Genomic DNA, 1153433 nt, shown 5'->3' with positions numbered 1-1153433 from the left:
CAGCAGGAGTGTGAGGGAAGCCTAATGAAAATGTTCAAGCATGCAAAAACACCATTCTGCAAGTATTCCCCCACCCAGGAGGAGTCGGAAATTCCTAGCTGTGGGCACAGGAGCCGGTGAGTCGACAGGCTACACAGTGCTAGTCCAGGAAAGATACAGGAGAAAGCCTCAGTCAGCTGGATCCCAAGGGCTAGTTCATACCCTAGAGGTGCAGCGTTAATTAAACACTATCAAAACCCTAGTAAGCCTCATGTAGTGATACATCTAACCACCTCGAGTCACAAACAAGATAATTTCCATCCGTGAGCCACTACCTTAAAAGTGGCATCACGCACAAGATCTATACACCTTGCACCACAGACAGAAGCACTAGTGCGCCATCACATATCATTAGTTCGACTGATGGAGGTGCCATCAATTAGATCTAGAAACGAAACCAGGGTCATGCCACTATTCAGGAAAATAACCTGTATTTGTGAGGCCTGGCAAAAACAAAACTGTATGAGCCATAGCCTCCATGCACAGAGAAATGCTGGAGGGAACCGGACAATTCCTTATTGAGTCCCTGCCTGAAGAGAACCAAAAGAAAGTGTGGACTCTCAAACATGGGGTAAAAGATTGGCAGAATCATTAGTGTAAGAGTTTTCCTGTGATGAAACAGAATATAACAACCGTGGGGGTTTGAATGAATCGTCATCTGAAGATTGGTGTGATTCACTTGTTAGACCAAGCTTCTTCCATCCTTTCTGTTGAAGCACCATTTGCTTTTGACTTGGAAGATTCTCCTCTACCACCCAAGAGGGAATTTTTTTTCCAGAGAATAAATGGATGTGGGGTGTTCTAAAAGTGCCACCCATGCTATAAGACTTTCTGACCCTGCCCCTTTTAAAGAATGATCAAGAAGAATACTTACTCTTGAGAGCGAATTACATCAGTAAGCTGCAGTCATTTCTTGTACTCTGAGGTTACTACTGAAGGTTCGTGAAAGACTACTCGAAGATTGCTTAAAAGTTATATGACCTGTTGAAGATTACCTCTGAGGTAGAGACTGCTAAGGCACCACGTCCTAAAAATCTCTTTGGAGAGAAAAGGACTTTAGCATGTGAAGAGGCCTTCTTAGCTTTAAAGAGACTAACAGAGGAATTTCTAGAAGTTTGCCACTGTGGACAAGTTGCATGATTGTTTATATGCAGCAACGTTTGATGTAAGGACTGATAATAATTCACTTACCTACATTTAAACGGTTAATTGTTTAGCTGGATGCCACAGGACATACGTGACTGGCTGCATTGTCAAATTACTGTTTTAGCCTAAAATATATGCTAGGCCCTAAGAAGGTCAGTGTGGATACCCTGTCCAGCAGACCTGTACTCCCTCCTCACCAAGAAAAAAAGGAGTAGGAAGAAGTTCCTGGACTGGGGGTAAGAGCTCTTTGTCAAATGTTTGTTGTGACCCAGAGACAAGAAGAATTATCTTAACTTAGAGTTATAAACTCTATCAGTCACTCCTCAGAAGCAGTACCAAAGGTATTCCACCCTACAGTCATGCTTCAACAGTGGTTCAGCATAACCACGGAAGAAGAAAAAAATGCCCAGTTACAGGACTGGTATATAAGGACAGTTCTCAGAGTAATGAAAGACAAGAACCATAAATAGTTGACTGATCCCTGTGGATCAAAGAGATTTGTACCGAAGAGAATGGGGTAGATTACGTACGGAAGATGTTAAATATCATAATCCCCTTGGCAGAAATAAATTTGTATATTGTAAAATATCAAGAGCTGAAGAATCTTACACGTTATTGATTATGCAAATAATCTATTTACCAGGGTACATTCATGTAGGCCACTGATTGGCAGAAAGCCTCACTAAAAACAATGCAGCTATTTACCCATATAGGGGGAGGTTTATCAAAACCTGTGTAGAGGAAAAGTTGCTGAGATGTCCATAGCAACCAATCAGATCACTTCTTTAATTTTTAGAGGCTTTTTCAAAAATTAAAGAAGCCATTTGATTGGTTGCTATGGGCAACTCAGCAACTTTTCCTCTACACATGTTTTGATAAATCTCCCACAGTATCTCAGTATGCATCATGAACAGTGCATCTTTTTAACTTTTATTCAAACATTGTGGCTTTTGCTGCTTTTTTTTATATAAAACAGTAAAACTGCTGCCTTTTTGCTAGAACTTAAAACAAAACAAACCCCTATTTCCCTACATACAGAGCCCCTATATGTTTGGGACTACATGTTTATGCATCATGCAATGTCTAAGAGTGAAAGGTATCTCAGGCAATCTCTATCTAGCATCTCTATCCTGAAGATGAGGAGACATGAAGGGGTTCTGCTCCTACAGCCACATTGATAAGCTGTTATAACCAGGGAATTTGCCCGCACATATTTTGTATTCCTGTGCAGAAGAGTGCACAGCTGCTTTATCTACAGCACTAGGTAAAAGACAGATAAGACATTCTGATACCATAAATTGTATAAGCAACTCAGCACTGCTACATATGACTAACAGCTCCAGCACACCAGTAAGCAGGACATTTTTCTATTCTCTGCCTTGAACCCATGATGGATTCTCATTTCAGGATATGTCCACTAGAGGGTGACATCAATCTATTTGAAGACATTTATCTAACTTTCCTTACCAGGAAGGCTCTATTTGTACTTTATTTTTGCACTGATGGAAAAAGTTTATAGAAAAACAGGCAAAGGGACACCGACGTAATAAGCCATAAGGCAAAGAGGTTAAAGTGAACCCAAGTATCATCTGAAATTAATCAAGAACAACAGGAAAAAGAAAGCCACTAATGATTATTGGACTACACCTCAATAATACAATCACATCCTATATAAACAGCTTCATAAATCCAAAACACATACGTTTAAAGTGGAGCTGGCCAATTTTTCGATCCCACAAGGACAGAATGAAAGAAGACTGCGATGAGAAGAGTTTGTCAGAATGAGACAATATTTAGGCAGATAGGATGTCTGGATAAGATCAGCCGCCATGGTGGAAGAATGCGTAACATAAATAGCAATTGTAAATAAGCAGAAAGTCTCTACAGATTACAGGAACAGAAAGGCAGAGTCCTGGCAAATGCAGCTCCGAGTCAGGGAATTAGTACAGCAAGGCAAACTGTTTTAGTGATGGTGATATTATTACACAAACTCTCTGTGATTTACTGGACAGAAACTATTGAGGAGTTATGGATGGAACAGTATGTGAGCTTCACAATCCCAGCTCAGAATACACAGATGTTTCAGAGCGAAGTGTAAAGTCTGTGTTTTGATACGCCACATTTAGTGGAACTAACTTCTAATAATAATAAGATCAAGAGAGATTTCCTAGGAGTTACTAGAGACTTAATGGCCTGAAAAATCTCGCTATAGTTTTCATCTGTTCTTGGTAATTCAGATGCACTAATGCAGAGGTTAAATGGAATATGTTAGTGGGAATTCACATGTAATGTATCCACTTCACGACTGTACACTTTGGAAAGCAGCAAAATGGAAAAAATTGTTTAACAGGAAAATTTTTATTATGTAACAGCGAGAGTGCAAACTTTATCCTCCCATATACACCCGGTGAGCTTATATATTCATCTTGTTAGAATTGTAGTTGTAACTGAGCACCACCTGCTTTTATAGTGGATGTCTACAAACTTTGTCATTTCTATTAATGTGATATGATCATGGAGACTGTGGCTCCATGAATAGTGCTATGCTTGTTTACACTTTGCACACCCTTATTGCTTTTTTGGCCCAGATGTATGACTCTGGGGACACTGCATCTAAATGGCAACACAATTTGCATAATTGGTCTTCTCATCACAAAAGAAAAAGAGAGAACGGCCAAGGTGTAAATGTACTTTTAGACTCTTTTATCAAAGGCAAAAGTCAAAAAACAAAACACCAATTAGTGGCACAGATATCTGACTGCCATATTAAAACAATTAAACAGACAATCCCAATTGCAGGTTTCTTAGGGGAGTGCGCCATTTAATAAATTAGGCACAATACAACAGGAGCAACATATGCAGCATGTTTATAGATGGTTTTGACAGACTTTGTCAGATCGAGGTTCTAGTAATTGCACATGAGACTTCAAGGAGTTCTACAAAAGCCCTAGAATAGTCTATCAATGATTATTAATTAGGTTCTCTCTAGGGCCCCTACGATCAGCGCAGGGATTCTGCGAGCACTGCAAACTAATTCTTGTTTACATAGACCTGGGCTTGTCCATACGAAAACTGTGTCTGATGCTGCTGCTCATCTCACACAGTCCCATTTAAGTCAATGGAAGGAGCTGCAGTTTGAGATAAAGCCCACAACCACCTGTATGGATGAGGCACCGAGCACTTACAAGAAGCATTGCATTGGAGGACAGTGACAGTCCGTAAGCAGAACTGCACCATGACTCTTTCTGAGCTGTGGCCAGTGCTGTGAGTGGGTTGACGGCCATGAAGAGTAATATATCACTTCTTTACAGATCACTTCTCATGGAAATCGGCATGTTTTGCATTCCAAAAACCACACAGTTTTAAGCCATGTGAATATGCCTTTATACATATCTTACAGGAGGATAAGGTTTAAGAAAGGAAACAATTCAATTACCAACTTAAAACAACTTAGCAGGATCTGTAAATAAAATAAACAATAAAAATGTTAATCACTCAGCGTACATAAAATTGAAGCAATATACAATTTTTAATAGACTGCCAAAACCATGAACCTGGTTACAGAAAACCAGATCGAGCTTTGGAGCCCAGTCCAAACGTGTTATGCCTAACGTCCATTGCCCACTGGGTGCTGTAAGAATGGGAAGGCCACATTCTATATTAAATCTCAAAAAGTCTATTCACCCTGTTCCACTTGGTTACATGTGTTCTTCTTTTCCTTAGATTATTTGCTTACTGCAATAATCCCAGGGCTACTCACCCCCTCTCCCACCGCCTTTAAAATTGTACTAAGAGACTATCAAGTAACTTGTTAGTGTTGCTATATTTCAACCTTCTTGTGTTGTTACTGAGTAGTCAATTTATGGCCATAGCTCTAGGCTGCAACAAACACACTTTTTAAAAAGGTAGTAAAACGTGTGCAATAGCATTCTAGATGCTTTTTAAACCCCTGCCGGGATATTCAGTTCCAAGTCATGAAATATGTCTTCATTGTTTCTTTATCTGAAGCAAGCTGTCTTCCTGTTCCCCTCTTTTATAAAAACAGGATAAAAAAAAGTCTGAAACAAATGCGACAACAGAGAAAGGTTAAAGAAACAGAGTGAGAAGCTTGTTTGAGGCCTCCTGCCCCTGACATTCCTGTGAATACTGTCAAGAACAAGGAGCAGCTTTATTGATCAAGGCTTCTGATTTCAATAATAACCTTTATGTCTTGTTCACTGTGGTCTGTATGTAATACTGTTCTCTAATACCACAATATCCAGGAACCTTGAGAATGTCATCCACTACGCATCAAGCACACACACACACACATACACACATATATATATATATATATATATATATATATATATATATATATATAGAGGTGCACCAAAATGGAAATTTCAGAACCGAAACAAAACCGAAATTTAAGAAAAAATGTCCGGCCGAAACCGATACCGAAACCGAAAATGACTTCTCCCCGTCTTCTGGTAAAATGCAGCGCTCCGCTCATTAGATTAGATTCCCCACATTAGATTGCCAGCTCCCCCACATTAGGTCGGGAGTTCCCCCACATTAATAGGCAGCTCCCCCACAATAGTAGGCAGCTCCCCCACAATAGTAGGCAGCTCCCCCACATTAATAGGAAGCTCCCCAACAATAGTAGGCAGCTCCCCCACAATAGTAGGCAGCTCCCCCACAATAGTAGGCAGCTCCCCAACAATAGTAGGCAGCTACCCAACAATAGTAGGCAGCTCCCCCACAATAGTAGCAGTTCCCCCACAATAGTAGGCAGCTCCCCCACATTAGGTCAGCATTTCCCCCACAATTGTAGGCAGGTTCCCCACAATAGTAGGCAGCTCCCCCACAATAGTAGGCAGCTCCCCAACAATAGTAGGCAGCTACCCAACAATAGTAGGCAGCTCCCCCACAATAGTAGCAGTTCCCCCACAATAGTAGGCAGCTCCCCCACATTAGGTCAGCATTTCCCCCACAATTGTAGGCAGGTTCCCCACAATAGTAGGCAGTTCCCCCACAATATTAGGCAGCTTCCCTCACATTTGTAGGCAGCTTCCCCCCACATTAGGTCAGCAGTTCCCCCACAATAGTAGGCAGCTTCCCCCCACCCCACAGACATACAGCTTCCAGCCATATACAGTGTATGGCTGGAGGCTGTATGTCTGTAGTGCTGCCCCCACAGTGATCCGGTCACTGCTCCTCCGGCCCGGGGTCACATCTACTACTATGGCCTTTGGACCATAGCAGTAGGTGCCAGGACCAGAGGAGCAGTGACCGGAACACTGAAGAAGATGACGCGCCGCCGGTCACTTACCAGGCCCCGGCCAGCGCGCGTTCTCCAGCGACGATCCTGCGGTCTTCCTGTGTCTCTATGGTTGTACGCACGGGACGTTCCGTGCCGTGCGTACAACCATAGAGGCGGAGAAGCGAAGGACCGAAGGAGGACGAGCGCTGGCCGGGGAATGGTGAGTGACCGGCGGACATCCTTATGTCCCGAAAAGATTTTTAGGGACACAGGGATGTCCGGGATAGGAATACTTCTTTTTATGTGCCCGGGCCGGCTCCCGTGTGTGGCTACAGGCGGGGGCCGACCAGAGCATATAAAAACTAATACTGTATACTAAAAACCAGGGGGCCTCCAGCTGTTGTGAAACTACAACTCCCAGCATGCCCGGACAGCCTTTGCCGGTCCGGGCATGCTGGGAGTTGTAGTTTCACAACAGTTGGAGGCCCCCTGGTTTTTAGTATACAGCATTAGTTTTTATATGCTGTGGCCGGCCCCCGCCTGCAGCCACACACGGGAGCCGGCCCGGGCACATAAAAAGAAGTATTCCTATCCCGGAGAGCGCACCCCACCAGATGTTGCGCCCGGTGCGGCCGGCCCCCCTTGCACCCCCCACGCTACGCCTCTGGTACTGGCAGTGTTTGTAACTAGTGCTGTGGGTGGGCAGGGGAGGTGGGTCATTATTGGCAACTTTTTTGTTGTTTCGGCATTTCCCCAAAATAGCTATTTTCGGCCGATATGTATCGGCTGCCGATATATCGGTGCATCCCTATATATATATATATATATATATATATATATATATATATATATATACTGTATGTATGTTAAATGGGTTGTCGAGGCATAATGGACTGTCCTCGCAGTATTATGCACAGGTTCCATTTATTACAATACGACTTGTGCAACACATTCACTGGACAATGGCAAATGTGACATACAGTGTGAAGATTCATCTCTCCATGCCCAATGTCAGATCAGGCAGGAAAATATTAAGAACCTGTTTACCATAATGCATCATGCAAATGGTGGTAAGATTTCTATGAGCCTATTTATTTTCTAATTTATTTTCTCTTTGGCTTTATTACATAGTAACATAGTTCATAAGGTTGAAAAAAGACCAGAGTCCATCAAGTTCAACCTATAACCCTAATGAGTCCCTACTGAGTTGATCCAGAGGAAGGAAAAAACCCTCATACTAGAAGTGAAAATTCCTTCCCGACTCCACATATGGCAGTCAGAATAAATCCCTGGATCAACGTTCTGTCCCTATAAATCTAATATACATAATCAGCAAAGTTATTACTCTCCAGAAATGCCTCCAGACCCCTTTTGAACTATTTTACAGAGTTCACCATGACCACCTCCTCCGGGAGAGAATTCCACAGTCTCACTGCTCTTACAGTAAAGAACCCCCGTCTGTGCTGGTGTAGAAACCTTCTTTCCTCAAGACGTAGAGGATGCCCCCTTGTTATAGATACAGTCCTGGGTATAAATAGTGTGTTGTCAGCAGAAGGGACTCCATTAGCTGGTTGAGTGTATATTTATACACAGTGCCAAGGGTAACATCATTAGGTGATAGGACGGTGAGCAGAGTGACACCATAAGTTGGTTACACACAAGGGACCACAACAACATAACTACTGAATGGCTTATTGCCTTCACACTATTCAGTAACTAAAACATGGGTACATTCTGCTGAATGAGACAGCTCAGTTTTATATAGCAAAGGGTAGGAGGAGCAGCGGAAAGCCTTTCTTTCACTGAATCCTTCAGGAAAAAACAAATTTATCAAGCACTGGTTGAAGTGGCTTTAATGATTGCATTCTGCATACAATCAGCTTTCCCCTTTTCAAGGACCATCAATATGTCATGAATAGACGTATCTGAAGGCTAAGGCTTTTAACATCAAGGTTATCTATTCTGCACAAGGCTCTTGCTTTTCACCGGTTCCCTCATAGCCAATGCTGTTGCTGTCTAATGTTTTCATCAACTTTGCAATCAATCAGAGTAATAATGTTGTGCAAAAAAATCAATTAACAACGCAATTAAACTTTCCTTATTATCTTGAAGGGCGGAAATAATACCCCATGGGATGACAGACTTCTTTGACTGCGGGCAACCATAATTTGGAGTGAGATGGAGGCTTTGGCAGACTGCAATACAGCTGCTGGTATCTCTAAAAGCTAAGATGCACCATGATAATTGCAGTTTGGCAGGGCTCACACTGCATGCAGGGGCACATAAGGTTTGCATTTGACAAACAAAAAAACAACACGTACACACAAATATGCCAAATACTATACTTTATTTGAAGGATGCCTTCTGTATTCAATATTGTTGTTGGCTATTCAATGCTATACAGAAAAAACAAGAAAGGCACAATACCGTGCACACCACCCAATGTATGGCAAAAAAGTGAGGTCCTCTTAATATGTTTGGTGTATGTGCCAGTAAAGCTGTTTGTGCTTTACTAGTGCAGGTAAACATAGAGGCAGATTAAATGCACTATTATACCCATTTTAATATGTGGTTAGCCAGGGCTGGTGTAACAATTTTTGTCTACACAGGCAATGGAGCATTTTGGTGACAGCTTCTATGTAAAACCAGTGACTACAAGTGACATCCTCACTGATCAGAGTTGTTCTCCTTCCTTCCCGGCTATGACTTGCTGCTGATGTGTTTGTTTTCTCACTTTTGCGGCACATCCCCTCACTATACTCAGCATACTGCCACATACAGGGCCGGCGTTAGGGCGGGCAATCCGGGCAATTGCCCAGGGCCTCCAACCCCCAGAGGGCCCCCTGCAGGCTGGATCCAGGGGGGGGGGATCTGCCATTGAACAGCCCGCAGGGGGCCCCGTCACATTCGGGACATCCCTGTGTCCCAAAAGATATTTTACGGGACAGAAGGATGTCCCGGTTACCTTTCTGCAGCCCAGTGTTAACTTAAAAAATGCAGGGGCCGCTGGGAAGTAGCGCACGCAGGGACATCACTGACGTCCCGTGCATGCGCCCATAGGAACGGAGGAGCGAAGCATCGAGGAGGAGGACGACGCACGCGTGCATGGTAAGTTCCCTGCGGCATCTCATCTTCGGTGCTCCGACCACCGCTCCTCCGGTCCCGGGACCTACTGCTATGGCCTATAGGCCATAGCAGTAGATTGTGACCCCTGACCGGAGGAATGGTGGATGGAGCACTGAAGTGGGACAGTACACAGGCATACAGCCTCCAGCCATACAATGTATATGGCTGAAGGGTGTATGTCTGTGGGGGAGCTATACTGCACCTAATGTGGGGAACTGCACTGCACCTAATGTGGGGAACTATACTGCACCTAATGTGGGGAACTATACTGCACCTAATGTGGGGGAACTATACTGCACCTAATGTGGGGAACTATGCTGCACCTAATGTGGGGAACTCTGCTGCACCTAATGTGGGGGAACTATAGTGCACCTAATGTGAGGGAACTATACTGCACCTAATGTGGGGGAACGATACTGCACCAAATGTGGGGGAACTATACTGCACCTAATGTGGGGAACTATACTGCACCTAATGTGGGGAACTATACTGCACCTAATGTGGGGGAATTATACTGCACCTAATGTGGGGGAATTATACTGCACCTAATGTGGGGGAATTATACTGCACCTAATGTGGGGGAACTATACTGCACCTAATGTGGGGAACTATACTTCACCTAATGTGGGGAACTATACTTCACCTAATGTGGGGAACTATACTGCACCTAATGTGGGGAACTATACTGCACCTAATGTGGGGGAACTATACTGCACCTAATGTGGGGGAACTATACTGCACCTAATGTGGGGAACTATGCTGCACCTAATGTGGGGAACTATGCTGCACCTAATGTGGGGGAACTATAATGCACCTAATGTGGGGGAACTATACTGCACCGAATGTGGGGAACTATACTGCACCTAATGTGGGGAACTATACTGCACCTAATGTGGGGGAACTATACTGCACCTAATGTGGGGGAACTATACTGCACCTAATGTGGGGAACTATACTGCACCTAATGTGGGGAACTATACTTCACCTAATGGGGGGGAACTATACTGCACCTAATGTGGGGAACTATACTGCACCTAATGTGGGGGAACTATACTGCACCTAATGTGGGGAACTATACTGCACCTAATGTGGTTAACCATACTGCACCTAATAGGGGGGAACTATACTGCACCTAATGGGGGGAACTATACTTCACCTAATGGGGGGAACTATACTGAACCTAATGTGGGGAACTATACTGCACCTAATGTGGGGAACTATGCTGCACCTAATGTGGGGAACTCTGCTGCACCTAATGTGGGGGAACTATAATGCACCTAATGTGGGGGAACTATACTGCACCTATTGTGGGGAACTACACTGCACCTAATGTGGGGCAACTATACTGCCAGTCTAATGCGGGGGAACTATACTGCGCCTAATGTGGGGAACTATACTGCATTTAATGTGGGGAACTATACTGCACCTAGTGTGGGGATCTTTACTGCACATAATGTGGGGGAACTATACTGCATCTAATGTGGGGGAACTATACTGCACCTAATGTGGGGAACTATACTGCACCTAATGTCAGGGAACTATACTGCACCTAATGTCAGGGAACTATACTGCACCTAATGTGGGGAAACTATACTGCCAACCTAATGTGGGGGAACTATACTGTCAACCTAATGTGGCGGAACTATACTGTCAACCTAATGTGGGGGAACTATAATCCCAACCTAATGTGGGGGGGGGGGACCTATACTGTCAACCTAATGTGGGGGAACTACAACCTAATGTGGGGGGAACTATGTTTCCATCCTAATGTGGGGGAACTACAACCTAATGTGGGGGAACTATACTGCCAACCTAATGTGGGGGAAATACACTGCCAACTGAATGTGGGGGGACTTATACTGCCAGCCTAACCCCTTAAGGACCCGGGGTTTTTCCGTTTTTGCATTTTCGTTTTTTCCTCCTTACATTTAAAAAATCATAACTCTTTCAATCTTTCACCTAAAAATCCATATGATGGCTTATTTTTTGCACCACCAATTCTTCTTTGTAATGACGTCAGTCATTTTAGCCAAAAATCTACAGCGAAACGGAAAAAAAAATCAATGTGAGACAAAATTGAAAAAAAAGCCAATTTGTAACTTTTGGGGGCTTCCGTTTCTGCACAGTAAATTTTTTCGGTAAAAATGACACCTTCTTTTTATTCTGTAGATCCATACGGTTAAAATGATATCCTACTTATGTAGGTTTGATTTTGTCATACTTCTAGAAAACATCAAAACTCCATGCAGGAAAATTTATACGTTTAAAATTGTCATCTTCTGACCCCTATAACTTTTTATTTTTCTACGTATGGGGCGGTATGAGGGCTCATTTTTTGCGCCGTGATCTGAAGTTTTTAGCGGTTCCATTTTTGCATTGATAGGACTTATTGATATAAAAAGTGAGCAAATATGCACTATTTTGGACTTTGGAATTTTTTTGCACATACGCCATTGACCGTGCGGTTTAATTAATTATATATTTTTATAATTCGGACATTTCCGCACGCGGCAATACCACATATGTTTATTTTTATTTACACTGTTTTGTATTTTTGATGGGAAAAGGGGGGTGATTCAAACTTTTAATAGGGGAGGGGTTAAATGATCTTTATTCACTTTTTTTTTTTCACTTTTTTTTTTTGCAGTGTTATAGCTCCCATAGGGACCTATAACACTGCACACACTGATCTCCATCATTGATCACTGGTTTCTAATAAGAAACCAATGATCAATGATTCTGCCGCTTGACTGCTCATGCCTGGATCTCAGGCACTGAGCAGTCATTCGGCGATTGGACAGCGAGGAGGCAGGTAGGGACCCTCCAGCTGTCCTGTAAGCTGTTCGGGATGCCGTGATTTCGCCGCGGCTATCCCGAACAGTTCCCTGAGCTAACAAGCATGGTTTCACTTTCATTTTAGACGCGGCATTCAACTTTGAACGCCGCGTCTAAAGGGTTAATAGCACACGGCAGCGCGACCAATGCCGCGCACTATTAGCCACGGGTCCCGGCCGTGGCCCCGCATTATAGATCGGGAGCAGACTCAGGGCGTACAGGTACGCCCTGGGTCCTTAACAGGCTAATGTGGGGGAACTGTGTTGCCAATCTAATGTGGGGGAACTACAACCTAATGTGGGGGAACTATACTGCCAACCTAACGTGGGGGAACTTCAACCTAATGTGGGGGGACTATACTGCCAGCCTAATGTGGAGGAACTATACTGCCAACCTAATGTGGGGGAAACTATACTGCCAACCTAATGTTGGGGAAACTATGCTGCCATCCAAATATAGGGGAACTATGCGGCCAACCTAATGTGGGGGAACTATGCAAACATATAAAATTGTACTATTCTGATCCCTATAACTCTTTTATTTTTCTATATATGGGGATGTGTGAGGGCTCATTTTTTGCGCTGTGATTTCTAGTTTTTATAGGTACCATTTTTTGTTTTGATGGGACATTTCAATTGCTTTTTAGATATTTTTAATGGTATTGGAGTGACTAAAAAAGTGCAAATCTGGTAGTGCACTATTATGACTTTTGAAGACTTTTGATTTTGCCCAGGGCCATGCTAAGCCTAAAACCGGCCATGGCCACATATTGTGCTAAACTGTGTCCACAGCAGCAGTGGAGGGAATTTGTTGCCTGTTCAGGTAAAGACATATCACCTGTGACATCCCTGACCTCCCTTTCTCAGCATTGCCATCCTCCCTACGCTACATAACTTACCACACAGGAGCAAAAGGGAGCGCAGACAGCATGGTTAGTGTATAGAATGTACAGATGTGCCATGCAGCCCAGGACCTGGAACTAACTGTAAACGAATTAACAGAGCCAAATTCAGAAGTGTATTCAAAAGGAATGAGAAATATAAAGGAACAGATTTTAATAATTTTTTTTATAAAGTGTGTGTGTGTAACTTTTTTCTCTCTTTTTTTTAAACATTTTTTATGTAGTACTACTACTCCAGGCATGGAACACACTGTTCCATGATGGGAGTAGTAGTACATGTTATAATAGACATATCGCCCTGGGTGTCAGTCTGACACCCGATGCGATCGTCCATAATATAGCAGAGATGCGGCTGTATACAGCGCTCACATCTCTGCTCTGTGCTCTGGCCAGTGATGTGAATAGAACTTTCCTATTTTCCGCCCAGAGTGGGGATTGGCTGGATGGTTGCAGCCAATCACAGCTCTGAGGGAAATATGAATGAGTGAGTGGCTGGCCGGAGTAGAGTGCAGAGATGCGGAGTGCTATATAGAGCCTCTCCACATCTCTTCTATAGACAGGACGATCACATCGGGTGTCAGTAGTGATACCTGCTGGGATCTGTTCTTACCTGCTGGTACTACTGCTCCCAACATGGAGCACACTCTGCTCCATGCTGGGAGCTGTAGTACCTGCATTAATAGACAGATCGCAGCAGGTGTCAGAAATGACACTTGCTGCGGTGCAATGCAGGTACTACAGCTCCCAGCATGGAGAAGGGTGTGATCCATGTTGGGAGTAGTAGTACCTGCAGTTATGAACAGATCACAGCGGGTATCACTACTGACACCCACTGCGATCCTCCTGTATAATATATGGATGCGGCCGGCCGCTCTTCTATGGTCCCCTGCACTGACGTATATATACACATATTCCTATTTCCCACAGAGAGCTGTGATTGGCTGGAACCATCTGGCCAATCACAGCTCTCTGCGGGAAAAATGAATTGCTGTATATATACGGCAGTGCAGGGGACCATAGAAGAGCGGCCGGCCGCATCCATATATTATATAGGAGGATCACAACGGGCGATCTGTCTATTAGCACAGGTACTACTACTCCCATCATGAAACAGTGTGTTCCATGCTGGGAGTAGTAGTACTACCTAAAAAATGTTGAAAAAAAAAAAGTGAAAAACACACACACACACACACACACACTACATTTTTATTATTGTCGGCCACATTTTTAGTGCTTTACCCGCCCACATAAATTGATCCCTGTTTAAAAATAAATAAACATTTCGTAATAAAAAAGATAAATTTCAATAAATACAATTTTTTCCATCATTACTGTGTCTTTTTATTATAAATTTTTAACCCCTTAAGGACCAAGCACGTATGAGTACGTCCCTGCACCCTGCGTCTCAAGGACCAGGCACGTACTCATACGTCCGTGGGAATTTCGGTCCCCACCGTGCGCCGGGCGGGGACCGGACCGGGGTGACTGCTGCTATCGATCAGCAGTGACCCCGCGCAAATGCCCAGGGGGGTCATCAGACCCCCCCATGTCGGCAACCGGCGCAAATCGCAAGTGAAATCACACTTGCGATTTGCGCGATTCCGGGTCATTACGGGTCTATGGTGACCCGGAATATAAGGAGGATCGCGGGTGTCTAAGACACCCACAATCCCCCTGAAGAGATAGGAGTGAGGTGGCAGGGGTGCCACCCCTCCCATCCCTGCTATTGGTGGTCTAGACGCGACCACCAATAGCAGATCGGGGGCGGGGGGGGTTAACTTTCGTTTTTCCCGTCCTGCCCACCCACAATACGCGGGGAAGAATAGGGAAACGACAGAGGACCAGCGCCGGAGTCCACTTACCGATCTGCGGAGGCTGCGGGCGACGATCGGCGTCGGAGATCGGCAGGCAGCAGGCTCCCTGGATCCGACGGAAGCTGGTAATTTGCCTAGCAACATCTGGAGGGCTGCAGTCCGAGACCACTATTTAGTGGTCTCTATACTGTAGCACTCCAGATGTTGCAAAACTACAACTCCCAGCATGCCCAGAACGCTGTTTGGGCATGTTGGGAGTTGTAGTTTTGCAATAGCTGGAAGGCTACAGTTTGAGACCACTATATGGTAGTCTCTGAACTACAGCCCTCCAGATCTTGCAAAACTACAACTCCTAGCATGCCCACACAACTGTTTGCTGTCTGGGCAAGCTGGGATTTGTAGTTTTGCAGCATCTGGAGGGCCACAGTTTGCAGTGGTCTCTATACTGTAGCTCTCCAGATGTTGCAAAACTGCAAATTCCAGCATGCTGGGAGTTGTAGTTGCGATCCCTCCAGCTGTTGCATAACTACATCTCCCAGCATGCCCTTTGGTGATCAGTACATGATGGGAGTTGTGGTTTTGCCACAGCTGGAGGCACACTGGTTGGAAAATATTGAGTTAGATAACAGAACCTAACTGAAGGTTTTCAAACCAGTGTGCCTCCAGCTGTTGCAAAAGTACAACTCCCAGCCTGCATGGTCTGTCATTACATGCTGGGAGTTGTAGTTTTGAAACAGCTGGAGGTTTGCCCCCCCCCCCCCATGTGAATGTACAGGGTACATTCACACGGGCAGGCTTACAGTAAGTTTTCTGCTTCAAGTATGAGCTGCGGCAAATTTTTCGCCGCAGCGCAAACTCCTAGCAGGGAACTCACTGTAAACCTCCGCCAGTGTGGATGTAACCTAAAAACACTACACTACACTACATTAACACATAATAAAGGGTAAAACATTACATATACACCCCCTTACACTGTCCCCCCAAAAAAATTAAAAACGTATTGTACGGCAGTGTTTCCAAAATGGAGCCTCCAGCTGTTGCAAAACAACAACTTCCAGCATTTCTGGACAGCCACTGACTATCCAGGCATGCTGGGAGTTTAGCAACAGCTTGAGGCACCCTGTTTGGGAATCACTGGCGTAGAATACCCCTATGTCCACCCCTATGCAATCCCTAATTTAGTCCTCAAATGCGCATGGCGCTCTCTCACTTCAGAGCCCTGTCGTATTTCAAGGAAACAGTTTAGGGCCACATGTGGAGTTTTTCCTTACTCGGGAGAAATTACACTACAAATTTTGGGGGGGCTTTTTCTCCTTTTACCCCTTATTAAAAGGAAAAGTTGGGGTCTACACCAGCCTGTTAGTGTAAAAAATTTTTTTTTTTTACACTAACATGCTGGTGTTGCCCTTTACTTTTTATTTTCACAAGAGGTAAAAGGAAAAAAAGACCCCCAAAATTTGTAATGCAATTTCTCCTGAGTACGGAAATACCCCAGATGTGGGCGCAAAGTGATCTGCGGGCGCATAACAAGGCTCAAGAGTGAGAGTGCACTATGTACATTTGAAGCCTAAATTGGTGATTTGCACAGGGGTGGCTAATTTTACAGCGGTTCTGACATAAACGCAAAAAAATAAATACAGACATGTGACCCCATTTTGTAAACGACACCCCTCACGGAATGTAACAAGGGGTATAGTGAGCCTTAACACCCCACAGGTGTTTGACAAATTTTTGTTAAAGTTGGATGGGAAAATGAAAAAAAAATTTTTTTTCACTAAAATGCTGGCGTTACCCTTAATTTTTCATTTTCACAAGGGAAAATAGGAAAAAAGCCCCCCAAAATTCGTAACCCCATTTCTTCTGAGTAAGAAAATACCCCAAATGTGGATGTAAAGTGCTCGGCGGGCGAACTACAATGCTCAGAAGAGAGGGAGCGCCATTGGGATTTTGGAGAGAAAATGTGTTCGGAATTGAAGGCCATGTGTGTTTACAAAGCCCCCATAGTGCCAGAACAATGGACCCCCCAACATGTGACCCTATTTTGGAAACTACACCCCTCATGTAATGTAATAAGGGGTACAGTGAGCATTTACACCCCACAGGTGCCTGACAGATTTTTGGAACAGTGGTCCGTGAAAATGAAAAATTTAATTTTTCATTTGCTCAGCCCACTGTTCCAAAGATCTGTCAAATGCCAGTGGGGTGTAAATACTCACTGTACCCCTTATTAAATTCTGTGAGGGGTCACATGTGTGGGGGTCCACTGTTCTGGCACCACGGGGGGCTTTGTAAACGCATATGGCCCCTGACTACCATTCCAAACAAATTCACTCTTCAAAAGCTCAATGGCGCTCCTCCTCTTCTGAGCATTGTAGTTCGACCGCAGGGCACTTGACGTCCACACATGGGGTATTTCCATACTCAGAAGAAATGGGGTTACAAATTTTGGGGGGTATTTTCTGCTATTAACCCTTGCAAAAATGTGAAATTTGGGGGGAAACACATTTTAGTGAAATTTTTTTTTTTTACATATGCAAAAGTCGTGAAACCCCTGTGGGGTATTAAGGCTCACTTAATTCCTTGTTACATTCCTCAAGGGGTCTAGTTTCCAAAATGGTATGCCATGTGTTTTTTTTTTGCTGTTCTTGCACCATAGGGGCTTCCTAAATGCGACATACCCCCCGACCAAAATTTGCTCTCAAAAAGCCAAATATGACTCCTTCTCTTCTGGAGAGAGGGAGGAAGGCGCCTCATGTGCGGGATCAGTAGATCTTGCAGGTGGGGGTAGGGGACGGTAATTCCCAAGCCGCTTACCAAAGTTGGTTGTGCGCCCACACACAACAAGGTTAAGAGCAGAAGAGATATAGAAGAAGGTCCACTGCAGCCCTCCTGGGTAAGAGTAAAATCAAAACCGAATGACCAGGGAGTCAGGAGTTTATCTGGCGCAGAGAGGAACCATCAGGCAGCCAAGTAAAATCAATGGATTTATTAGATGCAACGCGTTTCGCTGCGCATGCGCAGCTTCATCAGGCATGACAAGGGAAGGCTGGTAACAGATATATATACCTCCAGGAATTAACCATTAGAGTACTTTTTGAAAGAGTTGTTACATAGAATTACATATCCACATATAATTGTGACAATGTATGAAAACTATATAAATAGATATAAATAAATATAAATTGGCAAACAGAAGTCACAAAAATAATAATAAAACAACAATATAAAAGCACAATGCAATCTTATAAACATATATATATATATATATAATATAATTATCGCATGTGGTGTCACTATAACACCACAAGCGACTCAAGGAATCACACCGCTTAGTCACCGGTGCGGCATTCAACAACACAAGTTGGATATTATTTCAAAAAATGTATATGATATAAAGAGATGTGGACCTATAAGGTGTTATGTATATTAATTCAAAGGATAAAAATTTTTAATTGTATATCGCTGCCTTATTAAATAAAAGATAAATAATAATAAACAGTGCGGTAAACCAAATCACAACTGACCAAAAGGGGATGTATGAACACTACTTGAAGAAAAGTGAAAAAGATGAACTAGAATAACTAGTGCGGTATTGAATACAGCACCCGGCGAAAACGCAGGGTGTGAATATTCGTAAAGAGATCCAAATTTACAAACATGAAATAATTAAATAAAAAATACAGAAGTTTCTATATGCAGAAAGGAAGGGAAGAACAAAAAACGGAACTTGGATAATAAAACATAAGGAATAATAAATACACAGTGGGGCGCTCCAGGGTGAACAGCACAGAAGGAACGAAGAAAAAAATAGATCAAGGTATAATATTTTGGAGATTAATCCATAGGAAAAAATGGAAAATTTGTAAACGGAAAATTTTTAAACCCTAATTTATCAGATTGTTTAACTGTATCGATACATTCATTAAAACCTTGAGGGTGCAAAGTATGTAGTTTGTGGATTCACAAACTACATACTTTGCACCCTCAAGGTTTTAATGAATGTATCGATACAGTTAAATAATCTGATAAATTAGGGTTTAAAAATTTTCCGTTTAAAAATTTTCCATTTTTTCCTATGGATTAATCTCCAAAATATTATACCTTGATCTATTTTTTTCTTCGTTCCTTCTGTGCTGTTCACCCTGGAGCGCCCCACTGTGTATTTATTATTCCTTATGTTTTATTATCCAAGTTCCGTTTTTTGTTCTTCCCTTCCTTTCTGCATATAGAAACTTCTGTATTTTTTATTTAATTATTTCATGTTTGTAAATTTGGATCTCTTTACGAATATTCACACCCTGCGTTTTCGCCGGGTGCTGTATTCAATACCGCACTAGTTATTCTAGTTCATCTTTTTCACTTTTCTTCAAGTAGTGTTCATACATCCCCTTTTGGTCAGTTGTGATTTGGTTTACCGCACTGTTTATTATTATTTATCTTTTATTTAATAAGGCAGTGATATACAATTAAAAATTTTTATCCTTTGAATTAATATACATAACACCTTATAGGTCCACATCTCTTTATATCATATACATTTTTTGAAATAATATCCAACTTGTGTTGTTGAATGCCGCACCGGTGACTAAGCGGTGTGATTCCTTGAGTCGCTTGTGGTGTTATATTCACACCACATGCGATAATTATATTATATATATATATATATATATATATATATATATATATATGTTTATAAGATTGCATTGTGCTTTTATATTGTTGTTTTATTATTATTTTTGTGACTTTTGTTTGCCTATTTATATTTATTTATATCTATTTATATATTTTTCATACATTGTCACATTTATATGTGGATATGTAATTCTATGTAACAACTCTTTCAAAAAGTACTCTAATGGTTAATTCCTGGAGGTATATATATCTGTTACCAGCCTTCCCTTGTCATGCCTGATGAAGCTGCGCATGCGCAGCGAAACGCGTTGCATCTAATAAATCCATTGATTTTACTTGGCTGCCTGATGGTTCCTCTCTGCGCCAGATAAACTCCTGACTCCCTGGTCATTCGGTTTTGATTTCCTTCTCTTCTGAGCATTGTAGTTCGCATGTAGTGCACTTCAGGTCAACTTATGGGGTACCTCCATACTCAGAAGAGATGGGGTTACACATTTTGTGGGGTATTTTCTGCTATTAACCCTTGCAAAAATGTGAAATTTGGGGGGAAACACGCATTTTAGTGAAACATTTTTTTTTTTGTACATATGCAAAAGTCGTGAAACACCTGTGGGGTATTAAGGCTCACTTAATTCCTTGTTACGTTCCTCAAGGGGTCTAGTTTCCAAAATGGTATGCCATGTGGTTTTGTTTTTTGCTGTTCTGGCACCATAGGGGCTTCCCAAATGCAACATGGCCCCCAAAAACCATTTCAGAAGAACGCATTCTCCAAAATTCCCTTGTCGCTCCTTCGCTTCTGAGCCCTCCACTGCGCCCGCCAAACAATTTACATAGGCATATGAGGTATGTGCTTACTCGAGAGAAATTGGGCTACAAATACAAGTATAAATTTTCTCCTTTTACCACTTGTAAAAATTAAAAAATTGGGTCTACAAGAACATGCATGTGTAAAAAATTAAGATTGTGAATTTTCTCCTTCACTTTGCTGCTATTCCTTTGAAACACCTAAAGGGTTAAAACACTTACTGAATGTAATTTTGAATACTTTGGGGTGCAATTTTTCTAATATGAAGACCCTTCAAATCCACTTCAAACCCGAACTGATCCCTGAAAAATAGTGAGTTAGAAAATTTTGTGAAAAATTGGAAAATTGCTGCTGAACTTTGAAGCCCTCTGGTGTCTTCCAAAAGTAAAAACTTGTCAATTTTATGATGCAAACATAAAGTAGACATATTGTATATGTGAATCAAAAAAATGTATTTAGAATATCATTTTCCTTACAAGCAGAGAGTTTCAAAGTTAGAAAAATGTAAAATTTTCAATTTTTTCATCAAATTTTGGGATTTTTCACCAAGAAAGGATGCAAGTAAAGACGAAAATTTACCACGAAAATAAAGTAGAATATGTCACGAAAAAACAATCTCAGAATCAGAAAATTAATTAAAAGCATTTTAGAGTTATTAATGCGTAAAGCGACGGTGGTCAGAATTGCGAAAAAGGGCTCAGCCCTTAAGGTGAAAAAGGGCTGCGTCCGGGGTTAAAAAAAATAAAAATAAAAAATAAAAAAAACTTAAAAACCGCCAAGTGGATTTGGCATTTTGCAGTTTACTATTGACTTGCAGCTAACATCTGGACGCTGCGTTTTTTCGCTGAAAGAACACTGTGCGGGAAAATTGGCATTTTTTACAGCGTTTTTTGCAAAAAAAAACCTCAGTGGAATTCAAACCTGACAGTAAAGAATCCCTATATGTAATGATGGTGAAACAGTCTTTTCTCTAGACGCAGAGGAAGTCCCCTTGTCATGGTTACCGGCCTAGGTATAAAAAGATCACTAGAAAGATCTCTGTACTGTCCAGTCATATATTTGTACATTGTGATTAAATTGTCCCTAAGACGCCTTTTCTCCAAACTAATGATTTATACAGAGGAAAACTATGTCCTTGTCTCAAGCCTCTATGCCTCTCTTGATACATCCCATGACTTTGTTAGCTTTGACAGCCTCTGCCTGGCACTAGGCATTAGAGCTCACTAGTCACTTGAGCATACTGTCCTCTAAAACAGGGGTACACAGCTACTTTTAGTAAGGGTCCGCTTATCCAGGTCTGCCATCAGTTGAAGGTCTGAGGTGAAGTGTGGAGGATGTAAGTCTACAGCTCCCAGCATGACCTGCCATTTTGCACACTGTGGGGGAGATTTATCAAAACCTTTCCAGAGGAAAAGTTGCCCAGTTGTCCATAGCAACCAATCAGCTCGCTTCTTTCATTTTTAACAAGGCTTCTGCAAGATGAAAGAAGCAATCGGATTGGTTGCTATGGGCAACTGGGCAACTTTTCCTTTGCACAGGGTTTGATAAATCTCCCCCAGTGTCCCTGAATATTATACTGCTGCACACTGTTAACCTGAGTATAATGCTTCCAAACACTGTATCCTTTAAATACAATATGGCCACACAATCCACCTTCTGAATATTATACTGCCACACACTGTTCACCTGAGTATAAAATTGCCACACAGCATGCCTATGAATATTCTGCTGCTTTACACTGATTACTATACCCCTAATTGAGAATGCTTCTGTGGTGTCCCGGTACAGGACATGTCCTGTCCCTTTTGTCTGGAGTCCCCTCAGCCAGAGTCCCTCCATGATAATGGGCTCTCCTGAAGGGCTAACCCCTAGTCACCTCTTAATATGTTGATATCTAATGTATATATTTAATTTGCATAGGATACCTATGTATAGGACCTTAGAGGTCACATGCCTTTAATTTATGTTATGCTATGGTTTAAGGACCTTTTGGTCATGTGATATACCCAGGGTTCCAGAGGTCAGGACAGACAGGTTTGGCTGACCAATGAGCTTTGTCCCTCCCCCTTAATATATAAGGGGCTGCTGCCACTGAATTCTCTCTCTTAGATCCTGCTCTTTCTGCCGGACTATCAAGCAGCACTAATCTCAGCACAAATCATCAATTCAAGCTAGGCCTGAAGCCTTATCTTCCGCAGCCACTAAACCGTGAGTCATCCAACTCAAAAATACTAAAATCCTGTTTGATTACTGCAACTCAATTATCTTCAAAACAGTAGCACAGTGGCTAGCAAACCAAAGCTCATTGTATTTAGAAGTCCCAGCAAACCTGTGAGGAACCTGAACTACAGTCCTCTATACAAAGACAGTTCTGTTAACTGCAGTTGCATAAAATATGCAGTAAAGTTTATTCCGGTTTCATCAAATATCTGCTCTGGACATTCAATTATTTCTCCCTACCATTTCTGGGACGGTTGGCGTTAGGATCACTATTTGGCGTTACTATTACCTGCACCACCTAGACACCACACTCCCCTGGTGTGTCAGTGGGTTCAGCCGACTTTTTACTCATTTGTATTGCCAATTTTGTTTTGACTATGGCAAATTCATCAACAGGGAGTATTCCAGTGCCATCTGTATTATAAGAGATGGTATAAATAAACTCTGTCCATATTGAAATGTATCCTAAAAGGGATGGCAAAAGGGCTGAAACAAGCAGTGTTCTGCTCTTTTCGTAACTCTTCTACACTTCAGTTGGGAGAAATGTGCGGAAGTACAGGAATTTCTGATTTAAATAGGAAAAGCTGCATTTGAGGGACCGTCATCTATCAGGCATTAAAAAAACGTTTGAGAGACTGATAACAAATTCTAGTAAACATTCCATTGAATTATTGTCATTCAAGGTTGTATACTCAACTATGTTATAAGGATAGTCACTTATTCATCCTTTATCTAATCTTACATTTTGCCATATATTATGATAAATACTATCATTAAAATTTAACAAATAAAAATCTGGCGGAATGAGTTAATGATTCAGCTTCATTCCACCAGGCAGACTCCGTTCTCATCCCAAGATAAACATGGAGAAAATTAAAAAAATGTTAAAGTTCTAATAAGGAATATTACTCATGAGGACAAACTGATCCTTCCAAGAAAACATAAAGTATAAAAGCTGTAAATCCATTTACATCTGTTTGTAAACAAGAACAATCAATTACTCCAGAATCTGCAGTCAGAACAGAACTGCCAAGGTATCTTTAAATTCCACAGGATTAATGGCGGAGAAAAAGATTCCTTATCTTCCTTGTGTTATTAGGCTCAGTCTTGGAAGCTCTGCCATGTATTTCCATCAAAACAAAACATTCAGACGTAAAAGAAACAATAATATTCAGAAATGACATGCGAGTCTGCTCTCTACAAGATAAGTATGTTTAACTTATTCTCTTTTGTACTGCTGAGCCCAAAAAGTGTAGCAGTTCAGTTATTTTTAGCTACTCAATCTTAACTGCTTTTTGCCCCCATGTTCTCAGGATACACAATCTACAGCTACTACTGCAAGTTCAGTTTATATACTATGGGCACCATATGATATACTTCTAGGAAACAACTCCTTGCCCCTATTAGGCTACCTTACACACATTGCTAGGCAAAAAAAGAAACATATCTGGGGAGATTTATCAAAACCTGTGCAGAGGAAAAGTGGAGCAGTTGTCCATGGCAACCAATCAGATTGCTTCTTTCATTTTTAGAAAGGCCTCTGTAAAAAGAAACAATCTGATTGGTTGCTATGGGCAACTACTCTACTTTTCTTCTGCACAGGTTTTCAAAAAATCTCCCAAATTTTTATTTGTTATACATTATTAGTTAGAGATGAGAGAACTTTTAAAAAATTAGATTCGGCCGATTTGCTGAATTTTTCGAAAAAATTTGGTTCGGGTCGAATATTTTTGCGTCAAATAGCAATAAAAAACGGCTATTTCTGGCCTACTGAGAGCCTCAATAGGGGTGTAGAGCACTTGGCCTTTGTCCTAACATGCACAGGGAGTGTGCTGTGTTAGTGAAATCATACTGTTATTCAGTATGACATGCAGATTACAGGCATTGCTATTAGAATCACTTCTATAGAGCGACGATGTGGCAGCAGGGAGACCATATGGTGTCAAAATTGAAAAGAATAAAGAGATTTTTTTTAATGCAATTTTTATTTAATTTAAATATAAATTTACATTTTTTGAGTACCCATTCTGGTGAGCATCGAGCTGGTGGTCCTCCGCCAGGCAAGATACATCCTGTTCCAGCCCCTGCCTATCAGCACCCCCCTGACTGTGAAAGTGTGAATGTTTCATTTAATCAGTTATGGTTCATTGTTATCGCTCCAAACTGTTTAATTGGATTCTTGTGATAATTCCACAGGTAATATGACGTTGATGACCAAAGGGCCTCAGTCTTGAAAAGATTACATCGATTTCTTTAAATTTAAGATTTATATTAGATTCCCAAGTTTACTGTCACAGTGTTTACTTTGAACTAATACTGTATGACCACAAAACCCAATCTAACAAGGAGTCACATGGCGGCACAATGACAGAGCCTAGAGGTGGCAGCAGCATGAGGAGACCATAATCTGTGAGAATGACACAGCCTGGAATTGGCGGCAGCACGAGGAGTCCATATAGTGGCAGAACGACCCAGTCTGGAGGTGGCAACAGCCTGTCAAGACCATAGGGCCTCACAATAAAGAAAATTAAAGATATTTTTGAAAATGTAAATTGAAGATTTATGGTAGCTAGTGCACCATAAAATATTTTTAGGTAATGTCCCAGGCCAGGCAGCATCAGTAAACCATATAGTGGCTGAATGGTACAGCCTGGAGTTGGCGGCAGCATGAGTAGATAATAGGGCTTCACACTCCCTAAGATTAAAAGATGAATTTTAAAATTTAAATTGAAGATTTTCCGTAGCTTGTGCTACCATAACATATATTTTAGGTAATGTACCACGCCCTGCAGCATTGGTAAACCATATAGTGGCTGAATGGCCCCACCTGGAGCTGGCAGAAGCATGAGTACACAATAGGGCTTCACAATCCCTAAGATTAAAAGACGTGGTCTCAAATGGCTGGAGGTGCTCAACCCCAAATGCGGTTGTGCATTTATACTGGGGGAGCAGATCCTGCCCTTGTAGTCTGTTGCTAGGGGCGATCCCCAGCATATAAATGCATACAATGGAGGATGCCTGCAGTGGACTACAAGTGCCACAATAGAATTCTACACCAGATAGGACGTGTGGATGTGTAACAACAAAAAACGTGGTCTCAAATGGCGGGAGGTGCTCAAAACGCCCCCCCCCCCCCCTCGTCTTATACTCGAGTGAACTCTCCGCCTGTCAATCCCTTCTCAGTGGTCTTAAACCTGCGGAACTCCAGATATTGCAAAACTACAACTCCCAGCATGCCCGGACAGCCGCTGGGAGTTGTAGTTTTAAAACTGCTGGAGGTCTGCTGGTTGAAGACCACTGTGGCCTTCGTCATCATCCAGACCCCCCTTTAGTTTTCTACTCACCTCCCCTCGGTGGGAAGGAAGGGTGAGCTGGTCCGGGCCATCTATGCTGCACGGACCGTCCGGTGGGGAGGGTTAGTCGCTGTCCATTTTAACCGGGGGCCCTCTTCTCCGTGCTCCGGGCCTGCCCCGGACTAGTGACGTTGCCTTGACGATGACGCACAGGGACGTTCAATCGCACCCTTCCTTCCCACCGAGGGGAGGTGAGTAGAAAACTAAAGGGGGAGTCTGGATGATGACGAAGGCCGCAGTGGTCTTCAACCTGCGGACCTCCAGAGGTTTCAAAACTACAATTCCCAGCATGCCCGGACAGTCGATGGCTTCCCGGGCATGCTGGGAGTTGTAGTTTTGCAACATCTGGAGGTCCGCAGGTTGAAGACCACTGATGAAGGGATTGACAGGCGGTGATGATGAAGGGGGGGGATGATGACGGGGGTCTGGATGATGACGAAGGCCACAGTGGTCTTCAACCTGCGGACATCCAGAGGTTTCAAAACTACAACTCCCAGGATATATATATATATATATATATATATATATATATATACACATTTTTTATACATATATGTATATACACACATATAGATAGATATATAAAAATGAGTATATATATATATATATATATATATATATATATATTATGATTCACCATTATTACTGAAACAATAGGGGGGGGGGGAAACAATATGTGTTGGAAAGACGTGAAAATAAAGCTAAAACGTTGTTTAACCTCTTAAGGACCCATGATGTATGCATACGTCATGGGTCCCGGTCCTGCGATATAACGCGGGGTCACACGGTGACCCCGCATCATATCGCGGCGGGCCCGGCGTCATAGTGAAGCCGGGACCCGCCTCTAATAGCGCGCGGCACTGATCGCTGTGCCGCCCGCTATTAACCCTTTGGCCGCGCGCTCAAAGCTGAGCCGCGCGGCTAAAAACGAAAGTAAAAGTGCCCGGCTAGCTCAGGGAGCTGTTCGGGATCGCCGCGGTATAATCGCGGCATCCCGAACAGCTGTAGCACAGGAGGAGGTCTTCTTACCTTCTCCTGTGCTGTCCGATCGCCGAATGAATGCTTCAAGCCTGAGATCCAGACTTGAGCATTCAATCGTCGAAAACACTGATTGATCCATTCCTATGGAGATGGATCAATCAGTGTAAAAGATCAGTAAATGCAATGTTATAGCCCCTTATGGGAGCTATAATGTTGCATAAGAAAAGTGTAAAAAAATCATTAACCCTTTCAATTATCCCTTCCCCTAATAAAAGTTTGAATCACCCGGCATTTCCAAAAATAAAAAAAACATTATGTAAATAATAATAAAAATAAACATATGTGGTATCGCCGCGTGCGGAAATGTCCGATTTATAAAAATATACCGCTTTTTAAACCACTCGTTCAATGGCGTACGCGCAAAAAAATTCCAAAGTCCAAAATAGCGCATTTTTGATCACTTTTTATACCACAAAAAAGTAAATAAAAAGTGATCAAAAAGTCTGATCAGAACAAAAATGGTACCGCTAAAAACTTCAGATGATGGCGCAAAAAATGAGTCCTCAAAGCGCCCTGAACACAGAAAAATAAAAAAGTTATAGGGGTCAAAAGAGGACCATTTTAAACGTATACATTTTCCTGCATGTATTCATGATTTTTTTCGGAAGTGATACAAATTCAAACCTATACAAGTAGGGTATCATTTTAACCATATGGACCTACAGAATAAAGATAAGGTATCATTTTTGACAAAAAATGTACTGCGTAAAAATAGAAGCCCCCAAAACTTACAAAATAGTGTTTTTTCATCAATTTTGTCGCACATTGATTTTTTTTTCCCGTTTCACCGTAGATTTTTGGGTAAAATGACTAATGTCATTACAATGTAGAATTAGTGACACAAAAATTAAGCCATTACATATAATTTTAGGTGAAAATTTTTAAGAGTTATGATTTTTTAAAGTTAAGGAGGAAAAATTGAAAATGAAAAAACTGAAAAAGCCAGGGTCCTTAAGGGGTTAAAAAATATATTGTGCAAAAAAAAAAAATGAAACAGAATCGCTTGAAAAAGATGAGGCAGGCAAAGGAGCAAACAGCCAGAGAATTTACTCCACTTTCTGAAACTTTATACATGCTTCAAAGTGTAGGGTTTTCTTACGAGAAAATTCACATAATTTTCAGAATGGTTTTCAGAAAAGACGAGTGATTTTGGATGAAATGTAGGGAGCACGCCCCTTTCCCCCAAAACAACACCAATTTTGTAGTTTTTTATTTTTTTTACTCAGAGTGATTCAGATTCTGTCGTTTTTTTTTCTGTTGCAAATTTAGGCACAAAACCCGACAAAAAGAGTCGGAATCCTGTTAGTAAATGAGGGCCATTGAGTTTTTCTGAACCTTGGGGAGATGATAGTAATATGGGACTGTTGGATTTGGAATGAATAGAAGCTTTTTTTCTTGTTTGGTGATGATATTGTTGGCAAGGCCTTCGTTGAGTACAGAAAGGATTTATATTTGTTGTTTCAGGAAACTGTCCTCTTCTATTAGCTTGTAGTAATCTGCGTTTTCTAAGATATTACATGCCTCTTGATGATAGTCGTCATAATTTTGGATGACTAGACTGCCGCCTTTGTCTGCTGGCCTGATGACGATTTTGAAGTTGTTTTTTAGTGCTCTCAAGGCTTGTCTTTCTCCAGAGGTGAGGTGGCCTTCATGTGGTTTTTGCGTAAAAATGTCAGGTAGCATTTTGAGTTCCTCAGCCACTAGTTCATGGAAAGTTTTTAGCTTGTGTCCTTGACTTTCAGTTGGGTAAAATTTTTATTTATTTTTAATGGTGGGGTGTTAGCCTGGTATGATGGTTTCCAAGTCTTCCTCCTGTTTCTTTTGGTTGTTTGGAAGCAAAAAGTGTAATTGTAGAGTGAGACGCCTGGTAAACTGGTTTAGGTCCAGAAACAGGTCAAACTTATCAGGGTTGTGGTGAGGACAAAAGGACAGGCCCTTCTGTAAGAGAGAAAGCTCATTTTTATTAAATACTAACTGAGTACCCAGTGCTGCCTGGTTTTTCCTACTTTATCCTTGTGGGGGAAAAGCAACAAAGCAGGGAGCTTTTGTCCTCATATTCGATCCCAAAATCCTGACCCCACATCCTCTCCTCATATCCCGACCCCAAATCCCCTTCTCATATTCCGACCTCATATCCTGTCCTCATATTTTATTCTCATATCCCATCCTCACATTCCGACCTCATATCCCGACTTCATACCGCGTCCTCATATCTTGTCCTCATATCCGTCCTCATATCCCATCCCAATATCCCGACCCTATATCCCGTCCTCATATCCCGCCCTCATAGCCCAACCCCATATCCCATCCTCATATCCTGTTCCCATAGCTAATCCTCAATTCTAATCCTCATATCCTGTCCTCAGGTGGGGCTGCATTGTGGTAAAGATATTGTAAGCTAAATAATAGAAGGGGTGTGGCTTAAAAGGTGGGCATGTCTTTGTGAGATGGGGTGTGGCTTACCAGCCGGACTGGAACATTCACCAGGAGATGCAGAGCGGAACTTGTGGAGTAAGGAACCAGAAGTCCTATATACTTGCATGGGACTTGAAACAAAAATCCCATCCTTCACATATGGGGGCAGGTTAGGGGTTAATTTAACTATTATATATTTTTATTTGACATATAAGTAACATGTGACCAAGTATTATCGAAATATCTCCAGCTGTTTGGAAATTATGCAGTAACATAAATTTCACATAGACTTGTATGGGACTTTAAATAAAACCCCGACCCTGGCAAATGGGGGTGAGTAAGGGTTAAATTACCTATCCTATGTTTGTTGCTGACATATAAGTAACAAGTTTCATGTTAATATCTTTAGCGGTTTGGACGTGATGCTGGAACACACACACACGCACACACACATACATACACACATTGGGGGAGATTTATCAAAGGATTTAGACAGTTTTTTCCTGTCAAAATTTGTCGCACTCAAAGTCGCAGTCTAAATATGTGCAACTTCTTTGCAACTTTTGCTTTAGAGGATTTTTAGAACATGATACATTCTAGTCTATTTTAGACGGAAAAATGCATTGGTGCTGAATTTATCAAAAGCGACTTTTGAGCGACAAGTCGCATCGGCTGAAAGTACGCTGAAATGTCAGTCCATGTTGGAGCAGGTTTAAATATAGTCTAAAGCATAGATCCCGAAGTCCGTGCGCAGAATTTATCAAGAGCCGGGCGCCTTTTGATAAATTAGGCGCACAAAAGAGAGGCCTAACCCTCTGTAGTTTGGTCTATATTGATGCGGGACATAGACAGCTTTGATAAATCTCCCCCATTGAGTTTTATATATATAGATATGGGTGGACAAATTTCATATTTAAATATTCGAGTCTATATTTCATTTTGCTTGTCTTGCTTCTTCTTTCAGTGCTTTTTTGCGAGTCTGCCCCCCCCCCCCCCCCTTTTTCCTCTTCTAGTTCTCTTTTTTGTGGTTTCTTCAGTGGAAAATAATCTGTGATGATGTTCGTTTTATGGTGGGGGCCTTTGTCTAAAAAAGGTCCACAGATGGGAGGGTCTTCCATGTTCTGGCTGGATGTCTGCGTGTTACCCGGGTACAGGGGTTTTAGGAATGGGACTGATGCTGTGCTCCCGGAGGCTGAGTTGTCGAATATAATGAGGTCACCCTTCTCCATTTCTCTTGTAGGGTCCCGTGGGCAGTCAGCAACCAAACTATGCAGGGTGAGAATTGATTTGTGTAGATCTAAAGCGGCGTATCCCCGTGCTTCAAGCGATGACTGTTCATCTTTTGGCGGTGACGAAGATAGGTGTAGTACTGTTGTTGTGATAGATTCTATATCCAGAATGGTGTTTTCCTTGAATGTGTATTGCTCTTGATGCGGTCAATCATGCTCCTTATGTCTTTAAGACAAATACTGATGTCCTTATCTTGGTCTGTCCTTGTTGGTGCTTGGTGTGATGAATTCCGCGCCGATGTCCTTTGTTTAATTACATTTTTTTTTTAGCCGTCTGCCTTTTTATTTCTTGTTATTACATAGTATCTTTGCCTCTGCTTCTGCTCCCGCGCTACATGCAGCCGAGTCAGGGATCGCGACTAACAAGCAATTCCCTGACCTCCATTGTATAACTGCATGGAGCACCGGCATCATAACCCAGGACGGCTTCTTCCATGCGATCATGCTGTACACAGCGTGAATGCCCGGAACATCTCGACCAACATCTGCATGCGGTCATTGAATTCCCCCGATGCAATCACGCTACACTCAGCGATCACAGCATCACTGCAGAGATTTGGCCGTGCCGCAACAGGTGCGGCGCATGCTTACCCTGCATGAGCCTATGATGCGCTGAAACAAACGCAGAATATTATGCCTCCGCTTCCCTGCCGTTATCGAGGACCGCTGCCGGGAAAAGCCCCATCTTAACCCCTTCACTTATTACAGTACAATTAATGGTCCTTTGCAATATATGTGTTTAGATCAGTCTAATGTTTTTTACAAGTGCCATACAGCCGGCCTCTGTATGTTACGTCAGTTTGTTTACAAAACACACGGGTCGGCACATGGCCTTGCAATGACGTCGTCGGACCTGCCCCCTGGCCGGGAAAAGCTTTGCGGGCTTTTCAAGATATATGTGTGTGTATAAATATTGTCCCCTTGTGCCTGTAATCCCCCTTGACCTGAGGAAGAGGGGTGCAGACCCCCTCGAAATGCGTTGTCTTACTCTGTATGAAATAATGAAAGCTACTGCTTTACTGCAACCACCTTGGAATTGGTTTTTCTACCACGACGATCCACTACCAGCAAGCACCAGGCAAGTGCCAATTTCCTACTGCCACACTGATTGTGCAGTCTCCCACTTATCTACACACAGCCTCAAAACCCTAGGTGCGGACGGGCACAGGCTGCTACTGGCCTTTACAAGTGCTACAAAGTGTTGTGCTCGGAGCATAACACCTTAAGGTGGGCAGGTTTCTATTTACCCTCACACATTCACATTATTACTAGATAAAGGCACAGGGTGCGCCGGTGCTTGTCCCCTTTTTTATCTTTCACATTAAGCTGGAATTTATCATACTATCACAGGGGGTTGATAAATTTGGCTTACATAAGCAAAAAACAATAAATCACTTTAGAATACCATTTTTATAGCACACATAAGCAAAAACCAATAAATGACTTCAGAACACCACTTTGTAACCTCTCTCAAGTTGCAGCTGTGAAAAAAAAAAAAAATAAATAAAAAAAAAAAAAAAATATATATATATATATATATATATATGTGTGTGTGTTTATTATATTTTTTTACCACTTTTTCCCCCTAAATGTACTAAGCCATTTTTGTTTATTTTTTCTTCTCATTTCAGATCCGTGTATCCGATGACCACATTTTTTTGGTTTAATATTAATAAAATGTTTATCAAGGGCTTGTGGGGGAGTGTTTTTTTGGAATAAATTTTTTTTAGACATCTTTTTTTTTTGTTTACTTTACAATAAATTACCTTAGTAGTGGAAGCTGTCTAATACAAGCTGTCTATTACCCTGGTACTCACCGCCACGGGGGTGTCAGGAAGAGCCGGTACCGGAGTGTCAAAAATGGTGCTCCTGGGCCTAGGTGGTAACAGGCTGCAATTATTTAGGCTAGGGAGGGCCAGTAACAATGGTCCTCGCCCACCCTGGTAACATTAGGCTGTTACTGCTTGGTTGGTATCTGGCTGTTGGTACCGGCTCTTCCTGACACCCCTGCGGCGGTGGGTACCAAGGTAATAATTGGGGGTTAGCGCTAGCTGTTTTTGGGCCTAACGCTAAGCCCTGTCTCAGTAATGGACTCCGTCAATAAGACGACTTCCACTACTAAAAAAAACAACACTTTTTAAAAACTTGTATTCCAAAAACCACTTCCCCACAAGCCCTCATTAGCTATTTTATTCATTGGTTTGTACATTTATGGCGCCCCCTCTTGGGGAAAACAACCATAAACCAGCATTTACAAACAGGAAGCCTCTAGCTGTTGCTAAACTACAACCATATTTCCCGGTCTGAGCTGTGATTGGCCGAGACCGGGTAATATGAAATTACAGTGTAGTTTCATATTCCCGTGATCCAGCCAGCCTGCATCAACCACCGGCCCGCTCGCTGCTGCATTTACAACTCCCTGCATGTCTTCATTGAAAGGATATGCTGAGAGTTGTAATCCTGTAACAGCTAGCGGCGGGGTGAGGGATGTATAGCGCGGCAAGGTGAAGCTGACCGGCGGTGGAGAAAAGTAAAGTGTGGGGGTTGCGGGTGATGACCAGGCAGGGGAAAGACGAGCTTGGGGGGGTGAGAGATGAGCTGTGGGGGGCAAGAGATGACTGGTGGGGGGGGAGGGGTTGGAGGGAGGTGAGCTGTGGGGGGGCACGAGAGATGAGTGATGACCGGGGGGGGAGATGAGCTGGGGGGGGGGGGGCTGGTCTGATTATATGAGCGGTAGGGGGTTGGGGGATTAAACGCAGTGTAGGGTGGGTAGCGGGGATGGAATTAGTCAGAGCCTGGGTGGCTGCACAGTGATGCCAGCATGGGTTCCTTTGTACAGCTGTGATTTCATATTTCCTGCCGGAGCCGTGGTCTCAGCTCCCAGTGGGAAATAAGAAATCCCGCTCTCCTAAGCAAGTTTTGTAAGCCAGGTCCGGGCTGGCTTACATTTACGGTGCTTTGGAGACAATTGTGACTTTTTGTGCTGCTTTCACACTTGATAAATCCCTGAACACTGCAAAGTGAAAGTGAAATTTACTTTCATAGGGTCTTTTGTAGCTTTTTGCTTACAGCAAAAAAAACGCACAAAAAAATGCTTAGCCGCAGGTGCGACTTTTTGTGTGACTTTTGTAAGCAAAAAAAAAACAGCTCTAAATCCCTTGTTAAATCTCCCCCATAATACACGTGACACAAAAAATGTACAAAATCTATTTAGAAAAGACTTAGTAAACGAGGCCCATTGGGTTTTACAGACTAAAGGTAGCCAAATACTGAATATGTTTAGTCCATTTCCCAAACACATAGGGTGAGATTTATCAAAACCTGTGGAGAGGAAGAGTAGTGCACTTGCCAATAGCAACCAATTTTATTGCTTCTGTCAGTTTTACAAAGGTCTTTGAAAAATTAAAGAAACAATCTGATTGGTTGCTATGGGCAACTGCACCACTCTTCCTCTACACAGGTTTTGATAAATCGCCCCAATACACTGACTAGAAAACAATAATGCACCAAGAAGGAACTCTTGAAATCAAATGAAACTGTATTCGTGTGAATGTAATGATGATATAATTACCATAAGTAATTGAAATAAGGCTTTTGGGATGGCTCCACACTGAATACAAGATAAAATCTGGTTGGGCACAGAGGCTTACAGGTTCCTTATGACATCCTGCACCATATTTGTTCACATTTGTTGCAGCTGGGCCTGTAGATCCTGCAAGCAGGATTGAAGTGCTGAACGCGAGGCTTATTATACTAAAACCCGACCATCGTCAGTTCCCAAACGGAACCTTGAATTATCACTAAAGGTAATACAGTTCCAGTCCATAGCAGTCCAGGTTTCTCATTCCATACACCACTGCAAATGAAGGCGACAGTGAATGGATGTCAATGGCAGGACATGTAATGTTCACTGTGACACCAAATTTTCTTCTGCAGGAAATGGGGTATGTAATGAAAGAGCCATCGGTGTCCGGATGGTGAACAAGGAAACTATAGGAGCTGTTCACGCTTGTTGGTCTGTTTTCTCTACTGGTGGTCTGTTTGGGCTGTTTGGAGCAGGTTTAGCGAATGTGTGAGCCCTCACATAACCACTACTCCCAACACCTCCTAAGTCAGGATAGCCTAGATGGCATGCAATTCCTTATGATTATTCTGTTTCTCTCAGCCCAAAGATGCATCCCATCACAAAGCTTTCCACTGGGCAAAAAGTGTGTCATAGAGCCATGTCTAGAAGTCACTGATCTCTCTCTAAGAAGTACACTACCCCAGAAGTAGCTTCTGAGTGCTTCTTATAGGGAAGCAGGGGAGGCACTTTTATGTCCTCTTGTGGCCCAGTGTCTAATCAGACCACACCTGTAATCATTTACATATCTGCATGCCAAGTTCTGCAGCAATCTGACATTTCTATCTGAGCACATTATTTTATTTATTTTGTCAGAGACCTTTAGAGCAAAGTCTTATAAAGGAAAGTATTTGCTGGATAGACAATGTGAAAGTAGACAATGGGTTTGTGTGAAGTAGCACAGGCCAGGGAAAGACTTATTTTAAAAGAACAGGAACATAAGACAAATGTTGTGTGAATGTAACAACTTGGTTTTTATGCCACTGTTAAGAACTGAAACCATCCAAGCAGAGGCATAACTTGTAGCTTCAAAATCTGCCACAGGGCCAATGTGCCAATTATAATACTGGGCAGTTGTGCCTTGGGGCCCCGATACAACTGCTAGCTCTGCACCTCCTATAGCTACTCCTGCAACCAAGGTTTACTGTGCCACTACACATGAAAAAGAGCTCGAAGAACTTTTAAACTGCTTGCAAAAATTGCTTTGAGATTGTTAAAGGGGACCCTTGTGATACTGAGAGAGACATCTACCCTAACACGTCACATATGACATTCTAAGATGCTACTAACAACTGCTGATACACTTGTGTGCATGAGTCGTAACTGTAAGTGCATTTTATATTTGAGTTATATCATTGCGTTCTATTCATACGTGGGAAGAGAATAAACAGTCCGTAAATCTACAGTTTTACCATTTTAACACATCTGTCAAGTTGTTCTATAATGAGATTGTTGTGGTGTTAAATCTCATTGACCGTACATGAAAATTCTCCGACTGAATGGCAGCCAGCATCATATTGATTAACACATTAGTTAACATGCTGCTGTTCTACAAATAGATACAAATAATGACTTGACTGAAGCATTTAAAAATAGGTGCAACACTTTTTAGGAGTTCAATGCAGGGGTGCATGATTCGTTCACAGATGTCTTTCATCCACAGGATGCCACGGGGAGAGAGGAAACTTTTCTTGTCATATCCTCATTACGGCAAATCAACAACAACATTCTCTTGATGGTTGATTAACTGTCAGAAGGCCAGAATACGGCTGGGAGGAGGTGATTGACAGAGCTGCCAGTCTGCCGTCACTTACTATCAGATATAAATACAATGATACCTTCAACAGTAATTTATCAAAGCAATGCTGCAAAGATTGACAGCCATACAAGGCCAGCATGGACTACATCTTATTGCTTTACCCTGGGAGTCAAATATCTACACCTCATTAAGAACCTTGAAATGTAGAGAATCAAGTTTTAAAAAGAACAAAATGCTTTTGTATCTTAAAAGCAATTAACACTAAAATAAATAGAAAACAATACATGTTATGTATGTAAAAAATCCAACTGTTCTTAAATCGTGGTGGAGGGCAGGTTCTGACACATTGATGGATCCCAAGGGTTCAGCAGAAGCCAGTCATATGCCCCTAGAGCCTTTTTCTTATGGGTTAATTCACGAATAACTTAAAGGCGTACTCCACTCCTAGGCATGTTATGATAGGGAATAACATGTCTGACCAAAGGGGTCCAGCTGCTGAGACCCCCTCCCCCCCCACGATCTCAGGGCCAGAATTGTGGCATTACAGTCACGGAAGCTTGGGGCGCCCCCTCCATTCATGTCTATGGGAGCAGGCGTGACGGAAAATTCAAAGCCGGTCCCAAGATTGCAGGGGGTCATAGTGGCCGGACCTCTCGCGATCAGACATGTTTTCCCTTTTGGATAGGGGATAACATGTCTAGAGGCAGAGTACCCCATTTAATAGACCTTTTGATGATATGCCCTGTGTGCAACGATGATAATAAAAGTCTACAAAGCATTAAAAATGGATTTGTGCATTTCCAATATAGATAAAAAGCAGGGCCCCAAATATTTTTTTCCTCTAGGGCTACATATTGAATTATAGGCTTATACTGAATTTTGATCTGTGGGAGACATCTCTGAAAGATACTATACAGCAGGGGTGGGGAACCTATTTTCTGCCGAGGGTCATTTGGATATTTCTAAGATCATTTGCAGGCCAAAAAAAAACGTATTAACTTAAACATTTGAATAACTCACCCCTGTGATAGCTGAAAATGCTTCTGTTTGGTGAGGCATGTAATGATATAGCTGATATAGATGCTGTTGCTATTTGCAAAAGGTTTTCAAGGTTTCCGTCAGGTAATCTGAAGGTAGCTGGCCCCCTTAAAGGCAGGACCTCCCCTGAAGGTTGATTGCCTCCTATAGGAAATTTACCCCCTGTAGGTATGACCGCCTGCAGGTAGTTTCTTCCCTGTATGTAGGCCCCCACTGTAGTTTGTCCTGTAGGTAGTTTGCCCCTTTATATAGGTACCTCCAATAAGTATGTCATCACCTGGAGGTAGGACCCTCGAAAGATTAAAAAAATACTAAAAACACATAATTAGCTCCCCTGCAGTCACCACCATCTTTTCCTGCTTCTAGAACAACAGGCAGTTTCTTTCTGCAGCCGCAAGAGGCAAGGAGTGTCTCTACCTTTGGGGCATGCATGATGACATCAGGGAGGCAGGCCAGATAGAATGATGTCATAGGCCTTATACGGGATTGGAGCTGAACATTCCCCACCCTACTCTATACATATAGATTTAATTAAACAAATGGCTGCGTAGTTAGAGAAATGGGTGGGCCTTGTCACTGTCATTGACTGCTAAGCAAAGGGAACAGCAAAAAAAGTGCTAATATAGCTGACAATGTTAGCAGCCAATGAGCTAAAGTAATTCATGCCCAAGAGAATGGGGGCAGGTCTGGACAAATAAGAAAAAGACTGGGGATAGTTATTCTATGAAAAGAGCAACGAACGACTTCACAGCGTATTCCAATAGCCAACACCAAGACATACACATTATGAAGATCATGAATTGTTTCAGCTGGACAGATATAATTATATATCAGAAGGTCACTCTGACACGGCCTATATATTAAGTGTTGGTGCAGTGTGTGGTTCTATATTATCCACCTACATTATGGGGATCCAACCCTGAACTAGTGAATTGCTATTTGTCTTTTAGAAGTGTTTTTGTAAGCTATATAATCAGGTCAGAGTATGTTGATGAGATTCTATTTTCTTTAACAACCAAATGCTGGTAGTAGTGTAATGTGTAAGGCTTTCATAATGCGAAGCAGAGGCCTTGCTGCTTCTCAGGCAGCAGGCAATAGATTCTCGTTCCTCCTTTGTCCCCAATGTATTCTCCTCCTTATTTATTCGTTCATCTGTCACTGTCACCGACCTGCCACCAATCTCTCGCCCACCTTCCAGGAAAAGGAAGAGAACGCTGGCCTCGCAAAACTTAAGTTGACATTTGCTCTCTCCCAATAAAAAATATTTAGTCCATTAAGCATAAATACCTGTCATTCTAATGCACAGGCCTGAACGGGGCTGCTGTTTCTTTCTGATGTTTATTACAGGCAAACAACTGCAGTGCCTGCATGTTTTCAACTTTAGTGTATTGATTAAACTTTTAAATGGCTGCCATATAACCCAGGGACAGCGGAAAGATTAATTGGCGTCAATGTTCATCTGTAATTCATTAGCCATTTATTCTTTACAACCACATGGGCTATCAGGAAAATGCAAGCCATTTTTCACTCGGCATAGGCTTGGGAACAGATTCTGGCATTTCTGCTGCATACTAATAAGCCTTGGCCACACAAACTGTACTGGGATTCTTTTTTCAAAGTAATGCTGGGAATAAGAGGTGGAAATGAGGCGGGATAAGGTGCAGGGTTGAAATTATGTGTCTAGGGGGTGATTAACTTAACACCTTTTACATGCCATCTATTTTCAATGCAAATTATGTCAGCTGAAGAAATTGATGAAAATGATGGGGTGCTGAGCATCTCTGCAAGTCAGAGCTATTTGTATTAACATGCCGTTAAAAGCACACATTGTATAGAAACAATGGCAGAATGACATAGGCAGACATGCCCCTGTAGAGCATCTGTTAAAGGGGTATTCTAGGATTTTTGGTTCTTTGAATGTAAGGCAAGGGCAGCAAACTTTAGTCTAATTACTTATACACTTTACGTATATATGTTTGGTGGCTGGTATGAAATGTCTTTGTCTTTCTTTTCCCTGGAAGCTCATTTTCTGCAACCTACAAAATGAATGTTGTCTCACACCTTTCTCAGCTTACTGTGTGGCCTGGGACAATACATCAAAAGTCAGGTGCTAAAAGGGCTGTTTTGTCTGTTGTGTGTGAAGCCAGCCCACTGATGACATTACCAAGGCACACGTGCCTGCATACGTCATCACATAGATCCACAGCTTGTGTGCCAGGTTAAGATGTGCTGCAATGGATGGGGCGACCGATGTGTGGGAGGGAAATAAGTCACCGCCTGCCTAGAAGCAAAGGATCCTGGGGACTGTAGTCTGAGGGAGGCCACAGAAACAGAAAATAGCAAGTTCCTCAAAACAAGCCAACAGTGTGATGGGGGACACAGGACATTGCCATTCATCACCAACATAAGCATAGAACCTTGCTTAGCATGTCCATTATTGTATGGCAATTACAAAAGTCACCTTATGTTGAATAACCCATTTAATGAAAAGACTCCTTTAAATGTGTAGCATAGGCAAAAAGCATAATTTCTTATTACCCAGTCCCCTCGGCCAGTTAAAAGTGGACTTGTATAAAATCCCAACCACCCCATAGACTTATTTGAACATAATTTGGCTAATACAACTAAACAACTAAGCTCCACTTAAGAGTTGTCCAAATCCGGTGCAACAACAAATGTATATGTCTCTGGGCTAGAACATATGACCTCACTGCTCTTACAGCAAATAATTCATCCCCAGAATTACCTGATGGTAAAATCAATTATATATGCCTTCTAGGAATGCGGCCTATTTAAAGGGGTATTCCGGGAATTTTTTTTTTATTTGACTATGCTACAGGGGCTGTACAGTTAGTGTAGTTCATAATATAGTGTCTTTACCTGTGTGTGACGGTTTTCTCACAATTCTTATGTGATTTTCACCCCAATATTTATTTTTAACAGCATACAAAATGACTGCTGTCTCAGATTTTTCCCAGCTTGCAATGCTGTCGAGACCTGACTCACTAGCCAGTTGATGACAGGGAGCCTGTCTGCTTCAATGGGTGGAGGGATCAATCTGCAACTAATGCAACAGCTGTAGGCACCCTGATTGAAGACCACAGGTCTGCAGCTCATTTATGTTTCAATGGGTGGGGTAGCTGATGTGTGGGAAGGAGGAAAATGGTATCATGGGATTAGTAGGCAAACAAGAAAACTGAAAACAGGAAATACAAGTTCACAGAAAGCTAGCCACAATGTTATGGTAATCTCACAGCATAGCCATTTAGTCCAAGACAAGCGCAGATCCTTACTAAGCATGTCCATTACTGTCTGCCAGGTATGTACTAAAATCACGTTATGCTGTATAACCCCTTTAATGCTATTGTGAGGTGTAACTTTGGGGCTGAGGAGCCAGGTCCCAGTGACATGGACCCAAATATTATTTCTTATGGGATACAGTATTTTCTTGTTCCTTCACTTCAATGGTATCCCTTTATTTCCCTGTAGTACCATGCTAGCAGGGATCAATAATGTTATAGAGATGCCAATAATTTCTCATGTAAAGGTGGTCATACACTTTCAATAACTGTTGGCTAGACATTCATTCAGCAGACACCTATCTCTCCTGACCTGTCTATACACATTTGAACATGAACATTTGGCATTGTCAAACGCTCATACTTTCCTTGTGGGGTGGAAAGAGGTAAACCACAGTTAGATGGCTCTGGTGGTGGCTTATCTCTCACAGAACAAAAGGGTTGAGTGGTGAAAATCAAACATCCCTGACCCTTTTCTCTACTGTCAGCATCTGTCGGTGAAGAGTCAGGAGACAGTTGGCTGAACGTGCTGAAGGTGGCGAGGTCGGTCGACTTTAGTCTATGGTATATGGTCATCATTGTTCAAAATGTAAATATGTGGGGAAGTAGCACAAAAATAAACAGTTCATATGTAGTACCCAATAGGGCAATCACTCACGGATCCATGGATATTCCGTTTCTGTTTCTTTTATTTCTTTAAAATGTAGTATAACTAACTTTCTTAAATAGTAGGTACAGACACGGCATGCTGCAGTCTTTGCCTCTGTCTGACTCTGCCAGCCATGGATGCGACGGCGTTTCGGGGGCGGACCCCCTTAGTCATGCGTGAGGCATGACTAAGGGTGTCTGCCCCCGAAATGTCATTGTGTCCTGTTTTATGCGGTCAGGATAAGAGGACGGGATATGAGGTCTGCATATGAGGATGGGATATGAGGACGGGATATGAGGATGGGATATGAAGATGGGATGTGAAGACGGGATATGAGGACAGCATATGAGGACGGGATATGAGGACGGGATATGAGGTCGGGATATGAGGTCGGGATATGAGGTCGGGATATGAGGATGGGATATGAGACGGGGATATGAGACCAGGATAGGAGGTTGGGATATGAGGTCAGGATAGGAGGTTGGGATAGGAAGTCAGGATAGGAGGTCGTGATATGAGGACAGGATATGGGGTTTGGATATGACAACAATATATGAGGATGGGATATGAAGTCAAAAGCTTCCTTCTTTGTTGATTTTCCTCCCCAACAAGGATTAGGAAGGAAAAACCTGGCAATGCCGGGTACTCAGCTAGTTAACTATAAAAAATTGGTTTTCTATGCCGGACAACCGCTTTAAATAAAACAAAAACTTAGGGACATTTATCATTAATAAAGTTTGTGTACCAATATATGACTAACAGTCCCTAATGTACAGCAAGATTTTACCTGAATATGTTGTACATGTGAATAATATTTATTGTATTATTAGTTTTGAAATTACACATATCAATTACACAAATGGCTTGTTCAAAAATTGGCATAGGCATTCACTAAGTAGTGTTCAGTCCATTATCAGCATGACGCACCAATGTGCCATCTTGTCTTGGCATGATGCCTCTCTGTAGCCATTAGTCAATGTGTAGACATGTGCAGAGTTACAGGGTCACCATGACTGTCCACATCACAGTTTTCTTCTATCCACAACTCTGGCTGATCTGATTAAAGGTCAAGGAGACAGATGGCAGCTGGCACCCTAAGGAAACATGGCTGTACTTTGCTGGGCAACAGACCAAGTAAATGTAATGCAAAAAACGTTTAACTACTTCCCCACCAATTGGCCGTTTTGTATATAAACTCTAGTTCAAGAGCTAGGCAGAGAAGCGGCATTAATGTTGTAGCGATTTAAATACACATGCCTGTGGATTCTATTTCCACTCTGGACACCTGCGCTTCCATCTGTAATTGGGTAATAATGATAATAAAAATGTTCTTTTCTCTGCACTTAGGAGGCTGTCTTTACATTATAGCTACACTGAAGGAGAATGTATTAAAATTAATGTGCTATTTAAATACACGACTATTTGGGAAAGCTGTAAAAAGTGATCAGGATGCCTGTATAAAGCTATGATATGTGATTTTATACTAGCAGATTAATACTCTCACATACAATCCTATCCAAGCCCATTTTTACTAAACTCTGGCACGCAAAGATTATCTGCCAGAGAATAATAAATATAATGTAGGATAACTTTACTTGTACTGCATAGTACATACACTGTCTAATGTTTCACACAATACATTACAGGTAGGTTTGTCTTTGGTGTGTTTTCTGTAGACTTGTTTTATTGTAATGTTACATACTGTATATCTAATAAATGCTTTAGTAATTGTTTTCCTTTCATGTAAAAATGTCTGTTTTTGTTAATAGTTCTAGTGCCCATGACATTACAATTCTGTTTCAGTGTCTCCTTCTGGAAATGTATCAGGGCACTAATATTTTCAACATCAATATAGCGTTTCCATACACAGTCTGTACTGTCAGAACTGATAGGATAGTACCAGACTGTGCAAGGAGGGGGCGGAGCGTGATGTCACAAGGGGGCGGGGTCGTGACATCACAATGCTCCGGCCCCGTGATCGCCAGTAATCAGACCCGGAGCGAACATGCTCCGTGGACTGATTGTAACTGGGTGCTGCATGCAAGATCAAGGGGGTCCCCAGCGGTGGGACCCCCGCGATCAGGCATCTTATTCCCTATCCTTAAGTCTAGGGCTGGAGTTGCTGCATACCTTAACTTTAGACTCTTAAGACTATTACCCTGTGTTAAGCCCAGAATATCAAACACACATAACCATGTACAACAGGGTTTAATCTTTTCACATCCCAACTTTTAAAAGTTTCTGCCAGATTTCATTGGCACACTGTGTTTTTTATCATTTAAAGTTTTCACACTGAACAACTGCAAATTCAGTATTATTCAAATTTGACCCTCCACCAGTTGTCATTAACTTATATTAACATTTTTTCAATTCCATAATTCAGTTTTTATTGGCTGTAGTTCAGACATACCTAAAGATGCCCATACATCTAAGACTAAAATTGGCCCAGCCCGCCACCTCCAGCAGGCTTGGTCGTCTGTCTAAAGTTTATGGCGGTCTCCCAACTCTCCACTAACAGATGATGTTGGTGAAGAGAAAGGTTGGAAGTGTTGGATTTATATTCCCCACTCTATTATTGAAGGGAAATAAGCATCGACCAGAGCTGCCTGGCTGCGGCTTTTCCCCTATTCCCTCCTCCCCATAGAGGACACGTAAACGTTATTAAAGGTGTATAACCATCTTAAGAATACTTTTGCACCAGGCATCCTGAAGAGACATCTCTAGTGTCCTTTAATGGACCAAAGGCAATCTACACATCAAGATTAGAGATGAGCGAACTTCCAGTAATTCGATTGCGTTTGCTGACTTTAGTCTGCATAAATGAGTTCAGCTTTCAGGTGCTCCGGTGGGCTGGAAAAGGTGGATACAGTCCTAGGAGAGAGTCTCCAGACCACCGGAGCACCTGAAAGCTGAACTAATTTATGCAGGCTAAAGTCATCAACTGTCGAGCAGAGAAGATGGTGACGAATCGAATTACTGTAAGTTCGCTCATCTCTAATCAAGATACTATCTACAATAGTATAGATTGCATCACAAGGAATATCTGTAATGTGATCAAAGACAGACTTTCTGTCTGTTATAATGCTGATCACAAGTAGGCGAGGTTTCTTTATGCACATTGCAAGTCCTCTGTGGACTCAATACATCACATTGCCACTCAGCCTATCAATGGCTGAGGCGGGACATTGCTATGGCCAGCAATGTTATGTTTTTTTTTTTTTTTTCTTTTAATGCAGCCAGCTGGGCAGATTTTCCTTTAAAAAAAAAAAAGTTAAAAGTGGCAGATTAGTTGATGGCCATTTTAAAGATTCATGACCCACTGGAAGCTGCACTCTTTTATAATCCCCTGCTTTCCTCTCTTAAATATAAATGTTTCCCATCTGTTTCTTATCTTTCTGATAAAGTACAAAGGAGTATATAAGGTGGGCAATAAGACAGAAGAGAGTGGCAGTATAGAGTGCAAGAACACTTTGTATATGGTCTAGAATTTTTGATAATGGTCATGAGTTTGTTTGTTTTTCCTCCAATGGTATGAAGGCAAAAGGCTACTGATAACTAGTTGTCACTAGATATCTTTTCAAAAAAGTTTAGAATATGGTATTTATTCAGAGAAATGGATTGTAGAGAGCTAATTGTTGACAGCTAAGAAGACATTCAACATAATGACTTAGAAAACAGTTGCCAGAAAGACAAAAACAATAAAGGAAAATACTTGATAAACAGTAAGAGAGAATGGATGCCAAATGCCCCCTCACTTGTCCCAAAGAGATGGCTCATGGGGAGTAACGTGATAAGGTGCTTCTGGCACTGGCTGTCTCCTTTGTCAGGTACAATAAAAGAAATGTCTGAGTTTTAACTCAAAACATACAATCAAATATAGGATCTTCTACTCTTGTTTGTGTGTGAAAGTTAGATCACTTGTAAAATAACAAAACTAACAGTGTCGGCTTCTATTTTATTTAAAAAAAAAAATATTAATATATCCTACTTCCTGAAAATGATAAATTAAATTAAAAGAGATCGATTGGAATCACATTTTCTGACAACTCCTTGTCTTATAACTTGTGATTGAATTTATTTAGAATAGAAAATCCAAACATTTTGATGCTTATTACAAGTGGGTGACAATTATTGAGAAGATAGCGAATGCATGAAAGTGTCACATTGTGAGAATCTATATTTCCAAGATGTCTAAGCACTGTATATCTTTTGAAGGTAAAATATTTGAATTGCTAATATTCTAATTTCCAGCTGTGTGAACGGAAAATAATATTAGTGCTAAAAAAAACAGATTAATAAAATATTCTTCAGCTTGAATTGTTGGTAAGTTGAGCTAAAGAATATAGCAATTAGATAGGGTCTTCATGAAAAATTTATAATTTTTTACCGCTAAATAGAAAAATGGAGGTCCACCACCAACTTGAGTAGCTCTGCTGACACCTCTGTCCATGTCAGGAACTGTCCAGAGCAGCATTGGTTTGCAGTGGGGATTTACTCCTGCTCTGTACAGTTCCTGACACGGGCATCAGGTGTCAGCAGAGAGCACTGTGGACAAGAAAAAAAAGAAATTAAAAAAGAAAAGAATTTCCTCTGTAGCATACAGCTGCTAAAAAGTACCGGAAGGGTAAAGATTTTTTAATAGGAGTCTTTTACAAATCTGTTTAACTTTCTGGTACCAGTTGATTAAGTACCCCTTTAAGGCAAAATGTCTGCCCCCATAATAATGTACTAAAATAAAACAAATCTAGGCGACACATTTACTTTAAGACCGGAATATGAGGCACCAGTCTTAATAAATTCCCATCTTGATTCAGATGGTGCTCTAGTTGCAGTCATGACCTGTACTAACTGCAGGCAGAAAATAATACTTAAAGCTATGAGTTTATATTTAAAGGTTTTTTCTACAATGCAAATCAGCTAAAAGAAATCCAATATCCCATCCACAACATTAAATAAATATACAAAAATGAATTTTAGAGTGGCTCCATTACAAATGCTGTCTAAAATAAGAGATTACTCTGAGAAGCTAATCTATGAGAGATTAAATTCATTTTTAGTGACACTCATTCTATTAAGAAAAAAAAAACTGCAGTAAAAACACAAAAGCCCCTGCTTGCCAGAGATAAGAGTCCAATGATTTAAAGGCAGGCCACAACCGAAGACTGAAACAATTTAATCTGGGTGTTACAACATCTTCCGCGACCTCCCATTAATGACTTCAAGTAAAAGTGACAAGTATTATTAGCTGTTAATTGGATTTGGGAGATTCAGTATAAAGTTAGGATAATTTAAATGTCTGTTGACATTGGAAATGTTCTGTAAATTCATTGAATCAGCTATATTTGTCAATGTACACAGTCTTAGAAGAAAAAACAGACATATATAAGAGTTGCTGTAATACAAAAAGAAAGAATTGCAAAATGCTGAGAGCATCAAACCCTCTCCCCCACCCCCTCTTCCCTGTATGGGTTGAACATATCCACTCATCATAATATATGGTCTGTAGAATGTGACTAGATCTCATGTAAACTAAAGATCTTGGACTAGGACATTACAATCCTGCACAAACATTAACTTTAAATGTATATTTTGGAATAAAAACATTTATTAAATGTTGCTGGGGTGGGGGCCTTACTAAAAACAAATTATGCTTACTCCATGGTCCCAGTATTATCCCATTTCAGCCAGCGGCCGGCTGAGTGGGCAGATCCTACTCCAACGTGTTTTAGAAGCAGCCCCATAGTAATATTTACAATTTTTTAAATCACAGAATACCCCTTTAATCTTTTAGGTCACAAAACAACATGTATTACTGGGCCTCTTTTATACCATGTGCCATCATTTATAACTGTATCTTCTTAAGTGGCATAGGGGCCTTTAGGTTTCTTTAGGTACCAGGGTCTGGATGCCAATTCTACCTTTGTGCTCCATATAGCCATGCCCTGTGTAGTGGTAGTACAAATATTAGTAATTAGAGATCATTAGTAATAATAAAAGTTCTTTATATAATATTCAATATATGTAGAGTACATAACTCAAAGAAATGCTTCCTGTCAACATAATTCATCTGCACTGCAGATATTAGTAGAACCGTTTCCATCTTGCCATCACTTTTATGCTGTCTGACTCACAAGTCATCAAGGCGGTCGACAATAGCTTCTGCCTGTCCCACTGGCTTTGATTGATAGATCTCTCCCTGCTGATTTGGAGGGGAGAAGCCATTGGGGACCACTCTAATGACTCATGGCTCAGATAGAAAGTGATGACAGGTTCCCTTTAAGGTTACATTGCAAAACGTGTCCTTATCAGAGGTTCAAGGGTTGAAATTGCTCCTGGGTCCTGGGGTCTGACCCAAATGCTTTATATGCCCTATTAGGATATCATAGAGGGTGGTCCCCTCTTGGTAGTCAAAACGTGAGGCTCGTCTGAGCAGCTACTACCCTGATAGACTTGGGCTTGGGTGTGTAGTTGGACACGTTAGTTGAAGTACCAGCATTGTATTTGACTGCAATTTACTTGACTGTGTATCGCCAATTTGTAAGAACGATTCATGAAATCCTCCTGTGAATGTAATATACAATTGAAAAGGCAATCCTGCACTCACCGCTTAGGTACAAAAAGTCCGGCTCCTCTCATGGGTCCTCCGTCAGCCTGGCAGACATGCTTGGCGTGGGACGCTCAGAGGCGACTGCCAGCAGTTTTGCGCACGTAAAATCTGCGCTTCTTCCGGCCTCACAGATTTTACGTGTGCGACACCTCCAGCAGTCGCCTCTGAGCAGCCCACGCCAAGCATGTCTGCCAGCCTGACGGAGGACCCGTGAGAGGAGCCGGACTTTTGGTACCTAAGCGGTGAGTGCAGGACTGCCTTTTCTTTTGTATATTGTATTCTTTTGATTCTTCATATTATTTAACCTTAGCACCACCGCTGGACAAAGCTACACCTGTAGACCCACTGATTGTATCATTTACGATCCCACTAGCAATTAGGATTCACACCTGCAGTGGTGCCACTCTGACTTTTTCTATTGGTGCCACATTCTCCTATGATCCCGTTTGTTGATAAGTTTTCATCCATAGGATCTATAGGATCACCTATCACTCTCTGTTTTTCCTCAGTTTCATTATTCCCTTTATTTTCTTGACACCATTGTATAAGACGACCGCAAACTATACAAAGGAATCCTGTTTTAATGTCGGACAGTTTAGTGTTATTTTATTTATAATTTTTTTAAATTCTTCTGATTCTGTGACATGTAGTTTTATATAATGCCCCTATATTGTGTATGAATGCCAAGACTTAAAGGGGTACTCCGCTGGAAAAAAAAAATTTGGTAAATTAATTTGTGCCAGAAAGTTAAACAGGTTTGTGAATTAGTTATATTTGAAAATCTTAATCCTTCCAGTACTTATGCTCAGCTGCTGTATGCTCTAGAGGAAGTTCTTATCTTTTTGAATTTCTGTCTGACCACAATGCTCTCTGCTGAAACCTCTGTCCATGTCAGGAACTGTCCAAAGCAGGAGAAACTCCCCATAGAAAATCTCTTCTGCTCTGAACAGTTCCTGACATGAACAGAGGTGTCAGCAGAGAGCACTGTGGTCAGACAGAAAATAAATTCAAAAAGAAAAGGACTTCCTCTACAGCATACAGCAGTTGATAAGTACTGGAAGGTTTAAGATTTTTTAAATAGAAGTAATTTACAAATCTGTTTAACTTTTTGGCACCACTTGATTTACCTCCCAAAAAAGTTTTCCACCAGAGTACCCCTTTAATCCCAATAAGGACATGCGCCATAAATGTACGGCGTTGCATAGTGCCACTTAGTACACAGCGCCGTAAATTGACGGTGCGGCTGTGACACTTCATTCACGGCGAGTCTTGGCGGCTGTCAGCAGCCGCGGACACGCCATTAATGGCAGACATCAGTGATCGGCGGCAGTTAAAATGGCTGATCTGCGGCAGTTAAAATGGCTGATCTGATCACCTGCGGCACTATTGCAGGGATCAGATCAGTCAAGATGGTGAACGAACGGCCCCTTACCTGCCGCCTTCCATCTCCAGGGGTCTTCTGCTCTGACTTGCCTTCCAGCAGATCAGATCAGAAGATCTCTGAAAATACTGATTAGTGCTATGCCCTATGTATAGCACTGAACAATATTATCAATCTTATGATTGCTATAAATAGTCCCCTATGGGGACTAAAAAAGTGTAAAATAAATGTAAAAAAAAGTTTAAAAAAAAGTAAAAAAACAAATGGGAAAAAGCCCCTGCCCCAATAAAGTTTTAAATCACTCCTTTTCCCCATATTAATACAAAAAAGCATAAAAAAAGAAAAATAATAAACATATTTGGTATGGTCGCATGCTTAAATGTCCGAACTATAAAAATATAATGTTAAAGGGGTATTCCAGGCAAAAACTTTTTTTTCTATATCAACTGGCTCCAGAAAGTTAAACAGATTTGTAAATTACTTCTATTAAAAAATCTTAATCCTTCCAACAGTTATTAGCTTCTGAAGTTTTCTGTCTAACTGCTCAATGATGATGTCACGTCCCGGGAGCTGTGCATGATGTGAGAATATCCCCATAGGAACTGCACAGCTCCCGGGACGTGACATCATCATTGAGCAGTTAGACAGAATACAACAACTCAACTTCAGAAGCTAATAACTATTGGAAGGATTAAGATTTTTTAATAGAAGTAATTTACAAATCTGTTTAACTTTCCAGAGCCAGTTGATATATAAAAAAAAGTTTTGGCCTGGAATACCCCTTTAATGATCCCCTACGGTGAATGGCGTAAACGTAAAAAAAAAAGAAAATCCCAAATTTCTGCTTTTTTGTCACATCAAACTGCAAAAAAAATTTATAAAAAGTGATCAAAAAATCACATATGCACAAATGTTGTACTACAACAAACTACAGATCATGGCACAAAAAATGAGCCCACATACATCCCTGAATATGGAAAAATAAGATTTTAATCATATTGACCCAGAGAATAGAGAAAATATGTAGATTTTACTGTAAAGTGTACAGTGTGGAAATGAAAACCCCCCAAATTTGCAAAATTATGATTATCGTTCATTTTTTTTAACCCCTTAAGGACCCAGCGTTTTTCCGTTTTTGCATTTTCGTTTTTTACCTTTTAAAAAATCATAACTCTTTAAATTTTGCACCTAAAAATCCATATGATGGCTTATTTTTTGCTCCACCAATTCTACTTTGTAATGACGTCAATCATTTTACCCAAAATTCTACGTCGAAACAGAAACAAAAATCATTGTGAGACAAAATAGAAAAAAAAACACCATTTTGTAACTTTTGGGGGCTTCCGTTTCTACACAATACATTTGTCGGTAAAAATGACACCTTATCTTTATTCTCTAGGTACATACGATTAAAATGATACCCTACTTATATAGGTTTGATTTTGTTGTACTTCTGGAAAAAATCATAACTACATGCACGGAAATTTATACGTTTAAAATTGTCATCTTCTGACCCCTATAGCTTTTTTTATTTTTCTGCGTATGGGGCAGTATGAGGGGTCATTTTTTGCGCCGTGATCTGAAGTTTTTAGCGGTACCATTTTTGTATTGATAGGACTTATTGATCGCTTTTTATTCATTTTTTCATGATATAAAAAGTGACCAAAAATGCACTACTTTGGAATTTTTTTGCGTGTACGCCATTGACCGCACGCGGCGATACCACATATGTTTATTTTAATTTTTATTTACACAGTTTCTTTGGGGGGGGGAAAGGGGGGGTGATTCAAACTTTTATTAGGGAAGGTGTTAAATGATCTTTATAGCTCCATAGGGACCTATAACACTGCACACACTGATCTTTTACATTGATTAGTGGTTTCTCATAAGAAACCACTGATTGATGATTCTGCCGCTTGACTGCTCATGCCTGGATCTCAGGCACTGAGCAGTCATTCGGACACCAGGAGGCAAGGTAGGAGACCCTCCTCGTGCCTTACAGCTGTTCGGGATGCCGCGATTTCGCCGCGGCGATCCCGAACAGCTCCCTGAGCTAACCGGCATGGTTTTACTTTCACTTTAGATGCAGCGTTCAACTTTGGGTCCTTAAGGGTTTAAAAAGTGCAACTGGTCACGCAAAAAACAAGTCCCCATATGGGTCTGTGAATGGAAATATAAAAAACTTTATGGATTTTAGAAGCCAAGGAGGAAAAAACGTGTCCTTAAGGTCAAAATGGGCTGTGTCCTTAAGAGGTTAGAGGGGTACTCCGGCCCTAATACATCTTATCCCCTATCGAAACAGAGGAAAATGGAGAGTTGGTTGGGTTTTGTGCTTTTTTTTTTGTTGCAAATTGTGGCGCACAAAGCAAGCAACACAATTTGGGCGCAAAACCAGAGAAAAAACTGTTGGGATCACATTAGTAAATGATTCCCACTGTGTGATACTAAGACTTATATGATACTATAACATTATACTAGAAAGTTGTTTCAGCCATCAGACATGTCATTTTCTGAATGTATGACATTATAGTTATAGTTTATTTTTTATAAGGTAGAAATTAAGACATGACTCCAGCAAGTTCAACCTACAACTAGAACTATACCGTGATTGTGCCTGCTGAGGGATTGACTGCATCTTTCTGGGCCAAATCTACTGGGAAGTCTTTGGAATACTTCTAACAAAAACTTTGGTGAGAAGGGTGATTGAGGCGAGAACGACTTAGGGTGATAGGGAGAGGACCGTGTGTGTCCTATTGGGCTGTCCCGACCTTCTGACCTCACAGTATGTTCATGTGCCTTTTTGTTCATGCGTTAGTTAATTGAATGGTTCCTGAGTAAAATGATTATATGCCTGTATTTAGTTATGACTTTCTTCCTATCCTACAAAGGAACCTGCACAGATGAAGAGATCATGTGTATTTTAGCAAGTGATGAGCACCTAGTCCTTTATGTATTGATGGTTCTTTCATGGTTATTGTTCGCAAGCTAGATTCCCGAGAGACTTTTTGTGTGTACTGCCAGTTAGATCGACAGAGACGACTGTGTCACAAGAACCTATGTCTCTACATACAATCTGTTTGTATACTCTGCTCTGTATGTCCCTATAGTTGTTGTCCACAACTATTGTTATCTTTGAAAAAGCAATACAATTGTTGCTATAAAAAAAAATTAGATAGATTGGAAAGCATGTTTTTTTTATTTGCCCTTACTTTCCTTGCCCCCTGTGTATTTTTAAGGTAACCAGTCACCTGTTTCATGTTAATCACAGGAAGCATGAAACAGGTGCAGCAATGAGCTGGGTCATGGAACACTGTGATTTACTTTGAAACATTCTGGTTTTTATAGAAATCATAGACTAAAAAGGCCACCAGGACCTAGCTAAGTAGTTGCAGGGTGCAGTCCTTGCAGATAAGGAGAGACATGTAACTCAAGGTCAGTGGGGTGGGAGCAACCACAGGAACTACGCCCTGTAACTACTTAGTCGGGTCCCGGCAGCATTTTTTAAAGTCCAGAAAACTGCACCTGTTTTATGTTGCCCATGGTTTGGGCAGCATCGTTCTGGTGATAGTTCTCTTTAAGCAAAGCCCGGAAAACCCCTTTAATAGTCTATTCACACGTACAGCATTCTGCGCAGATTTGATGCGCAGGATTTTCTACTGCAGATTTCAGTGTAAACTGAATGACTGAACACAGCTTGAAATCCTGCGCATCAAATCTGTGAAGAATTCTGTATGTATGAATAGACACTAAGGAGGAATTCGCATAAGGATGATTGCCTATAAATACTGAATCTTGTCCCTGGAGGTTTCGTTGCTGGTTATAGTGTTGAGCGGCATAGGCCATATTCGAATTCGCGAATATTCGCGAATATATGGACGAATATTCGTCATATATTCGCGAATATTCGCATATTCGTTATATTCTCGTTTTATTTTCGCATATGCGAAAGTTCGCGTATGTGAAAATTAACATATGTGAATATTAGCATATGCAAAATTAGCATACGCGAAAATTCGCATATGCGAAAATTCGCATGTTCTAATTTTCGCATATACGAATTTCCGCACGCCAGTCTCACACAGTAGTATTACAGCCTTCTTTACACCACACAAGCTGGAAGCAGAGAGGGGTGATCACTGTGATGTGTACTGTGAAAAAAATAAATAAAAAAAAATAAAAAAATAAACGAATATTCGTAATTACGAATATATAGCGCTATATTCGCGAAATTCGCGAATTCGCGAATATGCGATATTCGCGAATAATATTCGAATTGCGAATATTCGTGAGCAACACTAGCTGGTTATTAACCTCTTATTTGTTTGAAAGTTATTCCTCCGTTTACTCCTTTGGCTTTATGTATCTTGAGTCACTTCGCAGGTATCAATTACTGGCTTTGGTCCCACATCTGGTACCTGTCTTCCTAAAATTCTTCTGCTGCCTATTGGTGAAGACTCTGGGGAACCAGACCTGGGAACTTGACTATTTCCTTGTGGGGGTTCAGGGGTAAAGAATAGGGAGATTTATTAGACTCTGAACCTCAGTTTATCCAGAGTTAACCAAATTGGAGGCTGCAAATAGCCTTGTTTGTGCAATGTTGCAGAAGTCACAGTGAAAACAAGATGGATTTTATATTTAAAGGGAAGCTGGATACCCATTATACTTTTAAAATATTTTTTAGGCTGCAATATATTCATTACCAAAAAGTTTACAGAATCCAGTTCCTCATAGAGCTTGCAGGTGTGCTACACGTTCTGACACACTGTAGGAATTACTAGACAGAAAGCAGTAATTACTTCTCATATTTTCCAAGCAGTCATCATTCAGCTGCTACCAAATCAATAGAGCTATTAGTTGTGTGAATATTATGGAATCTGACAAAAGAAATCATAATCGCCCCTTTCTGGTCCTGTCAATAACACTCAACCACATCCTGTGAAATGGGTATGCGGCACCAGAAAAATGAATAACACCATGATAAGGATATTGTGTTTCAGACAGAGCATTACAAAGTTATCCGAATATCAATAACATCTGTAACACCTTCTCAGGCACGCACACTGACATCTGCAGCTTTTTGGCTTCAAAGAAAATGAAACTTTTAAGTCCACATAATAATCATTAATAGTGTATGCAGTATGAGCACGTATTAACCCCTGCACAGCTAGCCAACTCTGAGAGACCTAAAGAACTTTTCAATACAAAATAAGGCACACCATGGGTACAAATTGTCTGAGAAACTGCTGTGATATTACTACTGTGACCCCTTGGGTCACCTTTTTCTAACTCATTCTAAGAGTATGATCATTTCAACAAGTGATAATAAAATAGGTCTAAGTCGTAAGTCCCCTAAGTTGACTTCATGTCCACTGGCCGTATGTACATCCTATCCATCGGCTTTAAAGTTGTATACACACAGACCTAAAGCCATTGGAGAATGCATTCATGTGACTGTGTGCTCACGACTATGTTTCAGAAGACTTAGTTGCAAATCCCATGCTTTATTATTAGAAAAATAGCACTGCAAATACTGCAATTTCTTGGTCAAAATTATGGACACTATGGTAGCACCCAACAGATCACATTATAAGTCAATAGAGGTTATAAGGCGCAACAGGTGTCTGTTCTGCAACAGACCAGCACAGACTTAAGGTTTCTGTTCATAAAGGAAACCATGACATACATGTGGACCGAGTCTGGTCAATACTGGTATTAATATCAGCCTTAACAACTTGCCACCACAGCAGTAATATTTAGACATGGCCATAATTTTACGGGCATAAGGACCTTGAACAGAATTTATTTAAAAAAAATGTCTATTAGTAATTTCATGCATTTTAGTGTTCAGTGAACACATGTCTGTATTCAGCTATACAACAACACTAGCTCCTGGATACCCTTGTAGCAATATACTGGTATCAGACAGAAGAAAAACCATGAGCAAAAAACTGCATGGGGGTCATCTGTTGAGGTTAAAATCCTACCCCAAACAGTACAGCTTAACATGTACTAAAGAGGTTGTTTTCATAAAACACAAAACTGCTAAACATGTTGCTATTTTTTCTTTACAGGTGTAATAATCTCTCAAAAAAGTATTCATATGTGTATGTCAAGTGCTCTGTGGGTGCACTAGAGGGCTCAGAAGGGAAGGAGCGACAATGGGATTTTGGAGAGTGAGTTTTTCTGAAATGGTTTTTGGGGGGCATGTAGCATTTAGGAAGCCCCTATGGTGCCAGAACAGCAAAAAAAAAAAAACAACATATGGCATCCTATTTTGGAAACTACACCTCTCAGGGCACGTAACAAGGGGTCCAGTGAGCCTTAACGTTAAAGTTGGATGTGTAAATGAAAAAAAACAATTTTTTTTCACGAAAATGCAGTTTTTTCCCAAAATTTTCCATTTTTACAAGGGGTAATAGGAGAAAATGCCCCCCAAAATTTGTAACCCCATTTCTTCTGAGTATGGAAATACATCATGTGTGGACATCAAGTTTACAAAGCCCCCTGTGGTGCCACAACAGTGGACCCCCCCACATGTGACCCCATTTTGGAAACTACACCTCTCACAGAATTCAATAAGGGGTGCAGTGAGCATTTACACCCCACTGGCGTTTAACAGATGTTTGGAACAGTAGGCAGTGTAAATGAAAAATTACATTTTTCATTTTCACGGACCACTGTTCCAAAAATCTGTCAGATACCCGTGTGGCGTAAATGCTCACTGTACCCCTTATTACATTCCGTGAGGGGTGTAGTTTCCAAAATGGGGTCACATGTGGGGGGGGTCCATTGTTCTGGCACTATGAGGGCTTTGTAAACACACGTGACCTTCAATTCTGGACAATTTTGTCGCCAAAAGCCCAATGGTGCTCCTTCTTTTCTGAGCATTGTAGTTCGCCCACAGAGCACATTACATCCTCATATGGGGTATTTACATACTCAGAAGAAATGGGGTTACAAATTTTGGGAGGCTCTTTTTCCTATCTTCCCTTGTGAAAATGAAAAATTTAGGGTAACACCAGCATTTTTGTTAAACATTTTTTTTTTTCATTTTTACATCCAACTTTAACGAAAATTCGGTAAACACCTGCAGGGTGTTCAGGCTCACTATAGCCCTTGTTACATTCAATGAGGGGTGTAGTTTCCAAAATGGGGTCACAAGTGGGTATTTCATTTTTTTGCGCAGTAAAATCAGCCACTCCTGTTCAAATCACCAATCTAGGCCTCAAATATACATAGTGCGCTCTCACTCCTAAGCCTTGTTGTGCGCCCGCAAAGCCTTTTATGCCCACATATGGGGTATTTCCGTACTCAGGAGAAATTGTGTTACAAATTTTGGGGGTCTTTTTTTCCTTTTACCTCTTGTGAAAATAAAAAGTATGTGGCAAGACCAACATGTTAGTGTAATTTTTTTTAATTCTTTTACACTAACAGGTGTAGAACACAACTTTTCCTTTTCATAAGAGGTAAAAGGAGAAAAAGCCCCCAAAATTTGTAACGCAATTTCTATGGAGTATAGAAATACCCCATATGTGGCCCTAAACTGTTTCCTTGAAATACGACAGGGCTCCAAAGTGAGAGAGCACCATGCGCATTTGAGGACTAAATTAGGGATTGCATAGGGGTGGATATAGGGGTATTTTACTCCAGTGATTCCCAAACAGGGTGCCTCCAGCTGTTGCTAAACTACCAGCATACCTGGACAGTCAGTGGCTGTCCAGAAATGCTGGTAGTTTTTGTTTTGCAACAGCTGGAGGCTCCGTTTTGGAATCACAGCCTTACGATAAGTTTTTCATTTTTATTGGGGGGACAGTGTAAAGGGGTGTTTATGTAGTGTTTTACCCTTTATTATGTGTTAGTGTAGATTTACGGTGGGGATTTACGGTGAGTTTCCCGCTAGGAGTTTGCGTTGCGGCGGGAAATTTCCAACAGTTCAAACTTGAAGCAGGAAACTCACTGTAAACCCCGCCCGTGTGATTGTACCCTGTACATTCACATGGGGGGCAAACCTCCAGCTGTTGCAAAACTACAACTCCCAACATGCACTGACAGACCATGCAAGCTGGGAGTTGTACTTTTGCAACAGCTGGAGGCACACTGGTAGGAAAACCTTCAGTTAGGTTCTGTTACCTAATTCAGTATTTTCCAACCAGTGTGCCTCCAGCTGTTGCAAAACTACAACTCCCAACATGTACTAATCACCAAAGGGCATGCTGGGAGATGTAGGTATGCAACAGCTGGAGGTACACAACTACATCTCCCAGCATGGCGAGAAAGCCGTTTGTTGTTTGCGCATGCTGGGAGTTGTAGTTTTGCAAGATTTAGAGGGCCACAGTTTAGAAACCACCGCACAGTGATCTCCAAACTGTGGCCCTCCAGATGTTGCAAAACTACAAATCCCAGCATGCACAGACAGCTAACTGCTGTGTGAGAATGCTGGGAGTTGTAGTTTTGCAAGATCTAGATGGCCACAGTTTAAAGATTACTGCACAGTGATCTCCAAACTGTAGCTCTCCAGCTGTTGCAAAACTACAAATCCCAGCATGACCAAACAGCAAACAGCTGTCGGTGCATGCTGAGAGTTGTAGTTTTGCAACATCTGGAGGGTTACAGTTTAGAGACCACTGTTTAGTGGTCTCAAATTGTAGCCCTCCAGATGTTGCTAAGCAACTCACCGGCTTCTATAGTCTGCACCAGGGAGCCAGCCGCACGTCATTGCCGTCCACTGATCACCGCTGCCGATCGTTGCCTCAGCCGCCACCGATGGTAAGTGGACCTCTGGCGCAGGTCACTGTCGGTTCCCCCGTTCTGTCCAGACTACTGTGGGTGGGCAGAACGGGGGAACCGAACGTTAACTCCCCCGACCGAAATTCCCACGGGCGTACAGGTACGCCCTGGGTCCTTAAGTCCCAGGGCATACCTGTACGCCCTGGGTCCTTAAGTGGTTAAAGCTGCTAAACCTGTTCTGAAAGGTGGGTATATCATAGCATGCTAGGCAGTGGGCACAAGGGTAAACTGTAGTATAAGGTTTAATTCATTAAAGTTTACCTGTCGTTAACAAAAACTTTATATAATGAAGATAATAACATTATATGTATATTTGTAATATACATTGGTTAAAAATTTGTATACTTTTGTCCCTACTGCGATTGCCTGTGTTTCTCTGTGATGAGTCCAAATACAGGATGTGTGGGGGGACAAGCAGGGTTCTGTGCACTAAGGACGAGCAGGGTTCTGTGCGCTAAGGACAAGCAGGGTTCTGTACACTGAGGACAAGCAGGACAAGCAGGGCTCTTTACACTGAGGACAAACAGGGCTCTGTATACTGAGGACAAGCAGAGCTCTGTGCACTGAGGACAAGCAGGGCTCTGTACACTGAGGACAAGCAGGGCTCTGTACACTGAGGACAAGCAGGGCTCTGTACACTGAAGAAAAGCAGGGCTCTGTGCAGTAAGGACAAGCAGGGCTCTGTATATTGAGGACAAGCAGGGCTCTGTAATGTGAATCTCTGTGACATGCCCCCAGCTCACACATCAGGATAATTGACAAGCCAGGAACCTGCACAGAGCCCTGCTTGTCCTGCCCTCACTTCCTGTACAGTGATCCTTCAACTTACAATGGCCTCAACATACAATATTTTCAACACACAATGGTCTTTTCTGGACCATTATAACATGAAACCAGACTCAACATACAATGCTACGGACAGTCCAGATCTGTGAAACGTGTCAATTGCTGGGAGAACTGACAAATCAGAATAGGCATTTTACTGGTAAAACACCTGTATTACTGAAGTGCATGCACTGACTGGCTGTTAGGTAGCACCTCCCTACAGTGCAGGGTGGTATACATGTTCTGTACTACCCTTTACCTGTACCACAGTTAGCTGCTCATTTGGACACCAGGTAAGGGCGGCTCCATTGTACAATACAAGCTCCTGTCCTCTACATAGGCAGTGATTTTCAGCTCCCAGCACTTCCTTCTTTTATATGTAGGGACTTATTTTATCTATATTAATTATCTACTTATTTTTGTTTAATCCCCACTTTTCCCTATTTTTGGATGACATGTTGGTGGCTTTAGAACCAATTACCAGGTTTCCATAGAGTTATGGTCTCAACATACACTGCTCAAAAAAAATAAAGGGAACACTAAGATAACACTTCCCAGATCTGAATGAATGAATGAACTAATCGTATGAAATACTTTCGTCTTTACATAGTTGAATGTGCAAACAACAAAATCACACAAAAAATATCAATGGAAATCAAATTTATCAACCCATGGAGGTCTGGATATGGTGTCACACTCAAAATCAAAGTGGAAAACCACATTACAGGCTGATCCAACTTTGATGTAATGTCCTTAAAACAAGTCAAAATGAGGCTCAGTAGTGTGTATGACCTCCCTACAATGCCTGGGCATGCTCCTGATGAGGTGGCAGATGGTCTCCTGAGGGATGTCCTCCCAGACCTGGACTAAAGCATCCACCAACTCCTGGACAGTCTGTGGTTGGTGGATGGAGCGAGACATGATGTCCCAGATGTGCTTAATCAGATAAAGGTCTGGGGAACAAGCGGGCCAGTCCATAGCATCAATGCCTTCCTCTTGCACTGCTGACACACTCCAGCCACATGAGGTCTAGCATTGTCTTGCAATAGGAGGAACCCAGGGCCAACCGCACCAGCATATGGTCTCACAAGGGGTCTGAGGATCTCATCTCGGTACCTAATGGCAGTCAGGCTACCTCTGACAAGGCCTGTGTGGCTCCCCAAAGAAATGCCACCCGGCACCATTACTGACCCACCGCCAAACCGGTCATGCTGGAGGATGTAGCAGGCAGCAGAACGTTCTCCATGGCGTATCCAGACTCTGTCACGTCTGTCACATGTGCTCAGTGTGAAACTGATTTAATTTGTGAAGAGCATAGGGCGCCAGTGGCGAATTTGCAAATTTTGGTGTTCTCAGGAAATGCCAAACGTACTGCACGGTGTTGGGCTGTAAGCACATCCCCCACCTGTGGACGTCGGGCCCTCATACCACCCTCATGGAGTCTGTTTTTGACCGTTTGAGGGTACACATGCACATTTGTGGCCTGTTGGAGGTCATTTTGCAGGGCACTGGCAGTGCTCCTCCTGCTCCTCCTTGCACAAAGGCGGAGGTAGCGGTCCTGCTGCTTGGTTGTTGCCCTCCTACGGCCTCCTCAATGTCTACTGATGTACTTGCCTGTCTCCTGGTAGCGCCTCCATGCTCTGGACACTATGCTGACAGACACAGCAAACATTCATGCCACAGCTCGCATTGATGTGCCATCCTGGATGAGCTGCACTACCTGAGCCACTTGTGTGGGTTGTAGACTCCGTCTCATGCTACCACTAGAGTGAAAGCACTGCCAGCATTTAAAAGTGACCAAAACATCAGCTAGGAAGCATAGTAACTGAGAAGTGGTCTCTGGTCAGCACCTGCTGAACCACTCCTTTATTGGGAGTGTCTTGCTAATTGGTTATAATTTCCACCTGTTGTCTGTTCCATTTGCACAACAGCATGTGAAATTGATTGTCAATCAGTGTTGCTTCCTGACTGGACAGTGTGATTTCACAGAAGTGTGATTGACTTGGAGTTACATTGTGTTGTTTAAGTGTTCCCTTTATTTTTTTGAGCAGTGTACAATGGTTTCAACATACAACGGTCGTCCTGGAACCATTGTAACTTGAGGGACAACTGTATTTGATCTCCTCATATAGACACACAGGCATTAGCTGCAAGGACAACATTTTTCACTCAAAAATATACACATTTTTTAATCAAATACTACAAATAAATATATAATAGTATTATCTACATTAGATCAAAAGTTTTTTTTACGACAGGCACACTTTCATACTGAAGGAAAATATACTTGCTTGGGATGAGGGCAAAGGAGGGTTGTTATGATTTATAATATAATAATGATAATTTTGTATGTTGAATAAATTTAAAATTAAAATTCCATTGCAAACTTGCTTCACTATTTGGCGTGTCAAGAAGCAGCTGGGATATTTTACCCGTGACGTCTCTAATGTACCTGCTGGAAAACATAAACCATCATCTCTACAAATGAAAACGAAATGTGCCAAGTTAAAGTTCACAGTTATAGGGCTGGAAGTAAGGAAGTGAGCAATTATGGGCCAGTATCTTAGCCTTTGGGGTTACTGGAAACTATTAATCTTTTTTCTAATTATTCATAACAAGAGGATAAGTTATAACAACATTTGTCAAAGAAAACAAAAGATGAAGGCAGCTGAGTTATTGTAGATGAGGTCATGTTGATGAATTCTGGATTCTTAGTGCAATGTAATGATAATACATGACTTATGGATCCACAGAATGATTTTCCCGAGGATATATTTTGTTATGTTCTGTTTCTTTAATGGTTCCGATCAGTGATATTTGTTACGATGAAACTTACAATGTTTATTGCAGCAACAATGTAAACTACATCATGCAGTTGCTCAGATCAGTCAAGGAAAATTACAGTAAGATTGTTTAGTGGCCATTTTTTTTTACATATTCTTGTGATTTCAATAAAGATTAGAATTATCAGTACTGAGAATATCAAGGAATATTGGTACGGTGGGGACCATAAACTTTTGTTCAAATGAACACATTAGAAGACTGCGTTTCTTATCTACCGTTTTGCAATTTAAAAAAAAGTCAAAGTCAAAAAGACATCTAAAAAATGGAGGTAAAAGAAGTCATAGTTGTAAACCTAAGGTATATATTTTATGAATCATGAGAAAGTTTGTGGCACAGCAGCAACTCATGTTTTGGCATTCCATAAATTGAACCAAATAATCTTTCACTGGCAGCAATTATAATAAAAAAGATGTCATGTACCCCAATCCCCTTTGTAAAGTACTGCGTATAACTAGAAATATTTACTAATACAATAACTCTCCGTTGTATACCCATTGGACCTGGAAAGTTGGCCTTTATTGTTCTTCCTGAAGATTGCAGTGCATCTTAGCACATAGCAATAGCAATGTCAATGATGGTCTAAAAAAAAGCCCTAAAGTCTTGGCCACTAGGTATCTCAGTTCCCTGTAAACTGCTTTTCACTGCCTGTTGCTAGGGGAATTCCATCTCTAGCATTAGAGAGTCTAAGACAGAACAAACAAATGGGGAGCATGGCTTAGCTAGTGCAATTCAATTTGTGATCCTTTCTGCCTTTTCCTGAGGGTTCATGCTGTGCTTGACAGATAAATAAAGCCTTCTCATTTCTGATAACCCATAAAGTTTAACCCCTTAAGGACTCAGCGTTTTTCAGTTTTTGCATTTTAATTTTTTCCTCATCACCTTCTAAAAATCATAACGCTTTCAATTTTGCACATTATATTCCATATGATGGCTTATTTTTTTGCACCACAAATTCTAGTTTGCAGTGACATTAGTCATTTAAATAAAAAAATCCACGGCGAAACGGGAAAAAAATTCATTGTGCGACAAAACTGAAGAAAAAATTTCATTTTGTAACTTTTGGGGGCTTCCGTTTCTACGCAGTGCATTTTTCGGTAAAAATGACACTTTATCTTTATTCTGTAGGTCCATATGGTTAAAATGATACCCTACTTATATAAGTTTGATTTTGTCGTACTTTGTCGTCATAACTACATGCAGGAAAATGTATATGTTTAAAATTGTCATCTTCTGATCCCTATAACTTAATTTTTTCCGCGTATGGGCCGGTATGAGGGCAATTTTTTTGCGCAGTGTTCTGAAGTTCTTATCGGTACCATTTTTGCTTTAACCGGCTTTTTGATCGCTTTTTATTCATTTTTTTATTATATAAAAAGTGACCAAAAATACGCTATTTTGGACTATGGATTTTTTTTGCGCGTACGCCATTGACCGTGCGGTTTAATTAAGGATATATTTTTATAGTTCGGACATTTACACAAGCGGAGATACCACATATGTTTATTTTTATTTTCATTTATACAGTTTTTTTTTTTATGGGAAAAGGGGGGTTATTCAAACGTTTATTAGGGAAGGGGTTAAATGAGCTTTATTAACTTTTTTTTTTTTCACTTTTTTTTTTGCAGTGTTATAGCTCCCATAGGGGGCTATAACACTGCACACACTGATCTTTTACCCTGATCCCTGCAAAGCCATAGCTTTGCATGTGTCACGATGCCGGCTGGCAGGAGGTGGATCCTCTGTGCCAGAGAGGGATAGCGAGGACCGTGCTAGTGGACCGGTTCTAAGACACTACTGGTTTTCACCAGAGCCCGCCGCAAAGCGGGATGGTCTTGCTGCGGCGGTAGTGACCAGGTCGTATCCACTAGCAACGGCTCACCTCTCTGACTGCTGAAGATACTGAAGATAGGCGAGGTACAAGGGAGTAGGCAGAAGCAAGGTCGGACGTAGCAGAAGGTCGAGGCAGGCAGCAAGGATCGTAGTCAGGGGCAACGGCAGGAGGTCAGGAACACGGGCTAGGAACAGACAAGGGAACGCTTTCACTAGGCACTAAGGCAACAAGATCCGGCAAGGGAGTGCAAGGGAAGTGAGGTAATATAGGGAAGTACACAGGTGATCACACTAATTGGTAATTGGGAAGATTGGGCCAGGCACCAACATTGGTGCACTGGCCCTTTAAATTGCAGAGACCCGGCGCGCGCGCGCCCTAGGGAGCGGGGCCGCGCGCGCCGGGACAGGACCGACGGAGAGCGAGTCAGGTACGGGGACCGGGGTGCGCATCGCGAGCGGGCGCCACCCGCATCGCGAATCGCATCCCGGCTGGAGGCGGTACCGCAGCGCACCCGGTCAGTGGATCTGACCGGGGCGCTGCGGCAACGAGGATGAGGCGAGCGCTCCGGGGAGGAACGGGGACCCGGAGCGCTCGGCGTAACAGTACCCCCCCCCTTGGGTCTCCCCCTCTTCTTGGGGCCAAAGAACCTGAGGAAAAAAAAGTCAATTTTTCCGTGATGAGGTCCGATGCACATTAGGAGGGGTTCTGTGCGGAAACGCATGAGACAGTCCAATCTTTTATTGTTAATACAATAGATGTAGAGGGGTCTGGCGAGACTGGTCACAGGGACGTAGAACCTGTTGATAAGAGAGGCCAAAAAAAATTTTCCTGCAGATCCGGAATCCAAGGAGACCATAGTAGAGAAGGAGAAGGTAGAGGCAGATATCCGCACAGGCACAGTAAGGCGTGGAGAAGCAGAGTTGACATCAAGAACTGTGTCACCTTTGTGCGGAGTCAGCGTACGTCTTTCCAGGCGGGGAGGACGGATAGGACAATCCTTCAGGAAGTGTTCGGTACCGGCATAGTACAGGCAAAGATTCTCCATGCGGCGTCGTGTCCTCTCTTGAGGTGTCAAGCGAGACCGGTCAACTTGCATAGCCTCCGCGGCGGGAAGCACAGGAACGGATTGCAGAGGACCAGAGGAGAGAGGAGCCGGGGAGAAAAAACGCTTCGTGCGAACAAAGTCCATATCCAGGCGGAGCTCCAGACGCCATCCGGAAGAACGCATGTCAATGCGAGTGGCAAGATGAATGAGTTCATGTAGGTCAGCAGGAGTCTCTCGTGCGGCCAGAACATCTTTAATGTTGCTGGATAGGCCTTTTTTAAAGGTCGCGCAGAGAACCTCACTATTCCAGGACAACTCGTAGGCAAGAGCACGGAACTGAATGGCGTACTCGCCAATGGAAGAAACACCCTGTTCCAGGTTCAGCAGGGCAATCTCGGCAGAAGAAGCTCGGGCAGGCTCCTCGAAGACACCACGGACCTCAGCGGAGAAGGACTGGACTGTGGCTGTGGCAGAATCATTGCGGTCCCCATCAAACTTGTCCGGCAGGGACAAGCAGGGGTTAGGAACGGCCGGTTGCTGCGGAGGAGTTGCAGGAGCCGGCGGAGGAGATGGTTGTTGCAGCTGTAGCTGTGACTGAAGTTGCTGTATCTGCGGCAGCAGCTGCTGTGACTGAAGTTGCTGTATCTGCGGCAGCAGCTGCTGTAACTGTGACTGAAGACGCTGTGTCTCGGAGATCAAGTATGCCAGCTGTTGATCTCGTTGGGCGATCTTTACGCCAAATTTGTCCGGCAGGGACAAGCAGGGGTTAGGAACGGCCGGTTGCTGCGGAGGAGTTGCAGGAGCCGGCGGAGGAGATGGTAGTTGCAGCTGTAGCTGTTGCTGTATCTGCAGCTGCTGTATCTGTGACTGAATACGCAGTGCCTCGGAGGTCAAGTATGCCAGCTGTTGATCTCGTTGGGCGATCTTTAGGGCTAGCTGGGCGACCAGTGTAGGATCTTCAGCGGGATCCATGGCCGGATCTACTGTCACGATGCCGGCTGGCAGGAGGTGGATCCTCTGTGCCAGAGAGGGATAGCGAGGACCGTGCTAGTGGACCGGTTCTAAGACACTACTGGTTTTCACCAGAGCCCGCCGCAAAGCGGGATGGTCTTGCTGCGGCGGTAGTGACCAGGTCGTATCCACTAGCAACGGCTCACCTCTCTGACTGCTGAAGATACTGAAGATAGGCGAGGTACAAGGGAGTAGGCAGAAGCAAGGTCGGACGTAGCAGAAGGTCGAGGCAGGCAGCAAGGATCGTAGTCAGGGGCAACGGCAGGAGGTCAGGAACACGGGCTAGGAACAGACAAGGGAACGCTTTCACTAGGCACTAAGGCAACAAGATCCGGCAAGGGAGTGCAAGGGAAGTGAGGTAATATAGGGAAGTACACAGGTGATCACACTAATTGGTAATTGGGAAGATTGGGCCAGGCACCAACATTGGTGCACTGGCCCTTTAAATTGCAGAGACCCGGCGCGCGCGCGCCCTAGGGAGCGGGGCCGCGCGCGCCGGGACAGGACCGACGGAGAGCGAGTCAGGTACGGGGACCGGGGTGCGCATCGCGAGCGGGCGCCACCCGCATCGCGAATCGCATCCCGGCTGGAGGCGGTACCGCAGCGCACCCGGTCAGTGGATCTGACCGGGGCGCTGCGGCAACGAGGATGAGGCGAGCGCTCCGGGGAGGAACGGGGACCCGGAGCGCTCGGCGTAACAGCATGGATCAGCGTAATAGGTTGTTGATTGCTCAAGCCTGTAGCTCAGGCTTGGAGCAATCAAACGCCGATCGGACGCGACAGAGCAAGGTAAGGGGGTCTCCGCTTGCATCCTAACTGATCGGGACATCGCGATTTTATTGTGATAGTCTTGATTAGCCCGACTGAGCTGCAGGGAAGCTTTTACTTTAGTTTTCGACGTAGTGATCAACTTTGATCGCCATGTTTAAAGGGTTAATAGCACGCGGCACAACGATCTGTGCTGCGCGCTATTAGCCCAGGGTCCCGGCTATCAATAGCAATGGGGACTGACCCCGTGTGATGCAGGGTCACGGCGTGACCCCGTTTTAAACACCGGGCGCAAGGCATGCAGGTACACCCTGCATCCTTAAGAGGTTAAGGCAGTTATTCCTTGTGTAAATACGTACTTCGATAGGTATGTAATGCTACCTCTTGTATGAAATCTCACCCTTACTTTAGTCTGCAGGTTTGTCATCATTATTTTCAACACTTTAGTGCTTAGTGTAACCCCTCCATTGCTGTTTATTCCTGTTTATGTATCCTGTTTTAGTATTAATTTAGTACAAGTAGTATATTCCCTTACCTCAATGTCTTGCCACTATATACTTTCATTTGGTTCTGGTCCCAATTGGACTTCAGTACTGCTGTTATGTATTTAAAATATGTGACTCCATTTCGAGTATTCAGGTTTTCCTGAATCCCAACCGGATTTTGCATTTGTGACATCACTAACATGTGACTCAGAATTTTAGTATTTAAATGTGTCTGTATTGATATATCTCACTCTATGACTAAGCGCAAAAGCGTGAAATGCGTCTTTTCCAATAAAGAAAAACCCAGTTTGTACACCACCCCTTGGATGCTGGACATTTTCTCTTCCTTGTATTTCTGCATTTGGTGCTCATTTTCAAAATAACATTTTAATTTGTTCATCATTTATTTATCATTAACATGTCTATCAATCCTTTGATTTATAGAATTCCATTCCAGAAACTACAGTTACTTGCAGTTATAAGTTTTGTGAAAATAAGTTTTAGTTTGTGATTTGGAATTATGTAGGAGGGGATTTGAGAAGGCTGGATAGTTCATATTTGGTAGTAGTGCAACCCAATACAACACAATTTCTGATCCAAAATGTTTAATTAAAAATTAAAACAGTTTTATGTTTCTCCTACACCAGAGCTGACTTTCATAAATGGAACAAATTCCTACAGAAGGAACATAGTCAAGGAGTTTAAATAGGAAGCAGTCTGCAACATATGTAGTTCAGACAAACTGGAAATCCAGACAGAAGGACATTCAGAAAATGTGAGTAAAAGAAGCCATAGTTCAGCTTTCAGAAGTGTATATGCTATGAATCTTGAGAAACTGTGTGGCACTGCAACAGCTTATGTTTTTGGCATCCCATAAATTGAATAAAAGCATCATATTCTGGCAGCTTATAATGGAACAAATTCCTACAGAGGCAAGATGGCAAGGAGTCTTTCTCAAGACACAGTATATAACTTAGTTCAGGTTAACTAGAAATTTGGATAGTGTTCAAATATCTCTGACGTAATGAATAAGGTTAATTCATAACTCCAATATGCAATAGATAGACACAAACAATTTCTAACAATTTTCAATGAATTCAGCGAGATGGATTTTAGAAAATTTCTCGATTTTCTAGATATAGATCTGTAACCATATCATGGAATCCTGTTTAAGGAAGGAGTTAAATGGGTATTCCGGCCAAATACATCTTATTCCCTATCCAAAGGATAGGGGATAAGATGTCTGATTGCGGGGGGCCCGCCGCTTGGACCCCCCCGCCATCACGCCCCCTCCCATAGACATGAGTGGAAGGGGCATGGCGTGACATCACCTGTCCCATATTGTTTATTGAAAGATTGTGTGACACCACAAGGGCGTCATGTCTCTAGTCCCATCTCTAGTCCCAGAAACACAGAGGTTTCCAAGACTGGAGAGGCAGCCCTGCATAGAATGCGGGTGCTGCATGGAGAAAGGATAGGAGATAAGATGTCTGATTGCAGGGCTCCTGCAGATGGGACCCCCGCGATCATACATCTTAGCCCCTATCCTTTGGATAGGGGATCAGCTGTATTTGTCCGGAATACCCCTTTAAGATTCACTGTTAGCCCAAATGCAAAGAAAACCAAATATGCTGCCATATGACTAATAGCAGTTGTGAAAGAATACAGTTATGAGTATTTAGGGGAAGCACTTTCATCGCCTCCTACACCCCCCTTACTAGTGAATGATTGTTGCAATGTATCTGTATGTATAACTGCAGCCCATCAACTACAGTTGACGGGAGTGGGATGAGGTGGAGAGAGGCAGAAGGAGTGCTTCCTCCATAAATATAGTGGAATTATAACTATGAGTCAGCTGCATTCTTTGATAGTTGCTATGTGCCAAACAGCACATTATTTTTGTGGGCAGCAAAGTATGTCATTTTATCTAACTTAAAGTCCAAGAAAATTATACAAATATCCAAGGGCATACAAAAAGATGTAACAAGCAGTGGGTGTGGAGCCACACCTGGGAGCTGAGTCTATGTACCCACTAGGTCTTCACCCTTTATCCCACTCCAGGATGCAGAAACTGGACTTCTGCTGCAAGTGGGTAACGGGTGGCTCCCCACTCAGTGTGAATAGCGGCTGGCCCAGGGGACCAGATGGTACGGGTATGTCGCACCAGGGTCTCAGGCAAGTATGCATAGTCAGTAGTCTGTGTCAAACACAGGAGAATCAGTATGGTACAAAAGAGACAGGCAGAGGTGTAGACAGTATTAGACAAGAAGGTCAAAACAAGCAGAACAGGTTCAGGGTCAACAATGCAGCAACAGGGGTGACATAGAGTGCAGAGACAGTGACCAAAAAATAGGCATGGGTCAATACATAGGAGAGCAGGATCAGGGTAGAAACACCTTAGCTTATGGACACAAGGAACCACAAAAGATGTAGGTGAGCTATGAGGTGCGGAAGTAGTAGGTAAATGGGCATTGGCCCTTTATATTAACAAGAACTGGCATGCGTGAACGCCCTAGAGGCCAGAAGGGGCGGTGGTCAGAAGGAGCAATGTGGGCAAAGACGGAAGTCCACAACGGGGGTAAGCTCTGAGATGCCAGCTGGTTACAGTGGCTGTTTTCATGGTTTATACCCTCCACCCCCCCCCCCACCCCCCCCCTGCACCTCTATAAACTGCATCAGCATCCTCAGGAAGCATATACAATAGAGTAATCTGGAAAAGCTACATTGATTGCTTAATTAATGTTGCTTTGCTGTATTCTATCACAGCAAAGAGGATACACATCTAGGCCCCAATCACCAAGAAGGAACTAAGAAAGTATTTTTATGCTGAAGTGAAGGCCACACAATGATGGAAGAGGGACAGTGCCAGGCCCAGCTATCAGTTGCATGAATAATGATCCTATCACCTCCAAAGATGGAGATTTTTTTTTCTAAATCACTAAACAAATGGAGAAAGGTACACTTCCTTTCACCATACTTCCAACTAGTTGAGTCAAGCCCTTACATAAGGGGTGGAGATAAGTAGGAACTGTGTACCAGCATGACAGTATTTTGTAGCCAGTTTTATAAAAACCCAAGCTTATGAAAAGGTTAATCTACTAAATGCCTCCTTCTCTACTGTTTTTACACAGAAAAATCCAATGTCAGACGGCATGAGAAGGAACAATGTAAATTATGCAGTAAATCTGACCTTAACCCAACAAGAAGCACTGCTTTACTAACATTAACCCCTTAAAGGGGTACTCCGGTAGAAAACTTTTATTTTTTAAATCAACTGGTGCCAGAAAGTTAAACAGATTTGTAAATTACTTCTATTAACAAATCTCAATCCTTCCAGTACTTATTAGCTGCTGAATACTACAGAGGAAATTATTTTCTTTTTGGAACACAGAGCTCTCTGCTGACATCATTACCACAGTGCTCTCTGCTGACATTGCTGTCCATTTTAGGAACTGTCCAGAGCAGCATATGTTTGCTATGCGGATTTTCTTCTACTCCGGACAGTTCTTAAAATGGAAAGAGATGTCAGCAGAGAGCACTGTGGTCATGATGTCAGCAGAGAGCTCTGTGTTCCAAAAAGAAAATAATTTCCTCTGTAGTATTCAGCAGCTAATAAGTACTGGAAAGATTAAGATTTTTTTTAATAGAAGTAATTTACAAATCTGTTAAAATTTCTGGCACCAGCTGATTTAAAGAAAAAGTTTTCCACCGAAGTACCCCTTTAAGGACCGAGCGTTTTTCCATTTTTACACTTTCATTTTTTTCTCCTTCCCTGTAAAAATTATAACCCTTTCAATTTTGCACCTAAAAAAATCATATGATGGCTTATTTTTTGCGCCACCAATTCTACTTTGTAATGACATCAGTCTTTTTTCCCCAAAATCTACAGCAAAATAAAAAGAAAAATTATTGTGCTACAAAATTGAAGAAAAAACACCAATTTTTTTTTTTGGGGGGGGGGCTTCAGTTTCTATGCAGTACATTTTTCGGTAATTAATCAATTAAGTGATTAAAATGATACCCTACTTAAAACAGTTTGATTTTGTCTTACTTCTGGAAAAAATCATAACTACATGCTTGAAAATTTATACTATTAAAACTTATTCTGACCCTATAACTTTTTTATTTTTCCGCGTACGCAGCGGTATGAGGGCTCATTTTTTGCGCCGTGATCTGAAGTTTTTAGCGGTACCATTTTTGTATTGATCAGACTCTTTGATCACTTTTTATAAATTTTTTCATTATATACAAAGTGACCAAAAATACGCTATTATGGACTTTGGAATTTTATTGTGTGCACGCCATTGACCGTGCAGTTTAATTAACAATATATTTTTATAGTTCGGACATTTACGCCACTTAGGGGACTTTTAAGAGGAATCATTAGATTCCGCATACAGATCAATGTGGTTTCATAGAACCACATTGTTCTGTGTGCTCTGCGCTCGATTGATAAAGCCTGGTCTTGCCAGGCTTTATCATTCACTGCGCAGCAGCCAGCATAGGGCCCTCCGGCTACCTCAGCAGTGGATTGCCCCCCCCCCACACACCCTGCGATCGCACTGCAGGGGGGGCAATCCACCCCACTGGACCACCAGGGATGGTTTAAATGTTCCTTTAGACACTACTGTCAACTTTGACAGTAGCGATCTAAACGGTTAATAGCCAGCCGCATGTCAGCTATTAACGCCGGCCCCCAGCTACAGGAATCAGCTGGGGGCCGGACGGAATGGCACGGGCTTGAGTCGGGAGCCCGCCCCTTACAACGGCTGCTGTTTCAGGATGAGCCGGCTCATCTTTAGACGGCAACCGGTTAAAATACACAAATCACCGGGCCTTGATGGTATCAATCCCAGGAGATGCAGGAGTTAAGTACCGTGCTAGACAGACCCTTATTCCTCATATTTAACCCCTTAAGGACTCAGCGTTTTTGCATTTTCACTTTTTCACTTTTTCCTTCTAAAAATCATAACACTTTCAATTTTGCACCTAAAAATCCATATGATGGCTTATTTTTTGCGCCACCAATTCTACTTTGCAGTGACATTAGTCATTTTACAAAAAAAAAATTCACGGCGAAACGGAAAAAAAAGCCTGGCAGGAGACCAAACTCTGGAGGTGTTTCTCTGCACTGAGCTAGAAAGCCTCACTGAAAGCTGCACAGAGCTGCACAGAGGGCGGAAGTGGTCCCCCAGCAGGCTTCAGTGATGTCATGCCTGATGGAAAACACCCACTTTCTCCTGCTGGTAGATTGCACTATGTGAGCAAGAATAAAGGTAAGATACAGAGCTTTTTAAAGCTCTCAAATTTTTTTTAAGGGTGGGAGGGGTGTTAGGAGTAGTTAGGGAACATAGCCTGAGTTAGTTTAGTTTATTTGGCTTATTATGGACTGGCGCTTAGTAATGTAGTGTCAGTATTCAAAAAGGGGTCAAAAAGGAATCCTGGTAACTATAAGCCTGTATGTTTAACCTGTTAAGGACCCAGGGTGTACCTGTACGTCCTGAGTCCGCTCCTGATCTATAACGCGGGGCCACGGCGTGCCTCTAACAACGGGACCCGTGGCTAATAGCGCACGGCATTGATCACGGTGACGTGCGCTATTAACCCTTTATACGCGGCGTTCAAAGTTGAACGCCGTGTCTAAAATTTAAGTGAAACCATGACGGCTAGCTCAGGGAGCTGTTCGGGATAGCCGCAGCGAAATCGCGGCATCCCGAACAGCTTATATGACTGCTGGAGGATCCCTACCTGCCTCCTAGCTGTCCAATCGCCGAATGACTGCTCAGTGCCTGAGATCCAGGCATGAGCAGTCAAGCGGCAGAATCATCGATCACTGGTTTCTTATGAGAAACCACTGATCAATGTAAAAGATCAGTGTGTGCAGTGTTATAGGTCCCTATGGGAGCTATAACACTGCAAAAAAGTGGGGGGAAAAGTGAATAAAGATCATTTAACCCCTCCCCTATTAAAAGTTTGACTCACCCCCCTTTTCCCATAAAAAAAACTGTGTAAAAAAAATAAAAATATACATATATGGTATCGCCGCGTGCAGAAATGTCCGAATTATAAAAATATATTACCACAATCAATGGCGTACGTGCAAAAAAATTCCAAAGTCCAAAATATTGCATTTTTGTTCACTTTTTTATATCATGAAAAAATGTATAAAAAGTGATCAATAAGTCCTATCAACGCAAAAATGGTACAGCTAAAAACTTCAGATCACGGCGCAAAAAATGAGCCCTCATACCACCCCATACGTGGAAAAATAAAAAAGTTATAGGGGTCAGAAGATGACAATATTAAACGTATAAATTTTTCTGCATTTGATTTTTTCCAGAAGTACGACAAAATCAAACCTACATAAGTAGGGTATCATTTTAACTGTATGGACCTACAAAATAAAGAGAAGGTGTAATTTTTACCGAAAAATGTACTGTGTAGAAACGGAAGCCCCCAAAAGTTACAAAATGGTGTTTTTTTTTTTTCAATTTTGTCTCACATTGATTTTTTTTCCGTTTCGCCGTAGATTTTTGGGTAAAATGACTGACGCCAATACAAAGTAGAATTGGTGGTGCAAAAAAAAGCCATCATATGGATTTTTAGGTGAAAAATTGAAAGAGTTATGATTTTTTTTTAAAGATAAGGAGGAAAAAACGAAAATGCAAAAACGGAAAAACCCTGGGTCCTTAAAGGGGTACTCCACCCCTGGCATCTTATCCCCTACCCAAAGGATAGGGGATAAGATGTTAGATCGCCACAGTCCCGCTGCTGGGGACCCCGGGGATCGTCGCTGCGGCACCCTGCCATCATTACTGCACAGAGCGAGTTCGCTCTATGCGTAATGACGGGCTATACAGGGGCCGGAGCAGCGTGACGTCATGGCTCCGCCCCTCATGACATCACGGCCCGTCCCCTTAATGCAAGTCTATGGCAGGGGGCGTGACGACCGCCAAGCCCCCTCCCATAGACTTGTATTGACGGGGGCGGGCCGTGACATCATGAGGGGTGGAGCCGAGACATAACGATGCTCCGGCCCCTGTATTGCCCGTCATTACGCGCAGAGCGATCTCGCTCTGCGCAGTAATGATAGCAGGGTGCTGCAGCAGTGATCCCCGGGGTCCCCAGCAGCGGGACCCCGGCGATCTGACATCTTATCCTCTATCCTTTGGATAGGGGATAAGATGTCTAGGGGCGGAGTACCCCTTTAAGGGGTTAACATCTGTTGTGGGTATAATATTTTAGGGGATACCTGAGATTTGCTGGAATATAAAAATGAGAATAGCCTAGAAAAAAAAAGCACCAGCATGGGTTTATGTAGGATTGGTCTTGTCAGACTAATCTGATCAGCTTCTATGAGGTGGTCAATTATAGATTGGACCTGGGTAAAGCTGTGCATGTTGTGTATCTGGTCTTTTCTAAGGCATCTGATACCGTGTGACACAAAAGGTTAGTATATAAAATGAGGATGCTGGGACTAGGGAAGGATATATGTAAATGGTTTATAACTGGCTCAGTGATGAGAAGCAAAGGGTGAGTACCAATGGAACTTACTCTGGTTGGGTCACAGTTACAAGTGAGTACCACAGTGGTCAGTACCGGGTCCACTTTTTTTCAATATGTTTATTAATGACCTTGTAGATGGATCACATAGCAATTTATCAATATTTACAGATGACACTAAACAGATGATCACTACAGAGGAGGATAACACAATATTACAGAGGGATCTGTGGAAACTGGAGGCTTAGGGCACATACATGGCAAATGAAGTTTACAGTCATGGCCATAAATGTTGTCACCCCTGAAATTTTTCAAGAAAATGAAGAATTTCTCACAGAAAAGGATTGCAGTAACACATGTTTTGCTATTCACATGTTTATACCCTTTGTGTGTATTGGAACTAAACCAAAAAAGGGAGGAAAAAAAGCAAATTGGACATAATGTCACATCAAACGCCAAAACTGGGCTGGATAAAACTATTGGCACCCTTAACTTAATATTTGGTTGCACGCCCTTTGGAAAAAATAACTGAAATCAGTCGCTTCCTGTAACCATCAAAAAGCTTCTTACACCTCTCAGCCGGAATGTTGGACCACTCTTCCTTTGAAAACTGCTCCAGGTCTCTTGTATTGGAACCTTTTCCCAACAGCAATTTTAAGTTCTCTCCACAGATGTTCAATGGGATTTAGATCTGGACTTCAGAACTCTCCAGTGCTTTGTTGCCATCCATTTCTGGGTGCTTTTTGAGGTATGTTTGGGGTCATACAGCAGCTGATAAGTACTGAAAGGATCAAGATTTTTTTTAAAGAGTTAAATAGAAGTAATTTATAAATCTGTTTAAGTTTCTGGCACCAGTTGATTTAACTCCTTGGGGACGGAGGGCGTCCTCCGTATTTCCGATCACTGCCGCTCGCCGGGCGGTGATCGGACCGGGATGCCTGCTGATATCTATCAGCAGGCATCCCGTGGCAATGCCTAGGGGGGTCCTAGGGGGGGGCAAATCGCAGGCCAATTCAGACCTGTGATTTGCCACGATCCGGGCAAATCGGGTCACTGGTGACCCGATCTCCTGGAAAATAAGCATGATCGGAGCTGTCAGAGACAGCTCCGACCAGCCTAAAGGATAGGAGCGAGGTGGCAGTGTTGCCAACTCCTCCTATCCCCTGCCATTGGTCGGTTAGGCTGACCACCAATGGCAGGAGGGGGGCGGGGGGTTAGAGTTCATTTCCCCCCGCTCTGCCCACCGATCGAAGTCGGTACAGAGCGGGGGGAACACGGTCGGCGAGGGGGGGGATATGGCCTGGCTTACCCGGACCTGCGGTGGCGGAGGCGGCGGCATCCCGGAGCAGCGGAGTCATCATCTGAGCGGCGGCCGGAAAGTGTGTCGGAGAAGGCTGCAGTGAAGATCGCGATAAGTGATCTTCATTGTGGCCTTCTAAAAGCTGCAAAACTGCAACTCCCAGCATGCCCACACAGCCAAAGGCTGTCTGGGCATGCTGGGAGTTGTAGTTTTGCAACATCTGGAGGGTCACAGTTTGGAGACCACTGTGTAGTGGTCTCTAAACTGTGGTCCTCCAGATGTTGCAAAACTACAACTTTCAGCATGCACTGACTGTCTGGGCATGCTGGGAGTTGTAGTTTTGCAACATTAGAAGTGGCACAGTTTGCAGACCACTATATGGTGGTCTCCAAACTGTAGCCCTCCAGATGTTGCAAAATTACAACTCCCAGCATGGCCAGAAAGTCAGGGATGCTGGGCATGTAGTTCTGCAATATCTGGCCCTTCAGATGTTGCAGAACTACAACTCCCAGCATGCCTGGACAGTCTGGGCATGCTTGGAGTTGTAGTTTTGCAACATCTGGAGGGCTACAGTTTGGAGGCCACTACTTAGGGGTCTCCAAACTGTTCTTCCCCAGTTGTTGCATAACTACAACTCCTAGCATGCCCAGACTGTCCAGGCATGCTTGGAATTGTAGTTCTGCAACATCTGAAGGGCCAGATATTGCAGAACTACACGCCAACATCCCTGACTGTCTGGCCATGCTGGGAATTGTAGTTTTGCAACAGCTGTAGGCACACTGGTTGGGAAACACTGAGCTAGAGTCTGTTTCCTAACTCAGTGATTCCAACCCGTGTGCCTCCAGCTGTTGCAAAACTACAACTCCCAGAGTGATCTGATAGACCATACATGCTGGGAGTTGTAGTCTTACAACAGCTGGAGGCACATGGGTTGGAATCACTGAGCTAGAGTCTGTTTTCTAACTCAGTGGTTCCCCACCAGTGTGCCTACAGCTGTTGTAAAACTACAACTCCCAGCATGTACGGTCTGTCAGTGCATTCTGGGAGTTGTCATTTTGCCACAGCTGAAGGTTTGGGGCGCGCCCCCCCCATGTGAATGTACAGGGTACATTCACACGGGCGGGTTGACAGTGGGTTTCCTTCAAGGAAACTTACTGTGAACCCCTGCCTGTGTGAATGTACCCTAAAAACACTACACTACACTAACAAATAAAAATGAAAAACGTCTCATACGGCAGTGTTTCTTAAACGCCTCCATCTGTTGCAAAACCACAACTCCCAGTGTTGCCGGACAGCCATAGACTGTCCTGGCAGGCTGGGAGTCTTGCAACAGCTGGAGGCACCCTGTTTGGGAAACACTGCTGTAGGGTTTTGGTGGAGACAAGCCCCATCCTTGTAACCGGGTCCCCCCCCATTGCAAATTCCTTATTCAGGCCTCAAATGCGCATGGCGCTCTCTCACTTCAGAGCCCTGTCGTATTTCAAGGCAACAGTTTAGGGCCTCATATGGGGTATCTCCGTACTCGGGAGAAATTGCTTTACAAATTTTGGGGGGATTTTTCTCCCATTACCCTTTGTAGAAATGGTAAATTTTGGAGAAAAAAAACTGCACTTTAGTGAAAAATGTTTATTTTCATTTACACATCCGAATTTAACGAAAAGTCGTCAAACACCTGTCGGGTGTTAAGGCTCACCGGACCCCTTGTTAAGTGCCTTGAGGGGTGTCGTTTCTAAAATAGTATGCCATGAAGTTTTTTTTGTTTTTTTTTGCTGTTCTGGCACCATAGGGGCTTCCTAAATGTGACATGCCCCCAAAAACCATTTCAGCAAAATTCACTCTCCAAAATCCTGTTGTCGCTCCTTCCCTTCTGAGCCCTCTACTGCGCCCGCCGAACACTTGATATATACATATAACATATTTCCTTACTCGAGAGAAATTGGGTTACAAATTTTGGGGGGCTTTTTCTCCTATTACTCCTTGTAAAGTTTCAAAAACTGGGTCTACAAGAACATGCGAGTGTAAAAAATGAAAATTGCTTCTGAACTTTGAAGTAAAAACATACTTCCAAAAGTAAAAACATGTCAACTTTATGATGCAAACATAAAGTAGACATATTGTATTTGTGAATCAGTATATAATTTATTTGGAATGTCTGTTTTACAAAGTTCGAAAAATGCTAAATTTTTTTTTTTTCATCAAATTTTGGAATTTTTCACCAAGAAATGATGCAAGTATCGACAAAAATTTACCACTAACATAAAGTAGAATATGTCACGAAAAAACAATCTCGGAATCAGAATGAAAATTAAAAGCATCCCAGAGTTATTAATGCTTAAAGTGACAGTGGTCAGTATTGCAAAAAATGTTCCCGTCCTTAGGGTTATAATGGGCTCCGTCCCCAAGGAGTTAAAGAAAAATATTTTCCAGAAGAGTACCCCTTTAAGGTCAAAATGGGCTTTGTCCTTAAGGGGTTAACATTAATTATTACCATATGGTTTTCTTAGGGACTTGTTAAGGGGTAAGCATTTATCATTACCATATTATCATATGGTTTCTTAGGGCCCTGTTGCATGGGGCAATTATCGGCTAATCGTGTTGTATTAACCTGCAAAAAAACATTGCTTGATAGTTTCTCTTTTACATGGGGCAATTAATGCTCAAATTGGGCTCGTTCAAAGGCTGATCATGTTGTTTTAGGGTGCATTCCCACGTGGCGTATTTTGCTGCGTATTTGCTGCGTATTTGGTGCTGTGTATTTTCCTACCCATTGACTTCAAAAGAGAAAATTAAATACGCAGCAGCAAATACGCGGTGTGGGAATGCACCCTTAACCTGCTAAAACACCATCTTGTCCGCCACACATTTTCCCATGTAATAGGGGATGTGCAGCCAGTAAATTATAGAAGCAGAGGGCTGCACAAATGATCCAGCAATTGTTTGTGCGGCCATCCCCGCATTATTCTTGAGCTTTGTAATGGTTTCTTCAAATGAGCGCAAATCTACGAGGTTGGTGCTTGTTTACACCACACATAGGGTCATGTAAGAGGGTCCTTGGACTGAAAAAAGAAAAACACATTTTGGTAATCAGAGTGCTGGGAATCCACCATTCATATCACATTCATTATACTGTGATGATAAATTACATAAGTGCAAATATATGGTTATAGCATTCCTCCAGTGTGCTGTAGTTTAGGTTCTCTATATAAATGTATTATTTCAATGTGCATCAAGAAAAATCTATCCACTAATCTACAACCCATGATATAGTATATACAGTACATTTGTCTTTCATTACAGCACTTAGATGGTTGACTAATGTGATGAGACATTGTCCTGCCAAAATGTCTTCATCTATATCTGTGGTCTTGACATTGTATCACATCTGTACACAAATCAATACACCAATACCAATTACAGCAGACAAAAAAACTAAAGCCTGAAGGAGGTAATGTCCTTGTTAAGTTGGACTGTAAAATGAACCTGATATCTGGGTCTCCACTTAATGATATTGCATGTGTGTCATAGATAGTAATTCAGCAGGGGAGGCTTGATAACCTTTAGTGAGGTCAGGACTGAGCATTCCATGAGCCTCTTCTGACCGACTTTGATTTATCAAGTCCTGTCAGATAGGGATCCTTTTACCAGATCAGTTTCCCATGGAAAAGAAAAATGCCTGGCAACTCATACTCGGATCTCCAGACCGGTTACCCAACCAGGCTGTTATCCTTTATTTAAAGCATAAATTTGCCTGTGTTTACAGGAGTCAGAAGCTCACAAATTTATGACCCAAACCAAATCCCAAACTTGCTGCTGAGTTTCTGTGTGAGTGCTGATTTACAGCCGGACAGGTTCTGAGCAGGTAAACTCTGTGGTTTCACCCCCGCCTGTGCATGCCGTGAGATGCTATCATAAAAGTACAACAAGCTAGAGCAGATGTTTTACTGCTGAGACACTGGAATTATGAACATACCACATTATCTGTGATTGGAAAAGAAAAAAAGATAGGGAACCTTCATACATATTGTAAGAGTTCAAGTAAGGACAAGATATCGATTTTAAGCTGTAGAAACCAATTGCCCCCTCCCTTTTGAGAACCAGAAATATATTTTCCTATACACCACTGCTGCCTCTTTATTTCTACATAATAGCATAAATCTCAAGATTGCACCTTAACCCCTTAACGACTTCGGCCAGAAATTCATGTCCTGGTGCCCAGGTACTTAAAGGGGTACTCCACCCTTAGAAATCTTATCCCCTAGCCAAAGGATAGGGGATAAGATGTCTGATCGCCAGGGCCGTTTGAAGGAATTTGGGGGCCCCAAGCAAAATGGACATGGAGGCTTAGCCCCCCCCCCCCCCCCCTTGATGTTCACGCACGTCACGCTCTAGGGCCGGCGTCAGGACGTAGTATCGCCGGCCCTTGAATGCTGGGAGCATGACGTGAGCGAATGTCGATACGAGGCCCCCACATTAGGTGCAGCACAGTTCCCCCCACGTTAGGTGCGGCAGAGTTGCCCCCCAACTTAGGTGCGGTACAGTTCCCCCCACGTTAGGTGCGGCACAGTTCCCCCCACGTTAGTTGCAGCAGAGTTCCCCCCACATTAGGTGCAGCAGAGTTCCCCCACATTAGGTGCAGCAGAGCTCTCCCCACATTAGGCTAGCAGTGTTCCCCCACATTAGGTGCAGTATAGTCCCCCACATTATGTGCAGTATAGCTCCCCACATTAGGTGCAATATAGCTCCCCAAATTAGGTGAAGTATAGTTCCCCCACATTAGGTGCAGTATAGTTCCAAACATTAGGTGCTGTACAGTTCCCCCACATTAGGCTGTAGTTCCCCACATTAGGTGCAGTATAGTCCCCCAACATTAGGTGCAGTATAGTTCCCCACATTAGGTGCAGTATAGTCCCCCAACATTAGGTGCAGTATAGTTCCCCACATTAGGTGCAGTATAGTCCCCCAACATTAGGTGCAGTATAGTTCCCCACATTAGGTGCAGTATAGTTCCCCACATTAGGTGCAGTACAGTTCCCCACATTATGTGCAGCATAGTTCTCCACATTAGGTGCAGTATAGTGCTCCACATTAGGTGCAGTACAGTTCGCCACATTAGGTGCAGTATAGTTCCCCACATTAGGTGTAGTATAGTTCCCCACATTAGGTGCAGTATAGTTCTCCACATTAGGCGCAGTATAGTTCTCCACATTAGGTGCAGTATTGTTCCCCCACATTAGGTTGGCAGTATATTTCCCCCACATTAGGTGCAGTATAGTTCCCCCAACATTAGGTGCAGTATAGCTCCCCACATTAGGTGCAGTATAGTTTTCCCCACATTAGGTGCAGTATAGTTCCCCACATTAGGTGCAGTATAGTTCTCCACATTAGGTGCAGTATAGTTCTCCACATTAGGTTGGCAGTATAGTTTACCCCACATTAGGTGCAGTATAGTTCTCCACATTAGGTGCAGTATAGTTCCCCACATAAGGTGCAGTATAGTTCTCCCCACATTAGGCTATAGTTCCCCCACACTAGGTGCAGTATAGTCCCTCCACATTAGGTGCAGTATAGTTCTCCCTACATTAGGCTATAGTTCACCCACATTAGGTGCAGTATAGTCCCCCCACTTTAGGTGCAGTATAGTTCCCCCACATTAGGTGCAGTATAGTCCCCCCCCATTAGGTGTGGTATGTTCCCCCACAGACATCCAGCCTCCAGCCATACAGTGTATGGTTGGAGGCTGTATGCCTGTTTACTGCCCTACTTCAGTGCTCTGACCACTGGTCGGAGCACTGAAACTGATGTGCCACTGGTCACTTACCATGCTTGTCCTGTTCGCTGCCGGAATGGGTGCACACATGCCCCGCCCCCCCCCCCCCTGGATCCGCCACTGCATGCATTATATACACACACAATACACTGTACACATTACATACTGTACATGCATGCTTCATACACACACAGATACTGTACACATTACATGCTGTACATGCATCATACACACAACATACTGTACACATTACATACTGTACATGCATCATACACACACATACTGTACACATTACATACTGTACATGCATGCTTCATACACACACAACATACTGTACACATTACATACTGTACATGCATCATACACACACATACTGTACACATTACATACTGTACATGCATGCTTCATACACACATACTGTACACATTACATACTGTACATGCATGCTTCATACACACACAAATACTGTACACATTACATACTGTACATGCATCATACACACAACATACTGTACACATTACATACTGTACATGCTTCATACACACACAACATACTGTACACATTACATACTGTACATGCATGCTTCATACACACACAGCATACTGTACACATTACATACTGTACATGCATCATACACACAACATACTGTACACATTACATACTGTACATGCATCATACACACATACTGTACACATTACATACTGTACATGCTTCATACACACACAACTTACTGTACACATTACATACTGTACATGCATGCTTCATACACACACAACATACTGTACACATTACATACTGCACATGCATGCTTCATACACACAGATACTGTACACATTACATACTGTACATGCATGCTTCATACACACACAGATACTGTACACATTACATACTGTACATGCATGCTTCATACACACACAGATACTGTACACATTACATACTGTACATGCATCATACACACACTGTACACATTACATTACACTACATTACATTATTGCTGGCTATTTTTCTTTTTGTTTTTTTGTGCAACTTAGGGGGAATGGCATCCTCTGTAGCCGGACACCCCTCCCCTTTTTCACAGGAGGTATTTTCATTTAAATTGAAAATGGTTCCAGCATGTCCCCCAGTCAGAGGCTATATGCCCAGCAGAGGTGAGTGTTATGAGTTTTAGGCTCAGAATATGTGTTAGGGTCCCATCTGAAATGAGGCCACCTCCGCATGGTGGATGGGGGGACACGTTTTGATCAAAAAGTGCACTAAGAGCTTCCATTTTTTTTACCAAGTGTGCTGCTGCAACCTTCTTTTTTTGTATAGATTTGTAAATTACTTCTATTTAAAAATCTTACTCCTTCCAGTACTTATCAGCTGCTGCATGCTCCAAAGGAAGTTTTTTCATTTTTTTATTTCTATTCTGTCCGATCACAGTTCCCTCTGCTGACACCTCTGTCCATGTCAGGAACTGTCCAGAGCTGGAGCAAATCCCTATAGCAAACTTTTCCTGCTCTGGACAGTTCCTGACATGGACAGAGGTGTCAGCAGAGAGCACTGTGGTCGGACAGAAAAGAAATTCAAAAAAGAAAAGAACTTCCTCTGGAGCATACAGCCACTGATGAGTACTGGAAGAATTAAGATTTATAAATAGAAGTAATTTACAAATCTGTTTAACTTTCTGGAACCAGTTAATATCAACAAAATTGTTTTCCACTGGAGTACCCCTTTAAGTAAACACATTTTTAAATGTCACAATTAATCTAAAGTTTGGGTTTAATGTTCTGTTGGGTCTAACAGTTCTGTGCTACACTTCTCCTACACACATGTTAAGGTTTTCTGGAACTATAATTTTCATTCTCTATTCTTAGAAAGGTCATCAATATCAGATTAGTAAGGGTTCTGTTTTCTAGAACCCCTGCTGATCAGCTGTTTGAAGTGACTAGTACTGCCACTTAGGGGCATACGCATGACTTATTCAAGGTTACAGATGTCTGGGCATAGGATGGCAGCTGCCAGAGATTAGGGGAAAAGATTCCTAGTCTTTTCTTCTTGAGTAGAAACTGGCATCTTACCGCCATGAACACCCACTACCATTTTGCTCAGTAAATTCTGCTGCATGGTTCAGCCTGCCTTGTCTGTCCATAATAGATCTACCTTTTACACATAGTAGACAGGTGGTCTGTTGCAAGAAAGACAGGACTCGAGTAATGTTTTTCAGAGTTCAGATGCCACTGTTCATTCCTTTAAAAAAACAAAACTTCAGACACTAAAATTCCCTCATTTATGTGAACTACATGTGCAAACATGACCTATACTGCTCAGCACTGTGGATAGCTGCTAAGCACAAAGAGGACAAAGGATGGAACACCTGGGATCAGTACAATGGAGCCTTCACTGGTGAATGGAGCATTATTGTTTGGTCCAAAGTAACACACCAAAGATTGTTGCATATCATTGCATCTGCCAACACTGCACAAGAACTTACCCTTTTGTGCCACATATTCCGCACATTTGAATAATTTGGCAGGCGCTAGGACCACTTGGAAATGCGCCGCCTCAAGGACAGGAATGCATTTCAGAGCGGAATTCACAGACACGTCTATTCTTTCTGCAGACGCCGGAATTGGGATTTCTGTGGTCAGTGTGCAGAGTGCAGCAGAATCCCATTGAAATCAATAGGACTCTGCTGCAGTGGAATGTCCATGTGGAATTTATTTGCAGAAATCTGCCATGTGAACAGAGCCTTAGACAGATTTATTAATATTAAAGGCAGAAATGTTTCTGATTTTAGGACAGTCCCCAATGTACCTAATGTATTAAGAGGTATATGCCTTTCAAACAAATTCCCACAATTCACTCCAATTATCTTTTTTAGACTAGTATATGAAATACCAATCTTAGGCCCCTTTCACACTATTGGTATGCCCCATCAAAAATGGCCATCAAACATTCATTTTTTTTTTTGCAGTTTGACGGCCGTCATTTTGTTGGGTCATAACAGGCAATAACGGGTCTCGATGGACACCATTATAGCCAATGGGGGGCACCTTTATTTTCCAAGAGAATAGCGGGAGAAAAAGACGGTGCAAGCACTATTTTTTCTCCCACTATTCTCGATCCAACCAACAGTCTGAACGTGGCCTTAATAAATCATTTCCTTTTTTTATGAATCACATACTGGGAGAAATTGGAAAGTCACTTTTATATGATTTGAGACTATTCTGTATAAGTTTCATTTTAAAAGCAACCTAGAGAGTGAGGCTGTTTCATAAGAGTTCTTAAAACAGCAGCAAAACTCAGCTGTTCAATTTGTAACATAGTTATCACTCTCTGGCACCAATTTTGAAGTTTATATATGCATATTATTGCCACCCTATCAGTAACTAAAGTGATAGTCCTGATGTCTGCAGCTCATCTATTATGGCACCTTCATGACAAAGTAAAGGTGCATGTAAGAGCATATCATTGTTCACCCTTGTAAGGATCCATATCCCCAACTGTGTCAATTATATAAATATAAACAGGCTACAAAAGCAAAAAATCAAAAGGCCGCATATCATGGTCAGTCAGAGCTGGAGAGAGGGTAGGTATACATACACATTTTTGCCCAAAAATAGCAATAGATGTCTCACACTTGGCAGGGATAAGTGCGGCCCTTAACTGATTTACATCCACATAATCTTTTGGGGTGCCAACCTTCTTAACCCCAAACTTCTGATCCCTACACTACTATGGTACAGGGAATGGCAGTCAGAGTAACAAAGAACATGGCAAGAACATGGAGACAGAGCACAGTATAAATAGACCAGCTCAAGAGGGTTTGGATGCTAAGTTTGGACACAATTCACATGTTCACACCTCCTGATTGGCCCAAACGTCTTCCCAGAGGCGCGTGTTACTGCAGCTGCAGCTAAACTGGAGGGGCTCAAACTGCTGCTGTCAGAGCTAGAAAAAGACACACCTGTTACCGGATCCTGACAGAGAAACAATGCTCAATAATACAAGCATCTCCGTAATGTCCTTTTCCAGCAGCAAGTTACTATTGGCAGCCAATTAGCAGGAAACCTTGGTAGACAGTTTTTCACAAATAGCAGAAAATAAATACTGTTTTCTACTACTTTCTGGCTGTGATACAGGACATAGATATATTGTAGATGTCAGAAAACATCCCCAGTATACTTTTTAAACTGAGAACACTGCACCCTATTCAGCTTTATTTGGGTTAAAGGGTTAATACCGGACATCAGCCCGATCAGCGATGTCCTGTATTAGCCGCGGGTCCTGGTTGCTGATAGCAACCGGGACCCAGCAGGTACGAATTGCGCTCAGCTTCTGAGTGCGCTTCACAAAATGGGAGCCGGCCAGGGACGTAAATATAAGTCCGTGGTCGTTAAGGAGTTAAGATATAAATATTAAATAATTCTATAAAAATCCTTGCTGGGATGAAATGAGGAATGGCACTTTGCTTTTTGCCCTGACAGTTAAAGTACTTTAACGAAAGATTAGAAAAAGATAGAACCTAAAATGTAAACAAGTGGAAGATTCTATCTAATATCCACCATTTTTTAGAAACCTTACTTAAAGTAGTTGGCAACAAACAACATTGACAGTCAGCTGGAAGCCAACCTGGTATGCAAATATCACACCTGCGCACAATTCATATACACAGTGTAGGAACAAGATTTGAAGGCTAAGCCCAGAATGTCAATCAAGCAGGAATAGGGAGGTAAGGAGGCTTTCCAGCCCTTAGCACTTCAGGGGCTTGAAATCGCCTCTTTGACTCATAGTACCAGAGAATAAAAGCATTTTTCTATGTTATGAATGCACAGATAGATGTGTCTCCTTGCCTATCTGTTTAGTGTCAGAAGTTTGGAATTTGAGTTGCAACTGACAGATTCTAATGAACAGTAGTGGAATACTTAAAACAGTAGAGAAAGTAGCATGATATCCGGTTCAGTCTCACATTTTAAAATGAATTTTACCAAACAAGAACCCTAAAGTAATGATATAAGAGAGTAAAACTAACCCCAAAATGCTCTTTAAAGGGGTACTCCACTGCCCTGTGCCGGAAGCTCCGCTCCCCAGTGTCCGGAAGTTTATTGTTCCGGACGCTGTGTGCGGGCTTCCATGTTCAGGGCTGCCCCTCGTGACGTCATGCCCGCCCCCTTCATGACGTCATGCCATCGCGCCCCCTTCGCATAGACTTTCGCTGAGGGGGCGGGCGTGACGTCACGAAGGGGGCGGGCGTGACGTCACGAGGGGCTGCCCTGAACATGGAAGCCCGCACACAGCGTTCGGAACAATAAACTTCCGGACACTGGGGAGCGGAGCTTCCGACACAGGGCAGCAGAGTACTCCTTTAACTATAAAAATAGAAAAAGGTTAAAAAAAATTAACCTGACAGTTCCTGACATGGACAGAGGTGTAAGCAGAGAGCACTGTGGTCAGACAGAAAATAACTACTCAACTTCCTATGGAGCATACAGAAGCTGATACGTTCTGGAAGGATTAAGATTTTTTTTTATAGAAGTAATTTACAAATCTCTTTAACTTCCTGCCACCAGTTGATTAAAAAAAAAAAATAAATGTTTTCCACCAGAGTATCCTTTTAAGCACAAATTATGGATAGAACTTGACCAATAATTTTTAAATAATCATTTATGAAATTATTTGTGGATAACACTGCATAAGATAGAACTTCTCCAAACATCTTATTGACAAAATGGCATTGATTAAATAAAAAAAAATATAACTAAATTTCTAACATTAATAAAACACATCCTTTATCTTGATAATTAAAAATAAATGAATAATAAAACACAAACTACAGTAACTGAATGCAACTACTTAAAAAACATCTATTGAACAAACAATTAGTGATGAAAATTATATATTCAAACAAATCGTAGTCAAGGTTTCTCCTTTTTATACATTTATATAGAATGTTGCAGAATCTTGCGATACCTTTTTTACTGGACTAACAGTGTTTTGTACAGACAAGCTTTCGAGAGTCCGCCTTTTATCAAGTCAAAATCATTTGGGAGGTCTTCCGAAAGCTTGCCTCTACAAAATACTGTTAGTCCAATAAAAAAGGTAATACAAGGTTCTGAAACATTCTAGGATTTTGTATCTGCATCACTGGACTAACATGGCTACTCCAAACTACTGTTCTAATGCACTGATAAAGAATACAGTGCTATATTATCGAAAACTACATACCGTATATACTCGAGTATAAGCCGACCCGAGTATAAGCCGAGACCCCTAATTTCAACCCAAAATCCCAGGAAAAGTTATTGACTCGAGTATAAGCCTAGGGTGGGAAATACCTCATCCCCCCTGTCATCATCCAGACCCGTCATTAACATCCTCATCATCCCCTTGTCATCATCCCACACATCCCCCCTTCATCATCCCCTTGTCATCATCCCACACATCCCCTTGTCATCATCCCACACATCCCCCCTTCATCATCCCCTTGTCATCATCCCACACATCCCCTTATCCCACACATCCCCCCTTCATCATCCCCTTGTCATCAACCCACACATCCCCTTATCATCCCACACATCCCCCCTTCATCATCCCCTTGTCATCATCCCACACATCCCACACATCCCCCCTTCATCATCCCCTTGTAATCATCCCACACCCCCCCCCCTTCATCATCCCCACCCCCCTTCATCATCCCCACACCCCCCCCCCCTTCATCATCCTCTTCTCATCATTCGCCCTCAGTGGTCTTCAACCTGCGGACCTCCAGAGGTTTCAAAACTACAACTCCCAGCAAGCCCGGGCAGCCATCGGCTGTCCGGGCTTGCTGGGAGTTGTAGTTTTGAAACCTCCGGAGGTCCGCAGGTTGAAGACCACTGCGGCCTTCAACATGCGGACCTCCAGAGGTTTCAAAACTACAACTCCCAGCAAGCCCGGGCAGCCATCGGCTGTCCGGGCTTGCTGGGAGTTGTAGTTTTGAAACCTCCGGAGGTCCGCAGGTTGAAGACCACTGCGGCCTTCAACATGCGGACCTCCAGAGGTTTCAAAACTACAACTCCCAGCAAGCCCGGGCAGCCATCGGCTGTCCGGGCTTGCTGGGAGTTGTAGTTTTGAAACCTCCGGAGGTCCGCAGGTTGAAGACCACTGCGGCCTTCAACATCATCCAGCCCCCTCTCACCCCCTTTAGTTCTGAGTACTCACCTCCGCTCGGCGCTGGTCCGGTCCTGCAGGGCTGTCCGGTAAGGAGGTGGTCCGGTGAGGAGGTGGTCCGGGCTGCTATCTTCACCGGGGGCGCCTCTTCTCCGCGCTTCCGGCCCGGAATAGAGCCGTTGCCTTAACAACGACGCATCTGCGTCGTTGTCAAGGCAACGTGACTATTCTGAGGCCGGGCCCGAAGCGCTTAGAAGAGGCCTCCCCGGTGAAGATAGCAGCCCGGACCACCTCCTCACCGGACCACCTCCTTACCGGACAGCCCTGCAGGACCGGACCAGCGCCGAGCGGAGGTGAGTACTCAGAACTAAAGGGGGTGAGAGGGGGCTGGATGATGTTGAAGGCCGCAGTGGTCTTCAACCTGCGGACCTCCGGAGGTTTCAAAACTACAACTCCCAGCAAGCCCGGACAGCCGATGGCTGCCCTGGCTTGCTGGGAGTTGTAGTTTTGAAACCTCTGGAAGTCCGCAGGTTGAAGACCACTGCGGGTGGGGGAGTTCACTCGAGTATAAGCCGAGGGGGGTGTTTTCAGCACGAAAAATCGTGCTGAAAAACTCGGCTTATACTCGAGTATATACGGTACAACTAAATCTTCCAAAAATTACACAAACCAAAGTAGACAATATAATACATCAACTTGACAAACATTTCACAATTCAACAAATGGAAAATATACTGAAAAAAAACTCCCAATTGCTCACTTCCTAACAATACGAACACTGATGGTACTGATGGTACAAAACCCAAAGGGCAAAAAGTCACATATTTTTTGTGCAAGCTCAAGCTGTAAAAAGTATCAAGCAAAACAGGCTACAAACAATTGGCATTATGCTAGTGTGAGATAGTGATGAGTGGCAGGGGCCATATTCGAATTTGCGATATTTCGTGAATATATGGACAAATATTCGTCCTTTGTTTGCGATATTCATTATGTTCGTTCACTTTTTTTCAATGCGAACATCGTAATGAAATTCATATAGTGCGCATGCAAGATTATATCTTTGAACTAACTAACTCTGTACCCTACACTAGAACCTATCTGCTAAACTATCCTACCCTATCTAAAGCTGAAAGAAGGGAGGTATCAGTGTCCTCTGGAAGTACCAATATTTGGGAATATTTGCATATTCACATATACGAAATATTTGCGCTCCACACAGACTCACACAGTAAATAAAATTGGAGCCTTCTTTGGACTACAAGCTAGAAGGAGGAAGGGATGATCACTTTTTTTTACACACTACACATCATTGTTGTAATATGTACTGTGAAGAAAAAAATATATTCGTCATAACGAATATATAGCGCTATATTGTAAATAGAGATTGAGGGAATTTTTGAAAAATTCGATTTGGATGATTCTCCGAATTTTCTGAAAAAATTTGGTTCGGTCCGGATTGGCTGAATGACACAGCGTGGAGGTGGCGGCAGCATGAGAAAAACACATAGTGGCTGAATGACACAGCCTGGAGATGGCGGTAGCATATAGTGGCTTAATGACACAGCCTGGAGGTGTCAGAAGCATGAGGAGACCATATAGTGGCTGAATGGCACAGCGTGGAGGAGGCGGCAGCATGAGGAGACCATATAGTGGCTGAATGACACAGCGTGGAGGTGACGGCAACATGAGGAGAACATGTAGTGGCTAAATGACACCGCATGGAGGTGTCAGAAGCATGAGGAGACCATATAGAGGCTGAACAACACAGCGTAGAGGTGGTGGCAGCATGAGAAGAACATATAGTGGCTGAATGACACAGCCTGGAGTTTGCAGTAGCATGAGGGGACCGTATAGTGGCTGAATGACACAGCGTGGAGGTGGCGGCAGCATGAGGAGAACATATAGTGGCTGAATGACACAGCCTGGAGGTGGAAGCAGCATAAGGAGAACATATGGTGGCAGTATGACACAGCTTAGAGCTGGCATCAGCATGAGAACATATGGTGGCATAATGAGACAGCCTGGAGGTGGCAGCAGCATCAGGAGTCCTGAAAGTGACCCGGTGACAGAATGGTCCGGTGGGTGGCAATGCCAGTACCCGGTAACGAAGGTGGGTGAAAAAAGGAGAACTTGGCATGAGATGTGTGGCATCAGGCAGGTGGCAGGATCAGAATAGTATCTTAGGCAGGTAGGCAAAAGAAAACGGTCTCTTTAGTAAAAGAGTTAGTGTCCACAAGTAAGTTTTGAGGATATGCATTACATAAAACTTAACTTTTAAAAATATAAAATAAAATATATGGACCCAATTTTTTTTTAAATCAAACAAAAGGAAAGGTGTGCAAAAAACACCATGTGCCACCTACACCACCAAGTACTGATGTGATGCAATGACCTCTAAAAGGTGGAAGGGAACAACGTATGGTCCATTGTAAAAGGTGGGGGTAAACACTTCCCCTGTAAAGCCCTACTCTCGCATTATTAATTCCCTTCTTAGCAAGTGTTACTCGACATAAAAAGGGTGGCCCCACACAGGAACCTCTCCCTATTTCCACCTACAAACACTGCCATTTACCAGGGTTTTTAGGTGAAAATAGGGATTGGTTCCTGTGTGGGGCTGCCCTTTTTAAGACGAGTAACACCACCAAGTACTGATGTGATGCAATGACCTCGTAAAGGTGGAAGGGAACAACATATTGTCCATCGTAGCAGGTGGGGGTAAACACTTCCCCTGTAAGGCCCTACTCTCAACCTATATTAATTCCCTTCTTGGCAAGTGTTACTCACCCTAAAAGGGCAGCCCCACCCAGGAAACTCTCTCTATTTTCACCTAAAAACCCTGGAAAACTGCAGTGTTTGTAGGGGGAAATAGGGAGAGGTTCCTGTGTAGGGCCGCCCTTTTTAGGGTGAGTAACACTTGCAAAGAAGGGAATTAATAATGCGAGAGTAGGGCCTTATAGGGGAAGTTTTTTGCCCCACCGATTACAATGGACCATACGTTGTCCCTTCCACCTTTTAGAGGTCTTTGCATCACATCAATAATTGGTGGTGTAGGTGGCACATTGTGTTTTTTGTACACCTTTCCTTTTGTTTGATTTCAAAAAAAATTTGAGTATATATATTTTATCCTAAGAAAAGTTAAGTTTTAGCTAATACATTTCCTGAATACTTACTTGTGGTCTGATGGCGAGCAATGTTTGTAACTGGTGGAGCAGCACCTTAAACATGTTTTGCACTATCCATATTTGTGAAGTGTTGGTGTGGCACCATGGCCAATCTACTCAGATGCATCAGGCATTGGTGGGTGGAAATCCTGGCTGATCCATGCCTGATTCATCTTCACAAAGGTCAGTCATTTTTTGTGGACAGACGAGTTCTCCTTGGGGTTACTATGGCCTCTGCCGCACTAAACACCCGCTCTTATGGCACACTACTGGCCAGGAAGGACAGCTTTTCCAGGGCAGTGGTGGCCACAAATAAAGTTTGGCTGCCCAGAAGTTCAGCGGATCTTCAAGGTGTGTTGGCATGGTCATGTCAAGGTATACCATCACCTGCTGGTTCAGGTCCTGCTCCAGGTCTACCTTCTGCTGATGAGTTGCTTCACTCAGGCTGCTGCTGATGGAGCTGGTACTGCTCCTGCTCTCCCACCCTCCTCAGAAGCCATGGCGGTGGAAGGTGAGCGCAGATGGTCCCCCCCCCCCCCCCCGGGTCAGACCTGCAAAAGGATGGATGATGGCGCAGATAGGAATCGGCCAACTGATTACATAGGTGTAAAAAAGGCCCCCATTTTGTGCCGGTAGTGAGGGTCCAGTAAGGTGGAGAGCCAGAAGTCATCCCGCTGCCAATTCGGTGGTCACTACGCAAACAAGTGAGCATGCATCGTGCCATATGTGCCTCAGAGGGACTCCCTGCCTCCATCTCCACTGCATACTGTCACAGTGTGTCTGGGTCCTCTGTCTCACCTTCCTCATAACCCTTTAGTTCCTCTAGCTGCTCCTGCTCCTCCTCTCCTGTCAGATGACTAGAAAAACCACCCATCTTGCGAAACCTAAACTGTGCTCCACTGTGCCCCTCCCCTCCCCCCTACAGTTCAGCCCCCATAGGGCTCATGTGGCCATGAGATGTAGGCGTCATGTCTCCAGTGCCCTGAACAGCCATTGTTTCCAACACGTATTGTAGAAGATGAAGCAGTGGAATGATGTTGTTCATCCCATAATCCTGGTGACTGACTAATAATATGGCTTCCTCAAAAGGCCTGAGCAAACGGCAGGTGTCACGTATAAGCTGCCGCTGGTTGACATTGAAGTTACACAGGGGAGTACTCCTATCCACTTGGATCATCAAAAAATCGGTGATGGCTTTTCTCTGTTCGTATAGTCGGTCCAACATATGGAGAGTGGAATTCCAACGTGCAGAAACTTCGCAAATCAGACTATGTTGGGGGATGCCGTTCTGACGCTGCAGCTCAAGGAGGGTGTGCTTTGTGGTGTACGAGTGGCTGAAGTGCATGCAAAGTTTCCTTCCTATTGTTAGGATGTCTTGCAGATGGGGGGAACACTTCAGGAACCGCTTGACAACCAGATTGAACGCATGTGCCATGCAGGGCGCATGTCTCAGGCTTCCTTGTCGCAGCGCAGACAAGATGTTCTTGACGTTGTGGGTCACATTTCCTGTTTTTGTGAGTAAGCCATGATTCGATTTCTTTATAAATGACTTTTAGCAGTTCCTCCCCTGTGTGACTCCGTTTGCCAAGGCAAACCATGTGAAGAACAGCGTGACACCACCGTGCCCTGCACACATGGTATGCTGGAGGGGCACTGAGACTTGTCCATGCAATGGAGGCTGAGGACATGGTGGAGGATGAGGTGGCGGAGTCGCACACTGTCACAGGACCAACGGCCTGAGAGCGTTAGGCGCAAGCGGTGTGACCTGTCCAAGTTGCTGTTGTGGCTGTGCAGGAATCCACATTCACAATCACATTCAAGCTGTAACTAAGGTCAGGGACATGTATTGTCCCTGACCTTAGTTACAGCTCAACACATCGGCGCTGCCGTGCACTTTGGTACATATCGACAGGCTCAAGGACTGGCCCACCTTCTGTTCCACAAAATGATGCAAGGCTGGTACTGCCTTTTTCGCAAGTAAATGACAGCTTGGGACCACTTGAAAAGGGAGGGACTGCAGCACCAGCAACTTAGACAAGATCCCATTCAGCTTCTGCGCCATTGGATGATTGGATGAGTGGGCGCATACTGTTGTTGTCTCTTGGACATGGCTTTGGCGATGGATTGCTGGCGGAATGACTGACTCGAAGTAGGAGGATCAGGAGCATCTGGAGCGACAGAAGATGGGTATGACAGACAGCTCCCTTCGGCTGAGGTGGTGAAGCCTTGGCTGGCTGAAACAAGGAGCAGCATGCCACTGGGTGATGCAGCAGGCTGGACCACCACATCGGAGCCATGGTTCTCCCAGGCCACTTTATGGTGAGGCTGCATATGTCGACGCAGGGCCGTGGTGCCAACATTGGGACCCTGGCCACACTTCACCTTCTGCCGTCACATCTTGCATGTGGCCAGGTTAACCTCCTCCGGATGCTTGATGAAAAACTGCCACACCGCTGAGTAACTGATTTTCCAACCAACAGTCCACACTGATTGACTGCTACTGCCGCCGACTCCAGTAACCCCTGTTTTACTACCTCCCAGGAAGGTAGGTTGCCGCGAAGGAGGTGGTTTACCCCGGGCAGACTTTCCACTTTCTGTATCAGCAAATTTTAGATCCATCCACGATAAAATAACCCCGTAAGTTTGATAGGAGCATAAAATGTGTAACAGTGCATGAAACACATTCTAGAAAAAAATAAATCTTGTGTGTTTCCGTATGTATATATAGGAGTGTATATATATATATATATATATATATATACACACATATATAGTAATATTAGTATATATAGCTAGAATGAAGTGCCTTAAAATATATATATATATATATATATATATATATATATATACATACTTTTTTTTTTTTGCTAGCACTTGAATCTAGCCATTTAGTTGCCAATTTCCTGTCCACTCTTGCTTTCAGCCTCAACACTGGTGACTAGCAGAATAATAATGGTTATACATCACTGCCCTGAAAGTCCCATCCCCTAAATCTTTCCCTGCTGGAGCCTCGGAGACTCAATTACTTTATTGACATGCAATCTTCATAAGGAGAGAAATATTGTGCATGTATAGTCACTTGCTTATGAAGACATATTATAATCTGATATGCATGAGGGCTGCAGAGTCTCAGTTTGACAGTGCTAATTATAATGGTACATGATAGAGGGCTCACTGCACATTATGTGCCTGTCTGCATTAAAGGTGAGGTAAGCTCATGACATCAGCAAATAAAGCACAGACAATAAACCACTACTTGCTGCATAAATAAATTCTTGTGATTCCAAGGTACATAAAAGGATTATCACTGTGAAGAATGACAAATCAATGATACAACAAAACCAATATGACGGTACTAAAAGATCTCATCATGGCTTCATGGACACAGGCATCACTTACTAAGTACATATGAACCCCATAAAGTACTGTTACAATTACAGTGCATCAGATGTTCTCAACTCAATGCACTGCAAAGCTACAATCAAAGGGAACAATTATATTCTTCCTTTATATATAACATGGCAGTGCAGCTGCTGGAGTGGCATTTGTGTACCACTAAAGTGTTTTGTTTCAGGCAATCAATATGTATGAAGAGAAAGGGGCACTTCTTTCAGAGTCTAAGGCTAGGATTCCACTTGTTCTTTTTTTTCAGAGTTTTTTTTTCACTGCAAAAACGCCAGAAGAAATGCCAGTGCAATTTCCTGCGTCTGAGCGTCTGATGTTTGTTTCTGGCGTTTTTTCTGGTGTTTTGCATTTGAGTTAAAATTGCATTTTTGGCCCCTTTGGCGTTTTTAAAAAAATGTGTTGGGTACCAAAAAAATAAATTAATAAATAAAAAGGATGCAGAAGATGGGAAAATTTTTTATTTAAAGAGGTTATACAGGAAAAAACTTTTTTTATATATCAACTGGCTCCAGAAAGTTAAACAGATTTGTAAATTACTTCTATTAAAAAATCTTAATCCTTTCAGTACTTATGAGCTGCTGAATTTGAGTTGTTCTTTTCTGCCTAAGTGCTTACTGATGACACGTGTCTCGAGAACCGCCCAGTTTAGAAGCAAATCCCCATAGCAAACCTCTTCTACTCTGTGCAGTTCCCGAGACAAGCAGAGATGTCAGCAGAGAGCACTGTTGCCAGACAGAAAACAACAACTCAACTTCAGCAGCTGATAATTATTGAAAGAATTAAGATTTTTTAATATAAGTAATTTACAAATCTGTTTAACTTTCTGGATCCAGTTAATATAAAGTGTGTGTGTTTCACTTTTTTTTCTCAATTTTTTTTAAATTTTTTAGGTAGTACTATTACTACCAGCATGAAACAGACTGTTCCATGATGGGAGTAGTAGTACCTGTACTAATAGACATATTGCCCAATGCGATCGTCGATAATATAACAGAGATGCGAAGCGGCTCTATACAGCGCTCACATCTCTGCACTATATTCCGGCCGGCCAGTGATGTGAATAGTACATCACTCATTCATATTTTCCGCCCAGAGTGGTGATTGGCTGGGATGGTTGCCGCCAATCACCGCTCTCACCGTTCTATTCACATCACTGGACGGAGTATAGTGCAGAGATGTGGAGCACAGGAGAAAGCCGTTCCGCATCTCTGCAATAGATAGGATGATCACAGCGGGTGTCAGGAGTGACATCTGCTGTGATCTTTCCTTAACTGCAGGTACTACTACTCCCAACATGGAGCACAATCTGCTCCATGTTGGGAGCTGAAGTACCTGCAGTGAAGGAAAGATCACAGCAGATGTCACTCCTGACATCCGCTGTGATCCTCCTGTATAATGTATAGATGCGGCCGCTCTTCTATGGTCCCCTGCACTTACATATATATATACACCTACTCATATCTCCCACAGAGAGTTGTGATTGTCTGGAACCATCTGGCCAATCACAGCTCTCTGCAGGAAATATCAATAGGTGTGTATATACAGCAGTGCAGGGGACAATAGAAGAGTTGCCGGACGCAACAAACCCGGGCCGATCTGTCAATGAGTACAGGTACTACTACTCCATAGTACCACCTTAAAAATAAAGAAAAAAAAAGTGAAAAACATACACACACACACACACACTACAGTTTTATTATGGTCGCTAATATGTTTAGAGTCCTACCCGCCCACATAAATTGATCCCTGTTTAAAAATGAACGCCATGCAACAGAATGGGTGTTTTTATTGGCGTATTTGCCCCCCAAAAAAACAAGTGGAAGCCTAGCCTAAAACCAGAATTGGGCCCAGTTGTTAGAGTGGAGAGGATAAGAGCATTGCAGCTATCACTTTGTACATACTGCTGGGAAGTAATCTGTACAAAACAGAAAGTCTTCTCTTAGTTTAAGGCCTAGTAGCCAGAATGGAAACTGCAGGATTTCAGGATTATTTTAAAATATAGATGGGGGGAAAAAAACATTCTTTAAAAATATGTTTAACGTAAAAACTTGATTTAAACAATAAGTCATTTAATAATGACACATTACCTTTAAATGAGGTGTAAGCTCCTCAAACAATGCTGGCAGTGCCAAGACCTGTGGGATTGAAGATCATTGAGGTGAACAAATGTGTGTTTCTTTTGAGGTACTCTGTAGCAGGCCCTGGGTCTGATAGTATGCCTAGTGTTTATTTGTATACTGTTTTGTAAGACTGTTGTCAAGATAATAAAGTGGATTGGGGCAAGTTTTGAACCTAATCTACTGCGTTGGAGAGAGAATTTCTTCAAGTGCCAACCATCTTACTCAGAGATGGTGATCCTGTGAACAAACATACGCCCAAGTTGTCACACTACATTTCTATTTATTCTGTTATTCTGTTCCCTTACGAAAACCAATAACAAAAGTCTACTTTGACTGAAAAACATTTGTAATTATCCAGGGTGACAGTCCCTTGAGTTATGAGGCCAGAGCTGAATAGCTACTGTATAATGAGCCATAAGTTCTTTTTTTTTCCCAAAGTCAAGCTAGTAGCCATGGTGACCTATGACACTGTGACTTTCAACCTACCATGGCAATCTTGTGGAAAATTGTAGTCTAAGACTGTGCTGACGCCTGCTATAGTCTTCTAAGTGAAAGGAGGAGACAGTCCAAGCTGGTGATGTCTATGACCTGTATGTGTCTGCATAGGTACAATAGAGTGCCTCTTTAGACGAGGGACAGTCTAGTGAGGATAATGGACAGTTGCTTTACAATGAACTGATATATTGCCCTTGGAAATATAATAGAAGTTTCTAGACTCCAAAATTCTATCTTGCAAAAAATTTTTCTTGCATTCAGCACCCACCTTGGGGAGCTGCATGCCACGCTGCCAGCTCAGAATCTGCCGTGTGACGCCCACGGGGCCGGAGTATTGTGACATCACGACTCAGCCCCTGTGTAACATCACACCCCACCCCCCGCATGGCAAATTCTGAGCTGGCAGCGCGGTGTGCAGCTCCCCGAGGTGGGTGCTGAATGCCAGATTGCGGGGGTTCCCAGTGGTGGGACCCCCGCGGTCAGACATCTTATCCCCTATCCTTTGGATAGGGAATAAGATGTCTTTTTGCCGGAGTACCCCATTAAATGAGAACAGTGAACCCCATGTGACCCTGCCTGCCAATGGGAACCCCTAAAGTCTTCCCTATATAGTGTATAGGGGGCAGGCGTTATCCCAGTTCACCCTAGTGTGGCTCCTAAGCAACAGTTTGGTTCAAGTACCTGTGTGTTGTGTGCTTTGAGGAGAGGCCTAGCTAAAATGTAATCGCTCTGATCATCCTGCAAGGATTACTCGCATGGTGGAAGTTCATGCCCCTGCGGAGAAAGCTTCAGTACCTTGACAGGACCCTACCAATCAGGATTCATACTTCCGTCTCACAAGTCAGTATTAACCTGTTTGGTGTACACACCACAAGTCCAAGCAAGGCAACAGGACTCCCAAGGGGTTACACTGCACTCTAAAAAACCTAAAGCCATCTGCACCCAGCTCAGTAAAGACAGTAATCCGTAACCTGACGTTGGTGTGTTCATTTACTCCCCGTGTCTGGCCCAAGAGAAGCTGTCTGCAACCTCGGACCATGTTTAGGATAACGGAGCCCTGGTGTCATGAAGTGTTCAGGTATTTCCACTAACACCAACCCGTGGCTACCACATCTAATTTGGCGTCACAAACAGGATAATTCCTCATTGTGTGCCGACGCCATAAAAGTATACAAAAAGCAGCACTCTTGGTCAAAAAATGTGGGCTCCTAGTGCACTTTTTGATTAATGAGTTTCCCCCATTTACCACGTGGAGGTGGCCTCAGTTTGTATGGAACCCTAACATGCTCATTACACTCACCTCGGGTGGGCATATAGCCACTGACTGGGTGATATGCAGGATCCACTATCAATAAAAATAAAAAGGAGGAGTGCACATCTAAACATCTAAAGAGGATTTCTTTGTTATGTTTTACAATTTTTAAACAATAAAAAAAGCAGTAAGACATGAAAGGAGGGGGGTGGTGTGAAATCACGTCCCCAGTCGCGGAAACCCGGAAGTTTCCGAAACTGGAGATTCAGCACCAGCATAGAATGCAGGTGCTGCAGGGGGATCACGGTGGGTCTCAGCAGTGGGCGCCCCATGATCAGACATCTTAAAATGTTTTTGCTCGGAATACCCCTTTAACAGTCGTAGTATATGGTCCTAGCATGGAAACATTGCTTGTTAATAGTATTTTGGTGTTATTTAGATATGTAGCAGTACTTATGGCAACTGAACGACTGTATTATTTAGAGGTTCTGTATAGTACAGCACACATTCTGCCCAACACTTTGTGTCTGAACCAAGCTTCATAATGATTTTTTTAACCCTCAATCCTGAATATCCCCCTGGTAATAACAAAAAGAATCTACTTTTGTTACAGACAAAGTGTTTATAAGTTCAAACGGCATATTAAATGCTGCAGAAAAACCTTTGGGTTGCTATTTAACATCACACCTTGAAAGACTTTTGGAAGAGTACATATAAACCCTCTAGTTCAGCATTTGCCTGAGGTTTCCTGCACAGCCTTGGACCCCCCCTCTGCACTAACATTCCCCAGGCTCAGCATCTTTCTCCAGTCATCCACAGGCTAAATGAGTAACATGTGAAAATGTTAAATAAATCTCAACGCTCATCCTCCTTGTGGAGGATGGATAATTTATTGAGCACTACCATTAATCAACTGCATTTTTATGAGGCAGATAAAAGAGAAAATTAGGAGGACACCCCCACCCCTGTGTTCTGTTCACCTTCTCTGGTTCCATTTTAGAAGGAGGCTTCTAAAAGAATGGGGTGGAGAGGTTTGAGTAATAAGGTTAACCACACAATTACATGTCAGCTCAGCTCATTCTTCCTTAGATCAATGTGTTAGGGGGAAAGCAAGAATTCTGCTGGATTCAACAGGGAGAAGTGACCCCTGCAAGTCATTCATCTGAATCATCCTGAGGTGACATCACTTGTCATAACTCATCAACCAGCAGGACCCTTGAATGGAGCGGACTTGTCCTCTTGGATTAAAGTGACACCCTGCAAGGTTCTGTTTCCTCTATGTGAAGAGATCTGAGGGTACCAAGGATAAACCTGACATTCCTTTGCAGAATACAATATGTAAATACATGGGCATTTTTTAAGTCTTTCTGCTATTCACATTAAAGCTAAGCATGCAACGTTAAGATGTGAGAGTAAAACTGTTAGGAATGTCAAGTATGAGGATGTATACAAGTATACGATTTGGTTATTACTAGGATATTTAAACGCTATGTAAACTTTAGAAACAAAAAATATTTTATTGCTCCAATGCGTTTAAAATAAATAACACAGCATTAGGTGATTGGTCCTGCGTAGAACCACGCTTATGCGTAAACGTCACCCAGCATCAGAGACTAAATAATGTAGAATAACTAATGAAGTGCTCGGGTGTGCCTAAAATATAACCTTTATTGAGTTATTAAAATACCCTATAATAACGTGCCTGTGCAACCAACACCAGATAAAATCCCATACTTCGCATGTGGTCTATTGTTGTAGCAACAAATGACGCATGTTGGGCTCTGCTGGGCCAGTCCAACTGCGCCAATTTAGTCAGATGAATTACACAAAAGTACTGCCGACGCGCTTCTACCACTTGTTCATAAATCATCAGGGAGGTGCAAACAATAGTTTCATATAACAAATCTGTTTAATTTTCCGGTACCAGTTGATTTAAATGAAAAAAAAAGTTTTCCACCGAAGTACCCCTTTAATGTCCGCACTGAAGATCTGCTTCCATCTTAGTCGGCGCAGTACTCACGCGACAATTAATATTCAAATCGAGCTGGCGGGCCTGCCTCCAGCGGACAATTCACGGAGGATGGAAGCAGATCTTCAGAAGAACAGTACTCCAGAGTACAGGTACGTATAGCAGTCAGTGACCCCTCATCAGTCACACCATAACCCAGTGTATTGGGTTTAGTGTGGATGAAAAGGATGACCATTTTCCTTTAGCTAAACAAGGTATATAAAATGTAAAGACCTGAATATAAACACAGGAAGGTAATTTACGATATGTTAAAGGAGATACACAAGCGAAATGGTGCAAAGAGAGCGAATCACACATTTCTACACAACTTTTAAAAATTGCTTTATTGCTCATTTCAGTAAATAAAAATAGTAATGAACATTTTACTATAAATGTAAGTGCAGGCTCCTTAAAGGATGTTTAATTGTTTGCCGCAAACCTTTGACATTAATGACAACTAGTCTTGAAGGAGAAATCACTCCCCCCACTCATGTGCCTTTATATATCATTACCTTATGACCATTCCTCCCTGAAAAGACTCATCCTGAAACAGGGCTTGTCAGATTCTCTAGCAGGAAAGGAATTAAGAGATTCTCCATCTGGATGACCCTTCCTGACTGTCATTGATAAATGTGCTGAGTTTGACATTACACAGGAAGCACGCCCGCCTTGGCCTGCATACTCTCCCCACACACTGGTTACATTACAGTGGGACTCAGATGTGGGAGAGCAGGGGAGTAAATCATTCAGATCTGGACAGTGAGCTTGTAGATTTTCTGCTCTGCCTAACATGCAGCATAGTAAGTTTTTCCTTTTTCTACTTTGTATTTGAAGATATGAAAGTATTTTTATGCTTGTTCTAAAGCTGTGCAGATGTTCTTAACCCTGCAAAGTCAAGGAAGTTGGCTCACTGACATAATGAAAAACCATCCCAACAAAGCATGTTATCGTTAACCATTTGCTACCCTTGCTACACTATTCCTCCATGGGATTTAGTTGTAATCATTCATTGAACTATATATTTTGTTTCTCTTTTCTGGTAGACTCCATGTAATAAAGGATGATGACAATTGATTAGTATACATTTCTTTCTTTATTACAGTGAGGGGAACTCCATCTCTAAGTGTAGCCTCCTCTGGGAATCACCTGATCAACATTTAACAGATATAAAGGGGTACTTTGGTGGAAAACAATTTTTTTCAAATCAACTGGTGCCAGAAAGTTAAACAGATTTGTAAATGACTTATATTTAAAAATCTTAATCCTTCCAGTACTAATCAGCTGCTGTATGCTCCAGAGGAAGTTGAGTTGTTCTTTTCTGTTTGACCACAGTTCTCTCTGTTTTCACCTCTGTCTGTGTCAGGAACTGTGCAGAGCAGGATAGGTTTGCTATGGGGATTTGCTCCTACTATGGGCAGTTCCTGACACAGACAGAGGTGTCAACAGAGAGCACGGTGTTCAGACAGAAAAGAACAACTCAAAAATACAACTTCCTCTGTAGCATACAGCAGCTGATAAGTACTTGAATGATTAAGATTTTTAATAGAATAGTCATTTACAAATCTGTTTAACTTTCTGGAGCCAGTTGATAGGAAAAAAAAATGTTTTCCACCAGAGTACCCCTTTAAGAGACTGCTCTACAAGGAAACACTTCTGTCTACTAAACATGTATTAAAATAAAAGGGTTTTCTTAAAATTAAATCCAACTGTCTAATTAATAAACATAAATCTGGTTCTTGGAAAAGTTTTATGGAAAATGTTGTAAAATGTTCACATAATAAAAAGCACCAGGTAATACAATTGAGAATAGTATATCCCTTACATTACTGGCCAGTGGGGTTGTTCAAAATTAAATGTTGAGAAAACTCTAGATGCCCGAAATGTGAATGTGAGGATGCAGATTTTCTTCATATGATTTTTGGGTAATAATTAAATGTATGTAGGAAGTCTCAGGCCATACATGTGCCCCTAATAAACACTAAACCTCTCGGCAATAGATAATAGGAAAAAACTAATGTCCAATCTTGGACAGAGGTGCCTTGTTAAAACATAGCTTTTACTAGAGATGATTAAAATAGATGAAAAACAACAAATAATAGTGCACAAAATGGGAATAGGGACTTAGTAGAGTGTGTTTGTGACTAGCGAGCACTGTCTCTAAATAGTCAGTGGAATATGGTGTACTCTATAAATCAATACTCCACTGTGATGACAAGTAGGAGCATATTTATTTATCATATACCATCTGTGTGAACACACGGCTATATTAATAGTAATTTTCGTTTTCTACCACTTTTGTGCACTATTATTTGTTGTTTTTCATCTATTTTAATCATCTCTAGTAAAAGCTATGTTTTAACAAGGCACCTCTGTCCAAGATTGGACATTAGTTTTTTCCTATGATTTGTGGGTGCCAGAAATTTATTGGTTTTAGGAGGGAGTATTTTGTATATGGAGTTTTGTATTATATATTTCTAAATATGTATGTATAAAGAATAAAAAGAATGAACATCAATAAATTATTTTACTACCTTTCTTTCATGCCTATCTTTTGCTTCTGATGTAAACTGTCTGCTTTATTGTCTTCACTGCCCTATACATCCTGTACTTCCTGTTCCTGCTGCACACTCTAGCTGGAAACTTACCTCAAGCTCTTAATTCTAGCTCTAACTATATTGGAGGCTCATGTAGGGTTAGTGGGCAGGGTTGCAGTCTAGAAGGTATATTAGACGAGAGACAAAGCTGTAGAGTCTACAGCAGAAACAGGAAGTCCATTACAGGATATAAACTAAACCTGAAATTTGGCAATTGAGAAAACATAGCAGTTTGCATCAGAAGCTCAAGGAAACCATGAAAGTTAGTAAAATAACTTATCAATATGTTTATATATTAGACTTTTGAAAATAGGTTTCATCATTAGAAAATCCCTTCAACAAAATAGGCAATACTTACTTATTAAATCCTTCGACCCTCCAGTTCCCAAACATCCTTGTCCCCCCACAGTCTCTGTTTATACTGCAGATACATAGACATATCATACTATGCAGTAACTGGCTCAAGCCAAGATGCCAGTATGTATGGCACCTGACCTCTTTTGAGCATGTTGAGCATTGATATTCAAAGCTACATTCACTGCTACAATTCTACTGCTTTCATCACAATGTAATCTTTGTCATAATTCAGATGACACTGATGTAAGGGTGTTCTGTCAACAGTACAGCCAGCAGAATATTGAATGCATCCGTGGATATAAAAGAGTAAAAGGGACATAGTGTAGCCTAAAATCAATTAAGAAATATAAAACAATTTGCAAAATTATGCAACATTCATATACTAGTTAGAAATTGGGTAAATAGAAGTTTCCTTGTTATTTAAAAAAAAAAACTTTTGTCATGCTACAGAAACACGTCAAATGTTTTGATCGTTCTCCTTACAAATCAGGAGAACGAGTGCGGAGAAGCATGTAAATTACAGCGATTTACATCCTACAGCCCATTAAAGGCCTATGGGTCCTCAGGACAGAGATTGATGTGAACCAGGGAGTAAAGCATGCTATTCTGTACTTCTCTATGCTCGTTCTTCTGATCGGTGAGGGTCTCAGCAAATCTTTTGCATTGTCTCTGCAACATATCAAAAGTTTTTGGAAAAGACAGGGACAATTTAAAGAGTTAAATTTACTATTTAAAATGTTGGCATATGGCTATATTCACAGTCCTTGTAAAGCATGCAAGCATTATTCAAGTAGTGTTTAGTGTGTTAAAATCTGTAACCAAATGAAGATCTTTTAAAAACAGTAGCAAACACCTTGATGTGCTTGTCATAAAGCTGGCCTTACACAACTATGATTTATGGAGTGATCATTACATCACTTGGACTGGAAGCTAGTCTTTGGAGAGTGAATTTCTGTATTAGCTCAATATGTTTTAAAGGGATTTTCAAGTTTTATAGTAAAAAAAAAAAAAAACAATGATTGCACAATAAAAACTTCTGCTACTTTGTAACATATTTCATATTTTAATTCCTCACTATTTTAACCCCTTAAGGATACGGGTTTTTCCGTTTTTGCACTTTCATTTTTTCCTCATTACCTTTAAAAAAAATCATAACTCTTTAAATTTTGCACCTAAAAATCCATATGATGGCTTATTTTTTGTGCCACCAATTCTACATTGTAATGACATCAGTCATTTTACCAAAAAATCTACAAAGAAATGGAAAACAAAATCATTGTGCGACAAAATTTACGAAAAAACACCATTTTGTAAATTTTGGGGGCTTCCGTTTCTACGCAGTACATTTTTCAGTAAAAATGACACCTTATCTTTATTCTGCAGGTCCATACGATTAAAATGATACCCTACTTATATAGGTTTGATTTTGTCGTACTTCTGGAAAAAATCATAACTACATGCAGGAAAATTAATACGTTTAAAATTGTTATCTTCTGACCCCCATAACTTTTTAATTTTTTTGCGTACAGGGCGGAATTGTGGCTCACTTCTTGCGCCATTATCTGAAGTTTTTAGCAGTTCTATTTGTGTATTGCTCTGACTTTTTGATTGCTTTTTGTTAATTTTTTCATGATATAAAAAGTGACCAAAAATACGCTATTTTGGACATTGGAATTTTTTTGCATTGACTGTGTGGTTTAATTAACGATATATTTTTATAATTAGGACATTTCTGCATGCAGCGATACCAAATATGTTTATTTTTATTTACACCGTTTTTTTTAAATGGGAAAAGGGGGGTGATTCTTACTTTTATTAGGAAAGGGGTTAAATGATCTTTATTAACTTTTTTTTCCAACTTTTTTTTGCAATGTTATAGCTCCCATAGGGGACTATAACACTGCACACATACTGATCTTTTACATTGATCAATGGTTTCTCATAGGAAACCATTGATCGATGATTCTGCCGGGTGACTGCTCATGCCTGGATCTCAGGCACTAAGGAGACATTTGGCGGTCAGACACCAGGAAGCAGGTAGGGGGACCCTCCTCATGTCCTACAGATGTTCGGGATGCCGCGGCGGTCCCAAACAGCCCCCTGAGCTAGCCGGGGGCAGTTTAGTTTCACTTTAGACGTGGCGATCAACTTTGAACGCCACGTCTAAAGGGTTACTAGCGCACGGCACCGCGATCAGTGCCACGCGCTAATAGCCACGGGTCCCAGCCGTGGCCCCGCGTTATAGAAAAGGAAAGGACCCAGGATGTACAGGTACACCCTTGGTCCTTGACAGGTTAAAGGTCTCTATTTGTTGCCAATGAATGGAAGTATTAAAGATTACATCAGCAGAAAACAACAACAGGACAATTGCTTTCATTGTAGACATTCTGTTGTCATGCAAGGAGTCATAATTTATAGCAAATATGATTTGTTCATTTCCTATTTATAACATGTATTTGCTTTAAAAACCAGTAGAAATTGGCCCTCATTTACTATGCTAAACCCGACTTGTTTTGTCGAGTTTTTTTGGCGCATCTTTGTCTGCGACATGTCGCAGACATCGTGCGCCAGTCTGCGACATGATGCAACATTTTTTCCCGACGGACCCGATGTGGATTCTCCCAAACCCGAAAAAGGGGCGTAACCCGACATTTCTGAGCTTTCCCACGTATTTATAAAGGTTTCCAACCCGAATTTGTTGAATTGTTGTGGATTTTTTCCCGACAACTCAGAGGAGTTGGAAACCAAAACCAACAAAACCCACTGCGACAAACAGGATGCAACATAATAATGAATATCAGGGGAAAAAAGCAGTCGGGTAAGAGAGCAAGATAGACTTACAACCCGATTTTCTAAGTAAATGAGGGCCATTATGTCCAATTTTTTAATTATATATTTGTAAAACATATTTATTTTAAAATACACTGTTCCAGCTGTGGAATGGATCAGACAACACCAGGGTAGTTTGTAGTCTGTTAGGCTATGCTCACACGGGGATGTCTGCACAGAAAATCTCAGTGTGGACATTCCGCTGAATGCGGAGCACTGGCATAACATGCTGGCACTAGGACTGCTCTGGAATGCGCCATCTCATAGACAACAATGCATTGCGTTCGGAGTCTTCAGAAAGAATTGATATGTTCAGCATAGAAGAATCCCCTCAATGGGACTCTGCTGCTGCAGAATCTACATATGGAATTTGGTGGGCGTCCATCTCTTGGCAGATTTGCTGTGGTGCCATGTTCTTTCCATTTGGTTATGATATATTTGATGATGCTCCTGGGGATCATTAAAGATTTGGATATTTATTTATAACCTAACCCTGACTTCTCAACAACATTGTCCCTTACTTGTTTGGAGAGTTCCTTGGTCTTCATGGCAGTGTTTGGTAACTGATGCCTCTTACTTAGGTGTTGCAGCCTCTGGGGCCTTTAACCCCTTAAGGACACAGCCCATTTTCACCTCTAGGACGCAGCCCTTTTTTGCACATCTGACCACTGTCACTTTAAACATTAATAACTCTGGAATGCTTTTACTTATCAATCTGATTCCGAGATAGTTTTTTCGTGACATATTCTACTTTAACATAGTGGTAAATTTTTGTGGTAACTTGCATCCTTTCTTGGTGAAAAATCCCAAAATTTGATGAAAAAATAGAAAATTTTGCATTTTTCTAACTTTGAAGCTCTCTGTTTGTAAGGAAAATGGATATTCCAAATATAATTTTTTTTGGATTCACATATACAATATGTCTACTTTATATTTTCATCATAAAATTGACAAGTGTTTACTTTTGGAAGACACCAGAGGGCTTCAAAGTTCAGCAGCAATTTTACAATTTTTCACAAAATTTTCAAACTCACTATTTTTCATGGACCAGTTCAGGTTTGAAGTGGATTTGAAGGGTCTTCATATTAGAAATACCCCATAAATGACCCCATTACAAAAACTGCACCCCCCAAAGTATTCAAAATTACATTCAGTAAGTGTTTTAACCCTTTAGGTGTTTCACAGGAAAAGCAGCAAAGTGAAGGAGAAAATTCAAAATCTTCATTTTTTACACTTGCATGTTCTTGTAGACCCAATTTTTGAATTTTTACAAGGGGTAAAAGGATAAAATTTATACTTGAATTTGTAGCCCAATTTCTCTCGAGTAAGCACATACCTCATATGTCTATGTAAATTGTTCGGCGGGTGCAGTAGAGGGCTCAGAAGCGAAGGAGCGACAAGGGGATTTTGGAGAGTACGTTTTTCTGAAATGGTTTTTTGGGGGCATGTTGCATTTAGGAAGCCCCTATGGTGCCAAAACAGCAAATAAAAAAAACATGGCATACCATTTTGGAAACTAGACCCCTTGAGGAACGTAAAAAGGAATTAAGTGAGCCTTAATACCCCACAGGTGTTTCATGACTTTTGCATATGTAAAAAAAAATAAAAAAATTTCCCCCCAAATTTCACATTTTTGCAAGGGTTAATAGCAGAAAATACCCCCCAAAATTTGTAACCCCATCTCTTCTGAGTATGGAGGTACCCCATAAGTTGACCTGAAGTGCATTACGGGCGAACTACAATGCTCAGAAGAGAAGGAGTCATATTTGGCTTTTTGAGAGCAAATTTTGCTCTGGGGGCATGCCGCATTTAGGAAGCACCTATGGTGCCAGGACAGAAAAAAAAAACACATGGCATACCATTTTGGAAACTAGACCCCTTGGGGAACGTAACAAGGGGTAAAGTGAACCTTAATACCCCACAGGTGTTTCACGACTTTTGCATATGTAAAAAAAAAAAAATTTTTACAGTAAAATGCTTGTTTTCCCCCAAATTTTACATTTTTACAAGGGATAATAGCAGAAAATACCCCCCAAAATGTGTAACCCCATCTCTTCTGAGTATGGAAATACCCAATAAGTGGACGTGAAGTGCACTGGGGGCGAACTACAATGCTCAGAAGAGAAGGAGCATCATTGAGCTTTTGGAGAGAGAATTTGGCCCTGTGCATTTCCAAAGCCCCCCGTGGTGCCAGAACAGTGGACCCCCCACATGTGACCCCATTTTTAAAACTACACCCCTCATGGAAGGTAATAAGGGGTGCAGGGAGAATTTACACCCCTCTGGCATTTGACAGATCTTTGGAACAGTGGGCTGTGCAAATTAAAAATTTTATTTTTCATTTTCACAGACCCCTGTTTTAAAGATCTGTCAGACACCTGTGGGGCGTAAATGCTCACTGTACCCCTTGTTACATTCCGTGAGAGGTGTAGTTTCCAAAATGGGGTCACATGTGGGTATTTATTGTTTTGCACTTATGTCAGAACCGCTGTAAAATCAGCCACCCCTGTGCAAATCACCATCCCTTCTGAGCCTTGTTGAGCGTCCCCAGAACACTTTGAGTCCACATATGGGGTATCTCCGTCCTCAGGAGAAATTGCGTTACAAATTTTGGAGGCTTTTTTTCTTTTACCGCTTGTGAAATTTTAAAGTATGGGGCAACACCAGTATGTTAGTGTACAAAAATGTTTTTTTTTTACACTAACATGCTGGTGTAGACCCCAACTTTACCTTTTCATAAGGGGTAAAAGGAGAAAAAGCCCCCCAAAATTTGTTAGGCAATTTCTCCCGAGTACGGCGATACCCCATATGTGGCCCTAAACTGTTGCCTTGAAATACGACAGGGCTCCAAAGTGAGAGCACCATGTGCATTTGAGGCCTAAATTAGGGATTTGCATAGGGGTGGACATAGGGGTATTCTCAAACAGGGTGCCTCCAGCTGTTGCTAAACTCCCTGCATGCTTGGACAGTCAATGGCTGTCCGGAAATGCTGGGAGTTTTTGTTTTTCAACAGCTGGAGGCTCCATTTTGGAAACACTGCTGTAGGATACGTTTTTCATTTTTATTGGGGGGGAAGGGGTGGTGGTGGGGAGGGGCAGTGTACGTGTGTATATGTAGTGTTTTACTCTTTATTTTATGTTAGTGTAGTGTTTTTAGGTTACATTCACACTGACGGCGGATTACACTGAGTCTCCCGCTAGGAGTTTGAGCTGCGGCTGCTGCAGCTCAAACCTGAAGCAGGGAATTCACTGTAATCCGCCGCCAGTGTGAATGTAACCTGTACATTCACATGGGAGGGGGGGGGGGGCAAAACTACAACTCCCAGCATGCACTGACAGAACGTGCATGCTGGGAGTTGTAGTTTTGCAACAGCTGGAGGCACACTGGTTGGAAAATACTGAGTTAGGTAATAGAACCTCAGCATGTCTGAGCATGCTGGGAGTTGTAGTTTTGTAATATCTGGAGGGCTACAGTTTAGAGACCACTGTCAGTGATCTCTAGCCTGAACCCCTCTAAATCTTGCAAAACTACAACTCCCAGCATGCCAACACAGCAAACAGCTGTCAAGGCATGGTGGGAGTTGTAGTTTTGCAACATCTGGAGGGCAACAGTTTAGAGACCACTCTCTAAACTTTCGCCCTGCAGATGTTGCTAGGCAACAGACTCCTGGACACGTGGCGTCATACTCACCTCCACCACCGCCGTGATCACAGCCGCCGCCGTCATCTGGAGCTCCGCCGCCGGGTAAGTGACCGCCGCTGCCGCCGCCGCCGCTACTACACGGTTCCCCCCGCTGTGCCCGGACACCGATGGGCGGGCATAGCGCGGGGAACCGAACTTTAACCCCCCCGCCCCCAGTCTGCTATTGGTCGGCCGCTCCGCCGATCAATAGCAGGGATAGGAGGGGTGGCAACCCTGCCACCTCACTCCTATCTCTTCAAGGGGGATCGAGGGTGTCTTGGACACCCCCGATCCCCCTTATTTTATCGCGGCGCCGCCGTTGATGGGCAGGGGGAGAGCGCTCCCCCTGCAAACACCATAGATGCCGTGATCAGACTGATCACGGCATCTATGGGGTTAATGCTGCCGGGACCGGCGCGATCGCGGCCCCGGCAGCTGCGGTGGGACTCCGGCTGTGATTGACAGCTGAGTCCCACCCGCGATCTCCTGCGCTGCCCGCGGCAGAGCAGGAGATCGCTTGGACGTATGCATACGTCCATTTGCGCGAACGTGTAATTCGCCAACTTAGACTATTGTGTTCTGATCCATCACATACAATTCAGATTAACAAAACATTGAGCTTAAGGCTGTAATGTACCAAAATACAAAAAAAAAGTCAAGGGGGGTGAATACTTATGCAAGGCACTGTAGACATCAAAGGCTAGGACATTTTTGATCAAGGCCATTTGCAATGTTCATTCAGATTTAACTTTTTAGATACATTGGGAGAATTGCATAAATTGGTTGCGATAGCCTTTCAATGGAATACGTTATCAGAAAATTATCTATAGTATTAAGCAAAAAACCTCCAGACTCCACAAGGACTTGAATCGGCGCAGAATGGATGAGGAACAAGAAGATCACTAGGCGTTTTATTTGGAGCAACATGTTTCGACGCCAGGACAGGCGTCTTTTTCAACTTGAAACTTGAAAAAGACGCCTGTCCTGGCATCGAAACGCGTTGTTCCAAATAAATCGCCTAGTGATCTTCTTGTTCCTCATCCATTCTGCGCCGATTCAAGTCCTTGTGGAGTCTGGAGTTTTTTTTGCTACATTTGCTACACCGTTGCGGTGGTGGGACTGGCTGCATTGTGGAATACCTTTTACAGTGTTGTGCCTGACTTTGCACAACCTATTGGGTAAGCGCATCCGATAATATCGGCTTAGTTATATTACCCTTTTAATGCACTATGGAGCGCTTCTTGTCTTTTTACATGTATACCTATAGTATTAAGGGAAACTGTCACCTGTTTTATGTTGCCAAAACTACAGACAGCATAAAAATGGTGCAGGGAGTGTGATACCAGGACACTATAAGTAATCACTTACTTACTTTCCACCCGGCCAGCCTTGAGCAGCATTTTTTTTTTTTATTATGATTACTCTGTAATGCCTGAGCAAGTTATATGCTTTCCGTGGTTTGGGCACCATAAAACTATACATTTTTCATTTTAATAGCTATATTTTAAAATAAACCTGAAATCTTTCAGTTTTCATTCTGACCAGCTGAGACTTTCTGTTCTTTACCAATCACATTCCAGCAATCTCTTACAGGAGGAGTACAGTGAAAGGTAACACCAGCAGATAGTAAAGACGTCTCTTCTGAATAGCTGATGCTTACACCTTAGTCTCCCCACCCTGTAGGATGACCTCTGTACAGTTCACAGATTGTGCTCATAACACTTTCCAATTCTTGTCTGGCAAGTCCATAATGCTTATGCCCATGTGTTTGTTGTAAAGCATTTCTTCAAATGCTGTTAAATGGGTTATCCAAGATTGGATAAACATTGCTGCTTTCTTCAGAAAACAGTGCAATTCTTGTATTCAGCTTGTGTATGGTATTGGAGCTAAGTTCTATTGAAGTGAATGGAGCCTGAGTTGTAATGCCACACAGAACCTGAGGAAAGTTGTGGTAATGTTTTTGAAAGAAAGCTGCCTTGTTTTTCCAATCCTGAATAACCCCTTAAAAAAACAGCTCAGGCAAGATGAATTTCCCCATGATAATGTACAAAAAATGTATTTAAAAATTACAATCAGAAAGTAGAAACAGAATAAGAAAAGTACCAGTAATAGGTAAAAGAAAAAAAAATAAAAGAAAAAAAATAAAACAAGGGGATATATTGGCTTTAAAGGGGTATTCCGGCTTAAAACATCTTATCCCCCTCCCATACACATGAATGAAGGGGGCGTAGTGTGGCGTAGCAGTCCAGGGAGAGTGTCGGGAGCTGCACTGAGATCGCGGGGGTCCCAGTGGTGGGACATGACGATCAGACATCTTATCCCCTATGCTTTTGATAGAAGATAAAATGTCTAAGGCCGGAATAGCCCTTTAAAGGGGAACTCCACTGGAAAAATGTTTTTTTATCAACTGGTGCCAGAAAGTTAAATAGATTTGCAAATTACATCTATAAAAAAATCTTAATCCTTCCAGTACTTATCAGCTGCTATATGATGCATAGGAAGTTCTTTTCATTTTGAATTTATTTTCTGTCTGACCAAAGTGCTCTCTGCTGACACTTCTGTCCATGTCAGGAACTCTCCAGAGCAGGATAGGTTTTCTATGGGGATTTGCTACTACTCTGTACAGTTCCTGACAGCACTGTGGTCAGACAGAAAATAAATTCAAAAAGAAAAGAACTTGTACTTGTACTTTTTGATCAAAATGTATACTAGCAACCTGTTAGTTTTTGAAATTATGCTGAGAAGCAAGTAGATCAAATTACAAATGGTGGATGTTCGGCTGTGTTTCTCTTTTTGTGTTGTAATTTACAAATCTATTTAACTTTCTGGCACCAGTTGATTTAGAAAAATGTTTTTTCCAGTGGAGTACCCCTTTAAGGCTTTTTTAAATATACTGTTTTTTTTATCCTAGGACAAATGATTGGCGAATTGAAAAGTCTGTTACTTGGACCCGTTTCCAAGACACCAATCATCATAAAAATGCTGCCAATTTTTAGTGTACAAAGGTTTAGAAACATCAGCATATATACTGTAATATGAATTCTTTGTCAATTGGAACTTTTGCCAGTGCCACTTATGATTTTATGTCATAACAATTATTGCAACTTGTAAAACATCCTCAGTTATACATAGTGTGACATTTGAAGCAAAGTGTATCCATTGTTTTCAACAAATTAATGCAACAAAATTTAAAGGGGTATTCCGGGCAAAAGCATTTTATCCCCTATCCAAAGGAGGGGGATAAGATGTCTGATCGCGGGAGGCCCGCCACTGGGAACCCCCTGCAATCTCCCTGCAGCACCCGCATTCTATGTGGGGACATGACGTCACGCCACGCCCCCTCCATTCATGTCTATGGGAGGGGGCATGATGGCCGTCACGCCCCCTCCCACAGACATGAATGGAGGGGGCGTGGCATGATGTCACATCCCCAGGAGGGACCGAAACTGGAGACGCAGATCCTGAATAGAATGCGGGTGCTGCAGGGAGATCTCGGCAGGCCCCCCGCGATCAGACATCTTATCCCCTATCCTTTGGATAGGGGATAAAATGTTTTTTGCCCCGAATACCCCTTTAATCACAGACACGTTTAATGGTGGACCCATGACCATTACATAAAACCATCCATGATCATTGTCATTCAAGTTTAGAGGTCACAAAGAAAAAAGTCTTAACGTGAAGATAAGTTTTAAGAATAAATATTTCCCATCTAGTAAATAGTAATGTGGAGTCCATAAAGTTCAGACCATACTCCTACAGTGTTGATCTAGAGAAAGGCAAAACTCCTTATCAGTTAGGAGATGCTCGAATGAACCAAGTAGAATGTGGTAAGGCGATGTGTTAAATTATTTTGCTAGCAGGGTTTTCCAGGACTAAAACATAGAAGGTCTATGTAGCCCCTTCCATGCTTAGGCTGCATTCATACCTCATTTTCAGCCTACTGTTGCCAGATCCGGCTAGGGGAGAGGAAAACCGGGAACTCCTGTACCCCAGCCAGACCGGCACTGAAATCCATTTACTTTAATGAGCCAACCGGAGTCAAACGGTGACTCCGGCTTGCTCATTTTTGACCCTTATCCATTTTGTGACCGGACCTAAAACCGTAGTATACTACGGTGAATGCAGCCTTACTCAGGCACATAGGTTTTTCTGGTACTGCAGCTCAGCTCCCTTCATTCTATTGATCAGAGTTTGGGCTCCACTGATCAAAGATTGATGGCTTATCCTAAAGAAGGGTCAGCTAAATTTTGGCCCCGATTTAACCTGTGTTTTTGATGCTTTAAACACAAAGATGAGCATATGTTTCTTGTCATTAAGGAGAAAACATTTATTATTCTTAGCTACAGTGCTAGTATAGCTGTAATCTCTCCATAAAGATCTCAAACATCTGGAGCTCAAAAATGTTAATAATGCTATTGACAAAATATTTCTAATGTAATGAATCATCTATGACCTATAGAGAATTGTGAACTAAAGACATAGAATACATTTATGTTATCATCAAATTCATATACTTTGCCTTTATGTACAAACAAGGTGAAATATGTTGGTGCATAGCTGTGCTTGTAATGTGTGAATTTAAATAAATAAAACTATATACATTTTTTACAATAACAAAATAGGAGAAAACAATCCAAGCTCTTCAAGCATTCCCATACATCGTTTGTGTCTTCACCTCTCTAGATGAAGCATACTCAGTGATATTTCGGATTATGTATCATGCAAGCATAGTTGTGCAATGTGTTGCAAGCCTCGGGAAATAAATCTGGTCTATGAGGTAGAAGCTTAAATGTCAACCTCATTCTGCTTATGTGACCTAGCAAATGACCTCCGGGTGCCTAGGCCAGATCTATGGTCCCTATATCTTGCTAGGGTATAAGAATTAACTTATTGCTTTTTTATTCCAGCACTAATCATTGGCCTATATTAACTCTATGCGTCGGCTCTGGGCCTCGACAAGGATGTTTTTTTCATCATTGGTTTGAGAAAGTGCAGAATGTAAAGGGAAATTGCTGAGCCAGCGAGATCGAAGAGTGAGCAGGAGGATGCGTTGTAAACTTTTTACCACCTTGCAATAAAAGACTATATAAATAATATTGCATGTGCATCTTACCTTTGTGATTGGTTAGGTCCCTTGGAGCTGATGGCAGGGGGGTGTAAGGCACATCAAGAGAGCTGGAGGGTGTATTACTGGAAACCTGAGGAGAGAGACAAAACAATATTAGTCTGCAGAGTCAGGTAAGTAATACCGCAATACTTTAGATCAGTAATCATAGGTCATGGACATAAGTCTTTCTTAGGCATTGTTCCACAGGGGAGATTAGTACAGTATATGGCGCATATTTATATAGAAGCGCAGGAAGAGTATCCTAATGGGAGAAAAATATAAGGGGTTTTATTTCAGCATTTTATTTAACTACTTAAGGACCCAGACGATTTTGACCCTAAAGACAGAGGCCCCTTTTTTCCTCGGGGAAAAAAGGCCCCACAACTTGGGCACCACTAAAATCAATATTTATTGGTATATACATTGAAAGATTGAATATACAGACAAACTACAGATAGTGATTTAAAAATATCAGAGATCCTTATATGACTTCTTACTACTATTGGGCTATATGCCTTATCGTTGGTAAGATAGTGGCTTATACTTTCACAGCATTATAAAGAGAGGTTATTATTTCCACCTTCCCGTCAGGTCTGTTTTGTGGTATTGGGCGCTATTTTAATCATCCTTGTGTATCCTCCTCCATATGTATGATTTCTATGGCAACTGGAGACTTAATTTTATTGCAGTGCTGTGAGAGGCATCTCACACCTTCTCATAAGTCTCTATAAGGGGTATTATACTCCCTTCTGCTGGATATTACTCTGTTTATAGTGAGGAGTGCTCCTCTGGCATATTATAGGGGGGTCTCTTATGCCCTCCTATGTTAATGCTTGCCACTTATGCTGTAGATTGTACTTACAGAGAGTACAGCACTAGAGAGGGTCTCTCACACCCTCCAATATTATTATAGTACTATATCCACTGAGGAGAGTGCTAGAGAACTGGCTCACTACGCTCGACAAAGCCAGTTCTCTGGCGAAATGTTGGGGAGGCTGGCATCTTATATTTTAGGCAGAGATCCTAAATGACTATCTACACATGGAAAAATAATTATAAAGTGGCTACATAGTGGGCTTATGGAATATTGACACAGACTAGGAGAAATCTATAGCTTGTCTGTATACTCAATCTTTTAATGTATAAGTACTGGAAGGATTAAGATTTTATAATTGAAGTCACTTACAATGTTGTTTAACTTTCGTTAAAAGTTATTTAATCTCCTGATTTTGTAAATTTTTTTGCTAAAAATTATTTACTCTCCTGCTGATTTTGTTGGTCTCCCACTTACAAAGAAATGGTCAGTCTAGAATTTTAAAGTAGGTTTATTTGATCAGTGAAAGACAGAATAACAAGAAAAAAAAGTTATGAACTGATCTGAATTTTAATCAGAAATAAGTATTTGATCAGTATTTGATATTGATCAGTCAGCAATATTTCTGGCTCCCAGGTGTATTTTATACAGGTAACAAGCTGAGATCAGGTAAACACTTTTTTTTTTACCTCTATATAAGACATCTATCCACAAAGAAAATCGCACAATTAGATAAAAAAATATCCACCATGGCCAAGACCAAAGAGCTGTCCAAGGATGTCATGGACAACAAGATTGTAGAACTAGACAAGGCTGGAATGTGGGCTGCAAGACCATCACCAAGCAGCTTGGTAAAAAGTTTACAACAGTTGTGTCTCCCTTAGTCGGGGCTCATTGAAAGATTTTACCTAGTGGTAAAATGAGAATGATAAGACATCAGCCCTAAACTACATGGGAGGATCTTGTTGATGATCTCAAGGCAGCTGGGCCCTTGGTCACCAAGAAAATAATTGGTAACACACTATGCAATGAATGACTGTAATCCTGCAGTGCTCACAAGGTCCCTCTGCTCAAGAAAGCACATGTACAGGCCCATCTAAGTTCTGAATCATTCTAAACCCTTTATATAGTGAATCCCATATACTTTTACAAGTATACCCAATGCACAGAGTATATGAAACACCATTCCTTTTACATAAAATGGGCTATAAAATGGATGATATTGGTGAGGGATGACACGAACAGGGAGTGTACTTTATTATGTGGAATTTACCGAGTCTTTGGAGATATTGGACTCATGTGATAGCCCTCTTTAGCTCTGTTTATCCTTGAGGGTAAACATTAAATCCTTTTTATGTATTTTAGGCTATGACTGTACTCTATCTGTGACGGAGAACAACCAAATGAAATCACTTTATATAGAGGTCTGTGAGGGGAGAACTCAGAGATGAGGGTTTAGCATAAAAATGTATCTGATTAAAACAAAATTCTCATTAAAAAGTGTAACATTCTGTCTACATCCACAATATCAATGAATATAAAAATGAAAGGGGTATTCCAAGCAAAAACATCTTATCTTCTATCCAAAGGGGCCATTATGCACCCTCCCATAGACATGAATGGAGGGGGCATGGCGTGGCGTCACAAGGGGGGTGTGGTGTTACTTCACATCTCCAGTCCTGGAAACCCGGAGGTTTCTGAAATTGGAGACGCAGCCCCGCATAGAATGCGGGTGCTGCAGGGAGATCGCGGGGGGTCCCCGCGGTGGTTCCCCCGCGATCAGACATCTTATCCCCTATCCTTTGGATAGGGGATAAGATGTTTTTGCCTGGAATACCCCTTTAAACTGCACATTGTTAGTATTATCAGTTAAGCAGATAACCACAATAAAATAAGAATCCCCTAAACAGTGGAATATGTACAGTAGATGGTCTTTATCTTCACAGCAAAGATAAAAATAAAAAAAAACTCCCCCCTTTAACAGGATAAAATTAAATCATGTTTATTTCTCCCTCATACTATGTATATGACCCTTGGGCGAGTTTCTCTTGTTTGATAACCCAGTAGTTCATTTGGGAGGATAGACTAGATTCCTGCCACCGAAAAGGGATAAAACCCGAGTTTAGCCCTATCTCTTGAAGGGACCTATAGGAGCCATATGATCTGCCTTAATGATATTTATGCCCTAGATTCTATGCCAGTCTATACAAAAATGCAGCTGTCACGATCTCTTTAGGACTGAAAGCAATTCTGATGGGAAAACAATTTACAAACAAGCAAACATTGCATTGTATTTGCATATATACCCTCCTCATATGAACGCCCCAATATTGAAAAAAAAAAATATATATATATATATATATATATATATATATATATAAAAACATTTTCTGCATAAGTTTTAGTAGAAGTTTGACATATGTCATTAAAAAAAAAGTTTCAATGCTATAAAAGAATGCTTGTGAAAAAGATATTCCCACAATCCCCTGCCAACAGAGCTCAGGCTAAACTAGATTCATGGCTGTCACAGAAAACAAAATGTGTGTTTTGCGCATCAATATTAAGTTTTCCCAAATATGCTGATGAGTTAAATCATATACAGGAAGAGAGGAACAATTGCAAGGTCATTAAAGTTGACAGCTTCTTGGGAAATATGATGAATGACATATTTACAGAATAGTAAGGACCAATTACAGTAATGAGAACATAAACCCACATAAAACATCCCAGAATGTATTTATATGTTTTATTTTACAATACACAGTTGTAAGTGAATTCTAAATTTGTAATTGTGCCACCCTGAAGATTGTACTAAACATTTCAACATCCCCCTCCTGTTGTTACTGAATTATTCGCTTCCTGCTATAGACCAACCACTAACAAATACATGAACATAAAGAACCACTTTTTTCTCAGCAGCATCTAAAATGAGCTGACCTAGATCTGCAGTTTTTATGAAATAATAATAATGGGAAACAATACACCAAAAACTTCATTGACTAGGAAACAAAGCACAATATATGCAATGTATGCAAAGTATTACTACCCATTGCTATATTAGCCAGAATAAACAATTTCCTATTTACAAAATCAAATGAGGTATTGTCAAAGCTCTACCTCTTTATACATCATAATATAAAATGTAATCACTACCAACCACACCAATTAACCAATATATTAATTTAGTGTATCTATCTTACTGTACATCATACGTCCATATATATATAGATATACAGTGGTCCCTCAACATACGATGGTAATACGTTCCAAATGGACCATCGTTTGTTGAAACCATCGTATGTTGAGGGATCCGTGCAATGTAAAGTATAGGACAGTGGTCTTCAACCTGCAGGCCTCTAGATGTTGCAAAACTACAACACCCAGCATGCCCGGACAACCGTTGGCTGTCCGGGCATGCTGAGAGTTGTAGTTTTGCAACATCTGGAGGTCCGCAGGTTGAAGACCACTGGTATTGGAGGTTATACTCACGTGTCTCTAGCGCTCCGGACCATCACCGCTCGTCACCGCTGCCCTGGATGTCCCCTTCCATCGCTGTTGCCGCATCCCCGGGTTGTCCCCGACGCTCCGGCAAGGCCTCTGCTTCCCCGCCATCCTCACTCTCCGTCGCCGTCATCACATTGCTACGCACGCCGCTCCTATTGGATGACAGGATGGCGTGCGCAGTGACGTGATGACGACGATGGAGAGCACCGACGATGCAGGGGATCCCGAAGAGGACGCGCCGAAGCCCCGAGGACAGGTAAGTGATCGCCAGCGGACCACATGGGGGCCCCGTAAACGGCTATCCGGTGGCAGCTGAAGCAGTCTGCGCTGCCGGATGCCGGAAAATCCCATACGTCCGTTAGAAAATCCCATCATAGTCTATGGGATTTTTACATTATCCGTTTTAATCCGTTATAGTCCGTTATTAATAACGGACGTTATTTTGTGACGGAACATAGTAACGGGAGAAATAATGCATGCACTATTTCTTCCGTTCATTCTCCCGTCAGAAAATAACGTCCGTTATTAATAACGGACTATATCGGATTAAAACGGATAATGTAAAAATCCCATAGACTATAATGGGATTTTCTAACGGACGTATGGGATTTTCTAACAGACGTTTAATGGCCTATTTTCAGGGTTTTCATAACGGAACATCAAACGGATCTTTAAAACGGATGAATTTTATAGTGTGAAAGCAGCCTAATCAGACCCAGAGTGAACATGCTCCGGGGACTGATTCCAATGGGGTGCTGCGTGCAAGATCACAGGGGGTCCCCAGCGGCAGGTTGTCTTAGCGCCGGTGTACCCCATTAATTGTAGCAAATATATATAGTAAATGCAGGATTAGCATCCCAGGTCACTTTAGGATCACATATACTGTATCATAAGATGCCACTTGGCCAACAGACATTTAACAGCCTCCATCTTCTGCTTCCGCTCTGCTGGATAAGGCTCATGCTCTCCTGTTCCTGCTGCATGGTTTCATTAGTTTGGTAAGGCAATTTGTGCTCAAAGTTAATGTCAGACCAGACCCCTTTTTTTAAAGGGAAACAATCTGCCATGCCTGCTCATTGAGATTTATACTCAGTCCTAGCTCCCATTCCTGTGCATTTTTTATGGTTCTGTATTCTGATTGATCCTGATTCAGACATTTACATTGTTTTTGGATATAGCTTCTGTGTCACCCTGCTACTTGTTGTTCTGGCATCAACCTTTGGCTCCTCCATTAGTATGCTCACTGATCATCCTCTGGCCTATCACATTCTGGCTGATCTTCTGGTGACAGCCTTTGTTTGTTTGAAAATATGGTACTACTGCATCAGTGTTAATGCCACCAGTGCATGAATATTTAGGGTACATTGCCCTGGGGATGCTTCTGCACCAATGCTTGCACTAATAAAATGTAAAATTATGTAAAAAATCACTAAAAAATATTTTAGAATATGATTAAAGAGATTCTGTCATCAGTGTCACCCCCACTAACCTGTTGGTACAATCTTGAAGTGCAGGTGACACTGATGAGAATGATAGTTAACGTTCATTGCTTCGTGCCTCCGGTCTTCAGTAATCATCGGTCTTTGGTATTTGCAAATGTGCATGGGGGTTGTTCCTAAGCCCCTGTTGCGTGGTGACATGCGGCCTGGATTTTCACAGTAACCCCTACTCCCCTGTGCTGAGTCCCCTCTGTTACAGAAGGGAGCTTCAGTCTGCAGAGGCTCAGCACAGGGGAGGAGGGGATACTGTGAACATCCAGGCCGCATGTCACCATGCAATGGGCTTAGGAACAACCCCCATACACCAATTCCACATTTGCATAAACCAAAGACCAGAGATTACTGGAGGCACAGAGTGTGGAAGTATCATTCTAATCAGTGTCACCCGCACTACAAGCCTGAACCAACAGGTTAGTTCAGGTGACACTGAACACTTGATATAAACCTAGATCAAGTTTTCACCGCATCACACTTCAGAGACCCGCTGTGATCGCTAGTCATCAGCTGGAGAAGCAAGTGCCGCTCACTCCTTGGCCGGCAGTAAGAAATCCGTCAAGAACTGCACAGCAAAATTATCTTAATAATCTTATGGCAGCTAGAACTATAGTTACAAGAAAACAATTGGTAACACACTACACCATGAAAGACTAAAATCCTGCAATGCCCGCAAGGTCCCCCTGCTCAAGAAAGCACATGTACAGGCAGGTTGGAAGTTTTCCAAAGAACATCTGAATCATTTACAAGCTGAGAACTTGCATAAAGCACCTGACCAAGGGAGATTGACAATTATTTAGTGTTCCATTGTAAATAATTGCACCAACAGTTGGAAACTTCTCACCAAGCTGTTTGGTGATGGTCTTGTAGCCCATTCCAGCCTTGTGTAGGTCTACAATCTTGTCCATGACATCAAAAGTATAAAAGAAAAGGAAACATTCCTCTATGGTGCTTTTTAAAGAAAGAGAAAGAAGAAAGTAGAAATAAATAAAAATAAAAAAACATGTATGGAATCCAGTAAACACTAAATCCCATTTATTTACAGTTAAAAGGGTACTCCACTTGAAAACATTTTTGTTTAAATCAACTGGTGCCCAAAAGTTTAACAGATTTGTAAATTACCTCTATTAAAAAAAAAAACAATCCTTTCAGTACTTATCAGCTGCTGTATACTACACAGGAAACTACAGAGGAAGTTTTTTCTTTTTGAATTTCCTTTCTGTCAGACAACATGCTGACACCTCTGTCCATTTTAGGAACTGTCAAGAGTAGGAGTAAATCCCCATAGCAAACCTCTCCTGCTCTGGACAGTTCCTGACATGGACAGAGGTGTTAACAGAGAGCATGTTGTCAGGCAGAAAGGAAATTCAAAAAGAAAAGAAATTCCTCTGTAGTATACATCATCTAAAAAGTACTGTTTTTTATAGAAGTAATTTACAAATCTGTTAAACTTTCTGACACAAGTTGATTTGAAAGAAAATGTTTTCCAGTGGAGTACCCCTTTAAAACAAAAAGGTCAGCCACAGGGCTCTTGCGGTAGCCTTGTACAAGATAACATTTTTTATAAAATAATTATTGTCATAATAACCACCTAAAACTATTCAATAGCGTAAATTATCCACATTCCAAAACCAGTAAGAGAGTGTTCACACTATGCAGATTTTGTATTATGCAAATTTCACATCATTCATGCAAATGTTATCTGCGACATTCTCATGGTTCAGAGCGAGCATTTACAATACCAGCATTCAGGAAAAGCAAAAGTGTGAATGTTGTACTGTATCTGATAGATGGTCTCTTTTGTAATAAAAATATGGTGGTCATATGAAATAATAAGTTAGACGTGTTTCAAGGCACCAGGCCTTTTATTCAGTAGCGATGTAGGATCCCTACATCTGGGATCCACCCCTTTTCTTTAATGCTCTAGTGAGCTACACAATAATTCTCTTATATTGCCCATGACATCCTTTGACAGCTCATTGGTCTTGGTGGAGAGTATGGAATCTGACTGCTTCAGTGGAAAGGTGTCTTTTAGATAGGTAACAAGCTGAGATTAGGAGCACTCCCTTTAAAAGAGTGCTCCTAATCTAAGCTTGTTACCTGTATTAAAAACACCTGCGAGCCAGAAATCTTGCTCATTGATAGGGGTAAAAGTAAAATGCAAATCAATTTACACTTTATTTTAAATGTGTTTTTCAGGATTTTTTGTTGTTCTATCTCTTACTGTGCAAATAAACAGACCATTTAAGGGGTACTCCGGTGAAAAATGCTATTTTTTTTTAAACCAACTGGTGCCAGAAAGTTAAACGGATTTGTAAATTACTTCTATTAAAAAAATCTTAATCCTTCCAGTACTTATTAGCTGCTGAATACTACAGAGGAAATTATTTTCTTTTTGGTACACGGTGCTCTCTGCTGACATCACAAGCACAGTGCTCTCTGCTGACATCTCTGTCCATTTTAGGAAGTGTTCAGAGCAGCATATGTTTGCTATGGGGATTTTCTCCTACTCTGGACAGTTCCTAAAATGGACAGAGATGTCAGCAGAGAGCTCTGTGTTCCAAAAAGAAAATAATTTCCTCTGTAGTATTCAGCAGCTAATAAGTACTGGAAGGATTAATATTTTTTCATAGAAGTAATTTACAAATCTGTTTAACTTTCTGGCACCAGTTGATTTAAAAAAAATAAAATTACACCGGAGTACCCCTTTAACCTGTTAAGGACCCAGGACGTACCGGTACGTCCTGAGTCTGCTCCCGTTCTATAACGCGGGGCCACAGCGCTGCCCTGCATCATAGCGCGTCGGGCCCAGCCTCTAACAACGGCCGGGACCCGTGGCTAATAGCGCACAGCACTGATCGCGGTGCTGCGCGCTATTAACCCTTTAGACGCGGCGTTTAAAGTTGAACGCCGCATCTAAAGTGAAAGTAAAACCACGCCGGTTAGCTCGGGGAGCTGTTCGGGATCGCCGCGGCAAAATCGCGGTCCCCCGAACAGCTTACATGACAGCCGGAGGATCCCCCTACCTGCATCCATGCTGTCCGATCAACGAATGACTGCTCAGTGCATGAGATCCAGGAATGAGCAGTCAACCGTCAGAATCATCGATCAGTGGTTTCCTATGAGAAACCACTGATCAATGTAAAAGATCAGTGTGTGCATTGTTATAGGTCCCTATGGGAGCTATAACATTGCAAGAAAAAAGTGGGCGGAAAAAGTGAATAAAGATAATTTAACCCCTTCTCTAATAAAAGTTTGAATCACCCCCCTTTTCCCATTAAAAAAAAAAAAACTGTGTAAATAAAAATAAACATATGTGGTATTGCCGCGTGCGGAAATGTCCGAATTATAAAAATATATTGTTAATTAAATTGCACGTTCAATGGCGTACGCGCAAAAAAAAATCAAAGTCCAAAATAGTGCATGTTTGGTCACTTTTTATATCATGAAAAAATGAATAAAAATCAATAAGTCCTTTTAATGAAAAAATTTCACCGATAAAAACTTCAGATCACAATGCAAAAAATGAGCCCTCATACTGCCCCATACGCGGAAAAATAAAAAAGTTATAGGGGTCAGAAGATGACAATTTTAAACGTATACATTTTCCTGCATGTAGTTATGATTTTTTCCAGAAGTATGACAAAATCAAACCTACATAAGTAGGGTATCATTTTAATCATATGGACCTACAGAATAAAGAGAAGGTGTCATTTTTACCGAAAAATTTACTTTGTAGAAACGGAAGCCCCCAAAATTACAAAATTGCGTTTTTTTTTCTAATTTTGTCTCACAATGATTTTTTTTTTCCATTTTGCTGTAGATTTTGGGGTAAAATGACTGATGTTATTACAAAGGAGAATTGATGGCACAAAAAATAAGTCATCACATGGATTTTTAGGTGCTAAATTTAAAGAGTTATGATTTTTTAAAGGTAAGGAGGAAAAAGCGAAAACGGAAAAACACCGGGTCCCTAAGGGGTTAAAATTATAGTCCGATCCTTTTTTTTGTCAGTGGGCAAACAAACAAAATCAATAGAAGATTGAATGTTTTTTTCCTTCACTGTGGCCAGAGCATACTGTGTAGTGTTATGTTTGTTTTGGGGCCTGAAAAGGACAGTTGTGTTCAAAATTCTGCTACTTTAATGTAACTGACAATAAAAAAACTTTCTATGTCAACTCTGGTGTTTTGGATTTTTATACTCATGTAAAGGGAGATTTAGTTTTTCATATCTAATTAATGTTAAGTCCCTGCTATAAGTACTACACATCCCAGAATGCAACTCAAGAAAACAAACCTTGAACTGATACTGAAAAGCAAGTGAGTTGGGAGATTTCAACTCTGAAGCTTACAGAACTACATCTCTGGACATTTATTCATGTTGTAACTCAGGAGTTTAATGTAACTAATGTAATGTATGTGCAAAGTTAATCTTTTTTATGTATGTTTTAATGGTGCCCCCTACAAATGTAACTTTTAAATACTCAGTAGTAAATAATTTTCTACATGTTCCTTTAACAACATACTGCAAATTCATACAAATTATTCAAACAAAATTGCTTCAAGTTCTCATCTTTCTATGTTCTTATCTTACTGTATGAGAGTCCCTTTACATGAGCAGGTAACTAACTGCCTGATATGAGAGCTGAATAATTGTGTACATGTCAATTGCATTTGTTGAAAGGACAATTCAGAGAACGTTTATTAGAATGATTGCTATATGGTTCGTGCGGGGAGATGTGCTACCGACAAACAGTGATTTTTTTGGTCTGTTGATATCTGCCCTGTGTAAATCATCAAAATACTGTATATTCACACTTACAGTGCATTCACTAATCTCCTAAGTTTGCTCCTGTCCTGGTATAGAAACCCTGTGGCTCAATTAACACTAGTTATTTAGAAAGTGTGGCAAGAAACATATTAAATGTGCAGGTATAGTAAAAACTACATTTCCCAAGACAACCCTCTTTTCTATTAAAGAGGGATGTCCAGTGTAGAGATGTCCAGATTTATTAGTTAAAATACACAAACACAGGTAGTGTGAACATTGTCACACGTTTCAGGTATTGCCACTCTTAATCATATTACAAAATCACCAGGTGTTCTCCAACCGTACATAGGAACACCTGAGCAGACATCAGGGAATTGGTATTATGAATCCCGCATGCGCAACAGGCACATTCCCCACTTGTGCAACAGCGCTAGTACTGCACATACAGCGCTAAACAGCTAAAGGCGCATGCGTCAAATGGGCCACTCACGTGACTTATGAAGGGACAGTCAATACCAAGGCAACCACATTACCCAGCATAAACCATCTGACGTCCAAAGAAGAGTGCCTGTGTCAGCTCCAGAAACTGATTGGAAGAACACCAGCCATTGAAGCTACAGGGAACGACCTACAGGGAGGCATACTGTAACCCAAACCATGAATATTCAAGAGGGGGGTGCAGCAGAAAACGGCCTCCCAAAGACGGCCCATGCCACGCCACGATCAAAAGATGGAGGGGAATGGAGCAAAAACCATGGTCGCCAGCACAGAGTGGTCCAAAAAACTACTGAACTTCCTGCACACACTGAAGGTAAGCCTCACGCCGAACAGGCAACGAGCATCAGCCCACAGACAGGATAGTGCAGATGCACATTACAAATGCCACAATAGCAGCAAAATACATAAAATCAGCGGAGTACCCCTTTAACCTAGAAGGATAAGGTGGCAACAAGACTAACAAGTCCTTTCCTGAGTGATGAGGAAATAGCTCAGGTGGTGACTCCATTTAGAGATACCCCCTGTTACCTTCTGTGGAGCCTGGCAGGCTCTTTAGGCCGCCTTCAGCTTCCTTAGATTTGCTGGAATTTTAGATGGTGGGGAGAACCGATTATATTAGGTGCTGGGATTGCAGCTTAACCCTATTCCTTTGGGTACTCTGATAGTCTAGGAATCTGCTGATTATTTTATAGCCTATAGCCTTTCATCAGAGATGCCATGCGGGTGAACTTATTTTTGTTTGCTCCTTATACTGATGATGTTATTGGTTGGTTGAGGGGGCGGGGAATTTTGTTTTTTGAGTCATGATATCTATACTGTATGCTTCTTTCATGATACTCATTGATTGACAAATTTATTTTACTATATACAGTATTTGTGTTTGTTTTCTGGGAGAGTCCCGGATGGTGTTTTCTTTTATGTTTATTGAAAATTCAATAAAAATTATATTACAAAAAAAAATTTAAAATAAGTCAGTGATGGGCAACTGCTATGATCAGATTTCCATTTTTGTTGTCCCAGGCATAAAGCCAAGCTCAAGTTCGGTGAGCAAAGCTTAATGTGAGGATGTCAGGACTGAAAGGACAACCTCCTGCCAGAAAAATATGGAGCCAGCATTCAAATGCCACTGAATTTCCATCATGGAGTTCTTGTGAATTATCACCGGAGATACAGTCCAAATGTGAGAGCAGATTTTATCCATGTTTCACCCATGAATCATAAATGGGGAAAAAATTTACAGTCTAAATTGCACTTAAAAGGAATAAAGTCATTTTATGTCAGGCATGATTTATCAAAATGATCTCATTTTAAGAATACTGCGGTGTATCTTGATTAATAACATTAGAAAGAATGACAAATTGCCTCTTTAATGGGAAGACAGAAATGCAGCATCAAGAAATGGAGGCAGCTAAAAAATAGGAGGAAGAAAATAGCCAATTACTAAGAAGTAACAGCAGATCTCGACATTTGCAAAACTGTAAAACATCTTAAAGGAAAATCTGTGCCTGGAAATAACAGGTAATTGATTATATCAGTATGCAATGCAGTCCCATCATTTTTGTATTGGTTACTGAACCCCTCAGTTAAGAATACCCTATACATATTTATCAGGGTATATGTGTGCAAGGTAACTCATACTATCCCACTTCAAGCGCTCACATTGGATTATGGACAATAGTTGCTTGGACTTTGTGTACTGTATCCGTATGTGGAGTTACTTCAGGTACATAGGTAGCCTCCTTATCATTACAAAGGTCTAGTGAATTAAAGGGGTATTCCAGGAAAATGCTTTTTTTTATATCAACTGGCTACAGAAATTTAAACAGATTTGTAAATTACTTCTATTAAAAAATCTTAATACTTTCAATAATTATCAGCTGCTGAAGTTGAGTTTTCTGTCTGGCAACAGTGCTCTCTGCTGACATATCTGCTTGTCTCGGGAACTGCACAGAGTAGAAGAGGTTTGCTATGGGGATTTGCTTCTAAACTAGACATTTCCCGAGACACGTGTCATCAGAGAGCACTTAGACAGAAAAGAACAACTCAACTTCATTGGCTCATAAGTACTGAAAGGATTAGGATTTTTTAATAGAAGTAATTTACAAATCTGTGTGAATTCGGGTAGAAAAACAAACATGTTTTAATTTACAAATCTGTTAACCTTTCTGGAGCCAATTGATATATATAAAAAAAAGTTTTTTCCTGGATAATCCCTTTAATTCATAATGGATCCAAATGGGATTGTCTTCTACTGCACCATTATTTTGTGCCTTGGCCTATTGTGTGGCCGACATTCGTCCGAACCGCTAGCCAGCTCTTCCCTCATTCATTCACTTATACAAATGAATAGCCGAGTGTGATCTGGAAAAAGAGAACACTCTGTTCCCTGCCTGGCCACCCAATGCTTCTCATGTGCTGAGGTGGCCCATCTGCTCGGGCCAGGCCAGACTAGAAGAGGCCAGAGCAGTAGAGCAGTGCCTCGATATGGGACAGGGAGCCTGTCAGAGGTGAATAGCGGTGTTTCCCCACCTCTGACTTTCCAGTTGGTACAGCTTTTATCATGACCTTCTGTCTGTGCATGATAGGTGTTGTAGTTTGCAGAGAGTCACAGCCAGGGCTCAAGTCCTGCAGTAACTGAGTTATGCATTGGAACTGAGTTCCAGCACTTTTTCCACAGTAGGAACACCATTCCCATTAGCAGGGGTCCTGCAGGACCAGCTCTTGAGTGGAGATCTTTGGGTGAGTACTCGCACCTTTTTTCCCAGGACTTGAACCTGGTCACAGGAAAATATTTCAAGAATAGTGGCACAGTTTATGTGGGGACATAGTGGCAAAGTTCATGTAAGGACACAGTGGCACAGATCATGTGGGAGCACAGTTGCATCATTCATTGAAAAGTCCCAGAAACCAAATTTTTTGTTTCAAGGGACACAAAGGTACAATTATTCGGTGCAGGGTACAGTGTTTGCCAATATTATATTTGCGGCATAACATGTGGCAGTATTATACTCAGGGGCACGGTGTGTGGCAGTATTATACCGGGGCACAGAATGAGGCAGTTTTATTCAAAGGGACACAGTGTGTGGCAGCATTATACTCAGAGGCACAGTATGTAGCAGTATTATACCAGGGACACAGTGGGTGCAAGTAATATATTCAGGGGCACAGTGTGTCAGTATTATACCAGATGCACAAGTGTGTGGCAGTATTATACCAGGGGAACAGTGTGTGGCAGTAATATATCTAGAGGCACAATGTGCAGATGGATAATATTCAGGGGTAAACTGTGTGGCAGTATGATATTCAGGGGCACAGTGTAGCAGTATTATATTCAGGGGCACAGTGTGTGGCAGTATTATATTAAGGGGCACAGTGTGGCAGTATTATATTAAGGGGCACAGTGTGGTAGTATTATACCAGGGGCACAGCGTGACAGTATTATACCATATCAGAGCCAGACGATGCACAGCTAGGCGCAAAACACGTGTTGCTCCTGTACAGCACCCCCATGTAGTGTCCCCCACTGTACATGGAAGAAATAAAGCACCTTATGAAGACTTGGTGAGTGCAGCCTTTCATTTTCTAATATGAAATATTGGATGTCTGTGGACTTTTAGGCATTGCACCTCCATATAGTGCACCACCAGCACCTCACTAGCGTTCACCATACTCCTGAGAACAGCCAGATAGGAGCAACATTAAGTAGTGCCAGTTCTAATCTCTTTTGTGGAATTTAGTATTATACCAGTGGCACAGTGTGTGGCAGCACTATACCAGGGGAACAGTGTGCTGCAGTAATATATTTATGGGCACAATGTCTGGCAGTATTATATTCAGGGGCACAGTGTGTGGCAGTATTATATTCAGGGGCACAGTGTGGCAGTATTCAGACCATACAGGGAACAGTAGAATTACATTCTCCACACTTCAGTCACTTGTTTTACCCTGTGACTTATTATTAGGGTAATATGATGTTCGTGGCATTGTGGATGCTAAACCAGGCCTTAGTGCTCAGCTCGGACCTTCACCTGATGGCAGACCTGGATAAGAGGACCCTTACTAAAAATAGTTATGAGGGGGGCAGCCTAATGGCACTGTAGCTGTGGGGCACTTTGTTGGTACAAGTGTTTATTAGGCCGTTCTGTTGGCCCAGTTAATGGAAGCACTATGACTGTTATGGGGGTTGCTCTCTGTACTTGTGGGCAGGATTTGTATAAAAATGCTGATCTCCTATTAAAATGTCTATAGTTTTACTGTGCAGTCCTATTGAAAGCCACAGATGACACATTGTGATATCACAGCATGCCATGCCTATTAATGAACGTGGCTCTGCTACATTTGTAATATACATTACATCATGACAGACGCTGACAAGTTGTTAACTCTGAAGTTAGGCAGTGTCCATGTACAAATGCTTTTTACATATACTTTAATCTTTCCTAGATGGGAAGCTGTGATATTTCCTGTGTCTCGAATTCTGTAGATGCTAACACTATTAGAGATCCAAGAATAACTATTGTCCTAACAAAAGGTGATGTAGTAGACCACTGGTCTTAGGAAAAGGATGTGATCTTGTGTGTTTTGTCATTTTGTTCTCCAGCTCAGTCCACTGGAAATAAAGAAGATAGACTATAAGACTTTGATAACAAAGGCTCTATTTTGACATATAACCACAGTGAAGGCTCATTTCCCTCCCAAACACTTTTAATATCCCCTCCATTTTTGTTTTAATGCCTTTAAAGTTTGGATAATCTGGCTCCCGCTTGCCCTGACTAATTTTCTTTCAGATGACAGATCACAGGTCTTTTAAACTCTCCATCCTTACCCCCTTCCCGTGTCTGACATAGAAGAGTCTCTAATCCAGAAACCCTGTCCCAATTAATCTCGCTAAGTTGCCACATTATTAACATTGCCACCCACTGAGGGGCAACACATTTCTGCTTATAAGAAGACCCCTTGCTAAGCATCAAAGATCTCCATCAAAGGCTCTCCTGATTCAGGTCGCCATGAGCATCAAGCGCTGCCATCCTTTCACCCCCAATGATCAAACATTTTCACTAGGAGATCAATTCACCTCCCACACCCATTTCCTCTGGGAGATTTAGCATAATGTGGCCCCCTCATGTAGCCTTCTTCTTATACGCCTCCTGGTTAACAGGTTCCACTTCCTAGATATGGATTTAGATAGGGAAACAACCATAAGCTAAACAAGACAAGGTAAAAGGAAATATAAAAAAGTAATAAATGTATTAACGAAGCTGAATGTAAATCTAAAAGGCGTTATGAAGATTTCCTTTTCCTCCCAGAATCCCCCACCCTCTGTCCCTGTTTAAACAGCCTGAAGCAGCCTTGACTTAGGAAGAGGATGAAATGACTTTTCAAGATCAAAGGCCTACAAAGTCTTTACACACACATAATCACAAGGCCTCTGAGAAGTTGAGATTGATTTGTTTCATTGTAGCACAGAAAGCATGTAATAACAATTGGACTTTTGTTTCCTTAAGACTTGAAGAAGGGCTGGATATCTGAAAAGAAAAGTGAGCTGGATAGTGTCTTTAATATCCAAGATATGAAGAAAACTATAGTTCTGGATACAAAATGACTATGCCAAACATTGCCCAAGCCGTATTAGATGGCGGAACCAGCTGCAGCCCACTCACATAATATTGCCAAATGCCAGCAATTTGTTCTAATTATGGGCAGAAAGATAGCACAAATAACAGCAACAGGGGTATACCAGGACTTTCATAGAATTCTAGAGATTGTGCGGCATAATTCTCCTTTCATATCGCTCGGAAAATTCTTTATTAAACTCCAGCGGCTCATCATTCGCATTTAGTTATCTAACAGACTTTGAGAGGCTCGGGCATAAGCCCTCTTGAGGAAATGTTTTAATTTAATAATATACGGTATAAATTAAATTAAGAAGCAGCTGCTGTGTGGGCAAAATGAGCTCTCAAGAACTTCTTTCACTTCTAGACGTGAAGATGGTAAGCTGTAGCTTGTAAGGACTGGTTAAGCCTCATTTAGAAATTCTCTTTATTTCATAACATATTCATATGTGCGCAGAGAACAACAATGAAGCTAAATGATCACTTGAATCAGAAGCATAGTAGCCTTGGCACCATGAAAACTGACCAAGGCAACATCTACATAGAGTTTGTCCTTCATATGGGTTTACTCTAGGTATATTGGTTACATTGTAAAAACACACTAAGGTAAACTGGTTTAACAGATTAGCTGAGACTAGTGACTAATACAACGTGACAGATCAGCTGATCTGCCCCCAGCATGGCACAGCTTCTAGGTCTTATTAGACCCAGATCTGTTCTGCCTTTGACCACAGCGGCCTTCTTTTTCTATAGAGGCCAAAGTTACAGTAGAAAATTGCACAGTAAAATTGAATATAAATCTAGATACCATGGGGGAGATTTATCAAAACCTGTCCAGAGGGAAAGTTGCTGAGCTGCCCATAGCAACCAATCAGATTGCTTCTTTCATTTTTGAAAAGGCCTGCAACTGGACAGGTTTTGATAAATCTCCCCCAATGTCCCCCAGATATCTTTCACATTTTTCACATACATAATGATAAAAACACTATAGATATTCATATATTGACAGATTAGTAAAAACAAATATGCATAAAAATTATCCATCACTGAAACTCACCCAAATCTATGCATATCAAGATGACCAATGCAAAATAGGGAAACCAGTGCAAGAAAGAAAGAGAAAAAAGGTATAGGCAATAGGGTAGTCTAGGTACTGAACTTTTTAGACACTTATTCCATATCCACAGGACAGGGGATAAATGTCTGTTTACGGGGTAGAGACACCTGGGACCCCCGTTATTTATGCATTCTCGGTGCAGTCCCGCCTTTACCATCCTGGACACACCCAAGTGGCTGCCGGCTCAACCAATCACAGGCTGCAGCGATGTCCCGCCTGAGCCGGTGGATAGGGGTCCCAAAAGATCAATTCCCTGGTCTAAAGAATGTGGGTGAATAATCTTTACGCATTTTGTTCCCTAAACAGAGTCCCACCTCTTTATTTGATGCTGGTTGTTAAAGGGGTACTCAACTAGCCAGCGTTTGGAACTAAAATGTTCCAAACTCTGTTTTCACACTGTGGGGGTCGGCCACGCCCCTTGTACCATCGTGACCATGCCCCCTCAATGCAAGGCTATGGGAGGGGGTGTGACGACCCCTCCATAGACTTGCATTAAGGGGCAAGGTTGTGACGTCACAAGGGGCGTGGCCGACCCCCGCAGCAAGAAAACTGCATTCGGAACACTTAGTTCTGAACGCCGGCCAGTGGAGTGCCCCTTTAAAGAAGATGTCATGTATGCTGAGATTTTTCTCTAGGTGTATTGTAGGGAATCACCAAGTTGATTTCAGAATTTAGGGTCACCATACAACATCTCATAAAATCGATTCACAATTCTTCTAGGGGTGAAATATCAGTATATATGGCATCCTTAGGTGTATGCCACAATTTGCCTTCTTTCAACTCTAAACAGAATACGACATAAAAGACATCGGGATTATGGGCTACAGTAAGTGCCTCCAGACTTCTAAGGTGTCTTATTAGAGTTTATTTAATTAAGATGATTTGCATAGATGCAATTTTTTATTTTGTTGCAGTATTTTTAGGAATTAGCTTTACTTGTCATTGGGGTCAATTATGCTGCAGGATATTATACAAATCCACCTCCAATCCATGGTATGTGTAACTTGCAGAATTGAATGCAATTTTGCTGGGGAGTTTAGTACAGTAATTCAGCAATGTAATAGACAACTAACAGCTGTGTTCCCCAACCTGGCGGCCTCTAGGTGTTACAAAACTACAACTCCCACATTTCACCATGCGTACGGTGCAGCAGAATCCCACTGGACACAATGGAACTCTTCTGCAAAGGAATTTCACAGAAATTTTGGCATGTGAACGTGGCCTTAGAGGCCTACTGCAACTAATGGACATGTAAGAGTGGGAAAGTGAGAGAATTGGGGGAGATCTGCTCTGATAACTAGGTGGAGAGCAAAACCTCAAATGATGTATAATGCCATACCTTTATTTTATTGGAAGGTGGATTAAATGTCTACCATAAGGTTAGATCTTGACCATAGTATTTCATCACATCACAAATTTTGTGACGTCTCTCAGAACTTGTTAGAGCTGAGAAAAGTGGGCAATGTTGACCGAGAATGGGCATGGTCCATTATTTTTACACAACTTATTACTACAAAAGTCAGAAAATAATGATAATATTGGCATAAATGTTCAAAAAAGCATTAAAATGTCTTCCTTTACTTTAGAATAGTCCAAAATGGATGAACAATCTTTTGTTTTAGATATAGATGCTACAACTGTCATTACCCCAAAAAAATGGCATCCAGACAAAGAAAAAAAAAACGTAAAAAAACGAAAAAGAAATAATGCCTGCTTAGTTTCCCTGCAGCGGCCAATCCAAAGTATCCTGGTCCCTGCCGCTCACTGCTGGTTCCTGTCATGTGTCACTGCCCGCTCAGCAAAACACTGGCTGAAGTGGGTCATCACTGTTCCTATGGGGTTGACATCAAAAGAACCAGGAAGAGGCAGTAAGCAGGAGGGCAGGTGAGTATCATTTTTTTTTTTTTTTTTATCTAAATATAATCCTAAATCATTTTTTTCTAGTGTTGGAATACCCCAGCTTTTATTTCTGTTCGTGGAGAGGCAAACTTTTATTGTGGACCCCATTATAAGTCTGCAGGTAAAGTTGGTGGCCATCATTCAATGGATCTGGAACTTCATAATTTTTTTTCTGCTTCAATGGTGGAACATAAAAACAAAACTAATGATTAACAAACAAAAAACATTGTACCTTGTATGATGTATAGATCAATTTTAAATATAAGAATTTCATTAAATATAACTGTACTTTCCTGGACAATTTCAATAAAATAAAAATAAAAACTAAGCAAACTATACTATATAATATACAATAAAAAAAAAATTCCATATCCATGGAGGTCAAAGAAACATTTAGAAAATGTATACCGCTAGAAAAAATGCAGCTGGTTCCTATATCTACTACAAAAAGTTTAAAAGAAATCCCAGGATTTTTTCTGCTTTAGACACAGATGGACCCTGTTTACATCAAGGCAGATAATCCTGCAGTGTGAGAGTGTGTGGAAAGCAAGGCCAGCTGAAATCGCAGTCTGTCAGCAGAAGGGGGTGCTAGTGTGTCATCCATTTAAGATGCAAATGGAGTATTGCTGTAGTTGCAGATTAAAGCAAGCATTTACGGCACTTGGCAGGTTCCCAGCGTGCCGAATGCTGGAATCAAGCTTGTCACCACGCACTGAAGGTTATTAATAGCGCTTCCAATCACAGGCCTGTGAAATGTGCAAGTTAAAAGCATAGAAACAAGACTGGGTTTATTTGCTCTTGGGGAGAAAGGAGCTCTTTGGGCCACAACTGTCAGGCTGACAAACATTTTCACATGCTGCAGACTCTGCGGTTCTCAAGCACTTGGCATATGAGTGACAGAGGCACATCCTGGTCATTTCTTTTTTTCTTTTCTTTTTATATCTGTGTGTTCTCAATTTGCCGAGCGGGTTTGCTGCAGGCACCCTCAGAAACATTCCTGAAACAACTCGCTTCGAGTCACTGAAGGCATCAAAAAAACGTGTGACGAACATATTGTAAAGCGGTGTACCTTCTATGCTCCGCCGAGAAAGGGTAATAGTTAAAAGGATAAGAAACTGCTCGGCAAGACGCAGCATTAACAAATATTCCCCGGAAAGGGTTAATTGCCTGATCACCGGTACACCTGTCAAACCGTAACGCAGGTGTCCTAAGGCGAGCTCAGGGAGGACAGAAACCTCCCGTGGAGCAGAAGGGCATAGTTAACAATATACCATACTGCGATTAAACTTCAAGGCGTTTAGCTGCAGTGAGATAACACAATCTGAATACAAGCCCAGCACTTTGACAGTATCAAGGCCTCAAAATGTGAGATACTCTCCCCAGTACAGACCAGTTCCTGTCTCACAAAGGCCTCCAACAAGGCAATTTAACATGTTTCAGTCTGCAAAGCAAGGGAGGGGGCAAGGAAGGAGAAAAGTGTAAACACTGTAACATTTTATCTAGTGATACATCTGGACATGAAGACAATGTGCTAAAACAACACAGATCTGCCCTCACCATGACTTGAGGAGTTCACATGGGGCAAGGAAGTTGTTTGCAAGGACAGGAATGCTGCTGCTTAGCATGGGGTCTGGAACTTAGAAGATACTCAGGGAGGTTTTTCGTGTTTGGTTTTTCTTATAAAGTAGTATACAGTGGTCCCTCAACATACAATGGTAATCCGTTCCAAATGAACCATCGTTTGTTGAAACCATTGAACCATTGTACGTTGAGGGATCCGTGCAATGTAAAGTATAGGACAGTGTTCTACAACCTGCGGACCTTCAGATGTTGCAAAACTACAACACCCAGCATACCCGGACAGCCAACGGCTGTCCGGGCATGCTGGGAGTTGTAGTTTTGCAACATCTGGAGGTCCGCAGGTTGAAGACCACTGGTATTGGTGGTTATACTCACGTGTCCCCGCTGCTCCAGACCGTCACCGCTTGTCACCGCTGCCCTGGATGTCGCCCTCCATCGCTGTCGCCGCGTCCCCGGGGTGTCCCCGACACTCCGGCAAGGCCTCTGCTTCGATATGCACGCCGCTCCTATTGGGACGGCGTGCGCAGCGACGTGATGACGACGATGGAGAGCGCCGACGGTGAAGGGGATCCCGAAGAGGACGCGCCGGAGCCCCGAGGACAGGTAAGTGATCGTCAGCGGACCACACGGGGCACCGTAAACGGCTATCCGGTGGCAGCTGAAGCAGTCTGCGCTGCCGGATAGCCGTTTATGCGATGGCCCCGACATACAAAAGCATCGTATGTTGATGCTGCCTTCAATATGCGATGGACTCTGAGAGGCCATCGTATGTTGAAATGATCGTATGTCGGGGCCATTGTAGGTCGGGGGGTCACTGTACAATGTGAGGTTAAAGTGTACAAAAAAAGGCTTGCTGGATTTTCTTTGAAGCAACTAGCCTATTCTTTGGTTTGATACAGGCCACAGATCTAGAATAACTGCTGGCTGGTCCATATCTATTAGTTTAAAGTTTAGATAAGCTGCAGAATCCAGAAAATGCAACAGCAAATCCGCAGAAAATTGTGCAGATTGGGGTATGATTTTGCTGTAGCAGATTTTTTGCTTAAAAATTTAAAGTCAAGTTTAAGAAAAAAAAAAGTAATGTTTGGATCTGCAGAGTTTCTACAGAACAAAATGCAACAGTAACATTTTCTTGTGGATTTTTAAAGTCAATGAAAAAAAATCTGCAACAAGTCTGCAGTTGATTTAAAAGCAGCACATTGGGCCTCATTTACTAAGCTAAAACCGACCAGTTTTTCTCAGGTTATTTTGGTGCAGAGTGTCTGCGACATGTCTGCGCCAGGAAAAACCGACAAACCCGACAATGCACTGTGAAAAGCCAAAAAGGGAGCGTGGCCTGTCGCAAGGTGGGCGTGGTCGGGGAAAAGTTATTTTAACAACATTAAACTTATTCACAGAAGTGGGTTAGTTCAGATATCAGTATATTACTTTGCATAGAGATCATCAGACCATCATCTGGTGTTGTGCACATCCCAGAGTTAAGAATAAAGACCATTAAGCCCTGCTGGAACCTATGAAATTGGAAGATCATCCTCTTGTTCGAGCTGCGAGAAGCCTTGTCACTGTCACCAACGGTAGAGTCCCGGTGCGGTTAGTAAACCTGTCTGATTCTGCTAATGTCTTGCCCAAATACACTCCTGTAGCCCAGCTAGAGTGGAAGGACATTGCGACAGAACATCTGGTGGCCCAACAGTGTGCAGCTCAAGTGGCCGAAGGATCTGGTGTGAGCCCTCAAGAGCCCTGGTTGGAGACGACACTACCCCAAGGGACCAAGTCAATGGAATCATCAATGTCACCAAGAGGTACCATGAGGCTTTCAGCAAGCACCCCACAGACTTTGGGCATACTTTGATGATCCAGCACCAAATCCTCACAGGTGATAGCCCACATATCAAGGAAAGACACCATCCGGTCACGCCAGTCAAGTATCAGACTGTCAAGAAGATGCTGGCCGACATGAAAGAGGCATAGGTGATTCAAGAAAGTCAGAGCCCCTGGGCGGTGACACTTGTCCTGGTCAAGATAGAACTATCCGCTTCTGTGTAGATTACAGGAAACCGAACAATGTCACACATAAAGGCGCTTATCCTTTGCCAAGGATCGAGGAGTCACTTAAAGCCCTCAGGTCGACTGCTTACTTCTTCACCCAGGACTTAACCAGTGGATATTGGCAAGTGCCCATTGTCATGGAGGATCAGGAGAAGATCGCCTTTGTGACACCCATGGGACTGTTCGAGTTTAAAAGTATGCCGTTTGGGCTGTGCCATGCTCCTGCTATGTTCCAGCATCTGATGGAAAGGTGCCTGGGCCATCTGAATTTTCAAAGTGTCCTATTGTACCTGGACGATGTCATTGGGTATTCCAAGTCCTACCAGGAACACCTCAGTCATCTGTCAGACGTCCAAGTCTTAATCAAGCATGGATTAAAGATTAAACCGTCCAAGTGTCACCTGCTCAAGCCTCAGGTTCATTCCTTGGGTCATGTTGTCAGTGCAGAAGAGGTCCAGCCCAATCCTGAAAAGGTGGAAGTTGTCAAGAACTAGCCTACCCCGCGCACGGTGAAAGATGTCAGGAGCTTCCTGGGATTTGCCGCCTACTACTGCCGTTTCATTCCCTACTTCGCCCAGATTGCAGAACACCTCACAGCTCTTCTACGGGGTATGGCGAAGGAGAACTACAATGGAAGACTACCTATTGAATGGGCCGAAGAACAAGAGACAGCGTTTCGAGCTCTTAAACATCTGCTGATGGAGCCACCCATCTTGACGAGGGTCTGGGAGCTGCCCTTTCCCAAGTCCAGGAAGGACAAGAGCGAGTAATTGCCTATGCCAGTCGCAACCTGTGAGGAGCAGAGAAGAACGATGCCAATTACAGCTCACTCAAGTTGGAACTTCTCGTCCTGGTGTGGGCCGTGACCGAAAAATTCAAAGATTATTTGGTTGCCATTTACTGTCTACACGGACAATAACCCGTTGGCCCACCTGAACACTGCCAAGTTGGGTGCCATTGAACAGTGATGGGCCTAAAGACTAGCCAATTACAGTTTCACCATCAAGTACAGAAGCGGCAAGTCAAATGTCAATGCCGATGTACTGTCTCTGATGACCCCGGCAAAGAACAACCTGTCGAAGACATGTGGGAAGAGGTGGAGATGCCCCTATTTTATCAGCGGTTCGTGAACCAGAATGTTGTGACCACCCTCATGGATGGTGAACCCAGGTCCAAAAAGGTTAAGGAAGACCTATACACCTGGAAGACTCTTCAAGATGAAAGTCAAGTCATGGGGGATCTGTTGGACTACCCTCTGGCAAAAAAGGTGCCAACCCTTCTATGCGGGTTCAGATTCTGGTTCCCCAAAGAGACGCGGCGATGGTCCTCAACGAATACTATGACCAGTTGGGACACTTTGGAGTCCACAAGAACGTAGCTACTGTCAGGTGAAGATTCTATTGGATCGGAATGCAGAGTGACATTGAAAAATGGTGCAATGAATGTGCAGTCTGTAACGTCACCAAGAATGTGCGCAAGGACGCAAGACCACCCCTCCATTCCATCCAGAGTGAAAGGCCCAACCAGTTGGTCGCACTAGACCACGTCAAATTTTCTCCTAGCAGGTCCGGGTATACTTATGCTCTCACCATGGTGGATCATTACTCTAAATGGGTTGATCTCACGACCAAGACAGCGGCCCAGATGTTCTACTCCAATTGGGTGCAAACCCTTGGGTGTCCGGAGTCTGTCCTAACGGACCGAGGAACGGCCTTCGAGGCCCAACTCTTCCAAGAGTTATGTCAATTCCATGCCTGTAAGAAACTCGGGACTACCATTTACCATCCCCAGGGGAACGGGCTCTGTGAGCGCATCAATCAAGTCTTTATCCACATGTTAAGAGCAGCCTCTGTGTCAAGACACGAAGAGTGGGCCCAACTGCTGCCCGAATTACTGGCGATATATAACAACACAGTCCATTGTTCTACGGGGTATACTCCTTTCTACTTGATGATGGGGCGACATGGGCAGCTGCCTAAAGACCAGACATTTGGGCTCCAGGCCCCGTTAAACAACTCTCCGCAAGCCTCCCTAGAATGGGTCTCTGACCACCAGAGAAGGATCCAAGAAGCCAAAGAAATTGCCAAAAAGATTGCCGAGGCTCAACAGAGACAACAAGAGCACTATAACCATCATGCCTCTGCCAAACCACTTCAATTGGGCGATAAAGTCTGGCTACAGAAATTTCCAAGGACCAGCAAGCTAGATTCTATCTGGGAGACAGAACCGTAACACAGTGACGGCCATACCCTATCCTGAGTCTGATGTCTACGTGCATGATGTCTAAGTGATGTCTAAGTGCTGATGTCTAAGTGCAAAAACCTGGGTATGAGCCACAATTCATTCACCGGAATCGAATCAAGTTATGTCTCAAAGAAGATCTACCAATGCTCCCAGTGCCGCTTCCTCCAGCTGTCAGGCCTGCAAAAGAGTATGTCCTGAGATATTCTGTGTCTCACCAAGCCCGGGGCTGGCTCAACCCACATTAGTCTCCACACCAGTCTCAGTCTTGTCATCATTGTCTCCAGCCTATACACCAGTCTTCACAGTGCCAACCCTGTCCCCAGCCTCTCCAGCACAGCTGCCAGCAACTCAGAGTCCAGCCAGTCCTGACCTAATACCAGCTCCTGAGTTCACTGAGGGAGAGACAGCCGCAGCTCCAGAAGTCCCAAGAGCTCCAGAGGTCTCAAGATTTCGAGATTCTTCAGAGGTGGTGTTGCCCAGATCCCAAAGGTCGACACAAGGACAACTACCAGCTAGGCATAAGAAATAATGGTAGTGCTGTGTACAACGTTGTCAGTATAACACATAGTCTAATTCAGTCAGCTTAAATAATGTATTATATAAGCTAGTCAAATGCCAAGTTAGGACCATATCTAACATGTACATTTCCAGTTCATAATTCACCTGTTTAACATTTTTCCTGTCCACATGTACAAGGTACTCTCCTGGCCAGAGGGTTCACCTGAAAATATATATATAATAAAGCACTTAGAGCGACAGAGTTGCTGTATATAAAGGTAACACTGGTATGTTATATAAAAACATGTATAGAGTTCTGGGGAGAAGTGGTTAGTGCCGAGGGGTCCCAGTATCTAAGCCATCAGGTAGAGAGCCTCAGGCAGCCTGGTCCAACTCAAGCATATTAAATGTAATAAAAATGTAGTTATAAGGGTAATGAATCCCACATGTTTATGTCTGATTATTGAAAGGAACATGTATGGATGTTTTCACAAAAATGCTACATGGACTCGTCTCAGTTCTTTTTATTCAGACCTATGAAGGACATTCGACAATAATGCCCCTGGAACTGTCAGTCTAGCCCCAGTGGCCATTTCCAGTCATCGACCCTCCAGGACTGGGCACCGAGGATGGCTGTGTTTAAGATGGGGAGATTCGGGTGGCCCAGTATGGGAGTTGTTACCCTGTACCCTTGCTGTCCTGTCAGGCAGCCTCCCTGCAGTGTCCCCCTGGGCACCCCCCCCCCCTGCATCTGTTCTACTGTAATTGTACATTATCCCCTATGTTATGTATATAAGAATGTTGTATGTGACTTACTTAGGAGGTATCAGTGACCAGGTGACTTAAGGGTGACCAATGGGACCCCAACAGAGTCTCCCCCATAAAAGCCTACCGTGGCAGTCAAACCACAATACGGGCGGCGACTCAAGAGACAACCGGACAGTTCATGTGCAGATGCAGGTCGTGCAACGAGTGCAGCAATATCATTCAATGCAGAAAATCAGAAGGAAAGACTCGGCAACTCACCATTCTGCAAAAACTTCTTTAATCCATCAGGGAATCACAGATGCACATCATGCAGAGGAGGGCAGGGTTACGAGGCAGGGGGTGCGGGTAGGAGAGCGCAGTTTCATGCCGGTCAGGCACTTCCTCAAGCTACATGCGCATGTGCATGTAGCTTGAGGAAGTGCCTGACCGGCACGAAAAAACTGCCAGTGCATTTTCCTTTGTTTTTGCATTTTATCTGGTGTTTTTGCCTTTGTGTGGAAATAGTGTTTTTCCCCTTGGGCAGTTCCTGTTCCTGTGTTAAACCCTTTTTTTTTTTTAACTGTTAATTAAAAATTGGATGTAAAACGTCAATGCAAAACCCACATTGCATTTTAATGCCTTTTTTTCTCTCCTATAGACTTCTATGGGAAATGCCAAGATTTCAGAGAATAAAACAACAATATCAACATGCTGCAATTATGATTTGCCCAATAAAAAAAATAAAAAAAACAAGTGGAACTTACACTACTTTGGACCCCTCAAAAGAAAAGGATTGGACACGTAAAAAAAAGTATAATATACTATTATACTAACACACTATAATATACTTGTCTTCCACACAGGCCAGAGGTCCTATGCGCAGTAGACTGTCAGCAGATCCACTAAATATTGTTGGAATCTACGAAAAAAATGGATATGAATATACACTATTCATTAGATTTCTATTGTTACTTTTAGCAATAATCTTACTTGCAATGTAGGAGTCATTATGTCACAGTAATACATCTATGACATTACTCCCTTTAATACCTGGGGTCATCCTATCCATGACTCATGGATACATTTGCTTTACTGCCCCTTTATCCCGTAGCAATGCTTCATTCCCATCAAATTTAAAAGCAAGTATTTTAGTGCTGCGCCATGAGACCATAGGACTAGTTTCTTTGTTGAAACATGGCTGCAAGACAGAACAGCCTTAGTTGGAGACAGCAGGTTGTGTAGTGTATGATGCATCAAACAGTACTGAACCTACTGAGGTTCACTGTTCACACTGCATCTTATATGAAGACCCTAAAACTATATATCAGTAGGCATATATGGAAAACATTTTATATGTATGGCTGTTAACTGCAAGTACAATATAACATAACCTTCTTTACTACAGTAATGAAAAATAAAGGTACATTCAAAGAGACAACATTTCCCCAAATGTAATACAGTACTGTATTCTTCCTCCCCTAAAAATAACATTACAATGCTAGCAGCTAAAAATACATAAACAGATGTCAGGCTGAAAAAGGTGTGATTTAGGAGAATGTGGATCGATACCGTATCCTTTAATTGGCCTGAAATGTAAATGAGGTATGTCGGTAAAAATATTTCTATATATCTATCTACATTATTAAACGCCATTTCACGTTCATCATAACTTAACACAAGAAAAACATGAAGCCTTGTTAAGCCAGTGTATTCCTCTAAGTATCTGGCTGAATCTAGATCTCTTCCCTAGACCTGGGCACCAAACAGGGTTAAAGCTTCTGTGTTTGCAGAAGGCCTCAGCATGTAGCACAGAGAAGTGCGTGTGCACCTTTTGTACAACAAGCAGGGCTTACATGCAACAAGAAGTTAATGACTCGTACCAGCAAGCTCTCCACTTAATGCAACTCATGCAGATGAATTTTAAGAAGCCGACTGTGTGGCACTTGCTCTTTGTTTTTACCTATTTATACCTGGCTAAATAAACAGTCAGTGTGAAAAGGGCATGAAGAACAGCTCTACCCGTGGGGCTGTAATGTGCCTGTAATGTGCTCTCTTTCCATGCATGAGAGACTACAAAACACACACACACATACCAACAAATCATTATGTACAAAGAACAGAGCAATAGTACATGCTTATTATATATACATTAACCTAGGAGCACAATAACTAAATAGAACGTGAAACGCACAGTATAACTTTCAGGTGACACAGGTCGGCCGCCCAATCTATTTATACAAAGCAGAAGGCCTCTAAATTATTCCCGCATTTATTCTAACCAACACGGTTACTGCCAACATATTCCGTATATCATCAAAATACATGAAACAGCATGGAAGTCATGTTTGCAACATAAAAACACCCCATTGACTATTATTACTCATTAATATGTAAACCTACAATTTAAGTTTCAACCTAAGAAATGTTCCGCAGCCAGAACCCTCCGGCAGTAAAGAAGTTAATCTTCTCTTCGTAGCTAATAATGGGCTAAATAAATCTACGCCGACAGATTCCACTGGCAACATTAATATAAACACAATTTCTAACATGCAGTTGTCCTTCCCTAGTGAGTCTTTGTGACCTGAGTGAATAACTTATTGGACATTGTTTCTTCTATATCCAGGCCTTATTTATGGTCATATAAATCACCTATATATGTTGGCTACTTAAAATTTAAATAGGGATATTTCGTCAATGACTATGACATTGTGACAAATCGTGCAAAAAGATTTTTATCTGTGCAGCAGGGTCAGCCTGTCCTGTTCTATGGCTGACCAATGTTTGCTCTATTATTGTGTGGCATGTCTGAGATGTAATCCGAATGAATCAGTGCAAATACTTCATTCCTGTTATAACTACCCACCTAAATAATGATTTGTATAAATAGATAGGGGTTAGGAAATCTCTCCCTAATAACCAGAAGTTTTACATTTTTGCATTTTTACTTTTTTCCTCCTTGGCTTCAAGGGGTATGTTCACATGGCTAAATGTCCATGCGAGATTCCGCATGAATATTCCACATGGACATGCCGCAGCAGCAGAGTCTCATTGACTTCAATGGGATTCTGCTGCACTGTTCACATGGCAGAATTTCAGTGCCAGATGTTTCTGGCTTGGAAATTCAGATTACAGCATCCACAGAAAGAATAGTCATGTCTATTCTTTCTACAGAGTCCTTTCTGCTGTCAATGAGACAACGCATTTCTGAGAGGTCCTGGCGCCGGCTATGTTCACCATTACGTGAACATGGCCTGAGCCATAATGTTTAGTTGTCCATTTACAAAGCAATAGGAGGCCTTAATGTATTGCAAAAAATGTAAATTACCTGCAATAATGCAACTTTAATAGAGTTTGATTTAAACACCTTGTATATGCTGCGGGTCAGTACGGTTACAGCAAACAGTTTTGGTTATGTTTGCCACTTTCAAAAATTACAATCTTAACAATGATCACTATATTCTGACCCTTATAACTTTATTTTCCATCTATGGGATTTGTAAGGGCTTGTTTTTTGTGCCATGATGCGGTTTTTCTGGGACATCACATAATATATTAAAAAAAACAAGAATTTTGCTACAGCTTTTACCACTATAGATCAATAAAAAATATATATAGTAATAGTTTGGACCAAATATGTTTTTTTCCTGTGTGTGTGTATTTTTACTTTAGTATTTGAAAAGTAGGAACAGTGGGATGAAATTGAAATGTAATAGATTATTTTTTTTATATATATATAAATTCAAAATTTCTTTATACCCCTATGCTTACACAGTAAACTGCAATACTGTCATACAGCAGTGTACTGTGAGATCATCAATGTACTAGTACACCCTGATATGACAGGACTTAGAAGGCCTTTGGCTGCAGTCGGCACCCCGTGATTGCGTTGTGGGAGTGGCAAACGGCAACCTGACAGGTGCAGCTTCTGGCAAATAACCATCTATATGCCATAGTCATCATTATTGACTGCAGCATTTAAAAAGATGAAGTGCAGGGATCAGACTGAAGTCCAATACCGGCAGTTGCAAGCAAGAGTTGGCTGTAATGTGCCTGAGCCCGTTCTATATGTCCCCACCACATGAATTAAGTACATATAAACATATATATATATATATATATATATATATATATATATATATACATATACACATATATATATATATATATATATATATGAACATATATATGATTTTATTACTTCTATTTAAAAATCTTAATCCTGCCAGTACTTATCAGCTGCTGTATGTTCCAGAGGAAGTTCTTTTATTTTGAATTTCCCTTCTGCCTGACAGGGGCTCTCTGCTGACACCTCTGTCCATTTTAAGAACTATCCAGAGTAGGAGTCTCAAATCCACATAGAAAACTTATCCTGCTCCGAACAATTCCTGAAATGGACAGAGGTGTCAGCAGAGAGCACTGTGGTCAGACAGAAAGGAAATTCAAAAAGAAAAGAACTTCCTGGGGAGCATACAGCAGCTGATAAGTACTGGAAGGATTAATTAACTATTAACTATTTTTAAATAGAAGTAATTTACAAATCTATTTACCTTTCTGGCACCAATTGATTAAAAGAAGTTTTTTTTTTCAGGGGAGTACCCCTTTAAACTTAAAGGAAGACTGTCATGTCATGCTGCCTAAACCATGAGTCATCAAGGTAGTCCCCAGTGGCTTCTGCATGCTATTGCAGCCATGACTGATATATATCTCTCCCTATATCCAAATAACCACTGGGGACCACCCCTGTGACTCATGGTTAGGACAGTATGAAAGTGACAACAAGTTTCCTTTAAGTGTGCTGGAGTAAAATGTGCAATTGCCGACCAATGACAACTCAGACAAGTCCGGAGACAATGCAGCCACGGTAGTACATTTAAGCCATGCAGGACATTCACAGTAGCAGGAGCAAAATGCAACCTGGTGTTGTGGTGTTAAGAAATAGTTCCTTGGACACTTTGGAGAAATGGCTGTACCAATGGTTCCACAATTAAATCAATGTAAAGCTGAGCTGTTAGAGTACCTGTAAGGAAGACTACCCTACATTATGCCACCCCAAACCATAATCCTGGGATAAAGAACTGTGTGATGTTCCCTTGTGAAGGCCTCTTTATGGCATCACCCCGGTGGTCTCTAGACTAATCACTAACTATCATTGCACGTAGCTACACTGCACATAGTGATCTGCCAGAGTTATAAACTGAGGTCTCACAGTTTAAGTAGTCTGTCTTTTCTCAGATTGTACTAACTTCATCTGATTTCTGAGGTTTCATGTGGCTGAAAAAAATGCTCTTGATCTGGCTTTTCTACTATTGAAGCTGCTCCCATATGCCACATATTGGAGCTAGTTGCTTAAAATGTGATTATCTTCAGATCTTAGCAACACCTGCTACCTTGACTTGTATAACCTTACAGCTTGTCATTCTTGGTGTTACAGTATCAATGTTGAGAAGTGTACTATATGTACCTATCTATCAGTCCCCTGTGTCTCAGCAGATACCCCTTGCAAGATGTCCATATCCTGTGTCCCTCTGTGTATATCCCCAATATCAACCCTAATTTACAAATCCATACTGCATTGACTCTCTATACATCTTCTGCACCCATACGCACACTGAGCCCACTTATACTATGCATCCTCACCAACATATTCAACCATGCTACCTGTTTATCTCCATTTACCACACCAGTATATATATACTCTCTGCACCCCCCTGTACAGGTTCCCCTTGCTATCAGTCTCCTCCTGTGAGGGACAAGCAGCTGCCCTAAGCCAAGATGAAGACATCCAGCTCTGGCACGGCAGGTGTCCAAAGAACAAAGGCTGCCAAAAGAGGATAAGCTGGCAGCTAGTAGTGCCCCACTCTGGCCCCATTTATGCTTCCCCCTCCTCCTCAAGCCTTATTTTCCCACTGTCCTCAATGCCGCCTTACTGTAAGTGTAAAATGCCACAGTAATTGAGCACGTGCAGTCATTAAAGCTGGTGGGGATGGGGATGGCCTTGAACCTCCTGGGAGGCCCTGTAAGGCTGTGTAATTTGCCCATATTATAATCCATGTTATAAACCTCCACTAGGAACAAGGAGAATTGGTTACAAATACAGCCTCTTTGTGAAAAAGTCCACTTTATGGCAATACTTGAAAAATGATTCCTTCACTACGTGTTACATGCTTGGTTCTGTGCGGAGGAACACTTAGAGCATGTCTGACATTCAGCTGGTTAAGTCATGGAAAAAACATTTGCCACTTGTGTGTTGTAAAGCATACACTACCAGCCAGATATCCATTGTGGAATTCATGATGCTATATTTGCACCAAACCATACAGCACATTCAGATATTGCGTATGTCGTGTGCGTTGTGAAGGAGCTGTTATCTGAGTAAGTCTGGAGCGGCTGCGCCTCCATAGAGAACTTTTGAAGGTGAAGCCTTTTAGCAGAGAGGGAGGCGAGGGACATAAAAGCTAAGAAGAACCCCGGATAAAAATGAAATAGAAAGTAGCTGTCTCGCAGTGTAATTGTGCTCTTCTCCTGAGCACGCTTTCCGATATATAAATGTGATTTAACATCCACTTGCAACTACAAATCAGGCTTTGAGAAACACTTGTGCTCCGAAATAGTTTAATCTCATCAAGGCTCTGCTTTCACAGCACGCCATAACTCACCACGCTTTTGTTATCACAGACCTCCACGGGTGCTGTTCAGGCAGGCAATGGATTGTAAGTATATTTAATCCAGACTGCACAAACACTGGCCTAACTCAAAAAAGCATAGGCCTTCAAAAAAAAAATAAAAAAAAAATCTGAAAAATAAGCCAGTCCTCAGTATATCTACTTGGCCCCTGAGATGGATTTTTCATTTCCTTCGCTCTGCATCTATTCCCCCACAAATTATGAGCCCATAAATTTCTTGTCAACGAGAACGGTCAATTAATTAAGTTAAAAATTTACTCATGATCACAACTACAAAGCCAAACAGGGTTCTCGGAGGCGATTTTCCAGTTAGCTAATATACGGTGGGTTGGCTTAATAAATAATTTTTTCTTTTGTAATAAGCTACACAACCAGTTAATATCTAAAGGGAGAAAACACGTCTGTGGGGGTGACAGCCGTTGACAGATTTATTTGGCTTGTATTCATATGTAAGCTTGACTGCTCCCATCTGGAGGCTGGAATAAAAGTTGAAGTAATTGCATAAGTTTTTTTCGAGCTCAATGTGTATGCTCGTGCAAACAGTGTCGTGATTAATTCCATATAATACAGCTGGTTAAATGTTTATAAATTGAAGTTCTTAATACAGTACGTATATCATAAAAATGTCCACAACTAACATGTCACTGACCTTAAAGCTCTTTAATGAGATAAATGGATCTGTTAATGGAGGGGGGAATGGAGCTGAACTTTCTTCTCTGAATATTTAACTGGCAGCTAGCTGATAAAAATCCAGATTAGACTCTACACTAAGTGATGGGGTTGAAATACCATTGTCTTTCTTGCTCTAAAATAGAGGTCCACTGAAGCATATACTGTAACCATTCCATCCTGAACCTTTTTATAATTAGGAACCCTATATGTTTTATGATGAGGATTTAACTTTCTTATACTATACAGGCTTTCCTGCAGGAGTACAAGCTAGGACTGGATTTTTGTAGATAGTTCCATTTTGAGGTGAGTTTAGAGGTGAGCATGGTGAGTTTGAAACAAAGAGTTTGAAAAACAAGCTTAAATGGGCACGGTCAGTAAAACCAACTTTAGCTATTGCACTCCTTATGGTAAATAAAAACATCTAATGTACTTTGTTTAAAAACTTTGTTTAAAAAAATTACGTTTTCCATGTTTTAGTTGTGTTTAAAAAAGTTGCCACTAGGTGTCTCTCTACTTGTCCAGAGAACATTCCCCCCCCCCCCCCCCTGGCAGAAGTCCAAAACCAGGAATTGCTGTCTGGAGTGCTGGGAGGGGGGGGGGCAGCCTTAGCCAATCATAGCTCATCTTACACTGAACTGCTCTGGGCTGTGTGTAGCAGAGTGAGAGAGGAGGTTCTCCCCTGTATAGTTTCAAATGATGTCACGCTTGCTGGGAGGGGGGGGGGGCAGCCTTAGCCAATCATAGCTCATCTTACACTGAACTGCTCTGGGCTGTGTGTAGCAGAGTGAGAGAGGAAGTTCTCCCCTGTATAGTTTCAAATGATGTCACGCTTGCTGGGGAACGCCCCTTCTGACCAAGCAGAAAATACAGAGCAATGTCAAGGTAGAAGACTTAAATATAAAGGCAGGGATGGTTTATCATGATGGGGGCAGTGGACTGGGAGGATTATAACATTTAACAAGATCATGACAGGTACTCTTTAAAGGTAACTGGTCACATTGAAAATGCAGTTCAATCTGCTAGCATCATGTTATAGAGCAGGAAGAGCAGAGCAGGTTGATATATAGTTTTGGGAGGAAAGGTTCCAAGATAGCTTGCCATTTATTGATGTATATTTCTGCTCATTCTGGGCTAAGTAGTAAAACGGGAAGTCCTGCACATGGATTAAGAGCTGTAGGACTGCCCACATGACTATATAGACCAGAATGATCAGAGATTTACATGAATAAATGACAAATTATTATGGAACATTTCCCCAAAACTATATATCAATCTGCTCAGCTTCTTCAGCTCTATATTAAGCTGTTGGTATTAAAGAAGTACTGCAGCCATAAAACACTTATCCTCTATCTGCAGGATGATAGGGGATTAGTGTCTGATCGCAGGGGGTCCGACCGCTGGGACCTCCCGCGATCTCCCGTTCAGGGACCTGGAACTGCTGCAGCTCTGCGCAGCTAATGCTTGTGTCGTCAACCTCACTAAGAGGTCAACAGACACACCCCCTCCATTTGGCTCTATAGGAAAGGCGGGGATGAACGAACACTGCATCTCCACCTCCCCCATAGAGGTACATGGAGGGGACGTGTTGGCGCCGTAAAGGAGTGCGCGGGGGGTCCCAGCATTCTGACCACCCGTGATTAGACACTTATCCCCTATCCTTCAGATAGGGGATAAGTTGTATAAAGGCTGCAGTACTCTTTTAAGTAGGTCATTATCAGTCAAAATCTATATATGCACAAACAAATGTAGATTTTGCAACAGACAGAAAAAGGTCGGTATTCTCACCTTCTAATGATCCAGACCAAAGCTATCCTAGTCTACCAGGTCCACTTCTTGCTCCAGCCATTACATGCCGACATATGTGACAGCTGAAGCCTGGGATTGGCTGCAGCAGTCGTGGGTAGACATAATACATTATTAAGAGGGGCCAGTAAACCAAGACCAAGGGGGGGGGGGGGGGGGGTCATAGAAGCCTTGCCATAGGAGTGGCAGAAGACTGGGAAGGTAAGCATACTATTTCTTTTAATTCAGACAATTTTAACAGGTGATCTGCAACAAATCCTTAGGGTCCACGCACACTGTGGAAATTCAGCAAATTATTTCTTTGCTGAATTTCCTCTGAGGATCTGTGCCGCCAGAATCAGTGCTTAATTTTACAGTGGAAAAAAGCTTCATAAATGTAAGTCTTATTGACTAATAGACTTTTCTGAGCAAATTCCACTGAAAAAAATTAACATGAGCTTCTTTTTGGCGGAATCCAGATTCACTTTAGCAATTTGGATCCACTTTAGGCGTTCCAACATGAGAACAGAATAGAAGAATTCACTTGAAAACAATAGGAGGCTGCTGCAAGTGGATTTTGCTCAGAATTTTCTCTTGTCAATTCTTAGCAAAATGTCTTTAGTGTCCAGTGGCCCTTACCCTCCTCATTCCCTTTGCTGCTACTGTATCCTACTATCTGCAAATACATGGCTGAAAATCAGCAGCAATTCCAGTATGTGTGAATACATCCTAAAAGATTATTCAATTGGTTTTCCTATAACTCGACTGGCTCAGTTGCCATCTATCATGATGACAATTGCCAGACTAATCTTCCTCACTTTTAGGTTCACTTATGCTGCATCCCACTGTTATTTTCTTAAGGGCTTACCTATCTGCTCTAGAGTTCACTTTTGAACTCTAACGTATGTTCACACTTTGCTTTTTTGGCCAATATTTTCAGCAGTCTTTACTGAAAAACATCTGCAAAAAATGTGTCATTTTGAGCAAATTGCTTCTTTTTAATAGTTGCAAATACTGGGCACAAACAACAGATGGTGGTTAAGTAAAATCGTCTGCAATAAATGAGATATCACTTAATTTTACAGCTGGAAAAATTATGGCGTAAGCATAGCAGCCATTTTACTATTAGGTTCAACAAAAAATCAACAGATTTCTTTTGCTTTTCAAGCAGTTAAAATGCCATCTTTCATGCGTTTTACAGCCTAAAAAAATGTTTATTCATTTTTCAAGCTCAAGTTCTTTTAGTCAAAAACAGGAGAAGAACTGACAGAAACATTTTCTGTGTTTTGCGCCCATTCCTGGTTTTGGCTAAACATGCTACATGTGAACCCAGCCAAACCATTACTTGCAAACCTTTCCCTACTTCTTTCTTCACTTGTATCTGCATGCACGTACCCAGCTTATTACTGCTTCAATCTGTAATAGACGGACGTTTTACCGCATATATACTCCTCACAATCCCATATCTAGGATTTCTCCTGTTCCTGATGCAGTTTTAGCATGAATGTAAATGTCTACAGATGTAGAAAGCCAGACACAGATGATGTGTTGGTATTTTTGTGCTCAGAGGCATCATTTGCATAATGCAAGAAGAAAGAAAGTACATATTACTCACTCACCTGGTTTCATGCCAAAGAATTGGTATCTTTATTCCAGAATTCACATGGAAAACAGGAGAAGAGGTCAGGAAGAGGAAGGAAATGGAGCTCGGCCGAGCTCGTGGAACGACGGTCCCGTTTCGTGGGTTCTCCGCTTGGTCACGCCTCGGGGCGTGACCAAGCGGAAAACCCACGAAACGGGACTGCCGTTCCACGAGCTCGGCCGAGCTCCATCTCCTTCCTCTTCCCGACCTGTTCTCCTGTTTTCTATGTGAATTCTGGAATAAAGATACCCATCCTTTAGAATGAAACCGGGTGAGTGTGTAATATGTACTTTCTTTCTTCTTGCATGAAGTATCTCTGCCTGTCCATATAAGCGCACCCCTGACATCATTGCCGCACCACCCGTCCATCCATATCAGCTCAGCTTCAGCTTTCACGGGACCGCTAGACCACACTACAGTGCCGGCTCTTTTTCTATTTTTGCTACACATCATTTGCATAATGATAACATTACATAGATAACAATTCACATAAACTGAATAGAAGGTATAACCCTTCACAATGTAGACCATGATCTGTAGTGATTCCTTGCTGACCTTTAACTCCACATATCACACTGTGAAAAGTAACTGCTATATTAGTCTGATTTGCCACTTGCATGGCATGGCAGAAAGGAGAATGTCAGACAAAGCCAAACTGGAAATTTGCAAAAGCGCTATATTCAAGACCTTGAGATTTAATATCTGATGCTTGGAAGAATAAATAAATGCCGTTGTCATCTCCCTTCTCAGAGCCTTGCTAGCTGCGCTTTTTTCTCACAGCAGTATTTCCGAAGCCCCACTGTGGATAGGAAATGGATTTTATTGCTAGTGAATCTTTGCATTAAAAGGTGTGAGAGACAACAGACTTGCTTACATCAGTTTTGTTTGCAGTGTGAGCGTATGTCTTGGATTTGTACGAATTTGACATTTCCAGCCACTGCTGGCCGAGTCCAAGTTCACTAGAGAATAGGATAATATTGCCTTCTATGCTAAAATTTGGATATCTCTAGTAAAGTCAGACATATAAAAAAGTATATTGTATTTCTCTTGGCACAACTACGCTGTTCACTCCTTACAGTCTTTGTAATAACAAAATATTTTTTGTAAAGGCCCATTTGAAGGGTATTAAAGTGTAAAAGAAAATACCTTATTGTTTGTTGGCTGAAGTTACCGAAATATCTATGCAACATTTTACTTTCACCATTCCTGAACTGCACATCCACTATTACAGGGCAAGACGTGTGGCCAACAAAGCATGGCTTTTTAACCAGCTGAAAAGATTATATCAGCCAACAAATAAGCATTTGCTTGTTCATTGGCTGATAGTTGGGCCTATTACACAGAATATCATCTCTATATCTAACACATGTGAATAAAGTCTAAAACATCATGCTTGTCTATTGTTACTAAAAATAGGTCCTGCTTTCCAAACACATTGATTGCAACTTGTATCTCTCATTACTTAGAAGTTAGAACTCTTGAATGTCCCTAAAATCTAATACTTAAAGAGGCTATCTCAAAAGCACAAGTCCTGTTCATATAGCCTTTAAAGGGGTACTTGGGGAACTAAATCCATAGCCCATCCTTTCCCTCTCACCAACCTATGTATTTGTCTTAATATAATTTATTAGCTATATAGAGCAGTTTCCCTCTTTCATATGTCACTTACATGCAGAGAGTGAGAGAAATACATCATTATTAGATCCACCTTGTCTTTGTGCAAAGCCCTCACTGAAACTAGCCCCCACCATCCTGGAAGATTAACATCCCGTAATTTCTGTCTTGTCTGGAGCCACACCTCCTCTCCCCCTCCCCTCCATGTGTGAGGATCTTGTCGGGAGAGAAACAGCCCAGTGTCTCCTCAGCACATAACGCTGCACTTTGCCTGCTGTAGATCTAATCACTGACTGCTGCCATTTAGAGCATATCATGATTAATTGCTGGGGGGAAGGATAGTTTTTATCGGTACCATTTTTGTTTTGATTGGACTTTTTGATCACTTTTTATTCATTTTTTAATGGTATAAAAAGTGACCAAAAATACGCTTTTTTGGACTTTGGAATTTTTTTATGTGTACGCCATTGACCGAGCGGTTTAATTAACTATATATTTTTATAGTTCGGACATTTACGCATGTGGCAATACCACATATGTTTATTTTTATTTACACTGTTTTATTTTTTTAATGGGAAAAGGTGGGTGATTCAAACTTTTATTAGGGAAGGGGTTAAATGATCTTTATTAACACTTTTTTTTACTTTTTTTTTTGCAATGTTATAGCCCCCATAGGGGCCTATAACATTACATACACTGATCTTTTACACAGATCACTGGCATGTATTAACACGCCTGTGATCAATGTTATCGGCGCTTGACTGCTCCTGCCTGGATCTCAGGCACAGAGCAGTCATTGCCCGATCGGACACCGAGGAGGCAGGTAGGGTCCCTCTCGGTGTCCCGTAAGCTGTTCGGGACACCACGATTTCACCGCGGCGGTCCCGAATTGCTCAACTGAGCAGCCGGGATAGTTTCACTTTTGCTTCAGACGCGGCAGTCAGCTTTGATCGCCGCATCTGAAGGGTTAATACAGGGCATCACCGCGATCAGTGATGTCCTGTATTAGCCGCAGGTCCCTGCCGTTGATGGCCGCCGGGACCGACCCGATATGACGCGGGGTCACCGCGTGACCCTGTGGCATATCGCGGGAACCTGCGGAGGATGCGTAAATATACTTCCTTCGTCGTTAAGGAGTTAAACATTAATTTTCGTGCATGTAGTTAAGATTTTTTCCAGAAGTACGACAAAATCAAACCTATATAAGAACGGTATCATTTTAATCGTATGGACCTACAGAATAAAGAGAAGGTGTCATTTTTACCGAAATATGTACTGCGTAGAAACTGAAGCCCTCAAAATTTACAAAATGGTGCTTCTTCTTCAATTTTGTCGACTTTTTTTTACCATTTCAACATAGATTTTTGGGTAAAATGACTGATGTCATTACAAAGTAGAATTGGTGGAACAAAAAAAAAAGCCTTCATATGGATTTTTAGGTGCATGAATTTAAAGAATTTGGATTTTTTAAAGGTAAGAAGGAAAAAACTTAATTAGAAAAACCCTGCATCCTTAAAGGGGTACTCCGGTTAAACAGATTTGTAAATTACTTCTATAAAAAAAATATTAATCCTTCCAGCACTTATTAGCTGCTGAATACTACAGAGGAAATTCTTTTCTTTTTGGAACACAGAGCTCTCTGCTGAATCACGAGCACAGTGCTCTCTGATATTAAGCTTTAAGATTTTTTAATATAAGTAATTTACAAATATGTTTAACTTTCTGGCACCAGATGATTAAAAAAAAAAAAAAAAAAAAAAAAAAAAAAAGGTTTTCACCGGTGTACCCCTTTAAGGGGTTAAGGGCATCCAGCTTGTGTGAACTAGAAATGTTCAAGTCTCAAGAAAAGGTCTCCTTGTGTCCTAAAATAACACAAGTTACAATATGTCTGGCTTAGCTTACAGTGGAACCAGATTTCTCCATCAGCAGCCATCAACCACAGATGACGTAAGTTAACTAATAGGTGACAAGTATTGTCCCTTTCTCATTACCCTGATCACTGTGCTGCTCGACTTGGAACAGAGTGATACGGTCAGCACAAGGACAGCACATCTGAAACTCATCTTCCCTCACACTTGCTCATTTTACCTATTTTGTGCCATTTATCATTTTAGCAATATACAGTAGGATCGTGTTCTCATGTTATGTTAATGGATACGTTGCAAAGGCATAAGATAATTTACCGCTAGATCAGTGTGTACATGTAAAAATCATAATAATTTGCATTATTATTATTAATAAATCTCAAAAAAACTAATTGGTCCGGCTCGACATCCTGATGACTTTTTGCAACAAACAACGTAACGTGTGGTAGTTATGTTTACACACAGAAATTCTATTAGCCTGGACTCTTCCGGTATGCCCCGAACATCAACCCTAGGTTTCTGGCAAGGAAGCTGCTAAGCCTTCTCACCCTGTGCAGTGAAAAAGCCCAGAAAGTAATCATAGAAGAGACCTGGGACAAGAACTGCTGGAATTAAAGAGATGGTGAGTCTCAATGCAGCTGCCAAACATGATACACAAAACATTCAATTGATAATACTCAAAGTCTGGCCCTTCCCCAAACCTGGGGAACTAGGTCTTATTTCACTTGCTCTTGAAACTGTCTCTCCCGATGATAAACGAGTGCAGATCTTGCCAGTTTTCTCCTGTGTTTGCCGTTTTGTTTAGCTCTGCTGCTGACAAGCCAAGAGCCCAGACATCTGGCTGAATGTGTAATATACATCTCTGGTCAGCTTTGCTTTTCTTCTTTGACAAAATTATGTCAAACAATCACATTACGGCTGGCTCTGATCTCTTTGTTGTTAGCTAATAAATTAAGAGTATTTATTATCCATGATCTTTCCCTCCCTCCTCCTTCCCTTTCCTTTCCTTTTCCTTATTTTTTCAGTGGTGACACATTTTTGTGTTGAATTACAGAGTAGTTTTATGAACTGGGTTCCTACCAGTGTTTGACTCCAGAAGAATTTTTTTTTAAAACTGGTTAGTTACCACCCCCCCCATCCCCCCATCCCCCCCCCCCCCCCTGCACCAGGACAACATAAGGTGTATGGTTGAGAGTAACGTATACTATTCTGTACGTTCCAAAGAAGTCATTTAAACTACAGTATGGACTTTTCAATGTTGCTGGCCCAACTGAACTCTATTGGTTGTGATAACATATTTAATCTTAATTGTTCTCTGATGTAACTCTTAAGAATTAATACTTAATAAAACTGGAACAGTTGGAGGTTCCAAAAAACACACGAGGAGAAGATTATATGATCGACAAGGAAAATGTACGATGGCAGATGCTCAAACCAATACTCTTCATATCTATATTGCCAGATTGAGTTTGTGGAATTTATTTGGAATATTAATGTTTAGCAGTGTGAATAAGTGAAATGTACTAGTGATAATAAACTCACTTTAGGGTAAGGACAAGATAAGATATTAGTAGCAAACGTAAAATGTACAGCATTTACTATCTCACATGCTCAAAGACGAATGTGCTATGGACAACAATAGAGTACCGTATTTTTTGCCGTATAAGACACAAGTTGGTGCGTCTTATATGGCAAATACACATTAAAACCTGTCCTATTGCGGCGGTCCCTGCGGCCATCAACGGCCGGGACCCTCCAGATGCGCCGATCAAAGCTGACCGCTGCGCCTGAAGCAAAAGTGACACTAACACGGCTGCTCAGTCGGGCTGTTCGAACGGCTTACAGGACACCGGGAGGGACCTTACCTGCCTCCTCGGTGTCTGCTCCGTGCCGGGATCCCCTGCATGGCCGACGCTCTCCTTTGTCGTCATCACGCACGCTGTCCCGTCATCCACCAATAGGAGCGGCATGCGTAGCAACGTGATGGCGGCGACGGAGAGCGAGGATACCCAGCAGCAGAGACGTTCCGGAGAGACGGGGACACCCCAGGGACTCGGCGACAGCGATGGAGGGCGATATCAAGGGCAACGGTGACGGGTGGCGGGGACACGTGAGTATTACCTCCTATACCAGTGGTCTTCAACCTGCGGACCTCCAGATGTTGCAAAACTACAACTCCTGGCACGCCTGGCTTGCTGGGAGTTGTAGTTTTGCAACATCTGGAGGTCCGCAGGTTGAGGGTTCAGAATCTTTTTTTTCTAGATTTTCACCCTTTAAAATTGGGTGCGGCTTATATGCCGGAGCATCTTATATGGCGAAAAATACGGTAATTTAAAAGCCTATTGATAACTAAACTGTGACATAGGGTTTTTTGAAGTTGTACAGTTCACTTTACAGATAAACTCACCCTCCCCCCCTCACCCCTCTGAAAAAAAAAAAACACTCTTAACACTAAGGACTAAACGGTAACTCTCCGAAATGTGTCAAGCCTGTCTTGTGTTGTTTGTGAAGTGTATACCTCCCAGATTCTAATCGCTTTGCAATAAAGTATAAGTGTGTATTCACGCACAGGATCCTCTCTACTAGAAGGGTTAAGATTTTTTTAATAGAATTAATTTACAAGTCTGTATAACTTTGTGGAGCCAGTTGATATAAAAAAAAAAAAGTTTTCCACTGGAGAACCCCTTTAAGTTATTACAGAACCAATATAACTGCACAAACGTAGAGAAACTGTGCAAGTACCTAGATGAGTTGTACATGCGCCATTGACAGGAAGCTATTCTATCAACACAATAGAGGAATATGTGTTTACAGATTAACTGTTCCTAGTAAGAATCTACACAAGAATGTGGCATACCGTATTTTTCACCGTATAAGACGAATTTCTATTGCTAGAAGTGCTGATGGTGTGGTATGTACGGCAGATAAGTGTTAAATTTAGTAGTCACACGTTCCATTACCCTACATTAAAACCTATGTCACAAACGACTGTAAAAATGAAATGATTTCCTTGTCTTTTTGAAAAGCAATAAAAGATCTTGTTTACCAGATTGATAAATTCCAAGGAGCATGTTGCCTTTATGTACTAGTGTTATATAATCCCTATTCATTATGAAAAGCTGCACATCACACCATCTTATCAGGTAGCATGCCCTAAGATCAGCTCTGGCTCCAGTTACGAAGTCTAAGAAACTGATTGGGATTTTTATGCAAAGCCAGAATTGTCCCCAGAAGGGAAGAAGACCCATCTGCAGACCGCTGTTTTGGGGTGCTTGCCCCTCGGCAGTACAGAGCAGGGTGTTCTGGCTTGGCTGTGGGAAGAGGCATGTGACTAGCTAAAAGGGGCAAATATTCTCCTTAGATTCTCCGGAGATTCAAAATGGCCATTAGCACTCCACGGGCTTTCTGGGTAAGGAATATGCTTCTGGCCCCCTCCATGTGAAGCTGTGACCCCTTACAGACCCTTTCTTGGCTCCTTTCATCCCCCTTGTACAAGTAGCATATTTCTGCAAAAGTCTTCACAGTTTTTATTAAAATGAGTTAGAGGTCATGAGGAAGTGCAACTAGCATGAAACCGCCATTGACCTTACCTGCATTTGTTACTGTTGTGTTGGATTGAAGGGGTTCTCCGGTGCTTACACATCTTTTCCCCTATCCAAAGGATAGGGGATAAGATGCCTGATCACGGGAGTCCCGCCGCTGGGGACCCCCGGGATCATGCACGCGCACCCCATTTTTAATCAGTCCCCAAAGCGTGTTCGCTCCGGGTCTGATTACAGGCGACCACCGGGCCAGCGGCGTGTGACGTCACGCCTCCGCCCCTGTGTGACATCACGCCTCCGCCCCTCAATGCAAGCCTATGGGAGGGGGCGTGATAGCTGTCACGCCCCCTCCCGTAGGCTCGCATTGAGGGGCGGAGCATGATGTCACACGGGGGCCAAGGCGTGACATCATATGCCGCCGGCCCGGAGGTCGCCTGTAATCAGACCCGGAGTGGACATGCTCCGGGGACTGATTATAAATACAAACGGGGTGCCGCGTGCATGATCCCGGGGGTCCCCAGCGGCGGGACTCCTGTGATCAGGCATCTTGATGTGTAAGCACCGGAAAACCCCTTTAAAGATTTTTCTGCATAAACAGTAGGGATCGACCGATTATCGGTTTGGCCGATATTATCAGCCGATATTCACGATTTTGGACGTTATCGGTATCGGCAATTACCTTGCCGATAATCCGATAATGCCCTGCCCCCGCAAAGCCTCCACCCCCCACCGCACCCCCCCCCTACAGCACCGCCCCACACCGCATCACCCCCCACCGCACCGCACCACCCCGCACCGCACTCCCATCACACTGCCCTGGCCAGAGAAACCGCCGCCGCTGCCCCATTGTCTCCCCCATCCCTGGTTTTATAATTACCTGTTCCCGGGGTCTGCGCTACTTCTGGTTCCTGCGGCGTCCTGTGTTATGCTGTGCACTGCACAATGACGATTGATGTCCTCAACGCGACATCACCATCAGTGCACACATTGACAGCTCAGGACGCCGCCGGAGCCAGAAGTAGCACGGACCCCGGGCCCTGGGAACAGATAATTATAAAACCGGGAATGGGGAAGACAATGGGGCAGCGGCGGTGGTTGGACTAAGGACCGACAGGGGGAGAGAAGTGGGTGGCGGCGGTCTCTGGGCAGAGGATAGGTAGAGAAGTAGGGGGTTAGGGGGAGGACAGGCAGGGCAAGAGAAGCAGGTGGCGATGGCGGTCTCTGGGCAGAGGATAGGTAGGGAGGTAGGGGGAAGACAGGCAGGGGGAGAGAAGCAGGTGGCGGCGGCGGTCTCTGGCCGATAACTTATACCGGAATATCGATATAAGTTATCGGCTATCGGCCTTAACCTCCACAGATTATTGGTATCGGCCCTAGAAAATCAATATCGGTCGATCCCTAATAAACAGTGAGTGCCATAGGATTTTTCTACGATATCTACTATCTAAAATGAAACACCATAATATGTTCTATAATTTCTACAGCTCCTATGCAGACATATACAGCTCCATGGTTTTCAGCAAACAAACTCTGAAAGAGCGGCTGCAGCATCAGACTGCACTTTTTGCCATCTGTTATGATATAGAGACAATGGTTTGCATAGGAGCTTAAAGGGGTACACCACCCCTAGACATCTTATCCTCTATCCAAATCCTGATCGTGGGGTCCTGCCGCTGGGGACCCTCGCGATCTCTCCTGCAGCACCCTAGTTTCTCAGCCGCACAGAGCGAGGATCGCTCTGTGGCTGATGACGGGTGATGCAGGGGACAGAGTATCATGATGTTACAGCTCTGCCCCCTCGTGACATCATGCCCCGCTTCCTCCAAGTCTATGGGAGGGGGCATGGCAGATAGGGGGATAAGGTAAGGTGTCTGATAAGGTGTCTGACCCCCACGATCAGACATCTTATCCCCTATCCTTTGGATGGCGGATAAGATGTCTAGGGGCAGAGTACCCCTTTAAGGCAACAATGGTAGGACAAAACTATAGCAAAGATGCTTCACTGTGCATTTCAAATACAATAGACAATATAAAGACGGTAGAGACATTGGGCGAAGGTGCATAAAATGTGCACATGAATCATGTTTTTAATAATTGAATTCCTCAATGAGCTAGTCCTTGACTTAAAAATGCTACATACAGCAAAACTTTATTTTGTGCAAGATATTTCAGCCTTTCCTTCCTACAGAAATACAGTGATTCATAATCCACCTTTATCACATTATAAGAAACATACTAGAAAGCTAAATACATTTATAAATCGTCATGAAGATTTGCTTGCCAAATACATACGTTTCATTCTAAACAAACTGTCCCTTTAAGGAGGATCTGTATGCTCCTCTGATACGTCTGATTTAGTAAACACCTGTTTTCCTCATAAAATAACAATTCTGCAGCATCCTTTTTTTTTTTTTTTTTTTTACTCTGTGCATTTCTTTTATTTCTCATATAAATCTATGAATAAATTAGGTGTTATCATTCCTGTTGTCAATAGTGTGTCCATACACATTCTAAGGGTGTGTTCACTTGCTTATAAGTAACAATGGGTTTCCCGCTGTGCAAAATCCACTGCGAGTAACACTACCATTTATTTCAACAGGTCTTCTGGTAATCTGACACTATTCTGGACTGTCCGCGGGCCCATACAAGTGAATTGTGAGATTCTCCTGAATTACGTATGAAGTACGGTATCTATTAAAGCCAGAAAGTTGACAGTGGGTTCCAAAACCAACTAAGGCCCTATTCATAATGCTTTTTTTTCAGTGTGTTTCTAAGTAATTCCCAAAAAATATTGTAACATACTGCAGTGGGCTCCATTCATTTCAATGGCCTGGACAGAGTCACCTAGTAACATTGTTAGGGCAGCTTCCTGTTAGAATATACTAATTTTTTGGACACAATAGTGCATCAGACTACGTACGTCTCTAACGTATTAAAAAAATGCAGTACAAATGGGGCCTTAGAGTAAGTGTTTATGAGGTAGAAAGCTTTCAGTTTATTTGAAAAATTTGGAGAATTTACTTAGTAAGTCATCAAGATATCAACACAAACACTAGATAATTTCTAAAAATGATTCTTTACGTTTGACTTAAAATACCCCCTACCCTTATATCTCCTGTTGAGAAATCTAGGTGATAACAGAATACAGCTACAATTTCTGCACGAGTTGCCACATACCCTGACATGTAAAAATCTCTTAGCCTTTGTTGCACTCACTGTTTCATCTTGCCTCTGGAAGTGACATAAGCACAAGAGCTTTGTGTCAGGGGCTTCATGCAATGGTTTTCCATCGTTGAGCAGCTGCACATAAGCCTAAGATCACCATGTACAATGATAGAGAGGTTTTCTGGAACTAAAGTGATTAATGGTCTATCCTAAGGATTTATAGAGAAAAAGAAAAAAGGAAAAGGACCGACAAGCAGCACCTCGTGTATTACCCCAGGATATACGTGGGAGGTGCGGGAGTGGGGGATGTCCCCACGGGGCACCTCAAGGTAGAAATAACAGGCATATAAGGTAGAAATAACAGGCATATAACTCCTATGTGGCGGGGTACCATCAGTAGTGAGTCGCTATCAAGTCAGTGGGTTGCAGGAATCGACCCAGGTCGTCCTGTAAATGTGATGAGAAGGAGTAAAAGGGAACCCTTGACTACCGGCGCTGCGACTCTTGAATATGAAGACAACGAAGTCCAGGTTAAAGAACAAGATCCTTGGCAGGTCCATTTATTGAATAAATGTAAAATAAAACGATCTGAGGAAGGGAGGGCTCCTCCCAAAACGCGTAATTTACTGTTTTTATTGTTTTATTTTACTTTTATTCAATAAATGGTCCTGCCAAGGATCTTTTACTTTAACCTGGACTTCGTTGTCTTCATCTTCAAGAGTGAAGGCACAAGTCAGTGGGGCAGTATCCCCTGGAATACACACTTTATTAGGTCAAAAGCAGTTGACTATGTTCACTGCGCAGTGGTGGCACCATGTACTGCGCAGAGGCCAAGCCACTATGCAGTAAATGGAGCCAACTGCTTCCAGCCTGGTTCACTGTGTATTTCAGCACCAAACAGTTGATCATCAGTTGATGACCTAACCTGGTCGCTCTTTCTTCAAAGCAAATGGGCACGGCTAAGCATGAAAGAGGGCATACGTTTTATTGCATGAAACTACTCCTTTAAGAGGCATGAGATAGCTTGATTAGATACAGTAGATAACATTTATTAAATGATATAAATTATATTAAATTACCCAGGGTCAGAATGTGATATTCTATACTAATATTTTTCTGTCAAATTATGTGCACCAGGTTCTTAGAAATTAGTCCTCTATTAAGTCTTTATTTTTAGATATTTACAGTGGTTATATAGTTGACTGCTCTGTGCAGCAGTGCCTTATTGTAAGTTACCATATTGCCCTGCTGTATTAACACCAAGTCTTGGAAGCAATCTGACCTGTAACCTAGTTATTTCTGAACCTCGTGCACTTTCAGCCCTCTGGGGGCCAGGGCAGGCGGCAGTGTCAGTTTGCACTGAAGATTTGAGCTTGTCTGCTGACCCCATGAAATATGTTACATGGTAATTGTGTGTTTACATTTGTAGGGGTGACCTTTAATGGAGCTTGGTATTTCCATAGCAACGCATGTACACCATATGCAATGAGATTTCATTAGAAATAGTGGCTGCCCTCCTGGGTGTTTTTAAGCTTCTGACAGAAGTTCAAATCCATCTATAAACATTCCTTATATTATCACTGCTTTATTGTCAGATCCCAGGCACATTCTAGTTTTGTGATACAATGGTGCACTTGCTGGAATAATAGAAAGCAAAAAAAATGAGGTAAATCTTTTACTGTACATCATTTTATATATAAACCAAAAATATGCAAGTAACATGAATTGTCACCTTGAAAAATCTCCTTTATGTTCTTTAACCCCTTAAGGACATAGTGTTTTTCCACTTTCGTTTTTTTCCTCCTTACTTTTTAAAAATCATAACTCTTACAATTTTTCACCTAAAAATCCATATGAGGGCTTATTTTTTGCACCACCAATTCTACTTTGTAATGACATTAGTCATTTTACCCAAAAATCTACGGTAAAACGGAAAAAAAAATCATTGTGAGACAAAATGGAAGAAAAACGCCATTTTGTAACTTTTGGGGGCTTCTGTTTCTACGCAGTACATTTTTCATTAAAAATGACACTTTATCTTTATTCTGTAGGTCCATACAATTAAAATGATACCCTACTTATATAGGTTTGATTTTTTATTACTTCCAAAAAAAAATCATAACTACATGCAGGAAAATGTATACGTTTAAAATTGTCCTCTACTGACCCCTATAACTTTTTTATTGTTCCATTTACGGGGAGGTATGAGAGCTAATTTTTTTGCGCTGTGATAGGGGATAAGATGCCTGATCGTGGGAGTCTGGCCGCTGGGGACCCCCGGGATCATGCACGCGGCACCCCATTTGTAATTAGTCCCCGGAGCGTGTTGACTCCGGGACTGATTACTGGCGACCACCAGGCCGGCGGCGTGTGAAGTCACGCCTCCGCCCCCGTGTGACATCACGCTCCGCCCCTAAATGCACGCCTACGGGAGGGGGTGGGACTCCCGTGATCAGGCATCTTATCCCCTATCCTTTGGATAGTGGAAAATATGTGTAAGCACCGGAGAACCCCTTTAAAGGTGCTTGATATGAGTCAGATAAGTCCTTCCATAATGTTCTGGCCAAGATTTTGTAACGTTGGTTATTTTTTTCCTTTCACCATGCATCTTTGAGCAAACCGAAATTTGTTTGTCAACCATATGGAGTTATGAATTAGTTTGCACATGAATTAGAAGGTGGTTCAAAAACGTTGCAATCTTAATATTCTGAGAATGGATAGTTTTCAAAAGGAAATGCTATGTGTATTATTTGACACATCAATGGAAATGTGGCTCACAAAATAATTATCCCAATAGATGCATGTGCTCCATATGCTATAGAATGCATAAAGTAACATAACATTGAAAAGGCCTACATGCAACTAAAAGAACATGTAGTGAAAGTAAATCAAAAGAGTGGCAATTGTATTAGAACAAATAAACAAAAATTAAATGGCCATAACCAATATTTTATGTACATATTTATAGCTGGCCATAGGGTCAGTGATTGAAAGGCTGGTGTGTTTACAACCTGTCAATCACTGCAGAAAGAGGTGGGGAATGTCCTTTTATCATGACTACAGTGGACTCTACTGTGGCGTCCAGTATATTCTTTCAACTTTTTTATTAATTGGCACACAATTTTTGGGGCCATACATAGGGCAGAATGAGATGTCCACTTTAACGGTTCAATCATATCTAAAAAGAGAGTTCTTTGATCAAATGTTTGTCAAACATACCTCAGGATCCTATAGCCACAACTGTACTGAAAAGGTCTACTGCATTTACTACACTTATCAATACTGTGCCTTTTATTTGAATAATGTTAGCAGAGATCCATGCACCGTATTTATCGCCGTATAAGACGGACTTTTTCTAACCGTGGGGGGGGGGGGGGGGGAGTTGGTGCGTCTTATACAGCAAATACACATTAAAACCCTGTCATATCACGGCGGCCCGGCGGCCATCAACGGCCAGGGCCCACGGCTAATACAGGACATCACCGATTGCGGTGATGCCCTGTATTAACCCTTCAGATGCGGCGATCAAAGCTGACTGCCGCGTCTGAAACGAAAGTGAAACTAACCTGGCTGCTCAGTCGGGCTGTTCGGGACCGCTGCAGTGAAATCGCGGCGTCCCAAACAGCTTACAGGACACCGGGAGGGACCTTACCTGCCTTCCCAGTGTCCGATCGGCGAATGACTGCTCCGTGCCGGGATCCCCTGCATGGCCGGCGCTCTCCTTCATCGTCATCACATCATTGCACACGCCGTCCCATCATCCAATAGGAGCGGCGTGCGTAGCGACGTGATGACGGCGACAGAGAGTGAGGATCCCGGGCAGCAGAGACGTTCTGGAGCGACGGGGACACCCCGGGGACGCGGTGACAGCGATGGAGGGCGACATCCAGGGCAGCGGTGACAGGTCCGGAGCGGGGGGGGGGGGGGGACACATGAGTATTACCTCCTATACCAGTTGTCTTCAACCTGCGGACCTCCAGATGTTGCAAAACTACAACTCCCGTTGTAGTTTTGCAACATCTGGAGGTCCGCAGATTGAAGATCACTGTTCTATACTTTACATTGTATTTGGTTCAGAATCTTTTTTTTCTCGATTTTCCTCCTTTAAAATTGGGTGTGTCTTATATGACAGAGCATCTTATATGGTGAAAAATCCGGTACTTGCTGCCACAAACCCACTCAGATGAATTCACCCAATTTGTTTGCCACAGACATTTTTCAAATAAATTTGATATGTGTGAGCATCCCTTTAAAACATATCACGTGTGATATGCATTTATTTATATTCAATGTCAGTCAACAACAGATTTATGCAAATGTACAGACATACATCCGTGCCATGAGATTCACTTTGGTTAATGCATTACAACTTTGCGAAAATGAAGGCATTAGTGCCATATTTCAATTACAGCAATGGTAAAAAAAAAAAAAAAAAAAAAATAAGAAATGGAAAGGTACTACAGCAATGCACCTGCTGGCTTTCAGTTTTGTCTCTTGTGGTTAACCTAATTCTAACACATTACTTAGCATTTCTTACCTAAATGTAATAGGGGATATGTATATAATGTTTATCCGTTTAAAACACCTTCATGGAGCTATAACCACTCAGGGTTTCTAACCAGCAATAAAGAACAATCAGGAAAAAAGGCTGACAATTTTCATATCACATAGAGCAGTTTAAAAGGATTTCTGCATAGTCACAGTCAACCTATCATTTCATAAAAAGGAAGGAAAGAAAAACAAATCATAAAACATTTATTAACCTCGCAAATGGAAACATTCAGCCCTCTGGCAAACATCTTCATTTGCATGTTCATGTGGAGAGCGGGCCGGTGCTAATCAATGTTGCACTTGCAAGTGTAGATACAGCATGGCAGAGCTCTCTTTAACCTCTCGCCCTGCTTGTAATGGACCATTGTATTTAAATACACTCCAGATTTAATGCAGAACGAGCCAGTATAAAGCGGCCTCTAATTATATTAGTCATTCTTTCATTAGCAACCGCAGAAAGTTCAAGGAACTCTCCTCCAATCTGTCTCACTCACCTCACTACTCATGCTCCATTAATCATTATTCTTGAGTCCATTTCAACTCAATTATAGCCTGCCAGAGAAGTATCCTACTCCAAAGACTGGGGTGAAAACATTGCCTCTTCAGATTGCTGAACTCTAACCTTGGTCTAGTTCATGAGCTGTCTTCATCACTGATCACAACATATGAAGTGGTAAAATTGCATCTTAGCTTGAACTATAATATGATAGCCTTGCCATACTGTTAAATTGGTATCATAGAAAAACCAAGGCTACTCTGTAATGTTGGGTTACCCATTATCTTTGGTAAGACCGTGATACAATGTTGCTTTTCCTCTACGGGACCCAGTAGTTTTTTTTAGTGATATTTAGGGTCCCAATTGGAACACATAGGTTATGGTAATGTAATGCTGTGACTTTTTGTTGACCAAAGTTTGCCATGTAGCCCTAACCTACTGTCACAATCCGGACTGGTAAGTGGGTAGTGGATCCTCTGGATCAGTGAGGCGATGACGCGGGCCGTACCGGGAGACCGGTTCTAAGAAGTTACCGGTTTTCACCAAAGCCCGCCGCAAGGCGGGATGGGCTTGCTGCGGCGGTAACTCCCAAGTCGTATCCCCCGATAGTGACTCGACCTCACTGACAACTGAGACTGGCGTGGTACCGAAGGACTAGACAGAGGCGAGGTCAGACGTAGCAGAAGGTCAGGGCAGGCGGCAATGGTTCGTAGTCAAGGGCAACGGCAGAAGGTCTGGAAACACAGTTTATGGCACACACAAAAACGCTTTCACTAGGCACAAGGCAACAAGATCCGGCAAGGACAGGAAGGGGAAGTGGGTTTTTATATGTTTGGCACTAAAGAAACAGATGGGAGGTGATTAGCACTGATTTGGAACAATTAATGGTTAACAATTAATGGTGCACTGGCCCTTTAAATCTGAGAGACCCGGCGCGTGCGCGCCCTAGAGAGTGGGACCACGTGCGCCGGGGCTGAGACAGAGGACGGGGCAGGTAATCAGAACGGGATACGGCCCGCAAGTGGACTAGTGCCGCCATGCGAATCGCATCCCTGCCGGCAGCACTGTAACAGCGCTCCCGGTCAGAGTGAGAGACCGGGGCGCTGCAGGAGGGCAGACGCCGTGAGCGCTCCGGGATTGATGCGGGACCCGGAGAACTCGGCGTTACACCTACAGCTGTCAGTTTACAGGTATCGCTTCTGACCCACTGAAAGGGAAAGTCAATAACATTGAGTATCTCACAACAGTAGCACCTGTCAAGGAGACAGATACATTATCCCAGCAAGTGAACAATCTGGTCTTAAAGTTAGAAACAAATAAAGAATGGGCAAGTGTAATGATCCAACAATTTAACAAGGGACAGATTATGATACCTGACCTCAGTATCTAAGGAGAGGGATTAAGAAGTAATTATTTCAGAAGACTTAAAGGGAGGAAGACAATGTAATAGAGCAGCAGGAAACGCTTGGATGTATAGGGAGAGGTATAAGCAGTAGAAAGAGAGAAGTGCTCATGCCGCTGTACAGAACACTGGTGAGGCCTCACTTGGAGTATTGTGCGCAGTACTGGAGGCCGTATCTCCAGAAGGATATAGATACTCTAGAGAGAGTTCAGAGAAGAGTTACTAAACTAGTACATGGATTGCAGGATAAAACTTACCAGGAATGGTTAACGGACCTTAACATGTATAGCTTGGAAGAAAGAAGAGACAGAGGGGATATGATAGAGACTTTTAAATGCATAAAGGGAATCAACACGGTAAAGGAGGATAGCACGTTTAAAAGAAGAAAAACTACCACAAGAGGACATAGTTTTAAATTAGAGGGGCAAAGGTTTAAAAGTAACATCAGGAAGTATTATTTTACTGAGAGAGTAGTGGATGCATGGAATAGCCTGCCTGCAGAGGTGGTTGCTGCAAATACAGCGAAGGAGTTTAAACATGCATGGGATAAGCATAAGGCTATCCTTCATATATAATAGGACCAGGGACTATTGATAGGATTCAGATTATTGGACAGACTAGATGGGCCAAATGGTTCTTATCTGCCGACACATTCTATGTTTTTATGTTTCTATATACCTAAAAGACTGAGAGACTCTCCAAAATGGCAGGTCATGTAGAATGTTCCAGGTGGTGTTTCCTCTCAGCTATTTGTTCTGGAAATGAAGTAAAAATTTCCACACGCTGCATACCTTGCTGGGTATGGGGCTGTGCAGTCACAGACTGTTCAGAGGGTGCATGCCACCCCTTTCCACTGCTAGAGCCTACAATAGGCATGTAACCAAAATGGACCATGTAACAATGGAAGAAGGTGGTCGGGTCTGATGCATCATGTTTTTTTCTTACTTTATATCATATGGACTGCCAAGTATGTGTGTTGCTTAACTAGGAAAGATTTGGTACCATGATGCATTGTGGAAAATGGGCAGTATTTTGGTCTGGGTAATCATCTCCTGGGAAACCTTAAGTCTAGGCTTTCATGTTGATGTTACTTTCACAGGTACATCCTCAAGATTAAGTATACACCTGGCCATGGTATTCCCTAATGACAGTGACATTTTTTTGTAGATAAGTACCCTGTAACTCTGTGAACATATTTGAGAATGGTTTAAAGAGCACAACAAACAGTTTAAGGTATGGACGTAGCAAAAGATTTCCCAAGTTCCCAGTCTGGTAAAGCATCTGTGGGATATGCTGGAGAAACAAGTCATATCCATGAAGGCCTGACCATCACAATTTACAGGATGTGCCACAAAGGTCTTGGTTCCAAATACCACAGAACACCTTCAGATGTCTTGTGGAATCCATACTTTGATGGTAAATAGCTGTTTTGGTGACATAAAGAGACCTACACAATATTAGGCATGTGGCTTAAATGGTTTGAATGCTTGTCTAAAATGTCAATGTATACCATAGCATGTACAAAGTTGTTGAACCATCCAGATTAGCCTCTGTCCCCAGTGGGGCTCTCAGTGTTCATTCTCTATTTTAAATACATATACTTAAGAACTAAGTTGCATAGAAAGAAAACCCAACAGTATGTTTTTGTAGTGTGGGACTAAAGCAGAGTACAGAAACAAGAGCCATCCAAACACGGCATGGATTATACAAATTCCACACAGATGTTGCTTTTGGCTGAATTCTAACCAAAAATCCAAATGCTGCAAGGCGACAGTGCTAACCACTGAGCCACGCTCGGTGTTTAATGAAAAAGCACCATACTGAATCATGTGGAAACCACAAGTGAAAGGACATCTAATAATAAAATGTAAATATCTGAACAGTTTTAAAAGCATACTGGGGAAGATTTATCATCCAATATAGATGTTATTTTCCGTCTATCATTGGCGCTGTGATGGCGCAGTCATGTAATATTAGTGACATTTGTGCGACTTTTGTAGTAGACATTTCCTAAGTTTTTGAGTAGCAGTGCACCTATTTCCGATTTAGACATGCAGTGCACCCTTACTTATCATATGCGACTTTTAGAATAAGTCGCAAAAAATTGGGAAACCCCGATTTCCAGGCACTAAAGTACGCCGACCAAAAGTACACGTACAAAACCTCGTAAGCTAGAGCTTTTCCCGCCTGCGCCAAGCGGTGGGGAATTCATCAACTACAGTACACACTTATGATAAATTACACGCTGCAACGGAAAAAGTTAGACAGAAAAAACGGCGGTAAAAAAAGAGTAGGGTACATTATGAATAATAAATCTCCCCCACTGTGTGAAAGGAGTTTAAAGAAAGGGACCAAAGCATATATGCTAGGAAATATATTTCACACATGCTTTTTTTTAACAATGGAAAAATTATAGAACTTGAATTGCAGAACTGGGAATTGAATTATTTTTTTATATGGCTATCATGGTTGGTATTGATATTTGTTGGTATTGTCAGATGTAGAGGAGCTAAGTTTGTCATCTGGCACTTATTTTATATTGTACTGAATAAAATGTAATGCATTTATAAAATGTACAAATAACTGAGGTCTATTAAGATACGTCTCATATTTAGTTCAGTATGTATTAGTTGATATATCCAGCAAAATTCTTATAAGATGAGTGAGCAAAAAAGAAATGCCAGGTAGTTCCCTGGCAATTTCAAAAACTGTGATCTAGCTAGTAGTAGTAGTAGGGTTCTTCAGCTGAATGAAATAAGAAGGCAGTGGCTTATCTCTCCAAGAACAAAAGTTGGAAATCCAACATAACCAACCTGTAGAGGGGCAAACTGATTCAGAAACACTGGGGGCAGCTGGGGGCACACTGATTCAGAAACACTGGGGGCAGCTGGGGGCACACTGATTCAGAAACACTGGGGGCAGCTGGGGGCACACTGATTCAGAAACACTGGGGGCAGCTGGGGGCACACTGATTCAGAAACACTGGGGGCAGCTGGGGGCACACTGATTCAGAAACACTGGGGGCAGCTGGGGGCACACTGATTCAGAAACACTGGGGGCAGCTGGGGGCACACTGATTCAGAAACACTGGGGGCATCTGGGGGCACACTGATTCAGAAACACTGGGGGCAGCTGGGGGCACACTGATTCAGAAACACTGGGGGCAGCTGGGGGCACACTGATTCAGAAACACTGGGGGCAGCTGGGGGCACACTGATTCAGAAACACTGGGGGCAGCTGGGGGCACACTGATTCAGAAACACTGGGGGCAGCTGGGGGCACACTGATTCAGAAATACTGGGGGCATCTGGGGGCACACTGATTCAGAAACACTGGGGGCAGCTGGGGGCACACTGATTCAGAAACACTGGGGGCAGCTGGGGGCACACTGATTCAGAAACACTGGGGGCAGCTGGGGGCACACTGATTCAGAAACACTGGGGGAAGCTGGGGGCACACTGATTCAGAAACACTGGTTCGGAAACACTGGCCTAGCCTATTCAGTATATTACAAACAAAGTGCATTGATTCCCAACAAGGGTGTCTTCAGCTGTATTAGAACTACAATTCCCAGCATGCCCGGACAGATTTTGGCTGTCCAAGCATGCTGGTATTAGTACTTTTACTAACACCTGGAGGCACCCTGGTTGGGAAACACTGGTGTATGCCCTACAGAGGTGTGGTGAACTACAACCCCCAAGAGACTACAGAGGCAGCATGCTGGTGTTATACCACAGACTGAAGACTCCTGAGTGACACATGCTGGGAGTTGTAGTCCCTTTTGTGTGTGTATGACAGTGTATCCCAACCAGGGCTGATTTATATTAGTGTGCTGTGTATAAGGGGGCGGAACAAAAAAAAAAAAGGAGCCGCCCCAAACTAGCAAGGCATGTGGCATGCTGGGATTTGTAGTTTTCAGCACAGCAAGAAACAGGAAATAGAAGCAAGGATAGGAAAACAAAGTAAGGGATAAAAAGACAACAAAGAACGGAAATAGAGTAGGCTAAACAACAAGAATAGAAATGAAAAAAAAAAATAGGGTAAGTCAAAAACGGAAAAACACATTGACCACCAGAGTACCCCTTTAACTCTCCTAACATCATCCATTCGAGGAGAGTCAGAAGTCCCATATACACTTTACAGAGTTGGCCAGTTCTGCTAAAGTTGGCAGGTTCAGATTAATTTTGACTATAGTCTATGAGGACCTTGGTCTATGTGAAATTTTTAATAAAGTCCCTGATCCCATAGGGTATTATAACCTTTCTTTGAACATAACACACAATGTCATTAATAAAAGACATCATACTATACCACAAAAGGCCTTTAGGCTGCATGCGTACGGCAAAGTTGTGTGCAAAAACTGTACAGTGCTCAATGCGGAGCAGCATGTCGGAGATATTGTTTAGAAGAAACTCGGAAGCTGTGCAGAGCTGTAAAACACTTTGCAGAGATGGCTTATATTTCTCTATTCTATTATAGTCAGTAAAAAGACCAACCATGAGTCTTTGATGAATCTATTGTTTTGTAACACTAACTAAGATCCTAGATAAACGGCACAAGTAACAGTGGTACTTATTAATATTCATAACTTATAAATAGACTTCACAAGACAGATTTTTACCCTCATGTATCATGGCTGCCATACTCCGCAAGGTTAATATCTACAGTCCTCCCATAGCTACAGTACTTTCCAAAAACAGTATGACCACCTAATTCCTCCCACAATTATACAGCTGGAGTCACTACAGCATTGCCTGTCATTTCTAATAGAGAGAAGCTTTAATTATAACCTTGATTAGATAACACATCATTACAAGTCTTTAACTAATAACAGAAGCTGTATGTGTGCGTGCCTGTATATGTGTATGTATGATGGGGAGGGGGTGACCCCTTCTTGCTTTGATTTTCTTAATGTGGATAGCTTTTTATCTAAGCACTCGGAGGCATCTCCCCCTGATATGTTAATTGCAGAGTGCTTTAAGTACTGGAAGATTAACATAAAACCCTTTGCAAACAAGCTAATAGTTTATGATAATTTCTGTGCGGCCTTTGTGTGTCTATCATTGTACTGCCTCTAGCTGTAATTTTATAAAGAAGCTGTAAAATATCATTTAAAGTGCTCATTTACACATAATTATTACCGGGATTGCATTATTCAATTTAGCTCCTCGTGCCTAATAATGAGCCCCAAACTAAAATGTAATTAAAATATTTTCCTTTTATGAAGCTATTCATTACAATGTGTGGTGAGTGCAAGGATGTAAGGAAAGGGGGGGAGGGCATTTCAACACTTGGTTGCAGACATTGACAAGTATCGTGCGTACTCAAGATCGGTAATTGCCTTATAAAATTATCCTTACAAGCAACATAGGGTGAAGGCTGTATTCAGGTAAGTCCCCCATAATCCAGCTTTTAATGTTCATGAGGACTATTGGAGACTTTCATTTGGATGAATTAGGTTTAAAGGGGTGCTCCGGCGCTTAGAAATCTTATCCCCTATCCAAAGGATAGGTGATAAGATGCCTGATCTCATGGGTCCCACTGCTGGGGACCCCCGTGATCTTGCACGTTGCACCCCATTAAAATCAGTCCCCGGAGCGTGTTCGCTAGCGAACACGCTCCGGGGACTGATTTTAACGGGGTGTGGCCTGCAAGATCATGGAGGTCCCCAGTGGCGGGACCCCCGCGATCAGGCATCTTATCCCCTATCCTTTGGATAGGGGATAAGATCTCTAAGCGCTGGAGTACCCCTTTAAGCAGTGTTTCCTAGTGTGACTACTAAACAGCTAAAGATAAATAATCTGCACATAACACTTATTAACTACTATACCGATTGTGAGGTGTGATAATGATGAATAAAATAGAAATTCTGAAAATCACATACAGCAACCGACACGCACCAACATATGAAGCAATTCACACTTTTCTACAGACAATTCCAGTTTTAACTGTTACTGCAGTATCTTCAGGGGAAAACCACTGTCAGAGCAACATAATAGTTCCCCATTTACTCAGCCCTCTTAAGCTATATCCACATCTACATTGGTTCCATCATTTTGATGACATAAACAGTGCAATGATTATATTTAATTATATAAAGAAACTGTCACATCCAAAACCTCCAAGACTATAGTAATCAGTTTGGGGTGGAGGTGAATGGAGGTGAAACACTACAAAGGCTAACTAATTTTATGGATGCCATGTTAGTATTCTTCACTTTGCAGGTAGTTTGGTTGTTGACCATTGGTTCTGTAGTGCATTAGATACTAAATATGCTCAGTTGGTTTTATGCTATTTATGTACATTTTCTAATAGAAAATGTTACTACCTGCCAACCTGAGCATATTTTTGTGCTTATCTGAATATATTTAAAGCATTTTTTGGGTGATTTCATATGCGATTTATGTAATTTGAAATTATTTTATTGTATAAATAAACGCCACATAATTGTAGCAGCATAGAATGCACTTGGATTTATGATATGATATAATTAATCGCATGTATAACTTTCTATGGTACTTAGACTTGTTTATATATGTGGTGTCCTGCCTCTAAGCAAACATTGTGGGTTTCTCTACCTACAAACCTTGTGGAAGAGGAAAAGTAACAATGAATTCCTTGTCCTCGTATTCCACTGTCATATCTTGACCTCATACCCTGTTCTCAGGTGGGGCTGAACTGTGATGAAGAGATTGTAGGCCAAAAATAGAAGAGGGTGTAGGTGATGTGACTTATTGGAGAGGGTGTGGCTTGCAATCTGGACCAACACATTCACTTGAAGATGCAGAGCATGTGGAGTTAGGAGGGGCTGAGCTGTGATGAATTGTTGTTGAAGGACATGTGATGTGGGTGTATCGGGCTTAAATGGCGTTTTAGGCCTTAAGCCTTAAAAATAAGAGTGCCGAAAATAAAAGTGGAGTTGCTTGTGGGAGGGGCGTGGCTTACAAACTGGAATGACACAATTACCCAGAGATGCAGAGTGGAGCTTGTGGAGTAAGGTACCAGAAGTCCCATAGTCTAGCATGGGACTTTAAACAAATAACCCCAAAATAGAGGTGGGTTAGGGCTAATTTAACTACCGTATATACTCGAGTATAAGCCGAGTTTTTCAGCACGATTTTTCGTGCTGAAAACACCCCCCTCGGCTTATACTCGAGTGAACTCCCCCACCCGCAGTGGTCTTCAACCTGCGGACCTCCAGAGGTTTCAAAATTACAACTCTCAGCAAGCCCGGGCAGCTATCGGCTGTCCGGGCTTGCTGGGAGTTGTAGTTTTGAAACCTCCGGAGGTCCGCAGGTTGAAGACCACTGCGGCCTTCGACATCATCCAGCCCCCTCTCACCCCCTTTAGTTCTGTACAGTACTCACCTCCGCTCGGCGCTGGTCCGGTGCTGCAGGATTGTCCAGAGAGGAGGTGGTCCGGTGGGATAGTGGTTCCGGGCTGCTATCTTCACCGGGGAGGCCTCTTCTAAGCGCTTCGGGCCCGGCCCCAGAATAGTTACGTTGCCTTGACAACGACGCAGAGCCCGGCCCCAGAATAGTTACGTTCATTGCCAACGTACTTCTGCGTCATTGTCAAGGCAACGCCTCTATTCCGGGCCGGAAGCGCGGAGAAGAGGCGCCCCCGGTGAAGATAGCAGCCCGGAACCACTATCCCACCGGACCACCTCCTCACCGGACAGTCCTGCAGGACCGGACCAGCGCCGAGCGGAGGTGAGTACTCAGAACTAAAGGGGGGTGAGAGGGGGCTGGATGATGTTGAAGGCCGCAGTGGTCTTCAACCTGCGGACCTCCGGAGGTTTCAAAACTACAACTCCCAGCAAGCCCGGACAGCCGATGGCTGCCCGGGCTTGCTGGGAGTTGTAGTTTTGAAACCTCTGGAGGTCCGCAGGTTGAAGACCACTGAGGGCGGATGATGAGAAGAGGATGATGAAGGGGGGGTGTGGGATGATGACAAGAGGATGATGAAGGGGGGTGGGGATGATGACAAGGGGATGATGAAGGGGGGTGGGGATGATGACAAGGGGATGATGAAGGGGGGATGTGTGGGATGATGACAAGGGGATGATGAAGGGGGGTGGGGATGATGACAAGGGGATGATGAAGGGGGGATGTGTGGGATGATGACAAGGGGATGATGACAGGTGATGATGATGAGGGTCTGGATGATGACAGGCGGTGATGATGATGAGGATGTTAATAACGGGGGTCTGGATGATGACAGGGGGGGATGATGTATTTCCCACCCTAGGCTTATACTCGAGTCAATAACTTTTCCTGGGATTTTGGGTTGAAATTAGGGGTCTCGGCTTATACTCGGGTCGGCTTATACTCGAGTATATACGGTATCCTATCTGGTGGAGCTTTTTGTTAGTAATCAGTAAACAGGTTAAAGCACTCACATTCCCCTGCTGTAATCCCATGAACAGGTCATACTGATGTGAAGAGAGAACTACTAAGCTCAGGGATATAATAGAGAGGGCTACTAAGACTCCTGGGCTAGTTTCTCTTACAGCAGAGTAATACAAGTGAGTAAAATTATACAAACTAAAGATATAGGGGGACATTTATTAAGGTATGTAAAGCCTTTTTTTTTTTGCTTACAAAAGTCTTTTGTGGATAAGCAAAAAGTTACAAACAGCCTTACCTAAGCAAATTTCAGGTCAGGTATTTATGATGTGCTAAAGTCACACGTAGGAAAAAAAAAAAGGCTCAAATTCCCTTCAAAAAGTTGCAAGTCTGCTCCAGATCTGACCTGGAGTACAAAAATCCCGTACATGGGCAAATTTAAAAAATTGCCACCGCTGCCGCTCATCTTACCCCACCGCTTCTTATCTCTCCTCCTCCCCCTGCTGCCGCTCATCTCTCCTCCCCCCGCCACCACTCATCTCTCCTCCCCCCTGCTGCCACTCATCTTTCCTCCGCCACCGCCGCTCATCCCCCCTGCTGCCCCCACTCATCTCCCCTCCGCCACCGCTCATCTCTCCCCCGCCGCCGCCGCTCATCCCCCCTGCTGCCCCCACTCATCTCCCCCCACCGCTTATCTCCCCCCCGCTGCCACTCATCTCTCCTCTGCCACCGCTCATCTCTCCCCCACCACCGCCTCTCATCCCCCCTGCTGCCGCCACTCATCTCCCCCCGCCACCGCTCATCTCCCCCTGCCGCCGCCGCTCATCTCCCCCACCACCGCCGCTCAGCTCCCCCGCTGAGAAGTGGCGGGGGGAGGGGAATGAGCGGAGGTGAGGAGAGATAAGCGGTGGTGAGGAGAGATAAGCAGCGGCGGGGGGAGGAGAGGAGTGGCGGCGGGGGGAGAGAGATGAGCAGTGGGGAGAGATGGGCAGCGGTGGCGGAGGAGAGAGGAGCAGCGGTGGCGGGGGAGAGATGAAGGGGGGTAGCGGGGGAGAGATAGGCGGCAGCAGGGGACAGATGGGCAACGGCGGTGGGTTGACAGATGGGTGGTGGCGGCAGGGGACAGATGAGCGGCCGGGGCAGCGGAGACGGCAGGCTCACAGAAATATGATACTACAGTGTAATTTCATTTTTCAGGGCCTGGGCTGTGATTGGCTGGTTGGTCGGTCGGGAAATATGACATTACAGTGTAGTTTCATATATCTGGGAGACGGCCGGCTCCGCTCCTCGGTCACCTTCCCTCCCGCAACTACCAGCCATGGCAACTACAACTCCCAGCATGTCTTCACTGAAAGGGCATGCTTGGAGTTGTAGTCCTGTAACAGCTCAGGTAACCGGTGGGTGGGAGATGTGGAGAGCGGAGGGAATTACATTGTAGTTTCATATTTAAGGGAGCCAGCTGGCTCTGCAATCCAGCCACCCGTCCACAACTACCACTGGACCGCTAGCCATTGCGATTATCATCAGTCATCACTGTTAGGGCATGCTGGGAGTTGTAGTCTTGCAACAGCTAGCGAGCAGGATGTAGTTTAGGAACGGGGTGCCTCCAGCTGTTGCTAAACTACAACTCCCATGACGGGAGTTGTAGTTTAGAAACAGCGAGACTCCAACTGTTGCTAAATTACAAGTTATGTCTTTCCCAGACAGTCAAAGGCTGTCTGGAAATTATGGGAGTTGTGGTTAAGCAACAGCTGAAGGCTCCCTGTTTGGAAATGCTGCTTCATGGGCGTTTTCCCTAAGGGAGGGCACCATAAATTCTCATGTCCGTGTATGCAGAGGACTTCTTCAGAATCGGTGGATTATGTCGATGACCAGCGTTTCTTTTGTTTAAAATTCATGAAATGGTTAACAAGGGTTTGTGGGGGAGTGTTGTTGTCTTTTTTTTTTATTTACAGGCTTAGTAGTGGAAGCTGTCTGATAGACAGAGTCCTTTACTAAGTCGGGCTTAGCGTTAGCCACAAAAACAGCTAGCGCTAACCCCCAATTATTACCCCGGTACCCACTGCCACAGGAGTGCCAGGAAGAGCTGGTACCAACAGGTCAGGAGCGTAAAAAATGGCGCACTTAGGCAATAACAGGCTGGTGTTATTTAGGCTGGGGAGGGCCAGTAACAATGGTCCTCGCCCACCCTGGTAACGTCAGGCGGTTGCTGCTTGGTTGGTATTTGTGTGAGAATAAAAATAAGTATTTTTTTTTATAATTATTTATGCAAAATATGTGTGGGGGTTCCCCATATTTTCATTCTCAGCCAGTTACCAGGGTGGGCGAGGACCATTGTTACTGGCCCTCCCCAGCCTAAACAGCGCTAGCCTGTTACCACCTAGGCCCAGGAGCGTCATTTTTGATGCTTCGGGCCTGTTGGTACCGGGTCTTCCCGGCACCCCTGTGGCGGTGGGTACCGGGGTGGCAATTGGGGGTTAGTGCTAGCTGTTTTTGGGGTTAATGCTAAGCCCCGGCTTAGTGATGGATTCCGTCTATAAGACAGCTTCCACTACTAAGCCTGTAAAGTAAATTATAAAAAAAAACACAACACTTTTTAAAAACTTTTATTCCAAAAAACACTCCCCCACAAGCCCTTGTTAACCATTTCATTAATATAAAAAAAAACGCTGGTCATCGACATAGTCTACCAAATCCGAAGAAGTTCTCTGCATACACAGATGAAATTTAAAAAAAAAAAAAACACGGAAAATTGGTTAGTACATTTATGGTGCCCTCCCTTAGGGAAAATGCCCATAAACCAACATTTCCAAACAGGGAACCTACAGCTGTTGCTAAACTACAACCTCCATCATCAAAGATATAAGTTGTAATTTAGCAACAGCTAGAGTCTCGCTGTTTCTAAACTACAACTCCCGTGATGAAAAAATTAGCCCTCATACATTCCCGTATAAGGAAAAATTAAAAAGCTAGAGGGGTCAGAAGAGGACAATTTTAAATATGCTAATTTCATATAAATAGCTTTATATATATGTGAATGGTAAGACCGCACCGGGGACCACCTTACGTGCAAGTGGTTACCCAGGCTGCCAGCCCAGGATAAATGAACAGCAATTCCAACAAATCACCACACAAGTAGGTCATCACCGCACAAGTAGGTCTTGGATCAGAATAAGCTGGTGGTTTTATTCCCAAGAAAAATGCAACGTTTCGGCAATAGCCATTATCAAGCATGCAACGTTTCGGCTTGATAAAGGCTACTGCCGAAATGTTGCATTTTACTTGGGAATAAAACCACCAGCTTATTCTGATCCAAGACCTACTTGTGCGGTGATTTGTTGGAATTGCTGTAGATTAATAAATAAATGATTTATTTATTTTTTAAGTAAAACAAAATCAAACCTATATAAGGCTCCTTTCACACTGCCGCAAACGTCCGTCAGCCACTTTTTTTTGTGCCTTAACCCCTTAAGGACCGGAGGTTTTTCCGTTTTTGCATTTTCGTTTTTTGCTCCTTGCCTTTAAAAAATCATAACTCTTTCAAATTTACACCTAAAAATCCATATGATGGCTTATTTTTTGCGCCACCAATTCTACTTTGTAATGACGTCAGTCATTTTGCCCAAAAATCTATAGTGAAGCGGGAAAAAAAATCATTGTGCGACAAAATTGAAAAAAAAACGCTGTTTTGTAACTTTTGGGGGCTTCCGTTTCTACGTAGTACATTTTTCGGTAAAAATGACACCTGATATGTATTCTGTAGGTCCATATGATTAAAATGATACCCTACTTATATAGGTTTGATTTTGTCGGACTTCTGGAAAAAATCATAACTACATGCAGGAAAATTAATACGTTTAAAATTGTCATCTTCTGACCCCTATAACTTTTTTATTTTTCCGTGTATGGGGCGGTATGAGGGCTCATTTTTTGTGCCGTGATCTGAAGTTTTTAACGGTACCATTTTTGCATTGATAGGACTTATTGATAAAAAGTGACCAAAAATGCACTATTTTGGACTTTGGAATTTTTTTGCGCGAACGCCATTGACCGAGCGGTTTAATTAATGATATATTTTTATAATTCGGACATTTCCGCACGCGGTGATACCACATATGTTTATTTTTATTTTTATTTACACTGTGTTTTTTTTTTATTGGAAAAGGGGGGTGATTCAAACTTTTAATAGGGGAGGAGTTAAATGATCTTTATCCACTTTTTTTTTCCACTTTTTTTTTGCAGTGTTATAGGTCCCATAGGGATCTATAACACTGCACACACTGATCTTCTATGTTGATCACTGGTTTCTCATAAGAAACCAGTGATCAACGATTCTGCCAGATGACTGCTCATGCCTGGATCTCAGGCACTGAGCAGTCATTCGGCGATCGGACAGTGAGGAGGCAGGAAGGGGCCCTCCCGCTGTCCTGTCAGCTGTTCGGGATGCCGCGATTAGCCGCGGCTATCCCGAACAGCCCGACTGAGCTAGCCGGGAACTTTCACTTTCACTTTTAGCCGTGCGGCTCAGCTTTGAGCGCGCGGCTAAAGGGTTAATAGCGCGCGGCGCCGCGATCGGCGCTGCGCGCTATTAGAGGCGGGTCCCGGCTTCACTATGACGCCGGGCCCGCCATGATATGACGCGGGATTACTGTGTAACCCCGCGTTATATCAGAAGAGCAGGACCAAGGACGTACCAGTATGTCCTTGGTCCTTAAGGGGTTAACAGACATTATTTTTGACGGGGCCCAATGGGAAACAACGGGTCCCGACAGATGCGATTGACTAATATAGGGTTTGCAGGGCACCGTTGTTTTTTTTCCGGGAGTAACAGGAGGAAAAAGACGTTGCCTGATGTATTTTATCTCCTGCTATTCTCCCTGGGTTCCTCGACAGATGTCACACTGTTGTGTCACAACGGCAGTGTGAAAGAAGTTTGATATAATTTCAACTGTATGGACATACAGAATACATGGAATGTGTAATTTTTACCGAAAAGTGCACTGGGTAGAAATGGAAGGTTCTAAAAAACAAATAATTTTTTTTTGTTTCGCCATAGATCTTGTGGTGAAATTATTGATGTAATAACAAAGTAAAATTGGTGGTGCAAAAAACAAGGCCTTATATGTAAGGTGGAAAATTGAAAGTGTTAAAAAAAAAGAATATATATATATATATATATATATATATATAAAGGAGGAAGCTTTTGACTTCATATCCCGTCCTCATATCTCAACCTCATATCCCGTCCTCATATCTCGACCTCATATCCTGACCTCCTATCCCGTCCTCATATCTCGACCTCCTATCTCGACCACATATACCGTCCTCATATCCTGACCTCCTATCCTGTCCTCCTATCTCGACCTCATATCCTGTCCTCATATCCCGACCTCCTATCCCAATCTCCTATCCCAACTTCCTATCCTGACCTCATATTCCGTCCTCATATCCTGACCTCCTATCCCGTTCTCCTATCTCGACCTCATATCCCGTCCTCATATTTTGACCTCCTATCCCGACCTATCCCATCCTCATATTCCGTCCTCATATCCCAACCTCCTATCTCGACCTCATTTCCCATCCTCCTATCTCAACCTCATATCCCGTCCTCATATCCCATCCTTATATCTCAACCTCCTATCCCGACCTCATATCCCATCCTCATATTCCGTCCTCATATCCTGACCTCCTAACTCGATCTCATTTCCCATCCTCCTATCTCGACATCATATTCCTCCCTCATATCGCGTTCTCACATCCCATTTTCATATCCCGACGTCATATACCGTCCTTATATCCCGTCCTCATATCCCATCCTCACATCCAGCCTTCATTTCCAGACCTCATATACCGTCCTTATATCCTGTCCCCATATCGCGTCCTCATATGCTATCCTTATAGCCCATCCTCATATCCTGTGCTCAGGTGGGACTGATTTGTGATGAAGATATTTTAAGCTGAAAATAGAAGGGGACGTGGCTTTGTGGGACTGGGTGGGATTTGGAAGGCAGACCGATGCACAAAAAGGGTAAATAATAAAAGGGGTGGGGCTTAACGTGTAGGCGTGTCTTTGCAAGATTGGGTGTGGCTTGCAAGCCGGATTGACACATTTACCAGGAGATGCTGAGTGGAGCTTGTGGAGTAAAGGACTGGAAGTCCCATATACTTGCATGGGACTTGAAACAAAAACCCATCTTTTATATAAGGGTGTAGGTAAGGGTTAATGTAACTATTATATCTTTTTATTTGACATATAAGTAATATGTGTACCAGGTATTATTGAAATATCTCCAGCCATACGGAAGTTATGTATTATCGAAATATATCCAGCTGTTTGGAAGCTATGCAGTAACATATATTTCAAATAGACTTGTATGGGACTTTAAACAAAAACCCTGACCCTGGCAAATGGGGGTGGGTAAGGTGTTAAATCACCTATCCTATGTTTGTTGTTTTGACATATAAGTAACATGTGTGCCAAGTTTCATGTTAATATCTTTAGCCATTTGGATGTGATGCTGGAACATGCACACATACATACATACACACACACACATACATACAGACATTGGCCCTCATTTACTATTGCAAATCTGACATGTCTTGTCGGGTTGTGCACCAGATTCTGGTGCATTGCGCCAGAAATTCTGTCTGTGCAAGATTTTGCGCCAGAATTTGCGCCAGAATTGAAAAAACCCTGACTATCTCTCCATTTTGCTAAGAAAACCCGAAAAAGGGGCATGGCCACTAGAAAAAGGGGCGTTGTCAGTGAAACGGGGCGTGCCCCCGACATTTTCATGAAAACCCAACATATTTACTAAGGTTTCCACAGAAAATGTGGTGGATTTGAGCTGAGGAAAACCCTGCAGATCAGAGCATGTGTAAAAAAAAAGTGTAGGGAAAGTGGAAAATGTAGGGAAACCTTAGTAAATACCGTGGAAAATAAATTGTAGGGAATTAAAACCCACAAAGAAACCTACACTCCACTCTTAGTAAATAATGACCATTGAGTTTTATATATATAGCAAGGATGATAAATCTCCCCCTTAGAATGTGTTCACACTGAGTAATTCAAGAGGAATTTACTAGAGTAATTCCTCTTGAATTCTCCTCTCCAAATTAATGCACATCTCCTCTGCCCATTGACTTTAATGTTATTTCTGCTGTGCTGTTCACACTGCGGAAATTCTGCTAGCAGAATTCCGACGTTGAATTCCTTTCCGCTTGAAGAAAGAACATGTTCATTCTTCAAGCGGAATCCGCGAGCAGAATCCAATTGTCAATGGTAAAAAAAAATTCTGCCCGATATTGTTTTCAAGCGGAATTAAAGCTGAATTCAGAAAAGTAGATTAAATAGCTTCCTCCTTCATTCCCCTTCATTTTCGCATGGAAATTCCACTTGAATTCTGCTTTAATTCCGCTTGATGGAGAAGGCAACAATTTCCTGACTGAAATTATTCATGGTGAATTCCTCTTGAATTACTGAGTGTGAACGCACCCTTAGAGTTTTGGGGAAGATTTATCAAACCTTGTGCAATGGAACAGTGGAGCAAATGCCTAGAACAACCAATTCGATTCTATGTTTAATTTTTCAGAAGCCTTTTTAAAAATAAAAGAAGCAATCTTATTAGTTGCTATGGGTATCTGGTCAACTTTTCCTTTGCACTAGGTTTGATATATCTCTACCATTATCTATATTTTAAAGGGGTACTCTGGTGGAAAACTTTTATTTTTATTTTTTTTTATCAACTGGTGCCAGAAAATTAAACAGATTTGTAAATTACTTCTATTAAAAAATCTTAATCCTTCCATTATCCTTATTAACTGCTGAATACCACATAGGAAGTTATTTTCTTTTTGGAACACAGTGCTCTCTGCTGACATCATGACCACAGTGCTCTCTGCTGACATCTCTGTCCATTGTAGGAACTGTCCAGAGCAGCATATGTTTGCTATGGGGACAGTTCTTAAAATGGACAGAGATGTCAGCAGAGAGCACTATGGTCATGATGTCAGGAGAGAGCGCTGTGTTCCAGAAAGAAAATATTTTTCTGTATTCAACAGCTAATAAGTACTGGAAGGATTAAGATTTTTTAATAGAAGTAATTTACAAATCTGTTTAATTTGATAAAAATAAAAAGTACCCCTTTAAGCTCTTTACTGAGTCTTGTAAAATAAGGGGGGGGGGGGGTCAATAAAGAAGTTATTGTCCATTGGAAAAATGTAGTGTATTGAGGTATCTTCTCAACAAGAGGGTTCTGAATGGAACATTATAAGCCTGTGATTGTTTACGGATCTACTTTGTATTTAGTGAGGTAATGATTTATAAATGTCATTTTTAGTGTGGCTGTTCTGTTCACTTATAATATACTGACACATTTAGGCCATGTACTTTTTAGCTCAATGATAAAACTCTTAGCTTGCCAGCAGATGTTATCTACGCTTGTGGCCATGCTGACCCATGTGTATGATTTCTATCCACTCCTCGCTTGCAGCCCTGCAGTGGTAATGCTGTTCTCTCTGTATATGAAGGTGTTTTGGCTTGGTGCACCCTGGAGGCTTTGGATGATACAGGATTGCTTACAGTTCTTCAGCAGGAACTAATTTGCTATTTAAGTTTGCATTTCAGCAGATTTAAGGGTAATTAAAGCCGAGCAGACCTGCCTCGCAACTCTTCTACATAGCTGACGACGGGAGACCATTTCTGCCTTGTGTCTAGTGGGTGGTAAATTTTCACCTGCCTAATTAAGTGGTAACGAGCTGTTTGTCAGGCTTTATCAGGCAGGTAAGGGCCCACAAGGGGCTCTGCCTGACCAGGATTGGTGCTTACTGTACAATCGTAAACAACTCCAGGGGAGTAGAGATTGAAGATAACAAGTTTCAATGATGCAGACGATATAACCTAGCCAACTGCCGATGCATGTTTTCTGAACAATATTTTAAGGATTTATTTTACTGCTTTGACAAAATAAACATAAGAAAACAAATGGAATGGGCAGTAGGCTATTCAGAAGGGAATAATGCATATGTTATATAGAATACAACATTTTTTATATCATTGTGAAGTAAAAACTTCTATATAATACAAAAGGTTGGGTAAACTGTTAGTAAGCATATTCATCTAAAAATGGTAACATAAATCCAAATATAATAACCAATTTATTAATTTATGAAAACATGTTTTAGAGGCCTAGATACTGTCAATCATCTACATAGTCTTGCTACATAGCTGCTGATTGAAAACTTGACATATTGGGGGTGTAATAGTCCTCAATGCTATTTCTTCTTTTTTTTATACATGATATTCTTATACCCATTACAAAAGTGTAAACATGATGCATGTTCATTTTCTGTCAGTGAGCTGAACAAAACTAATTAAAACCAAATACTTATATATTTTTTTTCTTTTAAGCTTTTATCATGTGTAGAGTGTAGATTTTTTTGTATTCTATTTTCTGTACATTATTATAGGGATAGTCATCCTACATGAGCTGCTTTTAACAACATTTAGAGAAATATTTTACAGAAGCCATATGGCCAATAGGAACCTTTAGTCTGGAGCTGACACTTTGCTTTCTATGCCAGAGTTTTGGAGGCATGTTCGGTGACCTATCTAAAGGTCACTGTGCAGGGAGGGGAAAGAGGTGATAATGTGATAATACAAATGCTAAAAAGCTTTCCCTAAAAAAACCCTATAAATATTAGCTTATTATAAGGTTCAGTGGCCAGATTGAAGACTGCAAGATTTCAGGATTTTTTTTTCTAACAATAAGTACTGCCATTGTAAATAAAATAAAAACACACAAATAAAATAATTAAAAAAAATAAAGTTGTTTATCATAAAAACTTGATTTGTACATTAAGCAATTTTCTGATGTTGATATATTTCTTTAAAAAAAAGAACAACTCACAATAAGTGCTATTTTTATAGGTTTATACTTTCGTTTATAGTAATATATTCTTCCATCTATGTATAAAATGTTACAATCACAATAATCCTTTTTTTTTTTTAAATGTGAACATGAAAAGCACTAACATTACCTGAAATTGCATATGGTGCATATCCTCTCCTCTATCATTCTTCTAGGGGAGATTGCTTTATTTTCCAAAAGTTAAGGGGATGATTTGATGAACAGACAGGCCCAATCCTACACCATTATAGTGCATCTAGTAGAAAGGGACATCTGTAGTTGCTCATCCTTCCTTGAGGTGGCCAGACATTTTCAATAACTGCCAGCCAAACATTCTTTTGTCCAACAGTTAATTCTCCCAACCTGCCTATATACGTGAACATTCTGCAAAGTTAAACGTTCATGAGTTCTCTATATAATAAAACACACCCGAACCTTCTCTCCACCCACATGATCTGATAGTGGAGAGTCGGGCGGCAGCCATACACCTAAGAAAGATGGCCAAAGCCAATGTGAACTTAAGGTATATGGGCCCTTTAATCAGAGAAATAACCATGTGAAATGGTCGTAAAGGGGGAGTCATGATGTTTACTATGATGTATGCTGATCTGAGGAAGAGGGGGTACCCTTGAAACGCGTTATCCTTACTGTACTATGTCTTATTAATTTCTAATCTAATAAAAGTTATCCACAAGTGGATCTTTTACAAGGCAATCCGTGACTCTGATGCTTGAGCCCGCAGCGCCTGGAACCATTGGTCTTTTTTTCCTATCTAGTCTGCATGCCACTACAGGATAGCTTCCGCTGATCCCTGAAGACCCTCCAGCTTAGCAGCAGGCTTCATAAGTATACCTCTTATTGAGGTGATATGCGCTAAACTTTCTGCCAAAAGGTGAGCGGCCACCTTAAAGGTACTGTATGATGGAATAACTATGATATCACCTTCTTTATCTTGGGTAATACACGAGGCGCCGCACGCAGTCTTTTCTTTTTTTATATTCCACATGATGTTTACTAGACATTTGTCTTTGCTAGAGTTAAGCAAACTTTTGAAAAGTTCTGTTTATGAAAAAGTTTGGTTGAATAGGTTCTTTGGGAACTGAAAAAGAAACAAACCTCAAAACATATGTATAACACTGCTTTACAGCTCTAAAACCATGAATGGCATCACAAGAGTTACTTAGGAATGTATTCAAATAGTTTTTTAAAGTTGTTTTAAAGGGGTACTCTGCTGTAAACATGTTATCTCCTATCCAAAGCATAGAGACTAAGTTGTTAGATAGCGGAGTCCTGCATCTTGTTTGCTGGTAGATAATCTTGGCAAACTAGGCAAGCTCTGACAAATGGTCTTATCTGGTGACCCAGAAGTTCATGGGGTCTGGGCTCAAGGTGTCTGTACATCCCTTTGGTTACAATTCATTACAGATTGAAATACCAAATGTAAAAACTATGTAATCATGTACTCCTACGTGAAGATGCCACTGCTGCTGCTGCTCCTGCCTCTTGCATGGGTAATGCTGGCAGAGGGAGTGTTGACTCAACAAGGAGTGGAGGATGGACCATCGATAGGAAGGAGTTTGCTGCTGGACAGCCAAAGCAATAAGGATGCGTAGCTTCTGCCTGTAAAAAAAACTATTTATTCTCCTCAAAAGATGTAAAAAATTCCATGTTGAATTTATACTAAGGCTCAAAGAGTGTGGCCATACAACATGCCTGTCAATAGGCAAGCAATAAATCATACAGATCACCATCCTTGCTGGCTTTACCAAGAGCCCGGCTTGTTCCACCTCCGACCCATAGTGCCAAGGTTGATCATCATGATCCTCATCCTTACCATCACCATCATCACTGTCACCTTTTGCAGGTTCCTTATCCCCTATCCTACAATACCACTTCCTCATCCAACTCCTAATCAAGAAGATCATCCAAACTGCTGCCAGCCAGATGTGAAACTTTCTCCATCCCTCCTTGCTCAATCATCATCATGATCATTTGATCTAGGAGGAATATCAGTGGAATAACATTACTTCTCCACTGATGTCCTTGCTGACAAATCATGCGACTTCTCTGAAAGGCCTGAGCATGCGACAGGTGTCTCTGATTAGCTGCCACTGCCTCTGCTGAAAGCCACACTGGCTTCAAAAGCTGTCTGTCTGCTGCATTATGTAGTCTGTCAACAGCTTGCACTGCTAGTACATGCGGTCTAATATGTGTAATGTTGAGATGGTCAGGTCACTTAGACACAGCACATCCACAATGTTTGTGCCATTACCAGTGACCAGATTTCCCAATCTCAGATTATGGGCAGAGCCAGTGTGAAACATCATGCTGCAGACAGGGCAGCAACATCTTCACTGTGTGGCTTTTCACGCCCAAGAATATGTAATACAGCATGGCGGCGCTTGACTTTGCACAGATAAAAGGAGGAAGGAGGCGGGTAAGCTACATTCTTCCCTATAGGGGGCTGCAAAAAGTACAAGCCCACTCGCCACGTCAAGGCCACCTAGTCAGAGTGGGTCCCTAACCTAACACTGGCATAGCACCGGGCGGCGACCACTGCCTCTGAGACACCATGCCCACAGGGGGAACGACCCAGTGGCCAGGCAGCCCCACTGCTCCACTCCACGCCTGGGCAGAATGGGTGGAGTGGAGTGCTGGCCATGGAAGAAGGGAGAGACTACAAATATACAACACAAATAGAGAAATTAATTATGCTGAGAAGCAAGTAGAGCAAAATACAAATGGTGGATGTGTGACTATGCTTCTCTATTTGTGTTGTACATTTGTAGTCTCTCCCTTCCATGGCCAGCACCCCACTCCACCCATTCGGCCCAGGCATTTTTAATTAGCAGGAGAGTGCATAAGGGTTTCCTCCTAACATTCTCCCAGCCCTCTGGCAGGGAGCACATGGTAGGTTTCACACTGGTGTGGTTCTCTGTGGCGGCCATTGTTTCTGTGATGTTTTTTGTCTGTGGGGTGGTGCGGCCCAGAGCCCGGGCCTTGGTCGGGCAGCAGTGGGGCTGCCTGGCCACTGGGTCATTCCCTCTGTGGGCATGGTTTCTTGGAGGTGGTGATCGCCACCCGGCGCTACGCCAGTGTTAAGTTAGGGACCCACTCTGACTAGGTGGCCTTGACATTGCGACTGGGCTTGTACTTTTTGATCAACATGTATACTAACAACCTATTTAAATTATGCTGAGAAACAAGTAGATCAAAATACAAATGGTGGATGTGCGGCTATGTTTCTCTATTTGTGTTTTTCTACAATATGTGGACCAGTGGGCAATAAAAGACATGTATTGGCCCCTGCCATAGTTATTACTCCAAGAATCTACAACTGCATGCATTGTGCTGCACACTGACAACTAAATGGAGTGGCCCACTCTCTCCATCACAAAGCAGGGATTGCTTTTTTGGCAATATAATGGCAGATAGGTACTCCCCACCTGGGCTGGGTAAATCCTATTAGTTGCCCAAAGGCTATGGAGTCAACAAGATGCTACAGTAGCCCTTGTCGGCCAGGTGTGAATTTAGGTACACTACAACAGAGTGACTGTGTGAATAATGTTGTCTTTGTGACATACATTCCCCAATAAATACCTGATGAGAGAGCGGAAGAGGACATGACAGTGAAGAGGACAAAAAGAGAATGCCCTGCCTGTGGACAAGGTCTGACTGTAAGACAGATGAGAAGGATTTGAAAGAGCAGCAGCACCGGGGGCAAGGTTTTTCTCACATTGTGTGGCATCTAGACTATCCCACGCTGCCTGGCAAAGCCAAGCCTGGCATAGTTAGAATGTTCATGGAGACACTTTTTCCCCAAAGTTCTGAGCGGGACTGAGTTTCCCATGCTCAGTTTACTCATCTCTGCTACCACGAAACACATTAAAGTAAGAAAACTGTACCAAAGTTGCAGAAGAAAGAGTAGGTCCTTGTAAGCAATCGAACTCCATGAAGACTGATTAATAAATCAGTCATGTTAACCATTAATCAAATGCGCATGGCTGTTTATCACAAATTTTCAAGTTTTATATCCCAAATTTGTTTTAGATTGTAAAGATACAAAATATATTCCCCTTTATTTGTTCTAATGGCAGATTACGGAATGATGAACATATGCACATGCACAAACCATTAGCATTCTTTTTCTTCCATCCTCCGTATGTTTAAGCAACATAAACTTATTTATTTGTGCCGCTAACTGCTTCCACGCAGTGACACATTCTTTATTTTATCTGTTTATAAATTACTAGCTAATCCCCTTCTCCTGCCTAGGTTTCCAGATCATTAGCACTGCTCTTATATCGGCTTAAGTCCTTGTCACTGGCTTTCATGCAGAAGGATGAAGCAGAGCTCAATTGGGTGTTTATCTTTCATTCCTATTTAGAGGTGTTTTACTGATCCCGACTCGTCTGCTTCATCTCTCTTTGCACCAAAAGGCCTTTCAACTCACTTAACAACCCTTCCAGCCTGAGAGCTCCAAAGGCCCTACACAGACACGCACAAAGAAGAAAAAGAGGAAAAAAAGGAAAATAACAACATTTTAAGACAGAAAGGCAGCCAAGAACACCTCATTAAAAGAACAGCCTGATAAGCAGAAAACAGGCTGAAACTTTCTATACGCTAAGACTGCCTTGGTTTGCAACTCATCCAAGGACGTGTTCAGAATGAGGACACACTACTTAGAAAGTTTGCTCTTAGACCAGGTCCATTTGTCTTTATAAGATCAGAGTACAAGGTGTTGGTGTCCCTCTTAAGAACCGTAAGTACCGTATATGCCGGCGTATAAGACGACCCCCAACTTTTACATTTAAAATATAGAGTTTGGAATATACTTGCCGTTTAAGTCTACCCCTCCTACCGAGATGTACAGTACCTTGTAGTTGCCCCCATATTAAGTAGGCAGTATAGTTCTGCCACATTAGGTAGGCAGCATGTTCCCCCACAATAGTAGGCAGCTCTCCCACATTAGGTCAGCAGCTCCCACACATTAGGTCAGCAGTTCCCACACATTAGGTCAGCAGCTCCCACACATTAGGTCAGCAGTTCCCACACATTAGGTCAGAAGTTCCCCCACATTAGGTCAGCAGTTCCCCCACAATAGTAGGCAGCTCCCCCACATTAGGTCGGCAGCTCCCCCCCCACAATAGTCGGCAGCTCCCCCTCACAATAGTAGGCAGCTCCCCCCCCCACAATAGTAGGCAGCTCCCCCCCCACAATAGTAGGCAGCTCCCCCCCCCCACAATAGTAGGCAGCTCCCCCCCCCACAATAGTAGGCAGCTCCCCCCCCAATAGTAGGCAGCTCCCCCCCCCAATAGTAGGCAGCTCCCCCCCCCCCAATAGTAGGCAGCTCCCCCCTCCCCACAATAGTCGGCAGCTCCCCCCCCCACATTAGTCGGCAGCTCCCCCCCCCACAATAGTAGGCAGCTCCCCCCCACAATAGTAGGCAGCTCCCCCCACAGACATACAACTTCCAGCCATATAGAGTGTATGGCTGGAGGCTGTATGTCTGTGTACTGCCCCCCACAGTGTTCCGGTCACCGCTCCTCCAGCCCGGGGTCACAATCTACGTCACTGACGTCACGTGCGTACAACCATAGAGAGGTGGAGAAGCGCAGGAGGACCGGAGGAGGACGCATGGCGGTCGGGGAATGGTTAGTGACCCGTGGACATCCTTATGTTCCGAAAAGATTTTTCGGGACACAGGGATGTCCGGCATAGGAATACTTATGATTATCTTCCCGGCTCCTGTGTGCGGCTGCAGGCGGGGGCCGGCCAGAGCATGCAAAAACTTAATTCATGTATACTAAAAACCAGGGTGCCTCCAGCTGTTGTGAAACTACAACTACCAGCTTGCCCGGACAGCCTTTGCCGGTCTGGGCATGCTGGGAATTGTAGTTTCACAACAGCTGGAGGCACCCTGGTTTTTAAGTATACTGTACAGTTATAAGTTTGTACATTCTCTGGCCGGCCCCCGCCTGCAGCCGCACACGGGCGCCGGGAAGATAATCATAAGTATTCCTATGCCGGAGCCCAATACCCGGCGTATAAGACGACCCCAGACTTTTCAGAAGAAAATTCAAGGTTAAAAAGTCGTCTTATACGCCGGGATATACGGTAAATAGAACAAGAAAATATTCACCACATAAGGGAGAATTATGGTTAAAATAGCCATCTTTTAGACACTTTCAAGGTTGGCACCACAATATATATAGTTCCATAAAAGCATTGGTGGTCAGTTGGAGCTCCTGGCATTACAAGTGCTTTTCATTTTAAGTACCGTATTTTTCGCCGTATAAGACGCACTTTTTCTTCCCCAAAAGTGGAAAAAGTGGAAAAAGTCGGTGCGTCTTATACGGCGAATACACCCCTATCGCGGCGGTCCCTGCAGCCATCAATGGCGGGACCCGCGGCTAATACAGGACATCACCGATCGCGGTGATGCCCTGTATTGACCCTTCAGACGCGGCGATCAAAGCTGACCGCCGCGTCTGAAGGGAAAGTGACACTAACCCGGCTGTTCAGTTGGGCTGTTCGGGACCGCCGTGATTTCACCGGACACCGGGAGGGACCTTACCTGCCTCCTCGGTGTCTTCTCCGTTCAGGGATCCCCTGTATGCCCGGCGCTCTCCTTCCTCGTCATCACATCGTCGCGTACGTGCGTCGTCGTGCGTGATGACGGCGACAGAGAGCGAGGATACCCGGCCGGCAGCAGAGACGTTCCAGAGCGACGGGGACACGGCGACAGCGATGGAGCGACATCCAAGGCAGCGGTGACGGGTCCGGAGCGGCGGGGACACGTGAGTATTACCTCCTATGCAGTGGTCTTCAATCTGCGGACCTACAGATGTTGCAAAACTACAACTGCCAGCATGCCCGGACAGCCAACGGCTGTCCGGGCATGCTGGGAGTTGTAGTTTTGCAACATCTGGAGGTCCGCAGGTTGAAGACAACTATTGGGTTCAAAATCTTTATTTTTTTAGATTTAGATTTTGCACCTATAAATTGGGTGCGTCTTATACGCCGGTGCGTCCTATAGGTCGAAAAATACGGTATATGTTTTATATTTTTGCCAGACCCCGAATAAAAGAACTACTTAATGGGCAACAATTTCGTATAGCAATTTCTCTTTAAATGCTAAGTAATTTGAGGCATAAAGTAGCCCAAAGTCAATCAAGGACACAGTAATATATTCAGAAGAATCATTATATAAAAGGGCCCGTTGCTGTATGTTAGCCCTTTTTTATCATTTAAGTGAAACTGGAAAGTTTTAGCATTTTTTATTTTGTTTTTGTTATTACAAATTAACAAAATTACCCATCTAAGCATCTACAGGTAGTTTACAACCCTGGTCGCACATTGCCAAAGGAATGTGTTATAGCCCTGTACCAGACATGTGAAGTTTTAATCTGTTTGACACAAGCTATGAGAGTGGTTTATTCTTAACCCCTACAAGGAGGTGCTTACTTTGCTCCAAGAAGACCCAAAGGTTGCAGTCTCCAGCATAGTGATGGATAAGTGACAATGGTGCTAATAGAGCAGTAGTGTGGTAAGAAACAGAGCCAAGGGTCATCTCCAGGAAAGTGGTCTGGAATGTGACAGGCCAAGGAACAAAGCAGGAGCAAAGTCAGGAATAAGGCCGTGGTCAAGATCAGGGTCAGTTCAGGAGGAAAAGATAAGAGCAGAAGGACTTGAAAAACAGACAGGACAGGATAAACCTAAATCAACAGGAAAGGCTTTAACAACCTGATGTCGCAATACAATTGGAGTTATGGGAAGTAAATCAAGGATTATGAAAAGGATATGGGGGCAAACATGAACCAAATCCTACCTGTGTGATAGTAATAACCAGTACAAGATCAAAGCCCCAATTTGAACTTTGCTATTGGGCTTACTCAACTTTATGTATGCCCCTACACATTGCCATCAAGTTAGATTGGCAGAATTGGTATTTGTCAATGGCCTAGGAGTATACATTTTGAAGTATTAAAACAATGGTATAATGACATTTCTTGAACTTAAAGACCATGGGTACCTTTGAAAAGCATTTTTATATGTTTGCTTTTTACTTGTCCTTATTAAAAAAAATGTACTTACTTTTACTTCTATAGGCTCTAAAGTTTTTCTCCCTACACCCAAACAACCCCAGCAAGTGCCCCCAACAATAAAAGAGCAGAAAGTCTGTCTGACTGATTTAAAAACAAATTAACAATTTCAACCAATGAACAACTGTTTTGGCTGTAATGTTCCATTTTCATCAACTTTAATCCACTTTAATCTAATGGGTATGAGTACCTTTAGTATTTCCAGGGATACAATAAGTGTTGATGACACAAACCATTGAATATTCAGGTTATATTATTACTTGCTTTTTGAGTCATTTTTAGTTCATTCAACTCAAGAAAAAGCCCCAGTAAGTGGAGGGGTTAATGATCAGACATCAAGAGTACAGTTATTGATAGTCTGCAGCTACCAGTACGCTCGTGGATAAAGAGTCTGAGGGAACTTGTCTTCTCAATAATCATACGCTTATAAGACACTTATACTTCTTTGGGGGAATTGGATTTTCAGTGTCTTTGTGGGTCAAATGACCCCTTCATGGTTGTCACATGACCCAACTGCAATAATAAAATAGATGTGTATGACAGACAGTTTCAAAAACGTTTGTAAAGTCCAAGAATGTGCAGCTGCCCCCTGACTTCCATTAACCTCTGCTTAAAGGGGTACTCCGCTGGAAACATCTTATCCCCTATCCACAGGATAGGGGATAAGATGTTGGATTGCGGGGGTCCCGCCGCTAATGCCCCCCTGTCATTCGGTGCACGGAGCAAACTCCGCTCTGTGCCCGATAACTGGCAATGCAAGCCGCCACGCCTCCTCCATTCACATCTATGGGAGGAAGCATGATGTATATGTACTAGTCGTCACATGAATGGAGGGGGCGCGGTGTGACGTAACGAATGCGGAAGCTGCAAGCTTCTGTGTTTTCCGGACACCGTCAATGCCGGTGAAAGGATAGGGAATAAGATGTTAGATCGCAGGGGTTACGCCTTTGGATGTTTAAAAACATATCAGGTTAGTTTGACAACGTTTGTTCTTAGTAAAACCATGCTGTTACACTATTACACTATTATTTTCTGTCACATAATCTTGTATTCCTTAACTCCTTAACGACGTAGGATGTATATTTACGTCCTCCGCCGGCTCCCGCGATATGCCGTCCGGGACCCGCGGCCAATACAGGACATCACTGATCGCGGTGATGCCCTGTATTAACCCTTCAGACGCAGCGATCAAAGCTGACCACCGCGTCTGGAGTGAAAGTGAAAGTATCCCGGCTGCTCAGTCGGGCTGTTCGGGACCGTCGCAGTGAAATTGCGGCGTCCCGAACAGCTTACAGGACACCAGGAGGGCCCTTACCTGCCTCCTCGGTGTCCGATCGAGGAATGACTGCTCCGTGCCTGAGATCCAGGCAGGAGCAGTCAAGCGCCGATAACAGTGATCACAGGCGTGTTAATACACGCCAGTGATCAGCATGAGAGATCAGTGTGTGCAGTGTTATAGGTCCCTATGGGAGCTATAACACTGCAAAAAGAAAGTAAAAAAAAAAGTGTTAATAAAGATCATTAACCCCTTCCCTAATAAAAGTTTGAATCACCCCCCTTTTCCCAGAAAAAAAAATAAAACAATGTAAATTAAAAAAAAAATAAACATATGTGGTATCGCCACGTGCGTAAATGTCCGAACTATAAAAATATATAATTAATTAAACCGCACGGTCAATGGAGTACGCGGAAAAAAATTCCAAAGTTCAAAAAAGCGTATTTTTGGTCACTTTTTATACCATTAAAAAAGGAATAAAAAGTGATCAAAAGTCCAATCAAAACAAAAATCCTACTGATAAAAACTTCAGATCACGGTGGAAAAAATGAGTCCTCATACCACCCTGTACGTGGAAAAATAAAAAAGTTATAGGGGTCAGAAGATGACATTTTTAAACGTATAAATTTTCCTGCATGTAGTTATGATTTTTTCTAGAAGTACGACAAAATCAAACCTATATAAGTAGGGTATCATTTTAACCGTATGGACCTACAGAATAATGATAAGGTGTCATTTTTACCGAAATATGCACTGCGTAGAAACGGAAGCCCCCAAAAGTTACAAAATGCAAAGTAGTACAAAATGCAAAGTAGAATTGGTGACGCAAAAAAATAAGCCATAATATGGATTTTTAGGTGGAAAATTGAAAGGGTTAGGATTTTTAAAAGGTAAGGAGGAAAAAACGAAAGTGCAAAAACTGAAAAACCCTGAGTCCTTAAGGGGTTAAGAGACTCTCAAATGGTTTTCCCTCATTGGATGTTAAGCTTACTGGTCTACATTTACATGTGGAAGCCTGATCAGAATCATACATGCCTTGCGTTAGTCCTTTGGCACAATATCAATCACCATTGAATTCCTGAATATTATAAACAAGGATACAGAAATAACTAAATTAAGTTCCTTACAAACTCACAGGTGTAATCTATATGTTCCCAGAGTTTAACTCATGTGTACATTATTTACGTTAACTTTGCATAAATGTTATTTAGGGGTCCTAAACACTTTTACACTATGGTTTTCAGTGTTAGTTTGTAATTTATATATCTCCTTATCAACTGCCCTATTCCTCTTGACAAAGTGGTGTTTCACAAAACGTTCGTCGAGGTGTTTGTAGGGGTGCCCCACATCGCATTAAAGGGTGTCTACTGCAGTTAATGCTGATTAGCACTTTGCAATAGTATTTGGATATGTAGTTATTTTTCTTTCCCTTGTATCTTAAAATGTATTTGAACTATTCTTTCTATTGTGTTACCTGTATGTTTAGTACAATGGGTATAATTTAATTACTTTTTGGGCATTGTGCAATAATTTTTATTTTATATCATAACTCATACACCTAATTTGCAGCCCTTCTGTGCCTTTATTGTAATCTGTATACATATTATGTGAAGTTCCTACCATTGTTTGGGGGAATACGTGTTTGTTAGGCATTAGTCCTTGTCTTCTTTATAAAGTATTAATTTTAATAAAATTTTTATGTTTTGATTAACAGTTTGTGTATTGCATTCATCATTAAGGGTTAGCATTGTAGGCTTGTGTGTAGTTACTATCCTAGTGTAAATGAGTCTAATAGAAGAATTGTAGGTTTTTGATTTGCCTAAGTCCTCAACCCTACCTACCGCTTCTCCACCCATCATTAAATTCTGACCCCTCTCTAACTTATCTACCACTTTATGTTCTACTTTGTCCCCCTATCATCCAGAACATCATCTTTGTCCCAGCTGAGGCACAGACTGGAACAAAGTCCAAGAAGTAAGGTGGTGCTAGTAATTTTCTGTGCTCACCCCTGTCCTGTATATCAGATTACAGCATGCAAACAGAGAGAAGGGTGTTACAGAGCAGCCTGCAGCGATTGGATGAAGAGACCAAGCACTGCACAGCAGGCTCAGAGAGAAAGTGAATGCATGTTGAATGAGGGTGGGCTCAGTACTTGGCTCGCACGTGCTCCTTCCTGAGTAGTGGGTGCAAGAATCCTATAGCATCAACTATACCAGTATAATTAAGGGAGTATTGGATTCTACTTTTGTAATAAATGGGTTCTACTTTTGTAATAGCACATCATTAAGATTTTATATTGGTTTTCTTTCCATAGTGCACAGATTGATGTACATCCCAAATTAGCCCTGATTTTGCTATAGTTTAAAGGGGATACCTGTACCTAGAGTGTATTCTTAAAGGGATGTTTAGGAAAGGGTAAAAGTGAGCCCTTTAGTTGACTGACCTACAGCAGGCCATACATGGTCAGGGAGGACTTTAAATTTGTTGATGTGCTTACATCAATTATAGTTTTGTGTTGTGCCTGTACATGTTGCCGTGGTTTTAAGTTGTAAGTCTGGGTGAAGCACCGCAATTAGCAGTAATCCATGTGCAGTTATGTAACTCTACTGCAATGTATATGAGAGCCCAAACACAGTAAGGTATCTCTAGCTATTAGACAAGTATTGCGAGTTCTAGATTTCCATAACAAGCTTTACTTGCACCACGCGCTGGCAGTGTTGACTAGCCTTGACCCTTTAAGGACTCAGGGTTTTTTCATTTTTCCACTTTCGTTTTTTCCTCCTTTCCTTTAAAAAAATTATAACTCTTTCAATTTTGCACCTAAAAATCCATATGATGGCTTATTTTTTTGTGCCACCAATTCTACTTTGTAATGACATCAGTCATTTTAACCAAAAATCTACAGCGAAACGGGAAAAAAAATCATTGTGTGACCAAATTTAAGAAAAAAACGGCATTTTGTAACTTTTGGGGGCTTCCATTTCTACGCAATAAATTTTTCTGTAAAAATTACACGTTTTCTTTATTCTGTAGGTCCATGAAATTAAAATGATACCCTACTTATATAGGTTTGATTTTGTCGTACTTCTGGAAAAATCATAACTACATGCATGAAAATGTATACGTTTAAAATTGTCATATTCTGACCCCTATAACTTTCTTATTTTTCTGCATATGGGGTTCTGTATTTTACTAGTGCTAGGTGTATAATTATTTTATAACAACAGGGAAATTCATTTTATTTTTTAGTGTATATTTTATTGTGGTCTTTAAAAAGATTGAAGTCACACAAAGTCATGGTTTTAGGAGGAATGAAATTCATTGATTGTTACACTGTATAAACAAACAGTATTCCTGTATTTTTTGTTCTATTATATCCATTTTCTTATACCTAATGTCCTTTGTGGTTATCTACTCACTTCTTGGTTTCTGGTGCCTTTTCTATCACTTGCTATTTCATCTTTTTACAGGTCCTTAGATCCTTATAGGGTAACTTCTTTCTAGCTCATCCTTTAATTTGTACATGCGGTGATTGTTTCTTGACTCCCATCACTTCCCATTCTTTTTTGTTTATTGTTACTATGGTAACTTCCATCAGATCTCACACCGATATCTACCTGGGCGCAATGACGTAACTCTGAGGCCGGAAGAAGCACACACTCACGCGCGAAACTGCCAGCGTTGCCTCCGAGCGCCATCCACTTGTGTCTATGCTGAGATCCAGCATCCCGTGAACCGGACCCCAATACACGTCTACCTCTGCCAAGCGGTGAATGCACGTACATGCTCTTTTTTATAAGATTTGTAAATTACTTCTATTAAAAAATCTTAATCATTTCAGTACTTATTAGATGCTGAATGCTACAGAGGAAATTATTTTCTTTTTGGAACACAGTGCTCTCTGCTGACATCACGAACACAGTGCTCTCTGCTGACATCTCTGTCCATTTTAAGAACTGCCCAGAGTAGGAGAAAATCCCCATAGCAAACATATGCTGCTCTGGACGGTTTCTAAAATGGACAGAGATGTCAGCAGAGAGCACTGTGTTCCAAAAAGAAAAGAATTTCCTTTGTAGTATTCAGTAGCTAATAAGTACTGAAAGGTTTTTTTAATTGAAGTAAGTTACAAATCTGTTTAACTTTCTGGCACCAGTTGAATAATAAAACTAAATGTTTTCCACCGAAGTACCCCTTTAACCTAAAAAAATACCAAATGCCAGAATTGCAGATTTTTTACTTTGTTACTTCATACAAGAAAAATGAATAAAAAGTGATCAAAAAGTCACAACTAAGCAAAAAATAGCCCCATTACAGCCCCATATTCGAAAAATAAAAGATCATAGGGGTCAGAATAGGTCTTGCTGCTAACAGCACCTGGATTTTTCCAATCAACGTGTTGGGAGATTCCGCTGTGCACAAACAGAATGTGACATCAAAAATTATCTATTGGTTAAAACAAGTTTTTAGGTGAAACTTTTTTTGGGGTATTTTTGGGGTATTTTTTTTTTTAACTTTAAAGGGGTACTCCGGTGAAAACCTTTTTTCTTGTAAATCAACTGGCTCTGGAAAGTTAAACAGATTTTTACCTTACTTCTATTAAAAAATCTTAATCCTTCCTGTACTTATTAGCTGCTGAATACTACAGAGGAAATTCTTTCCTTTTTGGAATGCTCTCTGATGACATCACGAGCACAGTGCTCTCTGCTGACATTATTATAATAATAATAATTAGTCTTCATTTATTTATTGTTGTCCTTAGTGGGATTTGAACCCAAGGCCCCAGCACTGCAAGGCAGCAGTGCGAACCACTAAGCCACCATGCTGCCCTTAGCATACATCTGCTATGCACGGTTGCTAAAATGGACAGAGATGTCAGCAGAGAGCACTGTGCTTGTGATGTCATCAGTGTTCCAAAAAGAAAGGAATTTCCTCTGTAGCATTCAGCAGCTAATAAGTACTGGAAGGATTAAGATTTTTTTAATAGAATTAATTTACAAATATGTTTAACTTTCTGACACCAGTTGATTTAAAAGAAATATTATTATTATAAAATAATCTTGCCATTTTCATTCTATCCATTAGGCCACCTTCCAGCAGTGCCCTCTTTATCATCACAGACATGATTACTGTAAAAGTTGACACCAGTATATAGATAATAATAAATTCACAACAGATTAGGCTCACAGCTCAGCCTCCCACCCTGAGTGGAATGACCTCTGAACAGGTCACAAAGCATGCCCAGAAACCTCTCCTATTGATTAGAACAGGGTCTGCTCCAGACTATTGTGTCTATGTTCATGGAGATGGCTGTAATATATCTCTCTAAATGCTATTAAAATCTACCCAACAAGATGGTTGTTCCGATAATTATAAACTAAAATAAAAATAAAAAATTACAATCAGTAAATAGATAAATAGATTAGAAAAAAAATATGTTTCAGCATCTGCATCTAATCAGTAAAAAAAAAGTCATGCATTTACTTTTATCTGCTGGTAAAGTTCTGGTGCCATGTCCCACAGGTCCCTTTCAGTTGTATTGTGCAGAAGATGCCTTATAAAAGATATTTTGGTGGCATTAAGGGGGTTTCCCAGCATTAGGAAAACAGAGCTTCTCAGTTCTTTGAATAACTGCGCACCCCATCTGTCTGTAGGTTGGGTCTGGTTTTGCAGTCCAGCTTTATTAAAGTGAATAAAGCTAAGTAGCAATACCACATAAAACCTGTGGACAGGAGTGGTGCTGTTTTTGGAAGAAATCAGCTGTTTCTCTATTACTGAATGACTCCATTTTGAGGACCTGCACAATATTAAACAGCTTATGTTATAGCTGTCGATATATATATATATATATATATATATATATATATATATATATATATACACATATTCTGTAAGTATCAGCATACCTAAGGCAAAATTGTATTTATCAGAGCCTATTTTTAAGAACCTGCAATCTTAACTTTCCTTACAGCTCTGACAACGTAATTAATTCCAGTCAATCAATCATGGGACAGGAACGTACAGGTGACCTTAATATAACACATAATCCGCAGCCAACTAGTCACAACAGCACTGGGAGAATTCCCTTAGAAAGGGGATGAAGCCAGCCGTGTGTGGCTGAGAGAAACCTAGCTTGCACAAACCCATCGTCTGTGATCTCTCGGGGAGATGAAAGACCTCTGACAGGCTGGATTACACAGAACAATTATGTGTGCTGAAATCACAGGGAATCGGCTTTCAGACATACCTAATCATTGCCAATTAGCTGCGTCTTTTTGACATGTTAGAGGAACCGTGCCAGAAACTGCATGTAAGGGCTTGGGACTCTTTTAACCCCTTAATGCTCACTCGATTATCAAGAACACCAAGGGTGTAACATGATACAAGAAACATGACGGAAGGTTAAATATTGTAATGTGGTCAAATACATAAAAAAACAATAAACGGGGGCATAAGACATAGGGGTCTTTATAGTAGTTGTGTCTGTTGAGACAAAATCTGGCCCCAAAAATTAAGTAGGGCATTGCCCTGCAGTGTCCACTGAAGGAGAAATGTAGTATCCCATGCTAGTAATTCAGATACAATACAAGAACAGCTCAAGTCCACCTGAACTGGAGCCACTCCTCACTTTGGTTTACATGAGGGCCAACCCCCCCCTCTCATGTAAAACACAGGCTGCCTTCATGAGATAGCCCCTGTAAGGCTAAGTTTCCACTTGGTTTTTTTCTGGCAGTTTTTGGAATACTGCCACTGCAGTTTTTGAGCCGAAGTCAGAAGTGGATCCATAAGGGAGGAGAAGGGTAAGTCCTTCCTTTATATGTCCTATTCCTTTTGAATACACTTCTGGCTTTGGCTCAAAAACTGCCAGAAAAAAACCAAAGTGGAAACTTAGCCTAACTCTGAGGTGTCACCACTCCTGTTTTACATCTATAACAAGTCTTCCTGCTGTGTTAAATATATTTGGTTTGCAACTCTCTATATATATGTGGTTTGCGCCCCTCTGTTAATTCCAAATGCTGGTTGCTTTACATACGTAAAATAATGAAATCAGAAGATCAATGTGAATAAGATTAAAGGGGTTTACCCATCTGACAAATGTTTACCCTATTTACAGACTACAGGGAACCGACTGCTGTGGCCACCAGCAATCTTGAGAATGAGGACCCCACTCTCCTGTTCATTCACTTGGCTGTTTCATCGTCTCCAATAGAGAATGAATTGAGTGTGTCAGTGCTCCAATCATTCTATGACAGCTGCTGAAACAGCCAGGTACAGTGTTCACATGCTTCCAGCAGCTCCCATAAAGAATGATTGGGAGACTGGGGACCCTGTTGTCAAGATATTGAGGGGGGGGGCAGTGTTCGGACCCTTCCTGTCCCCCACCCCCTGTGACTAGCTAGTTATCCAGTATTCTGTGGATAGAAGATAACTTTGTGTAATGGGATGAGCCCTTTTTAGTAAAAAAACCTTGGTTGTGCATGGGCTACGTATGTATACATAGCTTATGGTTGCATGTGCAAATAGTTTAGAAGGCAGATACAAGGAAATCTGTAATGTAAAGTACATACAGTATTTTCCATATCTGTAACCTCTCCATACAGATGCAATGTAAAATAATTTGTGAACACAAGTTAAAAAATCCCACTTGTGTTATTGCACTGTACATCAGTGAAAAGCAGAAACAGATTATTTCAATTTAAAACGAACTAGGAGGCTTGGAAGCTAAGCACATAAGTTCCAGAAAATAGTATTATTAGAATGAAATATTGGTTACTACTTTGGGGCTTAGAATGCAGTTTTGTTGTGCAAAAAAATTATATTTATTTATTTAACAACATGCATGTAAACTAATTTAATCTCAGCTTCTTGACAAAACGTGTTATAATTCATGAAAATTTTGTAAGCAGTTTAAAAGGCTAGAATTTAACAAATAACATCTCAGAACACCAACCTTGGCCAAGATTTACTAAAACTAATTCTTATACAGTGCAAACTTCAAACAGTCTTCAAACGTGCTACATTTCTCAAAATGTATCACACTGGTTGATAAATATGGTGTACCCAAAGACAGTCTAGTCTAAATTTCTAAATTGCACATTAGTTGGCTTGCTTTTAAATCAGAAGTGTGTGGCAAAATGAGGCCACACCCCTTTTGTTGCACCTGGCAAAAGATATTAAAAAAAGGATTCTAGAACTTATAATAAATGTGGCCCACGTTATGTCAGAACTTTTTTGTTGCAAATTGTCCCAGAATTCTTGAACATTTGCAATAGTACATCTGGGTCAATGTTCCAAATATTTATCAGTTTGTGAAATCACTATACCGTGTTTAATGTTGCAAGCAAAAAGAGCGTACACATGAGCAACCAAGTTGACATTTTTGAGGGGTTGAGTTACGTCTCTCTCATATACCCAATTTAACATCAGGTGTGAAGAAGCACTGCTGCACGCCAAGCAGTACTGTTACCATTCAACTACCAGGAAGTAGTAATTAGAATAGGCAATATACTTGATGGGACTGGGTATGTAGCTGAGTCACTTCACACCAGATCAGGAGGAGAAAGGCACTGGATAGCCATTTTATAGAATACATAAGACACCTAAAGCTTAAAGGGGTATTCCAGGAATTTTTTGTTATTTGACTCTGCTACAGGGGCTGTAAAGTTAGTGTAGTTCATAATATAGTGTCTGTACCTGTGTGTGACGGTTTTCTCACAATTCTTCTGTGATTTTCACCCCAATATTTATTTTTTTCAGCATACAAAATGACTGTTGTCTCAGATTTTTCCCAGGTTGCAATGTGGCCAAGACCTGACTCACTAGTCAGCTGATGACAGGGAGCCTGTCTGCTTCAATGGGTGGAGAGATCACTTGGTGGGAGAAAGATCAATCTGCAACTAATGCAACAGCTATAGGCACCCTGATTGAAAACCACAGGTCTTTTGAATGGATGCAGCTCATTTATGTTTCAATGGGTGGGGTGACTGATGTGTGGGAGGGAGGAAAATGGAATTGTGGGATTTGTAGTAAAAAAAAAAAGTCAAACAGGAAATACCAGTTCACAAATAGCTAGTCACACTGTTATGTTAATATCACAACATAGCCATTTAGCCCCAAGACAAGCGCAGATCCTTCCTAAGCATGTCCATTACTGTCTGCCAGGTGCGTACTAAAATCACCTTATGGTGGATAACCCCTTTCAAGGTTTGCTTTGTATATACATGTAATACCTATATAAAGATATATTACCGATAGACTAAAATCAAACTAATTAATATAAAAGCTTGAAAACATAATCCATAAAATTATTTTTTGGCCCAGTAAGAGTTACTACAAAAAGTCAAAGGACAATAAATACACATTGTGCTGCCATAACAGCTCTGACCTATTGAGGCATGAACTCCACAAGACCTCTAAAGTCCTATGGTCCTATGATACGAGGCACTAACACAAAAGCAGCAGATCATCCAAGACCTGTATCTTGCGAGTTGGGATTGAACTTGTTTTTCCAGCACATCCCACAGCTCAATTGGACTCTGTTCCCTAAACCATTCCTGATAATTTTTTGCAGTGTGGCAGGGCATATAATTGTTCTGAAAGAGGTCACTGCCATTAGGATATACTATTACCATGAATGGGTCAACATGCTCTGCAACAATGTTAGGTGGTTCATGTCAAGGTAACATCTAGGAATGTAGGGACCCAAAGTTTCTCAACAGAAGATTGTCCATAGCATCAGTCTGCCTCAGAGCATCACACTGTCTTGATTTCTTATAGTGCATTATGGTGCCATCGATTCATCACAAAAACCACTTTCTTCCCTTGCTCTATATTCAAGTCCAGTGACTACTGCAGGTACGTTTGATAATGTATAGGAGTCAAAATGAGCATCATGACTAGTCTGCAGCTTTGTAGCCCCACATGTTGCAAGCTGCGTTCTGGCACTTTTATACAACATAATGTATACTTTCAATAAAACATTTGTACATTAAAAAAAATGTAAAACATTATAAGGCAACTGAAGTCTCTATATGTATTTTAACAAATACAATCAGCACACATTTACATAAACATACAGCAACTAAGAAAAAAGTGAGGTGGATGTTCTGTACTTGTGTAAATACCCTATAGGGTGTCTGTTGATTTTACAATACATTTGGTAAAGACATCTAAGCGATAAGCATCCTGGCAATGTAAAGTTCTCTCCAATAGAGACACAGCTATCAGTGAGACATTCTTAGAGAGCTAAACTCTGACTTGGCATTATGACCTTGTGATAAACTCTCTCTTTATATAGTGGTCACAGAGCAACCCAGTATCACCACCTAGTGATTGTCATTAGACCTGGCGTCACAGAGCTTTATGACATACTGCCACTTGAAGACAAGTCTGTAGGGTGTCAGCAGGTGGCTGGTTATAGTTCAACATCATAGCACTTATTCACCACAACGTACTAACCAAGGACATGTTAACACCATTAAGTGGCCCTGAGAGAGCTGTATGGACCACAAGAGTGACTGTGTACGTGTAAGAATGTGCAGTCGGCTTTGCCCTGAGGATAGCTTCTGTATATGGATAAAAGCTATACTGCAGAATTTAAGCAATTACATATAATAAAACTGCTCCTTGATACTAGGAACATACACATTTCTAGCAAAACACTTTTATTATATGTCAATCATTGAAGAAAAAGTGTAAGGAGAGGGTGTTTTACTTACTATTCTCACCGGAGAGGTGGCTACACATGAAGCAGAACTTCTGCAAAACGCGTTGCCTTTTACCTTGTCTCCAGCGCCTTCATGATCTCTGCCCTTTTGGAGGAATTTCTCGTATTGTATCTGTAACTGTATGAAGCGGAGCGGCTGCTGAGACCTCAGCATACCATATGTTTTCCCATAGTTGTACTTGGATGGAGTACAACTATTTTTGGTAAACGCATGTTCACACTGAGCATTACCATTTATACTCCGGTATCCTATTCTCTCTTTTTTTCTAATTGTCTTACTTTGACATACAACCTCCAAGTGAAGTAATTGAGATGAGTACACTATCTTCACTGAGAACAAAGAATGAGAACAGTCATTTTTAGAAGAGGTGGGAGTGCAAGTCCAATGATCAAACTCTTATGAGGTCTTAGAATTGGTACATTAAAGCAGCTGTCCGAGCAAAAATAATTGTTTTGCCCACTAATAGCAAGCTGTAGTCATCTTCCTCTTACCTGGTGGCTTGATTTCTTCACTAAAATGCTATTCCTGTCACACTGCTCGTCTATGTAACTCTCCACATCCCACAGCTACTAATGTGTGCATGAGAAGTTACTCTCTCTACAAATTTCTATGAGGCTCACATTAAGCATCTCTTAAAGATGCATAGGGAAAGTGACTTCTAGTCCACACACCCCAATAGTTGTGGCATTCGGACAGTCACAATTCCGCTTGCATGGGCAAGCAGCAGGCCCGGAAGTGCCCCACAAACTCGAAAAATCCTTCTGATAATTATATTCCATCTCACAGTTAATGTAAATCACTCAAATATATATATATATATATATATATATATATATATATATAGGGTGGGCCATTTATATGGATACACCTTAATAAAATGGGAATGGTTGGTTATATTAACTTCCTGTTTGTGGCACATTAGTATATGTGAGGGGGGAAACTTTTCAAGATGGGTTGTGACCATGGTGGCCATTTTGAAGTTGGCCATTTTGAATCCAACTTTTGTTTTTTCAATAGGAAGAGGGTCATGTGACACATCAAACTTATTGGGAATTTCACAAGAAAAACAATGATGTACTTGGTTTTAACGTAACTTTATTCTTTCATTAGTTATTTACAAGTTTCTGACCACTTATAAAATGGGTTCAATGTGCTGCCCATTGTGTTGGATTGTCAATGCAACCCTCTTCTCCCACTCTTCAAACACTGATAGCAACACTGCAGGAGAAATGCTAGCACAGGCTTCCAGTATCCGTAATTTCAGGTGCTGCACATCTCGTATGTTCACAGCATAGACAATTGCCTTCAGATGACCCCAAAGATAAAAGTCTAAGTGGGTCAGATTGGGAGACCTTGGGGGCCATTCAACTGGCCCACGATGACCAATCCACTTTCCAGGAAACTGTTCTTCTAGGAATGCTCGGACCTGACACCCATAATGTGGTGGTGCACCATCTTGCTGGAAAAATTCAGGGAACATAAAGAGGGAAACTCATCAAGTGGATTGGTCGTCGTGGGCCAGTTGAATGGCCCCCAAGGTCTCCCGATCTGACCCCCTTAGACTTTTATCTTTGGGGTCAATTGTTTATGCTGTGAAGATACGAGATGTGCAGTACCTGAAACTACGGATACTGGAAGCCTGTGCTAGCATTTTTCCTGCGGTGTTGCTATCAGTGTGTGAAGAGGGTTGCATTGACAATCCAACACAATGGGCAGCACATTGAACACATTTTATAAGTGGTCAGAAACTTGTAAATAACTCATGAAAGAATAAAGTTACGTTAAAACCAAGCACATCATTGTTTTTCTTGTGAAATTCCCAATAGGTTTGATGTGTCACATGACCCTCTTCCTATTGAAAAAACAAAAGTTGGATTTAAAATGGCTGATTTCAAAATGGCCACCATGGTCACCACTCATCTTGAAAAGTTTCCCCCCTCACATATACTAATGTACCACAAACAGGAAGTTAATATCACCAACCATTCTATATATATATATATATATATATATATATATATGTAGTGGCATTTAGGCAGATTTGAGGTCCATGAAAGGATGTTTTTCCCAGTCCCCTATCCTAGATGAGCTAGCAGAGATGCTCATCAGGTGCCTAATTAATGAGGCCAGCAGAATTGTGGGAAATCTGCATATAAGGAAAGGAAACATAATAGTCTAGGCTCTCCCCAGAAGACAGCAAGGTGGCTATGGGGGGAGTCAGGGGTCCTTGCGAGGAGCACACAGCCAGGCGCTGTGAGTGACCTACCAGTGAAGTGGATAGAAAATGAGTAGGGATGAGCGAATTATTTGAAAAATTCGATTCGGCCGATTCGCCGAATTTTCTAAAAAAAATTTGGTTCGGTATGAATTTAATTGCAGCAAATCTGTATTGCAAATGGCTATTTCTGGCCTATAGAGAGCCTCATTAGGGGTGTATAACACTTTGCCTTGCAATAGCACGCATAGGGTATGTGCTGGGTTAATGAAATAATACTGTTATTCAGTATGACATGCAGATTAGAGATGTCGCTATTAGCATCACTGTGGCAGAGCGGCACAATGACAGAGCTTGGAGGAGGCATAAGTATGAGGAGACCATATAGTGGCTGAATGACACAGCCTGGAGTTGGCAGCAGCATGAAGAGACCATATAGTGGCTGAATGACACAGCCTGGAGTTGGCTGCAGCATGAGGAGACCATATAGTGGCTGAATGACACAGCCTGGAGTTGGCGGCAGCATGAGGAGACCATATGGTGGCTGAATGACACAGCCTGGAGTTGGTGGCAGCATGGAGAGACCATAGTGGCTGAATGACACAGCCTGGAGGTGGCGGCAGCATGTGGAGACGGTAAAGTGTCTGAATGACACAGCCTGGAGGTGGGGAAGCATGAGGAGATCATACAGTTGTAGAATGAGACATCCTGGAGGTGGCAGCAGCATGAGGAGTACATATGGTGGCAGTATGAGACAGCCTGGAGCTGGCATCAGCTTCAGAAGAACATATGGTGGAAGAATGAGACAGCCTGGAGGTGGCATCAGCATGAGAAGAACATATGGTGGCATAATGAGACAGACTGGAGCTGGCATCAGCATGAGGAGAACATATGGTAGCAGTATGAGACAGTCTGGAGCTGGCATCAGTATGAGGAGAACATATGGTGGCAGAATGAGACAGCCTGGAGGTGACAGCAGAATCAGGAGTCCTGAAAGTGATCTGGTGACAGAGTGGGGCGGTGGGTGGCAATACCAGTACCCGGTGATGAAGGCAGGTAAAAAAAAGGAGAACTTGGCATGAGATGTGTGGCATCAGGCGGGTGGTAGGATCAGAATAGTAGCTGAGGCAGATAGGCAGAAGAAAACGGTCTCTTTTGTAAAAGTGTTAGTGTGCACAAGTAAGTATTGAGGATATGCATTACGTAAAACTTAACTTTTAATAATATTGTTAGGATAAAATATATGTACCGAAGAATTTTTTAAAATCAAACAAAAGGAAAGTGTGCAAAAAACATCATGTGCCACCTACACCACCAAGTATTGATGTGATGCAAAGACCTCTAAAAGGTAGAAGGGAACAACATATGTCCATTGTAACCAATGGGGGGGAAAACTTCCCCTGTAAGGCCCTACTCTCGCATTATTAATTCCCTTCTTGGCAAGTGTTATTCGCCCTAAAAAGGGCGGCCCCACACAGGAAACTCTCCCAATTTGCACCTAAAAACCCTGTGAAACGGCAGTGTTTGTAGGTGGAAATAGGGAGAGGTTCCTTTGTGGGGCCGCCCTTTTTAGGGCAAGTAACACTTGCCAAGAAGAGAATTAATAATGCGAGAATATTTATATTTATCCTAAGAAAAGTTTAATTTTAGCTAATGCTTGGGAGCAGCACCTTAAACATGTTTTGCACTATCCATATTTGTGAAGTGTTGGTGTGGCACCATGGTCAATCTACTCTGATGCATCAGGCATTGGCGGGTGGAAATCCTGGCTGATCCATGCCTGATTCATCTTCACAAAGGTCAGTCTCTCCACATTTTTCGTGGACAGACGAGTTCTCCTTAGGGTTACTAAGGCCTGTGCCGCACTAAGCACCCGCTCTAATGGCACACTCCTGACCAGGCAGGACAGCTTTTCATGGGCATACTCTGCTAGTTTCGGCCACAAATCAAGTTTGGCTACCCAGAATTCCTGCAGATCTTCAAGTTGTGTAGGCATGGTCATGTCAAGGTATGCCACCACCTGCTGGTTCAGGTCCTGCTTCAGGTCTACCTGCTGCTGATGAGTTGCCTTACTATGCAGATAAAGAAAGCTACTCATCAGAAATTGTAGACTCAGGCTGCTGCTGCCACCCCACCCCACCCAAGAAGCCATGGCAGTGGAAGGTGAGCGCAGAGGGCCCCCCAAGTCAGACCTGCGAGAGGCTGGACGATGGAGCAGATAGGAATCAGCCAACTGACTACGTAGGATGTCTCTGTAGTAGGTCAGTTTGTCCTCCCTCTCAGTCGGTGTTAAAAAGCCTCCCCCCCCCCTGATTTTGTGCCAGTAGCGAGGGTCCAATAAGGTGAAGAGTCAGAAGTCATCCTGCTGCCGAATGGTGACAATTCGGCGGTCACTACGCAAGCAAGTGAGCATGCATCATGCCATTTGTGTAAGGGACTCGGTGGGATTCCCTGTCTCCATCTCCACTGCATACTGCCATGGTGTGTCTGGGTCCTCTGTCTCGCCTTCCTCATGACCTTCTAGCTCCTCCTGCTCCTCCTCTCCTGTCATTTGACTAGAAAAACCGCCCATCTCATGAAATGTAAACTGTGCTCCACTGTGCCCCTCCTCCCTTTCCTCCAGTTCAGCCCCCACAGGGCTCATGTGACCGCGAGATGTAGGCGCCACATCTCCAGTGCCCTGACCAGCCATCGTTTCCCACACGTATGAAGCACTGGCATGACGTTGTTCATCCCGTAATCCTGGTGACTGACTAATAAGGTGGCTTCCTCAAAGGGCCTGAGCAAACAACAAGTGTCACGTATGAACTGCCACTGGTTGACATTTAAGTTACACAGGGGAGTCCCCCTATCCACTTGGATCATCAAGAAATTGGTGATGGCTTTTCTCTGTTCGTATAGTCGGTCCAACATATGGAGGGTGGAATTCCAATATATGGAAACGTTGCAGACTAATCAGACTATGTTGGGGATACCGTTCTGATGATGCAGCTCAAGGAGGGTGTGCTTTGCAGTGTACGAGTGGCTGAAGTGCATGCAAAGTTTCCTTCCCATTGATAGGATGTCTTGCAGATGGGGGAACACTTCAGGAACCGCTTGACAACCAGATTGAACACTTGTGCCATGCAGAGCTTCCTTGTTGCAGCGCAGACAAGATGTTCTTCCCGTTGTCGGTCACCATGGTTCCCATTTCCAGTTTTCCTGGAGTAAGCCATGATTCGATTTCTTGATGAATGACTTTTAGCAGTTCCTCCCCTGTGCGACTCCGTTCGCCAAAGCAAACCATGTGAAGAACAGCATGACACCGCCGTGCCCTGCACATATGGTATACACTGGGCACTGAGACTTGTCCGTGCAGTGGAGGCTGAGGACAAGTAAAGTAGCAACCTTTGGAGATGATACTAAACTCTGTAAAGCAGTAAACACAATAGAGGACAGTCCACTGTTACAAATGGATCTGGTTAGGTTGGGAGTTTGGATTGAGAAGTGGCAGATGAGGTTCAACACTGATAAATGTAAGGTAATGCACATGGGGAGGAAAAATATGGGACGGGGTTATATATTAAATGGGAGCACACTTGGGACGACTGACGTGGAAAAGGACTTAGGGGTCTTAGTTAATAGTAAACTTAGCTGTAGTGACCAGTGTCGGGCAGCTGCGGCCAAGGCAAATAAAATTATGGGGTGCATCAATAGGGGCATAGATGCCCACGACAAGGAAATTATTCTACCGCTGTACAAATCACTAGTCAGACCACACATAGAATACTGTGTACAGTACTGGGCACCAGTGTACAAGAAAGATATAGTGGAGCCTGAGAGGTTTCAAAGACAGGCAACCAGAGTAATACGGGGAATGGGAGGACTTCAGTACCCAGAAAGATTATCAGAATTGGGGTTATTTAGTTTAGAAAAAAGAAGGCTTAGAGGAGACCTAATAACTATGTATAAATATATCAGGGGGCAGTACAGAGATCTCTCCCATGATCTATTTATACCCAGGACTGTATCTATAACAAGGGGGCATCCTCTACGTTTAGAGGAAAGAAGGTTTCTACACCACCACAGACAAGGGTTCTTTACTGTAAGAGCAGTGAGACTGTGGAATTCTCTCCCGGAGGAGGTGGTCATGGTGAACTCTGTAAAAGAGTTCAAAAGGGGTCTGGATGCTTTTTTGGAGAATGATAACATTACTGGTTATGTATACTAGATTTATAGGGACAGAAGGTTGATCCAGGGATTTATTCTGACTGCCATATTTGGAGTCAGGAAGGAATTTTTACCTCTAGTATGAGGGTTTTTTGGCCTCCCCTGGATCAACTCAGTAGGGACTCATTAGGGATATAGGTTGAACTAGATGGACTCTGGTCTTTTTTTCAACCTTACGAACTATGTTACTATGTTACAATGACACGGTGGAGGATGAGTAGGCAAACACTGTCACAGGACCAACGGCCTGAGAGCGTGGAGGCGGAAGCCAGTACGCTTAAAACAGTATTTGTCTACAACACCAGCAGGTGTGTATTTTTGGTTGGCCTTTCACAGTATCTAGGCTCTTAAGACTTTAACAGGAACAAAATGGTACACCACTTAAATGTATGCACAGGTTACACTTAATTGAGGACAATATGCTTTTAGTGCTCTGCTCATCCTAACTACACCAGTGCTGCAGCACATAGTCGCTGTGTACTACACCCAAAATTGCACTCTCTCTCTCAATGTCACTGTCACGATGCCGGCTGGCAGGTAGTGGATCCTCTGTGCCAGAGAGGGATGGCGAGGACCGCGCTAGTGGACCGGTTCTAAGCCACTACAGGTTTTCACCAGAGCCCGCCGCAAAGCGGGATGGTCTTGCTGCGGCGGTAGTGACCAGGTCGTATCCACTAGCAACGGCTCACCTCTCTGGCTGCTGAAGATAGGCGAGGTACAAGGGAGTAGGCAGAAGCAAAGTCGGACGTAGCAGAAGGTCGGGGGCAGGCGGCAAGATTCGTAGTCAGGGGAGATAGCAGGAGTTCTGGTACACTGGCTTTTAACACACAAAACGCTTTCACAAGGCACGATGGCAACAAGATCCGGCAAGGGAGTGCAAGGGAGGAGACTAGATATAGCCAGGGAACAGGTGGGAACCAATTAAGCTAATTGGGCCAGGCACCAATCATTGTGACACCAGGACGAGGGCCATGAGGGGACACAGAGGTTTGCCTGATGGGACTGGGAGGGGGGGAGAGGCATTTCCTGTGGCAGGCAGAGTCCTTAATGACCTTAGGGGGAGCGGATACCGGAGGAACCACAGGATCACGGCAGGGATTACTGGGAACCGGTTGAAGGCAGTCCTTGGAACAAGAGGGACCCCAACTCTTGATCTCCCCAGTGGACCAATCCAGGGTTGGGGAATGGTGTTGAAGCCAGGGTAGTCCAAGGAGAATTTCGGAAGTGCAATTAGGAAGGACAAAAAATTTAATTTCCTCGTGATGAGGTCCGATGCACATTAGGAGGGGCTCCGTGCGGTAACGCACGGTGCAATCCAACCTGGCTCCGTTGACCGCGGAAATGTGGAGTGGCTTGACAAGACGGGTCACCGGAATGCGGAATTTATTCACTAAGGACTCCCGAATAAAATTCCCAGAAGCTCCAGAGTCCAGGCAGGCCACGGCTGAGAGGGGAGAGCTGGCTGAAGTAGAAATCCGAACAGGCACCGTGAGACGTGGAGAAGCCGACTTAGCATCAAGAGACGCCACACCCACGAGAGCTGAGTGCGAGCGTGCGTTTCCCAGGCGTGGAGGACGGATTGGGCAATCCACCAAAAAATGTTCAGTACTGGCACAGTACAGACAAAGATTCTCCTCCTTACGGCGATTCCTCTCTTCCAAGGTCAGGCGAGACCGATCCACTTGCATGGCCTCCTCGGCGGGAGGCCTAGGCGCAGATTGCAGTGGAGACTGTGGGAGAGGTGTCCAGAGATCTAAGTCTTTTTCCTGGCGGAGCTCTTGATGCCTCTCAGAAAAACGCATGTCAATGCGAGTGGCTAGATGAATGAGTTCATGCAGGCTAGCAGGAGTCTCTCGTGCGGCCAGAACATCTTTAATGTTGCTGGATAGGCCTTTTTTAAAGGTCGCGCAGAGAGCCTCATTATTCCAGGATAGTTCAGAAGCAAGAGTACGGAATTGTATGGCGTACTCGCCAACGGAGGAATTACCCTGGACCAGGTTCAGCAGGGCAGTCTCAGCAGAAGAGGCTCGGGCAGGTTCCTCAAAGACACTTCGAATTTCCGAGAAGAAGGAGTGTACAGAGGCAGTGACGGGGTCATTGCGGTCCCAGAGCGGTGTGGCCCATGACAGGGCTTTTCCAGACAGAAGGCTGACTACGAAAGCCACCTTAGACCTTTCAGTAGGAAACTGGTCCGACATCATCTCCAAGTGCAGAGAACATTGCGAAAGGAAGCCACGGCAAAACTTAGAGTCCCCATTAAATTTGTCCGGCAAAGACAGGCGGAGGCTAGGAGTGGCCACTCGCTGCGGAAGGGGTGCAGGAGCTGGCGGAGGAGATGGTTGTTGCTGCTGTAGCTGAGACTGAACTTGCTGTAGCTGTGACTGTTGCTGGTGCACAATGGTGGACACTTCCGACAGCTGGTGGGTTAGATGGGCGATCTGTCGGGCTTGCTGGGCGACCACCGTGGTGATATCTGAGGCAACTGGCAGGGGAACCTCAGCGGGATCCATGGCCGGATCTACTGTCACGATGCCGGCTGGCAGGTAGTGGATCCTCTGTGCCAGAGAGGGATGGCGAGGACCGCGCTAGTGGACCGGTTCTAAGCCACTACAGGTTTTCACCAGAGCCCGCCGCAAAGCGGGATGGTCTTGCTGCGGCGGTAGTGACCAGGTCGTATCCACTAGCAACGGCTCACCTCTCTGGCTGCTGAAGATAGGCGAGGTACAAGGGAGTAGGCAGAAGCAAAGTCGGACGTAGCAGAAGGTCGGGGGCAGGCGGCAAGATTCGTAGTCAGGGGAGATAGCAGGAGTTCTGGTACACTGGCTTTTAACACACAAAACGCTTTCACAAGGCACGATGGCAACAAGATCCGGCAAGGGAGTGCAAGGGAGGAGACTAGATATAGCCAGGGAACAGGTGGGAACCAATTAAGCTAATTGGGCCAGGCACCAATCATTGGTGCACTGGCCCTTTAAGTCTCAGGGAGCTGGCGCGCGCGCGCCCTAGAGAGCGGAGCCGCGCGCGCCAGCACATGACCGCAGGAGACGGGAACGGGTAAGTGACCTGGGATGCGATTCGCGAGCGGGCGCGTCCCGCTGTGCGAATCGCATCCCCAACGGCCATGACAGAGCAGCGCTCCCGGTCAGCGGGACTGACCGGGAAGCTGCAGGGAGAAAGACGCCGTGAGCGCTCCGGGGAGGAGCGGGGACCCGGAGCGCTAGGCGTAACAGTCACTCCCTTCCCTATCAGTGCTTCTAGGCTGGATTTGGGCTTGAGGTCGTTGCTGTAAAAAAGCTTTTCTGTGCAACACACACTGCTCTCTTTCCCTCTTTCTCTGCAATAGAATGCTGATGTGACTGGGAGGTGAATCCATGCTATAAAAATGCTTTTCTGTGCAACACACACTGCTCTCTTTCCCTCTTTCTCTGCAATAGAATGCTGATATGACTGGGAGTTGAATCTCTGCTGTAAAAATGCTTTTCTGTGCAACACATATTGCTGTCTGTCCTCTCTTTGTAATAGAACACTGATGTGACTGGCCACAAGATGGCTGCCGATTATATAGGGTTGTGACATCACAGGGGTGGCTGACTGCTCATAGGCTGCATGTTGCATGTGATTCGGGGTCATCCCGCCGACCCTTGTCCCGGCCTTCCCAGGATTCCTTGCCCCATGTCCTCACATGTGGATCCGCCTTTTTAGATGTCCGGCCCCTCGAGCCTGGACCGCACTATATGGAGTTTAATGAATCGATTTGCACGATCAAATCGCAGTGATATTCGCATTTGCTACGAATTGAATTTTTTCTGATATTCGGAACGAATTCGGATTCGTCAGATTCGATTCGCTAATCTCTAACAAGGAGTCTTAGTACACATAGCAAGAGGCTGCAAACGCTGTGTGTGAACAGGGAGTAAAGGTTGCAAGAAACTTGTGTTTTAACTGGCAGGGAAAAGCTCTCCAGCCAGGACATGCTGGGTTGAGTAGTCAGTGACTGGACGGTCTAGGATTTTGTTTGTTCCTGCGTCATGTTTTTATTTATCATGCAACCTATCTAATAAAGCTGGTAAGGAGCCAGACATGCATAAAGAACTTTTGTTTGCCTGCTGAATGAAGTAGAAACGTGTCCTATGGCTGTGTCAAGGACGATCCCAGAGCTATCCCCAGAGTTAAATCCCTACAATATATTTATATATATATTGTGGCAGTGTGGCAGGGAAAGGGTGTATTTCCCTTGCTATCTCCACCTGTGGCCGGATTAATGAGGTATCAGGAAGGGAAAGTGTGTTTAAAAGGAAAAGAAACAGAATAGTTGGGGCTCTCCCTGGAAAACAGTATGCTGGCTGTTAGAGGGGGGAGACACACAGGTCCTGTTTAGGTAACACGCAGAAGGCGCTGCGAGTGGTCCAAGAAGTGGTGTGAACAGTGAATAACAGGTTGCAGGAGACACAAGTTTAACTGGCTGAGGGTAGCTCACCAGATAGTAGTCAGGGCATGCTGATATGTGTAGTCAGCCAGACGGTCTAGGACTTTATTTTGTTCCTGTTTATGTTTTGTTTTACCTGCAACCTGTGGAAATAAAGCTGGCGAGGAGCCAGACTTGTATGCGGAACTGTGGTCTGTGGTGTTATTGTGAGGAACGTGTCAGTGGCAAGTGACTAGGACGATCCCAGAGCTAATCCCCAAGGAGGAATCCTTACAATATATATATATATATATATATATATATATATATACCAACAAAAAGTCCAACAGCACTCACGGGTTCAAGTAAAAAACACAACAGTGTTTATTTAAACCATGTTCAAATGCAACGTTTCAGTGATATCCACCACCTTTTTCAAGCATGGTGGTGGATATCACTGAAACGTTGCATTTGAACATGGTTTAAATAAACACCGTTGTGTTTTTTACTTGAACCCGTGAGTGCTGTTCGACTTTTTGTTGGAATTTATGGATGTGGTCTGCGACTGGGACCACGTTTCTTTCCTATTGCACCCGGATTACTATCTCAAGACTTACAGTGGTTGTGCTGTCCTCCGCCATTTGGAAATATATATATATATATATATATATATATATATTGACAAATGGTGGGGGGGAGCAACAAAGTGGAAGGGCACTGTGAAGTGATGGGCTTTACGACCATTAAGTGTCAGGGGTTCTGTGTAGATAAGAATTCCAAGGGGGACAGAAAGTGGTAGACCTTGAACTCTTTATAACACAAGATTATGGAGGTTTTAGGGCAGGGTTTGATAATATCTTGAGCTGTTAGATATTTAGCTCAAGGATCAAGAAGCTTTAAAGGGGTACACCTGCGGAAAACATTTTTTTTTCATATCAACTGGCTCCAGAAAGACAGATTTGTAAATTACTTCTATTAAAAGAGAATTCACAGAAGGGGTATAACAATTTAAAACTTAACATTTAATGTGCAGTGTAAAACCACAAGACCCCACTGACAATACAACAACAGATAAATGTCATATAGAACAATGACCCAGAGACCAAGAAAGCTGGTGTAGCAGTCCGAGCCCATGTCAAAAATTGGCCAAAATAAAGAAGTCAGGGGATAGGGGTATGATGGAGATGTCCAGGGAGGGTAGGGTGGATAGCCCTAAAAAAAAACCTAGCGGGGAGATGTAGTGCCGCTACCCCTGCTCGCTCAGGGAACTGTCGGGGCACTCGTCCTTGAAAGGACGACCCCTGCCCCGTTCTACCCCTTTGTCAGCCCCTACACTTAAGAAAACAAAAAACCTGCCCAACGTGTTTCCCCCAAGTTGATGGGTTCGTCAGGGGCTAGAAGGCCCAATGTAGTCAATCTTAAACAATAGAAATCAAGACAAATAAACCATATAGAATGATTAGAAGTCACGGCCAACAAAGTGCATCACAAACAGTATCGTGCACTAAACAAAATCAGTACATCACTATTACATCCACCGTTCATAGATAACCCATCATTATATAGTACATTGACTGGGAAAGCGATGTGCTAGAAACCCAGGGCAGAGCCCTGCTCCTGGGTATAGACTCACGGATACCACAGTGGTGGTCGGCGAGAGGCTGGCATCTGCAGTGGCGGTATGCCCAGCTTTGGCGTCTGTTATCCGCTGCTGGTAGCAGTGAAAACGGGGCCTTTTTAAAGCACTTACCTAAGTCAGACGCTACCATGCTCAAATCACCCACGCCACTTCCGGATGCCGACGTCAGCCAGTGAGTCCGCGTCATTTCCGGGGGCGCGTCATTGCTGCCGAGCGGAGCGTCTGTCGTTGCTAAGCGACGCCCGCTATGCAGGCGCCGCCGCAACTGATTAGCAAAAGAAGAGTATTCTGTGGCTGGGATCTGACACGGATCTGAAAGAAGTAACCTGAGAGGTAGTATGATACTACACTAGGGGTAACATGACAATAGATTACACCATAATATGGATCGAAGGAATAATCTAGTAAAATAGTATGATGATATTTAAAACAGGGGTCAAACCTCCATAGTAGAGGGCCAAGAATAAGATAGTGTTGGAACATAATGGGGTAAAAATAGGAGCATAAATTAGGGGAGGGGAGCACCAAACCAGGAATAAATTAATTAGAGAAAACATGCATAACTCAATTTTTCATTAAGGCCCTGTGGGGACTGTGTCTGGAGACGATATATCCATTTGGTTTCTTTTTGCAAAATCAATTTGTCCCAATCCCCTCCTCTGAGGGGAGGTCTCACCAGTTCGATCCCCAAAAAAGTGACCACCTTACTGTCCCCTCCGTGACAGTCAACAACATGCCTTGCTAGAGGCTTGTCTGCCTGGTTCATGATGTCCCTAAGGTGCTCTCCAACCCTCCTCCTTAGTTCTCGTTTGGTTTTCCCAATGTATTCAAGGCCACATATACATGTGGCCTTGTACACCACCCCCTTACTCCGACAGTTGATAAAGTCCCGGATGGCATACGTGTCACCTGTGACAGAACTGCTAAAGATCTTAGTTGCTGTTATGTGTCCACATGCAATACATCCGCTACATCTGTAGCAGCCTTTAATCTGCCGATCCAGCCAGGTTAATGCCTGACTGGGTCTGGAGAAGTGGCTATGGACAATTCTGTCTCGGAGACTCCGTCCCCGTCGGAACGAGATCTGCGGGCGTGTGTCCAATACCTCCTGCAGATCCTTGTCCATCAAGAGAACATGCCAATATTTGTCAATAATGGCTTTGACCTCTGGGGTGCCACTGTCAAAAGTGGCTACTAAGCGTGTAATTTTATTTTCATCAGATATTTTTTGTTTAGGTGTAAGAAGTGAATTCCGTTCTTTTGACTTGGCTTCCTGAAATGCCTTTCTTAGGGTCCAGTCAGGGTATCCCCGTTCCCTGAACCTTTTACGTAGGTCTGCAGCCTGTCTAATGAATTCCGAATTTGTGGAGCAGTTGCGTTTCATCCGCAAGTACTGACCTTTGGGGATGCCTCTGCACACCGATCTGGGGTGATGGCTGGTCCAGTTTAGTAAGGAGTTTGAGGAGGTGGGTTTATGATATACGGTGGTATCCAAACCTCCTTGGTCATTCTTCGAAATCAGGACATCAAGGAATGGAATCTGGTCCTTGTGTATTTCAAAGGTGAACCGTAAGCCAAAATCATTAAGGTTCAACATGGCCACAAACTCCTTAAATTGGACAGACGATCCATTCCAAAGAATGAATATGTCGTCGATATATCGAGCCCACAGTCCGACCAACTCCGTATACTGCGCGAGGCTCCCACCAAAGACAACTGACTCCTCCCACCACCCGAGATAGAGATTAGCGTAGGTGGGGGCGCAGGGGCTCCCCATCGCGGTCCCCCGCGTTTGATGGTATATACGCCTGTCAAAGAGGAAATAATTCCTGGTGAGAGTGAATCGCAACAGATCGGAGACTAGTCGGCTGTGGGCTCGGAACTGGACACCCCTGGTTTGGAGAAAAAATTCAACGGCAGCCACCCCAAGATGATGTGGGATGGAAGTATACAGGGATTCGACGTCAATGCTGGCCAATAAATACCCCTCCTCGAGGGTCAGGCCATCAAGTTTTTGCAGTAAGTCGGTTGTGTCTCTGGTGTAGGACGGAAGAGCCGTTACAAATGGTTTGAGTACGGTATCAATGTACAAACCCACGTTCTGGGTAACATTTCCCACACCAGAGACTATTGGCCGACCCTTCAGAGGAGAGGTGCCCTTGTGGATTTTGGGCAAAGCATAAAACGTCGCAATCCTAGGAAAACGGGGTACAAGAAAATCCACTTCATCATTACTCAATAAATTGAGGTTCAGGCCTCCCTCAACTATGTGTTTAAGCTCAGTGAGATAAGTCTCTGTTGGATTAGACGTCAAAATCTCATAACTAGTGGTATCCGATAGCAGTGTGAGACACATATTCCGATACTGCGACCAGTCCATGACCACAATATTGCCCCCCTTATCGGAGGGCTTTATGGTCAGGGACTGGTCACGTTCGAGAGACTGAAGTGCAGTTATTTCTCCATGCCTGAAATTAGAGTGTTTGTTAATCTGTAATCTCTCAAGTTCGTTAGTTATAAGCCCTAGGAACACATCAATGCATGAGATGTCCCCAACCGGGGGCATCTTTGTGCTCTTGTTCCTAAGGGTCGTGAATGGACCTTGGCCACTAATGGTTTCATTTTCAGTCAGGAGATCTACCAGGGTATCAGCGCCCTGGAGTACCTCCCTGGGTAACCCCAGCTCCAGAGCCCTCCTTCTTTCGATGTTAGCATGATATTTATGCCACTGCAACTTGCATGTAAACAGGTTGAGATCATTATAATTTTTCTGTGAATCATACTTCTATTAAAAATCTTAATCCTTCCAGTATTTATCAGCTGCTGTATGCTACAGAGGAAGTTGACCATAGTGCTCCCTGCTGACACCTCTGTCTGTGTCAGGAAGTGTTCCTGACATGGACAGAAGTGTCCAAAAAATTGTTTTCCTCCAGAGTACCCCTTTATGCCTCTGTCCACAAGCAAGTAAATCTGTGTTTATAGATGGGAAAATAAAGACCCACTTGCAAATGTGCAATAGACAGTCAAACAATGGGGAATGTAAAGTATAGAGGAAAAAGTAGCACAGGTACTGTGTGTTGGTAATCCTACCCTACTTCTATGAGGGTACTTTAGATTTTAGATACTGAATATGGTGAAAATAAGCAATGTACTATATTATAGAGTGACTTAGAATGAAGGGGCCTGGTGAAAAAAGAACAAAGAAGATGCAGACAGCACATAGGAGACAACTTGAACAGGGCAGAACTAAACAAGAAAGGTAGAGAGATACAATCAAAGAATGGCAAGGGCACACACCACACCAATATAAATACCATGTAGAGAAAATGATAAATCAAAGCCAAATAGTAGAGAATAAGCAAGTCTAAACAATGAATGCACAAAACCAAACATGCCATGTCCTGGACAGTCATTGTACCTCATCTAAATAAAGGAAGGCCTGTCATCTCACAAGGAAACTGCACAAAGACAATGCTTGAGAAAGAGACTAAAGTCTCTTACAATGTTGAAATAATTATGGCATTTTCTTACCCCCACGATGCCAGATATCAATTTTACAGCTTATTTAGGGATGGGTATTGTTTAATGAAAAGTAAATACAATATTTCAATTCTTTAGAACAGGGAAGGGCAGACTTTGTGGTATGCAAGCAAACTTGTGTACAGTTTAAAAGGTAAGGTAAGTGATCCTCCAACCACCAATGTATTTGGCCTATGGCTCAGTCAACAACTTTATCAGCAAATATCATTACGGATTATGGGGGAGATTTATCAATCCGTCTTAAAGTAAGATTTTATATTTATTGTCCATAGTAACCAAGCAGTGCTCAGTTTTTATTTTACCATAGGAAAATGAGAAATGAAAGCTGAACTGTGATTGATTGCTATGGCTTGCTAAGAAGAGCCTACTATAAGGGTCCATCAACACTCAGGAATTTCCTAGCAGATTTCCGTTAAAGGAGTACTCTGGTGTAGAGTACTCCTGGTCCGTCCTGCCCGGGCTGCAAAAAAATGAAAATAAACCATCACTAACCTTCCTGAGTTCCCGCGGAGCGCCACTACAGCTGATCGGTCCTCCGGTCAATCTTCTTCATACTTCCATGTGACCGAAGCGTTACATGGCGCTCAGCCTATCGCCGGCCGCCTCGATATTCTGCCTCGGCCCATAATAGGCTGAGTGCCATGTGACGCTTCGTTCACACGGAAGTATGAAGAAGATGGACCGGAGGACCAATCAGCTGTAGTGGCGCTCCGTGGGAACCCGGGAAGGTGAGGGATGGTTTATTTTCATTTTTTTGCAGCCCGGGCAGGACAGAGCAGGAGTACTCTGCACCAGAGTACTCCTTTAAGAAAGCCTGTTTGAAATTACATGAATAAAGATAACATTGGTGTGATTGGGTTTTCCGTTGACCTGTTCACACTGTGGATTTTGGACCCCAAAAAAGAATGAACATGTGTATTTTTTCAACAGAACTCTGCACAGACTACGTTGCCATGAATGGTCATGGCATATGTACGTGTGGTCCTAGAACCAATGGAGTATGGCTTTGCCCTGAAACTCTCTGATGAAAATTCTGTAGTATAAATTCTGTAGCTTGATAAATCTCCCACATTGTGCCTTTTGTATTTTATACAAACTGTAACAGTACTTTGTGAACCTGGCATAAGCTTTCATCTATTTATTGCACTGAATTATTAAGCCTGATAAGGCTGTATTTGTGCAAGGGGCGTATGTATTCCACTCCCCTTTGCCTCTAGGTGGGATCTACAGGGGTAGTGCAGGGGGGTGTGTATATAACACCCACAGTACCCTAAGGTGGGGCGTACGTTACGTTTTGCGGAAGTTGCTGCGTCTGGCAGGGAGTACCGAATTTGAAACTCCTGCCATTTTTATGGAGCTCTGCCAGTCTCCTGCTATCAAAACTTTGCTGTTTTTCTCATCGGGTGATGCAACCTCTGCATCACTTGCAGCTGAATGGTTGCCTCATGAAGGATGCCTGGCTGCTATTTTCCAGCTTAAAGCAATATAAAGTGTAATATATGGTTTATGTATGGTTTATCAGCACATAGGCCATGAAATTGATGAGGCATCCAACTAATGATAAATTACACACAGGGAAAACCAGCTGATCAATAGCTTTAGCAACATAAGCCTAGCACAAGAAACTGAGCACATGATCAGTTCCCCCCCGCCCTGGGTCTATATAGACTGAGTGGTCATAAATACAAACATTCACTGCAGAATGTGCATCTATGTGATACCTAAATAGAATTAGGTAGCAAAGCATTTTAATCTTATAAGATTACAGAAAAATGGTTTTGCAAGTGGAATGATGAGTAAATTTCTGTCAACCACATTTTATTAACAGTCAACCACTCTCAGCAGTGTGCTAGCAACAAAAAATCCTAAATAGTGTCTGCCAATGGAGCCGCCATACCTGAGTGTCATTCACAGGTGACTCTATTAGAGTACCACTTGACCATTCCTAGATGTAGTAGCCAGAAAAAACATCCAAAGATACCCTAAAACTTATAGTCACAGATGTCTCCTAATATGTATCAGTCACAGATGTCCCCTAATAAAAATTGCAGCCAAATACTCCTTATGGGCAGGGTAACATGGTGCACATTTAAGTACACTGTGGATGCAGCAGTCACAGTGGGACTGCAGAGCGAGCTCCCGACTGCGGCGTGGTAGCTCTGTGTGTCCACTCAAAGTGGCAGATCTCTCTAATTGGAAATCCACCACTACGAGTGGACACACAGTTACCCAGTGCAGTCCCTCTGTGCCTGCCGCCGGTGCCGCCACAGCAGCATGAAATATGTTGTGGATGTGCCCTGTGTGACCATACCCTAATAGAATATGCACTGGGTACCCCAGTTTCCTTTCAAACTCCAAAAATAAAACTTATTGGTAGATTAATTTGGTGTTTAACTTTGAGTCCCAATAGGACAGGAACCAATGATCACAATCTCTATACAGCACTGCAGAACACATTGGCACTATATAAATGAAGACAATAAAATAAAAATGACATACTGCTGCCCTTTTCTTGTTGCCCTTTATTGCCCATCTGGAGTAAGTAGCTTCTATGATTTACTACTAGAGCAAGTTAAAGAGGTACTTCCCCCCCTAAACCACAGCTGCCTGAAGCCGGCATTCTGAACTTAGATGGTGGGCCAGAGATCGCGGGGGTTCCAGTGGCCAGACCACCCGTGATCAGACTTTTTATCCCATATGCTTAGGATAGGGGACAAGATGTCTAGTGAATGAGTAGCCCTTTAAGTAGAAAGTACCAAAGTACAAGATTTGACATTATGGAATTCCAAGACATTGTCCCAGATTGTTTTATCTTCCTGAATACCAAATTGTCTGGTTTTGCTCAAATCAACCAATCACGGCTCAGCTTTTATAACCTAATGAGCTTTGGTAAAGAAAAGAAAAAAGCTGATATGTGATTGGTTGGTATGGGCAAAACCAGACTTTTTTGGTTTCTTGCAAATTAATAAATCTGGGCCATAAAAAGCAAAAATTGGTCTGCACATCCTACACAACTATTATATGTAATAAGCAGAGGTGTATGCAGTTGCGGCTGAACTACAAACACAAACAACATAATACAGCAGCACACTGCTAGCGCTAAGCTATATGTGAAATATAACATGTTTTACATTGCAATTCTGCTATAGTGAAAAATAGAGGTTCTTAACTTACCATTTGGCCAAATAGTGTGTACAATACCACCATAATAAGGGGATCTGCACCTGTATGATTGTTAATTATAATAGTTGTGTAGAATGTGCTGACCAATTTTTGCTTTTTATGTAACATATGTAGAGAGAGAGCTGCCTCCATTTTGGTTTGTGCGCTCCACCCATTTCCACTAGCTGTTTTTAAGCAGGGAAGAGCTGGATCTCACATGTCCAGAAACTGTAGGTTTAGTGTTAGCCCAAGAGAGGCATATCTACAGTGTAGGGTCCATCCCAAATGAGGTTACCTTATGGTAGTGGGATGGTACACACTATTTGGCCAAATGGTAAGCTAAGAACCTAAATTTTTTACTATGGCAGTATTGCAATGTAAAACATGTTCTATTTCATATTTAGCTTAGCGCTAGCAGTGTGCTGCTACAGTCTCTTGTTTGTTATACATCTGGGCCAACACTGAATCACATTGCTCCAAGATCCTAATATTACAATGGACACTAAATAGGCAGTAGATGCCATTTACATTAGCGGAGTGATATAGGGTAACTATTAAGTGGCTTGTCATTATGATCTACTAGTCAACAATCTTCTCCAGACTTCAATCCAGCATTTATACACTGTGTAGCAAGTTTGCTGAAACAGCTGTTGCCCATAAGTGCTGTCTTGGGCAGAAGCCTTTAACAACCATTTCCTATCTTGCAAGTCATTGTCTCAGATGGTAAGTAAGTGCTAGTTTGCCTTCTTAAAGGAGAACTCCAGGATGTACAAATTATTCCCTATCCTATGGATGGGGAATAAGTGTTAGATCACGGGGAGTCCGAACGCTGGGGCCCCCCGCAACCTCCCGAACGGAACTCCGGCTCCCTGCATGAAACTAGAATTTTCGACAACACAGCATGAGGCTGCGGCCGACACTCGCCGGAGATTGCCAAAAGCAGCGCTCCGGTTCTGCCACAGATCTGTATGGAGTGGGCGTGTCATCCGCGGCTTCCGGCGGTGGTCGAAAAAGCCCCGTTCCATGCAGGGAGCCGGGGCTCCGTTCGGGAGATTGTGGGGGGCCCCAGCGGTCAGACCCCCTGTGATCTATCACATATCCCCTATCCTTAGGATAAATAATAATTTGTACCTCCTTGAGGTATCCTTTAAGTGCTGCTGCTGACCTTTGAACTGTTTGACCCAGTCTTGCTATAACTTTTGGTTCTATGGATTTGACCCCTGTCTTAGATACCGGACTCTGCTTCTGTTGAATCCCTGGCTTGCTGTGACTTCTTGTTCTACAAATTTTGACCCATGGTTTGTGACTTCCACAATCTTCATGTTACTGACCCCTGCTTATACAGTGCTTTATCTCTGCTCCCAAGCCCACCAACCCGGGCTAGTCTGGATGTCACTAACCTGTGATTTACTAGTGACTATGGAAATCTGAACAGCCTTCTTCCAATGCCCACTGTTTCTGCCCCCCCCCCCCATACACACACCATCTGCAAGAACCCAATTTAGCCCTGTACAATAAGTTGATCACAAAGTGTCCTGCTGTTGGGACTCCTCAAAATCATCTGTAATTTGTTGAAAAACTTATTGGTGATCACTCATTTTCCTGCAGTTGCCCATAGCAATCAATCAGAGATAAGCTTTCATTTTACTGGTGATTGGTTGCTATCTATCAGCAGTAAAGACAGCTTTACTATTAGACCATTTTGATGATCTCTCCCAACATGTTGCCTTTGTAATATGGCACAGAACAGGTCCTCTAAAATAAGAGATGCTCTTTGTATAACCACTCTCAAATCTGCTCAAGAGATGAGGATCCTTAAATGGGCACTGTCAGATACAAAAACTTTTGATATCTTGTAAAGCATGCAAAACCATTAGGTTTAGAAATTGCTTTTATTAGAAAATTTTCAGTATTTCATACTGAAAAAGCCAGTAAAACAACTGCCCCCCTGTCTGCTTGGACACATACTAGTCCTGCTGTGTCCATGCATCATCACCTAGTCATGAACCCACTTCCTTGATTGACAGCTGTGAGTGCAGGGCTCACAGCTGGAGGAAAATCCTCCCACTGTCAGCTTGTGTCCCGCTAAGGTCAGTGAGTACAAGCTGAGAGTTGTAGTTTTGCTAATGCTAGGGGAAATGTAAGCAGACCACATACTGAGGGAGGGGGCGGAGACCTGCAAGTGTAATCAAAAAATAAACAAAGGTGCTAGACACATAAAAATTTGATGTACATGGGCAGGATTAGGTACTGAGTGATATAGTTAAAAACATTTTTTTTTTTTGCTGGATCTGATGGGTACACTTTAAGGTGGATTACCCACTATTCCCTAACAGGGTATATAAAAGTTGGTTTTCTAAATTTGACAATCCATTTAAAAAAAGGCTGATGTTCTACTGAAAGCTTAGTAATCTGAACTTTATAACCATTTGCCCCTGTTGTAACCTATCCATGCCCTAAATTCCTGCTGAGTCTGTGATAGACCAACCAATGGGAGGAGGCAAAGCTTCAGGGGGAAGGGGAAAAAAGCAGCCTGAACCATTTAGGATACAGGAGGTCTAATTCAGAGTACTTCAGACTTCCTGTATGTACAGTAGGTAAGCTGTAATCACAGATCACAGCTCTGCCCAAATGAACTTGAGCTAAAAAACAGACAAATGGGCAACTGGACAGTCTTTTTTAAAGGAATACTCCAATGTTAAAAAAAAATTTCATATCAACTGGTGCCAGAAAGTTAAACAGATTTATAAATTACTTCTACATAAAAATCTTGAGCCTTCTAGTACATATCAGCCACTGTATACTACAGAGATAGTTGTGTAGTTCTTTACAGTGTGACCACAGTGCTCTCTGCTGACACCTTTGTTCATTTCAGGAACTATCCAGAGCAGAAGAGGTTTGCAAGGGTGATTTGCTTCTACTCTGGATAGTTCCTGACACGGACATAGGTGTCAGCAGTGAGCACTGTGGTCAAACTGGAAAGAACTATACAACATTCTCTGCAGTATACAGCAGCTGATAAGTCCTGGAAGGCTAAAGATATTTCAATAGGAGTAAGTTACAGTAGTTACAGATCTGTTTAACCTTCTGGAACCAGTTGATTTTAAAACATTTGTTTTTCACCAGAGTACCCCTTTAAGTTAAGATGCAATAGCAGACCCAGCCCATGCCCAAGAGTGGTGCTATTTCTGAAATAAGTATAGCCTTTTACCTGATCTCATTACCCCCTTCAAGTACAAAGTCATCAATTGCAGTGCTTTCGTAAAGTTCTATTGCCTTTAGGTGCCCTATTTACGTAAACTTGTTAAGTACATGTTAAAATCTTTCACAAAAGGAATTGATTTTATATGTACTATATTCAATAAACAACAGACATAAGTGTTCAGCCCCTTGGAAATGTCACAAGCAAGACTCGCAAAGTGTACACAATAAACATTGATCAAACAAGTATGACGGACGTTGCCACCAATACTGATGCATGTAACATAATACATTTTAACTGTAAGTCCCAAAGCATTGAAAAGATAGACACACATGGCACCTAAGAGGCATCAAGGATACTGTGAGAACAGCAGGCACAGTAATTCCACTTTAGGTCTGGTGGTGAAGTAGTTACACACAGCTCGTCGGCAAACAATTTATGAAGCGATTCCTTCCTCTCTCTACGTTTCTCCCCCTGTTAGATCTGATTTAGTGGGAAATAATATAAAATGGAGGAAAATAAGATCTGGCTCTCTAGGGAATATCAGCACAGGCTGTTTAGAGAAATTACGATTTTCTGTTTTCACTCCAAAACAGTTATTTTCTTTTTGGGAGGGGTCCTAAAAGCTTTTTCAGTTACAGAAGGAGGAGGGAAAAAAGGCACTGGTGGAAATTAATTTAATTGCTCATATTTTTAGGGTGCTATGAGAACAAGAAAGACAGGCCTGTGCAGGAGGGGCTTTTTTCCATACTTCATTCGTTACTGTTTGCCGGTTAAAGGCAATGCAGAACGCAAAAGGGCAGAGCGCGTATAAGTCTGCCTGACGCTTCCTATAACTCTATTATATTACCATCTGGCTCTTTTATATGTAGTATTCAGGAGTGAATATAAAAAATGATCTAGAGCTGAAATTATTTCCTTGATAACACTTGTTTTAAACACCGCGACACTAAATAGCTGAAAAGTCTCAAAAGTGAATGCATAACGCGTATAAAAGCCACAAGCAAACCAACATAAATTCTTAAGATTAAAGCCATAACTCTTGGGGAAAGGTGGGAAAACGCATGCTCCGATAAATCTGTTTATAATAGTATTTGGGTTCCAGCAACAGCTTTCATTGTTCTCAAGTGAGTAACATATAAAACAATGCATTTCAAGTGTTATTGCAATTCCTTATGGGGCATGGTTCTATCTACATATTGGCTGTCAAATGCATTTCCAACAGGAGAACAAACATGCTCAGTGAAAGAAGAAGCTTCGGTCTTGTGTTAACTCTTTTGCCACTAAAATGGGGTTACTCTGTAATGTTCCCAAGGACACAGAGGACAGAAAACACTCTAATGCCTACAAGCAACCTCTCTTTTGTAGCAATTTTTTGAGTGTATTGTGGAGTATATGCACATGCTAGGACTGTGTCAGTTTGGTAATACAGTCCTCCAACTTTTATTAAATAGTATATCTTTCTGGCTCCTCCTGCATTCTTCAGAAAACATTTTATTTCACAGTTATTTGGTACAATCAATTTTTCCTCAGAAGCAGATTTGCCAGAGATCCAGAGCTTTTTCTCTAAACATTACAATAGACTTAAGTGCACTATGCCGTAAACAGAATGACAAACAAAAAAATGGAGAAGTAAATGATCAAGTAGGAGGAAGATGAGTTGCCATAATGTTCTATGATTAAACCTGCGCAGCTCTCTAGCATGACTTCATACAGAGTAAAGCACAGCTTAATTCTAAAAGAAAATGAACGCATTTTGTTTTTGCAAAAATAATATGTAAATAAGAAAATTAGCAAACAATGTAGTCTGAAGACTGAAAACTACTATGTACAAATAGGACTGGCTGTAAAGAATAAGGAGCACCAACAAGGGATTCATTCAAAAAGACTTCACATCCAAAACAGTAAATTGCCCCCCTCAAATAGATTCACTAAAGCTGTTACTACTGGGAAAAACCCCAACTAGTTTTGCATTTCTCCTGACCCCAACCCATATGTAGCATTATATGCCAGCCATTCAAATGAATGACAACCATGTATTGCATGGACAATTAAACTCATACAGCATAGGACAAAGGTTGTCTGTAAGAGACAACTCCTTTAGTTACTCATTGCAATGAATGTCTTTATTATGAAACCCCTTCAAAGGCGCAGATATACTGATTATCTTATGGATAGGTCATCAATGTGAAAGTCCTGGTGAACCCCATAAAATACTTAAAGGGATAAAGAGGAGACAGGATTCTACAACATATTTGCACATTCTGGGAGCCAATGCCCCAAACCAATTATGGAAACTGAGAAGGTTATACAAGACAATGACCAAAACACAGTTTAAGATAAAACAAAGGAAATGTGTCACCTAGATTATTATTATTATTTTTTTTTACTGATTAGAAGCAGATACTGAACATGTTCTTTTTTCTAAGATGTTTTTAACAGCATTTAGTGATATGCTTTACAGCAGGACTGATGAGCCATAGACAGCAATAGACAAGACCTGTTCCATTTGGTTCATTTGGAGACCTTTTTGGAGTTCATTATATATTCTACAGGGAGCTGGAATGCTGATCTTTGCTATGAATGGTGGTGGATCCAGTGTTATCTCTCTATTAGTGTCACCTTTATCTGTGCTTTTGAGAGAAAAGGCATTACTGCGAAATGATCTGTACAGAACAGGAAGTCTCAGCTAAGTTGTATACCTAGTGGTCAGAATGGAAAATGTAATATTTCAGAATTTTAAAAATGGAAATGATAAAACACATTGCCATTTTTTTTTTTTGTGATAGGATTAACATAAAAACCTGATTTAAACAATTGGCCATATTTGATGACACAGTTCCTTTAATGGTCTATTCACACATACAGTATTGTGCGCAGATTTGATGCACAGGATTTTCTGCTGCAGATTTCAATGTAAACGGAATGACTGTACACAGCTTTAAATCCTGTTCATCAAATCTGTGCATAATACTGTATGTGTGAATAGACCCTAAAAGTGCACAAAACAAAAGAATAAGGTCCTATATGGCAAAACAGACACATTGTCTTTTAAGAACAGACTCCAGATAATCTTTTTTTTCTATGTCTCCTATATTCAGATAATGTTTATGCAAGCAATGTTGCATAGTGTACATGGACACATTTTTTATATGGTCGAAAGGCTGACTGTAACTGTTTTGTTTTGCTCCATAAAGAATAACTGAAATTGCAGAATTTTACCTCAAATAGCAAGTGACGACATGTTATATCAGAACTTTAGTCTTACACATATGGAATTTAGAGCCAAAAAAACATTTACTATATAAGCAATGTCTGTGTAGTTAATATTTCATTCCTTGTTATTAAGAGATTTCTAACTCATTTTGACAATGGAACATATAATGTTACAACTCTCTGTAGGGCCCCTTCATCCATGTTGTTTCTGGGCCACCACTATATATTTGGTGACTGTACTGCTACATTGTTAAATGCTTAGCTGGTGTTATTTCATGCATGACAGATGTTTCCATTCCATACTCAGCGCTGCCCTTAGAAAAGCAGACGTGTTGTATAGTAACCATGATGACACAAAACAGGTATGACAATTGGGAAAAGAGGGGGCTCAGGAAAGATCTCAGTGCTGGATGAAGTTCAATCAAAGTTAACTTAACAATAACGCACAACTTCCTCATCCCTCATCACAAATGAAAAGAGGTGGATAAAAATATGATAAATTAGCTTTCCCAGTGTTGATATAAATCCTGTCCAGCATTCCAACAACACAATGTGAAACAGACCTGCTGGCCGAGAGTGAGCAAAGTATCCAGAACATCCTTCCAAAGTGAACTTATGCAAGACAGAGAAATTAACCCTTACAATTCCAGAAAAGTCAAAGCAAGGAAGAAAATAACATAGGGGGGAATTTAGAGCGTTTGTTGGTGTAAAAAAGTATCAGAAATGTCAAAGTTGCACAAAATTTGTGAGACTCTTTGCTGAAGGGACTTTCACTAAAATGACTTTGATACACACTTTTGGTGTTTCGTTTCCAAGTGGTTGCTATGAAGTGTGACTTCTTTTTTTTATTTAAAGTTGCAAGTTTGTTGCAAAACCCTCAATTTGTTGTACTCTTACACCAGACCTGGCTTACAAAATAGGCTGTTGAGCGCATAAAAAAGAAAAAAATATATATATATAAAAAAAAATGCACAATTTTTGCACAACAAGGTGAATTATAAAAAACGGTGCTCTGAAGTGATTCATAGGTTTTTTTTATTTTTATTTTTTTTTGCTTACCTGCGCCAAATCTATCAACCACTGTGCGATATTATGACAAATATGTCAGCAGTCACAGATCTGGCTACAAAAATCCTTGTCAACTACTTGCCCTCAGCCTCACAGCCATATGATGTAAGGAAATATCTCTATTAAAGTCTATCTGTCACCTGGAATTTCATTACTAAAGTGTTGACAGTGTCACAGAGGCCTCAAATAAAGGACTCAAATAATACCTTCCCTTTTTCTGTCTGTGGTTAAACTGCTATGAAAAACACTCTCTTTTATGCAGTAGGATCTGCAGTACCCTTTTGCTGCAACGCTCCCCCTCTCATTCCCGACCCTCCCCCTGTGTTATAGATAGATAGGACTTGGCTTCCAGCGCCAAGCCTTGTTGAAATGCTTTGCATGCTCTGTGGTTTCGATTGTGGCACACATGCAATGCTGCGTCCTGCCTGTCTATCACACAGGGAAAGGGCAGGGAATGAGAGTGAAGAGGGGTTGCAGCTCAGGGGCTTCATGCCACAGACAGCAAAAGTGAAAGTTTTACTTGTATTCTTTACTTGAGACCTCTGTGAATGTGTCGCATTTTATGGGCACATTTTAGCATCCATATTACATAGTTACATAGTTACATAGTTAGTACGGTCGAAAAAAGACATATGTCCATCAAGTTCAACCAGGGAATTAAGGGGTAGGGGTGTGGCGCGATATTGGGGAAGGGATGAGATTTTATATTTCTTCATAAGCATTAATCTTATTTTGTTCCAGGAATGTATCTAATCCTATATTACAAAAGAAATCCATGGGCCTGGACCTTTCAGGGTTCTACTGAATTGGACTTAGCATCAACCTAAGATGGAATAGTGATCTAAATCCACTGCATGAGGTCTGGCTTTTTGGGCCATAATACAGACACAAAAATTTTGCTATCTTTCCTTTTAATTACGTTTTTGTTTTTTTTTGCCATTAAAAGATTTTCCTTATTTTCAGTACTGGCATCAGTTACTCAGTTCCTATTTTTGCCCCTGTAAATGTAGTCCAGACTGATTTCTAATATTTCTAAGTGACGAGCTTTTTTTTTTCTCAGCAGAGATAACATGTATAAATTATTAATGGCTGAAAGAGTAAACTTCAGTCCCCTAGGCTAAATCATCAATCACATAGCACATGTCAGCCAAGAGAAATTGATGAAGACCCCATAGTCATCTTGGTGCTATGCCTTCCTCCCCCTTTTCTCATCTTGTAAGCAGGTACGAGAATGTAACCTGTTCACAGGAACATCTTCTACTTGCTACAACCGTCCTCCTGGTGACACTCGTCAAATTTCTCTGAATGGAGACTTGCTGTGGAGCATCTGTCTAAAGATGTGAACAGATTTTTAGGTGTTAAAAAAAATTAATATCTAATGGCATAACTTTTGTTCCTAATAATCATGGTGAAAACATCTAATGCTGTCTATGAAATGCAGAACCTTCCAGGGTTCTACTGAACTAAACTTAGAACCAACATAAGATGTTCAACAATGGCCATTTCTGTCCCCCCTGTAGTTTGTTAAAGGGGTATTCCAGGCAAAACCTTTTTTTATATATATCAACTGGCTCCAGAAAGTTAAACAGATTTGTAAATTACTTCTATTAAAAATCTTAATCCTTCCAATAGTTATTAGCTTCTGAAGTTTTCTGTCTAACTGCTCAATGATGATGTCACGTCCCGGGAGCTGTGCATGATGGGAGAATATCCCCATAGAAACTGCACAGCTCCCGGGACGTGAGTCATCAGAGAGCAGTTAGACAGAAAACAACAACTCAACTTCAGAAGCTAATAACTATTGGAAGGATTAAGATTTTCTAATAGAAGTAATTTACAAATCTGTTTAACTTTCCGGAGCCAGTTGATATATAAAAAAAAAAAAATTGTCCTGGAATACCCCTTTAAACTGTAATGCATCACGAAATGTAAGATGTATTGGAGCAAATGACCACCAAAAAATAACATAAATAGTACATAAAAAAAATCAATGATGGTGAGAAAAAAATAATCAAGTTTTCCTCTTTTGGCATCATAAGGTTGGGGCAAACTGGCAATCTTGCTCATACCACCTTCTAACATCAAGGGTGTTATTTTTTTTACATTTTTAACTACCGTAAATCAAATTTTTGTTTTACAAATTATTTTATTGATGGATTTCTTGTCTCCCATGTAGGGCTAAAAAAATAACAATTAATTGTGAGGTTGTGTAAGGTTGAGCAGGAAAGTAGACATTCAGCCAACATAATATATTTTTGGGTGAACCAAAGCAACAGATGTTATCTAATCCCACTAAATGTTGGTGTACATCTGTACATAACTAAAGCCACCAATAAGACATCTGGTTTTATTCTACAACCAGGATACATATCACTGGTAGACACATATTTAGTGTTTAGGAATGACCGATTTTCACATTAATCAAAGCTGAAAGCAACTCCAAATTTATATCTTTAGTCAGTACTTTTATAATAAAGATGTGCATGGTATAATACAGTTATTTTAACCAGCAACAAATGTCAATATGTAAGCAAAACATGATGGGTCATGAATGTGCTGCAAATAAAAATATTGCTCCATATATGAGCAAAACCTCCACAAGAGATGGTTCTATTCCTTAAAGATCTCATAGTTTAATATAGATTTTTGTTATGGCCTATCAATGACTTATAAAATCCAGCATGACAGATCAATATTTCCTCAGATTGTCAATTACTGGTCATTTGGACAAATGAACATGGTAAAGACTGACAAGCACCTAAAGAACTATGAGAAACAAGATTCTCTGATCTGATGAAAACAAAATGTAACTTTCTGGCCTCAATTCTAAGCATAATGTCTGGAGGAAACCAGACAGAGTTAATCACCTGCCCAATACCATCCCTACAGTGATGCATGGTGGTGGAAGCATCATGCTCTTGGGCAAGGTGACGGGTCAGGGTTGAAGGAGAGTGGAGTGGATCAAAGTAGAAATATATGCTTAATGAAAACCTGATCCAGAGTGCTCTGGCATTAGACTGGGCCAAAGGTTCCCCTTTCAACATGACAATGCAATCCTTGCATACAAACCTTTGTGGATCATACCCAAGAAGACTGGGGGCTGTAATCGCTTCAACTACTGAGTAAAGGGTCTAAATACTTATGTTCATGCACAATGTTAGTTTTTATTTTATTTTTTATAAATTTGCAACAATTTCAAAAATTCTGTTTTTACTTTGTCAGTATGAGGTATTAAGTGCAGAATGTTGTGTTGATTTTAACTTAAGGGCACAACATTATAAAATGTCAACATCCACATAAATGCATGGACTCAAGCTTTCCCAGTAGAACATTGCCAAAAGCATCACACTGCCTCTGCCGGTCTTCTTTATGTCTTATGATGCCCTGTGAACCTTCCTATCAAGACCAGCATCAACTCTTTCTGCAGTAGCCAATATGGACCCAGGCACACTAGAATTTGCACCCTACAGGCATCGATGTCATTTGGGCATGCATGAGGAAGTCACCAGATAATTACATTGGGGAAAATCTCCATAGGAGCTGCTGTTTTGGCAATGCTATAATACCAAAACCAGAGCAATATACACAGGGACAAGGTATGGATATTAATAAAAGCCAGAAATAAAAGGATGAGAATAGTAGATGAATAGTCAGCCACAGTTTGGATTAATGTTAGCCAAAACTCTGATTCTGGCGGAATTAGCTAACCATCCTATGTGTGTGTGTGTGTTGGGGGGCTCCAGACTCTCACCAGATCTAAGATGTCATTGAATTGGCCTTAAGTTCTCAGTGGGTGTAACCTGCAGCCAGAAATATCTAGAATCTATATACTCGACCTCTCTCTCATCGACCAAGCACACATGTATATGTGGAAAGGGGGGATTAAGGTTGACCGAGATAGCTGTCGGCCAAAGGAGCATTAAGCCAGCATCAGCCTATAGTGTATGGCCATCTTAAAATGTGCCTTTCATTTGTAAAAACTTTTGAAATGTCCCAGAGACATGGCAAAAGAGTGGATTGTTCATGAAGTTTCAATTGTTTGAGACCTCCACGATAATTGGCTGGAGGAAGTATGCAATAGTGTCTAGCTCTGTCCTGTGAAGAGGGGAGTTAAGGGCAGGAGAGTGAAGCACTACACCTGACTCATTCTATTGAGCACGGAGACCCTGACCAATCAAAATTTTTGGCAAAACTGTCAAAAGTTTTTATAAATGATTGATACACTTTACACCCTCTGCCTGATATCATCAGGGCATGCTGGCATCATGGCAAAGAAAACAACAATTAAAAAACAAGGAAAAGTATGTGAAACAATATTCTGATGAACCTGATGAAGACTGAGGAACCTAAAACAGAAACTAACACAACATTTTATTTAACTACCTGTATTGAAAATTAGTTTATATAATAATATTTAACATTTACATCAATAATTTTATGTCTATAGTGCCAACATATTCCATAGCACTTTACAATTACGAGCATATATTTACAGACAAAATCAGGCAGTACAGAATAACGCCTGGTCAATTAAACCTGGTCACAATTAGAGATGAGCGAACTTACAGTAAATTCGATTCGTCACGAACTTCTCAGCTCAGCGGTTGCTGACTTTTCCTGCATAAATTAGTTCAGTTTTCCGGTGCTCCGGTGGGCTGGAAAAGGTGGATTCAGTCCTAGGAAAGAGTCTCCTTCGACTGTATCCACCTTTTCCAGCCCACCGGAGCACCGGAAAGCTGAACTAATTTATGCAGGAAAAGTTATCAACTGCCGAGCTGAGAAGTTTGTGACGAATCGAATTTACTGTAAGTTCGCTCATCTCTACTCACAATAGCTCACAGTCTATAAGGAAATAGGATGCTTTGACACATTGTAGGGTTATTCTGCTGAATGAAAGAAGAATTGTATACATAAGGGAGATCATTTAGCGTGGCCTTAAAATGTAAATATGTGTTTTTAGAGCATGCTTAAAGGGGTACTCCACCCTTAGACATCTTATCCCCTATCCAAAGGATAAGGGATAAGGTGTCTGATTGCGGGGGGGGGGGGGGGGGGGGGTTTGCCGCTGGGACCCCTCCCCCCACGATCTCTGACCCGGCACTCCAGTAATCCACATGCACTGAGCGAACTCTACTCCGTGCCAGATTACAAGCGATCACAGCTGTCACGCCTCCTCCATACATCTCCCACCACGGCCGTCTGAAGCCTAGCATAGCTAGCGTTCTGAATATGAATGGTGATTAGACATCTTATCACCTATCCTTTAAAACTTTAGTAGTTGGGAATTAGTCGGCTTGTCTAGGGTATCACATACCAGAGAACTGGTGCAGCATGAGTAAAGTCTAAGAGACAGGAAAGAGAGGTTTGGATTATAGAGGATGTTATTCTAAAATCATTGGCAGAAGGTAGAGCAGATAAGGTACAGACAGAGATGAGGGCGGCAATGTAGGAAGGTACAGCCCATTGGCTAAGATTGAGGAATTATAATATGATAAAATGCCATACAATTATATATCATATGATATTAATATAAATAATATAATATTTTAAGTGACTATATTTTATTGTCTCTTAACATTTCCAAATGCATATGAATATACTGATTCTGTCGCCATAACCGTACTTTTTACAGTATGTCTATGTGGTTAACTTATCCAGTGTAATATTAATATGTTTACACAAGTCTCAATCTCCAGTGCATAGACTGACAACAATTGGGTTTTGGTATAGAGAATCCTTCACACTGAGCCCACATTGTGTCACCTACTGATGTCTTCTCTCCCTCTAAGCTCTTCATGAAGCAGACCATATGCCATTGCTTCGGCAGAACCCACAAGCCTTGGCACTGAAGCTGTCTGTCCATCTCTTTCTCTCCTTGCAAGCATGAAAAGTTCCAGCACTGCAGAGAGCTGTCAACGTACCTATTAGCTTGATGTCTTCATTCGACCAGCCATCTGTGCCCGTCGAGGGACAGAAGAGACAGCCAGTGTCACATTGAGCAAGTACCTTTTCCCTTGCAAGAAATGTCACCTGCTGGGGATTGGGGAGGGAAGGACACAGACAGAATGACCTGTCCAACACCAGCAGATGTGAGCTACCAACATTACAAAATCAATGCCCACTCCCGGGACTAATTAAGAAGAAATAAAGAGCACAGAAAGAGAACAGTTGTGCCATATTATCCAGAACTCCATGCACATTTAGGCTCTCATCTCTGGCAAGCAGCCTCTGACCTAGTCAAGACACTAAGAGTGAGACATCACTTTTGGAAACATGCTCAATTTGGATGAAGTTATTGTCAGATATATAGCATACATCATAAATAAAGCTTGGCAAATGGATTGAGCAATGCAGTGAATGTAATAATATCAGATGTGTCTGTGCAAATAAATTGCCATTACATAAAGTCTCTGTTTCCCAGATGTGTGGACTTGTTTTAATTACTATCACAGTTCATGTTGTACTGATGCATCCAGTGACTGTTTGGAAAAATAATAATTTATGATAATTTAATGGATATTTATAAAACTTCAAAGTCTCATACATTTAGCTCAGGAAATTCACAATGTTTAATGCAGCTCTAGAGATGTCCAACAGAGGTAAATGTGGCAAATCTATGAAGGAAAGATAAATAAAATCACCAATCTCTTATTATAGTAAATTGTGTGTGCAAGAGTACACCTGGCCGGCACTGCTAGTCAAAATCTGCCGTTCTCACAGCCTAGTATGCAGGGGGTACCTTATTATATTGGATTAATATGCTAGTTGTGGTCAACTTTTACTTAGAGGAAAGTCCATCCAATAACCACAACAGCAGAAGATTCACAAAAGTGGCACTCAACAGTAGTTTCTTTCTGTATCCTTTATTTAATCTTTACGGTGCAGGTATACAAAACGATAACCTCAGCCCGTAATGGCAAGGACGCCAGTGTGTTCAGCTTGAGTAATGGTTACTCAAGCTGAACATACTGGCATCCTTGCAATGACGCATATAGTCCCCACATATCACATAGAGTAGTGTACATTGTAAATCATTCCCCGCCACAAAGCCAGCCTGCTCAGTTCAGTGCACATTTGTCAGCATTTTCAAAGTAGAGAGGTGAGACGAGTAAATTTTGTTCTGTGACTGGCCACATAAGTAAGTAAAAGGTAGGTAGTACAGGTGTAAGTACTGCTAAAAAAAAAAAAAAAAAAAGCTCAGCTCTAGTCCTGGAGAGAATGAGAAATAGCTGTGCATCATGAAGGGGACTCTTCAACATTAGCAGTGAGAGAACTAAAATTACCTTGTCATGACTCTGATGGGTTAGTCATCTCATCATTAGCGGGATTACAGTGAAAGGTAACACCTATATTATAAAAAAGGAAAGTATAATCCGCTCACTCTCCCACGATGGGTTCCAATAGTCCGAAGCTATTTAGAAGAAGCAAATTCCATAGGGAGAAAGCCAGCACTCCGATCCTCAGTCACAAATAGTAAAAACTTAAAAGCTTTATTTCTATCTCTAAAAAACATATACAAAGGGGGGGGGGGAGATAAAAAAAATTGTACAAAGCACTGACGCATTTCGGGTTGACACTTTATCAAGGCATTCCATGCCTTGATAAAGAGTCCTCTGCAAATGCATAGAGGTTTTGTACTATTTATTATCTCTTCCCCCCTTTTTTGTACATGTTTTTAAGAAATAGAAATAAATCTTTCAAGTTTTCACTATTTTTGGATCGTAGTGCTGGCTTCCTCCCTATGGGATTTGCTTCTTCTAATTAACACCTATATTAAAGGTGATAGATACAGCTCTTCCTACTTGTACAATTAGGACTGCACATGACATACAGAATGCTCAAAACATCCTCTCATTTAAGCCAACAGGTAACTTTCTTGTTGTGGCTACCACCCCAACTGAGTAAAGAAGACAAAAAAAAAATGTAAATAAAACAAAACAATCATACAATCCGAAAATAAAATTATGTTAAAGGAAGACTAAAGATTTATGGCATATGTGCATTGTTAGTTTACCCCTTTAAGCCTTTCGTAACCTAGCCTTAAAGGGGTTATCCTGGGTTGTAAAACAGCATATCTGTTTTCTTCAAGAATAAGCACCATTCTTGTTCTCAGTATATGTGCGGAATTGCAGCTTAGTTTCTTTGAAGTGAATTGCAATACTGCACACTACCTGAGGACAGGTGTGGCACCTTCTATGAAAGGAAACAGCTATGTTATTTGTTCAAATTCTGGATATATTCATTTTTTTAAACTTGCCTCCTTGGACTCTATCTGCCCAAAAAATAAATTTTTACAATTTTTGCATTTAAAGCTGCCCTGTCACAGCTAAACAGGGGTATAAGTAAACACATGGCTAGGCTTTTCATCGAGATTCTGGGTATACCTTTTTTTATTGTCATAATCCCTGCCAGCCAAGATGTTTTATTTGTGAAGCTCAAGTGCCCAGGAGACATTTCTTAGAGTAGCAAGAGCCCAGGGTTAGACTGCCCATCTGCTCTTAAAGGGGTTATCCAACACTCGAAAAAAAGAGCAAATTTTTTCAAAAGACAGCACCATCTCTGTCCTCAGGTTGTGTGTGGTATTGCAGCTCAGTGAACAGAGAGCCAAGTTGTAATACCACATACGACAGGTGTGGTGTTGTTTTTGGAAGAAATTAACTCTGTTTTTTGTTGCTGGATAATTCATTCTATCACTGCCTTTGTGCCCACTAGCATATGCTTACTGCTCTTTGATTGACAGCTACTAGACTGGAACTTGCTCAACATGACCCTGACTGTCCCTTCTGTCCCTTGATGCACACCTTGTAAGCTCATAACACAGAAGAGGAAACTAGGGATCGACCGATTATCGGTATGGCCGATATCATCGGCCGATAATAACGATTTTGGGCATTATCGGTATCGGCAATTACCTTGCCGATAAGCCGATAATGCCCCGCGAAGGAAGACCCGCCACACCGCACCGCGACCGCCCCACCCCCGACCCGCCGCACTGCGACCGCCCCCCCCCCCCCCGACCCACCGCACCACGTCGCACCCCCCACCGTAGTGCTGGGCGGTATACCGGTATGGATTTTTGCCCATACCGCTATACCGGTCGGGCCCCTCCCCCACCCTCCGAGTCAATAAAAAGAAATTAAACTTACCCGTAATGGGGGTGGTCCGGGCCATCCATCCTTCCTGTAGTGTCCGGCGGCATTCCGGGTGGAGGGTGAAGCGGTCCGGGCTGTCCTTCTTCTCCGGTGGTCCACTTCTCCACTCCGGGCAGGCTCCGGTCTAGTAAGCTGCATAGACGCCGCTACGCCGTGACGTCAGGTGTGTCGCTGCGCACGGGCGTCACTGCGCAGCGGCGTCTATGCTGCGTTACTAGGCCGGAGCCTGCTCGGAGTGGAGAAAATGACCCCCGGAGAAGAAGGACAGCCCGGACCGGTTCATCCTCCACCCAGAATACCGCCGGACACTACAGGAAGGAAGGATGGCCCGGACCACCCTGACAGGTAGGGGGGAAAGAAGCGGGTGGCGGCGGCAGCCTATGGCACCGCAAAAGCCACTGCAGTGCATTGATTTAAAGCGCCCGCTTCAAATCAATGATCTGCAGCAGTGTCGCGGGGGGATAAATAGCCGATAACTTATACCGGAATATCGGTATAAGTTATCGGCTATCGGCCCTAACCTCCACCGATTATCAGTATCAGTATCGGCCCTAAAAAAACGATATTGGACGATCCCTAGAGGAAACAGTCAAAAACATGCCCTAAATGGAAAAGGCCATTTTTGGGGAGCTATAGCTTCTCAAATGTATTTTGTCGGGAAAAAGGTCTAGTTTTTTAGACAAAAATGAACCTCAAAAAAGAGCATGTGAACATAGCCTGAAGACTGGAAAAGATGACCAATGAACATAGGCTCATCAGAAAGAAATAATTCATCAGATGCAGAAGACTGTGGACTGAAAAGAGCAGGGATATAATATAGATAATCTTCACATGGTCAAAGGTTTATTCAGTGGCATCAAGTTAAAAATGAAAGGAGCACTGATTCGGTAGGTCTGAATATTTCCATTGTATGGCTGAGAATCAGGGAGGTTTAGCTTGAAGCCAAAGTCAAAGTTATAGACTGAACAGATGTCCTCTCCAGTATATCCAAAGGGAAGGAAATGTGCAGCCACTGAAGGAACTCACAAATCTTACTTACTGTTTGGCTTTATGAGCAGACCAGAGCAGAAGATCACCGAAAACACTGATCTGTTCTATGTCCTATACATAGAACAGATCAGTATTAGCAATCATGGTATTGCTATGAATAGTCCCCTATGGGGACTATTCAAGTGTAAAAAAAAATTTAAAAAAATGTAAAAGTAAAAGTAAAAAAAAAGTGAAAAATCCCCTCCCCCAATAAAAAAGTAAAACGTCCGTTTTTTCCTATTTTACCCCCAAAAAGCATTAAAAAAAAAATTTCATAGACATATTTGGTATCGCCGCGTGCGTAAATGTCCGAACTATTAAAATAAAATGTTAATGATCCCGTACGGTGAACAGCGTGAACGAAAAAAAAATAAAAAGTCCAAAATTCCTACTTTTTTAATACATTTTATTAAAAAAAATTATAAAAAATGTATTAAAAGTTTTTTATACGCAAATGTGGTAACAAAAAAAAGTACAGATCATGGCGCAAAAAATGAGCCCCCATACCGCCGCATATACGGAAAAATAAAAAAGTTAGAGGTCATCAAATTAAAGGGATTATAAACGTACTAATTTGGTTAAAAAGTTTGTGATTTTTTTTAAGCGCAACAATAATATAAAAGTATGTAATAATGGGTATCATTTTAATCGTATTGATCCTCAGAATAAAGAACACACGTCATTTTTACCATAAATTGTACAGCGTGAAAACGAAACCTTCCAAAATTAGCAAAATTGCGTTTTTCGTTTTAATTTCCCCACAAAAATAATGTTTTTTGGTTGCGCCATACATTTTATGATATAATGAGTGATAGCATTACAAAGGACAACTGGTCGCGCAAAAAACAAGCTCTCATACTAGTCTGTGGATGAAAATATAAAAGAGTTATGATTTTTAGAAGGCGAGGAGGAAAAAATGAAAACGTAAAAATTAAATTGTCTAAGTCCTTAAGGCCAAAATGGGCTGAGTCCTTAAGGGGTTAACGGCCGTAATTTTTAACATTGAAGTCTATGGCAAATGGATGAGCCTTTATGTCATCCGTTTGCACCTGGTTTATAAATATCCCTTATTACTTCTGAGCTCAAAAGAGGTGACATCAGCAGACTCCTGCAGTGCTGAGGGACTACTACTACTCCCATCATGGAACAGACTTGTTTCCAGGATGGGAGTAGTCATTCCCTGGCTGTGGGAGTCTGCAGACAGCTGGGGAGGCTACATTAGTGTTTGCACTACTACCCCCATCATGGAACAGAGTCTGTTCCATAATGGGGGTTGTAGTACAGGGTCTGAGGGATTGAGCACATGGGGTTTCACTTCTGAGACCCGATGCGATCAGAAGTTATTAAGCAAGGGAGTGGGCGGCAAGCTCCGCAACCCTGCGATGTATGGTGTGTTTTAACTTTCATTTATAAATATATACCTCCCACCAGCGCATTTATAAATATATACCCCGCGCATTAATAAATATATACCCCTCGCAGCACATGTGGAATGTGCCCCCCGCAGCGCATGTATAATGTACCCTCCGCAGCGCATGTATAATATACCCTCCGCAGCACATCTATATACATATGCCACCGCAGCACTATATGTGAAAAGCGTTCTAGCAGCAGCATCGGCCGTCCCGATGCTGCTGATAGAAATACTTTTCATACATAGCGCTGCGGTCGCATATGTATGTAGAAATAGAAATACTTTTCATTCATAGTGCTGCAGGAGTATATGTATGTAGATGCGCTGGAGGGGCAGACATATAGCGTTATCTGCCACCCACAGCGCATCAATATACATATGCCGCCTCAGCGCCATGTATGAAATCAGTATTTCTATCAGCAGCATCAGGTCGGCCAATGCTGCTGCTAGAATGCTTTTCACATATAGCGCTGCAGTGGCATATGTATATAGATGCGCTGCAGAGGGTATATTATACATGCGCTGCAGAGGGTACATTATACATGCACTGCGGGGGGCACATTATACATGCGCTACGGGGGGTATATATTTATTAATGCGCCGGCGGGGGTCATATCTTTATTAATGCGCTGCGGGGAGCATATTATAAATGCGTTGGGTTCTAGATATATAGGCTATATGTCTGCCCCCCCCTGCAGCGCTATATATCTTGCCCCCCACAGCACTTTTTATATAGATATGGCCCCTGCTGCCACTCACAATGTTCATTTTGAAAACCCTGTGGAGAGCCCTGAATGGCTTCTCGGTACCGGCCATTCAGGGTTCCCCGCGAGGGATTCAAAAATGAAAGTTAAAACACACGATACATCGCAGGGTTGTGGAGCTTGCCGCCCGCTCCCCTGCTTAACAACGTCTGATCGCATTGGGTCTCTGAAGTGAGACCCGATGCGATCAATCCCTCAGCCCCTGTACTACAACCCCATCATGGAACAGACTCTGTTCCATGATGGGGGTTGTTGTACAAACACTAATGTAGCCTCCCCAGCTGTCTGCAGAATCCCGCAGAGAGGTAATTACTACTCCCATCATGGAAACAAGTCTGTTCCATGATGGGAGTAGTAGTAGTCCCAGCTGTGGGAGTCTGTAGGCAGAGGTGTTAAAACATCCATACATGAGGGATGTTACAAAGGGTCTTAACGGATGAATATTTATTCAACCGTTAGCACCGTTATTTCGTCCGTTATTATACATCCGTTTTTACACCGAAAATGGACGTTTAATAACGAATGAATGCTCATAGTGTGAAAGGAGCCTAAAATTGAAAGCGACCTATCCATTATGACTTACTGTACTGAGTGAAAAGCATTCCCATTGCTACATTATTATAGGTAAGAAATCATGTCCATGAGACAGACCACTATTTCTTTATTCTTACTTGCACAAGCAGTCTTCTTGTTCAGAAGAGACAATGAATAAGCGTATGAGCTATAACATCTGTTAAAAGTGTCATTTGCAGCTGTAGTGACAGGCCCTCACCTGACCCACAGAGAGCCTGCAGGGACATTAATCATATAACAGACAGAACTGGGAAAGAAACAAGGGCTGCCTATATCCTGTTACAGACCTTGTCCCCTACTCGTCACATGACCTGTGGCAATGTGCAGCCTCCCAGAAGAAGCAGGGCATTGGCAGTGACATGTAACAGAGGTAAATAAAGCGCTGGTAGCTACAAGTATTGTTAAGCTCTCTAAACACAGGCAATTATTTCTTCACATCCCCAACAGTTTTGCAGGGTATCCCATTTCACTTGTCAAGTGCCACATACATCCATTCTCATGCAGTTCAAGAAATGCTTTAAATCACAGAAGTAAACATAAAGAAATAATTTCTTCTTAACACTAATGAAACCTTACATGTTCTACACAATTGTATAATATTAGGTAATCCTTCGGTCATCCTGAACACTGAAACAGCAAGAGTAGTATTTTTTTTTTTTTTTTACAGAACCACATACCGTATTTTTCGCCCTATAGGACGCACCGGCATATAAGACGCACCAAATTTTAAAGATGCAAAATCTAGAAAAAAAAGATTCTGAACCCAACAGTGATATTCAACCTGCGGACCTCCAGATGTTGCAAAACTACAACTCCCAGCATGCTGGGAGTTGTAGTTTTGCAACATCTGGAGGTCCGCAGGTTGAAGACCCATGGTATAGGAAGTAGTACTCATGTGTCCCCGCCGCTCCGGACCCGTCACCACTGCCCTGGATGTCGCTCCATCGCTGTCGCGGTGTCCCCGTGGTGTCCCCAACGCTCCGGACGTCTTCTTCCCCGGGATCCACGCTCTCCGTCGCCGTCATCACGTCGCTACGCACGCTGCTCCTATTGTGGGCGATCTGAGAAAATCGCATGTCAATTCAGACATGCAATTTTCTCCTATTTAGGGCTGATCGGGTCTCTGGTGACCCGATCACCCAGAAAATAGGGATGATCGGAGCTGTCAGTGACAGCCCCGATCATCCCGAGGGATAGGAGCGAGATTGCAGTGCTGCGATCTCCTCCTATCCCCTGCCATTAGTCAGAACTGAGTTCTGACCAATGGCAGTGCACGACCCTCTCGGCGATGTGCTGGGAACCCATTCCAGTCCCCAACCGGCTAGTGGCAGGGAACAGAATTCCCACGGGCGTATCTATACGCCCTCAGTCCTTAAGGACTTTAAAACGGGGGCGTATGGATATGCACAGGTTAAACACATTTGAAAGGACTTTGAATCTCGTAGTTAGGTTGGAGTTTTCTTTCGTATTTATATCAAATTGGACGCGGAGCAGCTGCAGGCACCTAACACTATTGCTTTTATCCATGGTTACACTTGGCGGAGTGTTACTTTTTGTGGTAAGCACCACTTCTACCTTTTATCCCTTTAGATAATGGTATCACACTACGGAGCGCTGTCTGTTTCTTGTTCCAGAGGAAGTTAAGGTGTTCTTTCCAGTCTGCCCACAGTGCTCCCTGCTGACACCTCTGTCCATGTCAGGAAATGTCCAGAGTAGGAGCAAATCCCCATAGCAAACCTATTCTGCTCTGGACAGTTCCTGACATGGACAGAGATGTCAGCAGAGAGCACTGTGGTCAGACAGAAAGGAAATTCTAAATGAAAAGAACTTCATGTGGAGCATACAGTCGCTGATAAGTACTGGAAGGATTAAGATAATTTAATATAAGTAATTTACAAATCTGTTTAACTTTCTGGCACCAGTTGATTAAAAAAGTTTTTTTTTTCCCAGAGGAGTACCTCTTTAAGTTTTAGGGTATATGGTCATGGACAAAAAGCTCACCTGAGTGCAGCACTGTGCAACCACTCTTTCTGAACCACAGTCAGCAAGGCAGAATCATGTAGTGGAACTTCCATTTATTTAAATGGAAGCTTCAAAGGGAGACCATGTGGAAAAAGTGTCATGTACGTTATTTTCCATGCGGTACCATGACTCCAATTGAAATCAATAGGATATTTTTCTTGTGAATAGACATGGTTTCTGCCAACATATTTTATACAGCACATATCCTTAGCTCTAAAACATTAAGCATAAAAGCTAAAAGTATCAATAAAATATTGGAGTAAAGGTTATTTTAAAGACTTCATTTATTGTTTGATGGCAGCACCAACACTTTCTACACTAAAAAGATGACAGTAGCCTACTGAACTCTATGTCTCTTTGGGGCAGATCCCCATAGAATCTTTGAGCTACTGTATGTTAACAGGTCTTCCATTGAAATCAAAAGAATCAGAAGAACACCACAACTCTTTCTCCATCACATTTTCTGACCTGTATCAATATCAGCAGATATCTACCAATTGACCTACAAGTAAATTCAAGGAGCATATACAGTAAGTACAGAAGTGATAATGCATGTTTGATCCTTGTGTGATGAGGCAAGTCAGAAGACTTAAATGGGCACTCTCATCAAAAAAATGTTTGCTTTTGCACTCCTTATGGTAAATAAAAAAACTTTCTAATGTACTTTGTTTAAAAAATAAATAAAATAAGTTTTCTATGTTTTATTTGTGTTTTAAAAAGCTGCCCCACTAGGTGTCTCCCTACTTGTCCAGAGCACATTCGCCCCCCCCCCCCCCATCTCTTGCACAGACTTTGGACTCCTGCTGGCCTGGCAGAAGTCCAAAATCAGGAAATGCAGTCTGGAGTTCTGAGGGGGGGGGGGGTGTATGCAGCCTTATCCAATCATAGCTCATCTCACACTGAACTGCTATGGGCTGTGTGTAGCAGAGTGAGGGAGGAAGTTCTCCCCTATATGGCTTCAGATGATGTCACGCCTGCTGGGTAACACCCCTTCCCATTCTGTGAATCTGACTGAGACTGAGCAGACAATACGAAGCAATATCAAGGTAGAAAACTAACAAAAAATAAAGATAAAGGCAGGGAGTGGATTATCATGATGGGGGCAGTGAACAGAGATGATCATAACATTTAATAATAAAGATAAAGGCAGGGAGTGGATTATCATGATGGGGGCAGTGAACAGAGATGATCATAACATTTAACAAGATCATGAGAGGTACTCTTTAAAACACATGTAAATGAGCAATAAAATTCTCTAACAGAGAATCAGAAAACACATAAAAATACATTGTGAGAATGTATACGTAAGTAATGCTCAGGTAGCAGTCTAGATCTGTATACAAACGCATTACCAGCTACAGTAGGGCACTGTCTAAATGTAGCTAAGTCCAGTGATCAATCAGCTTAACATCAATTTCCAGGAATCCAAGAGAGACAGCGATGGACCAGACTTCAGTGTTAACTCTTTCTTTCTACTGCAATGGTGGGTTTGTACCCTATGCGGTTGTCCACAAAAAATAAAAGGGAAAAAATGACAGAATGTGGGAAAGATCTTTCATTACATAGAGTATAAATAGTATGATTTATCAGGGCTGCCAATCTGAGTGATTGATTATTGCCTGCCAGACAGAAGAGTGACATATTAGAAAAGTTTTGTTAACAATGTCTATTGCTCGTCAGTCTGCCACCGAAGCTGGTGATTAATGTGTTGTCAGCCAGTAATCCCACACCCCAAGCTAATGAGGGAGGCATTTATCATCCTCATCGAGTGGCACATGTCAGCGCGGAAGGAACTCAAGTACTGGAAACAATATCGTTTTCCTTATCCCGACTGACGGCTGTGACAAGTCTGGAAAAGCCACAAAGCTGCTTTGTGTGAGCACTAACTTAACAAAGAGACAGAGAAAGACAAAAAAGCAAAAAGGAAAGGAAAAAGCACTTTCACTTGCTTTCTTCTCAGTGGTAGGGCTTGGCAAGAGTTAGATTGGCACTCAGGCACCCAGAGCAGGGTTAATGTCTTCTTGTCTTAAGTGCTAAACCCTTCCGTTTATTTGTCTGTATCTTGTTAAATCAGGGGTAAACACTCCTCTTATTGTTGTTAGATACAAGAATGAGCTGTCTGTATAATCATCTTTTGCTAAAAATCACAGAAATAACGATTGGGTATGTGAGGACTGCAGTGTGTCTATATATTATAAAATATAAATGATCATGCTGGAACAAATCTTGAACATTGTCAACTCCAAAAAGCAAAACATGCTACAACAGTGTTGTATGTAATATATTGGTGGTACAAATTATAGTCATGAAAATTACATTTCACTATATAGCACTCAAAACAATCTACTGTATGGCAATATATTAGGAGATAATCACAGATCTAGTGTCTAGAAAAAGTATCCCCCCTTGTGTTTTGCTGTTTTGCTGCATTACTACCTGTAATTAAAATGGATACAATGGACCTGATAAAATAGTCACCAAGAGACAGCAACTATAATACTTATGAAGTTACAAAGATCTACAGCAGAGAAGTATCTGTCTATAGAGCTTTTGATAATGGTACGGGTAAATTAGAGTACCAAGACAGGTTATCAAGCTAGGGGTTATTTAGTGTGGAGAAAAGACGTATTAGGGGTGATTTGATCACAAAGTGCAAATCTATTTATCTTTTTTTTTTTACCTAGTCCAATAACCAGGGGACATTCTCTATGTCAAGAGGAAAAAAGGTTCCATCATCACAGACAGGAATTCTTTACTGTAAGAGCAGTGAGACTAAGGAACTCTCTGCCACATAATGTTATGATGTCTAACTCAATAAACAGTCAAGGGGGGCCTAGATGTTTTTCTACAAACATATAATATTACAAGTTATGGATACTAGAATTATTGGGATAACATGTTAATTTATTGGGATAGTATGTTTATTCAGTGTTCCTCTATTATGGGGCAATTGGCATCAGGGTTTTTTGCCTTCCTCTTTTGCATTATTTGCAGGTTACAAATAATGGACATATGTATTTTTCCTTATAAACTATGTAACTATAAGCCTTGTGCTCTGCAGAGTAGGGCTTTATGCAATGATGACCAGAAAAAAAACCATTGTGTAAAGAAAAAACATAAAAGAACATGTCGGGAGTTTACCAAAAAGCATATAGTAGACTCCCTAAACACAACGGTTTTGAAAGTGACATCAAATTTTTGGCCATGTTGGGAAATGCTATATAAGCTTGAGTTGATAACACTTTACATTATCCAAAGTTCACCATGGTGGTGGTAGCACCATGTTTTTATTACCAGGGACTGGCAATAAATACAGTACAGGGAAATTCATGAGGAAAACCTGTTTCAGCCTGCCAGAGATTTAAGACTGAGCAGAGGTTCACTTTCCAGTAGGTAAAGCTAAAATGGAGGAAAAATGTCAATGTCTTGGAATAGCCTAATCAAAGCCCAGACCTCAGTTTAGTTGAGAATAAGTGGCATGACACATACCAAACTCCTCTAGCTTGAAAAAGTTAAAGCAGCTGGAGGGATGGACAAAAATCTTAGGGAAAGTCTCCATTAGGGTATGTTCACACTGGCGGATCCACAGCATATTTTATGCTGCGGATCCGCCGTTGAATGACCGCTACATGGTGCCTTTATATGTTCCTGCTCGGAGCGTCAATATGCTGCTACGAGCAGACACACTGAGATGTGCGAGTCGCCGCATGCATGCGCTGTATACTCGCACATCGCAGCAGCTCTCGGCCTAGCTCATGGAACAGGGGGAGCGGCCGCAATGTGTGCAAATAGACAGCACATGCGCGGCGACTCACACATCGCTTCAGTGTGTCTGCTCATAGTGGCGTATTAGGCACATCTAAAGGCACCATGTATCGGTCCTCCAGGTTGCAATCCAACAAACAATTGAATACTTTTCACAAAGCAGTGTAAATTACATTTACTGGGGTGCTGTTGTCTGAATAGAATTGAAAAAAAAATTGGCATGTACTTTCTCAGCTTGGGAGTCCACTTCTTATTGGTTTTCATCCTACTATATTGATTAGGTTGTGGTCACAACAGGGATTTGAAAATTGAGAAAGCTCAAAGGGCCCCTATATCTCATTTGAGCAGGCCCATGTGATAGTTGGGGGCCCTCTGACCGATTTTGCAATACAGCCCAGAAGCCACCCCTCTTAGTAACTCTTCTTTAAAGGGGTACTCCACTGGAAAACATTTTCTTTTAAAACAACTGGTGGCAGAAAGTTAAACAGATTTGTAAATTATTTCTATTAAAAAATTCCAATACTTCCAGTACTTTTCAGCTGCTGTATAACACACAGAAAGTTCTTTTCTTTTTGAATTTCCTTTCTGCCTGACCACAAGTGCTCTCTGCTGACACATCTGTCCATTTTAGAGAACTGTCCAGAGTAAGAGCAAATCCCTATAGCAAACCTCTCTTGCTCTGGGCAGTTCTTTACATGGACAGAGGTGTCAGCAGAGAGCACTTGTGGACAGGCAGAAATGAAATTCAAAAAGAAAAGAACTTCCTGTGTATTATCCAGCAGCTGAAAACTACTGGAAAGATTGGGATTTTTTTAATAGAAGTTTACAAATCTGTTTAACTTTCTGGCACAGTTTATTTAAAAGAAAATGTTTTCCAGTGGAGTACCCGTTTAATAACTTTATAAAGTTTCTGGACTCTTTTCACTATGTTCTATAAGGTTAAGGATACACACCCACATGTGCTGCATGACATGTACACAGTACATATGTTTCCCACCTGTATGAGGTGTGCATTGATTCACACCCATTGGTTTAATGTGGTTGTATTTTTGATGACTATAGAGTAATGGCTTACCCCAAACTACAACAAGAAAAAAATCAATAGTCAGTTACATGCCAAATAACACAGGAAGAAAAAGATCAACTTACATTAACTCCAAAAAAGACTTACTCTTATAAAATTTTACCTACTGTTACATTTTCAGGTTGGCACTGGAGTTCTGGGCACTGTTGTAATTCTAACATAAACATAATGTTTATGTTAGAATTGCATTGAGTGCCTTTACTTATAAACTCTTAAATCCATGCTGTCTCCCAAGAATCATTCACACCTGATTGTTCCCATCCAACCTGGTTACGTTTTGACTGCGGCTGAAATGTAGTAGAGCCACAGCTGACCACTTGTACAGTGTAAACAGAATCAATATCTCAGCTGTGTCTACATTCATTTCATTCCTAGCCCAGATGTCATCTCACTAGCCAGATTAATGGAAAGCGATTTTCTAAGCTGGAAGTTTTATTATATGTAAAACTTCCTTTGTGGTTAGCATTTTCAACTGCAGGAAAAGGTTATGGATTCCACAGGAAAGAAAAAAAAAATCGCACACATAGACCCAGCGTGTGTCTCATATTTAAAATGTAATGCTCTTTTATTAGGGACATATGGGTCTCACTGCACACACATTAAATGTCATGTCAGAGACGGAGCCTTTTAAATCACATTTAGACTCATTTTTGACCTGACTCCTGGGGTTTCCCCTAGATCCAAAATACTTCTTTGTAAATCAGGTTGTTTAGGTGCCACCATAAATCACTTTCAAAGCATATTATTTCTTCATTTTATTGCAGCAGAGAGGGGAATTCTTGAGGAGCCTAGTTTAGAAAGTTCTTTGAAAATGAAGATGACAGAGTATTTTGTACTATTTTCCCAGGCTATATTCAACTACAACAAGATGAGACCCATCAGAGGGTCAAGGAAAGTGGATGGAACATAGATTCAGATTTACATCTTTTACCTCAAGGCCAATAGTTTGGTGCATCTCGCTACCACACATAGAACTGTTTAATTATTATTAATTATTCATTGCTACTAATTAATATAACGCATGCAGTGCAGAGAGAAAATCACAACCAGTACTTTATAGACCTATCAGTAGGCTACAGGCATTTATAGGACTAGTTGTCCTAGACCTCTTTGTCTAAGAGACTTTGGACAGAAGGGGTAGTGCGTCACCTGGAAGAGACCATAAAACCAGTGTATGGAGTCATACAAGGTATGCAATGCTCCATGGGAAGCAACATGCAAAATAACTTTCTCTATACTGCCACATACTGGAGGTAGCTTCTCTCCTATCCAAAGGAGAGGGGATAAGATGTCTGATCGCGGGGGTGCCTCCGCTGGGACCTCTATGCAGCACCTGGAATTCTGTGTGCTGGTTTCAGGGACTGGAGGCGTGAGAGACTGGAGCAGCATCCAGCACAGAATGCCAGGTGCTGCATGGAGATTGTGTGGGGTTCCAACGGCAGAGACCCCTGCGATCAGACATCTTAACCCCTATCCTTTGGATAGGGGATAAGATGTCTGTGCGGAATACCCCTTTAATCTATGTGCTACCTTCAAAAGTTGGCAGCGTAGAGCAATCTCTTTTCTTTCTGGAGGAGAGCTACTTTACACACTTTTAAGAGACTTTATAGGAACAAACCTAAATGAGATGCCTTGTTTAGAGGACCCACATTCAAAGGCCCTAGTCTAAATAAATTGAAGGGTTCTTCATCCACTAGTGAAGCAGAACATAACTAGAACCTCTCTTTCTAAAAAGACAAAGCTTGTCCATACATTACAAAGAGAGCCCACTGATTTTAATAGGCACCATGCAATAATCTATTGAACATTTTTTGCCAGGTCTCCCTACAGATTAGACTTGATTACCAGGGATTCCTACAGTGGGAAACCCTGCAATCATCTCCTCATCAGATGACTCTTCTAACAAAAAGGGATTGTCCAAAGTGGACAACTGTCACGTACCTGGATGCGGATGTCACAGAGCAGGTAGTGGATCCTCCACCTGTGTGGCTGATGACACGGACCGTATCGGGGAGCGGAGTCTAAGGTGCCGCTGGTCTTCACCAGAGTCCGCCGCAAGGCAGGATGGATTTGCTGCGGCAGGCAGCACCCAGGTCGCTACCCCTGATACGGCTCGACCACACAGGTACTGGGAAAGGCGAGGGCCAGGAGGGTGAGGCAGAGGCGTAGTCAACGTAGCAGAAGGTCAAGGCAGGCGGCAAAGGTTCGTGTCAAATAACGTAGCAAGGAAGTCGGGTAACACGGGTATTCAGAACAGGCAATGGGAACACTTTCTCAAAGCACTGAAGATCCGGCAGGGATGTGTGGGAGGTGCAGGAATTTACAATATAGTGTTCAGGTGCACTTACTAATTATGGGTGCATTGGCCGTTTAAATTTCAAAGCACCGACGCGCGCCCACCCTAAGGGATGCGCACGCCGAGGCTGAGACGGCGCAGCAGTGGACGTGTGTAAGTGATGGGCCGGGACAGGACTACTGCGCTCCCGGCCGGTGAGTAAGGACACGGAACTACTGCGCTCCAGGCCGGGGAGCAGGGACACAGGGCTACTGCGCTCACGGCCGGTGCCGGCGCAGTATGTAACAACAACCACCTTAGTTAAAGTTAAAATCTATGTTCTCTTATCAAATCCATTTTACTGTTTAATCACATGAGCAGAAAACTGAACATGAAGGCGTGCCAGATCCATAACACTGAACAGTATCTAAAGGTCCATGTGGTCTGTCACGTTGCCTGTCATTTTGTCAGGAACAAAAGCACTATATACTGGGCTATTCTTCTTGTTAACATATCCTGGAATATAGGAGAATGTGTCATTAACAAACACGAGACACTTCATATTTTACAATTGTATTACTTAAAATTAAGATTAACAAAAAAAAAAGATGAGATGCTAACACTGCAATTTTTAGTAGTTACAGTTATGTCAGAAAGCTGGGTTTGCGTCCAAGATCTTGGGTCTTCCAGCAGGACAATGACTCCAAACATTTGTCAAAAAAAAAAAAAACAGAAATGCATGGCAACAAAGCGCTGGAGAGTTCTGAAGTGACCAGCAATGAGTCCAATCCCATTGAACATCTGTGGAGAGATCTTAAAGGAGTACTCCGGCGCGCACTTTTTTCCTTTTATCCCGTCCGGGCTGCAAAATAAAAGAAAACACACTTTCTCTTACCTGCCAACGAGCCCCCGGAGCTCCGGTACACTCCGGTACAGGTGTTCGGTCCCCGGGCTGTATTCTTTTTACTTCCTGTTAGCCCGGCACGTCACACGGAGCTTCAGCCTATCACCGGCCGTAGCGATGTCCCCCATGTGACGTGTCGGGCTAACAGGAAGTAAGAAGAATACAGCCCGGGGACCGAACACCTGTACCGGAGTGTACCGGAGCTCCGAGGGCTCGTTGGCCGGTAAGAGAAAGTGTTTTTTCTCTTATTTTGCAGCCCGGACGAGATCAAAGGAAAAAAGTGCGCGCCGGAGTACTCCTTTAAAATTGCTGTTGGGAAAAGGCGCCCTTCCAATAAGAGAGACCTGGAGCAGTTTGGAAGGAAGAGTGGTCCAACATTCCGGCTGAGTGGTGTAAGAAGCTTATTGATGGTTATAGGAAGTGACAGATTTCAGTTATTTTTTCCAAAGGGGGTGTAACTGAATATTAAGTTAAGGGTGCCAATAATTTTGTCCCGCCCATTTTTGGAGTTTGGTGTGACATTATGTCCAATTAGCTTTTTTTCCTCCCTTTTCTGGTTTAGTTCCAATACACACAAAGGGAATAAATATGTGTATAGCAAAACATGTGTTACTGCAATCCTTTTCTGTGAGTAAAACTTCATTTTCTAGAAAAATTTCAGGGGTGCCAACAGCCATGACTGTATATTTATTTATTTTTATTTCTAATTTTTTTTCTATTCTATTTTTATTTCTTATTTTTATTTCTAAAGTATTATCACATATATGGATTCATGCTGATTCAAGCACAATTCATTTAGGCTGATAGCATAACATCTTTGTCCAAAGTACCATTAATTAATGGACATGTTAATATGTTTTTTTCCATAATACTATATTTACTCATTTACTAAAGGATAACCAACGCTTTTTCTCGGTTATTGCGCCTAAAATTTGGTCGCATCCCGCTTGCGACCAAATCTGCAACTTAAATTTAGGCGCACAACCTACATTTTCTTAAACACTCCGAGATTTGTTTTTACCTACAAAATGGGCGTGTTTTACTCAAAAAGGGGTGTGAACCCGACAAAAAGAGAAAAAACACTCCGAGTGTGAAGAAAACTCACAGGAAAACCTGTGAGTTTTGCTTCACAGAAAGCCGACAGCTCAGAGCTGTAGGTAAATTCCTCAAAATGGAGTGAATCCTGCTACCCCCAGCATGGAACAGGGTCTGTTCCATTTTGGGGGTAGTAGTAGAGGGGCTGAGGGATTGATCGCACCGGGTCTCACTTCTGAGACCCGATTCGATCAGATGTTATTAAGCAGGGGAGCGGGCGGCATGTTCCGATCCAATGCAATGTACAGTAAACTTTCATTTTTAAATTTACCACCAGAAGCCCTGAATGGCCGGGACCGAGGAGCCAATCTGGGCTCCTGGCAGAGTTTTAATATAGAAGCGCTGTGGTGGGCAAAGATGTATAGAATCGCTGGGGGGGATATATATCTGGCCCCTCCAGCGTTTCTATATATCTTTCCCCCTGCTGCGCTATGTCAAACTTAGTGCCCGCTGCGCTTGAATAAATGTACTGCCCCCCCAGCGCTATTATATATCTATACTGACCACCGCTGCGCATATACTGACCCCCGCTGCGCATATTTATATATATACTGCCCCCCCAAGCTGCGCATATTAATCTTCATCTTCTCCCTCCCCTGGCTGCCAATGAATGAAAACTCTATTAGCGGGGGAGCGGAGGGCTGCTGCCCGCTCTCGCTGCTAAGAGTTTGTCATTCATAGCGGGCAGCAGCTGCATATCATGCTGTGGGCGTCAGACATATGGATATATGTCTGACCCTCACAGCATACATATACAAATGCCGGCTCACCGCTATGAATGACAAGTAAAGCAGTGCAGGGAGCGGAGGCTCCGCTGCTGCTGCCAATAGCTTACTTGTCATTCATAGCGGTGAGCCGGCATTTGTATATGTATGATATGCAGTTGCTGCCCGCTGTGAATTACAAACTCTTAGCAGCAAGAGCGGGCAGCAGCCTTCCGCTCCGCCGCTAATAGAGTTTTCATTCATTGGCAGCCAGGGGAGGGAGAAGATGAAGATTAATATGCGCAGCTTGGGGAGGCAGTATATATATAAATATGTGCAGGGTCAGTATATGCGCAGCGGGGGTCAGTATAGATATATAATAGCGCTGGGGGGGCAGATAAATTTATTCAAGCGCAGCGGCCATTAAGTTTTATATAGCACACCAGGGGGAAAGATATATAGAAACGCTGGAGGGGCCAAATATATACCCCCCCAGCGATTCTATACATCTTTGCCCACCACAGCGCTTCTATATTAAAACGGACCCTGTTCCATGATGGGGGTAGTAGTACAAGCACTAATGTAGTCAGAATTTGCAGCAACTTTTTTCTGTCGCACAGAATACATTTTGAGTGACAGAAAAAAAAACTGCGACAGAAAGAAAGGGAAATTGGGCGACAGATTAGTAAATCACAAGGAAAAAAAAAAGACGAGTACACTGAAAAAAAAAAACCTAACCGACACACCAGTCTTTGTAAATGAGGGCCATTGTGCCAGTCTATAAATTCAATTCCTTTACGCATATGTAATCTGCATGATCGATTTGCTGCCATGTATACATCTATATTTGACAAAATTTATTTTAATTTATTTTAATTTTTTGATTACCCATTCTGGTGAGCAGGTACGGACTGGGACCAAAAATAGGCCCGGGCATTTTAATCTAAGCAGCCCATCTTTTATGTGGTGGACCAACTACTTGGACCCTCACTGATCATCTTGATTAAAGCCAATTTCCAGCTGTGGCAAAGCTACAACTCCCATTGACCCTGGAAACCCTCAGGCATTATGGGAGTTGGAGAGCCACAGATTGGGGTACAGTTTTACCCATCATTCCTGCAGAATTTACTAGTAGCTACAGAAGTGATGGAACAGTCAGGCAGACTATACAATGGTATATAGTGACCTGAGTGATGTCTTCTCTGTAGTCTTCATCTTGTCCAGGCACGAGGACTTCTTTAAGAGCTACATCTTCCTTCTGCAGAGATTTATGCCTGAACAGTATTGGCTCTATACAAAGAGATTAATCATTATAATCATGACACACACTTTGCCCCTAAATATGACCCTGCCACACACTGTGCCCTGAAAATAATACTACCACCTCAGTACTGTCCTTCTCCAGATCCATTGTCACCTATTTCCCTCCCAGACACCTATATCCTCCTCCAGGCCCCTATGCCCCCTAAGACTCCTCCACGTCCTCCAGACCCCTATGTCATTCTTTAGACCCCCTCTGTCCTCCTCCTCTAGACCCCTAAAGGGGTACTGCGGCCCTGATACATCTTATCCCCTATCCAAAGGATAGGGCATAAGATGTCTGATCGCGGGGGTCCCACCGCTAGGGACCCCCCACAATCTGTCATTCAGCACCCACAGCACTGGAGGCTCCGAGTGTGCAGCGTGACGACCATGGGGCCGGAGTATCGTAATGTCATGACTCTGCCCCCGTGGGATGTCACACCCCGCCCCCTCAATGCAAGTTTACGTGAGGGGGCGTGGCGGTCATAATGCTGCACACTTGGAGCCTCCAGCTCTGCGGAGAGCTTGCAAAGGTGGGTGCTGAATGACAGATTGCGGGGGTCCCCAGCGGCGGGACCGCTGCGATCTGACATCTTATCCCTTGGATAGGGGATTAGATGTATTAGGGCCGGAGTGCCCCTTAAGTCTTCCTCCTCCTCCAGATTCCCCTGTTCTCCGTCTCCAGATCTCTATGCCCTCTGGCCCCTCTATTCTCTGCCAGACCCTTCTGTCCTTCTCCCCCAGATCCCTCTGTCCTCCTCCCCCACACCCCTCTGTCCTCCTCCTCCAGACTCCTCTCTTCTCATTCTCCAGATGCCTATGCCCCCCAGACCCCTCTGTCCTCCTCAAGGCCCCTCTGTCCTTCTGTTCCAGACCCTTAGCCCTCCTTTTCCCTCAGACCCCTCTGTCCTTCTCCTCTCTCATACCTCTCTGTCCTCCTTCTTCAGACCCCTATGCACCCAGACCACTCTGTTCTCCTCCCCCATACCCCTCTGTCCTCCTCCTCCTAGACTCCTCTGCCCATCCTCCAGACCCCTAAGGATCCCTATCCTCCACCCCAAGCCCATCTTATATCCTCCTCCAGACCCCTCAGAATCTCTATCCCTTCAACCACAGACCCCTCTGGCATCAACCTCCTCCAGACCCCTCAGGATCCCTATCAACCTCCCCCCCCCCCCACCCCTCTGCCATCCTCCTCTTGACCCCTCAGGATCTCTGTTTCCCCCTGATCCCTCTGGCATCCTTTCCCAGACTCCTCAGGATTCCTATGCCCCCCCCCCCCGCACCCCTCTTTCATCCTCCTCCAGACCCCTCAGGTTCCCTATCTCCCCAAACCCCTCTGCCATCCTCCACCAGACCCCTCAGGATTCCTATGCCCCTGCACCCCTCATCCATCCTCCAGACCCCTTAGGATTCCTATGCCCCCCACACCCCTCATCCATCCTCCAGACCCCTCAAGATCCCTATGTCCCCCCCAGGATCCCTATCCCCATAGACCTCTCTGCCATTCTCCTCCAGACCCCTCAGCTCAGGATCCTTATTCCCCCTTAGACCCCCTCTGTAATCCTTTTAGACCCCACAGGATCCCTATACAACCCCCCTCCACTCTATCATTCTTCAGATCCCTTAGAATTCTAAAGCTTTATGCCCCCTCTTGATCCCAATTACCTAATTTAACAGTGGTGGCAGCTTTTGCTCAGCTACTTAATGGCCGACGTCAGGAGCGTGAGTAAGGAGACATGCCTGCGCGGCACAGCTCTTAATGCAGGGACCGCAGGCTGCAGCACTTAGAGCAGTGACAGAAGGCCACAGCTCTTCAAGCAGCAGTCGCAGCTTTACGAGATGCGTTCACCTGCGTCGCTGCTTTAAGTGCTTCGGCCGTCAGTCCCTGCTTTAAAGGCCGCAGCTGGAGGTCCCTGATTTAAGTGCCGTGGCCAGCGGTCCCTGCTTTAAGTGCCACGGCCGTCAGTCCCTGCTTCAAAAGCCGCAGCTAGCGGTCCCTGCTTTAAGTGCCGCGGCCAGCGGTCTCTGCTATAAAAGCCGCGGCCTTCGGTCCCTGATTTAAGAGAGGTTTTAAAGTGGCGACAGCGGTGTCATAGTTATTATTGCAGGAGGACAAACTGGCCAATGGATGGCCCAGCCCATCGGGCAATTGCCTGGTTTGCCCGATGGCCAGTCCAGACCTGCTGGTGAGCATTGAACTGGTGGTTGCCCATGAGGCGAGCTACCACCTGTTCCAGCCCCTGCCTCTCAGAGCACCCCTATATTCTGAGTGTCCACTTGAAAAGTTAGGGACTGCAGTACAAGCAACTTGGACAGGAGCACATTCAGCTTCTGTGCCATTGGATAAAGGGGCCCAAAAAGCTAGAAGTGGCTGGAGTGAAAAGCTTGTACTTATATCTTAAAATCAAACTGGCGGGCCATCACCAGGCACAATACCACCTGTTCCAGCCCCTGCCTCATAGCGCCCCCGTGACTGTGAAAGTGTGAATGTTTAATTTAATCAGTTAGAGTTCATTGTTATCGCTCTTTTGACTTTTTGAAATTTAAGTTTAAGATTTAATAATAAAATGTGTGGTTACAAAAGACCAAATCCAACAAGATGTCACATGGTGGCACAATGACAGAGCCTAGAGGTGGCAGCAGCATGAAAAGACCATAATCTGGCAGAATGACACAGCCTGGAATTGGTGGCAGCAAGAGGAGACTATATAGTGGCTGAATGACACAGCTTGGAGTTGGCGGCAGAATGAGGAGACCATAGGGTATCAAAACCCCTAAAATTAAAAGATGAATTTTCAATTTTGAATTGAAGTTTTATGGAAGCTGGTGCTATCTTAAAAATGTTTAAGTAATGTACAAGCATCATGAGGAGACCATAGAGTGGCTGAATGACACAGCCTGTAGTTGGCGTCAGCATGAGGAGATCATATAGTGGCTGAATGACACGGCCTGCAGCTGGCGGCAGGATGAAGAGACCATAAAGTGGCTGAATGGCACAGCCTAGTTGGCGGCAACAAGAGGAGACCACATAGTGGCTGAATGACACAGCCTGGAGGTGGTGGCAGCAAGAGGAGACCATATAGTGGCTGAATGACACAGCCTGGAGTTTGCTGCAGCAAGAGGAGAACATATAGTGGCTGAATGACACAGCCTGGAGTTTGCAGCAGCATGAGGGGACCATATAGTGGCTGAATGACATAGCGTGCAGGTGACGGCAGCAAGAGGAGAACATATAGTGGCTGTAAGACACAGTCTTGAGTTGGCGGCAGCGTGATGAGACAACATAGTGGCTGAACGATAAAGCCTGGAGGTGGCGGCAGCATGAGGAGACCAAAAAGTGGCTGAATGGCACAGCCTGGAGTTGGCGGCAGCAAGAGGAGACCATATAGTGGCTGGATGGCACAGCCTGGAGTTTGCGGCAGCAAGAGAAGACCATATAGTGGCTGAATGACACAGCCTGGAGTTGGCGGCAGCATGAGATGAACATATAGTGGCTGAATGACACAGTGTGGAGGTGGCGACAGCATGAGGAGAACATATAGTGGCTGAATGACACAGCGTGGAGGTGGCAGCAGCATGAGGAGAACATATAGAGTCTGAATAACAGCCCGGAGTTGGCAGCAACATGAGGAGACCACATAGTGGCTGACTGACACAGCCTGGAGTTGGCAGCAGCATGAGGAGACCACATAGTGGTTGACTTACACAGCCTGGAGGTAGCGGAAGCATGAGTAGACCATAAAGTGGCTGAATGGCACAGCCTGGAGTTGGCACCAGCAAAAGGAGACGACATAGTGGCTGAATGACACAGCCTGGAGTTGGGGGCAGCATTAATAGACCATATAGTGGCTGAATGACACAGCCTGGAGCTGGCAGCAGCATGAGGAGACCATATAGTGAAACCTAAACTGTGCTCCACTGTGCCTCTCCCCCTCCTCCAGTTCAGCCCCCACAGGGCTCATGTGGCCATGAGAGGTGGGCACCACGTCTCCAGTGCCCTGACCAGCCATCGTTTCCAATACGTGTTGTAGGAAATGAAGCAGTGGAATGACGTTCATCCCGTAATCCTGGCGACTGACTAATAACGTGGCTTCCTCAAAGGGCCTGAGCAAACGGCAGGTGTCACGTGTGAGCTGCCACTGGTTGACATTGAAGTTACAAAGGGGAGTCCCCCTATCCGCTTGGATCATCAAGAAATTGTTGATGGCTTTTCTCTGTTCGTATAGTCGGTCCAACATATGGAGGGTGGAATTCCAACATGTGGCAACATCACAAATCAGACTATGTTGGGGGATAACGTTCTGAAGCTGCAGCTCAAGGAGGGTGTGCTTTGCGGTGTACGAGAGGCGGAAGTGCATGCAAAGTTTCCTTCCCATTGTTAGGATGTCTTGCAAATGGGAGGAACACTTCAGGAACCGCTTGACAACCAGATTGAACATTTGTGCCATGAAGGCGCATGGCACAGCCTTCCTTGTCGCAGCACTGACAAGATGTTCTTCCCATTGTTAGTCACTAGTGTTGCTCGCGAATATTCGCAACGCAAATTTTATTCGCGAATATCGCAAATATTCGCGAATATAGCACTATATATTCGTAATTACGAATATTCGTTTTTGTGTTTTTTTTTTTTTTTCACAGTACACATCACAGTGATCATCCTTCTCTGCTTCCAGCTTGTGAAGTGTAAAGAAGGCTCTAATACTACTGTGTGAGACTGGCGTACGAATTTTCGCATATGCAAATTTTCGCATATGCAAATTTATGCATATGCGAAAATACAACGCGAATATTACGAATATGCGAATTTTGCGAATATATGAGTAAGCCATGCTCCGATTTCTTTACAAATTACTTTTAGCAGTTCCTCCCCTGTGTGACTACGTTCGCCAAGGCAAACCATGTGAAGAACAGTGTGACACCGCCGTGCCCTGCACACATGGTATGCTGAAGGGGCACTGAGACTTGTCCGTGCAGTGCAGGCTGAGGATATGGTGGAGGACGAGGAGGCACACACTGTTACAGGAGCCTGAGAGCCTGAAGGAGGAAGCGGCATGATCTGTCAAAGTTGCTGTTGTGGCTGTGCAGGAACCACATTCACCTTGTGGGCCGTAAAGGACATGTATTGTCCCTGACCATAGTTACAGCTCCACACGTTGGCGCTGCCATGCACTTTGGTACACACGGACAGGCTCAAAGATTGGCCCACCTTCTCTTCCACAAAATTGTGCAGGGCTGGTACTGCCTTCTTCACAAAGAAATGACGGCTTGGGACTCTCCACCTCAGTTCAGCACAAGCCATCAGTTCTCTGAAAGGTGCAGAGTCCAACACTTGAAAAGGGAGGGACTGCAGAACCAGCAACTTGGACAGGAGCACATTCAGCTTCTGCGCCATTGGATGAGTGGGAACATATTGTTGTCTCTTGGACATGGCTTCACCATGGATTGCTGGCGGAATGTCTGACTCAAATTAGGAGGAGCAGGAGCATCTGGAGCGACAGAAGGAAGGTATGACACACAGCTCCCTTCGGCTGAGGTGGAGGAGCCTTGGCTGGCTGAAACATGGAGCGGCGTGCCACTGAGTGATGCAGCAGGCTGGACAACCACATCGGAGCCACGGTTTTCCCAGGCTGCTTTATGGTGGCACAGCATATGTTGACGCAGGGCCGTGGTGCCAACATTGGGACTCTTGCCATGCTTCACCTTCTGCTGACACATCTTGCATGCGGCTATGTGAACCTCCTTGCTTGATGAAAAACTGCCACACCGCCGAGTAGCTGATTTTCCCACCAACAGTGCGCACTAATTGACTGCTACTGCCGCCGACTCCAGGAACCCCTGTTTCACTACCTCCCGGGAAGGTAGGCTGCCGCGAAGAAGGTGGTCTCCCCTCGGGCACATTTGCCTCCAGAATTTTCACTTCTGCCACCATGCTGCGAACTATGCTACCACCTTGCTGGGTCAGCTGCTGCCTCACTGGCAACCTGTAACTCTCTTCTTCTCTTGATTAAGCCCCTTCTGCACCCGGCTCTCAATTGCGATCGGCTTCATCATCATCATCATCATCATCAATACGTGTCTGTACATCACTTATGTCCTCCTTAGATTCCTCAACAGTGTCTTCTTCAGAACCCTGGACGCTGGCAACATCACCTCCCACATCATTCTCTTCATCACTACTTGCCCGCCTAGCGGAGGAAGCGGCGGATGTCTCCACCACTTCTTGCCTGGGCAGTAGCTACTGACTGTCCTCAATTAGAACGTCCTCACTGAATAGTGGAGCTGAACCCACAGCATAAGATACTTTTGTAGGGGAGGGAACAGATTAGGACACAGGCAATGGGAGGACAGGGACTGCTCCCAGGCCATGCCAACTGAGGACTGTGTCTGAGGAACCCACCGACTGTTGACTGGGGGTATCAGATGTCACTTGTGATGAAGTGGATGACCGTGTTAACCAATCAATGCCACTGCCACTCACCCCTAGTCTGCTGTGACCTCTGCCTGCGCCTCTACCACTTCCCTGTGCATGTCCTGGCACTTCTCTTCCTGACATACTTAGTGCGTATGTGAGGGGAGTACAATAGGCTTCACTAAGCTTAAAACAGTATTTGTCTAGAACCGCAGCAGGTGTGTACTTTTGGCTGGCCTTTTACAGTAACTAGGCCCATGAGACTTTAACAGGAACAAAATAGTACCCCACTTAGGTGTACGTATGTGCTATGCAGTTATGAGAGGTACGCTTAAAAAAGTATTTGTGTATAACACCAGCCAATGAGTACTTTTGCATGGCCTTTCACAGTTTCTAGGCCCTTGAGACTTTAACAGGAACAAAATAGTACACTCTTAGATGTACATATGTGGTATACACTTATCAGGGCAGAAACATTAGCTTCAGTATGCTTAAAAAAGTATTTGTGCACAACACCAGCAGTACACACCAGTGCTGCAGCACACAGTCATTGTGTACTATACCCAAAATTGCACTCTCTCTCTCAATCTCACTCCCTTCCCTATCAGTGCTTCTAGGCAGGATTTGTGCTTGAGCTGAATTGCTGCTGTTCTTCTATGCAACACACTGCTCTCTGTAATAGAACGCTGTAGATAGTGACTGGGAGGTAAATGCTTTTCTGTGAAACACACACTGCTCTCTGTTCCTCTCTCTTTGCAACAGAATGCTGACTTGACTAGGAGGTGAATCGCTGCTGGAAAAAGCTTTTCTGTGCAACACACAGCGCTTTCTGTCCCTATCTATCTCTCTGCAGTGAAAGGCTGAAGTGATTGGCCGCAATATGGCTGTCAATAATATAGGGCTGTGACATCACAGGGGTGACTGGCTACTGATAGGCTGCATCCTGCATGTGATTCAGGGTCATCCAGCCTACCCGCCTTGCCTTCCCAGAGTTCTTTGCCCCATCTCCTCACATGTGGATCCGCCATTTTAGATGCCCTGGAGCCTGGACTGCACTAAATGGAGTTTAAAGGGAACCAATCATCAGATTTGCCAAGCATTATATAGGGTAAAATTGTTGTCTTCACCATCCCCAGGGGATGCTCCTGCCCCCAGGGATGGTGAAGATATGAAGTTATAAACTAGTCACCGCCGCCGCAGTAAGTAGTCACATGGGCGGGGAGCTCTTCTCACCAACTCCCGTTCTTCGTCCGGGAGCGACGCCCCCTCCGTTCTATTGATGGGCCGCGTCATTGTTCCGCTCACTGAACAGACGGAGCAGAGCGATGACGCTGCCCGTCAAGCAAACGGAGGGGGCGTCGCTCCCGGCCAAAGAACGGGAGTTGGTGAGAAGAGCTCCCCGCCCAAGTGACTACTTACGGCGGCGGAGGTGACTAGTTTATAACTTCATATCTTCACCATCCCTGGGGGCAGGAGCATCCCCCGGGAATGGTGAAAATAAAGATTTGAAAAGCGTTCTATAGGGTAAAATCTGATGATTGGTTCCCTTTAATGAAGCGATTTGCGCGATAGAATCATGGCAATATTCGCATTCGTTGCGAATCAAATTGTTCCTGAAATTCGTAAGGAATTTGGATTTGGCAGATTCTATTCGCTCATCCCTAGTTATGATGATTGAGGATAAAACATGTCTGCTTCATAAAAGGATCAGGAGAATGTACATATATGTCTTTACTCTATTGAAACAGATTAAAGTGACATGTTGTCATTACATCATTGAACTACATCTAAAGGATAGTGGCCCTGACATACTACACATTAGCAATGTGCATGCATGTGTATTTATGTATCTTATTTCTGTTAGTTACTTTTTTACCAATGGATAATATACACAGGGACTGTGGTGCGCATGCGCATATTACTGTATTTGTCTATCTTAAGAGTGGTCTCCGTTCTTAACAAAAGTAATGTATTTAAGTAGTAATGACTTCCCATCTAAACCAATGTGCTATATGGTGGCCAAACTCTGTTATGACAGAACACACAGTGGTCCCTCAAGTTACCATATTTATTAGTTCCAGGATTACCATTGTATGTTGAAACCATTGTATGTTGAGACCTTAACTCTATGGAAACCTGGTAATTGGTTCTGAAACAAGTAAAATGTCATCCAAAAATAGGAAAAAGTGAGGATTTAACAAAGATAAGTAGATAACTTATATAGATAAGGCAAGTCCTTACATATAAAAGACAGAAAGAGCTGCTGGGAGCTGTAAATCACTATGTAGAGAACAGGAGCTTCTTCAGGGTCCTGTACAGTACGCGCAATGTCCTAAAATGGTGAAATTGCGCGGCCCTTACTTGGTGTCCAAAATAGCAGCTAACTGTGGCACAGGTTGAGAGTAGTACAGAACATGTAATACCTCCCTGTACTGTAGGGAGACGCTAACAGACAGCAATTTAGTACATACGCTTCAGTAATACAGGTGTTTTACCAGTGAATGCCCATTTCGATTGGTCGGTTCTTCCAGCAATTGACATGTTTCACAGATCTGGACTGTCTGTAGCATTGTATGTTGAGTCTGGTTTCAAGTTACAATGATCCAGAAAAGACCGTTGTATGTTGAAACTATTGTATGTTGAGGCCATTGTAAGTTAAAGGATCTCTGTATTAATATATGTTAGGTTATCATGACATATATGTGTGCACATGTGCACCTGTGGGTTGCTGATTACAGCTGCCCATTTTTTAAGTTTCCCTACCAATAGGCAGATTTACTATGTATTAAATAAACAGGGAGCAGGGTGTGCATGGGCATGGGTGATTTTGTACTTCAGTTGGCCATTTTGGATATGGTTTCCCTTTTTGACCTTTTGTGGATACCTATGGTACTGTGGTATATATTTCCAATAAGACTAAAATTAGTATTTGTTATTAGTAATGCAATATGACATAACATAAAAAATAAAAACTATCTTGCTCATGCAAAGTGGACATTCCCCAATGCGGATTAACAATTTATTGCCTAAATCCGATTACAGTCCTCCCGCCATCTTTTATAGAGTATTTGCCATACCTTCCATGTGTATTGTTGAATAAAAAGTACACTAAAGAAATATATCTTATTCCATGTATATATATATATATATATATATATATATATATATATATATATATATATAAGAAAGTAGGTTTTGTATGACATTCACCCCTGAAGAAGTCACTGGACGGGTGACGATATGCGTGGGGATTTAGCCTCCCTGGACACTTTAATTATAAGCAGTGTTTAGTTTAACTATGAAACAGGTTGTATACAATGAACTTTTTATAAATTCAATCGCATTTTAACTTATGCATAGTGTCTATGGGAGAGATTGATCAAAACCCGTGTAAAGGAAAAGTTTATTAGTTGCCCATAGCAACCAATCAGATTGTTTCTTTCCTTTTTTTAAATGAAAGAATCAATGTGATTGGTTGCTATGGGCAACTAGTCAACTTTTCCTCTACATAGGTTTTGATAAATTTACCCCTATATGATTATTGTGATCATTTGAAATGACTTTGCACTCTGCAAGTATTATGATGAGTCCACGGTAACCTACTAAATATGTGACTTGTATATTACTGCTTATGGCTTATTATGGCATTAGGTCTATGTGGAGAAGCCTCTGGCTATATTTAGCAAAGGCCATGATTTATAGTTTTTAAATAATTCCAAAAATATTTGTGGTGCTGAAAACCTTGTACTTGATACAGAAACATTTCTGCTGCATGTGAATTCACCCTAAGTGCACGTTTTCTCTTGGCGTATACTCAGCGTATTTCACGCTGCGCAAAATCTGCAGAAGCAGAGGGAAATACATTGCGTATCCCTCGCTCACCATTCACACAGGTCTTTCCGGCGGCAGCCCTATGTGTGTAGTGAGTTTTGGAGGCGGGGCCGTGTGTTGGCGTGACTGTGATGAGCGGCTCCGCCTCCGAAACTCATTACACACATAGTGCTGCTGCCGGAAAGCCCTGTGTGAATGGTGAGCGAGGGATACGCAACGTATTTCCCGCTGCTTCTGCAGAAATACGCTGCGTATACGCCAAGTGGGAATGTGTCCTAAATATTTCAATTAATAAATCTGATGAAAACAGACAAGTCAGCAATACCCTTTTACCCGAGTAACCAATTAGTAGATCTGGATCTACTGGTAGATCTTATAGAGGTTCTACTTCTATTAAAAAATCTTAATCCTTTCAGTATTTATGAGCTTCTGAAGTTAAGGTTGTTCTTTTCTGTCTAAGTTCTCTCTGATGACACGTGTCTCGGGAAACGCCCAGTTTAGAAGCAAATCCCCATAGCAAACCTCTTCTAAACTGTGCGTTTCCCGAGAATACGTGTCATCAGAGGACACAGTCAGAAAAGAACAACCTTAACTTCAGAAGCTCATAAGTACTGAAAGGATTAAGATTTTCTAATAGAAGTAATTTACAAATCTGTTTAACTTTCTGGAGCCAGTTGATATATGAAAAAAAGTTTTTTCCTGGAATACCCCTTTAATGAAGCACAGTGAAATAACACCAGCAGATTACACGGCTCCCCAAATCAAAGTAATTTGGGGGGGGGGGGGGGGGTTCACGAGCTGTAAGCCACTATCATCACAAGTATTACAAATCAGGGCTTGCACTATCTTGCTTTGCATGTAATGAGCCTTACATTGTAAGTTGCATTACTGAAAGAAATGAACTTTGCACAAATTTTTTGAGTTTCACCTGTAGTAAGGTGCAAATATGTTGCTTGGCACAAACAGCTTCAACTGCATTTCACAATGACCAAAAGAAGTCCAACTCATCAGATCCAACACATCAGATCTGACTTTTCATAGATCTGTCAGTGTCTGAGACAGTCTTTTGTACCATGATAAGGCTGTGTTCACAATGAGGAATTGGAGAGAAATCCTCCCGTAAAAATTCGGCTGCGGAATTTACGTTTTTTTTCTGCACAAAATTCACTTGAAATTTGCGCAAAATTTATGCGAAATTTGCGTGAATTTATTTTTTGCTGGACTACAACCACCAATTACAATTTCCCTTTTTATTTTTATTTATTTTAGCGTGGAAATTCCTGCATATTTCACGCAAATTCCGCACAAAAACGATTTAGAGCAGAAATGTTTTACCATTAACTTCAATAAATTCTGCTCGCGTATTCCACAAGAAGAATGAACAGAGCTGAACTGAAGCAGAATTTACACAGTGTGAACAGTGCAGAGTAAATACAAGTCAATGGCAAAACAGATATAAATTATTTCTAAGCGGAGAATTCAAGAGGAATTACTCAAGTAAATTCCTCTTGAATTACTCAGTGTGAACGCACTCTAAAAAGGGAGATTAACAGGTTTAAGTGGTCTCTATCAGTAATTTTGGAAGACAAATATGAGGGCAGATAGTATACAACTATAACCAGCTTTATTTCAACTATAAAGTCTCCCTGGGGTCCATTTACAACCCAATGACATTTCTCTCCCTCTGCTGCACCAATGAATGAGTTCTTCTGTCATAAGATGTACAGATGTACAAAGTATTTAGTCAGCCACCAATTGTGTAAGTTCTCCAACTTAAAAAGATGAGAGGCCTGTAATTTTCATCATATGTATATGTCAACTATGAAAGACATAATGAGAAAAAAAAATCCATAAAATCACATTGTCTGATTTTTTTAAAGAATTAATTTGCAAATTATGTTGGAAAATAAGTATTTGATCAATAACAAAAATTAATCTCAATACATTGTTATATACCCTTTGTTGGTAATAACAGAGGTCAAACGTTTTCTGTGAGTCTTCACAAGGTTTTCACACACTGTTGCTAGTATTTTGGCCCATTCCTTCATGCAGATCTCCTCTAGAGCAGTGATGTTTTGGGGCTGTCGCTGGGCAACACAGACTTTCAACTCCCTCCAAAGGTTTTCTATGGGGTTGAGATCTGGAGACTGGCTAGGCTACTCCAGGACCTTGAAATGCTTCTTACAATGCCACTCCTTAGTTGCCAGGGTGGTGTCTTTGGGATAATTGTCATGCTGAATGACCCAGCCATGTTTCATCTTCAATGCCCCTGTTGATGGAAGGAGGTTTTCACTCAAAATCTCACGATACATGGCCCCAGTCAATCATTCGGTCAGCCTGGTCCCTTTGCTGAACAGACGCAAAGCATTATGTTTCCACCCCCATGCTTCACAGTAGGTATGGTGTTCTTTGGATGCAACTCAGCATTCTTTCTCTTTTAAACATGACAAGTTGAGTTTTTACCAAAAAGTTCTACTTTGGTTTCATATGACCATATGACATTCTCCCAATACTCTTCTGGATCTTCCAAATGCTCTCTAGCAAACCTCAGATGGGCCCGGACATGTACTGGCTTAAGCAGGGGGACACATCTGGCTCTCTATGATTTGAGTCCCTGGCAGCCTAGTGTGTTGCTGATGGTAGCCATTGTTACTTTGGTCCCAGCTCTCTGCAGGTCATTCACTTGGCACCCCGTGTGGTTCTGGGAATTTTGCTCACCGTTCTTGTGATCATTTTGACACCACGAGGTGAGATCTTGAATTGAGCCCCAGATCGAGGGAGATTATCAGTGGTCTTGTATGTCTTCCATTTTCTAATAGTTGTTCCCACAGTTGTTTTCTTCATACCAAGCTGCTTGCCTATTGCAGATTCAGTCTTCCCAGCCTGGTGCAGGTATACAATTTTGTTTATGGTGTCCTTCGACAGCTCCTTGGTCTTGGCCATAGTGGAGTTTGGAGTGTGACTGTTTGAGGTTGTGGACAGGTGTCTTTTATACTGATAACAAGTTCAAACAGGTGCCATTAATACAGGTAACGAGTGGAGGACAAAGGAGACTCTTAAAGAAGAAGTAACAGGTCTGTGAGAGCCAGAAATCTTGCTTGTTTGTAGGTGACCAAATACTTATTTTCCACCATAGTTTGCAAATAAATTCTTTAGAATTCAGACAATGTGATTTTATGGATTTTTTTTTCTCATTATGTCTCTCATAGTTGAGGTATACCTATGATGAAAATTGCAGGTTTCTCTTGTGTTTTTAAATGGGAGAACTTGCACAATTGGTGGCTGACTAAATACTTTTTTGTCCCACTGTATATATGCGGCAGATATAATGTATCTTTGTTCCTTTTTTTTGGGAATACAAGTAAACAAAACATGGTCGCTTCTCTTCTGTGTAAAAACAGGACATATTTATCCTGATAGCCCATTTAGTACGTTTGTCCTGTATTTCTACATTATATCTCAAACTCATTAATGTTGCCTAACTCTGCCCTAGATATTAAGTGCTAAGGTAATAGAGAAATCCTGCTTTTATGATTTTTGGAAATTAGTTCTTTCTATAGAAAGTCTCTTTGTGTTAATGTTGATTGTTGTACTATAATCAATGTTTTGGGGAAAGTGTAGCCTAATAATGTACTAAATATGCCAGACTTTGTCTGGTGCCCTGGGATACGACCAGTTAAAGGGGTACTCCAGTGGAAAACATTTTCTTTTAAATCCACTGGTGCCAGAAAGTTGAACAGATTTGTAAATTACTTCTATTAAAAAAATCTTTACCCTTCCAGTACTTTTTAGCAGCTGTATGCTACAGACGAAATTATTTTCTTTTTGAATTTCTTTTTTGTCTTGTCCACAGTGCTCTCTGCTGACACCTGATGCCCGTATCAGGAACTGTCCAGAGCAGGAGAAAATCCCCATTGCAAATCTATGCTGCTCTGGACAGTTCCTGACACTGACAGAGGTGTCAGCAGAGAGCACTGTGGACAAGATAAAAATAAATTTAAAAAGAAAATAATTTCCTCTGTAGCTGCTAAAAAGTACTGGAAGGGTAAAGATTTTTTTTTAACAAAGTCAAACGAATCTGTTTAGCTTTCTGGCACCAGTTGATTTAAAAAAATGTTTTCCACCAGAGTACCCCTTTAAAAACCTGGGTATAATTAGATTTTCAGGCATTTCAGATCAGGGCCAGTAAATAAGACTGTGCCTTTCTAGCGCTTGGCACATTATTCATTGTGAGCCAGCCACTGGGCCATCTGGAGTACTCAACATTCCACTGCATAGAGAGACACAGCTGGAAAGCGCAGTAATTCATTCCGTAGCTTTGATTTTTTTTTACTCCAGACTTTATTGCAAGTTTTATGAATATCCTCACTTGAGCACAGGTGAATGACTCAATCATTCTGACAGACCAACCCGTCCTAATGACAGATGTAACTATGTTTAATCAGAGGGGTACTTAAGCAATAGCTGGTAATTAAAGTGGATGTGAGGAGCTAACATAGCTCAGTAGCTTCTGACAGAGAAGGGGCGTGTAGATGTCAATCAGTGACCTATTCATTGTAGACTCATCACTTCAGTCCATATAGAAGGGAAATACCTGCCGCCAGGACAAGTCTGCAGTCACTAATGACTTTACTGACCCATTTGCTAGCAGAGAAACATGTACATTTGACTGAACATGTTCTTTCCGACAAACCGGAGGCTTGAATGTAAATCCAAAGCAATGTTGAGATGCATATAGAAAAAAAGAAAAGCATTAAAGGGGTACTCTGGCGCTAAGACATCCTATTCCCTATCTAAAGCGTGCTCGCTCTGGGGGCTGATTCTAACGGGGTGCGGCATGGAAGATCACGGGGGTCCCCAGCGCCGGGACCCCCGCGATCAGGCATCTTATCCCCTATCCTTTGGATTGGTGGATAAGATGTCTTAGCGCCTGAATACCCCTTTAAGTTAATTTTTAGTCCTGTAAATCTACAGTATGTTATACTTTTTACTGTGTAAATTATTATTCTTCCTATGCACTGTGTGGTCTCATGTGCTGAAATTATGCTTCATTGCTACCCAAAATGTACAGAATAAACAAGGACATAAGGACATGTCACAAGCATAATTTCTTTAATTGTTAATTGCTATATCCAAATCGGAATATCCTAAAACATAAATGTCCGATTAGTCGGGTATCCAAACATTTCTGACAACAGGCCTGTGTCAGCCATGCAGTAGAAAGTTTTAGAACTTCAGCCCATTTCAATAGAAACTGTACATGTCCAGACCCTTACCATTAATGATATGCCATTTTTGCAATTGGTGTGGATTTCAGCAACTGAACTGCACAGTTGACATTTACAACACATTTAATAGGCCCTTTACATAAGTGACTTTTGCGGCAGCCCTTTAAGATTTGCTGACTTGCAGAATAACACAATAGTGCCAAAGACACAAACAATCAATATTAAGGGCCTAAATGTAGTTTTACTAGCTAAACTATGTATTTGTTGTCTTACAACATAATGGTTGAAAAACTAAAGACAAATTAGTATTTTATAGGTTTACACACAATACAGTAATGACCATTAACTCTATCCAGTCCATTACAATCTACCACAGTGCACAAAGTGTTAAAACATATTGCCTTGTCTCAACAGTGCACAAGGGAACAATGCAAATGTCTTTGCAGCCTTTTGCTGTCTAATTGCCATTAGTGACAATTACAGGGATCCGTACAGAAATTAACATGAGAGCAAGCACTAATTGTGGTGTATTTTCTACCGTATTGATGGCCCCCTGCCTGCTGTTGGAAAATGTACCAACAGAAATCAACGTGAAAGCAAAACAAAACATCTCATTATACCTACCCTTCCATCAGCCGCTGACCCCGTCTGAAAACATAGCTTTACATAATTATTATTTGTGATATTAAAAAAACAACCTCTCTTGCCGCTTTGGTGTAAACACAAATATTTGTGGCACCTTACTCTACTTTGAAAGAAAAACACCAACTTTATTATATAACTCTATTTAAGAATTGTGGTTAATTTAACACATACTTACATTATTTATTAATTGGTAATAGATGGATAAATAACAGTGTGTTTTCTTTACAATCATGACTCCTACACTGTTAGCTAGGGAATCATAGTAGAGTTACTTACAACCTCAATTTAAAGAAGTACTCTGGCAAAACACACACACATACATATATGTATATATATAGATAAACGGGATGAGTATTTAACTCAGGGAGAGTTCACCACTCCTGGTGTGACGGAGCTTTCAAGGGTCACTAAGCACTCCGCAGGCATTCTGGGTAGGGGAATATAATCGGGATTAATGCCAAGCCAGAACTCTCTCTCTCCCCAGAAGGAAAGAGCACCCATCTTCAGACAGCTGTCTCGGGGTACTTGCCCCTCGTCAGTACAGAGCAGGGTAATCTGGATTGGCTGAGATGAGGGGCCTTAGACCAACTAAACGGGATGAGTATTTAACTCAGGGAGAGTTCACCACTCCTGGTGTGACGGAGCTTTCAAGGGCCACTAAGCACTCAGCAGGCATTCTGGGTAGGGGAATATCCAAATCAGCTCATTACATCACCTTTTCAGGCGATGTTCCCTGGTATCAGCTTAGTTCCAGTTACGGAATATAAAAAGTTAATCAGGATTAATGCCAAGCCAGAACTCTCTCTCCCCAGAAGGAAAGAGATGGGTGCTCTTCGATATCTGTCATGCTTTGTGTGATTGTAATTTATTGTATGACTTGTAATGACTGAACGGACAAAAAACTCTTTCAATAAACCCGAAACAGCTGTCTGCCCCCCTTCCCACCCCCACATAATCGCCCACGCCCCTACCCCGATCACAGATTGTATTGTTTTGTTATTCGATATCTTGTGCTTGAGCGGAGTGTTAGAGTAGCATGATGTGCGATGTATAGCTTAGGGAACCTTTGCTGTGTATTGTACTGTCATGCTTTGTGTGATTGTAATTTATTGTATGACTTGTAATGACTGAACGGACAATAAAGCTCTTTCAATAAACCCCGAAACAGCTGTCTGCTTTTCGAAGAAACTCGCTGCCTCTCGAGAAGGATTTGCATAGCTCCTCCCACCGTGACCGTCTCTGCATAGCTCCTCCCACCCGGGAAAGAAGACTTTGTGAAGCCTTTCCGCAAGAAAGGAAGCGGAAAAGAGCCTGCTGGAAGAAGCCATGGCCTCAACCAGCAAGTCCACCCAGGAGGCTGCAGGGCAAAGCCTCGAGGTCCAGCCACAGCCACAGCAAGGCAGAAGGGCGGCAGAATCCCCAACCTTGAAGCTCCAACCCTGGAGCCCTGGATGAGGCAGACTGTTGCCTTGAAGCTGAAGCCTGTGGACGGAAGGGTGCCGGACATGTCCCACGACGTGTTCTGCAAGCAGATGCTGGCGGATCAAGGCTTCCCCACGGCGGATACCCTTGGAATAGCAATGTTCATGTACGGAATCTTCTATATCACCTTTGCCACCATTGGGACCTGTAGAAGATACTGGGAGGCGGTGAAAGCGGCGAGTCCTGAATCCCCTTTCTCTCGCTTTGTGGGCAACTGCCCTATTCAATGAGAGGAGAGGCAGGTGTCGGTCTTAATGCGGAACCCACACACCCCAAGCACGGACATCTCGACCTCCCTGAAGCGCTTCTGCACCGTGGTGAGGGAGCCCACCCGCATCCTGAACTCCCTCGGATACTGGACCTGCAAGTGGTCTGTGGTCGTCAGACTGATCAAGAACCTTGCATCTCCAGATGGACTACAGCCACTGTCATTCTCCTTGGGCAACTCCACAGGACTTATCTTCTACCCGGACATGCCGCAGACCTGCAGGAGATGTGGCAAGATGGGCCACGAGGGCAAGGACTGTAAGGAGGATGCCTGCAGGTTTTGCCGTGTGACAGGTCACACGACCAAGGATTGCCACAAGAGCAAGACCTGCAACCTCTGCGGATTGGCGGCCCACAGCTACAAGGACTGCCCCCAGAGGGAGAGAACATGGGCATCTGTGGCAGCGAGAGCACCGAAGCCAGCCCCAGCTCCGGAGCCAGCAGCACGGATGGCCAAGCCAACCAAGGAGGGTAAGAAGGCGAAAGCCACCACCCCTGCCCCGTCCCGTCCCTCCCCTGCCCCTCCTGCCCCTTCCGCCCCTTCAAATGCCCATACCGCCCCTTCCCCTGCCCCTCCTGCCCCATCCCCAGCCCCTCCCGCCCCATCCCGTCCCACCCCTGCCCCCCGTACCCCACCCCCACCCACCCCTGCCCCGCCCTCCCCTGACCACCCCTGCCCCATCCTTCCCGGCCCACCCCTGCCCCATCCTCCCCTGCCCGGGCACTCTCTCCTGCCCCCCGCCCCACCCAGCCTCCTTTCTCCCCTGGCCCAGCAGCACCTAACCCCCCTCCAGCTGCTGGTGCCCACTCTTCGGAGGATTTTCCTGTGCTTCCTCCCCCAGGTACCATACAGAGGGGGTGACAGTGGGTCTGCGGGGATGGCCATCCTGATCAGGGGAGGTATCTTTGCACTTGATTCCGTCCGGGAGCTCGTCGGCGGCAGACTTCTCGTCGCAGACGGTTCCTGGGCGGGTGAGCCCGTGCGGCTCATCAACGTGTATGCCTCCCCTGAGAAGAATGTCCGACTGGAGGTTCTCCAGGCCCTGCGGGCTCAGCTCGCCAACACTAGGGCAGTAGTGTTGGGTGGTGACTTCAACAGCCCCATTGAGGTGGACGGGTGCAGTTCTGGCACATCCACCAACCTGGACGTGACGTCTAAGCTGCTGATTGAGATGGTGACAGAGGCATCCTTGCAGGACGTTGTTGGGTCCATCGGGAACGGCTCCATAAACTACACGTGGAGCCGCCCCGATGGCTCGCTCCGTTCTCGGACAGACTTCATCTTCACTTCGAAAGCAGTCAGAAAGGTGTCGTACTCTATGGTCCCCTGCTTCTTCTCTGACCACAGGGCCATTCGATTTCGGGGGACTCTGGGCTATGGATTCCCACCTGGCCCAAGCTCCTTGAAGTTGAATTGTGCCCTGAAGGAGCAGAGGGAGGCCATGGAGGAACTTACGGATGAGTACCTTTTTAATGACAAATGTCTGTTTAACTGCATCAGCGATTGGTGGGAATATGTTAAAGTTGAGTTCCGTTGTTTCTTTCAGGCAAAAGGTAGACAACAGGCGTTTGCGAGGAAGTGGGACTTCAGGAAACTGCAGCGCGAGCTGCGGTCCCTGCAGGACCTGCTCCAGTGTGGCTGGGACATCAGGGAGGAGCTGGGGGAGACCAAAAAGAGCCTGAAAAGGCACTTTGAGGAGGAATCCAAGCGAATCGTCTTTCGTTCCAAGGTGGAGAACCTGAAGAAGGGTGAGAAGTGTAACTCTTTCTTTTTCAGGAAGCTCCATGCTGTCCACATGCCCCTGACTGAGCTACGAGATGAGACCGGACACATGAGGAGGGGCAAGGAGGAGGTGGTGGGGGTCGTCTCCGACTTCTACAGCAACCTTTACGCCCCCAAGTCATCCGACCCCGAAGACGCAGAGAGGTTCCTGTCAGGTATCACTAACGCTGTTGATCCCACAGGTGCGGCGGCTATGGACCAGCATCAATACAGAGTTTTAACCCTCACCCTGGCATCACAAGTGACAAGGGTTAACAGCGCCCTTTATAATACTGACCAGCAACACCCCAACTACCCTACAACCCCACAAGGCTTTATTCCCCAAGTTTACCACACAAGCTACAGTATGGATTCAGCTGTGCTGCAATAGAACAGACGGCTATACCTTTTACACTTTTTTGCTGACAGGTAAGTTACACCTAAGTTAATAATTTTTTGGTATGACGCTGTGGCATGTTCTCATTAGGATGGGTTCACACTACGATTTTAATGAACGGGAACCAAATTGCGTATCCCAGCCGGACCCGGCCCGTATCTAATTCATTTCAATGAGCTGACCGATGTCAAACGGTGACTCCAGTCGGCTCATTTTTGCCCCTTATCCGGTTTTGTGACCGAACCTAAAACCACGGCATTCCACGGTTTTAGGTCCGGTCAGAAAACTGGATACGGGCCAAAAATGAGCTGACCAGAGTCCCAGTTTGACTCCGGTCGGCTCATTGAAATTAATTAGATATGGGCCAGGTCCGGCTGGGATACGGGAGCACCCGATTTTTCACTCCCCCCAGCTGGATCTGGTTCCCGTACAGTAAAATCGTAGTGTGAACCCACCCTAACAAAGAATAAAATGGAAATGTAATACTGTTCTTTACATTTATACTTAAAGTGGTTATCCGGTAAGTATGGAATGCACCATTCACTGCTTTCAATTTGTTATCCTCTGCCCCCTACTCCATTTTCTCTTTACTCCTTCCTCCTGTACAACCAACCTATTAAAACTACATTTTCTAGCAGTCCTAACTGCTGAGAATGGTAAAAAGGGGACATTATCTGTCTGCTTGGTGTCATAAGGGGAATGGCTTCATGATTGATGATAGAGAGGGATGGCTTTGTTGGACGCTATTAGAAAGAAGGCATGGTTGGAAAAATGCAACATAAGAGAGGAGCGTGGCTTACACAGGAAGGACACTGCAAGCCAGGGCAAAGTGTCACATGATCTTCATCTCTGTTGGGGGGGGGGGGGGAGGGGGCAGGAAGAGAGAGAGGAAACAAAGTGAACAGAAGATGGCAGGTTTTTCATTAATTTCTTCATTAGCTGTCTAACAGCTAATAGGCAGGGGTGCTGGGTTTTGGCACTCCCACTGATTAGATACTGATGGCCTCCCCTATTGCAAATTTGCAGCAGATATCCAAGGGAGGGAAATAAATCTAGCACTAAGAAATCTATATATTAAAATATATTTAAATATATTAAAAACAAGCACTTTACGGATTGGAGTAAGTTGGTACAAATTTACTAAGAGATAGTATAGTAAATATGCTAGCAGACATTATAGTAAATCTGCTAGGACATGTGAGAACACTGTGGAGCTTGCACATTTTTTTTATGCCAGAAAACTGGCGCAGAGGCTTGATATTTGTCCGCTTTAACCACCAGGTATGAGGTTGTTTGCAGGAGATTGTTAGTAATAACCTTTAATTTGAAAATATTAATAAGAAAAATGTTCTTCTTTAACCGAGTTCCAGATTGCTCACCAGTATAATTCCATACATAGTATAAATTATCTACAGTATAAAATATAGTTTATCTACATCAATCAAAAACCGGAGGGCGGGTAAGTTAGGCCATACCCCAAGATAAGTAACAAATAGCTGGGGTCTGACCACTTGGACGGCTACTATTTACAAGAACTGAGGGCCCTTGTCCTCCAGCGAATGGAGCAGCACAGCCGAGTTCCAAACATAACAGAGTGCCGTATTTGGCTATGTTAGGCTGTGCATTGAAAAGTGAATATGAACAGAGAGAAGAAAATACCTATGTTCTTTTAATCAGTGGGGGCCCCAGTCATCAGACCCCCACTGCTGGGTCAGCTAGTTATCACCAATCCTGTGTATGGATCAGGATAGCTGAAAAGATTCCTCCTCATTAGCTTCATAGAATTAGAAAGCTGGACTGGAAAGTGTGACAGCTGCCAGAAAGGGAAGGAGGGCACAGAAGTACCCACACTGCAAAGGTAAAACAGCTAAGAACAGACTTCCAGAACATTTTGTACAAAATTCAGATGAAGTACTCATTTGGCACAGCTCACATAAAACAATATTTTGGTCTAGATCCATTCCAAAGTGATAATTAAATTATGAACTCATAACCATGTATATCCACCAAGAAAATGGAAAACAGATTATGTAGGGATTAAAGGGGTACTCCGGCGCTAAACATCTTATCCCCTATCAAAAGGATAGGGGATAAGATGTTGGATCGCGGGGATCCTGCCGCTGGGGCCCCCGCGTGACGGCCGCCACGTTCCCTCCCATAGACTTGAGCCGTGACATCAAGATCTCCTTCCCCTGCACCACCTGTCATCAGCCAAAGAGCGATCCTTGCTCTGTGCTGCTGAAAAACTGGGGTGCTGCAGGAGAGATTGTGGGGATCCCCAGTGGCAGAATCCCCGCGATCTAACATTTTATCCCCTATCCTTTTGATAGTGGATAAGATGTTTAGCGCCGGAGTACCCCTTTGAGGAGTTTTCCAAATGGGAAAAAAGAGGAAAGATCAGTTAAAGTGTACCTGTCATCAACAAACTAAATTTTTTTATATAATGTAGATAATACCATTATATGTATATTTGTAATATACATTGGTGAAAATAAATTTATATTTTTTCCCCTGCAGCTATTACCTGTGTGTCTCTATGAGGAGTCCAAATACAGGAAGTGTGAATGGACAAGCAGGGCTCTGTACACTGAGGACAAGCAGGGCTCTGTACACTGAGGACAAGCAGGAATATGTACACTGAGGACAAGCAGGGCTCTATACACTTAGGACAAGCAGAGCTCTGTTCACTGAGGACAAGCAGGGCTCTGTGCAGTGAGGACAAGCAGGGCTCTGTGCAGTGAGGACAAGCAGGGCTCTGTACACTGATGAAAGCAGGGCTCTGTACACTGAGGAAAAGCAGGGCTCTGTACACTGAGGACAAGCAGGGCTCTGTACACTGAGGACAAGCAGGGCTCTGTACACTGAGGACAAGCAGGGCTCTGTACACTGAGGACAAGCAGGACTCTGTACACTGAGGACAAGCAGGGCTCTATACACTTAGGACAAGCAGAGCTCTGTTCACTGAGGCTCTGTGACATGCTAAGGGCTCACACATCAGGATGATTGACAAGCCAGGAGCCTGCACTGAGCCCTGCTTGTCCTGTCCTCACTTCCTGTATTTGGACTCATCAAAGAGACACACAGGCAATAGCTGCAGGGATAGCACTTTTTCACCCAAAAATATGCAAATATTTTTAACCAATGTATATTGCAAATATACATATAATGGTATTATCTACATTAAAAAAGTTTTTGTTGCAGACAGGTACACTTTAATAGAATTTAACAGCACTGCAGACTTGTATCGCAATAGTGGTCTAAAGTTATGCAGGTATGAAGCCAGGAGAACATTTAATAGAGAGTCTACAGGGAGACAGCTATAGGACTTTTTGAGAAAGCATAGTAATTATATCTTTAAAAATGTAAGGCTATGTTCACACGCCAGAAATTCTGTATGGAATTCTGCATGAATTTATAGCCAATACACATCAATGGGATTCTGCTGTCCCATTCACAGAGCAAAATTTCTGGCAGGTTAAGCGAGGAATCCCTAAACCACACTTTATTAAGCACTGATCAATTCCAGCCTATTCAATGGGTGATTGGTTTACATTTTTGTTACCCTATATATACCTCTTTATTTCCAGCATGCTTGGATTTTTTATAGTTTTCAACCAAAATATTTTACTAGCCATAAATTCACCATAGTACAAAGTAAAGTACAGTGGTCCCTCAACATACGATGGTAATTCGTTCCAAACGACCCATCGTTTGTCGAATCCATCGTATGCTGAGGGATCCGTGCAATGTAAAGTATAGGAAGCTGTACTCACCTGTCCCCGCCGCTCCGGACCAGGTCCTCACCACTCCCGATGCTGTCCCAGGGGCTCCCGATGCTGTCCCGCTGCTCCGGTGTCTTCTTTGCGATCCTCCGGCTTCTTCCGCATCTTCTCCAGGGTCCGGGCCTCGCTTTCTGGTGACGTTATTACGCTGCTGCGCTGGCGCGGCGTGCGTAGTGACGTAATAACGACGCCTGAAAGCGAGGTCCGGACCCTGGAGAAGATGTGGAAGACGCCGGAGGATCGCGAAGTGGACCCGGAGCAGCGGGAATAGGGAAGCGAACCTGCCGGGGATGCTTAAACTGCTATCCGACAGCAGCTTAAGCATTTTGCGATGTCGGATAGCAGTTAATGCGATGGCCCCGACATATAAAAGCATCGTATGTCGATGCTGACATCGACATGCGATGGCCTCTGAGAGGCCATCGCATGTCGGGGGGTTACTGTACAGTATTTGAGTAGAAGTAGTAGTTTATAGCAGTATACAGAATTCGTGTAATTTATGTACAAAATATCCAAAGTAAGTGCCAAAATACTATTATGTATAATATGTTATTATATAATTATGTATAGTATATTATACATACTATTCTAGATAGATCTAAAGGTCACAATCATATTAGATTTTGTGAATTGCAGTTAAAGAACAAAACTGCCTGAATTCTTTTAGCAAAGACTTTTAGTTTTTATAATTGTTAAACAGTAAATAAATGGATTTTTTAAATTAAAAAAATTATTACCTTGTTTTCCTTTGGCTTTACAACTTTCATAAAAGCTCCTCGAGAACTCGCTACTTCACGCTCTTTGTTTGTCACTTTTCTGGTATCCAAAAACTTGAGATTAGGAAGTTTGTTCAGGACAAAGTACCTGCAGAAAAGAGCCATAGATGAACATTTGTCATTGTGATAGCTTGCTTTGGGAGTCACATCCATCTTTCAGTACAATGAATGTATGTCAAGCTGACTCCATTTCTGCACCTGGGTTATTTAGTAGATTTCTTGATCCATGTGTAACTAAATAATTCCACTGTAAAGTCATTAAGTAGATTCATGTTCTTTACAACAGGATTTACCAGTACAGTTCATTTATAGCAACAGAAATGTTTTGTATGCACAGTAGGAGACAAACATGATGAGAGAGTAAACTAGATCTAGCATATACACTTAAAGGGGCTTTCCAATGCCAAGAAATGTTCCTCAATATATTCAAAATGTAAAGAAAAATCAGAACATGTTAATACTCTTACATTTCATTTTTGCACAGGTCAGCTGATTTTACTGTATGTTGCATGGTCCTGGAAATGGACTAAAGGAGCATCATACATTTCCTGGGACAAGTAAAGGTCCTCTTTAAAGAATACTGCTAAGGTTATCAATATTCGAGGAATGTGGCATTAAGACAGTTATGCATCTATAAAGCTTACTATACCACCCTGTATATTTGTAACCATCAAGCTGGCAATGCCTCCTTGTGAACACTGTTCTTCATCACAATTCTGCAATCATTCTTAAAGGAAAATACCATAAGCACTGCTTACTCACTTTATCACAGACTAGAGCTGTGCATGTACATATTAAATTGAATTTGCAAAGGGGCTACCTAATACAAGAAACATTTTCTAATATACTGTAATTTAATTTCCAGATCTTCATGGATGGCTCAATTTTACTGTCCATGGCATGGTCCTGGAAGTTCTGGGCTTGTCCTGTAAGCTGTGATATTCCAACACAGGTTCTGATGAGCTTTCTCTTCATCTCTGAGTATCTGTGTATGAAGGCTGTCTGGTTTAGTTTATTTACTAAGCCAGCCCCTACCCCATCACAGTTGATTCTGGAATGGAGAAAAGGGTGGGCTTAGCTGATGAACTAAGCCATAATACCCTAACAATGCTAAAATAAGCAATTCTGAGCATCATGATCCGCTAATCCATCAAAATAGTGGTTGTCTTCTTTTGTATATTATACAGTGCCATTGTACTTGGGGAGGCTATACCTTCCCTCAGTATGCCCTCCCTAGAAGGTTGCACCGGCCACTTTATGTAGCATTGCTCAACACCTCTAGATGTCCTCATCCAATTTCTAGCCTGGCCAGAGGGCAGCCAATCTTCTACCTAAAAACATTCAGGACTGAATGGCTCACTTTGTTTTTGCAAGCCTCACTATGGCTTCCCACAGGGCTGAAGATGTTCTCTCCAGGATCACAAGTATCACACAGTATCTCATCGAAGTGAAGCATTCACACAGACTAGCACAATACAGGACAATTTTCTTAACCAGCTCTTTGATGTCCTTCCATAACGATAATTAGGCCTTGCTTTGCCATACCATTCTTTCATTTTTTCAACTCAGGATACCTGTTGTAACTTAAGGCCATTCAGGCACAGCTGCTAATCAGACACTGCCATGTTTTACAGCTTTCAGGCCACCTATGGCACCTTGGCAGGTAAGCTTAGGCCTACTCGCATCCACAGACCATATCTCATCTCAAAAGCACTTAATTTGCCTGAAGTGCAAGTAAACTTTAAGTTCCCTGTGCTAGAATTGCGGTGCAGCGTTCAGTGCCAAAACAATTAAGCTACTATACGTCAGCATCAAGTTGTTCCTAGGCCTATTCTGATGATAGACACCTTCTTGTAAAGTTCAACAGCTTATACAACTATTACACAAGGTGCCCAGGCAGTGCATGGAGCAATGGATAAATAGAATATGTGGTGTCGGACTGGGGGTTATGTGTAATTAACCTTATCGTGATGCCAGGGTGTGGTTGACCTATACACCACCCGAGGTAGGCCAGGTTGGAAAGATGGTATAATCCGTTACAGCTGAGATTAGCGTGAAGGAGTTGCAGCGTGAATTTAGGGAAGCTTATTGGCTTGCTGGGACTTATAGTTGATTGTGCTGTAAATAATTGACTTGACTGGTATGCAGCCCATGCTATACTTTAGGGACTTGAACTTGACTAACTTGACTGAAGTAATCCCCGAGACTGGCAAGGCTTTGACTTTCACCTGGGTTTCGGGGTTAACTTGTAGTTGATGCATGGTTGCTGGAAGGCCTCAGGCCTCCTTTCAGATCCACCTCACAGACAGACTTCCCTCCTCACCAAACTGTACCTAAGAACAATCTCAACTCTGAACTCTGGCTACAGTATATAAGGGGAAAATTTAGAGCCTACACATTGGGCAGATAAGTCATATGTTCACCACTGCATACTTAGTGCATTATAGAGAGTTCTAAGGAGAGTGGGCCCAAGACGGACATTGAAGCAGCATCTGCCACACAGGATGGACAGCAATAAAGAAGAACAAGTGATTCTGTACTGGGTCACCACAAATACACCCTCTAAAGTAAAGCCATCCTCGGCATAACATCCTGGAGGGCAGATATTGGAGAAATGGCCTAATGGGCCTTGGTAGATCCTGGGGCATTGGTTGGAATGTCCTTCTCAGTGTAATAAACCGTTGTAAGAGTTCATGTGGCTTTTTTACAAATGTCCTTACATATTCCAATAGAATGTAAACAAAGTAGTAACGGTTGTTGTAGCAGTTTGTTATGAAGGGGTTATTTGTACCTGAACACTTAACCCTATATTACTGTTACTGATACTTTAAACTTATGAACACTTAGATACTGACAATACATATGTACACATATGAAACCATAAACACATTACTTTTCTTTTTTGTACGATATGACATATTTTGGATCGGGAAAAAGAAAAAAGAAAAGAGGGCAGGGCCTCGTGTAATCCTGCGGATTTAGAGAAATATAGGTGAAGGTCTTTTGATGGACTCTCACCTGTTAAACCTCTTGGTTTTTGTGCATATCACCCCAGGTAACGGGGTATCCAATGGGACTGCAGGCCGTAGGAGCGTAGCTGGACACCGTGGCTTCGGGTCCAGAAACAATAGGAGGAAGAAAAAGAAAAAAAAACTCCAAAGATGGCGCTGTCCCAACAGCAGAATGATTTTCTCAAGATTTCCCTTGGCTTATAGCAAAACCATGTTTATTGTAACAAAGAGTTTTACAAGCACATCTATGGCAAGACACGTTTCGGGTATCTACGTACCCTTTTTCATTTGCAGATGTATACTGGGTTACAGAGAGGGGATCTTTTTATACATAATAAAAAGACCGCCAAACTAAAGAGGGCGTAACTTGTTACTGTGCGTGTAAAAAATATAAGACAAAAAAAAGACATATAGTACTTCGAATGACATCTAATAAATATACATATATTAAAACAATGCAAACATATATAGAAATCTTACTAAAAAGATAAATGTATCTTTGTTAAAATTTGACCTGGATATGATTTCTATAAAAACCTTCCAGGCATTCCGCTTTAGCAACAATAAATATATTGCACTTACCTTAGGTCATATTTCTCTAAGATATATATATATATATATATATATATATATATATATATATATATATATATATAGAAAGCTATAAACATATAGGAAATCACATCTGTAAGAGAAATTATCTGATTATAATACCGGTTTACTTTAAAAACGTCAAGACAGATATCTAACATGTCCCGCAGCATAGCCTAGTATGGAGTTGTATCTAATGAATGAAAGTAACGTCACCGCATAAACAAAGTTGTGGCCGCAAAGTGTAACTGTTTTGTGAATGAAAGGGCTTACGCACGAATTCTGAGACGATCTTGCTAGGTATATACAAAATCACTGATACGGCAAATGTCGATACTATTCATGAAAGGGTTACAATATTACTAGGTTAATATTATCTTTATATCTAGGTGGGTGTTAATACATGGTTTTAAAATGTCAGTTTCGACAACAGAGATCCGGTAGCTTAAATTACATAGGGGCAAATAGTATTAATATACCGGAATGTCAGCGGTATCTTTATCCGCAGGATATAAGTATGTGTAAAAGGTTTTTGGCCTGTAATTAGGGAACGGCAATATATTACCTCATTTTATAGGATATAATGCCAACCTGGTGCAAATAAATTTTGGGACTGACCTGCAGTGGCGGTGTGGATCTGCAGTTGGAGGTGAGTGACAGCCTCCTGCTGTTGCTTTGCAACAGCTCCCAGCATGCAAAAAGGGCATGCTGGGAGCTGTAGTTATGCAACAGCAGGAGGCAGACCACCACAACTCCCAGCATTTCCTTATGGGCATGCTGGGACTTATAGTTTTGCAACAGCTGGAGGCACATTTTTTCTATGGAAAAGTGTACCTTCAGCTGTTGTATAACTACAACTCCCAGCTTGCACAATCAGCTAAAGTACATGCTTGGAGTTGTAGTGGTGCATCTGCTGGTTGCATAACTACAACTCCCAGCATGCCCGTTGGCTGTCGGTGACTGCTGAGAGTTGTAGTTTTGCAACAGCTGGAGGCACACTGGTTTTGAAATACTGAGTTAAGTAGCAAACCAGTGTGTCTCCAGCTGTTGCATAAATACAATCCCCAGCCAAAGTAGTATGCCTCCAGCTGCTGCAAAAATACAAGTTCCATAATGCCCTTCCGCTGTCCGTACATGCTGGGGGTTGTAGCTTTTGCAACAGCTGAAGGCACACTGGTTGCAAAACACTGAGTTTGTTGCCAAACTCTGTGTTTCACAACCAGCGTGCCTCCAGCTGTTGCAAAACTACAACTCCCAGCATGCACTGATAGACCGTACATGCTGGGAGTTGTAGTTTTGCCACAGCTGGAGGTATCCCCCCCCCCCCCCCCAATGTGAACGTACAGGGTACACTCACATGGGCGGAGGTTTACAGTAAGTATCCGGCTGCAAGTTTGAGCTGCGGCAAATTTTCTGCCACAGCTCAAACTGCCAGTGAGAAACTACTGTGAACCCCCGCCCGTGCGACTGTACCCTAAAAACACTACACTACACTAACACAAAATAAAATAAAAAGTAAAAAACACTACATATACACATACCCCTACACAGCCCCCCTCCCCAATAAAAATGAAAAACGTCTGGTACGGCACTGTTTCCAAAACAGTGCCTCCAGCTGTTGCAAAACAACTACTCCCAGTATTGCCAGATAGCCACTGACTGTCCAGGCATGCTGGGAGTTTTACAACAGCTGGAGGCCCCCTGTTTGGGAATCACTGGCGTAGAATACCCCTATGTCCACCCCTATGCAAATCCCTAATTTAGGCCTCAAATGGGCATGGCGCTCTCACTTTGGAGCCCTGTCGTATTTCAAGGCAACAGTTTAGGGTCACATATTGGGTATCGCCATACTCGGGAGAAATTGTGTTACAAATTTTGGGGGGTATTTTCTGCTTTTGCCCTTTTTAAAAATGTAAAATTTTTGGGAAACCAAGCATTTTAGGTAAAAAATTATTTAATTTTTTTACATATGCAAAAGGCGTGAATCACCTGTGGGGTATTAAGGTTCACATTACCCCTTGTTACGTTCCCCGAGGGGTCTAGTTTCCAAAATGGTATGCCATGTGTTTTTTTTTTTGCTGTTCTGGCACCATAGGGGCTTCCTAAATGCGGCATGCCCCCAGAGCAAAATTTGCTTTAAAAAAGCCAAATGTGACTCCTTCTCTTCTGAGACCTGTAGTGCGTCAGCAGAGCACTTTTCACCCCCATATGGGGAGTTTTCTGAATCGTGAGAAATTGGGCTTCAAATTTTGGGGGTATTTTCTGCTATTACTCTTTTTTTTTTTTAATTTAAAATTTTGGGGAAACCAAGCATTTTAGGTAAAAAAAATAAGGTATTAAGGTTCACTTTACCCCTTGTTACGTTTCCTGAGGGGTCTAGTTTCCAAAATGGTATGCCATGTGTTTTTTTTTTTTGCTGATCTGGCACCATAGGGGCTTCCTAAAGGTGACATGCCCCCCAAAAACCATTTGTCGCTCCTTCCCTTCTGAGCCCTCTACTGTGCCCGCCGAACACTTTACATGGACATATGAGGTATGTCCTTACTCGAGAGAAATTGGGTTTACAATACAAGTAAAATTTTCTCCTTTTTACCCCTTGCAAAAATTGGGTCTACAAGAACATGCAAGTGTAAAAAATGAAGATTTTGAATCTTCTCCTTCACTTTGCTTCTATTCCTGTGAAACACCTAAAGGGTTAAAACACTTACTGAATGTCATTTTGAATACTTTGGGGGGTGCAGTTTTTATAATGGGGTCATTTGTGGGGTATTTCTAATATGAAGACCCTTCAAATCCACTTCAAAACTGAACTGGTCACTGAAAAATAGTGAGTTTGAAAATGTTGTGAAAAATGTCAAAATTGATGCTGAACTTTGAAACCCTCTGGTGTCTTCCAAAAGTAAAAACTCATAAATTTTATGATGCAAACATAAAGTAGACATATTGTATATGTGAACCAAAAAAAAAAAATTATTTTGAATATCCATTTTCCTTACAAGCAGAGAGATTCAAAGTTAGAAAAATGCAAAATTTTAATTTTTTTGATCAAATTTGGGGATTTTTCACCAAGAAAGGATGCAAGTTACCACAAAACGTTACCACTATGTTAAAGTAGAATATGTCACGAAAAAAAAATTCGGAATCAGAATGATAAGTAAAAGCATTTTAGAGTTGTGAATGTTTAAAGTGACAGTGGTCAGATGTTCAAAAAATGCTCTGGTCCTTAAGGTGAAAAAGGGCTCAGTCCTTAAGGGGTTAAACCATGATCAGAATCAAAATATATAGCACATAATGAAGAGTACAGTTATTTAATGAATATTTTCTATATATTCATTTGAACCAAGGGGAGCTAATGTTTTTAAACGAAAAATAGCCAGGTTTAAAAAGAAAGGCTACCCAAAGTCCCTCATTGATAACGCAAGACAGAAAGTGGCTCAACCTGCGTAAGTTTAAAAAAAAACAACAACTGTAAATGATCACTATTATGGACATTTATCAATGGGTTTAGTCAGGTTTTCTGTACTATAATTGTCGCAAAATTGACGCAACTGCGACTACGTGATTTTTCGTGCGACATTTTGACTGGAAAGTGAGAAAAGCAAGTTTTCCAAAAATTAAATACGTAGTAATAATTGTAAAATGGACTACGGGTAGTCAGGTATTTATTAACTGCGACAGTCGCAACTGCGCAAAAAAAAAGTCGCAACAGGGTTAAAAATTTACTACATTTACTCCAGCTCAAACATGGAGGAGAAAAAGCTACTACCAAAGTAAAAAAGGAAAACTTGCTTACGTGAAAGAAAATTATCAACAGGCTGAAACCAGTTGATAAATAAGTCACACATAAGCAAAAAAAAAGTAAGGAAAAAATTACTAAAAAAAGAATACATAACCAAACATTGATAAATGTCCCCATATAAGAGTAATTTCATTACAAATTACAGTTCTGATCATAAAAAATCTGACAAATTTTACAAAAACATTGGTCTACCCTAATGTTTGACCCATTCATTAAAACAATAATATCCAATAAACCTAATATTACGTTTCGCAAAAATATTTCTCTAAAAAATGTGTTAGCTCCTAGTAAACTTAAACCCATTTCCAGACAGTGCAGCAAAAATACATTTTTACCCATGATTTTAGGTTGTTTTAGATGTAATGTGAGTTCATGTAAATTCTGCTCTAATATGGTACATGGCACAAAGACTTTTAAATCCACGGCCACAGGTGAAGTATTCCAAATAAAATCCCACATGAACTGTGGAACAGAATATGTGATATACCTATTGGAATGCCAATGTGGCCTCCAGTATGTTGGCCGGACAATTCAGTCATTTAGATGCCGGATAAATAAACATTGCGCTAATGTCATTAATGGCTATACTTTACATAGCGTGTCCAGACATGCTCTTGAATATCATAAATGCAATTTTAGTACCTTTAAGTTGTTCCCTATAGAACACATCCCCAAGGGCACTAATCAGCGTTTTAGCTCATTAAAAAACCAAGAAAATTATTGGATTTTTTGTTTAAAAACATTAGCTCCCCTTGGTTTTAAATGAATATATAGAAAATGTTCATTAAATAACTGTACTCTTCATTATGTGCTATATATTTTGATTCTGATCATGGTTTAAATATGTCCTGAAAAAAAACGCTTTTTCCATATTACTTTTTTATGTGTAGAAATTGTCGGCGTCTAATGTGATAATATTCATAGATAATAAATATATTCTTTGTTATAATATAGCTAGGTTTTTAATATATGAATATTTATTTGCACCAGGTTGGCATTATATCCTATAAAATGAGGTAATATATTGCCGTTCCCTAATTACAGGCCAAAAACCTTTTACACATACTTATATCCTGCGGATAAAGATACCGCTGACATTCCGGTATATTAATACTATTTGCCCCTATGTAATTTAAGCTACCGGATCTCTGTTGTCGAAACTGACATTTTAAAACCATGTATTAACACCCACCTAGATATAAAGATAATATTAACCTAGTAATATTGTAACCCTTTCATGAATAGTATCGACATTTGCCGTATCAGTGATTTTGTATATACTCACCTAGCGGGAAGTCCCGCCAAACCAGGACGTACATTTACGTCTGTGGTCGTTAAGGGGTTAAAGGAGTACTCCGGTAGAATTTTTTTTTAAATCAACTGTGACTGTCATCCCAAAAGGAAGCCTCTTCTAAAGATGAAGCATAAAAAAGCCCGCAAGTAGTTTGCTAAAGGAAAGCAGCTTAAAGGGGTACTCTGGTGGAAATTTTCTTTTTTAAATCAACTGGTGCCAGAAAGTTAAAGGGGTACTCTGCCCCTAGACATCTTATCCCCTATCCAACGGATAGGGGATAAGATGTCTGATCGCGGGACTCCCGCCGCTGGGGACCCCCGGGATTTTGGCTGAAGCACCCCGCTGTCATTACTGCACAGAGCAAACTCGCTCTGTGCATAATGACGGGTGATACAGGATCCGGAGCATCATTACATCACGGCTCCGCCCCTTGTGATGTCATGGCCCGCCCCCTTAATGCAAGTCTATGGGAGGGGGCGTGACAGCCGCCATGGCCCCTCTCATAGACTTGTATTGAGGGGGCGGGCCGTGACAGCATGAGGGGCGGAGCGGTGACATCACGATGCTCCCGCCCCTGTATCACCCGTCATTACGCACAGAGCAAGTTTGCTCTGTGCAGTAATGACAGCTGGGTGCTGCAGCCGAGATCCCGGGGGTCCCCAGCAGCGGGAACCCCGCGATCAGACAAATGTGTATTGTCAATACTAATTGTTTTTCCTATCCACTGTGCAAAGAGTTCTCTTGCGGCCAGAGAGAGCACCTGGTAAGTCTAAATAGCCCCTTAAAGGGGTACTCCGGTGGAAAATAATCTTTTTTTAATCAACTTATGCCAGAAAGTTATACAGATTTGTAAATTACTTCTATTTAAAAATCTTAATCCTTCCAGTACTTGTCGGCTGCTGTACACTACAGAGGAAGTTCTTTTCTTTTTGAATTTCCTTTCTGTCTGACCACAGGGTTTTATGCTGAAACCTCTGTCTATGTCAGGAACTTTCCAGAGTAGGAGCAAATTCCCATACCAAACCTCTCCTGCTCTAGACAGTTCCTGACATGGACAGAGGTGTCAGCAGAGAACACTGTGGTCGGACAGAAACAAAATTCAAAAATAAAAGAACATCTTCTGCAGCATTCAGCAGCTGGAAGGATAAAGATTTTTAATTAGAAGTAATTTACAAATCTGCATAACTTTATGGCACCAGTTGCTTAAAAAAAAATTGTTTTCAACCGGAGTACTCCTTTAAGGTGCTATTTAGACTTACCAGGTGCTCTCTCTGGCCACAGACAAATGTGTATTGTCAATACTAATTGTTTTTCCTATCCACTGTGCAAAGAGTTCTCTTGCGGCCAGAGAGAGCACCTGGTAAGTCTAAATAGCCCCTTAAAGGGGTACTCCGGTGGAAAATAATCTTTTTTTAATCAACTTATGCCAGAAAGTTATACAGATTTGTAAATTACTTCTATTTAAAAATCTTAATCCTTCCAGTACTTGTCGGCTGCTGTACACTACAGAGGAAGTTCTTTTCTTTTTGAATTTCCTTTCTGTCTGACCACAGGGTTTTATGCTGAAACCTCTGTCTATGTCAGGAACTTTCCAGAGTAGGAGCAAATTCCCATACCAAACCTCTCCTGCTCTAGACAGTTCCTGACATGGACAGAGGTGTCAGCAGAGAACACTGTGGTCGGACAGAAACAAAATTCAAAAATAAAAGAACATCTTCTGCAGCATTCAGCAGCTGGAAGGATAAAGATTTTTAATTAGAAGTAATTTACAAATCTGCATAACTTTATGGCACCAGTTGCTTAAAAAAAAATTGTTTTCAACCGGAGTACTCCTTTAAGGTGCTATTTAGACTTACCAGGTGCTCTCTCTGGCCACAAGAGAACCCTTTGCAAAGTGGACAAGAAAAACAATTAGTATGGACAATACACATTTTGGGGTATTGATATGGATTGGAGTATATACATACTGACTACGAGATAACAGTCCGGACTTGAGCCATTTTTTAGTATTGTACATTAACTCACTATGGCCCAGATTTATCAAACTGTGTGAGAGAAAAAATGAAGTGATTTTCCCACAAGAACCAATCACAGCTCAGGTTTTACTTTCACAGAGCTTGTTAGCTGAGCTGTGATTGGTTGCTGGGGGAAAATCACTATTTTTTTTCTCTCACACAGTTTGATAAATCTGGGCCATATATGTGTACATAATGGGGTTTATTTACTAAGAGTGGAGTGTAGGTTTCTTTGTGGGTTTTGATTTCCCACTGGTATTTTCCCAAGGTATTTACTAAGGTTTCCCTACATTTTGCACTTTTCCCTACATTTTGCTTTTTTTACAACTGTTCTGATCTGTCGGGTTTTTCTCAGCTCAAATACACCACTTTTTCGGTGGAAACCTTAGTAAATATGTTGGGATTTTCCAAAACTATCGGAGACACGCCCCTTTCGTCGGGACCACGCCTACTTTATCCCGTGACCACGCCCCCTTTTGGGGTTTTCTTGTAAAATGGAGGGTTTTGTTTTATTTGATCACAAATTGTGTCGCAAGGGATGTGTGACACAATTTGGGCGCAAAACACGACAAAAAAGAGTAGGGATCACATTAGTAAATACACCTCAATATGTAATATATACATTTCTGACTATTATACATTTTCTCACTTTAATTTTCTGACTGTACAGGAAATAATTTAGTATCGTATATATACTTTTTTGCAGGCTATACAATCTTATTGTAATGCTATACATTTTGTTACTGACTAGTAATATGTACATTTGTTTTATGTGCAAATTGTAGCTACAAGGTACCGCTACTCTTGGTCAGGATACCTTCTGCACATCTAATCCTGCTGAAAAACAGATATAGGATACTTGAACATAAACATTTTTATATATACATTTTGTACAGTTCTAGCCCATTAGTACCTTTTACATCAACATCACCATCACAGCAAAAAAAAAACTAAAAAATATTCATTAGGCTCATATTAATAGTTCTTCCTCCACATCATCTTTTGCCCTGTGATTCAACCCCTTAAGGGACAAGCCCATTTTCACCTTAAGGACCAGAGCGTTTTTTGCACATCTGACCACTGTTACTTTAAGCATTAATAACTCTGGGATGCTTTTATCTTTCATTCTGATTCCGTGAGAGTTTTTTCGTTACATATTCTACTTTATGTTAGTGGTAAAATTTTGTCGATACTTGCATCATTTCTTGGTGAAAAACTTTGATGAAAAAATTGAAAATTTTGCATTTTTCTAACTTTGAAGCTCTCTGCTTGTAAGGAAAATGAATATTCAAAATAAATGTTATATTGATTCACATAAACAATATGTCTACTTTATGTTTGCATCATAAAGTTGACATGTTTTTACTTTTGGAAGACACCAGAGGGCTTAAAAGGTCAGCAGCAATTTTCTTATTTTCAAAATCAGAATTTTTCAGGGACCAGTTCAATTTTGAAGAGGATTTGAAGGGCCTTCATATTAGAAATACCCCATAAATGACCTCTTTATAGAAAAAGTATTCAAAATGACATTCAGAAAGTTTGTTAACCCTTTAGGTGTTTCAAAGGAATAGCAGCAAAGTGAAGGAGAAAATTCAAAATCTTCATTTTTTTTTAAACGCGCATTTTTGTGTTTACTCAGTATTTGAATTTTTACAAGGGGTAATTGGAGAAAAAGCCCCTCAAAATTTGTAACCCAAGTAAGGTAATACCACATATGTGTATGTGAAGTGTTCGGCGGGTGCAGTAGAGGGCTCAGAAGGGAAGGAACGACAATGGGATTCTGGAGAGTGAATTTTGCTGAAATGATTTTTGGGGGGCATGTCGCATTTAAGAAGGCCCTATTGTGCCAGAACAGCAATAAAAACCCACATGGCACACTATTTTGGAAACTGCACCCCTATAAGCACGTAACAAGGGGTCCAGTGAGACTCAACACCTCACAGGTGTTTGATGCCTTTTTGTTAAAATCGGATGTGTAAATGAAAAAACGTTTTTTCACTAAAATGCATTTTTCCCCAAATTTTACATTTTTACAATGGGTAATAGGAGAAAATGCCCGCCAAAATTTGTAACTTCATTTCTTCTGAGTATGGAAATGCCCCATATGTGGATGTAAAGTGCTCTGCTGGCGCACTACAATGGTCAGATGAGGAGGAGCGCCATTGAGCTGTAGGAGTGTGAATTTGTTTGGAATGGAAGTCAGGGGCCATGTGTGTTTACAAAGCACCCCGTGGTGCCAAAACTGTGGACCCCCCCCCCCCACATATGACCCAATTTTGGAAACTACTTTACTTTACTACTTTAATAAGGGATGCAGTGAGAATTTACACCCCACTGGCACTTGACAGTTCTTTAGAACAGTGGGCTGTGCAAATGAAAAAATCTGTCAGAATCATGTGGGGCATAAATGCTCACTGTACCCCTTATTACATTAAGTGAGGGGTGTAGTTTCCAAACTATGGGGGCTTTGTAAACACACATGGCCTTCAATTCCGGACAAATTTTCTCTCCAAAAGCCCAATGGCGCTCCTTCTCTTCTGAGCATTAGCGTGAACCCGCAGAGCACTTTACATCCACATATGGGGTATGTTCTTACTCAGAAGAAATGGGGTTACAAATTTAGGGGGCCTTTTTTCCTATTTTCCCTTGTAAAAATGAAAAATTTTGGGTAACACCAGCATTTCAGTGAAAACATTTTTTCTTCATTTTCCCATCCAACTTTAAAGAAAATTTGTCAAACACCTGTGGGGTGTTAAGGCTCACTATACCCTTGTTACATTCCGTGAGGGGTTTACTTTCCAAAATGGGGTCACATGTGGGTATTTTTTTTTTTTTTGCGTTTATGTCAGAACCGCTGTAAAATCAGCCACCCCTGTGCAAATCACCAATTTAGGCCTCAAATGTACATAGTGCGCTCTCACTCCTGAGCCTTGTTGTGCATCCACAGAGCATTTTACAGTATTTCTGTACTCAGGAGAAATTGCTTTACAAATTTTGGGGGTCATTTTTTGTTTTACCTCTTGTGAATATGAAAAAGTATGGGGCAACACCAGCATGTTAGTGTAATTTTTTTTTCTTTTTTTACACTAACAGGCTGGTGTAGACCCCAACTTTTCCTTTTCATAAGGGGTAAAAGGAAAAAAAAAGCCCCCCCAAATTTGTAGTGCAATTGCTCCCGAGTATGGAAATACCCCATATGTGGCCCTAAACTGTTTCCTTGAAATACAACAGGGCTCCGAAGTGAGAGAGCGCCATGCGCATTTGAGGACTAAATTAGGGATTGCATAGGGGTTGGCATAGGGGTATTCTACACCAGTGATTCCCAAACAGGGTGCCTCCAGCTGTTGCTAAACTCCCAGCAGGCCTGGACAGTCAGTGGCTGTCTGGAAATGCTGGGAGTTGTTGTTTTGCAACAGCTGGAGGCTCCGTTTTGGAAACACTGGTGTATATGTAATGTTTTACCCTTTATTATGTGTTTGTGTAGTGCAGTGTAGTGTTTTTATGGTACATTTGCACTGTTGGGGGTTTATGGTGAGTTTCCTGCTAGGAGTTTGCGCTGTGGCGGAAAATTTGCCGCAGCTTAAACTTGAATCAGGAAACTCACTGTAAACCCGCCCGTGTGAATGTACCCTGTACATTCACATGGGGGGGGGGGGCAAACCTCCAGCTGTTGCAAAACTACAACTCCCAGCATGCACTGACAGACCGTACATGTTGAGAGTTGTACTTTTGCAACAGCTGGAGGCACGCTGGTTGGAAAACCTTCTGTTAGGTTCTGTTACCTAACTCTGTATTCTCCAACCAGTGTGCCTCCAGCTGTTGCAAAACTACAACTCCCAGCATGTACTGATCGCCGAAGGGCATGCTGGGAGATGAAGTTATGCAACAGCTGGAGGTATGCAACTACAACTCCCAGCATGCCGAGCAAGGCTATTTGCTGTTTGGACATGCTGGGAGTTGTAGTTTTTCAAGATCTGAAGGGCCACAGTTTAGAGATCACTGCACAGTGATCTCCAAACTGTGGCCCTCCAGATGTTGCAAAACTACAAATCCCAGCATGCCCAGACAGCAAACTGCTGTGTGGGCATGCTGGGAGTTATAGTTTTGCTAGATCTAGAGGGCCACAGTTTAGAGACCACTGCACAGTGATTGCCAAACTGTAGCCCTCCAGCTGTTGCAAAACTGCAAATCCCAGCATGCCCAAACCATAAAAAGCTGTCTGGGCATGCTGAGAATTGTAGTTTTGCAACATCTGGAGAGTTACAGTTTAGAGACCACTGTATAGTAGTCTCAAAACTGTAGCCCTCCAGATGTTGCTAGGCAGCTACTCACCAGCTTCCGTAGGATCGCCGCACCAGAGAGCCGCATCGCCGTCCTCTGCTGCCCGCAGCCAATCACCAATGGTAAGTAGACCTCCAGTGCCGGTCACCGTCAGTTCCCCCATTCTGCCCGGACTAATGTCGGTGGGCAGAACGGGGGAACTAAACTTTAAACCCCCACCCCCGATCTGCTATTGGTCGGTCGCTTCTGACTGACCAATAGCAGGGATAGGAGGGGTTGCACCCCTGCCACCTCACTCCTATCCCTTCAGGGGTAACGGGGGTGTCTTGGACAACCCCGATCCCTTATTTTCCGGCTCACCGGTCACCGGAGACCCGTATGACCCGGAATCGCCGCAAATCACCGATGTGATATCAGCTGCGATTTGAGGCGATCGCCGACATGGGGGGGTCTCAGGACCCCGCCTGGGCATTGGCACGGGATGCCTGCTGATAGATATCAGCAGTCATCCCAGTCCGGTCCCCGGCCGGTGCGCGCCAGGGACCGAAATTCCCACAGGTGTACAGATACGCCCTTGGTCCTTATGTACCAGGACGTCAGGGCATACCCCTACGCCTTATGTCCTTAAGGGATGTAGCACCCTATAAAAGTTCAGGGTCTTTAGAGATTCACGGCAGAAGCCAGGCACATGCTTACGAAAATGGTTGCTGTTTGAGTTCTTGGCATGGTTGCCAGGCACATTTGCATAAACAATTACTGAAACTGGAAAAAACAAAATAACACAGCACTTCACACTAGGTATGAAATATAGCAGAAACAAGATATAGGACAGTTAAGCGATGCTCGCCATAAGGATTTCTTCAGATGGAAAACTTTCAGTCCCAACCTCGACGATCTCCGGTCTTCTTGGGCTAGGACATGAAGCGGGGCCCTCTGGACTGTACCCCCTCCATTGGTATGGCCATGGTGTTCCACGCCATCTGTGTGATATGGTGGGGCTCACAGCTCACCATATGTACTGCAGCAGCTTGTGCCACTGGGGGACAAATTGTGGGTGCCTGATGGGCCAGACAAAACCTCCTCCTCAGCAGGAGTAGACCGAGACATTTTAGTTGGTGCCCGTTGATTCAGCCAAACCTCCTCCTCGACTGGAGTAGGCTGGGGCAAATCTATAGACGTTTTTTTCTTCTATTTGGAGGCATGTTTGGGTGATAGGACAGGCATCTCGGGCAAGCATTCCTCTTTCTCAATGTGACCTTTCATCTTTGGGGAGGGCAGGCCAAATGGATCGGAGTTCCAGTCCTCTGTTGTGAAGCACACAAAAGGAAGCTGGGTAGGAGGTTTGGGCCTGGTCACTGCTGCTGCCCATTCTCCACGAGAACTTTTAACTGGTGTGTATTCTACAATCTCCCCACTCTTCAAGGAGTGTAGATGTGTGGGGAGATAGTCCCTCTTTACAGCTCATCGGTTGACCAGGATGGTGCCGCCTTGGTCGCAATCCACAAGTGTGCCAAACCCCCTGACCTGGTCAAACTTTATCATTGTGGCTCTCCGCCTTTCTAGGGGGGGGGGCTCTCCTGGTCTGGGTTTCTCTAAAATTCTGATGTAAAGACTCTTTACATGTTTGGTACCCCTCTGCTGAGCTTGGCACACCTCATAAGGCAGCTCACTGGGACCAATCACTTGCCTCCTCTTCTCCCTCATTTACTCAACTAAAGCAACCACTCAGGCCTCTTGTTCAGCTTTCGCCGACAGGACTGAGGGAACTGGGGGTGCTCCTTTCCGGGCAGGGGCAGAAGGTGCTGATGCGTGTATTGGATAATTTTTGGCTCATCGCCGAATACCCAAAGGGGTAGTAGGGATGAATGAGGCCGTGGCGTGGGCTCCAGGACCTGGGGTGCGAACTCTGGACTGAGGAGTAGAAAAACTGCATGGGTACTCACATCAGATTCCTTTGTGTAAATTTCCGACCAGGATTCCCAGGTCCGGTGATGCGGTGAGAGTCTCCAGAGTGATGATCCCCTTGACGAGACTGGCGTTCCACCCTCCGGGGTAGCTGGATAGCACATAGCATGGCATTCTGTTTACACTTTGCACATGAAGGACACAGACTTGTACTTTTCACAGTGGCAGACAATAATATCTTCTCCTCCCTCTCTATTTCACAAGCGCCTCTTCGCATAAGCGTTTTCACAGACAAAGTCCTGTACAATAGTGGCGCAATTTTTTTTCGCACAGACTTATATAAACATAGTTCAGACTGGGGGGGTTCTTGTATAAGGCACACACCTGTATCCTGTTCGTGACGCCAAAAGATGTGGTGTCAGATAGGGTAATGTGTAATTAACCTTATCATGACGCCAGGGCGTGGTTGACCTATACACCCCCGTGGTAGGCCAGCTTCACCTGTGCCAGACATGGGGCAAATAATCACTCCGACAAAAGTTTATGGTTATCTGGCTTGCTTTTCTGAGGTTGGAGAGATGGTACAATCCGTTACAGCTGAGATTTACGTGAAGTAGTTGCAGGGTGAACTTAACGAAGCTTATGGGACTTATAGTTGATTGTGCTGTATATAATTGACTTGACTGGTATGCAGCCCACGCTATACTTTAGGGACTTGGACTTGACTGAAGTAATCCCCGAGACCGTAGGCTTACCACAAGGCTTTGACTTTCACCCGGGTAGTGTAGTTGATGCGTGGTTGCTGGACTATGCCTCAGGCCTCCTTTCAGATCCACCTCACAGACAGACTTCACGCCTCACCAAATTGTACCTCAAAACAATCTCAACTCTGAACTCTTGCTACAGTATATAAGGGAACAATTTAGAGCCTTCTCATTGGGCAGATAAGTCACATCTTCACCACTGCATACTCCCCTTAAAAACAAGGTCCTTGACAACAGGTTTCTTACGGTAACAAGTACATAGAAAATACAATACTTTAACCCTTATGTAACATTACATTACATAGTACATGTAAATAATGGAAACAGCAGAGAAAGACAAAGGGGCGCTACCTCATGTGGAAATAAGGATGGACAGTTGCCTACCAGCTCACCTAATGTGTCTACTAATGCTATAGAATTGTGCTACAAACCTCTGTAGATATCATATGTAAATATTAATATGCTGCTTTGAGGACTGAATCTGGCTGCGCAGTAGGAGCAGATGATAAGACAATGGAGCAATGAAAAATGGGTCTGGGAGAGCTGCTGAATCTGTAGACAAACAACATCATCGCTACAGTGGATACCAGTGATTGCATGTGCGTCTGTGTTTTTTCGCTACATACCACAGATTCACATGCAATCCCTGTCAGGGCACCAGTAGGTGACTAATGGGGGACCGAATAAGTAAGTAAGGCTCAAGTCTTTTTTCCTGATGTTAATAAAGTCGACTAGTTTTGTAAATTTACTGTGGCGATAAAGTTGTCTGTCAAGAGATTTAGCATTCCAACAAATTGTCCGATAACATTTCTTAATTTGTTTGAAAAGAGTGGGAGGGATGTAATTTACTTGTACACTCTAACAGAGAAGCTTTTTTTTTCTGGTTTATAGAGAGGGATCCCAAGCAGGAGAACATATTTTATAAGGCTCAAATGCATATGGACAAGGGTTGTCTTCATAAATTTTCCCAGGTTACCAAGCTTTCCATAAAGCCTAAGCACAGAGTTACAGGTTTAGGTGGTGTGTTAAATATGTAACTACATTAGTTAGATTTATGTGACAACCCATATGAAAGCCTTCATAGAGACAGCTGTATAGAACTGTTAAAGGTTTGAACTCTCTGGTAGAGGGATGAAAGAAGTCATATAAATGGGTCCACAGTGGCAAAGGCGCCAGTAGAAACACAGACAAGTTTGTCATCACTGGCTGCGTATGGATCATGGCACAGGACGAAAGGAGGATTCAGCCACTCTCTTTGATTTGGGAGACACAGAACAAAGGGAGATGAAAGCTTCTGTCTGCTTAAGGCTCTCTGGCTGGGGAAATCTGTAGTTGCCAAAGGTGAAGCATGAAGAGCAGGCAAGTGATATCCTGCACATGCCGTCTGCATGGCTAAGAGGTGCTGTCTTTCTGCTCATTAGACACTTCAGTGTTTAAACAACATAGATACTTAGGTTAAGATGGAATTATAAAAGCTAACTTGTCTACATTGTGTTGGATGTTTTGGGTTCAGATACCAACTCAAAAAAGTAAGAGTGCTCAAAAATGCACTCAATGCTTGAGACAAAGCCTGAAACTTTCCAATGGAATCTACTTATTCTGTCTTAAAAGTAAGCTGTATTGATTTGCTGAAGTGGAAGCTGTTTTTTTTAAGACAAGCAAGATACTTCGATCAAACATTTGATCAAATTAAATAACTTATTGCAGCAGACAAAATATTATTTATACTCCTAAATATAAGACTAATGATGAAAAGAATTGGCACACAGCAGAGAATATGTCTCTGGATAAGGCTCACAAGGGAAAAGACAGGATACAAAAGTTAATAGTAGGCCCAAAATGTTTCTCATGTGTGTACAAATAGGGAGCCCTGCTACAGATTTTGAGCTTCATGAAACACCTTAGGCCACATATATCATCTGCATATTCTTGTGACTCTCCTAGTTGCAAGACACTTAATTCCTGCTCTTGTGCAGATCATTCAGTTTCCTGTTCTGCATTATCTTCTTTACTTTCTGCTTACTTTTCAAGTACACAAGCAGATGGTCCATTGTGTTGTAGCCAAATATTTAACTGCTTCAGGGACTCCAGCAATCTCTAATATAAAAGAGCTGCAGACAAAAGCAAGCAGTTTGAATGGTGTTCATAAGGTTCCATAATAATACTTTAATTGTCGTGAAAATGGCCCAAATGCATTCTCAGCATGAGAGGCAACAGTTAACTCTCCCAAATCCCTAGCCACAATAACTTTTCCATGTTAGAGAATGTATATAATATAATATATAACCTTCCTTTGGAAAAGTACACTGTACTTCCCACCATTTATTGATTACAGTAGTAGCTACAGGCCATTCCAACATCAATAGTTAATATCAGATCTAGTCGTCCACTGAGGATCCCGGCACCATCCGGGTGAAAGGCGTTGGGAAAAGGAGTTTTGGGTCTGGTCCCTTATAACAGAGACAGGAATTGATACATGGTTCATTTATCATTAGGATCTGGTGTATCTATGGATTAACTTACTGGGCAAAGAAAGACTAATCTATTTTGGAGCATAGTGTTTCAATAGTTGTATGTGGCATTGGCTCCTTTTCTTTAGTCCTGATTATTGATCTGATTGTTTGTTAACCCATAGTGATTTAATTATCTATTATTTGGTCTTTTTTTTTTTCATTTTTTATTATTGGGGTTGATATTTTGTTAACATTATAATTAAAGGTTAAAGGGGTACTCTGGTGGCTAAGATTTTTGGCTATATTGCATCTTCTTTTAATGTTTATGTTTTTTGCAATTGACATGTATTATATGTTTGTGTAGCATGGGTCTTTTTTTCTTACCTGTTTTTGGGCCAGGATGTTCTGTAGTTCTGTGTTGGATCTCTTACTGTTGTCCACATGTTAGGATTAGGCTGTGGACAACATGTATTGGCGTTTTTTTCTCTGGTTTTTCAGAACTGCATGATATAAAGAAGCCACGCCCCTCATCTCCCCCTCCTGGAGGACACAGGTGTGCATGAGAGAAAGAAGCCAGAGCAGGGGGAGAGAGAGGACGTACACAGCTACTTATCTCCCCTCCCCCTGCTTTGTCTTCTGAGGACGCAGGTCTGCACTGAAAGAAGACAGAGAAGATAAGAGTGTTATCTGAAGTAGAGGATAACAAAGTGCACGGGCTGGAGATGTATAGACTGCAGGGGAATAAATCTCAGACTGGGGATGATTTCTATGTGTGAAGGGGAAGGGGGGGGACTCCTGAATGACACATGCTGGGAGTTGTAGTCCCTGTTATGTGTGTGTATGCTAGTGTTTAAAAACCAGTGTGCCTCCAGCTGTTGCAAAACTACAACTCCCAGAATGCCTGGACAGACTTTGGGCATGCTGGGGGTTGTAGTTTTGCAACAGCTGGAGGCACAATGGTTGGGAAACACTGTCCTAGCCTATTCAGCATACACATCATGTTACACCAGTGTTTACAAACCAGTGTGCCTCCAGCTGTTGTAAAACATGCTGGCATGCTGGGAGTTGTAGTTTGGGAAACACTGGCCTAGCCTATTCAGTATATTACAAACAAAGTGCATTGTTTCCCAACCAGGGTGTCTTCAGCTGTATCAAAACTACAACTTCCAGCATGCCCAGACAGCTTTTGGCTGTCCGGGCATGCTGGTAGTAGTAGTTTTGCAACACCTGGAGGCACCCTGGTTGAGAAACACTGGTGTATGCTCTATAGAGGTGTGGTGAACTACAGCCCCCAGGAGACTACAAAGGCTGGTGTTATACCACAGACTGAAGACTCCTGAATGACACATGCAGGGAGTTGTAGTCCCTTTTGTGTGTGTATATGCCAGTGTATCCCAACCAGGGCTGATTATATTAGTGTGCTGTGTATAAGGGGGCCGACCCGGGAAAATCGTAGTGTGGGTAAAGGGCGGAACAAACAAAAATAAAAAAAAGGAACCGCCCCAAACCAGCAAGGCATATGACATGCTGGGATTTGTAGTTTTCAGCACAGCAAGAAACAGGAAATAGAAGCAAAGATAGGAAAACAAAGTGGGGGGTAAAAAGACAACAAAGAACGGCAATAGAGTTGCCTAAACAACAAGAATAGAAATTAAACAAAACAAATAGGGTAAGTGAAAAATGGAAAAACACGTTGACCACCGGAGTACCCCTTTAAATTTAATTTCTTTAATTTAGAAATCATATGTCAGCAGACACTGGAATATAGAACAATGCACATGCTACAAATAATATTGTATTTCTTAACATACAGAAATGACTGTATATGGTTTTAGGAACAAAAGTTGCTTTTCAACTCTCTGAAAATGTAAGCAAATGGTGGCAATAAGACGTATGCAAATTCTACTACCACCCAGGGAGTGTGCTAGGACAGTGTAGTTCACCATGATCCAGCTCGCTCCACCAATGCACCCCCGACACGGATCCGCACCCAGCCTGTTGCACACAGATTCAAACAAAGAGAAGTGATCCAGCGTGGGTAAGTAGAGATCCAGACTTTATTAGAACTCACGGTAAAAGCAGTACAAGCAACCAGCAGACAGACGCGTTTCAGGCGCATGCGCCATTCGTCGCTGACGAAGGGCGCATGTGCCTGAAACGCGTCTGATCTGCTGGTTGCTTGTACTGCTTTTACCGTGAGTTCTAATAAAGTCTGGATCTCTACTTACCCACGCTAGTGTGCTAGGACACACTGCACTTTTGCTTACATTTAACATACACCATTTTACACTCTTGAAAAGGATAAAAATGTATTCTAGCCTTTAAAAAAATATGTTGCTGGGATAGGAACGAAGTCGGCTTTATCAAGGACACATCAGATAATTAGCCGATGTGTCCTTGATAAAGCCGACTTCGTCGGTGAAACGTCGGACAGGCTAACAATGTTGTTTTAATCAGCAGAGTGCCCGATCTCAATACTTATAGTACAAAATCTAAAGGTGAGCGCTCTTCTCTCCACTACGGGACCGCTGTCAACAGACTATTATAGTTTTCAGCGTGCCATATGGTGATATAGGGAGAGATGAATGTTCACTCACGGAACTAACAGTACAGTAGCACAGGATAGAAGGCACTCTGTATTTTTAACATAGTTTGCACATATTGGGTTTTAATGCTCTAAGGAGCTTAATAAAGCATAACAATAAGATCATTTTGGGGGGCATCTTAGTTTGGGGATATTAGTCTGAGGGTTTTGTTTACTTCAGTTGTCTTGATATATTTACCCTGGAGCCTCTGGGAGATTGCTTTTTGCATAGGTTTAGATTGTGAGCTCCTATGGGGACCGGGACCAATTTGAGTATACAGTGCTGCGGAATCTGTGTGTGCTATATAAAGAATTATTATTATTAATCACTGACAGAGGTGCAGGACTAAACACAGCTTAATTGCTACTGACCTATATCTTTGGTAGTCATCTTCATCTTTCTCTGTGCTTACAAGTTCATTGGGACAGGCCTGGTTACCAAGCAAGCTGAGATATTCCAGGGCTGGAGCAGATGTGGTTAATGTGTCCAAAAGACAATCCATCTCAGTCAAGTATTTCAGTAAAAGTTAAGGTAATACAATAATGTAACTCTATGGTATATTATACAGCTATTTTTCTTTATGTCTCCTTAGATGTTTTAAAGAGGTTGTAAGAGATTTCAAAAATATGGATGGCTGCCATCTTCTAGAAACAGCGCCCCTCTTGTCTATGAGCTGTGTTTGATACTACAGCTTAGCCCAATTTTATTGAACAGAGATGAGTTGTACTGTAAACACATATCATGGACAATTATTCTGCTCATCACTGGATACAGATAAACTGCAATACCAGATACATCCCATGGACAAGTACTCCAAACGAAACCAGTGATTTGCTAGCCCTTGTTTTCAAACGCCAGGCCTATTGCGTCCATAATGATTGTGGTCTTATCTGTAGCTTATACTAAGCCATAAATGCATATACCAGAAAAAGGTAAATTTGAAAAAAATATGAATATATCTAAGAATAAAATACAGAAGCATCTGTAAAGACATGGTTTGCTATGAAGTGGAACAGCTCTTATATATTGTACTCAAGGTTAAAGTTATACCATTTTCTACACTTATCTACTGCATATCTAGTCACATTAAATGAGTATAGTCTGTTTATTGCAAATCATACCTGCTATAGAATATTTACAAGCGACTACTGCATACTGGTATTTTACCACCAGAGGGCACATGCATATACGTAAGTAAACTGCTAAAGTCACATTTTGTTTTTCTTTATTTTTAAATTTTTAAAGAGAAAATCAAATTTTTTGATTTGTTTTATGTTATTTTTTTTTAATAAGAAGAAGTTGCAACTTAACTGACTGCCTATGAACCACTAGTCTACACTGTTCAAAGTGACAACTTTGTTTTCTTTTACTTTGTGTCTGATATCTTTGACTAGTTTTATAATGGCATTTCCCTGAATCCGATGCTAACTTATTCAGCACTTCTTTTCCTTGAGTAGGACTTATCTCTTATACTTTCTGTTACACTGTTGGTAGCATTACTGGACTTTGTCAATGCCTGTGCTTCAGCTGGGACAAAGATGATGCTGCAGCCGGACAGTATTATGTTTTAGATATTAAAGGGACCCCTAGTGGTCTTTTATATAATCCAAGATTTCTATAAGAAGGAGATAAAAAAAAATTATGAAGTATATCAGAAAGGTTAATGTTTTGCCAAGATGTACAACATATAAAACATTTTTGATTCTGCCCATTTAAATTCCTGCTTTATTTGGGTTTAAAAGTCCAGTAGGTGGGGCTTACCATGACTGCCATTTATCTTTACAGGCACTCAAAGACAAGGCTATAAATCACAGATTTAGAACACCCCTTGGACGACCAAGGCCGGAATGACCAGCAATTTCAATCAATAAGTTACAGGTTATACTAAACCTTTTCCCACAACCCTGTGTATCAATTTGCTCAGCTCTTTCGGTAATAAACTGACCAATTTATTAGCAGCGTATTCATGTTGACAGGTTTCCATTTAATATAGTGAAGCCATCTATTGAACCTGGCCACTGAGCCTCCTAATAGTCTGACCCTTCCTGTTCTTTAGCGTTCACTTTTCAGCAGTCATCTGATTATCATCATAGGCAGGATTACAATAGAAGGTAACACGTACTGTATATAGATAATGGACAGGTATACAGTATATAAATCACAACAGGTGATGGTGACAGCTCACCTCTCCCCTTCCTTGCACAGTGTCCTTCCTATTGTGCAAAGGTTAGCTTTCAGCACTGGGCCCTGTACATCAACTATGCAGGGTAGGGGGTAGTGGGGGAGGAAGATGCCATGCATGCTGCAGCTCAGCCTAACCTCTAAAACACTTTGAGATTAAAAGAAAACATGGTTTTATAACTTTGCAAACAGCCATCAGCTAAGAGACTAGTATCATTTTGTTTATTTCCCCATCAGCTATTTGCACGGCTCTAAGGCTCCTTTCACACTATGAGCATTCATCCGCTATTAAATGTCCGTTTTCTGCGTAAAAACTGATGTATAATAACGGATTAAATAAAATGTGCTAACAGCTGAATAAGCAGCGCATAGTGCCAGCAGCTATCTGCTGGCACTATGCACTGCTAATAGAAATACTTTTCATTCATAGCGCTGCAGGGGTATCTGTATTTAGATGCACTGTGGGGGAGGAAGGCATATAGCGTTATCTGCCCCCCCCTCCAGTGCATCTATATACATATGCTGCCTCAGCGCTATGTGTGAAAAGTATTTCTATCAGCAGCATCGGGCTGGTCGATGCTGCTAGAATGCTTTTCACATATAGTGCTGTGGCGGCATATGTATATAGATGCGCTGCAAGGGTACATTATACATGCGCTGCGGGGGTATATATTTATAAATGCGTCGGCTGGGGGTCAAATCTTTATTAATGCGCTGCAGGGGGCATATTATAAATGCGCTGGGGGGCTAGATATATAGGCTATATGTCTGCCCCCCCTGCAGCGTTATATATCTTGTCCCCCCCAGCGCTTTTAATATATCTCCCGCTGAGAATGCTGAATGGCTCCTCAGTACTGACCATTCAGTGCTCCCCGCAGGGGATTCAAAAATTAAAGTTAAACACACGATACATCGCAGGGTTGCGGAGCATGCCGCCCGCTCCCCTGCTTAATAACTTTGGATTGCATCGGGTCTCAGAAGTGAAACCTGGTGCGATCAATCCCTCAGTACCTGTACTACAACCCCCATCATGGAACAGACTCTGTTCCATGATGGGGTAGAAGTACAAACACTAATGTTGCCTCCCCAGCCACCGGCAGACTCCCGCAAGCAGGGAATTACTACTCCCATCATGGAAACAAGTATGTTCCATGATGGGAGTAGTAGTAGTCCCTCAGCACTGCAGGAGTCTGCTGATGTAACCTCTTCTGAGCATGCTCAGAAGTAATGACTGATATTATAAACCAGGTGCAAACAGATGACATAAAGGCTCATCCATTTGCCATAGACTTCAATGTTAAAAATAACGGCCGTTAATTTATCCGTTTCTTGTGACGGAAGAAAAATTAGTGCATGTTCCGTTAATTCTTCCGTCACAACTAACGTCCGTTAGTCATGAGGGACTATAATGGGTCATAACGGATAATCAAAAAATCCCATAGACTTTAATGGGATTTTGTAACGGACGTTTCACATCCTTTTTTAAAGCTTTTCTAACAGACGTTTATAACGGATCTTTTAACGTATACATTTTATAGTGTGAAAGCAGCCTTAGCATGATAAGCATATAGAGCTGGCAAATTGTCTTTAACAGCAAGAAGGCTCTTTCTTATATTTGTATCAGTATTTGGTTTTAAATAGTAAAACAATATATTTTATATTCCTTCTAACAGGACCTTTGTAAAGACTTGTAATTTATGCAAAGCAAATAAAAAATAGACCATTTGTACATAGTTTGAAAGGATATCTCATTTTTGTTTAGGGTCAAGGTATGCAAATATGGCAGTAAGGGGAAGGCAATATGGTTTCCCAGTTGATTGTTGTCTAGTATTAACTCTTCCAGACACACAAAACCTTCCAGTCCTTCCAAGGATCTGCAAAATTAGAAAAAAAGGCCATTAAGTACAGTAAAACAAAATTGGAATTGCTAGCAGCAGTTAAAGTGAAGCACCACCTATTGGGAATGTAATATTAAGCATTTCTGTAACACATTTTACATGTGTTCAGTTATTTTTTTGTTAGTGTTACTGTTTACTGTGCACTATAGAAGAAATTGTGTTGTTACTTGTAAACCATGAATAGACTGTCATTGACAAATGCCCATGGAAAAGCAAGTGTTGTTTTCATATTAAATAGTTACCATTACGTAGTTTTCTTGGTTGAAATAGGACAGGTCCTTCAAGGTTAACCCTTTTTATCATGATATATTTTAATAAAAATAATCCTTAAAGGGGTACTCCAGTGGAAAACTTTTTTTTTTAAATCAACTGGTGCCAGAAAGTTAAACAGATTTGTAAATTACTTCAATTAAAAAATCTTACTCCTTCCAGTACTTTTTAGGGGCTATATACTACAGAAGAAATGCTTTTCTTTTTGGATTTCTCTTATGTCATGACCACAGTGGTCTCTGCTGACATCTCTGTCCATTTTTGGAGCTGTCCAGAGCAGGAGAAAAACCCCATAGCAAACATATGCTGCTCTGGACAGTTCCTAAAATGGACAGCAGAGGTCTGCAGAGAGCACTGTATTCGTGACATCAGAGAAATTCAAAAAGAAAAGCATTTCCTCTGTAGTATACAGCCCATAAAATGTATTGGAAGGATTAAGATTTTTAAATAGAAGTCATTTACAAATCTATTTAACATTCTGCCACCAGTTGATTTAAAGAAAAAAAAAAGTTTTCCACGGGAGTACCCCTTTAATGTTAATATAATTTGCTTTTACATAGCCTCTCTGCACAAGTAACTGTTGTTCCCTAGATCTTTGTAATCTCTGTGAAAACAATAAATCATGTGCTAGTGCTTTGTGTTGACTAAACATATTTATATATGTAAATGAGATCACTTTCTGAAGTAACTTTTTTCCAAGCCTTTTCACCATCTCAAACTCTCCCATATCCTTTTTACTATGTGGAGCCCTTAAGTAAATCCTGAATTTAAGATGAGGCCTTATGAGGGATTTATATATTTGTATTTCATGTATTACTATTCATATTGGATATAGTTGTCTAATGTTGGGTAGCTATGCCTAATATTAGGTCTTATTGCATAACTTTGTAGTTAACATAATAAATACATTTAAAAAATGTGGAAAGACACAGCAGTCGTCAAAAGTACTTCACAACTTCACACCAGAAACACATCAGTTAGGGCGGGCTGAGCTATTTCAGACAACAGGAAGGAGAGGTGAAATCAATCCTTGTGGTGCTCAATCCTCATGGCAGAATAGCAAAAACGAAAAAGTCCATCAAGAGATAACAGATTTATTTAAAGGAAATCTGTCATCAGTGTCCCTTGATGACAACAGTACTTACAACGGTACTTACCTTGTCCAGTTCCATGCTGTCGTTCTCAGGCAATCCTCTTCAGTATGTTCAGCTACGGGCTAGACTTGGAGCATGGGCGGAGCTTAGTGACATCACCGTTGCAATTCTCTGCTGGGTCCTGCTGCTAGCAAATAGCAATGGTGATGTCACTAAGCTCCGCCCATGCTCAAAGTCCCGGAACGGGACAAGGTAAATACAGTTGTCATCCGTGTCACCTGCACTACCTTTCTGTACCTACAGGTTAGTGCAGGTGACACTGATGAGAGATTTCCTTTAATGTTAAGTAAAATATGCCAGAGCTCGGGTATGCACCCTGGATGCCATAGACAAGGGTGTGGTTACAGCCGTTTCACGCCCACAATGACGCTTCGTCAGACACATATCTCTGTTCACAAAAATCTTTAAAGTCTTTGTGGTTATTTATTTATTTTTTTAAACTGATGTAATCATACAAAAATTTACTTAAAAGGGAGCATGTCACTGCTTTAATGCTGCCTAACCCACTAGTCATCAGGCAGTCCATTGTGGCTCCCCTCATCCCACCAGCCTGGGCTAATAGATCTCTTTCAGTTTTGGCATAGGAAGAAATCTATCAAGGTCAGCAATGTGGGAAGAAGCCTTTGGGAACCGCACTGATAACCGTTAAATGGAATCTGTCATATTGAAAAATCTAAAATGTTGCGCTTATTTTTTCATCCATGATTGGAAAAATAATGGCAACAAAAAAAATATTTCCATTTCTTCCACAATAATGGCTAAAGGAGCACATGTCAAATTAAATACTTTGACAAATTTTGCTCTGCGTAAACTCGGTCTAACTGGGCTTAGGAGTCTAGTAGGCAGTTCTATTCACTGACTAATACCTATCTCTGTACACATAGCCGTACAGGAAAGGCTGTCAATCGGTGAGTGACATCACCCACTGGATTCTTTAGCAGAAGTTTAGATCAATAAATAACTAATTATACTCAATCTTTTAACACAAATCTATAGATCAACCTACTCAGCTCATTCTGCCCTATGACATGCTGCTGATAGAGTGGACAGAATTTTTACGGTGACAATTTCTCTGTTAATTCTCCCAACCTTTATTATTGGGATAGGTTTCCACACAGGTATTTTTCTGGCATTTGTTTTTTTTTTTAAACTGTCACTGCAGTTTTTAAGCCAAAGTCAGAAGTGAATCCAGTAGGAAGGAAAAGTATAAGTCCTTCCTTTATATTTCTCATTCCTTTTGAATACACTTCTGGCTTTGGCTCAAAAACTGCAATGGCAGGTTAAAAAAAAAAATGCCATAAAATAATTGTGTGGGGACCTGGCCTTAAGCAGGTGGGATAACACGAGCTACAGGCTAGTATTCACTGGTATTCAAAAATAGATGTTTTTTAAAAAGGAAATAGGAATGCATATTGTCTTATGCCTCTTGGACACAAAATTCAACTTCAGTTTAAAAATTAGTATATAGAAATTGCAGTTATGTGTTGTAAGCAAAGTCTCTACGAAACACATGTAATTTGTAAATCAGAGAATGATATGATCGTATACAGTAACAAAGTCCTAAACTGGCTCTAGGGAACATAGAGAGTGCCTAGGTGAGATCAATTCAACACCACTTCATTAGCTAAGAAGAAAGTGACCCTTCTCTCCTGATAGCAGAGCCTAAGTGCTAGGCCCGTCTATCCTATAGGGAAGTAAATAATAGCAAATGGGCTCATGGAGGAGGGCTCCTATTTTGAGTTGTATGGCGAGTAACATATCTTCTCATTTAAAGCATCATAGTTACTGAACCAGAAAGCATTTTGTATGAAAATGAGACATATATAACAAACAATGTCTGATCAGACATTGCAGAATAGTAACTAATTTCAACAAAGGAAAGATTTATGTGAAAAATAGTCATGGTGCACAAAGACTAAATGCTAAAAAAAAAAAACTTGTAATATGGTATATGTTGTAAGGGTGGAAAAAGGACAATGCCCAAGACGCCAGTGAGATGTATTTGTCAATGTCTGGCATCTTCGAGCACCTAGTCTTTCCTGGACCCAACCTCCATTCCCAAGATAAATAAGGCTGTCACAGTTCACCTTCAATCCCTGGGCACAAATTTAAGATGTCATCCATCATTCATGCCTGAGTAAATATCAGCCACCCCTTTCTGTCTACTCCCCTGCAACATCAATAAATAGAGCATAGGATTGGAGGGTATAATTTTGAGCTTAACTCATTCATATTTGAACAGAACTTACTGGCTCTAAACGTTTTCTCTTCCATCTCTGTCTAACCTGTTGCTCTCTTCTGGGCTCAAACAAGGTCCTCTGGGGCAAGTAGTGCATCATGTCCAGTCAATAGCACATATTTGTGCACTGCAAGGACATAGCATAAATCAACAGTGACAGCAGGAAGGCTCTGAAGATGCCTGACACACAGTAAGGTATTTATAGTAAATAATTCCGAGCAGGCCTTCCGCATTAACCAACTAGCATCCAGAAAAACCTGGCAAAGCAGGTGGTAATGCTAACTAACTATAATATTTTTTTAATTAAAGTTCAATGAAGGAAATTACCGTATTTTTCGCCCTATAGGACGCACCGGCATATAAGACGCACCCAATTTTAAAGGTGCAAAATCTAGAAAAAAAAGATTCTGAACCCATCAGTGATCTTCAACCTGCGGACCTCCAGATGTTGCAAAACTACAACTCCCAGCATGCCCGGACAGCCGTTGGCCGGGCATGCTGGGAGTTGTAGTTTTGCAACATCTGGAGGTCCGCAGGTTGAAGACCACTGGTATAGGAGGTAATACTCACGTGTCCCCGCCGCTCCGGACCCATCACCGCTCGTCACGGCTGCCCTGGATGTCGCTCCATCGCTGTCGCCAACGCTCTGGACGTCTTCTTCCCCGGGATCCACGCTCTCCGTTGTTGTCATCACGTTGCCGTCATCACGTCGCTACGCACGCCGCCTCTGTGGATGACGGGACAGCGTGCGCAATGACGTGATAACGTCGAAGGAGAGCGCCAGCCATGCAGGGGATCCCGGCATGGAGCAGACACCGAGGAGGCAGGTAAGCTGTTCGGGACTGTTTGGTCCCGAACAGCCCGACTGAGCAGCCGGGTTAGTGTCACATTCACTTCAGACGTGGCGGTCAGCTTTGATCGTCGCGTCTGAAGGGTTAATACAGGGCATCACTGCGATCGGTGATGTCCTGTATTAGCCGTGGGTCCCGGCCGTTGATGGCCGCAGGGACCGCTGCGATAGGTGTGTATTCGCTGTATAAGACGCACCAACTTCCCCCCCAGTTTTGGGGAAGAAAAAGTGCGTCTTATAAGGCGAAAAATACGGTAATGTTGTTACATTAAAGGAAAAGCCAAATGTAAAAAATACTAGTAGCCTGGTCCGATGGAAAATAAGGATTTTTCAAGGGTTAAAAAACACAGTACAGTTTCAGAACAATTGCTTTCCAATCATTTCTGTTTGGTTTGGGTAGTTCTATATCCTTGTCGTACTATTAACTCTTTTGGTAAAGTCAGTCACATACCTAGGGAATTTCTCTAATAATTAGTTTTATTCGTGCTGACTTTTGGGCCTTTGCGCTATTCTGAAATGCATCAGAAGCCACTGGATGCCCAATTTTCGTCTTAAGATCAAAGCAGTAAATAGTATTACCAAAGATAACACAGAGAGAATATTAACCATCCTGAAGTTATTTGTGTGTGCCGCCTTTGTCTACTGTATATATCTGAATACTAAATTTCAGTGAAGATATACAAAAAAGTAATGAGCGGCAGGGGCCATATTCGAATTTGCGATATTTCGCGAATATATGTTCGCAAAATTTGCATATTTGCTATGTTCGTTCTCTTTTTTTTTCATAAGAAAATTCGTAATTAAATATGCATAGTGCGCATGCGCAATTATATCTCATATCTCACCTAAAAGAAGGGAGGGATCAGTGCCAATATTCGCATATATATTTGCATAAATTTGCATATAAAAAATTAGCATTTCGAATATTCACGCTCAACACGAATACAAATAATAATAATAAAATATGTTTTGCAGGTGGCACAGCTCCACACAATGTAATAGAAGCATTATCTCCCATTCAGGCATTTTATGCACCAATGACGTTTTTTTTTTATTATGCTTTGATTGCTGTGAAACCAAATATGAGGTAGAGGACCTATTACCACTACGGCCACTGTGTTTAATGATCTCTAGTTTGTCACTATGCCCAGATTGGTGAAAGGGTAGAACAGGAAATATTGAGGTGTCACGATGCTTACTTTAAATTTGATGTGGGAAGCAGAGCTGCCAATCTCCTCCTCAATTTTTCTTGACAATTCAAACTTTTTATGGACATTAAACTCACACTTTTTTAGAGGTATTTGCCATTTGTGAATAAAAACATCCTTTTAAAATGGGAGCTTCATGCCCCATACTAGCTCCACTTTAGCAGATCAGTGCTTGTTTATGGGGCCTTTTACATGGCTCAATAATTGGGTATCCAAGGCCACATGAGTGAACGTTGGATCAGTTTCTATTGATCAGATGGCAAATAAGTGATTGGTCATCTTGATAAATTGCTGGGTCTCTGTGGCTGATAATCGCTCCGTGTAAAAGGTCCTTTGGTCTCAAAGAACCTTTTACCTGAAAGTGGTAAAGAAAACACAAGTATATTAAAAAGTTGCAAAACTTTTCCTGATACATTGAAAAAGTTTATTTTGATAAAACCTAGCTGGAACCTAACGTGGATTCAGTTTATTCCATGTACTTTCTACCAACTAAGATAGGAAGGGTGTTGAATTGTTGTGTTACTGTGTCACGGTACGGCTAAAAATACTGTGTTTCTATTGCGATTGCACAACTTCAAGTGAAATCATTACTCCAGCAAATCATGGCAAAACGCAGCATTACGGTAATGTAGTAACACAACATCTGAACGCCTGAAGGGTGGTGAAAGAACAGCAGAAATCCAGCTCTCAGCATCATCCAAACTCAACACTAATATCCCCTCCCCTTCACTTTTAGTCCTGCTGGGAAATATCCCCACCAAATACTCACTGCAATGACAGAGCTGAGCCTTTGGTTTACACTGTAATTAACCCTATCTTCGTTAACATAATTACGATCAAGCTCTGTGTCACAGCTGATTCCAGATCACCACTGAGGGTTGGTTACCCTCTGTGCTTATTAACAGACGGGAGGAGACTCTGGCTAAGCATTTGCCCCACAGTTAAAGATATATCAGCAATTTTGTCCAGAGAGTTTTTACTCTGGGGAATTAAACAACATTGTTGCCAGGGGAGCTGTGCTATTATTTTACTTTAACACTGTTTATAGTGATCACCAAAGTTAAACATTATTAATGTTTGTCCTCATATCCACTTCCAATTTCAATGATAAAAACCTACTGGTGCACTTTGAAAGTCTTGAGCAAGAGATTTCTATAAAGTCATTTTGACAACTGCCTATTCATTTGTTTTGTTATTTATGACACTTACTTTATCTATCTGATGTGATATCTCATATACACTATATGGACAATAGTATTGGAATGCGCCTCTTAATTATTGATTTCGGGGTTTCACTCAGTCTCAAATCCACAGGTGTATAAAATTAAACACATACCAATGCAGTCTGTCTTTACAATCATTTAAGAAAGAATAGGTTGTTCTAAAGAGCCTACTGAATCCCAGTGTGGTACTTTAATAGGATACCAACAATTCAACACCATAGCAACAAGGGAGCATTTTCCCTCCTAGATCTTCAACAATGACTGTTGGTAGTATTATTGAACCATAGAAGTGTTGAGGAACCACAGCTACTTAGCCACAAAAAGACTTGTCACCTAAAGTTATAGGGCGAAATCGCCAAGTGCTGAGGTGCATAGTGCGTAAAAGTCACTAACACTCTGTAACTGAGTACTCAGTAACAGCAGCGGCTCATTCGACATTATAATCCGCTCAAACACTGTGCATGGTAGGTTTCTACTGCCAAGCAGTGGCATGAAAGCCCTACATCACCAAGCACCATGTCTGACACCTCAAAAGAAAAATGATACAGCTTTCTACTATCTATCAGATGGTATTCAAGAATAACTCACAAACACTGGTTAAATGCTCTTTTATATAATGTGATCTGTTCTCCAAAAAGTCTTTTTAGATCCAAATTAGGATTAGAGTGTGGCTCAAGGGACAGGTAAACCATTCCCCTTATATTTCCTTAGGGAGTGTTTCTGTCCTGCCTTGAGCTGTATGCCAAACATATTTTTATCTAACAAGATGAACAGCAGAATAAATGTATTGGATCTGATGTAAAAGAGGAATTAAACTAGGAAATTGGTGAGGGAATTTTCTTAGAAATTTGAAATATAGATGAAACATGCCAGCTCTAACAGAGAACATTGTGCCTTAGTGATCAACGTAGGGTAGTGTTTTGGCATATGGCATTCTGTTATCTAGATGCCATAATCATACCTTGGCGGTGACCATCATCAATTGGAAAGTCAATTGTGTTAGAATTTTTTGCCCGTCGATGGACGAGAGATCTTTCATCCACAATAATTTTTCAGGTGAGAATATTCTCAGAACATTTCCTGTAAGATCCTTTGTCTTTCACCTGTTGTCATACGTCATGCATGAACAACTGTAATGGTCAATATTAACTAAAATGTGTATGGCCACTTTCAGTACTTGGCAAAATGAAGTTACATTTTGAGAAATATCTTGGCTACAGCAAAAAGAAAAAAAAAGTTTATTTATTCTACAAGGTGAATCAGTGCATTGTAGAACACTTGCTTGCAGAAATTGTGTAGGTGTTAAAAGTAATTTTGTAATCTTTGGAATAGCAAGTTGCAGCAATAAGATGCCTGTCAGGTTGCTCACAGATATATGTCATGTAAGATTCAGACTTCCACCAGCACAGCATTTTTGAACTGTGCACAATATCAGAAGTCACTTGGCCGCTTAAACCTATAGCTGCCTTTTGTGAGCTCCACGACAGAAGATAATTAGTTTTGTACAGTGTGGGCCCCTTCTCCCTGTCCTCAGGTTCACCATATGACTGAAGGGAAAAGACAGCAACATAGGAAAAGCTAGGCTGGGTGTGACGAGTGAGTTATAGACTGCCAGTAAGGATTCACAGCTCTGTGTGCTGGGAGGTTAATATTCTCACATGTCATTAGGTCTGCTTGCTCCACTGATGGTTCATTGAATCAGGCAGCAAATTATTCCCTCTCTACAGTAGAGGACACCGCACTTCAAAGGGAAGTAGCCCAGGTCAAGACAGCTCTCTGGTTTGATTAATGACTTGAGATCAGTAAAGGTTTCTAGTTGGTAGGAATGTGACTGAAGTTTTTGGCAAGGAAGATATCTTGGCACAAGGTTGATCCTACTTAAGAACCTTCCTGCCAACGTTATGGCTCTTGGATAACCCAAGACTCCTGGGAGGTATTTTTAAGCAAGAAACCCATTGCTCTTAATGTACTTTTTAAACTGAGATTTGGTTTCACGCTGTAAGTATTGCTCATAGGACGGATGTTTTTATTAAAAAAATAGACATATAACTTCAAAAACATACCATAAATAGTAAAGGTCAAAATAATAGTTAGAAGGTAACACTGCAACGATTTAAAGCAGATTTATCGCCCATGTCTAATCTTTAACAATAAACTTTATATCAAATCCCAAAACATGTCAAAATAAGCCAATGGTCATTTTCAAATATTTCAACATGAGAAAATATTCCTACAGTTCTGCGGAATGTCAGAACGACATGCAGTTAGCACACTATTCAGATATGGCCTGCGTTGAAGTGATGTAGTCACTAAAAGAAAAAGATACACTATATGAACTACGCCATACTCATCATCATATCAGAGAGAGAATATCTGTTCCAGAATGCTTAGCTTATTCCCTAGACAAATGACTGACTGACCTATTGAAGCAGACTAGAAACTGATGGGGTGGGCAATAACAATAGCTCTTGATGTATACCAATAGGGATAAGCGAATCGAATGTGACAAATCTGAATTTGTTACAAATTTCATGAAGAATTTGCTTCGCAACGAAGCGCAGAGGAGTGGCAGAGGCCTAAATTCATCCGGCGCAGACAGATGTTGCAGCAGAGTAGGGGTGTGTGGCAGCAGGAGTCACAGCGAGAGGTCTGTGCTCCCAGTGTCAGCTAGCAGTCGTGTCTCGACTAGCAACTCAGTAGCCGTGCTTGATTGGTTCACTCGGTAATCCACTTCATCCCAAGTGAAGTCCGACACCCCCAGTCAACAGTCGGTGGGTTCCTCAGACTCAACCCTCAGTTGACATGGCCCTCATGCTGCTGCTGCCACCTCCAGGCTCTGTCATTGTGCCACCATATGGCCTCCTCATGCTGATGCTGCCACCTCCAGGCTCTCTCATTGTGCTGCCATATGGTCTCCTCATGCTAATGCTGCCAACTCCAGGCTCTGTCATTGTGCCGCCATATGATCTTCTCACGCTGATGCTGCCACCTCCAGACTCTGTCATTGTGCCACCATATGGTCTCCTCATGCTGCAGCCACCTCCAGGCTGTGTCATTGTGCCACCATATGGTCTCCTCATGCTGTTGGCACATTAAATGAAACTTTAAAAATTTTAAATCTATATAAAATCTTCAATTATAATTTTACAAAATATCCTTAATTCTTAATTGTGAGGCCCTATGGTCTCGTCCGGCTGCTGAAACCTCTAGGCTCTCTCATTGTGCTACCATGTGACTCCTTGTTATATTGTGTTTTGTGGTCAAACAGTATTAGTTCAAATAATTGCTTTGGGCACCCGGGATATTAAACTTGTGAATCTAATAAAAATCTTCAATTTAAATTTTTAAAAATCTCTTCAATCTTTTCAATTGTGAGATCCTATGGTCGTCGTCATATATTACCTGTGGAATTACCACAAGAATCCAATGAAACAGCTTGGAGGGATGACAATGAACCACAACTGATGAAACATTCGCACTTTCACAGTCGGGGGGGGGGGGGGGCTGAGAGGCAGGGGCTGGAACAGGTGGTAGCTCCCCTCGCAGCGGACTGCCAGCTCAATGCTCACCAGAATAAATTTGTGAATAAATTCCGACCGAACCAAATTTTTGAGGAAAATTCAGTGAATCGGCTGAATCGAATTTTCCAAAAATTCACTTGTCTCTGTATACCAACTACAACTATACATGTTTATGAATAATATTTATGCATATTATTATGCATAAGATTGAATGAATTACAGCAAATGTTAAAATCCTATTCCCTTCGAACTTGATCTACAGCACAAAAACAATGCATTAGTGAAAATTTTCTCATTTGGAAGTACTACCACATATTGCTTCTTCTACTAAGTACAGTGGTCAGTAATCCAGACACAATCTTGGACCTATAGAAAAAATCTGTGAGATGTTCAATTAACAAAATTGTGCGTATCTTTTCCTTTCCTTTATACACATTTATAAAAAAAATAGAAAAAAAACTATAAAGCTGCAGGGTTGAACTCCTCCCTTACTTCACCAAAACCTTCACCTTCAGGCCTCTATCCATCATCTTCGCATACTAAAACCAGTTTACAAAACCAAAATAATTATTTTCATTGTACTAACTTTTTTATTATTATTTTATTTTTAAGAATATATATTTAACTAATTTAATTTTGCTGAACTGCACCAAAAGTACAAGGGATTTGTTACTCTAGAGTTTCTCTACCAACAGCAGTGGTAGATTGAAGACCTCCATGGCTGTTAATCCCAATCATGAGGTAATCAGGAGGATTATGGTTTCTTTAAACTCTTGTGTAATATGCCTATACACCGTACTACTATATGAATTTGAAAGGTTGTATATATTACACTATGTGCAGTTCTTTCCTTATTTTCCTGTCCTAAGTGTATCTGCATCATGCATAACTATAATTCCTGTCTCCCACAAGGTCAAAAATGAACACACCTGAGGTAAGCTTAGCACATGGAGGAATACGCTGTACTGTCACCCCAAATAACAATACTTCTGATCACATGAGCTTTTTAAGAGTTATAAAAAGGTGTTTTCCCTCACAATCCAAAGTGCCAAGGCAGTACCAAACCACAGCATGTATGGCTCCTCCCTCCCACACCCCTTCCAGCTCTGAGTCCTGTATGACAATCAATTAAGACAGGAAGGGAATGGGCATGGCATGCATACTGCAGCTCAGCACTTCCTCACAGGCACTTTTCCTTGTAAGTAAAATTTTATTTTATAACTGTGCAAATGCCAATGAGTCAAGACAATGGTATCATTTGTTTTATCTCCCTTGCAGCTACACACTTGTGTCTGCATATCTGTAGCTGGTATAGAGCTGGCAGATTCTTTTTAAGCAATGTATTGACAGCTACAAGATGGTAAAGAAACTTCACTTCTAAAACTCTTTATTGGGCGCTTAAAGGGGTACTCCGGTGGAAAACATTTTTTTTAAATCATTACCCTTCCAATACTTTTAAGCAGCTGTATGCTACAGAGGAAATTATTTTCATTTTTAATTTCTTTTCTGTCTGTCCACAGTGCTCTCTGCTGACACCTGATGACCGTATCAGGAACTGTCCAGAGCAGCATAGGTTTGCTGTGGGAATTTTCTCCTGCTCCTGATGTTGGCAACTTTGGCTGATACTGTCCATTTTTACTAGAAATGGACCAAAGCAGACCAGCTGCAGTATCAGGCACAGTTGCACATATGAATTAGCCATGCACATGTGTGAACACTGTCAGACCCCATCAGTCAAACACTGAAGACTAATCTCAACCCTTTAAAGAGTACCTGTCATGACCTTGTAAAATTTTATAATCCTCCCAGTTCACTGCCCCCATCATGATAATCCACCCTCTGCCTTTATTTTTATTATTTGTTAGCTTTCTACCTTGATATTGCTCTGTGTTTTCTGCTCAGTCTCAGTCACATTCACAGACTGGGAATGGGCGTTACCCAGCAGGTGTGACATCATCTGAAGCCATTAAGGGTATTTACTCCTCTGCTACATACAGCCCATAGCAGTTCAGTGTGTGAGATGAGCTCTGATTTGATAAGGCTGCACACACCCTCAGCATTTCCTGATTTTAGACTTCTGCCAGGCCAGCAGGAGTCCACAGTCTGTTGAAAAGATGGGGGAAATGTGCTCTGGACAAGTAGGGAGACACCTAGTAGTGGCAGCTTTTTCAAACACAAATAAAGCATAGAAAACGTCCTTTTTAAAAACAAACAAACAAACATGTACATTAGAAAGATTTTTTTTATTTACCATAAGGAGTGCAATAGCAAAAATTAGTTTTAATGAGAGTGCCCATTTAACTGTAATGAAGAGTAAAAACAACATATGTGTCATTCCGTATGAAGCCCCCATAAAAGCACTTTATAGAACAAGGATGTATATTTTTAGACACACCACATGTTTGATTCACAAGCTACATCTGTTATGTAATTTTTTTCTTCTAAAACTACTGTAATAGAAAATAAAAGAACACTAAAGTGGCCTTAGGAAAAAAAACAATGGTCCATGGTACAAGTTTTACTTTCTCCCGGGTCCTATTATCAACTCATCCTTATTTTTATAGCCAACAGATTAAAATGCTAGCAAGGCAATCTTTGATCTCCCGTTCGCTGACACAAATCCTTTCTACGCCCCCAATGTGTTCTTCTGAGGTAATTAGTACTAATTAAAAGGTTTCCAACTGCCTTTGGTTTTCTTCCCCCTCCTGACTCTCTCCAAGGAAAGCGCATCGTGCCTTTGAAATGCAAGAATCACTCATTCTCTGTTTAACTCAGGCGTCAAGTGGACTTCTGTAGCTCCATTATGTTCAAGGAGAAAACACAGTTGTGCCCATCAGTGGTCTGTGTATTATTATATCACTGTTCAGTCCTAGTTGCAATTATTCTTATATTTTGAGATGCTCTAGATATAGTCTCCTCTGTCATAGGTCTAAAAACGGAGGCCATATTTAGAATTAGCACAAAAATACTAAGGTGGGGAAGATATTGGCTTCTCCTGTATACCCCCTCACCCTAAGGGGATGGCACAACAACTCATAAATCAAAGAGTAGCCATAGCGGAGCTCATCACTCTGTGACACGGAAGAGCAAGAAATGGGATCGGGGGGGGGGGGGGGGGTTTATAGAGTCTACCTGCCCTGTCAGCCCTCACAGATCTCTCCTTATATAACAGAGAGCATTATCAGTCAAGACTGGTGATGCTGGGGACCTCCCTGATACTCTTCATTTGGGCAGCATGAAAGTGAAGACAGGTTCCCTTTAATGGCAGTTTCTCACCATACAAACCACTCAGCTTTTATGAATTCCCACCATCGGGTGGCATGTACCCTGCTAGTTTAAAGCATGTGCTCAATAAAGATTAATTTGCCCCATGAATTAATTGGTCATGGTTATCTGTAGTGAACGAACAACAATGTGATGCCTTTCGGCCCATGATGCAGAGAGATAAACAAATTTATATTGTGTGTTTAACTGTATATTCTGATGTGCTTAAGATCATTTTCTTAAAGAATGATTTTTAATGGTATAAACATGTAACTCAGGCTTTTATACACAATGGTGATGATTTTATACAGTAGAAAAAGCCTGTGACGTATAGAGAAAGCTTGTAAGCCCTGCTTCCTCTGCCCATACAAAAATGATTCACAGTTTTTCCTGTATGAACATTTAAACAGGTTTTGCCTGAAAATATTTAATCAAACTATAGAAAACTCTGTCCTATACAGACTTATGATAAGGCAGCATAAAGAGACCTGGAAATGCCACTTTGTAAATATGTTTTTACTATTGTAAATGGATGACACTAAACTATCTAGTATGTTAAAAAAAACTCTAGAAAATAATTATTCCTAGCAACTAAATATATTTTAATAAAAAATGAATCCATTTCCATGGGAAGGGAGATAATTAAATTACCAGGTTTAAAACAAATGTATGCACTTTATGGCAGCTGCAATGCATGGGAGTCAATAGACAGAGAATATACTGTATGAGTATTATAGTCTACAAGAAGTGATGGAGTACAGCCCCCTTCTTCAAAGAGAAACAGGGCGATGCATTCAGAACCATGTTCACACAGGAATATCCGCATGGAGAATTCCCCTGAAGGTGGAGCATCGGCATATTGCCATCTCATAGATGGCAATGCATTCTGTGTGCAGCCAGAGAAAGAATAGACATGTCTATTCTTTCAACAATTAAAGAAAGGAAGCACAGAAAAATCGGGGGTTCTGTTTTCCGAGCCCTACTGTTAGGGTAGTCATGAAAATACTTTAAGAAGCCAATGGATACACAGGATTCTTTATATTGGATCATAAAAAGTTGCATTTGGCCAACGCATTTTGGCGTGTTCTCATGCCTTCCTGAGGTCCACAACAATAATTTTTGGGTGTTCTGTTTGGGGTCTCCTGTGTGCTGGCCTTTTATGAATTCTGTTTCAAAACCCCCCAAAAGCAGGTTAATGTAACTAAGGGGTACTCCCGTCCCCTTAGCTGTTCCTTTTTTTTGGTAGTAGACAAGAGTTGTGATAGGTGAAAGCGTTATGGGTGAGTATAAATTCAAGTCCCTTTAGAAGGAAGGATATCTGTTTTTCTTTTAGTTTGTTCGTGGCTCGCAAGAAATGAGCTGTAGTCTTTAGCTCCAAATGGTGTGCAATGTTGGAATATAGAGAAGTGACGTCGAGGGTGAAAAAAAGGCAATCTTGTTCCCATGGTACATCTAGTAGGTCTTTGATAAGACTCAAAGAGTCTTTCAAGTAGCAGGATAGTATGGTTACGATTTCCTGAAGGTACAGAGTAATAAACAGACAGTTGGCCGGCACACAGGAGACCCCGAATAGGACACCCAAAAATAATTGTTGCGGACCTGAGGAAGGTGTGAGAATACGCTGAAACACGTTGTCCAGTTGCAACTTTTTATGATCCAATAAAAAGAATCCTGTGTATCCATTGGCTTCTTAACGTATTTTCTCGACTACCCTAACAGTAGCGTTCGGAAGACAGAATCCCTGATTTTTCTGTGCTTCCTTTGTTCAGTTGTCTTTTCCATACCATTTGAGAGTGATGGACAAGGGGGAACCAAGCAGCAGGCTGTACCATCCCACCCACAACCTAGACATCCCACAGAGTTGTGCCTATTCCGACGCACAGCTCCCAGAGGTCAGTACTACATTATAGGTATGGTGGTGGGTATTTTCTACTTCTCTTTCTTTATCTACCACAAAGAAATCAACATACAATACAAGGATCCTATGGATTGTGGATCCTATCGATCCCTATTGAACCTAGATTATAAAATTCTCACTAAAGTACTAGCTAATAGACTAAACCAGGTAATTCTTACTATTATACACCCTTATCAATCGGGCTTTATGCCTGGCAAATCTACTTCTGATAATATCAGGAGGGTGCAGGTTGCTGTCCAGGTGGGTTCTGTACTATGGGGTGATAGGGCTTTGGCGGTGCTAGACGCGACCAAGCCTTTTGCACGGAATGGGTCTATCTGCAGGAGGTAGTCTGTAGATTTGGCTTTGGCCCTCTTTTTCGGAAATGGATCTTTATTTTGTACAAATCTCCTATGGCGCAGGTCATGGTTAATTGTATTTGCTCCCTTCTGTTTCCCTTGGGGCGGGGGACGCGACAGGGGTGCCCACTGTCGCCGATTCTGTTTGCGGTGGCGGTGGAGCCTCTGGCGCTCCTCATTAAGCAATATTCTAAGTATGAGGGCATGTGTTTGGGTGGAGGGGATAACCTTATAGGTCTGTATGCTGACAATATGGTTTTATTCATGTCAAGGCCCAGGATTGTTTTGCCCTATGTTACCCGCTTGATGGACAGGTTCGGAGTTTTCTTGGGCCTCTGTATCAACTGGACAAAATCTGTATTCATGCCTCTGCTGGAGGGAGATTGGCCTTCAGTGGTATGTGGCCTGCCGGTTGTCCGCTCCTTTAAATACTTATGTGTATTTATCAATAGCAAACCCTCCTTGGATCTCCATTCTAATATCTTTCCCCTATTCCCTTATGTCCGTTACAAATTTAAAATATGGAGTTCTCTCCCTTTTGTATCGGGCCATATCAATCCGATAAAACTGATTATTCTTCCTAAATATCTATACTGTCTGGAGCATTCTGCTGGCCCTGTCCCTAAGTCCTTTTTTAATTCTCTCCAGTCCCTGATGTCTCCATTCATATGGGGACCGAATAAACGTAAGGTGGCCTTTGGATCTTGCAGTGCCAGGGGCAGCGCTCCCAGACTTCTATATGTACTACTTGGCCAGTCAGCTCCGATATCTAAGGTCATGGGTATTACCCGACCCCTTGCCTGGTTCTGAACAAACACTGCCAAGATTTATGCATGTCACATCACTACGTCCTCTCTTGGAGGGTTCGGCATTAGGAGGGCTGTCCCCCCTTCACAAAATTGTGTTACAGGTTTGGAGAGCGACCAAAGGGATACATGCCTATACTGATGTGCCGTCTGACCTGCCACTGTGGCATAACCCTCACCTACCTCGACTCCGGCTTCTGGAGTGGGTTGGGCATTGTCTCTTTATCTGATCTCTACACTGATCGGGTGCTGATGTTCTTCTTCCAACTGCAGGACTCTTATAAGTATTTGCAAGTATTTGCAATTGTGTCATGCTCTTCAGAAGCAGTTCCCAGTGGGAGGCCCTCCCGATATCTGATTACCCCATGATAGGAGTCTTGAAATCTCAGCATCCCAAAGGCATGATCTCTGTACTTCACACACACCTCGACCACGCAGAAATTACCACTCAGCCTCTACTGTCTCAAAGGATCATATACCTGACATGTCTGCTGAACAGTGGGAGGAGGTTCAGGCATCTCACACATTGGTTTCTCCAGCGGCCAACAATAAATTGATTCAATTGTATATTATCAATTACAGTTATATTACCACTGTTAGACTGTTAGCTATGGGTCGTTCAGTCTCGGTGGCATGTCATCGTCATGCACCTAGAGCAGGCAGATTTTTGACATCTTATCTGGGACTGTGCCTATATAGTGCAGTTCTGGACTGAGGTCCTTCAGCTTTTAGCTAGTTTTGTACAACCTACGCACCATAGAGCCACATCATGTCCAAGCTCTTCTCCGGGAGTCTCTATTTTTAGCACGTAAAACAGTAGCCCTCCGCTGGATGGACCCTAGACCTCCTACATGTTTTAAATGGAAGGAATTAGTTAACGCGATTCTGCCATTTATGCATATTGTTTACAAGAATAGCAAATGTCCTGAGAAATTCTATAAAGTATGGGGTGATTGGTGCTTTTCTCCTCTCACACAGTGTGCACCTACAGATGTGCATAACTTCACTCCTTGATACCGTAAATGTATGTTCCTTTGCCCTACGCCTGTAACTATGTACTGCCCTCACTCCATGTCTTCCCCCAATCTCCGTATGCCTTCCTCTCCTTTCCCTTACCCCCCTTTATTGTACAGGCAGCCTTGACACAGAAGTCCGATATGCTTTGTAATCTGTTTCTGCAGGATGGGGTAGGACGGAGATGTTTCGCACATTTGCAGGACTGAATTGTTATGTTCTCTTTTTATACGTTGATACCGGACTATTCTGTATAATTTTCTCCGATATGTGAGATGTTTACTGTATTTTCCCTGAACTTACTACCTCTGTATTGATGTTCTACCCTTTGTAAACCGGTGGTTTTTACTGTGCCAATAAAACAAATTAAAATTAAAATAAATAAATCAACATACTACGCCAGAGAGCGCCCTGCATTTTTTTCCCTGCCAGATGTTTCCAGCACAGAACTATTGCTATGTGAACAGTGCAGCAGAATCCCATTGAAATTAATGCAGAATCTCTGTGCGGAATTCCAATACAGAATTCTGTTGTATGAACATAGCCTCACTATCCTGCCATATCAAGGCCTCCAGCAATAAAATAAAGCTATCACTAAATCACTGTTCTCTGCTGATTCTGTCCCTGTCTATACAGCAAAGTTAACAAATAAGCTAATAAGCTACAGAAATCCGGAAATGAAAGCTTATTGTAAGTGTACTGCTAGTGTGAAAACTGTAAAATATCTAGTAGCTTTATCTTTTTTCATGTAGCAGTCTTATTTATTTCATAAAAAATTAAAAATAAATTACACATGGATATAAGTATTCAGATCCTTAGCTTTGATGCATGAAATTTTACTATGGGGGCTTCCCTTTTCTCTTGATCATCTTTGATATGTTTCTTCATCTTGATCAGAGTCACCTGTGCTACATTCAGTTTATTGGACATGATATGGAAAGACATGGGCCTATCTATATAAGGTCTTACAGCTGAAAATGTATATCAGAGCAAAAAAAAAAAAAAAAGCCATGAGGTCAAAAGAACTGCCTACAGAGCTCAAAGCTACCAAGAGTACAATGGCCTCCATAATTTTTTTTTATTGTCTTTTTCTTTATTACATTTCTTGAGACAAAAATAAACATACAAAATAACCACAGGAAAGACTGTCAACAGCAATATCCAATACATAAAAAGAATAGTCAATACCTCCTCCATAATTTTTAAATGGAAGAAATTTGGAAAACAATGGCTCTTACTAGTGCTCCACACCAAACTAAGTAATCAGGAGTGGTCAGCCATCGCTGAGGCACCTCACAAATCTGGGTTTTATGGCAGTGTGGCCAGAAAAAAAGCCTCCCTTCAGTAAAAGACACACAAAAGCCTGGAGATTGCAAAAAAGCACCTAAAGGTCTCTACAACTGTAAGAAAGAAATATACCTAATGAAAACCTGAGTGCTCTGGACCTCAGACTGGGCCAGGGTAAACCTTTCATAAAGACAATGCTCCTAATCACAAATCCAAGATAGCACATGAACTATAGAGGCAACTCTATAAGAATCCTTCAGTGGCCCAGCCAGAGCCCAGACTTGTACCCAATCAATCATCTATAAAGAGGCCTGAAAATGACTCTTCACTGATAGTCCCCCATCCAACCTGACAGAGCTAGAGAGGATCTGCAGAGAAGAATGGCAAATCCCCAAATCCAGATGTGCAAACTGTTTGGCATCATACCCAGGAAGACTGTAGACTGTAATTGCTGCCAAAGGGGCTTCAACTAAGTTCTGAGCATTAGATCTGAACATTTATGTTAATGCAATATTTTATTTTTTTCTTCTAAATAAATTGGCAAAGATTTCTAACATTAGGTGTCCACTTTGTCTTAAAGGGGGTATTCCATTTTTTTTTAATTTGACTATAGGGGCTGTAAAGTTTTTAATCATCTCTGGTTTTCCCAGGTTGCAGTGCAGCCTGAAACATTCCATCACTAGTCAGGTGTGCAAAGGGAGCATGTCTGCCTCAATGGATGGAGCGACCACTGGGTGGGGTATCATTCTCCACAAGGGTGCATCGAATTGTCCCAGGTGTGCTTCAATGGGTGGGGTGGCTGATGTGTGGAAGGGAGAAAAGTGACCTCACACTTAAATCAAGGGATCCTGGGACTTGCAACTGGAGGAGGAGGGGGGGGGGGTAGAGATTCCAACAGAAAATAGCCATTTCACAAAAAGATAGCAGCAGCATCATTAAGCCCCCAAGACAAGCATGTATCCTTCCTAAGCATGTCCATTAATGTCTGGCAGGTAAGTATTAAAATTACTTTATGGTGGATAACCCCTTTAACCCCTTAATGACAATGGGCGTAATTTACACCATGTACATGATGCGAGCACCGGACCGATGCTTGCATCATGCACGGCAGGTCCTAGCTGCTATCAGCAGCCAGGGACCCGCCGGTAATGGTGAACATCAGCGATCGTGCTGATGTCCGCCCTTAACCCCTCACATGCCGTGATAAATACAGATCATGGCATCTGAGGCAGTGTGGCACTTAAAATGGATGATCAGATCACCCACAGGTCCCCTCACCTGCCTCCAGGGGTCTTCTGCTCTGGTCTGAGATCGAGCAGACCAGAGCAGAAGATCGTAGATAACACTGACCAGTGCTATGCCTATGCATAGCACAGGACAGTACTAGCAATGAAATGATTGCTATAAATAGTCTCCTATGGGAACATAAAAAGTGTGAAAAAATAAAGTAAAAAAATGCAATTTTTTTTTTAAAAAGTAAAAAAAATAATAGAAAAATCCCCTCTCCCAATTAAAGTGTAAATTGTCCCTTTTTCCAACTTTACCCCCAAAAAGCATAAAAAAAATTTAATAAACATATTTGGTATTGCCACATGCGTAAATGTCCAAACTATCAAAATATAATGTTAATTATACCGTATGGTGAACGGCGTAAACGTAAAAAAAAAGTTCAAAAATTGCTGCTTTTTTTAAGAAAAAGTGATTAAAAAGTTAAAACTAAGCAGAACTACAGATCACCGCACAAAAAATGAGCCCTCATACTGCCCCATATACAGAAAAATGATAACATTAAAGGTGGTCAAAATAGGGCAATTTTAAACATACTAATTTTGTTAAAATAGTTTGATATTTTTTTTGAAGCGGTGCAATTATAAAAAAAAAAGCATTTAACATGGGTATCATTTTAATCGTACTGACCCACAGAATCAAGAAAACCTGTCATTTTTACTGTAAAATGTACATTGTGAAAGAAAAACCTTCCAAAATTTCATAAATTGCAGTTTTCTTTTCAATTTCCCCACATAAATAATATTTTTTTGATGTGCCATACATTTTATGGTAAAATTAATGATGTTATTACAAAGTAAAAATGATGATGCAAAAAACAAGCCCTCATATGGGTCTGTGTATGAAAATATAAAAGAGTTATGATTTTTTGAAAGTAAGGAGGAAAAAAACGAAAATGCTAAAATAAAATTGGCCTGGTCCTTAAAGGGGTATTCCAGGAAAAAACTTATATATATATATATATATATATATATATATATATAGATAGATAGATATTAGGGGTCGACCGATTATCGGTTTGGACGATATTATCGGCCGATATTCACGATTTTGGACGTTATCGGTATGGGCAATTACCTTGCCGATAATCCAATAATGCCCTGCCCCCTGCAAAGCCACCACCCCCCCACTGCACCGCACCCCCCACCACCCCAGTCAGAGACCGCCGCTGCTGCCCCATTGCTTCCCCATCCCCGGTTTTAGAATTACCTATTCCCGGGGCCCGGGGTCTTTGCTAGTTCTGGCTCCTGCGGCGTCCTGTGTTACGTTGTGCGCTGCGCAATGACGAGTGACGTCCTCAACGCAAGTCACCATCAGTGCGCACAGTGACAGCTCAGGATGACGCCACCGGAGCCAGAAGTAACGCGGACCTCGGGCCCGGGAACTGGTAATTATAAAACCGGGAATGGGGGAGGCAATGGGGTAGCGGCGGCGGTCTCTGGCCGGGGCGGTGCAGTGTGGTGGGGGTGCGGCGCAGTGCGGTGGTGGGGGGTGCGGTGGTGGGGGCGTTCACGATGGCGGTGATAGGACTCAGGAGGACCCCAGGACAGGCAGGGAGAGAGAATCGGGTGGCGGCGGCGGTCTCTGGCACCGCAAAAGCCGCTGCAGTTCATTGATTTAAAGCGCCCGCTTTAAATCAATGTTCTGCAGCGGTGTCGCCGGGGGGGGGGGGGGGATAAATAGCCGATAACTTATACCGAAATATCGGTATAAGTTATCAGCTATCGGCCCTAACCTCCACAGAGTATCGGTATCGGCCCTAGAAAATCGATATCGGTCGATCCCTAATAGTTATCAACTAGCTCCAGAAAGTTAAACAGATTTGTAAATTAGGAAATGTAAAATATGTGTAGCTCACTTAGGATAAGAGAAATAATGTGCTTGAGGTTAAAGGTGTTGCCTTCACCCAAAAGGCCTAATGTAATATGTAGAAATTATAAATATAAAATATTTATGTGAACCAGTCCTCAAAAGCACAGGGGAGAGAAAAAGGAAAAGACTAGTGGAGATGGGATCCAAGAAATGGTCTTTATTATATAAAAAGGATATATATGACCAATCGCCTAGCAGGGCCCTTGCTAAAGGCGAATGGAATATACTGGGTAAAAAATAGATATAATAAAAAATACAGAATATAGTAGGATTAAAATGAAATAAATATGAGATATACTGCTGTGAGATATACTGCAGTGTAAGCCAACACGGCTAGTATAACAATAGTGTTTATAGAGCAGGGAAATTGGCCCAGGTTTATCAATCTGCCTGAAACCAAAAATGTCTGGTTTTACCCATAACATCCAATCACAGCTGTGATTGGTTGTTGAGGGCAAAACCAGGCCTTATTTGTTTCAGGCAGATTGATAAATGGGCCATTGTGCATACAAATACATTATAATGTCAGTATGTTTATCCTTTTGAGTGCCACATTTACAAATGTTATTGGTATTCTAACCTCTCGTATATATATATATATATATATATATATATATATATATATATTTTATATTTTGGTGTTTTTAGTATTTGTTTATGACTAAATAAACAATTTATTCAGAAAATTGTTGCTATGTTCTGAACTTTTGCCAAAATGAAAAAAAAAAATCAAGTTTTCCCCCATCATTGCCTTCATTAACCCCTTAAGAACCAGGCCCATTTTGGCCTTAAAAGGGTTATCCAGGAAAAAACTTTTTTTTATATATCAACAGACTCCAGAAAGTTAAACAGATTTGTAAGTTACTTCTATTAAAAAAAATCTTAATCCTTTCAGTACTTATGAGCTGATGAAGTTGAGTTTTTTTCTAAGTGCTCTCTGATGACACCTGTCTCGGGAACTGTCCAGAGTAGAAGCAAATCCCCATAGCAAACCTATTCTACTCTGTGCAGTTCCCGAGGCAAGGAGAGATGTCAGCAAAGAGCACTGTTGCCAGACAGAAAACAACAACTCAACTTCAGCAGCTGATAATTACTGGAAGGATTAAGATTTTTTAATAGAAGTAATTTACAAATCTGTAGAAATTATAAATATAAAATATTTATGTGAACCAGTCCTCAAAAGCACAGGGGAGAGAAAAAGGAAAAGACTAGTGGAGATGGGATCCAAGAAATGGTCTTTATTATATAAAAAGGATATATATGACCAATCGCCTAGCAGGGCCCCTGCTAAAGGCGAATGGTATATACTGGGTAAAAAATAGATATAATAAAAAATACAGAATATAGTAGGATTAACATGAAATAAATATGATGGGTAAGTAGCACCAAAGAAAATTCATTAATTAAATATCTGCTGCATATATCAGGAGAAAACGTTCTCAGTCCATATAATTCATAGGGATATTTCAATGAAAAATCCACAAGAAATGTCCAGAATGAAAAGTCACAATTAGTTTGGGTGTGTCCGGAGTAACGGTATATGGTAGTGAGTGTAGCGACAATAGCTACAATAGGAAATTCATGGACAGGTAATGCAGACAATGTGGCAAACACTGTCAGCGATGAAGATGTCAAGTCTCGGTGCACAGCACCACTCACCCTCCTTTGGAGTCCTCAGGTCCGGGCAGGCACGTAGTCCTATAGCTACTGAAGAAAAGGCCCGCGGCCTTGAAACGCGTCTAGCCCATTATCTGCACCTTATCCATAAGTGTATATCAATTCAAATAGACTGTATCTGCCATATTCCAATTGCAACAGCTGGATGCCCGCGATTCCGGGACCACTGCTGCACGCGCGCTGTTAGCACCACCTGTTACCTGCATCCTCTCACAGCCCCGGTCGGCAGAGTTACTCCTGGACATCGTCCTCCCCAAGGCCGAACGCCTCCCGTGCCAGCCCAGGACACTCGGACCCCCGGAGATTCAGCCATTCACCCAGCATACCACCCAGACGGGCATTGATATCCAGAGTGCCGGACTCGGCCGTGCCAGCCCGGACCTGAGGACTCCAAAGGAGGGTGAGTGGTGCTGTGCACCGAGACTTGACATCTTCATCGCTGACAGTGTTTGCCACATTGTCTGCATTACCTGTCCATGAATTTCCTATTGTAGCTATTGTCGCTACACTCACTACCATATACTGTTACTCCGGATACACCCAAACTAATTGTGACTTTTCATTCTGGACATTTCTTGTGGATTTTTCATTGAAATATCCCTATGAATTATATGGACTGAGAACGTTTTCTCCTGATATATGCAGCAGATATTTAATTAATGAATTTTCTTTGGTGCTACTTACCCATCATATTTATTTCATTTTAATCCTACTATATTCTGTATTATTTATTATATCTATTTTTTACCCAGTATATTCCATTCGCCTTTAGCAAGGGCCCTGCTAGGCGATTGGTCATATATATCCTTTTTATATAATAAAGACCATTTCTTGGATCCCATCTCCACTAGTCTTTTCCTTTTTCTCTCCCCTGTGCTTTTGAGGACTGGTTCACATAAATATTTTATATTTATAATTTCTACAGATTTGTAAATTACTTCTATTAAAAAATCTTAATCCTTCCAGTAATTATCAGCTGCTGAAGTTGAGTTGTTGTTTTCTGTCTGGCAACAGTGCTCTTTGCTGACATCTCTCCTTGCCTCGGGAACTGCACAGAGTAGAATAGGTTTGCTATGGGGATTTGCTTCTACTCTGGACAGTTCCCGAGACAGGTGTCATCGGAGAGCACTTAGAAAAAAAACTCAACTTCAGCAGCTCATAAGTACTGAAAGGATTAAGATTTTTTTTAATAGAAGTAACTTACAAATCTGTTTAACTTTCTGGAGCCTGTTGATATATAAAAAAAAGTTTTTTCCTGGATAACCCTTTTAAGGCCAAAATGGGCCTGGTTCTTAAGGGGTTAATGAAGGCAATGATGGGGGAAAACTTGATTTTTTATTTCATTTTGGCAAAAGTTCAGAACATAGCAACAATTTTCTGAATAAATTGTTTATTTAGTCATAAACAAATGCTAAAAACACCAAAATATAAAATATATATATATATATATATATATATATATATATATATATATATACGAGAGGTGAGAATACCAATAACATTTGTAAATGTGGCACTCAAAAGGATAAACATACTGACATTATAATGTATTTGTATGCACAATGGCCCATTTATCAATCTGCCTGAAACAAATAAGGCCTGGTTTTGCCCTCAACAACCAATCACAGCTGTGATTGGATGTTATGGGTAAAACCAGACATTTTTGGTTTCAGGCAGATTGATAAACCTGGGCCAATTTCCCTGCTGTATAAACACTATTGTTATACTAGCCGTGTTGGCTTACACTGCAGTATATCTCACAGCACATGTGACCAGTATAGCCATGATCAAAACAAGATTTCTTCTTTTCTACATAACTGTCCTAATGGAAATAAAATGAGACATCAAACCGAACAATTGAGAGAAAATTCACAAAAACAAGCAAAGGTGAGCAAAAATCAAATGAATAGATAGTTCAATTGCCGTATAGAGGGTCAGAAGAACCTGATGACCTTTCTCTCCTCTTTAGCCATCACCCAATATAAAACAAGATGAGATCGGACAAGTTAAAGCATTGGAGTCTTTTGCTGAGGGTTTGGTGATTTGTTAGGCTATTGTACAATCAAAATACATAGCTGCTGGAACAATAGGGGCCAAAATGATTACAATGACTAGAGTCAGAAGAGTGGATACATTTCTTGCACACCATCAAGCAAAGACATTGTGTGTTATCTATAGTGTAATTCATTATGTGCACACAGTTTAGTATTGTGCTTTATCCTCCTTCCAGGCAATGCATATATGCCGATTCCAAATAACCTTGATAATAAAACTTGTAAGCGTACATATCATGTAGAATTGCACTAAGTTGCACCTACAGGGTTAACAATGTCAACTAAATTGTTTTTGTTCTTAAAAGAAAGAGATACAGTGGAAGCATTTTCTTGCAATTTTCAGGGGGGGGGGGGGGGGGAAACAAGTGCATGTTAAAGACTATTTCACGCATCTCATTCCTCCCGAAATGAGTGTGTCAACCTGGCAGCTTCTATGTAACTCCTACCCCCTTCCCTCTCTGACAGATAAATTATTGAATCAAAAGAAAGACTGCCATTAAACCCCCAGGTTACAGAGTGTCAGAAACAGTTTAAAAAGATCCCCCATTCATTCTCCAAAACATGCAGTGAATCTCACTAATGTGTGTTTATCATGTATAATGAGACAAAGGTAATAAAGGAAGTACAATTGCATACGGTGTAAGTCTAACTCCATCTCTCAAGATACCAAGGCTATTCAAGAGGAAATAATGATGACAAAAAGAAAGAAAAGGGTAAAAGAAATGCTTTCTTCAAAATGGAATTCAAGTGAAATGTAGACAGAAATTAGTTTTTTTTTTAGGTAGTTGATGTACATTTTGAACAGTGCATTAAGATGAAATCCAGAACTTTTAGGTCAATTATATTGTCAGTGGGTCTGAAATGCATAGCTAAGCATAGAGCAGGAAATACACTGTAATAAGGCAGTTAGAGGCAACTAAAAAAAAGCTGAGCGAGGCCAAGGAAATCCTGAAGGTTTTCAGCTTTTGATTACATTTCACATATATATTCAAGAAAAATAAAGACATAATACACAATGATGACATCGGTCATTAAGACGTGATGGCGGTCTGCTAAAAGACAAGCTGGAGACCATGAAATCTTAAACTTTATATAGATAATCAGCATTTGGCTATGTTCACAACTGCTTTTGCATTCTAGTTTTTCAGTTGCTTTACATGTACGGAAAAAAATGAAATTAACAGCAGTGCCAGAACAGACACTAGTGGTGCTAGACGGACCCTAATGACTCTACTAGGTCAATAAGGATTCCATCAGGGTGTCCATAATTTTACTGGTAAAGCGTGCAACATACACCATTGGTAGAATTTGGAGACAGCTGAGGAAGGCATACTGCCATGTGAATAAAATATTTACCTTCACTGCCTTTGACGAGTGCTGGGCCTTATTTCTTATTACTAGTGCGACTTTGCCACGTGCACCACCGTGGAAGTGCCGACCATTATCTATTGATAGAATTTGACTTAGGAGCCTCCAACACAGATGAGAAAATAGTCTCTATATAGCATGAAAGAAGATGATATAGAAGACTTATATAAGATTCAAAAAACAACCCTGATGTCTTCTCAGAACACTGCCATGCCACTCTAGTTCATAGGATATGTCTGTTATTGCAATGCAAGTCCTTCAAAAGTATGGGAATTAACTGTGATACTGGACACAGCCAATGTAGTGGGATTGTGAAGTTATGTAAAATCACACTAGAATTCTCAGGTTATTAGTTAATGGGGTTATCTAGCTTTATGAAAATAATTATCTATCCTTAAAGGAGTACTCAGTCCCTAGACATCTTATCCCCTATCCAAAGGATAGGGGATAAGATGTCAGATCGCCGCGATCCCACTGCTGGGGAGCCCCGTGATCACCGCTGCGGCACCCAGCTATCATTACTGCACAGTTCGCTCTGCACATAATGACAGGCAATACAGGGGCCGGAGCATCGTTACGTCACGGCTCCGCCCCTTGTGATGTCACAGCCCGCCTCCCTCAATACAAGTCTATGCGAGGGGACGTGGCGGTCGTCACGCCACCTGACATAGACTTGCATTAAGGGGACGGCTGTGATGTCACGAGGGGTGGAGCCATGACATCATGCAGCTCCGTCCCCTGTATCACCTGTCATTACGCACAGAGCGAACTTGCTCTGTGCAGTAATGATAGCGCAGTGCCGCAGCAGCGATCCTGGGGTGCCCCAGCAGTGGGACCGCGGCAATCTGACATCTTATCCCCTATCCTTTGGATAGGGGATAAGATGTCTAGGGGTGGAGTACCCCTTTAAAAATGGCCATCAATAATAGACTGTCTGGACTAAGGCTTTTGAAAAAGGTCTCAGTGTTTGCATGGTCATTACTTAACCTATGGCGATGCAGGTAGGAGTGCTGGAAACAATTTGTTCTACCAAAGATGGTGAAAGACCAAAAAATTTTACGTTTTCAAAGGCCAAGTAGAAATCTTGACAGTGATCAAACAGAAATATTGTGTAAGGACCTAAAGCGAGCAGTTTATGGGTGGAAATCCACCAACATGACATAATTTAAGCTGTTTTGTACGGAAGAATTGCCTAAAATTCTTCAAGGCTGATGTGTAGAACTCATAATCAGAAATATTTAGATGCACTTACTACTGCACAAGGGGTCATACCAGATACTGAAAGCAAAGGTTCACATACATTTGCAACTCTTAGGTATGTGACAAAGGACTAAGTCTAATATTTTTTTTTCTTACTTTTATGACTTTTGCAAAAATCGGATGTTGTTTTATGTCAAATTTATGTAAAATATGGAAAATTCAGAAAGTTTAGCAAACTTTCAAGCATCACTGTATTGTGATGATCAGGAGATAATAAGTGTTAGACTGCTATCATTGTTATGGTCACGGCAGGTGGTGGATCCTCTGGGCCTGTGTGGATGATGAGGTGAGCAGTGCCAGGGAGCGGAGTCTTATGTGTCGCTGGTGTTCACCAGAGCCCGCCGCAAAGGGATGGTCATGCTGTGGAGGCAACAACCAGGTCGCTACCCCTGGCACGATTCGTCCACACAGGTAGCTGGGAGGTGGCATGGCACCGAAGGAGACTTGCAGGATGTGGCAAGATGGCAGTGGGTCAGGGCAGGAACACAGGGGCTGGGTAGGAAGGTAGCAAGGAACAGGTACACAGTAACAGAGACACAGAACTTTCACTATGGCAATAGACAACCAAATATCCGGCAGGGAACCAAGGAAGGAGCTGATATTTAAGGACTAGGGTGCAGGTGTAGACACTTGACTAAATGAGCACTGGCCCTTTAAGAGTGAGAGCCCAAGGAGGCGGGGGCACGCACACCGGGGCCGCGAGGACAGGGAGGTGAGTGATGAGCTGGGATTCGCATGCAGGTGCATCCCGCGATGCGAATCCCAGCCCTGCCGGCAGCAGGGAGATGACAGAGCGTTCACACAAGGAGAGGAGAAAAAAATATCCTTAAAGAGAACCAATCATCAGATTTTAAACTTGTTGTCCTCACCATCCCCGGGGGACGCTCCTGCCTCCAGGGATGGTAAAGATATGAAGTTATAAACTAGTCACCCCCACGGCCGTAAGTAGTCTCCTGGGCGGGGAGCTCTTCTCACCTATTCCCGTTCTTCTGCAGGCAGCGACGCCCCTCCGCTTGATTGATGGGCCGCGTCATTGTTCCGCTCACTGAACAGACAAAGCAGAGCGATGACGCTGCCCATCAATCAAGCGGAGGGGGCGTCGCTGCCTGCAGAAGAACGGGAAAAGGTGAGAAGAGCAGTGACTAGTTTCTAACTTCATATCTTCACCATCCCTGGGGGCAGGAGCATCCCCTGGGAATGGTGAAAATAAAGATTTTACCCTATATAACGCTTTGCCAAGCGTTATATAGGGTAACATCTGATGATTGGTTCCCTTTAAGGGATTAATGCAGTTAATTTTAATTAACGCTAATCATTTATTACACCAGACTTAAAGGAGTATTCCCATCATATAAAATGATAGTATATCACCTGGATGTGCCAACACTTTATAACTGGTTTGGGTCCAGAGACTCTGGGACCAATCCTAAGAATAAAAGAGTTGCAGCTCTACATTCTCACTACCCCCTCCCTGCCATCAGACTGTATAGGTAAATGACATTGTCCTCATAACATCAATAGAACTGTTATGCAGTAAAGGATTTACAGTGCAACACCAGCGCTGTGGCACCAGAGATTGCACCATCAATGATCATAAAGTGACTTCCAGCAAAGACATTAACATTGCTTTATGAGATTGGAATACATTATTTATTGTAATCAAGTATATGGTTAAGTGAAAAAGCAAACTTTTCTGTAAGTGATAATGTTTATAATTATTTCAGACAAAAAATTATTTTATGTTGGGAATCTTCTTCCAAACAAATAGAGGCCAGGATATTCTAAGCTAAAAAAAACAAACTTATTTTGCAGTTCAAAGTGTCTAACAGTATTAAGTATTGCATGCAAAGAAATGCAAAGTAGAGCTATTTTCTCTTGTATGATGATCCAAAATAAACACAAGCAGCAGCAAAGACTTGTCTTTGTGGGAGAGTCCTGTAAGTGATGTGCTCTGCTGATAGCACAATGGTGCCATGGCTTTTGGGGATAATTTGCTAATTTACATCTCCACGCAACAAACTAGTTTTGTTTTGGCTGCTGGCTATTATATCCTAACATATTCATTGCTAATGTAACAGACAGAAACTCAAAGGGAAAATGTCAACACTCGACACAGTAATTGCTGATGTACCTCAATGATGGAAATTAAACAGTATGAAGATACTACAGTACTGTGGTTAGTGCTGTGCAAACTTATGTATACTTATGACCTGTAACTAGTACAATAACCAGACTACCCATAAATGTTTTACATTTACTAATTATTGTTCCCTGTACACATTGAGCATATACAATAGTTTATTGACTACATGTATCAGCCTAAATAAAACACTGTAAATTGTAGTGTTGACCCGAAGAACTTGTAGAACTATGTTTACACCTCCCACATTAACCCCTTAAGGACCAAGCCCATTTTCACCTTAAGGATCAGATCATTTTTTTTCACATCTGACCACTGTCATTTTAAGCATTAATAACTCAGGGATGCTTTTACTTATGAATTTGATTCCGAGACTGTTTTTTCGTGACATATTCTACTTTAACATAGCAGTAAAATTTCAACGATGCTTGCATCATTTCTTGGTGAAAAATTCCAAAATTTCATGAAAAATTTTAAAATTTAGCAATTTTCGAACTTTGAAACTCTCTGCTTGTAAGGAACATAGACATACCAAATAAATTATATATTGATTCACATATACAATATGTCTACTTTATGTTTGCATCATAAAGTTGACATGTTTTTACTTTTGGAAGACATCAGAGGGCTTCAAAGTATAGCAGCAATTTTCACATTTTTCACAAAATTTTCTAAATCTGAATTTTTCAGGTACCAGTTCAGTTTTGAAGTGGATTTGAAGGACCTTCATATTAGAAATACCCCCTAAATGATGCCATTATAAAAACTGCACCCCTCAATGTATTCAAAATGACATTCAGAAAGTGTGTTAACCCTTTAGGTGTTTCACAGGAATAGCAGCAAAGTGAAGGAGAAAATTCTAAATCTGCATTTTTTACTCTCGCATGTTCTTGTAGACCCAGTTTTTGAATTTTTATAAGGGGTAAAAGGAGAGAAATCCCCCCAAAATTTGTAACCCAATTTCTCTCGAGTACGGAAATACCTCATATGTGTATGTCAAGTGTTCGGCGGACGCAGTAGAGGGCTCAGAAAGGAAGGAGAAACAATGGGATTTTGGAGAGTGAATTTTTCTGAAATTGTTTTTGGGGGGCATGTTACATTTAGGAAGCCCCTATGGTGCCAGAACAGCAAAAAAAAATTCACGTGGCATACTATTATGGAAACTACATCCCTCAAGGCACGTAAAAAGGGGTCCAGTGAGCCTTAACACCCCACAGGTGTTTCACAACTTTTTGTTAAAGTCGGATGTGTAAATACATTTTTTTTTCACTAAAATTTTGGTTTTCCCCCAAATTTTAAATTTTTACAAGGGGTAATAGGAGAAAAAGCCCCCCCACCCAAAATTTGTTAGGCAATTTCTCCTGAGTACGAAAATACCCCATATGTGGCTCTAAACTGTTGCATTGAAATATAACAGGGCTCCGAAGACTAAATAAGGGATTTGCATAAGGACGGAACCGGATGCAAGAATTACACTTGCCTCCGATACCAAAAATACCCTATGGCAGTGTTTCCCAAACAGGGTGCCTCCAGCTTTTTCAAAACTTCCAGCATGCCTGGAAAGTCAATCGCTGTCCGGCAATACTGGGAATTGTCTTGCAACAGCTGGAGGCTGGAGGTTTTGGAAACAGTGTCATACGAGAATTTTTTTTTGGGGGGGGGGGAGGTGACTGTGTAGGGGTATGTGTGTATGTAACGTTTTACTTTTTATTTTGTGTAATGTAGTATAGTGTAGTGTTTTAGGGTACACTCACACGGCCAGGGTCTACAGCGAGCTTCCAGCTGGGAGTTTGAGCTGCGGCGGAAAACTTGCTGCATCTCAAACTTGTAGCAAGAAGCTCGCTGTAGACCCCGGCCGTGTGAATGTACCCTGTACATTCACATGGGAAGGGGGGGGGGGGGGGCTGTGCTCAAACCTCCAGCTGTTGCAAAACTACCACAACCAGCATGCCCTTTGGCTGTCCGTGCATGCTGGGGGTTGAAGTTATGCAACAGCTGGAGGCACACTGGTTGCAAAACACAGAGTTTGTTACTTAACTCAGTGTTTCACAACCAGTGTGCCTCCAGCTGTAGCAAAACTACAACTCCCTGCATGTACGGTCTATCAGTGCATGCTGGAAGTTGTAGTTGGCAACAGCTGGAGGCACACTGGTTGCGAAACACTGTTGGGTAACAAACTTCGCAACCAGTGTGCCTTCAGCCATTGCAAAAACTACAACTCTCAGAATGCAGTGACAACTGAGGGCATGCTGGGACTTGTAGTTATGCAACAGCTGGAGGCACACTGGTTGCAAAACACTGAGTTTGTTACTTAACTCAGTGTTTCCAAAAAAGGGTGCCTCCAGCTGTTTCAAAACTGCAACTCCCAGCATGCACGGACAGCCAAAAGACATGTTGGGAGTTAGTTTTGCAACATCTGGAGGGTCCCAGTTTTGTGACCACTGTGCAGTGGTGTCCAAGCTGTAGCCCTCCAGATGTTGCAAAACTTCAACTCCAAGCATGCCCAGACTGTCAAGGCATGCTGGGAGTTGTAGTTCTGCAACATCTGAAGGGACAGATGTTACATAACTACAACTCCCAGCATGCCAGGACTGTCTGGGCATGCTGGGAGTTGTAGTTTTGCTACATCTGGAAGGGCTACAGTTTGGATACCACTGAACAGTGGTCTCCAAACTGTGGGCCTCCATATGTTGCAAAACTACAACTCCCAGCATGCCCAGACAGCCTTTGGCTGTCTGGGCTTGCTAGGTGTTGTAGTTTGGCAACTCCTGGAAAGCAGCAGTGAAGATCACTTAGGGCTGATCTTTACTGCTGCGTCCGCCGCTGCCTCCGTCGGTCCCGCGCTGCCTGTCCCGATCCTGCCGCCAGTCCCGCTGCGATCGTCGGTCCGGGTGTGATGTGAGATTTCCGAACCCATCCACCATCTTCCCCCCGCTCTGCGCCGACATTCAGGAGCGGGCAGAGCGGGGATTTCACCTTTAACCTCCCACCCCCCTCCTGCCACCTCTGCCACCCCCCTCCTGCCAGCCCTAACAACCAATGGCAGGGGTTTAGGAGCGAGATGGCAGCTGCCACCTCGGTCCTATCCCTTAGGATGGTCGGGGCTGTCTCTGACCGCTCCGATTATCCCTATTTTCCGGGCGATCGGGTCACCAGAGACCCGATCAGCCCGGAACCCCGCAAGTCCTTGTCATTAGTCAGTCACTGACTGGCTAACTAATGACAACGATCAGCAGCAGGGGACCAGTCTGATTGGTCGGTCCCCAGCTGCATAGTGTCATCGGTCAGCTGTCCAGAACAGCTGAGATGACGTTTCTATCACCATGCCAATGGACATGGTGATAGAAAATGTATTGGACGTGTATACACGTCCATTTGCGTTAAGTCACAGGAAAAATGGACGTGTATACACATCCATTTGTGGGAAGGGGTTAAATGGGCACTGTTAGATTTAAAAACTTTTAATATATTGCACACCTTGGCAAAACCTTAACCTTTCTAGGATACTTCAAAGGAAAATTTTATTAAATTTCTATAGAAATCATAGCTTATGAAAAAAAAAAAACACCACTAGGAGTCCCTATACCATCCAGTATATAATCCAGTCCATCTGCAGCAGCATCTTTGTCCAAGCTGAAGCACAGGAATGATGCTTCAAAGCACTGGACTTTGCACCAGGCAAAATCCAGTAAGTGAGGGTGGGACTAGCACTTATCTGTGCTCACTCCTTTCCTATCAGACTGTAGCATGAAAACAAAGAGGAGGAGTTACAGAGCTTCCTGCAGTGATTGGATGAAGAGACCCAGCACAGCACAGCAGACTCAGGAGGGAAGAGAAGTCATGCAGAGTGAGGGCACACCCCCTACAGAGCACAGGATAAAAAACCAAGTGAGCAACAGATAAAAGGTATTGGTAAGAGAAATATAGGTGCTTAACTCATAAAAAATGATATGTCCATGATCAGAATTAGGTACTGAGTAACATATGCCATTTTGTGTGGGATATGACAGTTAGAGGAAAACAAAGGGGAAACATAGTGAATCCAAGGGTCCATACAATTTAAAAATGTGTATGTGCTTGAGGTAGATATTAAAAAAATGTAGTCTTATAACATTATTGTTATAGAATAAGGGTCCATACACACAACAAAGACCCTGAAGGCTATGGTAGGCTGTACTAGCAGATCTGACATGGCAGCCACGAAGGCCTTCAAAATGCCTTGCACTGCCATGACAACTGATCAGCACCCTGTGATTGTGTCATATCACTATATAAGAAAGTGAAGGTTTTTTTTACTGTATCCATCTATAGGAAAGCACAACAGACCACACTTTTCTATGTAAAAGTGGAAAATCAGTTACGCTGATACAAACCAGTCAAGTATATGCCAAAAGTACACTCTGTTGCCCTCTGTGAGGGGGCCTATGAACCTATTTGGTAAGTGTGCTGGGAGTATACACTAAGTGCAAGACATAAATGGTGTTAACAGCAGCCCAGTGGCTTAGTGGTTAGCACTGTTGTCTTGCAGCATGTTTGTATGTTCTATCTGTATTTGCGTGGGTTTCCTCCAGGTACTCTGGTTTCCTCCCACACTCAAAACATACTGATAAGATTAGATTGTGAGCCCAAATGTGGACAGGGACCAATTTGAGTATACAGTGGAATGCAGAATCTGTGTGGGCTATATAAAAAAAAAAATTATTATTATAACAGTCCCGTATAAGAGATCCACAACAAGGCAATGGTGATGATATAAAATACCTGTTTAAAGGGGTAATCCACTGGAAAATGTTTTTATTAAATCAATTGGTGCCAGAAAGTTAAACAGATTTGTAGATTACTTCTATTAAACAAATATCAATACTTGACAGAAAAACGAAGGTGTGTGAGATGTACTCAAACTGTTGTGGTGACCGAGAACTTTAGTCTGGGTATAATCTCCTCTATACCCAATTAAATATGAATACGTAAAAATAATGGGGAGTGACTGGTTCTCAAGGTCTTGTGTGGTGATAAGTGGTGTGGTGGTTGTTAGTGATGTGTTGTTATCTGTGAATGTGTCATGGTGGTGGTGATGCTTAATGTGTATAATGACAAGTGTTCTAGATTGAGAGAGAAAAAATTTGAAAAAGAGACAATAGGAAAAAGAAATAGTGATATAAAAAATAGAGAATAAGTTCTTACTTGGATAAATTAAAAATGTATAAATTAAAAAGACTCCGGGGGCTGTCAGCCGTAGTAGGGGGGGGGGGGAAACTGAGTGATGTGATCGTGATTCCTGAGTTATACAGTCTGTTCCATGTATTCGTTGAAGCCCAGCAGGGTCAAAGTTTTCAGTTTAAAGATCCAATAGTTCTCTCGACGGCAAAGTTGGGTATACCTTCTATTGCTGGAGGGTGGTCTCTGTTCTATTGGTAGCACGGAGAAGTCTGAAAAGTCTGGAAGCATGTCTGGACACACTATGAAGCTGGTACCCATTTTTTATGTTCGAGCGGTGCTTATTGATTCTAGCACTTAGCATCTGTATGGTCCTACCTACGTATGTGGATTTACATGTCATTAAACTCTTGATTTTATCGCACTCTCCAGTGGTATTCGAGGTGAAGTTCCTGTAACGGTTCTTTATATTGTTGCTGCATTTGCAATTTTTTGTACAGCATCTGAAGGATCCCACTATTTCATCTGTGACAATTGTGGATATTTTCTTTTTGTTTTTCAGTCTGCTGGGAGCCAGTATGTTTTTAAGTGATTTATTTTTCTTGAAAGTGTTGTGGGGGACATGTTGGTAGTGACTGTTTGAGGAAGGGGTCCATTAGGAGGATGTCCCAGTGGGACTGTAAGATTTGCTTAATTTTATTGTGATCAGTGATCAGTGGATAATGTGGTGATGAAATTTGATACACGTAAATTTGCTGTGTCTTTGGGGTCATTGTCCGCAGGGTCTCTGGGTTTCAAACAGGTTTTTTGGTCCAGGGTGCTTGCTTTCTTTTTACTGTTGGAAATGAGAGATTTGGGTTAGCCTTTTGCCTTAATTCTTTGATTCAGTGTTTTACTTTGTGTATGAAAATCGATATTGTCTGTGCAGTTTCGGCATATTCTTTTGTACTGTCCAAATGGAATATTCTGAGTCCATTTTTTGTAATGGCAACTGGGGAAATCAAGATAACTGTTCCCATCTACGCTTTTGAAAAATGTTTTGGTAGTGATTTTCTGTTCGGGATTGTGGGAGACTATTACATTACAAAATTCAGCATTATTTAAGTACTGTAGTGTTTGTGAGTGAAATGGACCTTCCAGTTATTGCTGTTGAGGGTAGTGATGAATTCGACGAGTTCATCTGTGTTTCCATCCTATACAATGAAAATATCATCTATATACCTTTTGTAGTTAATGCAGTGATGGAATAGTGGGTGGGGGAACAGGATCTGTTCTTCAAAAGCTCCAATAAAGAGGTTAGTGAAGCTTGGTGCGAATGGTGACCCCATCGCTGTCCCACAGTGCTGACGGTAAATGTGTCCATTAAATTGAAAGAAGCTATGTTCCAGGATGAATTTTATGGCGTCCAGGAGGAATTTTTGTTGTAGGTTGGGCATGTTCTCATCTGATTGCAGGTATTTGGAAACGGCAGATAATCCTAGGTCGTGCTGGATTATGGTGTATAGGGATGATATGTCCATTGTAAGGAATGAATAATGTTCTTTCCACTGTAGGTCAATGATAGATGAAATTAAGTCGCTGGTATACCTGGTGTAAGATGGTAGGTTGCGGACATGTTTCTGTAAATGCCAGTCAATGTACTGAGAGAGGTTGGATGTGAGGGAGTTGATCCCTGAAATGATTGGGCGTCCGGGTGGATGTGTGGGGTGTTTGTGGATTTTGGGTAAATGGTAAAAAAGTGGGGTATTCCTGTTCTGTTATGCTGATGAATTGATGTATGTTCCTGTTTAGTGATGACACCATTCTGGAGACCTGAGTCAAGCAGGGTGGACAGTTCTTTTGAGTTTTCTGTTGATGGATTTTTGTCTAAAACCTCGTAGAATGATGTATCTGATAACAGTCGGTTGGATTCGGTGATGTAGTCTTCTCGATCCATAATTACTATACCGCCGTCTTTGTCGGCTGACTTTATTATGATGGAATCATCTGATGATAAGGTTTTCATGACTCTCTTTTCATTGATGTTTAAATTTTGTCTGTACGTCCTGTTAGAATTTTTTGTGAGGTTTTCAAAGTCAGTAGATACACCGTCCATAAAAGTCTCGATGAAGTTGCCTCTATGTTATATGGGGTAGTATGTGGATTTGGTTTTGAGTCCTGTATTGATTGGGGGTGATTCAATAGGAATGGTGTATTCACTTTTTGTAGAGGTGGTGTTTGGTTCATTATCTTGAAAACGTGGTAAGTTGAAGTGTCTATTAAGAGTCAGTTTACGGATAAATAAGTTGAGGTCTAAAAATAAATCAAAGTCATTTGATCTATTCGAAGGACAAAAGGAGAGTCCTTTGGAGAGGACTTGTAGTTCTGCGGGGTCAGGAGTTCTTTTCGATAAGGTGAAAATTTTGATGGTGTCAGTCGTGATTTCAGAGTTGCCGGGGATAGTTGGTGTATTAGTCTCTTTCAGTATCTTGTGAATTTTCTCTTAGTTGCGTCCTCCTCTTCTTCCTCGCTTTCTTTTCTTTTTGCGGTGTGCCTTTCCATCGGTATAAGTCGGTGTTCTGGGGTCTGGCCCAGAGAGGGGGGAAGTCCTAAAAAAGAATCCAGCAATTGAAGGTATACCCAACTTTGCCGTCGAGAGAACTATTGGATCTTTAAACTGAAAACTTTGACCCCGCTGGGCTTCAACGAATACATGGAACATACTGTATAACTCAGGAATCATGCTGGAACACATCACTCAGTTTTTTTTCCCCCCTACTACGGCTGACAGCCCCCGGAATATTTGAAATATCCCAGCATGTTCTACTGCCATCGGATGGTTCCTAAACCCATCCCCTTAGACTGTACAGTCACCTAAAAATTGACTACTTTAAGCTTGTTCAATCCCATCACTTCCCCCCCGTATCATTTCCACATTACGAAGTAGGCACTTAGCTGATTGGTCCAATCACCATCAGACCAAAGTGCTCGTATTGGTCGCAACATCTGTACAAGATAGTTTGATTCCCCGGCTATTTTCCCCTATACCCCTTAATACAAAGTAGACACGTCAGTGATTGGCTCAATTGCCATCAACAGGCGCTAAGCTGATTGGTTCTGACATCCCTAAAAGACACTTTGAATTCTCCGCTATGATCCTGCCTATACTTTACACTACAAAGTAGGCAGCTTAGTGATTGGCCCACACGCCATCACACCTAAACGCTCTCATTGGCCGCTGATCCCACCAATGGGATCAATGAACTTCACGTCATCTCTTAAGCATTACGCTCTACACGGCTAGCAAAAACCTTCTTTCTCCCACCATTGGTCGCGCCCACCACACGTGACCCCATGACGTAACCTGCCTTCGCTAACCCCGTTGGTCACCTCACGTTGTTAACTGTACAGTGGGAAATACAAACCTATATGTGACATTACATATACCAAAACACTGCAAACATCAAAATCTACTGGTTTAAAGCTCTCTCACTGAATAAGTATCAGCCTCTGGCATATGTGAAAACACGATCTTGTTACTATTTGTTATTCTCTCATATGTTTCAACTGTATTTTCCAGTGACACTGGTCACCGCCAACAGTTATCCCTAAGCCCCGCCAGATGTTTTGGCGCCATCCACCTCTGTGTATATAAACCCACTGTTTGCTTACTGTCATTATGCAATTGAAAAAGAGGGAATATACCCTTGAAACGCGTTTTGCTCCACATGTATGAATAAAATACATGCTATTTAATACCTACTGCATCTGTCTTCGATTCTTCAACCTTCAAGGCAGCGCCACTGCAAGTCTTTTTTCTGTTTTACCTACGTAATGATACATGGTGGCACTCTAAAAGTACAAAATGTACAGCAATCCAAAAATAATTTCAGATTACCGTATTTATCGGCGTATAACACGCACTTTTTAGGCTAAAATTTTTAGCCTAAAGTCTGTGTGCGTGTTATACGCCGATACCCCCCCAGGAAAGGCAGGGGGAGAGAGGCCGTCGCTGCCCGCTTCTCTCCCCCTGCCTTTCCTGGGGTCTAGAGCGCTGCTGTCGGCCCTTTTCACCCCCTGGTTATCGGCGCCACTGCCCGTTCTGTCCCCCTGACTATCGGTGCCGGCGCCGATAGCCAGGGGGAGAGAAGCGGCGCCAACAGCCAGGGGGAGAGAAGGGGCAGCGGCACCCATTGCCGGCGCCGCTGCCCCGTTGCCTCCCCCCATCCCCGGTGGCATAATTACCTGAGTCGGGTCCGCGCTGCTCCGCTGCTCCAGGCCTCCGTCGTTGCTATGCGCTGAACGGCGCGGCGCATGACGTCAGAGCGCCGCGCCGTGCATAGCAACGACGCTGGGGACGCACGACGGAGGCCTGGAGCAGCGCGGACCCGACTCAGGTAATTATGCCACCGGGGATGGGGGGAGGCAACGGGGCAGCGGCGCCGGCAATGGGTGCCGCTGCCCCTTCTCTCCCCCTGGCTGTCGGCGCCGCTTCTCTCCCCCTGGCTATCGGCGCCGGCACCGATAGTCAGGGGAACAGAACGGGCAGAGGCGCCGATAACCAGGGGGTGAAAAGGGCCGACAGCAGCGCTATAGACCCCAGGAAAGGCAGGGGGAGAGAAGCGGGCAGCGACGGCCTCTCTCCCCCTGCCTTTCCTGGGGGTATATCGGGGTATACACGCGCACACACGCACCCTCATTTTATCATGGATATTTGGGTAAAAAACTTTTTTTACCCAAATATCCTTGGTAAAATGAGGGTGCGTGTTATAGGCCGGTGCGTGGTATACCCCGATAAATACGGTATTCTTCACCAATACTCTAGCTTAAAATATACTCATTTATATAATAAAAGAAGTAGAAGAAATTTACCCTAAAATAGATATAATCTAGAAAAAAAATCCAAACAGAAACCAATTATACTATAACTGAGCTTTTGTGAAAATCTTAACAACAATGTTTTTAGTGCTAACAGATAGGAAATGGTATTTTTGTGTTCAAAACCCTCAAGCCATTGTATATCTTATGTCAATGTAAGTTACATTTACGCACAGTGGGCAATAGCTGGATGAATGCAGAACAATACGACAATCATTATTTTTACCATTCAAGGGTAGTAAATGGTAACATACAGGGGAGGTAGGGAGGGACTAGGCCAAGCTTATGATTAATATCAATAATGCAACAAAAAGGGATAGTACAAATTAAAATAAAGTAAAGGACAGCTGAGGTGCGGCTGAACACATTCTATTTCTCACCCCTCAAACATTTAAATGAACACTCCTTGAGAGCAAAGTACAAAATGGTAACCTTGAGGTGCTGAGTGGCAGTAAGAATTATGGGTTATTGTACTGTCAGTGTTCTAGACAACTGAATGATGGGTTACTGTGTTATTTAGACAATCAAAAACTTGGAAGCGAATGTGACATATTCTGCAGTGTGAAAGCTTCTGACATGCAACATGAGCATTTGTAAAGGGACAAAATGTTATCTGAAAATGATTTGCCAGAAAAAAATACATGGTGCTTTGCAGCATATAAAACTAACAGCTTAGAAATCGCTTAGGTTTCACTTATTTTCAAGATATGAACAGCAAATTTGTCATTCTATAATGATGTCCCACATGTTAGCAAGTTAGCTTGCAAAAAGGTTAGTAACTGGCTATACATATTTATCTCCTACCAAACCCCTAGTATAGACTATAGTTTTATTTAAGATGCAACAAAACTCACAAAAATAATCTATTAATGCAAATTAATAATAACAATGATTATAATGTCCCTATTTGGCATAATCAATGACTAATGTTAGTTAGTAGATTCTGTGGTATCTAACACTATTTCTTTAGCGTATTACAGTAACATGTCAGAAGTTAAATAGGTTATCCAGGAATAGAAAAGCAGAGCCTATTTCTTCCCAAAACAGCACCACCCCTGTTCTCAGGTTGTGTGTGGGATAACAACTTGGCTCTATTAACTTCAATTGAACTTAGCTGCAATACCACACACATTATGAGGACAGGTGTGATGCAGTTTTTTAAGAAATTTGCTGTTTTTCTAATCCTGGACAACCCATTTATGATTGTGGGAAAATAGGCACTAAGACTTCCTATAAATCTGTACCCCGGGGCAAGTGGAAACAAACAGGCACAGTGATTGTCAATATTTGTGGGATATATATATATATATGTATATACATACACACATGTATATATATATATATATATATATATATATATATATAAAACTCAATGGCCCTCATTTACAAAGACTGGAGTGTCGGTTAGGTTCTTTTTTCAGTGTACTCGTCTTTTTTTTCCTTATGATTTACTAATCTGTCGCATGTGTCGTTTTTTTTGTGTCGCACGATATTAAATTCTGTCGCACGGGAATAAAAAGTGTCGCACTGGAAAAAAAAAATTAAACCAAATAAATTAAGTAAAGTTACTCTGCACAAGGATGTAACTTTACATTCATGATTGTTAATGGGTTAACAACCCAAAAGTTTTTTAAAAATATATATATTAAAAAAAATATATATATATACATTTTAAAAATCTATTACATAATTTAATCATAAAAGCGTTGAGGGGTTAAAAATGCTTTTAAAGTATAAAACAAGTAATTTAATCATGAACCACAATGGTCAGCTGTCCCTTCCTCAAAAACACTCCATTTTTCCATTTTCACCCGACCCCTGGGCTGTTGGTTTTTCAGAGTTGAGAAATCACACTTTTTTCAGAGTGATTTCACAATTACTCTGAGTGATTTTTCCATTTTGTCGGGTTAACGCCCATTTTTTGAGTAAACCCCACCCATTTTGTAGGTTAAATTAAACTCTGAGTGTTTTTGAAAATGTAGGTTGTGCGCCTAAATTTTGGGCGCAGATTTGGTCGCACGCGGGATGAGTCCAAATTTTGGGCGCAATAATCGAGAAAAACCGTCGGTTCTCCTTTAGTAAATGAGGGCCAATGTGTGAGTGTGTGTTTGTATGTATGTATGTTCCACAAAAACGTCAAAACGGCTAAAGATATTAACATGAAACTTGGCACACATGTTACTTATATGTCAACTACAAACATAGGATAGGTGATTTAACCCTTACTCACCCCCATTTGCTAGGGGCGGGGTTTATTTTTAAAGTCCCATACAACTCTATAGGAAATATATGTTACTGCATAACTTCCAAACGGCTAGAGATATTTCGATAATACTTGGTCACATGTTACTTATATGTCCACTTAAAATATAGGATAGTTAATTTAACCCTTAACCACCCCCATTTGTGAGTGTCAGGGTTTTTGTTTAAAGTCCCATGAAAATCAATGGGAAATGTATGTTCTCACATAACTTCTGTACGGCTGGATATATTTCAATACCTGGTGCACATATTACGGGTCGGGATAGGAGGTCGAGTTAGGAGGTCAAAATTTGAGGACGGGATTTGAGAATGGGATGGGAGGTCGGGATAGGAGGACGGGGTAGGAGGTCAGGATAGGAGGTCGGGAGAGGAGGTCGAGATAGGAGGATGGGAATGGAGGTCGGGATAGGAGGTCGGGATAGGAGGTCGAGATAGGAGGTCGAGATAGGAGGTCGAGATAGGAGGTCGAGATAGGAGGACGGGATATGAGGACGGGATAGGAGGTCAAGATAGGAGGACGGGATAGGAGGTCGGGATAGGAGGTCGGGATAGGAGGCCGAGATAGGAGGAGGGGATAGGAGGATGGGATAGGAGGTCAAGTAAGGAGGTCAGGGTATGAGGACGGGATAGGAGGATGGGATAGGAAGACGGGATAGGAGGACGGGATAGGAGGTCGGGATAGGAGGACGGGATAGGCGGTCGAAATAGGCGGTCGGAATAGGAGGTCGAGTTAGGAGGACGGGATAAGAGGAGGTGATAGGAGGTGGAGATAGGAGGACGGGATAGGAGGACATGATAGGAGGTTGAGATAGGAGGTCGGGGTAGGAGGACGGGATATGGGGTTGGGATATGACAACAATATATAGGGATTGGATATGAAGTCAAAAGATTCCTCCTCTGTTGATTTTCCTCCCCAACAAGGATGAGGAAGGAAAAACCGGGCAACGCCGGGTACTCAGCTAGTATATATATAAAACTCAATGTGTGTGTGTGTATATATGTATGTATGTATGTATGTTCCACAAAAACTTCCAAACGGCTAAAGATATTAACATGAAATTTGGCACACATGTTTCTTATATGTCAACAACAAACATAGGATTGGTAATTTAACCCTTACTCACCCCCATTTGCCAGGGTCAGGGTTTTTGTTTAAAGTCCCATACAAGTCAATGGGAAATATATGTTACCGCATAATTTCCAAACGGCTGGAGATATTTTGATAATACTTGGTCACATGTTACTTATATGTCCACTTTAAATATAGGATAGTTAATTTAATCCTTAACTACCCCAATTTGTGAGGGTCGGGGTTTTTGTTTAAAGTCCCATGCAAATCAATGGGAAATGTATGTTCCCACATAACTTCCGTACGGCTGGAGATATTTCAATACCTGGTACACATATTACGGGTCGGGATATGAGGACAGGATAGGAGGTTGAGATAGGAGGACGGGATATGAGGATGGGATATGAGGATGGCATAGGAGGATGGGATATGAGGATGGCATAGGAGGATGGGATAGGAGGTCGAGAAAGGAAGATGGGATAGGAGGTCGGGATAGGAGGTCGCGATAGGAGGTCAAGATAGGAGGACAGGATAGGAGGTTGGGATAGGAGGTCGGTTTGGAGGTTGGGATAGGAGGTCGAGATTAAAGGTTGAGATAGGAGGACGGGATATGAGGACGGGATAGCAGGACGGGATAGGAGGATGGGATACGAGAACGGGATAGGAAGTCGGGATAGGAGGTCGGGATAGGAGGTCGGGATAGGAAGACGGGATAGGAGGACGGGATAGGAGGTCGAGATAGGAGGATGGGATAGGAGGACATGATAGGAGGACAGGATAGGAGGACAGGATAGGAGGTTGAGATAGGAGGTCAGGATATGAGGACGGGATATGAGGACGAGATATGGGGTTGGGATATGACAACAATATATGAGGACGGGATATGAAGTCAAAAGCTTCCTCTGTTGATTTTCCTCCACAGCAAGGATTAGGAAGGAAAAACCGAGCAACGCCGGGTACTCAACTAGTATATATATAAAACTCAATGGCCCTTATTTACTAATAGTGGAGTGTAGGTTTCTTTGTGGGTTTTATTTCCCTACAATTTATTTTCCACGGTATTTACTAAGGTTTCCCTAAATTTTCCACTTTCAATACACTTTGCTTTTTTTTACACATGCTCTGATCTGTCTGGTTTTCCTCAGCTCAATTCCACCATATTTTATGGGGAAACCTTAGTAAATATGTTGGGTTTTTGTGAAAATGTCAGGGACACGCACCTTTTCGGAAACCACGCCCCCTTTCCCCGGTTTCAGGTTTTCTTAGCAAAATGAAGAGTTAGTTGGGGTTTTTTCAATTCTGGCGCAAATTCTGGCGCAAAATCTGGCGCAGACAGAATTTCTGGCGCACAACCCGACAAAAACATGTCGGGTTTGCAATAGTAAATGAGGGCCAATGTGTGTGTGTGTGTCTGTGTGTATGTTCCAGCATCACGTCCAAACGGCTAAAGATATTAACATGAAATTTGGCAAACATGTTACTTATATGTCAACAACAAACATAAGATAGGTAATTTAACCCTTACTCACCCCCATTTGCCAGGGCCGGGGTTTTTGTTTAAAGTCCCATACAAGTCTATGGTAAATATATGTTCCAGCATAACTTCCAAACGGCCGGAGATATTTCGATAATACTTGGTCACATGTTACTTATATGTCCACTTAAAAGGTAGGATAGTTGATTTAACCCTTAACTAACCCCATTTGTGAGGGTCGGGGTTTTCATTTAAAGTCCCATGCAAATCAATGGGAAATGTATGTTCCCACATAACTTCCGTACGGCTGGAGATATTTCAATACCTGGTTCACATATTACGGGTCGAATTATGAGGACGGGATATGAGGTCAGGATAGGAGGTTGGTATAGGCGGTCGGGATAGGAGGTCGAGATAGGAGGTCGGGATAGGAGGTCGGCATAGGAGGTCGAGATAGGAGGTCAAGATATAAGTACGGGAAAGGAGGATGGGATAGAAGGTCGAGATAGGAGGTCGGGATATGAGGACGGGATAGGTGGGCGGGATAGGAGGGTGGGATAGAAGGTTCAGATAGGAGGATGGGATAGGAGGACGGAATAGGAGGACGGGATAGGAGGACGGGATAGGAGGGGGGGTAGGAGGTCGGGATAGGAGGTCGGGATAGGAGGTCAAGATAGGAGGACGGGATATGAGGACGGGATAGGAGGGCGGGATAGGAGGAAGGGATAGGTAGTCGGGATAGGAGGTTGAGATAGGAGGTCGAGATAGAAGGACGGGATAGGAGGACGGGATAGGAAGTCGGAATAGGACGTCAAGATAGGAGGACGACATATGGGGTTGGGATATGACAACAATATATGAGAACGGGATATGTTGAAGGAAAAACCGGGCTACACCGGGTACTCGGCTAGTATATATATGATACAGCAGCACTTCTGTAAAGATAGTAAATTTCTTAGGAGGCGAGTGCAGGCAATTGTAAAAGGCAAGGTCCACAAAGTCCCTTTCACTAGAACTGGGAGTATATAAAATGTATCACAAACCTGCATTTGTAGGTTGAAAAAGACCCTGGAGGGGGTCAACACTTCGCTGTTACACTTTGATGGAATACATTTTTGGTCACGTTTTACAAAATCTTGGAGTGCTGCATTGGTTTTTCAAAATATATATATATATTTCCATACAGAATATACATACCCTCCAAGATATACAGCTGAGGAATGTTATGTACAAATAATTAATATTTTAGATGTGTCATGTGTCTGCCAAACATGCTGCCAAACTATCCAATGTGTATGTTGTATGTATCGGAAAAGTTATAATCAAATTTCAACTTCCAATCTTTTTGTTCCCAGGTAGGTTATCCCTCCCCTATTTTGTCCATTCAGGTAAGATAGCTGTCAGTGCTATACAAGCATTTAGACAAAAGTAATCTTACATGTATATAGGACTTTACACCCATTGTCTGTTTTGCTGTGGTATTGTTAATGGCTAAGACTGTGTCACTAGATATTTTTTATGTGCTAAATGCTTTATTATCAGTGGAAGTTGTGTTGTATCAATTACACTATTATTACCAGAGCATTTGGGGGGAAATACTGAGGAATTTGCCCAGGAGATTATCTGTGTTTCAGCACACCATTCATTTCCCACATGGAAAGTGAGCAAAACATGAACTTTCCTCACTTAGGTCAGACATGGGTTATGTAAAAGGCAAGGGTCAAATGCATTGTGGTAGCTAGCAGCTGAAGCGGATTAGGAATTGATCAGATACTTCAGCTAAGGATTTTACATTATCAGTGTTTACAGTGGAAGACATGTACCGAGAGGAGTTTTCTTGACATAAAGTAACCAATAGAATAACAAAAGTAAGTGATGACAATCTCTGTAAAGCATTGCAGTATATGTTGGCACAATTGGAATAAAATAAATGAATACAAACTTTTTTTTTTTTATAAATAAGAATGTTAGATGGCAAGGGTCTCAGGGAAAAAGTAAGTTGAAATCACAAAATCCCAAAGCATCCAGAATAGAAGAAAGCTGGCATTACATCGTAGAAGAAAGCTGGCATTACATGTACTCCAAACCTGGAAAACAGCATTGGAGCTGATTTGCTATTGCAAATGCTTTAGAACTTTGGCATAATTTGTGTCAAAAACTTTGTAACATTATATGTTCCACATTTATTATGTGGTTTAGACACTTTTAGATTTTTAGATACTCTTCAATAGTGTCTAATTAAGGGGCATGGCTTTAGTAAAAGGGGCAAGGCTTAAAGGGTTTATCCTACTTAACAATATATAAAACAATAAACCTTTACTTATGTCCAGGACTTCTGCGGGGCATCCGGAGTCCTGCTCCAGTCCCCAGCTGCGGTCCTCTTACTGTCAGGAATCATTACACTTGGGCCTGGAGTGACGTCGCGGCCCAGAGTGTCCTACTGACACTCAGCCAATCACAGGCTGAAGTGGAACCAAGCTATATAGGTACTGCCCAGATGTATGGGAATTATTAGAGATTGAGATTATACAACATCATGACACCAAAATGTATAGTTCTACTATGTGGTAAACAGGAATAGTGTCAACAAGTGGTCCCACAAATTTGCTTCTCACAGCTCCGATGAAGTAGTGACAGGGCTGTTTGGTGTGTGCAGAAGCCTCAGTATGCATTGTCTCGTCTAACTTAACACTGTCTAAGAATTATACAGTATTAGCAAATCTGGGCCAGTGTATCTCATTTGATCTATAAATAAGTACCATATATACTCGAGTATAAGCCAACCCGAATATAAGCCGAGGCCCCTAATTTCACCCCAAAATCCCAGGAAAAGTTATTGATTCGAGTATAAGCCTAGGGTGGGAAATACATCATCCCCCCTGTCATCATCCAGACCCCCGTCATTAACACCCTCATCATCATCACCCTGTCATCATCCCCCCTTCATCATCACCGCCTGTCATCATCCCCCCTTCATCATCAATGCCTGTCATCATCCCCTTGTCATCATCCAACATCCCCCCCTTCATCATCCCCTTGTCATCATCCCCTTGTCATCATCCCACACCCCCCCTTCATCATCCCCTTGTCATCATCCCCTTGTCATCATACCCACCCCCCTTCATCATCCCCTTGTCATCATCCCCACCCCCCTTCGTCATCCCCTTGTCATCATCCCCTTGTCATCATCCTCTTGTCATCATCCTCTTGTCATCATCCTCTTGTCATCATTCTCTTGTCATCATCCTCTTGTCATCATCCCACCACCCCTTCATCATCCCCCTTTCATCATTCCACACACCCCCCCTTCATCATCCCCTTGCCATAATCCCCCCCCCCTTCATCATCCCCTTGTCATCATCACCACATGTCATCATCATGGTCTTCAACCTGCGGACCTCCAGATGTTTCAAAACTACAACTCCCAGCAAGCCCGGGCAGCCATCGGCTGCCCGTGCTTGCTGGGAGTTGTAGTTTTGAAACCTCTAGAGGTCCGCAGGTTGAAGACCACTGCGGCATTCGACATCATCCAGCCCCCTCTCACCCCCTTTAGTTCTGTATTCACCTCCGCTCGGCGCTGGTGCGGTGCTGCAGGACTGTCCGGTGGGGAGGTCGTCCGGTGGGATAGTGGTTGGGGCTGCCATCTTCACCGGGGAGGCCTCTTCTCCGCGCTTCAGGCCCAGAATAGAGGCGTTGCCTTGACGATGACGCAGAGGAACGTTGGTAATGAACGTACCTCTGCGTCGTCGTCAAGGCAACATGACTATTCCGGGGACGGGCCCGAAGCGCGGAGAAGAGGCCTCCCCGGTGAAGATGGCAGCCCGGAACCACTATCCCACCGGACGACCTCCTCACCGGACAGTCCTACAGCACCGGACCAGCGCTGAGCGGAGGTGAGTACAGAACTAAAGGGGGTGAGAGGGGGCTGGATGATGTTGAAGGCCGCAGTGGTCTTCAACCTGCGGACCTCCAGAGGTTTGAAAACTACAACTCCCAGCAAGCCCGGACAGCCGATGGCTGCCCGGGCTTGCTGGGAGTTATAGTTTTCAAACCTCTGGAGGTCTGCAGGTTGAAGACCACTGAGGGCGGAGAGTTCACTCGAGTATAAGCCGAGGGGGGTGTTTTCAGCACGAAAAATCGTGCTGAAAAACTCGGCTTATACTCGAGTATATACGGTAAGAGCACAATCAAATCATGATTTCCCTTTACGTTCAGAGTATAGGTCAACCTCCTCAAAAAAAGGGATGCTAACAAACTGTGGTGTACAGGCAGCAGCCATGTTTCCTTTAATGGCCCGAACATAGTCAACAGCAGACAACATTCAGGCCATTCTCTGAACATATACATTTTATTTAGAGAAACTCAACAGTGCAGCAGACCATGCTCTTCTGTCCAGCAAGTGAACATATGACATGCTGTATTATGCCTTATCCAAGAAAAATGGATAAGGTGATTTGGTACAGATTTACAGTTTGGTAGAAATCTAGAGTATCAGAGGTAACTTTGGTTGGTCAAGCTCTGAATTAACAATGAGTTCTTGTTACAACAGGACCCAAAGGTGCATCAGAAGACAACCAAACTTGGAGATAACCATGAAGCCAACCAGTTGCCACTATAGTCTGTTTCTTATCTATCTTTCTGGTCTTGTGCAGTTTATAGCTAAAACCAGTAATTGATGGATCAACAGAGACTGACAGGAAAACCATAACCCAATCCAGGGTTAGAAAACTTCCCCAACAATTAATAAGGTTTTATCTGTCTATAATACACACTCCAATGTTCACTCTAATGAAGCCAGGGATCGGCTCCATTGGTGATATGGATATATGGGTATGTCATCACAGCAGCCATGTAAACAAAGACCGCCAGGGAGGGCTGGAGGAGCAGAATTGGTAGTGATGATGAATAAACTGGTAAATAATACTTACTTTGTTATTTTATGTCAAGTAGTAGGGAAATTTAAAAAAAATTTAAGACAATGAACAATCCCTTTACGTGAAGGTCTTGGCGGACTCACAACATAATAAATTAAGTAGAGCACATGTCTTACCATCACTCCATGCAAAAAAGGACAAAGTCCCCCATTCTCATGATCAGTGGAGGAGCCCCCAAAGATCAGACACATATCTCCTATTCTGTGGAGAAGTACTATTTCTGGAAAAATCTTTTTAGTGCTTATCCAGGAAAAAACTTTTTTATATATATCAACTGTCTCGGGAAACGCCCAGTTTTGAAGAGGTTTGCTATGGGGATTTGCTTCTAAACTGGGCGTTTCCCGAGACAGATGTCATCAGAGAGGATTTAGACAGAATAGGACAACCTTAACTTCAGAAGCTCATAAGTACTGAAAGGATTAAGATTTTTTAATAGAAGTAATTTACAAATCTGTTTAACTTTCTGGAGCCAGTTGATATATATATATATATATATATATATATATATATATATATAAAAGTTTTTTCCTGGATAACCTATAAAATCAATTTTCCAAAGGCTTCATACAATTCTGCTCACTCTGTGATGCTTTAATTCTTTATAGACAAACTCGTCCAATTTACGAACTACATCAGTATAGATCATTGTTCTACTTTCTACTTTTTTATTGTAAATAAAAGCCTGCCAGTTTCTCTTCAATATTTTACATACTTTTGAGTAGAAACTGGCTTTTTACAGTTTGTACTGTCAGCGTCCCCCTCTCCTGCATTTCATTATGTAGCAGTTTACCATAAATACTAGAATTTGAATTTCTCCCAAGTAATGCATTAATACGTACAAAACCATTAATTCTTGCCCTTTTTTGTAATAAATGAGGATCCACAATAAATAAACTGCAGTTCTGCTATGTAGGAACTAAGATAGCGAAGTCAAGGAGATCTGAAAGGCAAACCACTTATTCTGCAGGCGAGTGCTGCTGAGTTATACGTGGAAGATGTTAACCCATTTCCTGCCAAGAAGCCTATAGCAAAGAAGATAACTGGGTGCTACTATTATGCATCATAAATTGAGCATAAACTATCACTTATATTCAAAACTTATAGGATATTTATAATTCGGTTTGATTTTATTGCAGGAGGACCTTGATAACTTGGCCTACAATATGGCTGAAAAAATGTTATGCTGATAAATGTAAAGTAATACCCCTAGCCACAATAGCAGTAGTAATGTAACAAATTTAATGGAACAACAACGGGATAACAGTACAAGACAAGGATTTGGGTTACAAAGCCAAGAAGCTATACTCAATGTCAACATGTAGCTGCAAACCTAATAATATTTAAGTACAATGTTTACTTTATGTCCGTTGTACTGGAACCTGATGCATCTTTAGTAACATACAGAGGCTGGCAACTTGTATGTTGTATTAATAGGGGGTTGATGTGGCATTCCATTCCAATCTGAAGAAGGGGAGGTGACCCCCAAAAATGCATAATTGTATTTGTTTTTATCTTACTCCTTTAATAAACACTATTAAAGAAGCATTGCTTGGATCTCTGGATTCAATCATTCACCACTGAGGCAGCAGCACCAAGTTCAAAGGGTTATTTTGGTTCTACTATACGGAATGGATTTCACTCAGAACAGGTTTCCCCTGTTTCTTGCAACCCTCCAGGCACAACAGATTCCTCCCATCTTAGTACCCCTCTCTTTGATTTGGGGTGTTAAGCGGCAATCTACAGAGATGTCGACTCTATTTGTTGTTTTCTCCGATTCTCCCTTGGGTAATACACAGAGCACTATTGCATGGTCTTTGTTTTTACTTCTTACAGCTCAACAAGTTTAGGGTTCACACTGTAGCACCCCAGGCTTCCAACTAGCACCATTTTTATAGCTTTGACCATTTGTCTATTCAGGTGTAAACTGGAGTACCTAGGAAAAATCCAAGCGGAAACATAAAGGTTCTATAAAAAGTGTGGTTGAACAATTCAACTAATGATCCCAAGACAATGTAAACCACTGAACCAGCACGAACATCTATTGGTCATTTCATATTGGGCAATATAATATTTGGTATCCACACACTTTTAACAAGATTTAAAAAAAAAATGGGTCAGAAGTGCTGGTAATAATCTAGAAGATAAAGTATCTTGAAAAACAGCAGCATGAGAGCAATTCCTCTTCTCTTAAAATCTAAGTCATTTGTAGTTATATTATTTTCTTTCTTATAAAACAGTGAACAAAAAAGGGTTAATAATTCACAGACTCTGTAATGTCAGACACTAGCCAAATCACTTCCCAGTAATGAAATGGAAATGACCCATCGCTGGGTATATTGCATATACATGACACTTTTCAAATTGTGTAAGTATGTGGACAATATATTACATGGTCATTATGCTCAAGTAATGACAAATATAGGAAACGTGAATAACAATCTTTGTCTCATAGCTCAGAGAGAGATAATGATTTCAAGGTCATTCCATTAGTGATCATTGCTGCTCTTAAGTGAAACACATATAACCCCGATCCAATTAATGAAAGGGGGGTAAGGGAAGCACTTCCCATACATGGTAATGGTGAATGATGTCTTCTTTATATCACTCAATCATGTGTATGTAATAGGGCCGGATGAAAAAAACATAATCAGCTGAGACTTTTCCCAAATCTCAACTGCTAACATAAGGAAAGCGAGATTCTCTTGCTGTTCTTAAAGCGTTACTGTTATTTGAAGAGTATCTGTCACAAAATAAAACTTTTAATATAGTGTTCCTTGTGTAATTAGCAGACACTTTCCCATTCACTTGCTTTTAAAATTATCAACCTAAATATGTGTAAAATGTAATAGATAAATGACCACTAGGTGCCTCTGTTCTGTCCCCTGCCACAATTAATACAATTAGTTTGGTCTCCTCCCGGCCTGGCAGGAGACCAAACTCAGGAAGTGTTTCTCTGCACTGAGCTTGATTGACAGTGGCACAGAACCTTACTGAAAGCTGCACAGAGCCTCATAAAAGGCTACAAAGGGCCACACTGAAAGCTGCACAGAGCTTGAGGTCTTCTATTCATCACAGCACTGCAACCATGAAGGTTGCAGATTAGTGAGCAAGAATAAAGGTATGATACAGAGCTTTTTAAAGATCTGAATTTTTTTTTTAAGGGAGGGAGGAGTGTTAGGAGTAGTTAGGGAACATAGCCTGAGGTAGTTAGTTTCAAAAAGTTTATTTGGTGACAGGTACTTTTTAATAAACTTTTTAAATGTATTCCAGAGAATTTAAAAGTTTAGATCGTGCTGGGTCTCACTCCTGCTGTAAGCGAGTTACAGCCACATGAAGAGCACGGCAGCATGTGGCTTACTCCCTGGCTGTCACTAAAACCACAAGGCTTTTTTCAACTGTAAATTTTTATTAGTTTTTCAAAACAGCAATTCAAACCACAAGATAACCTAAGCGTCTTACAGAAATTACAGAAGGGCCTTAAAAAAGGGTATGCATAAAATACATAACTCTGCAAGTAAGATAATGATTCAAACAGGCTCGGCAAACAGCCCCATACAAAGTCACACCTACAGCACTTATCCAACAAAAAAAACCTAAAAAAACAAAAGCCATAGCTAAGAGTTAAGTGCAGAAAAAGAAAGCAATAAGGCCTTCAGGTAACCGCCAACAAATAAGAGATACACTCAAAGACACAGGATGAGGACAAACATTAATAAAAAACAGGAACACAACAACAAGTCGAGGGGAAGGGGGGGAGAAAGAAGGAGAGAGGGGAGAAATAGGGGAAACAGAAGTAGGGAAAGGCAAAATCTTAGGGAGGATGTCGATCAGAGAATTGTTCCCAAGGTTCCCAACCAGAAAGGAAAAGGTACCGAGTTAAGTTAAGGGAGGCAGTGAGGGACTCAAGAGACCAAATCTCTCGAAACCTCTTATCGTCTCAGATAAAACGAAATATAGCCGATTGAAAAGCATGCAACGCAGACAGATGTACTCGAATGGGCAACGTTTCAAAGAAATGCAGCAACTTAGGAAGGATCGTCATTTTAACTGCCGCTATATGCCTGAATAAAATAGATATCCTGAGACCGCCACTTTTCCTTAAGGGCCCTAATGTCACAAAAAAGAGGACAAAAATTGGAAGCATTGAAGGAGTAGTAACAGGGAATAAGAAGCACACCAAGATATCTAATAGCAGAAGGGGACCATCAAAAAGAATAGCTAGCGTGCAGCTGAGCAGAAAGGAGCAGAAAGGAGCAGAGGTATATTCAATGGAATGACTTCAGCTTTAGAGAGATTGACTTTGTAGCCGGAGACTTCCTCATAGGAGCACAGAACCCTGTAAAGGTTAGGGAGAGAAAGTAGAGGCTGTGTGAGAGTGAGAAGAACGTCATATGCAAAGAGGCAAATATTAAATTCCCAGTCGTGGAGAGAGATTCCAGAGATATATGTGTCCCCCTGGATCATAGCAGCAAGAGGTTCAATGCACAATGCAAAAATAAGGGGGGGGGGCAAAGGACACCGCTGTCTAGTGCCGCTAAACAGAGGAAAAGCAGCAGAGGAGGCATAGGGGGAGCTTAAGAGAAGCTGTGGAATAGAGACCCCGCAGTGCTGTGAGGAAATCCCCCATAATCCCGAATAGCAAAAAGGAAAGGCCAGCCCATCAAAGGCCTTTTCCGCGTCCACGCTAAGAACAATAGCCTGCTCAGAACGCCGATTAACCAGTTCAATCAAGGTCAACCACTCGTCTCGTGTTGTCCCCTCCTTGACGATAAGGAATAAAGTCCACTTGGTCCTCATGGATGAGAGAAGGGAGACAACAACTAAGATGGGTCGCCAGTACCTTAGAGAACAATTTCAGATCGGCATTGAGCAAGGCTACGGCTGAGCAAAGAATGTGAGAAGGACTGTCTGATCCCCTCCCCACCCAGAAAAGTTAAATAAAGGAAAAAGTTTAGGGAGAAGGAGAGCAGAGTATGTTTTATAGTAAAAGTAAGTGAAACCAAATGGTCCAAGAGAGCGCCCCACCGGCATGGACTTAAGGACCTCAGCCAGCTCCTTAAGCGTGATCGGAGCATTTAGAGTAGCCCGTTTAGAAGCTGAGAGAGTCGGCACTGGGAAAGAAAGGAATCTAATCACCTGGATCAGAAGGTAGCTGGGAAGGAAGAGAATAAAGCTTAGAGTAATAGTCCCGAAAGAAATATAGAATCAGGATGACTCTGTAGAGTACCAGAGGAGTCTCTCAGAACCACGGGTGACTGGGCCGCTGCATTATCACGCAGGCACCTAGCCTATATGGTATGGGCTTTATTGCCCTTCTCGCTGCTTAGCATAAAGATGTTGACATTCAGCTTTACAAAGTACAAGTTCGCCCAACTGAGCTTGTGCCGCAACCAGCTGCCGCAGAACCGAGAGAGAAGGAGTGGACAGTAACATACTTTCAAGGCTAGACATTTTCAACGAGAGCAAGCCAAGGCATCAAGCTTCAATCAGGAGCCCAGAGCAATACAATGCCCCGGACCACCGATTTATGGGTTCACTGCACAAGTCTATGGAGGAAAAAGGTCAGATCGAGGTCAGCTGGGGAGTGAGGAGCACTGCCACTTATCTCAGAGGGTTTAACTTGCGATCTCAGACCCAATGTCATCTAAACTTTTGACTGTATATTACAAAAGTTAATTCAAATAGAAGTGAAATAGTAAACAAGTTTATAATGTAAACAAATGGAAGGCAGATAAAAACTGTATACATCAGACACTTTAAATACAAAACAGTCAGTTCTAAAGTTACAATGGGCTCAGGTTTTTAATCTAAAATTGTCTTACATGGACTATTGTAACCCTGCCCCCTTGCACCTGTCCCCCATGTACATATGTTTACCATGTATTATCCTGTGTAATGTGTGAAGAAAGCATTGTCCCTTTAACCCCTTAAGGACGCAGGACGTAAATGTACGTCCTGGTGCGGTGGTACTTAACGCACCAGGACGTACATTTGCGTCCTGTGCATAACCGCGGGCATCGGAGCGATGCCCGTGTCATGCGCGGCTGATCCCGGCTGCTGATCGCAATGGCGTCCGCCATTAACCCCTCAGGTGCCGGGATCAATACAGATCCCGGCATCTGCGGCAGTGCGCGATTTAAATGAACGATCGGATCGGGATCCGATCATTCAGAGCGCCGCACGGAGGTCCCCTCACCTTCCTGCTTCCGGCTCCCGGCATCTTCTGCTCTGGTCTGAGATCGAGCAGACCAGAACAGAAGATAGCCGATAACACTGATCTGTTCTATGTCCTATACATAGAACAGATTAGTATTAGCAATCATGGTATTGCTATGAATAGTCCCATATGGGGACTATTCAAGTGCAAAAAAAAAAAATGTAAAAAAATGTAAAAGTAAAAGTAAAAAAAAAGTGAAAAATCCCCCCCCCCCCCCAATAAAATAGTAAAACGCCCGTTTTTCCTATTTTACCCCCAAAAAGCGTAAAATGTTAATGATCCCGTATGGTGAACGGCGTGAACGTAAAAAAAAAAAAAAGTCCAAAATTGCTACTTTTTTAATACATTTTATAAAAAAAAAAATTATAAAAAATGTATTAAAAGTTTTTTATATGCAGATGTGGTATCAAAAAAAAGTACAGATCATGGCGCAAAAAATGAGCCCTCACACCGCCGCTTATACGGAAAAATAAAAAAGTTATAGGTCATCAAAATAAAGGGATTATAAACGTACTAATTTGGTTAAAAAGTTTGTGATTTTTTTTAAGCACAACAATAATATAAAGGTATGTAATAATGGGTATCATTTTAATTGTATTGACCCTCAGAATAAAGAACACACATCATTTTTACCATAAATTGTACGGCGTGAAAACGAAACCTTCCAAAATGAGCAAAATTGCGTTTTTCTTTTTAATTTCCCCACAAAAATAGTGTTCTTGGGTTGCGCCATACATTTTATGATATAATGAGTTATGTCATTACAAAGGACAACTTGTCGCGCAAAAAACAAGCCCTCATACTAGTCTGTGGATGAAAATATAAAAGAGTTATGATTTTTAGAAACCTGTAGAAAGAAAAAAGGAGAGACCAGAGGCAGGCGCCTCGTGTGTTACCGTATGGGAGAGGAATCTTAAAGCAGTTTGTGGTCAAAATAAATGACCCCTAGGTAGTGGCTGCTCACCTGAGAGCAAGTCAAAACTTGCATATCAACCCACAATGGGGTTACCAAAATTCGGGGAGTACTGGAACCGCTGCTAAGCCGGAGGTCACAGGAAAAGGAGGAAGACCAATCCTGATAGGACATGTGATGTGGAAGATGAGAAAAGGACCTCTAAAGGCGCTGCAGACTCCAATGGAATTAAACCAGAGCCAGAGATGTAGCAATAGTACAAAACACTGGGAGGTTTATTGCAATAGATAAAACAATAAAGTAGATTACGCGTTTCGGGGGAGCCACCCCCTTCTTCAGATCAGAATACATGCAGTGAGATATGCAGAGTTTAAATATGTACAAAATGGGCGCCAACCACTTAAGTGGGAGGAGCCAAACATGTTTATGTCACATGATGCAATAACAAAAAATAGTAAATGAATCTAAGAAAAACATCCAGTACACATTTGACAGTTTTATCAGACCATTGTAAACATAAACATACAAAAGCCATCTTAATAATACAGTAAAAGATGTGAAACAAACATACAGAACATAAATCTCCGGTGGCAGTGTTCGGACCGTCAGAGGTAAACATCCGGCACATGCTGGATGCGCCGATGCTGACACCAGATGTAAACATCCGGACTATGCCACGATCCGGATGCTGTCACAGCCGCCACCCACTTACACACACGTGTGTTGTTGGTAAACAAATACTGTGGTCAGGGCATCTGGCCGGATGTCACAGGACCAAAAACAGCCAATGAATACATGGGCCACAGACGCGTTGCTATGAGACGATCGTCACGTGACCAGAATGGACTAATAGGCGTTCAGAGACATCGGAATTATCTGATTCTGAACTGTCAGAGGTGATTTAGAAGAAGGTAAGATGATGTAATGAATATAATAAATAATGGAAGTACAAAAATGCATAAAATCAATATGTAGTGAATAGAGGAAGAAAGGCTAATAGACATATGTGCCATATCTAATAGGGAAATTTAGAAATTCAAAATATGCACAAAGGTAATATAGAGACATACATGAGTGAATGAATGAATCATGGAGTGCTCACACCAATTTTTTGGTGTAGCGCCCACAGGAATAATAGACATCTCATGAGTGTTTACATGTTTATTTTAATCTCATGAGTGCTATAGTTTAGTATTCCTGTGGGCGCTACACCAAAAAATTGGTGTGAGCACTCCATGATTATCCATGGTATCAGTGACCAGGTGACCTAGGGGTGACCAATGGGACCTAGGAGCGTGTCTGCCCTAAGCTACAAGTAAGCCACAGTCACAGCATTGTCGGTCACAAGTCAGTCAAGTCAAAGTCATTTGTCTAGTCAATGTGGCCAGCACTAAATTGTCCACATCTACTACAAGTCCTAGCAAGCCCTTAAGGTCTCTGAAGTCACTGGTCACCTCTGTGGGCCTGGCTGAACTGTAAAGACTTTTCCACCTGTCTAACCTCAGTAAAGCTACCGTTGTCCATAACTTGGCGTCAGAGTCATTATTGCCCCCCCACCCCCCGTGCCTATCCCAGGATCCAACGATATACCATTGGGTGGTTTTGAGGACGCCCTGGCGTCACAAATACAAGGGGTTAATGCAATCTGCCCCTGGGGTAATTCCATCTACCCTACATCCCACCCCATACCACAATTAAAAAAATAGCAAGATTTTCACTAATATTTAAAACAACCGCTTTTGCTATACTCTGTTCCCATGGGCCCAACAATAAACAATAGCAGACTGCTAGTTAGGCTTTATTGATGCATATGCTACAATACATATAGATACGATATATGTTTTGCTTTTTTGCTATATCTCTAGGTATAAACACTGCAGCGTGGGCCAGTTTATCAGGAGACCCTGGGGCACTTATCCTATTATATTTAAAATTACAGCAGCTTATTACAATCACCATTAAGGCCTCTTCCACACTGCAGACATTCAGCCAGTAGGATGAAGCGGGCTCCGCCCAGTACTTTGGTGGTATGACCGCTCAACAATCCTCCATAGACGGCAATGAAGACCAGACAATGAATGAAGATGTTCATTCTCTATGGGGACATACTTTCTGCCGACAGAATTCTGCTGCAGCGTTTCCTCAGTCTGTATAGCGCAGTAGAATCCCATTAAGGCAGGCAATAACCAAAGATTTTGCTGTCAAGTGAGCATTTAAACCTGCACAGACAGGTGGTCAGTAGCCAGTGACCACATTGTGTATAAAATGCATTAATAACCAGGATGGAAACAAGCTGCTGCTAATCACTTTCCTCTAAGTGACTGCCTAAGGTGTCTGCGGTGCAAATTAAACAGCGCTTCATGAGCATTATTTACAAACTTATTCCGCTCACTTTGCCTAACACAAAAGTAATTATTGAAGCAATACATCTATAAAAATGTCAGGGCAGAATATGTAATACCATACAGTTATCTTTACTACCAACATTTTGTCTTATTTGTATCATGTTGGGTTAAAAAAATTAAAAATAAAAAAGTTTCCATATGGTGCCAATTAATGTTTAGAACAAATGTGGGCTTAGATAAAGGGTATTTCTGCTTATTTAAATGGAATAAATTTAGACATTATAGTCTAAACACCATCTGTAACATTTGGGTATCAGTGTGCCATGCAGAAAAACCACAAGCGATTCACCATGAATTGTATGCAATCCTGTGGACTACAGCTGTCACCCAATAGTTAAAATCTACCAGTAGTGCTACAAATAGCCACAGTGTACCCCAGGCCTTATTCTGATGGCCTATTTAAAAAGGTTAAATTCCTTATAATCTTTCAAGTGGTCCTGCCAGCAGGTTTTTAGCCTATAAAATAAGGGCATGGCTATATAGGACTTTTGACCCTAAGGGAATGTTCACACGATGGAATTTCCGCAGCATAAGAGCCCCACTGATATCACGGAAGAATTTCTGCAGCAGAATCCTGATACTGGAGTCCACAAAAAGCATACACCTGTCCATACGGACAGCACATTTCCGAGCAGTTCTGGCACTGTGCAGACATTCTCCCGTCTGAACATAGCCTATATCTGTACACACCTCTCATTATTTAACTGACCCCTCTACTGCCAAGATATCAGAGTTGAAAATAATATGCAAATTAGGTTTTGGAGCCCACTAGGCATTCCCCTCAACTGCTAGAAAACAGGGGAGAGGCAGGATTACAATCCAGCTTAGTGGCTGTCAATGGGAAGGAATAGAGGTGATCAGTGGACAGAGGGAAGTGACTGGTGAAGGGGCTAAACTGTGCTGGGCTCTAGAAGTTGAGAGAAATGCCCAGTGGGCTCCAAAGCCTAATTTACATATACTATTTAACTCTGATATTGGTCAAATGCCCAATGCAGCCACACCCTTATTTTATAAACATGCAGATGGGTCTAAAAACATGCAGATGGGTCTGCTAAACATGCAGATGGGTCTGCTTTAAATCTGCAGTACAAGAGAACCTGAAGAAAAGACACACAAACATAAAAGCAAATCTGAGTAAATATTACTCATTGGGGAGAAGTTACTATAGAAGTTTGGGAGGCCGTGGTCGTGAATTCAAATCTATATGTTGGCTTACTAATTTTATGTTGGCTCACTTATTTTGCCGGACGCAGCACAACAGTTCCTTCAAAGTGTCTAAAATATATAGTAAATGTAGTGCAAGTGTTTTTGCACAAATTACACCAACATTCTGGCACATTTGCAATAGTAAATATGGGCCATTGTGAGAAATTCTAATTGTAAAAAAAAAAAAAAATAATTGAAAAAGTCACTACTTGATTTAACACAATAGGACATCTAAAAGAATAAATGTAAGGACCTGTTCACATCATGTTTTCAACCGACATTGGGTGAATACACCTGGAAAAACTTACAGCACAAGGCTGAGACATTTTACACTGTAAAGGGCATACAGTGGAATAGCTAGCTCATAAATTCCCACTGTGTGTATTTAATATATATGCCACTCAGTATTGTATTACAATATGATTATATCTTTATGTGGGCATTCTCACTATGAACATACAGTGGTCCCTCAACACCATTCCAAATGAACCATCGTTTGTTGAAACCATCGTATGTTGAGGGATCCGTGCAATGTAAAGTATAGGAAGCTGTACTTACCTGTCCCCGCCGCTCCGGACCCGTCACCGCTGCCCTGGATGTCGCCCTCCATCGCTGTTGCCGCGTCCCCGTGGTGTCCCCGATGCTCTGGGCGTCTCTGCTTCCCCGAGATCCTCGCTCTCCGCTCTCTGTCGCCTTCATCACGTCACTACGCACGCACGCCGCTCCTAATGGATGACGGGACGGCGTGTGCATGACATGATGACGACAAAGGAGAGCGCCCGTAATGGAGGGGACCGTGAAGAGGATGCTCTGGAGCCCCGAGGACAGGTAGGAGACCATCACCGGAGCACACGAGGCACCGTAAACGGCTATCCGGCGGCAGCTGAAGCAGTCAGCGCTGCCGGATAGCCGTTTATGCGATGGTCCCGACATACAAAAGCATCATATGTTGATGCTGCCTTCAACATGCGATGGCCTCCGAGAGGCCATCGCATGTTGAAATTATCGTATGACGGGGCAATTGTAGGTCGGGGGGTCATTGTACTGTATTTTTCCTATGTGTATTCTCACTCTTTGTATTCTTTAAAATCACTTCTTTATATGTATATATGTGCATTCTCACTATTCATTATTGTGTATTTTTTATATTTTATATGTATGTTTTCACTTTTCAGCATTGTATATTCCCAATATTTGCATTTTTCAATATTTAGGACCAAGTATTCTTGTGTATTCCCAGATATGCTACCAAAGGAATTTACATGTAGTCACCCTGGTATGTTTATGCCATAGAAATGCTAGATTCCCACCATGTACCTTTATAATAATCTAAATACGCTGCTGTAAGATACATTATAAAATCCAGACAACTTCAGCTGAATGCTCAACATGGCTGACCTTAGAGGACAGGGAAAGTACTGCCAGCAGAGGGAGCTGAGGATTTTAGTTATCAAAGCATATTAAATGCTTGGCTTGTTGGCTGCAGTTTGGGTATGCTCTGGGAGATTTCTTTCAACAAATAGCACAGCCCAGGAGAATTCTCAGATATAATTGCTTCCCATGGTGCTGTATTCTGCTTCCTGGCAAGGTTAAGATAAAAGCATCTGGGCTCCACCCAGCAGTCATTACACAGTTAACTAATAGTTTCACCACTTGGCAAACGTTCAGTCAAAAAGCTGGCGGAAAGCCTGTTGTTTACTGAAGCTCGGGAAGAGGCATCTGCAACATTACAGAAAGCATATTGTAAGAGGCAACACATACAAATTAAACCTCTTGAGCTATGAGGAAACTGCCGAGGAAATGTATAACTCATTTAATAAAACTTGAAGGGAATGTACAACTGAGAATAAGACCTTATTTTCAATCAAGTAAACAAAACAAAACAGGGAAATTGTTCTGGAATTCTTGTGCCAACCTTTACTTAATAGACGTTCTATTGTACTACTAAGTACTCAACAGTCCTCTAAAGAACAGGACGGCTGTGCCCTGAAGCTGTGCCGGGCATCTCATTTAATTTATTGATGAAAAACTACTGCTATACTACACTCACACACACCCCAATGTAGAATCGCTCCTCTGATCTTACAGCACAACACCATCCAAAATAAAAGATAAAAAAATATGCCTGTCATTACAGTGATGACTCTCTATTCCATAGTTGGTCTGCTGATAGGAAAAGTACTATATTTTAAATGATTTCATTACTTATATCCAAGAAAGATGATGGGACAGATACATTATTACTGTCTTTAATTAATTTAAACAGCCTACCACACAGACAGAAAAATATACACCAAATTTGTCACAGTAGCACCCCCTGCCTGATAGATTTCTGTATCTTGATAGACATGATAGACACTTTTCTTTTCTTTACACCCTCCCAGCTTACTTTAATCCAGTATTTTGTGCCAGAAATATGGGACACAGGATAAGTACATCTGATGCATTTTAGAACTTCTCATAGCAATGTCCTTTTTTTCCAGACACTTTTCAAAACGATGCATAATAAATATGGCGCACAGCACAGACAGTTTAGCAGACTTTGCACCAGAATTCAGGTACAACTGACTAGGCAAATCTGCACTATGTTTTGGAGTTAGAGCATTGATCCAGAATAAAACAGAAAGTGTCCCTATGTTTTAGTTTTTTTTTTTGTACCTGAATGGTGTCATCATGGAATAGTCAGATTGTTGAAGCAATGTCTTCACCTATTCTATTCATCTGAATGGATCTTGCAGAAATAAATGTTCTTGCCACCAAAACAACTCCATTCGGATGAACGAAAATTATTTAATAAAAAGTCCTACAACAAATCTGTCAAGTCTGAATATTTCCTTGCAAATTCTTGCTCTCCTCTACTACATGGCAGCTGAAGCCTGAGCGTCTAGGAGAACACAGCAGCATTGTCATGGGACACATGGGAGTTAGTGCAGGAGACATACTCTAAGAGCATCATGATGTTTTAATGTTCTAACTACTGTAGGAGGAGTTCAGCTGTCCGCACCTGCCATATGATATTTGTGTAGGGAGACGATAAAAACATACAGCTGATTCAATTATTGGCCTGAAAATTGTGTCATGGGGATAGAACCACTTTGTAAAAATGTACAATATGTGTGCTAAAAGCAAGTTACCAGAAACCCAAAGCCTTTACAGTGTCAGAATAAAGAACATCTTATATGGAATTTTCCTCTAATTTTTAAGTTCAGTAGGTAGATACATTGTTATAATATTGGTAGAATAAAAAAAAAATGCTGGACGGGGATGCATCATGGGACTGTTACATTTTTGGCCAGTCTGTCATGTTAACAAGTATCTGTTATAGGATACAAGGCAATAATGCCTTCTTAAAACACATTGACAAGCTGAGAAAATGTTGAGTACTGAATTCTAAACTAATTTAATAAACCATTGTGGAAAATACACTGCTCAAAAAAATAAAGGGAACACTAAGATAACACATCCTAGATCTGAAGGAATGGCCTAATTGTATGAAATACTTTCGTCTTTACAAAGTTGAATGTACTGACAACAAAATCACACAAAAATGATCAATGGAAATCAAATTTATCAACCCATGGAGGTCTGGATATGGAGTCACACTCAAAACCAAAGTGGACTACAGGCTGATCCAACTTTGATGTAATGTCCTTAAAACAAGTTAAGAGGCTCAGTAGTGTGTGTGGCCTCTATGTGCCTGTATGACCTCCCTACAATGCCTGGGCATGCTTCTGATGAGGTGTCAGATTGTCTCCTGAGGGATGTCCTCAGAGACCTGGACTAAAGCATATGCCAACTCCTGGACAGTCTGTGGTGCAACGTGGCATTGGTGGATGGAGCGAGACATGATGTCCCAGATGTGCTTAATCAGATTAAGGTCTGGGGAACGGGCGGGCAAGTCCATAGCATCAATGTCTTCCTCTTGCAGGAACTGCTGACACATTCCAGCCACATGAGGTCTAGCATTGTCTTGCATTAGGAGGAACCCAGGGCCAACCACACCAGCATATGGTCTGATAAGGGGTCTGAGGATCTCATCTCGGTACCTAACGGCAGTCAGGCTACCTCTGGCAAGCACATAGAGGACTGTGCGGTCCCCCGAAGAAATGGCACCCCAAACCATTACTGACCCACCGTTAAACCGGTCATGCTGGAGGCAGAACATTCTCCACAGCGTCTCCAGACTCTGTAATGTCAGTTACATGTGCTCAGTGTGAACCTGCTTTCATCTGTGAATAGCACAGGGCGCCAGTGGCGAATTTGGATCTGGATGAGCTGCACTACCTGAGCCACTTGTGTGGGTTGTAGACTCCGTTTCATGCTACCACTAGAGTGAAAGCACTGCCAGCATTCAAAAGTGACCAAAACATCAGCCAGGAAGCATAGGAACTGTGAAGTGGTCTGTGGTCACCACCTGCAGAACCACTCCTTTATTGGGGGTGTCTTGCTAATAGCTTATAATTTGCACATGTTGTCTGTTCAATTTGCACAACAGCATGTTAAATTGATTGGCAATCAGTGTGGCTTCCTGAATGGACAGTGTGATTTCACAGAAGTGTGATTGACTTGGAGTTACATTGTGTTGTTTAAGTGTTCCCTTTAGTTTTTTGAGCAGTGTATTAGAAAGTTCAAGGAATTTGAGAAAAGGTTAAAAAATATAAAATATAAAAAAAAAAACAGAAAAGAAAACAAGAGCAGAGAGAGATTTTGTACAGCAGGTAGAGTTTATAGTACAGTGGTCCCTCAACATAAGATGGAATAGAGATAATCCGTAAATGGGTTCCTCTCAAGAAGGCGCTGGTACCCGGGGATAAAGGTAAAGTTCTTTTATTTGCAACGCGTTTCGATCCCGAACCGGGATCTTCGTCAGGCATGAGGTGCCTGACGAAGATCCCGGTTCGGGATCGAAACGCGTTGCAAATAAAAGAACTTTACCTTTATCCCCGGGTACCAGCGCCTTCTTGAGAGGAACCCATTTACGGATTATCTCTATTGCTACTTACCGGACTGACGAGCGTCACACCGGGCTTGTTCCTCGTGGCAGCGGTTTCCCTTGATCTTCCATACACTGATGCTACTGCAGGTGTTGTGCTCTGAGCGCAACACCAAGGGGTAAGAACCCATCTTTATGTTAACTCTTATCATTGTTAAACGGTCCTCACTAGGGGCGCACCTCCTGTGTTTTTTTTGTTTGTATTACTCAACATAAGATGGTAATTCGTTCCAAACGAGCCATCGTTTGTCGAATCCATCGTATGTTGAGGGATTCGTGCAATGTAAAGTATAAGAAGCTGTACTCGCCTGTCCCCGCAGCTCGAGATGGTGTCCCTGCCGCTCCCGATGGTGACCCCGGCCTCCGCTGGGCTCTCCGCTGTCTTCTCCGGTCCTCTGCTGTCTTCTCCGGTCCTCTTCTGTCTTCCGCAAGGCCTTACTGGGCCTGTGTAGCGACATCATTACGCCGCTGCGTACGCCATTCCTATTGGATGACGTGCGCAGCAGCGTATTGACGTCATCGGAGAGGGCCGAGAAGACACCGGAAGACCAGCGCTGGACCCGGAGGGCACCCCCGAGCATCGTGGAGGGGTAAGTAATACTTACCGCACCACACGGGGAACATTAAGCTGCTATACGGCAGCAGCTTAAGCATTTGGCGCTGCCGCATAGCACTTAATGCGATGGCCCTGACATAAAAAAGCATCGTATGTCGATGCTGACATCGACATGCAATAGCCTCTGAGAGGCCATCGTATGTCGATTTCATCATATGTCGGGGCCATCGTAGGTCGGGGGGGTCACTGTATGTATGATGATGTAAAGAGTGGAATGGTACAATTTACAATAGTACATTTACGGGGAACCTATTAGGTCCATAGTGCCCCACACACTGGCCTTTATACCTTATATATATATGAAGAACAGTGATCTAACGCTGTGCTCCTATGCTCAATGAAATGCCACAGTTCCTCAAAAATAAAAATAAAATGTTCATTAGCTGTACTCAGTCAAACAGTCAAACTCTTCATGCTCTTTCCCTCCCAGTCTGGCTTAATTGACACCCTGATTGCAAGATCTGACAGGTTTCCTTTAAAGCTAAGTTTACACTTAGTGGATCTAGTATTCTCATGGAATTCAAAACCAAAATCATGCCACATGAATGTCTGTTGTCATAATTTTGGCTAGTACACAGAAGTCTCAAATGTATTCAAAAGGACAGTCAAAACTGTGTAGCAACCCATCATATTTAGTGATAAAGTTTCAAAAAGTACAACTGAAAATTTCAACAAACATGGTAAGAACCTAGCCTTGTAGGTAAATATACACTATATGGACTAAACCTCAGAATTTATTTATTTATAATTTTTTTTTTTTTTGGGGGGGGGGGGAGGATTTATAAAGACCACCATCTCTTATGCCAGTCTCAATGAATCCCCCAGCAGCATAAGATTTAAATGGAGGCACACGCCTCTACATAAATCCTTGAGGTATTTAAAGGGGTTATCCAGGAAAAACAAAAAACAAAGCTAATTTCTTTAAAAAACAGCTTCACGTCTGTCCCCAGGTTGTGTGTGGTATTACAACTTAGCTCCATTCACTTCAATGGAACTAAGCTGCAGAGCCACAACCGACCTGGAGACAGACAGGGAGCGTTTGTTGAAAGAAATTAGCTCTGTTTTTTCTATTCCTTGATAACCCCTCTAAGACTGCCTGTGCCCCCTTTCTGAAACTGCCTTCAGCTCTGAACAGGCAAAGATTTGAACTATGGTTTACTACAGCACAAAGAGGATACTTGTGCAAAAAGGTTCCCTTTTTTTTTTTTTTTTACATTCAGGTGCCACATGTCTTTAAAATCAAGCATCTACCAATCTGCCCTTACAAATGTTTCTGAAAGAATGGCGTCATTCTAAACAGTTTACAGAATTCCAGTGTGGTACTTAAAGTGATGTCCACACTGCAACAAGTCATTGAAATTTCTTTCTACTGAGATCTTCCACAATCAACTGTGAGTTGTATCATTGAAAAAAGGAACCGTTTAGGATCCACAACAACTCAGCCATGAAGTGGTAGATCCCATAAAGTTACAGAGCCAGGGCTGAATCAATTTGCTATTAAAATCAGGCCAAAAACTGTGCACCCAGAGCTTTAGGGCATGGTTTTCCATGACCAAACAACTATATGCAAGCCTTATATAACCATGCACAATACCAAGCATCGCGTGGAGTGGTGGAAAGCATGACGCCACTGGAATATGGAACTGTAGATTAATTACTCCACTTCTGTATCTGGCAGTGTGATGGACTGGATTTGGCGACCACCAGAAGAGTGTTACCTGTCTGACTGCATTTTGTGAAGTGTAAAGTTTGGTGGAGGTAGGATATCATTTAGGGTTATTTTTTTTAGGAGCTGGCCTAAACCTCTATGTTCCATTGAAGTGAAATCTTAAAGGACAACTGCAGCGTTTTAACACCTAACTCCTATCTGCAGGATAGGGGATAAGTGTTTGATCGCGGGGAGTCCAGCCGTTGGGACCCCCCGCGATCTCCTGAATGGGGCCCCCCGCATTAGCGCTCATTGAGATCGCTAATGCATGTAGCGTCGACCTAGAGAGGTCGATGGTATGCCCCCTCCACATACAGTTCTATGGGAGAGGGGGGGGGGGAACACGAACGCTGCCTCCCCGCCTCTCCCATAGAACTACATGGAGGAGGCATGTCGGCCGCAACGTCATGCTGCTGCCGGCATGCCTCCTGCATGTTAGAGCCGTGGCAGAGCCATGGCTCCATGCAGGAGATCATTGCAACTCAATAAACTTAAAGCTCAAATTCACTCCCATGACTTGGTTGTGACGTTTCCTTGGATACCTGGGCTCCTTTATGGAGGTCGTTTTCTCTTTGCTATACTTCCTATAGGGGGTGTCAAATACTATTGATATTTCAGTGGCGTACATAATGAATGCTTAATTTAATGCTCTCATTTCTTGCTGAGCATTTGCAATATTATAAATTAAATAAGAAAGCACAGCTAATTCTACAACATAAAACGATGTCCTTAGGAAATAATAAATCTATGAAACCTTCACATATTTACTCACTGTGGTAATAGTGGGGGCATAGCCACTGATTTTAGAAATGATCCACAGTACACATCTTATAGCCCAGATTAAATTCTGTTGTTACTTTTTGTTTGTCATTCCTCTTTTTTTTTTACTTTCCTCTTCTTGTTCTTGTTCTTTCCCTTGCCTTTGCAGTCTAATCTCCCTCTGCTTCCTTTTGATTTTATGGCTTCCCTCCCCCTTCTCTCTTTCTCTCTCCCTCACTTTCTGCAGAACTGTGTCCTGACCTTGCTGTTTCTATGCCCCATCCATCTTGGGCTGCTTAGCCATTTCGCTGGCTTCATACAGAGCAGATTAACACGATTCATCACTGCAATCATCGCCGATTCATCACCCTTTCCAATGAATGTTTTGACATCCAGTTAATTTTCTGCTGATGATTTATCAAATTATAATTACCGTGCTCTGAAGGACTCATTTATTATGTTGATACATGATAATGATGCCAAAGTGGATTGAATTTTAAGTAAGTTCTTTGCGATTATAACATATGCGTTATTGTGAGTAATGTTATACAATTTAGTTTTTTACAGCCTGAAAACTCCTGGGACTCTCTTAATGTTATAATAATCAATGCAAAAAAGTCAGATTGGTAATTCAATTTTTTTTGTACAAATTGTTTGGCTAGGGAGCAAGAAGCATGAAAAGTTCAATTAAATTTTTAGCTTTGGTTTAAAGATGCCTGGTAATTAAAGCTTGCAATCATTTATTTGGGGTGCATGGGAAACCCCGGGCAGAAAGTGCAGATGAAAGAGCTGCTATGCCTTAGTTCTGAACAGTCTGGAAACACTGGCTCTTAGTAATATCTCTATGGAGAAACTGCCTTTCTGAAGACTAGTATCTAAAAACAAACAAAAAAAATCATCATTATGTGCATATCGTTATCTCATTTCAATATGGATAAGGTCAATTAAAGTCTCCCGGTCCAGAACCCCTTTGGGCTCACCTAAAAATACTGGTATTTTACAATGGGATTGTATCTAGGATTTGTCTAGTAGTTTCCATCTTAGCTTCTGTATATGAACTATTGGATGTGGTTCGATAATGTAGCATTCTAGTGTTTAATGGTGCCACTGAATAAATTTAGAAATCCATCACGGTCACCATCAAAAGATTCATTCATCACCTCAACTGTCAACAACAACAATGCCAATTCACAGAAATAAAAAAAATCTATATATTCTAACAAAATGTCAATGGGGAACTGAACTGATCTGCCCTGTATTCTTTGAGGCAAAAGGTACAAATAGGTCCTTCCCGTAATACTGAAGTCCCCTCCTTGCAAACCCCCTCTTTAACTCAGTTGCCATCCTTCAGCTTTTATCAATCCTCATTCAGCAGCTCAGGGATATATTAAAAGTGATCTGGGGCAAGAAAAGGGCGTTCCTGTGGCCTGATACCTCATACATCAGCTCCTCATAGGCCTGTCGGTGACAATGAAAAGATTTCACAGTGCCTAGCAGTAGAATCTCATTCCCTCTCTCATCCATCATACTAAAGCCAGAAGCAATTCCACTGACCTCATCTGTAATGCGTGGCCGATCATGGGAGATTTCTTAAAGGCAGCTTTCATTATTGTTAGTTACAAGGAGTAAGTCTGTGCTATTAGAAAAGGAGTCTAAATTGTACACAGATAAATGAAGTATCTCTGCCTTATACCAGTTTGTATTTGAGGAGCAAATAACAAATGTAGTATTGATTATAAGCAGGAAATACCAATAAAAAAATGTTTACATTGAATTTATTTGCCTTTATATTTATTTCCATTCATTAAAGCTATATTAGAATATAAAATAAGAATAGGTACAGACTTGGTTAAAAACCAGACATCATAGAACCATTCATGACTGTAATGGCACATTTGCAAAAACAACAAGAAATTAACAAAATTTTCCAACATTTCAACACTATGCACATGCATAGAACACGGCAGTTTTATAAACTAGTCAGCTATGGTGTAATATAGTATGTACTATATAGTATTCAGAATGTACAATGTAGCTAAAAGGGGTACTCCGCTGCTCAGTGTTTGGAACAAAATGTTCCGAATGCATAGAGCTTGCATTGAGGGGGTGTGATGTCATGATGGGCGGGGCTATGACGTCACAAGCTCCCGGCGCTAAGTGTTCGGAACATTTTGTTTCAAACGCTGAGCATCGGAGTGCCCCTTTAACCCATTAAGGACCAAGCCCATTTTAACCTTAAGGACCAGGCCAATTTTATTTTTGTGTTTTCATTTTTTCCTCCTCGCCTTCTAAAATCCATAACTCTTTTATATTTCGCTCTACAAACCCTGTAAAAACAACAAACACATAACATAGCAGTGCAGTCAAATTCCAGTAAGTAAAGACATTGTACAAAGTGGTGCAATCAGGAATCAGATATATTCCAGGCATGGCTTAGCGCGGCATGTGAGCGGTTGCACTGGCATAGGGCTTCGCTTGAATCCTGTTATCCTGGGACTTGGCGTATTTCTTTTCTGAGCACCCACCTGCTGCTGTCGGAAGGTGCATGGAGTCTCCTCAGCTGTAAATGACAGGGGCAAAAGAACAAAAAGACCCCTGAGCCGCTGGACGGTGTGGAGGCGGAAGGGCGAGGAGGTCCGGCGCCATCTTGCCTTGCTCTGGTGACGGAGCGCTTGCAGTGCTTCGCATGCGTCACTGAGCCGGCAGCTGGGAGGCTGGGGACGGAGTCGGTTCATGTGCATACTCCTACATCCTCCTCTCCTCCTCCTAGCCCCACTCTGAAGGATGTGTTTCTGGCCGTATCTAAGGGCAACGCACATGTTAAATTATTGCTGGGCAGCTTGTGTGAGGATATTAATCTTATCCGTCAAGACATGCAAAAAGTGTCTGAGAGGGTCAGTGGAGGAGAGAGTGGGAGATATTGAGGCTCAAGAGAGACATGCACCTTGTGATTAATCAGATGATATGGAGAACTGTTTTAGGCTTAGAATAATGTGCGCCTGGTGGGTGTTCCGGAAAAGGTGGAGGGTCGCAATCCTGGGCAATTTTTTGAAAGTTGGCTCCTTAATACATTTGGCCGGGAGACTGACCCCTCTGTTCGCTGTGGAGCGTGCTCATAGAGTGCCTACTCGCCCTCTTCCACCTGGGGCACCGCCAAGGGCCGTTCTTATCCGGATTCTCCATTACAAGGATCGGGACATTATCTTACCCAAGGTCAGGGACATGGACTCTCTTGCTATTGATGGTCATCGTGTCTCCTTATTTCCTGACTTTTCGGCTGAAGTTCAGAAGAGACGTGCTAAATTTACTGACGTCAAACGTCGCTTATGTGCATTGAATACGATGTACTCTATGCTTTACCCTGCACGCCTCCGTGTGGTTGCCCTTGGAACTACTCATATGTTTGATACTTCTATGGCAGCTGCGGAATGGCTGGATGGTCAAGAGGCTCAGGACCTTGAAGTTTCCTCGGGACTGTTCTAGGAGCTTATTGCTCATGGCGGTGTGCTGTAATTTCTTGATGGCTGCAAAACGACCCAGTTATTTACGTGGAACTATTAGTGTATCCTCCTGTGTTCTCATGCTACTTCGTGTTTGCCATTCTCATTGTTTTTGCTGGTTATAATTTTTTTGTTTTCTCTAGGCACCCTGTACTGTTGCCAAATGTCCCCCTATATTTTCTTATGCTTTTCCAAGCTCGGCCCTGGGTATGGAATGTCGATACTGTGACCTACTTGTTACCCATGCTACCTGCTCACCCTAATTGGGCTATTTGTTTGCTTCCTGTTTCGCAAGTTGCGATTATTTGGCTTGTCCTCCCTTCTGATCTTTTGTACAGTATTGTCTTTTCTTTGTGACTGTTCAGTCCCTACGTCTGCCCATTCATGTTTGACCCTGCCTTTTTTCTCTAGTGCTTTCCTCTGTGCCTTCTATTTGTTGTGGTGGAATATGTGTTATATCGCTGCTTCAGCTCTGTGCCTTTTTGTCTCTTCATGGCTTCTGCCCTGTCCTTTTGTTATTTTTTAAGTATTTTCGGCTTATGTTTTCTCCGGTTGTCATTTATATTCCCCTGGTGGTATCATGGCTAATCATCTGACTGTGGTGGCGTGGAATGTATCGGGTCTTAATGACCCTACTAAACGTTTAGCTGTTTTCCAGGCTCTCAAGCCATATCAGCCTGCCATACAGTGTCTGAGACGCACCTCACTAGTGATACTGTACATTTGTTGAATAAACCGTGGTTCGGCCATACCTTCCACGCCACCTTTTCCTCACATGCAAGGGGTGTCAGTGGGCTTAGCCATACTAGTATTTTATTTACGTGTATTTCCAGTCTTATTGACCCAGAGGGCAGGTTTGTGTGTTTATATGGCACGTTTAATTGTCTTTTATGTGTAATAATTGCTATGTATGTCCCCCCCCCCCCAGTACTCGGGTGATGCCTTACGTAGAGTGGTATCCTTTCTTTCCTCTCTGCCTGATGCACCGCTCCTGGTAACGGGGGACCTCAATAATGTGTTAGATCCAACCGTGGACAGGTTTCCTGCTGGGGGACTGACTGGGACCACCGGGGCTACAAGCTTGGCTAGGTTTCTGGAGGAGGTGGGGTGGGTTGATTTGTGGAGGCTCGACATCCTGATGATCTACGGTTTTCTTGCCTTTCCAGTTCTTATGGCCCGCTCTCACGCATTGATTTTGCACTAGGCAAAAGATTTTCTTCTTCCCTTGGTTGGGTCAGTGGAATATCTTCCTCGTATCCTCTCTGATCACTCTCCCATCCTTATATGTTATGTTCTTGATCCCCATCCCAGAATGCGAGGCTCTCTGTGGCGCCTGAACCCTTTTTGGCTTCAGGTTCCTTCAGTGGGTAATACTATCATGTCCGACATTGTTGCCTTCCTTGAGATTAATGTGGGGAGCGCATCCATGTGTATGGTTTGGGACTCTCTAAAAGCGTATGTCCGGGGGGTGTCTTTATTAGAGATATCTCTGCTTGTAAATCGAAAAATATGGCTATTCAGACTTCCCTGCAGCGGCAGGTGCTCATAGAGGAGCATAAGTTCCTCGATGACCCTTCTGACCTGAATAGGGAAAACTGGCAGAATACGCAAACCTTGTTGGACGCACATTTTTTAAGAATGGCGGACAATAAGCGCTTTTTTTCAAACACAACGGTACTTTGAAAGTGGTGAGAGTACGGGTCGCCTGCTGGTTCGTACTGTCAGGGCTCAGTCGGGCTCAGCGTGTATTCCTTGTCTCTGTGATAGTGCCGGGGTACTGGTTAAGGATGATCACACTATTCTGACTACTCTAGTCTCCTTTTATGAGGAGACCTATTCTTCGAAATTGACGTGTAGCCCTGCCGATATTGACCGGTTTGCTGGTATTTCACTCCCGACCCTGTCGCAGAGAGACATGTTAGATGAGCCTGTTACGGTCGAGGAATTGGAGGTGGCATTGGGTGCGTTGCCTTCTGATAAGTCTTCGGGAGTTGATGGCCTGCCTAATGAGTATCTCAAGCACTACCAAGAGGTGTTGCTGTCTAACTTGCTGGAAGTGTGGCGGGTGGCGGCTGAGGGAGTGGGACTGCCGGGATATATGCTGGAAGCAATTATAGTCTTGCTCTTGAAACCTGGCAAAGACCCGCTATTCGCAGGTTCCTACATGCTGATTTCTCTATTGTGTTCGGATGTTAAACTACTTGCAAAGGTTTTGGCCAACAGATTGCTGAGGGTGATTACTACTTTGATTCATGGGGATCAGACGGGATTCATGCCAGAAAAGTCCACTGCTGATAATATTAGGAGGCTTTATCTAAATCTGCAGCTGCGACCTGAGGATACTACCTGTAGGGCTGTGCTTTCCCTTGACACTGCCAAAGCTTTTGACAGCGTCGAATGGAACTTCTTATGGAGTGTTATGCGCCACATGGGATTTGGTCCTGTCTTTTTAAATTGGGTTCAATTGTTATACGCTGCCTCTTGTGTGCAAATTAGAGCTATTTGCCTGTTATCCTGTTCCTTCCCATTGGGCCGTGGCACTCGCCAGGGGTGCCCTCTGTCCCCCTTTTTATTCGCTATCGCGATAGAACCGCTGGCGGCATTGGTCAGAGTCTCCCCTGATATCCAGGGGTTTTGCTACAGGAATTTAGAAGACCGTATTGCTCTTTATGCAGATGACATGCTCCTTTTTTGGGCGACACTCCGCAATCGCTACCCCCTCTAATTAGTCTTATTGAATCATTCGGCTGCTATTCGGGCCTAGCTATCAATTGGGATAAGTCCGCACTACTTCCCCTTGATCCTCTCACCCCGGTGCCTATAATTGCTAGGGTTGGGCTTCCCATAGTTTCTGGGTTTAAATATCTGGGTGTGTATGTGCCATGACTAAGAACCATATGGTTTGAAACGTGTCCGCGTTTCATCTATGCTTTTATTCTCACCATCTCATTGATTTTTCAAGGATGAAATACATTTTTTGTGTTTTTATACCATTATTCTATATTTTTCGGGGGAGCTGGATTTCCTTTTCCTTCTTGGATTCCATTGTAACTGGCTACACGGCTTGACCTGCATCCATGCTCCTCCACCAACTACCCTTCCAGTGGCTACTTCTACAGGGCGGTGAGCTGGTCTATTTTTTCTTGATGTGGGACTGTACTTCTCTTACGCAGTTTTGGGCGGATGTGGGACACTTGCTCAGGAGAGTCTTCGGTTGTCCGTTCCATTTGTCTGCATTGTCATGTATCTTGGGATACGTAGATGGTTTGGATGAGGATGGTGGTTTATATCTCTACCTACTATATCCGAGCTCATCACGAAATTAAACCATATTATTAGGTTAGAGAAAGGTGTTTATCTTAAACGGAAAGCCATGCACAAATTTGAGCTTATTTGGGGACCATGGATTGATACTCCGGGTCTGCTTTCTGTTTATCTACAGAGGACCCTTATGGATGTATTGTTGGGGGGAGGGAGTTAATCTGCCTGCTTTTGTTTTCCATTGTCTTCTCTGTGTCGCTTATTCATATGTGTCTTGTGACCCTGTGTTTGTCTGGTACGCTAATTTGTCTTGAAGCTGTATGACTCTTTCTGTGTTTCTGCGTGGGGCTCTCTCTATGTTTCTTTTTTTTTTTTTTTCGTGACCTTTTATGGGTGTTTATCTGTATTTTTTTGCAGACTCCTTAGGGTGGTGACCCTCCTTTATTATTGTGGATCATTTAATATAAATTTTTCTGTTCTGACTGTAACATGTCTATGCAACTTATAGACGGATATTGTACTATTTTTCTATTTTGAAGTTCTATATCTATTCTTATGTAAGGGTAGGACACGGGATTTGGGGGTGGTGGGTGGGTGTTTTGTGTGAGTGGGGAAGGGGGGGATGGGTTTTGTTTTGTCGTTTGTTTGTATACTGCAAAAAGTTCAATAAAAATTTCTGATTTAAAAAAAGTAATCAGATATACCAAATAAGAATAAGATCCACAGCAATCCCCTATAATATTGAAAAAAAACATTGTGGTGGGGTAGCTACCCTTTGAGATATTCAAAAAGATACCAACTGGTATTAGCAAAATTAGTCAAACATTGTCGTATTTCAGCTGGGGTAAAGTATTCAACTAGAAACCCCTCATCCTCCATATAAATATCTGCCCACTCTCCTCCCTTTGTTTGAGAATCACTGTTCTATCTAAATAAAAGACGTTTGACTACGTTGATACGGTAGAAATAACAGCAGTCAGACAGTTTTTAAGTGGACATCACTTGGCCTCTAATATGAAAATATGTTCAGTATGTGGCAGGTGGAAAACTATATCTTCATCACTAGCTGTCTGATCCCAAACATGAAAAAGGCCTTCCATAGGACAAAGGAATTGTCCCATTCACCTACTAACCTCTCAAACTGCTCCAGCTGCTTGAAACCAAAAAGTATTAAATGTGGGGACAGGACCAGATGCCATGGTACAGTTGACCCTTAATGAACAGTGCCTTCAGATTACAATATTTTCAGCATACAATGGTGTTTTCAAGACCATTGCAACATGAAACCAGACTCAATATCCGATGCTATGAACAGTCTATATCTCTGAAATGTCGCAGGCTGGAAGAACTGACCAATCAGTATGGGTATTTCACTGGTAAAACATCTGTATTTCTCAAGTTCATCCACTGACTAGCATGCTGGTAGCACCACCTTACAGTACAGGGAGGAACTACATGTTTTGTACTACTCTTTACCTGTGCCATTGTACTTTTTTGGGACACTGTATGTACTGTATTTTCAGCAGCTCTTCTTACTTTTATTTGCAAGGACTTGTTTTATCTGTATTAGTTATCTACTTATTTTTCTTTAATCCTCACTTTTTCCTATTTTTGGATGATATTTTGGGGGATTCTGAGAACGCTGCCAAAGCTGACTTAGATATATCAGGATGTTGCAATAACAACGGCCACTGTTTAAGAATTTACTTGGGAGAGATAGAAAGTAGTCTGGGATGGAGCGCTGAATAAGTTAGAGGGGAATTCCCTAGACAGGTCCCAATCCTACTCAAACAATAGGCTTTAACTTGCAGATAAGGGAAAGACTCATAGAGAAAAGGAGGCCTGATATTTCTGCAAGTTGAGCCATCTATTATCCGTCTGATGCCACATATTCCCCAACACTCTCAGGCCCTCCACTCACCATGACCTAAACAAACCGCTATGGTCTCCCACAAAAAAAAAAAAAGGAAACATTTAGCATTGCCATGAGAGACCGAAACCTTTATCTACAACACAAATGTATTACAAAGTAACGTGAGAGTAAAGAATTAACAAGAGCATAGCAGGGAAAACAGAATGGAGGCAGGGTAGACTTAATTTACATTCTAGCAACAGGAGAAATTTCTAGAAAACGGAAGGACTGATTTTAACAAATATAACATCATTTTTCTCAGGTGACCTGCACTATAACCTAGTGTATTGAGTTTAGTGCCAATGAACCGTCTGTCAGTTTCCCTTGAAGCACCCATAAAAAAATAAAACCTTCATCATCCCCCTCATATGAAGAATATGCAAAAGAAGTATGACTTCCACCTTTCGCGCAATAGATAATGTGCCTAATGTGCCAAGCCATAGTTTGCATAGGCAAAAAAAGCAGATCCTACCAGGTGTATATCTTGTAGAAGAGCCACATCAACCCACAATTTACTTAAATGAAAGATCACTGCCATCCGCTTGTTAGGAGACCAAAAGCCCTATCGTTCCATGTTACTATCCCCATGGTCTAACAGTGTGATATGGCAGTATGAGAAGCAGCATGTCAAAAGCAAGGAGAGTAATGTGAACCCCCTTTGAATTTGACTGGTTAAGTAAACAGCAAAATGTACCAAAAATCACCCATGTAGTGAACAAACAAAGAAAATAATCCATAAAAATCTCAAACCCATCTCCTCCACTAGTATTGCATTCCATGACTGTACTTCTTTCCCAAAATGTAAGGCCATCCCCACCCATCCAAAACCCTGAAACAAAATAGTAAGGTACAATTTGTAAACACTGAGAAGCACTCAGGCAATTGTTACTAAGCACAGAGAAAAGAATTTAACCCAAAAAAGTCAGAAGGGAACACAAAATATCCGCAGACAATTGTTAGTAGCCCATTGCTTGGTAAGGAAAGCTAATAGAAAGAAAAACAAAGTTTAAACAATGATCTAGGAATATTCAGTAAAGCAGGGCCAGAGGACCCTAGCGGCTCCCACAATGACAGACGAACTGCTGAGATCTAGAGAAGCTGCATGCTGATATCGTGGAGCTGACAGTCTCTCGTCCAGTGTAGGTTATGAGAGAGCAGACAAGCTAGAAGATCGATCCAATGGAGCACAAGAAGAGGCGCAAGGACTGGCATCTCAGACATCATCTTTCACTTCAGAAAACTATCGGCATGCAAACCTGATTTGGTATCCTCAGAAAAACGAAAAGGTATGAGACACTCCATTTGAATCTATGATCTTCAGAATCACCAGAAACATGCAGAAACTTGACTCAGTGGTGAAATAAGAATGAGCACAAGTCACTAGAATTAACAAGTCACAAGGATTAACGTTTGTGGGTCAAGGTAACACGTGAGTCTGGGGAGGGGAGTATGTGGGGAGTCTGCAGCCTGTCCGGGCGGCAGCCTCACCCAGTGAGCACACCCACCCTTGTGGAGCTGGTGTAGGCCCACAGCCTCCGGGAGCTCTATTTCACATAGGGCCTGCAGATGTTGGGGCTTCACAGACTCCAGCAGACCAACCATGTGTAAGCTGTACCTGTGCAAACTATTTTCAAGGTAATTGATAAGCGCCAAGAGAGTCTCAGCTTCTTTCCATAAGACCCTGCAAGACCTGAATATTAGATCGGGCCCCCACACACTCGTCCTCCACCATCCCCATTCACTGCTCAACTCTATAATATGAACTTACCCCTCCGACCGCAACTGCTGCAAAGTGTCTCCTTTATTTCAGGGTGCACAGCTACCTCAAATGCCAACCATTTATAGTCCAAGGCAAGATCCACATGGCCAAAGCCCAAAGCCACTTGCTGAACAAAAGGGGTAGTCAGACTAGGGGATACCCTCGCAGAGCTCCACTACCTGTGCTGTGTCAGATATCTTCTTGCAGCTTGCAAAGTCGTGATGAGTACTAGTAGGATTTTGCTCAGCTACTGAGTAGACATCGCTCCATAAACAAGATACCCAAGTTGTGCCACACTTCAGACGCCCACTCAGGGTGAGATGGATGCAGATAAATGCCTGCAGATAAGTGTATGGGGAATTAGCAGGACAGAGCTCTGCCTCACATTGTGTGATTTCTCTGAAACGATCGGGTGTTATTTTTATGTAATTTTTTTTATAGGCTAGGGAAATGGGAAAGATGGATGACAAATTCAACTTTGTGATATTAGACAATGATATCACCAATGGCAATCGTGGTGTCTATAAGGCACTACATTCCCATCTAGGGGCAATATTTCTGAAGGAAAAACATCCTTAATAGGCCATGCAATGCATAATGCCACAGTAGAGGGAAGATCTGGGTTTATAGCAGGCCTTGGAGCCCAAATTCTTAGTTCAGGCAATTAACTATATAGCATTGTGCTTTGTTTGAGAGGAACATACCACAGTGATAGTGTAACTGTAACCATATCTATACATGTGTGTGACTAAAGCTTTTCATTTCAAAATTCACTATAAACCATTCCTTTCAGTATATAACCTTCTCAGGGCCTGGACCATGTAACTATACTGCTGCTGAAAAAGAGCTAAGATTCCTTTGTTTCTTTTCTCTAATTCTGCATATGAAACCCCCAAAACATCAGCTTGACTCCCTTCTGATCTTCCACGAAAAGAAGGGGTCAGCCTGATGCGCATTAATCATTCCTGACAGTTACATGCTTGAAGATGCCATTTTCAATTAGGCAGAGTTTTACAGTCCTAGAAAGAAAACAGTACATGTGAATCAATCAATCTCATGTTGCCGGATTAGAGCAGATTAAAACACAAGATATTATATCAATGAATACATAAATGTGACATGAAAGTCTGACTGTGTGACACCGCAAAATCATTCACAGATTCCCTTAAATGTAAATCCATTGCACACAATGCTACAGATAACCATGTACACAGTGCCCAGCCTGGGGATTTATATTATTATACAAATTTATTGCATATGACAGAAAAATATCAGTACCTGGTTGCATACAGTAATCCACTAAAGGATCCATACTTATTGATGTACTACTGCTGCATGTTCTTTTCTTAATTTGCTGTGGAAACAAGAATGCTGCACTGTAGTTTCTATGGACAGTCTTGATAACTTTTCCTACACTGTATAGACTGTACCATCTGTCATTCAGTAAAGCTACCGTTGTTCGTAACGTGGCGTCGGAGTAATTATTGCCCCTGTGCCTAGCCCAGGATCCAGCAGTATACCTTCGGGTGGTATTGAGGATAAACCACACCCTGGCAAGGGGTTAATGCCATCTGCCCCTAGGGTAATTCCATCTGCCCAGCATCTCACACCCTTTACCACATACCTATAGAAAGTGACATTGTCAGTGATATCTAAAAATCTATATTGATTAATATGCTAAGAATACCCTTTGTTCCTGGGAAGCTGATGTGTTCAGTAAATAAAAATTCTAGGGAAAAAATACAACAAATAATTTGCCTACAAAGTGGTATTGTCAAACTGTGACAATGTATTATCTTACATAAAATAATTCTTTTCACTTTCAATGAATGTTTGATTGACAACATAAATATCTGCACATGCAGAGTACATTGGTTTTCCGCAAAATCGTAGAATAGAAGCAACAAAGTATTTTATATTGTGTAAATCTTTAGGAAAAAAAGCCTTGACTTGACTGCTGTGCAAACCTATAATACAAGTATGATGAACACAATGCGGCAGCTTAGAACACCAAATATAAATGTAAAGTCTTTTTTTTTATTTATTTTTTTACAAAAAATGGTCTAAAAAAGAAAAAAATTCACACCACAAGTTTCTTATTTTTTTGTCCACAGTTATCTCCAAAATGGCCAATTTAACTTGTACATATCTATAATGTATATCATCAGTGACTAGAGGAGGGACATTTTTATATGATTTTTGACAATTTAACAAGTCCTACTGACAAATTAAACGCTTGTGTTGACAACTTAACTGTACTGCCAATCAGTGTTTTCAATTACTTTCATTGTCATTCAGAAAAAATATAACTTGGGGTCAGATAATGGTAGAAACTGAGGACACAAAATAATACCATTCATGGCTGAGAGGGAAAAACCATTTAACTCAACCACAGAGACACTGTGTTTTCAGCACTTTGGTTTGCAAAGAACAAATGGCCAGATGCGCTGACAGAGACGTTACATGGCACACGTTCAAAAGAGTATTTTTCTACAATACAGCAGGGATGTCATCCAAATACAAATGCCATGGCTATAATGTTCGAAGAGGTAGAAAATAGTCGAATTGTCCTGTTTGCACAGTACGCAGAAAAGCAAAGTTATAGAAACTGGGGTGTTAGTTGAAAATAGGTTAAAACAGGTGATTAACATCAACGTCCATAGCCTTTATGTGAATGTTACCACCTCTACAGATGATCTTACTCCTGGGTTTATTTTCAGCTTAGATGTCTATCAACCATTGGATTCTGTATAGTGGCAATATCATTGGAGCCTGCTCAAGGCCTTAAAATTTGGTCCCCAACTTTGTGCGTGGGTGCAGCTGCTATATGACTTAACCTGGGCACGTATCCGTACCAATCTAGAGGTATCATAGCCCTTTTCCTGTGAGAGATACTCGGCAGGGATGCCCAATGTCTCCACTCCTTTTTGCCCTGGCTGTAGAGCTCCTGAATTTAGCTGTTCAGGCTTCCCTGCACATGGAGGGTATTGTTTGCATAGCTCTAGGAGGGAAAAATGTCCTTGTATGCCGATGACACCCTGGTATATTTGGCAGATGCTGAGCAATCCATCTTGTCCCTGTTTTGTCTACATAACACCACTGGCTCCCTTTTGTGGCCTCAGAGTCAACTGAGTGAAGTCATTGTTGATACCCATCTCCACCCACTCTCAACTACCTTAGTCCTTTCTGGTCCCCCTTCAAGTGTTTAGGTGTTCAGCAATTTAGGTATTTGGGGGATGATGAGAATGCTGATGTGGCTTCCTGTATCCCTGTTAACTTGGAGCCCCTTCTCGCTAAAACTAAGCTTCAGCTCCAGACTTGGACTACTCTCCCTTTGACATTAATCGGCAGAGTCAGTGGGGGAAATTAATCAAAACCTGTTCCAGAAGAAAAGTTGCTGAGTTGCTTTTAGCAACCAATCAGATTGCTTCTTTCATTTTTGAAAATGCCTCTGAAAAATTAAAGAAGCGATCTGATTAGTTGTTATGGGCAACTCAGCAACTTTTCCTCTCGACGGGTTTTGATAAATCTCCCCCAATATATTTAAGATGGTGTATCTGCCCAAACTTCTCTATTTATTTCATGTCTCTCCTGCACCGCCCTCTAAAAGTTTCTTCAGGGATCTTGATGGGGCTCCGAGATCCTTCTATTGACAGGATAAACCTTCTAGGCTGCGTTTGGCCTTCTTGCAGGCCCCTAAATTTTTGGGTGGTTTCACGGCCCCTAATATGTATAATTACTTCCTATCATTCCAAATAGTTTATCCCCACTGGTTGATCAATGTGTATCTTCCTAATGTAGCGACTGCAATGGCAGGGGCACTACTTTGTTCCTACAAAAAAAAAATAATAATAATTAAAAAAAAACATTGCTATAGTGGCTCAGGTTTGGTTCTTGGTCTTAAGGTTGTGTTCCCTGTTCCCCTATAGCAGGTTTTCCTCCGTCTCCTTTGTGGGCGAATGCTTACTTTCCGCACCTAAGATCTCTACAGCATGCTGCATTTTGGGGGAGCCACAGGGTTAAGATTGTCACTTATTTGTTCTTAGATGACCAGGAATGTCTGATCTTTGCAACTATGCAAGGTAAATTCAGTGTCCACTCCACTGCCTTTTTCACGTATCTTCAACTGTGTCATGCTGCCAGGGCACAATTTTGTGCCCTAAAGGTGGTCACTGAGTTTCTCCAAGTTGAGAGGTGGCTGGTTACCATGGACCTTCCAAAGCCACCTACTCAGACTTATCTCCTTCTTTAGGCGCTGTGACCAAAGGTGAGGGTCTGGGGGGTTGTTGCTGGTATGTGGTATTTGGGTGTGCGAGTTAGTGTTATGGGCATTGTATTTGGGGCTCATGGTCCCTGTTTTCATTTGTGCTGTTTACCTAAGCGCTGCCTTCAACGTTCTGATAAGGACCTTGAATGCTATTTGGACTTCTATCCGATACATAATGGGCAATTGTCCCATGTTCTACTCCTGGAATTTAAAAGGTGACAGCGTATTGTCTGACTGCATAAGGTTTGCATAACTTGCAGCACCTCTCTACGTTACACACATTGCTATATTTTGTTTTTTGTTCTAATGCAAAATGATTTTAAAAAAACCTTTTTAAAAAATGGTGATTAGCATATAAAACTATATAACTATTACATAACAGTTGTCATCTACTCAACTCAGTTCTTCAATCAGTTTAACTTGTAATCAAGTGAGATATCAAGTGAAATATTCATTGTCTGATCCATGGGTATTGCTAGGGTTTTAAAAGACCAAGATACAAATATGGTATCCTGGTGCAAAATACTTCTGTCTTCCTGTCAGGTGGATGTCACCTAGCATGTCTGCTTTGGCCCACTACTCTGGTTTAAATGTTATCTGTAATACACAAATTTTTTGCCAATGCACTTTTATGCTATTGTGCCCTAAGGGGTTAACCTGTCTGTGCAGGAGGATGCTAGAGGGATTACATACTTGCTTTAGCAAACCAGGGCTACTGCCCTGCCTCCCCCAAGTCTGCTAGACTGTGAGGAGTAAGTCAGCATGTAGTGAGGAGGAGAAGAGAGAGTTCACCATTAGACCTGTACCTCACCACATGAAAACAGGCCTAAAGAAATCCAGTTGCAGAACTAATCTGTTTAGAGCGACTACACCCTTTACAGGATCCCTCAGACCAGGTCATCCAGAAAGTCAGGAGCAAGTCTGCAGTGGGGAGAAGAGCCAAGAGAGCCCACAGGCCCCATTAGCAAAGAAGAGAATTACAAGAGATAGAAAGCCTCGGGAAACTCAGTGTTGGTCAGCTCCTGAGTCTCACACAAACTATACAATGAAATCCAGAGCAGTCTAAACATTATTCAGCAAGCAAGAAGCTAGTAAGTCAGCGAGGACCATTGTGCCCTGAAGCAAATGTGATCCCTGAAGCATACTCCATTGAACTTTGCACTACTGTCGAACTGTTCCTGTGTTTTGCAAGTTCCTGAGAAAAGTTAAGTAGTTTCTATAACCCTGTATCTGTGGTCGTTATTATCCCAGCACTTGGCCCAGGAAGCTGCTACCCTTGGAGCGTGGAGGTTAATGCTAACCTGGCGTCATGAACCTTATTCCAGACATATCCCCCCAGTTAGCCACCACAAATCCTCTATATGGACAAAAATATTGTGACTCCTACAAAAGCTTATAAGACATCCCATTCTAAATCTCTAGACATGTATATAGAGTTCGTCTCCACCTTTGCAGTTATAACAGACCCCACTCTTCAGGGAAGACTTTCTACAAGATGTTTGAGTGTGTTTATGGGAAATGTTGGCTGGCAGTATGCATGTAAGGCCAAGAACAGGCCACCAGGATGAGCAGTACAAAGTCATTGGCCCTGATTTACTAAGAATGGAGTAGAGTTTTCTTTGTGGGTTTCAATTTCCCACGGTATTTACTAAGTTTTCCTTACATTTTGCTTTTTCTACACATGCTCTGATCTGTAGTGTTTTCCTAAGCTCAAAGCCAAAACATTTTATATGGAAACCTTAGTAAAGATGTTGTTTTTTTTTTTGTGAAAAGGTTGGGGACACGCCCCTTTTCGGTGACCATGCCCCCTTTTCCCCACAACCATGCCCCTTTTGGGGTTTTCTCAGTAAAATAGAGAGTTGGTCGTTTTGGTTGTTATTGTAGAGATAGAATCTGTCGCAATGAGACAGAATCTGGCGCACAACCCGACAAAGCATGTTGGGTTTACAATAGTAAATCAGGGCCATATTCAACCAGACCAGTTCATACAGAGGAGAGTCGACATGGTACAGAGTATTACGCAGTGAGGAAATCAGTAAAATGGGCAGAAGTCAAACACTACAACAACACCACATACAAATGGGTTTGGCTGTATTCAACAGCATGTAAAGTGAGTGACTATTGGATAGGTAATGATTTTGGGTGCATGCACTGGCCCTTTTGAGGTCCATTCACACTGAGGAAATTCAGCGAGGAACAGACTAGAGCGTGGTGATGACAGGTAAACGGCAGTAGTAACCCTCCAGCATTAAACCGGTTTTTATTTTGTTGCTACATCTCGTTCCCTGCTGTCCTAGTGTTCAATGAAGTCAGGACTTAGACTTTCTATATTGCCCATTTTTATTAGCACATAGACCGCAGAGAGAAACAGCATTTCTCTGTGCTCATTCTAACAAACAAGTCTCAGCATTCAGACTATAACTGATGAAAACTTTTGACAGGTGAGTTTATAATATATATATATATATAGTCATGGTGGTAAATGTTGGCACCCCTAAAATTTTTCTAGAAAATGAAGTAGAAAAGGATTGCAGTAACACATGTTTTGCTATACACATGTTTATTTCCTTTGTGTGTATTGGAACTAAACCTAAAAAGGGAGGAAATAAAGCAAATTCGACATAATGTCACACCAAACTCCAAAAATGGTCTGGCCAAATTATTGGCACCCTTTCAAAATTGTTGAAAAATAAAAGATTGTTTCAAGCATGTGATGCTCCTTTAAACTCACCTGGGGCAAGTAACAGGTGTGGGATATATAAAAATACCAGATAAAAAGGAGACAAGTTTACTTAGTCTTTGCATTGTGTGTCTGTGTGTGCCACACTAAGCATGGACAACAGAAAGAGGAGAAGAGAACTGTCTGAGAACTTGAGAACCAAAATTGTGGAAAAATATCAACAATCTCAAGGTTACAAGTCCATCTCCAAAGATCTATATTTACCTTTGACCACAGTGCGCCACAATATGAAGAAGTTTGCAACCCATGGCACTGTAGCTAATCTCCCTGAGCGTGGATGGAAGAGAAAAATTGATGAACGGTGTCAACTTAGGATAGTCCGGCTGGTGGATAAGCCGCCCCAAACAAGTTCCAAAGATATTTAAGCTGTCCTGTAGGCTCAAGGAGCATCAGTGTTAGCGCAAACTATGCGTCAATGCTATTTTTCCTCCCTTTTTTGGTTTAGTTCCAATACACACAAAGGGAATAAACATGTGTATAGCAAAACATGTGTTACTGCAATTATATATATATATATATTGTGAGAAGGTGAAAGGTATCATGGTGGATGAGCGATATGTGTCACCAAGGCTCCTGGCTTTGGTGAAGTAAGAGCCGGTATTCATTCAGTGTCTGTGCTGCGATGCAGACTGACACTATGGCCATAGTATGGCTGGAAGGCCTATCCTGGACGGCTCTTACTGGAAATGACCAAGTGCAGGGTGGGGGTCATTTCCCACAATCCAGGCCACCTTTTGTTGGCCTTAAAGGCCACCTGTTTCACCAGATGAGGGGGATTTGCTAGTTGCAGCTCACTCTGACAGAGAGAGCTGAGAGTGGAGTTCTTCCCTACGTTTGCTCCAAGGTTGGAAGCTGGTGAGCAGCCTGTCTGGAGGCCTGGAAAAGTCTTGCTTGATGCCGCATGGCATGGTCTGAGGTGTCAACAAACACCTAAGGAATACAGGTGGACTTTTGTTATGTTTTCCTTTGTTCTGCATTTAAAGACTGTTTGCTGTGTGACAAGTTTGAATAAAACACTGAACTTTGATTTGGAAAATACTGCTTCCTTACCTCTATACTGCAACCGCACCTATTTGCAAGAGCGAGTCATCACATTTGGTGGAGGATGCGGGCAACGCCAAGAACCAAGCCGGGGAGAACCAGCTGGAGTTGTTGCTAGGGGCAACGAACCGCCATTAAGTGACTGTCCAGTGTCTGCAGTGATCCAGTGTTTGCAGTGTTGCCAAAATGGAGGCCGTGGTGAAAGTGCTCATGGAGGCCAACTTGCAACAGCGGGAGACCAACAGGCACCAGCAGAAGGCCAACAAGCACCAGCAGGAGACCAACCAGCTACTACTACAGCAGGTGATGGCGCTTCAAGCCGCAGCGGTGACCCGGATCATCCCTGACACCCGGAAGGCTGTTCGGATGGCGATGCCAAAGATGACCCCCGCAGATTATGTCGAGACCTAACTGGTGGTCTTTGAAAAAGTGTCAGTGAGGGAGAGGTTACCCCGGGACCAGTGGGCTGAGGTCCTCGCTCCGTTCCTGACATTCGGATCCCAGCAGGCATATTTTGACTTACCCGATGACCAGGCTTTGGATTATATCATCAAGGGGGAGATCTTGGCAAGAATGGGGATAAATGTGTGGGTCCGGGCCCAGAGAGTAAGGCAGTGGGAATATAAGCTGGCTGAGCCTGCCCAGCCGCAATATTATGACTTATTGCAGCGGCTGTAGAAGTGGCTACAGCCAGAGGTCCAGAGTCCCACTGCCATGCTGGACCGTCTCCTGACCGATATGTTCTGGAGGGCACTGCCTTGCACCCTCCAGAGATGGAATGGCCAGGCGTCCCCTAGCAACGCACTGGGTATGGTTGACCTTGTAGAGAGGATGTAAGCCATCATAAAACTGCGGGAGGGGGCAGTGAAACCCAGGAGGTCCCCATCTTAGCCCTGGTGCCTGGAAAGCCCTGCCCCGTTGCTATGTTGGGACTGTCACGAACCGGGACATGTTAGGGCTAATTGTCCCCAGCAGCAGGAACCAATGGACACAAACTATACACTCCGGCCATCCCTGTATGCCCAGAGACTGTGTGCCACCGGTATCCACAGAGCAGGAGACTCGGGTCACCTCCATCAGGTGAAGGTGGGAGGTTGTGTTGTGGAGGCGTTGTTGGACTCGGGGAGTATGGTGACCCTAGTGAGGTCCAACTTGGTGCCGCACACGCACTGCATGGGACAACAGACTGGGGTATTGTGTATCCACGGTGACCTAAAAGTCTATCCCACCACCCTGGTGACTGTGTCAAACCCAAACGGCCGATGGACTCATGAGGTGGCCGTGGCTACAAAGTTACCACACAAACTGATTATTGGGAAAGACTTTCAAGGGTTTGTGCCTTGTGGCCCCAGATAAGAGCTCCCCAGACCTGTGAGGCAGGGGTGTTCCCAATAGATTGGCCCCACTCAGGGGTGACCCCGGAACCCTGGGAACTTGAGTTGGAAGCAACCACCGTTGGGGTGACCACTCCTACGGTGGAAGAGACAGAGACGTCTCCACTGCATGTAATGGTAGGAGATGTGGAGGAGCTGCCGTCAGATCCCGAGTTGGCAGACCTCAATGTCTCCAGAGAAAATTTCGGTACAGCACAGCATCAAGACCCGACATTATCTCGAGCCTGGGATAATGTCTTAATTGTAGAAGGTGAACCACAACAATCGAGGGCCGAGACTGTGTACCCCCGCTTTGTGGTCCATGAGGGGATGTTATACCGGGTAAATCAGGTGCGGGGTGAGAATGTGGAACAAATGGTGGTACCTAAAGCATATCGGAGATTGGTGTTAGCCCATCAACATGTTTTAGGGGGGCACCTGGGCCAGCAGAAGACGCAGGCTGAATTTTGCAGCGTTTTTACTGGCCCAGTGTGTATAAAGAGGTCGAGAGGTATTGTGAATCTTGGCCAACATGCCAAATAACTAGCCCCCAGCCACATTACCGTAGTTCAGTGGTTCCGCTCTCGATTATCGAGGTCCCATTTGAACCGATCGATATGGATCTGGTAGGTCCGTTGCCAAAATCCACTAGGGGACACCAACACATCCTGGTAGTCCTGGACTATGCGACTAGGTATCCCAAGGCGCTGCCTCTTCGATATACCTCGGCCAAAGTCATAGCTAAGGAGCTAATGGAGATGTTTTCCCGGGTGGGATTACCTAAAGAGGTGTTGATTGACAAGGCAACCCCGTTTATGTCAAAAGTAATGAAAGAGCTCCGTAAGTTAATGCAGGTAACAGCTACGGACCTCCGTGTATCACCCGCAAACGGACGGCCTGGTAGAACAGTTTAACCAAACATTAAAAAATATGTTGAAGTGGGTGGTGGCTAGAGATGGGAAAAATGTATTAATGACCGTTTGCTGTGTGACAAGTGTGAATAAAACACTGAACTTTGATTTGGAAAATACTGCTTCCTTGCCTCTATACTGCAACCGCACCTATTTGCAAGAGCGAGTTTTCACAATATATATAAAATAATGCTAAACAAAAATATTAAATATACAGTATCTATATGTACATTGTGTGCTTACAAAGAGTATGAACAGTCAGGTCTGTACAAAGAAACCTGTAATATATGACCACACAATTTGTACTGCGGTCACAGAAAACAAAGAATACCAATTGCTACAAAACAACAGTTTTTCAAGTAAAGAAGAAATATTTACACAGTGAAAAAAAAAGAATGAATCCTGTATTGAGGGAGAAAGTGACACATTGAACAGCCCATTTCATTTTGGTAGTTCCAGTCCAATACTTTCATTGGGTACAGTAAGCCTGGGGGGCTGAGGTCACTTCACTTCCTGGCTGCTGACTCAACATTCTTTCCAGGTGCTGTCACTAGACCAATGGCATTGACTCTTCTCTGTTAACCATCAGCAATTATCTTCCTGTCAAAGCAAAAGGTAACAAATTCCCCCATATCCAGCAAGGCTATATCATCCTGCAGACATCGGCCTCATCCCAGTGAAACTAAATCAAAGCAGATGCCACCAGCTCTGACAAGCAAATTCCTATCTGCTACAGGGACAGTTAACATTTTCAGTGCTGGACATATCTGCTGGACAGGTCAAATCACAGCGAGCTCAAGGGTAAGGAGGAAAATGTAAGGAGCAAAATGTGTATAAGGAAAATATGCATATAGCTAGTGATATACATCCTAGTGCAAATCTTGCTTTAAAATGTTATCTGACAGATTACAAAAACAGAAAATACCACAGGTCAAGAACTCTTAGTTCAGACACCCAATGATTCCAAATGTAACAGACTATGAATATTTGTAAAATTCTAGATATATTCTAGGGATGCACCGATATATCTGCGGCCGATACATATCGGCCGAAAATAGCTATTTTGGGGAAATGCCGAAACAACAAAAAATATGCCGATAATGACCCACCTCCCCTGCCCACCCACAGCACAAGTTACAAACACTGCCAGTGCCAGAGGCGTAGCGTGGGGTGTGCAGGGGGGGCCGGCCGCACCGGGCGCAACATCTGGGGTGGAGCGCTCTCCGGGATAGGAATACTTCTTTTTACGTGCCCGGGCCGGCTCCCTTGTGTGGCTGCAGGCGGGGGCCGACCAGAGCATATAAAAACTAATACTGTATACTAAAAACCAGGGGGCCTCCAGCTGTTGTGAAACTACAACTCCCAGCATGCCAGGACCGGCAAAGGCTTTCCGGGCATGCTGGGAGTTGTAGTTTCACAACAGCTGGAGGCCCCCTGGTTTTTAGTATACAGTATTAGTTTTTATATGCTCTGGTCGGCCCCTGCCTGCAGCCACACACGGGAACCGGCCCGGGCACATAAAAAGAAGTATTCCGGTCACTCACCATTCCCCGGCCAGCGCGCGTCCTCCTTCGGTCCTTCGCTTCTCCGCCTCTATGGTTGTACGCATGGCACGGGACGTCCCGTGCGTACAACCATAGAGAAGCAGGAGGACCGCAGGATCGTCGCAGGAGAACGCGCGCTGGCCGGGGCCTGGTAAGTGACCAGCGGCGCGTCATCTTCTTCAGTGTTCCGGTCACCGTTCCTCTAGTCCCGGCACCTACTGCTATGGTCCATAGGCCATAGCAGTAGATGTGACACCGGGCCGGAGGAGCGGTGACCGGATCACTGTGGGTGCAGCAGTAGAGACATACAGCCTCCAGCCATACACTGTATATGGCTGGAAGCTGTATGTCCGTGGGGTGGGGGGGAAGCTGCCTACTATTGTGGGGGAACTGCTGACCTTATGTGGGGGGGAGCTGCCTACAAATGTGGGGGGAGCTGCCTAATATTGTTGGGGGGAGCTGCCTAATATTGTGGGGGAACTGCCAACTTTTGTGGGGAACCTGACTACTATTGTGGGGGAAATGCTGACCTAATGTGGGGGAGCTGCCTACTATTGTGGGGGAACTGCTACTATTGTGGGGGGGCTGCCTACTATTGTTGGGGAGCTGCCTATTAATGTGGGGGAGCTGCCTACTATTGTGGGAGAGCTGCCTACTATTGTGGGAGAACTGCTGACCTAATGTGGGGGGGGGGGCTGCCTACAAATGTGGGGGGAGCTGCCTAATATTGTTGGGGGGAGCTGCCTAATATTGTGGGGGGAACTGCCTACTATTGTGGGGAACCTGCCTACTATTGTGGGGGAAATGCTGACCTAATGTGGGGGAGCTGCCTACTATGGTGGGGGAACTGCTACTATTGTGGGGGAGCTGCCTACTATTGTTGGGGAGCTGCCTATTAATGTGGGGGAGCTGCCTACTATTGTGGGGGAGCTGCCTACTATTGTTGGGGAGCTGCCTACCATTGTTGGGGAGCTGCCTACTATTGTTGGGGAGCTGCCTACTATTGTGGGGGAGCTGCTATTAATGTGGGGGAACTCCCGACCTAATGTGGGGGAGCTGGCAATCTAATGTGGGGGAATCTAATCTAATGAGCGGAACGCTGCATTTTACCAGAAGACGGGGAGAAGTCATTTTCGGTTTCGGACAGACATTTTTTTTTATTTCGGTTTCGTTTCAGTTCTGAAATTTCCATTTCGGTGCACCTCTAATATATTCTAGTAGCATCCTAAATGTAAGTGGGGATTCTAACCAGAAAAAACAGTAGAGCTTCTTATGGCACAGAATATCGCGGACACAAAACTCTTAAATACATTCCTTGTTGGGAAGCACTCACCTTTTTACGTTGTGTTCATGCTACAACAATTTATATGAGCCTGTATAATGCAATAGGTTGGGGTACCCTCCAGGAACCGGTAACTGACCTTGCGTATGTTGATAATGAATTGCCTTAGAGAACAAAAAAAAAAAAAAAACTGGATCTTGATGATGATTTTTTGTTCTCTAAGACATCCTAAATAAAAGTGGCTGCTGTTCTTCTTAAAGTGCCTAACCCATAATAGAACCAATGGTTCTGTACTAAGAGGCAGACTTACCAACTTATCCATTGTAAACTTCGGTAATTAACAACTTATCCCTTATTCAAAGGGGGGATGTGTGTGATTGCGGGCCGGGGGTTGGAGGGATCCAACTACCGGGACCCCTGCACCATGATCACCAGGCAGGAGATTGTGGTGGTCCCAGTGCACCTCCGTTGCCTGTGATTTCTTAAGGTACCACACTGTTCTTTTTTCTCATTGATTTTTATGGAAAACTATGAGGGTAAAAAAGTGCCATAAAACTGGTATTTTATGTATTAAATCTAGGGGAGAATCGGTTGCATTGTAGAAGTATTATATACATAACATACACATAGGTGAAAATTTACAAAGCTAGCACACAAGTACCCCAGTTTATGCAAATAACTTTGACTTTTTCAGGGGGTTTACCTAGCCCTTGCATTTGAAAAAAGTGACCAGGGCCTAGATTAAAAGTGGATGTGGCCTCAACAGCCAGACAGATTTACTGTAGTTCATGCTATGACATGGTGTGAACTATAGCTGAAAACTACAGTATGTCAGCTCAGTACTAGCGTACATTCTGCAGATTCTTTATGAGGTGTATGCCTTATAATGAATATGCTAAATCCAATGGCAGCCGGGGTGTTAACTAAAGACTTTGTAAATGCCCCCCATAGTTTTTATAAATCAGTGTAATGTCCCTCCCCCAACGTGTGATAATAGATATGCCTAACTTAAAACATTACAATACTCAGACTAGTCCAGTAACCCTAGAAGATACTGACTAGATACTATATACTAACCAAAATAGAACAACATAATAATTCTACATTTTATCAAAATAAACCATTTGGCTTCTTCACATTTAGCACAATGGACTGATTTTTGATGTAAATGTCCCCTAAATGACATGTTAACATATTTAATCTATGTGAGGTAAGGCTTGTACACACACCTTGTTTAACTCCTGATATATTACCAAGCTAATAATTACTCTTTATTAGGTTTGATTCCTATTTATCATGTAACTTTAATGACAAAGTACATTCTCATTCTTCCTCTGTGAAGGCTTGTATTAGCAAACTGGTTAAATGGTCACGCATGACTACTGCAATGTAAATGAAAAGAGTATGGTGATGATTTGCACATTTTATATGTACTTATTAGGAGAACAGCAGGCCACAAAAATAATCTCACCATCATTCCATACCTCCACCATATTAATCTGTAATATATTGTAAGGAAATAAGGTAAAGAGTTTTTAGCTGAACTGATCACTTAGGCTTTCCTCAAATCGCTGACTCACTTGACTTACATTGTATGTAAAAGACGCAAAGAGTCCTTTTACCCAGGGAGACTATCAGCAAATCTGGACAATATTGCTCTGTGTAAAAGGCCCAGTGATCAGCTGATGAACCAGCAAACTCTCATCAGCTGGTTGCAATGTTTTAAAAGGCTTAAACACAATTTTGAGGCTATGTTCACACATAGTATTTTGCCACGTTTTAACCTGTAAAACAGCCTTTCTTCTGAGCAAAAATGGGCAAAACTAATCAGATTTCTTTTACTACTAAGCGCTGTAGTACTGCTTTACTCATTTCAGTCTTAGCAGTAAAACAGCCATTACTGTGACAATTAGGTGACATGTAATTTATTGTGCTGAATTTCCTAAGTATTTCTTCTAGACCAATTTAAGTGTATAATTATATTTATTTAAATAAAACACATATATAGTTATTCACTATTTAACCGTTCACAGACCACAAGGCCCTACGGCTGTGTAATAAAATAATCACTTCAACCTCAATATACACACAAATAGAGATATAGTTATCACAGTATGTCTAATATCTAATTTACTAGAAAGGGGACCAGTATTATGTATGTTTGGCAATATACGCCTATAGACGCAATGGTTAGGTGGTGTCAGTTGTTGATACACAGACCAACTTATATGGTCACCTAAATTTGTTATTATACATATAATATGTCTGACAAAATTTACATATCCACAATTCCTGTAAAAGACATACAATAATCCTCTATATAATAGCCACAGATCCTGGAAAAAGATATAAAATATTTTTGTATATACTATTGAATATGACGTCCTTTGATTCTGTAAGAGAGAAAATGAAATGTCTGCAAATCCTGTAAACTATGGTAGTAATTGCATGCTCTTATACAGTTCCTGCAAGGCAAAGTAGTTCCTGCAAAGCAACAAGTTCCAACCCGTTTGGGAACAATCACAGCTTAATGTTCCTGCAAAGGAATATTGTAGGTACCGAGTGCCACTCACCACTCCTAGTAAGCATTTGAAACAATACGTTCGTTGGAATTGCGTTGTCTCGTTGCTCCAGCTGGGGGCAGCGATGGAAACACACTCAGTGCGGCTGCACACTCCAGCGAGTTTCCGTGGCGTGTGACGTATGCTGGTCAGCTGGTTGCAGGTCAGCTGGTTGAGAGGCCTAGAGCGCGCTCCGGAAAGCAGGTTGTATCCCAAGTGGGATTGCTGGTTCCAGTAGTTGTAGAATAATCTGGATTTTGGTGCAATTTGTATTGATCTCTGCAGGCTTCAGCAGGTCTCTCTCTTTGCTTGCTGGGAGAGCACTTTTTAATGGAGATCTTTAAAAACCACATTGGCAGCAGCAGCATTCATTCCTCTGTGTGTAAAGGGTTCAAATAAGCAAAAAGCTTCTTAAAACCAAACGTGTTTCGGGGTGTATAGAGTCCCAAATATGCTACCCCTTCCTCAGTGGTGTGCTATACACTGTGAAGCTTATGTTTCCCTATATATGGTCTATAGTTCCTGCACCTGTGTTCCACCTGAGTTTTCCGCAAAATCCGGGATGGATTGTAATTTTTTTTTATCAAAATCCAGGGTGGATTATACATAATTCTATTTTAGCATGAGAAATAGTTCATAGAGTAAATATGAAGGCATAGTTATATATACAGATATGGAAATACTAAATATAAAAACATGGTATGGAAAATCAACAAAATAAAAAATAAAAATCATATCTGCAAGAAACACAAGAACATGATTTTTCTCGTGATTTGCTCTGGGATGGAGACCATTTTGGGGATTGCCCTGGGTTTGTTAAAAGACGGCGCAAGACCCAAAACGGAGTCCATCCCTCACAGGAATCCGAAAAGTTTCAAATTAGAATTGAGACCCTTTGGTTCCAGACTTTCAAACTCATAGACTTTCTGCCTTTGACATCCTAACCATAAAACTCCCACCACACCAATCTTTTTTAACCTGTTGTATTTCTACAAAAAACAATCCAGAGGGATCCCTATTATGATATTGAGTGAAATGGTTTGATAGGGGATGCTAGAGACAACCTTTTTAATGTTCTGTATGTGTTCATAAATAGTAGTTTTTAGGGGCCGTTTAGTCCTACCAATATACTGCTTCTTGCAGTCACATTGTAAGAGGTAAACAACTCCCTTTGTATTACATGTTATTAAATCAGGGATTTCCCATTTAAAAGAGTTCACTGTAGACTGTACTTCTAATATTTTCCTCTGTCCACTTGATGTGCAGTAGTTTGAACAGATGCCGCAAAGAAAAAAACCTTTAGTTGTTAGCAGAGTATTTGAAGTATTTTGTAAGACTGGATGTTTCACTGATGGAGCTACTGTAATTCCCAGATTGGGGGTCTTAGTATGTACTATTGGGGGTTTTGGTGGTAATATCACCCCAATAATTTTATCTTGTTGGGCTAGATGCCAATATTTGTGTAGAATTTGTTCCACATTTTTACAATTTTTGTTAAATGGTAACACTAATTTTGGTTGTTGCTCTAAACTAGAGATGAGCGAAGTTACATTGATTCGATTCATCACAAACTTCTCGGCTCGGCACAAATTAGTATAGCTTTCAGTGCGAATCACTGTAACTTCGCTCATCTCTACTCTATACCTTTTGAGTTCTTATCTTGTGTTTCAAAGAAAGTCACCCTATCCAATTAACTCACCTGCTGTAGTGATCTCTCCAAAATCTGTAAGGGGTACTGCTTCTCCAAAAATTGTGAAGTATGTTTTTTAGCTTCTTCCTGCAACTGAGTGTCTAAAGTACAGTTGCATTTTAATCGCCTGTATTGTCCTTTGCGAACATGTAGCAACCACCTTGGTAAGTGGCAACTATCAAATTTTATAAAACTGTTTCTTGCAGTAGGTTTAACCTCTTAAGGACTCAGGACGTACCTGTATGCCCTGAGCCCGGTCCCGGTGTGAAAAACGGGGTCACACCGTGACCCCGCATCACACCGGGTCGGTCCCGGCTGCTAACGATAGCCGGGACCCTGAGCTAACAGCGCGCAGCACTGATCGTTGTGCAGCACGCTGTTAACCCTTCAGACGCGTCAAATCAAAGTTGATCGCCGTGTCTGAAAACGAAAGTAAGCGCTTCTCGGCAGCTCAGTCGGGCTGATTGGGACATCGCGATAAAATCGCGATGTTCCGATCAGCTGGGACACAGGCGGAGGTCTCCTTACCTCTCTCCGCGGCGTCCGATCGTCGATTGATTGCTCCAAGCCTGAGCTACAGGCTTGAGCAATCAATCCCCTATCTGACTGATCTGTGCAAAGCTATGGCTTTGCAGGGATCAGCATAGGAGATCAGTGTGTGCAGTGCTATAGCTCCCTATGGGAGCTATAGCACTGCAAAAAAAAAGTGAAAAAAAAGTTAACAAAGGTCATTTAACCCCTTCCCTAATAAAAGTTTGAATCACCCTCCTTTTCCCATAAAAAAAAATGTGTAAATAAAAATTAACATATGTGGTATTGCCACGTGCGTAAATGTCCGAACTATATAATTGTATCATTAATTAAACCGCACGGTGAATGGCGTACACGAAAAAAATTCCAAAGTCCAAAATAGCGTATTTTTGGTCACTTTTTATATCATAAAAAATGAATAAAAAGCGATCAAAAAGTCTGATCAACACAAAAATGGTACCGATAAAAACTTCAGAACACGGCGCAAAAAATGAGCCCTATATCGGCCCGTACGTGGAAAAATAAAAAAGTTACAGGGGTCAGAAGATGACAATTTTAAACGTATACATTTTCCTGCATGTAGTTATGATTTTTTTCAAAATCAAACCTATATAAGTAGGGTATCATTTTAACCGTATGGACCTACAAAATAAAGATAATTTTGACAAAAAAAAGTGTACTGCGTAGAAACGGAAGCCCCCAAAAGTTACAAAATGAAATTTCTTGAATTTCTTCAATTTTGTCGCACAATGATTTTTTTCCCCTTTTCGACGTGGATATTTTGGTAAAATGACTAATGTCACTGCAAAGTAGAATTGGTGGCACAAAAAATAAGCCATCATATTGTTACGCCTAGCGCTCCGGGTCCCCGCTCCTCCCCGGAGCGCTCACGGCGTCTTTCTCCCTGCAGCGCCCCGGTCAGTCCCGCTGACCGGGAGCGCCGCACTGTCATGGCCGTTGGGGATGCGATTCGCACAGCGGGACGCGCCCGCTCGCGAATCGCATCCCAGGTCACTTACCCGTCCCGGTCCCCTGCTGTCATGTGCTGGCGCGCGCGGCTCCGCTCTCTAGGGCGCGCGCGCGCCAGCTCTCTGAGACTTAAAGGGCCAGTGCACCAATGATTGGTGCCTGGCCCAATTAGCTTAATTGGCTTCCACCTGCTCCCTGGCTATATCTGGTCTCCTCCCCTGCACTCCCTTGCCGGATCTTGTTGCCTTGTGCCAGTGAAAGCGTTTAGTGTGTCCAAAGCCTGTGTACCTGAACTTCTGCTACCCATCCTGACTACGAACCTTGCCGCCTGCCCCCGACCTTCTGCTACGTCTGACCTTGCCTCTGCCTAGTCCTTCTGTCCCACGCCTTCTCAGCAGTCAGCGAGGTAGAGCCGTTGCTAGTGGATACGACCTGGTTGCTACTGCCGCAGCAAGACCATCCCGCTTTGCGGCGGGCTCTGGTGAAAACCAGTAGCCTCTTAGAACCGGTCCACTAGCACGGTCCACGCCAATCCCTCGCTGACACAGAGGATCCACTACCTGCCAGCCGGCATCGTGACACATATGGATTTTTAGGTGCAAAATTGAAAGTGTTATGATTTTTAGAAGGTGATGAGGAAAAAATGAAAATGCAAAAACGGAAAGGGGCCTTAAGGGGTTAATGAAGGTTTTGCAATGTTATCGAGTGGGGGTGGAGTATACCTCCAAATCCAAAAATTAAATTTTTTCTTTACTTTTGGTAGAAGCGAATGTAGGATTATGGGTATTGGAGTTCAGACCACCAATGAAGTCTTCCAGGTCACACTGAGCACCCTTTCAAATTAAAATAATATCATCTATGTAACGATTCCAGAGCGCAATGTTCGCGCTGAGTACAGGGGTGATGTTATCTTCCTCTCACGCAGCCATGAAAAGATTGGCATAACTCAGCGCGAACCTGGTGCCCATCATGGTTTGCTGTATATAATAATGGTCCTCAAAATAAAAATAATTATGTGTAAATATAAACTTAATTGCTGATGTGATGTAAGTGACTTGTTCCGGTTTGATGTCCCCTTTCTCCAAAAATGTTGTGACTGCCATAATTCCCAATTCGTGATCAATAATAGTATATAAAGAACTTACATCCAAAGTAGCCAGTATGTGTCCTGGTGCCCAAATAAATTGTTCTAAGATGGTGATAATTTGGGTTGGCTCCTTATAAATAATAATCAATCAGTCTGTTGAACAAATGGTTGTAAAAAACGGTCAACGTATTGGGATAAATTTGACATTAATAAACCGGTTCCAAAAACTATAGGTCTACCAGGGGGATGAAAATAATCTTTATGGGTTTTGGGTAAACAATAAAATACAGGCAAATATTCAGGGGTGCTCAGTATGAACCTGGATTCACTCTTACTGATGATCTCGTTCTCCTTCTACATATAAAAAATTAGAAATGGACCCTACATTAGAGTTCAGTATCGAACTATCTAATTTGTGTAAATATGCATTCGAGAACGAGATCATCAGTGAGAGTGAATCCAGGTTCATACTGAGCATCCCTGAACGTTTGCCCGTATTTTGTTTATCCAAAACCCATAAAAAAATATTGGTTATCCAAAACCCATAAAAATATATATATATATTTTTTTTCATATTCAAAGCATCTTTATTTTTAACCAACCGGTAAATATTAACAGCAAGATAATAGAAGGTACATAGTGGCCATGCAAGGTAGAGATCCGGTGTACAGTCACTGGGATAAACGACACATTAGAAGTGTTAACCAATAGCAACTTGCAAAAGCATAACGTATATAAAAAATATTTTTTATCCCCCCCCCCAATAGACCTATAGTTTCTGGAATCGGTTCATTAATGGCAAATTTATCCCAATATGTTGACCGTTTTTTCACAACCATTTGTTCAACAGACTGATTATTATTTAAAGGATGCAACCCAAATTATCACAATCTTAGAACAATTTATTTGGACACCAGAACACATACTGGCTATTTTGGATGTAATTTCTTTATATACTATTATTGATCACGAATTGGGCATTATGGCAGTCACAACATTTTTGGAGAAAGGGAACATCAAAGCGGAAAAAGTCACTTACCTGTGTATATACTCGAGTATAAGCCGACCCGAATATAAGCCGAGGCCCCTAATTTCACACCAAAAACCCAGGAAAAGTTATTGACTCGAGTATAAGCCTAGGGTGGGAAATACATCATTCCCCCTGTCATCATCCAGACCCCCGTCATTACCACCCTCATCATCATCACCTGTCATCATCCCCCCCTTCATCATTACCCTGTCATCATCCCCCCTTCATCATTACCCTGTCATCATCCCCCCTTCATCATTACCCCTTCATCATTACTCTGTCATCATCGCCCCCTTCATCATTACGCTGTCATCATCCCCCCTTCATCATTACCCCTTCATCATCCCCCCTTCATCATTACCCTGTCATCATCCCCCCTTCATCATCCCTCCCTTCATCATTACCCTGTCATCATCCCCCCTTCATCATTACCCTGTCATCATCCCCCCCTTCATCATTACCCTGTCATCATCCCACACCACCCCTTTCATCATCACCGCTTGTCAATGTCTGATTTAACAGTGATCTTCAACCTGCGGCCCTCCAGATGTTCCAAAACTACAACTCCCAGCATGCCCGGGTGGGCCTCTTCTCCGCGCTTCACGACCGGCCCCAGAATAATAACGTTGCCTTGACAGGGTTGATGAGCAACGTCCCTGTGCATTGTCATCAAGGCAACGTCATTATTCCGGGGCCGGGCGTGAAGCACGGAGAAGAGGCACACCCGGTGAAGATGGACAGCCCGACACGACTATCCCTCCCCACCGGACGGTCCTGCAGCACAGATGGCCCGGACCAGCTCACCCGAACGCACCGCCGAGCGGAGGTGAGTACAAAACTAAAGGGGGCAGGGAGGGCTGGATGATGACGAAGGCCCGGGCTGTGGTCTTCAACCTGCGGACCTCCAGATGTTTCAAAACTACAACTCCCAGCATGCCCGGACAGCCAATGGCTTGAAATTGGCAGGTGGTGGCAGCGATTTAATTGGGTGGTGTAAGAGGGATTTTTTTTTTTATCATTATTTGCGGTCTAGTGTAGACAAATAGTGATTTTATAGATAATCCTACCACCCGCACGTCTCGGTTCGTGACACCCACTATCACCGCTATCCATTTGAGACAGCCGAGTCTCTAAACACGATCTATCCTTCAGCTCTTCAGTACTGCAAGTATACTTAACATTGCTACTGTTTGCTCATAAACACTGCTAGTATACCAGACATTGCTACTTTGTTGCCATGCAATAATTGTTACACTGTTGCCAACGGATATCACTCATTCTACAAGCAGCGCATTGAACAGTACAATTTTGCACTTTACATATTCGTTTCTATTCAAAAGACACGTGCACCACTATTTTATTCTTACAGGCTGGAATATCCACAGACGTGTGGCTTTTATATTGATTGTATTTTATTACATATTTTTATATTATAATGTATTCTATGCTATCTATGTCATTTTATAATTTATTAAATTGTATTTTGTGTCCCCGCTGACCCACAAGGGCCCTGTGCGTCACGGAGCACATTACGTATTTGAAACAATTAATTAATAAATGTCTATGTAGTATTCAAGATTCTGAGCCTCAATTTTCCTTTTAATCACTTTACTTTCTGACTCTGTGGGTATAGGTGTCATTTGAGTTGCTCGGATCAAGGTAACTAGCAGATAGGAGCCTCTCCTATTTTCTATATAAGTTTATACTTACACATAATTATTTTTATTTTGAGGGCCATTATTATTTACAGCAAACCTGAACAGCGATGGGCACCAGGTTCAGGCCGAGTTACGCCAATCTTTTCATGGCTGCGTGGGAGGAAGATAACATCACCCCCGTACTCGGCAAGAACCTGGTGCTCTTAAAAAAGGTTACATAGATGATATTATTTTAATTTGGAAGGGTGCTCAGTGTGACCTGGAAGACTTCATTGGTGGTCTGAACACAAATACCTACAATCGTAAATTCACTTCTACCATAAGTAAAGAAAAAATAGCATTTTTGGATTTTGAGGTATACTCACCCCCACTCAATTACATTGAAAAACCTTCATTAAACCTACTTCAAGAAACAGTTTCATAAAATTTGATCGTTGCCACTTACCAAGGTGGTTGATACATGTTTCCAAAGGACAATATGGGCGATTAAAACACAACTGTACTTTAGACACTCAGTTCCAGGAAGAAGCTAAAAAACTAACTTCAGTACCCCCTTTCTTCACTTTCACTTTCTTTGAAACATGAGATAAGAACTGAAAAGGCATAGAGAAACAACCGAAATTAGTGTTACCATTAAAAAAGAATTATAAAATTCCTATAAAATCCCTGATTTAATAACATGTAATACAAGTCATTACTATTCATGAACAGATACAGAACATTAGAAAGGTTGTCTCTAGCATCCCCTATCAAACCATTTCACTCAATATCATAATAGGGATCCCTCTGGATTTTTTTTTTGTAGGAATACAACAGGTTAAAAAAGATTGGTGTGGTGGGAGTTTTATGGTTAGGATGTCAAAGTCAGAAGGTCAGAAGGTCTATGAGTTTGAAAGTCAGGAACTGAAGGGCCTTAATTCTAATTTGGAACTTTTCGAATTCCTGTGAGGAATGGACTTCATTTTGGATCTCGCCCCGTCTTTTAACAAACCCGGGTGAAAATTCAGGTGGAACACAGCCATTGCGGTTTTTAAAGATCTCCATTAAAAAGTGCTCTCCCAGCAAGCAAAGAGAAAGACCTGCTGAAGCCTGCAGAGATCAATACAAATTGCACCAAAATCCAGATTATTCTACAACTACTGGAACCAGCAATGCCACTTGGGATACAACCTGCTTTCCGGTGCACGCTTCTAGCCCTCCCGACCAGCTGACCTGCAACCAGCTGACCAGCATACGTCACAAGCCACGGAAACTCACTGGAGTGAGCAGCCGTAATGAGTGTGTTTCCATCACTGCCCCCCAGCTGGAGCAATGAGACACTGGGATCCCAACAACTGGATTGTTTCAAACGCTTACTAGGAGTGGTGAGTGGCACTCGGTGCCTACAATATTCCTTTGCAGGAACATTAAGCTGTGATTGTTCCCAAACGGGTTGGAACTTGTTGCTTTGCAGGAACTACTTTGCCTTGCAGGAACTGTATAAGAGCATGTAATTACTTCCACAGTAACCTGTTGTCTGCCTTTGCATATAAAAGGAGAACTGCACAACTTATTTTACAGGATTTGCGGACATTTCAATTTCTCTTACAGGACCAAAGGATGTCATATTCAATATACAAAAATATTATTATTGTATATCTTTAATTGGTCTAGAAGGATTATTGGAGATACATACATCCACCATATATCAGTCCTTGTGACTGATGGTAAACTGAGGACTGAGAAACCTTTTGTTTTTCCAATACTGTGTTTTTTCCACTACTCTCCGGGTGTGAGAATATCCCAGTTAACCCCTCTTATTTTTGTTGTGAGCTGCACAAACAATCTTTTTTCTGCTATTAATGCAAAAACAGCTGTTTCATGTGACTGTACATGTTCTTCGCTGCTTTGCACCAGGAAGGTTTACATGGACAGTCTAACAATGGTATTCACCGGCCCGCCTTCCCAATAGCCAAGCCATGTAAAGTCTCCATAATCAAACGCCAATCTAGGAAACAAAGCTTATTTTACGGAACAGGTTGGCCAACAATGAGTAAGTCACTCATCCAATGTGCTTCTATTGTTCAGTTGCTTCAGTTATAAAGAATGACGAAGTTGGCATAGCTTTTTTCTTCTAAAACCAATGCCACACTTCCTTAAGTTGTTTGTCGTATTATAGCAAGGCTCCAATATTACACACAAACTGAGGACAAGAGGACAAGAGTGGCGCTGTTTCTGGAGAAAAGTAGCTAGTTTTTTTTTTTTTCTTTAAAGCCTGGGTTACCCATTTTTAACCCCTTCAGGACTGAGCCCTTTTTCACCTTAAGGACTGAGTCCTTTTTTGCTATTCTGACCACTGTCACTTTATGAATTAATAACTCTGGGATGCTTTTACCATTTATTCTGATTCCGAAAATATGTCAATTTTATGTTGGCATCAGAAAGTTGACATGTTTTAACTTTTTGAAGACATTAGAGGGCTTCAAAGTATAGCAGCAATTTTCAAAATTTTCTCAAAAATTTTAAAATATGAATATTTCAGGGACCAGTTAAGTTTGAAGAGGATTTGAGGGGCCTATCTCTGAGAAATACCCCATAAATGACCCGATTATAGAAACTACACCCCTCAAAGTATTCAAAATGACATTCAGAAAGTTTGTTAACCCTTTAGGTGTTTCACAAGAACAGCAGCAAATTGGAGGAGACAAATCAAAATATGTATTTTTTACACTAAAATGTTCTTGTAGCCCCCTTTTTAACAGTAGTATAAGGAGAAAAATCCCCCCAAAATGTGTAGCCCAATATCTCTCGAGTATGGAAATATTTCATATGTTGACATAAAGTGTTCTGTGGGCTCATAACATGGCTCAAGAGGGAAAGAGCAACTGGGATTTTTGAAAATGAATTTTGCTGTCATGGTTTTAGGGGGCCTTGTTGCATTTAGGAAGCTTCCATGGTGCCAGAACAGCAAAATAACCCCCACATGGCATACTATTTTGGAAACTACACCCCTCAAGGAACATAACAAAGGGGTATAGTGAGCCTTAAGACCTCACAGGTGTTTGACAACTTTGCATTGAAGTTGGATGTGAAAATGGAAAATTTTATTTTTAACACAAAAATGATTGTGTTACCCCAAAGTTTGCTTTTTCACAAGGGGTAGTAGGAGAAAATGGATCCCAAAATTTGAAGCCCAATTTCTCCCGATTAAGAAAATGCCCCGTATGTGGATATTAAATGCTCTGCTGGTGCACTACAGGTCTCAGAACAGAAGGAGTGCCATTGGACTTCTGGAGAGAGAATTTTGCTGAAATTGAAGTCAGGGGCCATGCGCATTTTCAAACCTCCCATGATGCCAGAACGGCAGAAACCCCCCAGATGTGACACCATTTTGGAAACTAGACCCCTCCAGGAACAGAGATTACAGGGTTACAGAGAGTACTGACACCTCACAGGTTTTTTGAACAGTGGGCCGTAAAAGTGAAACATCAGATTTTTTATACTAAATTGCTGGTATACACCATTTTTTTTTTCAGTTTCACAGGTAGTAACAGAAAAAAAGCTCCACAAAATTTGTAGACCAATTTCTCCAGAATAAGGATATACCTCATATATGGCGGTAAAGCACTATGCAGGTGCAAAACAGGGCTTAGGAGTGAGACAGCACCGATGAGATTTGAGGCCTAAAGTAGTGCTTTGCACTGCAATGGTTGAGGTTCTGGCATAAAATCGGGAAAAAAAATAAATCTCGGCAAGTGACCACAATTTTAATTTTGTTTTACACTAAAATGCTGGGGTTACCCAATTTTTTACATTTTCACAAGGGGTAATTGAAGAAATTGGGTTACAAATTTTTGCAGGCTTTTTCTCCTGACTATGGGAAAACATCCACATATGGGGTAACGTGCTGGGCGGGCATACAATAAGGCTCAGAAGTCATAGAGGTCTGTTTGCATTTGAGGCCTATGGCATATCAGTAGCTGACAGTTACATACATTCAGAGGAAAATACAAGAAAGGAACACCCACATACAAACAGTACACCCCCTAGGGAAGGTGTATAGGGGTGAAGTGGAGATTTAGAACAGACGGGTGTTCCCTAAATTTATTTTCCAGGAATGGATGAAGTGTACTATGGGGGGGGGGGGGGTAAATTGCAATTTTAATGCTGATATGCCAATTCCCAGAATTATGCCCCAGGGTATAGCCGAAAGTAAAAATGATGCCAGCCCAAACCCTATTGTTTGGGCGGCGTTCTCCTCTCTGCAGCGCCCCGGTCAGACCCGCTGATCGGGAGCGCTGCACTGACATTTACGTTGGGGATGCGATTCGCATAGCGGGACACGCCCGCTCGCGAATCGCATCCCAAGCCACTTACCCGTCCCGGTCCCCGGCTGTCACGTTCTTGCGCGCGCGGCTCCGCTCTCTAGGGCGCGCGCGCGCCAGCACTCTAAGATTTAAAGGGCCAGTGCACCAATGATTGGTGCCTGGCCCAATCAGTCTAACTAGCTTCCACCTGCTCCCTGTCTATATAACCTCACTTCCCCTTCCCTTCCTGGCCGGATCTTGTTGCCTTGTGCCAGAGAAAGCGTTTAGTGTATGTACATAGCCTGTGTTCCAGACCTTCTGCTGTTGCCCCTGACTACGACCCTTGCTGCCTGCCCTGACCTTCTGCTACGTCCGACCTTGCTCTTGCCTTGTTCTTTTGTACCGCACCTATCTCAGCAGTCAGAGAGGTTGAGCCGTTGCCGGTGGATACAACCTGGTTGCTACTGCCACTGCAAGACCACCCTGCTTTGCGGCGGACTCTGGTGAATACCAGTGGCAACTTAGAACCGGTCCGCCGGCACGGTCCATGCCAATCCCTCTCTGACACAGAGGATCTACCTCCAGCCTGCCGAATCCTAACACCTATGCTCTGAATCATGATTCTGGGAATGTGATGTGTGTGGCCGTCCCTAACCTGTTATCTCAAATGCGCACCCCGCTCAGGTGGGGAGAGAGCGCTGCGCATTTGAGGCAATTGCAAACCCCAAATGCTGTTGACTCTGTGTCCCATGACCCATTTTTGGGGGGAGAAAAAAGATGCTATCAGGGGTATTGGGAAAGAGTGTTTTTTTTTTGGGGGGGGGGGGGGGGTTGATTTTAAAATTTGGAAGACAATGTACTCTGGACTGGTACATTGGAGTATAATTCTGGGGAATTAAAATTAGGGAAAAGGATTAAAAATTTAGTGATCCATGGAAGTGTGATATTCCCTGAAGCAGTTTTTAATGCAGAGGCCCGGATGATCGGGGCAAGTGTCACACTGAGTGCTGATGTCCTTCCGAATCCCCCTCCTGTGACACATTCAGCATTTTTTCTGGGATTGTCCCTTCTTTCCAGTGTGGGGGACCTCACCTGGAAAGTGTTGGTCGGGGCCCACAATTACAGAGGTGCTCTGACCCGCTCCTTGGCAGCCGCCAAAGATGAGGGCCTTTAGAACTTCCTCTCGAAACTGCAGGAATGTCCCTGTGTTGTCAGTGTGCTGGAACAGAACAAAAGCGTTATACATGGCAACCCGTACCATGTAGACCGTAACTTTTTTGTACCATGTCCGTGTTTTCCGCATGGCATCATATGGCTTGATCAGAAAGATCAACTCCCCCAATATACAGATTGTAGTCCAGAATACAATCGGGCTTGAGGACCGGTCCCGCGGTACCTCGCACAGGGACACCGTTCCCATGAATTGTGGTGAGCATAAGGACATCCCTCTTGTCCTTATACCTGACCAGCAACAGGTTTTCATGGGAAAAGGCACGGGACTCACCCAAGGGGATAGGAGCATGTAGGGGATGTATCGGAAGGCCTCTTTGATTCTTCCGGAACTATCCCACAAGCGACCGTGGATCTGGCGGCGAGGGATGTAAAGAGAGGGATACTAGAATAAAAGTTATCCACATAAAGGTGGTAACCATTATCTAGCAATGGGTGCAAAAGGCCCCACACAATTTTCTCGCTAACACCCAGAGTGGGGGGACATTCTGGGAGTTCAATATGGGAATCTCCGTCCCTCATACACCATAAACTTGCAAGTGTACCCTGAGGTACTCTCGCAAAGTTTATACATCTTCACGCCATACCACGCTCGCTTGGTTGGAATGCATTGCCAGAAGCTGAGGCTCCCATTAAAGCTGACGAGAGACTCATAAATAGTGACCTCCCGCCTAGGGACATAGGCCTCCCAAAATTTGTCCCCTCCCAAATTTTGGGGGACATGGGAGACATGCCGCATAATGCAAACATTTCCCAAAGGCCTCGAACCGGCGATGTGCCATGGCCATACTGTAGAGCGGGGTCTGGTAGAGGACGTCCCCACTCAAGTATTGCCTGATACTGGGTTTTTTAACTAGACCCATATGCAGCACAAGGCCCCAAAAGGTCCTCATTTTGGCTGCACTGACTGGGTACCACTCATTGGGTCTAGCTAATAATGAGCCCGAGTTTGCGGCAACGAACTGTTGGGCATACAGGTTCGTCTGGTCAACGATCAGATTGAAAAAGTCATCACTGAAAAAAAAGCTGAAATAGTCCATTTCAGTGAACCCGACAATGTCAATCTTGACTCCTGAGTTGCCAACAAACTCAGGGATCATGGGCTCGTGGTCCGCTGGCTGAGTCCAGACAAGTTTGCCGGTACGGGGCACCAGTAAACTTGGCTGGGGGACTCATACTAGCATGGGGCACAGGGTCAGGAGCAGAGGAGGTTTGCAGCCTCGCATGGCGGCATCTCAGCTGCCTTGTTGGCTCATCATCAGAAGATGATGAGGAGGAGGAGGAAATTAGGAAGGTGGGGTTTTCCTCATCCTCTGTGGCGCTTTCAGAGTCAGAGGCAAGTAAGGCATATGACTCCTCTGCTGAAAACGCCCTGTGGGCCATTTCTCTACTCTAATGAGGGGTGAAGTGTATATATGTGGGGGGAAAACTTTATTGGTGTGTGTGCTGCATGTGGTATGATGCAAGACTTCCTACCCTAACCCACCCCTAACCCGCCCTAACCTAACTAACTAACCACCCTAAGAACAAAAATATAAAAACATAAAATAAAACTAAACTAAAAAAATTAAATTCTAGCGCAAAAAAACCTGTGCCAAAAAAAGCATTTACCTAATCAATGGTGTGCACACTGATTAGTGGCGGCAGGGGGCGCAGAAGTCAGTGGTGGGTCTGGCCAAAACAGTGTCTGGTGGCACGTACACAGACCCCCCACACAAAAAAAATAAAATTAAAATAAAATAAAAAAAAACTATTAAAACCCGAAAAAAGCACCCCGAACCCAGAAAAATGCAGATCAGTGATAAATCACTGACAGTGGTGGGGCAGGTTGCACACACAGGTACAGGCCTGCTACTGGTGGCACAGACTGCCTATAGGTGCAAAAAATAAAATAAAAAAAGACGCTTTAATCCCCAAAAAAGCTCCTTCACCACAAAAAAACACTGATCAGTACTATGGGACTGATCAGCGGCGGGTGGGCTTTAGCTAACAGTGCCGGATAGCTCTTTTATAGCTAAGAGGGCCTGACCACACATGAAAAAAAAAAAGGTCTGCACCCCAAATAAAAAGGTTGGGGGCATACCGCGGCGACCCTGTAGGGCCGGGGTCACGCAGCTAAAGGTGCTACGGACCCGCGGACACCTACAGACAGTACGCAAAAAAAAAAAAACATTCTTTTTTTAAACTCCTAACTGTCACTACCTAATCTAAATTGTTCCTGACTGCTTTCTGTGCCAAGGGGCCACAGAAAGGGGGCCGCAGATCGCCGGTTAGAATTTACAGGCAATCTGTGGTGATCACCCATATGGGGGATCCTCAGGATCCTCCTCGGCACTTTGCCAGGGTTGCCAGCTCAATTATTTCAGTAGGCATCTGGCTAAGATCCCCGCCCGGCGTACGGTGGGGACCGGAATTCCCACGGATATGCCCTCAGTCCTTAAGGGGTTAAAGGGGGTTTCTAATCTCATTAAGTTATCTCCAATCCACAGAACATATCCCAGGTCTTTAAACTTTCCCTGCACAAATGGATGTGAATGAATTTGTGCCTTAAAGGGGTACTCCAGTAAAAAACAAAAGAAAAACTAACGTTTTCAAATCAACTGGTGCCAGAAAGTTAAACAGCTTTATAAATGACTTCCATTTAAAAATCTATACTGATCAGCTACTGTATACTACAGAGAAAGTTGTATAGTTCTTTCCAGTCTGACAACAGTGCTCTCTTCTGACACCTCTGTCCATGTCGGGAACTGTCCAGAGCAGAAGCAAATACCCATAGCAAACCTCTCCTGCTCTGGACAGTTCCTGACACAGATAGACAGGGGTGTTCAAATCCACAAGAGACCAGTCACTGGCATATGCAAAAAAAGATGAATGGCACTCACCAGATTCCAGATGTGAAGGTAAGATTTATTCAATGAAAGTGCATGTATACATGGCATAGGGAGAGCACAGATGCCGTCCACGCCGGTGGTGATAGCTATTTCATGCACTGGGTGCACTTCCTCGAACCACTCCCCCACTGACGTCAGAGCAGGTGTTTAATACCCGTGTTCCAATGTGAGTGGGCGTATGTTGTTTTGAATAGAGCAGTATTAAAACCAATACAATAGTTAGTTAAAAAACATACCGTTATGAAATAAGACAAACACTAGGGGGTTAAAATGAAACAAACCACATTTTAAATAAAAGTGGCAAGATCTATTTTATCTTTCAGCCCTAGTGTGCCTAGTGCACAAAATTCATTTTGCTTCACTTTGAAGCAGCGCTTTTCTTCTGTCCCCTTCGTCTCTTATCGTAACCCTATCGTAAGAACTCTAATGCTTTGGGATCGTTGTTATGTTCTTCTGACATGTGTTTAATTAATCGTGTAGATCCCTTCTGGGTCTTTAATGAATGAATGTGCACCTGGAATCATGTGTGCATGGTCCGTACAGTGCAACCTATGTAGAATCTGCCACATGCACACACAATGCCGTAAACCACATAATTGGTGCTGCAGCATAAATTGTCCCAGGAATTAATGGTACCGACCATATGTGTGTGGCCATCAATACTGTCTATAGGGCAGCCAATCAGTAACTAGTGCTGAACTCCAAAGTATTTGGTGGCCTCATAGAGAATGAAAGGAGCAGTGGCCGGACAGGGTCCATGCGGTCATATCCCCACAGATCTGCTTGTTATCCTCTATGCTGAATAGGGATAACCTAATGAGATGGGAAAACCATTTAAAAGCACAAGTTCATTCACATCCACTTGTTCAGGTAAAGTTGAAACTAAGCTATAAGTAATGTGTAAACTATGAATCTTGGTACAATATGAAAGGATGAGTCACACCAATAACGCCTGACGAAAAAGCCGGAGCGTAAAACACAAAGGATTTTGTATATGTGTCCCAGGAGACCATTTTTCCTCTTCCTTTTTCACACAACCCTATATCTGCCTATAAGACAACTGGTTGTCTTACAAAAGGAGCCCCCCCCCCCCTACAATAGACAATTGTGAATCTGAAGCACTGCCACATGGTAGAACCCTTCAATTCTCAATCAATTTAATTGGGAGAGATAAATAAGGCACTAACTGCTGCGTTCTCCAAAATATTTCTACACAACTGGTTATTGTAGGGGTTGCAAAAGATTTGGTTGTGGGGCAACCTTTTAATGTTTATTATTCAATTCTAGGTTTAGTGTTCCTTAAAATATAGCGATCACTTTTTTTGCTGACTTTTGAAGCCAGTTTTGCACTGGAAACAAGTTAGGCAAAAAGGATGTATTGCATTTTAGGAAAGTGTCAGGCTTATCACACTGAACCATTGCTTGACATGTTTTTTAAGAGTAGAAGCTAAATAAATATGTTCAAGCTGCATAAGGTCTGCCCTGGATCAATACATTAGTGCACTTTTCATATTTATATGCTGTTCTTGAATAGTACTGTATAGCCTTAGTTCTCCAGGCCTAGCTATACTGTGAAGTCTACTGCCCCTCATCTGCAGGATAGAGCATCACAATACGACTTCTACATGTTACCGAGAAGCTGCTCTTGTAAAGTTACATAAACTTGATTTTAAGTGACGCATCTGCCATGACCCCATCACCCTTGTAAATTAATCTGAAAGTAAATGCAGTAAGCTTGAGGAAAAACAGCATTTTAAAGGATCTTTCAAAGTACAGTTCTTTATTTGTAGTTTTGGCTGAAAGAGATAATTGAGACACTGCACCAGCCGCCCACGCTTCTGTGGGGCAATTTCTAAAAAAGCCTAATCATGGATAATACGCGCTTTAGGAGATTGGTGATGTCCCATACCGAGTGTCAGTTTCACTAAAGGTAATTGGTGCAATTGAAACCACAGCGCCGCAGCAGGACTCTGCCTTCTTTTTCCCTCCCTTCCTCTAGCCTGCAGCCAAAAGCAAGGATCAATATTTGTTAGGATTGCTTCTTGTTCCAACAATGTAAGATTTACAATCCGTGCTTGGCTTCTCACTTTGTCTTCACACAACTCATCAGTAGAACCCAATTACTAACCCCAGACAAACAGCATTAACATGAGCCTCAGAGGTTCTTTATGGCGTGTCAGCTGAGTCTCATTTCAGAATCTTCAGGCAGTGCCACTATAACAGATACTACACTTTAAAGTGTGCTCCAAGGAATAAATTTTCAGTCTTTCATTACTCGTACCTTGATTTACTTCATATCAGCTTGCTGGCTATAGACAAAGATAACACACTGTAAATTACAGCCACCCTGACTTGGAGCCTGGAGATGGGGGGAAGGCAGGGAGTGATGCTTGTAATGCAGTATTAATGCTACCTTAGGCCTAAAGCAGTAGAACTGCTGGGACTACATATTAAACTACATGATATAGGTCTCCTGGTCCCAATATGTGGAAGGTCTTCTGTACAGATATTAGTGAAAAGAGAGTATATATGGTTAAGATCAGTGTCACATTTATAAGAGAATAGCTGCTTTATATAGGATGACCATCAACAAACCTACTGTATAATTATGTGTGACACACTAATTCTATGGTGGAAGACTAAACCAATGATTGATATAGGCGAGTAGGACTAGAATCTATTTATTGGAATTTTAATGTTTTCAATGTTTTAATGTTTTTAATGTTTTGAAAAATGGCAACAACTTGTGTGCATTTAACTGCTGTATAGTCCTTTAGGCCTCATTTACGGAGTATATTCAAAGATGGCTTAAGAAAAGAAAATTTTCTATGCTTCTATTTACTTTTACCACCTAAAAAAATTACTAGTACAAATATCAAAAGAACAAGCTGTGCATTATAATACAAAAACATACAGATATGAAACATGACATAAAAATAAACATAATTGAAAAAAAGGAAAAAAAAGACTCATGCACACAGTATATTATGGCTCAGTACAACATCCAAAGAGCCACAGCAGGGTACCTGTAGACTTATATGGGCCCCTACTGTACCTACTTATGCCCCTGCTTTCATAATGTTGCAGACAGAGATTTTCCTCCAGTTAGATTCTGCATGATTTAGATATAGAAATAAATAAGTGTTTCACTAGATATTGCATTATGGAGCCCAGCAAGGAGCCTTAAAAGTGTACTCCAGTACTTGCAGGATAGGAAATAAGTGTCTGTTTGTGGAAGGTCTGACCGCTGAGTCCCCCCTGTGATCTCTAGGATGTGGATCTGGCTCTTCCTGGGAATAAAGCTGTGGGTTCAACGTGCTTTCCATGCACTGTCTATAAGAGCGCTGGACATACACAAGGACAGAGCTTGGACCCCCCCCCCCCCCCCCCCCGTGGTCTGTCCCCCCAGGGGTAGGACCTCCTGCAATCAGATACTCCTTCCCCTACTCTACCGGTGAGGGATATGTTTTAGTACTGGAATAGTCCTTTAATCCTCATTTAAGTCTCTTTCTTTGGTGTTGTCATACACCGTGCATAAAATATGTTTAGCACGCCAATACTGCAGAAAAAGAATATGACCATTAAATGAACAGGTTACATTTTGAGCTCTGAATTATCAGTCCGTTCTGATAAGATCTGCATATCAATGTTGCAAAACAGTACTAAACATGTTCACATAGAAAAGCTGGAATATTACATACAGTAAAATTGAACAATTAGGCTTTATCGTAAGCCATGAATATTTATTCAGATAACACTGATGTCATTGAAAAACATTTATAAAGCAGATAAAATGTTTGCAATTCAGATGCTAAAACAAGGCGGAAAAAATATAGTACTGACAAACATATCCTTGAGCAATTCTCTGCCACAACAAGGTGTCAACACTTAAAATATACCACAATGAGAAAACATGTTTATCATAAACTAAACAGAAACAGGAATGTGTGTGAAGATGAATATGCGTGGAATATTTCTACTAATGTTTTCCAAATAATACTCATTATTTGTATCCATCAATAGCTGATATATACATATACATATATATATATATATATATATATATATATATTTAGCAATTCTCTTTTATTGTACTAGAGGGGTCACTGGAAAGAACAGGCACCGTTGTCTGTTGCAGTCCCCCCCAGCTGCGCTCCTTCCCCTCCATTCTATTCCAAAGCCTGATAAGTAAGAACATTAGTTTTATGCGACTTGTCAAGCTCAAATGAAAAGAGAGCTAACTTTAATGACACTGCAATTAATCGCCCCACCAGACTGACAGCTAAAAGACAAGATATTGACTTCATTAAGGATAATGGATTATGTCATTAAGTTGCTAGGGTCACCTTGCGTACCATGCTTGCTTGCTAATATATCGGCATTTTCACTCAAATAAGATAAATTCAGATGTGAATGATAAAGCTGATTAGAGAATGTTCCATCTTAGGAGACTCTCTGCTGTCTATATGCTGCCTTCTTGGGAAGAAAAGGATGTTACCCTTCCTCTCAAAGGCAGCATCACATTGTCACTTACATTTGTTTGACACCGGCCTTTTTTCTTCATTAAACTTTATTCCCCTGTCTGCATATAGGACAAATTATGCAGCGTCGACACACAGCCAGCCCAATAGTATGTAAATAACACATCTATGTCTGAACAGCTGAATACCATCAAGTCACTAACCTATTATGCTTTACATGCCTTGCGCTAAGATTTATAATAGTCCTTTTTATATAAGTAAAATGAATAACAGCACGTGCCGAATATGTTCTCACAGTTCACTGTAATGCACTTACAAATGATCATGGTTATACAGTAGAAGGTTGTTTGTGGTTGTTAGTAAAGTTTTTGAGCCCCAACATTCTACAATGTACATAGGACCCTCTCAATTTGATCTAAAACCCAGCGGGTTAACAACCTGTCTTTGATGCCAAGTAACCTCAGTTTCAGTATGTTTTTGGACTGAGGAAGCAAGCATATCAAGGCAAAACCTAAGAAAGAGCATAGCGAACATACACTTTCCATACAGCAGATGCTGTTCTAGGCCAGATTCAAATCAGTGTTGCAAAGCACCAGTACTACTATTTGGTATTTTTTGTTATCATTATACTTGATTATTTTTACCATGGGTTTTAGTCTTCAGTTTAATTATGGATTTTCATTAACTAAAAAAAGAAATATACCATAATGTAAACTTGCCCTTTCACAAATAAAGCAACCCTTCAGTTCAGACATCAAAGAGAATCTGTAATTTATGTTCCAAACTGCTGACACTGTTAGACAACTGTTGGCACAAGAAGACACTTGTTACCTTTCATGTGTATGTGTGCCCATAACATAGAAAATGCTTTTATTCTCTGTTGGAAAGAGTCTAAGAGGCGTTCCTGAGCCCCTGAAGTACGTAGGGCTGGAATGCCTCCTTACTCCCCATCCTATCCCCGATCCTCCTTGATTGACAGTCAGCTGGAAGCAGAGCCCTGTTTCCAAATCTCTCACCTAAGCTCAATTTGCACTAAATGCACTAAAAATGGATAGTTAGTATACCTGGTATCCTTTTTCTTTTCTTCTTTCTGGCATTGTTACTGTTATTACTGGTGCCCTCTTCATGGAGCTATAATGGTGACCAGTTTCTCAGACTACTGTATGGTAGTCTGAAACACTCCTCCCTGCTTTAGAATAGACAAATGATGATGTCATCATTATTGGTCCATCCAAATAGTTGCAGACTACTAAAGTACAGTGTGCAGAAGCGGGTGGCCCTTTTAAATCAATGAAAATGGGACAAGTAACAATACTAGACAAAAAATATATTTACTACACATCTTAATGCATCTTAAAGGGGTACTCCGGCGCTAAGAAATCTTATCCCCTATCCAAAGGATAGGAGATAAGATGCCTGATCGCGGTGGTCCCGCCGCCTGGGATCCCCAGGATCTTGCACGCAGCACCCCGTTACCATCAGTCCCCGGAGCAGGTTCGCTCCGGGTCTGATGAGTGGCGATCACGGGGCCGAAGCATTGTGACGTCACAGCTCCACCCCCTCAATGCAAGCCTATGGGAGGAAGCGTGACAGCTGTCACGCCCCCTCCCATAGGTTTGCATTGAGGAGGCAGAGCGTGATGTTACACGGGGGCGGAGCCGTGACATCACAATGCTCCGGCCCCGTGATTGCCACTCATCAGACCCGGAGTGAACATGCTCCGGGGACTGATGGTAACGGGGTGCTGCGTGCAAGATAACTGGGGTACCCAGCGGTGGGACCCCCGCAATCAGACATATTATCCCCTATCCTTTGGATAGGGGATAAGATGTCTTAGCGCCGGAGTACCCCTTTAAGGGTCCATTCACACATACAGCAACTGTTGCAAATTTCAATGAAAAGTAAATGAATGAACACAAATATGTGCAGGATACTGTATGTGTGACTACACCCTAAGGTTACATTCACATATGCATATTTTGCTGCAGATTTTCTGCTGCTGATTTTCCTACCAATTCAATGGGTAGTAAAATCAACAGCAGAAAATCTGCAGCAAAATACGCACATGTGAACGTACCCTTAGGGTACGTTCACACGAGCGGACCCACAGCGTATTTTACACTGCGGATCTGCCGCTGAAGGACCGCTGCATGGTGGCGAACATGCTCAGTATACTCGCACATCGAGTACTTGCGCATCGCTTCAGTATGTATGCTCGTAGCACCGTAATGCCGCACCGAGCAGGCACATGTAAAGCCACCATGCAGTGGTCCTTTAGCGGCGGATCCGGAGCGTAAAATACGCTGTGGGTCCTCTCGTGTGAACTTACCCTTAGGGATTATCCAAGATTAGAAAAACATAGTTGCTTTCTTCCAAAAACAATTCCACACCCAACCTAAGACTATGCTTCTGTAGCTAAGTTTTTATAACCCCATAATATTGGGCAGACTAGATCGGCCAAATTGTTCTTATCTGCCGACACATTCTATGTTTCTAAATTTTTATTGTGAACTAGGGGGTCACTTTAGGTACTTGTAGAGTAAATGTCAGTAAATACATGCAAATTACAATATTGCAGTATGGTTCAGCTCAGTCTTAAGGAAACCGAATGTATAGTAAATAATTGATGCAGTATTCCTATTACTTATAGACATTTCCCCAAGAGAAAGGGTGATACTATTGAAACTATTAGTTGCAGCTTAATAAATCAGGCAATTCGGATCACCTAATCTATCAAAGTTCAGAAAATATGTATAGACCCCAAATCAATACAACACTTGTGCATCTGATAAGCCATCATTTTATTAAGAAAGAACTGATTATAGGGTGATTTCAGTTATAAGTGCTCATGCCATCCTTCCTTACTTAAAATGCTCTAACCTGTGCTACGTCCTTTAGTTATCAATTTACACTGTATCTGGCTATACGTAAAATAAAACTATAAAAGCTAACAGCAACATTGGCTGAAAACCTGGCTGGATCAGAATGTCAGATGTTGATTGGGGAAATGATAAATGGCCGGCAGCTAACAAAGGATCGACTTGTGCAAAAAACAGCCCCCTTATAATAGATGAATGGAGGACCAAGGCAAGGATCATTTCCAAGGCAAAGGGCTGCTCAGCCAGGACGTATGACAAAGGGGAAAGGCGACAATCATTGATTTACAGCACGGAATGACAGGTGAAAAATTTAACAATAATCATGATGAACGATGAAGGAGATGCAGCCAGAGGAAAAGGACAAAATAAATAAATAAGAGATGCCAGCAGCAAGTAATATGCCAAGGTCATCGGGAGACAGACAGAAGAAATGGATGCAAATGTTGGCAATACCAGCTAGAAGTGCAGATACCTAATGTAACTTTGGTTTGCCTTTTGGGAAATTTATTAAATGTTTTAAATGTGTTTTTTTTGTTTATTTACTATAATTGTTTCCCCTAATTTCCCTCTGGTATAACCTAGCTATCTAGCTAATATATACCTTTTATAGAGGGGAATTTATTAAACCATTTAGACTGCTTTTTTCGTCTAAAATTGTTGCTTGTAAAGCCCTAGGCTGGCTCAATGCAACATTTTGAATTGTTCTTATTTTGTGCAGTGGTAACTGATTTATCACATGCAACTTTTTGTGAAATGTTGCAGAAATGTTGCATGGCCACATTTAGACATTATCACATGGAAGGTTAAGCCTGCCCAATAACTCTATTGAAATGGCTCTATGGGACTAATGTATTAAAGGGGTACTCCAATGGAAAGCATTATTATTATTATTTTTAAATCAACTGGTGCCAGAAAGTTAAACAGATTTGTAAATTACTTCTATTTAAAAATCTCAATCTTTCCAGTACTTATCAGCTGCTGTATGCTCCACATGAAGTTCTTTTCTTTTTGAATTTCTTTACTGTCTGACCACAGTGCTCTCAGCTGACACCTCTGTCTATTTCAGGAGCTGTCCAGAGTAGGAACATTTTCCATAGCAATCCTAGCCTGCTCTGGACAGTTCCTGACATGGACAGAGGTGTCAACAGAGAGCCCTGTGGTCAGGCAGAAAAGAAATTCAAGAAGAAAAGAACTTCATGTGTAGTATACAACAGCTGTTAAGTACTGGAAGGATTTTTAAATAGAAGTAATTTACAAATCTGTTTAACATTCTGGCATCAGCTATGGCAAATAATATGCCCAATAACTGATGTTCAAGTAGATCATATTGTACAGTAGTATTATAATTACTAGAGTTCATTATTGCTATAATATGCTGGTTATGTTATCTGTCCTTTCTCATATTTGCATCCAAAACGACAATGCAATACCACAACTTTCAGAATGACTTTTATTCTGTTAACTTAAAACAGTAAAGGTTCAGGTTTTGCGTCTGTAAAATGGACACTTATATTGTGTCCATGCTTAAACACCCAAACATTTATAATATAATCAGTTCATTTGTTATTAATAAAGTGCAGGCCCTTTCACTTTTTATACATTTTGTTATGTTGTAGCCTGGTGCTAAAAAATACCCCATAATGATTTGAAGATGTGAAAACAGAATGTCACAGAACATTACTTTGAAAAGAAAAAACTAAAATATTGCATTGACATAAGTCTCAATCCCCTTAGTACTTAGTTAAAGTCCCTTGGGTAGCAATTACAGCCCCCAGTCTTCTTGGGTATGATGCCACAAGGTTTGCAGACATGGATTTGGGGATTTTCTGCTATTCTTCACTGCAGATCCACTCAAGTTCTGTCAGGTTGGACAGGGATCTGGCTGGGCCACTCAACGGCAATTGAAGAGTTGTCCATAAGCCACTCCTGTGTATGTCTTGGCTGTGTGCTTAGGGTCATTGTCTTGCTGGAACATGAACTTTCAGCCCAGTCTGAGGTCCAGAGCACTCTGGATCAAGTTTTCATTAAAAATATATCTGTACTTGGCTCCATTCAGAATTTCCTCACCGCTGCCCAGCCTCTCTGTCCCAGATGATGAAAAACACCCCACAGCATAATGGGGTTCCTGGACCAGGGGGAATCACTGGATGTCATATATGTTGATTTTTCAAAAATATTTGATATGTTGCCACATAAAAGGTTGGTGTATATAATGAGAAGGATTGGGCTGGGGGAGAATGTGTGTAAGTGGGTAAGTAACTTTCTCAGTGATAGGAAACAGAGGGTGGGTATTAATGGTACTTATTCTGATTGGGTGACTGTTACTATTGGGGTACCACAGGAGTAGTCTTGGGTCCTATTCTATTTAATATATTCATTAATGACCTTGTAGAGGGGTTGAATAGTAAAGTAGCAATCTGCAGATGATACTAAACTCTGTAAAGCGGTAAACACTATAGAGGACAGTGCACTGTTACAAATGGATCTGGATAGGTTGGAGGTTTAAGCTGTGAAGTGATGAGGTTCAACACTGATAAATGAAAGGTAATGCACATGGGGAGGAAAAATCCTGGCTGTGATTATGTATTAAACGGGAGAACATTTGGGACGAGTGATGTGGAAAAGGACTTGGGAGTCTTAGTTAACAGTAAATTTAGCTGTAGTAACCAGTGTCGGGCAGCTGCTGCCAAGGCAAATAATATCATGGGGTGCATCAATAGGGGCATAGATGCCCATGACAATGAAATTAAATAATTCTACCGCTGTACAAATCACTAGTCAGACCACTTGACATTTACTAAATATTCGCACTCCCCACCGATAATAATATTGGGGCCTTTTTTGGACCACAAGCTGGAAGCAGGGAGGGATGATCACTTTATTTTTCACACAGTACACATCATTGTTGTGATATGTACTGTGAAGAAGAAAAAAAACGAATATCCGTCATTACGAATAGTGCCAATTTTCGCTGTAAAAATTAGCATTTACAATATTCGCACTAAACGCTAATGATGAACTCAGTAAGAGAGTTCAAAGTGGGCCTGGATGCCTTTTTGGAGAGTAATAACATTTTGGATTATTGGTTATGGATTATAGATTTATAGGGACAGAACATTGATCCAGGGATTTATTCTGACTGACATATTTGGAGTCTGGAAGGAATTTTCAGCTCTAGTATGAGGCTTTCTTGCCTTCCTCTGGATCAACTCAGTAGGGACTCATTAGGGATATAGGATGAAGTTGATGGACTCTGATCTTTTTTCAACCTTATGAACTATGTTACTATGCTTCCACCAGGCATGCTTAGAATTGAGGTCAAAACTTCAATCTTGGTTTCCTCTGATAATTTTTTTTTAAGGTGAGCTTTTGTGTGCCTGTTACTAAGGAAAGGCTTCTTTCTGGCCACTCTACCATAAACCCCAGATTGTGGAGTTCTGCAGTGATGGTTGATCTTCTGGAAGCATTTCCCATCTGCACACAGGATCTTTGGAGCTCAAACAGATAAACAAATGGTTACCTCCCTTACCAAGGCCCTTCTCCCCAATTACTTTGTTTGATGGGGCAGACAGCTCTAGGAAAGTCTTGGTTGTTCCAAACTTCTTCCATTGCTCTAGTGAATTTTCAATGCATCAAAAATCTTTAGTATCTTTCTCCAGATCTGTGCCTCCACACTGTCCTGTCTCACAGGTAGTTTTTTTCCCATCATGGATTAGTTTTTGCTCTGATAATCATTGTTGACCCTTACACAGGAAGTTACTGTTAGGATTCGGCAGGCTGGATGTGGATCCTCTGTGTCAGCGAGGGATTGGCGTGGACCATGTCGGTGGACCGGTTCTAGGTTGCTACTGGTATTCACCAGAGCCCGCCGCAAAGCGGGATGGTCTTGCTGCGGCGGTAGCAACCAGGTCGTATCCACCGGCAACGGCTCAACCTCGCTGACTGCTGAGAAGGCGTGGGACAGAAGGACTAGACAGAGGCAAGGTCAGACGTAGCAGAAGGTCGGGGCAGGCGGCAAGGATCGTAGTCAATGGCGATAGCAAGAGGTCAGGAACACTGGTAAGGCAAACACTATAAACGCTTTCTCTGGCACAATGGCAACAAGATCAATCAAAGCAGTGAAGGGGAAGTGAGGTTATATGAGCAGGGAGCAGGTGGAGGCTAATTAGACTGATTGGGCCAGGCACCAATCATTGGTGCACTGGCCCTTTAAATCTTAGAGAGCTGGCGCGCGCGCGCCCTAAGGAGCGGAGCCGCACGCGCCAGGACGTGACAGCCGGTGATCGGGACAGGTGAGTGACTTGGTATGCAATTTACGAGCGGGCGCGTCCCGCTATGCGAATCGCATCCCCGCCGGCAGTGTCAGTGCAGTGCTCCCGGTCAGCGGGTCTGACCGGGGCGCTGCAGAGAGAGGAACGCCGCGAGCGCTCCGGGGAGGAGCAGGGACCCAGAGCGCTCGGCGTAACAGTTACGGTAGGTTCATATAACCTAAACCAAAAAGCAAACAGAATGTGGCCAGAAAACGATCACCGCTGCTGCTACGCATACCTGCCAATGATTGACAGGGTTCTCCTTATGCACTGAGGTTAATCTAAATTATTAAATATTGCTTATGTCTGTGTAACTTTTATCTTCAAAATGTATAATTACTATACAAAAGGACTCAATAACCCTAGCACATCCTCTAGCAAAATGGCTGCTGTTTGGCAATTTGTACATCTTGATAGTTAAACACATTAGCATTACATTTAAAATACGATTATTATAATGAGTGCAAATAGTTGTAAGGAGACTGTTTACACGTAGCACATTTTCAAGTTCTTGAAAGCTCTGTTTTGCTTCCAGAGACTGGGAGGACAGAGATTCATGATTCCTCCACACTAGTTTACATGCCACAATTTGCCTTTTCTGAAGACCTAAAATGTCAGATTAATTTCAATAACATTGGCAGTGATTACTTCAGGTCATTTACATGTAGCAATTATTGCTAGACACAGTAAGAATTAATTGGAAGGTGCTTAAGTTCGTAGAATGTAAACCAGTCTAACGTATACTCGAAACTTACATGGCTGAAAAATACCCCAAATCCTACTAGGCTCCAGTTGTCCTTATTTAAAGTCAACAGATTGAAAGACGAAGATTTTTTTTCTCAGCATTCTCATACATGGCGATAGTGGAAGAGAGTACCGTAATTAATACACATGGCAGATCATACTTCTGCAATACGATAATGTGTTACAGGGTTCACAACAAAGGCAATTACTGAGACAAGTGTGATGAATCACTCTATCCTGGAAAGCATATTATAAAGGTTAAACTTGCTGGATAAACGTCCATTGCTAAATAGTTAAATAGCTCAGTAAAATGAGGCTAACAAACACCAGGAGATGGAAACAGCACTATTTAGGGAAACAATTTGTTACCATAATTTGCGATTTTCAAAGGAGAAGCAAGAACAAACAAGCAAAATTGTGTTGTTGAAGTCTCTAATACTGAGGTGACCCTTCGTGAACCTCCTGTGGTAAATTCTTGATGGAATACTATAGAAAAACAAGCCTGTACCCCACTCCCATATCAGCACAATCACTGGCGTATTAAGTCCCCGGCACAGCAAGATATCTTCAGCTAAGCTGCTTTAAAGTGTTATTTGCCTCATTCACACAGCATAATGACAACAACAAGGTAAAATCGCTTATTTATTGGGTTTGAAGGTGGGTGAGAGACATGCAGAGTGTGCTAAAAGCTAGCTATCACTTTCCCTCACATTACCATGTAAGTTTAGACTGTGACAAGAGACACAGATTGGTAAATTGTTTTTATAATCCACCTTCCCCTCTCGATGCTCACAAACAATAGGTTATTTACATGAAAATAGACTTTTATTATATACACGTATGTATATATATATATATATATATATATATATATTATAATGTACATCTATACTATCGTCTGAATGAGGATCTTCTATCATACATAGAAGTGCAGCATGGCTACTCGTAGTGCTGGGGCCTCAGGTTTGCCATTTCTTTGCTCTGCTGCATCGCTGCACTCCTTACACGTGTAACAAGATGTATCTCAATGCTACATTTACAATTGCAAATTACTCAGCTGTTACATTGTCCTTACCAAGTGCAACATCTTCAATTGGCCCTTTAGTCTTTTTCTTAATATCATGCAAATGCTTCTGTTGTGTATGTAGTCTTCTCCCATTATCAGAGTTTCCCCTTATCAAATGGTTACATACAATGTGCATGCCACATCCTCTCATATACCTAAACCAAGAGAAGCCATTGTTGCATCTTTTCCATTGTTTTCTTCATTTTATAAAAATGCATAAACAAACATTTTCAAGCCAAGTAGTCACAGTAGCCAAATACAGTTGGTTTTCACCATTTTCTGTGCTCTCTCTATTTGCAGCTTTTACCCCCCTCCTTTTGCTCGCTTAATGGCTCTAACTTTATGCCATGTTCTCTCCCACTTTCAGCGTCGCTGAGCAAGGCTGACAGTCGGATTCCTTTGCTTTTCAAGGTATTAAAGCCACTTTCCCGCTCTGACAGCCTGCTCTCCTTTGCCACCGCAACACTCTGGCTTCACACTTCTCCGGGCAGCCACTGTGTCTTGACAGACTATTGTCATTCCCCATCAACCTCTTCCCGCTCTCCCTCTCTCCCCCCTCGGCACGCATACCCACTTTCCAATCCAATGCAATTATTTTTTCTGACAAGCTATCCATCAACTCACCCTTTAAAAGCACTTTCTGCTGATATCCATTCTTAAATCCCCTTGCTTTTTTATGGGGCTTGCATGAGAGAATATGATATCAGACATTCAAACCACCAAACCATGTAAATTTACTTTGTTCTCTGCTATGTTCCCAATTTCACGTCCAATTTTTCGGTACATTATGCGTAGTTGTTGTGCCTAATATGATGTTGTCAAATCCCATTAAAGTTCACTGCATGGCGTGGCTTTAAAAACAGGTTACAATTTGCATTCTATAAAAGAACGGGAGACGGCTGAGTCTGAAGTCAGAGCGAATCTTATTAAAATGATCTGCTCAATTGTTACATTTGCAGATGAAGTAATTTTGAGGCATTAGCGGAGACACGTATGAGAATGTCATTCCACCGACGATGACAATGAAAGCAAAAGGAATCTATCTGTGAAACTCAATAATGCAGCTTGTGCTGGGGACATAAATTTGATGGTAATCTGAGGAAATGAATAAGGACCATTCAAGTTTGAGAAGGAATTACCTTTTCTACTTAATAATTTTCTTGCATTTCAGCCTGGCCTACATCTAGGCAGCCCCGCCACAATCATTCTCTTTCAAGAAGCTTAGTATTCCTCTAGGGGCAGAATTATCCCAAGAGAAGTGCAAAATAAGCATTTATTAGCATTAAACTGGACTACCTTGTTTAGTATTAGAACAGTAATAGCGTGAAATAACAGAACAGCCTCCTCCACCAATAGCAATATGTGTGAAGTGAAGTCCAGAAGATAATGTAAGTATAAAATGACAAAAAAAACACAATAATTTCCAGCACCGTGAAACATTTACATTTTAAGCGCCTGTCTCCCTAAATAACAAAACTTTCCATGCACTTCATGAATTGATAAGTCTATATAGTATTTCACTTAGAGACTCAGTTTATGCACCAATGTATCTCCCTCTACAGTCACAGAAGAGCGATGCAACCCTAGTCAGCCATTTTGATGGCTGTGGAGCTAAGTATCCTAGTCAGCCGGTAACACAGATTGCATACATGTACATGTAGACACTCCCTCCAATAACAGCTCTCTTACTGTATGAACTGCGTATATTATATTCACAGGCTACTGCTCAAGTACACAAGAGACAGAAATTGTAAGTGGAGACTACTTGACTTACCCAGTGAAGACTTCTCCTTTCTACTATTACTATTCATCTTTTCATCTTATCAAACAGCGATAATAATGTGGTCAATGTATATGGCAAGTTTCACACAAACATACTATGGCCCCATTTTTGCATCTGTATTACAACTGTAAATCCTGGACTGACCGCTGATCTGATTACCCAAAATTACAGTTGTTTGTTTTCATCATCAGAAACATGGTTGGCCAGGACTTGAGGTAATAACAGATACACAGATCATTATTAACACCCTAAGTAAGACCAGCCCCTGTAGAGATTATATCAGTAGGGTTTATTTTATACTGAAGGAAGTGAACCCCATTTTGGCCTTGAGGACACAGCCAATTTTACGGCACAGAGCAGGTGAGGAGACCTCTGGCTGCCATCTTCACTCATTGGACCTCTGAGCCGGCAGCATGAAACAAAGTCTGGTAACAGAGACAGCAGGGCTGCTCTTTAGCCTCACCATGCTAATGCTCAAAGTGAAAGAATAGTTTTCCCCAGAGTGTTTCTTTATTAATTATACTGCTTTCAGCTTTTTCAGACTAGTGAGAGGTGACTTTGTGGTGTCCCAGCACCAAAGGCTGTCCTGTGGCTTTGGACTTCCTCGGGCCCACTGTGAGACTGATTATCGTTTCTATTGTGTTCAAGCACTTTACCAGAGGGTTAATATATTTTATAAGTATCATGTTATATGTTATTTCTATGTGTGTATTCATGTATGTGTTATACCTTTAAGAGAGCAACTGTGTAAACTCATGTGACCCTGCCTGCCAATGGGAACCCCTAAATTCTTTAGTATAAATAGTGGGGGAGGAGTTACCCCAGACTAGTGCTAAGTCTGAGCACAAGTGTGGTAAAGGTGTGAGGTGTGCAGAGAAGGCCCAGAAAAAATGTATCATTCCAAGTCTTATCCAGTCATTCTGCAAGGATCCCCAACACATAGAAAATTCTAGTCTGACCTTGACAGAACCCTAGCTACCTGGAACAATCTTCAGTCCAAATCAAGTCAGTATCAATCTATTGGGTGAAAAGCACCATAAGTCCCAGCAAGGCAACAGGGCTCCCAAGAGGTTACACTGCATCCATTTTGATGGCTGTGGAGCTAAGTATTCTAGTCAGCCGGTAACACAGATTGCATACATGTACATGTAGACACTCCCTCCAATAACAGCTCTCTTACTGTATGAACTGCGTATATTATATTCACAGGCTACTGCTCAAGTACACAAGAGACAGAAATTGTAAGTGGAGACTACTTGACTTACCCAGTGAAGACTTCTCCTTTCTACTATTACTATTCATCTTTTCATCTTATCAAACAGCGATAATAATGTGGTCAATGTATATGGCAAGTTTCACACAAACATACTATGGCCCCATTTTTGCATCTGTATTACAACTGTAAATCCTGGACTGACCACTGATCTGATTACCCAAAATTACAGTTGTTTGTTTTCATCATCAGAAACATGGTTGGCCAGGACTTGAGGTAATAACAGATACACAGATCATTATTAACACCCTAAGTAAGACCAGCCCCTGTAGAGATTATATCAGTAGGGTTTATTTTATACTGAAGGAAGTGAACCCCATTTTGGCCTTGAGGACACAGCCAATTTTACGGCACAGAGCAGGTGAGGAGACCTCTGGCTGCCATCTTCACTCATTGGACCTCTGAGCCGGCAGCATGAAACAAAGTCTGGTAACAGAGACAGCAGGGCTGCTCTTTAGCCTCACCATGCTAATGCTCAAAGTGAAAGAATAGTTTTCCCCAGAGTGTTTCTTTATTAATTATACTGCTTTCAGCTTTTTCAGACTAGTGAGAGGTGACTTTGTGGTGTCCCAGCACCAAAGGCTGTCCTGTGGCTTTGGACTTCCTCGGGCCCACTGTGAGACTGATTATCGTTTCTATTGTGTTCAAGCACTTTACCAGAGGGTTAATATATTTTATAAGTATCATGTTATATGTTATTTCTATGTGTGTATTCATGTATGTGTTATACCTTTAAGAGAGCAACTGTGTAAACTCATGTGACCCTGCCTGCCAATGGGAACCCCTAAATTATTTAGTATAAATAGTGGGGGAGGAGTTACCCCAGACTAGTGCTAAGTCTGAGCACAAGTGTGGTAAAGGTGTGAGGTGTGTGGAGAAGGCCCAGAAAAAATGTATCATTCCAAGTCTTATCCAGTCATTCTGCAAGGATCCCCAACACATAGAAAATTCTAGTCTGACCTTGACAGAACCCTAGCTACCTGGAACAATCTTCAGTCCAAATCAAGTCAGTATCAATCTATTGGGTGAAAAGCACCATAAGTCCCAGCAAGGCAACAGGGCTCCCAAGAGGTTACACTGCATCCTGCACCCTGCTCAGTAAAGACAGTTATCCATAACCTGACGTCAGTTTGTTCCTTTACTCCCCGTGTCTGGCCCAGGAGAAGCTGTCTCCAACATTGGACCATGTATAGGCTAATGGTGCAAACAACGAACTAAGATATTCCAGCTCACCACCTTGTAGCCGTGCTCGGATCCTATGCCCGGAAGGACATTCCAATGCGAAACAAACAAGCGATGATCCAGCACTTGCAAAACGAAAACAGCTTTATTGAAGATCACTGGACACAGGAAAAACCAACCATTTCATCAGATGCGTTTCGAGCGCCTGATAATATGGTTGGTTTTACCTGTATCCAGTGATCTTCAATAAAGCTGTTTTTGTTTTGCAAGTGCTGGATCATCGCTTGTTTGTTTCGCATAGGCTAATTGGTGCCCTAACGTCACAAAGTGATCAGATATTCCTTACACCACCCATGGTACCACAACTGTTTGATAACTTTATACAATCTATTGATCTCTTTAGCCATTTCAGCCTCTGGTCTGAGGTCTGAATAATACTCTCTACAATGATTTGATTGTGGTAAAAAAAAATAGGTTTCTAATAAGGGGTCTGGATTAATTTTTGTTGCAGGACAGGTTGGATATGTTTACAGAGGTGAGGGGCCAAACATGCTTTGGAAGAAAACTCAGCAGTGGTCAGAAGAAATCATCATAGCCATTTTTGACTGGATGGAGAAGAAAAGAAGCATGTCTGTTGACTCTCCTGACATGTTAAATCCTTGTATTACATATAAAATGATAATTTTGGTTAATTTTTACCCTCTGTGTTGACATTATTCTGTTATTTCACCTGAAATATATGGATAAGGCCTGGCTTGCATAGAGTTTATTTTTTGTAGGTTTTTGTTATATTTTGCAAAAGCAACCAATATTAACTATGTAGCTTCAACTTCTATCTGGGGCACTGCACCTGTCATTCAATGACTCAGCTGTCCAAAAAAAGTCTCCATATCACCCAGACCTAATATAAAACTAGGTGTTACCATCCCTCTCAATAGGATGCATCCCATCACATTATGATACTGTCAGCAATGTTTGGATACAGCCCTTTGATAACGAAATAGAAACACTCGGTGGATTGTTTTGTATGTTTACCGGAAGAGTAACAGAGGAATTTCACAATGTAAAGGTCTTTAAAAAAAAGGCTCCACAATTGACATTTTGTGGGGAATACAAGTGTTTAGCAAAATAGACAGGTCCAGATAGCAGACTGATGATATTAAATTCTACCTCATGAGTGTGTGCAGGGTAAGCATTGTATCTGACCACTATGTTTGACAGTATTGCATTGTATTAGGGCTTGTACAGTGGTGATGTGCACTTGTCCATGACAAAAAAAGAGCAAGTGTACAGATGTGAATGATTTAATGATTGAGTGGTAAAAATTATTAGTGCCCCCCAATTTTTACTATGGTATCTTATGTGCCCCCCCCCCCCCCCCTCCATCGACCATATATTATTTCTAGAGTTGCCAGTGTTCATTTCTACTACAAAAAAAAAAAAAAAAAACAGGTAAAAGAATAGTAACATTAGTGAAAAGAAGCACTTTTGGTAAATACTACTAAAACTTCTGAATCGTTTAAAACTTTTAATTGCCAGTAAACAGAAGTGCAGCTTATTTTAGTGATAGAGTGGTTAAAAAGTGGTGTCATGGGGCATCCTGTCATGCAGTTGCTGTGTAGTGTCAGCCATAACCTCCCTAGATGGTTCTGTAATGAGCAGCTCCTGTTTATCATTCCCTGGGTATGATTTATGTCCTAAATGAGTGAAACGAAAGCACGGTGACCAACTCAATAACAGCAACAGCTGCCAAATATTCATTTAGCTGAATGAGTTTAGCAAAGTTTCAGCAGATTGCTTTCACGAGGCTTAGTTCAACAAAAGGAAGCATAATAAATGAGCTAATATCGGCGTGTGTCTGGCTCCGCTAATGAATATCAAATTGCACAGAAACCCGTATAAATCATCATTATCTGGAATTTTAATTGAACTCGCAATTAAACATGACAAATTTTATATACACTAAACCTTTAATTTATACTTTCAAACAAGGGATAATTTATCATTTTTTAGTATTTCATAGTTAATTTCCCCAATATGGGCACTTCTAATTAACAGGGACAGACGGTAAAAGGGGGGAGGTGGTCCTTGTTCTCAATTACATTCCCAACACAGTAAAGTAGTAAACTTAAAGGGACAAGGGTATTTTGTAGAGGACATAGGAATCACAGTTCATCGTTGTCACTTGTACTGTGGAAAGTCATCCAGAAAGGTAAAAAGCATTTACCTAATCTCTATCACCATAATGAAAGATGGCTGGCAGCTTCCTGCCAATGGGACAACCTTGCAAGTAGTTTTGCTATGGCATCAGTGGCGTTGCTAGGGTTGGTGTCACCCGATGCAGTAGAAAATTGTGGCACCCCCAGATGACCCCCCCACCTCCGCATTAGTAATTTTTTTAGCCTGTTCTGATGAACCCCAGTGGAGTAGCACGTTTCAGAAACTTATTTCCAGTATAATAATTAAATATACCAATTGCCAAGAATGGTGAAATGCTAGAGAAGTTTTTACCATTTAAAACTACAGCTCCCAGTATGACCTAAGCAGTAATAAGGTTCTGCTGGGAGTTGTAGTTTCACACATCATAACTGCATAGCTGTGAATACAGGTGACGTCTTCTCTATAGTCTTTCTTTATATAATTCAGCTGGTACATACCACCAGGTCCAGCTAAATCTTCTCTCTGCAGAAGTTGATGCCCAGACGGCTCCTCACTATGTCAATTCTGATTCTCTATGTGAAAACAATAATTATTATAACCATGCCAGACAGTATGCCCATGAATATAATACTAACATGCAGTGCATCCTCTAAATATAATACTATGACACACTGTACCCTCTGAATATAATACTGCCACACACTGCACCCTCTGAATATAATACTACCACACACTGTGCTCTCTGAGCATAATACTGCCACACACTGCGCTCTCTGAATATAATACTACCACACACTGTGCTCTCTGAATATAATACTGCCACACACTGTACCCTCTGAATATAATACTACCATACACAGCACTTTCTGAATATAATACTACCACACACTGTGCTCTCTGAACATAATACTGCCACACACTGCGCTCTCTGAATATAATACTGCCACACACTGTGCTCTCTGAATATAATACTGCCACACACTGTGCTCTACTGAATATAGTACTGCCACACATTGGGCCCTGTGATTATAATACTTCCACACACTGCGCCCTCTAAATATAATACTGCACCATTTGAATATACTACCACACACTGCGTCCTTTGTATATAACCTTGTTTTTCAGTGCAGATTTTATGATGCCACTGTGCCCCAGAATTAATGGTGCCACTGTGCCCCAGAATTAATTATGCCAATGTGCCCCAGAATTAATTATACCACTGTGCCCCCAGAATCAATCATGCCACTGTGCCCTGGTATATTATGCTGGATGATGGGGGTGCTCCTGCCAGGAAGATATTGCTGCCGATGGATGATGAGGGTGCTACTGTGATAGGGGTGGGGTGTTACTGGTGGATGATGGGGGTGCTACTGCCAGGAAGGGAGTGCTGCCGATGGATGATGAGGGTGTTACTGCCACCCTGGTAGTAGCCCGTCTATCATCCATCGGCAGCACCATCCTCCTGGCAGTAGCACCCCCATCATCCACCAGCCGGATCTGCTGATGGGGGTGCTACTCCTGTGGAGGGGGGTGTTGCTGGTGGATGATGAGTGTGCTACTGCCAGGGGGGGAGCATTAGGTAGGCAGCAGTTCCCCCACTTTAGGTAGGCAGCAGTTCCCCCACATTAGGTAGGTAGCATATTTTCCCCACATTAGGCAGCATAGATTCCCCACATTTGGTACCAGTTCCCCCACATTAGGTAGGTACCAGTTACCCCACATTAGGTAGCAATTTCCCCACATTAGGTAGCACAGATTCCCCACATTAGGTAGCAGTTTCCCCACATTAGGTAGCATAGATTCCCCACATTCGGTAGTACAGATTCCCCACATTAGGTAGCATAGACTCCCCACATTTGGTAGCACAGATTCCCCACATTAGGTTGCAGCTTCCCCACATTAGGTAGCATATACTCCCCACATTAGGTAGCATAGACTACGCACATTTGTTAGTAGTTTCCCAACATTAGGCTGCAGGTTCCCTTGCAGGTTCCCCACAATAGGTCAAAGTCTCCCCACATTGGATCGCTGGTTCACCCCCCCCCCACAAAAAAAAACACATACAACACAGTCATAGAGACACACACTCACAGACAGACACACACACACACAGAGTCACACAGTCACACACACAGAGTCACACACACAGAGTCACACACACACACACAGAGTCGCACAAACACACACAGAGTCGCACAAACACACACACAGAGTCACACAGTCACACACACACACAGAGTCACACACACACAGAGTCACACACATACTCACACAGTCACATACACACACAAACACACACACAGACAGAGATAGAGACAGACAGAGAGACAGACACACACACTCACCCATCCAGCGCAGCGATCCTTCTCTCCGGGCGCCCTGCGAGTGACGTCACTGACGTCCTCCTGCGTCAGGTCGGTGCAACCGAAGACGTGGGAGCGGAGGCCGGGTACAGTGTTGGTGAAGGCGAGGGGAGGGGAGGGGGGGTGCTGATGAACGGCCGCACCGCACACACAGTGCAGGTGAAGGCCGGGGGGGGGGGGTTGGGGTGGTGCTGACGGATGGGAGGCCGCTCGGGCACAGATGGGGGGTGTCGGTGTAGCTGGGGAGGGGGGGTGGGTGCTGCGGAGCGTCTTGGTGTCACCCCATTAGCCCATTAGGTTGGTGTCACCCGGTGCGGGCCGCACCCCCCGCACCCAGGTCGCAACGCCACTGTATGGCATCATGTTTTTTTTTTCAGGATATCCTATTTGAAAAATTGTATGGCACACCATAGTGGATTTATCTGTAAGTGAGAAGCAATACAGGACGCTAAGCCATAATCTGATGCATTGAATTATGTTGGCTGGCATATTCCTATTACGATAAAGGGCTTGATTAAAAAAGGCCGCAGAAAGACAAAGCAGCATTCTGAGTTTAGCAGAATTATTGTGAAATTTACCCATAAACATAAGTGACCCAAATGAAGCAACTTTTTTTTATGATCAAAATGAAATGACTATATGCAACTTCCAGACAGGACTATTAAATGTCTACAGCGACTAACGTTCAAGATGATGAACCTACATTTTTGATCAGAATACCATAAGAAATGTGACCTTTAGGCTAGGTTTCCACTTTTTACACCTAAAAAAATGCCAGCAAAAACTGCCACAGCTTATTCCTGTGTTTTGGCAGTTTTTCTGGCGTTTTTCCTGGTGTATGGAAATAGCCAGTTTTGTCCCCTGTGGCAGTTTTCTCACTGTCTTCAGGTACCACTCTGTGGGTCGGATGCTGAGCGCCCGGTCCACAGAGTGTAAGGAGATGAGGAGTGATTTATAGCATCACTACTCACCTCCCATGGCTGTATAGTATACAGGGGTGCATAGTGTACCCGTGTATACTATTCAGGAGCCGGGAATCCTGTCACCAGATTGACAGGACTCCCTGCTCCAATAGCCCCTTTGGGCAGTATACAGAACATACAGCTATCTATTGATAGCTGTATATAGTGTATACAGAAGACAAGCTCCTTAGGGGGGGGGGGGGGGAGCTACAGACGGGAGCCAGGCTGGTAAGGGTGTGGGGCTCTGTTCACATTGTCCGTTTTGTATAATGTGAACAGACCCTTCTGGCAGTGTCCTCCCAGCCAAAGGCTGTCTGGGCATGCTGGGAGTTGTAGTTTTGAAACAATTGTAGGCTCTCTCTTTGGGAAGACCCCAGTGGAGAGCGCCAGAAATTTACTAACTCATTTTTTGTGTTTCTTTCTTCTACTTTCAGATCCGTGTATGCAGGGGATTATGGCGGATTTGGAGGACTACTGCGGATGAACTGGATTTTTTTTCCTTTTAATAAAATGTTTTTGAAAATAAAATAATTGTTCCAATGTGTAGTGTTTTTTTTTAATTGAATTTTAAGGCTAAGCCAGGGTTCTGCGTTAGCCCCAAAAACAGCTAGAACTAACCCTTAATTATTACCCCGGTACCCTCCACCACAGGGGTGCCAGGAAGAGCCGGTACCAACAGGCACGGAGCATCAAAAATGGTGCTCCTGGGCCTAGGCGGCAACAGGCTGGCATTATTTAGGCTGGGGGGCAGGTTACAATGGTCCTCGCCCACCCTGGTAACGTCAGGCTGTTGCTGCATAGTTGGTATCTGGCTGAGAATAAAAATACGGGGAACTCTATGCGTTTTAAATAAAATAAAAAAATGCACAGGGTTCCCCATATTTTTATTCTCCGCCAGATACCAACCAAGCAGCAACAGCCTGACGTTACCAGGGTGGGCGAGGACCATAACACCAGCCTATTACCGCTTAGGCCCAGGAGCACCATTTTTGATGGGCTGGCGCATAGTGCACAGCTCAGCAAGGGGTTAAGTGAGCCAGCAATGTGTATACTGTGTACACATTGCAGGCTCACTGTAGGTTCTTGCTGGGCAGTAGATATATGAACAGATCGCAGCGAGTGTCACTCCTGACACCTGCTGTGATCCTCTTGTATAATGTATAGATGCAGCTGGCCGCTCTTCTATGGTCCCCTGCACTGATGTATATATACACCTATTCATATTTCCCACAGAGTTGTGATTGGCTGGGACCATCTGGGACCATCTGGCCAATCACAGCTCAATCACAGTGCAGGGGACCATAGAAGAGCGGCTGGCCACATCTATACATTATACAGGAGGATCACAACGGACCCGTGGTGATCTGTTAATTAATACAGGTACTACTACTCCCATCATGGAACAGTGTGTTCCATGAGGGAGTAGTAGTACTACCTAAAAAATGAAAAAAGTAATAAACACACACACACTATATTTTAATTATTGTCAGCTAAATTTTTTGTGCCCTACCCGCCCACATAAATTGATCCCTGTTTAAAAAAAATTCCATCAATACTGTATTTTTTTAATTATTACTTTTTAATGGTACCCAATGAACGTTTAATAAAAAAAAAGGTATCTCCATCACTTTTTTGGATCGCTGAAGTCCAAAAAATGAATAAAAACTGCCTGCAAAAACGCCAAAGTTAAAACCCACATGGCATTTTTCTTGCCTTTTTTCACTCCCATGGACTTCTATGGGAGGAAAATGGTTAGATTTTCCCGAAAAAACGCCAAAGTCTTAACAAGAGGTCGTTTTTGAAAAACTGCCAAGGAACACAAAATGGTAAAAAAATGGCAAACTGAAAAATGACAAATGGATATGGCATTTTGCAGTTCCCTATTTACTTGCAGCTGACATTTGGCTGCAGATGAAAAAAAAAATGCTATGCGGTAGAGTGGGCATTTTTATTGCCGTTTTTGCCAAAAAAAATATGGAAACCTATTCACATGGCGTAATTCTCACCAGCGGAATTCCGCCTGAAATGAAAGCCTAATACACTTCTATGGGATTCCGCACTTCTGTTGACACTTCGGAAATCCTGCACATGGAATAGCTGGATTTCCTAAGTGTCAACGGGAAAAGTAAAATCATTACTGTACCCTTCTTCGCCGAGCAACCTCACAAAGAAAGAACAACAGGCCCTAAAATGGTTAAAATCACAAAGTGATCTGGTCATAAAAAAGGCTGATAAAGGAGGAAGTGTGGTAGTAATGTCGGAGAAATATTATGCTACTGAAGCGTTAAGGCAACTTAATAATAATGATGTGTATATACCCTAAGTTCAGATCCCACTGCTAAAATTATGTCCAAATTGAGGACATTTCTACACAAGAACATAGAAAGAGGTATCCTGAGCAAGTAAAAGGTAGAAAAGTTAATACCCAACAGGATCAAGAAACCGCAGTAGTATTTTTTACCAAAAACGCATAAATGCCTGGCCTCGCCACTTGTGAGACCGATAGTGCAGGCATTGGATCACCACTAGAGTACTTATCAAAGTACTTAGACTGGCTGCTGAGACCTCTTTTATTGAATGTCCCGTCACAGAGGGAAAATGTTACCCGTGAGGAGCTGGTGTTTAAACATAAAAAGGATAAAAAGAAGAAGAATAAAAATAATAAAGACAAAAGGTTTGTCTTCACATTTCAGTACAACTCAGTGTTGGACATTATTAAGAAAGCCATACTGAATAATTAACACATTTTGGAGAGAGATCCAGTTCTGTAAGAAATAGCTTTAAGGAAACCCTTGATAACTTTTAGACGCAGCGAAAGCTTGAAAAATGTGTTAGTAACTTCCACTTTTCGCTCAGACAAAAAAACTTCCAAAAACTGGCTCACGGAGAATGAACTGAAAGGTAGCTTCAGATGCGGCAAATGTATTCATTGCCCCCAATTCATTAAAGGAGCTTATTTGAAACGGGGAAGCACAGATGTCATTGTAAAGGACTATATATGTTGTAGGTCAGAGTGGGTGGTCTTTGCCATTCTGTGCCCATGTAAATTTTATTACATTGGATCAACAAAGAGAGCATAAGCGCTCCCTAATATCGGGGCTGGGATAAGCAAGGCTCATAGAGCACATGAAAGAAAAACACAACAGTGATGGAAACCAACTCCCCTTCTTTGGCTTGGAGAGAGTGACAGCCCGGAACGGGAACGAACATTGAGACAACAAGAGTGTCAGTGGATCCTGCGCACTGAGGTGCTCGGAATCCTGGGTCTAAACGACAGAAATGAGCTAACCGTATTTTTATGATCATTATACCTAAATGATTATTGTTTTAAACAGAGACTATTTTTTCATATGTTTTATTATTATTTTGCACTTTGACAAATTTATTGGATTTGAATCCTCCTTCCAGATAGCAGTCCTGGATTTCCTGCTAAAAGACTTCCGGGAGCATCCAGCAGTGAGGCCAGAGGAAGGGGGAAAACTGTGAAACAAGGCTTGTTGCTATCACTCCGCTCAGCTTCGGCTGTGCCGTTCATCCTCCCTTCCATGCCGGTAGCCAACACATTTTAAAGATGGAAAAATAAAGGTTACTTTTTATCGTGAGTGGTAAAATAATTTTTTTCACTATTTTGGACATTGTTTACTCCAGTTTTATGCACCCCATAGCCCTCACCCAGATTACCTTGGCTCCATACATAACCGATTTTCGCAAACAGACACGCTAAGCCGTGGTGCCAACCCGTCTTTCCTCTTTGCCTTTCCACCAGAGGAAATTCCGCCGTGTGAATAGACTCTTACTTTGGCTTTAAAGTTACAATAATATAGTTTGTATTAACGTTCTGAAATGGTTATCTGCTGATACTCTGCATATAAAATATTCGTCCATGGTCACACGCCACATAAAAACTGACATTTTTTGCTCTGTGACCGAATTAAAGGGGTACTCCGCCCCTAGACATCTTATAGGGCATAAGATAGACCTTTGGATAGGGGATAAGATGTCAGATTGCCGGGGTCCCGCTGCTGGTGACCCCGGGATCTCCCCGCTATCATTACTGCACAAAGCACGCTCCCTCTGTGCATTATGACCGGCAATACAGAGGCCGGAGCATTGTGACATCACGGCTCCGCCCCCTCATGACGTCAAGGCCCGTCCCCTTAATGCAAGTCTATGGGAGGTGCGTGATGGCCGCCACGCTCCCTCCCATAGACTTGTATTGAGGGGGCGGGCCGTGACATAATGAGAGGGTGGAGCCGTGATGTAACAATGCTCCGGCCCCTGTATTGCCCGTCATTACACACAGAGCGAGTGTGCTCTGTGCAATAACGATAGCGGGGTGCCACAGCGGAGATCCCGGGGGTCCCCAGCAGCGGGACCCCGCCAATGAGACATCTTATCCCCTATCCTTTGGATAGGGGATAAGATGCTAGGGGCGGAGTACCCTTTAAGGTGCTAGGTTCGACCTACTGTGTAAAGTATATTGCAGCCTCCCCACGTTCCTCCAACAGATGATATCGGTGGAGAGTAGGGTCGGGCATGTTGGAATTTTTACTGCCCAACCCTATTATTCTGGGAAACATAAGCCACGGCCAGAGCGGTCTAGCTACAGCTTACTTTGGGAGAGATAACTGACATAATGAAAGTGTATGCCTACCTTAAGGATGAACACCAATAGGAAACACAGTCAATAAACAAATGTGGTGTTTTTTTCAGGATAAAAAAAAAATGTCAAAAACAACAAATGACAAGTTTAGGGCAATTTATTATTATTTTTTTTTTTTAAGAAGGAACTTTCCCACCCTTACCCAAATCAGATGTGGACTATTATGTAAAGAAAAGAGACGATGAACATCTACATCACAGGAACCTGGCAAATAATGGTTGATCACTGGGCAGTTCACAATAACAGTAATATCTCCTATTGATCAGCAACTATTTAAGATATGCTTGTGCACTTTTTTTTTTATTTTTTATAATGCTGTAATACAATAGAGTGAATGTGGTCCTGGACACAATGGGTAATGATGGCTATTTCTACATATAAACATCACTTCTCTTATAATTTCACACTGTCTGAAGCTTGTGATTTCTTTTCTTCCCTAAACCGCCTCTGTCTCACTGCATCGCAGTTAAAGCTTGTCTCAAGTTATCAGCTTTCCGCAGAGAGATCAGCTTCCTCTCACTTACAAACCTGTCAGTAATAATCGAACTTTCAAGACTCAATCTCGTTGAGAATTCAACAGACATAGAGGTCATAGGAGTCAGCTGTCACCAGCTCTCCCGTAGGACACAGCCCAAGTTCAGCAGGCAATAGACTTATAGTACTTTGTGGGTCTCTTTTATAAAGTGGGGAAGGAGGGATAGGTATATAAGTTGATGACACTTTTCTCCATTCATAATTAACTTTTTTATAATCCTTGAGCAGCATGTGAATGTACTTTTATGTAAATGTTGAATAGTCAGTTGATCAAATGAGGCATGTGGGTGTCCACAAAATTCAAGAAAATGAATAAAGTAACAGAAATAATTCCACATTCCTTTAAAAGTCCTCATATTTACTATGATGCACAACTATAGCATTCATATATGAATTTGGTTTCAATAAAAATTATTTTTTTTTCTTTCCAGTGGGAATTACCAACAGTATTTTTTCATCCATTGGAATCTATAAAAAATATACATATGCAACAAGACATCAAGAGAAACATTTAAGTTACTAATAATTGATACTAAATATCTTATTAAATACAAGTGACATCAAGTATCCATATTATGCTCACAGAAAAGCAATTTCTATTCAAACTGCAACTTGGAAAAAGCAGTGGCATATTAGAGTATACTCGCATACAGCAGATTTGTTGAAAGAATTTCTGCTACTGAAATTCTGATCCATTCATCTGAATAGCAAATTGTTTTGGTGGCAAGCACATAGGTTTCTCCATTGATGGAATAATGCAAAAAAAAACTTTCACAGCGAACCGCCCAAAATATGAATCTACACTTATTGTGGATTTCAACACAGTATAGAAATGACATTCCTGATCTGGCCTTAAAATTCCCACCAAATATGTGAACTCACTCATAGGCATGCAAGATTTTGATAAATATAATGCAGAAGTAGTTTGGGTCTGATGAACCGAACTGAAAACATTATAGATTCCTATAATACTTTAAGCTTAGGCCACTAGAACCGCATTTGGACCAGGACTTGTGTCTGCAATATGAATTCAAAAATGCACCCAGACTGCTCTCATGTGAATCTGGTCTTATAGAGTGAAAAAAAAAAAACTTTGCAAAAAAACACAAAACCCCAAACCTATTGATATGACCATGATATTGAGTACATTGTCAAAATAATGCAAAATAGAAAACCTTTATATACCACTATTTTGCATTCCACTATATCATAGTGTTTTCATTATAATGCCACATAAGAGGACCTTAAAGGGGTACTCCGGTCTTGTAAAATGTATCCCCTATCCTGTGTCTGATCACGGGGGGTCTGACTGCTGGGGCTCCAGTAATCTCTCGTCTTTTCCTGCTGAACTCACCAGTCAGGTCTTCTCCCCTGAGAGCTCCAGCCCCCACCTTCGGAGATGTGCTTCTGGTGAACAGGAGTGAAATACCGCTCAGCCTGTGATCACAGGCTGAGATGGAACCTCAGAATATACCCCTTTTATATTTAAAGGGGTTTTCCAGGAAAAAAAAGTTTTTTATATATCAACTGGCTCCAGAAAGTTAAACAGATTTGTAAATTACTTCTATTAAAAAATCTTAATCTTTTCAGTACTTATGAGCTTCTGAAGTTAAGGTTGTTCTTTTCTGTCTAAGTGCTCTCTGATGACATGTGTCTCTGGAACCGCCCAGTTTAGATGCAAATCCCCATAGCAAACCTCTTCTAAACTGGGCGTTTCCCGACACACGTGTCATCAGAGAGCACTTAGACAGAAAAGAACAACCTTAACTTCAGAAGCTCATAAGTACTGAAAGGATTAAGATTTTTTAATAGAAGTAATTTACAAATCTGTTTAACTTTCTGGAGCCAGTTGATATATATATATATATATATATATATATATATATATAAATGTTTTTTTTCCTGGATAACCCCTTTAAGCCCAACAGAAGGGAGCACGTAAGCAGTCAATATAAATTTGCATCTGTAGCATGTCTATTTTCTTCTTTGTCTGATACTGCAGTTTAACACTATTCATGTAAATGGGTTCAAGCTCCAATACTGGAAAAATCCCATGGGCAAAAGTGACTTTGTTAAAGAAAGAATCCATGTGTTTTCTTATCTCATACCACACCTTCAACAACAGTAGAAGCTACTAACGTTTAATGCTTTTGTTTTTATTTTAGTGAAGTCATCAACATAGACACAGAACTTGCAAAGTAGGCATGATCCGTAACTTTTACTTAATTCCTCATAAATGGTCACAGGAGGCAATGTTTTGGCCACAAGGGGCCTTTCTTCAGCCAAACAATCTTTGTTTGGCACGAGAAACGCCCCATAAGACCAAATCATTGTTGCTCCTAATTTTTTTATGAGGGATTGAATACTATCTGTTTCATCTGAAACTCTGATAACTTGAATCTTGCTTTTTTTGTTCTCTGTACTAGTTTACTAATTTTATTGGTTAAAAGCAGCCAAATTTTGACCGGAACAACGGAACCATATATTTTTCTACAACTGAATATGTATAGTATTTCTTAGAAAATCCTAAAAACCGCCAGCACCTAGTAAAACAGAGACAGCAAACAGCCCAGGCCGTGTAAAATAAGCACTATGTGAAAGTGTGTCTCGTGTGTCACAGTGAATTTTTTCCCACCCATCACCTTTTCTTGTCTGATTAGATATCTGTGCTCGTTGTGGATTCCTGAACAAACTACCAGAAGCTTTTATTAGGCTCATTAGCATAACTTGAGAAGTGATAACATTTGATTTTGTGACTCCTGCATTGGCGCTCCAGCCCCGCGCTGATGTAATGCCACTGATTGGCCCTTTCCATTGCTCACACATTTCCATGCACAATGAAAGCGTACGGTTTGTTGTGCTGGAGGATGGTGATGCTGGATTGTAAAGGAAGTGACAGGGGTGCTCACACAAGCCATTTACAGCATGCATCTAGGGTCTTAATTTTAGGGTGTGTTAGTGTTTGTGCAGAAGCAAATGAAGCAAAAGAAACAAAAGCATTTTCCTTCTCGCTGTCTTGATCAGAACAAATCTGATCAGTGAGACATGCGCTCCGTCAGGCACCATCTCATAAAGAGAGCTGCAAACTAAGTCAGTCAGCTGGAATCCATGATCTAGTTTATATGTACAGGCTTACAGGATTGTCACCATTAGGTTATTGAAGCTGTGATACCACCTTTTCTCAATAACACAGTAGGGACACACAGGCAGAGGGAAGACTTGATTACAATATGAGTCAGTGGACTTTATTCACTACAATAGGTCACATATGACTAGAGATGTCACAGGATGCTGGGTACAACACTTGAGTCACTTTGCTCTGAATATAAATAATTTGCACTTAAATGCCACCCTGTCCTCCAGATGAGTGCTAGGTTTACCATTTTGCATTTGCTTGTATACTGGCTTCCACAAGATTACTACTAACGAGCCTTTTTTCTTTGGAAGAAATAGGAAATGACTGTATGAACTTAAGTGACTTATCAATACATCATCAGATGCTTCAAACCACAGTTCAGTATCACAGGAACTGCTTTATCTCTGTGTTTATTAGGCAACACACCATTAACCAACATCAGCATATGCATCTCTGCATTCATCTCCATTGCCAGCTGTCTCCCACACATGTGAACAAGATAATTTTGACTCTTTGCTGCCAGAGCTGCTAGTTGTCATTTCATAGCAGACACAATGCAAACATGAATTCAATAGGCATTCTCATAATTTACATGGGCATTTCTGACATTTCTGAGTAAAATAAATTTTAACTAATTCCTAAGTTTCTACTTCATGGTGCTCCATACGGTATTCCATACAAATGATAATATATCATTGAAATGTATATAATAATAGTGTCCTACAGCCAGTTACATACACTGAAAATACTATTGTGTTTGAAACATTGAAGGAGTTATCCAGGAATAGAAAAACAGAGCTAATCTCTTTCAAAAACCGCTCCCTGTCTGCCTCTAGGTTGGGTGTGGTTATGCAGCTCAGTTCTATTGAAGTGAATAGAGCCAAGTTTTAATACCACGCACAACATGGACAGACATAGAGCTGTTTTTCTATTTCTGGATAACCCCTTAAGGACCAAGGACGTATGAGTACGTCCTTGGTCTCGCTCCCGTGATATAACGCGGGGTCCCACGGTGACCCCGCATCATATCACGGCGGGCCTGGCGTCATAGTGAAGCCGGGACCTGCCACTAATAGCGCACAGCACTGATCGCGGTGCCGCGCGCACAAAGCTGAGTCACGCGGCTAAAAGTGAAAGTAAAAAGTGCCGTTTAGCTCAGGGAGCTGTTCGGGATCGCCGCGGTGAAATCGCAGCATCCCGAACAGCTGTACTACAGGAGGAAGGTCTCTTACCTTCCTTCCTGCAGTCCAATCGCCGAGCTGAGATCCAGGCTTGAGCAATCAATCGCCGAAAACCATGATCAATGCATCCCTATGGAGATGCATTGAACACTGTTAAAGGGGTACTCCGGTGCTTACACATCTTATCCCCTATCCAAAGGGGGCGGGGTCGTGACGTCACACACCGCCGACCCTGCGGTCGAGCGTAATCAGACCCGGAGCGAACACGCTCCGGGGACCGTTTACAAACGGGGTGCCGAGTGCATGATCACGGGCATCCCCAGCTGCAGGACTCCCGCGATCAGGCATCTTATGCCCTATCCTTTGGATAGGGGATAAGATGTGTAAGCACCGGAGTACCCCTTTAAAGATCAGTAAATGCAATGTTGCAAAAGAAAAGTGTAAAAAAATCATTAAACCTTTGAATTATCCCTTCCCCTAATAAAAGTTTGAATCACCTGGCATTTCCAATAATAAAAAAAAAACTGTGTAAATAAAAACTAAAATAAACATATGTGGTATCGCCGCATGCGGAAATGTCCGAATTAAAAAAATATACCGCTAATTAAACGACACGGTCAATGGCATACGCGCAAAAAAATTCCAAAGTCCAAAGTAGCGTATTTTTGGTAACTTTTTATATCATGAAAAGATTAATAAAAAGCGATCAAAAAGTCAGATCAATGCAAAAATGGTAACGACAAAAACTTCAGATCACGGTGCAAAAAATGAACCCTCATAGCGCCCTGAACACGGAAAAATAAAAAAGTTATAGAGGTCAGAAGATGACAATTTTAAACGTATATGTAACGCTGAGCGCTCCGTCCCCTGCTCCTGGACCGGAGCGCTCACTGCGTTTGTCCCCGCAGAGTGCTCCAGTCTCACTGCGTTTGTCCCCGCAGAGTGCTCCAGTCAGACTCACTGACCGGGGACACTCTGTTTCTGTCACTGGTGGGGACGTGGTCCTCGCTGCGGGATGTCCCCGCCCGCGGCCCATCCTCTCTTACCGGCACCCGCTCCGGCTCTCTCCTCTGCTCCCCTGTCACGTGGTTCCCGGCGCGCGCGTCCCTGCACTATAGGGCGCGCGCACGACGGCTGTGTAACATTTAAAGGGCCAGTGCACCATTGATTGGTGCCTGGTCCAATCCAATATTAAGCTGCTCCTATAAATGTACCCTGCCCCTTCCTGCCCTTGCCGGATCTTTGTTGCCTCAGTGCCCTAGAGAAAGCGTTTATTGTGTATTCCTTGCCTGTTGCCGAACCCGTTGCTAACGACTACCGCCTCTGAACCACTGCTGCCTGCCCTGACATTTTGCTACGTCTGACTACGCATCTTCCTGTCCCTTCTGTACTACGCCTGTCTCAGCAGTCAGTGAGGTTGAGCCGCTACCGGAGGACACGACCTGGTAGTTACCGCCGCAGCAAGACCATCCCGCTTTGCGGTGGGCTCTGGTGAATACCAGTAACTACTTACAACTGATCCTCCAGTACGGTCCACGTCATTCCCTCACTGACACAGAGGATCCACTACCAGTACCGCTTCCTGGTACCAGTCCGGATCCTTACAGTATAAATTTTCCTGCATGTAGTTATGATTTTTTTCTGAATACAAAATCAAACCTATACAAGTAGGGTATCATTTTAACGTATGGACCTAGATAATAAAGATAAGGTGTCATTTTTACCGAAAAATGTACTACGTAGAAACGGAAGCTCCCAAAAGTTACAAAATGGCTGTATTTTTTTAATTTTGTCGCACAATGATTTTTTTTCCCGTTTCGCCGTAGATTTTTGGGTAAAATGACTGATATCATTACAAAGTAGAATTGGTGGCGCAAAAAAATAAGCCATAATACAGATTTTTAGGTGCAACATTTAAAGAGTTATGATTCTTTAAAGGTAAGGAGGAAAAAACGAAAGAGCAGAAACCGAAAGATGCCCGGTCCTTAAGGGGTTAATAGGATTCTTTGAAACTGAAAAAAATGTGGCTGCTTTCTTCCAGAAACAGGACCACTGCTGTTCATAGGCTTTGTCTGGTGCTGCAGCTTGGCCCCATTCACTTGAAAATTCACATGCTTAACTTTAAGGAAAACTACCTCTTTATAGGCCACCACAGCAACTGGCGCAGAAACACCCTATAGACCATTTTCATTGTAAAAGACCAACCTCTTATGTTAGTGACATGTATGCATGTACAAGGACAGAAGAAAATTGTTCTTTTATAGATTATCTTCATCACACTTAACAAGGATTATATATGTGTTTGTTTGTTTTTTAAAAGCTATATATTAAGAGCTTTCACACTTCTTTACAACAAATTAACATTTTAACATGATACCCCTTTAAAGGGGACCTGTCATCACTTTTTTTTTTTTTAACTGTCATTTTTATTAAAGAGTTTTGTCAAACAAAGAAAGGACAATTAGGATAATGCAAGTGTTTGCAAAATTCAAAATAGTACAGAAGGGGAAACCACAGAAAATAAAGCACTTAATATCACACAATATCCAGGCTCAAACCAAAATAAAAGGGACAAACAGAAACGGACAAATCCGTCCTATACCTGTAATCACTTTCATGCCGCTTGAGCCATATGCCATTAGGGCAGTTCCTGGTGGCATCTTCCCACCTCACCAGCCTTGACTGACAGATCTCTCCATAAACCCAGGCAGGAAGAGATATATCAATCGAGACTGGTGGGGTGAGGAAAATCCACTAGGAACCACCCTGTTTACTTTAAAACAGCATGAAACCGATGACAGATTTCCTTTAAATGGGTTATCCAGCATAAGGTGATTTTAGTACGTACCTGGCAGACAGTAATGGACATGCTTAGGAAGGATCTGCGCTTGTCTTGGGGCTAAATGGCTATGTTGTGAGATTACCATAACTCTGTGGCTAGCTGTTTGTGAACTAGTATTTCATGTTTGACTTTTCTTTTTTTTACTACAAATCCCACAATTCCATCTTCCTCCCTCCCACACATCAGCCACCCCACCCATTGAAACATAAATGAGCTGCATCCATTCAAATCAGGGTGCTTACAGCTGTTGCATTAGTTGCAGATTGATCGCTCCACCCTTGAAGCAGACAGGCTCCCTGTCACCAGCTGACTAGTGAGTCAGGTCTCGGCCGCATTGCAAGCTGGGAAAAATGCGAGACAACAGTCATTTTGTATGCTGGTAAAAATAAATATTGGAGTGAAAATCACAGAAGAATTGTGAGAAAATTGTCACACACAGGTAAAGAGACTATATTACGAACTACACTAACTTTACAGCCCCCGTAGCATAGTCAAATAAAAAAAATCCTGGAATACCCCTTTAAATAATATATTCATATTTTTCTTATTAAACTTAAAAAGACTACAACTTCAGCAATAGGATAGGTTTCATGGTCAATTAGTTTAGCAGGTCAACGTACATAAAACGTCCCCTGACATTAGACACATAAAGAAAGAAAGAAAACACATGATGATGACCAGAAAATTTCACAGAGAAACAATGAAAAGCAAAAACAAAAGAAAAAAAAGGCATAGCACACCATACTCTGATAAAGACACAATGTTATCCGAGATTTTAAAGTCAAATTGGGAAATTTAAGCCGCACCCTAGTAATAGCAACTTTTTATTTGTAGAGTTTGTATAAAACCCACTCTTTAGTGGCTGAATCCCACCACCTAGACTGTTGTCAAGTATGTTATAATAGCGAAACCCACTGAACCACAAGTAGACATACCATTACAGAAGGAACTAAAGTACCATCAGCTTCAGTGTCAAGCACTTAAGGTATTTACCAGTTCTACTTAAAAGAAATTTTACTTAACAGAGATCACTATTGCTGGGTCAATGAAGGGTAACAAAGCTAACAGACAACATATGATGCATAGTTGAGTAGGTGATTTCTAAACAATTCATTTCTGGTACATACTTAATTTGCAATAAATGTTAAAGTCATGCTATGGCACTGTTTGACACCTTCTGTGAAACAGAAATGATCAGACTTTAGTTAGAACTTAAAGTCTGCAGTTACTCCCTTGTGAAGTCACAGGGGTTGGCATCACGTTACAAATGAATGTGGTAATGAAAGGCCTGGCCTGATCAGTTGTGCGCAATGAAATAACGTTCAAAGGGATATGCTAAAGTTTTATTTCCATCGAAAACGGTTATAGAATTACATACATCTCCATTTACACTCATATGCTTGGCAGATGTTTGATGAGCCTCTGATGTTTTTAAATTACCATATCAAATTCATAGATACATTTCTACTGCATACCCATTAAATATCCTGATATATTACAGTACCAGGAAAAAGTTTGGACACATGAGTTTTCTCTCTTTACCCATAGAGGTTTTTTTCTATAGCTTTACTATGGAAGGAGTTTTCTTATAATGATATGCAAAAATGGTATACTTTGCTTTGAGTAGATTCCTCAGAGTAGCCACTAGAGTTAAGCAAGCTTTTGAAAAGTTTGATTCAGAATGTTTCCAAACTGGCAATGCAATAACCAACAAAATTTGTGCATAACACTGCCTAAAATCTCTAGATCCCTGTATAACACTGCTAGGGTCACCTTTGAATGTATTCAAGTAGTTTTAAAGTGGTTTTAAAGCGGCATTTCAGAATAATATATATATTTTTTTTTAATTAAAGACAAGTAATACTAACCTACCCCAGTCCCCTGCAGCTCCCGTTCCAGGAACTTACAGTCCCCCACTGTTTATCTCTTTTCTTTGCTTTTGAGACAAGGGCCTGCCTACTCAGCCAATCCCTGCCCGAGATGGGACATAGCTGCAGATAGTTATTGGCTGAGCAGGCAGGTCCTGCTCTGACTTCTTGTCTCAGAGGCAGGGAGAAGAGTGGAGCAGCAGGAGACTGGAGCTACGAGGGGCTGAGTTAGGTAAGCATCACTTGTTTTTAATTTTTACAATATGCCCAGCAAAATATATGAAAAAAATATTACGCCGGAATACCCATTTAAGGCTAAGTTAATGTCCAAATTTACAACAACATGTGGTAACCCATGGTAACTAACAGCTTGTCTATTAACACACTGCATTTGCAGATTTTGTATGGTTTTTAACATTTAAGTATCCTTTTTTGTTGCCAGTTGTCTTCAGGTGTTAAAATGCACTTTGAGATTTCAGAAAATGTAATATCTTTTTCCAAGTGTTCCAAAAATTCTCCCTTTTTGGGGATAGCAACAGGTTTTGAGTCTATCAAGTGAAGACACAGTGTTTTTTTTTTTTTACATGTGTTCCAAAAATTTGCCCTTTTGGGAGTTTCAACAGGGCTGGTGTCCCAAAATGATGAAGAAAAATGCTGAAGAATTATGCCCCAACTGTGATCTTATTTACAACTAATGCCACAAAGGAACTTAATAATGCCCCTTGTGCCTCCGTATAATGGCCCTACTGTCCCCCCATACAATAATAATGCCCCCATGTGTTTCTGAAGTGTATTAATGTCCCCATGTGGCCCTAAGCAATAACATTGCACCATCTAACCCATATAGCATTAATTACCCCTGTGCCCTCAAGTATAAATAACGCCCCCTGTGCCACCAAACAGAAATATCCCTGTGTCCCATACAGTAATACTGTGCCTGTGCCTCCATAAAGTTATAATGCCTCCTGTGCCCCCATATAGGTATAATTCCCCTGTGCCCCATGCTCCCAGTGCCCCAAAATAGTAATATTGCCCTATTGTGACAATTGAGAAAAAAACTAAAACAAACAATAATAATACTCATGCAGTCCTAGAGCACCTCTTTCTCTCTTTAGTAGAAAGAAAACAAAAAAGAAGAGGATGGTGCCTCTTGGTGTGTAATTCAATATTGTACAATGTTAAAAGTGAGACTCTCACAGCAGTAATAATTCACAAGGTGGGCACCTTGGGTGCCTGCATATCCCCCTATTTCAGGGGCACATGGCACCCCTAACACTATTTCCAACATGCTCATTGATGGGAAACACCACCTCTAGACACATTATAAGAGAGAATACAGTGCCTCACTGGGGACACCATGAGGTTGTGCACCTAAGATATGCATGTATTCCATTTACAGAACAAAAACTTTAAGCATTTATACTGTGTCTATGCTTTTATTCTTTCATCCAAAACATTTAATAATAAACATTCTTTGTAAAAGTTCCAATTGCCAGAAATTATTTAGCGATGTGTCATGTTTTCCTTTCACTACCTTTAGATTTATAATATCATTGCGGATGTTTTCTGTCTCATACATTTGCCTTTGTCTGTCATCCCTGATTTATAGCTATTTTGTATACAAAATATTTTATACGTTCTTAAAAACATCCACTCCACATGGGTTAAAAAAAAAAAATACATAGCTCTTAAAAAATGAAGATGCTGAAATGTCAGCAATAAAATGTGTATTTAAGTTCCTTAGCAGACAGGTACCTATTGACATGGTGTGTAAGGAAAAAAACAGAGGATAGACTGGCTTGTCCTGCAGTCAGTAACCTTGGTTGAGGATGCAATGTCACCATGACCAGGCCATCATTCTAGCAGAGTTACAGCTCCTTATTTAAAAGGGAAACAAATACCAGTCAGCAAATGTCAAAGCAAGGACACTTCTCCCGCCTCACAGCTAAAGTTATCAGCTCTGGGGTTTAATATTGGACTCTTCTCTTTTATAACCACCCCTGAAGATTTATCTCCAAGAGCTGCTTCAGATTCCAGCAGTTCCCATGATCAAGATTTACACACAGAGAGAACAGTTCAATTTATCACCACTCCTGGGGTGCTTCACAATGTGTTTCAGACCCATATGGCTCGCCCGGATGCTTAATTCACAACTTGTTGTCCCCCAGAAATGGCTGCATAGTGCTTTTCTGCTTATGTGGCATAAATTCTGTCAATGCCCTTCCAGATCAGTGGACTTTATCGTCCTGCAAGAGCAGACTCTATAAATCAAAACAATTTAATCATTTCCTCCATTTTAATTTAAGCAAAAGAAAAAAAAAGGGCAAAAAAAGAAAAATTGTTTTTGCCGTAAACATCCAAAAGGTCCTCGGAAATGGGTGATAATTTCTCTTTTCCTTGGCTGTCACCACAAAGGCTGATGTGATAGTGAGTTATTAAGCTGGCTTCAGCTGGGGGAAGGTTGACCTAGAAATCACAGCAAGAAATCAGTAGGTGCAAATACTCTGCATCTAGAAGGATGGAGGGGGAAAAAAAAAGAGGATGGATTTATACAGCCAAGTCCAACACCTTATAAATCACCCAGCATAAGATCAAGGGAGGAAGAAAGATAAAAAAGGGGAACTTGTCCCTAAGATCTGAGATAGGAAGCGAAATATGCAAATCAGCCACTCTATTCCTGAAGTAATAAATTGCACTCCCATAAATTAGTGCACCGAAGATTCCTTATCAGACATCTAAGGAGAGGTATGCTTCTTTATTAGTATATGTAAAATGTCTCAGTATGTATTCCAATCTGTGTCTTGTCAAGAGACACTGGAAATTGTTATAATTACCTTTAAACAATATGGATATGAAATATGATTTTTTAAAGCATCCTGGTTTTCAAAAGCAAAGGCTTCTGGGACCAGCATTCATTTGGAATCATAGAAGAGGCAGAACCCAGCCAGACAATAATGATGGATTCTATTTATTAGCTTTTCTTATTATAGGGTAATGCATTAGAAAAGTAAATCGATAGAATACAATATCCAAAAAAGGACACACCTTTGTAGATTTAGCTTTCGAGGACACCATAAGAAATCAACTGCTGTAAAACTTGGAGAACAGCAAGGAGGAGACTCCGTTTTCACATTGTGAAAAGCAACATTCAGCTAATATTTAGATATAAACAAAAACATCTTGATAAACCCTGTGTTTCTTTGGATATTGTTACATGTATAAATTCATATGTGAATTTTATTTTTATTTTTTTGCAACAAATAATAATGAACATCTAAAGAAAAGCCTCAAAGCATCCCAGGCTTAAAAATATTATATCAACTGTCAAGTACTACAATATCTCACATAAGGGAGTACACCCCTCATATTTTTGGAAATATTTTATTATATCATTTGATGTGTCAACACTGAAGAAGTGACTTTCTGGTACTATGTGAAATAGTACAGTGCACAGACTGTATAACAGTCTTTAATGTTGTGTCCCCCTCAAAATAACTCTACACACAGTCATTATGGGGGAATACCGGTACTTAACAACATACCCCTAATCCACAGGGACTGGGGGGTTTTAGGGGCAACCTCTGGGACCCCCCCCCCCTGTGATCACTTTGCTCTGGCACCCTGACTCTCCCCATGCATGGTGTGACACAGAACTGCAGACCTATAAATGCAACCCTATGGGTGCCCCAGCGGTCAGTCCCCTCGTGATCACACACTTATCTCCAACCACATGGATCACAGGGCATGATTCCAGAAAACAGTGTCCTTAGTCTGCCTGCTTTCTGGGATGACAGTCCAATTTGAAGCAGTGTGCTGTGTATGGTCAAAGCTCTGGCAGGCTGACCCCCTACCCAACCTCTGTAGCAATGCTGGCAGCGCTCATACGTCTATTTCCCAAAGACAACCTCTGGGTATGATGATGAGCATGTGCACTCAACTTGGTCGACCATGGCGAGGCCTGTTCTAATATGAACCTGTCCTGAAAACCACTGTATGGCCTGGCCCACTGTGCTGCAGCTCAGTATCAGGGTCTTGGCAATCTTCTTAAAGCTTAGAACATCTTTATGTAGAGCAACAATTCTTTGTCATGCGGGGCCATGCTGAAATTCTAGTGACCAGTAGAGAATGTGAGAGCAATAACACCAAAGGCACCTGCTCCATATAACACTGGGGAGTGAAACTGGCTAATTGGGTATAATTTGGACATTTTCACCTAGGGGGTACTCACTTTTGTTGCCAAGGTTTAGACATATACAGGCTGTGCACTCACTACATTACATTCTAGCAGAGTGTTATTTCTTCAGCTTCACAAAATAAAATATTAACAAATACGTGAGGGGTGTACTCAATTATGTGAGACACTGTACTTGCCATGAAGGTGGCTTCTCAAAAATAAAACCCCATCTTTAACAGTAAGATAGGGATAGAGAGGAGAGGTGACACAAATGCTCAGAACAGACTGGAATTTTACCCTTTTGTTTGACATATTTTTGGCCTAAAAAGACTTCCCCCCCAGTTTTCCCCTCCATGATGCAGTTTTTGTGGTGTTTTCTTTTTCAAAAATAATGTGTATTACTATAGGCATTCGTCATTTGTCATTTTATACCTCATTACAAATCATGTAATAAAAAAGAGAAAAAGGCAAATCATACAAATCGTATAATTCTTTCATCATGTGACTCAAGGCTTTCTAAAGGGTGAAAAATGGCAAAAATAAAAATGCCATGTACTGTAGGCTAGGAGTTTCATTTTTAGCCCCAGCTAACATCTGTTATGGGGTGGCATTTTTAAACAAAAATGCTATGTCTGTTTTCAGCCTAAAGAAGCAACAATGAAATTCGCAGCACAATTCTTCAGCTACTGGACACTTTATAGGGGAAGATATTGCATACTAAACAGCTTTACATACAATTTGCTGGATGAACGTGCAGAAAGGGGAAGTAGAAGAATATAATGAACACTAATTGCAATGTTAACATTTCATGAGCTAAAACAATGACTTTACTCAATTATAATATCAGATGGCAGCTGCTAGAGACAGATGTTGGCAATACACATAACATAGAACACTGTGGGCACTGGACATCTAAAAGATGTCCGCTAATGTTCAAAACAATAAGAAACAGTGACCAATCACACTGTCATTATTCTACTCCATATTGCACTGCTTAGAGATTCTCACCAATACACCATTCAAAAATATGTAAAAATGTAATAAAAGCAGAAAAAATCACAATGAAATGCAGGTGGCCAAAGAAATCAAAATAAATCCCAATTTTTTTTTTTCAATATAAAAATGTTAAGAAACAACAACAAAAGGACCCCTTCATGATGATAATGTGGAGGTGTTCACTGGGGATCAAGAGGAGGCAATGCTACAGAATGGGTTCTTTAGATCTGTATATACAAAAGAAGATGTAGGAACAGATGCAAGCTGGGGCAATGCTGATCACACATCATGTAATCCACTAAACTGGCTTAAAGAGTACCTGTCATCAAACCATATTTTCTAAACTAACTCAGATTATATTCCCTAACTACTCCTAACACCCCTAAAAAAAAAAAAAATCTGAGATTTAAAAAGCTGTGTATCATACCTTTCTCCTTGCTCACATTGTGTGAGCTCCCGGCAGGAGAAGGTGGGCGTTCCCCTGCAGGTGTGATGTCACTGAAGCCTGCAAGAGCTGTGCCTTGCCATGCCCTGCATGCACTTCCTGAGTTTGGACTTCTGCAGGTCCGGGTGAAGACCAAATTAACTGTTTGGGAACAGAACAGAGCCACCTAGTGGCTGTTTTTTTCAATCACATTAAAAACATTTAAAGGTTGAGAACTATAACAGCAAGTAAATAGCAAAGTGTCTAATAATAACAACATAAGGAACAATATATTAAAAGCTTATTTTGGTGACAGGTATTCTTTAATGTAGATATAGTATAAGAAAAATTTAAATAAGTGTAAACAAAGTTCAAGATGGATTACACTCAAGAGTTCTCAGTAAACTTAGCTTAGTAATTTCTGTGCTTAATATTAAGAGATTCTCTGGTGTCTGGTATTGTGCCAAGGGGCTGGCTCATGACAAATGAGGCACCAAAACAGGCTCTAGGTCCTCCCCAGGTAACGACTGGTACACTTAGAGGGGTACTCCGGCGGAAAACTTTTTTTTTCTTTAACAAATTAAGGACCAAGTGTTCTTCTGTTTTTGCACTTTCATTTTTTTCTCCTTACCTTTTAAAAATTATAACACGTTAAATTTTGCACCTAAAAATCCATATGAGGGCTTATTTTTTGCACCACCAATTCTACTCTGTAATGACAACAGGCATTTTACCCAAAACTCTACAGTAAAACGGAAAAAAAAAACATTGTGCGACAAAATTGAAGAAAAAACAAAATTTTGTAAATTTTGGTGGCTTCCTTTTCTACGCCGTAAATTTTTCGGCAAAAAAGACTTTGGGGGAGATTTATCAAAACCTGTGCAAAGGAAAATATGCCCAGTTGCCCATAGCAACCAATCAGATTTCTTATTTCATTTAGCTAAGGCCTTGTTTAAAATGAAAGAAGCGATCTGATTCGTTGCTATGGGCAACTGGGCAACTTTTCCTCTGCAAAGGTTTTGATAAATCTCCCCCTTTATCTTTATTCCATACGAATAAAATGATACCCTACTTATATAGGTTGGATTTTGTCGTACTTTTGGAAAAAATCCTAACTACATGCAGGAAAATTAATACATTTAAAATTGTCCTCTTCTGACCCATATAACTTTTTTATTTTTCCGCCTACAGGGTGGTATAAGGGCAAATGTTTTGCGCCGTGATCTGAAGTTTTAAACGGTACCATTTTTGTTTTGATCGAACTTTTTGATCACATTTTATTCCTTTTTTATGGTATGAAAAGTGACCAAAATACCCAATTTTGGACTTTGGAATTTTTTTGCGCATAAGCCATTGACCATGCGGTTTAATTTACGATATATTTTTATAGTTCGGACATTTACCCACGCGGCGATATCATATATGTTTATTTTTATTATGTTTATATATTTTTTATATGAAAATTGGGAAAAGGGGGGTGATTAAAAATTTTAATAAGGAAGGAGTTAATGTGTGCGTTATTAAACTTTTTTTTAAACTTTTTCATTTTATACCCCTTTGTCCCCTTAGGGGACTTTTTTAGTCCCCTTAGGGGACTTTTAGGAGGAATCATTTGATTCCTCATACAGATCAATGGGATTACATACAATCCCATTCATCTGTGTGCTCCGCGCTCGAATGATAAATGTATCATTCATAGAGCCGGAGCCGACACGGAAGGAGAGGTAAGCCCTCAGGCTACTTCAGCAGTGGATCACCAACCTCCTCCCCCCCCCCCCCCCCCCCCACACACGTGATCCACCCCACTGGACCACCAGGGACTGAATACAGGCACCTTTGGACACCGCTGTCAACAGCGGCAATCTAAAGGGTTAATAGCCGGCCGTGGTGATCGCCGCATGTCGGCTATTAACGCCGGCCCCCAGCTACAGGAATCAGCTGGGGGCCGGCGGTATGACGCAGGCTCGAGTCAGGAGCCTGCGCCATACCCGGTTAAGGGCCATTGGACGTGTATACACGTCCATGGTCCTTAAGAGGTTAAATCAACTGGTGCCAAAAAGTTTAACTGATATGTAAATTACTTCTATTTAAAAATCTTAAACCTTCCAGCAGGGGAAGTTGTATAGTTATTTTCTGTCTGACCACAGTGCTCTCTGCTGCCACCTCTGTCCATGTCAGAAACTGTCCAGAGCAGGAACATACCAGAGCAGGAACATATCCCCATAGCAAACCTATCCTGCTCTGGACAGTTCCTGACATGGACATAGGTGTCAGCATAGAGCACTGTGGTCAGACTGAAAAGAATTACACAGCTTCCTCTAGAGCATACAGCAGGTGATTTTTTATAGAAGTAATTTACAAATCTGTTTAACTTTCTGGCAACAGTTGATTAGAAACAGTTTTTTCCACTGGAGTACCCCTTTAACGTCCATTGTGGAAAAATTATTTTTGGGGCTTAAAGCGATATACAGGAATACATAAAAGGTAATAGTGCTAAGTGATAGCCAACATCAGTTTTCTAAGGACAGAACTTGTCAAATTAAACAAATTTGCTTTAATGAAGATGTGAGCAGAAGCCTGGACCAAGGAGTGACTGTGGATGCCATGCTTTCAGATCTTGCAAAAGTGTCATAGTAGACTCCGGTACATAACATCTTATCTCCTAACCACAGGATCGGGAATAAGTGTCTGATCTCGATCTCCAGCCTGGTGCCCCAGCTCTCCTCATGCATAAAGCTGTGGTCAACACTCCCCCTCCATGCATCTCTATGGGAGAGCCGAAGATACACGAGCCCTGTATCTCCAGCTCTCCCACAGAGATGCATAGAGGGGGCATGTCGACCACGGCCGCTCCGATCAAAAGAAGAGCCAGTGTTCTGAACACAGAGATGCCCAGCAGGAGTTTGCGGGAGGTCCCAGCGGTCGGACCCCTCGCGATCAGACACTTATCCCCTATCCTGTGATGTTTTGTACCAGAATTCCCCTTAAAGGTCTTTAGGTTTAGAAAGTTTAGTTTGTAACTGGAATGAAAACTGGTTTAAGAACTATATCCAGTAAGTGGTGTTCAATCATTTCTACTGTGATTGGTTACCAGTTATTACTGTTATCCCTCACAGTTCAGTACTGGGCCTGATTTTGTTTAACTTATTTGAGATAGAAAATGGTATTAACAGCTCTGTTTCTATCTTAGCAGACAACACCAAGCTTTGTTGCACAGTATAGCATATTGAAGATGTGCATAAGTTACAAGTTGACTTGGACACACTGAGTGTTTGGGCATCCACTTAGCAAATGAGGTTTAATGTGGATAAATGTTAAGTTATGCATCTGGGTACTAATAACCTGCATGGGGGAGTAAAACTGGGGGAGTCACTAGTAGAGAAGGATCTGGGTGTACTTGTAGATCAGAACAGCAATAGATGTCAAGCAGCTGCTTCTAAGGTCAGTTGGATATTATCTTGTATCAAAAGAGGCATGAACTTGCAGGACAGGGACATAATACTACCGCTTTGTGAAGCATTGGTGCGGCCTCACCTGGAATATGCTGTTCACTTTTGGCACTAGATCATGAAAGGAACGTTATGAAGCTGAAAAGGGTACAGATTCACACAACTGAACTAATAAGGGGCATGGAACATCTTAGCTATGAGAAAAGATTAAAATAGTTTGATTTGTTTAGTCTTTAAAATAGACGTTTAACCCCTTAACCACTTAAGGACCGAGGGTTTTTCCATTTTCGTTTTTTCCTCCTTGCCTTTAAAAAATCATAACTCTTTCAATTTTGCACCTAAAAATCCATATGATGGCTTATTTTTTGCGCCACCAATTCTACTTTGTAATGTCAGTCATTTTGCCCAAAAATCTACAGCGAAATGGAAAAAAAAAATCACTGTGAGACAAAATTGAAAAAAAAAAAAAATGCTGTTTTGTAAATTTTGGGGGCTTCCGTTTCTCTGTAGTAAATTTTTTGGTAAATATGACATATTATCTTTATTCTGTAGGTCCATACGATTAAAATGATACCCTACTTATATAGGTTTGATTTTGTCGTACTTCTAGAAAAAAATCATAACTACATGAAAAATTTATACGTTTAAAATTGTCATCTTCTGACCCCTATAACTTTTTTATTTTTGCGCATAAGGGGCGGTATGAGGGCTCATTTTTTGCGCTGTGATCTGAAGTTTTTAGCATTGATAGGACTTATTGATCGCTTTTTATTCATTTTTTCATGATATAAAAAGTGACCAAAAATTCACTATTTTGGAATTTTTTTGCGCGTACGCCATTGACCGTGCGGCTTAATTAACGATATATGTTTATAATTCGGACATTTACGCACACGGCGATATCATATATGTTTATTTTTATTTACACTGTTTTTTTTTTTTATGGGAAAAGGGGGCGATTCAAACTTTTAATAGGGAAGGGGTTAAATGATATTTATTCACTTTTTTTTCCCACTTTTTTTTTTGCAATGTTATAGCTCCCATAGGGACCTATAACACTGCACACACTGATCTTTTACATTGATCACTGGTTTCTCATAGGAAACCAGTGATCGATGATTCTGCCGCTTGACTGCTGATGCCTGGATCTCAGGCACTGAGCAGTCATTCGGCGAGCGGACAGCGAGGAGGCAGGTAGGGACCCTCCTGCTGTCCTGTAAGCTGTTCGGGAATGCCGCGATTTCGCCGCGGCTATCCCGAACAGCCCACTGAGCTAACCAGCGTACTTTCACTTTAGACGCGGCGTTCAACTTTCAACGCAGCGTCTAAAGGGTTAATAGCGCGCCGCACCGCGATCAATGCCACGTGCTATTAGCCACGGGTCCCGGCCGTTGTTAGAGGCCGCGCCTGACCCGCTATGACGCCAGTACCTCATGTGTCCTTAAGGAGTTAAGGACACAGCTCATTTTGGCCTTAAAGGGGTATTCCAGGAAAAACTTTTTTATATATATCAACTGGCTCCAGAAAGTTAAACAGATTTGTAAATGACTTCTATTAAAAAATCTTAATCCTATCAGTACTTATGAGCTTCTGAAGTTAAGGTTGTTCTTTTCTGTCTAAGTAATCTCTGATGACATGTGTCTCGGGAACCGCCCAGTTTAGAAGCAAATTCCCATAGCAAACCTCTTCTAAATTGGGCGGTTCCCTAGACACGTGTCATCAGAGATTACTTAGACAGAAAAGAACAACCTAAACTTGAGAAGCTCATAAGTACTGAAATGATTAAGATTTTTTAATAGAAGTAATTTACAAATCTGTTTAACTTACTGGAGCCAGTTGATATATATAAAAAAAAAAAGTTTTTTCCTGGATAACCCCTTTAAGGACACAGCCAATTTTATTTTTGCATTTTCATTTTTCCTCCTCACCTTCAAAAAATCATAACTTTTTTATTTTTATCCACAGGAGAGCTTGTTTTTTGCACGACCAGTTGTCCTTTGTAATGACATCACTCATTTTACTATAAAATGTATGGTGCAACCAAAAAAAATTTATTTGTGTGGGATAATAAACAAAAAAAATGCAATTTTGAAGATTTTGTAAGGTTTCCTTTTCACGATTTACACTTTACGTAAAAATTACTTATTTTCTTCGTTCTGTGGGTCAATGCGATTAAAATGAAACCCGTGACTACATACTTTTTTTTTATTACTGTACCTCTTTAAAAAAAATCTCAAACTTTTTAATCAAATTAGTGTTTAAAATCCCTCTATTTTGACGGCCTATAATTTTCTAACTTGCGGCTGTTTGAGGGCGGCTGTTTGAGGGCTAACTTTTTTTGTGCCATAATCTGTACTTTTTATCAATACCACATTTGCATATATGAAACTTTTAAATCATTTTTCAAAATATTTTTGGGAATAAAATGTGACAAAAAAGCAGCAATTTTGGAGATTTTTTTTATATGTTTACGCCATTCACTGTACAGGATCATTAACATTATATTTTGATAGTTCGGACATTTACGCATGCGGCAATACCAAATATGGGAAAAAGGAACAATTTAAATTTTTATTGGGGGAGGGGATTTTTCATAATTTTTACCTTTTTTTAATTTTATTTTACTTTTTACCTTTTTTTTTTTTAACACTTTTTATGTCCCCATAGGGGACAATCTATAGGTGGTCTGGAGAAGCGCCGGGAGCGGTGCAAAATAGCTATTACCGTCATGGCTCCCGTTTAGTGCTGGTCTAATGCAATTTAACACCTACCTGGCGTACCTGCTGCTGTAATGACCTCCAAAATAAAGTCCGGACAAGAGAAAATCGTGAGTGCCCTCTGTTTTCTTTCTTGCTGTTTGGACTATCTATAGCAATCATTTGATTGCTAATACTGTTCAGTGCTATGCATAGGGTATAGCACTGATCAGTGTTATCAGCGATCTTCTGCTCTGGTCTGCTCAATCTCAGACCACAGCAGAAGACTCCTGGAGATGGGCAGGTGAGGGGACCTCCGGCAGCCATGCTGGATGATTGGATCCCAGCCACTATGGATGATTGGATCTGTATTGATCATAGCATCTGAGGGGTTAATGGCAGACATCAACGTGATCGCCGTTCCGGTGCTCACGTCATGTATAGGATGTGAATGTACATCCTGGTGTGTAAGTACAAGGGCATCAGGACATACATTTACGTCCTATGTCGTTAAGGGGTATATGATCACCCTATTAAAGAATCTGCATGGCCCATACAAAAAAAATGGGTAAAAACCTCTCAAAAGACAAGCGGGCACTACCTCTGCCTGGCAAAAAAAAGGTTTAGTCTCCAGGGGTGACAAGCCTTCTTTACTATAAGAACTGTGAATTTATGGTACAGTATACCTGAGGAGATACTCAGAGCAGGAACGATTGAAGGCTTCAAAAAATAGAGAATTTCACCCCTACTCTTCATCCACCCATACCCCTTCCTTTCACTCCTTGGTTGAACTTGATGGACATGTGTATTTTTACAACTGTGTAATACAATGAATCTGCATTTATTTGCCACATTACATCCAAACAAAAACAAGGAGCTTTTTCTGGGTAGTGGGTATTGGGCCATGGAAATTATTTTTATTTATTTATTCATTCATGTTGAGATGAGTTTTTAGATTCCTTTTGAGTGTCTGAATGGCAAAAGATTTGGTGGGATACTGAGTTCCAGAGTATGGGGTATGTACAGGACAAATCTTGAAAACGAAAATCTGAGAAGCAGACAAGAGGGACTAAAGGGGTAATGTTTCTCCTTGAAGAGTATTTCATAAAGTTGTGTGGAGAGTTATAAGTCATTCATGCTCCAATGGAAATTCTGGGAAGTAGGAAAGACAAAGTAGCTCACTGATGCCTTCTTTTTGCAGGTAGCTTTCAATTCAAGTCAGCGTTCGACTCCAATTAAAAGACTTAGAACATGGCTGTGGATTTAAGCCAAGCCAAAAAACTGTCCATAAGAAGAGGTTACTAATCTGTAGAAAGCTGTTTCAGAGTTTTTGCCCCTCATCCAGAGCAGAGTGTTGTCTTGCAAGGACTGGAGATTACATGCATGGAGGTTTTTTTTTTTGGATGTTGGAGCAGAGTTGTATGGAGGGGACAGGTTATTAACTGACTTGTGTGAGTTCCAATATGTTGAAGTTGAGTATTCACTTGGATATGGGTACTTGGAGGTGGTAAATGAATGAAGGTAGAAGAGGATTTACCAGATAGGAATACATTAGAGGATCATGTTTAACCCCTTAAGGACCAAGGGCGTAATGTTACGCCCTGGCGTTTTCCGATCCCTGCCACGCACCGGGCAGAGATCGGAACGGCATGCCTGCTTAAATCGTTCAGCAGGCATGCCGTGCAAATGCCGAGGGGGGTCCCGGGACCCCCACATGTCGGCGATCGCAGTAGAGCACTCGCGAATTCATGCAAGCGATCTGCTGCGATTCCGGTCATTCGGGTCACTTGTGACCCGATGACCCGGAAAAAGAAGGTGATCGGTGGTGTACAATACACCGCCAATCACCTCCAGTTGCTGGGGAGCGGTGACAGTACTGTCACCACCCCAGCAACGCTTCTATTGGCCGGGATCGTCCGGCCAATAGTAGTCCAGCAGAGCAGGGGTTAACGGTCCCCTCATGCAGCTCTGCGCGCTCGCTGAGTTCAGTCAGCGGGCAGAGCTACCACGAGAGGACCGGGACCCCCCCCCCTCTGCACGATCGGAGCCCCCTCAGGAGCCCCTAGATCAGGGAGAGCAGTATTCAGGGCAAGGTAGGCATTCTGTGTCCCCAAAAAGTAAAAAAAAAAATCCCCCCCCCTGGCCCCCTAATAGGTCCTCAAGGGTCCGCTGTCACCTGATCCGTGTGACTCCGGGCCCTATTAGGGGTTCAGGGTGCTGCGAGTGCCACCCATTTTTTTTTTGCCCGCAGCTTTTTTTTCTCCCTGTAAGTTTACACCAGGCACCACACACTACATACTTCCCTGCCCCCCCCCACACACACACACCCTCCCCCCCCGCCACCGCCCCACCCCCGCCACAGTAGAAAAAAGGCGATGGCCCGCCGGGCATTTTCAGCAGCGGAGGCTTATGCTTTTTTAGCCTCCGACTCCGAATCTGCCAGTGAGGACGAGGAAGATCCGACTTTTTTGTGTTCTTCCTCACCCTCCTCATCATCTAGTAGTGATGATGAGTCCCCTGTACGGCGGCGGAGACGCCGCCAGGCGAGGCCACGCACCCCCCATGAAAGAGACCCAGTGGAAGACACTAGGACAGGTGGCAATGCCACTCGTAATAGGAGTCCGGACCCCCAGACAACTGCACCGGAGCCCCCTTCCGATGACCCTGTCTGGAGCCCCCCAGAGGGTTATCAGCCACGGATTCCTGAGTTTGTTGGCAACTCAGGAATCCGGATTGACCATGCTGGATTCACTGATCTGGACTTTTTTAAGTTTCTTTTCAGTGACAGCCTGGTCAATCTAATGGTGGAGCAAACAAACTTGTATGCCCAGCAGTTCATTGCCCACCAACCAGATTCGCTCTTGGCCAGGTCCAATGAATGGCGCGCCATTGATGCAGCGGAAATGAGGAAATTTTTTGGCCTCACGCTGCATATGGGCCTGAACAAAAAACCAAGTGCTAGTCATTAGGGGACGTTCTCTACCAGACCCCGCTTTACAGTATGGTGATGAAACAGAGGCGGTACGAGGCGATTCGGAAATGCCTGCATTATGCAGATAATGTGGCATGTCCGCCCCGAGGTGTTCCCGCCTATGACCGGCTTTACAAAGTGAGGCCGGTCATCAATCACTTTGGGGCCATATTTTTGGAGGCCTACGAACCCCTCAGGGACTTCTCGGTAGATGAGTCTCTCATCAGTTTTAAGGGGAGACTCATCTTCCGCCAGTATATTCCCTCGAAGCGGGTGCGGTATGGCGTGAAACTCTACAAACTTTGTGAGAGTACCTCCGGGTACACTTGCAAGTTTAGAGTATATGAGGGACGAGATTCCCGTATTGAACTCCCAGAATGTCCCCCCACTCTGGGTGTTAGCGGGAAACACGTTTGGGACCTTGTGCACCCATTGCTGGATAAGGGTTTCCATGTGCGCGTGGATAACTTTTATACCAGCATCCCCCTGTTCAAATCCCTTTCCGCCAGATCCACGTCCGCTTGTGGGACCGTGCAGAAGAACCAGAGAGGCCTCCCTCTAAATTTGGTCAAGACGCCTATCCCCAAGGGTGAGTCCCGTGCCCTGACCAATGATAACCGGTTGTTGGTGAAGTATAAGGATAAGAGGGATGTCCTTATACTCACCACTATTCATGGGAATGGCAGCACCCCTGTCCCTGTGCGAGGTACCGAGGGACCGGCTCTGGACTACAATCGGTATATGGGGGGAGTTGATCTCTCAGATCTAGTCCTCAAGCCATACAACGCCATGCGGAAAACAAGGGCATGGTACAAAAAAGTTGCGGTCTACATGGTACAGGTTGCCATGTACAACGCTTTTGTACTATCCCAGTACGCTGGCAACACAGGGACATTCCTCCAGTACCAAGAAGAAGTCCTAAGGTTCCTGATCTTTGGCGACCGGGAAAGATGAGGCCGGACTTCCCAAGGGTCTGGAGTTATAGGCGTCAGGATCGTCCCCGGCCAGCACTTTCCAGGTGAGGTCCCCCACACTGGAAAGAAGGGGCGATACCAGAAAAAATGCAGAGTGTGTCGCAGGAAGGGGATTTGGAATGACACCATCTATCAGTGCGACATTTGCCCAGATAATCCGGGCCTCTGCATAGGCTGCTTCAGGGAGTATCACACTTCCATGGAGCCCTAAATTTTCCCTTTACATTTTGAATTGTCCATAATTTGACCAATGTACCAAGTCCAGAGTACATTCCAAATTTTAACCCCATAAATCACAAAATTGCCCATAAAACGGAAAAAAAGAAAAAAACTGATAAGACCTCTGGGTTTTTTTTTTTTTTTTTTTAAAAAGGGTCATAGGTCACTGAGTCACTCTCATCTGGGACTTTTTCTGTTGCCTCAAATGCGCCGCGCTCTCTCTCCACCTGAGCGGGTGCGCATTTGAGGCAACAGGTTAGGGAGGGCCACACACATCACATTCCCAGAATGATGATTCAGAGCATAGGGTTTGGGGCGGGCATATTTTTTTTTCGTTTTGGCTATGCTCTGGGTCATCATTCTGGGAACATATCCTGTTTTATTATTATTTATAATTTTCTGGCCCACTGTACCCCATATTACGGGCCTCTGTACCCCACCTGTTTACCCCAGTTATGGCCCATTGTCCCCCATAGTGTTCCCCTATTTTAGGGCTCAGTGCTCCCCCATTAATGCTCCTTGAGGGGGGGTCCCACACGCCTGCTCCATATGAAGCTCAAGGCCCCTGACTGACCTCACGCTATACCAAGACCCGCTGTGCCTCCGCCAAGCCATAATCATTCAAAAATAAGGTACGTCCTTACTCCAAAGAAATGTATTTACAAATTGTGGGGGGTCTTTTCTGCTATTAACCCTTGTAAAAAATGTAAAATGTTGGTTAAAACATAATTTTTTAGTGAAAAAATAGTTTTTTTTTCATATGCAAAAGTCGGGAAACCCCTGTGGGGTATTAATGCTCACTTAATTCCTTGTTACGTTCCCCAAGGGGTCTAGTTTCCAAAATGGTATGCCATGTGGGGGGTTTTCTGCTGTCCTGGCACCATAGGGGCTTCCTAAATGCAACATGTCCGCCCCATTTCAGCAAAGTTTGCAAATGTGACTCCTTCTCTTCTGAGCATTGTAGTTCACCAGCAGTGCACTTCAACTCCACTTATGGGGTACTGCCATACTCAGAAGAGATGGGGTTACAAATTTTGGGGGGTCTTTTCTGCTATTAACCCTTGCAAAAATGTGAAATTTGGCGGGAAACACACATTTTAGGGAAAATAATTTTTTTTTACATATGCAAAAGTCGTGAAACCCCTGTTGGGTATTAAGGCTCACTTAATTCCTTGTTACGTTCCCCAAGGGTCTAGTTTCCAAAATGGTATGGCATGTGTTTTTTTTTTTTTTTTTGCTGTCCTGGCACCATAGGGGCTTCCTATATGCGACATGCCCCGAGCAAAATTTGCTCTCAAAAAGCCAAATGTTACTCCTTCTCTTCTGAGCATTGTAGTTCGCCCGCAGTACACTTCAGCTCCACTTATGGGGTACCTGCCATACTCAGAAGAGATGGGGTAACAAATTTTGGGGGGTCTTTTCTGCTATTAACCCTTGCAAAAATTAGAAATTTGGGGGGAAACACACATTTTAGTGAAACATTTTTTTTTTTACATATGCAAAAGTCGTGAAACCCCTGTGGGGTATTAAGGCTCACTTAATTCCTTGTTACATTCCCCAAGGGGTCTAGTTTCCAAAATGGTATGGCATGTGGGATTTTTTTGCTGTCCTAGCACCATAGGGGCTTCCTAAATGCGACATGCCCCCCGAGCAAAATTTGCTCTCAAAAAGCCAAATGTTACTCCTTCTCTTCTGAGCATTGTAGTTCGCCCGCAGTACACTTCAGCTCCACTTATGGGGTACTCCCATACTCAGAAGAGATGGGGTTACAAATTTTGGGGGGTATTTTCTGCTGTTAACCCTTGCAAAAATGTGAAATTTGGGGGGAAACATTTCAGTGAAAAAAAAATATTTTTTTTTACATATGCAAAAGTCGTGATACCCCTGTGGGGTATTAAGGCTCACTTTATTCCTTGTTATGTTCATCAAGGGGTCTAGTTTCCAAAAGGGTATGCCATGTGGTGTTTCTTTGCTGTTCTGGCACCATAGGAGCTTCCTAAATGTGACATGCCCCCCAAAAACCATTTCAGAAAAACGTACTCTCCAAAATCCCCTTGTCGCTCCTTCCCTTCTGAGCCCTCTACTGCGCCCGCCGAACAATTTACATAGACATATGAGGTATGTGCTTACTCGAGAGAAATTGGGCTACACATATAAGTATAAATTTTCTCCTTTTACCCCTTGCAAAAATTAAAAAATTGGGTCTACAAGAACATGCGAGTGTAAAAAATGAAGATTGTGAATTTTCTCCTTCACTTTGCTGCTATTCCTGTGAAACACCTAAAGGCTGACTGAATGTCATTTTGAATACTTTGGGGGTGCAGTTTTTATAATGGTGTCATTTGTGGGGTAATTCTAATATGAAGACCCTTCAAATCCACTTCAAACCTGAACTGGTCCCTGAAAATTAGTGAGTTTGAAAATTTTGTGGAAAATTGTTGCTGAACTTTGAAGCCCTCTGGTGTCTTCCAAAAGTAAAAACTCCTCAATTTTATGATGTAATCATAAAGTAGACATATTGTATATGTGAATTAAAAAAAAAATATTTTGGAATATCCATTTTCCTTACAAGCAGAGAGCTTAAAAGTTAGAAAAATGCAAAATTTTAAAATTTTCATAAAATTTTGGGATTTTTCACCAAGAAAGGATGCAAGTTACCACAAAATTTTACCACTATGTTAAAGTAGAATATGTCACAAAAAAACTATCTCGGAATCAGAATGATAACTAAAAGCATCCCAGAGTTATTAATGTTTAAAGTGACATTGGTCAGAATTGCAAAAAGCGCTCTGGTCCTAAGGTGTAAAATGGCCTGGTCCTTAAGGGGTTAAGTAATCTACACACACACACACACACATATATATATATATATATATATATATATATATATATATATATATATAGACATATACAAGCATTTTTTGTTAAATCCTGATTGAAGAAATATTTAAATGTATCCATAGGGCCCCAATTATATAATGTAGGTGATTGAACTGTATATAATAGCAAAAGGTATCCAATAATATGCACTTCAAAATACATACTAAGTAAAAAATAGTCCAGTCCTGTTCCTTTAGGGTTCAGGCTAAAATGTTGCTGCTTAAAGTGGCTACAGAACCCCCTGCATAGTTTAGCAGTAATTTAGCATAGAACAGGGTATGTCCAAGCAAGCAGCTACTAATGTGGACCTACATATATTGATTAAAAAAATAAAAATAAAAAAGCAAACAAGTTTTTCAGACCTCTTAAATGGAGGAGTTTGTAATGCTAGGGACAAATAAAATCCCTGGTCCACCTGTGCAGCTCCATTTCTGCTTAAGCGCTTAGAGCAAGACCTGCCCACTCAGCCAATCACGGGCTGATACGGGACACCACTGCATCTAGTGATTGAAAAAGTGGGCAGGTCCAACTCTAAATGCTCGTCTTTGAAGCTGAAGAGACAAGCTGTGGGGAATTGGAAGCAGAAGAACTTTAGCTGCAGCAAGACCAGCAGGGGATCAGAGGTAGGTAAGTACAGCTTTTCTTCACTTTTACTGGGCCCTGACATTGTATAAAAAAAATCTAAATGCCATAATATCCCCCACACCAAAATATTCATACAGATTTGTCATGCCCCAGTAAAAATTAATCCTTAGATACAATTTAGAAAGGAAACATGTGGAAGTGGAATTAGGTATATATTATGGTCTTGGAAAAACCCTATAATAAATGTTATCATTAAGTATTAAATCAAGTTTCATTCGGAGGGAAGATTTGTTTGCTTTTCTATTTTGGATAGTGGTTAATGCTAATAGGAGTCCTACCACACTGATGAGGAAGAACAGAATTAATAGGCCCTTTTAGTGTTTTGTACCCGGTCATATTCCCTCCTTCCTGCACAAACAGATGCAATACAGATTTTAAATATACAGGTAAGGTATCAGCAACCATAAATGTAAAAGAAAACTAATATAATGAGTATTCCTGAAATCATAAATATCATGTAACAACCACAACTAAAATGTCAGGGAAACTAATAAATCCATAGAAAAGGACACAAATAGCATTTATGCTTAAAATTCATAAAAGTATAGTTTATAGGTGAAGCCAAAATGATATTTCTTAGAAAACAAACGGTTTACATTTGAATTCAGATGAGCAGAAGATCTAACAAATGTGTTTTTGCATGTTTTCCCATATACTCATACAGAAAACATTTAAAAATGATCTCATGCTGTTATTACGAGCAATCTCTGCCTGCTATATAAACGTATTCTTATGTCCAGGGTTAGGGAGGGCACACTAGGAAAATGCCCAGGGCCTCAATCTCTACAGGACCCGCCCCCTCAGGGATCCAAGAAAGCAGCACTACTCGCAACTGTATCTGTGCTCGCATCATTGCAGATATAGTTCAAACCCGAAGTCAAGTCCTGCAGAAACTCATGGGAATGGAGTTGCTCCACTTTTTCCACAGAAGGAAGATGATTCCCATTAGCACAAGTCCAAGGACCAGTCCTTCAGCGGAAATCCTGGCTGAGCTCCCACACTTTTTCCCAGGACTTGACCCCTGGTTAATACCTCTGGCAGAACAGGAAGTCATTGGCTTTTTACCCAGCCATTCTTTCTCTTGTATGCCACATGTAGATTGCTTCAGCCTCTTGGTGCAGGTGGCTTGATGTGAGCAATGCATAGTGCCACCTGTGGAGGCCCATTGTCTTCATAGGCAAGAAGAAGACTCCACTTGAATTTTAATATTTTCGGCAAAAATAAGGGGGTACTATTTTATATTAGGAGGGAAAAGGGAATCTGTTTTTAATTGTGTGAGGTCAGAAAAGGAGTGTAACTTATAAATCCCCACTTTTATTATTTTCTATTGGGAAGAAAGGTGGCATTATTTCTTTCTAGGGGGCATTGTTAGTTTGTAGCAAGCAAAGATAGGCTTTCAGCCAGCTGAGCCATCTTCTGTGCATACCACTCTGCAATAGTCCCAAAGCCATTGTATAAATTCTCAAATGCCATGACTAGCAACCAATTATGTTAAAAATTAGTCCTTCCTATTTATCTTCTTAAAAACATCCATCAGTAATTTTAGTAACTAAATGGCAGTCACTAATGCATGTCAGACCCAACAGGGTCCTTGTTATCACTCATGATTATGGGCCTTGTTGGGTTTGAAATGCATTAGTAAAGTGACTTACACTTTGTTGATGAAATTACTGTTGGATTTTTTAAAGAATATAAATAAAGTGAGCGCATACAGACATCGGATGTCAGTCACTGCATTCTCATTTATGCTTCATTAGTTTGTAAAGTACACAAAGCTACACATTGTTATTGTGTATTGGACACACATGGGATAAATATTAGTGTGATGGGGCAGATAGAGAGTATTAATTCTGTCAAATCTGAATTATTACTGTCTCAGGACATAAAGATTGGCAGTATTACTTTGCTATTGACAAATAATGGTTGACAATATTACAGTAAGTGTAAGCACAAAAGGGGAACTGTTACTTTGTTGGAGTCATGGTGGGCATTATTACTGCGTGAGGCATTAAGAGGAGAAAAATACTGTTAGGGAGAATAGAGAATATCTCATTTACTGAGTGAGGGTGTTATTATCTTGCTGGGTGAGCCTTTACTGTCTGGGGTAGAATATGTGGCACAGTCTAATTGGCACTATATTTTCTTTTCGATGCACAGGGCTTCAGTGTGGTTGCAGTAATTTTTATTCAATGACAGTATGTTAAAAGAAATATAGAAATGTAGTGTATTTATGGTATAAGCCCATTTTTGGCTGCATTATTTGAGCATTGTATATTGGAATTATTGGTAATCATGGTCTTTGTATAGTGAGAATTGTTCAGTTCCAGAATGGATGTGCTATTCAATCCCACTATGGTCGTAAAGTTGTATTATGTTATCACAATATACAGTGTGTGCAATAATAACTTTGTTTCAAATGTGGGGGAACACATGTCCTGGGGCTTGTGCCTCTGATCTTTAAAGAGTACCTATCATCAACTAAACTCTCCCTAATCAGCCCTCCCCATCTGTCCCAGACTCTATCCCTGTCTTTATTTGTACACAAAACTGCCTATAAATATCTTTTTTTCATTCCTTGTGGCTGCTCAAGATACTGCAGTGAGCAAGGGAGGAAGGGGGAGCAACATCATCTGATACCTGCACGGGCACAATTCCGCCCTTCTTCCGCTTCACACATAATATATATATATATATATATATATATATATATATATATATATATAATGTGTGTAATGCCTATATATATATATATATATATATATATATATATATATATCTAATCCCCATTAACTTGCTGCTCCCTGCTGAAGACCTGAAGACCTTGATCAGACTCGGGAGGGGCAGACCCGATCCTCTTCTGTGCAGCTGGGCGCTACACTGACATCTGTCCAGGTCAGGAGCACCCGTGCTGCGGTTACAGCGCTTGCTCTCGCCTGATTGACAGGTGGGGAGCTGCGCTGTGCTCTTCAGTGTCTGGCTGCATTGAGATTTCGGACTCATGCTGCCAGGCCGGCATGAGTCCGAACACTATGCACAGGGACATGTAGGGAGACCCCTAGTTGTCGTTTTTTTTTAAGTAAAAAAAAAAAAGATATAAAAATACATTTTTGTTTATCACATGTAATTGGAAAGTTGTTTCTAATACATTGATTAACAAAATATAAAAAGTTTTTTGGGTGACAGGTGACTCTTTAAGACTCTAATAATGCCCCTGTAGCTCTATGTACACTGCATTGTGAACTAACTGAACATGACTGTGTTATTAGTGTAATATATCAGCATTCTATATCGGAGAGACAAGACTTACAGGAAAAAAATATTTGAAAGCAAAACATGGTAGCTGTCCATTTAAAGGGGGTAACTTCACAAAGATTGATGTTACGCCGAGCGCTCCGGGTCCCCGCTCCTCCCCGGAGCGCTCGCTACACTCTCGCTACTGCAGCGCTCCGGTCAGATCCACTGACCCGGTGCGCTGCGATACCGCCTCCAGCCGGGATGCGATTCGCGATGCGGGTGGCGCCCGCTCGCGATGCGCACCCCGGCTCCCGTACCTGACTCGCTCTCCGTCGGTCCTGTCCCGGCGCGCGCGGCCCCGCTCCCTAGGGCGCGCGCGCGCCGGGTCTCTGCGATTTAAAGGGCCACTGCGCCGCTGATTGGCGCAGTGGTTCTAATTAGTGTGTTCACCTGTGCACTCCCTATTTATACCTCACTTCCCCTGCACTCCCTCGCCGGATCTTGTTGCCATTGTGCCAGTGAAAGCGTTTCCTTGTGTGTTCCTAGCCTGTGTTCCAGACCTCCTGCCGTTGCCCCTGACTACGATCCTTGCTGCCTGCCCCGACCTTCTGCTACGTCCGACCTTGCTTCTGTCTACTCCCTTGTACCGCGCCTATCTTCAGCAGTCAGAGAGGTTGAGCCGTTGCTAGTGGATACGACCTGGTCACTACCGCCGCAGCAAGACCATCCCGCTTTGCGGCGGGCTCTGGTGAAAACCAGTAGTGACTTAGAACCGGTCCACTAGCACGGTCCACGCCAATCCCTCTCTGGCACAGAGGATCCACCTCCTGCCAGCCGGCATCGTGACAATTGATGAAATTGATCACTGCCCGATGATCGGTGGATTTCTGCAGGTGCAAAAACCCAATTAGACCAAAAGGGGACTATAGAGGCCAAGGAACACAACTAATTACCTAACCCCAAGGCCGTAGCCTGGGGTGCAAAACACCTCTAAATAGTACCCCCTAAAACATAACTTTTATTATATATCCAATTAAAATAAAATTTATGTAAACCCAGTGAGATAAATATTAAAAATGGGATGTCAGGTAGGTTAGTGCTTGTGAGATCTGAGCATCATTGCTCCACTGTCAAGGGTTCTGCAGTAGCCCTGTGCACCTACTCTAACACCAACTAAAAACACTAGATTGCCGCCTCTACATGTTTCGCCGTCTCCACGGCGTCTTCAAGAGGCAAACTGTGGCAACAACACTACAAAATGGCGGCAGGGGCTATTTATAGACAGTGCCCCAAACATCATCACTCGGCAACAGCTTCCCGTCACCTATCCCATGCATCCTAAGATTGCTCCAATCCCTCTCAAGGATCCACAATCATATCCCAGGTCATACCCTCCTGGATCACCAATGGGAATATATAACATGTACTGACCTCATCTCCCTACGTACTTCGGGAGCGCTACGTCATACTATAGGGCCGGCCGTGTAACATCGTGCCGCGCTTGCGCACTAAGGCTTACTAAACATCGCTGTTGTCTATCTAACGCGAGTCAGCCGGCGCATGCGCCCGCACTTAAGTTTAACCTCGCTGCGGCTCTCGCTAGTGCGCATGTTCTCGCACTTATACTCGGATCATGATGACTATTCTAACTGCGCTTGCGTGGGGAAATATAGTTGTTACTGAAACTCTTATATGAATATGTAAAGGAGAACAGTATGCTGCTCTTAATATCTTTTATTCTATGTATTCTATATGAATTCCTACATACTATAGTGCATAGAGATAGAGCATAAATGTGTAAGAACACTACAGTATGATGCAATAATATAATATATATATAGTGCCCTAAGTTTGCTTGTATCATCCAATATACAATTAGATCATATATATAGATAAATAATACAGTGCAAAAACAGTAAATAATCAGTCTCAATATAAATAAATAATAATCCATTGTGAATAAATATAATAATATGATCAATGTGTGTAAACATAACAGCCGAATAATACAGTGATACCAAAAATGTGATACCTAATATAATTACCTAAATCCCAAATTCAAAAAGTGTTGAACAGCCTACCCTAACTAATTCACCCATAATAACCACCCTCACTAGATGTATTCGCCGACGAGTAAGTATCTGGTAGTCATATTACGATATATGCATAATCAATATCATATTCTGCATATCAGATAAAGAAAAATATATATTATTTCAGCACCGGCTACTGTAAAGTATATGTATACTTCAAATCATGAATTGACAATATCCCAAGGGGGGTCAGTACATATGAAAAAACAAAAAATATCAGTCTAACTAGGATGAACTTTCCTTAATTTGTTCTACTAATGATCGTTTGACAATCATCCGCCAACTATTTGCATGTTAAAAACAACACTGGGAAAACCAAAAGTATTATAATTAAATTAGTAAATTAATTATTAAAGAATCTTAAAGAAATGCTGCATACGAAAACCCTTCATTCAGGCCATTGGGTGCCTGACTATGGAGTCTCCAGATCCATTTGGCCTCTTCGCGTAGAAGAAGGTTATCAATGTCACCTTTACGTGGGCCCAATTTCAGTTGACTAAGTCCTATAAATAGTAATTCTCTGATACGTCCTCCATGTACCGCTCTCATATGTCTAGAAATAGGCGTGTCCTTCTCTGTTCTGATGGAACTGAGATGCTGGGAGATGCGTTTGCGAAATTCTTGTGTGGTTTTGTCCACGTACCACTTAGGGCAGGGGCATTGAGCAATGTAGATAATATTGTGAGAGCTACAGTTAATGAACTGTCTGATCTCATAGTGACATCCATCAACAGGATTCCTCACTGTTTTAGTCTTATTTATCTGTTGACAGAAGCTACAATGTCCACAAGGATAGCAACCAGTAGTGGTATTTCTCAACCAGCACTCTTTTCTACCTCCAGTTGCCAGATGACTATGGACTAATTGATCTTTAATACTGGGACCCTTCCTGAATTTAATACTAGGAGATCTTCCAATTACCTGTACCAGGTCTTGATCACGTGTAAGTAGATGCCAATGTCTCCGCATTATTGCCATCACCTGGTCAGTATGCCCATCAAATGTTCCAATGCATCTTACTTTCTTGGAGGTATCAGTCGTTCTCATTGTTGTTAACAGTGCATTCCTATCTGAGCTACATGCCCTCTTGTATGCTGTTTTTAAATGTTTCCGAGGGTACCCCCTCTGCCTAAACCTCTCGTACAGATTCTGACTCTCCTTCTGAAAGTTTGCCTCCTCTGAGCAATTCCTCCTCGCTCTGAGGTACTGGCCAACCGGGATACTCCTCTTAAGGGATCCCGGGTGCCAGCTACCCCAATGGAGGAGCGAGTTGGTAGATGTAGGCTTGCGGAAAATATCCCTTTGCAGATGATTGTTCTCATCAATGTAAATCCTCAGATCTAAAAATTGGATAGATCTCCCACCTATCTCTGAAGTAAAGACCATCCCGATCTCATTATTATTCAACTTGTTCACAAATTCCTGATATAATTCAACTGGACCTTCCCACAACATAAGAATATCATCTATATATCGACCATAAAATAAAATGTGCTCAGTGAAAGAAATTAACTCATCAGAAAAAACAAACGTGTCTTCCCACCACCCTAAGAAAAGATTAGCGTAAGTAGGTGCACAAGAAGCCCCCATAGCGGTGCCCTGTGTCTGGTGATAGAAAGTGCCATTAAAAGTAAAATAGTTGTGCGTTAAGATAAAAGTGAGTAAGGATAATATAAATTGGTTGTGCTCGTGAAACAATGTGCTCTTAGTGCGTAAAAATGTTGAAACTGCCTCTATGCCAAGCTCGTGCCGTATATTGCTGTAGAGGCTCTCCACATCCAAACTTGTTAGTATTGTGGAGTCGGTCACAGTGATATTGTTAAGTTTCAATACTGTATCTTTTGTGTCTTGTAAATATGAAGGAAGTGCAGTGACAAAAGAAGAAAGTGCGTGATCCAAGTAAACGCTACCACCTTGTGTGACACAGTTGTTCCCCGAAACTATAGGCCTCCCCCTAATAGGATTTGTGTTTTTGTGTACTTTGGGGAGTGCATAAAAAGTAGCAATGGTGGGACGGGGGTTGAGCATGGCTTGTAATTCATCTTTAGAGATCAGGTTTTTCTCTCTTGCAGGAAGGAGAAGATTTCTATATTCCTTGAGGTAGTTGTTGGTCGGGTCAGCAGGTAATACTACATACTTAGTTTCATCAGATAATAATGACATTACCATTTCAGTATAGTTTGCCCTATCCCTTAGGACGATGTTGCCGCCCTTATCACTGGGTTTAATTATCAGTGACTCATTATTCCTCAACGTAATTAGGGCATTTTGTTCTTGTGGGGTCAAGTTGGAATTGACCAATTCTTTTTTGGGGCGAATACTCCCCAACTCCTGTGAGACCACATCCACAAAAATCTCTATATTGGGATATTGGGAAAAACAAGGGGTAAGTTTTGACTTAGGTTTCATATTGGTGAGAGGGGCCTCAAATGAGGCTGGAGCCCCCTCACTCTCCAGCAATAGTTCGTGCAATTGGTTCCTAACAAGTTCATCTTGTTGTAATTGTGTCCTCTCATCACTCGCTCTTTCGGTAAGACACGTGGTGGGAAGACATGTTTGTTTTTTCTGATGAGTTAATTTCTTTCACTGAGCACATTTTATTTTATGGTCGATATATAGATGATATTCTTATGTTGTGGGACGGTCCAGTTGAATTATATCAGGAATTTGTGAACAAGTTGAATAATAATGAGATCGGGATGGTCTTTACTTCAGAGATAGGTGGGAGATCTATCCAATTTTTAGATCTGAGGATTTACATTGATGAGAACAATCATCTGCAAAGGGATATTTTCCGCAAGCCTACATCTACCAACTCGCTCCTCCATTGGGGTAGCTGGCACCCGGGATCCCTTAAGAGGAGTATCCCGGTTGGCCAGTACCTCAGAGCGAGGAGGAATTGCTCAGAGAAGGCAAACTTTCAGAAGGAGAGTCAGAATCTGTACGAGAGGTTTAGGCAGAGGGGGTACCCTCGGAAACATTTAAAAACAGCATACAAGAGGGCATGTAGCTCAGATAGGAATGCACTGTTAACAACAATGAGAACGACTGATACCTCCAAGAAAGTAAGATGCATTGGAACATTTGATGGACATACTGACCAGGTGATGGCAATAATGCGGAGACATTGGCATCTACTTACACGTGATCAAGACCTGGTACAGGTAATTGGAAGATCTCCTAGTATTAAATTCAGGAAGGGTCCCAGTATTAAAGATCAATTAGTCCATAGTCATCTGGCAACTGGAGGTAGAAAAGAGTGCTGGTTGAGAAATACCACTACTGGTTGCTATCCTTGTGGACATTGTAGCTTCTGTCAACAGATAAATAAGACTAAAACAGTGAGGAATCCTGTTGATGGATGTCACTATGAGATCAGACAGTTCATTAACTGTAGCTCTCACAATATTATCTACATTGCTCAATGCCCCTGCCCTAAGTGGTACGTGGGCAAAACCACACAAGAATTTCGCAAACGCATCTCCCAGCATCTCAGTTCCATCAGAACAGAGAAGGACACGCCTATTTCTAGACATATGAGAGCGGTACATGGAGGACGGATCAGAGAATTACTATTTATAGGACTTAGTCAACTGAAATTGGGCCCACGTAAAGGTGACATTGATAACCTTCTTCTACACGAAGAGGCCAAATGGATCTGGAGACTCCATAGTCAGGCACCCAATGGCCTGAATGAAGGGTTTTCGTATTTAATTATAATACTTTTGGTTTTCCCAGTGTTGTTTTTAACATACAAATAGTTGGCGGATGATTGTCAAACGATCATTAGTAGAACAAATTAAGGAAAGTTCATCCTAGTTAGATTGATACTTTTTGTTTTTTCATATGTACTGACCCCCCTTGGGATATTGTCAATTCATGATTTAAAGTATACATATACTTTACAGTAGCCGGTGCTGAAATAATATATATTTTTCTTTATCTGATATGCAGAATATGATATTGATTATGCATATATCGTAATATGACTACCAGATACTTACCCGTCGGCGAATACATCTAGTGAGGGTGGTTATTATGGGTGAATTAGTTAGGGTAGGCTGTTCAACACTTTTTGAATTTGGGATTTAGGTCATTATATTAGGTATCACATTTTTGGTATCACTGTATTATTCGGCTGTTATGTTTACACACATTGATCATATTATTATATTTATTCACAATGGATTATTATTTATTTATATTGAGACTGATTATTTATTGTTTTTGCACTGTATTATTTATCTATTTATATGATCTAATTGTATATTGGATGATACAAGCAAACTTAGGGCACTATATATATATTATATTATTGCATCATACTGTAGTGTTCTTACACATTTATGCACTATCTCTATGCACTATAGTATGTAGGAATTGATATAGAATAGAAGATATTAAGAGCAGCATACTGTTCTCCTTTACATATTCATATAAGAGTTTCAGTAACAACTATATTTCCCCACGCAAGCGCAGTTAGAATAGTCATCATTATCCGAGTATAAGTGCGAGAACATGCGCACTAGCGAGAGCCGCAGCGAGGTTAAACTTAAGTGCGGGCGCATGCGCCGGCTGACTCGCGTTAGATAGACAACAGCGATGTTTAGTAAGCCTTAGTGCGCAAGCGCGGCACGATGTTACACGGCCGGCCCTATAGTATGACGTAGCGCTCCCGAAGTACGTAGGGAGATGAGGTCAGTACATGTTATATATTCCCATTGGTGATCCAGGAGGGTATGACCTGGGATATGATTGTGGATCCTTGAGAGGGATTGGAGCAATCTTAGGATGCATGGGATAGGTGACGGGAAGCTGTTGCCGAGTGATGATGTTTGGGGCACTGTCTATAAATAGCCCCTGCCGCCATTTTGTAGTGTTGTTGCCACAGTTTGCCTCTTGAAAACGCCGTGGAGACGGCGAAACATGTAGAGGCGGCAATCTAGTGTTTTTAGTTGGTGTTAGAGTAGGTGCACAGGGCTACTGCAGAACCCTTGACAGTGGAGCAATGATGCTCAGATCTCACAAGCACTAACCTACCTGACATCCCATTTTTAATATTTATCTCACTGGGTTTACATAAATTTTATTTTAATTGGATATATAATAAAAGTTATGTTTTAGGGGGTACTATTTAGAGGTGTTTTGCACCCCAGGCTACGGCTTTTCTGCAGGTGCAGCTCCAAAAATTGCATCCATACAAACGTTATCCAATGTAGCTACATGATCCCTCCATTTAAAGGGAGATACCGAAGACCCATATACTCATCTTTGATGTCTATTTGTCCCAATAGGGTATATGGAAAGTGGATGTCCTAGTAAGATACATCCTTGAAAAAAAAAAGCATCTAGAGTTTACTAATTATTTTTGCTAATGTAGCTGTGTTTGTTTTGTTATGCTTGTCTTATCTAAACCTTCCCATTAAAACCAACAGTGGTGATAACAGTATGTTATTAGGCTTAATGCTTAGGTTTCCACTTTTTTTGCAAAACTGCTCAAAACAAAAAGGCCCAATCTGCCCACAGTGTTTTTGTTTTTTTCTGTGAAAAAAAAATGGGCGTCCAGATATTAGCTGTAAGTCAACAGGGAATTGCAAAATGCAATACCTACTTGGGATTTTTCTCTTTGGCGTTTTTTTATTTTTTACTCCTCTTTGGTGTGTTTCTGCATTTTTGGGCTCAGTGCAGCAAGTTAAGACTATCTATTTTCACTGAAATCTTGTTGTTTTCTCACATAGAAGTCTAGGAGAGAAAAAAAAATGCCATTAAAAATGCAATGTGGGTTTTGATTTTGACTTTTTTTCTGGCATTTTTTTTTCATCTTATTGTTAACCCCCTAAGGATACAGCCCATTATGACTTTAAGGACCAGAGCATTTTTTGCACATCTGTCCACTGTCATTTTAAGCATTAATAATTCTGGGATGCTTTTCCTAATCATTCTGATTCCGCGATTGTTTTTTTTCTTGACATATTCTACATTATGATAGCGGTAAATTTTTGTTGATACATTCTTTCTTGGTGAAATATTCAAAAATTTCAATTTTAACTAATTTTTTTATATTGATTCACATATACAATATGTCTACTTTATGTTGGCATAATAAAGTTGATAAGTTTTTACTTTTGGAAGACATCAGAGGGCTTCAAAGCTCAGCAGCAATTTTCTTATTTTTCCCGAATTAAAAAATTCAGTTTTTAAGTGGATTTGAAGGGCCTTGATATTAGAAATACCCTATAAATAACCCCATTTTAGAAACTGCACCCCTCAAAGTATTCAAAATGACATTAAGAAAGTTTGATAACCCTTTAGGTGTTTCACAGGAATAGCATCAAAGTGAAGGAGAAAATTCTAAATCTTCATTTTTTTACACTCGCAAGTTCTTGCAGACCCAGTTTTCGAATTTTTACAAGGGGAAATAGAAGAAAAATCCCCCAAAATGTGTAACCAAATTTCTCTTGAGTAAGGAAATACCTCATATGTTGATTTAAAGTACTCTGTGGGTGCTCTAGAGGGCTCAGAAGGGAAGGAACGACAATTGGATTTTGGAGAGTGAATTTTGCTGAAATGGTTTTTGGTGGCATGTCACATTTAGGAAGCCCCAAATGGTGCCATAACAGCAAACAAAAAAAACAAAAAACCACATGGCATACTATTTTGGAAACTACACTCCTCAAGGCACTCCTCAAGGGGTCCAGTGAGCCTTAACACCCCACAAGTGTTTGATGACTTTTCGTTAAAAGACTAAAGTGTAAATGGAATTTTTTTTTCACTAAAGTACATTTCCCCCTCCCCCAAATTTACAATTTTTACAAAGGGTAAAGGGAAGAAATGCCCCCCCCCCAAAAAAATTTTTTTTTTTTTATAATTTTGCAACCCCATTTTTTCTGAGTATGGAAATACCTCATGTGTGGACATAAAATGCTCTGGGGGCAAACTACAATGCTTAGAAGACAAGGAGTCACATTTGGCTTTTAGAAAGCAAATTTTATATACATGTTTTTTTGGGGGGCATGTCACATTTAGGAAGCCCCTATTGTGCCAGAACAGGAAAAAAACACACTATTTTGGAAACTACACCCCTCAAGGAACGTAACAAGGGGTACAGTGAGCCTTAACACCCCACAGTTGTCTGATGACTTTTCGTTAAGTCGGATGTGTAAATAAAACATTATTTTTCACTAAAATGCTGGTTTTTCCCTCAATTTTACATTTTTACAAGGGGTAAGAGGAGAAAAAGACCCCCAAAATTTGTAACATAATTTCTTCTGAGTATGCGGGCTAACTACAATGCTCAGAAGAGAAGGAGCGCCATTGAGCTTTTGGCAAAAGAATTTGTTTAGAATGGAAGTTGGGTCCATGTGCATTTACAAAGTCCCCATGCTGCCAGAACAGTGGACCCCCCACATGTGACCCCATTTTGGAAACTAAGCCCCTCACAGAATTTAATAAGGGCTGCAGTGAGCATTTACACACCACTGGTGTTTGACAGATCTTTGGAACAGTGGGCTGTGCAAATGAAAAATAAAATTTTTCATTTTCACGGACCACTGTTCCAAAAATCTGTCAGACACCTGTGGGGCGTAAATGCTCACTGTACCCATTATAACAATATGTGAGGGGTGCAGTTTACGTAATGGGGTCACATGTGGGGAGGTCCATTGTTCTGGAACCAGGGGCTTTGTAAACACGTAGCCTTCAATTCGAGACAAATTTTCTTTCCAAAAGCCCAATGGCGCTCCTTCTCTTCTGAGCATTGTAGTTCACCCGAAGAGAACTTTACATCCACATATGATGTTACAAATTTTGGGGGGCTTTTATCACGGGATGTCTGCTGAATGATTTCAGCAGGCATCCTGGTCCGGTCTCCACCCAGCGAGCATCGGGACTGGAACTCCCAGAGGCATACAGGTTCGCCTTGGGTCCTTATTTATTTTTTTTTTTTTGGGGGGGGGGGGTTGTTTTGTTCAAAAAAACGCAGGCAAGAAAATCATTTAGAAACCTAGCCTAAATTATATTAAAAATTTGATAATGACACTGCTTAAGTAAAGTTATTATCTCATAGATTGTAAGCTCTTGCAATGCAGGACAATCACTGCTCTTGTTTGAATATTAAGTATGTAATATTGTATTACGTCTGATATTTGTCCTTATTTCTACCCTTTGTCCTTATTTGTACCATTTGCCTGTGTGCTGCAAAATTGTTGGCGCTATATATGCATATATATATATATATATATATATATATATATATATATATACAAATATTATTGTTAAAGTGTACCTCTGGTACATAAAATCTATTATTTTACTTTAATCCTTGTCAATTTCCTTTAACCTTAAACCAGTACTGCATAGCAACACTACCAAGAGTTTAACATAGTAAGGAGTCCATGAACAGCTGAGTAGTATACCATCAACATATTTTGTCATAAATTTATGTATTATAACAATGAATTCACCTTTTAGATGTCTATGACAAAGCTATTGCCATCCAGGAGCGGGTGAGGACCAAACTTCCAGGCTGTTGCACTAAGTGACCTGATTACTTCAAATTCTTTAGCATGGTAATGCCAGCTGAATATAACTGCTCTGGCAGCAGAATAGGGAACACTGAAGATAATGACCACATTTTCTAACATGTCCAAGAATAATAATAATAATCTTGGAAGAGGGTCATTAACAAACTAGGGTTGTTTTGGGGCCAAACCTACTGTCAATAACACATTGTCTGATATTCATTTAATTGTAACCACTAGTGGCACTATAATTATTTTCATCCTTTATGACCTTATTAGCTATTTCTAATATGTAAAATTTTTCTCTACCTTGCCATTCTTTTTTTATGGGTCAACAAACATGTTGTGAATATACATTTACAAAATGTTCCCCAATAATGGTACATTCAGTCTTTAATGGAAATGCAACTACACAGTGAACATGACTGCTTGGCATATACATTTGCATTTTTTGCTTTACAACTTTGTCCACAGCTTAAAACAGGGTAATTGATAATAAAGTCTCCCACCAAGGCAGGTGGAACTGATACTATGAATACCACTGTCTTGGTAGAGGTTACAAATGAAGAATAGGGGTTGTATTGAAATGTATTATGCAGCTTTTAGCTGTGGATTTCTTTCTACCAAGGTGGATTAGTTAGGAAACAATTAGGTCCATATACAAAGCAATTTGCAGGCAGTCTGACTCCTTCAGCTTCCTAAGTGAAGGGCCTTTCAGGGCTGATTTATAACACTGTCGTCTTCAAGAGGCAAAATAATTAATAGGAGCATGGACTTCTAATTTCAGTGACTTCCAGAGAAAGTGGATTTGCTGTGATTTATGATCGGCAGTGACTTAGCATTTTATCAGTTCATTATTTATGCTGATGACCAATTTCATTGGGTCGCCATCATCTAACTCACGGCTAATCAAAGAGAATTAGGGTTCACTGCATTATTTAGAAGTCACTAATTTATCTTCGGAACAAGAAACCGGATGGAACTAGTGTTTCTCTTCTCCGGAGAAAAGAGGAAAATGAAAAGTAAAATCAGAGAATGATTTCAAATTAGAACAGAGCTGCGATGTGAAACACACATGAAGCGTCCATGAAGATGTGTAGAAAGAGCCACGGTACCTTCCAGGAATATGATGTGAAGAAACATCAATTAATGAATGGTAGTCAGAAACCATAAGACATAAATAAAATGATAGAACATCATGAGCATTTTAATTAAAAGCCAATAGAGATATTGCTGGAACAAAGCCTTCCAACCCCTTGGTTTACACACAACATTTTTTTTTTTTTAGAAATAGATACAGTTAGTTCTCAAGCAAAAGGTTTGATCATGGTACAACCTCAACATCATGTGAAGCCCTAATATAGAGCACACTAATATATAAGGGTCTGTACACCACTAATCTTATAGAAGCATTGTTTTTGTTAAATTCAATATGAACTAGATGCAGATGATCTGCTGACGGTGACACCATGTATATGAAACCCTGGCCCTTATTTACTATTGCAAACCCGACATGTTTTGTCGGGTTGTGCGCCAGATTCTGTCGCATTGTGCAAGAAATACTGTCTGTGCCAGATTTTGCAGCAGAAGTGAAACAACCCCGACTAACTCTCCATTTTGCTAAGAAAACCCCAAAAAGGGGTGTGGTCCCAGGAAAGGGGGCATGTTCTCCTAAGAGGGGTGTGTTCCCGACATTTTCACAAAAACCCAACATATTTACTAAGCTTTCCGCATTAAATGTGGTGGATTTAAGCTGAAGAAAACCAGACAGATCAGAGCATGTGTAAAAAAAAGCAAAGTGTAGAGAAAGTGGAAAATGTAGGGAAACCTTAGTAAATACTGAGGAAAATAAATTGTAAGGTATAAAAAACCACAAAGAAACCTACACTACACTCTTAGTAAATAAGGGCCCTTATGTACACTGTTTCTGAAGAATAATGCTGATAACTCCTTTGGAATGTGTCTTACATAGTAAAGATTCAAGGGTACCTTTCATCAAAAAAACTTTTGATATATTATAGATTAATGTAGGCAAAATAACTTTCCAATAGCATGTTATTTAAAAATATGCTTCTTTCTATTTAATTTTCTACTTTGAAAAAATGACCACTAGGGGTCTCCCTATCAGTCCTTTTTTTTTTTTATAGATTTCAGACTCATGCTGGAGTCCTAAATCTCAGACTGCAGCCGGGACACGGACAAGCACAGCACTGCTCCCTGGCAGTGAGCAGTGCTGGGTTTGTCTGTGTTCCGGCTGCAGTTTGAGATTCAGGACTCCAGCATGAGTCGGAAATCTATAAAAAGAGGACTGGTAGGGAGACCCCTAGTGGTCATTTTTCAAAGTGGAAATTTAAATAGAAAGAAGCATATTTTTAACTAACATGCTATTGGAAAGTTACTCAGCATACATTAATCTATAATATACACATTCAGGATATGGACATATGTAGCAGTCACAGCAAGCCACAATGTGTTCCTAGAACTGTGCCAACATGAGGTTTTACTGTAAATCAGCTTTTTTTTTTTACTGATTGTTAGTGTACATTAACACTTATAGAATCTGTTGCATATTTTCTGCTGATGATTTTGATACCCATTGACATTGACTTCAACAGTCCACACTGATTTCAAATAAATGGTTTTCCTTATGTAATGTCTATGTCATATGTTTATAAAATGTAAGTCAATGGCAGTGCTAACTATAAAAAAAAAAATATAGCGTCAAACATTTGGTATAACAGAAACTAGACCATCAGTTACAGAATTTACATTACTGCTTATCACCAAGGACCATATGGTATTTATTTCAGTTATCACTAAAGACTAGTGGATGGAAGATATTTATACCACTGACTAAGAGGGAACCTAAGAAAGCAGCAAATGGATCTTTACGGACCTTCAACATTATATATTTTCATTTCAATAATAGCATGTTTTGTGTGTGGTTTTATATAGAGATGAGCGAACTTACAGTAAATTCGATTCGTCACGAACTTCTCGGCTCGGCAGTTGATGACTTTTCCTGCGTTAATTAGTTCAGCCTTCAGGTGCTCCGGTGGGCTGGAAAAGGTGGATACATTCCTAGGAAAGAGTCTCCTAGGAATGTATCCACCTTTTCCAGCCCACCGGAGCACCGGAAAGCCGAACTAATTTATGCAGGAAAAGGCATCAACTGCTGAGCCGAGAAGTTTGTGACGAATCGAATTTACTGTAAGTTCGCTCATCTCTAGTTTTATACATAAACTTTCAACATTATCTTAAAAAGTCAATGTCATAAAAAAAAAATCTCCATGTGATTACTAATATTTCTGTAAAAATTACTACCGCATAAAAACAGCTCAGAGGCAAGGAAAAAGTCTGCTGCAATCTACTGTCCACTGCCTGTTGTAATGTTGTAAAAGTCTCTAGTAAATTACATAGCAAGACGGAACACATTGCTATAAGCTGGGTCTGTTCTCCAGAGAACTGCATTGTCCATGCAAGGTAAATCAAGACTTCACTCTATCTCAGCAGCAGCAATAGCTGTATTTACAAAGTGCTGCCTCCTGTGTCTAATCTGTGCTTAGTGTAACCCTTTCTTACTGTGCTGCTACTGTTTCTTTTGTGTCTGTTCACATAGCACCTTGTAAATTCAGTGCGTTAGTAACCCATTTCTCCCTGCATATGCCATCTATAGTACTTTATAATGCTAAACGAAAAACAAAAAATAAGTCTGTTGTACATTGAGAAAAGGTCGCTGACCCAAAACGCGTTTGTTTGAAGGCTATCTGGAATAAAAGATATTATATTTTACCAACGATGCATCCTCATCTTTCAGGACGTGGAGCACAGCACATGGACATCTATAGTATGTTGTAACCCATCTACCTAGCACAGTGTCAGACTTTCATGGTATAGTAGAGAGAGTAGGTCCTGTGCTGTTATTGGACAGGCAACTAAGAAAGTGCTGTGTGTGTACTACTGGCAAACAGCTAAGCTCCGGTCCTGCCCCATGAAATAAAAAAAAATTGAAATAGCTGTTTTCTACAGAGTAGAATCTAATAGCAGCTGTAGGTGCACTTAAAACAACGTTCTCACCACTCTGAAGGGTTAATACAACCAAACCATGATGTTTTTAATAATCTTATGAAATAACAGGAAGGCTTTAAGTCAGAGATTTCAATGACATATGCCATTTAGGAGGACTGAGGACTATACTAAAAACATACACGATCACCTACTATATATATTATTATTTAAACAGTAAATAAGGGCAATATAAAGATGAAATCTTAAAGCCAAGTCAGTACATCTACAGAAAGGAAAATCTGTCTCATCAGAAGACCAGTAAGGGATTATACATGGCTCTGCTGGAATCCAAGTATACCAATGAAGATTTATAGGTTGTAGGGGTGCCTACAATTCAGAATAATTCTTAGTTACTGACTTGTGTACTTTATAAAAAGTGGCAGCTTTAGCCATAACAAAAGGTTTTAAGCTGAGCCAGGCAGAGTGATAGCTCAAAAAGCAAAATCCTGGTTTTAGAAAAAACGAAAATGAAAAGCTGTTCTTTTGAGCTGTCATGAAGGTCAGACAAAGGATTTATTTTATTTAACTCATTTCTATTACTATCTTAGCACTAGCCTAATAAAACCTTCCTAGTGAAACATACTCCAAGTAAACACGATGTAGAAAAATGTCATGAAACTTAAAAGTGCAAAACAGTACACAAGAATGTTAAATACACATATGACAATTGCCCACTGTATTATTTTCTTCAGAATTGTTAATCAATATAATTAGAAATTAGCAAATTTTTTGAAAAATTTGATTAGGCCGATTTGCGAATTTTCCCCAAAAATGTGTTTAGGTCCGAATTTATTTGCGGGGAATCGCTAATAAAAACGGCTATTTCTGGCCTACAGAGAGCCTCAATAGGGGTGTAGAACACTTTGCCATGCTGTAACACACACAAGGTGTGTGCTAGGTTAGTGAAATAGTACTGTTATTCAGTATTACATGCAGATCAGAGGCGTCACTATTAGAATCACTGTCGCAGAGCGGCACAATGACAGAGCACGGAGGTGGAACCAGGATGAGGAGACCATATAGTGGCTGAATGACACAGCCTGGAGGTGGCGGCAGCATGAAGAGACCATATAGTGGCTGAATGACACAGCGTGGAGGTGGGGGCAGCATGAGGAGACCATATAGTGGCTGATAGACACAGTGGAGGTGGCGGCAGCAAGAGGAGACCATATAGTGGCTGAATGACACAGCGTGGAGGTGGCGGCAGCATGAGGAGACCATATAGTGGCTGAATGATACAGCGTGTAGGTGGCGGCAGCATGAGGAGAACATATAGTGGCTGAATGACACAGCCTGGAGTTGGCGGCAGCATGTAGTGGCTGAATGACACAGCGTGTAGGTGGCGGCAGCATGAGGAGAACATATAGTGGCTGAATGACACAGCCCGGAGGTGTCGGAAGCATGAGGAGACCATATAGTGGCAGAATGAGACAGCCTGGAGGTGGCATCAGCACAAGAACATATGGTGGTAGAATGAGACAGCCTGGAGGTGGCAGCATCAGGAGTCCTGAAAGTGACCCGGTGACAGAGTGGTGCGGTGGGTGGCAATACCAGTACCCGGTGACGAATCCCTATTCCCACCTAAAAACCCTGGGAAATGGCAGTGTTTTTAGGGAGAAATAGGGAGAGGTGTGGGGTCGCCCTTTTTAGGGCGAGTAAAACACTAGCCAAGAAGAGAATTATTAATGCGAGAGTAGGGCCTTACAGGAGAAGTTTTTACCCCCACCGGTTACAATGGACCATACGTTGTTCCCTTCCACCTTTTAGAGGTCTTTGCATCGCATCAATACTTGGTGATGTAGGTGGCACATGATGTTTTTAGCATACCTTTCCTTTTGTTTGATTTAAAAAAAAAAAATTGGGGTACATATATTTTATCCAAAGAAACTTATTAAAAGTGAAGCTTTATATAATTCATATTCTCAATACTTACTTGTTGTCTGATGCGGGGGAATGTCTGTAACTGGGGAGCAGCGCCTTAAATGTTTAGCACTATCCATATTTGTGAAGTGTTGGTGTGGCACCATGGTCAATCTACTCTCATGCATCAGGCATTGGTGGGTGGAAATCCTGGCTGATACATGCCTGATTCATCTTCACAAGGGTCAGTCGCTGCACATTTTTCGTGGACAGACGCGTTCTCCTTGGGGTTACTATGGCTCCTGCCGCATTAAACACCCGCTCTAATGGCACACTACTGACTGGGCAGGACAGCTTTTCACCGGCAAACTCTACTAGTTGCGGCCACAAATCAAGTTTAGCTGCCCAGAAGTCCAACGGATCTTCAAGGTGTGTTGGCATAGTCATGTCAAGGTATGCCACCACCTGCTGGTTCAGGTCCTGCTCCAGGTCTACCTGCTGCTGATGAGTTGATTCAATATGAGGGTGAATAAAGGTACTCATCAGCAACTGTAGACTCAGGCTGCTGCTGATGGAGCTGGTACTGCTCCTGCCACCCCACCCCTCCCCAGCAGCCATGGCAGTGGAAGGTGAGCACAGAGGGCCCCCGGAGTCAGACCTGTGAGAGGATGGACGATGGTGCAGATAGGCATCAGCCAACTGACTACGTAGGATGTCTCTGTAGTAGGTCAGTTTGTCCTCCGTCTCAGTGGGTATAAAAAAAGGCCGCCATTTTGTGCCGGTAGTGCGGGTGCAATAAGGTGGAGATCCAGAAGTCATCCCGCTGCCGGATGGTGACAATTAGGCAGTCACTACGCGAGCAAGTGAGCATGCATCGTGCCATTTGTGCAAGTGACTCGGAGGGACTCCCTTCCTCCATCTCCACTGCATACTGCTCCTCTAGCTGCACCTGCTCCTCCTCTCAGATGAGTAGAAAAACCGCCCATCTCGTGAAACCTAAACTGTGCTCCACTATGCCCCTCCCCTTCCTCCTCCAGTTCAGCCCCCACAGGGCTCATGTGGCCGTGAGATGTAGGCCCTACGTCTCCAGTGCCCTGATCAGCCATTGTTTCCAACACGTGTTGTAGTAGATGAAGTAGTGGAATAACGTTGTTCATCCCGTAATCCTGGCGACTGACTAATAATAATGTGGCTTCCTCAAAGGGTCGGAGCAAATGGCAGGTGTCACGTATGAGCTGCCACTGGCTGACATTGAAGTTACACAGGGGAGTCTCCCTATCCGTTTGGTTCATCAAGAAATCAGTCATGGTTTTTCTCTGTTCATATAGTTGGTCCAACATATGGAGGGTGGAATTCCAACGTGTGGAAACATCGCAAATCAGACTATGTTGGGGGATGCCCTTCTGACGCTGCAGCTCAAGGAGGGTGTGCTTTGCGGTGTACGAGTGGCTGAAGTGCATGCAAAGTTTCCTTCCCATTGTAAGGATGTCTTGCAAATGGGTGGAACACTTCAGGAGCCGCTTTACAACCAGATTAAAGACATGTGCCATGCTGGTCTCAGGCTTCCTTGTTGCAGCGCAGACAAGATGTTCTTTCAGTTGTCAGTCACCATGGTTCCCATTTTCAGTTTTCGTGGAGTAAGCCGTGATTTGATTTAATGATGAATGACTTTTAGCAGTTCCTCCCCCGTGTGACTCCGTTCGCCAAGGAAAACCATGTGAAGAACAGCGTGACACCGCTGTGCCCTGCACACATGGTATGCTGGAGGGGCACTGAGACTTGTCCGTGCAGTGGAGGCTGAGGACATGGTGGAGGATGAGGAGGTGGAGTCACAGACTGTCACAAGACCAATGGCCCGAGAGCTTGGAGGCAGAAGCGGCATGACCTGTCCAAGTTGCTGTTGTGGCTGTGCAGGAACCACATTCACCCAGTGGTCTGTAAAGGACATGTATTGTCCCTGAACAGAGTTACAGCTCCACACGTCGGCGCTGTCATGCACCTTGGTACACATCGACAGGCTCAAGAACTGGCCCACCTTCTGTTCCACAAAATTGTTCAGGGCTGGTACTGCCATCTTCACAAAGAAATGACGGCTTGGGACTCTCCATCTCGGCTCGGCACAAGCCATCAGTTCCCTGAAAGGTGCAGAGTCCACCACTTGAAAAGGGAGGGACTGCCGCACCAGCAAATTGGACAGGAGCACATTCAGCTTCTGCTCTGTTGGATGAGTGGGCACATACTGTTGTCTCTTGGACATGGCTTCGCCGATGGATTGCTGGCGGAATGACTGACTTGAAGTAAGAGGAGCATCTGGAGGGACAGAAGATGAGTATGACACAAAGCTCCCTTCGGCTGGGGTAGTGGAGCTTTGGATGGCTGAAACAGGGAGCGACGTGTCACTGGGTGATGCAGCAGGCTGGACCACTAAATCGGAGCCACGGTTCTCCCAGGCTGCTTTATGGTGATGCTGCATATGTTGACGCAGAGCCGTGGTGCTAACATTGGGACCCTGGCAACATTTCACCTTCTGCCGACACATCTTGCATGTTGCCAGGTTAACATGCAAGATGCGTGATGAAAAACTGCCACACCGCCAAGTAGCTGATTTTCCTACCAACAGTCCACACTGATTGACTGCTACTGCCTGTTACGCCGAGCGCTCCGGGTCCCTGCTCCTCCCCGGAGCGCTCACGGCGTCTCTCTCCCTGCAGCGCCCCGGTCAGACCCGCTGACCGGGAGTGCTGCACTGACATTGCCGGCGGGGATGCGATTCGCACAGCGGGACGCGCCCGCTCGCGAATTGCATCCCAAGTCACTTACCCGTCCCGGTCCCCGGCTGTCATGTGCTGGCGCGCGCGGCTCCGCTCTCTAGGGCGCGCGCGCGCCAGCTCTCTGAGACTTAAAGGGCCAGTGCACCAATGATTGGTGCCTGGCCCAATTAGCTTAATTGGCTTCCACCTGCTCCCTGGCTATATCTGCTCACTGCCCCTGCACTCCCTTGCCGGATCTTGTTGCCTTGTGCCAGTGAAAGCGTATAGTGTTGTCCAAAGCCTGTGTTACCTGAACTCCTGCTATCCATCTTGACTACGAACCTTGCCGCCTGCCCCGACCTTCTGCTACGTCTGACCTTGCCTCTGCCTAGTCCTTCTGTCCCACGCCTTCTCAGCAGTCAGCGAGGTTGAGCCGTTGCTAGTGGATACGACCTGGTTGCTACTGCCGCAGCAAGACCATCCCGCTTTGCGGCGGGCTCTGGTGAACACCAGTAGCCTCTTAGAACCGGTCCACCAGCACGGTCCACGCCAATCCTTCGCTGACACAGAGGATCCACTACCTGTAAGCCGAATCGTGACAGTAGATCCGGCCATGGATCCCGCTGAGGTGCTGCTGCCAAGTCTCGCTGACCTTACCACGGTGGTCGCTCAGCAATCGCAGCAGATTGCCCAACAAGGACAGCAGCTGTCGCAGTTGACCGCCACGTTACAGCAACTTCTGCCTCTGCTACAGCAGCAACCATCTCCTCCGCCAGCTCCTGCACCTCCTCCGCAGCGAGTGGCCGCTCCTAGCCTCCACTTGTCCCTGCCGGACAAATTTGATGGGGACTCTAGACTCTGCCGTGGATTTCTGTCTCAATGTTCCCTGCATATGGAGATGTTGTCGGACTTGTTTCCTACAGAACGGTCTAAGGTGGCGTTCGTAGTGAGCCTTCTTTCAGGAAAGGCCTTGTCTTGGGCCACACCGCTCTGGGACCGCAATGATCCTGCCACAGCCACAGTCCAGTCCTTCTTCGCTGAAGTCCGTAGTGTCTTCGAGGAACCAGCCCGAGCTTCTTCTGCCGAGACTGCCCTGCTGAACCTGGTCCAGGGTAATTCTTCAGTGGGCGAGTACGCCATCCAATTTCGTACTCTTGCTTCCGAATTATCATGGAATAACGAGGCTCTCTGCGCGACCTTTAAAAAAGGCCTATCCAGTAGCATCAAGGATGTGCTGGCCGCACGAGAGATTCCTGCCAACCTGCAAGAACTTATCCATTTGGCCACCCGCATTGACATGCGTTTTTCTGAGAGACATCAGGAGCTCCGCCAGGAAAAAGACTTAGATCTCTGGGCACCTCTCCCACAGCATCCTTTGCAGTCTACGCCTGGGCCTCCCGCCGAGGAGGCCATGCAAGTGGATCGGTCTCGCCTGACCCAGGAAGAGAGGAATCGCCGTAGGGAAGAGAATCTTTGTCTGTACTGTGCCAGTACCGAGCATTTCTTGGTGGATTGCCCTATTCGTCCTCCACGTCTGGGAAACGCACGCACGCACCCAGCTCACGTGGGTGTGGCGTCTCTTGGTTCAAAGTCTGCTTCTCCACGTCTCAAGGTGCCCGAGCGGATTTCTCCTTCAGCCAACTCCTCCCTCTCTGCCGTGGCCTGCTTGGACTCTGGTGCCTCTGGGAATTTCATTTTGGAGTCTTTGGTGAATAAGTTCTGCATCCCGGTGACCCGTCTCGTCAAGCCGCTCTACATTTCCGCGGTCAACGGAGTTAGATTGGATTGCACCGTGCGTTATCGCACAAAACCCCTCTTAATGTGCATTGGACCCCACCACGAAAGGATTGAATTTTTCGTCCTTCCCAACTGCACCTCTGAGGTCCTCCTCAGTCTGCCATGGCTCCAGCTTCATTCTCCCACCCTTGACTGGTCCACCGGGGAGATCAAGAACTGGGACTCTGCTTGCCATAAGAAATGCCTCTCCCCCCCCTCCCAGTCCTGTCAGGCAAGCCTCAGTGCCTCCTCGTACACCTGGTCCCCCCAAGGCTTATCTGGACTGTGCCTTGCCTCCTCATGGCCCCCGTCCTGGTGACACCCTGTCCCGTGTCATGTTTCACCCCCTGCCCTCCCTCCCCATTCCCACTCCTGCTGTACGGCCTGCCTTTGAGGAAACCCTTCAATCACTCCCGTCCTCATCCCATGGGAAGCAGTTGCCGGACAAAGAAAGGGGGAGACCTAAGGGGAGGGGTACTGTTACGCCGAGCGCTCCGGGTCCCTGCTCCTCCCCGGAGCGCTCACGGCGTCTCTCTCCCTGCAGCGCCCCGGTCAGACCCGCTGACCGGGAGCGCTGCACTGACATTGCCGGCGGGGATGCGATTCGCACAGCGGGACGCGCCCGCTCGCGAATCGCATCCCAAGTCACTTACCCGTCCCGGTCCCCGGCTGTCATGTGCTGGCGCGCGCGGCTCCGCTCTCTAGGGCGCGCGCGCGCCAGCTCTCTGAGACTTAAAGGGCCAGTGCACCAATGATTGGTGCCTGGCCCAATTAGCTTAATTGGCTTCCACCTGCTCCCTGGCTATATCTGCTCACTGCCCCTGCACTCCCTTGCCGGATCTTGTTGCCTTGTGCCAGTGAAAGCGTTTAGTGTTGTCCAAAGCCTGTGTTACCTGAACTCCTGCTATCCATCTTGACTACGAACCTTGCCGCCTGCCCCGACCTTCTGCTACGTCTGACCTTGCCTCTGCCTAGTCCTTCTGTCCCACGCCTTCTCAGCAGTCAGCGAGGTTGAGCCGTTGCTAGTGGATACGACCTGGTTGCTACTGCCGCAGCAAGACCATCCCGCTTTGCGGCGGGCTCTGGTGAACACCAGTAGCCTCTTAGAACCGGTCCACCAGCACGGTCCACGCAAATCCCTCGCTGACACAGAGGATCCACTACCTGTAAGCCGAATCGTGACACTGCCACAGACTCCAGGAACCCTACCTCCCGGGAAGACAAGCTGCCGCAAAGCAGGTGGTCTATCCCGGGCACGTTTGGCTCCAGAATTTCCACTTCTGCCACCATGCTGACTGCCAACCATGCTACCACCTTGCTGGCTCAGCTGCTGCCTCACAGGCAACCTGCAACCCTATTCTCCTGATGATGAGGAAGCCCCTTCTGCACCCGGATCCCAAGTGCGATCGGCTTCATCATCACCGAGTTGTGTCTGTAAGTCACCGATGTCCTCCTCAGGTTCCTCAACAGTGTCTGCTTCAGGAGCCTGAATGCTCATAACACCACCTCCCACTCCACTCTCCTCTTCAATATTTACCCGCCTAGCGGAGGAAGCGACAGATGTCTACTCCAGTTCTTGGCTGGGCAGTGAAACTGAAACCACAGCATAACATACTTCTGTGGGGGAGGGAACGTAGGACAGAGGCAATGGGAGGACAGGGACTGCTCCCGGGCCATGCCAACTGAGGGTTGTGTCTGAGGAACACACAGACTGATGACTGAGGGTGTCAGATGTCACTTGTGATGAAGTGGATGACCGTGTTAACCAATCAATGATGGCAGATGAGTTGCTGGTCGAGACACGACCGCTAGCTGATACCGGGAGCTCAGGCCTCTCGCTGTGACTCCTGCTGCCACTCGCCCCTAGTCTGCGGCGACATCTGCCTGATGAATTTAGGCCTCTGCCACTCCTCTGTGCACATCCTGGCACTTCTCTGCCTGACATACATAGTGTGTATGTGGTAAGCACTCATGAGAGGAGGAGAATGCGCTCCAGTACGCTTAAAACAGTATTTGTCTACATCACCCACAGGTGTGTACTTTTGCCTGGCCTTTCACAGTATCTAGGCCCTTAACAGGAACAAAATGGTACAGCACTTAGATGTACGCACAGGTTCCACTTAATAGAAAACAATATGCTTTTAGTGCTCTGCGCACCCTAACTGGCTCGTGTAACACTCATATTTCAGAAGACAGGAATCCGGTGGATGTGGATCCACTGGACCAGTGTGGCAGATGATTCAGACCGTACCAGGGAGCGGAGCCTAAGGTGCCGCTGGTTTTCACCAGAGCCTGCCACAAAGTGGGATGGACTTGCTGCGGCAGGCGGCACCCAGGTTGCTACCCCGGGCACGGCTCGATCACACAGGCGGCTGAGGATATGCGAGGCACAGGAGGGATAAGGCAGCTCATAGTCTGGATAGCAGAAGGTCAGGGCAGGCGGCATGGTTGCACAGCAAGGACGTAGCAGGAGGTCAATAGGCAGGTGGCAGAGAAGCAAGGTCGGGTCACAAAGCGAAGGATCAGATACATGGCAAGGTAGAATCAGGAATGCTTTCTCTCAGACTCAAGGCAACAAATGAAAGCCACAACATGTCACCAGAAGAGAAGGACGGAGGTGGTCTTCTACTTTTATCCGCTTGTGCCTTCATGCATGAAGAAGCCCCAGATAACAACTGTCGGGTCTGTTGCCAGATGGTAGAGAAGTCACGGACCAGCTCATCAACAGCAGGCACACCGGAGGAGACTGGGAGAGGAAGAGGAGGACAGGGATGGGGTCCGTAGACAACAAAAAAGGGAGACGACCTCGTGGACTCGGAATCCTTATGATTATATGAGAATTCAGCCCAGGGAAGAAGGTCGACCCAATCATCTTAGCGAACTGAAACAAAATGCCAAAGAAAAGTCTCTAGGATTTGATTAACCCTCTCCACCTGTCCGTTGGACTGGAGTGGTAGGCCGAGGAGAAGTCCAGATTGATGTCCAGACGGTTACAAAAGGTTCACCAGAGACAAACTGCACACCTTGGTCCGAAATTATATGCTAAGGAAGACCATGTAAACGAAAGACATGCAACAAGAAGTACTTCGCCAGCTGCGGGGCAGAAGGAAGACCTGGTAGAGGAATGAAATGAGCCATCTTGGAAAACCGAACTACAACGACCCAGATGACAGTGTTATTATGAGATGGTGGCAAATCGGTGATGAAATCCATGGCGATATGGGACCAGGGAGTCTCTGGAATGGGTAAAGGCTGTAAGAGTCCTGCAGGTCTCTGTCGAGGAGTTTTGTCGCGGGCACAAGTTTCACAGGAACAAACAAAATCAGAAACATCACGTTCATGATGGGGCCACCAGTAATGCCGGGAGATAAGAAGTAGAGTCTTGAGTATTCCAGGATGTCCTGCTGTCAAGGAAGAATGACCCCATTTCAGGACCTTGCGTCTCAATCTGGCGGGCACAAAGGATTCTCCCGGAGGAACTTGCTGAATCTCGGCAGGAGCTGCAAGAATCAAGCGGTCAGGAGGAATAATATGCCTAGGTGTGGAGTCCAAACCAATGACGTCAGAGGACCTAGAGAGAGCATCAACCCTGATGTTCTTGTCTGCTGGACAGAAGTGAATGAAGAAGTTGAACCTAGAAAATTATAGTGACCACCATGCCTGCTGGGGGTTCAAACGCTGAGCAGACTGAAGGTATAGAAGATTTTTATGGTCGGAGTAGATGCTGACAGGATGAGAAGAACCTTGCAATAAATGTCACCATTCCTCCAAAGCTAGCTTGATAGCGAGGAGTTCACGATCTCCAATTGAGTAATTCCTCGCAGCAGGAGAGAAGGCCTTGGAGAAGAACCCACAAGTAACAGTCTTGCCCTTGGTGTTTTTCTGAGTAAGAATGGTACCCGCTCCAAAAGATGAGGCATCAACCTCCAAAGCAAAGGGCCTCTTCGGATCAGGTCTTGTAAGCACGGGAGCAGAGGCAAATGCAGACTTTAAACGGGAGGCCTCTTCAGCCTCTTGAGGCCAAGACCAAGGATTATATGCCTACTTAGTGAGAGCCACAATTGGAGCAACCAAGGATGAAAAATGTGGGATAAATTAACGATAATAGTGTGTGAACCCCAGAAAGCATTGAATAGCACATAGGCCCGAAGGACAATTTATCTGGATCCATCTGCAGGCCTTGGTGAGAGAAAATGTAGCCAAGAAACAGAAGTCTAGATTTCTCGAACAGGCATTTCTCCAGTTTGGCATCGCTGAAGAAGCAGACAAACATGAGTACGATGCTTCTCTAAGTTGGAAGAGAAGATCAGGATGTTATCTAGGTATACGACAACACAGGTGTAGAGAAGATCACGGAAGATATCATTGACAAACTCTTGAAAAATAGCTGCAGCATTTCAGAGACCAAATGGCATTACAAGATACTCAAAATGTCCGTCATGAGTATTGAAGGTCGTTTTCCACTCATCTCCCTTGCCGATACGAATGAGGTTATACGCTCCACATAAGTCCAATTTTGAGAAGAGCTTGGCACCACATAGACGGTCAAACATTTTTGAGATAGGGGTAGAGGGTAACGGTTCTTGACTTTGATTTTGTTAAGTCCCCTGTAGTCAATGCATGGACGGAGTGAGCCATCCTTCTTTCCTACAAAGAAGAAACCAGCTCCAGCAGGAGAAGAGGACTTTCAGATAAATCCATTTTGGAGATTCTCCTGGATATACTCAGCCATGGCTTTGGTCTCAGGAACCGGTAGAGGGTATATCCTAACACAAGGAGGAGTGGTCCCAGGCAGAAGATCAATAGGGCAATCGTAAGGACGATGTGGAGGCAGAGACTAAGCCTGTTGCTTGCAGATAACGTCAGAGAAATCTTGGTAAGGTGGTGGCAGGCCAGGTAAAGGAGGAAGGCAAGAAACAACTTTACGAAAAACTGGTTGGAAGCAAAGATTTTAACAGGATTGTCCCTAACGATTAATCTCACCAGTTGATTGGATATATTTGGGAAAGACACACTTCAGTTTATATACAGTGCCACAGTTGACAATGCATATCAGAGCAAAAAACAAGCCTTGAAGAGGGAGAAACAGCTTGTGGAGCTCAAAGACAGAATTGAGTGGCACAAATCTGAAGAGAAATCTAAAGAGGTATGGCGACAGCTCCTACCCACAGCGCTTCCACACCTGAGCTTAGAACAGGCTCGCAACATCTCCAGATCACACAGGTCCAATGAGAAAAAGCAAGATCCAGCTCCAGGAGTAGTAAAATGGAAATTATCCAACAAACAGCATATGCAATGGGACAAATACTGCCAACGCATTTCGGGTCTGCAGGACCCTTAATCATGGCACAAACACATACTAAAACATACTCAATTTATTAAACCCCTTTGGGTCAAGTGATAGAACGTGTGGTGCGACAATATGGGATAATGGTAACACCTGAACTGAATCTAAACTGGAAATGGATCTAAATAACATATTTCAGATTATAAAGACATATTAATAGGTCCTTTATATGGGAAGAGAAAAAAAGGAACACAAGCCACTGAACAGCAGAGGTGGATCCACTAGTTTGAAGTTGCAGATTTTACTAGGCAATCAAAAATCCATAATAATTTCCTTGTACAATCAGGAGATTTAATTAAATCTTAATCCTTCCAATAATTATCAGCTGCTGAAGTTGAGTTGTTCTTTTCTGTCTGGGAACAGTGCTCTCTGCTTACATCTCTGCTTGACTCAGGAACTGCACAGAGTAGAAGAGGTTTGCTATGAGGATTTGCTTCTACTCTGGACAGTTCCCGAGACAGGTGTCATCAGAGAGCACTTAGACAGAAAAGAACAACTCAACTTCAGCAGCTCATAAGTACTGAAAAGATAAAAAATGTTTAACAGAAGTAATTTACAAATCTGTGTAACTTTCTGGAGCCAGTTGACATATATGAAAAAAGTTTTTTCCTGAATAATCCCTTTAACCCCTTAAGGACCAAGCCCATTTTCACCTTAAGGACCAGAGCGTTTTTTGCACATCTGACCACTGTCACTTTAAGCATTAATAACTCTGGGATGCTTTTACTTTTCATTCTGATTCCGAGAATGTTTTTTCATGACATATTCTACTTTATGGTAGTGGTAAATTTGTGTCGATACTTGCATCATTTCTTGGTGAAAAATTCAAAAATTTGATGAAAAAATAGAACATTTTGCATTTTTCTAACTTTGAAGCTCTCTGCTTGTAAGGAAAATAGACATTCCAAATAAATTATATATTGATTCACATATACAATATGTCTACTTTATGTTTGCATCATAAAGTTGACATTTTTTTTACTTTTAGAAGACATCAGAGGGTTTCAAAGTTCAGCAGCAATTTTCAAATTTTTCACAACATTTTCAAAATCTGAATTTTTCAGGGACCAGCTCAGTTTTGAAGTGGATTTGAAGGGCCTTCTTATTTGAAATACCCCACACATGACTTCCATTATGAAAACTACACCCTCAAAGTATTCAAAATGACATTCAGTAAGTGTATTAACCCTTTAGGTGTTTCACAGGAATAGCAGCAAAGTGAAGGAGAAAATTCAAAATCTTCATTTTTTTACACTCGCATGTTCTTGTAGGAGAAAAAGCCCCCCAAAATTTGTAACCCAATTGCTCTCGAGTAAGGAAATACCTCATATGTGTTATGTCAAGTGTTCAGCAGGCCCAGTAGAGTGCTCAGAAAGGAAGGAACTATAATGCGATTTTGGGGAGTGAATTTTGCTGAAATGGATTTTGGGGGGCATGTCGCATTTAGGAAGCCCCTATTGTGCCAGAACAGCAAAAAAAAAAAACACATGGCATACTATTTTGGAAACGACACCCCTCAAGGCACATAACAAGGGGTACAGTGAGCCTTAACACCCCACAGATGTTTGATGACTTTTTGTTAAAGTCAGATTTGTAAATTAAAAATGTTTATTTTTTTTCCACTAAAATGCTGGTTTTTCCCTAAATTTTACATTTTTAAGGGGTAATAGGAGAAAATCCCCCCAAAATTTGTAACCCCAAATAACCCCATGTGTGGACGTCAAGTGCTCTGCTTGCGCACTACAATGCTCAGAAGAGGAGGAGCGCCATCGAGCTTTTGGAGAGAGAATTTGTTTAGAATGGAAGTCAGGGGCCATGTGCGAATTTGCGGCGACATGAGGGGGTCTCAGGGCCCCCTGGGCATTGGCACGGGATGCCTGCTGATAGATATCAGCAGGCATCCAAGTCCAGTTCCTGCCCGGTGGGGACCGAAATTCCCATGGGCATACAGGTACGCCCTTGGTCCTTAAGTACCAGGGAGCAAAAGTGTACCTGTACGCCTTTGGTCCTTAACGGGTTAACTCTGCGGCGGATCCTGTGTGCATGAATGTAGCATTATTTTTTTTCTAATTATGGCCACTGTGCGCAGTATAAAAAAATAAACATCTACTTACTTCCAGTGCTTCCACAGTGCCTCTGGTACCCTGCTTCGGTCTTCCTGAAGCTGCAGCACCCAGGCCCAGTGTGTTACACTGTAGCTAAGAAATTAGCTGCAGCCAGTGCTTCGCTGAGCTGCAGTATGACATTCTGGGCCGGGGCGCTTTTGTTTTTGACAGTCATGCTGCAACTTCAGGAAGACAATTGCTGCAAGGACGTTTATTTAGTTTTTTTTTTTAATACCCCACACAATAGGCATTATTAGGAGAAAAAAACACACCCTCCCACTGAAGTTGTCCTTTAGGGAAGGGTCACACATAGCACACCTGCAGCATATTTGAGTGTGCCTTCTGCTGTGCCTGCATTGTCTGGTTGTAGCAGCAATCCGCCGCTACAAGCAGACACACAGGGGAGATTCTCAAAAACTATTGACATTTCTGTTCCAGCGATATTATTCACACTTTTTTTTTCCTCACATTTTCAAAGGTCTCTTGTGCTGCTTTCAAAATATGAAAATATGTGCACATTATTTTTTGCGCCACTTTTGTTTTTTTCAGGCCAAATTTATTTTTTGCAGCCATATTGGATATTTTTGTGGCCAAAATTGGTAATTTTTGCACCAAATTTTTCATCCCAGAAAATTCTGGTGTAAACATATCACAAAATATTCCATGGTCACTAGTGGCCAGACAAGCGATAACTGTATAAATAAAACATTTCTGAGCTTAAATGTGAGTGCAGGTGCAGTGACCAAGAAAAAAAAAAAATAATAATAATAATATATATATATATATATATATATATATATTTATTTATTCTTTTTTTTTTCTAATTCAAGAAAGTTTATTGAAAAACCAAATGAATACAAAACAAATGTAGGCAAACAGCATATCGAACAATAGCCTGGTAGGCCAAAATAGCAATCAAAGAAGTAATACAGAGATGTAGAAATTATAAATATAAAATATTTATGTGAACCAGTCCTCAAAAGCACAGGGGAGAGAAAAAGGAAAAGACTAGTGGAGATGGGATCCAAGAAATGGTCTTTATTATATAAAAAGGATATATATGACCAATCGCCTAGCAGGGCCCTTGCTAAAGACGAATGGAATATACTGGGTAAAAAATAGATATAATAAAAAATACAGAATATAGTAGGATTAAAATGAAATAAATATGATGGGTAAGTAGCACCAAAGAAAATTCATTAATTAAATATCTGCTGCATATATCAGGAGAAAACGTTCTCAGTCCATATAATTCATAGGGATATTTCAATGAAAAATCCACAAGAAATGTCCAGAATGAAAAGTCACAATTAGTTTGGGTGTATCCGGAGTAACGCTATATGGTAGTGAGTGTAGCGACAATAGCTACAATAGGAAATTCATGGACAGGTAATGCAGACAATGTGGCAAACACTGTCAGCGATGAAGATGTCAAGTCTCGGTGCACAGCACCACTCACCCTCCTTTGGAGTCCTCAGGTCCGGGCTGGCACGGCTGAGTCCGGCACTCTGGATATCAATGCCCGCCTGGGTGGTATGCTGGGTGAATGGCTGAATCTCCGTGGGTCCGAGTGTCCTGGGCTGGCACGGGAGGCGTCCGGCCTTGGGGAGGATGATGTCCAGGAGTAACTCTGCCGACCGGGGCTGTGAGAGGATGCAGGTAACAGGTGGTGCGGATTGCACGTATGAATAAGGTGCTAACAGCGCGCATGCAGCAGTGGTCCCGGAATCGCGGGCATCCAGCTGTTGCAATTGGAATATGGCAGATACAGTCTATTTGAAGTGATATACACTTATGGATAAGGTGCAGATAATGGGCTAGACGCGTTTCAAGGCCGCGGGCCTTTTCTTCAGTAGCTATAGGTTTCTTCAGTAGCTATAGGTTTCAGTCTATTTGAAGTCTATCACTTCAAATAGACTTCAAATAGACTGTATCTGCCATATTCCAATTGCAACAGCTGGATGCCCGCGATTCCGGGACCACTGCTGCACGCGCGCTGTTAGCACCTTATTCATACGTGCAATCCGCACCACCTGTTACCTGCATCCTCTCACAGCCCCGGTCGGCAGAGTTACTCCTGGACATCATCCTCCCCAAGGCCGGACGCCTCCCGTGCCAGCCTAGGACACTTGGATCCCCGGAGATTCAGCCATTCACCCAGCATACCACCCAGGCGGGCATTGATATCCAGAGTGCCGGACTCAGCCTTGCCAGCCCGGACCTGAGGACTCCAAAGGAGGGTGAGTGGTACTGTGCACCGAGACTTGACATCTTCATCGCTGACAGTGTTTGCCACATTGTCTGCATTACCTGTCCATGAATTTCCTATTGTAGCTATTGTCGCTACACTCACTACCATATACCGTTACTCCGGACACACCCAAACTAATTGTGACTTTTCATTCTGGACATTTCTTGTGGATTTTTCATTGAAATATCCCTATGAATTATATGAACTGAGAACGTTTTCTCCTGATATATGCAGCAGATATTTAATTAATGAATTTTCTTTGGTGCTACTTACCCATCATATTTATTTCATTTTAATCCTACTATATTCTGTATTTTTTATTATATCTATTTTTTACCCAGTATATTCCATTCGCCTTTAGCAAGGGCCCTGCTAGGCGATTGGTCATATATATCCTTTTTATATAATAAAGACCATTTCTTGGATCCCGTCTCCACTAGTCTTTTCCTTTTTCTCTCCCCTGTGCTTTTGAGGACTGGTTCACATAAATATTTTATATTTATAATTTCTACATATTACATTAGGCCTTTTGGGTGAAGGCAACACCTTTAACCTCAAGCACATTATTTCTTTTATCCTAAGTGAGCTACACATATTTTACATTTCCTAAGTAATACAGAGAGTCTGACTATGTAGAGCAGTATGGACAACATATTGAAACTGCAATAGAACCAAAATCAGGTGGTTATCAGAAAGCCTTCTAGGTGCCAGGGCAAGTGGGCATGAAGGAAAGATAGGGAGCAAGGTAAGGGATAGGAACAAGCAAGGAGGAGGAAAACCCCCCAGGCACTCAAACTGAGGAATGGAATGTGAAAGAAACCACAATAGAGGAGAAAGGAAAGTATTCAGGTCAGTGCAGGACAAGAGAGTGAGTACCAAAAGAACACCAGACAGGGACAAGGATAGAGCGACTAGGAAGACACACTACTGAACAAACAGTCTGACAAACACGAAACAAAGAAATCCAGCTGGGGCGGACAACGAGCGGACCACAGCTCCAGATGGGGATAGCAGGGTCAGCGGAACAGAACCAGAAAAGGACTTCATCTCAGAAGCCGGAATTCAGGGGAGGAGCGGAAGGTGGCCCACGGAAGCCAGGTTGCAGCTAGTTTGGACACATTTTCAGGATGAACAACCAGGAGTTCTTCCATGTGTTGAATGTGCATCACCTCGGCAAACCATTCCTCGAGAGGGAGGCACAGGGCTCTTCCAGTGTCTAGGTATAACAGTTTTAGCGGCCTGAAGATGTCATGCAAGGGACTTTTTGTACTTTGCTTGTGCAAATGGAAACATGTAAAGCAGGGCAGCTTCCGGGCAGGAGAGGACCTGGACTCCGGTCACATCCCTGACCACCTGAAGAACCGAGAAAGAAGGAAAGAAGGTGGGGGCAACTCCACCAAATATGCGTCATAGTACCCTCGTCACCTTTTTTAATAAAATTTTATAGGGTTCCATTAACCCCTTAACGACCACGGATGTGAATGTACGCTCTGGTGCGGTGGTACTTAGCACACCAGGACATACATTTACGTCCTGTGTATGAACGCGAGCATCATAAATGTCAGCTAGCATTATAAACGACAGCTAGCAGCTGGGGACCCGCCGGTAATGGCGTACATTCACGATCACGCGGATGGCCGCCATTAACCCCTCAGATGCCGTGATCAGTACAGATCATGGCATCTTCGGCAGTGCGCATGTAAAAATATATGATCAGAGCGCCCGCAGTACTGCCGCGGGGATCCGATCATCTGTAATGGTGGACGAAGGTCCCCTCACATGCCTCTGTCTGTCTTCAGGCGTCTCCTGCTCTGGTCTGAGATCGAGCAGACCAGAGCAGGAGATAGCCGATAATACTGATCAGTCCTATGCCCTATGCATAGCACTGAACAGTATTAGCAATCAAATGATTGCTATAGAAAGTCCTCTATGGAGACATAAAAAGAGTTAAAAAAAAAAAGTTGAAAAATTTTAAAATAAAAAGTAAATAAAAAGTGAAAAATCCTCTCCCCCAATAAGAATGAAAATTGCCAGTTTTTTCCCATTTTACCCCCAAAAAGCGTAAAAAAACATTTGTAAATGTACAAACTATCAAAAAATATAATGTTAATGATTCCGGACGGTGAACGTAAAAAAAAAAAAAGTCAAAAAATGCTGCTTTTTAGTCATATTTTACTCCCAAAAAAATTTATTAAAAATGATCTAAAAGTTTAATATATGCAAATGTGGTATCAATAAAAACTACAGATGATGGTGCAAAAAATTTGCCCTCATACTGCCCTATATACGGAAAAATGGAAAAGTTATAGGTGGTCAAAATAGGGCGATAGATTTTGTACAAAAAGTTACAAAAAAATATAAAAGTATCTAGCCATGGGTATTATTTTAATTGTATTGACCCTCAGTATAAAGAACATGTCACTTTTACCGTAAAGTGTACAGTGTGAAAACGAAACCCTCCAAAATGTGCAAAAATTTGGTTTTCATTAAAATTTCCTCCCTAAAAAAATTTTTGGGGGGTTTGCCATACATTTTATGGTAAAATGAGAGGGTTCATTACAAAGTACAATTGGTCACGCAAAAAACAAGCCGTTATATGGGTCTGTAGATGGAAATATAAAAGAGTTATGGATTTTAGAAGGCGAGGAGGAAAAACGAAAACGCAAAAATAAAAATGGCCTGGTCCTTAAGGTTAAAATAGGCTTGGTCCTTAAGGGGTTAAAAAAATAATATAAAAGATACAGTAGTGATATAAAAAAAAGATACATTTCGTTAAATACAATTTTTTCCAACAACATTTTTATAAATTTTTAAACAGGGATCAATTTTTGTTGTCGGGCAGGGCACTAAAAATATAGCCGACAAAAATGTAGTGTTTGTGTGTTTTTTCTTTTTTTTTTTTTTAGGTGGTACTACTACTCCCAGCATGGAACACACTGTTCCATGATGGGAGTAGTACCTGTACTAAGTGACAGATCGCCCAGGGTCTGTTGTGATCCTTCTGTATAATGAATAGATGCAGGCGGCGGCTGCTCTGCACTGCCGCGTATATACACCTATTCATATTTCCCGCAGAGAGCTGTGATTGGCCAGATGGTTCCAGCCAATCACAACTCTCTGTGGGAAATATGAATAGGTATATATATGTCAGTGCAGGGGACCATAGAAGAGTTGCATTATACATACATTATACAGGAGGATCACAGCGGGTGTCAGGAGTGACATCTGCTGTGATCTTTCCTTAACTGAAGGTACTACTACTCCCAACATGGAGCAGCTGATACCCACTGCGATCGTCCTAACTATTGCAGGGATGTGGAGTGGCTTTCTCCTGCACTCGCATTTCTGCACTATACTCCAGCTAGTGATATGAATAGAACATCACTCATTCATATTTCCCTCTGAGAGCTGTGATTGGCTGCAACCATCCGTCCAATCCCCACTCTGGGTGGATTGACACCCAGGGCGATATGTCTATTAGTACAGGTACTACTACTTCCATCAAGGAACAGTCTGTTCCATGCTGGGAGTAGTAGTATTACCTAAAAAATAAAAAAATAAGTAGAGAAAAAAAAGTGAAACACACATAAATACTTTATTAAAAATGAATTAAAAGATCATTAGAAAAAATAAAATTTCTTTAAATACATTTTTTCATTTTTTCCCATCCCTACTGCATCTTTTTTTTTTTTTGGTACCAAACACATTTTGAAAAAAACGCCAAAGGGGCCAAAAGGCAATTTCAACTCAAATGTAAAAACACCAGAAAATATGCCAGAAAAACGTCAGATGCAGGAAATTGAACTGGTGTTTTTTCTGGCGTTTTTTTTTTCAGTTAAAAAAAAAATGCTGGTAAAAAAATTAAGTGGAATCCTAGCCTTACCATAATTTCTCCATTAACAGCAATCTTTAATTTTCTTTGATCATTTACAAAGGAGAACGTCTTCCCAGATGAAGTGATCTGTCTGGGAAAGATCAAGAGCGATTGAGAAGTATTCCATACTTCACCAATAAGGCTGCATCATAGCCTGGGAAGCACCGGGCTGAAGGACTTTATTTAAATGAGACGTGATGACAGCTGCACCAGAATGTGGAAATTGTTCTAGAAACGTTTGTAGTCCTTATCAGAATATCCTTCTCCTTCATATGCTTTTAACACAGAGCTACTTGGCTGGATGTCATCATTCATTCATGAAACAATGTTGTTTATCACACTTAAATGAGTTAAAATGTTTTTCCAATGATTCCTTAGCAATACAAAGTTATAGAACAGTGGGTAAAAGTAGTTATGAGAACAGAGTAAAATACAAAAATGTGCTGTGCCCCAAGAACTGAAGGAGTTAACATATATTAATGTGTCTCGCTCGTATTTAGGGAGCAGACCACAAAAAAAATCTGTGTGATCAGCATTGCAGCCTATGCACGCACTGTGTTTGTGCTTATTAAATAAAAGAAGACACAAGAAAAAGATCACCTTCAAGGATATTAATGACAAGCCGCAGGATGAAAGATGCCTGCAAAAAACGCACAGCATCTGTTTGGCCCCCTCTTCTCTCAGCGTGAGGCACCTATTCCTCATACCTAATGATGCTCATCCACTCTGCAAGTTTTACGAACAAATGTGTGTTTAGGTACATTCATCACTCTGAATAAGCACTCCTGATGAAGCGCCCGCCGGCGTGCTTCACTAGCTCTGCTACACTGTAACAAATGACAAGATATTGGCGGATCCTTCATTGTTTAAAATAAAAATAAATAATATGGAGAAAAAAAAGGGGGGGGGGGGGAGACAATGAAAAGTCATCCACTAAAACAATAAATTTGACATTGCTTCATGAGTGCATGCAAAATGTATTTTCTCAGGGCCACAAGTATAAAACACGAACAATAATGAAAATTACAATCATAAGGTAATGCATTAACAGTTATAGAAATTACACTGCTCCAAAAAAATAAAGGGAACACTTAAACAACACAATGTAACTCTAAGTCAATCACACTTCTGTGAAATCACACTGTCCAACTCAGGAAGCAACACTGATTGACAATCAATTTCACATGCTGTTGTGCAAATGGAACAGACAACAGGTGGAAATTATAGGCAATTAGCAAGACACCCCAAATAAAGTAGTGGTTCTGCAGGTGGTGACCACGGACCACTTCTCAGTTCCTATGCTTCCTGGCTGATGTTTTGGTCACTTCTGAATGCTGGTGGGGATTTCACTTTAGTGGTAGCATGAGACAGAGTCTGCAACAAACACAAGTGGCACAAGCTCATCCAGGATGGCACATGAATGCGATCTGTGGCAAGAAGGTTTGTTGTGTCTGTCAGTGTAGTGTCCAGTATCTATAATAAAAGAGAAAGAAGAGGGACAGCGCCTCGTGTATTACCCAAGACATAGGGTGGAATGAGGGGTAGGGCGGGGCACCAGCCTTACGGTTGGCCGCTCACCTTGTAGTAGATAATTTGCGCTTATCACCCCTAGATAGGGGTACAGTCAGAAGCTTGATCAGAATGAACTGCGAAGCCTATTGGGTCAGATGCCAATCTGAGAAAGGAGGGTTCTATCTCTGAAACACGTCATTGGTTCTTACTCTAATAAATATAGTGTCTGCTGGCACTTTAACACCATATTGCTTTGGCTGCGTTTATTTTATCTTGGAAATTGGAACAGCGCCTGACGTATGGGTCGTCTTTGCTCTTTATATCTACTAGTGTAGTGTCCAGGGCATGGAGGCGCTACCAGGAGACAGGCCAGTACATCAGGAGACGTGGAGGAGGTAGTAGGAGGGCAACAACCCAGCAGCAGGACCGCTATCTCTGCCTTTGTGCAAGGAGGAGCAGGAGGAGCACTGCAGGAGCCCTGCAAAATTATCTCCAGCAGGCCACAAATGTGCATGTGTCCACTCAAACGGTCAGAATTAGACTCCATGAGGGTGGTATGAGGGCCTGACCTCCACAGGTGGGGATTGTGCTTACAGCCCAACTTCGTGCAGGACGTTTGGCATTTGCCAGAGAACACCAAGATTGGCAAATTTGCCACTGGCGCCTGGTGCTCTTCACAGATTAAAGCAGTTTCACACTGAGCACATGTGACAGACGTGATAGAGTCTGGAGACGCCATGGTGAACGTTCTGCTGCTTGCAACATCCTCCAGCATGACCAGTTTGGCGGTGGGTCAGTAATGGTGTGTGGTGGCATTTCTTTGGGGGTCACACAGCCCTCCATGTGCTTGCCAGAGGTAGCCTGACTGCCATTAGGTACTGAGATGAGATCCTCAGACCCTTTGTGAGATCATATGCTGGTGCGGTTGGCCCTGGGTTCCTCCTAATGCAAGACAATGCTAGACCTCATGTGGCTGGAGTGTCTCAGCAGGCCTGCAAGAGGAAGGCATTGATGCTATGGACTGGTTCGCCCGTTCCCCAGACCTGAATCCGATTGAGCACATCTGGGACATCATGTCTCCCTCCATCCACCAATGCCACACTGCCCCACAGACTGCCCAGAAGTTGGCGAATTCTTTAGTCCAGGTCTGGGAGGACATCACTCAGGAGACCATCCGTCACCTCATCGGGAGCATGCCCAGGTGTTGCAGGGAGGTCATACGGGCAGGTGGAGGCCACACACACTACTGAGCCTCATTTTTACTTGTTTTACGGACATTACATCAAAGTTGGATCAGCCTGTAATGTGGACAGGCTCCCTTTCCACACCTGACTAATGATGTCATATCTCAACACATTACGACCCTGAAAACCCCACAAAATAGAAGCTGATTGACCCCAGGTCTTGCATTTTACTGTCTAAGGAAGGGTTACCCTTGAGATAAATAAAGCATTCTGTTGAGGGATTCTGTTGTTAATAAATACGTCCAGAGGTAATTTTTACTGAGGCTAACAATTGGTTTCATACTGTAACGCCGAGCGCTCCGGGCCACGCTTCCCCTCCAGAGCACTCGCGGCGTTACTCCTCTGCTTGCAGCGCTCCGGTCTGCGAGTCTGACCGTGAGCGCTGCTCTATGTCCCTCGGTGGGGGTGCGATCCCCGCGGCGGGACGTGCCCGCCCGTGGGTCGCATCCCGTGTCTCTTACCGGCCCCTTCCTTCTGCTCAGTCCCGGCTCTCTAGGGCGTGCGTGCGCCGGGTCTCTCAGATTTAAAGGGCCAGTGCACCATTAATTGGTGTCTGGCCCAATTAGCTCCTAAGCATTTCCCACTCCATAAAAACCCACTTCCCCTTCCTGTCCCTGCCGGATCTTGTTGCCTTGTGCCCTGAGAAAGCGTTTCTGTGTGTTCCATTACTTGTGTATCCAGACCCTTGCCGTTGCCCCTGACTACGAACCATTGCTGCCTGCCCAGACCTTCTGATACGTCCGACCTTGCTCTTGCCTTGCCCTTGTGTAGCACGCCTGTCTCAGCTGTCAGTGAGGTTGAGTCGCTATCGGGTGGAACGACCTACCTGGGGGTTACCTGCCACTGCAAGTCCAGCTTTGCGGTGGGCTCTGGTGAAAACGAGTAACCCCTTAGATTCCGTTCCCCTGGTATGGCCCACGCCATCTCCTCAATGACACAGAGGATCCACCACCCGTGTCCTCTCCGCATACCAGTCTGGATCCTGATACATACTGATTCTTCAGAAGTCTGTTGTTTCTACCTTGACTTGAGATGGTGGGTAAACACGGCACTGGACTGATCGACACAGGTGTATTGGTAAACAGGTTTATTCCAAAGATGCAACGTGTTTCACAGCATAGACAAGCTGCTTCATCAGACATGACAAATGGAACCGCAAGCTCCAAAATATACTCTGGAGTTAACCCGTTCATGAGCAAAACAATTTATATGAACAATTAAACAGTTTTGCTCATGAACGGATTAACTCCAGAGTATATTTTGAAGTTAGCGATTCTGTTTGTCACGCCTGATAATGCAGCTGGTCTATGCTGCTAAACATGTTGCATCTTGGGAATAAACCTGTTTGCCTAAACTACCTGTGTTGATTGTCCAGCACCGTGTTTACCCACCACCTCTTTGAATCAAGCCTATCTCCTCCCAGTTGAATTGTCATGTGGGAGGGCTGCAGGACTATCACTTTATATCATATCTGTCACCCCACTCTTTCCCTTCCCCTCATTGCTTGGATTTACTATGCTATGGAGTGCTCTCTCTCTCTGTCCATTTTTGACTTGAGTATGGTTGATTTGTACCTGTATATACATTCACTTCCTCCTTAATCTGTTCTATCCCTTAAAATGAATGGAAATACTAAAGTGAAAGTGTATTTTCAAAAGGGAAAAAAAAACTGTATGTCTTTGTTGCATTACATCACATTAACCGTTCAGAATGCCAAAGGTGATGTTAGTGCTATCACTGCTGTTATTGACCTCATGAGAGTCTCCTTCATGATACACTGTGATTTCTTATTGTCTCAATTTCAGGGTGTGGGACCAGAGCTCAGTTGTTTGCCAGCAGGCCTCCTCCTCTCTGCTATGCCATAGTGATAATAACAATTTGGCCTATCTAGTCTGCCCAATATTCTGAATACTATGAATAGTCCTTGGCCTTATCTTATATAAAGGATAGTCTTATACCTATCGCATGCATGCTTAAACTTCTTCATTGTATTTGAAGCTACCACCTTTAATGGACGTCTATTCCATGCATTCACTACCCTCTCAGTTCAGTAATCCTTACTGAAGTTATTTTTAAAACATTGTCCCTCTAATTTAATATGATGTACTCTTGTGGTAGTTTTTAGTTTTTCTTCTTTTAAATATACTCAACGCCTAAGTATTTAAACATCCAGGCTATCCATGCAAACCGGGGCGTAGCTATAGGGGGTGCAGAGGTAGCAGTCGCACCAGAGCCATTTAGCCTAAAGGGCCCAAAAGCACATCTGCCCTATTAGAGACCAGTATTATAAATGGCACGAGGCCCTTTTGCAGATTTAGCATCAGGGCCCAAAAGCTACAATTTATGCCTCTGGGCGCAAACACAAATTTACTGTGTGCCATAGGTCTAGCTTTGTAAAACTAGTGTAAAACCGGTCTCCGGGAATATCAATGCTTCACTGGTGCACACCCGGTTGTAAAATCCAGAAATCAAATCCAGACTGATGGCACATGGTAAATTGGTGTTTGCAGCTTCTCAACAGAAACAGAGCTATGAACTTGTTATTTATGTGATCAGTCTTAAAATGGATTGAATGGCTGGCTGCATCACTCTGAAAAGTGCTCTGGTTATTTTAATGATTTAAAGGAAAACTGTCACATATTTTCTCTCGCACTATCCACAGGTATTGGTGGATAGTGCAGGAGACGCTGATTAAAACGAGCCCTACCTTGGTCTGATCTGCGCTGCCGTTCGCCAGCAATTGTAGTTTTAATCTCTGTGTATATCCTGCTGTAACTGGCAAAGGCGAGGCTTCTGCGGGCTAACGGACACTGACGTCAGCGCCGCTCATGAATATTCATCCCTCCCTTTGCTTAGGTGCGGCGAAGAGAGGGAGAACAGGAGGGATGAATATTCATGAGCGGCGCTGACGTCAGTGTCTGTTAGTCCACAGAAGCCCCGCCTTTGCCAGTTACAGCAGGATATACACAGAGATTAAAACTACAATTGCAGGCGAACGGTGGCGCGGATCAGACCAAGGTAGGGCTCGTTTTAATCAGCGTCTCCCGCACTATCCACCAATACCTGTGGATAGTGTGGGAGAAAATATGTGACAGTATTCCTTTAATGATATATATTTGGCAATTATGATATAATCTGTCTTTTTTTTTCCCAATAAACAGCTGCCATGTCTACTTAAATGGTTACTGTTGTTTTAAACAACTTCTTTCCATCTTATAGCCTTTGTGGATTTATAGCTTTGAACCCATAGGAATCCATCAGGGGACTTTGGGTGGTGCTTTTGGCACCCCGTCAACTGTTTGTTCAACGCTCCAAACAAGACTCAAAAAGATGAGCATACATTATCTCTTTTATTAACACTGCCGGTGGTGTATTAGAGTAGCAGCACATGTAGTGCCACTGCAACTGTTAGGTGCTATCTTTATTCACAGTATAGGTCTGGCTTTATCAGCCACTGACTCTAATGGGTTCAAACCATTGCCATTAAACTTGAAGGATAAAGGGGGAGATTTATTAAAACCTGAAAAGTATGATTGGTTGCTATGGGCAAATCAGCAACTTTTCCTCTGGACAGGTTTTGATAAATCTCCCCCAAAGACCCTAAATACCCATGAATAACCCCTCCCCCAACACTCATGCATACAAACAGGATTTTACACAAACTCAAATAACTACCACCAACTACTTTACCTGTCATGAGAAAAAAGGAACATTAAATTGTGAGCTGACCTTAGGTTTTAGAAGAATTTTTGTCATATTTTGTGTACAGTTATGCAGAATATGAAGATGCTATTAATAATAAAATAGAAATAAACTTTCATGTAACATCCAGGCAAAAACACAAGAAAATTAAACAAATCAAAGGGAATATTTGCCACACTTCATGCCTTACTGCTAGTGTGTTTATTTGTGCTTTAGGCTCTTTGAAAGTCTTTATCCAGAATGCTGCAAACAGAATGAAAATTCTCAAGATTGGATTAAGTGTTTGCTCACACATGATGTCTTCCGGGTACGAAACGAAGCACAAATTTGTTAATTTGAGATCAGCAGTTTCATATTATTACACCAAATAGTGACCAAATATTATAAAAAAAAAAAAAAAGTGCAGTTCAGAGATATTGATGCTACCAGCTCTCTAAACATCTAGGACTCTTAGAATGTATACAGCATATGACAGCCATATGTTTTCATATTAATTACTCTGATTTTTATTTTTAAAAGCTCTTTAAGGGTCTATTCACACATACAGTATCCTGCACAGATTTGATGTGCAGGATTTCAGGCTGTGTTCAGTCAATTAGTTTACACAGAATACTGTACATGTGAATACACCATAAAGGGGCTGTCCAGGAAAGGCAACCCCTTCTCCAAGTAATGAAACCCACTGTGATCAGCTCTTATTGATGAGGGATCCTGGCAGTGACTACAATGTAATGTTTACATACACAGCACCCACTTTAATTAAGCAGCATTTATTATACTAAACACAATGATGAGTAGGTTTCTTGCCTTAGAAGAACGTATGCAGGTAGTGGCATAACTCGATGCTCCTATGCCCAAAAGCAAACCTGTAACATGTTCTATTTATAAGGCAGGTATCCTCTTATGTGAAAGAGAGACCTCTGGGTCCCCTTAAGAAACAGGATCCAGGTGTGACTGCTACCCTACAATGCAAACTGTTATTGCCATGCATGTGCACTGCTCCTCTCCTTAAAGCATAAGTATAAATAGCGATTACATTAATTGTGTCATTGGGTAGTATTAAATAGTAAAGAAATTGAGGCTCAGGGTCTAGAATAAATGGTAAATACATTTATTTATATATGAATTTACACAATGTTAAAATTTAACATCTGTACCGTGACTCACAGGGCCCTTGTGGGTCAGCGGAAACACAAATAGATAGAGGCAATATTCAATCAAAAATGGCAAAAATGCATTAAAAATAAAACAATCTAAAATATGACAATACTTAAAATAGAATTAATAAAATTAATAATCGGCCACATGTCTGTGGTTATCCAGTTTGTAAAAGATGTCAGTATCACACGTTTAAAAAATAATCCCAATAAACATAGCAGCAAAAATAGTAATGAATGAAATCTGTTGCTATTGGTAATGTCCACAGAAATGATAAAGTTTGCTTTAGTTTTTTTTTCCTTTTAACCAAAGCTCACTAATAGAGACTCGGCCGTCTCAATAGATATAGTGATGCTTTAAAGTAGATACAATGTTAGTGGTGGATACAATGTTAATAAGTAACAGATGGACTGGAATTGCTACAATGTAGCCCCACTCTCAGAGCAGAGAGCTCGCTATTAGAGACTCCGCAGTCTCACACGTATACAGCAATGTGTGTAGGCTTTAGACAAGGGGACTGCAGCGCCTCAGAATGCAATCACGTACATGGTACCTTATTAGAATGATAGTCCCGGCTCATATGAAGAATGCGATGGCTGTTAGAGACTCGGCCGTCTCAAAATATACAGCGGTAATAGTAGTAAGTCCGATCTTTTAGGAGCGCTGTGGTGGTTTCATTCATTCAGCCCAAGGGCTGGCAATCTCCTCGTGGCTGTGGCGATGTGCACAGAATTTATCTGTGTCTGAAGGATGCCGCAATGGGAACAGATGGTTGAATGCTGGATATGGTTGGATAAAGTGGCGATAACAGATTAAAGCTGGACGCGTTTCAAGTCCTCCATAGCACTTTTCCTCAGCAGCTTGGAATATGACATATTCCAAGCTGCTGAGGAAAAGTCCTATGGAGGACTTGAAACGCGTCCAGCTTTAATCTGTTATCGCCACTTTATCCAACCATATCCAGCAAAAAAAAAAAAAAACTTTATCATTTCTGTGGACATTACCGTTACCAATAGCAACAGATTTCATTCATTACTATTTTTTGCTGCTATATTTATTGGGATTATTTTTTAAACGTGTGATACTGACATCTTTTACAAACTGGATAACCACAGACGTGTGGCCTATTATTAATTTTATTAATTCTATTTTAAGTATTGTCATATTTTGGATTGTTTAATTTTTAATGCATTTTTGCCATTTTTGATTGAATATTGCCTCTATCTATTTGTGTTTCCACTGACCCACAAGGGCCCTGTGAGTCACGGTACACATATGTAAATTCATATATACATATAAATAAATGTATTTACCATTTATTCTAGACCCTGAGCCTCAATTTCTTAACTATTTTTTTTTGCCATTTTCGACACCGTGGGTATAAGTGCCATTTGAGTTGCTCAGGTCGCAGGTCACTAGTCTGATAAGAGCCTCTCCCAAAATTTTCATTGGGTAGTATTAACCTGCTCAAAAATCATCAACTGTTGGCTGCACATCCGCCTGTGTAATACAATAGTACTGATTGTGCCTTATAAAGGCTCTCTTAATGAGTACCCATCACCGAGATTGGTGATCATTAACAGAAGGGCTTGGGCCATATAATAGGGCCCTTACACATATGGTTATGCCAGTGTTTCTCCTTCCTTAACCAATTGCAGACCATTGACTTTAAACGTCTGGACAGTCTGCAAAACAATGTCAAGTGTATTACAGAATGGGAAATTATTTTTGCTCCATTTGAATATTATGGGATGTCATATGAAAAATGCAGCATGTCTGATCAAATGAAACATACACTATATTGCCAACATTTTATAGCGGTGGTCTTAAACTGTTGCCCTCCAGATGCTGGGAGTTGAAGTTTTGCCATATATGGAGGGCCACAGTTTGAAACCACTGTTTTATAGGGACCGACAAACAAATACACAATATTTCTGACCAAATCCAAGAGCCCTACAAAAACTGTCATCCAGATGGAAGAATGTAACAGTCTGGGAATTGTGTGTTTGGGAAGGCTTTCAAGAGGGTTAAGCTATGCTGACCATCAGAGGATTTTACTTTCTAGTGGCATAAATCATCTCTTCCTGACATTCTGCTCAATAGCAGCTCTGAGAACAATGCACTAGAAGCTATTGACTCCTGTCTCCCCCTGTCTGGGCAATGCAAGGTGTATCTTCCAGCTGAAGGCGATAATTAGACACTGAATATACTGGAAACTGCCAATAGACATGTCAATAAAAGGACTCTTTAGCGTCTAACCACCAGTAGGAATCAATGAGGCTGTTTTTTTTTCTTTCATTCAGCTCTAAACTCAAGAAAATGATACCTTTCTGTGAAAACTAAAGAGGGCTCTTCCAAAGACACCACTCACTCAAAAAGGGAAACATGCTTTACCATTAAAGTACCATGGTAGCATTTATTTTATATATCCTAGAAACAGCCTTTGCTGAAGATGCATGTATACATGTTGATAGTTGCTAAAACCTATACATTAATTAATTTATTTATTTTATTTATATAGCGCCTACAGATTCCGCAGCACTTACAATTATGGGGTACAAACAAAGACAAGTATCAGACATAAAATTACACAATAACTATTCAAACAAGAGGTGTGGGGATATATTGAGGATATGTTGGGGATATGTTCAGGATATGTTGAGGATATGTTGGGGATATGTTGAGGATATGTTGGGGGTATGTTGAGGATATGTTGAGGATATGTTGAGGAAATGTTGAGGCCAATTAAGACTGTTATAGGCCTGTCTGAAGAGATGTGTTTTTAGGCCACGTTTGAAACTATGGATGTTGTTGTTGAGTCTGAGGGATTGAGGGATAGCATTCCAGAGAACCGGTGCAGCACGAGCGAAGTCTTGGAGACGGGAGTGAGAAGTTCGGATTATAGAAGATGTTAGTGTGAGATCATTAGCAGATCGGAGAGAACATGTAGGATGGTAGACAGAGATGAGAGAGGAGATGTAGGGAGGTGCAGCATTGTGGAGAGCTTTGTGTGTGAGACTGAGGATTTTGTACTGTATTCTAGACCGAATTGGTAACCAGTGTAGTGACTGGCACAGGGAGGAGGTGTTGGTGTAGCGGCTGGAGAGGAAGATGAGTCTTGCTGCGGCAATAAGGATGGACTGGAGAGGAGAGAGTTTGGAGAAAGGAAGGCCTATTAGTAAAGAGTTACAGCAGTCGAGGCGGGAGTGAATCAAAGCAATAATGAGAGTTTTAGCAGTTTCAGTAGTGAGAAACGGGCGGATTCAGGAAATGTTTTTGAGATGCAGGTGACAAGAACGTGAAAGAGACTGAATAAGGGGAGTGAAAGACAGATCAGAGTCAAGTATAACTCCAAGACAGCGACCCTGCTATGGTAGTGATGGTAGTACCACATACCGAGATGGAAATGTCAGGGTTAGGTACAGTATCAGTTGATGGAGAAAAGACAAGAAGTTCTGTTTTAGAAAGATTTAGTTTCAGATATAAAGAGGACATGATGTCTGAGACGGCAGAGAGACAGTCACTGATATTCTGTAGGAGTGCAGGGGTGATGTTGGCGGAGGAGGTATAGAGTTGGGTGTCATCAGCGTAGAGGTGGTACTGGAAACCAAATCTACTGATTGTTTTTCCAATGGTGGATGTGTAGAGTGAAAAGAGTAGAGGACCCAGGACCGATCCCTGGGGAACCCTGACATCAAGGGGAAGAGGAGAAGAAGTAGAGCCAGAAAACGAGATGCTAAAGGAGCGTCCAGAGAGATAGGAGGATAACCAGGTGAGAGCAGAGTCCTTGAGACCGATGGAGCAGAGACTACTGAGGAGGAGTTGGTGATCCACAGTGTCAAAAGCCGCAGACAGGTCCAAGAGAATCAGTAAAGAGAAATTGCCATTTGATTTGCCCGTCAGAAGATCGTTAGTGACTTTGGTTAGGGCAGTTTCTGTGGAGTGAAGGGAGCGGAAACCAGACTGTAAGGGGTCAAGGAGAGAGTTCTCGGAGAGATAGCGGATAAGGCGGGAGTAGACCAAGCGTTCCAGGAGTTTGGAGATAAAGGGGAGAATTGAGACGGGTCGATAGTTGGCTGCACAGGACAGGTCCAGAGATGGTTTTTTCAATAGTGGAGTTATGATAGAGTGTTTGAAAGAGGAGGGAAAGACCCCAGAAGAGAGGGAAAGGTTAAAGATTTTAGTTAGGTGACAGCTGATAGCAGGAGAGAGAGACTGGATGAGGTGTGAAGGCATGGGGTCACAAGAGCAGGTAGTGGGGCGGGCGGAGGAGAAGAGCCTGGAAACCTCATCCTCCGTTACAGGCTCAAAAACTGAGAGTGATGAAGAGGAGACGTGGCTGGGAATTGGATCAGAACTTTTAGGGGACTGGGAGAGGATTTCATCACGAATGTCATCGATTTTAGTTTTGAAGTATTTGGCCAGGTCTTCAGCACAGAGATCAGTGATTGGGGTCTGTAATTTAGGCCGAAGGAGAGAGTTGAACGTGTCAAAAAGGCGTTTTGGGTTGTTAGACAGAGAGGAGATGAGGGAGGTAAAATATGTTTGTTTGGCGAGATGAAGAGCGGAGTAATAGGATTTAAGCATGAATTTATAGTGCAGATAGTCTGAAGAAGTCTTATTTTTCCTCCACAGACGTTCAGCACACCTAGAGCATCGCCTGAGAAAGCGCGTTGTTATCGTGTGCCAGGGTTACTACTACCAAATAGAGAAACAACAGAAAAACATCACATCAGCATCAGAATGCTCTGATTCTAAAATACCTTCACTAACTAGAAACAAGTAGAAAATTGGAACATTAATCTTCATTCATCCTCCATCCACAAGCAATGTGTGTGAAACCAGCCTGGATGGAGATAGCCAAGTACAAACCTCGGCTCTCACAGTCAGTCCCATAGGGTTGAATAAAACAGCAGCGTGCATGCCATTGAAATGAGGGACAGAAGACCCACAATCTCAGCCCTCAGACACAGGGGACCCATAATCTCAGCCCTCAGACACTTGTATCCTATCATGTGGTTGAGAAATAACTGTTAAGAAGTCTCCTTTAACCACATTAAAGAGTTAGTGTCATTAAAATAAACTTTTGATATGTTGTCCAGACATCTCAAAAGTTTAGATCACATCATGTCTTAATTCTCAGACCCACTGTGATTATCAGATACTAATAGTGGCTATGGAGTCAAAGAATTGGATACGACTTACAGACAGTGAAGCGGACGCTGTTATGAACCTATTGCACTGCGAGCTAACCTTTTGACATGTCTAAACAACATGTCATTTTTTTTTTATTATAACACTAATGTTTTAAAGTGTTTTCATAAACCACCTATGCATAGTTTAACACTTGGTGTTGCCACAAGAGGGCATAAAACTGCTTCTCTCGTTGCCCTATAAGAGACTCTCAGAGGCTACTTCTGGGAAGTGTGACTCGTGGTGAAAGATTATTCACTGCTAGACAATGCAGTAAAATATATTTTGCCCATTTGACAGACATTTAGAGGGGGAAATTTAATTGGACTGAAAGGAGAAGAAGGTCATTTTAATAACCTGCCCTCCATCTCGGCCTTTGTGCCCAAGCTGTTATGAGGTGTTGAGAGCAGTGCTTACATGAGAACAAGTAAACATGGCAAAGAGGCTCCATGTTGCCTTGATGTATTTAGGGGTCTGGCTGATGACTTAAGAAGTGTTTACTAACACCTTAAGGATGCAGGGCATACATATACTCCAGTCAGTCATGGCATAGCATGGTTCAGTGTATGCAATCTAATGACTGCATGTAATAGTCCCCTATGGGGACTAAAAACAGTGTAAACATAGTGTAAAAACTGACAAAAAATTTTAATAACCCCTTCCCTAATAAAAGTTTAAATCACCCCTATTCCTATTTAAAAATAAACATATTTGGTATCACCGTGTGTGTAAATGTCTGAACTATAAAAATATAATGTTAATTAAAATGCACAACTGTGTATACATAAAATAATACCCAAGTCCAGAAATGCATATACAGTAACCCCCCGACATGTGATGAGCCCCGACATATGATTAAATCGACATACGATGGCCTCCCAGAGGCCATCGCATGTCGATGTCAGCATCGACATACGATGCTTTTACATGTCAGGGCCATCGCATTAACTGCTATCCGGCAGCGCAAAATGCTTAAGCTGCTGTCGGATAGCAGTGTAATGTGCCCCAGCAGGTTCATTTTCCTAACCCTGCTCCTCCGGGTCCTCTCCGGGGTCCGGGCCTCGCGTTCCGGCATCGTTATTACGTAGCTGTGCACGCCGTCCCAGCGCAACAACGTAATAACGTCACCAGAAAGCGAGGCCCGTACCCTGGTGAAGATGCGGAAGACGCCGGAGGACCCAGAAGAAGACGCCGGAGCAACGGGACCCCATCGGGAGCCCCTGGGAGACCATCGAGAGCGGTGAGGACGTGGTCCGGGGCAGCGGGGACAGGTGAGTATTTAATGCACTTTTACATTGCACGAATCCCTCAACATACGATGGATTCGACAAACGATGGGTCATTTGGAACGAATTACCATCATATATAGAGGGACCACTGTATTTAGTTACTTTATATACCCTAAAAAAAATTATTAAAAGCAATCAATAAGTCCCATTAAAACAAAAAAGGTACTGATAAAAACTATAGATCAAAGTGCAAAAAAATTGTCCTCAAACATCCCTGTAAACAGAAAAATTTAAAAGTTATGGGGTCAGAAGAGGACAATTTTAAACATGTTAATTTTCCTACAAAAGGTTGTAAAGTAAAGCAAAATAAAACCTATATAAATTGGGTATTGTTGCCCTGAGAGTTCTACACGCCATACATTTCGCTAATACTTTCAACACGCCCTTAGTCCTTCTCGGCACAGACGCCGAGAAGGCATTCGATAGAGTTGCATGGGATTACATGTCATGTCTCTCTATGGCGTACCCAGCGCTAGAATAAGGGTGAACGGAACTCTTTCCCCTTCCTTTTACATACACAATGGGACACGGCAGGGGTGCCCCCTATCTCCGTCCCTTTACATACTGGTTATGGAAACACTACTCCAAAGACGAAGGCAGGAGGAGGGCGTCCGAGGACTCACAATTGGGGGACACACACATTTAGCGGTTGCTTTTGCAGATGATCTGCTGCTGCTGATCACCAACCCAGTAGAAGCGTTACCAAAAATCCAAAGTATATTAGATAGTTATGGTACACTTTCAAACTTTAAAGTAAACTATACCAAATCGGAAATTTTAAATGTATCAGTCCCCCTAGAAATGCTAGCGGAGCTAAAGAGACATTCTCCCTATAAATGGCCAACAGAAAGTATTAAATATTTGGGCATTGCACTTCCCCACACCTGCAGAGATGGACAGAGATTTCCTCTGGTACCAGTCTCCTACTAGGTAACATGTTAGAGACGTCACAACTGACTTCAAAAGGTGTATCTGACCTACAAGCTACATGGCTGCCCACCCGGGACCTCATATCAAAGATTTCAAACCCTCCGCTAGTAGGTACATTGACAGTGAAACAGGCCTATGACAAACAGAGACAGTGGGACGTCTTCACCTCCCACACAATCTCACCCTTACTACCTGGCTCTTTGATTCCAAGCATTTAACCTCATTCAGCACATGCACACTCTGACATCTAGTCCAAACTAAATCCAATCCCAATCAAAGAAATATACCTGGAGAACTCACCCCCAACTCAAGAGTTACTATATTCCCTTCTACCGAATAGAACTCTACACTTTCTACACATACAGGCTATTCAGAACGCGTGCCAGGCATTGCTCAGGGTGTACAGGGTGCAATGTTGATTTAAAGCTTTGTCAATTTATGCTTCACAACTTTGTTTTGTATTGGTTGAAAAACTAAATAAAGATTTGAAAAAAATTAATAAATAAATTGGGTATTGTTATAAATGTATGGACCTACATAATAAAGATAATGGCTCTGATATACTATTGGAAACCCGACATGTTCGGTCTGCACCGGAATTTGCGCCACAATTCAGTCTGCGCCAGAAATGATAAACCTGACCAACTCTCCATTTTACTGAGAAAACCCGAAAAAGGGGAATTTCTGTCGGGAAAAGGAGGTGTGATCACAAAAAGGGGCGTGTTCCCAACATTTTCACAAAAACCCAACATATTTACTAAGGTTTCCACAGAAAATGTCCCTCATTTACTATTCTAAACCCGACTTTTTGTCGTTTTTTTTTTTGGCGCATCTTTGTCTGCGACATGTTGCAGACATCGTGCGCCAGTCTGCAACACGATGCAACATTTTTTCCCAACGGACCCGATGTGGATTCTCCCAAACCCGAAAAAGGGGCGTAACCCGACATTTCTGAGCTTTCCCACGTATTTATAAAGGTTTCCAACCCGAATTTGTTAAATTGTTGTGGATTTTTTCCCGACAACCCAGTGGAGTTGGAAACCAAAACCAACAAAACCCACGTGCGACAAACAGGATGCGACATAATAAATACCAGGGGAAAAAAGCAGTCGGGTAAGAAAGCAAGATAGACTTACAACCCGATTTTCTAAGTAAATGAGGGCCAATGTGGTGGATTTGAGCTGAGGAAAACCCTACAGATCAGAGTATGTGTAAAAAAAAGCAAAATGTAGGGAAAAGTGCAAAATGTAGGGAAAGCTTAGTAAATACGGTGGAAAACAAATTGTAGGGAATTAAAACCTACAAAGAAACCAACACTTCACTCTTAGTAAATCAGGGCCAATGTGTCATATTTACCAATTTTGTTTAGCCTTAGATTTTGCGGTGAAAAATTGGTGGCACAAAAAACAAAGCCCTTATATAGGTCTGTAGGAGTAAATTTGAAATCGTTATGATTTTTAGAAGGTGAGGAGGAAAAAACAAAAGTACTAAATAAAAGTCCTTAAAGGGGTACTCTGCCCCTAGACATCTTTTCCCCTATCCATAGCTGGGAACCCCCATGATCTTTCCTGCACCACCCCCTGTCATCTGGTGATGGCGGGGTCGTGATGTCACGATCCTCTGGCCTCTGTATCGCCAGTCATCAGGCTCGGAGTGAAGCTCGCTCCGTGCACCAGATGACAGGGAGTGCTGCAGGAGAGATCGTGGGGGTTCCCAGCGACGGGACCCCTGCGATCAGACATCTTATCCCCTATCCTTTGGATAGGAGATAAGATGTCTAGGGTGGAGTACCCCTTTAAGATGTAAATTTTGGGGTCTGAAAAGTCATGCTCACAAAACCCCACCTTATAACAATCCCCAGGCTGTCACATTAGATTGTCAGCTGATCCAATGAAAATTAGACATGATGAAACAATAATGTAGTATACATTGGCAGGGATGATGTTATTATAGGAAGAAATGCATCATAATTCCTGCTCCTATTCACCTGTACCTATTATACCATGATAGCTTCAGATTAATGCCAGAGCCACATGAAGTGTGTGGGTAACATGACAGATGCCATGTTTATTTCTATTTGGTTCTCCTATGGATGCATTAGACAGACATACCTAGGCAATACCATTACATTCTTTTCAGACACAAACTACAGTAATCCCTCAACTTACAATGGCCTCAACATACAATAGTTTCAACATACAATGGTCTTTTCTGGACCATTGTAACTTGAAACCAGACTCAACATACAATGCTATGGAATCTGCGAAACGTGTAAGTGGCTGGAAGAACCGACCAATCAGAATGGACATTTCACTGGTAAAACCCCTGTATTCCTAAAGTGTATGCACTGACTGGTGTCTGGTAGCACCCCCTACAGTACAGGGAGGTACTAAATGTTCTGTACTCTTTACCTAGGCCAGGGTAGCTGCTACTTTGGACACCAGGTGAGGGCGGCTCCATTTTCCGAAGGCTATCCAGGCATGCTGGGAATTGTAGTTTTGCAACAGCTGGAGGCACCCTCTCTGGGAAACACTGAAATAGACAGTGATTTACAGCTCCCAACAGATCTTTATTACTTTTATATGTAAGGATTTGCTTTATCTGTATTAGTTATCTACTTATTTTTCTTTAATTCTCACTTTTTCCTATTTTTGGATGACATTTTGGGGCTTCAGAACCAATTACCAGGTTTCCATAGAGTTCTGGTCTCAACATACGATGGTTTCAACATACAATGGTCGTCCTGGAACCAATTAATATTGTAACTTGAGGGACCACTGTACTGCATTTGTAGCAGAATTTTACATACATGTGAATTATACAAGGGTATGACATCTTATTCATCAAGCAAAGTACTTGAAAACCAGGATAATCCTTTATTTGAGTTAGAGTTCTGAAACTCATCTGACTTAATAGAGATGCACGTCTATCAGCTAGTAAAACTCTCACTGTGGTAAACCAACAGACTGTTTGGTTCACTTCTAGGCTATCAGCGACTAGGCTTGCCTACACATGACATGCTGTATCCATAACATTTAACGCCATGTGATCAGTCATTAGAATTCATAGTATACACTAAGGAGCAGGTTGAAATGGCTGCATTTCCAAATTTCATCAGTTAATTGGCATCTTAGAAAACCAAACATGATTTCAAGAGTTTTCCGACAACATGAAGAGAAATAGTTGTGGGAGAAGGGTGGGCTTCTGAATCAATCTCCATGGCATTGACGCAGGTAAGGCAGATGATTTATGAAGATCAATCACCCCTGCCCGTCTCGCCTTGCAATGACAGCCAGTCTTCATCAGGGCTGTTTAAAAGGCAGTGCTGACAGGGAAGAGCGATCCTCTGATTAAGGGCTCTGTCTGGCTAACCTTTTATTTGAAAAATGATTGCTGCTGAGTGACAAACACTCCTCCGCTCATTCTCAGTTAGAGATGTTGGTATGCAAGGAAGCCTTGTATCCCAGCACAGCAGGTAAAAGCCAAGGTGACAGGGTAAGGTAAGGCAAAGCAGCAATGCAATGAGTGCGTCCCTCAAATAAACGCCCATAATAGCTGATTTTTCACGCACATGGAAAGTTAAAATGCTTGAAATTTGTCATTACATTATTGTCCTATGCAGAATAATTAATGTTAGCAGCAGTTGAAAAAATAAAGCTTTAGTATAGTTTATTAGTGAATAGTAATTTAGCACAGGGATTTAAAAAATGAGCACAGGGATTTTTGCTTTTTGGTTTTACACTGTAATATAAAGTAGTATTCCCACCTCTAAAAGTTATCAAGCTGATCGGTCAGACCACTGTGACCACCACTTATCAGGAGAACAGAACAAAACTGACAACGGAATGCATGCACAGCCAGCACTGAGCTCACCAATGTTCAAAAGCTCCATAAAGAATGGGTGTGCGTATGCAGTGTTCTCCCTTTAGTCAGGGGACAATTCTCCTCTGTTGGTCAGACTTCCATCAATTAATTTGGTACAGTGATCCCTCAACATACGATGGTAATTCATTCCAAATGAATCTATCGTATGTTGAGGAATCCGTGCAATAGTAATATATAAAGTTATACTCACGTGTCCCCGCCGCTCCGGACCGTCACCGCTGCCCTGACGTCCCCAGGGTGTCCTCGCCGCTCTGGAACATCACCGCTGGCCAGGATTGTCGCTCTCCATCGCGCGGCGACGTGATGACTAAGAAGGAGAGTGACGGCCATGCAGAGAAGCCCGAAGGGGATGGTCCGGAACATCGGGGACAGGTGCATGACACTCACCGGAAAACACAGGGCACATTAAACGGCTATCCGGCAGCAGCTGAAGCAGCTAATTTATGCTATGGCCCCGACATACAAAAGCATCGCATGTTGATGCTGCCTTCAACATGCCATGGCCTCTGAGAGGCCATCACATGTTGATATTATCGTATGTCGGGGCCATCGTAGGTCGGGGATAACTGTATTCCCCATCTTGTGGGTAGAAGATAACTTTGGGAGGTGGGAATACCCCTTTAACATATAATATATTACATCATAACTTTAAAATTGGGGACATAAATCACCCCAAGACCATCAAAAATAAACAACAAAAAACACACACTATGTAAAATTTATATATGAAGTGACAAATAGGGACTTGATGAAGGCCCAAGTCAATTCATACAAAAAATCTGATAAACATCTTTATTTGTTATAATCCCTATCAACAGCCACAATCGGTCAAATGATGTAATGGATATACACAACTCCTAGATAAAGGAGGCGGTATATGTGGGGGTAGAATGGGGGAGGACCTAGGGAGGTAATAGGCCGGAGATGGTAGTAGGCCGCTACCTTTCACTTGCCCTAATATCCCCTATTCTATACCTAACCCTAGGCGGAGTTAACGCCCAAAAGCCAACGTGAACGACAGTGATACGTTAGAAATAATAAATCTTTCTGGGACACCACTCACTGAGGACCAGATTGATGTACTTAAGAAGGGGTTATCATTCATACCGGTTAATAGATTTGACTAATTCTCCTGGGTGAAATATTTACATCTATTCTGTAGGAAATTAAAGTGGCACCGTTTTTTCTGCCTTCATGACAAAAGGCAATGCCTGGAGTTAGGGATTCCTGAGGACATTCTGTCAGAGGTACGTACCCTGGCAGAACTTCAGGAATCCAATGTTCGGGACCCTGGTATTGGTCCTTTCACGGACTTACGTCCAAAAAGTACTCTTATGCCACCTATATCTGATCTTACCAGCATAGATATATTTTTACAGGTGGTTACAGGTGAAATAGAAAAAATCCAGGATAGACGCCATTTACAACAGAACATGACCTGGGAAGAGATGAGTGCACTTCTTGCGTTAGAAAAAAATGATGAGTAAATCATTAAACCGGCCGATAAGGGTGGAAATCTGGTAGTACTTAACCATCAAAATTATAGACAGATGTGCCAAGATCTCCTTTCTTGCAGACAGAACTATGCCATACTTCCCTACTGCACGATTTTTGGAAGAACTGAGACAAATTCTTATAGAGGCCAAAAATGATCAATTGATTGATGAGAAAGAATTCAAATTTATGCTCCCGTCTAAACCATCTGTTGCCACCTTTTACTGCCTGCCCAAGGTCCACAAGGGCACTCATCCTCTAAAGGGCCACCCCATTGTCTCGGGGAACAGCTCAGTAACTGAGGCTGTAGGCAATTACGTGGACCGAGTACTTAGAACTTTGGTCACTGTACTTCCATCTTATGTGCATGACACCACTGATTTTCAGCAGAGGATAGATGGCGTCCATGCTGGAGATGACATTCTTTTAGCCAGCATAGACGTAGAGGCATTGTATAGCTCTATACCTCATAAATTTGGGCTTCAGGCTGTGGAGTATTTCCTTAAGTCACGGGGCAGTTTTCTTGTTCCTCACAATCAATTCGTGGTCTCCCTTATGCAGTATATCCTACACAACAATTACTTTATTTTCGATGGGAAGACTTACCACCAGCTCAGGGGGACTGCGACGGGGAGCCCGTGTGCCCCCACGTACGCAAATCTCCTCCTGGGCTGGTGGGAAAACACCATAGTCTTCCTACCGGATGAATATTCCTGGACCCAGTTTATCATCTTATGGGCCAGGTACATAGATGATATTTTTGTATTATGGTCTGGAACACAGGAGCAGTTTCTTAAGTAAATGAAACATCTCAATCAGAACATCTTAGGGCTGCACTTTACACATGAAATTGATACCCACACTTTGACCTTCCTAGATGTACGTGTCTCAAAAAACAGAGAAGGGGGCCTTGATTCCACATTGTATCGAAAATCCACGGCTACCAACAGTCTTCTACCTTGGACAAGTTTCCATCCCCCATCCCAAAAAAGAGGTATCCCCAAGGGGCAATACTTAAGGGTAAGAAGGAATTGTTCCTCGACTCAAGATTTTTACTATGAGGCCGGCAAACTCCAAAATAGATTTCATCAGCGGGACTATCCCAATAAAACACTCAGGGATGCCTTCCATTTTGCCCAAAGTAAGAACCGAGTGGACTTATTGACTCCCAACCCCAAAACAACATCTGATGGTCCAATGAGAATCATAGGGACATATGACACCAGTCAGCATGAGGTAATGGAAATCCTCAAGAGACATTGGTCCATATTACAAGTTGACCCTCTTTTGAGCAAGGTTATAACAGATCGCCCTCTTGTAACCTACAGGAGAGGATGAAATCTTGGGGACCGTTTGACTCATAGCCACTATAGTTGCCCCGCACCCTTGGGCACTTGGCTTGATCGTCGAGTAGCGGGAAATTTTAGATGTAGCGGCTGTATAGCATGTCTTTATATGTGCAAAACGAAAATAAATACCAGCTCCACTACAGGCGAGTCTTACGTTATAAGGGATTTTGCGAATTGTCGCACTAAGGGCCTTGTGTACCTTCTGCAATGTGGATGTCCCAAAGATTATATTGGTAAAACTATTAGGGAATTTCGCCACAGAATTTGCGAACACATTAATGATATAAAACATCAACGTGACACCCCTGTTGCCAGACACGTGCATCAGGTACATAGGGGTAATCCCAAAGTGTGTACTTTTGCAGCCATTGAGGTCATACGTCCATCCCCAAGAGGGGGAGATATAGATAAGAGGCTTATGCAAAAAGAGACCTCCTGGATATACAAGTTCAAATCTGTTACTCCTCAGGGCCTTAATGAGATTATATAAATTACCCCCTTCATATGAAAATAGTTTGTTATCAATCAAGGTCGCATTTCACGAATCCTGTTATGATTTATTAACTCCAGAACTATTCCTCCCCTTCCTCTCTCCCGTTGTCCTTCATTTATCTACAGCCATGTCTTCTTACGGTCAACTATTCAATATTGGCGAGGACCTGATTGCAGGTTTTGGCCATGTACTATTCAAAGGAATACTTAGGTCTCAACTTCCAGCTCATATTGGTACGAAATGTTGCCACTTATGCAATTTATCTCATCGGTCTTTATAGACCGGTGATGTATCACTGGGGTGTAGTGGTGTTCTGTACATGATACATAATCTAACTATTTCACTGACTATTATGGGTCTGATGCTTAACCGGACCCATCGTTATAATTTGACTAAGAATGGAGCAGTGCAGTATAAGGAATACAATCTGACTGCAGTAATGTCTATTTATAACTATATTAAAAACCCAAATGCCTCCCTCAATTTTTTTTTGTTTTTTTGTTTGTTTATGCCTTAGTTCTAAAACTATATAACCATCTAACAGCCACTGTATGCATGTATATGTATGCATATGTGACTGTGAATACGTATATCATAACCGGATTCAATTTCATTTATTTTTATATATATTATGAATGTTATCCACGGTTGCATTTAGTCCATAACACTGACAGAGCGCCAGTAATGAATCCTCCGTGGTCATGTGATTGCTTCTCAAGACCAGGTTACCTGGCGTATTTCTGCTGGATTTTGCAGATATGTTGCTAAGGACTGTGAATGGAAACATGCCTCAGAACAAGGCTTCATTATAGCCACGGAGCAAAGCGTCGCTAGGGACGCCACTGCTATATGCAGTGTAATGAGGCAGCCCTAGAATGTTGCTAAGGACGCTAGTGCAGTGCTAATGAGGCGGCCCGGAAGGTTGCTAAGGACGTCACTGCAGTGGTAGTCAGAATGAGGCTCTATAGTGATCAGAACGAGGCTGTATAGTTGCCTCGTAACACTATCCAGGACTTCACTAAGGTGAATGTCAGAACAAGGCTGCATAGCGGTCACGTGAAGCGGATCATGTGACCGCTCTCGGGCATAAACAGAACCACTATGTATCCTGGAGACCGCATGGATATGGCGTCTGACGCCAGTTACGGGTGAACAAGTGGGACGGGCAACAGGTAAGACCAACCAATACCTGTTATAATTATACCTGTGAGATTAAGAGATTGGCTGCATTAGGTAAGAGGGAGGTCATCCTATGCACATAAAAAACGGGAATTGCCCAGCAATAGACATGGTCTCTGGCAGTTACCATCTACACTGCTCCTCCATCGGCCATCATTTCTGAACATGTACATAGCCCCCAATTGTCCCCTGATGAGCGGGGGGCGTGAAACGCGTTGGGACATCCCTATTCAACTCCATCTTCAGATAGGTACTAATTTATCTATATCCAGATCTATATGTGACTCCTTATATGTTTGCATCTATACCTAAGATGTATTCTCGTTACATGCTGTATTCTGTGAATTGGTTGTAGTAAATAATTGTGACCTCACATTTACCCTTTAGAGGAACTACAACTGGTCTGATTGTGTTGCTATCTATCATGCCCTGTGAACCACTGGATATACAGTACAACAAGTATATTGGTTACGTATTTTGCTTTGACTTTGTTTTATGTGTGTGGCTACATGGACTGTGGAGGTCACATCAAAACATAGGTATACAGCTGTATATATATAAGAGACATAGACAAATGATGTTTCAGAGAGCAGTATTATCAATATAACATTGAGCTAAACCTCGATCTGATAGAACCAGTCTATTTCTTCTTTTCACACATATCATATCTGTATTATCTGAAGATAGTGGTATCCATCCCTGTGCATTTAGTTATACAGGGTTCCCCAGTGAGACAGTCAGTGTTTTTCCTAATTGTCGTACATCAGGGCAACTAGCTGACAGACTAGACTAGGTTCCGGAGCGCGGCCGCCCTTATCAGGGCGTTAACTCCACCTAGGGTTAGGTATAGAATAGGGCATATTAGGGCAAGTGAAAGGTAGCAGCCTACTACCATCTCTGGCCTATTACCTCCCTAGGTCCTCCCCCATTCTACCCCCACCTATACCCCCTCCTTTATCTAGTAGTTGTGTATATCCATTACATCATTAGACTGATTGTGGCTGTTGATAGGGATTATAACGAATAAAGATGTTTATCAGATTTTTTGTATGAATTGACTTGGGCCTTCATCAAGTCCCTATTTGTCACTTCATATATATATATATATATATATATATATATATATATATATATTTGACATAGTGTGTGTTTTTTGTTGTTTATTTTTGATGGTTTTGGGGTAATTTTTGTCCCCAATTGAAAAGTTATGAATTAAAAGTTCTATATTAGTGTTTTCTTCGGTGACCCCCTCTTTTGTACACTAGTAGAAATTGACATTCGGTGATTTTTTTTTTATATAATATATTACAGACTAAAATTGTATCTGTGAAAAGAAGACAATCCAAATGGTATGGTATTTTTAAGAGGGCACAAAATGTGTTACCTTTTCTCGCTCCCCGGCATTCCCTTTTCTCCATAATCTTGTCTAGAAAGTATACCCTTAAATACGGGAGGGGGCGGGTTCCATATTGTGATCATTGTGTTAGGGTCCATGACCACATGTGATGGTCAGTAGCCACATAACATTGCCAATGCTGCAGCAACTTTGTGCAGCTACTGGACATTTCATGTGGGTGTGGTTTTGACCACATGCAATGATCACAATATGGTTTGCACCTCTCCTCCCAGAAGGTGTACTTCCGAGATGAGATCAGGGTGAAAGTTATGTGCCGGGGAACAAGAAAAGGTAAAACATTTCCTTCACCCCAGATAACACAATTTAAATATAGGGACATAGAAAGGGTAGTAAAACTGCAGGATCAGCCTACACATTGTGGTCTGTTACCATGAAGATGCATGGGTCTGCATAAAAGCTGTAGACACATAATAGTAGTATACTTTTACCTTTCATTTACATTATTAAAGCACTGTACAGAGCTTGTTACCCTAACATTGGTCCCTGTCCCAACGGGGCTCGCAAATTAACCTATTGTATTTATATACAATAGTAGAGTGTGGGATGAAGCCGGAGCATCTGGGGTACACCCATCAAAACATAAAGGGGGAGATTTATCAAAACCTGTGCAGAGGAAAGTCGAACAGTTGCCCATAGCAACCAATCAGCTTGCTTCTTTCATTTTTAACAAGGCCTCTTCAAAATGAAAGAAGCGATCTGATTGGTTGCTATGGGAAACTTTTCCTTTCTACAAGTTTTGAGAAATCTCCCCCAAATGACTCCATGCAGTTGTTGTCCTTGATCAGATAATGAATCTAAGGACACAAACACTATAAGGCAATTGTGCTATAAACTGGGCCACCATATTGATAATTAATAATGCCCCAAAAAAGTGTTGTAATACATATTGACAAACTCCTTCCAACAAACTACAGAATACATTTCAATTTAAATAGTAAATTTTTAGCTTTTTTTCCCCCCAATAACACAAACAAGAACATGATCTGCAGATGTGTTTGTTCACAGCTATTTCATGTCAGGCTGGAGTAGCACCCAAGACTGTCAAAAATCCCTATCAATTACAAAGGGTAATCTGTGATTGAACGGCAGGCTTTTAATCAAAACTAGAAAGTGCATTTGGGTTATCAGCTGCCTCAATGCTATAGTCCAAGAGTGACGTCTTCCCTTTCTCTTACAGCATATTTGAATGAAGTGTTTGAATAGCTTTCTGGTCTTTCATCTTTACAGCTTTCAAAGCCCTCAGACTTCAGATCAGATCTGTAACAAAGAAATATGACTTTCCAGTTTGACAGCTTGGACATAATTAAAGACTGCTGTGAATGTACTGCCATGCCGAACAAGTCAGCTTCATAATGCATTTTATAAAGCACTGTTTACCCTTCAAACAATTCCCCGACAAGGTTTAAACAGGTGCACTCTGGATTCTTTTCATACAAGATTTGCAAAACCTGGGGATATGAACTTTTTTTTCTCTCTAGTACTGAGCACACACAATCTATTTAACCACACGGGGTCAAAACATTATCTGCCAGAGCTGACAGGAAAACTAAATAGATCTTCTCTTACTGCAACTACCTCTCTAGATAAAAATGCTCTAGTGGCAGGTGTGACATTCTCTTCTAAGAATATGGTGGAAACACAGGATGTTTAAGTATAAAAATATTGACGACAAGCATCAATGATACATAGACGTTAACATGATTTATTATCCATTTATTACTATTTAGATTTTGAAATAATTAATCGGGTAAAACGAATAACCGATTTCCAAAGACAAATCTAAGGTAGAGCAGATTCTGTATAAGACCTTCTATAACTTACTGTGTTCAAGACAATAAACCTTACTACTGTAACACCTAAAATAAAATGGTCATCAAAAACACCATGAAAAAAGTGTAATACAGGCCGATAACCTGCATAACAAAAGACCTTCCTATGGCACTTCTTCCGATAGACCAGCTTGGTCAAAGTTCCATATATAAAACTATTTAATGGGAAGAGGACATACACAAAGCAGCTAAATCACACCACCTTTTCAGGTAGTTTTCCCTAAACTTCAGGTTTTCTCTCCAACTACAGAGTTTTCAAAACTGATTGGGATTTAATGAAAAGCCAGAGATCCCTCCAGAAGGATAGAGTACCCATCTGTAGACAGCACTGTTTCTGGGTTTGTTGCGCCTAGTCAGTACAGAGCAGGGTGTTCTGGCTTGGCTGAGGAGAGGCCTGTCACCTAGGTAAAGGAGATAAGAGTTCTCCTTGAGGATATCACTATCACTGGTGTGTGAAGCTTCAAAGGCCATTTGCACTCCACTGGGCATTCCAAGGAGATGGAATGTGCAAAGAAACTCAATCACACCACCTTTTCAGGTAGTTTTCCCTAAACATCAGTTGTTCACTCCATCTACAAAGTTTTGGAAACTGATTGGGATTTAATGCCAGGCTGTAAATATCTCCTGAAGAAAAGAGTACCCATCTGCAGGGTGTTCTGGCTTAGCTGGTGAGAGTTCACCATTACTGGTGTGTGGAGCTTCAAAGGCTATTAGCACTCCATTGGGCATTCTGGGAAAATCTATTCTATTAAAGACAAATGTGATGTGTTTCAATTCCAAACTGGAATCTTCATCAGGCTTATTGGCTCACACTCTGCTTGTTGGATTTCGATAGCGTGAACATGAAACACATATAGTCTACAAGGCTGCTGACCCCTATATCTCTACATATGCCTGAGCAAAACTACTTCTGGTGAGAAAAAAATCTTCCATTTCTCCTGTCAATTATTGCATTACGGGCCTCACAAAGTGCGCATTTTTTTTCTCTCTTTTGCTGTAACCTAAAACATCATGTTGCATAGTGCCATCAGCACAATTATGAAGTTGAAGTTTAATGGCTATGTCAATATGTATGGACAGCTACTGTGCAGGAATCACACATACAATGGGTTGGGGCAGCAAAGGGGTGGTATTCTGCTGTTGAGCCCTTTCTCCATAATGTTCAAGCCAGGCCTTTTTTTACTTCAATTTGTAGCAACACTTTTATTTGGTATAGGCAGTGTTGCACACTGGAAGTGCCTACAAAAGTTATATGTACATGGGGTCCCGTGAAGGAGATCAAGGTGGTCTCAGCGGTCGGACCCCCCCCCCCCCCCATGATCTAGAACTTATTCCCTAGCCTTAGAATAGGGGATACGCTTTTCTGCATGATATATATCCTTTAAAAATCACACCAGACATGAAAAAAAAACAATATGTTAAATACTAGAGAATGCAGAGCATTCCCGTTCGCCCTGGCTGCCTAGTACTTGGCACACCAGGATGTGCATGTACGTACCGAGTCCCGTCCGAGAGACTATGTTGTCTTCTTTGGGTTCATGTATGCACCTGTTTACCTTCTTCTCTTTGTGCATTCTGGAGCCATCTTTTTCCAGATAAGTGACACATATGCATGCTGCTATCAAAATTATATACAAAAAAAAATGTATCAGACCAGGCCATGTTGTTTCTAGCTCCATTGCTCAGTTATGATGCCCATGTGCCCATTGTAGGTGCGGTCAGCAATAAATAGTGTTAAGCATGAGCACCCTGACTAGTGTGTGGCTACACAGCCCCATACACAGCAAGCTGGGAAGCACTGTCTGCTCTGACACATATGTATCACAGTTCAGCAATTTATGGTACAGCATCTCTTCTGACGAGGCTTTTCTCCCCTAAATGCACACAGGACACGTTGGCAGCAATAACCCTGTCATCAACTTACAGGTATTTCTTCCTATAACAACTTTTGGTAGGTACTAAACACTTTATACCAGGAACATCCACAAGGTCAGCCATCTTGAAATGCGCTGACCAACTCATCTAGCCATTTTCATTTGGCCCTTCGCTAAGATCCGTACAATTGCACATTTTACCTGCTTCAAACACTTCAATCATCTTCAAGAACAGTCTATGCAGTTGGTCTCTTATATTCCACCCTTTAGCACATGTTATTGTAATAAAATAATCAATGTTATACACATTATTTGATAGTGGTTTTAAAGAAGCATGTTTTTTATTGCCTGCCTAAGAGTAAGGTGGTACACTGACAACCATATATCAAACAAAAGAAAATAGAAAAAGGTTAAGTAACTAGTTTAATATCAAGAATTAGTTATGGTACCTTTACACAATTAGATAATGCATGTGATTTGAACATTTCTCAAGACTATTAGCTGATGGTCTAAAACATTAAATGATGTTCATGTGGTTTTTTTGCACTATACCCGACGATACTGCCATATTAAGTCAATGCATAGGGTGAAGGAAGCAAGATTCAAAATCGGCCCCCATTCTCAAAAATCCATTTATTATATAGTCCCCAGATTGGGTACATATCAGATATTAAACTGATAAGAACAGATAATACACATGTCTTGATCGTAGCCAAAAGGCAGAGAAGCAATAAATTCAAGAGGAAATTGTTTTCATAGTCACATGATAAACCAGTGGGCCACAGTTAGATGGTTGATTTTTTTTTAACAGCTGATAAGATTGCATTATATACATACAGATCTGTGACTGTGATGTTTAAACAATATAAATTGGTAGCCACCAGTGCTAATGCGCGGAGGCAATCGTAAGTGAAAGCATACTTAGCTGAATCATACGCATTATTGGGATAAATGCACACAGTGTATTTTTGGTCAGATTTGTAGCAGTAAAAAAATACATTAATTTTTCTAAAAAAAAATGAATAAAAAAAAAAAAAAAAAAAAAAAACAAGGTTGCAAAAATTGCTGTAGTTTTTTCCTCACATATTTTACGGCTTTTCTACAGTTGGATTGTGTTATTCCTGTAGTTATTTTGCTATATTACTGTCGTTTTTTAAGACAGAACTTTACAGCCATATTTTTGTACTGCATCAACATAGCCTCAAATTGTGTAAACTTACCATTAAAGTTTGTCTGCACATAGAATGCATCTAACCAATATTATAAATAGTTTACAAGCATCTTGTTGGCAAGATACAAGCATCTTGTTACTGATTAATTCAAGGGTTACTCCAGAGAAAACAAAATGTTTGCAAATCAACTGGGGCCCAAAAGTTATACAGATTTCAAAATTAGTTCTATAAAACAAAAAAACAAGCAGTGCTTCCAGTATGACTGGAAGAAAATTGTGTATTCTTTCCAGTCAGACCACAGTGCTCTCTGCTGCCACCTCTGACAGGAACTGTCCAGGGCAGGGGCAAATCCCCATAGCAAACCTCTCCTGCTCTGGACAATTCCTGAGACAGACAGAGGTGACAAACAGGGAAGAACTACACAACTTCCTCCAGATTTTAAAATAGAAGTAATTTACAAAACTGTAAACTTTAAAACTTTCTAGCACCACTTGATATGCAAACATTTTTCCCTGAGTAGCCTGTTGAGGGGATTTTCCCAGCTGAGTAAGTTATCCTGTGCATAGGGGATAACTTGGGGATCGTTGCTCCACTGATCCTAAGAACAAAGTTAAAATGCAGGCCCAATTAAACGGAATGGGCAGCACATGTGCAGCCTCTGTTACATTCATTCTGTATAGGCTTTACGATCATTGGCGAGCACTATTCACTACTGAATGTAATAACTTTCAGGGCAATGAAATATATACATCAAGTCATGTATAAAAAATGGGTTACATCTATCAGCATTGTAGGGTACATTAATTTAAAGCAAATGACAATGGTGCAAACTGTGTTTACAGTACATCCAAATACATTTTTTAAAATGTTTTCCAAACATATATGGGCAAAAGTATGGCAAAACATGGTTGCCTAGAGCCAATTATAATAACAGCAAAATAATAATAAGCTTAAAAACATAAGTCCATCAAGTACAGTATATAGTCTTACACTATTCATTCAGGTACATTATTCAATCTTAAAATCATTTTTTTATTGCATGACTTGCACATACATCTCAAACCCATTGGGCTTTTAGTGGAATTTAATATAGGGTGGGCTTAGTGTTTCAATGAAGCAATCTAATTTGCAACAGCTGCACTATGCCATTGATTCTGCATGGTTGAGGGACAAATATTTCTTTTCACAGCCCCATGAAACAGCAGAATTAGGTTTGGAGGTAACATGGGCTACTTTCTGTAATAAGTCATGGTTTCTCCTCTGCTGTAGATGTCCACATAATAAATAGAATAACTCAAATACACTGCTCAAAAAATTAAGGGAACACTAAGATAACACACCCTAGATCTGAATGAATGAACTAATCGTATTAAATACTTTCATCTTTACATAGTTGAATGTGCTGACAACAAAATCACACAAAAATTATCAATGGAAATCAAAATGATCAACCCATGGAGGTCTGGATATGGAGTCGCACTCAAAATCAAAGTGGAAAACCACACTAAAGGCTGATCTAACTGTAATGTAATGTCCTTAAAACAAGCCAAAATGAGGCTCAGTAGTGTGTGGCCTCCATGTGCCCGTATGACCTCCCTATAACGCCTGGGCAATGAGGTAGCAGATGTCCTGAGGGATGTCCTCCCAGACATGGACTAAAGCATCCGCCAACTCCTGGACAGTCTGTGGTGCAACGTGGCGTTGATGGATGGAGCGAGACTTGATGTCCCAGATGTGCTCAATCAGAATAAGGTCTGGGGAACGGGCAGGTCAGTCCATAGCATCAATGCCTTCCTCCAGTAGGAACTGCTGACACACTCCAGCCACATGAGGTCTAGCATTGTCTTGCATTAGGAGGAACCCAGGGCCAACCACACCAGCATTTGGTCTCACAAGGAGTCTGAGGATCTCATCTCGGAACCTAATGGCAGTCAGGCTACCTCTGGCAAGCACATGGAGGGCTGTGTGACCCCCCAAAGAGGTGCCACCCCACACCATTACTGACCCAACCCCAAATTGGTCATGCTGGAGGATTTTGCAGGCAGCAGAACGTTCTCCACGGCATCTCCAGACTCTGTCACGTTTGTCACATGCGCTCAGTGGGAACTTGCTTTCATCTGTGAAGATCACAGGGCGAATTTGCCAATCTTGGTGTCCTACTTCCAAATATCAAACCTCCTGCATGGTGTTGAGCTGTAAGTACAACCCGCACCTGTGGACGTCGGGCCCTCCTATCACCCTCATGGAGTCTGTTTCTGACCGTTTGAGTGGACACATTCACATTTGTGGCCTGCCGGGGGTAATTTTGGCAGTGCTCCTCCTTGCACAAAGGCGGAGGTAGCGGTCCTGTTTCTGGGTTCTTGCCCTCCTATGGCCTCATCCATGTCTCCAGATGTACTGGCCTGGTTCCTGTGCCTCCATGCTCTGGACACTACGCTGACGGACACAGCAAACCTTCTTGCCACAGCTCGCATTGATGTGCCATCCTGGATGAGCTGCACTACCTGAGCCACTTGTGTGAGTTGCAGACTCCATCTCATGCTACCACTAGAGTGAAAGCACCGCCAGCATTGAAAAGTGACCAAAACATCAGCCAGGAAGCATAGGAACTGAGAAGTGGTCTGTGGTCACCACCTGCAGAACCATTCCTTTATTGGGGGTGTCTTGCTAATTGCCTATAATTTCCACCTGTTGTCTGTTTCATTTGCACAACAGCATGTGAAATTGATTGTCAATCAGTGGTGCTTCCTGATTGGACAGTGGGATTTCATAGAAGTGTGACTGACTTGGAGTTACATTGTGTTATTTAAGTGTTCCCTTAATTTTTTTGAGCAGTGTATTATCAAGTTTCTTCTTATCTCATAACTATAAATAAAGTGTTAAGTGACTATAAAAACACCTTTCCTTTTAGGGACCTCACATGTTTCTTACAGTATGTGTTATCTTAATCTGTAGAAATAATTCAATGTGGGAGCAGAGAAAGAGCAGAGATACGCATATTCCCTCAAAGGGGTATTCCAGGCCAAAACTTTGTTTTATATATCAACTGGCTCCGGAAAGTTAAACAGATTTGTAAATTACTTCTATTAAAAAATCTTAATCCTTCCAATAGTTATTAGCTTCTGAAGTTGAGTTGTTGTTTTCTGTCTAACTGCTCTCTGATGACGGACGTGACATCATCATTGAGCAGTTAGATAGAAAACTTCAGAAGCTAATAACTATTGGAAGGATTAAGATTTTTTAATAGAAGTAATTTACAAATCTGTTTAACTTTCCGGAGCCAGTTGATATATATAAAAAAAAGGTTTTGCCTGGAATACCCCTTTAAGGACACAGCCCATTTTGGCCTTGAGGACAATTTTCAGTTCTGTGTTTTTGTTTTTCCTCCATAAATCTTTTATTTTTCCATCCACAGAGCCATATTGAGTTTGTTTTTTGTGGGACCAATTGTCCCACAAAAAATGTAAAATGAAAAAAATGTTGGGGTTTCATTTTTACATGGGTCAATACTATTAAAACGATACTCATGTTTACATACTTTTCTATTATTGTTTTTTTTAACCCTTTAACCTCTTAAGGACTGAGCGTTTTTCCACTTTCGTTTTTTTCATCCTTACCTAAAAATCCTAACACTTGTAAGTTTACACCTACAGACCCATATGATGTCTTATTTTTTGCACCACCAATTATACTTTGTAGTGACATTAGTCAATTTACCAAAAAATCTACGGCGAAAGAAAAAAATTATTATATTATATTTGTACGGAAAAAAATAAACGCCATTTTGTAACTTTTGGGGGCTTCTGTTTCTAGGCAGTGCATTTTTCTGTAAAATGACACCTTATCTTTATTCTGTAGATTCATATAATTAAAATGATAACCTACTTATTTAGGTTTGATTTTGTTTTACTTCTGGTAAAAATCATAACTACATGCACGAAAATATATATAAATTAAAAATGTCCTCTTTTCCGCATACAGGTCGGTCTGAGGGGTCATTTTTTACCAGTACCATTTTTGTGTTGATGGGACTTTTTGATTGCCTTTTATTCATTTTTTATGGTATAAAAAGTTACCAAAAATAGGCTATTTTGGACTTTGGAATTTTTTTTTATGTGCACGCCATTGACCGTGCGGTGTAATTAACAATATATTTTTATAGTTCGGACATTTATGCATGCGGCAATACCACATATGTTTATATTTACTTTTATTTACATTTTTTTATTGGAAAAGGGGGGTGATTCAAACTTTTATTAGGGAATGGGTTAAATCACATGTATTACTTTTTTTTACTCTGTTATAGCCCCCAAAGGGGACTATAACATGCAATACGTTGATTGCATACACTGATCAATGCTATGCCATAGCATTGCATTGATCAGTGTTATCGGCAGTCAATTTCTCCTGCCTGGATCTCAAGCATGGAGCAATCAAACGACGATCGGACGCTGAGGAGGAACGTAGGGATCCTCCTCGAGTCTGCACAGCTGATCATGACACTGCGGTCCCAATCAGCCCGACTGAGCTACCGGGAAGCATTTTTTATTTTAGACGCGACAATCAACTTTGATAGCCGCTTCTAAAGGGTTAATACCGGCATCACCGTGATCGGTGATGTCCGGTATTCACCACGGGTCCCGACCATTGCTAGGTGCCGGGCCCGACCTGCTATGACGCGGGGTCACCGCGTGACCCAGCGTTATAGCACGGGAGTGGGTGCAGGGCGTACAGGTACACCCTGCATCCTTAAGAGGTTAAAAATGCAGCCAGTGTTGATCTTACAGATGAACTGCAATACTTCTTAACATTTTGTCCCCTATCCACAGAATAAGGGATAAGTGTTTGATCGCAGGGGGTTTGACAGCTGGTCCCCTCTGCGATTTCCTCCCCGGTGCCCAGGTTCTCCTCCTGCACAAAGCGCTCATGCATCTCTAGCTCACATATGGACAGTGCATGGAGGCGGAGTTTCCCAGCAGTCAGACCCCTGTGTTCAAACACTTAACCTCTATGCTGTGGATAGGGAATAAGCATTTAAAAACCAGAGTTCTCCTTTAATGACCAAGCCTCATTATTCAAAACTGACCTGTGCCTCCCAAAGTGTTAGTAAAAATTGCATTATCTTCTTTCTGTGGATCAGTTCGATTATGGGATACCCAATTGATATAGCTTTTTGTGTTTTTTTTTCTTTTCATTTTCACAACAAAAACCTTTTTAACCATTTTTGTGTTGCTTCTATATTTTTCATCTGACCGTACTGTGAAAGGGCTTATTTTTTGTGTGAGGAACCATACATTTTTGGAGATGGTAACATTTTAGCGATGCATGCTTTTGATCACTTTTATTCCACTTTTTTGGAGGCAAGATTATCAAAATGAGCAATTTTTTTTGTGTGTGTTTAATGCGTGTGATAATTAACATTATCGTCTTACAGTACAAGTCGGTACAAACATGGCGATGCCTATTATGTATAGGTTTGTTTGTTTTTAAAATTTAGGATAATATAGGGCTTCATTGGGAAAAGGGCATTTTTTTTTTTTTTTAAACTTAAAATTTTATTTTTTACACTTTTACAACTGACAACTTGTTGCTATACTATACTGCAATACATCTGTACTGCAGTATAGTAGAAATGTCAGTATACACTGACAGTTCACCTGTAAGACCCAGCCTATGGTTCGACCTCACAGGCTTCTGTACCAGACAGGAAGCCATTATCTGTCTTTCTCCAGCCATGGCAACCATCGAGACCCCGCGATCAAAGGAAAAAACTTGGACGTGTGCATACGTCCATTCGCAGGAATGTACCCGCAGATAGGACCCTGTCCTGGGGAAGGAAGGGGTAAAACTGTTTTGACAAAATAAATATGCTTAAAATTGATTTATTCTAACCCTTATAACTATTGGGCAGTGTGGGAAGGAAAGGGTGTATTTCCCTTGCTAACTCTGGAGAATCCACCTGTGGCCTGATTAATGAGGTATCAGGAAGGGGAAGTGTGTTTAAAAGGAAAGGAAACAGAATAGTTGGGGCTCTCCCTGGGAAACAGCATGTCGCTGTAGGGGGAGACACTCGGGCCCTGTCGAGGAAGCACACAGCTGGAATATGTGAGTGGCCCCAAGTGACAGTGTGAACTGTGAGTAAAACAGGTTGCAGGGGCACATGTTTTATGCTGGCTGAGGGTAGCTCACCAGTTAGTAGTCAGGGCATGCTTACATGTGTAGTCAGTGACCAGATGGTCTAGGACTTTGGTTTGTTCCTGAGTTATGCTTTGTTTTACCTGCAACCTGTGTAAATAAAGCTGGCGAGATGCCAGACTTGTATGCAGAACGGTTGTCTGGCGAGTTATTGCGAGGAAACGTGTCCCATGACAAGTGACCAGGACGTTCCCAGAGCTAATCCCCGAGATGGAATGTCACACTATTTTAATTTGTGTATATGGGGACGTATAAGGGTTAGTCGTCCTTAAAGGGTACCTCTCATCAAATAAACTTTTGATATATTTTAGATTAATGAATGTGGAATAACTTTCCAATAGCATGTTAATGAAAAATATGCTTCTTTCTATTGTATTTTTCCCGATCAGTCCTGTAAGCAAGCATTTCTGACTCATGCTGGAGTCCTAAACACTCAGAGCTGCCAGCCTGCTTTGTTCAGCCCAAACAGGCTGTGAACAAAGCAGGCTGGCAGCTCTGAGTGTTCTCCTTTGTGAACAAAGCAGACTGGCAGCTCGTAGTGTTTAGGACTCCAGCATGAGTCTGAAATGCTTGCTGCCAGGACTGGTAGGGAGACCCCTAGTGTTAATTTCTTCAAAGTGGAAAATTAAATAGAAAGAAGCATATTTTTTAATAACATGCAATTGTAAAGTTATTCTGCATACATTAATCTATAATATATCAAAAGTTTTTTTTTGATGAGAGGTACCCTTTAATACAGCCACATTGTACAGCCACTATAATAGCGATCTAAGTTTTGTTAATGAGAATCACAGAGTTTCCTTCTATAGCCCAATACATTTTTTTTTAGGTTGACTGTCTTTATATTGAACAAGCCAGTGTGCGTGTATATATATATATATATATATATATATATATATATATATATATATGTGTGTGTGTGTGATACGAAATAACAAGCACCTTACTGGGGGCAAGGACTGATGAGTGACTGAAATCTTGTTGCCTTGCAAAAATATTCCCCACCTTGGTGTTTTTCCTGTTTTATTGCATTACAGCCTGGATTCAAAATGGATTTCATACCATAGGGAAATAAACCATATTTACTCTTTTCAGCTATTAATTTTTTTTTAACAAGATATTTTATTTTATTTTATTGTAATAAAATCTACATTAAAATAATTTTTTATTTCAGCCTGTTTTTTTGTGCACCAGTATGTAAATTAATGAAGTGCTAATCTCTTAAGTAAGGGACTTTAATATGAGAACTAGTCAGGTGATCATTTCATACCTAGCCCTTTAAACTGGGGAGTAAGTAGTTACAATGAGCTGGTCATTTCCTCTGCACCAGCAGCACCAGGGAAAAGCAGAAATCAGTATTACCGTATTGCCAGGTTAGTGTCACTTTCGCTTCAGACGCGGCGGTCAGCTTTGATCGCCGCGTCTGAAGGGTTAATACAGGCCATCACCACGATCAGTGATGTCCTGTATTAGCCGCGGGTCCCGGTCGTTGATGGCTGCAGGGACCGCCGCGATAGGACAGGGTTTTAATGTGTATTCGCCATATAAGACGCACCAACTTTCCCCCCCCCCCAGTTTTGGGGAAGAAAAAGTGTGTCTTATACGGCGAAAAATACGGTATATGTTGTCTCTAGGTACCTATTTAGGATCTATGGTATAAAGACATAACATATACATATTCTCAAGATAGCCAAGAACCCATGACATGGACATACACTACAGCATTACCAGGTGTCACAGCATGGTAAAAATAAAAACTTAAATCCAATCTTACATTTCTGTCTCTTCACCTGAAATGATTTTTAGATCTTTCTATAGTCCTCCGTTGTTTCATACTGAACTTGCATGGTATAATTAGCAGTAATAGGAACCATACGTCCTCCCATAGATATCATACTTTTAAAAATGATACATTATGGGCAAAAATGTAAGTCACCAGGGAGTGAAAGACAGGATACAGCCTGAAAATAAACAACTGTCTGTTTAGATTTGGAATATTCCTTGGCTGAGGAACTTGTGTGGAATTCATTCCTGCAATTCGATTTTGTTGATACGCCGTCATTTCTGCGGGGAACCTGTCACTTCTTTTTGTCAGTTTCTCTGCCTCCTGTCAGCAGCCAATGCTGTCAGAACCTTGTCCTGATGGAAAGAAATATTATTTGTAACTTAATCTCTTCCCTGTCCTCTGGAAATGATGCAAATTTCCCATCTTATCGCTATTATGGTGATGCGTGTGTCACGGGTTTAGCCAGGACTGCAATGCACAAGTCTGCTTCATTTCTCAAGCTTGGCGAGAGTCCTGTGTACTTTCATTCCAAACACATAACCATTTGTCATTTTTACCAGTCCTGTGACAGCTCTTCTCTAAGATAAATAACATTATTAATCAGTTTTGATTGCAACGGGCCTGTTTCTTCTAAAAGCCAAAATTACAAGCATGACATTTAGCTATCAACATCTCTTGATAGTTAACATGCACTAAACAAGCATTACTAATGAGGCCAAGGAGTAGACAATATTAACCATTTTGGTGCCGACAGGAACCCAAGAAGGTTATTTACAAATTAGCACTACTATACCTTACAATAGAAGGGTTTTCTCAGGCAGTATGCTATTTCAGTATGAAAACAATCTAATTATCAAGTTAGCACCAATCTCACTGAGCAAGATCTCTGATAACAGACTGCACTGAAAACTATTTCCAGATGATGAAAATACTTGGTTTTACAGATTTACCCATACGATTTGTGTTATCACTTCATGCAGTAGTACACTGCAGCTCCACATTTCCCCTCAGACCCTCTCATGATGCATTAGAATGATGACTAAAGACAGACACAGTCAAACCTATTGCTTCATTTAGTATAAGGTACAAGAGGTACAATTCCCAAAGCAAAAGAAAAATATGTGCTCCTAATATGTTCCTTGTCATCACACAAAATATATAAATGTATGCCTTAAAGAAAAATTTAAGCAAGGGTACAAAAAATCCTTAGACCTCAGGATGCTTCCTCTACTCAGTGCTAGAGACTGCTGTCAATCATCCCTGACCCTGACAAATGCAGAGGGCCCTAGCACTATTTGTTCCACTAGTACTTCAACAGAATAGCAGTCAACAGCCATTGTGTACACGCAAGTAGAGAAGAATGCAGAAAATGATATGCAGCAGTTGAGAATATGCTGAACAGAGGGGCCATGCTGTACCTGCATGAAGAGGTAACTCCAAGTTAGAGGAGGTCCTGTTTTGAACATTGGGGTAAGGGTGAATGTTTCCTGGGGGGGGGGACTAAAATAAGAGAAGTGGTTAGGAGACATGGGGGTAGGGGAGAAGAACATATAGGTTCTGGTTGACATATGCTGAATATGCAGGGCATGCCTGCATGCATTAAGTACAACATTAAATTTATTCTTCTCTTTACTTAATGCTCCTTAAAGGTGGTACTCCGCCCCCAGACATCTTATCCCCTATCCAAAGGACAGGGGGATGAGATGTCTGATCTTGGGAGTCCCGCCGCTGGGGACCCCCATGATCTCGGCTGCGGCACCCCAGACATCCAGTCCACAGTGCGAACTTCGCTCCGTGCCGGATGACTGGCGATGTGGGGCGGAGGCTCATGATGTCATGGTCACGTCCTACTTGCGACGTCATGACCATGCCCCCTCAATGCAGGGAGGGGGCATGATGGTCGCCACGCCCCCTCCCACAGACTTGCATTGAGGGGGCATGGCCGTAATGTCACGAGTGTGGCCGTGTTGTCATGAGCCTCCACCGCTGCACCCTATGCTCTAAACGAATGCCGGGTGCAGCAGGAAGATCGTGAGGGGGATAGGGGATAAGATTATAGGGGCAGAGTACCCCCTTAAAAGAGTACTCCAGAATATAAAAATTGTCCTCCATACTGCCGACAGTAGAAAAATAAAGATTTACATACCTTCCTTTGCTCCCCCGGGGCCTTCGGTAACCGGCTCTGGTCTCCGCCGCGATCCTCTTCCTGTTTGCCGTTGTTCGGCGAGTCATTGTGCGCTCAGCCAATCACCGGCCGCAGTGAAGTCCCGACTCGACCGGCGACTCGACTCGAGGTCCCGGGGGAGCGAAGGAAGGTATGTACATCTTTATTTTTTTTTCTGCCGGCAGTATGGAGGACAATTTTTATAATCTGGAGTTCTCCTTTAACAAGGTTGTTCTTTCAGTAAAATCAACCATAGTTTGTATAAGTTATTACTGTTTAAAATAGTAATGGTGAGGTTCTTCAGACTGTCCACTGTCCACAAAGCGGCATAGCATTAGCCTGGCAAAAGAGGTTCTGTTGGTCTTCTTGTATTTCCTCCCCTTGCAGGTGCTATGTTATGATTGAGGTGGTGGTTAACATGCAGTACTGAACCACATAGACTAGGGACCCACTTACTTAGGCACATGGACTTATACAGTATGATCCCAATATGTACTAATGTTCATTGCTTTGGCATAGCACAACTGATCACTGTAAAAAAAGATGTGTGGTCCATGTCTATTTAGAAATATTATAATAATTATTATGTATCTAAACAAAGTAATATCAAAAGCTTCTGTTAGCTTTCAAGTCTATAGAACACATTTTAGTTATTGTATACTTAATTTTTAGAAAAACTTTCATGACACCCTTCCACACAAAATCTGTTTAACATTAAAGGGGTTATCCAGGAAAAAAAATTTTTTTATATCTATCAACTGGCTCCAGAAAGTTAAACATATTTGTAAATTACTTCTATTAAAAAATCTTAATCCTTTCAGTACTTCTGAGCTTCTAACGTTAAGGTTGTTATTTTCTGTCTAAGTGCTCCCTGATGACACGTGTCTCAGGAACTGCCCACTTTAGAAGAGGTTTGCTATGGGGATTTGCTTCTAAACTGGGCGGTTCCCAAGACACGTGTCATCAGAGAGCACTTAGACAGAAAAGAACAACCTTAACTTCAGAAGCTCATAAGTACTGAAAGGATTAAGATTTTTTATTAGGAGTGATTTACAAATCTGTTTAACTTTCTAGAGCCAGTTGATATATAAAAAAAAGTTTTTTCCTGTATAACCCCTTTAAAAATAATGATTGATTTGGCCATTCTGAAAATCTAGATATGGTAAAATGTTAGAATGTTCAACAGAATTTTATTTAAAAATGTTAAATTCCATGTAAAATTAAGATTGATAATATTGTAATAACTGTATGTTTTTTTTTAACCCATTAAGGACTCAGACCATTTTCTCCTTAACCCCTTAAGGACTCAGGGTTTTTCCGTTTTTGCACTTTCGTTTTTTCCTCCTTACCTTTTAAAAATCATAACCCTTTAAATTTTCCACCAAAAAATCCATATAATGGCTTATTTTTTGCGTCGCCAATTCTACTTTGCAGTGACATTAGTCATTTTACCCAAAAATGCACGGCGAAATGGAAAAAAAAATCATTGTGCGACAAAATCGAAGAAAAAAAGCCATTTTGTAACTTTTGGGGGCTTCCGTTTCTACGTAGTGCATATTTCGGTAAAAATGACACCTTATCATTATTCTGTAGGTCCATACGGTTAAAATGATACCCTACTTATATAGGTTTGATTTTTTCGCACTTCTGGAAAAAATCATAACTACATGCAGGAAAATGTATACGTTTAAAAATGTCATCTTCTGACCCCTATAACTTTTTTTATTTTTCCACGTACAGGGCGGTATGAGGACTCATTTTTTGCGCCGTGGTCTGAAGTTTTTATCAGCATGATTTTTGTTTTGATCGGACTTTTTGATCACTTTTTATTCATTTTTTAATGGTATAAAAAGTGACCAAAAATGCGCATTTTTTGACTTTGGAATTTTTTCGCGCGTACGCCATTGACCGTACGGTTTAATTAATGATATATTTTTATAGTTCGGACATTTATGCACGCGGCGATACCACATATGTTTATTATTTTTTTTTTTTACACTGTTTTATTTTTTTTATGGGAAAAGGGGGGTGATTCAAACTTTTATTAGGGAAGGGGTTAAATGACCTTTATTAACACTTTTTTTTTACATTTTTTTTCAGTGTTATAGGTCCCATAGGGACCTATAACACTGCACACACTGATCTCTCATCCTGATCACAGGCGTGTATTAACACGCCTGTGATCAGTGTTATCGGCGCTTGACTGCTTCTGCCTGGATCTCAGGCACGGAGCAGTCATTCGCCGTTCGGACACCGAGGAGGCAAGTAAGGGCCCTCCGGGTGTCCTGCCAGCTGTTCGGGACGCCGCGATTTCACCGCGGCGGTCCCGAACAGCCCGACTGAGCAGCCGGGTCACTTTCACTTTCGCTTTAGAAGCGGCGGTCAGCTTTGACCGCCGCTTCTAAAGGGTTAATACCACACATCGCCGCGATCGGCGATGTGTGGTATTAGCCGCGGGTCCCGGCTGTTGATGAGCGCCGGGAACGACGCGATATGATGCGGAATCGCGGCGCAATCCCGCTTCATATCGCGGGAGCCGGCGCAGGACGCTCCGGGTCTGATTACAGGCGACCACCGGGCCGGCGTGTGATGTCACGCCTCCACCCCCATGTGACGTCACTCTCTGCCCCTCAATGCAAGCCTACGGAAGCCCCGTAGGCTTGCTTTGAGGGGCGGAGGCAGGGGCGTGACGTCACACGCCACCGGCTCGGTGGTCGCCTGTAATCAGATCCGGAGCGAACACGCTCCGGGGACTGATTAAAAACGGGGTGCCGCGTGCAAGATCACGGGGGTCCCCAGCAGCGGGACTCCCGCAATCAGGCATCTTATGCCCTATCCTTTGGATAGGGGAAAAGATATGTAAGCACCGGAGAACCCCTTTAAGGACACAGCCAATTTAATTTTAGCGTTTTTGTTTTTTCCTTCTCACCTTCTAAAATTCATAACTCTTTTATATTTCCATTCCCAGACCCATATAATGGCTTTTTTTGTGTGTGACCAGTTGTACTTTGTAATGACATCACTCATTTTACCCTAAAATATATGGTAAACCCCAAAAATATTTTTTTGTGTAAGGAAATTTTAACGAAAATCATAATTTTGCAAATCCGGGGGGGGGGGGGGGGGGTGTTTTCGTGCTGTACACTTTGCGGTAAAAATACATGTTTTCTTTATTCTCTGGGTCAATATGATTAAAATGATACCCATGGTTACATACATTTCTATTATTGTACTGCTTTTAAAAAATCTCAAACATTATTTTTTTTACAAAATCAGTATGTTTAAAATGTCCCTATTTTGACCACCTCTAACTTTCTTATTTTTCCGTATTCAGGGATGTGTGAGGACTAATTTTTTGCACCATGATCTGTAGTTTGTTTTGGTACCAAGTTTGCGTATATATGACTTTTTGATCGCTTTTTACTAGTTTTTTCATTAATATTATATTTTTATAGTTCCGACATTTACGCACGCAACAATACCAAATATGTTTATTATTTATCACTTTGTTGTATTAATATGGGGAAAAGGGGGTGATTTAAAACTTTATTGGGGAGGGGCTTTTTCACATTTTTTTACATTTATTTTACACTTTTTTAGTCCCCATAGGGTACTATTTATGGCAATCATTAGATTGCTAATACTGTTCAGTGCTATGCATAGGGCATAGCACTGATCAGTATTATCGGCGATCTTCTGCTCTGGTCTTCTGGAAGGCAGGTCAGTGCAGAAGACCCCTGGAGACGGACAGAGGCAGGTGAGGGGACCTCCATCAGCCATCTTGGCTGATCTGACCTCCATGGCAGTACCGCGGGTGATCAGATCAGCCACACTGCCGCAGATACCATGATCTGTATTGGTCACGGCACCTGAGGGGTTAATGGCAGACATCAGCGCGATCGCTGATGTCCGCCATTACCGGCTGGTCCGCGGCTGCTGACAGCGAGCGAAGCCGTATATCTACGGCGCTGTGCGCAAAGTCATGCTATGCAGCGCTGTACATTTACGGTGCATCTCCTTGGGATAAGATAATGTGTAAATATTTCTCTGCGTTAACAAACAAATAGAGTATTTTGTTAGCAGGTCATCATTAACTTAATGGTCACAGCAGTAACTCACAAATGTTCATTTTGGCATATCGGCCAAGTATACAATTGGCGAATATTAACATTGAGTGACTTTGTCTATAAGAGGACTTGTGGACTGAATTATTCTAATTAGATGTGCCAATGATTACTACGCAAATCATTTTTAGAATTTTTTTAATCTGAAAAATACTCAGTCATGCTTAAAATGGTAAAAGCCTTTCATGACCATTGATGTGAAAAACCATGATCAAGTCTGATTTTGACACTGACAGAAAGGCGGCTGCATAATTAGTTGTGTGTTCCACCACTGGAGACAAAGTCTCTCCAGCTCCACACTAGTATATTGAGACAACTGAGGATCATTAAATGAATTCACACTGCTATGTGTATTAATGTATATTAGTACATGCTACTTGTTTTGTACCACAGGCTAACCTTTCATGAGATATTGACATACACAGGATATTCTTTTTACTGGGGTTAATTTACTGCTGGAGAAAGCTAGAAGAAAACAAAATCATTACTTTATGTGTGTGTTTTTTTTTTTTTTTAAAGAAATTAACATGAAAATTTAAATTAACCTCATACTCGCTCTTGGATAGAAAGAAAAAAGAAAATCCAGAAGAGGAATGTAAGCAAAGTAGAATTATAACCATATCACAGCAGTCTGTGAACAAATTGTTGGGTTTATTGCAGTAAAAAATATTTGAAAAAGATGCGTTCCAGCTGTTAAATCTCCTCCGCAGAATACTGCCAATTTTCTCTGGTGGATTGTGCTTTTGTACATTTGAGAACTTGTTGCAATTAAGGGATTTTCTCTCTTCATAATTCCACGATTTAGGACGTTATCTTGTGCCACTGCTCAAGTGGGTGCCTAACATTGAGAAGTGTTTATTCAATTTCATAAATTTGCCCAGAGCTTTGATTTAAGCGCCATAATTTTGTCATGTTCTAAACAATTGAAGATAATGTATGGGTGTGAGTATATTCAGTCTGTCTTTTAGAAACCTGTCCAAGAATGTTGAATGAACTAATAAATAACAATTTTTAAGCCCTTAACAGTTAACACATTCTTCACTTCACTTGCACCAAGCTCCTGTATATTTTAATTTGACTATCATTTGCAAATCAGCAAACAATAATACTTAGATTTTACATTACTTACTCAACCAATGCCAATTTAGCTGTCAGATAAGCTTGCTTATTTCTATGAGGAGATGAAATAAGCTACTTATAGGCACATCAGGAAATGGTTCTCTCTTGAGAGAACAAAGGCTCAAGCATGCTGAAATCCAACATTCTAATCCTTATTTCTCCTGATGTCGAGGACAGACAGGAGTCATTTCTAATACACATTAGATTTAATGTATAGGTCAGCATAAATGGGTTTTCCTGGAGTTGAGAAATCCGAACAATGCAATGAAAACCTGAGCACTTATGAAATAAACATAAGTCATTTACTATTGTGTTGTTTTCAACATTTCTTTTTTTTTAAACTAGATACATCTGGCCCTCACCTTTTCATTAGTCATTCTTACTTCCAGGTTTGTCAGATCTTCTGCTTTGAAGTTTACCTGCCCGGTATGCCTCCTAGTTCTTGTTATATTGGTATAACCTACCCAGTACAGCTTTGCTTCTTTAAAGGGGTACTCTACTGCCCCAGTGTTCGGAACATGGGGTTCGGGCTGTGGGAGTCATGATCTCATGGCCACACCCCTTGTGACATCATGACATGCCTCCTCAATGCAATTCTACAGATAAAGTTGTGTAGTTATTTCCAGTCTGACCACAGTATTCTTCTGACACCTCTGTCCATGTCAGGAACTGTCCAGAGAAGGAGAGGTTCTCTATGGGGATTTGCTCCTACTCTGGACAGTTCCTGACGCAGACAGAGGTGTCAGAAGAGAGCATTGTGGTCAGACTGGACAGAACTAAACAACTTTCTCTGTAGTATACAGCAGCTGACAAGTACTGGAAGGGTTAAGAGGTTTAAACAGAACTAATTTACAAATCTGCTTAACTTTTTGGCACCAGTTGAGTTTAAAAAAATTCCACCGGAGTATCCCTTTAAGTGACTTTGGACGTGGGATCATTGTTGGTGCCAGATGGACTGGTCTGAGTATTTCAGAAATGGCAGATCTACTGGGATTTTCACACAACCATCTCTCAGGTTTACAGATAATGGTTTGAAAAATAGCCAGTTGTGTGGATGTAAATGCCTTGTTGATGTCAGAGGAGAATGGGCAGATTGGTTTGAGATGACAGAAAGGCAACAGTAACTTAATTAACCACTCGATACAACTAAGGTATGCATAATACCATCTCTTAATGTGCAACACATCAGACCTTGAAGCAGATGGTCTACAGCAGTAGAATACCACACTGAGTCCCAATCCTGTTAGCTAAAAACGGTGACACTCAGAAGGGACAGTAAGAATTTGTCATAAACAACATGAAAGCACAGATTCGTCCTGCCTTGTATTAACAGATCTGGCTAGCGTGGGGGACATTTTCTTGCCACACATTTGGCCCCTTCATATCAATTTAGCATCACTAATACATTACAGCCTACCTGAGTATTGTTGCTGACCATGTCTTTCCCTTTATGACCACAGTGTACCTATCTGGAAGTAGCAGGATAATGCACCATTCCACAAAGCTCATTTTATCTCAAACTGGTTTCTTCACTGTGACGATGAGTTCACTGTACTTCAATGGCCTACACAGTCACTAGATCTCTAGATGCAACAGAAGATTTGCATTATGGAGGTGCAGGCGACACAGCATGGATCTGCAACTGCATGATGCCTTCATGTCCAAATGGACTAAAATCTCCAGCACCTTGTAAGTATGCCACCAAGAATGAAGGCAATTCTGAAGGTAAAAGGGGTTCCAACTCTGTACTAGCAAGGTGCATCAAAGAATGTGGCCATTGAATGTATTAGCGATGGAAATCAACAGACCTAGGTCATGTGCTGGATGCATGATATTTGTGGAAGCAGGGAGAATGGTTCACACGGTCCATATTAAAAATAACCAGATTTTTCTGAGTCCATTGAAAAGAAAGTAAATAATAAATATGTTTAACTTGTTGCTGTTTACTTTTTAAGCTTTATTAAAAAAAGAACAATATGTCCTGGGAAACCCCCTAAGGGCCCATGTACACTACAGAATTTTTAAGCAAAATCCTGTTTTGAAATTAATTACATAGTTCATAAGGTTGAAAAAGGAACTCAAGTCCATCAAGTTCAACTTTATCATTATTGTGTTCATAATGTGTTGATCAGAGATGAGCAAATCGAAGCTAACAAACCCAAATTTGTTACGAATTTCATGAAATATTCGATTCCCAAGGGCCTAGATACTGTGAAAGTCCAGGCAAAAGTAATCACCGGCTGGTGTTTTACTAAAATAAACTTTTTTTAAACGTACTGTACCACATTTTTCTGCCCTCATAAGTGCATATCTGCATACCACATACGTACATCTAAGTGGTGTACTATTTTGTAACTGTTAATCTGTCAAGGGCCTAGATACTGTGAAAGTCCAGGCAAAAGTAATCACCAGCTGGTGTTTTACAAAAATCTGTAGTTTTAAAGCGTACTGTAGCGTATTTTTCTGCCCTCATAAGTGCATACCACATACATACATCTAAGTAGTGTACTATTTTGTACCTGTTAATCTGTCAAGGGCCAAGATACTTTGAAAGTCCAGGCAAAAGTAACTACCGGCTGGTGTTTTACAAAAATACAGAGTTTTTAAGCGTACTGGCTCACCAGCTGGTGTTTTACTAAAATGTTTTTTTAAGTAGCGCATTTTTCTGCCCTCATAAGTTCATACCACATACCAACATCTAAGTGGTGTTTTATTTTGTGCCTGTTAATTTGTCAAGGGCTTACATACTGTGAAAGGACAGCCAAAAGAAATCACCGGCTGGTGTTTTACTCAAATAATTTTTGAAGCATACAGTAGCACATTTTTCTGCCCTCATAAGTGCATACCACATACCTACATCTAAGTAGTGCACTATTTTAGGCTAAAAGCGAAAGTAAAAAGTGCCGGTTAACTCAGTGGGCTGTTCGGGATAGCCGCAGCAAAATCGCGGCATCCCGAACAGCTTACAGGACAGCGGGAGGGTCCCTACCTGCCTCTTCGTTGTCCGATCCAGGCATGAGCAGTCAAGCGGCAGAATTATCGATCACTGATTTCCTATGAGAAATCAGTGATCAATGATAAAGAACAGTGTGTGCAGTGTTATAGGTCCCTATGGGAGCTATAACACTGCAAAAAAAAGTGAAAAAAAAGTGAATGAATATCATTTAACCCCTCCCCTATTAAAAGTTTGAATCACCCCCCTTTTCCCATAAAAAAAAACACAGTGTAAATAAAAATAAACATATATGGTATCACCGCGTGCGGAAATGTCCGAATTATAAAAATATATCGTTAATTAAACCACTCGGTCAATGGTGTACGCGCAAAAAAATTCCAAAGTCCAAAATAGTGCATTTTTGGTCCCTTTTTATATAATTTAAGTCAATATCATCAATAAGTCCTATCAATGCAAAAATGGTGCCGTTATACTTCAGATCACGGTGCAAAAAATTAGCCCTCATACCACCCCATACACAGAAAAATAAAAAAGTTATAGGGGTCAGAAGATGACAATTTTAAACATATTAATTTTCCTGCATGTAGTTATGATTTTTTCCAGAAGTACGACAAAATCAAACCTATATAAGTAGGGTATCATTTTAATCGTATGGACCTACAGAATAAAGATAAGGTGTCATTTTTACCGAAAAATTTACTACGTAGAAACAGAAGCCCCCCAAAGTTACAAAACAGAGTTTTTTTCAATTTTGTCGCACAATCATTTTTTTTTTCCGTTTCACCGTAGATTTTTGGGCAAAATGACTGATGTCATTACAAAGTAGAATTGGTGGCGCAAAAAATAAGCAATCATATGGATTTTTAGGTGCAAAATTGAAAGAGTTATGATTTTTTAAAGGCAAGGAGCAAAAAACGAAAATGCAAAAACGAAAATGCAAAAAACCTCTTCAGGACATAGGGCGTATGGATACGCCCTGCATTCCGAGTCCTTAAGGACCGAGGGCGTATCCATACGCCCGTGGGAATTCCGGCCCCCACCGCTAGCCGGTTGGGGACCGGAGCCGGATGCCTGCTGAAATCGTTCAGCAGGCATCCCGGCATATCGCCCAGGGGGGTCATTATGCCCCCCCATGTCGGCGATCGCCGCAGATCGCTGGACAATTCAGTCCAGCGATTTGCGGCGATTCCGGGTCAATCGGGTCTCCAGTGACCCGATGACCCGGAATTACTGGCTGTTCGGGGCCGTCTCTGACGGCCCCGAACAGCCAGAGCCTGCAGGGGTGAGGTGGCACTGGTGCCACCTCACGATCGCCCTGATTCGTCGGCCGGATTACTGGCCGACCAATCAGGGCGCCTGCTGCGGGTGTCACTCCCGCACCCGCTCCGCCCCTCTTCTGGAGGACGTGAGCGGGTGCGGGACGTGGACTCCGGGTGCTGGGGACCCCGATCCCCGGCGCCCCTGTTGGGATCGGGGCCCCAGGAGCAGCGGCGGCGGAGACGACGAGGGACTGACCTGCAGCGTCTGGATCGTTGGAGGTGAGTGACAGCCTCCTGCTGTTGCTTAGCAACAGCTCCCAGCATGCAAAAAGGGCATGCTGGGAGCTGTAGTTATGCAACAGCAGGAGGCAGACCACCACAACTCCCAGCATTCCCTTATGGGCATGCTGGGACTTATGGTTTTGCAACAGCTGGAGGCACATTTTTTCTATGGAAAAGTGTACCTTCAGCTGTTGTATAACTACAACTCCCAGCTTGCACAAACAGCTAAAGTGCATGCTGGGAGTTGTAGTGGTGCATCTGCTGGTTGCATAACTACAACTCCCAGCATGCCCGTTGGCTGTCTGTGACTGCTGAGAGTTGTAGTTTTGCAACAGCTGAAGGCACACTGGTTGTGAAACTCAGTTTTTTTTACCTAACTCAGTGTTTCACGACCGGTGTGCCTCCAGCTGTTGCAAACTACAACTCTCAGCAGTCACCGTACACCATGCACCGTACATGCTGGGAGTTGTAGTTTTGCAACAGCTGGAGGCACACTGGTTGTGAAACACTGAGTTAGGTCCCAAACTCAGTGATACATAACCAGTGTGCCTACAGTTGTTGCAAAACTGCAACTCTCAGCATGTACGGTGCATGGTGGCAGCCAACGGGCATGCTGGGAGTTGTAGTTATGCAACAGCTGGATGTCCCCCCCAATGTGAACGTACAGGGTACACTCACATGGGCGGAGGATTACAGTAAGTATCTGGCTGCAAATTTGAGCTGCCGCAAACTTTCTGCTGCAGCTCAAATTGCCAGCGAGAAACTACTGTGAACCCCCGCCCGTGTGACTGTACCCTAAAAACACTACACTACACTACCACAAAAAATAAAATAAAAAGTAAAAAACACTACATATACACATACCCCTACACAGCCCCCCTCCCCTCCCCAATAAAAATGAAAAACGTCTGGTACGCCACTGTTTCCAGAACGGAGCCTCCAGCTGTTGCAAAACAACTCCCAGTATTGTCGGACAGCCGTTGACTGTCCAGGCATGCTGGGAGTTTTGCAACAGCTGGAGGCACCCTGTTTGGGAATCACTGGCGTAGAATACCCCTATGTCCACCCCTATGCAATCCCTAATTTAGGCCTCAAATGCGCATGGCGCTCTCACTTTGGAGCCCTGTCGTATTTCAAGGCAACAGTTTAGGGTCACATATGGGGTATCGCCGTACTCGGGAGAAATTGTGTTACAAATTTTGGGGGGTATTTTCTGCTTTTACCCTTTTTAAAAATGTAAAATTTTTGGGAAAACAAGCATTTTAGGTAAAAAAAAAATTTTTTTTTTTTTACATATGCAAAAGTTGTGAAACACCTGTGGGGTATAAAGGTTCACTTAACCCCTTGTTACGTTCCCCGAGGGGTCTAGTTTCCAAAATGGTATGCCATGTGGGTTTTTTTTTGCTGTCCTGGCACCATAGGGGCTTCCTAAATGCGGCATGCCCCCAGAGAAAAATTTGCGTTCAAAAAGCCAAATGTGACTCCTTCTCTTCCGAGACCTGTAGTGCGCCAGCAGAGCACTTTTCACCCCCATATGGGGTGTTTTCTGAATCGGGAGTAATTGGGCTTCAAATTTTTAGGGGTATTTTCTGCTATTACCCTTTTTAAAAATAAAAAAATTTGGGGAAAACAAGCATTTTAGGTAAAAAATATATTTTTTTTTTTACATTTGCAAAAGTCGTGAAACACCTGTGGGGTATTAAGGTTTACTTTATCCCATGTTACATTCCCCGAGGGGTCTAGTTTCCAAAATGGTATGCCGTGTGTTTTTTTTTTGCTGTTCTGGCACCATAAGGGCTTCCTAAAGGTAACATGCCCCCCAAAAACCATTTCAGAAAAACGTACTCTCCAAAATCCCCTTGTCGCTCCTTCCCTTCTGAGCCCTCTACTGCGCCCGCCGAACACTTTACATAGACATATGAGGTATGTCCTTACTCGAGAGAAATTGGGCTACAAATACAAGTAAAAATGTTGTCCTTTTGCCCCTTGTAAAAATTCTAAAATTGGGTCTACAAGAACATGTGAGTGTAAAAAATGAAGATTGTGAATTTTCTCCTTCACTTTGCTGCTATTCGTGTGAAACACCTAAAGGGTTAAAACGCTGACTGAATGTCATTTTGAATACTTTGGGGGGTGTAGTTTTTATAATGGGGTCATTTATGGGGTATTTCTAATATGAAGACCCTTCAAATCCACTTCAAACCTGAACTGGTCCCTGAAAAATAGTGAGTTTGAAAATTTTGTGAAAAATCGGAAAATTGCTGCTGACCGTTGAAGCCCTCTGGTGTCTTCCAAAAGTAAAAACACATCAATTTTATGATGCAAACATAAAGTAGACATATTGTATATGTGAACCAAAAAAAAATGTATTCGTAATATCCATTTTCCTTACAAGCAGAGAGCTTCAAAGTTAGAAAAATGCAAAATTTTCAAATTTTTCATCAAATTTACGGATTTTTCACCAAGAAAGGATGCAAGTATCGACAAAAATGTACCACTATGTTAAAGTAGAATATGTCACGAAAAAACAATCTCGGAATCAGATTGATAACTAAAAGCATTCCAGAGTTATTAATGTTTAAAGTGACAGTGGTCAGATGTGCAAAAAACGCTCCGGTCCTTAAGGCCAAAATGGGCTCCGTCCTGAAGGGGTTAAGGGGTTAATCACTATACAAGCTGTGAACTAACTATTTTACATTGTAGCAGAGAGCCATTTCTTCAGTGTTGTCACATGAAAAGATACAATAAAATATCTACAAAAATGTGAGGGGTGTACTGCTATGGGCAGCCAGGACCCACAGCTAATGCCGGGCACCATCGATCGGGCCGATGCCCGGGATTAACCATTTAGACGCCGCGATCAAAGCTGATCGCGGTGTCTAAAGTGACGCCGCAGAGGAGCTGATCTGGACTATCGTGACAGAACTGCGATGTCCCTATCAGCTTACTAGACAACAGGAGGGTCCTCACCTGCCTCCTGGTTGTCCGATCGGCGATCTACTGCTCCATGCCTAAGTTAAAGAGTAAAAAAAAAAAAAAAGAGAATACATGTGAATAAGTCCCCTAATAAAAGTTTGAATCACCCCCACCCTTTTCCTATTTTTTAAATAAAATTATGTAATAAAAAAAAGTCGTATGTGGTACCACCACGTGCGTAAATGTCCCAACAATATAAGGTTAGCTAAAAATCGGTCGATGGCGTACACGTAAAAAAATGCCAAATTCCAAAATTGTGAATTTTTGGTTGTTTCATATACAATAAAAATATTAATAAAAAATTATCAAAAAGTCCCATAAAAGAAAAATGGTACCGATATAAACTACAGACCAAGGCACAAAAATTTAGCCCTAATAAAGCCCAGTATGCAGAAAAATAAAAAAGTTATAGGGGTCAGAAGATGACAATTTAAAACATACAAATTTTGGTGCATGTAGTTATAATTATTAATTTTTTATTTTAAGTAGTAAAATAAAATAAAACCTACATATGCTCTTGTGCCCTGGGGTTTCCTGGTCCTGCCCGCACCGGGGGGTAAGTGCAACCCTTCTCTCAGACCTACCTCCTCTCCTCTGTTCCACCCTCTATTCCTTTTCCTCTTTCCTTTCTCCTCTTTCCTTTCTCCTTCTTTCTTTATGCCTTCCGGCCGGCAATAGCTATTGGTGACCCCTGAGCCTTGGGGAGGTAAATTTGTATTCACCAGTCTAGACACAGGTGCCCTCCTCAGTGTGCAAGCTCTCCCATACTATTAGGAGGCGCGCTGGCATAACCTGACTTTCTGCTGATCTCAACTGTCGACTGTATTGACCAGCTTTCTACTAAAGAGCACCGATTCGGGCTATTGACGTCCTGTTACTAGGACTGTGATGCCTCCCACCGAACTGCATTACCATCCCCAAGACCCAGTACGGGACTCACCTGCATTCCTGTTGTATTTTTCACCTTGGCTGTGTAAGGCATTCTAATGTTTGTTATTGTATTTACTTATAAAATTCAATAAAGCTTTACTTTGAAAAAAATAAAAATAAATAAAACCTACATAAATTGAGTATCCCTGTAACCGTATGGACCTACAGAATAAAGATAATGTGTCAATTTTACCGAAAAGTGCACTGCACTGAAAAGGAAGCCCTAAAAGTTGCAAAATGGTGTCATTCTTTCCTTTCACCCCACAAATAATTGTTTTTAGTTTGGCTGCAGATTATGTTATAAAATAAGTAATGTCATTACAAAGAACAATTGGTGATGCCCATCTGCATGGTAGCATTTTGTAGAGGAAGCAAGTCTACTGGTCTACTTCTTATGCATTTGTAACCACTTTGATGCCTCTACTGCTCTAGCAAAGAATGATTCTGTAATGGAGAATATTGAAGACTTTTCTAAGTGCACTAACTAATAAAAGTTATTTGTAACTGGAGATACACTTTAAAAAAAAAACATAAAAACAGGGTCTTTTTGCTGAAATCTGAAAAAGACAGAACCATTCAGTGCTAGAATTTAGACAGAAAAAAACAAAACAGGATTTTAATTGCTGTTACAACATACATGATGGATAATAAATAAATAAATATCAAGCGGGAAAAAGGACCGCTGTGAATTCATTATGTCATGAGTGGCGGATATTTTGCCTGCTTCAAAGAACTATGCAAATGTGCAGTTACCAATTTGTAGAGGATTTCAGGATGGCAGAGGGTATGGCATGTTGACAAAGTACAAGGAAATATTTGCCTTTTATGACAGTTGTTCCTAATGCTGTGAGGATGCTATGTTTCCTTATCAAAGAGGAAGAAGTGAAAGGTGGAATTAGAAAAGCTGAGTTTGGAGTGCAACTACTAAATAGTGGGCAGAAGCTTGATATTAGTAAAGCTAGGATTCTACTTTTTTTTTGGGTGAAAACGCCAAGAAAAACGCCAATTCCGCCGCATGGCGTTTTTTTGGCCAAAAATGCTGCGGCCAGATGTTAGCTGTAAATCAATGAGAAATTGCAAAATTCTTATTCCACTTGGAGTTTTTTACTTTGGCGTTTTTTTAATCCTTTAGTCAAAACCGTGGCGTTTTGGTCCAATAGAAGTCTATGGGAGTGAGAAAACACCAAGAAAAACGATATGTGGGTTTTAACTTTGGCGTTTTTTTAGGCAGTTTTTATTCTTTTTTGGACTTTAGCGATCAAAAAAAGGAATGGCGATACCTTTTTAATAAAATTTCGTAGGGTACCATTAAAAAAAAAAAGATACAGTAGTGAAGGAAAAAATAGTATCTAATGAAATGTATCTTTTTATTACAACATTTTTATTAATATTTAAACAGGGATCAATTTATGTGAGCAGGTGGGGACCAAAAATGTAGCCGACAATAATAAAAATGTAAATTTTTTATAGGTAGTACCACTACTCCCAGCATGGAACACACTGTTCCATGATGGGAGTAGTAGTACCTGTACTAATTGACAGATTGCCCGTTGCGATCCTCCTGTATAATGTATAGACGTGGTCAGCCGCTCTTCTATGGTCCCCTGCACTGACATATATATATATATACCTTTTCATATTTCACGCAGAGAGCTGTGATTGGCCAGATGGTTCCAGCCAATCACAGCTCTAGGAATATGTGTATACAGTGGTCCCTCAACATACGATGGTAATTCGTTCCAAACGAGCCATCGTTTGTCGAATCCATCGTATGTTGAGGGATTCGTGCAATGTAAAGTATAGGAAGCTGTACTCACCTGTCCCCGCCGCTCGAGATGGTGTCCCCGGGCCTCCGCTGGGCTCTCTGCTATCTTCTCCGGTCCTCCGCTGTCTTCTCCGGTCCTCCGCTGTCTTCTCCGGTCATCTGCTGTCTTCTCCGGTCCACTGCTGTCTTCTCCGGTCCTCTGCTTTCTTCCGCAAGGCCTTACTGGGCCTGCGTAGCGACTTCATTACGCCGCTGCGTACGCAATTCCTATTGGATGACGTGCGCAGCAGCGTATTGACGTCATCGGAGAGGGCCGAGAAGACACCGGAAGACCAGCGCTGGACCCGGGGGGCACCCCGGAGCAACGTGGAGGGGTAAGTAATACTTACCGCACCACAAGGGGAACATTAAGCTGCTATCCGGCAGCAGCTTAAGCATTTGGCGCTGCCGGATAGCACTTAATGCGATGGCCCCGGCATAAAAAAGCATTGTATGTCGATGCTGACATCGACATGTGATGGCCTCTGAGAGGCCATCGTATGTCGATTTCATCATATGTCGGGGCCATCGTAGGTCGGGGGGTCACTGTATATACGTCAGTGCAGAGGACCATAGGAGAGCGGCAGCTGCATCCATACATTATACAGGAGGATCACAGCGGGTGTTAGGAGTCATACCCGCTGTGATCTTTCCATAACTGCAGGTACTACTACTCCCAACATGGAGTACACTCTGCTTCATGCTGGGAGCTGTAGTAACTGCATTAATAGACAGATCGCAGCGTGTGTCAGAAGTTACACTCACTGTGATATGTCTATTAATGCAGGTACTACAGCTCCCAGCATAGAGCAGAGTGTGTTCCATGTTGGGAGTAGTAGTGCCTGGAGTTAAGGACACATCACTGTGGATGTCACTACTGACACCCGATGCGATCGTCCTGTCTATAGCAGAGATGCAGAGCCGCTGTATACATCGCTCGCATCCCTCTGCACTATACTCCAGGCCGGCCACTCACTCATTGATGTTTCCCTCAGAACTGTGATTGGCTGCAACCATCTGGCCAATCACAGCTCTGGGTGGAAAATATGAATTATGTTATATTTACATCACTGGCCGGAGTATAGTGCAGAGATGCGAGCGATGTATACAGCGGCATCTGTGCTATATAATGGACGATTGCATCAGGTGTCAGGACTGAGACCCGGGGCGATCTGTCTATTACTACAGGTACTAATAGTCCAAGCATGGGACAGTCTGTTCCATGCAGGAAGTAGTATTACTACCAAAAAAATTTAAAAAAAAATAGAGAAAAAAAAGTGAAACACACACACACTTTATTATAAAGTAAGAAAATTTTTGTTATAAAATATATACATTTCGTTTTATAAAAAATTTTCCATCACTGCTGCATCGTTTTTTTTTTTGGTACCCAACAAATTTTGGGTACCAAAAAAAAAACGCCAAAAGGTGCAAAAAATGCAATTTTGACACAAATGAAAAAACGCCAGAAAAAACGCCAGACGCAGGTCATTGCACTGGCGTTTTTTCAGGCGTTTTTTAATCCCCAAAAACACAGCACAAAAAAAAAAAACAAGTGGAATCCTAGCCTAAGAAGAAATAAAATAAAATCTCTAATCTCAAAATGTCATTTACTAAAGTGTTAAAATTGACATTGAAAAGATCAAATACCAACCCCACGAAGAAAATTTTCTAACGGTAAGCCTATTACATAATATGTATACACATAGGTAGAGATTTATGAAAACCTGTGCAGAGGAAAATTTACCAGATTACTTCTTTCATTTTTAAAGAGGCCTGTAAAAATAAAAGAAAAAGTTGCTATGGGCAACTGGGCAACTTTTCCTTCTTACAGGTTTTAATAAATCTTCCCCACAGGGGGGATTTCACAAGACCGGCATTTCACACGCCAGTCTTAAAATATCCCCTGGCAGTACACAGGCTTGCTGGATTTATGTACTGATGCACACCTCTACCTAAATCCCTGTGCATTTTCGGATGCCTGTGCGCCCTTAATTAAATTTTAACTAATTATTTTGCTTGCCTCCAAGCGTAAACCGTAGTAAATTTGGCATGTGGGGGCCACCCCTTCGTGCCAGATCATGTCCTATGCACCATAAGCTCCGCCCACTTGGCTAGCATAGCAGAAATTGGACAAAATTGCAAAAATTCTTACTTTTTCAATGATATATCCACCCCCATATTATTATATATTAACCCCTTAAGGACCAGGGGTTTTTCCATTTTTTGCGCTTTCGTTTTTCCTCCTTACCTTTCAATTTTTCAGTTTTTCCTCCTTACCAATCATAATCCTTTCAATTTTGCACCTAAAAATCCATATGATGGCTTATTTTTTGCACCACCAATTCTACTTTGTAATGACGTCAGTCATTTTGCCCAAAAATCTACGGTGAAACGGGAAAAAAAAATCATTGTGCGACAAAATTGAAAAAAAAAAACGCCGTTTTGTAACTTTTGGGGGATTCTGTTTCTACGTAGTACATTTTTCGGTAAATATGACACATTCTCTTTATTCTGTAGGTCCATATGATTAAAATGATACCCTACTTATATCTGTTTGATTTTGTCGTACTTCTGAAAAAAATCATAACTACATGCTGGAAAATTTATACGTTTAAAATTGTCATCTTCTGACCCCTATAACTTTTTTATTTTACCGCGTATGGGTCGGTATGAGGGCTCATTTTTTGCGCCGTGATCTGAAGTTTTTATTCATTTTTGCATGATATAAAAAGTGACCAAAAATACACTATTTTGGACTTTGGAATTTTTTTGCGCATACGCCATTCACCGTGCGGTTTAATTTAACGATATATTTTTATAATTCGGACATTTCCGCACGCGGCGATACCACATATGTTTATTTTTTTTTATGGGAAAAGGGGGGTGATTCAAACTTTTAATAGGGGAGGTGTTAAATGATTTTTATTCACTTTTTTTTTGCAGTGTTATAGCTCCCATAGGGACCTATAACACTGCACACACTGATCTTTTACATTGATCACTGGTTTCTCATAGGAAACCAGTGATCAATGATTCTGCCGCTTGACTGCTCATGCCTGGATCTCAGGCACTGAGCAGTCATTCGGCGATCGGACACCAGGAGGCAAGGTAGGAGACCCTCCTCTTGTCTAACAGCTGTTCGGGTCGCCACGGCGATCCCGAACAGCTCCCTGAGCTAACCGGCATGGTTTCTCTTTCACTTTAGACGAAGTGAAAGGGTTAACTAAAGGGTTAATAGTGCGCGGCATTAGCCACGGGTCCCGGCCGTTGTGAGAGGCTGAGCCTGACCCGCTATGAAAGTCAAAGGACTCAGGACGTACCGGTGCGTCCTTGGTCCTTAAGGGGTTAAATCATTATACAGGGTGGGCCATTTATATGGATCCACCTTAATAAAATGGGAATGGTTGTGTTGGTGATATTAACTTCCTGTTTGTGGCACATTAGTATATGTGAGGGGGGGGGAAACTTTTCAAGATGGGTGGTGACCATGGTGGCCATTTTGAAGTCGGCCATTTTTAATCCAACTTTAGTTTTTTCAATAGGAAAAGGGTCATGTGACACATAAAACTTATTGGGAATTTCACAAGAAAAACGATGGTTTTAAAAATTTTGGTTTTAACCCCTTAAGGACACATGACGTACTGGAACGTCATGTGTCCACTCCCGATCTATAACGCGGGGCCACGGCCGGGACCCGTGGCTAATAGCGCGCGGCATTGATCGCTGTGCCGCGCGCTATTAACCCTTTAGACGCGGCGTTCAAAGTTGAACGCCGCGTCTAAAGTGAAACCGAAAGCATGCCGGCTAGCTCAGTGGGCTGTTCGGGATAGCCGCGGTGAAATCGCGGCATCCCGAACAGCTGACAGGACAGCGGGAGGGCCCCTACCTGCCTCCTCGCTGTCCGATCGCCGAATGACAGCTCAGTGCCTTAGATCCAGGCATGAGCAGTCAAGCGGCAGAATCATCGATCACTGGTTTCTTATGAGAAACCAGTGATCAATGTAAAAGATCAGTGTGTGCAGTGTTATAGGTCCCTATGGGACCTATAACACTGCCAAAAAAAAGTGCAAAAAAAAAGTGAATAAACATCATTTAACCCCTTCCCTATTAAAAGTTTGAATCACCCCCCTTTTCCCATAAAAGAAAAAACACAGTGTAAATAAAAATAAAAATAAACATAAATGGTATCGCCGCGTGCGGAAATGTCCGAATTATAAAAATATATCGTTAATTAAACCGCACGGTCAATGGCGTGCGCGCAAAAAAATTCCAAAGTCCAAAATAGTGCATTTTTGGTCACTTTTTATATCATGAAAAAATGAATAAAAAGCGATCAATAAGTCCTATCAATGCAAAAATGGTACCGTTAAAAACTTCAGATCACGGCGCAAAAAATGAGCCCTCATACCGCCCCATACACGGAAAAATAAAAAAGTTATAGGGGTCAGAAGATGACAATTTTAAACTTATAAATTTTTCTGCATGAAGTTATGATTTTTTCCAGAAGTGCGACAAATTCAAACCTGTATAAGTAGGGTATCATTTTAATCATATGGACCTACAGAATAAAGGTAAGGTGTCATTTTTACCGAAAAATGTACTACGTAGAAACGGAAGCCCCCAAAAGTTACAAAATGGCGTTTTTTTCAATTTTGTCTCACAATGATTTTTTTTCCCGTTTCACCGTAGATTTTTGGGCACAATGACTGACGTCGTTATAAAGTAGAATTGGTGGTGCAAAAAATAAGCCATCATATGGATTTTTAGGTGCAAAATTGAAAGAGTTATGATTTTTTAAAGGCAAGGAGCAAAAAAACGAAAATGCAAAAACGGAAAAAACCCCGGTCCTTAAGGGGTTAACATAACTTTATTCTTTCATGAGTTATTTACAAGTTTCTGAGCACTTATAAAATGTGTTCAATGATCTGCCCATTGTGTTGGATTGTCAATGCAACCCTGTTCTCCCACTCTTCACACACTGATAGCAACACCGCAGGAGAATTGCTAGCACAGGCTTCCAGTATCCGTAGTTTCAGGTGCTGCAGAATGGGCAAAACAAAAATTGGAACAGGACCCTCAGTTTACGCAGAAGATTTTGTTCAGTGATGAGGCAAACTTTTATGTGAATGAAGTTAACAAACAAAACACCGCTATTGGTCTGACACTAACCCACATTGGATAGATCCCACCAAGACTGTTGGAACACAAAAATTGATGGTATGGTGTGGTATATGGGGTACAAAGATAGTGGGGCAATTCTTCATCAATGGAAACCTCAAGGCCACTGGATATGCGAAATTGCTAAATGATGATGTGGTTTCCTCTTTATGCACTGAAGCTGGCACGTTCCCTGAGCTTTTCCAGCAAGATGGGCACCACCACATTATAGATGTCAGGTCTGAGCATTCCTAGATGAACAGTTTCCTGGAAAGTGGATTGGTCATCGTGGGCCAGTTGAATGGCCCCCAAGGTCTCCCGATCTGATCCCCTTCGACTTTTATCTTTGGGGTCATCTGAAGGCAATTTTCTATGCTGGGAAGAGATGTGCAGCACCTGAAACTACGGATACTGGAAGCCTGTGCTAGCATTTCTCCTGTGGTGTTGCTATCAGTGTGTGAAGAGTGGGGGAAGAGGGTTACATTGACAATCCAACACAATGGGCAGCACATTGAACACATTTTATAAGTGGTCAGAAACTTGTAAATAACTCATGAAAGAATAAAGTTATGTTAAAACCAAGCACATCATTGTTTTCTTGTGAAATTCCCAATAAGTTTGATGTGTCACATGACCCTCTTCCTACTGAAAAAACAAAGGTTGGATTCAAAATGGCCGACTTTAAAATGGCCGCCATGGTCACCACCCATCTTGAAAAGTCCCCCCCCCTCACATATACTAATGTGCCTCAAACAGGAAGTTAATATCACCAACCATTCCCATTTTATTAAGATGTATCCATATAAACGGCCCACCCTGTAGTTATGAAGTAGAGCTATACAATCTAAGTTAGGGAGGCTGTATACTCTGCCTGGCATGCAGCTGAAATTGACATATGGGAGGAAAGTCTCTTTTTCCAAAACAGCTTTCCTGACAAAAGTAATGCTGATTTGCTGACTGATGGATGTCCTGTTCAAATGGAAAGAAAAAAAACATGTATAGCTGCAACTGCCCCATACTTTTTTTTTCCACAAAAGAAAAAAGCTTCTGTTTCTAAGTTTTTGTAGGACCTCCCTCTTTACCTCTTTTTACCTCTTGTTTTTTAGTGCCTCTGTCACTATTTGATGCTCACAGATATACCGGAAGTCAATATAGTTAATAGGATGTTCACACTTGAGAGATAACGATTTTTACTGTAGCTAGCCTTACCTTTGGAAACATGAGGCGTTAAAGCAAACCTAAAGTGTCCAATCCTATTCCAACCAATTCGTCTGACACCGCATCACAACATTACAACTCATTGTCTAATAATTACTTATTTGGCTGGATTGACATGGACAGTAGTGTTCCCTGTATTAAGAATCCAACAATGTTATTATCAGAAATTAAACAGTGGATTTATAGTGAATTTTGGCCATAAGAATTCACTGGTTTAAATTTGACACACAGTTTTTGCCACACGATTGCTAATTATCAAGATTTAGATTGATCACTTAACATCCATATACTGAGGGGTCAATAGTTCTCTCTCAGGAGTTAAACAATGCACACTTTGTAAACATAATAATAATAATAATCTGGAAACGTGGTGCACAGAGATTCATTTGAAAATACGTCTTTCATCTACAGCACTGGAACTTCCTCCTCCATTCACGGAAGTAAAAACCTCAGGCATATGATTAATTATCAGTACTTGCACTCAATTTGTTTGTTTTAATAAAGCCAGCCATTTAGGCAAATAAACACTGATATATAATGCCTAATGAAATGGCCAACCAGTAACTTGTAAAAAATAGGATTAATGGGACAAGGCATATGCGGTATAAAGTATCGGGTAGACTAAAGCATTAGGCAATTACCATTCGAGTACAGAAGTCTGTGATATTACAGGGTAATATTTTCTTAACGTTAGACTTCATTAACCTTAAGATAATCTTAGATAAATTTTGCTGATTTTAAGAAGGCACAGAAAACACCCTGAAATAAATTATGTTTATTAAACTACTCAATGTGTTTATAAAAACAAGGCATAATATAATGCATCTAAGAATCTCATCCTTATCTAAAACATCAAAGAGCTCATAAATAAAATATCACATAACAAAGTGCGTGTTAAAATTCATTATGGTAATAGACCATGTATATGATCAGTTTCATTATCACCCTCCTATCCCTGAACAAATAGCTTCCCCGTCCTGGCAGCGCAAAGTCATTTACAAGACAAAATACACAGCTACCACATTTTATTCTCTCTCATTTTCTCTTATCTGTCTAATCCTCAACTTTCCAAATTAATTCTTCCTTTAAATCTCCTTTCTGCACACAGAGTAACTCTGAGCTCATTAGCAGCTCTGAAAGATACAGGGCCAGTGGCAGTAATTCACGGAAAACCAGGAGCGATGGCCTGCCTGCGGCCTTTGTTTTTCTCTACCCCACACTACCGATACATAAAGGGTTATTTTACAATGTGCAATTAAACAAACTATAAAAAAATAAGTAATGGTTTAAATAAAAAAGGGAGATATTTATTCAAATGAAATATACAAAATGAGGAAATGAAGACATAAACTTAAAAGAGAAACGTGAAAGGATAAGAATGCTAAACGTGGTTCTAACAAGAATGAAATCACCATTTAAAGGCAGAAGTCACTCACACAAAAAAAAACTTAAAAAAAAAACAAAACATTTTTTATTTATTAGCAAAGTTTAGGCCAACATGGACCCCCACATGTTGCCACTAAACCTATAGCTAGATCAAAACTTGGGGAGGGGGATCTGGAACAGATACATGCATGTACAATACACCCATCTTAATAAGGTCCATATTCACAAAGTTGAATCATGTTTTTTTTGTTTATATAAAAAAAAAACAACATAAGGTAGATCAGAATAGATCCTTTTCCATCTTTAGAGATCAGAGTGACACAATGTTGAATGAGATTATATACTTTTCAAGCTTTATCATACAGGCTGATTTTCAGCCAAACTGGCCGAATGATCAACTAACAAACTAGCAAACTCTGATCGCATGGTTTTGACATATTTAAAAATTGTTCTTCGTTGACCACACAGCTCCCAGTGAAATAAGCATGTGTGGCTAACAAAAGACAAATGTAAAGGAGGGCACAAATGATCCTGAGATCATTCATGTGGCCTTGCATGCCCAATAGTAAACTAGCGGGTGGGGGTCAGCCTCTGTAATACAGCCCTTTTTTTTTTTTTTTTTTTTTTTTTTTTTTAGCAACTGTTGATTTTTGTTTCTTGTTTTATAAGCTAGATCCACATCCTGACTGACGAGCTGGAGAACGCATTAGGGTCCCACAAGCTGGGCCCACGCAATCAGACCCTTATGGATAAAAGATATGTTTTAGAGGATGGAATACCCCTTTAATTTAGCTGCTAAAAAATAAGTAAATAAAAAAAAAAATATATATATATATATAAAAGTTATATTATCAATCCTATCCTACACATATTATCATATTATGTCTGTACTAAGGCTGATCTACTTCAGCATGCCATTTCATACAAAGAATAAAATGTATTTTAAGCATTAATACAAGTATCTTATGTCAGAATGAATGTGAGCCATCTATTAATGAATGATGATATGCATTCAATACGCAATGATATAATGCCTGCAATTCATTGCGTGAATGATCATGTAATACAAAGTGCAAACAACCGCTCATCAACAGAGAAAAGAAAGGAGGGTTAACTGAGCTTGTTCGGGGGCTGCTAGTGTAGCCCAGCTTAACACATCAAGAATGCTCCATAAGGCAGCAGAAATAAATCACAGCGGCATAAAGCAACATCTGACTAGTTAATCAAACAAATAGGGACATGGAACAAATACAGAAGCTATAAATATTGACAAGTAGCTAGTTCAGTCACAAAAGCACTCAATACTTCACTCTTCAAGTGCAGGTTTTTATATCAGTCCCTTAGAAACTCTCTGAATTCTCCAATAAATTGTTGCCGCTGATTCACCTGCCTTCCACCCTTCAGCCATTTCCTTCAGAAGCTGTCAGAGCCAGCGAGGGTAATATATGTCCCTAGCAAAGCGAACAGCTGTAAGCATTCTCTGTGCTGCTCCCTGTACCCTGTCCTGCATAAAATAATACATCAAGATTAATTGATTTGCCATCACTCTTGCAGAACAGAAAATTAATTTTCGTGTAGCTGTGTTTTCAATCTTTCTGTCGCCCCCACCTTTCCTTTTTCCCTACAGCAGCATATGAGTGTGGGACTTGGCAGGACATTTTAGATTTTTAATTTTTCATGGAAAAAGTGACTTGACTGTGTTTTTTTTTTTGTGGGAATGATAGTGGTGCCCCCTTCTGTTGGGCTTGCTTCATTGAGATAAACAAATAAAAAGGAATATATAATTCACATGAAAGCATATTATGTAAAAAAAGATATATATATATATATATATATATATATTATATATAATAATATATATACATATAATCAGAAAAATGTCATAGCTAGTTTCTATTATTTAAAAATCTTTTTACCTACACTGAGTATATTAGTGCATTTGTGCAATTGAAAACCTCAGATTACAAGATAGCACTTTTATGGGGGCTACTTCATGTCCACACTCAAGGTCACACTGAAAAATAGCTGTTACCAATGTCTTTTTATACCAGGCTAAATTATTGATTCTTTCACTCTTTATCATATGGACTTTAAAGGTGTCAGATAGCAAAAAAAAGTATATAAACATCTGAAAATCTTCAGGAGAAAACTTCAAAGTTAAATCTTCAACCAAATGTACTACTATAAGGAACACCTAGTGCACTATAAACACTTATTCCCTGTGGGGGTGATTCACTAAGCCTTGCATTGCATACACCAGTCAGCCAAGACTTAAAGGGGTACTCCGGTGAAAACCTTTTTTCTTTTAAATCAACTGGTGGCAGAAAGTTAAACATATTTGTAAATTACTTCTATTAAAAAATCTTAATCCTTCCTGTACTTATTAGCTCCTGAATGCTACAGAGAAAATTCCTTTCTTTTTTGAACATTGATGACATAACGAGCACTGTGCTCTCTACTGACATCTCTGTCCATTTTAGCAACCATGCATAGCAGATGCATAGCAGATGTATGCTAAGGGCAGCATGGTGGCTCTGTGGTTAGCACTGCTGCCTTGCAGTGCTGGGGACTTGGGTTCAAATCCCACTAAGGCCAACAATAAATAAAGTATTATTATTATTATAATAACGTCAGCAGAGAGAACTGTGCTCGTGATGTCATCAGAGAACATTCCAAAAAGAAAAGAATTTCCTCTGTAGTATTCAGCAGCTAATAAGTACAGGAAGGATTAAGATTTTTTAATAGAAGTAATTTACAAATATGTATAACTTTCTGCCACCAGTTGATTTAAAAGAAAAAAGGTTTTCACCAGAGTACCCCTTTAAGTGTGTTGGTGTTAAACATTCTAGGAGGGAAAAACATAGCTGCTTTCTACTAAAAACCTCATGATTTGTGTGGTATTACAAGTTGGCTTTATGCACGTCAATGGAACTGAGCTGCAACATCACACACACACATTGAGAGGAGTGGCGCTGTTTCTGGAATTAAGCAGCTATGTTTTTCTAAAGCTATATAACCACATTTTGGACCAAATTTGCCAGATCATTGTTGGCTATGCACACAGTGCTAAACCATGCCCACTTTGTTTGCTACCAAGTTGCAAAATTAGCAAAAATTTGGCATTTTTATGCCTCTAGACTGGAATTGCTTATGCAGAATAATTGCAGGTGTAATATGGATATGACCGATCCAAACAACAGGCCTGCAGTAGTTATTGCCTAACAAAAGTGGTTCTAAGATGGAAAAGCAGTGAACCAGCAAAATTGTGAGTTGGCATGTGAGCATAAAAACTTGACCATGGAGCAATAAGATAAATCAGGTTTTGTTTACACCAAGTGGACAGCAAGATGCATATGTGTTGCTTATTTGGATGTTGAGATGTCACCAGAATATAATATGGGAAGACAAACTGGCAGAGGCATTGTGATGCTCTGAGCAATGTTCTCATGGGAGACCTTGGTTACATTGGTATAGATACAAGTACATACCTTCATGGCAACAGTATTGTCCAATGACATTGGCTGAAATGTTGACTTAGCTTCAGAATTCCCCAAATCTCAGTCTAATCAGGTGTCTCTGTTGTTGCCCAGCTCATGGCTGACTAGCTGCGTCCCTAGAAGATCGTCCGTGCTTACCCTGTCTCCGCACCGATGAAATAAAAAAATTGTGACACTGCATCCGGGTGAGTGACGTCCTTTATTTCTACTCACACTGTATGATACGAAGTATTATATCTCTGGGATTTGGAACCCGAAGGATAGCAGTGCATGTTAGCACAAGAGGAGCTGCACAATTTCCACTATACCTGCCACCTACCTGCTGTGTGAGTATATAATCTGCCATTGCAAGGGTGATTGAGGAGGAGGAGTGACGACTGTTTCTCAATTTTGCTCTTATACTGAAGATACTGAAACATGGTCTTTTTTTTCTTATCTGTTTCTACCTTCTGATTTTTATTTTCATTTTTTTTGTACGTTATCATGGCCACAGCACTCTGTTTTAACAGCATTAAGACATAAGCTTGACAGCCACCCCCATGGGCATAGGCAACAATAAACAAGATTTGTCCCAATGACATGAACGGGAAAGGTTTCTGGGCATGAACTGTGATCTTTGCAGAGGTTATTTCACAGGGGAAGGGTAAGCTATTGTCTTTTCTATTTACTGGATAGTAGATAGAAAAGACAGCAGTCTTCTCCTTATCATCACAGACAGAACAGTCTCATAGTTTTAGGCTCCGTGGTGAGAAGGAAAACTGCACAATTTAAAGGGGTATTCCAGGAATTTTTTTTATTTGACTATGCTACAGGAGTTGTAAAGTTAGTGTAGTTCATAATATAGTGTCTGTTCCTGTGTGTGATGGCTTTCTCACAATTCTTCTGTGATTTTCACCCCAATATTTATTTTTAACAGCATACAAAATTATTGTTGTCTCTGATTTTTCCCAGGTTGCAATGCGGCCGAGACTTGACTCACTAGTCAGCTGATGACAGGGAGCCTGTCTGTTTCAATGGGTGGAGGGATCTCTTGGTGGGAAATAGGTTAATCTGCAACTAATGCAACAGCTGTAGGCACCCTGATTGAAATCCACAGGTCTTTTGAATGGATGTAGCTCATTTATGTTTCAATGGGTGGGGTGGCTGATGTGTGGGAGGGAGGAAAATGGAATTATGGGATTTGTAGTCAAAAAAAGAAAACTCACACAGGAAATACCAGTTCACAAAAAGATAGCCACAGTGTTATGGTAATCTCATAACATAGCCATTTAGCCCCAAGACAAGTGCAGATCCTTCCTAAGCATGTCCATTACGGTCTGCCAGGTACGTACTGAAATCGCCTTATGGTGTTTAACCCCTTTAAAAATTAAATTTAAATACAGATAATAAAATGGAGAATTAGAAAAACAAGTTCCAATAACATATAAATATCTCTGTAAATGGTTACATAGCATTACATTAACTATGTTGAGATAAAGATGAGATGGCCCTAAAACTTGCTATATTCTAATGGAGTTTAATAAAAAAAAAAAAAAAAAGAAAAAAGAAAGAACATATCCATTTTTACTGAGAATTATTCTATCCAGCACTTTGGCAGACACAGCAGAAAACTTTGAGGTGAAATGAAAGCTGCAGCGCACACAGAGTCTCATCCTAAAAGGGCTCCTGCTACTTTGTATACATGCATCTTGGGTGCTTGTGCCTTCACGTGGGTATTACAGAGATCTTCTAATTATTGCTAGAGTCCTAATTAGCATTTAGTCTTACATTACAACGACGGCAGGAATATTGTGCTGCTTCTGTAATAAACCATATTCACAGTGTGCAGCCAACTGCTAAAGCATGCGATGAGAATTAATAGCACTGCACGACAATGCTAAATCCTGTGGCTCCTGCTGTGTGTGTTTAATAATTTTTCACTCCTTCCAGATTGTTCCCATCAAACACAAATCCCCAGACCCTAATCAACCTCCCTTCCCCATCAATATTGCACACAGAACAGAGTGCTGAAAATTATCTGCAATTTCAAAAACTGCTTTGTTGCATTATTAGGCCAGTGACCTAAGAGGTAATGGGTAAATAGTTTCTGAAATATGTGTATGGCCAATGCAAATTAGAGCTCAGAGTTGTACCTGCTGTTCTCTGCAGAGCTTGAAAATGCACTTGATTACACTTCCATACTAACAACATCCTGTGTAGCAATTACCTTCTGAACCAACAGGGAAGCTGGGTAAGGGAATCTATATTTACAATATATGCCCAGCAAAGCAATAAGGGCAGCATTCAGTTAGGAAAGAGCAACACAATTTAACTATTAAAAAGCCACCCTAAAGTCAGAAAACTGCACAAGAGCTAGTCTTTTTTGATGGTCATGGTCAGGGCAGGCGTTAGGGCATGGCAAACTGGGCAATTGCCCAGGGCCCCCGTCCTCCTGAGGGCCCCCTGCGGCTGCTATAGTGTTTGTAGCTGGGGGGAAGCAGTGTAGCCCTGCATCCAGTAGCATCCAGGATTGAGTCTCGTTGCAGTTAATTTACATAGTGCTGGCAGTGAGAGGCTCCTTTAACACCCCACCCCCTCCTTTCCCCATCTCCTCCTCCTGCTGCTGCTGTCGCACAGTTTAGCTGCCTGTTGGCCAACGATGAAGAAGGTAGTCTGCAAGCCCCAGGAGGTATGAATATCTAGCAGCTCCTAAAGTATTTAATGCTCCCAGCCAGCTTCCAATAAAAGTAAGTAGATGTAATGTGAAGATGTACATGTGTGATGTAAACAGTCCATCTGTTAAATGTATTTGAGTATAGTGTGCAGTATGTGTGTAATACATGTATGTGTATACACATGTATGATATATGTGTGAGTGAGTTTGTATGTGTTGTATGCATGTGTATATGTATAGTTTTTTTTAACATACAGTCATGGCCGTAAATGTTGGCACCCCTGAAATTTGTCAAGAAAATGAAGTATTTTCACAGAAAAGGATTACAGTAACACTTTTTTTGCTATACACATGTTTATTCCCTTTGTGTGTATTGGAACTAAACCAAAAAAGGGAGGAAACAAATTGGACATAATGTCACACCAAACTCCAAAACTGGGCTGGACAAAATTATTGGCACCCTTAACTTAATATTTGGTTGCACACCCTTAGGAAAAAATTAATGAAATCAGTAGTTTCCTAAAACCATCAATAAGCTTCTTACACCTCTCAGCCGGAATGTTGGACTACCCTTCCTTTGCAAACTGCTCCAGTTCTCTCTTATTGGAAGGGCACCTTTTCCCAACAGCAATTTTAAGATCTCTCCCAGGTGTTCAATGGGATTTAGAGCTGGACTCATTTCTGGCCCCTTCAGAACTCTCCAGCGCTTTGTTTCCATCCATTTCTCGGTGCTTCTTAACGTATGTTTGGGGTCATTGTCCTGCTGGAAGACACCGCAGACACAAACCCAGCTTTCTGACACTGGGCTGTACAGTGTGACCCAAAATCCATTGGTAATCCTCAGATTTCATGATGCCTTGCACACATTCAAGGCACCCAGTGCCAGAGGCAGGAAAACAACCCCAAAACATCATTGAAATTCCTCCATATTTCACTGTAGGTACTGTCTTTTTTTAAATTTGTAGGCCTCATTCCGTTTTTGGTAAACAGTAGAATGATGTGCTTTACCAAAAAGCTCTATCTTGGTCTCATCCCAGAAGGATTTTGGCTTACTCAAGTTCATTTTGGCAAAATGTAGTCTCGCTATTTTATGTCTTTTTGTCAGCAGTGGGGTCCTCCTGGGTCTCCTACCATAGCGTTTCACTCAATTTAAATGTCGACGGATAGTTCGCGCTGACACTGGTGCTCCCTGAGCCTGCAGGACAGCTTGAATATCTTTGGAACTTGTTTGGGGCTGCTTATCCACCATCCAGACTATCCTGCATTGACACATTTCATCAATTTTTCTCCTCCATCCACGCCCAGGGAGATTAGCTACAGTGCCATTGGGTTGCAAACTTCTTGATAATGTTGCACACTGTGGACAAAGGCAAATCTAGAGATGGAGATGGACTTGTAACCTTGAGATTGTTGATATTTTTCCACAATGTTGATTCTCAAGTCCTCAGACAGTTCTCTTCTCCTCTTTCTGTTGTCCATGCTTAGTGTGGCACACACAGACACACAATGCAAAGACTAAGTGAACTTCTCTCCTTTTTATCTGCTTTCAGGTGTGATTTTTATATTGCCCACACCTGTTACTTGCCCCAGGTAAGTTTAAGGGAGCAATTTTTCCACAAATTTGAAAGGGTGCCAATAATTATGTCCAGACCATTTTTGGAGTTTGGTGTGACATTACATCCAATTTGCTTTTTTCCCTCCCTTTTTTGGTTTAGTTTCAATACACACAAAGGGAATAAACATGTGTATAGCAAAACATGTGTTACTGCAATGCTTTTCTGTGAGAAATACTTCATTTTCTTGAAAAATTTCAGGGATGACAACATTTACGGCCATGACTATATGTAATATCAGTGGTCATTATCTGTCACTAGGCCTACCTAAGGCCCAACCCTAGTGAAGCAAATATCGCAGCAGTGGCAAAATCTCATGGCACTAACATTTGACACACACACACAAGCACAGTAGTGTATTTCAGGGGGTGTAATCCAAACTAAGATGTTGATTGTGAACTGTCCCATTCAAATGAATGGGATCAGTTTAAGCATCAGTTTCCTTCCAGTGCATGCCTGATATATGGGAACCCAGCCTCATTCTGTCTGCAGGGTGCCAGCGTATAGCTGGTATCTAACACTATATGTTACTGTATGTGAGAATAATGGTCTATGTATCGTTTGTTATTTAGGAACAATATAGCGGTACTGTGTGTATTTAGCATATATTGTGTGTCTACAGGGACATACGTTTTGTGGCTTGTGCTCCTGATCTTTTTACCCTTTCAGAAGTGTTTTTCCGTTTTTGCACTTTCGTTTTTCCTCCTCACCTTCTAAAAACCATAATGCTTTCACTTTTCCACCTACAGACCCATACGAGGGCTTGTTTTATGCGCTACCAATTTTACTTTGTAATGACATCAGTCATTTCACCTCAAAATCTATGACAAAACCAAAAAAAATTGTTTGTGGGAAAAAAACTGAAAGACAAACCCCACCATTTTTTAGCGGCTTCCATTTCTATGCAGTGCACTTTTCAGTTAAAGTGACACATATTTATTCTCTAGGTCCATATGGTTACAAGTATACCTAATTTTTGTAGGTTTTATTTTATTATAATAATTAAAAAAAATACAACTACATGCACCAAAATTAGTATGTTTAAAATTGGCATCTTCTGACCCTATCACTTTTTTTTTTTCGTATATGGGGATGTATGAGTGTTCAATTTTTGCACCGTAGTTTTTATTGGTACCATTTTTGTTTTGATGGGACTTTTTGATCGCTTTTTATACTTTTTTTTAGGGTATACAAAATGACCAAAAATACGCAATTTTGGATTTTTTTACATCATTGACCATGTGGTTTAATTAACATCATATTTTTATAGTTCGGACATTTACGCACGTGGCAATACCATATATGTTTAATGTTTCTTTTTGTTTACATTTCTTTTATGGGAAAAGTGGGGGCATGATTCAAACTTGAATTAGGGAATGGGTTAAATAACATTTATTACCTTTTTTTTACACCATTTTTTAGTCCTCATAATGCATTCAATGCATACACTGTTCAATGCTATGCCATAGCATAGATCAGTGTTATCGGCGCTCTGTTGATCCAGCAGATTTCACCGCGGCGGTCCAAAACAGCCCGACTGAGCTGCTGGGAACGGTTTTACTTTCCCATTAGACGCGGGAGCCACTACACAGGAAGCCCCAGCCAGGACTACACACCCTAATTGTTGTGGACCTGAGGAAGGCACAAGTGTATGCCAAAACTTGTTGTCCTGTATTGCCTTTACTTCTGAATAAAAGCAAGTCCTGTGTAACTGTTGGTGTACATTGAAGTCTTTTCATTTGCCGCATACAGTAGAGCTCAAAAAGACCCCCCCTTTTTTGTTCACTTTCTTCCACTATGGGTATATGGGCACGTCACTGATGCAATCAAGTAAACACAGAACATCATGGAGCAGTGGGGAGGATGTATCAGCTACGTAATGGATGGTTTGTTATATCAATTCCATCCTTCTGATAGTTTTTGCACATATCAGAAAACACTTCTTTAAATTGCAAAAGTCTCATACTATCTATAGTTAGTAAATGTTATCCAGATTGGTTGTTTATTTGGTGAAATTTAACAATGAGCCATCATTTTGGCCAAGATATGACAGATCATCATTTCTGAAATAAAGTAGACCTGTTGCTTCAAAAAAATAAAAAAAAACTGAAAAACAACAAAAAAAACTGTAACATTAACCCTTCAGGGTGATGACAAGGTGATTTTACTGCTTTCACTGCTGGTATTGAGCACCTAAGCACCCCTTCTATGGTGCACAACTATTTATAATTATCTCCACTTCACAGGGAATGACCAAAACTGGGCTGTTTGGCAGTAGTACCCACACAGGAAATGTATTTCCTTTAGGTTGTCTGGCCAAGCACAGCACAGCAACTATTCCTTATTGCTATGCCATGCTGACATAGTGTTGGTGAAATTGCCAGGACTGAACAGACTGGCAATGTGGTGGGTGTTGCTTTACAGTCCACTACTATAGATAATATGTAGAGGAAGAAGGGTTTATGGATGCATTGGATTAGCAAGGTGTTATGTCAAAGCAGCAGCACAGCATAGAAGGGGTTACATTAACTACTGAAATACTGCGGATGCTGATGAAGATAATGATGACAAAGGAGAAGGGATGGCCTAGGGTCTCCTAGGGTCTCTAGGAAGCTGCAAACATACAAAGTTTATGTTACTAAATACTCTACTACAGGTATATGGAGTGTTTATAACAGTCTGTTCACATTCTTGATAGTAGGTGGTACTGTCTTTTTGAGGACCACTCTACATTGATTTTCAGCAGCATTACAACAGAACAGTTGTAACTGTAACTTCAAATGGTTTAACTTTATATTCATACAGGTTAAATGTATCATTCAACAATGCAAAACTTCAGTAATACAGTAATGTTTTAATATATGCAGAAGAGATTATTCTCACTCCTTTGGCCAATCTGCCAAGAGCCCAGTGACCTTGTCACTATCCCTCTTAACTCCTACAGCATACTCATTCTGATGGATATGTACAGGCTTCCCTCTAGCCTCTTACTATCTGCTGGTTTGAGAGCAACCGGTCTTCACTATCCTCTGCTTCTCTTACTCTAAACTGGCACCTCATTATCTGACACTATCCCTGCAATGGCTTAAAAATTTTAGCAGCCTTTCGCAGGGACTCTTTCTCTAGCAGTCCATTAGCTTGCTGTGCAGGCCATATTTAGCACTATAGTACTCTTAGTCTCTGTCTATAGCTCACACTGGCAGTCTTACAGTGGCTACTTAAAGACCTTGCTGTGTATCTTCACTCAATCTTTCACAGGTCTTTGGAGACTGGATCTGGGTCAGCTCTACTTACACACCTTGAGCCGACTCCTTTGGCACCTTAAGTGGTCACAATGTACACACACTTTCTTACTGGCACTAAATACTATCAGTTCATTGACTCCTCTCTGTCACCTTCTACCTGAGTTGTGGCACTGTACACAGTGCCACAAGCAGACCATTATGTCAGCGTTGGGCTCTGCCTAGGCCAGCAGTGACTGCCATCTCCTATTGCAAGTTAGCAGACAGCATACAATGCTTCCTTGTGATCTGTGCTCAAGGACTTGCCAGCAATTTATTCCTAACAGGCACAAAGTGGAGCACAACATTACATAGCACATAATTTATTGCATAAAGAAAAACTGCTTTTCAGGTACTACTTAGCCCAAATTTATGTGCACTTTTCCAATAGGTCCTAACTACAAAAGATTTGGGACATTATTACACTGTAAAATTATGGATCTTTTATTTTTTTTCCCCTACCAACACAACATGTATAGACTGATCTGACACCCTAATGCTGGCTAATAATGGTATTAAGACTTAAAGGGCTACTCCCATGGAAAACTTTTTATTTATTTTTATCAACTGGTGCCAGAAAGTTAAACAGATTTGTAAATTACTTCTATAAAAAAAAATCTTTCCAGTACTTTTTAGGGTCTGTATACTACCGAGGAAATGGTTTTCTTTTTGGAACACAGAGCTCTCTGCTGACACATGACCACAGTGCTCTCTGCTGACATCTCTGTACATTTTAGGAACTGTCCAGAGCAGCATATGTTTACTATGCAGATTTTCTCCTACTCTGGACAGTTCTTAAAATGGCAGAGATATCAGCAGAGAGCACTGTGCTCATGACGTCAGCAGAGAGCTCTGTATTCCAAAAAGAAAACAATTTCCTCTGTAGTATTCAGCAGCTAATAAGTACTGGAAGGATTAAGATTTTTTAATAGAAGTAATTTGCAAATCTGTTTAACTTTCTGGCACCAGTTGATTAAAAAAAAAAAAAGTTTTCAACGGGAGTACCCCTTTAAACTGTCTAGAGACATAAAGATCACTTTTACTGACTATTAACAATAATAAGGTCACAGTTTTCAAAACATTTCCATGCTTTATAATAATTCTTGGCCATTATTATAAGAAAATATATGTGTGGTAACCCAAGGGAACAGTATCTGCAATGACCTTAATAATTTCCCACTAAAATATCACTACTTTTATCAGATCCAAGTTAATTTTATGCAATTGAATCTACTAAATAGTTTGTCATTGTGCTATGGAAATTCAACACAAAGAATATTTAAAAATAAAAAAGGATAGTTATGAGAAAGTTATTGTACCAATCAGGTTAATGTGGTTAAAGGGGTACTCCCATGGAAAAAAATTTTTTTTTAAATCAACTGGTGCCAGAAAGTTTAACACATTTGTAAATCACTTCTATTAAAAAATCTTAATCCTTCCAGTACTTTTTAGGGGCTGTATACTAAAGAGAAATCCAAAAAATAAATGCATTTCCTATGATGTCATGACCACAGTGCTCTCTGCTGACCTCTGCTGTCCATTTTAGGAACATTCCAGAGTAGAAGAAAATCCCCATAGCAAACATATGCTGCTCTGGACAGTTCCTAAAATGGACAGCAGAGAGCACTGTGGTCATGACATTAGAGGAAATGCATTTCTTTTTTGGATTTCTCTTTAGTATACAGCCCCTAAAAAGTACTGGAATGATTAAGATTTTTTTAATTGCCGCGGCAGGGACCAAAATTCCCACGGGCATACAGGTACACCCTTGGTCCTTAAGTACCAGGGAGCAAGGGCGTATCTGTACGCCCTTCATCCCCAAGAGGTTAATAGACAGTTGTGCCTTTTTATGTGTAGGGCCATTTTTCTTTTGTATATTTAAAGTAACACTCCAAGTAAACCTGATACATTGGGAATTGTACTTAAGCTAGGACTGCCTGTATAAGCTGGATCCCCATTTGTGATAGACACAATAAATTATTTATACACCTTTCCCCTTTTATCACCTGACTGTCCAGCAAATAACCAATAACTGGCAAAATAAAGTGATAGGAAAAGCCAAAAACCTGAGCTTGAAGACTCAGGCTATAAAAAAATTAAAAGATAAAAGAGGTTAACAGTGTTGGGGTTTGTCTGACTGAACTGTGTCCTGATATGTCCTCCTAATTCCAGGTAAGGCAGAAGAAACTATATATACTTTATGGATTTTCTGCTTATTTTCTCTTTCAGTCTTGGATAGAGTGTTTAACCTTTTGATTGATGAAGAGCAGTGTAAACCTATGTTGGGTTTTATTATCCATATTATCGACTCCAGATAATAGTGGTGGCAGTATGAATATAGGGTGTGGGGACTGTGTTGGGGTTGATAGGAATTGGATTGGAACAGGAACTGTTGGGTAATAAGGTAATATGTGTTTCTTTAACCTCTTCTCTTTAAGTTTATTTTATACTTTTCAATGAGGAGCTTACTTTTCCAAGTGATGTTAAAACAACAACAGTTTCAAATTGACACTACTGATCAATCAAACTGAAGAGATTTCTGCTTGCTACATAAGTAATCGTATGCTAAAGTCACAATGTCAAATAACTATTTGTGTGGCTCTAACTGTAAAAGTTTCTAAAGGCTGTTGCTTAGAAACAGTTTAAATGTCCATTGTCACAGGAAATTTCCTGCCAAATATTTCACGATGACTTGATAAAGCTGAACAGTTCTAAAATGCGAAGCTTGGTGAAGTTCAATCTGTGCATAATGGGTCATGGGCAATTGCAACAAATACGTATCAATGTAACCAAAGAGGCATACAGCTGAATACATCTCTGATTTGTCTGTGGAGATTTCTGGGGATAAATGCTCACAATTCTGTGCCAATATGAGTGATGAAGCTTTCAAAAGTTGTCCAAATAAAACTGTTATTTCAACAGCACGGTGAATTCTTCATTCATTGCATGCTATATTTGATTTGTGTTGCCATTCTACAGCCAAGAAAACACCCTGCCATGCTAAGCTGGGAGAGTGGTCCCACTGATTAATGACAGCCCCATCAAGGCAGTGCCTCTAGCTCTTCTAATCTGACGTTATCAGATTCCTTCAGCCAGCCAAGCAACCACAGCAGTAAATAACAGTGTCACCAGAAATACCTCATTCCATCAGAAAATAACACTTAGGAAATGTGGATTAGTAAAGGTCAGTAGGTCAAGCTTTGGCAATTTGCAGGTTTATTCTGCAACAAGGTGCTCCAGTACTGCCTGTGCCAGAATATCATGTAAAAGGTGGTAAATAAGACCAGTCTTATTTCATTTACATAGTTACAAAGTAAGGTAAAAAGAACCAAGTCATTTATATAACTGCAAAGTACAGCTTTGCTCAAACATTGGTACATATTAGAATCAGATCTTGATCTAAAAGATCTGACAAAATCAAAACCACTAATTGCCTATAGAAAAAATATCACAGTAGATGAGAGAATAAAAATGAAACATGATACACTAGAGAATAAACGTGAGACCTGGTTATAAACCCCCAGGGGGAACAAACCCTGTGGCAATTGCTCCTTTTGTCCACTGCATATGAATAGCAGAGTCGTTTTTGTAGGAAGCTTGGAACATGTGATCCCGTGTCTCATTACTTGCCGCACAACTTTTGTGGTATATGCCCTCATTTGCACCTGTGGACTTTACTACATAGGGAAGACAAAAGATGCCTCTTTATTAGAATCAGTGAACATTTGTGTTCTCTTGTCACTGGTCGTGGCGCCCCTAGGTTCATTAGCCATATGCGCAAAGTCCACAGTGGATATGGGCATTGTTTTAAATTTGCTGGCTTGGAAACAGTTAATATTCTGAAACAAGGAGGAGACAGACATCGGGTATTGTTGCAAAAAGAATTCCAGTGGATTCTTTTATGTGCCTTGGGGCCGGCTGGCCTCAATGATAGAAATTATTTGAGTGTATTTTTATAATACTTTGTTACAATGGGACGCATTGTTATTTTCCTATGCTGTGTGTTTTCCTTCTCCTCCTCCATACCTGTGTTCCACCCATCCCTTTTGCCTCACCTGCCTCATTAGCAGCTAGCTCTGGTGGATTCAGTGTGCAAGTAGCTTGAAGAAGTGCCAAGTTGGCACAAAACCGCGCAGTCCTACCCGCACCCCCTGCCTCCTTCCATGCCCTCCCTTGCCTTGATGTGTACGCGGTTGTACCTCTAGGATAAAAGAGGAGTTTATCTGAAGCATAGTGAGTCCCTGAGTCTTTTTTTTCTTTTTCACTTTGCATTGAATGGACTTGATATACTCGCAGCACCACTTCAGTCTGCATGTGTGAATCCTGGGCTGTTTTAGTCGTCTGCCTGTAACATTAGCTTTACATTTCTATCAATTATATCAATGTTTGCATTATTTCCTGATCCCTACTGATAAATAGACAGATCCCATATCAACATTCAATATAGAGTTCTTTAACCCCTCAACAACACAGGACGTAAATGTATGTCCTGGTGTGGTGGTACTTAACGTACCAGGACGTGCATTTACATCCTATACATGACCGCAAACATCGGAGCGATGCTCGGGTCATGCGCGGCAGGTCCCGGCTGCTGATAGCAGCCAGGGACCCGCCGGTAATGGCAGACATTCGCGATCGCGCGGATGTCCACCATTAACCCCTCAGATGCCGTGATCTGTATTGATCTGCAGCGCTGCGATAACTAAAATGGAACGTTGGATCGCCCGCAGCACTGCCGCGGAGATCCGATCATCCAGAACGGCAGACGGAGGTCCCCTCACCTGCCTCTGCTGCCTTCCATGGGTCTTCTGCTCTGGTCGAGCAGACCGGAGCAGAAGATGACTGATAACACTGATCAGTGCTATGCCCTATGCATAGCACTGAACAGTAATAGCAATCGAATTATTGCTATAAATAGTCCCCTATGGGGACTATTAAATTGTAAAATTAAAATAAAATAAGTAATAAAACATAAGTATAAAAAAATTTGAAAAATCCCCTCCCCCAATAAAAATGTAAATTGTCCCATTTTCCCCATTTCACCCCCAAAGAGTGTAAAAAAAATGTAATAAACATATTTGGTATCGACATGTGTGTAAATATCCAAACTATTAAAATATAATGTTAATGATACCGTACGGTGAACGGGGTGAACATAAAAAAAAAAGAAAAATCCCAAATTGCTGCTTTTTTATAACATTTTATTCCAAAATAAATTTGATATAAAATTTATTAAAAGTTTTATATATGCAAATATGGTATCAATAAAAAGTACAGATCATGGCGCAAATAATGAGCCCTCATACCATTGCTTATAAGAAAAAATTTAAACAGTTATAGGTCTTAAAAATAGAGGAATTGTAAACTTACTAATTTGGTTAAAAAGTGCAAGAGTAATAGAAAAGTATGTAATCATGGGTATCAATTTAATCGTATTGACCCAGAAGAATAAAGAACACATGTCATTTTTACCTTAAATTGTACAGCGTGAAAACGAAACCTTCCAAAATTTGCTAAATTGCTGTTTTCTTTTTCATTTCCCCACACAAACTGTATTTTTTTTGGGCTGCGCCATAAATTTTATGATAAAGTGAGTGATGGCATTACAACGGACAACTGGTCATGCAAAAAACAAGCCCTCATACTAGTCTGTGGAAGTAAATATTAAATTATTTTTTGAAGGCGAGGATGAAAAAACGAAAACGTAAAAATAAAATTGTCTGAGTCTTTAAGGCCAAAATGGACTGAGTCCTTAAAGGGGTTATCCAGGAAAAAACTTTTTTTTATATATCAACTGGCTCCAGAAAGTTAAACAGATTTGTAAATTACTTCTATTAAAAAAATCTTAATCCTTTCAGTACTTATGAGCTTCTGAAGTTTAGGTTGTTATTTTCTGTCTAAGTAATCTCTGATGACACGTGTCTCGGGAACCGCCCAGTTTAGAAGAGGTTTGCTATCGGAATTTGCTTCAAAACTGGGCGTTTCCCGAGACACGTGTCATCAGAGATTACTTAGACAGAAAAGAACAACCTTAACTTCAGAAGCTCATAAGTACTGAAAGGATTAAGATTTTTTAATAGAAGTAATTTACAAATCTGTTTAACTTTCTGGAACCAGTTGATATATATAAAAAAAAGTTTTTTTTCCTGGAATACCCCTTTAAGGGGTTAAATATGATGACCCTTTCTTTAAATCTATACACATTTCATTCAATTACCAGATCCTGATGTAGCTGATTTAATTACTGATTATTTACATTAAAAAAAAACATGTCATTTTACCTGTCAGTCTTCCGTTCTATAAAGTATATATAATTAGTTATGACAACTTATTCAACATATTGTTCAAGAACCTGTGGAACCAATTCCTTTTTTTTTTTTTTGCAAAAAAATTGTACAAAACTATAAATAATAGAGGTGTCCCTAAAATGTACTATTTATTAGATATGCATTAAATTTCACCACAAAGGAAAGTGTAACCCAAATAGTGGTGTCAAAGAATGAAATAAAAAAATTCAACAAAATTGGCGTCCAGCTATACAGGAATCACTCACTTTGATTTCACCAGTAAGTTTCCTATAAATATGTCACCTATTGCATCCCTAATGGATGTGCGGGATGATTCTGCCAAAATTGTACTCCCATGTCACAGAATAGAATACATGTTTGCCACTCAAATTATCAACAGGCTAATATATCAGTAATATTTTTCACTTAGCATCATAGATTATACAAGCGTTCCCAACGCGTTTCTGTCCATGCGTTAGTTCAAACAAGCAGGGATGTCCTCAGGGGAACCTAATAATATTGTTTCAGAAAAGTGACACAGCAAAGTTGCTATTAGAAACTGGCTAGATAGCCCAGTAACAAAAGATATAATACACAAGGGCCATTGTAGTTAGTCAGCTCCTGCAATAAAATGTAGAGATAGCCAAAATGAATAACTTACCCCCCTTCAGCCGTCATCACTGTTGATCGTACAGGGTGGGCCATTTATATGGATACACCTTAATAAAATGGGAATGGTTGGTGATATTAACTTCCTGTTTGTGGCACATTAGTATATGTGAGGGGGGGGGGGAACTTTTCAAGATGGGTGGTGACCATGGTAGCCATTTTGAAGTCGGACATTTTGAATCTAACATTTGTTTTTTCAATAGGAAGAGGGTCATGTGACACATCAAACTTATTGGGAATTTCACAAGAAAAGCAATGGTGTGTTTGGTTTTAACGTAACGTTATTCTTTCATGAGTTATTTACAAGTTTCTGACCACTTATAAAATGTGTTCAAAATGTGTTCAATGTGTCAATGCAACCCTCTTCTTCCACTCTTCACACACTGATAGCAACACCGCAGGAGAAATGCTAGCACAGGCTTCCAGTATCTGTAGTTTCAGGTGCTGCACATCTCATATCTTCACAGCATAGACAATTGCCTTCAGATGACCCCAAAGATAAAAGTCTAAGGGTGTCAGATCGGGAGACATTGGGGGCCATTCAACTGGCCCACGACGACCAATCCACTTTCCAGGAAACTGTTCATCTAGGAATGCTTGGACCTGACACCCATAATGTGGTGGTGCACCATCTTGCTGGAAAAACTCAGGGAACGCGCCAGCTTCTGTGCATAAAGAGGGAAACACATCATCATGTAGCAATTTCGCATATCCAGTGGCCTTGAGGTTTCCATTGATGAAGAATGGCTCCACTATCTTTGTACCCCATATACCACCAATTTTTGTGTTCCAACAGTCTTGGAGGGATCTATCCAATGTGGGTTAGTGTCAGACCAGTAGCGGTGGTTTTGTTTGTTAACTTCACCATTGACATAAAAGTTTGCCTCATCACTGAACAAAATCTTCTGTGTAAACTGAGGGTCCTGTTCCAATTTTTGTTTTGCCCATTCTGCAGCACCTGAAACTATGGATACTGGAAGCCTGTGCTAGCATTTCTCCTGCGGTGTTGCTATCAGTGTGTGAAGAGTGGGAGAAGAGGGTTGCATTGGCAATCCAACACAATGGGCAGCACATTGAACACATTTTTAACGTACACATAGTTAAGTTAAAACCAAGCACATAATTGTTTTTCTTGTGAAATTCCCAATAAGTTTGATGTGTCACATGACCCTCTTCCTATTGAAAAAACAAAAGTTGGATTCAAAATGGCCGACTTCAAAATGGCCGCCATGGTCACCACCCATCTTGAAAAGTTTCCTCCCTCACATATACTAATGTGCCACAAACAGGAAGTTAATATCCCTAACCATTCCTATTTTATTAAGGTGTATTCACATAAATGGCCCACCCTGTATAGTGAAAACATACTCACAGGTATTATTGCAGAGATCCTAAAACAAATGGGAGGGGAGGGTAAATAAAACTGGCTATATATACAGTCATGTCCTGCAGTAGTAAAGTAGCTGCTAAATAGATACTTACAACTAACACCGAGCAGATAAAGGTAACTTGCAGTGGCAAGGAGGCGGGAGATTTCCCGGCGTGCTGGCTTAGTTGAGCTCATATAGAGAATAGTGTTGTCCGGAGATAGGCTGTAATATGGAAGTAATACATTCTCCATCTTGGTTTAGGGCAAACTCAAGGGCAAAGTGTAGAGGATTTAAATGTTACTGCATAATCATAGTCACAGTTGACAGCGGCTAAGATCATGTATTAGATAGGTAATATAAAATTAAATATGGTACATTAAAAAATATATATATATATCTATGTTTTTAAATAAAATATATATTGACCCTTATGTTACCAAATACTATAGTGGGGAAAAAACTGTTTAGTTACAGCTGCACCACAACAGAGCATTGGGGAAGGAATATAGTTTACAAGTAATTTCGTTATTTTCTGCAGGGTTAATAATGCAGAATTCTTAATGATGATTATCGCCCATCTTGTATTATCCCAGAATCTTCAATGGTGACCTCGGGAATTCCTATTTAAACCCTCGGGGTTAGGTAATTTCGTGGCCCTATGGTCCTGTATAGCCCTATTTAGGAGCCTATTACATGACCCTCACTCCTAAGCGGCAGGGATGTCCTTAAAAGGACGGTACTGGAATTTCAGGATACCTCCTATAATACCCTAGGTAACCTCAGCCATCAAGAGGTGGTACTAGACGTATGGTCCACTGGGACCCTCCCTAACTACCTAATCACCACCCCCGGCCACCAATTGAGGATCTTGGGACTCTACTAGCTATTAAATAAATGGGGAAAAATGTAATTGTTCGTTTAGTACGTGGGGGGGAAACAGTGCGTAGATCAAAAATCCACCTACATTCATGTTGCAGCAGGGTTCTATTCAAATCATCTCCACGATGGGATGGATTGATTTTCTGTACCCCCACAAATCTAAATCCTGTGGTCTTTCCTGAGTGATATTCTCTCATGTGATTAGCTATTGGGGTATTCCTATTATTCCTAATGTCCCCTAAATGCTCTAAAACTCTCTTGCGCAATTCTCTAAAGGTCTTTCCCACATAGCGTTTGTTACACGAACAAGTAGCCACATATATAGCCGATCTTGTACTACAGTTAATAAAACTCTTTATATGGTATGCTTTATCCGTGTTATAGTCCACCAAAGTTTCGTTTTTTTCCATATTGTCACAGGCTCGGCAGTGGCCACACGGAAAGCAACCCACTATAGGGGTAAGATTTAACCAGGTTCCTCCACTGCCAGTGCTGGGCAAAAGATGACTGTGGGTAAGTATATCAGATAAATTCTTACCCCTTCGATAAGTAATGAGTTCTAGTCAATACCACATCCAGGTCTGGGTCCAGTCTTAGTATATGACAATACAGTCAGCGTTTTAACCCTTTAGGGGTTTCACAGGAATAGCAGCAAAGTGAAGGAGAAAATTCACAATCTTCATTTTTTACACTCGCATGTTCTTGTAGACCCAATTTTTGAATTTTTTCAAAAAATGAGAAAATTTTTACTTGTATTTGAAACCCAATTTTTCTCGATTAAGGACATACCTCATATGTCTATGTAAAGTGTTCGGCTTGCGCAGTAGAGGGCTCAGAAGGGAAGGAGCGACAAATGGTTTTTGGGGGGCATGTCACCTTTAGGAAGCCCCTATGGTGCCAGAACAGCAAAAAAAAATAAAAAACCCACATGGCATACCATTTTGGAAACTAGACCCCTCGGGGAACATAACAAGGGGTAAAGTGAACCTTAATATCCCACAGGTGATTCACGACTTTTGCATATGTAAACAAAAAAAAATTTTTCTTTCCTAAAATGCTTGGTTTCCCAAAAGTTTTACATTTTTACAAAGGGTAATAGCAGAAAATACCCCCCAAAATTTGAAGCCCAATTTCTCACGATTCAGAAAACACCCCATATAGGGGTGAAAAGTGCTCTGCTGGCGCACTGCAGGTCTCAGGAGAGAAGGAGTCACATTTGGAATTTTGAAAGCAAATTTTGCTCTGGGGGCATGCCGCATTTAGGAAGCCACTATGGTGTCAGAACAGCAAAAAAAAAAAAAAACACATGGCATACTATTTTGGAAACTAGACCCCTCGGGGAACGTAACAAGGGGTTAAGTGAACCTTTATACCCCACAGGCGTTTCACGACTTTTGCATATGTAACCTTTTTTTTTTTCTACCTAAAATGCTTCTTTTCCCAAAAAGTTTACATTTTTAAAAAGGGTAAAAGCAGAAAATACCCCCCAAAATTTGTAACATAATTTCTCCCGAGTACGGCGATACCCCATATGTGACCCTAAACTGTTGCCTTGAAATACGACAGGGCTCCAGAGTGAGAGCGCCATGTGCATTTGAGGCCTAAAGTAGGGATTGCATAGGGTGGACATAGGCGTATTCTACGCCAGTGATTCCCAAACAGGGTGCCTCCAGCTGTTGTAAAACTCCCAGCATGCCTGGACAGTCAGTGCCAACTCACCCCTGCTGGCTATGGCTGTTCTGGGCCGTCAGAGACGGACCCGAACAGCCTGTAATTCCGGGTCACTGGAGACCCGATTGACCTGGAATCCGCCGCAGATCGCTGGGCTGAATTGTCCAGCGATCTGCGGCCATCGCCGACATGGGGGGTCATCATGACCCCCTGGGCGATATGCCGCGATGACTGCTGAATGATTTCAGCAGGCATCGGGAACCGGCTCCCCTCCGGCTAGCAGCGGGGGGCCGGGATTTGACAGGACATACTCAAACGTCCTGAGTCCTTAACCCCTTAAGGACTGAGCCCTTTTTCACATTAAGGACTCAGCCATTTTTTGCAATTCTGACCACTGTCACTTTAAACATTAATAACTCTGGAATGCTTTTAGTTATCAATCTGATTCCGAGATTGTTTTTTTCGTGACATATTCTTCTTTAACATAGTGGTAAAATTTTGTGGTAACTTGCATCCTTTCTTGGTGAAAAATCCCAAAATTTGATGAAAAATGTGAAAATTTAGAATTTTTCTAACTTTGAAGCTCTCTGCTTGTAAGGAAAATGGATATTCAAAATAATTTTTTTCTTTTATTCACATATACAATATGTCTACTTTATGTTTGCATCATAAAATTGAAGTGTTTTTACTTTTGGAAGACACCAGAGGGCTTCAAAGTTCAGCAGCAATTTTCCAATTTTCACCAAAATTTTGAAACTCGCTTTTTTTCAGGGACCAGTTCAGGTTTGAAGTGGATTTGAAGGGTCTTCATATTAGAAATACCTCATAAAAGACCCCATTATAAAAACTGCACCCCCCAAAGTATTCAAAATGACATTCAGTCAGCGTTTTAACCCTTTAGGTGTTTCACAGGAATAGCAGCAAAGTGAAGGAGAAAATTCACAATCTTCATTTTTTACACTCGCATGTTTTTGTAGACCCAATTTTTGAATTTTTGCAAGGGGTAAAAAGGAGAACATTTTTACTTGTATTTGAAACCCAATTTCTCTCGAGTAAGGACATAACTCATATGTCTATGTTGATTGTTCGGCGGGCGCAGTAGAGGGCTCAGAAGGGAAGGAGCGACAAATGATTTTTGGGGGGCATGTCACCTTTAGGAAGCCCCTATGGTGCCAGAACAGCAAAAAACCCCACATGGCATACCATTTTGGAAACTAGACCCCTCGGGGAACATAACAAGGGGTAAAGTAAACCTTAATACCCCACAGGTGATTCACGACTTTTGCACATGTAAAAAAAATAAAATAAAATTTTCCCTAAAATGCTTGGTTTCCCAAAAGTTTAACATTTTTAAAAAGCGTAATAGCAGAAAATACCCCGCAAAATTTGAAGCCCAATTTCTCCCGATTCAGAAAACACCCCATATGGGGGTGAAAAGTGCTCTGCTGGCGCACTACAGGTCTCAGAAGAGAAGGAGTCACATTTGGCTTTTTGAAAGCAAATTTTGCTCTGGGGGCATGCCGCATTTAGGAAGCCCCTATGGTGCCAGAACAGCAAAAAAAAAAAAAAACACATGGCATACCATTTTGGAAACTAGACCCCTCGGGGAACATAACAAGGGGTTAAGTGAACCTTAATACCCCACAGGTGTTTCACGACTTTTGCATATGTAAAAAAAACATTTTTTTTTTTACCTAAAATGCCTCTTTTCCCAAAAATTTAACATTTTTTAAAAGGGTAAAAGCAGAAAATACCCCCAAAATTTGTAACACAATTTCTTCTGAGTACGGCGATACCCCATATGTGGCCCTAAACTGTTGCCTTGAAATACGACAGGGCTCCAAAGTGAGAGCGCCATGCGCATTTGAAGCCTAAATTATGGACTTGCATAGGGATGGACATAGGGGTATTCTACGCCAGTGATTCCCAAACTGGGTGTCTCCAGCTGTTGTAAAACTCCCAGCATGCCTAGACAGTCAGTGGCTATCTGGCAATACTGGGAGTAGTTGTTTTGCAACAGCTGTTTTGGAAACAGTGGCGTACCAGACGTTTTTCATTTTTATTGGGGAGGGGGTCTGTGTAGGGGTATGTGTATATGCAGTGTTTTTTACTTTTTATTTTATTGTGTGTTAGTGTAGTGTAGTGTTTTTAGGGTACAGTCGCACGGGCGGGGGTTCACAGTAGTTTCTCGCTGGCAGTTTGAGCTGCGGCAGAAAATTTGCCACAGCTCAAACTTGCAGCCGGATACTTACTGTAATCCTCTGCCCATGTGAGTGTACCCTGTACGTTCACATTGGGGGAGGGGGGGGGGGACATCCAGCTGTTGCAAAAGATTGGGAAAAGATTGAGGAAAAAAAGTGACGCAATTGGATATAAGCAAACGGAGCTCGCCTAGAAGATGGTCTCTCGGCAAGCATCTCCTCCATAGTCTTCAACCTCCCCCTGTCACAATGTGCCAGAGCCTAAGAGGGTTCGTTAGGGTGGCCCCAAAGAAGTCACCTCCCGAGAGATCACCAGGCGGGAAAGATGGGTTACTAGACACACAAACCAGTGGGCCCAGCCTATCAATCAGGCTTTCCTCACCACCCACCGCATGCAGGGAAGCTAGAGTGTGATGTGTGGAAAACGAAGACGGGAACATTTCTTGACGGGAGGGGGACCAAGTCCATTGCAAGGTAGCCAACATTCTCGTGGAGAGATCTTGGGCCAGTCGGACCCACAATTTGGAATCCAGATTATGCGTCCAGACCAAGACCCGGGCATGTACACACGCCAAAAAGTGCAGGCGGCAATCAGGTAAACCAGTCCCCCCAGACAACTTAGGTCTGGAAAGAATGATACGATTCAGTCGAGGGCGAGTCGAGGACCAGACGAATAAACCAAAGCATTTACGCACCGAGCTCCAAAAGAAGGCCGGTATATGTATGGGTAAGGTCTGCAAGAGGTACAGCAGACAAGGCATAAGAGTCATTTTAAGGATGCTCATCCGACCAAACCAAGAGAACTCCCGCTTATTCCAGGCCATTAAGTCTGCGTGAAAACGCGCTAGCAGGGGGGAAAAGTTGAGGGAGAACAATTGAGAAAGGTCAGATGAGATCCGGGTCCCCAGATATGATATCCCCCCCGAAGGCCAGGTGAAGGGAAATGCAGAACGAAGGCAAGCTTCCACATGTCCCGGCAACGAAACACCCAAAGCCTCGGATTTGGAGAAATTAATTTTAAAATTCGACCAAGCTCCAAACTCAGAGAGCCTGCGCATCAGATTGGTAAGGACACTATAGGATCAATCAAGTAAACCAGAAGGTCGTCGGCAAAAGCCAAGCACTTATACCCGTGTCCACCCACCACTACACCATGAATGTTGGGATCCGATCTAATGGAGACCAAGAGATGCTCCATCACCAGGACATAGAGAAGCGGGGACAGGGGGCACCCCTGTCTGGTAACATTCTGTATGTGGAAAGAGGAGGACAGGGCTCCATTAATTTTGAGGAGGGCCGAAGGGGAATGGTAAAGTGCCATGATTTTTGCACTAAATACAGGGCCTAATCCAATATGATGTAGAGTTTGCGCCAGGGAGGACCAGGAGATACGATCAAAGGCCTTTTCGGTGTCCAAAGAAAGAATCATTAAAGGCAATTTAGAAGACTTGGCATGATGAATAATATCCACAGTCTTGATGGTATTATCCCTGGCTTCCCTCCCCAGCACAAACCACACCTTATCCAGATGGACCAGCTTGGGAAGGACAGAATTCAAACGGGTGGCTAACAATTTGGAGTCAATTTTTAGGTCTATATTTAAAAGGGAAATGGGCCGGTAGCTATTACAAACCTGAGGGTCCTTTCCGGGCTTTGGGAGGACCACAACGTGGGCCAGGGTAGAGGAGGCAGGAATTGGCTGAGAAGGGGAGACTGAATTAAATGCACTGAGCATAAGGGGGGCCAGGCTATAAAAAAGGGTTTTGTAAAATTTAGACGTGTAACCATCTGGGCCGGGGCTCTTCCCTCCTGGAAGGTCCCGAAAAACTCGTTCCAGTTCCCCGAGAGAGAGAAAGGAGCCTCTAGGGCTTCAATCACTTCAGAGGATAAGGAGGTGAATGGGGAGGCAGGAGAGTGCGGGGGAGCGGTGGGAGAGGGGAGATTATAAAGATCAGAGAAGAAGGACCGGAAGGTGTCAGCAACGTCATCAGTAGAGTGGACAGCTTGGCCAGCAGGGGTGCGGATACATGGAATATGCGATTGGGCAATCTTAGAACACAGCGCCCTAGCCAGCATGCGACCACTTTTATTCCCATATTCGTAAAACCTGCTACGACCTAACTGAAGCCAGCGCCCCCAAGACTCCTCTAAGAGCCTCTTCACCTCAAGTCTAGCCAGCTGCAGGTCCCTATATGAAAAGTTTTTAACAATGACAGTGCCTATTTAAGGACTCAGCCCGTTTTGGCCTTAAATGGGCACTGTCATTTAAAGGAATTTTTGCTATTGCAATCCTTATGGTAATGTACTTTGTTTAAGAAAATAAAATTAAGTTTTCTATGTTTGCATTTAAAAAAGCTTCTCCTAGGTGTCTCCCTACTTGTCCAGAGCACATTTCCCCCTATCTCTTGCACAGACTTTGGACGCCTGCTGGCCTGGCAAAAAATCTGAAAATGCAGTCTGGAGTGCTGGGAGGGGGTGCAGCCTTAGCCAATCATAGCTCATCTCACACTGAACTGCTCTAGGCTGTGTGTAGCAGAGTGAGGGATATAGTTCTCCCCAGTATGGCTTCAGATGATGTCATGCCTGCTGGGGAATGCCCCTTTCCAGTCTGTGAACCTGACTGAGCAAAAAATACAGAGCAATATAAAGGTAGAAAATTACAAAATAATAAAAATAAAGGCAGGTGGTGGTTTATCATGATGGGGGCAGTGAACTGGGAGGATTATAAAATGTAACTAGATCATGACAAGTACTCTCTAAGGACCCAGCCAATTTTCGTTTTTGCTATTTCGTTTTTTCCTCCTCCCCTTCTAAAAATCGTAACGCTCAATTTTGTACCTACAGACCCATATAAGGGCTTCTTTTTTGCGTCACCAATTGTACTTGGTAATGACATCACTTATTTTATAACATAATCTGCGGCAAAACAAAAAAAACTCATTTGTGGGGTGAAATAAAAAAAACTGCCATTTTCTAAGTTTTGTGGGTTTCGTTTTCGGTAAAAATTATACCCTGTCTTTATTCTGTAGGTCCATATGGTTACAAGGACACCCAATTTATGTAGGTTTTATTTTATTTTACTACTTTAAAAAAATTATAACTACATTCACCAAAATTAGTATGTTTAAAATCTTCTGACCCCCTATATCTTTTTTATTTTTCCGCATAAAGGGCTATATGAGGGCTTATTTCTTGATCTGTAGTTTTGTAGTTGATCTGCTTGGTCTGTAGTATTTATCGTTACCATTTCTGTTTTGATGGGACTTTTTGATCGCTTTGATCTTTTTTTTTTTACATGTACGCCATCGATTTTGCAATATAATTAACATTGTATTTTGATAGATTGGACATTTAGGCACACGGCAATACCACATGTTTATGTTTCTTTTTTATTACATTAGTTTATTAAAAAAATTAAAATGGGGGGGATTCAAACTTTTATTAGGGGGGGGGCTTATCCACATTTATTAACTTTTTATTTTTTATTTTTTACACTTTTTACTTTTTTTTTTTAGTCCCCATACGGGGCTATACCATGCAATCTTTTGATTGCATATACTGTTCAATGCTGAACTTTGGCTCAGCATTGATGAGTGTTATCGGTGCTCTGCTGCTCCAGCCTGCTTCGCTGAGCTGCCGGAATAGTTTTCTTTACATTTCAGATGTCGCAATCAACTTTGATTGTGGCGTCTAAAGGGTTAATGCCAGGCATTGGCCCGATCGGCACTGCCCGGCATTAACCCTGGGTCCTGGCTGCTGCTAGCAGTCAGGACCCACCGGGTATGAAAAATGCTCAGCTGGTAAGCACGCTTCAAACACCAGTAACGGGACCAGGGTGTAGAGGTACGCCCTGCGTCCTTAACCCCTTAAGGAATTGGGGTTTTTCCATTTTTTGTATTTTCATTTTTTCCTCCTTACCTTTAAAAAATCATAACTCTTTCAATTTTGCACCTATAAATCCATATAATGGCTTAACAGCGAAACGGGAAAAAAATAAATTTTTGAAAAACAAAACGCCATTTTGTAAGTTTTGGGGGGCTTCCGTTTCTACACAGTAAATTTTCCCGTAAAAATGACACCTTATCTTTATTTTGTAGGTCCATACAGTTAAAATGATACCCTACTTATATAGGTTGGATTTTGTCGTACTTTTGGAAAAACTCATAACTACATGCAGGAAAATTTATACGTTTAAAATGGTCATCTTCTGACCCCTATAACTTTTTTATTCTTAAGTGAATGGGGTGGTATGAGGGCTAATTTTTTGCGCAGTGATCTGAAGATTTTAGCGGTACCATTTTTGTATTGATCCGACATATTGATCGCTTTTTATTCATTTTTACATGATATAAAAAGTGACCAAAAATACACTATTTTGGACTTTGGGATTTTTTTGTGCGTACGCCATTGTCTGTGCGGTTTAATTAACAATACATTTTTATAATTCGGACATTTACGCACGCCGGGATACCACATATGTTTTTATTTTTTTATTTACATTGTTCTTTTTTTTTTTATAGGAAAACGGGGGTGATTCAAACTTTTATTAGGGAAGGGGTTAAATGATCTTTATTAACTTTTTTTTTTTTGCAATGTTATAGCTCCCATAGGGGGCTATAACACTGCACACACTGATCTTTTACATTGTTCAATGCTTTCTCATAGGAAAGCATTGATCAATGATTCTGCCGCTTGACTGCTCATGCCTGGATCTCAGGCACTGAGCAGTCATTCGGCGATCGGACACCAGGAGGCAAGGTAGGAGACCCTCCTCGTGTCCTGCAGCTGTTCGGGATGCCGAGATTACGCCGTGGCGATTCGGAACAGCTCCCTGAGCTAACCGGCATGGTTTTACTTTCACTTTAGACGCGGTGTTCAACTTTGAACGCCGCGTCTAAAGAGTTAATAGCACGCAGCACTGCAATCAGTGCCGTGTGCTATTAGCCCCGGGCCCGACACGCTATGACGCGACGGGGCCCCGGCGTTATAGATCAGGAGCGGACTCATGACGTAACGTTACGTCATGGGTCCTTAACGGGTTAACCCCTTAAGGACCCAGCCAATTTTCAGTGTAGGACACGGCCATTTTTTGCACCTCTGACCACTGTCACTTTAAACATTAATAACTCTGGGATGCTTTTAACTTTCATTCTGATTCCGAGATTGTTTTTTCGTGACATATTCTACTTTATGTTAGTGGTAAAATTTTGTCAATAGTTGCATTTCTTGGTGAAAAATTCCCAAATTTGATGAAAAAAATTGAAAATTTAGCATTTTGTTAACTTTGAAGCTCTCTGCTTATAAGGAAAATTAATATTCCAAATAAATTAGATATTGATTAACATATACAATATGTCTACTTTATATTTGCATCATAAAGTTGACATGTTTTTACTTTTGGAAGACATCAGAGGGCTTCAAAGTATAGCAGCAATTTTCCACAAAATTTTCAAAATCGAAATTTTTCAGGGACCAGTTCTGTTTTGAAGTGGATTTGAAGGGTCTTCATATTAGAAATACCCCATTATAAAAACTGCACCCCTCAAAGTATTCAAAATGACATTCAGAAGGTTTGTTAACCCTTTAGGTATTTGACAGGAATAGCAGCAAAGTGAAGGAGAAAAATCTAAATCTTCATTTTTTAAACTGGCATGTTCTTGTAGACCCTGTTTTTGAATGTTTACAAGGGGTAAAAGGAGAGAAATCTTCCTAAAATGTGTAACCCAATTTCTCTCGAGTAAGGAAATACCTCATATGTGTATGTCAAGTGTTCGGCGGGCGCAGTAGAGGGCTCAGAAGGGAATGAGCAACAGTGGGATTTTGGAGAGTGAGTTTTTCTGAAATTGTTTTTGGGGGGCATGTCACATTTAGGAAGCCCCTATGGTGCCAGAACAGCAAAAAAAAGAAAACACATGGCATACTATTTTGGAAACTAGACCCCTCAAGGTAACGTAACAAGGGGTCCAGTGAGTCTTAACACACCAAAGGTGTTTCACAACTTTTTGTTACAGTTGGACGTGTAAATGATTTTTTTTTTCACTAAGTTTTCCCCCAAATGTTAAATTTTTATAAGGGTTAATAGGAAAGAATGCCCCTCAAAATGTGTTACCCCCATCTCTTCTGAGTATGGAAATACCTCATATGTGCACATCAAGTGCTCTGCTGGTGCACTACAATGCTCAGAAGAGAAGGAGTCACATTTGGCTTTTGCAAAGTAAATTTTGCTGCAATGGTTTTTGGGGGGCATGTCCCATTTAGGAAGCCCCTATGGTGCCAGGACAGCAAAAAAAAAAAAAAAAAAACACATGGCACACTATTTTGGAAACTACACCCCTCAAGGAACATAACAAGGGGTACAGTGAGCCTTAACACCCCACAGGTGTTTGACGACTTCTCGTTAAATTTGGATATGTAAATGATTTTTTTTTTCACTAAAATGCTAGTTTTTCCCCAAAATTTTACATTTTTACAAGGGGTAATAGGACAAAATGACCCCCAAAATTTGTAACCCCATCTCTTCTGAGTATGGAAATACCTCATATGTACACGTCAAGTGCTCTGTTGGCGTACTACAATGCTCAGAAGAGAAGGAGTCACATTTGGCTTTTGCAAAGTAAATTTTGCTGAAATGTTTTTTTGGGGGCATGTCCCATTTAGGAAGTCCCTATGGTGCCAGGACAGCAAAGAAAAACCCACATGGCTTCCTATTTTAGAAACTACACCCCTCAAGGACTGTAACAAGGGGTACAGTGAGCTTTAAAACCCCACAGGTGTTTGACGACTTTTCGTTAAAGTTAGATGTGTAAATTATTTATTTTATTTTTTTCACTAAAATGCTGGTTTTCCCCCCAAATTTTACATTTTTACAAGGGGTAATAGGAGAAAATGACCCCAAAGATTTGTAACCCCATCTCTTCTGAATATGGAAATACCTCATATATGCACATCAAGTGCTCTGTTGGCGTACTACAATGCTCAGAAGAGAAGGAGTCACATTTGGCTTTTGCAAAGTAAATTTTGCTGAATTGGTTTTTGGGGGGCATATCCTATTTAGGAAGTCCCTATGGTGCAGCGACAGCAAAAAAAACAAAAACACATGGCATACTATTTTGGAAACTACACCCCTCAAGGAACGTAACAAGGGGTACAGTGAGCCTTAACACTACCCGGGTGTTTGACGACTTTGGATATGTAAATCATTTTTTATTCTTATTTTCCATTAAAATGCTGGTTTTTCCCCAAATTTTACATTTTAACAAGGGGTAATAAGAGATATGCCCCCAAAATGTGTAACCCCATCTTTTCTGAGTATGGAAATATCCCATGTGTGGACGTCAAGTGCGGGCGCACTACAATGCTCAGAAGAGAAGGAGTCACATTTGCAAATTTTGCTGAAATGGGGGGTCATATCGCATTTAGGAAGCCCCTATGGTGCCAGGACAGCAAAAAAAACAAAACATATGACATACTATTTTAGAAACTACACCACTCAAGGAACGTAACAAGGGGTACAGTGAGCCTTAAGACCTCACAGGTGTTTGATTAATATTCATGAAGTGGGATGTGAAAATGAAAAATTAGATTTTTTTTACACTAGAATGCTGGGGTTACCCCAAATTTTTCATTTTCACAAGTGGTAAAAGGAGAAAATGTCATTGTAAATGTGTAAATACATTTCTTTGGAGTAAGGACATACCTCATATATTTGCGTAAACAGCATGCACACTGGTCTCAGTGGTGCCGGAGATCAGTCAGGGTCCTTGAGCTTTGGCTTTCTCCTATGGATCAAGAACAGTGGGACCCCCCCTCAAGGGGCATTACATGGGGTAAATAACTGGGGTACACTAAATAACTAAAATGGGGTACAGTGGGACATAAAATTATAAAACAGATTATGTTCCCAGAATGATGACCCAGAGCATAGCCAAAACTAAAAAATATGCCCCCCCCCCCCCCAAACCCTATGCTCATAATCATCATTCTGGGAATGTGATGTGTGTGGCCATCCCGAACTTGTTGCCTTAAATACGCACCCCGCTCAGGTGGAGAGAGAGCGCTGCGCATTTGAGGCAACAGAAAAAGTCCCCGATGATAGTGACTCAGTGACCCATGACCCATTTTTTGTAAAAAAAAATACCCCCAGATTTTTTTCAGATGAAACATTATTTTGGGGAATTTAGTGGTTTATGGGGTTAAAACTTGGAATGTACTCTGGACTTGGTACATTAGGGTCAAATTATGGAAAATTTAAATGAGAAGATAAAATTTAGTACTCCATGGAAGTGTGATACTCCCTGAAGCAATCCTTAATGCAGGGGCCCGGATGATCGGGGCAAGTGTCACATTGAGTGGTGGTGTCCTTCCGAATCCCCCTCTTGTAACACACTCTGCATTTTTTCTGGGTTCATCCCTTCTTTACAGTGTGGGGGACTTCACCTGGAAAGTGTTGGCCTGGGACGATTCATTCACCTATAACTCCAGTTCCTTGGGAAGTCCGGCCTGCTCTTTCCCGGTCGCCAAAGATCAGGACCTTTAGGACTTCTTCTTGGAATTGGAGAAATGTCCCTGTGTTGCCAGCGTGCTGGGACAGTACAAAAGAGTTGTACATGGCAACCTGTACCAAGTAGACCGCAACTTTTTTGTACCATACCCGTGTTTTGCGCATGGCCATGTATGGCTTGAGGACTTGATCAGAAATATCAACTCCCCCCCATATACCGATTGTAGTCCAGAATACAATTGGGCTTGAGGACCGGTGTTGTGGTACCTCGCACAGGGACAGGTGAGCTGCCGTTGCCATGAATAGGGGTCAGCATAAGGACATCCCTCTTATCCTTATACTTGACCAATAACAGGTTTTCATGGGCAAGGGCACGGGACTCACCCTTGGGAATAGGTGTCTGGATCAAATTTAGAGGGAGGTCTCTCTGGTTTCTCCGCACGGTCCCAAAAGCGGACGTCGATCTGGTGGCAACGGATGTGAAGAGAGGGATGCTGGTATAAAAGTTGTCCAAGTACACATGGTAACCCTTATCCAGCAATGGGTGCACAAGCTCCCAAACGAGTTTCCCGCTAACACCCAGAATGGGGGAACAATCTGGGGGTTCAATTCGGGAATCTCGTCCCTCATACACTCTAAACTTGTAAGTGTACCCTGAGGTACTCTTACAAAGTTTATAGAGCTTCACGCCATATCGCGCGCGCTTCGAGGGAATATACTGGCGGAAGATGAGTCTCCCCTTAAAACTGATAAGAAACTCATCAACCGAGAGCTGCCTAAGCGGTACGTAGGCCTCCAAAAATTTGGCCCCAATTCGGGGTGGACATGTCTCATTATCTACATAATGAAGGCACTTCCGAATTGCCTCGAACCGCTTCCGTGTCATGGCCATACTATAAAGCGGGGGTCTTGTATAGGACGTCCCCGCTCCAGTAGTGCCTGACACTAGGCTTTTTGTCCAGGCCCATATGCAGCAAGAGGCCCCAAAATGTCCTCATCTCTGCTGCATCAATGGCGCGCCAATCATTGGGCCTGGCCAAAAAAGAATCCGGGTGACGGGCGATGAATTGCCTGGCGTACAGATTCGTCTGCTCCACCATTAGATTGAACAGGCCGTCACTGAAAAAAATAGCTGAAATAGTCAATTTCAGTGAACCTGGCCGTGTCAATCCGGAGTCGCCAACAAACTCCGGAACCCGTGGCTGATAACCCTCTGGGGGTCTCCAGACAGGGTCACCGGAAGGGGGCTCCGGTAAACTTGTCAGGGGGGGGTCGGACTCCTAGTACCAGCGGCATTGTCGCATGTACTAGTGACGGCCACTGGGCCACTATCATGGGCCACTGGGCCACTAGCGGACTCATCATCACTGCTAGATGATGAGGAGGACGATGAAGAACACAGGAATGTTGGATCTTCATCGTCCTCACTGGCAGATTCGGAATCAAAGGCAAGAAAAGCGTATGCCTCCGCTGCCGAAAATGCATGGTGAGCCATCGCCTTTTTCTACGGTGGCGGGGGGTGGAGGTGGGGTGGCAGTGTCGGGGGGGGGGGGTGGGGGTGTGTGTTGGGGGGGTAGTATGTACTGTGTGTGATTGGTGTAACTATAAACTGTACGGGGGGGGGGAAGCGCTGCGGCTAAAAAGAAAAATTGGGGCCAAATGCAGTGCCTTGAACCCCTAATAGGGCCCGGGCCACACTGAAAAATTGCGGCGGACCCTTGGGGACCTATTAGGGGGTCAGGGACGACGACATTTTTTTAAAACTTTTTTTTACTTTTATTTTACTTTTTACCCTACCTTTCCCTGGATTGTATTATTTCCCTGATCTATGGGGGGCTTCTTTTCTTCTGTGGGGGCTCCGATCTCAGCAGAGGGGGGGGGGTTCCCAGTTTCCTCCAGCAGCTCTGACCGCTGACTGAACCCAGCCAGCCGCGGGAGCTGCAGGAGGATGCAGTTAACCCCTCCCCTGCCGGCTGCTATTGGCTGGACGATCGTCCAGCCAATAGCAGCGATCCTGGGGGGGGTGACGAAATCGCCACCTCCCCATAGATACAGGAGGTGATCGGGGGAGTATCCTACAACCCCGATCACCTTGTATCTCCGGGTCAGCGGGTCCCCAGTGACCCGCATCACCGGAATCGCAGAGATTCACAAGTGTGAATTCACTTGCGTTTTTTTGCGATCGCCGACATAGGGCGACCCTGGGCGTTTGCACGGGATGCCTGCTGAATGATTTCAGCAGGCATCCCGGTCTGATCCCTGCCCGGCGGGGACCGGATTTGTTCATGACGTACGCGTACGTCATGGGTCCTTAACCCCCTAACGATGCAGGACGTAAATGTACGTCCTGGTGATGTGGTACTTAACCCACCAGGACGTACATTTATGTCCTGAGCATAACCGCGGGCATCGGAGCGATGCCGGCATCATGCGCGGCAGGTCCCGGCTGTGGATCGCAGCCAGGGACCCGCCGGTAATGGCGGACACCCGCGATCCCGCGGATGTCCACCATTAACCCCTCAGATGGCGTGATCAATACAGATCACGGCATCTGCAGCATCGCGGTCACTTAACAGGATGATCGGATCGCCCGCAGCGCTGCCGCGGCGATCCGATCATCCTGCACGGCAGACGGAGGTCCCCTCATCTGGCTCCGCTGCCTTCCGGGAGTCTTCTGCTCTGATCTGCCTTCCCGCAGACCAGAGCAGAAGATGACCAATAATGCTGATCAGTGCTGTGTCCTATACATAGCACTAAACAGCATTAGCAATCGAAACCCCCAATAAAAACGTATAAGAATAAAAGTAAAAAAGATAAAGTAAAAAAATTTGAAAACCCCCCAATAAAAACGTAAATTATCCAATTTTCACTATTTTACCCCCAAAAAGTGTAAAAAAATTATTTTATATACATATTTGGTATCGCTGGGTGCGTAAATATCCGAACTATTAAAATAAAATGTAAATGATCCCGTACGGTGAACGGCGTGAACGTAAAAAAAAAAAATCCAAAATAGCTGCTTTTTTTTAATAAAATTTTATTCCCAAAAATTTTTATTAAAAATTTAATAAAAGTTTTGTATAAGCAAATATGGTATTAATAAAAAGTACAGATCACGGCGCAAAAAATGAGCCCTCATACCACTGCTTATACGGAAAAATGAAAAAGTTATAGGTCTTCGAAATAGGGGGATTTTAACCCCTTAAGGACTCAGGGTTTTTCCGTTTTTGCACTTTCGTTTTTTCCTCCTTACCTTTTAAAAATCATAAACCTTTCAATTTTCCACCTAAAAATCCATATTATGGCTTATTTTTTGCGTCACCAATTCTACTTTGCAGTGACATCAGTCATTTTACCCAAAAATTCACGACGAAACTGAAAAAAAAATCATTGTGCGACAAAATCGAAGAAAAACGCCATTTTTTAAATTTTGGGGGCTTCCGTTTCTACGCAGTGCATATTTCGGTAAAACTTTTATTAGGGAAAGGGTTAAATGACCTTTATTAACACTTTTTTTAAACTTTTTTTTTGCAGTGTTATAGGTCCCATAGGGACCTATAACACTGCACACACTGATCTCTCATCCTGATCACAGGCGTGTATTAACACGCCTGTGATCAGTGTTATCGGTGCTTGACTGCTCCTGCCTGGATCTCAGGCACGGAGCAGTAATTCATCGATCGGACACCGAGGAGGCAGGTAAGGGCCCTCCCGATGTCCTGCAAGCTGTTCGGGACGCCGCAATTTCACCGCGGCGGTCCCGAACAGCCCGACTGACTAGCCGGGATACTTTCACTTTCGCTTTAGAAGTGGCGGTCAGCTTTGACCGCCGCTTCTAAAGGGTTAATACCGCACATCGCCGCGATCGGCGATGTGTGGTATTAGCCGCGGATCCCGGCCGTTGATGAGCGCCGGGACAGACGCGATGTGATGCGGGGTCACAGCGCAACCCCGCTTCATATCGCGGTAGCCGGCGCAGGACGTAAATATACGTCCTGAGTCGTTAAAGGGTTAAACATACTAATTTGGTTAAAAAGTTTGCGATTTTTTTTAAGCGCAACAGTAATAGAAAAGTATGTTATAATGGGTATCATTTTAATCATATTGACCCAGAGAATAAAAAACACATGTCATTTTTACCATAAATTGTAGGGCGTGAAAACAAAACCTTCCAAAATTTGCAAAATTGTGGTTTTCTTTTAAATTTCCCCATACAAATTTGATTTCGCCATACATTTTATGGTAAAGTGAGAGATGGCATTACACCGGACAACTGGTCGCGCAAAAAACAAGCCCTCATACTAGTCTGTGGATGAAAATATAAAAGAGTTATGATTTTTTGAAGGGGAGGAGGAAAAAACGAAAACGTAAAAATAGAATTGTCTTAGTCTTTAAGGTCTTTAACCCCTTAACGACGCAGGACGTATATTTACGTCCTGGGCCGGCTCCCGCGATATGAAGTGGGATCGCGCCGCGATCCTGCATCATATCGCGTCGGTCCCGGCGCTCATCAACGGCCGGGACCCGCGGCTAATACCACACATCGCCGATCGCGGCGATGTGCGGTATTAACCCTTTAGAAGCTTCTAAAGTGAAACTGAAAGTGACCCGGCTGCTCAGTCGGGCTGTTCGGGACCGCCGCGGTGAAATCGCGGCATCCCGAACAGCTGATCGGACACCGAGAGGGCCCTTACCTGCCTCCTCGGTGTCCAATCGACGAATGACTGCTCCGTGCCTGAGATCCAGGCAGGAGCAGTCAAGCGCCGATAATGCTGATCACAGGCGTGTTAATACACGCCAGTGATCAGCATAGGAGATCAGTGTGTGCAGTGTTATAAGTCCCTATGGGACCTATAACACTGCAAAAAAAGAAAAGTAAAAAAAAAGGGTTAATAAAGGTAATTTAACCCCTTCCCTAATAAAAGTTTGAATCACCCCCCTTTTCCCATAAAAAAATAAAACAGTGTAAAAAAAAATAAAAATAAACATGTGGTATATGTGAGTCCTCATACCGCCCTGTACGTGGAAAAATAAAAAAGTTATAGGGGTCAGAAGATGACATTTTTAAACGTTTAAATTTTCCTGCATGTAGTTATGATTTTTTCCAGAAGTGCGACAAAATCAAACCTATATAAGTAGGGTATCATTTTAACCGTATGGACCTACAGAATAATGATAAGGTGACATTTTTACCGAAATATGCACTGCGTAGAAACGGAAGCCCCCAAAAGTTACAAAATGGCGTTTTTTTTTCGATTTGGTCGCACAATGATTTTTTTTCCGTTTCGCCGTGCATTTTTGGGTAAAATGACTAATGTCACTACAAAGTAGAATTGGCGACGCAAAAAATAAGCCATAATATGGATTTTAGGTGGAAAATTGAAAGGGTCATGATTTTTAAAAGGTAAGGAGGAAAAAACGAAAGTGCAAAAACGGTAAAACCCTGAGTCCTTAACCCCTTAAGGACCAGGCCATTTTACACCTTAAGGACCAGAGCGTTTTTTTGCAATTCTGACCACTGTCACTTTAAACATTAATAACTCTGGAATGCTTTTAGTTATCATTCTGATTCTGAGATTGTTTTTTCGTGACATATTCTACTTTAACTTAGTGGTAAAATTTTATGGTAACTTGCATCCTTTCTTGGTGAAAAATCCCAAAATTTTATGAAAAAAATGAAAATTTTGCATTTTTCTAACTTTGAAGCTCTCTGCTTGTAAGGAAAATGGATATTCAAAATAAAACATTTTTGGGTTCACATATACAGTATGTCTACTTTATGTTTGCATCATAAAATTTATGAGTTTTTACTTTTGGAAGACACCAGAGGGCTTCAAAGTTCAGCAGCAATTTGGAAATTTTTCACAAAATTTTCAAACTCGCTATTTTTCATGGACCAGTTCAGGTTTGAAGTGGATTTGAAGGGTCTTCATATTAGAAATACCCCACAAATGACCCCATTATAAAAACTGCACCCCCCAAAGTATTCAAAATGACATTCAATAAGTGTATTAACCCTTTAGGTGTTTCACAGGAATAGCAGAAAAGTGAAGGAGAAAATTCACAATCTTCATTTTTTACACTCGCATGTTCTTGTAGACCCAATTTTTGAATTTTTGCAATTGGTAGAAAGGAGAAAAGTTTTACTTGTATTTGAAACCCAATTTCTCTCGAGTAAGCACATACCTCATATGTCTATGTTAATTGTTCGGCGGGCGCAGTAGAGGGCTCAGAAGGGAAGGAGCGACAAATGGTTTTTGGGGGGCATGTCACCTTTAGGAAGCCCCTATGGTGCCAGAACAGCCAAAAAAAACACATGGCATACCATTTTGGAAACTAGACCCCTCGGGGAACGTAAAATGGGGTAAAGTGAACCTTAATACCCTACAGGTGTTTCACGACTTTTGCATATGTAAAAAAAAAAAAAATTTACCTAAAATGCTTGGTTTCCCAAAATTTTTACATTTTTAAAAAGGGTAATAGCAGAAAATACCCCCCCAAAATTTGAAGCCCAATTTCTCCCGATTCAGAAAACACCCCATATGGGGGTGAGAAGTGCTCTGCTGGCACACTACAGGTCTCAGAAGAGAAGGAGTCACATTTGGCTTTTTGAAAGCAAATTTTGCTCTGGGGGCATGCCGCATTTAGGAAGCCCCTATGGTGCCAGGACAGCAAAAAAAAAAACCACATGGCATACTATTTTGGAAACTAGACCCCTCGGGGAACGTAACAAGGGGTAATGTGAACCTTAATACCCCACAGGTGATTCACAACTTTTGCATATGTAAAAAAAAAATAAAAAAATTTTACCTAAAATGCTTGGTTTCCCAAAAATTTTACATTTTTAAAAAGGGTAATAGCAGAAAATACCCCCCAAAATTTGTAACACCATTTCTCCCGAGTACGGCGATACCCCATATGTGACCCTTAACTGTTGCCTTGAAATACGACAGGGCTCCAAAGTGAGAGAGCGCCATGCGCATTTGAGGCCTAAATTAGGGACTTGCATAGGGGTGGACATAGGGGTATTCTACGCCAGTGATTCCCAAACAGGGTGCCTCCAGCTGTTGTAAAAGTCCCAGCATGCCTGGACAGTCAGTGGCTGTCTGGTAATACTGGGAGTAGTTGTTTTGCAACAGCTGGCGGCTCCGTTTTGGAAACAGTGGCGTACCAGACGTTTTTCATTTTTATTGGGGAAGGGGGCTGTGTAGGGGAATGTGTATATGTAGTGTTTTTTACTTTTTATTTTATTTTGTGGTAGTGTAGTGTTTTTAGGGTACAGTCGCACGGGCGGGGGGTTCACAGTAGTTTCTCGCTGGCAGTTTGAGCTGCGGCAGAAAATTTGCAGCAGCTCAAACTTGCAGCCGGATACTTACTGTAATCCTCCGCCCATGTGAGTGTACCCTGTCCAGCGATCTGCGGCCATCGCCGACATGGGGGGGCATAATGACCCCCCTGGGCGATATGCCGCGATGCCTGCTGAACAATTTCAGCAGGCATCGGGCACCGGCTCAGGACGTACTCCTACGTCCTCGGTCCTTAAGGACTCGGAAACGGGGGCGTAGGAGTACGTCTATTGTCCTTAAGGGGTTAAAGGGGTACTCCGGTGAAAACCTTTTTTTTTTTTTTTTAAATCAACTGGTGTCAGAAAGTTGTAAGGCTAAGTTACGTGTATTTTCTTAATCAAAGATAGTATTTCTATCTGGGTTTAACATAACTACGTAGTTAAAACTTTGAGAGCGAATGCAGAATAGTTATCTAAGGCTCAGTTACGACTATTTTCTGGATTTATTATTTCTACCTGGGTGTAACATAACTATGCAGTTAAAAGTGGTGAGAGTGAAAGTTAACTACAGGAGAGTTACACATCACCCCAAAAACTTAAAAATAACCCCTAATTCTTTTGGTGTCAAAATTCTTGTTACAATTGCGCTCCGGCCGGACACGCTGGCCGTGAGTGCTTTCTGTTCCCGCTGTCGGCAGTTCTGATTCGCAGTGCGGGACATGCCCACATGCAAGTCTAAGCCCGTCGCTCACCTTCCTGTGTCCTTGCTCCCTGATGTCCCCGCAGCTCCGACGTGTGTGCCTCTGGCCCCTTGGGCGCGTGCGAGCCGGAGCTCTGTTTCTTAAAGGACCAGTACCCAATTAGTCTAAGGTTTGCACCTGTACCCTGGTCCATAAGTATCTGCTCCTCCCTGCTCCCTGGGCCGGATCTTTGGTTGTCTGTCTTAATCTTTGTTTGTCCTAGCCTGAGTCTAGTCCTGTTTCTAAGTCTAGTCCTGTTCCTGAGTCAAGTCCTGTTCCAGTGTCAAGTCCTGTTCCAGTGTCAAGTCCTGTTCCAGTGTCAAGTCCTGTTCCAGTGTCAAGTCCTGTTCCAGTGTCTGTGCACCTGTCCCTAGTTCCGGCCTGTCCTGTTCCCGTGTTCCTGCCTTGTCCTTCTGCCTTGCCAGTCACATCCTACCCACTACGTCCTGCCCGCCACGTCCTGCCAGTCTCTGTCTGTGCCACGTCACCCCCAGCTACCTGTGTGGACGAGTCGTACCAGGGGTAGCGACCTGGGTGTCACCCGACGCAGCAAGTCCATCCCGCTTTGCGGCGGGCTCTAGTGAAGACTGGTGGCACCTTAGACCCCGCTCCCTTGCACGGCTCAAGTCTCTATCCACACAGGCCCAGAGGATCCACTACCTGCTGCCCACCTGCCGGGATTCCTAACAATTCATTTTTACTAATTTTCAAAATTTACAAAAGCTATTTCTTCACTGTGTACAGGTTCTTCAATATCCTGTTACAACTGCTATAAAGGGAGACATTTGCGCAATTGTTTTTAAAATAGCTATTTCTTTACTGTGTACAAGTTCTTCATCTTCAATATCCTGTTGCAACTCCCCCAAGAAACTTACGAAAGCGACTTCTTCACTATTTTGAGACACCATTACCAATCTTGTAGCAACTCCAAAAAAGGGATCATTTTTGGAATGTTCAAAAAAAGCCTTTTGATACATCCATGTGCATTTTAAAGGGATACTCTTTTTTGTTTGTTTGTTTGTTTTCATATTAACTGCCTCCAGAAAGTTAAACACATTTGTAAATTATTTCTTAAAATCTTAATCCTTCCAGTACTTATCAGCTGTTGTATACTACAGGAAGTCGAGTTGTTCTTTTCTGTCTGACCACAGTGCTCTCTGCTGACATGTCTCTGTCTGTGTGAGGAGCAAATCCCCATAGCAAACCTCTCCTGCTCCAGACAGTTCCTGACATGGACAGAGGTGTCAGCAGAGAGAACTGTGGTCAGACAGAAAAGAACAACTCAACTTCCTCTGGAGCAAACAGCAGCTGATAAGTACTGGAAGGATTAAGATTTTAGAAGTAATTTAAAAAATCTGTATAACTTTCTGGAACCAGATGATTTGAAAAAAATTGCGTTCCACCGGAGTACCCTTTTAACCACAACAGGCACCTGACAACAACCAGGGATATGTGATGCACCTTTATTTTAGTGTTAGAAAGCAAACAAAATCTGCTAGCGCAGTGTGTTTTTAAACAAGCTGTTAGTTACCATGGGTTATCATATGTTGCAGTGCTTTTGACAATAGCTTAGCCTTTAAACCACTCTAAAACGACTTGAATACATTGCTAGGTGGCCCTAGCAGTGTTATACAGGGATTTAGAGCTCCTTGGCAGTGATATGCACGTGTTTAGAGGCATATTTTATTGCCGGTTCATGGAGAAATTGTCAAGAACCAAACATTTTCCAAAAGTTCGGCAAGCCTGGCAAAATAAACTTTTGAAAATGGCCCTCAACTCTAAAGCTGATGAAGTAGAAGTCAGTATTTCTTATCTTAGGGGAGATAAAGCCTTCCCTACTCCAAATCTGTCAATCAGAATACAATTTGGGATCAGCAAATCTTCTCCATTGATCTTTAATTTGTAATATTGTATAATTAAAAAAAGACATTCTGGCCCTTTGAAACTCATTTTTATATTGATATAGCAACCTTCCTTCTTTTAGATGCATTTTTTTGCCTGGTTGCTGCTGTTACATTTATTGCTGCTGTTACATTTACTGTCAAGTATCAACACCTTAAGGACATAGGGCGTACAGGTATGCTCTGACGTCCTGGTACTTAAAGGGGTATTCCAGGATTTTTTTTTATTTGACTATGCTACAGGGGCTGTAAAGTTAGTGTAGTTCATAATATAGTGTCTTTACATGTGTGTGACTGTTTTCTCACAATTCTTTTGTGATTTTAATCCCAATATTTATTATTAACAGCATAAAAAATGACTGCTGTCTCGGATTTTTCCCAGATTGCAATGCGGTCGAAACCTGACTCACTAGTCAGCTGATGACAGGGAGCCTGTCTGATTCAATGAGTGGAGAGAGCAATCTGCAAGTAATGCAACAGCTGGAGGCACCCTGATTGAAAACCACAGGTCAGCAGCTTATTTATGTTTCAGTGGGTGGGGTAGCTGATGTGTGGGAAGAAGGAAAATGGTATCATGGGATTTGTAGGCAAACAAGAAAACTGAAAACAGGAAATACAAGTTCACAGAAAGCTAGCCACAGTGTTCTGGTAATCTCACAGCATAGCCATTTAGCCCCAAGACAAGCGCAGATCCTTCCTAAGCATGTCCATTACTGTCTGCCAGGTATGTACTAAAATCACCTTATCATTGGCGATCGGTGGCGTGCGACAGAGGACAGCGATACAGCTCCCTGGTGTGGCTATCCTACGGAAGCCGGTGAGTAGTTGCCTAGCAACATCTGGAGGGCTACAGTTTGGAGATCACTGTGCAGTGGTCTCTAAACTGTGCCCCTCTAAATCTTGCAAAACTACAATTCCCAGCATGCACAAAGAGCAAACAGCTGTCTCGGCATGCTGGGAGTTGTAGTTGCATAACTAAATCTCCCAGCATACCCTTCGGCGATCAGTACATGCTGGGAGTTGTAGTTTTGCAACACCTAGAGAAACACTGGTTGGAAAATACTGAGTTAGGTAACAGAACCTAACTGAAGGTTTTCCAACCAGTGTGCCTCCTGCTGTTGCAAAAGTACAACTCCCAACATGCACGTCTGTCAGTTCATGCTGGGAGTTGTAGTTTTGCAAACACTACACTACATTAACACATAATAAAGGGTAAAACACTACATATACGTCCTTACACTGCCCCCCCAATAAAAATGAAAACGTATCGTACGGCAGTGTTTCCAAAATGTTGCCTCCAGCTGTTGCAAAACAACAACTCCCAGCATTTCCGGACAGCCACTGACTGTCCAGGCATGATAGGAGTTTAGCAACAGCTGGATTCATCCTGTTTGGGAATCATTGTCGTAGAATACCCCTATGTCCACCCCTATGCAATCCCTAATTTAGTCCTCAAATGCGCATGGCGCTCTCTCACTTCGGAGCCCTTTCGTATATTCAAGTTTAGGGCCATATATGGGGTATTTCCGTACTCGGGAGCAATTGCACTACATATTTTTGTGGGGCTTTTTCTCCATTTACCAATTATGAAAAGGAAAAGTTGGGGTCTACACCAGCCTATTTTGATACTAACATGCTGGTGTTGCCCCATACTTTTTATTTTCCCAAGAGGTAAAAGGAAAAAAAGACCCCTAAAATTTGTAAGGAGTAAGGAAATACCCCATATGTGGGCGTAAAATGCTCTGCAGATGGACAACAAGGCTCAGGAGTGAAAATGCACTATGTACATTTGAGGCCTAAATTGGTGATTTGCACAGGGGTTGCTGATTTTACAGCGGTTATGACATAAACGCAAAAAAATAAATACCCATGTGTAACCCCATTTTGGAAACTACACCCCTCACGGAACATAACAAGGGGTATAGTGAGCCTTAACACCTGTTAAATTTGGATGTGAAAATGAAAAATATTTTTTTGTTCACTAAAATGCTGGTGTTACCCTAAATTTTTCATTTTCACAAGTGAAAATAGGAAAAAAGCCCCACAAAATTTGTAACCCCATTTCTTCTGAGTATATAGATACGCCATATGTGGATGTAAAGTGCTCTGCTGGCAAACTGCAATGCTCAGAAGAGAAAGAGTGCCATTGGGCTTTTGAAGAGAAAATTTGTCCGGAATTGAAGTACATGTGTGTTTACAAAGCCCCCGTGGTGCCAGAACAGTGGACCCCCCCCCCCCCCCCCCCACCACACGTGACTCCATTTTGGAAACTACACCCCTCATGTAATGTAATAAGGGGTGCAGTGAGCCTTTACGCCCCACAGGTGTCTGACAGATTTTTGGAACAGTGGTCCGTGAAAATGAAAAATGTAATTGCCAGTCAAATGCCAGTGGGGTGTAAATGCTCACTGAACCCCTTATTAAATTCTGTGAGGGGTCTAGTTTCCAAAATGTGGTCCCATGTGGGAGGGGTCCACTGTTGTGGCACCATGGGGGGCTTTGTAAACAGACATGGCCCTCGACTTCCATTCCAAACAAATTCTACCTCCCATAAACTCAATGGCGCTTCTCTTCTGAGCATTGTAGTGCGCCAGCAGAGCACTTGACGTCCACACATGGGGTACTCAGAAGAAATGGGGTTACAAATTTGGGGGATAATTTTCTCCTATTACCCCTTGTAAAAATGTAAAATTTGGGGAAAAACCATCATTTTAGTGAAAACTATTTTTTTTTCATTCCCACATCCAAGTTTAACAAAAAGTCGTGAAATACCTGTGAGGTGTTAAGGCTCACTGTGCCCCTTGTTACGTTCCTTGAGGGGTGTAGTTGGCACCATAGGGGTTTCCTAAATGCGACATGCCCCCCAAAAACCATTTCAGCAGAAATGGATTTACAAATTTTGGGGGGCATTTTCTCCCATTACCCTTTATAAAAATGGTACATTTTGGGAAAAAACTGCACTTAAGTGAAATTTTTTTTTTCATTTACACATCCGACTTTAACGAAAAGTCGTCAAACACCTGTGGGGTGTTAAGGCTCACTGGACCCCTTGTTACGTGCCTTGAGGGGTGCAGTTTCCAAAATGTGTTTTTTTTTTTCCTGCTGTTCTGGCACCATAGGGGCTTCCTAAATGTGACATGCCCCCCAAAAACCATTTCAGAAAAACTCACTCTCCAAAATCCCATTGTCGCTCCTTCCCTTCTGAGTCCTCTACTGCGCCTGCCGTACACTTGACATACACATATGAGGTATTTCCTTACTCGAGAAAAATTGGGTTACAAATTTTGAGGGGATTTATCTCCTATTACCCCTTCAAATTTCAAAATTCAAAAACTGGGTCTACAAGAACATGTGAGAGTAAAAAATTAAGATTTAGAATTTTAGCACATTTTGCTGCTATTTCTGTGAAACACCTAAAGGTTAACACACTTACTGAATGTAATTTTGAATACTTTGAGGGGTGCAGTTTTTACAATGGGGTCATTTGTGGGGTATTTTTAATAAGAAAGCCCTTCAAATCCACTTCAAAGCTGAATTGGTTGATGGAAAATTCAGATTTTGAAAATTTTGTGAAAAATTGGAAAATGTTTATGTTCATGGCTTTCATATTGTTCATATGCTCATAGTATTTATATTGTTTTTATACTCTTGGCATTCATACTGTTCATACGCTTATGTAATTCATACTATTCATACACTCATGGCATTTATGCTGTTCATACGCACATGGCATTTATGCTGTTCATATGCACATGGCATGTATACTGTTCGTACTCTCATAGTATACTGTGTTACGCTCATGGCATTTTATGCTGTTTCATTCACTCATAGTATTTATACTGTTCACACGTTCATGGCATTCATGCTGTTTCATACACTCATGGCATTTATACTGTTATACGCTCATAAGTTTCATACTGTTCATACATTCATGGCATTCATACTGATTATATGCTCATGGCATTTGTACTGTTCATACGCTCATGGCATTTATACTGTTTCCTATGCTCATGGCATTTATACTGTTTCGTATGCTCATGGCATTTATACTGTTTCATACAATCATGGCATTGATGCTGTTTCATACGCTCATGGCATTGATGCTGTTTCATACGCTCATGGCATTGATGCTGTTTCATATGCTCATGGCATTTATACTGTTTCATATGCTCATGGCATTGATGCTGTTTCATACGTGCATGGCATTGATACTGCTCTGACGCTCATGACATTTATACTGTTATCGCGCTCATGTTGTTTTTTAATGTTTTATGCGCACATGACATTTATACTGCTCATACGCTCATGCCATTTATTCGGTTCTTATGCTCATAGCCTTTATACTGTTCATATACTAATGGTATTTACACTTTTCAAACACTCTCGCTGTTCTTTCATTCATAAAATTTATGATGCATGTGCACTCGTGGCATTTGTGCTGCGCATGCGCTCGTGGCATTTGTATTTATGCGCTCATAGTGGTCGTGGTGCGCGGGCGCTAGTGGAATTTGAGTTTCATGTGCCCATAGTGTTTGTACTGTACGCGTTCTCGTGGCATTTGTGCAGTGCATATGCCCATAGTATTTCGGCTCACAGTGTTCGGCATCTGTGCTGTGCATACATTCATATCAGTTATACGGTACATATGCTCATAGCACTTATACGGAACATACGGTTATAGTTTCGTACTGTGCATGCACTTATAGTAGTATTCTGTACATACAATCACAGCTTATACAGTACTTTGGCTCATCTCTTTTATACAATATATTTGCTCATATTTTATGTTACTTTCACGCCTACCGGTACATACACTCATTGCTTTACAGTGTACATATGCTCATAGCATTCATACTGGTTATAGGATCATAGTATTTTTTTAAGCGTAGCATTTATTTCGGGCATACATTCATAAGAATTATACTTCTATATTGTGAGCATTGATATAATTTTGTGTTCTTTTACACTGTGCGGTCATACACAGCATTTTAGATTTACATCAGTCATGCGTCCATGACCATTTACTGACGTTAAATTTACATGGATACTCTTGTTAGGTTCATAATCATCTATACGTTAGATAGCACACTTACACTACTACAGCTGTCATCCCACGTATGTGTTAGACATTGTTGAAATCACACATTTGTCTTCATTTTTATTATGTCTGTCAGTTTCAGCAGAAGTTCCGGCTATTTATTACTACAGCTGATATTATATTTAGCAATAAAACATAAGTATCATGTACATCATCAGTCTCACTTATTTGTCAGCATTTGGATCAACTTCTCATTAACAGCTCCCTTGACTCCCAGGGTGTCCAAGCTGAGAACAGTAATACTCAAAATGGTTGGAAACTATATTATGCATCCGGTAATCGTAATGCCCCTAAGAAACCTCTCAGAGATTCCACATTATACCAAGTGATGTATCTAAAAGGTCTTACAATCTCTATGATCCCCTGGGAGTCAAAGTGAGTAACAATAAAGGATTTCCATTTCTGGAAGAATTGTTCAGTGCCAGAATCGGAGTGCCGCTCAGCGTCTAAGCAGTCCACTGCAAGATAAGACTTCAATTGGGTTATTAGCATTGGCAAATCTGGAGTGGTAGAAACTAACCATCAAGCGAACAGACACTGCAGTGCAACTAGCAGGACAATATGAACAACACACGGATTCCTCGCTTCCCCCTCCCCTCCTCCCTCCGGTGGACATAATTGGTGGAATAGCAATGACTGTGGTGTAAACGGGACCCTTAACTTCCAATGATCCCATATGTATGACTGTATAAGGGGCCAGTAATCGGCTGAATGAGAGCATTCCCAGACTCCATGATACATGTTTGTGAGTGGGGTTTGACAGGACAGTGAGTGATCCTATCTGGGAAAGATGGAGAGGGCAAAATGTTAAATCCATACAAGGCTATGTTAAATCCATACAAGGCTGCGTGGGCCACCTTGAAATAAGTCTTCCACCATCTCTCATTAATAACATTTTTCCCAACCGCGTCCCACCCTCATAGAATCATGTCAGTAATGTCAGGGTCTCCTGTTCTGGAAGGCTACATACAGATCGGAAATCGATGGTCTCTGGGGTTCACTGCCTATGATGTGATCTATATGATCTAAAGTGTGAGTCGGGGCTTCCTTCGATAGATCCCGCAATCTAGAGGAGCAGAAGGCGTGGACCTGATTGGCATATAGAATATGAGACAGGGGAAGATCTAACGTACTGAGCATTTCCCCTGGGGAGAGCCATCTACAGTCAACACTATGGATCAGTCGCCCCACTATCCGAACCCCTCTAGAAAGCTAAAGCTGTAACCATGGGGAAGATCTACCCTGCGGGAATTCCGGATGGTCATGCAAGGGCATCCATTTGGATAACACTTCCTTCCAGGCCACTATGGTATCACGCAATAGCACTGAGCCCTTGACCCCCACTTGGAGTTTAGTGTAAGAAGTGCGGAGTAATGCCGGCAAAGACCAGGGGGCAGCAAGCGCCTCTGTCACTGCAAGATTGGAGAAGTAATTGGAGGTATGCAGCCAAACAAGTGCATGGCGAAACAAGCAAGCCAGATTATAGCCCCTGACATTTGGGAAATTAAACCCCCCCCCCCCTTCCCTGCGCCTTACAAAGCATGAGCTTCTGCAAAGCTATATGCGCCGCTTGCCTTGCCACAGGATGTGTTGAAAGTCCGTGTAGGCTAACATCAGCATGCGGGAGCATTTGCAAAGGATACAATAAGCGTGGGAAACAAATCATTTTAACTAGATGGCATCTACCCAGGAAGGATAGGGGCAAATTCTCCAGGACTTTAATTCAGCCAATATGCGCTGGAAAAGCAGTGCATAGTTGAGTGAATAAAGCGTATCAGAAGTCTTCCCAATGCGAATGCCTAAGTATGTAATGAAAGAGGGAGCCACTGTGATGCCCAGTACAGTTGCATCCAGATGCCACCCAGGAGAAGTATTACCCAAAGGCAATAGCATACTTTTGGTGGCATTAACCCTGTAGCCAGTAAAATTCCCCACATAAGATAGAAAAGTGGGAATTTTGGGTATAGCCTCTGTGGGGTTACTGAGGTAAAGTAGTACATCGTTGGAAAACATGGACAATTTGATCTCCTGTGTGCCCACATTTATACCCCTGTAGACATCAGAAGAGATAAAAAAAAAAGCGGGCCAAAGGTTCAATCGCCAGATCGAACAACAAGGGCGACAAGATACCAGGCGTAGGTACTCTAGCCGTAAGAGCCTCGTAAAGGCCGCGTATGAAGGAGCTAAAACGACCTACAACTTGGACAGGACCAGTCCCAATGAATGTTATCGAAAGCTTTCTCAGCATCCAAGGTGAGTAGTGCAGCTTGGGTGGCTGATCGCTACTGCCCCGAGCACTATCTAGTACCGCCAACACCTTCCTGATGTTCATGACTGCTGAGCGGGATTTCATGAATCCCTCCTGGTGGTCACCAACAAGGGATGGCAGAGACCTTGCCAAACGATCAGCCAGGATCTAAGACAGTAATTTCACATCCTGGTTGGTCAGAGAAATTGGGCCATAGGAGCCCGGCTCTAAGGGGTCCTTGCCAGGCTTCGGGAGTACCTTAATATGAGCTAGGTTTGCCGCCGGAGAGAGTACCCCAGTACGTAATATTTAGTTATAATATGCCATCAAGGGGGCGATACCTGGTCCACTAGGTGTTTGTAAAATTCTCCAGGATAGCCGTCCGGTCCTGGTGCTTTCACAGCCGCCAGGGAGCGAATGCCAGCCGCCACTTCCTCCAGCTTAACATCTGTATTGAGCTCCTGATGTTGTTCATCGGACCAAGATGGTAAGGTTGGCTTCTCCAGAAATGTTGCCCCTTCATCAGTTGGAGATGAAGAATAAAGAGCAGTGTAATAGCAGCCCAAGACACAGTTAATGGAGTGCGGTTCATGTGTCATGCGCCCTATCTTGTCACGCATTGCTATAAAGTGCACTGACGCGTGGGATCTCTGATCTCTGAATTTTCATGCGCTTTTGAGGTGAGCACAGTCCCTTGACATTCCACGTGACTATCTTACACATGGCAAATTAACAGCCCCTTTGGGGCAAGGAGGAGGGTGAAGAACTGGACCAGAAAATGGACGAACAAAAGGTACCAGACATAGGGGAGCAGAGCGGACACAGGTGGAACATGGGGAAGAAGGAGAGGAGAAGACAGTGGAGGGAGCCATCAATGTCCTGAAGATAAATACTAAAGTGGACTAAACATCTCGATAATAGCACAAAGGGGAGGGAGACCAGAGCAGAAAAACAAAAAGAAGCAACCAGAAGGAGAACAACAACTGGAAAACAAAAACCCACGGGCAGGCCGATCCCCAGAATAGAAAAAGGACGGCCATAAATTGGGTAAGGAACTTCACTTTTTTCAGATGTGGGCAGCCAAAACTCTCACCCCGGACCCCTCACATGGCGGACCCAATAGAGAAACAAAAATGAGCAGCATCAGCACATAAGAGCAGTGGATGTCTCCACTGTTATAATAGATAGCATCAAAGGGTAATAACTATATAAGGCACACAGAACATTATCATCAAGAGTTACAAGTAAAGCAGCCCTGTGGGCCTATATCAACTGAAGCCATCTAAGAATGGTACAGTCCCCGGGGTGCAGACAGGGAGAGAGATAGGTACAAGGATGATACTCAGTCTGGAGAGGAAGATCGGCTGCTTCAACTCCTGCTCCGCCTCCCCACCGACCTGCGGCCTTTTCTGGAGTCGCCCGGAGATCTAGTGTGGCTGGTTCTGCATCGGGAGGGATGATGATGGGTCACCCCGGTCTCTGGGAGATGGTGAGTGGTGAGAAGGAGAGCGGGCGGGGCAGTTTGAAAATGATTTGCCAGGGGAGGGAATCTTCCTGCCCTGATGAGCTCTCTCAACTCTGCATTTATGCTCAAGACTTAGAGCTTTGGGTAAATCACTTTCGCAGAATTTCTGTAGGTCAGAAGGGGAAGAGACTTACTGACCCCCACGATACGTAAATTGTTACGGTGTGATCTGTTTTCCAGGTCTTCCAGTTTCTCACTGACATAGCAGAGATCTGTTTCAGTTTGGCGGAGTCTAGTAGCAAGACAACTGTTTTCATCTTCCAGAGCGATAATGCGCTGTTCTGCCTCATCCAGGTGGCCTGATTGAACACCTAGATCCGCTTGCAGTTGCGTTAACGTGGAGCACATGGTGTTTTCAAGGATCAGTTGTATAGTAGGGGTAATCAGCTTGACCAGAGTTGCCGCCAGGGTCTGAAGATCCATTGGAGAGGCGAAGGAGACCTCTGAGGCTTCCACCAAGGGAGGGAGTTGAAGGGGCACAGGTGGTACTGGGGCCCTGCTGCCAGGGGCGAACAGTGGCTGGATACCAGGGATTTCCATAGCTACAGGGTGTGACTGTGAGCCCACGGAAGGCACTTGGTTAGGATCTCAATCTGTGAGAGCTGCTGGTGCAGAGGGGGCTGCTGCTGCAGGAGAACCACATGCTGAGATCTTTTGCTGAGGTAGCGGTCCATGAGGACTGGAGCAAGAGGAACGGATAGCAGTCCCTGGGAACAGTGGGGTGAAGAGAAAGAGCTCCTGAGTACTCACAACAGCCGTGGGGTGACAGTTCAGCCTTAGTGAAACTGTACTACTGCAGTGATATCACGTGGCCCTGTCCTGCAGAGAAGATGTCCGGCCCTCTATATAGCGTGGCTGGAGCGGAGCAAGGCAGGTCGGCAGCCCTGTATAGTTCTGGGCTGCTCGATGGGGGACTTGCTGTTACTGTCCCCTAGAAATGTCCCCGCTAGATACCTGGCAGTGAGAGAGCCTAGAGAGCCTCTGCTGTGCGCTTCAGAGCTGGGGAAGATGGCGGCCCCGATAGGAAGACAGCGCAGGACCGCCGGAGTACTTCAGCTGCCAGTGGGAAGAGAACTTCGGTCTCCTGCGCTCCCCAATGGCTCTGGGATCCCTGGCTGTGCGGTGGGTGGGTAAGGACCCCTTCTGGCTGGCGGTACAGCGCAGGTACGAGGTCCGGGGTGCAGGAGCTCCGGCCCTGTATTCCCAACATGCCCGTGCCGGAAACGGAAGTCAGGACTCCCCCTTTTAAGATTGTTAAGAACTTAGCTGTAGGGGAACCTAACAACCAGTCAATCACTGCATGCCAGGTCCCGCCTCCATTGTGCAAATACAGTGATTAACATATAAGCATACGGGTCTATCTCCAGAACCAGAGAGTGGATCTGAGTAAGTTATACCTCTTTTTAAGTCAGTTCATCAGACTATAACACCATGTAATGAGTTAAGTGCGGGGGAACCAGCTGTCAGTTTCGCTTTAAAAAAACCTATGCATATTTGGTATCGTCACAACTGCAGTGACCCAAACTATAAAAATATAACAATATTTATCACACATGGAGAAAGTTATAAAAAAAAAATGCGAAAATGGCAAATTACCCAACTTGAGAAAAAAAATAAAAATAAATGTATAGGTCTTTAAATGTGGAAACAAAAAACAAGCGTTCATAGGAGTATGTTGACAAAATAATAATAATAATAATAATAAAAAAAGGTTCAGGTCTTAGAATGCAACAATGAAAAAGATTAAAAAAACTTGTGCAGTAAGGCAAAAATTGGCTTAGTAACTAAGGGGTTAGGCCTGGAACTGTATTTTAGAAAGCATTTCAAATTATGTTTATTCACCTATTTTTCTTTTAAGTGTTGAAACAGGTTAGGGGGATAATTTTACATAAATACTGAAAACATAAATTGAAACTTAGTATGATATGGTAATTGTAATCCCCACAAATTCAACTGCTTTAGGATGCAGAAGGGACCCATATGCAAATATAAAATAATTTAACCTACTTATTTTATAATTTAACCTACTTAACCATCACTGCAAATTGAAACACATATTGAATTATAACCCAAGAAAACATGAAGGAATGAATCTCAATTTCTTGCAGGCATAGAATGTCAAACACAGAAACTGTAGCAAATGTTTGATTCATTGCACTTCTGAGCCAGAATTCCATCCTTATTGCTACATATCAATTTTCTACTGTTGCTATTACAGAAAGCAGAAACAAAAGTTCTACACAGAAAGACTGTATCACTACCATAACAAGTATTACAGCTGAATAGTTCTATACCTGAGAGCAGCAATTGGTTGATGTTCAATTAAATTTCATTCAGATAAATGTATGGAAATAATAGCGACTATAAAAGAGGAAATAAAGACAAGGTATCATTTATTTTAGAAGGCCATAAAATGTTCAGACTTGTATACGATTCAACTCTCTTAAAAGAGTTAAGGAGGTCAAGATTTATAGTGTTCCTGTGTACTATCTAATGTCCTATTTATTTTAACCAATATTTTGCTAAAACAACTACATTCACTGTATTTAGAAAATGTTTCTTTAACCCCTTAAGGACTCAGGGTTTTTCCGTTTTTGCACTTTCGTTTTTTCCTCCTTACCTTTTAAAAATCATAACCCTTTAAATTTTCCACCTAAAAATCCATATTATGGCTTATTTTTTGCGTCGCCAATTCTACTTTGCAGTGACATTAGTCATTTTACCCAAAAATGCACGGCGAAACGGAAAAAAAAATCATTGTGCGACAAAATCGAAAAAAAAACGCCATTTTGTAACTTTTGGGGGCTTCCGTTTCTAGGCAGTCCATATTTCGGTAAAAATTACACTTTATCATTATTCTGTAGGTCCATACAGTTAAAATGATACCCTACTTATATAGGTTTGATTTTGTCGCACTTCTGGAAAAAATCATAACTACATGCAGGAAAATTTATACGTTTAAAAATGTCATCTTCTGACCCCTATAACTTTTTTATTTTTCCACGTACAGGGCAGTATGAGGACTCATTTTTTGCGCCGTGATCTGAAGTTTTTATCGGTATGATTTTTGTTTTGATCGGACTTTTTGATCACTTTTTATTCATTTTTTTAATGGTATAAAAAGTGACAAAAATACGCTTTTTTGGACTTTGGAATTTGTTTGCGCGTACGCCATTGACTGTGCGGTTTAATTAATGATATATTTTTATAGTTCGGACATTTACGCACGGGGCGATACCACATATGTTTATTTATTTTATTTTTTTACACTGTTTTATTTTTTTATGGGAAAAGGGGGGTGATTCAAACTTTTATTAGGGAAGGGGTTAAATGACCTTTATTAACACTTTTTTTACTTTTTTTTTTGCAGTGTTATAGGTCCCATAGGGACCTATAACACTGCACACACTGATCTCCTATGCTGATCACTGGCGTGTATTAACACGCCTGTGATCAGCATTATCGGCGCTTGACTGCTCCGGCCTGGATCTCAGGCACGGAGCAGTCATTCGTCGATCGGACACCGTGGAGGCAGGTAAGGGCCCTCCCGGTGTCCGATCAGCTGTTTGGGACGCCGCGATTTCACCGCGGCGGTCCGGAACAGCCCGACTGAGCAGCCGGGTTACTTTCAGTTTCACTTTAGAAGCGGCGGTCAAAGCTTTGACCGCCGCTTCTAAAGGGTTAATACCGCACATTGCCGCGATCGGCGATGTGTGGTATTAGCCGCGGGTCCCGGCCGTTGATGAGCGCCGGGACCGACGTGATATGATGCAGGATCGCGGCGCGATCCCGCTTCATATCGCGGGAGCCGGCGCAGGACGTAAATATACGTCCTGCGTCGTTAAGGGGTTAAAGGGATACTCCGGTGAAAAACTTTTTTTTTTTTAATCAACTGGCGCCAGAAAGTTAAACAGATTAGTAAATTACTTCTATTAAAAAATCTTAATCCTTCCTGTACTTATTAGCTACTGAATACTACAGTGGAAATTATTTTCCATTTGAAACACAGAGCTGTCTGCTGACATCATGAGCACAGTGCTCTCTGCTGACATCTCTGTCCATTTTAGGAACTGACCAGGGTAAAAGGAAATCCCCATAGCAAACATATGCTGTTCTGGACAGTTCATAAAATGGACAGAGATGTCAGCAGAGAGTCCTGTGCTCGTGATGTCAGCAGACAGTTCTGTGTTTCAAAAAGAAAATAATTTCCGCTGAAGTATTCAGCAGCTAATAAGTACAGGAAGGATTAAGATTTTTTAACAGAAGTAATTTACAAATCTGTTTAACTTTCTGGCACCAGTTGATTAAAAAAAAATTTTTTCACTGGAGTACCCCTTTAAGCGTTTCCTTATTCTGTTCACTTTATTACACTTAACTATTAACCCCTTAAGGATCAAGACCATTTTCAACTTAAAGGGTAGCTCCCACCATCATGTTTTTTTTCTGTCCCTGCCTATTGGCCTTCTATGCCTAACACCCTCCCTGCCTTTATTTTTATTTTCTACTATTTTAAAAATGGCATTTAGTCTGCCTGGTAGTGTGTTCACTACCAGGCAGACTTCCCCAGCAGACACCACGTCACTGATGCCTGCTGGGGGGGCTAACTTCCGCCCTTAGTTCTCCTAACAGGTTGCCTCCAGCTGTTTCATCACTACAACGCCCATCTATTGGCTGTCAGGAGGCACCCAGGACAGGAGCTTCATGGGGAAAGGAGTGAGCCGGGAGCCGATGTGGGAGGGACGGTTGTGGGGGAGCCTCTTCCTGCCGCTCGGTGAGTAACACCCAACCCCCCCCCCCCCCCCCCGTACCTTGCAGCAGGGCTGTCGGCGAGTGCGTGGAGCCGATACACAGCCCTGGATGTTCCTGCGCCTGCACAAAATTTTTACTGATGCCCTGCCAGAATCAGTCGGAATTTTGCAGTGACGTCTCTCCGCACTGCATTCCGCCACTAGGAGGGCGACCCCTAGAGGCCCAATTTCAAATTGTTTTTAAAATGTTTTAAAAGCATTTTTTTCAATAAAAGTATATTACAGATATATTGTAGTACTTAAGTACTATAACATATCAAAATCAAAAATCAAAATCAAAAATAATTTTTCATGACAGTGCCCATTTAAGGACCAGAGCGTTTTTTGCACCTCTGGCCATTGTCATTTTAAGCATTAATAACTCTTGTATGCTTTTACTTTTCATTCTGATTTCGAGAAAGTTTTTTTGTGACATATTCTACTTTATGCCAGTGGTAAATTTTTGTCAATACTTGCATCATTTCTTGATGAAAAACTCCAAAATTTGATGAAAAAATTTAACATTTAGCATTTTTCTAACTTTGAAGCTCTCTGCTCGTAAGGAAAATAGACATTCCAAATAAATTATATATTGATTCACATATACAATATGTCTACTTTATTTTTCATAAAGTTGACATGTTTTTACTTTTGGAAGACATCAGAGGGCTTCAAATTTCAGCAGCAATTTTCAAATTTTTCACAAAATTTTCAAAATCAGAATTTTTCAGGGACCAGTTCAGATTTTAAGTGGATTTGAGGGTACTTCATATTGGAAATACCCCACAAATGACCACCTTGTAAAAACTGCACCCCTCAAAGTATTCAAAATGACATTCAGTAGGTGTGTTAACCCTTTAGGTGTTTCACAGGAATAGCAGCAAAGTGAAAATCTTAATTTTTTACACTCGCATGTTCTTGTAGACTCAGTTTTCGAATTTTTACAAGGGGTAATAGGAGAAAAAGCCCCCACAAAATGTGTAATCCAATTACTCTCGAGTAAGGAGATACCTCATAAGTGTATGTTAAGTGTTTGGCAGGCACAGTAGAGGGCTCAGAAGGGAAGGAGCAACAATGGGATTTTGGAGAGTGAATTTTGCTGAAATGGTTTTTGGGGGGCATGTCGCATTTAGGAAGCCCCTATGGTGCCAGAACAGCAGAAAATTTCCACTCCAGTATTTATTTTTACCAGCATACAAAATGACTGTTGTCTTAGATTTTTCCCAGCATGCAATGCGGCCGAGACCTGACTCAATAGTCAGCTGATTAGAGGGAGCCTGTCTGCTTCAATGCGTGGAGGGATCAATCTGCAACTAATGCAACAGCTGTAGGCACCCTGATTGAAAACCACACTGACTTGAACGGATGCAGCTCATTTATGTTTCAATGGATGGGGCGGCTGATGTGTGGGAGGGAGGAAGATGGAATTGTGGGATTTGTAGTCAAAAAAAGAAAAAGTCAAACAGGAGCTAGCCACAGTGTTACGGTAATCTCACAACATAGCCATTTAGCCCCAAGACAAGCGCAGATTCTTCCTAAGCATGTCCATTACTGTCTACCAGGTACATACTAAAATCACCTTATGGTGGATAACCCATTTAACACCCCACAGGTGTTTGACGACTTTTTGTTAAAATCGGATTTGTAAATGAGAAAGTTTATTTCCTAAGTTTACCATTTTTACAAAGGGTAATGAGAGAAAATGCCCCCCAAAATTTGTAACCCCATCTCTTCTGAGTAGGAAAATACCCAATGTTAGGACGTAAAATGCTCTGCGGGTGAACTACAATGGTCAGAAGAGAAGGAGTCACATTTGGCTTTTGGAAAGCAAATTTTGCTGAAATGGTTTCAACAATTTAATAAGGGGTGCAGTGAGTATTTACACCCCACTGGCGTTTGGCAGATCTTTGGAACAGTGGGCTGTGCAAACGAAAAATTAAATTTTTAATTTGCACGGACCACTGTTCCAAAAATCTGTCAGACACCTGTGGGGCGTAAATGCTCACTGTACCCCTTATTACATTACATGAGGGGTGTAGTTTCCAAAATGGGGTCACATTAAAGTGAAGTCCATTGTTCGGGGACTATGGGGGGCTTTGTAAACACACGTGACCTTCAATTTCGGACAAATTTTCTCTTCAAAAGCCCAATGCCGCTCCTTCTATTCTGAGCATTGTAGTGCACCCGCAGAGCACTTAACAGCAACATATGGGGTATATTCTTACTCAGAAGAAATGGGGTTTCAAATTTTGGGGAGCTTTTTTCCTATTTTCCCTTGTGAAAATGAAAAATGTAGGGTAACACCAGCATTTTAGTGAAAAATGTAACACCTGTTACAAGGGGTGTTAAGGATCACTATACCCCTTGTTACATTCCGTGAGGGGTGTAGTTTACAAAATGGGGTCACATGTGGGTATTTATTTTTTTGCGTTTATATCAGAACTGCTGTAAAATCAGCCACCCCTGTGCAAATCACCAATTTAGGCCTCAAATGTACATAGTGCGCTCTCACTCCTAAGCCTTGTTGTGCCTCCACAGAGCATTTTACGTTACAAATTTTGGGTGTCTTTTTTTTCCATTTACCGCTTGTGAAAATAAAAAGTATGGGGCCACACCAGCATGTTAGTGTAAAATTTTAATTTTTTTTTTACACTAACAGGCTGGTGTCGCCCCCAACTTTTACTTTTCATAAGGGGTAAAAGGAGAAAAAGCCCCCAAAATTTGTAGTGCAATTTCTCCCGAGTACAGAAATACCCCATATGTGGCCCTAAACTGTTTCCTTGAAATACGACAGGGCTCCGAAGTGAGAGAGCGCCATGCGCATTTGAGGACTAAATTAGGGATTGCATAGGGGTGGACATAGGGGTATTCTACGACAATGATTCCCAAACAGGATGAATCCAGCTGTTGCTAAACTCCTATCATGCCTGGACAGTCAGTGGCTGTCCGGAAATGCTGGGAGTTGTTGTTTTGCAACAGCTGGAGGCTCTCTTTTGGAAACACTGCCATACGATACATTTTTCATTTTTATTGGGGGGGGGGGGGGACAGTATAAGGGGTGTATATGTAGTGTTTTACCCTTTAGTATGTGTCAGTGTGGTGTAGTGTTTTTAGGGTACATTTCCCACATGGAGTTTGCGCAGCGGCGAAATATTTGCCGCAGCTCAAACTTGAAGCAGGAAACTCACTGTAAAACCGCCCGTATGAATGTACCCTGTACATTCACATGGGGGACAAACCTCCAGCTGTTTCAAAACTACAACTCCCAGCATGTAATGAAAGACCGTGCATGCTGGGAGTTGTACTTTTGCAACAGCTGGAGGCACACTAGTTGGAAAACCTTCAGTTAGGTTCTATTACCTAACTCAGTATTTTCCAGCCAGTGTGCCTCCATCTGTTGCAAAACTACAACTCCCAGCATTGCTGATCGCCGAAGGGCATGCTGGGAGATGTAGTTATGAAACAGCTGGAGGTACGCAACTACAACTTCCAGCATGCCGAGACAGCTGTGTGCTGTTTGGGCATGCTGGGATTTGCAGTTTTGCAACATCTGGAGGGCTACAGTTTAGAGACCACTGTATAGATGTTGCTAGGCAACTCACTGGCTTCCGTAGGATCCAGGGAGCCGCATCGCCTTTCTCTGCGGCCGCCGATCGCCACCACCGCCGATAAGTAAGTGGACCTTCGGTGCCGGTCACCGTCGGTTCCCCTGCTCTGTCCGGACTACAGTGGGTGGGCAGAGCGGGGGCACCGAACCTTAACCCCCCGCCCCAATCTGCTATTGGTCGTCGCTTCTGAACGACAAATAGCAAGGATAGGATTCCCTTCAGGGGAATCGTGGGTGTCTTGCACAACCCCGATCCCCGTTATTTTCTGGTACACCGGAGACCCGTATGACCCAGAAACGTCACAAATCACCGGTGTGAATTCACTGGTGATTTGCGGCGATCACCGACGTGGGGGGGGGGGATGTCTCAGAACCCCCTGGGCATTTGCGTGGGGTGCCTGCGATTCGTGAGCGGGCGCTTCCCGCTATGCGAATCGCATCCCCATCGTGAATGTCAGTGCAGCGCTCCCGGTCAACGGGTCTGACCGGGGCGCTGCAGAGAGGAGAACGCTGCGAGCGCTCCGGGGAGGAGCAGGGACCCGGAGCGCTCGGAGTAACAGTACCCCCCCCCCCCCCCCCCCGTTAGGTCTCCCCCTCTTTTTGTCTCCTTGTCCCTTCAAATGAGACGAGAACATAGGGGGCGACTCTAGAGTTTCCTTCCGGAAACGGGAAGTGCTGGGAAGCAACATCAGCGACAGGCAATCCAGAAGAAGTGGGAATGGGGAGCGGGGGCAGAGGGCAAAGCTTGTCACGGGGCAGAGTGTTAACAGGAAGGGGGCTATGAGGAGCAGATGTGAGGCATCGTTTGTAACAAGCAGGACCCCAATTCTTGATCTCCCCGGTGGTCCAGTCAAGGGTGGGAGAATGACGTTAGAGCCATGGCAGACCGAGGAGGACTTCAGAGGTGCAGTTGGGCAAAACAAAAAGTTCAATTTTTTCGTGATGCAGTCCAATGCTCATGAGCAGGGGTTCTGTGCGATAAATTACAGTGCAGTCCAATTTTACTCCGTTGACCGAGGAAATGTAGAGCGGCTTGACGAGACGGGTCACCGGGATGCAGAACCTATTAACCAAAGAGGCCAGAATAAAATTTCCAGCAGAACCTGAGTCCAAGAAGGCCACAGCTGAGAAGGAGGAGTTGGCAGAAGGAGAAATCCGCACGGGCACAGTAAGACGTGGAGAAGCAGAATTCACACCAAGGGACGCCACTCCTATTTGAACAGGGTGCGTGCGTGCGTTTCCCAGACGCGGAGGACGAATAGGGCAGTCCACCAAGAAATGTTGGTACTAGCGCAGTACAGACATAAATTTTTATCTCTGCGGCGAGTCCTCTCTTCATGGGTCAGGCGAGACCGATCCACTTGCATAGCCTCCTCGGCGGGAGGCACAGGGGTAGATTGCAAAGGATACTGGGAGAGAGGTGCCCAGAGATCAAGGTCTTTTTCCTGGCGGAGCTCCTGGTGTCTTTCAGAAAAACGCTTGTCGATGCGGGTGGCCAAAAGGATAAGTTCAGACAGGTAAGCTGGAATTTCTCGTGCGGCCAGTACATCTTTGATGTTGCTGGATAAGCCTTTCTTGAAGGTCGCGCAGAGGGCCTCATTGTTCCAGGCTAGCTCTGAGGCAAGGGTACGAAACTGGATGGCGCATTCGCCTACGGAAGAAGTTCCTTGGACTAGGTTCAGCAAAGCAGTCTCGGCAGAGGAGGTCCGAGCTGGCTCCTCGAAGACACTACGGACTTCAGCGAAGAAGGACTGGACTGTGGCTGTGGCAGGATCATTGCAGTCCCAGAGCGGTGTGGCCCAAGACAAGGCCTTTCCAGACAGAAGACTAACTATGAAAGCCACCTTAGACCGTTCTGTAGGAAATTGGTCCGACAACATCTCCATATGTAGGGAACATTGAGACAGGAAACCACGGCAGAGTCTAGAGTCCCCATCAAATTTGTTCGGCAGGGACAAGCGGAGGCTAGGAGCGGGCACTCGCTGCGGAGGAGGTGCAGGAGCTGGAGGAGGAGATGGTTGCTGCTGTAGCAGTGGCAGAAGTTGCTGTAGCATGGCGGTCAACTGCGACAGCTGCTGTCCTTGTTGGGCAATTTGCTGAGATTGCTGGGCGACCACCGTTGGTAGGTCAGTGAGACTTGGCAGCGGCACCTCAGCGGGATCCATGGCTGGATCTACTGTTAAGATTCGGCTGGCTGGAGGTGGATCCTCTGTGTCAGAGAGGGATTGGCGTGGACCATACCGGTGGAACGGTTCTAAGTTGCTACTGGTATTCACCAGAGCCCGCCGCAAAGCGGGATGGTCTTGCTGCGGCGGTAGCAACCAGGTCGTATCCACCGGTAACGGCTCAACCTCTCTGACTGCTGAGACAGGCGCGGCACAAAAGGACAAGGCAAGAGCAAGGTCGGACGTAGCAGAAGGTCAGGGGGGGCAGCAAGGGTCGTAGTCAGGGGCAACAGCAGAACGTCTGGAACACAGGCTTGGGACATACACTAAAAGCTTTCTCTGGCACAAGGCAACAAGATCCGGCAAGGAAGTGAAGGGGAAGTGAGGTTATATGAGCAGGTGGAGGCTAATTAGACTGATTGGGCGAGGCACCAATCATTGGTGCACTGGCCCTTTAAATCTTAGAGAGCTGGCCCGCGCGCCCTAAGGAGCGGAGCCGCGTGCGCCAGAACGTGACAGCCGGGGACCGGGACGGGTAAGTGGCTTGGGATGCGATTCGCGAGCGGGCGCGTCCCGCTATGCGAATCGCATCCCCGTCGTGAATGTCAGTGCAGCGCTCCCGGTCAGCGGGTCTGACCGGGGCGCTGCTGAGAGGAGAACGCCGCGAGCGCTCCGGGAAGGAGCAGGGACTCGGAGCGCTCGGCGTAACAGCGTCAGGGCATACCTGTACGCCCATGGTCCCTAAGTGGTTAAGAAAAATGATTTAAACGAAAAGAGTTAAGGGGTTATCCAACATATGGTGACTTTAGCAATTTAGTATCCTATAGTAATGGACATGCTTACCAAGAATCTGTGCATGTGTTGGTGGTAAATGGCTGTGTCCTGTGTACTCCAATATGCTGCTGGCTTGTTTTTGGAAACTTAACTCCTGCTTCCAAGGCATACCTAAAATTCCCAGAATTCTTTGTTTCAAGGTGGGAGGTTACTTTTTTCCCCTCCCAAACATCGATCACTCCCCTCACTGCAGCAGAGCCATGCTCCCTTTCATCACATGACTTGCCCGACATCACCTAACACAAGCTGTGGATCTGTGTGATGATCAATGCACGCATGTACATGTGCGCCAGTAACATCACGGGGCTTGCTTCACACACAACAGCCAAAGCAGCCAACTCCCCTTTTAGCACCTGACTATTGATGTATATATATGCACATCGATATTTTTCTGGCAGGGAACAGTACTATTTTTTTTCATACTTTCTTCTCAAAAATAAAACAAATTTTACAGACAGTTTAAATATATATTCAAAGAAAACAAGTTCTACTTATAATCCTATAACTTTTTTTTAAATATTTTTGGTAATACATAATATAATATATAAATTCCACTGAAATACAAATCCTACTAAATAAACTCTAATAAAGCCATAGACACCAGATAAGTAGATTTCCTATGGATGAGTTATTAAAGCTTGCAGTTATTTCATTTCAATATGCTAAACTTGTTTAACACACCCTATTGTGCCATCAAGAGAAATTGATTGTTTTTTCTATATCAACAATCATTTTCAGAGCAGACAGCGGGATGTGCCTGGACACACTCAGGATGAAGGAAGTCCACACACTGAGAACACTTTGTTTCCTTGTCATTTTCAATTTCTTTTCTTGCATTATATGGCAATAAGCAAAGCAAGTAGTAAACTGCTGTAACAGCATTACACAAACATATCCATGCATTTGCCCTGCCTAGGTTAGTTTTATTGGATACATTCAGGACTCATTCCCCAGGGTCAATTTTACGAATTTGGGCAATTTGTTAACTAAATTATTTCCATCCTGTCTGTGGTTTCCACTTGTGTTATTATAGACCAATACAACTTTTTTGCATCCACACACAGTATTCTTAAAGTAGCACCATTTTATCCATACAATATCAAATTATTTAAATTATCTACTGTATGATAGCTAATATTTAATATGTCCTCAATAAAATTATTTGATTGTATTTTTTTTATTTATTATGGCTTAAGTTATTTGAGGCCAGCAAAGCAAAATGGAGCTGAATGTCTCCGTTCCACCAAGGACATCAACGAGTCGCATTGCCTATGAATAGGGTCTTTAGGGTGTCCGTCTGGTGTCCTTCCTTTGTAATGCAGGAGTTAAAGGGGTACTCCGGTGTAAAACAATTTTTTTTAAATCAATTGGTGCAAGAAAGTTAAACAGATTCGTAAATTTCTTCTATTTAAAAATCTTAATCCTTCCAGTACTCATCAGCTGCTGTATGCTCCACAGGAAGTTGTATTTCTTTCTTGAATTATTTTCAGTCTGATCACAGTGCTCTCTGCTGACACCTCTGTCCATGTCAGGAAGTGTCCAGAGTACAAGCAAATCCCCATAGCAAACCTCTCCTGCTCTGGACAGTTCCTGATATGGTGTCAGCAGAGAGCACTGTCGTCAGAGTGAAATGAATTCCAGAAAGCAATACAACTTCCTGTGGAGCATACAGCAGCTGATAAGTACTGGAAGGATTAAGATTTTTGAATAGACATAATTTACAAATCTGTTTAACTTTGTGGCACCAGATGATTTAAAAAAAAACATTGTTTTCCACCTGAGTACCCATTTAAGCTGAGAAAAAACAACAACAGACCTGCAGTATTTTTTTCTTTGCTCAACTTTCATCATTTGAACAGACTGAGCTCCCATGCACAGAGCTTTGTGCTGAGAGGGACTTAGCTTTTTTTGTTTGTTGCAGGATGCCCTTGTATTGAAAACCAAAGTTGACCACTCTGTCCAATACAGGTTAGGAAAAAAATATACGATTCTATAATAAAAGGGAGGCAGAGCTTCCCTTGGGTTGGTATCGCCAGCACAACCAGGTGCAGACACGTTAGTTTATAGGTAAAACTGCTCACCTGATTTAGTTGTGTTACAGACACAACTACTATATGCGCATCAGTCAAGGATAGTGGTGCAGCTTTCCCGATGTCAGCATGGAGAGCTCTCCAGCCGAATAAAGCAATGATGAGGAGTGGACTTGAAGCGCAATCCACTAAGACAGAAATTGAAAGTAAGATTGTTCTTTATTACAGCCAAATAGAGATAAGCAAATTGAATATGACGAATCCGAATTCGTTACAAATGTCATGAAAAATTTGATTTTCAACGAATGCGAATATCGCCGCAATTCTATTTAGTGAATCACTTTAATAAACTCCACATGGCGGATCCACATGTGAGGACATGGGGCAAGGGACTCTGGGAAGGCTGAAAAAAGTGTAGGTGGGATGACCCTGAATCACATGCAGAATGCAGCCTATCAGCAGCCAGTCACCCCTGTGTTGTCACAGCCCTATATAATCGGCACCCATATTCCGGCTAGTCACTTCATCCTTTCACTGCAGAGAGATAGGACTGTTAGCATTTTGTGTGTTACACAGAAAATCTTTTTCCAGCAGCATTTCACCTCCTTGTCACGTCAGCGTTCTGGTGGACAGAGAGCAGTGCGTTTTTTACTGAAAATAATTTTTACTGCAGCCATTAACATCCCAGTCACTTTCTACAGCATTGTATTACAGAGAGGGGAGATAGCTGTGTGTTGCCTCATACATTTGAACAAGCTGGCTCAGCTTAGGAAACCTTAGCAGAGGATGGAGGAATCATTTTTCAGTGCAACTCTTTGTCTTTTTTCCACAACAAATGATCTGCTGGTTATACTAGTCTGTAGACAGTTTAATACCCAGCAGTCCATTCCTAATAGTCTTTGAGAGAGTGCAATTTTGGGTTTAGTACACAGCAACTATGTGCTACAGCACTGTTGTGTACTGCTGGTGTTGTGCAAAAATATGTAAGTGCATACCACATACCTACATCTAAGTCGTGTACTATTTTGTACCTGTTAATCTGTCAAGGGCCTAGATACTGTGAAAGGCCAGGCAAAAGTGATCACCGGCTGGTGTTTTTCTCCAACGTTTTTTAAGTGTACTGTAGCACATTTTTCTGCCCTAATAAGTGATACCATATACCTACATCTAAGTAGTGTACTATTTTGTACCTTTAAGGCTAGGATTCCACTGAGGTTTTTGTACTGCATTTTTTAGGCTTAAAAATGCCAGAAAAACTGCCACTGTTTTTCCCTGCGTTTTTACCTTTTTGTGGAATTTGCCTTTTTTGGCCCCTTTGGCGTTTTTTCCCCCAAATTTGTTGGATTCAAAAACTAAAAACAAAGGATGGAGTAGAGATGGAAAAAATGTATTTAACAACATTTTTATTTTTTATAATGAAATTTTACTTAATTTTTAATAAGGTGTGTGTGTGTTTCACTTTTTTTCTCTATATTTTTTACATTCTTTAGGTAGTACTACTACTCCCAGCATGGAACAGACTGTCTCATGATGGGAGTAGTAGTACCTGTACTAATGGACAGAACACCATGGGTGTTACTCCTGACACCCAATGTAATTGCCCATAATATAGCAGAGATGCGGAGCGGCTCTATACAGCGCTCATATCTATGCATTATACTCCAGGCAGTGATGTGAATAGAAATTCACATCACTCATTCATATTTTCCACCCAGAGTGGGGATTGGCCTGATGGTGGCAGCCAATCCCCGCTCTCAGCGGGAAATATGAATAAGCGATGTTCTATTCCCATCACTGGCCAGAGTATGGTGCAGAGATGCGGAGCACAGGAGAAAGCCGCTCGCATCTTTGCAATAGAAAGGACGATCACAGCGGATGTCAGGAGTGATACCCACTGTGATGTGTCCTTAACTGTGGGTACTACTTCTCCCATCATGGAGCACACTCTGCTCCATGCTGGGAGTTTCAGTACCTGCATTAATAAACAGATCACAGCGAGTGTCACTTCTGATACCCGCTGTGATCTTCCTGTATAATGTATAGATGCAGCCGGCGGCTCTTCTATGGTCCCTTGCACTGACGTACATATACACCAATTCATATTTTCCACAGAGAGTTGTGATTAGCTGGAACCATCTAGTCAATCACAGCTCTCTGTAGGAAATATGAATAGGTGTATATATACGGCAGTGCAGGGGACCATAGAAGAGCGGCCAGCCGCATCTATAAATGATACAGAAGGATCGCAACGTACTCCGGGCGATCTGTCAATTAGTACAGGTACTACTAGTCCCATCATGGAACAGTGTGTTCCATGCTGTGAGTAGTAGTACTACCTAAAAACTGTAAAAATAAAGTGAAAAACACACACACACACTACATTTTTATTACCCTGTCCGCACACATAAACTGATCCCTGTTTTAAATGCAATTTTTTCTATCACTACTGTATCTTTTAATAATTTTTTTTTTTAATGGTACCCTATGAAATTTTTATTAAAAAGGTATTTCCATCACTTTTTGGGATCGCTGAAGTCCAAAAAAGAATAAAAACCGCTGGCAAAAACGCCAAAGTTAAAACCAACATGGCATTTTTCTTGGCGTTTTGCTCTCCCATAGACTTCTATGGGAGGAAAACACCACGATTTCTGTGCAAAAAACGCCAAACTAGGTTTTGTAGGGTGTTTTGGAAAACCAGCCTCTGAGCCCAAAATAACTGACAAACGCCAAAAGGATTTAAAAAAACGCCAAACCGAAAAACAAGTGGATCTGGCATTTTGCAGTTTACTATTGACTTGCAGCTAACATCTAGACATCTAAAAACATGTGTTTTGCTCGAAAATCCTCAGTGGACTTCCAGCCTTAATCTGTCAAGGGCCTAGATACTGAGAAAGGCCAGGCAAATGTACTCACCGGGTGGAGTTGTACTCAAATACTTTTTTAAGCGTACTGTAGCAAATGTTTCTGCCGTCATAAGTGCCTACCACATACCTACAGCTAAGTAGTATACTATTTTGTACCGGTTAATCTGTCAAGGGCCTAGATACTGTGAAAGGACAGCCAAAAGTACACACCTGCTGCTGTTCTAGACAAATACTGTTTTAAGAGTAGTGAAGCATATTGTACTCCCCTCATATAAGCACTAAGTATGTCAGGCAGAGAAGTGCCAGGATATGCACAGAGGAGTGGCAGAGGCCTAAAATCATCAGGCGCAGGCAGAGGTTGCAGCAGATGAGGGGCGAGTGGCAGCAGGAGTCGCAGCGAGAGGCCTGATGTCCCGGTATCAGCTAGCGGTTGTGTCTCGACCAGCAACCATCTGCCACCATAGATTGGTTAACACGGTCATCCACTTCTGATACCCAGTCAACAGTCGATGGGTTAACCAGACACGACAAAGCCCTCAGTTGGAATGGCTCGGGAGCAGCCCCTGTCCTCCCATTGCCTCTGTCTTAGGCTATTCCCTCCCCTAAAGAAGTATCTTATGCTGTGGGTTCAGCTCCACTATTCAGTGAGGATGATTTAATAGAGGACAGTCAGCAGCTACTCCCCAGCCAAGAGGTGGAGGAGACATCCGCCGCTTTCTCCGCTAGGCGGGCAAATACTGATGAGGAGAGTGACGTGGGAAGCAGTGTTGCAAGCGTTCAGGGTCCTGAAGCAGACATTGTTGAGGAAGCTGAGGAAGACATCAGTGACATGCAGACACTTGTTGATGATGATGAAGCCGATTGCAATTGAGAGCCGTGTGCAGAAGGGGCTTCATCATCATCAGGAAAAGAGGGTTGCAGGTTGCCCGTAAGGCAGCAGCTGAGCAAGCAAGGTGGTAGCATGGTTGGCAGTCAGCATGGTGGCAAAAGTGGAAATTCTGGAGCCAAAGGTGCCCTGGAGACCACCTGCTTCGTGGCAGCCTACCTTCCCGGGAGGCAGTGGAAAAGGGGTTCCTGGAGACGGCGGCAGTAGCAGTCAATTAGTGCAGACTGTTGGTGGGAAAATCTGCTACTCGGCGGTGTGGCAGTTTTTCATCAAGCATCCGGTGGAGGTTAACATAGCCACATGCAAGAAGTGTCAGCAGAAGGTGAAGCGTGGCCAGGGTCCCAATGTTGGCTCCACGGCCCTGCGTCAACATATGCTGCGCCACCATAAAGTGGCCTGGGAGAACCGTGGCTCCGATGTAGTGGTCCAGCCTGCAGCATCACCCAGGGGCACGCTGCTCCCTCTTTCAGCCAGCCAAGGCTCCACCACCTCAGCCAAAGGGAGCTGTGTGTCATACCTTCCTTCTGTCGCTCCAGATGCTCCTGCTCCTCCTACTTTTAGTCAGTCATTTCGCAAACAATCCATCAGTGAAGCCATGTCCTAGAGACAACAGTATGCGCCCACTCATCCAACGGCACAGAAGCTGAATGTACTCCTGTCCAAGTTGCTGGGGCTGCAGTCCCTCCTTTTTAAAGTGGTGGACTCTGCACCTTTCAGAGAACTGATGGCTTGTGCCAAGCCAAGGTGAAGAGTGCCAAGCCATCATTTTTGGCGACGAAGGCAGTACCAGCCCTGCACAATTTTGTGAGAGAAGGTGGGCCAGTCCTTGAGCCTGTCGGTGTGTACCAAAGTGCACGGCAGTGCCGACATATGGAGCAGAAACTATGGTCAGGGACAATACATGTCCTTTACGGCCCACTGGGTGAATGTGGTTCCTGCACAGTCACAACACCAACTTGGAAAGGTCATGCCACTTCCTCCTGACAGTGTGCGACTCCGCCTCCTCATCCTCCACCGTGTCCTCAGCCTCCACTGCACAGACAAGTCTCAGTGCCCCTTCAGCATACCATGTGTGCAGGGCACAGCTGTGTCAGGCTATTCTTCACATAGTTTGCCTTGGCAAACGGAGTCACACAAGGGAGGAACTGCTAAAAGTAATTCATAAAGAAATCAGAGAATGGCTCACTCCATGAAAATTGGAAATGGGAACCATGGTGACTGACAACGGGAAGAACATCTTGCCTGTGCTGTGACAAGGAAGGCTGAGCCATGCGCTCTGCATGGCACATGTGTTCAATCTGGTTGTCAAGCGGTTCCTGAAGTGTTCCCCCATTTGTAAGTCATCCTAACAATGGGAAGGAAACTTTGCATGCACTTCAGCCACTTGTGCACTGCAAAGCACACCCTCCTTGAGCTGCAGCGTCAGAACGTTATCCCCCAACATAGTCTGATTAGCGACGTTGCCACACGTTGGAGTACCACCCTCCATATGTTGGGCCGACTATACGAACAGAGAAAAGCCATCACCGATTTCTTGATGATCCAAGCGGATAGGGGAAATCCCCTGTGTAACTTCAATGCCAACCAGTGGCAGCTCATACGTGATACCTGCCATTTGCTCAGGCCCTTTGAGGAAGCCACATTATTAGTCAGTCACCTGGGTTACGGGATGAACGACGTTATTCCACTGCTTAATTTCTTACAACACAGGTTTAAAACAATGGCTGGTCAGGGCAATGGAGACGTGGCGTCTACATCTCACGGCCACATGAGCCCTGTGGAGGCTGAACAGGAGGAGGGGCACAGTGGAGCACAGTTTAGGTTTTGCGAAATAGGCGTTTTTTCTACTCAGACACACCATGGCAGTATGCAATGGAGATGGAGGCAGGGAGTCTTACCGAGTTACTTGCACAGATGGCACGATGCATGCTCACTTGCTTGCGTAGTGACCGCCAAATTGTCACCATTCGGCAGCGGGATGAATTCTGGCTCTCCACCTTATTGCATACTTGCTACTGCCACAAAATGGGGGCCTTTATTACATCCACTGAGAGGGAAGACAAACTAACCTACTACAGAACATCCTACGTAGTCAGTTGGCCAAAGCCTATGGGTGCCATCGTCCATCCTCTCGCAGGTCTGACACAGGGGGGCCCCCTGTGCTCACCTTCCACTGCCACGGCTGCTGGGGAGGGGTGGGGTGGCAGGAGCAGTACCAGATCCATCAGCAGCAGCCTGAGTCTACCATCGCTGATGAATACCTTTCTTCACCCGCATAGTGAAGCAACTCATCAGCAGCAGGTAGACCTGGAGCAGGACCTGAACCAGCAGGCATGCCCATGCCAACACACCTTGAAGATCTGCTTGACTTCTGGGCAGCCAAACTTGTTTTGTGGCCGCAACTAGCAGAGTTTGCCCTGGAAAAGCTGTCCTGCCTGGCCAGTAGTGTGCCATCAGAGCAGGTGTTTAGTGTGGCAGGGTCCATAGTCACCCCAAGGGGAACTTGTCTGTCCACGAAAAAAGTGGAGAGACTGACCTTTGTGAAGATGAATTGGGCATGGATCAGCCAGGATTTCCAACGAAGAATGCCTGATGCATCAGAGTAGATTGACTATGGTGCCACACCAACACTTCACAAATATGGATAGTGCCAAACAGATGTAAGGTGCTGTTCCCCAGTTACAAACATTCCTCCGCATCAGACCTTTTTTCACCCAACTTGGTTACCGGGTACTGGTATTGCCACCCACCGCACCACTCTGTCACCAGGTCACTTTCAGGACTCCTGATGCTGCTGCCACCTGCAGGCTGTCCCATTCAGCCACTATATGTTCTCCTCATGCTGCCGCCAACTCCAGGCTGTGCCATTCAGCCACTATATGTTCCACTCATGTTACCGCCAACTCCAGGTTGTGCCATTTAGCCACTATATGTTCTCTTCATACTGCCGCCAACTCAAGGCTGTGCCATTCAGCCACTATATGGTCTCCTCATCTGCTGCCAACTCCATGCTGTGCCATTCAGCCACTATATGATCTCCTCAGGCTGTACCATTCAGCCACTATATGGTCTCCTCATGCTGCCGCTACCTGCAAGCTGTGTCATTCAGCCACTATATGTTCTATTCATGCTGCTGCCAACTCCAGGCTGTGCCATTCAGCCACTATATGGTCTCCTCATGCTGCCGCTACCTGCAAGCTGTGTTATTCAGCCACCATATGTTCTATTCATGCTGCTGCCAACTCCAGGCTGTACCATTCAGCCACTATATGGTCTCCTCATGCTGCCGCTACCTGCAAGCTGTGTCATTCAGCCACCATATGTTCTATTCATGCAGCTGCCAACTCCAGGCTGTACCATCCAGCCACTATATGGTCTCCTTATGCTGCCGCTACCTGCAAGATGTGTCATTCAGCCACTTTATGTTCTATTCATGCTGCTGCCAACTCCAGGCTGTGCCATTTAGCCATTATATGGTCTCCTCATGCTGCTGCTACCTGCAAGCTGTGTCATTCAGCCACTATATGTTCTATTCATGCTGCTGCCAACTCCAGGCTGTGCCATTCAGCCACTATATGGTATACTGATCTGCCGCCAAATCCAGGCTGTGCCATTCAGCCACTATATGATCTCCTCATGCTGTTGCCACCTCCACATTGTGCCATGCAGCCACTATATGGTCTCCTCATCTGCTCCCAACACCAGGCTGTGCCATTCAGCCACTATATGTTCTCCTCATGCTGCCACCACTTCCAGGCTCTGTCATTCAGCCACTATATGTTCTCCTTTTGCTGCCGCAAACTCCAGGCTGTGCCATTCAGGCACTATATGGTTTCCTCATATTGATGCCACCTCAAGGCTCTGTCATTGTGCCGCCATGTGACTCCTTGTTAGATTTGGTCCTATGTAACCACACTATTTATTTAAAGTTAATGCCAGGGCCCGGGACATTAACACTTGGGAGTGTAATATTAAATTTAAATAAATAAAAAAAATCTATGTAATCTTTTCATGACTGAGGCCATATGGTCGTCTACGTCATATAGAACCATAACTGTGTAGATGAAACATTTATAGTTCCACAAAGAGTAAGACAGTGGGAGGGGGGGAGGGGGCGCAGAGAGGCACAGGCAGGAACAGGTGGTAGCTCCCCTCGTGGCGAACCACCAGCCCAATGCTCACCAGAATGGGTACTCAAAAAATTAAAATAAATTCAAATTAAATTAAGTAAAATTTTGACGCCATATGGTCTCCGTGCTGCCACATCCAGATGCTCTGCCGCAGTGACTCTAATTGCGATGCCTGTAATCTGCATGTTATACTGAATAACAGTATTATTTCACTTACACAGCACACTTCCTATGCATGTTAGGACAAAGCAAAATGTTCTACACCCCTATTAAGGCTCTCTGTAGGCTAGAACAAAATGTGAGAAACAAACTGGAGAGATTTTGCTAACAGCGACCAATCACAGCTCAGCTTTCCTATCCTAACGAGCTGTGCTGTGATTGGTCACTGTGGGAAAAATCTCTTGTTTTTTTTTCACACATATTTTGATAAATCAAGGCCTAATCTTAAAAAATGTATACTAATCAATCAGTCAACCAAAGTGCTATAATGTATAGATGTCATCCCTGTGATTAACATCTCGTTCTTTTAACAGTGGATATTATATCGATATATATTCACATTTGTTTCACACTTGCTCAAAGATGCATTAAATTATAAGTCTTTTGTGAATGACACCACTCTAATACTAGCGTAAAGAAGCATTTTTGTCAATAATCTATGTGTCCATGGTAACAAAATAGTTAAATGTGACACAAATCTGGTGCATACGCCAGGACATTTATTGGAAATATTGGAAATTTCTTGGCAGATGGTCATTATAGGAATGGTTACAAGTCAATAAATTCCATTGCAGGCAATGCTAGGCGATAATCACAATGATTCACTGAATACATTTTTCATGGTTAAAAAAGGTATTTAAACATGAGATTCTCTGACAGTCATTCTGCTAACAAATATAGTTTGTAAATTAGTAAATAAAATAATGTAGCACTCTAAGAAAGTTTTCTTATATTTTCGATATACATAGGTATTCAAGAATTGAGCCTCCTATACGGAGAAGACATGTACATACATATAACTAATTCAGCATTAGCATAAACATAAAGACATTTTGGTCAATTGAATAGATATAAAAGAAAAAACAAGGTGCACTCCTATTGCAGGCGGTTTAGGATAAAAGCAATGTGCACCAAAAAATAAGAGGCTTACCAAATGGTGTTGTGCTCAGGGCACAACACCTCAGAAGGCATGTAGACTTGCAGTGGTAATTGGAGGTCAGCAGCCACGGTGTCCTATCCAGATGTCTCAAGGTCAGCTAGATGCAATGTAATAGAGTACGTGGATCAATTCCAAAAAGAAGGACTTTCCAAACAGCGCTTCTCCTCCCAGGAAAGATGCAAGGCAGCCGTCCACAGTGTAAAATTAGGAAGTTTATTGCAACAATAGTTTTGAGCCCGTACTGGCTCAAAACTATTGTTGCAATAAACTTACTAATTTTACACTGTGGAAGGCTGCCTTGCTTCTTTCCTGGGAGGAGAAGCGCTGTATGGAAAGACCTTCTTTTTGGAATTGATTCATGTACTCTATTATAATTTTGGTCAATTGAACTTTGTCAACAATCCATCTTCCAAAGGATTATATATATTCGATGTCAAAGTTTGAAATACCTTTTCACTGCAGCTACTAAGGGACCACAAGTGTTCCTGGCATCAACCTAGGCATTAACCCAGGTGTCAGCCAAGGAACCGTATACTGATGGCATCTCAGCCAAAGCCAAGATGCCCAGGGTTTCAGGGAGGTGTGGAACCAGAAGGCCACACACACACCTCCCCTAGACGGTCAGGAGGAACACCGAGAAGGTGAACATAGACAAAACATATGTGGCACAATGAAAAAAGAGGACATACAATTAAACAAGTGAATGATGCAGTGAGTTACTGCCCAGTCATTCAGCCAAATTTATAAAAATTTCCCTAATACTAGCCAGAGGGCAGGGATACCAAGAGTGAGTGCCAAGGTGAAGAGTAATGGTGCAGTGCTTTAACTAATTGGGTCCCATCCTCCCATTGAGTTTTGACATCTCAGGGTCACCACTCCCTGGTGTACCTCGGCTCTACACCCAATGACCTAATGACTAGACCCAAAGGAAACAGGTCATATCAGGGCAGCTGTTGAGCTGGTTATGTGGCACCAGCCCCAAAACACCCCAGTACATAAGCTCCTCCATGCAGCCCTCCATCCTTACCAGTGGACTGCCTGATAAGAAAAGATAATACACTTGTTCTTAGCCAATAGGCTGAGAAGAGATCTGCAGACAACATTATTTCAGGGTGTTGTCCCTCATCAGTACAGAGCAGTCTGGTCTGGTTTGGCTGATGAGAGTCCTGTCGCCTACGCAAAGTAGGTAAATACTCGCTTTACGTAGGCACCATTTCTGGTGAGTGGACATTTAAACTGGGTATTCTGAGAAAAATATAGCTGCTTTGCATATTCTTTTTCCCAGGGTATTAGAAAATATTATACTCATTATATATAAACATGGCTATTACGGACTGTCATCTATTATGATAATGTTATGGTTCAGCCACATACATTGTCCTATGTACCACTCTGGGATGTAGGACCAAGCTTACTATAATTTATTTATGCTTATGTATTTTTCATTAACACTTAAGTGACACTTTTAAAGCCATTCTATAACTAATGGTGTATCAGAATATAATATACTCCAGAATCTGAATTTATTTACTCATCCTTTATTTGGATAGCCTTATTTTCCTCTGTTTAATAGTCGACCCTTAAAGGGGTACTCCTCCCCTAGACATCTTATCCCCTATCCTATAAGATGTCTGATCACGGGGGTACCACCACTGGGGACCCCTGCAATCTCTACTGCAGCACCCCCGTTCACCAGCTGCATGGAGCGATGAATGCTCCATGGCTGATGACGGGCGATACAGGGGTCGGAGTATCGTGATGTCTCGGCCCCGCCCCCTCAATGTAAGCCTATGGGAGATGTCTGTCACCGCCCCTCCCATAGGCTTGCATTGAGGGGGTGGAGCGTGACATCAAAAGGGGGCGGGGGCGTGACTACATGATACTCCGGCCCCTGTATCGCCTGTCATTAGCCACGGAGCGGAGTTTGCAATTGGCAAACTAACCTGTTCTCTTCTTTTTGTGGGTGAATACGATTAAGATGATACACATCTTTACATGCTTGTCTGTCACTGTAATACCATACAACAAAATGAGTATAACTTTATAATTTTTTCAGGGCTGTATGAGGGCTCATTTGTTGTGCCCTGGGCTGTAGTTTTTAATAGTACTGTAGAGAATATTTGATGTGACCAATAATAGCCAAATTTGGACTTTGATATTTTTTACATTTATGCCGTTCAAAATAAGTGATCATTAACTCAATCTTTTAATAGTTCGGACATTTCCACATGTGGTGATACCAAATATGTCTGTTTATTTTACTTTTTTAAAATTAGTAAAATGAGAATAGGGGGAATCTTTATTCTTATAGGGGGAGGGGCCTTTTTAAAAACTTAAAGGGGTACTCCGCCCCTAGACAAGGGGGCAACCATGCCCCCTCCCATAGACATGGAGGCGTGACACCACGACCACGGCAGCCCGAACCTGGCATTCTGAATAGAGATGAGCGAATCGAAACTGACGAACCCAAATTCATTACGAACTTCAGGAAATATTCGATTTGCAAGGAATTCGACTATCGCCACGATTCTATCGCGCAAATTGATTCATTAAACTCCATTTTACAGCGTTCCAGGCTCCAGGGCATTTCAAAATGCAGATCCACATGTCAGTACATGGGGCAAGGGACACTGGGAAGGCGGGAAGGGAAGTAGGCGGTATGACCCTGAATCACATGCAGGATGCAGCCTATCAGCAGCCAGGCACCCCTATGTCACAGCCCTGTATAATCGGCAGCCATATTGTGGCCAGCCACTACATTCATTATACTGCAGAGAGATCGGACAGATAGCCTGTGTGTGTGTTACACCAGAGAAAAGCGCATTCCTGCAGCGTTTAACATCCTCCTAGTCACATCAGCGTTCTGGTGGACGGAGAGCATTGTTTTTTTTCACTGAAAATGATTTTTACTGCAGCTGCAGGCATTAACCTCGCAGTCACTTTCTTCAGCAAAGTATTACAGAGAGGGGCACATAGCTGTTGCCTCATACATTTCATCAAGCTGCATCAACTTCATAAACCTTAGCAGAGGAGGCAGGAATAATTTTTCAGCGCAATTCAGTGTCTTTGTTCCACAAAAAAATTATCTACTGGTTATACTAGTCTGTAGATGGTATAATAACCAGAAGTCCATTCCATGTCTGTGACAGAGTGCAATTTTGTGTTTAGTACACAGCTTTTTTTTTTCATCAGTGCGTAACCAATACGTACATCTAAGTAGTGTACTATTTTGTACCTGTTAATCTGTCAAGGGCCTACATACTGTGAAAGGACAGCCAAAAGTACTCATCGGCTGGTGTTGTACTCAGTTACTTTATTAAGTGTACTGGAGAGCATTTTTCTGCCCTCATCAGTGCACACTACGTACCTACATCTAAGTAGTGTACTATTTTTCCCCTGTTAATCTGTCAAGGGCCTACATATTGTGAAAGGACAGCCAAAAGTAATCACCGGCTGCTGTTTTAAAAAACATTATAGAGTTTTTAGGCGCATTGTAGCAAATCTTTCTGCCCTTATAAATGGATACTGCACACGTACATCTAAGTAGTGTACTATTTTGTACCTATTAAAGGGGTATTCCAGGGAAAAACATCTTATCCCCTATCGAAAGGATAGGGGATAAGATGTCTGATCGTGGGGGGCCCGCCGCTGGGACCCCCCATGATCTCCCTGCAGCAGTCCGCATTCTATGCGTAGCTGCGTCTGAAGTTTCGGAAACCTCGGGGCTTCCGAGATGGGGACGTGACACGCCACGTCCCCTCCATTCATTTCTATGGGAGGGGGCATAACGGTCGCAATGCCCCCTCCATAGACATGAATGGAGGGGGCGTGACGTCACGTCCCCGTCACGGAAGCCCGGAGGTTTCCGAAACTTCAAACGCAGCTACGCATAGAATGCGGGCTGCTGCAGGGAGATCGCGGGGGTCCCAGCGGTACCCCCCCCCCCCGATCAGACATCTTATCCCCTATCCTTTCGATAGGGGATAAGATGTTTTTGCCCGGAATACCCTTTTAATCTGTGAAGGGTCTACATAATGTGAAAGGACAAACAAAAGTAATCACCGGCTGGTGTTTTACAAATATACAGAGTTTTTAGGCGCATTGTAACGCATTTTTCTGCCCTCATAAGTGTATACCAAATACATACATCTAAGTAGTGTACTATTTTGTACCTATTAATCTGTCAAGGGCTTACATACTGTGAAAGGACAGACAAAGGTACTCATCGAATGGTGTTGTACTCAGATACTTTATTAAGGGTACTGTAGAGCATTTTTCTGCCCTCATCAGTGTATACCACATACCTACATCTAAGTAGTGTACTATTTTGTTCCTGTTAATCTGCCAAGGGCCTAGATACTGTGAAAGGACAGCCAAAAGTGCACACCTGCTGCTGTTCTAGAAAAATTCTGTTTTAAGCGTAGTGAAACATATTGTACTCCCCTCATACACGCACTAAGTATGTCAGGCAGAGAAGTGTCAGGACATGCACAGAGGAGTGGCAGATGCCTAAATCCTTCAGGCAGAGTTCGCAGCAGACTAGGGGCGAGTGGCAGCAGGAGTCGCAGCGAGACGGCCTGAGCTCCCGTTATCAGCTAGCGGTCGTGTCTTGACCAGCAACCCATCTGCCGTCGTCGATTGGTTAACACGGTCATCCACTTCATCACAAATGACATCTGACACCCCCAGTCAACAGTCGGTGGGTTCCTCAGACACAACCCTCAGTTGGCATGGCCCAGGAGCAGACCCTGTCCTCCCATTTCCTCTGTTCTATGCTGTTCCCTCTCCCACAGAAGTATCTTATGCTGTGGGTTTAGCTCCACTATTCACTGAGGACAATCGAATAGAGGATAGTCAGCAGCTACTGCCCAGCCAAGCAGTGGAGGAGACATCCGCAGCTTTCTACGCTAGACGGGCAAGTAGGGATAAGGAGAATGACGTGGGAGGCGGTGTTGCCAGGGTTCAGGGTCCTGAAGCAGACACTGTTGAGGAACCTGAGGAGGACATAAGTGACGTGCAGACACTTGTTGATGATGCCTATTGCAATTGGGAGCCGAGTGGAGAAGGGGCTTCATCATCATAAGGAGAAGAGAGTTGCAGGTTGCCCGTAAGGCAGCAGCAGAGCCAGCAAGGCGGTAGCATGGTTCGCAGTCAGTGTGGTGACAGAAGTGGAAATTCTGGAGCCAAACGTGCCCGGGAGAGACCACCTGCTTCGCGGCAGGCTACCTTCCCGGGAGGTAGTGGAACAGGCAGTCAGTAGCGGCAGTAGCAGTCAATTAGTGAGGACTGTTGGTGGGAAAATCAACTAATCGGCAGTGTGGCAGTTTTCCATCAAGCATCTGGAGGAGGTTCACATAGCCACATGCAAGATATGTCAGCATCACCCAGTGGCACGCCGCTCCCTCTTTCAGCCAGCCAAGGCTCCACTACCTCAGCCGAAGGGAGCTGTGTGTCATACCTTCCTTCTGTCGCTTCAGATGTTCCTGCTCCTCCCACTTTCAGTCAGCCATTCAGACAATAATCCATCCGCCACGTCCAAGAGACAAAAGTATGCGCCCACTCATCCAACGGTGCAGAAGCTGAATGTGCTCCTGTCTAAGTTGCTGGTGCTGCAGTCCCTCCCTTTTCAAGTGGTGGACTCTGCACCTTTCAGAGATCGTCGGATGGCTTGTGCCGAGCTGAGGTGGAGAGTGCCAAGCCGTCATTTCTTTGCGAAGAAGGCAGTACCAGCCCTGCACAATTTTGTGGAAGGGAAGGGGGTCCAGTCCTTGAGCCTGTTGGTGTGTACCAAAGTGCACGGCAGCACCGACGTCTGGAGCTGTAACTACGGTCAGGGACAATACATGTCCTTTACGGCTCACTGGGTGAATGTAGTTCCTGCACAGCCACAACCCCAACTTGGAGAGGTCACACTGCTTCCTACTCCATGCTGTCAGCCTGTTGGTCCTGTGACAGTGTGCAACTCCGCCACCTCATCCTCCACCGTGTCCTCAGCCTCCACTGCCTAGACAAGTCTCACTGGCCCTTCAGCATATCATGTGTGCAGGGCACGGCGGTGTCATGCTGTTCTTCACATTGTTTGCCTTAGCGAAAAGGGTCAGACAGGGGAGGAACTGCTAAAAGTCATTCGTAAAGAAATCGGTGCGTAGCTTACTCCACAAAAACTGGAAATGAGAACCATGGTGAGCGACAACAGGAAGAACATCTTGGCCGCACTATGACAAGGAAGGCTGAACCATGCGCCCTGCTTGGCATACGTGTTAAATCTGGTTGTCAAGCAGTTCCTGAAGTGTTCCCCCCATTTGCAAGACATCCTAACAATGGGAAGAAAACTTTGCATGCACTTCAGCCAATGGTATCCCCCAACATACTCCGATTTGTGACGTTGCCACACGTTGGAATTTCCCCCTCCATATGTTGGACCAACTGTACGAACAGAGAAAATCCATCACCGATTTCTTGATAATCCAAGCGGATAGGGGTACTTTCCTGTGTAACTTCAATGTGAACCAGTGGCAGCTCATACGTGACACCTGCCGTTTGCTCGGGCCCTTTGAGGAAGCCACATTATTAGTAAGTCACCAGGATTATGGGATGAACGACGTCATTCCACTGCTTCATTTCCTACAACAAGTGTTGGAAACAATGGCTGGTCAGGGCAATAGAGACATTGCGCATACATCTCACGGCCACATGAGCCCTGTGAGGGCTGAACTGGAGGAGGAGGAGGGGCAAAATGGAACACAGTTTAGGGTTCATGAGATGAGCAGTGCTTCTAGTCATCTGACAGATGAGGAGGAGCATGATCAACTAGAGGAGCTAGAGGGTTATGAGGAAGGCGAGATAGAGGACCCGCAAACACCGTGGCAGTATGCAGTGGAGATGGAGGCAGGGAGTCCCTCCGAATCACTTGCACAAATGGCACGATGCATGCTCCCCATTTACAAACATTCCAGCCACCTTCATCACCGGGTACTGGTATTGCCACCCACTGCACCACTCTGTCACCGGGTCACTTTCAGGACTCCTGATGCTGCCACCTCCAGGCTGCCTCATTCAGCCACTATTTTGTCTCTTTATGCTTCTGCCAACTCCAGGCTGTGCCATTCAGCCACTATAGGGTCTCCTTATGCTTCGGCCACCTCCAGGCTGTACCATTCAGACACTATATGGTTTTCTGATGCTGCTGGGACTGTCTTGGATATTAACTAGAATTTTTTTATGGTAGCACTAGAAAACATACATGCTCAATAGAGATTTCAACATTGATCTTTTAATGTTAGGGGTTGTGAAGCCCTCTTATGTACGCATCCTGCCACCTGATCCAGGCTGTGTTTCAGGAACTACTTGGCTTACTGATGCTACTGGGCCTGTGTCTAAAATGTTTGGATGTTAGCACTAGCTAACATACATCTTCTTTACAGATTTCAATATTTACATTTTCATGTTAGGGGTTATTAGGCCCCATGAGTACTGCTGCTGCCTGATCCAGGCTGTGAGTTTCTGCAACTATATGGTTTAGTGATGCTGCTGGGCCTGGGCCTAAATTTTTCGATGGTAGCACTAGCTAACATGCATCTTCAATAGATATTTCAACATTCACCTTTTAATGTTAGGGGTTGTGAACCCCTCTTGTGTACTCATGCTGCTGCCTGCTCCTGTATGTGTCATATAGCAACTACATGGTTTAGTGATGCTGTTGGGCCTACGACATTACCTATATATGTTTATGGTAGCACTAGGTACTATACATCTTTAATTAAATTTCTAAATCCATCTTTTATTAGAGATTGTGAGGCCCTATTGTCTCCTCATCTGCCACCAACTCCAGGCTGTGCCATTCAGACACTATATGGTCTCCTCATGCTTCAGCCACCTCCAGGCTGTCATTTAACCACTATATGGTCTCCATATATTGATTGTGTATCCATATATTGATTGTGTAACTTGAGTTACTCTCCCAGCATTATTGCCATATTGATACCCGACCAGTAATAAAAGAAATACTGCCAAGGACTAGTAGAAACAGGGAACTGTGGATACTGACCACCGGCTGTTTGAATTGACTGACTATCCCAGGTGGTAGATTTACCATTTTGAAGTTCCTCAGTTCCATTAGGCTTTAACTCGTTCATTCTTTGTTGTGGTTCTTCAGTTGCAGAATTAAGTTGTATCATGTTTTCCTGTTCCTCCGATGAACACACAATACTCATATTGTCATCTAATGAAGGATAATTTTCTTCAGAAAACTTATGTATCATTTTATTCTTTTGAATGTCAGGTGGTTTTCTGACAAATTCTGATTATAAAGGAATTTTGTAAACTGGGACACAGGTAAAAATAAGTATTTTTAAGGGTATTGTAGCACATTTTTCTACCCTCATAGTGCATACCACATACCTTCATCTAAGTAGTGTACTATTTTGTACCTGTTAATCTGTCAAGGTTCTATATACTGTGAAAGGACAGCCAACAGTACACACCTGCTGCTGTTCTAGACAAATACTGTTTTAAGCAAAGTGAAGCGTATTGTACTCCCCTCATATATGCAAAAAGTATGTCAGGCAGAGTAGTGAAATTTCAATTACAAAATCCATAATATCAATTTCAAAATCTTAAATTTAAAAATCATAAATTTCAATGGTCTCGTCATACTGCTGCCAACTCCAGGCTGTGCCATTCAGCCAATATATGGTTTACTGATGCTGCTGGGCCTGGGAATAAAAATTTTTGTTATGGTAGCACTAGCTACACAAAATCTTCAATTTAAATTTCAAACTTTGTCTTTTTTTCTTAGGGATTGTGAAGCCCTGGGGTCTCCTCATGCTTTAACCAACTCCAGGATGTGCCATTCAGACACTATATGGTCTACTCCTACTGATGCCACCTCCAGGCTCTGTCATTGTGCTGCCATGTGACATGTGACTCCTTGTTAAATTAGGTCCTTTGTACCAACACGCCGGGGCCCTAAAACGTGGGAGTTAAAAGTTCCATTTCAAAATCCTCAATTTCAATATCTTAGATTTCTATTTAAAATTCTTATATTTCAATTGTCTCCTTATGCTTTTGCCAACTCCAGGCTGTGCCATTCAGACACTATATGGTCTCCTCATGCTTCAGCCAACTCCAGGCTGTGCAATTCAGGCAATATATGGTTTACTGATGCTGCTGGGCCTGGGAATAAAAATGTTGTTATGGTAGCACTAGCTACCCAAAATCTTTGGTTTAAATTTCAGAATTCATATTGTAATCTTAGGGATTGTGAAGGCCTAGTGTCTACTCATGTTGCTGCCAACTCCTGGCTGTGCCATTCAGACACTATATGGTCTCCTCATGCTGTCAACACCTCCACGCTGTGTCATTCAGCCACTATATGGTCTCCTAATGCTGCCAACACCTCCACGCTGTGTTATTCAGCAACTATATGGTCTTCTCATGCTGCCAACACCTCCACGCTGTGTCATTCAGCCACTATATGGTCTCCTCATGCTGCCAGCACCTCCACGCTATGTCATTCAGCCACTATATGGTCTCCTCATGCTGCCAACACCTCCATGATGTGATATTCAGCCACTATATGGTCTGCTCATGCTTCAGCCTCATCCAAGCTGTGTCATTCAGCCACTATATGGTCTCATGCTGCAAACACCTCCACGCTGTGTCATTCAGCCACTATATGGTCTCCTCATGCTGCCAAAACCTCCACGCTGTGTCATTCAGCCACTATATGGTCTCCTCATGTTCCCAAAACCTCCACGCTGGGTCATTAAGCCACTATATGGTCTCCTCATGCTGCCAACACCTCCACGCTGTGTCATTCAGCCACTATATGGTTTCCTCATACTGATGCCATCTCCAGGCTCTGTGCTAGCATTGTGCTACCGTGGGAATGATTTTAAAAGTGATGCCTGTAAACTACATGTCATTCTGAATAACAGTATTATTTCACTACACCAGCACATTCCATAGGCGTGTTAGAACACAGCAAAGTGTTCTACACCCCTATTGAGGCTCTCAGTAGGCCAGAAATAGCCGTTTTAATATAGATTTGCCGCGTATAAATTCGGATCTAAACAAATTTTTTCAAAAAATTCGGCGAATCAGCCAAATCAAATTTTTCAAAAGTTCGCTCATCTCTAATTCTGAACACAAAACATCTGATAAAAAGTCAAAAATCTAAATTCCATGCTGAAATAATTCCATATATCTTATACATAAAGAAGCCTGATGTCTCCCATGTTCTATTATCCTGAATAAAGTTGTAAATTGGAAATAACTTTCTGAGAGTCCAACACAATTCTATTTACTACTACTTGGGAAATTTTCATGTTAGCGCCTCCTTTTGTCAGGGTGCGGAGCAACCCCATCAGGGTATATGGGCATAATAAAGAGGATTCCAATGTATGAGCCAGAACCAAGGGCTTCTATGCACAACTAGAAAATTTATACTGCATATGAATCCACACAAACCCCCAATGACAGTGCACGTGACAGAAACCACAACAGAAAATGTCACTATTCCCTAGATATCGTATTTGACAAACAAAAATATCATTGTAGACTGGAATCTGTGCTAGAATGAAATCCCTAACATACAAGCAGCACATGAAAAAGGTAGTGCAATTAAGTCATTACATTTTTAATTTATCTTGACTATAATTGTATTAAATGACTTTGGCAGAAAAAGAAATGTAGCATAAATATTTCAGTGGCACCATTTTGAAAATACACTGTATGGTTTTTCGATTGTTTTAATTTCAAAATTTCTGTGGAAAAAAATAACAAAGGGCAATAAGCAGAAGACCAGAAATGCAGAATCCCATAGACCCACAGTAAATATAGCATTTTATTATAATACAGAAGAACAAACAATTAAAATGAATTGTATGCAGACGGAAGTTTTATAAAGCTCTCACATTCCAATGTCTTGTCTCTACATAAAATGGAGAAATATATATTCTTGAGCTGGTATATATTGAGAATAATTTTCCTGTATTCTGAGCCCTTAGACTGAAGCCCTGCTGTTAGCTGCTAAGTAAGTATTTATTTATATTCACAAAAGCCTCCATAAATAAAGGAAGAGCGGTGATGAACTGGGTGCCTCCATGTTATTAAAATAGTTTGTCTTATTGTTTTATTGATTTACCATTGGGGCCTCGCTTACTATTTCAGTATGTAAAAGTCATCAGGCCCTCGAGCTGCAGTATGCCTGGACGTTAATTGCTTCAGGTCGTTCCTTTCCTCTCCCCCTCCCTGACTCTAAGGGCTGGTTTGCATGGATGCCTGCTAAGCACTGTGGCACCACCATGATTAATGGCGCCTTCAAACACAGGACGGAGCCATTAATGTATTGGCAGGTCTAGCAATAGATCACAGCTATTGATTACTTTGTAGGAGACTGTTAACCCATTACTGCTAAAACACAGCTCACTTTAATAAATGCTTCATGCTGTGCATTACATAGAGAACTTGTGGCTGTCACTATCAGACAGTAATTTATAGGCCATGGTAGGTAGATATGGATGTTTTCAGTACCACAATATTCACCCTGCTGATGACATAATAGAAATAAATAAAAAAACATCATTCTAATATTTTATGTAGTAATAAAAGGGACACATTTACACTATGGTGCCTAATTTAGGAGTCATGACACCTGGTTAGCAAGTAACTGTGAGAAAGGGTGTGAGTGTACAGATAATCTCTGAGAGATTTTATTTCTCTTACATTAAAGGGGTATTTTAGGATTTTTATTTCCTTTGGCCGTTTCGCACATGATGCCAAGTTAAATTACTGCATAATATGCTTCTATTACTTCTGTGTGCCACTTTATTCCATTTTAAATCACAAGACCCACACCTGGAAGTGATGCAGTGCAAGCCTTTTTGTTTTACTATTGTCTCTGACCTACCCCAGCATTAAATGTGGCAAAAGACAATATCTCATAAGTCACATGGTCTTCAGTGGGGGGCATGGCTATGCTGCAGTGGGTGGGTGGATACCAGGGTAAAAGGGATTTACTGAAGTAATGCTATCTACCCACTCACATCATAGCCACCCCCCACCTGGAACAACCATTCAAGCATTGTCAATCACATGCGCCCCTGCCCCTGTAAGTTAGATGTCATACCTATTGTAGGAGCTATAATGCTTTTTTAAACTTCCTTGGTCCTCACAGTAATGATTCAGTACTCACTATTCCACCCTTTTTCCATGGCTGTCTGGTGATTGCTAACTCGCTTAAAAATTTCTTTTTATTCCAGGTAAAATAATGTATTACCTATTCATTTAAAAGTAACTGCTGGGACCTCAACTCAGCACCTCAACTCAGCACTGTACTCATCTCAGGGAACCCATGTTGCCAGAGATGGTAACCACTGCTGGCTTACCTACTATACTTCTGCTTAATGCCATGGGGTTTCCTGGGCAAACAGCAGAAGAGGTGCCAGGTTTTGTCCTACAACCCTGATGAAGCACTAACACTATTCTTTCTCCCCATATTACCCTAGTAGCATTGCCATTAGGGGTATTGGGAAGAGATGGGTACCAAGAGGCCCCAAGCCTTAAAAATGTGGCTTTTTTGAGGCTTGGGGCCTCAAAAAAGCCACAAACTGTGTAGCGCTGTGTACTGTGCAAAAGATGCTGTGCTGGTGCGACTGAGATTAGTTGTTGATACATCTGTATATACAATTTTTTTCTATTAAGTGTATAGTAAAATACAATGGGTCACATATCAGGTATCTGTAACAAAGAACCGCGAAATACTTATGTATATAGGATGAGCAACACATACACTATTTTCGGTTGTATTTACACTTGATGCATGATCGCTAAAATGAAAAAGTAAGACATAACCAATTTTAATATAGCTTACAATAATTTATTGGACTACATATAATCTCACTGTTTAGGCAAAGAATTGTAAGGTATTTTACTCTATGGTTTAATCTGCATCCATATGCTCACAAATGAAGGCCTCCTCTCCGGGGAAGTCATGTTGATCCTGAATCCCCCTCCCATCCTTTGTACCTCCTGTTAAGAATATAAGTGCTGGCACTTTTAGCCAGCATCCGTTGCTAGGAAAATGTATGCAAAAAGCCTGGAATCCCCATAGAGCAAGTGATATATAGGAATCCCTTTATTACAACAATAAAACGTAGTGACATTTCCATAATTCGGCAAATAGCCTTCCGGCATCAATCTTCTGAATTAGGAGAGAAATTAAGCTGTAAATTAAAAGGGAGGTACGCGCCTGGGACATAGTGGGAGATGTCAAGGGAATGAAGAGAACAGGGAGCCAGTGGCTGCTGGAGAGAATATTCCAAAAAGATTTTAGGTTACTATTATAGAGGCACAGATATTAGTCAGAAAAAAAAAGACTATACATTTTCAGAAGAGTTTACTGTGAAAACAGAAAAAAAATATTATAAAATCTGCCTGTTTAAGGCAATGCATTTTAATCAGGATAAGAATAAGCATGGCTTCCCTAATTCTAAAACTGGAATAAAAATGTAGATATTTTGCAAATATGGCGAAAATGTAAAGAATATATTGTATGAAGTGTGCACACATCTCTGGACAAAATGTTATCTGATAGATGTAACAGCATATGAACAGGAATCTTTAAAGAAACACTGAATAAAAATAATAATCATCAATAATAATGATCATAACCATAATAGTTATAATAGTGTTTTGTAAAATCTATTTTCTTTAGCATCTTCAATTGTATTACATAAGTGCAACCCTGCTACCCGCACTTCCATGCAGATGATTATATATTTGGACCAGTGCACTCCAGCAGGCACTATGGCCTTTTTGACCACGTAGACAAACACACACATGAATTGGCCCATCAATCTGTCAACTGGGGGTGGATGTTAGATTGGAAATGCATGTAAATGCTCCCCCATCCTCTGAGGGCTGGACAGTAGGTTGGAAGTACATGTAACTGCTACCCCATCCTCTTGCCTCTTTGTCAGTCTTTTTTATTTGAGCATGTGTACTCTCTCGCTAGACAGGACCTGCCTTACGCTGAACGGTTTCCTGTGCAGTATCTTCTATTCGTACCCTCTAGCCTATACAGTGTGTTGCCAAAGAGTGTGCAAATAAACATACAGTGTCTAAGTATCATTTTAATAAATTTACAACCACCAGAAGGATTTGTGGTAGTTATAAACCGCAAGTGCTGTGAAGTCTGAAAAGCTCTCTTCATCAGGGGCAGCTTAGTGATGGCACAGACTGCACAATCCTATCGCCAGCCCTGTCTACAGGTCCAGAAGACTTGTGGTCATATGGGGCAAGCTGAGGACAACTTACCACTTGTAACATTTACAGAATGGAGACACAGAAAGAGAGTATCAATCAGGAAGAGTAAGCAGTAAAGCATGCTGTTTAAAAAAAAAAAGTGTTAACAACTGGTCTGGCAGCACAACTCAAATATTAAATTTTCAACTTTTTTTCAACATTCATGTGAATGAAGAGATCAGACAATAAGAAGCTGGTGTTCCCCATATAACAAACAATCATTCGCCAGATGATTGTTCAAAGACTGTTCAACCATCTAATTTGTATAGCTACCTTTACTTTAACAGTAAATATACACTCTACATTTCAGAGAAAAGGGACACATACAACACCATACAACACCTATCAATAATACATTACTTATTTTTTGTTTACCTTTGCTAACACAATACAAATAGCATGATGGCTAGATAAATACAATTATTTAAAGGAACACTGGGAAAATCTGATTCACTCTGTTATGCCAAATGCAGTGCCTGAGGGGACAGTGCCTGACTCAGGGATTTCAAAAACTGCAATAAGATTTCCTGTGTCGTGCGCATTCAAATTAGGCCTTACTCTGGACATTAGTGTATTCCATTAAACCTGTGTATGTATGATCAAAGGAATGCAACAAAAGTGAAAGACAATTTTATAAATAGGACACCATCTTTATTTTCTACTGCCAGATAAAACTTCTCAGCCAAAACAGAGCAGCTTAAGATACATTTCTCATCAAGGCTTCTGTGATACAATGGTAATAAATATAAGCACAAGTTAGATAAACAGCTGCTTAGTGCAAAACAACCTGCTTCCCATCATTGCTTTTACACTGTTGTGCTCAAATCCCAATAAATACATAAAAGAAGGCTAAGGGATAATAAGTCTTTAACCTCTTCACTCCTTGCAGTTTGTATTTAGAAATGTAGTGATTCAGGAACATATATTTCATATGAACAGAATAAAATGAAGTCAACCATGCAAGAATAATTGCCAAAAACACTAATGTTGACCATATCTTTGAGAGCTGTCTTTCTTATCCCCTAAAATGCACCAAAAAAGTGGACACTCAGCTTGACCAAACCAAAATGTTTATTACAAAGAGGAGAGGTAGACAATCCACTGGTGGTAATGTTTGGCAGCAACTAATCTCCCTGCAGAAAGAAAGGATTGGGCATGTTGAAAGCCAACATGCCCAATCCTCACTTTCCAAACATCTGCCATCGGGGATGGGGTCCATATACACTTTATATTATGTACAGGGTGTTGGGATATTGCCCTAATATGTGGGCATCTTTGAAGGTGTTATATAACTACATCATAAAAACAGTGTAATAATAATAAGATTTTTTTTTAAAATATTTTCTATTACCAATCTACAGTATATTGCAATCCATGAGGATGAACATCAAGCACTAGTATACACGAGAAAGTCCCAGCACAAACCTGTATATGGCTTTCAAAACAAATTACCACTAGCTCGTATTAACGTTATGAGAATATTTCCGTAAATCTATGAAACATGTAATGAAGGACTTAAATAAAATGTAATTTCAGAAATCACTGTGTGAAGCAAAATGATATTCAAAGTGAAACAAAAAGCCGTGTGATGGTAAACTTTAAATATTCGGTATATATCCATCAATCCATAACTCCATTTATCTATCTAACCAAAGTATGTGAATATCACTGTGGAAAAAGACATAAATTTGAAGTTTATGTTCTGTAAAGAACAAATACGGAAAAAATGCATCAAAATAATGAAAGATTGTTTATGTATTCTGGCATGAAGTGAGAATGTGTTATGAGTCTGACAGAGAGAGAGGCGGGGGAGGAAGGGGAGAGGGAGAGAGAAAGCCTCACTCATGATAGATAGACATGGCTGACACTTCCGTATCCATTTTGCATGGTACACCAGTTGCGGCATTGCTTGCTGCCGACAGCGTAATAAATCAAGGTCTGCCGGTGCTGTATCTACAGCTTATTACATTCGAGATGACAAATAAATAATAACCCGTGTCACGTCGGCCCTTTGCTCAGAGATTCAGCCTGAAACCTCTGGCTCATCGCTCTTGATCTTGAGTGAAAATGCTACAAACCAAAAGTGGAAGGCCATGAAGATGCTGATCTTTTTGGGATGACTGAGGCATGTATGATAGAACCAAGGTCTTACACAAAGGTGTCATGTTAAAAGGTCAAAAAATGGAATGGCATGTATGGAAAAGAAAAGATATTTTGCTAAAATATAGAAGAATGTACAAGACACAGCAACCTGAATAAATTGGTTTTAGTACAAATATAGGGTACTTAAGGAGTGCCATTGTGGATATTACAGGGATTTGTGAACATTTATGCGAGATTAATTTCAAAATATATTCACGTTATCAAAATGCTATAATTTTTACATAAGTTAATATTTTAATCCATATGTTCAGACTGTTCATTTGAGTTATCTAGATATATGTCAATAGTGGCAAAAAGTACAAAATATACACATTAAATAAAAATTCTATATAAAAGCTGAAAAACCACAGAACTGATCAGAGATACCAAATACATCATATATGAGGGGATTGAGGGCATTTGTCATTGTAGTAGACAACTTTCTTAAATGCTTCCATGCTATCCATCCATTTCTCTTGCCATCCACAGTAGAATGATGGCTTTTCTCAATCTCATAGGCTTGATTTGGGGAAAGTAATACAGTCACAGCAGTAATGCTGTGACTGCCTACAACTGGTCATTTCCTGTTTTTCCCCCTCTTCATATATGTGCAGAGAACTTCATTTAGCTCTGAGCTTGACTGGGTTGGCAGACTAGGATACTATGGAAGGAAATTAATCTTACTGGTAATATCAGTATGCAACTCTCACATGTAATAAGATTAAACCATGCCAGGACTCTTGCTGGTTGGTTTAATATTATACTAGGCTACATGTCTTAATCAGAAAGATTGCTAACTTTAACTTGAGACAAATCTTTTTGGAGTATCAGTGAGTTCACTGGTAACAACAAGTAGGAAGTGGTACAGCAGCTTGATAGTATAGGCCACAGCAACTTTGCCTACATGTGACATTATAGTCATAAATGGAGTGAGTGTTTTGCTTTACTGGAAATGTAGACATAACCAATATATTTTATTAAAGGTGTAATGAAATCCTAGAATGTTATGACATATTGTTATGCCAGAAATTCAGATCAGTCCTTGGGACCCCCACCAACCAGTTTTTAACAAGTGAATAGAGCTCCGTTGTAGTTCCCTGCACGAAAAGTTGTTGGGGGTATTGCTATGCAGAAGAGCCGTAGCAGCCAACCAGTGCTGTAGACCTTTTTTTCTGAGGACTGTAGGGGTCCTGGCAGTTGGACTTTCACCTATCAGCTAGTGATGGTATATCCTAGTAATATTTATTATAGTGGCAATACCACAGTGGCTCACCATTCCTTAAAATGCAAGAAGTCCTAGCAATCAGCTGATCTAGGTGGGACTGGTAGCTGGAGGAAACACTATGAGTTAGGGCTGGACGGTATGACCAAATGTGTGTATCACGGTATTCTTTTGGCAGTTCCACTGTATTTAACGGTATTTTCTCCTCCTCCCCCCTCCCCAGTTAATTATCAGCTCAGCGCTGCGCTGTTCTGCCCTCGCCCCCCCCCCCCCCCACAATTAATTATCAGCCAAGCGCTGCCCCCATCGGGGAAAATACTCACATGCCACCCGCAAGCACTGCCCTCCTCGTCCTCCTGTTTGTTACGGCCGCCACCGCTGACACTCTATACTGTATCCCTATGCCCGGGCTGCAAAAGGTAAATAAAATAAACTAACGCATGTTCCGACGTCGGCCTTATGCTGGGGACGGGAAAGTCGGACAGCAATCAGCCTATCATCGGCCGCAGCGATGTTCCACCTCGGCCGCTGATAGGCTGAGCCTAGTCATGTAAGGAGCTCTGGCCGGTTTCTTACATGACAGTGGGCTCAGCCTATCATGGGCCGAGGCAGAACATCGCTGCGGTCGGTGATAGGCTGACGGCTGTCCGACCTTCCCGTCCCAAAGAAGCAGATGAGGCCGGTACCGGACTAACGGGAGGTAAGATAAAGTTTATTTTGTTTATTTTTTGCAGCCCGGGCATAGGGATACAGCATAGGGATAGCGCACAGTATAGGGATACCGCACAGTATAGAGCAGTGGTCTTCAACCTGCAGACCTCCAGATGTTGCAAAACTACAACTCCCAGCATGCATGCTGAGAGTTGTAGTTTTGCAACATCTTGAGGTCCGCAGGTTGAAGACCACTGGTATAGAGTGTCAGTGCCGGCGGCCGCAACAGACAGGAGGACGAGGAGGGCAGTGCTTGCGGGTGGCATGTGAGTATTTACCCCGATGGGGACAGCGCTGGGCTGATAATTAATTGGGGGGGGGGGCAGAACAGCGCTCGCAGGCAACATATCATTAGTTCCCCGATGGGGACAGCGCAGTGCTGGGCTGATTCATTCATTCATTCCCGAGGAGGAGGGGCCAAACCGGTATTGCTGTATTGGTAAAAAATTTCAGTATTCGGTATGAACCGGTATACCGCCCAGCCCTACTATGACTTACACTTTTTGTAATTATAACTTATTCTGAGAAATAAGTAATTAACCATAATTAAAATGCACATACACTATAAAACCAAAACACTAAATATAACTTGTTACAAACAGTTTGCATGCAAAGGTCTATTTAATGATTTCCCAAAGTGATGGTAACATAATGTACATAGCACTTAACAGTTTTATGTCTGGAAGTGATAATCAAGAGATCTCCATATTGCTATCCTAGCAAACAACTAGTGCTAACAATAGAAAGTGCTTATCACTGGGTGAAAGGAAGCAAAGCTTCTATGAAATCAGCCATTTTAACTGTTAGCCATAGAGAACCAAGAATACAAAACAAACATCCAGCAGGGATGTTTGTAACAAAAAAAAAAAAAAAAAGACCTGCACAAACATGCTTTTAACCCTATTTGTTACAGCAGCGAGTGGGTTAACCTTTCAACCACCTTCTACCTGACGTTCCTAAATATTTCATATTTCTATTTCACTCTGACATTTGTAGATGACTAAAGTGTTACAAAAGAAATAAAATGCTGATTGAAGAGTTCGCCGTCATAAAGGTTACTGAATTGTAAATGGCCCTTTGAATCTTACTGTTAATAGGGACCCAGCTGTAAACAGCATGAAGTATGTGACGAGGAGGTCTGTGCAGCTCCTTTAGGAGTCGTTTCGACATTAATCACCGGATCACCAAGCCATGCTTAATTGCAAGTTGTATATCACTGGGATCCATGCTAAGCAGAAAGGAACTCATTATGCTGCTATATGGTAAGTGCTCTTGTGTTTAACCTGCTCACAGCTTGGAGAGGCTTTGCTTTACCTATTTGCAAGGCATACTAATGCCATATGAAGCGGCAGGGATCTATAGAGATGTCACAAACTACAATATTTTTTTGTACCAAGAGTTTTTCATGATTTCAAGGGTTCTCCACCGGAAACATACCTCAGTTAGTTAGAGTCAAGTATGCCAACAATCCCAGCTCGCTATCCTTCATAAGAAGAAAGATTTTAGATCTACGTGTTCTAGTAAATTTTAAAAAGGGGATTTCCCACTAACAACAATTAACACCTAGTGACAGGAGAGGTGATGGTTGTTTAATCATTGGGCAATACACTTCTTTCTCACCAGTATAACCATGCTCATCATGGCAAGGAGGAAGTGGGCAACTGTAGAAGTGGGGTTCCCAGCATAAGGATCCTCAGTTATCTAACTTAGGCCCATATGGTGACTGCGGATAGTCAGAAAACTCCTTTAACTTACTCATGCAAATTTCTGCACCAAATTACATCCAAAACTGAAAGTACAGTAAATAGTGTTGATGCATTATATTTAAATAGAGATTCACAAACAAGTATGTTTGTGCAGGTTTTTTGAAGCAGTAATAAGTGAGATTGAAGGCCTAAAATGACAAACATTTTTAGATTCTATTATCTTTGTCCGATCATAGAGAATGATGACCAGTACTTACTGTTAATCAGAGCATCCACACTACCAACCAACTTTTTATTATTCCAATGTACCCACCTGAAAAAAATAAAAAATAAAGTAACTTTACAATAGGTCTTAGTTAAAAGTCTGCTGATCTATGTCTACAGCTTCTAAGCAGTACCTCCCATGCTACCCCCGATATCTCAGGTATCACTGCTCCAGTCCCTGATGTGATACTACGGGGGTCGATGTGTCACAGTGCAGCTCAGTGAATCACTGGCTGGAGAAGTCCTGCCACAGCAAGCGAACCTCTTCCTGGTGACCCCTGCCACCAGAAAGAGGATAGCACCTTGGACCAGAGCAGCGATACCCGAAGCATTGGAGGCCAGCAGAAGGTAAGTAAATTAATAGATGTTATTGCTTGGTCTAACCATGGTAAATAAGTAATGTCTAGAAATCGTAAAACCTCACAATCTGTGCTAATGTAAATACATGTACAGGCTATGTAACCATCCTGAAATAGTTAACACAAGTAGCACCTGTTTTATATTATAATGAGAGGGAAACAAGCAATCCAGAAAAATAGGAAAATAGATTTGCCCTCCTTCCCTTCCAGGATTCCAGTAGACTGTTGTATATTTTGTTTTGACAAAATTATTGATTTAAATCCGGCACAATAGTACAGTACTATTTAAAGGTCAAAAAAAGACAAATGAGTTTACACTTGAACAGTGCAAGCTTATCTGTCATGAAAGTGTAATGATGTCCTTATCCTGTGCTGCGCTCAGCACTACATATTTCACAGGGAAGTCACACCAGGCTCTCATTCTCCTTCTACACTGCTAGGTTGTTTGTTGGTGGGGGTAATGGGTAAGTAGTGTCAGGAAATTAAAGCACTATAGACTTTACTGTGCTTAATAAGTACTAAGTAATACTAGGTAGGGAAATATGGTAAAAGACGTAGAATGAACAGAAATGAAGAACAGGTTTTAAAAAGTTTTAACTTTTTTTCTATTGTTATACATACGTTTAATTTCAATAAATATGAATGAAACATTTACAGTATAAATTTCTAAGGTGTTTTACGACCAAATGTTGAGCTAATATTGCAACTGATTTATTAAAAGAGAAACCCATCATACAACTCATGGCGTACAACTAATAATAAAAAGCAACCTAACCAACAGTATCATAAATTGTGTGACCAGCGTGAGTCTGGAAATGTCTATACAATCAGATATTGGAAGGATTGTTCAGCAATGTGCATGCCTGACAATTCCCTAACACCTGCCATAAGGAAAAAGAATAATCCAATACTTTGGGATTGAGAAAATGCGGGTTATGCATTTATGGCTTAATAATTTATCAAAAGAACAAGAAACAATATTATGGATAAACAATAAATAAATTGTGTATTATAAAATACCAATTACATGAATAAATATAGATTAAACATATAGATTAAACATTTTTCCTTCACTTCATTATCCCATCAGTAATGTGACACAAGTAACATTCCTGCCCTCCAAATACAAATGGTAGCATAACTTTTCATTTTTAACTTTTTTAACTTTATTACACTAATGTTAATACCACCTGGGAAATCAGTAATAAAAATAATATATACAGTATACATCCATATGCTTCTCCATTTAAACACATTAAACAGTAACACTGATAAAATGTTGAAAACCATAAGAACATGTATTATCCCTAAAATGGTCCAGCTTTAAAAAAAAAAAAAAAAAAAAGTAGAAAAAAATGAAATGGCTGTGTTGCTTTGTGATTCTGCAGTAAAAGTAATATTGCAAAAGCCAGTTATATGACATAAAGCTCTGTGAACATTTGTTACAACACCAAAAATGTATTTCAAGCTATTTGACAGATTTTCTACCACTCTCAAGTGAATAGGGGACATGCTGGTTTACTATGTATAAATTTTTACCAGTCCACTAGTCAGACAAGTTCAGAAATTACAACATTCAAAGGAGGTCAGCACAAAACAGAGGTTGAATGATTCAACTGTGCAAAGGAATAAAGATGGAAGACAATTTGTAAACACAATTTGAGAGCAATAAAACTTTTGAAATTGTAAAATAGTTAAGAGGGTTATCCAGGAATAGGAAAACAAAAGCTAATTTCTTCCAAAAACAGCACAAGGTTGTGTGTGGTATTACAAATTAGCTTTATTCACAGCAATGGAACTGAGCTGCCATACCACACACAACCTGATGACAGGTGTGGTGCTGTTTTTCTATTCCTGGATAATGCTTCCTTTGCTGCTGTCACTCAGCAGACTCACATCCCCTAGTACAAAGGGAGGGATGCAGTAGACAAGCGAAGATTTTTTTTAAGAAGTCAAAATAAACCGATCAGCCAAAGAATGAGTGTGTAATAGGGCCAGTGATCAGCCGATGAACAAGCAAACAGAGTGACATCGGCCTGTTTGGCCAATAATCACTCAGTATAATAGGGCCCTTAGGCCAGGTTCACATTACAGATTTTCCAAGAATAATTCTGCTTAGAAACTCCACTTGGAAATTCCAATGCAGCAGAATTTTATTGCCATCAATGGGATTCTGCTGCAGTGTACATCACAGACTTTTAGAAGAAGACTTTCTGCCGCAGTATGGTCTTTATGTAGGCAGAATCCACATGGAATACATTGCTGTCTATAGGGACGGCAACAACCACACAATCCTAGTGCAGACTAACTCTGTCCGAGCAGGCCACACTCGTAGTGTGAACATACCACTACCAGATAGTGACAACAGTGTCAGGAGTTGTAGCTACACACTCCATTGATAAGGGGGAAGGGTAACGTCCATTTGTCAACTTATTCACGCATTTTAAGAGGGACAACAAAGGAAATGCACACCATAATACTGTTCCTATGTAACAGAACTACTTTAAATAGAAACACTTTTATTACATTAATCCTACTAAACTTGTGGGTGCAAATGCCCCAGAGGTACTGGGATATAGTTACTATGCATGCTGTCTTTAGGATCAGTGATGTTTCTCAACCAGTTAGTAGTACCAAAAAGTACCATGAGAGTTATGGACAAATTGAATACCCTAGCCTACCACCATTCTTCTATGGCCGCTCAATGACTTTCACTTACCTCATGATTGTATCCTGCCCTGCATACATTAAGGGGGAGGTCAGCAGACCCATTCGGCTAGTATTACTAATTTTTAAATCTAACCTTAGTTAACTGCTAGGTACAATATACAGTACAATGTTTACTTTTTGTATGATAAAATCTGTCCTTATTGTGTAAATATGGAGACTTAAGTATTAATGTACTTTTATCAGATACTATACAAAAGCTTTTGCTTCTAATAATTTCTTATTATGGAGAGATTGTACAAGGCAATCAATGCAGTGAACTGGCCAGTGCTATCCATCAGGTCATCCATCACTTATTGATTGCCACGCCAATTAGTTGGTAGCTACTGTACAAAAGGACAGTGTATTCTGCTAAATGTGTCCTGCAGCTATGAGATAGGTCAGTTGTTTATTAATAAATCTGTTTGCAATGTAATTTTTATATCTTGACAATGAAGAATAAAAACCACAAAAAAAAAAAAAACTAAAATCTAGCATGCGGACATTCTAACTGGAGTTTTATCCATTTCAGCCAATCACATTGCTATGGTTGGGTTTACATGTCGTGAGTTTAAGGGGGTTATTCAGCCTTACAAATTGATGGACTATCCTCAGGACAGGCCATCAATATGAGATTGGCGAAGGCCCGACTCTCAATAACCTTGACAATCAACTGTTTGAAGGAGCCATGGTGCACATGTCAGCACTGTAACCTCTTCAATTTACACTTCTGCTAGTCCTTTCAGTCACTGTACTATCAGTAACAGCAGTGCACAGTACTGTGGTGTTGTTTTTTTCAAGTGAATGGGACAATGCCGAGGTATCATGCACCACCGCTACTAATAGTATAGCCATTGCATGGATGGCAATTGCAGAATCTTGCCCTGTAGAGCCTAGAAATGCCACTGTATGCAAGGTAAAGCCTGTACCGAAAATTGGTTTACCGATATAGCTGTGGAAGAACTTAATTGGCCTACACAAAGCCATAACATCATCTAATGCCAGAATGCCAACTATGAGCCAGCATTTATTACCCAACATCAGTGACAGTACTTTATTTTGTTCTTGTGGCTAAATAGTGAATCCCTCAGCTGTGTTCAAAAATATAGAAATGAACATTACAGAAATGTAGAGGACATTATAGCAGACAATAACATTGTTTTTCTACTGTATCCACATACTTGCTATGCAATGCAACAGTGCTTCAGGGAAAGCTAGTTTCTAACTTTTTGTACCCATATAGGTCACAGATTGATATTCAAACCCTCAATAAAGAAAAAAAACAGAACAACAGATTTCCCAGTCAATGTACTTAGTCCAATATTCAGATAGCTGTATGTTAGGCACACCCCTAATATCTGTCTTGTTCAATGTTGCTGCTTAAATGGCCATCACCAAAACTATATTTTTAAAAACAATAGAACCATAGAAAATAAGTATATCTCTAATACGATTTCATAATTTTTTTCCAAAGTTTCCCTTAGAAAACTGCTCCTATAAAAGTGGCAACTAGAGGTCCTCATAAAATGTCCCCCACCTGTTACTATGGTCTTTCCGACATTAGCAACATCAGCGTCTCAGTCGGAACACAGGAAGTGAGGGGGGGGGGCTTTCGAAGCCTGTGTGCGCTCCCTGTGTGAAGATCTCCTAACCCAGAGGCAGAGGCGAGCTGGCAGTGAGTGAGCTGCTGTGATTGGCTGAGAGGAGGCCACACCCCTCACACCTCCCCAGTTCTCAGCAGCATCGAGAAGGAGAATGATTCAGTGCACAGCTCTGTCCATAACATAGAGGAGAAGAGGGAGAAGGACAGCATGTTCACCCTCATACAGCAACATCTACCCTAATAGTAAGGAGATGGGGAGGGGGATTGTTACAGTGTGCCAGCCCAGTAGTAAGGAGATGGCAAGGGGAGGGGGTTTGTTACAATGTGCACCTCAGTAGTAAAAAAAAATATGTCATAAGGAGGAGGTTTGTAACAGTGTGCCAGCCCAGTAGTAAGGAGATGGCATGAGGGAGTGTTACTGTGTGTTATCAGTGTGTGATCCCATTAGTAATGAGATTACATGAGGAGGAGGAGGTTAGTTACAGTGTGTCACCCCATTAGTAAGGAGATTACATGAAGAGGAGGTTTGTTACAGTGTGTCACCCCAGTAGTTATGAGATTACATGGGGAGGAGGTTTGTTACAGTGTGTCACCCCAGTAGTAATAAGATTACCATGGCCGACTCAGTAACTGTCTCACAGTGCTCCTCCAGTCCTGTCTGCTCCCCCTGCTGCCACCGCACCGCCATTTTGTGGCAAGCTCAGCCTGCCCTGGAGGATAGTCTACTCTGTACTCCATCTTCTCCCGCCGGCCTGGTAGGTCAGAGCTGCCACCAATGTTACTCACAATTCACACACACAGTGCGCTGTGCTGCAGCCCTGGTTGGGTATGTAAGTGACTGCATCCATCGTTGATCCTCCAAGCCAGGGCCTCTGTCTGCACTGCTGTTCACATGGGGATAAGTGCTCCGCAGAGCATTGCACTCTAGTGTCTTCTACAGACCCTAGGGTGCAATGCTCTTCAGTCTGCACATACCCACCATGTGTATAGCAGTGTGTGTAGTGTACATTCCTATACAGGTGGGGGTATGTGTAGGGCATTGCATCGGTCAGTGACCCAGGGCCTCTGAGTCTGCAGTCACTGCTATTCACATCTGTACATAAACTAGAGTGCAATGCTCTGCACATACCCCCATGTATAGCACTGTATGTACTACACACACTGTTATACATGGGGAGTATGTGCAGAGCATTGCACCCTAGTGTCTGTACATTCTTATGTTAGCGGACGGGATTGTACAAAAAATAATCAGGAGCAGGATTGAGAAAACAGTCCCGCGCAGGGATCTGCTACATAGTGCATAAGGAGAACAGCAGGCAAACTCCAGTAATCCTTCTTCCTCTCTGTGTAACATGTGCAGCATAAAACCAGAGAGAAAAGGGTTACAGAGCAGAGTGCAGTGATTGGCTGACAGCGCAGTGACACACAGTGAGGGAGGAAGTTTAGTCATGTACAGTGAGGGCAAGAGAGGGACACGCCCCCTGCCAGAGAGAAGATGGAAATTCAGTGTGATCTGATATAAGGTGATTTAAAAAAAAATACAGAAGCTAGACACATAAAAGTTATATGTACATGATCAGGATGAGGTACTGAGTAACATTTAACTTTTTTTTTTCTGTAATATGATAGGTACGCTTTAAGCTAGTATTAAAACAATAAGCAGAAAGCCCCATAAGCTCCCTCTAGTGGTAGCACTCAGCAGCAATTCATTTGTCCTTTAGCTCTATTAACCCCTTCCCGCACAAAGACTTATATAAACGTCATGATATGCAGGTAGTTCGCGCCTCATGACATATATATAATTCATTCAGTGAACCCAGCGATGCGTGGCATCGCACAGGTTAACAGGCAGAGGTCCCGCTGTCACCGGCGAGATACAAGTTCCGCCTGACATCCCAGGACCATCTGTGATTAGTCCTGGTCAGAGAGCTCGGTGATTGGTCCCTGTGGACCAATCACAGTGTCTCAGCTTATTTGTTACATTAACACCGCTCCGAAGCTCTCACTTCTGCCTGAGTAGCGATCGTAGCCGGAGTTAGTGTAGCAGAAGAAAGAAGATATACAGTGTATAAAAACTTTTATAAAAGCTAAAGAAAAAGAGCTGTGGTGCCCTTAACCCTGCAGCTGTCCTCCATCCAGCCATCCCTAGTACTGTAGCCTGTGGATCTGACAGGCTACAGTGAAGAGCTACATTATGACTGTAAGTTTTTATAAAAGCTAAAGAAAAAGTTCTAAAAAAAAGAGTTGTGGTGCCCCTTACCCCTGCTGCTGTCCTCCATCCATTCATCCATCCCTCCATCCCTAGTGCTGTAGCAAGGCTGCAGTGAAGCACTTCTTCCCATTCATTCATTCCATTCATTCAGCTGCTGTAGCCTGTGTAGCCGGAGTTAGTGTAGCAGAAGAAAGGAGATACAGTTTATAAAAGGTTATAAAAAAAGAGCTGTAGTGCCCCTTACCCCTGCTGCTGTCCTCCATCTATCCATCCCTAGTGCTGTAGCGAGGCTGCAGTGAAGGGCTTATTTCCATTAATTCCATTCATTCATTCTATTCATTCATTCACCAGCTGCTGTAGCCTGTGTAGCCGGAGTTAGTGCAGCAGGAGAAAGAAAATACAGTTTATTAAAGCTTTTAGAAAAGTTAAAGGAAAAGTTATAAAAAAGAGCTGTAGTGCCCCTTACCCCTGCAGTGAAGCGCTTCTTCCCATTCATTTTACCTGCAACAGGCTACGCGCACAAATTTAGAGTCTTTGAGGGAAAAGACTCAACAATAGAGCCCCCAGAGTGTCCCCCTGTACTAAAAACAACAGGAAAAATAGTATGTGATCTAGTTCAACCCCTGCTAGATCAAAAGGTATAATATCTACCTGGACAATTTTTATACTAGTGACCCATTATTTCAATGCCTGTTTGCCAAGGGTACTATGGCCTGTGGTACCATTAGGCGAAACCAAAGAGATCTTCCCAAAAATTTTGTATGGCAAAAATTGAAGAAGGGGGAAAGCAAGGCTGTGTACAAGGATAACATGATACTTGTCAAGTACAGGGACAAGTGTGATGTCCTTGTACTAACCACCGATCCACCCCTGTCCAAGTTCGTGTTACCACAGATAGAGCACCTAAACCTGTGTGTATCCAGGACTATAATAAGTTCTTGGGAGGGGTGGATCTGTCTGATCAGGTCTTGCAGCCGTACACTGCCCTTCGCAAAACACGGGCCTGGTATAAGAAATTGGCACTGCATCTCCTTCAAATTGCCATGTTTAATTATTTTGTGCTGTACAAACATGCAGGAAATACAGGGACATTCCTGCAATTTCAGGAAAATGTTATCAAGGCCTTTCTGTTTGGGGATCAGGAAGCAGCGCCACAGGATCGGAGAGCAGAATAGTACCAGGGCAACATTTTCCTGGGGTAGTTCCCCATAGAGAATCAGGGAGTAGGCAACAGAAGGTGTTGGGTATGCTACAAACGTGGCATTAGAAAAGAGACCATACACTACTGTGAGACATGTCCCCACAAGCCCGGCCTGTGCATTCAAGACTGTTTCAAAATTTATCACACATCTTTTGATATCTGGATTTGTCCCCTTTAATTATTTTTACAATTACTTTGGACTTTGGATAACCCTAAATGCACCGTTGGAATTACATTATTACTTATTAGTGAGCAATTCAGTAATTTCCCCTTTTTCCAATTTTTTACTTCCAAAAATCTAATTGGCAAATCCCTAACAAAACTCAAAATTCATATTATACCCCTAGATGAATACTTTGGCCGGTGTAGTTTTATATTTTCACCACCTTGTAAACCCCTAACAAAACTAAAAATAATTCTCATTACACCCCTTGATAAATACCTTGGCAGGCGTAGTTTCATATTTTTGTGAAAGTGAAAAAAATTGGTGCTAAAAGTGCAAAATATGCATCCAAATTTGAAATGTCATTTTCAGGGTCAAAAAACTTGCTACACCCCTAAATGAAGTCTAGAAGGGGTGTCATTTCCAAAATGGAGTGCAAAGTGGGGGTTCCTGCTGTTTTGGCACCATGAGGGCTTCCTAAATGCGACAGCCCTGTAGTTCGCCAGCAGAGCATTTTACATCCTCATATGGGGTATTTCCTTACTCGAGAGAAATGGGGCTACAAATTTTGGGGTGGCTTTTCTCCTATTACCCCTTGTGAAAATGTTAAATTTGGGGTAATACCAGCAATTTAGTGCTAAAAAACACATTTTTCATTTAACCTCTTCAGGACGCAGGGCGTATGGATACGCCCTGCATCCTGAGTCCTTATGGACGCAGGGCATATCCATACACCCGTGGGAAATCCGGTCCCCACCACTAGCCGGTTGGGGACCAGAGCCGGATGCCTGCTGAAATCGTTCAGCAGGATCGCGGCATATCGCCCAAGGGGGTCATGATGACCCCCCCATGTCGGTGATGGCCGCAGATCGCTGGACAATTCAGCCCAGCGATCTGCGGCCGATTCTGGGTCAATTGGGTCTTCAGTGACCCGGAATTACAGGCTGTTCGGGGCCGTAGCCAGCAGAGGTGAGGTGGCACTGGTGCCACCTCACGATCGCCCTGATTTGTCGGCCGACTAATCAGGGCACCTACTGCGGGTGTCACTCCCGCAAACCTGCTCCCCGGCACTGTGGACCCCGGCAGCTGGGGACCCCGATCCCCGGTGTCCCTGTTGGGATTGGGGCCCCAGGAGCGGCGGCGAGGGACTGAGCTGAAGCGGCGGCTTGCAGCAGTAGGAGGTGAGTGAGAGCCTTCTGCTGTTGCTTAGCAACAGCTCCCAGCATGCAAAAAGGGCATGCTGGGAGCTGTAGTTATACAACAGCAGGAGGCAGACCACCACAACTCCCAGCATTCCCTTATGGGCATGCTGGGACTTTTAGTTTTGCAACAGCTGGAGGCACATTTTTTCTATGGAAAAGTGTACCTTCAGCTGTTGTATAACTACAACTCCCAGCTTGCACAAACAGCCAAAGTGCATGCTGGGAGTTGTAGTGGTGCATCTGCTGGTTGCATAACTACAACTTCCAGCATGCCCGTTGGCTGTCGGTGACTGCTGAGAGTTGTAGTTTTGCAACAGCTGAAGGCACACTGGTTGTGAAACTCATTTTTTAACTAACTCAGTGTTTCACGACCGGTGTGCCTCCAGCTGTTGCAAACTACAACTCTCAGCATGCACCGTACATACTGGGAGTTGTAGTTTTGCAACATTAGGAGGCATACTGGTTGTGAACCACTGAGTTAGGTCACAAACTCAGTGATACATAATTAGTGTGCCTACAGCTGTTGCAAAACTAAAACTCTCATCATGTACAGTCTGTCAGCGCATGCTGGGAGTTGTAATTTTGCAACAGCTGGATGCCCCCCCCCCAATGTGAACGCACAGGGTACACTCACATAGGCGGAGGTTTACAGTAAGTATCCGGCTGCAAGTTTGAGCTGCGGAAAATTTTCTGCCGCAGCTCAAACTGCCAGCGAGAAACTACTGTGAACCTCTGCCTGTGCGACTGTACCCTAAAAACACTACACTACACTAACACACAATAAAATAAAAAGTAAAAAACACTACTTATACCACAGCCCCCCTCCCCTCCCCAATAAAAATGAAAAACGTCTGGTACGCCACTGTTTCCAAAACGGATCCTCCAGCTGTTGCAAAACAACTACTCCCAGTATTACCAGATAGCCACCGACTGTCCAGGCATGCTGGGAGTTTTACAACAGCTGGAGGCACCCTGTTTGGGAATCACTGGCGTAGAATACCCCTATACAAGTCCCTAATTTAGGCCTCAAATGCGCATGGCGCTCTCACTTTGGAGCCCTATCGTATTTCAAGGCAACAGTTCAGGGTCACATACAGGGTATAGCCGTACTCGGGAGAAAATATGATACAAATTTTGGGGGATATTTTCTGCTTTTGCCCTTTTTAAAAATGTAAAATTTTTGGGAAAACAAACATTTTAGGTATGCAAAAGTCGTGAAACATCTGTGGGGTATAAAGTTTCACTTAACCCCTTGTTACATTCCCCGAGGGGTCTTGTTTCCAAAATAGTATGCCATGTGTTTTTTTTTTTTTTTTTTTTTTTTGCTGCTCTGGCACCATAGGGGCTTCCTAAATGCGGCATGCCCCCAGAGCAAAATTTGCTTTCAAAAAGCCAAATGTGACTCTTCTGAGACCTGTAGTGCGCCAGCAGAGCACTTTTTCACCACCATATGGTTTTTTTTCTGAATCAGGAGAAATTGGGCTTCAAATTTTGGGGGGTATTTTCTGCTATTACCCTTTTTAAAAATGTAAAACTTTTGGGAAACCAAGCATTTTAGGAAAATTTTTTTTTTTTTTTTTTTTACACATGCAAAAGTCTTGAATCACCTGTGGGGTATTAAGGATCACTTTACGCCTTGTTATGTTCCCCGAGGGGTCTAGTTTCCAAAATGGTATGCCATGTGCTTTTTTTTATTTTTTGCTGTTCTGGCACCATAGGGGCTTCCTAAAGGTGACATGCCCCCCAAAAACCATTTGTCGCTCCTTCCCTTCTGAGCCCTCTACTGCGCCCGCTGAACACTTTACATAGACATATGAGGTATGTCCTTACTCGAGAAAAATTGGGTTTCAAATACAAGTAAAAATTTTCTCCTTTTTACCCCTTGCAAAAATTCAAAAATTGGGTCTACAAGAACATGCGAGCGTAAAAAATGAAGATTGTGAATTTTCTCCTTCACTTTGCTGCTATTCCTGTGAAACACCTAAAGGGTTAAAACGCTGACTGAATGTAATTTTTAGAGATGAGCGAACTTATAGTAAATTCGATTCGTCATGAACTTCTCGGCTCGGCAGTTGATGACTTTTCCTGCATAAATTAGTTCAGCTTTCAGGTGCTCCGGTGGGCTGGAAAAGGTGGATACATTCCTAGGAGACTCTTTCCTAGGAATGTATCCACCTTTTCCAGCCCACCGGAGCACCTGAAGGCTGAACTAATTTACGCAGGATAAGTGATCAACTGCCGAGCCGAGAAGTTTGTGACGAATCGAATTTACTGTAAGTTCGCTCATCTCTATTATTAATGCATAAAGTGACACAGGTAACATTTGCAAAAAATGGCTTGGTCCTTAAGGCCAAAATGACCTCAGTCCTTAAAGGGCTACTCTGGTGGAAAACTTTTTTTTTATATCAACTGGTGCCAGAAAGTTAAACAGATTTGTAAATTACTTCTATTAAAAAAAATCTTAATCCTTCCAGTATTTATTAGCTGCTGAATACTACAGAGTAATTCACAGTTAGTCCACTAAGGGATGTTAGACAGTACCAGAGAGAAAAATGAAATCACAGGGGGGTAAACACTTAAAATATAACTTTTAATCAGACACGTGCTAAAAGCATAGGCCCCACAACAAAATTAAGCCAGTATGGTAATTGGACACCAGATCTGTAATGTGCAATACAGACCGCATGAGACAGGGTGCGCCTGCATTGAGGGATAGGGTCGGGGAGAGCAGGTCCATTGTCCATTTTTTGACCCTGCTCTCCCCGACCCTATCCCTCAATACAGACGCACCCTGTCTCATGCAGTCTGTATTGCACATTACAAATCTGGTGTCCAATTACCATACTGGCTTAATTTTGTTGTGGGGCCTATGCTTTTAGCACGTGTCTGATTAAAAGTTATATTTTAAGTGTGTACCCCCCTGTCATTTCATGAATACTACAGAGGAAATTCTTTTCTTTTTGGAACACAGTGCTCTCTGCTGACATCACGAGCACAGTGCTCTCTGCTGACATATCTGTCCCTTTTAGGAACTGTCCAGAGCAGTATATGCTTGCTATGGGGATTTTCTCCTACTCTGGACAGTTCTTAAAATGGACAGATATGTCAGTAGAGAGCACTGTGCTCGTGATGTCAGCAGAGAGCTCTTTGTTCCAAAAATAAAATAATTTCCTCTGTAGTATTCAGCAGCTAATAAGTACTGGAAGGATTAAGATTTTTTAATAGAAGTAATTTACAAATATGTTTAACTTTCTGTCACCAGTTGATTTAAAAAAAAAAGTTTTCCACCGGAGTACCCCTTTAAGGGGTTAATCTATAGGAGACAGAACTCGTACGCTATGTTCACACATTGGAATTTCCTTGCGGAATTCTGCATTAGGATTGATTTCAATGGGATTCTGGTGCACTGTTCACATGGAAAAAATTCCGGTGTCCGCAGAAAATAGACCTGTCCGAGATTTTCTAGGCGGTCATTCCACCATGTGAAAATAGCTTAACTCAAGAGAAAGCACAGAATTTTGGAATTAAGCAAAAAAGTGTTAAAAGTTGGAATTACACTTAAAATATATGAAGAAAAATGCTATAACATTGCACAGAATGTGTAACATTTAGAAAAAGTAAAAAATATTCTACATAAATAATACATTACAACTTTATCCATTTCTAATTAAATTACACAAGGAGTCATAATTGAAGAATCGGCAAATGCTCCCATTTTACAAAACAGCCAAAATAAACTTGACAGAGTTTAGAGACGGGAGGGGGTGGACACAGCCAGACATACTGACATTATTTCCTTTGTATTAGATGGCTCCTTTCATCCAAGAAATATGAGGCCCCAAATGAATTGTACTTTGCTGCAGCTTCCTCTTCTCATTGAGGGTAGTGCCAGCACCAGGCTGTATGTTAATGAAAACAGTTTGATAAATGAGCCTCTGATATTTTGCACACATTTTTCTCTCTGAAGTGCTCTAAACTGATGTAGCTCACAGAGAATAAGGCGCATTAAGTCATTATATCAATTTTTGTTACCCTGATGCTTCAGTCCCCGTTAAGAGCTGACAGCCAATATAAAGCAAGGCAAGGGCATGATACCACTCCATCCATCACACCTTGGCAAAGACAGATTGCCTATTACACAAAGAGAAGGGAGCACATACTCGCTTTGCCGTTTTATGCTCTCCAATTAAGGGATAACATTGGGACTCTCTCATAAATCTGCTAATTGCGACTGAATTAATTTAACACGTTTTGCCAACTGCTGTGGAGTATGCTTAAGAAATGGAGAAGGGGGGGGGGGGCTTGAAAAGATTATGATCGTGGCAAAAGCAAAGGAAAAATAGAAATAAAAATGTATTTGGGGATAAGGGACAAGCTAAGCTAATATAACGTAGCAGGGGTTGAGGGGAGAGATTGTTTAAATGGACTCTTGATATGCTGTGTTGGTAAGAGATGTCACAAGTACTTAGCTACCTGCTACTCCCCTGTCGATGACCCAACTCTTTACATAAAACCAATCTGTCTCTGCTCATTTTATGTTTCTTGTTTCATTTCTGCACCCCTATGTAGCTATGCTTGATGATTATTCTTTTGAGACATTGTGACACAAAAAAAAATGGATTGCTGTTCCCTCTTGACTACTACAAAGAAGAATGTAAGTATGCCCGCAAAATTAATTTACCTTAATGGACGAGCTTGTTTTAAAGGAAATAAAATTAGGAGACTTGCTTTGTTTCTGAAAAATGAAAAAAGAGCTCTGGGAAGAAGGGTGTGGGTTTGTATAGACAGATACATGTATACACACACTCAGATTAACCATTCAAGACCCTGGAGCTGGAGAGGGTTCAAAGATGGGCAACCAGGGTAATACAGGGAATGGGAGGACTACAGTACCCCAGAAAGATTATCAGAATTAGGGTTTTTTAGTTTAGAAAAGAGAAGGCTTAGGGGAGACCTAATAACTATGTATAAATATATCAAGGGACAGTACAGAGATCTCTCCCATGATCTATTTATACCCAGGACTGTATCAATAACAAGGGGGCATCCTCTACGTCTAGAGGAAAGAAGGTTTCTACACCAGCACAGACGGGGGTTCTTTACTGTAAGAGCAGTGAGACTATGGAACTTTCATGGGGAAATCTGTAAAAGAGTTCAAAAGGGGTCTGGATGCATTTTTGGAGAGTAATAACATGGCTGTTTATGGATACTTGATTTATAGAGACAGAACGTTAATTCAAGAATTTATTCTGACTGCCATATTTGGAGTCAGGAAGGAATTTTTACCTCTAGTATGAGTTTTTTTTTGCCTTCCTCTGGATCAACTCAGTAGGGACTCATTAGGAATATAGGTTGAACTTGATGGACTCTGGTCTTTTTTCAACCTTATGAACTATGTTACTATGATCAGTGAAGAGAATAACATTGATTTTCGTGTAACAATGGCACTTGTCTAGTGGTAAAACATATGAGGCAGTAAGAAAACAGTTAGGCAGGAAAAATAGGCTAAGCATAAGGATCTGGGCAGCTTGGATAATGGCAAGTGAGATAACTGGATCAGAGCATCTCTAAAATGGTAGGTCTTGTGGGGTGCTCCCAGTATGCAGTAGTTAGTATCTACCAAAACTAGGGGCAAAGGGTGGCCAAAACTCACTGTTGCCTCTGGGGGAGGGGTAGCCTAAATTGTTAAATCCCACAAAAAAGTTATTGTAACACAAATTGTTGCAAAAGATAAAGCTGTCTGTGACAGAAAGGTGTCAGAGTACACCGCAAATTGCAGATTATTTTAATAGCGACTGCTGTGAGAAAACTTTAGGTCCTGGCTGTGGATGTTACTTTAACATGTACTACCTACCTAAACATTGTTGCAGACCAAGTATATCCCTTCATGACAAAAGTATTTTCTATAGGTAGAATTCTCTCTCAATAAGATAATGTACCTTGGCATACAAAAATAAATAAAAAAAAGAAGGGGTTTGAGGCCCATGAGAGAGTTTTAAAAGGGTATTCTGGAACAAAACTGTAAAATCAGCTGGTGCCAGAAAGTTATACAGATTTGTTCATTACAAAATCCAGCCTTTCAGTACTTATCAGCTGCTGTATGCCTTAGAGGAAGTCCTTGTGCTTCATGTTGCCACCTCTGTCTGTGTCAAGCACTGTCCAAAGTAGGGGCAAACCCCCATAGAAAACTGTTACTGCTCTGGACAGTTACTAATGATGGCATCAGGGAGCATTTTGCCATATTAGAAAGAACTACACAACATCCTCCAAGGCATATAATAAGTACAGTATCTGTTTCTGGCACCAGCTGATTTGAAAATATTTAGTTTTTACGTCTGGAATAACCCTTTAAGCTATGGCCTCCAAACTCCCTATATGTTTATATGTGTGTACATATTTATATAACACTAGCTGAGTACCCGGCGTTGCCTGTTTTTTCTCGTCCTCATATCCCGACCTCATATTGCAACCTCATATCCCATCCTCATATGCTGTCCTCATATCCCGTCATCATATGCTGTCTTCATATCCCATCCTTATGTCCCATCCTCATATCCTGTCCTCAGGTGGGAAATATCTCCAGCTGTACGGAAGTTATGTGGTAACATACATTTCCCATAGATTTGCATGGGATTTTAAACAAAACCCCCGACCCTAACAAATGGGGGTAGTTAAGGGTTAAATGAACTATCCTATATTTTAAGTGGACATGTAGGTAACATGTGACCAAGTATTATCAAAATATCTCCAGCCGTTTGGAAGTTATGTAGTAACATATATTTCCCATAGACTTGTATGGGACTAACAAAAACCCCGACCCTGGCAAATGGGGGTGAGTAAAGGTTAAAATACCTATCCTATGTTTGTTGTTGACATATAATTAACATGTGTGCCAAGTTTCATGTTAATATCTTTAGCCATTTGAACGTGATGCTGGAAAATACATACACACTTTGGACATGTATCAAAGATTTTACTCCTGTTTTATGTTCAAATGTTTGCGCAAAATTGTGCGCAAGCTATTTTTTGCATATTTTTTTTTGCGTACATTCTGATGGAGCATTTCCTCCAGATGTGTATGTTTCGGTTTACCTTGGAGTGGCCTATTTAGTACACACGAATTTATTAACTGCGTACATTTCATTTACCCGCAGAAATCTTGCGCAATGACCTTATTTTTTATGCAAATATAAGCCATCTTGGACTGCACGTAGCAAGATGCTCTAAATCATCAATTTCATTTTTCAAAGAGTGGAGGTATGAGGAGATTATTATATTTACCCGCAATTTATGAAATTTATTGCACTTCATTGATAAATTTAGCGCATCTGCACATAATTTAGAATTCGGTAAAAGGGGTAAACTGCTTCTACCATACACAAATAATGTATACATGTCCCTTGTTGATTTTTACATATATATATACACATATATATATATATATATATATATATATATATATAAGATGAGTTTCTCTATAAATTATCAGTTGCCAAGAGATTGTACTCAAAATGTTGACAGCTGGAGCCCTATGAAACAGTGTGGCACATAAATGACGCTGGTTTTCTTTTAGCTACCGTGTCCTTAATATTCAGAGCATTCTTCAAAATGCAGGGAGTGTATAAATATCCAGTCAGAAAACAAACACAACAAATGGAATAGGAAGTTTAACAAGACACCTTTCAGCATTATATGTTCTGTCTACAGAATCTCCCAGTTGCCCACTGCCTTTAATATCCACTTGGAAGAGGCTGCACATTAAAGAAATACAATACAAATTTGACTGGACTTGCTACCTCAGAGACAGCTTCCACTGCCGCATAAAACTAATTCCAGCTGTCACTTACTGTAAGTCAAATGACGAATATCGGTAATACCTGTCAGAGCAGGAATGCTTTAAAAAGAGTTATGCAGCTGTCAAGCATTTGATGACTTTAACAAGAGAAAAATAAGCGGAGAGGAGCAAAATACATACAGTGCTGCAGCTTTCCAGCCAGATATCCAAATATACCACAGAAAGCTATTAATAAAATTAAATTACTTCCCATAATATGAGACATGGAGGGGGATATATAAATAAAAATGTAAACATGGAAGTGGGATATATAAACATAGATAGATAGAACAAAGCAATATACAATTATAGCAGTGCTCAAACTGTGTATGAATATGTAAGGTTTATGTTTGTCACTGTGTAAGTAAATAGTAAGTAAATAGTAAAACATCAGCAATTGTAAAAGTTTGGCAAAACAAGGGATGAGCAAAATAAAGTAATTTACCAGTTGTGGGCTAAAAGTCTATAAAATTAGTACCGTAAGGATTCCTCCTTGGGGATTAGCTCCGGGATCGTCCTGGACACTGCCACGGGACACGTTTCCACTCAATAAACCCGCAGACAACGGTTATTCATGCAAGCCTGACACCTTGCCAGCTTTATTTAGACAGGTTGTAGGGGGAAAACAAACATAACGCAGGAACAAAATAAAATCCTAGACCGTCTGGTCACTGACTACACATATCAGCATGCCCTGACTACTATCTGGTGAGCTACCCTCAGCCAGTTAAACATGTGCCTCCTGCAACCTGTTACTCACAGTTCAAACCACTTCGTGGACCACTTGCAGCGCCTTCTGCGTGTTACCTAAACAGGGCCCATGTGTCTCCCCCTCTAACAGCCAGCATACTGTTTCCAAGGGAGAGCCCCAACTCTTCTGTTTCTTTTCCTTTTAAACACACTTTCCCTTCCTGATACCTCATTAATCAGGCCACAGGTGGAGCATTCTCCAGAGTTAGCAAGGGAAATACACCCTTTCCTTGCCACACTGCCACATATCCCCCCCCCCCCCCCCCCTCTGCTCAGACCACCGGGAAGGAACACTTGTATTCAAAAGGCAGAGTCCATATGCCTTTCCTTTTCCTTGAACAACTACGTCCAACTGGTTTTGAGGCACTTGGCTTCCTTCATCAGCAGATTTTATCTGCACCACTCCAAAGGTGCACCCTTCTTTCATTCGCACTTTCATCAGCCACCGAGCACAAGACTTTTGGTCACCTTGGACAGATTCCTTGTAAAAAGCTCCATTCATGTCACACCTTTCCAACACCAGGTTCTTCATCTTGGTCTGTGCAGTACTCTGGACACTAGGTGCGGACAAGGCAGATGCTCCAGGCCTTTGTCTTCTTCTGTCACCGGTATGACCATCGCCCGAACTTTGCTGGTGGCCAACCGAGCCTTTATCACACATTTGCAGGACTTCTAAGACATCCTCCACAATTTCAGGAGGCTTCCCTTTAATGCACCTGTCCATCTTCTCCTTGAGACGGACTCTTCTCCAAATTCTACTTCTGCAGACTTTCTTCCGATGTTTTCTGGAACTAATCCAGCGCCTCTCAGGGTTTCTACCACGACCCAGTCTTCTATCACAGTGACCTCTTTTTAAGGACTCTGCTTTCTTATTAGCCCTTTCTTTAGGGACACCAACCTTCACAGGCTAATTTTTAGGCTGAGAACTCTTGGCTCCTTTAGGCAGTTTTTCACCTGCACCTTCAGATGTGTCACTGACTTTACTTGCAGCTTCTGCAGTTATCTCTGGTTTAACTTCTACCTCAGAGAACTTCTCTGCCTCAGCATTTTCACCATCCAATGTCAATATCTCTGCAGCTTCAGAGGACTTCCCATATGGTTTTACCTCAGTCTAAGCCTCAGAGGACTTTTCATATGGCTTTTTCTCATGGTCTTCAGACTCTACTATTTCTTGCGTCCATTGTTCAGACTCCGCCTTTTTTAGAGAAAGCATCCCTATCTCCAGTAGCTTTTGACCCACAAGCAGTTTTTCTTCTTTTACACGGATGGCTGTGGCCTCAGTTTCCATCGGAGACACTTTTAACCTCTCGTTAGCCAGATCTACTATAGCTTGGTCACTGCTTTCTTTTAGGACCTTCATGTCCCCTTCCAGCTTTAAACATTTCTGCTGCTCACTCTTGAGCTTAGCAGAGTTCTTCTTCTCACTTTCCAGCAATTCTGTCAAGTTTTTGACAGTATCCTCCAGGGACAGCAGTTGTTCTCTCATCTGCTCATTGTCTTTATTCAGTTGCGCCATCTTGGACACTTTCTGCTCATAGACTTTTAGCTGAGCCTCTTCTTCAGAGAGCTGAGTACCCAGTGAATCCAAGGCAGCTGCTTGAGACTTAATGTGCATTTCGTTCTGCGCCTCCAGGTTTTGCACCTTATGAGCCATTACCACTTTCTCCTCTGTCAGGTGATGAACTACTTCTTCCTTTTGAGACAATTTAGCAGAAACCATCTGTAAGCTTTCTTCAAGGTTCTGGATCTGCTCCCTTTTGTTACCAAGACCAGCGCGTTTTTTCCGAGATCTCTTACTTACAGCGGTCTCCTTACTCTCGCTACTGGACCTTGAGACATTCTCTTGTCCTCTGACAGTCACCTGTCCTTGGCCTGTCTCTTCCTTCAAGCCAACTCGTTCAGACTCTTCTCCACCTTTAGGAGTAGTCTCCCCCCTTTCAAGGGTCTTGGCCACCTGGGCTTCAGGGTAGTTCCTGGACAGTCTCTCTGGACTGTCTCTCTGCTCACTGGCAGACTTCTCTTTCACTTCAACACTGTCTCTCCGCTGCCCAGCAGAAAGGTCTAGGGTTCCTGGGTCTGCAACAACATTTGGTCCAGTGGTTCGACCTTCCTGGTCACGATCCATCTCTGGTCCAGACGTCACATCTCCTTCACTCAGGACTCTGTCTGTGACAGTAAGCGCAGCACCCAGCTCCACATGTACTCTCTTCAGTACTTCTGCATTATCCACAGACATCTCTGTAGCTTCTTTTCCAGTCACCTCTTCCAGATGACCACGCAATTTCAACCCCCCTTTTGGCTCATCTTTATTCACAAGGTTCAGCATAGCTTCCTCTTTTCCAGTCTCATTCACTTCTTCCAGGTGACAGCGCAACTCTAGCCCCACCTTGGGCTCATCTTCAGCTGGCGGATGGAACCCATGTTCCTGTACCTGATCCGTTTCTGGTTTCACTGAAGATTCTGTTTCAGTCAGAGGCACACTTGTCACTTGAGTCACTGGATCCTCTTGGACTTGACTCACGGTCTGGTCTTCAGCTTCCCCAGCAGTCTGGCAGACCCCTATCTGACATATATCTAGTGATTGCTGACACTCCTCATCCTCAGCCTCTGCTGAGTAACTCTCCACTAGTGTGTGGTGCAAGTCAAGTGTTGTGAGCCTATCAGGTGTACCTGCTCTAGTCACCTGACAGTCTTCCCATAATTGCTGAAAAAAACGGAAAATCCATCCTCAGTACTACATCATACTCCAAGGAGTGCTCTATTGCAACCTTGTGACCTATAGCACCATAGGGAGTAGAAATACAGACATTAACCGTTTTATAACCCCAAATACCAGCCTGCATAGACATTATAGTGGGGTCTGGCTTTCTGCTGCTGGAATTTACAAGACTTATTACACATCTAGGTTCTAACAAAACCATAATCTTTTTACCTTCTATTTCCAGCTCACACAGGTTTTTGTCCTGTCAGAGGTGGGAATAGAACTCTTTACATCTGAACACATCAACATAAGTTTTTCAACAAAAACATTATCAGATTGCACATGTTCAAAATTTACAGGGCAGTTCATAGCACTAGGACCTATCTCAGGCAAAGTGTGTTTTGTTACATTTTCTCCCAGTCCTGCATTCAACATTTTCTGTTCACCAGATTTTTTCAATCCAATCTGCACAGTGTGAACAGTCTCATCAGTCTTCATGAGGGGTTCCCCACCCTCACATGATTTTGCAGCTGGACATAGGTTGGTACCACCTTGAACACTGTTCCCACAGTCAACTAGGGAAACACCTCCCTCCAACTCAGCATTTTTATGCACAGTCCCATCATTTTTATGTACAATCTCATAGTCTCTAAACATGGCCCCCATAACCCCTGGAACAGTCTTACCATAATCTCTTGCCATCAGTTAAGGGCTGGCGCTGGACACCTCTCATCAGCTTCTCTGCTGCAGAACATTGCTCCACTTGCTCTTTAAGTAGCTCTGCAACTTTAAATACAGCATTACTGTTAGGCTGCAGTGCACTCTGTAGTCTTGCAGCTTGGCTTACTCCCACTTGAGTCAGGATCTCTGTCTTGACTTTCTCATAGTCCCGTAAGATCTTTGGATCCAGTTCACAATGAACTTTTTGGGCATCTCCTCCAATGAATCCAAACACCAAGTTTCCCCAGTGTGTCTTGGGCCATGCCTCATGCATAGCAATCCTTTCAAACTTTGTAAAGGTTGCTTCCTCTTGCCCTGCAGCCGTCTGCAACACAAAACTTATCAGGACATCTATCTTGCAACACAGCACAGTCCTCTGCCAAAATGTCAGCCACTTGCCAACAAAATTTTCCGTTGCCCCTAGCAACGCCTTTATACACAGTCTCAAAACTTCATTTGCACCCTGCAGGTGGTCCGTCCATACTTGAGAAAGAGTACAAGAAACTCCGGAGTCGGAGTCGGAACATTTATCTACCGACTGCACAGCCCTGGTTTTCAATCAGGGTGCCTACAGCTGTTGAATTAGTTGCAGATTGATCCCTCCACCCATTGAAGCAGACGGGCTCCCTGTCAACAGCTGACTAGTGAGTCAGGTCTCGGCCGCATTGCAAGCTGGGAAAAATCTGAGACAACAGTCATTTTGTATGCTGGTAAAAATAAATATTGGAGTGAAAATCACAGAAGAATTGTGAGAAAACCGTCACACACAGGTACAGACACTTTATTACAAACTACTCTAACTTCACAGCCCCTGTAGCATAGTCATATAAAAAAAAATCCTGGAATACCCCTTTAACAGTAAATGATTCTTTTTTTTTTTTTTTTTTTTTTTTTTTACTGAGTTTATTGTGATGTAAGTGTACAACAGAATAAAAGACAATACTAAACTGAGCAAAGAGCATGGTATCCTGACCGGCACGTCAGGCACATAATGTAAACAAAGTACAAGGCTACAACAAATACATCACAGTAATAGCATAATCCAAATAAAAATATAACCAACCACATTAGTGGGAACCAATGACAATTACGTCAACTATAATAAGACAGATGAGACAAAGACAGACCATGACAAAGGACAGATGAACAAACAAAACAAACAACGGTTGCTCGGCGAATCCCAGAGAGCATGTATAGCAATGAAAAGAGTCAGGGAGTGGGTGGGAAGAGCAAGAAGGAAAGGAACGAGGGGATAGGGAAAAGAGGCAGCGGAGGGGGGGGAGGGCGGTAGAGGAGGGGTAGGTACAAAGGGTAGGATGAGGGCAAGACCATAGTAGGATCAAGAGTGTCAGGAGAGGAGCACAGGAATGAAAAGTGGGACCAAGAAAAAGCAAGAGGCCAGGACAACAGGACATAAAATATAATAAAGAAAAAAATGGGGGACTACTGGGAAGTGGACTGCAGTTGGTCTCTTAAAGCTAAAAAGCGGGAAGCTGTATAGTGTGCCTGAGGAGAAGCACACCACGTGCCCCATATTTTGTGGAATTTGACAGGGTTCTTATGGTACTTATAGACAAGATATTCATAATCAACAAATGAGTTTACCAGGGACCGCCAGCTAGAAATCGTTAGAGCCTCAGATGCCATCCAGCGCAAGACTATGGCCTTGTGAGCAAAAAACAAAGATTCCCAAGGGGAACAAGTTCATAGTGTGACTTAAGTTCCTTAAGATCCATCTGTATGGGGCGATTTACTAAGGGACCCAAAAACTGTACAACAGCCTGCCAAAAAGTATGGATGATCAGACAAAACCCCATCAAGTGCATGTAATCAGATCCAGGGGAGCCACAGCGATGGTAATTCACCGACGTGCTCCTACCCATCTTAACAAGTCTAACTGGGGAGAGGTAGGACTGGTCAAACATATACAATTGAATAAGTCTGCTATTAATGGCAAGGGAGATGGATAAATGAGAAGAGAGAGCATCACTCCACTCCTCCTCTTCATGTCTGGTACAATAGCCCTCCACCTGGACTCCACCAACAAAGGATCCCCCGTCATTTTAGCATCCAGCAGCGTAGTATACAAAGCAGAAATAAGACCACCAGGTCCCTGAGACCTAAAGAACCCTATCAAAGGGAAGCGGGAGAACGGCGTGGAGGAGCTGGGAAACTGAACTGAGAATGCGTGTCGGCGATGAAGATATTTATAAAAGGTATATAGTGGGGGTACACTTTCCTCTAGTCTGGGCTTTATTAAAACCAATGTATAGGTGTATAAAAATATATATGATTATATATATATATATATATATATAGAGAGAGAGAGAGAGAGAGAGAGAGAGAGAGAGAGAGAGAGAGAGAGAGAGAGAGAGAGAGAGAGAGAGAGAGAGAGAGAGAGAATAATGTACAGGGTGGGCCATGGATACAACTTAATAAAATGGGAATGGTTGGTGATATTAACTTCCTGTTTGAGGCACATTAGTATATGTGAGTGGGGAAACTTTTCAAGATGGGTGGTGACCATGGCGGCCATTTTGAAGTCGGCCATTTTGAATCCAACTTTTGTTTTTCAATAGGAAGAGGGTCATGTGACACATCAAACGTATTGGGAATTTCACAAGAAAAACAATGATGTGCTTGGTTTTAACGTAACTTTATTCTTTCATGAGTTATTTACAAGTTTCTGACCTCTTATAAAATGTGTTCAATGTGCTGCCCATTGTGTTGGATTGTCAATGCAACACTCTTTTCCCACTCTTCACACACTGATAGCAACACTGCAGGAGGAATGCTAGCACAGGCTTCCACTATCCTTAGTTTCAGGTGCTACACATCTCGTATCTTCACAGCATAGACAATTGCCTACAGATGACCCCAAAGATAAAAGTCTAAGGGGGTCATATCAGGAGACCTTGGGGCCATTCAACTGGCCGACGACAACCAATCCACTTTCCAGGAAACTGTTCATCTAGGAATGCTCGGACCTGACACCCATTATGTGGTGGTGCACCATCTTGCTGGAAAAACTCAGGGAACGTGCCAGCTTCAGTGCATAAAGAGGGAAATACATCATCATGTAGCAATTTCGCATATCCATTGATGAAGAATGGCCCCACTATCTTTGTATCCCATATACCACACCATACCATCAATTTTTGTGTTCCAAAAGTCTTGGAGGGATCTATCCAATGTGGGTTAGTGTCAGACCAATAGCAGTGGTTTTGTTTGTTAACTTCACCATTCACATAAAAGTTTGCCTCATCACTGAACAAAATCTTCTGTGTAAACTGAGGGTCCTGTTCCAATTTTTGTTTTGCCTAGTCTGAAAATTCAGTGCGCCGATCTGGGTCATCCTCATTGAGATGCTGCAGTAGCTGGAGTTTGTAAGGGTGCCATTTGTGAGTAGCTAACATCCGCCGAAGGGATGTTCGACTAATACCACTCTCCAGTGACATGCGGCGAGTGCTACGCTGTGGGCTCTTGCTGAATGAAACTAGGACAGCCATTGATGTTTCTTCATTAGTCATGCATCCACATTTTGGCAAATCCAACACTGAACCAGTTTCACAAAACTTAGCAAGCAGTTTGCTAACTGTGGCATGGGAGATGGGTGGTCTCGTAGGGTGTCTTGCATTGAAATCTGCTGCAATGACCCGGTTACTGCGTTCACCAGACATCTACAAAATTTCTATCCACTTCTCACGTGTTAACATCGACGACATGTCAATGGCTGTAAACAAAGAGAAACTCATGAAAGAATAAAGTTACGTTAAAACCAAGCACACCATTGTTTTTCTTCTGAAATTCCCAATAAGTTTGATGTGTCACATGACCCTCTTCCTATGGAAAAACCAAAAGTTGGATTCAAAATGGCCGACTTCAAAATGGCCCCCATGGTCACCACCCATCTTGAAAAGTTTCCCCCCCCCCTCACATATACTAATGTGCCACAAACAGGAAGTTAATATCAACAACCATTCCCATTTTATTAAGATGTATCAATATAAATGGCCCACCCTGTAGATCCAGTGAGTTAGATTGAATTAAAACAATTTATTGTTCTAAAATGGTTTTAATTCAATCAAACTCACTGGATCTACATTATTCTATATGTATATATATATATATATATATATATATATATATATATATATATATATATACACACACACATTTATATTTTTTATACACCTATACATTGGTTTTATTCAAGCCCAGACTTGAGGAAGGTGTTCCCCCACTACATACATTGTTTGCAGATTGTATGGGATACACAACCTTTTCACAATAGTACTCGTCTGGCAACAATACCTATTGTCCCTATTGTCTGGTTGTAGCTACCTACACATGTTTTTGCTATATTTATAAAAGAAGTGTCTAGGCAGACCCTTGTCATCTTGGAAGTATTGAAATGATCTAAACTCCATCTCGTCAAGTACGTCACCCAAGGTAAGTATTCCATGAGACCTCCAAAACTGCGAGTCTAAGGCAACTAAAAAATGAGGTAGCAGAGGTAGTAATCTCACAACATAGCCATTTAGCCCCAAGACAAGCGCAGATCCTTCCTAAGAATGTCCATTACTGTCTGCCAGGTACGTACCAAAATCACCTTATGGTGGATAACCCCTTTAACTACAATGCGGAAACTATATAGAATAGAAATCCATTTAATAAACTTCAGGCCAAAGCGGTAGAGAACCAGCAGAAGGAACAGCCATTCCATGGAGTCAAAGGCTTTAGTGGCATCCAATGAAGCCATAGCGCAGCTTTTACCACTAGCCATACCCAACTGAGTAAGTACCTGTGTTCTACGAATGTTTTCTGAGATGGAGCGCCCTGGCATGAAGCCCGAGGACTGGTTCTGCCAGAACCCATAGGGTTAATGATTTCTAGCTCTGTTTTGTTTTGGTTGCTGGCATGACGCCTCTGTGCTCCTGGGTGTGGTTTAGCTTGCTGTGTCCTCCTGGTTGTAGCTCAGGCATATATAAGGAGGCCCCTTTCAGCGATTCTCTGCTTGTGATAGTTCTTAGTAACTTACTGTTTATTCTGGATTTGTGATTTTTGGCTTGGCTTTTGACTTCCCTTTGTTACTCTGTTACTGTACTTCGTGCTCTCCAGGTTTTGACTCGGCCCTGTTACTACGTATATTTGTGTGTGCTTGTTTAGGATTTTTATTGTTAGCTGTGTGCCTCCAGCCTTTCCCGACCTCTTGTCAGTTTTGTAGTTTGTTGTTTTGACTTTTTGACTGTCCCTCACATTTTTAGGAAGGGACTGTCACTGTGGTTACGGACCTGTCAATTAGGGCAGGTACGTAAGTAGGCAAGATAGGGGAGCGGGCGAGATTAGTGTGTGGGATTCCCTGCCCCTACGTGACATCGAATGATCAGAGTGTATAATTTCCAAAATCACTTTATTGAGTCGGGTAGCTAGTAGAGATGAGCAAACTTACAGTAAATTTGATTCGTCACGAACTTCTCGGCTCGGCAGTTGATGACTTAACCTGCGTAAATTAGTTCAGCCTTCAAGTGCTCCGGTGGGCTGGAAAAGGTGGATACATTCCTAGGAAAGAGTCTCCTAGGACTGTATCCACCTTTTCCAGCCCACCGGAGCACCTGAAAGCTGAACTAATTTATGCAGGAAAAGTCATCAACTGCCGAGCCGACGAATCGAATTTACTGTAAGTTCGCTCGTCTCTAGTAGCTAGCATTTTGGTAAATATTTTGTAATCCAGATTGAGTGAAATAGGACAGAAGGTGCTACAGTCAAGCGGGTCTTTGTCTGGTTTTAATATAACTACAATTGAAGCATCATAAAAAGAATCAGAACGCTTACCCGCAGCAAATGCTGCCTTGTACATGGACAACAGACATGGAGCCAGCTGCTTCCTGTACTGTTGATAAACCTCCACTGGGAGACCATTGGGGCCTGGCGACTTTCCTCTCCCTAAGGCCCCGATGGCGTCAGTACGTTCCTCTATAGTAAAGTCCGGTTCCAACAAAACACAATTGTCAGAAGAGAGTCTAGGAAAGGTAACGAATGTGAGAAAAGAAGACAAAGCAGCAGTAGAGTATGAGGCTCGAGAAGAATATAAGTCAGCATAGAAGCTAGTAAATCTCTTAACTATTTGTGTATTCCCGGTCAGTATTTTCCTGTCAGCATCACGGATACGTAAAACAGCAGGGGATCGTGAGTTCTGATGAATCAAAGAGGCCAGTAACTTACTAGTCTGGTTCCCCAAAGGATAATTCTCTATTAAAAAAGCTATTTGCGGTTAGCCTTTTCCTGCAGACAATGGAGGTACCGCCTACCCGCAAGCAGCCATTCGGCCTTGTGTGTGTCAGACGGGTCGCCCACAATCCTCAGTTCCAGCTCTGAGCGTCGCTCCGCCAATTCACTCTCCTCCCGCACCGCCTCCCGCTTAAGGAAAGAGATGGCAGACTGCAAACATCCACGCAAAAACGTCTTAGCCATCTCCCAAACCATCAGGGGATCGTCCGAGTCTCTATGGGTGGACCTAAACACCTGTAATTGAACTGGAATGCCATTATGAGGGCCTAATAATGACAACCAATATGGGTAAAAGCGCCAGCAGCATGTGATCGAGGGTCCCTGCAATTCTAGAGTAAGCAATAAAGGAGAATGATCAGATACTCCACATGTAACATATGCCACTGCCCTAACCCAAGCAACCAATAAGGGATTACCAAACATAAAGTCGATGCTCGACAAAATATCACGAGCAGCAGCATTACAAGAATATGTACGAGGTTGCGGATATAAGTGGCCTGTAAATATCCACCCATCCCAATTCAGAGAGAAGGGCCGCTAACGGGGTAGGGGAGGACCGGAAGACTGAGGCAGAGCCACATCTATCTAGGCGGGGGTCGAGGCCAGTATTGAAATCTCCCATACAAATGATGCTGACATCCGGAAAGGATGCAGCAAACACTGCTGCAAAGTGAAGCATCGTAAGAGCACCTGTGGGTAGGTGCATGGATAACCAATAGCACAAAAGGTAAATTGTCAATCAAGGCAAAAAAAAAGGCATAACGCTCATCTGGGTTTGGCGCACCTCCCACTTTAGGGACTTATGTATGAGGAAAGAGACCCCTCTAGAATAAGAGGAACAACAGGAATGCACAGTCCACTGCACCCAGGGGTGAAGCAACCAGCGAGTGGAGTCAGACGTCAGGTGTGTCTCCTGCAGGCAAACAACAGTGGGATTGTACTGAGTGAGCAAAAACCATGAAATGCTTACGTGGGCAGCCCAGACCCCGCACATTCCAAGAAAGGAATTTCAGGGTAGCCATAGAAACATCTGAAAAGAGATATTAAAGGAGAAATGGAGGGAAGAGAGAAAATAGAGGGAGGACAGTAGATCCTTCAAAGGAGTGAGAAAATGGATATTGAGGTAAATGAGCGAGCACACAAACCCCTTCCCGCCCTGACATCTCTGATCAGGGGGTTGTCAGACATTAATTTTATGTTATCATATAATATATTACAGAGCCAGAAAAAATATATGTAAAGCGAAATGTAAAAAAATATGGAATTGTGCAAGTTTGTGGGGCAAATCTGACATCCTTGCTTTATTGTGTGTGTGTCATTATGATTAAAATGATACCAAACTTGGATCATTTTTGCTTTGTTTTAGGGTACGTTCCCTGCGTATTTGCTGCGTATTTGGTGCTGCGTATTTTCCTACCCATTGACTTCAACAGAGAAAATAAAATACGCAGCAGCAAATACGCCGTGTGGGAATGTACCCTTAAGGTAAAAAAAAAAATGTTCATGTTCTGACCCCTATAGCTTTTTTTTTATTTTTCCACCTACAGAGCTGTGTTAGGGTTTATTTTTTGCAGAATGAGCTGTAATTTTTAACAGTACCACTTTTGTGTATATGTGACTTTTTGATAACTTTTAATTGTGTAATAATTCAGACAATTATGCAAGCAGCGATACCAAATTTCTTTTTTAGCAGTGCTTTATTTTAAAAATGTGAGAAGGGGGGTGATTTACATTTTTATAAGGCAGGTTCTTTCTTTTATATTTTAAAAACATTTACCTTTTTTTCTACACATTTCCCCCCCCCCCCCCCCCAGGGGCCAATCATAAGCCATCAGTAGATGGCTTACATAAATTTATGTACTGCTATTGTATTACATTGATCTATGTTGTCGGTGCTCGATTGCTAGAGGCTGCCTAAATGCAGTGATCGCTACTGATCACGGTATTTAACTATTTGAATGAGGGGCATTTGAGCCAACTCAGATGTCCTAATGGAGAAGAAGAAAAAGATGCACTGGAATGGTGCTGAATCCGTTCTAGTTCCGCCGGCTGGATTTGAATATTCATGGGCGCAGGTCATGTGAGCAAAGACGGCACCTGGTGTAACTCTGTGGATAAAGGTTAGTGCTCAAACCAATGCAGAATGGTCTTTCACCTTATAACTCCATTGGATACATGCATATCACCCCTATTTGGGTACTGTGTAGAGAGAAGCTGTGGCCTGGCAGTGTTGGTACTGCTATCCTTGGCAGGAACCCATCAGTAATAATGGAGAAGGAGATAAAGATGCACTGGAATGGCGCTGAATCCGTTCTGCTTCAAATAAGTAAACAGGACTTCAAAGTAATGGCACAGCATCAATAAGTTTATTGATACAAGATAAAACAATAAACAAAACAATAATGCCGTTTTGGGGTGAAAAACTTTTGTGGACATTCTCAACCAGAACACCTGGGGCTTGGAATTCACCCATACAATCACCAATAATAATGCAGAGTTCCTCAATATAGTAATCTTCCACAACACCAATCAGGAAATCAACACCAAAACCTTCTTTAAAACGGTAGACAGTAATAGTTATCTGTGTTATCTGGATTTCAAAAGCTCCCACTACAACAAATGGCTCATCAATATCCCCTTTGGTCAATTCAAAAGAATAAGAAGGAACTGTACCCAACAAGAAGACTGCCAGACACAAGGTCAGATTCTAAAAAAATAGGTTCATGGCAAAAGGATACCCCAAACCACTCATCCAACACAGCTTCCACAAAGCTGGTACCTTGGATCAAAGTAGTTGTCTACAGGAAAAAACCTTTTCCACAGACCATGAAAGAGAACCTCCTTGCAATTTCATAACTACTTATTTTGCTGACAAGGCAATCTAGTCCATTCTCCGTCTTGATCCCCTTCTAAAAGATACCCTCCCAACCAATCACCTTTAGAAAGGGCCGCTATTCAAAAAATCATCTAGCTCAAAGCGAACTCAAATCCGAGAAAACCCAGTCTGCCAACAAATTTCTTTCTCCAACCATTGTTAGTCATAGATGTGGAAGCTCGCACTGTAAATGTTGTGCCTTGTATCCCACAGATGTAAAGGGTTCAAATGTAACATTTTCGTAGAGAAATTTCCAATCAAATCCTTCATTAATTGTAGTACAAGTTTTGTGATATACCTCTTAGAGTCCACCTGCAGCCTACAATATGTTGTAGGCCGCACTATCCAACCCTAATAAATAAACACAGAGCTAATGTTTCTAAAGGATTCACCCTACATAGTGTCTCCTGTCACGCCGCCATCAGTCATGGGTGTAGATTTTCTGACTTTAAGTTGACACAGATTTAACATATTTCCAAAACCACTAGTCAGCGGTTTGGAACATTAAGAAAAAGTTAGACTTTTTGGATCCATAAATTTAAAACTTTCTTGTATATGCATATACATCCTTTTACCCACATATACAACTTTTAGCTATCTGCATATATGTTATTTCATTCAGGACTACCGGTTTTAGTTTTAATTTTCATTTCTCTATTATATTTTTGTCATATTCAACTTTTTTGGTTTAGTGTGATATATATATATATATATATTTGCTATACTATATTTTATATTTTCTGCTCCCTTATTACCATCATATCTACTTTATGCTTCTTTATTATCACCGGGTAACATTTCTGGCCTTATACCACAATGCTATTACACATGTCACCTAATAGATGCTATTATAAACCTGGTCTAATAGAATATAACAAAATATGTTAGCTCTTTGAAATCCCTACTTTTCACTCTCGATCCACCTTTACCTGGTTCGATGCCAGTTTAATCTAGATTCACTTATACACATTACGTGCCCTTGTACTACTGTTTATTTCTGCCTTTGAGCATCATTGTTTGATCCCGTTCAGACGACGGACATATGTGGCGCTATTTGAGAAAGAAAGCATCCATATTTTTCTAATACTGGATAATTTTAAACATCTAAATTTACTTTATATTAAAAGATGTCTTATAATGAAATTTGAGTAGGTATATGGGAGTTTTAATATGTAAGGCAGACTTCTAGAGAGAAAAAGAGATATCTCTGGCTTTTTGTATAAGGACAAAGGTATGTTAACACACAATTAACAGAATAACTAGTATTTCTTTATTTCCACTGCATTGAGGGTAATAAATTAAGAAATAAATGATGCAGGAAGAAATGAAATATTAAAAAGAAAACTGTAATGAACATTATTTTGGCTTCCGATTATAGAACTGTAAAAAGGCCCCTAAGTGAGTCTTTAGCTGTTTAAACTCTTTGAAGCGGTTGTAATTCAAAGCAAGAAATATTATTGATGAATGGCTGGGGAAGAAGAAACTAATAGCTTGATTTAAAACAAAATTACTAAGCATTTCCCTTAAACATATATTTATTCACAAATGGAAGAAATTAGAAATACATGCTATTATGAGTGGCTTGCACACAGCCTATATTGGATTAAAGAGCAGCTGTCATCAAAATGCTATATTTTTTTAGGTTTTCACAAATGGTTCTAAAATATGCAGTACATATATCAAAGATAAATATCTATTTGATGGTTGTTTTATTAGAAAAATGCTTTCCCAAAATCTTTAAGAGTTACATCTCTGTGTCCTAATAGCACTTGCATTAAATTATTAAGGCCCCAGTGATGTCATAGTTACCTGGTGTGGGATTGGTTTTATTTTGTGTTTGCTTCAACTGAAAAAGTTTAAATAAATACTTTTAAAAGAAAATTATTAAGGCCCCTTTCCCTTCAATCTAAACTAAATTAAATAAAGTCACCCTAAACTACATAGTTTAAATGGGCACTATAATAAAAAAAAAAAACTCTTGATATATAATAGAGAGAAATATCTAAAGATTTTATTGGTTGATTGTTCATGTTCAAGTTTCTACTTTTTTTTTTTTTTGTCCTGCGTTTTTTGGGTTGAAAAAAAAAAAAACGCATGAAAGAATGCCTAAAGAACAGCAGTGCAATTTCCTTCTGCCGTTTTTTCATTAGTGTGGAAATTGCAGCTGTTACGCCGAGCACTCTGGGTCCCTGCTCCTCCCCGGAGCGCTTGCGGCGTCTCTCTCTCTGCAGCGCCCCGGTCAGACCCGCTGACCGGGAGCGCTGCACTGACATTCACGACGGGGATGCGATTCGCATAGCGGGACGCGCCCGCTCGCGAATCGCATCCCAAGTCACTTACCCGTCCCGGTCCCCGGCTGTCATGTTCTGGCGCGCGCGGCTCCGCTCTCTAGGGCGCGCGCGCCAGCTCTCTGAGATTTAAAGGGCCAGTGCACCAATGATTGGTGTCTGGCCCAATCAGCCTAATTAGCTTCCACCTGCTCCCTGGCTATATTACCTCACTTCCCCTGCACTTCCTTGCCGGATCGTGTTGCCTTGTGCCAGTGGAAGCGTTTAGTGTTGTCCAAAGCCTGTGTTCCAGATCTCCTGCTATCCTCTTTGACTACGAACCTTGCCGCCTGCCCCGACCTTCTGCTACGTCTGACCTTGCCTCTGCCTAGTCCTTCTGTCCTACGCCTTCTCAGCAGTCAGCGAGGTTGAGCCGTTGCCGGTGGATACAACCTGGTTGCTACCGCCGCAGCAAGACCATTCCGCTTTGCGGCGGGCTCTGGTGAAAACCAGTAGCAACTTAGAACCGGTCCACCGACACGGTCCACGCCAAACCCTCGCTGACACAGAGGATCCACACCCAGCCTGCCGAATCGTAACAGTAGATCCGCCCATGGATCCCGCTGAGGTGCCGCTGCCAAGTCTCGCTGACCTATCCACGCTGGTCGCTCAGCAATCGCAGCAAATTGCCCAACAAGGACAGCAGCTGTCGCAGTTGACCGCCACGTTACAGCAACTTCTGCCACTGCTACAGCAGCAACCATCTCTTCCGCCAGCTCCTGCACCTCCTCCGCAGCGACTGGCCGCTCCTAGCCTCCGCTTGTCCCTGCCGGACAAATTTGATGGGGACTCTAGACTCTGCCGTGGCTTTCTGTCTCAATGTTCTCTACATATGGAGATGTTGTCGGACCAATTTCCCACAGAACGGTCTAAGGTGGCGTTTGTAGTGAGTCTTCTTTCTGGAAAGGCCTTGTCTTGGGCCACACTGCTCTGGGACCGCAATGATCCTGCCACAGCCACAGTCCAGTCCTTCTTCGCTGAAGTCCGTAGTGTCTTCGAGGAACCAGCCCGAGCTTCTTCTGCCGAGACTGCCCTGCTGAACCTGGTCCAGGGTAATTCTTCAGTAGGCGAGTACGCCATCCAATTTCGTACTCTCGCTTCCGAATTATCTTGGAATAACGATGCTCTCTGCGCGACCTTTAAAAAAGGCCTATCCAGTAACATCAAGAATGTGCTGGCCGCACGAGAGATTCCTGCCAACCTGCAAGAACTTATCCATTTGGCCACCCGCATTGACATGCGTTTTTCTGAGAGACACCAGGAGCTCCGCCAGGAAAAAGACCTTGATCTCTGGGCACCTCTCCCACAGTATCCTTTGCAATCTACCCCTGTGCCTCCCGCCGAGGAGGCTATGCAAGTGGATCGGTCTCGCCTGACCCAGGAAGAGAGGACTCGCCGTAGGGAAAAAAATCTTTGTCTGTTCTGCGCTAGTACCGAACATTTCTTGGTGGATTGCCCTATTCGTCCTCCACATCTGGGAAACGCACGCACGCACCCAGCTCACGTGGGTGTGGTGTCTCTTGGTTCAAAGTCTGCTTCTCCACGTCTCACTGTGCCCGTGCGGATTTCTCCTTCTGCCAACTCCTCCCTCTCAGCCGTGGCCTGCTTGGACTCTGGTGCCTCTGGAAATTTTATTCTGGACTCTTTGGTGAATAAGTTCTGCATCCCGGTGACCCGTCTCGTCAAGCCGCTCTACATTTCTTCGGTCAACGGAGTGAAGTTGGACTGTACTGTGCGTTACCGCACATAACCCCTCTTAATGTGCATTGGACCCCATCACGAAAAGATTGAATTTTTCATCCTTCCCAACTGCACCTCTGAAGTCCTCCTCGGTCTGCCATGGCTCCAGCATCATTCTCCCACCCTTGACTGGACCACCGGGGAGATCAAGAATTGGGGTTCTGCTTGCCGTATGAAATGCCTCACCTCTGCTCCCAGTCCCGTCTGTCGGGCCTCAGTGTCTCCTCCTGTGCCTGGTCTCCCCAAGGCCTATCAGGACTGTGCCGTGCCTCCTCATAGCCCCCGTCCTGGTGACACTCTGCCCCGTGACAAGCTTCACCCTCTGCCCCCCCTCCCCATTCCCACTTCTTCTGAACTACCTGCCGCTGGTATAGCTACCCAGGACTTCTTTTTTCTGAAGGAGACTCAAGAGGCGTCCCCTATGTTCTCGTCTCTTTTGAAGGGACAAGGAGACAAAAAGAGGGGGAGACCTAAGGGGGGGGGGGGGTACTGTTACGCCGAGCGCTCTGGGTCCCTGCTCCTCCCCGGAGCGCTCGCGGCGTCTCTCTCTCTGCAGCGCCCCGGTCAGACCCGCTGACCGGGAGCGCTGCACTGACATTGCCGGCGGGGATGCGATTCGCATAGCGGGATTCGCATAGCGCGAATCGCATCCCAAGTCACTTACCCGTCCCGGTCCCCGGCTGTCATGTTCTGGCGCGCGCGGCTCCGCTCTCTAGGGCGCGCGCGCGCGCCAGCTCTCTGAGATTTAAAGGGACAGTGCACCGATGATTGGTGCCTGGCCCAATCAGCCTAATTAGCTTCCACCTGCTCCCTGGCTTTATTACCTCACTTCCCCTGCACTTCCTTGCCGGATCTTGTTGCCTTGTGCCAGTGAAAGCGTTTTGTGTTGTCCAAAGCCTGTGTTCCAGATCTTCTGCTATCCTCTTTGACTACGAACCTTGCCGCCTGCCCCGACCTTCTGCTACGTCTGACCTTGCCTCTGCCTAGTCCTTCTGTCCCACGCCTTCTCAGCAGTCAGCAAGGTTGAGCCGTTGCCGGTGGATACGACCTGGTTGCTACCGCCGCAGCAAGACCATCCCGCTTTGCGGCGGGCTCTGGTGAAAACCAGTAGCAACTTAGAACCGGTTCACCGACAAGGTCCACGCCAATCCCTCGCTGACACAGAGGATCCACACCCAGCCTGCCGAATCGTAACAGCACCTTTGCAGTTTTTTTTGGTACCCAAAATTTGTTGTGTACCCAAAATAAAAAAAAAGGATGCAGTGGTGATGGAAAAAAATATGTATTTAACAAAATTTATATTTTTTATAACAAAATGTTAATACATTTTTAATAAAGTGTGTGTGTTTCCCTTTTTTCTCGATTTTTAATTTTTTTTAGGGAATACTACTACTCCCAGCATGGAACAGACAGTTCCATGATGGGAGTAGTAGTATCTGTACTAATAGATATATTGCCGCGGGTGTCAGTCGTCCATTAAACAGTACATAGTGAAAGTATTCAGCCCCCTTGAACTTTTCGACCTTTTGCCACATTTAAGGCTTCAAACATAAAGATATAAAACTGTAATTTTTTGTGAAGAATCAACAACAAGTGGGACACAATCATGAAGTGGAATGAAATTTATATGATATTTCAAACTTTGTTAACAAATAAAAAACTGAAAAAGGCTAAATTATTCAGCCCCTTTACTTTCAGTGCAGCAAACTCTCTGCTGTTCAGTGAGGATCTCTGAATGATCCAATGTTGACCTAAATGACTAATGATGATAAATAGAATCCACCTGTGCGTAATCAAGTCTCTATATTAATGCCCCTGCACTGTGATAGTCTCAGAGGTCCTTTAACCCCTTAAGGACTCAGGGTTTTTCCGTTTTTGCACTTTCGTTTTTTCCTCCTTACCTTTTAAAAATCATAACCCTTTCAATTTTCCACCTAAAAATCCATATTATGGCTTATTATTTGCATCGCCAATTCTACTTTGCAGTGACATTAGTCATTTTACCCAAAAATGCACGGCGAAACGGAAAAAAAAATCATTGTGCGACAAAATCGAAAAAAAAAACACCATTTTGTAACTTTTGGGGGGTTCCGTTTCTACGCAAAAATTACACCTTATCATTATTCTGTAGGTCCATACGGTCCATACGGTTAAAATGATACCCTACTTATATAGGTTTGATTTTGTCGCACTTCTGGAAAAAATCATAACTACATGCAGGAAAATTTATACGTTTAAAAATGTCATTTTCTGACCCCTATAACTTTTTTATTTTTCCACGTACAGGGCGGTATGAGGACTCATTTTTTGTGCCGTGATCTGAAGTTTTCATCGGTATGATTTTTGTTTTGATCTGACTTTTTGATCACTTTTTATTCATTTTTTAATGGTATAAAAAGTGACCAAAATACGCTTTTTTGGACTTTGGAATTTTTTTGCGCGTACGCCAATGACCGTACGGTTTAATTAATGATATCTTTTTATAGTTTGGACATTTTCGCATGCGGCGATACCACATATGTTTATTTTTATTTTATTTTTTACACTGTTTTATTTTTTTTATGGGAAAAAACTTTTATCAGGGAAGGGGTTAAATGACCTTTATTAACACTTTTTTTTTACATTTTTTTGCAGTGTTATAGGTCCCATAGGGACCTATAACACTGCACACACTGATCTTTTACACAGATCACAGGCGTGTATTAACACGCCTGTGATAAGTGTTATCGGCGCTTGACTGCTCCTGCCTGGATCTCAGGCACGGAGCAGTCATTCGCCGCTCGGACACCGAGGAGGCAGGTAAGGGCCCTCCCGGTGTCCGGTCAGCTGTTCGGGACGCCGCGATTTCACCGCGGCGGTCTCTTCTAAAGGGTTAATACCGCACATCGCCGCGATAGGTGATGTGTGGTATTAGCCGCGGGTCCCGGCCGTTGATGAGCGCCGGGACCGACGCGATATGATATCGCGGGAGCCAGCGCAGGACGTAAATATACGTCCTGCGTCCTTAAGGGGTTAAAGTGCAGAGAGCATCATGAAGAACAAGGAACACACTAGGCAGGTCCGAGATACTGTTGTGGAGAAGTTTAAAGCCGGATTTGGGTACAAAAATATTTCCCAAGCTTTAACCTCTTAAGAACATAGGGCGTACCTGTATGCCCTACGCCCGGTCCCGGTGTTTAAAACGGGATCACATCGTAACCCCACATCACACCAGGTCAGTCCCGGCTGCTAGTCATAGCCAGGACCCTGGACTAACAGCGCGCGGCACCGATAGTTGTGCCGCACTATTAGACGATCAAAGTTGACTGCCGCGTCTGAAAGTGAAAGTAAACGCTTCCCGGCAGCTCAGTCGGGCTGATTGGGACATCGCGATAAAATCACGCTGTGCCGATCAGCTAGGACGCGAACGGAAGTCCCCTTACCTGTCTCCGCCGCGTCCCATCTGGGTTTGATTGCTCCAAGCCTGAGCTACAGGCTTGAGCAATTGAGCCCCTATCTCGCTGATCCATGCCAAGCTATGGCTTTGCAGGGATCAGCATAAGAGAGCAGTGTGTGCAGTGCTATAGCTCCCTATGGAAGCAATAGCACTACAAAAAAAATAAGAGAAAAAAAAAAAGTTAACAAAGGTCATTTAACCCCTTCCCTGATAAAAGTTTGAATCACCCCGCTTTTCCCATTAAAAAAACTGTGTAAATAAAAATAAACATATGTGGTATCGCCGCGTGCGGAAATGTCCGAACTATAAAAATATATTGTTAATTAAATCGCACGGTCAATGGCGTACGCGCAAAAAAATTCCAAAGTCCAAAATAGTGTATTTTTGTTCACTTTTTATATCATGAAAAAATTAATAAAAAGCGATCAAAAAGTCAGATCAATACAAATATGGTACCAATAAAAACTTCCGAACACGGCACAAAAAATGAGTTCTCATACTGGCCCATACGCAGAAAAATAAAAAGTTATAGGGGTTAGAAGATGAGAATTTTTAACATATAAATTTTCCTGCATGTAGTTATGATTTTTTTTCCGAAGTACGACAATATCCAACCTATATAAGTAGGGTATCATTTTAACTGTATGGACCTACAGAATAAAGATAAGGTGTTATTTTTACCAAAAAAAATGCACTGCGTAGAAATGGAAGCCCCCAAAAGTTACAAAATGACATTTTTTCTTCAAATTTTGTCGCAGAATGAATTTTTTTTCAGCTTCGCAGTGGATTTTTGGGTAAAATGAATAATGTCATTGCAAAGTAGAATTGGTGGCGCAAAAAATAAGCCATCATATGGAATTTTATGTGCAAAATTGAAAGCGTTATGATTTTTAGAAGGTGATGAGGAAAAAATGAAAATGCAAAAACAGAAAAACCCTGTGTCCTTAAGGGGTTAAAAATCCAAAGGAGCACTGTGCAAGCAATAATATTGAAATGGAAGGAGTATTAGACCACTGTAAATCTATGAAGACCTGGCCGTCCCTCTAAACTTTCAGCTCATACAAGAAGACTGATCAGAGATGCAGCCAAGAGGCCCATGATCACTCTGGATGAACTGCAGAGATCTACAGCTGAGGTGGGAGACTCTGTCCATAGGACAACAATCAGTCGTATACTGCACAAATCTGGCCTTTATGGAAGAGTGGCAAGAAGAATGTCTTAAAGAAGTTCTTAAAGATATCTATAAAAAGTGTTGTTTAAAGTTTGCCACAAGCCACCTGGGAGACACACCAAACAAGTGGAAGAAGGTGCTCTGGTCAGATGAAACCAAAATCGAACTTTTTGGCAACAATGCAAAACGTGATGTTTGGCGTAAAAGCACCACAAGGGAAGAAGGTTAAAATTGATGGGAAGATGGATGGAGCCAAATACAGGACCATTCTGGAAGAAAACCTGATGGAGTCTGCAAAAGACCTGAGATTGGGACGAAGATTTGTCTTCCAACAAGACAATGATCTAAAACATAAAGCAAAATCTACAATGGAATGGTTCACAAATAAACATATCCAGGTGTTAGAATGGCCAAGTCAAAGTCCAGTCCTGAATCCAATCAAGAATCTGTGGAATGAACTGAAAACTGCTGTTGACAAAAACTCTCCATCCAACTTCACTCGAGCTGTTTTGCAAGGAGGAATAGGCAAAAATTTCAGTCTCTCGATGTGCAAAACTGATAAAGACATATCCCAAGTGACTTACAGCTGTAATCTCAGCAAAAGGTGGCATAACAAAGTATTAACTTAAGGGGGGCTGAATAATTTTGCACGCCCAATTTTTCAGTTTTTTATTTGTTAAATTTTGAAATATCCAATAAATGTTGTTCCACTTCATGATTGTGTCCTACTTGTTGTTGATTCTTCACAAAAAATTACAGTTTTATATCTTTATGTTTGAAGCCTGAAATGTGTGGCAAAAGATCGAAAAGTTCAAGGGGGCCGAATACTTTCACTATGCACTGTAGTATAGGCCAGTGATGTGTATAGAACCTTATTCATATTTTCCGCCCAGAGTGGGGATTGGCCGGATGGTTGCAGCTAGAGATGAGCGAACTTACAGTAAATTCGATTCGTCACGAACTTCTCGGCTTGGCAGTTGATGACTTTTCCTGCATAAATTAGTTCAGCTTTCAGGTGCTCCGGTGGGCTGGAAAAGGTGGATGCAGTCCTAGGAGACTCTTTCCTAGGAATGTATCCACCTTTTCCAGCCCACCGGAGCACCTGAAGGCTGAACTAATTTACGCAGGATAAGTCATCAACTGCCGAGCCGAGAAGTTCGTGACAAATCGAATTTACTGTAAGTTCGCTCATCTCTAGTTGCAGCCAATCACAGCTCTCTGAGGGAAATATGAATGAGTGAGGAGTATAGTGCAGAGATAAGAGCGCAGGAGAAAGCCGCTCCATCTCTGCAATAGCCAGGATGACCACAGCGGATGTCAGTAGTGATACCCGCTGTGATCTGTTCTTACCTGCAGGTACTACTCCCAACATGGAGCACACTCTGCTCCATGTTGGGAGCTGTAGTACCTGCATTAATAGACAGATCGCAGCGAGTGTAATTTCTGACACCTGTTGCGATCCATCTATTAATGCAGGTACTACAGCTCCCAGCATGGAGCAGAGTGTGTTCCATGTTGGGAGTAGAAGTACCTGCAGTTAAGGAAAGATCAGAGTGGATGTCACTCTTGATATCCGCTGCGATCTTCCTGTATAATGTATAGATGCGGCCGGCCGCTCTTCTATGATCTCCTGCACTGACGTATATATACACATATTCCTGGCCATTCACAGCTCTCTGAGGGAAATATGAATAGGTGTATATATACGGCAGTGCAGGGGACCATAGAAGAGTGGCTGCATATATACATTATACAGGAGGATCGCAACGGGCGATCTGTCAATTAGTACAGGTACTACTACTTCCATCATGGAACAGTGTGTTCCATGCTGGGAGTAGTAGTACTACCTAAAAAAAAATTTAAAAATAAAGGAAAAAAATGAGAAACATACACACACTACATTTTTATTATTGTCGGCTACATTTATAGGTCCCCGCCCGCCCACATAAATTGATCCCTGTTTTAAAAATTTATAAAAATGTTGTTATAAAAAAAGATACATTTCGTTAGATACAATTTTTTCTTCACTACTGTATCTTATTTTTTTTTTTTTAATGGTACCCTACTAAATTTTATTAAAAAAGGTATCTCCGTCACTTTTTTTTGATCGCTTAAGTCCAAAAAAAGAATAAAAACCGCCTGCAAAAACGCCTAAGTTAAAACCCACATATCGTTTTTCTTGGCATTTTTTCATTCGAAAAACGCCACAATTTTGACTAAAAAATCGCCAGTGGCTCAATATGCTGCGATTTTGGAAAACCGCCAAGGAGCTGAAAAACGCCAAGTGGAATAAGAATTTAGCGATTTCTCATTGATGTACAGCTAACATCTCTCCGCAGCGTTTTTTGGCCGAAAAAACGGCATGCGGCAGAATTGGCGTTTTTCTTGGCGTTTCCCAGAAAAAAAAAAGTGGAAACAGCCTCAGACCCCAATTAATCACAAGAATGAGCTGGGAGAAGTGCCCGCAAGGTGTGTTCCCATCCAACTCTGTGGCATGTGACCAGGACGGACTCATAATGTAAGTCTAAGGGTTTTCCTGTTGCTGGCCACACACTTCTCTACCTTATTGTTCTCATCATTGAATGGGCTTTGAACACTAAGATATTGACTGATAATATTTTTGACATGTCAAAAGTTATTTTCATTGGCAGGTATGCTTTAAAGGCTAACTTCGCTCTTAAGGACAAGTGACAATATTCTACATTTTAAAGAGGTATTTTAATGACATGTAAAGGTAATCTGTCAGCTGTAAATTAGGCTTAGCGCTTAATAGTCAAAGAGGCACTCCAACCCCTTCCTGCCTTGATTGATTGATGTACTGAGCTCAGCTTCCGTCACTGAGTCTGGTATGTCAATAAGTCAAGGCAGGCAGGGGATAGGGGAGGGAGGAGGTGTGCATTCAGCATCTCACACAACCTCTTTGACTCTTGAGCTCTGAACATGATCAAGAACTGACAGATTTTCTTCAAATGTGCTTGGGTAGTTCCAAAACTCAAACAAACTATAAGGAGCAACACTTATGCCATACATTATTATGCCCACATTTCTGCCCCTGTGTATAATGCCTTAAAGGGGTATTGCCATCTGTAACATTTATGGAATATACACAAGATATGCCATAAATGTCTGATCGATGTAGGTCCCACCACTAGGACCCTCACTTAACTCAAGATCAAGAGCCCCCTATGCAGATAAGTGAGGGCCATATTGGTGGGAGGCACACGATAAAACACACTAGTCAACTAGTTTTATCGTGTGCTTCTCACTGAATAAAACTGCCTTCACTGCAGTGCTGGACCTCCTTTCTTGTTCAGTATCCAGGGCGCCTGGCCGGGCACTGGTCCGTGCATAGCACGACACGGGAGGTGAGCTGGGCTTTCTTCACTATTTCCTATTGGTGGGACCTGCATCTAACTCAAGACCAAAAGCCCCCTAGCTTCCTCCAGCCTGGTTGCAGCTGCTGGAGGTGGTCAGCTGTAAACAGCTGAACTGGCTGTTTAACACAGTTTACGTAATTACCATAGAGATAAATGGGAGTTGTGTGAACAGTGTAGCACTGCGAGCTATAATGTTTCTGTACCTTGGAAGTTTAACTTCCAGATCTCCTCCAGAAACCCCAATCAAGTTGGAGAATATGCCATACATGTCCCACATGGGAATACCATTTAATTTTAAATAGCACCTGTCAGTGAATATTTGAATTCTATATGAAGTAACAAATGCATTGCACAGTTTTACTCATATTCCTCTTGTAAATGTTATACCTTCCTATTCCATACATGACTGACATTTTAATTGCATAGTGTGAATGTAAGTTCAACCTATAAACCTACTGTGTTGATCCAGAGAAAGGCAAAACACCTATATGATGAAGATTAAATTTACCCCATACCATTGGAAAAATTATTCCCCAATTTTAAATAGGCAATCAGAATAAAACCCTGTAAATTGTAATATTATATTTTTCAAGAAAGACATTCAAGCTCCTCTTAAATATGATTAATAAATCAACCATTGCAACATATTCTTGCAGATTCTATAGTCTCACTGCTTGTACAATAAAGAATAAGTTTCCACTTGGTGTTTTTCTGGCAGTTTTTGGAGAACTGCCACTGCAGTTTTTGAGCCAAAGCCAGAAATGTATTCAAAAGAATTGGACATGTAAAGGAAGGACTTATACTTTTCCTCCCCTTTCAGAATCCACTTCTGATTTTGGCTCAAAAACTGCAGTGGCAGTTTTCCAAAAACTGCCAGAAAAAAAAAACAAGTGGAAACTTAGCCTGACTGTGATGATGGTAAAACCATTTTCCCTTTAAACACAGAGGAAGCCCCCTTGTCAGCCCAAGGTATAAAAAATCTCACAAAAAATCACTAGAAAAAGCCCTGTGCTGTCTATTCTGTATTTGTACACTGTAAGATCTCAGACCTGCAATCCATTCATCTACTTAGTTACCTGCCCCAGGTTAGCCATGTCTTTCATATGTACAAGTCCCCACAAATTTACACAAGGGCCCAGATTTATCAAACTGTGTGAGAGAAAAATCTAGTGATTTCTCAACAGCAACCAATCACAGCTCAGCTTTCACTTTACCAGAGCTCATTAGCTGAGCTGTGATTGGTTGCAGTGGGAAAATCACTCCAATTTTTCTCTCACACAATTTGATAAATCTGGGCCAATATGTCTTCTGACTAGTTATCTTTATATGTCATGAACATTTATGCCTCTTTTTATTGAGTTGAATGTCCACCAAAATCCCTAAGTCCTTGGAAGTCGTACCTAATGGTCTGCTACTTAGCGCATAAATGTACATATTGCGGGAATGTAGGAAAGCCTGTGCCTGGCACAGATCAGAAAAAGGTGCACATTTTTATGCAAAACCCCTGATTTGCATAAGATTTTTCATCTTTTTGCCATTCTCTGTCACATTAGCCCCATGGTCGAGGCTTTTTTTTTGAAGAGGGGCATTGTTTCATGTCAAGGAGTATCACGCACTGAATTTACTACAATTTATGCCTGCTTCTCTTGATAAATCCAATGCAATCCTACGCACCTGTTCATAGTAAACTGACCCCTCCAGTTTCGAGATATCAGATGTTAGACATGCAATTTAGAGTTCCGAGCCAACTAAGCGTTCCCCTTGGCTGCTAGAGTCCAGAACAGTTTGGCCTCTTCATCAATTAATTACCAGTTATGTGTGCTGGACAACTTTTCAACCTTCCCAATCCCCCTGCCCCTGATTGACAGCCACTGTCATCTCAGTCTCTCCCCTGTAATCTTGCAGTCTAGAGGAACCCCGACTGGGCTCCAAGCCTAATTTTCTTATTTAATCTGATATCTCGGCACTGGAAAAGTCAATTATCTAATCAGAGTCAGGGCCAAAAACCTACTGACAGGTCCACTTTAAACTATTAGCGACACAGGGTGTATATGTACGCCATGGTTGCATTCTGGGTTTATGAAGCATGCTCAAAAGCTAAGTGCACTTCATACCCAGTGAGTAATAGCTGCGATCACAATGCTGCACTATAGCGATTTCTCATAGAATTGAAAAAAGCATTGGAGGTACACTTGAAATTACACATAAGTATGAGTCTTTTTTTCTTAAATACAAATTGTCAGAGGTGTCAGATAAAATTGACCATGGTTTAATAAATATGGACTTCAGCAAGAACACCATTTTTTTTAAATATAATTATTCCAGAATATTGGCATAATTGCATTGGTAAATATGACTGATATTTTTATAGCTAACTAGCTATGTGTCCAAGAACTTGGGTCTTCCAGCAGGACAGTGACCCCAAACATAAAAGTCAAAAAGCACCCAGAAATGGATGGCAACAAAGCGCTGGAGAGTTCAGTTCTGAAGTGGCCAGCAATAAGTCCAGATTTAAATCCCATTGAACACCTGTGGAGAGATCTTAAAATTGCTGTTGGGAAAAGGCACCCTTCCAATAAGAGAGAATTGGAGCAGTTTGCAAAGGAAGCGTGGTCCAACATTCTGGCTGAGAGGTGTAAGAAGCTTATTGATGGTTATAGGAAGTGGCTGATTTCAGTTATTTTTTCTAAAGGGTGTGCAACCAAATATTAAGTTAAGGGTGCCAATAATTTTGTCCAGACCATTTTTGGAGTTTGGTGTGAAATTATGTCCAATTAGCTTTTTGCCTTCCTTTTTTGGTTTAGTTCCAATACACACAAAGGGAATAAACGTGCATAGCAAAACATGTGTTACTGCAATCCTTTTCTGTGAGAAATTCATTTTCTTGAAAAATTTCAGGGCTGCCAACATTTACAACCATGGCTGTAAGTGTGGTTTCAAGAAAAACACCTCTTCTTCACTACCCAGTGAAAATAAGCCTGTAGCCTGTCCATAATAGGGATCAACCGATATAGATTTTTCAGAGCCGATACGGATACTGATAACCTGTGAACTTTCAGGCCCAAAGCCGATAACTTATACTGATATTCCGTGCATTTTAATTCCTCCCCCCCCCCCCCCAAATATCCTTGGTAAAATAAAAACTGTTTCTGGCATTGCAGAAGCCGCTGCTGAGCAATGATTTAATGTGGGCGCTTTAAATCAATGAACTGCAGAGGCTTTTGCGGGGCCATAGACTGCCTCCGCCCGCTTCTCTCCCCTTGACTTTCCTGGGGTCGTGAGTCCAACCACTGCCGCTGCCCGCCGTGTGTGTGTCCAACCACCACCACCGCTGTTCTGAGTCTAACCCTGCCGCTTTGCATAATGGAGATGGAGAAGCTGCTGAGTGAGATCAGCCCCAGCCCGCAGCCCTTCCCCGGCCCTGCACTCTGCTGCCCTGCGGCTGGAGCATGCTGTACCCGGACACCGGAAGAGTGCTGTCCCTGGTCACCAGCCTGACTTCACCATGAACAGACTCACCGGCCTGGGGATATTATTATTATTACCTGTCCCCCAGGTCCGCCCTTCTTCTGGCTCCTGCGGCATCCTGCACTCTTGCTGTGCGCTGCGCAATGACGAGTGACGTCCTCAACACGACGTCACCGTCAGTGGCCTGGCGCACAGTGACAGCTCAGGACACCGTGGGAGCCAGAAGTAGCGCGGACCCCGGGCACAGGTAATTATAAAACCGGGGATGGGGGAGGCAGTCTCTGGCCAGAGGGGAGGCAATCGGGCAGCGGCGGTGGTTGGACTCAGGACAGGCAGGGGAAGAGAAGCGGGTGGCGGCGGCGGTCTCTGGACAGAGGGGAGGCAATCGGGCAGCGGCGGTGGTTGGACTCAGGACAGGAAGGGGGAGAGAAGCGGGCGGTGGCGGCAGTCTCTGGCCCCGCAAAAGCCGCTGCAGTTCATTGATTTAAAGCACGCGCATTATCGGCAAGGTAATTGCCGATACAGATAACTTAGAAGATCGTGAATTGTAAATTTGTAAATTATTTCTATTTAAAAATCTTATTCCTTTCAGTGCTTATCATCTGTTGTATACTACAGAGGAAATTGTATTTCTTTCTGGAGTTCTTTTCTGTGTGACCACAGTGCTGTCTGCTGACACCTCTGTCTATGTCAGGAACTGTCCAGAGTACAAGCAAATCCTTATAGCAAACTCTCTGGCTCTGGACAGTTCCCGATACGGACAGAGGTGTCAGCAGAGAGCACTGTGGTCAGACAGAAAAGAACTCCAGAAAGAAATACAATTTCCTCTGTAGTATACAACAGATGATAAGCACTGAAAGGAATAAGATTTTTAAATAGAAGTAATTTACAAATCTTTTTAACTTTCTGGCACCAGTTGATAGAAAAAAAAAATAATAATTCCACTGGAATACCCCTTTAACACCCCCGCCCCCTGCTGCACACACACAACTGTATTTGACCCCTTTTTTTTATTCTTATTGGACTGAAATAAGGCAGAGTTATGTTCAAGAGACTGTGGTGTTATAAGTGCAGTTCCCGCTGCAGCTCCATTACTGTCTGCTTCCAGATCTCTACAGCTCCTGTCAAGTGCCCGAAGCTGTACGAGCCCAGGATCTCGCAAGATAGTGTTGTCTGAGCACAGCCAGGGACTTAAAGGGGATATCCACCATAAGGTTATTTTAGTACGTACCTGGCAGACAGTAATGGACATGCTTAGGAGATAAATGGCTATGTTATTAGATTACCTTAACACTGTGACTAGCTGTTTGTGAACTAGTATTTCCTGTTTGACTTTTTTTTTTTTTACTACAAATGCCACAATTCCATCTTCCTCCCTCCCACACATTAGTCACCCCACCCATTGAAACATAAATGAGCTGCATCCATGAAAAGACCTGTGGTTTTCAATCAGGGTGCCTACAGCTGTTGCATTAGTTGCAGATTGATCTCTATCCCACCAAGCGATCCCTTCACCCATTGAAGCAAACAGGCTCCCTCTCATCAGCTGACTAGTGAGTCAGGTCTCGGCTGCATTGTAAGCTGGGAAAAATCTGAGACAACAGTCATTTTGTATGCTGGTAAAAATAAATATTGGAGTGAAAATCACAGAAGAATTGTGAGAAAACTGTCACACACAAGTACAGACACTATATTATGAACTACGCGAACTTCACAGACCCTGTAGCATAGTCAAATAAAAAAAATTCCTGGAGTACTCTTTAATGTGCCACCATCGGGGGTGGAGGGGGTTGGGTGTCCCAGCATTCAGACCCCCGTGATCAGACACTTATGCCCTATCCACGGGATTCTGTGGACAGGGGATAAGTACTCTCCTGCAGTTTGCATCTGAACACGTGGTGGTGTGATTATCTGGTATCTCTTTGGGAGGAAGACAATAAAAAGGGGAACAGATGTGAACCAAACAGAAGCAGGAGTAAATAACCAAAATATAGTGTTTACACATGATGTTTAAGTTCAGTCCTTTAGTAATTGCCCAATGTCATTCGTTTTGGCAGATATATTGAGAGGCGCCAACCTCTTACTTAATCTGTCTGTTCAGTAGTAGCTGACCCACGCTTTGCACAGTGAAATGAACACCACTATTGAGCTAGCATAGATTTCAGTTATGATTTTTGACAGTTAAAGGGGTACTCCGGCCCTAAGACATCTTATCCCAGATGCCTGATGGCGGGAGTCCCGCCGCTGGGGACCCTTGCAATCTTTCATGCAGCACCCCGTTATTATCATTCTCCAGAGCAAACATCGCTCCAGGTCTGATGAATCATAATCAAGAGGTTGGAGCATCGTGATGTCACACTCCGCCCCCTCAATGAATCATAATCAAGAGGTCTGTGTGACGTCATACTCCACCCCCTCAATGCAAACCTATGGGAGATGTCTTAGGGCCGGAGTACCCCTTTAACTGGCGAAAGTCATAGTAAATTTTGACGGTCTGCTGTGACCACTCCCTTCTTTACACTGTGCTCTATCCATAAGTGGTGAGGATGGTCTAAATCCAACAAAACTAATACATTTTTTGCGTAACTTAGCATTGCACAAAAATTCACACCTTTCACACAAGAGCATGTGGAAGTGTTGCATTACAAAAAGGCCAAGTAGCCCCTGCCTTTCATGCATATTTGAGATATGTGTATTTGGTGCTACCAGCCTATGTAACCAAAGTTGTTTAGCATTTGTTGGCTATGTCACCATCCAGCAAACCACATAAGAGTTAGTAGATAAAAACAAAATATGCAAGTATAATTATTTTTCTTTTTTTCTTTTTGCATAGAGACTTTAAAAGCTGTAAACTTCTGAAGGTAGTGACAAGTGAAAAGGAGGAAGGAGGGGTGTGAATGTGTGTTTGTGTGTGCATATTCACACACTGCTTTTGTGTAGTGGAGTCATTAATTAAGATATGCCTGGATGCTGATAATGTGAAGCTGCAGTCAGCTTGCTGGCTCAGTGTTGAAGAAAAGACTGCAGAAAAGGGGGAGCCTCTGATGGCACTGCCCTGTTGGTGTTGATTATGTATGATTAATGGTTTAAAAGAAACAGGAAAAAAGAAAGGTCAACGTCTGAGTTCAACGCAGATCAGCTACACGGGGAGTAATTAAAATCCCTGAGTAAGCATGATTAATAAGCAATACATGCACACAGAGCTGTAAACAAGATGCAACCAGATGGTTGGAATAAAGTGCATTTTTCAGCGAAGGCAATTTTTTTCCTCTGTTGTGTGTCATCATCTCACTCCATCCTGATTAATGAATAAATATTACCATTCCCTTTGTCAGTACAGTGTTTTTCTATATAGTCTGACACTGTCCAATCAGTGCTAAGAATGTCCATGTGACTGGGTACATGCCTCATAGACAAAAAGAATGGTTAAAACAATGTTTTTAAAGGGAAGTTGTCATCAGTATCACACACGCTTACTAGAGATGAGTGAAGTTACAGTAATTTTATTCGTCACAAACTTCTCGGCTTGGCAGTTGCTAACTTTAGCCTGTATAAATTAGTTCAGCTTTCAGGTACTCCGGTGGGCTGGAGACTCTCTCTCCTAGGACTGTATCCACCATTTCCAGCCCATCGGAGCACCTGAAAGCTGAACTAATTTATGCAGGCTACAGTCAGCAAATGCCGATCCGCGAGGGTCGTGACGAATCGAATCACTGTAACTTTACTCATCTCTAGCACTTACCTGTTGTACAGACTTGTAGTGCAGGTGACACTGATGAAAATGATACTTAATATTCTTTGCTCTGTGCCTCTGTAATTCCTATTATTCAGTATATGCTAAAAAAGGAGCTTGGCGCACGTGGGGCATTCCCAAGTCCCTGGTGCACTGTGATGTCTGGTCGGCATCTTTATAGTAACACCTCTTCCCCTGTACTGAGCCTCCTGGGCTACAGAATGGATCTCCACTCTACATCTAGACCCCTCTTCTGCGCATGCATAATAACCATGGCCACAGGCGTTATGATGCAGAGTGGAGCTCCATCAGCGTCACCTGCACTACAGGCCTATACCAACAGGTTTGTGATTTTGATACTGATGACAGATTCATAATGCTTTAAGCCCTGAAGTACATCCTGGTGCGGAGGTACTTCGCACACTAGGACGTACATTTAGATCCTGTGCACGACCGCGAGCATCGGAGCGGTACTTGCGTCATACACGGCAGGTCCCGATTGCTATCTGCAGCCGGAGACCCGCCGGGAATGGCGTACATCAGCGATTGTGCTGATGTCTGCCATTAACCCCTCAGATGACGTAATCAATAAGCCGCAGGGATAACATCAGCTAAGATGGCAGACGGAGATTGCCTTCACAATCAAGTAACAAAGGACAACAGGTGTAATGCACCATAGGACGGAAGTTCCCTCACCTGTCTCTGCTGCATTCCAGAAGTCTTCTGCACTGATCTGCCTTCCAGCAGACCAGAGCAGAAGATCACCGATAATACTCATCAGTGCTATGCATATGCATAGCACTGAACAGTATTGGCAATCTAATGATTTCCATGAATAGTCCTCTATAGGGACATAATAAGTTAAAAATAGTAGTAAAAAAAAAGTAAAAATAACAGTAAAAAAATGAAAAATCCCTCCCAATAAATTTTTTTATCACCTCTTTTCCCATTTTACCCCTAAAAAACTGTAAAAAAATTAAAATTATTAAACATATTTGGTATCGCTGCATGCGTAAATGTCCTATTTATAAAAAATATTATGTTAATAGTCCCGTATGGTGAACGGTGTAAGTGTAAAAAAAAGAAAAGTACAAAACTGCTGCTTTTTATAATAAAAAGCTATCAAAAAGTCATATATACACAAAAGTGGTACAAAAAAAACTACAGGTCATGGCACAAAAAATTTACCCTCATACAGCCCCATATATGGAAAAATGAAAAAGTTATAGGTGGTCATAATAGGGCGATTGTAAACATACTGATTTTGTAAAAAAAAAAAAAGTTTGATATTTTTAAAAGCCGTACAATAATAGAAAAGTATGTAAAGATGGGTATCATTTTAATCGTATTGACCCACATAATAAAGAAAACATGTCATGTTTACTTTAACGTGGATAGTATGAAAACAAAACCCTCTAAAATTTGCAAAATCGTGGTTTTCATTTACCGTATATACTCGAGTATAAGCCGAGTTTTTCAGCACGATTTTTCGTGCTGAAAACACCCCCCTCGGCTTATACTCGAGTGAACTCCCCCACCCGCAGTAGTCTTCAACCTGCGGACCTCCAGAGGTTTCAAAACTACAACTCCCAGCAAGCCCGGGCAGCCATCGGCTGTCCGGGCTTGCTGGGAGTTGTAGTTTTGAAACCTCCGGAGGTCCGCAGGTTGAAGACCACTGCGGCCTTCGACATCATCCAGCCCCCTCTCACCCCCCTTTAGTTCTGTACAGTACTCACCTCCGCTCGGCGCTGGTCCGGTCCTGCAGGACTGTCCGGTGAGGAGGTGGTCCGGTGGGATAGTGGTTCCGGGCTGCTATCTTCACCGGGGAGGCCTCTTCTAAGCGCTTCGGGCCCGGCCTCAGAATAGTCACGTTGCCTTGACAACGACGCAGAGGTGCGTTCATTGCCAACGTACTTCTGCGTCATTGTCAAGGCAACGCCTCTATTCCGGGCCGGAAGCGCGGAGAAGAGGCGCCACCGGTGAAGATAGCAGCCCGGAACCACTATCCCACCGGACCACCTCCTCTCCGGACAGCCCTGCAGGACCGGACCAGCGCCGAGCGGAGGTGAGTACTCAGAACTAAAGGGGGTGAGAGGGGGCTGGATGATGTCGAAGGCCGCAGTGGTCTTCAACCTGCGGACCTCCGGAGGTTTCAAAACTACAACTCCCAGCAAGCCCGGACAGCCGATGGCTGCCCGGGCTTGCTGGGAGTTGTAGTTTTGAAACCTCTGGAGGTCCGCAGGTTGAAGACCACTGAGGGCGAATGATGAGAAGAGGATGATGAAGGGGGGGTGTGTGGGATGATGACAAGAGGATGATGAAGGGGGGGGTGGGATGATGAAGGGGGGATGTGTGGGATGATGACAAGGGGATGATGAAGGGGGGATGTGTGGGATGATGACAAGGGGATGATGAAGGGGGGATGTGTGGGATGATGACAAGGGGATGATGAAGGGGGGATGTGTGGGATGATGACAAGGGGATGATGAAGGGGGGATGTGTGGGATGATGACAAGGGGATGATGAAGGGGGGATGTGTGGGATCATGACAAGGGGATGATGAAGGGGGGATGTGTGGGATGATGACAAGGGGATGATGAAGGGGGGATGTGTGGGATAATGACAAGGGGATGATGAAGGGGGGATGTGTGGGATGATGACAAGGGGATGATGATGAGGATGTTAATGACGGGTCTGGATGATGACAGGGGGGGATGATGTATTTCCCACCCTAGGCTCATACTCGAGTCAATAACTTTTCCTGGGATTTTGGGTTGAAATTAGGGGTCTCGGCTTATACTCGGGTCGGCTTATACTCGAGTATATACGGTAAAGATATTAAAAAAATATTTGTCACTGATTGTGAAGATGCCATGCTTTTTTAATCCTTCATTTATACTGGTTCACAGTCTTGGCAGATTTGACTGAAAGATTAACGAAATACGTTGGCAAAGAAATATGCTGCATTTAGTACTAATCTTCACGTCACAGTTACAGAAACCATCACAGATCTTGATGAAACCTATTATAAGTCAAAGCGGGACAGTGGTGGTATACGACATATGAAGGCTTGTGTATGTTTTACCACAAAGTTGACAGGAACCCATACTCAATTTATTTTAATAGTTACTTGCATGTGATTCTGTGTCTCTGGACAGCAATAGCCCATTAGGCTTCAATACCAATTTTGTCCTGAAATGGTTATGAGTTGGAAGTTGGGTAACAGACATACAGTGGTCCCTCAACTTACAATGGCCTCAACATACAATGGTGTCTTCTGTACCACCGGAACTTGTGACCATAATCAACATACAATGCTAAAGACAGTCTAGAGCTGTGAAACGTGTCAATGACTGGAAGAACTGACCAATCAGAATAGACATTTTACTGGTAAAACACCCTTATTAAACAACAGCTGTCGTGTAGCGCCTCCCTATAGTACAGGGAGGCACTACATGTTCACAACTTCTCTTTACCTTGTGCTAGGGTTAGCTGCTCCTATAGACACCAGGTGAAGGCGGCACCATTTCAATTTTTTTAAACAGTGTCTACAGTACAGGGCCCTGAAGAAGTTCCTGTCCATTACATAGGCAGTATTTACAGATTCCATCAGCTCTTCTTTACTTTTAAAAGAAAGGACTTGCTTTATCTGTATTAGTTATTTACTTATTTTTCTTTAATTCTATTTTTGGATGACATTTTGGGGCTTCAGAACCAATTACCAGGTTTCCATATCTTGAGAGTTATGGTCTCAAGATAAAATTATTTCAACATATAATGGTCATCCTGGAACCAACTACTTTTTTAAATTGAGGGACCACTGTATTCATGGAAATGAATGAATGGCGTTCAATTATTTGCACAACCAACTTTATTATTGAACGACAGTTGCATCAAATGTTTTGAGTTGCACAACTTGCCTAGCCCTAGGCATCGCCCCGAAACTATGCCGCAGGTCTTCATCTTTTTCACAAGAGATGAGCAAATCGAAGCTGACGAACCCGAATTCGTTACAAATTTCAGGAAATATTCGATTCGCAATGAATGAGAATATCGTCGCGATTCTATCACGCAAATCGCTTCATTAAACTCCATTTACTGTGATGCAGGCTCCAGGGCATCTGAAATGGCGGATCCACATGTTAGTACATGGGGCAAGGAACGCAGGGAAGGTGTGAAGGCAAGGCGGGATGACCCTGAATCACATGCAGGATGCAGCCTATCAGCAGCCAGTCACCCCTATGATGTCACAGCCCTATATATTTGACAGCCATTTTGTAGCTCGTCACATCATTTATTACACTGCAAAGAGATAGGACGGACATCGCTGTGTGTGTGTTACACAGAAAAGCTCATTCCAGCAGCGTTTCACAACCTAGTCACATCAGCGTTCTGGTGGACAGAAAGCAGTGTTTTTTTCACTGAAAAGGATTTTTACTGCAGCCATTAACCTCCCAGTCACTTTCTTCGGCATAGTATTACAGAGATGGGCACATAGCTGTGTGTTGCCTCATACATTTCAACAAGCTGCCTCAACTTCATAAACCTTAGCAGAGGATGCAGGAATAATTTTTCAGCGCAATTCAGTGTCTTTGCCCCACAAAAAAATCATCTCCTGATTATACTAGTCTGTAGATGGTATAATACACAGCAGTCCACTCCTAATAGTCTTTGACAGATCGCAATTTTGTGTTTAGTACACAGCTTTTTTTGGCTGCAGCACTGTTGTGTACTGCTGGTGTTTTACAAAAATATGTTTTTTTAAGGGTACTGTAGTGCATTTTTCTGCCCTCATAAGTGCATACGTACATCTAAGTAGTGTACTATTTTGTACCTGTTAATCTGTCAAGGGCCTACATACTGTGAAAGGACAGACAAAAGTAATCACCGGCTGGTGTTTTACAAAAATACTGAGTTTTTAGGCGTACTGTAGTGCATCTTTCTGCCCTCATCAGTGCATACCGCATATGTACATCTAAGTAGTGTACTATTTTGTACCTGTTAATCTGTTAAGGGCCTGCATACTGAGAAAGCACAGACAAAAGTAATCACCGGCTGGTGTTTTACAAAAATACTGAGTTTTTAGGAGTAGTGTAGCTTATTTTTCTGCCCTCATCAGTGCATACCGCATAAGTAAATCTAAGTAGTGCACTGTTTTGTACCTGTTAATCTGTCAAGGGTCTACATACTGTGAAAGGAAAGACAAAAGTAATCACAGGCTGGAGTTTTACAAATATACAGAGTTTTTAGGCGTACTGTAGCGCATTTTTCTGCCCTCATCAGTGCATACCGCATACGTTCATCTAAGCAGTGCACTATTTTTTATCTGTTAATCTGTCAAGGGCCTAGACCAGTGATGGCGAACCTATGGCACGCGTGCCACAGGTGGCATGCCGAGCCCCCTCTGTGGGCACGCAGCCATAGTTCGCCAGGCGGGGCCAGGATGTCCGGTTACCTTTCTGCGGCCCCGTGTTAACTTTAAAAACGCAGGGGCCGCTGGAATGTAGCACACGCAGGGACGTCACTGATGTCCAGTGTGTGCGTCCATAGGAACAGAGGAGCGGAGCAATGAGGAGGAGGACGCGCAGGCATGTTAAGTTACTTGCACGTCATCTTCGGTACTCAGACCACCGCTCCTTCCATACTCCGACCACCAAGGAGCGGTGGTCGGAGCACTGAAGTGGGGCAGTACACAGACATACAGCCTCCAGCCATACACTGTATATGGCTGAAAGATATATGTCTGTGGGGGAACTATACTACACCTAATGTGGGGGGACTACAACCTAATGTGGGGGAACATACTGCCAACCTAATGTGGGGGAACATACTGCCAACCTAATGTGAGGGAACATACAACCAACCTAATGTGGGGGAACATACTGCCAACCTAATGTGGGGGAACTATACTGCCAACCTAATGTGGGGGAACATACTGCCAACCTAATGTGGGGGAACATACTGCCAACCTAATGTGGGGGAACATACTGCCAACCTAATGTGGGGGAACTACAATCTAATGTTGGGGAACTATACTGCCAACCTAATGTGGGGGAACTACAACCTAACGTGGGGAAACTATTCTGCCTACCTAATGTGAGGGAACTGCCAGCTAATGTGGGGGAACTATACTGCCAACCTAATGTGGGGGAATTATACAGCCTACCTAATGTGAGGGAACATACTGCCTACCTAATGTGGGGGAACTACAACCTAATGTGGGGGAACTATACTGCCTACCTAATGTGGGGGAACTACAATCTAATGTTGGGGAACTATACTGCCAACCTAATGTGGGGGAACTACAACCTAACGTGGGGGAACTATTCTGCCTACCTAATGTGAGGGAACTGCCAACCTTATGTGGGGGAATTATACAGCCTACCTAATGTGAGGGAACATACTGCCTACCTAATGTGGGGGAACTACAACCTAATGTGGGGGAAATATACTGCCAACATAATGTGGGGGAACATACTGCCTACCTAAGTTGTTTTTTTTTTTCCAAAACTTAAACCTCAGTAATCTGATTTAATTGCTGTGCTGGCACTTTGAAGGAAAAAAAGTTGGCGTGCATTACGGTTTGGGCACTCGAGGTCAAAAAGGTTCGCCATCACTGACCTAGACACTGTGAAAGGCCAGCCAAAAGTGCACACCTGCTGCTGTTCTAGACAAATACTGTTTTAAGCATAGTGAAGCGTATTGTACTCCCCTCATATACGCACTAAGTATGTCAGGCAGAAAAGTGCCAGGATGTGCACAGAGGAGTGGCATAGGCCTAAAGCCTTCAGGCAGAGGTTGCAGCAGACTAAGGGCGAGTGGCAGCAGGTGTCACAGCAAGAGGCCTGAGCTCCCGTTATCAGCTAGCGGTCGTGTTTTGACCAGCAACCCATCTGCCGTTGTTGATTGGTTAACACGGTCATCCACTTCATCACAAGTGACATCTGACACCCCCAGTCAACAGTCGTGGGTTCTTCAGACACAACCCTCAGTTGGCATGGCCCAGGAGGAGTCCCTGTCCTTCCATTGCCTCTGTCCTATGCTGTTCCCTCCCCACGGAAGTATCTTATGCTGTGGGTTCAGCTCCACTATTTACTGAGGACGATCTAATAGAGGACAGTCACCAGCTACTGCCCAGCCAAGAAGTGGAGGAGACATTCGCCGCTTCTTCTGCTAGGCGGGAAAGTGGTGATGAGGAGGGTGACGTGGGAGGCGGTGTTGCCAGGTATCAGGGTCCTGAAGCAGACACTGTTGAGGAACCTGAGGAGGACATCAGTGACGTGCAGACACTTGTTGATGATGATGAAGCCGATCGCAGAAGGGGCTTCATCATCATCAAGAGAAGAGAGTTACAGGTTGCCCGTGAGGCAGCAGCTGAGCCAGCAAGGGGGTAGCATGGATTTGCAGTCAGCATGGTGGCAGAAGTGGAAATTCTGGAGCCAAACGTGCTCAGGGGAGACCACCTGCTTCCCAGCAGACTACCTTCCCGGGAGGTAGTGAAACAGGGGTCCCTGTAGACGACAGCAGTAGCAGTCAATTACTGCAAACTGTTGGTGGGAAGTCAGCTACTCGGCGGTGTGGCAGGTTTCATCAAGCATCTGGAGGAGGTTCACATAGCCACATGCAAGATATGTCGGGAGAAGGTGAAGCGTGGCCAGGGTCCCAATGTTGGCACCACGGCCCTATGTCAACATATGCTTCGCGACCATAAAGTGGCCTGGGAGAACCGTGGCTCTGATATAGTGGTCCAGCCTGCTGCATCACCCGGTGGCACGCTGTTCCCTCTTTCAGCCAGCCAAGGCTCCACCACCTCAGCCGAAGGGAGCTGTGTGTCATACCCTCCTTCTGTCGCTCAAGATGCTCCTGCTCCTCCTACTTTTAGTCAGCCATTCTGCCAACAATCCATCGGTGAAGCCATGTCCAAGTGACAACAGTATGCGCCCACTAATCCAATGGCGCAGAAGCTGCTCCTGTCTAAGTTGCTGGTGCTGCAGTTCCTCCCTTTTCAAGTGGTGGACTCTGCACCTTTCAGAGAACTGATGGCTTGTGCCGAGCCGAGGTGGAGAATGGCAACCTGTCTTTTCTTTGCGAAGAAGGCAGTACCAGCCCTGCACACTCTTGTGGAAGAGAAGGTGGTCCAGTCCTTGAGCCTGTCGGTGTGTACCAAAGTGCACGGCAGCACCGACATCTGGAGCTGTAACTACAGTCAGGGATAATACATGTCCTTTACGTCTCACTGGGTGAATGCACAGCCACAACCCCAAATTGGACAGGTCACGCCGCTTCCTCCTCCACACTCTCAGTCCATTGGTCCTGTGACAGCGTGCGACTCCGCCTCCTCATCCTCCACCATGTCCTCAGCCTCCACTTCCCAGACAAGTCCAAGTGGCCCTTCAGCAAACCATGTGTGCAGGGCATGGAGGTGTCACGCTGTACTTCACATGGTTTGCCTTGGCGCAAAGAGTCACACAGGGAAGGAACTGCTAAAAGTAATTCGTAAAGAAATCGGAGCATGGCTTACTCCACGAAAACTGGAAATGGGAACCATGGCAACTGACAACGGGAAGAACATCTTGCATGTGCTGCAACTGGGAAGGCTGAGCCTTGCGCCCTGCATGGCACACATGTTCAATCTGGTTGTGAAGCAGTTCCTGAAGTGTTTCCACCAAGACATTCTAATAATGGGAAGGAAACTTCACATGCACTTCAGCCACTCGTACACCACAAAGAACAGAAAGGTATCCCACAACATATTCTGATTTTTGACGTTGCCACATGTTGGAATTCCCCCTCCATATGTTGGACCGACTGTACAAACAGAGAAAAGCCATCACCGATTTCTTGATGATCCAAGCGCATAGGGGGACTCCCCTGTGTAACTTCAATGTGAACCAGTGGCAGCTCATATGTGACACCGGCCGTTTGCTCAGGCCCGTTGAGGAACCACATTATTAGTAAGTCGCCAGGACTACGGGATGAACAACGTCATTCCACTGCTTCATTTCTTACAACACGTGTTTGAAACGATGGCTGGTCAGGGCACTGGAGACGTGGCACCTATACTCACAGCCACATGAACCCTGTGGGGGCTGAAATGGAGGAGGAGGGGAAGGGGCACAGTAGAGCACAGTTTAGGTTTCGCAAAATGGGCATTTTTTTCTAGTAATCTGACAGGAGAGGAGGAGCAGGAGCAGCTAGAGGGTTATGAGAAAGGCGAGACAGAGGACCCAGACACACCGTGGCAGTATGCAGTGGAGATGGAGGCAGGGAGTCCCTCCGAGTCACTTGCACAAATGGCACGATGCATGCTCACCTGCTTGCGTAGTGAATTGTCACCATTTGGCAGCGGGATGACTTCTGGATCTCCACCTTATTGGACCCTCGCTACAGCCACAAAATAGTGCCCTTTTTTACACCCACCGAGAGGGACTACAAAATGACCTACTACAGAGGTATCCAATGTAGTCAGTTGGCCGATGCCAACGAGGCATCGGTGCCATCGTCCATCCTCTCGCAGGTCTGAATCGGGGGGCCCCCTGCGCTCACCTTCCACTGCCATGGCTGCTGGGAGGGGTGGCAGGAGCAGTACCAGCTCCATCAGTAGCCTGAGTCTACAGTCCCTGATTAGTAGCTTTCTTCATCTGCATAGTGAAGTTACTCATCAGCACCAGGTACACCTGGGGCAGAACCTGATCCAGCAGGTGGTGGCATACCTTGACATGCCCATGCCAACACACCTTGAAGATCCGCTGGACCTCTGGGCAGCCAAACTTGATTTGTGGCCGCAACTAGCAGAGTTTTCCCTGGAAAAGCTGTCCTGTCCGGCCAGTAGTGTGCCATCAGAGTGGGTGCTTAGTGCGGCGAGGGCCATAGTCACCCCAAGGAGAACTCGTCTGTCCACGAAAAAGGTGGAGAGACTGACCTTTGTGAAGATGAATCAGGCATGGATCAGCCAAGATTTCCAACCACCAATGCCTGATGCATGAGAGTAGATTGACCATGATGACACACCAACACTTCACAAATATGGATAGTGCCAAACAGATTTAAGGCGCTGCTCCCCAGTTACAAACATTCCTCCTCATCAGACCTTTATTCACCCAACTTCGTCACTGGGTACTGGTTTTGCCGCCTGCCGCACCACCTGGGTCACTTTCAGGACTCAAGATGCTGCTGCTGCCACCTCCAGGCTGTCTCATTCAGCCACTATATGGTCTCTTCTCATGCTTCAGCCAGCTCCAGTCTGTGTCATTCAGCAACTACATGGTTTAGTGATGCTGCTGGGCCTAGGACATTACCTATATGTGTTTATGGTAGCCCTAGGTACCATACATCATCAATGGAAATTTAAAAACTCATATTTTATTCTTAGAGATTGTGAGGCCCTATTGTCTCGTCATCTGCTGCCAACTCCAGGCTGTGCCATTCAGACACTATATGGTATCCTCATGCATCAGCCAACTCCAGGCTGTGTCATTCAGCCAATATATGGTTTACTGATGATGCTGGGCCTGGACCTAAAAAATTTTTATGGTAGCACTAGCTACCATAAATCTTCAATTTAAATTAAAAAATTCATCTTTTAATTTTAGCGATTGTGAAGCCCTAGTGTCTACCCATGCTGCTGCCAGCTCCAGACGGTGTCATTCAGACGCTATATTGTCTCCTCATACTGATGCCACCTCCAGGCTCTGTCATTGTGCCACTCTGCGGCAGTGATTCTAAAAGCATTTCATGTAATCTGCATGTCATACTGAATAACAGTATTATTTCAATACCCCAGCACACTCCATATGCCTGTTAGAACACAGCAAAGTGTTCTACACCCCTATTGAGGCTCTCTGTAGGCCAGAAATAGCCGCTCTTAATATAGATTCACCGCAAATAAATTCGGATCAAACCAAATATTTTCAAAAAATTCGGCGAATCGTCCGAATCGAATTTTTCGAAAGTTTGCTCATCTCTATTTTTCACTCAAATATGCTTAACGGGGTACTGTGGTGGAAAACGTTTATTTTTATTTTTTTTAAATGAACTGGTGCCAGAAAGTTTAACAGATTTGTAAATTACAAAGGGAAAATGCTGGAGCAGCTAACAATTATATACTTGCCGAGGTGGATAAGGCAATACACCTATACCCAAGGTGTGCAAATTTGCAATAAATTGGAGAATAAAGGAAACCAGCCCACACCTCTAGGACAGTAATATATTGATATTAAAGGGGTACTCCGCCCCTAGACATCTTATCCCCTATCCAAAGGATACCAGGATCCCCGCTGCGGCACCCGCTATCATTACAGCATAGAGCGAGTTCGCTCTGCACGTAATGACGCGCAATACAGGGGCTGGAGCATTGTTACGTCACGGCTCCGCCCCTCGTGACATCACGGCCCGCCCCTTTCTATACAAGTCTATGGGAGGGGACGCGGCGGTTGTCACGCCCCCTGCCATAGACTTGCATTAAGGGGACGGGCTGTGATGTCACGAGGGGCGGAGCCATGACATCACGCGGCTTCGTCCCCTGTATCGCCCGCCATTACGCACAGAGCGAACTCGCTCTGTGCTGTAATGATAGTGCAGTGCCGCAGCGGGAACCCGGGGGTCCCCAGCAGCGGCACCACGGCGATCTGACATCTTATCCCCTATCCTTTGGATAGGGGATAAGATGTCTAGGGGCGGAGTACCCCTTCAAATTTGGTAAATTAATTTGATGTCTGAGACCGTGCTTCAAATATCAAATGAATAAAATTTATTAAAATACAAATGCAAAGAATTTCCCCTCACAGGGCCCTTGTGGGAGGAATATTCACATAAATAGATTGTGAGACATAATAAAATAATGCAATAAACATAAATGATAATAATAAAACAGTACTGCAGTGTGACTGATAATCCAGCAGTACTATTCGACTGATACTCCGGTATGGAACTGGTGAAAAAGTCCAGCAATAGGAATATATGGTTAATGTATAAAGAATGTCCAAGGCCAGTGTCCAATATTGAACAGGTTGACCACTGAAAAGTAAATATTAAGTTATATTACACGATCTGCTGTGCCTTCTCAATCTCGCTTGTGAGAGTTGAAGTAAGCTGACCTGTGGGCAAACACCGGGTTCAGTGCCGTCTGAACCAGCCATGCCGGCGTCTGCAAGCGCCCACAGGTCAGCTTACTTCAACGCTCACAAGCGAGATTGAGAAGGCACAGCAGATCGTGTAATATAACTTCATATTTACTTTTCAGTGTTCAACCTGTTCAATATTGGACACTGGCTTTGGACATTCTTTATATATTAACGATATATTCCTATTGCTGGACTTTTTCACCAGTTCAGTGGAGTATCAGTGGAATAGTACTGCCGGATTATCAGTTATCAGTTATCACTGCAGTACTGTTTTATAATTATCATTTATGTTTATTGCATTATTTTATTATGTCTCACAATCTATTTATGTGAATATTCTTCACACAAGAGCCCTGTGAGGGGAAATTCTTTGCATATATTGTTTGCATTTGTATTTTAATACATTTTATTCATTTGATATTTGAAGCACGGTCTCAGACATCAAATTAGTTTACCAAATTTAATATCAATATATTACTGTCCTAGAGGTGTGGGCTGGTTTCTTTTATTATACGATTTGTAAATTACTTCTATTTAAAAATCTTAATCCTTCCAGTACTTATTAGCAGCTGTATGCTACAGAGGAAATTCTTTTATTTTTTAATTTATTTTTTGTCTTGTGCACAGTGCTCTCTGTTGACACCTCTGTCCGTTTCAGGAACTGTCCAGAGCAGCATAGGTTTGCAATGTGTATTTTCTCCTGCTCTGGACAGTTCCTGATACGGGCATCAGGTGTCAGCAGAGAGCACTGTGGACAAGACAAAAAAGAAATTCAAAAAGAATAGAATTTCCTCTGTAGCATACAGCTGTACTGGAAGGACAAATATATTTGTAATATAAGTAATTTACAAATCTGTTTAGCTTTCTGGCACCAGTTGATTTAAAAGAAAAATGTTTTCCACTGGAGTACCCCTTTAATAAAATTTACAACTATACATTTTTAGCAGTCACCCAAACCAAGCCTGGTGCCTAGGCTGTACTGCCCAATTTCTAGTCACACAAGAAGAAGAAGAAGGAAAAAATTAAAGTATGCGTAAAAGAGAAGAGAAACTACTGTCCGAAGACAAGTAAATGTCTGATCTCCTGAAAAGAAAATGAGAAAACAAACCTACTTGCAAATCAAAGGAAGATAAAAATTGACTGTCTGTGCCTATGTTATATGTGTGCTTTCACAGTAAATAGATGCAAGCATAATAAGCACCGGTAGTTTGTTAGAAGTTGACCTCTAAGTTATTCAACACCTGTGCATGTAAACAAAGAAAACCCCACTGCTCCTTCTGCATTAACACTCCTTTCAATTCGCATTTGAAAAGTGCCAAACTCATTTTTGTTTTAATGGCTTTTATGTAAGGCTCAGTGAAAAGCTACAGCCTGACAAGGTTCAGGAGGAGGCCTTTCAAGTTTCGGTCCTTAGGTCTCTTCCTCCTACCGTGTGACAGGCAGAATAGAGGGATCAGTGCTAGTGTGAGTAGAAAGGGACCTTAGACAGGTGTCAGGCCAGTCCTGTAGGCAGCCCCAAAGATGACTAATCAGTGCCGCTGTTCTATTACCCAGCAGATCCAACTTATTTTCTCTGAAAAACAATTGTTGGGTTTTGAAGCTTACTCTGCATATCCCTGCCTGTCACTTCATATTAGAGCAAAGTGCGAAAATAGTCAGCGGGGACGCACTTTCAAAGGGGCGAAAAGTGAGGCAGGTTTATCCACCAGTAATATAATTATAGGACCGAGGCGGAAGGAAAGGGAGTTAATATACCCCACAAATGGGTAATTCCTACCAGGTCATTTTCCAATCTTACTTGAATTCAAAATATACATCTGTGTTGCTTGCAATATCTTCAGTAATAGTTAAAATATACACAAACTGATCCAGATTTTGACCAAAAAATGCTTTTTACATCAGCAAAATGCCTTATTCACACACACGCACATACTATTTTAGCATTTTTTTTCTTAAAAAATTTCCATGGCATTATTGTTGGCCTTTTTTTTTTGTATCTATTACATAGTATTTTTCTGTAGTTTTTTAAGTCCTATAAGGTAGGCTAGTTAAAAACACCAAACCTATAGCATGTGAGTTTTAAAAACAAGTCACAGGCCCACAGACAAATTTGTAAGAAAACCATACTAAATCATCACAAAAAACATTCGTGCAGATCCCCCACTGAAGGAACGCTGTATGCTCACTTTACATGTGCCTGCTCGGAGAGGCTATACGCCGCTACGAGCAGACACTGCGATATGCGAGTTGCGGCGCGCATATGCAGTATACTCGCACATCGTGGCAGCTCTCGACCTAGCTCATAGAGCAGGGGAAGCGGCTGCGATGTGTGCAAGTACACCGCGCATGTGCGGCGATTCGCACATTGCTTCAGTGTGTCTGCTCGTAGCAGCGTATTGCTGCTCCAAGCAGGCACCTCTGAAGGCAGCATACAGCGGTCCTTCAGTGGCAGATCTGCAGCATAATACGGGCTGGGGATCCGCTCGTGTGAACGTACCCTTAGTGTGTTTTAAATTCTCAGAAACACAAAAAAACTGCAAAAAATAAACACAGTAAAAGAAAGGACACAAAAACAAGCTTTTCTAAAAAAAATGCTCAGAGTGAAGTGAAATCCGGGTTCACATGTGCTGTCTTTTTAATTCAGTTATTTTAAGGGAAACTGTGTGAGAGACATATAGCGCACAAAGGCCACATATGAGATATTTCTAAGTACGTTAGAATTCGGGGAATAAATCTTGAGTTTTATTTCTCTGTCAACACCTACTGTGTTACAGAAAAAAAATTGATTAAAATGAAAAATCAGCCAAAAAAATTTAATTTTAAAATTCTTCCTCCACTTTGCTTTTATTTCTGTGAAATGCCTAAAGGCAATTTTCTTGAAAATCTGGAAAATTGCTACTAAACTTATAAACCTTCTAACATTCTAAAAAGTATAAGAATGTTTATCAAATAATGGGAACATAAAGTAGACATATTGTAGATGTTAATTATTCATTCATTTGGTGCAGCATGTCTATTTATCGTGCAAGGAGAAAATATCAAATCTAGAAAAAGGCAAATTTTTCATTTTTTTTTAAAAATGTAGTGTTTTTTATATTTTTATTTTTTTTTACAAAAAACGCTAAATATATCAATCAAAACTTGCCACTAATGTAAAGTACAATATGTCACAAAAAACTATCTCAGAATCGCTTTCATAAGTAAAAGCATTCCAAAGTTATTATAAAAAAAGTGTATACTACGGTTTTAGGTCTCATTAAAGTGAATGAAGTTCAGCGCTGGTTCAGTTGGGGTACGGGAGACCGGACCCGTAGTGTAAAACAGAGATGTGAATGCAGCCTTATACAGGCTGTGTGCTCACTATTTTACTTTATTATAGCAGAGTGTCATTTCTTCAGTGTTATTACATGAAAAATGTAATAAAATATTTACAAAAATGTTAGTGGTGTACTCACTTGTTAACATAGCATTGGAAAGCTTTGTTCAAATCTAAGCTTTGCTCCTTCTAGTCCACAAGAGGGTTAAAATTGTTTTCCACCAGATAGATTAATTTTATATAGCTAGTAAATATAAAAGTGACAATCCCATTGCTGGAAGCCCCAACGACTGCTAAAATAAAGAGGCTGGAATGTTCTGAGCCTCACTAAGGGGTTGGGTTGTAAATTAATACTCAATATCTTATTTGTGTTTGTACTTTGACTCTAAAGCATGGATTGCTGGGCTTTATGGTCTTAAGATAAACATATTTATTGGGAAAATTAACTGAATGTACATACTAGCTGACTATGTTCAGACTATTTAAGTCTATGGGGCTACTCATGTTGCCATGACAACGGAGGCCACTGTCAATCCCCAGCTGTCATGGCAACCATCTGCGCTCTGCTTTAACTTTGCAGATTGCCAATCAGAAACATAGAACCATTTGGCCCATCTAGTCTGCCCAATAATCTGAATACTATGAATAGTCCCTGGCCCTATCTTATATGAAGGATAGCCTTATGCTTATCCCATGCATTTTTAAACTCCTTCACTGTATTTGCAGCGACCACTTCTGCAGGAAGGCTATTCCATGCATCCACTACTCTCTCAGTAAAGTAATACTTCCTGATATTACTTTTAAACCTTTGCCCCTATAATTTAAAACTATGTCCTATTGTGGTAGTTTTTCTTCTCTTAAATATGCTCTCCTCCTTTACCGTGTCGATTTCCTTTATGTATTTAAAAGTCTCAATCATATCCCCTCTGTCTCTTCTTTATTCCAAGCTATACATGTTAAGGTCCTTTACCCTTTTCTGGTAAGTTTTGTCCTGCAATCCATGTACTAGTTTAGTAGCTCTTCTTTGAACTCTCTCTAGAGTATCTATATCCTTTTGGAGATATGGCCTCCAGTACTGCACACAATACTCCAAGTGAGGTCTCACCAGTGTTCTGTACGGCGGCATGAGCACTTCTCTCTTTCTACTGTTTATACCTCTCCCTATACATCCAAGCATTCTGCTAGCGTATCCTGAGACATCAGACACAGAGGGAGCTCCCTCCCTCTGTTGCCCTAATAGACGCTGCAGTCTTCGTGACCGCTGCGTCTACAGGGTTAACTCAGGATCTCACTGAGAAACTGACAGGCTGTTCACCCACACTAAACCCAATACACTGGGTAATAGTGAGGGTAAACAGGAGTAAAACGAGTTAGTACCTACATTTTTGTTTCCTTTTTTCTGTGGCGTTTTTCCCATTACAAATCAAGTGACTCATAGATCATGTGATTTAAAGACATTTTTCACACTGCAAATCAAAGGATTCTTAGGTCAGTTTCAAATCAGCATTGACGGGTGAATTTTTGTGCCTGTAATATGCCTGTAAAAAATTTAGTTATCCCCTATCCACAGGGGATAAGTAACTGATCACCACCCCCCACCCCGAACTCCTGGACGGTGAGGAGCGTGTGCTGCAGGCGACATGTGCTCCATTTATTTCAGCACTCTGGCAATATCTGCACTCCCATAGAAATTAATGAAGCGCGTGCCGTCTACAGGGTCCCGTTCCGAAAGTCACGGGGGGGGGGGGGGGGGGGGGGGAATGTCCAAGCAGTTCTCTTTTAATTCACAGAATTGTAGGTGCCACTCTTATGAAAAAAAAAAAAAATCACATAAGGTTGCATTTTTTCTGGGAGGGTGGTGTCCAGTAGGGTATAGACCCTATGTAACCCCTCTACTTGTGTTTGTGTAACTTTAAGGCTAGGTTCACACTACAGAATTTCTGGCAGGACAAAGTACGGCCAGAGATTCCAAGTGCGGCCAGCCCCAACTGAATCAGTCCCCATAGACAGCAATGTCTGCGGCATGGATTCTGCCTAAAGAAAATTCATCCTCTGCTAAAAATTCATAGCGTGCACTAAGCAGCGAAATTCCATTGCCAGCAATGGGATTCTGCTGCACCGGAATTTTCAAGTGGAATTCTGCTTGGAAATTTCCCTCTTCTTCTTATAGGTGTACACTTTGTTGACCCGTTTTTGTTGTAAAGTGCTGGCAGGCCACTGTGCCTGGCATTACCACCAATCAATGCACTGGTCAAGACCAGTATATGGAGGGTTTATCCAATCACTTTTTCCAATAGATCACCCCTTGGGGCAATCCAATAGTACCCTAGTTTCCCATATACCCACTAAAATGTATAACCTTTATTGAAAAATAATAAATAAAAAATATCCACACATTTAAAAAGTATCAGAGCAGTGCTCCTTGGTTTGAATCCAATACACTGTAGATATCTCCACTGAGATTATTGTTGCTATCTGTCGCTGAGTGTGCCAGCAGCTCACACTCTGCTTCCTCCGGAGACTGCTCGGATATACTTAAAAACGCCCTACTCAGCCCCCCCCCCCCCCCGACATGTTTCGCTACTATGTAGCTTTGTCAAGAGGTATGGGGCTTCCTAGGGTAGTCAACTAGGGTACTATTGGATTGCCCCAAGGGGTGATCTATTGGAAAAAGTGGCATTACCACCAGACCCTGCCAGAATTAGGGAATGGCATAAGGAAATGCCAGATATGAGCTCTAGTTACTACCAGCCCAGTGTTTTTGTATTTGTCAGTGTGGTTTCACTGAGATTTGTACCCAACAATTGTTAGATGTGACAACGCTGAGCATGTAGTAAAGAAGAATGTGAGTCCAAACCATAAGAGATGCCTGAGGAAGCATCAGGCCAGAGTACAGACAACAAGGTGCGCTTCTGAAGGAGATCAATTTTTGGGCAATAAATGGTGTCCACCGCTTGTGACTGCATGAAAAATGGAGAACAAAATTTATATTTGAATACAGGAGCATAAGTGTAGGTTCACACATAGGCCCTGGTTTACTAAAACCCGAGTGTTTAATGTGGAGTGTTTTTCTTTTTACTCTGTTTTTCCCCCCTAATCTGTCGCCCAACTCTGTTTTCTTTTTTTTGTGTCGCAAGGGTTTAAATATGTCGCACGAAATGTATTCTGCCCTGAGAGACAGTATTGCCAAGATGATTACAGAAACATACAATTAAAGAAAGGAAAGTGAGAAGCAAACACACAGAACAGATTAAGCTATATGGGTCAAAGAGAATTAAAAAAAGTTGTTCAATGTAACATGTTGAAAGGCTGCATTCACACAGCCGTCTGTCTCTGTAAATTCAGACTACATTAGTGCTTGTACTAATACCCCCATCATGGAACAGGGTCTGTTCCATGTTGGGGACAGTAGTACAATGGCTACGGGATTGATCGCACCAGGTCTCAATTCTGAGACCCTATCTGACCAGAAGTTATTAACCTGTTAAGGACCCAGGGCGTACGGGTACGTCCTGACACCCTGGTACTTAAGGACCCAGGACGTACCTGTACACCCGTGGGAATTTCGGTCCCTGCCGCGTGCCGGGCGGGGACCAGACCGGGGTGACTGCTAATATCGATCAGCAGGCACCCCGCGCAAAAGCCCTGGGGATTAATCAGTGGCGGTGATCGGCGGCAGCAGAGGACAGCAATGCGGCTCCCTGGATCATACGTAAGCCGGTGAGTTGCCTAGCAACATCTGGAGGGCTAAAGTTTGAGACCACTATACAGTGGTCTCTAAATTGTAGCCCTCCAGATGTTGCAAAACTACAACTCCCAGCAGCATGCCTAGACATCTGTTTGCTGTGTGGGAATGCTGGGATTTTCAGTTTTGCAACAGCTGGAAGGCCACAGTTTGGAGATCACTGTGCAGTGGTCTCTAAACTGTGGCCCTCTAGATCTTGCAAAACTACAACTCCTAGCATGCCCAAACAGTAGTTTGCTGTCTGGGCATGCTGGGATTTGTAGTTTTGCAACATCTGCACGGCCACAGTTTGGAGATCACGGTGCAGTGGTCTCTAAGCTGTAGTCCTCCAGATGATGCAAAACTACAAATCCCAGCATGCCCAAACACCTAACAGCTATCTCGGCATGCTGGGAGTTGTAGTTGCGTACAATCCAGCTGTTGCATAACTACATCTCACAGCATGCCCTTCGGCAATCAGTACATGCTGGGAGTTGTAGTTTTGCAACATCTGGAGGCACACTGGTTGGAAAATACAGAGTTAAGTAACAGAACCTAACTGAAGGTTTTCCAACTAATGTGCCTCCACCTGTTGCAAAAGTAAAACTCCCAGCATGCACGGTCTGTCAGTACATGCTGGGAGTTGTAGTTTTAGAACAGCTGGAGGTTTGCCCCCCCCCCCCCCCCCCATGTTAACATACAGGGTACATTCACATGGGCGGGTTTACAGTAAGTCTGAACTGCAGCGCAAACTCCTAGCGGGAAACTCATTATTAACCTGCCAGTGCGAACGTACCCTAAAAACACTACACTACACTACCACATAATAAAGGGTAAAACACTACATATCACCTCTTACACTGTCCCCCCCCCCCCCCCCCCCAATAAAAATGAAAAAGTATTGTACGGCAGTGTTTCCACAACAGAGCATCCAGCTGTTGCAAAACAACAACTCCCAGTATTTCCGGACAGCCACTGACTGTCCAGGCATGCTGGGAGTTTAGCAACAGCTGGAGGCACCCTGTTTGGGAATCACTGGCATAGAATACCCCTATGTCCACCCCTATGCAATCCCTAATTTAGTCCTCAAATGTGCATGGCACTCTCTCACTTCGGAGCCCTGTCATATTTCAAGGAAACAGTTTAAGGCCACATATGGGGTATTTCCGCACTCGGGAGAAATTGCACTACAATTTTTTTTTCTTTTTCTCCTTTTACCCCTTATGAACAATGTAACCCCCCCACAGTTGACCCCATTTTCTAAACTACAGCCCTCACGTAATGTAATAAGGGGTACAGTGAGCATTTAGACCCCACAGGTGTCTGACAGATTTTTGGAACAGTGGTGCATGAAAATTAAAAATTTAATTTTTCATTTGCACAGCACACTGTTCCAAAGATCTGTCAAACGACAGTGGGGTGTAAATACTCACTGCACCCCTTATTAAATTCTGTGAGGGGTGTAGCTTCCAAAATGGGGTCACATGTGGGGGGGTCCACTGTTCTGGCACCACGGGGGGCTTTGTAAATGCACATGGTCCCTGACTTCCATTCCAAACTAATTCTCTTTCCAAAAGCACAATGGCGCTCCTCCTCTCGAGCATTGTAGTGCGCCAGCAGAGCACTTGACGTCCACACATGGGGTATTTCCATACTCAAAGGAAATGGGGTTACAAATTTTGGTGGTCATTTTCTCCTATTACCCCTTGTAAAAATGTAAAATATGGGGAAAAAACTGCATTTTAGTGAAAAAAAAACTTTTTTTTAATTTACACATCCGATTTTAACAAAAAATCGTCAAACACCTGTACCACTTGTTACGTTCTTTGAGGGGTGTAGTCGCAAATATTTAGACTGTGACTTTCTGTGAGACAAATTTAGACAGGAAAAACCAGTCTAAATCCTTTAATAAATATCCCCCATTGTATATGTAAATCAATATATAATTTATTTGGAATATTCATTTTTCTTATAAGCAGAGAGCTTAGAATTTTTCACCAAGAAATGATGCAAGTATCGACAACATTTTACCACTAACATAAAGTAGAATATGTCACGAAAAAAACTGTCTCGGAATCAGAATGTAAGGTAAAAGCATCCCAGAGTTATTAATACTTAAAGTGACAGTGGTCAGATGTGCAAAAAATGGCAGGGTCCTACACTGAAAATTGGCTGGGTCCTTAAGGGATTAAGCAGGGGAGCGGGCAGCATGCTCCTTCTCAGCGATGTACAGTGTACTTTTACACTGGGGGGAGCTGATTGTATATGTCTGGCCCCCGCAGGGCTTCTATATATCTTGCCCCCTGCTGCGCTGTACAAGTCTTGCCCCCCGCAGCACATTTAGATAGTCCCCCACGGCACTATCATATGCCCCCGCTGCACTATGAATGAAAAGTATTCTATTAGCAGCGCATCCGGCCGGCCCGATGCGCTGCAGAAAGAATACTTTTCCTTCATAGTGCTGTGGCGGCATATGTACATAGAAGCACTGTGGGGGCCAGATAACGCTATATGTCTGGCCCCCACAGTGCTTCTATAATCATATGCGTCCGCAGCGCTATGAATGAAAAGTATTCTAACAGCAGCGCACCTGCCCAGAAAGCCGGCCGGTTCAATGCACTGCTAATAGAATACTTTTCATTCATAACGCTGGGGAGGCATATGATTATAGAAACGCTGTTCGGCTAACCAAGCTCATTTCACGCCCATTTTGAAGGGTTTAAAAAAATACTCTGAGTGATGGTATTTTGTGTCGGGAAATTGTGTCGCCCAAGGTGTCGCATGGGCTATGCAACACAAATTTGGTCGCACAACCGAGAAAAAATGTCTGGTTGACATTAGTAAACCAGGGCCATAGTGTTTTTTTTTCCAGAAAAACTTCCTAAAAACAGCCTTTTGTTTTTTTTTAAAACACTGCATCCTGATGTTAGCTAGAAGTCAAGAAGGAAATATAAAATGTTATACCTACAATGCTTTTTATTTGTGCTGTTTTTTCTCACTTGAGGTACATATGTTGAGGCCAGTAGTAATTTATCCAAGCATTTTTTATCCAGTTTGTCTTGTTTTTCTCCAGTAGAACTCAAGAAGTTTTATTTAAATGACTTGTAACAGGAAAAAAGTAACATAAAAAACTTTACCAAAAAACACAAAAAAGTGAGTTTTTTCCAAGAAAAAATTAATATTTATTTTTTTATATTAAAAGCATTATCTTAAGCATTAGGCACATAAGGGCATAAATGTCTCAGTTTTACAAATGCCATACATATAGGCAAGATCTTTATGAGAAGGTCAAGTCTTACAGAGAAATATTTATTTCAATATATGACACACCAGTCTTTACAACCAAGTTTACCTGGAATAAAAGCCATTGGTGTTGGGAGAAAATCAATCTATAGACCACAGGTGACCTGTGTCTTCTTCACCAAACAATAGAAGTGACATAATCCATAGGCCATAGCTCTTTCATATCACAGTTGTTTAGCAATTGTCACTGAGTTAATCAATGAGCCAGCCATAGGCCATGTCTATGCTTGTGACTAGAGTACAACATGTGCTTGGAAGAACACAGTGATGTATCAAGTATTGGCTCTATTTTTATAATGGTGTTACTTATAAAGAGTACAATGTTATTATCTTTTTACATGCAGCTTGTTTAGTTTGCAACATTAATGTTTCAGGCAAAGATGGCCTGTCAGCAACAAGTTCCATAGCGCTACTTATAAAATGTACTTACTTATATTATGCATTATTTATAAAAAATGTCCCCATCTCAGATATGCAAAAATGACAAGGCTGCCTGAGTCTGTTTGTGCAGTAACTGCAGCAGTGGCGGATCGGGGGACATGGGGCATTATATGTGAGGGGCACATGACATGGGGCATTATATGTGAGGGGAACAGGACAGCGGACATTATAAGTCAGGGTCACATGTCAGGGGGCATTATATGTGGGCCCCCCCTGTCATGTTTCCATATAATGCACATATAATGCCCCCCTGACATTTGCGGCTTACTTATAATACCCAAAGTCATGTGCCCATCACTTATAATACCCCCTGTCCTGTGCCCCTCACATATAATGCCCCCCTGTCATGTGCCCCCACATATAATGCCCTCTGACATGTGCCCCTCACATATAATGCACCATGTACTGTGCCCCTCACATATAATGCCCCCATGTCCTGTGCCCCTCATATATAATGCCCCCTGTCCTGCCCCCTCAGGGGGCATTATATGTGAGGGGCACAGGACATGGGGCATTATAAGTCAGGGACATATGTCAGGGGGGCATTATATGGGCACATGACAGGGGGCTGTCCTGTGCCTCCACATATAATGCCCAATGTCCTGTGCCCCTCACATATAATGCCCCCTGAGGGGGCTGGACAGGGGGCATTATATGTGAGGGGCACAGGACAGAGGGCATTATTATTATGTGGGGGAACAGGATGGGTTATAATTATTATATGTGGGGGCACAGGATGGGGCATTATTACTATAAGTGAGGGGCACTGAGTGTTTTGCATTTCAGAGGTATAGGCCCGGCATTTACCATTGTAGGTGTAAGTGAAGTATTTTTCTGTGTAGGAGCACCAAATTTATTAAAAGGTAGAAGACCATTTGATAAATTTTGTGCAGGTCACATTTTCAAAAATTTCTCTATTCACATACACCAAAAAGCTAAGTCTGGGCTATTGTAGTTTTAGAGACTTTGCAGTGGCTTTGCGCCTTTTTGACGCCTTTTTACAAAGAGAAGCAGTTCATAAAACCTGTCCATATAATGTGTATTGCCAAAATCAGTGGATTGCAACTCAAGCGCAAAAAAGTCACAAATAAACCCTGCTTGCACCTTTTTTGCACCATTTTTAGACACAAAAAACAGTCTAAAGACAATTATACATGTCGGCCGTAGTGTATATTATAAGGAATTTTTGGGGTAGTATGGTTTTTATGGGCCACAATACATTACGGTATTGTATTCAGAGGGTGCATGGCAAGGTTATATTCAGAGAGCACAGTATGTAGTAGTATTATATTCGGAGGGTTCAGTGTGTTGTAGTAATATATTCAGAGGTTACGGTGTGTGGAAGTTTTATATACAGAGGATATGCTGTGTGGCGGTTTAATATTCAGAGGTTACGGTGTGTGGCGGTTTTATATTCAGAGGTTACGGTGTGTGGCGGTTTTATATACAGAGGGTACGGTGTGTGGTGATTTTATATTCAGCGGTTACAGTGTGTAGTAGTATCATATTCAGAGGGTATGGTGTGTGCCAGTATTATATTCAAAGGATACAGTGTTTGGCAGTATTATAATGATTATTGTTTTCATATAGAGGATCAGAATCCGCTGACATAGTGAGGAACCATCAAGTTCTGCTGAGTGAACATTTAGCTGGAACCAGTCCTGGCGGTATGTACCATCTGAATTAGATAAGGAAAGACTATAGAGAAGACATCACCTGTAGTCACTGATATCATTGTGTATTCTCCTCACTATAGAGAAGACGTCACCTGTAATCACTGATATTATTGTGTATTCTCCTCACTATAGAGAAGACATCACCTGTTGTCACTGATATCATTGTGTATTCTCCTCATTATATCCTATCAGAGCTGAAGTCACTTGTAAGTTCTGCAGTAATGATGGGTGAAACAACAACTCCCCGCATAACCTCATCCCCAAACTTAAGGTCATACTGGGAGCTGTAGTTTTAAATGGTAAACACTTCTTTAGCACTTTCCCATTCTGTGGCAATTGGTATATTTGATTATTATACTGGAAATCATTTTCTGCAACATGCTACAGCACGGGCATCACAACATGATAAAAAAATCAGGGCCTATATCCCTTAATGTTATGTTTTTGCAAATATTCATCCAGTTGCTGTTTAACCCCTTAAGGACCAGGCACGTATGAGTACGTCCCTGTGCCCTGGGTCTTAAGGACCAGGCACGTACTCATACGTCCTGGCGAATTTCGCATCCTGCCGCGTGCTGGGCGGGTTGAGAAACCGGACGCCTGCTGAAATCGTTCAGCAGGCGTCTGAGACAAACGCCGAGGGGGGTCCCGGTACGCCCACATGTCGGCGATCGCCGCAGGGACCCCGACATGTCGGTGATCGGGCAATCTGCAGTGATTCCGGTCATTCGGGTCAGTGGTGACCCGATGACCCTGAACTAGATGGTGATCGGCGGTGTACGATACACCGCCAATCACCTGCCGTTGCTGGGGAGAGGTGACAATACTGTCACCTCCCCAGCAACGCTACTATTGGTCAGAGGATCGCCGGCAGAGGAGGGGTTAACAGTCCCTTCTCACTGCTGCACCCACTCTCTGTGTTCAGACAGCGGGTGCAGCAGTGAGGAGAAAACCATGGATCCCCCCTCGGAGCTCCGGAGCCCCCTCACCAGCCATAGAATAGGGACAGCGGATTGCAGGGACAGGTAAGAGTTAATAAAGTTAAAAAAGTGTAAAAAAAAACGTTAAAAAAAAAAGTCCCCCCGACTCCCTAATAGGTCCCCAAGGGTCCTATTAGGGTCTGATCCCTGACCCCGGATTCTATTAGGGGTTCAGGGAGCTGCGTGCGCCATCCGTTTTTTTTTGGCCGCAGATTTTTTTTAATATTACTGTTGTACACTGTTACTGTTGTACACTGTATTACTGTTGTACACTTTTTACAAGCACCAGGCACCACACACTACATACTTAAAAAAATGAAGATTGTGAATTTTCTCCTTTACTTTGCTGCTATTCCTGTGAAACACCTAAAGGGTTATAACACTGCCTGAATGTCATTTTGAATACTTTGGGGGGGGGGGGGGGTGCAGTTTTTATAATGGGGTCTTTTATGGGGTATTTCTAATATGAAGACCCTTCAAATCCACTTCAAACCTGAACTGGTCCCTGAAAAATAGTAAGTTTGAAAATTTTGTGAAAAATTGGAAAATTGCTGCTGAACTTTGAAGCCCTCTGGGGTCTTCCAAAAGTAAAAACTTGTCAATTTTATGATGCAAACATAAAGTAGACATATTGAATATGTGAATAATAAAAAAAAAATTACTTGGAATATCCATTTCCCTTACAAGCAGAGAGCCTCAAAGTTAGAAAAATGCTACATTTTCAATTTTTTCATCAAATTTGGGGATTTTTCACCAAGATAGGATGCAAGTTACCACAAACATTTACCACCATGTTAAAGTACAATATGTCACGAAAAAACAATCTCGGAATCAGAATGATAACTAAAAGCATTCCAGAGTTATTAATGTTTAAAGTGACAGTGGTCAGATGTGCAAAAAACGCTCTGGTCCTAAGGTGTAAAATGGCTGGGTCCTTAAGGGGTTAAACGTCTGTACAGACTAATAAAAATGCATTTGCAGGCAGAGGATTCCACATCCTTATTATTCATAGTGTAAAAAACCCTTTCCTTTGCCTTAGACAAAATCTCCTTTCTTCCAGTCTAAAAATTGCTATGGGCAACTGGTCAACTTTTCCTCTGGACAGGTTTTGATAAATCTCCCCGTAAATGTGTGACCATGTGTCCTATGTGTAGTCCTGTTTATGAAAACATTCTAATATATTATACCTAAACTGCTTAAAATGTCTTATGATCTTTGTAATATTGATATATCTGTTTGAAAATATCCTATCTGTCCGCAGGGAAAATCTCTGTGCGGACAGCCGTCTCCTAGACGGCTAAGCATTCCGTGCGGTGTCTGCAGAAAGAATGAACGTGTTCATTCTTTCTGCGGAGACAGAAAACAGTATTTCCGTGCTTGAAACATCTGGCATGGATGTTCTGCTGTGAGCACAGCGGAATGGCCGTGCCGAATTCCGCATTGGAAATTCTGACGTGTGAACATGGCCTATGAATCTTAAACAAGGTTATGACTGTATGATATATTTAACATTGTAAGTACCTTAAGCAACACCTTATTTTCTGTCCGCCAACACAAAATACTCTAATAGTGCCCCTCCCGAGACTAGACTCTTGATCCGCCCCTGAACTGCAGGCATACTTTCAATAATAAGCCTAGGCCAGGTTGTAACTTAAAGTTTAACCCCTTAAGGATGCAGCCCTTTTTCACCTTAAGCTTTACACATTAATAACTCTAAAACGCTTTTACCGAATTTTCTGATTCTGAGACTGTTTTTTCGTGACATATTCTACTTTATTTTGGTGGTAAATTTTTGTCGTTACTTGCATCCTTTTTTGGTGAAAAATCCCAATATTTCATGAAAATTTTTAAAATTTAGCATTTTTCTAACTTTGAAGCTCTCTGCTTGTAAGGAAAATGGATATTCCAAATACATTTTATTTTTATTCACAAATACAATATGTCCACTTTATGTTGGCATCATAAAAAATGTCATGAAAATTTCATGAAAATTGCTAAATCTGAAGGGACATATGTTACAGAACTACAACTCCCAGCATGCCTGGGCAGTCTAGGCATGCTGAGAATTGTAGTTTGGCAACATCTGGAGGGCTACCGTTTGGGCACCACTGTACCAGTGGTCTCCAAACTGTGACCCTCCGGATGTTGCAAAACTACAACTCCCAGCATGCCCAGACAGCCTTTGGCAAAACTACCACTCCCAGCATGCCCCCTCCCATAGACTTGCATTGGGGGGGTGGGGCGTGATGTCATGAGGTGGTGAAGCCTTGACGTCACAATACTCCATCCCCTGCATCGCCCATCATCAGCCACAGAGGGATCCTCGCTCTGTGCAGCTATGAAACGGGGGTTCTGCAGGAGAGACCACAGGGGTCCCCAGTTATCAGCTGCTGAAGTTGAGTTGTTCTTTTCTGTCTGACAACAGTGCTCTCTGCTGACACCTCTGCTTGCCTCAGGAACTGTCCAGAGTAGGAGAAAATCCCCATAGCAAACCTCTAATGCTTCGGTCAGTTCCTGTACAAATCTGTTTAACTTTCTGGAGCCAGTTGATTTATCAAAAAAAATTAAAGAAGTCATCATCACTGCTGGCCATAGAGCAAGACTAGGCCAACAGTTCCAGTAACCAATATGACAAACAATGTGTTGAGACCATGTAACATAACTTACATTGGGACCCCAAAATCTTACCCCTATGAGCTCAATCATTTGTGCCCTAGACATTCTCTTGTTCAATATATATACAGTTATCCCTCAATTACAATGGCCTCAGTTTACAATATTTTTAACCTTGACCTTTGTAGTTTAAAATCATGTTCATACAATGCCAGAAACAGTTCTGATTCATGGCTTGAGTGAATGGCTGGAAGATCCAACCAATCAAGAGTGGGAATTTCAGTGGTAAAGCCCTGTATTATTGAAGTGCATGCACTAATTTACAGTATAGTGCAGTAGTAATGTGCTGCTCGTTACCTGGGCCAGAACTAGCTGCTCCATAATGTATCTCTGACACATGGTGTCTACTGTAAAGGATCCTAAAGAAGCACCTGCCCTCTATACATTATGTAATTTATAGCATCTAGCAGCTATTTTTTACTTTCTTTAATCTTAATTTTTTCCTATTGTGGCTTGAGATTTTGGAGACCTTGGAACCACTTTCTAGTTCCATATAGTTTTAGTCTCAAGATACAACGGTTTCAACATATAATGTCCTTCCTGGAACCAATTAATACTGTAACCCGAGGGGACACAGTATAAGGCTACATTTGTATATTATATGCATATGTGTTATACATTAGTGGTCTTTCGCTTAAAGAGGCACCGTCCCCAACATAAAATATTGATATGATGCAGATGTGTTTCTAAGAATATCTCTAAGATATGTATTTTAAAAATATTGTAGTTTTTATATTTGGCTGTTATAATTCCGCTCACTAGATGTCCCCATACAGGATCATTTGATATTCAGTTCATGGCTTAGTCATCTAGGTTCTCATAGCTCATCATCTGTATCCCTGCAGCAGAAGCTGAGAGACACAGAGTCAGGAAGTGAAAGCTGACACAGCTGTCTCAGGGACACGCCCCCTGCTGGGAAGAGGAATGTAGGGATGCAGAGGCAGGCTAAGGATATGAGCAACATCCTTGAGTTTCCTTGGTGACAGGTATGCTTTAAGCTACTGTGTAACTAGAAATTCTGGCATGTCATAAAACATGTAAAATGTATGTCACAATAGTTCGCAACAGCTGAAGAACTATGAATGCACAAGACTGGTATATTTTCATAAACCTAACTAAAGGGCATAAATAATGGAAGTGCACGTTGCAATCACACTTTTATTTATAATACATTGGTAGCTCTTTAGGGCAATACCTGGCATTTTGGGCAATGTTTTAAAGGGGTACTTCATTGGAAAACATTTTTTTTCTCAATCAACTAGTGTCAGAAAGTTAACCCCTTAAGGACTCAGGGTTTTTCCGCTTTTGCACTTTCGTTTTTTCTCCTTACCTTTTAAAAATCATAACCCTTTCAATTTTCCACCTAAAAATCCATATTATGGCTTATTTTTTGCATCACCAATTCTACTTTGCAGTGACATTGGTCATTTTACCCAAAAATGCACGGCGAAACGGAAAAAAAAATCATTGTGCGACAAAATCGAAAAAAAACCCGCCATTTTGTAATTTTGGGGGCTTCCGTTTCTACTCAGTGCATAATTCGGTAAAAATTACACCTTATTATTCTGTAGGTCCATACGGTTAAAATGATACCCTACTTATATAGGTTTGATTTTGTCGCACTTCTGGAAAAAATCATAACTACATGCAGGAAAATTTATATGTTTAAAAATGTCATCTTCTGACCCCTATAACTTTTCTATTTTTCCACGTACAGGGCGGTATGAGGACTCATTTTTTGCGCCGTGATCTGAAGTTTTTATCGGTATGATTTTTGTTTTGATCGGACTTTTTGATCACTTTTTATTCATTTTTTTAATGGTATAAAAAGTGACCAAAATACGCTTTTTTGGACTTTGGAATTTTTTTGCGCGTACGCCATTAACCGTGCGGTTTAATTAATGATATATTTTTATAGTTCGGACATTTACGCACGCGGCGATACCACATATGTTTATTTTTTTTTACACTGTTTTATTTTTTTTATGGGAAAAGGGGGGTGATTCAAACTTTTATTAGGGAAGGGGTTAAATGACCTTTATTAACACTTTTTTTTTACATTTTTTTTGCAGTGTTATAGGTCCCATAGGGACCTATAACACTGCACACACTGATTTCCTATGCTGATCATTGGCGTGTATTAACACGCCTGTGATCAGCATTATCGGCGCTTGACTGCTCCTGCCTGGATCTCAGGCACGGAGCAGTCATTCGTCGATCGGACACCGAGGAGGCAGGTAAGGGCCCTCCCGGTGTCCGATCAGCTGTTCGGGACGCCGCGATTTCACCGCGGCGGTCCCGAACAGCCCGACTGAGCAGCCGGGATACTTTCAGTTTCACTTTAGAAGCGGCGGTCAGCTTTGATCGCCGCTTCTAAAGGGTTAATACCGCACATCGCCGCGATCGGCGATGTGTGGTATTAGCCGCGGGTCCCGGCCGTTGATGAGCGCCGGGACCGAAGCGATATGATGCAGGATCGCGGCGCGATCCCGCTTCATATCGCGGTAGCCGGCGCAGGACGTAAATATACGTCCTGCGTCGTTAAGGGGTTAAACAGATTTGTAAATTACTTCTATTTTTAAATCTTAATCCTTCCAGTACTTATCAGCTGCTGTATGCTCCACAGGAAGTTCTTTTTTTTCCCTTTTCTGTCTGACCACAGTGCTCTCTGCAGACACCTCTGTCTATGTCTGGAACTGTCCAGAGCAGGAGCAAATCCCCATAGCAAACCTATCCTGCTCTGGACAGTTCCTGACATGGACAGAGGAGTTTACAGTTGTACAAGGACTAAATAATTTCAGCCAAAATAATGTACCGAGTCTAATGTGTCAGAACTTAGTGCCAAGCAGGACTGAAAAGTGCTTGGGTACAACTTTTCTTTTACTCTAAAAAGTATAATATTGAAATACCTGAAAAAATGCTACAAAAAAAAGTGTACAACATTTCCTGATCAAAAGACCTCAAAGTGCCTCCTATAAAAAGTGCCTCCTAAAAATATGATAGAGAAACAGGAAGTCCAACTTGGCTATTACCATTTGTCTGCATGTTGAAATGCGTTCAAGGCAATTAATTCACTGTGGATAGATAAATTGTTAAACTGCTAACCAGAACATATAGTAACATAAAAGACCCCTAAAAAGATTAAATATGCATTTCATACCCATAGTATTACTCGAACACCATTAAGTTAAAAAACATAAAATGCATATATGATTGTGTAAGGATAAATACAATCAGCTTAACCTTCTTCTGTGGTATATAGATTGGCATTGCTGCCTTGCTGGCCAAAGTAACATCTACTTAAATCTCCACTGTTCACTTTATTTTTATAGTTTCCTCATATGACTCATAGATTCCTCATGGACTTGATGATCGATGGACTATTCACAGGCCTCTGCCCTGCACTATACAGTGAACTGTGCCAGAAATCCTGCACTGTTCATTGTGTAGAAATGGCATCAGGTAACTGTAGCTTAGCTCCCACTGAAGTGAATGGGAGCCGAGCTGCAGTTACCCAGCACCACCACTATATAATGAATGGCACTATCCGGCACTATCAACACTAGATCAGCGGATGTCTGACTCCTAGGAACCCCATGAATAGCTGTTTGAGGGGTCTCAGAAACTAGAAAAATACAGGGTTTTAAAAATAGATTTGACTCACTCCTCAAGAAAGCTCTAATAATAAGTCATGGGATAGAATACATAAAATATAAATACCAATCCCCAAAAGCAGGACACATCAATGCAATATAAGACAAAATAAAGTGCTGGCACATTTGCACAAAGTAAACTTCAAGCATCATTATTATTATGAAAATACCATGAGAACTGCCTATGCAGTATGTTCTGGATAAAGGCCCCACATATATCTCATTCTAGGACCGCTTTCACACAAGTGCCATAGCACCTTGATTGGCAGGGAATGATGGGAGTCCAGCCTCTAAAGAACTAATATAGATGGCTTTTCATTTTTATCTCCTCGCCTTAAAAAATCTATAACTCTTCCAATTTTTCATCAATTTTCCATCTATAGGGCTTTTTGTTTTTGGGACTAATTGTACGTTGTGCCTTAGAAGGCCAGAAGAAGCGCACCTGCGCAAAACCGCCAGCAGTCACCTCTGAGCGCCCCACGCGTGTCTGAGAGCCAGGTCCGCCAGTTACTCCATGTAGGTGTTTTGAGTCGTGATTCTAGCAGTTAGTGCACGATACCGTTTGGTATCTTTCTATGCTTATTGTACTTTGTAATGACATGCCGCTGCAGATCATTAGCTGCGGCCCCTGGGTGCTGATCCCAGTCAGCGGCCACGTGGCACTGAGCGGGATGACGTCATGATCCCACTCCGTAGCTGCCCCTCTATTCCCAGGATGTACCCATGATCTCAAAAAAGCATCTGCTGGAGCTTATTAAGGAACCGATAAGAATCTACAAAAAAATAACTATAGTTTTTATCTGCTTCTGGGTGTCAGCACATTGACAGTACAATCATTTAAAAAAAACTAAGTAATTTTCAAATCAGTAGGAAGAGGAGAAGGAGGAGACATATATGTAAGCGCACGTTTAGACAAAAGAATGATGATGAATAGTTAACTATGACTTGCCTGGCTTTAACCCCTTAAGGACGCAGGATGTACTCAAACGGCCCCTTTTCCGAGTCCTTAAGGACTGTCAAATGCCGGCCCCCGCCGCTAGCCGGAGGGGAGCCGGTGCCCGATGCCTGCTGAAATCGTTCAGCAGGCATTGCGGCATATCGCCCAGGGGGGGGGCATGATGACCCCCCATGTCGGCGATGGCCGCAGATCGCTGGACAATTCAGCCCAGCGATCTGCGGCAGATTCCAGGTCAATCGGGTCTCCAGTGACCCGGTATTACAGGCTGTTCGGGGCTGTCTCTGACGGCCCCGAACAGCCATAGCCAGCAGGGGGGAGGTGGCACTGGCACTTATAGTTTTGCAACAGCTGGAGGCACATTTTTTCTATGGAAAAGTGTACCTTCAGCTGTTGTATAACTACAACTCTCAGATAGCACAAACAGCTAAAGTGCATGCTGGGAGTTGTAGTGGTGCATTTGCTGGTTGAATAACTACAACTCCCAGCATGCCGGTTGGCTGTCGGTGACTGCTGAGAGTTGTAGTTTTGCAACAGCTGAAGGCACACTGGTTATGAAACGCTGAGTTAAGTAGCAAACGGTGTCTCCAGCTGTTGCATAACTACAATCCCCAGCATCGCCAGCCAAAGTAGCATGCCTCCAGCTGTTACATAACTACAACTCCCAGCATATACGGGAGTTGGGAGTTGTAGTTTTGCAACAGCTGAAGGCACACTGGTTGCAAAACACTGAGTTTGTTGCCAAACTCGGTGTTTCACAACCAGTGTGCCTCCAGCTGTTGCAAAACTACAACTCCCAGCATGCACTGATAGACCGTACATGCTGGGAGTTGTAGTTTTGCAACAGCTGGATGTTCCCCCCTCCCCAATGTGAACATACAGGGTACACTCACATGGGCGGAGGTTTACAGTAAGTATCCGGCTGCAAGTTTGAGCTGCAGCAAATTTTCTGCCGCAGCTCAAACTGCCAGCGAGAAACTACTGTGAACCCGCGTCCGTGCGACTGTACCCTAAAAACACTACACTACACTAACACAATAAAATAAAAAGTAAAAAACACTACATATACACATCCCCCTACACATCCCCCTACACATCCCCCCTCCCCTCCCCAATAAAAATGAAAAATGTCTGGTACGCCACTGTTGTTTCCAGAACGGAGCCTCCAGCTGTTGCAAAACAACTACTCCCAGTATTCCCAGACAGCCACTGACTGTCCAGGCATGCTGGGAGTTTTACAACAGCTGTTTGAGAATCACTGGCGTAGAATACCCCTATGTCCACCCCTATGCAAATCCCTAATTCAGGCCTCAAATGCGCATGGCGCTCTCACTTTGGAGCCCTGTCATATTTCAAGGCAACAGTTTAGGGTCACATATGGGGTATCGCCGTACTCGGGAGAAATTGTGTTACAAATTTTTGGGGGTATTTTCTGCTATTACCCTTTTTAAAAATGTAACATTTTTGGGAAACCAAGCATTTTAGGTAAAATTTTTTTTTTTTTTTTACATATGCAAAAGTCGTGAAACACCTGTGGGGTATTAAGGTTCACATTTACCCCTGGTTACGTTCCCCGAGGGGTCTAGTTTCCAAAAGGGTATGAGTTTTTTTTTTTTGCTGTTCCGGCACCAAAGGGGCTTCCTAAATGCGGCATGCCCCCAGAGCAAAATTTGCTTTCAAAACGCCAAATGTGACCCCTTCTCTTCTGAGACCTGTAGTGCGCCAGCAGAGCACTTTTCACCCCCATATGGGGTGTTTTCTGAATCGGGAGAAATTGGGCTTCAAATTCTGGGAGTTATTTTCTGCTATTACCCTTTTTAAAAATGTAAATTTTTTGGGAAACCAAGCATTTTAGGTAAAAAATTTTTTTTTTTTTTTTTTACATATGCAAAAGTCGTGAAACACCTGTGGGGTATTAAGGTTCACATTACCCCTTGTTACTTTCCCCGAGGAGTTTAGTTTCCAAAATGGTATGCCATGTGTTTTTTTTTTCTGTTCTGGCACCATAGGGGCTTCCTAAAGGTGACATGCCCCCCAAAAACCATTTGTCACTCCTTCCCTTCTGAGCCCTCTACTGCGCCCGCCGAACAATTAACATAGACATATGAGGTATGTGCTTACTCGAGAAAAATTGGGTTTCAAATACAAGTAAACATTTTCTCCTTTTTACCCCTTGCAAAAATTCAAAAATAGGGTCTACAAGAACATGCGAGTGTAAAAAATTAAGATTGTGAATTTTCTCCTTCACTTTGCTGCTATTCCTGTGAAACACCTAAAGGGTTAAAACACTGACTGAATGTCATTTTGAATACTTTGGGGGGTGCAGTTTTTATAATGGGGTAATTTATGGGGTATTTCTTATATGAAGACCCTTCAAATCCATTTCAAACCTGAACTGGTCACTGAAAAAAAGCGAGTTTCAAAATTTTGTGAAAAATTGGAAAATTGCTGCTGAACTTTGAAGCCCTCTGGTGTCTTCCAAAAGTAAAAACACGTCAATTTTATGATGCAAACATAAAGTAGACATATTGGAAATGTGAATAAAAAAAAAATATTTGGAATATCCATTTTCCTTACAAGCAGAGAGCTTCAAAGTTAGAAAAATGCAAAATTTTCAAATTTTTCATCAAATTTTGGGATTTTTCACCAAGAAAGGATGCAGGTTACCACAAAATTTTACCACTATGTTAAAGTAGAATATGTCACGAAAAAACAATCTCGGAATCAGAATGATAACTAAAAGCATTCCAGAGTTATTAATGTTTAAAATGACAGTGGTCAGAATTGCAAAAAAATGGCCGAGTCCTTAAGGTGAAAAAGGGCTCAGTCCTTAAGGGGTTAAACATTAATAACTCTGGAATGCTTTTAGTTATCATTCTGATTCCGACATTATTTTTTCGTGACATATTCTACTTTAACATGGTGGTAAATTTTTGTGGTAACTTGCATCCTTTCTTGGTGAAAAATCCCCAAATTTGATGAAAAAATTGAACATTTTGCATTTTTCTAACTTTGAAGCTCTCTGCTTGTAAGGAAAATGGATATTCCAAATAATTTTTTTTAATTCACATATACAATATGTCTACATTATGTTTGCATCATAAAATTGACAAGTTTTTACTTTTCGAAGACACCAGAGGGCTTCAAAGTTCAGCAGCAATTTTCCAATTTTTCACAAAATTTTCAAACTCATTATTTTTCAGGGACCAGTTCAGGTTTGAAGTGGATTTGAAGGGTCTTCATATTAGAAATACCCCATAAAAGACCCCTTTATAAAAACTGCACCCCCCCCCCAAGTATTCAAAATGACATCCAGTCAGCGTTTTAACCCTTTAGGTGTTTCACAGGAAAAGCAGCAAAGTGAAAGAGAAAATTCACAATCTTCACTTTTTACACTTGCATGTTCTTGTAGACCCAATTTTAGAATTTTTACAAGGGGTAAAAGGAGAAAATGTATACCTGTATTTGTAGCCCAATTTCTCTCGAGTAAGCACATACCTCATATGTCTATGTAAAGTGTTCGGTGGGCGCAGTAGAGGGCTCAGAAGCGAAGGAGTGACAAGGGGATTTTGGAGAGTACATTTTTCTGAAATGGTTTTTGGGGGGCATGTTGCATTTAGGAAGCCCCTATGGTGCCAGAACAGCAAAAAACCCCACATGGCATACCATTTTGGAAACTAGATCCCTTGAGGAACGTAACAAGGAATTAAGTGAGCCTTAATACCCCACAGGTGTTTCACGACATTTGCATATGTAAAAAAAAAATTCACTAAAATGTGTGTTTCCCCCCAAATTTCTCATTTTTGCAAGGGTAAATAGCAGAAAATACCCCCCAAAATTTGTAACCTCATCTCTTCTGAGTATGGAGGTACCCCATAAGTTGACCTGAAGTGCACTACTGGTGAACTACAATGCTCAGAAGAGAAGGAGTCTCATTTGGCTTTTTGAGAGCAAATTTTGGTTTGCTGGCATGTCACATTTAGGAAGCCCCTATGGTGCCAGAACAGCAAAAAAAAAAAAAAAAAAAAAAACACATGGCATACCATTTTGGAAACTAGACCCCTTGAGGAATGTAACAAGGCATAAAGTGAGCCTTAATACCCCACAGGGGTTTCACGACTTTTGCATATGTAAAAAAAAAAAAAAATTCACATTTTTGGAAGGGTTAATAGCAGAAAATACCCCCCAAAATGTGTAACCCCATTTCTTCTGAGTATGGAAATACCCCATGTGTAATACCCCATTTTATGATGCAAACATAAAGTAGACATATTGTATATGTGAACCCAAAAAAAATTATTTTGAATATCCATTTTCCTTACAAGCAGAGTGCTTCAAAGTTAGAAAAATGCTAAATTTTCATTTTTTTCATCAAATTTGGGGATTTTTCATCAAGAAAGGATGCAATTTCTCACAAAAATGTACCACTATGTTAAAGTAGAATATGTCACGAAAAAACAATCTCGGAATCAGAATGATAAGTAAAAGCATTCCAGAGTTATTAATGTTTAAAGTGACAGTGGTCAGAATTGCAAAAAACGGCCGAGTCCTTAAGGTGAAAAAGGGCTAAGTCCTTAAGGGGTTAAAGGTGGGGAAAGGATTCCATGCACGAATATATGCATGCAAAATAATGTCTGGAGACAAAACAGTTTGCCTGCTGTTCAGATACAACTCCTTAAATTTAAGCAGTATTCAAAACAGCAGTGTTCACAATCCAAAAGATCTGTCTCTGTGAACAGTTCACAGCTATTGTGCTTTGATGACAGGGCCCTGCTTGTAATGCTGATATAAATTATCTCTACCTACTGTTTGGTCCCAGCATGGAGTCATTCTGTGAACTATACATCACCTCCAGTCAGCCAGGGCCCTGACAGAACTCATGAAAGGGACTCCTGTTTTATTTATGACCACCGGTAACAAGGTCTGGTCAAAGTTCAGGGTGAGGTCAGCAGAGAGAATAGCCACTGACTCAGAGACAGAAGACTACAGGATCTGTCAGGGCAAACCTGTATGTCTCTTCTTTCCACAGGATGAGAGGTGACTGGAGCCAAGGGTGATGACACAAAACTACACAGCTGTTATAACAATTTACTAACCTTGTTGCCGGACAGGGTGTGAAACCCATCAGGGCAGTTGCACAAAGTCATTAAATACTCCTGGCATTTCAAGCTTTAACTTAAATTTATATAAAGACCAAAAGTAAAAGCAATAATACTTTGTAAAAAGCTGTACCCTTATTGTCCCATGCATAGGGCCCAGCAGACTATACCACTACCTCCATCTCTACCCTTAACATTCAACTCTAAATGAAAAAGATAATAAAATAAAAAAATAATAATAATTAAACATAACTATAAGAAAGTGTAAGAACTTGACAAGATCACACTGTTTAGGTTTACATTCTTTTTGTACACAACCAGCTTTAAAAGGATTTTCCATTATAAAAATATTAACTTCCTATCCTTAGAACAGGCAATTCCATGTTGGATTGGTGGCAGTCATTTCAGTGGGACTAAGCTGCAATACCAGGCATGGCCACATATGTACAGTGGGGCAGTATTTAGTTAGCCACCAATTGTGCAAGTTCTCCCATTTAACCCCTTAAAGACGCAGCGATTTTCCGTTTTTGCATTTTCATTTTTTCCTCATCACCTTCTAAAAATCATTAACGCATTCAATTTTGCACACAAAATTCCATATGATGGCTTATTTTTTTGCGCCACCAATTCTACTTTACAGTGACATTAGTCATTTTACCAAAAAATCCACGGCGAAAAAATGTAAGAAAAAATTTCATTTTGTAACTTAGGGGGCTTAGGTTTCTACGCAGTGCATTTTTCGGTAAAAATTATACCTTATCTTTATTCTGTAGGTCCATACGGTTTAAATGATACCCTACTTACATAGGTTTAATTTTGTAGTACTTCTGAAAAAAATCATAACTACATGCAGGAAAATGTATTTGTTAAAAATTCTCATCTTCTGACCCCTATAACTTTTTTTTTTTTCTGTGTACGGGCTGGTATGAGGGCTCATCGTGTTCAGAAGATTTTATCGGTACCATTTTTGTATTGATCGGACTTTTTGATAGCTTTTTATTCATTTTTTCATGATATAAAAAGTGACCAAAAATACGCTATTTTGGACTTTGGATTTTTTTTGCACGTACGCCATTGACCGGGCGTTTAATCAACGATATATTTTTATAGTTCGGACAATTAGCGCAAGCGGCGATACCACATATGTTTATTTTTATTTACACAGTTTTTTTTTATGGGAAAAGGGTTGATTTAAATGACCTTTTATGAACTTTTTTTTTCACTTTTTTTTTTTGCAGTGTTATAGCTCCCATAGGGGGCTATAACACTGCACACACTGATCTTTTACACTGATCCCTGCAAAGCCAAAGCTTTGCATGGATCAACGTTCAAGGGGCTCGATTGCTCAAGCTTGTAGCTCGGACTTGGAGCAATCAAACGCCGATCGGACGCGACGGAGAAAGGTAAGGGGGCCTCCGCTCGCGTCCTAGCTGATCGGGACATCACGATTTTATCGCGATAGTCCCGATCAGCCTGACTGAGCTGCCGGGAAGCTTTTACTTTCGTTTTGGACTGAAGGGTTAATAGCACGCGGAACAACGATCTGTGCCGCGCGCTATTAGCCCAGGGTCTCGGCTATCATTAGCAGCCGGGACCGACCCGGTATGATGCGGGGTCACGGCGTGACCCCATTTTAAATACCGGGACCGGGCGCAGGGCGTACAGGTACACCCTGCGTCCTTAAGAGGTTAAAAAGATGAGAGAGGTCTGTAATGTTCAGTCATACCTCAACAATGAGAGACATAATAATAAAAAGAAATCACAAGTAGGTTTCAAAGTAGGTTTGGTGTTCTTTGGATTCAACTCAGCATTCTTTCTCCTCCAAACACTATGGCCCACATTTATGATTGTAGGTGTAAGTGAAGCTGGTACGGGCTGGTATGAGGGCTCATCGTGTTCAGAAGATTTTATCGGTACCATTTTTGTATTGATCGGACTTTTTGATAGCTTTTTATTCATTTTTTCATGATATAAAAAGTGACCAAAAATACGCTATTTTGGACTTTGGATTTTTTTTGCACGTACGCCATTGACCGGGCGTTTAATCAACGATATATTTTTATAGTTCGGACAATTAGCGCAAGCGGCGATACCACATATGTTTATTTTTATTTACACAGTTTTTTTTTATGGGAAAAGGGTTGATTTAAATGACCTTTTATGAACTTTTTTTTTCACTTTTTTTTTTGCAGTGTTATAGCTCCCATAGGGGGCTATAACACTGCACACACTGATCTTTTACACTGATCCCTGCAAAGCCAAAGCTTTGCATGGATCAACGTTCAAGGGGCTCGATTGCTCAAGCTTGTAGCCCGGACTTGGAGCAATCAAACGCCGATCGGACGCGACGGAGAAAGGTAAGGGGGCCTCCGCTCGCGTCCTAGCTGATCGGGACATCGCGATTTTATCGCGATAGTCCCGATCAGCCTGACTGAGCTGCCGGGAAGCTTTTACTTTCGTTTTGGACTGAAGGGTTAATAGCACGCGGAACAACGATCTGTGCCGCGCGCTATTAGCCCAGGGTCTCGGCTATCATTAGCAGCCGGGACCGACCCGGTATGATGCGGGGTCACGGCGTGACCCCATTTTAAATACCGGGACCGGGCGCAGGGCGTACAGGTACACCCTGCGTCCTTAAGAGGTTAAAAAGATGAGAGAGGTCTGTAATGTTCAGTCATACCTCAACAATGAGAGACATAATAATAAAAAGAAATCACAAGTAGGTTTCAAAGTAGGTTTGGTGTTCTTTGGATTCAACTCAGCATTCTTTCTCCTCCAAACACTATGGCCCACATTTATGATTGTAGGTGTAAGTGAAGCATTTTTTTTACACCTTTTTTTGTGTGCTGGTAATGTGTAGGATCACCAAATTTATTAAATGTTCACAGAGCATTTGATAAATTTTGTGCAGGTAAACATTTTCTAAAATTTCTCTCTTCACATACCCTAAAAAGCTACGCCAGGTCTGGGCTGGTGTAGTTTTAGAGACTTTTCAGTGGCTTTGCGCCTTTTTACAAAAGGAGCAGTTCATAAATCCCTTTTATATCATGTGTATTGCCAAAAGCAGTGGATTACATCTCAAAATCAGTAGAAATGTGTAAACAAAAAGGTGCAAATAAACCCTGCTTGCGCCTTTTTGTGCCTCTTGTAGACACAAAAAACAGTCTAAAGACAATGATAAATGTCGGCCTATGAGGTGAGTTTTTTACCAAAAAGTTCTACTTTGGTTTCATATGACATTCTCCCAATCCTCTTCTGGATCATCCAAATGCTCTCTAGCAAACTTCAGATGGGCCCGGACACGTACTAATTTTCTAATAATTGCTCCCACAGTTGATTTCTTCACAACAAGCTGCTTGCCTATTGCAGATTCAGTCTTCCCAGCCTGGTGCAGGTCTACAATTTTGTTTCTGGTGTCCTTCAACAGCTCTTTGGTATTGGCCATAGTGGAGTTCGGAGTGTGACTGTTTGAGGTTGTGGACAGGTGTCTTTAATACTGATAACAAGTTCAAACAGGTGCCATTAATACAGGTAACGAGTGGAGGACAGAGGAGACTCTTGAAGAAGAAGTTACAGGTCTGTGAGAGCCAGAAATATTTCTTGTTTGTAGGTGACCAAATACTTATTTTCCACTATAATTTGCTAATAAATTCTTTAAAAATCAGACAATGTGATTTTATGGATTTTTTTTTCTCATTATGTCTCTCAAAAGAGGTATACCTATGATGAAAATTACAGGCCTCTCTCATCTTTTTAAGTGGGAGAAATTGCACAATTGGTGGCTGACTAAATACTTTTTTTGTCCCACTGTATATGTTCCAAATGCAGCCATTAGACACGAACTTGTATGAGTTGAAAATCTCTCATGAGCGATTTTTAGAGGCTACCATGAGAGATAAAAATTTTTTTTGATAAAAATACCATTTAAGTATGCCGGATATATAAATGTACCTATAGCCAAGAGGAGACCTTTTAGATGGTCACCTGTATGTGCTTGGTAACTTTAAGTATTTTCCAAGTGGCCAATTAATTTATCAATCCATGTTCTTTTCTGCCATAACAAATTTCCTTCTTGCCAACATAAAAAACGTGTCCATTATGCACCGGATTCCAGCTCTCCCTCCACAGCCGGTGCAGCTGTGTAATTATATTTCTTCCCCTGACAACTTGCATGATTGTTTTAGTAACAGTATATTACTTCGTTAGTACTTTCCAATATACGTTATTTTTAAACTGTCACTTTCGCCCGACTCGTCCCGATCCGAGGCTCGTCTGTTTATCATAACAATCATTAATAACTGTCACTCTGCGCCATCAATTTAACAAACTCCCTCCCTCATTAGCATGTTCCAGCATTTGTTCCGTGGAAGGCCTGATTCCTTCCACAACAGGCCAAGCCAATTACTTTGGTGAAATGGAATCACATTAATCAAAACTTAACAAGCTGGCAAATTTAAAGATATCAAATTGCAAAAGGCAGCGTAACTAATATGTCAATGTCATGGAAGGAAAGGGGTCTTGGGCAGGCTTGCTGCTCTGAGGTATGTAGATTGCACAGAGCTGCTTTTAAAGTGGGGCCATCTCCCTGGGCCCTCTTACATATACAAAGAGTCAGCCTTGCAATAGCATGTGCTGTATTTTCAGCCAGGCTTCCAATGGTACTTCTCGGCCATTGACTCTAAATGATACAACAATAATGTGCACATATGAATAATAATATATATATATATATATATATATATATATATATGTATATAGAGAGAGAGAGAGTTCCAAAGAGACAGCACATCCTCCAAAGGACAATAAAAGGTATATCTGTGCACGCAGTCATAGGAGGCTTGGTTAGGAACTCTGACTAGAATATAGTAGAAAAAAACGCAGCACACAAAAAGGTGTCTTCAGTGCAAAAAAGGTGCTATTTATTCCATCTTTAGCAAGGTATACAAAAAAGTGCAACATTTTGGTAGTCTCACACCACCATCTTCAGGCATATATAAACAAACCAAAATTTTTTGGGATTTCCAGTGTTTGAATCTGCAAGAATTGGACAAGGGTGGATCAAAGACAACAAAGGAGAATAGACAGTGTGGGAGGATGGTTGTGATTTATACGGATTAAAGCCTTGCCATTGTCATTGAGATACTTAACAGTTTTCAAGAGGAGTCTCATCTCATCAAGAAAGCAGAGGATTGCAGTATAAAACACTGACAAAAACTGCTAAAATGGACATAAATAACAGAAACTATAGGACAGAAAGTGACTAAATAGTTGGTTACTGAAGTTGTGTCTCAAAATAGGGATACATTTTGAAATCCCCCCCCCCCCAAAAAAAAAAAGCAGCTGAGAACTGCAGGTAAAGAAGGTAGGGCAGTTAGAATTAGGGATCGACAGATATCGATTTTTTAGGGCCGATACCAATAATCTGTGGACTTTAAGGCCGACAGCCGATAACTTATACCGATAATGCGGTATAAGTTATCGGCTATTTCAGCACCACCGCCGCCACCCGCTTCTCTCCCTCTGCCTGTCCTGGGGTCTTCCTGAGTCCAACCACCGCCGCTGCCCCCCCTGCCTATCCTCTAGCCTGAGATTGCCGCCGCCCCCTTCTCTCCCCCTGCCGGTCCTTAGTCCAACCACCGCTGCTGCCCCATTGACTCACCCATCCCCGGTTTTATAATTACCTGTTCCCGGGATCAGCACTACTTCTGGCTCCTGCGGTGTCCTGCGTTACGCTGTGCGCTGCGCACTGACAGTGACGTCACGTTGAGGACGTCACTCGTCATTGTGCAACGCACAGCGTAACGCAGGACGCCGCAGGAGCCAGAAGTAGCGCTGACACCTGGAACAGGTAATTATAAGACTGGGGACAGGGGGAGGCAGCGTCGGCAGCGGTCTCTGGCCAGGGCGGTGCGGTAGGGGGTGCGGTGCAGTGCGTGGGGGGGAGGCGATGCGGTACGGTGGGGGGGGGGGGTGGTTCAGTGGGGGGCAGGGCATTATCGGCAATGTAATTGCTGATAACGTCCAAAATCGTGAATATCGGCCGATAATATCGGCCAAACCGATAATCGGTCGATCCCTAGTTAGTATATACAAGAGACCCATAGTTATTAGTTTACAATATTCAGGAGGGAAGAACTCCCACTGCCCCTTACAGTGGAAATTAACAGTTGGCTTCTGTATACCTGTACTGCTGCAATGGAAAAATATGGCTGCCCTTGGGTTGCCTACATGAGATATCCCTGTTAATTGGCGGGGGTGGGGGGCGGAGGGGCAACTCTTGGGAATACCATGATCAGCAGAATGACACATCTCCATCTGTGTACATATGGCTGCATCCAGTACTGCAGTTTGGACCCATTTAGGTAAATGGGACTGAGTCGGATTACCATAATAAGAAGAATGGGCAAAAGTAGTCCGTGTTAAGTACACTGAAAGAAGATTTAGGCATATAATGTACAACAGGCTTTCATCATTCACAATTATTGAGCAGGTGTGTGTATATACATACACACACACACAAAAGTACTGTCATTTTGTAAATTTAGCACATAGTGGGAAGTAGGTCAGCTTTATGCTCCAGTAATAGGATATTGCACTCGCATTTAGCCCAAATGATAAAACAGACAGCCAAACTGTGTAACATAAAAAGTGATGCAATGTACATGGGAAAAAAAAACATTCTTCTATACAGCTAAATGATTTTGCCAATGTATATCCTGTACTAGGAGATGCCCACCTACTGTAACAATGAAAGCCATTTTCAGCAAGTGAAAAGATAAGCAAAGCAAAACAGAGTGAGCACATTCACACAATACATAATCTCTTAATGATGTGTGTTTGTAGTTCAGCGCTGTTCATCTGTCATTACTTTCTCTGAAGGATGCCCTGAGCTAAGGGTTAATGGTGTGAGAGATTAATCAAGTGAAACCAATCAACCAGTGCAAAATAAGCGTCTATTATCTTTAATCAATCTGTACCAGGTGAAATGTCACAGAAAGTAAGTGAACACTATCTTCCTCATTTATTCAATAGCCTGCGCTCCCCAACATTTTTCCTTTCCGTGATATTACACATTATCACAACCGATGTTCATCTGTTTTATGTACCCTTGATTTGGGGGTGGAGAAATCCTAACAGTATAGAGACAATGTGAAGTCTGAAGCCCTCTCTACCTTTCTGACACATTCTCAATTGTCAGACAAGAGCTTAATCAGCTTCAAGGTACCCTTACACATACAATAATTATCTTTTTGGATCCCTAAATACACATTAAAGTTTGATTCCACTTCATGTGTTCTGAATGGAGAGAGAGGAGGGGTAAGCCTCTGCCAGATAGAATGAAGTAGTAGCAGTCTACCATGTCTATGTTTATCTCCCCAAACATTATCTGTAGGAGGAGAGTAAGGAGGCATCTTCAAGCATTAGACAGATAGATGGTCCCACGGAAATTCGTGGGTTTGGCCTAAGGAACCATATATTTTTTATATATCTGCTGCAGAAAAATACCACTCTTCGAGAATACAAGTACAATTTAATGTATATAACTATCCCTCAGGTTATATCGATTGGTTCCAGGATGACCATTTTATTTTGTATCTTGAGACCAGAACTCTGTAGACAACTTATCAATTTGTTTTGTTTATAAAAATAACAAAACAAAAACAAACAAACCCTAAATGTACCAGAAAATACATTAAAGGGGCATTCCACTGGAAAACATTTTGTTTTAAATCAACTGGTGCCAGAAAGTTAAACAGATTTGTAAATTACTTATATTAAAAAAAATCCCAATCCTTCTAGTACTTACCAGCTGCTGTATAATACACAGGAAGTTCTTTTCTTTTCAAATTTATTTTCTGCCTGACCACAGTGCTCTCTGCTGACACCTCTGTCCATGTCAGGAAGGGTCTAGAGTAGGAGCAAATCCCCTTAGCAAACCTCTTTTGCTCTGGACAGTTTCTGACATGGACAAAGGTGTCAGCAGAGAGCACTGTGGTCAGACAGAAAGGAAACTCAAAAAGAAAAGAACTTCCTGTGTATTATGCAGCAGCTGATAAGTACTGGAAGGATTTTGATTTTTTAATAGAAGTAATTTGCAAATCTGTTTAACTTTCTGGCACCAATTGCTTTAAAAGAAAATGTTTTCCATTGGAGTACCCCCTTTAAGTAGTCCAAAGGATGTCCAAAGTAGCAGCTCATCGTGACACAGTAGTACAGAACATGAAATACTACACTGTACTGTAGAGAAGCACTACAAGACAGCCAGTCAGTAATTGTACTACAGTAATACAGTAAAATTCCAAATTTAAATGGTCAAATCTTGAAACCATTGATACATATCACAGAACTGGATTGCTAGTATAAAAATGATGCTGTGGAACCAGCCAAATATCTATTGTTGATTTGGTGTGAATTTCTACTCCAAATGTCACTCGTGCTTTGAAATAAATGAAATGTGGAGTTAAAGGGGTACTCTGGTGAAAAACAAATGCTTTCAAATCAACTGCCAGAAAGTGCCAGAAACAGATATGTAAATTACTTCTATTTAAAAATCTTAATCCTTCCAGTACTTATCAGCTGCTGTATACTACAGGAAAAGTTGTGTTGTTCTTTCCAGTCTGACCACAATGCGCTCTGCTGACACCTCTTTCTGTTTCAGGAACTGTCCAGAGCTGGAGAGGTTGGCTGTGGGGATGTGCTCCTACTCTGGACAAATACTGACACGAACAGAGGTGTCAGCAGAGAGCACGCCCCCTCCCATAGAGTTACTTTGAGGGGGTGTGATGTCATGAGGGGGCGGGGTGTGATGCCACAAGGGGGCAGAGCTGTGACATCACAATACTCCGTCCCCTGCATCGCCCGTCATCAGCCACAGAGCGATCCTAGCTCTGTGCAGCTGAGAAACGGGGGTGGTGCAGGAGAGATCACGGGGTGCCCAGCAGCAGGACCCCCGCAATCAGACATCTTATCCCTTATCCTTTGCACAGGGGATAAGATGTCTAGGGGCAGAGTACCCCTTTAAGTATAAATAGGTATTTCAAATAAATGGATGTATAATAGAAGTGGAACTTAAAAGTAGTGGGCTGGTTCAAATCAACAAGTAATCTATCAGTATTTGTATACATTATTTTGATTGCTTAAGCCTTTGATTCACCTATATTTGAATAATAAAGTTTACATTTGAATTCTGCTGCATAGAGTATAAGTGAACTTGAACAAGAATGGAAGGCATGCAGAAAATAAATGGCAAATAGGTCATTTCTGTATGGAAGGTGGATTAGGGCTGTTTCAACAGACCTGGCATTAGAGCATTCTCTGATAAATGAGAAAGAGGTGCAAATACTTTTAGTCCATCAGAATTGGATCTAAAAGTTTCATTCTTGCCCTTGCACAGTGCATGCTCTTACTCGAGATTAATCCCTGTAGAGTTTTTCTTATTTCCTATTCTGCCTATCTTTCATCTTTAGTACAGGACTAAGCAGATGGATGTGAATTCAAAGTTTTCTGATCTTTAGCACAAGTTATAGAGGGTTATCTTTAGCAGTCTATCTTTCTGCTGGCAGCTCTCCCTTGGCGATGAAGGATTACCACCACAGCTGTCTCTCCCCCAGAATGATGCAGTGCAGCGCTCCTCCTTGTGACAGCCTCACTTAATCTTAATGTCCGCTCTCTAAGCTCAGTCACACTGGGAACAGCCAATCAGCATCAGATGCCACTAGGATGGACCCTGCTGCTCGGCCCCTGAGTCTTTTACCTTCGAACACCCATTAATCAACATCAGCCAGGCCCTGCCTATTGCTCCTTTGTCTCAAAAACACATTCAAACAAAGCTATGGGTGAATGCCAGCCCGCAGCACCAGAAATCGGATGCTAGGAGTCTGCCAGTGTAATACAAAAAAAGAGGTCAAGCTATATTTGGTTAACAACTGACAAAGCACTGGACATTGAAAGTTATTTATTTAGAGCCATTAATGAACACATCATGCTACAAAGAACTGGACATAGCTGTAATTACAAAGAATAATACAATATCATAAAATCTATTTTTACATAGAACAAATCCATGTGGGCTTAGATACATAACACGTTTTATATGAGAATTCTTCAATTTATTCCAATTAAAGGAATTGACCCATGGAAGTAAATGGAGTTTTGTTAGCTGCCAGACGAGACATTGCCCTTGAATAAAAAAATAAAATAATAATAAAACGGTCAAATGTCCAATAAGAAAATTTAAAAAAAAGAAAGAAAAGCGGGTACTAGTAGCACATTTCTAGGTGCACATGCTACCTGGCTCCTATAATTTGTACAAATAAATTAAAGTACAGCCTTCTTCACATTAAAGTATTTGAAGGCCAAAACCAGCAATAGGCCAAAAACATGGAAAAGCTACAAATATTTTCATTACATACAAATGCTGCAAACCAAAGTAACACAACTGTAAAAAAATGTAGTGATGAATCATTAAGGGAATGTGTCATCAGAAAACCTATTGTTTAAATCACGGCGTGACCTCGAGTCATATTGGGTTGGGTCCAGCATCTAACAACGGCCAGGACCCGTGGCTAATAGCTTGCGGCACTGATCGCAGTGCCACATGCTGTTAACCCTTTAGGCGCAGTGTTCAAAGTTGATAAGAGTTTAAGTGAGAGTAAACTACTCCCGACTAGCTCAGTCAGCTGTTCAGGACCGCCACGAAATTGAGGCATCCCGAACAGCTGGAGCATACAAGTAGGGCCCCTACCTTCCTCCTGTGTGTCTGATCGCCGAAAGACTGCTCCGTGCCTGAGATCCAGGCATGAGCAGTCAAACTGCAGAATCATTGATCAATGTTATCCTATGGGATAACAGTGATCAATGTAAAAGATCAGTGTGTGCAGTGTTATAGCCCCATATGGGAGCTATAACATTGCAAAAAAAAGTGAAAAAAAAAAGTTTATAAAGTTCATTTAACCCCTTCCCTAATAAAAGTTTGAAACCCCCCTTTTCCAAAAAAAAAAGTGTAAATAAAAATGTGTTATCGCCGCATGCAAAAATTTCCGAATTATAAAAATATATCGTTAATTAAACCGCACGGTCAATGGGTCAATGGCGTACGGGCAAAAAAAATCCAAAGTACAAAATTGCGTATTTTTGGTCACATTTTCTATCATAAAAAAATGAATAAAAAGCGATCAAAAAGTACGATCAATACAAAAATTATACCTCTAAAAACTTCAGATTACGGCGCAAAATATGAGCCCTCATACAGCTCTGTAAATGGAAAAATAAAAAAGTAATAGGGGTCAAAAGATGACAATTTCAAAGTTATAAATTTTCGTCCATTTTAATCGTATGGACCTACAGAATAAAGAGAAGGTGTCATTTTTGCTGAAAAAATGTACTGTGTAGAAACGGAAGCCCCCCAAATTTACAAAATGGTGTATTTTCTTCAATTTTATAGCACAATGATTTTTTTTCAGTTTCGCCGTAGATTTTTGGGTAAAATTACTGATGTCATTACAAAGTAGAATTGGTGGTGCAAAAAATAAGCCATCATATGGATTTTTAGGTGCAAAATTGCAAGAATTATGATTTTTTTACGATAAGGAGGAAAAAATGAAAGTGCAAAAACAGAAAAACCCTGAGTCCTTAAGGGGTTAAACAATTTATGTGTTTTTTTTTCTCTTTATTTTATAATAATCCTTAAATCATGCAGTTTCCATTTTGGCCACTAAGTCTAAAATGAAACTGAGACTTCCTGTTCTTTATAGATCATTTCCCAGTAATGCCTTTCTTCTATGTACAGACAGGAGTACACTGAAAGTTGACACCAGTAGAAGGGTAATACTGGATCCAACATCATTTACAGCAGAGACTACCCTTCCCTTCTACCTGTAGAATGGCCTCTGAAAAGGTCAGAGATAATGCCCAGTAACATCTGTAATTCATCTGAATGGGATAGTTCCGGTTTACTGTTTTTTAAACACATTCAGTTTTGGCGAACATACAGTTTGGCTAACAAACAGTTAATCTGTATGGCCAATGCTAATAGCATCAGTTTTATGTTACTCTTATTGGTAAACTATCCAGTCAGCCCAAATGTAATACGTGGGGCAAAGATTTAAAGATCGCAGCACTAGTCTTACAACTAAATACCTTGCCCAAGGCTAAGAGTCATGTTGGGGTCCCTACCCGACACCAATACACCCAAGTCATGTCCTTGTGTATGTTTTTTTTCTTTCACAGGTTCTACTAGTCTTGGTATTCGTTTGTGGGGGTATCCAAGAAAAAGAGTAAGGATAGAAGCAATGAAGCGGCACTCCAAGAAACATCAATCAAATATGTGTCTTTATTCACACATCCAGTAAGTGCAATGTTTTGATCCTACAATTTGGATCTTTCTCAAGCTAGAGAAAGATTCAAATTGTAGGATAGAAATGTTACACTAACTGGATGTGTTTATATTGGCGTTACTTGGAGAGTGCTTCCTTTTGCATCTATCCTAGTTGAATTTGGGACCATGAGTCAAGTCCTCTGAAGAAACCAGGCACTCTGGTTATGCAAGTTAGTTAGAGGAGGGACCTACATATACCAGACGTTTGTGGCATATTCTGTGGATAGCCCATAAATGTCTAAAATGGTCACCACTTGCCCCATTACAGTCTCACTAATTATTCCACCACTGCTCCGTTTGTAATTCCTCTTAGTATTAGTCCCACAACAAAGGCCTCTCTGCTATCCAGCCAAGACCCTGCTCTGTACTGACAAGGGGCAAAACCTCTGAAACAGTTGAAACGCCCTGTTTGTAAGGAAAATGGACATTCCAAATAAATTATATATTGATTCACAATGACAATATGTCACCTTTATGTTGGAATCATAACGTTGACATGTTTTTATTGTTTGGAGACATTAGAATGCTTCAAAGTATAGCAGCAATTTTCTAAATTTTCACAAAAAATTCAAAATCAGAATTTTTCAGGGACCGGTTAAATTTGAAGTGGCTTTGATGGGCTTTTCTGTGAGAAATACCCCATAAATGACCCCATTATAGAAACTGCACCCCTGGAGGTATTCAAAATGACATTCAGAAAGTTTTCAAAATCTTCATTTTTTACACTGGCATGTTCTTGTAGAGCCATTTTTTTTATAAGGGGTAAAAGGAGATAAATCCCTCCAAAAATTTGTAAACCAATTTCTCTTAAGTAAGGAAATTCCTCATATGTGGATATAAAGTGCTCTGTGGGTGCACTAGAGGGCTCAGAAAAGAAGGAGCGACAATGGGATTTTGGAGAAATGGGATTTTGCTGAAATGGTTTTTGAGGGCATGTCGCATTTCGGAAGCCCCTATGGTGCCAGGACAGCAAAAAAAACATGGCCTACTATTTTGGAAACCGCACCCCTCAAGGAACGTAAGAAGGAGTACAGCGAGCCTTAACACCCCACAGGTGTTTGACGGATGTGTAAATAATTTTTTTTTCACTAAAATGCTGTTTTTTCCCCAAATTTTAGGGGTAATATGAGAAAATGCCCCCCAATATTTGTAATACAATTTCTTCATATGTGAATGTAAAGTGCTCTGTGGGCAAACTACAATGCTCAGAGAAGAAGGAGCGCCATTGAGCTTTTAGAGAGGATTTGTTTGGAATGGAAGTAAGGGGCCATGTGTGTTTACAAAGCCCCTATGGTGCCACAACAGTGGACCCTCCCCCCACATGTGACCCCATTTTGAAAACTACAATGGGGTCCATTGTTCTGGCACCATGAGGACTTTGTAAACACACGTGGCCTTGAATTCCAGACAAATTTTCTCTCCAAAAACCCATTGACATTCCTTCTCTTCTGAGCATTGTAGTGCGCCCGCAGAGCACTTTACATCCACATATGGGGTATATTCTTACTCAGAAGAAATGGAGTTATACATTTTTGGGGGCTTTTTTCCTATTTTTCCTTGTGAAAATGAAACATTTTGTCAAACACCTGTGGGGTGTTAAGGCTCACTATGCCCCTTTTTACGTTCCGTGAGGAGTGTAGTTTCCAAAATGGGGTCACAGGTGGGTATTCATTTTTTTGCATTTATGTCAGAACCGCTGTAAAACCAACCACCCCTGTGCAAATCACCAATTTAGGCCTCAAATGTACATAGTCTGCTCTCATTCCTGAGCCCTGTTATGTGCCCGCATAGCATTTTACGCCCACATAATGGCTATTTTCATACTCAGGAGAAATTGCATTAAAAATTTTGGGGGTCTTTTTTTCCTTTTACCTCTTGTGAAAATGAAAAGTATGGGGCAGCACCATTTTTTTTTCAATAACATGCAAATGTAGACCCGAACTTTACCTTTTCATAAGGGGTAAAAGGAGAAAAAATCCACCAAAATTTGTTAGGCAATTTCTCCTGAGTACGGACGGGCGGAGGGGGACAAAACTACAACTCCCAAGATGTCCTTTGGTTGTCCATGCATGCTGGAGGCATACTGGTTGCGAAACACTGAGTTAGTGTGCACTTACAGCCGAAGGGTATGCTGGCACTTGTAGTTATGCAACAGCTGGAGGCACACTACTGCTACTCCCAGCATGCCCTTTGGCTGGCCGTGCATGCTGGGGGTTGTAATTATGCAACAGCTGGGAGGCACAAAAATTGGCCTCCAGCTGTTGCATAACTAGAACCCCCAGCATGCACAAACTACCAAAGGGTATAGTGGGAGTTGTAGTTGTGGCTTCTGCTTTTGTGCATGCTGGGAGTTGCTGCTAAGCAACAGCAGGAGGATCCGCCTGCCGTCACCTCTGCTCCTGATGCCCCGATCCCACAGCTGATGCCGGGGATCAGCGGCCCCAGCCTCAGGTGAGGACTCCCGGCACCCGCTCTCGCCCTCCGGAACAGGGGCAGAGCATGTGCCATTACCGGGCTGATCGGGTCTCTGGGACCCGACCGCCCGGTGATTTCGCATGGTCCCGGCTGTCACAGACAGCCAGGACCATGCTAACGTATAGGAGCGAGGTGGCAAGCCTGCCACTTCCTCCTATACCCTGCGATCTGTGGGTTAGTTAACCGACCAATCGCAGGAGGGGGGGCGGTTACTTCCTCCCATAGTGCCCGGCCCCTGAAAGTCCGGAGAGGACGGGAGGAAGACCGGAGGACGCGGCGGGGGACGGGGGAGAGCTGGGGACCGGCCCCGGTACTTACCTCGTCCCCGAAGACCCGGATCCCGGCGAGGAAGATGGCGGCGGCGGCGACAGGTGAGTAGATCTTCAGCCGCGGTCGGGCCCTTTACAGCAATGCACGTCGCCGTAAAGCGACATGCATTGCTGAAATAGGACCCTGTAAACTACAACTCCCAGCATGCCCAGACAGCCCTTGGCGTCTGGGCATGCTGGGAGTTGCAGTTTTGCAACATCTGGAGGTCCACAGTTTTTGGGCCACTGTGCCCTTCCAGATGTTGCAAAACTACACATCCTCAGCATGCCCTTACTGTCCAGGCATGCTTGGAGTTGTAGTGCTGTAACATCTGGCCCTTCAGATGTTGCAGAACTACAACTCCCAGCATGCCTGGACAGTTTTGGCATACTGGGGGTTGTAGTTTTGCAACATCTGGAAGGGCACAGATTGGGAACCACTGTATTAGTGGTCTGCAAACTGTAATCCTCCAGATGTTGCAAAACTACAACTTCAAGCATGCTGGGAGTTGTAGTTCGGCAACATCTGGCTCTAAAGATGTTGCCGAACTACTACTCCCAGCATGCCTGAGAATGTTTGGGAGTTGTGGTTTTGCAACAGCTGGAGGCACACTGGTTGGGAAACATTGTTTCCTAACTCAGTGTTTCCCAACACGTGTGCCTCCAGCTGTTGCAAAACCACAACTCCCAAACATTCTCAGGCATGCTGGGAGTAGTAGTTTTGCAACAGCTGGAGGTCCACCCCCCCCTGTGAATGTACAGGGTACATTCACATGGGCAGGGGGCTTACAGTGAGTATCGGGCTGCAAGTTTGCAATGCAGCAAATTTTGCGCGGCAGCTCAAACTCGCTGTAATCCCCCGCCCGTGTGACTGTACCCTAAAAACACTACACTACACTACACTAACACAAAATAAAATAAAAAGTAAAAAACACTAAATATACACATACCCCTAGACAGCCCCCCTCCCTCCCCAATAAAAATGAAAAACGCCTGGTACGCCACTGTTTCCAAAATGGAGCCTCCAGCTGTTGCAAAACAACAACTCCCAGTATTGCCGGACAGCCGTTGACTGTCCAGGCATGCTGGGAGTTTTGCAACAGCTGGAGGCACCCTGTTTGGGAATCACTGGGGTAGAATACCCCTATGTCCACCCCTATGCAAATCCCTAATTCAGGCCTCAAATGCAAATGGCGCTCTCACTTTGGAGCCCTACCGTATTTCAAGGCAACAGTTTAGGGTCACATATGGGGTATCGCCGTACTCGGGAGAAATTGACTAACAAATCTTGGGGGTCTTTTTCTCCTTTCACCCCTTATGAAAAGGTGAAGTTGGGGTCTACACCAGCATGTTAGTGTAAAAAAATAAACTTTTTACACTAACATGCTGGTGTTGCCCTATACTTTTCATTTTGACAAGAGGTAAAGGGGAAAAAAGCCCCCCAAAATTTGTAACGCAATTTCTCCCGAGTACGGAGATACCCCATATGTGGGCGTAAAGTGCTCTGGGGGCGCACAACAAGGCCCAGAAGGGAGAGTGCACCATGTACATTTGAGGTGATTTGCACAGGGGTGGCTGATTGTTACAGCGGTTTTGACAAAAGCAAAAAAAACAAAACCCCACATGTGACCCCATTTCGGAAACTACACCCCTCACGGAATGTAATGAGGGGTGCAGTGAGAATTTATACCCCACTGGTGTCTGACAGATCTTTGGAAGAGTGGGCTGTGCAAATTAAAAATGTTGTACAGCCCACTGTTCCAAAGATATGACAGACACCAGTGGGGGGTAAATGCTCACTTTATGCCTTCTTACGTTCCTCAAGGGGTCTAGTTTCCAAAATGGTATGCCATGTGGGGGTTATTTTGCTGTCCTGGCACCATATGGGCTTCCTAAATGCGACATGCCCCCCGGCAAAATTTGCTCTCAAAAAGCCAAATATGACTCCTTCTCTTCTGAGCATTGTAGTTCGCCCGTAGTGCACTTCAGGTCAACTTATGGGGTACCTCCATACTCAGAAGACATGTGGTTACAAATTTTGGGGGGTATTTTCTGCTATTAACCCTTGCAAAAATGTGAAATTTGGGGGGGAAATACACCTTTTAGTGATTTTTTTTTTTTACGTATGCAAAAGTCGTGAAACCCCTGTGGGGTATTAAGGCTCACTTTATTTCTTGTTACGTTCCACAAGGGGTCTAGTTTCCAAAATGGTATGCCATGTGTTTTTTTTTTGCTGTCCTGGCACCATAGGGGCTTCCTAAATGTGACATGCCCCCGAGCAAAATTTGCTCTCAAAAAGCCAAATATGACTCCTTCTCTTCTGAGCATTGTAGTTCACCCATAGTACACCTCAGGTCAACTTATGGGGTACCTTCATACTCAGAAGAGATGGGGTTACAATGTTTGGGGGGTATTTTCTGCTATTAACCCTTGCAAAAATGTGAAATTTGGGGGGAAACACATTTTAGTGAAATTGTATTTTAATTTTTTTACATATGCAAAAGTCGTGAAACTCCTGTGGGGTATTAAGGCTCACTTTATTCCTTGTTACGTACCTCAAGGGGTCTAGTTTCCAAAATGGTATGCCATGTGGGGGATTTTTGCTGTTCTGGCACCATAGGGGCTTCCTAAATGCAACATGCCCCCCAAAAACCATTTAAAAAAAACGTACTCTCCAAAATCCCCTTGTCGCTCCTTCGCTTCTGAGCCCTCTACTGCGCCCGCCGAACACTTTACATAGACATATGAGGTATGTGCTTACTCGAGAGAAATTGGGCTACAAATATAAGTATACATTTTCTCCTTTTTCCCCTTGTAAAAATTCAAAAATTAGGTCTACAAGAACATGCGAGTGTAAAAAATGGAGATTGTGAATTTTCTCTTTCACTTTGCTGTTATTCCTGTGAAACACCTAAAGGGTTAAAACGCGGACTGAATGTCATTTTGAATACTTTGGGGGTGCAGTTTTTATAATGGGGTCATTTGTGGGGTATTTCTAATATGAAGACCCTTCAAATCCACTTCAAACCTGAACTGGTCCATGAAAAACTGTGAGTTTGGAAATTTTGTGAAAAATTGGAAAATTGCTGCTGAACTTTGAAGCCCTCTGGTGTCTTCCAAAAGTAAAAACTCATCAATTTTATGATGCAAACATAAAGTGGACATATTGTATATGTGAATAAAAAAAAATTATTTGGAATATCCATTTTCCTTACAAGCAGAGAGCTTCAAAGTTAGAAAAATGCAAAATTTTCAAATTTTTCATAAAATTTTGGGATTTTTCACCAAGAAAGGATGCAAGATACCACAAAATTTTACCACTATGTTAAAGTAGAATATGTCACGAAAAAACTATCTCGGAATCAGAATGATATCTAAAAGCATTCCAGAGTTATTAATGTTTAAAGTGACAGTGGTCAGATGTGCAAAAAATGGCCGGGTCCTGAGGTGTAAAATGGCTGGGTCCTTAAGGGGTTAAGGAGTCCTTAAAGGGGTATTCCAGGAAAAAACTTTTTTATACATATCAACTGGCTCCAGAAAGTTAAACAGATTTGTAAATTACTTTTATTAAAAAATCTTAATCCTTTCAGTACTTATGATCTTCTGAAGTTAAGGTTGTTCTTTTCTGTCTAAGTAATCTCTGATGACATGTGTCTCAGGAACCGCCCAGTTTAGAAGCAAATTCCCATAGCAAACCTCTTCTAGACTGGGCGCTTCCCGAGACACGTGTCATCAGAGATTACTTAGACAGAAAAGAACAACCTAAACTTCAGAAGCTCATAAATACTGAAAGGATTAAGATTTTTTAATAGAAGTAATTTACAAATCTGTTTAACTTTCCGGAGCAAGTTGATATATAAAAAAAAGTTTTGGCCTGGAATACCCCTTTAAGCGTACTAATTTGGTTAACCCCTTAAGGACCAAGGGCGTACATGTACGCCCTTGTTCCTGCTCTCCTGATATAACGCGGGGTTACACAGTAACCCCGCGTCATATCACGGCGGGCCCGGCGTCATAGTGAAGCCGGGACCCGCCTCTAATAGCGCGCAGCGGTGATCGCGGCGCCGCGCGCTATTAACCCTTTAGCCGCGCGCTCAGAGCTGAGCCGCGCGGCTAAAAGTGAAAGTGAAAGTTCCCGACTAGCTCAGTCGAGCTGTTCGGGATAGCCGCGGCTAATCGCGGCATCCCGAACAGCTGACAGGACAGCGGGAGGGCCCCTTCCTGCCTCCTCGCTGTCCGATCGCCGAATGACTGCTCAGTGCCTGAGATCCAGGCATGAGCAGTCATGAGCAGAATCGTTGATCACTGGTTTCTTATGAGAAACCAGTGATCAACATAGAAGATCAGTGTGTGCAGTGTTATAGGTCCCTATGGGACCTATAACACTGCAAAAAAAAAGTTGAAAAAAAAGTGAATAAAGATCATTTAACTCCTCCCCTATTAAAAGTTTGAATCACCCCCCTTTTCCAATTAAAAAAAACACAGTGTAAATAAAAATAAAAATAAACATATGTGGTATCACCGCGTGCGGAAATGTCCGAATTATAAAAATATATCATTAATTAAACCGCTCGGTCAGTGGCGTGCGCGCAAAAAAATTCCAAAGTCCAAAATAGTGCATTTTTGGTCACTTTTTATATCATTTAAAAATGAATAAAAAGTGATCAATAAGTCCTATCAATGCAAAAATGGTACCGTTAAAAACTTCAGATCACGGCGCAAAAAATTAGCCCTCATACCGCCCCATACACGGAAAAATAAAAAAGTTATAGGGGTCAGAAGATGACAATTTTAAACGTATTAATTTTCCTGCATGTAGTTATGATTTTTTCCAGAAGTCCGACAAAATCAAACCTATATAAGTAGGCGATCATTTTAATCGTATGGACCTACAGAATACATATCAGGTGTCATTTTTACCGAAAAATGTACTATGTAGAAACGGAAGCCCCCAAAAGTTACAAAACAGCGTTTTTTTTTTCAATTTTGTCGCACAATGATGTTTTTTCCCGCTTCACCATAGATTTTTGGGCAAAATGAATGACGTCATTACAAAGTAGAATTGGTGGCGCAAAAAATAAGCCATCATATGGATTTTTAGGTGTAAATTTGAAAGAGTTATGATTTTTTAAAGCCAAGGAGCAAAAAACGAAAATGCAAAAACGGAAAAACCCCCGGTCCTTAAGGGGTTAAAAAGTTTGCAATTTTTTTAAGCGCAACAGTAATAGAAAAGTATGTCATTATGGGTATCATTTTAATCCGAATGACCCAAAGAATAAAGAACACGTCATTTTTACCCTAAATTGTACGGCGTGAAAACGAAACCTTCCAAAATGTGCAAAATTGCGGTTTCCTTTTTCATTTCCCACATAAATAGTATTTTTTTTGGTTGCGCCATACATTTTATGGTAAAGTGAGTGATGGCATTACAACGGACAACTGGTTGCGCAAAAAACAAGCCCTCATACTAGTCTGTGGATGAAAATATGAAAAAGTTATGATTTTTTCAAGGCGAGGAGGAAAAAAAACAAAACGTTAAAATGGGCTGAGTCCTTAAAGGGGTACTCCACCCCTAGACCTTTTATTCCCTATCCAAAGGATAGGGGATAAGATGTCAGATCGCCGCGGTCCCGCTGCTGGGGACCCCCGGGATTGCCGCTGCGGCATCCTACTGTCATTACTGCACAGAGCGAGTTCGCTCTGCACGTAATGACGGGCAGTACAGGGGCCGGAGCATCGTTACGTCATGGCTCTGCCCCTCGTGATGTCACGGCCCACCCCCCTCAATACGAGTCTATGGGAGGGGGCGTGGTGGTCGTCACGTCCCTGCCATAGATTTGTATTAAGGGGGCGGGCCGTGATGTCACGAGGGGCGGAGCCATGATGTCATGCTGCTCCGTCCCCTGTATCGCCAGTCATTACGCACAGAGCGAACTCGCGGGGGTGCCGCAACGGGGATCCCCAGCAGCGGGACCGCAGCGATCTGACATCTTATTCCCTATCCTTTGGATAGGGGATAAGATGTCTAGGGGCGGAGTACCCCTTAAAGGGGTTAAGAGAGATGATTTTAACATTTATAATGCATAACATGCCAATCAAGGGATCTGAGAGGTCTTGAAAGCTTGCACTCTATATCTTCTCAGTTGGCCAATAAAGGTATCATCTTCACTCCACTTATCTACTATACTTGTCTATAACTGGTGTCATTTCTATATGTGGCCACCTGTATTCCTCTGTCTGTATGAAACACACCTAACATGATTAGTATGATTAGCTGCGTTATAGTTATGGAGATAAATTGCTAATTGTTTTACCTTTTTGCTAATTTCTTTGAATTGTAGTGGGAAATGTCTACTTGTAAGAGGCAGACTCAATAAAGGAATAAATTACGATCAGAGTTTACAAAACAAATGTAACCTAGTTACATTTTTTTTTCCGGGGGGGTGGGGGTGGGAGGCATGCAAAATCTTTATTTTCGCTTACATTTGCAATTTTATTGCTGAAGCACGGTTATTTCTTACTTATGCAACATTAAAATGTATAAGAAATCCTCCCGTGTGCTATATCCAGCAACTACTCTAGATTTATAACACCCAATTTAGGGAAAAGAAAAAAAACATGCACGTAAAACTGATTTAAATCACAGATTACTCAGTGTAACAGGAGCAAGGGACTATTGCAAGCCGTAAGTGGAACAAGAATATATTTATCTGTGAAGCAGAGTTATTATGCACAGCGCTGGTGCTTCTGATTTTAGGTTTTAACCTATAAATCTTAGATTAACACCTACAATTCAGTTTATATTCCTTTAGACGACTGACAATGATAATAGAAGGAAAAATGCTACTAGGTGTGTTTGTGAAAATAGTGTATAATGACCCCCACACTATGCGTATGTGTATAAAAACAATCCCCACTCCTACGTTAAAGACCTAAAGATACACATTTTTTTTGATCATGCAAAGCGCAGGTTCAGAGAATTTTAACAATAAAATCACATGTGGATCTGTACAGGTAAAATCCACAGCAAATTGCAGTATAATACATACATTGGTAAAATCATGTCCATGAGCTGCAATCGTTTTTCATAGGGAAATTTACCACTTCCAATGTAGCATTATTCCATTAACTGTAAAGATAATAGTGTACTTTAACCCCTTGGCAACATGCACCATACATATGGTGGATGTGTGCTTGGGAAATATGAAGCAGGCTCTGTAGCTGAGCCCACTTCCTACACGGCCATGGTGCCTGCTGCTATCACAAGCTGACATTTACTGTGATTACTTTGATGCCAGTCATTTAACCCCCTTAATACAACTGAATAGTGACCTCATCATTTATGTAGTTGTCTGCCAGTTGCCTGCAAAGATGTGCTCTAATCGACACATCCTCAATGCAATCATAGGGTGAAGATTGGTCACTATTGCTGCCATAGACCTTCTGTAGGTATCTGTGATTGCCGTGTAACTCTACAGACTGCATTAGTAGATTGTGGATGTGACAGTTCACTGCAATACCATGCTATCGCATTGAACTGTTATAAGGGATGGAAAGAATGTTTTTAAAATCCCCTAGAGGAACTAAAAAAAGTTTTAAAAAATGTAAAAAAAATGTTAATTAAATCACTTTTTTCATATTTTTCAAATAAAAAAGACCAAAGTATCCCTTGACAGGTACCTTGCAATAATACTGTAAATATGCATTTAATTTCAGTGGTTTTAAAGGGCTATTCCTATCTTGTGATTTCATTTACCCAAGGCTGGTACAGCCAGGTGGTTGGGAGTATTCCTTTGCAGGGAAAACTTAGAAGGGGAAACATCCTAAAATCAGAGCACTCTTCATTCTTAGGACTGATAGGGATCCAAGAGGTCGGATCCTTATAGTGAGGGCATATCTAGTATACATAGTAAAAAATGTTTTGTTGTCTACTAAAAGAGTCTTCAGGATAAAGTGAATTACTAAGGAAAGTGAATTACCAAGTGCTTTCACTATATTCAATTTAGAAAACATTTATTTATGCTGCATCCTGATGTCCTTCCTGTTTGCTAAATAGATCAAGTGCTAATTTTCTCTGCAGTGGCATTGCTGGCAATAATTTAACACTTCTGTTAAATCTCCTCCTAAACATAATGGATGTCTGCTCAAAGCGGCAGAATTACTTTATTATTTTTTTTAATTATGTCAAATAATCTGTAGTCTCCTGTCATAGTACAAAACTGTCATCATGAGCAATTACACAAATACTTCTCTTTTAAACTAAAAGATGGATTGATAGATAGATATTATACTAGAAGATATATTGTGACAAGTGTACAACCAAGATAACTGTCATGAAAAGCAATGACATTAAAGATACAATGTGTCATTAGAAAATGACCTATTGACAATTGATCCCCTTTGGAACTGAGGAGTCTTTCAATTTGTTAAAGTGGGTGAGGGGTAAACTAATCCTTTTGTTATTACACCATGTTTGGAAAAGAATTAGGTATTACAGGATGCCATTTTTTTTACAATTCATAAATGCCATTTTTTTACAATTCATACCTGGGAGAGGTAGCTAAGCTTTGAAGGGTTCCAGGTCTAAGAACATAAGGGTTTTCAACATGTAATGGAATTATGTGTTAAAGGATCCCTCCGGGATGTATAAATTATATTCCTCCCATAGGGTAGGGGATAAGTATTAGATCACGGGGGGTCCGACCATTGGGGGCCCCCGCGATCTCCCAAACGGAGCCCAGGCTCCCGGCATGGAACGGGCATCTTCGACCACCGCCAGAACCGTTGGTAGACATGCCCCCTCCATACAGTTCTATGGAGTGCTGCTTTCGGCAATCTCCGGCTCTGCCATTAAACTGCATGGAGGGGGCGTGAATAAAACTCAGCATGTGTGTGTGTGTGTGTGTGTATGTATTCATGTTCCAGCATCACTTACAAATGGCTGGAGATATTTCAATGAAACTTGGTACATAATTTACTTATATGTAAATATGTAAATTAAAACATAGTGGAGTTAAATTAACCCTAACCCACCCCAGGCAAGTCTATAGGCTTTTCGGTAGATCTACTGATCGCATTACTTTTAGGCTGCAGAGATTGCCCGGGACTTTTAAACATTCTGTCAACAGTCCTGCAGGCAGGTGCAGTGAATAGCAAGCGATGGAATATGAGGATAGGATGTGAGAGTGGGATATGAGGATGGGATATAAGAACTAAAGCGTTTTGGTAGGAAGACCTGGTCAAACCACAAATGACAACAGCAGATATGAAGGCCTCTAGACTAGTTACTGGCAGAACATCTGGGAAACCTAATGGAATAAATGAAATTGAAATGGGAGAAAGATTTGGGATGTCTCTTGAAGGGGGATTATGAGGTTGTCGCTTCGCCTTGCATCTATTACTGTATCAGAAAGAAAATCGCTTTTATTCTTTCTGATACATTCATTATTTTACCACAGAGCTTATAGAACCCTTAAGGTCCTTTGGCAATGTCGTAAAAAAGTATTTAACAGGCCTGCAAGATGATAGCTAAATATTGGTTATACGCAGATGCCCTCCAGGAACAAATATGGAGCTTGTCAGGAACTTTAATGGTACCATTGTCCTTTCAAAAGGGGGTCAATCCAAAGTTTGATAACTGGAATAAATGTGTTAACTGTAGCTGTAGAGGCCATAATAAGCAACTTTTTTTTAACCAGGGTGATCCTTTGCAGCAGGAATACTCAACAACTTTTAGCAAAGGTCAGCTTATCCAGGTCTGAAATCAGGTGAAGGTTTTGTGCAGAACGCAAAGGCCGGGTTCACAATATAGGCTGCTCTGACATGCAAGAAAAAGGTGTTGCCTGTTGCAGAACAGTATTGTTACCCCAATAGTAAGTCACAGAGTAAAATTAGCTACTGAAGTGTGACCCTTAATATAATACTGGCACACACTTTGCCACTGAATATAATATTGCCACACACTGTGATCCTGAATATAATACTAACTTACAATGCGCACCTGAATATACTATTGAACGAAATCCCAAAACACATTAGAAAAGCACCACTAAACACAAAAGGCTTATACTCTCCAACCTACCATGTAGTAATAGCACTTATCACTTTCCTGGTAGTCACAAAAGTCACTCTCACTAGTAGTCAGAGTATGTCACTCTTCAACTAAAGTTCATAACAGGGTTAATCCTCCAGCTTAACCCTGCAAGTGATCACGGCAAGGATTCCCTTTTCCTATATACCTTTTTCTATAAACTTTTACTGGCTGCTGTATAAAACTCTCTACATTGCTATAAACCTAGCACACAGTGAAGTCATATGGCAGCAACTGTGCCTGGGAAAGAGCCTTTGACTATTCTAGAGAAATGAAGCTTGTATATATTGTGAGACAGAGAGAAGAATGGTCACCAATGATCACTATATATCCCCAAAGTACCTGTCATACATGGATATTAGGTTTAAGGAAGTGCATATCCCTTCCAGATGGGTGAGATATGGGGAATCCAGGAAATAGTTAAAATCCCTGGTAAGAGTTAGCATGCAAGGGAATTTGTTAAGTCCTGTTGTTGGGCCTGGATTTTTATGGGTTGACAGGCAGGTTTGGTAGTGGGGCTTCTCTTCACTTTCCTGGGCCAGTGCCAAGTCCGTTTAATACTTGGCTTTCAAAAGGTGTAACCAAGTCTGCACTGAGAGGCTGTGAAGAACTTCTCATGAGAGTTCGAGACCTGAAGTGGGTGGCCTCAAAAACTTCACACATACACACACACACACACACACATTATATATATATATATATATATATATATATATACACACACATATATATATAAATGTGATATGATATGATATGATGTATATTCAGTTGTGGCTATTGGCCAAGAAAAACTGCAGTTGTGTCATAGGCTGTAATAGAATGGAAATACAAGCTAATTAACTCAATTTACTAGCAATTTATGAAGCAAATGGATTAAGTCATTATACCTGTCTGCACCTGCACAGCAGGTGACAGGTAACATACACACTTTTCTCTATAGCATGCTTGGTTGATCTCATTTCTCCAAGGACTCTAACAGGATTATCACTCCACCTGAGCCCAAACCGTCAAGTTCAGTTGGGTATTAACGCATGTCATGTTAGCTGATGTAGACTACACATAATTTGAGTTCAGTATGTAGCATCAAACATAAAGAATATAATTGCATCATATTTAACATATACTTTTACATTTCTTGTATACACTAAAAGGATACAGCACAAGTTAAAGAACCAGAGTAGCTCACGGTGCTATGCTGTTAACACAACTCCCATAAACCCTACAGAGCTGAGTTAATTCTGTAAAACAACCCACTTGACTATTTTTGACATCCTGGCCACCTCACAATTGATAACATATATGCAGTGAACAAGCCATAAATGTTCAAGTAGGGAATACCCTTTTAAGTAATGTCTGCTTCTACATACTTTAGCCCAGGTCCATCAGGTAACAGCTAAGGTCTCATGCATACAGCAAACCCACATGAACATATATATATTTAACACAAATCTATCAACGGTTTTAACATCTCAAGACTGCTAGCACTGCTATTAATAGGTGACGGTGTAGCAAGTTTAACTCCTTAAGGACCAGGCCCATTTTTGGCCTTAAAGGGGTTCTCCGGTGCTTAGACATCTTATCCCCTATCAAAAGGATAGGGGATAAGATGCCTGATCGCGGGAGTCCTGCCGCTGGGGACCCCCGGGATCTTGCACGCGGCACCCCGTTTGTAATCAGTCCCTGGAGCGTGTTCACTCCTGGTCTGATAACCGACGACGACAGGGCAGGCGGCGTGTGACGTCACACTCCGCCCCTCAATGCAAGCCTATGGGAGGTGGCATGACAGCTATCACGCCCCCTCCCGTTGGCTTGCATTGAGGGGCGGAATGTGACGCCACATTGAGGGGCGGAGGCGTGACGTCACACACCGTCGGCCCTGTGGTCGTCTATGATCAGGCCCGGAGCAAACACCCTCCGGGGACTGATTACAAACTGGGTGCTGCGTGCAAGATCCCGGGGGTCCCCAGCGGCGGGACTCCCGCGATCAGGCATCTTATCCCCTATCCAAAGGATGTCTAGGCACCAGAGAACCCCTTTAAAGGGGTACTCCGGTGAAAACTTTTTTTCTTTTAAATAAACTGGTGGCAGAAAGTTAATCATATTTGTAAATTACTTCTATTAAAAAATCTTAATCCTTCCTGTACTTATTAGCTGCTGAATACTACAGAGGAAATTCTTTTCTTTTTGGAATGCTCTCTGATGACATCACGAGCACAGTTCTCTCTGCTGACGTCATTATAATAATAATAACGCTTTATTTATTGTTGTCCACAATGCTGCCCTTAGCATACATCTGCTATGCATGGTTGCTAAAATGGACAGAGATGTCAGCAGAGAGCACTGTGCTCGTGATGTCATCAGTGTTCCAAAAAGAAAGGAATTTCCTCTGTAGCATTCAGCAGCTAATAAGTACTGGAAGAATTAAGATTTTTTAATAGAAGTAATTTACAAATATCTTTAACTTTCTGCCACCAGTTGATTTAAAAGAAAAAAGGTTTTCACTGGAGTACCCCTTTAAGGACCAGACCAATTTTATTTTTGCATTTCTGTTTTTACCTCCTCGCTGTCATAATTCTTTTATATTTCCATCCACAGACCCATATGAGGGCTTGTTTTTTGCATCACCAATTGTACTTTGTAATTACATCACTTATTTTACCATAAAATGTACGGTGCAACAAAACAAATATTATTTATGTGGGAAAATTGAAAAGAAAACCACAATTTAGCAAATTTTGGAAGGTTATGTTTTCACGCTGTACACTTTTGGGTAAAAATTAGAGATCGACTGATTATCGGTATGGCCGATATTATCGGCCGATAATCACGATTTTGGGCATTATCGGTATCGGTGCCCCCCGCACCGCCCCCACCGCATCGCGACCGCCACCCCCTCGACCCGCCGCACCACACCCCCGACCCACAGCACCGCGTGGCCCCCCCACCGTGATGCTAGGCGGTATACCGGTATGGATTTTTTCCCATACCGCTATACCGGTCGGGCCCCTCCCCCACCCTCCGAGTTAATAAAAAAATTTAACTTACCCGTAATGGGGGTGGTCCAGGCCATCCTTCCTTCATGTAGTGTCCGGGGGCGTTCCGGGTGGAGGGTGGTCCGAGCTGTCCTTCTTCTCCCACGGTCTTCTTCTCCACTCCGGGCAGGCTCCGGCCTAGTACGCTGTATAGACGCCGCTACGCCGTAACGTCAGGTGCGTCGCTGCGCACGGGCATCACTGCGCAGCGACGTCTATGCAGCGTACTAGGCCGGAGCCTGCCTGGAGTGGATAAGATGACCGCCGGAGAAGAAGGACAGCCCGGACCGGACCACCCTCCACCCGGAACGCCCCCAGACACTACATGAACGATGGATGGATGGCCCGGAGCACCCTGACAGGTAGGGGAGAGAAGCGGGTGGTGGCGGCGGCGGTCTATGGCCCCGCAAAAGCCACTGCAGATCATTGATTTAAAGCGCCCGCTTTAAATCAATGATCTGCAGCGGTGTCGCAGGGGGTTAAATAGCCGATAACTTATACCGGAATATCGGTATAAGTTATCGGCTATCGGCCCTAACCTGCACCGATTATCGGTATCGGCCCTAAAAAAACGATATCGGTCGATCCCTAGTAAAAATGACATGTTTTCTTTATTCTGTGGGTCAATACGATTAAAATGATACCCAGGTTATAAGCTTTTCTATAATTGTATGCAATTTCAATAGAAAAAGAGACGTAGCAACTCACCAATCGCTGGAATGTCTTTATTGTGTTAACTTCAGATTGATCACAAAAGACAGCAGGATCGTGCGGGTGCTGGCGTGGGTGAGGGAGCGGGTGGGTGTGGCTCCCTCACCCACGCTAGCACCCGCACGATCCCGCTGTCTTTTGTGATCAATCCAAGTTAACACAATAAAGACATTCCAGCGATTGGTGAGTTGCTACGTCTCTTTTTCTATTGAGATTGCATACGTCACTTGAGAGCCACATATAGCACCACTTTACTTACAATCGTAGGAGTCTACCCCCATCAGTGCTGACCATCCGTATATATCTGAAGTAGCCTAGCTAGCCTTTTCTTTACCTATTCATACATTTTTCTATAATTGTACCGCTTAAAAAAAATCTCAAACCATTTTAACAAAATTAGTATGTTTGAAATTGCCGTATTTTGACCACCTATAACTTTCTAATTTTTTCGTATATGGGGCGGTATGAGGGCTCATTTTTTGCCCCATGATCTTTAGTTTTTATCAGTACCACATTTGGTTTTACTTTTTATAATTTTTTTTATAAATTTTTTTCGGAATAAAATGTGACAAAAAAAAGTAGCAATTTTAGACTTTTTCTATTTTTTTACGTTTATGCTGTTCACCGTACGGGATAATTAACAATAGATTTAAATCGTTCTGACTTTTACACACGCAGCAATAACAAATATGTGTATTAATAATTTTTTTTACGCTTTTTGGGAGGTAAAATGGGAAAAACGGACGTTTTACCTTGTCACGATGCCGGCTGGCAGGTAGTGGATCCTCTGTGCCAGAGAGGGATTGGCGTGGACCGTGCTAGAGGATCGGTTCTAAGTCACTACTGGTTTTCACCAGAGCCCGCCGCAAAGCGGGATGGTCTTGCTGCGGCGGTAGTGACCAGGTCGTATCCCCTAGCAACGGCTCAACCTCTCTGGCTGCTGAAGATAGGCGCGGTACAAGGGAGTAGACAGAAGCAAGGTCGGACGTAGCAGAAGGTCGGGGCAGGCAGCAAGGATCGTAGTCAGGGGCAACGGCAGAAGGTCTGGAATCACAGGCAAGGAACACACAAGGAACGCTTTCACTGGCACTAGGGCAACAAGATCCGGCGAGGGAGAGAAGGGGAAGTGAGGTGATATAGGGAAGTGCACAGGTGTAAACACTAATTGGAACCACTGCACCAATCAGCGGTGCAGTGGCCCTTTAAATCGCAAAGACCCGGCGCGCGCGCGCCCTAGGGAGCGGGGCCGCGCGCGCCGGGACAGAACTGACGGGGAGCGAGTAAGGTACGGGAGCCGGGGTGCGCATCGCGAGCGGGCGCTACCCGCATCGCGAATCGCATCCCGGCCGGAGGTGGTAACGCAGCGCCCCGGGTCCGTGGAACCGACCGGGGCGCTGCAGTGAGGGAAGTGTAGCGAGCGCTCCGGGGAGGAGCGGGGACCCGGAGCGCTCGGCGTAACAGTACCCCCCCCCTTGGGTCTCCCCCTCTTCTTGGGGCCTGAGAACCTGAGGATCAGACTTTTGTCCAGGATATTGTCCTCAGGTTCCCAGGACCTCTCTTCTGGACCACAACCCTCCCAATCCACTAAAAAAAAAGTTCTTCCCCTGACCTTTTTAGAGGCCAAAATCTCTTTGACAGAGAAGATGTCCGAGGAGCCGGAAACAGGAGTGGGAGGAACAGATTTAGGAGAAAAACGGTTGAGGATGAGAGGTTTAAGAAGAGAGACGTGAAAGGCATTAGGGATACGAAGAGAAGGAGGAAGAAGAAGTTTGTAAGAGACAGGATTAATTTGACACAAAACTTTAAAAGGACCAAGATAGCGTGGTCCCAACTTATAGCTCGGGACACGGAAACGGACATATTTAGCGGAGAGCCATACCTTGTCTCCAGGGGAAAAAATGGGAGGAGCTCTTCTTTTCTTATCTGCGAATCTCTTCATGCGAGAAGAAGCCTGTAAGAGAGAATTTTGGGTCTCTTTCCATATGGTGGAAAGATCACGAGAAATTTCATCCACAGCGGGCAGACCAGAGGGCAAGGGGGTAGGGAGGGGGGGAAGAGGGTGACGGCCGTACACCACGAAAAACGGAGATTTGGAGGAAGATTCAGAGATTCTGAAATTATACGAGAATTCGGCCCAAGGTAGAAGATCTGCCCAGTCATCCTGGCGGGAGGAAACAAAATGTCGTAAATAGTCACCCAAGATCTGGTTAATTCTCTCTACTTGTCCATTGGATTGAGGATGGTATGCAGAAGAAAAATTTAATTTAATCTTGAGTTGTTTACAGAGAGCCCTCCAGAATTTAGACACAAATTGGACGCCTCTATCCGAGACGATCTGTGTAGGCAACCCGTGAAGACGAAAAATGTGTACAAAAAATTGTTTAGCCAACTGAGGCGCTGAAGGAAGACCAGGAAGAGGGATGAAATGTGCCATTTTGGAGAATCGATCAACGACCACCCAAATAACAGTGTTGCCATGGGATGGGGGTAAGTCAGTAATAAAATCCATACCAATCAGAGACCAAGGTTGTTCGGGGACAGGTAGAGGATGAAGAAAACCAGCGGGCTTCTGGCGAGGAGTCTTATCCCGGGCACAGATAGTGCAGGCTCGCACAAAGTCCACCACATCAGTCTCTAGAGTCGGCCACCAATAGAAGCGAGAGATGAGTTGCACAGATTTCTTGATGCCCGCATGACCTGCAAGATGGGAGGAGTGACCCCATTTGAGGATCCCAAGGCGTTGGCGTGGAGAAACAAAGGTCTTTCCTGGAGGAGTTTGCCTGATGGAGGCTGGAGAAGTGGAAATCAGGCAGTCAGGAGGAATGATGTGTTGAGGAGAGAGTTCAATTTCAGAGGCATCTGAGGAACGAGAGAGAGCATCGGCCCTAATGTTTTTATCAGCAGGCCGAAAGTGAATTTCAAAATTAAATCGGGCAAAGAACAGAGACCACCTGGCCTGACGAGGATTCAGCCGTTGGGCAGACTGGAGGTAGGAGAGGTTCTTGTGATCGGTGTAAATAATAACTGGAAATCTTGATCCCTCCAGCAGATGCCTCCATTCCTCAAGTGCTAATTTAATGGCTAGAAGCTCTCGATCCCCGATGGAGTAGTTCCTCTCCGCCGGAGAGAAGGTCCTGGAAAAAAAACCACAAGTAACAGCATGCCCGGAAGAGTTTTTTTGTAGAAGGACAGCTCCAGCTCCCACTGAGGAGGCATCAACCTCCAATAGGAAGGGTTTAGATGGGTCAGGTCTGGAGAGCACGGGAGCCGAAGAAAAGGCAGACTTGAGTCGTTTAAAGGCGTCTTCCGCTTGAGGAGGCCAAGACTTGGGATCGGCATTTTTTTTTGTTAAAGCCACAATAGGAGCCACAATGGTAGAAAAATGTGGAATAAATTGCCTGTAATAATTGGCGAACCCCAAAAAACGTTGGATGGCACGGAGTCCGGAGGGGCGTGGCCAATCTAAGACGGCAGAGAGTTTATCTGGGTCCATTTGTAGTCCCTGGCCAGAGACCAAGTATCCTAGAAAAGGAAGAGATTGGCATTCAAACAGACATTTCTCTATTTTGGCATAGAGTTGATTATCACGAAGTCTCTGAAGAACCATACGGACATGCTGGCGGTGTTCTTCAAGATTGGCAGAAAAAATCAGGATATCGTCCAGATATACAACAACACAGGAGTATAGTAGATCACGAAAAATTTCATTAACAAAGTCTTGGAAGACGGCAGGGGCGTTGCATAGACCAAAGGGCATGACCAGATACTCAAAGTGTCCATCTCTGGTGTTAAATGCCGTTTTCCATTCATCCCCCTCTCTGATGCGGATGAGATTATAAGCACCTCTTAAGTCCAGTTTGGTAAAAATATGGGCACCTTGGAGACGATCAAAGAGTTCAGAGATGAGGGGTAGGGGGTAGCGGTTCTTAACCGTGATTTTATTAAGACCGCGGTAGTCAATGCAAGGACGTAGAGAGCCATCTTTTTTGGACACAAAGAAAAATCCGGCTCCGGCAGGAGAGGAGGATTTACGGATAAAGCCCTTTTTTAAATTTTCTTGGACGTATTCAGACATGGCAAGAGTCTCTGGGACGGACAGAGGATAGATTCTGCCCCGGGGTGGAGTAGTGCCCGGGAGGAGGTCAATGGGACAATCATAAGGCCTGTGAGGAGGTAGAGTCTCAGCTTGTTTTTTGCAAAAAACGTCCGCAAAGTCCATATAGGCCTTAGGGAGACCGGTTACATGAGGAAGCACAGGGACACGGCAAGGTTTACTGGGAACCGGTTTTAAGCAGTCCTTGGAACAAGAGGGCCCCCAACTCTTGATCTCCCCAGTGGACCAATCCAGGATTGGGGAATGGAGTTGAAGCCAGGGAAGTCCAAGAAGGATTTCAGAAGTGCAATTGGGGAGGACCAACAGTTCAATCCTCTCGTGATGAGATCCGATGCACATTAGAAGGGGCTCCGTGCGGAAACGTATAGTACAGTCCAATCTTTCATTGTTTACACAATTGATGTAGAGGGGTCTGGCGAGACTGGTCACCGGGATGTTGAACCTGTTGACGAGAGAGGCTAAGATGAAATTTCCTGCAGATCCAGAGTCCAAGAAGGCCACAGCAGAGAAGGAGAAGGCAGAGGCAGACATCCGCACAGGCACAGTAAGACGTGGAGAAGCAGAGTAGACATCAAGGACTGTCTCACCTTTGTGCGGAGTCAGCGGACGTCTTTCCAGGCGGGGAGGACGGATAGGACAATCCTTCAGGAAGTGTTCGGTACTAGCACAGTACAGGCAGAGATTCTCCATGCGGCGTCGTGTCCTCTCTTGGGGTGTCAGGCGAGACCGGTCGACCTGCATAGCCTCCACGGCGGGAGGCACAGGAACAGATTGCAGGGGACCAGAGGAGAGAGGAGCCGGGGAGAAGAAACGCCTCGTGCGAACAGAGTCCATATCCTGGCGGAGCTCCTGACGCCGTTCGGAAAAACGCATGTCAATGCGAGTGGCAAGATGGATGAGTTCATGTAGGTTAGCAGGGATTTCTCGTGCGGCCAGAACATCTTTAATGTTGCTGGATAGGCCTTTTTTAAAGGTCGCGCAGAGTGCCTCATTATTCCAGGATAATTCTGAAGCAAGGGTACGGAACTGTACGGCATACTCGCCAACGGAAGAATTACCCTGGACCAGGTTCAACAGGGCAGTCTCAGCAGAAGAGGCTCGGGCAGGTTCCTCAAAGACACTTCGAATTTCCGAGAAGAAGGAGTGTACAGAGGCAGTGACGGGGTCATTGCGGTCCCAGAGCGGTGTGGCCCAAGCCAGGGCTTTTCCAGACAGCAGGCTGACTACGAAAGCCACCTTAGACCTTTCAGTGGGGAACTGGTCCGACATCATCTCCAAGTGTAATGAACATTGGGAAAGAAAGCCACGGCAAAACTTAGAGTCCCCATCAAATTTATCCGGCAAGGATAGTCGTATTCCAGAAGCGGCCACTCGCTGCGGAGGAGGTACAGGAGCTGGCGGAGGAGATGATTGCTGGAGCTGTGGTAGTAACTGTTGTAGCATAACAGTCAGTTGAGACAGCTGTTGGCCTTGTTGCGCAATCTGTTGTGACTGCTGGGCCACCACCGTGGTGAGGTCAGCGACAACTGGCAGAGGAACTTCAGCGGGATCCATGGCCGGATCTACTGTCACGATGCCGGCTGGCAGGTAGTGGATCCTCTGTGCCAGAGAGGGATTGGCGTGGACCGTGCTAGAGGATCGGTTCTAAGTCACTACTGGTTTTCACCAGAGCCCGCCGCAAAGCGGGATGGTCTTGCTGCGGCGGTAGTGACCAGGTCGTATCCCCTAGCAACGGCTCAACCTCTCTGGCTGCTGAAGATAGGCGCGGTACAAGGGAGTAGACAGAAGCAAGGTCGGACGTAGCAGAAGGTCGGGGCAGGCAGCAAGGATCGTAGTCAGGGGCAACGGCAGAAGGTCTGGAATCACAGGCAAGGAACACACAAGGAACGCTTTCACTGGCACTAGGGCAACAAGATCCGGCGAGGGAGAGAAGGGGAAGTGAGGTGATATAGGGAAGTGCACAGGTGTAAACACTAATTGGAACCACTGCACCAATCAGCGGTGCAGTGGCCCTTTAAATCGCAAAGACCCGGCGCGCGCGCGCCCTAGGGAGCGGGGCCGCGCGCGCCGGGACAGAACTGACGGGGAGCGAGTAAGGTACGGGAGCCGGGGTGCGCATCGCGAGCGGGCGCTACCCGCATCGCGAATCGCATCCCGGCCGGAGGTGGTAACGCAGCGCCCCGGGTCCGTGGAACCGACCGGGGCGCTGCAGTGAGGGAAGTGTAGCGAGCGCTCCGGGGAGGAGCGGGGACCCGGAGCGCTCGGCGTAACATACCTTTTTATTGGGGAGGGGGATTTTTAAAAATTGTTTACTTTCTATTTTACTTTTTTTTTTTTTTTACACTATAATAGTATTTATAGCAATCATTTGATTGCTAATACTGTGCAGTGCTAGGCATAGGACATAGCACTGATCAGTATTATCGGTGATCTTCTGCTCTGGTCTGCTCGATCTCAGACCAGAGCAATAGACCCCAGGAGACAGCCGGAGCTAGGTGAGGGGACCTCCGGCTGCCATGCTGGATGATCGGATCCCCGCAGCAGCACTGCGGGCGATCTGATCATCCATTTAAAGTACCGCACTGCCACAGATGCCCTGATTTGTATTGATCACAGCATCTGAGGGGTTAATGGCGGACATCCGCGTGATCGCGGATGTCGGCCATTACCGGCGGGTCCCTGGCTGCTGATAGCAGCCGGGACCTGCCGTGCATGACGCGGAGCATAAATGTACGTCCTGGTGCGTTAAGTACCACGGCACCATGACATCCATTTAAGTCTATTGTCGTTAAGGGGTTAAACATCACCATGTTACCCATCATACCAGGTATTAATGAGTCACAAACTGTATGCTAATGTCATAGTCCACTAGGCATTCATAAACCATGGAAATATAGCTGTAAACCCTCCCCTCAACTTATGGTTATCATTTTAGAGATAGGACATAGTATAATAGAACTGCTTGGTATCTATATATATAAAACTCAACGTGTGTGTGTGTGTGTATGTATGTATGTGTGTGTGTATGTTCCAGCATCACGTACAAACGGCTAAAGATATTAACATGAAACTTGCCACACGTGTTACTTATATGTCAACAACAAACATAGGATAGGTGATTTAACCCTTACTCACCCCCATTTGCCAGGGGCGGAGTTTATGTTTAAAGTCTTATACAAGTCAATGGGAAATATATGTTATTGCATAACTTCCAAACGGCTTGAGATATTTCGATAATACTTGGTCACATGTTACTTATATGTCCACTTAAAATATAGGATAGTTAATTTAACCCTTAACTACTCCCATTTGTCAGGGTCGGGTTTTTTGTTTAAAGCCCCATGCAAATCAATGGGAAATGTATGTTCCCACATAACTTCTGTACGGCTGGAGATATTTCAATAACTGGTACACATATTACGGGTTGGGATAGGAGGGCTACATAGGAGGTCGGGATAGGAGGACAGGATAGGAGGATGGGATAGGAGGACCGGGATAGGAGGACCGGGATAGGAGGAACGGGATAGGAGGACTGGGTTAGGAGGTCGGGATAGGAGGTTGAGATAGGTGGACGGGATAGGAGGTCCGGGACAGGAGGTCGGAATAGGAGGACGGGATAGGAGGTCGGGATAGGAGGTCGAGATAAAAGGACGGGATAGGAGGACGGGATAGGAGGACGGGATAGGAGGACGGGATAGGAGGACGGGATAGGAGGTCGGGATAGGAGGTCGGGATAGGAGGTCGGGATAGGAGGACGGGATAGGAGGACGGGATAGGAGGTCGGGATTGGAGGTCGGGATAGGAGGACGGGATAGGAGGTTGGGATAGGAGGTTGGGATAGGAGGTCGGGATAGGAGGTTGAGATAGGAGGACGGGATAGGAGGTCCGGGACAGGAGGACGGGATAGGAGGTCGGGATAGGAGGTCGAGATAAAAGGACAGGATAGGAGGACGGGATAGGAGGACGGGATAGGAGGACGGGATAGGAGGTCGGGATAGGAGGACGGGATAGGAGGACGGGATAGGAGGACAGGATAGGAGGTTGGGATAGGAGGTCGGGATAGGAGGTTGGGATAGGAGGTCGGGATAGGGGGTCGAGATAGGAGGACGGGATAGGAGGACGTGATAGGAGTTCTTGATAGGAGGTCGAGATAGGAGGACGGAATAGGAGGTCGTGATAGGAGGTCTTGATAGGAGGACGGGATAGGAGGTCGGGATAGGAGGTCGGGATAGGACAGGATAGATGGACGGGATAGGAGGATGGGAAAGGAGGACGGGAAAGGAGGACAGGATAGGAGGTTGAGATATAAGGATGGGAAAGGAGGACGGGAAAGGAGGACGGGATAGGAGGACGGGATAGGAGGACGGGATAGGAGGACGGGATAGGAGGACAGGAAAGGAGAACGGGAAAGGAGGACTGGAAAGGAGGTCGAGATAGGAGGACGGGAAAGGAGGATGGGAAAGGAGGTCGAGATAGGAAGACGGGATAGGAGGACGGGATATGACAACAATATATGAGGACGGGATATGAAGTCAAAAGCTTCCTCCTTTGTTTATTTTCCTCCCCAATAAGGATTAGGAAGGAAAAACCGGGCAACGACTGTCTCCTGTGCTATTTGCTATTCTGCATATTGAATAAAGCACCGGATTTTACCTGCTACTATTGTGCCGGACCTCATCTATTGTCTGTCAGGTGGACGGGATAGGTGGACGGGATATGATGACGGGATAGGAGGTCGGGATATGACAACAATATATGAGGACGGGATATGAAGTCAAAAGCTTCCTCCTTTGTTTATTTTCCTCCCCAACAAAGATTAGGAAGGAAAAACCGGGCAACGCTGGGTACTCAGCTAGTATCATTCTAAAGCAGAGGGAAAGAATTTGAAAAGATTAAGGTATAGAGCCCAGGACATTCCAGGTTGATGAACACCAACTGGACATTTGACTTATCAATGGCATATGGTGCAAGAGTAATTAAAACGTGATTTTCTTTGTTATGTTTGCAGTATGACTGATAATATGGGAAGGCTTAACCTTCTATCCTGCACCAATTACGTAGTGACACTAGCAATTTAAAGGGTTTTAAACAGCGAACATATTGCATAGAGTATATAGTTGGCATACGTTTTACAACATGTTCAGAAAAGATTAGTGATTTATGATTCTTAGTACCCACAAAAAAAATAAAAAATGAATCAAAATATATACAATAAAGGGGGTGGATTGTAAGGTAAGAGAGACTTTGTCTTAACCATTAACCGATGCAAGAATTTGGACTCTACTATAAGGACAATGAGCTAGGAATACCATTCTGCAGTCAGTAGTTGGCAGCCAGACGCTGTAACACTAATTAGGCATGGCAATATGACTGGATCAGAAAAAGCCAAAGAAGTATAGTCCTACATAGCTAAGAGTTGGTAGCAGTAAACAGGATGAGAAGCACAGTCAGGAGAAGGCCAAAGTCAGAAGAGTCAGAGTCCAATTGACATGATAAACAGGCTGTTTGCCAGATACATATTTTAAATGTATTCTTTTTTTCTTTTTTTTTTTAAAGGGAGAGCATGTTTACATTTCCCTATAGTGATTTTCTCATTAATCTTTATGGAGGACATAATGCATAACTGATATGTTAAATGCACCAGTAAAGGCATAAAATAACAGTTTATAAAAAAAAGAAGTTTATAAGAATGTGTAGTTGATGTTCTTGCATCATTACAGATGTTGTAGGTGACCTGTAGGAGAATAATGCTTCCAAAAAAGGTCATAGAACAGCAAAAACATAATTTGTAGCAGTCCGCTGAGCTGTAAGTGAAATTCTAAGTGCTTAATCAAATTCCGCAGTTCATGAGAAAACATCATTAATTCTCTAATTTGATCTCTGGCAAATTACACAAATATTTATTGCTAGGTTATTCAAACTATCACAGCTTTTCCAACAATAGCCAGGGCAGTTTTATTACTGGAGTGGCATTAATACGCTTATCATCGCCAATTCAAAGCAGATAATAAAGTGCTGACACATTTATTATCATTATTAATTAACAGTTTTGTGAGATGGAATTGAATCAATATGCTGCTCCCATATCATTTTAACTAGTTATGCAAATCAAACATTTAGAGCCCAGCAGCAGGGTGTAAATGGAGTTTAAAATTCACTTCACACTTAATTCAGCAGTCTTACCTTTTATTATTTCTCAGGAGTGAAATTGGGCTAGAATATGAAGTAAGAAAACAGACAATTTTACAAAGCCAGTGTTGATTCATAGGGATAGATTTAGGGATAAATTTTATTATTGGGGTACTACTATACATAAAGAAAAATTCATTTTAATTCATATTTCACCAATTAAAGTGGTTCCATCATCATCAACTCCTTTTATTATGCCCTATAAGGCTAAGTTTCCACACAGGTCTTTTACTGGCGTTTTTTTGAAAACTGAGCCAAATTTAGAAATGTATTTAAAAGGAATGGGAAATATAATGGAAGGACCTATACTTCTCCAGTCTACTGGATCCACTTCTGACTTTCCAAATAACTTCTGTACGGCTGGAGATATTTCAATAATACATGGTACACTTATTACTTATATGTCAAATAAAAATAAATGATAGTTAAATTAACCCTTACATACACCCTTATATAAAAGATTGGTTTTTGTTTCAAGTCCCATGCAAGTATATGGGACTTCCAGTACCAAGTATATGGGACTCCACAAGCTCCACTCTGCATCTCCTGGTGAATGTGTCAATCCGGCTTTCAAGCCACACCCCATCTCACAAAGACATGCCCACTGTTTAAGCCCCACCCCTTATATTATCTACCGTTTTTGTGCATTGGTCTAGCTTGCAAATCATGCCCAGTCCCACAAAGTCACGTCCCCTTCTATTTTCAGCTTACAATATCTTCATCACAAATCAGTCCCACCTGAGGACAGGATATGAGGATGGGATATGAGGACGGAATATGAGGTCGGGATATGAGGATGGGATATAAGAATGGGATTTTAGGTCGGGATATGAAGACAGGATGTGAGGACGGGATATGAGGACGGGATATGAGGTCGGGATATGAGGTTTGGATATGAGGACGGGATAGGTCAAAATAGGAGGACGGGAAATGAGGTCAAGATAGCAGGTCGGGATATGAAGACAGGATATGAGGTTGAGATATGAGCACAGTATATGAGGTCGGGATATGAAGACGGGATATGAGAATGGGATATGAGGTCGAGATATGAGGACGGAATATGAGGACAGAATATGAGGACTGGATAGGAGGATGGGATATGAGGTCGAGATAGGAGGTTGAGATATGAGGACGGGATATGAGGACAGGATATGAGAACAGGATATGAGGTCAACATAGGAGGACGGGATAGAAGGTTGGGATATGAGGACAAGATATGAGGTCGGGATAGGAGGACGGGATATGAGAACGAGATATGAGGTCGGAATAGGAGGATGGCATATGAGGTTGAGATATGAGGACGGAATAGGAGATCAGGATATGAGGTTGAGATATGATGACGGGATATGAGGTCGGGATATGATGGCGGGATATGAGGACGGGATATGAGGACCATCCAGTCCTCATATCCCGTCCTGATTGGGTTTGGGATATGACAACAATATATGAGGACGGGATATGAAGTCAAAAACGTCCTCCTTCGTTGATTTTCTTCCCCAACAAGGATTAGGAAGGAAAATCCGGGCAACGCCGGGTGCTCATCTAGTTGACATATAAAAAAGAGCCAACATTTATTAGACAAATTAGCAAGCAAGTAAACTTGTTTGTTAGCTGACCGCATCTTTTGTGTGGCAAATAAAATTTTTGTCATCAGGCACACATCCCAATGTGTAAACAGGTAATGTACCTTCGACAAGGATGAAGTGAATGGTTGCACAAACAATCCAGTGATCGTTCGCACGTCCCAGCTACAAGATTAATCAAGTCTTGTGAAGGCTTAGTAAATGAGCACTTATCAGCAAGATCAGCGCTCATTCTGGGCAGCCCATCGGCAAGTATAAAAGGGCCTTTAGGACCCTAGTAAAATTAATATTTCCACATTTTCGTCTTTCATGAGTTTAAAACACCTGAGAGCCTACAATGCAGACAAATGGTTTAAAATCTACTGATAAAGATGCCCCACAGTCCTATTGTCAGTTACTAATGAACAAATATGGAAGTATTATTCAGGAATATTTGCAACAAATCTCTTAATTGCCAGTTGTGTTATAACTATAGCAGAAGTTATCAGATTTATTATTTATATGAAGGTATAGTGTATAGTCTCGCGCTTCTACCCCCTTAATTCTAGTGATTAGTGGGGTCTCAGCACCCAGACTCCATCCTTTACAAACTTGCACGATACCATGACAAACAACTTGTATGCCAATATAATGAATAATTACTTCTACAGGGTGGGCCATTTATATGGATACACCTTAATAAAATGGGAATGGTTGGTGATATTAACTTCCTGTTTGTGGCACATTAGTATATGTGAGGGGGGAAAGTATTCAAGATGGGTGGTGACCATGGTGGCCATTTTGAAGGCGGACATTTTGAATCCAACTTTTGTTTTTTCAATAGGAAGAGGGTCATGTGACACATCAAACTTATTGGGAATTTCACAAGAAAAACAATGATGTGCTTGGTTTTAACGTAACTTTATTCTTTCATGAGTTATTTACAAGTTTCTGGCCACTTATAAAATGTGTTCAACATGCTGCCCATTGTGTTGGATTGTCAATGCAACCCTCTTCTCCCACTCTTCAAACACCGATAGCAACACCGCAGGAGAAATGCAAGCACAGGCTTCCAGTATCCGTAGTTTCAGGTGTTGCAGAATGGGCAAAACACAAATTGGAACAGGACCCTCAGTTTACGCAGATTTTGTTCAGTGATGATTTTAGACAAACTTTTATGTGAATGATGAAGTTAATAAGCAAAACCACCGCTATTGGTCAGACACTAACCCACATTGGATAGGTATGATGTGGTATATGGGGTACAAAGATAGTAGGGCCATTCTTCATCAATGGAAACCTCAAGGCCATTGGCTATGCGAAATTGCTACATGATGATGTGTTTCCCTCTTTATGCACTGAAGCTGGCATGTTCCCTGAGTTTTTCCAGCAAGATGGTGCACCACATTATGGGTGTCAGGTCCGAGCATTCCTAGATGAACAGTTTCCTGGAAAGTGGATTGGTCGTCGTGGGCCAGTTGAATGGCCCCCAAGGTCTCCCGATCTGACTCCATTAGACTTCTATCTTTGGGGTCATCTGAAGGCAATTGTCTATGCTGTGAAGATACGAGATGTGCAGCACCTGAAACTACGGATACTGGAAGCCTGTGCTAGCATTTCTCCTGTGGTGTTGCTATCAGTGTGTGAAGAGTGGGAGAAGAGGGTTGCATTGGCAATCCAACACAATGGGCAGCACATTGAACACATTTTATAAGTGGCCAGAAACTAGTAAATAACTCATGAAAGAATAAAGTTATGTTAAAACCAAGCACATCATTGTTTTTCTTGTGAAATTCCCAATAAGTTTGATGTGTCACATGACCCTCTTCCTATTGAAAAAACAAAAGTTGGATTCAAAATGTCCGCCTTCAAAATGGCCACCATGGTCACCACCCATCATGAAAACTTTCCCCCCTCACATATACTAATGTGCCACAAACAGGAATTTAATATCACCAACCATTCCCATTTTATTAAGGTGTATCCATATAAATGGCCCACCCTGTAATAATAAACTGTAACTTTTCCCTTTAACCCTTAAAGGACCTTGCCAATTTTTTTTAATTCTTGCATGTTTGTTTTGATTTTCCTTCTCACCCTTTAATAGCCATAACTCTTATTTTTACATCTAAAAACCCATATGAGGGCTTCTTTTTTGCTTTCCGCAAAATGTTCATCAATTGTACTTTCTTCCTTTATTTTTCCATAACAAATGCTTTGAAACCAGAAAAAAAATGACTTCTTATTTACACTGTTAACTGTGCAGTCAAACTAACATGTTTTTATCTTTAGGTTGGCACGATTAAAACAATACTCAAATTGTATAGTTTCTGACATGTTTTACTACTTTTAAAAAATTCTAAACTTATTTTTTTTATTGACATTTTCTTACGCCAATTAACATAGGGGATTAATAATGTTATATTTTAATAGTTCAGCCAATTCTACACTCGGCGATAACATTGCTGACAACATGGTCTGCTGCAGGAGATCGCCAGTGGGAGCCAGCTGTCAATCACAGCTGGAAGCTCGCCGGTGGAACCCAGCTGTCAATTACTGCCGGGGTCCAGCTGCAACTGCAGAGACCAGGATCACGGGAGCATTAACCCCATAGATTCCATGATCAGTCCTGATCACGGAATCTATGGGATTGACAGGGGAAGGGGACTCCCCCTGTTCACCAACTGCGATCCCGCAATGCGCTCACGGGATCACGTTGGTTGCCATGGCAGCAGGAGGTCAGCTGATGGCCACCTGTCTGCCTAGTACGGCAGCCTGTGAGGTCCAGCCGTAGGCTGGACCGCATAGGCTGCATGTCAGTGTATACTGACAGTTATACTATGCTTCAGTACGGATGTACTGCAGCATAGTATAACCTGTAAAAAGTGAAAAATATAAAAATAAAAGTTTTTCAATAAGCTAATAAAGAGTAAAAAAAATAAATAAATGCCCCTTTCCAAATAAAACCCTATATTATCACCCCAAAAAATGCCCAAACCTATACATAAAAGGTATTGCCACATTTGTAAGGACTTGAACAATAAAATGATAATGTTATTTATCCCACGTGGTGAATGCCTTAAGAAAAAAAAAATTCAAAAATTCGCTAATCTTGGTCCTAACGTGGAGTAAAAAATATCAAAAGGTAGCACAATGGCACCAATAAAAAGTATAGCTCGTCCCACAAAAAATAAGTCATCACACAATGGCACTGGACGAAAACACAAAAAAGGGGGGGAAAAAGGAAAAGTTGGGTATTGTCATTATCGTACTGACTTAATTTAATTTTTTTTTTTTAAACGCCCAAAATTTTCAAATTTTTCACAATATTTTGGATGTTTTTGTTTTTTACAAAAAATGCTGCATGAATCAAAACAGATTTACCACTATTATATAAAGAATAATATGTCACAAAAAAAATCTCCGAATTGCGTGGCTACGTAAAAGCATGTCAGAGGTATTACCACTTAAAGAGACACATGCCAGATTTGATCGTAGAGGTAAAAATAGGCTGCGTCCTAGGACATTGGCCCTAAGACATCTTATCCCCTATCCAAAGGATAAGAGATAAGATGTCTGATCGCGGGGGTCCATCAGGGACCATTTAAGAGTCCCTTTAGACGAAGAAGCCACAAGAAGCCAACAGGCATCACACCAATGACTCTTGGTTCAGGTATGATGCAACTAAAGATGAAATAAGAGCAATCAGTGAAATAAGTGAAATCAGTTCAGATCAGTCCCTACATAGAAATCTATTATGAGTGAGCCTCAGCATATAAGTAAAATATTTCAAATTTACTTATGAGATCAAGATCTAATTATGTAAGTTTACATTAAATAAGGTAGGTAAGGTAGAAGATTACTCTGATGCAGGTAAAGTAGATAGAGTATCAAATGCTTGCAATGCAGGACATCACAATTAGGAGTGGAGGGGTTAAAAAACAAACCACAATCTACATTATTAACCCACTTAAGGACTGACGGCATACTCATAAGCCCCCGTTTTAGAGTCCTTAAAGGGGTACTCCAGTGGAAAACTTGTGGACAACACAAAAAAGAAATTGAAAAAGTAAAGACTCTCCTCTGTAGCATACAGCTGCTAAAAAGTACTAAAAGGATTAAGATTTTAATTTAGAAATCTGTTTAACTTTCTTGCACCAATTCATTAAAAAAAAAAGTCTTCCACCGGAGTACCCCTTTAAGGACTGAGGGTGTAAGGACTGAGGTACACCCGTGGGAATTCTGGTCCTCACCGCTAGCCGGTCGGGGACCGGACAGGGATGCCTGCTAAAATCATTCAGCAGGCATCCCGGCACATTGCCGAGGGGGGTCCTGAGACGACCCCCCCCCCCCCCATGTCAGTGATCTCTGCAAATTGCTGGTCAGTTAAGACCGGCGATCTGCGGCGATTCCAGGTCATACGGGACTCTGGTGACCTGGAAAATAAGAGGGATCAGGGCTGTCCAAGACACTACTATCCCTGCTATTGGCCGGTCAGAAGCGATCGACCAATAGCAGATCGGGGGCGGAGCGGTTAAAGTTCGGTTCCTCGCTCTGCCCACCCACAGTAGTCCAGGCAGAAAGGGGGAACTGTCCTGTGACCGGCACCGGAGGTCACTTACCATCAGCGCCAGTTGGCGGCGATGACGTCCAGCTGCCTTCCTGGTGCAAACTACGGAAGACGGTGAGTTGCCTAGCAACATCTGGAGGGCTATAGTTTGGAGACCACTATACAGGGGTCTCAAAACTGTAGCACTCCAGATGTTGCAAACTATAACTCCCAGCATGCCCAGACAGCTGTTTGGGCATGCTGGGATTTGTAGTTTTGCAACAGTTGGAGGGCTACAGTTTGGAGATCACTGTGCAGTGGTCTCTAAACTGTGGCCCTCTAGATCTTGCAAAACTACAACTCTCAGCATGCCCACACAGCAGTTTGCTGTCTGGGCATGCTGGGATTTATAGTTTTGCAACATCTGGAGGGCCACAGTTTGGAGATCACTCTGGGGTGGTCTCTAAACCGTGGCCCTCTAAATCTACAACTCCCAGCATGCACAAACAACTAACAGCTGTCTCTCCATGCTGGGAGTTGTTGTTGAGTACCTCCAGCTGTTGTATAACTACATTTCCCAGCATGCCCTTCGGCGATCAGTACATGCTTGGAGTTGTAGTTTTGCAACAGCTGGAGGCGCACTAGTTGGAAAATACTGAGTTAGGTAAAAGAAGCTAACTGAAGGTTTTCCAACCAGTGTGCCTCCAGCTGTTGCAAAAGTACAACTCCCAGCTTGCATGGTCTGTCAGTACATGCTGGGAGCTATAGTTATGCAGCAGCTGGAGGCATGCTGGGAGTTTAGCAACAGCTGGAGGCACCCTGTTTGAGAATCACTGGCGTAGACTACACCTATGTCTACCCCTATGCAATCCCTAATTTAGTCCTCAAATGTGCATGGCACTCTCTCACTTCGGAGCCCTGTCGTATTTCAAGGAAACAATTTAGGGCCACATATGGGGTATTTCCGTACTCGGGAGCAAGTGAGTTACAAATTTTGGGGGGCTTTTTCTCCTTTTACCCCTTGTGAGAAGTTGGGGTCTACACCAGCCTGTTAGTGTAAAAAAAAAAAAAAAAATTTACACTAGCATGCTGGTGTTGCCTCATACTTTAGTTAAAAGGAAAAAAAGACCCACAAAATTTGTAACGCAATTTCTCCTGAGTACGAAAAAAAAAACATATGTGGGTGTAAAATGCTCTGTGGACGTACAACAAGGCTCAGGAGTGAGAACGCACTATGGTGGCTGATTTTACAGCGGTTCTGACATAAACACAAAAAAATAAATACCCACGTGTGACCCCATATTGGAAACTACACCCCTCACGGAACGTAACAAGGGGTATAGTGAGCCTTAACACCCCACAGGTGTTTGACAAATTTTCGTGAAAGTTGGATGGGAAAATGAAAAAAATATATTTTTTACTAAAATGCTGGTGTTACCCTAAATTTTTCATTTTCACAAGGGAAGATAAGAAAAAAAAGCCCAAAGTTTGTAACCCCATTTCTTCTGAGTAAGAACATACCCCATATGAGGATGTAAAGTGCTCTGCGGGCAAACTACAATGCTCAGAATAGAAGGAGCACCACTGGGCTTTTGGAGAGAAAATTTGTCCAGAATTGAAGGCCCTATGTGTTTACAAAGCCCCCATAGTGCCAGAACAATGCATCCCCCCCCAAATGTGACCCATTTATGAAACTACACCCCTCACGAAATGTAATAAGGAGTGCAGTGATCATTTACGCCCCACAGGTGTCTGATAGATTTTTGGAACAGGGGTCCGTGAAAACGAAAAATTTAATTTTTCATTTGCACTGCCCATTGTTCCGAAGATCTGTCAAACCCCAGTGGGGTGTAAATGCTCACTGCACCCCTTATTAAATTCTGTGAGGGCTGCCAAAGATGAACGCCTAATCTAGGAGCTCCGCACCTCGTGGCCGAACTTATAGCTCCATTAGCTACCCAGAGTGCACTCACCCATGACGAGAGGTGCCCACCGGCGTAAAAGGACCCCGCGGACCAGTCTCGCCCCACAAGCAGCCTCCGGAGGGATTGCCCGGTACTTCCACGAGTCCCCTTCCTCAGCTCCGGCCTTCCCTGCGGCTTCGCCTGTACCCGTGCGCACATTGCGCTCCCGCTCGGTGGGAGCTGCGATAGTACGACGCACTCAAGACGGTACTGCAGCGCTGGACGGAACCCCTGTGCCCCAAGGTACCTCTCCTAGCTCTCTTCTTCGGCAGTCCCCGGGATCGGGTGGACTGCGTGGCGCTCAGTTGATCAGTGCTCCTCACTGCCCCAGAGCTGTGCAGGCAGTTCCTGCTGCAGCACACCAGCGGGAGTCCCTGGATTGTCTCTCCTCAGCAGCCTGTGCCCCCTTGCACAGCACCTGCTCTCCCCACGTCTGGAACCCTTTGCTGAGGCAGTGTTCAGAGGGGAACCCCCCAGCAGATATAAAGGGGTCCTCCTCCGCTGCATTGCAAGCTGTTGCGCACTGCTCAGCCCCCCCCCCCCCCCCGTGAGTGTGAACCTGAGACCCAAGCTCCATGGACAGTTCCTACCACCCTGTCCCCCTCTGCAGCAGATGGCTGGTCGCCTGTGGCCCCTGCGGGAGGATCATGGCCTTACATAGGCCCTCGAGGGGAGCCCCTTGTGTGGTGCCCTTGCTGGGCTCCCCCTCGGCCCAGGGCTCGCCGGGGTTCCCTCGCATGGTCGGGGCCACCTTGACTGGGATAGTGGCTCGGAGATAGCGTGTTCTGGAATACCTGCCTCTGCCCCTTTGTCTATGGACTTTAGTCAACCACTCTCTCACCTGCCTTCTAAAGAAGATTTTAAAGCTCTCATTACTGAAGTTAAAGACGCTGGCAGGGCAGAGATTGCAACAATACGCAAGGATCTTCAGCATGTCTCCGGCAGGGTGGGTGATTTGGAGAGGGCACATGATTCCACCAGATCCTACATTGCACAACTTTAGGGATCGGTGACCGCAAAGACGGACTTTCTCAATGATATGCACTCCCAAATAGAGCTCCTTCTCTTCTGAGCATTGTAGTGCGGCAGCAGAACACTTGACGTCCACACAAGGGGTATTTCCATACTCTGAAGAAATGGGGTTACACATTTTGGGAGGCATTTTCTCCTATTACCCCTTGTAAAAATTAAAAATTTGGGGAAAAACCAGCATTTTTCATTTACACATCTGACTTTAACAAAAAGTCATCAAACACCTGTGGGGTGTTAAGGCTCACTGTATCCCTTGTTACATTCCTCGAGGGGTGTAGATTCCAAAATAGTGTGCCATGTGTTTTTTCTAAATGTGACATGCCCCCCAAAAACCATTTCAGCAAAATTTGCTTTCCAAATGCCAAATGTGGCTCCTTCTCTTCTGGGCATTGTATTGCACCAGCATAGCTCTTGACGTCCACACATGGGGTATTTCCATACTCAGAAGAAACGGGGTTATACATTTTGAGGGGCATTTTCTCCTATTACCCCTTGTAAAAATGGGAAATTTTGGGGGGAAACCAGCATGTTAGTGAAATTTTTTTTTCATTTACACATCCGACTTTAATTTAAGTTGTCAAACACCTGTGGAGTGTTAAGGCTCACTGTACCCCTTTGCCATGCAGTATGCCATGTGTTTTGTTTTTTGCTGTTCTAGCAGCATAGGGGCTTCCTAAATGTGACATGCCCCCCAAAAACCATTTCAGCTAAATTCAGTCTCCAAAATTGTCGCTCCTTCCCTTCTGAGCCCTCTAGTGCACTCACGGAGCACTTAACATCCACATATGAGGTATTTCCTTACTCGAGAGAAGTGGGGTTACTAATTTTGGGGGGATTTCTCTCCTTTTACCCCTTGTAAAAAAAAATTTAAATAAATGGCTCTACAAGAACATACGAGTGTAAAAAATGAAGATTTAGAATTTTCTCCTTCACTTTGCTGCAATTACTGTAAAACACCTAAAGGGTTAACAAACTTTCTGAATGTCATTTTGAATACTTTGAGGGGTGTAGTTTTTATAATGAGGTAATTTATGGGGAATTTCTAACATGAAAGCCCCTCAAATACACTTCAAACTGAACTGGTCCCTGAAAAATTCCCATTTTGAAATTTTCATGAAAAATTGGAAAATTGCTGCTGAACTTTAAAGCCCTCTAATGTCTTCCAATAGTAAAAACATGTCAACTTTATGATGCCAACATAAAGTAGACATATTGTATATTTGAATCATTATATAATTTATTTGGAATATCCATTTCCCTTACAAGCCGAGAGTTTCAAAGTTAGAAAAATGCTAAATTTTCATGACAGTTTTGGGATTTTTTCACCAAGAAAGGATGCAAGTAACAACGAAAATTTACCACTATGTTAAAGTGGAATATGTCACGAAAAAACAATCTCAGGATCAGAATAAACAGTAAAAGCATCCCAGAGTTATTAATGCATAAAGTGACAGTGGTCAGAATTGCAAAAAAGGGTTCAGTCCTTAAGGTGAAAAAGGGCTCAGTCCTTCAGGGGTTAACACGTCCGTGCATTAGCTCAGATTCTGCAAAAGATGCCCTGTAAAGAATTCACCCTGACAAGAACTTCTAGCATAATTAATTGTATTATTACACCCCTGAACCAAAGACAATTAATTATCTCTTAAAGAATGGCAGCAGCAGGAATCTATCAGGGCGAGGTCTAAAAAGGAGACAAAAACCTACACAAAAAATAAACATACATCTTATTCCCCTTACTAGTTTATATGTAACAAATAAATATTGACTTGTGTACAAAAAAAAAATGAACAAAAAGCGGTAAGTAAAAAGCCGTAAAAAAGCTTTAGTATGAAACCCATTATTTGGTATGAGCATAGTAAAAAATAATCTGCAAATTTTTTTTTTAAGATTACTGTTAGAGTAAAAATGTGCTTGATTTTTGTCTTAGACAAATGGAGAACCAATCACAATTCTCAAAATGCTCTGGTAAAATGAAAGATGAGCTATGATTGGCTGCTATCTGTCTGAAACAGAAATCAGACACATTTTTGTTTGATAAATCTAGGCTACTGTGTATCAGCAAAAAAAAAAGTGGTATCAGTCATTTTTCTCACAGTTTAGGAGTCTTGGAGAAAAGAGACCAGAAAGTATGAAATGGAGGACATTTCTAGGAGAAAGAGTGATGTAGACTAACATAAATTGCTTAAGAGAGCATTGGGTTGCCTACTCAATCATCCAACCCTTGATCATTTACTGTCTTCATATAAGTATTTAAATCTATTTTTAGCAATGCATTTTGTATATCACTTTTTTATCGTGCCTTATTCAAACTGTTAAAGCACTGTGTATTCTTAAATGGGCAGTGTCAGATACAAAAACTTTTGATATGTTGTAAAGCATGCAAAACCAACAGGTATTGCAATTGCTTTCATTAGAAACCTGCCTGCTTGGACACATACTAAGCCTGCTGTGTCCATGCATCATCACTTACGTCATGGACACACTTCCTTGATTGACAGCTGTGAGTGCAGTGCTCACAGCCGGAGAAAAAATCCTCCCACTGGCAGCTTGTGTACCGCTACGGTCAGTGAGTACAAGCTGGGAGTTGTAGTTTTGCTAATGCTAGGGGAGATGTGAGCAGACAGTATACTGAGGGAGGGGGCGGAGACCTGCACAGTGAGGCCACGCCCTCTCCCTTTGAGAGGAATTCAGACTACTGAGCTAAATTAAAAGTGTAATAAAAAATAAATAAAGTGCTAGACACATAAAAATTAAATGTACATGGTCAGGATTAGGTACTGAGTGATATATATAAAAAAAGAATAGTTCTGACGGGTACGCTTTAAGGAATGTTCACATATTTGTGTCGTGTGATTGGATCATCTTACTGCGGTTTATCTGTGGTTGAATATTTTTAAATATGTTTTACATTATTTGATTTTTATGTTAATTTGGTCATACACTTAACCCCTTAACGACGCAGGACGTATATTTACGTCCTGTGCCGGCTCCCGCGATATGAAGCGGGATCGCGTCATATCGCGTCGGTCCTGGCGCTCATCAACAGCCGGGACCCGCGGCTAATACCACACATCGCCGATCGCGGCGATGTGCGGTATTAACCCTTTAGAAGCGGCGGTCAAAGCTGACCGCCGCTTCTAAAGCGAAAGTGACCCGGCTGCTCAGTCGGGCTGTTCGGGACCGCCGAGGTGAAATCGCGGCGTCCCGAACAGCTGGCAGGACACCGGGAGGGCCCTTACCTGCCTCCTCAGTGTCCGATCGGCGAATGACTGCTCCGTGCCTGAGATCCAGGCAGGAGCAGTCAAGCGCCGATAACACTGATCACAGGCGTGTTAATACACGCCTGTGATCTGTGTAAAAGATCAGTGTGTGCAGTGTTATAGGTCCCTATGGGACCTATAACACTGCAAAAAAAAATTAAAAGAAAAAGTGTTAATAAAGGTCATTTAACCCCTTCCCTAATAAAAGTTTGAATCACCCCCCTTTTCCCATAAAAAAAATAAAACAGTGTAAAAAAATAAATAGATAAACATATGTGGTATCGCCGCATGCGTAAATGTCCGAACTATAAAAATATATCATTAATTAAACCGTATAGTCAATGGCGTACGCGCAAAAAAATTCCAAAGTCAAAAAAAGCGCATTTTTGGTCACTTTTTATACCATTAAAAATGAATAAAAAGTGATAAAAAAAAGTCCGATCAAAACAACAATCATACCGATAAAAACTTCAGATCACGGCGCAAAAAATGAGTCCTCATACCACCCTTTACGTGGAAAAATAAAAAAGTTATAGGGGTCAGAAGATGACATTTTTAAACGTATAAATTTTCCTGTATGTAGTTATGATTTTTTCCAGAAGTGCGACAAAATCAAACCTATATAAGTAGGGTATCATTTTAACCGTATGGACCTACAGAATAATGATAAGGTGTAATTTTTACCGAAATATGCACTGCGTAGAAACGGAAGCCCCCAAAAGTTACAAAATGGCATTTTTTCTTCGATTTTGTCGCACAATGATTTTTTTTTTCCGTTTCGCCGTGCATTTTTGGGTAAAATGACTAATGTCACTGCAAAGTAGAATTGGCGACGCAAAAAATAAGCCATAATATGGATTTTTAGGTGGAAAATTGAAAGGGTTATGATTTTTAAAAGGTAAGGAGGAAAAAACGAAAGTGCAAAAACGGAAAAACCCTGAGTCCTTAAGGGGTTAAGAATATAGTTTTGCACGATCCACCAATTTTATGTGGGGGAGTGGAGCTTCTTCTAGAAGGTTCTGCCAGTGTTTTTTTTCTCGTTCCCTATAACCTATAAACCTGCACTATATGAATACCAAAAATGATGGCATATTATCTTTTTGTTACACATAAAAGTGTACATAGGATACAGATATGCAGTGGAGAGTTCAAGACTATTTCTAGTAAGTTTTTATTAAAAACCAAATAGCCCTGATAGGTACATTATATAAATTTTTTTTATATATTATTATTTGCATTTTCACCAGCTCATAATTTTTTCATTTCTTCTCCACACAAAGTCATAGCTCCAAAAAGGACTGTGTCAAAACTAAAAAATTACTGTCCAATATTTATGATGAGCAGGATTAAAAAAACTAAATAATTTTAAAAAGAATTTAGTAGAATAATTACACATGCAATAATCACTTACATTTTAATACACAGATTATAATGGCAAAACTAAATAAATTAAACTTACTGAAATTTGCAAGCAAAAATAAGCAGAAAAATAAATTTGTTCAGTTTAGCTATTGCCTTTAATTATAATTTCAACAAGTATCGGAGGAATGTCAGGTCTGACATCTCTTTCTGCTTTTCAGAATTACTCACATCTGTATGATATAGTAATTGTTTTCACCGTAAAGTTATTGGAGCAATTTTGCTCTCTCTATTCCCGATCAATTCCACCTCTCCAGGGCGCACTTGAAAAGTGATATTTGAAAACGGGCCTTTGATAGATAACGCGGTTAAGCAGCAGAAAAGACAAGCAAACCTAATCCTGCACAAATTAGTTCAGCTGCCAGCAATACTTTCCCACAAAGATGTAAATTATGTTGTCAAAATCAGGCCCTTTCTGCTGCAGCTTGCTGCTCAGCTAACAAGAAACCACTTTGGCTTCATAAAGATGAGCTGAATCTCTTTCTTGCTGACAAATTTGCAAATCTGCCATTTCAGCACAAACAGGGAGTCTTGGGAAAAAGGGACACAAGTAGACGGTTAGTTAGACAACATTGTTTTATATATCTTGTTTACTTTTAATTATTGTTACTTGGCAATATTAGCTAGTAGTTATCTGTGGAAGTATGATAGTAATTCAAAATATAACCTTCATTAAGAAACAGTAAAAAAGTATTTAGCCTTTTTGCACATAAGAACCATAACTATTACACCACAGTTACAACCTTACAAAATTATTTTCAGAATTATATAGTACTGAATATGAGATTTAAAACATCACACAAAAATGCATTTTGAATATAAAAAGCATTTAGGCACATACTCGGTGCCTACCACTGACCAGCAGAGTTGCAAAATTTAGTAAAAACCACATAGTGTGAGCAAAATAGTGTGACTTTTCAATAATCTTTGCCTTACTATGTGAGTGGGGCTTATGATAGAGGGGGCATAGCCACACACCAGATTTACAATTAAAGCCTACCAGCAATGTACATTGTTGCAGAAATCTATGTCACCTTAGAGAAGGATTAGATTTCTGCTCCTGGTGCATGGGCAGCCACAGATTAGCTGGATTCACTGAGAGGGGTGCGCTTCTCAGTAAATACATACATTGTAGTGAACACTGGAGTTTTACATGAGGCTGGCATTTAAAGACACCCTTTTTAAGCTGCTAGGCAAAACTGACACACTGTAGAGTTCAGTGAAGAGAGCAGAGAGGGGTGTGTGTGGCCTCAACCAATCACTGCCCATCTCACACTGAACTGCTCTCGACTGTGTGTAGTTATTCCGAGAAAGGCTTCCGATGATGTCACACCTGATGGGGAATTCCCCTTCCCAGTCTGTGTAGCTCACGGAGACTGAGCAGAAGATACAAAACAAAATCAAGGTAGAAAACAAAAATAAAATAAAATAAATAAAGGCAGGGGGTGGTTTATCATGATGAGGAGAGTGAACTGGGAGATTAAAAAATGTATCAAACTCATGACAGGTACTCTTTAAGTGACACATTATTTCCCGATGGCTAAATCTAATAGCAACTACTCGCTATTGATTCTTCCAGTTCTTTCCAACACCTTAGCAACTCCAATTCAGCAAACACTGCAACTCAATTTGCCTTGAGGATGCTTCTCTTTCTTGGATTTTTACTACTTCTCTGACTAATTGTTCAGTGCATCATTTGCTGGCCCTACTTCTCTTTTCACCACTGCTGTTGTGGATCTCCAGGGAAGAGTTCTAGGTCCTTTTCTCTATCAGTTTACACCATCTTCCAACCTACTTAAACCTGATATTTCCATTTCAGTATGTTGCATTACTGTGTAGCATGTGCTTGCAAGCAGCATTCCTTTTGTCCCATACATGCTCAGATTGACTACTGTAATTTTTTTTCCCTTATTGGTATTTCCTTCTTTAAACACTCCCTCTAAAATTTGTCCTGAAGGAAATCAGGCTACTCATTCTGTCCAACATCTACACTGATGCCACTACCATGCATATATCTTAGCACCACTAGTCAATCCTTTTTAGAAATGGATGCATTATTGTTTATTGGGCCGTTACTTTCAGAATGCTGTAAATATGATAAGAGGCTAAAATTCATATAACGCAAATGCATGTACAATGGACCGGAAACAGTATATGACATACTGATAGAGAGGGACAGAGGACCTTGCCTGCGAGGGCTTACAATCTACAAGGGGAGGGAAACAGTAGGTGAGGAAAACAGCTGGTCATTTGTAAGCAGTTAAGGAATTAGTCTTCATAGGGCAAAACAGTAGCAACAAGGTTACTATAGGTTGTAGGCTTTCCTTAAAGGGGAATTCCCGTGGAAAACTTTTTTTTTTTTAAATCAACTGGTGCCAGAAAGTTAAACAGATTTGTAAATCAATTGAAAAATAAATATGTGTATAGGCGCACAGACAAGAGAAATATAGCAGGTGGGTTGAGGTACTTACTGAGAAAAAGGGACACTGTGGAGGAACAGGAGAAAATCACCATTGCAAACATATGCTGCTCTGGACAGTTCCTAAAATGGATAGCAGAGGTCAGCAGAGAGCACTGTGGTCATGACATCAGAGGAAATGTATTTCTTTTTTTGGATTTCTCTTTAGTATACAGCCCCTAAAAAGTACTGGAAGGATTAAGATTTTTTAATAGAAGTGATTTACAAATCTGTTTAACTTTCTGGCACCAGTTGATTTAAAGAAAAAAGTTTTTCAGGGGAGTACCCCTTTAAGAGATGGGATTTCAGGTTGCCTTTGAAGGTCTTCATGGTGAGTGAGACCCAGTTGTGTGAAATATGGATGAGAAGAGAGCACAGGTGGAGGTCATGAGAGGATTGGGAATTATGTGAGGGGCAGTATCAGGTCAGAGATTTAAAGAGGGGACAGGTTTTGGATGGCCTTGTAGGTCATGGTTAAAGGACATCTGCAGTGCTGGGCAAAAAAACTTTTTTTTTACCTCATTTAATAGGTCTTTGAAAGACCTTTCCAACGATGTCTCCCCCATCAAAATTGGCCCAGTCGTTCTCCCGTTATCAGCACATGAATTACTGAGGACAAGTGAAAGAAAAACTACATCTCCCATCATGCCTTGTGCTTACTTCCTGTAAGCAGCTGCCCTCCCCCTGTTCTATCCCCCCGAGCAAATTATTATATTGTAACGCCCCCATCTCCCTCCCCTTCTGCTCATTTCCCCCTCCCCATGCTGCTCCTGTCCAGTGATGAAGCAGCTGCCTCCGCGCTCACTGTAGTGTGGGCACTGGAGAGTGGATAGTGAAAGTAAAAATGGTAAAAAAAACATAATTGTTTGTCTATAAAACTGTCCTGATAGGGGTCCCTCCATCTTTTTCACAACTACAACTCCAAGCATGCCCAGTTATTTTATATGCTGTTCGGGCATGCTGGGAATTCCAGTGGTACCTCCAGCTGTTGCAAAACTACAAATCCCAGCATGCCCTGTCAGCTTTCTGCTGTATGTGCATGCTTGGAGTTGCAGAGGTGCCTCCAGCTGTTGTAAGACTATACATCCCAGCATGCCGTGTCAGCTTTCTGCTGTTTGAGTGTATAAAGGAGTTGTAGTTCACCAACACCTCTACTGTATCAGGAGACTCCTGGGAGTTGTAGTTCACCAACACCTCTACTGTATCAGGAGACTCCTGGGAGTTGTAGTTCACCAACACCTCTATTGTATCTCTGTAGTCTCCTGGGAGTTGTAGTTCACAAACACCTCTATTGTATCTCTGTAGTCTCCTGGGAGTTGTAGTTCATACACCAGTGTTTCCCTGGCATACACACACACATAACAGGGACTACAACTCCCAGCATGTGTCATTCAGTAGTCCCCCTCCCCCCCTCTCACACACAGAATCATCTCCAGTATGATATTTATTCTCTGTAGTCTATACACCACCAGCCCGTGCAGTGTAATATGTCTCCTCCACACACGTCCTCCCCTCCCCCCTCCCTGCTCTGTGGTTTGCTCTGTGTTTTCCCCCGTGAAGACTTGAATCCTCCCCGTGATAAGTGAGGTCCTATGTAGACAGAGCAGGGGAGGGGGGAGGAGCTGTGGACGTCCTCATTCTCCCCCTGCTTGAATCTTACAGATAGGGGCGTTTCTGAGGCTGAGCCTATGGCTGCCTCAGAAAGCACCCGCTCATGCATATGCATAAGAGGGAGGACCTGACAGAGGCTAGGGGGAGCACAAACACTGCTGGGAGGAAGAGATCTCCGTCCCCAAGATGGCGGCTGCAATGTAATGAATAGGGGACGGACGCAGGACTACTGGGCTATGCTGGCAACTCTAATATCTCAGAAACGGCTGCATATAGGTAAATAGGACTAATTGACTGAATTGTATAACTTTTGTTTGGGGAACATTTGGGCAGGGATTTTTGACCACTACAGTTGTCCTTTAACAAACAAAACTGAATTTGTTGGGAAACAACTGGCCAGTAAAGGGAGGGACAGAGGAGGAATGAGGGTAGAGGAGGATTAGTCAAGCAGCAGAGTTGAGGATGGACTGGGTCTGGCATGAGTGTTTGAAGGCCACAAAGAAGTTACAGTCAAAGTAGCAGTCAAAGTAGGAGATGATGAGGGCATGTACTAGTAGCTTAGTAGTGGAGCAAAAGTCAAGAAATATTTTTGAGGTGGAAGGAGGTGGTAAGGGTCTGGATGTGTGATTTGAAGGGCAAAACAGAATAAAAAAAGTGATCCTGATGCAGCGGATTTGTGTGATTTGAAAGGGAGTCGAGTGAGATGGGGAAAAGACAATGAGCTCAGTTTTTTCCATGTTGAGGTTTAGAAAATGGGAGGAGAAGAAGATAAAGCCAACAGACACTCCAGAATCCTGTACAGTAGAAAGTTGACATCCGAACCAGAGAGGTAGAATTGACTGTTGTGAGCATAGAGGTAATACTTAAAGCCATGGGATTTGATAAACTGTCCTAGGCCAAAAAAAAGTATAGATGAAGAAGAGGACAGAGCCTTGGGGACTCCAACAGTTAGAGTGAGGAGGAAAGAGTGGGAGATGATGAATGATCTATGATTCTCACCTTTAGGTTACACGTGCAGTGGTCCCTCAACATACAATGGTAATTCGTTCCAAATGAGCCATCGTTTGTCGAATCCATCGTATGTTGAGGGATTCGTGCAATGTTAAGTATAGGAAGCTGTACTCACCTGTCCCCGCCGCTCCGGACTGCGTCCCGCCGCTCCCGATGGTGTCCCCGCCGCTCCCGTTGGTGACCCCGGGCCTCTACTGGGCTCTCCTGGTCTTCTCCAGTCCTCCGCTGTCTTCTCCGGTCCTCCGTTGTCTTCCGCAAGGCCTTACTGGGCCTGCGTAGCGACGTTATTACGCCGCTCAGTACGCCGTTCCTATTGGATGACTGAACGGCGTGCGCAACAGCGTAGTGACGTCACCGGAGAGGGCCAAGGACACACCGGAGGACCAGCGCTGGAGACGGAGGGCACCCCGGAACATCGTGGAGGGGTAAGTAATACTCACCGCACCACACGGGGAACATTAAGCTGCTATCCGGCAGCAGCTTAAGCATTTTGCGCTGCCGGATAGCACTTAATGTGATGGCCCCGACATAAAAAAGCATCGTATGTCGATGCTGACATCGACATGCGATGGCCTCTGAGAGGCAATCGTATGTCGATTTGATCATATGTCGGGGCCATCGTAGGTCGGAGGGGGTTACTGTATATCTACTCCCTCACCTCTATCTACAACTTTAGGTGCTCTTTGTTTTGCCAACAATCTAAGAATAACATCCTCTATAACCAGCGACAACCAGATAAATTCTTCACATTCACAGTTTTACGCAAGCTCTAAAAACTCATTTTTTTAAAGGAAGTTTAAGAACATTCCCTTATCTGACTACTTTTCCATTATTCCTTCGCCCCCCTCTTTTAATTCAAATGTATCACTCATATTCCTAGTGTCCTAATGCACTTTGCATACCCAGACAATGGCTAGATGACTGATTTATGCAGCTTTGTGTCTACTGCCCTATTTATTATAAAATATCACTGTATCAGTGTACAGAACAAGCACTTGTATCATTCCTATTTCATCGTAGACTGGTTGTTAATATGTAATGTCTGATTTTAGCTATACGTGTACCCTATAAATTTGACAATAAAGATTATTATCCTCAGATGTAGTTAAAGATCAATTCTCCTAATAGTAGTACAGTTAAGTATATTATAGAATTTCAGATAATGTAACTAGTTAAGTATATTGTAAAAGCTGGTATGTCTCTAGAATGGAGGTATACGTTAAAGGCTAAATGTGAATGTGTGAACTCATCAATAATAATAACTCTAATCACAGGCTCTCGGAACAGATTTTCTTCTCGATGATGATCATTATTATAACTACTTCTCTACTGTAGGAGTGCTACTTTGAATACTTTTTCCCTTGTCAGCACTGCATGTTCTAAAAGGTTCCCTACGCCAGTAACATGATTTCAGATGGGTAACTCTTTCTTTTGGGTCTCATCTGTGTGTACCAGCATCCAAAGGACTGTGACAACATTGGAACATAGCACAGCAGGCAGGTCCATGTTCCACTTGTTTGGAGAAGGCTGGAATAAGACAACTCCTACCCTTGCAACTGACATGAAGAAACACCTGCTGTAGGGACTGAAGCCTAATCTGAGAAAACTATACACTGTCCACAAGCTCTTCTGAGCAACAAAAGACTTAAAGGGTTATTGTCACGATGCCGGCTGGCAGGTAGTGGATCCTCTGTGCCAGAGAGGGATTGGCGTGGACCGTGCTAGTGGACCGGTTCTAAGCCACTACTGGTTTTCACCAGAGCCCGCCGCAAAGCGGGATGGTCTTGCTGCGGCGGTAGTGACCAGGTCGTATCCACTAGCAACGGCTCACCTCTCTGGCTGCTGAAGATAGGCGCGGTACAAGGGAGTAGGCAAAAGCAAGGTCGGACGTAGCAGAAGGTCGGGGCAGGCAGCAAGGATCGTAGTCAGGGGCAACGGCAGAAGGTCTGGAAACACAGGCAAGGAACACACAAGGAACGCTTTCACTGGCACTAAGGCAACAAGATCCGGCAAGGGAGTGCAGGGGAAGTGAGGTGATATAGGGAAGTGCACAGGTGAACACACTAATTGGAACCACTGCGCCAATCAGCGGCGCAGTGGCCCTTTAAATCGCAGAGACCCGGCGCGCGCGCGCCCTAGGGAGCGGGGCCGCGCGCGCCGGGACAGAACAGACGGAGAGCGAGTCAGGTAGGGGAGCCGGGGTGCGCATCGCGAGCGGGCGCTACCCGCATCGCGAATCGCATCCCGGCTGGCAGCGGAATCGCAGCGCCCCGGGTCAGAGGACGTGACCGGAGCGCTGCCGCGGGGAGAGTGAAGCGAGCGCTCCGGGGAGGAGCGGGGACCCGGAGCGCTCGGCGTAACAGTACCCCCCCCTTGGGTCTCCCCCTCTTCTTAGAGCCTGAGAACCTGAGGAGCAAACTTTTGTCTAGGATGTTGTCCTCAGGTTCCCAGGATCTCTCTTCAGGACCACAACCCTCCCAGTCCACTAAAAAAAATTTTTTCCCTCTGACCTTTTTGGCAGCTAAAATTTCTTTGACCGAGAAGATGTCCGAGGAGCCGGAAACAGGAGTGGGAGGAACAGATTTGGGAGAAAAACGGTTGAGGATGAGTGGTTTGAGAAGAGAGACGTGAAAGGCATTAGGGATACGAAGAGAGGGAGGAAGAAGAAGTTTATAAGAGACAGGATTAATTTGACACAAAATTTTGAAAGGACCAAGATAGCGTGGTCCCAACTTGTAGCTAGGGACACGGAAGCGGACATATTTAGCGGAGAGCCATACCTTGTCTCCAGGGGAAAAAACGGGGGGGGGCTCTTCTTTTCTTATCCGCGAACTTCTTCATGCGTGATGAAGCCTGTAAGAGAGATTTTTGGGTCTCTCTCCATATGATGGAAAGGTCACGAGAAATTTCATCCACAGCGGGCAGACCAGAGGGCAAGGGAGTAGGGAGGGGGGGAAGAGGGTGACGGCCGTACACCACGAAAAATGGGGATTTGGAGGAAGACTCAGAGACCCTGAAGTTATACGAGAATTCGGCCCATGGGAGGAGATCTGCCCAGTCATCCTGGCGGGAGGAAACAAAATGTCGCAAATAATCACCCAAGATCTGGTTAATCCTTTCTACTTGTCCATTGGACTGGGGATGATATGCAGAAGAAAAATTTAATTTAATCTTGAGTTGTTTACAGAGAGCCCTCCAGAATTTAGACACGAATTGGACGCCTCTATCCGAGACAATCTGCGTAGGCAACCCGTGAAGACGAAAAATGTGTACAAAAAATTGTTTAGCCAACTGAGGCGCAGAAGGAAGACCAGGAAGAGGGATGAAATGTGCCATTTTGGAGAATCGATCAACGACCACCCAAATAACAGTGTTGCCACGGGAAGGGGGTAAATCAGTAATAAAATCCATACCAATCAGAGACCAAGGCTGTTCGGGGACAGGCAGAGGATGAAGAAAACCAGCGGGCTTCTGGCGAGGAGTCTTATCCCGGGCACAGATAGTGCAGGCTCGCACAAAGTCCACAACATCCGTCTCCAGAGTCGGCCACCAATAGAAGCGGGAGATGAGTTGCACAGATTTCTTGATACCCGCATGACCTGCGAGATGGGAGGAGTGACCCCATTTGAGGATTCCGAGGCGTTGGCGAGGAGAAACAAAGGTCTTTCCTGGAGGAGTCTGCCTGATGGAGGCAGGAGAAGTGGAGATCAGGCAGTCAGGTGGAATGATGTGTTGCGGAGAGAGTTCAACTTCTGAGGCATCCGAGGAACGAGAGAGAGCATCGGCCCTAATGTTCTTATCGGCAGGACGAAAGTGAATCTCAAAATTAAATCGGGCAAAGAACAGAGACCACCGGGCCTGGCGAGGATTCAGCCGTTGGGCAGACTGGAGGTAGGAGAGGTTCTTGTGGTCGGTGTAGATAATAACAGGAGAACTTGATCCCTCCAGCAGATGCCTCCATTCCTCAAGTGCTAATTTAATGGCTAGAAGCTCTCGATCCCCGATGGAGTAGTTCCTCTCCGCTGGAGAGAAGGTCCTAGAGAAAAAACCACAAGTGACAGCATGCCCGGAAGAATTTTTTTGTAGAAGAACAGCTCCAGCTCCCACTGAGGAGGCATCAACCTCCAATAGGAAGGGTTTGGAAGGGTCAGGTCTGGAGAGGACGGGAGCCGAAGAAAAGGCAGACTTGAGTCGTTTAAAGGCGTCTTCTGCTTGAGGAGGCCAGGACTTGGGATCAGCATTTTTTTTGGTTAAAGCCACGATAGGAGCCACAATGGTAGAAAAATGTGGAATAAATTGCCTGTAATAATTGGCGAACCCCAAAAAGCGTTGGATAGCACGGAGTCCGGAGGGGCGTGGCCAATCTAAGACGGCAGAGAGTTTGTCTGGATCCATCTGTAGTCCCTGGCCAGAGACCAAATATCCTAGAAAAGGAAGAGATTGGCATTCAAACAGACATTTCTCAATTTTGGCATAGAGTTGGTTGTCACGAAGTCTCTGAAGAACCATACGGACATGCTGGCGGTGTTCTTCTAGATTGGCAGAAAAAATTAGGATATCGTCCAGATATACAACAACACAGGAGTATAACAGATCACGAAAAATTTCATTGACAAAGTCTTGGAAGACGGCAGGGGCGTTGCACAGTCCAAAGGGCATGACCAGATACTCAAAGTGTCCATCTCTGGTGTTAAATGCCGTTTTCCACTCGTCCCCCTCTCTGATGCGGATGAGGTTATAGGCGCCTCTTAAGTCCAATTTAGTGAAGATGTGGGCACCTTGGAGGCGATCAAAGAGTTCAGAGATGAGGGGTAAGGGGTAGCGGTTCTTAACCGTGATTTTATTAAGACCGCGGTAGTCAATGCAAGGACGTAGGGAGCCATCTTTTTTGGACACAAAGAAAAATCCGGCTCCGGCAGGAGAGGAGGATTTACGGATAAAGCCCTTTTTTAGATTCTCCTGGACGTATTCGGACATGGCAAGAGTCTCTGGGGCAGAGAGAGGATAAATTCTGCCCCGGGGTGGAGTAGTGCCCGGGAGGAGGTCGATAGGGCAATCATAAGGCCTGTGAGGAGGTAGAGTCTCAGCTTGTTTTTTGCAGAAAACATCCGCGAAGTCCATATAGGCCTTAGGGAGACCGGTTACTGGAGGAACCACAGAGTTACGGCAAGGGTTACTGGGAACCGGTTTTAGACAGTTCTTGGAACAAGAGGACCCCCAACTCTTGATCTCCCCAGTGGACCAATCCAGGGTAGGGGAATGAAGTTGAAGCCAGGGAAGTCCAAGGAGAATTTCCGAGGTGCAATTGGGGAGGACCAAAAGTTCAATCCTCTCATGATGAGATCCGATGCTCATAAGAAGGGGCTCCGTGCGGAAACGTATGGTACAGTCCAATCTTTCATTATTTACACAATTGATGTAGAGGGGTCTGGCGAGACTGGTCACCGGGATGTTGAACCTGTTGACGAGAGAGGCCAAAATAAAATTTCCTGCAGATCCAGAGTCCAAGAAGGCCACTGTAGAGAAGGAGAAGGCAGAGGCAGACATCCGCACAGGCACAGTAAGACGTGGAGAAGCAGAGTAGACATCAAGGACTGTCTCACCTTTGTGCGGAGTCAGCGTACGTCTTTCCAGGCGGGGAGGACGGATAGGACAATCTCTCAGGAAGTGTTCGGTACTAGCACAGTACAGGCAGAGGTTCTCCATACGGCGTCGTGTCCTCTCTTGAGGTGTCAGGCGAGACCGGTCGACCTGCATAGCCTCCACGGCGGGAGGCACAGGAACAGATTGCAGGGGACCAGAGGAGAGAGGAGCCGAGGAGAAGAAACGCCTCGTGCGAACAGAGTCCATATCTTGGCGGAGTTCCTGACGCCTTTCGGAAAAACGCATGTCAATGCGAGTGGCTAGGTGAATAAGTTCATGTAGATTAGCAGGAATTTCTCGTGCGGCCAGAACATCTTTAATGTTGCTGGATAGGCCTTTTTTGAAGGTCGCGCAGAGGGCCTCATTATTCCAGGACAATTCTGAAGCAAGAGTACGGAATTGTACGGCATACTCGCCAACGGAAGAATTACCCTGGACCAGGTTCAACAGGGCAGTCTCAGCAGAAGAGGCTCGGGCAGGTTCCTCAAAGACACTTCGGATTTCCGAGAAGAAGGAGTGTACAGAGGCAGTGACGGGGTCATTGCGGTCCCAGAGCGGTGTGGCCCATGACAGGGCTTTTCCGGACAGAAGGCTGACTACGAAAGCCACCTTAGACCTTTCAGTGGGAAACAGGTCCGACATCATCTCCAGATGCAGGGAACATTGGGAAAGAAAGCCACGGCAAAACTTAGAGTCCCCATCAAATTTATCCGGCAAGGATAAGCGTATCCCAGGAGCGGCCACTCGCTGCGGAGGAGGTGCAGGAGCTGGCGGAGGAGATGACTGCTGAAGCTGTGGTAGTAACTGTTGTAGCATAATGGTCAGTTGAGACAGCTGTTGGCCTTGTTGCGCTATCTGTTGTGACTGCTGGGCGACCACCGTGGTGAGGTCAGCGACAACTGGCAGAGGAACTTCAGCGGGATCCATGGCCGGATCTACTGTCACGATGCCGGCTGGCAGGTAGTGGATCCTCTGTGCCAGAGAGGGATTGGCGTGGACCGTGCTAGTGGACCGGTTCTAAGCCACTACTGGTTTTCACCAGAGCCCGCCGCAAAGCGGGATGGTCTTGCTGCGGCGGTAGTGACCAGGTCGTATCCACTAGCAACGGCTCACCTCTCTGGCTGCTGAAGATAGGCGCGGTACAAGGGAGTAGGCAAAAGCAAGGTCGGACGTAGCAGAAGGTCGGGGCAGGCAGCAAGGATCGTAGTCAGGGGCAACGGCAGAAGGTCTGGAAACACAGGCAAGGAACACACAAGGAACGCTTTCACTGGCACTAAGGCAACAAGATCCGGCAAGGGAGTGCAGGGGAAGTGAGGTGATATAGGGAAGTGCACAGGTGAACACACTAATTGGAACCACTGCGCCAATCAGCGGCGCAGTGGCCCTTTAAATCGCAGAGACCCGGCGCGCGCGCGCCCTAGGGAGCGGGGCCGCGCGCGCCGGGACAGAACAGACGGAGAGCGAGTCAGGTAGGGGAGCCGGGGTGCGCATCGCGAGCGGGCGCTACCCGCATCGCGAATCGCATCCCGGCTGGCAGCGGAATCGCAGCGCCCCGGGTCAGAGGACGTGACCGGAGCGCTGCCGCGGGGAGAGTGAAGCGAGCGCTCCGGGGAGGAGCGGGGACCCGGAGCGCTCGGCGTAACAGTTATCCAGGAAAAAAGAAACATATCTAATTTCTTCCAAAAACGGCACCACACTTGTCCTCAGGTTGTGTGTGGTAATACAACTTGGCTCCATTCATGTCAATGAAACACAGCTGCAATACCACATGATTTTTTAAAATCATCTCTAATCCTGGAAAATCCCTTTAAAAGAGTTTGTCCTAGGGCTCCCTGTAACCACCATTGAGTTTGTGTGGAAAAATGTGACTTCTAGCAGACTAACCAATGGGCAGAAAGACCTGGCATGGATGGCCATTAGGGTAGGGGGGGCTACACCTAAGAACTTTCATGCATGCCCGTGGTCTAAGCAACACAATTATGTACTGCTGGAGGTGCCCATTTAATAAAGAATCATCTTTGCAGCTCTTTTGGTGATACCCGTTCCCAGGAGTAGTCTATCGAATGTCTTGGTGTTTTATGGACTATTTCGTAGTGATGACACATGGATATCCTAGTAACTTTTTTGGACATTTGGTGGCTTGCCAGAAAAAGCCCAATTATGAACTGAGAGAGTGTGTCCATCCTGGACTGCTGCAGGTTGGTCCACAGCTTGCTAAAAGTCTATACCATCATGGAGAGTTCATGTTTCAACAAAGAAGAATTTTTCACTCCTTCCCTCCATGTCTGCCTTTCAATAAAGATTTGGGCCTGGGATTCAATAACCTTTCCCCTTCTTCCCTTATCGATAGTCTGTTATTCTTGTTGTTGTTATTCAGGTGTAATGTGTATTGTAGGGTCTTCTAGCCTTGTACGGTGTGTTATGCTCTTGTGCTACAAAGTACACATGTTATTTGTTGTCCTGTTTCTCAGCCCGCTCTGTGTCTTCTGAGCCAACTCCGATTTATGATCATATCAAAATTGATGTCTGATCTAGTCATAAGTCTGCTTAGAAGTTGGCTCAGGAGAGGAAAGTAGGGTTGATCGCAAATCTGTAACAACTTCAGACTTCACTGAGAATAAGAAATTGAAAAGGCTGTAGAACAAATGCTAAACAACATTTTTAAATAAAATGCAAAGGTGTCCAAAGTATATCCTCAGCAGCACTATGGTTTCACTATTTTGACAGCTCTGTGGGACTTTCTGCTGCTAAGCTGGAAGAGTCCACTGTGACTAAGAAGAACTGAGAGCATACAGCATGTAAACAGAATATCCATACAGCTACCTTAATTCATGCTGAATGATATTATATTAGGTGCAATGTAAGAAGGATTCCTGTATAATATGGAGACAGATGAGAATAGAATAAGCAGGCACAGAGGAAGCAAAAGGAAGTTTACTTTCTCCCTAGTCTGATATGGTGGCTACTGCTGTTTGTATGAAATGAGAGGTTCAGATTAATCCTTTACAAGCAACACTGTCCTCTTCTTGCAGAATAGCCCCTTACAAGCAGCTATGTCCCTCTCTAGTACAACAAACAAGAGACATAATAAAACCACCATCAGCAATACATAGTGTCTGCATAAGGCCTCACTAACATCTCATTTTTAAATTCTTTGAAAAGGTACAGTTTTTTTTTTTTTTTCCAAATTAAAAAAAAAGTTACTTTTGAAGCAGGTTGCCTATCCTGTTGCCACTGAGCAGGATCTATTTGGATAGCTATCTGTTTAACCCCATAACGACGCAGGACATATATTTACGACCTGTGCCGGCTCCCGCGATATACCGCGGGGTCACAAGGTAACCCCGCTTTATATCGGGTCGGTTCCGGCGGCTAGTGGTAGCCGGGACCCACGGCTAATACCAGACATCACCGAGCGCGGTGATGTCCAGTATTAACCCTTTAGACGCGGCGATTAAAGCATTCCCGGCAGCTAAGTCGGGCTAACGGTAAAACCGCGGTGTCCCGATCAGCTATACGACATGAGGAGGGCCCCTACCTGCCTCCCCACTGTCCGATCGCCGAATGACTGCTCCGTGCCTGAGTGCCGAAAACACAGATCAATGCTACCGGTATGCTATGGCATAGCACTGATCAGTGTGGGCAATCAGTGTTATAGTTGCAAAATAAAAGTGAAAAAAAAGTTAATAAAGATGATTTAACCCCTTCCCTAATAAGTTTGAATCACCTCCCTTTTCCCATAAAAAAAATAGTGTAAATAAAAATAAATATATACATATGTGGTATCGCCGCAAATGTCCAAACTATACAAGTATATTTTTAATTAAACTGCACATTCAATGGCGTACACATAAATTCTAAAGTCCAAAATAGCATAATTTTTGTCACTTTTTATACCATAAAAAATGGATAAAAAGTGATAAAGTCAGATCAAAACAAAAAAATGGTACCGATAAAAACTTCAGATCACGGCGCAAAAAATAAGCCCTCATATATCTCCGTATGCAGAAAAATAAAAAAAAGTTATAGGGGTCAGAAGAGGACATCTTTAAACGTATTAATTTTCATGCATGTAGTTATGATTTTTTTTCCAGAAGTAAGACAAAATCAAACCTATATAAGTAGGGTATCATTTTAATTGTATGGACCTACAGAATAAAGAGATGTGTTGTTTTTACCGAAAAATGCACTGCGTAGAAACAGAAGCCCCTAAAAATTACAAAATGGTGTTTTTTTTTCAATTTTGTCACCCAATGATTTTTTTTTTTTGTTTGTTTCAGCGTAGATTTTTGAGGTAAAATGACTGATGTCATTACAAAGTAAAATTGGTGGCTCAAAAAAAGTTAGAGTCTGTAGATGCAAAATTGAAAAGATTATGATTTTTAAAAGGTGAGGAGGAAAAAGTGCAAAAACAGAAAAACCCCTTAACCCCTTAAGGACTCAGCCCATTTTGGCCTTAAGGACTCAGACAATTTAATTTTTACGTTTTCATTTTTTCCTCCTCGCCTTCTAAAAATAACTTCATAACTCTTTTATATTTTCATCCACAGACTATTATGAGGGCTTGTTTTTTGCGCGACCAGTTGTCCTTTGTAATGACATCACTCATTATATCATAAAATGTATGCCGCAACCAAAAAACACTATTTTTGTGGGGAAATTAAAACGAAAAACGCAATTTTGCTAATTTTGGAAGGTTTTGTTTTCACGCCGTACAATTTATGGTAAAAATGACGTGTGTTCTTTATTCTGAGGGTCAATACGATTAAAATGATACCCATTATTACATACTTTTATATTATTGTTGCGCTTAAAAAAAATCACAAACTTTTTAACCAAATTAGTACGTTTATAATCCCTTTATTTTGATGACCTCTAACTTTTTTATTTTTCCGTATAAGTGGCGGTATGGGGGCTCATTTTTTGCGCCATGATCTGTACTTTTTTTTGATACCACATTTGCATATAAAAAACTTTTAATACATTTTTTATAATTTTTTTTTAATAAAATGTATTAAAAAAGTAGGAATTTTGGACTTTTTTAATTTTTTTTCGTTCACGCCGTTCACCGTATGGGATCATTAACATTTTATTTTAATAGTTCGGACATTTACGCACGTGGCGATACCAAATATGTCTATAAAAAATGTTTTTTACGCTTTTTGGGGGTAAAATAGGAAAAAACGGACGTTTTACTTTTTTATTGGGGGAGGGGATTTTTCACTTTTTTTTACTTTTACTTTTACATTTTTTTACATTTTTTTTTACACTTGAATAGTCCCCATAGGGGACTATTCATAGCAATACCATGATTGCTATTACTGATCTGTTCTATGTATAGGACATAGAACAGATCAGTATTATCGGTCATCTTCTGCTCTGGTCTGCTCAATCACAGACCAGAGCAGGAGACGCCGGGAGCCACACGGAGGAAGGAGAGGGGACCTCCGTGCGGCGTTATGAATGATCGGATCCCCGCAGCAGCGCTGCGGGCGATCCGATCGTTCATTTAAATCGCGAACTGCCGCAGATGCCGGGATCTGTATTGATCCCGGCACCTGAGGGGTTAATGGCGGACGCCCGCGAGATCGCGGGCGTCGGCCATTGCCGGCGGGTCCCTGGCTGCGATCAGCAGCCGGGATCAGCCGCGCATGACACGGGCATCGCTCCGATGCCCGCGGTTATGCTTAGGACGTAAATGTACGTCCTGGTGCGTTAAGTACCACCTCACCAGGACGTACATTTACGTCCTGCGTCCTTAAGGGGTTAAAGGGGTACTTCCGTGGAAAACTTTTTTTTTTTTAAATCAACTGGTGCCAGAAAGTTAAACAGATTTGTAAATCATCAATACAGTAGAGAATAGAATAACATCGGCACTCACCGGTCTTCTCTTTAAAAAGGCTTCTTTATTGATACATACTCACAACATGAAATGCAGTAAGGGAGAGGGACCCGTGCAGGGGGGGTACGTAGTAGGCAACAGACTCTGTTTCACTCGTTATACGAGCTTCATCCGGCCATATCTACCTGGATTTCTGTGCTGCTTCTTATACAGGTGGGCGGCCAATCGCGAACGCTCTGGACCGCCCTCCTCTCCTGATACACCTGGCGAGTTCTCGTTAGAGTCTCACCATTGGCTAACCATCGCCATTTTTATAAGTGCATCAGTATAAGAAAGCATATACTAAGACATGTGCATGTTAAAAACTGAAAATTTAAAAACATGGTGCATAATCAATTTTATCATTCAATCCGAGAGGACCAGCTGCTGCTGTTTGTATGATCCAATATGTTTCTCTTTGCAATAGGTATTGATCCAGACTTATCCCCGGTTTGGGTTTAACCTTTTCTATCCCGGAGAATTTTAGATGATCCAATTGTCCCTTGTGGGCTTCCATCATATGGGCAATAAGACGCGGTGCTCCTTTCAAGGTACGGAACGAATATAGATGTTCCCTAATACGAGCACATAATTGTCTTATAGTTTTGCCGATATAATAGAACCCGCAGGGGCAGTAGATGACATATACCACAAATTTAGTTCTACAAGTGATAAGATCAGTTACTATGTGCGTAATTGCACCTAATCTCAACCTAAATTGAAAAGATTATGATTTTTAAAAGGTGAGGAGGAAAAAGTGCAAAAACAGAAAAACCCTGAGTCCTTAAAGGGGTACTTCCGTGGAAAACTATTTTTTTTAAATCAACTGGTGCCAGAAAGTTAAACAGATTTGTAAATCACTTCTATTAAAAAATCTAAATCCTTCCAGTACTTTTTAGGGGCTGTATACTAAAGAGAAATCCAAAAAGAAATGCATTTCCTGTGATGTCCTGACCACAGTGCTCTCTGCTGACCTCTGCTGTCCATTTTAGGAACTGTCCAGAGAAGCATACCGTATATACTCAAGTATAAGCCGACCCGAATATAAGCCGAGGCCCCTAATTTCACCCCAAAATCCCAGGAAAAGTTATTGACTCGAGTATAAGCCTAGGGTGGGAAATACATCATCCCCCCCTGTCATCATCCAGACCCTCATCATCATCACCCTGTCATCATCCCCCTTTCATCATCACCGCCTGTCATCATCCCCCCTTCATCATCCCCTTGTCATCATCCCACACCCCCCTTTATCATCCCCTTGTCATCATCCCCACCCCCCTTCATCATCCCCTTGTCATCATCCCCACCCCCCTTCATCATCCCCTTGTCATCATCCCCACCCCTTCATCATCCCCTTGTCATCATCCCCACCCCCCTTCATCATCCCCTTGTCATCATCCTCTTGTCATCATTCTCTTGTGAACTATCCTCCCTCAGTGGTCTTCAACCTGCGGACCTCCAGAGGTTTCAAAACTACAACTCCCAGCAAGCCCGGGCAGCCATCGGCTGGTGGGATAGTTGTTCCGGGCTCCCATCTTCACCGGGGGCGCCTCTTCTCCACGCTTCGGGCCCGGAATAGAGGCGTTGCCTTGACGATGACGCAGAAGGACGTTGGTAATGAACGTACCTCTGCGTCGTCGTCAAGGCAACGTGACTATTCTGGGGCCGGGCCCGAAGCGCGGAGAAGAGGCCCCCCCGGTGAAGATAGCAGCCCGGAACCACTATCCCACCGGACGACCTCCCCACCAGACAGTCCTGCAGCACCGGACCAGCACCGAGCGGAGGTGAGTACTGTACAGAACTAAAGGGTGTGAGAGGGGACTGGATGATGTCGAAGGCCGCAGTAGTCTTCAACCTGCGGACCTCCAGAGGTTTCAAAACTACAACTCCCAGCAAGCCCGGACAGCCGATGGCTGCCAGGGCTTTCTGGGAGTTGTAGTTTTGAAACCTCTGGAGGTCCGCAGGTTGAAGACCACTCAGGGAGTTCACTCGAGTATAAGCCGAGGGGGGTGTTTTCAGCACGAAAAATCGTGCTGAAAAACTCGGCTTATACTCGAGTATATACGGTATGTTTGCTATGGGGATTTTCTTCTTCTCTGGACAGTTCCTAAAATGGACAGCAGAGGTCAGCAGAGAGCACTGTGGTCAGGACATCAAAGGAAATGCATTTCTTTTTGGATTAAGATTTTTTTAATAGAAGTGATTTACAAATCTGTTTAACTTTCTGGCACCAGTTGATTTAAAAAAAAAAAAAGTTTTCCACGGGAGTACCCCTTTAAGGGTAAATCTGCCTAACAAAAACAGTACCTTTTTAACAATATGTGAACCTAACCCAAGACCACCACATTGTTACTAATTATCTCCACATCATGACCACATATTTACATTACATAATGACTGAATAATACCACTATACTGTTACTGAACAAAAAACTCTATTCAAAGACCAATATTACCTCTATATTAACATTAAGCGATGGCTGAACAATAACAAGCCCCTTTCAAACAAGATTGGCTGGGCCGCATGCCAAATACACAGGGGGCGATATGCGGTTAATAATAATGATGATTTTAATGTCTGCATGATGCAAATCATTCGTCAATGATTCGCCAATAGCCACCATTGTTTTCAAAACCTAATGAGCTCTGGTAAAGTGAAAGCTGAGCTGTAATTGGTTATGAATTAAATACAATGAAATGCATGCAGTATTTTTTTCTCTGCATGCTGTATTTTTTTCTCCGCTCAACTCCCATCCTTATGTGATGGAGTTCCCTTTATCATCATTAATTTGAAAAACAGCATAAGCCATACATGACCAACGGCCGCAACTAAAAACTTTAAATGCTGCTGTGTCCTGGTACTTAGCGCACAGTAGGGCTGCACGATATGGTAAAAATGTGCGATTGCGATTTTGGGCCTAAATATTGCAATTGCGATATGCGATGCAATACAAAAAAAAATTGTGAAAGCCCCACATTTCATGTCCAATTGCCTCCATTTCACATCTACCTACCCATTTTATGCCCACCGCCTATTTCACATTCTCCCCCCTTGTCACATTCTCCCCCCACTGTCACATTCTCCCCCCACTGTCACATTCTCCCCCCCTGTCACATTCTCCCCCCGTCACATTCTCCTCCCCCGTCATATCCCCCCTTGTCACACACCCCCTTTGTCACATTCTCCTCCCCCTTGTCACATTCTCCTCCCCCTTGTCACCCCCCATCACATTCTCCCCGTCACATTCTCCCCCCTGTCACATCCCCCCCTTGTCACATTCCCTCCACCTTGTCACATTTCCCCACCCTCGTCACTTTCCCCCCCTTGTCACATTTCCCCCCCCTTGTCACATTCCCCCCTTGTCACATCCCCCCCTTGTCACATTTCCCCCCCCCTTGTCACATTCCCTCCCTCCTTGTCACATTCCCCCCTGTCACATCCCCCCGTCACATTTCCCCCCTTTGTCACATTCCCCCCCCTTTGTCACATCCCCCCCCCCTTTGTCACGTTCCCCCCCTTCTGTCACATTCCCCTCCCCCCCCCCCCGTCACATTCTTGTACTGCAGCAATACACTGGGTTTCCCGGGCGGATTGCAAATCTTCTGCGGGACCCGGGAAACCTAGTGTATTACTGCAGTACAAGACCTTTCCACATCAGCCAATGACTGGCTTGACACGTGACACCACTGCGGCCAGTGATTAGCTGAAAAGGGAAAGGTTCTACTGTACTAAGAAGAGAGGAAACTCTGTAGCGCACGGAGACAAATCTGCAGGGACCGGGACATATGAGCATAAGGTTTTTAAATTTGTCTCCCTGCGCCCTTAGCTCAGTGTTTTTCTAGCAGGGTGCCTCCAGCTGTTGTGAAACTACTACTCCGAAATCGCGGCATCCCGAACAGCCTGAGATCCAGGCATGAGCAGTCAAGCGGCAGAATCATCGATCACTGGTTTCCTATGAGAAAGCAGTGATCAATGTAAAAGATCAGTGTGTGTAGTGTTATAGGTCCCTATGGGAGCTATAACACTGCAAAAAAAAAAAAAATGGAAAAAAAAGTGAATAAAAATCATTTAACCCCTCCCCTATTAAAAGTTTAAATCACCCCCCTTTTCCCATAAAAAAAACACAGTGTAAATAAAAATAAAAATATATGGTATCGCCGCGTGCGGAAATGTCCGAATTATAAAAATATATCGTTAATTAAACCGCACGGTCAATTGCGTACGCGCAAAATAGTGCATTTTTGGTCACTTTTTATATAATGAAAAAATGAATAAAAAGCGATCAGTAAGTCCTATCAATGCAAAAATGGTATCAATAAAAACTTCAGATCACGGCGCAAAAAATGAGCCCTAATACCATATTTTTTACCGAAAAATGTACTACGTAGAAAAGGAAGCCCCCAAAAGTTACAAAACGGCGGGTTTTTTTTTCAATTTTGTCTCACAATGATTTTTTTTTCTGTTTCACCGTAGATTTTTGGGCAAAATGACTGACGTCATTACAAAGTAGAATTGGTGGTGCAAAAAATAAGCCATCATATGGAGTGCAAAAACAGAAACCCCCCGGTCCTTAAGGGGTTAAAATCTAGCAGTACATTCAGGGGCATTACTATAGGCAATGAAGAGGTAGCATTTACACATAGGACCAGATGCCTGAAGCAACTCAAAGGCTTGTTGGCCTTCAGTATTAGAAAAAGAAAATGGTAGATCAGAGGGGGCACAGTTACAGATTTTGCAGTGGGGTCAAGTGACTTCAAATTACATCTCTGTGTACATAAAATACGTTACTATTTAAAAGCTGTAATATATCGTTTTAATGCTATAGGCAGGCACAGGTTGGGTTAAGAATCTCTTTTGCAAAAGGGTGGGAGTGTTCAGGTGTAGAGTGCCAAACAACAGGAAGATGGACTCTCAAAGCATCCTAACAGTTCAGCCTGAAACATACGTCTTTATTAGTTTCAACGGTCAGCGTTCCTAGATGGCTGTTTATTCTCATTACTGAAGAAAGGGGAATCAATCGGGGTGGGGAATAAAACTGCAGCCAAAAACCTTAGACTACAGAAAATGTGGGTAAAAAAAAAAAAGTAGAAAGGACGTTAAGAATTTGATTACTGTAGGTCATAAATTTTCTCATGTTCTCCAGACTGAACGTAATGTAATCTGCTTTTGTCTGTCATTTATTAGCAACTCTAAAATAATATCAGATATATACTGCTCAGAGAAAGTACTATGCTGCATGGATATGGAAAATTATTCTTCTATATACAGTCATGGCCATAAATGTTGGCACCCCTGAAATTTTTCAAGATAATGAAATATTTATCACAGAAAAGGATTGCAGTAACACATGTTTTGCTATACACATGTTTATTCCCTTTGTGTGTATTGGAACTAAACCAAATAAGGGAGAAAAAAAGCAAATAGGAAATAATGTCACACCAAATTCCAAAAATGGCCTGGACAAAATTATTGGCACCCTTTCAAAATTGTGGAAAAATAAGATTGTTTCAAGCATGTGATGCTCCTTTAAACTCACCTGGGGCAAGTAACAGGTGTGGGCAATATAAAAATCACACCTGAAAGCAGATAAAAAGGAGAGAAGTTCACTTCATATTTGCATTGTGTGTTTGTGGGTGCCCCACTAAGAATGGACAACAGAAAGAGGAGAAGACAACTGTCTGAGGACTTGGAACCAAAATTGTGGGAAATTTATACAATCTTAAGGTTACAAGTCCATCTCCAGAGATTTAGATTCTAGATTTGCCTTTGTCCACAGTGCGCAACATTATCAAGAAGTTTGGAACCCATGGCACTGCAGCTAATCTCCCTGGGCATGGATAAGCAGCCCCAAACAAGTTCCAAAGATATTCAAGCTGTCCTGCAGGCTCAGGGAGCATCAGTGTCAAGCGCGAACTATCCGTCAACATTTAAATATAATGGAACTCTATGGCAGGAGACCCAGGAGGACCCCACTGCTGACACAGAGACATAAAAAAAGCAAAACTACATTTTTCCAAAATGAACTCGAGTAAGCCAAAATCCTTCTGAAAACATCTTGTGGACAGATGAGACCAAGATAGAGCTTTTTGGTAAAGCACATCATTCTACTGTTTACCGAAAACGGAATGAGGCCTACAAAGTAAAGAAAACAGTACCTACAGTGAAATATGGTGGAGGTTCAACTATGTTTTGGGGTTGTATTGCTGCCTCTGGCACTGGTTGCCTTAAATATGTGCAAGGCATCATGAACTCTGAGGATTACCAACGGATTTTGGGTCACACTGTATAGTAAATTTTTAGAAAGCTGGGTTTGCATCCGAGATCTTGGGTCTTCCAGCAGGACAATGACCCCAAACATACATCAAAAAGCACCCAGAAATGGATGGCAACAAAGCGCTGGAGAGTTCTGAAGTGGCCAGCAATGAGTCCAGATCCAAATCCCATTGAACACTTGTGGAGAGATCTAAAAATTGCTGTTGGGAAAAGGCAACCATCCAATAAGAGAGACCTGGAGCAGTTTGCAAAGGAAGAGTGGTCCAACATTCTGGCTGAGAGGTGTAAGAAGCTTATTGATGGTTATAGGAAATGACTGATTTCAGTAATTTTTCCAAAGGGTTTGCAATCAAATATTAAGTTAAGGGTGCCAATAATTTTGTCCAGCCTATTTGTGGACTTTAGTGTGACATTATGTCCAATTTGCTTTTGTTCCTCCTTTTTTGGTTTAGTTCCAATACACACAAAAGGAATAAACATGTGTGTAGCAATCTGTTTCTGTGAGAAATTCATTTTCTTGAAAAATTTCAGGGGTGCCAACATTTACGGCCATGACTGTATTAACAGGTGCATAGTCAGGCTTCGGGACAAAAAAGGAGACAATCATGTCACTTTTAGATACAACAGCCCTGATTTTTCAAAATGTGTAAAATAAAAACTGTAGCGCTTTTGCCCATAACAACCAACCATAGCTCAGCTTTTCTATCCTAACAAGCTCTGGTAAAGTGAAAGCTGAGCTCTGATTGGTTGTTGTGGGCAAAATCTCTCCAGTTTTTCTCTCACACATTTTGAAAAATCAGGGCCAACAAGTCTAAACCAAGAACCTCACCTAAAAACACTCAAATCCAAGTTATGGATTTTGTTCAGGTCATGTTGCTTCCCTAGAGCAGTATCTTACGGTCTGTATGTCACTGGCCACAAAATATTTGATATCTGGGGTTATAGGCCTTTTAATGCAGTCAGTGATTTCTATTATAAGGTTTATAAAAGAAACCAAAACCTTATATCACGTGGGGAGGCATGGAACATTAGGCCTGGTTTATACAAGCTTCAAAAAGGGGCAAATGGACATCCAACACCTAGACTTATTTATTATACTAACCCCTTCAGGATATTGGGCGTACAACCTTAAGCAGGTTTCAGAGCAGTCAGTGTTGGCTACTATCAGCAGCCAGACATTCAGTGCTAATCACTGGCAGCGGCGATCCACTGCTGGTCATTTAAAGTTGATAAAGTTGATTTACAGCTCCGACCATTCTAATGGATAGGAGCGAGTTGGCAGTGTTGCCAGCCCCTCCTATTCCCTGCGATTGGTCGATGAGGCTGACGACCAATGGCAGTTGGGGCGGGGGTGTAGAGTTCATTTCCCCCCCGCTCTGCTCACCGATCGAAGTCAGGGCAGAGCGGGGGTAACACGGGCGGCGATAAGGGAGCATGGCCTGGCTTACCTGGACAGGCAGAGGCATCCTGGACCAGCGGCGGCATCGACACAGGAGGAGAGGCTGGAAAGTGCGGCGTGGAGAAGGCTGCAGTGAAGATAGCGGTAAGTGATCTTCTCTGTGGCCTTATAAAAGCTGCAAAACTACAACTCCTAGCATGCCCACACAGCCAAAGGCTGTCTGGGCATGCTGGGAGTTGCAGTTTTGCAACATCTGAAGTGGCACAGTGTGGAGACCACTATACGGTGGTCTCCAAACTGTAGCCTTCCAGAAGTACAATTTCCAGCATGGCCAGACAGTCAGGGATGCTGGGCATGTAGTTCTGCAATATCTGGCCCTTCATATGTTGCAGAACTACAACTCCCAGCATGCCTAGACAGTCTGGACATGCTTGGAGTTGTAGTTTTGCAACATCTGGAGGGCTACAGTTTGGAGACTACTTAGCGGTCTCCAAACTGTTCTTCCCCAGTTGTTGCATAACTACAACTCCTAGCAAGCCCAGACTGTCCAGGCATGCTGGGAGTTGTAGTTCTGCAACATCTGAAGGGCAAGATATTGCAGAACTACATGCCCAGCATCCCTGACTGTCTGGCCATGCTGGAAATCGTAATTTTGCAACAGCTGGAGGCACACGGGTTGGAATCACTGAGCTAGAGTCTGTTTTCTAACTCAGTGGTTCCCCACCAGTGTGTCAGTGCATTCTGGGAGTTGTCATTTTGCCACAGCTGAAGGTGAATGTACAGCTGAAGGTGAATGTACAGTGTATATTCACACGGGCGAGTTTACAGTGGGTTTCCTTCTACAAGTTTGAGCTGCGGCAAATTTTCCGCCGCAGTTCAAACTCCCAGCGGAAAACTTACTGTGAACCCCCGCCTCTGTGAATGTACCCTAAAAACACAACACTACACTAACAAATAATAAAAAGTAAAACACTACATATACACCCCCTTACACATCCCCCCCCCCCCAATAAAAATGAAAACATCTCATATGGCAGTGTTTCCTAAATGGAACCTCCAGCTGTTGCAAAACCACAACTCCCAGTATTGACGGACAGCCATAGACTGTCCGGGCAGGCTGGGAGTCTTGCAACAGCTGGAGGCATCCTGTTTGGGAAACACTGCTATAGGGTTTTGGTGGAGACAAGCCCCATCCTTGTAACCCAGGTCCGCCCCTATTGCAAATTTCTCATTTAGGCCTCAAATGCGCATGGCGCTCTCTCACTTCAGAGCCCTGTCGTATTTCAAGGCAACAGTTTAGGGCCAAATATGGGGTATTTCCGTACTCAGGAGAAATTGCGTTACGGAACTACCCCATATGTGAACGTAAAATGCTCTGCGGAAGAACTACATGGCTCAGGAGTGAGAGAGCGCCATGTACATATGAGGCCTAAATTGGTGATTTGCACAGGGGTGGCTGATCGTTACAGCGGTTCTGACATGAACGCAAAAAAAAAAAAACACCCACATGTGACCCCATTTTGGAAACTACACTCCTCACGGAATGTAACAAGGGGTATAGAGAGCCTTAGCACCCTTCAGGTCTTTGACAAATTTTGGTTAAAGTTGGACATGAAAAAAAAATCTATAATTTCCCTGAAATGTTGGCGTTACCCCAAATTTTTCATTTTAAAAAGGGGTAATAGGAAAAAAGCCCCCCAAAATTTGTAACCCCATTTCTTCTGAGTATATAAATACCCCATATGTGGATGTACAGTGCTCTGCGGGCGAACTACAATGCTCAGAAGAGAAGGGGCACCATTGGGCTTTTTGAGAGAGAATTAGGCCGGAATTGAAGGCAATGTGTGTTTACAAAGCCCCCATGGTGCAAGAACAGTGGACCCCCTCCACATGTGACTCCATTTTGGAAACTACACCCCTCACAGAATGTAACAAGGGGTACAGTGAGCATTTACGCCCCACAGGTGTCTGACAGATTTTTTGAACAGTCGTCCGTAAAAATGAAAAATGTAATTTTTCATTTGCACAGCCACTGTTCCAAAGATCTGTCAAATGGGGGCTTCCTAAATGGGACATGCCCCAAAAAACAATTTCAGCAAAATTCGCTCTCCAAAAGCCCAATGTTGCTCCTTCCCTTCTGAGCCCTCTAGTGCACCCGCAGATCACTTTACATCCACATATGAGATATTTCCTTTCTCGAAAGAAATGGGTTTACAAATTTTGTGGGGCATTTTCTCCTATTACTCCTTTTGAAAATGAAAAGTTTGGGGTAAGAACAGCATTTTAGTGTTAAAGATCAAATTTTTCATTTTCACGTCCCACTTTAACGAAAGTTCGTCAATCACCTGTGGGGTGTTAAGGCTCCCTGTACCCCTTGTTAAGTTCCTTCCTTGAGGGGTGTAGTTTCAAAAACAGTAGTCCATGTGTTTTTTTTTTTGTGCTGCTCTGGCACCATAGAGGCTTCCTAAATGCGACATGCCCCCCAAAAACGATTTCAGCAAAATTTGCTTTCCTAAAGCCAAATGTGACTCCTTCTCTTCTGAGTATTGTAGTTCGCCCGCAGTGCATTTTACGCCCTAACATGGGGTATTTCCATACTCAGAAGAGATGGGGTTACAAATTTTGGGGGGCATTTTTTCCCATTACCCTTTGTAAAAATTGTAAATTTGGGGGAAAAAACTGCACTTTAGTGAAATTTTTTTTTTTCTCATTTACACATCCGACTTTAACGAAAAGTCGTCAAACAGCTGTGAGGTGTTAAGGCTCACTGGACCCCTTGTTACATGCCTTGAGGGGTGTAATTTCCAAAATAGTATGCCATGTGTTTTTTTTTTTGCTGTTCTGGCACCATAGGGGCTTCCTAAATGCGACATGCCCCTCAAAAACCATTTCAGAAAAATTCACTCTCCAAAATCCCATTGTTACTCCTTCCCTTCTGAGCCATCTACAACGCCTGCCAAACACTTGACATACACATATGAGGTATTTCCTTACTCGAGAGAAATTGGGTGACAAATTCTGGGGGGCTTTTTCTCCTATTACCCCTTGTAAAAATTCAAAAACTGTGTCTACAAGAACATGCAAGTGTAAAAAATGAAGATTTTTTGAATTTTCTCCTTCACATTGCTGCTATTCCTGTGAAACACCTAAAGGGTTAACAAACTTTCTGAATGTCATTTTGAATACTTTGAGGGGTGCAGTTTTTATAATTGGGTCATTTATGGGGTATTTCTAATATGAAGGCCCTTCAAATCCCCTTCAAAACTGAACTGGTCCCTGAAAAATTCTGATTTTGAAAATTTTGAGAAAAATTGGAAAATTGCTTCGAACTTTGAAGCCCTCTGATGTTTTCCAAAAGTAAAAACATGCCAACTTTATAATGAAAATATAAAGTAGACATATTGTATTTGTGAATCAATATATCATTTGTTTGGAATGTCTGTTTTCCTTAAAAGCAGAGCGCTTCAAAGTTAGAAAAATGCAAAATTTTCAATTTTTTCATCAAATTTTGGAATTTTTCACCAAGAAATTATGCAAGTATCGACAAAAACTAACATGAAGTAGAATATGTCACGAAAAAACTATCTCGGAATCAGAATGAAAATAAATGCATCTCAGAGCTATTAATGCTTAAAGTGACAGTGGTCAGAATTGCAAAAAATGCTCCCGTCCTTAGGATTATAATGGGCTCCGTCCCAAAGGGGTTAAAAAAAATTCCCACCAGAGTACCCCTTTAAGGTCAGATGGCAACCTAGGTGGAGAGATTGCAACCTAGGTGGAAAGGCAGTGCAAGGCTGAGTCAGATTGCAACCTAGGTGGAAAGGGAGTACAAGACTGAGTGAGTAGAGATAGATTAAAGGGAAACTGACAGGCGGTTCACCCTCACTAAACCCAATACACAGTTATATAACTTACCCGCCATTCCAGAGATACCGAAGGGTGTATTAGCCTTTTTTACTAATATGTAAATGTCAATAGAAGTTGGACCTGGCATATCACGCATCCCTGCCTCCTTCCCCCCTCCTCCCATATGTCCACCCCCTTTGCACTCACATGGGTGAAATGTCCATAACTATTCACGAGGTGGGAGGACATATGGAAGCAGAGGGGACAGAGGTAGGGATGCTAGGTATCCTGGGTCCTGCCTCCATTGGGCAAAGGTTTTGGCTGTTTTGTAATGGGGTCTTTCTGTCAGCAGATATTGAGAGAGTGAAGGATCGGGCAGCTGGATATTAATACGCTGCCTGATTTGTTTTAAAGAAAGATGAGGTGTCTGACAGTGGCTAAGCAGGGGTGTGGAAATTTGAAAAAAAAACTACTTGTCCAAGGGACTAAAGCGGAACTCAATCTACTTGTCCCTCAAGAAAATCCACTTGTCCTGGTAGATAAAATAATTTAAACCAAAATAGTACGATCCCCCCCCCCCACTAGACCACCAGGGATGGATATAAGATTCCTTTAGACACTGCTGTCAACTTAGACAGCGGAGATCTAATGGTTTAACCTCTTCAGGACATAGGGCGTATGTATACGCCCTGCATTCCGAGTCCTTAAGGACCAAGGGCGTATCCATACGCCCGTGGGAATTCCGGTCCCCACCGCTAGCCGGTTGGGGACCGGAGCCGGATGCCTGGTGAAATCGTTCAGCAGGCATCCCGGCATATCACCCAGGGGGGTCATTATGCTCCCTCCATGTCGGCGATGGCCGCAGATCGCTGGACAATTCAGTCCAGCGATCTACAGCGATTCCGGGTCAATCGGGTCTCCAGTGACCCGGTGACCGGGAATTACTGGCTGATCGGGGCCGTCTCTGACGCTGCCACTTCACGATCACCCTGATTCGTCAGCCGGTTTACCGGCCGACCAATCAGGGCGCCTGCTGCGGGTGTCACCCCCGCAACCCGATCCCCCCCTCTTCCGGAGGACGTGATGGGGTGCGGGACGTGGACCCCGGAAGCTGGGTACCCCGATTACCTACGTTAATATTGGGATCGGGGCCCCAGGAGCGGCGGCGAGGGACTGACCTGTGTCCCGGAGCAGCAGGAGGTGAGTGACAGCCTCCTGCTGTTGCTTAGCAACAGCTCCCAGCATGCAAAAATGGCATGCTGGGAGCTGTAGTTATGCAACAGCAGGAGGCAGACAACAACAACTCCCAGCATTCCCTTATGGGCATGCTGGGATTTATGGTTTTGCAACAGCTGGAGGCACATTTTTTCTATGGAAAAGTGTACCTTCTGCTCTTGTATAACTACAACTCCCAGTTTGCACAAACAGCTAAAGTGCATGCTGGGAGTTGTAGTGGTGCATCTGCTGGTTACATAACCACAACTCCCAGCATGCCCGTTGGCTGTCGGGTGACTGCTGAGAGTTGTAGTTTTGCAACAGCTGAAGGCACAATGGTTGTGAAACTCAGAGTTTTTTCTTTTACCTAAGTCAGTGTTTTACGACCGGTGTGCCTCCAGCTGTTGCAGACTACAACTCTCAGCTGGGAGTTGTAGTTTTGCAACAGCTGGAGGCACACTGGTTGTGAAACACTGAGTTAGGTCACAAACTCAGTGATACATAAACAGTGTGCCTACAGCTGTTGCAAAACTAAAACTCTCAGCATGTACAGTCTGTCAGCGCATGCTGGGAGTTGTAGTTTTGCAACAGCTGGATGTTCCCCCCCTCCCCCCCAATGTGAACGTACAGGGTACACTCACATGGGCGGAGGTTTACAGTAAGTATCCGGCTGCAAGTTTGAGCTGCGGCAAATTTTCTGCCGCAGCTCAAACTGCCAGCGAGAAACTACTGTGAACCCCCGCCCGTGCGACTGTACCCTAAAAACACTACACTACACTAACAAAAAATAAAATAAAAAGTAAAAAACACTACATATACACATACCCCTACACAGCCCCCCTCCCCTCCCCAATAAAAATGAAAAACGTCTGGTACGCCACTGTTTCCAAAACGGAGCCTCCAGCTGTTGCAAAACAACAACTCCCAGTATTGTCGGACAGCCGTTGACCATGCTGGGAGTTTTGCAACAGCTGGAGGCACCTTGTTTGGGAATCACTGGCGTAGAATTCCCCTATGTCCACCCCTATGCAAGTTCCTAATTTAGGCCTCAAATGCGCATGGCGCTCTCACTTTGGAGCCCTGTCGTATTTCAAGGCAACAGTTTAGGGTCACATATGGGGTATTGCTGTACTCGGGAGAAATTGTGTTACAAATTTTGGGGGGTATTTTCTGCTTTTACCCTTTTTAAAAATGTAAAATTTTTGGGAAAACAAGCATTTTAGGTAAAAATTTTTTTTTCTTTTTTACATATGCAAAAGTCGTGAAACACCTGTGGGGTATAAAGGTTCACTTAACCCCTTGTTACGTTCCCCGAGGGGTCTAGTTTCCAAAATGGTATGCCATGTGGGTTTTTTTGCTGTTCTGGCACCAAAGGGGCTTCCTAAATGCGGCATGCCCCCAGAGCAAAATTTGCTTCCAAAAAGCCAAATGTGACTACTCCTCTTCTGAGACCTGTAGTGCGCCAGCAGAGCCCTTTTCACCCCCATATGGGGCGTTTTCTGAATCGGGAGAAATTGGACTTCAAATTTTGAGGGGTATTTTCTGCTATTACCCTTTTTAAAAATGTAACATTTTTGGGAAAACAAGCATTTTAGGTAAAAATTATAATTTTTTTTACATTTGCAAAAGTCATGAAACACCTGTGGGGCTCCCATGTTACATTCCCCGAGGGGTCTAGTTTCCAAAATGGTATGCCATGTGTTTTTTTTTTTTGAGGCTCTGGCACCATATGGGCTTCCTAAATGCAATATTCCCCCCAAAAAACATTTCAGAAAAACGTACTCTCCAAAATCCCCTTGTCGCTCCTTCCCTTCTGAGCCCTCTACACTTTACATAGACATATGATGTGCTTTCTCGAGAGAAATTGGGCTACAAATACAAGTAAAAATTTTCTCCTTTTACCCCTTGCAAAAATTTAAAAATTGGGTCTACAAGAACATGCGAGTGTAAAAATGAAGATTTTGAATTTTCTCCTTCACTTTGCTGCTATTCCTGTGAAACATCTAAAGGGTTAAAACACTGACTGAATGTCATTTTGAATACTTTGGGGGGTGTAGTTTTTATAATGGGGTCATTTATGGGGTATTTCTAATATGAAGACCCTTCAAATCCACTTCAAAACTGAACTGGTCCCTGAAAAATATCGAGTTTGAAAATTTTGTGAAAAATTGGAAAATTGCTGCTGAACTTTGAAGCCCTCTGGTGTCTTCCAAAAGTAAAAACTTGTCAATTTTATGATGCAAACATAAAGTAGAGATATTGTATATGTGAATAAAAAAAAATGGATTCGTAATATCCATTTTCCTTACAAGCAGAAAGCTTCAAAGTTAGAAAAATGCTAAATTTTCTAATTTTTCATCAAATTTACGGATTTTTCACCAAGAAACGATGCAAGTTACCACAAAAATTTACCACTGTGTTAAAGTAGAATATGTCACAAAAAAACTATCTCGGAATCAGAATGATGACTAAAAGCATTCCAGAGTTATTAATGTTTAAAGTGACAGTGGTCAGATGTGCAAAAAACGCTCCGGTCCTTAAGGCCAAAATGGGCTTGGTCCTGAAGGGGTTAATAGCGGCCACGGGATCGCAGCATGCCAGGCTATTAGGGGAGGGAGAGCTGTGGCTCCTTTTACACCCGAGGCCAGCCCAGAAAACTGAGCGCCCCCCCCCCCCCATCTGACTCCTATAACGCCAATTTTTCCATATACAGGGATGTATGAGGGCAATCTTATGTGCCGTGATCTGTAGTTTTTATCAGAACCATTTATTATCAGAAGCTTTATTAGGAAAGAGGCTTATTCACATATATACGCACTTTTTAAAATATTTTAATCACTATTTTTCAGTCCTCATAGGGACTTATACACGGAGTTTTTTGATTGGATAACAGTGAACGCCGCTGTGTTACGGGGCGGGGGGGGGGGGGGGGGTTCTGCTTCTCCAGTTTGTGTGCTGCATTTTATTTACTCTAATTTATGTGTCAGAAAATGCTGGAAGTTGCATTTAGTTAGTAGATAACTACAACACCCAGCATGCCCTGATACAGCCTATGTTTCTGTGGGTGTTGCGCTGTATAGTACAGTTAAGATTATTGTGTAACATGCTGGGAGTTGTAGTTTTGGTTTGTGTCAGCTGTAGAGCCATAGTCTGTGTCAAGGAATACTGGGAATTGCAGTTAGTAACTACAACACCCAGCATGCCCTGATGCAGCCTATGGTTGTGTGGGTGTTGCAGCATGTTGCACTGTATAGTAGTACAGTTAAGGTTATTGTGTAACATGCTGGGAGTTGTAGTTTTGGTTTGTGTCAGCTGCAGAGCCATAGGATGTGTCAAGGAATACTGGGAATTACAGTTAGTAACTACAACACCCAGCATGCCCTGATGCAGCCTATGGCTCTGCAGCTGACCCGAACCAAAACTACAACTCCCAGCATGTTACACTTTATAGTTCTACAGTTTAGGTTATGGTGCAACATGCTGGGAGTTGTAGCTTTGGTTCGGGCATGTTTGCGTGTATCTGTGGGGCTCTTGGTCGGCGGGTGAGTATGAAGGGGCGGGATTCTGGGGGTGCAATTTAGTGGGGGTGGCCAGAAGCCACTAAAAATAAAAAATTAGATAGCACAACTGGCAGCAGCACTTGTCAGTCCGCCCCTGTACAAAACATACATACACATATCATACATACACATATACACACACAGGGCCACTGCCCCCTATATTATACAGTATATACATACATCATACATAGACACATCATACATACATACATACACTGGCCACTGCCCCCTATATTATACAGTATATACATACATCATACATAGACACATCATACATACATACACCGGCCACTGCCCCCTATATTATACAGTATATACATACATTATACATAGACACATCATACATACATACACTGGCCACTGCCCCCTATATTATACAGTATATACATACATCATACATAGACACATCATACATACATACACTGGCCACTGCCCCCTATATTATACAGTATATACGTACATCATACATAGACACATCATACATACATACACCGACCACTGCCCCCTATATTATACAGTATATACATACATTATACATAGACACATCATACATACATACACTGGCCACTGCCCCCTATATTATACAGTATATACATACATCATACATAGACACATCATACATAGATACACTGGCCACTGCCCCCTATATTATACAGTATATACGTACATCATACATAGACACATCATACATACATACACCGGACACTGCCCCCTATATTATACAGTATATACATACATCATACATAGTCACTTCATACATACACCGGCCACTGCCCCCTATATTATACAGTATATACATACATCATACATAGACACATCATACATACATACATACATAGGCCACTGCCCCCTATATTATACAGTATATACGTACATCATACATAGACACATCATACATACATACACCGGCCACTGCCCCCTATATTATACAGTATATACATACATTATACATAGACACATCATACATACATACACTGGCCACTGCCCCCTATATTATACAGTATATACATACATCATACATAGACACATCATACATACATACACTGGCCACTGCCCCCTATATTATACAGTATATACGTACATCATACATAGACACATCATACATACATACACCGGACACTGCCTCCTATATTATACAGTATATACATACATCATACATAGACACATCATACATACACCGGCCACTGCCCCCTATATTATACAGTATATACATACATCATACATAGACACATCATACATACATACATACACTGGCCACTGCCCCCTATATTATACAGTATATACATACATAGACACATCATACATACATACATTGGCCACTGCCCCCTATATTATACAGTATATACATACATCATACATAGACACATCATACATACATACACCGGCCACTGCCCCCTATATTATACAGTATATACATACATAGACACATCATACATACATACACCAGCCACTGCCCCCTATATTATACAGTATATACATACATAGACACATCATACATACATACATACATACATGCATACATACACCGGCCACTGCCCCTATATTATACATAACACACACACACATCATACATATACATACACCGGCCAATGCCCCCTATATTATACATTACATACATACATCATACATAGACACATCATACATACATACACCGGCCACTGCCCCCTATATTATACAGTATATACGTACATCATACATAGACACATCATACATACATACACCGGCCACTGCCCCCTATATTATACAGTATATACATACATTATACATAGACACATCATACATACATACACTGGCCACTGCCCCCTATATTATACAGTATATACATACATCATACATAGACACATCATACATACATACACTGGCCACTGCCCCCTATATTATACAGTATATACGTACATCATACATAGACACATCATACATACATACACCGGACACTGCCTCCTATATTATACAGTATATACATACATCATACATAGACACATCATACATACACCGGCCACTGCCCCCTATATTATACAGTATATACATACATCATACATAGACACATCATACATACATACATACACTGGCCACTGCCCCCTATATTATACAGTATATACATACATAGACACATCATACATACATACATTGGCCACTGCCCCCTATATTATACAGTATATACATACATCATACATAGACACATCATACATACATACACCGGCCACTGCCCCCTATATTATACAGTATATACATACATAGACACATCATACATACATACACCAGCCACTGCCCCCTATATTATACAGTATATACATACATAGACACATCATACATACATACATACATACATGCATACATACACCGGCCACTGCCCCTATATTATACATAACACACACACACATCATACATATACATACACCGGCCAATGCCCCCTATATTATACATTACATACATACATCATACATAGACACATCATACATACATACACCGGCCACTGCCCCCTATATTATACAGTATATACATACATCATACATACACCAGCCGCTGCTTCCTCATCATACATTACATACACACATACACAGACATCATACACACATCATACATACACAGACACACAGACACACATCACACATACACTCAAACCATACACATATGCACACATCATACATACACCCGCTGCTGATACACCCCCCCCCCCCCATTATACATTACATACATATACAACCACCCTTCCTGCCGCCTGCATGCTCGGCCTTCTCACCTGAGCTTCACACTCACTTGCTTCTACATTACACAGGAAGCAGGGGGAGAGCGAGGACGAACACAGCTCCGTACACAGCTCCATCCCCCTCCCCCTGATCTGTCTCCACAGGACCTTATCTACCACGGAGAGGCTGCAAGTTTGCACGGGGAAAACACAGAGCAGGGGTGGAGGGGAGAGAGGGCGTCCATGCAGAGCTCCTTCACCTCCATAATGACTGCTGTGTGTGAGAAGGACAGACTGCACTGCTCGGGGCTGGGGAGGATTTCTGTGTGAGAAGGACAGACTGTACTGCACGGGGAGGATTTCTGTGTGTGAGGAGGATAGACTGCACTGCACGGGGAGGATTTCTGTGTGTTAGGAGGACAGACTGCACTGCACGGGGAGGATTTCTGTGTGAAGGAGGACAGACTGGGGCACGGGTGGGTTCTCTGAGCAGCGGCTTACTCCCCTTTTCACACTCAGAACAAATGGACACTCAGATAAGACTGATGTGCATGTGTGTGAAGGGATTGGAAGAGATAGACATCAGACACATGATTATTCAGCTCACAGTTATATAAAAAGTGTATGACAGGCTATTATGGAATGACCAGAAAAGGTATTCTGTATTAAAAAGTTGATAATCAGATTTAGTTTGTTAGCAGAGATACTGAAATTTTTTCTGCTCTGTTACAAAAAGTATTTTTTGCAAAGGTCACAACACAAAATAGCCATATTCTCAATTAGCCTCTCAAAAACTACACCCTGTTCCAAATTATTATGCAAATTCTATTTAAGTGTAACAAAGATTAAATATTTAGTTTTTCAGTTTAACTCATGGAAGGAATTGTGTCTCAGGGCTCTTTTGATCATTGAAAACAATCTTAGACACCTGTGAAAATTAGATTGCCAGGTGAGCCCAATTTAAGGAAAAAACACTAAAGTGTTCCACATTATTAAGCAGAGCACCATTTTCAAGCAATATGGGGAAGAAATAGGATCTCTCTGCTGCCAAAAAAAGTGAAATAGATCAATGCCTTGGACGAGGTATGAAAACATTAGATAATTCTAACTCACAAAAACTTAAGCGTGATCATCGCACTATTAAAGGGGTACTCCGCACCCCTAGACATCTTATCCCCTATCCTTTGGTCCGTCACGCCCCCTTCCCACTCCCTATCCCAAACAATGTGAATGTACAGGGTACATTAACATGGGTTGGGCTTAACAGTGAGTTTCCAAATGCAAGTTTGAGCTACGGCATATTTTCCACTGCAACTCAAACTCCCAGCGGGAAACTCACTGTAAATCCACGCCCGTGTGAATGTACCCTAAAAACACTACACTACACTACCACAAAATAAAAAGTAAAACACTACATATACACCCTTACACAATTTACCCCCCCCCCCCAATAAAAATGAGTTTCCAAAACAGAGCCTTCAGCTGTTGCAAAACAACAACTCCTGGCATTGACTGTCCAGGCATGCTGGAAGTTTTGCAACAGCTGGAGGCACCTTGTTTGGGAAACATTGGCGTAGGTTATTTGTGGTGGCGGAGGCAAGAGTTATGCTTGCATCCATGTCCGCCCCTATGCAAATCCCTCATTTAGGCCTCAAATGCGCATGGCGCTCTCTCACCTCGGAGCCCTGTCGTATTTCACGGCAACAGTTTAGGGCAACATATGGGGTATTTCCGTACTCAAGAGAAATTGTGTTACAAATTTTGTGGGGCTTTTGCTCCTTTTACCCTTTATGAAAATGAAATATTGGGGTCTACACCAACATGTTAGTGTAAACATTTTTTATTTTTTACACTAAAATGCTGGTGTTGCCCCATATATTTTATTTTCAAAAGAGGAAAAAGGAAAACAAGACCCCCAAAATTTGTAACACAATTTTTGCTGAGTACGAAAATACCCCATATGTGGTCGTAAAAATGCTCTGCGGACGCACAACAAGGCTCAGGAATGACAGCACTATGTACATTTGAGACCTAAATTGGTGATGTGCACAGGGGTGGCTGATGAAAGTTTTCATTTTCACAAGGGGTAATAATAAAAAAAAAGCCCCCCAAAATTTGTAGCCCCATTTCTTGTGAGTAAGGAAATACCCCAAATGTGTATGTAAAGTGCTCTATGGGTGAACTACAATGCTCAGAAGAGAAGAAGCGCCATTGGGCTTTTGGAGAGAAAGCCCCCCATGGTGCCAGAAAAGTGGACTCCCCCCACGTCATCCCATCTTAGAAACTACACCCATCACAGAATGTAACAAGGGGTGCAGTGAGCATGTATACCCCACAGGTGTCTGACAGATTTTTGGAACAGTGGTCCGTGAAAATGAAAAATTTTAATTTTCATTTGCACAGCCCACTGTTCCAACGATCTGTCAAACACTAGTGTGGTGTAAATGATCACTGCACCCCTTATTACATTCTGTGAGGGGTGTAGTTTCCAAAATGGGGTCACATGTGGGGGGGGGGGGTCTACTGTTATGGCACCATGGGGGCTTTGTAAACGCACATAGCCCCTGACTTCTATTCCAACCAAATTCTCTCTACATGGCGCTTCTTCTCTTCTGAGCATTGTAGTTCGCCCGTAGAGCAGTTTACATCCATTTATGGAGTGTTTCCATACTCAAAAAAATCTAATTTTTCATTTTCACCACCAAACATTTGTGCGGTATTATGTAGTTTCCAAAATAGTATGCCGTGTGGTTTTTTTTATATATTTTTTTGCTTTTCTGGCACCATTGGGGCTTCCTAAATGCCCCCCAAAAGCCATTTCAGCAAAATTTGCTTTTCCAAAGCCAAATGTGGCTCATTCTTTTCTGAGCATTGTAGTTCGCCCGCAGAGTGCGTATAAATTTGGGGGGGCATTTTCTCCTATTACCCCTTGTAAACTGCTTAAAACAACAAATATTAATAAAATGATTATATATCATAATAGTAATGAATCATAAAGCAGTCATTCTCTGTACTGCTAGGTGATGAACTGAGTCATTGTAGGTAAGCCAATTACAGTGATACATTGTTTAAGAAATATTTATACCTGCCTTTCAGTATGTGTAACAAGCACAGAGCAGGAGGCAGTTGTTCTGTTGTTCTAAAACTTGAATGTATATTACAGCTGCCCAGCCTGTTAACGTGTCACAGAATAAGTGCTTACACAGAGAAACAAACCGCAAACCCAGCTTTTTCCCCCCAGAGAGAGAAGAAAATGTGTCACTGTGCAGACAAGAGGTGAGATGTGGCAGAAAGAGAAGGGGAAAAACATGTATTATTTGTTCATCCCGAGACTCTTGTAGCTGGTGAGAGGATGTAAGGTTTGGACAATAGCTTTTCTAAAGCACTCAGCAGGAGAAGGCAGGTCTGAAAAATACTAATAGCCATGATTAATAGCACCAGGTTAGAGGAGAACAGGGATGAGACTAGGGTCCATATATCATAGTCTTGCTTTTCTTTCACTCAACCAATAGCGCTTACCGAAAATGCCTTATCTTATTTCCCTTTTGAAAATACACGTACTACTGTTTCAGCTGAAATGCCAATTACAATGCCCCACCTAAATATATAATGATAGATAGGTAAATAAGATAGACCAACATATGAAATAGGTAAGGACACTCCATGTACAGTTTTTTTTTTTAATGTTTTAAACACAATATAAAGATAAATATAACGTAAAAGAAAAAAAATCTGTTTATTGATATCTGTGCTATCGCCATTACTAAAATGTCCTTTATGTTTGACAATGCTGTCCAATGTACATTTTGCTTGATGTATGCAATCCTAGAACAGGTAAGTGTTGTTCATTTGGAAGCCCAGATCCTGGCTCTAAAAGAGCAACTGACTACTTTGGGATCCATTGGCAGTTTAGGCCATGTTTACATGGCAGAATTTCCATGTGGAATTCTGCAGAAGAATTCCGCACAGACATTCTGCTGCAGGTTCTTTGTCTCAGAGATGAACGTGCTTTGGTCTGACATGTGCATATCAACTCAAGAACAAAAGCAAAAGATACTGGCAGAATTTGGTAAGATTATGTTATAATCCACAGTGAAACAAGTTCTGTATCAACATGGGATAAAAAGGACATTCTGCCAGGAAGAAGCCATTACTCCAAAAGAAACATAAAAGCCAGATTAATGTTTGCAAATGCACACAGGAACAAAGACCTACATTTTTGGAGACATGTCCTGTGGTCTGACGAAACTAAAATTGAACGTTGTTACATTTGGAGGAAAAAGGGAGAAGCTTGGAAGCCTAAGAACACCATCCCAAAACATGGGGGTGGCAGAATCATGTTGTGGAGTTGTTTTTCTGCAGGAGGGACTGGTGCACTTCACAAAATACATGACATCATGAGAAAAGATTATGTGGCAATAGTGAAGCAACATCTCAAGACATCAGCCAGGAAGTTAAAGCTTGGGTGGAAATGGGTCTTCCAAATGGACAATGACCAGAAGCATACTGCAAAACTGGTTACAAAGTGGCTTAAGGATAACAAAGTCAATGTTTTGGAGTGGCCATCACAAAGCATTGATCTCAATCTTATTGAAAATTTATGGGCAAAGTTGAAAATGCAGATGAGAGATTGAGTCATACAGTTTAAAGGTAATGCTAATGAAAGGTATGCAGACTTTTTACTTTGCAGAAAGTAATAAAAATGTCTTTCTTGCATTTGGCAAATATAAATAATTTTGGTTATCCTAACTGACCTAAAACGGGTAAGGTTTATTCAGATTTCATTTCAGATAGTGAGAAAAACATGCATGGGTGTCTTTTTATATAGTGTATGTAAACTTCTGGTTTTAACTATATTTCTTTGGGAGAGACGTTCGGAGGGGGCATTACTTGAAATTATAGTGGAGAGCCGAGGTCCGTACAAGAGATCGCGGGGGGCCCCAGCAGTCAGACCCTCCGCGATCTAAAGCTTGCGGATAGGGGATAAGTTCTTCCCCACAAGACTTCTCCTTTAACTCCTTAAGGACGCAGCCCTCGAAAACGCCTTTACCGAATATTCTGATTATGAGTGTTTTTTTGTGACATATTTTTGACTACTTTATTTTGGTGGTAAATTTTCGGCGTTACTTGCATCCTTTTTTGGTGAAAAATCACCAAATTTCAGGAAAATTTTTAAAATGTTGCATTTTTCTAACTTGGAAGCTCTCTACTTGTAAGGAAAATGGATATTCCAAATACATTTTATTTTTATTCACAAATAAAATATGTCTACTTTATGTTGGCATCATAAAATGGACATATTTTTGCTTTTTGAAAAAATTAGAGGGCTTCAAAGTAGAACAGCAATTTTCAAAAATGTCATGAAAATTGCAAAATCTGAAGGGACAGATGTTACAGAACTACAACTCCCAGCATGCCTGGGCAGTCTAGGCATGCTGAGAGTTGTAGTGTGGCAACATCTGGAGGGCTACCGTTTGGGCACCACTGTAACAGTGGTCTCCAAACTGTGTCCTTCCAGATGTTGCAAAACTACAACTCCCAGCATTCCCAGACAGCCTTTGGCAGTTGCAGTTTGGCCTTCCTAGTGGTTGCCACATTAAAGATCACTTTACTTTCACTTCCCCCCCCCCACCGTAGTTTCCCTACCTGAGCCAGGATCCAGCAGTCTCCAGCGACGATCGGGGGTCCCCAGGCATCTTCTCCCCACGTTCCGCTCGACATTCAGGGGTGGGCAGAACGGGGGGTTGCCATGGCAACCCACTGTCCTGCCCTGCCATTGGTCAGAATCAGTTCTGACCAATGGCAGGAGATAGGAGGAGATGGCAGCACTGCGACCTCGCTCCTATCCCTCAGGATGATCAGGGCTGTCACTGACAGCTCCGATCATCCCTATTTTCCGGGTGATCGGGTCACCAGAGACCCCATCAGCCCGGAATAGCAGAAAATCGCATGTCTGACTTGACATGCGATTTTCTGCGATCGCTGACATGGGGGGGGGGGTCATTTCAGCATGCATCCCGGTCCGGTCCCCAACCGGCTATCAGCGGGGACTGGAATTCCACTGACGTATGTATACGCCCCACGTCCTTAAGGACTCGGGATGCAGGGCGTATGCATACGCCCGGCATCCTTAAAAGGTTAATGGAAACATATTCCAGTAGAGACTTAGGATTAGAGTTGAGCGAACTTTTGAAAAAGTGCTTTTGAAAACTTTTGAAACACTGCCTAACAGCTATAAACCCGTTTAACACTGTTAGGAATGTATTCAAGCAGTTTTAAAGTGTTTTTAAGACTCAGTTATGGCGACAAGCGGTAACCCATGGTAACCTTTACAGATTGCCCATTTTTTAGGCTTATTCAAACCAAAACAAAGTGGCATAAATTATCCCTGGTCCTCGGTAGCCAGTGTTAATATGCACATGGAGGCAGCCATGGCTTTATCCCAGCGTGCCAAAAATTATCCCTTTTTTGGGAGTAGCAACAGGTTCTTAGGTTCTTAGGTTCTTGGTCAGCAAGTGAAAAAAAAAACGGCATGGATTTTTGCAAGCATTCCAAAAATTATCCCTTTTTTGGGAGCAGCAACGGGTATTAAGGCTAGCAAGTGAAGAAGGCGGCATGGGTTTTTCCAAGTGTTTGTAGCCTCCTCAAAAGGCACAAGCATGCAACAAGTGTCCCAAATTAGCTGCCAATCCCTGAGCTGTAACAATTAAACAGTTAAACCTGATCAGCGCAACCGTGGAGGTGTGACTACAATTTCCTGGCTTCGTTGCGGTGGAGCCTGGTGACACCTCATAAGTTGCTTGAATGCTGTGGAGTCAACAAGATAGTATGGGAGGGCCTGTGCCACCAACAACTTGGCCAGGTACAAATTGAGGATCACTACAGGGTGACTGGGAGAATATTGTTTCTGGAGGACATGGATTCCCCAATGGATAACTGATGGTATCAGAGAGAAGGACGGCACAAATGAGGCAAATCCTGAAATGTGCTGCCTGTGGAGGAGGCCTGGCTTTTAGACAGTTGGGAAGGATAGGGAGGATCATCAATAGCCGTTTTCCTCCCATTATAGGGCTTCTCGAATGTCCCACGCGGCCTTGTGGTGACAAATATAACCTCTCAGGTAGTGAGAACTTGAGATGGCTGACATGGCTGCCACTACTACCACACGACAACTGGACAACTGGCTGCTGTTGCCGCTACCTGTACTAGTACTGCTACAAATATTCTTAAAGGGGTACTCCGCCCCTGGGATCTTATCCCCTATCCAAAGGATAGGGAATAAGATGTTAGATCACCGCGGTCCCGCTGCTGGGGACCCCGGGAATCGCCGCTGCGGCACCCCGCCATCATTACTGCACAGAGCGAGTTTGCTCTGTGCGTAATGACGGGCGATACAGGGGCCGGAGCAGCGTGACGTCATGGCTCCGCCCTTCGTGACATCACGGCCCGTCCCCTTAATGCAAGTCTATGGCAGGGGGCGTGACGACCTCCACGCCCCCTTCCCATAGACTTGTATTGACGGGGCGGGCCATGAAGTCACGAGGGGCGGAGCTTTGACGTAACGATGCTCCGGCCCCTGTATTGCCCGTCATTACGTGCAGAGCGATCTCGCTCTGCGCAGTAATGATAGCGGGGTGCTGCAGCAGCGATCCCCGGGGTCCCTAACAGCGGGACCCCGGCGATCTGACATCTTATCCCCTATCCTTTGGATAGGGGATAAGATATCTAGGGGCGGAGTACCCCTTTAATGGCAGAAAAGATGGTGGGAGTCCAGGTGTGTTTTTTTTTTTGCTTACTTTTATCCTATTTTGGTAAATTTTCACCAACCTACTTGTCAAATCTAAGTTTTAACGCTTTGAACGCTTTTTGTGTGGCAGAGATGACAGCACAATGAGTACTGAAGGTGTTTGCGGAAAAATCTTAAATGCACCAGAACTGTATTAACACTACAGGCTAGATACATGGTTTTTTTTCAACACGCTTTTTGCATGGCAGGGTTGACAGCACAATGAGAATAGAAGGTGTTCGTGGAACAATATGAAATGCACCAGAACTGTATTAACACTACAGGCTGGATATGTGTAACTTAAACACACTTTTTGTGTAGGAAAGATGACAGCACAATGAGTATTGAAGGTGTTTGTGGAACAATATGAAATGCACCAGAACTGTATTAGCACTACAGGCTAGATACATGTAACTTGAACATGCTTTTTGTGTGCCAGGGTTAACAGCACAATGAGTACTAAAGGTGTTCGCTGAACAATATGAAATGCACCAGAACTGTATTCACACTACAAGCTAGATACATGTAACATCAACGCGCTTTTTGTGTGTCAGGGATGACAGCACAATGGGGGAGATTTATCAAAACCTGTCTAGAGAAAAAGTTGCTGGGTTGCCCATAACAGCCAGATTGCATCTTTCATTTTGAAAAGGCCTCTGAAAAATGAAAGAAGAAATTTGATTGGTTGTTTTGGTCATCTCAGTAACTTTTCCTCTGGACAGGTTTTGATAAATGTGTTTGCGGAACAATATGAAATGCACCAGAACTGGATTTACACTACAGGCTAGATACAGATCACTGCACCTCACTGGCTACTGTAGCTGGTTGAGGAACACTATTGAATTCAGGTATATGCAGGTATGAGCCTTAAAAAAGGCTTTGGATGTGTGGTAGCAAAAAATGAGCCCTTCAGAGGCTGTGATTAGGATGTCACCTTATATGCTGTTTTAGTGTATAGGAACCCCTATAGGATTTTTGCATGGGGATTGAATACTGTTCACACAAACAAGGTCTCTCATTCTAATCTGGATTTCTCTATCTTTCTCTCTCTTTTTAATCTGTATCTCTCTATCTTTCTAATCACTGACTGTCCCTAGTCATTCTTTCTCTCTCCCTCTTTCTCTCTCTCTGTCACTCTCCGTCCATCAGTTTTGGCACTTTGCATGCAGTGTGTGACATCACTGCCTGCTTACCTGTGTAAGGATGCCCTTCCCCCTTCCTGTGTCCTATTTGCCTTTCTGTTGATTGACACAGTAAGCAGGAAATCACATGATAGACCTGGGTTATCATGTGATATGCTGATGTCCCTGACATAATCTTACCGCCCTCTGCCTGCCAAATAAACATGCTTTCACAGACTTTCACGCTATTTACCGACTTGTACCAAGCAGCCACGGCGTACAGGTACGTCCTGCGTCCTATAGGGGTTTAAATGCAATCTCTTTATAATGTGTGGACACTGAAACTGAAGCAAAATTCAAAACACAATAGAGGAATATATAAATAAAGATATCAAAACAGTTTTGCCCAGAGCAACCAGTCACAGCTCAGGTTTAATTTCTTAAGAAGTGCTGGTAAAATGTAACAATGTAACATTCAAAAGATCCTAAAACCATTCATTCCAATATCCATTTTTCACAAAATACAAGCAAGTTCTAGGAGATTTATCAAAACCTTCACAGATGAAAAGTTGAAACGTTACCCATGGCAACCAATCAGTTCTCTTCTTTCATTTTTAAAAAGGCCTATAAAAAAACAAAAGCAATCTTATTGGTCGCTATGGGCAATTGGTCAACTTTTCCTTTGCACAGGTTTTGATAAATCTCCCCTGTTATGATTTTAAATACCTAGTGGTAAATTAGATGGCCATTATATGAACACAAGTAGTTAGGAATACTTTTATTTCTAAATATTGCCTTATACCAACTCAAAAATTCTCTTGGCTTAACAAAAGGAAATATACAGTTAAATGGGTACTCCAATTCTAGACATCTTATTCCTCTTCCAAAGGATAGGGGATAAGATGTCTGATCGCGCTGAGTGCCCCCCCCCCCCTCACACACACACAATCTCCCGTGCAGACACCCGGCATTCATTATGTGCAGGGGTGAGACAGCTGCCACGCCCCCTCCCATAGACATGAATGGAGGGGGCGTGGCGTGGCATGACATAACGACCACGACCTCCTGAACCCAGCGTTCTGAACATAATGTTCAGAATGCAGAGTGTCTGCACGGAGATCACGCAGGGGGGGGGGGGGGGGGGTTATCCCAGCAGCCTTTGGATAGGGGATAAGATATCTATTAACGGAGTACCCCATTAAATAGATGTCCTTTATTGGATAAGGTATGTAAGTAAATTGCAAGCTAGTGTCTCTCCATGAACATATTTAATTTGCTAATAAGAATTTTTTTTTTTTTTATCTCTAATGTAACCCCTTAAGGACCCAGCCAATTTTCACTGTAGGACCCGGCCATTTTTTGAACATCTGACCACTTTCACTTTAAGCATTAATAACTCTGGGATGCTTTTACCTTTCATTCTGATTCTGAGAGTGTTTTTTCGTGACATATTCTACTCTATATTAGTGGTAAAATTTTGTTGATACTTGCATCGTTTCTTGGTGAAAAATTCTAAAATTTGATGAAAAAATTGGAAATTTTCCATTTTTTTTTTACTTTGAAGCTCTCTGCTTATAAGAAAAATGAATATTCCAAATAAATTATATATTGATTCACATATACAACATGTCTACTTTATGATTGCATCATAAAGTTGACATGTTTTTACTTTTGAAAGACACCAGAGGGCTTCAAATTATAGCAGCAATTTTCCAATTTTTCACAAAATTTTCAAAATCGAAATTTTTCAGGGACCAGTTCTGTTTTGAAGTGGATTTGAAGGGCTTTTATATTCGAAATGCCCCACAAATGACCCCATTATAAAAACTGCACCCCTCAAAGTATTCAAAATGACATTCAAAAGGTTTGTTAACCCTTTAGGTGTTTCACAGGAATAGCAGCAAATTGAAGGAGAAAATTCAAAATCTTCATTTTTTTACACTCGCATGTTCTTATAGATCCATTTTTTGAATTTTTACAAGGGGTAAAAGGAGAGAAATCTTCCAAAAATGTGTAACCCAATTTCTCTCGAGTAAGGAAATACCTCATATGTGTATGTCAAGTGTTCGGCGGGTGCACTAGAGGGCTCAGAAGGGAAGGAGCGACAGAGGGATTTTGGAGAGTGAGTTTTTCTGAAATGGTTTTTGGGGGTATGTTGCATTTAGGAAGCCCCTATGGTGTCAGGACAGCAAAAAAAAAAAAAAACACATGGCATACTATTTTGGAAACTACACCCCTAAAGGAACGTAACAAGGGGTCCAGTGAGCCTTAACACCCCACAGGGGTTTCACGACTTTTCGTTAAAGTTGGATGTGTAAATAATTTTCTTTTTTTTCCCCACTAAAATTCTAGTTTTCCCCCAAATTTTTAATTTTTAAAAGGGTTAATAGGAGAAAATGCCCCCCAAAATGTGTAACCCCATCTCTTCTGAGTATGGAAACACCACATATGTGGAGGTCAAGTGCACTGCGGGCGCACTACAATGCTCAGAAGAGAAGGAGTCATATTTGGCTTTTGCACATCAAATTTTGCTGAAATGGTTTTGGGGGGGCATGTCCCATTTAGGAAGCCTCTATGGTGCCAGGACAGCAAAAAAAAAACAACATGGCATACTATTTTGAAAACTACACCCCTCAAGGAACGTAACAAGGGGTACAGTGAGCCTTAACACGCCACAGGTGTTTCACGACTTTTCGTTAAAGTTGGATGTGTAAATGATTTTATTTTTTTTTCACTAAAATGCTAGTTTACCCCCAAATTTTACATTTTTAAAAGGGGTAATAGGAGAAAATGCCCACCAAAATTTGTAACCCCATCTCTTCTGAGTATGGAAACACCACATATGTGGATGTCAAGCACTCTGTTGGCATACTACAATGCTCAGAAGAGAAGGAGTCCTATTTGGCTTTTGCAAATCTAATTTTGCTGAAATGGTTTTGGAGGGGCATGTCCCATTTAGGAAGCCCCTATGGTGCCAGGACAGCAAAAAAAAAAACCAACATGGCATACTATTTTGAAAACTACACCCCTCAAGGAACGTAACAAGGGGTACAGTGAGCCTTAACACCCCACAGGTGTTTCACGACTTTTCGTTAAAGTTGGATGTGTAAATGATTTTTTTTTTTTCACTAAAATGTTAGTTTCCCCCCAAATTTTACATTTTTACAAGGGGTAATAGGAGAAAATGCCCACCAAAATTTGTAACCCCATCTCTTCTGAGTATGGAAACACCACAAATGTGGATGTCAAGCACTCTGTTGGCGCACTACAATGCTCAGAAGAAAAGGAGTCCTATTTGGCTTTTGCAAATCTAATTTTGCTGAAATGGTTTTGGGGGGGCATGTCCCATTTAGGAAGCCCGTATGGTGCCAGGACAGCAAATAAAAAACACATTGCATACTATTTTGGAAACTACACCCCTCAAGGAACGTAACAAGGGGTACCGTGAGCCTTAACACCCCACAGGTGTTTGACGACTTTGGATGTGTAAATTAATTTAAAAAAAAATTTCTACTAAAATTTAGTTTTTCTCAAAACTTTACATTCTTACAAGGTGTAATAGAAGAAAATGTCCTCCAAAATGTGTAACCCCATCTCTTCTGAGTATGGAAGTACCCCATGTAAGGATGTCAAGGGCTCTGCTGGCGCACTACAATGCTCAGAAGAGAAGGAGTCACATTTTGCTGAAATGGGGGGGGGGGGGGGGGCATGTCACATTTAGTGCCAGAACAGCAAAAGAAAAAAAAAAATTGTGAATACATTTCTTTGGAGTAAGGACATTGTTACGCCGAGCGCTCCGGGTCCCCGCTCCTCCCCGGAGCGCTCGCTACACTCTCCTCACTGCAGCGCTCCGGTCAGTTCCACTGACCCGGGGCGCTGCGATACCGCCTCCAGCCGGGATGCGATTCGCGATGCGGGTAGCGCCCGCTCGCGATGCGCACCCCGGCTCCCGTACCTGACTCGCTCTCCGTCAGTCCTGTCCCGGCGCGCGCGGCCCCGCTCCCTAGGGCGCGCGCGCGCCGGGTCTTTGCGATTTAAAGGGCCACTGCGCCGCTGATTGGCGCAGTGGTTCCAATTAGTGTTATCACCTGTGCACTTCCCTATATCACCTCACTTCCCCTTCACTCCCTCGCCGGATCTTGTTGCCATCGTGCCAGTGAAAGCGTTTCCTTGTCTGTTCCTAGCCTGTGTTCCAGACCTCCTGCCGTTGCCCCTGACTACGATCCTTGCTGCCTGCCCCGACCTTCTGCTACGTCCGACCTTGCTTCTGTCTACTCCCTTGTACCGCGCCTATCTTCAGCAGCCAGAGAGGTTGAGCCGTTGCTAGTGGATACGACCTGGTCACTACCGCCGCAGCAAGACCATCCCGCTTTGCGGCGGGCTCTGGTGAAAACCAGTAGTGACTTAGAACCGATCCACTAGCACGGTCCACGCCAATCCCTCTCTGGCACAGAGGATCCACTACCTGCCAGCCGGCATCGTGACAGTAGATCCGGCCATGGATCCCGCTGAAGTTCCTCTGCCAGTTGTCGCTGACCTCACCACGGTGGTCGCCCAGCAGTCACAACAGATAGCGCAACAAGGCCAACAGCTGTCTCAACTGACTGTTATGCTACAACAGTTACTACCACAGCTCCAGCAATCATCTCCTCCGCCAGCTCCTGCACCTCCTCCGCAGCGAGTGGCCGCTTCTGGACTACGACTATCCTTGCCGGATAAATTTGATGGGGACTCTAAGTTTTGCCGTGGCTTTCTTTCCCAATGTTCATTGCACTTGGAGATGATGTCGGACCAGTTCCCCACTGAAAGGTCTAAGGTGGCTTTCGTAGTCAGCCTTCTGTCTGGAAAAGCCCTGTCTTGGGCCACACCGCTCTGGGACCGCAATGACCCCGTCACTGCCTCTGTACACTCCTTCTTCTCGGAAATTCGAAGTGTCTTTGAGGAACCTGCCCGAGCCTCTTCTGCTGAGACTGCCCTGTTGAACCTGGTCCAGGGTAATTCTTCCGTTGGCGAGTATGCCGTACAATTCCGTACTCTTGCTTCAGAATTATCCTGGAATAATGAGGCACTCTGCGCGACCTTTAAAAAAGGCCTATCCAGCAACATTAAAGATGTTCTGGCCGCACGAGAAATCCCTGCTAATCTACATGAACTCATTCACCTAGCCACTCGCATTGACATGCGTTTTTTCGAAAGGCGTCAGGAGCTCCGCCAGGATATGGACTCTGTTCGCACGAGGCGTTTCTTCTCCCCGGCTCCTCTCTCCTCTGGTCCCCTGCAATCTGTTCCTGTGCCTCCCGCCGTGGAGGCTATGCAGGTCGACCGGTCTCGCCTGACACCTCAAGAGAGGACACGACGCCGCATGGAGAATCTCTGCCTGTACTGTGCTAGTACCGAACACTTCCTGAAGGATTGTCCTATCCGTCCTCCCCGCCTGGAAAGACGTACGCTGACTCCGCACAAAGGTGAGACAGTCCTTGATGTCTACTCTGCTTCTCCACGTCTTACTGTGCCTGTGCGGATGTCTGCCTCTGCCTTCTCCTTCTCTGCTGTGGCCTTCTTGGACTCCGGATCTGCAGGAAATTTTATTTTGGCCTCTCTCGTCAACAGGTTCAACATCCCGGTGACCAGTCTCGCCAGACCCCTCTACATCAATTGTGTAAACAATGAAAGATTGGACTGTACCATACGTTTCCGCACGGAGCCCCTTCTAATGTGCATCGGATCTCATCACGAGAGGATTGAACTTTTGGTCCTCCCCAATTGCACTTCTGAAATTCTCCTTGGACTTCCCTGGCTTCAACTCCATTCCCCAACCATGGATTGGTCCACTGGGGAGATCAGGAGTTGGGGGCCCTCTTGTTCCAAGGACTGCCTAAAACCGGTTCCCAGTAACCCTTGCCGTGACTCTGTGGTTCCTCCTGTAACCGGTCTCCCTAAGGCCTATATGGACTTTGCGGACGTTTTTTGCAAAAAACAAGCTGAGACTCTACCTCCTCACAGGCCTTATGATTGTCCTATTGACCTCCTCCCGGGCACTACTCCACCCCGGGGCAGAATCTATCCTCTGTCCGTCCCAGAGACTCTTGCCATGTCTGAATACGTCCAGGAAAATTTAAAAAAGGGCTTTATCCGTAAATCCTCCTCTCCTGCCGGAGCCGGATTTTTCTTTGTGTCCAAAAAAGATGGCTCTCTACGTCCTTGCATTGACTACCGCGGTCTTAATAAAATCACGGTTAAGAACCGCTACCCCCTACCCCTCATCTCTGAACTCTTTGATCGCCTCCAAGGTGCCCACATTTTTACCAAACTGGACTTAAGAGGTGCTTATAATCTCATCCGCATCAGAGAGGGGGATGAATGGAAAACGGCATTTAACACCAGAGATGGACACTTTGAGTATCTGGTCATGCCCTTTGGCCTGTGCAACGCCCCTGCCGTCTTCCAAGACTTTGTTAATGAAATTTTTCGTGATCTCCTATACTCCTGTGTTGTTGTATATCTGGACGATATCCTGATTTTTTCTGCCAATCTAGAAGAACACCGCCAGCATGTCCGTATGGTTCTTCAGAGACTTCGTGACAATCAACTCTATGCCAAAATAGAGAAATGTCTGTTTGAATGCCAATCTCTTCCTTTCCTAGGATACTTGGTCTCTGCCCAGGGACTACAAATGGATCCAGACAAACTCTCTGCCGTCTTAGATTGGCCACGCCCCTCCGGACTCCGTGCCATCCAACGTTTTTTGGGGTTCGCCAATTATTACAGGCAATTTATTCCACATTTTTCTACCGTTGTGGCTCCTATTGTGGCTTTAACCAAAAAAAATGCCGATCCCAAGTCTTGGCCTCCTCAAGCGGAAGACGCCTTTAAACGGCTCAAGTCTGCCTTTTCTTCGGCTCCCGTGCTCTCCAGACCTGACCCATCTAAACCCTTCCTATTGGAGGTTGATGCCTCCTCAGTGGGAGCTGGAGCTGTCCTTCTACAAAAAAACTCTTCCGGGCATGCTGTTACTTGTGGTTTTTTTTCTAGGACCTTCTCTCCGGCGGAGAGGAACTACTCCATCGGGGATCGAGAGCTTCTAGCCATTAAATTAGCACTTGAGGAATGGAGGCATCTGCTGGAGGGATCAAGATTTCCAGTTATTATTTACACCGATCACAAGAACCTCTCCTACCTCCAGTCTGCCCAACGGCTGAATCCTCGTCAGGCCAGGTGGTCTCTGTTCTTTGCCCGATTTAATTTTGAAATTCACTTTCGGCCTGCCGATAAGAACATTAGGGCCGATGCTCTCTCTCGTTCCTCAGATGCTTCTGAAGTTGAACTCTCTCCTCAACACATCATTCCTCCTGACTGCCTGATTTCCACTTCTCCAGCCTCCATCAGGCAAACTCCTCCAGGAAAGACCTTTGTTTCTCCACGCCAACGCCTCGGAATCCTCAAATGGGGTCACTCCTCCCATCTCGCAGGTCATGCGGGCATCAAGAAATCTGTGCAACTCATCTCTCGCTTCTATTGGTGGCCGACTCTAGAGACTGATGTGGTGGACTTTGTGCGAGCCTGCACTATCTGTGCCCGGGATAAGACTCCTCGCCAGAAGCCCGCTGGTTTTCTTCATCCTCTGCCTGTCCCCGAACAGCCTTGGTCTCTGATTGGTATGGATTTTATTACTGACTTACCCCCATCCCATGGCAACACTGTTATTTGGGTGGTCGTTGATCGATTCTCCAAAATGGCACATTTCATCCCTCTTCCTGGTCTTCCTTCAGCGCCTCAGTTGGCTAAACAATTTTTTGTACACATTTTTCGTCTTCACGGGTTGCCTACGCAGATCGTCTCGGATAGAGGCGTCCAATTCGTGTCTAAATTCTGGAGGGCTCTCTGTAAACAACTCAAGATTAAATTAAATTTTTCTTCTGCATATCATCCTCAATCCAATGGACAAGTAGAAAGAATTAACCAGGTCTTGGGTGATTATTTACGACATTTTGTTTCCTCCCGCCAGGATGACTGGGCAGATCTTCTACCTTGGGCCGAATTCTCGTATAATTTCAGAGTCTCTGAATCTTCCTCCAAATCCCCATTTTTCGTGGTGTACGGCCGTCACCCTCTTCCTCCCCTCCCTACCCCCTTGCCCTCTGGTCTGCCCGCTGTGGATGAAATTTCTCGTGATCTTTCCATCATATGGAGAGAGACCCAAAATTCTCTCTTACAGGCTTCTTCACGCATGAAGAAATTCGCGGATAAGAAAAGAAGAGCTCCTCCCATTTTTTCCCCTGGAGACAAGGTATGGCTCTCCGCTAAATATGTCCGCTTCCGTGTCCCTAGCTATAAGTTGGGACCACGCTATCTTGGTCCTTTCAAAATTTTGCGCCAGATTAATCCTGTCTCTTACAAACTTCTTCTTCCCCCTTCTCTTCGTATTCCTAATGCCTTTCACGTTTCTCTTCTTAAACCACTTATCATTAACCGTTTCTCTCCCAAATCTGTTCCTCCCACTCCTGTCTCCGGCTCCTCGGACATCTTCTCCGTCAAAGAGATTTTAGCATCAAAAAAGGTCAGAGGGAAAACCTTCTTTTTAGTGGATTGGGAGGGTTGTGGTCCAGAAGAGAGGTCCTGGGAACCTGAGGACAATATCCTGGACAAAAGTCTGGTCCTCAGGTTCTCAGGCTCCAAGAAGAGGGGGAGACCCAAGGGGGGGGGTACTGTTACGCCGAGCGCTCCGGGTCCCCGCTCCTCCCCGGAGCGCTCGCTACACTCTCCTCACTGCAGCGCTCCGGTCAGTTCCACTGACCCGGGGCGCTGCGATACCGCCTCCAGCCGGGATGCGATTCGCGATGCGGGTAGCGCCCGCTCGCGATGCGCACCCCGGCTCCCGTACCTGACTCGCTCTCCGTCAGTCCTGTCCCGGCGCGCGCGGCCCCGCTCCCTAGGGCGCGCGCGCGCCGGGTCTTTGCGATTTAAAGGGCCACTGCGCCGCTGATTGGCGCAGTGGTTCCAATTAGTGTTATCACCTGTGCACTTCCCTATATCACCTCACTTCCCCTTCACTCCCTCGCCGGATCTTGTTGCCATCGTGCCAGTGAAAGCGTTTCCTTGTCTGTTCCTAGCCTGTGTTCCAGACCTCCTGCCGTTGCCCCTGACTACGATCCTTGCTGCCTGCCCCGACCTTCTGCTACGTCCGACCTTGCTTCTGTCTACTCCCTTGTACCGCGCCTATCTTCAGCAGCCAGAGAGGTTGAGCCGTTGCTAGTGGATACGACCTGGTCACTACCGCCGCAGCAAGACCATCCCGCTTTGCGGCGGGCTCTGGTGAAAACCAGTAGTGACTTAGAACCGATCCACTAGCACGGTCCACGCCAATCCCTCTCTGGCACAGAGGATCCACTACCTGCCAGCCGGCATCGTGACAGACATACCTCATATCTGGGCTTAGATCGGTTCTGCTCACTGGTCACGGAGGAACAGGAGGACATTCAGGGGCCTGGAGCTTCTAGACAGCTGCCTATGGAGCCAGAACAGTGGGACCCCCCCTCAAGGGGCATTATATGGGGTACACTAATAACTAACAAGGGGTACAGTGGGACGTAAAATTATAAAACAGGATATGTTCCCAGAATGATGACCCAGAGCATAGCCAAAACTAAAAAAAACTATGCCCACCCCAAACCCTATGCTCTGAATCATCATTCTGGGAATGTGACGTGTGTGGCCGTCCCTGCCTCAAATGCGCACCCCGCTCAGGTGGAGAGAGAGAGCGCTGCGCATTTGAGGCAACATAAAAAGTCCCCGATGATAGTGACTCAGTGACCCATGACCCATTTTTGGAAAAAATACCCCCTGAGGTCTTATCAGTTTTTTTTTTTTTTTTTATGAAATAGTTTTTTTGGGCAATTTAGTGGTTTTATGGGGTTAAAATTTGGAATGTACTCTGGACTTGGTACATTGGGGTCAAATTATGGAAAATTTAAATGAAGAGGGAAAATTTAGTACTCCATGGAAGTGTGATACTCCCTGAAGCAGTCCTTAATGCAGAGGCCCGGATGATCGGGGCAAGTGTCACACTGAGTGGTGGTGTCCTTCCGTATCCCCCTCCTGTTACACACTCTGCATTTTTTCTGGCACCTATTACTCCAGTTCCTTGGGAAGTCCGGCCTGCTCTTTCCCGGTCAGCTAAGATCAGGACCTTTAGGACTTCTTCTTGGAACTGGAGGTATGTCCCTGTGTTGCCAGCGTTCCGGTACAGTACAAAAGAGTTGTACATGGCAACCTGCACCAAGTAGACCGCAACTTTTTTGTACCATACACGTGTTTTACGCATGGCCATGTATGGCTTGAGGACTTGATCTGAGAGATCAACTCCCCCCATATACTGATTGTAGTCCATACTGATTGTAATACAATCAGGCTTGAGGACCGTTGTTGTGGTACCTCGCACAGGGACAGGTGAGCTGCCGTTACCATGAATAGTGGTCAGCATAAGGACATCCCTCTTATACTTGACCAGCAACAGGTTTTCATAGGTAAGGGCACGGGACTCACCCTTGGGAATAGGTGTCTGGATCAAATTTAGAGGGAGGCCTCTCTGGTTTCTCCGCACGGTCCCACAAGCGGACATCGATCTGGCGGCAAGGGATGTGAAGAGAGGGATGCTGGTATAAAAGTTGTCCACGTACACGTGGTAACCCTTATCCAGCAATGGGTACATAAGGTCCCAAACGCTTTTTCCCGCTAACACCCAGAGTGGCGGAACAATCTGGGGGTTCAATACGGGAATCTCGTCCCTCATACACCCTAAACTTGAGAGTGTACCCGGAGGTACTCTCACAAAGTTTATATAGCTTCACGCCATACCGCGCCCGCTTCGAGGGAATATACTGGCGGAAGATGAGTCTCCCCTTAAAACTGATAAGAGACTCATCAACCGAAAGCTCCCTAAGCGGTACGTAGGCCTCCAAAAAATTTGGCCCCAAAGTGATCGATGACCGGCCTCACTTTGTAAAGCCGGTCATGGGCGGGATCACCTCGGGTGGACATGCCTCATTATCTGCATAATGAAGGCATTTCCAAATAGCCTCGAACCGCTTACGTGTCATGGCCATACTGTACAGCGGGGTCTGGTATAGGATGTCCCCGCTCCAGTACTGACACTGGGCTTTTTGACCAGGCCCATATGCAGCAAGAGGCCCCAAAATGTCCTCATTTCTGCTGCACTGACGGTGTACCATTCATTGGACCTGGCCAAAAAAGAATCTGGGTGGTGGGCGATGAACTGCCTGGCGTACAGATTCGTCTGCTCCACCATTAGATTGACCAGGCTGTCACTGAAAAAATAACTGAAATAGTCAAATTCAGTGAACCCAGCCGTGTCAATCCGGATTCCGGAGTCGCCAACAAACTCCGGAACCCGTGGCTGATAACCCTCTGGGGGTCTCCAGACAGGTTCACCGGAAGGGAGCTCCGGTAAATTCGCCTGGGGGGTCGGACTCCTAGTACGAGCGGCATCACCACTCGCACTAGTGCCAGCCACTGGGGCACTTTCATGGGGGGTGCGTGGCCTCGCCTGGCGGCGTCTCCGCCGCCGTGCAGGGGGCTCATCATCACTACTAGATGATGAGGAGGACAAGGAAGAACACAGGAATGTTGGATCTTCCTCGTCCTCACTGGCAGATTCAGATTCGGAGGCAAGAAAAGCGTATGCCTCCGCTACCGAAAATGCCCGGCGAGCCATCGCCTTTTATCTACAGTGGAGGGGGGGGGGGGTGGTGGTGGTGTTGGGGTTTGGGTGTGGGGGGGGGCGGGGGAGTGTGTAGTGAGTGCTTGGTGTAACTATGTATAACGGTGTGTGATTAGTAATCATACACCGTTATGAGAGCAAAAAAAAAAAAACGCTGCGGCCCAAAAAAAAGGGGGGGGGGGGGCAAATCGCAGCGCTCTGAACCCCTAATAGGGCACGGGTCACGCTAGAAAAAGATGAGGCGTACTCTTGAGCCCTATTAGGGGGTCAGGGGGTTTATTTTTTAACTTTTTTTTTAAACTTTATTTACATGTATTTCCCTACCTTTCCCTCTGTTGATTCTGTCCCTGATCTAGGGAATCTTCGGGTCTCCTGAGGCGATCCGATGGGGCAGAGGGGGGGTCCCTGGCTCCTCTTGCAGCTCTGACCGCTGACTGAACCCAGCTAACGGTCAGCGCTGCAGAGGATGCCGTTTAACCCCTCCCCTGCCGGCTGCTCTTGGCTGGATCGTCCAGCCAATAGCAACTCTCTTGAGGGGGTGGCGAAATTGCCACCTCCCCATAGATACAGTAGGTGATAGGGGGTGTATTCTACACCCCCGATCACCTTGTATCTCCGGGTCATCGGGTCACATGTGACCCGTAAGACCCGGAATTGCGCAAATCGCAAGTGCGATTTCACTTGCGATTTGCGCCGATCGCCGACATGGGGTGGTCTGATAACCCCCCTCGGCATTTGCGCAGGGTGCCTGCTGATTGATATCAGCAGTCACCCCAGTCCGATCCCTGCCCGGCGCGCGGCAGGGACTGGAATTCCCACGGGCGTACCTGTACGCCCTGGGTCCTTAAGACCCAGGTACAGAAGGCGTATGCATACGCCCTAGGTCCTGTACGGGTTAAACAAAACTTTTAATTGGTGGCAACTATATTTTAACAGAAAAGGGAATCTTAGTATAAAAACAATGGCAAGTGCAGATAATGAAGACAAACAAGATCGAACAGATATAAAATTATATGTCATGTTATTGTAAAAGGACCCAAAGACATAGGGGAGAAATACTGTAAATGAACAATTCAAATAATGTCTTTTCTTCTGGCAACGAAAGCTAAATGTCTTCTCACCATAGGCCCAATCCTTCCCCTACTGCTAGCAGGCACCACATACATAGTTAAAGGTTTTCAATTCATCCCCAGCCTGTGTGCAATTTGGAGATTACTTTCAGTCTGCTTGCTGAGCTCCAGAAGCTACTGTCTGATGTTTCTGCTTGAAAAAAAAAAAAAAAAAAAAAAGATCAATCTGCTTGTTGTAAATCTCAAGGACACACAGGGAGTCCTACTAATGTGACAGACATTGTGTGAATTGGGATTTCAGTGACCTTTTTTCTGTAAGGCCAAACTATAGGATGACTGTCATAGAAAGGTCAGGCGAGGGGAACCCCTACACAGTATTTTCAAAAGTAATTCCAGAAACAAATCGTACCTGGTTCCGTAATAGTTAAGCGATTCCCTGCAAGAACCAAGAGTAAAGAGGTAATTGCTTTCCCCTACCTCAGCATCAGCGTAGCCAAAGCCCAAGCTGGCTCAATTTACCCAACGCTATAATTTTCAGATATTTTTCTCCAGTCTTGCAGTTTTAACAAGTATACAGTATTTTACATCTCTCTGAAACCAAAAGTCAATCGTGACTAATGATAGACAGAATGTTTTATCATCCACATTCTATCCTTGTCATAGCTGGACAACTGACAGCGCACACGGCTTGCTTCAACATATGAAGGTGAAAATTATGTAGACCGGCAGAACTAGTCAAGATGACATTATGAAAAGAATAGGGCAAATTGAATTTTTTTCATTTTACAGCGCAAGTGAAAAAAATACGTTTTAGGGAGTGAATATTTTGCTCTTCAAACAACAAACAAAGAGGAGGTTTATATTCCAGATACTCATAACCAGCATCCTTACAGTATGGAAAGCATGAGTAGTAAACCCTTGAACTCAAATTGAAACAGGAAACCCCTTGCCCATATAGGAGCTTGCAGTTTCTGCCTAATACTGCCAGTTATTCTCTTACAAGAGCAAGATGGGCAATTCACCATTGGCATTCTGTCCGATCCTCCTTTAGACTATGTAGGCTCTTCCGTTAGTTGAGTTTTTATTTTTATTTGCAAAGCCTAGGTGACATTACTCTTTGGTCTTTAGACTGGCAGGGTGTTTTAGGAGAAATGCTTAATTATACCACTCTTGTTGCTTTGCATTTGTATCTATGCTCTTTTGAAATGCAGTGGATTTTCTGTTTTTATTCTGTTTTATATTTAAATTTTAAAATAAAGAATTACATTTTTTTTTTAAAAAGGAAGCCAGCTCCATGACTTGCAGCTTTGGCTCCAGGCATTTACATAGATGTGACTATTATATGGACAGATAATTGCCTAATATGATTGGTGATCAACTGTGCACAAGTCAATTGATTACAGCCCATATGTTAGAAGTGAACACCTACAAAAATGATCTCTCAATTATTCCTGCCATTCACTTTTATTATTGTCGGCAGTACATCCTCTCTTTATATAAGGAGAAGTGCTGCAATTTAACAAAGACGCAATAAGCTAATAAGCGTTTGATCATCATTGGGCCTTTTATATAGGGCACTAATTGGAAATTAATGTTCGCACAAACAGCTGATAAGAGCCCCTTGTAAAAGCTGACTTCACAAAAGATTCCAATAGATTCGTGAGGGAGGGGGATTAGGTTTGCAATCCGCTGCCTAATAAAAGCACAGATAGAGGTGATCTGTGTTCATTAAAAAGAGTCTTTAAATGACCTAATTTTTTAGTAAAGAGCAACATAAACAATCAATCACTGGAAAGTTTGTGAGGACCTAAATTTACATTATTGTCAGCATATCTCCTACCTGTTTACAAGGGCAGATGTGCTCAGACTTATAATAATCTTTAGGTTAGAAGTGGACACTCCAGTTTGGGGGGGTACAGGCTACAGAAAAAATGTATGTGGGCCTCTTTTTCTGGGGTTTTTCCCCAAAAATTTTCAATAAAAATTGAAAAGTATTACGTGAATTAAAGGGGTACTCCGCCCCTAGACATCTTATCCCCTATCCAAAGGATAGGGGATAAGATGTCAGATCGCCGCGGTCCCGCTGCTGGGGAGCCCCGGGATCGCCGCTGCGGCACCCCGCTGTCATTACTGCACAGAGCGAGTTCGCTCTGTGCGTAATGACGGACGATACAGGGGACGGAGCAGCGCGACATCATGGCTCCGCCCCTCATGACATCACGACCCTCCCCCTTAATACAAGTTTATGGCAGGGGCTTGACGACTGCCACGCCCCCTCCCACGGGGGGGCGGGCTGTGATGTCACGAGGAGCGGAGCCGTGACGTAACGATGCTCCGGCCCCTGTACTGCCCGTCATTACGTGAAGAGCGAACTCGCTCTGTGCAGTAATGAGAGCGGGGTGCCGCAGCGGTGATCCCGGGGGTCCTCAGCAGCGGGACCCCGGCAATCTGACATCTTATCCCCTATCCTTTGGATAGGGGATAAGATGTCTAGGGGCGGAGTACCCCTTTAAGAGAAACACAGGATGAACTGCCACATATAAAAACAATTATACTAATACACACAATTTTTGGGGGGCGGGGGCACCACAAAAACTGCATTATAGAGGAGAAAAAAAGAGGGCGCATTTTTGTGTTTTTATTTGTGCCAAATGAACATCAAACAAAATAGTGTCTGTCGGAAGACTTAATGTTGCAGGATTCCACCGATCAACCCACAAATGAGAGCTTGCTGATTGAATGCTGGTCTTTTTACATGAGGCAATAATTGCTTAATGTAGTCAATAATTGGCCTGTTTAAAATCTCCTTAAACATCTGCTTCCACAAAAGATAAGCTGCATATAAATAGGTCTAACATCCACTTATTTATCTTTGCCTATTAATCAAAACAGTAACGTTTGAGTACACATGTTTGTTTATGGCATCAAAAGGGATAAATGTCAGTCAAGAAAGAAACCTCGATAAAAGATAACACGTCTAGAATAACTACCACTTTACTAAGAATCATAAGGTAGAATCAAACATACAAACATTACAGAGAATTTAAATCAGTTTGTTTTTAATTTTAAAAAAAATCACATTTAATTAACAAGATAGATGGTTTCTCCACATTTAGTGGAGGAAACACATTAATTTCTGTATTTATAAGAATCTTGCAACAGGAAATTTCTAAGTTGCTGGGGCATTCCTGTTGCCGTCAAGACAAGAGGCATGTGAACGCACATTGACTGAAACTAACAACATGACAGATGCCTAAGGGGCAGATCAACAAAATATGTGTTCAATTGGCCACAAACACAATTGTTCAACGATAAATGTTGCTTGGCACATATCACCGCAGGTTTCCAATGAGTCTGCTGACTGCTGTAAAGATGATTGCACATAGGTAGATAGCAGTTATTTTCCAAATCCATTTGCTAAGTTTAGCATTCAGATTATCCTGACGTATTAAGACTCTTCCCAAATGGAGCACAGCAAATTTGCATGCCATGCAAATGTCTCAATTTCCAAAATAAGATGTCAATTAATGGTTGCATTGTTGACTTCCTCATGGATCTTGCTGTAAAAGTGACAGCTGGGGCCTGGCAATGTGAAAGGGAAGTGTAATTGCCAGCTACACGTTTCCAGATTGTTCACACCTACTGGCTCCTCCGTGTACTTTGTTTACTAATACATGAGTAGGACCTTGACATCAGTGGGTTGGATTGTGACATCATCAGGATTTCGTTTGTAAAGGAGCTGGAGGGGTAAGTGTAACAGAGATATAATCTGTGCGGTCTGTGAACTTCCCTGTGTATATAATAAAGCCTATAAATCTACAATAATCATCAAAGACAGTCATGTTAAAAGATAAAACATTTAAATTCTAGTATTAAATGTTAAATATAATTTATAAAAAATGTAAAAGTTTGTGTGGCACAGTGTAGGGGGCAGCTTTTACAGGGGTGATTGGACATCAGCAGATCATGAGTACCCTTTGGCCTTTAGAAGGCACCAGGAAAGCAGCCACAGGAAATTTTCCTGCAGCTGCTCTACCCCATTAGCAGAATCATACCCGTAAAAGGAATGATTATCGTAAAAGGTATATATTAAGCCAGCTTTAACCAAAGAAGCAAAATTTGCCTGAAAAATATTCCTCCCTCCTCAGCCAATGCACTATATAATTAATGCTGTCACTGTCATGTCCTAAACAGAAGTGCTTTAAGAAGCCAAATGCAAAAAAGGTTGTACTGTACCATTACGTAGCCTTTTTGTACCTGGATGACTAAATGGCTCTGTGGATGTTTTATACCATATTTATAGATATTTAGCTATTTATCCTAATAAAAACTCTAAAAAATAGGGCCTTGTTCTAGAAAATCTAAATAGATTTATTTTTCCACAGTATGTTAACTTAAAATGTAGTACTTATCGATAGTTCTTTGGAGCCACAACCTTGGGGTGAAAATTATAATTTGTTTTGCTTCTCCACAGCAGAGGAAATGTATATTATTAAAAAGCTTTCTTATAGCCATAGTTTCCAAGATCCCTGGATGTTTTTCTATAAATTATATTGTCATGTATCAGGAAATGTTGTTCAGGAGGGATAGAACACGATGACAACACAAACAGCCCAATGAAGAAACATTTGTCTTGGCTTGATACCTTATCACTGTGGTGGCACCTAATGACAGACAGACCATGTATTTTTTTAGATAAATCATGTTTACGTGAATGTTTAAAATGGTAGTTTAGTGTTAAAGCGACACTGTTCCCTAGAATAGGCTTGTAAAGCGGCACACACAGAGCACCAGGTCTTCACAAGCCTTTTTTAGGCATACCTTTATAAATAAATTGGGCTTCTGAATTCTTACAAATTACTGCTTCATAATTCTTTCGGGAGTCTGGCCGACTTGAAGAGGCCGGGCCTGGGGTCTTCTCTGCTCCGGGGCTGCATCGCCTCTTTCTGCTTATAATGCGCAGTTGGATGACAGCTGTCACGTGCACAGAAGAACTACACAGGTCTGTCACGAGCAGGCGCACCTTAGGTAGTTCTGTGTGTTCATCAATTGTATGATGTAGCCGGAGAGAGGCAGTGTGGCCCCAGAGCCTGGACCCTGACTCTCCAACTGTTGGCCCAACTCCTGAAGGAATTATGAAGCAGTTATTTGTGAGTGTACAGAAGCCCAATTCATTTTTATGGGTATGCCTAGAAAAGACTTGTGAAGACCTAGTGTGTGCAGATTCACAAGCCTATTCAAGTCTATTCTGATAGTTCCGCTTTAAGCAATGTTCCTTTAAGTGGCATGTAAAATAAAAACCTATTCAACATTGTTTGCTTTTTCATCATGGCTTATTATTGTTACCTATATGTGAATTACTAAAGGAATTAATTAAATGAGAAAAACTCTCCCCCTACCTAACAAGCCAAAGAAACAGCACTTGACAGAGCAACAACTAGAAAATAGCACTCATATCATGTTTTCCATGGAGAGGGGGAGTATTTAGCATGAAATAAACAGCAGCTTTCAGCTACGAGCAACATGTCATTTCTGGCTGCACTGTTGTTCAACATCAAGGAGAAGAAATCAATGGCTGCATTACAGGATCAACAAGGACCTCAGAGCCTATCTCCATTTCAGATGCATTAGAATTAATTTCCTTTCTCCACAGTTGCCCTCTTGTCTAAAGCTCCAGGCCGCTTCATCTCTTCACTCACCACATTTTCCCTGCACAGCAAGACACAAGTAGTTGACACACTGACAAGCTGCTGTGAGTGACAACTGATTTGTACAAATTTCAAGCTTTATAAATCTACCTGTCACAATAACAACATTAAAGAATGAAGAAACTCAGCGGGTAATATGGCCAAACCTTAACCTGACAACAAATTTTGTAAGGCGTGCAGCACACCTTTTGATTTATGCTGGTTTTGCTACCCATTAGCTTACAAAAAACAACCTCAGACCTATTATTTTCCATTTTGTACCAATGAATTATCAGTTGTAGAACATCATAAGATCAAAGACAGAGACAGAGTCTGCAACTTCTTCCAATCTACAGCTGGAATAGAATAAACATAATATATCAAAAACTAGACAAAAGAAGCGACTGGGCACTGCTGGAGAGGAAGATAAGTGGATATAGCCAACACAGGTGTCTATATGGCGGTGGGGGTGGGATGAAACGTGAAGCAGGGTACAGCGTGGTGCTCACATATAGCAATTGCAGTAATCTTGTGAAGAAAAGAAGAAAAATTGGAGCACACACCTGTTTGACTTGCCTGAAGTGGTTTATTTCAGTAAATTCTGATCCAACATCCCGACACCCCTAGACCAAACAGAGCTGGAGCAGCAGGAGCTATTCACCTGGACAACCGCACAGTTTCACACTGACGGGCGTTTCTTCAGGTCCACGGTGACACCGTGTTAACTTTAAAAACGCAGAGGCCGCCGGGAGGTAGCGCACGCAGGGACATCCCGTCACTGACGTCCCGTGCTTTCCGCCCATAGAAGAGCAGAGCGGAGCAGCGAGGAAAATGCGCGCGCATGGTAAGTCACCAGTGGCACGTCATCTTCAGTGTTCCGACCACCGCTCCTCTACGGTCCCGGGACCTACTGCTATGGCCCATAGGCCATAGCAATAGATCGTGACCCTGGACCAGAGGAGTGGTGGTCGGAATACTAAAGTGGGGCAGTAAACACTGTATATGGCTGAAGGCTGTATGTCTGTGGGGGAACTATACTGCACCTAATGTGGGGGAACTATACTGCAATCAAAAAATATATATATATATATATATAAGGAGTGTTGCTGAAAGACAATTTATTAGTTATTATTGTTAAAAGCCACCAGAGAGAAAAAGTGCTTCCCAACCTAGTGTGTAAGATACAATAGTGCTGGCAGACAGCCGAGGGGTGACTAAATACTTTTATCATAAGTCACAAGTCCTCAGTTTATGTACAAAGCGTGAATGCACTCCTGATGGATGTACGGGTGCATACACAACATGTGGTATACAAGAATATTTTCACAAATACTGTTCATACAGTTTATGGATACAAAAAGACACTTATACATATGTGTTCCCAAAACGTGTGTTCCCAACGTGTTTCTGTCCTACATGCTAAATATTCTGCATGGGGATGTCCTCAGGGGAACCTATATCATATAATATACTGGTCAAAGTATAAGATTGTTGTTAGTAGGCACAGTAGCTCAATGCCATTATGTAAAGATATTCCACACAGGCCTGATAGTCAGCCTCTGCAATAAAAAGCAATAAAGGAAATAATAAATATTCTTACCCCTCCAGAGTCAATTTTTTCTCTCATAGTAATGAAAGATTATACTCACAAAATATACAGGTGGAGTGTGGCCCTAGAACAAAAATAGCGGGGTGATATAGTATTTGTGTAACGCCGAGCGCTCCGGGTCCCGCTGTACCCCCGGAGCGCTCGCGGCGTTCTGCTGTGTTCGTTCCGGCAGGAACGCGATCCGCGTGGTGGGTCATGTCCGCTCGCGGATCGCATCCCGTTCCACTCACCCTCCTCCTCCGGTGTCGATCTCGTCCCGGCGCGCGCGGCCCAGCTCCCTAGGGCGTGCGCGCGCCAGCTTTCTAAGATTTAAAGGGCCAGTGCACCGCTAATTGGTGCCTGGCCCAATCAGTCTAATCACCTCCCTAACTCATATATACCCACCTTCCCTTCCTGTCCTTGCCGGATCTTGTTGCCTTGTGCCCTGAGAAAGCATTTAGTGTGTTCCCTTGCCTGTGTATCCAGACCTTCTGCTGTTGCCCCTGACTACGAATCATTGCCGCCTGCCCTGACCTTCTGCTACGTCTGACCTCGCCTCTGTCTAGTCCTTGTGTACCGCACCAATCTCAGCTGCCAGAGAGGTCGAGTCGCTACTGGGGGACACGACCTGGTAGTTACCGCCGCAGCAAGTCCCTCCCGCTTTGCGGCGGGCTCTGGTGAACACCAGTAACAACTTAGAACCGATCCCCCAGTACGACCCGCGCTATCGCCTCTCTGGCACAGAGGATCCACCTCCTGTGTCCTCACCAGCTGCCAGTCCGGATCCTGAAAATTTTATTTGTAGCTTACGGATCAAAGTAACGCCCCAGTAAATACTTACAGTCTGTGCCGAGAGGAATTAGCTAGAGCGCTCCTGCAGTGACAGGAGGACGGGAGATGCTAGATAGAAATATATAAACCACTATTTTTTTACATATGAATATAGGAGTAGCTAGACAACAAGGACCACAGGTAGTGTATAATGAGCCCGATTGGATAATGCATCTAGGAAACATAGAGAATTAACCCATATTATGCCAGGGCATCCCTGCAAGGTAAATAAATGCAGGGAAGCCTTGGCAATAGGGAGTCTCAGTGGCTATAACTGGCATACTGGATAGAACAGGTGGAAAAAGTTTCTAGATTTGTAACACCTGAGAATGACATAATACATTTTTACAACAATATATGAATAAAACACAGAGTGGAACACCATGTGTGGAGATATAGGTGCCCTTATGGGGGTATATGTAAGAGAAATTACAGAAATAAGGGGATACAGAGAATGTACAAGATTGTGTATTGTTGGACTAGTGACTAAGTGAATAAGTCAAATAGATGAGGTAGGGAGGATAGGCGGGGCCTAGGGACCTAACCTGGCCCTAAAAAGCCCTACACTGAAACCCTAACACTAAGCGGAATTTACATCCTAAAAAGGACGGTATCGGGGTCAGGAACCTCCTTTTAAACTCTGAAGGCCCTACCTCTAATGAAGGTGGTCCTAACTATAATGATCCACTGGGATCTTCCCTTACTACCTGACTCCAACTCCAGTCACTAGTCCAAGTCTGGATTTTAAATAAAAGGTGTAAAATTCAGTTGTTCATTAAGTCCGCGTGGTGCGACAGTATTAAGATTGAAAATCCATCTACACTATACTGCACCTAATGTGGGAACTATACTGCACCTAATGTGGGGGAACTATACTGTACCTAATGTGGGGAACTATACTGCACCTAATGTGGGGGAACTATACTGCACCTAATGTGGGGGAACTATACTGCACCTAATGTGGGGGAACTATACTGTACCTAATGTGGGGAACTATACTGTACCTAATGTGGGGAAACTATACTGCACCTAATGTGGGGGAACTATACTGCACCTAATGTGGGGAACTATATTGCACCTAATGTGGGGGAACTGTACAGCACAGTCTTGTGCACAGGGGCATGGGGTCTTGTGCAAAGGAGGCATGGAGTGTAGTACAAAAGGGGCATGGGGTCTTGTGCAGGGGGGCATGGGGTCTTGTGCAGGGAGGGCATGAGATGTTGTGCAGGGGGGCATGAGATGTTGTGCAGGGGGGCATGAGATGTTGTGCAGGGGGGCATGGTTTTTATTTTTTTGATGCAACCCACATACACTTAAACCTTGTTTTGTTTTGGCCCACGTTAGCCTTTGAGCTTAACCTCAACCTTAAACAACAACCTCACAAAAACTAAACACTTGAACTGGTCGTTTAAAACAATTCTGCTTTCTAACTTTTTTTTGCTGGCTCTCAGATTAAAAACAAATTTATCAAACCATGAAATACAGTATATGGAATAAGGAACCATGTATGCGCTGAGCTGGGAGGATGTAACAAAATATAAAGGCAAAAAAGGCAAAAAATGCATAATGGCCAAGGTAAAGAGGCATGGTAATACTGAAAACCGTTTTAACTATGAATTAAAAATAAAAAAATTAACAATAGCCTGTGAGGGCAAGGGATAATGCAATGCACAAAAAGAGGAAGTTAACGCTTCTATTAACATAAGTATATGTATTGTGCACAGCAATGAAACAAAAAACACAAGTCTACCTGTTGCCCTTTTCAAGTTGTTTTGTCTACAGCAAGATAACTGGAGAGCTGGCTACCACTACTTGGACCAAAACATGTTACCTAATGATAAAGACAAGTTAGATATCACATAGCAATGGAATTAACATGACAAATCCCCATTGCTGAACAGCCTCCACATTCAAATGCACATCAAAAGAGAAGGTGTGGTGTGAACAAAGTCAAAAGTTCACATGAAAGGTTGATGACTGTACTACAAAAGAACTTTACTAACAGGCAGCATTCCTATTGTACAGAAGAAGAATTCTAAAGTACAGAAGAAGAATTTCTCATTTCTTATTTTTCTTTTCTTTATCATTTCTTCTATGTTGCAGTTTTTTTTTTGTTTTTTGTTTTACACAATGCTTATTTTGCATTTTTTTTTTGTTTTGTTCTACTAGCTAAGTGCTTTTACCAACCTAGTCTTGGTAGACAATTTTGGATGCAGTGGTCACTAATTTATCATTTGTGAATCATAAAAAACTAAAAATTTTACACAGCAAAGCTTGAAAGTGAACTGCTCTGAGTGGTGCTCCAGAAACCTGCTTTACAATTTGACAAATGGTGTTTAAAGTAATTTTGTTAGTTTTACGAACTTGAGCACTATTGATCAAACATCGTGAGACTGTAAGACACATTATGCACAAAAAAACTGCAAAAAAAACCTGGAATAAAAGTGAATTGAAAAATAAAACACAAAATCTACCCCATGCTTTGCCAGTTATAAAGCAGGCCATAAAGGGAGTCCGTCAGGCAGGGTTCACACCACGTTTTCATGCTGCCCGTATGTAATTCATTTCAATGAGCCGACCGGAGTGAAAGACTGACTCCTGTCGGCTTAATTTTTGCCCCGTATGTGGTTTTCCCACCAGAGCTAAAACCGTGGTGGACCACGATTTAAGGTCCGGTGGAAAACTGCATACGGGGCAAAAATGGCATACGGCAGGAATAGGGGAGCGCCCGATTTTAGTTCCCCCCGGGTGCTCCCGTATGCGGTCTCGTATGGCTGAAAACATGGAGTGAACCCAGCCTCACCCAGGAATTGCCTATAGAACTGCTGACATGTGCATATACCATTACTTGCAATGGTACCTGTATATAGCATCTCCGCTGGTGCAATAGTGAAAAAAAATTTATTATCAGCCCAAGGAGTCAAAGAAACATGGATGAGGCCCTGCAGTTCCCCCGGACCACAACATCTCATGAATTTGCTGACCCTCCCCACCTATTTGATCAAGATTTGTGGCACAATCGTGACAAATCTGTGAAGCCCTGCCAGATCTATCACTCTCACCAGCCCGAGGCACTATAGCCACACCTCTTTGACTCCCCGGGATGGTAATAAAAAAAGCATATTTTTTTCACTACTGCACCAGTGGAGAAGCTACATACAGGTAACATTGCTCTGATTGTAAGTAATGCTCAATGTCAGCAGTTCTGTAGGCAATTCTTGGGTGACAGACTCCCTTGAAGGGTAAAAACTAAATATTCTGTTGCATTGTGGATGGCCAGTTGCAGTTTTTTTTTTGAACATTGGTCTGTTAGCCTCTTTTTTTTTGTGCTTAACAGACCCTGAACAGGATGAAGCACAGCGGGCATCAACTGATCCCATTGACTTTGCATGGGGTCCTTCGGATGTCCATTATTTTGGAGGAGTTTAGCGGACAAAAATACCAGACATGTAGTAAAATTTCTCCCGCTAAACTCCCTTCATTTCACAATGGAACTAACACTAACGGTGTTCAGCGGTAGTGTGAAAGAAGCCTTAAAGGGGTACAAAGCTGCCCAAGCAATCAGAACATTATGTTTCAAACAATTGGAGCGAGCGAGCGGGGGTGTGGCATGACATCACAAGGGGTGTGGCCGTGACGTCACGACCCTCGCCTCCCGCACCCAGCGTTCTAAATTAATGCCAGGTGCTACATAAAGATCGTGGGGGTCCCAGCTGCACCCAGCTTACACCCAAACAGTGGCTTTTCAGCAGTACTTCATGCAGATGACCAACTGCAACAAAAATTGTGTGTTTTCACCCATGCGTTTTAAATGCCCAACAATTATTACTAATGATTATAAGATAAATAAAATCAAATAATCGTTACATTGATATATATCTTTGGAAACAAACTTTTCAAAAAGCTAACAAGTACTACAAGTAAAGATCCCAATGCACATTAAAGAGGCCTGGCCTACTATCTAAGGCAGTGTTTTCCAAACAGTGTGTCTCCAGCTGTTGCAAAACTACAACTCCCAGCATGCCTGGAAAGCCTTTGACAAAACACTGGGAAACACTGATCTAATGTGTATGGAGATGTCCCATACTCTGATGCTAAATGCTGGAGAAAAGAAGGATTAAGCATGCTGGATTTTAATATGCACAATACTCTGGTACCCACAGGAGCTAAACCTTTGCCAGAGAAGTCTGACAGCAGCTTATACCCCTATACCTATTATAGGTATAGGTATGCATATCCGGCAAGTATGTGTATGGTGGAGATGGGAGCAAAGAGCTGTTGAATCCTCAGTGATTTTCAAGCATTTCTGAAAATCTACTGTTTGAGAGATATATACACTTACTAACCCCTAACTGCCTTCTTTGTTTTGCCCTTGGTTGAAACGGTCTTAGGCTAAGTTTCCACTCAGGTTTTTTTCTGGTTTTTTTTTTTTTTTTTTTTGGAAAGCTGCCACTGCAGTTTTTGAGCCAAAGCCAGAAGGGTATATAAAAGGAAAGTTTAACTCAGTTCAACTGCATAGTGCTTATTAGTCTCTACTGTATATACAAGCAAGGGAGATTGTGGGAAAGGGTGTGCTCTGTTGAACTGCAACAGTAGGTTCACAGAGGAAACCAGGAAGTGATCAGATCCATGGGCGGAAAAAAACTGTACAGTAATATAGGCCATTTTACCTTAAGAAAAAAAAAAAGAAAAAAGCACATTTGTAATTATGTATAATGTGTATATATATATATATATATATATATATATATATATATACATATATATGACAATGTGATACACATCTGATTGGTGTTATTTCTTAAAGAGTTTTGTTCCAACTAATGAGTAGGACTATAAACCTTTCTAAAGAAATGATAGGTCAATGATAAGAAAATAATCTTTGCAAGAAGGGATTTCTGATATGTTCAGCACAATCCTACTAACAAGTGCATTGTGGAAATGTTCAACCCATGTTTATTTAATATAAATATATAAGACAATAAATAAAAGATATTCAGGTTTAATTTTTTTTTTTTCATGTAACTATAATACCCAATATTTTAACCTTGATAGTCTATCATTCCCAGTATAGTTTTAAAGCCTCTTCTCTGTTACAAGATGTAATCTGAACTAGTTTTAGGCTGTCTATCAACAACATCATACAGGACAGGGTACTTGTGGCAGATAAGCCCCAAACTGCAAAGTGCTCCTGAAATATTAATGCAGTATGGTCATGAAAAAGCTGCCTGACAAAATGGCTCTAGTGTAATTGAGCTGTTGAATACCTAGTTCAATTTTCCCACATTAATGGAAGCTGACAGACATTTGCCTGAACTATATAACAAAGACAAAAATTAGAATGAAGCAGGCCTAGTCATGTCACAGAACACTTGTCTATAATATTTTAATAAGTAAGATATAGCAAAACCATTCACAATTTTGTCACTGCTAGTCTACAAAGAAATGCAATGTGTTCCACTGGCTTATAAGTTGGAAGATTCTATAGGTATGAACAAAGTATATGCTATAGGTGAGTACGTGCACTAGTAAGGCCAGAATCTCATAGCATCATTGGTATGCATCGTGATGCATATACCCATGGCATGCTCAATGACTTTAATAGATCAAATAATCAACTCTTGAAAAAGAATGATTTGTTAACCAAACATATACTCTTTCTTAGGAGGATTCAAAAGCGCAGTCTAGCAAACTTTACAAAAAAAAAACTATTATAGGTATCCTGACGTGTACCAAAGACATGATCCAAAAACATTATGTGAATGAGAGTCCATATTGTACCACAATGTGTCACCAATTTATGCCGTTTTAAGGAGGTATTAATAAATCTATATGAGAATACAGAGCATCATAGAGGAAAAACAAACCTTTTAGCACTTCATGTATCACAATATGGAACCTGTGCAAACAGCTTTTCTGATTCCAGTTCCAAGATATTTAATATTGAGTGTGCCTTAACCCCTTAAAGACCAAGCCCATTTTTCCCTGCCTTGAAGTACAGAAAAACGTATCCCCTAAACACGGGATAGGGTATAACTTTTAGATGGGGGGGTCCGATAGCTGTGGCCCACTGTGGTCTCCTGTACGGAGCCCCGGCTCTCCCCGAGAGTGGCACGTCAAGACCTCTGTTTAAAGCGTCGTCCGCCACGCCCCCTCCATACATCTCTATGGGAGAACCGAAGATTGCCGAATGGCTCTCCCAAAGAGATATATGGAGGGAGGGGGCGTGGCAGCCTGCGATGGGGGAGAGACAGGGCTCTGTACAGGAGATCACGGGAGGCCACATTGCTCAAACCCCCCACAATCTAAAACTTATCCCCTATCCTGTGGATTGTTTTTTGCGCGGACAATTGTATTTTGTAATGGCCTCTTTCATTTTACCATAAAATGAAGAGAACTGCAATTGTGTTACTTTTGGAGGGACTGGTTTTTACACAGTGCACTTTATGGTAAAAATTATCTTTTATTTTTTCCATATACATGGATGTATGAGGGCAAATTTTTTGCACTGTGATCTGTAGTTTTTATCACTACCATTTTTGTTTTGATGAGATTTTTGATCGCTTTTTATAAAAAAAAATTTCCCAATATATCATGTGATAAAAAATCTGTATTTTTAGTCTTTGGTATTTTTTTCGGTTTACGCCGTTTACCGTGCGAGATCATAAACATTATGTTTGGACATTTATGCATGCGGCGATACCAAAAATTTAACTTTTTTGTAAAATGGGAAAATAAAGGGGAATAAAAATATTGTTTTTATTTTTTATTTTACACTTTTTAAGTCCCTACAAAGGACTTTTATATGCAATCATTGGATTGCATTTACTGTATAATACTATGCCTATGGCATATTATTACAGTAAGATCGTCAATCCACCGATATAGCCTGGCTAAGCCAGGCTACTTCATTAAATCGGCGATCGGGCATCAGGATGCAGGTAAGGGGACCCTCCCCCGTGATGCACTTTCACTTTAGACGCCGTGATCGGCATTGATGGTAGCCTCACACTCACTGCTCTGAAGCGACTGCAGCTCCTGTGGTCGCTTCAAAGCCGCTTAAGGATTAAGGGCGTACAGGTAAATCAACTAGTGCCAGAAAGTTAAAAAGATTTGTACATTACTTCTATTTATAAATTACTTCAATTAAAAAATATTAACCCTTCCAGTACTTAGCAGCTGCTGTATTCTACAGAGGAAGTTGTTTTCTTTTTGAATTTCCTTTCTGTCTGACCACAAGTGCTCTCTGCTGACACCTTTGTCCGTTTCAGGAACTGTCGAGAGCTGGAGAGGTTTGCTATGGGGATTTGCTCCTGCTCTGGACAGTTCCTGACAGTTCCTAGAGGTGTTGGCAGAGAGCACTGTTGTCAGGCAGAAAGGTAATTCAAAAAGAAAAGAACTTCATTTGTAGTATACAGCAGCTCATAAGTACTGGAAGGATTAAGATTTTTAAATAGAAGTAATTTACAAATATGTTTAACTTTCTGGCACCAGTTCAGTTAAAAAAAAATGTTTTCCAGTGGAGTAACCCTTTAAGTACCAAGACTCAAGGGCATACCTGTATGCCCTTCGTCCTAAATAGGTTAAAGATACTTAATTCTATAGTACTAATAAATAAAGCTTAAATACACTCTATAATCATCAGGGATGTGGAATTCCTATCGCCCGACACCCGAGACATGCAGTTTCGGGCGCAAGGCAGGTGAATTTTTCCGGCCCTTAGCCCAGCTTCGGGCAAGCAGGGCCGGACCTGACAAGCACTGCGGCGCTCTGCAGACTGTGTGAAGCGGGCTCCCGACTCCTGCCCACTCCGTACTCTGCAGCCTCCGGCTGTGGAAACGTGTGTCCTCCTTAGCAGAGCAGGGGAGATGAGAAGCTGTGCACGTCCTATCTCCCCTACTCTGCCTTCGCTCCCCCCAGCTCTAGCTTCGAAGAGCTGAGGGGAGGAGCGGACGCACGTCTGCACGGGGCGCAAGTTTCCAGCCAGCATGCGGCGCTTAGCAGCCTGTATGGAGCTCCCGACTCATGCCCGCTCCCTACTCTGCAGCCCCCGGCTGTTTTCAGTAGCCGGGGGCCGCCGCTAATAGCCAGCATGCGGCTGGCTATTAACCCTTTAGATCGCCGCTGTCAAACTTGACAGCGGCGTCTAAAGGGACCTGTGAATGCTCCCTGGAGGGCTTGTGGGGTGGATCACCTCCCCGCAGCGAGATTGTGGGCGGTCGATCCATAGTGCAGGTAGCCGGAGGGCTTACCTCTGCTTCCTGCTGTCCCGTGGCTCTGTCATTGATAGAGTCTGGCTGTACCAGGCTCTATCAATGGATCGCAGAGCACAAAGATCAATTGAGTTCAATAGAACTCTATTAATCTGTATGAGGAATCTAATGATTCCTCCTAAAAGTCTAATAAAGTGTTAAAAAAAGTTAAAAAAAAGTTTTAATAAAAGTTTAAAAAACACACCTTAACCCCTTCCATGTTAAAAGTTAAAATGACCCCCTTTTCCTATATAAAACCATGCAAACATAATAAAAATAAACATATTTAGTATCGCTGAGTGTGTAATTGTACAACCTATTAAAATATAACATTATGTATCCCGTACGGTAAATGTAAAAAAAAAATACCAAACCACAGATTTGCAATTTTTATAATATCCCAGAAAAAAAAAAGTTAAAAAGCAATTAAAAAGTCAGATCAATACAAAAATTGTACCAATACAAAAAACAGATAATGGCGCAAAAAAATAGCCCTCATACAGCCTGGTATGCGGGGGAAAAAAAGCTACAAGTTCAGAATTGTTTTTAACTATAAAACTATAAAAATCTTATATTACTGTAATCAGGCGGCCTAAAGTGTGAAACTAACATGTTATCTTACCACAAGGTAAATGGCGTAGAAAAGAAAACCACCAAATCTGCTAAATTATCTCTTACTATTTCAATTTCACTTCACCTAATATATATATATATATATATATATATATATATATATATATTGGTTCGGAGAATATGTTATTGAAAAATTAAAAAGGTATCATTATAGTAGGTATTTATGGCTATTATAGGGAGAGGAGGAAAAAATGAGAGCGTAAAAGCAAAAATTGACCCGGACAAGTGGATCGTCATGAGGGACTAGTAGATTTTGCTCCATTTTAGTCCTGTGGACAAGTAGTTTTTTATAAAATTTCCACACCCCTGATCATACTAGTAAACTCTCTCTCTCAGTACATCACAAACTGCTATTATGGCTGGATGGGTAAAGCAATGCTTATTCTTAATTATTTTATTTTTATCTTCATATTCCCATGCAGCCAGTCTGCAAAGGATCGGTGAACTGTATGCTGATGTATACAGGGGACTCCTAAAGCTTGGCGCAGTATGGTGAAGAGGGTTCTTAAAAGGGAATATCCACGTTTAAAATTTGTTTTAAAAAGGATCTTATCATGGCTTGCCAGGAGTACCGGACATGACTGCTGAGGCTAGTGAATTGCTAAAGTGAATAGTTTCAGCCTCTTGTGAAGAAAGATTGGGGCCTGAACAGAGCTTGTATAATGGAACAGCACAGAATCAAAGAGTTGAGTAAAGGTTTTTTTTTTTTTTATAAATCAAATTTGAGATTTCTTAACGCTGATATCCGCAATCAACCCTTCAGATGCCATGATCAATACTGACCAGGTGTTGGGGGGTACTTAGGCACACTGTTAGGACCCAGGAAAGGTTACTGCTATACATGAAGTCCAGTTCTTCTGTCTTGTGAACAGCCAGAGTTGTTACAGATATCCAGTGTTACTGACTCAACCTATTTAATGTTATGGCTAATTTGAGTATATACTGTACTGTTTATTAGTATAACTAGGCTAGTTGATTAACATATACCAGACAGGTCAACCCCTTCCTGCTGCAGCAATTTCTGCACATGGTACTTTTAGTTTTTTCTTCCCTGCCTTGGAGGCTCATTTCTAAAAACTGCTCCCCTCCAATATTAGTGACATGTTTGTAGTAAAAAAAAAATATAAGAGAAAAGGTCAAGTACAGCTTGATCAATTTTATTTCAATCCAAGAGTCTAGGTAGGACACAAATGGAGAAAAAAGAGTAACACTCTCATTCTACAATGTCAACCTTAGGGTCTATTCACACGGCAGAATTTCTGCGCATCCGCCCCAATTCTGCTTCCACTTGTGAGGATTTTGTGCTGAATTGGTGCGGAATCCAAGCGGAAATTCTGCAGAAGTGTGAATGTGAGTTTGTACTCCCATAGAAGTGTATTGGGCTTTCATTTGAGGAGGAATTCCTCAAGTGTAATTCTGCATGAGGAAATTCTGCCGTGTGAATAGGGCCTTAGTCAAGTTTGTAATTAATATAGTTACTGTTATTTCAAATTGAAAATAAAAGAAGCGATCTGATTGGTTGCTATGGGCAACTGCACCACTTTTCCTCTACACATGTTATTATGAATCTCCCCCAATGTGACCGCACCAGCACCATAGTTAGTGCAGAATATAAATGTACAATTAGAAGGCTGGACCACCTAAGAGTTACCTGCGGCGGGTGTTCCATCGCAGATTTTCCCCAGCAGATTACATTAACTTTAAAGGGGACTGCTGCAGATTTTTCACTGCAGAAATTCCACCACAAAAAGACCTGCCACAGCTCAAACCAGACACTGGAAACTAACAGGTATTCCCCCATGTAAACATACCCTAATACAGGATGTTACTCGCGATCAGTACAGGATAAGTAATGGAATATGTGCACAGTGACCCCACCAGCAGAATATGAAGTACAGCTCTGCTGTATAATACAGGATATAACTCAGGATAAGTACAATAAGTAATGTAGTATATTTGCACAGTGACCCCTGCCAGCAGAATAGTGAGTGCAGCTCTGGAGTATACCAGATTTTACTCCTGACCCTGAAGATAGGATAAACCTCAGGATCAGGATTAATGTCTGGTAAACTTCAGAGCTGTACTTGCTATTCTGCTATTGTGAAGTCACTCTGTGCAAATTACATTACTTATCCTGTACAAGGATCAGATTGTAGTGTGTATATACACAGCGACTTCAGACCAGTACAGTCACTACTGTAGCCCTCTCATCATGCTCCCTCCCAGATTTATTTGTCAGTGTTGCACCCCTGACACCTGTGCACCACTAGATCGACAGGGGATTGGCCAGTTTACACAGTTAACTCTTCCCTATACCTCCCCTGACATGACTCTCCCTCCTCTGTTTGGTTGACGCCTCTCACCTACCCAGAACTTCCTCTGGGTATTCGATATTCTGCCAGACCTCACATGAATAAGCATTACGGCAACCGACATTATGGATTTTTTTTAATGCATACCCAGAGGAAAATTGTTGCGTAACCCCTGGAAGTATGCATATCACAGATAGAAGCAGCTGCAGTAGGGGATTTGAACAAGCACTTGCATGTACAGTACACTGCAGTGCTATTCGACTACAATTTACTGTCAATTTACTAATCTAATTTTTTACCTTGCCTAAGGGTGATGAAGGGGATCACACCTTTTCATTCAACCTTCTAGATTTTGCATTAACCATTGACATCTAGGGGGTAAAATAACTGGGAATTGAATTATTTCTGGTTATAGATACAGTGTCAGGAGTATAACACAGCCAGCACTCGCTAGGTATAGTGTTTCTGAGTCTAAACCATACTTCCTTCCTTAACCCCTTAAGGACCCAGACAATTTTCAATGTAGGACCCGGCCATTTTTTGCACATCTGACCACAGTCACTTTAAGCATTTATAACTCTGGGATGTTTTTACCTTTCATTCTGATTCTGAGATTGTTTTTTCGTGACATAATCTACTTTAGTTTAGTGGTAACATTTTGTCGATACTTGCATCATTTCTTGTTGAAAAATTCCAAAATTTGATGAAAAAATAGCAAATTTTGCTTTTTTTTTATTTTTTTAAAGCTCTCTGCTTGTAAGGAAAATGAATATTCCAAATAAATTATATATTGATTCACATAAACAATATGTCTACTTTTTGTTGGCATCATAAAGTGGACATGTTTTTACTTGTGGAGGACATCAGAGGGCTTCAAAGTATAGCAGCAATTTTCGAATTTTTCACAACATTTTCAAAATCGAAATTTTTCAGGGACCAGTTCAGTTTTGAAGTGGATTTGAAGGGCCTTTATATTAGAAATACCCCATAAATGACCCCATTATAAAAACTGAACCCTCAAAGTATTCAAAGTGACATTCAAAAGGTAGCAGCTAATTGAAGGAGAAAATTCAAAATCCAAAATGTTTGCTCTGCGGGCGAAATACAATGCTCAGAAGAGAAGGAGCGCCATTGGGCTTTTGAAAAGAAAATGTTTCCGGAATTGAAGGCCACGTGTGTTTACAAAGCCCCCATAGTGCCAGAACCCCCCACACGTGATCCTATTTTGGAAACTACACCCCTCACAGAATTTAATAAGGGGTGCAGTGAGTATTTACACCCCACTGGCGTTTGACAGATCTTTGGAACAGTGGGCTGTGCAAATGAAAAATTCCCTGGGTATTTCTGCGTTTGTGTCAGAACCGCTGTAAAATCAGCCACCCCTGTGCAAATCACCAATTTAGGCCTTAAATGTACATAGTGCACTCTCCCTCCTGAGCTTTGTTGTGCTCCCGCAGAGCATTTTACGCCCATTTATGGGGTATTTCCGTACTCAGGAGAAATTGCGTTGAAAACTTTGGGGGTCATTTTTACCTTTTAACGCTTGTGAAAATAAAAAGTATGTGGCAACACCAGCATGTTAGTGTACAATTTTTTATTTTTTTACACTAACAAGCTGGTGTAGCCCCCAACTTTTCCTTTTCATAAGGGGTAAAAGGAGAAAAAGCCCCCCAAAATTTGTAGTGCAATTTCTCCCGAGAACAGAAATACCCCATTTGTGGCCCTAAACTGTTTCCTTGAAATACGACAGGGCTCCGAAGTGAGAGAGCGCCATGCGCATTTGAGGACTAAATTAGGGATTGCATAGGGGTGAACATAAGGGTATTCTATGCCAGTGATTCCCAAACAGGGTGCCTCCAGCTGTTGCTAAACTCCCAGCATGCCCTGACAGTCAGAGGCTGTCTGGAATTGCTGGGAGTTGTTGTTTTGCAACAGCTGGAGGCTCCATTTTGGAAACACTGCCATACAATAAGTTTTTCATTTTTATTGGGGGGGACAGTGTAAGGGGGTGTATATGTTGTGTTTTACCCTTTATTATGTGTTAGTCTAGTGTATTGTTTTTAGGGTACATTCGCACTGGCGGGTTACGGTGAGTTTCCCGCAGCTCAAACTTCAAGCAGGAAACTTCTGTAAACCTGCCCATGTGAATGTACCCTGTACATTCACATGGAGGGGGGGGGGGGGGCAAACCTCCAGCTGTTTCAAAACAACAACTCTCAGCATGTACTGACAGACCGTGCATGCTGGGAGTTGTACTTTTGAAACAGCTGGAGGCACACTGGGTGGAAAACCTTCAGTTAGGTTCTGTTACCTAACTCAGTATTTTGCAACCAGTGTGTCTCCAGCTGTTTCAAAACTACAACTCCCAGCATGTACTGATCGCCGAAGGGCATGCTGGGAGATGTAGTTATGCAACAGCTGGAAGTATGCAACTACAACTCCTAGCATGCAGACAGCTGTTTGCTGTTTGGGCATGCTGGGATTTGCAGTTTTGCAACATCTGGAGGGCTACAGTTTAGAGACCAGTGCACAGTGATCTCCAAACTGTGGCCCTCCAGATGTTGCAAAACTACAAATCCCAGCATGCACAGACAGCAAACTGCTGTGTGGGCATGCTAGGAGTTGTAGTTTTACAAGATCTAGAGGGCTACAGTTTGGAGATCACTGTGCAGTGGTCTCTAAACTGTAGACCTCCAGCTGTTGCAAAACTACAAATTTCAGCATGCCCAAACAGCTGTCTGGGCATGCTGGTAGTTGTAGTTTTGCAACATCTGGAGGGCTACAGTTTAGAGACCACTGTATAGTGGTCTCAAACTGTAGCCCTCCAGATGTTGCTAGGCAACTCACCGGCTTCCGTAGGATCCAGCCACATGACATCGCCGCCCGCCGATCCCAGTCGCCCGCAGCCTCCGCAGATCGGTAAATGACCTTCGGCGCCGGTGCCTGTCGGTTTCCCCGTCCTGCCCCGCCTATTGTGGGTGGGCAGAACGGGGAAACCAAAATTAAAGCCCCCCCCCAGCTCACGATTTGCTATTGATCGTCACGTCTATATGACCAATAGCAGGGATAGGAGGGGTGGCACCCTTCAGGGGGATAGTGGGTGTCTCGGACAACCGCGATCCCCCTTATATTCAGGGTCACCATAGACACGTGATGACCCGGAATCGCGCAAATCACCGGTGTGAATTCACCGGTGATTTGCCGCGATCGCCGACATGGGGGGTCTGATGACACTGTGGGGTGCCTGCTGATGTCATGATCACAGTGCTCTCTGCTGACCTCTGCTGTCCATTTTAGGAACTGTCCAGAGCAGCATATGTTTGCTATGGGGATTTTCTTCAGCTCTGGACAGTTCCTAAAATGGACAGCAGAGGTCAGCAGACAGCACTGTGGTCATGACATCAAAGGAAATGCATTTCTTTTTTGGATTTCTCTTTAGTATACAGGCCCTAAAAAGTACTGGAAGGATTAAGATTTTTTAATAGAAGTTATTTACAAATCTGTTTAACTTTCTGGCACCAGTTTATTTAAAAAAAAAAAAAAAAAAGTTTTCCACGGGAGTACCCCTTTCACCTAGCTATTAGAAGATAAACCGGCATGAGTTAACCCCTTAAGGACCAAGCCCATTTTGACCTTAAGGATTAATATAACTTTACTGTGAGAGTAGTCGATGCATGGAATAGCCTTCCTGCAGAAGTGGTCGCTGCAAATACAGTGAAGAAGTTTAAACATGCATGGGATAAGCATAAGGCTATCCTTTATATAAGATAGGGGCAGGGACTGTTGATAGGATTCAGATTATTGGGCAGTCTAGATTGGCCAAATGGTTCTTATCTGCCGACACATTCTATAAGGACCAGGCCAATTTAGTTTTTGCGTTTTAAATTATTCCTCCTCACCTTCTAAAATACATTTTTTTTTTTTTTTTGCATGACCAATTGTACTTGAAACTTCTCATTTCACCCAAAAAATGTATGGCGAACCCAAAGAACTATTTTTTTAGGGAGGAAATTTTAATGAAAACCACAATTTTGCACATTTTGGAGGGTTTCGTTTTCACACTGTACACTTTACGGTAAAAATGACATGTGTTCTTTATTCCGTTATTCATATTATTCAATATGATTAAAATGTCCATGGCTAGATACTTTTCTATATTTGTACCGCTTAAAAAAATCTCAAACTTTTAGTACAAAATCAGTAATGTAAAATTGCCCTATTTTGACCACCTATAACTTTTTCCTTTTTCCGTATATGGGGCGGTATGAGGGCTCTTTTTTTGCGCCATCATCTGTACTTTTTATCGATACCACATTTGCATATATAAAACTTTTAGATGACTTTTTATTAAAAAAAATTTGGAATAAAATGTGACAAAAAAGCAGCATATTTGGATTTTTTTTATTTTTTACATTTATGCCGTTCAACGTACGGGATCATTAACATTATATTTTGATAGTTGTGGCATTTACGCACGCGGCGGAGAGGATTTTTTCATTTCATTTTAAAAAAATGTATCTACTTTATTAAATTTTTTTACACTTTTTATCTATAGCAATCAGTTGATTGCTAACACTGTTCAGTGCTATGCATAGGGCAGAGCACTGATCAGCTATATCGGCTATCTTCTGCTCTGGTCTGCTCGATCTCAGACCAAAGCAGAAGACCCCGGGAGACGGCCGAAGGCAGCTGAGGGGACCTCCGTCCGCCATTAAAGATGATCGGATCACTGCGGCAGCGCTGCAGGCGATCCGATCATCTATTTTAACATGTGCATTGCCGCAGATGCCATGATCTGTATTGATCACGGCATCTGAGGGGTTAATGGTGAACATTTGCGCGATATCGGATGTCGGCCATTAGGATGTACATTTAAGTCCATGGTCGTTAAGGGGTTAAGATAAAAATAAATGAACAAATAATACTATAAATTTAAGGCAGAAAGAAAAATTATATGACAGTTTCCATCTTGACAATTGTAAAGTAAATCAAAAGCCAAAGACAGCGTCATTTTTAAGAACATGTGACACGTTTAAATCAGTCTTATTTGAAAAATCAATTAGGCTTTAATTAGAAATTGCCATAAAAAGCTGCCAATCACTAAGGGCAACGTTAGAGCCAACTCTGTCTTCAGGCTGTGCCAAAAATGCTTTTCTTAATGCATTTATCTATTTATCCAAGTGCTAACAATATAAATTACCTATTTGAAACAGTGTTAAGCATCTTTAATTCCACATTAACTTTTCAAATAGCCATTTCAATCTGTGCTTTAGTCCCGTGCGTTCTTCCTGTACTGAAATGTATGCCCTTCTTTTGTTGGAAATGATGATGTCACATACAATGAAAATTATTGCAATATTAAGATTTACAATACATATTTTAACAGATTTATTTTTGCAGTTAAATTAATTACAACATTATTATTAAGATTACTATAATTGCCTTTCACGATAAATGTATTTATTCAAACAGAATTGTTTATAAAACAAAGTAAAAAATGAAAACAATAAAGATTGACTTGTCAGACAGGTAGTGGCTAGGCTATAAAAGTCTTAGCCCACAAGCTAGATGAGCATGCATGAGCTTTACTGCATCAATGTTATTTTTGGATAGTTAAATTTTCCTGCAGTTAGTATTACACAGCATTTAAGGTTCCCAAGTGGTGTTTTATCCACTTCTATGTCCATATAGAGCTTAAAAGCATGGACAATTTAACAAAACCACAGGCCACCAGTAGCAAACTCCAATGAACACTAGCTATCTGGCTCCTTATTTTTCCAGCAATCATATTTTCTTTGCACCCATCAAGGACCTCTTTCATATCTTACTTTACAGGTAGTATTCTCTAAACATCAGCTTTAGCTCCAGTTACGGAGTCTCCGAAACGTATTAAGATTTAATGCCAAGCCAGAAGTCTCCTAAGATGGGTCCTCTTCCCTTCTGGGGAAATTCTGGCTTGGCAACAAATTTAAATCAGTTTTGGAGACTCCATAACTGGAGCTAAAGCTGATGTTTAGGGAATGCTACCTGTAAAGGTGGTGTTACTGAGCATCTTTGCATATTCCTTTTCCCAGAATTCCCAGTGGAGTACTATGGCCTTTGAATCTCCACACATCAGAAATGGTGTCTCCGTAAGTAGAGTACTTACCCCTTTTGTGTAAATCAATGTCAAAACATCCACAACGCAATATATTTTCATTTTTTTTTATTATGCTGCCTATCAACTTGCCTACTCAAACCTCCAGCAATCTATACAAAGATGTTTATAGAGAGGTTGGCCTTAGGCTTTCACATCTTAGTTATCATAAGCCCAGTTAAGAGGTTTGACAATGAATAGTTCAACTGGAGAAACAATGAGAAACAAATTTAATCTTGCAGAATTTTAAATGTAGCACTCAATAAAAAATATATCCTCACATATTTAAAATGCAGTAAAACAAACTATTTATTTATATATAGATATATATCTATATAATCTATATATACATACACAATCATGGCCGTAAATGTTGGCACCCCTGACATTTTTCAAGAAAATGAAGTATTTCTCACAGAAAAGGATTGCAGTAAAACATGTTTTGCTACACATGTTTATTCCCTTTGTGTGTATTGGAACTAAACCAAAAAGGGGTGTAGGGGGTGACAAACGGGTGTACATGGGTTACAGATGGGTGTAGAAGAGTGTACAAGGGTGACAGAGGGGCGTAGGGGTGACAAAGGGGTGTACATGGGTGACAGATGGGTGTAGAGAGTGTGAATGGGTGGCAGAGGGGTGTGGAGGAGTTTACATAGATGGCAGAGGGGTGTACATGGGTGACAGAGAGGCGTAGGGGGTGACAAAGGGGTGTACATGGGTGACATACGGGTGTAGAGGAGTGTGCATGGGTGAAAGAGGGGCGTAGGGGGGAAAGAGAGGTGTACATGGGTGTAGGAGAGTGTAAATGGGTGACAGAGTGGCATAGGGGGTGAAAGAGGAATGTACATTGGTGAACAAGAGTGTACATGGGTGACAGAGGGGTGTAGAAGAGTGTACATGGGTGACAGAGGGGCGTACATGGGTGACAGAGGGGTGTAGGGGGTGACAGAGGGTTGTAGAGGAGTACACATGGGTGACAGAGGAGTGTAGGGGGTGACAGAGGGGTGTAGAAGAGTGTGCATGGGTGACAGAGGGGTGTACATGGGTAACAGAGGGGTGTAGAGGAGTGTACATGCGTGACAGAGGGGTGTAGAGGAGTGTACATGGGTAACAGAGGGGTGTAGAGGGGTGTGCATGGGTGGCAGAGGGGAGTAGAGGAGTGTACATGGGTGGCAGAGGGGTGTAGAGGAGTGTACATGGGTGTAGAGGGGTGTACATGGGTGGCAGAGGGGCGTAGAGGAGTGTACATGGGTGACAGAGGAGCATAGGGGGGTAACAAAGGGGTGTACATGGGTGACAGATGGGTGTAGAGAGTGTAAATGGGTGGCAGAGGGGTGTAGAGGAGTTTACATAGATGGCAGAGGGGTGTACATGGGTGACAGAGGGGTGTAGAAGAGTACATGGGTGACAGAGAGGCATAGGGGTGACAAAGGGGTGTACATGGGTGACAGATGGGTGTAGAGGAGTGTGCCTGGGTGACAGAGAGGTGTAGGGGGTGACAAAGGGGTGTACATGGGTGACAGATGGGTGTAGAGAGTGTAAATGGGTGGCAGAGGGGTGTAGAGGAGTTTACATAGATGGCAGAGGGGTGTACATGGGTGACAGAGGGGTGTAGAAGAGTACTTGGGTGACAGAGAGGCGTAGGGGGTGACAAAGGGGTGTACATGGGTGACAGAGAGGCGTAGGGGGTGACAAAGGGGTGTACATGGGTGACAGATGGGTGTAGAGGAGTGTGCATGGGTGACAGAGAGGTGTACATGGTTGAAAGAGGGGCGTAGAGGGGGGAAAGAGGGGTGTACATGGGTGTAGAAGAGTGTAAATGGGTGACAGAGGGGCGTGGGGGGTGAAAGAGGGGTGTACATGGGTGAACAAGAGTGTACATGGGTGACAGAGAGGTGTAGAAGAGTGCACATGGGTGACAGAGGGGTGTACATGGGTGACAGAGGGGTGTAGGGGGTAACAGAGGGTTGTAGAGGAGTGTACATGGGTGACAGAGGAGTGTAGGGGGTGACAGAGGGGTGTGGAAGAGTGTGCATGGGTGACAGAGGGGTGTACATGGGTGACAGAGGGGTGTAGAGGAGTGTACATGGGTGGAAGTGAGGTGTAGAGGAGTGTACAGGGGTGGCAGAGGGGTGTAGAGGAGTGTACATGGATGACAGGGGGGTGTATATGGGTGTAGAAGAGTGTACATAGGTGACGGGGGCGTAGGGGGTGACAGAGGGGTGTAGAGGAGTGTACATGGGTGGCAGAGGGGTGTAGAGGAGCATACATTGGTGACAGGGGGCGTAGGGGGTGACAGAGGGGTGTAGAAGAGTGTCCATGGGTGATAGAGGGGTGTAGAGGAGTGTATATGGGTGGTAAAGTGGTGTAGAGGAGTATACATGGGTGGTAGAGGGGTGTAGAGAGGTGTAGATGGGTGTAGAAGAGTGAACATGGGTGACGGGGGCGTAGGGGGTGACAGAGGGGTGAACAGGTGTGACAAGGTGGTAACAGAGGGGTGGACAGGTGTGACAAAGGGACAGAGGGGTAAATAGGGGATGGACATGGGTGACAGGGATGTGGTCAAGGGTGGACAATAGAGAATGAACATGGGTGACAGGGGGATGGACAGGGGTGACAGAGAGGTGGATAGGGGGGTGGCCAAGGTGGACATGGATGACAGGAGGGTGACAAGGGGTAAAAGAGGGGTGGACATGAGTGACAGAGAAGGGTGGACTGGGGTGAAAGGGACAGAGGGGTGAATAGGGGGGGTGTGGACATGGGTGATAGGGGGTAGACTGGGGGGTGGACAGGGGGGTGAACATGGGTGACAGGGGGGTGGACAAGGGAGACAGGGGGCGTGAACAGTTGTTAGGGGTGAATAGGGGGTGGACATGGGTGACAGAGGGGTAGACTGGGGGGGGGGGGGTAGTCAGAGGGTTTTCCGGGGGGGGGGGGGGAACATTGGTGACAGCGGTGACAGAAGGGCGGCCAAGGTGGACATGGATGACAGGGGGGATGGACATGGGAGACAGGGGGAATGGACAAGGATAACAAGGGGGTTAAAAGGGGTGACAGGGGTGAACAAGGGTTGAATAGGGGTGTGGACATGGGTGACAGGAGGTAGATTGGGGGGAAGACTGGGGGTGAACATGGGTGACAGGGGGGGTGGACATGGGAGACAGGGGGTGGCCAAGGTGCACATGGATGACAGGGGTGGACATGGGAGGGTGGACAGGCGTGACAGGGGGGGGGGGGTGACAAGGGACAGAGGGGTGAATAGGGGGTGGACATGGGTGACAGGGTAGACTGGGGGGTGGACAGGGAAGGTGAACATGGGTGACAGGGATGAACAGAGGGGGTGGACAAGGCAGACATGGATGACAGGAGGGTGGACATTAATGACATTAATGGTGTCCCAGTACCGTATCCTATCCGGTACCTGTGTATATGGGTCCCCTTAGCCAGAGTCCCTAGGACGTCGGGGTCCCCATTGTCTAGTTCACCCCTGGTCACCTCTCATCCAGATAGTTATTGCCCTAATAGTTTACTTAGGAACCATGTAAATATTATATCTATGCCTATATATATTGTTAATTACCTGTCCATAGCGTAGCAGGACCTGCGGGTCACGTGGTCAGCTGAACTCTATGGTATTTCTGCTTAAGGACCTTTGGAGGTCCTTGTGACGTAGTCAATCCCATTACGCTGTGTAACAGTGAGTGACAGAAGTTCGGATTCGCCCCGCCCCTGCCCATATAAGGGAGCGGCGGCCATTGTTCGCTCTCTTGTTCCCGGGCTGTCAAACAAGCAGGATCTGCGCAGCTGTTTATCGCAGTGAGTTAGGCCTGAGCCTTGCAGCAACGGCTGATATATCTAGGATCGCGAGTGCATCAATCCCTAAGCACTCTGCAGGATCACAGGACCTTATCTATCCCCTAAATCCGGATGGATCTGCAATAATTACCCTAAATTCAGAGACTTTAATTTATTTCAAGGTCCGCAACAATTGTCAGTCATTGAGGTATATGGAGACTGTTTGATTGAGACTGTTACTACTTTGTGGATGTACCATGCAAGCTGTTAAGTAAAGTTTATGCAAGTTCACATTCATCTACCTTGTGGACCTTCAGTCTTTATTCTTATGCACCTGTCGTTACTGGGAAGGGCGGCGATAGGCCAGAGAATCATCTCAGCATACTAGCCCTAAGCCTGGTGTCACGAACTATAGGGTTAACATTAACCCCTCAATTACTGTAACAATACTTCCACTACCAATACCCCCCAAGGGCTACCACACATGGGTGAGGTAAAAGAGCGGTGGAAAGGGTACAATACCTTAAGCAAGCCGGCATGGGGCGCAGCTTGCAGTTCCACGGGATCTTCCCCACTTCGGTGTAGCAGGGTACCATTTTCGGCTCAGGGGGGAGGGGACGGAGGGGGACGCAGGGGGCGGTGGGGGACGCAGAGAGACGATGTGTGCACAGTACGCACGCAGGCTTCCCTTACCCCCTGTGGCGCAGTGAGTCACAGGAGCGCAGGCTAGGACGGGAAATAAAGAATTCACAGCAAAATCCTGCGTCACCCGGTTGGGAATCACTGGTGTGGTAACTTGAGAACCAAAATTGTGGAAAAATATCAACAATCTCTAAGTCACAATTGCATCTCCAGAGATATAGATTTGCCTTTGTCCATAGTGCACAACATTATCAATTAGTTTGCAACCCATGGCACTGTAGCTAATCTCCCTGGGCATGGATGGAAGATAAATATTTATGAAAGGTGTCAATGCAGGATAGCCCCAAACAAGTTCAAAAGATATTCAAGCTGTCCTGCAGGCTCAGGGAGCATCAGTGTCAGCTCGAACTATCCGTCGACATTTAAATTAAATGAAACGCTATGGCAGGAGACCCATGGGGACCCCACTGCTGACACAGAGACATAAAAAAGCAAGACTACATTTTGCCAAAATGAACTTGAGTAAGCCAAAATCCTTCTGGGGAAAACGTCTTGTGGACAGATGAGACCAAGATAGAGCTTTTTGTTAAAGCACATCATTCTACTGTTTAACAAAAACGGAATGAGGCGTATCAAGAAAGGAACACAGTACCTACAGTGAAATATGGTAGAGGTTCAATTATGTTTGGGGTTGTTTTGCTGCCTCTGGCACTGGGTGCCTTGAATGTGTGCAAGGTATCATGAAATCTGAGAATTACCAATGGATTTTGGGTCGCACTGTACAGCCCAGTGTCAGAAAGCTGGGTTTGCGTCCAAGATCTTGGGTCTTCCAGCAGGACAATGACCCCAAACCATACGTCAAAAAGCATCCAAAAATGGATGGCAACAAAGCGCTGGAGAGTTCTGAAGTGGCCAGCAATGAGTCCAGATCTAAATCCCATTGAACACCTGTGGAGAGATCTTAAAATTTCTGTTGGGAAAAGGCGCCCTTCCAATAAGAGAGACCTGGAGCAGTTTGCAAAGGAAGAGTGGTCCAACATTCCGGCTGAGAGGTGTAAGAAGCTTATTGATGGTTATAGGAAGTGATTGATTTCAGTAATTTTTTCCAAAGGGTGTGCAACCAAATATTAAGTAAAAGGGTGCCAATAATTATGTCCAGCCCAATTTTTGCAGTTTGGTGTGATATTATGTTCAATTTGCTTTTTTTCCTCCCATTTTTGGTTTAGTTCCAATACACACAAAGGGTATAAACATGTGTATAACAAAACATGTATTACTGCAATCCTTTTCTGTGAGAAATACTTCATTTTCTTGAAAAATTTCAGGGGTGCCAACATTTACGGCCATGACAATGTACATACATATATATATATATATATATATATATATACACATACACACGCATTTTATAAAGCTTAAATGAGCTCTGTCAGATCAAAAACTTTTTATATGTTGTACATCTTGGCAAAACATTAATCTTTCTAATATACTTCATAAGAAAATGTTAATTACTTTTTATAGAAACCATGGCACTCTGCTTTGCTCTCTCCTCTCTGATAGTACTCCACTGTGCTCTCTCTCTCCTGTCTGATAGCACTCCTCTGTGCTCTCTCCTGTCTGATAATACTCCTCTGTGCCCTCTCTTATCCTATCAGACAGGAAAGAGCACAGAGGAGTGTTAGCCCAATCTCACTTACTGGACTTTGTCCATGCCTGTGTTTCAGCTTGGACAAAGCCTTGATTTTATAAGCCATGATTTCTATAAGAAAGGAAATAAAATGTTCATAATGAAGTATATTAGAAAGGTTAATGTTTTGCCAAGATGTACAACATATAAAAAGTTTTTGTATCTGACAGTGCCCATTTAAATCATGGAATGTTGAATATGTGGCATAAAAAGGGAGTTTTTCCTTGCTCCAATCTTAGGTTTGGTTAAAGGGGTATTCCAGGCCAAAACTTTTTTATATATATAAACTGGCTCCGGAAAGTTAAACAGATTTGTAAATTACTTCTATTAAAAAATCTTAATCCTTCCAATCGTTATTAGCTTCTGAAGTTGAGTTGCTGTTTTCTGTCTAACTGCTTTCTGATGACTCACGTCCCAGGAGCTGTGCCGCTCCTATGGGGATATTCTGCCATCATGCACAGCTCCAGGGATGTGACATCATCATTGAGCAGTTAGACAGAAAACTTCAGAAGCTAATAACTATTGGAAGGATTAAGATTTTTTAATAGAAGTAATTTACAAATCTGTTTAACTTTCCGGAGCCAGTTGATATATAAAAAAAAAGTTTTTGCCTGGAATACCCCTTTAAAATGTTGTGGCTGCATGTTGGCTGACACAATGTTAATTTGTATGGCAATGTGGTTTTCAAACTGACCACTGCTGCAACCAGATTGTTAATAGAAGTCTAATTTAGCAGCAGTTTTACCCCCAGTACCACCTGGCTATTAATTTTAACTGCTTTTAGCTGCTATTAATTAGGGGATTTAAAAAACATGCAAGTCGGCAGAGTTTCAACCACATAATGGCCTATATAGGTAGACCGAACTTTAACACACAGCAAACCAATGAAAGCAGAGAGGATAAACTACAGGTAAAATAGTTTTTTCCCCACTTCTGCTAGTGGTGCTGAGAATGTTTTTATGTTCTTCCTCATGTCCTTTCAATAAGGTACACCTCAGTAAATTGCTTTATGTTTTCTATAAAACCCTTTGATCTTGTTGACAGTTTGGTTGTATTAGTGAGAGTGCTATGGTTAATCCTTAGCTTAACTCATTCTGTGTGGCACAGCCAGAGGCCTTTTCCAATAGTAATCTGTCAGTAGAGGCTAAACCTTAATCAAACAGGCGAGTAGATGCTGAGAGCAAAGCAACAAGCTGCAGAAGGGCATCCTGGGGCCTTATCATTGTTTGAGGCTTGTGCCTAAGAATTGTTAAAATCTTATGAAATATTTAAACTTTCCTAATAAAATGATCTGTATGCATTTAAACGGGCAAACCTTGCAAGCAAAATAGATTGAAGCAAGTATCTAGACCTTAGGCTGTTACCTATCCAGTTTTCTCTTGGCCATACGATTGAATATACCATTCATTTTGATAATAATTAATAATACAATTTAATAACAATAATGTAATAATATTTGTTTTCGTAAGAATAAGGATAAATAGGTGGATTCAAGGAAAAAATATATAGAAAAAATTAGAGGTGCACAGAAAGGCAATGTCCTAGATTTATCTACTGTTTGAGAACAAAATGTGTCTGATTTACCCATAAAAACCAATAACATCTCAGCTTTCATTTTACTAAAGCAATCTGAGAAAGCTGAGCTGTGACTGGTTGCTATGCGCAAATCTGACATGTTTTTCTCCTCAAACAGATTGATAAGTTCTTGTCCAATCAATCAGTTTTATACTGGCTAAACTGAGGTGCAGATTCTAAGGAATCTAATAATTCATAAGATAGTATGGACTTACAGTAACATTTGAAAAACATGGTTTCCTGTGTAGTCACTAGTTATGAATAGAATATACTAGAAATGTCTGTCTCAAACAATGAATATTGGCAGAAAAAAGGCAAAGTCAGGAACGAAGCTTGGGGTCATTACCGGAAAAGCAATCAGGATGTGACAAACCTGAAGATAAGACAAGAACAATATTAGAAGATGCACCAGGAGTCAAACAAGGTGGTCCCACTACAAGTACCAGTAAACAAATCTAAGCAGAACTAAAGGTAGAATTTAGAGGCAAGGCTACAGTGAAGGTCAGGGTGAGATCCAAGATCAAATACATGCTAACTAATGGAGGACCCAAGAACTGCATCAGTCACCACTCACATCAAGAAGCTCAGATGGTGTTTAAAAGCAAGGGAAAGCAGCCAAAAGCGGGAGATCTCACAGGAGTGGGGAGTAACAGGTTGCACACAGATTGTTTACAAAATGGTTTAAAAAAACCAAAAAAACACTACATCTATGTCTTCTCAATAAAAATGTGGCAAGGAGATAAATACAACCTAAGAAACCTAATATAATGATTACTCATATTCAAGAATATTATAGATCGTGTTCTCATAACATTAACCTGTTCAAGAGGCAGGGCGTACATGTACGCCCTACTTCCAGAGTCCTTAAAAACGAAGGGCGTACCTGTACAACCTGAGTCCCGTTACCGGTCTTTAAAGCGTTCTCACGAGCAGAGAACACTTTAAATACGGTGGGTCCCATCTGCTATCAGTAGTCAGGACCCAGGGTTAATGCTGGGCACTGCAGATTGGGCCGATGAAAATGTGGTGGATTTCAGCTGAGGAAAACCAGACAGATCAGAGCATGTGTAAGAAAAGGAAACTGTAGGGAAAGTGGAAAATGTAGGGAAACCTTAGTAAATACCGTGGAAAATAAATAGTAGCAAATTAAAACCCACAAAGAAACCTACACTCTTAGTAAATGAGTATGTTATTTCCTATCAACAGGATAGAGGATAACAAGCTGATCTCTGGGGGTCTGACCGCTGGTCATGAGAATAGAGGAAAAACTACAATGTACTCCACTGCACAGACATACAGTGGGGTACATTTCCCTGTCATAGATGCCAGCCTCTGATGATATAACTATCCACATATGGACAGTTACCATATATGGACACTTCATATATAGTATATGTCCTGTTACATCATCAGAACATCTCTGAGGAAGCCAGTCAAGTCAGTTTCTCCCTCATGTGTCAGATAGCTGTAAGCACCTCTGAAAGGAGCTCTGGAGGAAGGAGGTGGTCTCTGCAATTTTGCCTCAGGAACCTCCAGTGAAAGTGTCCATACCTGTACAGTGATGCCACAGCAGCTTCCTGACATATCCAATAAATTGATACATATGAGTAATATAGCATCTGTTTTACTGATTAATAATTTTTTTTTTAATATGATATCCTCTATGATATCCTATATTTTTTTGCAGTGCATTTGCGTAAACTGTCCAAATGGTGGAAAAAAGGCCCTTATTTTACCTTTTCCTGAAAACACCTTTAGGGTGCATTCACGCACACAGGATCCACTGTGGATATGAAGTTGCGCAATTGCGGATCCGCGGTTGTAAAATATGCAGTTGCGGATTTTACAAGGCAATAGAAAATACATAGTAATTGCCTTGTAAAATATGCAGTTGTGGATCCGCAACTGAGGATTTTACAACTTCCAGTCTGTAGCGGATCCTGTGTGTGTGTGTGTGAATGTACCCTAAGGGCTCGTTCACACAAGCAGATTTCTTTTCAGATTCGTAGCGGATCTCATGCTGCGAGTTTGAAAAGGGGCAGGGTCTCCGTGCACTACCCGCAGCAGATTTTCACCAGTGGAATCTCCGCTGTTGAGAATCCGCAGCAGACCCTATTGACTTCAATGGGACCCCGTCCCTTTCCTAACTCGCAGCAGGAGATCCACATGCGTGTTGGAAAAGAAATCTGCACATGTGAATGAGCACTTAGTTTAAATGTCGAGAACTTTCCCAATGTACATGCTAGATCTAAGGAAAAAGGAGCAGTGAGTGAGGGTTTACCTAACAAATGTGTGTCTATAAGTCTAAAACAATGTTGGCAAATCAATTATATAGTTTTGGAAAAGTGTATAAAACCACTACAAATGCTACAGTATTTCTGCCATAAAAACATTGCCCTCATGGATAATGCACTAGAAATGACAAAATATAAACACCCTGGTTCTCATTATCTTGTGACAGCTTTTTAACACTAAGAACAAATTTCCATGTGACACTACTAGTGCAGTATAAAAGGCAAAGCACATCTTCATTAAAGTTTCGCACATGACCAAACAAATAAATGAACCAGAAACTACTGCAGACTGGCACAACACTTGTATAAATATAATTAAGCTGTTCCACTGGTCATGGAAAAATTAATCAAATTAATACTTAGAGTCCTTACACTACACTTTCATACAGTGAGGAGCAAACTATTCCTACTTAACAAGTTACGAAAATACATATATTTTAGAGGTATCCACATATTACTGTGGCTATGTAATATTGTGTACATAGATACATTTTCCATTTATAGAGTGATAATGTCTCCCAACATACTGCCAAGGTCATAAAAAGAGCAAACTGCAAGCCCTAAAGGGGTACCCTTGGTAACACAACTTATGCCCTATCCACAGAATAGGGGACATGTGTCTGATCACAGGAAGACCGGCTGCTGGGACCTCCTACAAACTCCTGCATATGGTCCAGCTCTGAACTCCAGACCCCACCTTTGGAGACGTGCTCATGTGAGGGCCCATGCAGCAATCACTGGCTGAGAAGGAATCCAGTGATTGGCTGAGCAGGTTGTGACTCCTGCTCGTCTCCGAAGGTTGCCAAAGCCGGGCCCTCTACAAGAGATTGCGGGGGATCCCTGTGGTTGGACTCCCCAGGGATCAGACACTTATCCTCTAACCTGGAGTTAGGACAAAACTTATCTTTCCCACAGTATCTTTTCAAGGTTCCTATACACCTTAGACTAAAGTCAAAAGCAACTTGTCCCTCCCCATCAAGACCACACTAAGGCTTCATTCACACTATGTTTCGTCCATACGGGAACCAAATCCGGCTGGGAGATGGGAAAACCGGGTGCTCCCATTTCCAAGTCGGACCCGCTCCTCATCTCATTCATTTGAATGAGCTGACCGGAGTCAGATAGTGACTTCGGTCGGCTCATTTTTGCCCTGTATCTGGTTTTCTAGTCGGACTGAAAACCGTGGAATGCTGTGGTTTCCCATCTCCCAGCAGGATCCAGGCCCCATATGGACGTAACAGTGTGAATGCAGCCTAACTTTCAGGCAGTGCTGGATGTTGATGTATACAAGAAGGTTGGGAGAGGTAACATGCAGCCAACAGTTAATGAATATGTATGGACACCTTTACTGTCCATTCATTAACAATGACAGTACAGGGGTATGGAAATAAAATAAAAAAATTAAAAATAATTTCAACCAAAATAGTATGTAAATAAGGTAGTTATTAATAGAAACTTAAAGGGGTGTTCCAGGCAAAACCTTTTTTTTTTTTATATATCAACTGGCTCCGGAAAGTTAAACGGATTTGTAAATTACTTCTATTAAAAATCTTAATCCTTCCAATAGTTATTAGCTTCTGAACTTTTCTGTCTAACTGCTCAATGATGATGTCATGTCCCGGGAGCTGGGCATGATGGGAGAATATCCCCATAGGAACTGCACAGCTCCCAGGACGTTAGTCATCAGAGAGCAGTTAGACAGCAAACAACAACTCAACTTCAGAAGCTAATAACTATTGGAAGGATTAAGATTTTTTAATAGAAGTAATTTACAAATCTGTTTAACTTTCGGGAGTCAGTTGATATATAAAAAAAAGTTTTGGACTGGAATACCCCTTTAACAGGCAGACCAGTATGTCACCCCATTAGGTGGATAGGGCCCCTGATAAGTAAGTCTGCCCCATTAAGTAGGTAGTCCCCCCTTCAGGTAGGCATGTACCTTTATTAGGTAGGTACGTCCCCACATCAGGCAGGCAGGTAGGGCTCCCCTGGTATGTAAATAGGGCCCCAGATATATATGACCCCCCAGTTTGTAGAAAGGTAGGGCTTCCAAACAGAGTAGAGCTCCACCAGTAGGTAGACAGGCCACCAGATAGAAATGACCCCCATCAGGTAGGGCTCCCATTTAAATAATTATACGCCTCAAGTCAGAGCTTTCCAAATTTTTCATGGTGATGTCTTTTTAGACATGAATAGTTGTCAATTGCAGATATCACGTTGCACGTCAACAATACACAACGTAGTACCAGTATCAGCATTAGAAATGTGGCTGCTACCATCCTGTGTCGGTTCATCCCCCGCTTTATCACGCCCTGTGCCACAACTTTCCTCCCTTGATCCTCTCCTGTGCCATATCATTCCCCTGTGACATTTTATTTTCCCCCTCTGATCCCCCTGAGCCATTATATTTCAGCCTCTGATGCCCCTGTGCCATTTCATTCCATCCTCTGAGGCTCCTGTGTCATTATATTCCAGCCTCTGATGCCCCTGTGCCATTATATTCCAGCCTCTGATGCCCAGGTGCCATTATATCCCCATCTCTGATGCCCCCTGTGCCATTATATTCCCCCCTCTGCTGCCCCCTGTGCCATTATATTTCCCTCCTCTGATGCCCCATGTGCCATTATATTCCCCCCCTCTGATGCTCCCTGTGCCATTATATCCCCCCTCTGATGCCCTTTGTGCCATTATATACTGTGTCATATCCCCCTCTGATGCTCCCTGTGCCATTATATCCCCCCTCTGATGCCCTTTGTGCCATTATATACTGTGTCATATCCCCCTCTGATGCTCCCTGTGCCATTATTTTCCCCCCTTTGATGCTCCCCGTGCCAATATATCCCCCCTCTGATGCCCCATGTGCCATTATATACCCCCCTCTGATGCCTTCTTTGCCAATATATTTCATGTGCGTTCCGGAAGGTTCGTTGGTTGTTGCTGTTGCTGGACCACATCCTTGGTCCTGACAGAGGTGGGCACGATGAGTGACGTCATCGCACGCGCCTAAGCTGTCCTGCACCTACCTATACAACCAAAGATTTCTTACTTCTGCACAATAAATTTTGATAAACAATAGTTTTATGTTTGATGTCTTCATGCACTTAGCCTGGACAGCAATGGTAATGATTTTTTTTTTTTTTGTACATCTAATTGCTAGATCTGTTTTACAACCTGTACTAATACACACAGATAATGGTTGTTTACAATGGATAACATCCATAATATCTATAAAAGTTTCCATATGTTTATGTTTTGAGAAGAGTAGGTTCAGTCTACTTTATTGGTATTTCTATCTATTACAAGTGATGTGAATAAGAAACAAACCTGTTTAAGCAATAACAAAAACATTTATAAACAACAGAACAAACATCATGAAGCAGAATTGCAGAAAATATATTATTAGGAACATACTAGAACTGTAATGTGGTATTTACTTAATTAAAAGGTTTGCCAGTAATATACCCATACTAAGCCCATAAATTAAGAGATAACAATATAAAAAAAAAATTAAACAAGAAAAAAAACCCTGTTTGGGGGGTTTACACTTTTTCTTACTTGTAAATTCTTGAAGGGTAGATAATTTTTATTGCTTAAATATACAAGTTGTATAACAGAAAATGTATGACACTGCAGAATATGGGTCAGCAATGTCTGTTCAACTATTCATTTAGAACTATTCAATTAGGTCATGTAGCCCCACCAATAACAAGAAGATGATTATAGTGAATTTCCCCTTCTCATTCACTTTGTAATGTAAATATTTACACACGATGAAAAACTTTATTTTTAATGTTGTTGGTGACTAAACCCATATAATACAGTATGAAAATAGCTCAGCACTAAAACTCAGCTGTTAATTACTGTATACTGGTAATACGATCCCGAAACATGACAAGTCAATGAAATCAAACACAGTTTACATTAACATTAGACTTATAAGAAAGCTAAAAGAAAACAAAGAAAACAGCAGCTAAGATAATGCCACCCTATGAGTTAATTCAATGCTGTTCCTTGAGATTCCATTTTCAAAGACCTCAACTCAGTTCTTTTGATCTTATAGCATGTGGTGAAACCTTGTTTGTACAGCAATAGGGTGGGGCTGCCAACCTTTTAAGTATGCCAGAAAACACAGACCACCACAGAGTGGCATTCAGTGGTCTTTAGATTCAGAATCACTCAGATCCTGTTGCTGAAGTGAGTTGAACTCAAGTGCAATATATCAGCAGGAATTCAGTGCTGGGAGCAAAGAGGACAATACTTAACAGTTTGATGGCTCTACAAAATGTGTCTGTGGCTAGTAAGTTAAAGAGTAAGGCTCTGTTCACACTGCCATCATAGCACTGGGATGCATCATGCATAATTGATTAAAATAACCCATTTAACTTTTTTACCTTATTGACTATGGATACATCAAGACACAGATCAGTTTTCCTTTAGATGATTTTTCCACAAATCCATAGCAAACTGTGTATTACAGATCTGCTACTAATCTGCCACATAGTAGACTGCGGAGGATTTTTAAAATCAAACCAAGCTCACCTTTTGCTGCTACATGAAAATGTAGTTTTAGAAAAAATATTGTACTATATTTTTATGTTGATAGAAGGTGTAGTATCTAAAATCAGTGACAACTTGATAACAAAACCATTTAGTCTGTGTATTATTTTTTTCTCCAGATAGAATACACACAATGGGGGAGATTTATCAAAACCTGTCCAGAGGAAAAGTTGCCCATAGCAACCAATCAGCTCGCTTCTTTCATTTTCAACAAGGCCTCTGCAAAATGAAAGAAGCAATCTGATTGGTTGCTATGGGCAACTGGGCAACTTTTCCTTTGCACAGGTTTTGATAAATCTCCCCCAATGGCCCCAGGGGTGTGGAAATAAAAAAAAAACTACTTGTCCAAGGGACTAAAGAGGGACACAATCTACTTGTCCCTCAAGAAAATCGACTTGTCCTGGTAGATAAAATAATTTCAACCAAAATAGTCTGATCCACCCCACTAGACCACCAGGGATGGATATAAGATTCCTTTAGACACTGCTGTCAACTTAGACCGCGGTGATCTAATGGTTTAATAGCGGCCACGGTCATCGCAGCATGCCAGGCTATTAGCGGTGGGAGAGCTGTAGCTAGATCCTTTTACACCCGAGGGAAGCCCCCCCCCCCCCCCCCATCTGACCCCTATAACTCCAATTTTTCCATATACAGGGATGAGGGTAATCTTGTGTGACATGATCTGTAGTTTTTATCGGAACTTTTATTAGGAAAGGGGCTTATTCACACATATATACGCACTTCTTAAAATATTTTAATCCCTATTTTTCAGTCTTCAGGGGGACTTATATATGGAGACTTTTGACAGGATAACAGTGAACAGCGCTGTGTTACTGGGGGGAGGTTCTCCAGTTTATGTGGTGCATTTTATTTACTCTAATTTATGTGTCAGAAAATGCTGGAAGTTGCATTTAGTTACTAGATAACTACAACACCCAGCATGCCCTGATACAGCCTATGGTTGTGTGGGTGTTGCAGCATGTTGCACTGTCTATTAGTAGTACAGTTAAGGTTATAGTGTAACATGCTGGGAGTTGTAGTTTTGGTTCATGTCAGCTGCAGAGCCATAGGCTGTGCCAAGGAATACTGGGAATTGCAGTTAGTAACTACAACACCCAGCATGTTACACTTTATAGTTCTACAGTTTAGGTTATGGTGCAACATGCTGGGAGTTGTAGTTTTGGTTCGGGCGTGTTTGCGTGCATCCGTGGGGCTCTTGGTCGGCGGGCGAGTATGAAGGGGGTGAGATTCTGGGGGTGCAATTTAGTGCGGGCGGCCAGAAGCCGCTAAAAATAAATAAAATTAGATAGCACAACTGGCAGCAGCAGTGGCGTACTAAGGGGGGGGGGCGGCCCACCCGGAGGGGCGGCCCACCCCGGGTGCCGCTCACAAGGGGGGTGCCAGGGGCGGACAGACCCGCCGCAGCCGCCGCCACCACTACTGAGGATCTGGGACACTCGTCCCAGATCCCCAGCAGACAGCGGTGCCTTCTCCTGTATGCGCGGTACACGCACATACAGGGGAAGGTGTCCCCTCTGTGCGAGCCGCATCTGCAGCTACACAGAGGAGACGTGACCTCCGCCCCCACGCAGCACGCAGTACAGGCGCCGGTGACGTCACTCATCGGCGCCAGTACTGTGGAGGAGAGAAAACGCGGGCCCTGCAGCTGAGGAGATCACTGCGTGGGATATCAGGTGAGCATCCTTTTTTTATTTATTTTTAACCCTGCATATACCTATGGGGAAGGGGAGGGGGGTGGTTACTCTACATATACCTATGGGGGAAGGGGGGTTACTCTACATATACCTATAGGGGAGGAGGGGGGGGGGGGTTACTCTACATATACCTATGGGGGAGAGGGGGGGGGGGTTACTCTACATATACCTATAGGGGAGGAGGGGGGGGGGGGGTTACTCTACATATACCTATGGGGAAGGGAAGGGGGGGTTACTCTACATATACCTATGGGGAAGGGGAGGGGGGGTTACTCTACATATACCTATGGGGAAGGGGAGGGGGCGTTACTCTACAAATACCAATGGGGAAGGGGAGGGGGGGGTTACTCTACATATACCTATGGGGAAGGGGAGGGGGGTAACTCTACATATACCTATAGGGGAGGAGGGGGGTTACTCTACATATACCTATGGGGGAGGGGGGTTACTCTACATATACCTATAGGGGAGGAGGGGGGGTTACTCTACATATACCTATGGGGAAGGGGAGGGGGAGTTACTCTACATATACCTATGGGGAAGGGGAGGGGGGGTTACTCTACAAATACCAATGGGGAAGGGGAGGGGGGTTACTCTACATATACCTATGGGGAAGGGGAGGGGGGTTACTCTACATATACCTATAGGTGAGGGGGGGTTACTCTATATATACCTATGGAGAAGGGGAGGGGGGGTTACTTTACATATACCTATGGGGAAAAGGGGGGGGGGGTGTAGCTGCATATACATATGGGAAAGAGGGGGGTGTAACTACATATACCTATGGGAAAGGGGGGGGGGTGTATCTGCATATACCTATGGGAAAGGGGGGGTGTAACTGAATATACCTATGGGAAAGGGGGGGTGTATCTGCATATACCTATGGGAAAGGGGGGGGGGCGTAACTGCATATACCTATGAGGAAGAGGGGGGTGTAGCTGCATATACATTTGGGAAAGAGGGGGGTGTAACTGCATATACCTATGGAAAAGGGGGGGGGGGTGTACCTGCATATACCTATGGGAAAGGGGGGGGGGGTGTATCTGCATATACCTATGGGAAAGGGGGGGGTGTAACTGCATATACCTATGAGGAAGAAGGGGGTGTAGCTGCATATACATATGGGAAAGGGGGGTGTAACTGCATATACCTATGAGAAAGGGGGGGTGTATCTGCATATACCTATGGGAAAGGGGGGGGGCATAACTGCATACACCTATGAGGAAGGGGGGGCTGTAGCTGCATATACATATGGGAAAGAGGGGGGTGTAACTGCATATGCCTATGGGAAAGGGGGGGGTATCTGCATATACCTATGGGAAAGGGGGGGGTGTAACTGCATATACACATATGGGTAAAGGGGGGGTGTAATTGCATATACACCTATGGGAAAGAGGGGGGGGTTGTAACTGCATATACCTATGGGAAAGAGGGGGTGTAACTGCATATACCTATGGGAAAGGGGGGGGGTTAACTGCATATACCTATGGGAAAGAGGGGGGGGTTAACTGAATATACCTATGGGAAAGGGGGGTGTAACTGCATATACCTATGGGAAAGAGGGGGTGCAACTGCATATACCTATGGGAAAGAGGGGGGTGGGGGGTGTAACTGCATATACCTATGGGAAAGGGGGGGGGTGTAGCTGCTTATACCTATGGGAAAGAGGGGGGTGCAACTGCATATACCTATGGGAAAGAGGGGGGGGGGGTGTAACTGCATATACCTATGGGAAAGGGGGGGTGTAACTGCATATACCTATGGGAAAGGGGGGGGGGGTGTAACTGCATATACCTATGGGAAAGGGGGGGTGTAACTGCATATACCTATGGGAAAGGGGGGTGTAACTGCATATACCTATGGGAAAGGGGGGGTGTAACTACATATACCTATGGGAAAGGGGGGGTGTAACTGCATATGCCTATGGGAAAGGGGGGGGGGTGTAACTGCATATGCCTATGGGAAAGGGGGGGGTGTAACTGCATATACCTATGGGAAAGGGGGGGTGTAACTGCATATACCTATGGGAAAGGGGGGTGTAACCGCATATACCTATGGGAAAGGGGGGGTGTAACTACATATACCTATGGGAAAGGGGGGGTGTAACTGCATATGCCTATGGGAAAGGGGGGGTGTAACTGCATATGCCTATGGGAAAGGGGGGGGTGTAACTGCATATACCTATGGGAAAGAGGGGGGGATGTAACTGCATATAAGTATGGGAATGAGGGGGGGGTGTAACTGCATATACCTATGGGAAAGAGGGGTGTGTGTAACTGCATATACCAATGGGGAAGAGGGGGTTAACTCTGCCTTTACCAATGGGGAAGAGGGGGGTAACTCTGCCAATACCAATTGGGAAGAAAGGGGGGGGGATCTGCCTATACCTATGGGGAAAGGGGGGGGGGGCGGACTCTGCTGCCTATACCTAAGGAGAAAGGGGGTTAACTCTTCCTATACCTATTGGGAAGGGGGTTTAACTCTGCTGCCTATACCTACAGGGAAGGGGGCTACCTAACTTTATACCTGGATGCCTAACTACTTACCTACATACCCAGCTACCTGGCCTTCATACATGGTTGCCTAACTACCTAGCTAGCCCCCTACCTACCTAACATGTCACCTACCTACATATCTGGCTTCCTGATCTACCTACCTAGTTACCTATTTACCTGGCTACCTACCTACCTGCCCGTTTACTGTGCAGGACACCAAGGAGGGCATTATTACAGTTTGTGGGCCTATAGATGGAAAGATTGTGCAGAGGAGGGGAGGGCACTGAATATATGCAGAGTCGGACATGTTTTTCCTGCAGATGTTAAGAGATCCACATGGCGGTCTTTTCCAGACGGAGAAGAAAAGGAAAGAGGACGCCGCTGATCAGAAAAGACGTAATTGTGAGTCTCAAAATGTAACTGCAATCATTTATATGGTATACACATCCTGTGTACAGCTGATATCTACCGCCATATGTTCCTGTATATAATCACTTATACAGATCCTTTAAAGTATACTGGTCTGTGTATAGTGGTTTTATTCAGTACAGTATGGCGGAATTATCCAGTTATTCTGTGGTGGTATATATTTACTCCTTGTATACCAGTATTATTGGTCATGGAAATTTACCTATGTTAAAGTGTTTCTTATATATATAAATTTTAGTTTATTGTGTGTGGGATTTAGGTGGAATAGGGGCGTGGCAGAGCCTAGTAGGGGCCCTTGCTTTTTTTTGGTCCGTGGGCCCTGAGTGTTGTCAGTCCGCTCCTGGGAGGGGGTGTAATTAAGGGGGGGGGGGGATGGGGGTAAATAAAGGGGGGGGGGAGGGAGGGGGTGTAATTAAGGGGGAGGTGCCAAACAAAGGGTCCGCCCCGGGTGCCAAATGCTCTAGGTACGCCCCTGGGCAGCAGCACTTGTCAGTCCGCACCTGTCCAAAACATAAATGCATACACATATCATACATACACATATACCAGGCCACTGACCCCTATATTATACATTACATACATACATCACACACACATCATACATACACCTGCCCCCCCCCCACATCATACATTACATACATATACATACATCGGCCACTGCCCCCTATATTATACATTACATACATACATCATACATAGACACATCAAACATACACCTGCCCCCCCCACATCATACACACATCATATATACATAGACATCATACACACATCATATATACACAGACATCATACACACATCATATATACACATGACACATGCACCATACATATGCACACTTTATACATACACCCGCCACTGATACACCCCACATCATACACATCATATATACACATGACACATACACCACACATATGCACACATCATACATACACCCCCCCTAATCATACATTACATACATATACAACCACCCTTCCCGCCGCCTGCATGCTCGGCCTTCTCACCTGAGCCGGTGTGAGGTGAAATTCCCAGCCCGTGCAGTGCAGTCTCCTTCACACACACGTCCTCTCTCCGCTCTGTATTTTCCCCAGTCAATACTTGAAACCTCCCCGTGATAAAATAGGTCCTGTGTAGACAGAGCAGGGGGAAGGGAGAGGCTGTGTGTGGGGGAGGGAGGAGCTGTGGAGGTCCTCATTCTCCCCCTGTCTTCTTGTTTTATGCAGGGCTGCGCTCTCCATCCTCCGGGAGGGGGCGTGGCTTAATCATCTCCTGCAGACGTGTGACCTCGGGTTCTGCCCTCGCTCCTGAGATCCCCTCACACTGGCTGAGGGGCTCTGAGCAGCGGCCCCGGCTACTGAAATCAGCTGGGGGGCCGCCACTGCCCCCTCCATACACTCAATCGGCTCCTGCCCCTCACACCGGCATTAAAGAAAAATAAGGGAGAAGTCTGTCTGTCCCTGCTAGCCCGATACAGGGCTAAATCAATACAAAAAAATTCCTTTGGATAGGGGATAAGATGTGTAAGCACCGGAGTACCCCTTTAATTCATTCCAATTTTTTTCCATGGTATTTACTAAGGTTTCCCTACATTTAGCTTTTTTAATATGTTGGGTTTTTGTGAAAATGTCGAGAACACACCCCTTTTCTGTGGCCATGCCCCCTTTCCCCGACAACCACTCCCCTTTTTCTTTTTTTTTTCAGTAAAATGGAGAGTTAGTCGGGTATTTCTCAATTCTGGAGCAAATTCTGGAACAGACAGAATCTGGCGCACATCCCGACAAAACCTTTCGGGTTTGCAATAGTAAATGAGGGCCAATGCCTTACTATTCTGATGATACAAAACATACTGGCAAGTTTATATTGAGATCTTCAATCGACAGGGACCAACTAGAGTAACGACAAGCTATGTGCAGCGCTGCAGAATGTGTGGGTGCTATAAACATAATGTATTTATTTAATACAGGTGTGGGCAAAGTCCATCTTAACAGCTTGAAAATCACCAATAGAATCTAAATGTCTGGCTGGTCGCAATTCTGCATGGCTGTTCTAAAACAGCCTTGCTAAATATGACAGTGACATGGAGATCGTGCCACTGATAGAGTGAAGAGCCAGCTGTCAATGACAACTTGGCTCAAGAGAAGACAGGGATGTTGTATTGCCACCCATACCTTGAGGATCACTGTATACAGCACTCATTGAGAGCTGTGTATACAGCTCAGCAGTCCTATGTCCTGGGTAGTCGATCATGTTATTGCCAATGCCAGGTGCCTAGTTAGCTGCTGAATATCAGCAGATCCAGACTACCTCTGCAGACAATGTCAGGGTGTTGAATTTCCTTTGTAACTGGGGCTATGTCCATCCCAGTTACAGGAAGAATCAGCAATAATAAAAATAGATTTCTGTGACAAATTGCAATCCAAAAGGACTATAATGACCTTATAGGGGCATGCAGTAATGGACATGCCTGGCAGGCAGTAACTGACATGCTTAGGAAGGATTTGCACTTGTCTTGGGGCTAAATGGCTATGTTGTGAGATTACCATAACATTGTGGCTAGCTTTTTGTGAACTTGCATTTCCTGTTTGACTTTTCTTTTTTTGACTACAAATCCCATAATTCAATTTTCCTCCCTCCCACAAATCAGCCACCCCACCCATAGAAACATAAATGAGCTGCATCCATCAAAAGGCCTGTGGTTTTCAATTAGGGTGCCTATAGCTGTTGCATTAGTTGCAGATTGATCTCTCTCCCACCAAGCAATCGCTCCACCCATTGAAGCAGACAGGCTCTCTGTCATCATCTGACTAGTGATGTCAGGTCTCGGCTGCATTGCAACCTGGGAAAAATCTGAGACAACAGTCATTTTGTATGCTGTTAAAAATAAATATTGGGGGAGGGGGGAATCACAGAAGAATTGTGAGAAAACCGTCACACACAGGTACAGACACTATATTATGAACTACACTAACTTTATAGCCCTTGTAGCATAGTCAAATAAAAAAAATTCCTGGAATACCCCTTTAACCCCTTAACGACGAAGGACGTATATTTACGTCCTCCACCAGCTCCCGCGATATGCCGCGGGGTCACGCGTCATATTGGGTCGGTCCCAGCGGCCATTAATGGCCGGGACCCGCAGCTAATACAGGACATCACCGATCGCGGTGATGCCCTGTATTAACCCTTCAGGCATGGCGATCAAAGCTGACCGTCGTGTCTGAAGCGAAAGTATCCCGACTACTCAGTAGGGCTGTTCGGGAACAGCTTACAGGAGACCGGGAGGGACCTTACCTGCCTCCTCGGTGTCCGATCGGCGAATTACTGCTCCGTACCTGAGATCCAGACAGGAGCAGTCAAGCGCCGATAACACTGATCACAGGCGTGTTAATACATGCCAGTGATCAGCATGAGAGATCAGTGTGTGCAGTGTCATAGGTCCCTATGGGAGCTATAACATTGCAAAAAAAAAAAAAAAGTAAAAAAAAAAGTGTTAATAAACATCATTTAACCCCTTCCCTAATAAAAGTTTGAATCACCCCCCTTTTCGAATAAAAAAATGAAACAGTGTAAATAAAAATAAACATATGTGGTATCGCCGCGTGTGTAAATGTCCGAACTATAAAAATATATCGTTAATGAAACTGCACGGTCAATGGCGTACACGTAAAAAAATAAAAAATTCCAAAAATGCATATTTTTGGTCACTTTTTATATCATTAAATGAATAAAAAGTGATCTAAAAGTCCGATCAAAACAAAAATGGTACTGATAAAAACTTCAGATCACGGCACAAAAAATTAGCCCTCATACCACCCCATACACAGAAAAATTAAAAAGTTATAGGGGTCAGAAGATGACATTTTTAAACGTATACATTTTCCTGCATGTAGTTATGATTTTTTTCCAGAAGTACAACAAAATGAAACCTATATAAGTAGGGTACCATTTTAACCGTATGGACCTACAGAATAATGATAAGGTGTAATTTTTACCAAAATATGCACTGCGTAGAAACGGACGCCCCCAAAAGTTACAAAATGGCGTTTTTACTCCGATTTTGTCGCACAATGATTTTTTTTTTCTGTTTCGCCGTGGATTTTTGGGTAAAATTGCTAATGTCACTGCAAAGTAGAATTGGTGACGCAAAAAAAAAAAGCCATAGTATGGATTTTTAGATGGAAAATTGAAAGGGTTATGATTTTTAAAAGGTAAGGAGGAAAAAACGAAAATGCAAAAACTGAAAAACCCTGCGTCCTTAAAGGGGTACTCCACCCCTAGACATCTTATCCCCTATCCAAAGGATAGGGGATACGATGTCAGATCCCCGTGGTCCCGCTGCTGGGGAGCCCTGGGATCGCCGCTGCGGCACTGCGCTATCATTACTGCACAGAGCGAGTTCGCTCTGCACGTAATGACGGGCAATACAGGGGCCGGAGCATCGTTAAGTCATGGCTCCGCCTCTTGTGACGTCACGGCCCGCCCCCCTCAATACAAGTCTATAGGAGGGGGCGTGGCGGTCGTCACGCCCCCTGCCATAGACTTGCATTAAGGGGACAGGCCGTGATGTCACGAGGGGCGGAGCCATGGTATCGCGCTGCTCCGTCCCCTGTATCACCCCTCATTACCCACAGAGCGAACTCGCTCTGTGCAGCAATGATAGCGCAGTGCCGCAGCGGCGATCCCAGGGCTCCCCAGCAGCGGGACTGCGGCGATCTGACATCTTATCCCCTATCCTTTGGATAGGGGTTAAGATGTCTAGGGGCAGAGTACCCCTTTAAGGGGTTAAGTGATGGAAGTTTTGTGAGAGTTAAGAACTGGTGCAACAGTCCTGTGCGAGTAGCCTGGAAGATGAATACCAAAGAAGACTGAGGAAAGCTGAAGGTTCTCCGTGGTACCACCTGTACACACCCTTACGGAACAATATTTTGGCTCATATATGGAATTTCATATATTGGCCAAATAGCTCCCACATGAGGTTTAGTTACCTCATATGTTTTTATCTACCTAGTACTCAGACATGCCTATGACACACTTAAACATCCAAATTTCCATGTACCTACTCATTTATTAATTGTAGTTCCGTAGTTATTATTTCTTCATTCTATAGTAGCTTTAACATCTAACCTCAGGATATTGGGCCCAAGTTTTCTTGAAGTGGAAAACATTTTTTTTTTTAATTAATAAAAAAGTTAAACAGATTTGTAAATTAGTCCAAATCTCAAAGAATACCCAAAATGGGAGGAAACAGCACAAGTACTCTACCCTTCTAGTGAAATGTGAAAACCGACCTGCAGTATGCTGACCGTTAGGTGAGCGTGTTACACCTGGGATTAGAAAATGGATCGGAGGGAGCTATAGTGTCTGGAGGTGCTCTACGTGTGTGATACACTGTAAATATCTGTAGCAAGCGTAGAAGGATAGTAATGGAGCACTCACGCTGTGACTTCTGTATGGAGGCTGGAAGCTGTAACTTAATCCCGGTATTCCATGACGGGGAGGCACCATGGAATACCGGGATTGAGTTCCAGCCTCCATACAGAAGTCGCAGCGTGAGTGCTCCGTTACTTTCCTTCTACGCTTGCTACAGAGATTTGTAAATTACTTCTATTTAACCCCTTCCCGCAGAATGACTTATATAAACGTCATGATGTGCATGGTAGTTCACGCATCATGATGTTTATATAAGTCATTCAGTTAACCGAGCGATGCACGACATCGCACAGGTAAACTGGCAGAAGTCCCACTGTTACCAGCGGGGGACATCTTCTGCAAGCCCCCCCAGGACCATCTGTGGATGGTCCTGGTCAGCGATCACTGTGATTGGTCCCTGTGGACCAATCACAGTGATCGCTGACTGGGGGGGTTAAAGTTCAGATCCCCCGCTCTGCCCACCCCTAGAAGTCGGGCAGAGCGGTGGAAGAGGGGAGCGAGGCACATACCTGCGGGGGACCGGCGTGGCAGTGGGGACCGGCGGCAGCCACACGTGGAGGCAGCAGCTGCGGCAGGCAAGTGGAGGCAGCAGTGAAGGTCGCTCTAAAGTGATCTTCACTGTTTCTAGGAGTTTCGAAAGTACAACTCCCAGCATGCCTTTGGCTGTCCGGGCATGCTGGGAGTTGTAGTTTTGCAACATCTGGAGGGCAACAGTTTGGAGACCACTGTGCAGTGGTCTCCAATCTGTGCTCTTCCAGATGTTGCAAAACTACAACTCTCAGCATGCCCAGACATTCCAGGGATGCTGGGAGTTGTAGTTCTGTAACTTCTGGGCCTTCAGATGTTGCCGAACTACAACTCCCAGCATGTCTGGGCATGCTTGGAGTTGAAGTTTTGCAACATCTGGAGGGCTACAGTTTGAAAACCACTACTTAGCGGTCTCAAAACCGTTCTCCTCCAGTTGTTGCAAAACTACAACTCCCAGCATGCCCTTCGGCTGTCTGGGCATGCTGGGAGTTGTAGTTTTGCAACAACTGGAGGCACACTGGTTGGGAAACACTGAGTTAGGAAACAATGTTTCTCAACCAGTGTGCCTCCAGTTGTTACAAATCTACAACTCCCAGCATGCCCAGACAGCTGAAGGGCATGTTGGGAGTTGTAGTTTTGCAACAACTGGAGGAGAACAGTTTGGAGACCGCTAAGTAGTGGTGTTCAAACTGTAGCCCTCCAGATGTTGCAAAACTTCAACTCCAAGCATGCCCAGACTGCCCAGACATGCTGGGAGTTGTAGTTTGGCAACATCTGAAGGGCCAGAAGTTACAGAACTATAACTCCCAGCATGCCTGGACTGTCTGGGCATGCTGAGAGTTGTGGTTTTGCAACATATGGAAGAGCACAGTTTGGAGACCACTGCACAGTGGTCTCCAAACTGTGGCCCTCCAGATGTTGCAAAACTACAACTCCCAGCATGCCCAGACTGCCCAGACATGCTGGGAGTTGTAGTTCGGCAACATCTGAAGGGCCAGAAGTTACAGAACTACAACTTCCAGCATGCCTGGACTGTCTGGGCATGCTGGGAGTTGTAGTTTTGCAACAGCTCGAGGTTTGCTCTCCTCCCCCCCCCCCCCCCCCATGTGAATGTACAGGGTACATTCACACGGGCAGGTTTACAGAAGTTTCTCGCTGCAAGTTTGAGACCAAGCAAATTTTCCGCTGCAGCTCAAACTCCCGCCCATGTGAATGTACCCTAAAAACACTTCACTACACTAACACAAAATAAAAAGTAAAAAACACTACATATACATATATCCCATACAGAGTCCCCCCCACACACACACAAAATGAAAAACATCAGGTACGGCACTGTTTCCAAAACGGAGCCTCCAGCTGTTTCAAAACTACAACTCCCAGTATTGCCGGACAGCCGTTGACTGTCCAGGCATGCTGGGAGTTTTGCAACAGCTGGAGGCACCCTGTTTGGGAATCACTGGCTTAGAATACCCATATGTCCACCCCTATGCAAAATCCCTAATTTAGGCCTCAAATACACATGGCGCTCTCTCACTTTGGAGCCCTGTCGTATTTCAAGGCAACAGTTTAGGATCACATATGGGGTATTTCCGTACTCGGGAGAAATTGCCTAACAAATTTTATGGGGCTTTTTCACCTTTTACCCCTTATGAAAAGGTAAAGTTGGGGTCTACACCAGCATGTTATTGTAAAAATGTTTTAATGTTGCCCCATACTTTTTATTTTTACAAAATGTAAAAGGAAAAAAAGACCCACAATATTTGTCACGCAATTTCTCCTGAGTACGGAAATACCCCATATGTGGACGTAAAATGCTATGCGGGCACACAACAAGGCCTCTTGTAAAAATAGTAACCTCTTGTAAAAATAGTAAATTTTCACAGTTTAGTGAAAAATATATATTTTTTATTTACACATCCGACTTTAACGAAAAGTCGTCAAACACCTGTGGGGTGTTAAGGCTCACTGTACACCTTGTTACTTGCCTCGAGGGGTGTAGTTTAACATGTTAGTGTAAAAAATTTAGATTTTGAATTTTCTCCTTCAATTTCCTGCAATTCCTGTGAAACACCTAAAGGGTTAACAAACATTCTGAATATCATTTTTTATACTTTGATGGGTGTAGTTTTTATAATGGTGTCATTTATGGGGTATTTCTAATATGAAGACCCCTCAAATCCACTTCAAACCTGAACTGGTCTCTGAAAAATTCCAATTTTGAAAAATTTTGTGAAAAATTGGAAAATTGCTGCTGAACTTTGAAGCCCTCTGAGGTCTTCCAAAAGTAAAAACATGTCAACTTTATGATGCAAACATAAAGTAGACATATTGTATATGTGAATCAATATATAATTTATTTGGTATGTCTATTTTCCTCACAAGCAGAGAGCTTCAAAGTTAGAAAAATGCAAAATTTTCAAATTTTTCATGAAATTTTGGATTTTTTCACCAAGAAATTATGCAAGTATCGACGAAAATTTACCACTATGATAAAGTACAATATATCACGAAAATACAATCTCGGAATCAAATTCATAAGTAAAAGCATCCCAGAGTTATTAATGCTTAAAATGACAGTGGTCAGATGTCCAAAAAATGCTAAAAAAAAAAAATGTTTTTAATCAACTGGTGCCAGAAAGCTAAATAGATTTGTAAATTACTTCTCTTTAAAAATCTTAATCCTTCCAGTACTTATCGGCTGCTATATGCTCCACAGGAAGTTACTTTCTTTTTGAATTTCCCTTCTGTCTGACCACAGTGCTCTCTGCTGACACCTCTGTCCATTTTAGGAACTGTCAAGAGTAGGAGCAAATCCCCATAGTAAACTTATCCTGCTCCGGACAGTTTCTAAAATGGACAGAGGTGTCAGCAGAGAGCACTGTGGTCAAACAGAAAGGAAATTCAAAAAGAAAAAACTTTCTATGGAGCATACAGCAGCTGATAAGTACTGGAAGGATTAAGATTTTTAAATAGAAGTAATTTACAAATCTGTTTAACTTTCTGGCACCAGTTCATTAAAAAAAATGTTTTAAGGGGAGTGCCCCTTTAATAAGGTCATTGGGAATTCCTGTTTCCTCTACTACTCGGGTTTGCTTAGGGCATTTTAGATCCAAATCGCTACTCTTCTCCTCAACAAACTTTGTTAAAATACATGCCTTTTCAGGCAAGGAAATTGGTGTGCCATAACTGAATGAGTGGATATTCTCCTCCCCCATCCCCCCCCCCCCAATGGGTAATGGGTGTCGAAGCACCCTACTATACAAGGAACTTACATACTGGCATCTCCTTGGTGACACTGCCTCTATGTTGCCACACAAACAGGCATACATGAACAGAGGACCCTAAGATTAAATAACTCCACCCTTGTTGCCTCCTTGTCCTTGACATTATGTATCTGTCCTTTTAGTAGTCCCCTGTTGATAAATCCTACTTAGAGTTACTACTCTTTTCAGCGAATGTGGTACAACACACAGTGATCCAATAATATTATGCCACCCATTACCGTTGTTTTTTTTTTTTTAATAGGTTGTTAACTTGACTTTGTTGCAGATTCACCTTCTTTCTTTAGTAGTGTCATGATTACCTGTGCATTGTGTTCTTCTTTGCCTTGTCAAGAGCCATCTATCTTCACAATATTTTCTGTTTCTACTTTTTATTGTAATCCATGTGCCCACATGTTAACAAATGTGTTCTGTACTACATATTATTCTTTTCTGTTTTGAAATAAAGCTGAAGTGTAACACATGACAGCAGTGACCAATTATTTATCTGTACTATTGCAATGTGTTTTTGCCAAAAAAATGCTTAAGCTGGCCACATATTTTAATAAGCTGCCGTTTGGACCTTTGTTCAGCTGACACACAATCTCCGCCATACACATTACATGCTTGGCCGATCTTACCAAATACGGTGGGTTCAACAGAAATTACCCTAATATGTATAGCCACCCTTAGAAATATACAGTAGCTTAATCTGGATACTAACAAGGTAGGAAATAGCAAGTATATTCTCTATCTTGAGTTGGATCGAACTTTATATGGCTAGCCACCAAGGACATAAGATCTTTAAGGTAAACCTTGTTTTGCACTTGTTAATTTTAGTTCAAAACTTGGAAATCTGCTTTATGTGAATTATATGCACGTATAATACACTATTTTAGTCTCCAAGTGACCAATTACTTAGGATTTTAGGCATATCACTGCATTTTGACTTTACTAAGCAATCTCTTGTGCTGGCATAAAATAGCTTTAAATATGCACACTTTCATTGACCAAATAAAAATGCTTATTTTAAAAGATAGAGGTGAGGAAGCCACTGCCAGACATCTCTGGTAGCACTTATCTCACTGGTGAACAAAGAATTGAAAATGTTAAAATTCAACAACACATCCACATTAGACTGCATGTCTAGCTTTAGACCTGGATTTTCCAACTAGGGTTAACAATTTTATAACCAAAAGTGATTTTTTAGTGCTAAAATAATCAGTTAAAAATAATCAAAATCTCACAAGTTAAATGGGAAATTTTTAAGAACATCCTGAATAGATCTTGAGATCAACACATACCCTAGGGGAATAAACGTGTTAGAAATAGGAGAAAACTACTTTGGTTAACAAAAAAAAGACAGGGATGCGATAAAGGATAAAAGTAAAGCTTTCAGACTACTGAAACAAGAAGTTTGTGGGTGATGCACTAAAAGATTACATAGAGAAGAATACATTCTGTACAAAAAAACTGATAAAATTGGCAAAAATTGCAACAAAGAGAAGGATTGACACAGAAAGCAAAAAGAACCCCAAAAATATTCTTTACCTACATAAATTATAAACTGAAAATGTTGCCCCACTAAGAAGTAACCTGGGTGCAATGGTGGAGGAGGATAAGGAACTGCCAATCTACTAGATGCCTTCTTCTCTACTGTATTTACACAGGAAAAATCAATGTAAGATGACAAGAGTAGGAATAGTGTCAATTCTCAAGCAAATTTCACGTGTTTCACCTAACAAGAAGTGTAGCGCCGCAATATCAACAATAAAACACACAAATCACGAGGCTCAGATGGAATCCATCCAAGAGTTTTACAGGAGTTAAGTACCGTGCTAGACAGAATCCTATTCCTTATATTTAAAGGGGTTATAAACCATAAGGTGATTTTAGTACGTACCTGGCAGACAGTAATGGACATGCTTAGGAAGGATCTGCGCTTGTCTTGGGGCTAAATGGCCATGAAGTGAGATTGCCATAACACTGTGACTAGCTTTTTGTGAACTGGTATTTCCTGTTTTATTTTTATTTTTTGGACTACAAATCCCATAATTCCATTTTCCTCCCACCCACACATCAGCCACCCCACCCATTGAAACATAAATGAGCTGAATCCATTCAAAAGACCTGTGGTTTTCAATCAGGGTTGCTTTAGCATGGTCAAATAAAAAAAATTCCTGGAGTACCCCTTTAATTATTCTAAAATGACAGGGATTGTGCCACAGGACTGGCGCTAAGTAAATGTGGTGCAAATATTCAAGAAGGGGTCAAAAAGGGATCTTAGAAACTATAGGCCTGTAAGTTTAAAGGGGTTATCCAGGAAAAACACTTTTTTATATATCAACTGGTTCCAGAAAGTTAAACAGATTTGTAAATTACTTCTATTAAAAAAATATTAATCCTTTCCGTACTTATGAGCTGCTGAATTTGAGTTGTTTTTTTCTGTCTAAGTGCTCCCTGATGACACCTGTCTGGGGAATTGTCCAGAGTTGAAGCAGATACCCCTTGGCAAACCTCTTCTCCTCTGTGCAGTTCCCGAGACAAGCAGAGATGTCAGCAGAGAGCACTGTTGCCAGACAGAAAAGAACAACTCAAGTTCAGCAGTTGCTAACTATTAAAATGATTAAGATTTTTTAGTAGAAATAATTTACAAATCTGTTTAACTTTCTGGAGCAAGTTGATATATAAGAATTTTTTTCCCCCCTGGAATACCCCTTTAACCTCTGTTTTGGGTAATCTTTTTGAGTGTTTTTTGAGATGCTAGTCTGTAATATCTCAATAAAAATAACCTAAAAAAAAAAGCATCAGCATGGGTTTATGCGTTATCGGTCCTGTCAAACTAATATGATTAGCTTTTATGAGAAGGTCAATTATAGATTGGACTAGGGTGAAGCTGTGGATGTTGTGTATCTGGTCTTTTCTAAGGCATTTGATACTGTGCCACAAAAAAGGTTAGTACATGAAATGATGGTGGGAGTAGGGGAGGATATATGTAAATAGCTGAGTAATAAGGGGATCTGGGAAAGCTGGAGGCTTGGAAACAGACATGGCAAATGAAGTTTAATGTGGATAAATGTAAGATAATCAACTTGGGCCATAAGAACAATAAAACATTATGTAAAACGTCTACAGAAAAGGACTTTGGGGTAGCGGTGGACAGTAAGCTCAACCAGTGGCGTACCAAGGGGGGGGGGCGGCACGCCCAGCGTGCCACTCTCAAGGGGGGTGCCTGGGGCGGACTGGGGGTTACTCTACATATACCTAGAGGGAGGGGGGGTGCTCTGCATTTACCTATAGGGAAGGGGGGGAGGGAGGGGGGGGTGCTCTGCATTTACCTATAGGAAAGGGGGGGAGAGGGAGGGGGGGTGCTCTGCATTTACCTACAGGGAAGGGGGAGAGGGAGGGGGGTGCTCTGCCTTTACCTATAGGGAAGGGGGAGAGGGGGGTGCTCTGCATTTACCTATAGGGAAGGGGGGGGGAGGGGGGTGCCCTGCTTTTACCTATAGGGAAGGGGGAGAGAGGGGGGGGTTATCTGCATTTACCTATAGGGAAGGGGGGGGGAGAGGGAGGGGGGGTTGCTCTGCATTTACCTATAGGGAAGGGGGGGAGAGGGATGGGGGTGCCCTGCATTTACCTATAGGGAAGGGGGGAGTGCTCTGCATTTACCTATAGGGAAGGGGGAGAGAGGGGGGGGTGCTCAGCATTTACCTATAGGGAAGGGGGGAGAGGGAGGGGGGGTGCTCTGCATTTACCTATAGGGAAGGGGGGGTGCTCTGCATTTACCTATAGGGAAGGGGGGAGAGGGGGGTGCTCTGCATTTACCTATAGGGAAGGGGGGAGAGGGAGGGGGAGGGGGTGCTCTGCATTTACCTATAGGGAAGGGGGGGGAGAGGGGGGGATGCTTTGCATATACCTATAGGGAAGGGGGGAGAGAGGGGGGTGCTCTGCATTTACCTACAGGGGAGAGGGGGGTGCTCTGCATTTACCTCTAGGGAAGGGGGGGTGCTCTGCATATACCTCTAGGGAAGGGGGGAGTGCTCTGCACATACCTAGGGCTGGGCGGTATGACCATATATGTGTATCACAGTGTTTTTTTAACTTACGGTGGTTCCACGGTATATAACGGTATTCCCCCCCAAAATCATGTGACCCGCCAGCGCTGTTCTGCCCCCCCCCTATCATGTGACCCGCGCGCGGTGTTCGGCTCCCCCACCCCAAAATCATGTGACCCGCCAGCACTGTTCTGCTCCTCCCAATTAATAATAGCCCAGCGGGGTACTACTCACATATGTCAAGCACTGCCCTCCTCCTCTTTGTTGGGAGCCGCCGGCGATGGAACTCACTGTACGCCAGTGGTCTCCAGCCTGCGGACCTCCAGTTGTTGCAAAACTACAACTCCCAGCATGCTGGGAGTTGTAGTTTTGCAACAGCTGGAGGTCCGCAGGCTTGAGACCACTGCTGTACACTGTATACCTATGCCCGGGCTGCAAAAAATACAGAAAGGATTTGAGAACCAAAATTGTGGAAAAATACCAACAATCTCAAGGTTACAAGTCCATCTTAAGAGATCTAGATTTGCCTTTGTCCACAGTGCGCAACATATTCAAGGAGTGTGCAACCCATGGCACTATAGCTAATCTCCCTGGGCATGGACAGAAGAGAAAAATTGATGAAAGGTGTCATCGCAGGATAGTCCGAATGGTGGATAAGCAGCCCCAAACAAGTTTCAAAGATATTCAAGCGGTCCTGCAGGCTCAGGGAGCATCAGTGTCAGCGCAAACTATCAGTCGACATTTAAATGAAATGAAACGCTATGGCAGGAGACCCAGGAGCACCCCCCTGCTGACACAGAGACATAAAAAAGCAAGACTTTATTTTGCCAAAGTTAACTTTAGTAAGCCAAAATCCTTCTGGGAAAACTTCTTGTGGACAGATGAGACCAAGACAGAGCTTTTTGGTAACATCATTCTACTGTTTACCAAAAACGGAATGAGGCCTACAAAGAAAAGAACACAGTACCTATAGTGAAATATGGTGGAGGTTCAATGATGTTTTGGGGTTGTTTTGCTGCCTCTGGAACTGGGTGCATTGAATGTGTGCAAGTCATCATGAAATCTGAGAATTACTAACAGATTTTGGGTTGCACTGTACAGCCCAGTGTCAGAACGCTGGTTTTGAGTAAGAGATCTTGGGTCTTCCAGCAGGACAATGGCCCCAGACATATGTCAAAAAGCACCCAGAAATGGATGGCAACAAAGCACTGGAGAGTTCTGAAGTGGCCAGCAATGAGTCCAGATCTAAATCCCATTGAACACCAATGGAGAGATCTTAAAATTGCTGTTGGGAAAAGGCACCCTTCCAATAACAGAGACCTAGAGCAGTTTGCAAAGGAAGATTGGTCCAATATTTCGGCTGAGAGGTGTAAGAAGCTTATTGATGGTTATAGAAAGCGACTGATTCAAGTTATATTTTCCAAAGAGTGTGCAACCAAATATTAAGTTAAGGGTGCCAATAATTTTGTCCAGACCATTTTTGGAGTTTGGTGTGACATTTTGCCCAATTAGCTTTTTTTCCTCCCTTTTTTGGTTTAGTTTCAATACACACAAAGGGAAACGTGTATAGCAAAACAGGTGTTACTGCAATCCTTTTCTGTAAGAAATACTTCATTTTCTTGAAACATTTGAGGCGTGCCATCATTTACGGCCATGACTATATGAATGGATAGTACAGAGATCTTTCTATGAATCTTTTCATGCCTAGGCTGGTAACCATGAAAAGTATATAGAGAGAAGGATAAAAATGGAAAGAGGACAGCACCTCGTATAATCCTGATATTACAATAGGTAATAGGTGGACTTCTGGATAACAGACTATCACCTGGAAGAATTAGAAATTAGGCATATCACCCCTACAGTGCGGTACTCTTAGGATTGCAGGCCGTTGGAGCTTGACCGGGAGCCGTGGCAGCAGTTCCAGTACGAGAAATGCACAGAAAAAAAAAAAACTCCAAGGAGTAGCGCTATCCCAAAACATGAAAAGTGACTGGTATCTTAAATACAACAGTACTTTATTTTTAAAAACACTCAAATGGTTAAATCAATGAGCAAAACGCATTTCGGGTATGAGCCTACCCACCCGCTTTCAATTACAGATGTGTCACACATCTGCAATTGAAAAAGGGTAGGCTCATACCCGAAATGCATTTTGCTCATGGATGTAACCATTTGACTGTTTTTAAAAAAAAAAGTACTATTGTATTTAAGATACCAGTCACTTTTCATGTTAGAACGGTATCATTGTGCGACAAAATAAAAAAAAATTCCATTTTGTAACCTTCGGGGGCTTCGTTTCCAGGCAGTGTATTTTTTTGTATTTTCATTTTTGTAAAAATAACACCTTCTCTTTATTCTGTAGGTCCATACGATTAAAATTATACCCTACTTATATAGGTTTGATGTTGTCTGACTTCTGGAAAAAATCATAACTACATGCACGAAAATGTAAACGTTTTAAAAATGTCCTCTTCTGACCCCTATAACTTTTAAATTTTTCTGCATACGGGGATGTATGAGGGCTTATTTTTTGCACCGTGATCTGAAGTTTTTAACGGTTCCATTTTTGTTTTGATTGGACTTCTTGATCGCTTTTTATAAAAAATGTTATGGTCTAAAAAGTGACCAAATATACGCAAATTTGTACTTTGGAATTTTTTTTACATGTACGCCATTGATCGTTCGGTTTAATTAATGACATATTTTTATAGTTCGGACATTTACGCACTCGGCGATACCACATATATTTATATAATATTTTTCACACAAATTTTTTTTTCTGGGGGGGGGGGGAAGGGGGGTGGGTGATTCAAACTTTTATCAGGGAAGGGGTTAAATCATCTTTATGAACTTTTTTATTTTTTTAAACTTTTTATTTGCAATGTTATAGCCCCCATAGGTGACTAAAACATGCAGTATATTGATTGCAGGTGTTACGCCTAGTGCTCCGGGTCCCCGTTCCTCCCCGGAGCGCTCACGGCGTCTTTCTCCCTGCAGCGCCCCGGTCGGTCCCGCTGACCGGGAGCGCTGCACTGTCATGGCCGTCGGGGATGCGATTCGCACAGCGGGACGCGCCCGCTCGCGAATCGCATCCCAGGTCACTTACCCGTCCCGGTCCCCTGCTGTCTTGTGCTGGCGCGCGTGGCTCCGCTCTCTAGGGCGCGCGCGCGCCAGCTCTCTGAGACTTAAAGGGCCAGTGCACCAATGATTGGTGCCTGGCCCAATTAGCTTAATTGGCTTCCACCTGCTCCCTGGCTATATCTGATCTCCTCCCTTGCACTCCCTTGCCGGATCTTGTTGCCTTGTGCCAGTGAAAGCGTTTAGTGTGTCCAAAGCCTGTGTACCTGAACTTCTGCTATCCATCCTGACTACGAACCTTGCCGCCTGCCCCCGACCTTCTGCTACGTCTGACCTTGCCTCTGCCAAGTCCTTCTGTCCCACGCCTTCTCAGCAGTCAGCGAGGTTGAGCCGTTGCTAGTGGATACGACCTGGTTGCTACTGCCGCAGCAAGACCATCCCGCTTTGCGGCGGGCTCTGGTGAAAACCAGTAGCCTCTTAGAACCGGTCCACTAGCACGGTCCACGCCAATCCCTCGCTGACACAGCGGATCCACAACCCGTAAGCCGAATCGTGACAGTAGATCCGGCCATGGATCCCGCTGAGGTGCCGCTGCCAAGTCTCGCTGACCTTACCACGGTGGTCGCTCAGCAATCGCAGCAAATTGCCCAACAAGGACAGCAGCTGTCGCAGTTGACCGCCACGTTACAGCAACTTCTGCCTCTGCTACAGCAGCAACCATCTCCTCCGCCAGCTCCTGCACCTCCTCCGCAGCGAGTGGCCGCTCCTAGCCTCCGCTTGTCCCTGCCGGACAAATTTGATGGGGACTCTAAACTCTGCCGTGGATTTTTGTCTCAGTGTTCCCTGCATATGGAGATGTTGTCGGACTTGTTTCCTACAGAACGGTCTAAGGTGGCGTTCGTAGTAAGCCTTCTTTCAGGAAAGGCCTTGTCTTGGGCCACACCGCTCTGGGACCGCAATGATCCTGCCACAGCCACAGTCCGGTCCTTCTTCGCTGAAGTCCGGAGTGTCTTCGAGGAGCCAGCCCGAGCTTCTTCTGCCGAGACTGCCCTGTTGAACCTGGTCCAGGGTAATTCTTCAGTGGGCGAGTACGCCATCCAATTTCGTACTCTTGCTTCCGAGTTATCATGGAATAACGAGGCTCTCTGCGCGACCTTTAAAAAAGGCCTATCCAGTCGCATCAAGGATGTGCTGGCCGCACGAGAGATTCCTGCCAACCTCCAAGAACTCATCCATTTGGCTACCCGCATTGACATGCGTTTTTCTGAGCGACACCAAGAGCTCCGCCAGGAAAAAGACTTAGATCTCTGGGCACCTCTCCCTCAGCATCCTTTGCAGTCTACGCCTGGGCCTCCCGCCGAGGAGGCCATGCAAGTGGATCGGTCTCGCCTGACCCAGGAAGAGAGGAATCGCCGTAGGGAAGAAAATCTCTGTCTGTACTGTGCCAGTACCGAGCATTTCTTGGTGGATTGCCCTATCCGTCCTCCACGTCTGGGAAACGCACGCACCCAGCTCACGTGGGTGTGGCGTCTCTTGGTTGTAAGTCTGCTTCTCCACGTCTCACGGTGCCCGTGCGGATTTCTCCTTCAGCCAACTCCTCCCTCTCAGCCGTGGCCTGCTTGGACTCTGGTGCCTCTGGGAATTTTATTTTGGAGTCATTTGTGAATAAATTCAGCATCCCGGTGACCCGTCTTGTCAAGCCGCTCTACATTTCCGCGGTCAATGGAGTCAGACTGGATTGCACCGTGCGTTACCGCACAGAACCCCTCCTGATGTGTATTGGACCCCACCACGAAAGGATTGAGCTATTCGTCCTCCCCAACTGTACCTCTGAGGTCCTCCTCGGTCTGCCTTGGCTCCGGCTTCATTCCCCCATCCTTGATTGGACCACCGGGGAGATCAAGAACTGGGACTCTGCTTGCCATAGGAAGTGCCTCTCCCCCCCTCCCAGTCCCGTCAGGCAAGCCTCTGTGCCTCCTCATGGCTCCCGTCCTTGTGTCACCCTGCCCCATGCCAAGCTTCACCCTCTGCCCTCCCTCCCCATTCCAACTCCTGCTGTACTGCCTGCCGTTGAGGAAACCCTCCATTCTTTCCCGGTGTCCTCATCCCAGGGGAGGCAGTTACCGGACAAAAAAAAGGGGAGACCTAAGGGGGGGGGGGGTACTGTTACGCCTAGCGCTCCGGGTCCCCGCTCCTCCCCGGAGCGCTCACGGCGTCTTTCTCCCTGCAGCGCCCCGTTCGGTCCCGCTGACCGGGAGCGCTGCACTGTCATGGCCGTCGGGGATGCGATTCGCACAGCGGGACGCGCCCGCTCGCGAATCGCATCCCAGGTCACTTACCCGTCCCGGTCCCCTGCTGTCTTGTGCTGGCGCGCGCGGCTCCGCTCTCTAGGGCGCGCGCGCGCCAGCTCTCTGAGACTTAAAGGGCCAGTGCACCAATGATTGGTGCCTGGCCCAATTAGCTTAATTGGCTTCCACCTGCTCCCTGGCTATATCTGATCTCCTCCCTTGCCGGATCTTGTTGCCTTGTGCCAGTGAAAGCGTTTAGTGTGTCCAAAGCCTGTGTACCTGAACTTCTGCTATCCATCCTGACTACGAACCTTGCCGCCTGCCCCCGACCTTCTGCTACGTCTGACCTTGCCTCTGCCAAGTCCTTCTGTCCCACGCCTTCTCAGCAGTCAGCGAGGTTGAGCCGTTGCTAGTGGATACGACCTGGTTGCTACTGCCGCAGCAAGACCATCCCGCTTTGCGGCGGGCTCTGGTGAAAACCAGTAGCCTCTTAGAACCGGTCCACTAGCACGGTCCACGCCAATCCCTCGCTGACACAGCGGATCCACAACCCGTAAGCCGAATCGTGACAGCAGGCACTGATCAATGCTATGCCATTGCATTGCATTGATCAGTGTTTTCACTGGTCGATTGCTCAAGCCTGGATCTCAGGCTTGGAGCAACAATCGCCGATCGGACACCGAGGAGGAAGGTAGGGACCCTTCTTGTGTGTCCTCAGCTGATTGGGACACTGCGGTTTCACCTGCCAGGATGTATTTTTATACATACTTTGATCGCCGCGTCTAAGGGGTTAATGCCGGACATCCCCGCAAACTGTCCCAGCTACCGTTAGCCACTGGGACCGACCAGATATGATGCAGGGTCACCGTGTGACCCCGCGTTTTATCGCGGGAGCAGGTGCAGGGCGTACAGTCACACCCTGCGTCCTTAAGAGGTTAAATAAGATATTGTAAACAAAGATAAACAAACATACGTGGTATCGCCGCGTGCGTAAATGTCTACACTATTAAAATATAACAATAATGAAACCACGCAGTTAATGGCATAAAAAATAAAAAAAATAAAAAATACCAAATACGAGGATGGCAAATATTTAGTCACTTCATACACCAAAAAAAATTATTAAAAGTGCTCAAAAAGTCCCATCAAAATAAAAATGTTACAGATAAAAACTACAGATCATGGTGCAAAAAATAAGTCTCATATGTTTCTGTAGGTAAAAAGCCTCATATGTTTCTGTAGGTAAAAAATTGAAGGCGGTATGGCTATTAGAAGGCAAAGAGGAAAAATCTAAACCCTCCTACCCCTTCCCAGTCCTTAAGGGAATTCTGTTACTCCCAGTGCTCCTTCCCACGCGGATGCAATGCACAATAGAGCAACACAACAGTGCCCGAGATTGTACAGCCTATACAAGGCCAGGCACATGAAATGTGGAGGAAGAATTAAGCTAATTTCTCCCATTGCATATCAAATCCCTTCCCTTTTATGTTCAGTTGGTGAACATGAAATTGGGGGGGGAGAAGGGTTAGCTATTGAACCTGAAATAGGAGGGATTTCACCATTTGTTTATTATATGGCAATCGCATATCAAAATTACAATATTTATCTCCATAATCGCAATTGCACATTTTCCCCAAATCGTGCAGCCCTAATACTGATGCCGGTTCCCACAGGGCTCTGTGGCAAACCTCAAGATTGGAAACTTAGAGTATTATACTGATACAATTTTAAAATAGCTCCTAAAACATAAAAATATGCCCACAATATCTACTTCTAAAAAGAAAAAAACCTAAGGGGAAGAAGATAACGGCTGTCCTGTCTAAGGCAAAAAATGTCCTTGTTATTCTGTCCAAGATGTTATATCTTGTAAGAGAATGGCACACTGAGCCACTTACACTCCACGATGTCTGTGCAGTTTCCTTGCTGATGTCCTTTCTCCTCAACCTCCGTGTTGTGTATGGCTGCTGGCAGGTATAACAATCGTATAGATCAAGAGAAACAGTGTAAGCCAGCTCACCCCTGCACAGGCGCCCAGACTGGACTTGGGCTCATCCACATAGCCTAGAAAAGAAGGGAATTAGTGGGCCTTGTGGGCCGAAACGCATCACGATACTTGAGTCCATGTGATGTTTCCTATGGCAACCGAATAAAGAAGTTCCTTTTCCACGAGTTGGAGCTGGACATTCCCTTTTTTTTTTTTTTTATCGTATAAGATCGTCTGTACCGTCAAGAAAGAGGAGAGCAGTGAAATGATTGAGAGTGGTGATGTCCATGTCCTTAATGCTCTGTCAGAGGGTAGCAAGGCTTGAAACAGTGCGGCACCTCTACCTAATGGGGACATCCACTTGTTTAATAGCAGTAAAAATAGGGATGATAATAGTCAGTATTATCCTTATTTTTACTACTACTAAAGAAGGTGATATCTCCCTGAAACGCATTTAACCTAAAAAGAACATTTATCAAATATATTTACACAAACTACAGACTTTTGCAACCTTTCACGCCTGGAAAATCAGTTAAGAGACATCAGCATCAGAGCGCACATGCTCTACCACAAGGAGGTGCCACACTGTTTCACTGCTATGCTCCCTCCTGTACTCTAAATTTTTAATCTTGAGAGTTGCCACAGGGCCCTGTGGGAACCCTAATCTGTACTATCGGAATTATTAATATGTGATGTCCCGGTACAGGACCTGGTCCTGTCCCTTTGTCTCAAGTCCCCTCAGCCAGAGTCCCTCCATTTCAATAGGGCTCTTCTGTAGGGCTAACCCCTAGTCGCCTCATATAAATGGTATTTAATGTATAAATATATATATATAATATGTTATATAGGAATAACTCTGTATAGGACCTTAGAGGTCACGTGCCTTTAATTAAATTGTATTATGGTTTAAGGACCTTTGGGTCATGTGATACCCAGAGTTCACTGGGTCAGGACTGACAGGTTCTGCTGACCAATGAGCTTTGTCCCACCCTTTAATATATAAATTCTCTCTCTTCCTGCCGGATAATCAAGCAAGCACATCTCAGCACAAATATCAAATCAAGATAGGCCTCAAGCCTAAAGTCCAGCAGCCACAAAACCGTGAGTTACTCCAAGCTCAATCTACTGAATCCTGTGTGACTACTACAAATCCAATTCTTCTAAAAATAGTAACACAGTGGCTAGCACCAAAGCTCATTGATCCCAGAGTCCCAGCAAACCTGTGAGGAACCTGTACAATGGTTCTCTCTCTCTCGCAAACACTGTTATGTTCCATGCCGTTGCATATAATATGCAGTAAAGTTACTAAAATTTTGCTTCATAAAATCTGCTGTGGACATTCCGTTATTTCTCCCTGCCGTTTGTGGGACGGTTGGCGGTAGGACCATTACATTGAGGAAACCGCACCCTGGCGTCATGACAATTAAGGGTTAACACCAATATACCGTACACTATCACTGCAACACCCCAGACACCATTACTCTCTTCCGGCACCACAAATAAATAAGAGTTCATTAACCATACACCTTATAATATTTTGTATATTATCAACTACTTAACCCCGATCATGTAATATACCCAGTAGGACTGCTCTTCATTGTCATTTCAAAGTACAATCGTTTGCAAAAATAAAAACAAGCCCTCATAAGGGTCTAGTGATGAAAAAGGCAAGAAGGAAAAAAACGCTAAAATTAAAATTGGCTATGTCCAAAATGGGCTGTGTCATTAAGGGGTTAAATACATGCAAAAATGTTGTGATCAGCCAACCCTATTACACAGGACAATATCAACCTGTTCTTCTGAAAACTGCTTTGTGTTAGAGGGTCCTAAATCCATTTATTTCTATATTTTCAAATCCAACTGCAATTTTTTTTTTTAAAGAGACCAAAGGCACTTAGTGTTCTCCCCTTTTCTCCACATTGATCAAAAACTGTAAAATAAATTATGGCTAGAAGCCAACATGGAATGCCTATGTATCTAAAAGATGGACTCTATGTACACATTAGAAAAGAGGGTAAACTGGCATATGGAATGATAAAGGGAAGAACATACTGCTGCTATTATGAGCAAGCCATGTGCTATATTACTGTAAAGTTCACTTTCTTGGCATGGTTAGATTAGTATCCAACATAGTTTTTAGTTGCTGCAGAAGGATATAGTTATTCAGCTACTAACATTGATATCCTGCTCCCTGTCATTTTTGGTTAAGAAATATGGAGAGGGGAAAGACATGGAGGGGGGGGGGGGGGGGTCAAAACCTATTTCAGATGATATTTTAGCATGAATGGATTTACTAGACATACACAATAAATATATAAAACCATTAGGTAAGACCACATTTTCGGAATCATTTTATAATACATTAGGTAGTGGTAACTTAGTTTTTATACAATGATCTCCATTAAAGTATGGCATGATAAACATCAGCATCATATAGCAGTATAACAGAGTATGATCAGCTTTCGGATGGGCCATGTGCAATCCCCTCAAATTTTGGCATACATTTATAAAAATGGTGGGGGCATTAAAAAAAATTATATAATAGGCTGTCTACAGTTACAAACCTTCCCAGTAACATGTGTTTCCAAATCTGAAAGAAATGCTAAAATGGCTTTTCAAATGCTTATCCATGGCACATACTAAATGTAAAAATACTAAAAGTATAGATTTTTTTTGCGTGAAATCTGCTCACTTGTAATTTTTTTTTTACTTTGCAGTGGTCATGTATTCCTCAAATGCGATAGTTGCTATTTATGAAGAAAAAAAGTCACATCTCCATTTAAAAGTCGCATATGTATTCCAGGTCCAACCTGGCTTACAGAAAGTGCATACGTCCGCAGAAAAGGAAATTAACACCAACTTTAACAACTGTTCTTGTTCTGCATCATGAAACAAAGCTACTACATTAAGGTTAGTGTTAGTTAACTAATAACTAAATAAAGGTTGAAAATACACACTGCACACCTTATTAATTTTAGGACACAGACATGCTGGCGTACCCACAAGATTTTAAAATGAATGTTGTCTTCAAATAGAATAAGGCACAAAATTATTGTGTAAGAATTATTTATTTTGTAAATAACCCATATGTGGCACTAAAATTTTTCCTTAAAAAACAAGAAACATCCATAGTAATACAGCTTTATGCACATTTTGAGGTGGGTAACGTACATAGCCCTTTTTTTTTTTGTGGCTTCACTATTGTTTATATATGCCTGTTGGTGCTGCTCTGTCTTCCTTCCCGACGCAAACTCCGGCCACCAACGTCACAAAATGCGTGCTCAAAATTAAACAAAAAAAGTCTCCAGAGTAAGGATATTTATGGTGTGGCATAGTATGTTTTTAATATATTTTTTATTTCTGAGGAGGGTGGATGGGTTGTTGTGGGATGGTTGGAGTGCAGCTATTTAGTGCCAGGCAGGACAGTCAGGGTGTCACCCGATGCTGTCACTCTCTAGCAACGCTACTGGTAATAAAGGGTAGATAAAGAACTTCAGCTATTAACATAATGGAAAACTTTTCTGCTTTAAAAAATACTTTTGTAAGCAGGTTTCCCGGGTTTTGCTTACGTGCGATTTATTTATGAAGGTCATGCGACTATTTGATAACTAGGTCGCATGTACGCAAAAGTAAGTTAAAAAAATTGTCATATAAAAGCCATACGTTTTAAAAGAATGATAAATCTCCTTCTACATGATTTTGACATATTTTTTCCTTTATTTCTTCATGAATTCATATTCAAACAACACCCAAATCTACCAATCTATTGCTTTGCACTGACCATACATTTTGGCCAATTTAAAGGGTTTATAATAGTCAAAATTCATAACTGCCACAGAACAAACAAAAGGAAAATACTCAGTAATGTGTGCATTATTATTGATTGGCAATAGTCATTCCCTAAACTGCTTTAATAACCAATAATGGCTGTCACACTTTAATAACTAGACACTAATGATAGCCTTCTGTCAAGATTCATGACAGCTCATTCTCAATGAAAAGTACAATGAGGAGCAAGAGTGATCTAATGGAACCAGTGCTCTACTTAAAGTGCTACCTTAACAACAGGGGGAAGTTATCAAGACCAATGTTTCCCATGCCAGTCTTAATGTAAAAGCGCTCTGGTTTCCGCTTCCCTGATTTATTAAGAGACACAAGGCTATTAATAAATCGGGCAAAGAAATGTCCCACATGCCGGTTTATGAAACGTATGCTAGCACCAAGTTGGCATAGATTTTATTTTCAATTTACCCCTTCTACCCACTTGGTGGGCATAAAGTTCAAAAAGTCAAAAAATGTTTGTGCAAAACAGGCTGCGTCTATCATAGACCATGATCACTTCCCAAAAATAATACCAATTTGATGAATGCACCAAAAGTTAATATTGACATATGTTGATGGGTTGATAGAGAATTCATATATATATATATATATATATATATATATATATATATATGTATATATATTGACCAATCAATTGATGTCACACATACATCCTTCAAAATCTATTCCAGAGTGACTATACACAAGAGTTACTACATTTGAGCTATTTCCCAAATGTATACATGCATTTTCAGTGTAGTATGCTGTGCTTTTGAGTCTTGGAAAATACACAGGAAATGACCCGAATGTAGTCACTGGGCCACGTGCCAGTATGGGCATGCGTATGTTGATATTACAAAAGATTGCCGATGTATAGGTGGAGTATATTGCAGAATCTCAATGTAAAATGGGGCCTTACAGTTTTAATAGCAAAAGTCAAAAAATTTTTACCCCATGTTTACTCCTACTGATATTTTATAGGATGGCCAACCAAAGTAGAAAAAAATGAAAGAGGCAGTAAAAATGGTGGTAAGAAAAGGAGACACAACTCAAAAGTGGAAAGAGTTTAATGGGGTTGCCAAGTGAAAAACAACATATTCTCTACCCACAGGATAAGTGTCTGACTACTGGTCCCCCTTAATCTTCAGAAAAGGGACTGCACTTTCTGCATGTCCAGGAGCTGCAGACGCCATATCATCCATAGAACTGAATGGAGCATGTGCCATCTACATCAGGCACTCTCTCTGAGAGCCTTGGCCCTGTTCTGGAGATCACAAGGGGTCCCAGCAGTCCCCACAATTGAATACTTATCCCCACGTTTTAGCAATACAGTTCCCGTATCAGGTTTTTGAGGAAAATGGATTCCTCAAAACCAGACTAAACTGTATCAAAACGTGTGTTAAAATTTTAACCCATATACGGTTTGAAAAATGATGTCCGGTTGCAGCTGTTTAAAAAAAAAAAAAAAAAAAGCATATGTTTATAACTTTTTATTTCATTCAGTGTGCAATGCGGATGTGCAAACTCAAAAATGTGTGTGCAATGCGGATGTGCAAACTTGTGGAAAGCAGATGGAACCATAGGCACATATGGTTCTCTACAGTTCTCATTGACTCCCATGTTATAGGAACCGTATACGGTTTCAATATGGTTTTTCACCCAGACAAAAACCTGTGGTACGCTATGGTTTTGGGTATGGGGAAAAAAACAGACAAAACCGTACAAAACACAAAAAGTACACAATCGGATGCATCATTTGGCATACGTTTTTCAATAAGGTTCCGTACGGTTTTTAGATGGAAAACGGGAACTGTATTGCAAAAACATGGTGTGAATGCAGCCTAAGAAATTTTCACTGGAAAACCCCTATAATATAAATCCAGTTTGAAATTGAAAGCATATATTAGCCCCACTGGTAGTTCTTCCAATGGAAAATCTTTGATAGCAAGCCTCTGCCCATAGGTGAAAGTTTATTCCTACTGGACAACTGCTTGGTCAAACGGTAAGATTTTATGGCTCCCATCAGCAGAACCCAGACAAGTTAAATCCGGCTCCATAGTACTATTTCTTTCATTCTTAACATTTGCTTCACCATGAATTCTTATCAAATGAGACTTCCAACACTTCTGCACTTCACTTACAAGAATATACTTTTACTGATAAGTCTTATAATTTAAGGAAAGATATAACTTAAGAGGCTTTGTTCCTTTGTGCCTTTGGAAAGGCCATCGGCTAAGCCTTGAAAAATGACAGCAGAGAATGTATGATATTAGCAGCATTCATTGCTGAAAGGACAGTCAGAACTGTCTGTTAGCAAAACTATTTTTCAATTTATCCATTGGGAGTAATGTTCAAATACTGATAGCAAAGACCCTTTGACTCATAACATAAATCTTATGGAAAGTAATAATTTTCCTGATATGCATTAACCAGAAGTCTTAGTGTAAAAGTCTAAGAAACCAACACTTCTTTTAGACACATTCACCTATGCTGAAAAACCCCAAATAAAATATATACTGTTTAATTTATAGTAATAACAGTACTTTTACAAATCAGTGAATACTTTCTAAACATAGGAGACAGGTAGTCAATGATGCAGTCTTATTTTTTAAACTCTGCATGAGGTATAACAAACTGAAGCAACAGGCTCCTAGTTCATAACTACCATGCATAGCTTTTCGCAATAAATCAGCCAAAATGCACTACATAGTTCTTGAGAACCCTATCTATTCTGGTAGAGAATTACATTTTAGCCTTAAGCCTGGGGCGGCTTTATACTCTAAATCTTCAATAGGTTTAGTCATGCAAGCAGAGGATTTTTTAAAGTTACCAAAGACTTACTTTAAAGCTCAAGAAAATGTGGACTGTCAGGATCCTTTGTGTAGGCTCTAGGGCTTAAAACTATTCAGCACTTTGGTGACCTACTGCCTTGAATTCCCCACTTTCTATTGACACCAGATTTAAGGCCGATTGTTAGATTTTCTTCGTAAATAAAATGAAAAGGATTAAAGGCCCAGCTGCAGCAACTCAGGGTGTAAATACAGTTTAGTCACCATTTTTTCCCAATCAGGATCATTTCTCTTCCTGGCACTAATTAACAGAGTTAACCAAAGCTCCTACCTCCATTGTGGGAGGCCTCAGTCCATTCTATGATATCTCAGACTGAAAATGATAGTTCCAGGCAAAACCTGTTTCTAGGAGAAAAGGTGAAAATTTTGTTCAACCTGGGCTTGCTGTCACAAATTTGAAATGGAAAGTGTTAAACAATCACACCACATGATCTTCTTCTGAAGAACACTATCAAACTAAAACAGTAGTGATGCAAGAAGTAAACAGGGATTTACTAAAGTTACTTGACTGTTATGTACAGCATGTTATGTTTGTTACATACTTCACATGACCGCTGAGGACAGTGACTGGCTGCAGCAAAAGACACACAATTTAAAGGGATCTACAGGCATCATGTTATAGAGCAGGAGGAGAGGGGTATACTAAAAAATTGTTTTGAGGGAAAAGTAGGCATGAGTACATAACCCAGAATAAGTAGGAATTTTTAATGAATAATAGATATGCTTTTACCAGAAATCTATATCATCTATTGTATGCAGAACTCCTCCTGTTCTATATCATTACGCCATCAGATTACCTTTTAAGGTAAAAAAGTATCATGCTATAAACATTCCAGGCTATAACTTAAAAGTGATTATCATGTTTATGTAAATTAAGCCTAATCAATGGATAAAGAAACTATATCCAGCTGTGTTGTGTTGACAGTTATGCTGCCAATTTCTTTATACAGATACATAGTTTGTTTTTTTATCGCTCACAGCTTCCAATAAATTATTAAATGTGTTTGAATATGACTGTGTGCAATAAAAAAATTAAAGGGAACACTTAACACAATTTAACGCCAAGTCAATCACACTTCTGTGAAATCACACTGTCCACTCAGGAAGCAACACTGATTGACAATCAATTTCCCATGCTGTTGTGCAAATGGAACAGACAACAGGTGAAAATTATAGGCAATTAGCAAGACACCCCCAATAAAGCAGTGGTACTGCAGATGGTGACCACAGACCACAGTTCCTATGCTTTCTGGCTGATGTGTTGGTCACTTTTGAATGCTGGCGGTGCTTTCACTCTAGTGGTTGCATGAGACGGAGTCTACAAACCACACAAGTGGCTCAGGTAGTGCATCTCATCCAGGATGGCACATCAATGCGAGCCCCAGACTGTGCAGGAAGTTTGGCATGTGCCAGAGAACACCAAGTTTGGCATATTAGCCACTGGCGCCCTGTGCTCTTCTCAGATTAAAGGAGGTTCACACTGAGCACATGTGACAGATTCTGGAGATGCCGTGGAGAACGTTCTGCTGCCTGAAACATCCTCCAACATGACCGGTTTGGTGGTGGGTCAGTAATGGTGTGGGGTCGCATTTCTTTGGGGGGGGGCAGCCCTCCATGTGCTTGCCAGAGGTAGCCTGACTGCAATTAGGTACCGAGATGAGATCTTCAGACATATGCTGGTACGGTTGGCCCTGGGTTCCTGCTAATGCAAGACAATGCTAGACCTCATGTGCATGGAGTGTGTCAACAGTTCCTGCAAGAGGAAGGCATTGATGCTATGGACTGACCCGCCCATTCCCCAGACCTGAATCTGATTGAGCACATCTGGGACATCATGTCTCATTCCATCCACCAACGCCACGTTGCACCAAAGACTGTCCACCTCATCAGGAGCATGCCCAGGCGTTGTAGGGAGGTCATGCGGGACGTGGAGGCCACATACACTACTGAGCATCATTTTGACTTATTTTAACCTCTTCAGGACTATAAATACACCCTGCGAGTCCTTAAGGACGTGGGGCGTATGCATACGCCAGTGGGAATTCCGATCCCCGCCGCTAGCCGGTTGGGGACCGGATTGGGATGCCTGCTGAAATCATTCAGCAGGCATCCTGGCACATCACCGAGGGGGGTCCTGAGACTGAGTCCTAGTGGGTGCCAAAGGCTGTCTGGGAATGCTGGGAGTAGTAGTTTTGCAACATATGGAGAGTCACAGTTTGGAGACCACTGTTACAGTGGTGCCCAAACGGTAGCCCTCCAGATGTTGCCAAACTACAACTCTCAGCATGCCTAGACTGTCCAGGCATGCTGGGAGTTGTAGTTCTGTAACATCTGTCCCTTCAGATTTTGCAATTTTCATGAAATTTTTGAAAATTGCTCCTCTACTTTGAAGCCCTCAAATTTTAAAAAAAGTAAAAATATGTCCATTTTATGATGCCAACATAAAGTGGACATATTGTATTTCTGAATAAAAATAACATTTATTTGGAATATCCATTTTCCTTACAAGCAGAGAGCTTCAAAGTTAGAAAAATGCAAAATTTTCATGAAATTTGGGGATTTTTCACCAAAAAAGGATGAAAGTAATGATGAAAATTTACCACCAAAATAAAGTAGAATATGTCACGAAAAAACAATCTCAGAATCAGAAAATTCAGTAAAAGAGTTTTAGAGTTATTAATGCGTAAAGCGACGGTGGTCAGAATTGCGAAAAAGTGCTGCGTCCTTAAGGTGAAAAATTGCTGCGTCCTTAAGAGGGTTAAGGACATTACATCAAAGTTGGATCAGCCTGTAGTGGGGCTTTCCACTTTGATTTTGAGTGTGACTCCATATCCAGTCCTCCATGGTTTGATAAATATGATTTCCATTGATAAATTTTGCATGACTTTGTTGTCAGCACATTCGACTATGTAAAGACAAGAGTATTTCATATGATTAGTTCATTCATTCAGATCTAGGATGTGTTATCTTAGCGTTACCTTTATTTTTTTGAGCAGTGTATTAGGGACATACAGTCATACCGAGTACGAGTACCGAAACTTAAATTTTTGTACTCGCCGATACCAAGTACGAGTACTTTTATTTTACAGGGAATCTAACACCAGGGTGACCCGGTTTCTGGCGCTGCTTACCGTGCTGATATGTGGGTTCCTTGTTGTGTGCAATGGAGGCGGCTGCTGTAGTATGAGCCAAGATTTCTCTCTTATCCATTGGGCAGAACAGGGAATTTGCATTGGTGGCGAGACTGATGTCTCCGGAGCGATTGCACTGATGCTCACATGTATGGACATTTATCAACGGGTTTAGTCATGTTTTCTTTACTATAATTGTCGCAAAATTGTCGCAACTGCGACTACGCGATTTTTCGTGCGACATTTTGACTGGAAAGGGAGAAAAGCAAGTTTTCCAAAAATTAACTACATAGTAATTATTTTAAAATGGACTACGGGTAGTCAGGTATTTATTAACTGCGACAGTCGCAACTGCGCAAAAAAAGTCGCAACAGGGTTAAAAATTGTCTAAATTTACTCCAGCTCAAACATGGAGCAGAAAAAGCTACTACCAAAGTAAAAAAGGTAAAATTGCTTACGTGAAAGAAAATTATCAACAGGCTGAAACCAGTTGATAAATAAGTCACACATAAGCAAAAAAAAAAGTAAGGAAAAAATTACTAAAAAAAGGAAGACATAAGCAAACATTGATAAATGTCCCTCATGGTGAGCAGCAGAAGAAACCGGGTCATCTACACTATCTACCTATAAATTAAAGTTAGTGCTGGTGACTCTGCTGTAAAATTGCCTTTAATAGTAGGTAGTATGCCCTTGTAGGTAGTATAGATAGCTGCAGACATTAGACAGCAGGGCCTCCCTTGAAGCCAGCAGGACCCCCCTTGTAGCCAGCAGGACCCCTACCTGTAGACAGAAGCCCCCCTTTGTAGCCAGCAGGACCCGCCCTGTAGACAGCAGTCCCCCTTTGTAGCAAGCAGGCTCCCCCGTAGATAGTAGTCCTCCTTTGTAGCCAGCACGACCCCCCTGTAGATAGCAGTCCCCTTTTGTAGCCAGCAGGACCCCCCTGTAGATAGCAGTCCCCCTTTGTAGCCAGCAGGAATACCCCCCCCCCCCCCCTTGTAGTTGCTCACTGTCCAGTGTCACCGATCCGCAGCCCCGAACTCATCACTGCCGCTGTCCCATTCTGCTGTCCACATTATGGCATCTTATGGAGGAGCATGTGACATACACATGCCTCCACTGCACCCAGCGTAACGCTACGGAGGAAGCAGAGTGGCGTGAGTGTCACATGCTCCTACATAAGACGCCATAATGCTGACGGCAGAACGGGGCAGCGGAAGTGATGAGAATGGGGCTGCGGCAGGGATGTGAACCAGAGGACGGGGCAGCGAAGCACTACACCAGGTATCGGATTTGGTATCGGGGACATTAGACCAGTCCCCGATACCATGCAGATACCTGGTTTTGGGACATCCCTAATATATATATATATACAGCCAAATTAGACATAATGTCACACCAAACTCCAAAAATGGGCTGGACAAAATTATTGACACCCCCAACTCAATATTTGGTTGCTCACCCTTTGGAAAAAATAACTGAAATCAGTCACTTCCTATAACCATCAATAAGTTTCTTACACCTCTCAGCTGGAATGTTGGACCACTCTTCCTGTGCACACTGCTCCAGGTCTCTCTTATTGGAAGGTCACCTTTTCCCAACAGCAATTTTAAGATCTCTCCATAGGTGTTCAATGGGATTTAGATCTGGACTCATTGCTGGCCACTTCAGAACTCTCCAGCGCTTTGTTGCCATACATTTTGGGTGCTTTTTGACGTATGTTTGGGGTCATTGTCCTGCTAGAAGACCCAAGATCTCGGACTCAAACCCAGCTTTCTGACACTGGACTGTACAGTGCGACCCAAAATCCGTTGGTAATCCTCAGATTTCATGATGCCTTGCACACATTCAAGGCACCCAGTGCCATAGGCCGCAAAACAGCCCCAAAACATCATTGAACCTCTACCATATTTCACTGTAGGTACTGTGCTTTTTTCTTTGTAGGCCTCATTCTGTTTTCGTTAAACAGTAGAATGATGTGCTTTGCCAAAAGGCTCTATATTGGTCTCATCTGTCCACAAGACATTTGCCCAGAAGGATTTTGGCTTACTCAAGTTCATTTTGGCAAAATGTAGTCTTGCTTTTTTATGTCTCTGTGTCAGCAGTGGAGTCCTCCTGGATCTCCTGCGATAGCGTTTCATTTCATTTAAATGTCGACAGATAGTTCGTGCTGACACTGATGCTCCCTGAGCCTGCAGGACAGCTTGAATATCTTTGAAACTTGTTTGGGGCTGCTTATCCACCACCCGGACTATCCTGCGTTGACACCTTTCATCAATTTTTCTCTTCCGTCCACGCCCAGGGAGATTAGCTACCGTGCCATAGGTTGCAAACTTCTTGATAATGTTGCACACTGTGGACAAAGGCAAATCTAAATCTCTGGAGATGTACTTGTAACCTTGAGATTGTTGATATTTTTCCACAATTTTGGTTCTCAAGTCCTCAGACAGTTCTCTTCTCCTCTTTCTGTTGTCCATGCTTAGTGTGGCACACACACACAATGCACAGACTAAGTGAAGTTCTCTCCTTTTTATCTGCTTTCAGGTGTGATTTTTATATTGCCCACACCTGTTACTTGCCCCAGGTAAGATTTAAGCAGCATCACATGCTTGAAACAACATTATTTATCTACAATTTTGAAAGGGTGCCAATAATTTTGTCCAGCCCATTTTTGGAGTTTGGTATGACATTATGTCCAATTTGCTTTTTTTCCTCCCTTTTTTGGTTAGTTCCAATACACACAAAAGGAATAAACGTGTATAGCAAAACATGTGTTATTGCAATCCTTTTCTGTGAGAAATACTTAATTTTCTTGAAAAATGTCAGGGGTGCCAACATTTATGGCCATGACTGTATTTGAAAGTAGGCTAACTTCGTACCCACTGGCCTTTCCCCACAATCAGTCTTTCAAAGAGTGCCTTTCCAATATATATTGTGTTGAGCTTAGTAATCCTTAGCATACATACAGTGAAGAAGCCCTTAGCAGGCTGAATGTACAAAGAAAATAACTACATATTTAGAATCAGTATTGTCACACCTTTACAGCCATAACATATAGACTTAAGGACCAAGTTTTTTTAAGGCACATTCCAGGAGCAATAGCTGTAGTAGCAGCTAAGATATTATAGCTTTATAGCTTTTCTTAGAAGAGGGTGCAGTGGACCGATGAAACAAATTTGGAGTTATTTGGTCATAACAAGGGGCATTATGCATGGTGTCAAAAGAACACAGCGTTTCAAGACAAACATTTGCTACCCACAGTAAAATTTGGTGGAGGTTCCATGCTGTGGGGCTGTGTGGCCAGTGGCAATACTGGGAGTCTTGTTAAAGTGGAGAGTTACATGGACTCCCCTCAATATCAGCAGATACTTGAGAATAATGTAGAGGTATCGGTCACAAAGTTGAAATTACGCCGCGGCTGGATATTTCAACATAACCAAAACACTGCTCAAAATCTACTCTGGCATTTATGCAGAGGAACAAGTCCAATATAGTGGAAAGGCCATCCATGTACCCAGACCTGAATATCATTGAAAAACTGTGGTGTGATGTGAAGCGGTCTGTCCATGCTTGGTAACTATCAAACTTTACTGACCTGGAGATGTTTTGCAAGGAGGAACGGTCCAAAATACCTTCATCCAGAATTCCAGACATTCATTACAAGCTATATGAAGCGTCTAGAGGCAGTTATTTCTGCTAAAGGAGGGTCAACTAAATATTGATGTGATATTTCTGTTGGGGTGCCCAAATTTAAGTACCTGCCTACTTTTGTTTTGATGCAAATTGTACATTTTCTTATCATCCAATAATCCTCATTTCACTAGTGAAATATTACTGTGTCTTTTAGATATTTGATAGCTCAAAATTAAATTGCTCTAAATATTTATAAATAAAAATCATGAAAACTGTCAGGGGTTCCTAAACTTTTGCATAAAACTGCAAATTATAAATCCTTTATTGATCTACACATATATAAATACATATAGACAATGGGGAGAAATTCATCAAGAATGGTGTATGGGAATGTCTTTTTACCTAATTTGTGTGGTGGAAACTGTGTACCTGCACCAAATGTATTTCAAATTTAGATTAGAGCCTAAGTTAGCGTGGTTGCAACAAAAGACGCGACAAACTGAAAAGTCGCACATGATAAATTTCTGACCATTGCATGACAGAACAGCAAAAAAAAAAAAACACATGGCATACTATTTTGGAAACTACACCCCTCATGGCACGTAACAAGGGGTACAGTGAGCCTTAGCACCCCATAGATGTTTGACGACTTTTTGGTAAATTCGGATGTGTAAATGAAGTTTTTTACCCCCCCAAATTTACCATTTTTACAAGAGGTAATTGGAGAAAATGCCCTCCAAAATTTGTAACCTCATTTCTTCTGAGTATGGAAATACCCCATATGTGGATGTAAAGTGCTCTACAGGCGAACTGCAATGTTCAGAAGAGAAGGAGCGCCATTGGGCTTTTGGAGAGAGAGTTTGTTTGGAATGGAAGTCGGGGGCCATGTACGTTTACAAAGCCCCAATGGTGCCAGAACAGTGGACCCCCCCCCCCCCACATGTGACCCTATTTTGGAAACTACACCTCTCATGGAATGTAATAAGGGGTTCAGTGAGCATTTACACCCCACTGACAATTTGCTAACTTTTCGAACAGTGGGCTGTGCAAATGAAAAATGTAATCTGTCAGACACCAGTGGGGCATAAATGCTCACTGCACCCCTGATTACATTTCTTGTAATGGGGCCACATGTAGGGGGGTCCACTGTTCTGGCACCATGGGGCTTTGTAAACGCACATGGCCTTCAATTCCAGCCAAATTCTCTATCCAAAAGCGCCATGGCGCCTTCTGAGGCCTGTAGTGCGCCAGCAGAGCACTTTACGTCCACACATGGGGTATTTATATACTCAGAATAAATGGTGCTACAAATCAGGGGTGGGGGGGGCTTTTTTTCTATTACCCCTTGTGAAAATGAAAACTTTGGGATAACACCAGCATTTTAGTAAAAAAAGAAAACATTTTCATTTAATTTTCACGTTCAACTTTAACGAAAATTCTTCAAACACCAGTGGCGTATTAAGGCTCACTCTTCCCTTTGTTACGTTCTGTGAGGGGTGTACTTTCCAAAATGGGGTCACATGTGGGTGTTTTATTTTTCCGTTTATGTCAGAACCGCTGTAACGATCAGCCCCCCTGTTGCAAATCACCTCAAATGTACATGGTGTGCTCTCACTCCTGAGCCTTATTGTGCGCCCGCAGAGCATTTAACGTCCACATATGTGGTATTTCCGTACTCAGGAGAAATTGCGTTACAAATTTTGGGGGTCTTTGTTTCCTTTTACCTCTTGTGAAAATATAAAGTATGGGGCAACACCAGCATGTTAGTGTAAAAAATAAAAGATTTTACAATAACAAGCTGGAGTAGACCCCAACTTTACCTTTTCATAAGGGGTAAAAGGAGAAAAAGCCCACCAAAATTTGTTAGGCAATTTCTCCCGAGTACGGCAATACCCCATATGTGGCCCTAAACTGTTGCCTTGAAATACGACAGGGAGTCAAAGTGAGAGAGCGCCATGCGCATTTGAGGCCTAGATTAGGGATTTGCATAGGGACGGACCCGGATGCAAGAATGACACTTGCCTCTGATATGAAAATTACCCTACGGCAGTGTTTCCCAATCAGGGTGCCTTCAGCTGTTGCAAAACTCCCAGCATGCCTGGGCAGTCAATGGCTGTCCGGCAATACTGGGAGTTGTTGTTTTGCAACAGCTGTAGGCTCAGTTTTGGAAACGGTGTTGTACCAGCCATTTTTCATGGGGGGGGGGGGGGGGGTATCTGTGTAGGGGTATGTATATGTAGTGTTTTACTTTTTATTTTGTGTAGGTGTATTGTTTTTAGGGTACATTCACACAGGCGGGGGTTCACAGCGAGCTGCATCTCAAACTTGCAGCGAGAAACTCGCTGTAAACCCCCACCCATATGAGTATACTCGGGGGGGGGGGGTAAACTTTCAGCTGTTGCAAATCTACAACTTCCAGCATGCCCTGTCCGCACATGCTGGGGGTTGTAATTATGCAACAGCTGGAGGCACACTACTGCAACTCCCAGTATGCACTTTGGCTGTCAGTGCATGCTGGGGGTTGTAGTTATGCATACTGGGGGTTATGTTGTTCATAGAAAAAATTTGCCTCCAGCTGTTGCATAACTACAACTCCCAGCATGCAAAACTACCAAAGGGCATGTGGGAGTTGTAGTTGTGCCTTTTGCTGTTGCATAACAACTCCCAGCATGCCCTTTTGTGCATGCTGGGAGTTGTTGCTAGGCAACAGCAGGAGGCACGGCCTTACCTCCTGCTGCTGCTCTGCTGGATCCTGCCTGCGGCCGCTGCCTCTGCTCCTGGTGCCCCGATTCTGTTGCCGAGGATCGGGGGCCCCAGGTCCAGGTTAGGACTCCCGGCACCTGCTCTCGCCCTCCGGAACTGGGGTGGAGCGGGTGCTCTTAGGGACACCCCCACAGCAGGAGTCCTGATATGTCGGCCAGTATCACCCATTTTTTCTGTGTCACTGGGGACCCGATTGACCCGGAATCTCTGCAAATCACCCAGGACCTCCACAGGGGGCTTGCACGAGGTGCCTGCAGAATGATTTCAGCAGGCAACCCGGTCCAGTCCCCGCCCGGCGGCGACCAGAATTCCCATGGGCGTACAGTCCCAGGACATCAAGGCGTACCTGTACGTCCTGTGTCCTTAAGGGGTTAAAGAGTACCTGTCACTAAATAAAACTTTTAATATAGTGTTCCTTATGTCATTTACAGATACTTTCCCATTCACTTGCTTTTAAATTTATCAACAAAAATATGTTTAAAATGTAATAAATAAAAAACAGCCACTAGGTGGCTCTGTTCTGTTACCTGCCACAATTAATACAGTGAGTTTGGTCTCCTCCCGGCCAGGCAGAAGTCTAAACTTAGGAGGAGCTTTTCTACACTGAGCTTGATTGACACCTGCACAGAAAGTGAAAGCTCCACAGATTCTCACAGAAAGCTGCACAGACTGAAACCTGCAGGAGAGCCTCACTGATATCACAGAGCCTGAGGTCTTCTATTCATCACAGCGCTGAAACCATGTGAGGGTGGAAGTGGTCCCCCAGCAGGCTTCAGTGATGTCATGCTTGCTGGGAAACTCCCACTTTCTCCTGCTGGGAAATTGCATTAAGTGAGCAAGAATAAAGGTAAGATACAGAGCTTAGGAGTAGTTAGGGAACATAGCCTGAGTTAGTTTAGAACAGTTTATTTGGTGACAGGTACTTTTTAAATTTAAAAAAGCTGCATTTTTTTTTTCTACAAATAACTGAAAAACAACTACAATGAGCAATGCCAATGGCACAAAGACTGTGTTTGTGGATCACCACTTCTTTCTTACTGGGCAATATGGCACCCGCTCTTTTGTGCCTAAAAGCAGCAGGCTTTTATTCAGAATAGCTGTTTGCTAAAGGCAAAGCACTGTTAGGATAATTTTGCCGAATGTGAGACAATGGGGGAGATTTATCAATCTGTGTGATTTTGCAACAGAAACCAATCAGAGCTCAGCTAACAAGCTGTGGTAAAGTGAAAGCTGAGCTGTGATTGGTTGCTGTGGGGAAATCACTCCACTTTTTCTCTCACTCTGTTTGATAAATCTGGGCCAATGACCTTTAACAAATAGCATATTCAGTGAAATAGTATATTATAAGGCTAGGGAGCAATGTAATTAGAATCTGTTCTATTTTCCCCAGCCATATGACACCAACTCTATTTTAAAGAAGATAGGAGGGTAATGGGTATTAAAAAACAATGTAACAAGCAATTTAAGTCAATAATCATAAAGAGAGATTAAAAAAACACTGTTAGTTATTAATATGGTAAATCATATTTCCATAGAAATCTTTCCTGTAACAAAATGTTAACCAAAAAAAAAATATTCTCCCTTTAAACTTCATTCCAAAACATCCAGCATTCAGGGTATCTCTCTGGGGTAGTTACACTATGCCCTATGCTGTCATTTGCAAGTCCCAGAGCTTCAAAAACTGCAACTATTTATTAGTCTATACTAGGGAGAATCTATGCTATCTACACCTCTTACTGACTTATATATATGACAGCAAGGGAACTCACAGCAACTGTAAAGAGGCCATTATTCTAATTTGTTCTTCCAGTGCTACAATATTTAACTTTTTCCTGTAGTCCCCCTTCAGAAATGCAGAGGACTTTGTACCCTTCCTTGCTCATCCACCTAAGTACACCCCCCTTTCTATCCTCCCTCCTCCTTTCCGCTTACAGCTAAATCAGATTTACAACTTCTGTCAAAGTCTGGGATGACAGATAAATTAATCTTTTCTTCATGAGTTTACATCCCAGGCATCTGGGCTTCTGATCCGGCCCTAACAAGCACCAGATCTCTGTGAGCTGTCACTTACAGTTGATGTTTTCTTGACTCCAGTTTTATTATCCTGTCATGAGAATCTATTTACTCTGCAGTTGCAGGGTGGAGTTTTGGCATTTGGATAAGATGATTTCATAGGTGATGGTCTCTTAAGTCTTAGGTTTTTGTAGGGGAAACATTTATAAAGCTAAAACAATACTTATAAACAGTGTTTAGTCCATTCAATCTTATAAGTGGGAGAAATCAGTTTTTCAGTAAAATACATACCCAAAAATGTACATGTATGTGTATACTTATAATACCCTGACCCAAAATTGATCAAATATTAATAAAGCGGAAACAGGAAACAGCTAAGCCTGTTTTTGTTTTTTAGTTAAAGGGGTTACCCTCTGGAAAGGCCAGCAATATTCGATTTACATGGAAACAACTCTTGGAACCTTTGTTGATCAGTTGTTTGAAGAGACCATGGCGTTCTTGGAAGCACAACAGCCTCTTAAGTATTTACTTGCACTTGTATTGAACAGAGCAAGGCTGCAGTTTCTTGTAATAATGCTACAAATAGTACGCAAGATTGAGTGCAAGTAAACACTGAAAAGGCTGCGGTGCAGGGAGTTGGATTGCCGACTCCCGCTGCATGAAGTGCGCTCAGGAGCTAAATGCGCTTCATACCCGGTGGGTCCCGGTTGCTGTCAGCAATCGCTGATCGGGCTGATGTCTGGCATTAACCTTTTAGATGCCACGATTAAAGTTGATTGTGGTGTCTAAAATGGGAGAAAACTAATCCTGGCTAGCTCAGTGGCCTGATCAGGACCACCTCACAACAACCATGGCAGGCTGGAGCAGTGGAGTGCCAAAAACACTGATCAATGCTGTGCAATGGAAAAGCATTAAACAGTGTATGTAATCCAATGATGGCATGTAAAAAAAAAAGGTTAATAAATGTGAATTAACCCCTTTCCTAATAAAAGTTTGAATCACTCCCATTTGCCTATTTTTTTAAGTAATGTAAACAAAAATAAACAAACATATTTGGTGTCACTGCGTGCATAAATGTCCAAACTATTAAAATATAATGTTCCTTTCACTGGCATATACGTAAAAAAAAAAATACCAAAGTCCATAACTATGTATTTTTGGTCACTTCATAGATCATAAAAAATGTATTAAAAAACGGTCAAAAAGTCCCATCACAACAAAAATGATATACTGATAAAAACTACAGATCACAGCGCAAACAATTAACCCTCATATAGCCAAGTATACGGAAAAATTGAAAATTTATAGCGGTCAGAAAACGACAATTTTAAGCATACTCATTTTCAAGTAAAAAAGTATCTTTTTTTTTTTAAGTAGTAAAATAAAACAAAATCTATACAAATTAGGTATTATTTTAATCATATGACCTACAATAATGTGTAATTTTTACCAAAAAGTGCACTGCATAGAAATAAAAGAAATTAGTGATGTAATCACTAAATACAATTGGTGGCACACAAAAAACAGCCCTCATATGGGTCTGTAGGTGGAAAATTGAAAGAGCTATGATTTTTAGAAGAGGAGGAGGAAAAAACTAAATTATGGTGTCCCGATCAGCTGAGAGGATGGAAGGAGGTCCCTTACCTGGCTCCCAGACATCTGATCGGCACGCCATGGCAAGCTGGAGTAATGGAGCACCAATAACACTGATCAATGCTGTGCAATGGAATAACATTAAACAGTGTATGCAATCTAAAGATTGCATGTAATAGTCCTCCATGGGGACTAAAGTTTTCTTTTAAAAAGTGGGAAATAAAGTTAATAAATGTGAATTAACCCCTTCCAGCTATCACGCCCCCTCCCATAGGCTTGCATTGAGGGGCGGAGAGTGACGTCACACGGGGCGGAGGCGTGACGTCACACGCCGCGGGCTCGGTGGTCGCCTGTAATCAGTCCCGGAGCGAACACGCTCCGGGGACTGATTACAAACAGGGTGCCGTGTGCATGATCCCAGGGGTCCCCAGCAGCGGGACTCCCGCGATCAGGCATCCTATCCCCTATCCTTTGGATAGGAGAAAAGATGTGTAAGCACCGGAGAACCCCTTTAACGAACAAAAGTTAATGTGTAATTTTTACCAAAGTGCACTGCGTAGAAACGGAAGCCCCCAAAAGTTCCAAATTGGTGTTTGTTTGTTTTTTAAATGTGTGCCACAAATAATTTATTTTTGTTTTACTGTAGACTTTGTGGTAAAATGAGTTATGTCAGGTGACAGAAAGTTAAACAGATGTGTTAAGTCTATACTATATTTAGTATTGCTTCTATATAAAAATCTTAATGCTTCCAGTACTTATCAGCTACTGTATGCTTCAGAGGAAGTTGTGTAGTTATTTCCAGTCTGACCACAGTGCTCTCTGCTGCCACCTCTGTCCATGTCAGGAACTGTCCATAGCAGCAGGAGAAGTTTACTTTGGGAACTTGCTTCTACTCTGGACAGTTTCTAACACAGACAGAGGTAGCAGCAGAAAGCCCCATTGTCAGACCCATGCAGCAACTGATAAGTACTGGAAGGATTAAGATTTTTATATAGATGTAATTTACAAATTTATATAACTTTCTGGCACCAGTTGATTTGAAAACAGTGTGCTCTACACCAGAGTACCCCTTTAAGGGGTTATGCCACACAGTGAACAGAGCAAAAGCATGCCCGGGAGTAGTAGTTTCACAACAGCTGGAGGCCCCCTGTTAGAAAAACACTGAGCTAAGTGTAAAAGGAAAAAGGAGTATAATAAAAAAAAACATTTGCTTACCTAATGCAGGTCCCTGCAGATGCCGTTCCCCTTCGTGCGCTCCGGTCCCTGCTCTCTTTACTATTCATCTTCTAGGACCTTTCCCTTTTCAGCCAACCACAGGCCGCAGTGGTTTCAAGCCAGTGATTGGCTGAAGGGGAAAGGACTTGTTCTGCAGCAAATACACTAGGTTTGAAATCTGCCCGGCAAACCTAGTGTATGTTGCTGCAGGACAAGGTGAGAAGGGGGGATGAATGTGACAGGGGGGAATGTGACAAAGGGGGGAATGTGACAAAGGGGGGAATGTGACAGGGGGGGAATGTGACGGGGGGGAATGTGACAGAGGGGGAATGTGACAAGATGGAAGAATGTGACAAGGGGGGGATGTGACATGAAGGGGGGGGATGTGACAAGGGGGGAAGAATGTGACAAGGGGGGAGGGGAATGTAACATGGAGGGGGGAGAATGTAACAAGGGGGGGAATGTGACAAGGGGGGAATGTGACAAGGGGGGAAGAATGTGACAAGGAGGGGGGAGAATGTGACAAGGGGGGATGTGACAAGGGGGAGGAGAATGTGATAAGGGGGGGGATTGTGACAAAGGAGGGAGAATGTGACGGGGGAGATGTGAAATGGGCGGGGGGGGGAGATGTGAAATTCAATGCAAAAAATTGTACCGCTTTTGGTACAAATTTCCAGACAGAATCATACCGCCAGGGAGGTTAAAAGATCTGTGAAGGTGGCATCAGCGTCATTATGTCACGTAGCGCGCCGCCGCAACACTCCTCCCCCTGCTGCTCTGACTCCACAGATGCAGGCGCCGGGCGGAAAATCCATCATGGCACCCCCTTGGTACGCCACTGCATGTTCACCATGTGAGACCTTTGCTAAATACAAAACATGCATAAGCTCATTTTAAGTTTTCAACACAATATTTGGAAAAGCCATTGAATTAATGGTAGAATAAAGTGTTAGATGAGAGCAAAATTGAACAGTTTGGATGCCATAATAGACACCATGTTTGGAGGAGAAATGGTCTTGCACATCACCCTTAAAACACCATTCCAACAGTGAAGTTTGGAGGTAGATCCCAAAATACATCGCAAAGGAACCTTTCAAATAGTATCAAAGAAAGAAAATAAAGCTGTTAGGGTGGCCTCGCCAATCATTTGACTCAAATCACATTGAAAGTCTATGCAAAGAAATGGAGATCATGATTCATTGAACAGGCGCACAACATCTTCAATATATGAAGTCTGTGTGAAAGAATGGGAAAAAACATGCCAGAGCAATGGCTGTGACTAGTTTCTCCATACAGTAGGCGCCATGAAGCTGTTTACCAACAAAGGCCTTTAAGGACTCGGGGTTTTTAAATTTTGGCACTTTAGTTTTTTCTTCCTCACTTTGTAAAAATCATAACGGTTTCAGTTTTCCACCAACAGACCTATATGAGGGCTTGTTTTATGCACTACAAATTTTACTTTGTAATGACATCAATCATTTCACCACAAAATCTACGGCGAAACCCAAAAAAAAAAAACTATTTGTGGGACAAAATGTAAGAATTATTTTTTTATTTTAAGCAGCTTCCGTTTCCACGAATGGAACTTTATCTTAATTCTGTAGGTCCATACGATTAAAATGATACCCAACTTATATAGGTTTAATTTTATTTATATAGGTTTTATTTTTCCGTGATCTGTAGTTTTTATCAGTAACATTTTTGTTTTGATGGGACTTTCTATACTTTTTTAACTCCTTGAGGAATCAGCCCATTTTCACCTTAAGGACCCAAGCATTTTTTGCACAACTGACCATTGTCCCTTTAAGCATTAATAACTCTGGGATGCTTTTACTTTTCATTCTTATTCCAAGAGTGTTTTTTCGTGACATATTCTACATTACGTTAGTGATAAATTTTTGCTGAAAAATTCCAAAATGTAATGAAAATTTTGAATTTTTTTAAACTTTAAAACTCTCTGCTTATAAGGAAAATGGACATCCCAAATAATTATATATTGATTCACATATACAATATGTCTACTTTATGTTTGCATCATAAAGTTGACATGTTTTTACTTTTGGAAGACACCAGAGGGTTTCAAAGTTCAGCAGCAATTTTCAAATTTTTCACAAAATTTTTAAAATCTGATTTTTTCTGGGACCAGTTCTGTTTGAAAGTAGATTTGAAGGGACTTCATATTAGAAATACGCGATAAATTACCCCATTATAAAAACTGCACTACTCAAAGTATACAAAATGACTTTCAGAAAGTGTGTTAACCCTTCAGGTGTTTCACAGGAATAGCAGCATAATGAAGGAGAAAATTCAAAATCTTAACTTTTTAGTGGTAAAGGAGAGAAATCACCCTAAAATTTCTAACCCAATTTCTCTCGAGTAAAGAAATACCTAATATGTGGATGTTAAGTGCTCTGTGGGCGCACTAGAGGGCTCAGAAGGGAAGGAGCGACAATGGAATTTTGAAGAGTGAGTTTTTCTGAAATGGTTTCGGGGGGGGGGGGGGGGGTTTGGCATGTCACATTTAGGAAGCCCCTATGGTGCCGGAACAGCAACCCAGAACCCCAACATGGCACACTATTTTGGAAACTACACCCCTCAAGGAATGTAACAAGGAGTACAGTGAGCCCAGGGATGTGGAAATCCTATAGCCCGACGCCCGGGACAAGTAGTTTTGGGCGCCGGGCAGGTGAATTGTTTATAGATTTAGCCCTGTATCGGGCTAGCAGGGACAGACAGACTTCCCCCTTATTTTTCTTTAATGTCGGTGTCGGTGTCTACACCTCACACCAGCCTCAAAGTGTATGGAGGGGGCGGCGGCCTCCAGCTGACTGCAGAGCCCCCCCTTATCTCCCCTCCCGGAGGATGGACGCAGCTCAGAAGACACAGCAGGGTGAGAGAAAGGACATAGACAGCTCCATCCCCCGCACACAGCTCTACCCCTCCCCCTGCTCTGTCTAGACAGGACCTAATCCACCACGGGGCGGTTGCTTGTTTGCACGGGGAAAACACAGAGCAGGGGGGAGGAGGACGGAAATCTCACCTCACACGGCGGCGGTGACTTCAGCTCTGATGTCCACTCATGGCGGCTCAGGTGAGGAGGCCAAGAATGCAGGCGGCGGCAGGAAGGGTGGTTGTATATGTATGGTGTGAGTGTATGTATGATGTGTGTATGTAATGTATGATGGGGGGGGCAGCGGCAGGTGTATGTATGATGTGTGCATATGTATCGTGTATATCAGTGTTTCCCAACCAGGGTGCCTCCAGCTGTTGCAAAACTACAACTCCCAGCATGCCCAGGGCATGCTGGGAGTTGTAGTTTTTCAACAGCTGGAGGCACCCTGGTTGGGAAACACTGGTGGATATGTATGGTGTGAGTGGATGTGTGATGTGTGTATGTAATGTATGATGTGTGTATAATGTCTAAGTGTGATGTGTGTGTATGTGATGTATGATGTCTAAGTGTGATGTGTATCATGTGGGGTGTATGTACGATGTGTGCATATGTATGGTGTGAGTGTATGTGTATATGTAATGTATGATGTTGGGGGGGGGCAGTGGCGGGGGGTGTGTATGTATATGGGGGCAGTGGCTGGTGTATGTATGATATGTGTATGCATGAATGTTTTGTATAGGAGCAGACGGGCATTAGGGCAGTTGTGCCATCTAATTTTATTTATTTTTAGTAGCATCCGCACTAAATTGCACCCCCAGAATCCCGCCCCCTTCATACTCACCCGCCAACCAAGAGCCCCACGGATGCACACAAACACGCCCGAACCAAAACTACAACTCCCAGCATGTTGGACCATAACCTAAACTGTAGAACTATAAAGTGCAACATGCTGGGAGTTGTAGTTTTGGTTCGGGTCAGCTGCAGAGCCATAGGCTGCATCAGGGCATGCTGGGTGTTGTAGTTACTAACTGTAATTCCCAGTATTCCTTGACACAGACTATGGCTCTGCAGCTGACACAAACCAAAACTACAACTCCCAGCATGTCCTACAATAACCTTAACTGTACTATACAGTGCAACATGCTGCAACACCCACACAACCATAGGCTGTATCAGGGCATGCTGGGAGTTGTAGTTATCTAGTAACTAAATGCAACTTCCAGCATTTTCTGACACAAAATGCACCATATAAACTGAAGAAGCAGAACCCCCCCCCCCCCAAGTAACACATAAGTCCCTATTGAGACTGAAAAATAGTGATTAAAATATTTTAAAAAGTGCGTATATATGTGAATAAGCCCCTTTCCTAATAAAAGTTTCCAATTTTCTTTAAATAAAAATAATGTACAAAAATAAACATAAATGGTATCGCTGCATGTGGAAATGTCCAGACTATTAAAATATTATGTTAATTAAACCGTACGGTGAACGGTGTAAATGTAAAAAATAGTCCAGAATTGCTCATTTTTGGTCACTTCATATTAGAAATTTTTTATAAGGTGATCAAAAAGTTACATCTAGACTTTTCTGGGCTTCCCTCGGGTGTAAGAGGATCTACAGCTCTCCCGCCTCTAATATCCCGGCATACTGCGATCACCTATTAACCATTAGATCACCGCTGTCAGCAGTGTCTAAAGGATCTTATATCCATCCCTGGTGGTCTAGTGGGGGGGGGGGGGGATCAGACTATTTTGGTGGAAATTATTTTAACTGCCAGGACAAGTGGATTTTCTTGAGGGACAAGTAGATTGTGTTCAACTTTAGTCCCTTGGACAAGTAGTTTTTTTTTTTATTTCCACACCCCTGGAGCCTTAACACCCCATAGGTGTTTGATGACTTTTCATTAAAGTTGGATATGTAAAAAAAAAAATCCCTAAAATGCTAGTTTTTCCCCAAATTTAACATTTTTACTAGGGGTAATAGGAGAAAATGTCCCTCAAAATCTGTAACCCCACCTCTTCTGAGTATGGAAATACCCCATGTGTGGACATCAAGTGCATTGCGGCCGTACTACAATGCTCAGAAGAGGAGTCACATTTGGCTTTTGGAAAGCAAATGTTGCTGAAATGGTTTTTGGGGGGCATGTCGCATTTAGGAAGCCCCTGGGAACTACACCCCTCAACGAATGTAACAAGGGGTACAATGAGCCTTAACACATCACAGGTGTCTGACGACTTTTCGTTAAATTCGGATGTGTAAATGAAAAATTTTATTTTTTTTCACTAAAATGCAGATTGTTCCTCCAAATGTTACATTTTTACAAGGGGTAATAGAAGAAAATGCCACCCAAAATTTGTAACCCCATTTCTTCTGAGTATGGAAATACCCTATGTGTGGACGTCAAGTGCTCTGCTGGCGCACTACAATGCTCAGAAGAGGAGGGGCGCAATTGAGCTTTTGGAGAGAGAATTTGGTTGGAATAGAGGTCAGGGGCCATGTGCGCTTACAAAGCCCCCCGTGGGCCCCCCCACATGTGACCCCATTTTGGAAACTACACCCCTCACAGAATTTAATAAGGGATGCAGTGAGCATTTACAACCCACTGGCGTTAAATTTTTCATTTTCACGGACCACTGTTCCAAAAATCTGTCAGACACCTGAGGGGCATAAATGCTCACTGTACCCCTTATTACATTAGATGAGGGGTATAGTTTGCCAAATGGGGTCACATGTGGGGGGGCACTTTGGGGGCTTTGTAAAAACACATATTGCCTTCAATTCCGGACACATTTTCTCTCCAAAAGCCTAATGGCGCTCCTTCTCTTCTGAGCATTGTAGTTCGCCTGAAGAGAACTTTAAATCCACATATGGGGCATGGTCTTACTAAGAAGAAATGGGGTTACAAATTTTGGGGGGCTTTTTTCCCCTATTTTCCCTTGTGAAAATGAAAAATTTAGGGTAACACCAGCATTTTAGTTAAAATTATAATTTTTTTTCATTTTCCCATCCAACTTTAATGAAAATTCATCAAACACCTGTGCGGTGTTAAGGCCCACTATACCCCTTGTTACATTCCATGAGGGTTGTAGTTTCCAAAATGGGGTCACATGTGAATATTTTTTTTTTTTTGCGTTTATGTCAGAACCACTGTAAATTCAGCCACCCCTGTGCAAATCACCAATTTAGGCCTCAAATGTACATAGTGCCCTCTCACTCCAGTGAATCCACAGAGCATGTTACAACCACATATGGGGTATTTCGGTACTCAGGAGAAATTATGTTACAAATTTTTTTTTTTTCCTTTTACCTTTTTTACACTAACTTGCTGGTGTAGACCCCAACTTTTCCTTTTCATAAGAGGTAAAAGGAGAAAAAGCCCCCCAAAATTTGTAACACAATTGCTCCTAAGTATGGAAATACCTCATATGTGGCCCTAAACTGTTTCATTGAAATACGACAGGGTTCTGAAGTGAGAGAGCGCCATGCACATTTGAGGACTAAATTAGGGATTGCATAGGCGTGGACATAGGGGTATTCTACACCAGTGATTCCCAAATAGGCTGCCTCCAGCTGTTGCTAAACTCCCAGCATGCCTGGACAGTCAGTGGCTGTCTGAAAATGCAGGGAGTTCTTGTTTTGCAACAGCTGAAGGCTCCGTTTTGGAAATACGGCGATACAATACGTTTTTCATTTTTTATTGGGGGGGAGACACAGTGTAAGGGGGTGTATATGTAGTGTTTTACCCTTTCTTATGTGTAGTGTAGTGTTTTTAGGGTACATTCATACAGCGGGGGTTTATAGTGAGTTTCCCGCTAGGAGTTTGTGTTTTGGCGGAAAACTTGCCGCAACTCAAACTTGAAGCAGGAAACTCACTGCAAACATGCCCATGTGAATGGGGGGGGGGGGACCTCCAGCTGTAGCAAAACTATTACTGCCAGCATGCACTCACAGACCGTGCATGCTGGGAGTTGTACTTTTGCACGTACCAGTTCACAGTGATCTCCAAACTGTGGCCCTCCAGATATTGCAAAGCTACAAATCCCAGCATGCCCAGACAGCAAACAGCTGTCTGGGAATGCTGGGAGTTGTAGTTTTGGAACATCTGGAGGACTACAGTTTAGAGACCACTGTATAGTGGTCTCCAAACTGTAGCCCTCCAGATGTTGCTAGGCAGCAACTCACTGGCTTCCGTATAATCGCCGCACCAGGGAGCTGCACATCATTGCCGCCTGCTGCCAAGCTTCACCCACTGCTGGTAAGTGACCTCTGGCGCCAGTCACCGTTGGTTCCCCCGTTCTGCCCGGACTATAGTGGGCGGGCAAAGCGGGGGAACCAAACTTTAACCCCCCTGCCTCCGATCAGCTATTGGTTGGTCGCTTCTGACCGACCAATAGCAGGGATAGGAGGGGTATGCATGCTGCAATACCACATATATGTTTATTTTTGTTTACATATTTATTTATTTTTTATAGCAAAAGGGGGAGTATTCCAACTTTTATTAGGGAAGGGGGCAATTCACATTTGTAACTTTTTTTGTTGCTTTTTTACACCATTTTATAGTCCCCATAGGGGACCATTACATGTATTCCTTGGATTGCATACACTGTTCAATGCTATGCCATAGCATAACTGTAACACTCATGGTTAGGAAGACAGGAACACCGGGGGAAGTGGATCCGCTGAACCTGTGTGGCAGATGACGCGGGTCGTACCAGGGAGCGGAGTCTAAGGTGCTGCTAGTTTTCACCAGAGCCAGTCGCAAAGTGGGATGGACTTGCTGCGGCAGGCGGCACCCAGGTCGCTACTCCTGGCACGGCTCGACGACAGGCGACTGAGGAGATGCAAGGCACAGGAGGGATGTAGAAACTCGTAGTCTGGATCTCAGAAGGTCAGGGCAGGCGGCACAGGTGCGTAGTCGGGAACGGAGCAGGGGGTCAGTAGGCAGGTGGCACAGGAGCATGGTAAGGTCACAGAACAAGGGGTCAGAAACACGGCAAGGCAAATCACAGTAATGCTTTCTCAATGGCACAAGGCAACAAAGATCTGTCAGGGAAGTGTGGGAGGAGCAGGAATTTATAAGTAAGTGACAGGTGCAAAACTAATTATGGGTGCACTAGGCCTTTAAATCTTAAAGCTCCAGCACGGACGTTCCCTAGGAGACGGGGACACGCGTGCCAGAGCTGAAAAGCAGGAGAGGAACGAGGTGATTGACACGCTGGGACTCGCAATGCGAATCCCAGCCCTGCCAGCCAGCTGGTGGAGGGAGTAATGCGCTCATGGACAGGATGAGCAGCCGGAGCGAAGAACATACCAATAGCATTGATCAGTGTTATTGGTGCTTAATTGCTCCAGGCTCCTGAGGCCTCCTGGACCATTAGAGCACCGAACAGATGGTGAGGAGGAAGGTAAAGGCCCTCTCACCATCCTCTCAGGTGATCAGGACACTGTGGTTTTACCACGGTGGTCCCAATCAGCTCCACTGAGCTGCTGGGAATGGATTTTCTATTTTTCAATTCAGACGCCGCAATCAACTTTAATCACAGCGTCTAAGGGGTTAATAACGGGCATCAATGTGATCAGTGATGTCCAGCATTAGACACAAGCACGGCGGCTGATAGCCGCCAGGACCACCCCGCTATGATGCAGGGTCAGCTTGTGAGCCCATGTCATAGCAGGGGAGTAGGCGCAGTGCATACAGGTACGCCCTGCGTCCTTAACATGTTAAATAAATATCAGTAAGCATGTTCAATACTACATGGCTACATCAACCATGGCTACACCAACAAAAAGATAAAACGTTATGAAAATAAGGGGGGGGGGGAAAAACTGCCATGCCATAAAGGCTAAAGTTAGCTCCAGTGGTGAGTGGGTAATAAGACCTGATGAACTGTCTATACACAATCTAAACAAATCTGAATTTAATTTAAAGGGGCACTCCACTGGAAAACATTTTCTTTTAAATCAACTGGTGCCAGAAAGTTAAACAGATTTACAAATTCTGTTAAAAAAATCCCAATCCTTCTAGTACTTATCAGCTGCTGTATAATACAGAGGAAGTTCTTTTCTTTTTTAATTTCCTTTCTGCCTGACCACAGTGCTCTCTGTTGACACCTCTGACCATTTTAGGAACTGTCCAGAGTAGGAGCAAATCCCCATAGCAAACCTATCCTGCTCTGGACAGTTCCTTACATGGACAGAAGTGACAACAGAGAGCACTTGTGGTCAGGCAGAAAGGAAATTGAAAAAGAAAATAACTTCCTGTGTATTCCTGTGTATTATACAGCAGATGATTTTTTTAATAGAAGTAATTTACAAATCTGTTTAACTTTCTGGCATCAGTTGATTTAAAAGAAAATGTTTTCCAGTGGAGTACTCCTTTAATGTGTGTGCTATCCAATGATTAAAACTACAATAAAGTTGAGACAATTGCACACACACACACACACACTTCTTTACTTGCTTTAATTGTATATTGAATAACTGCCCCAATTTGCATTGATAATTCTACAAGCTTCAGAGCTGAAATCTCCTAATTCTATTTGCTTTAAGAAAATCCTAACCTGTCTGTCAGCAAGCATGTCAAGTGCTGTAACTAAGAAACAGTACAAGTAAGCAATAAACATTTTTGCCATGGTATGTGTCAAAAGTTAAAGGTGTTGCCCAGTTTAAAAACAACCTGTTTATGTTGTCAAAAAAGTACAATAGAGCAATTTACTAACGTAATGTTATTAACCATGGGCATTCCTCAGGATATTCCAGGGGTATTCACACAGGATATGCCATAAATTTCCCCTAGATGCAGGTTCCTCCACCTATGTTGAGATCAAGAGCTCTCTTCTCCTTCTTGCCCATTTGCGGTCACTGGAGTTGGTCCGGAATTTGAAAACAGCCAAACAAGCTGACTTTAATGGGAGCTGCGCAAATGACACTGCCCTGCAAGCTATGCTGTTTACCATATTAACATAGGTGGGGGGGATACCAGAGATGGGACATAGGGGACATTTTTAGCAATATTGTTTGGATACACCATAAATTTCCCCAATGGGAATCCCCTTTTAATGTGACAGGTTCCCTTTAAAGAGAAGTGCCGATTTAAGAGATCGGTCTAAAAAAGCTGTCACTGCTGCCAACTAATAGCAGTGCAACCTTTTATTTAATCAAGAGCACTATATGAAATAAAAGGTGTACTTGATTACTATGAACAACAAAGACAGCTTTTCTTTTAAGCTGTTTCATACATTTCTCCCCAAATCTGTTAATTAATCATTGAGTTTCAACATTGTACCTTTTAGTGAAGCTCCCAAAAGTGGTTGTTCAATTTAGAAAACCAATTTTTATAAACTATTTTATTCAAAGTTTGTCCTCTGTTTAAGATCCTCATCTCTTGGCCAGAGTGGAAAGAAACTACTTTACTTAGGGCTTGGCTTAGCTGCTGAACAATTCTGATACACAGATCTTAAAGGATACCTCCGGGATGTATAACTTATGCCCTATCCTAAGGACAGGGGATAAGTGTTATATCACAGGGGGGTCCGACCGCTGGGGCCCTCCCGCAATCTCCCAAACGGAGCCCTGACTCCCTACATGGAACAGGCATTTTCGACCACCAGTGGAAGCGGCAGCCGACACGCCCCCTCCATGCAATTCTATGGCAGAGCTAGAGTGCGGCTCTGCCATTAAACTGCATGGAGGGAGCCTGTCGGCCGCAGTTTCATGCTGTGGTCGAAAACCCTCGTTTCATGCAGGGAACCGAGGCTACTTATGATAGGGGATAAGTTGTACATCCCGGAGTTATCCTTTAATTATAGATTTGGGACCAGATTTTCCTCCCCAGAAAAAAAAAAAAGAAAAATACCCTATACCTCCAAAAGTCTGACACCAGAGTGTCTACCAATCAAACAGACTGAACTGAGTATCACTGATCATCAGGTTTATGACAGTAGTCTTAATCACAGTAGTTTTTGTCAGAACAGGCCTTCGGCTGCCTTATCTAATGAGCAGTAATACCAGCTCCACCCTTTCACAACACTGGTCCCATACTGACCGGAGGGGAGGTAGGACAGGAGCTCTCTGAAATCAAAGCCTGTGATGTGACCACACAGCTTAAAAGGGAGAGGGCACCACTGAAATGGAAGATCTCTGCACTATAGCTAATAACATTAGAAAAGTAACTTGTTTCTTTTGCTGGACTAGAAAGTTAAACATATTTGTAAACTATTTATATTTACTTATCTTAAGCCTTCCAGTACTTATCAGCTGCTGTATGCTCCAGAGAAAGTTGTGTTGGTTTTTTTGGTCTGACCACAGTGCTCTCTATTGACACCTCTGTCTGTGTCAGAAACTGTCCAGAGTAGAAGAAAATCCCAATAGCAAACCTCTCCAGCTATGGACAGTTCCTGACAAGGACAACGTTTTGAATTATATTATGCCAGCATGTAGCTAACATTGAACATTTCTTTCTATTTTACATGTAGTGCATATGTACAGTCTACATTAACATAGAAACATACTTGGGAAGGCTATAAATTTCATTCATTTTAAAGGGGTGTAAAAAATGTTAAGTCAACTGTTGCCAGAAAATTAAACAGATTTGTAAATTGTATTTAAAAATCTTAAGCCTCTCAGTACTTATCAGCTGCTGTATACTCCAGAGAAAGATGTGTAGTCCTTTCCAGTCTGACCACAGTGCTCTCTACTGACACCTCTGTCCGTGTCAGGAACTGTCCATAGCTGGAGAGGTTTGCTATGGGGATTTGCTTCTACTCTGGACAGTTCCTGACACAGACTGATTAACCCTTTAAGGACCAAGCGTTTTTCTGCTTTTGCACTTTCGTTTTTTCCTCCTTACCTTTTAAAAATCATAACCCTTTCAATTTTGCACCTAAAAAACCATATGAGGGCTATTTTTTTGGTGACAACAATTCTACTTTATAATGACGTCAGTCATTTTACCCAAAAATGTAAGGCGAAAAAAATCATTGTACGATAAAATTGAAGAAAAAACGCCATTTTGTACATTTTAGGGGCTTCCGTTTCTACGCAGTAAATTTTTCAGTAAAAATGACACTTTATCTTTATTCTGTAGGTTCATGCGATTAAAATGATACCCTACTTATATAGGTTTGATTTTGTCCTACTTATGGAAAAAATCATTACTACATGCACGAAAGTTTATACATTTAAAATTGTCCTCTTCTGACCCCTATAACTTTTTAATTTTTTCGCACATGGGTCTGTTTGAGGGCTCATAATTTGCGACGTGATCTGAAGTTTTTATCGGTAACATTTTTGTTTAAATCAAACTTTTTGATTGCTTTTATAAATTTTTATGGTATAAAAAGTTACCAAAAATACGCTATTTTGGACTTTGGAATTTTTTGCGCATATGCCAATGCGGTTTTATTAAGGAAATATTTTTATAATTCGGACATTTACACACGGCGATACCACATAGGTTTATTTTTATTATGTTTATATATTTTTTGTTTGGAATTTGGGAAAAGGGGAGTGTAATGTATGTGTTTAAACTTTTTTTTTCACTTTTTTTTTTTAGCTTTTAGTCCACTTAGGGGACTTTTAGGAGCAATCATTCGATTCTTCATACAGATCAATGTGGTTCCATAAAACCACATTGATCTGTGTGCTCTGCGCTTGATTGATAAAGCCTAGTCCTGCCAGGCTTTATCATTCTGAGTCCTGCCAGGCTTTATCATTCTGACCTTCTGAGCGCAGGAGCTGGCCCCCCGGCTACCTCGGCAGTGGATCCTCCCATTGGAACACCAGGGACAGGATAAAGATACCTTTAGAGCCAGCGTCATACCGGTCGGCCCCCACCTGATTCCTGTAGCTGGGGGCCGGCGTTAATATCCGACATGTCGCGGCTGGCTATTAACCCTTTAGATCGCTGCTGTCAAAGTTGACAGCAGCGATATAAAGGGTTAATAGCCGACCGCGGCATGTCAGATATTAACGCCGGCCCCCAGCTACAGGAATCAGGTGGGGGCCGACCGGTATGACGCTGGCTCGAGTTGGGAGCTCGCGTCATACCCTGTTAAAGGACACATGGATGTGTATACACGTCCATGGTCGTTATCGGGTTAAAAGGTTTTGTGTTCTAGCTATAAAATATAAAGTAACACAATTACAGTAAGACTACTCTCCAGCCACACTTTTAATTATCTGTTCTTTGGACATATATTATAAAATGATTCACTAAGGTAAGATAAATAATGTTTGTGCAATGTATTGCAGCACCTTCAAAAACTGCAAATGAAAAGCTTTACTTTCTGTGTAATTGGACATCTAAGAAAAAACAGACATAGTAACACACACACACACAGACGCATGCACGCTGTAAGAATTCAATTTGGAAACCATCACAACTGACTGAGAGGAGGACAGCAAAGTCATATTGCTGTAATGCTTAGATTATCAATCATTTTGACATATTATTGGCTTTATCACTACACATACCATTAAAATGATGTCTGGCCGGGAATGTCAGGAGGCAGACATTAAACAGAGCAGGAATAAAGAGCAGAGCATGGACAGCTTGCTGCTGAAGTTTGCTTTTCACTCTGAAATTAGTAAAGCACTGGAACAGTAGAAAAAAGCAGAACTGTGAAAGATTATGAAATAAAATAGAGACCCCAGAACCACACGATGTACATATTTGCTTTTAGCCAGTGTCTCATAAGTAGTTAAGTTTACATACACAATTTATCATATTTTGTAAATGCAAATAAAGATAAACAACTACTATCACGAGCCAGTAAGACAGGGCAATGTCTACCAATCAAACAGTTAAACCAAAGAAGGGTTGTTAAACTCCTTGAAGTCAGAGGAAAATGCAAATAGCCAGCTGCTTTTCACCAAACCCCAAGTTAACAGTGGCCCATCATCATTAAAGCAATTTAACAGATTTAAGAGGATCTTGGAGGGAACACATTCATAATTCATCAGTTCGGTTGTTGAACACAGCAGATGGAAGAAAGATACAACAAGTTAAAGTAATAAAAATACTTTATATATAATTAACCTTAATTTATAAAGCAGCACCATTTTACTTTAATTCCAATACAGTGGGACAAAAAAAGTATTTAGCCAACCCCAATTGTGCAAGTTCTCCTACTTAAAAAGATGAGAGAGGCCTGTAATTTTCATCATAGGTATACCTCAACTATGAGACATAATGAGAAAAAAAAAATAACATAAAATCACAGTCTTATTATTAAAGAATTTATTTGCAAATTATGGTGGAAAATAAGTATTTGGTCAACTACTAACAAGCAAGATTTCTGGCTCTCACAGACCTGAAAATTCTTCTTTAAGAGTCTCCTCTGTCCTCCTAATGGCTCCTGTTTGAACTTGTTATCAGTATAAAAGACACCTGTCCACAACCTCAGTCACACTCCAAACTCCACTATGGCCAAGACCAAGGAGATGTTGAAGGACACCAGAAACAAAATTGTAGACCTGCACCAGGCTGGGAAGACTGAATCTGCAATAGGCAATTAGCTTGGTGTGAAGAAATCAACTAATTATTAGAAAATGGAAGATATACAAGACCACTAATAATCTCCTTCAAATGTCAAAATGATTACAAGAACGGTGAAAAAAAAAATCCTAGAACCACACGGGGGGGACCTAGTTAATGACTTGCAGAGAGCTGGGACCAAAGTAACAAAGGCTACCATCAGTAACACACTACGCCACCAGGGACTCAAATCATGCAGTGCCAGACGTGTCCCCCTGCTTAAACCAGTACATGTCCAGGCTAGGGCTGCACGATAGGGAGAAAATGTTGCGATTGCGATTATTGGCTTAAATATTGCGATTTCGATATGCGATGCGAAATAATAAATAAATGGTGAAATCCCGCCATTTCATGTCCAATCTCCTCCATTTTACAACTATCCACCCATTTTATGCCCACCGCCCATTTCACATCTCCCCATTTAATTTCTATATCTCTCATGGTCACATCTTTTCCCCATCACTTTTTGCCCCTATGTCACATTACCCCCTCCCCCTGCCACATTCGCCCCCATATCACATGTTACCCCCCCCCTCACATTCCCCACATTCTCTCCTCATATCACATTCTCCCCTCCCCCTGCCACATTCTCTCCCATGTCACAATCCCCCTCCAACATTCTCCCCTCCCTCTGCCATATTCTGCCCCATGTCACAATCCCCCTCCCTTTGCCACATTCTCCCCCCATATCCCATTCCCCCATCACATTCTCCCCTCCCCCTGCCACATTCTCCCCCCCTTGTCACATCCCCCGTCACATTCTCCCCCCTATCACATTCTCCCCCCATCACATTCTCCCACCTGTCACATTCTCCCCCATATCACATTCCCCCCGTCACATTCTCTCCCCCCGTCACATTCTCCCCCATATCACTTTCTCCCCCCGCCCATATCCCATCTCCCCCCCCCCCCCCACCGTCACATTCCCCCCCAATGTCACATTCCCCTGCATAGTGTGAGTCATTCATCATTGGAATCGAATTTTAATAATAGTAAAGTTATCCCTTCTCTCAAACTTTTCAAACAACATACACATATCAAGGAGGTGCCCTGTGCTATGCAGTGTGCATCACAGCCAGGACCTGTGGCTAATGCCGAACATCACCGATCGCGGTGATGTCCGGCATTTACCTTTTAGAAGCCGTGATCAAAGTTGATTGTGGCGTCTAAAAATCAAGAAGTTAACTGCCGTTTAGCTCAGAGAGGTTGATCGGTGTTGACGGCCAGAGGTCCCTTACCGTGCTCCGTGTCATCCAATCGTCACTCCTATACTGCAGGCAGTCATGGCAGACAGTAGTAAATGGCATAGCATTGATCAGTGTATGCAATGATTAGTGTACACAGGAAGCCGGCACATACGCAGTGGAGTCACATACAGAGTGGGGAGGAGAGGGAGATATGGAGGGAGGGCATGAATACGCATAAGCCGGGCGGTGCTGCGGGCAAAGCGGCAGTGACTTTACAGTGCTAGTTGAAGGCAGTAACCCTGCCTGTGCCAGTTAGAAGAGATGATTTGCATACCTTGAAAAAATATATTAGGCGAACTGCTGGACAGATGCGGGCATGGTAGGCATCATATTGATCAGCGTCCCCCGCACTACCAGCCAGTACCTCTGGGGGAGGGGGAGGAGGGGTTGGTGATAGTTTGCCTTTGAAAAGATTTGTAAATTACTTTTATATAAAGATCTTAATCCTACTTATCAGCTGCTGGAAGTTCTTTTCTTTTTAGATTTCTTTTCTGTCTGACCACAGTGCTCTCTGCTGACACATCTGTCCATGTCAGAAACTGGTCAGAGAAGGAGCAAATCCCCATAGCAAACCTATCCTGATCCGGACAGTTCCTGACATGGACAGAGGTGTCAGCAGAGAGCACTGTGGTCAGACAGAAAAGAAATTCAAAAAGAAAAGAACTTCCAATGTAGTATACAGCAGCTGATAAGTACTGAAAGGATTAAGATTTTTAAACAGAAGTAATTTACAAATCTGTTTAACTTTCTGGTACCAGTTGATTTAAATAAAATAGTTTTCCACTGGAGTACCCCTTTAACACTGCTCTTTGGCTTTGTATGAGAGGACAGGGAGAAACCCCCTCCCAAGGAGATAGGCTGAAGTTGCATTCCATATGTTACTCTATAGCGTAAGTCAAGGGACAGAAGTTCTATGTCAATGATATATCATTTGTGCACTTAAAGGGGTACTCTAGTAGAAAAAATTATTTTTCCAAATCAACTGGTGCTAGAAAGTTATACAGATATGTAAATTACTTCTATTACAAATCTTAATTCTTCCAGTACTTATCAGCTGCTGTATGCTCCACAGGAAGTTGTGAAGCTCTTTTCAGGCTGACCACAGTGCTCTCTGCTGACACCTCTGTCCATATCAGGAACTGTCCAGAGTAGGAGCAAATCCCCATAGCAAACCACTCCTACTCTGCACAGTTCAGGTGGCAGCAGAAAGCACTGTGGTCAGACTGAAAGGAACTTCACAACTTCTTCTGGAGCATACAGCAGCTGATAAATACTGGAAGGATTAAAGGAAATCCAATCATCAGATTTTATCCTAAATAATGCTTGGCAAAGTGTTACATATAGGGTAAAATCTTTATCCTCACCATCCCTGGGGGACGTTTCTACCTGTGGGGATGGTGAGGATATGAACTTAATAAGATGCTCTCGGTCGTTCCCGTAAGTAGTCCCCTGGGTGGGGAGCTCAACTCACCTAGTCCATGTCTTCGGCTAGCAGTGACACCCCCTCGGCTTGATTGACAGGCTGCATCATCGCTCTGCTCCGTTTGTTCAGAGAGAAGAGCGATGACGAGGTCCGTCAATCAAGCGGAGGGGGCGTCACTACAGGACGAAGACACAGGACTAGGTGAGAGGAGCTCCGTGCACAGGGGACTACTTACATATCCTCACCATCCCTGAGGGAAGGAGCATCCCCCCCCCAGGGATGGTGAGTATAAAGATTTTACCCTATATAATAGGGATCGACCGATATCGATTTTTTAGGGCCGATACTGATACCGATAATCTGTGGCCTTTCAGGCCGATAGCCGATAACTTATACCGATATTCCGGTATAAGTTATCTGCTATTCCTCCAGCCCCCCCCCCCCCCAAAGAAGTGGCTGCAGATCATTGATTTAAAGCGGACACTTTAAATCAATGAACTGCAGCGGCTTTTGCGGGGCCAGAGACCGCCGCCACCAGCTTCTCTCCCCCTGCCTGTCCTGGGGTCCTCCTGAGTCCAAACCCCCCCCCCCCCCTCCCTATCTTCTGGCCAGAGACCACCGCCACCCGCTTCTCTCCCCCTCCCGGTCCTTAGTCCAACCGCCGCTGCCCCATTGCCCCATTACCTGTTCCCTGGGCCCGGAGTCCACGCTACTTCTGGCTCCGGCAACGTCCTGAGCTGTCACTGTGCGCACAGACGGTGACGTCACGTTGAGGACGTCACTCGTCATTGCGCAGCGCACATCGTAACGCAGGACGCCGCAGGATACAGAAGTATCGCTGACCCCGGGAACAGGTAATTACAAAACCGTGGATGGGGGAGGCAATGGGGCAGCTGCAGTCTCAGGCCGGGCGGTGGGGGGGCGGTGCGTGGGGTGATGTGGGGTCGGGGCGGTGCGGGGCATTATCGGATTATCGGCAAGGTAATTGCCGATACCGATAACGTCCAAAATCGTGAATATCGGCCGATAATATCGGCCAAACCGATAATCGGTCGATCCCTACTATATAATGCTTTGTCAAGCGTTATATAGGGCAAAATCTGATTATTGGTTCCCTTTAAGATTTTTTGTATAGAACTCATTTACAAATCTGTTTAACTTTCTGGCACCAGTTGATTTGAAATTTATATATGTTTTCCACCAGAGTACTCCTTTAAGACTCCTCCTCTGAAAAGCAAGAAGTATCATGAGAAATGTAGGCTGTAGTTGGAGGGCCATATAATAGAGGAAATAGGAACAAAAATAGCTGACAACCCATGAATGCCACATCAGCATAGATAATACACTAATACACTAGGCATACAAAAAGAGCCTCTACTTAAACTTGACTGGAAAATATTTATTTTAAATCAACTAGTGCCAGAAAGTTAAACAGATTTGTGAATTACTTCTATTTAAAAATCTTAATCCTTTCAATATTTATCAGCTGATGTATGCGGCACAGGAAGTTCTTTTCCTTTTGAATTTCCTTTCTGTCTGACCACAGTGCTCTCTGCTGACACCTCTGTCCATTTTAGGAACTGTCCAGAGCAGGATAGGTTTGCTATGGGGATTTGCTCCTACTCTGGACAGTTCCTAAAATGGACAGAGGTGTCAGCAGAGAGCACTGTTGTCAGCAGCTGATAAGTACTGGAAGTATTAAGATTTTTAAATAGAAGTAATTTACAAATCTGTTTAACTTTCTGGCACGTTGATTAAACAAAAAAAAAAAATGTTTTCCTTTGGAGTACCCCATTAACCCCTTAAGGACCAGAGCATTTTTTGCACATCTGACCACTGTCACTTTAAAGGGGTATTCCGGGCAAAAACATCTTATTCCCTATCGAAAGAATAGGGGATAAGATGTCTGATCGCAGGGGGTCCGCCACTGGGACCCCCCGCGATCTCCCTGCAGCAGCCCGCATTCTATGCGTAGCTGCCTCTGAAGTTTGGGGAGAAGGGACGTTGCGGCCGTTACGCCCTCATAGAAATTAATGGAGGGGGCATGGCATGACATTAGGTCCCCGTCTCGGAAGCACGGCGGTTTCCAAAACTTCAGATGCAGCTACGCATAGAATGCGGGCTGCTGCAGGGAGATCGCGGGGGTCCCAGCGGCAGGCCCCCCGCGATCAGACATCTTATCCCCTGTCCTTTCGATAGGGGATAAGATGTTTTTGCCCGGAATGCCCCTTTAAGCATCAGTAACACTGGGATGCTCTTACTTATGAATTTGATTCTAAAATAGTTTTTTCGTGACATATTCTACTTTAACATAGTGGTAAATTTTCATCGACACTTGCCTCATTTCTTGGTGAAAAACTCCACATTTTGAAAAATTTGAAAATTTTGCATTTTTCGAACTTCGAAGTTCTCCGCTTGTAAGGAAAATAGACATACCAAATAAATTATATATTGATTCACATATACAATGAGGGAGATTTATCAAAACCTGTTAAGAGGAAAAGTTGCCCAGTTTCCCATAGCAACCAATCAGATCGCTTCTTTCATTTTTCAGAGGCCTTGTTAGAAATGAAAGAAGCAATCTGATTGGTTGCTATGGGCAACTCAGCAACTTTTCCACTGGACAAGTTTTGATAAATCTCCCCCAATATGTCTACTTTATGTTTGCATCATAAAGTTGGCATGTTTTTACTTTTGGAAGACTTCAGAGGGCTTCAAAGTTCAGAAGTAATTTTCCAACTTTTCACTAAATTTTCAAATCTGAATTTTTCAAGGACCAGTTCAGCTTTGAAGTGGATTTGAAGGGGCCTTTATATTAGAAATACCCCATAAATGACCCCATTATAAAAACTGCACCCCTCAAAGTATACAAAATTCCATTCAGATAGTTTATTAACCCTTTAGGTGTTTCACAGGAATAGCAGCAAAGTGAAGGAGAAAATTCTAAATTTCAATTTTTTTACACTAATATGTTCTTGTAGACCCAGGGTAAAACGAGAAAAAGCGCCCAAAATGTGTAACCCAATTTCTCTCGAGTAAGGAAATACCTCATATGTGAACGTAAAGTGCTCTGTGGGTGCACTAGAGGGCTCAGAAGGCAAGGAGCGACAATGGGATTTTGGAGAGTGAGATTTTCTGAAATGGTTTTTGGGCATGTCACATTTAGGAAGCCCATATGGTGCCAGAACAGCAAAAAAAACACATGGCATACTATTTTGGAAACTACACCCCTCAAGGAACGTAACAAGGGGTCCAGTGATCCTTAACACCCCACAGGTGATTGATGACTTTTCGTTATAGTTGGATGTGTAAATTATAATTTTTTTTCACTAAAATGCTGGGTTTTCCACCAAATTTGACATTTTTACAAGGGGCAATAGGAGAAAATGCCCCACAAAAATCGTAACTCCATTTCTTCTGAGTATGGAAATACCCGATGTGTGGACGTCAAGTGCGCTGCAGAGTCAAGTGCACTGGAAGGAGTCACATTTGCATTTTGGAAAGCAAATTTTTTATTTATTTATTTTTTTGTGGGGGGGGGGGGGGGACGCATGTTGCATTTGCGAAGCCCCTATGGTGCCAGAATAGCAAAAAAAAACAAAAAATACAAAAAAAAAACACACACACATGGCATACTATTTTGGAAAGTACACCCCTCAAGGAACAAACTTCCTCTAAAGTTGGACATGAAAATGAAAAATGAGATTTTTTCACAAAAATGCTGGTTTTACCCCAAAGTTTTCATTTTCACAAGGGGTAATAGGAGAAAAAGCCTCCCCAAATTTGCAACCCCATTTCTTCTGGGTATATACCCCATGTGTGGATGTAAAGTTCTCTGCTGGCGCCCTACAATACTCAGAGGAGAAGGAGTGCCATTGAGCTTTTGGAGAGAGAATTTTGTTGGAATAGTAGTCGGGGGCCATGTGCATTTACAAAGCCCCCCATGGTGCCAGAACAGTGGACATGAGACCCCATTTTGGAAACTACACCCCTCACAGAATTTAATAAAGGGTGTAGTGAGCATTTACACCCCACTGGCGCTTGACAGATCATTGTAACAGAGGATTCTGCAAATGAAAATGTTTTCTTTTTTACGGACCCCTGTTTTAAAAATCTGTCAGACACCTGTTGGGTGTAAATTCTTACTGCACCCCTTATTACATTACATGAGGGGTGTAGTTTCCAAAATTGGGTCACATGTGGGGCGGGGGGGGTTCTGGCACTATGGGAGCTCTATAAACACACATGGCCTTCAATTTCGGACACATTCTCTCTCCAAAAGCCCAATGGCGTTCCTTCTCTTCTGAGCATTGTAGTTCGCCTGCAGAGCACTTTAGATCCACATATGGGGTATTTCCATACTCAGAAGAAATGGGGCTACAATTTTTTTATTTTCCCTTGTGAAAATGAAAAATGTAGGGTAACACCAGCATTTAAGTGAAAACATTTTTTTATTATTGTTTTCACATCCAACTTTACCGAAAATTCGTCAAACACCTGTGTGGTGTTAAGGCTAAATATACCCCTTGTTATGTTTCATGAGGGGTGTAGTTTCCAAAATGGGGTCACATGTGGGTATTTATTGTTTTGCGTTTATGTCAGAACCGCTGTAAAATTATCCACCCCTGTGCAAATCACCAATTTAGACCTCAAATGTACATAGTGCGCTCTCACTTCTGAGCCATGCTGTGCACCATTGAGCACTTTGCGTCCACATATTGGGTATTGTGTTACAAATATTGGGGGTCTTTTTTTCCTTTTACCACTTGTGAAAATTAAAAGTATGAGGCAACACCAGCATGTTAGTGTAAAAAAAATATTTTTTTTACACTAACATGCTGGTGTAGACCCCAACTTTACCTTTTCATAAGGGGTAAAATGAGAAAAAGCCCCCCAAAATTGGTAACGCAATTTCTCCCGAGTATGGAAATACCCCATATGTGGCACTAACTGTTGCCTTGAAATATGACAGGGTTCCAAGGCGAGAGAGCGCCATGCGCATTTGAAGCCTTAAATGGGGATTTGCCTTCGCCACCAAACAGGGTGTCTCCAGCTGTTGCAAAATTCCCAGCATGCCTTGACAGTCAGTGGCTGTCCGGCAATACTGGAAGTTGCTGTTTTTCAACAGCCAGAGGCTCCATTTTGGAAACAAGACATTGCCGTACAAGACATTATTTATTTTTATTGGGGGAGGGGGGAGACTGTGCATGGGTGTGTATATATATATATAGTGTTTTAATTTTTATTTTGTGTAGGTGTAGTGTTGTGTTGTGTTTTTAGGGTACATTCACACTGGCCGGGGTTTACAGCGAGTTTCCCGCTGGGAGTTTGAGCTGCAGTGGAAATTTTGCCGCACCTCAAACTTGCAGCAGAAAACTCGCTGTAAACCCCCGCCCATGTGAATGTACCCTGTACATTCACATGGGGGGCAAACCTTCAGCTGCTGCAAAACTACAGCTCTCAGCATGCACTGACAGACCATACATGCTGGGAGTTGTAGCTATGTAACAGCTGGAGGCGCATTGGTTGCAAAACAAAGAGAGTTTATTACTTAACTCAGTGTTTCACAACCAGTTTGCCTCCAACTGTTGCAAAACTACAACTCCCAGCATGTACAGTCAGTGCATGCTGGGACCTGTAGTTATGCAACAGCTGGAGACACACTACTGTAACTCCCAGCATGCCCTTTGGTAGTTTGTGAATGCTGGGGGTTGTAGTTATGCAATTTCTGGAGGCAGACTTTTTCATAGAAAAAATGTGCCTCCAGCTGTTGCATAACTACAACCCGCAGCATGCACAAACTACCAAAGGGCATGCTGGGAGTTATAGTAGTGCCTTCTGCTGTTGCATAAAAACAACTCCCAGCATGCCCTTTTGTGCATGCTGGGAGTTGTTGCTAAGCAACAGCAGGAGGCCAGCCTTACCTACTGCTGCTGTGCACACGCCGGATCCTCCTGCCACCACCGCTGGCTATAGGTAATCTCAAGTGTATTCTGGTATATTCTGACACAGTGAAAAGACAGCTGTAGATCCTCTGTAGCCAACCATAATGCATCCAGAACTGATTGTGTACGGCACAAATAGACTTATAAGTAATTTATTCCATATATGGCTCAACTGAACATAGGTTCATATTCAAGGTAAGATTGAGGTGGTGCAAAAAAAAAGTTTTTTTGCACCATGAACAGTTATCAGATTAATAATAATACTATTTGATTATATAGCACCAACAAATTTTGTAGCACTTTAACAAGGGAACAAATAAAGACAAATATCAGAAATTACAATATTATACACTAAATATTTAAGCAAGAGGACTGAGAGCCCTGCTCGCAAGAGCTTATAATCGATGAATGCAGAGGATAGGTAATAAGTAACTGGCAATTGCACTGCTGTGCCATTCAAAGTCTACAGGACGGATATAGATTGTTATCCCTACAATAGTCTTATCTTCCACCGGAATAAAGGATTGAACGTGTTAAAGTTCAACATACCTGTTAAATGTTTCCCGTGACATCAATGGGTTGGTTGCGAGTCCCCCAAACATACTAGATTACTGGGCAATCTTGTTATTATGGGTCAGCAACACCTAGGTCACCGTTTGGACCGCTGCCATAGAGACAGAGATCCTAAACACATGCGCCCCTGATGTCCTGGAAGTACACGTGGCCCGGCGTGATTTACTAGCATTGGCTCACTCCACAAGCGCTGGCTTCTGCCAGCAAAAACCTCAGTACGCCTGCTCTGTGCTAGAGGCAGAGAGCTTGCTAACACAGCACAGGCACAGTTCTGAAGTGGATTTGAGGGGGCTGTATGCAAAGCACCCCCCCCCCCTCGCCACTCCTCCAAATCACCCTAATTGAAAAAATATATATATATATATTTTTTTTAAGAAATGTCCCCCTATTGTGCTACCTGACTCCCACATAAGATATGATGAAGCGCACCTAGTGGATTTTGTCGACTCCTTTTTCATAGTATATTCTGCAGTGCCCATCGTGGAAAACCAGACTGTGAAATAACCCCACAAGTGACCCCATTTTTGAAATAACATCCTTCATAGAATTCAGGCGGTAGCGAGTATTTGGACCCCAAGTGAAAATTAAAATTTTTACACATAAATTGCACCTTATTTTAGCACTAAAGGGATAATAGCACCCAAAAGTTGTTACTCAACTTTTCCTGTACAAGGCAGTACTACATATGTGGCCATAAACCACTGATTCGGCACACAGCTCAGCACAAAAGTATAGAAGTGGCTTTTCGCATTCTATATGCAAATTTTGCAATATTTGTTTTCTCACATTATATACATTAGCAGTGCCCATGCTGGCACTATGTTAGTGCCAGTACAGTGGGAAAAAAAACACAAGTGACCCCCTTTTGTAAACTAGACCACTCAAAGAATTCATCTAGGGAGTAGTAAGCATTTGGCCCCCACAGGTTTTTGGGAAAGTTTTTTGCATTAGGCCGTGAAAATAAAATTTTACATTTGGATGCATAATTTGCACTTTTTGCACCAATTTACTTTACCAAGAAAAACAGGGATCATAGCACTACAACCTTTGTTACTCAATTTCTTCTGAACATGCTAATACCCCATATGTGGTCATAGGAAGCTGTTTGGGCACACAGCAGCATATAGATATGTGGGTCGGCTCTTCCTTAGGTGGTGGTGCACATGGTGGACTAAATCCAAAACATAGTATAAAAGAAAGTCCCAGCACTCCCCAAGTATTGCTGAAGTATTAGGGAGGTTTTATTGCATATTTTCAAAAAAGAACAGGACACGCTTCGGCAGGAGCCTTCCTCTGCTGAGACGAGGATTGTCTATACTTTCCATCAAAGCTTGAAGAGGAGGAGGACAAGAGGAATAGGGCTATTACTCTTCCTCCTCAATGGCCGTATCGGTGTCAGGGCCAGAGACTCGTAGGTCTCTTCAACTGAGTACCCTTAGTGATGACCAGGGCTAGTCAGGACATTTTTTTTGCGGGTGTTTCAAACCTTATTATAGGTAAAGTGTATGTAGTGATTTCACACATATGGGGGGGGGGGTAATGTCAGGTAGGGGTGTATGTAGATATATCACACACACATGGGGGGGGTTATGTAATATATGAGAACCAAACTAATTACAACAATAAAATGCATGCATATTTTACGTATGTCACTATTACTTACCCAAAAACGTTCATCACCCAAAGGCCCTGCCTGGCTTGCTATTCGCAATAGCTGCGATCTTCCTGGGAGCGACGCCCCCTATTAACATGAAGTACATGAACATTATAGGTGGAGAAAACCTTACCGGCCCTGACCTACATGTATGTCATGGGTCTGGAAGGGGTTAAAGGTATTTCTTAACGTGTACTTGTGTGAACATGCATTGAGAGTTTGATTAATTTCAAGGCCTCCCATGCTGTGATCCAACTACAACTCAACTATAAAAATAGCTCATAGCATTAAAAAAGGTTGCATAAAGTAAATGTAGCATTAAAAAAGTCAGTGAATATTAATTTATTGTTTATGGGGATCTATTGATTGACTGTCGCACATTTTATCTTTTGGTCCATAGTTACACAATGACACAATGAAATGAAATAAAAAGGTTGGAAAAAAAAACAATAAAATGAAGTTGACAGTTCTGAAATTAGCATTTCTAATGAGTCATAAAACAGCCCCTTTGTTCTTTGCACTTGTAAGAAAGCTTTTGAAATGTAATTACAACATGGCATAAAATAAAAAAAACTGCATTTGATTTTACTGAGGCCATGAACAATATTGTCCTTTTTTATCATAGAAGGAAGCCTAAAGACATCCTCTAGATTCTTTCAATGAGCTTCGTTCAATAAATGCTAAACCCCTTCAAGCTTTTAAATGTATTAGTGTGATTATGATATCATCATTCTAAAGCACTTCAATAAGACGTGTAGACTAAAGTAATTTTCCTCCTTACTACCCGCACAGGCAGTGACAAACGCATGATTTAAAGCACATTTTATCCCCAATTTCCCTGTGTATTTATCCTTAGACAAAATTTTTGAACCTATACAATGTACCTCTGCCGTCAACCAGTGGAGATAAACAGAGAAAGGTTATGATGAAAACACAGAGGATTACTTATCCACACAGGGACTTTAGAGGTAAAAAATATGTGTAGAGAGGGAAGAATCTAGTCCATTTAAATAAGTGACTCATATATATATATATATATATATATATATATATATATTATTATTTTTTTTTTTTTTTTTACGTATATATGCACAAAACAGTCATAGGCAAACACCATTCTTTGACCATTTAGTATCTAAAGGAATCCTATGAGAAAGAAGTAAAAAATATTTATGTACAATAAAAATGTAAAGGCCCCTATTTAAAGCTTACTATGATGAAATAGTATTTTGTGAAAATACAGGCCCATTCTGAGGCTACATTGAGGCTACACAGAGATTTTAACGAAAACATGTACCTTGATTTCTGTTAGGTACAATGCTATCATGATGAACACTGTTGCATGTTACTGTTTGAGAGTTTTCCTAAGAGAAGCTATATTAGAGTACGTAATTGACAATAAATGTATGACTCCAAATCACCATGGATTTATGAGGGATGAGTCTTGTCAAACTACTTACCTCCACCCGCCATACAGTATACAGCAGTAATTCTAGCATGCCTTTCTGTTATGCCAGTGCTTTATGCAGTTTGCAGGCAATCGCTCCAGGGGAGAAAACTCAAAGTACACTAACCCATTTTTCTGTTTTTTTCATTTTAGATATGTGAATGTGGAGGATTACTTCGGATTTGGAGGACTAGGATGTTGACCAGATTTTGAAAAAAAAATTTGAACTAAAATAGTAAAAGTGGGCTGTGGGGGAGTGTTTTTTTTATAACAACATTTCTTTTATTAGTGTTTTTTTTTAAATTACTTTAAAGGGGTACTCCGGCGCTTAGACATCTTATCCCCTATCCAAAGGATAGGGGATAAGATGCCTGATCGCGGGGGTCCCTCCGCTGGGGACCTCCGTGATCTTGCACGCCGCACCCTGTTAAAATCAGTCCCCGTAGCATGTTTGCTCCGGGTCTGATTACTGTCGATCACGGGGTCGGAGCATTGTGACGTCAAGCCACCCCCCCCTCCCCCCCATGTGTGACGTCACGCTCCGCCCCCTCATTGCAAGCCTATGATTACTGTGTGATCGACAGTAATCAGACCCGGAGCGAACATGGTCCAGGGACTGATTTTAAAGGGGGGGGGGGGGGCCTGCAAGATCACTGGGGTCCCCAGCGGCGGGACCCCCGCGATCAGGCATCTTATCCCCTATCCTTTGGATAGGGGATAAGATGTCTAAGCGCCGGAGTACCCCTTTAAAGGCTTAGTAGTTATAGACAGAGTCCATTATTGAATAGGGGTAACCTCAAACATTTTTTTTATCAGCCAGATATTAACCAAGCAGAAACAGCCTCATATACCAGGGTGGGCGAAGGACCATTGTTTTTGGCCCTCCCCAGTCTAAGTAAAGCCAGCCTGTTACCAACTAGGCACAGGAGCAACTTTTTGATGCTCGGGCCTGTTCGTACCAGCTCTTCCTGGTACCCCTGTGGCAGTGGGTCCCAGGGTAATAATTATGGGTGAGCGCTAGCTGTTTTTGGGGCTGGCGCTAAGCCCAGGCTTTGTAACGGACTCCATCTATGAGGCAGCTTTCACTGCTATGCCTTTAAAGTTAAATACAAAAAAATTTTTACATTTTTCTTTTATTACAAAACTAATAATTCTATTTAATAAAAAAAAATTGCCGGTTATCGTCGCAGTCCATCAAATCCAAGGTAGTCCTCCGCATTCATGTACAAATGGGTTTGGCTTTTCATAATTCCCTATTGACTTTCTGCCAACATCTGGCTGAGAATCTAAAGCAGGGATTTTTCCCACACTAAAGTTGAGAATAATTTACCACATATCCACAATAAACCACTACCAAAACAATGTAAAATGCTACATTTTTAGCCAAAAATAAAAATATATAAACTAAGCAGAAACTTACTTATATAGTAGAATAGAATTTTAAATAGAAAATCAATTATTCTGTTAAGTAGTGCATTATTATACTAGTAGTAGCCTTAAGTGGTGTGCAAATCTTTGTTTTAATTCATTACAAGCTTCATTGTTCTTTATTTGCCCTCAGCATTGTCACATTTATTCTTAAAAAGGTACCTTTCATCAAAAAAAAAACTTTTGATATATTATAGATTAATGCATGCAGAATAACTTTCCAATTGCATGTTATTAAAAAATATGCTTCTTTCTATTTAATGTTCCACTTTGAAAAAATGACCACCAGGGGTCTCCTTACCAGTCCTGGCCACAAGTCTTTCTTTTATAGATTTCAGACTCATCCTGGAGTCCGAAATCTCAGACTGCAGCCGGGACACAGACAAGCTCAGCAGACCGGCAGGAGCTAGCACTGTGCTCATAGCACAGCAGAGCATACTCCTGACTCTGCCTTACTGCACTAATTTTACTATCCGAGCTCCGATCTTTCTTCTCTTTGCACATGCAGTTGTAAACAGAGAGGAGAAGACTCAGAGCTGCCGGCTGTACTGTGATCACGGCGACACCCCCCTTACTCCCTCACACTAGGACGGCTGAAGGAGCAGCCAAGAAGACAATAATTCAGGTACAAAGAGGGGGTTTTGAATGAAAAGAAACACAGGCATAGTGTCAATGAGAGTCAGGGACAGATGGGGTGGGGGGGGGTATTAGGGAGAGTTTAGATCATGATAGGTACTCTTTAAAGACCTGAGTAATAGGAAGCAGACTGTCTTCTATTAATATAGTTTGTTACTACCTCAATAAAAATACTGTGGTTACGTCCCTAGGCGTGACTTTGCTGATCAGCTCACGGCTTGGTTGGTACTATGTTGAAAGCAAAGATAAAATGTAACCTGGCAACAGTCCCTATTTAGCAAGCGATATTACTTATAAAGCAAGATCAAGCTAAACCAGCCACATACATATATGACAGGTGGTGTTGGGACACAGAAAAGAGAAAGTAAAATATCATAACCTCAATCACGCCAATTTTGGCCTTAAAGGGGTACTATGCTGCTCAGCATTTGGAAAAAACTGTTCTGAATGCTGGAGCCAGCGCAGGGAGCTCGTGATGTCATAGCCCCGCCCCCTCAATGCAAGCCTATGGGAGGGGGCGTGGCAGCCATCACGCCCCCTCTAACAGACTTGCATTAAGGGGGCGGAGCGGGTGTGATGTGACATCGTGAGGGGGCGGGGCTATGATGTCACAAGCTCTCGGTGCTGACTCCAGCGTTCGGAACAGTTTGTTTCAAACGCTGAGCAGCGGAGTACCCCTTTAAAGACCATAAGAATTTTTATGTCTGCTTAGCTATTTATAGCCATGTTTTGGTACATAAACTGATCAACGATAATATTAAACCCCTAAAAGTAATCTGTAACTATGTTTTCCCCCAAACTGCTGTTATGACTGGGTAGGTAAAACAGTATTCATTCCAAATTGGTTCTTTTTAAGGCTAGGTTTCCATCATGATTTGTGCCTCCGAGGCATAGATCAGTTGGGACACTGCCAAAAGACATGCCAACGAATCTGTGCTCAGACAGGAACAGGCCCTTATCATTTTAATGGCCTGGGTGTAGTCACCTCGTGGCCATATGTGAGTCACTTTCGAAGTGTATACAGGATTTGGCTAGACTGAGAAGCATGGCTCACAGCGCTTTTTAGTCCAAGAAATAGCATGGATCCATTTGGAAAATGATCCAAACGTACTTACTAGCTGATAACACTAGGGCCATTAAAATGAATAGGGTCTGTGCCTGTCTTACAGCCACCCCTGAAATTTTTCAAGAAAATTAAGTATTTCTCACAGAAAAGGATTGCAGTAACACATGTTTTGCTTATTCTAAGACTACTCCCAAAAGGGAGAGAAGAAATGAAAGGAATGCACTATGTTAGGGGTTTCATAAGGAAAGGACAAAGAAAAAGAAATTGTTAAACGATAAGCAGTAAATTACATGGTATTACTATTTATTAATATATGATAGAAAGATGTAATTCGCTATACATAAGTAAATACATGATATGATGAAATAGTATATACCAATAACTTTCTCGCAAGAGAAAGGATACTGTATCCTATGAAACCCTGACATAGATACTCGTACAGGATCAGCAAATAGCTAGATGGTTTGGGATGCTGGAACCGGTCAAGGAAAAGGATTGGGGGAGGGGACAGGGGAGAGAGGTCAGAAAGCCCATGGTAAAATGGTCATGAGCATCCTGATTGGGAGGAACAAGGGAAATTTGAATAGGAAAGACAACACCACTTAAATGGAAGGAGCAAAACCTAAATAAACTTAAGTATGGAGTACCTGTACAGAAAAGAGCATTTCAATAAAGCAAATAGGAGGAACAGAGCTAAATTAATCTTCAGCCAAAGATCACTAGTAATGAAGGATGGTGTCCATCCTTTTATTAAGGCCCCGAGGGACACGACTGTCCAATCTCAAGATCCAATAGACCTCTCGGTCCAGGAGTTTGAGCTTGACATTGCCACCCCTCACAGGTGGGCTAACTCGTTCTAGCCCCTGTAGTATAAGGGATGACGTATTGCCGGCATGCACCTCGGCTATATGTCTCGAGACCATAGAGATATGTCTTGAATTGAAATGGGGTATATCCGAGATGTGTTTTCGGATACGGACTTTCAGTGGAGTGGAAGTGCACCCCACGTATTGTAAATTACAGTCTCTGCAGGTAAGGACATAAACAACGTTCGGTGTGTTGCAGTTGATATAAGCATTAATTTTATGGGTGTCGCCCGTAGTGGTTGAAACCACCGAATTTGAATTTTGCATAAAACCGCAACACACGCACCTGTTGTGTCCACACCTGTAGGACCCCATATAGCGTAGCCAGGTTGGTTGTGATATCTGCTGTGTGGAAAATAGGCTGGGTGAAATGCTCTGACCGATAGTCGGGGCCCTTCTGGATATACATTTATATCCTGTAGGGAATACCCCTTGAAAGGCAGGATCACATAAGACAATGGGCATATATTTATGTATGATGTTACAGATCCGTTTATATTCAAGACTATACCTGGTACAGAAGACCACCGGGGAATCAGGGGTCTTCTGGGTACCTTGTGTCTTATTGTAGGAGGGAGAGATCAACAACGCCCTATTTTTGTTCGAAGCAACATTAATGCCCCTCTCTATGTCCCGAGACTGGTACCCACGGGCTTGAAGACGGGAAGAAATTTCACATATCTCCCGTCTAAAATCTGGGTCGGCCGAGCAGTTTCTGCGGGCTCTCACCATCTCACCCGTGGGCAAGTTACGAGTTACATGTGATGGGTGGCACGAGGACGCATGTAATATAGAATTTACTGCAGTTTTTTTACGAAATGTAGCAGTTTTCACACAGCATCCCTCATTATCACCCATCAAATGCAAGTCAAGAAAACTAACCATGGACACCTCATGATTAAGAGTGAACCTCAAGTTAAGAGAATTCTCATTGATGTACGTGCAGAAATCCGGTATGGCCGCCACATCGGAACTCCAGATGATAAGAATATCATCTATGTAGCGGCCATACCAGATTATGCACGACAAAAATGGATTGGATGGGGTGAAGATTGTCCCCCTCTCCCACCAACACATATAGATGTTAGCGAGAGAGGGGGAGAATTTCGCCCCCATAGATGCTCCCGTCACCTGCAGAAAGAAATGGTGATCAAACATGAAGAAATTATGGTGTAACAGGTAGTCCACCGCCTGAATGATATACTCCTGTACTGTATGAGAATAATCAGAGTATGTGATAAGGAACCATGTTAAAGCCTGAAGAGCCAGAGAGTGGGGGATAACAGAATATAGTGAGACAACATCAGTTGTAATCCATCGGTATGAATCACTCCACTTTATCTGGTTCATCATATGTAGAACATGGCCGCTGTCCTTGATGTATCCCGGCATGTGTGCAATCAAAGGCTGCAGGGAAGCATCAACCCAAGCGCAAAGGCGTTCATTGAGGGAGGATATCCCCGCAACGATAGGCCTCATTGGGGGAGGAAAAACACACTTGTGGATCTTGGGTAAGGAGTGGAAAATGGGGACCACGGGGTCCTCCACAATCATATATTCCGCCTGCTTTTTGGAAAAAATATTATGCTTAACTCCAAGATCCACAAGTGCACTTAGTTCACGTTTATAGATTTGAGTGGGGTCACTCCGGAGTGGCCTGTATGTATTGATGTCAGATAGCATAGACATATTGACTTTAGCATACAGACCAGCATCCAGAATGACCACAGCTCCCCCCTTGTCCGCCTGGCGGACAATTATGTCTCCCATATCTGTTAATTGAGATAGAGCTGTTCTCTCCCTGTGAGTGAGATTGTGGTTAAATTTCCCTGTATTAGCCTGTCTGGCCAATTTAGTAAGATCCCTCTCCACCGCTTCCTGGAATAAATCCAGTGAAGCGGTACGAGAGCCAATGGGGTAGAAGTCCGGATTCGGTGTCGGAAATGCAGGAGGTCCGGACCGAAAATCGGAAGACCGGAGCTCCTGCAGCTCAGAGACCGAAACCAGATCCCTAAAGGTAAGTGCAACCTCCCCACTATTGCAAACAGGCGTAGGCAAACATGGGGGAATGGATGACACAACACTAGGATCATCATGCATAGATAATATATTATAGGTTTCACAATCAGATTCTACAGGGGTAGGTTGCATGTCATTATACAGGTCCGTGCTGGCATCGACCCACGTATCAGGATTATTTTTAGAGATATTATAAAAATGTCTCTTGACGGTAATGTTACGGACAAACTTATTGATGTCCAAGAGAGTCCGATAAAGATCAAAGTGCACCGAGGGAGCAAACGTCAGTCCTTTAGACATAACAGATAGTTGATCGGCCGTGAACACCTTTGCAGACAAGTTGTAAATAGGTATGGTGGTTACCTCTTGTTCCTTTGTGATCTCCGGACGTCTTGACCTGTGTTTCTTCCCCGCCCTCCGGCGTTTTTTGGACGGGCAGATGCATACTGGTCCCGGGTCGTTATGGGTGCTGGTGTGCTCTGTGAGGCTTGTTGCATATCCTTATGTTGCTGGAATGAATCCTCAGCCTCAGATGCGGAGGTGATAGACTCGGCGTCTGTATCACAGAAGCTCACTTTTCTGGCACGAGCTTTACGCCCACGTTTCTTGTTCCTATTATTATTTTTAAGGATAGAGCGTGGCGTTGATTGACCCATCTGTGTATTCGGCCATAGAAAAACACTGTCCGTTTTGTCGTCTTGTAGATCGCGGAGAAATTTTTTGTGTTTAATGTCCGTAATACTTTCCTCCATCTGAGCCAAATTAGCAGTGATTTTGGCGTTTAATTCAGCATACAGAGGATGTTGTTCAAATGGGGTAAGTGCCTGCTTCAGGGCTTGGATTTGATCATTAACCCCTTGTAGAGCGGTTTCTTCATGTGCTATAATCAAGCGCATAAACCGTAGAGAAAAGTCCGATAACAACTGGTTCCATTCCGACCGGAATTGCTCCGAAAATATTGTCGTAGGAAATTTTCTTATACGGAGCCCTCTAGGGATCATCTGCTGCTCCTCGTATTTTTTAAGAGTAGACAGGTCCCACCAAATTCTGGTTTCAGTGGAGAGGGCTTCCTCTAGCTTGTTCATGCTGATCCGTAAGTCAATGTTCTCACATGTACTTTGATCTGTGGCGTTAAATATCTTCATCATCCGTTCCGATCTTGTCGGGCGGACCTCTGGTGGTACATGGTCTAATTCTTCGGCCATGACGCTAGTAATTCGAATCTCCAGAGGTCGGGAGGAGCAAGGGCTTGGCCCCACGTGTGACTGCAAACAAAGAAGTGTATAGTCCAGCTCACTCCCTCAGCCCGTCGCGCCAGGACCGGCGTGGGCAAAGCCGACTGGAATTGACAAGAAAAAGTAGAATGTCCAGCGCGAATGAATGGGTGCATGCATTTGATGGGTGATAATGAGGGATGCTGTGTGAAAACTGCTACATTTCGTAAAAAAACTGCAGTAAATTCTATATTACATGCGTCCTCGTGCCACCCATCACATGTAACTCGTAACTTGCCCACGGGTGAGATGGTGAGAGCCCGCAGAAACTGCTCGGCCGACCCAGATTTTAGACGGGAGATATGTGAAATTTCTTCCCGTCTTCAAGCCCGTGGGTACCAGTCTCGGGACATAGAGAGGGGCATTAATGTTGCTTCGAACAAAAATAGGGCGTTGTTGATCTCTCCCTCCTACAATAAGACACAAGGTACCCAGAAGACCCCTGATTCCCCGGTGGTCTTCTGTACCAGGTATAGTCTTGAATATAAACGGATCTGTAACATCATACATAAATATATGCCCATTGTCTTATGTGATCCTGCCTTTCAAGGGGTATTCCCTACAGGATATAAATGTATATCCAGAAGGGCCCCGACTATCGGTCAGAGCATTTCACCCAGCCTATTTTCCACACAGCAGATATCACAACCAACCTGGCTACGCTATATGGGGTCCTACAGGTGTGGACACAACAGGTGCGTGTGTTGCGGTTTTATGCAAAATTCAAATTCGGTGGTTTCAACCACTACGGGCGACACCCATAAAATTAATGCTTATATCAACTGCAACACACCGAACGTTGTTTATGTCCTTACCTGCAGAGACTGTAATTTACAATACGTGGGGTGCACTTCCACTCCACTGAAAGTCCGTATCCGAAAACACATCTCGGATATACCCCATTTCAATTCAAGACATATCTCTATGGTCTCGAGACATATAGCCGAGGTGCATGCCGGCAATACGTCATCCCTTATACTACAGGGGCTAGAACGAGTTAGCCCACCTGTGAGGGGTGGCAATGTCAAGCTCAAACTCCTGGACCGAGAGGTCTATTGGATCTTGAGATTGGACAGTCGTGTCCCTCGGGGCCTTAATAAAAGGATGGACACCATCCTTCATTACTAGTGATCTTTGGCTGAAGATTAATTTAGCTCTGTTCCTCCTATTTGCTTTATTGAAATGCTCTTTTCTGTACAGGTACTCCATACTTAAGTTTATTTAGGTTTTGCTCCTTCCATTTAAGTGGTGTTGTCTTTCCTATTCAAATTTCCCTTGTTCCTCCCAATCAGGATGCTCATGACCATTTTACCATGGGCTTTCTGACCTCTCTCCCCTGTCCCCTCCCCCAATCCTTTTCCTTGACCGGTTCCAGCATCCCAAACCATCTAGCTATTTGCTGATCCTGTACGAGTATCTATGTCAGGGTTTCATAGGATACAGTATCCTTTCTCTTGCGAGAAAGTTATTGGTATATACTATTTCATCATATCATGTATTTACTTATGTATAGCGAATTACATCTTTCTATCATATATTAATAAATAGTAATACCATGTAATTTACTGCTTATCGTTTAACAATTTCTTTTTCTTTGTCCTTTCCTTATGAAACCCCTAACATAGTGCATTCCTTTCATTTCTTCTCTCCCTTTTGGGAGTAGTCTTAGAATAAGATTATATATTGTATTTTTGATCCTTTTTTAAAATATTTCACTTACGTGTAATAAAAGTTATTGTTTTTATTGATCTTTTGTATTATCTAAGATTGTAACCTTTCTCCGTCACGTGGGGGTGATCATATATGGTCCTTTTTCTTCTTCTTCTTCTTCTTTTTCTTTTTCTCCTTTTTCTTCTTTCTTTTCTTGCTTCACCTTCTTTTTATATTTATTTTTATTTTCCTTGCTTTTTTGTCTCCGCTTTTTTCTTTTCACTTTTTCATTCTCCGGGCTTTACTCATCCCCCCCACGTCACGGAGAGAGGAGGAGGACCCTATTCAGGTGCGGCCGGATTACTGGTCGGCGTTTGAAGGGCCACCTATATAAGGTTTGTACTCACTGTATACTAGTGTATGACTAAGGTCCAACCTTAGGACCGAAACGCGTCACCTTGTCATGTTCTACGTGTCTTTTTGGCTATTGGAATAAACATCCAGTTCCTTTTCATTCGCGCTGGACATTCTACTTTTTCTTGTCAATTCCAGTCGGCGTTGCCCACGCCGGTCCTGGCGCGACGGGCTGAGGGAGTGAGCTGGACTATACACTTCTTTGTTTGCAGTCACACGTGGGGCCAAGCCCTTGCTCCTCCCGACCTCTGGAGATTCGAATTACTAGCGTCATGGCCGAAGAATTAGACCATGTACCACCAGAGGTCCGCCCGACAAGATCGGAACGGATGATGAAGATATTTAACGCCACAGATCAAAGTACATGTGAGAACATTGACTTACGGATCAGCATGAACAAGCTAGAGGAAGCCCTCTCCACTGAAACCAGAATTTGGTGGGACCTGTCTACTCTTAAAAAATACGAGGAGCAGCAGATGATCCCTAGAGGGCTCCGTATAAGAAAATTTCCTACGACAATATTTTCGGAGCAATTCCGGTCGGAATGGAACCAGTTGTTATCGGACTTTTCTCTACGGTTTATGCGCTTGATTATAGCACATGAAGAAACCGCTCTACAAGGGGTTAATGATCAAATCCAAGCCCTGAAGCAGGCACTTACCCCATTTGAACAACATCCTCTGTATGCTGAATTAAACGCCAAAATCACTGCTAATTTGGCTCAGATGGAGGAAAGTATTACGGACATTAAACACAAAAAATTTCTCCGCGATCTACAAGACTACAAAACGGACAGTGTTTTTCTATGGCCGAATACACAGATGGGTCAATCAACGCCACGCTCTATCCTTAAAAATAATAATAGGAACAAGAAACGTGGGCGTAAAGCTCGTGCCAGAAAAGTGAGCTTCTGTGATACAGACGCCGAGTCTATCACCTCCGCATCTGAGGCTGAGGATTCATTCCAGCAACATAAGGATATGCAACAAGCCTCACAGAGCACACCAGCACCCATAACGACCCGGGACCAGTATGCATCTGCCCGTCCAAAAAACGCCGGAGGGCGGGGAAGAAACACAGGTCAAGACGTCCGGAGATCACAAAGGAACAAGAGGTAACCACCATACCTATTTACAACTTGTCTGCAAAGGTGTTCACGGCCGATCAACTATCTGTTATGTCTAAAGGACTGACGTTTGCTCCCTCGGTGCACTTTGATCTTTATCGGACTCTCTTGGACATCAATAAGTTTGTCCGTAACATTACCGTCAAGAGACATTTTTATAATATCTCTAAAAATAATCCTGATACGTGGGTCGATGCCAGCACGGACCTGTATAATGACATGCAACCTACCCCTGTAGAATCTGATTGTGAAACCTATAATATATTATCTATGCATGATGATCCTAGTGTTGTGTCATCCATTCCCCCATGTTTGCCTACGCCTGTTTGCAATAGTGGGGAGGTTGCACTTACCTTTAGGGATCTGGTTTCGGTCTCTGAGCTGCAGGAGCTCCGGTCTTCCGATTTTCGGTCCGGACCTCCTGCATTTCCGACACCGAATCCGGACTTCTACCCCATTGGCTCTCGTACCGCTTCACTGGATTTATTCCAGGAAGCGGTGGAGAGGGATCTTACTAAATTGGCCAGACAGGCTAATACAGGGAAATTTAACCACAATCTCACTCACAGGGAGAGAACAGCTCTATCTCAATTAACAGATATGGGAGACATAATTGTCTGCCAGGCGGACAAGGGGGGAGCTGTGGTCATTCTGGATGCTGGTCTGTATGCTAAAGTCAATATGTCTATGCTATCTGACATCAATACATACAGGCCACTCCGGAGTGACCCCACTCAAATCTATAAACGTGAACTAAGTGCACTTGTGGATCTTGGAGTTAAGCATAATATTTTTTCCAAAAAGCAGGCGGAATATATGATTGTGGAGGACCCCGTGGTCCCCATTTTCCACTCCTTACCCAAGATCCACAAGTGTGTTTTTCCTCCCCCAATGAGGCCTATCGTTGCGGGGATATCCTCCCTCAACGAACGCCTTTGCGCTTGGGTTGATGCTTCCCTGCAGCCTTTGATTGCACACATGCCGGGATACATCAAGGACAGCGGCCATGTTCTACATATGATGAACCAGATAAAGTGGAGTGATTCATACCGATGGATTACAACTGATGTTGTCTCACTATATTCTGTTATCCCCCACTCTCTGGCTCTTCAGGCTTTAACATGGTTCCTTATCACATACTCTGATTATTCTCATACAGTACAGGAGTATATCATTCAGGCGGTGGACTACCTGTTACACCATAATTTCTTCATGTTTGATCACCATTTCTTTCTGCAGGTGACGGGAGCATCTATGGGGGCGAAATTCTCCCCCTCTCTCGCTAACATCTATATGTGTTGGTGGGAGAGGGGGACAATCTTCACCCCATCCAATCCATTTTTGTCGTGCATAATCTGGTATGGCCGCTACATAGATGATATTCTTATCATCTGGAGTTCCGATGTGGCGGCCATACCGGATTTCTGCACGTACATCAATGAGAATTCTCTTAACTTGAGGTTCACTCTTAATCATGAGGTGTCCATGGTTAGTTTTCTTGACTTGCATTTGATGGGTGATAATGAGGGATGCTGTGTGAAAACTGCTACATTTCGTAAAAAAACTGCAGTAAATTCTATATTACATGCGTCCTCGTGCCACCCATCACATGTAACTCGTAACTTGCCCACGGGTGAGATGGTGAGAGCCCGCAGAAACTGCTCGGCCGACCCAGATTTTAGACGGGAGATATGTGAAATTTCTTCCCGTCTTCAAGCCCGTGGGTACCAGTCTCGGGACATAGAGAGGGGCATTAATGTTGCTTCGAACAAAAATAGGGCGTTGTTGATCTCTCCCTCCTACAATAAGACACAAGGTACCCAGAAGACCCCTGATTCCCCGGTGGTCTTCTGTACCAGGTATAGTCTTGAATATAAACGGATCTGTAACATCATACATAAATATATGCCCATTGTCTTATGTGATCCTGCCTTTCAAGGGGTATTCCCTACAGGATATAAATGTATATCCAGAAGGGCCCCGACTATCGGTCAGAGCATTTCACCCAGCCTATTTTCCACACAGCAGATATCACAACCAACCTGGCTACGCTATATGGGGTCCTACAGGTGTGGACACAACAGGTGCGTGTGTTGCGGTTTTATGCAAAATTCAAATTCGGTGGTTTCAACCACTACGGGCGACACCCATAAAATTAATGCTTATATCAACTGCAACACACCGAACGTTGTTTATGTCCTTACCTGCAGAGACTGTAATTTACAATACGTGGGGTGCACTTCCACTCCACTGAAAGTCCGTATCCGAAAACACATCTCGGATATACCCCATTTCAATTCAAGACATATCTCTATGGTCTCGAGACATATAGCCGAGGTGCATGCCGGCAATACGTCATCCCTTATACTACAGGGGCTAGAACGAGTTAGCCCACCTGTGAGGGGTGGCAGTGTCAAGCTCCATACTTAAGTTTATTTAGGTTTTGCTCCTTCCATTTAAGTGGTGTTGTCTTTCCTATTCAAATTTCCCTTGTTCCTCCCAATCAGGATGCTCATGACCATTTTACCATGGGCTTTCTGACCTCTCTCCCCTGTCCCCTCCCCCAATCCTTTTCCTTGACCGGTTCCAGCATCCCAAACCATCTAGCTATTTGCTGATCCTGTACGAGTATCTATGTCAGGGTTTCATAGGATACAGTATCCTTTCTCTTGCGAGAAAGTTATTGGTATATACTATTTCATCATATCATGTATTTACTTATGTATAGCGAATTACATCTTTCTATCATATATTAATAAATAGTAATACCATGTAATTTACTGCTTATCGTTTAACAATTTCTTTTTCTTTGTCCTTTCCTTATGAAACCCCTAACATAGTGCATTCCTTTCATTTCTTCTCTCCCTTTTCGGAGTAGTCTTAGAATAAGATTATATATTGTATTTTTGATCCTTTTTTAAAATATTTCACTTACGTGTAATAAAAGTTATTGTTTTTATTGATCTTTTGTATTATCTAAGATTGTAACCTTTCTCCGTCACGTGGGGGTGATCATATATGGTCCTTTTTCTTCTTCTTCTTCTTCTTTTTCTTTTTCTCCTTTTTCTTCTTTCTTTTCTTGCTTCACCTTCTTTTTATATTTATTTTTATTTTCCTTGCTTTTTTGTCTCCGCTTTTTTCTTTTCACTTTTTCATTCTCCGGGCTTTACTCATCCCCCCCACGTCACGGAGAGAGGAGGAGGACCCTATTCAGGTGCGGCCGGATTACTGGTCGGCGTTTGAAGGGCCACCTATATAAGGTTTGTACTCACTGTATACTAGTGTATGACTAAGGTCCAACCTTAGGACCGAAACGCGTCACCTTGTCATGTTCTACGTGTCTTTTTGGCTATTGGAATAAACATCCAGTTCCTTTTCATTCGCGCTGGACATTCTACTTTTTCTTGTCAATTCCAGTCGGCGTTGCCCACGCCGGTCCTGGCGCGACGGGCTGAGGGAGTGAGCTGGACTATACACTTCTTTGTTTGCAGTCACACATGTTTTGCTATACACATGTTTATTCCCTTTCTGTGTATTGGAACTAAACCAAAAAAGGGCGGAAAAAAAGCAAATTGGATATAATGTCACAACAAACTCCAAATATGTGCTGGACAAAATTATTGGCACCCTTAACTTACTATTTGGTTGCACACCCTTTGGAAAAAAATAACTGAAATCAGTCGCTTCCTATGACATCAATATGCTTCTTACATCTCTCAGACAAAACGTTGGACCATTCTTCCTTTGCAAACTGCTCCAGGTTTCTCTTATTGGAAGGGCACCTTTTCCCAACAGTAATTTTAAGATCTCTCCACAGGTGTTCAATGGGATTTAGATCTGGACTCATTGCTGCCCACTTCAGAACTCTCCAGCACTTTGTTGCCATCCATTTCCGGGTGCTTTTTGACGTATGTTTGGGGTCATTGTCCAGCTGTAAGACCCAAGATCTCGGACTCAAACCCAGCTTTCTCACACTGGGCTGTACCCAAAATCCGTTGGAAATCCTCAGATTTCATGATACCTTGCACACATTCAAGGCACCCAGTGCCAGGGGCAGCAAAACAACCCCAAAACATCATTGAACCTCCACCATATTTCACTGTAGGTACTGTGTTCTTTTCTTTATAGGCCTCATACCGTTTTCGGTAAACAGTAGAATGATGTACTTTACCAAAAAGCTCTATGTTGGTCTCATCTGTCCACAAGATGTTTTCCCAGAAAGATTTTGGCTTACCAAGTTCATTTTGGCAAAATGTAGTCTTGCTTTTTTATGTCTCTGTGTCAGCAGTGGGGTCCTCCTGGGTCTCCTGCCATAGTGTTTCATTTTATTTAAATGTTGACGGATAGTTCGCACTGACACTGATGCTCCTTGAGCCTGCAGGATAGCTTGAATCGTATGTGGAAATCGTATCGCCCGACGGCCAAGACATGCAGTTGCGGGTGCCCGGCAGGTGAATTCTTTAGGCATGTATTGAATATATACATGTATATATATATCCCAAAATGGTGGCAATGAAAACTCAAACTAATCATGCAACTGCTTTTGTTATTTCTTTTGGAGTGAAATTATATGAATTAGATTTGTTGCTGAAATGTGTGCGACTGTCCGGCTATTCCAAATTCCAGGTCCGCACCATCTTCTCTTCATGCAACTGACTATCAGTCAGGTTTATTCACACAGGTTGCTGAACAATATAAAACATAGCACAAAATAAAACCTAGGCCGTCTAGCCACTAGCTACACAATACAGACCCTGTCTGCCAACTTGTAGGTTATTACTTGCCAGTTAAAATATGCAACCTGCAACCTTATAAGACACAGTTCACACTTGAACATAAAGTCCCATTCACACAAGGCCGCCTGCCATGTGTCCTCAGAGCCACAGCTTACTCAAAGATCACAGTCCTTCACTTGTTCACTGGTGTGTCTTTGTGTGTTCACCACAGCCAACTGCTGTATGCTCGTCTGGCATCAGGGGTGTGGAAATAAAGAAAACTACTTAATTTGTCCTGGTACACAAACTAATTTCAACCAATGTCCCCTTATCAAGTAGGTAGGCAGGTAGGATGTGTGCATGGTGTACCTGTGGGGGACGTGTGCATGGTTTGTGGCGGACGTGCGCCTGGTGTGTTTGTGGGGGGCGTGTGTATGGTATGCCTGTGGGGGACATGTGCATGGTGTGTTTGTGGGGGAATGTATGCATAGTATACCTTTGGGGGACGTGTGCATGGTGTGCCTGTGGGGGACGTGTACATGGTGTGCCTGTGGGGGACGTGTACATGGTGTGCCTGTGGGGGACATGTGCATGGTGTGTTTATGGGGGACGTGTGCCTTTGAGGGATGTGTGCATGGTGTGCCTGTGAGGAACATGTGCATGGTGTGTTTGTGGGGGACATGTGCATGGTATGTCTGTGGGGGACATGTGCATGGTGTGTTTGTGGGGGACGTGTGCATGGTGTGTTTGTGGGGGACGTGTGCATGGTGTGTTTGTGGGGGACGTGTGCATGGTATGTTTGTGGGGGACGTATGCATGGTGTGCCTGTGAGGGGCATGTGCATGAAATGCCTGTGTGGGACACGTGCATAGTGTGTTTGTGGGGGACGAGTGCCTGTGAGGGACGTATGAATAGTATGCCTGTGGGGGACGTGTGCATAGTGTGTTTGTGTGGGACGAGTGCCTATGGGGGATTAGTGCATGGTGTGCCTGTGGGGACGTGTGCATGGCGTGTTTGTGGGGAACGTGTGCATGAAGCATTTGTGGGGGACGTGTGCATGGTGTGTTTGTGGGGGATGTGTGCATGGTATGCCTGTGGGGAAAACATGACTTGAAAGAGCGCTTATTGTAAGAAACTGGAACACCAAACGTGTTGTGGGGCTACCTTCTCTACATTTTGTCCTGGTCACTTAGCTCCCAACTACCCACTGCTGCTGCGGGCAGTGTCGGTGGACATAAAAGACACCCCCGGGTAGAGAAGGTGAATGTGCTGCCATACAAAAGAGGGAAAATCTAGTGTAGCAAGACAGGGAACAGCTCGGTCCTGACAGAGGTGCGTGCGCTGAGTGTCGTCATCGCATGCGCCTATGCCGGGACGCTGATGTCCTGCGCGGCTCGCTTTAAGTTGCAGCATACAGCTGCAGGCTATGGGAGTTTAGTGACGGGGCAAGAGTGACTGCCCCGTCATTTGTCAATTCTTCAGGCATTTAGCCCTGCTTGCACAAAGCAGGGATAAATGCCTAAAGAATTCACCTGCCGGGCACCCACAACTGCATGTCTTGGCCGTCGGGCGATACGATTTCCACATCCCTGTATATATTTGTGGGAGTGAAAATGTAAAAGCCCACAATTTTGCCTCTGTGGCAATAATGATGCTAACTTTTATTGTGGGTCAGTACAATTACAGTCATACCAAAATTATAGTATATTTGTTTTTATATGTTTTCCTACTTTTAATGAAAAAAAATGCTTAAAAGGGGTACTCCGGGCAAAAACATTTTATCCCCGTCACGCCCCCTCCCATACACATGAATAGAGGGGGCGTGGCGTGAAGTTACGTCCCCAGTCCCGGAAACCCAGAGGTTTCCGAAACTGGAGATTCAGCACCTGCATCGGGTGCTGCAGGGAGATCGCGGGGGGTCTCAGCAGCGCCCCCCCCCCCCCCACCCCCCGCGATCAGACATCTTGTCCCCTATCCTCTGGATAGGGGATAAAAATTTTTTACCCGGAATACCCCTTTAACTAACAAAAAAGTGTTTTGCATTACCCTATATCTTTTTATTCTCCCTTTCACAGATCTTTGTAAGGGCTCATTTGTTGCATGGTGAGCTGTAGTTAAATACAACTTTTTGATCACTTTTTAATCCAGGTTTTTTTAGATTTACAATTTTAACCATGAGGGATAAATAACAAATTTAAAAAATGCTAACAATTACTGAACACTACAATACAAAATATGTTTATTTTTGCACTTAGGAATTTCAATACTAAAGATATTTTTTTATATATTTAACATTTTTATTATTTTTTTTTTATTTTTTTTTTATCTTTGGTAATTACTTTTTTTCTATTATAATTTATTTGGTAGTGGTGCAAAGGGGTGACAGTAGGAATTCTGTAAACCATTTAGGAGTTGTGATTGATTCTTTATCTGTACAAGCAGAAAGTGCTGACCCCTTTCCTCCACCAAAAGCACCTCCCATGAGCATGTGAGCATTAGGACTGTACCATTAAACAATGAAAAAAGATGGCCTGATCTTATAATTCATAATTTATTTTATGTTATGTGGACGATTGGGTGAAAACGTGTGCCACTTACCTGGAAAAGACCTGCCCCAGAATACACTATGTAAAAAAAAGGCAAATGGCAGAGGCAGTTTGAGGCATTGAGCAATGTTTTTCTGCAGAACTTTGGGTCCTGGCTAGGGATCGACTGATTATCGGTTTGGCCGATATTATCGGCCAATAGTCACGATTTTGGGCATTATCAGTATCGGCAATTACCTTGCCCCGCCCCCCGCACTGACCCCACCGCCCCGCGGCCGTACGAACCGCCACCCCGTGTCGCAACACCCACCGCACCGCCCCGGCCCCATTGCCTCCCCCATCCCCGGTTTTATAATTACTTGTTCCCGGGGCCTGGGGTCCATGCTACTTCTGGCTCCTGCTGCGTCCTGCGTTACGCTGTGCACAATGACGAGTGACGCGACGTCACCGTCAGTGCGCACAGTGACAGCTCAGGAGGATGCCACCGGAGCCAGATGTAGAGTGGACCCCGGGCCCCAGGAACAGGTAATTATAAAACCGGGGATGGGGGAGGCAATGGGGCCGGGGCGGTGGGGGGTGCGGCGCGGTGCGGCGGTTGGCGATCGCAGTGGCGGTGATAGGACTCAGGACCCCCAGACAGGCAGGGGGAGAGAAGCGGATGGCGGCGGCGGTCTATGACACCGCAAAAGCTACTGCAGTTCATTGATTTAAAGCGCCCGCTTTAAATCAATGATCTGCAGTGGTGTGGCGGGGGGTAAATAGCCGATAACTTATACCAGAATATCGGTATAAGTTATCAGCTATCGGCCCTAACCTCCACCGATTATCGGTGTTGGTATCGGCCCTAAAAAAAAACCAAATCGGTCAATCCCTAGTCCTGGCATATATTAGGATATTAATTCAACATTTACCTAACATATCAAAACACTGTAGTAGATTAAGTACATCCCCTCATATCAACACTATTCTCTAATGGCAGTGTTCTTTTTTTGCAACATAATGCTCCATACCAAACATTCAGCAGTGAGCAGAGGTCATGGGAATGCGTGATGAATGTTATCCATAAGAATACTTTCCTTACAACCAATCCTCATGATAACACTATAATAGTTATCTCAGAATGCTAACGTATATAGTGCTCTTATCAGCTTTTTTAAAACATAAGGTAACAAATCCAATGAAACAAAGTGAGGTCTTGCCCAGAGATAATGAGAATAGTTAGAAAGACCAGAGATCTCTATACCAGTGTTTAGCAAGACCAGACCTGCAGCAACTTTGAAGTTGTCAATTAGACCAGTGTTTTTACCAAGGCAAGAAGGTAACAAGATACAGAAAAATACTAATCTGCACTATATTCTTCATTGCAAGTTTGGTCTTCTCTGCCTTGCTGCTCATGTCCTGTCTGTTCTATAAGCTTCGTTTAGTTGTCAAAACCAAAAGACTGCCAAGTCAAGGCATGAATTAGTTTAGGGAAATGTGATAAGCAATTATTGCCATTTTTCTAAGAGCTTTTTACACTAATGCAACCGCACTTTGCATAGCAAATACCTACATTTGCATTGCAAGTTTGTAAGTTGCTAGGAAAACCTGCTTTATAAGCTGCCATGGCCTTTCATGTTGCTTTGTCTTGTTTCCACTGGAGCAAAAGCGAACATTGCTTTGACAGTTAGAGAGGCAGCCTTGAAGTGGTCCTCTCAATGAGGCTGGTGAGGAAAATTATCACAAAGCTGTAGAATTCTTCTTAAAAGGTGCATTCTTGATTAGGTTACAATTGAGATGAAAATTAGACTGTCATTTTATTTACCATAAGAATATAGAGTTTGCGTCCTAAGATTTAAGAGGTAAAAAGACAATAACTTATTAAAATGTGTATAGAATTATAATTATACTGCTAGAACACTTTTAAGATGCGTGATGACTAAATTCAAATTTTCATTGCTGACAACATAAATACTATACGGCTGGAATCACATATTTACAAGCCAAACACAGGAGTGGATACAAAAGAGGGGGATTTTAGTATCCCTTTTCGATATTTTTTTGATCAGAAAACTGCATCAAATTCTGCTACAAAATAGGTGTTATTCCTGCCTTAAAGTAGGGTCACACAGGGGGGGGGGGGGACATCTGCAGTATATTTCATGCTGCGGATGAATTGACGAAAGTCACAGAGGGACTGCAGAGCGAGCTCACAGCTGCAGCTGAGTAGCTCTGTTTGTCCACTCGTAGTAGTGGATTTCCCACTGTAGAAATCTGCCGCTACGATCAGACACACAGAGCTACCCAACTGCAGCCAGGAGCTCTCTCTGCAGTTCCTCTGTGACTGACGTGTCAGTCATCCCGTGAGATCCTGCACATAGAGTATATTAAAGATTGATATATTAATCTATCTATAATTATATATTAAATGTTTGATGCAAATGTAATGTTTTTTGCAAGGGTACAAAATGTTGCCCAAATTGTCTAATTATCACAACAGTTAACCATAATTTCACAACACCAAGTGAATATACCCTCATGCTATACAGTACAGATCTTCCACAATGAAAGTAGGCATCCTTTTAAAATTGTTGTTCTTTTTAAACTCCAAGTCCCCTTTAATTCTGCTAACTGAAAGCATATATTCAGAAAACAGACCGAATATAGTCACTAGTAAACTAGCTGCTGTATGCTCCAGAGGAAATTCTTTTTTTTATTTTTATTTCTGCCTGACCACAATGCTCTCTGCTGTGACCTCTATCCATTTTAGGAACTGTCCAGAGTAGGAACAAATCCCCATAGCAAACCTATCCTGCTTTGGACCGTTCCTGACATGGACAGAGGTGTCAGCAGAGAGCCCTGTGGTCAGACAGAAAGGAATTTAAAAAAGAAAAGAACTTCCTCTGTAGAATACAGAAGCTGATAAGAACTGGAAGGATTAAGATTTTTAAATAGGAGTAATTTACAAATCTGTTTAACTTTCTGGCATCAGTTGATAAAAAAAAATTTTTTCCAGCAGAGTACCCCTTTAAAGCAATCAAGCTTAGAAGTCATAAGTGTGAAAGGTCACTGTTATGTGTAAAAAGCTACTATCCTGAATGTGGATAGTGTTCCCAGAAAGAGGAAAAAGTACCTGCTATACATGTGTCATCAGATGAAAAAATGGGATCCAACGTTGCTATAGCAGTTCTAAGTCCTCCGTTCGGACAGCATACTCTGTTTGGCAGCCCCGGCCATTTTGTCGTAATAACTGCGATATCTAGAGGCATATGTAGGCAACACCTCTTGATAACCCCGTTAGTATGGCAAAACATGTTGAGGAGGGAATGACAGCTATGATTTTAAATAACTTACTGCACACGCAGGCTGTGGCTGGGTATCCCTGTGTGTCTGATCATAGCAGAATGAGCAGCAGATTTTCCACAGCCTGATATAAGTTGCTGATGCAGTATGTGTGATCCTTAAAGGACAACTGTAGTGGTCAAAAATCCCTGCCCGAACATTTCCCAAACAAAAGTTATACAATTCAGTCAATTAGTTCTATTTACCTACATGCAGCCGTTTCTGAGATATTAGAGTTGCCAGCATAGCCCAGTAGTCCTGCATCCGTCCCCTATTCATTACATTGCAGCCGCCATCTTGGGGACGGAGATCTCTTCCTCACAGCAGTGATTGTGCTCCCCCTAGCCTCCGTCGGGTCCTCCCTGCTTATGCATATGCATAAGCCGATGCTTTCTGAGGCAGCCATAGGCTCAGCCTCAGAAACGCCCCTATCTGTAAGATTCAAGCAGGGGGAGAATGAGGACATACACAGCTCCTCTCCCCTCCCCTGCTCTGTCTACACAGGACCTCACTTATCACCGGGAGGTTTCAAGTTTTCATGGGGGAAACACAGAGCAAACCACAGAGCAGGGAGGGGGGAGGACGTGTGTGTGAAGGAGACATATTACACTGCAGGAGCTGGTGGTGTATAGACTACAGGGAATAAATATCATACTGGAGATGATTCTGTGTGTGAGAGGGGGGGGGGACTACTAAATGACACATGCTGGGAGTTGTAGTCCCTGTTATGTGTGTGTGTATGCCAGTGGAAAACACTGGTGTATGAACTACAACTCCCAGGAGACTACAGAGATACAATAGAGGTGTTGATGAACTACAACTCCCAGGAGACTACAGAGATACAATAGAGGTGTTGATGAACTACAACTCCCAGGAGACTACAGTGATAAAATAGAGGTGTTGGTGAACTACAACTTCCAGGAGACTACTGATACAATAGAGGAGCTAGTGAACTACAACCCCCAGGAGACTACTGAAATACAATAGAGGTGTTGGTGAACTACAACTCCCAGGAGACTACAGAGATACAATATAGGTGTTGGTGAACTACAATTCCCAGGAGACTGATACAATAGAGGTGTTGGTGAACTACAAATCCCAGGAGACTACAGAGATACAATATAGGTGTTGGTGAACTACAAATCCCAGGAGACTACTGAGATACAATATAGGTGTTGGTGAACTACAACCCCCAGGAGACTACTGAGATACAATAGAGGTGTTGGTGAACTACAACCCCCAGGAGACTACTGATACAATAGAGGAGTTGGTGAACTACAACTCCCAGGAGACTACAGAGATACAATATATGTGTTGGTGAACTACAACTCCCAGGAGACTACTGATACAATAGAGCTGTTGGTGAACTACAACTCCAAGGAGACTACTGATACAATAGAGGTGTTGGTGAACTACAAATCCCAGGAGACTACAGAGATACAATATAGGTGTTGGTGAACTACAACCCCCAGGAAACTACAGAGATACAATAGAGGTGTTGTGAACTACAAATCCCAGGAGACTACTGAGATACAATAGAGGTGTTGGTGAACTACAACTCCCAGGAGACAACTGAGATACAATAGAGGTGTTGGTGAACTACAACTCCCAGGAGACTACTTGTGTGATTGAGTGTATACAGGAGAGCCGAGTGTGATTGTGTGTATACAGCAGAGCCGAGTGTGTGATTGTGTGTATCGGCTCTGCTGTATGCACCCGATCACACACTCGGCTCTGCTGTATACACACAATCACACACTCGGCTCTGCTGTATACACACAATCACACACTCGGCTCTCCTGTATACACTCAATCACACACTCAGCTCTGCTGTATACACACGATCACACACTCTGCTCTGCTGTATACATATGATCACACACTCGGTCCTGCTGTATACACACAATCACACACTCGGCTCTGCTGTATACATATGATCACACACTCGGCTCTGCTGTATACATATGATCACACACTCGGCTCTGCTGTATATATATGATCACACACATATGATCACACACTCGGCTCTGCTTTATACACTCGATCACACACTCGGCTCTGCTGTATACACTGGATCACACATGCTGAGATTTGTAGTCTTGCAACAGCTGGAGGCACCGCTGCAAATCCAAGCATGCACGAACCGCAGAAAGCTGACAGGGCATGCTGGGATTTGTAGTCTTGCAACAGCTGGAGGCACAAATGCAACTCCAAGCATGCACGTACAGCAGAAAGCTGTCAGGGCATGCTGGGATGTGTAGTCTTGCAACAGCTGGAGTCACCTCTGCAACTCCAAGCATGCACATACAGCAGAAAGCTGTCAGGGCATGCTGGGATGTGTAGTCTTGCAACAGCTGGAGTCACCTCTGCAACTCCAAGCATGCACATACAGAAGAAAGCTGTCAGGGCATGCTGGGATGTGTAGTCTTGCAACAGCTGGAGGCACCACTGCAACTCCAAGCATGCACGAACAGCAGAAAGCTGTCAGGGCATGCTGGGATGTGTAGTCTTGCAACAGCTGGAGTCACCTCTGCAACTCCAAGCATGCACATACAGCAGAAAGCTGACAGGGCATGCTGGGATTAGTAGTCTTGCAACAGCTGGAGGCACCACTGGAATTCCCAGCATGCCCGAACAGCATAAAAAATAACTGGGCATGCTTGGAGTCGTAGTTGTGAAAAAGATGGAGTGACCCCTATCAGGACAGTTTTATAGACAAACAATTATGTTTTTTTACCATTTTTGCTTTCACTATCCACTTTCCAGTGCCGACACTGCTGATTCTAGCTATGCAGGCTGTCTGTCTACAGTGAGCACAGAGGCAGCTGCTTCATCACTGGACAGGAGCCAGCGTGGGGAGGGGGAGATGAGCAGAAGGGGAGGGTATTTGCATAGGAGAGGGAGATGGGGGCGTTACAATATTATAATTTGCTCAGGGGATAGAACAGGGGGAGGGCAGCAGCTTACAGGAAGTAAGCACAAGGCATGATGGGAGATGTAGTTTTACTTTCACTTCTGCTCAGTAATTCGTGTGCTGATAACGGGAGAACGGCTGGGCCAATTTTGATGGGGGGGGGACATCGTTGGAAAGGTCTTTCAAATACCTTTTAAATGAGGTAAAAAAAAGTTTTTTTGCCCAGCACTGCAGATGTCCTTTAACCCCTTCATGACCCAGCCCATTTTCACCTTCATGACCTGGGCATTTTTTGAAAATCTGACCACTGTCACTTTAAACATTAATAACTTTGGAATGCTTTTACTTATCATTCTGATTCCGAGAATTTTACAAGGGGTAAAAGGAGAGAAATCACCCTAAAATTTGTAACCCAATTTCTCTCGAGTAAGGAAATACCTCATATGCGTACGTAAAGTGTTCGGCGGGCGCAGTAGAGGGCTCAGAAGGGAAGGAGCGACAATGGGATTTTGGAGAGTGAGTTTTTCTGAAAGGGTTTTTGGGGGCATGTCCCATTTAGGAAGCCCCTATGGTGCCAGAACAGTGGACCCCCCCCCCCCCACATGTGACCCCATTTTGGAAACTATACCCCTCATGGAATTTAATAAGGGGTGCAGTGAGCATTTACACCCCACTGGCGTTTGACAGATATTTGAAACAGTGGACTGTGCAAATCAAAAATTTTATTTTTCATTTTCACAGACCACTGTTCCAAAAATCTGTCATACACCAGTGGGGTGTAAATGCTCACTGCACCCCTTATTAAATTCCATGAGGGGTGTAGTTTCCAAAATGGGGTCACATATGGATATTTATTGTTTTGCGTTTGTCAGAACTGCTGTAACAATCAGCCACCCCTGTGCAAATCGCCTCAAATGTACATGGCGCACTCTCCCTTCTGGGCCTTGTTGTGCGCCCCCAGAGCTATTTGCGCCCACATATGGGGTATCTCCGTAGTCGGGAGAAATTGCGTTACAAATTTTGGGGGTCTTTTTTCCCTTTTACCTCTTGTGAAAATGAAAAGTATAGGGCAACACCAGCATGTCAGTGTAAAAAATTAATTTTTTTACACTAACATGCTGATGTAGACCCCAAATTCACCTTTTCATAAGGGGTTAAAGAAGAAAAAGCCCCCCAAAATTTGTAAGGCAATTTCTCTCGAGTACGGCAATACCCCATATGTGTCCCAAAACTGTTGCCCTGAAATACGACAGGGCTCCAAAGTGAGAGAGCGCCATGCGCATTTGAGGCCTGAATTAGGGATTTGCATAGGGGTATTCTATGCCAATGATTCCCAAACAGGGTGCCTCCAGCTGTTGCAAAACTCCCAGCATGCCTGGACAGTCAATGGCTGTCCGGCAATACTGGGAGTTATTATTTTGCAACAGCTGGAGGCTCCCTTTTGGAAACAGTAGCGTACCAGACGTTTTTCATTTTTTGGGGGGAGGGGGGCTGTGTAGGGGTATGTGTATATGTAGTGTTTTTTACTTTTTATTTTAGGTTAGTGTTAGTGTAGTGTTTTTAGGGTACAGTCACATGGGCAGAGGTTCACAGCAAGTTTGCCGCTGGAAGTTTGAGCTGCAGCGCAAAATTTGCGCCATCTCAAACTTGCAGCACTCACTGTAAACCTCCGCCCATGTGAGTGTACCCTGTACATTCACATTGGGGGGGGGGGGGGGGGGAGGGGGGGGGGGCAAACATCCAGCTGTTGCAAACTCCGAGCATGCCCTTTGGCTGTCCGTGCATGCTGGGAGTTGTAGTTTTGCAACAGATGGAGGAACGCTGGTTTGGAAACATTAAGTTAAGTGTTTTACAACCAAACTTAGTGTTTCCAAACCAGTGTGCCTCCAGCTGTTGCAAAACTACAACTCCCAGCATGCATGGTCTGTCAGTGCATGCTGGGAGTTATAGTTTTGCAACAATTGCAACAGATGGAGGCACTGAGGTAGGAAACGGACAATGTTTCCCAACTAGTGTGCCTCCAGTTGTTGCAAAACTACAACTCACAGCATGCCCAGACTGCCCAGGCATGCTGGAAGTTGTAGTTCGGCAATATCTGAAGGATCAGATGTTGCCGAACTACAACTTCCAGCATGCTTGGGCAGTCTGGGCATGCTGGGAGTTGTAGTTTTGCAACATCTGGAGGTCCACAGTTTGGAGACCACTGTATAATGGTCTCCAATCTGTGCTCTTCCAGATGTTAGAGAACTACAACTCCCAGCATGCCTGGACAGACTGAGCATGCTGAGATTTGTAGTTTTGCAACATCTGGAAGAGCACAGATTGGAGACCATTATACAGTGGTCTCCAAACTGTGGACCTCCAGATGTTGCAAAACTACAACTCCCAGCATGCCCAGAAAGCCAAAGGCTGTCTGGGCATTCTGGGAGTTGCAGTTTTGAAACTCTCAGAGGCAGCAGTGAGATCGCTTTACGGCGATCTCACTGCTGCCAATGAAGATGCCGCACTGCTGCCGGAAACTCACCTCCGGGACGCAGCGCAGCCAGGACCGCATGGAGGACGCCGGGACCGCTCGGGACACCGCTCGGACGGGTAAGTGACGCCGGGGGACGGGTCAGGGACACTTAGCAGAGCGGTGTGTGTCCCGATCCCTGTGATCGGGACTCACACACCGCGCTGCTAAGTATTCTCATAGCGAAACGCTGCTATCAGCTAGTCAGATTTGACCAGCTGATAGCAGCGATCGCTGGGGGGGGGGGGGGGATGAAACCTCCCGTGGTCGCACGGTAAGATGGCTGGCTATCAGTGATAGCCACCATCTTTCCGGGCGCTGCGGGGTGCCGCGAGTAGCGGCAGTAATGTTCATGACGTATCTGTATGTCATGGGTCGGGAACACCTTGCCACCCATGACGTACAGGTATGTCATAAGTCGGGAAGGGGTTAAGGGGTACTACCATGGCGAGACAGTTTGTGTTCCATGCTTTATCTCCTATTGAGCTATATTATAGTGTTTTGTTTTTAATAAATGTGTGTATAGTTTGTTTTGTCTGACCATTGTTGTTTGGAGGAAGTCTGGTAGTTTAAGCTATTTCCTGCTCATGCCAGAGTTTGTGGAGTTTCAGTAATTGTTTCGTCATCATGGGGATCAGTTCCGTGATTTGAGCCTGCCTCCTCTGTTCCACCTCCCGCCGCCCATCTGTTTATTATTCATACTTTCTTTCTGTGATCCTCCTTCTCTGCCCGCAGACATGATCACATGACTTTGCAGCCTCATTTTCGCTCAACCAATGAACATTCCGTAAAGTCATGTGAGTTTAGCAAGCCTCGTTTTGGAAAACTCTGCGAGGTTTTGCGAAAGTCATGTGACTTTTCAGCCTCGTTTCCTCAATCAAATGATGCTGCCAGGCTGTGATGTGAATTTTGTGCTGCACCAATTATGCATCGTGCCATCTGTGAAAAAGCTGAAGTTAAAGAGAGGATGGCTTCTACAAATGGATAATGATCCTAAACACACCTCGAAATCCACGGGGGATTACATCGAGGCGTAAACTGAAGGTTTTGCCATGGCCTTCAAAATCTCCTGACCTCAACATAATTCAAAATCTATGGATAGACCTTAAAAGAGCAGTGCGTGACAGACAGCCCAGAAATCTCAAAGAACTGGAAGACTTTTGTAAGGAAGAATGGGCAAAGATACCTCAAACAAGAATTGAAAGACTCTTGGCTACAAAAAGCGTGTACAAGCTGTGATACTTGCCAAAGGGAGCAGTACAAGATATTAACTCTGCAGGGTGCCCAAACTTTTGCAGACACCATTTTTTGGTTTTCTGTTATTTTGAAAGTGTAAATGATGGAAATAAAATCTAACTTTTGTTGACATATTATAAGAATGTCTAATCTGTAATTTGATGCCTTTTGGAGATTTTTCCTTGGCTTCTTTATGCACATTAATACAAATTTTTACCTGGGGTGCCCAAACTTTTGATCCCCACTGTATATGTAACAAAAACAGGATAGTGCATAAGAGTCTTAAATTTCATCCATACCTTACAGATAAGGATAAAGGTAGGAGGGAGGTCTTGGGGCGAGTCTGTGCAGCCATTTCTAGCAGATAAACAGGGGTCACTTTACCAATGCGCCAGGAGACTAAATCTCCTGTATGCCACATAATAGCAAATTGCGCCCACCCCTTCAACTGTTGAACATGTGACACTAAAAAGTATAGCCAGGGATTTGGAATAGACAAACTACCCGCCTCTTTGCCATGCTGCAATGTTCAAGACGGATCCTAGCTGGCTTCCAATTCCAAATGAGCTCTCTAAACAAAGACTGAATCCTAAGAAAATATTTCATAAGAATCCAGACAGGGGTGTTTTGTAAAATATACAAAAACTAGGGTATAAAAACCATTTTAGCTAAGTTAGATCTACCGATCATGGAGAGGGGAAGTTTACGCCAAGTAACTACTTTACGAGAACTACGGTCTAGAAGCGAAACAAGATTGAGAGGAACATATTCTGAGGGAAGGGCAGTAACATACACACCCACATATTTAAATTGTGAAACTACAGGAAGGCCGACCCCAGCAATAACTGGTATAGAAGGGAGGGGGTCAAGGGGAAGGATCGTGGATTTGTCCCAATTAATAGATAGGCCGGGGTAACTACCGTATAATTCTATAAGGGTCATCAAAGAGGGCAAGGAGTGTACCACATCTCTCAGGAAGAGAAGCATGCCGTCTGCATAAAGACCAATAGGTTCTTTCAAGTCCCCATAACGGAAGCCTTTAAATTCTGTGGATGCCCTAATTAGTACCACCAGGGCTCTATTTCTATGGCAAATAAGAATGGGGACAGGGGGCACCCCTGCCGTGTACCACGACCCAGGGGAAAGGGGTGAGAAAGCAGGCCGTTAGCCCAAATTCTAGCACAAAGGGTAGCATACAACAATTGAACCCAAGACAAAAAACGTAGGCCCAAATCCCATGTGGCGCATAACACTCCACAGGAAGTTCCATTCAACGATGTCAAAAGCTTTGGCAGCATTAAGTGAAAGCACAGCCCTACAAACAGCATCCTAAAGCTGCAGCTGGAGATTTAGAAAGAGCCTCCTGATATTATCGGCAGTCGATTTCCGTGACATAAACCCCATCTGATTCCCATGCACCAAAGTAGTAATAACCCTTAAGAGACAGTTGGAAAAAACCTTTGCTATTAACTTAACATCAGAGCACAGGAGGGATATTGATTTATATGAGTCCGCTGAAAGTGGGTCTTTACCGGGCCTCAATAACAATACTATAATTTCCTCTAGCATAGTCCCAGGCCAGCCCTCCCCCTCGACCACAGCCTGCAAAGCCCTGGGGCAAAAGAATATTTTAATATTGTTTAAGATACTTGTTGGGGAGTCCATCAACACCCAGTGACTTCTATGAAGGCAAGGCCCCACACGCACTCTCTAATTCTTCAAGAGTAACAGTCTCATCTGGGTCTACGACAGGGCCGGGAGTGAAATACCAGAAACAAACTGGTCAATAGCAGCAAGATCATGTGTCAGTTTAGAGGAATATGTCCCTTCATAAAAGGAGACCAAGACATTCAAAATGTCCGCATCATCTTGGACAACAGTCCTGGCACTATCACAGAGGCAAGGGATAGAGGCGGACCCCTGCTGGGCTCTAATAGTATGAGCCAGCAGGAGACCCATACTCTCGCCACTCTCAAAATAGCGCTGCTGTTGAAAAAAGCACTTGTTATCTGCCATCTGCAACAAATGTGAGTCTAACAAAGTCTGCAAAGATTGCCAACTATTTCTAGTCAGGCCAGAAGGGTCACTGAGAAACTGTTGTTCCGCCAGGAGCACTTGTTGCTGCAATGAGGTTTGAATCGCCCTATTCTTAGATTTACAGGTGGTAATATCCCTGATAAAAATGCCCCGTACATACACCTTTAATGAATGCCATATGGTACCCACCTAAGCAGTTCCCGCATTGATCTCGAGAAAGGCTTCCACATCAGACTTAAGCGTACGGCCTACTGGGGGACTTGAAGCCAAAATGGATTCAGTCGCCACAGAGAACCCCACAATCTAGGATAAGAATTGAAAGGAGGATGCACAAATACAGGGGAATGATCAGAAAGACTATGGGGGAGGTACTCCACCGACATAACAGTGGGAAGATTAGTCCATTGCCCAGCGCGAGATCAATACGTGAGAGCGTACCATGAGAGCTAGAATAGCAGGAGTATTGCATCTTAGTAGGATTACGTATTCGCCATAAATCTGCCCACCCCACCTCCTCCACAAATCTAGCTAGACCCGTAGATCCAGGAGTCCCAGAAAGCCCCATTTTTCTCAAGGAGAAATATTACCCACTCTGTCCCACTTTTCCCTGCCAAATTTTTTTAATCTCAAGCATAGTAATACACTTACAAAACATTTTCTCTGTAATAAAATGCCAGTTCAAAATGCAGTCGAGAATTTGAAAATTAGGATGCTAATTTAATTCATACAAATATTTTAAACAATTTTTTATGTATGTGATTATATGAAAAATATGAAAATAACTAAAAATGTGAAGCTCCTATTTTCATTAAACAGCACAAAAATAATTAGGAATAACATAGCTGTAAATGTTTAGTTCTCATGGTAAGAGTCTAATAATGCACTAATAGGGTACTTTAGCAAGAAATATAAAAGCAAGAATCAACAGAAATAAAATAATAAGAGATCTATGAATTTCTACATCACCTGATAAAAATAAATGTTCACTCGTCAAGTGAGGTGCTCTGGGTTTATCAGACACTTACTGAGGCCTGAGGTTTTAGAAGCGCTGTTTACTGGTTCAGCAAGATAAATAATTGATAGCGAGGTAAGCACACATCAGTCGTGGAGAAAGAACAGGGGATATTTAGCCTGAGGTTACATTTTCAAAGGCTCTACTATATACATTCAGCCTGGCAGGTATGATGTAGCTTTTATTTATTGCAGGTCTGACCCCAATTCAGGCTATGCAATCCCAAAAGCTCAGCAGACTATCCAACTTAACACGTTTATTTTCCCCTATACGAATCAAGGAGATATCTCCGTTATTTGAACCTAAGAAGCTAAAGAATTCCAAAATGACCCTGCAATTTCAAGGGTGGATAACACCTTGAACGCTATACTGCAGGAAACGAATGTACGTAGTTGGTATATTATGCTATGTACACATAAGTGTTAATAATACACATAAATTTTACATACAGGTTTTTTTTCATAGTGTGAAATTTATATCTTCACTTGCACTATATACTTCACATACAATTGCACTGTATAGTCTCTATCACCTTCACAAACAATCCTAAAAATGTCCCATCACAATTTCTGACAAGAAGACGATCACAGCCAGGGACCAGAGTGGCACATCAGAGGTAAGTAAATAAAAAAAAAAAAAAAAAAAAATTTATATAATGTACAGTGGGCAAAGACATAAAAAAAAAAAAAAAACTCTTTTAGAATTGAACAATCAAGACTAAAGTACCACTGTGCTTAAAGAAAAGTCAGTAAATCTGTTTGATTACATTGCTCTACACCATTTTTCTTTCAAAAAGATTGTGTGGAAAAAGATTGAACCTCAGTTTATTTTTAATTTCCCACATAAAACAGATAAAAATAAAATGTTGGAGCGTCGGATGACGAAGTGTGCACACGAAATGGACACCATCCGTCCCTTGGAGGAGCCCCCACATTCATGACATGTACACCCGCTGAGCTATCTTCAAATAAATAAAGAAGTTTAAACCGGACCGGTGAGTGCGGCATTGCATTCTTTCTTCTATGTTTGCAGTGTACTGCTTTATTCTGCCTAGATGCCAGCACCAAAGACCATGCAATAGTATTCAGAGAGCAGTAATTACCTATCTTGAAGTGCCAGACACCTATTTGCTTTTTTGTGCTAAAAAAAAAAAAAGTAATGAAGACAATATACAAAAACACAGATGAAATAATCCAGTTAAACAAATCAAAACAAGATTATACAAAGTTTCATCCCCCTTTCCCTGTCTAGGAATTCCCCCAGAAAACATATTTCTTGTTACAGCAGTGCCCTTATGTAGTAGTATAATGATTCCTACTCTACCACTAAACACACTCATAAAAACCTCATGTTTCTCACTCAGGGTACCCCATCTATGAGCCAAAGCAGAGAGCTGCAAACAAGCACTGGCATTTTCTCTGTTAGACTCTGGTGGACTGGCTGTCCATGCATTTGCATGGTTTCATATAATGCATTCGAAGTCTTTAAACCCTTTTACTTTTGCACATTTTGTTATATTGCGGCATTGTTTAAAAATAAAAAGAAGCAGAATTTTTTTCCCATCAATCTGCATTGCATAACCCATAAATTTAGTGAAAATTTATAAAAAATAAAAAAAACTGAACTAAAATTATTGCAAGGACATAGGTATACAGACCCTTTGCTATGACACTTGAAATTTAGCTCTGAGAGCCTCCCATTTCTATTGATCATCTTTGATATACCTTGATTGGAGTCACCAGTGGTAAATTCAGTTGATTAAATATGATTTATAAAGATACAGCCCTGTCTATATAAGGTCCCACAGATGACATTGCAAATTAGAGCAAAAACCAAGCAATTAGTGGGAAAGAACTGTCTGAAAAGCTCAGACAAATGTTTGCATGAAGGGGTACAGATCTGGAGAAGGGTTTGAAAAAATTATGCTGCAAAGATCCTGCAAGCAGATGGAGAAACCTTCAGAAAGTCACTTATCACTGTAACACTCCACAAATATGGGCTTTACGGCAGATTGGCCAGAAAGAAGCCTTTCCTTGGTAAAAGGACACGCAGACTCTCTAGTCTGATGAAACAAAGATCTAACATTTTGGTTTCAACTCTAATCATCATGTCTGGAGGAAACCGGCACTGCTCATCACCTAGTGAATACCATCCCTACAGTGAAGCATGGTGGTGGCAGCATCATGCTGTGGGGTGTTTTTTAGCAACTGGGACAAGGAGACTGGCCAAAGTTGAATGAAAGCTAAGTGGAACACAGTACAGTGATTCATAATAAAAACCTGATCCAGAAGGCTCTGGCCTTAGACTGTGCCATGCGAACAACTGTTAGAATGTCCATGAATAGCCAAAGTCCTGCCTTTAACCTGATCAAACATCTCTGAATAGACTTGAAAATGGCAAAACACCAATTCTCCCCTTCCAACCTGTAGCTATCATATTGAAGACTGGAGGCTATAATCACTGCCAAAGGTGTTTAAGCTAGGTACTGAGTAAAGAGTCTAAATACTGATGTCAATACAATATTTTAGCTTTTATATTTTTATAAATTAGCAAAAACATATAACATTCAAGGCACACCTAAGAGGAAAGTCAGGGTGGTACTACTGCTAATGAACACCAAAAAAAACACATATTTAAGATGCAGAAATAAAAAATGCATTTTAGGAGGTGAGTGCTTTTATAATACTTTTTTCTTTTTATTGTTTGACTTATACTATTCTGTTTTTACTTTGTCATTGAGAGCAGAAAGATGAGGGAAAACTTTTTAATTTTTATTTTAGCTGCAACATATCAAGGTGTGAAAAAAGTAAAAGGGCCTGAAGACTTTATTAATGCACTGTATAATATTACAGAAAAAAACTGCAACAGATTGCAACTTTCCTTAGAAAACTAAGGTAGTTGCGGTTACGTGCCACAAATCTAGGAAGCTGAACCTATATCGATCAGATGAGCTGTGGTATCAACCTCATCTTTAACTTTTACGGTGCTTGGCAGTCACTGAATTTAGAACAGGCTTAGGAGCTGAACCCACTCCATATGCAGAAGGTGCTGGCTGTATTTTACAGCTGACACTTGGCTGCAATACCTGGATAGCAAGTATGGCATATAGAGAGTACAGGTCAGGGGTCCGATAGGTCGGTTAGATTATGTGTTGGTCCAACACAATGCCCTCCCTTGGGTGGTCTCCTCCTCGGTTGGCAACATACTGTGGTCTGACCACGCCCCAGTGTATTGCTCTCTCCACCTTCCTTTCCTGACTAAGTCGGCCTGGTCGTGGAGATTGAATGAATCCCTGCTACTGGATCCACCTTGTCTGGCTGATCTGTCTGCATCTGTTGCCGATTTTGTTGGAGACCATGCCAAAGATTCTACCAACCCGTTTATCCAGTGGGAGGCACTTAAGTGTGTTTTAAGGGGAGTCCTTATTAAGCATGGGTCGCGCCTTAAGCAGGGCAGGGCACAGGACTTGCGTAAAGCTCTCCAGGCAGTTGCTTCCCTTGAAATGCTACATAAGCACTCGCTTTCCCAACCCGTGCTTAGGGACTTACAGTTGGCTAGGCTTGAAGTGAAGAGGCTCTTAGAGGACTCCTGGGGGCGATGGCTTCAGTTGGGGCGCAGCAGGTTCTATGAATACGGAAACAAGAGTGGACGCATGCTGGCTAGGGCGCTACGTTCTAATATAGCTCAATCCCATATCCCCTGCATTCGCACCCCCTCTGGCCGGGTTGTTCATTCCACTGATGAGGTAGCTTCCGCTTTCAGGTCCTTTTTTCCGATCTCTATAACCTCCCCCCTCCCTCTCCCCCATCCCCGTTCCCAACACTGTCCTCAGAATCGGTTGAGGCCCTAGAAGCTCCTTTCTCTTCGGAGGAATTGGACCGTGTTGTTCGAGACTTTCCGGGAGTGAAGAGTCCGGGACCAAATGGCTATACGTCTAAATTTTATAAAACCCTTTTTCCTAGCCTTGCCCCCGTTATGCTTAAAGCTTTTAACTCTGTCTCCCCTTCACAGCCCATTCCAGCCTCTGCTACACTGGCCCACATTGTGGTCCTCCAGAAGCCCGGGAAGGATCCCCAGGTTTGCAGCAGCTATCGGCCTATCTCCCTCCTGAATGTAGACCTGAAAATCTACTCCAAATCTATTTAAATTCTGTCCTTCCCCAATGGGTCCACCTGGATCAGGTAGGGTTTGTTCCGGGGAGGGAAGCTAGGGACAACACCATTAAGACTGTGGATATTATACATTATGCCAAGTATTCCGAGTTGCCCTTGATGATTCTTTCCCTAGACGCCGAAAAGGCATTTGATCTCATCTCCTGGTCCTCCCTGGCACAAACCTTACGTCATATTGGCTTAGGCCCAGTCTTTAGCGCCAAAGTCCTAGCACTTTATCCCTCCCCACGGCCCGTCTCAAAATCAATGGCGCCATGTCCTCTTCCTTCCGTATACGGAATGGAACTAGACAGGGATGTCCCCTATCCCCACTTCTGTACGTTCTGGTGATGGAGCATCTCTTAGCCTCTATTTGGTCGAACCCAGATATCCACGGTGTGGAGGTGGGCGGCCATGAATACAAATGCTCGGCATTTGCCGATGATCTCTTGGTCTACTTAACGAATCCTATAGTATCTTTGCCCAATCTTATGCGCAGACTGCGTGAGTTTGGAACATTGTCGAATTTTAAAATGAATTCTTCTAAATCAGAGGCTCTGAATGTTTCGTTGCCGGAGCACATAGAAGCCTCCCTTCGCTCCGCATTCCCTTTTACTTGGCCATCTGGGGGGATATCATACCTAGGGACCCGGATCTCATCTGACCTCTCCCAATTGTTCTCTCTTAATTTCTCTCCTCTATTAGCTCGTTTCCATGCTGACTTGTCATCCTGGAATAAGAGGGAGTTCTCCTGGTTCGGCCGAATGAATATCTTAAAAATGACTTTAATGCCTCGTCTGTTGTACCTTTTGCAGACTTTGCCTATCCATGTCCCTGCCTCTTTTTGGCTCTCAGTGAGCAAATGCTTCGACTTGTTCGTCTGGTCCTCAACACGTCCTCGCCTGAATCGTACCCTCCTTCCCAGACCTAAATTGTCAGGAGGGACTGGATTATCTGACTGTCGCCTATATTTTTTGGCTTGTGTACATGCACTTGTTTTGGACTGGGCGCATAACCTGAATTCCAAACTGTGGGTACGGCTGGCCCAGGATCTCTCCCCGAGGTCCTGGCTACTTTGCCCTGGACTTGGTCTCCCTCTCGACAGGACATGTTCTCGTCTTCCTTTTCTACACGCCATACGCTAGCTTCCCTACATGGGGTGAGTGCTGAGGAAGCCTTAATTGATAAATTGGGACTGCTCCTCTCTGTGTCGGGTAACCCGTCCTTCCCACCTGGCGACCCCTCAGGGGGGGACTTCTTTGGGGCCTCTTTGACAAACCCTCTTAGGGTTTGGCAAATTGTGTCTGCTGGGAGACTGAAAACGTTAGTTGAGCTGCTCACCGACAGACCCTCTTCTAGACGGTCACCGTTTGCTCACCTTCAATTGCAATTAGCTTCCTCCTCAGGCTAATGTACACCGTGCGCTAACACCATTTGAACGCCTTTGTCTTGCTTCCTCGTATCCTGGGCATGCCATTTCTCTAATATACGACCTGTTATTATCCGCTAGGACACACTCCCTGCCGGCATATTGTCGGGCCTGGGAATCCGAATTTGGTAAATCATTTTCTGATGAGGAATGGGCACGTTGCTTCCAATTAACCCATAAAGCGGTGATTGCCTCAAAATCTCAAGAAACATGCTACAAAATTCTGTCTAGGTGGTACCGAGTGCCCTCGCAATTGCATCGCTGGTACCCCTCTGTTCCCAGCTCGTGTTGGAGATGTGGCAATGCTGAGGGTACGATGTCGCACATATGGTGGGGTTGCCCGGTCCTCATGAGATTCTGGAGGGCGGTTCTTCAGGTGGTGGCTGAGGTCACTGGAGTGCAGGTTCCTCATACCCCAGAGGCTACCCTAATTTTTATGTTTCCCATGGTGCTTGCGACATATAAACGGTCCTTAGTGAAACACCTATTGCAGGCTGCCAAATCAGTTATCCCTAGGAGGTGGAAGTCCCCTGACCCTCCTACTATTGAAGAATGGATGGCCGAAGTAGCACAAACCCGCCACATGGAGGAATTACTGGCTGTCCTCCCAGAGGATGTTATGAGACTAGGTGCGACTTGGCTCCCCTGAGGTGAATTTTGCTCTTCTGGAAGGTATAGGTCATTACCATAGGGAGCACCGGGGTTTGTTTTTGTATTTCGCCTTTGCCTGCCTTTTCAGTTCCTTACCCGTATACTCAGTGACAGATTCTTGCTCTTGAATCACACCCCACGCTCTCTGCTGGTGATCGGTTCCGCGGACTCTGACTATGTGTTTCTTTATTTGTATTTACTTTCTGCTACACTGTTTTTCCTTTTTTGTGCTTTTTCACCTTTGCTTTCTCTCTTTCTGTGTTATTGCGTGTGTATGTGCCCTTCTTTTGCTCTTACCCTACTTATACTGGTGTTCGATACAGGATGATACTCTGATAATGTAGGCAGTCCAAACAAGTTAAGGTTGGGCACAGATACTAAACTGTGGCAATATTGACCCTCCAGTTACTAACTAGCGGTGGTTCAAAGGCAGCGTTGCCTGTGTTAATCAGTCCCCAGATGGTGCCAGCTGGCAAAACAGACAGATATCGACTATTGCACTTAAAGAAGAAAGACCAGCGCAATCACCGCACAGGTTCAGATTATCTTCATGCGTCTTTATTTTCGTGACATCAAAGACACGGCCAGGTCAGCCGGACACAGGTACAAACGTGTGGGGGGACGACAGGTACAGAGACGTTCTTGGGCTAGCGGGTCCGCCTCGCACACTCACGCGCTTCTCTGGATTGTTACGAGCAGTATGCTGGCTCGCTGTTATATCCTGAATGCGTTTTTTGTTCCTTATATATTTCATGCTATGCTATTTGTTTGATGCACGCATTTTCCATTGCACTTTTGTGGAACGATTGGTATATTACTGTATTTTGTTGCCCCCCGCAGACTCGGCCTACCCTGGCTGTCGGGCTTGTGTATTGTTGACATGTTTATGTATATCTCTGTTCATTCTTTTACGAAATAAAAACCCTTTTGAATTTGAAAAAAAAATAAACATGTTTGGTGTTGCCATATTAACATGTATGCACTAGAACTCTCAAAAAATAGTGTTATTAATCCCACATGGTGAACAGCGTAAACAAAAAAAATACAAAATGCAAGGATTTTATATTTGTCCATATCACATCCTAAAGAATAAAAAGAAATCTAAAAGTCCCATCAACCCCAAAATGGTGGCAATATCCCCTAGAGATCACAGGCCAAAAGATGAGTCATTGTGTATAAGTTATAGGGAACAGAATATGGCAATTCAAAGTATCTGGTATCGCTGTATTGTTACTAACCAGCAGAAAAAAGAGAACATATACGTTTTGCAAAGCGAACAACCGAGAAACAAAATCCCTCAAAAGGTTCCAGAATTGGGGGGGGGGGGGGGGGTTCAATTTCAGCCTACAAATATTCTCTTTTCTGTTTCATAGTACATTTTATGGTAAAATGAAGTTTGTCTTTAAAAAGCACTATTGGTATGGGGGGGAAAAACTAGACACTATGTGGCTCTGTATATGGAAAAATAAAAGAGCAACGGCTCTTAGAAGTTGGAGGAGGAGTTAAGGAGTAAAATAAAATTATTAATCAATTGATGCAGATGTGCAAATATTAGCAGTTTTTGCTAGTGGGCAACAAAAGGGGGCATGGTGTATAGTAAAGGGGGCATGGTTGCCTCTGCTTACCAGATTTATGGCAGTTTACACAGAAAAACCAGCACAAATTATTGTTGAGATAATGGAGTCTTTAGCATGGGTTCTCTGTATTTATACAGAGACATCCGTCTATACATAAATCCAGCGAGCCTGCGTGCTTGGCAGAGGCTTCATGAATGCCCCACACTTAGTGTGTTCACTTGCCAGCTTTTAACTGTGGATTTTGCACCAAAATTTGTATCCCATTAAAGCAGGGAATTGATATTAGTTTATATGATGCAATTTTTTCGCTGAATGGGACTTTTTTTCTTCAGTCATATAATGCTAACTCAAGCAATATTGAACCCTTTCATTATTGCATCTGCATCATGGGATTCCACAGATGTTGAATTTCTGTAAATTTAGAAGCCATGGAAAAAAAATAGCTTTTTCCTGATTTTTTCAGGAAAAATTGAAATTTATGGTGTGGAGTAGTTTTATAAATGTAAAAATAATTTCAATGCTGGATGTTGGTTTTACCATTTTAATGAAAGGAGGAAAATAAAAACAATTTACTGGTGAGCCAGACTCTGAAAATAGTAGGGCTGCACGATTTATCGATAAAAATCAATAATGGAGATCATTGTCAATGATTTCCATAATCAACCGATCTGTTGTAAGGAGGCATGGTCGAGTAACATAGTATACCTACTATTGTTACTATTTTCCTTGCATTTTAGCCCATAAATGTCCCCCTCTGTCTCCCCTTAACCTACGATGCCTTTTTGAAGATGATGCGGATCTGCAGCCTACCTCCAGCACTGAGACCATGGCCTGAAGTGCAGTCCAGAAGCCAACGCCGTCTTGTTGTCCTTAGTATCTCTGGTGACAAGAAGCCTTACCCTCTGTTTACCCTTTAGATGCTGTCTCTATTCCCAATTCACAATGCAGTCCCTATTCCTCCTGTTAACCCTTCCCTGGTCCCCCAATCCCAAAACCAAACTAAACTAAAACCTTTTCTCCCTGCAGCACCCTTAGAGACAGAAATTGATATTAAAAATGGCATTCACAGTATTTGAATTTTATTCCAGGATTTTCTTGTCTACAGGTGAGACTGGATAACTTTCAAAGATTCTCAGATGTCTTTTATAAAGGTCTAAATGTTATATAGTTTTAATATCATATTAAAAACATATAATTTATCATTAAAAGAGAACATCTTCCTAACTATTTTTAGTATTTAAAATTTTTCGGGGGGGGGGGGGGAGTTTTTTTCCCCAATTTTTAAAGGCCTTCCCATCCCTATGTCCTCCCCACCAAGCTTAATTTGCATGCCCCATCTTATCCCATGCAAAGAGTGCCATTTAGGGATAAATATAAAAAAAAGCACAGAAAAAATCCTTTTGGGAGCGGTCCAAAAAACTTTTCACATAAAATGCAGGCTCAAGAAAGAGAGGTGTGAACAAGAACTTACACTTAGAGAGTGGTTCTTGACAAACCACTCACAATCTTGAAACACCTTTATTGCACTATCCCCTGTGGATCCTTGTCCGCTGCAATATACTTTGGTCAGTACAGAAGCCCCTCCGAATACAGCATAAGGAAAAAAAATGGAAATTCTAAAAATAGGAGAGCGGACATGTTCCTCTATAAGGTGCATTCATATAATACAATATTTAAAGTGCACCTACTTCACTGAGGAGGGTTTTTTCATCCTAAAACACCGCATGTGGGACCGGGCGTTCCCCTCGTTTCTTCTCTTTCCACTCCGGAGGTCTTTTTAGAAGTTTCGGATGCGGACAAAAATCAGGAGCACTTTTTTCTTTTGCCAAGTAAGAATTTATTAAACTAAAACATACATTAAAAATAAAATAAAAGAAGTACTAGTACAAAGAATCCGACGCGTTGCGGGGATCATTCCCCTTCCTCAGGGATATACTTAAATAACCTGGTGGTTTTCTTATATAATCATTTGCTTCCAGGTTTACCCGGATGCAAATTCCTATTGGGCCACACCAACGCCTGATTTTTTTTGAATAATCTATTTTAAAAGAACAATTAATATTCATCTTCCTATTTTTTTCCCTCTATTGTCTTTCTACAAATATTTAAGGACGTTCAATGTTTTCATTAAAACCGTTTGGGGATAACGTATTTAATTTAAAAATATAAAATCTTTCTCTTCTGCATAAAGTAGCGAATCGCCAGAGCCCTTCTGTTATTTGCTCTACGGGGGTAACCCGTAGTAACACAGGATTTGCATTATGATGCAGGGCAAAATGCCGAGATACGCTGTGTTTCGGATATTTATGTTTTATATTAAACCTATGCGAATTAATCCGTTTACGAAGCGTTTGGGACGTGCGTCCCACATATTGGGTCCCGCACGGACACTCCAACACATAGACTACATAATTACTGGCACAATTCAAATGTTTTAATGGGGATTATCTCCCCTGTTGCCGCACATAAAATATCCTGTTTTCCATCTTCTATGTGTGAACATGTGCCACATCTTTTTTGGTTACACTTAAATGAGCCTTTTTGTTTAATTATCTCTTTCTTTTTTTCGGTTAATTTTGGATATGAAGGTGCTATATCTTATGCAATATTTTTCGCTCGCCGAAAGTTACTAGTGCCCAGTGCCTCATTTAGATAGGGGTCCTGCTTTAAAGGGGTTCTCCAGTGCTTAAACATCTTATCCCCTATCCAAAGGATAGGGGATAAGATGCCTGATGGCGGGAGTCCCGCCTCTGGGGACCCCCGGATTCATGCACGCGGCACCCCGTTTTGTAATCAGTCCCCGGAGTGTGTTCGCTCCGGGACTGATTACCGGCGACTACAGGGCGGGCGGCGTGTGACGTCAAACCTGTGCCGGCGTGTGATGTCACACTCCGCCCCTCAATGCAAGCCTACGGGAGGGGCGTGATAGCTATCACGCACCCTCCCGTAGGCTTGCATTGAGGGGCGGAGCAAGACATCACACGCCGGTTTGCAAAAACTGGTGCGCATTTTGCGCCCATCGCCGTCCGATGGTGTTGAATATAAAATTGATCCTCAAAAATAAAATAATTAACCTCTTAAGAATGCAGGCCTTTTTCACCTTAAGGACTGAGCCCTTTTTCGCAATTCTGACCACCGTCGCTTTACGAATTAATAACTCGAAAACGCTTTTACCGAATATTCTGATTGTTTTTTCGTGACATATTCTACTTTATTTTGGAGGTAAATTTTCGGCGTTATTTGCATCCTTTTTTGGTGAAAAATCCCCAAATTTCATGAAAATTTTGAACATTTTGCATTTTTCTAACTTTGAAGCTCTCTACTTGAAAGGAAAATGGATATTCCCAATACATTTTATATTTATTCACAAATACAATATGTCCACTTTATGTTGGCATCATAAAATGGACATATTTTTGCTTTTTGAAAAAATTAGAGGGCTTCAAAGTAAAGCAGCAATTTTTATTAAAAATTTCATGAAAATTGCTAAATCTGAAGGGACAGATGTTACAGAACTACAACTCCCAGCATGCCTGGGCAATCTAGGCATGCTGAGAGTTGTACATTGGCAATATCTGAAGGGCTACCGTTTGGGCCCCACTGTAACAGTGGTCTCCAAACTGTGACCCTCCAGATGTTGCAAAACTACAACTCCCAGCATGCCCAGACAGCCTTTGGCTGTCTGGGCATTCTGGGAGTTGCAGTTTGGCCTTCCTAGTGGTTGCCACAGTAAAGATCACTTTACTTTCACTTTCATTTCACCCCCCCCACCGTAGTTTCCCTACCTGAGCCAGGATCTTTGCAGTCTCCAGCGACGATCGGGGGTCCCCAGGCATCTTCTCCCCATGTTCCCCTCGACATCCAGGGGTGGGCAGAACGGGGGTTGCCATGGCAACCCACTGTCCTGCTCTGCCATTGGTTAGCACTGCGACCTCACTCCTAGCCCCCAGGATAATCGGGGCTGTCACTGACAGCTCCGATCATCCCTATTTTCCGGGTGATCGGGTCACCAGAGACCCGATCAGCCCGGAATAGCAGAAAATCGCATGTCTGAATTGACATGCAATTTTCTGCGATCGCCGACATGGGGCGGGGGTCTCAGGACCCCCCTGGGCGATGTGACGGGATGCCTGCTGAAATGGGATGCCTGCTGAATGATTTCAGCAGGCATCCCAGTCCAGTCCCCAACCGGCTAGCGGCGAGGACCAGAATTCCCACAGGCGTATGCATACGCCGCACGTCCTTAAGGACTCGGGATGCAGTGCATATGCATACGCCCGGCGTCCTGAAGAGGTTAAGACTTAATAAAAATCTAAAACTTTTTTAAATATTAATCTTTTTGACATTCGGGCATCAAAATATCTGTAGAGAACGGATCCTTAATAGCCTCCACTCCTCTATCTTGAGGGATATTGGAGTAGAGGGACACTACGTCCAAGGTTACTAACCATAAGTTGTCATTCCATTTAATATCCTCTAATAACTCCAAAAGTTCCCCTGAGTCTCTCAAATATGTATTTTGTAGGGTACGGTCCAAATATTCACCCAGACAGCTTGTCAGGGAGTCTACTTCTGCTATTATAGGTCTCCCTGGGGGACAAATAGGATTCTTTTGTAGTTTTGGGAGAAAATAAAAATGTGCGGTAGCTGGATTATCAATCAATAAATATTCTTTTTCCTTTTTATTCAGAACACCTTTCTCAAAACTTTCTTTTATTAATACTTCCAATTCTTTTTTTTAAATCTACTAAAGGATCTACAGCCATTTTTTTATAATAAGTTGTATCTTCTAAAATTCGTAGTGATTCTTCCAAATAATACATTTTATCCATCAGAACTATTCCCCCCCCCTCATCAGCTTTTTTTTATTACTATACTTTTATTTTGTTTTAATGTTCTTATAGTGTTTTACTCTTTCAAATACATTTTATTATTTCTCACATAATTATCCATAGTAGAGCGTTTTTCATTTTCTAAATCCAACTTCCTTAGGTTGCTTAGTACCATTTCATAGAAAGTCTCTATATAACTTCCTCTACTTTGGGTGGGAAAAAAAACTTGGATATTAAGGATACATTATCTACAGATATTTTGATGCCCGAATGTCAAAAAGATTTTACATTAAAACGTTTTAGATTTTTATTACGTCATAAATTATTTTATTTTTGAGGATCAATTTTATATTCAACACCATGGGACGGCGATGGGCGCAAAATGCCCACCAGTTTTCTCAAACTTGTATATGGGTGTAGTGGGAATAAACATGTATTGAAGATAGCCGTCATTTTAAAAGTATAACATTTTATAAACGTTATATAGACGACTTGATTTAAATTTGGGAAGTAAAAAACAAGTTTTTATAAAAAAAATGTATGAACTAAATGAAAATGTATGGGGTATTAAATTTACAGAAGACATTAATTAAAAAAAAACAGTAACTTTTTTAGATCTAGAGTTATACATTAAGGATAATAAAATTAATACAAAAACTTTTTTTTAAGTCTATAGACGCCAATGGGTACCTGCATTTCAAAAGCAGACATCTAAAAAACTGGAAAGTTAATATACCTTTAGGTGCTACTGAACAGAATAAAAAGAAACTGTTCTGAAATTGAAAGCTATGAAGATCAAGCTAAAATAATACAAAATAAGATTTTTAGATAAAGGGTATCCTCAAGCTGTGGTAGAATGAGCAAGGAAAAAAGCAGATTCTATAGTGAGAAGCGAACAACTAAAGAAACAAAGTAGAAAATATAGAAAAAATTAAAACGATTTTAATAAAGCGGAATTTTGCACAGCTTTTATATCCCGATATTCGGGAGATGCAAAAAAAAGTATAAAATATAGTTTTAAAAAATTGGGATATATTAAAGCAGGACCCCTATCTAAATGAGGAACTGGGCACTAGTAACTTTAAACCTAAATTTATTTATTGGCAAGCGAACAATATTGCACAAGATATAGCACCTTCATACCCGAAAATAACTGAAAAAAAGAAAGAGATAATTAAACAAAAAAGCTCATTTAAGTGTAACCAAAAAAGATGTGGCACATGTTCATACATAGAAGATGGAAAACAGGATATTTTATGTGCGGCAACAGGGGAGATAAAACACATTTGAATTGTGCCAGTAATTATGTAGTCTATGTGTTGGAGTGTCCGTGCGGGACCCAATATGTGGGACGCACGTCCCAAACGCTTCGTAAACGGATTGATTCGCATAGGTTTAATATAAATATCCGAAACACAGTGTATCTCGGCATTTTGCCCTGCATCATAATGCAGATCCTGAGTTACTACGGGTTACCCCCATAGAGCAAGTAACAGAAGGGCTCCGACGATTCACTACTTTATGCAGAAGAGAAAGCTTTTATATTTTTTTAATTAAATACGTTATCCCCAAAACCGGTTTTAATGAAAACATTGAACGTCCTTAAATATTTGTAGAAAGACAATAGAGGGAAAAAATAGGAAGATGAATATTATTTGTTCTTTTAAAATAGATTATTCAAAAAAAAATCAGGTGTTCATGTGACCCAATAGGAATTTGCATCCGGGTCAACCTGGAAGCAAATGAGTATATAAGAAAGCCACCAGGTAATTTAAGTATATCCCTGAGGAAGGGGAATGATCCCCACAACGCGTCAGATGCTTTGTACTAGTACTTCCTTTATTTTCTTTTTAATGTATGTTTTAGTTTAATAAATTCTTACTTGGCAAAAGAAAAAAGTGCTCCTGATTTTTGGCCGCATCCGAAACTTCTAAAGAGACCTCCGGAGTGTAAAGAGAAGAAACGAGGGGAACGCACGGTCCCACATGCAGTGTTCAGATTTGATGTTGGAAGGCATGCAGGATTGAGGAAGGATTTAGGACATAAGAACCCTCCTCAGTGAAGTAGGTGCACTTTAAATATTGTATTATATGAATGCACCTTGTAGTGGAACATGTCCGCTCTCCTATTTTGAGAATTTTTTTGTTTTTTCCTATTAAGGCATAAAGAAAGCAGTGTTTGTTTTTAATTTAACAGTTTTATTAATCCAAAAAAGAAGAGTATACATGTGTGTTCATTCCAATAAGCCCATAGATTGATTCCCCAATTAAATAAAAGGGATAGAACAACTATGAATCTTATCTTGTTTTATGTTTAATTCACCTGTCCCCACCTGTGCGCTCTAGCCTGACACAACACAGTACAGAACAGACCAGTATTAACACTACCCTTCTACACTGCTAAAATTCGGTAAAGATGTGAGCTAAAACCGGCAGATAATAGGAACCAACCACAATATCCAGCACAATGTTGTTGCTAATCTGTATTGGGAGCTTATTGCACTTAGACTGAAAGGAATGTCTCTATTGTAAAAATTGTTCCAAAAAATAATAAAAAATGTTTTTTTGGGAGAGCCAGAGATACATGAACCCTGTATCTGTGGATAGGGGATAAGATGTTCAGCACCATAGTACCCCTTTAGTTGTTTTTGTTTTTCCCATATAGTAGGTGGGGTTGGCTTTTTAGTAAAAAAATTCCCATTTGTCCAATAAGGCCAACACCTCTTTGGAAGACAAATGGTAGTGAATAATGCTTGTCCATGCAGCTTTGTTTACTCTCCCTCCCAAACCCTGCAAATGTTTGCACTAAGCTGACAAAAAACACCCCCACGGGTTTGGAAAAGAAAGACCTTAGCTTTCCGTGGCTCGCTATAAAATCTCCAGTTTTAGTCTAGGTGTTACGAGTAGTACTGCAGCCAGAAGTGCTAGCCACGAGCGCACTCCTGCCCCATCCTCACAGGCTGGCTCTGCTGTGGTTCGCATCACGGGACACGCCCGCATGCGAATGCCGGGCCGTCACTCACCTTCCCGCGTCTGTCCCCTCCGCTGTCGCTGGTGCCCCTGTCTCCTAGGGCAGGCGCGCGCCGGCTACCTTTGATTTAGAGGGCCAGCGCACCACTGATTGGTGCTTGTCTGGTCCTGATCTTATTTAACCCCGCACTTCCTCTTGACCCCTGCCGAATCTTTGTGCCATTACTGCCTAAGAGAAAGAGTACTGTTTTTGTCTTGCCTTGTATCTGACATCTTGCTATGTGACCTGACCTTGCTACAGTGCCACCAGTCCTGACCTCCTGCCTGTCCCTCACTACGACTAAGTCTCTTTCCTTCTGTGCCACGCATCTCCTCGGCAGCCTCTTAGGACGAGTCGTGCCAGCGGCTCCGTAGACTCCTCTCCCTGGTATGGCTCATGCCATCGTCCACAACAGGTATAGTGGATCCACACCACCTGCCGTTAAAGTAAGATCCGGCCATGGATCCTGCTGAAGTGCCTTTGCCTAATGTTGCTGATCTCCCCGCCATCGTCACAGCAACAAGCTCATCAAGCACAACAGTTTAATCAATTATCCGCAATGATGCAGCAGTTTCTCTCCATTCACAAGCCGCAGCAGCCTCAACCTCATCCTGTGGCCCCTTCGGTGTCTGCAGCTTACTTGGCCTCCGTCGGCTCCAAGCTACGTTTGTCCCTGCCGACAAAGTAGGAAAGGTGATCCAAAATTGTGCAGAGGGTTTGTGACTCAGTGTTCCATGCATCTGTAATTCATGGCTGACCAGTTCCCGATGGAGCGAGCTAAGGTGGCTTTTGTGGTCAGTCTACTCCCCGGGAAAGCCCTGGCCTGGGCTACTCCTCTCTGGGACCGAAATTATCCTATATCTTCCAACTTGCAAGCCTTTCCCTCAGCTTTCCGCAGTGTTTTTGAAGAGCCTGCCCGGGCATCCTCGGCCGAAACTGCACTACTGGGCCTCCGCCAAGAGGACTCTACTGTTGGTGACGCAGTCCAGTTCCGCACCCTAGCCTCCGAATTGGCCTGGAATGATGAGGCCCTGTGTGTTACCTTTAAAAAAGGACTTTCCAGTAGAGTGAAGGATGTTCTCACTGTACAAGATCCTCCATATTCCCTGAGTGACCTCATTCAGTTATCAACTCGAATAGATGTGCGTTTTGCCAAGAGGCAGAAGGAACTTTGCCAACAACGTGAACCAGTTCGGACACATAGTCTTCTCCATTTGGTGCCTGTGTGCCAGCAGCCACCTCAACCACCTTGCCCTTAGCCAAAGAAGCTATGCAGGTGGATTGTGCCCGTCTAACCCAGCAGGAGAGGTTCCGCCAACAAAATGAAAATTTGTGTCTCTACTATGCCAGCCCGGAGCATTTCCTCAAAGATTGTCCTTTGCGACCATCACGTCCAGGAAACGCATGCACCTAGTAACCGTGGGAGAGGCGTCCCTAGGTGTAAATTCCTACTCTCTTCGATACCTCTACCAGTACTTCGTTCTTTGCCTCAGCCTTTCTAGATTCAGGTTCTGCTGGAAACTTTATCAATGCCTCCATGGTCCATGAGTACAGTGTCCCTGTGACACGGCACGTTAAACCATTGTACATTTCTTCTATAAATGGAGAATGCCAAAACTATGCGGTGCAATTCCGCACTGAACCTCTTTTATTGCAAGTGGGAGTATTGCACAAGGAGATGATCGAGTTCTATATGCTTCCTCATTGCACTTCTGAACGTGATCTCGGTCTCCCTTGGCTACAACGTCATGCCCCGTCTCTAGACTGGCAAACTGGTAAAATCACCCGCTGGAGGTCCTACTGCCAGAACCACTGTCTGGTGACTCTGCAACCCAAGAGTGTCTCACCGCCTCCTTCCCTGTCAGGCCTGCCTCTTCCTTATCAGGACTTTACAGATGTGTTCTGGGAAAGCAGGCTGAAAGTCTTCCTCCACACGGTCCCTATGATTGCCCGATTGACATTCTGCCTAGGACTACGTCTCCTGAAGGAAGAATCTACCCCTTGTCTTTTCCCAAAACGCAAGCTATGGCTCAATACATCAAGAAGAATCTCCAGAAGGGCTTCATACAGAAATCCTCCTCCCCTGCCGGGGCAGGATTCTTCTTTTTTCTTCTAGTCTTTGTATTGACTACCGGGGACTTAATAAAACTGACAAGAATCTGGATCTGCAAGGAGCAACCTCATCAGAATACGGGAAGGAGACAAATGGAAGACAGCTTTTAATACCCGTGATGGGCACTTCTAGTACCTTGTGATGCCATTTTGGTCTTTGTAACGCCCCGGCCGTTTTCCAAGAATTTGTCAATGACATCTTCCGTGATCTTCTCTACACAGGATGATATCCTGATCTTCTCACCCAACTTGGAGCTTCATCTCACACATGTGCGACAGGTCCTACAATGCCTATGGGACAATCGTCTTTACGCAAAACTCGAGAAATGCCTCTTCGATAAGACAAGTCTTCGGTTTCTTGGATATATAGTCTCCAATCAAGGCCTCCAGATGGACCCTGATAAGTTGTCTTCGGTTCCTAACTGACCTCGACCTACTGGCCTGCGCGCTATACAACTCTTTCTGGGGTTTGCCAATTATTATCGACAGTTTATTACACACTTTTTCTCCTCAGTTGCTCCGATATTGGCTTACTAAGAACAGTAATCCCAAATCCTGGCCTCCTAAGGCTGAAGAAGCCTTATCTCGATTGAAATTGGCGTTTGCCTCTGCTCCAGTTTTATCGAGACCTGACCCAGAAAAACCCTTCTTCCTCGAAGTAGATGGCTCTTCGATAGGAACTGGAGCTATTCTGACCCAAAAGGCCTCCATGAGTAAAAACCATGACTTGTGGTTTTTTCTCCAAGACCTTTTCACCTGCCGAGAGGAATTATTCCATTGGAGATCATGAACTATTGGCCATTAAGCTCACCTTGGAAGAATGGCCGTGGATGACCAGATCCAGGATTTCATGACTAATTGGCAGTTGACACGACGGTCCTTGTTACACGCCTCTACCCATTTGAAGTCTCACGCAGACAAGAGAAGAAGACCACCTCCAATCTTCTCTCCTGGTGATAAAGTTTGGCTGTCTGCCGAATATGTTCGACTGAAGATCCCCAGCTATAAACGTGGTCCTCAGTTCCTCGATCCTTTTTAGGATCTTACGTCAAATCAATCCGGTCTCCTATAAGCTCTGCCTGCCTCCTTCCTTACGCATTCCAAATTCCTTTCACGTCTCTCTCCTCAAGCCACTGTCCCTCAACCATTTCTCCCAGGGTGAAGTCTCTATTACTCCTGTGTCCGCCACCGATGTTTTAGAGGTTAAGGAGATTCTTGCCACCAAGACCATCAGGGGGAAACAGTACTTCTTGGTGGATTTGGAAGGGTTTGGTCCCGAGCAAAGGTCCTGGGAACCTGAAGAGAACATCTTGGATCGGGACCTGGTGCTGAGGTTCCTGGAGCCCAAAAAGAGGGGGAGATGTAAGGGGGGTGGGTACTGTTACGAGTAGCGCTGCGGCCAGATGCGCTGGCCGTGAGCGCACTCCTGCCCCATCCTCCCGTGCTGTCACTCACCTTCCCGCGTCTCTGTCACCTCCGCTGTCCTTGGCCGCCGGCGCGTGCATCCCCGCCTCCTAGGGCACCCGTGTGCCGGCTTCCTGTGATTTAAAGGGCCACCGCACCATTGATTGGTGCTTGTCTGGTCCTGATCTTTTTAACCCCGCACTTCCTCTTGACCCCTGCCGGATCTTTGCGCGTAAAAGCGTACCGTTTGTGTCTTGCCTTGCCATATATCTGACCTCTTGCTACTTGATATGACCTTGCTACAGTACTGCCAGTCCTGACCTAGCTACAGTGCTGCTACCTGTCCCTCACTTCGACTCCATCTCTTTCCTTCTGTGCCGCACATCTCCTTAGCAGCCTTTGTGAACGAGTCGTGCCATGGGTAGCGACCTGGGAGCCGCCTGCCACAGCAAGTCCATCCCGTTTTGCGGCGGGCTCTGGTGAAAACCAGCGGCTCCTTAGACTCCGCTCCCTGGTATGGCTCACGCCCTCGTCCACAACAGGTATAGTGGATCCACACCACCTGCCGTTAAACTAGGTTTCTGCCCTTTCCAAATTAGATCCCTAAATAGCATATTATTCCTCTGAAACTAGTTAAACCATGGTCATATAGGATAATTATGGAGGATATAAATAAGTTGGACATATAAATCATTTTAATTAAATGTACTCTACAGACCACATAAAGGGGCAGCCTGTGATTAACCCCTTAAGGACCGGGGTTTTTTCCGTTTTTGCATTTTCATTTTTTGCTCCTTGCCTTTAAAAAATCATAACTCTTTAAATTTTGCACCTAAAAATCCATATTATGGATTATTTTTTGCGCCACCAATTCTACTTTGTAACGACATCAGTCATTGTGCCCAAAAATCTACGGTGAAACGTAAAAAAATATCATTGTGAGACAAAATTTTAAAGAAACGCCATTTTGTAACTTTTGGGGGCTTCCGTTTCTACGTAGTACATTTTTCGGTAAAAATGACACCTGATATTTATTCTGTAGGTCCATACGGTTAAAATGATATCCTACTTGCATAGGTTTGATTTTGTCGTACTTCTGGAAAAATCATAACTTCATGCAGGAAAATTTATATGTTTAAAATTGTCATCTTCTGACCCCTATAACTTTTTTATTTTTCCGTGTATGGGGCGGTATGAGGGCTCATTTTTTGCGCCATGATCTGAAGTTTTTAACGGTACCATTTTTGCATTGATAGGACTTATTGATATTTTTTCATGATATAAAAAGTGACCAAAAATGCACTATTTTGGACTTTGGAATTTTTGTGCGCCCACGCCATTGACCGTGCGGTTTAATTAACGATATATTTTTATAATTCGGACATTTCCGCACGCGGCGATACCATATATGTTTTTTTTTATGGGAAAAGGGGGGTGATTCAAACTTTTAATAGGGAAGGGGTTAAATGATGTTTGTTCACTTTTTTTTTTTCCAGTGTTATAGCTCCCATAGGGACCTATAACACTGCACACAATGATCTCTATCATTGATCACTGGTTTCTCATAGGAAACCAGTGATCGATGATTCTGCCGCATGACTGTTCATGCCTGGATCTCAGGCACTGAGCAGTCATTCGGCGATCGGACAGCGATGAGGCAGGTAGGGGCCCTCCCGCTGTCCTGTAAGCTGTTCGGGATGCCGCGATTTCGCTGCGGCTATCCCGAACAGCCCACTGAGCTAGCCGTCATGCTTTCGGTTTCGCTTTAGACGCGGCGTTCAACTTTGAACGCCGCGTCTAAAGGGTTAATAGCGCGCGGCACAGCGATCAATGCCGCGCGCTATTAGCCACGGGTCCCGGCCGTTGTTAGAGGCCGGGCCTGACCCGCTATGACGCGGGGGCCAAGCCATGGCCCCGCGTTATAGATCGGGAGTGGACACATGACGTTCCAGTACGTCATGTGTCCTTAAGGGGTTAAAGGGATGATGCTCTGGCCATCACACCCCCTCCCATAGGCTTGCATTGAGGGGGCGGGGCATGACATCAAAAGGGCGGGGCAATGACATCATGATACTCCGGCCTTGTGATCGTCAGACACTGAGCGATATTTGCTCCGTGAAGTTGATGATGCATCAGAGATTGCAGGGGTTCCCAGCAGCAGGACCTTCGGCATAAGATGTAAAAAAACTTCTGCCCATTAATATAAATTATAATTGGGGTACTGAGAGAGGGGCCTGTGTCACCTGAAAATAACAGTGCATCATCTGCATATAATGCGATCCAATTCTCAGATATATCAGATAAAGAATGAATGTATGCGGCTAGAGGTTTATGGCAATTGCAAATAGCAATGGCGACAACAGGAACCCCTGAATAGTGCTGTGGGAGACAGAAAATCAGGGGACATATCTCCATTTGCCCATACTCGGACCTTAGGATCAGAGGACGATAACTTGATCCAAGAAACAAATTGAGAGTCAAATTTCATTACCTCAAGAGTTCTCCAAAGATAGGGCCATTCAAGACTATCAAAGGCTATAAGCTGTTTAGCTGCAGAATTATAAAATTCTCAACTCATATTGCCTTTTTTATGCCTATTTAAAGGAGTATTCCGGGCAAAAACATCTTATCCCCTATCCAAAGGATAGGGGATAAGATGTCTGATCGCAGGGGGGCCCGATGCTGGGACTCCCCACGATCTCCCTGCAGCACCCGCATTCTATTAGGGGCTGTGTCTCCAGTTTCAGAACCCTCCGGCCACACTACGCCCCCTCCATTCATGTATATGGGAGGGGATGTGATGGCCATCACACACCCTCCTATAGACATGAATGGAGGGGGCATGGTGTGATGTCAAGTCCCCAGTCCCAGAAACCCGAAGGTTTCCGAAACTGGAGACGCAGCCCCGCATAGAATGCGGGTGCTGGAGGGAGGTCGCGGGGGTCCCAGCAGCGGGCCCCCCTCGATCAGACATCTTATCCCCTATCCTTTGGATAGGGGATAAGATGTTTTTGCCCGGAATACCCCTTTAATGAAATTTAGCTTGACACTGCACTGTAAGAGCTGTCATGGAGAATCCTATAAAAAGCAGACAGACTAAAGCTCTATCACACAACACACAAAAATACACAGCGACTGTGCAGTGTGAGATAAAATTGTGTAAAAAGAAATGTATCAAGCTTTTACCAACTAACTACACCAAAGTACCACCTCCAGATTCAAGTCAAAGTTTACCTAAATGGACTGTACTCATTGATACCAATCGATATCCTTTTCATAAGCAAGTAAAACTAGCTGATTATGTATTTTTCTGTGGATGAGACAGTAAAACTGCTCTAAACTGAGGTCTCTTATTAGGTTGCAATCTTAAAGTGGTGATATAAGAAACTATAGATATGTTTTTTTGTTAAATAACTGTAAAGATGATACTCTTGCCACCTTTTTAATGCTGCTGATAGCCTCAAGTTTGGGGAAAGCCCTAGCCCCACTTCCTTTTACCATAATATTTTTTAAACAGTATATGTCTGCCTAGCATGGCACATCACTTTCTGATGTAGAAGATTGTCACTACCAATTGCCTGTTATGATAGTGACTCCATCCAGCCAAGGTTAGCATGCATGTTAAAGAAGAACTTATCCTGCGGATAGGGGATAAGTAACTGATCCCTGGGGGGGTCAGACTGTTGGGATCTGGCCGCTGGGATCCCCCACGATTTCCGGAAAGGGACCTCAGCATTCAGTGAGGAGCATGTGAGAATAGTTAATAGGAATAGGGGAATAATAGGAATAATGGGGAGCTTGAGGCCTTGATACGGGAGGAACATATTGATATATTGATATAGTTGGGATCACTGAGACATGGCTGGACTCCTCGCATGACTGGGCTGTCAATCTGCAGGGGTTTACATTGTTTCGCAAAGATAGAATGAACAGAAAAAGTGGTGGAGTCTGTCTGTATGTTAGAAGTGGTATGAAAGTCAGTGTGAACGATGCCATAGTGTGTGATGATTCTGAGGATGTGGAATCACTGTAGGTAGAATTACAAAAAGAGGGAAATACTGAAAAAATAATACTTGGTGTAATCTACAGACCCCCTAATATCACTGAAGAGATAGAAGGTCGGCTGCATAAACAAATAGAGAGGGCCGCCCGGGCAGGTAAAGTGGTAATAATGGGAGATTTTAACTATCCAGATATAGATTGGGGTCCGGGTTTGGCTAAAACTACAAAGGGGCGACAATTCCTAAATTTATTGCAGGATAATTTTATCGGCCAATTTGTGGAGGACCCAACAAGAAGTGATGCCTTGTTGGATCTGATCATTTTCAACAACGCAGAGCTGGTTGGTAATGTAACTGTGAGGGAAAACCTTGGTAATAGCGACCACAATATAGTTACTTTTGACTAAAAATGTAGAAAACAAAGACAGGCAGGGAAGGCTAAAACATATAACTTTAAAAAGGCAAACTTCCCTGGGCTGATGGCTGCACTACAGGACATAGACTAAGGGGAGGTGTTCTCAAATACTGATACAGAAGGTAAATGGGACATCTTTAAAACAACTCTAAATAACTATACAGCTAAATATATACCAAAGGGGAACAAATATAAACGATTAAAACTAAATCCTACATGGCTGACAAATGATGTTAAAAGAGCAATAAACAACAAAAAAATAGCCTTCAAAAAATACAAATCTGATGGGTCAGCTATAACATTTAAACAGTACAAAGAGCTTAATAAAATCTGTAAAAATGTAATAAAAACAGCAAAAATTCTAAATGAGAGACAGGTGGCCAAAGAAAGCAAAACTAATCATAAATATTTTTTTTTAGATATATAAATGCAAAAAAACCAAGGACAGAGCATGTAGGACGCCTTAATAGTGATAATGGGGAGGTTGTCACAGGCGATAAAGAGAAAGCGGAGCTACTGAATGGGTTCTTTAGTTCTGTATATACTAAGGAAGAAGGAGCTGACATTGGACAGGTCAGTGCTGGTAACACATCATGCAATGTACTGAACTGGCTTAATGTAGAGATGGTACAAGGTAAGTTAAGTAATATAAATGTAAGCAAATCTCCAGGGCCAGATGGATTGCACCGAAGAGTTCTTAGAGAACTAAGTTCAGTAATATCTGTACCCTGTTCATGATATTTAGAGATTCACTGGTGTCTGGTATTGTGCCAAGGAACTGGCGCAAGGCGAATGTGGTGCCAATCTTCAAAAAGGGATCTAGGTCTCCCCCAGGAAACTATAGACCGGTAAGTTTAACATGCATTGTGGGTAAATTGTTTGAAGGACTTATAAGGGATTACATACAGGAATACATAGGGGATAATTGTATTATAAGTGATAACCAGCATGGGTTTACTAAGGATAGAAGTTGTCAAACCAATCTAATTTGCTTTTATGAAGAGGTGAGTAGAAGCCTTGACAGAGGAATGGCTGTGGATATAGTGTTTCTGGATTTTGCTAAAGCATTTGATACTGTCCCTCATAGACGTCTGACAGGTAAGTTAAGGTCATTAGGTTTGGAAATTTTAGTTTGTAACTGGATTGAACACTGGCTCATGGATCGTACCCAGAGAGTGGTGGTCAATGATTCGTACTCTGATTGGTCCCCGGTAATTAGTGGTGTACCCCAAGGTTCTGTACTGGGACCGCTGTTGTTTAATTTATTTATCAATGATATAGAGGATGGCATTAACAGCTCTGTTTCTATCTTTGCAGATGACACCAAGCTTTGTAGTGCAATACAGTCTATAGAGGAGGTGTATAGGTTACAAGATGACTTGGATAGACTAAGTGTCTGGGCATCCACTTGGCAAATGAGGTTCAATGTGGATAAATGTAAAGTTATGTATGCATCTGGGTACTAATAACCTGCATGCGTCGTATGTCTTAGGGGGGATTAAACTGGCAGAGTCACTGGTAGAGAAGGATCTGGGTGTACTTGTAGATCACAGACTACAGAATAGCATGCAATGTCAGGCTGCTGCTTCCAAAGCCGGCAGGATATTGTCATGTATCAAAAGAGGCATGGACTCAAGGGGCAGGGAAATAATACTCCCCCTTTATAAAGCATTGGTACGGCCTCACCTGGAATATGCTGTTCAGTTTTGGTCACCTGTCCATAAAAGGGACACTGTGGAGCTGGAAAGGGTGCAGAGACGCACGACTAAACTAATATGGGGCATGGAACATCTTAGCTATGAGGAGTGATTAAAGGAGTTACAATTGTTTAGTCTTGAGAAGAGACGTTTAAGTGGGGATATGATAAACGCATATAAGTATATTAATGGCCCATACAAAAAATATGGAGAAAAACTGTTCCAGGTTAAACCCCCCCCCAAAGGACGAGGGGGCACTCCCTCCGTCTGGAGAAGAAACAGTTTAGTCTCAAGGGGCGACACGCCTTCTTTACCATGAGAACTGTGAACTTATGGAACAGTCTACCTCAGGAACTGGTCACAGCAGGAAAAATTAACAGCTTTAAAACAGGATAAGATACATTCCTGGAACAAAATAACATTAATGCTTATGAAGAAATAAAAAATCCCATCCCTTCCCCCAATATCGCGCCACACCCCTACCCTTCAATTCCCTGGTTGAACTTGATGGACATATGTCTTTTTTCGACCGTACTAACTATGTAACTATGTGTCATCTACGGTAGACAGCACTTGTTCCATTCATTTCTATGGGAGCGCCAGAGACGTGCATAGGGGATAAGTTAGTTTTGGCTGAAGTTCTTCTTGAATATCCATGAGGAGAGTGGACTAAAGTGATAAACTAAACCCAACAACTCTAGCATTAGTTTAAAGGACAACTGCAGCGGTATGACACTTATCCCCTATCCACAGGATAGGGGATAAGTGTTTGATTGCGGGGGGGTCCGACCGCTGGGACCCCCCGCGATCTCCCTAACGTGGTGCCACCATTAGCGCTAATGGTCGACGGTGACGCCCCGTCTCCTCCCCATCCCCCTACAGTTCTATGGGGGAGACAGGGGGGCACGAACGCTGCCTCCCCGCCTCTCCCATAGAGATGTATGGAGGAAGCGTGTCGGCTGTAACGTCATGCTGCGGCCGGCACGCCCCCTGCACGGGACAGCCGCGGCCCCGTACAGGAGATCACAGGGGGTCCCAGCGGTCGGCCCCCCCGCGATCAAACACTTATCCCCTATCCTGTGGATAGGGGATAAGTGTTAATCACACTGCAGATGTCCTTTAACTTTTGTAAGAATAACCAAATGGACATCTGGAAATCCTATCCGGCCAATCAAATTTTTCAGAAAAGCACTGTTAGAGGACAGTGGGGAGGCCATAATAAGATCATCGGCTGATGGTGATTGTATGTTACAGCTGATATTTATGTATAGTGTAAAGCAGGCTATGGCGTATTCCATGCTGATTAAATATGGAAATGTATTAATCAAAAATACCTTATCCATTGTCATTTTCTTTATTTGTCGGGTAAATTTATTGCACATTACTGTAATTAGTACACATCAAATGCACAATAAAAAATGATGAAGGTAGTTCTGTCCACATTCTTACGCCTGAAATATTCTGTGTAGCTGGCCTTCAAAATCTTAAAAAGCAAGATGAGGTTTTTTTTTTTTTTTCCTCTCCTCTTCCCCACTGCTGACACATGGGACTCAAAAGAATGTAATGAATTAAAACAGACAGATGAGTAAGCTATGCGTACCAGAGTAATACTATAATGTGCTTTAGATATGAATATCAACTGACACCAGTGACAGGCCGTACAAGGTTTTATTTCATTTTGCACTATATCTAGGCTTCATACTTTATCTTCTTTGTTCTCTTTTCATCAAGCTCCCAGCATCTCATTCTGACAGCCCAAGACATTTAAGGCACTTTCGTTTTGAATGGAAGTTATCGTGCTTGATTTGTCATTAAAATGCAAAACGACTGCCAGCCCAGGTAAATGTAGGTATGCTTAAAAGGTTACATCAGCAAACGTGCAAAATAAATTGTTTATGGCAGGATTCTATGCGATTTTTAAGAGATTGGGAAGGGTGATTTTTTTTCCCTGAAAACTTGGAAGTAAACAATATATAGTTCAAACATCACTAAATTCATGAGTACAGCCGATCTCCATAATGAAGGCCAATTTTGTAGTATATTTCCATTACATGCAATTTGCAACTTAAATAAACCCAAAGACTTTTGCAACAATGGAAATATTCCCATCACATATAAAGGGTGATCTATTTTAACCAGGGAATTCATATTTATTTTTTGGAAACTAAAAAGCATATGAAACATTCCTGACAAATCAATAGCAACAAAAAATGCACTGCTGGAGATGCTGAAAAACTGGGAAATTGACAAATATACATCCTCCTCGCTTTTTAAAAATCATCATTTATATTTCCATCCATAGACCGATATAAGGGCTTGTTTTCCTGCCTGACCAATTGTACTTTGTAATGAGATTGCTTATTTGACCATAAATTATATGGCAAAACAAAAAAATATTGTTTAGGAAAATTGAAAAAAAAAAAAAACTAGCTAATTTTGGAAGGTTTCATTTTCACGTTGTACACTTTACAGTAACAATGACATGTATTTTTTATTCTGTGGGTTAATACGATTAAAATGATACCCAAGTTTGCATAATTTTGTTATTGTAGATTAAAATGATACCCAAGTTTACATACTTTTCTATTATTGTACTGCTTTAAAAAAAAAAAAACTAAAAACTTTAACTTCTTTTTTCAAAGTAAGTATAACCTATAGCATTCTAATTTTTCTGTATACGGGGCTGTATGAGGGTTCATTTTATACACCATGATCTGAAGTATTTCTCGGTACCACTTTTGCATACATGTGACTTTTTAATCGTTTTTTATAAAAAAAAATTGGAATGTGATGTGACAAAAAAGCAGCAATTTTGGCCTTTTTTTCCACCAAACAGGATCATTAACATTATATATTAATTGTTCGGACATTTAGGCACATGCCGATAACAAATGTTTCTTTTTTTATGCTTTTTGGGTAAAAAAGGATCCATTTCATTTTTTGGGGGAGAGGCTTTTTCACTTTATTCCATTTTATTTTATTTTTTACACTTTTTATGTCCCTATAGGGGACTATTTACAGCAATCCTTAGATTGCTAATACTGTTCAGTGCTATACATATGCTGGAAGGCATACCAGAGAAGAAGACCCCGGGATGACAGTTGGAGCAGGTGAGAGGACCTCCGTCCACCATTCTGGTTGATCGGATTCCCACGGCCGTGCCGTGGGCGATCCGATTATTCATTACCACATATGCCGTGATCTGTATTGATCACGGCATCTGAGCGAGATCGCTGATGTCCGTCATTACCAGCCGATCCCTGGCTGCTGGGACCTGCCGTGCATGAAGAGAGCACCGCTTCGGTGCCCGAGACATATACAGGACGTAAATGTGAGTCCTGGTGCATTAAGTACCAGGACGTACATTTACGTCCTACGTCGTTAAGGGGTTAGAGCATATTCCAGGGATGGCAAGTTCATGGTATTGTCTTTGTTGTGCCAAACTTTCTCCACTTGATGACTGTCTTCACTGTGTTCCATTGTATATCTGACAGCCTGGAAATTCTTTTGCACCCTACCCCTGACTGATATCTTTTAACATTGAAATCCCTCTAATGTTTTGAAAGCTCTCTGCGGACCATAACTTTTGCACTGAGATGCAACAAAGCAAATGTCAGAAAAATCATACTAGAACAGATGAACTTTATTTGTGCTTACTCAGAGTCATCTTAAAATGTTGGCAGGTGTGTAATGACTTCTATTTAACATGAATTTGAATGTGATTGGTTAATTCTGAACATGGCCACATCTCCTGTTATAAGAGGGTGTACACCCTCATGCAACAAGGTTATAGCGTTTATTTTACAGGTTATGTTAAGGTTTGGATCACACGTGGCGTATTTTGCTGTGCATTCACTGCTGTGTATATTCCTACCCATTGAAGTCAATGGTCCAGATTTATCAAACTGTGTGAGACAAAAAGTGGAGTGATTTTTTCACAGAAACCAATCACAGCTCAGCTAATGAGCTCTGGTAAAGTGAAAGCTGAGCTGTGATTGGTTGCTATGGGAAAATCACTCCTTGTTTTCTCTCACACAGTTTGATAAATCTTGGCCAATGAGCGCAAGCGCATGGTACAGACATTGCCACTATTTGTGCCATAATGTTCTTGTTATGATAAAACAGCCTTTAAAGGGATTATCCACTATAAGGTGATTTTAGTACATAAATGCCAGATAGTAATAGACATGCTTAGGAAGGATGTTGTGAGATTACCAAAACACTGAGGTTATCTTTTTGTGAACTGGCTATTTCCTGCTGGAGTACGTTCCCTCAAACTACAAGTCCCATCATTCCTTGTTTGTAAATGTAAAGTCACTTTTCTCCCTCCCACACATTAGCCACGCCACCCATTGAAACACACCTGTGATCCTTTCCATGCAATAGACCAGTGTTTTCTAACCGGGGTGCCTCCAGCTGTTGTAAAACTACAATTCTTGCAGAATGGTCTCCCTCCCACTCAGCAGTCGCTCTACCCATTAAAACAAAGACAGGCTCCCTCTGAACATCTGACTAGTGTTGTAATGTCTCGGGCTGCACTGCAATGGGAAAACCTGAGACGACAGTTGTATACTGTTGAAAATCAGGTATAACTGGCCATCAAGCTCTGAGAGAGAGACTTTAGGCCAGCGGTATTTAGGTTTGGCAGGGACAGTTGTTAGGAGTAAAAAAAAAAATTTTATTTTTTTTGCGGCATACTATTACTGTAGGTGTCCGCAGGTCAGTAGTGCCTTTAGATGCGTGACCCCGGTCCTACAGGGTTGCTGTGTTCTGCCCCCAGCATTTTTTTGGGCGCAGAATCATGTGGCCGGGCCCTCTTCAGTATAAAAGAGCGGTCCATCACCGTTAGCTAAAGCCCACCCACCGCTGATCAGTCCTGTAGTACTGATTAGCGTGATTTTTTTTGTGGTGAAGGTTCTTTATCGGAGAATTAAAAGCGCTTTATATTTTATTTTTTGCACCTATAGTCGTTCGGTGCCACCAGCAGCAGGCCTGTGCTGTGTGGAAGGACCGTACCTATGTGTGCAGTCTGCCCCACCGCTGTCAGTGATTTATCACTGATCAGCGTTTTTCGTGGGTTCAGACAGATGTTTTTTTTTTGGGGGGGGGGGTTTAGTGTTTTTTTTATGGGATTTTTGTGTGGGGGTCCGTGTACGTGCCACCAGCCACTGTTCTGGGCTGAGTGGTAGGACCCCCACTGACTTCTGCGCCCCTTGCCGCCACAAACCGCTAATCAGTGCGCACACCACTGATTAGGTAAACACTTTTTTTTTGTGCAGGGCTTTTTGCACTAGGTCTTTTTTATTTATTTATTTATTTTAATTATTTTTATATATTTTCTGTTGGTTGGTGAGTTAGGGTAGGGCACACACCACACGCAGCACATACACCAATAAAGTTTTTCCCCCACACATACATACACCCCCCCCGCCCCCATTAGAGTAGGGAAATGGCCAACAGGGCGTTTTCAGCGGAGGAGGAATAGGCCTTTCTTGCTTCTGACTCTGAAAGCACCACAGAGGACGAGGAACACCGAACCTTCCTAATCTTCTGATGATGAGCCACCAAGGTGGCAGAGTGGCCGCCATGCGAGGCCGCAAACCTTCTCTTCTCCGGACCCTGTGCCCCATGCGCGTATGAGTCCCCCTGTCGCTAATACTAGTCAAACCCCCCAGTCACGTTTACTGGTGCACCCTACCGGTGAAGTTCTCTGGACTCAGCCAGCGGACCATGAGCCCGTGATTCCTGAGTTTGTTGGCGACTCTGGAATCAAGATCGACATCGTTGGGTTCACCGAAATTGACTATTTTAGCTTTTTTTTCAGTGACGACTTTGTCAATCTGATGGTTGACCAGACGAACCTGTACGCCCAACAGTTCGTCGCTGCAAACCTGGGATCATTTTTAGCTAGACCCAATGGATGATACGTCGTCAATGCAGCCAAAATTAGGACCTTTTGGGGCCTCGTGCTGCATATGAGCCTAGTTAAAAAAACCAGTGTCAGGCAGTACTGGAGCGGAGATGTCCTCTACCAGACCACGCTCTACAGTATGGCCATGACATGTCCCCGGTTCGAGACCATTCGGAAATGTTTGCATTATGCTGATAATCCAGCATGTCCCCCCAAGGCCGCTCATCAACCACTTCAGGTCAAAATTTTGGGAGGCCTATGTCCCTGGGCAGGAGGTCGCTATTGAGGAGTCTCTCATCAGCTTTAAGGGAAGACTCAGCTTCCGGCAATACATCCCAGCCAAGTGGGCGCGGTATGGCATGAAGATGTATAAACTTTGCAAGAGTACCTGAGGGTACACTTGCAAGTTTATGGTGTATGAGGGACGAGATTCCCGTATTGAACCCCCAGAATGTCTCCCCACTCTGGGTGTTAGCAGGAAAATTGTTTGGGGCCTTTTGCACCCATTGCTAGATAAAGGTTACCACCTTTACGTGGATAACTTTTACACTAGAATCCCTCTCTTCACATCCCTCACTGCCAGATCCACGGTTGCTTGTTGTGGGACATTCCGGAAGAATTAAAGAGGCCTTCCGCCCCATCCCCTACACGCTCCTATCCCTGGGGGGGGGGGGGGGGAGTTCGTGCCTTTTCCCATGAAAACCTGTTGCTGGTCAGGTATAAGGACAAGAGGGATGTCCTTATGCTCACCACAATTCATAGGAACGGCAGCACCCCTGTCCCTGTGCGAGGTACCGCGGGGCTGGTCCTCAAGCCAGACTGTAATCTGGAAAACACAGACATGGTACAAAAAAAGTTACAGTCTACAAAAGAGTTATACATGGCAACCTGTACCAAGTACTGTCCCAGTACGCTGGCAACACAGGGACATTTCTGCAGTTTCAAGGGGAATTTCTAATGGTTGACCGCAAAAGAGTGGGTCAGAGCACCTCTGGAACTGTGGTTCCTCCACAATGAAAGAAGGGACAATACCAGAAAAAATGCAGTGTGTCACAGGAGGGGGATTTGGAAGGGCACCACCCCAATCAACCCTAAGTTTAATTCCCCAGAATTCTACTCCAATGTACCAGTCCAGAGTACATTGTCTTCCAAATTTTAAAACCAAACCACCCCCCCCTCCAAATAAACAAACAAAAAAAACTCTTTCCCAATACCCCTGATCCCCCCCCCCCCCCAAAAAAAAAAGATATCTTTTTTTTTTCATGGGACACAGAGTCAACAGCATTAGGGGTGTGCATTTGAGGTAACAGAATAGGGAAGGCCACACACATCCCATTCTCAGAATGATGATTTAGAGCATAGAGTTTGGGGCGGGCATACATTTTTACTTTTGGCTATACTGTGGGTCATCATTCTGGGAAAATAATTGGCATATCAGTAGTAAAATAGCAATTTTCATTTTCCCCATACTACGCTTCATCCAATCCTGGAAAATACATTTAGGGAACATCGTCTGTTTCAAATCTCCACTTCACCCCTATACACCTTCCCTAGGGGGTGTACTGTTTGTAATAGGCTCACATGTGGGTGTTCCTTTCTTGTATTTTCCTCTGAATGTATGCAACTTTCAGGTCCGTAAGAAACATCGACCTCAAATGAGAAGAGTTCTTGCTCATGAATTTCCAGATGACAATTCGGATTCACATGTTAGTTGTTCCCAGAAAGATGAAGCAGAGCATAGGTTGAAAACTGAATTTTCAAAAGGTACCCTTCATCCATTCCTGGAAAATAAATGTAGGAAACACCCGTGTGTTCATAATGTCCTCTTTAGCCCTATACCCATTCCTCAGGTGGTGTACTTTCTGTAATGGTGTCACATTTTTCTCTGAATGTATGTAACCGACAGCTACTGATTTGCCATAGGCCTTAAATGCAAAACAGACTTCTATGACTTCGGAGCCTTGCTGTGCGTCCGCCCAGCACGATACCCCATATGTGGATGTATTTCCATAGTCAAGAGAAAAAGCCCTCCAAAATTTGTAACCCAATTTCTCCCATTACCCCTTGTGAAAATGTAAAAAATTGGGTAAACCCAGGATTTTAGTGTTAAAAAAATAAAATGTTCAATTAATGGCCCACTGTTCAAAAAACCTGTGAAGTGTCAGTTCTCACTGTACCCCTTGTTACCTTCCTTGAGCGGTGTAGTTTCAAAATTGTGGTCACTTGCTGCTTTTTATAATATATATATATATATATATATATATATATATATATATATTAGATAGATAGATTTAATGTCAGAACCTCAACCATTGCAGTGCAAATCACTACTTTAAGCCTCACATCTCATTGGTGCTGTCTCACTCCTAAGCCCTGTTTTGCACCCGCATAGTGCTTTATCCCCAAATATGGGGTATTTCCTTTCTATAGAAATTGGGCTACAAATTTTGTGGAACTTTTTTTCTCTTACTACTTATGAAACTAAAAAATGTTGGTTAATACCAGCAATTCAGTTTTAAAAATCAAATTTTTCACTTTTACGGCCCACTGTTTAAAAAACATGTGAGGTGTAAGTACTAACTATAACCCTTGTTACGTTCCTTGAGGGGTGTAGTTTCTAAAATGGTGTTACATGTGTGGGGTTTATGCTGTTCTTGCACAATGGGGGCTTTGTAAACGCACATGGCCCTTGACTTCAATTCCAACAAACTTTTCACTCCAAAAGCCCAATGGCGCTCCTTCTATTCTGACCATTACAGTGCGCCCACAGAGCACTTTACATTCACATATGGGGTATTTTCTTTCTCAAGCGAGATTGCACTACAAATTTTGGAGGCCTTTTCCCCTACTGCCTCATGTGAAAATGAAACATTTGGGGTAACACTATCAATATAGTGCGAAAAATCCAATTTTTCACTTTTACGGCCCATTGTTCAAAAAACCTGTGAGGTGTAAGTACTCACTGTAACCCTTGTTACGTTCCTGGAGGGGTGTAGTTTACAAAATGGTATAACATGTGGGGGGGGGGGTTCTGCTGTTTTGGCTCCATAGGTTTGTAAATGCACAGGTCCCCAACTTCAATTCCAGCAAAATTCTCTCTCCAAAAGTCCAATGGTGCTCCTTCTGTTCTGAGACCTGTAGTGCGCCAGCAGAGCAGTCAAGGTCCACATATGGGGCGTTTTCTTAATCGGGAGACATTGGGCTTCAAATTTAGTGGTCCATTTTCTCATATTACGCCATGTGAAAATGAAAAATTATGAGTAACACCATCATTTTAGTGTTAAAAATCAAATTTTTCATTTTCTCGTCCAAGTTCAACGCAAACCCGTCGAACACCTGTGAGGTGTTAAGGCGCACTGTACCCTTTGTTACATTCCTTGAGGGGAGTATTTTCCAAAATATTGTGCCATGTGTAGGTTTTTTTGCTGTTCTGGCACCCTGGGGACTTGCTAAGTGCAACATGCCCCCCAAAAACCATTTCAGCTAAATTCTCTTTCAAAAAGCCAAATTTTGCTCCTTCTCTTCTGAGCATTGTAGTGCGCCAGCAGAGCACTTAACGTCCACATATGGGGTATTATCATACTAAGTAGAAATGGATCTTTAAATTTTGGGGGCATTTTCTCCTATTACCCCTTGTGAAAAAGAAAGAATTGGGGTAACGCCATCATTTTAGTGTTAATCAAATATTCAATTTTTACATTCAACTTCAACGCAAACCCGTCAAACAACTGTGAGGTGTTAAGGCTCACTATACCCCTTGTTACATTCCTTGAAGGGTGTAGTTTCCCAAATAGTGTGCCATGTGTTTTTTTTATTTTTTGCTGTTCTGGCACCATGGGGGCTTCCTAAATGCAACATGGCCCCCAAAAACCATGATAGCAAAATTCGCTCTCCAAAATCCCACAATTGCGCTTTCCCCCTTGATCCATGTTGTGAGCCCGCGGACCACTTTATGTCAACATATGAGGTATTTCCATACAAAAAGACATATTGTATATGTGAATCAATACAATTTATTTGGAATGTCCATTTTCCTTACAGAGTTTCAAAGATAGAAAAATGCTAAATTTTTCAAATTTCCATGAAAGGATGCAAGTAACGACAAAAAATTACCACTATGTTAATGTGGAATATATCACGAAAAAACATTCTCGGAATCAGAATGAAAAGTAAAAGCATCCCGTAAAGTGGGATGCATAAAGTGACAGTGGTCAGATTTGCAAAAAAGGGCCGAGTCCTTACGGGGTTAAAAAAAAATAGTTTTCTACCGGAGTATGCCTTTAATGTTGGAGCCCCTCCAAAGGCCGATTGTCCACATTAATCCACAATGCCTCCTGTTGTTCACACTTAAATGTCAGTATGGTACCCTTGTGTACAGGCTTGCCCAACAGGTCCCCTTATTAGTCACTTCTTATTGAGTAGTTGGGGAGTCACAAAGGGCAATATATTTCACGGCTAGGCAAAGGCAGATTGTTCTTGTCAATCCTCGTGCCCCATTGTCTGGCTAAGCAACTCAGGACTACAGTTTATTGTCTGTACCGACATCTCGGCATCATGTAAGTATGCACTTAGGTGATCAGCAGTATCAATGAAACAGGAGGTTTAGGTACTTATTTCTATATTTGCATTTGCTGTTGTAGGGTCCATTTTGTCCACATGTATATATGACAGTAAATCTCTCTATATGTAAGTATCTCTTTCCATTCTGAGGGGTCAAGAAACATGCTTCTGGACAGAGATACTATTATGCATTTTCCTGCTTTTAATTCTAGGAGCGGGGACACACTGGTTTGAGATTACTACAGCATGTGGACTTGAATTGCAGCTTTTACACATTTTTGCCCTTTTTGCATGATTGTTCTTCATATAGGAAGCAGGCCAATGCTAATATAGTTTTTGTTTATACATCATGCTAAAAGTCCCAATAGTGGGAGCTTGCCCACCTGCCTGTTGGTGATATGAACATACGTTTTTTTTTATCGCATGATTTAATTTACTAGACGTTCCCCTGAGGACGTCCCCAAGTGTGGTGTGAGAACACTGGGGATAGAAACGTACGTTGGGAACATTACTATTTCTCTAATAGATGCGGTTCTCTTTGCGAATGGGAACTTGGTCATCTTTGTAATAGGTGAACTCCGCTATCCTTGTAAAAGGAGTGTTTTTTTGTGAATAGTGTTGCTATGCATATGGGCAAATATACTGGAAAATATTCTATTCTTTATTTGTGTACAATATAAGTGATTAAACATCTTATGCGTACTATGAATACTATTACAGCATAATGCTGGGTAATTGCTGATCCACCGAGAGACTTTTCTATTTTTGTACACCTGGTATATACAATTCCCCTTTCCTTTATTTTTTGGTGGCACAATTATGTATGTATCTTTTTAATGTATACCAATAAATAGCGTGTATTAATAGGCACTTCCCCCCTTAATTTGATAAGCTACTCTATGTCGTGTCATCTCACATTTAATAGAGGCAGATTGCTTGTCAATTTACAAGCCTCAAGTAGTTCAGTATATTTCTTTGTGTCTACATGCAGTTCCTTTTGGGACAAAAAGGGGGGGGCATAAATAAGTATCGGATAAGTCTTGCTTTGCTTCATTTTCATGTTTCGGTTGTTTTAGCAATTAAAGGGGTACTCCACTGCCCCAGCATTTGGAACATTTTGTTCCGAATGCTGGCTGCGGGGGTCGTGATGTCACGCCACACCCCCTCAATGCAAGTCTATGGGAGGGGGCGTGGTGGCTGCCACGCCCCCTCCCATAGACAAGCATTGAGGGGGCGTGACGTCACGAGGGCCTGGCCATGATGTCACGACCCCCGCAGCCCGCACCCATCGTTTGGAACAAAATGTTCAGAACGCTGGGGCAGTGGAGTACCCCTTTAACTCTCATGTTTCTGACAGCATTAATGATGCTTCCTATCCGCTGTCTCATGAGAGGTCTTCGTGCAGTGTATTCAGAAAAATAAGAACGTTATAGGGCTCAGAAATCTACTTATATAATGTTTTACTTTTCTTAAAAGTAGTACAGTAACACACAAACATGTAAAGATGGGTATTTACTAATTTTATTGACCCACAGAATAAAGAGAACATGCTAGTTTTAACATAAAGTGCACTGCTGCATTAGAATGGATTTTGTTTAACCATAGTCACTGCTCACAGGTACTGCAATACTTGGATGAGGCTGGGTTCACACTACGTTTTTCAACTAAGGTTCCCGCATACGTTTTCTATCAAAAACCGTATGGGGAAAAAAACGGATGGAACAGTATGGGAAAAAGTAAACCGTATGGGTTTTTAAACAGTATACTGTTTTTAAAAGTGCATACTGTTCCGTCCGTTTTTGTAGAAAAAAAACCCATACGTTTTTGAAAATTTTGTCCATTTTTAATGGGAGGGGTCTTGGGTGGGGACTTAAGGATTCAAATGCGCATGTGCAAAGTAAAAACGTATACGTTTTTCCCGTATGGAACCGTATACATGTGCGTTTCCCATTGACGTCCATGTTAAAAAAACGTATGCGGTTGCAGTACGGTTTTTAAACCGGAGACAAAATCGTGGTCAACCACGGTTTTGACTCCGGTTTAAAAACCGTACTGCAACTGCATACGTTTTTTTTAACATGGACGTCAATGGGAAACGCACATGTATACGGTTCCATACGGGAAAAACGTATACGTTTTTACTTTGCACATGCGCATTTGAATCCTAAAGTCCCCACCCAAGACCCCTCCCATTAAAAATGGACAAAATTTTCAAAAACGTATGGGTTTTTTTTCTACAAAAACGGACGGAACAGTACGCACTTTTAAAAACAGTATACTGTTTAAAAACCCATTCGGTTTACTTTTTCCCATACTGTTCCATCCGTTTTTTTCCCATAAGGTTTTTAATAGAAAACGTATGCGGGAACCGTAGTTGAAAAACGTAGTGTGAACCCAGCCTGACTTGCTTTTGCTTGGATCAGGCAGCCAAGGTTGATTTAATAATGTAGGACCATTTTTTTTGCACAGTTGAATGGGGGTGAATGAATAATGCAGCATCAGTGGGGTATGTGTCAATCTTTTCCCCACACTCGCTGGCTGTAGTTTTGCCTCCAGACGTTTTAGAAGTTCTTGGGTTTGTACACTACTCTGCACTTTTTACATTTTTTCCTATCATAGCTGCTGCTCAGCTTTGGTAACAGCTGTGGTCAGGCCAGGCATTCGTATTTTTAACAGATAATATGGCTACTTCAGATATTCTTTGCAAAGGTAGATCATGATACTTGTTGCTCATGTCCTTCCTCAGGAGCTTACACAGCTAAGAACACAGTAAGGGCATACAATATAGCGTGGATCACTTTTGAGAAATTCCTAGTTAAATATTACACATCTGATATTACCAACCATAAATACATTTTAGTGTTAAATTTTGCTCCTCTTAAAAAAGCACATGGCATAATTTTACTTTATATAGCGGGCATACACCATAATTTATCAGTAAGTCCTCTGGGCCATCCATCACTTTTTCAGGCACATCCAATTAAAGCCATATTGAACAGCATATTGTAATCAGACTGTGTCTAAAACTACCTCCAGAGCCCCAGTAACTGGCCATACGTCCAAGTAGTTCAGCCATTTTTTCAATAACATGCAATTTGGGGTCTTAGCTAGCATTGTCATGAAAGCAGCTATTTATTTGGGGTACTACTGAATCCTGGGACCTGGGGAGTTGACCAGGACCTCTATTAATTCCTGTATATTGTTGAAAAAAACATCTATGCCGCCATGACAACGTAACATTGCTTCACACTAAAACCCAACAGGTCAGGGAGGCTGAAGTCACAGATTTTTGATCCTTCCAGTATGTCTGGGCACTGCTTTGATATTGGGGTAGCTTATTTAGCCTTTAAACACATCTTGCCCACTCACATAAACAAAAAGCTGGGATGCTGGAAGTCACCATGTTTCCATAGGTATGTTCCAAATTCACAGTATGAGATGGCTAGGGCCTTCAACAAGACAGAATTTTGGATATTATACAAATTGTAGTTTGTTCTTGCCTTAACCCCTTAAGGACCAAGCCCATTTTGACCTTAAGGACCAGGCCAATTTTATTTTTGCGTTTTATTTTTTTCCTCCTCACCTTCTAAAATCCATAACTCTTTTATATTTCCATCTACATACCCATATAAGGGCTTATTTTTTGTGTGACCAATTGTCCTTTGTAATGAGACCTCTCATTTAACCCCAAAAAAAATGTATGGTGAACCCAAAGAACAATTTTTTTAGGAAGAAAATTTAAATGAAGACCACAATTTTGCACATTTTGGAGGGTTTTGTTTTCACAGTGTATAATTAACGGCAAAAATGACACGTGTTCTTCATTCTGTGGTTCAATATGATTAAAATGATACCCATGGCTAGATACTTTTCTATTTTTGTACCGCTTAAAAAAAAAAACTCAAACTTTTTGTACATAATCAGTAATATAAAATCGCCCTTTTTTGACCACCTATAACCTTTTCATTTTTCCGTATATGGAGCGGTATGAGGGCTCCTTTTTTGCGCCATCATCTGTACTTTTTATCAATACCACATTTGCATATATAAAACTTCTAGATCACTTTTTATAATTTTTTTTTATTTTTATATTTTTTTATGTGACAAAAAAGCCGCATTTTTGGACTTTTTTTTTTTTTACATTTACGCCGTTCACCGTACAGGATTATTAACATTATATTGTCATAGTTCGGACATTTACGCATGCGGCGATACCAAATATATTTATTTTTTTAAAATTACGCTTTTTGGGGGGTAAAATGGGACAAAGGGACAATTTTCATTTTTATTGGGGAGGGTATTTTTTACTTTTTATTTTTACATTTTTCAAATATTTTATCGGCTATCTTCTGCTCTGGTCTGCTCGATCTCAGACCAGAGCAGAAGACCCGAGGAGACAGACTGAGGTAGGTGAGGGGACCTCCAGCCGCCATTACAGATGATCAGATCATCAGCGCTGTGGGCGATCCAATCATCTATTTTAACATGCGTATTGATCACGACATCTGAGGGGTTAATGGCAGACATCCGCGCGATTGCGGATGTCGGCCATTACCAGTGGGTCCGCGGGTGTCCCCTGCAGTGTATGACACAAACACCGTTCCCATGCTCGTGGTCATACACAGGACGTAAGTGTACGTACTGGTGCGCTAAGTACCTCCGCACCAGGACGTACATTTACGTCCGTGGTCGTTAAGGGGTTAATAAATACATTTAATTAATTTACTATCTGTGATATATTTTTGACCTCTTCTTTAGGCTACCTACACAGCCAGCCAAGGCACACCACTGTTTAATTTCACATGATAGCATACATAGCATACATATTCAATTATCACAAATGATACATGTCTCTTAACTGATCCCTCTAAACTCGGACTTGGACTGATCTGCAGAATACACTCCTCCTACACCCTCCCCGACCCTTTTTGCCCTGCATAATTGATGTATAGGGTGTGGCTTACAGCACTGAGCATTGTACAATCATGTAGGGCAGGGAGGGGTGGTGGAGGTAGCTCTTAGCCATTATCTAATTATCATTTGTTTTATCACTCTATAAGCTATCTGCCTATGACTGCAGCTCTGAACATGTTATAGAGCTGACAGATTCCTTTTAACTATGCAACAGTGCCGTATCTTTCATCAAGTTTGTTTCCTATATTTGTGGGTTCCCTTGGAAAACATTTTTATTAAATCAACTGGCGCCAGAAAGTGTCTCTGCTGACACCACTGTCCATTTTAGGAACTGTCCAGAGTAGGAACAAATTCCCATAGCAAACCTATCCTGCTCCGGACAGTTCCTTAAATGGACAGAAGTGTCAGCAGAGAGCACTGTGGTCAGACAGAAAAGAACTTCCTGTGGAGCATACACTAGCTGATAAGTACTGGAAGGATTAACATTTTTAAATAGAAGTAATTTGCAAATCTGTTTAACTTTCTGGCACCAGTTGATTTAAAAAAAAAAAATGTCTAGAGTAGGAGCAAATCCCCATAGAAAACATACACTGCTCTGGACAGAGGTGTCAGCAAAGAGCACTTTGGTTAGACAGAAAGGAAATTCAAAAAGAAAATAACTTTTCCCGTAGCATAAAGCAGCTAAGTACTGGAGGGATTAAGATTTTGAAATAGAAGTAATTTACAAATCTGTTAACTGAAAAATGTTTTCCAGTGGAGTACCCCTTTAAGATTTTTCCTTTCTAGTCCCACATGTCTGACATTAAATTCAAATTTATCTCTTGGAATGCGAGGGGAATACATTCTGAATTTATAAGGGCCCTAACACTCAAATCAAAGTTCCTTCACAATCCAACTTCCTTCAAAATCTGTGTATACAGGAGACACATTTGAAAAGTTGCACTTATAAAGGGCCTTCATTTGCATAGGCCATGATATTACATTGGATGTGGTCCAACAATACTCTACCACAGTGTTTCCCAACCAGGGTGCCTCCAGGTGTTGCAAAACTACAACTCCTAGAATGCCTGGACAGCCAAAGGCTATCCAGGCATGCTGGGAGTTGTAGTTTTGCAACATCTGGAGTCACCCTGGTTGGGAAACACTGCTCTACCAAGTGGTGTCTCTCCTTCTGTAAGCAACCTCCTCTGTACTCATCTGCGGAAACAACTTAGAAACAGTTGTCTATAGATCGGTAACATTTCCTTTTTGAGGAAGTTTTATTGAGCAGACTAGATGGGCCAAAAGGTTCTACTGACACATTCTACGCTTCTATGTTTCTGGCATGGCTGTTGGAATCCCTAGTCATGTTCTAAGGCTTTTGAATGAGTTAAACACTGACTTTTAGGTATACTACTTCCAATAGGTGTCACCAAAAAATAAGCTCTTTATATCTGGAAGCATATGCTTTTCCAAAATTCCTAGTGAAGCAACAATGTCCTATAAATCTTTCTGCGCTCTTTCTCCTTCTTTAACAGGCCCAGTGTACGTAGTACTCTTACATAGTGCACTTTTTAGTAGTGTCTTTGCTGGTATTAAAATAGCTACATTTTTGGCCAATTCAAGCTAATGTAGCTGAGCTGTAACACCAGGCTCAGTTGCTCCTAAAAATCAAGGGCTATGCCTAATAAACATTTAAGCAGCCACAGCCCCTTTTCAATAGCTGATCGGCAGGGCTACTAAAAACTGGACCTTAACTGACATAAAATTGATGACTTAACCTAAGGATAAGCTATCAATTTTAAAGTGCCGTAAAACCCTTCAAACTGAAAACTTGTACCGTGTATGGTAGACTTTAAAAATAATGTTATAATGGATCCTTCAAGCTTTTTACATTAGCATAACAGATAAATTGGAAAAATGAATGTACATTATTATTCAAATAATCTTAATATCAGGTGGACACTTTTTCAACATGTTTAACAAATGACTTTAAAATGGAATAGTGAAAAAGTGAAAAAATAATAAAGCTACTAATTCTATGCAACACGAAACAAAGCCGTTATAAAGATAAATCAATTAGCTTGCTAATTTCTCCCTTCTCATTTATTTAGCTGTACACTGTATTTGTAGTAATTGACTACAATTATGTTAATTACTAACTCTAGTGTAATTACTATATTTATTGTAATTGATCACGCAATGTACCCACAGCAAAGCTGGCATTTTGTCGGGCATCAAAGGAACAGGCTGTTGGAAGACTGTTCTCCAAACTAAATAGAGGGAGGGGGATATGCTATTAGCAATTGAAAAGGGTAAGTTGGATTTTACGCCCTGTTAGCTTGAAAGCACCAGTTCATTAAGGATATTAATTTCCTGATAACTACACATTGAAGCATGACATACCAACGCTGTATCTATAGGACTTACGGATTATAAATGCCTGACAGCTTCAACAGCTAAAGTGAAATCAATTAAAACCACAGCATTTACAATCCAAGAAGACATAACTGCGCCATAACTACCTAAGACTACAATTTTCACACGACAAAAAAAAAAATAAGAAAGAAAGAAAGCATGAAAAAAGGCCATTCAGACACCTTCAAAATCTGACAGGTCAAGAAAGAAGTTTGAAACAAAACCAACTTATAACCATCATCTCTTCCTTTTGCCTGTCAGATCAACGTTACCACGCCTGTGCAGTTACTGCTTCAGCCTGCCAGCTGCCACAAGGTGATTTTTCATGTCTTGTCAAAAAAAATCTTTTATTCTATTTGCTCTGCATTAACATGTCAAGTTTATTGATCAAGCTCCCTTCTGCTTCCACAGCAGGGCACTGTGCTCTCTTGTGTATAAGGGGGCTTTGATGTCCTCATGGCATTCCAGGCCAAATAATGCACATACTAAATGGATTTAATGCAGAAAATGTGTTTCGGTGTGACAGCTACATTAATAACAGCCATTCATGCTGATAAATATGCATTTCTATGAAGAGATAACTATACTCCCCCTATTTTGCCTATTCTCCACACACTTCTACTTATCAACAATTATACTATCACTTTCTGTAGAAACCCCATACTTAATCTTTAAGTAGCATACCATAAGAGCAAGTGCCAGCAAACAATTCCATGTAGACAGATCTCTCAGTTCATGTGAAATGTATACTTTCTAGTTAATAACTCGAGCATCAAAAGGAATAAATATTTAGTGGTCCTGTGAAACTTACTTCATGGTTCACTGTAACATTTGCCATCAGGGCTTTTAAGAAAGGATAGTCCACAGCAAACGATTTTCTCTCATCGGCTTTTGCATCAATTCTTCACTTTGCAAAAGTTGCAGTTCTATGGCGAGAGCCTTGTCAGATTGTCTCCAACCAATAAGACAGTCGATGAGGCAGCCTGGGATGGGCCCCATCTTATGAGGGAGCCAAAATTAGCTTTTAGAGATCCCCATTTATTTTAAGGTAAAGTGATCATTAGGGTTTTACCAGCTGGACACACATGGATTAGTGTCTTGGTCATAAAACACTATTTAAGGAAAACTAATTTTTTTCAATATAGTTGTAAATTAATATTTACACAGCCAAAATAGTGAGTTGCGGTACAACACTTTTTGTATAATGATACAGATAGAAAAACATGAAGAAAAAACCGGCCACTCACCATACACCATAACTTCATCTCTTGCAGAAAGACTTCTTTATTCAGACATACTCACATGTACACGAAGGGGAGAGGGACATACACCGGTGGTGGGAGGGGGGGGATACAGGTAGGCAACAAGCTTCGTTTTGCACTGTTTCAGTGCTTCAACCGGCAATGGCAGGATGAAACACTGAAACAGTGCAAAACGAAGCTTGTTGCCTACCTGTACCCCCCCCCCACCACCACCACCACCACCACCACCACCGATGTATGTCCCTCTCCCCTTCGTGTACATGTGAGTATGTCTGAATAAAGAAGTCGTTCTGCAAGAGACGAAGTTATGGTGAGTGGCCGGTTTCTGCATCATATACACATCATTGTAACCAGAGCACCACCACAAGTCAAGCACAGCAGCAGGAGCGCAGCAGTAAGCATTCCGCCTCCATCCTCACAGTAGCCGGACATAGTTCTTTTTCTTTTGTTTATATGAACTTTTTGTATAATGACTACTTGAAGGGTATGTATGGGTGCAACTTCATTTACATCATGTAATGTAAGTGCTGTTTAATTGGACATTTAATAGAATAAACCTATGATTTATTATTATGGTATACCTCTATGGGAAGCTCGCTTTTTCAGGGAGAGCAAGGACTGACATCCCTTCAGAATTCATCCTTCTTTAAAAGAACCTCAAAAAGAATATTTTATTTAACTTGTTTAATGTTGTCTGAGCTATCAAATCAATGTAATTTACTAGCTAGCAGCAGGTAACGATTTTGCCACAGTAATGGGTCTGTGAAGGTTTTTGTTGTGTTTTTCTTAAAGGGGTACGGTAAAAACCTTTTTTCTTTTAAATCAACTGGTGGCAGAAAGTTAAACATATTTGTAAATTACTTCTATTAATAAATCTTAATCCTTCCTGTACTTATTAGATGCTGAATACTACAGAGGAAATTCTTTTCTTTTTGGAATGCTCTCTGATGACATCACGAGCACAGTTCTCTCTAATGACGTTATTATAATAATAATAACGCTTTATTTATTGTTGTCCTTAGTGGGATTTTAACCCAAGTCCCCAGCGCTGCAAGGTAGCAGTGCTAACCACTGAGCCACCATGCTGCCCTTAGCATACATCTGCTATGCATGGTTGCTAAAATGGACAGAGATGTCAGCAGAGAGCACTGTGCTCAGTCAGTGTCATCAGTGTTCCAAAAAGAAAGGAATTTCCTCTGTAGCATTCAGCAGCTAATAAGTACTGGAAGGATTAAGATTTTTTTTATAGAAGTAATTTACAAATATGTTTAACTTTCTGCCACTAGTTGATTTAAAAGAAAAAAGGTTTTCACTGGAGTACCCCGGAGGCACTTACTAATTCTACATAATGGATCCATTCAGCTTGATTGTTTGCTGGTACGAGCTTTCTGAAGTCTATGTCTCGGTCCTGCTGTTGTTAGATATTTCCTTCAGTCAGTGTTGTCCTGTTACGTTTGCATTTGTACTTTATCTGACCCATTCTGTACTGTTACCACTCCCATTGACCACTGATATCTGCTGGTTAGTTGACATATGTTTGTTTGTTTTTTGCTTCTGACATTTGATATAAGCCTACATGAATTTTTCACTTCACTGCTGATTGGTCCCACTATTTTGCCCTACCATAACCTGGAGAATCTAAGTACAGAAGGCATTGTTAGGACACAGGAAAGGCAACTCCTGAAGGTGAAGCTTGGTTCTGTAGTCTAGCAGCCAATCGGTGCTATAACAGTTACTAATTTTAGTTCTGAATGTCCCTTACATTTTTAACAATTTGTTTATTGATAGGCACCTAAGGTTGGTTTTTATGTAGAAGCTGACAGTAAGTTTTAATGCCATTTACCTCCATTTCTGGATATATTACCTTTCCTTACCTTGTGGGAATTCAGGGTAGTTCTATCCAGCTGCTGTTGGGGGTATTAAAATAATCAAGGAACTGTCATACATCAATTTCTGAAAGCAATGTCAAAGATAAGCCTGTAAACATTTGTGGAAGAACTGGAATGTAGCCATGTATCTCTCCAGATACATACAGGAAAGAACTAGGTAATCACTAGATGGTATAAAATCCTATAAGGATGTCTTGCGTCTGTCAGAACAGAAGCTGCTGCTACAGGGCAGTTCCCCATTCTGACATAGTATGGTGTCCCAATCAGGGAATATCCATCTATGATGTCCATATGCTTTCATGGAAACAGTTTTCTTTGTAATACAACCAACAAAAAATTCAGGCTAACATTCTCCAGCTGAACTGTTATATATATATATACACACAACATTATGTGCACTAATGATGTATCCCCTCAAAGTTCTTTTTACCTCACTGTTATTTTTTAAGACAAATGTAGAGCGTTGTCATAGTCACACAATTATACAGTGTACACATAAATGAGTTAGGATAAAAACTTTGAAAAGTAATAGACTGTTCAGTGGCAGAGTTCAAGCAAGTTGTATAGTTGCAAGAAAAGAGGCGGCTAGTACAGTTTTTTAACAGAGGCCAACTAAGACTTAGAAACTAAGAAAGGATGGTACACACAAAGTGACGGGTAGGCACGTAACTACACTCTAGACTGTCACGCAGAACAAATCTTATTTAACACTTTACTACAGAGTGCACACTGTAATGAAATCCATGCTGTCACAATTAATAATATGCATTTAATCTGATGACCGAAAGAGGGAAGGCAAAGAAGGACAAACACACAAAACATTGTCCGAAACTTGGCTACCAGATTCCTTAACAGAAGGGTCAGACTGAAACCTGCATATCTCCGAAATGATGTCCACAAGAAGCATGTGAAATGTCAGCAGACTGCTTTTTCTGCATTCTATAGTTAAAGGGGTATTCCAGGAAAAAAACTTATATATATATATATCTCTACCGTGGTGGGACGGTCCAAGCTATCTGGCCGCCAAATTGCAAGCTAAGTGCCTCACTATTTCATAACTTCATAATTTTATATTTCCCTTTCTTGCACCATAGCTGTATAGCTTTTCATGTTGTATCTATATACCCATGTTTTATCTATATCTTTGTTCTAGCAGTGTGCTGCTGTATTCTCCTGTTGCTATATATATATATATATCTCAACTGGCTCCAGAAAGGTAAACAGATTTGTTAATTACTTCTATTAAAAAATCTTAATCCTTTCAATAATTATCAGCTGCTGAAGTTGTTTTCTGTCTGGTACCAGTTTTCTCTGCTTGTCTCAGGAACTGCAAAGAGTAGAATATGTTTGCTATGAGGATTTGCTTCTAAACTGGGCAGTTCCCGAGACACGTGTCATCAGAGAGCACTTAGACAGAAAAGAACAACTCAACTTCAGAAGCTCATAAGTACTGAAAGGATGAAGATTTTTTAATTTAGAAATCTGTTTAACTTTCTGGAGCCAGTTTATATATATATATATATATATATATATATATATATATATATATATATAAAGTTTTTTTCCTGGATAACCCCTTTAAAATTAAAGGCTATGTACTCTGTTGCATCCATTTTTGTTATCACTTTAATGCATCTAAAATAATAAAGAAGCTACTTTGCAATCAGCGATAAATAAAAAATGTCCCAAAACAAAAAAAAAATGTATTAAGAAACTTAAGATAATTTTGGAAGCAAAAGGACAATTTTAGTAATAAACGTTTATTTTAGGGGTATTCCAGAAGATAACATTTATCTCTTCTCCCCCTCAGTGTTGTGAAGGATCCCCCAATCCACTGAGCCGAGGAGTGCCATGACTGCTGTATTAATAGGAATTTACTAATTATACACCAAAACCATCTGCAATTTCCTGTTCGGGCAAAATTTATACAAAAGTTTACTTAAATGTGTATACTTTTGCCATAATACTTTTTCTGAAAACAAAAGACATTAAAATATATGCAGAAAAAAATATATTTAAAATATTAATGTATGTATCAGTGTACTTTTGATTGCATCCAGTAAAACAGAAGAAAAAAAAGATGTATTTGCAGTTTTTACATTAATTTAAAGGGAATCTGTCAACAATTTTCCGGGCAGCATGAAATACTAACAAGCTACCTCTGTACAATGAGTTACTCTGAAAAGCTGCTGTGTGTTTGAGGAATCAGAGTTACAAAGCCAACTGGGAATGGGGCATGGGATGGTCTGCAGCAGCCTCTCCCCTTTCCACCAGTTTTCGAGCTTGTGGAAAACCAATAACAGCAACAAGAAACTCTTCTCGTCATTATTTTGGTCAGAATTTTGCATCAGTATTTGGCAGCCAAAATTAGAAGTACAACCTATCACAAAAAAAACTGGAATAGAAAGTTCTGCACCTCTTCTGTGTTATGGACCTAAAAGGAAGTATGAAAAATAATACACTGAACAATCAGTGAATTAGGTCCACCTTTTTATGAGATCATGGCTTACAGATGTCAGGAAAACAGGTCCCTCAAGTTGGTGAACTTCCTCCATACTCAACATGGCCCATGCCCACTGCAGCAGTTCCATCGGTTACTGCACATTTTTTGGAAAAGTGGAAGCAGATTTCATGGCCTGTTTGAGCATATCCCAAACAGGATACAGTTCACAGATTGGGGCCAAGACAGTGTGGAGAATTCATTGTCATGTCCCTCCAACCACTCCCTAGTGGCAATGTCCTGTTGAAACACCTCCTAAAGATATGGGTGCAGATGGGCAGCTAACAGGCCCCTATAGCCTCCACCGTTCTATGATTAAGGTATGATAACCACCAGCCCAAGGGCATGCCAGGAGAATGCTCACCAGACCATGACATCACCACCATCGGCTTGTTGAACCCCAATGTTTCTCCCACAGAACATGGTTTCATGCTGATTAGGACAAATACAGACCTTACCATCTGTATGGTTCAGCAGGAAATAAGACTTATCACTCCAGACAACTTTCTCATATCTCCAAAAACTATTGGCTTCGTTACTTGGCCTATGTGATGCATTGTTTGCAGCTTGCTGCTGTACTACTGGATCAGTTAGTTCATTGTGGTATGTTGTTGCCGAGATACCAAAGTGTTACCCAAGGCTTGCCTCTTGGATCAACCACATGCGGTCTGCCGATGGTGATTTTCAGTTGAATGTCTGTCCATGGTTTATCCAGTCCTGGTACCTGGTCCTTTATTTGGGTACCTGGTACCTTAGTCCAGGTCCTGATACCATGGTTCAAAAACAGCCAACAAGTGCGTCTGTTTCAGAAATGCTGGCACCATACTTCTGGGCCTCAACAATCTGGCTGTGGTGAAAGACACTCAATTCACCACATTTACCCATTACTGGCAAATGTGGCTGTGCAGAGGAGAGGTCAACACATTTATTTAAGAGCCCTGGGCACCACATGTTATTGCATTATTGGTCATAAGATGTAAGCTGTTTCTATGGCCCGTGTATGGTTTCCATAGCCACAAAGTGGATGCTGTGTATTTGTATTTAACTAAAGACTCAGAAAAGAAATTACACTGCAGGCTCACACACATTTTTTGGTAAAAACTTAGCAAACATACTTAATCAGTAAGGAACAACATTTACTAGGAAGGAACAATCAGAATATTAAATACTGTATTCTGTGTTCAAAATATAATACAAGGTTCTCTTACCTTAATAAATTAAAGCTCAGATCTAGTCTTTTTGCTCGATGTCCATATTTTTTAGCAAGAAATGATGGAATCATAGTACAATCTTTTCCAATGTAAGACACCTAAAAATAGAAAAATATATCATAATGGCAATCTTGAAATGTAAAGTTTTAATTTACCTTTTACCGTATATACTCGAGTATAGGCCGAGTTTTTCAGCACGATTTTTCGTGCTGAAAACACCCCCCTCGGCTTATACTCGAGTGAACTCCCCCACCCGCAGTGGTCTTCAACCTGCGGACCTCCAGAGGTTTCAAAACTACAACTCCCAGCAAGCCCGGGCAGCCATCGGCTGTCCGGGCTTGCTGGGAGTTGTAGTTTTGAAACCTCCGGAGGTCCGCAGGTTGAAGACCACTGCGGCCTTCAACATCATCCAGCCCCCTCTCACCCCCTTTAGTTCTGAGTACTCACCTCCGCTCGGCGCTGGTCCGGTCCTGCAGGACTGTCCGGTGAGGAGGTGGTCCGGTGGGATAGTGGTTCCGGGCTGCTATCTTCACCGGGGAGGCCTCTTCTAAGCGCTTCGGGCCCGGCCTCAGAATAGTCACGTTGCCGTGACAACGACGCAGAGGTGCGTTCATTGCCAACGTAATTCTGCGTCATTGTCAAGGCAACGCCTCTATTCCGGGCCGGAAGCGCGGAGAAGAGGCGCCCCCGGTGAAGATAGCAGCCCGGACCACCTCCTCACCGGACAGCCCTGCAGGACCAGACCAGCGCCGAGCGGAGGTGAGTACTCAGAACTAAAGGGGGTGAGAGGGGGCTGGATGATGTTGAAGGCCGCAGTGGTCTTCAACCTGCGGACCTCCGGAGGTTTCAAAACTACAACTCCCAGCAAGCCCGGACAGCCGATGGCTGCCCGGGCTTGCTGGGAGTTGTAGTTTTGAAACCTCTGGAGGTCCGCAGGTTGAAGACCACTGAGGGCGAATGATGAGAAGAGGATGATGAAGGGGGGGTGTGGGGATGATGAAGGGGGGTGGGGATGATGAAGGGGGGGGTGTGGGATGATAAGGGGATGATGAAGGGGGGATGTGTGGGATGATGACAAGGGGATGATGAAGGGGGGATGTGTGGGATGATAAGGGGATGATGAAGGGGGGATGTGCGGGATGATAAGGGGATGATGAAGGGGGGATGTGTGGGATGATGACAAGGGGATGATGAAGGGGGGATGTGTGGGATGATAAGGGGATGATGAAGGGGGGATGTGTGGGATGATAAGAGGATGATGAAGGGGGGATGTGTGGGATGATGACAAGGGAATGATGATGAGGATGTTAATGACGGGTCTGGATGATGACAGGGGGGGGATGAGGTATTTCCCACCCTAGGCTTATACTCGAGTCAATAACTTTTCCTGGGATTTTGGGTTGAAATTAGGGGTCTCGGCTTATACTCGGGTCGGCTTATACTCGAGTATATACGGTAATCTTAATCCTTCCAGTATTTATCAGCTGCTGTATGCTCCAAAGAAAGTTGAGTTGTTATTTTCAGTCTGATCTCAATGCTCTCTGCTGACACCTCTGTCCGTATGAACTTCAGGACAGGATATCAGACTCCCAGTGAAAACATTTTTAAAAATCCAACTTTAATGAAAAATCATATTAAAAGCAAAATAGGTGGAAAAATAGTGGAAAAAAAAACACAGGGTAAAAAAACACAATCGAAACGCCAACACGTTTTGACTCGTTAACAAGTCTTCGTCATGGCAAGTAATAAAGACACACTGCTCGGTATATATACACCAGTTTACAAACACGTGACATGACATCACACGCCATACACCCCTTTCAATTAAAAATACTCATAGGGCGGAGAAAGGCATACAAACTGATACATACAATAAAAAATGAAAAATAGGATCTGACAAGAGAGCACAGGTAGGTTTACATGCCTATATATAGATAAATCACTGTAAAAATGTATTTAGAAAAATAATCGAGTCAAACACATCGTGCAGACTCGATCAGTCATATAAAACACCCCATATCGTTATGATTCTGGACGGAGGCTATGTGAGCAATTCTCCAATAGGGTACAGATTCCAAGCCACGAATATACAATGACAATTAAGGTACATTACTAGTATAATATCATGTTTGATAGAATAGAATAGATAGATAGCGAACGTGGAAATCACGTCCCAATCAATATATATATATATATATATATATGTATATATATATATATATATATATATATATATATATATATATATATATATACACCGTATATACTCGAGTATAAGCCGACCCGAGTATAAGCCGAGACCCCTAATTTCAACCCAAAATCCCAGGAAAAGTTATTGACTCGAGTATAAGCCTAGGGTGGGAAATACCTCATCCCCCCCTGTCATCATCCAGACCCGTCATTAACATCCTCATCATCCCCTTGTCATCATCCCACACATCCCCCCTTCATCATCCCCTTGTCATCATCCCACACATCCCCTTATCATCCCACACATCCCCCCTTCATCATCCCCTTGTCATCATCCCACACATCCCCTTATCATCCCACACATCCCCCCTTCATCATCCCCTTGTCATCATCCCACACATCCCCCCTTCATCATCCCCTTGTCATCATCCCACACATCCCCTTATCCCACACATCCCCCCTTCATCATCCCCTTGTCATCATCCCACACATCCCCCCTTCATCATCCCCTTGTCATCATCCCACACATCCCCTTATCATCCCACACATCCCCCCTTCATCATCCCCTTGTAATCATCCCACACCCCCCCCCCTTCATCATCCCCACCCCCCTTCATCATCCCCACACCCCCCCCCCTTCATCATCCTCTTCTCATCATTCACCCTCAGTGGTCTTCAACCTGCGGACCTCCAGAGGTTTCAAAACTACAACTCCCAGCAAGCCCGGGCAGCCATCGGCTGTCCGGGCTTGCTGGGAGTTGTAGTTTTGAAACCTCCGGAGGTCCGCAGGTTGAAGACCACTGCGGCCTTCAACATGCGGACCTCCAGAGGTTTCAAAACTACAACTCCCAGCAAGCCCGGGCAGCCATCGGCTGTCCGGGCTTGCTGGGAGTTGTAGTTTTGAAACCTCCGGAGGTCCGCAGGTTGAAGACCACTGCGGCCTTCAACATCATCCAGCCCCCTCTCACCCCCTTTAGTTCTGAGTACTCACCTCCGCTCGGCGCTGGTCCGGTCCTGCAGGGCTGTCCGGTAAGGAGGTGGTCCGGTGAGGAGGTGGTCCGGGCTGCTATCTTCACCGGGGGCGCCTCTTCTCCGCGCTTCCGGCCCGGAATAGAGCCGTTGCCTTGACAACGACGTATCTGCGTCGTTGTCAAGGCAACGTGACTATTCTGAGGCCGGGCCCGAAGCGCTTAGAAGAGGCCTCCCCGGTGAAGATAGCAGCCCGGACCACCTCCTCACCGGACCACCTCCTTACCGGACAGCCCTGCAGGACCGGACCAGCGCCGAGCGGAGGTGAGTACTCAGAACTAAAGGGGGTGAGAGGGGGCTGGATGATGTTGAAGGCCGCAGTGGTCTTCAACCTGCGGACCTCCGGAGGTTTCAAAACTACAACTCCCAGCAAGCCCGGACAGCCGATGGCTGCCCTGGCTTGCTGGGAGTTGTAGTTTTGAAACCTCTGGAAGTCCGCAGGTTGAAGACCACTGCGGGTGGGGGAGTTCACTCGAGTATAAGCCGAGGGGGGTGTTTTCAGCACGAAAAATCGTGCTGAAAAACTCGGCTTATACTCGAGTATATACGAGAGATATATATATATATATATATATATATATATATATATATATGACAAATCGTTTCTATGCTTTAAACCAGAGGGATAACATGTCTCCAGGTTCAGTACCCAGAAAACTTCTCGCTTAAAGACCTGTTTACTCCAATCACCTCCTCTTTGGGGTGGTCGTACCTTCTCAATACCAGATATTTTACATATTGAAATATTACCAGAATGTGCTTCTACCACATGTTTAGTAAACCCAGACAGGGATATGTTCACACATCTCTCTGTATTAGGTATGTACAGGGTGGGCAATTTATATGGATACACCTTAATAAAATGTGAATGGTTGATGATATTAACTTCCTGTTTGTGGAACATTAGTATATGTGAGGGGGGAAACTTTTCAAGATGGGTGGTGACCATGGCGGCCATTTTGAAGTCGGCTATTTTGAATCCAACTTTTGTTTTTTAAATAGGAAGAGGGTCATGTGACAAATCAAACTTATTGGGAATTTCACTAGAACAACTATGATGTGCTTGGTTTTAACATAACTTTATTCTTTCATGAGTTATTTACAAGTTTCTGACCACTTCTAAAATGTGTTCAATGTGCTGCCCATTGTGTTGGATTGTCAATGCAACCCTCTTCACACACTGATAGCAACACCGAAGGAGAAATGCTAGCACAGGCTTACAGTATCCGTAGTTTCAGGTGCTGCACATCTCGTACCTTCACAGCATAGACAATTGCCTTCAGATGACCCAAAAGATAAAAGTCTAAGGGGGTCCGATCGGGAGACCTTGGGGGCCATTCAACTCGCCCACAATGACCAATCCACTTTCCAGGAAACTTTTCATCTAGGAATGCTCGGACCTGACACCCATAATGTGGTGGTGAACCATCTTGCTGGAAAAACTCAGGGAACGTGCCAGCTTCAGTGCATAAAGAGGGAAACACATCATCATGTAGGCCACTGGATATGCGAAATTGCTACATGATGATGTGTTTCCCTCTTTATGCACTGAAGCTGGCACATTCCCTGAGTTTTTCCAGCAAGATGGTGCACCACCACATTATGGGTGTCAGGTCTGAGCATTCCCAGATGAAAAGTTTCCTGGAAAGTGGATTGGTCATTGTGGGCCAGTTGAATGGCCCCCAAGGTCTCCCGATCGGACCCAATTAGACTTTTATCTTTTGGGTCATCTGAAGGCAATTGTCTATGCTGTGAAGGTACGAGATGTGCAGCACCTGAAACTACGGATACTGGAAGCCTGTGCTAGCATTTCTCCTGTGGTGTTGCTATCAGTGTGTGAAGAGTGGGAGAAGAGGGTTGCATTTAGGGCTGCAACGATTAATCGATGTATTTGATTAAAATCGATAACGGGATTCGTTGTCGACGAATCCCGTTATCGAATAATCGCCCGATTCGTTGTTTGCCGTCAGTGGCGGCAGTGAATGAATGAATGAATGAAGCCGACATTTCCCGCATATAGGCTACATTCATTTGTTTATTCACCGCCGCCCGACATGTCCCTGCCGCTGCCCTGCTCCTAGTGCCATCAGCGCAGCGCCAGGATGTGCTGCTCATCTCCGTCGGGTACAGAGATGAGCAGCAGAAAATAGGCATGTCCCGGCGGGGCGCTAGGAGCAAGACATCGGCGGGGCCCCCCTTTAGACCGCAGCCCCCACTCTTGTAGACAGCTCACCAGCAGCTGTCCACTGTCGGGGCTGCCGTTCCGCTGCACAGTTCTAGCGTTCGCATCATGTAGTCCTATGGAGGAGCATGTGACATACACGTCACTCCTCCTCCCCTTCGTCCGGCGTAACGTTATGGAGGAAGCAGAGTGACGTGTATGTCACATGGTCCTCCATAGGACTACATGATGCGGACGCTAGAACTATGCAGCGCAATGGCAGCCCCGACAGAGGACAGCTGTAAGTGAGCTATCTACAAGGGTGGGGCTGCGGTCTAAAGGGGGGCCCTGATGTCTACAAGGGTGGGGGCTGCGGTCTAAAGGGGGGCCCTGCTGTCTACACATGTGGGGGCTGCTCTCTAAAGTGGGGCCCTGCTGTCTAAAGGATGGCCCTGCTGTCTAAAGGAGGGCCCTGCTGTCTAAAGGAGGGGCCCTGCGGTCTAAAAGGGGGGGGCCTGCTGTCTAAAAGGGGGGGGCCTGCTGTCTAAAAGGGGGGGCCCTACTGTCTAAAAGGGGGGGGCTGCTGTCTAAAGGGGGGGCCCTGCTGTCTAAAGGGGTCTGTAAAAGCAATGGTCTGCAGTCTACAAATACACGTGTATAGGAGTGCTATATTAAAAAAAAAGTTAAAAAAAAGAAAAAAATATTTAATTTACTGCTCCACAATAAAAATTAGCTCCCCCTTTTCCTATTGCTATCCAAAAAAAGTAAAATAATTTTTCTTTTACATATTTAATACTACCGCATGTGTAACTGTCTGAACTATTAAAATATTAGTGAATCATTAAAAAAAAAATTTTATAGTTCAGACAGTTACCCATGCGGCAATATCAAATTTACGCTGGTTTCTGTACAGGATCATTAATAATGATAACAACCGGCGTAAACGTAAAAAAAAAAATCCAAAATTGCTGCTGTTTGGTCACATCACATGCTAGAAACGTTTAATATTGTCATTGTACATAGTTTTTCAAGTATAATCAGCTGAACCCCTTTTTTTGGCATTTTGACATTTTTTCCGATTAATCGATAAAATAAACAACAACTAATCGATTATTAAAATAATCGTTAGTTGCAGCCCTAATTGGAACTAAAAAATATTTCCCCATCACAAAAAGTTTTATTATGTAAATTGAATGTTTGAAAACAAACAAACACACATAATTGGTATTATTGTAACCATAACAACCCAAATGTTAACACATTAAGGACGAAGGGCGTACCTGTATACCCTTGTCCCGCTCCCCTCCTATGACGCGGGCTCAGGAGCTGACCCCACGTCATAGTGGGGTGGTCCCGATGGCTATCAGCCGGCTGGACCTGTGGCTAAAATAGTTAATAAAGGTTAATTAAACCCTTTCTCAATAAAAGATGGAATCACCCCCCCCCCCCCTTTTCCCATTTAAAACAATATTTAAACAAAAATAAACATATGTGGTATCGCCGCATGCGTAAATACCAGAACTATAAACATATAAAATTAATTAAACCTGCATGGTTTAATTAAAGTCCAAAATTGCATATTTGGTCACTTTGTATACCCTAAAAAATATATAAGTATATATAAATATAAAAATATAAAAGGCGATCAAAAAGTCCCATCAAAACAAAAATATTACTGATAAAAACTAAAGATCACGGCGCAAAAAATTAGCCCTCACACATCCCCGTATACGGAAAAATAAAAAAAAGTTATAGAGGTCAAAAGAGAACATTTTTAAACATACTAATTTTGGTGCAAAAGTTATAATTTTTTAACAAAGAGTAAAACAAAATCAAACATACATAAGTTGAGTATCATTTTAATTGAATGGACCTACAGAATAAAGATAAGGTGTCATTTTTACCGAAAAATGCTCTGCATAGAACCGGAAGCCCCAAAAGTTACAAAATAGGGGGGGGGGGGGGGGTATCAATTTTGCCCCAAAAATATATTTTTTTTCTGGTTTTGCCTTAAATGTTGTGGTGAAATGATTGATGTTATTACAAATTGGTGGCGCAAAAAACAAGCCCTCAAATGAGTCTGTAGGTTTAAATTGTGTTATGATTTTTAGAAGGTGAGGAGGAAAAAATGAAAGTGGAAAAATGAAAAAACTGTGGTCCTTAAGGGGTTATTTACCATTACCTTTCAGCAGTTAGCAGTGCTGCTTGCAGCACTGGGTCCTAGATTCAAATCCCATCAAGGACAACATCTGAGGACAGACACAGATTTAATCGTTGACAAGCTTAGTACAGAGATGTGGAATATGTTGGTGTTATAGATGGATAGATAGTCATGTGACTCGTTAGTGTTACAAGGCCTTAGGTGTGACTTGGGAGCAGGGGTCTTAAGTTTGGTGTTATTGCTCTTATACTCTCTAATACAGGTCTATGGAAGTTCAGCATGGCACCTCATGGCAAAGAACTTGCTGGGAATCTGAAAAAAAGAATTGTTGCTCTACATATGATTGCCAAGGTTATAAAAAAATTGCCAAGACCTTGAAACTGAGCTGCAGCATGTTGAGCAAGGCCATACAGCAGCATCACAGGACAGGTTCCACCCAGAACAGGCCTCGCCATGGTTGACCAGAGAAGTTGAGTGCAGGTGGTCAGAAATCCTGCAAACAGTCTGCTTGTCTTCAGCAAACTAAGGAAATTAATTACTGGAACCATGTCCTGTAGTCCAAGGTAAACTTATCTGGTTTAGATGGTGTCAAGCATGTGTGGCGACAACTAGGTCAAGAGTACAAAGGAAATTGTGTCTTGCTTAAAGTCAAGCATGGTGGTTGGAGAGTCAAGGTCTGGGCATGCATGAGTACCACGGCATGCCACGTGAATACCATGGCACCAGGACATACATTTACGTCCACTGTTCCTGAGGAGTTAAAAACTGTCCTAAAATAAAAATATTAAAGCTATGCAACACATTACATGATATCTCCCCCCTCCCCCAATAAAAAAAAGTTTTTCTGAGCATATACGTGTTTTGTCTTGGACTCGAAAGCATCGACTACTACATTTTTGTTCCCAAGAAAATACATTTAGAAAATGATAACAACGTATTTACTCGCTGACCATGTTTGGACCATTGAGATTAATAGGCCCTTTGCCTGTTTGTATATGGATACATCAGCATCCGTGCCACGGAGGACACAATCATGATTGTGAATGAGCCTTAATACTTAATACAGAGAGTGGCACAGACAAATATCACCATATAACCAAACATACATTTTTTTTCTATTGTCAGATACACAAGACTTTGGGAGGCACAATATGAGACTTGATGCTTTAGACAGGTACATGTGTTTATCTGTCCTTATTCTGGATGTACAGACGTGGACACAATTGTTGATACTCTTCTGTTAAAGAAAGAAAAATCCACAATGCTCCCAGAAACTTGAAACTAACAAAAGTAATAATGAATAAAAATTTACTGCAAAATTACCTGATGATGATCAGACATTGCTTATGAATTGTAGTTCAGTAGTATCATTTTGAAAAACTAAATAATGAAACTAGCCTGGACAAAAGTGATGATAACTAAACTTAAAGGACAACTGCAGCACAATATACACTTATCCCCTATCTACAAGATAGGGGATAAGTGTTTGATCGTGGGGGGTCCGACCGCTGGGACCCCCCGAGATCTCCCTAACGGGGCGCCGCCATTAGCGTTCATAGTGAGCGTTAAGGTGCGTAGCGTCGACCTAGAGGTCGACGGTGACGCCCCGTCTCCTCCCCGTCCCCATACAGTTCTATGGGGAAGCCGGGGAGGCGCGAACACTGCCTCCCTGCCTCTCCCATAGAGATGCATGGAGGAGGCGTGCCGGCCGCAATGTCATGCTGCGGCAGGCACACCCCCTGCACGGGAGAGCCACGGCACAGCTGCGGCCCCGTACAGGAGATCGTGGGGGGTCCAAGCGTTCGGACCCCCCGCAATCAAACACTTATCCCCTATCTTGTAGATAGGGGATAAGTGTATATTGGGCTGCAGTTGTCCTTTAATATTTAGTTGCACAACCTTTTGCAACAGTTTTTGCAATACAGTATACGTTTTCAATTTGAAAACTGTACGGAACCGTATTGAAAACCATATTCATTGACTCTCCATTAAAAACCGTATGCCAAAAGATGAATCCGGTTGCGTCCATTTTGCATCCTGTACGGTTTCATCAGATTTTTTTTTTAGCGTACCCAAAACCGTGTGTGTATACGGTTCCATCCGGTTTCCACCATATGGTTTTTTACTTTTGCACAGTTTTTTCTTGGAATTTCTATTAAACAAGGGAAATAATGGAGGGAAAAGTTTAAAACGTATACTTTTTTTTCTTAAAAAACGGATGCAACAGGACATCATTTTTCAAACCATATATGGATAAAAATTTGGACACATGTTTTGATATGGTTTAGTCAGGTTTTGAGGAATCTGCTTTTTTAGCAAAAACCTGATACGGGAACTGTATTGCAAAAACGTGGTGTGAACCCAGCCTAACTCTCAAATAGACTTCTGCACTTTTCTACAGGTATCTTAGCCCACTTCTTATAGCAAAGATTTCAAACTGTCTCAGGTGTAAGGCTAGGTTCAGACTACAGAATTTCCACCTGCAATTCCACTTTGAAATTGCAGGCGGAAATTCCGCTTGCTAAAATGTATAGTGTATTGAATGGGTTTCCGTTCACAAATTCACACTTCGGAATTTGTGAAGCGGAATTTGTGAACGGAAAATCCGCTTGGAAATTTCTGCCTGAAGAAAGGGGTTGCTCTTTCTTCAGGCGGAAATCTGCACGGAACACATTGCAGTCTATTGGAGACTGCAGTGTCCGCGCGGTCTTAGCGCCGACTGATTCAGTCAGCGCTGGCGCACTCGGAATCTCCGGGCGGAAATTTTCTGCCCAGAGATTCCGTAGTCTGAAGGTTTCTTCTTCAGACTGCATGTTTCAGCTCCTTCCACAGATGTCCAAATAGGATTCAGATCAGGGCTCATTGAAGACCACTACAGAATAGTCCAATACAGTGACCCCTCGACCTACGATGGCCCCGACATACGATAATTTCAACATGCGATGGCCTCTCAAAGGCCATCGCATGTTGAAGGCAGTATACAATGCTTTTGTATGTTGGGGCCATCGCATAAACAGCTATCCAGCAGTGCAGACTGCTTCAGCTACTGCCGGATAGCCGTTTACGGTGCCCCGTGTGGTCCGCTGACTATCGCTTACCTGTCCTCGGTGCTCCGGCGCGTCCTCTTCGGGATCCTCTGCATCGTCGACGCTCTCCATCGACGTCATCACGTCGCTGCGCACGCTGTCCCGTTATCCAATAGAAGCAGCAACGTGATGGCGGCGACGGAGAGCGCGGATGCCGGGGAAGCAGAGGCCTTGCCGGAGCGTCGGGGACACTTCAGGGACGCGGCGACAGTGATGGACGGTGACATCCAGGGCAGCGGTGACGAGCGGTGACAACTTCCTCTAACAGTGGTCTACAACCTGCGGACCTCCAGATGTTGCAAAACTACAATACCCAACATGCCTGGACAGCCAACGGCTTTCCGGGCATGCTGGGTGTTGTAGTTTTGCAACATCTGGAGGTCCGCAGGTTGTAGACCACTGTCCTATACTTTACATTGCACGGATCCCTCAACATGCGATGGTTTCAAGAAACGATGGTCCGTTTGGAACAGATTACCATTGTATGTTGAGGGAACACTGTACTTTGCTCTTAGGCATTCTTGGGTGTTTTAGCTGTGTGTTCTAGGACATTATCCTGTTGGAGGGCCCATGACCTGTGACTACGACCAAGCTTCCTGACACTGGGCAGCACATTTCAATCTAGAGTACCTTGATAGTCTTTAGATTACATTGAATCATGTAAAGGTTCAAGACATCCTGTGCCAGATGCAGCAAAGAAGCCCCAAAACATCACGAGCCATCTCCATGCTTCACATATCTTTTTTTTTTTTTTGTATGCCTCATTTTTGCGTCTGCAGACATAGAGCTGATGTAACATGGCAAAAAGCTCCAGTTTTGCATGATCTGTCAAAAGGACAATCCACAAAGTTTTTGCAGATCTGCAACTTTAAATTCACAACAGATCCGGTGTGTGTGTGTGTGTGTGTGTGTGTGAATACATCCCAAGGGTCTATTCACACCTACAGTATCCTGCGCACATTTGATGCACAGGATTTGTAACTGCAGATTAGAAGCTGTGCTCAGTCATTTAGTTTACATTGATATCTGCAGCAGAAAATCCTGTGCATCAAATCTGCGCAGGATACAGTACGTGTGAACATACCCTAAAGGCTGGTTTGACACCAGCATTGTATTTACTATTTTTTGTTTTGTAAGCAGAATGAATAACAACTGTGCAAGTGGATCCTTTGCATGCTAGGCACCAATAAAGCCCAATAAACCCCACTGACTTGAAAGGGGTACTCCGGTGAAAACCTTTTTTCTTTTAAATCAACTGGTGGCAGAAAGTTAAACATATTTGTAAATTACTTCTATTAAAAAAAATCTTAATCTTTCCTGTACTTATTAGCTGCTGAATACTACAGAGGAAATTGTTTTCTTTTTGGAATGCTCTCTGATGACATCACGAGCAGTTTTCTCTGTTGACGTTATTATAATAATAATAATAACACTTTATTTATTGTTGTCCTTAGTGGGATTTGAACCCAAGTCCCCAGCACTGCAAGGCAGCAGTCCTAACCACTGAGCCACCATGCTGCCCTTAGCATACATCTGCTATGCATGGTTGCTAAAAGGGACAGAGATGTCAGCAGAGAGCACTGTGCTCGTGAGGTCATCAGTGTTCCAAAAAGAAAGGAATTTCCTCTGTAGCATTCAGCAGCTAATAAGTACTGGAAGGATTAAGATTTTTTTATAGAAGTAATTTACAAATATGTTTAACTTTCTGCCACCAGTTGATTTAAAAGAAAAAAGGTTTTCACCAGAGTACCCCTTTAACCCCTTCATGACCCAGCCCATTTTTACCTTCATGACCCGTGCATTTTTTGAAAATCTGACCACTGACACTTTAAGCACTAATAACTCTGGGATGCTTTTACTTATCATTCTGATTCCGAGATTGTTTTTTCGTGACATATTCTACTTTATGTTATTGGTAAAATTTCACTGATATTTGCATCCTTTCTTGGTAAAAAATCTAAAAATTTCATGAAAATTTTGAAAATTTAGCATTTTTCTAACTTTGAAAGTCTCTGCTTGTAAGGAAAATAGACATTCCAAATAAATTACATATTGATTCACATATACAATATGTCTACTTTGTGTTTGCATAAAAAAATTGACAAGTTTTTACTTTTGGAAGACACCAGAGGGCTTCAAAGTTCCGCAGCAATTTTCCAATTTTTCTCAAGATTTTCAAAATCGTAATTTTTCAGGGCCCAGTTCAGGTTGGAAGTGGATTTTAAGGGTCTTCATATTAGAAATACCCCATAAATGACCCCATTATAAAAACTGCACCCCCCAAAGTATTCAAAATGACATTCAGTAAGTGTTTTAACCCTTTAGGTGTTTCACAGGAATAGCAGCAAAGTGAAGGAGAAAATTCTAAATCTTCATTTTTTACACTCGCATTTTCTTGTAGACCCAATTTTTGAATTTTTACAAGGGGTAAAAGGAGAGAAATCACCCTAAAATTTGTAACCCAATTTCTCTCGAGTAAGGAAATACCTCATATGTGTATGTGAAGTGTTCGGCGGGCGCAGTAGAGGGCTCAGAAGGGAAGGAGCGACAATGGGATTTTGGAGAGTGAGTTTTTCTGAAAGGGTTTTTGGGGGGCATGTCCCATTTAGGAAGCCCCTATGGTGCCAGAACAGTGGACCCCCCCCCCACATGTGACCCCATTTTGGAAACTATACCCCTCATGGAATTTTATAAGGGGTGCAGTGAGCATTTACACCCCACTGGCGTTTGACAGATATTTGAAACAGTGGACTGTGCAAATCAAAAATTTTATTTTTCATTTTCACAGACCACTGTTCCAAAAATCTGTCATACACCAGTGGGGTGTAAATGCTCACTGCACCCCTTATTACATTCCGTGAGGGGTGTAGTTTCCAAAATGGGGTCACATATGGATATTTATTGTTTTGCGTTTGTCAGAACTGCTGTAACAATCAGCCACCCCTGTGCAAATCGCCTCAAATGTACATGGTGCACTCTCCCTTCTGGGCCTTGTTGTGCGCCCCCAGAGCACTTTGCGCCCACATATGGGATATCTCCATAGTCGGGAGAAATTGCATTACAAATTAAGAGGGTCTTTTTTCCCTTTTACCTCTTGTGAAAATGAAAAGTATAGGGCAACCCCAGCATGTCAATGTAAAAAATTTTTTTTTTACACTAACATGCTGGTGTAGACCCCACCTTTTCATAAGGGGTTAAAGAAGAAAAAGCCCCCCAAAATTTGTAAGGCAATTTCTCCCGAGTACGGCGATACCCCATATGTGTCCCAAAACTGTTGCCCTGAAATACAACAGGGCTCCAAAGTGAGAGAGTGCCATGCGCATTTGAGGCCAGAATTAGGGATTTGCATAGGGGTGGACATAGGGGTATTCTATGCCAATGATTCCCAAACAGGGTGCCTCCAGCTGTTGCAAAACTCCCAGCATGCCTGGACAGTCAATGGCTGTCCGGCAATACTGGGAGTTATTATTTTGCAACAGCTGGAGGCTCCGTTTTGGAAACAGTAGCGTACCAGACGTTTTTCATTTTTTTGGGGGAGGGGGGCTGTGTAGGGGTATGTGTATATGTAGTGTTTTTTACTTTTTATTTTAGGTTAGTGTTTGTGTAGTGTAGTGTTTTTAGGGTACAGTCACATGGGCAGAGGTTCACAGCAAGTTTGCCGCTGGAAGTTTGAGCTCAAACTTGCAGCACTCACTGTAAACCTCTGCCCATGTGAGTGTACCCTGTACATTCACATTGGGGGGAGGGGGCAAACATCCAGCTGTTGCAAACTCCGAGCATGCCCTTTGGCTGTCCGTGCATGCTGGGAGTTGTAGTTTTGCAACAGCTGGAGGAACACTGGTTTGGAAACACTAAGTTAAGTAATAAACTTTCAAGTGTTTTGCAACCAAACTTAGTGTTTCCAAACCAGTGTGCTCCAGCTGTTGGAAAACTACAACTCCCAGCATGCATGGTCTGTCAGTGAATGCTGGGAGTTATAGTTTTGCAACAATTGCAACAGCTGGAGGCACTGAGGTAGGAAACGGACAATGTTTGCCAACTAGTGTGCCTCCAGTTGTTGCAAAACTACAACTCCCAGCATGCCCAGACTGCCCAGGCATGCTGGAAGTTGTAGTTCGGCAATATCTGAAGGATCAGATGTTGCCGAACTACAACTTTCAGCATGCTTGGGCAGTCTGGGTATGCTGGGAGTTGTAGTTTTGCAACATCTGGAGGTCCACAGTTTGGAGACCACTGTATAATGGTCTCCAATCTGTGCTCTTCCAGATGTTAGAGAACTACAACTCCCAGCATGCCTGGACAGACTGAGCATGCTGAGATTTGTAGTTTTGCAACATCTGGAAGAGCACAGATTGGAGACCATTATACAGTGGTCTCCAAACTGAGGACCTCCAGATGTTGCAAAACTACAACTCCCAGCATGCCCAGAAAGCCAAAGGCTGTCTGGGCATGCTGGGAGTTGCAGTTTTGAAACTCCCAGAGGCAGCAGTGAGATCGCTTTACGGCGATCTCACTGCTGCCAATGAAGATGCCGCACTGCTGCAGGAAACTCACCACGGGGACGCAGCGCCGCCGAGACCGCCTGGAGGACGCCGCTCGCACCGGGACCGCTCGGGACACCGCTCGGACAGGTAAGTGACGCCGGGGGACGGATCAGGGACACTTAGCAGAGCGGTGTGTGTCCCGATCCCCGTGATCCGGACTCACACACCGCGCTGCTAAGTATACTGATAGCGAAACGCTGCTATCAGCTAGTCAGATTTGACTAGCTGATAGCAGCGATCACTGGGGGGGGGGGGGGGATGAAACCCCCCGTGGTCGCATGGTAAGATGGCTGGCTATCAGTGATAGCCACTATCTTACCGGGCGCTGCCGGATGCCGCGAGTAGCGGCAAAAATGTTCATGACGTACCTGTATGTCATGGGTCGGGAACACCTTGCCACCCATGACGTACAGGTATGTCATAGGTCGGGAAGGGGTTAAAGGAGTCCATCAGGTTTCCAGCATTTTATCAGACAAAATAGCATAGCAATGCATTTTTGACAGAACCTATGACGAAGGAACCCAAAAGAGCCTCCAACGCAGGTGTGAATTCAGCCAGAAAATATATGCAGTTGAGGTTACTGCCAATCTGATTATTCAGAGAATTAAAGTATTACAAGAAAAAAACACACACACATATATATATATATATATATAAATATCTCCGACTGCTGTGACCCCCCCAAAATTACCCGCCTGGCACCCTCTCTCTCTCCATGCATGGAGTGACCTCTGCTTCCTGCACAAATTACTGCCGACCACAACACAATACGGTGGCCGACAAGCACCTCCATGTATGTCTATAATAAAGCCGGAAATGCACAAACCCTCCCCGATAGAGATACATGGAGGGGCACGTTGGCCACCACTATGTGCCATGGTTGACAGTATTCTGTGCACAGAGTGGAGGTAAGGGGATAAGATATTTTGTACCGGAGTCCCCCTTTAAAACTAAAAGGGGCCATTTGATTTATAAAAAAAAATAAAAAAAAAAGACTTCAGATCTTCATTTACAAGTGCCCATAATTACTGATATGTGACGGCTGAAGTCAATCCAGTGCCATGATTTCAACTTCACATGAGCGTACTCCCAACACATAGAAAAGTAGAAGGGGCACTTTTGAGTTTCCTTCTCTGGAGAACAGATGGATAGGCTCATAGGGTGTCAACTTTCAGCCAGATAGGTAGTTTTATGGGTGGGAGTTTGGTAGGACATAGTTTCCTGACATTCCTCTCTATGGTGCACTAAGTTCTCTCTCTCTCCCTCCTCCACCTTCTGTCTTTTGGGGTGTGTAGCTGCCTACTCCAACTTTCCAACAATCCCTTTCATGCTGGGATTACAACACAATTCCATTTCCCCTATTAGAGTAAAAGGACATCATAGACAGGACTGTGGAGTCGGTAGATAAATGTTCCGACTCCGAGTCCGGAGTTTTCTATACTTCCAACTCCGACTCCTCTGTATTAATATGCAAATGTATTTTATACATTCCTTGAAGGAAAGAAAGGCAACATACATGTCATTACCACAGGACTACTGGCTGGGAAACCAACAGTCTACTGTATTGAACAGTTTGTGTGCTGATCTGCTGCTGAAGATAGGGCAGTAGGAGGATCCAGGAAGGGGCATTTATTATAAAACATGCTTTCCCTAGTAGAATCACATAGTCATGTTTAAAGTTTAAAGGGGTACTCCGCCCCTAGACATCTTATCCCCTATCCAAAGGATCGGGCGACCCCCGTGATCGCCGCTGCGGCACCGCACTTTCATTACTACACAGAGCGAGTTCGCTCTGTGCGTAATGACGGGCGATACAGGGGACGGAGCCGCGTGACGTCAAGGCTCCGCCCCTCGTGACATCACGGCCCGCCCCCTTAATGCAAGTCTATGGCAGGGGGCTTGACGACCGCCACGCTCCCTCCTATAGACTTTTATTGAGGGGGCTGGCTGTTACATCACGAGGGGCGGAGCCGTGACGTAACGATGCTCCGGCCCCTGTATCGCCTCTCACTACGCACAGAGCAAACTCGCTCTGTGCAGTAATGATAGCGTGGTGCCGCAGCAGCAATCCCGGGGGACCCCGGCGATCTGACATCTTATCCCCAATCCTTTTGCTAGGGGATAAGATGTCTAGGGGCGGAGTACCCCTTTAAGCTAACAATCGAGTTTACAAGTTTTTATAGCCTTAGCTGAATGGCAGCAGTTTTTCCAATGGTTTACAGCTTCAGTCTTGAACTATTGACCCTCCATTCCCTTCACTTATACAAGTGTCTCTAGTCCTGCAAAAAACATATTTACTTAATCCCTTATCAGTGAGAGGCGAGGTTACCCATGGGTTCCCTGTAACAGCAGAACACAACACTATGGAAAGTAGTATTACCGCTCCTAATTGTGCGTTGCGTGCCATATAGTAAAGCACATGAAAAGCATGCTTCTTCACGGTCACTTAATGTGTTTGTTTTGCGGTTACGTGAGGCACTGCATCCATTGGTCTTTATTCTTAAAGTAGAGAAGTCATTAATTATAACTTTTTGTCATTTGGGACACTTAAACTTGCTTTTTTTTTTTTTTTTCAATTCAAAAATCTAAATTTAGTAGGAGTCGGTGCATTATTTGCCGACTCCAGGTACCCAAAATTTTGTCCGACTCCGACTCCACAGCGCTGATCATAGACAGGAAAATTTCTCACCCACTATCTCCCTCTATAAGTAAGAACAGAGTGGTTCTATGTGTGCATGTCCTGTTCTTTTGGACTCTAGCTGTCCTTATACTTGGATAGCCATACATCACAATGGCTAACATGTAATAATACTTAGAGCTGGGCGGTATGACCAAAAATGCGTATCACAGTATTTTTGTAAGTTATGGTTCCACGGTATTTAATGGTGTTTCCCCCCCCCCCCCCCCATCATCATGTGACCCTTGGGCGCCGCTTCTCTATGACCCCCCCCCCCCTTGGTTTGTCAGCCCAGCACTGTCCCCCACATCGGGAAACTAATCATGTAACCCGCAAGCACCGCTCTCCTCCTCATCCTGTGAGTTGCAGGCAGCCGGCGCTGGAAATCTGTACTGTATTACATATACCTGTGCCCGGGCTGCAAAAATAAACAAAATAAAGTTTAACTCGCCTTCCTATGTTCCCCCGTTGCTCCGGTAATGGCCTCACGCTGGGGATAGGAACGTCACAGAGCCGTCAGCCTATCACCGGCTGCAGCGATGTACGGCTGGGTTCTTTTGTGACAGTGCGCTCAGCCTATCACCGGCCGAGGCGGGACATAGCTGCGGCCGGTGATAGGCTGATGGTTCTGTTTTGTTCCCATCGCCCAGCGTGTGGCAGTTACCGGAGCGACGAGGAATGTAGGAAGGTAAGTTATTAAAGTTAATTTTTGCAACCCGGGCACAAGAATATGAAGTACAGTACAGAGTTCCAGCGCTGGCGGCCCGCAACTCAAAGGAGGACGAAGAGAGCGGCACTTGTGGGTGACATATGATTAGTTCCCCAATGTGGGGACAGCGCACTGCGGCTGATGATTCATTAATTCGAGGTGGGGGGAGGGGCCCAACCGGTATTGCAGTATGGGGAAAAATGTATTTCGTACAGGAAAAAAGTGTCGGTTTTCGGTATGAACCGGTATTCCGCCCAGCACTAATACTACTGTTCCAACTGCTTTTCCCAGATATATTAGCCACTCGCTGAGGATTTATTAACCCCTTAAGGACGCAGGGTTTTTCAGTTTTTGAACTTTCGTTTTTTCCTCCTTACCTTTTAAAAATCATAACCCTTTCAATTTTCCACCTAAAAATCCATATTATGGCTTATTTTTTGAATCCCCAATTCTACTTTGCAGTGACATTAGTCATTTTACCCAAAAATTCACGGCGAAACGGAAAAAAAAATCATTGTGCGACAAAATCGAAGAAAAAATGCCATTTTGTAACTTTTGGGGGCTTCCGTTTCTACGCAGTGCATATTTTGGTAAAAATTACACCTTATCATTATTCTGTAGGTCCATACGGTTAAAATGATACCCTACTTATATAGGTTGGATCTTGTCGTACTTCTGGAAAAAATCATAACTACATGCAGGAAAATTTATACGTTTAAAAATTTCCTCTTCTGACCCCTATAAAACTTTTTTATTTTTCCACGTACAGGGTGGTATGAGGACTAATTTTTTGCGCCGTGATCTGATCGGTACCATTTTTGTTTTGATCAGACTTTTTGATCACTTTTTATTCATTTTTTTAATGGTATAAAAAGTGACCAAAATACGCTTTTTTGGACTTTGGAATTTTTTAACGTGTACGCCATTGACCGTGCAGTTTAATTAATGATATATTTTTATAGTTCGGACATTTACGCACGCGGCGATACCACATGTTTATTTTTATTTACACTGTTTTATTTTTTTTATGGGAAAAGGGTGGTGATTCAAACTTTTATTAGGGAAGGTGTTAAATGACCTTTATTAACACTTTTTTTTTTACTTTTTTTTTGCAGTGTTATAGGTCCCATAGGGACCTATAACACTGCACACACTGATCTCTCATGCTGATCACTGGCGTGTATTAACACGCCTGTGATCAGTGTTATCGGCGCTTGACTGCTCCTGCCTGGTAAGGGTCCTCCCAGTGTCCTGTAAGCTGTTCGGGACGCGGCAATTTCACCGGGTAACTTTCACTTTTGGTCAGCTTTGATCGCCGCGTCTGAAGGGTTAATACAGGGCATCACCGCGATCGGTGATATCCTGTATTAGACGCGGGTCCCGGCCGTTGATAGCCGCCGGGACCGACCTGATATGACACGGGGACACCGCGTGACCCTGCGGCATATCGCGGGAGCCGGCGGAGGACGTAAATATATGTCCTTCGTCGTTAAGGGGTTAAATTAGTGGTTTCTGTTAAGACAAACACTTAAGAGTGTATTCCCACGTGCAATATCCTGTGCATATCGGAGTTCAATGTAAACAAAATGACTGAACACAGCATCAAATCCTGCGAATCAAATATATGCAGGATACTGTTTACGGTATGTAAATACCCTTAGGTGAAGTTAATGGGTAGCACAAAACAGCTGAACAAAATATGCAGCAGATCCTGTACATGTGAATGTCACATGTAGCGTATTTTGCTGCTGCATATTTTCCTACCCACTGAAGTCAATAGGTAGCAAAATTAGCTGTGTATATTGCTAGTTACTGACTTTAATAGCTAGGAAAATATGCAGCAGCAAATACGCACCAAAATTTGATACGTGTGACCCTATCCTCAAGAGGTATTTTCACCTGGTTGATTACCTCTTTCTCTGCTTCTCCTGTCAGCTCACAGGTCATCTGCTTCTATCCATGCCAGTTCCCAAGCTAAAGCACTATGCCCGGAAGTGTCTGGCATTATAAATGTACTGACATAAGCCTGCGCTCAAAGCTCCAGCCAGGAAGGGACTTCACCACTGCTTCTAATGCAGAGCTGGTGGATGGGAACCAAGAGGAGAGATATCTACAGAACTAGGCAAGATTGCTAAATTAAGCTAATTGCAAATTTGTTTATGCTGCCATGCTTTACATATGAAATATGATTACAGGGGTTATCCAGGAATAAAAAACAGAGCTAATATATTTAAAAAAACACTACCCATCAGTCTCCAGGTTGGGTGTGGTATTACAACTTGGCTCCACTCACTTCAATGGTACTGAGCTGCAGAACCACCCCCAACCTGGAGACAGACGGGGAACAGTTTTTGAAAGAAATTAGCTCTGTTTTTCTATTCCTGGATAACCCCTTTAAGAACATGGTATTAACCCTTTTAGGGTCTATTCACACGTACAGTATTATGCGCAGATTTGATGCGCAGGATTTGAAGCTGTGTTCAGTCATTTAGTTTACATAGAAATCTGCAGCAGAAAATTCTGCGCAGCATATTGTACGTTTGAATAGACCATTAAGGGCCATTCAAACTACGAAGTTCTGAAGCGGAATTTCTAGAGGAGTACTGGTTTCCGCCTAAGAAGTCCAGGCACTGCACTGCAGTGAATGCGACAGCACTAACTGTAATCTGCAGTGGACATTAAAGAGTACCTGTCACCAAATAAACTGTTCTAAACTAACTCAAGGTATGTTCACTAAATACTCCTTACACCCCTTCCACCCTTAAAAAATTTTCAAAGCTTTAAAAAGCTCTTTATCATACCTTCTTGCTCACATAGTGCAATCTCCCAGCATGAGAATTTGGACGTTTTCCAGCAGGCATGACATCAGTGAAGCCTGCTGGGGGAGCACTTCCGCCCTCACATGGTTGCAGTGCTGAGATGAATAGAAGACCTCAGGCTCTGTGCATGTTTCAGTCTGTGTTGCTATTAGTGAGGCCGTCCTACAGGTTTCAGTCTGAGCAGCTTTCTGTGAGAATCTGTGGAGCTTTCACTTTCTGTGCAGCTGTCATTCAAGCTCAGTGCCGAGAAGCATTTCCTGAGTTTAGACTCCTGCCAGGCCAGGAGGAGACCAAACTCACTGTATTAAATGTGGCAGGGAACCGAACAGAGCCACCTAGTGGCCGTTTTTTCTATTTTAAACATATTTATGTTGATAATTTTAAAAACAAGTGAATGGGAAAGTGTCAGCTAATTACACAAGGAACACTATATTAAAAGTTTTATTTGGTGACAGGTACTCTTTAACCCCTTAAGGACTAATTTTCACCTTAAGAACTCAAAAATGTTTCTTTTTTGCACTTTCGTTTTTCCCTCCTCCCATTCTAAAAATCATAACGCGTTCAATTATGCACCTACAGACCCATATAAGGGCTTGTGTTTTACCTCACCAATTGTATTTTGTAATGACATCACTTATTTTATAACATAATCTGCGACAAAAAAAAAAACGTATTTGTGGAGTGAAAAAAAACGCTGTTTTGCTACTTTTTAGAGCTTCTGTTTCTACGCAGTGCATGTTTCAGTAAATATGACACATTATCTCTATTCTGGAGGTCCATACGGTTACAAGGATACCCAATTTATGTTTATTTTACTACTAAAATTATAACTACACGCACCAAAATTAGTATTTTTAAAATGGTCATCTTCTGACCCCTATCACTTATTTATTTTTCCGAATATGGGGCTATATGAGGGCTCATTTTTTGCACCGTAGTCTGTAGTTTTTATTGGTACCATTTTTATTTTCATTCATAAAAAAAATGGGAAATGGGGGGTAATTCAAAGACCCCTTAAGGGGCTATACCATGAAATCTTCTATGCCATAGCATAGCATTGATAAGTGTTATCAGTGCACTGCTGCTCCAGCTTGCATGGCAGGCTCGAAGCAATAGATCACCGATCGGACATCGAGGAGCCAGGTAAGTGCCCTCTCACTGTCCTCTCAGCTGATCGGGACATCGCGATTTCGTCGCGATAGTCCCGATCAGCTCCGCTGAGCTGCTGGGATTCTTTCACTTTCATTTTAGACGCCACAATCAACCTTGATCATGGCGTCTAAAGGGTTAATGTCGGGCACCGGTCTGATCGGTGATGCCTGGCATTAACCCTGGGACATGGCTGCTGATAGCAGTCGGGACCCACCAGGTTTAAAGCGTTCTCTGCTCGTTAGAATGCTTGAAACCCCGGTAGGGACACTCAGGACATACAGGTACGGCCTTATTCCTTAAGGACTCGGGAACGGGGGCATACCTGTACGCCCTGCATACTTAAGTGGTTAAGCTTCCAATTCTTGAGAGGGTTGCTATAAGAATCTGCCCAGAATTCCCACAAGGAAATTTCATAGTGTGAATGGCCCTTAAAGGAGCATTGCAGCAAAAAATAACTTATCCCCTATCTAAAGGATAGGGTATAGATAAGTTATAGATTGAGCGGGGTCAGAGCGCTGGGACCCCCGGCAATCTCCTGAACACGGCCCCGGCAGTCACCCGGAAGCGACCGTTCTGACCCCCACAGGAAGCCGTGGCCGACACACCCCCTCCATGTATCTCTATGGGATACATGGAGGGGGCATGTCGACCGGCGCTCTGTGCGGGGGTCGGCACACCCCCTTTCAGCAGACTGCCGGGCCCAGTTAGGAGATTGCGGGGGGTCCCAGAGCTCGGATCTCCTGCGATCTATGACTAATTTGGATAGGGGATAAGTTATTTTTCACCACAGAACTCCTTTAAAGTAGCAGACATATGACATTTTTACCCATAAGAAAGCGGAGCAGCTTATAAACGTTTTTCACATCACATTTTAAAGCACAACTGTCACCAAGAATATGCTTGTGAAGCTGCACACACTGCGGACTAGGGCTTCAAAAGCATATTCTAGGCATACCTTTAGTGGTACCTTAGGCTGCTTTATTCTTACAGAATCAAGTTTTATAATCCCCTCGGGAGTCATGCTGACAATCTTTCTGCCTACGTTGCACAGTTGAATGACAGGCAGGGCGTGAGGGCAGCAAAGCCCTGTTTGTCAATCAACTATGTGACGTAGGCAGAAAGAGGCAGTGAGGCCCGAAGCTGTGTGGACCCAGGCTCCACCTCCCCGACTGTCAGCCTGACTTCCCAAGGGGACTATAAAGCTTGATTTTGTAAGTATAAAGAAGCCTATCATACCACTAAAGGTATGCCTAGAATATGCTTGTGAAGACCTAATGCACAGTGTGTGCAGCTTCACAAGCAAATTCTTGGTGACAGTTGTGCTTTAAGTGTTATGTCAGACTATGGCCCACATTTATCATTGCAGTGCAAGTGAAGCACTTTTATTTTGTGTGCTGATAATGTGTAGGAGCACCAAATTTATTAAAAGGTAAAAGAGCTTCGATAAATTTTGTGCAGTGCCACATTTTCTGAAATTCCTGTCTAAACATACACCAAAAAGCTACACCATGTCTGGGCTGGTGTAGTTTTAGATCATTTTCAGTGGCTTTGAGCCTTTTTTTGCTCCTTTTTACAAAAAGGGGCAATGATAAATCCCTTCCATATCAGGTGCATTGCCAAAATCAGTGGATTGCAACTCAAAATCAGTGGACTGCAACTCAAAATCAGCAGAAATGTGTAAACAAAAAGGGGCAAAAAACCCTGCTTGCGCCTTTTTTGCCCCTTTTTTTTAGACACAATAAACTGTCTAAAGACAATGATAAATGTGGGCCAATATCTTTTTGACAGGATTCCAGCAGGTCCTTAGATTCGACATGGCTAAAAGTAGTGTAATTGTGGCGGGTTCTTTTCCCAAATGTATACACTGTATGAGCAGAACCCAACAACACAGTCAAACTCAAAGGTTTTTGAGTCCCGTACATGTATATGTTGGAGAAATGGGCATTCGGCCCACTGAAATCTATGGTTCTGTCAACAACCTGTCAATTAGGTGCAGCCTCATGTAGTGCTTAACTCCTTAAAGGGGTTCTCCGGTGCTTACACATCTTATCCTCTATCCAAAGGATAGGGGATAAGATGCCTGATCGTGAGAGTCCCGCCGCTGGGGACCCCCAGGATCTTGCACGCGGCACCCCGTTTGTAATCAGTCCTCAGAGCGTGTTCGCTCCGGGTCTGATTACCGACGACCACAAGGCCGGCGGCGTGTGATGTCACGCCTCCGCCCCTCAATGCACGCCTACAGGAGGGGGCGTGACAGCTAGTAAAATAAAACAACACTTATATGAATTGGGTATCATTTTAATTGTATAGACCTACAAAATAAAATATAAATATTTTGAAAATTAAGCATCCAAAAGTTGCACTTTTTTTTTTTTTTTGATTTTGCCCCACAATTAATTTTCATTTTATTTCACCATAGTTTTTGTAGTGAAATGAGTGACATCATGAGTACAATAGGTGGCACGAAAAACAAGCTTTTATATGGTTCTCTAGGTGGAAAATCGTTATGCGTTAGCGTTATGACTAAAAGGAAAGTAAGTAAAAACGAAAGCTCAAAAAAAGAAGAAAAACACCTTATGTCCTTAATGATGCAGGACGTATATTTACAGCCGTGACCCGCGGCTAATACCGGACATCACCGATTGCGTTGATGCCCGGTATTAGCCCTTCAGACGCGGCGATCAAAGTTGACCACCGTGTCTGAAGTTAAACCGAAAGCATCCCAGTAGCTCAGTCGGGCTTTTCAGGACCGCCGCGGTGTCCCGACAAGCTTGCAGAACACCAGGAGGATCGCCGAAGGACTGCTCCGTGCCTAAGATCCAGGCAGGAGCAGTCAAGCGGGGATAACACTGATCAATGCCATGTTAAAGGGGTACTCTGGTGGAAAACTTTTTATTATTTTTTTTTTAATCAACTGGTGCCAGAAAGTTAAACATATTTGTAAATTACTTCTATTAAAAAATCTTAATCCTTCCAGTAGTTATTAGCTGCTGAATACTACAGAGGAAATTATTTTCTTTTTGGAACACAGAGCTCTCTGCTGACATCACAAGCACAGTGCTCTGTCCATTTTAAGAACTGTCCAGAGTGAGAGAACATCTCCATAGCAAACATATGCTGCTCTGGACAGTTCCTAAAATGGACAGAGATGTCAGCAGAGAGCACTGTGTTCCAAAAAGAAAAGAATTTTGTCTGTAGTATTCAGAAGCTAATAACTACTGGAAGGATTAAAGGGGTACTCCGGTGCTTAAACATCTTATCCCTTATCCAAAGGATAGGGGATAAGATGCCTGACCGCGGGAGTCCCTCCGCTGGGGACCCCGGTGATCTTGCACGCGGCACCCCGTTTGTAATCAGTCCCCGGAGAGTGTTCGCTCCGGGTCTGATTACGGGCGATCACAGGGCGGGCAGAGTGTGACGTCACGCCTGCGCCCCCGTGTGACATCACGCTCCGCCCCTCAATGCAAGCCTATGGGAGGGGGAGTGATAGCTGTCATGCCCCCTCCCATAGGCTTGCATTGAGGGGCGGAGCATGACATTACACGGGGGCGCAGGTGTGACATCACACGCCGCCCGCCCTGTGATCGCCCGTAATCAGACCCAGAGCGAACACGCTCCAGGGACTGATTACAAACGGGGTGCTGCGTGCAAGATCACGGTGGTCCCCAGCGGCGGGACTCCCGCGGTCAGGCATCTTATCCCCTATCCTTTGGATAGGGGATAAGATGTCTAAGCACCGGAGTACCCCTTTAAGATTTTTTAATAGAAGTAATTTACAAATCTGAACAAAAAAGAAAGCACGTACGTGCACTCACCACTCTGCGGAGACAGTTCGGTGTAAGAGTCCGGCTCACGGGGAGCTGGATCACAGCATCAGCGCAGGTGTTCTTCCGAAAGAAGCACGCATTCACGTGTGAAACTGCCGGCATAGCCTCTGAGCGCCGCAATACCTGCGCTGATGCTGTGATCCAGCTCCCCATGAGCCGGACTCTTACACCGAACTGTCTCCGCAGAGCGGTGAGTGCACGTACGTGCTTTCTTTTTTGTTCACATTGATACTTCATATCTTCGTATGTGCACCCCGCACTATACTGCACCTAATGTGGGGAACTGTACTCCACATAATGTGGGGAACTTTACTGCCAACCTAATGTGGGGAACTATACTGCCAACCTAATGTGGGGAACTATACTGCCAACCTAATGTGGGGAATTATACTGCACCTAATATGGGGGAACTATACTGCCCACCTAATGTGGGGAACTATACTGCCAACCTAATGTGGGGAACTATACTGCCAACCTAATGTGGGGAACTATACTGCCAACCTACTTTTATTACGGGACTCTATAGCAACAGGGACTGTTCCTCTGGACTGGCGCATAGCAAATGTGGTACCAATATTTAAAAAGGGAACAAAAAGGTGACCCCAGAGTTTAAAGGGGTTATCCAGGAAAAAACTTTTTTTTATTTATCAACTGGCTCCAGAAAGTTAAACAGATTTGTAAATTACTTCTATTAAAAAATCTTTATCCTTTCAGTACTTATGAGCTGCAGAAGTTGAGTTGTTCTTTTCTGTCTAAGTGCTCTCTGATGACACGTGTCTCAGGAACTGCCCAGTTTAGAAGCAAATCCCCATAGCAAACCTCTTCTACTCTGTGCAGTTCCTGAGACAAGTAGAGGTGTCAGCAGAGAGCACTGTTGCCAGACAGAAAACAACAACTCAACTTCAGCAGTTGATAATTATTGAAAGGATTAAGATTTATAGAATTAAATTTCAAATCTGTTTAACTTTCTGGATCCAGTTGATATATAAAAAAAAGTTTTTCCTGTTGTATGTAAATTGTTTGAGGGTTTTCTAAGAGATGCTATTTTGGAGTATCTTGATACAAATAAATGTATGACTCCATATCAGCATGGCTTTATGAGGGATCGGTCCTGTCAAACTAACCTGATAAGCTTTTATGAGGAGGTGAGCTCCAGACTGGACCAGGGGGAATCGCTGGATGTCATAGATCTGGATTTTTCCAAAGCATTTGATACAATGCCACATAAAAGGTTGGTGCATAAAATGAGAAGGATCGGGCTGGGGGACAATGTGTGTAAGTAATAGGAAACAGAGGGTGGTTATTAATGGTACTTATTCTGATTGGGTGACTCTTACTAATGGGGTACCCCAGGGGTCCGTCTTGGGTCATGTTCTGTTTAATATATTTATTAATGACCTTGTTGAGGGGTTGAATAGTAAAGTAACAATCTTTGCAGATGATACTAAACTCTGTAAAGCGGTAAACACAATAGAGGACAGTGCACTGTTACAACTGGATCTGGATAGGTTGGAGGTTTGGGCTGGGAAGTGGCAAATGAGGTTCAACACTGATAAATGTAAGGTAATGCACATGGGGAAGAAAAATCCGGGCTTGGATTATGTATTAAATGGGAGAACACTTGGCACGACTGACATAGAAAAAGACTTAGGGGTCTTAGTTAACAGTAAATTTAGCTGTAGTGACCAGTGTCAGGCAGCTGCTGCCAAGGCTAATAAAATCATGGGGTCCATCAATAGGGGCATAGATGTTCTTGACAAGGAAAAAATTCTACCACTGTACAAATCACTAGTCAGACCACACATGGAATATTGTGTACAGTACTGGGCACCAGTGTACAAGAAAGATATAGTGGAGCTGGAGAGCATTCAAAGACTGGCAACCAGAGTAATTTGGGGAATGGGAGGACTACAGTACCCAGAAAGATTATCAGAATTAGGGTTATTTAGTTTAGAAAAAAGAAGGCTTAGGGGCGACCTAATAACTATGTATCACGGGGCCATACAGAGATCTCTCCCATGATCTATTTATACCCAGGACTGTATCTATTACAAGGGGGCATCCTCTACGTTTAGAGGAAAGAAGGTTTCTACACCAGCACAGACAGGGGTTCTTTACTGTAAGAGCAGTGAGACTGTGGAATTCTCTGCCTGAGGAGGTGGTCATGGTGAACTCTGGAAAAGAGCTCAAAACGGGTCTGGATGCATTTTTGGAGAGTGATAACATCGCTGGTTATGTATACTAGATTTAAAGGGACAGAACGTTGATCCAGGGATTTATTCTGACTGCCATATTTCAAGTCGGGAAGGAATTTTTACCTCTAATATGAGGGGTTTTGGCCTTCCTCTGGATCAACTCAATAGGGACTCAGTACTTTTTTCAACCTCATGAACTATGTTACCTAATGTGGGGAACTATAGTACCAACCTAATGTGGGGGAACTATACTGCCACCTAATGTGGGGGAACTATACTGCCACCTAATGTGGGGGAACTATACTGCCACCTAATGTGGGGGAACAATACTGCCACCTAATGTGGGGGAACTAGACTACCACCTAATGTGGGGGAACTAGACTACCACCTAATGTGGGGGAACTAGACTGCCACCTAATGTGGGGGAAACTAGACTGTCCCCTAATGTGGGGGAAACTAGACTGCCACCTAATGTGGGGAACTATACTGCACCTAATATGGGGGAACTATACTGTCAACCTAATGTGGGGAACTATACTGCCAACCTAATGTGGGGGAACTATACTGCCACCTAATGTGGGGGAACTATACTGCCACCTAATGTGGGGGAACTATACTGCCACCTAATGTGGGGGAACAATACTGCCACCTAATGTGGGGGAACTATACTACCACCTAATGTGGGGGAACTAGACTACCACCTAATGTGGGGGAAACTAGACTGTCCCCTAATGTGGGGGAACTATACTGCCAACCTAATGTGGGGAACTATACTGCCACCTAATGTGGGGAACTATACTGTCAACCTAATGCGGGGAACTATACTGCCAACCTAATGCGGGGAACTATACTGCCAACCTAATGTGGGGAACTATACTGCCAATCTAATGTGGGGATCTATACTGCCACCTAATGTGGGGGAACAATACTGCCACCTAATGTGGGGGAACTAGACTACCACCTAATGTGGGGGAACTAGACTACCACCTAATGTGGGGGAACTAGACTGCCACCTAATGTGGGGGAAACTAGACTGTCCCCTAATGTGGGGGAAACTAGACTGCCACCTAATGTGGGGAACTATACTGCACCTAATATGGGGGAACTATACTGTCAACCTAATGTGGGGAACTATACTGCCAACCTAATGTGGGGGAACTATACTGCCACCTAATGTGGGGGAACTATACTGCCACCTAATGTGGGGGAACTATACTGCCACCTAATGTGGGGGAACAATACTGCCACCTAATGTGGGGGAACTATACTACCACCTAATGTGGGGGAACTAGACTGTCCCCTAATGTGGGGGAAACTAGACTGTCCCCTAATGTGGGGGAACTATACTGCCAACCTAATGTGGGGAACTATACTGCCACCTAATGTGGGGAACTATACTGCCAACCTAATGTGGGGAACTATACTGTCAACCTAATGCGGGGAACTATACTGCCAACCTAATGCGGGGAACTATACTGCCAACCTAATGTGGGGAACTATACTGCCAATCTAATGTGGGGGGATCTATACTGCCACCTAATGTGGGGGAACTAGACTGCCACCTAATGTGGGGGAACTAGACTGCCACCTAATGTGGGGGAACTAGACTGCCACCTAATGTGGGGGAAACTATACTGTCAACCTAATGTGGGGGAAACCATACTGTCAACCTAATGTGGGGGAAACTATACTGTCAACCTAATGTGGAGGAAACTACAGTAACCCCCCGACCTACGATGGCCCCGACATATGATAAAATCGACATACGATGGCCTCTCAGAGGCCATCGCATGTCGATGCCAGCATCGACATACAATGCTTTTATATGTCGGGGCTATCGCATTAACTGCTATCCGACAGCGCAAAATGCTTAAGCTGCTGTCAGATAGCAGTTTAAGCATCCCTGGCAGGTTCACTTACCTATCCCCGCAGCTCCGGGTCCACTTCGCGATCCTCCGGTGTCTTGCGCATCTTCTCCAGGGTCCGGGCCTCGCTTTCCGGCGTTGTTATTACGTCACTACGCACGCCGCGCCGGCGCAGCAGCGTAATAACGTCATCGGAAAGCAAGGCCGGACCCTGCAGAAGATGCGCAAGACACCGGAGGATCGCGAAGAAGACACCGGAGCAGTGGGACAGCATCGGGAGCCCCTGGAACAGCAGCGGGAGCGGTGAGGACCTGGTGCGGAGCGGACAGGTAAGTACAGCTTCCTATACTTTACATTGCACGGATCCCTCAACATACGATGGATTCGACAAACGATGGGTCGTTTGGAACGAATTACCATCGTATGTTGAGGGACCACTGTATATTGCACCTAATGTGGAGGAACTGTACTGCACACCTAATGTGGGGGAACTGTACTGCACACCTAATGTGGGGCAACTGTACTGCACACCAAATGTGGGGGAACTGTACTGCACACCTAATGTGGGGCAACTGTACTGCACACCTAATGTGGGGCAACTGTACTGCACACCTAATGTGGGGCAACTGTACTGCACACCTAATGTGGGGCAACTGTACTGCACACCTAATGTGGGGCAACTGTACTGCACACCTAATGTGGGGCAACTGTACTGCACACCTAATGTGGGGCAACTGTACTGCACACCTAATGTGGGGCAACTGTACTGCACACCTAATGTGGGGCAACTGTACTGCCCCTAATGTGGGGGAACTATACTGCCAACCTAATGTGGGGAACTATACTGCCAACCTAATGTGGGGAACTATACTGCCAACCTAATGTGGGGAACTATATTGCCAACCTAATGTGGGGAACTATACTGCCAACCTAATGTGGGGAACTATACTGCCAACCTAATGTGGGGAACTATACTGCCAACCTAATGTGGGGAACTATACTGCCAACCTAATGTGGGGAACTATACTGCCAACCTAATGTGGGGAACTAATACTGCCAACCTAATGTGGGGAACTATACTGCCAACCTAATGTGGGGAACTATACTGCCAACCTAATGTGGGGAACTATACTGCCAACCTAATGTGGGGAACTGTACTAAACCTAATGTGGGGAACCGTACTACACCTAATGTGGGGAACCGTGCTGCACCTAATGTGGGGAACCGTACTGCACCTAATGTGGGGAACTGTACTGCACCTAATGTGGGGAACCGTGCTGCACCTAATGTGGGGAACCGTACTGCACCTAATGTGGGGAACCGTACTGCACCTAATGTGGGGAACTGTACTGCACCTAATGTGGGGAACTGTACTGCACCTAATGTGGGGAACTGTACTGCACCTAATGTGGGGAACTGTACTGCACCTAATGTGGGGGAACTAGACTGCCACCTAATGTGAGGGAACTAGACTGCCACCTTATGTGAGGGAATTAGACTGCCACCTTATGTGGGGGAACTGTACTGTACCTAATGAGGGGGAACTATACTGCCACCTAATGTGGGGGAACTATACTGCCACCTAATGTGGGGGAACTATACTGCATCATAATGAAGTACTCCGTCTTCCAGGCAGCTTTAAAGGAAAACTCCAGAATATAAAAATTGTCCTCCATACTGCCGGCAGAAAAAAAAATAAAGATGTACTTACCTTCCTTCGCTCCCCGGGGGCCTCCGGTAACCGGCTCCGGTCTCTGCCACGATCCTCTTCCTGGTTGCCTGCGCTCAGCGCGACATACTGCACTTAGCCAATCACTGGCTGCAGTGAAGTCCCGACTCGGTCGGCGATAGGCTGAGCGACTGTGTGAGAACGCTTCAAGACACAAAATTCTTCACTACACCGGCACCTGCTACCGGGGCCGAAAACATCACACTGCTGCTCAGCCTATCGCCGGCCGAGTCGGACTTCACTGCAGCCAGTGATTGGCTGAGCGCAGTATGATTCACCGACCACCAGCAACCAGGAAGAGGATCGCGGCAGAGACTGGAGCCAGTTACCGGAGGCCCCAGGGGAGCGGAGGAAGGTAAGTACATCTTTATTTTTTTTTACAGCCGGCAGTATGGGGGACAATTTTTATATTCTGGAGTTCTCCTTTAATCTGGCCCTGCCTCCAGCTGTTGCAAAACTACAACTAGCAGCATGCCCGGACAGCCAAAGGGGAGTTGTAGTTTTGCAACAGCTGGAGGCACACTGGTTGGGAAATGCTGCCTCAGACAAAGTACTGCCAGTGTGTACACGAGCTAACTATTTAGTAGTGAACGAGGAAGAAGATGCAGGGAGCCGTGTGGACCCCGTTCTCACAGCAAAAACTTTTCTCTCAGTTCCAGCGCCAAAAACTTCAAACGTCTGAGGGAACGTGACGCCTCTTTTCAGGTGACCCAAACACCGCCCCTTCTGCTGACGTCACATCCTCTGCTCACCTGTGTGCCTGTCACCATCTCCTCTCCGTCCGCGGACATGGTCTCTGCTGGCTCCGGTATAGTGTAACACCTGGTTCCGGGATGTGCGCGCGTCCCACGCCTTGGCCGGGCAAATACACAAGACGGTCAGGTGACTGTGAGTGTGTGAGCGCCGCACTGCCGGGTCACGTGGTGTTTTTTTTTTTGTGAATTGGCCGTTCCTGCTAATAAGGATAGCCACGTGACTAGGGTACAACTTTCTTGTCAGAAATGTGTGAGCGTCACGTGGTGTGCAACTGTCATGGACTGTCATGTGATGGGTGAGAGTCTGCATCTACCAGTCAGCCTACGGCTTTAAAATGAAAGGGAAATCTAGTTGTTGATGATAAGATATACATAATGGGGGAGATTTATCAAAACCAGTGCAAAGAAAAAGTTGCCTAGTTACCCGTTTCAACCAATCAGATTGTTTCTTTCATTTTGCAGAGGCCTTGTTAAAAATGAAAGCAATCTTGTTGCTATGGGCAACTGGACAACTTTTCCTCTGCACAGATTTTGATAAATCATCCCCAATATGTATTTATATATATATATATATATATATATATTTTATTTAATTTTTTTTTTTTTTTTTTATACTTCTTAAGGGCCAAGTCCATTTTGGCCTTAAAGGAGAACTCCAGAATTCAAAAATAATCCTCCATACTGCTGGCAGTAAAAAAATAAATAGATGCATACCTTCCCTCCTCCGGTAACCCACTCCGGTCTCTGTCGCGATCCTGTTCCTGATTGCTGGTGGTCTGCAAGTCATACTGTACTCAGCCAAAGTCCCGACTCGGCCGGCGATAGGCTGAGCGGCTGTGTGAGAACGCTTCAAGACACAAAATTCTTCACTACACCTGCACCTGCTGCCGGGGCTGAAAACGTCACACTGCCCAGCCTATCGCCGGCCGAGCCGGGACTTCGCTGCGGCTGGTGATTGGCTGAGCGCAGTATGACTCACCGACCACCAGCAACCAGGAAGAGGATCGCGGCGGAGACCGGAGCGGGAGGAGCGAAGGAAGGTATGTATCTATTTTTTTACTGCTGGCAGTATGGAGGACAATTTTTGTATTCTGGAGTTCTCCTTTAAGGGCCGGGCGAATTTTCATTTTTTCCTCCTCCCCTTCTAAGAATCATAATTCTTTCAATTTTGCACCTACAGACCGATATAAGGGCTTGTTTTTTGCGTCGCCAATTGTACTTTGTAATTACATAAATCATTTTATTACAAAATCAACAGCGAAACAAAAAAAAATATTTGTGGGGTGAAATTTTGAAGAAAAAAACCCTGCCATTTTGTAACTTTAGTGGGCTTCCGTTTCTGTGCAGTGCACTTTTAAGTAAAAATGGCACATTATCTTCTGTAGGTCCATACGGTTGCAGGCATACCCAATTTATGTTTTTTTTTTTTTTTTTTAATTTTACTACTTTTAAAAAACATGCACCAAAATTAGTATGCTTAAAATTGTCTTTTCCTTACCCCTATAACTTTTTTATTTTTCCGTACACCGGGGTGTGTGAGGGCTAATTTTTGTGTGTCGTTATCTATAGTTTTTATCCATACCATATTTGTTTTGAAGGGACTTTTTGATCGCTTTTTATTATATTTTTTAAGGTACCGTATATCAAGTGACCCAAAATGTGCAGTTTTGGACTTTTTTTTTATGGACCCCATTGACTGCACGGTTTAACTAACCTTATGTTTTAATAGTTTGGCATACCACATATGATTATGTTTATTTTTGATTACATTATTTCATTAAAAAAATGGGAAAAGGGGGGTGATTCAAGGGGGTTAATTAACTTTTATTAACTTTTTTTTTATTTTATTTTTTACTGTTTTTACTTTTTAGTTTTAGTCTATAACATGACTAAAACATGCAATCTTGGCATTGCATAAGCTGTTAAGTGCTAAGCTTTTGGCTCAGCATTGATCAGTGCTATCGGTGCTCTCCTACTCTAGCCTGCAGAACCTGGCCAGTGCTTCAGAGCACCGATCGGACAGTGAGGAGGCAGGTAAGAGCCCTCCCGCCATCCACTCAGCTGATCAGGACCTGCGATTTTGCCGCAGATGACCCGATCAGCTCAACTGAGCTAACCGGCATCTAGCTGACCCAAACTTAGATGCTGCAATCAACTTTTATTGCGGCATCTAAAGGGTTAATGCCGAACATCTGGGGGGGGGGGGGCAAAGAGTAATGAGGACTAATTTTTCGGAACACAAGTTGTGTTTACATATATTTCAAAACCAGAAAAAAAATTAATTGTGGGGTAAAATTGGAAAAAAATGCAATCCGCAACTTTGTGGGGCAATAATTTTTCGGTGAGCAACTTTTTTTTTATGAACTGGTGCTAGAAAGTTAAACAGATTTGTAAATTAGGGAAACACTAAAGCATGGAGGTACTCTATCTACCACACAAAAATTTGACTGAGAATTTAGCCAAGGAGTGATACCCTCTTAGCACTCCAGAAAATAGTAGAAATAGACAATCAGTGGTTTGGCTTCTTCTCCAGGCCTAGATATGCTACGAGTGTGTTGGGCTGTATTGGTTGGGTGTATGTATTTATAAGTATGTCAATGTGTATGTATATAAATGTGTGAATGAGTGAGAAGAGAATGAATGAGACTGACAATATAGTTAATCTGCTTGTGGTTTAGAGGATGGTGGTTGAAAATGTATTGTGGGTTAGTTAGAATGTGACTATGTAGAGGTGTGAAACTATGTAGGGGAAAAATGTGGTGTGACTGTATCAAATAAATCAATGTCTATGTCCAAGATATGAAAAATAATAATTTTATTGAGCTACAGTATAAAATTACATAAAATGGAAGTGCAGGATCCTTGCACTCACTAAGGCAATTACACTAATCAGATACAGTAAGTTGCCTAAGTTAGAATTAATAAAACATATGCGGCAAGTGTGATATATGTCCAGATAAAAATTTGTACCAGTGGAGTGTGGTAAGAGCGCCTGCAGTGCACTTGCAGGCGCTGGAGGCCCCCTATTTGGAGCCCACTGTTCATGCAAAGAGCAACTCAGTTCAATAGACAAGTATAGTCAATAGGTTTAGCTGAATCCACCGGCCCTCTTGGTCACAACAGCGCGGCGGCTGTATAATAAGGTGAATATAGGCAGCACAGCAGCTGTCAATGACAAATCACAGCACGGCGGCTGTCATGAGATGAAGTCCAGCCGGTACACAGTACCGCTTACCCTTAGATGGAGGATGTGGCGGTCCTCAGTGTTGGAGTCGGGTACAGCGGTGCAGGGTCAGGTTCCAGTGGTCCTGGAGCCGGGCAGTAGTGGAGTAGGAGGATATGGCAGTCCTCAAAGATGGTGTCGGGTGCAAAGATGCAGAGTCCGGTTGCAGCGCTGCTGGAGTCAGAGGATGTGGCAATCCTCGGTGGTAATGTCGAGCCCAGCGGCGCAGGGTCCGGGTGCAAGGGAGCACGTCCCGGAGTCCAGATGTAGGTCTCAAGTGGGAACGCTCGCTCCTAGGTCTGGTGCCTATGTGGAGGAGCGGTGCGTGCGGTGGAAATACAACTGTGATGCCAGTCTGGGTCCTGGTGCAGTAGAGTGAGTTGCAGGGTGCTTCGCTGATGGTGCTAATATTATCTGTGTATGGATCAGATGCGTTTCGGTCCGCCTAGGACCTTCTTCAGTGATCATGACTGGACGGGAATCTGACCCTGCACCGCTGTACCCGACTCCAACACTGAGGACCGCCACATCCTCCATCTAAGGGTAAGCGGTACTGTGTACCGGCTGGACTTCATCTCATGACAGCCGCCGTGCTGTGATTTGTCATTGACAGCTGCCGTGCTGCCTATATTCACCTTATTATACAGCCGCCGCGCTGTTGTGACCCAGAGGGCCGGTGGATTCAGCTAAACCTATTGACTATACTTGTCTATTGAACTGAGTTGCTCTTTGCACGAACAGTGGGCTCCAAATAGGGGGCCTCCAGCACCTGCAAGTGCACTGCAGGCGCTCTTACCACACTCCACTGGTACTAATTATTATCTCGACATATATCACACTTGCCGCATATGTTTTATTAATTCTAACTTGGGCAACTTACTGTATCTGATTAGTGTAATTGCCTTAGTGAGTGCAAGGATCCTGCACTCCCATTTTATGTAATTTTATACTGTAGCTCAATAAAATTATTATTTTTCATATCTTGGACATAGACATTGATTTATTTGATACAGAGTCATACCACATTTTTCACCTACATAGTTTCACACCTCTACATAGTCACATTCTAACTAACCCACAATACATTTTCAACCACAAGCAGATTAACTATATTGTCACTCTCATTCATTCTCTTCTCACTCATTCACACATTTATATACATACACATTGACATACTTATAAATACATACACCCACCCAATACAGCCCAACACACTCGTAGCATATCTAGCCCTGGAGAAGAAGCCAAACCACTGATTGTAGATTTGTGAATTACTTCTGTTAAAAAAAAAATCTTAATCCTTCCAGTACTTATTAGCTGCTCAATACTACAGAGGAAATTCTTTTCTTTTTGGAACAAAGTGCTCTCTGCTGACATCATGACCACAGTGCTCTCTGCTGACATCTCTGTCCATTTTAGGAACTGTCCAGAGCAGCATTTGTTTTCTATGGGGATTTTCTCCTACTCTGGACAGTTCTTAAAATGGACAGAGATGTCAGCAGAGAGCACTGTGGTCATGATGTCAGCAGAGAGCTCTGTGTTCCAAAAAGAAAATCATTTCCTCTGTAGTATTCAGCAGCTAATAAGTACTGGAAGGATTAAGATTTTTTAATAGAAGTAATTTACAAATCTGTTTATGCGATTTTTGCAGATTTATCAGCCATCCTAGTCTGTGGAGTAAATCCAAAGTCATGGTGGTATGAAGGTGGAGTTGTTCCTGTGTCCTGACTAATATAAGCCAGTCGTCTAGATAGGGGATTATTCCTATACCCTGAACTCTGAGGACCGCCATCATTGAAGTTACCACCTTTGTAAAAACAATTGGGGCTGTCGTGATCCTGAAGGGAAGGACCTGAAATTGAAGATGGTGAAGGACCCCTTTAATGGAAACTGCAATCCACAGGAATCTTCTGTGGCTCTGGTAGATGGGTATATGGAAGTAAGCGTCCTTGAGGTCTAATGAGGCATTGAAATAGTCCTTTTGTAGGATCGTCCTGACAGATCTTATCGTCTCCAAACAAAACCTTTTCTTTACTATGAAACGATTTAAAATACAGGGGAGTATACTTCCTTGCTCCTTTCGGCTAGGGGAACGGGTTCTACAGCAGCACTTGCAATAAGCACCAGGATTGACTCCTCCAAAAAATACTGTTTTGGAGACTTTAGAATGGAGGATGTTAGGAACCTCTTTGGAGGATGACACATAAGGGGAAGAAAATAACCGCTCTTTATAATGTTTAGCACCCAAACATCTTTTATTAGATCTTGCCAGGATTGGAGAAAAAAATTGAGACGGTCGCCTACTGGCATGCTGTCTGAGTCAGAATTCTGGCTTTTTTGAGCTTCTGGCTCTAGAAGAACCTCTTCTAGATGAACTGGATCCTCTGCCACATACAAGGTTTCTATTTTGTCTGGTTCTCCGTGGAGAACAGTCGCGTCTTGACTGGTTGTAGCGACCATGAAAGGACCTGTCAGATAATGGAAGATTTTCTCTTTCTTATTGGAGAGCTCCTCCATAATGGTATCTAATTCAGGAAAAATAGCTTGGTTGGATTAAACTCCAAGTTACAGAGGATATATTTTGAATGGCTGTCTGCAGGCCAGGGTCTTAACCAAAGAGCTCTTCTGGCAGCAGATGATAAAACCATGTTACGTGTCGACAACTTCACCTGCTGACAGTTGGCATCATACAGATAATCCATTCCCAAATTGATATACTTGAAAGACCTAAGTATGTCTTCTCTACTGAGTCCAGAATCTATGTCTTCCTGGACCTTGGAAAGCCAAGACTTCATGGCCCTGAGTACCTCAAAGGAGGCACTGCCAACAGCACTTTGACTAGAGGATGCAGTGTAGGACCGTCTGAGGGTTACCTCCATGCGTCGGTCCATAGGGTTCTTTAAACTTGATCCATCATCTGACAGGATGATAGTTCTCTTTGAAAGTTTTGCAATAGCATATTCAACCTTCAAAGGATTAATCCATTAATTGGATTTAGACTGGTCCAGTGGATAGAGGGTTTTGAAGCACCTATTGAGAACTGGTGCCTTCTCTGGATTAACCGTATAACAAGGGGGCATCCTCTACGTTTAGAGGAAAGAAGGTTTGTACACAACCACAGACGGGGGTTCTTCACTGTAAGAGCAGTGAGACTGTGGAATTCTCTACCGGTGGAGGTGGTCATGGTGAACTCTGTAAAAGAGTTCAAAAGGGGTCTGGATGCATACTTGGAGAATAATAACATCGTCGGTTATGTACACTAGATTTATAGGGACAGAACGTTGATCCAGAGATTTATTCTGACTGCCATATTTGGAGTCGGGAAGGAATTTTTACCTCTAGTATGAGGGTTTTTTGCCTTCCCCTGGATCAACTCAGTAGGGACTTATTAGGGATATAGGTTGAACTAGATGGTCTTTTTTCAACCTTATGAACTATGTTACTATGTAACCCATTCGGACTTCATGAGCTCTGAGATTGTGTCGTCCACTGAAAAGACCCTGGATCCCTTAGAAGTAGAAGGAACCTCTCCTTGGTCTGCTGATTTACCCTCTGTTTGCACCACCCTGATGAATCTAGGGAATTTCTCAGAAGGGAAATTAGTCTTTCTTTGCACCTCCTCATCTTCTGAGCTGGATGATTTAGTCTCATCCACAATTCTGAATTCCTCATCAAAATACACAATGATGGGAGTATCACCTTGTCTAGGCTTCTTGCTTGGAGGAGGGGCCACCGCTAAGGATTCTTTTAACTCCTTGATGGAGCCCAATACAAATTCTGTGACCCACGCAAACATGTCCTGCATAGATGGTTCCTGGTTTGGAGGTAGCCTGGGATGACAGGAAACACAGATGGGGTAATCATATCCATCAGGAAGAGGGACCATACAGGAATTGCATTCCAGATGTCTTCGCTTATGGGAACAAAGAAAAACAATCACTTCCAAAGAAGGGTGGAAATCAGGCGCTGAAGGACCAGGCAAAACTCAGGACGGCAAAACATTTATTCCCAGTGGGCAGTATGCAACGCAAAACGCATAAGCGCTTCATCAGGCATATGAACAGGGGAACAGGAAACACTATTTATACATACCAAGCGAGATTAACCCCTCATTGTCAGACACAATTATCCAATGGGGGAGTAACAACATACAACAAAAATTAAATATTTACCATGTGTGGTTAACCATTATTCAACCATAGCAGCAAAACATAAAGGTGCACTCCAACTTAAAGTGCCAACATGCGCTAATGGTAAACCCCAAGTATTTACAGGGTCCATAAGGTGCATACGATATAATAAAAGCATATATTAAAAAATATATATTATAAAAATATTGTAAAAAGTACAAAAATGCAAAAATACTATTATTAGATTAGCGAGTATTCTCAATAGTTTCATTCAGTCCGTTAGGAAATAAAGTGCCGAGCTTGAAGATCCAAAATGATTCCCGATTTATGTTTTTGGTATCTGTTGGGTGTATCCACGGGAACCATTTCTAAAATTTGGACCCTCAAGCAGTCCGCACTTCTATTGTGAACTGACAAAAAATGACGAGACACACTGTGTAACAAGAACCCGTTCTTTATGTTAGAACGGTGCTTGTTCATGCGGGCACGAATAAGCTGAATAGTACGACCGACATACTGTAAACAACACTCGCAAGACAATAAATATATAACAAAGGAACTTTCACAATTAAAAAGACCTTTGATAAAAAAAAAAGTGTACTTAGTAACTGTTGATGTAAAAGAACTTTCAGTGCACACCATTCTACAACACAGGCAACAGGGTTTGTTACACCTGCGCATACCACAGTCACCTGACAGACAAATAGAAGTAGGTTTAGATCTAAATCTACTGGGGGAAACTAAATTGCGTAGGTTCATGGATCTTCTAAACGTGACCCCTGGATGTGAAGGGACAATATTTCGTAAAACAGGGTCGTCACGCACGATTGGCCAGTGTTTATTTAAAATCTCTTTAATAGTATTAGAAGCACAATTAAAATTGGTGATAAAATTGTATTTAAAATCACACTTAGTACTATTATTCACCCTATTCCTATTTGCACTAACTGACACTAATTCATTCTGTGATAGATTTTTTACCCTTTTATAAGCATCTGAAAGTAATGGTGTGGGGTATCCCTTGCTTATAAACCATTCTTTTAAGGTGTGTGCTTGTCTGGTAAAATCAGAATCTAAGGTGAAATTTTTTCGGATGCGCAGATACTGGCCGTACGGAACATTTTTTAACCATTTAGGATAGTGTGCACTCGAAAAATCTAAAAAACTATTCACATCAACACTTTTAAAATAATTTTCAGTAGAGACTGCCCCATCCTCATTTTTCTTTAACAAAAGGTCAAGAAATTCAATATGTGTGTTGGAAAAATGGGGGGGTAAATGTCAAACCCCAATCATTATGGTTGAGGTAAGCGACAAACAAGTCAGCTTGTTCCGGAGACCCCAACCAAATAAAAAACAAATCATCAATGTTGCGCCTATAAAAGGCGATACATTGTTTAAAATCAAGTGTGCAATGTAAAGGGACTCGAATCGCCCCATGAATAAATTAGCATAACTTGGGGCGAAACGAGTCCCCATTGCACAGCCCCTTGTCTGCCTGTATAAAGTGCCATCAAACGAAAATACATTATGTTCTAAAATGAAGTGCATTGCATCAATCAAGAAGGTGGACTGTACCTTCTCCGCTTCAGCGTCTAACCTGAAGATTTCTTCCATCGCTCGTAGGCCCAAATCAGTGGAGATATTGGAATAAAGTGAACAGACGTCTAAAGTGAGAAAAGAAAAATGTTAGGGAAAAGAAATAGACTGTAGTTCTTTAATGAGTTGGGTGGAATCCCTTAAATAAGATGGAAGATTAATTACATAGTCCTGTAAATATAAATCAATAAAATGGGAAAGATTGGAAGTGATAGACCCAATACCAGAAAATCAAATTCCCTCTTATTTAATAGTGATAAATTCATAGCTTTTTGGATAAGAGATTTGTACTGAGCAAAATGAGTGGGGGACAGATCACTATGGAGCACTTCATAATAATCACGGCCAGCCAAAATTCTATTGGCCTCCGTGATGTAGGCAGATTTGTCAAGTATAGCGACCCCCCCCCCCCCTTTGTCTGCGGGGCGCACAATTATAGATTGGTTCTCTTGGATGGTTTTGATGGCTTTATGTTCATTATTGGACAGGTTATCCCGAGGTTTAAAGGTGATAGACTGAGATCTCAAATTTCGGAAATCCCTGGCTACCAAAGAGAAAAATGTTTCCAGTTGACTCCCCCTATTATGTAAGGGATAAAATTTTGATGTTGGTCTAACATCAACATGTTTGACTAAATAAGTGGAGGTAAAATATGGAGGTCCTACCGGATTGGTATCACTACTATCAAGGTCTGTCGCAAGCACTTGTGTATCAGGAAGAATATCAGTTTCAGGTACCATCGAACTGCCAGTGCGCTTGTCTTGTAAAAAGAAATGACGACCTAAGGTAAGCTTCCGCACAAATTTGTTCAAGTCTAAAAATAATTTGAAGTCATCAGGTAAAGAAGTGGGGCAAAAGGATAATCCCCTACTCAATAACTGGATTTCATTTTCACTCAGAATATATGATGAGAGATTAAATCATTTTACATTCTGTTCTTTTTGTGCTCTGGTGTGGGGGGTACCTCTCTTGTACCTGGCACCTCCCCTACATCCTCTATATCTATTTTTCTTTTTAATGATTTGTGGTGCAGATTGTGATGGTGTAACTGAGAGGTGGGAGAGTGGAAATATTTGGTGATGAGATGAGATGATGAATTCTGAACTGGTCGTGGTTGCAGGAGGGGTGAGGGAGTGCTGACAGTGCGTGCAGGCACAAGGGGAATTTCTAAAAAAAACATTGTCATAGGATTCTAGAGACAACTGGTCAGGGATAAGAGAAGAACAGTCATGGTGAATAATGGTCCTGTCATGTACTGTGATATCAGAAATGTTGAATGAATAACTAGTGTCTAAATCTGAGCTGGATATAATGGTTTCTGGCTCAGGTATGGGATTAGAAGAAGTGCTTACCAGTAGTGATGAAGATGAGGTCTGTGGTGTGGGAGCACAGAGCAGGGATGTGCTCTTCACACCAGATCTGGGTGCCGGAGTGGAGCTTGTGCTTCCAACAGTGAGAACGGGAACACCCGTAAGCGGTGTCATGTGTGCGGGAGGCCATGGAGCAGGCGCAGGTTGGCAACCCCCAGAAGACGCCGATGGTGGAGGCGCCGTCAGAGTGACGTCACCAACCAGCGACGGCGCACCGGAAGTTGGCCCAGCGGTCCCGCGGCATCGCACCGTGGGAATCAATACTGATGGTAAAGAATCTAGTGAAGCACCAGGTGTTATGTCAGGTAAGTGACCAGGAGTGATCTGCACCATAGATGCAGCGATAGAACATGCTGTAGGTGACATGGTGGACTGTGCGGTGTTAGGTATAATTGGTGTGAGCCCATGTGGAATAAGTGAGGCTAATACTGTATTGGATCGTGTTGTGTGTGATGCTATCGGCTGACTTGGGTTGGAAGCAATCATTTCAAGTCCATGATGAATGTTAGTTACCGGACCCAAGGGTTTAGTAACAGTGGACTGATGTTTGTGATAACTGGTATTAACAATGGTGCGGAAACCATCTTTACTAGTGGGAAATTTTCTATAGGATTTGTATTGGGATTTAGCGCTATTCTTGCGCTGAAAAGTATCAATTGATTGTGAATGCTTCGTATAATCAGTGGTGTTGACCGAGGGTAAGTCAGTGGTTATTGTATCACTAACAATGACTGGAACAGGTTTATTGGTTTGTATATCAATGTCAAGATTATGTTTGGGTCACTTGCGAATTTGGCCACAACTATAGTCGTGCTGATCACGACCATATTTGTGGACTTTTTTGTTTATGGTGTCAAGATCAAGCTTTTTTAATCGGTTCAGTATGATGTTATTCAGACTATTGTATTCAGCACAACCACTGTACACAGATAACTGGTCCCTTAGGCTATTAGCCACAGATAGTTGTGCCGCAGCTACTGCGGTTCGCTTGACCCGCAAACGCTCCATCAGTCCTCGGGTGCAAAATTCAAGAAAGGACTCCCACTCCTGTGAGAAGGCCAGGTCCTCTGGAAAGGATGATACAATAGGAGGACGCAGCCCTCTCAGGGAAATGTTGTTAAACAAATATCTTTGCAAAAACATGGCATCCAGGGCATGTTGTATCTCGATCTTGCAAGCATTCTCATATAAACAAAATAATTCGGTCATTTGTTTAACGTCCTCAGCAGACAAAGTTACCAGCTCCGGTATAACAGGGGTAGGTAGCAGGCAGCCTCCCACTCCGATCAGCTGGGTAATTAACCTCTTCATGACCCAGCCCATTTTCACCTTCATGACCTGGGCATTTTTTGAAAATCTGACCACTGTCACTTTAAACATTAATAACTCTGGAATGCTTTTACTTATCATTCTGATTCCGAGGTTGTTTTTTCGTGACATATTCTACTTTATGTTATTGGTAAAATTTCACTGATATTTGCATCCTTTCTTGGTAAAAAATCTAAAAATTTCATGAAAATTTAGAAAATTTTGCATTTTTCTAACTTTGAAAGTCTCTGCTTGAAAGGAAAATGGATATTCCAAATAAATTACATATTGATTCACATATACAATATGTCTACTTTGTGTTTGCATAAAAAAATTGCCAAGTTTTTACTTTTGAAAGACACCAGAGGGCTTCAAAGTTCCGCAGCAATTTTCCAATTTTTCTCAAAATTTTCAAAATCGTAATTTTTCAGGGCCCAGTTCAGGTTGGAAGTGGATTTTAAGGGTCTTCATATTAGAAATACCCCATAAATGACCCCATTATAAAAACTGCACCCCCAAAGTATTCAAAATGACATTCAGTAAGTGTTTTAACCCTTTAGGTGTTTCACAGGAATAGCAGCAAAGTGAAGGAGAAAATTCTAAATCTTCATTTTTTACACTCGCATTTTCTTGTAGACCCAATTTTTGAATTTTTACAAGGGGTAAAAGGAGAGAAATCACCCTAAAATTTGTAACCCAATTTCTCTCGAGTAAGGAAATACCTCATATGTGTATGTAAAGTGTTCGGCGGGCGCAGTAGAGGGCTCAGAAGGGAAGAGCGACAATGGGATTTTGGAGAGTGAGTTTTTCTGAAAGGGTTTTTGGGGGGCATGTCCCATTTAGGAAGCCCCTATGGTGCCAGAACAGTGGACTCCCCCCCACATGTGACCCTATTTTGGAAACTATACCCCTCATGGAATTTAATAAGGGGTGCAGTGAGCATTTACACCCCACTGGCGTTTGACAGATATTTGAAACAGTGGACTGTGCAAATCAAAAATTTTATTTTTCATTTTCACAGACCACTGTTCCAAAAATCTGTCATACACCAGTGGGGTGTAAATGCTCACTGCACCCCTTATTACATTCCGTGAGGGGTGTAGTTTCCACAATGGGGTCACATATGGATATTTATTGTTTTGCGTTTGTCAGAACTGCTGTAACAATTAGCCACCCCTGTGCAAATCGCCTCAAATGTACATGGTGCACTCTCCCTTCTGGGCCTTGTTGTGCGCCCCCAGAGCACTTTGCGCCCACATATGGGGTATCTCCGTAGTCGGGAGAAATTGCATTACAAATTTAGAGGGTCTTTTTTCCCTTTTACCTCTAGTGAAAATGAAAAGTATGGGGCAACACCAGCATGTCAGTGTAAAAAATTTATTTTTTTACACTAACATGCTGGTGTAGACCCCAACTTCACCTTTTCATAAGGGGTTAAAGAAGAAAAAGCCCCCCAAAATTTGTAAGGCAATTTCTCCCGAGTACGGCGATACCCCATATGTGTCCCAAAACTGTTGCCCTGAAATACGACAGGGCTCCAAAGTGAGAGAGCGCCATGCGCATTTGAGGCCTGAATTAGGGATTTGCATAGGGGTGGACATAGGGGTATTCTATGCCAATGATTCCCAAACAAGGTGCCTCCAGCTGTTGCAAAACTCCCAGCATGCCTGGACAGTCAATGGCTGTCCGGCAATACTGGGAGTTATTATTTTGCAGCTTGAGGCTCCGTTTTGGAAACAGTAGCGTACCAGACGTTTTTCATTTTTGGGGGGAGGGGGGGCTGTGTAGGGATATGTGTATATGTAGTGTTTTTTACTTTTTATTTTAGGTTAGTGTAGTGTAGTGTTTTTAGGGTACAATCACATGGGCAGAGGTTCACAGCAAGTTTGCCGCTGGAAGTTTGAGCTGCAGCGCAAAATTTGCGCCATCTCAAGCTCGGCACTTTATTTCCTAACGGACTGAATGAAGCTATTGAGAATACTCGCTGATCTAATAATTGTATTTTTGTATTTTTGTACTTCTCTAATATATATTTCTAATATATATTTTTTAATATATGCTTTTATTATATCGTATGCACCTTATGTACCCTGTAAATACTTGGGGTTTACCATTAGCGCATGTTGGCACTTTAAGTTGGAGTGCACCTTTATGTTTTGCTGCTATGGTTGAATAATGGTTAACCACACATAGTAAATGGTTAATTTTTGTTGCATGTTTTTACTTCCCCATTGGATGATTGTGTCTGACAATGAGGGGTTAATCTCGCTTGGTGTGTATAAATAGTATTTCCTGTTCCCCTGTCCATATGCCTGATGAAGCGCTTATGCGCGAAACGCGTTGCATACTGCCCACTGGGAATAAATGTATTGCTGTCCTGAGTTTTGCCTGGTCCTTCAGCACCTAATTTCCACCCTTCTTTGGAGGTGATTGTTTTTCTTTGTGCCTTACCTGTGGAGCGGCAGCAGTGGACCATCATTACATACCCTTATCCATGTTGTGCTGGCCCTTGCACAGCCAACTTTGGTAAGCGCGAATTTACATTGAGCATCTTGCATGAATTGGCGGTATTACACCATGGAGCGCTCCTTTTGTGTCTTTTTTTTCGCTTATGGGAAGACTTCCCACGAGGCTCTCTGCGGCCTCCAGATTCCATAGAGGACATCTAAGAAAAAAATAAAATAATATATATATTGAAAGTAAAAAGGTGACCATAGCACACTGAAGTATCCAGTAAAAAAAAAGTGATCTATTCCATGAACATAAAAAAAGCTATTGCGACTAGGCCCCGCCCACTTTCGGGTCACGGACCTAAACACATTTTCTATATTGGATATTACAAAAAAAAAAAAACTCCAGGATAAACAAATAATATAACTTAAACTCCTAAATACATGATCTTATGAAAACGATCTGCAGAAACCCCTGTCATTTTCATCGCCGCGGCCGCAAGAAAAGGAACTTCCAGAACCACCGGAAGTAACGTGACCGCAGCAAGATGGCGCCTTGCCAGAAGTGAGCGCAGGCCCCAGAGCTCCGGCCTGCAGCTTCCCGACTACAACAAAATGGCGTCTCGTACCGGAATCCGGATAAAGACCCTGAAAAAAAGGATAATTAAGATTAGCAGGGAGCTCAGGAGCATCCATCCTCACATAAAGACAGATAAAAACTCACTGTCCTGATGTGAGCAGGGTGTTTTATAGCTATTGTAGGGAAGGTACCTATGATTTTTTATTTAATTTCATAAAAAAATCCTTGGTCCTAATTAGTTCACAGGGGCGGAGACACCCCACATTTGGGCTGCTGAGGGATGCTAGGGAAATAAACCTTAAAGGGGTACTTGGCCCCTAGACATCTTATCCCCTATCCAAAGAATAGGGGATAAGATGTCTGATCGCGGGGATCCTGCCACTGGGAGCCCCTCAATCTCTGTGCAACAACCGGCATTCATTTAGTACTCTGGGTGCGGGTGGCGTGAAATGGCGTGACATCATGCCACACCCCCTCAATGCAAGTCTATGGGAGGGGACGTGGCACCATGAGTGCCGTGGCCGTGATGTCACGACTTCCACCACCCACTGCAAGTGTTGGTGCCAACATTTACGGCCATGACTGTGCATCCTGTGGCAAGAAGGGGTTAATAGACCCACATTATTTGATGGATAAAGTACTGTTGTTCGCAGAGGGATGACTTTCCTCTTTTCTATTGTTCTTTTATTATTATTATATGAAAATGTTAATAAAAACTGTTTGGAAAAAGTGAAATACTGTTCCTATTTATGCAGGGATGTGGAATTCCTATCGCCCGACGCCCGGGATAAGCAGTTCCGGGCACCGGGCAGGTGAATTTGTCCGGCCCTTAGCCCGGCTTCGGGCAAGCAGGGCCGAACCTGACAAGTCGCCCGGACCTCTGCAGTCTGTATTGAGCGGGCTGCCGACTCCTGCCCGCTCCATACTCTGCAGCCCCCGGCTGTAAAAACCTGTGTCTTCCGAAGCAGAGCAGGGGAGATGAGAAGCTGTGTATGTCTTCTCTCCCCTGCTCTGCAGACGTGCGGGGGAAGATGAGGGGGCGTGGCTTCTTGCTCCCCGGGCAGACCTGCGTCCTTTGCCTTCACTCCCCCCAGCTGTAGCTTCGGAGAGCTGAGGGGAGGAGGCATGTCTGCACGGGGAGATGCATGCGGTGCTCTGCAGTATGTATGGAGCGGGCTCGGGACTCCTGCCCGCTCCATACTCTGCAGCCCCCAGCTGTTCTCAGTAGCCGGGGGCCGCGCTAATAGCCAGCATGCGGCGATCGCTGCAGCAGGCTACTAACCCTTTAGATCGCCGCTGTCAAAGCTGACAGCGGCGTCTAAAGGGACATGTGAATGCTCCCTGGTGAGCTAGTGGGGTGGATCGCCCCCCCCCCCTGCACAGCGCAATCGCGGGGGGAGATCCACTATAGAGGTAGCCGGAGGGCTTACCTCGGTTCCCTGCTGTCCCGCTCTGTCATTGATAGAGCCTGGCTGGACTAGGCTCTATCAATGGATCACAGAGCACACAGATTAATAGAGTTCAATAGAACTCTATTCATCTGTCTGAGGAATCTAATGATTCCTCATATAAGTGTAATAAAGTGTTTAAAAAAAAAAAGTTTTAATAAAAGTTTGAAAGACACACATTAACCCAGTCGTCTTCAAACTGTGGCCCTCCAGATGTTACAAAACTACAATTCCCAGCATGCCAGGACAGCCTTTGGCTGTACGGGCATGCTGGGAGTTGTATTTTTGCAACATCTGGAGGGCCACAGTTTGAAGACCGCTGCATTAACCCCTTCCATGTTAAAAGTTCAAATCACCCCCTTTTCCTATATAAAAACATGTAAACATAATAAAAATAAACAATTTGGTATTGCTTCGTGCATAATTGTACAACCTATTAAAATATAACATTATGTATTCCGTACGGTAAATGTAAAAAAAAAATACCAAACCACAGAATTGCAATTTTTATAATATCCCAGAAAAAAAAAGACCTGGCCAATTACTTCAAAACTAAAATTGATGACATTCGTGATGAAATCCTCTCCCCTAAAAGTTCTGATCCAATTCCCAGCCACGTCTCCTCTTCATCACTCTCAGTTTTTGAGCCTGTAACGGAGGATGAGGTTTCCAGGCTCCTCTCCTCCGTCCACCCCTCTACCTGCTCTAGTGACCCCCATGCCTTCACACCTCATTCAGTCTCTCTCTCCTGCTATCAGCTGTCACCTAACTAAAATCTTTAACCTCTCCCTCTCTTCTGGGGTCTTTCCCTCCTTCTTCAAACACTCTATCATAACCCCACTATTGAAAAAAACATCTCTGGACCCGTCCTGTGCAGCCAACTATCGACCCGTCTCAAATCTCCCCTTTATCTCAAAACTCCTCGAACGCTTGGTCTACTCCTGCCTTATCCGCTATCTCTCCAAGAACTCTCTCCTTGACCCCTTACAGTCTGGTTTCCGCTCCCTTCAGTCCACAGAAACGGCCCTAACCAAAGTCACTGACGATCTTCTGACGGCCAAATCAAATGGCAATTTCTCTTTCCTGATTCTCTTGGACCTCTCTGCGGCTTTTGACACTGTGGATCACCAACTCCTCCTCAGTAGTCTCCGCTCCATCGGTCTCAAGGACTCTGCTCTCACCTGGTTTTCCTCCTATCTCTCTGGCCGCTCCTTTAGCGTCTCGTTTTCTGGCTCTACTTCTTCTCCTCTTCCCCTTGATGTCGGGGTTCCCCAGGGATCGGTCCTGGGTCCTCTACTCTTTTCACTCTACACATCCCCCATTGGAAAAACAATCAGTAGATTTGGTTTCCAGTACCACCTCTATGCTGATGACACCTAACTTTATACCTCTTCCTCCTACATCACCCCTGCACTCCTACAGAATACCAGTGACTGTCTCTCTGCCGTCTCAGACATCATGTCCTCTTTATATCTGAAACTAAATCTTTCGAAAACAGAACTTCTTGTTTTTTCTCCATCAACTGATACTGTACCTAACCCTGACATTTCCATCTCGGTATGGGGTACTACCATAACTCCCGGGCAGCAGGCTCGCTGTCTTGGAGTTATACTTGACTCTGATCTGTCTTTCACTCCCCATATTCAGTCCCTTTCAAGTTCTTGTCACCTGCATCTCAAAAACATTTCCAGAATCCGCCTGTTTCTCACTACTGAATCTGCTAAAACTCTCATTATTGCTTTGATTCACTCCCGCCTCGACTATTGTAACTCTTTACTAATAGGCCTTCCTTTCTCCAAACTCTCTCCTCTCCAGTCCATCCTTAATGCCGCAGCCAGACTCATCTTCCTCTCCAGCCGCTACACCGATGCCTCCTCCCTGTGCCAGTCACTACACTGGTTACCAATTCAGTACAAAATACAGTACAAAATCCTCAGTCTCACACACAAAGCCCTCCACAATGCTGCACCTGCCTACATCTCCTCTCTCATCTCTGTCTACCATCCTACACATTCTCTACGATCTGCTAATGATCTCACACTAACATCTTCTATAATCCGAACTTCTCACTCCCGTCTCCAAGACTTCACTCGTGCTGCACCGATTCGCTGGAATGCTATCCCTCAATCCCTCAGACTCAACAACATCCATAGTTTCAAACGTGGCCTGAAAACACATCTCTTCAGACAGGCCTATAACATTCTTTAATTGGCCTCAACATATCCTCAACATATCCCCACACCTCTTGTTTGAATAGTTATTGTGTAATATTATGTCTGATACTTGTCATTGTTTGTACCCCATAATTGTAAGCGCTGCGGAATCTGTAGGCGCTATATAAATAAATTATTATTATTATTAAAAAGTCAGATCAATACCAATATGGTACCAATACAAAAAACAGATTATGGCGCAAAAAATGAGCCCTCATACAGCCTGGTATGCGGAAAAAAAATAAAGCTACAGGGGTTCAAAAATGGCAATTAAAGAAATTTGAAAAAGTCCAGAATTAGTAAAACATGACGTAAACGATACAAATCTGGTATTGCTGTAATCAGGCGGCCTAAAGTATAAAACTAACATGTTACCTCAACCACAAGGTAAATGGCGCAGAAAAAAAAACCACCAAATCTGCAAAATTATCTTTTACTATTTCAATTTCACTTCCCTAAATATATATATTTTTTTGGGTTCAGAGAATATGTTATTGAAAAATTAAAAGGTATCCTTATAGTAGGTAGTTATGGCTATTATAGGGCGAGAAGGAAAAAATGAGAGCGAAAATTGGCCCGGACAAGTGGATCGTCATAAGGGACAAGTAGATTTTGCTCCATTTTAGTCCCGTGGACAAGTAATTTTTTATAAAATTTCCACACCCCTGTTATGCCTATTTTACTGCAGTTTTTTTCTTTGTTTGTATTTTTATTTTACACTGTGTGAATCCAGCCTTAATAATCCAGGAGTCAATCAATGATCTCTGCCTCTTGGAAATTTAGATTGGAGTTTTCCACATGTCATGTGATCATAGAAAGCAGTATGTTTCTAATTCCAACAATTTGGTATGACCATAGTTCCCTGCTTACTCGTTGATTATTTAATGCTTCACGTGAGTATTTTTAGGAATTTGTATTTTTCTCCTGCATCAAGTGACGTTTGTCAGGTGTGAGATAAAATGTGTGAAAAGCAAATTTATCACTTGTGTTTTTTTTCCTGCAATTGTCAATTACAACCACTAAAAGTAGTAATACTGAATTTAAAATAAATAGAAACAAGAAAGGGTGTCATTAGAAAAAGATTACCTGGACCGTTTAATCTCCCTGTTATTATTATTAATTCCTTTTCATGTTTGTCCCAGACCTGCTAGAAGTTTGTTCCTAGCATTTATTACTCTTTCAGTAAAATAATATTTTTTAACCTTGCTCTTAATCCCTCTCAACACTAGTCCCCCCCCCTATTCTTGTCTTTAGTTTCTTATTAATAAAAATTACTCCTGAACCTTATTTACCCTTTTAACAAATTTGGAGGTTAAGATTGTGTCCCCTGTTTCTCTTCGTTCCTCCAGACTTCACAGATCTACTTGTTTTCTGATAGATTTTATACTTAAAGGGGTACTCCACTGGCCAGCGTTCTGAAGTAAATGTTCCGAACGTTGTTTTTGCGCTGCGTGGGTCGGCTACGCCCCTCAAGAATTCAGTCGGGGGAGTGCGACGACCATTGACTTGCATTGAGGGGGCGTGATCATGCTGTCACGCCCCCTCCCATAGGCTTGCATTGAGGGGGCGGGGCATGACATCATGAGAGGGTGGGGCCGTGACGTCACGATACTCTGGCCCCTGTATTGTGAGTCCTCAGACACGGAACGATCTTCGCTCCGTGAGGCTGATGACAAGTGGGTGCTGCAGGAGAGATTGCGGGTTTCCCCAGCAGCGGGACTCCCGCGATCAGACATCTTATCCCCTATCCATTGAACAGGGGATAAGATGTCTAGGGCTGGAGTACCCCTTTAACCATTGAGCTACAACTGCAGTCCCAAGCAATACATTGAGTTGTATGCAATCATATAGACCCCAGCTGTCATTTAACCCCTTAAGGACCCGGGGTTTTTCCGTTTTTGCATTTTCGTTTTTTCCTCCTTACCTTTAAAAAATCATAAGTCTTTCAATTTTGCACCTAAAAATCCATATGATGGCTTATTTTTTGTGCCACCAATTCTAATTTGTAATTACATCAGTCATTTTACCCAAAAATCTACGGCGAAACGGAAAAAAAACACGTTATAGATCGGGAGCGGACTCATGACGTACGCGTGCGTCATGGGTTCTTAAGAGGTTAACCCCTTAACCCCTTAACGACGCAGGACGTATATTTACGTCCTGCGCCGGCTCCCGCGATATGAAGCAGGATCGCGCCGCGATCCCGCATCATATCGCGTGGGTCCCGGCGCTAATCAACGGCCGGGACCCGCGGCTAATACCACACATCGCCGATCGCGGCGATGTGCGGTATTAACCCTTTAGAAGCGGCGGTCAAAGCTGACCGCCGCTTCTAAAGTGAAAGTGAAAGTGACCCGGCTGCTCAGTCGGGCTGTTCGGGACCGCCGCGGTGAAATCGCGGCGTCCCGAACAGCTGATCGGACACCGGGAGGGCTCTTACCTGCCTCCCCGGTGTCCGATCGACGAATGACTGCTCCGTGCCTGAGATCCAGGCAGGAGCAGTCAAGCGCCGATAATGCTGATCACAGGCGTGTTAATGCACGCCAGTGATCAGCATTAGAGATCAGTGTGTGCAGTGTTATAGGTCCCTATGGGACCTATAACACTGCAAAAAAAATGTAAAAAAAAAGTGTTAATAAAGGTCATTTAACCCCTTCCCTAATAAAAGTTTGAATCACCCCCCTTTTCCCATAAAAAAAATAAAACAGTGTAAAAAAAATAAAAAATAAACATATGTGGTATCGCCGCGTGCGTAAATGTCCGAACTATAAAAATATATCATTAATTAAGCCGTACGGTCAATGGCGTACGCGCAAAAAAATTCCAAAGTCCAAAAAAGCGTATTTTGGTCACTTTTTATATCATTAAAAAATGAATAAAAAGTGATCAAAAAGTCCGATCAAAACAAAAATCATACCGATAAAAACTTCAGATCACGGCGCAAAAAATGAGTCCTCATACCACCCCATACATGGAAAAATAAAAAAGTTATAGGGGTCAGAAGATGACATTTTTAAACGTATAAATTTTCCTGCATGTAGTTATGATTTTTTCCAGAAGTGCGACAAAATCAAACCTATATAAGTAGGGTATCATTTTAACCGTATGGACCTACAGAATAATGATAAGGTGTAATTTTTACCGAAATATGCACTGCGTAGAAACGAAAGCCCCCAAAAGTTACAAAATGGCGTTTTTTTTTCGATTTTGTCGCACAATGATTTTTTTTTTCCGTTTCGCCGTGCATTTTTGGGTAAAATGACTAATGTCACTGCAAAGTAGAATTGGCGACGCAAAAAATAAGCCATAATATGGATTTTTAGGTGGAAAATTGAAAGGGTTATGATTTTTAAAAGGTAAGGAGGAAAAAACGAAAGTGCAAAAACGGAAAAACCCTGAGTCCTTAAGGGGTTAAGGATGCAGCTTATTTTCCCCTTAAAGGGGTATTCCAGGAAAAGAAGTGTATATATATATATATATATCAACTGGCTCCAGAAAGTTAAACAGATTTGTAAATTACTTCTATTAAAAAATCTTAATCCTTCCAATAATTATCAGCTGCTGAAGTTAAGTTCTTTTCTGTCTAGCAACAGTGCTTTCTGCTGACATCTCTGCTTGTCTTGGGAACTGCACAGAGTAGAAGAGGTTTGCTATGGGGATTTGTTTCTACTCTGGACAATTCCCGAGACAGGTGTCATCAGAAAGCACTTAGAAAAGAACAACTCAACTTCAGCAGCTCGTAAGTACTGAAAGGATTAAGATTTTTTAATAGAAGTAATTTACAAATCTGTTTAACTTTCTGGAGCCAGTTGATATATATAAAAAATCCTGGATAATCCCGTTTAACCCCTTAAGGACCATGGACGTACACGTATGTCTAAGCACCCTGGTAGTTAAGGACCAAGGACGTATAATGCCCAGGGGGGTCATTAGACCCCCCCATGTCTGCGATCGCAGAAAATCGCAAGTGAATTCACACTTGCGATTTACTGCAATTCCGGTGATGCGGGTGACCCGGAGATACATGGTGATCGGGGGTGTAGATACACCCCCTATCACCCACTGTATCTATGGGGAGGTGGCGATTTCGTCAACCCCCCTCCCCCCCCAGGATCGCTTCTATTGGCTGGGAATACAGCCCAGGGAAAGGTAGGGTAAAAAAAGTGAAAGTAAAAAAAAAAAAAATTCCCCCGACCCCCAAATAGGTCTCCAAGGGTCCTCTGCAGTTTTTTCAGTGTGACCCGGGCCCTATTAGGGGTTCAGGGTGCTGCAATTTGCCCCCCCCCCCTTTTTTTGGCCGCAGCAGTTTTTTTTTTTTACCCCATATAACGGTGTGTGATTTTTAATAACACACAGTTATATAATAGTCCCACCAAACACACACTACATACTCCCCTGCCCCCCCCCCCCCCACACACCCCTACCCCCCCCCCCCACCGTAGAAAGAAGGCGATGGCTCGCCAGGCATTTTCAGCAGCAGAGGCATATGCTTTTCTTGCCTCCAACTCCAAATCTGCCAGTGAGGACGATGATGATCCTACATTCCTGTGTTCTTCATCGTCCTCCTCATCATCTAGTACTGATGATGAGTCACCTGTACGGTGGCGGAGACACTGCCAGTTGAGGCCACGCACCCCCCATGATAGTGGCCCAGTGGCCGGCACTAGTGCGAGTGGTGATGCCGCTCGTACTAGGAGTCCTACCCCACCCCCCAGACAAGTTTACCAGAGCCCCCTTCCGGTGAACCTGTCTGGAGACCCCCAGAGGGTTATCAGCCACGGATTCTGGAGTTTGTTGGCGACTCCGGAATTTGGATTGACACGGCTGGATTCACTGAAATTGACTATTTCAGTTATTTTTTCAGTGACAGTGCTGTCAATCACATGGTGGAGCAGACGAATCTGTACACCAGGCAGTTCATCGCCCACCACCCTGATTCTGTTTTGGCCAGGCCCAGTGAATGGTACACCATTGATGCAGCAGAAATGAAGACATTTTGGGGCCTCGTGCTGCATATGAGCCTGGTCAAAGAACCAAGTGTCAGGCAGTACTGGAGCGGGGACATCCTATACCAGACCCCGCTTTACAGTATGGTCATGGCACGGAGGCGGTTCAAGGCCATTCGGAAATGCCTCCATTATGCAGATAATGAGGCATGTCCACCCCGAGGTGATCACACCTATGAACGGCTTTACAAAGTGAGGCCGGTCATCGATCACTTTTGGGGCCAAATTTTTGGAGGCCTACGTACCCCTCAGGGACCTCTTGGTCGATGAGTCTCTTATCAGTTTTAAGGGGAGACTTCTCTTCCGCCAGTATATTCCCTCGAAGCGGACGCGGTATGGCGTGAAGCTCTATAAACTTTGTGAGAGTACCTCAGGGTACACTTACAAGTTTAGAGTGTATGAGGGACGAGATTCCCGTATTGAACCCCCAAATTGTTCCCCCACTCTGGGTGTTAGCGGGAAAATCGTTTGGGAGCTTGTGCACCCATTGCTGGATAAGGGTTACCACGTGTACGTGGACTTTTATACCAGCATACCTCTGTTCACATCCCTTGCCGCCAGATCCACGTCCGCTTGTGGAACCGTGCGGAAAAACCAGAGAGGCCTCCCTCTAAATTTTCTGCAGACACCTATGCCCAAGGGTGAGTCCCGTGCCCTTACCAATGAAAACCTGTCGCTGGTCAGGTAAAAGGATAAGAGGGATGTCCTTATACTGACCACTATTTGTGGTAACGTCAGCTCACCTGTCCCTGTGCGAGGTACCACAACAATGGTCCTCAAGTCCGATTGTATTCTGGACTACAATCGGTATATGGGGGGAGTTGATCTTTCTGATCAAGTCCTCAAGCCATACATGGCCATGCGGAAAACACGTGTATGGTACAAAAAAGTTGCGGTCTACTTGGTACAGGTTGCCATGTACAACTCTTTTGTACTGTACCAGAACGCTGGCAACACAGGGACATACCTTCAGTTCCAAGAAGAAGTCCTAAAGGTCCTGATCTTTGGCGACCGGGAAAGAGCAGGCCGGACTTCCCAAAGAACTGAAGTCCCCTACACTCGAAAGAAGGGACGAACCCAGAAAAGATGTAGTTACAAGAGAGGGATTCGGAAGGATACCACCACTCAATGTGACACTTGCCCTGATCATCCAGTCCTCTGCATTAAAGGGGTTATCCAGGAAAAAAACTTCTTTTTTATATATCAACTGGCTTCAGAAAGTTAAACAGATTTGTATATTAAAAGTAAAAAAGAAACAACAGTGGCACCGATACCTTAAGCCTCCTAAGACCACGAGATGGAGACGGAGTCCCGCTAGTCTGGAAATCCACCCTGGCAGCGGAGGTGCTAGGACAATAAAGACCGTAGTCACCAAATAGTAGTAAATAAAGAACAAAGGTGTCCTGCACTCACCGCTTCAGTCCAGGTAATCCTGCTCCCATCTCGGGTCACGACTCGAACACAGAGGACATGGAGAGTGGAGCGCTCAGAGGCCTCTGAGCGCTCCACTGTCCATGTCCTCCGTGTTCGAGTTGTGACCCAAGATGGGAGCAGGATTACCTGGACTGAAGCGGTGAGTGCAGGACACCTTTGTTCTTTATTTACTAAGATTTGTATATTACTTCTATTAAAAAATCTTAATCCTTTCAGTACTTATGAGCTGCTGAAGTTAAGGTTTTTCTTTTCTGTCGAAGTACTCCCTGATGACACGTGTCTCGGGAACCGCTCAGTTTAGAAGAGGTTTGCTATGGGGATTTGCTTCTAAACTGGACGGTTCCTGAGACACGTGTCATCAGAGAGCACTGAGACAGAAAAGAACAACCTTAACTTCAGAAGTTCATAAGTATTGAAAGGATTAAGATTTTTTAATAGAAGTAATTTACAAATCTGTTTAACTTTCTGGAGCCAGTTGATATAAAAAAAAGTTTTTTCCTGGATAACCCCTTTAAGGATTGCTTCAGGGAGTATCACACTTCCATGGAGTACTACATTTTCCCTTTTCATTTTAATTTTCCATAATTTGACCCCAATGTACCAAGTCCAGAGTACATTGAAAATTTCAACCCCATAAAACCACTAAATTGTCCAAAAAACTTTTATTAAAAAAAAAAAACCTGATAAGACCTCTGGGGGTATTTTTTCCAAAAATGGGTCATGGGTCACTATCATCGGGGACTTTTTTATGTTGCCTCAAATGCGCAGCACTGTCTCCCTGAGCGGGGTGCGCATTTGAGGCAACAGGTTAGGGACGGCCACACACGTCATTCCCAGAATGATTCAGAGCATAGGGTTTGGGGTGGACATATTTTTTTGTTTTGGCTATGCTCTGGGTCATCATTCTGGGAACATAATCTGTTTTATAATTTTATGTCCCACTGTACCCCATTTTAGTTATTTAGTGTACCCCATATAATGCCCATTGAGGTGGGGTCCCGCTGTTCTGGCTCCATAGGCAGCAATACAAAAGCTCAAGGGCCCTGACTGCCCTCCTGCTCCTCCAAAACCTGGTGTGCATCCTCAGAGCTGCTTACATCAAGATATGAGGTATTGGGGAGATTTATCAAAACCTGCACAGAGGAAAGTTGTCCAGTTGCCCATAGCAACCAATCAGGTCGCTTCTTTCATTTTTCACAGGCCTTCATGAAAATGAAAGAAGCAAGCTGATTGGTTGCTATGGGCAAGTTTTCCTCTGCACAGGTTTTGATAAATCTCCCCCTATGTCCTTACTCCAAATAAATGTATCTACAAATTTACAATGACATTTTCTCCTTTTACCACTTGTGAAAATGAAAAATTTGGGGTAACCCCAGGTTTTTGGTGTAAAAAATCAAACTTTTTCCTTTTCACATCCCACTTAATGAACATTTATCAAACACCTGTGGGGTGTTAAGACTCACTGTACCCCTTGTTATGTTCCTTGAGGGGTTTAGTTTCCAAAATAGTAGGTCATGTGGGTTTTTGCTGTTCTGGCACCATAGGGGCTTCCTAAATGCGACATGCCCCCCCCGCCCCCCATTTCAGCAAAATTTGCATATGTGACTCCTTCTCTTCTGAGCATTGTAGTGCGCCTGCAGTGCACTCGACGTCCACGCATGGGGTATTTCCATACTCAGAAGAGATGAGCTTACAAATTTTGGCGGGCATTTTCTCCTATTGCCCCTTGTAAAAAAGTAAAATTTGGGGGAAAACCAGCATTTTTGTGAAAAAAAAATTTCATTTACATATCAAACTTTAACGAAAAGTTGTCAAACACCTGTGGGGTGTTAAGGCTCACTGTACTCCTTGTTACGTTCCTTGAGGGGTGTCGTTTCCAAAATAGCATGCCATGTGTTATTATTATTTTTTTTTTTTTTGCTGTCCTGGCACCATAAGGGCTTCCTAAATTTGACATGCCCCCCAAAAACCATTTCAGAAAAACTCACTCTCCAAAATCCCATTGTTGCTCCTTCCCTTCTGTGCCCTCTACTGCGCCCACCAAGCACTTGACATACACATATGAGGCATTTCCTTACTCAAGAGAAATTGGGCTACAAATTTTGAGACAATTTTTTTCCTTTTACCCCTTGTAAAAATTCAAAAACTGGGTCTACAAGAACACGCGAGTGTAAAAAATTTAGATTTTGAATTTTCTCCTTTACTTTGCTGCTATTCCTGTGAAACACCTAAAGGGTTAACACACTTACTGAATGTCATTTTGAAAACTTTTAGGGGTGCAGTTTTTATAATGGGGTCATATATGGGGTATTTCTAATAAGAAAGCCCTTCAAATCCACTTCAAACCTGAACTGGTCCCTGAAAAATTCAGATTTTGAAAACTTTGTGAAAAATTGGAAAATTGCTGCTATATTTTGAAGCCCTCTGATGTCTTCCAAAAGTAAAAACATGTCAATTATAAGATGGAAACATAAAGTAGACATATTGTATTTGTGAATCAAAATATAATTTATTTGGAATGTCTATTTTCCTTACAAGCAGAGACCTTCAAAGTTAGAAAAATGCTACATTTTCAATTTTTTCATAACATTTTTGAATTTTTCACCAAGAAATGATGCCAGTATCGCCAAAATTTTACCACTGACATAAAGTAGAATATTTCACGAAAAAACTATCTTGGAATCAGAATGAAAGGTAAAAGCATTCCAATCTCGGAATCAAATTCATAAGTACAAGCATCCCAGAGTTATTAATGCTTAAAGTGAAAGTGGTCAGATGTGCAAAAAGCGCTCTGGTCCTACAGTGAAAATTGGCCTGGTCCTTAAGGGGTTAAGGACACAGCCCTTTTTTGCAAATCTGACCACTGTCACTTTATATATTAATAACTCTGGGATGCTTTTACCTTTAATTCTGATTCCGAGATTTGTTTTTTAGTGACATATTCTACTTTAACATAGTGGTAAATTTTCGTCATTACTTGCATCCTTTCTTGGTGAAAAATCCCAAGATTTTATGAAAATTTTGAAAATTTTGCATTTTTCTAACTATGAAACTCTGCTTGTAAGGAAAATGGATATTCCAAATAAATTATACATTGATGCACATATACAATATGTCTACTTTATGTTGGCATCCTAAGGCTAAGTTCCCACTTGTTTTTTTTCTGGCAGTTTTTGGAAAACTGCCACTGCAATTTTTGAGCCAAAGTCAGAAGTGGATCCATAAGGGAGGAAAAGTTTAAGTCCTTCCATTATATTTCCCATTCCTTTTGAATTCACTTCTGGCTTTGGCACAAAAACTGCATTGGCAGTATTCCAAAAACTGCCAGTAAAAAAAACAAGTGGAAACTTAGCCTCAAGTTGATATATTTTAACTTTTTGAAGACAGCAGAGGGTTTCAAAGTTCAGCAGCAATTTTCCAATTTTTCACAGAAAATTTTACATCTGAATTTTTCAGGGACCAGGGTTCAGTTTGAAGTGGATTTGAGGGGCTTTCATGTTAGAAATACCACATAAATTACCCCATTATATTGCGGGTACGTTTGTGGAGGCCTTACGGATGTTGTACTCTTCTCCCCTTGCGTACCTTAAACTCCCCTCTACATCCCCATATCCAATCCCCATACAAAGGGGTACTCGTCAGGGATGTCCATTGTCTCCAGCATTATTTGCTTTGATCATGGAGCCCCTGGCGAGCCTCATACTTCACCACCCGGACATTAAGGGGGCGCGGATTGTGAACTCAGAATACAAAGTTAACTTGTTTGCAGATGACTTATTACTTACTATCACGAATCCCATTATTTCCATCCCCAACCTTCTTCCCCTATTAGACAAATTTGCGACTTTCTCAGGCCTGGTGGTTCATAGGACCAAATCGGAGGTTCTTCTATGTAACACTCCTTCAGGTACTCGGACACTTCTCTCTTCTAACTTTCCTCTCAAAATTCTTACCTCTCATCTACCATATCTTGGCATCTCCCTCCCTGCTTCTCTATCTGCTCTATATAGGCTTAATTATTTACCTTTGTACAGATCGATCAGAGCAGACCTCGCCAGATGGAATCTACCACACATATCGTGGCTGGGCCATTTACATTCTATAAAAATGGTAGTCCTGCCAAAGCTTCTCTATTTGTTTCGGACTCTCCCGATCCCAATACGTGTGGCTGATCTGAAATTGCTACAGGCTGATGTCTTCAAATTCCTCTGGAGAGGTCTCCATCCACGCATTTCTAGATCCATTATGTTTTACCACAAACGCCTGGGGGGTCTCTCAGTTCCCAACTTCACCTTATACTACAAGGCAGCCAGGCTCTCTCAGCTGTTGCTGTGCAATGCTACCACCTCCTCCCCTAGATGGGTACAGTTGGAGAATGAATTACTACATCCATACACTCTCTCATCCCTGATGTGGCAATCGGGTCCGATCATGGCACATGTGCCTGTTAATGCTTCTATGTCTTTATACTCTTTACTATTGTGGAGGGCGGTCAGGTTTAAGCTTTTGCTCCAATCACGAATATCCCCTGTAGTATCCATCCTAGCAAACCCATATTTCCCTCCTGGAGTTAATATCTCTTAATTTGCATGGTGGAAAGATAATAATCTTACGCTACTCAACCACTTTCTGGTGGCTAAAAAACTCATGTCCTTGGAAATGTTTATATCCCGCTACCACCCTCCTCCCTCAGAACACTTTAGAATGACGCAAGTTTTTTCCTTTTTACGCCTCATATCTCCCCCTCACACGATACACAACCCCACCTCATATGAATTGGCAGCGTTGTACTCACCTATGAGAACGGGCTCACTCTCCCTGATCTACTCTTCATTAAACCAACCACCACCTGACGGTAAACTGCCTTTCATGACACAGTGGGAGGAGGACATTGGGGAATCACTCACTACTCAAGAGTGGCACTCCTGCTGTGAGACTCTCAGTAGGGGGAGTTGGCAAGTTTCTCTAATGGAAACCTCACTCAAACTATTGCATAGGACTTATTACGTTCCCACTAGACTAAATGCCATCTATCCGGAAGTCTCCCCATTGTGCTTCAGGGGATGTGGGGAGAGGGGATCCATGTACCACATATGGTGGTCTTGCCCGCAAGTCGCCCTCCTGTGGCAACAGGTGGTTGATCTTATTTCAACAATTACGGATAGAGAGTGTCCCCTATGTCCCAAGATATGCCTTTTAGGTTCTAAACCGGCGGGCTTTAATAATCCCACCTTTCGCTTGGCACAACTCATACTTCTTGCAGCACGAATCCATATTGCAGCACAGTGGCGCTCTATGACCCTATCTTTTAATATGATTATCACCAGAATCAATAACATACTCCTCTCGGAAAAACTGAACGCTATCGGAGCTGATACTATGGATAGCTTCCTCAAGGTCTGGGACCCTTGGATCTCCTCTTCTCACGCTCCTGACATTTCTTATTACTTAACGATATAGTAGCCAGATGCTTCTGTGTTGTTCTACTGTCCATATTGTTTGACTCATGAAGTGTGAACCCTGACTTGCTTACCTGGGTACCCCTTGACGTCTCTGTATTCCCACCCTTATCCTGTCCTGTTCCCCTTATACGTTTTCATGTTAGTGAATGCCGGTCTTCTCTCCTTCATTCATGTTGCTAGATTGAGGGAAGATCGCATTGCTACATTGTATTACATGATGTGTTATTGTTGTTGCCGACCATAGCCTTTTATACGACTGTTGATATTGTATTGTATTTTTATCTATTGCTACCAATAAATTTCTCATTTTGACTCTAAATTACCCCATTATAAAAAAAAACTTCACCCCTCAAAGTATTCAAAATGACATTTAGAAAGTTTGTTAACCCATTAGGTGTATCACATGTATCAAGTGAAGGAGAAAACTCAAAATCTTCATTTTTTACACTCGCATATTCTTGTAGAGCCATTTTTAGAATTTTTACAAGGGGTAAAAGGAGAGAAATCCCCCCAAAACTTGTAAGCCCATTTCTCTCGAGTAAGGAAATACATCATATGTGGATGTAAAGTGCTCCTTGGGTGCCCTAGAGGGCTCAGAAGGGAAGGAGCAACAATTTTTTAAATTTTTAGGGGTAATAGGAAAAAATGCCCCCCAAAATTTGTAACCCCATTTCTTCTGAGTATGGAAATACCCCATGTGTGGATGTCAAGTGCTCTGCTGGCGCACTACAGGGCTCAGAAGAGAAGGAGCACCATTGGGCTTTTGGAGAGAGAATTTATTTGGAATGGAAGTCAGGGGCCATGTGGGTTTACAACGCCCCCCGTGGTGCCAGAACAGTGGACCCCCCCACATGTGACCCCCATTTTGGAAACTACACTCCTCACAGAATTTAATAAGGGGTGCAGTGAGCATTTACACCCCACTGGTGTTTGACAGATCTTTGGAACAATGGGCTGTGCAAATGAAAAATTTTAGTTTTCGTTTTCACGGACCACTGTTCCAAAAATCTGTCAGACACCTGTGGGGTGTAAATGCTCACTGTACCCATTATTACATTACGTGAGGGGTGTAGTTTTTAACCGCTTGGGGACCGAGCCCATTTTGACCCTAAGGACCAGAGTATTTTTTGCACATCTGACCACTGTCACTTTAAGCATTATTAACTCTGGGATGCTTGTACTTATGAATTTGATTCCGAGATTGTTTTTTCGTGACATATCCTACTTTATGTTAGTGGTAAATTTCCATTGATACTTACATAATTTCTTTGTGAAAATTTTTTAAATTTCATGAAAATGTTTTAAATTTTGCATTTTTATAACTTTGAAGCTCTCTGCTTGTAAGGAAAATAGACATACCAAATAAATTATATATTGATTCACATATACAATATGTCTAATTTATGTTTGCTTCATAAAGTTGACATGTTTTTACTTTTTGAAGACATCAGAGGGCTTTAAAGTTCAGCAGCACTTTTCCAATATTTCAAGTCAATTTCTAAATCTGAATTTTTTTAGGGGCCAGTTCAGTTTTGAAGTAAATTTAAGGGTCTTAATTTTAGAAATACCCCATAATGGACCCCACTATGAAAACACCGCTCAATGTATTCAAAATGACATTCAGAAAGTTTGTTAACCCTTTAGGTGTTTCACAGGAATAGCAGCAAAGTGGAGGCAAAAATTCTAAATCTTCATTTTTTACACTAACATGTTCTTGTAGACCTATATATTTTTTATTTTTACAAGGGGTAAAAGGAGAAAAAGCCCCCCAAAATTTGTAACCCAACTTCTTGAGTAAGGAAATACCTCATATGTGGATGTAAAGTGCTTTGTGGGTGCACTAGAGGGCTCAGAAGAGAAGGAGCGAGAATGGGATTTTGGAGAGCGAATTTTGCTGAAAAGGTTTTTGCGGGGCATGTCACATTTAGGAAGCCCCTATGGTGCCACAACAGCTAAAAACACTTTTTGGGAAACTATACCTCTCAAGGAACTTAACAAATGGAACATTGAGCCTTAACACCCCACATGTGTTGGACGAATTTTCAATAAAGTTGGACGTGAAAATGAAAATTTTAATTTTTTTCACTAAAATGCTGATGTTTCCCCAAATTTTTCATTTTCACAAGGGATAAAAGGTGAAAATGTCCCCCAAAACTTGAAACCCCATTTCTCTCGAGTAAAGAAATACCTCATATGTGGATGTGAAGGGATCTGCGGATGCATTAGAGGGCTCAGAAGGGAAGGGGCGACATTGAGCTTTTGGAAAGCGAATTTTGCTGAAATGGTTTTTGGGGGGCATGTCTCATTTAGGAAGCCCCCTTGGTGCCAGAACAGCAAAAAACACCCCACATGGCACATTATTTGGGGAACTAAACCCTTCAAGGAACATAACAAGGGGTACAGTGAGCATTTACACCCAACTGGCGTCTGACAGATCTTTGTAACAGTGGGCTGTGCAAATAAAAAATAAATTTTTCATTTTCACGGACCACTGTTCCAAAAATCTGTCAGTCACCTGTGGGGTGTTAAGGCTCACTATACCCCTTGTTACGTTCCATGAGGGGGGTAGTTTCCAAAATGGAGTCACATGTGGGTATTTTATTTTTTTGCGTTTATATCAGAACCGCTGTAACCAGCAGCCACCCCTGTGTAAATCACCAGTTTTGGCCTTAAGTGTACATAGTGCGCTCTCACTCCTGAGCCCTGTTGTGTGCCGCGCAAAGCATTTTACGTCCGCATATGGGGTATTTCCGTACTTGGGAGAAATTGTGTTACAAATTTTGGGGGTCTTTTTTTTTTATCCTTTTACCTCTTATGAAATGAAAAGTATGGGGCAACACGAGCATGTTAGTGTAAAAAATATAAAACTTTACCTTTTTTCATAAGGGGTAAAAGAAGAAAAAGCCACCAAAAATTTGTAGCGTAATTTCTCCCGAGTACGGAGATACCCCATGTGTGGCCCTAAACTGTTGCCTTGTTGCCTCTAAAGTGAGAGAGCGCCATGCGCATTTGCAGCCTAAATTAGGGATTTTCTTAGGGGTGTAGCCGGATACAATAGTTACACTTGCCTCCTCCACCAAAAATACTGTACGTCAGTTTTCCCCAAACAGGGTGCCTCCTGTAAAACTCTCAACATGCCTGGACAGTCAATGGCTGTCCGGTGATACTAGGAGTTGTTATTTTGTAACAGCTGGAGGCTCTGTTTTGGAAAAACTGACATACAAGAAGTTCAAAATTTTTATTGGGGGGGGGGGGGGCAGTGTAAGGTTGTAGTGTATATGTAGTGTTTTACTCTTTATTTAGGGTTAGTGTAGTTGTAAAAATATATTGTATTTTTTTATATACATTTTTTGTATTTTTTTATATACAATATCATTGTAACCTGTGGATCAAGGTAATTGTATAAGGATATACAAAAGGGCTGAAATTACCTTTTTGGGAAGTTAACTTAAGCAAGCAGAATCCTATAGATAGAATTGCTAAGCTAGAGGTACTTCATGACACACTATATACTATTTTGAGGGAATAGTCACGTAGTCAGGTTGAGACTTCAGTACCATATTTGTAAGGTTAGTAGTATCCAATCAGATAACAAGGTATCCATGACATAATGTATACACTCATGAGATATATATATATACATTCAGCGAACTCACTAGGAGGTGATATATACTCTATAGGTATATTTATGGATAGTAGACACAGGTTTACTTAGGATAAACACGCCCACATATGTAAAGGACACACTTCAATCATAGTAAACACACCCATAGTTATGGTGTATAAGAATGGTCTTCGGCAACAAAAGGAAGCTAAGACAAGGAGGCAAGGAGGAAGGAAGGCGGGGCCAAGCCAGACCAGACCAAGCCAGCCTGATGAAGGATGAATGCTAACAGAGGAGGCCATCTTAAGACATTCCAAGATGAATCCAACATAGAAACCCCAGCTGGTGAGACAAGTCTAAGGACATGCCTACATAACCTTCCTACTGTATGCTAAGGACTGTCTTTACCTGAAGATGTCTTGTTTTATGTCTGCCATGTCAAGAAGATTACAATAAATGTATGTTCTTTTTATACAAGCAAGAACTCACTTATTCTCCATGGTGACCGTGTCACAATGATGACTGGTATATTTAACAGTAGTGTAGTGTTTTTAGAGTACATTCACATGGGCGGGGGTTTACAGTGAGTTTCCTGGTGCCGCAGAAAATTTGCGGCATCTCATACTTTCAAACTTGAAGCGGGAAACTTGCTGTAAACCCCCACCCATGTGAATGTATCCTGTACATTCACATGTGGTGGGGGGGCAAAACTACCGTGCATGCTGGGAGCTGTAGTTATGCAACAGTTAGAGGCACATTGGTTGGGATTGGGAAACACTGAGTTTGGTAACAGACTACTGCAGTGTTTCCGCACCACTGTCTGTTTCCTAACTCAGTGTTTCCCAACCCATGTGCCTCCAGCTGTTGCAAAACTACAACACCCAGCATGCATGGTCTGTCAGTGCATGCTGGGAATTATAGTTTTGCAACAGCAGGAGACACGGGTTGGGAAACACTGAGTCAGGAAACAGACAATGTGTGCCTCCAGTTGTTGCGATACTACAACTCCCAGCATGCCCAGACAGCCCAAGGGAATGTTGAGAGTTGTAGTTATGCAACAACTGGGGGAGGAACATTTGGAGACCACTGTGTAGTGGTCTCCAAACTGTAGCCCTCCAGATGTTGCAAAACTTTAACTCCAAGCATGCCCAGACTGCCCAGGCATGCTGGGAGTTGTAGTTCGGCAACATCTGAAGGGCCAGATGTTGCCGAACTACAACTCCCAGCATGCTTGGACAGTCTGGGCATGCTGAGAGTTGTAGTTTTGCAACATCTGGAAGGACAGTGGTCTCCAAACTGTGGTACTCCAGATGTTGCAAAACTGCAACTCCCAGCATGCCCATACAGCCAAAGGCTGTCTGGGCATGCTGGCATTTGTAGTTTTAAAACTCCTAGATACAGCAGTGAAGATCACTTTATAGCGATCTTCACAGCTGTATCTGACGCCGCCGCCACTTGCCTGTCGCCTGTCCTGGTTGCTGGTCCCCGCACCAAGGTTAACTGCCACCTGTCCCCGCCGCATCATCGCCGCCATCTTTCCCCTGCTCTGCCCCGACATCCAGGGGCAGGCAGAGTGGGGGAAATTAACTTTCATCCCTGCCCTGCGATTCGCCGTTCAGTCCTGATCGGCCAATCGCAGGGGATAGGAGGAGGTGGCACCCCTGCCACCTCACACCTATCCTTCAGGATGGTCGGAGCGGTCTCTGACAGCTCCGATCATCCCTATTTTCTGGGCTATCGGGTCATCAGAGACCTGATCAGCCCGGAATCGACGCAAATCACCTATCTGAAATCGGCGATTTGCGGCGATCGCCAACATGGGGAGGGGACTCAGGACCCTCCCAAGCATTTGCACGGGATGCCTGCTGAATAATTTCAGCAGAAATCCCGGTCCGATCCCCGTCCGGCTAGAGGCTGGGATCGAAATTCCCACGGGCATACTGGTACGCCCTTGGTCCTTAAGTACCAGGACGCAAGGGCGTATCCATATACCCGTGGTACCCAACAGGTTAAAATGGGGTCACATGTGGGTGGGGGGTTCATTGTTCTGGCACTATGGGGGCTTTGTAAACACGTGGCCTTCAATTCCATGCATACGCCCTGCTTCCTGAAGAAGTTAATAGTGAAAATCAATCTGCAGTACTACAAAAAAGTCTTAATTTAGCCGAAGGTAGCAAATAACTGTGCATTCTGAAGTTAAAGGGGCTTGCTAGCCCCCCCCCCCCCCCCCACAACTAAAAAAATATTAAACAGAACGCAATGAAAAATAAACAGAAAGCATACTCGCCTACATCAGTCTTGCTTTGCTGCCATTCTGAGTTTTCGTTATCATGGAAATTGGAACAATTGCTAACCATATATAATAAGCTGTCAGCAGCCGGGACCTCACTGCTATTGATGGACATCAGCGATCCTGATTATGTTCACCATTAACCCTTTATATGCGGTGATCTATACTAATTACGTCAGCTAAAGCAGTCGCATGTTCTGCAAGACTCATTTCACCAACTGCAGCACGATTGCTGTTATCTGATGAGTCAAGATGGATGGAGCTCTTCACTCCTGCTTCATGGCCACTTCAGGGATCTTCTTGTATAGTCTGCCGTCTGGCAGACTATACAAGTAACAGAATATTTAGCCCGGACCTTCTAGGTGTGTATATAGGTTATAAATATTAGTTTGGAACTAATAAGTAAAAATGTATGTAAAAAATTAGATCGTGCTTCAATAATAATGCAATAGGTTTATTAAAATATCACAATATAAAAAGTTACTCCTCACAGGGCCCTTGTGTGGAGAACATGTAAAATTACTGGCAATCAATTGATACTATGTGTACATAGAATACATTTAGAACACTGGCATAATGCCTATTTGTAACAAGCAAATATTTGTTGCACAGATCAAATAGTAGGGAAAGCCTATATACTTGCTTGGCTAATTCCCGCATAAGAATAGTTAAGATGAAATGTATCCTTATTATAATATTAGACAGTTTGTAGCGATTTGAAAAATCGTGTTACCCGTCCTTTTTGTAACAACTCGGGCAGTTCACACTGGAGACAAGCAATGTTGTAAGGTGCCTGGATGGTTTAATGCACCTAATCCTCTAAATAAAAATAAATATAAAAAAAATAAAAAGAACAAAAAATATATTTTTGATCTTTTTGTGATCTTTTTTTATATTTGTTTTGATCTTTTTTTGATCTCTTTTGTTTTTTTATTTACATTTTTTTAATTTTTATATATTTATTTTATATTTTATTCATTTTTATCTTCATATTCTTATTTTTATTTTACTATTTTCATTAATATTATTTTAGAATTATTTCAATTTCATTTTTATTTTTATCTCTATATTTTTCTATTTATTACTCATTTTTAATTTTATTATACACATTTTTACTCCTATTTCTATTTCATTATTCTTTCATTTTCATTCTTTCATATTTTTATATTTTTTATCTCATTATCGCTATATACTTTTTGCAGTATTAGTCTATATATTGCATTTTACACTATAGACATTTACTTTTTTATTCCACTGCTCTAACTAATCAAAACCTCTATATATATAAATAATATCATTATTTTGTTGTAAAAATTTGTTTTTATAACAATGTACAATAATTATACACTATTTCTTATATCCATTTTTGTCTATACAAATATTGCTCTCTAGGAAACCGATCCGTTAATTCCATTCAATGTTTTCAATATTACTCTGTAACTTGTTAATCTGTGAGTTTCTTCCTCTTATATAAAAGGCAATCCTTAATGGCTACCATGTTTGACTACTGAGGAAAGGGTTACTCCATTTAACCCTGAAACGCGTCTAGTTTTGTCTACATAGTCACTGGCACAAACACTATTTGTGAACTGTACCCACTATCAACGGTCAGTTACCTTCTGTGAATCATCGGACTATATTGTATCCAGTCCAGTACCGTCCGGTCCAACGATTACAAGTTCAACTCTGGTGCAGAGATTCCAGCTCTAAGATCTGCTGACGTCACACGCCGACAACACAAGGCGAGCTCCTCGTACTCAGCGTGCGGTCTCCGGTTCCATCCAGCCAGCATTGAAGCCCAGCGGTGAGGACTGTTTCATCTCCAGCGCCTGCCAGCGCTAACGGTCTCCCGGCATCTTCTATACATCAGCGCCTGCCATCGCCATAAGCCCGAGGTAATCACCACCGCTCTAAATCACGACTCTGCTTGGCTACTACCTGAATACCATCTGGGACTGCCGCTTAGAGGATTAGGTGCATTAAACCATCCAGGCACTTACAACATCGCTTGTCTCCAGTGTGAACTGCCCGAGTTGTTACAAAAAGGACGGGTAACACCATTTTTCAAATCGCTACAAACTGTCTAATATTATAATAAGGATACATTTCATCTTAACTATTCTTATGCGGGAATTAGCCAAGCAAATATATAGGCTTTCCCTACTATTTGATCTGTGCAACAAATATTTGCTTGTTACTAATAGGCATCTGCTTGTTGTACACATTATGCCAGTGTTCTAAATGTATTCTATGTACACATAGTATCAATTGATTGCCAGTAATTTTATATGTAATCCACAGAAGGGTCCTGTGAGGAGTAACTTTTTATATTGTGATATTTTAATAAACCTATTGCATTATTAATGAAGCACGATCTAATTTTTTACATTAATTTTTACTTATTAGTTCCAAACTTATATTTATAACCTATACTCACCTAGAAGGTCCGGGCTAAATATTGTTTCTAGTTTTCTCTTTTCTGCAACTGAGGTATAGTTGCATGCCCTAGTTTGACCTGTTTTAATTGTGAGCTGCACACACAACTTTCCTTTTTTCTTTTTGACAGACTATACAAGTAGTTTGCCAATTGTACTGATTAGTGCTATCCCAATAAAAAGCACTAAACAGTATTAACTGTCCATCATTAGCCCTTTAGATGTCCGGCATAAACGCTTAAAGGGGTACTCCGTTGGAAAAAGCAAAAATTCAAATCAACTGGAGCCAAAGAGTTAAACTGATTATTAAATTAGGAAAGGCAAGGCAAAGTAACCAGCACTGCTGTGTAATGGCAATGGACATGCAACAGGTGGGGTGAATGAAGGAAGAATCCTCTCGGGGTGCTAAGTCCAGAACAGAACAACTTCAAAATCCACATGAAAAGAAAAAAGGACTGCACTCACCAGGGAGACACTTCAACTTCTTCATTGTGCTTCAACCATGGTATGAAATCATGGAGACGGTGTCAAACAGGTAAACATGGCAGAGATGCCGGGGAGCCAGCGTGGAGGTAACAGCTGTGTCGTACTTCCGGACTTCTTCAGACCACACACGCCCCAGGCATAGCCACCAGTAATATACCTGCGTGACGTGAACAAGGGGAGGGGAATGCAAACAAGGTGTATACCAAAAATATAAGTGCATTAAAAACAATACAAAATACACGCTGAGGTAGAATTCACAGAGAACAAAAAAATTAAATAAAGATGCTTAAATCCAGTTTTTCATTTAATCCTGGATTGCCTTGAGCTTCAGTACGCATGATCCAGCGAGCTTTTGTTTGCAAGAGGGCTCTCTTTCTATCAATTCCATCCTGATTAAACACCCTTTCAATTCCAAAAAAACGTAAAGCTGCTGGATTTCCATAATGAGTTTCCCAAATGTGTTCGATAACTCTAGGAGAGCCCTTCCTAGATGCTCACGGAATCGAATTTGTAACGCTCTTGTGGTGCTTCCGATATAAAATCGTCCGCGCTCACAAATCAACCCATAAACTACAAAATTTGTTTTTCAACAAATAAAATCTTTACACTGGATGGTAACTCCCCCTAAAATCACGGATTTATTGCATAACAATTGGGGACACCATTTACAAGCTCTGCATTTATAATTACCTTTTAAGTTTAACCAAGTATTCTCCTCCTTTTTTGTACAAGAAGAGGAGAATTTGCTGCGGGTATTTTTAGAACTCCTGAAGGCTATCATGGGTTTATGTCGAGTATGGTCAGAGAGAATAGGATAATTTTTTATCAGAAACCAATGTTTTTGAATAGTAGATTTTATAAAATTGGTCATAGGACTAAATTTAAAGGAAAACGTGAATCTGTTGGGTTGTGTGATTTTCTTTTTTGTCGTTTTCAACAACTGGTTTCTATCTTGTATTACAGCACAGCTATACGCTTTATCTAGGACTTCAGAGGGATATCCTCTTTGTTTGAGTCTGGCGGCAAGTTCGGCTGCCTGTTGTTTAAAACCGTCCTCTGTGTTATTAATTCGCTTAAGTCTAGGCATTTGCCCTATTTTGTCTGGGGTGGGCTCCATAACAGTGTGTATCTCTAAATTTGTAGATTTTTTGCTAAGACCTCTGCTAGAAGAAGTCCCCACTTTAGTCAAGGATACAAATGAATTTTTGGCCGCATTAAAAGAACAGGAATGGGTAGAAGGTGGTGTTTTAGCTTCTATAGATATAAAATCTCTTTACACAAACATCCCCCAAGATTTAGGAGTAATCTGCATCTGGAGATTTTTGGAAAAATCAAAAAAAATGTCAGGCAGTTATCGACTTTGTCTGCGAGGCGCTTCTGTTAATCCTTAAAAACAACGCTTTTGTATTTGACAATGAATGGTATAGACAGACCTCCGGAGTGACAATGGGCACTCCGGTGGCCTGCACTTTTGCCAATTTATTTGTGGCCTGTTTTGAGAGGGATTTTATCTTCTCAGCCTCAAATCCATTTCTGAAATTTGTTAGGGGATATACCCGATTCGTGGACAATATTTTTATCGTCTGGAGGGGTTCAGAGGCTGACTTCGCAGACTTTGTCGGATTTATTTCTAATAACAATATGAATTTGAGCTTTACTTTCAACACTAGTACCACTCAGTTAGAATTCCTTGATGTCTTAATGATAGCTAGCAATGAAGGGTTGATGACTACCGGGTATAGGAAACCCACAGCGGGCAATTCCCTCCTACACTACGGTAGCTATCACCCGGAGCATGTTAAAACAGCTATACCGTATAGGCAAATGCTCAGACTTAAGCGAATTAATAACACAGAGGACTGTTTTAAACAACAGGCAGCCGAACTTGCTGCCAGACTCAAACAAAGAGGATATCCCTCTGAAGTCCTAGATAAAGCGTATAGCCGTGCTGTAATACAAGATAGAAACCAGTTGTTGAAAACTATAGAAAAGAAAATCACACAATGCGACAGATTCACGTTTTCCTTTAAATTTAGTCCTATGATCAATTTTATAAAATCTACTATTCAAAAACATTAGTTTCTGATACAAAATGATCCTATTCTCTCTGACCATACTCGACATAAACCCATGATAGCTTTCAGGAGATCTAAAAATTTAGGTGACATGATTACCCGCAGCAAATTCTCCAAAAAAGGAGGAGAATACTTGGTTAAACTTAAAAGGTAATTATAAATGTGGAGCTTGTAAATGGTGTCCCCAATTGTTATGCAATAAATCCGTGATTTTAGGGGGAGTTACCATCTAGTGTAAAGATTGTATTTGTTGCAAAGCAAATTTTGTAGTTTATGGGTTGATTTGTGAGTGCGGACGATTTTATATCGGAAGCACCACAAGAGTGTTACACATTCGATTCCGTGAGCATCTATATTCGTTACGTAGCAGGAAGGGCTCTCCTAGAGTTATCGAACAAATTTTGGAAACTTTTAATGGAAATCCAGCAGCTTTACGTTTTTTTGGCATTGAAAGGGTGTTTATTCAGGATGGAATTGATAGAAAGAGAGCCCTCTTGCAAACAGAAGCTCGCTGGATCATGCGTACTGAAGCTCAAGGCAATCTAGGATTAAATGAAAAACTGGATTTAAGCATCTTTATAACATTTTTTTGTTCTCTTTGAAATCTACCCCAGCGTGTATTTTGTGTTTTTAATTTTTTTTAATGCACTTATATTTTTGGTATACACCTTGTTTGTATTCCCCGCCCCTTGTTCACGTCATGCAGGTATATTACTGGTGGCTATGCCTGGGGCGTGTGTGGTCTGAAGAAGTATGGAAGTACGACACAGCTGTTACCTCCACGCTGGCTCCCCGGTGTCTCTGTCATGTTTACCTGTTTAACACCGTCTCCATGATTTCATACCATGGATGAAGCACAATAAAGAAGTTGAAGTTAAATTACTTCTATTAACCCCTTAAGGACTCAGGGTTTTTCCATTTTTGCACTTTCGTTTTTTCCTCCTTACCTTTAAAAAATCATAACCCTTTCAATTTTCCACCTAAAAATCCATATTATGGCTTATTTTTTGCGTCGCCAATTCTACTTTGCAGTGACATTAGTCATTTTACCCAAAAATGCACGGCAAAACGGAAAAAAAAATCATTGTGCGATAAAATCGAAAAAAAAACGCCATTTTGTAACTTTTGGGGGCTTCCGTTTCTACGCAGTGCATATTTCGGTAAAAATTACACCTTATCATTATTCTGTAGGTCCATACGGTTAAAATGATACCCTACTTATATAGGTTTGATTTTGTCGCACTTCTGGAAAAAATCATAACTACATGCAGGAAAATTTATACATTTAAAAATGTCATCTTCTGACCCCTATAACTTTTTTATTTTTCCATGTACAGGGCGGTATGAGGACTCATTTTTTGCGCCGTGATCTGAAGTTTTTATTGGTATGATTTTTGTTTTGATCTGAGTTTTTGATCACTTTTTATTCATTTTTTAATGTTATAAAAAGTTAACAAAATACGCTTTTTTGGACTTTGGAATTTTTTTGCGCGTACGCCATTGACCGTACGGCTTAATTAATGATATATTTTTATAGTTCGGACATTTACGCACGCGGCGATACCACATATGTTTATTTATTAATTTTTTTACACTGTTTTATTTTTCTTATGGGAAAAGGGGGGTGATTCAAACTTTTATTAGGGAAGGGGTTAAATGACCTTTATTAACACTTTTTTTTAACTTTTTTTTTGCAGTGTTATAGGTCCCATAGGGACCTATAACACTGCACACACTGATCTCTCATCCTGATCACAGGCGTGTATTAACACGCCTGTGATCAGCATTATCGACGCTTGACTGCTCCTGCCTGGATCTCAGGCACGGAGCAGTCATTCGTCGATCGGACACCGAGGAGGCAGGTAAGAGCCCTCCCGGTGTCCGATCAGCTGTTCGGGACGCCGCGATTTCACCGCGGCGGTCCTGAACAGCCCGACTGAGCAGCCGGGATACTTTCAGTTTCACTTTAGAAGCGGCGGTCAGCTTTGACCGCCGCTTCTAAAGGGTTAATACCGCACATCGCCGCGATCGGCGATGTGTGGTATTAGCCGCGGGTCCCGGCCGTTGATTAGCGCCGGGACACACGCGATATGATGCGGGATCGCGGCGCGATCCCGCTTCATATCGCGGGAGCCGGCGCAGGACGTAAATATACGTCCTGCGTCGTTAAGGGGTTAAAAAAATCTTAATCCTTCCAGTACTTATCAAGTGCTGTATGCTCCAGAGGAAGGTGAGTAGTTATTTTCAGTCTGACCACAGTGCTCTCTGCTGTCACCTCTGTCCACAGCAGAAATTGTCCAGAACAGGAGAGGTTTGCTATAGGGATTTGCTCCTACTCTGGACAGTTCATGACACAGACAGAGGTGTAAGCATAGAGCATTATGGTCAGATAGAAAATAACTATACAACTTCCTCTGATAGGTACTGAAAGGATTGAGATTTTTTTTTATTGAAGTAATTTACAAATCTGTTTAACATTGATATGAAAATAAATGTTTTCCACTGGAGTACCCTTTAGGAGACCATGATCGCAACTGCTTTAGGTGTCATGATTAGAGATGAGCGAACTTTTCAAAAATTTGATTCGGCTGATTCACCGAATTTTCCGAAAAAGTTTGTTTCGATCGAATTTTTTTGCGGCGAATCTATATTAAAAAAGCCTACTTCTAGCCTACAGACAGCCTCAATAGGGGTATACTTTACTGTGTTCTAAAACGCATATGGAATGTGCTGGGGTAGTGAAATAATACTGTTATTCAGAATAACATGCAAATTACCGGCATCGCGTTTAGAATCACTGCCGCACAGCAGCACAATGACAGAGCCTGGTGGTGGCATCAGTGTGAGGAGACCATATAGTGGCTGAATGACACAGCGTGGATGTGTTGGCAGCATGAGGAGACCATATAGTGGCTGAATGACACAGCTTGGATGAGGCTGAAGCATGAGGATACCATATAGAGGCTGAATGACAAAGCGTGGAGGTGTTAGCGGCATGAGGACACCATATAGTGGCTGAGTGACACAGCGTGGAGGTGTTGGCAGCATGAAGAGACCATATAGTGGCTGAATGGCACAGCGTGGAGGTGTTGGCAACATGAGGAGACCATATAGTGGCTGAATGACACAGCGTGGAGGTGTTGGCAGCATGAGATGACCATATAGTGGCTGAATGGCACAGCATGGAGGTGTTGGCAGCATGAGTAGGCACTAGGGCTTCACAATCCCTAAGATTAAAATATGAATTTAGAAATTTAAACCGAAGATTTTGGGTAGCGGGTGCTACCTATAATAAAATTTGAATTCCCAGACCCAGTCCCAGCAGCGGCATCAGTAAACCATATATTGCCTGAATGACACAGCCTGGAGTTGGCTGATGCATGAGTACACACCAGGGCTTCACAATCCCTAAGAAAAAACACAACAATTTTTGAAATTTTGGAAGATTTTGGATAGCGGGTGCAACCTATGAGAAAATTTTAATTCCCAGACCCAGGCCCAGCAGCGGCATCAGTAAACCATATATTGCGTGAATGACACAGCCTGGAGTTGGCTGATGCATGAGGAGACCATTGAAATGTCTGATTTTTTTTTATTTGAAATTTAAATCAAAGTTTGAGTGTCCCGGTCCCCAGCGTGTGGGTACAAAGAACCAAATTTATGTGGCCGTGAGATGTAGGCACAACGTCTCCATTGCCCTGACTGGCCATTGTTTCCAAGACTTTTTACCAAGGCAAACCATGTGAAGAACGGCGTGACACCACCGTGCCCTGCACACATGGTGTGCTGAAAGGCCACAGAGACTTGTCCATCCAGTTTAGGCTTAGGACGCAGTGGAGGGGGAGTCGCACACTGTGACAGGACCAACGGACTGACAGAGTGGAGCAGGAAGCAGCATGAGTACACAAGAGGGGTCCACAACCCCTAAAATTAAAAGGTGAACTTTGAAATCTCTATTGAAGATGCGTGTTAGGTAGTGCTACCATCCAGAAATGTAAGGCCCAAACCCAGAAGCTTCAGTAAGCCAAGTAATTCCTGAAAGACACAGGTGCAGGAATCAGCAGTACACCCAAGGGTTTAATAACCCCTTTACAAGATCAATGTTTAAATTTCAATTAAGCTAGTACTAAATATCACCAAATTTGAGGGCCAAGGCCAGAAGCAGCATTAAGTAAATTAGCTCCGGATAAAAACAGTCAGGAAAAGGCATCTACAGTACACCGGGGGATTTATTAAGCAATAAGATTGAAATATCAATTAATTCGAGGATTTTAATTATTTAACTCATGATCACCTGATAGCACATGCTAGACTATACAGTGTCTGAATGCCACATCCTTGAGGTGGCTGAAGCAATGGGAAGCCATTATGGCTCACACACGTAGGAAATAGGTACATCCAAAGAAGCAACAAGTAATTGATTCAAGGATTTTAATTATGTAACTCAAGATCAACTGATAGCAGATTCTAGACTATATGGTGTCTGAATGCCACATCATTGAGGTGACTGAAGCAATGGGAAACCACTATGGCTCACACATATAGGAAATAGGTCCATCCAAAGAAGCAAAAAGTAAATCCTTTGAGGATTTTAATTATTTAACTTGAGATCACCAGATAGCAGATTCTATCTCAGAAATTCAGACAGACACTCCAATTTTAATAGAAAGTAAAAATGACAACCTTTAGACACTCTCATTAAAAGTGGATAACAGTGTTGTCACATGACACAACAGTCAGCTGTAGCCCTGTTCCATCAAATAAAAGCTTGCACAAAATGGAGATTCCCACAATAAAGAATAGACTGAATAAAAAAAGTCTAACTTCAGTGTTTATTAAAAGGTGTACTAGAAGAATTCAATAGTTCTCTCAGTCAGAAGAAAATATTAAAGTTGTTTTAGGTATGTTGTCTGACAAAATACCTTTTTGTTAGAACAACTGCATATACAAGAGTCCAGAAGACTCTATCATGCATGACAGTGGACCACAAAAAGACATTCTTCTCTAAAGTAATGTGTTCTGACATAAAGAAGCAGAGTTCATCCCTCACCGTGTTATTTTGGGAAAATGTTTATTAAAAAATCACACACAACAAGCGTTCCATGGTGTCATGGTTAGTACTCTAAAAAATTCAAGTTTACTTCTGATAAAATTATCAGAAAATTTGAAAAAACCTGAACCCAAGAGGGTTTAATAACCCCATACATTGCACCATAAATTTTGAAATTTAAATTAAGCATGTATGTATCTAGTCAAAAAATCCAAAAATTTAAGGCCCAAGCCCAGAAGCATCAGTAATCCAAGTATTTCCTGAAAGATACAGTCAGGAAAAGGCATCAGCAGTACACAAGAAGATTTCATAACACCTAAGATTGAAAGATCAATGTTGAAATCTCAATTAAGCATGTATGTAAGCTAGTGCAAAACATCCAAATTTCAGGCCCAAGCCGAGAAGCATCAAAAAGCCAAGTAGTTCCTGAAACACACAGTCAGGAGCAGGCATCAGCAGTACACAAGAGGGTTTCATAACCCCTTACATTGAAAGATCAAAGTTGAAATTTCTATTAAGTATGTATTTATCTCATGCTAAACATCCAAAAATTTAAGGCCCAAGCCCAGAAGCATCAGTAAGCCAAGTAATTCCTGAAAAACACAGGAGCAGGCATTAGCAGTACACCCAAGGGTTTAACCCCTTAAGGACTCAGCCCATTTTGGCCTTAAGGACTCAGACAATTAAATTTTTACGTTTTCCTTTTTTCCTCCTCGCCTTCTAAAAATCATAACTCTTTTATATTTTCATCCACAGACTATTATGAGAGCTTGTTTTTTGCGCGACCAGTTGTCCTTTGTAATGACATCACTCAATATATCATAAAATGTATGGCGCAACCAAAAAACACTATTTTTGTGGGGAAATTAAAACGAAAAACGCAATTTTGCTAATTTTGGAAGGTTTCGTTTTCACGCCGTACAATTTATGGTAAAAATGACGTGTGTTCTTTATTCTGAGGGTCAATACGATTAAAATGATACCCATTATTATATACTTTTATATTATTGTTGCGCTTAAAAAAAATCACAAACTTTTTAACCAAATTAGTACGTTTAATAATCCCTTTATTTTGATGACCTCTAACTTTTTTATTTTTCTGTATAAGCGGCGGTATGGGGGCTCATTTTTTGCGCCATGATCTGTACTTTTTTTGATACCACATTTGCATATAAAAAACTTTTAATTAATTTTTTATAATTTTTTTTTTAATAAAATGTATTAAAAAAGTAGGAATTTTGGACTTTTTTTTTTTTCGTTCACGCCGTTCACCATACGGGATCATTAACATTTTATTTTAATAGTTCGGACATTTACGCACGCGGCGATACCAAATATGTCTATAAAAAAAATGTTTTACGCTTTTTGGGGGTAAAATAGGAAACAACGGACGTTTTACTTTTTTATTGGGGGAGGGGATTTTTCACTTTTTTTTTACTGTTACTTTTACATTTTTTTACATTTTTTTTACACTTGAATAGTCCCCATAGGGGACTATTCATAGCAATACCATGATTGCTAATACTGATCTGTTCTATGTATAGGACATAGAACAGATCAGTGTTTTCGGTCATCTTCTGCTCTGGTCTGCTGGATCACAGACCAGAGCAGGAGACGCCGGGAGCCGGACGGAGGCAGGAGAGGGGACCTCCGTGCGGTGTTATGAATGATCGGATCCCCGCAGCAGCGCTGCGGGCGATCCGATCATTCATTCAAATCACGCACTGCCGCAGATGCCAGGATCTGTATTGATCCCGGCACCTGAGGGGTTAATGGCGGACGCCTGAGAGATCGCGGGCATCGGCCATTGCCGGCGGGTCCCTCGCTGCGATCAGCAGCCGGGATCAGCCGCGGATGACACAGGCATCGCTCCGATGCCCGCGGTTATGCACAGGACGTAAATGTACGTCCTGGTGCGTTAAGTACCACCTCACCAGGACGTACATTTACGTCCTGCGTCCTTAAGAGGTTAATAACCCCTTTACATTGCAAGATCAATGTTGAAATTTGCATTAAGCATGCATTTCGCTACTGCTAAACATCCAAAAATGAAAGTCCCAAGCCCCGAAGCATCCGTGAGTCATGTAGTTCCTGGAAGAGGAAGACACAGGATGAGTCAGGAGCAGGCATTCGCAGTAGCCAAGAGGGTTTCATAACCCTAATTGATAACCCAAGAGGGTTTCATAACCATAATTGGGAAGTGTTGGTGTAGCAGCATGATCAATCTACTCTGAGGCATCTGGCAGTGGTGGCTGGAAATCCTGGCTGATCGATCCCTGATTAATCTTGACAAAGGTCTGCCTCTCCACATTTTTCGTAAACAGATGAGTTCACCTTGGGGTGACAATGGCCCCGGCCGCACTAAACACCTGCTCTAATGGCACACTACTGGCCAGGCAGGACAGCTTTTCCAGGGCAAACTCTGCTAGTTGCAGCCATAAATCAAGTTTGGCTGCCCAGAAGTCCAGCGGATCTTCAATGTTTGTTGGCATGGCCATGTCAAGGTATGCCATCACCTGCTGGTTCAGGTCTTGCTCCATGTCTACCTGCTGCTGATGAGTTGCTTCACTATGCGGGTGAAGAAAGCTATTCATCAGCGACTGTAGACTCAGGTTGCTGCTGATGGAGCTGGTACTGCTCCTGCCACCCCTCCCCTCCCCAGCAGCCATGACAGTGGAAGGTGAGCACAGAGGGCCCCCCCCCCCCGAGTCAGACCTGCGAGTGATGGACCATGTTGCCGATAGGCATCGTCCAACTGGCTACGTAGGATCTCTCCGTAGTAGGTCAGTTTGTCCTCCCTCTCAGTGGGTGTAAAAAAGGCCCCCATTCTGGGACGGTAGCGAGGGTCCAATAAGGTGGAGAGCCAGAAGTCATCCCACTGACTAATTTTTACAATTCGGGGGTCACTACGCAAGCAACTGAGCATGCTTCGTCCAATTTGCGCCAGTGGCTCGGAGGGACTACCTGCCTCCATCTCCACTTCATACTGCCACGATGTGTCTGGGTCCTCTGTCTCGCCTTCCTCATAACCCTCTAGCTCCTCTGGCTTCTCCTGCTCCTCCTCTCCTGTCCGATGACTAGAAACACCAGCCATCTTATCCAACCTAAACTGTGCTCCACTCTGCCCCTCATCCTCCTCCTCCTCCAGTTCAGCCCCCACAGGGCTCATGTAGCCTTGAGATGTAGGCGCATCGTCTACATTGCCGTGACAGCCATCGTTTCAATCATTTGTTGTAGAAAATGTAGGAGTGGAATTACGTCGTTCGTGCCGTAATCCAGGCGACTTACAAATAATGTGGCTTCCTCAAAGGGCCTCAGCATACGGCAGGTGTCACGTATGAGCTGCCATTGGTTCACATTGAAGTTACACAGGGGAGTACTCATATCTGCTTGGATCATCAAGAAATCGGTGATGGCTTTTCTTTGTTCCTATAGTCTGTCCAACATATGGAGGGTGGAATTCCAACAAGTGGCACGTCACAAATAAGACTATGTTGTGGGATACCGTTCTGACGCTGCAGCTCAAGGAGGGTGTGCTTTGCGGTGTACAAGTGGCTGAAGTGCTTGCACAGTTTCCTTGCCATTGTCAGGATGTTTTGCAAATGGGGTGAAGACGTCAGGAAGTGCTTGACAACCAGGTTCAACACGTGTGCCATGCAGGGCGCATGTTTCACACTTCCTTGTCGCAGGGCGGACACAATATTCTTCCCGTTGTCGGTCACTATGGTTGCCATTTCCAATTTTCGTGGAGTAAGCCATACTCGGATTTCTTGACGAATTAATTTTAGTAGTTCCACCCTTGTGTGACTCCGTTCGCCAAGGCAAACCATGTGAAGAAAAGCTTGACACCGCTTTGCCCTACACACATGGTACGATGAAGGGCCACCAAGATTTGAACGTGCAGTGGAGGCCAAGGACACGGTGGAGGATGAGGAGGTGGACACTGTCACAGGACGAACTACCTGAGAGCGAGAGCGTGGAGGAGGAAGTGTGACCTGTCCAAGTTGCTGTTGTGGATGTGCAGGAAACACATTTACCCGGTGGGCCGTAAAAGACAAGTATTGTCCCTGCCCGTAGTTACAGCTCCACACGTCGGTGCTGCCGTGCACTTTTGAACACACAGACAGGCTCAAGGACTGGCCCACCTTCTCTTGTACAAACTTATGCAGGGCTGGTACTGCCTTATTCGCAAAGAAATGACGGCTTGGGACTCTCCACCTCGGCTCGGCACAAGCCATCAATTCTCTGAAAGGTGCAGAGTCCACCACTTGAAAAGGGAGGGACTGCAGCACCAGCAACTTGGACAGGAGCACATTCAACTTCTGCGCCGTTGGATGAGTGGGTGCATACTGTTGTCTCTTGGACATGGCTTCGCCGATGGATTGTTAGCGGAATGGCTGACTAAAAGCGGGAGAAGCAGGAGCATCTGGAGCGACAGAAGGAGGGTTTGACACACAGCTCCCTTCGGCTGAGGTGGTGGAGCCTTGGCTGGATGAAGGAGGGAGCGGATGGCCACTGGGTGATGCAGCAGGCTGGACCACTACATTCGGGGCCACAGTTCTCCCAGACCACTTTATGGTGGCAAAGCATGTGTTGATGCAGGGCTGTGGTGCCGACATTGGGACCCTGGCCACGCTTCACCTTCTGCTGACATATCTTGCATGTGGCTACGTAAACCTCCTCTGGATGCCTGATGAAAAACTTCCACACCACCGAGTAGCTGATTTTCCCACCTAGAGTCCGCACTAATTGACTGCTACTGGCGCTGTCTCCAGGCAGGAACCCCTGTTCCACTACCTCCCAGAAAGGTAGGCTGCCGCGAAGCAGGTGGTCTCCCCCAGGCACATTTGGCTCCAAAATTTCCACTCCTGCCGCCATGCTGACTGCCAACCGTGCTCCCGCCTTGCTGGCTTCAGCTGCTGCCTCAAGGGCAACCTACAACTCTCTTCACCTGATGATGATGAAGCCCCTTCTGCACCCGGCTCACTATTGTGATTGGCTTCATCATCATCAAGAGGTGTCTGCATGTCACTGATGTCCTCCTCAGGTTCCCCAACAGTGTCTGCTTCAGGACCCTGAAGCCTGGCAACACAGCCTACCACGTCACTCTCCACATCACTACTTGGCCGCCTAGCGGAGCAAACGGCGCATGTCTCCTCCCCTTCTTGGCTGGGCAGTTGCTGCTGACTGTCCTCTATTAGATCGTCCTCAGTGAATAGTGGAGCTGAAACCACAGCATAAGATACTTCTTTAGGAGAGGGAACAGCATAGGACAAAGGCATGGGAGGACAGGGCCATGCCAACTGAGGGTTGAGTCTGAGGAACCCACCGACTGTTGACTGGAGGTGTCAGATGTCACTTGTGATGAAGTGGATGAGCGTGTTAACCAATCGACGACGGCAGATGGGTTGCTGGTTGAGACACGACCGCTGGCTGATAACGGGAGCTCAGGCCTCTCGCTGCGACTCCTGCTGCCACTTGCCCCTAGTCTGCTTCCAACTCTGCCTAAACTATTTAGGCCCTGCCACTCCTCTGTGCACATCCTGGCACTTCTCTGCCTGACATACTTAGTGCGTATATGAGGTTATTACAATACGCTTCACTACTCTTTAAACAGTATTTGTCTAGAACAGCAGCAGGTGATTACTTTTGGCTGTCCTTTCACAGTATGTAGACCCTTGACAGATTAACAGGTACAAAATGGTACACTACTTGGATGTACGTATGCGGTATGCACTGATGAGGGCAGAAAAATACGCTACAATGAGCCTAAAAACTCTGTAATTTTTGTAAAACACCAGCCGGTGAGTACTATTGTTTGGACTTTCACAGTATGTAGGCCCTTGACAGACTAACAGGTACAAAATGGTAAACTACTTGGCTGTACGTATGCGGTATGCACTGATGAGGGCAGAAAAATGCGCAACAATACGCAGAAAAAAATCTGTATTTTTGAAAACACCAGCCAGGACTTTCCCTGTTTCTAGACTTGTTACAGATACAAAATAGTAGACTGCTTTGATTTAGACATGTGGTATGCACGTATGAGGGAAGACAAATGCACTACAGTCCGCTGAAAAAACGTATTTGTGAACAGCAGCAGGACCCAACAGTGCAGCACCACAAAAAAAGAAAACAGGGATTAAACCCTAAATTGCACTCTGTCACTGAGTGTGAAGAATGATGTGCACTGGTTTTTATACAGTCTACACACAATTCTAACCAGCAGATGATTTGTGGAGCAAAAAAAGCACAGCATTGCGCTGAAAAATGAGGTGATAAGATGGTTCATAAAATTCAGGCAGCTTGTTGATATTTATGAGGCAACGAAAAGCTATCTGCCCCTCTCTGATGCAATGCTCAATAACGTGAATAGGAGGTTTATATATCGTAAGATCCTTCTCAGTGAGAACATCAAAGCACTGCACTCCTGTATGTCCGCAATGCTGATGTGACTAGCAGTTGCAGTGGTACGCTGTGGTATAAGCAATTCACACACGCGCAGCCCGTCCTCTCTCTCTCTGAGTGCATGGATAAAATGAGCAGCAGCAAGATGGCTGCTGATTATATAGGGGTCAATGAATGCTGATAGGCTGCATCTCGCATGTGATTCAGGGTCATCCTGCCTACCTCCCTTCCCGACGCCTTACCTCCCGCCCTCCCATAATCCCCTGCCTCATGTACTCACATGTGGATCCGCCATTTTAGGTATCCTTTAGCCAGGAACGCTGTAAAATGGAATTTAATGAAGCGATTTGCACTATAGAATCGCGGTGATATTCGCATTCCTTGCAAATCGAATATTTCATGAGATTCGTAACGAATTTGGGTTCTTCAGCTTCGATTCGCTCATCTCTAGTCCTAATCAGTATTGCTCTATTTGAGACTTATTGAACCACCCACAGCGAGATTGTGGGAGTCTGATGAGTCAAGATGGCAGCTGGCACTCTGCTTACCTGCTCCATGGCCACTCTGTCTGGCAGACAGTGCCAATTGTACTGATAAGTGCTATGCCAATGCATAGCACAGAACAGTAGTGGCAATCAAAAGATTGCTATGAACCCTGTGGGGACTTGAAAATAAATAAATAAAAGTAATAAGAAGTTTTTAAAAATGTAAAGAAGCTCCACCCCAATAAAAATAAATCACACCGTTTTTCCTTTTTAAAAATAAAAAAATATAGAAAAATAAATAAATAAAACATACCGTATATACTCAAGTATAAGCTGAGTTTTTCAGCACGATTTTTCGTGCTGAAAACACCCCCCTCGGCTTATACTCGAGTGAACTCTCCGCCCTCAGTGGTCTTCAACCTGCGGACCTCCAGATGTTTCAAAACTACAACTCCCAGAAAGCCCGGACAGCCATCGGCTGTCCGGGCATGCTGGGA

The 1153433-nt window shown here is 42.7% G+C and overlaps 2 protein-coding genes and 1 non-coding gene across 14 annotated transcripts in view; all 3 read right to left on the bottom strand.

Moving 5' to 3' along the window:
• LOC130283185 (leucine-rich melanocyte differentiation-associated protein-like) overlaps positions 1-472268 on the bottom strand; it is a 512903-nt gene extending 40635 nt beyond the window's left edge. The window contains exons 1-7 of the mRNA XM_056532387.1: positions 472263-472268; positions 462844-462961; positions 458388-458517; positions 312075-312201; positions 308518-308657; positions 285410-285536; positions 115529-115613 (exon numbers count right to left, since the gene is read on the bottom strand). Coding sequence (XP_056388362.1) covers positions 115529-115613; positions 285410-285536; positions 308518-308657; positions 312075-312201; positions 458388-458517; positions 462844-462961; positions 472263-472268 — 733 coding nt within the window. The remainder of the gene's footprint in view (positions 1-115528; positions 115614-285409; positions 285537-308517; positions 308658-312074; positions 312202-458387; positions 458518-462843; positions 462962-472262) is intronic.
• Positions 472269-546884: 74616 nt separating this feature from the next.
• On the bottom strand, positions 546885-547080 carry LOC130283572 (U2 spliceosomal RNA). Its single transcript, XR_008846742.1, has one exon. It is a non-coding gene; the product is annotated as a U2 spliceosomal RNA (small nuclear RNA).
• A 7766-nt stretch (positions 547081-554846) lies between these two features.
• Positions 554847-1100193, bottom strand: LOC130282731 (leucine-rich melanocyte differentiation-associated protein-like). 12 transcript variants are annotated; one of them, XM_056531309.1, is made up of 4 exons: positions 1099878-1100190; positions 1066979-1067079; positions 675105-675160; positions 554851-555854 (listed from the first exon to the last, which is right to left on the bottom strand). In XM_056531309.1, the coding sequence occupies exons 1-4, from the start codon at positions 1099914-1099916 to the stop codon at positions 555826-555828; spliced, it is 225 nt and encodes a 74-aa protein (XP_056387284.1). In that variant the 5' UTR covers positions 1099917-1100190; the 3' UTR covers positions 554851-555825. The 12 variants fall into 12 exon arrangements, 5 of the variants coding, with proteins under 5 accessions (XP_056387284.1, XP_056387280.1, XP_056387282.1 ...); XM_056531305.1 differs by lacking the exon at positions 554851-555854 and adding an exon at positions 581747-582383 and having other exon boundaries at positions 1099878-1100191; XR_008846502.1 differs by lacking the exon at positions 675105-675160 and having other exon boundaries at positions 554847-555854; positions 1099878-1100184.
• Positions 1100194-1153433: the final 53240 nt, after the last annotated feature.

Source organism: Hyla sarda, chromosome 7 (genome assembly GCF_029499605.1).
Source record: "Hyla sarda isolate aHylSar1 chromosome 7, aHylSar1.hap1, whole genome shotgun sequence".
NCBI lineage: Eukaryota > Metazoa > Chordata > Amphibia > Anura > Hylidae > Hyla > Hyla sarda.
This window is presented reverse-complemented; position numbering and strand designations above follow the sequence as displayed.

What these genes read in the sequence shown, in the direction of transcription:
- LOC130282731 (XM_056531304.1), bottom strand. Translation starts at nt 1,099,916, where the DNA reads ATGTCCGCGGACGGAGAGGAGATGGTGACAGGCACACAG. An exon ending in AGATGGTGACAGGCACACAG is followed by an intron (nt 1,067,080 to 1,099,877) that starts GTGAGCAGAGGA and finishes TTCTATTTTTAG; the next exon opens with GTGTCTTACATTGGAAAAGA. An exon ending in CTGAGCTTTAATTTATTAAG is followed by an intron (nt 877,092 to 1,066,978) that starts GTAAGAGAACCT and finishes TTATATACACAG; the next exon opens with GGAAGTTCACAGACCGCACA.